The sequence below is a fragment of the Lissotriton helveticus genome, chromosome 5_1 (genome assembly GCF_964261635.1).
Source record: "Lissotriton helveticus chromosome 5_1, aLisHel1.1, whole genome shotgun sequence".
In the NCBI taxonomy this organism is placed as follows: domain Eukaryota; kingdom Metazoa; phylum Chordata; class Amphibia; order Caudata; family Salamandridae; genus Lissotriton; species Lissotriton helveticus.
The window spans coordinates 2,113,645,974-2,114,673,165 of NC_136065.1; the positions used below are offsets into that span (position 1 = coordinate 2,113,645,974).

General features: G+C 49.7%; 2 protein-coding genes across 2 annotated transcripts; one reads left to right on the top strand and one right to left on the bottom strand.

Moving 5' to 3' along the window:
• Positions 1-5,488: 5,488 nt before the first annotated feature.
• CFAP77 (cilia and flagella associated protein 77) lies at positions 5,489-851,521 on the bottom strand. Its single transcript, XM_078641538.1, has 6 exons — positions 851,256-851,521; positions 475,254-475,356; positions 362,475-362,697; positions 158,974-159,079; positions 93,816-93,917; positions 5,489-5,779 (listed from the first exon to the last, which is right to left on the bottom strand). The coding sequence occupies exons 1-6, from the start codon at positions 851,313-851,315 to the stop codon at positions 5,657-5,659; spliced, it is 717 nt and encodes a 238-aa protein (XP_078497664.1). The 5' UTR covers positions 851,316-851,521; the 3' UTR covers positions 5,489-5,656.
• A 23,098-nt stretch (positions 851,522-874,619) lies between these two features.
• TTF1 (transcription termination factor 1) lies at positions 874,620-971,535 on the top strand. Its single transcript, XM_078646175.1, has 11 exons — positions 874,620-874,742; positions 878,445-879,928; positions 918,543-918,712; positions 920,596-920,781; positions 921,116-921,194; positions 923,793-923,923; positions 927,470-927,707; positions 928,910-928,999; positions 940,730-940,795; positions 942,833-942,918; positions 969,434-971,535. Exons 1-11 carry the CDS (start codon positions 874,737-874,739, stop codon positions 969,601-969,603), a joined length of 2,706 nt encoding a protein of 901 aa, XP_078502301.1. The 5' UTR covers positions 874,620-874,736; the 3' UTR covers positions 969,604-971,535.
• Positions 971,536-1,027,192: the final 55,657 nt, after the last annotated feature.

Here is a 1,027,192-nt window from a genome sequence, read left to right on the forward strand (position 1 = left end):
CGTCTGCTGTATTACAAGTGCCGTAAGCTATAATGCAGTTACACAGCCAACGGGATACTCCATCAGAACTTCACGAATATCCTGTCTGCTGTATTAAAAGTGCCATAAGCTGTAATACACTTACACAGAAAACGGGATACTCCATCACAACCTCACGAATATCCCGTCTGCTGTATTATAAGTGCCATAAGCTGTAATGCAGTTACACAGCAAACAGGATACTCCATCACAACCTCATGAATATCCCGTCTGCTGTAGTACAAGTGGTGGAAACTATAATCCAGATATACAGCGAACGGGATACTCCATAACAAACTCATGAATTTCACGCCTGCTGTATTACAAGTGCCGTAAGCTATAATGCAGTTATACAGCAAACGGGATACTCCATCACAACCTCACGAATATCCTGTCTGCTGTATTAAAAGTGCCATAAGCTGTAATGCAGTTACACAGCAAACAGGATACTCCATCACAACCTCATGAATATCCCGTCTGCTGTATTACAAGTGGTGGAAACTATAATCCAGATATACAGCGAACGGGATACTCCATAACAAACTCATGAATTTCACGCCTGCTGTATTACAAGTGCCGTAAGCTATAATGCAGTTAAACAGCAAACGTAATACTCCATTACAACCTCACGAATATCCTGTCTTCCGTATTACAAGTGCCATAAACTGTAATGCAGTTACACAGCCAACATTTTAGGAATCTTCTTACATCCAAGACATAAAGAGATCTTTCTGCCAGAAAAGTTAGATAACTGAAGAAAATCATCAACGATCTACAGCTTTACTTTCGCAAAAGGGATATCCATCAAAACCTCACGAATATCACGTCTGCTGTATTACAAGTGCCGTAAGCTATAATGCTGTTATACAGCCAATGGGATATCTGCCACATTTTTGCTGGATTATCCTGTCTGCCAAATTCTAAACACAGGTTAATATGGAAATTGGTTAGTACTTACAGTAAGAAAGAAGGATGTGTTCTCATTATGACCACATTGAGGTGAAAGACCCTTAAGGCTCCAATGCAGACAGAGTATGAAGGTTGCTTACCCTTCAGGCTGGTGTAAAGGTCCCTAGAAATGCTACCTTCCAAGTGAGATGCTGCAACAATGTCTTATGAATACATTAAAAAAGGATTGGCCATCAATTTATACAAACCCAGATTGAGCTACCATGGCAGAGAAGATTGTCGTCTAGCTGAGGTACGTTTTCTTTAACCTTTGGAAAAACTCTTGAAGACAGGAATTATGAAGAAAGATATTTGAGAAGGACATTTTGTATAGGCTGTAATGGCAACCAAACTCATTCTATGGAGGTAAATTGTAGGTTTGCGTGTGCAAGATGAAGCAAGCATGAAATGATCATGTCATCCTGCCAGGACGATGGGGCATAGCTTTGATGATGGCACCAAAGATAGAATCGTTTCATTTTAAAGACACAGGATTCACTTGTAGATGGTCTTTTCACCTGCTTCAGGATATTCATACACTCTTGTGGTTGTTACTCTCTTAGTAAATTCAGTTGTTCATATTGCACATAATGTCATGCAGATTTCTGAGGGACTTCTTGGAGAGAGAGCGAAACTGGCTTCATATTCGGGTTAGCAAACTTGGTTTGCATGGAACGTTCTCGTGTGGCTTTAAGGACGCCCCACAGTCCACCACTGTCAAAGCTCTTCAGTGGCCAAGAGAATCGTGTTAGTATTGGAATACTTCAATTCCATTAGGTCTGGTGGATTCAGTGGCATCGGCATAGAAGCAGAGACAAATCTCTCTAATCAGTCTACAAAAAAGGTATTGCCTAGTGATCCCGCTTTCCACACTCTGGAGGTAAAGTTTGGGCATTTCCCATTTTATGATGTTGCAAACAGGTCAATTTGAGGAAATCTCTCATCTGGGACAATGCCTTACAGCATGTTGTTGTTGAGAACACATCTGTCATTTTCCACTAAGAATCTGCTCCGAAATGATGCATGGATTCTGAAGGGCCAGGAGATGAGCTGCTGTTATGGACAGGTTTCTCGCCAGGAACCACTGGCTCCCCGTCAGCAAGAGGATCACGTTCAGACTCCTCACCCACGCACACAAGGCTCTCCATGACTCGGGCCCCGAATACCTCAACAACCGCCTCACGTTCTACACGCCCACCCGCCAGCTCCGCTCCACCAGCCTCGCCCTCGCCACCGTCCCACAGATCCGCAGAACCACCACCAGAGGAAGATCCTTCACCTACCTGGCGGCCAAGACCTGGAACCCCCTCCCCACCCACCTACGACTCACCCAGGACCATCTCTCCTTCAGGTAGCAACTCAAGACCTGGCATTTCGAGCAGTAGCAGCCCCCCCTCCTCCAGCGCCTTGAGACCCTAGCGGGAGAGTAGCGTGCTTTAAAAATACTCTTGATTGATTGATAGATTGATTGAGCTTCCAGAAGAAACGCTCTTCAATCTGGTCCACTTATTTGTGGAGTTATGGACTATGATCATGTTGTCCATTTGAATGAGTTCTGTTTGCTGTCACAGAAGGCAGGAAAGCCTTTTGAGCAAGATGGACTGCTCTGAGTGCCAGGACATTGATGTGACACGGGCATTCCCTGTCTGATGGCGGGCCTGGCACTGTCGGGCTCTGTAGGTAGGGTCCCACACCCTACAAGGAGGCCTCTGTCACAATGGTCTGTGAAGGAAGATCCTGACAGAAAGGGGTTGCTTTTGAAGGTCCCGCCTATTGCGAGACCATTGTGGAGATGGTTTTTACCAGTAGGTACAAGCGAAGTTTGTCTTCCTGGTTGTCTGTCCACTGAGATGCCTGTTCTTCCAAGCATTGCAGCAGAGGTCTCATAGGAAGACTTGCATTGGGATCAATGAGGATACAGAAGGCCGCAATTCTCAAGAGGAAAGACAGCGAACGAGGAACTGGAGTAAGAGTTTTCTGAATTTGGAGACACTTGTAAAAATGGAAGCCACTCTCTCCTCCCACTCATCGACTCCTGCTCGTTTTGTGTCCAGTGTGGCTTCAAGGTAAGTGAGAACCTGTGCAGGGGATGAGGTGGCTTCTGGACATTGAGCTGAAGGGGCAGACAGTGAAGCTGATCAATGACTGTTTGAGTGAAGACTTGGAGAACTTTCTCCAGCTTGTGAGCCTTTAGAGGTAGTAGGCAAGATGAGGACAGACAAAGATCTGTCTGCGAAGAGAGGCTGCGGCTAATGCTATGCACTTTGGAAAGGTCCAGGGTGCTGGTTTCAGACCGAAGGGTAGGACTGTGTACTGGTAACGGAAGCTGTGAAAACCGAATGTATTTATTGTGCTTCCTCTCCACTGAGATAGGGACGTTTGCACCCTGTAGGCCCACTCCACAAGTCTAGTCCCCCTGCTTAGCTTGGGAAATATTTGGAGCACAGTCTGCATTCGAAATGTGTGTTTCTTGATCCATTTGTTGCCCAGCTTGAAGCTCCAGGGCAGTCTGAACTCTTGTGGCCTTTGTGCAAACCAAGGAATGACTTTGAAGAGCTGGCTGCTTCTTTGAGTGGGAGGAATGGGGTCCACTGCTCAAGTTTTGGAGGTTTGGAGGGTGAGGAACCTTGAATTGCAAGGTGTCTCCTTTATGAATGATCTGCACAACCCACATCAGTTGTAAGGGTTTGCCCCTCTCTGAGGTCATCTCTCCCAATGGAGTAGTGCTCAGAGGACAGGAAGAAGGCCACCCCTAGTCTCACGTGGCACTGTGTCTTCCTCCTGGAATACCTGCGCAGCCCACAGGCTAGAGTGTTTCAACCTCACTCCATCATCTGCGCGGGGTCCAAAGAGCGCCGAGCCACCAAAGGCAGGTTCGTGGCTTCAGCTGCGCTTCTCGTCTCAAGGATGTTAAGTGCAACCACGAGAACATCTTAAAAAGATACCGTGAGAAGCTCCGCCATTGCCACATCTGATGAGTCAATGGAACCCCTGAAGACCTGCTTGAATACTGGCAGCCATCTTGCCTGTCTTCCATGATCCTGCCTGCCCTCTGCGGGGAGGTGCTTTTAAAGAGTCAGTAGGGTTTCCCGAGGTCTCTAGCATACCAAGGGCCACTGCGACCTGGGGTAGGAGCCGACCAAACTATGCTGCAGGACCGGACCGGATTATAGCGCAAGGAAAAACAAATTATGTAACCTAAAGCGACACATTTAGTGATAGTATTACTTCCTTATGTTGTCATTTCTACAGATTAACACTGCCTAGGCAAAGGTTTCATCACTTTAGTACCACTTTAACATCCAAATGCACAATCAGAGAGAACAGAAAGGGGACCAGCAACTTTTGCAACGAGCCTTTGACTGCAAGGAAGCAAGTGTTGTTGCCTTTTCAGTTACATTTGAGCTAGAAGCATTTTTTTGGTTAAAATCTGCAAGTAATGTCACAGATGGTGGATTTTGTGGCAAATGTGGGAAGCCATAATTGTGTGGAAAACACAGCAGCCACAAAATCACACCTTTCCAGTGGCCGTGATCAGACCGTCCCAAAACAGCTGAAGCACTAGAATCCTTAAAAGAGGATACTGCTGTGGCAGGGTCTAACCTTCATTCATTCATTAGTTTGCTTTCTCTTCCAGGGGGGACGCTTTGACTTCGAAAGCTTTGCCAAGAGTGTAGACCAGGGGTCTCCAACCTTTTCTGTATTAAGAGCTACTTGTGTTCAGTGAAATTCCTCTCGACCTACTAATATTATTAGAAATATAATTGTAACAACATAAAACAAGATTACATTAGAGGCCACCGTATGAAAGCAGTGATCACCTCAGAGAATCAGGCAGGGTTGCAACACTAATGTAAAAAGTGTGAAGGAGCTTATAATCAAATATAGTACATTTATAGATTATAAACAATATCAAATTCATGCGATTTGAAACAAAATTAAAGTGCGGGAGTCTTGAAATTTCTTTTCTTCGTATAATCTTTATTTTCAAATTCCAATCAGAAGCATAAAGCCCAGCCGCGTTTCAGCCAATAGATGGAATGCTGCTTTGCCTTACTCCATACCTATGAGCCAATAAAAAGTCACGCAGGGTGGCTTTGCGTTGGCTCATAGATATGATTGAGAGGCTTGCACCGCCAGAGTGTCAAAAAAGTGCTGCTTCAGCGGCTCAGGCCTCTTGTAAATGAGCTCTCAAATTTAAAAGTGAGATATGGGAGAACAGGGGTCACTGCACGTATCACACTCCATAGGCCCTCGTATTGGGGCCTGTGTCCCAAGGAATGAAGGAGGAGTGGCCGAAATCATGGGGGGGGATGGAGGGACGGTACTCTCATGTCGTTCTTTGTCCTCACTATCTGACTCCACAAAACACCTCTAGATGCCCCCGAACAACAAGAGACAGAGAACTTTAACCGCATGCGTGCGGGCGGAATTCCGCCCGTACGCTGAGATTTACTCATTCGCATGTTACGTGACGAGCTGGGCTCGTCATCAGCGTAGCAGGAGGCTACCTCATGACGAGCCCAGCTCGTCATCAGCGTCGAAGGGGTTAAAGTAGGGAGGGCCCTATCCACACACAACTTGAACACACACATTTCTGCATAAGAATTGTACACAGCACCCTTGTGTACTTTTGTTATGTAAACCTTTATTTAATAGTATTTCCCTGTACCCAGTTGCCCGTGCCTCTTTATCCGATGGTGTAGATGCCCAGCCCGCGCTCGCCACCTCTTGCCACGGCCTCCACCTTTCGTGCGCTGAAGGCTCTCCTGCGGTCGTTGTTGGTCGGGAAGGTGTCAAGGTTGGCACACACCTGCAGGGGAGAGAAGACGTGACAAGGTGAGGGTCAGCGAGGAACTCCCGGAAAGTAGCCACAGTGGCATGTAGGAACAAGCCATGGACAAGGTAAACATCACTGGTACCCCACGGCCCAAATGACAGACCACCCCACTGGATGGGCATCTGTGTGCAGCGGCGTCCTGCTCTGGGTACCACAGGGCCTTCACCTTTTTCAATGGTATTTAAAGTTTTGTACGTGTAATGGCTTCGTTATTTTTATTTTGCACAGTCTGCCATTAGCAACAAAGTGTTTTTCTAAAGGCTATGGATGGCTGTTCCAAGACTGATCTTTTAAGAGGTGCATTTGAAATCCCATATTATGTGGGGTAAGAAAGTTAAACGTAATTGACTTAAAATTTACAGCAATTTGATGCAGGGCAGCACTGCGTGCCACTTTGCTGCGCTGCCCTGGGTCAAAAGAAAAGGGCGGGAATGGTTTGCACCTATGAGATACGGCGTATTCTTGTCCTCTTACACTGAGCTGGCGCACAGATGGCTGCCTTGTGCCAACGCAGGCACCCTTAAACCATGCTGCAAGGGTGCTTGCATTGAAATCAAGTTGGTTTTTGTGCAGGAAGGGGCACCTTCCTTCACAAAAACAGCCGTTACACCCCCCCTGGGGAGGCGCAGTTTTGACGCATTCCCAGGTTTATAGATCCTTGTAAACTGGGTCAGCATCAAGATCCATGGGTGTTGCGTGGGAACACCCACCGCCACGCCCATGCCTCACTCCTTGGTTGCAGAGTAAGGCAGGGCAGCGCTTTGGGCTGCCTCACATTACTCCATATCTATGAGGTCACGCAAGGCCACACGGGGTGGCTCTGTGTCACGTCATACATATGATTGAGAGGCCCGCGCCACCGGATCATGTTAAAAAGTGATGCTCCAGCGGCGCACGCCTCTTGTAAATCAGGTTCCACAAATATATTTATGGAATAAATGGAGCGGGCGCTACTTCCCGGTAATGTCTTGTAAAAGGGTTCATTATTAAAGTCACGTTTTTCGATTGGACGTTTCTGGCATCAGTTCAGCCCCCGTGTCTGCGACGGATGCAGAGCAGAGGCGGTGATCCTTTAGCAAAGCTTGGATTTTCAGGCCGGGTTGCATTTTATAGCACCAGAGCCGAGCCAGAGCCGAGCCAAGGGGCTGGCCCTGCTCTCAGCCGAGCCAGAGCCGAGCCAGAGCCGAGCCAATGGGGCTGGCCCCGCTCTCAGCCGAGCCAGAGCCGAGCCAAGGGGCTGGCCCTCCTCTCAGCCGAGCCAGAGCCGAGCCAGAGCGAGCCAGAGCCGAGCCAAGGGGCTGCCCCGTTGGTAGAGCTCATGCACCAGCCGAGCCCTGAAATGTTCGCGATGTAAATCATACACCACCATCACTTAAAACATAATGAAGTCTTTTTAAAATTCAAAAAAGTGAATTCCTTTAACACGTGGAAGCTTTGACATTAATACGTCACGTTATAGCAAGACCGTTGCTGGGTAAACCCGGCACGTGGCCCAGATTCTTACAGAGCAGTGGTCTTCAAACTGTTTAATGCCGTTCCCCAAGAATAAAAAAGAAACAATCATTCGGGCCCCCACAGAATCTTACACAATTATTCCATTCAATTTCAAATGTTTAAATATGCCTAGACATATTCAAACATTACAGTTATGTAACACCTTTTACAAATGCAATCAAATACATGATTGCCAAACATACTGTCCAGGTCAGCTGGGCCTCACAGACCTGTAAAAGTATCTGTGTTTTTATCTGAAATGGGGCAGGGCGGTCTGAAGAATATTTGGAGTCCTTCCCTTTTGACACCTCCTCCCAGCCGGATGTAAATGACAAAGGATGTTAGTGATGGCCCCTTACAGAGCCGCTTACTACTGTTCATTCATTTTCATCTTAAAACAAAGCACTGCTGTCACATGAAGCTACTTTTAACCAGAGCCTGGGGCCTGCCCAGGGATCAGTTAAGGCCCCCACAAGGGGTGCCCGCACCCCGGTTTGAAGGCCCCTGTTAAAGAGCAACATTACAGTTTATTAAATTAAGCATAATAAGTTTGTGTACAGCTGGTAATATGAGTTCACATATTCAAAGATACGTTCATACATTATAATGAAGAAAAAGGAGTTGGTTCAATAAAATATTTACAGAGCATCACACAACTCAAGCAGGGAAGCTGCCATATTGCCAGGTTTTCTGGTTTCATTTTGTACAAATCAGACATTCTTTGTCTATCTATTTGTCTTTCCTTTTTATGTTAACCCTTTGTTTTTACCTACTTGTGCATTTTTCTACAGTTTCTATCTAGTGCGGACTGGGGCATGGTTTCCTGGCACTGGGCTTCCTTTGAAGATCGTTTATCTTTGTTGACAGCCCAACCACAGACTGTGACCCCAGAAACACATTTGACAGTGTCACACTTGGGGGAGTCATTTCTACCTTCGCAAGTTCGCAGCCGTCACACAACAAGGTCTGGATGTGACAACATTTAGGCGCGTCACACCCAGGCCCTGATATCCGCAGCCACCGAGGAAGGAGATGGGCGGGTCCCAGACAGGAAGTGCAGAGGTCCCAGACAAGAAGTGCAGGTCCCAGACAGGAAGTGCAGGTCCCAGGCAGGAAGTGCAGGTCCCAGACAGGAAGTGCAGGTCCCAGACAGGAAGTGCAGGTCCCAGGCAGGAAGTGCAGGTCCCAGACAGGAAGTGCAGGTCCCAGGCAGGAAGTGCAGAGTGTGGTGTTGCGACTAGGCCTTGCGGCAGCATTAAAGGAGACCACACGTGTGTGCTTTTAGTGGTCAGTCAAGTGCTTGCCACGCCCAGGGTCCCGGGCTTTTTATTCACTGTAGAACGTGCCCTCCGTCTCTACGTCAGGCGGAGCCATTTAACATACGCCTGGGGGGGAAACCCAAGTACAGTGATACTGTTCATTTGTAACGGTGGTTGCGCCCCCCTCGTGCAACACTACACAGAGGTCCCAATGGTGGACTTCTCTGCTTGAAGTGTTACTGGCAGCTTGTGTCCGGTCAGGTCGAGCAGCAGCTAAACCTCTCCTTCTTTCATCCCCATTGAATACTCTTGGCGCGTTGGTTGGTGGCAATGTGATTTGATTTTTTGGGGTAAGGCTTTTTTCTGAATCTTTCGAGTTGATTTCTGGCACCCCCTGTGTGAAGTGGAGTGTGGTCACTCGACAGCAGATCCTTTATTCTTGTACTGCATATGCATGTGTTTGTGCACGTGCACGAGTGTGCACGCGCATGGGTGTGGGTGTGATCTTCAATAAACTCTAGCAGGCCCGCGCTCCCTACTTGTAACGATGGGTGCCGAAACCCACACCTTCCTCATGCGTCTTCCTCGTCCCGGTCCTTGTATAACAAGCATTATGTGTCCCTGGCACAGGGTGGGCAACAGTTAGGGGAGTTTTGGCCATTCGGCTTTACGCTTGTAACGTGGGGTTCTGACCAAATTCTGCCAGCCGCCGTGTGGAGGAGTTGTTCTTGCATGCAGCTCACCAATGGTAAGTTCACGAGCTAGAATTGGCATCCCCTCGCGTGCCTTTCAAGTGCTAGGAGGGCACCTGGCGAGATTTTACCAAAGCGGGCGGTTGCGATCGTTTGCGGAGAGAAAGCTGCAGCTCGAGTAGAAAATATACTCGATCAGAACCATGTGGTGCTGTTTGCACTGATTTTTCAGCATGCAACAAGCACCCGGTGCTAAAAATCAGCGCAATCAGAGTAACATGCTGATTGCCGCTTGTACTCAGAACTCCGCGGAATCTCGTGACATTTTCATGTATCTCCACAGAATTCCGTGGAATGAAACTTCGCTAGTTCCACCCATTCTAATTTTAACCACATACATTAAGTGAACAAGAGCCCCTCCTAACATGGCAGACACAGGACTTCCTGATATGAGGGGAACCACAATGGCCGATGTTAGCATGGCGTCGGTCCCGCGACACTTTCAGATATCACGGCCCGTTGCCAAGCAAGAAGGTGACGGCAGAATCGTTTGCTGTTTTTTAATCACAAGCATTTGGGGTTTGCTGCTCTTGTAGTGGGAGGGTATGAGGAAGGGAACGCATGTGTTTGAGGGAAAGCATGTTCCAGAAGGGAGGTCTGGAGAAGAAGTGACCCTATGGATCCTCTGCCTGACATGGAGCTGCTGATAAGAATTATATTTATAAATAAGGTGGTGGAGGCATCCGTTTCACAGCTCAGGAGTGCCAACCTTCCACCGAAGTGCCGAGGGTATCGTATCTGCCTCTCAAGGTATGGACTCGGACCATTCTGGAGACGACAGAGAGCAGCGGAGCAGATGTGTTCAAGGGTCAGGATTGAAGGACTTGGTTTCCCACCTCTGTGAGAATCTGTCCGAGGTGCCCTTCACGGGTGAAAGAGGATGAGTTATCTGCTAATATAGAAAAAAGAACCAGCCTCTTTGCCTCTGCAGAAGGCCACGGAGGGTTACTTAACCAGGGAATGGACAGATGTGGAAAAAACAGCTTCCCTGGATTTCTTGCCAGGAGACATCCCGTTGAGAATTTTCCAGTAAACTTTCCAGGATCAGTCAAGGTGGACTCACTCATGGCCCATCCAGCATCTATTGGCGCCATCATATCGGAGGATGCCGCACCCTCTGACCCCATGGATGAGAAGATTAAAGGGAACAATTAAAAGGGCATATTCAGCTTCAACCAATCAATCCATTCTGTATTCGGTCTAAGTTGGCCATAAAAGCACATAAAGCAATAAAACATCCACTAATCATCCTATATCTTAATTACACTATTCAGCGTCTAATTTTGCCCTCAGGATGTCATGTACACATTACAGTCACTGCTCCAAGCTGTCCATGCCTCGGTAGAGGAGTTACAGTCGCATGACCATTGCACACTTGGATTGTCCCTGATGGAGCAACAGGTTAGATTTCTAGCTGACATTTCATGTGACTCCTTGTCCACTGCTGCTGCGGCTCCAGGTGTGGCCAAAGAGGCTCGACATGGAAAGCGGGAAATCCACAGAAATCCCTGATTCTCGCCTTGCGTTGATGGAGTCGTTGTTTGCTCCACAGCTGGAGGAATTAGAGAAGAAATCTGTCAAGATCGGAAACTACTAACTTCAGTGTGTCCTCCTTCAAGGGGAAGAGGGTTTGGTCTTGATGAGTCTTTAGTGAGGGTTTATCTTCCAGAGGTTTCAACCAGCCCTTCCGTGGCAGAGGAGGAGAGTGTGGTGGCCCCTTGGCTGGAAGATCCCAGCAGCGCCAGTGTCAGTGGCGGCTTGACTACTCACATCTGAACGGGGGTTTGATGGTGTCCTCCTCTTCTAACGATAGATGCGAGCCGTCTGGACTGGGGTGCGACAACGGGAGACCGCGCGGTTCAGGGACCATGGCCAACTATGGGGCACAACTCCTCTTTGGCTCAGAAGGGGTTAGGGGCAGCTCAATAGATCACGCAATCTTTCTACCCATTTCTCAGAGATCAAGTGGTTCAAATACAAAGAGGTCACAAGATAGTAAGTAAGTCACTTAGGAAGCACAGGTGTTCCTCGTTTAGTCCACCTAATGATACAATTTGGGATTTGGGCGGAAGATAATTTTTTCTCATTGACAGCAATTTATGTTCCAGGGAAGAGAATGGACTAGCAGCCTTTGAGTCCTCTGAGCCTCCAGCCTTTGAGTCCTTTGAGTCCTTTGAGTCCTCTGAGCCTCCATCCGTTGAGTCCTCTGAGCCTCCAGCCTTTGAGTCCTCTGAGCCTCCGGCCTTTGAGTCCTCGGAGCCTCCAGCCGTTGAGTCCACGGAGCCTCCAGCCTTAGAGTCCTCTGAGCCTCCAGCCTTTGAGTCCTCTGAGCCTCCAGCCTTTGAGTCCTCTGAGCCTCCAGCCTTTGAGTCCTCTGAGCCTCCATCCGTTGAGTCCTCTGAGCCTCCGGCCTTTGAGTCCTCTGAGCCTCCGGCCTTTGAGTCCTCTGAGCCTCCGGCCTTAGAGTCCTCTGAGCCTCCGGCCTTTGAGTCCTCTGAGCCTCCAGCCTTTGAGTCCTCTGAGCCTCCAGCCTTTGAGTCCTCTGAGCCTCCAGCCTTTGAGTCCTCTGAGCCTCCAGACTTTGAGTCCCCTGAGCCTCCAGCCTTTGAGTCCCCTGAGCCTCCAGCCTTTGAGTCCCCTGAGCCTCCAACCTTTGAGTCCTCTGAGCCTCCAGCCTTTGAGTCCTCTGAGCCTCCAGCCTTTGAGTCCACTGAGCCTCCAGACTTTGAGTCCTCTGAGCCTCCAGCCTTTGAGTCCTCTGAGCCTCCAGCCTTTGAGTCCTCTGAGCCTCCAGCCTTTGAGTCCTCTGAGCCTCCAGCCTTTGAGTCCTCTGAGCCTCCAGCCTTTGAGTCCTCTGAGCCTCCAGCCTTTGAGTCCTCTGCGCCTCCAGCCTTTGAGTCCTCTGAGCCTCCAGCCTTTGAGTCCTCTGAGTCTCCAGCCTTTGAGTCCTCTGAGCCTCCAGCCTTCGAGTCCTCTGAGCCTCCAGCCTTTGAGTCCTCTGAGCCTCCAGACTTTGAGTCCTCTGAGCCTCCAGACTTTGAGTCCTCTGAGCCTCCAGCCTTTGAGTCCTCTGAGCCTCCAGCCTTTGAGTCCTCTGAGCCTCCAGCCTTTGAGTCCTCTGCGCCTCCAGCCTTTGAGTCCTCTGAGCCGCCAGCCTTTGAGTCCTCTGAGCCTCCAGCCGTTGAGTCCTCTGAGCCTCCAGCCTTTGAGTCCTCTGAGCCTCCAGCCTTAGAGTCCTCTGAGCCGCCAGCCTTTGAGTCCTCTGAGCCTCCAGCCTTTGAGTCATCTGAGCCTCCATCCTTTGAGGCCTCTGAGCCTCCATCCTTTGAGTCCTCTGAGCCTCCAGACTTTGAGTCCTCTGAGCCTCCAGCCTTTGAGTCCTCTGAGCCTCCAGCCTTTGAGTCCTCTGAGCCTCCAGCCTTTGAGTCCTCTGCGCCTCCAGCCTTTGAGTCCTCTGAGCCTCCAGCCTTTGAGTCCTCTGAGTCTCCAGCCTTTGAGTCCTCTGAGCCTCCAGCCTTCGAGTCCTCTGAGCCTCCAGCCTTTGAGTCCTCTGAGCCTCCAGACTTTGAGTCCTCTGAGCCTCCAGACTTTGAGTCCTCTGAGCCTCCAGCCTTTGAGTCCTCTGAGCCTCCAGCCTTTGAGTCCTCTGAGCCTCCAGCCTTTGAGTCCTCTGCGCCTCCAGCCTTTGAGTCCTCTGAGCCGCCAGCCTTTGAGTCCTCTGAGCCTCCAGCCGTTGAGTCCTCTGAGCCTCCAGCCTTTGAGTCCTCTGAGCCTCCAGCCTTAGAGTCCTCTGAGCCGCCAGCCTTTGAGTCCTCTGAGCCTCCAGCCTTTGAGTCATCTGAGCCTCCATCCTTTGAGGCCTCTGAGCCTCCATCCTTTGAGTCCTCTGAGCCTCCCGCGGTTACCAGACAGGCCTATTTCTCGTCTCACTAGAATTCTCGAGATTGAGAGGCGGAGAATAAACTCTTTGGGGCTGTTTCTCTGTTAATGTGGTTTTCATTCAAAAATATAGCACACAGAGCAATTAAAGGTGTATGAAAGGCACTGGAAGCATTTCTGTGCTTGGTGCAGTGCTAGAAATGTAGTCCCATCTATATGTGAAGGGGAACATTTTAGAAGTCCTGAGGAATGGTTGTTTTTGGGGGCTGGCTGTCTATGTTATGCAGACAAAGCTATCAGAGGACCCTCTGTAGCCTAATTTGGGGCCAGATGTAGGAAGCCTAATGCCGGTCTGTAACGGCCGAAATTACAAATTTCGTCCGTTACCCACCGGTATTAGGCTCTTCAGATGTAGGGGCCTAATTTAAGGATACGGTAATTTACCGAATCGGTAATTTAAGGAATCAATAAATTACCGAATTCTTAAATACCGATTCGGTAAATTACCGAATCCTTAATGTAGGAAGCACTCAAGTGAGTGCTTTTCACATTTAAGAATTCACTATTTACCACCAACTACGCGTTGGTGGTAAATAACGAAAACCGTTAAAAAAGCAATTTTGTGCTTTTTTTACCAGTGACATGTGGCAGACATACATGCCCTTAGGGCATGTATGTCTGCCACATTTGCACCCATGCACCATTCCCGGGTGCCACAGGGTGTCAATGTGACACACTGCCACCCTTGGAAAATGTCCCCCTATTACCGATTCGGTAAATACCGAATCGTAATATACCGAATCGGTAATACCGAATATTACCGATTCGGTAAAATGTACGGAATCTTTACCTACATCCCATTTACCTATTCTGAAATACCGAATCGGTAAAATTCGCTATTTTAGAATCGGTAAATGGGAATTACCTACATCTGGCCCTTGATTTTTTATATCAGTGATACTCAAGGGGGCACTTGCGGCCCTCTTGACCTTTACATGCAGCGCCCCTGGTGAACAGCAGCACAGGCTGCAGTTGAGTTGCTGAGCACTAATATTCAGAATAAAATGTTAATTAAACGGGCAAGCATTTATTAACCTGCAACTAAATGATTGCCTGTTTATTTAACATTTGTTTAGACCTCCTTACACAATCCCTGACCCACCCAGACCCCCTACCGCCACCCTGCTGGCATCAGTGCGGCCCTCGGTCACACTACAGACCGTACTTTGTGGCCCCAACAAATGTTTGTGAGTACCAATGCATTAGAGCCTCTTATTTCCGGGAACCACTCATTCGTTCTCCGGTCCCTGGGGAGTTGCATCTGGTCCTGACTGTGCTTCAGGGATCACAGTTTGAACCACTCCCCCGGATTTCTTTGAAATGTTTGACCCTGAAAGTATTTACCTGGTGCCAATTACGTCTTGTAGAAGATTGGGGGAGACTGGAGCACTTCATTGTCATGAACACTTTATTTGGGTCTTCCAGGACAAGGAAGTGGACCAGATACGTTTTTATCGAAGATTTCTTCATCTTTTCATCTTTCCCAGAGTTTAATCCTACCTCCTTTTAAGGTCTCGCCTAGCGCTGCAGCACGCATGTGCTGCTCGCTCTGCGAGGCATATTGTAGTAGGGTATATTTTAGAAGTGGAGTGGAAGCCGCGCCCCTCTTTTTCATTGGCTGGCGTCATCTTCCATGGTAAATGCTGGCTTCCGATTGATAATGAGGCTTCTTAGTCCCGCCTTGTTACCTTCCTGTCTCCTTTTGTGACCGCCCAGCAGGACTGGATTTTTTATGTGCGGTGTTACACTGTCTCCTTCTTTAGTATGTAAGCACTTTTTTGTTTATTTAGGCGACTGCTTCGCTCCCTGCACGTAAAGCTGCTTAGACGCTTCCTCCTTTTTTATTTCTTCTGTTATTGTGCTTTGTTTATCAGCATGGTGCTCATCCTGGACCGCCATGTGCATAACTTTAATAAGCACAGGCACCGCGCTATATGTTGTAGCACGGCGCCCGATTTTGTCTTTTGTGTTTTTTATTTCTTCTGTTTTTGTGTTTTTGTTTATCAGCATGGTGCCCTTCACGGGTCGCCATGCACATATCTTTAATAGGCACGGGCGCCACGCTATATCTTTTAGTATCACAGCGCCCGCTTTTGTGTTTCTTTAGCAAGGGGAAAGCCACAGGTAGGAGCACCGCAGCCATATTCAGCTTTTAGTGGGGAAGCAGCCAGAAAGTTGTGTGACCCTGGCTGAAGGAGACTGCTATCCCAGGCCACTGCGGCTGTGGTTACTTATTTGTGCTGCACGGCTGCTGCTTCAGGGACTGGAAGAGGCAGCGGCGGCAGCAGGAAGAAGCAGCGGCAATGCCTGGCCAGCCCTGAAATGGCAATTGCTGGACTGGGGGATTCCTGGCCCAAAATGGAGGTGTATGCCAGCGGTTGAGAGGTGGGTGCTTAAATTTAGTTCATGGGGCTGTGGGGAGGGCTGTTTTGATGCCCTCGAGCTCCTGCTGCTACAAACAAGGTGCATGTGTCATCCGACTGGCCTGTCTCACAGTGTAATTACATCTCATAAATATGTAGTGTATACAAGCCACCCATACACTACATATTTTTTAGTACATAGTTGGTGCCCCCTGTGAGTCACATGGACGTGCATTTTTCCTGGTTTTATAAATGGAGCAGGGACACATAATCACATTCCTTGTGTGGGCACAGGGAAAATAAGTAATGTGCCCAGAAAGTCCAGCTGACACGTCACAACCAATAACTCTTTTGTAGTCAATATATGTGTGTTCACTTTCACAAGACAGTTCTAGGAAAAGAGGTAGGTCCACGGTGGGGCTCTGGTAAGAAACAAAAGCACCCTTACTTCTGTCATAGATCAGTTTGAGGTCATCCTCAATCATGAAGCGCCTAGAAGTGGTTCAATGTGTGGTGCTGCTATATAACGATACAAAAGGTGATAAATTGTTAGCGTGCTTGTCTGCATTGGTATCTTCACCTATGTTAGGAGGCCAGATAAAAGATTGCGAGCACTGCGCTAGACAAACACACAGTGACGTAAGAGCACTTGAGAATGTCTGCATTGATGTACTCTGTCGCGTATGCACTAGTCCAGATATTCCCTCGCTATTTTATTCACTAGCTCCTCACTCACTCACTAATTGGCTCACCCATTAGCACGCCCAGTGGCTCCTTCATCACGTCATTCCCCCGGTCATCTTTTTGTTTACTCTCCACTTTTTGATTCGGTTGGGCTTGGTTGGACAGCAATTTCTATGCCTAAAGCATGATACATTAGTCCCTTTGGCCTATTTTGGACTCCACTTGGTACAATAAACTCCTCTGACCATTTAGGTCCCTAGTTTTGCTCAGAAGGGTAAGCGCCTGCTGCAGTGATCCACGCGTCATCCTCACATATCAGAATCACGTCTTTGCCGTTTAATCACACCTGGTGCATACCAAGGGTAATGAAAACTGCATCCAGCGGATAACGTGTGGAAGTGCAAATCTGCATATTTTTAATTGGAAAAGGTCCATTACAAGTGAAGTTTAGTGCAGCAAACACTGGCATCGATGTTATGCCCCATTCGAGGGGGAAAACCCGTAATAGCGATAATTATGAAGTCCATCATCCTCTTGTGTGTCATAATAATCAGACATATAACTGGCTCCTCCCAGGGTCAGGCTGAGACAGACTACAGGCACGGACATCAAATAAAAGAGCCCCCTATTACTGAATGAGATAGATAACAAGCATTTGCAATGCAATTGGTCTCGCATTACTGATAGTTTGAGGTATTGGCGTTGCAAGTATTAATGCAACCCAATAGCTCATACTTTCAATAATACGAGGCCCAGTGCATTGCAAATGATTGCATAGTGAGACAGGAACGAGCATTGCATGTCTCAGTGCAGTACCGCAAGCTGCTCCCCGAGCTCCTTAGTGAGCAAGGCACCAGCACTGCATGTGTAGGTGCAGTACAGCAAGCTGCTCCCCGAGCTCCCTAGTGAGCAAGGCACCAGCACTGCATGCCTAGGTGCAGTACTGCTAGCTGCTCCCCGAGCTCCCTAGTGAGCAAGGCACCAGCACTGCATGTGTAGGTGCAGTACAGCAAGCTGTTCCTAGAGGTCCCTAGTGAGCAAGGCACCAGCACTGCATGTCTAGGTGCAGGACCGCAAGCTGCTCCTAGAGGTCCCTAGTGAGCATCATAAACTTTGAAGATATGGTAAATCCACCTTACCCATAATGCATTGCATGCAAGACAGTACCACAGTACATTCAATATATACAATTAGTAGCTTTGAAATGTGACAAAATAATTATATTAATTCCGGATTAGGTTGTACTTTATGTGGAGCCGATGAAGAGAAATTTATAGAAGGTCTAATATAGATGTGTAGGTGCAGTACCGCAAGCTGCACCTAGAGGTCCCTAGTGAGCATCAAACTTGTGATCACATATGGTACTCCCCTAATGCATTCCATGCAAGACAGTACCACAAGTACATTCAAATAGCTAAGTCCATATATACAATTAATAGCTTTGAAATATGGCAAAACAATGATTATATTAATTCCAATTAGGTTGTACTCTATGTGGAGCTGATGAAGGGAAATGTATAGAAGGTCTAATATAAATGTGAGATGTGTAGGTGCACTACCGCAAGCTGCGGCTAGAGGTCTCTAGTGAGCATCACACTTTTGGTCACGTCACATATGGTACTCCCATAATACACTGCACGCAAGACAGTAGCACGAGTACATTTAAATATATATGTCCGTATATACAATTGAAATGTGACAAAACAATTATTATATTAATTCCGGATTAGGTTGTACTCTATGTAGAGATGTTGAGGAGAACTCTATAGGAGGTATATAAATGTGAGATGTGTATGTGCATTACCGCAAGCTGCGCCTAGAGGTCCCTAGTGAGCATCATAAACTTTGAAGATATGGTAAATACACCCTAGCATTTCACCGTGGACAAGGTCACCGAGCAGGTCAATGGCAGAGTGCTGGTCACAGACGGCTCGTGTGCTGGTGAGCCCGTTGGGCTCATCAATGTCTATGCCCCCCAGAGAAAAATTAGCGACTCAAGATGTTCAGGGTGCTCAGAATGCAACTCGTGACCTCCAGAACCATTCTAATGGGTGGTGATTTCAACTGCATAGTAGAGTTGGATGGACGCACCGGGTTACGCTTTGCAGAGATGGATGTGACGTCCAGGCTGTTGGTGGAGATAATTGGTGAGGTCTCTCTCCAGGATGTCATTGGGAGCATTGGACCGACTACCAGGAATTTTTCCTGGAGTAGGCCGGACGGATCTGTGCATTCACAGATCAACTTCCTATTCACCTCCCTAGCGGTAAAGCCTGGGTGAAGCTCCATGGTCACCGTCCACTTCTGTCTGACCACAGAGCAGGGGGAACTTACAGGGAAGTTCCCCACTGGCCCAGGGTTGTGGAAGCTGAACTGCTCGTTGCTGGAAAACTGGGATTTAGTGGCGAACCTCAGAACCATGTATGTAGAGTGGAGGAACATGAAGGGCTTCTTTCACTCCACCACCGAGTGGTGGGAATGGGTGAAGGGCAGGTTCCGGAGCTTCTTCAAGGATGCAAGCAGAGCTGCTGCACGGAAAAGAAGAGGGCGTTCAGGAAGCTGTAGAGCTCAGGGGATGGAATGTGGATGACGACTTGGAGGAAACCCAAAAAGGGTTCACAGAGCACTTTAGGGAGGAATCCCAAAAAATCATCTTCCAGACCAGAACCGAGAACCTCGAGAAGGACGAGAAATGCAACTCATGCTTCTTTAAGAAACTTCACTCAGGCTAAACACACCGCTGGTAGAGCTTCGGGACTTGGATGGAAACCTCCAAAGTGAGATGAAGGAAGTCATGAGAGTCATAACCGACTTTTATGGCAAACTTTACTCACCAAAGTTGTTGGAGAGAACCCAAGCGCATAGTTTCCTGGAGGCCATCTCACAGACACTGGGTCCGGAAGAGAGGGAGGGCATGAACATGCCCTTCACCCTAGAAGATCTGCACTTGGCCGCCATGACCTTCAAGAGAGGCAAGACACCTGGGAATGACGCTCTCCCAGTGGAACTTTTTGTCAAACTGTGGGACCTGATCAGGGTGGAGTTGCTGGACCTCTACGAGGAAATGGTGGGCAAGGGCATCATGCCACAATCCCTGCGAGAGGGTATGATAACATTCTTGTACAAACAAAAGGGAGAGAGAGAAGACCTTAAGACCCATCTCTCTCCTCAATATGGACTACAAGATTCTGGCAAAGGTGATGGCCAACCTCCCAAAGAATGTGATAAAGAAGTTAGTTCACCCTGGCCAGTCCTGTGGGATACCGGGTCGGCAAACCGACAGTCTGGCCCTGGTCTGGGACACAATCGAATATGTCAAGGGCCGCAAGGTCCAGACGGCCTTGGTCAGCCTTGATCAGTAAAAGGCGTTCAACCGCGTTTACCATGAGTTCATGGACCGGACACTCAGAGCACTGGCACTGGGGGACTTCTTCTGTGACGTAGTTACCACAATGCATAGAGACATCTCCAGCACAGTGTTGGTAAATGGCTGGAGAACCGAACCCTTCCCAGTCCTGTCGGGGGTGAGGCAGGGCTGCCCGCTTTCCCCCCTCCTGTTCATCTGTGTGATTGAGCTCCTGGTCGAAAGCATCTGGCAGAACAAGAACATCATAGGAGTGAAGGCACAAGGAAGCAGGCGAAGTGAAGTGCTCCCTCTACATGGACGACGTCTCAGTCTTCTGCGCGGACGGACCATATGTGAGAGAGTTGGAGAGGACCTGCATCGAGTTTGGGAAAACGTCAGGAGCAAAGATCAACAGCGACAAGTCGGAAACCCTACTCTTCGGACACTGGGCCCCCACCGAGACCCTCTGCCATTCCCCATCAAGCAGGACTTCCTGAAGATCGTTGGAGTCTGGTTCGGCGGAGAAGGTGCAGCGGAGAAGACATGAGAAGAGAGACTGGCAAAGACGAGGCGGAAGCTAGGACTTTGGAGCCTCCAGAAGCTGATGATCGAAGGGAAGTATTTGGTCCTGCAGAACGAGACTCTGCCAGTGCTCCAGTACGTCGCTCAAGGGTGGCCTGTGCAGAACGGCCAAGGCCATCATGAGAATGATCTTCTGCTTCATCTGGAGCTCCAAGATGGACAGAGTGAAGAGGGTGGTGATGTTCAAGACCCACGACAAGGGAGTGCCAGACATCACCACCATCCTGATGGGAAGCTTCATGTCCCACTGCATAAAGAACACCCTGAGAACCAAAAATGAGAGCCATGTGAGCTTTCTGATGGCACGCTTCTTCCTGTTGCCAACGTGGAGGCGCCTTGGATGGGCAGAGTGGGTGAGCGCTGTCTCGTACAACTGGGAGACCCTGTGGTTCTACAAAGAAGTGGAGAAGTTTGTAAAGGAGTTTGGTTTGGAGGCTGCCACACGTGCCAGATGGACCCCAAAGCTTGTCCAACGCCAGATACAAGCAAAGGACATCAGCAAACCAATCGGCTCCCTCCCCTCTGCCACAGGGAAACGTTGCATCCAAGCGCCCAACGAACCAGCACAAAGACATCGCCTTGATGGCCATCCAAGGAGGACTTCCCGTGACAGCCTTCATGCATTCAAGAGGACTCAGCCGATACAGGTCCTGCCCGAGAGGGTGCACCATGGACGGGACGACATACCATCCCTTCTGGAAGTGCACGTACGTACAGGACCTGCTGAAGGCCCTAGGCACGGAGCTTAGGGCCTGGATACCTACTTCATGCATCACCGCGGACTCTTTGATGTATGGTTTTTTCCCAGGGACACATGCACTAGGTGGCCTCCAAGGCTGTTGGAGGCTCCTATGGTCTTTTAAAGATGTTCTTCTGTTTTCCAGAAACCGCCTGGTAGTAGGGAAGAAGGTGACATTTACCCCGATGTGCCGTAAGATGATCCACAGCCTCCTGCGTGACTACGATGCACTGGATGGATCAGATGAAGACGACAACTGAGGACCCAAAGGGGTCCCCTTGAACTCTTGCACGGGGGACCCTGGAGGGGCCACTAACCTGTTTTTGTCCTTTTTTCTTTAACCCAGGAACCGGTGGGCGACAGGGGAAAGGAAAGGCGGATGAAGACAGGTGGTGTAAATGTAGTTATTTCCTATATGAATTTGACTACAGTGAAAAGGTCAATGGGATAGCTTGAGCACTTGTTGCCAAGTTTGTTACCACCGACTGACGAATAAATAGGGTGCTGTGGAAGGTGACGAATGATGTATCTGAATCAGAAATGACGCCATGACAAGAGAAAATAAATAAATGCACCCTACCCATAATGCACTGCATGCAATACAGTACCACAGTACATACAATATATACAATTAGTATCTTTGAAATGTGTGACAAAAGAATTATTACATAAATTCTGGATTAGGTTGTACTCTATGTGGAGCTGATGAAGAGAAATGTATAGAAGGTCTAAAATAAATGTGATATCGAGTAGAGTAACCCCTGTCACCCTTGTTTAGTACCAAGTGAGTGTCCTGTGTGAAGGATTTTAGGAAAATAGTTCCTTGAAGTTGTGATTAAAACCTAGGGCGTAACAACACAAGTAATAGGAGGTGCCCTCATGGGAGGTTACACAAAAAGACAGGGAGGAACTAAGGAGAGACTACAAAGCCTAATGACCAATAAAAGCCACCATTTACAAAGGACAGGGACAGGGGCCAATTAAAAAGATGGGCGGTAAGTAAGCGGAGCTTTATGCACATATCCTGAATACAGCATGTCTCGAAGAGACAGCGCAAGCGCTGCCTAGGCGAGACCTAAAAAGGGTCCTACATTTGTAAATCGGGGTAGCTTTGGACTTGTTAGGACGCGTTTTGCAGAGTATGGAAGACTACCCGTATCTCAGCTTGCCGCAGGCCACATCCGTGGTAACACCAAGGGAATGAACAGTAAAATCCGGCCCAGCAGGCCATAAAACAGGCCCACAAACTGCCCAAAAGCAGCGCACACACTGACCTGCCAGACCAGCCCTTCTGGCACTGCACGATAGCCCCAAAGGCCGGCCCGAGCCCGGCCACTGGCAAAGGACATGTGTGTCATCTAACCTAGAGTTTGTATAAGTTCTACTTCTTGCCCCTGAAGGGCCAGTGTCCTCAATGCTTCACGTTCCACAATACTTTTATGGTTAACAAACTCTGCACCCCGGAACAGTGACTAAACCATGACCCCCTCTTCTGCTCACAACCACTCCTTTCAGGGAAGCTTTCCATAGGCTTACATGACGCCAGGTCAAAAGGGGTCAAACAAGGCTATCTTCTCAAACACTAAAAACAGACCCAACCAGACACACATACAGGTAGACATGGACTGTCAGACACACATACTGCCAGACATGGACTGTCAGACACACATAACAGCCAGACATGGACTGTCAGGCACACATACAGTCAGACGTGGACTGTCAAGCACACATACAGCCAGATGTGGACTGTCAGGCACACATACAGCCAGACATGGACTGTCTGACACGCATACAGTCAGACGTGGACTGTCAGACACACGTACAGCCAGACGTGGACTGCAGACACACATACAGACAGACATGATCTATCAGGCAAACATACAGCCAGACATGGACTGTCAGGCACACATACAGCCAGACGTGGACTGTCTGACACGCATACAGCCAGACATGGACTGTCAGGCACACATACAGCCAGACGTGGACTGTCAGGCACATATACAGCCAGACGTGGACTGTCAAACACACATACTACCTGTACTGCTCACTAACCTTTCTTCAATAACCATTCCTACGACCATTGCTATTCTTTCTCTACGATGTGCTTGATTTCTTAAACAATCCCTCAACATCATTCTGAAGCGTCATAGGAGGCAGCTTTGAAGCACTAAATGTTTTCACTGTTTGTAGACATTGGCACTTAGTGTGAGTGAAAAAACTGTGTAACTCAAACGATGCCTGACTTGCAAACATCATTCAGTGACTCACCTTACCCTATAATTTATGGCGCCCAAGAATAAAAAGAGCCGGCCGGCATTACGGGTGGGGGGGAAGCGGGATAAATAAAATAAATAAAATAAAAGTCAAACTTACCTTCTTCTTCCCGCCTTCAAGTTCCGACTCCGAGACTCCACCGACCACCAGACTCCCGACTCCCGCCGTCATCGCGCAGGAAGGCTGCAGGCAGCCTCCCTCCCCTTCACCACAGCACAGCGCTGTGATTGGTTCGGCCGGCTGCCCCAACCACGTCATTTCTCTCTGTGTGCTGCAGCATACAGAGAGCAGGGAGAGAAGGAGGGGTTACTCGAGGGCAGGGGGGAGCGGCTTGCCCACTGTTCTTAATACAGTTTAATACTGTCTGTTTGGACAGCCTCTCAGGCTGCCCAAACAGACAGTATTAACAACAGTGGGAAAGCCACTCCCCCCTGCCCTCGAGTAACGCCGCCCACTCTCTCAACGAGGGACTTCTGCTTTCTCGCTGTGCGAGAAGGCAGAAACAAATGGTAGTTCTCTACTATTTGTTTCTGCCTTCTCGCACGGCGAGAAAGCAGTAGGGCGGCGCCCAAACACCCCCATGGAGGATCCGCCACTGCAGGCACATATACAGCCAGACGTGGACTGTCAGGCACACATACAGCCAGACGTGGACTGTCAGGCACACATACAGCCAGACGTGGACTGTCAGGCACATTTACAGCCAGTCGTGGACTGTCAGGCACACTTACAGCCAGTTGTGGACTGTCAGGCACATATACAGCCAGTCGTGGACTGTCAGACATACATACAGCCAGACGTGAACTGTCAGACACACATACAGCCAGGCGTGGACTGTCTGACACACATACAGCCAGACATGGACTGTCAGATATACAGACAGACAGACATGGTCTATCAGACACACATACAGCCAGACATGGACTCTCAGACACACATACAGCCAGACATGGACTGTCAGACACACATACTGACAGACATGGTCTGTCAGATACACATACAGCCAGACATGGACTGCCAGACACACACACAGCCAGACATGGTCTGTCAGACACACATACAGCCATACATGGACTCTCAGACACACATACAGCCAGACATGGACTGCCAGACACACATACAGCCAGACATGGACTGTCAGACACACATACAGACAGACATGGACTGTCAGACACACATACAGCCAGACATGGACTGTCAGACACACATACAGCCAGACATGGACTGTCAGATATACAGACAGACAGACATGGTCTATCAGACACACATACAGCCAGACATGGACTGTCAGACACACATGGACTGTCAGACACACATACAGACAGACATTGGACTGTCAGACACACTTACAGGCAGACATGGTCTGTCAGGCACACAGACAGCCAGACAGACTGTCAGTCACCTAGGCCTGGACTTCCAGACGCACATCCAGGCAGACATGGATTATCAGACACAGAAGCACAGACTGACAGACACAAGTACACACAGGCGCGCGCTCACCCGATGCAAATGATGCTGATCCCATGCGCGTGACGCTTGACAGACCCTAATGAGAAACACTAAATCTTTTATGGGTCCGCGCGGCGCGCGAGCAGCTGTCAAACAAGAAAGAGTTTAGCACCGAGGCGCAAACTTGCATCGCCTCATTAGGGCCGGGCCCCGCCGGACCGACGGACGGACGCACCTCTGTGCGGTGATGTGCGGGAAGGAGGGCGCGGGGAAGGCCGGGACGGAGGACAAGAAAGGAGGAGAGCGCCGGCCCCGGGGGGGGGGGGGGGGGGGGGGCTGCGGAGTCCTTAGCGCAGAGAGGCCCTAATTGGAAGCGCTGGGCATTATCAGCCGAGGATTCCCGGCTCTGACAGGTCGGCCCGGATGAGGCGCTCGTCGGCGTCGAGGGCCATTAAAACAAACACTTGGGATTTAATTGGAGGCGCGGCTGGGCCCAGGTGTGGCGAGGTGGCTCGCTCCTTGCGTCCAGGACACGGGATCCTGCTTTATCTTCAGGAGCGCCTCGAAGGGTGGGTGGGGGATTCTACGACCCAGACAGAGGGGCTGGAACAGGGGCAGAGTGGGGGGCACTCTGCAGCGATCAGTGGTACAGCACTGAGGTCACGGGGTCATTAAACACCCAAGCTGACATAAATATATATAAATACAAATAGAAAGAACGTGTCCCCATGAGCCACGCCCACTCCACAGGAGAGAGGCACGGGTGACGTATGCAGCCTGATGCCTTTTGGGGCGCAGGGTCACAAACATGTCACCAAAGCATGGTGTGGGCGCGCGCGCGCACTCGTCTACAGGCACACAGTCTGCATTCACATGAACACAACATTCACACTCGTGTTGTTGTACTGATAAAGTGCCCTGAACCTTTTTTCATCCGAGACTCGCTGTATATGTTCTTGGAGCAACTATGATCCCTTGCTTTGGTATCTTTTACGATTCTTTTCTGTGTGTTTTATTTTATTTTATTTACCCTTTGCTTGTTCTCTATACTGTGTTTTGCTATTCACTTGTTATCAGTGCTTTAAATGGGCCGGTACTCACCGGTACGGAGTACCGGCACTTCTTGGAATTTTCACTCTGAGTACCGGCACTTCTCTACTGCCCAAGGAGAGTACCGGTACTCATTAAAAGGTCGGCTCACTGGCGGAGAGTGATTATAGCAGAAGTGGAACAGTCTGGCAGCCAAGGCGCTACTTCTGTAGCCTCGATCTGAGCCCCTGCTGAGCTATTCGGCAGGGCTCATTTGAATAATGTGCGGTGCTCACCATCAAGCTTGACAGAGCAGGGTGGAGATTCATTTTACCTGCTGGTGTGCGCGTGTGATTTTCAAAGCGCCGCACTTCAGGTAGTGAAAAGTCAGTGCAGGGTGACACTTTGAACATAAATTTGATCTGGGGCAAGGGCGGCGGATTCTCACACTTCCCTTATTTGTCTAGACCGGAGGGTTAATGTCCAGATAATGCGATGGTAGGGCCTTCTTGAGCGCTAATATAACTACTTTCTCATCAAATGCCTCAATTACTCGGTCTGTACATTGAAGGTTTTTTCTGATGAGACACCGCAGCAGGGCTCTGAAGAAGAGACAGGCTAGCGAACCACGCGGTGCCAGGTCAGCAGCTCCTCTCGGTGGATCGTTCTGACAGCTGTAAAGAGATTTAGCTAAGTCAGATATAAATTTAATAATTTCCTGCTGCTGATTGACATTTAAAATGTTTGTTACATAAATGATTAGGGGGCTTCAGCATGGTAGAGGGCTTTGCAAATGGGCACACTAGAGTTGTCCGCCTGTGCTCAAAATGCGTTACGTTTTGTCTAAACTTGCAGTTTTGCTGATTTATTAGTAGTGCAAAGTGTTTGCTCGACAATGACACTACTAAGCAGCACCCTTTATTTTCTCAGCACAGGTAGACTTGCCAAGTCAGAGATAAGTCATGTGATTATTGTTTCTGCTGGAGAGAGGTCAGAATTTTCTCTACTGGCAGTTTTCACTCTGACCATTAAGTAGCGTTGAGGGTTAATATGCCTCCTTCAAAAAAGCATATTGTATGTACTGTATTGTATGTGGACAGCTCAGTGAGTTGCTGTATTGTCACAGAGATCCCTTTGTTACATGTGGTTTGGTGGAGGGTGCTGATTTTCTTTTTTAGAAATTAAATAATAGCTTCAAAAGCACCTGCTGCAGAGTTTGACTTCCTTGTTGCTCAAATGATTGTGATTTCTGATATTTTTCTATTTCCATTGACTTCATTTCATGATTTTGGAAGCAACAATGTGCCACTCTAAGTGTTACACATCTAGTTGTTGCCTGACTCTCATAAATCCACTGAATCTATGAAAATGTCACACATAAGCAATCTGAAACCTTGACAGCTATGGGGTCCATTCAGACCCTGTGCTGTCACCCACATTCATGCTATCCTCTGCATTTGTGCAAACACAGGAATCATGGCAGTCCCCTGGTAGTGCCAATTAAAAAAGTCATGGTGAACAGTATACCATGGCTTTTAACATACCGGAGTCTTTTTTGTGTCTGCTTATGTTTGTGTGTTTACCTGCATTTGTATGCCTGTTTTTTTGTAAGAAAAAAGCGAGAGAGAGAGAGAATCAAGACACTCTCAGGAGGTATTTTATAGAAAATGGGTGGCACTTTGTGTGTACATGTCTGCGGCGACAAAGGTTCATGAATAACGTAGTAGGGAGGGTTGGTGGGTGAGTGAGTGGATGGATGGATGAGTAACTGGATGTATGGGTGAAAGAGGGTGGATGATTGGATAAAAGGGCGGATGATGGGTGGATAAGTGAAAGATTGGATGGATGAAAGAAAGGGAGGGAGGATGGATGAAAGGGTGGATGATGAATGAGTGAAAGGAGGGATTGAGTGAAAGTGTGGATGGAATGAAAGGGTGGATGGTGTAAAGGAGTGAAAGGGTTGATGGATAGATGAGCGAAAGGATTAATTGATGGATGAGTGAAAGGGTGGATAAAGAGATGGATGACTGAAAGGATGAATGGATAGGTTTGGATATGAAGGGTAGACAGACGGAATGGTGAAAAACTGAATGATGGATGAAAAACTGAATAGACAACAGAATGTAAAGGGTAAATGGTGGATATCAGCAGGTAAATGGTAGGATGAAAGGATGAATGGATAGATCGATGGAAGAGACAAGAGAGATCTTCTGGGGAGGGTCATAACAATTTGCTTCATTTGCTTGTTGCCATAAGAGCTTCGGTTTGATGTGGGGGTATTTTCAGTTTCTTCCTAGTCACATGCTCAAAAATATATAGTATTGTGCCAAACAACATCAATTAACAGTATGGCATTAAGAAGGTGCAACTATTGCAAAACAAGCATTTGCAATGCAATAGGTCTCGAATTTACGCAAGTTTGAGCTATTGACATTGCAAATGGCAATGCCTTTTATTTTTGTTTTTAAAATGTAAATAAATGGCATTGCCATTTACAATGCCAATTGCTTAAACTTGCGTAAATGCGAGACCTATTGCATGGTAAATGCTTGTCTCCTGCTGGAACCGTAATCCTGCCTTCCGGTCTCTGCTTAGAGGGCTGCTTAGGAATGAGCTTCCCGGAGATAAGCAACTGATTTATGAGGTCTTTGAGCTCAGCATGAAGGCCCCTTGATGTTTACAATCAGTTGTGTTCGGACTGTTGTATTTATGGCCTTCACAGTCGGCTGCCAGAAGCTTTTTAGATGTTAGCTGTATATGGGTTTGTGTTGTAATTGTGCTGCATGCAAAAAAAGCTCGCTTTTCAGCCAGCCATAAGCGGTATTTGGTGCTTTAATGAATGTTTAGTATGATAACAAGTTAAATAGTAGGGAAGTAACTCTCCTGCTGGGCGACTATTGTTCAAAAGACCCATAAAGTCTCTTTTTAAGAAAAGCCTCACAAATTTTCTCATAAGCATAGCGCATGATAGAGCTGAGTTCTCAGCTATGTTTCAAACAAAGTGAAGACTCGGAAGAAGTCCTTCCCTAGATGCGCCATGATGTACGAAAGAAGCACTCTTTTCATAGGTGCGTTTGAAATGCACTACTAAAAACCTGTATATGTTCCAAAGCAATTTAATAACCCGCATATGAAGTGTGTACCAACACGTTGCCGTACGCACAGGCGCATAAGATAGGCCAGTATATTCCGAATTTGTAAGAAATGTGGCATACATTCTTTAAAGATCTTGCGCTCGCGTGAGGAGCACTTCATCCACTTATACTAATTAAAAAATGCCAAGCGCCGAATGCTCAGTACTCACAGCAAAACTATTTAACGACTCCTCTTACGGCGCATGCTTGGTCTTCGGGTAGGTCATCACCTCGAAGCAAAACGCTCTGTTCCCGTGTACTGTGTACTCCTTCAGACCACACTGTGCACAATCCTATTCAGCCGCAATAATCCTCACAGACACCGGACTGCCAGCCAGGCAAATATTAATTATGTGTGCGGTTTGAAAAATAAAGGAAACGCTTGGCCCCACTGGGTTTCCCGATGAGGTTTTTGTTTTTCAGCCGCCAGCCTCTCACCCCCGCTTTGCCAATGTGGCCTCTCCCCGCTGGATTGGCCCCGCTGGTTATTTCGACATCATGAAGTAATGGCGACACGTTGGACGGCTCAGGCGGCGCCCGAGGAAGATGGCAACAGGAGGATGCGGCGCCGCCTGGGGTCTGAGGACGAGGTAGAGAGCCCACCTGATGCACATTTTCAAAAAAGCTGTCGGCATTGTGAAACAAGCATTTGCCCGCGAAACCTGGGAGGGCGGGGGCTGCCCGCGCGGCATTTCTAACTTTCATTCTGAGAGCCCCGGCCCCGGTTAGAAATGCCGCGCATGCGCGGGCAGCCCCCGCTCTACCAGGTCCGCCAGCTCCAGTCCCGTCGTGAAGAACATCGGCTGCCCGCCCCCGCTCTACCGGGTCCGGCAGCTCCCGCATGCGCGGCATTTCTAACTTTCATTCTGAGAGCCCCGGCCCCGGTTAGAAATGCCGCGCATGCGCGGGCAGCCCCCGCTCTACCAGGTCCGCCAGCTCCAGTCCCGTCGTTAAGAACATCGGCTGCCCGCCCCCACTCTACCGGGTCCGGCAGCTCCCGTCGTGAAGAACATCGGAAAGGGCCGAACATGCCTAAGGGGAGAGGAGCCCGGTGAGTGGGGGTGAGGGTGGGGGTGTACGCGCGTGTGTCTGCGTGTGTCTGTTCGACTGTGTCTGTGCGTGCGTCTGTCTGTGTGCGCGTGCGTCTGTTCAAGGGGGGGGTGCGTGTATGTATGCAGTGTGTGTGTGTGTGCCTGTGTATGCGTGTGGCTGTGTATGTGCGCATGCGTCAGTGTAGCGCGCGCACCGCCATGCACGTTACAAGCAGCCAAGACGCCAAAGCGCGTCCACGAGGTCAAATCTCCGGCAGGAGAAGCGCGTGACAGTCTGCTGTCCACATTCCCCCAAAAGTGATAACATAAGTTGTCTCGCCCTAGACAGCAAAAGCTTTGCTTTTGCTTTCGTCTAGGCGAGACCTAAAAAAGGATTAACATATCGCATTTCTTTCATTTTGTGTAATGAGTTACCTGCTTTGTTTACATAAACACATTTACCATGTGTTTTGGTGTGTGCTGCAACTATTATGGAAGTTAAGTATCATTATGTCTTGCCCTTAGCCCCGCCCCTAGCCCCTCCCACTCACTACAACTCTAGCTTATTTTAATGAGTACCTGCACTTATTTTTTCCCATTTAAAGTCTGTCCATGGTAAAGCGCTCTGATATCCGGAAGGATCTTGTTCGCGCTCTATAAAACCTTCTAAATGAATAAATAAAATAAATAAATATAGTCCACTCACCACAATGTGGGGAAAACGGGGTTCCCCGAGTACTTATCATATGCACTTCCCAGGTAAAGGTTCTTCACTCATTTTGATGCTATTAATGTTTGTCTCCATCACACTTCAGAATCTAAAAAATGTGCTTCATTTGTGCTTTCCTAACTGCTGACATCCTTTGAAATGTTTGTACAGTTTATTTGCAGGTATTTATACTGAGATTCTACAGCCTTTCCTTCCACACTCCCTGCCCCACCCCAAGATTGCCATGTAGTTTACTTTACAAAACCCTCTCACAGTCAGAGAAAGAAATGTAAACACTAATCTCCATGTTCACCCATTTTCACTCCAGTGCTGAACCCTGTTTTGGCTATTTGGTGACTTAGCGCTTAGGCCTCCAAAATTTTTTTTCCGCATAAGGTCTCCACACCACATTTGTGCCTTTTTTTTCAAAACATTATGGGATTCTAAAGGTGCCCAATGTTTGCGGGTTCCTCGAGGGGTTGGAGAAAATAGCCAAAATACAGCTATATATTGAGTTTGTATTAGAAAAATAGGAAAAAGGTGCTGTAGAAAAAGTGTCTGTTTTTTTCTCCTAAAAAAGGCATCAATATTGTGGATATCATCGTTCTAGTCGTGTAGTTTACCAGTAAACTAAAGCGCGTCCTGCACAGTGAAGAAGGAATGTATACCACGTTTTGTGCAGTATTTCTGTAATTTGCATACTTGTATCCATCTATGGTGCAGATGTTTTGTGCAGATTATTTCAGAGATTTTCACACTCCTGTACACATGATTTGCAGATCATTTGGGTGTTGATTCAGTGATTTTCACACCGTTTTTTCTGTTTGTTTTAGTTATAAATGCAGATTGCCTTGGTATTTTTCCAGTGATTTGCACACTGTTTGACACACAATTGTATTTCTACGTTTCTTCGCTTGTTATTTGCAATATCTATGCACTTTGAGCCTCCAACAAAATTTCTGCAAAACAAAGGGTATCCACCTATTCCCTGGATGCGATGAAAGGAAGAATTTCTGACATACATGAAAGCGATAGATGATGATGATATGTCTAATGAGCGCAAGAAAAGTATCCTCCTACATTGTTTAGGGTCAGAGGGACAGTTGACTCTTCGTACTCTACCACAGATTCCTGTGGAGCGGGAGGTGATGCAGAAGAGGTTGATGTTTTTCAGGAGGCTCTGTTAAGGCTAGAAAATAGGTCAAGCCAACTGCTAGTGTGGCTTTGAACCAGTTCAAGTTTTATACTAGGGCACAAGGAAGTGAAGAAAGTTTTTATATGAATTTCTGACTGCTTTGCGAGGGTTATCGTTACACTGCAATTTTGGAGTGAAAACCGATGAAATGATCAGAGATCAAATAATAGTTCATGTGAAAAATAAGAAAGTGAAAGAACAGTTGTGAGTCATGGGGGATCCAAAGCTGCAGGATGTGATTACTACAGTTAAAGCGCTAGAGCAATCTGGGAAGTCGATGAGATCTGTGCATGCGTCAGAGGAAGTTAATAAGGATTACACAGAAAGTTGTATGTGGCACCCAAAGGTGTGAATGTCCAGGGTTGGAAAGATCAATGGAAATTGGGAATAATTGTTAACCTTAGAAACCAGGAACCAGTTTTGGTAATAGAAGAAGGGAAGGTTAATAGAGGAATTGTGGAAAGTTTCCCTGAAGTTTTCAGTGAAAGATTGGGAAAATTGGAAGGTTATTCCCAAAAGATCAAACTTAAGTAAAATGCTAAGCTTGTTGTACAGAAACTACGCAATGTGCCCATCAATGTAATTGAAGAGCTCCAAAACTTGTTGGTGGGAATGATGAGTGAGGGAGTTATTGAATAAGTAGAGTCGTCTGAATGGGTGTCTCCAATAGTTTTTTGCCCAAAAACCTGACAACTCTTTGAGACTCTGTGTGGACTTGAGTGCTGCGAATGTCAACATCATTGGTAAACTGTCATCCGTTGCCCAATATTAATGAGGTAATTTGCATGTTGGAAGGAGCCAGAGTATTCTCTACTTTGGATTTGAGGTCAGCCTACCACCAGATTGAGCTGACCGAGGATCCTCTTCATCTAACAGCATTTATTATACCTCAGGGGCTATTTCAGTTTAGACGTATACCAATTGGATTAGCCTCCGTGCCATCTGTATTTCAGAGGGCCATGTTCCATTTGTTTAAGGGCATGGATGGCAAATGCTTCCAGGATGATATCTTGATATTTTCTAAAGATGAGGAGGAGCATTAGAAACATCTTAGGGGAGTGTATGAGGTTTTGAGGAGGAGTGGTTTGACGATCAAGGGAAAAAAGTGCCATTCCTTTTGCAGAGCCGTTGAATATTTAGGTCACACTGTGCCAAAGGATGGTGTTATTCCCCCAAAATCCCTGGTTGATGCCATCATTAAGGCTCCTGCTCCAGACAATAGAGAAAAAGTGTTATTGTTTGCAGGGCTTTGTGAATATTATAGTAAGTTCATTGAGAATTCTGCTACAAAAATGGAACCGCTCAGAGAGCTTACAAGGAAGAATGTGGACTATCTATGGACTGACAGACAGATGTCTGCTTTTGAAGAGATCAAGAATGAAATTGCCCATGCACCTACATTGAAGCCTTTTCCAATGGATGAACAGTGCATCGTCACTGTAGATGCAAGTATGTATGTCATTGGCGGGGTTTTGTCACAAAGGTGTGGTAAAGAAATGTAGAATATCACTTTTGACTGATGCCGAGAGGAGATACGCGGTGATTGAAAAAGAACTGTTGGCATGTGTGTGGCAATTGAACATTTTCGCAATTTGATATGGGGCTCACGTTTGGTTCTCAAAACTGATCACAAACCCTTGGTGGGGATTCTTTCTCGTGGTGGGGGTTGGAATGCTACGGCCCAGATTGCACAACTAGTTTCCAAGCTGCAGAAATATTGTTTTGCTGTGGAATATGTGCCGGGACGTAGCAATGTGATGGCTGACTGTCTGTCACGTCTTCCTGTGTGTGATGGGCAAGACAAGTCACTGAGTGTGGAAGAAGATATCGTAGGTGCGGTATCTGAATATGAGTCAGAGGGGTTCAAAGGGATACAGAAAGATAAGTGGATGAAAGATGATGAAGGAGATAAGGTGTTGTGTGAAGTTAAAAAGTACATGAGGATGGGATGGCCTAAAAAGAAAGTGTTGCCGGAAGAGCTTGTTCCATTCTTTTGGAATGCTCAGGATTTTGATATGGAAAATGATCTAGTTTTAAAAAGTGGTAAGTGGTTTCCTTCCAGGGGAATGAAAGAGGAAATTTTAAGACTGACGCATGAAGGACATCCAGGTATGTTGTCCATGAAAATGCTTATACGCACTAGCTTATGGTGCCTGGATTCGATAGAATGGTAGAGAGAGTGGTAAGGGAATGTAGTATCTGTGTGAAGAGTGAAAAGATGTTGAGACCGGTGCCGACTCCTCTCCAACCTGTACCTTGGCCAACATCTCCTTGGCAGACGATGGGATTTGACATATCTGGACCATTTTATGGACGGCCTGTTGATACACCCTGGTGCTTCTAGATTATCACTCAAAGTAAGCAGAAATGAAATCAGTTCCTCGTGCTACTCTGGGAGCTATTTCTGAATTTTTCAGGGAGATCTTTGCAAAGGAAGGCTATCCTGAAGATGTGATCTCTGATATTGGTACTCAGCTAGTGTCTAGGGAGATGCAAAGTGTTTTCACTTTCAGCAATATTAAACATGTTACCACTGCTTTATATGAACCATAAGGTAATGGACAGGTTGAGAGGTTCAATAGGGTTCTAAAGGAGTGCATTATTTGGGTACATGGTTTTGGTGGTTCGTGGAAGGATAAGTTGAGGGAGAAACTATGGTGATACAGTATTATTCCTCAAGCTACCACTGAGGTGAGTCCTTTCAGGTTGTTGAGAGGTTGATCACCTATAACCAAATTGTGTCCTTGGTGGTTCAGACGGGAACAAACTGAGATTCACAGTGAGGTAAATGTTCTGGAAATAAAAGATAGGGTCAGGAGGAAACAAGAAAAAGTGAAGAAACTATATGATGATAAGGGGAGAGTCAAATGTCATTCTTTTGTGGTTGGTGATTGGGTGAAAGTGAGAATGCTTGGATTGGCGAGGAAAGGTATGGCGAAGTTAGGTAGAGCTATGAAAGTTATCAAAGTTTATGGCAAGAGTGTGGTGACGCAACATGGTAAGGTCTGGAATGTGAGGCGGGTAGCTAAATGCAAGCCTGACTTCCAAGAGGAAGTGGATGATGGATCTTTTGTGAGAGTAAGGTCGGGAGGAGGTGTCTCTGATGAATCTCAAGATGCCGGTGTTCAGGTACAGCATGATTCTTCTATGGATTTGAACATGGGAGAGAGTGTGGATTATGGAGAATGTATTGGACAAGATTCTGTAGCCTCTCGAGTGAAGATGGGAACACAAGTGAAGCGTCTCACAACCAGGTTAGCAGACTTTGTGTAAATTATTAGGTTTCAGTATTATTTGTGATCATATTTCCACATACGTATTTTCTTTGTATAAAGTTTGTTACTTTGTTGTTGTTTTTTTCATAGGGGAAAGATGTGTTGGGTTTTACATCTGTTTAACTGCCTGACGTGGTCTTCGTGTTACGTCACTCATCTGTGTGAGGTAACTGTATTTTATTATGGAATGTTGGGTGGCTGTGGAATCAGTCCAGCCATGAGGGTGATGGAGTTGGAGGGTACTGTGCTGTAAGGAATAAACTTGTTTCCCACTTTCTATATTCTGGCCACAGTGTGAACTTTACACACCTTTTTGGCATTTCTCTAAGAGGTAGCTCATTTTACTGAATTTATGTACTTTCAACCTACTTCATGTTTGTGGTGGAAACTAGTGCGAAACCCACGAGTGATCACAGAAAGCTCCAGATTTCTGAAAATTAGACAACATTCTGAATTCAGCAAACGGTCATTTGAGTAGATCCTTCAAGGTTTTCCGAAAGAAATTAAATGTTGAAATAAAATAAATTTTGAAAATAAGTACGAAAAATGGCCACTTGTGATGTTTTCTTCTGTAACTTCCTGTGACAAGGCCGATTTACAAAAACAGTATACCATTACATCCACTAGACCCTTCTAGATATAGGGATATATTGGATTCTCCAAGAGTCCAAGGTACCCAGAGCCACCAATTGAGCTGCACCATACAATGGGTTTTCAATGTGTATGGAGTATAGAGCAATTCATATGTTAAAATACACAAAGTAAACATTGGGTAGCAAGGACACCTGTATAATTATGAAATGGACACTTGATATGGAGTTTAGGAACAGTGGCCATTTGTTCATCTTTGAATTTTTGGGTACGCATACTAGCATGTGATTCAGAAGGCATTTTTCAAAATCTCTCCTTTCTTACACACTGGCTTACAATTGGAAGGTGCAAATGCAGAGAAATGAATTAGTATTGACAAATGTTCTACTTTTCAGTGTTTTCAAATGTCTCCCGATAAAAATGGTCCCTCACTTGTGTGGGTAGGCCAAGCGCCCGTGAGAGGAAAGGGCAGAAATCGCAACATGAACGCATCACATTTTTCAACGGAAAACTGACCCATATTTTGCACTGTGGGTAAGCTGTGGATTTTCGACCTTACCTCAGCAGGCACCAAGAAAAACCTAGCAAATCTGCACATTTTTGAAAATTAGATAGCCAGGGGAATTCAGGGTGTTTTGATTTGTGTGGCTCTCGGCATATTTTCCTACCCAGATGCCCATGCAAACCTCAAACTTTGACAAACAACACACATTTTTGTGAGGAGAACTTTTGAAACATGTGGGGAACAACAAATTACCTACTACACAGCATTCCCCTAAGTCTCCCAATAAAAATGGTACCTCACTTGTGTGGGTAGGTCTAGTCCCAGCGACAGGAAACAACCCAAAAGACAACATTGACACATCACATTTTTCCAATGAAGACTGACCCGTTTCTTGAAATGTGGGCAGCTGTAAATTTTGACCTGTAACTTAGCCAGCACCTAGGAAAACATAGCACCTAGGAAAACCTACCAAACCTGCACACTTTTAAAAACTAAACACCCATGGGCTTCCAGGGTGGAGCGCCTTGCGTGAATTTTAATGAACAGAAGCAATTCCTGCCTGGTGAATATATACAATAATAATGTAGATTCGTATTGTCTGTTGTGCTGTATTACTGAATTCAAAGTCATGACATATTATTTATATAAAAAATAGGAAACAGAAAAGAATAAACTCTGTAAAAAACTGCTTTTGTGCTACAAGAATTCCTCTAAGGGATTGTTCCCTATTGTGTTGTGGTGGGCTATGATACAACACTTTGCGATCTTTAATGTAAGATTTTTCAATATAATTGAATATATTCACCAGGCAGGAATTGGTTTTGTTCATTAGTGTCCCTTTCTCCTGGTCTGCTGGTGTGTGTGCTCTCAGGGGCCCTCTGCTATTTGTTCATTTGTGCCTCGCATGGATCCCACAAGGTGTTCTTACCCACAGTGCTCTGCAGACCTTAAACTTTGCCAAAAATCATGTATTTTCCTTACATTTTTGTAATGAAACTTCTAGTATCCGCAGGAATCAGGGCCGGATTGGGAGCCCAGAGCAGCCCTTGGGGAAGCTCTGCCAGGCCCTGGAAGGCTGGAAACATCAGCTTACTGCTTTTGTTACTGAGGGCTAACATAACAAAACCACCTCCCACTGCTACAAAACCGTCCCCACCCTTCCATCGTCCCGAGGAAATACCCAATACCCAGTACACCCAGCGATATCCCACTTTTTCCGATAAAAACATTGCCCCATTTGTGTGGCTGGGCCTAGTGCCCTTGACAGGCATATATCAAAGAAAGGTCAATAGGAGTCACTTTAAGGGCTACCATTAACCTTGGTTTGATTCATTCTTGTCACGGGCACTAGGCCCACACACACAAGTGGGGTAGTCTTTTTAATGGGACAAGTGGGGGAACGCTGGGTGGTGAGAATTTTTGGATCCCTGTGGATTCTGGAAGTTTACATCACTGAAATGCAAGGAAAATGTGTGATTCCAGGCAAGGTTTGAGGTTTTCAGGGAGTTGCCGGTAAGAAGCTCTTGTGGGATTCATGTGAAGCACACCGTAGACTCCCATGGGTGTCTAGTTTTCAGAAATGTCTGGGTTTGGTTCTGTTTCCCCATGTGGCCGCATGCCAAGTCCAAAAAGAGCAGCCAATCGCCATGGCAAGTGGGAACATATCCCAAAAGAATCAAATGTCCTCTTGCTTGCCATTGAGATGGGAGGTTTTAGTCAACAGGGGAGCAGGAAGACTGTTGAGGCTTTAGGGGTGAGGGTGAGCCTGGGCTCGATGTCAGGATGGGCCAGACCCACCCCATTTTTTTAATAACAAATAAATCCCTCCATACAGTGGGATTTCTGTCTCCTGCAGCGGTAAATTGGGGGAAAATCCCCTGTCTGCCCTAGGGGGAGCAGAAAGACTGATTTGTTCCTTTTGGGCTGGCTATGCCACCAGTGGCATAATGCAGCACCTGCACCCCTTTCTTTTGCCCCAAATGCAAAATCCCTGGTGTCTACTGGGCATTCTTCTGCAAAACGGCAGATTTGGGATAAACTTACTATCTGTGCTCAGGGAGAGAGAAAGCCACTATTGCTCATTCACGGGCAGGGTATGGCTCGATGCCACAGTAAGCTGTACCCTCCTTTTGTTTGTTTTGAATTCTCTGGTGTCTTGTGGGCTTTCTGGCTCCCACTAGAGTCAAATTGAGGGCACATTCCCTTTTCACCAGGGCTGGGGAGAGGTAGAATGACTATTTTGACCCTTTTGTGAGGGGTGTGTGGCCAATGCCTGTGTGCAACACTTGTACCCCTTTCTTTTGCCCCAAATGCAAACTCTCTGGTGTCTACTGAGCATTCTACCGCCAAAATGGCCGATCTGGGGCAACCTTCCCAATTAAGACAAACCTCCTATCTGCCCCCAGGGGGCATAAAGACACTATTGTCCCTTCAGGGGTGGGGTATGGCTCAAAGCCACGGTAGGCCACACCACCCCTTTTTTTGGTCCAAATGCAAACTCCCTGGTGTCTACTGGGCTTTCACGCTCCCTCACCCCCTGAGAGATTTGGGGCAAAATCCCCAATTGGGACAAACCTCAAATTTCCTGGGGTCTATTTGGCTTTCTGCCCCCTCCCGGTGCAAACTTTGGGCAAACCCCATGTCTTCTCCTGGGAGTGGCCGGAAAACTGGTAAGACGCTTTTAGGGTGGAGGTGGCCAATGCTTGCACCCACTGTCTTGTGACCCATATGAAAAATACCTGATGTCTACTGGACTTTCTACCCTCAGGGAAAATGATTCGGGCAATCTCCCCAATAGGAACAAACCTCCTATTTGCCTACAGGGTGGTAGAAAGACACTATTGCTCTTTCTAAGGTGGGGTATGGGTCGATGCCAGGGTAGGGTGCACCCTCCTTTTGTTTGTTTTGATGCAAGTTTAAATTCCCTGGTGTCCCCCCCACTCCCAGAGTCAGATTGAAGTAAACCTCCAATCTACTCCCCTGGAGGAACAGAAAGCATGTTTGCCCCTTTATGGGGTGTGGGCATAGCTAAGCCCATGATGGGCACCCCCCACTCCTCTTGCTCTGGCTTAGCACAGTACAGGAGTCGGCTGGTCCGCATTGGCTAATCAGGCGGGCAGCCAGCCTAGGTCATGTCATCATTGGCTGCCCTTGGATCATCCATAAGTTAACCCATTACTGTATCAAATAAACCTGCAACATAACATTCTCCAAACAAACTGGTGTGGTCTCAGGCATTTCATTGTAGACTCTTCCTTCGCATGCATGTGTTCAGTGTAAGTTAGTGTGTGGGCCTGGCTATGAGATATCTGTGCTATGACGCTGCCTGCGTTGCACGCAGGGTGACACTTTGGCAGGTGGTGCCTTAGCACAGCACTCCCCTGCTGGCCTATACACCCCTCCCATCAGTTTCAGCCCCCTCAGGGCTTGGTGGTCAGGGGTGGAGTGTTTGCACCTGGGTGGTGCTCCCCACCACCAGTGAAATCACTTCCAGGGCTGGGTCCACCTTTATTAGGCCGCTTGTCCCAGGGGTTCCACTCTTTGGCAAGCCTGCACAGCAAAACCCACCCTACCTCTTCCCCTTACTGTAGGGTTGGTGAATACGAATATATCCAAGTGTTGTGATGTTTTATCTTTCTTGTTCTGCATTGTAGGCGGAGTTACAGGGTGATACAAAGGACTTTGGTGCAAAAAGCAACCACAAGGAAGAGCCCAGAGGGGCTTCAAGTCAAAACCCCGGGAGTCCGTACAGCACGACACCCCGTTATTCTCATAGGCAGTTGTAAGCCTGGGCAACTGGAGTTTGCCTGTAGGGTGACTAGGAGGGTGCAAGGAGAGGGCTGTCAGGGGTGGCTTCCTGGACATCTGTCACCGTGCAAGGAGACAGAGGTTAGGTGAGCAAAAAGGAGCGGAAAAGTGGGGGTTCATGGCAATGGAATTAAAGGTGCCAGCTAACATGTCAACTGATTTGCGAAGTTGCCTAAATAGTGCTCATCAGATAAACACACTAGGATAGATGCATTTTCGACACAACATTTTGCCACCCAATATGAAGTGCCAGGCAAGTGCAAGGCAAAGAAAAAAAGTAAAGGACATTGAAGAAAATAACCAGGGCATGGTGAGTGACTTAAAAGGCTAATTTTAATTCAATAAGTAACACAGCTCCGTCGGCACGACCCGATCCCAAACCGGCCAGTGGTAAACTGCCCAGCGTGAAACGGTCATTGAAAAAATGTGGCTCTTGGATTCTGATGCCCGTCAGATTCCACGAGGTGAACAAACAAGCATCAGCAACCATACATTAAAACACATCTCCTCTCCTTTAAGGAGAGAAAAAAAAGAGAAGTAAAAACTGGAGGGAATGGGAGAAAAATAAAGGGACAGAGGTAACTCACTGTCCTTCATGAAGAAAGAGCCATGTACGGACTCATCAGCAGACTTGGAACAAACACCTTCCTTCTGGTATAAAGCAACACTACGTTTGTGCCAATGCTCACCATTTCCCAATACAACATAAAAGCTAAATGAGTGTTTAACCTTGAAGGGACCTCTAAACTTGGTCAGACCCTTTGAGACTCTACCAGACTTGACTTTTACCCAATCACCAGCTTCAATGCTCTTCTTCACCACAACCTCTTCAAAGGATGATCCCTGGTCCAAGATCCCCTCTTTTAACCAGCCCGGAACCAGCTTTTCTCTAGGAACTCGACCTCTCATGACCTAAAACGGGGATTTACCCAAAGCATCCTGCATAGTGGCGCAATACACCAAAACCATCTCATTGACTGCTTCTTTTACCTCAAGATTGGAAACACAAGCCATTTGAATGACACCCTTGACCACATTTTTTGCTCTATCCACTATGTCATTCCCTTGAGGATTATACAAAGAAGTACGCTGGTGTTTTACACCAGTGCTGCGTGAGGATCTCTCCTTGTCGCTGGAAGTGAGTTGAGTACCATTATCTGGAACAAGGACAGAGGGGACACCTTCCTAAACAAATAGCTCCCTCAAAGCCCAAATGGTGGCACTAGTGGCAATCTCACCCATGAACTTTACACGCAACCACTTAGAGTAAGAATCCACACCAAACATGGCTAACCTGAGACCACACCGAACCTCAGACATCGGACCGATGAAATCCAAACATAGAGTGTGCCAAGGCATGCCTGGATTGGAAATGTGACCAATGGAAGACTGGATACCAAGTTGTAGACGCTTCTCACTTTCTTTACACGCACTACATCTGGCCATCTAATCCACCTCCTGAGCATCCGTACCTGGCCACCAACACTGGGCTTTAAGGCGCCGTTGAGTGAGACTTTGACCTAAGTGCCCAGCATGTGCCATAGCCAGAAGCCTGTGCCTAAGATTGACGGGTGGCACAAACCTTTCACCCCTCATCAAAATATGGGCACCGCAAGTTGTCAGTTCTTCTAAAACCTTGACAAACGGCCAGACAGAATTGGCAAGACACCTCTCCCTCCGTTTGCCTGAGACAACCGAACGCATGCCCTCTTTAAGGGTGAGGTCAGCACCCATGGCTTGAAACCAATCTTGTCTTGAAAAGGCACCTGCACCCTCCAACACAACATCCTTTACTGAAGCAACAGCACCCTCGTCCTGATGAACCTCCACAGGTGGACCTCGTCCTGCTTCCCAATGCAAAGGCAACCTAGAGAGGCAACCTGCCGGGACGTTCCTCCACCCCTGAATGTGCTCCAAGGTGCAACGAAACTCCTGAAGTCTGGCAGCAAAATGTGCCAACCTGACCGAACCCTTACCCGCACCACCAGGAAGAAGGATTTCGATCTGAGGCTGGTGGTCGGATCTCAAAATAAAGTGGCTACCCCACAAATATGTGCGAAGTACTCAACCCCCCAGCAGCGGCCAAGCCCTCTTTTTCGATTTCAGAACAGTTCCTTTCAATATCGGTGAGAGTGAGGGGTGCAAAGGCCACGGTTCTCTCGCCACCTTTGTGAAGCACCCAGACCGAGGCACTTGCATCCACGGTCACTACTGACTCGATTTTAATATCAAAGGGCATCAAAATACCATCCTCGCCCATTTCCTACTTAATATTTGAAAAGCACCCTTCTTGCACACGGGACCATTAGAAACTCATGCCTTTCTTTAGCAGAAACCTCGGTGACTCAGTCTTGTCAGAAAAGTTGCGCACAGGCTTTGAATAGTACTCAATGAGGCCCGTAACACAGGACAGGGCGTCTGGGGGGGTCCAGCAGATAGATATGCAAGGAGAAGACGACCGCTCACTACCCTCCCCTCCTCGTCGCCTCGGGGGTGGTGAGCCCCCACCACCACCCCCTGGCCCCCTCGTCACCTCAGATGGAAGGTGGTGTGGCCAGGACGGTGGAGCGGGTGGTACGAGAGACTGCCTTACTTTCCCCACCCCTCCCACCCCTCCCTTCGATCCTTCCTCGTGTCTGGGGTGACACCTGAGGTGACAGGTCCCCCCATCGCCTCTCCTGCGCCCCCTCCCTGCCTCGGTTGTTCAATATTTCTTGACAGAGTTCGGAGCAGACATCTGGCCGAGGCGAGGTGAGGACTTCAGACGATCCATCACCCCCGACAGGAGCGCGGGCTGTGGGGCAAAGCTTCCCAAACTCTGCCCCCCGCTCGACGCGGGGCTCCTCCTCACCTCTCCTCCTCACCTCTCCTCGACCCTCTCCTCCGCTCTCCTCAACCCCCGACCTCCGGCCCCTCCACCTCGTCTCCCTGCTCCGCTCTCCTGGCTCTCAGAGTGCACAGTAACCTCTTCCACTCCCCGCCTCTCTCTGCGCCTCTTTCATGATCTCTCTCCTCACTCAGAGCAGCAGTCTATCAGAGCTTCTCCCTGTAATCTCTTCTCGCCTCGCCTCTACGCCTGCACCACGCTTGTCATCTCCGCCACTTGATCTCATCATGCCATTCTACACTTTCCTTCTTTTTGCTTTTATTCTTTCTCCCCGTCACTCCCTCTCCTCTCCTTTGCTTACTTTCTTTCCGTTCCCATCTCCTTCTTCTCCTTTCCTGAAGCGCCCCCTCTCGCCTTGCACTGTTTCACACAGGGCATGAAAACCAGACCCATAGATGCGGTCATCTCACCTCGCCCATCAGTCCCTCTTCCCTGTCTCTCCCCTCCTCTACCTCTCCTGAGGGGGTTGCACAGTGTGCAGCCACCTCAGGGGTTCAATATCCCCCTTTGAGGCACACGAGGCTTCCTTAGGCCTCTGTGTACACTAGCAGTGGCGGCCTGTCCTATGAGCAGGGGAGGTCATATCACCTCACCCACAAGTCCTTCTTCCCTGTCTCTTCTGTTTCTCATCTCATCTTCCCCCCTCTACCTTTCTTTCCCTTGAGGTGGTTGCACAGTGTGCAGCCACCTCAAGATCCCCCTTTGAGGCTCACAAGGCTTCCGTAGGCCTCTGTGTACAACAGTGGCGGCCTGTGCTATTAGCAGGGAGGGGGTCATCTCACCTCGCCCACCAGTCCCTCTTCGCTGTCTCTTCTGTCTCTCATCTTGCCTCCCCTCCCCTACCTTTCTTTCCCTTGAGGGGGTTGCACAGTGTGCAGCCACCTCAAGATCCCCCTTTGAGGCTCACGAGGCTTCCGTAGGCCTCTGTGTACAGCAGTGGCGGCCTGTCCTATGAGCAGGGGAGGTCATCTCACCTCACCCACCAGTCCCTCTTCGCTGTCTCTCATCTTGCCTCCCCTCCCTACCTTTCTTTCCCCTGACGTGGTTGCACAGTGTGCAGCCACCTCAAGGGATCAAGATCCCCCTTTGAGGCTCATGAGGCTTCCTTAGGCCTTTGTGTACAGCAGTGGCGGCCTATCCTATGAGCAGAGGGGGTCATCTCACCCCACCCACCAGTCCCTCTTCGCTGTCTCTTCTGTCTCTCATCTTGCCTCCCCTCCCCTACCTTTCTTTCCCTTGAGGTGGATACAGTGTGCAGCCATCTCAAGATCCCCCTTTGAGGCTCACGAGGCTTCCGTAGGCCTCTGTGTACAGCAGTGGCGGCCTATCCTATGAGCAGGGGAGGTCATCTGACCTCACCCACCAGTCCCTCTTCGCTGTCTCTTCTGTCTCTCATCTTCCCTTCTCTACCTTTCTTTCTCTTGAAGGGGTTGCACAGTGTGCAGCCACCTCAAGGGTTCAAGATCCCCCTTTGAGGCTCATGAGGCTTCCTCAGGCCTCTGTGTACAGCAGTGGCGGCCTGTCCTATGAGCAGGGGAGGTCATCTCACCTCACCCACCAGTCCCTCTTCCCTGTCTCTCCCCTCCTCTACCTCTCCTGAGGGGGTTGCACAGTGTGCAGCCACCTCAAGGGTTCAAGATCACCCTTTGAGGCTCACGAGGCTTCCTTAGGCCTCTGTGTACAGCAGTGGCGGCCTGTACTATTAGCAGGGAGGGGGTCATCTCACCTCGCCCACCAGTCCCTCTTCGCTGTCTCTCCCCTCCTCTACCTCTCCTGAGGGGGTTGCACAGTGCGCAGCCACCTCAAGGGTTCAAGATCCCCCTTTGAGGCTCATGAGGCTTCCTTAGGCCTCTGTGTACAACAGTTCAATAAACAATAGGGTGACCCTGTGTCCCTAACAACCTTGGCATGGATATGGCAGCAAATACACTGGTTCTGTCGGGTGTAGGCAACTATTTCTTATCCTGTTATTTTAATTATTTAAATTATTCAATGCAATTCTCAAATTTCAATACTAGAGCAATTCAAGACATAGGGAACACACATATAACACAAAGACAATGCTGATGGATGGGTACTATGTTCTTTTATATAAATTCATCATTTATATATACCCATAAATTGGTAAAATGCTGTCAACACACTGTGACATTTAAAGTGCTGCGTGATCAAGTGACATATTGTGCTCAGTGATAAAATCGGGTGAGTATTATATACAAAGTGATATGAATACGTACATGGGAGGCCAGAGTGTCTAACGGGAAAAAACAATGGCTCTGCTGCTATATCCAAATTAATCTTTTGCATGCAGAGTCTTGATCTGGACGAAGAGGTGCCGCCGACGTTTCAACCCAATATATACGTTATTGAGTGGTCAATGCGGGTCTTCATCAGGACAATGGGGGGGAAGGAGTTGACCGCCTATGAATAACCAGAGTAAATCCTGGTTAGCTAGTCAATGCTGGCAAGTAGGGGTCTCGTCTGTATGTATTTCGGCCCCATCATGTTCAATCAGGATTAAGCGGCAGCGGGATAATTTACTGAAACCGCTTTCACCATTTTTCAAAACGCACGGTGGCGTGCTAGAAACTGGGTAACTTCAAGTTATCTGAAAGCGGTAGTGGGATGTGTTGGAACGTGCAGTGGCTTGCTTAAAACTGGGTTAATTCTATTGTGGTTTTCAGATGGGGCGAGTTCCACGAACTTATGTCTTGAATTGCTCTAGTATTGAAATTTGAGAATTTAAATAATTAAATTAACAGGATAAGAAATAGTTGCCTACACCCGACAGAACCATTGTTTTTGCTTACATATCTGTGTACAGCAGTGGCGGCCTGTACTATTAGCAGGGAGGGGGATGAGCTCCATCGCCTCTTCTCGCTCTCTTCTCTCCCTCTCTCCACATGACAACTCACCCACTTCTCCTCGTCCTCTCATCTAACCCTTCAGCCCCTCACAACACTGCTTCTTTTCTTTCCCTCCACCCTTCCTCTCCAACCCTGATCCTCACTCTGTCTCCTCCTTCCCATCTCCCTCACACTCTCTGTTCCCAGCTGCCATTTCAACCACTTCTGTAATTGCTTCCATCATGCCATTCTGCACTCTCCTCCCCCTCACCTTTCTCCCCCCTCCCTGCTCTGCAGCACACGTCATCGCATCCACTTCTCCGCATGTTCAAACCTCACACTTCAGTGTCATCTTAAGGAGTTCAGGGGTCCCAGGCCAAACACATTTTGGGGGTCCCTGGTAAGCAAAACATCTGAATGTTATTAACCATTTAAACCCCCACATAGTGCTAAACAGTTCTAAATTATATGTTAAATTGGAACAGCCATGCAAAAACAGTTGAAGTATGTCTTGTCCAGAACCCCAAAAAAATCTGTAAGATGACACTGGTTTTGAGAGACAGATTTGATGGCAACAGTAGGCAGAGAGGGAGCTAGGACTAGAGAGAAGTAGAACAAACAGAGGTCATGTAGAAAGTCAGTTTCCCAGGGGGCCCTTGGAAGGTGGGGGCCATGAAAATTGCACACTTTGCCCATGCCATAATTCGTCTCTGAGTCCCTCTCTCCCCATTTTGTCTCCCCTCTCTGTCATATGTCTCTCTCTCTCTCTCTCTCTCTCTCTCTCTCTCTCTCTCTCTCTCTCTCTCTCTCTCTCTCTCTGTCTTTTCTCCTCTTCCTCACCCCTTTTCTCACTCTCTGCTCTGTTCTAGATTACTTAATTGGTAACAAAGAGGCTGCATTTTAAAATATTTTACATGGTTAAGACACCTGCTGCAGAGATCTTCGTGTACCCAGCAGTTTTGAGGGGATTATAATAGCTGTAAAATAACTTTAATACAGGTCTGGGACAGTTCTATGTTTTGGACAGACACAGTTGTGACTCAAAGTAGCATAGAGGGTTTGGGAATGACCAAGCTGTACGGAACAGAATTGTACATCTCTACGGGCTGCGTTTCCAAACGACAGAGTATGATGCTGGATTTGGACAGCCTTTCCGAATAGTTTTCGTCCAACTCGAATCAGCAGTCGGAGTCAGACTTTGGGGGCCCGTAGTGGCCCCCCTGCACCTGGAGCCTTCCCAATCGGGCCCGTGGGGGTACCCATGGGTCTTCCCTTACCAGCCATGCACAGTGTGGCAGGCACCGAGGGGGGGAGCTGCCACAGGATGACCCATTTTCCCCAGCCACCCCTTTCTTCAATGGGAGTCTATGCATTCGGTCGTTACAAAGGCTCCTATTGAAGTCAATGGGAGTCCAACCAAATCCTATCTGGAAGCCTCCGGATGCATCATACTCGGTCGGTTGGACTCTCCCGATACGTTGCGGTTGGAAACCATTCCCAAACCCATTCGGTTGGGAAGCTTTCCTAACCGCATCAGAATCAGGCCTACACTGTCTACAAGTATCGGCGATATTTGATTCCTGCACATTATACACTTTATCGACTTATGTAACACTTCCTGTACATTGATTTACAAGCTTGTATGATTTATTGTGTGTGTGATGCAAAGTGCTCTGACACCGTACACTGGGATGAGTAGCAGTCTAAAATAAATAAATAAATGAATAAAAACAAACAGCAGGTGCCTTTTAAATTATTATCTGTGTAATTATTCATATACACAGATACATTTTGCATTCTTCCTGTGAATGCAGATCTTTTACAGAGGGGATGAATAAAGTAGAAAACCAGCCCCTAAGTCACAGTTTCTCTAAAGTACTTTTAAAGTGATAACAAGCTGTGTGCTTTTGTTTCCTTGGCAACAAAAGTAGGTCTCTCATGTGTATCCCATCCATGATCTCACATACATCAATTCTGTTATGCCCCAAGACTTATTTGCTCACCACTCTTAGCCCGTCCACTCATGTAATGAAACCTGCTTGTGTAAAAACAACTGTCCTCTGATGTAATCATATAAGCTTCAATATCTCCATTTATTGATCTCTCAGAAGCTATCTAAAATTTCATTAGATTCAATACCTTAAAATACACTTTAAAATTATAAAAACCCTTTTACACATCCTAAGAAAGAGACCTTGTCTATTATCGATATATTATTGCACACTTTTCCATATCAAGAAACCAAATACATACCAGTGATGCAAGAACGGTCATGACTTGTTGTTACATACATATATCAATAATAACAAATGTTATCACATAACAGAATTGATGTATGTGAGATCATAAATAGGATATACAAGAAGGACCTACTTTTGTTCCTAAGCCTTTTAAATCCTGTCCCTTTTGTTTGAAAGGTTGCTATCTTTTTATTTTTAGGTGCATTTGTTTCCTTCCATTGCATTGGCATGTAGGTGATAGGCTCCAGAGGGAAATATGCATTACAACGCAGTCATTACATCACACTGCTTTTACAACACAACTGTTACAACGCAACTACCTTTACAACGCATGCCATTACAACTCATGTCACTACAAAGCATTCCATTACAATGCATGCCATTACAATGCATACCATTACAAAGCATGCCATTACAATGCATTCTAAGGTACGTAATGGAGATTTTTTTGTTTTAGGGTGGTTATGGGTTTTGGGGAAGATGGGAATAGTAATTTGTACACCTACACTATCCAATACTTACCCCACTGTTGCCCTAAAAGTATTATGTGTTGTAATGTTATGCTTTAAAATGGAATGCGTTGCAATGGTAGTTTTTAAAAAGGCAATGATAATGGCATGCGTTTAAAATCATGCCACATAATGGTAGTTGTGATGTATAAACCGCGTTGTAAAAGCATGTATTGTAATTGTTTGTGTTGTAACGTAACACCACTCCACTACCGGCCACTGCCGATAAGCCTACCATCACGTCCTGGGACCCCGCTACTGTCAAACTCATCACCGTGACCATGATGAAAACCCACTCAGGAGCCCCTATGGACCCCTGCCCACTGCACACATTCCACAGGGCTGCCACCGCCATCGCACCCGAACTAGGAAGAACCATCAACTCCTCCCTCAGATCAGGCATCTGCCCAGACGACTGGAAACGGGCAGAGGTAAAGCCCCACCTCAAGAAACCTACGGCCGACCCCACGGACCTGAAACACTACTGGCCTGTCTTTCTCCTCCCCTTTGCGGCCAAAGTCATGGAGAGAATCGTAAACACCCAGCTGACCGCCTTCATAGAAGAGAACTTCATCCTGGACGCCTCCCAATCTGGATTCCTCTGCAACCACAGCACCAAAACCACCCTCCTCGCCGCGACCGATGACATCCGCATGCTACTGGATCAAAGGCATACCGCGGCCCTCATCCTTATAGACCTCTCCGCAGCTTTCAACACCGTCTCACATCGCACACTCGCAGCCGGACTACATGGCGTGGGAATACAAGGCGCCGCTCTAGACTGGATCCAATCCTTCCTCTCCGACAGAACCCAGAGGATTCGACTCCCTCCCTTCCTCTCCAAACCCACGGAAATTAGCTGCGGAGTACCCCAGGGATCATCACTCAGCCCAACGCTCTTCATCGTCTACATGGCCCCCCTCGACGCCATCGTCAGACAGCATGGGCTCAGCATTGTATCCTACACAGAAGAAACTCAGCTCATCCTCTCGCTCACGAAGAATCCTGAGGACACCAGACTCTGCTTCCAGGAAGGAATGAAGGACGTGGCAGCCTGGATGAAGGACAGCTGCCTGAAGCTTAACTCAGAGAAAACCAAGGTCCTCATCCCTGGCCCCAGCACCACCGCCGGGGACAACACCTGATGGCCCTCTGCCCTCAGGAGCCCAGCCATCCATACAGACCACGCTTGGAACCTCGGCATCATCCTGGACTCCTCCCTTTCCATGAACCGCCTGATCAACGCCGTCACCTCCACCAGTTTCAACTGCCTTTGCATCCTCCATAAGACCTCAAATGGATCCCTCCAACTGTTGAAAGACCGTCACCCACGCACTCATCACCAGCAGACTGGACTACGGCAACACCCTCTAGGCCAGAATCAACCAAACTCTTCTACATAAACTCCAAACCATCCAGAACGCCTCAGCCAGACTCGACCTCGGGACACCGCACCATGAGCACATGACCCAAAACCTACGAAGCTTCCACTGGCTCCCCATCGAAAAGAGGGTCACCTTCAAACTTCTCACCCACGCCTACAAATTCCTCAATAACCTCAGACCCAAATATCTCAGTGATAGACTATCCTTCCACGTACCCAAGAGGAACCTCAGCTCCACTGACCTCACCCAGGCAGAAGTCCCCCGCATCCGCAGAAACAGAACCAACGGGAGGGCTTTCTCTTACATTGCAGCGAAAACCTGGAATGAGCTCCTGTGAACATCACACGCTCCCAGACTCTGCACTCGTTCAGGAAGAACCTCAAGACCTGGCTCTTTGCTGACCCGGAGCCGCCGACCCCCGCTCCCCCAGTGCCTTGAGACCCTCACGGGGAGTTGCGCGCTTTATCAACCCCTGATTAATTGATTGATTGTAACGTCATATATTCAGCTCCAGATAGCTCCCAGTCAAGATGATACTGGAACAAAAAAAGGCTGATGGCCCTATGAATCAGACCTTTACAAGTGAAAATAAGCAAGACCCCTCGGCGCCTGCATGTTGTTGCTCGGAACAGAAAGAAGACATTGTGTGGGTGCTGCTGAATTTTGTCCTGTTGTAGGAAATTTACCCCAGGACAAATTCAGGATATTTTCTTGGAATCCAGATACCTTATCCAGCTGCTGCAACCAGCATCTGGCATGATCCCCCTACTTTCCAGCACTGCCCCTGTCAGAGATTGTTAGAAATCGGTGGTAAGTGCCCATCAGATGGATTGCCGATGTGCTAGAGCGTGCACGCTTCACTACTTTTCGCCTGGTGACACAAGCATCTGTGGCAGTAATGAGACCTGTTATTGGAGCAGCACTAATAGAATATGGACACTACACACACACTCACATTTGCACACAAGCACAATTATGTGCCAACATTTTTTTCCAGCTACAAACTTCAGTTTGAGACAATATTAAAATCTAAAATCTATATATCACTGCCATATGGAATAGTGAGTGGCGATTGTACTATTGAATATCGACCTCCAAAATATCGAGGTACAAGAATATCAAGGGGCAATATATCACATGCCTAATAAACCAAAACCGCGAAGGGGTTACATGTGCATAGTGAGGTAAAATCACATTAAAAAAGTCATGTGATTATTAGGAGACTTCTTTCCTTATGGAAAGTCATTGTAACATGCACTCTGTCAGGCAGTAACGTGTGTTTGTAATGTCAGTTTTACTGTACAGTGGCAATAACATGGAATCTAACTTTTGCACTGCTGTATTGAATATGAAAAGGTGTGTTTGTTGCAATACTTCCTTCTAATAATTAGGCTTTGATAGAGGTCTCAGAGTTTCACTCAACGGAATTCCGTAGAGTTGCCAAAACACTCCGCCAAATTCTTCAGAATTCCATGAGCGGGCGGAGTGTTGCTCGGCCATCCCTAGTAAAGTCCCCTTGGCTACTGGGGGTTGTAGGGGTTAAGAGCCCCTATTGTTTCCACAAGTAATTCCCCCACTGTGGGATTGCTGAGATGTCATCGGAGGCCCCATCCCCTTTCTCAACCACTCTGCAAAGGGGCCTCTTGGCACACTACTGGTTGAGGGATGAAGTCCCCTTGGCTGCTGAGGGTCGTTGGGGGCCAAGAACCCCTATTGTTGCCAAAAGTAAATGCCCCACAGCAGGATTGCTGGGACGTCATCGGAGCCCCTTCCCCCTCTCTCAATCACTCTGCAAAGGGGCCTGCTGGCGCACTACTGGTTGGGAGAGGAAGCCCTCTCAGCTGCTGTGGGTCGTTGGGGGACGAACCTCTATTGTTGTCACAGGTAAGCCCCCACAACGGGATTGCTGGGACGTCATTGGAGGCCCTGCCCCCTTTCTCAACCACTCCGCAAAGGGGTCTGCTGATGCACTGCTGGTTGAGGGATGATACCCTCTTGGCTGCTGAGGGTTGTTGAGGGCCAAGAACCCCTATTGTTACCACAAGTCTCCCACAGCGAGATTGCGGAGCTGTTGTCGGAGGCCACGCTCCCTTTTTCAACCACTCTGCAAAGGGGCCTAATGGCGCACAACTGGTTGGGTGATGAAGTCCGCTTGGCTGCTGAGGATCGTTGGGGGCCTAGAGCCCCTATTGTTGCCGCAAGTAAGTCCCCCACCGTGGGATTGCTGACATCGCCTGAGGCCCCTTCCCCTTTCTCAATCACTTTGCAAAGGGGCCTCCTGGCGCACTACTGGTTAGGGGATGAAGTCCCATTGATTTCTAAGGAAAGTTGGGGCAAAGACCCCTATTTTTGCCACAAGTAAGTCCCCCACAGTGGGATTGCTGAGACTTCGTCGGAGGTCCCACCCACTTTCTCAATCAGTTTGCAAAGGGGCCTCCTGGTGCACTACTGGTTGAAGGATGAAGTCCTCTTGGCTGCTGAGGGTCGGTAGGAGCCAAAAAACCCTACTGTTGTCACAAGTAAGTCCCCCACAGCGGGACTGCTGAGACTAGGGGTGCGCGCATTGGTATACTCCGCTCCACCGACGGGTTGGCAGTTTTTTGCTCAACTCTGTCTTCCAAGCAGAGTGGCAAAACTCTGCCAGCTCCACCTGCGGAGCAGAGTTTACCGCCCACCACTACTAATGATATGTTATCGAGGTACAGTCATTTTTCCTGAAGAAGAGTCCTTGGCAGTCCCAAAGGCTTACATATATTTTGTATTATCTGTGCTGCTGCAATGGCCATAAAGGGCCACTGTCACTTGAATGCAGTGCGCCTTCTCCTGTAGACACACATGGACTGATTCATGAAAAGGGAAGAAAGCTGCATCAGTTCAGAAATACTACTTTTTGCTGGTCACCAATATTCCACAGAGCACACCTGGAAAGCTGAGCTAGGGGCTGATTTCCAGACCTGCTACTGGGAACGTCAGGGGAATCTTCACACAAACTCTTATGCCGACTGTGCCGAGGTCTCTACAGCGGCAAGCTCTGCACAGGGGAAATTGTGCTCCTGCGCAAATGCACATTTTTTCCTCCTTTTTGAAAACGTTTTTCCTGTGGAGAAAGCCCTCCCCATAACCCCCGCCAAATCTGGTTCCCCTTTGCATCCTGGAAGGACAGTTATTCAAGTCAAATACAACTGTGAATGCCAGAACCTCCCTCTGTTTTGCATTATTTGTGGTTTGGGGGTGTTCGTGTGTCCTAGGCATAGTCCTTTGATCTGCACAATAAACAGGCGGGAAGGGAGGACCTGGATGGCCCCTTACAGGTGATGATAAAAGCACAGAAGAGAGAGAGGTGCCTACACTCAGCCACCAGCCAAAACTGTCTCTGGTCGCACCTGTAAGTAAGGGGAAACAGGAAGATGACGGGGTCCCTTTGCACTCCAAAGGGTGGAAGTTCACTACCTAATCTCCAGTTTCTGAGGCCAGGCTCATGTCATATGAGGGGCTGTGGAATGTTCCAGGTCCCTCCACTCCCTGTCACAAACAACCTGACCACGTATTAAGTGCTTCAGCCTGCAACAGCACTCTCAAATACTTTCCCCCCTTTTTATTTACCGATCAAACCTGGTCCACTAAAAAAAAAAAAAAATGGACTTTGTAAAATCGCGGCATTTTTAAAAAAGTGCCGATTTCGCGGGCACTTTTGTAAAAATTGTGGCATTTTTACAAAAGTGCCGATTTCGCGGCAAACCACGAAATCGCGAAATCCTGGCGGGTCTGTTTAAAGTGGTAAAGGGTGGATTAAATACATTTTAATTATTTAATTATTAGTTGTTAATAGTAATAGTTTTAAATTTAAAAATAAGTTTGAATTGTATTTTATTATTTTATAGTTTAATGTAGGTGTGTGCTGTGGTTATTATAGTGTTAAAGTCTGTGTAGTCAATTAATGTTTATTAGTTTATTATTTATAATACTTTTTAAATTATTAAATATGTTAATGTAAATAAATGTAATTAAAAATGTTGAAGTGGGGGGGCGGAGCTACGCGCGGATCCAAGATGGACGCGTGAGCAGAGGGCTCCCGAGACCCCTTCCGCCACCCACATCTATCCTGACATTAATCCTGAATTGGTCAACGGGTATTTCATGCTGATGCCCTGCTGATATTGAAAGCTTTTTTCGGAATTTGATTTGGCCGCCGGGAACTGGACATGCTGCACCCCGTAATCTGAGGCCTAAGGTGACAAGAATCCGGGGGTTTTAGTTCCCGAGGTGCCCAGGTGGTAATTGAACAACAACGGCCGGAGGGACGCCTCCGCTGCCCCTGTGGTACTTTCGGTTTCGATTTCGGTCATCATTGGTGTCGACTCATCGCTGATTGATACTGCTGCCCTGGCTTGGTTGCCATCTCTCCTCTGGCTGTCGTTCCTCGACTTCTCGATTTACTGCGCTTGCCACAGAGTGATTCATTCTGACCAGATCTCGGAGGACCCTTCGGAGCTCGTCGATCACCATGGCAGGCAGGTCGGACGCTGAGAGGCGCAACACCAGAGGCCCGAATCGAGGGGGAGCCGCTCAGACCCAGACTATTGAACGCTTTACTCGCCCGAAGGGATCCCCGGGCGGTCCGAGCAAGGCCCCCGGAGAGGCTGGCGACGGTCCTCCTGCGAATGAGGAGCCGACTCTGACGGATGTCATGGGCGCTATTGCCAATATCCAGACTTCGATGGGTCAACAATATGAAACGCTAGCCACTAAATTGGATACGGTTGCGATTGAGGTCAACCTTATCAGGACAGACCTGGGGAAAACCAACGAACGGGTCAAATCTCTGGACGTTAAGACAGCAAGCTTGATTACAGATATATTGGATCTTCAGACCGAGGTCCGCGATCTTCGCATGGCCAGAGACTCGTTTGCCCGTCGGCTGGATGATTTTGAGAGCCGAACCAGACGAAATAATGTTCGCATTGTAGGTGTTCCGGAGAATTCTACGGATGTGCTGACAGATCTTTTGGTAGAGGACCTTATCCAAAACTATTTGACACCGAAGTGCCTTAGTAAACTTTTTGTGGTGGAGCGTGCTCATAGGATCCCAGGTGGGAAGCCCAAGCTCGTAGCCGCTCCGAGGCCTAACATAGCCAGGATTTTTAACTTCCGAAACAGAGACGCTATGGATTAGTTACTTACCTGTAATCCTAGTTCTCTTCCAGGGGTATCCTCATCAAAGTCATAAGCATTAGAATATTCCCGCCCATGTGCGGGACCCCGGAAACACTATATTATATGTGCCCCACATATATATATATACACACTCATATATAATATATACATATATATATATATATATATATATATATATATATATATATATATATATATATATATATATATATATATATATATATATATATATATATATATAAAAACATGCAATAGCAGCCAAATAAAAACAGAGCTGAAATATGCTGTAAAGAATTTCCACCATACATGAGTTATAAGCATTATAAACATGAGAAAACAACACAAGGTTTGTTTCAGAAACTGTTTTAATGCTCAGAAAGCAGTAGAAATTCTCATAACTCACTGGAAGCATAGAAAGCTCCCAGGCTGCATTGCAAACACACAGTCTAAAAAGACTGAAAAGCTAACCTGTAGCTGCAATGCTTATGACTTTGATGAGGATACCCCTGGAAGAGAACTAGGATTACAGGTAAGTAACTAATCCTTCTCTTCCAGGGGATCCTCATCAATAGTCATAAGCATTAGAATAGAATAGCGAGCCTCATCTCATCTCCCTGCGGGCAAAGGAGTAACAATACAGTAATAACCATATGAAGCCTAGTAACCACTAAGCTCGTACAGGCCTTAGGCTACCCAAATAGATTCCTCAAAGAGGCTTGTCCTACTTTAGTATCGGCCCTGGAATCAGACTCGAGACAGTAATGTCTCGTAAAAGTATGAATTGATTTCCAAGTCGCAGCCTTGCAAATCTCCGACATTGGAATGTCGTGCAAGAAGGCTACTGTAGCGGCCTTCCCTCTAGTGGAACGCGCTTTGGGTGACTGCAACAAAGGCTTGCCTGCAAGCTGATAAGCCAATTTAATGCAAGAGACAATCCATCTCGCGATGGACCTCTTGGCCGCTGGAAAACCTGTTCGCATTGAACCATAGTTCACGAACAGTTGATCCGTTTTCCTAATCCCTTTGGTCATTTCCAATAGAACTTGAGCACTCTCTTAAGATCTAAAGAGTGAAGTGACTGCTCGGCTGGGGTCGTAGGATTTGGAAAAAACGAAGGGAGGGAAATGGACTGATTTATATGAAAATCAGAAATGACTTTAGGCAAGAAAGCTGGATGAGCCCTTAGGACTACCCTATTGTGATGAAAGACAGTATAAGGCTCTTTCGCACAGAGAGCTTGAATCTCGCTGACTCTGCGAGCAGAGGTAATAGCCACCAAAAAGGCCGCCTTCCAAGAGAGATGTTGCAAAGAGGCCTTGTGGATGGGCTCAAAAGGAGGTGACATTAACCTGGATAGAACCAGGTTCAATTCCCATGGAGGAGAAGGATTTCGCACAGGGGGATACACTTTTTCCAACCCCTGGAGGAAGTCCTTAACCACTGGAACCTGAAAGAAAGAAACCTGATCAGGTGATTTTCTGTATGCTACTATGGCTGACAAATGCATCCTAATAGAAGCGTATTTTAAACCAGCAGTTGCTAGGGAAAGGAGGTATGGCAAGATGACGTCCTCCTGTCCTTTAGTCGGATCAAGGTGATGATCCCTACACCATAAGAAAAACCTCTTCCACTTGAACGCATAGGACGCTCTCGTGGAAGGTCTCTTAGCCTCTTTTAAAATGTTCATGCACTCAGGAGGCAAGTTCAAATGTCCGTATTGCAGGACCTCAGGAGCCATGCTGTTAGGTTCAGTGAAGGGAGGTTGGGATGCATTATCCTCCCGTTCATCTTGCTCAACAGGTCCGGCCTGCAAGGGAGTCGTCTGTGTGGACACACAGACAGATGTAGAAGATCCGGGTACCACCACTGCCGCGGCCAATCCGGAGCTATCAGGATCATTTCCATGTTCGACCTGCAGAGCTTGGAAACTACTCTCGGAATCAGAGCCAGGGGAGGAAACGCGTAAGCGAACGTCCCTGACCAATCCATCAGTAGAGCATTCCCCCGAGTCCCTGGCCGGTGGAACCTGGACGCGAAGGCGTGGCATTTGGAGTTTTCGTCGTCTGCGAACAAATCTATGGTTGGACGACCCCAGCAACGAAAAAGCTCTTCTACTACTTCGTCGTTTAGCACCCAGTCTGGCTGATCTTCGAAGTGCCTGCTGAGTGCGTCTGCTTTTACGTTCAACTCGCCTGGAAGGTGTACTGCCACTACCGTAAGGCCTCGAGAGAGGAGCCAAAGCCAGATTGCCTGAGCCTCTCGAGACAGAGGGCGAGACCTTGTGCCTCCTTGTTTGTTCAGATAGAACATGGTGGTCGTATTGTCCGTCTGAACTAGGACTGAGTTGGACTCTATCGCTGGGAAAAAAGCTTTGAGAGTCAGGAATACCGCTCTGAGTTCCAGCATATTGATGTGGTATGTCTGCTCCTGCGCAGACCACTGGCCTTGAATTTGAAGCGGACCCATGTGCGCTCCCCAACCTTGCAGAGAGGCATCCGTCACTATAGACTGGGTTGGAAGAGGTTGGTGAAAACGAACCCCCACCATCAAATTCTTTCTCCGTGTCCACAATTTGATGGCATCTTTCGTCGCTTGGGAGAGCTTGATGCGATCCTCCCAAAGACCTGTCGCCTGGTCCCATTGATCCTCCAGAGCCTGCTGTAGAGGACGCATTCTCAGCCTGGCGTTTGGGATGAGAAAGATGCAGGATGCCATGGAACCCAGCAGGGATGCTACTTGTCGGGCTGTTGGAAGCCGAGATGCTAGCAGGATTCCACATTTCTGGTTCATGGAAAAAAGTCTCTCCTCCGAAGGAAACACTTTTCCCAATTTTGTGTCCAGAACGGAGCCTAGGTAGTGAATTGACTGTGTAGGCCGCTGGACTGATTTCTCCAGATTCACATGGAGGCCGAGCCTGCGCAACTGGAGAAGACACAGATGTAGATCGTGTTTTACCTGCACTGGAGATGGACCTTTTAGGAGCCCGTCGTCCAGGTATGGGTAGATGAAGAGCCCCTTCTTGTGAAGAAAAGCCGCCACCACTGCCATGCATTTGGTGAAGACTCGTGGTGCGGACTTGAGACCGAAGGGTAGCACTGTGTACTGATAGTGTTTGCTCCCTACGACAAACCTCAAGTACTTGCGATGTTGTAGAGCAATAGGGATGTGAAAGTACGCATCTTGCAGGTCCACCGAACACATCCAATCCCCGACTTGAAGATGTGGGCATATTTGGTGAAGCGCCAACATGCGGAACTTTTCTCTGATGATGACCTTGTTTAGAAGTCGTAGATCGAGTATTGGTCTGAACTTGTCCTCCTGATCTTTTTTGGGGACAAGAAACGACCTGGAGTAAACTCCTTTTCCTCTTTGAGCGAGAGGAACCTCCTCTATCGCTCTTTTTTGTAGTAAGACTTTTACCTCTCTTCGGAGCAAGCTTAGTTGGTGAGGGTAAGCGCTCCTTGGAGGGATGTTCTTTGAAAGCGCACGGAAACATAGTTTGTATCCATTGCGCAGTATATTCAGCACCCACTGATCCTTTGTGATGCTGACCCACTCTGCCAGGTGTTGTGAAGCACTTCCTCCCACTGGAGTGGGTACCGGCGCCAGAGGAAGCCACTGCTCAGGCTTTCCCTCCTCTTGTGGTGTTAGAGGATTGTTGATGACCTCCTCTACCTCTGCCAGGTTTACCTCGAAACTGGGGTTTCCCTTGGCTCTTATTTTGGGACCACTGAGGGGTTTGAACCCTCTGTTGAGCCCCTCTCCCCCTGTTGGTCTTGAAGCGGCGCTTGAATTCTTTCTTCTTCTCCAAACCCACCGCTTTCACTGTGTCCAGCTCTGTCTTCATTCTGGTCATTTCCTCGTCAGCATGCTCCCCGAAGAGAGCGGAACCCGAAAAGGGGAGATTAAGGATGCGATGCTGAGCATCCAGCTTCAGGCCTGTAAGGCGCAACCATGCCGACCTCCTGGCACAAACCCCATGTGAATAGGAATGCGCCGCAAGGACAGCATCATCCGCAGCCGTGCTTATCATCTGATTCGCAACCAGACAGCCTTCAGTCACGGTCTCTTCAAAATCCTACTGGTCTTCTTTTGGCAGCTTGGCTTTGAACCTTTCCATAGAGTCCCATAAGGCTCTGTCGTATCGACCCAGAAGCGCAGACGCACTAGAAACCTTAAGAGTCGAAGCAGCTGAGTTGCAAACTTTGCGACCCCAGGAGTCTTGAGTCTTGCTGTCCTTGTCTGGTGGGACTGAAGAAGAACCGGCAACTGCGTGTGTCTTCCTCGCTGCTGCCATAATTACAGAGTCTGCTGGAGGTTCAGATCTTACAAAAACCGGGTCAGAAGAGGCCGGTTTGTATTTCTTCTGAATGCGGGCTGGCACCGCTCTGATAGCCGCCGGAGTTAGGAATACCTCCTTGACAGGATCCATAATCCCCGGGACTAATGGCAGTAGAGGACGGGAGATCGCTTTTTTGTGTAAAGTTTCAAAAATTACTGTCGTTGTAACCTGAGGGACAGACATTTCAATGTTCAGCTTCTGGGCTCCTCTTTGCAAGACATCCAGATACGTGCCAATGTCATCCACTGGGGAGGATCTGGACGTAGGACTGTCCGTCAACGTAGGGGAGTAGTCCCTCTTGGAGGACTTGGTAGAAGAGGTAGACGAAGTAGACGGAGTTCGTCGACGTCTATGGTGAACACTGGGCCTCCTCTCTTTTGATCTCTTCGAACGCTCTTCCCGTCTAGGAGAGCGAGACCTGACTCGATCCTCCGGTTCTTTTCTGGGAGATCGGGGCCTTCTGGGAGATCTGGTTGGTGTTCTCACAGGAGATTTGCGCCTGGGAGGACTATGCTTGTCCATCTCCTCTACCAGATCCTGAAGAGGAGACCTGTGCTGTGAGCTGGCATAGTCCTGCATACGTTTTGCAGCCCCAGAATCTCTCCAATGGTCCAAAGATCTGTACCATCTAGGTGACAGTCTGACTTTATCCGCCCAAGGGTCTGTCCGACGCTCAGGTGATTTGCGCACAGGACTTCTGGACTTCGAAGAAGCAGTTGAGGAGCCAGAGGACCTTGAAGTGGAATGACGGGAAGCTGACTCCGTTACCATAACCACATCTGAACACCTCGACGTCGAGCGATCTTCCCTTGTTCGGGGAGTCGGAGGATCAAACAATCTTGTCTTTGATTGTCTATGCGAGGATGTATGGTCTCTCGACGTCGAGCGGTGGTGATCAGCCGCCGACGGAGTTCTCTCTCTCGACGTCGAACGACGATGTCCTGTCGTCGACGGAAGTCTTTTTCTCGACGTCGAACGACGATGTCCAGTCGTCGACGGAAGTCTTTCTCTCGACGTCGAACGACGATGTCCTGTCGTCGACGGAGTTCTCTGCCTCGACGTCGAGTGACGATGTCCAGTCGTCGACGGAGGTCTTTCTCTCGACGTCGAACGGTGATGATCAGCCGTCGACTGAGTTTTCTGCCTCGACGTCGAATGTCTGTGTGACGACGGCGGAGGGGTATTAGGCACCCTCGACGCCAAGCGCTGATGAGACACCGACGGAGACTGCCTTCTCGACGCCGATCGACTTTTCCCTGTCGACGGCGGAGGGGTCTTGGTCCTCGACACCGAACGTCGTTTCTTTGACGATGGCGGAGGAGTCACACTTCTCGACGCCTGTCGTCGTCTGGATGACGTCGGTGGAGGGGTGACCTCCCTCGACGCCGGTCGTCGCCTGGTTGACGACGGCGGAGGGGTCTTGGATCTCGACGCCGACCGTCGCCCGGTTGACGGCGGCGGAGTTCCCTTCCTCGACGTCGGACGTTGCCCGGTTGACGCCGGCGGAGGGGATTTCGACGACGGAACTGGATCCTTCGACGTCGTCGACGTACCTGGTCTTCTCTTCGACGGCGAGCCCGCCGTCGACGGTAGCTTAGACGATGAATGATCCACCGGTGGTTCTTTTCTCAGCGCCGAGCCCGACGCTGAAGGTGAAGGGTGTGAAGACTTCTTTCTGGAAGATGTATGAGTCTTCTTGGAGCCCTTCTTCACCGGAGATCTTCCTCTTGATGACCTATGAGCTAGGCCATAAATGCGAATCCTCTCCCTGTCCTTTAGAGTTCTTCCTGACAGGTGTTCACAATGAGGACAGGTGCCTGGATCATGATCTTCAGGCAGACACAGGATACAGACGTCGTGGTTGTCTGATTTGGCCTTCTTGTTGCCACAAGAAGGACATTTGTCAAAGAGTGAAGGCATTTTCAGGAGAAAATGTTCACCAAACCGACTGAAAAAGACAGTATCTTACTTGACTAGATGTTAAATGTCAAGTAAGAACAAAAAATTTTGAAAAGTGAAGAGTTTTCTGTCAAAAAACAGAAAAAATAGTGGAGCTGTGTAACCAGGGTCCTTCTCTGAAGGAGCCGGAAAGAACAACTGACCTAACTGTCACCCCTGAGGCATGATGGGATACTGGGGGTCATGGGTGCCTTAAAGGCACGGTGTCAGTTTATCGCTATGCAGCTACAGGTTAGCTTTTCAGTCTTTTTAGACTGTGTGTTTGCAATGCAGCCTGGGAGCTTTCTATGCTTCCAGTGAGTTATGAGAATTTCTACTGCTTTCTGAGCATTAAAACAGTTTCTGAAACAAACCTTGTGTTGTTTTCTCATGTTTATAATGCTTATAACTCATGTATGGTGGAAATTATTTACAGCATATTTCAGCTCTGTTTTTATTTGGCTGCTATTGCATGTTTTTATATATATATATATGTGTATATATTATATATGAGTGTATATATATATATGTGCGGCACATATAATATAGTGTTTCCGGGGTCCCGCACATGGGCGGGAATATTCTAATGCTTCTGACTTTGATGAGGATCCCCTGGAAGAGAACCTGCAGGCCTCCCGTACTAATGGTCCTACCAAGTTTGAAAATGTGTCGGTCAGTTTCTATCCGGATTTCACTCAGGAGGTGCAGAAGCAACGTATGGCCTTTACGGGGGTGAAGCGATGCCTCAGAGATATGGAACTGAAGTATGCCATGCTTTTTCCGGCTCGCCTGCGGATTGTGCATAATGAACGTACATTTTTCTTTGATCGTCCTGAAGTGGCCAGTGACTGGCTGGACTCCTTGCCGACGCAACGCACCAATCCGGAGAGTTCGAGAGGTGCCGAAGGCGACCTGGAAGAACAGGATCAGTGAGTTGGTACCGATGAGCCATTATTGGACGCTTTGCAGTGGCTCTGTGATAGTGATGTTTTATACGTTGTAGATACCCAGGGGTGGGGGGATTCGGGACTCTTCCTCCTCAGGGGACGTTTTTCTCTCTCTTCTTGTAGGTTAGTTTAATGGGGCGACAGGCACACTGCAAGTTGGGGTGGCTTTCTGGTCTACCGCAGGGGTGCAGGGTGGGGGGTTGTGTGTTGAGGGCTCTTTGGGGGGAGGTAGGGGGGTCTTTCCTTGTTTGTTTGTTTCGAGGCTCTGATTTGGTTGCTATTTTATCCTTTGTGCCTGCTTTGTGGTGGGGGGGGACTGTTGGTTTCTGTTTGGGATGGGGGGTAGGGGGCTGAGGGTGCTGAGCTGGAATGTTAATGGTCTCGGAGATAGAATAAAACGGGGGATAGTTTCACAGTATTTGAAGCGACACTCCCCTGATGTTGTTCTACTACAAGAGACACATCTGGTAGGCAATACGTGCCGCGCACTGAATAGAAGAGGCTACCGTTTGGTGGCCCACTCTGGATTTACCACTGGATCGAGGGGTGCGGGTATCTTGGTCAGGAATTCCCTCCCCCTCGAAGTGGATGACGAGGTGTTGGATGATAGGGGCTGTTGGAAATGGGATCCCGGGCTGGCCAGGGCTTTCGCCAAAGTCAGTCAGAGACCACCACTCCCAAGTCAGGGCAAGGGAGTTACACGCCAAGATAACCCCTACTCACCCTCTAGGTAACGTGGCGCGAGCAGCAAGGCTAAACTTGGAGGCGATGTAGGCTAAGTATTTGCGCACGCACCCCAGCAACAACAACCAAAGGCCCACCACAAAGGAAACTCCACACCAGGTTATATAAAAATAGCCTTTGTATTACACCAAAACACATTAGATAAAACACACACTTTACAATGTGCCAGGGGCACGGGCAGAATTTACAGGGGATATGTACAAGACAGGGCCACCTGGACCACTGTCAGGAATCAGAAGTAGCACTTTCAGAAATAGCACTTAGTACATAGAATATAGCACAAAATAGCACACAATATAACAATAGAGCGCACAACCAGTAATTACTGGTAACCAGGATCTCACTTAGCACCACCTGTACTAGGGAGGAAACAACCACCTATGTATTACAATACCTGTAGGGGTGTAAGAGGAAAACACATGATGCAATGCATAACATTCATTCAGAGGTGTAAGGTCAATAACAATTGCGCCAAACTCACAAGTCACCACCTGTGACTGTCCCTGTGTCCCAATGTCAGGGGCCTAAACGTAGCAGTTGCCCACAAAGTGCTGGGCAACTGGTGCAGGGAAAGTTAGGGCAAAGTTGGAGCCTCTCTGGGCTCAAGAACCACCACTGTGGTACTGGTGAGCCTCTCTTAGGCTCTCTGACCAGTAAGGGGGGGCTGCTGAGCCTCTCAGGGCTCCAGCAACAAAAAGGTGCAGCCTCGCTGGGCTGTGGGGTCCCCCTCTCTGGGGACCCAAAGGGATGAAGTTTGCCAAGAGCCTCGCTGGGCTCTAACTCAACTGGTGCCCCCGGGGCCCCTCGTGACTCAACAGGAGCGCTGAGGTGCTCTCTCTCGTTGGAGCCTCTCTTAGGCTCGGGACGCGGGGCTGGCAATCGAGCCTCGCAAGGCTCGCCAATAGAAAATGCCCCCAGAGCCTCTCTGGCTCTTACTGACTACAGGCGCGAGGTCGCGCTACAGAGAGGGGGCGGGGCGGACACCGGCAATGTGTCCAGACGCTCCCCCCCCTCCTCTGCAGGCACCTGCACTCACCGGGTTCGCGCTGGGCTCTCCAGCGACGGCGGGTCTCTCCCGCTGGTCCCGGGGCTCTCCTCGGCAGGCTGCTTCTCGTTTTGCCCCCGGCCTGCCTGACTTCCGGGTCGCGGCAGCGGGGCGGGACTTCCGGTCGGCCTCTCCGGGGCCGCACTGTGATTGGTCGGCCGCCTCACCACTTCCGGGTCGCCGCGGGCAGCGCGGCGGCTCGCTTCTAGGCAGGCAGGCAGCTTCCCAGATGATCCGAGGAGTGGGCTCCCTCGTAGATCAATAAAACCGGACAATAACACCGCGGCAATGAGCGGGGTGGCACCCGCGCCGCCAACTCGCCACACGGGGCGATCGGATGCCGGGTGGGCACCGGCTGTGCACACCCAGCGCTGGCAGCGCTAGTAACGAAGGGCAGGCGCTCCCAAGCGCCTCCAGGACCAAATACAGCGCTCACAGCGCTAGGGGCAAAATCAAGCGCTTTCCAAGCGCTAGGCAGGCGATTTCAGCGCTCCCAGCGCTGAAGGGCAGGGAGCAGCGCTCTCAGGCTGCAGGCCAGGAGTCCTCAGTGCTCCCCAGCACTGGAGGACAGGACAAGGCTCCAGCAGGGTCTGGAGGCAGGCAGGGGGGCAAGGCTGGGCCAGAGCCAGCACACTGGGTCTCCAGGCAGGGAGACACCCCAAGTGGCGGTCCTCCTGGCCCCAGCAGCAGCAACAGCCCCCTCTGGCAGGATCCAAAAAGCAGAACAACCTCTGTGGGGACACAGCCCCATTTTTATACAGTGCATTCCTTTGTTCAAGGGTGTAGAGTGGGGGCGGAACCAGTCGCAGCTGGTTCTTGAGTACTCTGTTTACCTCAACCACCCTCTCTATTCACTGGCAGGGCTTGGGTCATTAGACAAACCACAGGGGGGCGGAGCCAGCATTGTGTGGGGAAAACCCAGCCCATCCAGGACACAGGTACACTCCTCCCACACATCACTCATGCTAATCTCCCACTCACCACCGGGCAGACCCATCCAGACCTCCTGGAGCCTGGCATGCCAGCCAGCTCCAGCCAATCACACGCCAGCACCCTCACAGCACACGTACAGCCATGTCTAGAAATGGCGCTTCGCTACTAGACACATACATGCTGCATACACCATCTCGCAGCATTCACTCACACGAGTTCACACATACCAGACTCAAGCCTGTACACCCCACGCATCAGGAACTACCAGGGACACATACATTCCCCATGCATTCCTATGGGCGGGCAGGCCTAGCTCAGCACATGCACTCAGAGTGCGCACGCACTTTCCACTGGGACACAGTGAAAGTGCGCACAATCCAAAAATCACCATCTCCAGGTCACCATTTCAAGCAAAAAGTCTAGGGGTGAACCTGCCCTAAGGGCCAAAGTCCAACATAACCCCCTTCCAGCCAAAACGCAGGGGAGACCAATCACCACCGTGATGGACTTCCCTGCTTGGGGCGATAGAACACGGACGCGGGCCCACAACTGCAGGGACACCCTCCTGTTCTACGCCACGGTGAACCCATGGGATTCCTTCTAAACACACTGTTTGGACCAACTGGGCTACCCCACTGGTACTCCCAAGTTGTCCGCGGCCAGGACCAGGCCCTGGGCCACCCAGGTGCCACTGGTCCATGCCAATTCGCAGAGCGGGGGGTAGTAACCCCTGGCACATAGGAGCCATTTTCCACTCTTCCTGTCTGCAAGACAGGACTAGACTGCCACTGGTACTCCAGCCTAGGGCCTACAACCTCAGGCGGACCAAGAGTCTCGGGGAAGGCTCTCCTCCCCCTACCTCTTCTCCTAGGGTTCCTCCTCCCTCTGCGAGGGGTACCCCTAGAACGCCATTCCAACCCAGGACTTATCCACTCAGGTTGCACCGGGGTCAGAGGTGGGCTCTCCCACCCTCTGCACCCCCTTCCAGAGGTCTGCCCTCTCCCACCTGGAGAAGTTCCTCTGGAAGAAGAACCGGTCAGGACACTGGTTACAGTCGTCCTACCCTTCAGGTCAGGCTGATCCTGAACCTGGCCTCCCAACCTCTGGTCTAGAACCTTCGGTGGAACAATTGCCTGGCACTCCAGGACTTCTGGGGATTCACACGCAATCCCCCTGAGGCTAACAAATGTCACATCTGTTGCGTGACTGTCTGTCTGGCGCAGATCTCCCGCCCTCTGTCCACCTGACAGTGCGTGACGATCCCCCAGACCAGAAGTGGTGTTACCATGGTCACTACACGGGAACCTAGCCCAACTGGGTAGTCCCTGACCCACTGGTCCTTCCACTGGGGAACTCCCCCAATCACTCCTCACTCTGGACTCCTGTACCCTCCCTATCGGAGCGGTACTGCCAGACTCTAGAACCACAGGAGCTCTGGTTACAGACGCTCCAGGTCCTCTACTCACTAGAAGATCCTCCTCAACTGGGTTAACAGGACAGCCTAGGTCCCCAACCTGGTGTTCCCTCAAGAAACCACCCAGGTTCTGAGACAGGGCTTCGGGCCTCTGGGGGCTCTCAGCCACCCACTGACTCCTGCTCCACTGAGCCAGGCAGTCAGCCCCTACACCCTTCTCACTAACCAGGGACCTAGCTGGGCTACACTGAGCCTCTTCCACCACGCTGGGCTGGAAGATCCCTGACCCACTACTTTTGGAGTCACTCACCAATGACTCTACAGAACCTCTGGTCCCTTCCCAGCGGTCTGCTTCCTCTGCCAGCTCACATGGTTCAGACAATCCACACCCTAACAGGTGTTGGCGCAACCCTGGTGAACAACAACTGAGCAACTGCTCTCTGAGAAACATATCGAGCAATAGGTCCCAATCACATTTCGTGGGCTCCCGTACCCAATCACACAGGGCTCTACAACAGTCATCATCAAAGTCTTCCCAAGACTGATGAGACGGTTTCCTAAGGTTCCTAAACCTCAACCTATTCTCCTCCTCTGGGGAAACAGGAACCATACTCTGGGAACTGGGACTTTCTAGACTGAGATTTAAATAGCTGCCACCACTGGACCCAACCCTCCCTGGGGGATCCAGACACTCAACACTGCGCGCAGGGGATAGTCTACCCTCCAGAGCTACTTTGCCTCTGGTGGCGGCCCTCTCAGCCTCCTCTATCCTGTCCTGCGCTAAGACCCTCTCGGTCTCCAGCTGTTGCTTCTTAACCTCCAGCTGTTGCCTTCTAATGCCCAGCTGTGCCATAGCCTGGGCATGCTCCAACCTGAGCTTTTCTAAAGCCAGCTGGTGCTCCCTTTCTCTCCTCCTATCTTCCAGCTCCTCTGGGGACAGGGAAAGGGATGAGGCGCTGCCTCCTAAACTGGACCCAGCAAGGGACTCCCTATCTATGGGGTCCTCACTATCTGCTGGCGTCCCTGTGCTATCATCTTCTTCCTCCTCCTCAGACTCTTCAGGGCTCCCCTCTGACCCACCACCTCATGGTGTGAGACTCGGGCCCTCTCCTCACTGTGCTCACGCTCCCAGTCATCCTTCTGCCATTGGATCAGGTTACCCCTAAGTTGGGACTGGGTGTCTGACTCATTCACTGCAATGTCTCTCTCTTCGCAAAACTCTCTCAGTTCATGCAAAAACAGACCCCAGACATTAAAAGCAGACTCCATCTTGGCAAGATGCTCACAGACACGTGCAACACAGGTGACTGAACAATCTGAAGTAAGAGGACACAATTCCAAAACTTCAACAATCTCCTTATCAAAGAGAACTCATACTCATGCGTCCAGGAAAACACACCATTCATCCACACACACCCTCCCCTCGGATCGGTAAGGCAGTTTCTACCACCCCTGACTTCTCAACCTGACCAAAAGCGACACAGGTACCAAACTCTGGAAGCAGGGCGGGGGACAAATGTACTGAACACAATCAAATGACACTCTTCAGGAGAAGAAACAATGGAATTTCAAAAACAATCCCCTAAAATGTGGTCATCTAAAATGCAGAGTTTTGTGGTGCAGCCAGCTGCTACTAAGGTACAAGGCAAACACAAATCCTTATCCTCACCGCTTGCCGCCAATGTTGGAAATGGGATCCCTGGCTGGCCAGGGCTTTCGCCAACGTCAGTCAGAGACCACCACTCCCAAGTCAGGGCAAGGGAGTTACACGCCAAGATAACCCCTACTCACCCTCTAGGTAACGTGGCGCGAGCAGCAAGGCTAAACTTGGAGGCGATGTAGGCTAAGTATTTGCGCACGCACCCCAGCAACAACAACCAAAGGCCCACCACAAAGGAAACTCCACACCAGGTTATATAAAAATAGCCTTTGTATTACACCAAAACACATTAGATAAAACACACACTTTACAATGTGCCAGGGGCACGGGCAGAATTTACAGGGGATATGTACAAGACAGGGCCACCTGGACCACTGTCAGGAATCAGAAGTAGCACTTTCAGAAATAGCACTTAGTACATAGAATATAGCACAAAATAGCACACAATATAACAATAGAGCGCACAACCAGTAATTACTGGTAACCAGGATCTCACTAGCACCACCTGTACTAGGGAGGAAACAACCACCTATGTATTACAATACCTGTAGGGGTGTAAGAGGAAAACACATGATGCAATGCATAACATTCATTCAGAGGTGTAAGGTCAATAACAATTGCGCCAAACTCACAAGTCACCACCTGTGACTGTCCCTGTGTCCCAATGTCAGGGGCCTAAACGTAGCAGTTGCCCACAAAGTGCTGGGCAACTGGTGCAGGGAAAGTTAGGGCAAAGTTGGAGCCTCTCTGGGCTCAAGAACCACCACTGTGGTACTGGTGAGCCTCTCTTAGGCTCTCTGACCAGTAAGGGGGGGCTGCTGAGCCTCTCAGGGCTCCAGCAACAAAAAGGTGCAGCCTCGCTGGGCTGTGGGGTCCCCCTCTCTGGGGACCCAAAGGGATGAAGTTTGCCAAGAGCCTCGCTGGGCTCTAACTCAACTGGTGCCCCCGGGGCCCCTCGTGACTCAACAGGAGCGCTGAGGTGCTCTCTCTCGTTGGAGCCTCTCTTAGGCTCGGGACGCGGGGCTGGCAATCGAGCCTCGCAAGGCTCGCCAATAGAAAATGCCCCCAGAGCCTCTCTGGCTCTTACTGACTACAGGCGCGAGGTCGCGCTACAGAGAGGGGGCGGGGCGGACACCGGCAATGTGTCCCGACGCTCCCCCCCTCCTCTGCAGGCACCTGCACTCACCGGGTTCGCGCTGGGCTCTCCAGCGACGGCGGGTCTCTCCCGCTGGTCCCGGGGCTCTCCTCGGCAGGCTGCTTCTCGTCTTGCCCCCGGCCTGCCTGACTTCCGGGTCGCGGCAGCGGGGCGGGACTTCCGGTCGGCCTCTCCGGGGCCGCACTGTGATTGGTCGGCCGCCTCACCACTTCCGGGTCGCCGCGGGCAGCGCGGCGGCTCGCTTCTAGGCAGGCAGGCGGCTTCCCAGATGATCCGAGGAGTGGGCTCCCTCGTAGATCAATAAAACCGGACAATAACACCGCGGCAATGAGCGGGGTGGCACCCGCGCCGCCAACTCGCCACACGGGGCGATCGGATGCCGGGTGGGCACCGGCTGTGCACACCCAGCGCTGGCAGCGCTAGTAACGAAGGGCAGGCGCTCCCAAGCGCCTCCAGGACCAAATACAGCGCTCACAGCGCTAGGGGCAAAATCAAGCGCTTTCCAAGCGCTAGGCAGGCGATTTCAGCGCTCCCAGCGCTGAAGGGCAGGGAGCAGCGCTCTCAGGCTGCAGGCCAGGAGTCCTCAGTGCTCCCCAGCACTGGAGGACAGGACAAGGCTCCAGTAGGGTCTGGAGGCAGGCAGGGGGGCAAGGCTGGGCCAGAGCCAGCACACTGGGTCTCCAGGCAGGGAGACACCCCAAGTGGCGGTCCTCCTGGCCCCAGCAGCAGCAACAGCCCCCTCTGGCAGGATCCAAAAAGCAGAACAACCTCTGTGGGGACACAGCCCCATTTTTATACAGTGCATTCCTTTGTTCAAGGGTGTAGAGTGGGGGCGGAACCAGTCGCAGCTGGTTCTTGAGTACTCTGTTTACCTCAACCACCCTCTCTATTCACTGGCAGGGCTTGGGTCATTAGACAAACCACAGGGGGGCGGAGCCAGCATTGTGTGGGGAAAACCCAGCCCATCCAGGACACAGGTACACTCCTCCCACACATCACTCATGCTAATCTCCCACTCACCACCGGGCAGACCCATCCAGACCTCCTGGAGCCTGGCATGCCAGCCAGCTCCAGCCAATCACACGCCAGCACCCTCACAGCACACGTACAGCCATGTCTAGAAATGGCGCTTCGCTACTAGACACATACATGCTGCATACACCATCTCGCAGCATTCACTCACACGAGTTCACACATACCAGACTCAAGCCTGTACACCCCACGCATCAGGAACTACCAGGGACACATACATTCCCCATGCATTCCTATGGGCGGGCAGGCCTAGCTCAGCACATGCACTCAGAGTGCGCACGCACTTTCCACTGGGACACAGTGAAAGTGCGCACAATCCAAAAATCACCATCTCCAGGTCACCATTTCAAGCAAAAAGTCTAGGGGTGAACCTGCCCTAAGGGCCAAAGTCCAACATAACCCCCTTCCAGCCAAAACGCAGGGGAGACCAATCACCACCGTGATGGACTTCCCTGCTTGGGGCGATAGAACACGGACGCGGGCCCACAACTGCAGGGACACCCTCCTGTTCTACGCCACGGTGAACCCATGGGATTCCTTCTAAACACACTGTTTGGACCAACTGGGCTACCCCACTGGTACTCCCAAGTTGTCCGCGGCCAGGACCAGGCCCTGGGCCACCCAGGTGCCACTGGTCCATGCCAATTCGCAGAGCGGGGGGTAGTAACCCCTGGCACATAGGAGCCATTTTCCACTCTTCCTGTCTGCAAGACAGGACTAGACTGCCACTGGTACTCCAGCCTAGGGCCTACAACCTCAGTCGGACCAAGAGTCTCGGGGAAGGCTCTCCTCCCCCTACCTCTTCTCCTAGGGTTCCTCCTCCCTCTGCGAGGGGTACCCCTAGAACGCCATTCCAACCCAGGACTTATCCACTCAGGTTGCACCGGGGTCAGAGGTGGGCTCTCCCACCCTCTGCACCCCCTTCCAGAGGTCTGCCCTCTCCCACCTGGAGAAGTTCCTCTGGAAGAAGAACCGGTCAGGACACTGGTTACAGTCGTCCTACCCTTCAGGTCAGGCTGATCCTGGACCTGGCCTCCCAACCTCTGGTCTAGAACCTTCGGTGGAACAATTGCCTGGCACTCCAGGACTTCTGGGGATTCACACGCAATCCCCCTGAGGCTAACAAATGTCACATCTGTTGCGTGACTGTCTGTCTGGCGCAGATCTCCCGCCCTCTGTCCACCTGACAGTGCGTGACGATCCCCCAGACCAGAAGTGGTGTTACCATGGTCACTACACGGGAACCTAGCCCAACTGGGTAGTCCCTGACCCACTGGTCCTTCCACTGGGGAACTCCCCCAATCACTCCTCACTCTGGACTCCTGTACCCTCCCTATCGGAGCGGTACTGCCAGACTCTAGAACCACAGGAGCTCTGGTTACAGACGCTCCAGGTCCTCTACTCACTAGAAGATCCTCCTCAACTGGGTTAACAGGACAGCCTAGGTCCCCAACCTGGTGTTCCCTCAAGAAACCACCCAGGTTCTGAGACAGGGCTTCGGGCCTCTGGGGGCTCTCAGCCACCCACTGACTCCTGCTCCACTGAGCCAGGCAGTCAGCCCCTACACCCTTCTCACTAACCAGGGACCTAGCTGGGCTACACTGAGCCTCTTCCACCACGCTGGGCTGGAAGATCCCTGACCCACTACTTTTGGAGTCACTCACCAATGACTCTACAGAACCTCTGGTCCCTTCCCAGCGGTCTGCTTCCTCTGCCAGCTCACATGGTTCAGACAATCCACACCCTAACAGGTGTTGGCGCAACCCTGGTGAACAACAACTGAGCAACTGCTCTCTGAGAAACATATCGAGCAATAGGTCCCAATCACATTTCGTGGGCTCCCGTACCCAATCACACAGGGCTCTACAACAGTCATCCTCAAAGTCTTCCCAAGACTGATGAGACGGTTTCCTAAGGTTCCTAAACCTCAACCTATTCTCCTCCTCTGGGGAAACAGGAACCATACTCTGGGAACTGGGACTTTCTAGACTGAGATTTAAATAGCTGCCACCACTGGACCCAACCCTCCCTGGGGGATCCAGACACTCAACACTGCGCGCAGGGGATAGTCTACCCTCCAGAGCTACTTTGCCTCTGGTGGCGGCCCTCTCAGCCTCCTCTATCCTGTCCTGCGCTAAGACCCTCTCGGTCTCCAGCTGTTGCTTCTTAACCTCCAGCTGTTGCCTTCTAATGCCCAGCTGTGCCATAGCCTGGGCATGCTCCAACCTGAGCTTTTCTAAAGCCAGCTGGTGCTCCCTTTCTCTCCTCCTATCTTCCAGCTCCTCTGGGGACAGGGAAAGGGATGAGGCGCTGCCTCCTAAACTGGACCCAGCAAGGGACTCCCTATCTATGGGGTCCTCACTATCTGCTGGCGTCCCTGTGCTATCATCTTCTTCCTCCTCCTCAGACTCTTCAGGGCTCCCCTCTGACCCACCACCTCATGGTGTGAGACTCGGGCCCTCTCCTCACTGTGCTCACGCTCCCAGTCATCCTTCTGCCATTGGATCAGGTTACCCCTAAGTTGGGACTGGGTGTCTGACTCATTCACTGCAATGTCTCTCTCTTCGCAAAACTCTCTCAGTTCATGCAAAAACAGACCCCAGACATTAAAAGCAGACTCCATCTTGGCAAGATGCTCACAGACACGTGCAACACAGGTGACTGAACAATCTGAAGTAAGAGGACACAATTCCAAAACTTCAACAATCTCCTTATCAAAGAGAACTCATACTCATGCGTCCAGGAAAACACACCATTCATCCACACACACCCTCCCCTCGGATCGGTAAGGCAGTTTCTACCACCCCTGACTTCTCAACCTGACCAAAAGCGACACAGGTACCAAACTCTGGAAGCAGGGCGGGGGACAAATGTACTGAACACAATCAAATGACACTCTTCAGGAGAAGAAACAATGGAATTTCAAAAACAATCCCCTAAAATGTGGTCATCTAAAATGCAGAGTTTTGTGGTGCAGCCAGCTGCTACTAAGGTACAAGGCAAACACAAATCCTTATCCTCACCGCTTGCCGCCAATGTTGGAAATGGGATCCCTGGCTGGCCAGGGCTTTCGCCAACGTCAGTCAGAGACCACCACTCCCAAGTCAGGGCAAGGGAGTTACACGCCAAGATAACCCCTACTCACCCTCTAGGTAACGTGGCGCGAGCAGCAAGGCTAAACTTGGAGGCGATGTAGGCTAAGTATTTGCGCACGCACCCCAGCAACAACAACCAAAGGCCCACCACAAAGGAAACTCCACACCAGGTTATATAAAAATAGCCTTTGTATTACACCAAAACACATTAGATAAAACACACACTTTACAATGTGCCAGGGGCACGGGCAGAATTTACAGGGGATATGTACAAGACAGGGCCACCTGGACCACTGTCAGGAATCAGAAGTAGCACTTTCAGAAATAGCACTTAGTACATAGAATATAGCACAAAATAGCACACAATATAACAATAGAGCGCACAACCAGTAATTACTGGTAACCAGGATCTCACTAGCACCACCTGTACTAGGGAGGAAACAACCACCTATGTATTACAATACCTGTAGGGGTGTAAGAGGAAAACACATGATGCAATGCATAACATTCATTCAGAGGTGTAAGGTCAATAACAATTGCGCCAAACTCACAAGTCACCACCTGTGACTGTCCCTGTGTCCCAATGTCAGGGGCCTAAACGTAGCAGTTGCCCACAAAGTGCTGGGCAACTGGTGCAGGGAAAGTTAGGGCAAAGTTGGAGCCTCTCTGGGCTCAAGAACCACCACTGTGGTACTGGTGAGCCTCTCTTAGGCTCTCTGACCAGTAAGGGGGGGCTGCTGAGCCTCTCAGGGCTCCAGCAACAAAAAGGTGCAGCCTCGCTGGGCTGTGGGGTCCCCCTCTCTGGGGACCCAAAGGGATGAAGTTTGCCAAGAGCCTCGCTGGGCTCTAACTCAACTGGTGCCCCCGGGGCCCCTCGTGACTCAACAGGAGCGCTGAGGTGCTCTCTCTCGTTGGAGCCTCTCTTAGGCTCGGGACGCGGGGCTGGCAATCGAGCCTCGCAAGGCTCGCCAATAGAAAATGCCCCCAGAGCCTCTCTGGCTCTTACTGACTACAGGCGCGAGGTCGCGCTACAGAGAGGGGGCGGGGCGGACACCGGCAATGTGTCCCGACGCTCCCCCCCCTCCTCTGCAGGCACCTGCACTCACCGGGTTCGCGCTGGGCTCTCCAGCGACGGCGGGTCTCTCCCGCTGGTCCCGGGGCTCTCCTCGGCAGGCTGCTTCTCGTCTTGCCCCCGGCCTGCCTGACTTCCGGGTCGCGGCAGCGGGGCGGGACTTCCGGTCGGCCTCTCCGGGGCCGCACTGTGATTGGTCGGCCGCCTCACCACTTCCGGGTCGCCGCGGGCAGCGCGGCGGCTCGCTTCTAGGCAGGCAGGCGGCTTCCCAGATGATCCGAGGAGTGGGCTCCCTCGTAGATCAATAAAACCGGACAATAACACCGCGGCAATGAGCGGGGTGGCACCCGCGCCGCCAACTCGCCACACGGGGCGATCGGATGCCGGGTGGGCACCGGCTGTGCACACCCAGCGCTGGCAGCGCTAGTAACGAAGGGCAGGCGCTCCCAAGCGCCTCCAGGACCAAATACAGCGCTCACAGCGCTAGGGGCAAAATCAAGCGCTTTCCAAGCGCTAGGCAGGCGATTTCAGCGCTCCCAGCGCTGAAGGGCAGGGAGCAGCGCTCTCAGGCTGCAGGCCAGGAGTCCTCAGTGCTCCCCAGCACTGGAGGACAGGACAAGGCTCCAGCAGGGTCTGGAGGCAGGCAGGGGGGCAAGGCTGGGCCAGAGCCAGCACACTGGGTCTCCAGGCAGGGAGACACCCCAAGTGGCGGTCCTCCTGGCCCCAGCAGCAGCAACAGCCCCCTCTGGCAGGATCCAAAAAGCAGAACAACCTCTGTGGGGACACAGCCCCATTTTTATACAGTGCATTCCTTTGTTCAAGGGTGTAGAGTGGGGGCGGAACCAGTCGCAGCTGGTTCTTGAGTACTCTGTTTACCTCAACCACCCTCTCTATTCACTGGCAGGGCTTGGGTCATTAGACAAACCACAGGGGGGCGGAGCCAGCATTGTGTGGGGAAAACCCAGCCCATCCAGGACACAGGTACACTCCTCCCACACATCACTCATGCTAATCTCCCACTCACCACCGGGCAGACCCATCCAGACCTCCTGGAGCCTGGCATGCCAGCCAGCTCCAGCCAATCACACGCCAGCACCCTCACAGCACACGTACAGCCATGTCTAGAAATGGCGCTTCGCTACTAGACACATACATGCTGCATACACCATCTCGCAGCATTCACTCACACGAGTTCACACATACCAGACTCAAGCCTGTACACCCCACGCATCAGGAACTACCAGGGACACATACATTCCCCATGCATTCCTATGGGCGGGCAGGCCTAGCTCAGCACATGCACTCAGAGTGCGCACGCACTTTCCACTGGGACACAGTGAAAGTGCGCACAATCCAAAAATCACCATCTCCAGGTCACCATTTCAAGCAAAAAGTCTAGGGGTGAACCTGCCCTAAGGGCCAAAGTCCAACAGGGGCCGTTATGCTGCTGTCGTGGGTCGCTGGGAGGGGAAGACAATCTCCATTTTGTCTGTGTATGTTCCCCCTGGTCTACAGTCCACCACGTTCTCGGATTTGGGGGGGGTGGTCCTGGGACTCCCCGATGGTTTGCTGGTGGTGGGTGGTGATTTTAATTTGGTTGTCAGTGGAGAGGAGGATTGCAGTCCACGTAGAACCCTCCCCACGTCGCAGCTATGGTTGGGGAACTTCATGGATACCCTGGGACTAGCAGATTGTTGGAGGCAGCTACACCCTGGACAGCTCCAGTATACCTTTCATTCGGGGGCCCACGGTAGTCTCTCGCGACTTGACTATATCCTTGTACCAGCAGCGCAGATGATATCCGTGAGAGAAATTAGACATTTGGCAAGAGGGATCTCAGATCACTCCCCACTATGGCTTACTATTGATGTGCGGCTGGAGTCCGGGGGTCGTGTCGCTCCTATTAATCTGTGGCATCTTCGTAACCCCAACATTAGTAAGGAAGTGGTTAAGTGTATGGATCATTACTTTGTTGAGAATGAGGGGTCAGTATCCTCCCCTGTTACTCTATGGGAGGCGTACAAGACTGTGATCCGGGGTCAGACTCTTTCTTTGATTGCCAGCGATAGGAGGCGCAGAACTGTAGAGGTGGTACGACTTGAAACTGATATTTCTGAGTTGGAGGAACGTATGGAATCTGTACTTACGCCTGACAACTTGCATTCCTTGGCACTTAAACAGTTCGAATACAGAGCTCTGGTGACCGATGCGGCTAAGGCAATGCATCGTGAACAGCAGGGGCGCCTGTATGATGTGGGTGACAAGGCTGGGAAATTGCTGGCTTGGCTTGATAGACGGGATAGAGTGAACCGTGTGGTGCCTGTTATTGAGCGACTGGATGGTGTGCGTGTTGTGGACCTGATCGAGATAGTTGAGGTCTTTGCCCAGCACTTTCGGAAGGTGTATTCGCCGGTCTCGGACAGACCTGAGGAGGACTCGCACCTATTGCTCCGTGATATCACGTTGCCTAGTCTGTCGGACTCGGATAGGGAGCTTATGGAGGCGGATTTTTCTACCGATGAAGTAGCGCTCGCTATCCGTGCACTTCGCCCGGGTAAGGCTTCGGGCCCGAACGGTTTGCCAGTTGAGCTGTATAAGTTGTGTCCCGACAAAATGGCGCCGTCATGAGATCTCGGGCTTCTTCCCCGGGATCAGAGACTGGCGTCCATTGTGGTCATCCACAAGGATGGTAAGCCTCGGGAAAACTGTTCATCATATCGGCCGATCTCGCTTCTGAATGTAGAACCCAAGGTTCTTGCTAAAATTCTGGCGAGCCGCATGATCACGGTGATCGGCGATTTGGTACACCCTGATCAGTCTGGATTCACCCCCCACCGTAATACGGCACTCAATCTTCGACGTCTCCATGGTGTCTTGGCGAGTGCGGGGTCTCTTGCTGACCCGGCCATTTTAGTTTCCCTTGACGCCTCGATGGCCTTCGACACGGTGGAATGGCCATATTTGTGGGCTGCCCTCGCCAAATTTGGCTTTGGTCCCAAGTTTATCGGGTGGGTTAAACTTTTATACGAACAACCGCTCGCACAGGTGGTGGTTAATGGATGGGCCTTGGTTCCTTTGTCCTTGGGCGTGGCACGAGACAGGCCTGCCCTCTGTCGCCTCTCCTTTTCGCGCTCGCTCTCGAACCCCTTGCTGAGTGGCTCCGTTGGGAGCCCTCGCTCAAGGGCCTACGGTGGTCCCCTACCTTCGAGGACCGAGTGTCGCTTTATGCCGATGACATACTATTGTACCTCACTTCTCCCCGTAAGTCGTTGGGTGTCCTGTTTGATGTTTTGAGCTCTTTCGGAAAGAATTCTGGTTTGATTATCAACTGGACTAAATCCTGTATTTACCCACTCGCAGGTGGCCAACCTTCTTTGCCTCGCTTCTGCCCTATACCTATCTCCAGTGTTGGCTTCAAGTATTTGGGGATCTACATTTCTTTGGACCCCAAAGTCCGATTTGAGCGGAATCTACAGCCCCCGCTGGCCCGACTTCGATCGGATGTAGCGGCGTGGTGTAAATTGCCTCTTTCCCCCTTGGGGAGGGCGGCCTTATTTAAAATGATGTCTCTTCCACGATTCTTATACGCCGTCCAGAACACGCTGGATCTGGTTCCAGCTGACTATTTCCGTGAGATCGAGGGCCTCCAGAGGAAATTGGTTTGGGACGGACGGCCACGCATAGCGCTGGCGAAATTGACTCTGCCTTGGTATGACGGTGGTATAGCTTTGCCGGATGTCAGGCGCTATTATTGGGCGTCCCAGTTGAGTGCTATTAACCACGCCATGTATGGACCTGTTCCTAATCCCGCTTATGATATGGACAGGTGGCAGCTGCCGGGGGGCGACTATAATAGAGCGCTTTACTCCAAGATTGACAGGAGGTGTTTGACGGGCCCCACTGCGGTGGCAATACGTGTATGGGATAGTGCAACATCGGCCACGGGCTGGACTGATAGACTCACTGGGGCGACTCCTTTATATGCAGCTGAGAGGCTGGGCGGTCTGTGGTCTTCAAAGGGATTTGATCGGTGGGACCTTATCGGTATCAGCAAAGTGGGTGATCTTTGGGCCACCAATAGAGTCAAAACTTTTGACGAGTTAAAACGGGAATATAAGCTGAATGATGGCGAATATTTCCGATACCTTCAGATCCGTCATGCGCTCAACTCGGTCTTCCCCACTGGTACATTGATTCCTGAGTCTTCTCCTTTGGAGGATAGAGTGCTGGATGGACATGTTCCTGATAGTACTATTTCCCTCATATACAAAAAACGTATTAATACCCGTTCGGATCTCCTACTACGGCTATGTGAGGCGTGGACGAGTGACGGGCTGGAGTTGGACGATGAGGACTGGCAGGCTGCAGTGTCCTCCCCTAAGGAAGTCGCTATTCCGGCGCGTCTCCGACTGGTGCAGCTAAAGATTCTTCATCGTGTCTATGTTACGGGTCCACGGTTGATACATATGGGTTATTCGGTGGATGGGTTATGTCGGCGTGGATGTGGTTTGCTTGCTACCTTCCTTCATATTATATGGGAATGCCCGGAGGTGGTGGCCTTCTGGAATCGTGTGCATGCGGTGATGAGAGAGGTGACGGGCGTCGGGCTATTTCCTGAGGCCCGACGCTGTCTGCTGAATATTTGGGAACCGAATGACTGCACCGTTGCTCAGACTCAATGGGTCACACTGGGCAGTATGATAGCAAAAAGAGACATCGCTCAACTCTGGGGGTCACATAGGGCGCCACTGGTCTCGACCTGGGAGGAGAACATGGACTGGTGTATACATCTCCCGGGGTAGGCCCAAGAAGTGGGTTAGGATTTGGGGTCAGTGGAACTCTTATCGTGGAGAGATTTGTGACCCTCCCATTGCAGAACCCCTTGACATTACAGGATCTCCTTGACTTTACGTTCCAGTATTTTGACTTTCTGTTCTCTGTATGTATGTATAGGCATTTATATAGCGCACTACTTACCCGTAGGGTCCCAAGGCGCTTCGACCGCTGCGAAACCCTTCCTGGCTTCCCTGAGAGATGGTCCCTTAATGGGTATCTCCAGGGTGAGACCAGGCATCCCCGGCGGTCTGGTGGGGCCGTTAGTGAAGTTCTCTGTGAAGTGTTACTCTCCCCTGATCCCCGCCACCCATCTCCATGTTTTCTGATGCCTGCTCTTCGTTGTCTCCCCCATACCGCACGTAGCAGACCCCATACTGATAATTTTGCCTCGACTCTTTCTTGTGGGTTTTCTTTTTGTTGTTTGTATGTATTAAAATATAAAAACCTTTTCTTTATCCTCATCTTCCAGGTGCTCCTAACCACATCCTGCTTCTAAGCTGCCGGACCCTCGGGTTGTCGGCTGATGAGCTATGTACTGTTTTATTTTTGCTGATTTGCATTACTGACCGGCCGTGTTGGTTGTAGGTCTGTATCTGTTCTCCTTTTGCAAAAGAAAGGTTTTTAATAAAAAAAAAAAATAAATAAATTTTGAAGTGTTTTGTTATTGTTGTGGCGTTATGGGATAGGAAATACAAGAAATACATTTATGTTTTAATGAATTTTTTAATTGTAAATATTTTCTAGTTTAAAATAATTATTTTATTGTAAATTTATTGAATATTTTATTTTATATAATATTTTTAGGTTTTTTATTACATGTAACTAATACTATAATATGTGTTCTTTTTATTTGTTTAATATATTTGTTTTTTGAAAATATTGTTTAGTAAAATAAAAATTCCATTATTTTTTTTTAAGTTTTTGAATATGAATAGTAAAAAAAAAATCTTCGGTATCCAACACTTATACAATAAATTTTTTTACCTCCCCGGTCTCCAACACTTATCCTACTGTTGCACTCAGTGGAGTGGGGAATACAAATTTGTACCCCTCCGCTAGCCAACATTTTCCCTACTGTTGCACTCTTTGGAGTGGGAATAGTAATTTTTGCCCCTCTGCTATCCACCACTTTCCTACTGTTGCTCTCACTGAAGTGGGAATAGTAAATGTTACCCTTCCGCTATCCAACACTTTCCCCACTGTTGCACTCACTGGAGTTGGAATAATAATTTTTACCCCTCTGCTATCCAACACTTTCCCTACTGTTGCTCGCACTGGAGTGGGAATAGTAATTATTTTTACCCCTCTGCTATGCAACCCTTTCCCTCCTGTTGCACTGTTTGGAGTGAGAATAGTAATGTTGACCCCTCCGCTATCCAACACTTTCCCTACTGTTACACTGATTGTATTAAGCAATTTAGGTTTAAATATTTTTTCATAGTTTAATGTTTTAATTTATTCTAGAATTTGTTTTATATTTGAAATTATATATATATATATATATATATATATATATATATATATATATATATATACAGTCCAAATCCCCCTCACCAAGATGAAGAAGAAAGAGCCACACGCAGGTAACCTGGTCCAGCAAACTTTATTGCGAGGCTTTCTGGCATGACGCGTTTCGTAATTAAACTTTTTCAAATGCCTTCAGTCTTTGAATGCTCGCCAATGTCCACCTATTTTGAATCAAATGTCATGCTGCGATTGGCTTACTGACACCTGACAGGTGCTAGGGAGTGTCCCAAAACTCGTTAATACGGGTCCCAGGAACGGCAGTCACACAGCGTAAGTACTGCCCCAGTGGGCGGTCACTGCCTACAACTCCCTCCATGCACCTGGGTTTCATCTTGGAAAAAGCGGCTGGCCTAGACCTTCACCCCCCCACACAGCATAGTTGCAGACTCGGAACATTCCAACAGTGCAGGCAGTTCCCTCGTGAAGTCACGGTCCAGAAACTGGTAGGCTGCTCCCATGAAGCGTGGTGGCTCGGCGTTTCCCCCGGTCATGAGGTAAGTCCAAAAGCGATTGCCACTGCTAACACCGAACTTCCTTTGTGGGGTGGGGGCTCCAAGTGCGCTGTGGCCGCGCACAATATGTACAGTCCAAATCCCCCTCACCAAGATGAAGAAGAAAGAGCCACACGCAGGTAACCTGGTTCAGCAAACTTTATTGCGAGGCTTTCTGGCATGACGCGTTTCGTAATTAAACTTTTTCAAATGCCTTCAGTCTTTGAATGCTCGCCAATGTCCACCTATTTTGAATCAAATGTCATGCTGCGATTGGCTTACTGACACCTGACAGGTGCTAGGGAGTGTCCCAAAACTCGTTAATACGAGTCCCAGGAACGGCAGTCACACAGCGTAAGTACTGCCCCAGTGGGCGGTCACTGCCTACAACTCCCTCCATGCACCTGGGTTTCATCTTGGAAAAAGCGGCTGGCCTAGACCTTCACCCCCCCCACACAGCATAGTTGCAGACTCGGAACATTCCAATAGTGCAGGCAGTTCCCTCGTGAAGTCACGGTCCAGAAACTGGTAGGCTGCTCCCATGAAGCGTGGTGGCTCGGCGTTTCCCCCGGTCATGAGGTAAGTCCAAAAGCGATTGCCACTGCTAACACCGAACTTCCTTTGTGGGGTGGGGGCTCCAAGTGCGCTGTGGCCGCGCACAATATGTACAGTCCAAATCCCCCTCACCAAGATGAAGAAGAAAGAGCCACACGCAGGTAACCTGGTCCAGCAAACTTTATTGCGAGGCTTTCTGGCATGACGCGTTTCGTAATTAAACTTTTTCAAATGCCTTCAGTCTTTGAATGCTCGCCAATGTCCACCTATTTTGAATCAAATGTCATGCTGCGATTGGCTTACTGACACCTGACAGGTGCTAGGGAGTGTCCCAAAACTCGTTAATACGGGTCCCAGGAACGGCAGTCACACAGCGTAAGTACTGCCCCAGTGGGCGGTCACTGCCTACAACTCCCTCCATGCACCTGGGTTTCATCTTGGAAAAAGCAGCTGGCCTGGACCTTCCCCCCCCCACACAGCATAGTTGCAGACTCGGAACATTCCAACAGTGCAGGCAGTTCCCTCGTGAAGTCACGGTCCAGAAACTGGTAGGCTGCTCCCATGAAGCGTGGTGGCTCGGCGTTTCCCCCGGTCATGAGGTAAGTCCAAAAGCGATTGCCACTGCTAACACCGAACTTCCTTTGTGGGGTGGGGGCTCCAAGTGCGCTGTGGCTGCGCACAATATGTACAGTCCAAATCCCTCTCACCAAGATGAAGAAGAAAGAGCCACACGCAGGTAACCTGGTCCAGCAAACTTTATTGCGAGGCTTTCTGGCATGACGCGTTTCGTAATTAAACTTTTTCAAATGCATTCAGTCTTTGAATGCTCGCCAATGTCCACCTATTTTGAATCAAATGTCATGCTGCGATTGGCTTACTGACACCTGACAGGTGCTAGGGAGTGTCCCAAAACTCGTTAATACGGGTGCCAGGAACGGCAGTCACACAGCGTAAGTACTGCCCCAGTGGGTGGTCACTGCCTACAACTCCCTCCATGCACCTGGGTTTCCTCTTGGAAAAAGCGGCTGGCTTGGACCTTCACCCCCCCACACAGCATAGTTGCAGACTATATATATATATGCAAGACGCTTCATCGTACTTTGTCGATCCTCCTCCTAACGACGCCGGTGCCAAAAGCTTGAAAAAGGGATCGCCGAAACGCGTTGTTGTGGGCACAATAAAGTGTAATTGTGCTATCCTCTGGTGCGTCGTTTGTCTTATCTCCGAAGGTCCGGAGTTTGCACGCTTGTGAAAATATATATATGTATATACATTATTTTATATAATTTTCAAGTTTTAAAATAAAAGATAAAAGTGTATCAATTACTTTAAAGTAAATAAATATTTTGGTATAAATGATTATGTTTGTGTGTTTTTTTAAATTAAGTTTATTTGTAATATTTTGTAAACATGTATAATAAATGTAATTTATTTTGTTAAAATTAATTTTTAATATAATTAATATATTTTATTTGACATATATATTTAAAATCAATATTTTTACATCTATATTTGTTACATCGATATTTTTGATTTGATATTTTTGTACTTACTTGTGTAGGTACGGGAGCCGATATTTTTGTAGTCTATATTCTTTTTTTATATTTGCAACATCGATATTTTTAACATCGATATTCTATCAGTGAACCCGACCAAACAATCAGCACCCACAACATTGGGCTAGCCACTCCTCTCCGACCCGCCCGCCCCCAACTGAACCCTTCTTCTGCTTTCTCGTAGTATGAGAAGCAGAAAGATAAAGTGGTATTTATTTCATTTTATGTTTCTGCTTCTCGCACTGCAAGAAAGCAGTGGGGAGACGCTCCTTCACCCACATGGAGGAGCCGCTCCTGGTAGAGGAGATAGTCGCGGCTGCTACCTCCCATCCGCAGTGTGGCGTGTTGGGGAGGTTCGGGTAAAAAAAGAAAAAAAATCATTTACCTACCGGCCGGCTGGCTGGCCAGCTGCCGCCGCCTCTCCTGCGTCCTCTTCCTTCTTGGGAGAACCAGGAAACGCCAGGGCTCCCACGCTCCCTGCAGCCAATCACAATGCTGCATTGCAGCATTGTGATTGGTCTGAGCGCCGTGACACTGCACTCAGCCAGGGACTGGAGGGGTGGGCATGTTCTCCACGCAGGCTGTAATGCAGCCTGCATGGAGAACACTGAAAGTGTGCATGACTGTTTTGGGCAGCCAGAGAGGTTTTAACCTCCTCCTCTTCTCTTCAGCCCCGCCCCCCCTTCATGCAATGTGCTGCATAGCATTAGTTTTTATCATTTTCTTTTTTCCTTTCTTTTGCTGCATCAAGGCAGTGGGGCGACACTCCTCTGTCTTAGCCTCCGCCCCAGGCTCCACTAAGCCTGCAGCGTTCTGATTGGTCTGAGCGCCGTGTTTAGGTGCTCAGACAGGCAGTGGGAGCCTGGGCATGTTCTCCACCTAGTCTGTAAAACATGCAACGTGCGCATGAATGTTTGGCTGGCCCAAGACAGCCGGCCAAACTGTCATCCGCACTTACAGAGTGCCTACCACTCCACCTCCTGCAGTGCTCTGGCATCACAGAGCCCAGCCATGCCCGCACATAATAAACTGAGCCACTAAAATTGGGAAAATAAAATGATAATAAAGCTGCGTGGTTACCGTTGTATTTTTCCTTTTTGAACTGCTCAGAGAGTAGTGGGGTGTCGCTCCTCTGCCAGGGGCAGCCTTAGGCATGTGCAAGCTGTGCACCTGCACAGGGCCGCCAAACCCCAGGGGCCACCACGCCAATATATATCCTTAATATAATAATCCTCTGAGGATGGATACATGTTTGCGTGGCGGCCCCTGGAAGGGATTTGGCGGCCTCCGTCTCGGTTCCACTTCCAAACACCCTGACCCCCCCGCCCCCTTCACTGGCCTCCGTGCTCCGCCCCGCCCGGACCCCCTCTTCCGGGGCCCCCTACCTACGCTCCCTGCCCAGGGCCACCATGAGCCTAGAGCCGCCCCTGCCTTAGGGGAGGAGCCACCGCTGGTGAAGTCTTGGACTCCTGTGCCCAGCCCTAAGTCCACTGCCCTCTCCTGGATTGCTTCGGCCTTCCTACTCCTATTTCCCACCTTCTCAGAGCAAGTGCTAAATGGACTCGGAAAGTCTCATAATATTGAGACAATCTCTGCAAATGTTGGCCATGCAAAGCAGAATATGTATCAGGCTTGGTTCCAGGAATTTCCATCTGGATGGGCCAAGGGTACGTTCAGGTGGGCCAATGTGGGCCCAATTTTGTCAATTCTGGAGGTAGCCTACAATCCCTAGATTTACATCACATCTTCTTCCAAACAGGCATTAAATGCGTGTAGAGAGTTATTTGAGAGTAAGAACTGACGTCTACTGGTCAGGATCAACCCTTACAATTTCCAGCAGGTCAGGCTTCAGCACGGGCACCAGGATTCCAAGCAGAATGTAATAGCCGTTCAAGCTTAGGGAGGTCCTGCTACCACAACTAAGCCTTGCATTTCGCACTAGGATGACTGTCTACTTAACTCCCTGCTATTTGCCCCAAAAATGTTTTTTTAAAACATCTATTTCTTTAAAACTGTGAACTTTGTGACTGTTTATGTTCATGTCTTTCTTTTGTAGTATACGTTCATTGATAAAAAAAAGTTTAGAAAACACAGCACGACATTTTGAAAAAAGAAATCAATATTCTTGACAACTAAGAGCAGTTTTCAAGCCTGACAAGTGTAAAACGGTCCACATAACACAGGGTCCCTGAACACAGAAGGGGCCGCAGATGATTGTGCAGCCCCTACTGTAATACTGATAGTGCTGGCATGCATCTATAGCCAGCACTATTTTTAGAGGGCGTCCCCTCATTTGCATGGGGCATGACCCCAAACAAATGAGGGAGGGGCAGATGTATCAAAATACCTATTTGCGATTCTCAAATAGCGATTTTTTGAGAGTTGCTGTTTGAGAATTGCAAAATGGTATGTATATAAAAAAAATCGCAATTTTTTAGCGATTTCTTAAAATTCCTTAATTGCGATTAGGAAATTGCTAATCGCAATTAAGGAATAATTTCCCATTCATTTCTATGGGCCAAGAGGCCCATAGGAATGAATGTGAAGTTGTTCTTAATTTGCGATTCGCAACTTGAGAATCGCAAATTGAGAATAATTTCAAGGGTGCAAGGGTGTCATAAGGAAACCCTGATGCACCCCTGAAATTTACATGTGTGCGCATATGGCGCACATACATGTCCTAAGGGCATGTATGTGCGCCACATGGCACCTTCACAAATGGCAAAAAGTGCATTTGTGAAAGAAATCGCAAATTACCACCAACCTCAAGTTGGTGGTAATTTGCGATTTCCTAATTAGGAATCGCACAACTTGGGTGCTTCGTACATAGCATTTAAGGAATCGCAATTTGCAATTCCTTAAATGCTGACGCAAAGTTAAGGAATCGCAAATTTTGCGATTCCTTAATTTTGCAATGCAATTTCAATAATATATCGCATTTTCTGATTTTTTTGTCGCAAACTCTGCTATTTTGCGAATCACAGCGTTTGCGACAAAAAAAATCGTTTGATACATCTGCCCCGGAATCACTATGCCTCTGAGCTCGCCCCATATTATGGATGCAGGCACAGAGGCAAACAGGCACACAACATGGGACACAAAAGCAATCATCCAGGGGAAACATCCTTTACAACGCAACTTTTACCACGCAGTGCCTTTACGACGCAACTTTTACAACGCAAACCATTACAACGCATTGCGCTGGGGGGCGCTCTAGGATAGGGAATAGATTTAATTTACTATCCAACACCTTCCCTACTATCCACGGGGACTGGAGTTGGAATAGTAAATTAAACTATTCACTATCCAGCGCCCCAAAGCACTATGCGTTGTAAAGGTATTCGTTGTAAATACCGCGTTGTAAAGGCATGCGTGGTAAAAGCATGCACTGTAATGTCATACATCCATCATCCAGACTAACAGAATGCTCCAGCCAGGGGTGGGTTTAGACCCATCTGAACTAATTGTTCGATAAAATGCATTTGCTTTTCTCTGGTCAGGTCGTGTCATGTTATGTTGATTTGTAAAGCGCACTCTCGCCCAGGAGGGTATCCTGGCGCTGAGCAGGACTGAGATTACCCAAGCCTTGTGCATATTGTGAGTACTTGTGGAACTCAAGAAGTGAGGAGGAGGCTCAGATGTGTAGTGACACCTTATTTCACTCTCTAGGAGCGATGTAGGAGAAGGCTCAACCACCAAATCTGGTTATACGTATGAGTGGGATGTGGGCAGACAGTAGTCCTGCCGAGCTGGAGTGTCTGGCAGGCTTGTGAAATCAGATGGTATTGTTGAGGTATCCTAGGCCAGAGTGCCTTGAACGTTTGGTGAGGAGTTTGAAAGGTGCTCATTTGTGTATGGGTAGTCAGTGTAGCCCCTCGTGGTGAGGTGAGATGTGTGAGTGTCAAGGGAGGTTGAGAGTAATTCTGGCTGCCGAGGTCTAGATGTTCCGCATCCTCCTGATGAGGTGCTTGTTATTGATCCTGGCATAGAGGGTATTCTTGTTGTCTAGCTTGCTGGTGGCAAGAGTGAGGGTAGTGATTTTACGGTGTTGACTGGGAGCCAATTGAAAATCTTCTTCAGCATCTTCAATATGTGGAAGCATAATAAATCGATTGTGTTGGCCTGGCTGTGATGTTGAGTTTGTAGTCGATGGCGATCCGAAGGTACTTGCTGTGGGTTAATTAGTTGTGAGGTAAGTCTAAATAGCTAGCGTTAATGCAACAGTGTGTATATCATGCCACACTGCACAACCATAGGGAGTCCTTTATTGAACTGAATTATGAGCAGTACCAATGCAAGTAGATGTGGTTAGACAGCCAGCATCACTATAACCAGGGCCACTGAAGTTATGTGTAGGGAAGATCAAATTATGTGGCAGAGTTTACTAAATTATGCAGCAAGAAAAGGCAAATTATGTTGTGTAATGCGGCAACACTTTGTAATAGCATTTCTTCATTATTTTGTAATATTGTTTTACACTTGACACTGTCTAGGCCTAGGTTGCATGTAATTAGTAGTTTAACACACAAGCATTACAATAATCAACTGAAAGGTGACCGTTCAACCTTTGCAAAGGGTCTTCAACTGCACTACAATTTGGATTGCCGCATTTTCTAGCAACTTTTGATCTCTTTGAGCTAGAAACATGTTTTTAAATCTGCAGATCAGTGCTTAATATGAGCCGGTGGTTTTCAGTGCTCAGCACCGGCACTTAATTGCCAGCACCGGCACTTATGACAGTCCACCACATGGTGGTGCTGTCTGTCTAATTTATAGATGAGCACATCAACAGCTGTTTATCAATTCCATGTACATGACAAATTATTAATAGCTGCTACCCAAGCCATTCTTATAGCACCGGGGGCCTGGAATGGTTTAAATTGTCTCACTTGTAAGAGTGTTGTAGTTGGTAGTTGTGTTGCTACTGTTAATGGTGGCACAAGCAGGGGCAATGGGTGGTGCAAGCTGCAGGGGGCCTCCTGACAAGGGCTCTGGCACTTAATGTTTTACAACTGAAGTAATGCTGCAGCTCATGCAGCAGATGATAGATTATGTGGAAAATGAGGCAAATCCATAACTTTGTGGAAAACACAACAGCCATAAAATTGGATAATTCCAGTGGCCCTGACTTGGAGTTCTGGACTTTTTTAGTTTCCGTCCAGAGGTGTCAGGGACAACACCCGAAGACCCCGGAGTTCAACCTGTCTTGGTACACAAACAAACAGAAACACGGGCTTCTCGATGGTGGCGTCAAAGACCAAAGGTTTATTACTGCAGGGACACAGAAGTCACAGAAACTACACATGGGCAGTATCTAGGAGCCTGTTCGATTTGTACAAAGAGGATTGCTCCTTATATACTAAATATTGGGCTTCAGGCAAATTCTTTACATGTTACCACAGTTCTAAACATTCGTGTCTTAAACAATAAATATTTGGCGTTGCACAGGAATCGTCAACAGTATCTGATGTCAAAACATTACGAATGAGGGGTTCCCACTAGTCCATCATAATCCCATGTCAATTCTTCATTCAAGACCCGGACCGCCTCATCGTAAATTTCGTTACCTCCCCCTAATAAAGGCCCAGAAGGAAAGGAGCAGAGCCAGGTGTAGAAGATAGAAAGACAGGATAAGAAATGTTTGTGGGTCGTAAATGGGCACGGTTACCAGCTTCGGCCGCCTAATCATGATCAGGCCAACAAACACAAGAACCAGTATAGCAGGACTGGCCTCAGGCTGGGGAGGCAGTTCTTGCCGAGTCATGCTGCTACAGCGTTGCTGGCCTAAGGTGCACGTGTCACTAGCAAGGTGAATTGCCGGTTAAAGCCTACGTGTCCTTTAATGAAAAAGAGATCATTGCGTGTCCATTGACTATGTGAGGGCAAGGAATACAAAATGGCTTCCGTGTTCTAAGATGGATGTCACGGGTAGAACAGAAATGTGTTTGTAACTGGAGTGCTCTTGCTCGTAGCATAGCGAAAACACCAGGATATACTAAATGGATCATTTGCGGTTCACTGATACCAAAATTATGTATTTCCGACAATGTTACAAACATGAGTAAAATCGTCACGGAACCTCAGACTATAACCCGGAAGTGTGCAATGTACTGTAGCAAGAAATCAGAATACAACATGCTCACATTTGTAACTCTGCCATACTGGTGAAAATAAATTCAGCCTAACACGATATATAACACGATAGAAATCAGACAGAAGAGCTTAGCACCTGGGTCACAAAGATAAACGTACACTTTTGTGTAACTTTACTTTTTTAAATTATTATTATTATTATTATTTCAATTTGTAAAGCGCTTGGCTACTCGACAGAGTGTCGCGGCGCTGGCAAAGGGAGAGAGAGGCTGCTGGGATGGAATTCATCGTTAAAGAGATGGGTTTTAAGTTTCTTCTTAAACAGTTCAAGACTGCCTATCAGCCTCAAGGAGGTGGAAGCCTGTTTCACAGGCGGGCCCCAGATAGGCAAAGGATCCCACACCCATCCGAAGATGGTTATAGCGAGGGACCATTGCCATATGAGTAGAAGAAGAACGAAAAGTGCGAGCCGGGACGTAGGGAGTAACTCTCTTCTTAAGATCGGCAGGGCCCGTCCCGTTCAAGGATTTATGCATTAGGACCATGGCTTTAAACATCACGCTCTGTTTCATGGGAAGCCAGAGGAGGGCCTTTAAGTACATGAGTCATGTGGGATCTTGATGGGAGGGAAAGCTGAAGTCTAGCTGCAGCATTCTGCACTACCTTAAGTCTATAAAAAAGGTAGTCTGGGAGGCCCAGGTACAGTGCACTACTGTAGTCCAGTCTAGATGTCATTAGAGCCTGTACCACCTTTCTACCTGCTGCCTCGGAGCATGTTCCCGCCATGGCTTGAATCTGCGGGAGGAAGGATAAGGTGCTATCAATTTAAATTCCTACGTTCTTGACACCGTTTTTTTGAGATTCTGGGTGAGGGCAGTTGCTAGGCCAACAGTCTACCACAGAGTTGTAAGGGACATCTTCAAAGGTCACAATTTCTGTTTTCTCAAGATTGCATCTGAGGTGGTGCAGTTCCAACTACTGGAAGACACCAGAGAGGCAATTGGCTATCACTTTTACATCTAGATCTTTGTCTTTATCACAAGAAAACAACAACTGAGTGTCGCCCGCATATGAGACGACTTTAGCGCCAAGAGTCTCTGCCAACGTTGCAAGGGGGGGTGCAAGGGGGGGGGGGTCAAATACACGTTGAACAGCGTGGGGCTGAGAGCAGATCTCTGTGGCTCTCCCACCCCCAGAGGTCTGGCCTGAGCTGTAAACAGAGGCAGACAGACTTCTATGGACCGTTCGTCCAGAAAGGATGCTGTAGGTATTCATAAACTACACATTTCCTTGTACTAATAGTAATTTTATGGCTGTGGAGACTCCGACAAGTAAAAAAGAAAGGTTTCCCTCTGTGTAATGGTATAAATCAATCAAATATACTTATTCACTCATCTCAAACATTCCAGTTGGACCTGTCACACGTTTGTGAAACACTTACAAGGAAACATTTCTTTTTACAATACAAATGTATCAAAACAGTCTGTTTATTTCAATATTTTAAAAAACATTCAACAAGAATGTGAACATAAATAAAAATAATTACTAAAAACCCTAAAAACACAAATTCAATTCATACATATTCAAAGGAGAAAAACACAGACAGTAAATGTTGTCTTGCTGATGTTAATTAGGATTGACTTGGTACAACAACGAACTAGATTTATTTATTTCATGTAGCTCCTATGTTGTTAACCACTCCAGATTTAACAGTTACTACGGCGTCTGTGGAGACTCCGCACATGTGGTGGAGTCTTTGCACATAGAAAGATAGGCCTCTCCTATTGTTTTATGCGCGGCGCTCACCCCCCCATCCTCAGCATCTCCGGGGTTGTAAAATTACTGTTAGTAAAAATAAACTAGTACTTTGTGAAGACAGAAAAAATAGTAAACTTATAGGAAAGTGTAAACTTAACTGTGTGGATCAGGCCCTTACTCTATTAGACATTGTAATTCCAGATTAATTCTTAGGTAAGAGGGGGCATTTATGATTCCCTCGCCCCAGTGGCTGCTCACCTGATGAGGCGTGCACTGCCATTATCTGAATAGTAGAATGCATGTCCCACCTCACAGTATATTACTGTGAGCATCTTACGCAAATTGAAATACATAAACACTCTCAGAACCTCCACACAGACCATAGTTGAGGTGCAGAAGGCTCTTCACAGCCCGGGCCCTGGTGTCGCTGTGCCTGCTTCATCGTTGGCACCTCTCTCCCAACTAGAGATGGTGAACCCACTGAAAGCTTGAGCCGGGCTTGAGCCTGAAGCCTGACTCTGCTCTGGGTCCTGTTGGAACTTTGAGCCCATAACGAGCTGAGCTTTCATCACCTTCCTCCTGCCACCCTCCCACTACCCACGATGTGGCATTACTGCCAGAGCGTTCAACTTTGAAACGGAACCAGCAAGGTTTGAGTCTCAGCATCGGTCAACGTCCTGTGATTCTGGGTAAATGTCCAGGGCTTTAATACCATCAGGTCGTGTTCGCACTACATAAAAACTGCAAACAACTCCACGAAGAGGTAAAAACAAAGCATTAACATAAAAAGAAGAGACAAATAGATAGCTGTTCCGTGGCTGATTTGTACAAAGTGAAACTATAAAACCTGGATAAATACAGATTCCCCACTTAAATTGTGTGACCTTAGGCAAATAGTTTAGTTCACCAAACCTCGTTTTTCTGCATTTTCCCAGCATGGAAGCACATTCAAATATGTTAATCAGAAAACCAACTCTACAAAGCATCTTGTGTTTGATTTAACAGACTAATGTTGCTCTATAATAATCTGGGCCACATACAGAATCCACGTGACAGCTCTCTTGCCTCTTGGTTCACTAGTGGCACTGGGCTGGGGCAGAAATGATTGTAAGTTCATGTTTAAAAACTATCACTTCTAAGTACTTCTCAGTGCAGAGCTATAATGTGACATATTGTCAAAGCTTCCACATGTTAAAGAAATGGCCTTTTTTGAATTATGAAGAGACCGTATCATATTTTAGGTCATATTTGTTGTATAATTTGCACAGAAAATATTTTCAGGGCTCGGCTCATGCACGGGCTCTAAGAGCCAAGCCAGACCCTTAGCTCGGCTCTGACTCAGCTCTCCCTGTTAATTTGTTGACTTGCCCACCTCTACCCCAACCGACAGCGCCCGATGGCAGTCTGCGAGAGAGACCAGCAAGAGTTCCCACCTAGATGTTTTTTTTACCATCATGACCAGTATTTTAAGTATCAGCCAATACAAAAATGGGAAAATCAACTATAGCTGCTCTGTTCTCCCCTTAGCAAAACACACATGATGATGGACGGAATGTTGCACAATGGCAAAACATTCACCCCCAGTCACAGATCTGGGTTTAATCCATCGTTATTTTGCTCACCATGGCACCCCAGTTCAGACATGGCCATATGCAAATCAGTCTTGACCCTGTGCCTCTTGGGAACAGTCCAGCCCGAACTGCCAAGCCATGTCTTCCCTGGACCGGAATCAAGCATCCAAGGACCGGTTTCTGGCTATCAGCCGTCATCAGCCAGGATAGCTTGACTCCAGTGGCGTAGTGAGCATGGGACCCACGTCTGGGCATACCCTTCCCACATAGGGAGAACAGCAAAACACACAAGATGACAGTATGCATATGTCTGGGTTCAAAATGGAATGGCATGGTGAGCAAATAAACAATGGATTTAGGCCCAGATCTCTGTACTGGGGTGAATATATGACATTGTTTTGCATTCTGTCCATCAACTGTTGTTTTTGCATTTGTCACCACGAGTGGGACGGGTATGCTCAGACGTGAGTCCCAGGCTCTCCATGCCACTGGAATCAAGCTATCCATGCTGGTGAGGGCTGAATGCCTGAAACAGGTCCTTGGATGCTTGTTTCCAGTCCAGGGAGGACCTGGCTTGGAAGTTCGGGCTGGACTTTTCCCATGTTGCACAGAGTCAAGACTGATTTGCATATGGCTGGGTTCAAACTGGAAAGGCATGGTGAACAATAAAACGATGGATTTAGGACCAGATCTCTGTACTCGGGTGAATGTATGACATTGTTCTGCATTCTGTCCATCACCTGTTGTTTTTGCATTTGTCACCTCGAGTGGGACGGGTATGCTCAGACGTGAGTCCAGTGCTCTCCATGCCACTGGAGTCAAGCTATCCTGGCTGATGAGGGCTGAATGCCCGAAACCGGTCCTAGGATGCTTGTTTCCAGGCGCTGCTGCAGAGGTCATCTAAGCTCCCGGGACTTTCAAGCCTTGAACAACTTCAAACACTGCGAGGAGCCCGCCTGCCCCTGCTGTCAGCCCCAACATGTCCCAGGGCCCTCCTGCGAGGGGTGACCCCTCCCCCCCCCCCCCATCGGCTTCACAGACCTACCTTCTGAAAGCGAGGCAGTTGCCACAGCGGGGGCGGCTCTGTGGGGGGCTCGTACTTCCGGAGCAGCGAACTGCGGGTCTCGTAGACTCTCCCGAGCCGGATCTGTGGAGAAAGGAGCAGCGTCAGAGCCTCGGCCACAAGGCATAGGTCAACTGAAGGGGGGGAGCAGCCGGGGCACAGAGAGGGAGTGAAAGAGAGCGAGGCACAGAGAGGGAGAGAGAGAGAGAAAGAGGGGGAGAAAGAGAGGCACAAAGAGGAGGAGAGAGAGAAAGAGAAAACGACAGATGAAGAGTGGAAGCAGCCGGGACAGGGAGAGGAGGAGTAAAAGAGAGAGGGAGGCAGAAAGGGGGACAGAGAGGGAGAGAGAAATAGGGGGAGAAAGAGAGGCACACAGAGGAGGAGAGAGAAGAGAGAGAAATAGAAAACGACAGATGAAGGGTGGGAGCAGCCACGACAGAGAGAGGGGGAGTGAAAGAGAGAGAGGCAGAAAGAGGGGGGGACGGAGAGAGAGAGGGAAGGCGAGAGAGAGAGAGGGGGGACAGAAAGAGGAAGAAAGACGAGGCGAGGGAGAGAGAGAGGCAGAACGAGGGAGAGAAAGAGAGAGAGATAAAGAGGCAGAGAGAGAGAGAGAGAGGGGAGGGAGAGAAAGAGAGAGGGAGAGAGAGAGGCAGAAAGAGGGAGAGAAAGAGAGAGAGATAAAGAGGCAGAGAGAGAGGGAGAGAGAGAGAGGGGAGGGAGAGAAAGAGAGAGGGAGAGAGAGAGGCAGAAAGAGGGAGAGAAAGAGAGAGCGATAAAGAGACAGGGAGAGAGGGAGAGAGAGAGAGAGGGAGAGAGAGAGAGAGGGAGAGAGAGAGATATAGAGAGGCAGAAAGAGGAGGCGCGGGAGAGAGAGAGAGGCAGAAAAAGGGAGAGAGAGAAAGAGGAAGAAAGAGAGAGAGAGGGAGAGAGAGGGAGAGAGAGAAAGGGAGAGAGAGGGAGAGACATGGAGAGGCGGAAAGAAGAGGCTTGGGGGAGAGAGAGAGAGGCAGAAAAAGGGAGAGAGAGAAAGAGGAAGAAAGAGAGAGAGAGGGAGAGAGAGGGAGAGAGAGAAAGGGAGAGAGAGGGAGAGACATGGAGAGGCGGAAAGAAGAGGCTTGGGGGAGAGAGAGAGGCAGAAAGAGGGAGAGAAAGAGATAAAGAGGCAGAAAGAGGAAGAGAAAGAGAGAGAGCGATGAAGAGGCAGAAAGAGAGAGTAAGCGAGAGGGAGAGAGAGAGAGGGGGGAGAGAGAGGGCGAGAGATAGAGAGGCAGAAAGAGGAGCCAAGGAAGAGAGGCAGAAAGAGGGAGAGAGAGAGGGAGAGAGATAGAGGCAGAAAGAGGGGGAGAGAGAGAGAGATAGAGAGGCAGAAAGAAGACGAGAGAGAGAGAGATAGAGAGGCAGGAAGAGAGATAGAGAGGCAGGAAGAGAGATAGAGAGGCAGAAAGAGGGAGCGAGAGAGAGAGGCAGAAAGAGAGAGATAGAGAGGCAGAAAGAGGAGGAGAGGGAGAGAGAGAGGGAGAAAGAGAGAGATAGATAGAGAGGCAGAAAGAGGAGGAGAGGGAGAGAGAGAGGCAGAAAGAGGATGGGAGAGAGGGCGAGAGAAGTGAGAGAGAAAAGAAACCGACAGAGACGAAGGAACAGAAAGAAAGAAGAAATATAAATAAAAGGAGAGAGTAGGAAAGAAAAAGGGCAAAGAGATAAGAACAAAGATTATACATGGGGAGAAAGAAAAAAGAGAGGCAAAGTGTGAGCTGGAGCGAAAGAAAGAGAAAAGGAGGAGAGAAAGAAAGAAAGGAAGAGACAGAGTAAAGGTAAGGGAGAGAGGAGGAGTAAGAGAAAGATATAAAGAGAGGGGGAGTAAAGGAGAAAGAGAGGAGGGGTGGCGAGAAAGAGGTAGAAATAGGGCGAGAGAGAGGGAGAAAGGGAGAGAAAGATGTATAAAGAGGGGGAGGGAGAGAAAATGATAGAGACAGAGGAACAGAAAGAAAGAAGAAATGGAAATACAAGGAGAGAGTGGGAAATTAAATGGTAAAGAGAAAAGAAGAAAGGGGGAAGAAAAAGGGAGGAAAAGTCTGAGCAAAAGAGAAAGAAAGAAAAGGAGGGAGAGGAAAGCAGAGAGAAGGAAACAGAGTAAAGGTGAGGGAGAGGGGGAGAGCAAGGGAAAGAAAGATACATAAGAGTGGGGAAGAAGAGAGAAAGACCAATAGAATGAGAAGAGACAGAGTGAGAGGGAAGGAGAGAGACAGGAAGAATGACAGAGAATGAATGAGCGACAGCAAGATTAAGAGAAAAGGAGTGATAGATAAGAAGCATCATGAGAGAGAAGGCAGGAGAGGAAAAGAGAGATAGAGCAAGTAAGAGGGAAAGAGAAACAGAGCAAGACAAAGGAGAGACGGAGCTAGACATAAAGAGAGGGGGAAGGGAGATAGACATGGAATAAGAAGGGAGAAAAAGACAGAGCGAGAAAGAGAGAGAGTATGGATTGGGTAACCATGTTTTATTTATAAAGTTTTATTTATGGTACTGTAATACATGGGAGCCTGCAATCCCTGGATAAAGGCCTGTCTCTAATGTTCTTATAAAACACGAGCGACTGCAATCCCTTTACAAAAGCCCATCTCTAATTTCATTCAGTCGACTTGTGTCTCTATTGCCTGCAATAAAGAAATGAGGGGGCTTCTCAAATGTAATAAGTTATTACAGCCGAGTTCTGTCGCCGCAGTGTGAGCTGCCAGAAGCTAGAGTGAGAGACAGGTCACTGAACAGAATTACAGCCGCATTTCAAAGTAAGAAAACGAGAACTGACTTCCCTTCTCCATCTCTTTCCAAAGAAACATATGACTAACAAAACGAAGATATGTTTGGCAGCAGGTTTACTTGTTCCACGCTGTAGGTCCTTGCAGGAAAGGGAACGCTTGGGCCTGTTTCACCACAATCTAAGCCGCACCGTTTTGTAAACCTGAGATATTACACTGATTCTAAAATCTCTCTGGAAATGTGCCTGGTGGTGTCTAGAGTCCACTTTTATTCCTGTCTGCAGTTAACAGACACAGCTGGACACCAAGGGGCAGATTTACAAGCCCCTTGCGCCACTTTTGCGTCACTTTCCCCATGTTAAAAGTGATGGAACAGTGGTGCAAGGAGCTTGTAAATCTGCCCCCAAGGATTTAAGAAGGGGCGATTGGTAATTCAAGCAGGAGGGGGAAGGGGGGCACACACATGTACTCACCATCGACATGCACACTCAAACTCTCATGCACTCACAAGCATGCACACATACACCCACCATTCACAAGTACACACACCCATTCACACCACGCAGCCACAAACACACATACATTCAGACAAACACACACACACATGCATGCACATACCAAGCAGTAAAAAACATAACACCTTCTGCAGCGTCCCTGGGGGGGGGGGGAGCCTCAGGGGTTCCAGAAGGGTTGGGACTGTGGCCTTCTCTCAGATAGGAGGTGGCAGTCCCTACTTCATCACAAAGTGAGACTTCTGCCCCCCTCCCTCCATCTGTGCTGATTTGTCAATGATAAACCCTCGGCCCTGGCCACTTCAGGACTTAAAACGGAAGCGCCAAGGTCTCAAGCTATCAGTGACGCCCCCCTCATCACGAGGGGAGGGCTTCGAGGAGCTTTCAAAGGCTGAAGAGATCAGTCTAAGACAGCTGGGTGGAGAGCTTCAAAGTGCGCATGTGACTTTGGCCGGCGAAAGACAGCCGACCACAGTGGCATGCACACTTTGAAGTAACCTGCCAGCCACTGCACCTGTCCTCTGCTGCACGCCCCGGTTGTCTCTGGGCTCAGGGTCAGTTGGCTGCTGCAGTGCACACGTCGGAAAAATAAAATGGCAATAAAGTCTTTTCATTGCCATTTTATGTTTCCTGCACTGCTGGCAGCAGGCAGGGGTATGCTCCCCCGCCCTCAAACAGAAACCGCCGCTGCCACTGAGACACTCATGCACTCACTCACAGATGCACTCTCAAAGATTACAGCTAGGCCCTAAAATAAAACAAAACGTTAGAAATTCACGAAAAAACACCAAAGGTTTAATGGATGTTATAGTTAGGAAATAACATAAAAAAGAGTAGAAATTTACTTTAAAAAAAAACAAAGGTTACAGGAATGTCATAGTTAGGAAAAATAATGTTAAACCCTTAGAAATGCACTGAAAAACCAAAGATTACAGGGACGTTACAGTTAGGCTCAGATTTCACTCTTGTAAAGCCAGTAAAAATCAGCTGTTATAAATGCCCGAGCTAACTATAACTTATGCACTACTTATGACCTCACATATAACATCATTCATGACATGGTCAGTGACATCACTCATGACAAATGACATCACTGATGACATCCTCCACAGAACCCCTCCCACCCCGACACAAACTCTCATATACCCACTGACACATCCATACCCATACAACCATTCACACACCCACTCACTCACACAGTCACTCACTTACCCATACACCTCCTCACACAGCCACTCTTTCCTCCATACAACCACTCACACACCCACTCACTCACCAATATAGCTACTCACACACCCAGGCACATACCCATGCAGCCTCTCAACAGAGCCACTCACACACCCACACAACCACTTACTTACCCATTAACACATCCATTCAAGCACTCACACACGTACTCACTCACCGATACAGTCACTCATACAGTCACTGTCCAATACAGCCACTCCCACAACCCCTTAGTCAAACACTCACTCAAACAGCCACTAACTCACCCATACAGCCACTTCCATACTCAGTCTCTCACCCATTCAGCCACTCACTTACCCATACAGCCACTCACTCACCAATACGGCTAATCACACAGCCCCTCACTCACCCATACTTTACTCACACGCCCACTTATACACCCAGTCACTCACACATCCTCTCACACATGGATACTCAGAGTCACACAGCCACTTACATAATATATGTTAGAAATAGTATCACTCATTAGTAGTACACAAGGTATACTAATTTAACTTTGGTAGTATCTTAGTATATAAGTTTAACACGCAAGCCTTTAGAAAACACTCAGAATCACTGAATCATGTTATCAGTGATGTCATTTGAGATGTCATCAGTGATGTCATCAGTGATCTCACTGACCATGTCATCAGTGATGTAATATGTGAGGTCATAAGCAGTGAATTGCGGGGGCATAAGTTATGTTTGGCTCAGGTAACTATAACTGCTGAATCTAACTGGTTTTGTACAAGTGAAATCTAATCCTAACTATAACGCCCCTGTAACCTTTGTTTTTTTAGTGAATATATATATATACATACACACTCACGTAGACATTGACATTACGTGTCAAACTATAACATTTTAATTACATTATTATTTTCAAGTTGAATATTTTAATATATTACTTATGATGCTATACTTATTGAATTTTTTTATTCTTACCTTGGTTTTGGTGATATTTTGTTCCATCATTTTGACACTTTACTTTGGCAGTTTACATACAAACGTAAGTAAAGTCGATATTTTAGTATGTGAGATTTTTTTACACAACATTCTTATGTTGTGATATTTTGTCATACAGCCCGGCGGGACAGGGTCTGGAGACAGCCAGCACAGGGTTGCGTCAACCAGGGTAAATTTCCTGCCGATCGTATAATTTTCCAACGGGCCAATCAGCAAGTATCTGCTAATTACGCAAGTCGGCGTTCTTGCACTCAGGCTGTAAAACCGGCTGCAGCAGCAATTATCTGGCTGCAATGAATCGTTATTAGCGCTTTAACTTGTCTGGGGCTCGAGCCATTAACCAATAAAGTAGGCATTGGTTGACCGTTAAACGCCATTTAAATATCGCTGCACTTCCGCCCTCGAGCCATCATTTCAGGTTGAGGGGGTGGGGATTAGGGGGGCTCACTCTGTCAAAGGGCTCGAGCAGTCAGAGCTTGTTCCCAGCCAGGGACCCTGCTTGCTCTGTCAAAGGTGTGTGAGTGGAAGGATGAAGCCCAGGGCACAAGTCCTGTAAAAAGAAGTGGGGGGACTGACCAAGTAAGACAATATGCAAATGACCGGATGACGTCACGATGTAGCGATATAAAAGAAACAAAATAGTGCTACTTAAATAATTTGTGCAAATACTGGGACAGACTAACCCATCTGACAGTCTTACAGGGTCTGCATTTACATACAGGGACAGAACAAAGGCAAAAGCTGCCTCTCTTAAGTACCTGTGAAGAGAAGGCAAGCTGTGTGCCTTTGTTTCCCTCTGTGGCATTTACATTTAAATGTAAAGTTCCAGGTGGCCCCCAGTCAGCATATAAAAAAAAAGGAGGCTGGATGGCCCCTTAACTAAGGCCCTGTTGGAGGTGAAAAAAGTCTCCTCACGTTGCTGCTGGGAATGGAAAGCCGGCAACGTGCAGGCGCTGCTGAACGTGTCCCGGTGTCTGAAAATTACACCGGGACAAGTTCAGCATACTTCTGTGGGACCCAACTTCTTTGCAGGGGGACGGCGTCCACCCTGTGAAAGACTGGGGGGACGCCGTGTCCTGCGGGTACCCCCGACTCGAGCCCTGATGAAGGCTACACGGGGCAGATGGTACCCTTTGAAAGTGGTGGGGCGAGTGAAGTGCCACAGACAACCATGGGAGCAGTCTAAGGGCTGCACCGCCATCAGATGACACTGAAGTGTAACCACAGACAGGTATGGGAGCGGTCTAAGGGCTGCACCGCCATCAGATGACACTGAATGGTAACCACAGACAACCATGGAAGCGGTCTAAGGGCTGCACTGCCATCAGATGACACTGAAGGGTAACCACAGACAACCATGGGAGCGGTCTAAGGGGTGCACCACCGTCAAATGACACTGAAGGGTAACCACAGACAACAATGGGAGCAGTCTAAGGTCTGCACCGCCATCAGATGACACTGAAGGGTAACCACAGACAACCGTGGGAGCAGTCTAAGGGCTGCACCGACATCAGATGACAATGAAGTGTAACCACAGACAACCATGTGAAGAACCGGATTAACCCACTTACAGGGTCTCGGCGGCGGGGGAACAGCTCAAATCTTCCATACCCTTCATACGTAGTAAAAGGAGACACAGGAGCCTTCGTCTGCAGGAGGAACCCAGATTTATTTCAATAGCCCGGGCTATGCAACAGAGTCCCAAGCTAGTCAGAGACAAAACCCAGGAGGCTGCTACTTTACTCTGTAGCTTACAAGCCTTTTATACATTTCTCATACCCTTCTTTTGGCTGTTAGTCCATTGTCCAATCAGGGCAGTGTTTGTAGTTGATAGCTTGATCAAGGCGATGCTTGTAGTTGGTGACCTGGTCAAGGCTTTGTACACAGAGCATTGTCCACTCTATGCTTGTAGTTGGTGACCTGGTCAAGGGCTTGGTACACAGAGCATTGTCCACTCTGCTTTGATCAGGGCTCTTTCTTTCAGGTCATTGTTCAATTGCCTGATCAAAGCCTGGTCTTTCAATTCATTTGTTTATTTACCCTGATTAGCGTCCAGCAGTCAGACCATTGTCTAGATAACCAGTATCACTGTGTCAAGGATGTTTTATCAGGCTGGGAGCAGGAGAGGAAAAATGAATCATTTACTAGGGCTGAGGGCCATGTGGCTATCTGATGAACTGAAGAGAACAGGGGGTTGGCCGGGTGACAGTTCCTGGGCAGAAATGCAGGCCTGCAAAAATTGATTTTTGTCGTGCTGATAGAATTTTCCTCGTACATCAGGAAAAACGACCAGGTGGGTTCTGTGAAAGTGTTTGCCACGAGATGGCAATGCAAAAACCAATGGAGTCCTGTTAAAAATGATTGTTGATCGAAAAATTATTTTCCTCACATGGGAGCAGTCTAAGGGCTGCACCGCCATCAGATGACACTGAAGTGTCACCATAGACAACCATGGGAGCAGTCTAAGGGCTGCACCGCCATCAGAGGACACTGAAGTGTAACCACAGACAACCATTGGAGCAGTCTAAGCGGCTGCACCGCCATCAGAGGACACTGAAGTGTAACCACAGACAACCATGGGATCAGTCTACGGGCTGCACCGCCATCAGATGACACTCAAGGGTAACCACAGACAACCATGGGAGCAGTCTAAAGGCTGCACCGCCATCAGATGACACTGACGTGTAACCACAGACAACCATGGGAGCGGTCTAAGGGCTGCACCGTCATCAGATGACACTGAAGTGTAACCACAGACAACCATGGGAGCAGTCTAAGGCCTGCACCGCCATCAGATGACACTGACGTGTAACCACAGACAACAATGGGAGCAGTCCAAGGGCTGCACCGATATCAGATGACACTGAAGGGTGACCACAGACAACGATGGGAGCCGTCTAAGGGCTGCACCGTCATCAGATGAAACTGAAGGGTAACCACAGACAACCATGGGAGCCGTCTAAGGGCTGCACCGTCATCAGATGAAACTGAAGGGTAACCACAGACAACCATGGGAGCAGTCTAAGGGCTGCACCGACATCAGATGACACTGAAGGGTAACCATAGACAACCATGGGAGCCGTCTAAGGGCTGCACCCCATCAGATGATACTGACGTGTAACCACAGACAACCATGGGAGCAGTCTAAGGGCTGCACCGCCATCAGATGACACCGAAGTGTAACCACAGACAGGCATGGGAGCAGTCTTAGGGCTGCACCGCCATCAGATGACACTGAAGGGTAACCACAGACAACCATGGGAGCTGTCTAAGAGCTGCACCCCATCAGATGATACTGACGTGTAACCACAGACAACCATGGGAGCAGTCTAAGGGCTGAACCTCCATCAGATGACACCGAAGTGTAACCACAGACAGGCATGGGAGCAGTCTTAGGGCTGCACCGCCATCAGATGACACTGAAGGGTAACCACAGACAACCATGGGAGCAGTCTAAGAGCTGCACCGCCATCAGATGACACCGAAGTGTAACCACAGGCAACCATGGGAACAGTCTAAGGGCTGCACCGCCATCAGATAACACCGAAGTGTAACCACAGACAGGCATGGGAGCAGTCTTAGGGCTGCACCGCCATCAGATGACACTGACGTGTAACCACAGACAACCATGGGAGCAGTCTAAGGGCTGCACCGCCATCAGATGACACCGAAGTGTAACCACAGACAACCATGGGAGCAGTCTAAGGGCTGCACCGCCATCAGATGACACCGAAGTGTAACCACAGACAGGCATGGGAGCAGTCTTAGGGCTGCACCGCCATCAGATGTCACTGAAGGGTAACCACAGACAACCATGGGAGCAGTCTAAGAGCTGCACCTCCATCAGATGACACTGACGTGTAACCACAGGCAACCATGGGAACAGTCTAAGGGCTGCACCGCCATCAGATAACACCGAAGTGTAACCACAGACAGGCATGGGAGCAGTCTTAGGGCTGCACCGCCATCAGATGACACTGACGTGTAACCACAGACAACCATGGGAGCAGTCTAAGGGCTGCACCGCCATCAGATGACACCGAAGTGTAACCACAGACAACCATGGGAGCAGTCTAAGGGCTGCACCTCCATCAGATGACACCGAAGTGTAACCACAGACAGGCATGGGAGCAGTCTTAGGGCTGCACCGCCATCAGATGACACTGAAGGGTAACCACAGGCAACCATGGGAACAGTCTAAGGGCTGCACCGCCATCAGATGACACTGAAGTGTAACCACAGACAGGCATGGGAGTAGTCTTAGGGCTGCACCGCCATCAGATGACACTGACGTGTAACAACAGACAACCATGGGAGCAGTCTAAGGGCTGAACCACCTTCAAGGTCACCATAACAACGTATGCTCTTATTCAGGTTGATCGGCCCACGCTCTAGACACAACATGAACACAGCTGCAATCAAGTGAAATTCTAGTTCCTTTAATATTGCACTGCATGCATGATTTGGGCACTTGGAGAAAAACCTTTTCCAGTGACAGAGTGCTTTGCTGATCCTGTGATGTGATTCACCTCTGCTGATCTTGGAGGTATGTGGTTCCCCATTCAAGCCTAAGAGACCTTCTTTTATTATAAAACCTAGTTCCTAGCAGGGGAGGGTGGTTAACTAGGCGCTATAGGACCTGTTTCCTCTATCATTGTGACATGATTTCTCTGTTGTGTTTTATGGAATTGTAACAATGCTGATTGTATTATTTCTAATCATATGCCTGCTTATGTTAGCCAAAATACTGCATCTTAGAGCATGTCATTAAAATAAACATTTTAAACTTTACTGTGTCTCTGATTACTCACGCTGTTGACTGGTATGAGACTAAAAACAAAAGAGTGTTTTTGATTCCCACCATTCCTGAGAGTACCCTAAGTCGCATGTTCTGGGTTGTCTAATCATTGGTAGCTGCGCTGTAGGACGGAGAGCTAATGAGACACAGATGCTAGTCGGATACGGGTTCTGGGTACTGGGGTGGGTTTTTTGGTATACCACAATTCACTGAGGTCCTGGTTTCCTGTGCATAGTTCTGTGCATGAGCAGAATCCCCACAACATGGCGCACCTAACATTTGGTCTTATATTCGAGACCCTCAAGTAGTGCTCATAATAGTCCATGACGCCCTCACTCCTGTTCCGGTTGACAGTAGTGACGGATTAACCTACTTATATGGATAAATTATAGGTTCATTCAAGCTTGAGATTTTAAAAAGGTTCATACTTTGAATTATTACCCATTTGTGCTACAATTCATTTAGATTGTTCTTTCTATGCTGTGTCCTTATGGGTGACATTGGCATAGCCCTGCATAGTTGAGAACCACTCCGGAATCACTTAACTCAGTATGGGGTACCCGTTGAAAGTATGGCGGTGCTCTTTGTGGTTAGTGTAGATGCAGCATACCTATTTGAGCTTTTCTACTCTTGGGTTACGTTTCCTGCTGCAAATGCAGATAATGGTACATTCCATAAGTACGCGCACACGGTGGTGCCTGCGGGCTATGCACCATATAGGACACAGGAGATTCATCTTTCTGCTTGGCAGCATCAAGTTTGGTTTAATGCCGCCCTTCCCCACTCGGTAACGCCGGTTCGGTTAGGTCCCTTATGTATTCCTGGGGCCACTTGGTCAGTTTTGGCCATGTTCACACCACATCCACGTTATCAAACAGTCACTGTAGCTGAGTTACGTTTACTCTATGCCTTCATCGTTGGAGTACATAGGGCTTTAGTGCAATACGTTTCCCGCAACATCCAGGTGGGGGCACCTGGTGCTGCGGCGCAACCAGTTGGACTGGCTGGGATAAAAATTTGTCTTGTCATGGTTAATTTGGTTATGGGCAAGAGCCCCCAAGATAAAGACATATGCCTTTTTGGCTTGCCGAGAAATTTGACCAACTGGAAGTAGTATTTCCTAATGCGACTCCTGTTGAGAAACACAGGATTCTGACCATTAGTTTGCAGAAAGGCTTAGTACCGGAGGTAACAGATTGTGAGCCCTGGGGTAAAGTATTTGCGACATTCTACGCAAGGTACTTCGGCACACCGTCTATGCCTGTCCTTCCCTCCGTGATCAAGCATGTTCTGGATCAACACGGTCTGGAGGCGGTTGTGGAATTGGGAATGAGACTTGTCGGAGTGTTTGACGTAGTTTCCGATCTCATCCCTGCTAATGTCAAGGGAGATGCTGTAAAATTTCAGGTGTCTAATGCTTTGCGCAATGTCTCTGAAGCCGATAAATCCCGGCAGTTGCCGAAAATTATTGTGGAGGCTTATATGACCATTGGCTGCAATAGTTTGGGTGTTAAGCCTTTTGCTAAAACAGCAGCTCAACCGCAAACTCAGACGGCTAAGTCTAATAAAGACGACCGTCCGGTTTTTCCTAAACAAAATTGGAAAAATAAAAAGCAGGGGAAGCAGCAACAGAAACAAGGGTCGCGTCCTGCAACACCAATACCTGTGTCTACTGAGCGCACATATGATTTGCCTTACTGCGCGAGTATTAAGTCTCCTGATAGATTTCAGGTTCCTGATCAACGTTCTCCTCGTTCTTTACAGGCAACATCGGTCTCAAAAAACGGTGGAGGAGAACGCGGCAGAGGCCAGGGTACCACAAAAGGACGCAAGAAGCCCCGCCAGACAGAAGGTAAAGGCAAGCAGGACGACATTCCACGTCAATGCCCCCAGTTTCAGAAAAAGTTGGTTGCTTTGTTAACCGCAAGGTATGCCACGGATAGTGAGAACACAGCTTCGGAACCTGACATGGGCGCTGACACAGCTAGACAGTGCAGCAGAGGTTACAGTAGTGTGGCAAGCACTGCGTGGGTATCTGAAGGTGACAGCAACTAACATGTTCATCACCATAGAGACAGCTGACACTAGAGTGGCTCCCCTGACAGACTATATGAAATAGTCCTCTTAAGTGAAGGTGACATACAACGTAAAATAAAAGGGATTTTGGGGGAAAATCTGACCTCTACATATGACAATTTGTTAGCGGAGGCAGACTCGCCCCCACCTTTTGTTTTGGCTGCTCCTAGAGGAGAACAGGTAATCCTCCCTAGTTTCGCACACATAGTGCCGAAGGAGCATGCGCAGAGCTTTGCAGAAGAGGGGGCTAAGGTGCTTGCACCAGCTTTGTACTGTACTCAATGTGGATGGGACAAGCTATCGCACAGACATGAGATTCCATTGCAGTCTATGCCACAGCCTCAACCCCAATATCCCATGTGGCGAGAAGCGAAAGCTACCGTTGCAGAAATCCTTGATCAATTGGAATATCAAGGTGTGATTGAAACATGTGAGTCACCCATGAATAATCCTCTTTTCACTGTAACCAAACCTGATGGGTCATACCGCCAATATTGGATTTCCGGCATTTGAGCTCTCATTGTCGGACCTGCGCGGTACAGAATACTCCCAGTTCTGCCCTGGTTAATAGTCTTGTGAGAAAAAGGTTTAAGACCACACTTGACGACATATCTAATGGCTTTTTTAGCCATAACCTATCCTCTCTTAGTAGTCAATGGACAGCTTTCACTTTCACTGGCGGCAAACAAAAACAGTTCAAAAGATTAGCCATGGGCTATAAAAACAGCCCAGGCGTCTTTGCCGCCCGTATTGTCCCTCTGTTAGAGAGACTTGACCCTGATGCATACTCGTATGCTGATGATATTTATCTCACAGGCGACGAATTATGGCCGCATCTGTGTCGCGCTGGCCACATCATTGTTATGTTTGCGGACTTCGGTTACAAATTTAACTTTCCAAAATCATACATTGCTGAGTATACAGTGTTGTTCTTGGGCTATGAGCTCAACAACAAAGATCGAGGTTTAGCACCTCACTTCCTGGAGAAATGCACACAGTCGCGTGCTCCAACAACTCTGAAAAAACTACAATCTTTGCTGGGTTTTTTGAGTTCAGGCGTACTTACATTCCCAATTATGCCCAGCGTATCAAGTCACTATATGCCTTCATACAACCAACTTTTACCAAATCCTACTGGCTGCCAGAACATTCAGCTATACTGCAATCTTTGCAGTCTGATCTTCTTGAACCTAAATACTTACTGACATGTGATAACCACACAAACCTGGTAATATGAATTGTGCCGGGTGCAGTGGGTTTCACGTACTTAACATTTAATGAATGAGACACAGTTCCTATTGCTTACAAGTCACACTTGTACACTTCGGCAGAAATGCATTTTTCCTCATTTGAAAATCTTTTGACTGCAGTGCAGATGGCGATTTTAAAAGAGAGAGCGCTGTTGCAGGGGAAACGCAGGTTGGTTGTTACACCGTATCCTGCCCTTGAGGCAGTGACAAAAGCCAGTGTACCAAATGCAAAAGCTTTGCATCCTCGTTGGATACAATGGGCTACATCCTTGACGTTTCCGGATGTCACGTTCATCTTTGATTCCTGATCGCAGACTCAGGAGTACTTACAGTATGAATTTGTTCATCCTGCTCCTTTGTCTTTGCGCCCGCTTGATGACCATTGTATCATTTACACTGACGTTTCAGCGCAACCGGCGACAATTTCTAAGCATGCTTATTCAGCGGCCTGCGCAACTGTGGTGGGTACCATGGTGAATGGAGTATTCAAGTCCGATGTCGTGCACACACAGACACTAGGGGACTGTACTGCCCAGTTGGTAGAGCTACGTGCCCTGGTGCTTGCACTGGAGTTTGCTGATCCCCATGTGACTACTCAAATTGTAAGTGACTCTTACTACTGTGTTCAATCCTTCAATGACAATTTATTCTTTTGGACTCAGAATGAATATCGTAATTCCAAAGGTAGCACAATCAAACACAAAATGCTATGGGTTCGAGTTGCAGAACTTAAAGAACGTCTGCCTCTCATAGGAGTACACACTGTTGGTAACGGTCTTGCTGATGAAGCGGAAAATGTAAATGTAAATGTAAATGTAGTATACTTGTAAAGCGCACAGCTGCCCCAGCAACGGGGCGTCCCGGCGCTGTATAACTCTGGGGAACCCGTCCTGGCTTTCCCTGTGGGATAGTCCCTTGCTGGGAGTCCCCAAGGTGGAGCCAGGCATCCCCGGAATTGGTGGGGCCGTTGTGGAGATTAGGCAAGCTAATGCCCAGAGTTGCCGAGTGGAACCCCTGATTAGAGTAAGCACCGAAGCGAGAATTATCGAGTCCGCTGACCAAGGTCCACGACCCTGCCGCGTCGGGAATTGAACCCTGGTCCCGGGCCGACTTCTGCTCTCAGGCCTGCTGCCTCTAACCAGTGAGCCACACTACTCCACTAGACAGCAAAGACAGCAGTGGTAACTTTTGTAGTAGCAGCAGTTACACATTCTAAAAGTAAGATTGATGATGACATCTTGGCAGCCATTGCTGCAACAGAGAAGGGACGTAATTACCCTAGAGTTTTCCTTCTAAATACTCTTATCATTTAAGTCCTGATAAAGTTCCCTTTGTGAGAATTAAAGACGTTGGTGACAGATTGATTCCCAACGTGGACCCTAAGCTTTCCTTGATAACAGCTGCTCACGAGGGCATGGCCTCGGTTCATGCGGGCGTCTCAGCGACTGTATCTATTTTACAGCAACGTTACTGGTGGCGAGGATTGTACAAACAAACGCGTGATTATGTCCTTACTTGTGACATTTGCCAGCAGATTAAACCTTCAACTGCTGCGCATCCACCACAAATACAGCTGTATATATCTAATAAACCACTTGGGTGTGTTTATTTAGATCACTGCGGTCCTTTCTCCTCAGATACTGCTTATAAGTTCATTTTAGTTGCAGTGGATTTGTGCACACGCTTTATATGGCTCTGGCCACAACGCAGTGCTGATGCTTGAACTGTCATCAGAGATTTGCGTGTCTTTTTGGGAATCTTTGCATGTGGCACCCACCATTCTGACCAGCTTCCAGCGTTCGCCTCTAAGGCGTAGAAGGAAGCCATGAGGTCTTTGGGGGTGCAGGTCACATTTTTATTTCCATACAGGCCTGTGGGCAATTCAGTTGTGGAGCGGATGAACTGTGACTTAAAGCAATCCTTGACATCTAGGGTTTTAGGTACTGGCAGAAACTGGCTGGCCCATCTGTATATCATTCAACGTGCACTTAATAATCTCCCTAGAAGGTCTCGGGGTGGGCGAATCCCATACGAAATGCTCTTTGGCATAAAAATGTTTGTCCCTGACCTTGAGGGTCTAGACATGGCGGCGTCAGCCGCACCCTTTGACGTAGATGTGCATTCTGCTGTATTACAGAACCTACCAGAGACTTGTGACAGTCTTGCAAAGGAACACTTGCCCTCCACAACTGATCAAACACTTCAGATTCCGGTAGGTGGCTGGCTGCCCCGAGTCGGTGACCTGGTTTGTGAGAAGGTGGACTAGGTGCACCAGTTCCTGTGCTTGGACTGCAGGGTACAAGAACAGTAATTTTACCTCCACTTCCTGGTCGCAAGGATAACAGGTACATCTCCATTGACAATGTCAAATTACAATGAGTGGCCGATTCTTTTTAGTATGACTCCAGCGGTCTTTTGTTCAGCAATGCTGAGAAATTCTGTTTTGGCCTCAGCAAATACCAACAGGCCTGACATTGCTATCGAGATGCAAACAGTTACTAATCCATTATTAAATCCACCGCCTGGTGATCCTCATGAAGATCCTTAGAACACCTTTCCCACAGATGTATCGTTGCCTGGGGTGCAAACATGTGCAGTTGACCAGTCACGTTTTTAATTTGACACTAACTCTACAACATTGAGTTCCCCTTCGAAAGAGTCTATTTTTGCTGTTTGGTTTAAAAGACATTTTTTATACCCCCTTGGACTTACATTTGGCTGGTGCTTTTTTCTATTTTTTTATTCATGTCGATTGGATTTGTGGTTGTATTTTTCCGTCTAGTAAATGGACAATATGTTAAAGAAAGATCTACAATTAGGTTAATTGATGGAACTTTGGCACCCCACTTCTCGTCCAACATCATGAAGAGGGACCAGACTTTTGTCAACATCACGGCTTGGCCAGTGTTAGATTGGATTTCATGGGATGCTGTTAAATTCCAGATTCATGGCCCTACAGAGGTTATAAATGTCCCCAATGTACTTCGTGTTTCAATTGGGGATGTTGTAAAAGAAAACATACACTCTGATGATTGGGATGTCCAAGCCGTAGAGGCTCTTTTTTCTGATTTGTAATATTATGCTGCTTTTAATGCTGAAGATTTGTACTTAGACACGGCTAATTATGGAGACTTATTCTGCTACCAACACTATGGCAGTCATTTCCTGCATAAACCAAACACATTTAGAAATGTGGTTTATTATACACAATGGTAACATTGCCCGGCACCCATTGAAGGCAGCTCGAAAACTCTTTTGAAGAAGTTTACATATTTTACTGATTTTAATCAATCCACTCCAGATGCCTTTTATTTTAAGATGACTGCTAAGTCCTCTTCCAAAGTTAGACTCACCCACACTAAATTGCTGTATTCGAAGTCCTTTATCGATCAATTAGCTATAGGGGGCTATGAGCTGTGGAAAAATACTATAGATCTTAAATCTTTTTGGGGTTCTAAAAGCTGAAAAGTGCAAGGCACTGAAGCTTTGCATCATGCACGTCTCATCCCGAACCATATGTTGTTTTTGAACTCGACTATTTCACAAACTACTTGCTTTGGATTGGCTACATCTAAAAAATTAAATGCCCCTTCCGTTCCTAATTTGGGCGAATACCCTACATGGTACAATCACACCGATACGTCCCTTGATGAACTGCAGTCCCTAATTGCAAATTCCTCCTTTAATATTTCCCAGCTTGGATGCCCAAGGTTGGTTATTATGGCAGAAAAGTTCAGCTTCATGCCAACATCGTTTTGTGGGTCTGTCCTCTGGCTATATACAGGTTAGGGTGGATCCCCGTTTTGAAAACGCCCATTCTGTAACTACCAATTCAGTAGGAAAATTGTGTCAGAACAGGCTTAAACTTCCACTTCAGCGTCAGTTAAACTTCATTTGTCCAAATTGACTGACAATGTGGATTTGATTGACTTTATTAAAGGCCCTGTAGGAGGCAGGTCAAAGAGATGGATATATGCTATTTACAACGAAGTTTGGAAATTCTCTCAAATTGAAGCTGCTTCTAGATTAAGGGCTAATGATCAAGCTAATTTGGAAAAAGTGCTTGCAGTCGTTGATAATAGCATTAATACTCTGTCTTCCAGAATCTACACATTAGATAATATTGTTTCATCTGTTTTTGATATTGAACAGGATGAAATGTCTGTTTTGTACCATGGTCAAAATCAATTACATTCCATAATGCAGTTTGCTTGGATTTTACAAACTTTAAAACTAGGAAAGTGCCTTGGGACTACCTCCTCTTTATTTTTGCAGTTTAATTTGACTGAAAAACAACAGTTCATGTCCATAAAGGATGCTGCATATTCACTTTTGCATATTGAAAAGTTGGAACCTTTACCATTTTCTGTTGCTGAATCTAATTCTTCTGTATGACTTATTCATTGGTTAATAACACTGCCTTTTTCCTTGTTTAAATTCAGTTCATGTATGAAACACTATGCCATAGGCAGATATGAACCATTGGGAAGTGCCTATCTCCATGAAGTTTGGTCTCTGCCATTTGCATATAGATGCCTGAGGGACAGTAAAGAAGTTTATGTAAAAGGTAAGGAGTGCACTTCTACACCTGATCACTCACTGGTCTGCAGGAGAATACAATTGCACGGCTTGTGTAACACGCAAGCGTCAAATTTAGCCTGCATTTTAAAAGGTAATACAGTGCCAGCTATGACATCAACTTTCACGCAGCTAGCTAACGGTACCTATTTACTTTTGAATAATGAAGCTTGATGCGGTATGCTGGCAGGGATTCCGTACATTGTGACCGTCTCCCAACGTGTGGTTTGCTGTGAAAATGTGCTCCCCTCCCCCCCGCATGGGATACTCGGTGTATCCATCTGGCCATCCATTCCGACCTTGAAAGCAGAGTTCAACAAGATGAATAGAATAAGGGCTCTATTGTCCCAGAAAGAAGTCGCCCTTACTTCTTCCCGTAAAAGATGTGTCCTTCACGTGGCAAACACCCGCACCGAGGTGCATGCGCTTTTAAATACTGATCTCCCACTTCATTTCAGCGCTTTGATTCACACAATTTTCAATGCCTCGTCAACAACTGGCTTGGCGCATTTTCTCAAAGTAGTAAGCTCTGGCCTTGTACCCTCATTCCAAACTATGGGACCTATTATGATTGCGGTTTTTCCGCATCGTCCGGGCCGGCGGAAGCCACCGCCGGCCCGGAGGATGAGGAAAAACCGCAGCGGACCCACCAAAGACCCACCGCCACATTAGGATGGCTGGTGGGTCCTGGTTTCCGTCCGCAGATTTTCCGCCGCGGTTGGCTTACAACCACGGTGGAAAAGCTTTAATATGGTGGCGGTGTCTCTCAGACACCGTCCGCCATATTAGGAAGGGGTTTAAAACATGCTTTTCCTCGGCGGGTTTTCCGCCGTGGAAAAGCATGTGTAACTTCACTGCGGGGGCCCGTTGCGGGCCCCCTAGGTGAAGGGGGGGTGGGGGGTGCACATGGGGGGTACCTATGGTACCCCCCTGCATTTGTATTCAGAAATCGGCAGGCACCGCACGGTGCCTGCCGCTTTCTGCATACAAATGCAATGTATGCATTTTTACCATTGCGGCGGATGCAGCTTGAAGCCGCACCCGCCGCAATGGTAAAAATAGAGGATGTGACCGCCAGGGTGGCGGTCACATCCTAATTGCACAGGAGGGAACTCCGCAGGCAATGCGGAGGTCCCTCCTGCTCTATGGTGGCGGACGGACTCAGGTCCGTCCGCCATCATAATCGGCCCCTAAATTTGGTGTAATACCGGCATTTTTTCATTCTATTTTTTCCAGCATCTTCAGTGGGTTACCATTAATTTTTGCCTTGGCTGCTGGGGTGCTGCTTTTGATTTGCTTGCTCAAAAAAGGCTGCACAATCTGTGTCACAAGACGGCCTGCCCCGGCTGCTCCAGCTGCGCAACCGGATGCTTGAAAACTATGGAACGCTACCTCTGGCCACTTTAAGTGTGGCCTATGGATTATCCTTCTGGTCCTCCTACTTTACATGCGTGCAACCTGTGTTCCATTGCCTGGATTGCTGTTTTGAATGGGCTCTGGGTTTGTGTCTCTGCAAAACAGTGTCTCCTATCCTGGATTATGATCGACTAATGAGTCCCTTAGTGGTTCATGAGTTAGACTGTTCTGGTATCAGGATTATGGCCTGAGCGGTGGCGCATGGAGTGCTAGGGAATTGGAATATATGTGCGGCTGCACATGACTTCCTGGCATGCAGTTATCTCGAAGAATACGCGAGTTGTCCTCTGATGGTACTAGAGGCTCCAGTTATCGAAAAACATGTATGTTCCTTCCCTTTATTAAATTGGATGGCTGAATTATTTTCTGATGATAACAATGACTTCCTTTTGGAGGCTGTTGCAACCTACTGTGCCTTTACTCTAATAGATTGAATTGGCATTTGTCCATCTTCAACGCGTAATGTACTAAAAAAAAATGTAACTTTTTTTTCCATCTCCATGTTGGGCAGTGTGACGCCCCTTCTTGGTTTTTAACTTTTTTCCTTACTGCTTCAAACTTATCACTTCCAATTATCCAGTTTTGCAAATGTTGAACTTGGTTCTGTCTCACTTGAACTTGAACTCTGCGCTCCTAAATTGCTTCCCTTCTTGTACGTGGTCCGATCAGGAGAGGGTGTAGTAAAGACAGGGCTCTGCTTGCACACATTGCTGTGTTAGCATAAGCGTATTAGAAGTTTAAACGCCATTTTGCCACTTTGCAGCTTTTTCACAAGCCCTAATACTCTTCCTGCATGTATGCTGCGAAAAACACTCTCAAAACAAGACTGTGATGCAGAGGAACAAATCTGCCAGTTGATTTATCTTAGGGAGAACTAAATTTATCCCTATCTATGAGTAATCAATCTCTACTATTTTTCATTTATATGTAACACCAATGCTTGCTCCAGGAGTGGTTGTAAAAATATTTTTTTTATCAATTCATCAAATTTAACACAAACACATAAATCAAACATAAAGTCTTGATTAGGTTGTCTCAATGGACCCTTTATTTTCATCAGAGTCCAAGTACAGAAAATTGCCAGCCAACGTGTTTCGTTCATATACAATGAACTTCTTCAGGGCAAAAGTTGATGTGAGGTACTCCTTGGAGAGAATGTGCAGTGTGCCTGCATAGGCTTCCTTGATAAGGGCCAGCATGCGAAGAATCTGGAAGCGGAGAGAGATACAGCCGCCAACTCCGTCTGTAAGTGTGGCACACAAGGACCTCACATCAACTTTTGCCCTGAAGAAGTTCATTGTATATGAACGAAACGCATTGGCTGGCAATTTTCTGTACTTGGACTCTGATGAAAATAAAGGGTCCATTGAGACAAACTAATCAAGACTTTATGCTTTATTGACAAACTATCTTCACTTAATGGGTGGTGCGCCACTCCATGTCTTGGGTTCATACTGTTTCTGCTTCGGAGCTGGCACCCAACAACGGCAGGTGCTGGAGTAGCTTGTGCACACCCAGCCGGACTTATCATTGAATCTAACACGAAGGGAACATAGCAGGGAAGTGCGGTCACAGCGTCCGCCGTTGTCTGTAACTGTACTCTACTCACATAAATCAAACATACAAATACATATAAATCAAACATATCTTTGATGACTGCTCTTAAAATGTAACAAAGTGTTACGATCTGTGGGTTTGGTGTATAAATATACTTCCAATGTGCTATTCGTGTGTTGGATCCACACATACAAAAAGTTAATCTTGGTGTTGCTACTTGAAACTGTAAATTTGAGGTCGGTGTCCTCATATTTAACCAATTATGAAAGTGTTGCAGTGTAACTTGGATCTCCTTCTCAAACCATAAAAATGTCATCAATATATTGGTACCAATGAATGAAGTTGGACTTAAAAACATTGGCACCGCTATATATCCATTGTCTTTCAAAACAATCCATGACCAGATTTGCTATTTCAGGAGCGAAGCAGCACCCAATGGCTACTCCTTTCACCTGTAAATACAAGGAGTCTTTGAAATTAAAGACATTATTTTTCATGCATATCGATGCTAATGAAACTATGAAATCAGTGGGTACTAGATGTGGACGTTCTCTCTGTTTTCAATACCTCAAGGGCTTCGTCCTGCGGGATATTGGTATATAACGATTCAATATCGAATGTTACCAAAATGTGTCCATTTATATCAAAAGGTAGATTTTCCACTTTAAATCAAATTCATCGTGTCCCTTACACAAGATTTTGTGTTTTTCCAGAAGGAAATCGAAAAGATGTCGATGTATTTCGCCAGTGGTTCCAATAATGAGCCACATGATGCAATAATAGGTCTCCCTGGTGGGTTATCTGTACTTTTATGAATCTTTGGCAAGATATACATGTCTGGTGCTCTCAGATTTGACGGGTTCAAATATTCATATTCTTTTTTGCAAATCCAATGCTCCTGCAATGCTTCAGTAGTGAGATGCAATATCTGGGCTCAGACGTGGGGTGGGGGTGCAATGGATTGTTCTGTAATGAACAGTATTATTGAGTGGTCTCATGGCTTCTCTATCATAATCCTCATCATTCAGCATCACAATCCCACCCCCCTTGTCTGCCGGCTTCATAACCATAGCTGGATTCTCAGCCAAACTTTTCAGGGCTTGTATTTCAGCCTTCGTACAGTTAGCATTAAAGAAGACTTTTTTGTTGTTCAGTACGTCTATTTCTTTCAGGATTTGTCCTCCAAACACCAGGATTTCTGTAGGTAAGGTGGAAGTGTCGGGACAAAACGTGGACTAATTTCTTAATCTGCTGAAATTAATTTCTTCAACGTTCTCAGTTTCCGATAAAAAGGATTTTAATCTAATCTTTCTTTAGAATTTGAGGACTTCTGTTTGGGTATCTACGGCGATTTGCATCGTAATCGGAATAAATGATAAACCTTTCCGTAACAGATTAAACTACAGCACCACGGGCAGGGGTGTGATCTGTTCGAGACAATACAGCAAATGGTAAACACCGCAGAGATGGGAGCTGTCCAAGGCTCTGAAGTGAAGGGTAACCACCGCAGAGATGGGAGCTGTTCAAGGGTCTGCAGTGAAGGGTAAACACCGCAGAGATGGGAGCTGCGCAAGGGTCTGCAGTGAAGGGTAACCACCGCAGAGATGGGAGCTGTCCAAGGGTCTGCAGTGAGGGGTAACCACCGCAGAGATGGGAGCTGTCCAAGGCTCTGAAGTGAAGGGTAACCACCGCAGAGATGGGAGCTGTCCAAGGCTCTGAAGTGAAGGGTAACCACCGCAGAGATGGGAGCTGTCCAAGGCTCTGAAGTGAAGGGTAACCACCGCAGAGATGGGAGCTGTTCAAGGGTCTGCAGTGAAGGGTAAACACCGCAGAGATGGGAGCTGCGCAAGGGTCTGCAGTGAAGGGTAACCACCGCAGAGATGGGAGCTGTCCAAGGGTCTGCAGTGAGGGGTAACCACCGCAGAGATGGGAGCTGTCCAAGGGTCTGCAGTGAAGGGTAACCACGCAGAGATGGGAGCTGTCTAAGGGTCTGCAGTGAGGGGTAAACACCGCAGAGATGGGAGCTGCGCAAGGGTCTGCAGTGAGGGGTAACCACCGCAGAGATGGGAGCTGTCCAAGGGTCCGCAGTGAAGGGTAACCACCGCAGAGATGGGAGCTGTGCAAGGGTCTGCAGTGAAGGGTAACCACCGCAGAGATGGGAGCTGTCCAAGGGTCTGAAGTGAAGGGTTACCACCGCAGAGATGGGAGCAGTCCAAGGGTCTGCAGTGAAGGGTAACCACCGCAGAGATGGGAGCTGTTCAGGGTCTGCAGTGAAGGGTAACCACCGCAGAGATGGGAGCTGTGCAAGGGTCTGCAGTGAAGGGTAACCACCGCAGAGATGGGAGCTGTCCAAGGCACTGAAGTGAAGGGTAACCACCGCAGAGATGGGAGCTGTCCAAGGGTCTACAGTGAAGGGTAACCACCGCAGAGATGGGAGCTGTTCAAGGGTCTGCAGTGAAGGGTAACCACCGCAGAAATGGGAGCTGTCCAAGGGTCTGCAGTGAGGGGTAACCACCGCAGAGATGGGAGCTGTCCAAGGGTCTGCAGTGAAGGGTAAACACCGCAGAGATGGGAGCTGTCCAAGGGTCTGCAGTGATGGGTAAACACCGCCGAGATGGCAGCTGTCCAAGGCTCTGAAGTGAAGGGTAACCACCGCAGAGATGGGAGCTGTTCAAGGGTCTGCAGTGAGGGGTAACCACCGCAGAGATGGGAGCTGTCTAAGGGTCTGCAGTGAAGGGTAACCACCGCAGAGATGGGAGCTGTCCAAGGGTCTGCAATGAAGGGTAACCACCGCAGAGATGGGAGCTGTTCAGGGTCTGCAGTGAAGGGTAACCACCGCAGAGATGGGAGCTGTCCAAGGGTCTGCAGTGAAGGGTAACCACCGCAGAGATGGGAGCTGTCCAAGCGTCTGCAGTGAGGGGTAACCACCGCACAGATGGTAGCTGTCTAAGGGTCTGCAGTGAAGGGTAACCACCGCAGAGATGGGAGCTGTCCAAGGGTCTGCAATGAAGGGTAACCACCGCAGAGATGGGAGCTGTTCAGGGTCTGCAGTGAAGGGTAACCACCGCAGAGATGGGAGCTGTTCAAGGGTCTGCAGTGAAGGGTAAACACCGCAGAGATGGGAGCTGCGCAAGGGTCTGCAGTGAAGGGTAACCACCGCAGAGATGGGAGCTGTCCAAGGGTCTGCAGTGAGGGGTAACCACCGCAGAGATGGGAGCTGTCCAAGGGTCTGCAGTGAAGGGTAACCACGCAGAGATGGGAGCTGTCTAAGGGTCTGCAGTGAGGGGTTAACACCGCAGAGATGGGAGCTGCGCAAGGGTCTGCAGTGAGGGGTAACCACCGCAGAGATGGGAGCTGTCCAAGGGTCCGCAGTGAAGGGTAACCACCGCAGAGATGGGAGCTGTGCAAGGGTCTGCAGTGAAGGGTAACCACCGCAGAGATGGGAGCTGTCCAAGGGTCTGAAGTGAAGGGTTACCACCGCAGAGATGGGAGCAGTCCAAGGGTCTGCAGTGAAGGGTAACCACCGCAGAGATGGGAGCTGTTCAGGGTCTGCAGTGAAGGGTAACCACCGCAGAGATGGGAGCTGTGCAAGGGTCTGCAGTGAAGGGTAACCACCGCAGAGATGGGAGCTGTCCAAGGCACTGAAGTGAAGGGTAACCACCGCAGAGATGGGAGCTGTCCAAGGGTCTACAGTGAAGGGTAACCACCGCAGAGATGGGAGCTGTTCAAGGGTCTGCAGTGAAGGGTAACCACCGCAGAAATGGGAGCTGTCCAAGGGTCTGCAGTGAGGGGTAACCACCGCAGAGATGGGAGCTGTCCAAGGGTCTGCAGTGAAGGGTAAACACCGCAGAGATGGGAGCTGTCCAAGGGTCTGCAGTGATGGGTAAACACCGCCGAGATGGCAGCTGTCCAAGGCTCTGAAGTGAAGGGTAACCACCGCAGAGATGGGAGCTGTTCAAGGGTCTGCAGTGAGGGGTAACCACCGCAGAGATGGGAGCTGTCTAAGGGTCTGCAGTGAAGGGTAACCACCGCAGAGATGGGAGCTGTCCAAGGGTCTGCAATGAAGGGTAACCACCGCAGAGATGGGAGCTGTTCAGGGTCTGCAGTGAAGGGTAACCACCGCAGAGATGGGAGCTGTCCAAGGGTCTGCAGTGAAGGGTAACCACCGCAGAGATGGGAGCTGTCCAAGCGTCTGCAGTGAGGGGTAACCACCGCACAGATGGTAGCTGTCTAAGGGTCTGCAGTGAAGGGTAACCACCGCAGAGATGGGAGCTGTCCAAGGGTCTGCAATGAAGGGTAACCACCGCAGAGATGGGAGCTGTTCAGGGTCTGCAGTGAAGGGTAACCACCGCAGAGATGGGAGCTGTCCAAGGGTCTGCAGTGAAGGGTAACCACCGCAGAGATGGGAGCTGTCCAAGGGTCTGCAGTGAAGGGTAACCACCGCAGAGATGGGAGCTGTCCAAGGCTCTGAAGTGAAGGGTAACCACCGCAGAGATGGAAGCTGTCCAAGGCTCTGAAGTGAAGGGTAACCACCGCAGAGATGGGAGCTGTCCAAGGCACTGCAGCGAAGGGTAACCACCGCAGAGATGGGAGCTGTCCAAGGCACTGCAGTGAAGGGTAACCACCGCAGAGATGGGAGCTGTCCAAGGCACTGCAGTGAAGGGTAACCACCGCAGAGATTGGAGCTGTCCAAGGCACTGCAGTGAAGGGTAACCACCGCAGAGATGGGAGCTGTCCAAGGGTCTGCAGTGAAGGGTAACCACCGCAGAGATGGGAGCTGTCCAAGGGTCTGTAGTGAAGGGTAACCACCGCAGAGATGGGAGCTGTCCAAGGTGAAGGGTTACCACCGCAGAGATGGGAGCTGTCCAAGGTGAAGGGTTACCACCGCAGAGATGGGAGCTGTCCAAGGCTCTGAAGTGAAGGGTAACCACCGCAGAGATGGGAGCTGTCCAAGGTGAAGGGTTACCACCGCAGAGATGGGAGCTGTCCAAGGCTCTGTAGTGAAGGGTAACCACCGTAGAGATGGGAGCTGTCCAAGGGTCTGCAGTGAAGGGTAACCACCGCAGAGATGGGAGCTGTTTAGGGTCTGCAGTGAAGGGTAACCACCGCAGAGATGGGAGCTGTTCAAGGGTCTGTAGTGAAGGGTAACCACCGCAGAGATGGGAGCTGTCGAAGGCTTCGCAGTGAAGGTTAACCACCGCAGAGATGGGAGCTGTTCAAGGGTCTGCAGTGAAGGGTAACCACCGCAGAGATGGGAGCTGTCCAAGGGTCTGAAGTGAAGGGTAACCACCGCAGAGATGGGAGCTGTACAAGTCTCTGAAGTGAAGGGTAACCACCGCAGAGATGGGAGCTGTCTAAGGGTCTGCAGTGAAGGGTAACCACCGCAGAGATGGGTGCTGTCCAAGGGTCTGCAGTGAAGGGTGACCACCACAGAGATGGGAGCTGTCCAAGGGTCTGCAGTGAAGGGTAACCACCGCAGAGATGGGAGCTGTCTAAGGGTCTGCAGTGAAGGGTAACCACCGCAGAGATGGGAGATGTCTAAGGCTCTGAAGTGAAGGGTAACCACCGCAGAGATGGGAGCTGTCCAAGGCACTGCAGTGAAGGGTAACCACCGCAGAGATGGGAGCTGTCCAAGGGTCTGCAGTGAAGGGTAACCACCGCAGAGATGGGAGCTGTCCAAGGGTCTGTAGTGAAGGGTAACCACCGCAGAGATGGGAGCTGTCCAAGGTGAAGGGTTACCACCGCAGAGATGGGAGCTGTCCAATGTGAAGGGTTACCACCGCAGAGATGGGAGCTGTCCAAGGCTCTGAAGTGAAGGGTAACCACCGCAGAGATGGGAGCTGTCCAAGGTGAAGGGTTACCACCGCAGAGATGGGAGCTGTCCAAGGCTCTGTAGTGAAGGGTAACCACCGCAGAGATGAGAGCTGTCCAAGGGTCTGCAGTGAAGGGTAACCACCGCAGAGATGGGAGCTGTTTAGGGTCTGCAGTGAAGGGTAACCACCGCAGAGATGGGAGCTGTTCAAGGGTCTGTAGTGAAGGGTAACCACCGCAGAGATGGGAGCTGTCGAAGGCTTTGCAGTAAAGGTTAACCACCGCAGAGATGGGAGCTGTCCAAGGCTCTGAAGTGAAGGGTAACCACCGCAGAGATGGGAGCTGTCCGAGGTGAAGGGTTACCACCGCAGAGATGGGAGCTGTCCAAGGCTCTGTAGTGAAGGGTAACCACCGCAGAGATGGGAGCTGTCCAAGCGTCTGCAGTGAAGGGTAACCACCGCAGAGATGGGAGCTGTTTAGGGTCTGCAGTTAAGGGTAACCACCGCAGATATGGGAGCTGTCCAAGGGTCTGAAGTGAAGGGTAACCACCGCAGAGATGGGAGCTGTACAAGTCTCTGAAGTGAAGGGTAACCACCGCAGATATGGGAGCTGTCTAAGGGTCTGCAGTGAAGGGTAACCACCGCAGAGATGGGTGCTGTCCAAGGGTCTGCAGTGAAGGGTGACCACCGCAGAGATGGGAGCTGTCCAAGGGTCTGCAGTGAAGGGTAACCACCGCAGAGATGGGAGCTGTCTAAGGGTCTGCAGTGAAGGGTAACCACCGCAGAGATGGGAGCTGTTCAAGGGTCTGCAGTGAAGGGTAACCACCGCAGATATGGGAGCTGTCTAAGGGTCTGCAGTGAAGGGTAACCACCGCAGAGATGGGTGCTGTCCAAGGGTCTGCAGTGAAGGGTGACCACCGCAGAGATGGGAGCTGTCCAAGGGTCTGCAGTGAAGGGTAACCACCGCAGAGATGGGAGCTGTCTAAGGGTCTGCAGTGAAGGGTAACCACCGCAGAGATGGGAGCTGTTCAAGGGTCTGCAGTGAAGGGTAACCACCGCAGAGATGGGAGCTGTCCAAGGCTCTGCAGTGAAGGTTAACCACCGCAGAGATGGGAGCTGTTCAAGGGTCTGCAGTGAAGGGTAACCACCGCAGAGATGGGAGCTGTCCAAGGCTCTGAAGTGAAGGGTAACCACCGCAGAGATGGGAGCTGTCCAAGGGTCTGCAGTGAAGGGTAACCAACGCAGAGATGGGAGCTGTTCAGGGTCTGCAGTGAAGGGTAACCACCGCAGAGATGGGAGCTGTTCAAGGGTCTGTAGTGAAGGGTAACCACCGCAGAGATGGGAGCTGTCCAGGGCTCTGAAGTGAAGGGTAACCACCGCAGAGATGGGAGCTGTCCAAGCGTCTGCAGTGAAGGGTAACCACCGCAGAGATGGGAGCTGTTCAGGGTCTGCAGTGAAGGGTAACCACCGCAGAGATGGGAGCTGTTCAAGGGTCTGTAGTGAAGGGTAACCACCGCAGAGATGGGAGCTGTCCAAGGCTCTGAAGTGAAGGGTAACCACCGCAGAGATGGGAGCTGTCCAAGGGTCTGCAGTGAAGAGTAACCACCGCAGAGATGGGAGCTGTCCAAGGGTCTGCAGTGAAGGGTAACCACCGCAGAGATGGGAGCTGTTCAAGGGTCTGTAGTGAAGGGGAACCACCGCAGAGATGGGAGCCGTCCAAGGCTTTGCAGTGAAGGTTAACCACCGCAGAGATGGGAGCTGTTCAAGGGTCTGCAGTGAAGGGTAACCACCGCAGAGATGGGAGCTGTCCAAGGGTCTGAAGTGGAGGGTAACCACCGCAGAGATGGGAGCTGTCCACGGCTCTGAAGTGGAGGGTAACCACCGCAGAGATGGGAGCTGTCCAAGGGTCTGCAGTGAAGGGTAACCACCGCAGAGATGGGAGCTGTCCAAGGGTCTGCAGAGAAGGGTAACCACCGCAGAGATGGGAGCTGTTCAAGGGTCTGCAGTGAAGGGTAACCACCGTAGAGTTGGCAACGACATCACCCCATCGCAAGACCTCTGCAACTCCCTCGCCTCCTACTTCCACAACAAGATCGCGGACATACACAACAGCTTCAGCATCCAACCGACGCACGTCACAACCGCAGAAACGCCACCCACCACCACCCTCCGCGCCTGGACCCCGATCAACACCGAAGACACCATCTGCACGATGAACTCCATCCACTCCGGATCTCCAACCGACCCCTGCCCTCACCACGTCTTCAACAAGGCCGACGTCGTCATCGCACCCCACCTGCGGGACATTATCAACACCTCCTTCGACACCGCCACCTTCCCGGAGAGCTGGAAGCACGCCGAACTCAGCGCTCTACTCAAGAAACCTACAGCGGACCCCACCGAACTCAAGAATTACCGTCCCATCTCGCTCCTCCCGTTCCCGGCCAAAGTCATCGAAAAGACCGTCAACAAACAGCTGGCCGCCTTCCTCGAGACGAATGGATCCCTCGACCCCTCACAGTCTGGCTTCCGAGCCAACCACAGCACGGAGACCGCGCTCATCGCCGCCACCGATGACATCCGAACCCTGATGGACAACGGAGAAACAGCGGCCCTCATCCTCCTGGACCTCTCCGCGGCATTCGACACTGTCTGCCACCGCACCCTAGTACAGCGCCTTGGCAACATCGGAATCCAGGAGAAGGCACTGGAATGGATCACCTCCTTCCTCGACGGAAGAACACAGAGAGTCCGCCTACCACCGTACAAGTCAGAGGCCACCGAAGTCATCTGCGGCGTCCCTCAAGGATCCTCGTTGAGTCCCACCCTCTTCAACGTCTACATGAGCCCCCTCGCGGCCATCGCACGCCAACATAACCTCAACATAATCTCCTACGCCGACGACACCCAACTGATCCTCGCCCTGACCAACGACCCCGCCGCCGCCAGAGCCAACCTGCACGAAGGGATGAAGGACGTAGCCGAATGGATGACGACCAGCCGCCTGAAACTGAACTCAGACAAGACGGAGGTCCTCATCCTGGGCTCCTCGCCCTCCGCCTGGGACGACTCCTGGTGGCCCCCCGCCCTGGGCACCGCACCCAAACCGACGGACCACGCACGCAACCTGGGCTTCATCCTGGACTCCTCCCTCTCCATGACCAGACAAGTCAACGCCGTCTCCTCGTCATGCTTCAACATCCTGCGCATGCTACGGAAGATCTTCTGGTGGATCCCCACCGAGACCAGGAAGACTGTCACCCAGGCCCTCGTCACCAGCCGACTGGACTACGGCAACGCCCTCTACGCCGGAACCACTGCCAAGCTCCAGAAGAGACTCCAGCGGATCCAGAACGCCTCAGCCAGACTCATCCTCGACATCCCACGAAACAGCCACATCTCCGGGCACCTGAGAGACCTGCACTGGCTCCCCGTCAACAAAAGAATCACCTTCCGCCTCCTTACCCACGCACACAAAGCCCTACACGACCAAGGACCGAGCTACCTCAACAACCGAATCAACTTCTACACCCCCAAGCGACACCTCAGATCAACCAGCCACGCCCTCGCCGCCGTCCCCCGCATCCGAAGAGCGACAACAGGAGGAAGGTCCTTCTCCTACCTGGCCGCCAAGACCTGGAACTCCCTCCCGACCGACCTACGCCTGACCCAGAACCACCTCTCCTTCAGGAAGAAGCTTAAGACCTGGCTGTTCGAGCAGTAAAGGCACCCCCCCTCCTAGCGCCTTGAGACCCTACGGGTGAGTAGTGCGCTCTATAAATGTATTGATTGATTGATTGATTGATTGAGATGTTCAAGGGTCTGCAGTGAAGGGTAACCACCGCAGAGATGGGAGCTGTCCAAGGCTTTGCAGTGAAGGTTAACCACTGCAGAGATGGGAGCTGTTCAAGGGTCTGCAGTGAAGGGTAACCACCGCAGAGATGGGAGCTGTCCAAGGGTCTGAAGTGAAGGGTAACCACCGCAGTGATAGGAGCTGTCCAAGGCTCTGAAGTGAAGGGTAACCACCGCAGAGATGGGAGCCGTCCAAGGGTCTGCAGTGAAGGGTAACCACCGCGGAGATGGGAGCTGTTCAAGGGTCTGCAGTGAAGGGTAATCACCGCAGAGATGGGAGCTGTATAAGGGTCTGAAGTGAAGGGTAACCGCCGCAGAGATGGGAGCTGTCCAAGGCTTTGAAGTGAAGGGTTACCACCGCAGAGATGGGAGCTGTCCAAGGCTCTGAAGTGAAGGGTAACCACCGCAGAGATGGGAGCTGTTCAAGGGTCTGCAGTGAAGGGTAACCACTGCAGAGATGGGAGCTGTTCAAGGGTCTGCAGTGAAGGGTAACCACCGCAGAGATGGGAGATGTCCAAGGCTTTGCAGTGAAGGTTAACCACCGCAGAGATGGGAGCTGTTCAAGGGTCTGCAGTGAAGGATAACCATCGCAGAGATGGGAGCTGTCCAAGGTTCTGAAGTGAAGGGTAACCACCGCAGAGATGGGAGCTGTCCAAGGCTTTGAAGTGAAGGGTTACCACAGCAGAGATGGGAGTAGTCCAAGGCTCCGAAGTGAAGGTTAACCACCGCAGAGATGGGAGCTGTCCAAGGGTCTGCAGTGAAGGGTAACCACCGCAGAGATGGGAGCTGTTCAAGGGTCTGCAGTGAAGGGTAACCACCGCAGAGATGGGAGCTGTTCAAGGGTCTGCAGTGAAGGGTAACCACCGCAGAGATGGGAGCTGTCCACGGCTCTGAAGTGAAGGGTAACCATCGCAGAGATGGGAGATGTCCAAGGGTCTGCAGTGAAGGGTAACCACCGCAGAGATGGGAGCTGTTCAAGGGTCTGCAGTGAAGGGTAACCACGGCAGAGATGGGAGATTTTCAAGGGTCTGCAGTGAAGGGTAACCACCGCAGAGATGGGAGCTGTCCAAGGCTCTGCAGTGAAGGTTAACCAGCGCAGAGATGGGAGCTGTACAAGGGTCTGCAGTGAAGGGTAACCACTGCAGAGATGGGAGCTGTCCAAGGGTCTGCAGTGAGGGATAACCACCGCAGAGATGGGAGCTGTCCAAGGGTCTGCAGTGAAGGGTAACCACCGCAGAGATGGGAGCTGTGCAAGGGTCTGCAGTGAAGGGTAACCACCGCAGAGATGGGAGCTGTGCAAGGGTCTGCAGTGAAGGGAAACCACCGCAGAGATGGGAACTGAGCAAGGGTCTGCAGTGAAGGTTAACCACCGCAGAGATGGGAGCTGTCCAAGGCTCTGAAGTGAAGGGTAACCACCGCAGAGATGGGAGCTGTCCAAGGGTCTGCAGTGAGGGGTTACCACCGCAGAGATGGGAGCGGTCCAAGGCTCTGAAGTGAAGGGTAACCACCGCAGAGATGGGAGCGGTCCAACGCTCTGAAGTGAAGGGTAACCACCGCAGAGATGGGAGCTGTCCAAGGCTCTGAAGTGAAGGGTAACCACCGCAGAGATGGGAGCTGTCCAAGGCTCCGAAGTGAAGGGTAACCACCGCAGAGATGGGAGCTGTCCAAGGGTCTGCAGTGAAAGGTAAACACCGCAGAGAGGGGAGCTGTCCAAGGGTCTGCAGTGAGGGGTAACCACCGCAGAGATGGAAGCTGTCCAAGCGTCTGCAGTGAGGGGTAACCACCGCAGAGATGGGAGCTGTCCAAGGGTCTGCAGTGAAGGGTAACCACCGCAGAGATGGGAGCTGTCCAAGGGTCTGCAGTGAAGGGTAGCCACTGCAGAGATGGGAGCTGTCCATGGGTCTGCAGTGAAGGGTAACCAGCGCAGAGATGGGAGCAGTCCAAGGGTCTGCAGTGAAGGGTAACCACCGCAGATATGGGAGCTGTTCAGGGTCTGCAGTGAAGGGTAACCACCGCAGAGATGGGAGCTGTTCAGGGTCTGCAGTGAAGGGTAACCACCGCAGAGATGAGAGCTGTCCAAGGGTTTGCAGTGAAGGGTAACCATCGCAGAGATGGGAGCTGTCTAAGGGTCTGCAGTGAAGGGTAACCACCGCAGAGATGGTACCTGTCCAAGGGTCTGCAGTGAGTGGTAACCACCGCAGAGATGGGAGCTGTCCAAGTCTCTGAAGTGAAGGGTAACCACCGCAGATTTGGGAGCTGTCCAAGGCACTGCAGCAAAGGGTATCCACCGCAGAGATGGGAGCTGTCCAAGTCTCTGAAGTGAAGGGTAACCACCACAGAGATGGGAGCTGTCCAGGGCACTGCAGCAAAGGGTAACCACCGCAGAGATGGGAGCTGTCAAAGGGTCTGCAGTAAAGGGTAACCATCGCAGAGATGGGAGCTGTTCAAGGGTCTGCAGTGAAGGGTAACCACCGCAGAGATGGGAGATGTTCAAGGGTCTGCAGTGAAGGGTAACCACCGCAGAGATGGGAGCTGTCCAAGGCTCTGCAGTGAAGGTTAACCATCGCAGAGATGGGAGCTGTTCAAGGGTCTGCAGTGAAGGGTAACCACCGCAGAGATGGGAGCTGTCCAAGGGTCTGCAGTGAGGGATAACCACCGCAGAGATGGGAGCTGTCCAAGGGTCTGCAGTGAAGGGTAACCACCGCAGAGATGGGAGCTGTGCAAGGGTCTGCAGTGAAGGGTAACCACCGCAGAGATGGGAGCTGTGCAAGGGTCTGCAGTGAAGGGTAACCACCGCAGAGATGGGAACTGAGCAAGGGTCAGCAGTGAAGGTTAACCACCGCAGAGATGGGAGCTGACCAAGGCTCTGAAGTGAAGGGTAACCACCGCAGAGATGGGAGCTGTCCAAGGGTCTGCAGTGAGGGGTTACCACCGCAGAGATGGGAGCGGTCCAAGGCTCTGAAGTGAAGGGTAACCACCGCAGAGATGGGAGTGGTCCAAGGCTCTGAAGTGAAGGGTAACCACCGCAGAGATGGGAGCTGTCCAAGGCTCTGAAGTGAAGGGTAACCACCGCAGAGATGGGAGCTGTCCAAGGGTCTGCAGTGAAGGGTAACCACCGCAGAGATGGGAGCAGTCCAAGGGTCTGCAGTGAAGGGTAAACACCGCAGAGATGGGAGCAGTCCAAGGGTCTGCAGTGAGGGGTAACCTATGCAGAGATGGGAGCTGTCCAAGGGTCTGCAGTGAAGGGTAACCACCGCAGAGATGGGAGCTGTCCAAGGGTCTGCAGTGAAGGGTAGCCACTGCAGAGATGGGAGCTGTCCATGGGTCTGCAGTGAAGGGTAACCAGCGCAGAGATGGGAGCAGTCCAAGGGTCTGCAGTGAAGGGTAACCACCGCAGAGATGGGAGCTGTTCAGGGTCTGCAGTGAAGGGTAACCACCGCAGAGATGGGAGCTGTTCAGGGTCTGCAGTGAAGGGTAACCACCGCAGAGATGGGAGCTGTCCAAGGGTTTGCAGTGAAGGGTAACCATTGCAGAGATGGGAGCTGTCTAAGGGTCTGCAGTGAAGGGTAACCACCGCAGAGATGGTACCTGTCCAAGGGTCTGCAGTGAGTGGTAACCACCGCAGAGATGGGAGCTGTCCAAGTCTCTGAAGTGAAGGGTAACCACCGCAGAGATGGGAGCTGTCCAAGGCACTGCAGCAAAGGGTAACCACCGCAGAGATGGGAGCTGTCCAAGTCTCTGAAGTGAAGGGTAACCACCACAGAGATGGGAGCTGCCCAAGGCTCTGAAGTGAAGGGTAAACACCGCAGAGATGGGAGCTGTCTAACGGTCTGCAATGAAGGGTAACCACCGTAGAGATGGGAGCTGTCCACGGGTCTGCAGTGAGGGGTAACCACCACAGAGATGGGAGCTGTCTAAGGGTCTGCAGTGAAGGGTAACCACCGCAGAGATGGGAGCTGTCCAAGGTGAAGGGTTACCACCGCAGAGATGGGAGCTGTCCAAGCCTCTGAAGTAAAGGGTAACCACCGCAGAGATGGGAGCTGCCCAAGGCTCTGAAGTGAAGGGTAACCACCGCAGAGATGGGAACTGTCCAAGGGTCTGCAGTGAGAGGTAACCACTGCAGAGATGGGAGCTGTCTAAGGCACTGCAGAAAAGGCTAACCACCGCAGAGATGGGAGCTGTCCAAGTGTCTGCAGTGAAGGGTAACCACCGCAGAGATGGGAGCTGTCCAAGGGTCTGCAGTGAAGGGTAACCACCGCAGAGATGGGAGCTGTCCAAGACTCTGAAGTGAAGGGTAACCACCGCAGAGATGGGAGCTGCCCAAGGTTCTACAGCGAAGGATAACTATAGCACCGCACAGATGGGAGTTATCCAAGTCACTGCAGCGAAGGGAAAAAAACGCCGCAGAGATGTGAGCTGTCCACGACACTGCAGTGAATAAGAACTGCAGACATGGGAGATGTCCCGGCACTGCCGAAGGGTAACCACTGCAAAGATAGAAGCTGTGCAAGGCGCTGCAGTGAAGGGTAACCACTGTAGAGGTTGGAGCTGCTCTAAGTGCTGCAGTGCAGGGTAAGCACAGCAGAGATGGGAGCTGTCGAAGGCCAAACAGTGAAGGGTAATTACAGCACTGCGGAGATGGGAGCTGTCCAAGTCACTCCAGTGAAGGGACACTACTGCACCGCAGAGATGGGAGATATCCAAGGCCAGACAGACAGTGAAGGGCAATTACAACAGTACCGCAGATATGGGAGCTTTCGAATTCACTGTAGTGAAGGGTAACCACCGCAGAGTTGGGAGCTGTCCAAAGTGCTGAGGTGAAGGGTAACTACAGCACAGTAGAATGGGAGCTGTCCAAGGTTCAGCAATGAAGAGTAACTACAGCACTGCAGAAATAGGAGCTGTCCAAGGTTCAGCAATGGAGAGTAACTACAGCACTGCAGAGATGGGAGCTGTCCAAGGTGTTGAGGTGAAGGGTAACCACCGCAGAGATGGGAGCTGTCCAAGGGTCTGCAGTGAAGGGTAATCACCGCAGAGATGGGAGCTGTCCAAGGGTCTGCAGTGAGGGGTAACCACCGCAGAGATGTGAGCTGTGCAAGGCTCTGAAGTGAAAGGTAACCACCGCAGAGATGGGAGCTGTCCAAGGCTCTGAAGTGAAGGGTAACCACCGCAGAGATGGGAGCTGCCCAAGGTGAAGGGTAACCACCGCAGAGATGGGAGCTGCCCAAGGCTCCGAAGTGAAGGGTAACCACCGCAGAGATGGGATCTGTCCAAGGCTCTGAAGTGAAGGGTAACCACCGCAGAGATGGGAGCTGTCCAAGGGTCTGCAGTGAGGGGTAACCACCGCAGAGATGGGAGCTGTCCAAGGGTCTGCAGTGAGGGGTAACCACCGCAGAGATGGGAGCTGTCCAAGGGTCTGCAGTGAGGGGTAACCACCGCAGAGATGGGAGCTGTCCAAGGGTCTGCAGTGAGGGGTAACCACCGCAGAGATGGGAGCTGTCCAAGGGTCTGCAGTGAGGGGTAACCACCGCAGAGATGGGAGCTGTCCAAGAGTCTGCAGTGAGGGGTAACCACCGCAGAGATGGGAGCTGTCCAAGGGTCTGCAGTGAAGGGTAACCACCGCAGAGATGGGAGCTGTCCAAGGGTCTGCAGTGAAGGGTAACCACCGCAGAGATGGGAGATGTTCAAGGGTCTGCAGTGAAGGGTAACCACCGCAGAGATGGGAGATGGTCAAGGGTCTGCAGTGAAGGGTAACCACCGCAGAGATGGGAGCTGTCCAAGGCTCTGCAGTGAAGGTTAACCATCGCAGAGATGGGAGCTGTTCAAGGGTCTGCAGTGAAGGGTAACCACCGCAGAGATGGGAGCTGTCCAAGGGTCTGCAGTGAAGGATAACCACCGCAGAGATGGGAGCTGTCCAAGGGTCTGCAGTGAAGGGTAACCACCGCAGAGATGGGAGCTGTGCAAGGGTCTGCAGTGAAGGGTAACCACCGCAGAGATGGGAGCTGTCCAAGGGTCTGAAGTGAAGGGTAACCACCGCAGAGATGGGAGCTGTACAAGTCTCTGAAGTGAAGGGTAACCACCGCAGATATGGGAGCTGTCTAAGGGTCTGCAGTGAAGGGTAACCACCGCAGAGATGGGTGCTGTCCAAGGGTCTGCAGTGAAGGGTGACCACCGCAGAGATGGGAGCTGTCCAAGGGTCTGCAGTGAAGGGTAACCACCGCAGAGATGGGAGCTGTCTAAGGGTCTGCAGTGAAGGGTAACCACCGCAGAGATGGGAGCTGTTCAAGGGTCTGCAGTGAAGGGTAACCACCGCAGATATGGGAGCTGTCTAAGGGTCTGCAGTGAAGGGTAACCACCGCAGAGATGGGTGCTGTCCAAGGGTCTGCAGTGAAGGGTGACCACCGCAGAGATGGGAGCTGTCCAAGGGTCTGTAGTGAAGGGTAACCACCGCAGAGATGGGAGCTGTCTAAGGGTCTGCAGTGAAGGGTAACCACCGCAGAGATGGGAGCTGTTCAAGGGTCTGCAGTGAAGGGTAACCACCGCAGAGATGGGAGCTGTCCAAGGCTCTGCAGTGAAGGTTAACCACCGCAGAGATGGGAGCTGTTCAAGGGTCTGCAGTGAAGGGTAACCACCGCAGAGATGGGAGCTGTTCAGGGTCTGCAGTGAAGGGTAACCACCGCAGAGATGGGAGCTGTTCAAGGGTCTGTAGTGAAGGGTAACCACCGCAGAGATGGGAGCTGTCCAGGGCTCTGAAGTGAAGGGTAACCACCGCAGAGATGGGAGCTGTCCAAGCGTCTGCAGTGAAGGGTAACCACCGCAGAGATGGGAGCTGTTCAGGGTCTGCAGTGAAGGGTAACCACCGCAGAGATGGGAGCTGTTCAAGGGTCTGTAGTGAAGGGTAACCACCGCAGAGATGGGAGCTGTCCAAGGCTCTGAAGTGAAGGGTAACCACCGCAGAGATGGGAGCTGTCCAAGGGTCTGCAGTGAAGAGTAACCACCGCAGAGATGGGAGCTGTCCAAGGGTCTGCAGTGAAGGGTAACCACCGCAGAGATGGGAGCTGTTCAAGGGTCTGTAGTGAAGGGGAACCACCGCAGAGATGGGAGCCGTCCAAGGCTTTGCAGTGAAGGTTAACCACCGCAGAGATGGGAGCTGTTCAAGGGTCTGCAGTGAAGGGTAACCACCGCAGAGATGGGAGCTGTCCAAGGGTCTGAAGTGGAGGGTAACCACCGCAGAGATGGGAGCTGTCCACGGCTCTGAAGTGGAGGGTAACCACCGCAGAGATGGGAGCTGTCCAAGGGTCTGCAGTGAAGGGTAACCACCGCAGAGATGGGAGCTGTCCAAGGGTCTGCAGAGAAGGGTAACCACCGCAGAGATGGGAGCTGTTCAAGGGTCTGCAGTGAAGGGTAACCACCGTAGAGTTGGCAACGACATCACCCCATCGCAAGACCTCTGCAACTCCCTCGCCTCCTACTTCCACAACAAGATCGCGGACATACACAACAGCTTCAGCATCCAACCGACGCACGTCACAACCGCAGAAACGCCACCCACCACCACCCTCCGCGCCTGGACCCCGATCAACACCGAAGACACCATCTGCACGATGAACTCCATCCACTCCGGATCTCCAACCGACCCCTGCCCTCACCACGTCTTCAACAAGGCCGACGTCGTCATCGCACCCCACCTGCGGGACATTATCAACACCTCCTTCGACACCGCCACCTTCCCGGAGAGCTGGAAGCACGCCGAACTCAGCGCTCTACTCAAGAAACCTACAGCGGACCCCACCGAACTCAAGAATTACCGTCCCATCTCGCTCCTCCCGTTCCCGGCCAAAGTCATCGAAAAGACCGTCAACAAACAGCTGGCCGCCTTCCTCGAGACGAATGGATCCCTCGACCCCTCACAGTCTGGCTTCCGAGCCAACCACAGCACGGAGACCGCGCTCATCGCCGCCACCGATGACATCCGAACCCTGATGGACAACGGAGAAACAGCGGCCCTCATCCTCCTGGACCTCTCCGCGGCATTCGACACTGTCTGCCACCGCACCCTAGTACAGCGCCTTGGCAACATCGGAATCCAGGAGAAGGCACTGGAATGGATCACCTCCTTCCTCGACGGAAGAACACAGAGAGTCCGCCTACCACCGTACAAGTCAGAGGCCACCGAAGTCATCTGCGGCGTCCCTCAAGGATCCTCGTTGAGTCCCACCCTCTTCAACGTCTACATGAGCCCCCTCGCGGCCATCGCACGCCAACATAACCTCAACATAATCTCCTACGCCGACGACACCCAACTGATCCTCTCCCTGACCAACGACCCCGCCGCCGCCAGAGCCAACCTGCACGAAGGGATGAAGGACGTAGCCGAATGGATGACGACCAGCCGCCTGAAACTGAACTCAGACAAGACGGAGGTCCTCATCCTGGGCTCCTCGCCCTCCGCCTGGGACGACTCCTGGTGGCCCCCCGCCCTGGGCACCGCACCCAAACCGACGGACCACGCACGCAACCTGGGCTTCATCCTGGACTCCTCCCTCTCCATGACCAGACAAGTCAACGCCGTCTCCTCGTCATGCTTCAACATCCTGCGCATGCTACGGAAGATCTTCTGGTGGATCCCCACCGAGACCAGGAAGACTGTCACCCAGGCCCTCGTCACCAGCCGACTGGACTACGGCAACGCCCTCTACGCCGGAACCACTGCCAAGCTCCAGAAGAGACTCCAGCGGATCCAGAACGCCTCAGCCAGACTCATCCTCGACATCCCACGAAACAGCCACATCTCCGGGCACCTGAGAGACCTGCACTGGCTCCCCGTCAACAAAAGAATCACCTTCCGCCTCCTTACCCACGCACACAAAGCCCTACACGACCAAGGACCGAGCTACCTCAACAACCGAATCAACTTCTACACCCCCAAGCGACACCTCAGATCAACCAGCCACGCCCTCGCCGCCGTCCCCCGCATCCGAAGAGCGACAACAGGAGGAAGGTCCTTCTCCTACCTGGCCGCCAAGACCTGGAACTCCCTCCCGACCGACCTACGCCTGACCCAGAACCACCTCTCCTTCAGGAAGAAGCTTAAGACCTGGCTGTTCGAGCAGTAAAGGCACCCCCCCTCCTAGCGCCTTGAGACCCTACGGGTGAGTAGTGCGCTCTATAAATGTATTGATTGATTGATTGATTGATTGAGATGTTCAAGGGTCTGCAGTGAAGGGTAACCACCGCAGAGATGGGAGCTGTCCAAGGCTTTGCAGTGAAGGTTAACCACTGCAGAGATGGGAGCTGTTCAAGGGTCTGCAGTGAAGGGTAACCACCGCAGAGATGGGAGCTGTCCAAGGGTCTGAAGTGAAGGGTAACCACCGCAGTGATAGGAGCTGTCCAAGGCTCTGAAGTGAAGGGTAACCACCGCAGAGATGGGAGCCGTCCAAGGGTCTGCAGTGAAGGGTAACCACCGCGGAGATGGGAGCTGTTCAAGGGTCTGCAGTGAAGGGTAATCACCGCAGAGATGGGAGCTGTATAAGGGTCTGAAGTGAAGGGTAACCGCCGCAGAGATGGGAGCTGTCCAAGGCTTTGAAGTGAAGGGTTACCACCGCAGAGATGGGAGCTGTCCAAGGCTCTGAAGTGAAGGGTAACCACCGCAGAGATGGGAGCTGTTCAAGGGTCTGCAGTGAAGGGTAACCACTGCAGAGATGGGAGCTGTTCAAGGGTCTGCAGTGAAGGGTAACCACCGCAGAGATGGGAGATGTCCAAGGCTTTGCAGTGAAGGTTAACCACCGCAGAGATGGGAGCTGTTCAAGGGTCTGCAGTGAAGGATAACCATCGCAGAGATGGGAGCTGTCCAAGGTTCTGAAGTGAAGGGTAACCACCGCAGAGATGGGAGCTGTCCAAGGCTTTGAAGTGAAGGGTTACCACAGCAGAGATGGGAGAAGTCCAAGGCTCCGAAGTGAAGGTTAACCACCGCAGAGATGGGAGCTGTCCAAGGGTCTGCAGTGAAGGGTAACCACCGCAGAGATGGGAGCTGTTCAAGGGTCTGCAGTGAAGGGTAACCACCGCAGAGATGGGAGCTGTTCAAGGGTCTGCAGTGAAGGGTAACCACCGCAGAGATGGGAGCTGTCCACGGCTCTGAAGTGAAGGGTAACCATCGCAGAGATGGGAGATGTCCAAGGGTCTGCAGTGAAGGGTAACCACCGCAGAGATGGGAGCTGTTCAAGGGTCTGCAGTGAAGGGTAACCACGGCAGAGATGGGAGATTTTCAAGGGTCTGCAGTGAAGGGTAACCACCGCAGAGATGGGAGCTGTCCAAGGCTCTGCAGTGAAGGTTAACCAGCGCAGAGATGGGAGCTGTACAAGGGTCTGCAGTGAAGGGTAACCACTGCAGAGATGGGAGCTGTCCAAGGGTCTGCAGTGAGGGATAACCACCGCAGAGATGGGAGCTGTCCAAGGGTCTGCAGTGAAGGGTAACCACCGCAGAGATGGGAGCTGTGCAAGGGTCTGCAGTGAAGGGTAACCACCGCAGAGATGGGAGCTGTGCAAGGGTCTGCAGTGAAGGGAAACCACCGCAGAGATGGGAACTGAGCAAGGGTCTGCAGTGAAGGTTAACCACCGCAGAGATGGGAGCTGTCCAAGGCTCTGAAGTGAAGGGTAACCACCGCAGAGATGGGAGCTGTCCAAGGGTCTGCAGTGAGGGGTTACCACCGCAGAGATGGGAGCGGTCCAAGGCTCTGAAGTGAAGGGTAACCACCGCAGAGATGGGAGCGGTCCAACGCTCTGAAGTGAAGGGTAACCACCGCAGAGATGGGAGCTGTCCAAGGCTCTGAAGTGAAGGGTAACCACCGCAGAGATGGGAGCTGTCCAAGGCTCCGAAGTGAAGGGTAACCACCGCAGAGATGGGAGCTGTCCAAGGGTCTGCAGTGAAAGGTAAACACCGCAGAGAGGGGAGCTGTCCAAGGGTCTGCAGTGAGGGGTAACCACCGCAGAGATGGAAGCTGTCCAAGCGTCTGCAGTGAGGGGTAACCACCGCAGAGATGGGAGCTGTCCAAGGGTCTGCAGTGAAGGGTAACCACCGCAGAGATGGGAGCTGTCCAAGGGTCTGCAGTGAAGGGTAGCCACTGCAGAGATGGGAGCTGTCCATGGGTCTGCAGTGAAGGGTAACCAGCGCAGAGATGGGAGCAGTCCAAGGGTCTGCAGTGAAGGGTAACCACCGCAGATATGGGAGCTGTTCAGGGTCTGCAGTGAAGGGTAACCACCGCAGAGATGGGAGCTGTTCAGGGTCTGCAGTGAAGGGTAACCACCGCAGAGATGAGAGCTGTCCAAGGGTTTGCAGTGAAGGGTAACCATCGCAGAGATGGGAGCTGTCTAAGGGTCTGCAGTGAAGGGTAACCACCGCAGAGATGGTACCTGTCCAAGGGTCTGCAGTGAGTGGTAACCACCGCAGAGATGGGAGCTGTCCAAGTCTCTGAAGTGAAGGGTAACCACCGCAGATTTGGGAGCTGTCCAAGGCACTGCAGCAAAGGGTATCCACCGCAGAGATGGGAGCTGTCCAAGTCTCTGAAGTGAAGGGTAACCACCACAGAGATGGGAGCTGTCCAGGGCACTGCAGCAAAGGGTAACCACCGCAGAGATGGGAGCTGTCAAAGGGTCTGCAGTAAAGGGTAACCATCGCAGAGATGGGAGCTGTTCAAGGGTCTGCAGTGAAGGGTAACCACCGCAGAGATGGGAGATGTTCAAGGGTCTGCAGTGAAGGGTAACCACCGCAGAGATGGGAGCTGTCCAAGGCTCTGCAGTGAAGGTTAACCATCGCAGAGATGGGAGCTGTTCAAGGGTCTGCAGTGAAGGGTAACCACCGCAGAGATGGGAGCTGTCCAAGGGTCTGCAGTGAGGGATAACCACCGCAGAGATGGGAGCTGTCCAAGGGTCTGCAGTGAAGGGTAACCACCGCAGAGATGGGAGCTGTGCAAGGGTCTGCAGTGAAGGGTAACCACCGCAGAGATGGGAGCTGTGCAAGGGTCTGCAGTGAAGGGTAACCACCGCAGAGATGGGAACTGAGCAAGGGTCAGCAGTGAAGGTTAACCACCGCAGAGATGGGAGCTGACCAAGGCTCTGAAGTGAAGGGTAACCACCGCAGAGATGGGAGCTGTCCAAGGGTCTGCAGTGAGGGGTTACCACCGCAGAGATGGGAGCGGTCCAAGGCTCTGAAGTGAAGGGTAACCACCGCAGAGATGGGAGTGGTCCAAGGCTCTGAAGTGAAGGGTAACCACCGCAGAGATGGGAGCTGTCCAAGGCTCTGAAGTGAAGGGTAACCACCGCAGAGATGGGAGCTGTCCAAGGGTCTGCAGTGAAGGGTAACCACCGCAGAGATGGGAGCAGTCCAAGGGTCTGCAGTGAAGGGTAAACACCGCAGAGATGGGAGCAGTCCAAGGGTCTGCAGTGAGGGGTAACCTATGCAGAGATGGGAGCTGTCCAAGGGTCTGCAGTGAAGGGTAACCACCGCAGAGATGGGAGCTGTCCAAGGGTCTGCAGTGAAGGGTAGCCACTGCAGAGATGGGAGCTGTCCATGGGTCTGCAGTGAAGGGTAACCAGCGCAGAGATGGGAGCAGTCCAAGGGTCTGCAGTGAAGGGTAACCACCGCAGAGATGGGAGCTGTTCAGGGTCTGCAGTGAAGGGTAACCACCGCAGAGATGGGAGCTGTTCAGGGTCTGCAGTGAAGGGTAACCACCGCAGAGATGGGAGCTGTCCAAGGGTTTGCAGTGAAGGGTAACCATTGCAGAGATGGGAGCTGTCTAAGGGTCTGCAGTGAAGGGTAACCACCGCAGAGATGGTACCTGTCCAAGGGTCTGCAGTGAGTGGTAACCACCGCAGAGATGGGAGCTGTCCAAGTCTCTGAAGTGAAGGGTAACCACCGCAGAGATGGGAGCTGTCCAAGGCACTGCAGCAAAGGGTAACCACCGCAGAGATGGGAGCTGTCCAAGTCTCTGAAGTGAAGGGTAACCACCACAGAGATGGGAGCTGCCCAAGGCTCTGAAGTGAAGGGTAAACACCGCAGAGATGGGAGCTGTCTAACGGTCTGCAATGAAGGGTAACCACCGTAGAGATGGGAGCTGTCCACGGGTCTGCAGTGAGGGGTAACCACCACAGAGATGGGAGCTGTCTAAGGGTCTGCAGTGAAGGGTAACCACCGCAGAGATGGGAGCTGTCCAAGGTGAAGGGTTACCACCGCAGAGATGGGAGCTGTCCAAGCCTCTGAAGTAAAGGGTAACCACCGCAGAGATGGGAGCTGCCCAAGGCTCTGAAGTGAAGGGTAACCACCGCAGAGATGGGAACTGTCCAAGGGTCTGCAGTGAGAGGTAACCACTGCAGAGATGGGAGCTGTCTAAGGCACTGCAGAAAAGGCTAACCACCGCAGAGATGGGAGCTGTCCAAGTGTCTGCAGTGAAGGGTAACCACCGCAGAGATGGGAGCTGTCCAAGGGTCTGCAGTGAAGGGTAACCACCGCAGAGATGGGAGCTGTCCAAGACTCTGAAGTGAAGGGTAACCACCGCAGAGATGGTAGCTGCCCAAGGTTCTACAGCGAAGGATAACTATAGCACCGCACAGATGGGAGTTATCCAAGTCACTGCAGCGAAGGGAAAAAAACGCCGCAGAGATGTGAGCTGTCCACGACACTGCAGTGAATAAGAATTGCAGACATGGGAGATGTCCCGGCACTGCCGAAGGGTAACCACTGCAAAGATAGAAGCTGTGCAAGGCGCTGCAGTGAAGGGTAACCACTGTAGAGGTTGGAGCTGCTCTAAGTGCTGCAGTGCAGGGTAAGCACAGCAGAGATGGGAGCTGTCGAAGGCCAAACAGTGAAGGGTAATTACAGCACTGCGGAGATGGGAGCTGTCCAAGTCACTCCAGTGAAGGGACACTACTGCACCGCAGAGATGGGAGATATCCAAGGCCAGACAGACAGTGAAGGGCAATTACAACAGTACCGCAGATATGGGAGCTTTCGAATTCACTGTAGTGAAGGGTAACCACCGCAGAGTTGGGAGCTGTCCAAAGTGCTGAGGTGAAGGGTAACTACAGCACAGTAGAATGGGAGCTGTCCAAGGTTCAGCAATGAAGAGTAACTACAGCACTGCAGAAATAGGAGCTGTCCAAGGTTCAGCAATGGAGAGTAACTACAGCACTGCAGAGATGGGAGCTGTCCAAGGTGTTGAGGTGAAGGGTAACCACCGCAGAGATGGGAGCTGTCCAAGGGTCTGCAGTGAAGGGTAATCACCGCAGAGATGGGAGCTGTCCAAGGGTCTGCAGTGAGGGGTAACCACCGCAGAGATGTGAGCTGTGCAAGGCTCTGAAGTGAAGGGTAACCACCGCAGAGATGGGAGCTGTCCAAGGCTCTGAAGTGAAGGGTAACCACCGCAGAGATGGGAGCTGCCCAAGGTGAAGGGTAACCACCGCAGAGATGGGAGCTGCCCAAGGCTCCGAAGTGAAGGGTAACCACCGCAGAGATGGGATCTGTCCAAGGCTCTGAAGTGAAGGGTAACCACCGCAGAGATGGGAGCTGTCCAAGGGTCTGCAGTGAGGGGTAACCACCGCAGAGATGGGAGCTGTCCAAGGGTCTGCAGTGAGGGGTAACCACCGCAGAGATGGGAGCTGTCCAAGGGTCTGCAGTGAGGGGTAACCACCGCAGAGATGGGAGCTGTCCAAGGGTCTGCAGTGAGGGGTAACCACCGCAGAGATGGGAGCTGTCCAAGGGTCTGCAGTGAGGGGTAACCACCGCAGAGATGGGAGCTGTCCAAGAGTCTGCAGTGAGGGGTAACCACCGCAGAGATGGGAGCTGTCCAAGGGTCTGCAGTGAAGGGTAACCACCGCAGAGATGGGAGCTGTCCAAGGGTCTGCAGTGAAGGGTAACCACCGCAGAGATGGGAGATGTTCAAGGGTCTGCAGTGAAGGGTAACCACCGCAGAGATGGGAGATGGTCAAGGGTCTGCAGTGAAGGGTAACCACCGCAGAGATGGGAGCTGTCCAAGGCTCTGCAGTGAAGGTTAACCATCGCAGAGATGGGAGCTGTTCAAGGGTCTGCAGTGAAGGGTAACCACCGCAGAGATGGGAGCTGTCCAAGGGTCTGCAGTGAAGGATAACCACCGCAGAGATGGGAGCTGTCCAAGGGTCTGCAGTGAAGGGTAACCACCGCAGAGATGGGAGCTGTGCAAGGGTCTGCAGTGAAGGGTAACCACCGCAGAGATGGGAGCTGTGCAAGGGTCTGCAGTGAAGGGTAACCACCGCAGAGATGGGAACTGAGCAAAGGTCTGCAGTGAAGGTTAACCACCGCAGAGATGGGAGCTGTCCAAGGCTCTGAAGTGAAGGGTAACCACCGCAGAGATGGGAGCTGTCCAAGGGTCTGCAGTGAGGGGTTACCACCGCAGAGATGGGAGCGGTCCAAGGCTCTGAAGTGAAGGGTAACCACAGCAGAGATGGGAGCGGTCCAAGGCTCTGAAGTGAAGGGTAACCACCGCAGAGATGGGAGCTGTCCAAGGCTCTCAAGTGAAGGGTAACCACCAGAGAGATGGGAGCTGTCCAAGGCTCCAAAGTGAAGGGTAACCACCGCAGAGATGGGAGCTGTCCAAGGCTCCAAAGTGAAGGGTAACCACCGCAGAGATGGGAGCTGTCCAAGGCTCCAAAGTGAAGTGTAAACACCGCAGAGATGGGAGCTGTCCAAGGGTCTGCAGTGAGGGGTAACCACCGCAGAGATGGAAGCTGTCCAAGCGTCTGCCGTGAGGGGTAACCACCGCAGAGATGGGAGATGTCCAAGGGTCTGCAGTGAAGGGTAACCACCGCAGAGATGGGAGCTGTCTAACGGTCTGCAATGAAGGGTAACCACCGTAGAGATGGGAGCTGTCCACGGGTCTGCAGTGAGGGGTAACCACCACAGAGATGGGAGCTGTCTAAGGGTCTGCAGTGAAGGGTAACCACCGCAGAGATGGGAGCTGTCCAAGGTGAAGGGTTACCACCGCAGAGATGGGAGCTGTCCAAGCCTCTGAAGTAAAGGGTAACCACCGCAGAGATGGGAGCTGCCCAAGGCTCTGAAGTGAAAGGTAACCACCGCAGAGATGGGAACTGTCCAAGGGTCTGCAGTGAGAGGTAACCACTGCAGAGATGGGAGCTGTCTAAGGCACTGCAGAAAAGGCTAACCACCGCAGAGATGGGAGCTGTCCAAGTGTCTGCAGTGAAGGGTAACCACCGCAGAGATGGGAGCTGTCCAAGGGTCTGCAGTGAAGGGTAACCACCGCAGAGATGGGAGCTGTCCAAGACTCTGAAGTGAAGGGTAACCACCGCAGAGATGGGAGCTGCCCAAGGTTCTACAGCGAAGGATAACTATAGCACCGCACAGATGGGAGTAATCCAAGTCACTGCAGCGAAGGGAAAAAAACGCCGCAGAGATGTGAGCTGTCCACGACACTGCAGTGAATAAGAACTGCAGACATGGGAGATGTCCCGGCACTGCCGAAGGGTAACCACTGCAAAGATAGAAGCTGTGCAAGGCGCTGCAGTGAAGGGTAACCACTGTAGAGGTTGGAGCTGCTCTAAGTGCTGCAGTGCAGGGTAAGCACAGCAGAGATGGGAGCTGTCGAAGGCCAAACAGTGAAGGGTAATTACAGCACTGCGGAGATGGGAGCTGTCCAAGTCACTCCAGTGAAGGGACACTACTGCACCGCAGAGATGGGAGATATCCAAGGCCAGACAGACAGTGAAGGGCAATTACAACAGTACCGCAGATATGGGAGCTTTCGAATTCACTGTAGTGAAGGGTAACCACCGCAGAGTTGGGAGCTGTCCAAAGTGCTGAGGTGAAGGGTAACTACAGCACAGTAGAATGGGAGCTGTCCAAGGTTCAGCAATGAAGAGTAACTACAGCACTGCAGAAATAGGAGCTGTCCAAGGTTCAGCAATGGAGAGTAACTACAGCACTGCAGAGATGGGAGCTGTCCAAGGTGTTGAGGTGAAGGGTAACCACCGCAGAGATGGGAGCTGTCCAAGGGTCTGCAGTGAAGGGTAATCACCGCAGAGATGGGAGCTGTCCAAGGGTCTGCAGTGAGGGGTAACCACCGCAGAGATGTGAGCTGTGCAAGGCTCTGAAGTGAAGGGTAACCACCGCAGAGATGGGAGCTGTCCAAGGCTCTGAAGTGAAGGGTAACCACCGCAGAGATGGGAGCTGCCCAAGGTGAAGGGTAACCACCGCAGAGATGGGAGCTGCCCAAGGCTCCGAAGTGAAGGGTAACCACCGCAGAGATGGGATCTGTCCAAGGCTCTGAAGTGAAGGGTAACCACCGCAGAGATGGGAGCTGTCCAAGGGTCTGCAGTGAGGGGTAACCACCGCAGAGATGGGAGCTGTCCAAGGGTCTGCAGTGAGGGGTAACCACCGCAGAGATGGGAGCTGTCCAAGGGTCTGCAGTGAGGGGTAACCACCGCAGAGATGGGAGCTGTCCAAGGGTCTGCAGTGAGGGGTAACCACCGCAGAGATGGGAGCTGTCCAAGGGTCTGCAGTGAGGGGTAACCACCGCAGAGATGGGAGCTGTCCAAGAGTCTGCAGTGAGGGGTAACCACCGCAGAGATGGGAGCTGTCCAAGGGTCTGCAGTGAAGGGTAACCACCGCAGAGATGGGAGCTGTCCAAGGGTCTGCAGTGAAGGGTAACCACCGCAGAGATGGGAGATGTTCAAGGGTCTGCAGTGAAGGGTAACCACCGCAGAGATGGGAGATGTTCAAGGGTCTGCAGTGAAGGGTAACCACCGCAGAGATGGGAGCTGTCCAAGGCTCTGCAGTGAAGGTTAACCATCGCAGAGATGGGAGCTGTTCAAGGGTCTGCAGTGAAGGGTAACCACCGCAGAGATGGGAGCTGTCCAAGGGTCTGCAGTGAAGGATAACCACCGCAGAGATGGGAGCTGTCCAAGGGTCTGCAGTGAAGGGTAACCACCGCAGAGATGGGAGCTGTGCAAGGGTCTGCAGTGAAGGGTAACCACCGCAGAGATGGGAGCTGTGCAAGGGTCTGCAGTGAAGGGTAACCACCGCAGAGATGGGAACTGAGCAAAGGTCTGCAGTGAAGGTTAACCACCGCAGAGATGGGAGCTGTCCAAGGCTCTGAAGTGAAGGGTAACCACCGCAGAGATGGGAGCTGTCCAAGGGTCTGCAGTGAGGGGTTACCACCGCAGAGATGGGAGCGGTCCAAGGCTCTGAAGTGAAGGGTAACCACAGCAGAGATGGGAGCGGTCCAAGGCTCTGAAGTGAAGGGTAACCACCGCAGAGATGGGAGCTGTCCAACGCTCTCAAGTGAAGGGTAACCACCAGAGAGATGGGAGCTGTCCAAGGCTCCAAAGTGAAGGGTAACCACCGCAGAGATGGGAGCTGTCCAAGAGTCTGCAGTGAAGTGTAAACACCGCAGAGATGGGAGCTGTCCAAGGGTCTGCATTGAGGGGTAACCACCGCAGAGATGGAAGCTGTCCAAGCGTCTGCCGTGAGGGGTAACCACCGCAGAGATGGGAGATGTCCAAGGGTCTGCAGTGAAGGGTAACCACCGCAGAGATGGGAGCTGTCCAAGGGTCTGCAGTGAAGGGTAGCCACTGCAGAGATGGGAGCTGTCCATGGGTCTGCAGTGAAGGGTAACCAGCGCAGAGATGGGAGCAGTCCAAGGGTCTGCAGTGAAGGGTAACCACCGCAGAGATGGGAGCTGTCCAAGGGTCTGCAGTGAAGGGTAACCACCGCAGAGATGGGAGCTGTCCAAGGGTCTGCAGTGAAGGGTAAACACCGCAGAGATGGGAGCTGTCCAAGCGTCTGCAGTGAGGGGTAACCTACGCAGAGATGGGAGCTGTCCAAGGGTCTGCGCTGAAGGGTAACCACCGCAGAGATGGGAGCTGTCCAAGGGTCTGCAGTGCAGGGTAGCCACTGCAGAGATGGGAGCTGTCCATGGGTCTGCAGTGAAGAGTAACCAGCGCAGAGATGGGAGCAGTCAAAGGGTCTGCAGTGAAGGGTAACCACCGCAGAGATGGGAGCTGTTCAGGGTCTGCAGTGAAGGGTAACCACCGAAGAGATGGGAGCTGTTCAGGGTCTGCAGTGAAGGGTAACCACCGCAGAGATGGGAGCTGTCCAAGGGTTTGCAGTGAAGGGTAACCATTGCAGAGATGGGAGCTGTCTAAGGGTCTGCAGTGAAGGGTAACCACCGCAGAGATGGTACCTGTCCAAGGGTCTGCAGTGAGTGGTAACCACCGCAGAGATGGGAGCTGTCCAAGTCTCTGAAGTGAAGGGTAACCACCGCAGAGATGGGAGCTGTCCAAGGCACTGCAGCAAAGGGTAACCACCGCAGAGATGGGAGCTGTCCAAGTCTCTGAAGTGAAGGGTAACCACCACAGAGATGGGAGCTGCCCAAGGCTCTGAAGTGAAGGGTAAACACCGCAGAGATGGGAGCTGTCTAACGGTCTGCAATGAAGGGTAACCACCGTAGAGATGGGAGCTGTCCACGGGTCTGCAGTGAGGGGTAACCACCACAGAGATGGGAGCTGTCTAAGGGTCTGCAGTGAGGGGTAACCACCGCAGAGATGGGAGCTGTCCAAGGGTCTGCAGTGAGGGGTAACCACCGCAGAGATGGGAGCTGTCCAAGGGTCTGCAGTGAGGGATAACCACCGCAGAGATGGGAGCTGTCCAAGAGTCTGCAGTGAGGGGTAACCACCGCAGAGATGGGAGCTGTCCAAGGGTCTGCAGTGAAGGGTAACCACCGCAGAGATGGGAGCTGTCCAAGGGTCTGCAGTGAAGGGTAACCACCGCAGAGATGGGAGATGTTCAAGGGTCTGCAGTGAAGGGTAACCACCGCAGAGATGGGAGATGTTCAAGGGTCTGCAGTGAAGGGTAACCACCGCAGAGATGGGAGCTGTCCAAGGCTCTGCAGTGAAGGTTAACCATCGCAGAGATGGGAGCTGTTCAAGGGTCTGCAGTGAAGGGTAACCACCGCAGAGATGGGAGCTGTCCAAGGGTCTGCAGTGAAGGATAACCACCGCAGAGATGGGAGCTGTCCAAGGGTCTGCAGTGAAGGGTAACCACCGCAGAGATGGGAGCTGTGCAAGGGTCTGCAGTGAAGGGTAACCACCGCAGAGATGGGAGCTGTGCAAGGGTCTGCAGTGAAGGGTAACCACCGCAGAGATGGGAACTGAGCAAAGGTCTGCAGTGAAGGGTAACCACCGCAGAGATGGGAGCTGTCCAAGGGTCTGAAGTGAAGGGTTACCACCGCAGAGATGGGAGCTGTCCAAGGCTCTGAAGTGAAGGGTAACCACCGCAGAGATGGGAGCTGTCCAAGGGTCTGCAGTGAGGGGTTACCACCGCAGAGATGGGAGCGGTCCAAGGCTCTGAAGTGAAGGGTAACCACAGCAGAGATGGGAGCGGTCCAAGGCTCTGAAGTGAAGGGTAACCACCGCAGAGATGGGAGCTGTCCAAGGCTCTCAAGTGAAGGGTAACCACCAGAGAGATGGGAGCTGTCCAAGGCTCCAAAGTGAAGGGTAACCACCGCAGAGATGGGAGCTGTCCAAGAGTCTGCAGTGAAGTGTAAACACCGCAGAGATGGGAGCTGTCCAAGGGTCTGCAGTGAGGGGTAACCACCGCAGAGATGGAAGCTGTCCAAGCGTCTGCCGTGAGGGGTAACCACCGCAGAGATGGGAGATGTCCAAGGGTCTGCAGTGAAGGGTAACCACCGCAGAGATGGGAGCTGTCCAAGGGTCTGCAGTGAAGGGTAGCCACTGCAGAGATGGGAGCTGTCCATGGGTCTGCAGTGAAGGGTAACCAGCGCAGAGATGGGAGCAGTCCAAGGGTCTGCAGTGAAGGGTAACCACCGCAGAGATGGGAGCGGGCCAAGGCTCTGAAGTGAAGGGTAACCACAGCAGAGATGCACCATCTCTGCGGTGGTTACCCTTCACTTCAGAGCCTTGGACAGCTCCCATCTCTGCGGTGGTTAAACTTCACTGCAGACCTTTGCTCAGTTCCCATCTCTGCGGTGGTTACCCTTCACTGCAGACCCTTGCACAGCTCCCATCTCTGCGGTGGTTACCCTTCACTGCAGACCCTTGCACAGCTCCCATCTCTGCGGTGGTTACCCTTCACTGCAGACCCTTGGACAGCTCCCATCTCTGCGGTGGTTATCCTTCACTGCAGACCCTTGGACAGCTCTGAAGTGAAGGGTAACCACCGCAGAGATGGGAGCTGTCCAAGGGTCTGCAGTGAGGGGTTACCACCGCAGAGATGGGAGCGGTCCAAGGCTCTGAAGTGAAGGGTAACCACCGCAGAGATGGGAGTGGTCCAAGGCTCTGAAGTGAAGGGTAACCACCGCAGAGATGGGAGCTGTCCAAGGCTCTGAAGTGAAGGGTAACCACCGCAGAGATGGGAGCTGTCCAAGGGTCTGCAGTGAAGGGTAACCACCGCAGAGATGGGAGCTGTCCAAGGGTCTGCAGTGAAGGGTAAACACCGCAGAGATGGGAGCTGTCCAAGCGTCTGCAGTGAGGGGTAACCTACGCAGAGATGGGAGCTGTCCAAGGGTCTGCAGTGAAGGGTAACCACCGCAGAGATGGGAGCTGTCCAAGGGTCTGCAGTGAAGGGTAGCCACTGCAGAGATGGGAGCTGTCCATGGGTCTGCAGTGAAGGGTAACCAGCGCAGAGATGGGAGCAGTCCAAGGGTCTGCAGTGAAGGGTAACCACCGCAGAGATGGGAGCTGTTCAGGGTCTGCAGTGAAGGGTAACCACCGAAGAGATGGGAGCTGTTCAGGGTCTGCAGTGAAGGGTAACCACCGCAGAGATGGGAGCTGTCCAAGGGTTTGCAGTGAAGGGTAACCATTGCAGAGATGGGAGCTGTCTAAGGGTCTGCAGTGAAGGGTAACCACCGCAGAGATGGTACCTGTCCAAGGGTCTGCAGTGAGTGGTAACCACCGCAGAGATGGGAGCTGTCCAAGTCTCTGAAGTGAAGGGTAACCACCGCAGAGATGGGAGCTGTCCAAGGCACTGCAGCAAAGGGTAACCACCGCAGAGATGGGAGCTGTCCAAGTCTCTGAAGTGAAGGGTAACCACCACAGAGATGGGAGCTGCCCAAGGCTCTGAAGTGAAGGGTAAACACCGCAGAGATGGGAGCTGTCTAACGGTCTGCAATGAAGGGTAACCACCGTAGAGATGGGAGCTGTCCACGGGTCTGCAGTGAGGGGTAACCACCACAGAGATGGGAGCTGTCTAAGGGTCTGCAGTGAAGGGTAACCACCGCAGAGATGGGAGCTGTCCAAGGTGAAGGGTTACCACCGCAGAGATGGGAGCTGTCCAAGACTCTGAAGTAAAGGGTAACCACCGCAGAGATGGGAGCTGCCCAAGGCTCTGAAGTGAAGGGTAACCACCGCAGAGATGGGAACTGTCCAAGGGTCTGCAGTGAGAGGTAACCACCGCAGAGATGGGAGCTGTCCAAGTGTCTGCAGTGAAGGGTAACCACCGCAGAGATGGGAGCTGTCCAAGGGTCTGCAGTGAAGGGTAACCACCGCAGAGATGGGAGCTGTCCAAGGGTCTGCAGTGAAGGGTAACCACCGCAGAGATGGGAGCTGCCCAAGGTTCTACAGCGAAGGATAACTATAGCACCGCACAGATGGGAGTTATCCAAGTCACTGCAGCGAAGGGAAAAAAACGCCGCAGAGATGTGAGCTGTCCACGACCCTGCAGTGAATAAGAACTGCAGACATGGGAGATGTCCCGGCACTGCCGAAGGGTAACCACTGCAAAGATAGAAGCTGTGCAAGGCGCTGCAGTGAAGGGTAACCACTGTAGAGGTTGGAGCTGCTCGAGGTGCTGCAGTGCAGGGTAAGCACAGCAGAGATGGGAGCTGTCGAAGGCCAAACAGTGAAGGGTAATTACAGCACTGCGGAGATGGGAGCTGTCCAAGTCACTCCAGTGAAGGGACACTACTGCACCGCAGAGATGGGAGATATCCAAGGCCAGACAGACAGTGAAGGGCAATTACAACAGTACCGCAGATATGGGAGCTTTCGAATTCACTGTAGTGAAGGGTAACCACCGCAGAGTTGGGAGCTGTCCAAAGTGCAGAGGTGAAGGGTAACTACAGCACTGTAGAATGGGAGCTGTCCAAGGTTCAGCAATGAAGAGTAACTACAGCACTGCAGAAATAGGAGCTGTCCAAGGTTCAGCAATGGAGAGTAACTACAGCACTGCAGAGATGGGAGCTGTCCAAGGTGTTGAGGTGAAGGGTAACCACCGCAGAGATGGGAGCTGTCCAAGGGTCTGCAGTGAAGGGTAACCACCGCAGAGATGGGAGCTGTCCAAGGGTCTGCAGTGAGGGGTAACCACCGCAGAGATGTGAGCTGTGCAAGGCTCTGAAGTGAAGGGTAACCACCGCAGAGATGGGAGCTGTCCAAGGCTCTGAAGTGAAGGGTAACCACCGCAGAGATGGGAGCTGCCCAAGGTGAAGGGTAACCACCGCAGAGATGGGAGCTGCCCAAGGCTCCGAAGTGAAGGGTAACCACCGCAGAGATGGGATCTGTCCAAGGCTCTGAAGTGAAGGGTAACCACCGCAGAGATGGGAGCTGTCCAAGGGTCTGCAGTGAGGGGTAACCACCGCAGAGATGGGAGCTGTCCAAGGGTCTGCAGTGAGGGGTAACCACCGCAGAGATGGGAGCTGTCCAAGGGTCTGCAGTGAGGGGTAACCACCGCAGAGATGGGAGCTGTCCAAGGGTCTGCAGTGAGGGGTAACCACCGCAGAGATGGGAGCTGTCCAAGGGTCTGCTGTGAGGGGTAACCACCGCAGAGATGGGAGCTGTCCAAGGGTCTGCAGTGAGGGGTAACCACCGCAGAGATGGGAGCTGTCCAAGGGTCTGCAGTGAAGGGTAACCACCGCAGAGATGGGAGCTGTCCAAGGGTCTGCAGTGAAGGGTAACCACTGCAGAGATGGGAGATGTTCAAGGGTCTGCAGTGAAGGGTAACCACCGCAGAGATGGGAGATGTTCAAGGGTCTGCAGTGAAGGGTAACCACCGCAGAGATGGGAGCTGTCCAAGGCTCTGCAGTGAAGGTTAACCATCGCAGAGATGGGAGCTGTTCAAGGGTCTGCAGTGAAGGGTAACCACCGCAGAGATGGGAGCTGTCCAAGGGTCTGCAGTGAAGGATAACCACCGCAGAGATGGGAGCTGTCCAAGGGTCTGCAGTGAAGGGTAACCACCGCAGAGATGGGAGCTGTGCAAGGGTCTGCAGTGAAGGGTAACCACCGCAGAGATGGGAGCTGTGCAAGGGTCTGCAGTGAAGGGTAACCACCGCAGAGATGGGAACTGAGCAAAGGTCTGCAGTGAAGGTTAACCACCGCAGAGATGGGAGCTGTCCAAGGCTCTGAAGTGAAGGGTAACCACCGCAGAGATGGGAGCTGTCCAAGGGTCTGCAGTGAGGGGTTACCACCGCAGAGATGGTACCTGTCCAAGGGTCTGCAGTGAGTGGTAACCACCGCAGAGATGGGAGCTGTCCAAGGCACTGCAGCAAAGGGTAACCACCGCAGAGATGGGAGCTGTGCAAGGGTCTGCAGTGAAGGGTAACCACCGCAGAGATGGGAGCTGTGCAAGGGTCTGCAGTGAAGGGTAACCACCGCAGAGATGGGAACTGAGCAAAGGTCTGCAGTGAAGGTTAACCACCGCAGAGATGGGAGCTGTCCAAGGCTCTGAAGTGAAGGGTAACCACCGCAGAGATGGGAGCTGTGCAAGGGTCTGCAGTGAAGGGTAACCACCGCAGAGATGGGAACTGAGCAAAGGTCTGCAGTGAAGGGTAACCACCGCAGAGATGGGAGCTGTCCAAGGGTCTGAAGTGAAGGGTTACCACCGCAGAGATGGGAGCTGTCCAAGGCTCTGAAGTGAAGGGTAACCACCGCAGAGATGGGAGCTGTCCAAGGGTCTGCAGTGAGGGGTTACCACCGCAGAGATGGGAGCGGTCCAAGGCTCTGAAGTGAAGGGTAACCACCACAGAGATGGGAGCTGCCCAAGGCTCTGAAGTGAAGGGTAAACACCGCAGAGATGGGAGCTGTCTAACGGTCTGCAATGAAGGGTAACCACCGTAGAGATGGGAGCTGTCCACGGGTCTGCAGTGAGGGGTAACCACCACAGAGATGGGAGCTGTCTAAGGGTCTGCAGTGAAGGGTAACCACCGCAGAGATGGGAGCTGTCCAAGGTGAAGGGTTACCACCGCAGAGATGGGAGCTGTCCAAGACTCTGAAGTAAAGGGTAACCACCGCAGAGATGGGAGCTGCCCAAGGCTCTGAAGTGAAGGGTAACCACCGCAGAGATGGGAACTGTCCAAGGGTCTGCAGTGAGAGGTAACCACCGCAGAGATGGGAGCTGTCCAAGTGTCTGCAGTGAAGGGTAACCACCGCAGAGATGGGAGCTGTCCAAGGGTCTGCAGTGAAGGGTAACCACCGCAGAGATGGGAGCTGTCCAAGGGTCTGCAGTGAAGGGTAACCACCGCAGAGATGGGAGCTGCCCAAGGTTCTACAGCGAAGGATAACTATAGCACCGCACAGATGGGAGTTATCCAAGTCACTGCAGCGAAGGGAAAAAAACGCCGCAGAGATGTGAGCTGTCCACGACCCTGCAGTGAATAAGAACTGCAGACATGGGAGATGTCCCGGCACTGCCGAAGGGTAACCACTGCAAAGATAGAAGCTGTGCAAGGCGCTGCAGTGAAGGGTAACCACTGTAGAGGTTGGAGCTGCTCGAGGTGCTGCAGTGCAGGGTAAGCACAGCAGAGATGGGAGCTGTCGAAGGCCAAACAGTGAAGGGTAATTACAGCACTGCGGAGATGGGAGCTGTCCAAGTCACTCCAGTGAAGGGACACTACTGCACCGCAGAGATGGGAGATATCCAAGGCCAGACAGACAGTGAAGGGCAATTACAACAGTACCGCAGATATGGGAGCTTTCGAATTCACTGTAGTGAAGGGTAACCACCGCAGAGTTGGGAGCTGTCCAAAGTGCAGAGGTGAAGGGTAACTACAGCACTGTAGAATGGGAGCTGTCCAAGGTTCAGCAATGAAGAGTAACTACAGCACTGCAGAAATAGGAGCTGTCCAAGGTTCAGCAATGGAGAGTAACTACAGCACTGCAGAGATGGGAGCTGTCCAAGGTGTTGAGGTGAAGGGTAACCACCGCAGAGATGGGAGCTGTCCAAGGGTCTGCAGTGAAGGGTAACCACCGCAGAGATGGGAGCTGTCCAAGGGTCTGCAGTGAGGGGTAACCACCGCAGAGATGTGAGCTGTGCAAGGCTCTGAAGTGAAGGGTAACCACCGCAGAGATGGGAGCTGTCCAAGGCTCTGAAGTGAAGGGTAACCACCGCAGAGATGGGAGCTGCCCAAGGTGAAGGGTAACCACCGCAGAGATGGGAGCTGCCCAAGGCTCCGAAGTGAAGGGTAACCACCGCAGAGATGGGATCTGTCCAAGGCTCTGAAGTGAAGGGTAACCACCGCAGAGATGGGAGCTGTCCAAGGGTCTGCAGTGAGGGGTAACCACCGCAGAGATGGGAGCTGTCCAAGGGTCTGCAGTGAGGGGTAACCACCGCAGAGATGGGAGCTGTCCAAGGGTCTGCAGTGAGGGGTAACCACCGCAGAGATGGGAGCTGTCCAAGGGTCTGCAGTGAGGGGTAACCACCGCAGAGATGGGAGCTGTCCAAGGGTCTGCTGTGAGGGGTAACCACCGCAGAGATGGGAGCTGTCCAAGGGTCTGCAGTGAGGGGTAACCACCGCAGAGATGGGAGCTGTCCAAGGGTCTGCAGTGAAGGGTAACCACCGCAGAGATGGGAGCTGTCCAAGGGTCTGCAGTGAAGGGTAACCACTGCAGAGATGGGAGATGTTCAAGGGTCTGCAGTGAAGGGTAACCACCGCAGAGATGGGAGATGTTCAAGGGTCTGCAGTGAAGGGTAACCACCGCAGAGATGGGAGCTGTCCAAGGCTCTGCAGTGAAGGTTAACCATCGCAGAGATGGGAGCTGTTCAAGGGTCTGCAGTGAAGGGTAACCACCGCAGAGATGGGAGCTGTCCAAGGGTCTGCAGTGAAGGATAACCACCGCAGAGATGGGAGCTGTCCAAGGGTCTGCAGTGAAGGGTAACCACCGCAGAGATGGGAGCTGTGCAAGGGTCTGCAGTGAAGGGTAACCACCGCAGAGATGGGAGCTGTGCAAGGGTCTGCAGTGAAGGGTAACCACCGCAGAGATGGGAACTGAGCAAAGGTCTGCAGTGAAGGTTAACCACCGCAGAGATGGGAGCTGTCCAAGGCTCTGAAGTGAAGGGTAACCACCGCAGAGATGGGAGCTGTCCAAGGGTCTGCAGTGAGGGGTTACCACCGCAGAGATGGTACCTGTCCAAGGGTCTGCAGTGAGTGGTAACCACCGCAGAGATGGGAGCTGTCCAAGGCACTGCAGCAAAGGGTAACCACCGCAGAGATGGGAGCTGTCCAAGTCTCTGAAGTGAAGGGTAACCACCACAGAGATGGGAGCTGTCCAGGGCACTGCAGCAAAGGGTAACCACCGCAGAGATGGGAGCTGTCCAAGGGTCTGCAGTGAAGTGTAAACACCGCAGAGATGGGAGCTGTCCAAGGGTCTGCAGTGAGGGGTAACCACCGCAGAGATGGAAGCTGTCCAAGCGTCTGCCGTGAGGGGTAACCACCGCAGAGATGGGAGATGTCCAAGGGTCTGCAGTGAAGGGTAACCACCGCAGAGATGGGAGCTGTCCAAGGGTCTGCAGTGAAGGGTAGCCACTGCAGAGATGGGAGCTGTCCATGGGTCTGCAGTGAAGGGTAACCAGCGCAGAGATGGGAGCAGTCCAAGGGTCTGCAGTGAAGGGTAACCACCGCAGAGATGGGAGCTGTTCAGGGTCTGCAGTGAAGGGTAACCACCGCAGAGATGGGAGCTGTTCAGGGTCTGCAGTGAAGGGTAACCACCGCAGAGATGGGAGCTGTCCAAGGGTTTGCAGTGAAGGGTAACCATCGCAGAGATGGGAGCTGTCTAAGGGTCTGCAGTGAAGGGTAACCACCGCAGAGATGGTACCTGTCCAAGGGTCTGCAGTGAGTGGTAACCACCGCAGAGATGGGAGCTGTCCAAGGCACTGCAGCAAAGGGTAACCACCGCAGAGATGGGAGCTGTCCAAGTCTCTGAAGTGAAGGGTAACCACCACAGAGATGGGAGCTGTCCAGGGCACTGCAGCAAAGGGTAACCACCGCAGAGATGGGAGCTGTCTAAGGGTCTGCAGTGAAGGGTAACCACCGTAGAGATGGGAGCTGTCCAAGGGTCTGCAGTGAAGGGTAACCACCACAGAGATGGGAGCTGTCCAAGGGTGCTGCAGTGAAGGGTAACCACCGTAGAGATGGGAGCTGCCCAAGGCTCTGAAGTGAAGGGTAACCACCGTAGAGATGGGAGCTGTCCACGGGTCTGCAGTGAGGGGTAACCACCACAGAGATGGGAGCTGTCCAAGGGTCTGCAGTGAGTGGTAACCACCGCAGAGATGGGAGCTGCCAAGGCTCTGAAGTGTAGGGTAACCACCGCAGAGATGGGAGCTGTCCAAGCCTCTGAAGTAAAGGGTAACCACCGCAGAGATGGGAGCTGCCCAAGGCTCTGAAGTGAAGGGTAACCACCGCAGAGATGGGAGCTGTCCAAGGGTCTGCAGTGAAGGGTAACCACCGCAGAGATGGGAGCTGTCCAAGGCTCTGAAGTGAAGGGTAACCACCGCAGAGATGGGAGCTGCCCAAGGTGCTACAGCGAAGGATAACTATAGCACCACACAGATGGGAGTTATCCAAGTCACTGCAGCGAAGGGAAAAAAACGCCGCAGAGATGTGAGCTGTCCACGACACTGCAGTGAATAAGAACTGCAGACATGGGAGATGTCCCGGCACTGCCGAAGGGTAACCACTGCAAAGATAGGAGCTGTGCAAGGTGCTGCAGTGAAGGGCAACCACTGTAGAGATTGGAGCTGCTCGAGGTGCTGCAGTGCAGGGTAAGCACAGCAGAGATGGGAGCTGTCGAGGGCCAAACAGTGAAGGGTAATTACAGCACTGCGGAGATGGGAGCTGTCCAAGTCACTCCAGTGAAGGGACACTACTGCACCGCAGAGATGGGAGATATCCAAGGCCAGACAGACAGTGAAGGGCAATTACAACAGTACCGCAGATATGGGAGCTGTCGAATTCACTGTAGTGAAGGGTAACCACTGCAGAGTTGGGAGCTGTCCAAAGTGCTGAGGTGAAGGGTAACTACAGCACAGTAGAATGGGAGCTGTCCAAGGTTCAGCAATGGAGAGTAACTACAGCACTGCAGAAATAGGAGCTGTCCAAGGTTCAGCAATGGAGAGTAACTACAGCACTGCTGAGATGGGAGCTGTCCAAGGTGTGGAGGTGAAGGGTAACCACCGCAGAGATGGGAACTGTCCAAGGGTCTGCAGTGAAGGGTAACCACCGCAGAGATGGGAGCTGTCCAAGGGTCTGCAGTGAGGGGTAACGACCGCAGAGATGTGAGCTGTGCAAGGCTCTGAAGTGAAGGGTAACCACCGCAGAGATGGGAGCTGTCCAATGCTCTGAAGTGAAGGGTAACCACCGCAGAGATGGGAGCTGCCCAAGGTGAAGGGTAACCACTGCAGAGATGGGAGCTGCCCAAGGCTCCGAAGTGAAGGGTAACCACCGCAGAGATGGGATCTGTCCAAGGCTCTGAAGTGAAGGGTAACCACCGCAGAGATGGGAGCTGTCCAAGGCTCTGAAGTGAAGGGTAACCACCGCAGAGATGGGAGCTGTCCAAGGGTCTGCAGTGAGGGGTAACCACCGCAGAGATGGGAGCTGTCCAAGGGTCTGCAGTGAGGGGTAACCGCCGCAGAGATGGGAGCTGTCCAAGGGTCTGCAGTGAGGGGTAACCACCGCAGAGATGGGAGCTGTCCAAGGGTCTGCAGTGAGGGGTAACCACCGCAGAGATGGGAGCTGTCCAAGGGTCTGCAGTGAGGGGTAACCACCGCAGAGATGGGAGCTGTCCAAGGGTCTGCAGTGAAGGGTAACCACCGCAGAGATGGGAGCTGTCCAAGGGTCTGCAGTGAAGGGTAACCACCGCAGAGATGGGAGATGTTCAAGGGTCTGCAGTGAAGGGTAACCACCGCAGAGATGGGAGCTGTCCAAGGCTCTGCAGTGAAGGTTAACCATCGCAGAGATGGGAGCTGTTCAAGGGTCTGCAGTGAAGGGTAACCATCGCAGAGATGGGAGCTGTTCAAGGGTCTGCAGTGAAGGGTAACCACCGCAGAGATGGGAGCTGTCCAAGGGTCTGCAGTGAAGGGTAACCACCGCAGAGATGGGAGCTGTCCAAGGTGCTACAGCGAAGGGTAACAGTCATGTGCACTTTCATGTTCTCTACCCACGCTGCATTACAGCCTAGGTGAAGAACATGCCCAGGCCCCCCAGTCCGTGTCTGAGCGTCGAACCACGGCGCTCAGACCAATCACAATGCTGCATTGCAGCGTTGTGATTGCTCACGGGAGCCTGGGTGCTTACCAATCACAACATTGGTCAGGGGAGCTTGGGTGTTCTTCCTGGTTGCTGTTCTTCTGGCCTGAGTCCAACGGAGGAGAGACGGAGCAGAGAGGCGGGACGCAGCGATAAGGTAAGTGGTTTTTTTAACACTCCCCTTGAGGGGCACCTAAGACCATCCGAGTACTTACAATGCGAACATTACCATGTTAGGGTCAGGCAGTGAGAGAAGCAGCGGCGCCTGGACTGATGCTGCATCCGTGTCTAAAGAGATTAGAGGCGGATGTCATTGTAAATGACTCAAAGCCCACGTGCACCGGGGGGGGGGGTGAGGGGGGTCCCTGATGATGACAGTCCCTCGTTCGCAGACATCCCTGATGCTGACAATCACTCACAGTCCCTCATTCGCAGGCATCCCTGATGCTGACAGCCACTCACAGTCCCTCATTCAAAGGTATCCCTGATGCTGACAGTCCCTCGTGGTCCATCATTCGCAGGCATCCCTGATGCTGACAGTCACTCAAAGTCCCTCTTTCAAAGGCATCCCTGATGCTGACTGTCACTCACAGTCCCTCGTTCAAAGGCATACCTGATGCTGACAGTCCATCACAGTCCCTCGTTCGCAGACATCCCTGATGCTGACAGTCACTCACAGTCCCTCATTCGGAGGCATCCCTGATGCTGACAGTCACTCACAGTCCCTCATTCAAAGGTATCCCTGATGCTGACAGTCCCTCGTGGTCCATCATTCGCAGGCATCCCTGATGCTGACAGTCACTCACAGTCCCTTTTTCAAAGGCATCCCTGATGCTGACTGTCACTCACAGTCCCTCGTTCAAAGGCATACCTGATGCTGACAGTTACTCACAGTCCCTCATTCGCAGACATCCCTGATGCTGACAGCCACTCACAGTCCTTGTTCAAAGGCATCCCTGATCCTGACAATCACTCACAGCCCCTTGGTCAAAGGCATCCCTGATGCTGACAGTCACTCACAGTCCCTCGTTCAAAGGCATCTCTGATGCTGACTGTCACTCACAGTCCCTCGTTCAAAGGCATCCCTGATATTGACAGTCACTTACAGTCCCTCGTTCAAAGAGATCCCTGATGCTGACAGTCACTCACAGTCCCTCGTTCAAAGGCATGCCTGATGCTGACAGTCCATCACAGTCCCTCGTTCGCAGACATCCCTAGTGCTGACAGTCACTCACAGTCCCTCGTTCGCAGACATCCCTAATGCTGACAGTCACTCACAGTTCCTCGTTCAAAGGCATGCCTGATGCTGACAGTCACTCACAGTCCCTCGTTCAAAGATATCCCTGATGCAGACAGTCACTCACAGTCCCTTGTTTGCAGGCATCCCTGATGCTGACAGTCCCTCGCAGTCCCTCGTTCACAGGCATCCCTGATGCTGACAGGCACTCACAGTCCCTCGTTCGCAGACATCCCTGATGCTGACAGTCACTCAAGTCCCTCATTCAAAGGCATGGCTGATGCTGACTGCCACTCACAGTCCCTCATTCAAAGGCATCCCTGATGCTGACAGTCACTCACAGTCCCTCGTTCACAGGCATCCCTGATGCGGACGGTCACTCACAGTCCCTCATTCGCAGGCACCCCTGTTGCAGACAGTCACCTTTCTCTTTTTATTATTGTGCAGGATTCCTGGTAATCGATGCCGGACAGGAAGAGGGGTGTTTGTGCTGCAGCAGACAGGCAGAGGGGTGTTTGTGCTGCAGCAGACAGGCAGAGGGGTGTTTGTGCTGCAGCAGACAGGCAGAGGGATGTTTGTGCTGCAGCAGACAGGCAGAGGGGTGTTTGTGCTGCAGCAGACAGGCAGAGGGGTGTTTGTGCTGCAGCAGACAGGCAGATGGGTGTTTGTGCTGCAGCAGACAGGCAGAGGGGTGTTTGTGCTGCAGCAGACAGGCAGAGGGGTGTTTGTGCTGCAGCAGACAGGCAGAGGGATGTTTGTGCTGCAGCAGACAGGCAGAGGGGTGTTTGTGCTGCAGCAGACAGGCAGAGGGGTGTTTGTGCTGCAGCAGACAGGCAGATGGGTGTTTGTGCTGCAGCAAACAGGCAGAGGGGTGTTTGTGCTGCAGCAGACAGGCAGAAGGGTGTTTGTGCTGCAGCAGACAGGCAGAGGGGTGTTTGTGCTGCAGCAGACAGGCAGAGGGATGTTTGTGCTGCAGCAGACAGGCAGAGGGGTGTTTGTGCTGCAGCAGACAGACAGAGGGATGTTTGTGCTGCAGCAGACAGGCAGAGGGGTGTTTGTGCTGCAGCAGACAGGCAGAGGGGTGTTTGTGCTGCAGCAGACAGGCAGAGGGATGTTTGTGCTGCAGCAGACAGGCAGAGGGGTGTCTGCGCCGCAGCAGACAGGAAGAGGGGTGTTTGTGCTGCAGCAGACAGGCAGACGGGTGTCTGCGCTGCAGTAGACAGGTAGAGGGGTGTCTGCGCTGCAGCAGACAGGCAGAAGGGTGTTTGTGCTGCAGCAGACAGGCTGAGGGGTGTTTGTGCTGCAGCAGACAGGCAGAGGGGTGTTTGTGCTGCAGCAGTCAGGCAGAGGGGTGTTTGTGCTGCAGCAGACAGGCAGAGGGATGTTTGTGCTGCAGCAGACAGGCAGAGGGGTGTTTGTGCTGCAGCAGTCAGGCAGAGGGGTGTTTGTGCTGCAGCAGACAGGCAGAGGGGTGTTTGTGCTGCAGCAGACAGGCAGAGGGGTGTCTGCGCTGCAGCAGACAGGCAGAGGGATGTTTGTGCTGCAGCAGACAGGCAGAGGGGTGTCTGCGCTGCAGCAGACAGGCAGAGGGATGCTTGTGCTGCAGAAGGCAGAGGGGTGTCTGCGCTGCAGCAAACAGGCAAGGGGGGTGTTTGTGCTGCAGCAGACAGGCAGAGGTGTGTTTGTGCTGCAGCAGACAGGAAGAGGGGTGTTTGTGCTGCAGCAGACAGGCAGAGGGGTGTTTGTGCTGCAGCAGACAGGCAGAGGGGTGTTTGTGCTGCAGCAGACAGGCAGAGGGGTGTTTGTGCTGCAGCAGACAGGCAGAGGGGTGTTGGTGCTGCAGCAGACAGGCAGAGGGGTGTTTGTGCTACAGCAGACAGGCAGAGGGGTGTTTGTGCTGCAGCAGACAGTCAGAGGGATGCTTGTGCTGCAGAAGGCAGAGGGGTGTCTGCGCTGCAGCAGACAGGAAGAGGGGTGTTTGTGCTGCAGCAGACAGGCAGAGGGGTGTTGGTGCTGCAGCAGACAGGCAGAGGGGTGTTTGTGCTACAGCAGACAGGCAGAGGGGTGTTTGTGCTGCAGCAGACAGTCAGAGGGATGCTTGTGCTGCAGAAGGCAGAGGGGTGTCTGCGCTGCAGCAGACAGGAAGAGGGGTGTTTGTGCTGCAGCAGACAGGCAGAGGGATGTTTGTGCTGCAGCAGACAGGCAGAGGGGTGTTTGTGCTGCAGCAGACAGGCAGAGGGGTGTTTGTGCTGCAGATGACAGGTAGAGGGGTGTTTGTGCTGCAGCAGACAGACAGAGGGATGTTTGCGCTGCAGCAGACAGGCAGAGGGGTGTTTGTACTGCAGCAGACAGGCAGAGGGGTGTTTGCGCTGCAGCAGAGCGCCTCCAGGTCTGAGGTTTAAACCCCTCAGAGCGGGCACCGCCTTCATCGTTTGAAGGTCAATAAACAGAGCAACAACGGATATTCATGTATATTAATAGCGGGTGGGTAACCCAGCGTGCTAAAACACATGATTATTATCATTCTTATTATTACTAACACTATTATTGTTACAATATATATATTCTTATGCTCGTTGTGTCGTCACTGCTCCTACCTTCTCCTTGTGCGCCGCGAGGCGCGCCTTGTCGAACAGCCGCTGCTCCTGCACCCAGACGTCCTGGAACTTGTGCTCAATGACGTCGTAGATCGGCGTCGAAGGCCTGTAAAGAATGAGAGAAAGGTCTTAGGAGAGAGCAGACCGCAGTGGATCACAAGCACGAGACAGGTCGCTGCAACCTCAGCAGGGGGGGGCCAGGCGAGGCCATGACGCCAATCCATCCTGGCTGCAGGCCCAGCGAGGACGGAAAGAGCCTGTGACAGTGAGGCCAAGCGAGGGCCTCGACTCTCATCCATCCCACATACAAACCAAGCGCGGGAAGCAAGAGTCAATCAAAGGGAGGCCAAGCGAGGGCCTCGACTCTCATCCTTCCCACATACAAACCAAGCGCGGGAAGCAAGAGCCAATCAAAGGGAGGCCAAGCGAGGGCCTCGACTCTCATCCATCCCACATACAAACCAACCGCGGGAAGCAAGAACCAATCAAAGGGAGGCCAAGCGAGGGCCTCAGCTCTCATCCATCCCACATACAAACCAAACGTGGGAAGCAAGAGCCAATCAAAGGGAGGCCAAGCGAGGGCCTCGACTCTCATCCATCCCACATACAAACCAAGCGCGGGAAGCAAGAGTCAATCAAAGGGAGGCCAAGCGAGGGCCTCGACTCTCATCCTTCCCACATACAAACCAAGCGCGGGAAGCAAGAGCCAATCAAAGGGAGGCCAAGCGAGGGCCTCGACTCTCATCCATCCCACATACAAACCAACCGCGGGAAGCAAGAACCAATCAAAGGGAGGCCAAGCGGGGGCCTCGACTCTCATCCATCCCACATACAAACCAACCGCGGGAAGCAAGAACCAATCAAAGGGAGGCCAAGCGAGGGCCTCAGCTCTCATCCATCCCACATATCAATCAATCAATCAATCACGACATTTATAGAGCGCACTACTCACCCGTAGGGTCTCAAGGCGCTGGGAGGGGGGGTGCCGTTACTGCTCGAACAGCCAGGTCTTGAGCTTCTTCCTGAAGGCGAGGTGGTCTTGGGTCAGGTGCAGGTCGGTCGGGAGGGAGTTCCAGGTCTTGGCGGCCAGGTAGGAGAAGGACCTTCCTCCTGTTGTCGCTCTTCGGATGCGTGGGACATCGGCGAGGGCGTGGCTGGTTGATCTGAGGTGGCGCTTGGGAGCGTAGAAGTTGATTCGGTTGTTGAGGTAGCTCGGGCCTTGGTCGTGTAGGGCTTTGTGTGCGTGGGTGAGGAGACGGAAGGTGATTCTTTTCTTGACGGGGAGCCAGTGCAGGTCTCTCAGATGTCCGGAGATGTGGCTGTTTCGTGGGAGGTCGAGGATGAGTCTGGCTGAGGCGTTCTGTATCCGCTGGAGTCTCTTCTGGAGCTTGGCGGTGGTTCCGGCGTAGAGGGCGTTGCCGTAGTCCAGTCGGCTGGTGACGAGGGCCTGGGTGACGGTCTTCCTGGTCTCGGTGGGGATCCACCAGAAGATCTTCCGTAGCATGCGTAGTATGTTGAAGCATGATGAGGAGACGGCGTTGACTTGTCTGGTCATGGAGAGGGAGGAGTCCAGGATGAAGCCCAGGTTGCGTGCGTGGTCCGTTGGTTTGGGTGCGATGCCCAGGGCGGGGGGCCACCAGGAGTCGTCCCAGGCGGAGGGCGAGGAGCCCAGGATGAGGACCTCCGTCTTGTCTGAGTTCAGTTTTAGGCGGCTGGTAGTCATCCACTCGGCTACATCTCTCATCCCTTCGTGCAGGTTGGTTCTGGCGGCGGCGGGGTCGTTGGTCAGGGAGAGGATCAGCTGGGTGTCGTCGGCGTAGGAGATGATGTTGAGGTTGTGTTTGCGTGCGATGGCCGCGAGGGGGCTCATGTAGACGTTGAAGAGGGTGGGGCTCAGCGAGGATCCTTGGGGGATGCCGCAGATGACTTCGGTGGCCTCTGACTTGTACGGTGGTAGGCGGACTCTCTGTGTTCTTCCGTCGAGGAAGGAGGTGATCCATTCCAGTGCCTTCTCCTGGATTCCGATGTTGCCGAGGCGCTGTACTAGGGTACGGTGGCAGACAGTGTCGAACGCCGCGGAGAGGTCTAGGAGGATGAGGGCCGCTGTTTCCCCGTTGTCCATCAGGGTTCGGATGTCATCGGTGGCAGCGATGAGGGCGGTCTCGGTGCTGTGGTTGGCTCGGAAGCCAGACTGTGAGGGGTCGAGGGATCCATTCGTCTCGAGGAAGGCGGCCAGCTGTTTGTTGACGGTCTTTTCGATGACTTTGGCCGGGAACGGGAGGAGCGAGATGGGACGGTAATTCTTGAGTTCGGTGGGATCCGCTGTAGGTTTCTTGAGTAGAGCGCTGAGTTCCGCGTGCTTCCAGCTCTCCGGGAAGGTGGCGGTGTCGAAGGAGGTGTTGATGATGTCCCGCAGGTGGGGTGCGATGACCACGTCGGCCTTGTTGAAGACGTGATGAGGGCAGGGGTCGGTTGGAGATCCGGAGTGGATGGAGTTCATAGTGCGGATGGTGTCTTCGGTGCTGATCGGAGTCCAGGCGCGGAGGGTGGTGGTGGGTGGCGTTGCTGTGGTCGTGGCGTGCGTCGGTTGGATGCTGAAGCTGTTGTGTATGTCCGCGATCTTGTTGTGGAAGAAGGAGGCGAGGGAGTTGCAGAGGTCTTGCGACGGGGTGATGTCGTTGTTTCCGGCGTTGGGGTTGGAGAGCTCTTTTACGATGTTGAAGAGTTCCTTGCAGTTGTGTGCGTTGTTGTCTAGCCGGTCCTTGTAGGCATTTTTCTTGGTGGCGCGGATCAGTTGGTGGTGTTTCCGGGTGGCGAGCTTGAGGGTGGTCATGTTGTCCATTGTTGGTTCCCTTCTCCACACTTTCTCGAGGGCTCGGCAGTTCTTCTTGGAGCTCTTGAGTTCGTCGGTGAACCATGGGGCTTTTCTGCTGCCGGGTCTGCTGGGCGGGGTCCTCAGAGGGGCGAGTTCGTCCGCGCAGTTGCTGATCCACTTAGTGAGGTTGTCGGCGGCCTGGCTGGGGTTCGCTGAGCTGGCGGGAGGGTGCTGACTCAGGGAAGCGGCGAGCTGGTCGGCTGTGATCTTGTTCCAGCTTCTTCGGGCAACCTGTTGCTGGTGGTGGTGGGTCGTCGTTCTTCTGAAGGTGAAGTGGACGCAGCTGTGGTCCGTCCAGTGGAGTCCTGTGGCGTGGCTGAAGGCGATGTCTTTGCTGGATGAGAAGACGGCGTCGAGAGTGTGTCCGGCGAGGTGGGTGGGGGTGGTCACCAGCTGCTTGAGTCCCAGGTTTGCGAGGTTTTCCAGCAGGGTGGTGGTGTTGCGGTCGTCGTTGTTCTCCAGGTGGAAGTTGAGGTCCCCGAGGAGGATGTAGTCGGCGGAGGGGAGGGCATGCGGGCTGATGAAGTCGGCGATGTCCTCGCTGAATCGTGTGCGTGGTCCTGGGGGTCGGTAGATCAGGGTGCCTCTGAGGGTTGTTCTGGGGTCCGTGTGGATCTGGAAGTGCAGGTGTTCGGCGGTGGTTAGGGTGTCGTTGGTGTTGGTCGTGATGCGGATGGTGTCTCTGTGGATGATGGCGATGCCTCCTCCCGTCTGGTTGGCGGTGCGGTCCCTCCGTGTGATCTTGTAGCCCTCTGGGATGGCGATGGCGATGTCGGGCGCTGAGGAGGCGTTCATCCAGGTCTCTGTGAGGAAGGCGACGTCAGGGGATGTGGTGTCGAGGAGGTTCCAGAGTTCGATGGCGTGTCTGTGTACGGAGCGGGTGTTGAGCAGGATGCACTTGAGGTGGTTGCCGCTGGAGTTCGGCTTGGCGGGTGCTGGTGCAGGGTCGGTCCGGATGCAGGTGAATTTGCAGGCGTGGCAGCTGAAGGGTCCGTGGGTGTGCTTCGGGGTGGCTCGGTGACATCCCGGGATGTCGCCGGTGTTGAGTATGAGGAGGTCGGCGGCGTTGTAGGTGCGTCGGGTCGTCTTCCGTCGGTGGGGGCCAGGGGTCCTGGCACTGGGCGCGGTCCAGGCGCGGACGGGCGCAGACGGGCTTACCTTTGGCGCGCCTTCGGCGCACAATCGGCGCGCCCGCTGCGCGTCAACGCTGCGCGTTCGCACGGTCGCCATATATGGCCAAGTGCGCGGGGGGGCGGAGCAGCTGGGAGGCGGGAGCGGGGAGGGTACAGAATGAAGAAAGGGGCGGGGCTAAGCGGCAGTGGCGGGAAGCGGGGAGGGAAGAGACGGGGCGAGCAAAGATAAACTACAGGCAAGCAGGAAAAAAGGTGAAAAGGAATACAACTTACAGGTTACAACAGAGTGCAATTTACAAACACAATACAACAGATACGGTGGCGCAGGGCAGGAAGCGAGCACGGACCACGCTGCTCGAGGCAGGGGGCGTGGTCACGTGTCGGCAGCCAGAGCAGAGAGGCAGGCAGTCGGGGGGCACACACAGCAGCTGGTGGCCGTGCGGCGCGGGGGGTGACCTAGACTAGGTCACACTCACCTGCGTCGCACGGTCGCCATATATGGCCAAGTGCGCGGGGGGGCGGAGCAGCTGGGAGGCGGGAGCGGGGAGGGTACAGAATGAAGAAAGGGGCGGGGCTAAGCGGCAGTGGCGGGAAGCGGGGAGGGAAGAGACGGGGCGAGCAAAGATAAACTACAGGCAAGCAGGAAAAAAGGTGAAAAGGAATACAACTTACAGGTTACAACAGAGTGCAATTTACAAACACAATACAACAGATACGGTGGCGCAGGGCAGGAAGCGAGCACGGACCACGCTGCTCGAGGCAGGGGGCGTGGTCACGTGTCGGCAGCCAGAGCAGAGAGGCAGGCAGTCGGGGGGCACACGCAGCAGCTGGTGGCCGTGCGGCGCGGGGGGTGACCTAGACTAGGTCACACTCACCTGCGTCGCACGGTCGCCATATATGGCCAAGTGCGCGGGGGGGCAGAGCAGCTGGGAGGCGGGAGCGGGGAGGGTACAGAATGAAGAAAGGGGCGGGGCTAAGCGGCAGTGGCGGGAAGCGGGGAGGGAAGAGACGGGGCGAGCAAAGATAAACTACAGGCAAGCAGGAAAAAAGGTGAAAAGGAATACAACTTACAGGTTACAACAGAGTGCAATTTACAAACACAATACAACAGATACGGTGGCGCAGGGCAGGAAGCGAGCATGGACCACGCTGCTCGAGGCAGGGGGCGTGGTCACGTGTCGGCAGCCAGAGCAGAGAGGCAGGCAGTCGGGGGGCACACGCAGCAGCTGGTGGCCGTGCGGCGCGGGGGGTGACCTAGACTAGGTCAAACCAAACGTGGGAAGCAAGAGCCAATCAAAGGGAGGCCAAGCGAGGGCCTCAATTCTCATCCATCCCACATACAAACCAAGGAAGGGAGGCAAGAGCCAATCAAAGGGAGGCCAAGCGAGGGCCTCAACTCTCATCCATCCCACATACAAACCAAGGAAGGGAGGCAAGAGCCAATCAAAGGGAGGCCAAGCGAGGGCTTCAACTCTCATCCATCTCACATACAAACCAAGGATCAGAGGCAAGAGCCAATCAAAGGGAGGCCAAGCGAGGACCTCAACTCTCATCCATCCCACACACAAACCAAGCACGGGAAGCAAGAGTCAATCAAAGGGAGGCCAAGCGAGGACCTCAGCTCTCATCCATCCCACACACAAACCAAGCACGGGAAGAAAGAGCCAATCAAAGGGAGGCCAAGCGAGGACCTCAGCTCTCATCCATCCCACATACAAACCAAGGATGGGAGGTGAGAGCAAATCAAAGGGAGGCCAAGCGGGGGCCTCGACTCTCATCCATCCCACACACAAACCAAGCACGGGAAGAAAGAGCCAATCAAAGGGAGGCCAAGCGAGGACCTCAGCTCTCATCCATCCCACATACAAACCAAGCGCGGGAAGCAAGAGCCAATCAAAGGGAGGCCAAGCGAGCGCCTCAGCTCTCATTCATCCCACATACAAACCAAGCACAGGAAGCAAGAGCCAATCAAAGGGAGGCCAAGCGAGGGCCTCGACTCTCATCCATCCCACATACAAACCAAGGATGGGAGGCGAGAGCCAATCAAAGGGAGGCCAAGCGAGGGCCTCAGCTCTCATCCATCCCACACACAAACCAAGCACGGGAAGAAAGAGCCAATCAAAGGGAGGCCAAGCGAGGACCTCAGCTCTCATCCATCCCACATACAAACCAAGCACAGGAAGCAAGAGCCAATCAAAGGGAGGCCAAGCGCGAGCCTCAGCTCTCATCCATCCCACATACAAACCAAGCACAGGAAGCAAGAGCCAATCAAAGGGAGGCCAAGCGAGGGCCTCGACTCTCATCCATCCCACATACAAACCAAGGATGGGAGGTGAGAGCAAATCAAAGGGAGGCCAAGCGAGGACCTCAACTCTCATCCATCCCACATACAAACCAAGGATGGGAGGCAAGAGTCAATCAAAGGGAGGCCAAGCGAGGGCCTCGACTCTCATCCTTCCCACATACAAACCAAGCGCGGGAAGCAAGAGCCAATCAAAGGGAGGCCAAGCGAGGGCCTCGACTCTCATCCATCCCACATACAAACCAACCGTGGGAAGCAAGAACCAATCAAAGGGAGGCCAAGCGGGGGCCTCGACTCTCATCCATCCCACATGCAAACCAACCGCGGGAAGCAAGAACCAATCAAAGGGAGGCCAAGCGAGGGCCTCAGCTCTCATCCATCCCACATACAAACCAAGGATGGGAGGCAAGAGCCAATGAAAGGGAGGCCAAGCGACGACCTCAACTCTCATCCATCCCATATACAAACCAAGGATGGGAGGCAAGAGCCGATCAAAGGGAGGCCAAGCGAGGACCTCAGCTCTCATCCATCCCACATACAAACCAAGCGCGAGAAGCGAGAGCCAATAAAAGGGAGGCCAAGCGAGGTCCTTGACTCTCATCCATCCCACCTACAAACCGAGCGCGGGAAGCAAGAGCCAATCAAAGGGAGGCCAAGCGAGGGCCTCGACTCTCATCCATCCCACATACAAACCAAGGATGGGAGGCAAGAGCCAATCAAAGGGAGGCCAAGCGAGGGCCTCAACTCTCATCCATCCCACATACAAACCAAGGATGGGGGCAAGAGCCGATCAAAGGGAGGCCAAGCGAGGGCCTCAACTCTCATCCATCCCACATACAAACCAAGGATGGGAGGCAAGAGCCAATCAAAGGGTGGCCAAGCAAGGGCTTCAACTGTCATCCATCCGGCCTACAAACCAAGCGCGGGAAGCAAGAGCCAATCAAAGGGAGGCCAAGCGAGGGCCTCAACTCTCATCCATCCCACATACAAACAAAGGATGGGAGGCAAGAGTCCATCAAAGGGAGGCCAAGCGAGGGCTTCAACTCTCATCCATCCCACATACAAACCAAGGGGAGGAAGCAAGAGCCGATCAAAGGGAGGCCAAGCGAGGGCTTCAACTCTCATCCATCCCACATACAAACCAAGGATGGGAGGTAAGAGCCCATCAAAGGGAGGCCAAGCGAGGGCTTCAACTCTCATCCATCCCACATACAAACCAAGCGCGGGAAGCAAGAGCCAATCAAAGGGAGGCCAAGCGAGGACCTCAGCTCGGTGAACAACCTTTACAACGAAACTATTACAACGCACTACCATTACAACGCAAACCATTACAACGCATTGCGCTGGGGGCGCTCTAGGATAGGGAATACGTTTAATTTTCTATCCAACACCTTCCCTAGTGTCTACGGGGACTGGAGTTGGAATAGAAAATTATACTTGCCACTATCCAGCACCTCTAAGCGCTATGCGTTGTAAAGGTTTGCGATGTAAAAACCACGTTGTAAAGGCAGGCGTTGTAATAGCCTGCGTTGTAACGTCATACATCCCCTCAGCTCTCATCCATCCCATATACAAACCAAGGGTGGGAGGCAAGAGCCGATCAAAGGGAGGCCAAGCGAGGACCTCAGCTCTCATCCATCCCACATACAAACCAAGGGTGGGAGGCAAGAGTCGATCACAGGGAGGCCAAGAGAGGGCCTTGACTCTCATCCATCCCCCATACAAACCAAGGAAGGGAGGCAAGAGCCAATCAAAGGGAGGCCAAGCGAGGACCTCAGCTCTCATCCATCCCACATACAAACCAAGTGCGGGAAGCAAGAGCCAATCAAAGGGAGGCCAAGTGAGGGCTTCGACTCTCATCCATCCCACATACAAACCAAGTGTGGGAAGCAAGAGCCAATCAAAGGGAGGCCAAGCGAGGGCCTCGACTCTCATCCATCCCACATACAAACCAAGCGCGGGAAGCAAGAGCCAATCAAAGGGAGGCCAAGCGAGGGCCTCGACTCTCATCCATCCCACATACAAACCAAGCGCGGGAAGCAAGAGCCAATCAAAGGGAGGCCAAGCGAGGGCCTCGACTCTCATCCATCCCACATACAAACCAAGGATGGGAGGCAAGAGCCAATCAAAGGGAGGCCAAGCGAGGGCCTCAACTCTCATCCATCCCACATACAAACCAAGGATGGGGGCAAGAGCCGATCAAAGGTTTTGTCCTTGCTACCACTAGGATAGCTGGTCTGTAAGGTTGACTTTACAACCATCACCATAAGGGTTGTTTGGACTGGTGCAAGGTGCTCACTAGAATAGTGAACATCATAAACCACGCCAACTTCCCACAGTATGTCTCCCCATAATCCTCCTCCTGTGGTATTCTACTATGTGTACTAACTGGTGAGTGTGCAGGAGAACTATCTAGTATTTCTACATGTGGTGAAGGAGGTCTTGTGGGTAAAGTCTGAATATGCTTCTTTGGAGGAACAGGTGATGTTTTAGGACAATCCATTTTCCTCTTTTCAGGCACTGTATATATTTGTCCAGTTTGTGGATGAATTTTCAGAGTCCTTTGCCTTACATCAGGCTGGAAAAGCTCTTCTACAGGTAAATCCTTCTTCGGCGTCGATTTATGTGCTTTGGAGCCGTCAGGTTTAGTTTTAACAGTGTCTATTATCTTCGGAACGGTTCTTGCTTTCGATTCTGAAGATTTATCTTGTTTTTTGCTTGGATCTACGCCTTTTGGATCCGAAGCTCTGGCTGCCGAGTGTTTAGACTTGTCCGTTCTTGGTGCCGAAATGTGTTTTGTTATGGAAACCACTTTCGGGTCCGACTTTTTAGGTACCGAAGTAGTTTTTGTTTCGGTAACCCTTGTAACCTCTTTCAGTGCCGAACTTGGTTTCGAAACATCCTTTAGTCCTGAACTTGGTTTCGGTTTCAGTTTGGTAACCCTCGGTATCGAAGGGTGTCTTGGTGCCGGTGCTGACTCTGGCTTAAGCACTTTCTGTTTCTCAGGACCGATGGTCTGACTCGAGCCCGAGTCGACCGGAGGCTTTTTAACACTCTTCGCTGCCGAGCTCGAAAGCGGGGCGTCGGAAGTTTTTGATCGGTGTGTACCCGGACCCGAAGGTGGGGGTGGAACCGAAGCCTGTCCCGGAAGGGGGGGTGAACAGGGTCGACGTTCTTACTCATGACCTGTTGACCAGCTGGAAGAAGATCATCATCTTCGGATCGATCCTCATCTCTGGAAGCTGACTCTTCTGCCTCGGAAACGACGTCTTCTTGCTGTTCTTCGACATCTACCTCGATCGGTGCCTCGTCTATGATGAGGTCTGGTGTTGACGACGATGACTGCTCCACAGCTCTTCTAGCTCGACGGTCCCTGATTGTCTTCTTGGACCGGAACGAAGCACAGGCCTCACAGTCTCGACTCTCGTGCTCTGGAGACAAGCACAAGTTACAAACCTCATGCAGGTCGGTGTGGGGAAACTTGTATCCACACTGAGGGCACTTCTTGAACGGTGTTCTTTCCATGAGCCAAAGGCCCAATGGTGCAGTTGGGCCCAACGGCCCCGACGAGCGCTGGAACGGAGAAGTGGATCCTCTCTTCGACGCAGGCAACCGGAATCAGTGTCGAAGACTATCTTGATGTTGTAGATTGATTTTTATGGATTGGAAAAGAGATCGGTAACGGGACCGAACGATGAACACATCCGAGCCCGATGGCGGAAAAAAACAATCTGAGGATGGAGTCGATGACCATGCGCACTATGGTCTAAGGGAGGAGTCACCCAGCAGACAAAGACTCTTCCAAGACAACAACAAAGTGTAATCATCCGGGCCCACCACCAGATGGTGATCTAATGCAAAAGTGTGTGGTCTGCAGCCCATATGCCTCGAACCAGTACTTTAGAAGTGCAGTTTGTGAATATCATTTTGTATTATGTTTGTACTGCTCTTGTAGTTCTACAAGATGTGCAACAAAATGAAGTTCCTGAATAGCCCCCATGACCTTCATGCAAACCCTAAAATAGTCAAGTAAACCCTAAACATTGCCGAGATTCTTATTGTAGATGGAGCAACATTATATCTACTAAATTAAACATAAGCAGTGCTTGTAAGCCTATCCTGAACTCATGTATTTAGGAATGTGCTGATATGTGAAAATATAGTCAAATGAGGCTCTGAACTAAATCCTTTGCCTAGGATCACACATTTTGGACAAGCAGGGAGCCAGTATGCTTTACAAACCTTGAAATTCAGCCACTAGATGTATATCTCGGTCTCTCCTTCTTATTTTAACGGTCACTGTTTTTGATTTTATAGTAGCATGCCACACAGACTATTTTCCGGCCGCGGATTCTACTTTTACTATCTTAGACTCATGATTTTTATTATTAAAAAAAGTGATCGTCATATAGTGTTGGACTGACCCTGGGAGTCTTTTTACACGGGGCTTCAGTTTTGAATATGTGAAATACAGTTGGATAATTTCTGGAACATTCTGGTACTACAAATTTGCCCTGGTATTTACAACAGGGGGCTACCAGGCTATCAGTGTACAGGGTACAACTGATGGTTTTGGAATTGATTTGATTGTGGACTTGAATCCGTTATAGAATCTGTACCTTGCCTGGTTTGGCAATTTGTGTTGTTTTTCTGAGAAGCTGTCATTGCCCACCCTCACTACCTTATGAAGCCGTCACTGCGCCCCTCACTGTAACCTCCTGAGCGGCTGTCACTGCCTACCCTCACTACCTTTAGAAGCCGTCACTGCCCACCCTCACTGTAACCTACTGAGATGCCATCACTGGCCACCCTCACTACCCAAACAAGTCGTCACTGCCCACCCTCACTGTAACCTCCTGAGAAGCCATCACTGCCCACCCTCACTACCTTGAGAAGCCGTCACTGCCCACCCTCACTACCTTGAGAAGCCGTCACTGCCCCCTCACAGTAAATTACTGAGAAGCCATCACTGCCCACCCTCACTACCTTGAGAAGCCGTCACTGCCCACCCTCACTGTAACCTCCTGAGATGCCATCACTGCCCACCCTCACTACCCAAACAAGTCGTCACTGCCCACCCTCACTACCTTGAGAAGCCGTCACTGCCCCCTCACAGTAAATTACTGAGAAGCCATCACTGCCCACCCTCACTATCTTAAGAAGCTGTCACTGCCCACCCTCAATGTAATCTCTTGAGAAGCTGTCACTGCCCACCCTCACTGTAACCTCCTGAGATGCCTTCACTGTCCACCCTCACTTTAACTTCCTGAGAAGCAATCACTTCCCACCCTCCCTGTAACCTCCTGAGATGCCTTCACTGCCCACCATCAGTACCTTGAGAAGCCGTCACTGCCCACCTTCAGTACCTTGAGATGCCATCACTGCCCACCCTCGCTTTAACCTCCTGAGAAGCTGTCACTGCCCACCCTCACTACCCTGAGAAGCCGTCACTGCCCACCCTCACTACCCTGAGAAGTTATCACTGCCCACCCTCCCTACCCTGAGCAGCCACGACTGCCCACCCTCACTACCCTGAGAAGTTATCACTGCCCACCCTCGCTGTAACCTTTTGAGAAGCCGAGACTGCCCACCCTCACTACCCTGAGAAGCTGTCACTGTCCACCCTCACTGTAACCTCCTGAGAAGCTGTCACTGCCCACCCTCACTACCCAAAGAAGTCATCACTGTTCACCCTCACTACCCTGAGAAGCCGTCACTGTCCACCCCTCACTGTAACCTACTGAGCAGCCATCATTGCCCACCCTCACTACCCAAAGAAGTAGTCACTGCCCACCCTCACTGTAACCTCTCGAGAAGTTGTCACTGCCCACCCTCACTACCCTGAGAAGCTGTCACTGCCCACCCTCACTGTAACCTCCTGAGATGCCTTCACTGCCCACCCTCATTACCTTGAGAAGCCGTCACTGCCCCCTGTAGGAGAGTATGGTCTGCTTTCCTATGGTCACCCCATTGTTTGCTTTTTGCTTCACTGGTTTTCGACTTAATGTGGCTGTGGGCCTGCTAATCAGACCCACAGCCCTGCTGTTCTCTCTCTAAATTCACACCATGTACTGTAGGTACATCACCAATTGGAATTTGGGTCACTCTTATGAGTCCCTGTACAGTGTACTATAGGTACCCAGGGCATAGGTGCACCCAAGGCCTACCAGGGGCTGCAGCATATCTTTTGCCACCCCTGGCTGGCCATCCGAACTGACACAACTGGCTGATCACTCAGCTGGGGCAACGTTGTGTAATCACCCCTTGCTTAGATATAGTATTCCTATGTCTAACCTTAAATCTGGACACATATACACCGATAAGTCACTCCTAAGGCAGGCCTTAACAATCCTGAAGGCAGAGTGCTTGGTTTTATGAGAGATGGTGCTCTAGCATGAGCTGAGCCTGTCTGCAGCTTTCAGAATCATGTCCTTATAGCTGTTCCAGGATATTGCCATACCATATACTCTTAACTGCATTATAATCCTCGCAGTTATTGCTAACTTTGGTTTGGCTTTATCAAACCATGTCGTGTAAGGTGTCATACGCTTTGGAATACTACCCCCTCGCCAGTTCTGTCGAGGGAAAAGACATGTTACTTCCATTAATCCCGGTTAAAGCTAACCAGAGCCTCAGCATCACAAAATGGATGCTGCTGCCACAGACACAAGTCTGACCTCCTGCTGCTGGGAGTCCTTCCAGCGAGGGAGGCTTGGACAATAGGTTTCCTGTCACAGGGAGGTACTAGCACCATCCCTGACAGGAGATAGTGGATTGGGGCAGGGAGGGCTGAATGAAATGGGACACTGCCTGGGGCACACAAGGTGTCCAATGCATAGTCCAGTTCAAACCGGTGCTGGGGCACTCCAGCCCCAGCTCTGGTGCGAAACTGGACAAAGGGAAAGGGGTGTAACCACCCCCTTCCTGGGTCCCACCCATAGGAGGGACCTAGCAGGTAATCCAGCCCCTAGATTTGGTATATAGGTAGGAGCTGTGTCCTTAGACTTTAGATAATCCTGACTGAAACTCTGATACGAAACTCTGGACCCTTCCACATCCTACTCGACATAGAAGACTGAAGAATCTCCCTTGTGGTCAAATAGTGACCACCCTGTGCAAGCAGGCACCATCAAGCGCTCAACGGTTTGCTTTGTAATTGCTCCCGCCGGAGCTTGAACACAGAGCCTGACAAGACCCGGACTTCCAGACATCCAACAGCCCGATCCACAGCCACAGCAAAGCTGAGACCCGTGGAGGGGATGAGAGACGAGGGACCGACCATCTTGGAAAGCCAGCAAATTGCTTTCCGTGCAACTTCTGAGGCACCCTCGAAGTTGTGCATTAGGGATTGAGAAGCCCCAGCCCCGAGCACCAACTGCACCGAAGATCACCTCTCCACACTCACCGAGTGCTGCGTGGGGCCCCTTTTGCATTTTCCTGCTCGACGCGCCTGTCCGGTCACTTGCCCGTTGGCTAGATGCCTCTGCGATGACGAAACTTTGAATTTCAAATGCTGGTCTGGTTGCTCCAGACTGGCCCTTGCTCCCCTGAAAAGGAGCAGCCCATCAGACCTTGCTGGTCTGATCCAGAAGCTATCTTTGATTCCTGCATGGGTTGCATTTGCCAAGGCCTGTTGATTCCGAATCGAGAACCGACACCGCTATCAGCGAGAGCCTTCGTGGGACAGTCCGTGCCCAGCTCCTGGTCATCGTCGACACCTCCTGGTCCACGTGGCAGTGGAGACAAGCTTCACGACAGCACCTGATTGCATCCCGACATCGCCTAGTTCCTTCCTGGTTCCTTCCTGGTCACTGGCTAGTGACCCAGACTCTGTCCCCTCTGCTTTCAGGTACTCTTCATCCTCGATCCACCCTTGGATCCGACCGGACTCTTCTCTCCTGGTGGCCTGCAGCATCTTATCTCCAAGGCTCCATAGAACTCCACGACGAAACCCGACACACTTTGAGACCTGTGCACCCGCTTCCTGTGGGTTAGGTAACGCGAGTACTGTGGTGCGCCTGTGTAGGTTTACTCTCCTAGTATCCTAGTTTCAAGTGGTTTAGTTCTAGTCCAGTCGGAAGACTCCTAACTCTTTAACTTTCTAACTTTACACACCCATTGACTTCTATGTGTGCACGCGTGTTCATTTAGACACTGCACCCGCATCCCGTGGGCCTCCTGCTCCCTAACTATTGTTAGTACAGTGTAGCCCCAGCGATTCCCAAGGCCCTAGGCCTTACCATTGTTCGTGACGTGGTTCTTATACCACTATTTTAGTATATGGTTTAGCGGGCCACCAGGGCCTATCCATATTTGTGCAACTTATTGTATGCTATATTAAGTTATTTGTTATACGCTTGTGCTTCTGTTCTCATAAAGAGTACAGAGGGTTGTTTTAGAAATAAATACATATATATTTTGAATATATAACCTGTGTGGTGTCCTTTCATTTGGTGTTAAAGAGATTGCATATGGTAAAACAGCTGGCTTCACATGCCCTCCTGAGTTTAGCCTAAGACTGCTTTTGTCCATGCTACCACTAGGATAGCTGGTCTATAAGGTTGACTTTACAACCATCACCATGAGGGTCGTTTGGACTGGTGCAAGGTGCTCACTAGAATAGTGAACATCATATACCAGGCCAACTTCTCACACCCCCTCACTGTAAATTCCTGAGAAGCCATCACTGCCCACCCTCACTACCTTGAGAAGCCGTCACTGCCCACCCTTACTGTAACCTCTTGAGAAGCCATGACTGCCCTCCCTCACTACCCTGAGAAGCTGTCACTGCCCACCCTCACTGTAACCTCCTGAGATGCCATGACTGCCCACCCTTACTGTAAACTCTTGAGAAGCTGTCACTGCCCACCCTTACTGTAACCTCCTGAGATGCCTTCACTGCCCACCCTCACTACCTTGAGAAGCTGTCACTGCCCACCCTCACTGTAACCTCCTGAGATGCCTTCACTGCCCACCCTCACTACCTTGAGAAGCCGTCACTGCCCCCTCACAGTAAATTACTGAGAAGCCATCACTGCCCACCCTCACTATCTTAAGAAGCTGTCACTGCCCACCCTCAATGTAATCTCTTGAGAAGCTGTCACTGCCCACCCTCACTGTAACCTCCTGAGATGCCTTCACTGCCCACCATCAGTACCTTGAGAAGCCGTCACTGCCCACCTTCAGTACCTTGAGATGCCATCACTGCCCACCCTCGCTTTAACCTCCTGAGAAGCTGTCACTGCCCACCCTCACTACCCTGAGAAGCCGTCACTGCCCACCCTCACTACCCTGAGAAGTTATCACTGCCCACCCTCCCTACCCTGAGCAGCCACGACTGCCCACCCTCACTACCCTGAGAAGTTATCACTGCCCACCCTCGCTGTAACCTTTTGAGAAGCCGAGACTGCCCACCCTCACTACCCTGAGAAGCCATCACTGCCCACCCTCACTGTAACCTCCTGAGATGCCTTCACTGCCCACCCTCACTGTAACCTCTTGAGAAGCCGTCACTGCCCACCCTCACAGTAACCTCCTGAGATGCCTTCACTGCCCACCCTCACTACCTTGAGAAGCCGTCACTGCCCACCCTCACTGTAACCTCTTGAGAAGCCGTCACTGCCCACCCTCACTGTAACCTCCTGAGATGCCTTCACTGCCCACCCTCACTGTAACCTCTTGAGAAGCCGTCACTGCCCACCCTCACTGTAACCTCCTGAGATGCCTTCACTGCCCACCCTCACTACCTTGAGAAGCCGTCACTGCCCACCCTCACTGTAACCTCTTGAGAAGCCATGACTGCCCTCCCTCACTACCCTGAGAAGCTGTCACTGCCCACCCTCACTGTAACCTCCTGAGATGCCTTCACTGCCCACCCTCACTACCTTGAGAAGCCGTCACTGCCCACCCTCACTACCTTGAGAAGCTGTCACTGCCCACCCTCACTGTAACCTCCTGAGAAGCTGTCATTGCCCACCCTCACAACCCTGAGAAGCTGTGACTGCCCACCCTCGCTGTAACCTCCTGAGAAGCTGTCACTGCCCACCCTCACTACCTTGAGAAGTTGTTACTGCTCCCTCACTGTAACCTCTTGAGAAGCTGTCACTTCCCACCCTCACTACCCTGAGAAGTTGTCCCTCCTCCCTCAATGTAACCTCCTGAGATGCCATCACTGCCCACCCTCACTACCCTGCGAAGCAGTCACTGCCCACCCTCACTAACCTGAGAGTCAAGTGCTGAAGGGGTTGTACTTGCCTCAGTTTGCAGACCCATAGTAGCATGGATCCAAGACATGAGAGGGACTCAACCCGTCAGTACACACCCCCCCCCCCCCCATTGATGCATAAAAGCCCCTGCTCTGCTTGCCCTGTGCCTGGTTGCTTGCTCCCTAACAAGGTCTGACAGCATGTTCCTATGTTATGTGAATGAGTTGCAGGTGCATATGCTTGGTGTATGATGGGTGAGACGAGAGGGCTGTACCGAATCGCTGGCACATCTCCTAGGATGGTGGGCGTGCCCTTTCCCGACACACCTGTATGTGTTCTTAGGGGAAGAAGAGGTAACCAGTGCTGTGTGCTGCCAGTCTTGGATGTATGTTAGAATTCCTGTATTAAGGTAGGTGTTCTGGTGACTTCCAGCTCTGCCATGCCAAAGGGTGGAGGTCAGCAGGGGGAGGGGGTCGGGGGTTGGGCGGGAGTTACTAACAGTTGATAGGTCTGCAGCCTCGTGCACCGATATGGTAGCATGTGCCATGTCAAAACCCAAAGAAAGGACCCCACCCTCCACTTATTAAATTATCAATATAACCTTGATCAGAAAGGAGAACTGTAAATCATCAAAATTCCCAAGCTAATTACTCTTTATGTAACTCAATTCACACAAAGTCCATAGGCAGTTTTATATGTATCCAATTAATGCATTTTATTTCACAATGTTCACTTCATAACTCCAGATCACACCGCAATAATCAATGTCAGCCGACGCGTTTCGTCCATTAGGGACATCATCAGGGCTTAAAACATTTGCAGTTTGTTTCTAACCGGATAACCCTCTTGGCAGCATCCGTCTGTCCCTTCAATTGTATGCGTGATCTTTCAGTTCCTCTGTTCAATTCAAAATGAAGTCCATCTGGTCGGTTCGATCCTTCCCGCCAAGTGCAGGCCTAGGACGGCGGGTGGAGGGGTGGTATAGCAAAGAAAAAGGCAAACAGGGTCCTACCAGTCTGAATTACTTTCCACATGTGAGTAAATCCAATTGCAAACAGATCTAGACCAACTCAAGTCTATCTATTTATTTTAGAAATGTCTTAGTTTAAAAAATGTTATATATATATATATATATATATATATATATATATATATATATATATATATATGTATGTATGTATGTATGTATGTATGTATTTTTTCTGTAAATATGACATTTACTTTTCAACATAGGACATTAGCCGATCCACGGCTTTATTTTCAACTCACCTTAGCACTTAGGGATGAATTGTAACAGATCCAACATTTGGATATACACCCTTCCAATATGGCGCCCATAGAGGCACAAAGGGTTACAGTCCTATGTTTATGTCAACTTTTGCAGACTTCTGTATTTGTATGGGATGTTTTGAAAGTAACAAGTGACACACTGACGAAGGCTAACGCCGAAACGCGTCTGTGCTTTTTTGTTCCTGAATAAATAACTTGGACACCTCTTGGTTTGTGAGTGCTGCCTCTTTGAGCTACATACGAAGAGTTTGAGCGTCATATATATATATATATATATATATATATATATATATATATACACAAATAGTATTTCCCCGACACTCTCACGCACTCCAGCCGGCGATGCGATGAAAAACGGGAAACGGACACCAATTGTCGTGGTTCTTGGCAGGTCTGGATTTATTAAGCCAAGTAGTCAGACGCGTTTTAAATACCTTAGTATCCTTGTTCATATATATACATTCTTTATCAACAGATTTCTGGATAACTTCTTACAATTCTTGACATTGTTTTAATACATTACTTTAGTATAACTTTACATCTGTCATTACATCTATACATTCAATTGTGTGGAGACATGCAGTGCTGGCAGCTTGGAATGTGGTGAGGTCAGAGCTAGGAAAAGAATGCTAAGCTGATCATAACTGAGCATTGAGCTCAGCTGGAGATGTCGTGGCCACAATAAACTTATATGAAGGAACACGTTTTCCTGGATCTTTAGATATTGCCTAATGTAAACCCACATTCATCAAACTTTCAGCGGAGGAGAAAGGTTATTTCTTCGTCTTTTTCTTAAAGAAGACTCTTGAGAAACCTTTCAGGAAACTTCTTAAAACCTGGATTTTCAATCTTCCTGATGACTGGACAAAAGCGGCCATCTAGTCCTTTTCTTCTATCCCTCCGCAACCTGGTACAAGGACTGACAGCGCCATGATGCTCCTTCCGGAGCGAACGCCGCGCTTTATAAATACCCCTCCAAATTTCCAAATTTCCAAACACCCCCATTGGGCCTCCTATTGCTTTTTCAAGGCATGCGATGCCACCTGTAGGTGCCCACCTTCCCATCATTTACGGGCACAGAGGCCTTCTCTAGTGACCTCACCCCCTGGCCATTTAAAAGCTCCGCTCTCAGTGCTGACCTCTGACCTCACTGCCCGCTTGGCCCAGGATCCCTTGCGGCCGGGGCCCGGTGCCTCCGCAGTAATGTCCAGTTTTCTCAGTAGTGATGAGCTTAGCAGTTGTGCTGCGCGCATCTTTCATCTGGCGCGAGCCGGGGCAGCCTCCGGTCCCAGGCGTTTACTGCTGATAAACGACCTCTTTAAGAAAAAGACGAAGAGATAACCTTTCTCCTCCGCTGAAAGTCCCCGCTGCAGGAAATGTGGGCTAACAAACGATGCGGTGCGCGGGGCGGGGCGGGGTGCGGGGTGCATTCATCCCCCGGTTCTGACCACAGCTCGGTTCGGGTTTCATTACTGCGAGATCTGCATCAGATCCTCCGGGCTGGCATCTCTGACGTCAGGAGGGCACGTGAGGTGCACTTACAGCACGGCGGCCTATGCAGGGTGACCAACCGTCCGTAAATTTAACGGACAGTCCGTAATTTCGGCCGTCTGTCCGTTGTCCGTGAAGGATTGTTTAACGGACGCCATTTGTCCGTAATTTTAACCTGCCACCGGTCGCACCACCCTAACGCCTGCACAGCTTCCCCCTACCTCCCTTTGTGACTCCGAGGCTGTTCCAAAGCTCCTATACCCCGCAGCATCGGAGAGGCACAGCGGGATGGCAACCTTCACACCTCCAGCCCTTGATGAGGTGTTAAGAGGTGCTTGAAGGTGGCTGCGAGGGAGGGGCTGCAGCTTCAGATGCCAACAGCCCTGAATGCTTCATGTCTCTGCAGTTTGTGTGAGACAAAAATGGCCAGACCTGCCAATGCTTGTTTCTTTTTGTTCACTGATCTGAGCTGTACAGATGTACACAAAAAACGGGAATCACAGAAAGAAACATCAAAGTCAAACTTTTCACTCTGCAGCTCAGCCTGGGCTCAGAGTTTGTATCTTCTCTGTGCAGGGGGGTCAGCGCCTCATCTCAGGGTACTAGCAGGGGGGTCAGCGCCTCTTCTCAGGGTACTAGCGGGGGGTCAGCGCCTCTTCTCAGGGTACATGCGGGGGGTCAGCGCCTCTTCTCAGGGTACTAGCAGGGGGGGTCAGCGCCTCTTCTCAGGGTACTAGCGGGGGGTCAGCGCCTCTTCTCAGGGTACTAGCGGTCGGTCAGTGCCTCTTCTCAGGGTACTAGCGGTCGGTCAGTGCCTCTTCTCAGGGTACTAGCGGGGGGTCAGCGCCTCTTAGGGTACTAGCAGGGGGTCAGCCCCTCTTCTCAGGGCACCAGCGGGGGTCCGCGCCTCTTCTAAGGGCACCAGATGGGGGTTCAGTGCCTCTTCTCATTGCACTAGCGGGGGTCAGCGCCTCTTAGGGCACCAGCGGGAGGTCAGTGCCTCTTCTCAGAGCACCAACGGGGGGGTCAGTGCCTCTTCTCAGGGCACCAGCAGGGGTCAGAGCCTCTTCTCAGGGTACTAGAAGGGTGGTCAGCGCCTCTTCTCAGGGTACTAGCAGGTGGGTCAGCGCCTCTTCTCAGGGTACTAGAAGGGTGGTCAGCGCCTCTTCTCAGGGTACTAGCAGGTGGGTCAGCGCCTCTTCTCAGGGTACTAGCGGGGGGTCAGCGCCTCTTCTCAGGGTACTAGCAGGGGGGTCAGTGCCTCTTCTCAGGGTACTAGCAGGGGGGTCAGTGCCTCTTCTCAGGGTACTAGCGGTCGGTCAGCGCCTCTTCTCAGGGTACTAGCGGGGGTCAGCGCCTCTTCTCAGGGTACTAGCAAGGGGGTCAGTGCCTCTTCTCAGGGTACTAGCGGGGGGGTCAGTGCCTCTTCTCAGGGTACTAGCGGGGGGTCAGCGCCTCTTTTCAGGGTACTAGCGGGGGGTCAGCGCCTCTTTTCAGGGTACTAGCAGGGGGGTCAGTGCCTCTTCTCAGGGTACTAGCGGGGGGTCAGCGCCTCTTCTCAGGGTACTAGCAGGGGGGTCAGCGCCTCTTCTCAGGGTACTAGCAGGGGGGTTAGCGCCTCTTCTCAGGGTACCAGCGGGGGGTCAGCCTCCTCTCAGGGCACCAGCGAGGGTCAGAGCCTCTTCTCAGGGCACCTGCGGGGGTCAGAGCCTCTTCTCAGGGCACCAGCGGGGGGTCAGCACCTCTTCTCAGGGTACCAGCGGGATGTCAGCGCATCTTCTCAGGGCACCAACGGGGGGCTCAGGGTACCAGCGGGGGCCAGCCTCCTCTCAGGGCACCAGCGAGGGTCAGAGCCTCTTCTCAGGGCACCAGCGGGGGTCAGCGCCTCTTCTCAGGGTACCAGCGGGAGGTCAGCGCATCTTCTCAGGGTACTAGCGGGGGTCAGCGCCTCTTCTCAGGGTACCAGCAGGGGGTCAGCCTCCTCTCAGGGCACCAGCGAGGGTCAGAGCCTCTTCTCAGGGCACCAGCGGGGGTCAGCACCTCTTCTCAGGGTACCAGCGGGAGGTCAGCGCCTCTTCTTAGGGTTCCAGCGAGGGGTCAGCACCTCTTCTCAGGGCACCAGCAGGGGGTCAGCGCCTCTTCTCAGGGCCCCAAACATCCTAGAACCGGCCCTGATTACACCGAGGCAGCACGTGGTTCTCTTCACAGAGCTTAATTACTGTCACTAAATTGTAAACAAACCTCGATTCTTCAAACATGCAGTCTATAATGTAATAAAATAAAGAAATGGCACAATCGCACCCACATTGATTAACAAAGTATGGAGGACAATCAGTTCTCTTGGAGTATCTCCTGTAAGTACTGTACATCACAGTGGGGGATGGCAAAACTAACATTTTGGAGAGAGAGACTGTCTTCTCGTTGTCTTGTCCAGGAGGAGGTGAGGAGCCCTACCCCACCCTGGAAGAGACCAAGATGATACTAAAATCCTGCATGCCCACCCCTGTGCCCACCCTGGTGGATCCAGTTCCCCCTCCTGTGATGGCTCCTGCCCCTCCACCCCCTCAGTGATGGCTCCTGTCCCCCCATGTGGTGGCTCCTGTCCCCCTGCGCCTGTGATGGCTCCTGTCCCCCCCCTGTGGTGTATCCTGTCCCTGCCTTGGGAGGCTTCTGTCCCAGTCCTGGAATGGCTCCTGCAGCGAGGAATATCCAGGAACATATATTTTTTTCTTGACAGGCCTCTTCTCAAAAAGGCTCAGCTCAAAATGAATGTGAAAAGGTGGGCGAGTGAGTAAGTGAAGGGATGGGTGGATGGCTGGATGAATTAGTGAAAGGGTGAATGGATGAATGAAAGATTGAATAGATGGATAAGGAGAGAGGATGGATGGATTGGTGAGTGAGTGGAAGGATGGAAGAAAGAAAAGGTAAATAGCTGGATGTATGGGTGGAAGGGTAGCTGGGTAGATGGATGAGTGAAAGGATGGATGAGTGAAAAGGTGGATGATGAGTGAGTGAGTGGGTGGATGGATGAGTGAAATGGTGGATGGATTGATGAATTGATAAGTGCAAGAGTGAATGCATGAACGTATGAGTGAAAGGGTGGATGTAAGGATGGATGAGTGAGTGAAAGGGAGGGTAGATGGACAAAAGGATGAATAGATGAGTGAAGGAGTGAAAGGATAAATGGATGAGAGAAATGATGAGTGAATGGATGGATGGGTAGAAGAGTGGATGGATGAGTTTACAGATGGATAGGGTGAAAGGGTGGATGGATAATGGATGGATGAGTGAAAGGATGAATGAGTGAAATGATAGATGGAAGGATACATGATGAATGTTTGGATATGGCTGGGCTTACTTATATACTATTGCGTGACCTCTGATGTGTCTGTAAAACGTATCCAATTGTCCTGAGGTTTTGTCCTGAATTTTGACCTCCTGTCCTGAATTTGTGTCCTGAATTTTGACCCTTTGTCCTGAATTTTTACACTCACCGTCCTGAATTTGCACCAATACCAGTTGGTCACCCTAGGCCTATGTGCACGGCCCCCCAGAGGAAAGACTTGCTTTGCTCCATCCTTCTACAGTGTGTGGGAACCCGGAAGTGAGTAGTGCTTTACCTTGTGGTGGCGTCATGTGAGTGGCCAGTGCCGGGACATGGCAGTGTCATCTTAAGGATTTTCAGGGCCCAGGGCTTAATACATTTTGGGGGCCCCTGTACAGAACAACTTCGAATGTTATTACACATTTTCTGCTAACTCAAGCCTGCATGATGCCAAAAAATGCTACAGTGTGTTAATCTTTAACAAGGTCATGCAAAAACAGGTGAAATATGTCTCTCCTGGGACCCCAAAAAGGCTTAAGATGGAACAACAAAGTCAGAGGTAGAGGCAGGCACAGAGGGACAGAAGTTTAGACAAATAAATAGAAAAGGCGGAGGTCAACTAGAGAGAACGTTCACTTTCCCAGGGGGGCTTGAGAGGAGGGGGCCCTGGGCAATGGCCCCCCTTTTGCCCATCCATTAAAACGCCTCTGGAACATAGGGGTGTGAATGTTACATTGTTTGTGTTTATCCCACGTCAGCAATGTGAAACGCATGTTTGATGTCATGCTTGTGTTCAGTGCTGAGGAAGTGTTTGACGTCAAGGAGATCATGTTACCATCAAGCTGGTGACTGCCGCCATCGGGTGTCTGATGTCATGCGTGTCTGACACCATGAACATGTTGAATTATGGTTCTTGCTGGAGTTCATGCATGTGTTTGAAGCTGTGCAATTGCTGCATGTGTTCAACACGGAATGAACGTTTGCAACACCATGTGTGTGTTCGACCTCATACACACTTCCAGTGTAATGCATGCTTTTAACATCAAGTGTGTGTTCGACCTCATACACACTTCCAGTGTAATGCATGCTTTTAACCTCAAGTGTGTGTTCGACCTCATACACACTTCCAGTGTAATGCATGCTTTTAACACCAGGTGTGTGTTCGACCTCCTACACACTTCCAGTGTAATGCACGCTTTTAACATCAAGTGTGTGTTCGACCTCATACACACATGCAGTGTAATGCATGCTTTTAACATCAAGTGTGTGTTCGACCTCATACACACTTCCAGTGTAATGCATGCTTTTAACACCAGGTGTGTGTTCGACCTCCTACACACTTCCAGTGTAATGCACGCTTTTAACATCAAGTGTGTGTTCGACCTCATACACACTTCCAGTGTAATGCATGCTTTTAACATCAAGTGTGTGTTCGACCTCATACACACTTCCAGTGTAATGCATGCTTTTAACATCAAGTGTGTGTTCGACCTCATACACACTTCCAGTGTAATGCATGCTTTTAACACCATGTGTGTGTTCGACCTCATACACACTTCCAGTGTAATGCATGCTTTTAACATCAAGTGTGTGTTCGACCTCATACACACTTCCAGTGTAATGCATGCTTTTAACATCAAGTGTGTGTTCGACCTCATACACACTTCCAGTGTAATGCATGCTTTTAACATCAAGTGTGTGTTCGACCTCATACACACTTCCAGTGTAATGCATGCTTTTAACACCATGTGTGTGTTCGACCTCATACACACTTCCAGCGTAATGCATGCTTTTAACATCAAGTGTGTGTTCGACCTCATACACACTTCCAGCGTAATGCATGCTTTTAACATCAAGTGTGTGTTCGACCTCATACACACTTCCAGTGTAATGCATGCTTTTAACACCATGTGTGTGTTCGACCTCATACACACTTCCAGCGTAATGCATGCTTTTAACATCAAGTGTGTGTTCGACCTCATACACACTTCCAGTGTAATGCATGCTTTTAACACCAGGTGTGTGTTCGACCTCCTACACACTTCCAGTGTAATGCACGCTTTTAACATCAAGTGTGTGTTCGACCTCATACACACTTCCAGTGTAATGCATGCTTTTAACATCAAGTGTGTGTTCGACCTCATACACACTTCCAGTGTAATGCATGCTTTTAACATCAAGTGTGTGTTCGACCTCATACACACTTCCAGTGTAATGCATGCTTTTAACACCATGTGTGTGTTCGACCTCATACACACTTCCAGTGTAATGCATGCTTTTAACATCAAGTGTGTGTTCGACCTCATACACACTTCCAGTGTAATGCATGCTTTTAACATCAAGTGTGTGTTCGACCTCATACACACTTCCAGTGTAATGCATGCTTTTAACATCAAGTGTGTGTTCGACCTCATACACACTTCCAGTGTAATGCATGCTTTTAACACCATGTGTGTGTTCGACCTCATACACACTTCCAGCGTAATGCATGCTTTTAACATCAAGTGTGTGTTCGGCCTCATACACACTTCCAGCGTAATGCATGCTTTTAACACCATGTGTGTGTTCGACCTCATACACACTTCCAGCGTAATGCATGCTTTTAACACCATGTGTGTGTTCGGCCTCTTACACACTTCCAGCGTAATGCATGCTTTTAACACCATGTGTGTGTTCGGCCTCATACACACTTCCAGCGTAATGCATGTTTTTAACACCATGTGTGTGTTCGGCCTCATACACACTTCCAGCGTAATGCATGCTTTTAACACCATGTGTGTGTTCGGCCTCATACACACTTCCAGCGTAATGCATGCTTTTAACACCGTGTGTGTGTTCGACCTCATACACACTTCCAGCGTAATGCATGCTTTTAACACCATGTGTGTGTTCGACCTCATACAGACATCCAGTGTAATGCATGCTTTTAACACCATGTGTGTGTTCGACCTCATACAGACTTCCAGTGTAATGCATGCTTTTAACACCATTTATTTTATTTTATTTTATGTGCTTCTATAGCGCATGAATAGACCCCCGAAGGGGTATCTCCTCGCTTTGCCATACAGAAGGAGCGTGTACTGTGCCAAGTCATTGCAGAAATTACTGGGAATAGGGGGAATTAACTACTGTTAAAAAGGTAAGTTTTAAGGGATTTTCGGAAGGACAAGTGGTTGGTTATTTGTTTTAATGTAAGGGGAAGGGAGTTCCAGAGAGTTGGTCCAGTATGAGCCAGAGCGCGGCCACCTTGTCGGGATTTCTTTATTTTGGGGATCTGTAGTAACTGAAGGTTACTAGAGCATAGAGAACGGCCTGGGACATAGAGTGAAAAGGCTTTTGTGAGATATTTTGGGCCATTTCCTGACAAGCATTTGTGTATTGTACATAGGATTTTAAACTTAGTGCGTTGCCGCACTGGTAACCAATGAAGTTCAGTCAGTAGTGGACGGGAGGGGGTCCTAGATGGTACGTTAAGGACTAACCTCGCCGCCGTGTTTTGGACTACTTGTAGTTTGTTTAGTTGGCCTTCATTGGTGGATAATAGAAGGCCATTACAGTAGTCCAATCTACTAATAACTAGTTCCTGGACTAGGGTTTTTCTATGGTTGTCAGAGAGAAAGGGAAACACCCTTCGCAATAGTCCAATGGCCCTGAAGCATGTGCCGGCAACTTGGTTGACATGATCTTTGAATGTCAGGGATTGATCAAATATCACACCCAAGTTTTTCACGGTCTGCTTTGGGATGGGGACTGGTCCCAGTTCCAAGGGCCACCACTCATCAGACCATAGTGTCACTGCATCTCCAAACAGTAGAACCTCTGTTTTGGCCACATTACATTGGAGGCAGTTCTCAGCCATCCACTTTGCGACAGCCCTCATGCCGTCTGCAAAGGATTTTTTCAGGGCAGGTGTTAAGGTTTTAAAAGGGAATAGAAGTTGGGTGTCGTCGGCGTAGGACACCGGGGTAAACCCAAAGGACCTCACTAAGTCGGCCAGGGGGGCCACGTACACATTAAACAATGTGGGGCTTAGGCATGAGCCCTGTGGCACTCCCCTGGTGAGCTCTCTGGGGGTTGATTTATGGGAGCCCATCCTGAGATTCCTGACTTCTTGAGAGCGGTCGGAGAGAAAGCTCTCCATCCACGACAGAGCTGTCCCTCCCAGTCCCACATCCCTCAGACGGTCGAGAAGCACTTCGTGAGACACCGTATCGAAGGCAGCGGATAGATCCAGCAGCACCAGAATCATTGACCCCCCGCCGTCCAGTGTCATCCTGATGTTGTTGGTCACTGCTAGTAGGGCTGATTCGGTGCTGTGGTTAGGCCTGAACCCAGATTGTGAAGGGTCCAGGCCTTCCGTTGCCTCGATATAGTTTGACACGTGGGTGTTCACGTGCTTCTCTGTCATCTTACCGATGTAGGGTAGGAGGGATATGGACCGGAGGTTGGAAAGATCTGTCCAGGGGGAGGCCTGTGTGTGTTCGACCTCATACAGACATCCAGTGTAATGCATGCTTTTAACACCATGTGTGTGTTCGACCTCATACACACTTCCAGTGTAATGCATGCTTTTAACACCATGTGGGTGTTCGACCTCATACAGACATCCAGTGTAATGCATGCTTTTAACACCATCTGTGTGTTCGACCTCATACACACTTCCAGTGTAATGCATGCTTTTAACATCAAGTGTGTGTTCGACCTCATACACACATGCAGTGTAATGCATGCTTTTAACACCATGTGTGTGTTCGACCTCATACACACTTCCAGTGTAATGCATGCTTTTAACACCATGTGTGTGTTCGACCTCATACACTCTTCCAGTGTAATGCACGCTTTTAACACCATGTGTGTGTTCGACCTCATACACACTTCCAGTGTAATGCATGCTTTTAACACCATGTGTGTGTTCGACCTCATACACACTTCCAGTGTAATGCATGCTTTTAACACCATGTGTGTGTTCGACCTCATACACTCTTCCAGTGTAATGCACGCTTTTAACACCATGTGTGTGTTCGACCTCATACACACTTCCAGTGTAATGCATGCTTTTAACACCATGTGTGTGTTCGGCCTCATACACACTTCCAGCGTAATGCATGCTTTTAACACCATGTGTGTGTTCGGCCTCATACACACTTCCAGTGTAATGCATGCTTTTAACACCATGTGTGTGTTCGGCCTCATACACACTTTCAGTGTAATGCATGCTTTTAACACCATGTGTGTGTTCGACCTCATACAGACATCCAGTGTAATGCATGCTTTTAACACCATCTGTGTGTTCGACCTCATACACACTTCCAGTGTAATGCATGCTTTTAACACCATGTGTGTGTTCGACCTCATACACACTTCCAGTGTAATGCATGCTTTTAGCACCATGTGTTGCCTGCTCCATGGACAGCGCCCAATGTCTTGGGCCCAGGTTATGTCATGAGATTGATTGAGCCCAAGTTCATGCATTTATTCTGCGCCACCTGCATGTTGGATGAGTTTATCGTCCACTTATTTGACATCACCGTGAAGATGTTGAACATCATGGTCATCCGCTACGTCATGCAGATGTGTAGACGCAATTTCTATTTTTAATATCATACAGGTGCCCAACGGCATGTGAGTGCCTGTTACCATGCAGGTTTGTAGGCGCCATTTGGATTTATAATGTCATACAGGTGCCCTGCGGCATGCGGGTGCGAGATGTCATGCAGGTTTGTAAATGCCATTTGGATTTATGATGTCATACAGGTGCCCTGCGGCTGCTGGTGATAGACCTCATGCAGGTGTGTAGATGCCATTTGGGTTTATAATGTCATACAGGTGCCCTGCGGCTGCTGGTGATAGACCTCATGCAGGTTTGTAGGCGCCATTTGGATTTATAATGTCATACAGGTGCCCTGCGGCTGCTGGTGATAGACCTCATGCAGGTTTGTAGGCGCCATTTGGGTTTATAATGTCATACAGGTGCCCTGCGGCTGCTGGTGATAGACCTCATGCAGGTTTGTAGACGCCATTTGGGTTTATAATGTCATACAGGTGCCCTGCGGCTGCTGGTGATAGACCTCATGCAGGTTTGTAGGCGCCATTTGGATTTATAATGTCATACAGGTGCCCTGCGGCATGCGGGTGCGAGATGTCATGCAGGTTTGTAAATGCCATTTGGATTTATGATGTCATACAGGTGCCCTGCGGCTGCTGGTGATAGACCTCATGCAGGTGTGTAGACGCCATTTGGGTTTATAATGTCGTACAGGTGCCCAACGGCTGCTGGTGATAGACCTCATGCAGGTTTGTAAATGCCATTTGGATTTATGATGTCATACAGGTGCCCTGCGGCTGCTGGTGATAGACCTCATGCAGGTGTGTAGACGCCATTTGGGTTTATAATGTCATACAGGTGCCCTGCGGCTGCTGCTGATAGACCTCATGCAGGTGTGTAGACACCATATGGATTTATAATGTCATACAGGTGCCCTGCGGCTGCTGGTGATAGACCTCATGCAGGTTTGTAGGCGCCATTTGGGTTTATAATGTCATACAGGTGCCCTGTGGCTGCTGGTGATAGACCTTATGCAGGTGTGTAGACGCCATTTGGGTTTATAATGTCATACAGGTGCCCTGCGGCTGCTGGTGATAGACCTCATGCAGGTTTGTAGGCGCCATTTGGATTTATAATGTCATACAGGTGCCCTGCGGCTGCTGGTGATAGACCTCATGCAGGTGTGTAGACACCATATGGATTTATAATGTCATACAGGTGCCCTGCAGCTGCTGGTGATAGACCTCATGCAGGTTTGTAGGCGCCATTTGGGTTTATAATGTCATACAGGTGCCCTGCGGCTGCTGGTGATAGACCTCATGCAGGTTTGTAGACGCCATTTGGGTTTATAATGTCATACAGGTGCCCTGTGGCTGCTGGTGATAGACCTCATGCAGGTTTGTAGGCGCCATTTGGATTTATAATGTCATACAGGTGCCCTGCGGCATGCGGGTGCGAGATGTCATGCAGGTTTGTAAATGCCATTTGGATTTATGATGTCATACAGGTGCCCTACGGCTGCTGGTGATAGACCTCATGTAGGTGTGTAGACGCCATTTGGATTTATAATGTCATACAGGTGCCCAACGGCTGCTGGTGATACACCTCATGTAGGTTTGTAGACGCCATTTGGATTTATAATGTCAGGAGAGGGGTTGGCCTAACGGCTAAGGCGCTCGACCTCGGACCTGGGGATCTGGGTTCGAGTCTCGGTAACGACGCCAAAAACCTCCTGTGATTCTGGGCAAATCACTTAATCTCCCCGTGCCTAAAAAAATGAAAGTGTGTCCTCATGTAACGTAACTGGTGCTATGTAAAGCGCTCTGATACCTGATTCGGTTTGGGTCTAGTTCGCGTTATATAAAACTCTGCAAAAAAAAAAAAATACAGGTGCCCAACGGCTGCTGGTGATAGACCTCATGCAGGTGTGTAGACGCCATTTGGGTTTATAATGTCATACAGGTGCCCTGCGGCATGCGGGTGATAGACCTCATGCAGGTGTGTAGACGCCATTTGGGTTTATAATGTCATACAGGTGCCCTGCGGCTGCTGGTGATAGACCTCATGCAGGTTTGTAGACGCCATTTGGGTTTATAATGTCATACAGGTGCCCTGTGGCTGCTGGTGATAGACCTCATGCAGGTTTGTAGGCGCCATTTGGATTTATAATGTCATACAGGTGCCCTGCGGCATGCGGGTGCGAGATGTCATGCAGGTTTGTAAATGCCATTTGGATTTATGATGTCATACAGGTGCCCTGCGGCTGCTGGTGATAGACCTCATGCAGGTGTGTAGACGCCATTTGGGTTTATAATGTCATACAGGTGCCCTGCAGCTGCTGGTGATACACCTCATGCAGGTTTGTAGACGCCATTTGGGTTTATAATGTCATACAGGTGCCCTGTGGCTGCTGGTGATAGACCTCATGCAGGTGTGTAGACGCCATTTGGGTTTATAATGTCATACAGGTGCCCTGTGGCTGCTGGTGATAGACCTCATGCAGGTTTGTAGGCGCCATTTGGATTTATAATGTCATACAGGTGCCCTGTGGCTGCTGGTGATAGACCTCATGCAGGTGTGTAGACGCCATTTGGGTTTATAATGTCATACAGGTGCCCTGCGGCTGCTGGTGATAGACCTCATGCAGGTGTGTAGACGCCATTTGGATTTATAATGTCATACAGGTGCCCTGCGGCATGCGGGTGATAGACCTCATGCAGGTGTGTAGACGCCATTTGGGTTTATAATGTCATACAGGTGCCCTGCGGCTGCTGGTGATAGACCTCATGCAGGTGTGTAGACGCCATTTGGATTTTTATTGTCATGCAGGTGTCCAACGGCATGCGGGTCGAAGACGTCATGAAGGTTTGTAGATGCCATTTGGATTTATGTCATACAGGTGCCCTGCGGCTGCTGGTGATACACCTCATGCAGGTGTGTAGACGCCATTTGGGTTTATAATGTCATACAGGTGCCCTGCGGCTGCTGGTGATAGACCTCATGCAGGTGTGTAGACGCCATTTGGGTTTATAATGTCATACAGGTGCCCTGCGGCTGCTGGTGATAGACCTCATGCAGGTGTGTAGACGCCATTTGGGTTTATAATGTCATACAGGTGCCCTGCGGCTGCTGGTGATAGACCTCATGCAGGTGTGTAGACGCCATTTGGGTTTATAATGTCATACAGGTGCCCTGCGGCATGCGGGTGCGAGATGTCACGCAGGTTTGTAAATGCCATTTGGATTTATGTCATACAGGTGCCCTGCGGCTGCTGGTGATAGACCTCATGCAGGTGTGTAGACGCCATTTGGATTTATAATGTCATACAGGTGCCCTGCGGCTGCTGGTGATAGACCTCATGCAGGTGTGTAGACGCCATTTGGGTTTATAATGTCATACAGGTGCCCTGCAGCTGCTGGTGATAGACCTCATGCAGGTGTGTAGACGCCATTTGGGTTTATAATGTCATACAGGTGCCCAACGGCTGCTGGTGATACACCTCATGTAGGTTTGTAGACGCCATTTGGATTTATAATGTCATACAGGTGCCCTGCAGCTGCTGGTGATAGACCTCATGCAGGTGTGTAGACGCCATTTGGGTTTATAATGTCATACAGGTGCCCAACGGCTGCTGGTGATAGACCTCATGCAGGTTTGTAGGCGCCATTTGGATTTATAATGTCATACAGGTGCCCTGTGGCTGCTGGTGATAGACCTCATGCAGGTGTGTAGACGCCATTTGGATTTATAATGTCATACAGGTGCCCTGCGGCTGCTGGTGATAGACCTCATGCAGGTTTGTAGGCGCCATTTGGATTTATAATGTCATACAGGTGCCCTGCGGCTGCTGGTGATAGACCTCATGCAGGTGTGTAGACACCATTTGGATTTATAATGTCATACAGGTGCCCTGCGGCTGCTGGTGATAGACCTCATGCAGGTGTGTAGACGCCATTTGGATTTATGATGTCATACAGGTGCCCTGCGGCTGCTGGTAATAGACCTCATGCAGGTGTGTAGACGCCATTTGGATTTATAATGTCATACAGGTGCCCTGCGGCTGCTGGTGATAGACCTCATGCAGGTGTGTAGACGCCATTTGGATTTATGATGTCATACAGGTGCCCTGCGGCTGCTGGTGATAGACCTCATGCAGGTGTGTAGACGCCATTTGGATTTATAATGTCATACAGGTGCCCTGCGGCTGCTGGTGATACACCTCATGCAGGTTTGTAGGCGCCATTTGGATTTATAATGTCATACAGGTGCCCTGCGGCTGCTGGTGATAGACCTCATGCAGGTGTGTAGACGCCATTTGGATTTATAATGTCATACAGGTGCCCTGCAGCTGCTGGTGATAGACCTCATGCAGGTGTGTAGACGCCATTTGGATTTATAATGTCATACAGGTGCCCTGCGGCTGCTGGTGATAGACCTCATGCAGGTGTGTAGACGCCATTTGGATTTATAATGTCATACAGGTGCCCTGCGGCTGCTGGTGATAGACCTCATGCAGGTGTGTAGACGCCATTGGGATTTTTTATGTCATACGGGTGCCCAATGGCATGGGGATGATAAGCATCATGCCAGGGTTCAACGTCATGCAGGTGTGCGGTGTGATGTGATGATCAACGTTATGTGGGCATTCGATTTCATGTAGGTCTTCAGGGTCATGCGATTATCAACGTCATGTGGGAATTTATTGTCATATATGTGCTCGGTGTCATGGGATGATCGATGTCATGTGGGTATTCGACGTCATACAGGTGCTCTGTGTCATGGGATGATCGACGTCATGTGGGTATTCGACGTCATACATGTGCTCTGGGTCATGCGATGATCAATGTCATGTGAGCATTGGATGTCGTGCAGGTGCTCGGGGTCATGCGATGATCAATGTCATGTGGGAATTTGATGTCATACAGGTGCTCAATGGCATGCGGATGATAGGCATCATGCCAGGGTTTGACGTCATGCAGGTGTGCGGTGTGATACGATGATCAACGTTATGTGGGCATTCGATGTCATGCGGGTGCTCAGGGTCATGCAACGTCATACAGGTGTTCGGTGTCATGGGATGATCGACGTCATGTGGACATTCGATGTCAGACAGGTGCTCGGTGTCACGGGATGAGCTACGTCATGTGAGCATTGGACGTTATGTAGGTGTGTTGACATGATTCGGACGTTGCATGTCATGCAGATGTTCCAAGTCCTGGTGGATGGTGTTGAGGTCCGGTGGGTGTCCAGTGTCCTTCAATGGCTGTGCATGCCATACATATCATCCCCAGAGATGCAGGCCCCGTACATTAGTTGGTGAGTGTCCAAACAGGTGATTCATTTGTTGGGGTCCTCCTTGTGCTGGCTTTATATTTGTGATGATTCTCTTTTAGTGGTCGCCCCTTCTGCTGCCCTCACTTGTCTGTTTACTTTTGCATTTCTCTTTTCGTGGCCGTCCTGAGCCACGGCTGCTGAGAAGGCTCACGAGAAGGTGGATTTTAAAGAGAACGAGGAGCAAAGTCACGAACTCCAGCTGTCTGTCACCTCCTTGTCTGGAGGAGATGAGCAGAGGCCACTAAAGAGGTCTCCTCAACACCGGGGCTCAAGTTAAGCCCACGCCGTCGACAACTGCTGCACGTCTGCTGCTTCTGTGGGGCGCAGGGATCTCAGACCGGTCCTATCAGCGGGAGGCGCCGTCGGGGAGATGAATCTCTTGAAGTCTTCATTAACATGAATAAAACAATGGAGGGGGTCCGGGAGCAGGCGAAGGGAAGTGGTGTCAGCAATTAGAGGGCTTGCAGCAGCCAGTGCTTGACTGGTCCCCAGCCAGTGCCACCCACCCTGGGATGATCCGAGAGGGGCCCCCCGAGGCCAGGCTCCGAATCCAAGGTGTAATCTGCACACATTAGCTCGACACCTGAAGGCTGCTGACAGCTCTGATTGACGCGCCGTGACGCGCCGCGCGTAAGCGCGCTCCGCGGAGATTAGTCGCGGCCTTTTAAGGCCGGTCATCAGCATATGAGCGCGCTCATTAAAACTTTCTGCAGAAAAACAGAAACTTGCGGGGGGAGGAGGGGTGGGGGTGCCACAGCCCTCCGGAGGTGTGCCGGGGGGAGGAGGGGTGCCACAGCCCTCCGGAGGTGTGCGGGGCTGGTGCTCAGCCTCCTTGGAAGTGGTTCGAGGGAGAGCCTTGGGTCTGACACTGCGCGCCTAGCGCGCCGCGCCCTCGCAGTGGGTGAAATAATTGGTCATCAGTGGCTGCTAATTCGGCTCGGTAGCCAGAGGCACTTTTGTTCTTGCAGGAAATCAATGGCAGCGGAGCCTCTCCTCGTGGAGGTTCGCGTCCCGCACCCGTCACGCGTCTCCGCTCTTGGCAGCTGTTTTGTTAAAATGTAAGCGCGAGTGTATGTTTTTGTAATACGAGTAATGAGGCGCCGAGGGACAGCGCTTTCATCCTCGCTCTGTGCCGTGACGGGCTGCCGCCTCCAGGGGGCAGAGCGGCGACGGAACGGGAGCCCGTCGGACGAGCACTTCATGGCCAGCAGCGAAGAGGCGAGCTGGGCCCCACTCCAGGAGAGCGCTTCGAGGCCTACGAGAGCGCTTCGAGGCCAGCTAGAGCGCTTCGAAGCCTACGACAGCGCTTCGAGACCTACGAGAGCGCTTCGAGGCCAGCTAGAGCGCTTCGAGGCCCAGGAGAGCGCTTCGAGGCCTACGAGAGCGCTTCGATGCCTACGAGAGCACTTCGAGGCCAGCTAGAGCGCTTCGAGCCCAGCTAGAGCGCTTCGAGCCCAGCTAGAGCGTTTCGAGGCCTACGAGAGCGCTTCGAAGCCTACGACAGCGCTTCGAGGCCTACGACAGCGCTTCGAGGCCTACGAGAGCGCTTCGAGGCCAGCTAGAGCGCTTCAAGGCCCAGGAGAGCGCTTCGAGGCCAACAAGAGCGCTTCGAGTCCCAGGAGAGTGCTTCGAGGCCAACTAGAGCGCTTCGAGGCCCAGGACAACGCTTCGAGGCCTAGGAGAATGCTTCGAGGCCAACTAGAGCGCTTCGAGGCCTACTAGAGCGCTTCGAGGCCACCCCTCGAGGCCAACTAGAGCGCTTCGAGGCCAGCTAGAGCCCCTCGAGGCCAACTTGAGCGCTTCGAGGCCAGCTAGAGCCCCTCGAGGCCTACGAGAGCGCTTCGAGGCCCAGGAGAGCGCTTCGAGGCCCAGGAGAGTGCTTCGAGGTCTAGGAGAGCGCTTCGAGGCCTACGAGAGCACTTCGAGGCCTACGAGAGCGCTTCGAGGGCAACTAGAGCGCTTCGAGGTCTAGGAGAGCGCTTCGAGGACAGCTACAGCGCTTCGAGGCCCAGGAGAGTGCTTCGAGGCCTATGAGAGCCCTTCGAGGCGAGCTAGAGCGCTTCGAGGCCTACAAGAGCCCTTCGAGGCCACCCCTCGAGGCCAACTAGAGCGCTTCGAGGCCAGCTAGAGCCCCTTGAGGCCAACTTGAGCGCTTCGAGGCCAGCTAGAGCCCCTCGAGGCCTACGAGAGCGCTTCGAGGCCAACAGGAACGCTTCGAGGCCAACAAGAGCGCTTCGAGGCCCAGGAGAGCGCTTCGAGGCCCAGGAGAGTGCTTCGAGTTCTAGGAGATCGCTTCGAGGCCTACGAGAGCACTTACGAGAGCGCTTCGAGGGCAACTAGAGCGCTTCGAGGTCTAGGAGAGCGCTTCGAGGCCCAGGAGAGCGCTTCGAGGCTTACGAGAGCCCTTCGAGGACAGCTACAGCTCTTCGAGGCCCAGGAGAGTGCTTCGAGGCCTATGAGAGCCCTTCGAGGCCAGCTAGAGCGCTTCGAGGCCTACAAGAGCCCTTCGAGGCCAGCTAGAGCACTTCGAGGCCTACAAGAGCCCTTCGAGGCCAACTAGAGCGCTGCCCATCAGAGCTAAGAAACATTCTGGTGGACTAGCCACGGTGGCCGCCAGTAACACAAGTCGGCAGCGGTGTGTGGGGAAAGTCTTAGGGGCATATTATCAAGGGCCTTATCTCCACTTATTTTGGCTTTAAAAAAGAGGAGATACTGTTTTTGCCCTATTAACAAGGCAGTGCTAACATGCATTAGCGCATGTTAGCAGCCTTGTTACCGACGCCTCACTTTGTATCTCTAATGAGATGCAAAGTGGGCGTCACTGGGCAGTACAACTTTGCAAATATCGCTAATGTGCGCAATATTTAAAAGGCTGTCCCAGCATTTTAGCAGACGTTAGTTTTTGGAGAAAACTGCTGTTTTCTCCAAAAACCAACATCTGCTAAAATGCAGACTTACCTATCCCTAACATTGGGGTGGATTATGCTGATACGACCCATAGGGTCGTATCAGCAAGGCTATCACCGCTTTGCAGGGAACATCGCTTGAAAACGTCGATGACCTCGCTATCTCTGGAATTTTTATTGCGCTGGAGCAACACGTTGTTAATAACGCACTACCAGGGCGATAAATTCCAGAGATAGCCTGCGTTAAAAATGTATCGCTAAGCATCGCCGTTGATAATATGCCCCCTAGTAACTCTGGGTCAGAAAGAAACTGAAAAACCCAAAATAGAGGAACTGTGTGGCAATACACTGCCCTGTATGACTGCATTGTGTGCTAATACACGGCCCTGTATGAATGCATTGTGTGCCCATGCATTACCCTGTATGACTGAACTCTGTGCCAAGCATTTCCCTCATTACTGCACTGTGTGCCCTTGCATTACCCTCCATTAGTGGACAGGGTGCCCATGCATTACCCTTATGACTGCACTGTGTGCCCATGCATTGCCCTCAAGACTGCACTGTGTGCCCATGCATTAACCTCATGATGGCACTGTGTGTCCATTGCAAAGAGAACAATTGATGGACAGGATGCAGAAGAAGGTCATACATTCACCCCGGTAAAGAGATCTGGGCCTAAATCCATCATTTTTTTGCTCACCATGCCATTCCAGTTCTGAGCCAGTCATATGAAAATCAGTCTTGACCCTGCGCCCAATGGGAACAGTCCAGCCCGAACGACCGGTTTCGGGCTTTCAGCCATCATCAGCCAGGATAGCTTGATTCCAGTGTCATGGAAAGCACGGGACCCACGTCTGGGCATATCCGTACCACTCGGGGTGAAAAATGCAAAAAGAACAATTGATGGACAGAATGCAGAACAATGTTATACATTCACCCAAGTACAGAGATCTGGGCCTAAATCCATAATTTATTTGCTCACCATGCCATCCCCGTTTGGACCCAGCCGTATGCAAATCAGTCTTGACCGTGTGCTCAATAGGAACAGTCCAGCCCGAACTGCCAGGCCAGGTCCTCCCTGGACTGGAAACAAGTATCCTAGGACGGTTGCGGGCTTTCAGCCCTCATCAGCCAGGGTAGCTTGGATCCAGTGGCATGGAGAGCACAGGACCCACGTCTGGGCATACCCGGCCCACTCAGGGTGCCAAATGCAAAAAGAACAACTGATGGACAGAATGCGGAACAATGTCATACAATCACCCCAGTACAGAGATCTGGGCCTAAATCCATAGTTTTTTTGCTCACCATATGATTCCAGTTTGGACCCAGCCATATGCAAATCAGTCTTAACCCTGGCCCAATGGGAACAGTCCAGCCCGAACTGGCAGGGCAGGTCCTCCCTGGACTGGAACCAAGCATCCAAGGGCCCGCTTCCGGCTTTCAGCCCTAGGTTAGTTTGACTCCAGTGTCATGGAGAGCACGGGACCCACGTCTGGGCATACCCGTCCTACTTGGGGTGATAAACGCAAAACGAACACTTGATGGACAGAATGCAGAACAATGTCATACTCTCACCCAAGTACAGAGATCTGGGGTTAAATCCATCGTTTTTTTGCTCACCATACCCATACCATTCCAGTTTGGACGCAGCCATATACAAATCAGTCTTGACCCTGCGCCCAATGGGAACAGTCCAGCCCGAACAACCAGGCCAGGTCCTCCCTGGACTGGAAACAAGTATCCTAGGATCGGTTTCAGGCTTTCAGCCCTCATCAGCCAGGATAACTTGGATCCAGTGGCATGGAGAGCACGGGACCCATGTCTGGACATACCCGTCCCACTCGAGTGACAAATGCAAAAAGATCAATTGAGGGACAGAATGCAGAACAATGTCATACATTCACCTCAGTACAGCAATCTGGGTCTAAATCCATAGTTTTTTTGCTCACCATGCCATTCCAGTTAGGACCCAGCCACATGCAAATCAGTCTTGACCCTGCGGCCAATAGGTACAGTCCAGCTCGAATAGCCAGGCCAGGTTTTCTCTGGACAGGAAACAAGCATCCTAGAACTGGTTTCGGGCGCTCATCAACCAAGATAGCTTGACTCCAGTGCCATGGAGAGCACAGGACCCACGTTTGGGCATACCTGTCCCACTCGGGGTGACAAATGCAAAAAGAACAATGATGGACAGAATGCAGAACAATGTCATACATTCATCCCAGTACAGAGATCTGGGCCTAAATCCATATTTTTTTTGCTCACCATGGATTCCAGTTTGGAACCAGCCATATACAAATCAGTCTTGAACCTGCGCCCCATGGGAACAGTCAAGACCAAACTGCCAGGCCAGGTCCTCCCTGGACTGGAAACAAGCATCCCAGGACCAGTTTTGGGCTTTCAGCCCTCATTAGCCAGGATAGCTTGACTCCAGTGGCATGGAGAGCACAGGACCCACGTCTTGCCATTCCTGTCCCACTCAGGGTGACAAATGCAAAAGGGGCAATTGATGGACAGAATGCAGGACAATGTAATACATTCACCCCAGTACAGCGATCTGGGCCTAAATTCATTGTTTTTTCTCACCACACCATTTCAGTTTGGACCCAGCCATATGCAAATCAGTCGTGACCCTGCGGCCACTGGGAAAAGTCCAGCCCGAACTGCTAGGACAGGTTCTCCCTGGACTGGAAAGAAGCATCCTAGAACCGGTTTCGGTCTGGACTGTTCCCATGAGGGACAAGATCAAGACTGATTTGCATATGTCTGGGTCTAAACTGGGGTGGCATGGTGAGCAAAAGAACAGAGGATTTAACCAAGATCTCTTGACTGGGGGTGAATGTATGATTTATTCAGCATTCCGTCCATCATTTGTTTGCATAGCACTTTACACCCTAAGTGGGATGGGCATGCCCAGACGTGGGTCCTTTGCTCATTATGCCACTGGATTCAAGCTAGCCTGGCTGATAAAGGGTAATACCCAGAAACTGGTCCCCGGATGCTTGTTTCCGGTTCAGGGAGGACCTGGCTTGGCAGTTCGGTCTGGACTGTTCCCATAAGGCACAGGGTCAAGACTGATTTGCATATGGCTGGGTCTAAACTGGGGTGGCATGGTGAGCAAAAGAACAATGGATTGAATCCAGATCTCTTGATTGGGGGTGAAAGTATGACTTATTCAGCATTCCGTCCATCATTTGTTTGCGTAGTACTTTACACCTTAAGTGGGATGGGTATGCTCAGACGTGGGTCCCTTGCTCACTATGCCACTGGATTCAAGCTAGCCTGGCTGACGATGGGTAATACACAGAAACCGGTCCCCGGATGCTTCTTTCGGGTCCAGGATGACCTGGCTTGGCATTTCGGTCTGGACTGTTCCCATGAGGCACAGGATCAAGACTGATTTGCATATGGCTGGGTCTAAACTAACCCTGGGCGTAGTACTTCGCTACGCCCACGGAGTGGGCGTAGTGTTGCCTACTTCGCCATCTGCGAAGTAGGCGTAGCAGGCAACACTACGCCCACTCCGTGGGCGTAGCGAAGTTGCCTGCCACCTGCCTCCCTCCCGCCCTCCCTAAATACTTAAATAACACTTTTAAAAAGAATTAAAACCACTTACCTTGTCTGCTGCGTCTCCGGGGCTCCCTCTCGTAAGCGCGCCGCCATCTTGGACACTAATGCGCATGCGCGGCCGCCCGCGCATGCGCATTTCTCACGAGAAATGAGCATGCGCGGGCTGCCACGCATGCGCATTAGTATCCATGATGGCGGCGCGCTTACGAGAGGGAGCCCCGGAGACGCAGCGGACAAGGTAAGTGGTTTTAATTCTTTTTAAAAGTGTTATTTAAGTATTTAGGGAGGGCGGGAGGGAGGCGGGTAGTATTTACTAGGGAGGGCGGGAGGGAGGCGGGTGGCGCGTAGTGGGGCTACGCGAAGTGCGTAGGTGGACGTAGTTTCTTGCCCACTTCGCGTAGCTTCGCGTAGCCCCACTACGCCTACTACGCCCAGGCTTAGTCTAAACTGGGGTGGCCTGATGAGCAAAAGAACAGTGGATTTAACTCAGATCTCTTGATTGGGGGTGAATGTATGATTTATTCAGCATTCCGTCCATCATTTGTTTGCATAGCACTTTACACCCTAAGTGGGATGGGCATGCCCAGACGTGGGTCCTTTGCTCATTAGGCCACTGGATTCAAGCTAGCCTAGCTGATAAAGGGTAATACCCAGAAACTGGTCCCAGGATGCTTGTTTCCGGTTCAGGGAGGACCTGGCTTGGCAGTTCGGTCTGGACTGTTCCCATAAGGCACAGGGTCAAGACTGATTTGCATATGGCTGGGTCTAAACTGGGGTGGCATGGTGAGCAAAAGAACAATGGATTGAATCCAGATCTCTTGATTGGGGGTGAATGTATGACTTATTCAGTATTCCGTCCATCATTTGTTTGTGTAGTACTTTACACCTTAAGTGGGATAGGTATGCTCAGACGTGGGTCCCTTGCTCACTATGCAACTGGATTCAAGCTAGCCTGGCTGACGATGGGTAATACACAGAAACCGGTCCCAGGATGCTTCTTTCAGGTCCAGGATGACCTGGCTTGGCATTTCGGTCTGGACTGTTCCCATGAGGCACAGGATCAAGACTGATTTGCATATGGCTGGGTCTAAACTGGGGTGGCCTGGTGAGCAAAAGAACAATGGATTTAACTCAGATCTCTTGATTGGGGGTGAATGTATGATTTATTCAGCATTCTGTCCATAATTTGCCTGCGTAGTACTTTACACCCTAAGTGGGACAGGTATGCCCAGACGTGGGTCCTTTGCTCATTGTGCCACTGGATTCAAGCTAGCTTGGCTGATGAAGGGTATTGCCCAGAAACCAGTACCAGATGCTTATTTCCGGTCCAGGGATGACCTGGCTTGGCAGGTAGGTCTGGACTGTCCCCATGAGACACAGGGTGAAGACTGATTTGCCTATGACTGGGTCTAAACTGGGGTGGCATGGTGAGCAAAAGAACAGATTGCGTAGTGCTTTACACCCTTGGTCCCTTGCTCACTGTGCCATTGGATTCAAGCTACCCTGGCTGATGAAGGTTGATACACAGGAACCGGTCCCAGGATGCTTCTTTCCCATCCAGGGATAAACTGGCTTGGCAGTTCGGTCTGGACTGTATACCATGAGGCACAGGGTCAAGACTGATTTGCATATGGCTGGATCTAAACTGGGGCTGGCAGAGTGGGCTAAAGAATAATGGATTTAATCCAGATGTCTTTACTGAACTGTATCCATGCATTACCCTTGTTACTGCACTGTGGGCCCATGCATTACCCTGTATGACTGTAATCTGTGCACATGCATTACCCTCATTATTGCCCTGTGCCCATGCCTTACCCTTGTGACTGCACTGTGTGTCTATGCATCACCCTCATTACTGCACTGTGTGTCTATGCATTACTCTCATGACTGCCCTGTGGTCCCAGGCATTACTTCACTGTGTTCCCATGCATCACCCTCATTACTGCACTGTGTGTCTATGCATTACTCTCATTACCGCACTGTGTTTTCATGCATTACTCTCATTACTGCACTGTGTGTCTATGCATTACTCTCATGACTGCCCTGTGGTCCCAGGCATTACTCTCGTTACTGCACTGTGTCTATGCATTACTCACATTACTGCACTGTGTTCCCATGCATTACTCTCATTACTGCACTGTGTTCCCATGCATTACTCACATTACTGCACTGTGTGTCTATGCATCACCTCATTACTGCACTGTGTGTCTATGCATTACTCTCATGACTGCCCTGTGGTCCCAGGCATTACTCTCGTTACTGCACTGTGTCTATGCATTACTCACATTACTGCACTGTGTTCCCATGCATTACTCTCATTACTGCACTGTGTTCCCATGCATTACTCTCATTACTGCACTGTGTGTCTATGCATCACCTCATTACTGCACTGTGTGTCTATGCATTACTCTCATGACTGCCCTGTGGTCCCAGGCATTACTCTCGTTACTGCACTGTGTCTATGCATTACTCACATTACTGCACTGTGTTCCCATGCATTACTCTCATTACTGCACTGTGTTCCCATGCATTACTCACATTACTGCACTGTGTTCCCATGCATTACTCTCATTACTGCACTGTGTTCCCATGTATTACTCTCATTACTGCACTGTGTTCCCATGCTTTACTCACGTTACTGCACTGTGTTCCCATGCATTACTCTCATTACTGCACTGTGTGTCTATGCATCACCTCATTACTGCACTGTGTGTCTATGCATTACTCTCATGACTGCCCTGTGGTCCCAGGCATTACTCTCGTTACTGCACTGTGTCTATGCATTACTCACATTACTGCACTGTGTTCCCATGCATTACTCTCATTACTGCACTGTGTTCCCATGCATTACTCACGTTACTGCACTGTGTGCCTATGCATTACCCTCGTTACTGCATTGTGTGCCCATGCATTATGCTCATTACTGCACAGTGTGCCAATGCATTATCCTAGTTGCTGCACTGTGTTCCCATGCTTTACTCACGTTACCGCACTGTGTTCCCATGCATTACTCTCATTACTGCACTGTGTTCCCATGCATTACTCTCATTACTGCACTGTGTTCCCATTCTTTACTCACGTTACTGCACTGTGTCTATGCATTACTCACATTACTGCACTGTGTTCCCATGCATTACTCACGTTACTGCACTGTGTTCCCATGCATTACTCTCATTACTGCACTGTGTTCCCATTCTTTACTCACGTTACTGCACTGTGTCTATGCATTACTCTCATTACTGCACTGTGTTCCCATGCATTACTCACGTTACTGCACTGTGTTCCCATGCATTACTCTCATTACTGTACTGTGTTCCCTATTGTTTCAATAAAGATAGTAATCATTTGTTAACATTATATACATAGTACTAGTGACAAAGTGCAGTGGTGTCCCAAGTGTTTTATCGGGAACCTAAACAGCAAGTTCGTGACACAAGGTGAGATATTGACAAGGTTTCAGAAAGGGATATGTACAAGGAAAAGGGACAATGACCATGTTTAATAAAGTTATGATAATTTTCACAATGGCTATTACAAATCATAGACACTGGTTATCTGGTTCATTCCCTAAGGGCGTCCCTTAGGGAATGAACCAGATAACCAGCGTCCAGTGTCCATGATTTGTAAGAGCCATTGTGAAAATTCACGAACTTGCTGTTTAGGTTCACGATAAAACACTTGGGACACCACTGCACTTTGTCACTAGTACTATGTATATAATGTTAACAAATGATTACTATCTTTATTGAAACAATACAACTTTACTATATGTGCAACAAACTCTGATGTTTGGAGCCTTGTTTTCTTATCAGACAACCCTCAGGAATCCCTCAAAATGTTTTATTGCTAATAAGTTGCATATCAATTATTGCGTCTACATTGATTGCTCCACTGGAACCATTGTTTTCCTATATATAGTTCGCACCCTGGTTCCTCGTGAGTAGGGTTCCCTTGTTTCTTCTGTGACTCTGCTCTCAGGAAGGCATCACAGACAGCGTACAGGGTCGCACCTCAGTTTCCAGGAAGGCATCACAGAAAGATTATAGGACTATAGATCAGTTTCCAGAAAGGCATCACAGACAGGGCTACACCTTTGCTTTCAGGAAGGCATCACAGATAGGGTACAGGGCTCCACCTTTGCTTTCAGGAAGGCATCACAGATAGGCTACAAGGCCACACCCCGGATTCCAGGAGGGCATCACAGACCGGACACAGGGCCACACCTCAGCTTCCAGTAAGGTATCACAGACTGGGTACAGGGCCACACCTCAGTGTTAGACCTGGCACCTTGGCGTGAGTTTCCCTTCCACTTTTTTCTGATGTGCCTCAGATGTTTTTGCTGGTGTCCGCTGCTCAGGGCACTGCGCCACGGCCAACCCGTGCCGCGGTGCAAGTGCTCCCTATGTAAAGTGTAACTGTGATTGATATTCCTGATTGGTTCATTGGATTTACTGTCAGTCCCCAGTAGAGTGCACCAAGAGTGCCAGGGCTTGTAAATGCCAATACTGCTAGTGGGCCTGCAGCGCTGGTTGCGCCACCCACAGAAGCAGCCTTTTAAAATGTGTCTAGGGTCTGCCATTGCAGAACCTGCGGTACAAAGGGAAGGGGTCCCAGACAAAGAACAAGTAATTTAAATTTGATACAATTATTTCAAGAAACAAAATTACTAAATGCAAAAGAGTTTATTTCAAATTTGCATATATTACCTTGCATTGGTTAAAACACATCACAAAGTTTCAACACACTTTTTGTATATGTGCCCACATACACAACGGGGAGGGGAAGTGAAGTGAGGGAAAGTGTCAAGGATAAAGTAGGATGGGGGGGATAGTCTGAATCACTCAGTGACAAATATTGTTCACAATTTCAAAAAACTAAGTCCATGTGGTTCCTTGAGCCAAGGGCCACAGCATAAGGCTCATAAAGAGTCCTAACCGAACTGATGTAGACAACCTAACTCGCCTTCAGCCGCTAAAGTCTAGCTTGGGGTAGGAGTTGGTGATAGTTGTGTGGTCTACGTTTCGACCCAAGATACGTGTAGGATGGTAGTCCTTACAAAGCGGGTCTTCTTCAGGACAGAATAGTTGTGGGTGGGCTACTTCCTAAAAATAATTAAAAGAGATCAATTAACACACACCCACCCTGTTGATGAATACAAGGAAGGCGGATTTTGCGAAACGTATCAGTTAAAAAAACGCGTTGTCAGATTGCCAAAGAACATTAAACACATGGATCTAGTATTGCAAGGAATTGCAATCAGGGTATATAGAGTCCGATATTGGCTCACCTATCGCAGAGGGCGAGAGGAACAGAATAACCAGGGGGTGATGATATCTCCCGGAACTTGTAGTACGATCCTGCACAAAAATTACAAGGAAAACCTTTGTCATCTATTGGTCTGACAAGACAGACACACCTTTTATCATTGCGTTGTTAGGAAGCTATTAGATTGCCCAGAAGGGCTCCACTAGACGCCAAATTACCGAGATAGCCAGTTCAAATATATATGCTACAAGTGCGCTAGCTGCATATTTGGCCCACCTTGGGCTCAAAAGGGACGTACCTTACGAGCGCTTGTGTGTTGTCTGGAAGCACAAATCAATCATATGTGGCATGGACCTGAATGCTGTCTCTCTGCAACCAATTATAGGGCATACATTAAGTTGAACGATCTCCGGTTCAACACTAAAAGGCATTACATTAGTAAAGTACATTCAATCAAAAGGCTTCAGATGAAGTCTCTTACCAAAATTTTCAAACCTCACATGTGCTTCTATAAAATCCGGAAGCGCGTATATTTCATGTGTAATATGGACCTGAATGCCGTTTCTCTATAACCAATAACGAGAAATCTTTTAGATTTGTCGGTCCCTAATTATACAATAAAACATAATACAATTCAGTTGTACGATCCGTACAACTGAATTGTACCTTGAACCTCAAAGTTAATTCGTATTAGTCCGCTCGTAAGGCTTGGTAAAAAACGCCTGTGCAAGGAAGACAATATCAGAGAAATGGTTCCATTTTTCAGTACATTTTAGGAAAAATTATTTGTACCTCGTAATTAATATAAATTCGAACATACCTCTGAACACAAGGGGTTCTGGAGGCGTCTTGCCCAAAGATGGATTTTGATTGATCACAAGATCTTCTGCCTTGAGATAGGAAGGAGGGCATTAGGTATGGAGATAGTATTGAACCTTGTAAGCATTTAAAAAATGTATGGTTTCAGAAGCGGGGCTTACCTCAACATCTACGTTGTAGCGGTAAGATGAAATGAATTGGACACCGTCACCTATTTCGGCAGCCAAGCGCGATGTGCTCTGCGTCAAAGCCCGGGACCTTAAAGGCTTACTATTTAGTTGGAAGAAGAATGGAAGGCATTGGTATACAAGCCGTTATTTGACAGGAAACCTTCACATTGCAGAACCTGCGTGCAGTCTGGTACTGTCATGCTGGCTGGGCAAGTGCACACACTTGCCAGCCTCTAAACCTTCCCTTAACTTCATATTAGTCACCCCTATGGTAGCCCCAAGGGCAGGGTGCATTGTAAGTGTAAGGTAGGACATGCGCTGATGAGTGTGGCATGTCCTAATAGTGAATTACAGCCAAATTTGTTTTTCACTATTGTAAGGCTACCTGTTCTCTTAGGCCAAGATGGGCTGCTGGAATTATTACACTCTATAATCCCAGCAGGCTCAGGGAACATGGTAGAAAATAAAGTTTAGTATGCCTGAACTCAGAATAATAAAATACTTCTTTTAGTAAAGTTTATTTTAATATCCTGTCTTTGCAAATGCTACTTTTAGAAAGTTAGCATTTGCTTGCCTAACCATTTCAGCCCGCCTCTGCTTGGATGTGTATCTGACTGTCTGGGTTATGTGAGTGACAGGGCTGGGGGATGACAGGTGGTGAATGCAAGGATTACACCTTAGTGGGAGTGCCCCTGTACTCTGAATAGGGCTGTGCTCTGCCACCCCAATGCTGGCTCCGCCCCCTGGAGAGCGTCTGATGTGCCTGCCCCTCACACTGAAAGCAAAAGCCAGAGTACACCCCACAAGTGCTCATAGACTCAATGAAGTTATGCAAAGGCCCCCCTGGCCTGTGAGAACAAAGAAAACTCTGTATAAAAGTAGGAGCCCTGCTCCTTGTAAATCAGAATCCTGTTTCCCACAAAGAACCTCTGCCCAACTAGAAGGAGAAGAAGACGCTGGAAGGACTGGCCTGCTGATTGCCTTGCTGAGGAAGGAGAGGAAAAGACTTGCTAAAAAGACTTTGCTGACTTGTGCTTTGAAACATTCTCCAAGGGCTTGTTGGAGCTTGCCCCCTGATCTGAACCCCAGGACTAGTGTGTTCTTGGTGCCTTCGCTCGCTCTCATCTAACCGTGAGCCTTCTCCTGCTGGAGCTGAGACCTTGTGCCCCCTTCACCCCCTCCTAGGGCCGTGACACCCAGGAGCCTGGCCGCACATGTCCTGTGAGAGCCCCGCTCGTGCAGAGTCGCTCTCTTCCCCGTGGACCGGGCCGCCTGCTCCCCTGTTGCCTGCCTGCTTAACGGAGTGCGCTGGGTGCCCCCGCTCGCCCCTCCCGCTGGAATTTCCCTGATGAGCGTGATTGATGCCTCGGGCCGCCGCCGTACGTCTCCAGCGTACCTGGCCGCCCCGCTTCGCTCTCTGACCCGGAAAGAGGCCGTGCCGCCCCTGAAGTGCCCCCCAGTACGGACCGTACCGGAGGAGCTGGGCCGCACCTGCCTCCCGAAAGCCGCCGCCACTGAGAACCCGAAGGCTCCCCTCACCGCGCACTAAAGGAGTGCGTCTGGTTCCGACTTCCCTGAACCTGCGGAACACTTGCTAAAGAGAGCTTCAACGGACTTGGGGTCTGCACCGTTCTGTTTTCCCCAAAGCCAACGTGGGAACCTTTCCTGAACGTCGCATTGCCCGTAAGTGAGTCCGCGTTGCACATAGTGCCAAGTGAATGTGTGACCCTTCTCTCCCGTAACTGGGCGTCCCGCATCTCCCCAGAAGCAGTATACGTGCCGCACCTGCATTGCCTGACTGTACGTCTCGTTTCTCCATAAAGTGAACAAACCGCCGCATACGCTCCTTACGCTAGATGCATGAGACGCGGCAGGGTGTCGCCGCTTTCCTCGGGAGAAGCACACAGAAGCGACCAGAAAGCCCTGACAGGGCTGCAGGGAACTAAGAACAGCAGGGAAGGACTGAAAGAACTAATCTAAAGTGAATTGGAAGAAGAAGTACCATTATTTTTTTAACTAGAACTAGGAAGAAAAGCATTGCCTATTTACAATCTGTGGCCTCATCTAAAAAACGTTATATTTGGTCTTGTGATAAGTCTGATCTGCATATATATATATATATTTACATAAAGGAACGTATTTTTATATATTCACAGCCTGGTGTCCATTTGTGGGGGGATTGGTACATTTTACTGTATGTGTTATTACAAATGCTTAACTGAATAACGCCTGAAGAATAGCCTTGGCTGCTCACGCCACGCACCTAGAGGGTGAGCGAGGGTAATTCTAAGGGGTCATCCTTCGCCCTGACTTAGAGGAGAGGGTCCCTGCTTGTCACAAGTGCATACTTGCGCCAACCAGAGACCCCCAATTCTAACATTGGACGCAGCGGTGAGGATTTGTGAATTTGCATTTGTAGTTGACATACAGTGAATTACTGATCACCACATAACGAGAGCAGACCTATAACGCAGCCACAGATTTCCATTTTTATAATTTTGTTGAGACATCTGCCATTATTGAAGCCATGCCTGGCTCACTCCCCGCTGGAAGAGCACCCTCTGTGATTTCTGGAATTGATGAGGTAGATTGGGAACACCGAGGACTGGAGGGCTACTCAGTAGAGCAATTGAAAGGCTACTGTGTGAAGTTCAGAGTTCCCCATACTGGATTCAAGAGGAAAGGCCAGTACCTCAAGGCGCTGAGAGCCTGGAAAGAGTCAAGAGAACCACAGAATGCGGTGGATATCATACCACCAGATGGCATTGTGGAGCCCAGCAGAGGCCTGTCACCAGAGGAGCTGGCAGACAGGGCAGCAGACAGGGCACATGCAATGGAGATGGCAAAATTAGCTGGACAAATGGAAATGGACAAGCAAAGATTGGCCATGGAGGCGCAGCAACGCCAAATAGAGCATGATCTGAGATTGAAGGAGTTGGAGATGAGAGGTTTGGGAACAACTCCTTCTGGTGGCAGCACAACGCCGGTGCAGGTAGAGTCCAGGGTGTACATACCCAAAGATGTAGTGAAGGAGTTCTTTAGGGGGGATGACATAGGACAGTGGTTTAGGGCTTATGAAGTAGCCATGTCCTCCCACCGGGTCCCTGACAAGGATTGGGGAGCGGGGTTGTGGGGGACGTTCCTTAGCGAAGGGCGGGACACCCTCCTAGATTTGCCCATTGAAGAACAAAGTTCCTACCCCCGCATGAAAGAGGCCTTAATGACCAGGTATGGGCTTACCCCTGAAATGTATAGACAGAAGTTCAGGGGGAGTGATAAGCGTCCTGGGAATACGTATGTGGAGTATGTGACTGGTTTTTGCAGAGCACTGGATGGCTGGGTGAAGGGTAGTAAGGTAAATGATTTTCAGGGGCATCTGGATTTAATTGCATGGGAGCACTTATCTGATCACTGTTTTCCTGAGCTACGCCAGCACCTGATTGATAGCAAGCTGTCCAACCCGAGGAAGCTTGCTGAGGAGGCGGACCGCTGGCTCAGCACCAGGGTCCACAAGGGTCCAGTGGGAGACTCCGCCAAGGGTGGGCAGGGTCCCCAGCAGAAGAGTGGCGGAGACAGGGGTAAACAAAGAGGGTTCCACCGAGGCCCCCAAAGTAATCCCCAAGGGAACCAGCAGCGAGGTTCTCAGCCTCCCCCACCCCCAAAGCAGACTGGGGCCCCGACAGGTAGGCCTGTTCCAAAGGGGCCCTTCAATTGTTTCAGGTGTGGTGACCCGGGGCACATTGCCAGTGACCCCAAGTGTCGCCTGTTTGGTAAACCAGCACCCACTGGTGCTCCACCCCGGCAAGTAACTAGTGTTAATTTGGGGGAAGAAGTAGTAGTCCCCGGGGGAGGAGATCCTGTCCAGATGACCCTAGTCTCTTTAGGAGACAGTGAGATGGTCCCTGAGAACTACCTGCCCTCTAACACTAAGAAATATGGGTGCAGGGCCACACCTCAGCTGCCAGTAAGGTATCACAGACAGGGTATAGGCCACACCTCAGCTTCCGGTGAGGTATCACAGACAGGGTACAGGGCCACACCTCAGCTTCCAGTAAGGTATCACCGACAGGGTATAGGCCACACCTCAGCTTCCAGTAAGGTATCACCGACAGGGTATAGGCCACACCTCAGCTTCCGGTACGGTACCACAGACAGGGTATAGGCCACACCTCCGCTTCTGGTGAGGTATCACAGACAGGGTACAGGGCTACACCTCAGCTTCCGGTAAGGTATCACAGACAGGGTATAGGCCACACCTCAGCTTCTGGTAAGGTACCACAGACAGGGTATAGGCCACACCTCAGCTTCCGGTAACGTATCACAGACAGGGTACAGGACTACACCTCAGCTTCTGGTGAGGTATCACAGACAGGGTACAGGGCTACACCTCAGCTTCCGGTAAGGTATCACAGACAGGTGACAGGCCACACCTCAGCTTCCAGTAAGGTATCACAGACAGGTGACAGGCCACAGACAGGGTACAGGGCCACACCTCAGCTTCACAGAAAGTATTGCAGACAGGGTACAGGGTACAGGCCTCACCTCAGCTTCCAGTAAGGTATCACAGACAGGGTATCGGCCACACCTCAGCTTCCGGTGAGGTATCACAGACAGGGTATCGGCCACACCTCAGCTTCCGGTGAGGTATCACAGACAGGGTATAGGGCCACACCTCAGCTTCCAGTAAGGTATCACAGACAGGGGAAAGGGCCACACCTCAGCTTCCGGTAAGTATCACAGACAGGGTATAGGCCGCACCTCAGCTTCCGGTAAGAATCACAGACAGGGTACAGGCCACACCTCAGCTTCCCGTAAGTATGACAGACAGGGTACAGGGCCACACCTCAGCTTCCGGTAAGGTATGACAGACAGGGTACAGGCCACACCTCAGCTTCCGGTAAGTATGACAGACAGGGTGCAGGGCCACACCTCAGCTGCCAGTAAGGTATCACAGACAGGGTATAGGCCACACCTCAGCTTCCGGTGAGGTATCACAGACAGGGTACAGGACCATGCCTCAGCTTCCGGTGAGGTATCACAGACAGGGGAAAGGCCGCACCTCAGCTTCCGGTAAGTATGACAGACAGGGTAAGGCCACACCTCAGCTTCCGGTGAGGTATCACAGACAGGGTACAGGGCTACACCTCAGCTTCCGGTGAGGTATCACAGACAGGGTACAGGGGTACACCTCAGCTTCCGGTAAGTATGACAGACAGGGTACAGGGCCGCACCTCCTCTGCCGCACCTCAGCTCCCATGAAGCATCATACACAGGGCTGCAGCTCACATGTCAATCAGGCATCACACTTAAGTCCTGCAGCTGAGCTCGCGCCCCACCCTTAGAAGGCCACACGACCGTCCCCGCCTCATTAGGCAGGTCTGAGCCCCGGTCCGGTGTGTCCTGGACCTGCTGGTGAGCCGGATTACAGGCGCTGGGTCGTTAGCACTAATGCCCGGCTCTCTCTCTGCACCTGCCCTCGCCTCCCCAATCACCTTATTACCGATGGAGGCCGATCTGTCCCCATTAGCGCCCTGTGTTTAGCCCAGCAGGACTCTGGGCCCTGATTGCAGCCTGGCCCGGCGCAGGCGGCAGGTAGCCCGCCTGGCCCACCTGGCAGCGCCCCCGCCCGGCCCACCTGGCAGCGCCCCCGCCCGGCCCACCTGGCAGCGCCCCCGCCCGGCCCACCTGGCAGCGCCCCGCCCCCCTCTAATTGTCCCCCTTGCACAGCGGAACTATCTGCGAGGAAGAGGAGGCGGTAATTGGAGTACTTAGCCTCGCCCGTGGCATCCGCTGCCGCCCTTAATTGGCTGAGAGGCCTGCGGGGCTTTTAGGGTGCGAACCTTTTAATTCTCAGATTTATGTAGACGAAGGTGATAGAAGGAACGTTTCGCTCAAAGCCTTTATGTCCATTGGCGGACGAGGTCCTCTACACTTTGTTAACTGTGACGAGGGAGACATCAATGAAGGGGCCCAGAGCCAAGGGGCCCCACATATGCCAAAGAGAAAAAGACCGAGAGGGAGAGAAGGCGAAAGGAAGGCTGAGAGCATTATATATGGACAGAAGAGGGCATCTCTCTGCCTCCACTCCATCTTCACTCCATCCGTCTTACATCTCTCTGCTTCGCTCCGTCCATCTTACATCTCTCTGCTTCGCTCCGTCCATCTTACATCTCTCTGCTTCACTCCTTCTTCACTCCATCCCTCTTACACCTCTAGTCTTCACTCCGTCCGTCTTACATCTCTCTGCTTCACTTCATCCCTCTTACATCTCTCTGCTTCTCTCCGTCTGTCTTACATCTCTCTGCTTCACTCCGTCCATCTTACATCTCTCTGCTTCACTCTGTCTTACATCTCTCTGCTTCACTCCATCCGTCTTACATCTCTCTGCTTCACTCCATCATCTTACATCTCTCTGCTTCACTCCATCCGTCTTACATCTCTCTGCTTCACTCCGTCCATCTTACATCTCTCTGCTTCACTCCATCATCTTACATCTCTCTGCTTCACTCCATCATCTTACATCTCTCTGCTTCACTCCATCCCTCTTACATCTCTCTGCTTCACTCCATCCGTCTTACATCTCTCTGCTTCACTCCATCGGTCTTACATCTCTCTGTTTCACTCCATCCCTCTTACATCTCCCTGCTTCACTCCGTCCGTCTTACATCTCTCTGCTTCACTCCATCGGTCTTACATCTCTCTGCTTCACTTCATCCATCTTACATCTCTCTGCTTCACTCCATCCCTCTTACATCTCTCTGCTTCACTCCATCCGTCTTACATCTCTCTGCTTCACTCCATCGGTCTTACATCTCTCTGTTTCACTCCATCCCTCTTACATCTCCCTGCTTCACTCCGTCCGTCTTACATCTCTCTGCTTCACTCCATCGGTCTTACATCTCTCTGCTTCACTTCATCCATCTTACATCTCTCTGCTTCACTCCGTCCATCTTACATCTCTCTGCTTCACTCCATCCCTCTTACATCTCTCTGCTTCACTCCATCATCTCACATCTCTCTGCTTCCCTCCATCCCTCTTACATCTCTCTGCTTCACTCCATCATCTCACATCTCTCTGCTTCACTCCGTCCATCTTACATCTCTCTGCTTCACTCCATCACTCTTACATCTCTCTGCTTCACTCCATCACTCTTACATCTCTCTGCTTCACTCAGTCCGTCTAACATCTCTCTGCTTCACTCAGTCCGTCTTACATCTCTCTGCTTCACTCCATCCCTCTTACATATCTCTGCTTCACTCCGTCCGTCTTACATCTCTCTGCTTCATTCCATCCCTCTTACATCTCTCTGCTTCACTCCGTCTGTCTTACATCTCTCTGCTTCACTCAGTCCGTCTTACATCTCTCTGCTTCACTCAGTCCGTCTTACATCTCTCTGCTTCACTCCATCCCTCTTACATCTCTCTGCTTCACTCCATCCGTCTTACATCTCTCTGCTTCACTCCATCCCTCTTACATCTCTCTGCTTCACTCCGTCTGTCTTACATCTCTCTGTTTCACTCCATCCCTCTTACATTTCTCTTCTTCACTTCATCCATCTTACATCTCTCGGCTTCACTCTGTCTGTCTTACATCTTTCTGCTTCACTTCACTCCGTCTCTCTAACATCTCTCCGCTTCACTCCGTCTGTCTTACATCTCTCTGCTTCACTCCATCCGTCTTACATCTCTCTGCTTCACTCCATCTGTCTTACATCTCTCTACTTCACTCCATCCTTCTTATATCTCTGTGCCTACTCCTTCTTTACTCCATCCATCTTACATCTCTCTGCTTCACTCCATCTGTCTTACATCTCTCTGTTTCACTCCATCCCTCTTACATTTCTCTTCTTCACTTCATCCATCTTACTTCTCTCGGCTTCACTCTGTCTGTCTTACATCTTTCTGCTTCACTTCACTCCATCCGTCTTACATCTCTCTGCTTCACTCCATCTGTCTTACATCTCTCTGTTTCACTCCATCCCTCTTACATTTCTCTTCTTCACTTCATCCATCTTACTTCTCTCGGCTTCACTCTGTCTGTCTTACATCTTTCTGCTTCACTTCACTCCATCCGTCTTACATCTCTCTGCTTCACCCCATCTGTCTTACATCCCTCTACTTCACTCCATCCCTCTTACATCTCTCTGCTTCACTCCATCATCTCACATCTCTCTGCTTCACTCCGTCCATCTTACATCTCTCTGCTTCACTCCATCACTCTTACATCTCTCTGCTTCACTCCATCACTCTTACATCTCTCTGCTTCACTCAGTCCGTCTAACATCTCTCTGCTTCACTCAGTCCGTCTTACATCTCTCTGCTTCACTCCATCCCTCTTACATATCTCTGCTTCACTCCGTCCGTCTTACATCTCTCTGCTTCATTCCATCCCTCTTACATCTCTCTGCTTCACTCCGTCTGTCTTACATCTCTCTGCTTCACTCAGTCCGTCTTACATCTCTCTGCTTCACTCAGTCCGTCTTACATCTCTCTGCTTCACTCCATCCCTCTTACATCTCTCTGCTTCACTCCATCCGTCTTACATCTCTCTGCTTCACTCCATCCCTCTTACATCTCTCTGCTTCACTCCGTCTGTCTTACATCTCTCTGTTTCACTCCATCCCTCTTACATTTCTCTTCTTCACTTCATCCATCTTACATCTCTCGGCTTCACTCTGTCTGTCTTACATCTTTCTGCTTCACTTCACTCCGTCTCTCTAACATCTCTCCGCTTCACTCCGTCTGTCTTACATCTCTCTGCTTCACTCCATCCGTCTTACATCTCTCTGCTTCACTCCATCTGTCTTACATCTCTCTACTTCACTCCATCCTTCTTATATCTCTGTGCCTACTCCTTCTTTACTCCATCCATCTTACATCTCTCTGCTTCACTCCATCTGTCTTACATCTCTCTGTTTCACTCCATCCCTCTTACATTTCTCTTCTTCACTTCATCCATCTTACTTCTCTCGGCTTCACTCTGTCTGTCTTACATCTTTCTGCTTCACTTCACTCCATCCGTCTTACATCTCTCTGCTTCACCCCATCTGTCTTACATCCCTCTACTTCACTCCATCCGTCTTACATCTCTCTGCTTCCCTCCATCCTTCTTACATCTCTCTGCTTCCCTCAATCCCTCTTACATCTCTCTGCTTCCCTCCATCCCTCTTACATCTCTCTGCTTCACTCCATCTGTCTTACATTGCTCTAATTCACTCCATCCGTCTTACATCTCTCTGCTCCACTCCTTCTTCACTCCATCCACCTTACACTGCTCTGCTTCACTCTTTCTGTCTTACATGTCTCCGCTTCACTCCGTCTGTCTTACATCTCTCTGCTTCACTCCATCTGTCTTACATCTCTCTGCTTCGCTCCCTCCATCTTACATCGCTCTCCTTCACGCCATCTGTCTTACATCGCTCTACTTCACTCCATCACTCTATCTCTCTGCTCCACTCCTTCTTCACTTCATCCATCTTACACCTCTCTGCTTTCCGCCATTCTTCTTACATCTCTCTGCTTCACTCCATCCGTCTTATATCTCTCTGCTCCACTCCTTCTTCACTCCATCCACCTTACATCTCTCTGCTTCACTCTGTCCGTCTTACATGTCTCCGCTTCACTCCATCCGTCTTCCATCTCTCTACTTCACTCCATCTGTCTTACATCTCTCTGCTCCTCTCCTTCTTCACTCATCCATCTTACATCTCTCTGCTTCACTATATCCCTCTTACATCTCCCTGCTTCACTCTGTCCATCTTACATCTCTCTGCTTCACTCCGTAAGTCTTACATCTCTGCTTCCCGCCATCCCTCTTACATTTCTCTTCTTCACTTCATCCATCTTACATCTCTCTGCTTCACTCCATCCGTCTTACATCTCTCTGCTTCACTCTGTCTGTCTTACATTTTTCTGCTTCACTTCACTCTGTCTGTCTAACATCTCTCTGCTTCACTCCCTCCGTCTTACATCTCTCTGCTTCACTCTGTCTGTCTTACATCTTTCTGCTTCACTTCACTCTGTCTGTCTAACATCTCTCTGCTTCACTCCCTCCGTCTTACATCTCTCTGCTTCACTCCATCGGTCTTACATCTCTCTGCTTCACTCCATCTATCTTACATCTCTCTACTTCACTCCATCCTTCTTATATCTCACTGCTCCACTCCTTCTTCACTCCATCCATCTTACATCTCTCTGCTTCACTCTGTCCATCTTACATCTCTCTGCTTCACTCCATCCGTCTTCCATCCCTCTACTTCACTCCATCCGTCTTACATCTCTCTGCTCCTCTCCTTCTTCACTCATCCATCTTATACCTTTCTGCTTCCCTCCATCCTTCTTACATCTCTCTGCTTCCCTCAATCCCTCTTACATCTCTCTGCTTTCCTCAATCCCTCTTACATCTCTCTGCTTCCCTCTATCTCTCTTACATCTCTCTGCTTCACTTCATCCATCTTACATCTCTCTGCTTCACTCCGTCCGTCTTACATCTCTCTGCTTCTTTCCATCCGTCTTACATCTCTCGGCTTCACTCCGTCCGTCTTACATCTCTCTGCTTCACTCCATCCATCATAGATATCTCTGCTTCACTTCATCCATCTTACATCTCTCTACTTCATTCCATCCGTCTTAGATCTCTCTGCTTCACCTCATCTGTCTTACATCTCTCTGCTCCACTCCTTCCATCTTACATCTCTCTGCTTCACTCCATCCCTCTTACATCTCTCTGCTTCACTCCATCCGTCTTACATCTCTCTGCTTCGCTCCATCCCTCTTACATCTCTCTGCTTCACTCCGTCCGTCTTACATCTCTCTGCTCCCCTCCATCCCTCTTACATCTCTCTGCTTCCCTCTATCCCTCTGCTTCCCTCCATCACTCTCACACCTCTCTGCTTCCCTCCATCCCTCTTACATCTCTCTGCTTAACTTCATCCATCTTACACCTCTTGTGTTCACTCCGTCCATCTTACATCTCTCTGCTCCACTCCTTCGGTCTTACATCTATCCGCTTCACTCCATCCGTCTTACACCTCTCTACTTCACTCCATCCATCTTACATCTCTCTGCTTCACTCTCTCTGTCTTACATCTCGCTGCTTCACTCCATCTATCTTACACCTCTCTGCTTCCCTCCATCCCTCTTACATTTCTCTGCTTCACTTCATCCATCTTACAGCTCTCTGCTTAACTCCGTCCATCTTACATCTCTCTGCTTCACTCGGTCTGTCTTACATCTCTCTGCTTCACTCCGGACGTCTTACATCTCTCTGCTTCACTTCGCCAGTGTTACACCTCTCTGCTTCCCTCCATCCCTCTTACATCTCTTTACTTCACTCCGTCCGTCTTACATCTCTCTGCTTCACTCCATCAGTCTTACATCTCTCTACTTCACTCCATTCGTCTTATATCTCTCTGCTCCACTCCTTCTTCACTCCATCCATCTTACACCTCTCTGCTTCCCTCCATCCCTCTTACATATCTCTGCTTCACTCCGTCCATCTTACATCTCTCTGCTTCATTCCATCCGTCTTACATCTCTCTACTTCACTCCATCTGTCTTACATCTCTCTCCTTCCCTCCATCTCTCTGCTTCCCTCCATCCCTCTTACATCTATCTGCTTCACTTCATCCATCTTATACCTCTCTGCTTCACTCCGTCCGTCTTACATCTCTCTACTTCACGCCACCTGTCTTACATCTCTCTGCTTCACTCCGTCCGTCTTACATCTCTCTGCTTCACTCCATCCGTCTTACATCTCTCTGCTTTACTCCATCCGTCTTACATCTCTCTGCTTCACTCCATCCCTCTTACATCTCTCTGCTTCACTCCATCCGTTTTACATCTCTCTGCTTTACTCCATCTATCTTACATCTCTCTGCTTCACTCCATCCATCTTACATCTCTCTGCTTCACTCCGTCTGTCTTACATCTCTCTGTTTCATCCATCCATCTTACATCTCTCTGCTTCACTCCGTCTGTCTTAAATCTCCCTGCTTCACTCCGTCCGTCTTAAATCTCACTGCTTCACTCAGTTCATCTTACATCTCTGATTCACTCCGTCCTTCTTACAGCACTCTGCTTCACTCCGTCCATCTTACATCTCTCTGCTCCACTCCTTCCATCTTCCATCTCTCTGCTTCACTCCATCCCTCTTACATCTCTCTGCTTCACTCCATCCGTCTTACATCTCTCTGCTTCGCTCCATCCCTCTTACATCTCTCTGCTTCACTCCGTCCGTCTTACATCTCTCTGCTCCCCTCCATCCCTCTTACATCTCTCTGCTTCCCTCTATCCCTCTGCTTCCCTCCATCACTCTCACACCTCTCTGCTTCCCTTCATCCCTCTTACATCTCTCTGCCTAACTTCATCCATCTTACACCTCTTGTGTTCACTCCGTCCATCTTACATCTCTCTGCTCCACTCCTTCGGTCTTACATCTATCCGCTTCACTCCATCCGTCTTACACCTCTCTACTTCACTCCATCCATCTTACATCTCTCTGCTTCACTCCGTCTGTCTTACATCTTGCTGCTTCACTCCATCTATCTTACACCTCTCTGCTTCACTCCATCCCTCTTACATCTCTCTGCTTCCCTCCATCCCTCTGCTTTCCTCCATCCCTCTTACATTTCTCTGCTTCACTTCATCCATCTTACAGCTCTCTGCTTCACTCCGTCCGTCTTACATCTCTCTGCTTCACTCGGTCTGTCTTACATCTCTCTGCTTCACTCCGGACGTCTTACATCTCTCTGCTTCACTTCGCCAGTGTTACACCTCTCTGCTTCCCTCCATCCCTCTTACATCTCTTTACTTCACTCTGTCCGTCTTACATCTCTCTGCTTCACTCCATCAGTCTTACATCTCTCTACTTCACTCCATTCGTCTTATATCTCTCTGCTCCACTCCTTCTTCACTCCATCCATCTTACACCTCTCTGCTTCCCTCCATCCCTCTTACATATCTCTGCTTCACTCCGTCCATCTTACATCTCTCTGCTTCATTCCATCCGTCTTACATCTCTCTACTTCACTCCATCTGTCTTACATCTCTCTCCTTCCCTCCATCTCTCTTCCATCTCTCTGCTTCCCTCCATCCCTCTTACATCTATCTGCTTCACTTCATCCATCTTATACCTCTCTGCTTCACTCCGTCCGTCTTACATCTCTCTACTTCACGCCACCTGTCTTACATCTCTCTGCTTCACTCCGTCTGTCTTACATCTCTCTGCTTCACTCCATCCGTCTTACATCTCTCTGCTTTACTCCGTCCGTCTTACATCTCTCTGCTTCACTCCGTCCTTCTTACAGCTCTCTGCTTCACTCGGTCCATCTTACATCTCTCTGCTTCACTCGTCTGTCTTACATCACTCTGCTTCACTCCGTCCATCTTACATCTCTCTGCTTCACTCCGACCATCTTACATCTCTCTGCTTCACTCCGTCCATCTTACATCTCTCTGCTTCACTCCGTCTGTCTTAAATCTCTCTGCTTCACTCCGTCCGTCTTAAATCTCTCTGCTTCACTCAGTTCATCTTACATCTCTGCTTCACTCCGTCCTTCTTACAGCTCTCTGCTTCACTCCGTCCATCTTACATCTCTCTGCTTCACTCCGTCTGTCTTACATCACTCTGCTTCAATCCGTCCATCTTACATCTCTCTGCTTCACTCCGTCTGTCTTACATCTCTCTGCTTCACTCCGTCCATCTTACATCGCTCTGCTTCACTCCGTCCATCTTACATCTCTCTACTTCACTCTGTCCGTTTTACATCTCTCTGCTTCACTTCATCATCTCACATCTCTCTGCTTCACTCCATCCCTCTTACATCTCTCTGCTTCACTCCATCCGTCTTAAATCTCTCTGCTTCACTCCGTCCATCTTATATCTCTCTGCTTCACTCCGTTCATCTTACATCTCTGCTTCACTCCGTCGGTCTTACATCTCTCTACTTCACTCTATCCGTCTTACACCGCTCTGCTTCACTCCGTCCATCTTACATCTCTCTGCTTCACTCCATCATCTCACATCTCTCTGCTTCACTCCATCCCTCTTACATCTCTCTGCTTCACTCCGTCCGTCTTAAATCTCTCTGCTTCACTCCGTCCATCTTACATCTCTCTGCTTCACTCCGTTCATCTTACATCTCTGCTTCACTCCGTCCATCTTACATCTCTCTACTTCACTCTATCCGTCTTACACCGCTCTGCTTCACTCTGTCCATCTTACATCTCTCTACTTCACTCCATCCATCTCACATCTCTCTGCTTCACTCCGTCCATCTTACACCGCTCTGCTTCACTCCGTCCATCTTACATCTCTCTGCTTCACTCCGTCTGTCTTACATCTCTCTGCTTCCCTCCATCCCTCTTACATCTCTCTGCTTCATTCCGTCTGTTAGACCCGGCTTCCTGGGCACCAGGGCACTCAGGGGTAACTGCGCTCCAATCGCATCAACTGGAGTGTTCCCTCACTGATGTCCTGGGGCCTCAGTACTAAGGGACCCAAAACTGGATAACCAAGTACTCCTCTCCAGCACTTGACTCTCTCAGGGTAGCAGGACAGAGCAGTCCAAGGCTTACTCAAGGAGGTGAGGTGGGGTTAGACATTCAGAATACAGTGTAAACCGTACCACCAGCTGATCAATGTCCAGTCAGTGCTTTACTTTTTATAAAACAAAAGTACTTTAATACACATAAGATAATTATTCTACACATAAATCTAGGATAAACAGTCAATCAATCAATCAATCAAGGACATTTATAGAGCGCACTACTTACCCGGAGGGTCTCAAGGCGCTTGGGGGGGGGGGTGCTGCTACTGCTCGAACAGCCAGGTCTTGAGCTTCTTCCTGAAGGAGAGGTGGTCTTGGGTCAGGCGCAGGTCGGGAGGGAGGGAGTTCCAGGTCTTGGCGGCCAGGTGGGAGAAGGACCTTCCTCCTGTTGTCGTTCTTCGGATGCGGGGGACGGCGGCGAGGGCGTGACTGGCTGATCGGAGGTGGCGTTTGGGAGCGTAGAAGTTGATGCGGTTGTTGAGGTAGCTCGGGCCTTGATCGTGTAGGGCTTTGTGTGCGTGGGTGAGGAGACGGAAGGTGATTCTCTTGTTGACGGGGAGCCAGTGCAGGTCTCTCAGATGTCCGGAGATGTGGCTGCGTCGGGGGATGTCGAGGATGAGTCTGGCTGAGGCGTTCTGGATCCGCTGGAGTCTCTTCTGGAGCTTGGCGGTGGTTCCGGCGTAGAGGGCGTTGCCGTAGTCCAGTCGGCTGGTGACGAGGGCCTGGGTGACCGTCTTCCTGGTCTCGGTGGGGATCCACCGGAAGATCTTCCGTAGCATGCGCAGGATGTTGAAGCATGACGAGGAGACGGCGTTGACTTGTCTGGTCATGGAGAGGGAGGAGTCCAGGATGAAGCCCAGGTTGCGTGCGTGGTCTGTCGGTGTGGGTGCGGTGCCCAGGGCGGGGGGCCACCAGGAGTCGTCCCAGGCGGAGGGCGAGGAGCCCAGGATGAGGACTTCCGTCTTGTCTGAGTTCAGTTTCAGGCGGCTGGTCGTCATCCACTCGGCTACATCTTTCATCCCTTCGTGAAGGTTGGCTCTGGAAGCGGCGGGGTCGTTGGTCAGTGAGAGGATCAGCTGGGTGTCATCGGCGTAGGAGATGATGTTCAGGTTGTGTTGGCGTGCGATGGGCGCGAGGGGGCTCATGTAGACGTTGAAGAGGGTGGGGCTCAGCGAGGATCCTTGAGGGACGCCGCAGATGACTTCGGTGGCCTCTGACTTGTACGGTGGTAGACGGACTCTCTGTGTTCTTCCGTCGAGGAAGGAGACGATCCATTCCAGGGCCTTCTCCTGAATTCCGACGTTGCTGAGGCGCTGCACTAGGGTGCGGTGGCAGACAGTGTCGAATGCCGCGGAGAGGTCTAGGAGGATGAGGGCCGCTGTTTCTCCGTTGTCCATCAGGGCTCGGATGTCATCGGTGGCAGCGATGAGGGCGGTCTCGGTGCTGTGGTTGGCTCGGAAGCCAGACTGTGAGGGGTCGAGGGATCCATTCGTCTCGAGGAAGGCGGCCAGCTGTTTGTTGACGGTCTTCTCGATGACTTTGGCTGGAAACGGGAGGAGCGAGATGGGGCGGTAGTTCTTGAGTTCGGTGGGGTCCGCTGTTGGTTTCTTTAGTAGAGCGCTGAGTTCGGCGTGCTTCCAGCTCTCCGGGAAGGTGGCGGTGTTGAAGGAGGTGTTGACGATGTCCCGCAGGTGGGGTGCGATGACAGCGTCGGCCTTGTTGAAGACGTGGTGAGGGCAGGGGTCGGTCGGAGATCCGGAGTGGATGGAGTTCATCATGCGGACGGTGTCATCGGTGCTGATCGGAGTCCAGGCGCGGAGGGTGGTGGTGGGCGGCGTTGCTGCGGTCGTTGTGTGCGATGGTTGAATGCTGAAGCTGTTGTGTATGTCCGCGATCTTGTTGTGGAAGTAGGAGGCGAGGGAGTTGCAGAGGTCTTGCGATGGGGTGATGTCGTTGTTTCCGGCGTTGGGGTTGGAGAGCTCTTTCACGATGTTGAAGAGTTCCTTGCAGTTGTGTGCGTTGTTGTCCAGTCGGTCCTTGAATGCAGTTTTCTTGGTGGCGCGGATCAGTTGGTGGTGCTTCCGGGTGGCAAGCTTGAGGGTGGTCATGTTGTCCGGTGTTGGTTCCCTTCTCCAGACTTTCTCGAGGGCTCGGCAGTTCTTCTTGGAGCTCTTGAGTTCGTCGGTGAACCATGGGGCTTTCTTGCTGCCGGGTCTGCTGGGCGGGGTCCTCAGAGGGGCGAGTTCGTCCGCGCAGTTGCTGATCCACTTCGTGAGGTTGTCGGCGGCCTGGCTGGGGTTCGCTGAGCTGGCGGGAGGGTGCTGACTCAGGGAAGCGGCGAGCTGGTCGGCTGTGATCTTGTTCCAGCTTCTTCGGGCAACCTGTTGCTGGTGGTGGTGGGTCGTCGTTCTTCTGAAGGTGAAGTGGACGCAGCTGTGGTCCGTCCAGTGGAGTCCCGTGGCGTGGCTGAAGGCGATGTCTTTGCTGGATGAGAAGACGGCGTCGAGAGTGTGTCCGGCGAGGTGGGTGGGGGTGGTCACCAGCTGCTTGAGTCCCAGGTTTGCGAGGTTTTCCAGCAGGGTGGTGGTGTTGCGGTCGTCGTTGTTCTCCAGGTGGAAGTTGAGGTCCCCGAGGAGGATGTAGTCGGCTGAGGGGAGGGCGAGCGGGCTGATGAAGTCGGCGATGTCCTCGCTGAATTGTGTGCGTGGTCCCGGGGGTCTGTAGATGAGGGTGCCTCTGAGGGTGGTCTTGGGGTTGACGTTGATCTGGAAGTGCAGGTGTTCGGCGGGTGCGATGGTGTCGTCGTTGTTGGTCGTGATGCGGATGGTGTTCCTGTGAATGATGGCGATGCCTCCTCCTGTCTGGTTGACGCGGTCTCTCCGGATGATCTTGTAGCCGTCCGGGATGGCGATGGCGGTGTGAAAACCAGAAGTCTCTACAACCCTCTGGGGCAGAGTTCTGACCCCAAACAGTATTATAGCGCCTAGACGCCAAGCACTATAAAAACACAGTTAACATGAAAACACACAGTAAGCATTGCATATTACAGATCATGTTAGACAGGGCTGTTCTCATTCACTAGAGCCTTGATACCAAACTTTGTATTGAAAGGATATAGTTTCAGCATATGATGCGAAGTCAAATGGTCGTGATCAGCCCCATAACCCCCCACCCAAAGCAACAGAAGTGCCCTCCCATTGTGAGTGAGGACACCGCTCTAGTGGTGTCCGGGATCTGATCAAAGGTGCCGGATGTCTTGGCACAGTTTACTGGAGTCCCACTAGTCCAGTAACCACTGGCTAGCTGAAGAAGGGTAGTGGCTGGACAGAGTGCCAGTTCACCCTGATACCCTCAGAGTTCACAAAAAGTAAGGTGGGGGTCTGCTTCACTGGCCTCTCTTCCCAGTTACTGCTTGTACAGGCTCCCACAGCGCAAGGGAGGAGCCTAGAGGGGATTTGATCTCACCTTCAAGGACTAGAATCAAGCATCCTCCTCTCTCTGGCTCTCGTCCTGTGCTGCAAGCTTCTTTCCACCAGCCTCTGTGATGTGCTGTAAGCTTCCTTCCCACACCTTTGGTGATGTGCCGCAAGCTTCCTTCCCACACTGGGCAGCTGTCTGTAATTTCCTTGGTCCAAAGCGAACGCTCCTCCAAGCCTTACAAACAGCTGGTCCTTAATGACCGCAGTGAACAGAGTCTTATCTTCTGCCTTCACACCGCGGGGTCCGTGCCTGGCTATCTTCTCTGTCATAGCCCAGTCTTTGAACAACAGCTGACCACTCAGGCCAGACTTTTATCACCTCTGATTGATAGGCTCATCCAATCAGAGGGTCTGCCGCTTTCTGCATTCTGAATACACCTCCAATCACAGACCATTCACCGCGTGTTCAATGCATGGGTAAAGCATGTAGCAAGTCCTGTTCTGGTATCAGGCTGTGCAACCCTCTAGAGAGGAATTTTAATTAACTCCAGCCCAGGAGACCCTGACCAGTGGGGGAGGATTCTCTCCACACAGTTAGTGCAGCTAAACCCAGATAAGAGCTGAGGGTCTCCCCCAGCCCACCAGGCCTTTCCAAGGAAATAGGGAGGGGGACGGGGGAGCTGGGATGTCCAGCAGGACAGCTCGCATTCCTCACACTGGCTCAAATCACCATTCTTCCCCTGTACACCCATGGGCTCTCAAACACACATCAGCCAGACAAAGGCAACAGGCCCACAGGCATGGCAAACTGCACAGACTTGGTCAGGAGGGTGCCTAGGGACTCACCCCTCCTGACTATAGATTTATTGCTGCCACCACTGTCAGTCTACCACAGCCTCAGAGAGGGCAGTAGCCACGCTCTGAAAATAGGGGTGCACTAGGCATGCCCCCTCGACCTCAGAGCCAAGCTCTAGGGTCTCAATCCATGTAAACAGGGAGACCCTCAGTGGACATGTAGGATTGTCATGCTCACCGAGGTAGGGATCTAGAAACTATACAGTAGCTTTTGAGTGACTTGCCTGGAGATTAGCATAAGGCAGGGGAAGCACTCTCTCCAGAGACATGCAGGAGACTTCCCGTCCCAACATATGCCCTCCCCAGATCAGAATGGCCGGTACTTACTTCCCAGTGGGAGAAGACCGATCATCTGATTGGATAAACTGGCGGGAAAGCCCATCTGCATTACCGTGCTGTAAGCCTGCTTTATGTTCCACTGTAAAATCTAGTCCCTGCAGAGATATGGACCACAAGAGCAACTTTGAGTTCTCCCCGTTCATTGCCATAAGCCACTTGAGGGGCTTGTGATCTGTTTGAACCACAAACCTTGCACCAAACAAGTAAGGCCTGAATCTTCGAAGGGCCCACACTATGGCAAAGCATTCTTTTTCAACTGCAGACCAGTTCTGCTCCCTGGGGAGTAGTCTGCGTCTGATAAAGGCCACCGGATGCTCCCTTCTCTTTTCATTGAGCTGGGCAAGAACTGCCCCAACTCCCTTGTCTGAAGCATCTGTCTGCACAATGAAGGTCTGACTGTAATCAGGGGCCTTCAACACAGGTGCATTGCATAGTGCAGTCTTCAATTCATCAAATGCCTTCTGACACTCTTCAGTCCAGATCACCTTCCTGGGCTGCTTCTTAGCAGGCAGGGTGTCCCCTGTGTCTGTGTCAAGCGCACAGACAGGCGTCAGCCCAGGGGTAAGTGAAAAGAGACGGGACAATCTCCCCAGCAGCTCTTTACACTCCACCTGCTGTTCAGGTGTCAGTTCAGAGGCAAGCTTAACTCCCTCAAATGAACCATCCTTCTCATCACCTTGCAATAAGTCAGGGAGGGACTCGCTCTCCTCTTCTAACTCTTCAGCCATTGCAAGTAAAGAAACTGTGTCATTCCTGGGAAGACACACCACCCTCTCTAAGGGTACCTCCACGACTGGTAGGGGAACCAAGGGTGCCTTCATCGGGCCACCAGACATGCTGCTGGCCTGACAGACCAGACCGGTATGGCAAAACCTCTCCACATCCTGACCTACTCCTGGCCAGTAAAACAGAGGTGCTAACCTGTCCTTTGTCTTTTTGATGCCCACATGACCAGCTAGGGGTACTTCATGGGCTAGATGCAGCAGGAAATTCCTGTGCACCTGAGGAACCACCAACCTTTTGCTGGTTCCTGGCTCTGGGTCAGGAGGCTCACTGTAAAGGAGTCCATCTTCCCAAGCCACCTTGTGCTTTCCGACTACTCCAGTGGAGACCTGCTCCTGAGCAGTCGTCCGCAGGCGAACAAGTGTAGGACACTCAGCCTGTGCCTTACAAAATTCCTCATGGGATGGTCCTCCTGCCACAAGCAGCTCCTGCAGCTCTGGCAGGGACCCAGACTACAACACCGTATCCGCCTCTGGATGCACACCCTCCTCTCCAACTGGAGCAGGCGGTATAGACACCAGGACAGGTGCCTTCTCAGAATCTGCCCTTAGTTCTTGCTCTGGCCTGTTCCCCTCTAGTGTCTCTTCCACTAGAGCGGTCCCCACTTCACTAGGAAGCAGTTTTTCAGTCTGTGCCCTTGTGAGCACAGCTGATGAAATCCAGGCCATATAGGCCTCAGGGCCTGGTACTAACCCGGGTTCAACAAGATCATTCCCCAGAAAGCACCCAGCACCCTGCTTCTCTCGCACCCCGACATTGACCATGGCATTCTTGCCATTCACCCCTACCTGCACTCTAGCAAGAGGGTACTCCATGTCATCACCACTAGCTACAAGTCCATACCCCTTGGAACCAGGAATGATCTCTTCGGGTTTGAGATATTTGCGTTCAACCATAGTCCTGTGGGCACCAGTATCCCTCATGGCAGGAACCTTCCTTCCATTGATACTTGCCACACTCATATACCCCGTTGAGTTAGGGTGAATATGCTTAAGGGCTTCTGGGTCAAGTTCCCAGATGTCCCTAGTGACTAAGTTAAACTCACTTGGGCCTCCCTTCATGTCTGCCCCCACTGAAAGCACACTTGCTATCACAGGTGCCACTGGCACCACGTCCTTCACTGGGCAGTCTGGCTTCAAGTGTCCCTCTTGGTGGCACTTATAGCATGTAATCACCTTTGGAGTGAAAGGAGCCTTACCTCCTTTCCCCTCCTGGTACTGACTAGAGGCCCCGTTCCCCTTAGACTCTTGTCCTGACTGAGAGCCTTGGGAACCGTTCTGGCCCTTCCCCTCTGGTTTAGGGCCAGCCTGCTGGGAGTTCTTCTCCCCCTTGGGCTTGGAAAGGGGTTGCCCCTGCCCCCTGTTCACTCTGTTGGCAAGCCACTTATCTGCCATCACTGCAAGTTTCTCAGGATCCCCCTCAGGAAGGTCAGACAAATACTGTCTGAGTGGGACAGAGCACTCCTCCCGGAGACGCTCTGCAATCATCACCTGATTTAGGGACTGGTAATCATTTGCTTCCATCCCTCTCACCCACTCAATCCAGTCCCTCACTATGTCATGGACCCAATTCTCAAAAGGAACCCCCTCTGCCTTCTTGTTCTCACGGAACCTCTGCAAGTACTGGGCTGGTTTCAACCCAAACCGCCTAATCAAAGCATCCGTCATGTACTCATATGTCAGACTGTCTTTCTCAGGCATCCTTTCAATCACTTCAGTCCCTTCCCGAGGGAGGCGACTCAGTAAAGTCGCTGCTTTGGACTGACCATTAAGACCTTGAGCCTTACATGCTAAATGAAAGGCACGCATCCAACTGAGAATATCAGTGCCAGGGACATACATGTGTATCAATTCTTTTGGTACCTTGGTGGTATTTTCCTTTCCCTGGGACTTTGAAGTGGATGCACCATCCACAGAGCTAAGCCCTCTATCAGCGGCTAACTTGAGCTTCTCTTTCTCTAGGGCTATCCGCTCTTTCTCCAATTCCCTATCCTTCTCTTTCTCCTGTCTCTCCCTTTCTTTCTCCAGCATCTCCATTTCCCTCACCTTCTCTTTCTCCTGTCTCTCCCTTTCTTTCTCTTTCTCCTTCCAAGCCCACTCTTCCTGTCTGACCCTTCGCTGCTCCTCTTCTGCCTGGCGGGCCATCCTTAGCTTCTCCCTTTTAAACTCCCTTGCTTTCTCCTCTGCTAAATCCTTAGCTTCCTGAAGTTTCAGCTGAAGTTTAAGGGTCTCTGCTAGCTCAGTCCCTCCTAAGGAGGCGAATCCTGGGACAGGGGAAAAGGTAGCCCTGGAGATAGGGGGAGGTGAAAGTCTAGGGGCAGGTCTAGGGGAATACCTAGGGGAAAGCATAGGGGAAAGTCTTGGGGGAATGCCTTGGGGCTGGTACAGGAGAAGCCTGCACTGACTGACTTGGCAGGCTTGTGGTAACAGTGCTCTCCAACTCTTGCACAACAGTGACCTCTTGCTCAAAGCATTTTCTCATGTGGCTAATCAGGTGTTCCCTGTCCTTAGACCTTGGGACCTTCCACCCCCTTTCAGCACACATTTGCTTTAATTGCTCCACAGTCAAATTCTGCAATTCCAATTCCTCTCCAATGTTATCTGCCATTTTACATATAGCTTATGGATATCTACTGGAATTATCAACTGGCCTCAGTGTCCACTGAGTCTGAAGTCTAGTGATCCCACCGCTGCCACCAATGTTAGACCCGGCTTCCTGGGCACCAGGGCACTCAGGGGTAACTGCGCTCCAATCGCATCAACTGGAGTGTTCCCTAACTGATGTCCTGGGGCCCCAGTACTAAGGGACCCAAAACTGGATAACCAAGTACTCCTCTCCAGCACTTGACTCTCTCAGGGTAGCGAGACAGAGCAGTCCAAGGCTTACTCAAGGAGGTGAGGTGGAGTTAGACATTCAGAATACAGTGTAAACCGTACCACCAGCTGATAAACTCAATGTCCAGTCAGTGCTTTACTTTTTATAAAAGAAAAGTACTTTAATACACATAAGATAATTATTCTACACATAAATCTAGGATAAACAGTGACCCCAAACAGTATTATAGCGCCTAGACGCCAAGCACTATAAAAACACAGTTAACATGAAAACACACAGTAAGCATTGCATATTACAGATCATGTTACACAGGGCTGAGCTGACCTGACGTTGTTCCTGTGTTGCCCTTTATCCCTCACGTTAGAGGGATACCGCCAAAACCGCCAAAACCGCTACCTCTCGCCGCACCCGCTTCGCGGGTGCCGCTGCGCGGTTAGAGGCGAGGGGCTCGACGCGCTGTTGGTGCTACCGCTATCCAGGACTTGGGTGGAGTGGAGGAGCCTTTGGCGTGTTTGTAAAGGGCGGTGACAGGCAGGGACTCGTTAGACCAGGAGTCCCTGCACAGCCACGGAGATCTTGGCCGCGCCCCCTCGAAGCCACGCCCCCGCCCAGCTGAGTTTTAAAAGCAAGTGAAGCAAGGTCTACGGTGGGAGAGCTGACCTGACGTTGTTCCTGTGTTGCCCTTTATCCCTCACGTTAGAGGGATACCGCCAAAACCGCTACCTCTCGCCGCCTCTCGCCGCCACTTCGCGGGTGCCGCAGCGCGGTTAGAGGCGAGGGGCTCGACGCGCTGTTGGTGCTGCCGCTATCCAGGACTTGGGTGGAGTGGAGGAGCCTTTGGTGTTTTTGTAAAGGGCGGTGACAGGCAGGGACTCGTTAGACCAGGAGTCCCTGCACAGCCACGGAGATCTTGGCCGCGCCCCCTCAAAGCCACGCCCCACGCCCGCAACGCTACCTATTTAACATCACGTTGGGCGCGTAGCGGAACGCGAGCGGAACGCCGAGCGAAGCCCGGGCAAAGGGCGGGCAGTCTGTGGCAGTCAGGGGCTGTCTGAGGCTGGGCTGGGCCACCCCTCTGTCATCGGCGACTGTCACAGAGCTGGCGGACTTACTAACACTAGCGAGAGTACCTGCTCTTCCTTTATAGTTTGAGCTAATGACCACCCGCTCAGGGAAGAGCCTGAGGGGAGGTGGCGGAGGGTGTCCAAGTGGTGTTATAGGTACCATGGACAAATTCATTACACGGGTAGCAGCCGTTATAGAGAAGAAGATAGCTATGACGGAGCGGCGGTTTTCGCAGGAGCTAAATCCGTCTAAGAGATCATCCTTGGGCTCTATAGCTCTGGTAGAGTCACCCATAAACAATTCTGCTCCTCTTTTAACCTCTCCTTATATATCTGACGAACCACGGCTTGTTTCATTGAGGGCTAGTATTGACAGATTGGAAAGCTTGGCTGCATCATCTACTCACGCCCCCGAGGCTGATGGCATTGAGGCACCCCCTCCTTTTGTTTCCCCTGCTACTACAACCAGCCCTGTGTCCACCCCTCTTTCTGCGGGAAATCCTAAGTCTCTGGGCAAACCGTTGTCGGTCCCTAAGATCTCGGCATATACTAAAAGGAAAAGGAAAAGGATCGCTAGCCCGTTCAAAAGGAGCTCCCTGAAACTGTACAAGAAAGCACGGAATCAGGGATCCAAGGGCTTAGGTTCCAAATGTCCAACAAATTCCTCTTCTCTATTTAAGGGGACGGGTTCCACCGCAGAAAATGTAAGTGCCCTTCCCTTTCCAACCCTCCAGCCTTTGTCTTCCTGTGCCCCGGCCACCTTTGCACAAATCGAGGGGTTGTTGAAATCACTGTTGTCTCCGATTGCCGACAGAGAAGCAGGGTTGGGAGATAGGCTAGACAGGCTAGAACAATCAACCCTGGATAGCTTCTTCTCGCTGAAAGCACTTATCAAACTCCATTCTAAGATAAGGGAGGAGGGGCAGGGAGGGACCTTCCCAAACAGTACTACCATGGTGTCCCAGCACGCCTTGCCTGATGGAACCCCTGTGGCCAGTGTAGCAACCCCTCAGCTGACCGACATTGCACCCGGAGTGTCGCTGGGGGCTTCCTCGGGGAGTGCTGGTCAAAGAGCGCAAGCTCTTCCTAGTATCCCTAAGCACTCCAAAGTGCTGGGTCGGGCTGTGCTGCCAGGGGGGAGCGGCCAAGCAAAAACAAATGGAACCCCAAAGGGGTCGGGCAAAGGTAAAGCCACTTCTCAGGCCTGCCCTGCCGAAACTTTGATTTCTAACCATCCCCCTACACACCCGCAAACACAACCACACAACGTTGCCCACAAAGCCGTATTTTCCAACACTGCCCCTAAATCTCCTCCAGTGAACTTGCCCCCTGACTGCCACCCGTATGTTGCTGTCCTCATAAATGTACCCACACTGAAGGCTGGTCAGAATGAATCCCCTCAAGCTTTATTAAACAAAACTATGCACTGGCTTGAGTCCAACAGACCCCTTGCGAGGGGCCTTGATGGACACATTATAGGAGCCAGAAGGGTGAATTGGGTGGGTTACGGACACAAGCAAGCGGAAGGAGACTGCGTGGTGGTCAATTTTAGGGACAGCAGAGTAGCACAAACTATTTGTGACTACAAACCTAATTCTGGGAGGCAGGGAATCGGTATAGTGGACTTAACGTTTTTTTTATCCAAGATTGGTCCCAACCCCGACTGGTCGAGATTTCGGCACGGGACGGAGCAATAGCACCAACTGTTTTGATTTCCCTGCTAAACCACTATTTTATCCTCAGGCAGTCTGGTCATCACCTGGGTGGAGACCTCCGGGATATTGAAACGATCCGAATCTTGGGGAGGTTCCCGGAGTTAGCAAATCTGTTGGTGACACTGACTTGAGTTGGCTGTCTGCGGATTTTGTCACATCCTCCCCGAGCAGAGTAATCCCCACTCCCATGCACGAGAGAAGTCAGGTTCCAGTTGGGCAAGGAGGGGTCAGTAGCCTAGTGCTCCAGGATTCTTTGGTGGGGGGGAATGACCTCGACTCTGGCGGTGTTGCAGCTGTGACGGATCCAGTTCTCAGGATTTTCAGCTGGAACATCGCGGGAATCGACAGGAAGCTGGAGTTGTCTGACTGGAATGCCCTTGTGGAGGGATACTCCATCTGCATATTCCAGGAGACATGGGCCATGGAGCCCTGCCATAAGGTGGGCTATTCGTCCCACTTTGTTCCCGCTGTCATGTTCCAGGCAGGGAGGGGGGCCTCCTCATTTGGGTTGCTGTCTCCCTGGATTGAAGGGTGGAGGAACACCCCACAAATTCTCCTGACATCCTCAACATTACGTTGAAGGATTCTCGGGGTCGCCTGCTCTTAGACATTTTTAATGTCTATGCTAGAGGTACTAGGGGAGGAGTACAATCGGCCACCATTGCACTTCTGGAAGATCTCCTAAGGCAACCGCCAAGGAACTCGTGCACCATGGTGGCGGGTGATCTAAATTGTACGTTCGAGCCCCTGGGCCTCGACGACATGTTAGGCATAGAAGAGGAGGATGCGAGAAAGAGGATTCCGGCCTTGGCTCTGCCCCCCATTAAGAAGTGGACGCAAGTGGCGTTGCAGATCAACGCATTTCATTTGGAATTCGATCTGAGGGCGGTAAATGGGAGGTCCAAATACGCAGGTTTTTTGTGCCCTAATTGGGGCACTGAGCAAACTCTTCGTCTCGCCCAGCAGTGCCGCGGGAATGTCTAACAGGAACAAATCCTGGACAAGACAGGGTTGGTACACGTTCAAATGCAGGTCCCAGAAAAAGGCCTTGATAGGGGCTGTTAAATCCAAGTCCCCACTAGCAGTTAGAACAGCAAGGAAGGACTATTCTCTCACTATAAAGGCAGCGAAAAGGGAATGGGAGGAGAAGTTGTGGGTAGATCTTTTGGCTGCAAGCAAGGGAAAGGATGCAAGGGGCTTTTGGAGTCTGATTAGGAACAAGAATAGGCCAGATGTTTCGCTGGTCACATGTAACATTCCTGCCCAGCTCTGGTACATTCACTTCGAGGCCCTGTATTCTCATCCTGAAGGGGTTATTAGCGAGTCCTTTCTCTTGGAGGACGACACAACGGATAGCGACATGGACGATTTTACTGAGAGGGAGGTGGAGGCTGTAATTAAGTCCCTGGTCCCATTAAAGGCTGCGGGGCCGGATGGGGTACCCGGCGACTTGCTTCGTGCCAATCCCAAGGAATGGGGACAATTGGTCGCTACGTTATTAAATGCAATTATGAAGGGCGCACTAGTACCTGATTCCTGGAAGGGGGCGGAGGTTGTCCCGATATTCAAAAAGGGGTGTCGGGACAACCCCGCTAACTACAGGCCCATCAGCCTAATTGACTCTTCCCAAAAGGTGGCGGGGAAGGTGATTTTGGGGAGGGTCCTCCAATGGGCAGATGAGCACAAAATACTGTCGGACTTCCAGGCGGGTTTCCGCTCAGGTACAGGGACGATAGAACAAGCATTCAGGTTGATGCTCCTGTACTGGAAGGTGGTGGTGCTGGGCAAGGCCAGTCTTTATCTGGCCTTTATTGACCTGAAGACTGCCTTTGACCTAGTTCCGAGGGAGGAGCTATGGAGGGTTTTGCAGGGGCTGGGACTGCCCGCCTACATCCTGCCGCTTCTGATTAAACTTTATTCAGATAACTATGCACAGGTGCGGTGGGGCAAGAACGGAGAGAAAACCAACAGAATCCCAGTGTGTAGGGGTGTCCGCCAGGGATGTGTGCTGGCTCCCACACTATTCTCATTGTATGTGAATGGTGTGGTTGAGCACCTGCTTAAGGAACCTGCAGATGCTCCGTCCCTGGCAGGCACCCGGATCCCCACCCTGCTCTTTGCTGACGATACACTGCTCATTGCAAAGACACCTCAGGGTCTCCAAAAGCTCCTTACACGCTTCCAGGAGTTCTGTTCCCTTAGGGGCCTGACAATCAACGTAGACAAGACCAAATTCCTGACTATGAACCCTCCCAAAAAGCTAGGGCCCCCACCGGTTTTAAACACCGTTCCCCTCGATAGGGTCAGTGAGTTTGATTATTTGGGGATTCGCCTCAGTAACTCCATGAGTTGGACCCCACATATCCAAAAGATGTTGCTCAACCACAAAAGGGTGACTGGTGCCCTACTCAGGGAACATTGTTCATCCCCCAAACATTGTATCTCCCCAGCTATAGATATTTATAAAGCTAGAGGGGTTGCTGCGGCTTTGTATGGGGCGGAGTTGTGGGGCTCCACAAACCTGGAGGTATTAGCCAAGGCAGAAAGTAAATTCCTGAAAGAACTCTTGGTACTCCCATCGAGCACACCTACAGTCCCAGTGCTTCTTGACTTGGGCTGCAAATCAATCGCGGACCAGGCGCGATTACGGCCTCTGCTTTTGTGGGCCCGCCTGTGGAGGGTCCCGGAGCTAGCCTCCTATGCAGCAGGTCTGTCTGAGGTAATTGCAATGGAGGGTTGGCATCGAATCAAATGGCTAAGGGACATCAAGTGCCTATTGGTGGAGCTGGGTTTGGAAGATTCCTGGGTTACTCGCTCTGCCCCTCCGAAAGCCACCCTGAAGAAGCTATATTGGGACTGGATAGCCACTAAACTCATTCGCAATCCTCATCACTGCAATTCGACCGCAGCTTTCCTGAAAATCAAAGACGTGGTTGCTTATGAGCCTTATTTGGACCTAATCTCCATTCCCCTGGACAGGGCTCTCTATTTCAAACTCAGAGTGGGCACCTTACCTCTGGCCAACTTGGTGTCCAGGTGGAGATCTGCATCTTCCCAGTCCTCACCCTTCTGTGCCACGTGCTCGACACGGGTGGAGACGGCGGCACATTTTTTCTTTGAATGTCCTGACTATCGTGCCCCAAGGAGGTGCTGGCTAATACCATTGTGTAGGCTCTTAGGTACACGACAGCATCTGGTGGCCCTTCGCATTTTATTGACTGATACTTCCCCCTCCATTGTTTGTGGTGTTTCAAAGTTTTTTAAATGGGCTTGGGTGATCCGAGCTAAGAGGCTTTCTATTTCAATTTAATTCTCTTTTTAATTATTTATTGTATTTTACTCGATTATTTTAGGAATTATAACTGTATGTTATCATAAGCCTTGAAAATGTATTTTTGTATGTACCGCTTTTAAGATATTTACATATCGAAATAAAGCTTTTACAACAGTTACACAGGGCTGTTCTCATTCACTAGAGCCTTGATACCAAACTTTGTATTGAAAGGATATAGTTTCAGCATATGATGCGAAGTCAAATGGTCGTGATCAGCCCCATAACCCCCACCCAAAGCAACAGAAGTGCCCTCCCATTGTGAGTGAGGACACCGCTCTAGTGGTGTCAGGGATCTGATCAAATGTGCCGTATGTCTTGGCACAGTTACTGGAGTCCCACTAGTCCAGTAGCCACTGGCTAGCTGAAGAAGGGTAGTGGCTGGACAGAGTGCCAGTTCACCCTGATACCCTCAGAGTTCACAAAAAGTAAGGTGGGGGTCTGCTTCACTGGCCTCTCTTCCCAGTTACTGCTTGTACAGGCTCCCACAGCGCAAGGGAGGAGCCTAGAGGGGATTTGATCTCACCTTCAAGGACTAGAATCAAGCATCCTCCTCTCTCTGGCTCTCGTCCTGTGCTGCAAGCTTCTTTCCACCAGCCTCTGTGATGTGCTGTAAGCTTCCTTTCCACACCTTTGGTGATGTGCCGCAAGCTTCCTTCCCACACTGGGCAGCTGTCTGTAATTTCCTTGGTCCAAAGCGAACGCTCCTCCAAGCCTTACAAACAGCTGGTCCTTAATGACCGCAGTGAACAGAATCTTATCTTCTGCCTTCACACCGCGGGGTCCGTGCCTGGCTATCTTCTCTGTCATAGCCCAGTCTTTGAACAACAGCTGACCACTCAGGCCAGACTTTTATCACCTCTGATTGATAGGCTCATCCAATCAGAGGGTCTGCCGCTTTCTGCATTCTGAATACACCTCCAATCACAGACCATTCACCGCGTGTTCAATGCATGGGTAAAGCATGTAGCAAGTCCTGTTCTGGTATCAGGCTGTGCAACCCTCTAGAGAGGAATTTTAATTAACTCCAGCCCAGGAGGCCCTGACCAGTGGGGGAGGATTCTCTCCACACAGTTAGTGCAGCTAAACCCAGATAAGGCCTGATTGTCTCCCCCAGCCCACCAGGCCTTTCCAAGGAAATAGGGAGGGGGACGGGGGAGCTGGGATGTCCAGCAGGACAGCTCGCATTCCTCACACTGGCTCAAATCACCATTCTTCCCCTGTACACCCACGGGCTCTCAAACACACATCAGCCAGACAAAGGCAACAGGCCCACAGGCATGGCAAACTGCACAGACTTGGTCAGGAGGGTGCCTAGGGACTCACCCCTCCTGACTATAGATTTATTGCTGCCACCACTGTCAGTCTACCACAGCCTCAGAGAGGGCAGTAGCCACGCTCTGAAAATAGGGGTGCACTAGGCATGCCCCCTCGACCTCAGAGCCAAGCTCTAGGATCTCAATCCATGTAAACAGGGAGACCCTCAGTGGACATGTATGATTGTCATGCTCACCGAGGTAGGGATCTAGAAACTATACAGTAGCTTTTGAGTGACTTGCCTGGAGATTAGCATAAGGCAGGGGAAGCACTCTCTCCAGAGACATGCAGGAGACTTCCCGTCCCAACACCGTCCGTCTTACATCTCTCTGCTTCACTCCATCCATCTCCCATCTCTCTGCTTCACTCCCTCCATCTTACATCTCTCTGCTTCACTCCATCCATCTCACATCTCTCTGCTTCACTCCGTCCATCTTACATCTCTCTGCTTCACTCCGTCCATCTTACATCTCTCTGCTTCACTCCGTCTGTCTTACATCTCTCTGCTTCACTCCTTCTATCTTACATCTCTCTGCTTCACTCCGTCCATCTCACATCTCTCTGCTTCACTCCATCCATCTTACATCTCTCTGCTTCACTCCGTCTGTCTTACATCTCTCTGCTTCACTCCGTCTGTCTTACATCTCTCTGCTTCACTCCATCCGTCTTACATCTCTCTGCTTCACTCCGTCTGTCTTACATCTCTCTGCTTCACTCCATCCCTCTTACACCTCTCTGCTTCACTCCGTCTGTCTTACATCTCTCTGCTTCACTCCATCCCTCTTACATCTCTCTGCTTCACTCCGTCCATCTTACATCTCTCTGCTTCACTCCGTCTGTCTTACATCTCTCTGCTTCACTCCATCCCTCTTACACTTCTCTGCTTCACTCCGTCTGTCTTACATCTCTCTGCTTCACTCCATCCCTCTTACATCTCTCTGCTTCACTCCATCCCTCTTACATCTCTCTGCTTCACTCCGTCCGTCTTACATCTCTCTGCTTCACTCCATCCCTCTTACATCTCTCTGCTTCACTGCGTCCATCTTACATCTCTCTGCTTCACTCCATCCCTCTTACATCTCTCTGCTTCACTCCGTCTGTCTTACATCTCTCGGCTTCACTCCGTCTGTCTTACATCTCTCGGCTTCACTCCGTCTGTCTTACATCTCTCTGCTTCACTCCGTCCATCTTACATCTCTCTGCTTCACTTCATCACTCTTACATCTCTCTTCTCCACTCTATCCATCTCACATCTCTCTGCTTCACTCCGTCCAACTTACATCTCTCTGCTTCACTCTGTCTGTCTTATATCTCTCTGCTTCCCTCCATCCCTCTTACATCTCTCTGCTTCATTCCGTCCGTCTTACATCTCTCTGCTTCACTCCGTCCATCTTACATCTCTCTGCTTCATTCCGTCCATCTTACATCTCTCTGCTTCACTCCGCGTCTGTCTTACACCGCTCTGCTTCACTCCGTCCTTCTTACATCTCTCTGCTTCACTCCGTCCATCTTACATCTCTCTGCTTCACTCCATCCCTCTTACATCTCTCTGCTTCACTCCGTCTGTCTTACATCTCTCGGCTTCACTCCGTCTGTCTTACATCTCTCTGCTTCACTCCGTCCATCTTACATCTCTCTGCTTCACTTCATCACTCTTACATCTCTCTTCTCCACTCTATCCATTCCACATCTCTCTGCTTCACTCCGTCCAACTTACATCTCTCTGCTTCACTCCGTGTGTCTTATATCTCTCTGCTTCCCTCCATCCCTCTTACATCTCTCTGCTTCATTCCGTCCGTCTTACATCTCTCTGCTTCACTCCGTCCATCTTACATCTCTCTGCTTTATTCCGTCCATCTTACATCTCTCTGCTTCACTCCATCATCTTACATCTCTCTGCTTCACTCCATCCCTCTTACATATCTCTGCTTTACTACATCCTTCTTACATCTCTCTGCTTCACTCCATCCCTCTTACATCTCTCTGCTTCATTCCGTCCATCTTACATCTCTCTGCTTCACTCCGCGTCTGTCTTACACCGCTCTGCTTCACTCCATCCTTCTTACATCTCTCTGCTTCACTCCGTCCATCTTACATCTCTCTGCTTCACTCCATCCCTCTTACATCTCTCTGCTTCACTCCGTCTGTCTTACATCTCTCGGCTTCACTCCGTCTGTCTTACATCTCTCTGCTTCACTCCGTCCATCTTACATCTCTCTGCTTCACTCCGTCTGTCTTACATCTCTCGGCTTCACTCCGTCTGTCTTACATCTCTCTGCTTCACTCCGTCCATCTTACATCTCTCTGCTTCACTTCATCACTCTTACATCTCTCTTCTCCACTCTATCCATTCCACATCTCTCTGCTTCACTCCGTCCAACTTACATCTCTCTGCTTCACTCCGTCTGTCTTATATCTCTCTGCTTCCCTCCATCCCTCTTACATCTCTCTGCTTCACTCCATCCGTCTTACATCTCTCTGCTTCACTCCGTCCATCTTACATCTCTCTGCTTCATTCCGTCCATCTTACATCTCTCTGCTTCACTCCGCGTCTGTCTTACACCGCTCTGCTTCACTCCGTCCTTCTTACAGCTCTCTACTTCACTCCATCCGTCTTACATCTGCTGAAGCAGAGCCACAAATTTGCTATGACTTGATTGGACACCCTCCCACCTCATTCACAGCACCCACATTTATCCACATCATCCATTCTGTTAACCCCTACTGAACCAAAAACAGAATACACAGAAAAGCCTCTCACTCAACCAGCAGAAGTGCTTCAAGGCCTCGTCATGTGTATGAGGCGCTACACAAACTCAACAATGCAGCGCAACAACCAAGGCCAAAGCAAGGTAAGGTGGCACTACATATATCAAGGATGGCAATGCATTTGCTTGTCACATGACACATGCCTTTTACTCAAAGCCCCAGTCAATCCATTGCTGCACATGCTCACTCTGGGTAAGGAAAATACACAGATGATGGACGGAATGCTGAGCACATCAAGCATTTGCCCCCAGGCAAGAGATCTGGGTTACATCCATTGTTCTTTCGCTCACCAAGCCACCCTGTTTATACCCAGCCATATGCAAATCAGTCTTGACCCTGTGCCTCATGGGAACAGTCTAGCCTGAACTGCCAAGTCAGGTCCTTGGTGCAGCAGCGTAGGAAGGGGGGTGCGGTGGGTGTGGGCCGCCCCTTGTGTCATCGGTGAGGGGTGTGAAAATATGGCAAATATCTGTACATATTGAAACTTTTTAGTTCAGTCAACAAACGCAACAAAACGCGTCTGGACTCGATGCAGGGGGACACAGGAAATTTTACGCACTTGGTACCACCTGACCTTGCTACGCCACTGCCACCCTGGACTGGAATCAAGCATTCTGGGACTGGTTTTGGAGTCAGCCAGGCTAGCTTGAATCCAATGGTACAGTGAGCCCAGGACCCACGTCTGGGCATACATGGCACACTTAAGGTGAGAAAGCAAAAGACACACAGTTAATGGACGGAATGCGGAGTAAATCAAGCATTCACCCCCAGCCAAGAGATCTGGGTTAAATCCATCCTTCTTTTGGTCACCATGCCACACCGGTTTAGACCCAGCCATATGCAAATCAGTCATGACCCTGTGCCTCATGGGAACAGTCCAGCCCGAACTGCCAAGCCAGGTCCTCCCTGGACCAGAAACAAGCATCATGGGACCTGTTTCGGGGTATCAGCCCTCATCAGTCAGGCTAGCTTGACTCCAGTGGCACAGTGAACCCGGACCCACATCTGGGCATACCTGGCGCACTGAGGATGAGAAAGCAAAAGGCACACAGATGATGGACGGAAAGCAGAGCAAATCAAGCATTCATCCCCAGTCAAGATATCTGGGTGTTACCCCGAAACCGTTCCCAGGATGCTTGTTTCTGGTGGTCCAGGGAGGACCTGGCATGGCAGTTCGGGCTGGACTGTTCCCATGAGGCACAGGGTCAAAACTGATTGGCATATGGTTGGGTCTAAACTGGAATAGTGTGGTGTGCAAAAAAACAATCGATTTAACCCAGATCTGTGACTAGGGGTGAATGTTTGATTCATTCAGCATTACGTCCATCATCCGTTCTTTTTGAACTCAGGGTAAGTGGCTGTTGTCCATAATTTCTGAATTTGACTGTTCAATGTGCATGTTTCTGTAGGTCGACTACTACTCGGCCGTAACTAGGAAAATACAGGGACTGATCATGGTCCATGAATGATGAACTCCTTAACATGCTAAGTATTGGAGAACATAATTCTTGGAAGCGTTATTGACAATCGATTGAAGCTTGATAGCCTGCCTACTGTATTGACAAACATCTTCATCACGCGATTATTCTTAGAATTATCAGAGTTTGGAGACTACTTTTTGCCCATCTCTTTTTTGTGAATATCAGTTAAGACTGACACTGAGAGGCTTGTTTTTGCATCACATGCCTTGTATTACATTTGGCACATATTTGTGCCAAATGTAATACAAGGTTGTATTTTAAAGCCTTGAAAAAGTCACTTCCATGACGAAACACGTGTCGGATGTTGTTTATCAATGAACATTGCTACATCAATTGGAGTTCGAAATTTTTTAATGACCACATTGTGTAGTCCTTTTACCCCTTTTTTCCGTAAAACTGAAAATAATCTGATTTATGATCAGTGGAATCATTAAAACTGCTGAGAAATTAATATTTTTTCCTGGGATTTGTGAACCTGTGAATAGTGAAAAATTGTGTTTGGCAACGTCTAAATACATACGACTAAATATAATCAACTTGTTTGAGTGCCGGGTAAACTATTTGAAAGAATTCTACAAAGGTGTTGGGATATTATCTTTAACACAATGAATCTTTAACACTGAGAAAGACCATCTAATGTCAAATGCTGACCGAAACATGTCGAATTAAGATTGCTGTTGGGTAATGAAAAAGATGGACTGTGGAACTAGATAGGAGTCGAATGGAAAACCTCTGTAAAGATACCAACGCGTCCACTCGGCAGAACTTCTTTGTATGTCAGTGTTAGGTTATCAACTCGTGTTTCTTGTGCTTGAAACCTAGCTGAGCTCTCTGTGAGAGTTTGCCTTGAATTAAAATGCTTTTGATATTTAATTGAACACTGAACAGGAAAGCAGAACGAACAGTTTTATGAAGCCACAAAGAGGTGGTCCTTTTTTCAAGCATTCAATCTTCTAGTAAATTCCGAGAAGAATCAGGGAATCATGCACTTGCCTTGGGTTGCAACGTGCAGGACAGAAGTTGTGCTGCATAAAAAGCCTAAACAAACAAACAAACAACGCGAGGGGGGGCTGCAGAGGCCTCCTCGCCGGTGACGGCTGGCTGCCGGGCGCCGGGCTGCCGGGCCCCACCGAACGCAGCGCTGTGATTGGAGGAGGCCCAAGGGGCAGGACCGGAGCCCTCCTCGCCGGTGAAGGCTGGCTGCCGGGCTGCCGGGCGCGGGGCCCACCGAACGCAGCGCTGTGATTGGAGGAGGCCCCAGGGGCAGGACCGGAGCCCCGCATCCTCGTTAGCGCTGACCTTGGCACCAGAAGTGGCGGCTGATGGATAGGGTTCGGGTCCGGACAAGCCCCCCCGGGAGGCCCGGTGTTATCTATTATTGTCCCATCAGCACACCCCCCTGACCCCTCCCGGTGCGGAATGCCACCGCCATCAGGCGCAGAATAAATCTCTGTCCGGACCTAGAGCGGGGGAGGGAAGGGGGCGGCCGGGAGGGATGAAAAATGTCCTTTTTCTGACTCTTCAAACAAAGCAGGCTGCTGGGGAAGAAGGGGGCAGAGCAGGGATACAGTATTGTAATAAGAGGGGGGGGGGCAGTTTGCACACTAGGTGGTACCCAAGAATTTCAATGTCATGGCGGGCAACAAAAGAAGAAAAGCAACAAATAGTGCTGTAAAAAGCAGCGATGGAGCATCCCACCTGATAATGAGCCCCCCCCCCCCCCCCCCCCGCAGCTCCTCACTCTTACAGGGACTAGCAGCACAGCATCAAATTGATGATCATAGTGCTTTGAGGCCACGTAGCTCACGGACCAGCGCTGTATAGAGCTGTAAAACACAGCGCACAATGGACTGAGTGCGCTGTCCTCGTGAAGGCGCTGATGACCCGCAGGCAGGCCCCGCCCTCTGACGTGGGCAGTGGCAGCCACTGTAAGCAGACTGCAGAGGCTGGGGTCAGCCCCCCTCTGCCGCAGGTGGACCCCATTGCGCTAGGACAGCGATGAATCCCCGAATACAGCTTGTGGGAAACTACTTTGATGACGTAGCAAGGTCAACAAGCATAGGCAAAGCCAACAGGCCTTGCCCCCTTGAGCTATTGTGAAAATATAAAAACAACAAAAAAAGCTGCCCTGGAGCAGCTACGGGCATGAGACTGGCACACACATGTATGACATGTGTCTATCTATGTCATGACAAAGGCAGCGGCGGCTCCTCCACAAGGCAGAGGAGCGCCGCCCCACTACTCTGTGAGCAGTTCAAAAAGGAAAAATAAAAAAATAACGATGCAATGTTTTTGTTATTCTATTTTTCCGTACTGGCTTGGTTGCGGGGCAGGCCAGAGCAGGGGGAGGAGTGGTGGGCACTCTCTAAGTGCACTTGATGGTTTGGCCGGCTGTCTTGGGCCGGCCAAACAATCATCCACACTTAGCATGTTCTCCACCCAGCTGTATTGCACAGCCTAGCTGGAGAACATGCACAGCCTTCCAGTCTCTACGCTGAACCACGAGGCTCAAACCAATCATGATGCTGCTTTCATGCTGGTGACAGCAGTGTTGTGATTGGCTAGGAAACACTGGGAGCCTGTTTGCTTCCAGCTTCTAGGAGTCAACGACCGAAGAGAACCGAGAGGCGGTGGCGGCCCGAAGGTAAGTAGTTTTTTTTTATCCCCCAGCTCGCCACCCCGTAAGTAGCAGCCGCCACTGGATGAAGGCACACTTTTCCTCAATTTTTTATTTACAAATCTGAGATGGAAGATATCACATGGATCATTTTTTTGGGGTGGTTGGGAAATAGTTTTTGCATTGTCATGAAGCATTGAGTTTAGGGTGTGGATTCTGCCTTAGCGCAAGCCTGTTGAGAAAATGTCAAAGTCGGATAGGCTGGGCCCAATGACGACAAACAAGAGATAATCACTCGCTATGCAGAAAAACAAAAATTTGTGTTTCTATGATTATCTCACCCTTATTCTGAGAACGAAAAAAAAAAACCACAAGAGGGTGCTTCTGCTACACATGGACCCGTACACAATTAATGGAAATAAATAACGTGTGTTAGCAATATCTTAGCTGCCCAGCTTGCTATTTGCATCATATAGGAATTTGTAACCCGTGTTGTTTTGTGGCTTTCACAGTATATGTACCACTGCTTGTAATCCAGAAATCTGAACTTCAGACTTTGGGCTCTGTTTGAGACTGGCTGATTTTCCCAATTGATTGATGGATTAAAACCATATTATTGTGTACAATTGTTCTGTCTTACTTTGTTAATAGATTTTCCTCCAACACATTCTAGGCGTCAATTGAATGATCAGAGCAAGGCTCTGGTCCCATCCCAGTCGTTCTGCTGCGACACATTCTAAGCGTCACTTGAATGAAATGAGTGGGGCTCTTGTCCCGTCCCAGCCAGGCTACTGCAATACATACAAAGCATCACTTGAATGAACTAAGCGGGGCTCTGGTCCCATCCCATGTGGGCTGCTGTGATACATTCTAAGCATCACTTGAAAGAAATGAGCGAGGCTCTGGTCCCAAACCAGCTGGACTGCTGCGATACATTCTAAGTGTCACTTGAATGAACTGACTGGTGATCTGGTCCCGTCCCCGCTGGGCTGCTGTAGTACTTTCTAAGCATCACTAAAATGAACTGAACGGGGCTCTGGTCCCGTTCCATCCAGGCTGCTGCAACACATTCTAAGCATCACTTGAATGAGTCTCTGGTCCTGTCCCAGCTGGGCTACTGCAATACATTGTAAGAGTCACTTGAATGAACCGAGGGGGGCTCTGGTCCTGTCCCAGCTGGGCTGCTGCAACACATACTAAGAATCACCTGAATGAACTGAGCAAAGCTCTGTTACTGTCCCAATGCGGCTACTTCAACATGGTCTGTCTGTGTATCCCCTGAGCGCTCAGCAGGACTCTTGTACTCCTTGTCTATTCAACTACATGTGGTACAAACGCCACCAGAGTGAACTCTTGATTGAAACCCACACAGCCCATAAGTACTGCGTGGCCAGGCTATTTGTTTAGCAAAACATTTATTTAGTTTTATAGTCAAATTTCAAAGTTCATAAAAACATGTCACCCTAAAAGAAAACGCCGTCACAAAACAGCCAAGTCAAAAACAAAAACCAACAAATGTGTGCACAATAGGTCCAGAAAATACAAACATGAATACTAAATCGTCAAAGAATTACATGACAACTTAGAATACATTACATACATTTCAAATAAATTGCAATAAAACAAACATTCAACATATACAAAACAAGCCAGTCCTATAAACTGAAACACCAGTGGACAGGCGGAATTAGGAATGGAACACAACTGCCTGCCTGTCTCACAAAACCTGTGACTGGGTATTCAGTCTGGTTGCACGCAAGGGCCCACACAGGTGGACTTAATTTAATCCCTAGCTGCACCCCTCTCTTTTGTCACAGGCTGGGAGTCAACGCGTTTCGAACCAGGATAAATGACGGTTCTCCTCAGGACGGGGACTGGATACAATCTTCACTGCACCACGAGCAAGGGGGGTTGCAGGAATGGAGAGAAATCGATGAGCAGAAAAGTAATTCTGGATTCCGTTGTACAGATGTCCAACAGCAGAGCGCCCGCAACGCGGTGCGCCGTGGGTAAGAGACAAGGTTCACATTCCTTGTAACAACTGCACGTAATACATAAGTGAAGGCGGCTGGAGGGGAAGTAAATCACTGAGCCTTGCACAGGTTTAGTTTGAGGCGGGACGGGTTGTACCGCACGAAGCCGTTGTGCACGCGGGATTCAATCCAGGCGGCTGCCGAACACGTTCAATGTTTCATGAACGGGGGTTTGAATGGGAATTCCCATTCAAACCTCCGTTCATGAAACATTGAACGTGTTCGGCAGTTGTTACAAGGAATGTGAACCTTGTCTCTACGAGGAACTGAAGGCGCTAAAGCTTACAGTCCGCCACGCCGAACGAGTCTGGAGATGACAATATTGTCCCATCCTTAAAGCCCACTACACCTCCCTTCTGTCACAATATAAAAAATCTATTCTGACCACCAAAACGGCCTACTTTTCTTCTAAAGTCCTAGTCGCTGAGAATAAGCCCAGAGAAATGTTCTCGATTGTTAACAAACTAGCTTACTCCGACAGAACCACCCTCAAACCTTCCCCGTCACAATTCCTTTGCGACTCCTTGAATACTTACTTCTTGGATAAAATCGCAAAAATCATAGCAAACATCCCCCCCCTTCTTCCTCCTTTCTTAATCTGCCCCGCCCTCCTCTGAGGCTCGTCTAGACTCATTTCCTCTTCTAACGGAAGAATCCCTTCTTTCCCTTCTCCCACTGGTTAAATCCGGCTCCCCACTTGACCCGTGTCCTGCCCATATTCTCTGTCATATTTTCACCAACTGCCCGCTACCCCCGCTCACTTTTCTCAACTGCTCCCTGTCTCGGGGCGTTGTTACCCCCTCTCCTAAAAATGCTATTATCCTCCCTATTCTTAAAAAGCCTGGCGCGGTCCTTTCTGCTCCCGCTAATTATCGCCCCATTTCTCTACTCCCCTTCCTTGGGAAAGTTCTGGAGCGACACGTGACTAGAGCACTCACCACCTATGTGGAAGAAAACCGAATTTTAGCCCCTCGTCAGGCCGGTTTTCGCCCAGCTCACTCCACCGAGTCAGTAGTGCTATCGGTACTGGACGACCTCAGAGAGGGATCGGACACAAACATCCCCCAGGCCCTGATCCTACTCGACTTGTCCGCCGCCTTTGACACGGTGGACCATTCCATCTTACTTTCCCGTGTCGGGGCGGCGGGCGTCGGCGGCTCGGCCTTGGTTTGGCTGTCCTCCTTTCTGAGTGATCGCACCCAAGCGGTACGCCTGGGCGACTTCTCGGCCGAACCACGGAAGGTCTTATGCGGGGTCCCTCAGGGCTCTTCCCTTTCCCCACTACTTTTCAACTTGTACATAGCGCCCCTCATCTTTGCCCTTCAGGAAAGTGAGGTCTCCGTATACAATTATGCGGATGACCTCCAGCTCATCTTCTCTCTCTCTCAATCTTCTGACTCGATATCTAATTTCCAATCCACCATGCTCTTTATCCGGGACTGGATGAATTTCAACCACCTGAAACTAAACCCAGATAAAACAGAGCTGGTTTTGACAGGTGGTTGCTCCAGTCCCTGGTCCCCCCTTTTCTGGCCCCCCTCCCTTGGCCCCCCACCATCCCCTTCTTCCTCTGTCAAAAAGCTTGGTTTCAAACTCAACGACCAACTTACTTTGCACTCCCAGGTGAGCTCGGTGGTCTCCTCTTCTTTTCTTTCTCTCCGCACTATCCGCAAAGTCTCCCGCTTCTTTTCCTTCACCGCCTTAAAACTAATTGTACTAGCTATGGTCGTCTCTCGATTGGATTATTGCGACGCCCTAAACCACGGCTTGCCAGCCTATTGCATACGACGACTACAGCTAGTACAGAACCAAGCCGCCCGCTTGGTTCACAATTTGTCCAAATCCCATCACGTCACCCCCCCTCCTAAAATCCTTACACTGGCTCCCCATTCGTGAGCGCTCCCAGTTTAAGGTGGGTTGCCTCACCTTCCAGGCTCAGCTAGGCTCCGCTCCTGCTTTCATTTCTTCAGCGATCGAGGTCTATGCTCCCGCCAGGAAACTCCGCTCTTCCTCTCAACATCTTTTGACAGTTCCCCGCTTTCGCCGGAAAAAAGTGGGGGGGCTCTGAATTTTCCACACTGGCTCCCACTTTCTGGAACTCTCTCCCACCCTACCTCAGGTGCTCTTCCCAATACTCTCTTTTCAGAAAAAGGCTCAAAACCTTTCTATTTTCTAAAGCTTTCTCTCAATAAACTCCCCCTTGTCACCCCCCGCTCTGCTTCTTAAGGAACCGGTATACTGTAGCGCCATGAAACAGCCAGGTGTACGTGCGCTTTAAAAATAATTTAAAACTCAAACTCAAAATCCGGTCACAATACAGGTGCATCACAAACTATCTAAGACGTATGTTCCACTCCCTCTTCCTGTGTTCCAAGCTCCTCCCTTTCGGCCAGTGTAGGCCAAGTGTAAGCTTGAACTGACCTGGCAATCCAGCGACGTTCATTTCATCACTTTCCAGAACCAACCGGCAACTGTGCAAGAGGATAATACGCTGGCCAGCATCAGGACCACAGAAAGGAGAGTGGAACCAGAGAGAGAAACAGAGACACTGGATCTCTTCACTCTGCCTTACAGCTGCGTCCAGCCTACACTTCATCAGCACTCAGAACTAAAACGAGAACGAACTCCCTTACATTTACATTTCAATTCACCAATCCCAATGTGATGAAGCAAGGACATCTATGAAGCACAATCCTTGTTTCTATATTAATGATTAGCTTCAGTGATTCTAAATTAGGCCTGTCCTCTGAAAGAGTCTTAATGTAACGAGTTCATCAGCTGGAGAATAATGAATACACATCAGTGCTGTACCTTCCTCTTGCCTTCACCCTGAGTGCTGGAGCGCACCCCCTCACACTGTCAGTGTAACAGTAGCTCCTCGGTAAATGTCTGTACCTCCAGCTCCTCACAGTCACTGTGTCCAAAAGCACTCAGCTCCTCTCACTGTTCGTGTAGCCCCAAGATAGCTCCTCGTGATGTACAAGTACCTCTAGCTCCTCACACACTCAATGAACCCAACACTACTCAAGCTGTCAGTGTAATCCAAGCTCTTCACGCTGCCGGGCTAATGCCAGCTAGCTCCTCGTGATGTACATGTACCTCTAGCTCCTCACGCTGCCAAACCCAAGTTAGCTCCTCGTGATGTACATGTACCTCTAGCTCCTCACACACTCAATGAACCCAACACTACTCAAACTGTCAGTGTAATCCAAGCTCCTCACGCTGCCGGGCTAACCCCCGCTAGCTCCTCGTGATGTACATGTACCTCTAGCTCCTCACACACTCAATGAACCCAACACTACTCAAGCTGTCAGTGTAATCCAAGCTCTTCACGCTTCAAGCAAGCCGGGCCGACGAGGCTTAAATGCCAGAAACCGGTCCCCGGTAGCTTGTATCCTTTCTGGTGAAGAATTGGCTTGGTAGTTTGGTCTGCCCTGTTCCCATGATGCACTGGGCCAGGGACAGACTAATTTGCATATAGCCAGGTTCTGAGCTGGGATGGGGCAGTGAGCTAAATAACGGTGATGGATCAAGCCCTGATCTTTGGACTGGGTAAGAGTGGTCTGCTTAATTCAGACACTCTGTTCATCACCACCCCCTTTTCTGAATCGTTTTTGGCCACTATAGGTGTGGCAGGGTATACTCAGACATGAGTCCCTTGCTCACTGCTCCATCAGGATTCAAGCAAGCCGGGCCGACGAGGCTGAAATGCCAGAAACCGGTCCCCGGTAGCTTGTATCCTTTCTGGTGAAGAATTGGCTTGGTAGTTTGGTCTGCCCTGTTCCCATGATGCACTGGGCCAGGGACAGACTAATTTGCATATAGCCAGGTTCTGAGCTGGGATGGGGCAGTGAGCTAAATAACGGTGATGGATCAAGCCCTGATCTTTGGACTGGGTAAGAGTGGTCTGCTTAATTCAGACACTCTGTTCATCACCACCCCCTTTTCTGAATCGTTTTTGGCCACTATAGGTGTGGCAGGGTATACTCAGACATGAGTCCCTTGCTCACTGCTCCATCAGGATTCAAGCAAGCCGGGCCGACGAGGCTGAAATGCCAGAAACCGGTCCCCTGTAGCTTGTATCCTTTCTGGTGAAGAATTGGCTTGGTAGTTTGGTCTGCCCTGTTCCCATGATGCACTGGGCCAGGGACAGACTAATTTGCATATAGCCAGGTTCTGAGCTGGGATGGGGCAGTGAGCTAAATAACGGTGATGGATCAAGCCCTGATCTTTGGACTGGGTAAGAGTGGTCTGCTTAATTCAGACACTCTGTTCATCACCACCCCCTTTTCCGAATCGTTTTTGGCCACTATAGGTGTGGCAGGGTATACTCAGACATGAGTCCCTTGCTCACTGCTCCATCAGAATTCAAGCAAGCCGGGCCGACGAGGCTGAAATGCCAGAAACCGGTCCCCGGTAGCTTGTATCCTTTCTGGTGAAGAATTGGCTTGGTAGTTTGGTCTGCCCTGTTCCCATGATGCACTGGGCCAGGGACAGACTAATTTGCATATAGCCAGGTTCTGAGCTGGGATGGGGCAGTGAGCTAAATAACGGTGATGGATCAAGCCCTGATCTTTGGACTGGGTAAGAGTGGTCTGCTTAATTCAGACACTCTGTTCATCACCACCCCCTTTTCTGAATCGTTTTTGGCCACTATAGGTGTGGCAGGGTATACTCAGACATGAGTCCCTTGCTCACTGCTCCATCAGGATTCAAGCAAGCCGGGCCGACGAGGCTGAAATGCCAGAAACCGGTCCCCGGTAGCTTGTATCCTTTCTGGTGAAGAATTGGCTTGGTAGTTTGGTCTGCCCTGTTCCCATGATGCACTGGGCCAGGGACAGACTAATTTGCATATAGCCAGGTTCTGAGCTGGGATGGGGCAGTGAGCTAAATAACGGTGATGGATCAAGCCCTGATCTTTGGACTGGGTAAGAGTGGTCTGCTTAATTCAGACACTCTGTTCATCACCACCCCCTTTTCTGAATCGTTTTTGGCCACTATAGGTGTGGCAGGGTATACTCAGACATGAGTCCCTTGCTCACTGCTCCATCAGGATTCAAGCAAGCCGGGCCGACGAGGCTGAAATGCCAGAAACCGGTCCCCGGTAGCTTGTATCCTTTCTGGTGAAGAATTGGCTTGGTAGTTTGGTCTGCCCTGTTCCCATGATGCACTGGGCCAGGGACAGACTAATTTGCATATAGCCAGGTTCTGAGCTGGGATGGGGCAGTGAGCTAAATAACGGTGATGGATCAAGCCCTGATCTTTGGACTGGGTAAGAGTGGTCTGCTTAATTCAGACACTCTGTTCATCACCACCCCCTTTTCTGAATCGTTTTTGGCCACTATAGGTGTGGCAGGGTATACTCAGACATGAGTCCCTTGCTCACTGCTCCATCAGGATTCAAGCAAGCCGGGCCGACGAGGCTGAAATGCCAGAAACCGGTCCCCGGTAGCTTGTATTCTTTCTGGTGAAGAATTGGCTTGGTAGTTTGGTCTGCCCTGTTCCCATGATGCACTGGGCCAGGGACAGACTAATTTGCATATAGCCAGGTTCTGAGCTGGGATGGGGCAGTGAGCTAAATAACGGTGATGGATCAAGCCCTGATCTTTGGACTGGGTAAGAGTGGTCTGCTTAATTCAGACACTCTGTTCATCACCACCCCCTATTCTGAATCGTTTTTGGCCACTATAGGTGTGGCAGGGTATACTCAGACATGAGTCCCTTGCTCACTGCTCCATCAGGTTTCAAGCAAGCCGGGCCGACGAGGCTGAAATGCCAGAAACCGGTCCCCGGTAGCTTGTATCCTTTCTGGTGAAGAATTGGCTTGGTAGTTTGGTCTGCCCTGTTCCCATGATGCACTGGGCCAGGGACAGACTAATTTGCATATAGCCAGGTTCTGAGCTGGGATGGGGCAGTGAGCTAAATAACGGTGATGGATCAAGCCCTGATCTTTGGACTGGGTAAGAGTGGTCTGCTTAATTCAGACACTCTGTTCATCACCACCCCCTTTTCTGAATCGTTTTTGGCCACTATAGGTGTGGCAGGGTATACTCAGACATGAGTCCCTTGCTCACTGCTCCATCAGGATTCAAGCAAGCCGGGCCGACGAGGCTGAAATGCCAGAAACCGGTCCCCGGTAGCTTGTATCCTTTCTGGTGAAGAATTGGCTTGGTAGTTTGGTCTGCCCTGTTCCCATGATGCACTGGGCCAGGGACAGACTAATTTGCATATAGCCAGGTTCTGAGCTGGGATGGGGCAGTGAGCTAAATAACGGTGATGGATCAAGCCCTGATCTTTGGACTGGGTAAGAGTGGTCTGCTTAATTCAGACACTCTGTTCATCACCACCCCCTTTTCTGAATCGTGAAACCCTAGCTAGCTCCTCGTAACGTACATGTACCTCTAGCTCCTCATGCTGTCAGTGTACCCCCCCACCTAGCTCCTACTACTGTTCATGTACATATAGCTCCTCACATTGTCAATGTAACCAACACTACTCAAACTGTAAGTGTACGTGATGCTCCTCACGTTGCCGGGCTAACCCCAGCTAGCACGTCCTACTGTACATGTATCTCTAACTCCTCACACTGACAAACCCCAGCTAGCTCCTGGTAACGTACATGTACCTCCAGCTCCTCACGCTGTCAATGTACCCAACACTACTCAAACTGTCAGTGTAATCCAAGCTCCTCACGCTGCCGGGCTAACCCCCGCTAGCTCCTCGTGATGTACATGTACCTCCAGCTCCTCACGCTGTCAATGTACCCAACACTACTCAAACTGTCAGTGTAATCCAAGCTCCTCACGCTGCCGGGCTAACCCCCGCTAGCTCCTCGTGATGTACATGTACCGCTAGCTCCTCACGCTGCCAAACTCAAGCTAGCTCCTCGTAATGTACATGTACTTCTAGCTCCTCACGCTGTCAGTGTACAAAGCACTACTCAAACTGTCAGTATAATACAAGCTCCCCAAGCTGTCAAACTCTAGCTAGCTCCTTGTAATGTCCTTGTACTTCTAGCTCCTCACACTGTCAGTGTAGCCCCCAGCTAGCTCCTCGTAATGTACATGCACCTCCAGCTCCTCACACTGTCAATGTACCCAACTCTACTCAAACTCTCAGTGTATGCCAAGGTTCTCACGCTGTCAAACTGCAGCTAGCTCCTCGTAATGACCATGTACCTCTAGCTCCTCACAGTCACTGTGTCCAAGATCACTCATCTCTTCACACTGTCAAGAGTACCCCCCAGCTAGCTCTTTGTAATCTCCATGTACTTCTGCTCCTCACGCTGTCAATGTACCCTACACTACTCAAACAAGCTCCTCACCCTGTCAGGCTAACCTCAGGTAGCTCCTCCTACTGCACATGCACCCAAAGCTCCTCACACTGTCAATGTACCCAGCACTACTCAAACTGTCAGTGTAGGCCAAGCTCCTCACACTGCGGGGATAACTCAAGCTAACTCCTCACGATGTACATGTACCTCCAGCTCCTCATGCCACCACATTCTTCGCACACGCCTCTAAAACGCAGGAATCTGCAACAAAGCCCTGGACTGGATCACTACCTTCCTCACCAACAGAACCCAGAGAGTCCGCCTCCCTCTGTTCCAATACGAAGACATCAAGATCACCTGTGGGGTACCCCAAGGATCATCACTCAGCCCGACCCTCTTCAACGTCTACCGTCTACAACGTCTACATGACGCCGCTCGCCGACATCGTTTGATCGCATGACCTCAACATCTTCTCATACGCCGACGACACCCAGATGATCCTCTCCCTCCCCAAAGACCCCGTGTTAGAATTGGGGGTCCCTGGTTGGCGCAAGTATGCACTTGTGACAAGCAGGGACCCTCTCCTCTAAGTCAGGGCGAAGGATGACCCCTTAGAATTACCCTTGCTCACCCTCTAGGTACGTGGCGTGAGCAGCCAAGGCTATTCTTCAGGCGTTATTCAGTTAAGCATTCGTAATAACACACACAGCAAAATATACCAATCCCCCCACAAACGGACACCAGGCTGTGAATATATAAAAATATGTTCCTTTATGTAAAAATATATATGCAGGTAAGACTTATCACAAGACCAATATAACGTTTTTTAGGTAAGCCACAAGATTGTAAATAGGCAAGTTCTCTTTGTTACACTTCAAATGTTTCTTCTTCAGTTCAATTCACTTAAACAGTTCTCTCAGTTCCAGTTATGCAATAATTGGGGCCTCTTTTTTTTTTTTTGTAAAACAGTTTTTATTGCAGATTCCAAAATTCACATGATAGTGTATACACAGTTTTGTTTGCGCGGGACCTTAGCGTTCACCATGGAACCAAATAGTATGTACACAGCCTCGTAACCCGCATCCCTGAGGCCGGGTGGCAACGATTGCAATCAGTACTTGTCCACATTACTCAGTGGTGGCTTATTCAGTGGTCAACCGCCTTCTGCTTTTAACTTTTTTTGTAAACCAAACCCTCCCCTCTAGCATCTCAACAGTGTGTACTGCGATTCCTGGTGTCGTTGGGGCAGTGTATCTCCCTCCCCTCCCCCCTCGCTCCCCCCCCCCCTCCCCTTCGGTGTGCTGCGGTGTCCAGTGCCTGTGTTCGGTAGAAGTGCATTGAAGTATGTGGGCTAGCTACGGATTGTAGAGTAAATCATGGAGTGTGTGTGTCCGTGGTAGGTGCCGGGATCGGCATTGCCTCCCCTTGGACCCCGGGGTCATCTATGTCTTCCTCATCCTCACTCTCCACTGCATCGTCCCTGAGTGCCTGGACCAAAATTTCCCATGCCAGCGCCGTTTCCTGAGCTTTCTCGTCTGACCCTCGACGTGCCAACTGGTATCTGATTGTGCTTTCTGCTGCCGCCCATTTCTGGAATTCGGCCAGCCATTTCCGGTGTGTTGGTGCCGTCTTTGATTTCCATCCCCTGGTAAGATAATTGGGGCCTCTTGCCTTGTTCCTGGAAGGTATGGCGCTCCCATGCGCCTCTGTGGGCTTCGCAGCGCTCCTCTGTGCCCCACACGGAAGAAAACCCCGGGCCCTACCAACGCTCACGCATCTTGTGGTGTGCTTGGAATGGAGACCAGAGAGGGGCCTGACAAACCCTGGGCCTTTTCCGGAGGTGGGGGCTGAGCTGCGGAGCAGCAAGCAGGGATGAGAGGAGCCTGGAGGAGCCCCGGGCCTTTTCCAGAGGTGGGGGCTCCTGGCTGCAGTGAGGAGCAGGGAGGCAATGAGAGGAGCCTCATGGGCCAAGGCACAGGGAAGGCTGACGGAGAAATAAAACGTTGTGGGCCCCGAGCCCGGTTTGAATTCCTTCCTTGGGGGGGACGAGTTGTAGAGACTCTTCTCTGGCAGTGTCTCTGGGTCTTGTCTGCAGCAGGTGGGTGCACACAGGTGGGCGCAGCCCACGACCCGGTACAGATGGTACTGGGGTCTCCCAACAGGGGGGCGGCGCGGCTTGTAAACTCCTCGGGTTGGCGAGCAGGGGCAGCAGGGCACCTGCAGTCCCGGCTTAGGTCACCGGCCTGGAGGAAATTCCGGCGGGAGGGGTGAGAGCACTTCAGCCGCTCCAGTGGCAGGCAGGGGCAGAGGAACAGGCAGCCTGACCCGGGGGCAGAGAGCGACTCCAAGGAGCGAGGCTCTCACGGGTGAAGGGCAGGCGAGCTCCCGAGTGCCACGGCCCTAGGAGGGGGCGATGAGGGGCACAGTCTTACTCCGGCGGGAGGCACACACGGCTGGCAGATGGCAACGAGCGAAGACACAATGAACCCACTGGTCCTGGGGTTCAGTTCAGGGGGTAAGCTCAGTCAAGCCCTTGGAGAAAGTTTCTAGCACAAGTCAGCAAAGTTTTTTCAAAAGTCTTTTCCTCTCCTTCCTCAGCAAGGCAAGCAGCAGGCCAGTCCTTCCACCGTCTTCTTCTCCTTCTAGTCGGGCAGAGGTTCTTTGTGGGGAAACAGGATTCTGATTTACAAGGAGCAGGGCTCCTACTTTTATACAGCATTTCTTTTGTCTTCTCAGGCCAGGGGGGCCTTTGCATAACCGCTTTCAGTCTCTGTGTACTTGTTGGGTTGTACTTCTGGCTTCTGCTTTCAGTGTGAGGGCAGGCACATCAGACGCTCCACAGGGAGGCGGATCCAGCATTGTGTGGACAGGGGCAGCCAGGAGTACCTTGATGACAGTGCTTCACCCTTCCTGGCCAGGTGCAGGCTGAGTCATCAGTCGCTCCCCAGGGGGGCGGAGCCAGCATTGTGGTGGCAGAGCACAGCCTGATTAAGAGTCCAGGGTCACTCCTACCTCCCACTAAGGTGTAATCCTTGCATTCACCACCTGTCATCCCCCAGCCCTGTCACTCACACAACCCAGACAGTCAGATACACATACTGCAGAGGCGGGCTGAAACGGTTAGGCAAGCAAATGCTAACTTTCTAAAAGTAGCATTTGCAAACACAGGATATTAAAATAAACTTTACTAAAAGAAGTATTTTATCATTCTGAGTTCAGGCATACTAAACATTATTTTCTACCATGTTCCCTGAGCCTGCTGGGATTATAGAGTGTAATAATTCCAGCAGCCCATCTGGCCTAAAGGGAAAAGGTAGCCTTACAATAGTGAAAAACGAATTTGGCAGTAATTCACTATTAGGACATGCCACACTCATCAGAGCATGTCCTACCTTACACTTACAATGCACCCTGCCCTTGGGCCTACCATAGGGGTGACTAATATGAAGTTAAGGGAAGGTTTAGGGGCTGGCAAGTGTGTGCACTTGCCCAGCCAGCATGACAGTACCAGACTGCATGCAGGTTCTGCAGTGGCAGACCCTAGACACATTTTAAAAGGCTGCTTCTGTGGGTGGCGCAACCAGCGCTGCAGGCCCACTAGCAGTATTGGCATTTACAAGCCCTGGCACTCCTGGTGCACTTTACTGGGGACTGACAGTAAATCCAATGAACCAATCATGGAAATCTATCACAGTTACAATTTACATAGGGAGAGCATATGCACTTTAGCACTGGTCAGCAGTGGTAAAGTGGCCAGAGTCATTAAACCAACAAAAACAGGTCAGAGAGAATATTGGAGGAAGGCAAAAAGTTCAGGGATGACCCTGCCAAGAGGGCCAAGTCCAACACCCCGCCACAGCCAAATCCAACTTCCATGAAGGGATGAAGCCCATCGCCGAATGGATGAAGAACAGTCGCCTGAAACTGAACTCGGACAAGACGGAGGTCCTCATCCTCGGCTCCACCCCCTCCGCCTGGGACGACTCCTGGTGGCCGACCTCGCTGGGAACTGCACCGACAACCACCGACCAGGGATGCAATCTGGGGTTCATCCTGGACTCTTTTCTGTCAAAGACCTAACAAGTCAACGCCATCTCGTCCTCCTGCTTTAACACCCTCCGTACGCTTCGCAAGATCTTCAGATGGATCCCCACCTGGATCAGAAGAATGGTCCTCCAGGCCCTCGCCATCCGCAGGCTTGACTACGGCAATGCCGTCTACGCTGGAACCATAGCAAAACTCCAGAAGAGACTCCAGCGCATACAGAACACCTCTGCACGCCTCATCCTCAACATCCCTCACCGCAGCCACATCACACCCCACCTGAGGGACCTGCACTGGCTCCCAGTCAACAAGAGGATCACTTTCAAGCTCCTCACCCACGCTCACAAAGCACTCCACGACACCGGACCAGCATACCTCAACTAGCGACTCACCTTCTACACCCCCAACCGCCAGCTCCGCTCCACCGACCTAGCCCTCGCCACCGTCCCACGCATCCACCAAACAACCACTTGCGGCAGATCCTTCTCTCACCTCGCCGCCAAGACATGGAAAACCCTCCCCATCCACCTACGACAAACCCAGGACCTGCTGACCTTTAGGAGACTCCTCAAAACCTGGCTGTTCGATCTGTAGCTGCTCCCCCCTCACCTCAGCGCCTTGAGACCCTCACGGGTGAATAGCGTGCTTTACAAGTGTCTGATTGATTGATTGATGCTGTCAATGTGCCCTACACTACTCAAGCTGTCAGTGTAATCCAAGCTCCTCACGCTGCGGGGCTAACCCCAACTAGCTACTCGTGACGTACTGTACCTCTAGCTCCTCACGCTGTCAATGTACCCAGCACTTCTCAAACTGTGAGTGTAATTCAATCCTCTGACACTGATGGGCTAACCCCAGCTAGCACGTCCTACTGTACATGTGCCTCTAGCTCCTCATGCTGTCAATGTACCCAACTCTACTCAAACTGTAAGTGTAACAGTAGCTCCTCTGTAAATGTCTGTACCTCCAGCTCCTCACAGTCACTGTGTCCAAGAGCACTCAGCTCCTCACTCTCTCCGTGTAACCCCCAGATAGCTCCTCGTAATGTACATGTACCTCTAGCTCCTCATGCTGTGAAACCCTAGCTAGCTCCTCGTAACGTACACGTACCTCTAGCTCCTCATGCTGTCAGTGTATCCCCACCTAGCTCCTACTACTGTACATGTACATATAGCTCCTCACGCTGTCAATGTACCCAACACTACTCAAACTGTAAGTCCACGTGATGCTCCTCACGTTGCCGGGCTAACCCCAGCTAGCACGTCCTACTGTACATGTACCTCTAACTCCTCACGCTGGCAAACCACAGCTAGCTCCTTGTAATGTACATGTACCTATAGCTCCTCACGCTGTCAGTGTGCCCAACACTACTCAAACTCTCAGTGTAATCCAAGCTCCTCACGCTGTCTAGCTAACCCCAGCCAGCTCCGCATGATGTACATGTCCCTATAGCTCCTCACACTGTCAATGTACCCAACACTACTCAAACTGTAAGTGTACGTGATGCTCCTCACACTGTCGAGCTAACCTCAGCCAGCACGTCCTACTGTACATGTACCTCTAGCTCTTCACGCTGACAAACCACAGCTAGCTCCTCGTACTGTACATGTACCTGCAGCTCCTCATTCTGTCAATGTGCCCACACTACTCAAACTGTCAGTGTAATCCAAGCTCCTCACGCTGTCGAGCTAACCCCAGCTAGTTCCTCCTACTGTACATATGAATGTCTGACAAAATATCGATAACACAAATATCGATATACAAAAATATCGGAACAAAAATATCGAAGTAAAAAATATAGGAATCCTATCCCTAACAAGGTAAGTACAAATATATCGAAAAAAATATATAGAATGACAAAAATATTGTTTTTTGTAAAATATCGGTTTTTTTTTAAATTAAATAAAAATCTAATATTAACAAAATAATACTTATAAATGTAATAAACATATTTAAAAATGTACTATAATATTTAAAATTAATACATAATGTAATACAAATTAATATTAATAAATATATAATACATTATATATTTTTCATTAATATTAACTCTAAATTAATTATTTTCATAACTTATAAAAAAATAAAAATATAATAAATTACTAATACATTTATATACATAAAATAATCACATAAATAACAATTAATAACAACATAATACTAATAAAAAAGCTAAATACATTTTAGATAGTGTATGAGTAAAAATTACTATTCCCACTCCAGAGAGTGCAACAGTAGGGAAAGTGTTGGATAGCATAGGGGTAACAATTACTATTCCAACTCCAGAGAGTGCAACAGTAGGGAAAGTGTTGGATAGCGTAGGGGTAACAATTACTATTCCCACTCCAGAGAGTGCAACAGTAGGGAAAGTGTTGGATAGCGTAGGGGTAACAATTACTATTCCCACTCCAGAGAGTGCAACAGTAGGGAAAGTGTTGGATAGCGTAGGGGTAACAATTACTATTCCAACTCCAGAGAGTGCAACAGTAGGGAAAGTGTTGGATAGCGTAGGGGTAACAATTACTATTCCAACTCCAGAGAGTGCAACAGTAGGGAAAGTGTTGGATAGCGTAGGATTAAAAATTACTATTCCAACTCCAGAGAGTGCAACAGTAGGGAAAGTGTTGGATAGCGTAGGGGTAACAATTATTATTCCAACTCCAGGGAGTGCAACAGTAGGGAAAGTGTTGGATAGCGTAGGGGTAACAAATACTATTCCAACTCCAGAGAGTGCAACAGTAGGGAAAGTGTTGGATCGCGTAGGGGTAACAATTACTATTCCAACTCCAGAGAGTGCAACAGTAGGGAAAGTGTTTGATAGCGTAGGGGTAACAATTACTATTCCCACTCCAGAGAGTGCAACAGTGGGGAAAGTGTTGGATAGCGTAGGGACAACAATTACTATTCCAACTCCAGAGAGTGCAACAGTAGGGAAAGTGTTGGATAGCGTCGGATTAAAAATTACAATCCCAACTCCAGAGAGTGCAACAGTAGGGAAAGTGTTGGATAGCGTAGGGGTAACAATTACTATTCCAACTCCAGAGAGTGCAACAGTAGGGAAAGTGTTGGATAGCGTAGGGGTAACAAATACTATTCCAACTCCAGAGAGTGCAACAGTAGGGAAAGTGTCGGATCGCGTAGGGGTAACAATTACTATTCCAACTCCAGAGAGTGCAACAGTAGGGAAAGTGTTGGATAGCGTAGGGGTAAAAATTACTATTCCCACTCCAGAGAGTGCAACAGTAGGGAAAGTGTTGGATAGCGTAGGGGTTGAAATAACATACTTATAAAAATGTATTCATTATTACTTAATTACATTAAAATAGGTTCCCACCATATTCCCCTATAAACACACAACCCACAACAGAACACATTTATCAATTAATGAATTATTTAAAATTAATTACCAATTAATTATAATTATTTACCAATTAATAACAATTAATGTATGCTTCCTACTAATTAATAATTAATTCTACATACATTAATTACTTCCCACCCTATTCCCCTATAAACCCATAACCCGCTACAGAACATATTTATCAATTAATCAATTATTTAAAATTAATTAAAAAGAATTCTCAATTAATTAATTAATAATTCCTACTAATTAATAATGAATTTAACATAATTAAATTACTTCCCACCCTATTCCCCTATAAACCCACAACCCGCTACAGTACTAAAAGACAACATTTTATTAAATTACATTAAAAATAAATTATTAAACATAATAAATACAATATAATATACACAAAATGTATTTAAAAATTGATATTAGTAACATCGAAATTATTTACTTCGATATTACTGACATCGATATTTAAAACTTCGATATTACTAATATCGATATTAAGAGTGTCGATATTACTTACCTTCTATATTATGTCCCTTCGATATTTAAACTTCGATATAATTGTATGTCGAAATTTAAAAATCGATATTTTGTCTGTGTACCGTACATGTACCTCTAGCTCCTCTCGTTATCAACGTACCCAACACTACTCAAACTGTCAGTGTAATCCAAGCTCCTCACGCTGTCGAGCTAACCCCAGCTAGCTCCGCATGATGTACATGTCCCTATAGCTCCTCATGCTGTCAATGTACCCACACTAATCCAATTGTCAGTGTAATCCAAGCTCCTCACGCTGTCAACCTCCAGCTGCTATCTCCTCACACTGCACATGTACTTCTAGCACATGAGATATATGTCAGCGCCCGGACACCCTAGGGTAGCAGTGCACTTTACAAGTACAAATAACATAACATAACACAACATGCTGTCAATGTGCCTAACACTACTCAAACTGTCAGTGTAATCCAAACTCATCCCACTGATCCATAGGGGAGGGTTCCATTCAGGGTGAAGCTTTCTGAGATTTGCAGCTTGAAGTGCAGGTGTTCCATGACTAGGGTGGTATTCTCTGCGCATTCCTTGTAGATGATAGTGATTCCTACCTCTGTCTTGTGAAGGCAGTCCTGTTGAGCGATCTTGGAGCCTGCTGGGATTGCTGTGGCGATGTTGGGAGCCAATGAGGGGTTGAGCCAGGTCTCTGTGGTAAAGAGGATGTCAGATGCATCGCTAGTCAGCAAATTGTGGTTGTGTGTTTGGGTAGTGATCGTGTGTTGAGACGCATGCATGCGAGTGGGTGTTGACTTGCGGGTTTTCTGTGGCATGTGGTGTAGGGTGGAGGTGTAGGTGTTATTGGTGCTTGTGTGGCATGTGGGATGGGAGGAGGTGTTGAGGGCGTTGCTACTATATACATGGGGGTGTGGGGTGTGCCTGCCAGACCGTGTCTGTCTGCTAGAGGACCGGCAGTGGGTGCAGGTGAAAGCTCCTACTGTGGTGTGAGGCACAGCAGCAGTTGAGAGAATGGCATCCGGGTCAAGTGACCCAAGGAGTGCTGAAAGTATCGCTGGGCTGTGATCGGACCAGGGTTCTTGCCACTGGGCACGGTCTAGGCACGGATGTTTACAGATGGGCTTGTTTTGGCGCACCAGCGGTGAGCCCGCTGCATGCATCTACTGCACATCCATGTTGCAGCTGCCATGAAGTAGTTGCTGGGAGAGGGGAGGAGTACACTTCCTGTCCAGATGTATGATGGGAAATTCGGTGGTGTCACTCCCTGTGTAGGTGGATGATGAGAGATACAGTGATGTCACTGTCTGTGCTGATGGGAAATTAAGTCCTCTTGCTTGGATTCCTCTTTGAAAGACGGTTTTGGCAGGAAAACCAGTAATGTACTTTGCTGTCCAAGTGTATGATGGGAAATTTAGTGATGTCACTTCCTGTGTAAGCGGATGATGAGAGATTCAGTGATGTCACTTCTTGTGCAGATGGGTGATGGGAAATCTGTTTCCTTGTTATCCATTTTTGGCTCATTTACACCATCAATAACTATGGTCGGACCATTGACAACCCTCTTCCTTGGCCAGCCTACATCTGGGCACAACCTTGGAGTAAACAGTCTCTCTCAGAACCAGAGAAGCAGTAAGACTAGCGACCTGAACAAGCCTGCTGCATGTGGCGCAGTGGACTGGTGTCTCACCCTTTAGACCTGTGCATAGGCAGGGTGCTTTCTTTGTTCACTGCACATTAGTTCCTGCTCCATGAAGAGCAGGAACTCCGAGTCAGGTGGCACTGGGCTGTGACTACACCTGCCCAGCACCCACAGGGCAGTCACGGGGGGAGCAAATAATGCTGGGCTGCACTGCACATTGGCACGTGACCTACCCGCCAGAAAAGCAGAAAGACACGGTCCACCCAAGCCTTCTATCCAGTGTTTGGCAGCTAGATCTGTAGGCATCCCGTGCTTATGGGCGCTTTTGTTTACTGCACTGGTTGTGCTGCGCACAACATGTATTCAGACCCATAAGCAGCAGGCTGTGATTGAAACTACTGGCAGCCGCTCCACAAGGACAATGCAGTCACAAAGGGGATACACAATGCCTAGCTTTACTTTAAGTCAGTGGTCTGAGGCAGATGCTATTTACCGGGGGTGTAAAACAAAATAGGGTTGGCTCTAATCAGCAAGGCTGAGCCTACATATTTACCGGGGGTGGCGTGGCCGGGGGACGAGGAGTGGGGGGGTTGTAAATTAAAATAATAATAAAAAAACACTTGCCTTCAGGCCGGCCACCCAGCCGGCCACAAACTCTCAGCCCGCTCGGCCCCGCCACCCGCTCCTTGAAACAGGAACCAGGAAGTACCCAGGCTCTTGAGTCCCCTAGGCAATCGTTGTGATTGGTCTGAGCGCCGTGGCTCAGCACTCAGATGGAACCAGGAAGTACCCAGGCTCTTGACTCCCCTAGGCAATCGTTGTGATTGGTCTGAGCGCCGTGGCTCAGCACTCAGATGGAACCAGGAAGTACCCAGGCTCTTGACTCCCCTAGGCAATCGTTGTGATTGGTCTGAGCGCCGTGGCTCAGCACTCAGATGGAACCAGGAAGTACCCAGGCTCTTGACTCCCCTAGGCAATCGTTGTGATTGGTCTGAGCGCCGTGGCTCAGCACTCAGATGGAACCAGGAAGTACCCAGGCTCTTGACTCCCACAGGCAATCGTTGTAATTGGTCTGAGCGCCGTGGCTCAGCACTCAGATGGAACCAGGAAGTACCCAGGCTCTTGACTCCCCTAGGCAATCGTTATGATTGGTCTGAGCGCCGTGGCTCAGCACTCAGATGGAACCAGGAAGTACCCAGGCTCTTGACTCCCCTAGGCAATCGTTGTGATTGGTCTGAGCGCCGTGGCTCAGCACTCAGATGGGGAATAGGGCCAGGCCCGTACTGGCCGTTGTGGGCACAGGGCAATCCCCCGGTCGGCCGCAAGGGTGGGGGCCGGTTTTGGGCCCTGGGGGCCGTTTTTGTTGCAGAGCCGGTTTTGAAGCATAGCTGCAAAATCGGCCCTGTAACAAAATCGGCTGAAAAGCGGCCCTGGCAAAGCGCTCGCCCCCCTCCCGCCCGGGGGGTGGGGGGGGCGGCCAAGCACTTTGCCAGGGCCGGTTTTGGTTCCCAGTCCGGCCCTGAATAGGGCCTGGGCATGTTCTGCACCCATGCTGCTGCAGCCTGAGTGTAGAACCTGCAAAGTGCGGATGACTGTTATGGTAGGCCCGAGAGGGCAGGCCAAACAGTTATGTGCACTTTAGAGTGGAGCAAACACTCCTCTCCCTGGCCCCTGCCCTGACTGTCCAGCCCTGCACCACCCCAGGAAACGGAAAACTGAAATGATAACAAGGCTGGTTATTATCATTTTAGTTTTCATTTTTTACACTGCATGAAGCAGTGGGGCGATGCTCCTCCGCCTTAGCAGAGGAGCCGCTACTGTAAGTGGTACCTGCTGAATAAAGGCAAAGGCCTGTGCAGGTGGGCGGGGCCTGTTCACTTAGAAAGGCTAGCCCCTTGCTGAACATACCCAGATCAATCAGGTATGCTTCTGTTAGCCCGCCCCTCTCAAACAGGGGTGGGCTAGCCGGACAGCCAGCGCTATCATTAAAAAAAAGTAAGTAAACTAACAAGATATTTTAAAAATGTAGACACTCTGGCACGTTCCCAAAAGCTGATTTACTTCTACCACCCTCTGACTTACTCCTACGTCTGTCTGCTTTGCTTCTCTTTCTACATTTCCTGCTAAACTGGTAGGCTGACGCACCCACCGTGCACCGTCTCACTACGAGAGGACCATGGCCCCCTGCTGGGCGCAGGCCTCTGGGCGCTGCTTGACGCGTACAGTCGTACAGTCAATGCACTTCTGGTGTGGTGCCGAGTGATGCTGAGAGGGACATGCGTGACACAGTGAGTGACCCTCACCACAGCGCAGGCCTCTGGGTGCTGCTTGACGCGAACAGTTGATGCACTACTGGTGTGCTGCTGAGTGATGCTGAGAGGGACATGCGTGACACAGTGAGTGACCCTCACCAGACCTCAGGGCGCAGCCACAAATAGCACTAAAGGGGAAGTGTCTGAGAGTGCCCTTTAAAGGAGATGGAAAACATGCTCAGGCTTAGAACTTATATGTATTATTATGAGCCTCCGGTTCTGACACTTTCATCTAGAATTCAATATTTTTTGGCATCATAAGGGCTTGAAATATTTGAAAATGAGAAATATGAAATTGGTGGAAACAGAGGCCTATAAATAGGTCTTACCCGGGGCCCCATAAATCCTTCAGATAGTCCCGGCTGCAGGACAGTTTGCTCGCAAAATTTGGCGACCACAATGGGATTAAAATATACAGCTCCTGGCGAGGCGCACTCCATCCTCATCTGAATAAAGTGAAGTGGTATTTAACAGGCTTTTAGCGCGGGTAATCATAAAAATGAGAATTAACCAAGCAGGCGGCTTTAAACCGGCGCCCATTAGCAGCGGGGGAGCTGGGCCATAACTTCCAGGCAATGGACCATCACAGGGGGGGCCACGTGCCCCAATCCTGGCTGAAGCCCGCCATATCTCACCCAAAACTTCCCACGACTGGCAGAGGCCATTTAACCTCCACTTAGCGGGAAATTAAGCAAAATGGATGTGGGTTCGGGGACACTCCGGCTCCATAAAATGGCGATTTGTCGGCCATTGCGCGCGCGGCCTGACAGGGGCCCGGGGCCGGCCTGATGGAGACGGAGCGTTATGGCCGCTCTGTTGTGCTAACAGCCAAACGAAAGCCACATTTTCATTTGCCTTCAATTACTGTTAATGGCCGCCTCGAAAACTGTCATTAAATACCATTTTAAAATACATTCAATTTGCATTGAAGGCCCTTCGCGTGCCCGCATCGTAAAGTCAGCTCGCTCCCTGCCGTGGATGCAAATGGGTTCTTTCAGAGCTTAAAGTTTCAGTCCAACCTGTGACCTGGCGAAAATCTGACGTGAACCTCTACACGTTTGTCCAACTTTACGCCTTTTGAGTATTCACGAAACTGCATTTTAATAGTAAGTTTACACGTGCGGAAACTACGCGCTTGTTGGTGGAGACTGCACATAACAAGCATTTGCAATGCAATTGGTGTTACCTTTGGGACCTTATATGTATTTAGCTCCGCAGCACATTAGCCTGGGTGCTGAAACATCTACTGTTCTTTAACCTCTTCCATGCTCATGACGAGCTGACCTCGTCATGAGCCACAGCGCTCCGGTGCTTATGACGAGCTCAGCTCGTCATGAGCCGTGAGCTCGTCATGAGCCGTGGAACGCTCACACGCGGGGATAATTCCACTGCTGTGCTGAGCGTTCCACGGCAGGTAATGCACCTGTGACAAGCTGAGCTCGTCATGAGCACCGGAGCGCCGTAGCTCATGATGAGCTCAGCTCATCATGAGCATGGGGGCGCTGTGCGCGCCTCCCTCCCCACCAGCACAGCGGGGGATTAACCCCCGCAGCGGAGGGGTTAACAGGGAAGGAAAGTAAGCACCAAACTGCGTGACACGCCAGGTATCCGAACACATGGAGAGAAATTCTGCCTTTCAGAGGGAAACGGTATAGTCCAAAGCTTTGTTTTTAATATAAAATCAGGGCCTTCGGTGGTCATAGCACTGAAAATACAAGATTTGAAAAAATATTTTTGTCTATGGGTGCTCGAAGACAATTTCAATGGATTGGAATCTAGAGAATGCTAAAGTGATTCTGGTATTTTACTGACCTCTGCTGGTCGTTTTCTATCAAGATCGTTAAATAGAGGCAGTTAAACAGAAATAAAAATCCCTAAGCGGAAGCAGACAAGTCTTAGGGCTGATCTCCAGAGCCCACAAAGTACATACACATATAATGATATACTGAAGTATATACAAGAGATCTCGAATGATCGACTTAAAAAATAGGTCTGTCCTATCTCTTTTTCTGCGGAATTCTCTCTTCGCCCTTGTGAACTTACTATCAAAAGGCAGTGTTGCGAATACGGAAAAAGCGTAAAGTACACAAGCGTGCAAGCTTATCTTTGAGAAACTAAACGCACAATTTAAAATAATTAAAATTGCACTTACCTGCCGCTCCGACTACCGCCGCCTTGCTTCTCTCCTCCGATCCTGGACTCCGACTGCGCAGGCGCCTAGATAAAAAATCCTCTCATGCTGGGAATACTATTCCCAGCATGAGAAAAGAGCTGAGATTGGTTTGAGCGGCTTCGTTTGCCGCTCAGACTGTTCACTGGAGCCTCGGGTGTTTTTCCAAATCGGCTGTGCTGCACAACTGGGTTGACGAAACTTAAGTGCGCATGTCGGTATGGTCGACCTAAAACGGCCGGCCAAACAGACAAGCGCACTTCAAAGTGCCCACTACTCCTCTCCCTGCCTGTCGAACAAGATTGCCCGGCCCACCCTGCTGAACACTCGCGTGGTCAGCTGTTAGACAAAAATAAAATGTTAATAACATGCTTTTATTATCATTTTATTTTTCCTCTTTTAGCAGCCATTACAGAGGAGCCACCCGTTTCATGCACACCGTTTCTAGCTAGGAGGAGCTCCTAGGCTCCCTATTTTCCATTCCTTCACAAATATTTTATTCTACCTGTTGGAAAAGCAAACAGCATACCCAGGAATAATGAAGTGTATTTGTAAAGCGCCCGTTCACTTTGAGTCTAAATGATATGCATTGCTACTAAAATAACAAATATGTGTTGTCACCCAACACAATGAAACTCATTTTAGCTACCTCTGAAGGATGAATGGCTCAGCAAACCCGTGAAGGTCAAACAAAGATCCCTGAAGTGGAAGATGAAGTCACAGAATACCAGGAGTTATTTTAACCCGAAGCCTTAAGATCAAACGCAGATCCCTGAAAATAAAAGGTTGAGTGGTGAACCAGCAGAGAGTCGAAACCTGCGGCCATGAGGTCAAACACAGATCACTGGAGTGGAAGATGAAAGGCTCAGTGGTGAATCACTAGGGAGTCGAAACCTGCAGCCATGAGGTCAAACACAGATCACTGGAGTGGAAGATGAAAGGATCAGTGGTGAAGCACTAGGGAGTCAAACCCACAGCCATGAGGTCAAACGTAGATTTGCGGAGTGGAAGATGAAAGGCTCAGTGGTGAAGGAGCAAGAAGTGGAACCTGTCGCTGTGAGATCAAATGCAAAAAGAACAATTGATGGACAGAATGCTGCTGAATGTCATACATTTACCCCAGTTCAGAGATCTGGGCCTAAATACATCGTTTTTTTGCTCCCCATGCCATTCCAGTTTGAACCTAGCCATATGCAAATCAGGCTTGACCCTGTGCCCAATGGGATCAGTCCAGTCCAAACTGTCAGGGTCCTCCCTGGACTGGAAATAAGCATCCTAGGACTGGTTTCGGGGATCCACCCCTCATCAGCCAGGTAGTCTTGAGTCCAGTGGCATGAGGAGCATGGGGCCCACACCTGGGCATACCCTTCCCACTTGGAGTGACAAATGAAAAAGAACAATTAATGGACAGAATGCAGAACAATGTCATGCATTCACCCCAGTTCAGAGATCTGGGCTTAAAAATCCATCGTTTTTTTGCTCACCATGCCATTCCAGTTTGGACCCAGTCATATGCAAATCAGTCTTGACCCTGTGCACAATGGAAACAGTCCAGATCGAACTGCCAGGTCAGGTCCTCCCCGGACTGGAAACAAGCATCCTAGGACCGAACCAGAAGGGAATCGAACCTGGAGCTGTGAGGTCTAACGCATATCTCTGGAGAGGAAGATGAAAGGATCAGTGGTGAAGCAGCAGGTATTTGAACCTGCAGCCATAAGGTCAAACGCAGATCTCTGAAGCAGAAGCCTCCATTCAGCCCCCACATGGGGAGACTCCGCCACCAGGCACCCTTCCTGAAGCCATAGGCAATGTTCCGTTACATAACTTGCCAGAAAGGACTCCTTAGGTCAGAATTCTAGGCGGAAGTGACGTAAATGAAGTCGATAGGTCTTGGGACCCATCCGCACAGACTCTTCTCCATTGAACTTGTAGTGTAGTTCCTATATTCCCAATAGGCTCTGCGCATTGGAATAATATATTCAGCAGTGTAGACGTAGGACTGAGGTTATCTAGGTCTCTACTGACTATATTAGACTTAAGGTTTGCCAGCTAGCTCAGAGGTCACTAGAAACTTTCTCGAATAAACGAGGAGGAGTTTAACCTCCCTGGATAGACAAGAAGGGATTAGCTTCTGACAACCATAAAACATGACAACTTTGCTCTCCCTGAATAAGAGTGTATCTCTAGAGTCGTGTGAAAACAATAGACAGCTATTTCACTCAGTCAAATGTGCGTACTTAGTTTCACCAGAATGCAGAGAAAAGAGAGACGGGCGTTTTCAATAAAAGGTGTTATTTATTGAGCAGTCTTCTTCCTCATACAAGAGAAATGAATTGCCACGATTGTAATGCTCATGGTAAAGTAAAGTGCGTACAGTAAAAGGAGGATTATAAAATAATACTGTAAAAGCATTGATATGGTTTCTTAGCCATATGATGCTTTAAAAAAGATAAAATATATACATACATATATACATTGACTAATCGTACTCAACTGGTGCTTCTAAATATGCCTACCCCGGTGTAACTGACCTAAGCCTAATATGTGGGAAGGAGTAAGTAAGCAGCAGTTTAAGTTAAGTTTGTTTTGCCAAGAATCTGACTCAAGAATTCTCTGTAAGGGTTTAGTCAGTTCCGTACCTGGGTAATAGAAAGCAGGAGGTCTGGTATCTCTCTCTCAGGACTCGATATCCCAGCAACCCGCAAGGGTAGGCTGGAAACGCCGGAGCTGGATTTCTCGGCAGGAGAAAAGACAGCGTCTTTCTCAGCGCGTCAAAGAGGAGGGGCAGCGTCCGTGGGCTCTCGCATCAGCTGGGCTTTCGGGCAAGTAGATAGCTGCTCTGCTCCAGATTCACCACCGTGTGTTTGCTTAAGGCAACGTTGGTATATTTATACCTGAAAGGTGCCTGGGTTTGACGTAAGGTTGGACATAAGACGTCAATAAAGATGTCACTAAGAACTGGCCGTTCTTACAGTGCTTTACAGGAGTTCTAGGACGAAATCAAAACAAAAGCAAGGGAGATTTCCCAGGTTGCTGGAGGCTTGGTTTTGTTTAGAGAACTCGGTGTGCTTACTAGGGGGCCGGAGAAGTAGCCTTGCTTAATGTGACAGCACGTTCTACGACTGAATTATGGATATGAATATTATGCCGTTGTATGGATATTATTGATTATAACTGGACAAGGGCATAAAATAGGAATATCGATTCAGGTTTCCTAGATAAAACACTACACCCACTCCACGAATTAATGTCCATCATTACTAAAACTTAAGTAATAGTAAACATAAAAGGTGCATGTGTATACCAACCCACCCCAAAATACATTTTTGCATTTGAAATGGTGTATGTGAAATACATGAAAATGATTATAGGTACTGTACGCTTTTTTAAGCAGTGTAATCATTCATTAAAAAAGGATGCATATATATATCGGCATGAATGATTTGCGAAATTTACACATGAAATGGCTCTTAATACAGAAAAAAGGACAAGACCATTCCATCACATATAAATACAGTTGCTGTAAATGTGCTAGAGGCTGACGTGATATATTGTCTTTAGAGTTCCTAAAATAGAAGCTCTGTTCTCTAAGAATAGTTCTACTTCAAGCAGAGTACATGTGCCAAAAAAAGTAAATATTTTGGAATCGGGAAAAAAAAAATTCGCTTTCAGGGGAGAGAGAAAAAATATAGTTCCAAATATGTTCAGTAGCTTTTGTTTATCAAAGCCGAAGGCCGAATTCAGAGTTCAGGGAACGCTGTGTACTAGTTTGCTTAAAAGGTATTCTTTTTGTTCGGGGGAAAACATCATTTCAGACAGACTTTCAAAAAAGTGGTTTACCGCTTCAGGTGAAAGTTCGACCAAGTTGGAAAATGCCGCAACTGTGCAGTCGTGAGCATGATTGCTATCATCGATGACAGGATCAGCAGTGCTCACAGAAGGTTGTACCTGGGTGATGTTGCTCTCATCTCGTACTTCACTACCCTTTAGTCGCAGTTGTGAAGTCTCAACGAATGCCGTCATCAGGATCGGTAACCGCTGGGGACAACACGATGCATGAGCCGTTACAGGACTTAGCAAAGTATCTGTATCCAATGGTACTGCTGATTGTAGTGTAAGACAGACGTCCAACACGCATTCTTCACCGCATAGCATACATCGAAGCACAGGTAAGATACAATTATGCCAGATGGGTCTGAATGAAAGAAACCAGGTCATATTTAGATCTCTTAATCCAAGGACTTTAGTTATGCGGTCCCGATAGCGTATAGCTAGGATCGTTTCTTCCATTGTTGCAGGAGTCTTGTCTGCGTTTTGGCTTGCCATAACGAAGCAGAAGTATCAAAAATAAAATGCCTGCTACGAGTCCCAACAGGAGTGGTAGGCCACCAAAGACAGAATGGACAACATTAGGAAAAATGCCCAGAACTGTTGTGAAGGGTGTTAACAGTCCCGAAAAAATTGTCTTAAATATATGTGGGATACCGCCAGTATCGGACATATTTAGGATTTGGCTTAACATTTCTGCGAAATGTAGGGGGCAATTTGCTGATAAAAGGCTATGTATCTCTGCCGTTGTCCTTGCGACTTGCAGATCATAAGTTTCTTTTGATGACGTCAAGGGCACAGTTGTCTGCAAAAGGACAGACTTCATTCTGCTTAAAGTATCAATTCGAATAGAAGAGATATTTAAAAATTGGCAAATTGTTTTCCTCCCTGTCTGGAGTGCTGTTTATTGAAACAATACTTGCATACAGCAAGTGACCATGGAACTAACGCTAACTAGATAAGCTTTTCCTGGCACCATGCCACAACATCTGTGGTCCACTATTAGAATATAGCTCCCGTTAGAAAGCCGTCTAAAGAATGGCTCTATTCGAGTTGCAGGTGTGCCATGCTGGTGACATGAAAGGTTATTTGAAGTCCCCTCACAGGCCCCATGCAAGTTAATACCTTGACACAGAAGTATACCACTTAGTGACCTTTTACAATTATTACCACTAAGGAATACATTCTGTTCCTTTTCACTATAACACGTGTGTGTGTAAGGTAATTTCCATGATGACTTAATGTACCCTTTACCCAACCTTTCATACTGGCTTGCTGGTATATATTCTTGACAGAATTTAAATTTGAAAGTTGTTATCGGAATAGTTATTATTCCGTGTATTATCCATTCAATGACAGGTCGTTCTGACATTGTCAATGGTAATCTCTCAAGTTTTTCAATGCTCAGAATTGTATATTCTGCTCCTTTCTGTGCCAAGCTGATTTGTGTATCAGTAAGGTTAAAGATAGAGAATAATGACATTGTGTTGATTAAACGCCAAGGCACGTAGCCTGAACGCAGATTTTGTAACGTCCAGCCAAGCTGTACAATAGAACGTAATTGGGACTGACCGTGTTGTAACATTAGCAAGTCCTGCTCTATTATATCTATAGCAGATGATACAATGCTGTCCAGTGAATATATTCTGGAAGACAGAGTCATTAACCCATTGTCCACAACAGAAAGTGATTTTTCCAAATTAATATGGTCACTGTCCCGTATTTTTTCTGCTGTTTCAATTTGCATTATTTTCCAAGCTTCGTTATAAGCTGCGTATATGCTGGCCGCTATGAAACGTTTTTGACGCTGTTTTCGTGGTCCCTTTATGAAATCACGCAAGTCAGCACCGTCTTTAAGTAAAGTCAAGTGTTGCTTAATTTCTGCCAGTATGGATGTGTGTAGCCATTCGAGGCAGAGTTTTCCTACACTGTATGTTGTAACTATCCCTGGATGTTGTCTCTGGGAGTATCTAGGGTCTGGCCTGGTCAATTTGAACCCCTGTATTTTGTTCAGGAATCTATCTTGACAGTTATTTGTGTCTGTGGGCCAGATCAACCATTTTTTCCAATCAGGATGTGTTCTGTTTTGGTTAAAAATATGGGATACGTCTATCTCAACATCTGTAGTGCTATTACTGTCAGGTGTTGGCTTTGGAATAGACGGTTTGTTCAAGTCTTTAATTTTGGCTAGGCCAAGACAGGTTGTCTGTTGAATGGTGTCATTCAAAAATATAATTTGTTCTGGGATCATGCAGGCTCTAAATAATGATTCTATACCTTGGACCTGCCAATCTTTGGTACCCCAGATAGTTTTTGTTTCAATATTGTTTTTCCAAAAATCAAAACCAAATGTAGTCATTTGTTCATAAAATGCTTCTGAATAGATTAATTTAGTGTTTGTCAGCATTGTTTTCATTCCTGTCTTATTTAACATTTTGAAATAAAAGGATTCTGCTTCACTTGTGTTAAACCCTGAGAAGTATGGGAATTTTTCATAAAATGTTTTTGAACTGCCTTTTGGTGAAGTTGCACAATGTTCCCATTGATTATACTTTAAAAATTTCTAGGTTGAGCAGATTTATGCAAATAGTGATGTGCAAAATGGTTGTAGCAGTACATGTCTTCATAATTAGATGAACCCTGTAAGTAATCATGTTCTGTAAATTTTGCTGACATTACTAAGTCTGACATCATATCATTAATACTTTCAAAGTCCCAATCATCAAAGAATGTGCTCGGTTTTACAAAGTCACTCAATGAAATCTTAAACTGGTGTGGATACTTCAGGAGCTCGACGGGGCCATAAATATCGTAATCTGTTTTGTACCAAGCTACCCCACCGGGTATTGGATTGGCTGTGACATTCACGGATGATAGTTCTCTTTTCTCGATGTGAGATGACTTGTGTGGCTTTAGGACCAAGTTGATGGTCTGACTTGCTGTGTCCATTGTACTATATTTTCCCTCAATGAATTTTCCCAAACAAAGAACCATGATGAGCCAAAGCAGGAGGAAAAGTACACCTAACACAATCCAAAATGCAATCCATGGAGAAATCAGATAGGTTTCTTTGAGTTGATGAAAGAGTTCTGTTACTTTTTCTTTAAAAGATTTCGTTGTTGGCTGTTCTTCAGGTTCGCTCGGATCCTCAGAAAAGTCATCGAAATTGATGAAGTAGCCAGATGCAGTTCTGTAAATTGTTGGAATCGCTTCCGGATTTTTATTTGCTTTTGGAATTTTCTTTGTTTCATTAGCATAGTCTGTGGCTACATCGTTGTAGACAGGTGTTTCTTGATGAACTGTTTCAATTTGGGCTTCAAGAGGCACAAGTTCCATGGCATTATTGCATAGTCCCTTTTTAATCACTGCAGGTTTATCAAATGCGATTAGTCTCTCAGTTTGAACCTCTTGGATTGTAGCAAGATTTGGTGTTCTGCTATTTCTTGGGAGTCCACTGGGCCTACTACTTATTATCGGCCACAAGATTGTGGTTTTACCAGGTCGATGGATACAACTCGGTTCTCCTTTTTACCAGCAAGGGGCGGTAGTACTACTGATCTTGTTCCGTTGACAGATAAGACAGGTACTGCTTTTCTGTAAGAAGGCCCAAATTCCTTCTTCACCGCGATCTTCTCCCTGACCAGATCCCCAATCTTTGGAATTCAGACAGGCCTTGCTGGGACAGGTGGTTTCTCTTCAGTGGCTGTTGGCTGCTGTTTTAGCTTTACGTTGCTCCGGTCTTTTCTTGTTTCATTTAAGTCCTGTAAAATAGCCAAACGATCTTTGATATCAAAGCATTTTTCTTCTACCACTGAAGACTGACTATCTAAGTCCTGAATATGCATTCTAGTACCGAACAATAGTTCATACGGACTGAAACCTTTTAGAGAATTTCTTGGCAGATTATTAAGACTACGTCGGACACTTGTTAAATGTTGGACCCAACCAGTACCCGTACCTAATACCCTCGCCGTTATAGATTGCTTTATGTCTCGGTTTTTTCTTTCCACAATCCCGTTTCCCTCAGGATGGAAGGGACAAGAGTACCGCAATGCAATGCCCATGCTGGTCATGGCCTCCTTATAAGCTCGAGAGCTAAAAGCAGGACCATGGTCAGAATGTAGCATGCCAATTGCGTATGTGCCGATATAGACTCGCAAATCTTTTATAACAGTTCTGGCGTCAGCCGAGCGCTGGTGTCTACATTTTAAGTGAATCTAGTCTTAAATAATATACATATGGACGCATGTTTCCTGTTTAATCATGCGTATAGATCGCTTTATGCTTTCTATTAGGTGTTCTGGCACTACTTCGGCCGGTTCGCCACTGCGATCTCTGTTGCAGTTTTGACAGCTCATTACAAATTTGTAATGTTGCAGGCTCATTCCTGGCCACCAGTATTCTGATTGTAATTCCTTCAGAGATTCCTTGATCTTTCGGTGCCCTAGACCTTCACCCATGTGTGCGTCTGCTATTAGCAAGACTCTCCTGTTCGTGTTTGGAATTACTCTATCCCCCACTCCAGGGATTCGAGCAAAAGGAACGGAGTTTGCATCGATTATGTATGTATAATTGAGTGGATAGTTCACGGGTAATGCTGCACAGTCGCCTTTTGAAGACGTTTTTACCGCCAGCATGGTTTCCCCGTCTATGTATTTTTCTGAACGCTTTTTTGTGGCTACGGAAGCCGGTTTAGTTGCTTCCGCTGTGGCTGTTTCAGCCAATGAATTCCCTGCAGCGTGAACGCCATCACGCTGATGACTCAGTGTATGTATCACGTGAGTCTTTTGTAGTTCTTTCTGAAAAAGAACTATCTGTTCCCAAAGCTTTTTATGCTTTATTGTGGCACCTGTGTCATCTTTGTAACCGTTTTGAACCCATTTCTGCAAGTCATTATTGTATGATTTGACGCAGGAATGCGAATCGCACACTATTAGTGTCGGGAATTCGCGATCGGCAATGTCGAGCGCCATTTTTAAAGCTGTTAATTCAGGTTGTTGACCTGAATTGTCTTTTACAGATTGTGACATTGTTACCAGTGGTCTCAATTTACCTCCGCGCCACCGGCATTTGACAACCTCAAGCTTGTTTCCCCCAAACTGAGGGTTCTGCATAACTGTTTGTGTATATTACGCAGGCGTACTGTTGTAGGATCAGAATGTCGTTAGGCAGAGGATATTCTTTTTCATATGTTAGATAGTTCAATTTTTTTATTTCCGGGTCAAAATAGTATTTCACTTTTTTTGTAGCAAGAGAATTTTCCCATTGTATCCATTTTGGATCTAATGCCACGGTAGTTAAATTGCATGGGCTTGTTAATGCCTCGAAGGCTGATTCTGCTGTTAAAACAGTAATCCGTCTGCCTTGGGCCTGGGCTCTTTCTTTAGCTACAGCTGTTTGAACCGCATTTCCAAAATTTTTCGCAAGACTGAATGTTTTTTCAGCTTGTGAGTACAAGTGTGATTTGTATGCTATTGGTACCTTTTCTCCCTCATTAGAGGTCAGGTACGTGAATCCGCATCTTCCTGGGATGACTCGGATTACAAGGTTGCGTGTATTATCGCAAGTTTGCAATTTTGTTTTTGCTAACATGTCTGTTTGCAATGATCTCAAAATTTCTGTGTGTTTTTGAGTCCAATTAATTGGTTTAAAATCTGGTTTTATTAATTCATAGAGAGGTTTAACCCTCTCTGCATAATTTAGAATGTATGTTCTTCCGAAATTCAGGAAACCTAGTATTGATTGTAAGTTCCTCAGCGTTTTTGCACACTTCTCTAAGAAATTGTCTGCTAGGCTTTTGCCTTCACTTGATAATTCATATCCTAAAAACAGGACAGTTAGATGGGCAATTCGTGACTTTTTAAAGTTGAATTTGTAACCCTCTGCTGCGAACCCAAGTATTATGGTGTTCACTCTTTTCAAGTGAGTATCCAAATCATCATCTGTTAGATAGATGTCATCGATATAAGATAATGCCTCATCATCATACATTTGTAGTAACTCTGTTACTCTTGCTGAGAAAAATCCTGGGCTATTCTTGAATCCCTGTGGGAGTCGACAGAAATTTTTCTGCGAGCCCATTATTGAGAAAGCAGTCAAATACCTGCTTTCAGGTGCAATGTTTTGACAAAAGAATCCATTAGAGATGTCTAATGTTGTTTTGTATTTTTTGCGCACAATGTTATTCATTAGTGCTGCACTGTGTGAGTTTTGTACTGCAAATGTCTTGCAACATGAGTTAAGGTGTCTGTAGTCCAAAACTAGACGATATGATCCGTCTGGCTTGGAGACAGGAAACAAAGGATTGTTCATTTGTGAGGTGCATGTTTCAATCACCCCCTGGTATTCAAGTTGATCTAAGATCTCCCTGACCTGTTTTTTAGCTTCTTGCTTAATTGGGTACTGCCTTAGCGCAGTTGGTTGACATTTTAATTGGATTCTGTGAGGAGGAGAGTCCTCATCCCATCCTACATGATTTTTATATAATGCAGGAGCTTGGGCTACTGCCCACTTTCTTGCAAGTGTATATTTTTTATGAATTGGAATGTGATTTGAGAAGGCGGGCATAATCATTTCTTCGCCATGAGGGCACTCCCTGACAAACTCTGGTGGCCAGTCCTTTTCAGCTAAAAGGATGTCATAGCCTTTGGAAAGGTTATCCCAAAATAGACCCCTTACTTTCCTAGTCTTATCTCCCTCTATACGTAATGTTATCTCGTATATCTTATGAGGTTTGCTAACTCTGCTGTCTGCAGTTTCCACTTGAATGTATTCATTCGTGTCCACTGTCTCCAGATGATTCATCAGGATCTTGCGAGCTATGGTCACTTCTGCTGCGCTGTCTAGCACTGTCTGGGCCCACTCTCCGTTTTTCAGCTGTGTCCTCAGTATCCTCGGCATGTTTGACTATTTTAATGCTGGCTACCTTCTTTCTTGGAAATTGTAATTTTTTACTTTGATGAGCAGGTTCTTTGTCTTTGGACTTGACGTGCTCTTCCCTTTGTTCTGACCGTCCTCTTCTTTCCGATTTCTGCGAGGAAGTCTGAAAAGATCGAGAGGGACGTGTATCAATATCTTGATATATATCAGGTTTCTTTAGATTATCCCTATTTCTAAGCTTGTATCTTTTCTCAGAGGGCTCCCTCTGGGGAGACTTGTGTCCTTGGTCCGGAGATCTTTCTCTCCGCCGAGGAGACCTTCCTCTGGACTGGAATCTTTTTTCTTTGGGAGTGGGTTGTTTATTTCCATCCCAGCTCTTTTTTGGAGTGTTTATATTATTTTTAATAAATATTTTTTCAGGATTTTCAGTTAGTTGGGGTTTTACTGGTTTCCCACCCAAACTATCTCTTCCTAGTTCTTCATAGGATTTGTCTATGATTCTGGCAAGTTCAAATGGCTGTTCTGCTATATCTGTCTCCTTCAATTTCTGGCGGATCGCCACAGATGCTGCTTCCCCTTTTATGTTGGCTAATAATATAGCCCAGACCTGCTTGAAGTCTTTTAGTAAGTTTCATACCCAGAGTTAAAGCAGGGTCTGGACCGTATTCATTTTGAATCTGTCTTAGCACATCGGGTATTACCGCCATGGACAGAACACCATGTGTTTTTGTGTAAATGGAAGCAAAGACTGTGCCCCAAGTGTCACAGTCCTCCACATGTGGTGCGATCCCCATTGGAAGGCAGATAGTCAGAATTCTGTGTTTCTCAGTAGGGGTAGTATCCGGAAATACTGCCTCTATTTGAGTGATTGTTTGTGCTAACCAGAATGGAATTTGTTCCCGTTTTATTGGTACTTTACCCAGACATGATTGTATGTTCTGTGGTGTAATTTTGTTTGTGTTCCCCTGATGAGGGGTCAGCTGTGGAATGTTAATAGCTGGTTGGACTGTTGAAGTCCGCATTACATATTGGACTAATTGTCTATGAATTTTAATCAGTTGTTTTAGCTGTGCTAAAAGTTCTGGTATTGACATTTTTTCAATGTCTGGATGTGGTGTGTAGCTGGCTAGAACCGGCCACGTTGCTCCTGGTCTACCTAGTGGACCGAGCCTGGTGATGTGATTATTATGTTTTAGGGCGCCTTTAAACCAGAGCAGGTGCTCTTGGTATTTTAATGGGATTTCCACCTCCTCGAAAGGGGTGTACTCATCCGGAGGTTCCTCTATCTTGTAATAATGGAACTCCTTTGTTACAGCGTTTGCTGCTGGAAAATTTATCCATGAATAGAATACCTCTGTCTGCCGATATTCATGTGCCTCAATTACGAATACGACTATACCACCTCTCGATGTTAGTCCATTCTCTATAAGTTTAAGAGTTATAGTTTTTCTTATGTTGACTGGAATGAGTATAGCATTCGGGTCAGTTTGCAGGAGACTTGTGTCATCCTCTAGGAGTTGAGCTGCTATTCTAGCTGTCTCCCTTTCTTCTTCACTTTCTGTCATTTTTACTGATAGAAAGTTTTTGTTGCAGATCAGGTTTCAAGGAAACAAAGATTAGGTGCACAATATTTTGGAACACTGTATCCTTCAACGTTGACTAAACCAAAAACTATACATAGGAATCTCTTCCTACTAAGTTCCGGCGGATTTTTACCTTTTACCCACTCCAGACGTCTTTTGGAGTATTTACGGGAAAAAGGGTCTGTGTGAAAAAGCACGACTGAGTTACTCTAACGTCTTGCGTTAGATTTATCGCCTTACCAAACGTTGGGCGCCATGTAGTGTAGTTCCTATATTCCCAATAGGCTCTGCGCATTGGAATAATATATTTAGCAGTGTAGACGTAGGACTGAGGTTATCTAGGTCTCTACTGACTATATTAGACTTAAGGTTTGCCAGCTAGCTCAGAGGTCACTAGAAACTTTCTCGAATAAACGAGGAGGAGTTTAACCTCCCTGGATAGACAAGAAGGGATTAGCTTCTGACAACCATAAAACATGACAACTTTGCTCTCCCTGAATAAGAGTGTATCTCTAGAGTCGTGTGAAAACAATAGACAGCTATTTCACTCAGTCAAATGTGCGTACTTAGTTTCACCAGAATGCAGAGAAAAGAGAGACGGGCGTTTCCAATAAAAGGTGTTATTTATTGAGCAGTCTTCTTCCTCACACAAGAGAAATGAATTGCCACGATTGTAATGCTCATGGTAAAGTAAAGTGCGTACAGTAAAAGGAGGATTATAAAATAATACTGTAAAAGCATTGATATGGTTTCTTAGCCATATGATGCTTTAAAATAGATCAAATATATACATACATATATACATTGACTAATTGTACTCAACTGGTGCTTCTAAATATGCCTACCCCGGTGTACCTGACCTAAGCCTAATACGTGGGAAGGAGTAAGTAAGAAGCAGTTTAAGTTAAGTTTGTTTTGCCTAGAATCTGACTCAAGAATTCTCTGTAAGGGTTTAGTCAGTTCCGTACCTGGGTAATAGAAAGCAGGAGGTCTGGTATCTCTCTCTCAGGACTCGATATCCCAGCAACCCGCAAGGGTAGGCTGGAAACGCCGGAGCTGGATTTCTCGGCAGGAGAAAAGACAGCGTCTTTCTCAGCGCGTCAAAGAGGAGGGGCAGCGTCCGTGGGCTCTCGCATCAGGTGGGCTTTCGGGCAAGTAGATAGCTGCTCTGCTCCAGATTCACCACCGTGTGTTTGCTTAAGGCAACGTTGGTATATTTATACCTGAAAGGTGCCTGGGTTTGACGTAAGGTTGGACATAAGACGTCAATAAAGATGTCACTAAGAACTGGCCGTTCTTACAGTGCTTTACAGGAGTTCTAGGACGAAATCAAAACAAAAGCAAGGGGGATTTCCCAGGTTGCTGGAGACTTGGTTTTGTTTAGAGAACTCGGTGTGCTTACTAGGGGGCCGGAGAAGTAGCCTTGGTTAATGTGACAGCACGTGCTACGACTGAATTATGATATGAATATTATGCCGTTGTATGGATATTATTGATTATAACCGGACAAGGGCATAAAATAGGAATATCGATTCAGGTTTCCTAGATAAACACTACAAACTGTCTAAAATGTGAACTTCAAAGCTTGCATGTTCCACCCACAGCCCTCTGCTTGTATGGTTATTGACATGTTAATGCGAATGTGTTCATGCCAGTTCCATGTATGACCTCAGTAAGGTTGTTTGAGGAGGTTAAGTTGGCTACCCGGTACCAGCGGAGAGGGGTAGGCTAACACGAGCGGACACGGGAGCAGTGAACCTTAGATACAGAGGCTTCACCACCGATGTACGACCCGCTGGTTACTGTTGTAACACATAAATCCTGACCATTAGGCAAGGAACAGTGCACAACAGGTACTTCTTTCCATCAACCATTATGAGTCACTGATACTTAGATAGATCATGTGTTGTAGACAGGCTACCTCTATTTAGGTCCTGACGAATCGCGTGTCACTGTACTATTAGCGAGAAACATGTTGACCACATCTTTCACTTTCTAGTCTAGTCTTGAGCTAGGACACCTAATTTCCCAGCTAGTACAGACTAGTTCCTTCTTTTAATTGAAGCAAGGGACCACCTGAATAAAGTTGTTTTCTGGTACCCGTTGCCTCATTTTAATTCACCACCCCGTCTACAACCCCTTGGCCCCTCACCCACACTTCACCCATAGGCAGTTGGATTAAAAGATCTCCGCCAAAGAGCCCCTCTTTGAGGTGCCGCCCTTTGGGGATTGCAGCGAGGAGCATTGCCTATGATGATGCATGACACCTGCAAGGGTGTGTGAGGCCTCTATATCCAATCAAATGGATACCCCTTGGTAGGTGTCCTTCCAACCTTCAGCTCCACTTCACACTCTTGTGGCTGGACCACCACACACACTCCTTCCCAGTAACAGCCCTGTTCTCTTTTGTAACTTTATATTGCCTAGGAAACTTACTGTGGCTGGACCTTCCACTCGCCTCGAGTGGTACTCTTGTCCTTGAAGATCGCACTAGATCTACTCCTCCCTTTTGTTGTATACCCAGTCTTAGCCTGTGACAGGGTGTCTAGGATTTCGTAGTTTAGCAATGATTAGGTTAAGCATTAGCAGAAGACATCCAGTATTTCGAGACTATCTTGCCCGTTTTACGGAATCCATTTTGTATTTCTGTCGGCCATTTTGTATGCCATGTGCTCTGAACTACCTTCCTGTCAACTGCTCTTGAAATTTGCCTAGAGACAAGATATGTTCAGTCTCCTCTGCTCTGCACATGCCCAGTAGAGCTAACAGCTGTCCTCAACTTGTAACTGCCAAGATGTGCCCACCCAAATTAGCAAACTGTCAGCCCTTCCCACTTGTTGCTAGCACACTCTCTGTATGACCTTATATGTATTTGAAACCAACACGCTGTGCCTTGTACCACCTTCATTTCAGCCCCTGTGTGGGTATAAAAGGACCAAGCACCTTCTAGTCAGTGTGCTACCTCATACTCTACTGAAGGGTGTTGTGTGAATGTGGTTCCACCTCATGGGGTTTAATAAACTCTGTTTTTCTATTCCAGTTTCTGTGCCAACTTCTTACTATTGGTCTAAGGACTCTGACCATCCAGGTGGCGCCGGTCCTCGACTGAGATCTCTTCTGTTGATTCGCCATGCAGTGACCGTTTGGTCGATTTGAGAACTTGGCAGTAGGAACCTGGACACCATTTGATTGGTAAGAGCTGTTTTGCGGCACTTGTAAGATTGACACCTTGGATTGGTAAGGTAGTTTTAGAAATGCTTACTGTGGCATATGTATATGGAATTGGCCAAATATTGAGTTAGTCCTATGAATATGAAAACAATATATGTGTTAAATACATATAGGCAGGTAATGAGGAGATTTTTCTCTACTTCTAAGAAAATTTGAACGGAGCAACGTACGAAGAGTACTTCAAGCGCTACTTTGATTAAAATACTGCATATTTTGCACTATTTTCATCATGCCTGTTTCCAGCACACTTCGTAAGATGTGCTGCTTTTGTAGTGGTACCAATTTGAGAATCGATGAAGCACAACCGGCCCCCCGGAGGGGACGCCTAATAGGAGCATGTATGTTAAATATGGTATGTCGTCCATAATGTACAGCATGTTGTGGAACAAATATACCCGTAAGGATCCTGAGTTACGTTGGCCTATGCATGGGTCATTTGATTTGGGAAAGATTCAGTATGTGGAGCAACGGATGTTTAAGCGAAAGGCTAGGCAAGACATGTTTGACTGTGTGCGAAAATGGGAGAAAGAAGTGCGTGAGCGAATGAAGCGTGAACAGGCCTTGATTGAAAAAGAACAGCGTAAAAGTGTGCATGTGAAAGCATTAGAAATGAGAAATAAAGAAATTAAAGAAAGGGAAGATAGGGAGCGTCAGTTACAGGTAAATGGCCAATACGCTATTCGTAGGCCTCTTTATCCTATCCATACTAATATTATAAAGAGAGAGCCCAAACCTTTGAGGCGGGTAATCTCAGGAACCACAGCACCAATCACAACACCCAAAACAGCGTTGGAAAGGGCAGTTGCAGCAGAAGGACATAGGCTATGCAGACGGCCACCATATACATTTAAAAGGTAAAAGAACCGTGCCAGCAAAGTAGTCCCTTGTGGGCTTGTCTGCGTTGTGCTGTGGCCGTGTGCTGGGGGCGTGTGGTATGTTCCGTCCTTCATGTCATGTCTCATATAGTGTGCTGTGGGCGTGTGCTGGGGGCGTGGGCGTATCCGGGGGGGGGGCGGGATTACGGAAAAAAAGCGAGCGTTGTGCCCAATATTTCATTGTTTTTTCTTCCCAGGTTCTGCACATTCCAGCTCCGAGTGTCCACCCTGCTCCCTTTAAATACCCCTGCACCCCATAATCATAACCCACCCTTACTCCTTAAAATACCCCAACACCCTTAAACACTAACCCATCTTAACCCTATAAATATACCCTGTACCCCAAAACCCAAACCTATCCCTAAACCCTAAAAATACCCCTGTACCCCAAAACCCAAACCTAGCCCTGAGCCCTATAAATACCCCTGTACCTCAAAACCCAAACCTACCCCTGAACCCTAAAAATACCCCTGTACCCCAAAACCCAAACCTAGCCCTGAACCCTAAAAATACCCCTGTACCCCAAAACCCAAACCTACCCCTGAACCCTAAACTACCCCTGTACCCCAAAACTCAAACCTAGCCCTGAACCCTTAAAATACCCCTGTACCCCAAACCCAAAGCTACACCTGAACCCTAAAAATACCCCTGTACCCCAAAACCCAAACCTAGCCCAGAACCATAAAAATAACCCTGCACCCCAAAACCGAAACCTACCCCTGAACCCTAAAATACCCCTGTACCCCAAAACCCAAACCTAGCCCTGAAGCTTAAAAATAACCCTGTACCCCAAAACCCAAACTTAGCCCATAACCCTTAAAATACCCCTGTACCCCAAAACCCAAACCTACCCCTGAACCCTAAAAATACCCCTACACCCCAAAACCCAAACCTAGCCCTGAACCCTAAAAATACCCCTGTACCCCAAAACCCATACCTATCCCTAAACTCTAAAACTACCCCTGTACCCCATAACCCAAAACTATATCTGAACCCTTAAAATACCCAAACACCCCAAAACTTATACCTCAGTACCCCAAACCATGTACCCCTATACCCATACTTACCTTATCCAAACAGTAAAAAAAAACATGGTTTTACCTTTCATGTATTTCGTTGTAAATGTATGCGTGGTAAAAGCATATAAAATGTAATGCCCTGCGTTATAATGGTACTTTTGTAATGAAAGTATGCGGAGTGATGGTATGCGGAAAGAAAGTTGCGGAATAATTGGTGTTTACCCTCCCCCGGTAAGTACATTGGTGGCACGGCAGCCCACATCTCCAGCAACATTCTCATATTTTTTCACGACCGATTTGAAAAATGCACAGGTCTCTCTCATTGATGGCCAGCACCGACATACACTTTTAGACACACCTCCCGCCACAAGTTCTAGAATTGCGAACTTTAGAGCTGGGGAGCAACGTTCGAATCTCGGCATCAGCTCAACATCCTGTGATTCCAGGCAAATCGCTTTGTCTCCCCGTGGCCTACCACAAATGAATGTGTTCTTCTGTAATGTAAATTGTGCTCATGCCATGTTGTCGAGTTTGCGCTATATAATATTGCAAGGAAAAATAAAGTAGGGAAACTCGAGTTCACACACTACTGAACGCGCACTCGTAAGTGCATCAGCAGTGCACTGTGAATCGGAGCGTTTCACAGGCCTGTCACAGATAAGAAATGCTATCAAAACGAAATCCTGCAAAACAATATACTACTGGCCGGCAGCAATTCATACCCGGACAACGTCGGGACGGGCTGCTAGTTCTTAATAAACCCCAATATGATTCTCTCTTATTAGATCGTTGTCCACCTCTGTATACTCTTCCCTCTGCTCCTGATGAGTCAGATGAGGACTCTCCTACGGATCAGGATAAAGCCCGAAACACTCACTCAATGTTAAATACCGAACGTTTCTCTCAGATTAGATCTGCGGCGCGTAAAGCCGATCGTAGTACTAATACTGCTTCTGAAATTTTAGATACTATTCAGAATTGGTCGGAAAGGGAACAAAAATATTTCACCGAGATATTTGCTGGAGAGGTTCTTGAGCGATTTAGGAAATATTCGATGGAAGCAGAGCCAGATGATATAGCAGCGGATTGTAAGCAATTACGTGAAGGTTCTTTTGTCTTCTCCCAGGTGCCAGACACAATCAGACGCTTAGTTAAACTACGTGATGAAGCAGTCTGTTTGCGGGAGGAGAAAAAGGCAGCAGACGCAGCTGCACAAACACCTCTAATCAACATGGCAAGAGCTCCGACGCTCAAAACAGATAAGAATGTTGTAAATGTGAAACCTATGCGGGAAGCCGCACCTTTATATGTTCCTCCTAAAGGAACAGGCACAAGTGATGATAAGACTTCTACTGACGCAAAAGGATTCTTTATTTATAATTGGGTTTACACTCCTTGGAATAGAGCAGATGTCATGGCTCTTAAAAATGCATCGCCTGATCCACGAAAGTATCCGACAGCTTTTTATGAAGAAATTGAGGATGCCATTAGCTCTTGCACTATGACTTTGTCTGACATTGATTTGTTTTTTGGATTAATATTACCACCTGATATGTGGAGAACTGTGTGTAAATTTGACGATTGTGCGGTATTTGGAGCATTGTGGTCAGATATAGAACAATCAGATAAAGATAGAGAACCTGCACAAAAACCGTCTCAGCAAATTTTAGAGCAGCTATATTGGTTAATTTAAAGATGATTATTACCCCTAAAAAGATGGATTGGACTACGTTAGCGTCTTGCAAGCAAAAAGTAGATGAATCAGTTTCAGATTTTTTCACACGCTTTGAAGAAGCATTCCACGATTTTAGTGGCCAGTCATTGACAGATGACATGGGTAGGCATCTGTTTGTCGATAAATATGTCACAAACCTTTTGCCAGAAATAGCTAGTCGCCTAAAGGCCAGCAAAAGTTCATGGACTACCTCCTCTCCGGTTTCTCTCCTAACTATGGCTTAGTATTATGAACGACAAGAATTAGAAGCGAAAAGTAAGGAGGATAAAAAATCTAAAGAGTTAAAAACAAAGGTTATGATGGCTCAAGCTTATGGCCCACCTTCTAGAGGTAATAATAGAGGTGGACGTGGATCTTATGGTTCATCTTTTCCTCCCTATCCTCGTGTAGATTTGTCTGTTGATCAGTATGCGTATTGCAGACAATTCGGACATTGGATTTCTAATTGTCCAGTACTAAGTGCTCAGCAGGGTTCACGTGGTCGGGGACAAATGAGAAATCGTTCAGGATATTCAGGGCCTAGAGGAAATACAAATGATCGTGCTAGGTTTGATGCTAATACACGTGGACAAGAGGGGGCCAATACTTTTGACAGACGGAATCAATATCAAATGTCCGACTATGAGCCGTCTAATTTGCAAGATTCTGCTTATGCATAGGCTTGCCTAGGATGGGGTAAGGAATCAGTTGAAGTTCCAGTAGATCAGAAGGGTCCCTATGTTACAGCACATGTTTTGGGTTCTACTGATCAGTTTTTGGTTGATACAGGAGCTACTTGTAGCGCCTTGTCTAAACACTTGATTCCTAGGGCTCCCCTGTCTGACTTAGCTATTACATTGATAGGTTTCGATGGAACCTCCACCCTTAGCCCATTGTCACAACCACTTGCACTCCATGTTGATAAGTTCACTGCTCCATGTCCATTTTTGCTTTCTCCAAATACACCAGACAATATTGTGGGTCTTGACATGCTCAAATATTTCAAGGCCACGATACGATGTTCTCCGGAAGGAGTACGGGTTATTTTAAATGACAACCACCCCATGATTGAGAGATCCTGTATTGTTAAAGAGGATATTGCACTAGCTTCACTCCCTAGTACTTTGTGGGCTACTTCAGACACTGACGTAGGGCAAATGATTATTCCACCAGTACATATTACTGTCAAGGAGGGTGCTATACTGCCGAGATTGCCTCAGTATAACATTTCTCGAGAAGGAGAAGAAGCACTTACTCGTATTGTACAAGATCTGATTACGGTGGGATTGGTGGAAGAAGTTCCTTATAATGTTTGCAATAGTCAGATTCTTCCCATTTTGAAAAAAGATGCTGACACTAAGATTTATAGATTTATCATTGATTTGAGAGAGGTCAACAAGATTGTAGTACCACAGTATCCTGTAGTATCTGGCATAACGACACTGCTTACCTTGGTCCCTCAAACTGCAACTACATTTTCAGTAGTGAATCTGAAGAATGCTTTCTTCTCGATCCCTATTCATCCTGATAGCCGATATTTGTTCGGTTTCACTTTGAATAACAGATCATATAGATTTGTAGAGTTCCTCAAGGGTACACTGAGAGTCTGAGTATCTATAGTCAAGCCTTAAAAAGGCAACTCGATTCTTTTATTTTGCCTGAAGGAGTGGCTCTCATACAATATGTCGATGACATCTTGTTGGCCAGCTGATACACCCGAGCAGTGTGAAACATGTACTTTGTCCTTACTTTCTTTTCTTGCGACACATCACCATAAAGTATCACAGAAGAAATTGCAATATTTTAGACCTAAGGTAACCTATATAGGTCATCTTCTGTCTAAGGAGGGACGTGCACTGACATCAGATCGCATTCAAGCAATTCTAGACACTCCAGTACCTTCCACACAGAAAGATTTTCGTGCATTTATTGGGTTAACTTCATTTTGTAGGCAATGGATATTGGGGTTTTCACACATTGTTAAACCATTGCTAGCACTTTTGACTAAGAACACTCCGATTCTTCTTCCTTGGACAGATGAATGTCAAAATGCTTTTCGCCAGTTGAAACAAGCGCTTTGCTCTGCACCAGTGTTAGGTACACCAGATTACACGAAGGCATTTACACTCTATGTACACAAGAAAGATGGATGTGCATTGTCAGTTTTAGTGCAGACACAGTGACAAGCAGCGTCCTTGTACATATTTTTCTGCAGTTCTTGATCCTGTTGCTCGTGCGTTGCCTGGATGTTTCCGTTCAGTTGCAGCGACAGCCGTGTCTATTCGTCAGAGTGAAGGGATAGTTTTGTCACACAAACTGTTGGTGCTAGTACCCCATGCAGTAGATGCCCTTTTGAATCAGACAAAAACTCAGCATTTAACTAGTGCTCGCTTGACAGGATACGAATTGACACTGTTAGCACCTCATATTACATTGAAGAGGTGTGCTACACTAAACCCAGCCACTTTATTGACATATCCTGTGACTCAGCCTCAATCAAAGGAGCCTCACGATTGTATATTCCTTACTGAGGAACAAACAAAGGGTCGCATTGATTTGCAAGATACGCCCCTTCCAGATCTCGATGGGGAGCTGTGGGTTGATGGGTCCTGTTTGAAGTTACCAGATGGCACAACCTCAGCCGCATACGCAATTACGACACTTGAAACAGTAGTGGAAACAGCTCGCATACCACAGAAGTCGGCTCAAGCAGCTGAACTAATAGCTTTGACACGAGCATGTGAGCTTAGTACTGACTTATGTGTGAACATTTACACGGATAGCCGCTATGCTTTTGGAATAGTTCATGATTTTGGCCTACTCTGGAAGGAAAGAGGCTTTCTTACATCCCACGGGATGCAGATAATGCACGGAGAATTAGTACATAATCTTTTGACTGCACTTACATATCCGAAGAAAGTTGCCACTATGAAGTGTAGTGCACACAAGAAGATCACTGACAAAATAGGACAAGGAAATGCCTTTGCAGATCGTGTAGCTCGGGAAACTGCAATACAGCGAAGCACTACACCTATGTACATAGTAAAATCACAAGCTGAGTGTTGGCATGATGCTAGAGAGGAAGTATTGGATATACAGAGATCTGCCTCTGTGGAAGAACTTGAGCAGTGGTCCAAAGAAGGAATGTTGGACGATGAGGGTTGTTGGCGCAACAAAGACATGAACAAATGGAAATTGCCTGCAGCCTATTTACAACCTATGGTTCAAATGGCACATGGACTGGCATATGTTGGACCTCTAGCAATCACTAAATTGCTTACACAAGTCTGGAAACATCCTGAAATTGCCAGCACAGCTAAAAGAGTGGTACAGTCCTGTTTGATCTGTTGGCAGTACAATCCTGGAAAAGGGACGCAAACTCCTACAGGAGGATTTGCTACACCAACCGCACCTTTTGAAGTTTTGCAGATGGATTACATCCAACTTGAACGCTGCAAAATCTAAAATATGTCCTAGTGGTGGTATGTGCCTTCAGTAAATGGATAGAGGCGTATCCTACAAAGGATAATACTGCTCTTACCACAGCAAAGGTGCTTCTGAAGGAATTTTTCCCTAGATATGGTGTTTGTAAAACTTTGTGGAGTGACAACGGACCTCATTTTATTGGGCAAGTTGTTGATTATGTTCTGAAAGGATTAGGGATCAAACAGAAATTTTATGCAGTCTTCCACCCACAATCAGCAGGATTGGTGGAAAGGTATAATGCTACTTTAAAATTGAAGCTGGCGAAAATACTGGCTTCCACGTCCCTAAAGTGGCCAGATGCATTGCCTTTGGCACTGTTATCCATAAGATCAGTACCACACTCATGATCAGGTCTCACACCGTATGAGGTGGTATTTGGAAGACCGATGAACATTTGGGGAGTTCCTAAGCCACGCCCTATACTTGATGTACCTTGTGTTCTGTTGATTGATTATTTGGCACAGTTAACTGACAGTTTGACTTCTATTCATCAACAGGTTTGAGTACCTTCCACACAGAAAGATTTTCGTGCATTTATTGGGTTAACTTCATTTTGTAGGCAATGGATATTGGGGTTTTCACACATTGTTAAACCATTGCTAGCACTTTTGACTAAGAACACTCCGATTCTTCTTCCTTGGACAGATGAATGTCAAAATGCTTTTCGCCAGTTGAAACAAGCGCTTTGCTCTGCACCAGTGTTAGGTACACCAGATTACACGAAGGCATTTACACTCTATGTACACAAGAAAGATGGATGTGCATTGTCAGTTTTAGTGCAGACACAGTGAATGTCTATATAATATAATATATAATAAATAATCTATCTTCCTGATAGATCTACAGGTGAGGCCCATGATCTCGGTCCTGGTGACCACGTGATGGTAAAAGCATTCGACAGATCGAACAGTTTGGAGCCTAGGTGGCGAGGTCCGGAGCAGGTGCTGTTGGCTACAAGGACAGCGGTTCGTGTGACGAACAGAAAGAACTGGCTCCATACCACGCACTGCAAGCGTGTATTGCCTGCCTTGGTGGAACCTGCTGTGCTGACCGACCATCGAGAGATTCTGGAAATGGAGAAAGGTCAAGCTATCTCATCTGACGAGTCTACGGAAGTCTTCCCGGACCACATGATTCCTGGAACATGGAGATACAATTTGAGACCGAGGAAAGAATCTGCAGTTTTGAACGAGACTGGTTGAGCTACCGCCCTCGGTTTGTGAAACGGAGAGCCAATGAGGCAAGGGGGGGGGATCAGCCCTGCATTAGAGTAGTGACTCCCGTCTTGGCCCATGGTGAAGAAATCAGCGGCTACCCAAGGGATACGAGCTTCAACGATTGTTTTTAACAGGTTCATAGAAAGATCGAGCATTGTTGTCAATTAAAATGAATAAGAAAATAATTTGTGCTGTAGGGTTTGTTGTTGCCCTGGTGGTTTTGGCAATAACCACTTGGTTTATTGAGAAAGCAGTTCCTGCTCGATAGCTTTTTGTTGCAACTACTCCAGCTCCACTGGAGCATCACTACTACACTCTTCCTTATCATGAGCAGCACCATCGACAGTCCTATCTGAATAACACATTCATTCAGATGTTGCATCATACCCATAATGGTATAAATACTACCAATTGTTGGGTGTGTGGGATGATACCTGCACACCAGATGAAAGGAGGAACGCCTTTTATTCGTCTAACATTTTCTCATAATGGTTCATGTCAAGCTTGGTATGCCCTTTTTTTTGCTTATGGGAAACCTTCAATAGGTGTAATCATTTTTCGATTGAATAAAGAATAATACCAAGATAAAGATGGCTATCCTCAAGCTAAAGGGACTAAATGGGAATGGGATGAATACCAACCGGACAATATTTCGACCCCATATGTCTTCACAAATGTGAGGGCAATTAAAAACAATGGACTGTTTGTGATATCTGTAACAAGAGCAAAAGCAAATTTATGTATTAGCAGTGTTGGGAGAATTCCCGTAGGACGAAGCGAATGTACTACTGTATTAAACATTGAGGGTGTTAACAATAGCAGCTTTATATCGTCACATAACACCTATTTTGTGTGTGGTAATAAAGGATATTACCAATTACCTGTTGGATGATCAGGGATATGCTACATATAATTTTTGTTACCCCCTGTGTTTTTAGCACCTGCATCATATCATCTTGACTTGAAACTGTATAATGATATTTCAAGGAATAGATATAAACAGACAACAAGTACTGATGAGATTGATCAAACAGACACCGCTCTGCAACAATATGTTGATTTCAATTTGGTTTTGTTTTTCTTCGTGGGTGCTGCATTAAATAGTAGAAAGATCAGACAATTGACTCTTGTAGTGGAAGCTGTCACCAATCAGACAGCTATGGCACTTGGGAACATTACAGAAGAACTGCAAATTGCAAGAATTGTAGTGCTCCAGAATCGGATGGTGCTCGATGTGATCTTGGCTGATCGTGGTGGTGCATGCCGCATCATCGGAAGCAGTTGCTGCGTCTTTATACCTGACCATTCACCTTCAGTTTATGACGCAATCTCTAAACTGCATAAGATTGCTGCAGACATTCACCCAGAGATGGGTACATGGACATTTTCAAACTGGATATGGACACTCATTGTTACTTGGGGCTGGAAACTACTGACTATTCTATGTATACTACTGGTGAAACTATTTACATGCTGTACTTGTATACAATGTGGTCCCATGATTTGCTCTATGTGCATTACTGCTTGTACACCTGTCAAAAGAAGTGTTACAAAAGTACAGCAAATGTTAAACATTGAAATTACTGATATGATGAATATCAATATACTGGATGCGGATCCAGATTACCCTAGACAGACGAATGTCTTCAGCAAATGCTGAAAGGGTCGTCTGTCGTAGTTTAGCAATGATTAGGTTAAGCATTAGTAGAAGACATCCAGTATTTTGAGACTATCTTGCCGGTTTTACGGTATCCATTTTGTATTTCTGTCGGCCATTTTGTATGCCATGTGCTCTGTCCTACCTTTCTGTCAACTGCTCTTGAAATCTGCCTAGAGACAAGATATGTTTAGTCTCCTCTGCTCTGCACATGCCCAGTAGAGCTAACAGCTGTCCTCAACTTGTAACTGTCAAGATGTGCCCACCCAAATGAGCTAACTGTCAGCCCTTCCCACTTGTTGCTAGCACACTCTCTGTATGACCTTATATGTATTTGAAACCAACACTCTGTGCCTTGTACCGCCTTCATTCCAGCCCCTGTGTGGGTATAAAAGGACCAAGCTCCTTCTAGTCAGTGTGCTACCTCATACTCTACCGAAGGGTATTGTGTGAATGTGGTTCCACCTCATGAGGTTTAATAAACTCAGTTTTTTCTATTCCAGTTTCTGTGCCAACTTCTTACTATTGGTCTAAGGACTCTGAGCAGAGAAGGGCGAATCCTGTGCACTAGTAGGCCTGGCTGAGGCTTGCTACTACAAGGATGGATCAACGGTTGCCCAGAACGGCCTCACAAACAGGTGCCAGAGGGCGGTCTGGGCACTCAATGAAGGCGAGAGGGGTCTGCCAGGGCATCTAGGATCGACGATTGTCCAGGACAGCCCTCACCTCCCCTCCCTCCCCAAAATGGTGCTTGGGCCATGGGGGCTGCGATTGATCACTGACCAGGACCAGACCCCCAAAGGTAGCTTGAGGGCGGTCAGGGCACACGATGAAGGTGAGAGGGCTCTGCCAGAGCATCTAGGATCGATGGTTGTCCAGGTCAGCCCTCACCTCCCCTTCCCTACACCCAAACAAGTGCTTTAGGGAGATCTGTTCTAAGGAGACGGAGATTGATGGCTGGCCAGGCCCAGACCCCCAAAGGATGCTTGAGGGTGGTCCGGGCACCCGATGAAGGTGAGACGGCTCTGCCAGAGCATCTAGGAGCGATGGTTGTCCAGGACAGCCCTCACCTCCCCTCCCTCCCCAAACAGGTGCTTTAGTCCCGTCTGGGACAGGGAGGCTGCGGTTGATGGCTGGCCAGGACCAGACCCCCATAGGGTGCTTGAAGGAGGTCTGGGCACTCAAAGGAGTGAATCTAGTGGACACTGCAGGAGAATCTTAGACAAGTAACAATGGAGGAGTGAATCCAGGGGACACATGGCACGCCCGCCTAGCCTCCATGGAACTGAAAGACGAACTACCGAGACCAATCCAAAATGGCCTCGCCGTAATGCGCATGCGCGAGGGGGCCAAGCCGGAACTTAAGCTTGTTTCCCCAGGCGCTCAGCGCTTTGCGCTCTAGTTTCTTTCTCTTCTGAGTAGTCACTTCCGCTTGGCCTTTTCCTGGTACACGCCTATGTTTGTCGTGGGCGCACCGTCTTTGATCTGAAGCACAGCTTTCCTTTTCCTAGTGCCGTTCACTTTTGTTCGTTTGTTTAGTCCTGGCTTGGGGTCACAGTATATATGACCTTACCTCTCGCCCGGACTCCAGAGCGGCCCTTCCTGATGCCGCTTTCCTGATTCCTTGCCGAAGCTCCTTCCTTCCTGTTTACCTCACACCGAGAGTTGTCTTCGGTGAATCCTCCTCAGGGGTAGTACAGAAGATTTCTGCCTCAGTCCCGGTAGACCCACGTGACCTATTTAACGTGGGTGCTACTTCTCATTTCTTCCCTCGCTCAGTGCCGGCTGTCTTACCCCGGTGTCATAGTGACTTACTGCGCCCTGTTTCTTGCGGACCCGTCATTGGGCCGGACTAAGGTCCCGTCGAACGGCCGGTGTTTGCGGGAACAGTGGTAGCGAGTGGCATACGTGGCATTCTGGGATTTGTGGTCCGCCTGGCGAGTATCCTCCGTTCCCTTTATTTCCATATTATTTGTTCGTTCTCTGGACTTCCCAGATTCTACCATTCATCACAGTACAGGGACGAGAAGAACCGGTAAAGCGCTTGTAGCGCACTATATTTACATTGTGTTCTTATTAAGTTTTCTATTGGTGTTTATGTATGTATTTATTGCCCTCCAGGCAGCTACTTCTGTGATCCCGACCTTTTACTATACAAGACCCCTTAGCTGAGCTGTGGTTCTGGTTAGGTAAGAGGTATACTCATACCCTCGCATAAGTACATACTAGTGTCATACTCAGAGGTAATATTTCATATCCCTCAATCTAGGCCATATTGGATATCAATACGTTCCATGATCACATGTATGTTTCTAGAAGATGTCCTTGTTGCTTTCATTGACACACCCTTGTGCTATCAGGTAAAAGGTGGTTTATGTATTAACATTGGAGGCTTGTGGGTTGACTGTTGTTGTATTAACCCATTGTTCCTTGTAGCTTCATCTTCCAAAAGAAGAGAGAGGAGTGTCCGAAGAGTCCAGTGCTTTGTCTCCCCCTACTTTCCTTGTTTTGTTCCCTCCTTTCCCTCCATATCACCCTTGTGTCCTAGTGTTTGATAGGCACAGGTGATGTAGGGGGGGAAGGGTTGGGGTTCTCGTCAGCTCCTGGCACTCCTGCGGAAACTGCTACCGGATCCTTACAACACCTCTGAAGACTCTTAGACAAGTAACAATGGAGGAGTGAATCCAGTGGAAACTGCAGACAAATCTTAGCCAATTAACAATAGAGGAGTGAATCCAGTGGACACTGCAGAAGAATCTTAGACAAGTAACAATGGAGGAGTGAATCCAGAGGACACCGCTGAAGAATCTTAGACAAATAACAATGGAGGAGTGAATCTAGGGGTAACCGCTGAAGAATCATAGACAACTAACAATGGAGAAGTGAATCCAGAGGACACTGCAGAAGAATCTTAGACAAGTAACAATGGAGGAGTGAATCCAGTGGACACTGCAGAAGAATCCTAGACAGGTAACAATGGAGGGGTGAATCCAGTGGACACTGCAGAAGAATCTTAGACAAGTAATAATGGAGGAGTGAATCCAGTGGACACTGCAGAATAATCTTAGACAGGTAACAATGGAGGAGTGAATGCAGTGGACACTGCAGTAGAGTCTTAGACAAGTAACAATGGAGGAGTGAATCCAGTGGACACTGCAGAATAATCTTAGACAAGTAACAATGGAGGAGTGAATCCAGAAGACACTGCAGAAGAATCTTAAACAAGTAACAATGGAGGAGTGAATCCAGAAGACACTGCAGAAGAATCTTAGACAAGTAACAATGAAGGAGTGAATCCAGTGGACACTGCAGAAGAATCTTAGACAAGTAACATTGGAGAGGAGAATCCAGTGGACACTGCAGAAGAATCTTAGACAAGTAACAATGGTGGAGTGAATCCAGTGGAAACTGCAAAAGAATCTTAGACACGTAACAATGGAGGAGTGAAGCCAGAGGAAAAGGCAGAAGAATCTTAGACAAGTAACAATGGAGGAGTGAATCCAGTGGACACTGCAGAAGAATCTTAGACAAGTAACAATAGAGGAGTGAATCCAGTGGACACTGCAGAAGAATCTTAGACAAGTAACATTGGAGGAGTGAATCTAGAGGACACGGCAGAAGAATCTTAGACAAGTAACAATGGAGGAATGAATCGAGTGGACATTGCAGTACAGTCTTAGACAAGTAACAATGGAGGAGTGAATCCAGTGGAAACTGCAAAAGAATCTTAGACACGTAACAATGGAGGAGTGAAGCCAGAGGAAAAGGCAGAAGAATCTTAGACAAGTAACAATGGAGGAGTGAATCCAGTGGACACTGCAGAAGAATCTTAGACAAGTAACAATAAAGGAGTGAATCCAGTGGACAGTGCAGTACTGTCTTAGACAAGTAACAACGTAGAGGAGAATCCAGTGGACACTGCAGAAGACTTTTAGACAAGTAACAATAGAGGAGTGCATCCAGAAGACACTGCAGAAGAATCCTAGACAAGTAACAATGGAGGAGTGAATCCAGTGGACACTGCAGAAGAATCTTAGACAAGTAACAAAGGAGAGGAGAATCCAGTGGACACTGCAGAAGAATCTTAGACAAGTAAAAATGGAGGAGTGAATCGAGTGGACACTACAAAAGAATCTTAGACAACTAACAATAGAGAGGAGAATACAGTGGACACTGCAGAAGAATCTTAGACAAGTAACAATGGAGGAGTGAATCCAGTGGACGCTGCAGAAGAATCTTAGACAAGTAACAATGGAGAGGAGAATCCAGTGGACACTGCAGAAGACTCTTAGACAAGTAACAATGGAGCGGAGAATCCAGTGGACACTGTAGAAGAATCTTAGACAAGTAACAATGGAGCGGAGAATCCAGTGGACACTGTAGAAGAATCTTAGACAAGTAAAAATGGAGGAGTGAATCCAGTGGACACTGCAGAAGAATCTTAGACAAGTAACAATGGAGAGGAGAATCCAGAGGACACTGCAGAAGACTCTTAGACAAGTAACAATGGAGCGGAGAATCCAGTGGACACTGTAGAAGAATCTTAGACAAGTAAAAATGGAGGAGTGAATCCAGTGGACACTGCAGAAGAATCTTAGACAAGTAACAATGGAGAGGAGAATCCAGTGGTCACTTCAGAAGAATCTTAGACAAGTAACAATGGAGAGGAGAATCCAGTGGACACTGCAGAAGAATCTTAGACAAGTAATAATGGAGGAGTGAATCCAGTGGACGCTGCAGAAGAATCTTATACAAGTAACAATGGAGGAGTGTATCCAGAGGACGCTGCAGAGGAGTCTTAGATGAGTAACAAAAGAGGAGTGAATCCAGTGAACAGTGCAGTACAGTCTTAGACAGGTAACAATAGAGGAGTGAATCCAGTAGACGATGCAGAGGAGTCTTAGACAAGTAACAATAGAGGAGTGAATCCAGTGAACAGTGCAGTACAGTCTTAGACAAGTAACAATAGAGGAGTGAATCCAGTGGACACTGCAGAAGAATCTTAGACAAGTAAAAATGGAGGAGTGAATCCAGAAGACACTGCAGAAGAATCTTAGACAAGTAACAATGGAGGAGTGAATCCAGAAGACACTGCAGAAGAATCTTAGACAAGTAACAATGGAGGAGTGAATCCAGAAGACACTGCAGAAGAATCTTAGACAAGTAACAATGAAGGAGTGAATCCAGTGGACACTGCAGAAGAATCTTAGACAAGTAACATTGGAGAGGAGAATCCAGTGGACACTGCAGAAGAATCTTAGACAAGTAACAATGGAGGAGTGAATCTAGAGGACACTGCAGAAGAATCTTAGACAAGTAACAATGAAGGAGTGAATCCAGTGGACACTGCAGAAGAATCTTAGACAAGTAACATTGGAGAGGAGAATCCAGTGGACACTGCAGAAGAATCTTAGACAAGTAACAATGGAGGAATGAATCGAGTGGACATTGCAGTACAGTCTTAGACAAGTAACAATGGAGAAGTGAATCCAGTGGAAACTGCAAAAGAATCTTAGACAAGTAACAATGGAGGAGTGAAGCCAGAGGAAAAGGCAGAAAAATCTTAGACAAGTAACAATGGAGGAGTGAATCCAGTGGACACTGCAGATGAATCATAGACAAGTAACAATAGAGGAGTGAATCCAGAAGACACTGCTGAAGAATCTTAGACAAGTAACAATGGAGGAGTGAATACAGTGGACACTGCAGAAGAATCTTAGACAAGTAACAATGGAGAGGAGAATCCAGTGGACACTGCAGAAGACTTTTAGACAAGTAACAATAGAGGAGTGAATCCAGAAGACACTGCAGAAGAATCTTAGACAAGTAACAATGGAGAGGAGAATCCAGTGGACACTGCAGAAGAATCTTATACAAGTAACAATGGAGGAGTGAATCCAGAGGACACTGCAGAAGAAACTTAGACAAGTAAAAATGGAGGAGTGAATCCAGTGAACAGTGCAGTACAGTCTTAGACAAGTAACAATGGAGGAGTGAATCCAGTGGATACTACGGAAGAATTTTAGACAAGTAACAATGGAGGAGTGAATCCAGAGGACACTGCAGGATAAACTTAGACAAGTCACAATACAGGAGTGAATCCAGTGGGCACTGCAGAAGAATATTATAAAAGTAACAATGGAGGAGTGAATCCAGAGGACACTGCAGAAGGGTCTTAGACAAGCAACAATGGCAGAGCAAATCCAGTGAATACTGCAGAGGAATCTTAGACAAGTAACAATGGAGGAGTGAATCCAGAGGACACTGCAGAAGAGTCCTAGACAAGCAATAATGGAAGAGTGAATTCAGTGGGCACTGCAGAAGAATCCTAGACAAGTAAAAATGGAGGAGTGAAGCCAGAGGTCGAGGCAGAAGAATCTTAGGAGATAGTATGCACCTTTCCTGAGGCGGAAGCCAGGAAAGCGAGCTTGCTCGAATTTTACTCACTGCTAAATTGCATTTTAAAAACTGTTTATTTTTCTTTGGAGTGGCTAACCACCTTATTACGCTTTTGTTAGAATTGGGGGTCTCTGGTTGGCGCAAGTATTCACTTGTGACAAGCAACGACCCTCTCCTCTAAGTCAGGGCGAAGGATGACCCCTTAGAATTACCCTTGCTCACCCTCTAAGTGCGTGGCGTGAGCAGCCAAGGCTATTCTTCAGGCGTTATTCATTTAAGCATTTGTAATAGCACACACAGTAAAATGTACCAATCCCCCCACAAATGGACACCAGGCTGTGAATATATACAAATACGTTCCTTTATGTAAAAATATATATATGAGCAGATCAGACTTATCACAAGACCAATAACGTTTTTATAGGCCAACAGATTGTAAATAGGCAAGCTTTTCTTCTGTTTACAGTTCAAATATAAAAGGGTTTCTTGTTCGGTTCAATTTACGTGTTTCTTCCTAGTCTCTGTGACTGTTACCACGTGAGGTTCACTAAGAAAACAGTCTCTCAGTTCGGGGTCCGCAATCTAGGGGCCTCTGGGGCCGTTTCTGCACGGTATCGCACTTCCCAGTACTTCGTTGCGCTTCGTAACGCTCCTTCTGGCTTGCAACGTGAGAAAACCCCGGGCCCTACCACGTCTCACCCTTCCCGCGTGAGCGGACCAACGCGGCGTACGGCTTCTCGGCAACTCAACGAAGCGTACCCGCTGGGAAAGGAGAGGCTAGGCGCACACGGTCTCACTAAGGGAAGTACGAGGCGTTCTTGGAGCGCACAGGCAGTGCGAGGCGTACTCAGAGCCCCCAGGCAGGGCGAGGCGTACACAGAGCGCACAGGCAGTGCGAGGCGTACACGGAGCGCACCACAGGGAAAGAAGGCGTTGCGGGCCCTGAGCCTGTTGAGAGCGAGACGTACCTTGTTCTGGGGGAAATGCACAGCTGGTGGTGTGTTTCGGGTCTCTCGGCACCCTCGATGGTGCATTGGTATCGAGAAGTGCTTGGGGGTCTCTTCTGAGGCGGAGGATCTCCGTGAGGTGGGGCGCGGCACGCGAGCCCTCAGTACTGACGGTACGGAGGGGGGCTCCCTTCCAACTGCGGCGCGGCCTCTCCTGGGGAGACAGAGCAAAGCGGGGCGGCTGGGTGCAGTCACATGCACGGGCGGCCGTCCAGGCTGTAGGCTGCTCGCGTCTCCGGGATTCCGGCAGGAGGGGCTGAAATCGCGCTCAGGCGCTCCAAGTAGCAGGCGGGGGTAGAGGAGCGGCCGGCCTTAGCCCGGGGGCAGAGAGCGACTCCGAACGGAGCGAGGCTCTCAAGGGCAAGAGGGCAGGCTGGCTCCCGGGTACCACGGCCCTAGGAGGGGGCGAGAGGGGGCAGACTTCACCTCCGGCGGGAGGAAATACTCGGCTTCAGAGAGTAGACGAGCCAAAGCGCAGGAGAACCCACTGGTCCTGGGGTTCAGTTCAGGGGGCAAGCTCAATCAAGCCTTTGGAGAATGTTTCAAAGCACAAGTCTGCAAAGTCTTTTCAAAGTCTTGAGGGGCAGGCACATCAGACGCTCCACAGGAGGTAGAGCCAGCATTGTGTGGACATGGGCAGCCAGGAGTACCTTGATGACAGTGCTTCGCCCTTCCTGGGCCAGGTGCCGGCTGAGTCATCAGTCGCTCCCCAGGGGGCGGAGCCAGCATTGTGGTGGCAGAGCACAGCCCTATACAGAGTCCAGGGGCACTCCTACCTCCCACTAAGGTGTAATCCTTGCATTCACCACCTGTCATCCCCCAGCCCTGTCACTCACACATCCCAGACAGCCAGAAACACATCCAAGCAGAGGCGGGCTGAAATGGTTAGGCAAGCAAATGCTAACTTTCTAAAAGTAGCATTTGAAAACACAGGATATTAAAATAAACTTTACTAAAAGAAGTATTTTATTATTCTGAGTTCAGGCATACTAAACTTTATTTTCTACCATGTTCCCTGAGCCTGCTGGGATTATAGAGTGTAATAATTCCAGCAGCCTATCTGGCCTAAAGAGAACAGGTAGCCTTACAATAGTGAAAAACGAATTTGGCTGTAATTCACTATTAGGACATGTCACACACATCAGAGCATGTCCTACCTTACACTTACAATGCACCCTGCCCTTGGGCCTACCATAGGGGTGACTAATATGAAGTTAAGGGAAGGTTTGGGGGCTGGCAAGTGTGTGCACTTGCCCAGCCAGCATGACAGTACCAGACTGCACGCAGGTCCTGCAATGGCAGACCCTAGACACATTTTAAAAGGCTGCTTCTGTGGGTGGCGCAACCAGCGCTGCAGGCCCACTAGCAGTATTGGCATTTACAAGCCCTGGCACTCCTGGTGCACTTTACTGGGGACTGACAGTAAATCCAATGACCCAATCAGGAATATCAATCACAGTTACACTTTACATAGGGAGCACTTGCACTGCGGCACGGGTTGGCCGTGGCGCAGTGCCCTGAGCAGCGGACACCAGCAAAAACATCTGAGGCACATTAGCAAAAAGTGGAAGGGAAACTCGCGCCAAGGTGCCAGGTCTAGCAGCTTTCATTTTCCCTGCTCAGCCGAATTAGGCGCTGGTGCTCGAAACTGTCAGGGGGGCAGACATCTTGGGGGAAGCAGACAGGGGCTACGCTCTAGTTTCTTCACCCACCCCACCCTCACCTGTACTTAAATTGAGGCCGAACCCTCGCGCGCTTGCGAGATAGTATGCACCTTTCCTGAGGCGGAAGCCGGGAAAGCGAGTTCGCTCGGATTTTACTCACTGCTTAATTGCATTTTAAAAACTGTTTATTTTTCTTTGGAGTGGCTACCCACCTTATTACGCTTTCATTTTCCCTGCTCAGCCGAATTAGGCGCTGGTGCTCGAAACTGTCAGGGGGGCAGACATCTTGGGGGAAGCAGACAGGGGCTACGCTCTAGTTTCTTCACCCACCCCACCCTCACCTGTACTTAAATTGAGGCCGAACCCTCGCGCGCTTGCGAGATAGTATGCACCTTTCCTGAGGCGGAAGCCGGGAAAGCGAGTTCGCTCGGATTTTACTCACTGCTTAATTGCATTTTAAAAACTGTTTATTTTTCTTTGGAGTGGCTACCCACCTTATTACGCTTTCATTTTCCCTGCTCAGCCGAATTAGGCGCTGGTGCTCGGAACTGTCAGGGGGGCAGACATCTTGGGGGAAGCAGACCGGGGCTACGCTCTAGTTTCTTCGCCCCTCCCGCCCTCACCTGTACTTAAATTGAGGCCGAACCCTCGCGCGCTTGTTAGATAGTATGCACCTTTCCTGAGGCGGAAGCCGGGAAAGCGAGTTCGCTCGAATTTTACTCACTGCTGAATCGCATTTTAAAAACTGTTTATTTTACTTTGGAGTGGCTACCCACCTTATTACGCTTTCATTTTCCCTGCTCAGGCGAATTAGGCGCTGGTGCTCGGAACTGTCAGGGGGGCAGACATCTTGGGGGAAGCAGACAAGGGCTACGCTCTAGTTTCTTCGCCCCTCCCGCCCTCACCTGTACTTAAATTGAGGCCGAACCCTCTCGCGCTTGCGAGATAGAATGCACCTTTCCTGAGGCGGAAGCCGGGAAAGCGAGTTTGCTCGAATTTTACTCACTGCTGAATTGCATTTTAAAAACTGGTTATTTTTCTTTGGAGTGGCTACCCACCTTACTACGCTTTTATTTTCCCTGCTCAGCTGAATTAGGCGCTGGTGCTCGGAACTGTCAGGGGGGCAGACATCTTGGGGGAAGCAGACAGGGGCTACGCTCTAGTTTCTTCGCCCCTCCCGCCCTCACCTGTACTTAAATTGAGGCCGTACCCTCACGCGCTTGCGAGATAGTATGCAATACGGTATTGTTTGGGGGTTTTCCTGTTCAATATTATCAACAACAAAGGCGGGGTTATTTGCTGCTGGGGGCCTTGGTGCGCCTCTGATGATTGAATGGGCCCGACCGGCCCGGGCTCACGCTTCTGGCGGGAGCGGCGGCAGGTTGGTCCGAGTCCGCCTCTCTGTGCGAGTCGCACGGCTGTGCGCGGCTGGCTGGGGAGAGAGCGGGGCCCTGGGAGCGTTCGACAAGCGGCTCCGAGGGCAGTGCTGATCAGAGGGCGGTGCAAGCGGGCCGGCCAGATGCTCGCACCGCGGGGCAATAACAGTACCTTGTCTAACTTTGAACAGGGTCGAGGCAGTCAGGTCGCAGGTCGGCTCGGGGATCCTCGTCGCGGTGTCTTCCTCCCGGGGTTGGAGCGGGCGGCGGCTCGGCTCGAGCTCGGAGGTTGGCGTTGCGGCGCGGGCCGGGTCACAGGGACAGAGCGCCTCGGGGTCTCACAGAGGGGGCGCACGCAGTGAGCGGCGATCCGTAGAGCACGCCACAGGCAATCCAGGCGGCGTTCTTGCACCACACGCTGCAGCTGTTTCTCGGACAGCGGCAGGCGAGTTCAGGGGCACAAGACACGAAGGGGTGCAAGCAGGCACCGGGCACGACCTCTCTTTACGTTGCGAGCTGCGGCTCGGGGCCAGTCACGGTGCTCGGGCCAGCGGGGCTGGTCTTTGCGATGCTTCTGGGCCTGGCAGGCGGCAGTCACGGTGTTTAGAGGGATGGCAACACCCAGAGCTTGATGAAGAGCGCGATGGTCACAGCGCGCTCCGCTTTTCCTGGATAGGCGTGCTGGGGGAAAGCAGCGTTTCACAGCGGTTCCTCTGTCAGGGGGTAGCGCCCACTGTTCCTGGGGCGCTGGTCAGGGGGCAAGTTCCACAGCAAGCCCTTGGAGATCTTTTAGCAGAGTTTGGCACAAAGTTCAATAAAAGCAAAAGTCTCTTGTAGTCTTTTCTCTCCTCTCCTTCTGCAGCAAGGCACCAGACACAGGCCAGAGACAGCACTCCTCCTTGTAGTCTTCTTCCAGGTCCTTCTCTTCGGGCAGAGTTTCTTCTGTGGCACAAACAGGATCTAATTTACAAGGAGCAGGGCTCCTACTTTTATACCCAGTTTCTTTTGTTCTTACAGGCCAGGGGGGCCTTTGCCTAACTGCTCTCAGCCCCTGAGCACTTGTTGTGGGTACTTCTGGTTTCTTCATTCAGTGTGAGGGCAGGCACATCAGCCGCTCCCCAGGGGGGCGGAGCCAGCATTGTGGGGACAGGGGCTGCCAGGAGCACTTTGTTGACAAGCTTCGCCCTTCCTGGGCCAGGTGCAGGCTGAGTCATCAGTCGCTCCCCAGGGGGGCGGAGCCAGCATTGTGGTGGCAGAGCACAGCCTGATGCATAGTTCAGGGAAACTCCCACCTCCCACTAAGGTGTAATCCTGCCATTCACCACCTGTCATCCCCCAGCCCTGTCACTCACACAACCCAGACAGTCAGATACACATCCAAGCAGAGGCGGGCTTAAATGGTTAGGCAAGCAAAGGCTAACTTTCTAAAAGTAGCATTTGCAAACACAGGATATTAAAATAAACGTTACTAAAAGAAGTATTTTATTATTCTGAGTTCAGGCATACTAAACATTAATTTCTACCATGTTCCCTGAGCCTGCTGGGATTATAGAGTGTAATAATTCCAGCAGCCCATCTGGCCTAAAGGGAACAGGTAGCCTTACAATAGTGAAAAACGAATTTGGCAGTAATTCACTATTAGGACATGCCACACACATCAGAGCATGTCCTACCTTACACTTACAATGCACCCTGCCCTCAGGCCTACCATAGGGGTGACTAATATGAAGTTAAGGGAAGGTTTAGGGGCTGGCAAGTGTGTGCACTTGCCCAGCCAGCATGACAGTACCAGACTGCACACAGGCTCTGCAATGGCAGACCCTAGACAGATCTTAAGGCTGCTTCTGTGGGTGGCGCAACCAGCGCTGCAGGGCCACTAGCAGCATTGGCATTTACAAGCCCTGGCACTCCTGGTGTACTTTACTAAGGACTGACAGTAAATCCAATGACCCAATCATGGACATCAATCATAGATACACTTTACAGTAGGGAGCACTTGCACTGCGGCACGGGTTGGCCGTGGCGCAGTGCCCTGAGCGGCGGACACCAGCAAAAACATCTGAGGCACATCAGCAAAAAGTGGAAGGGAAACTCACGCCAAGGTGCCAGGTCTAACACGTGTCCCCTCCAGCTGAAATGTGGGGGGAACTACCCTTCCCCAGGGAGTTCCACATCACTAAGGCGGAAAAACCTGGACAGACCGTCAGCATTGGCGTGATCTGTGCCAGGGCGATGCTCCACCGTGAAGTCCATACCCTGTAGGGAGATGGACCACCTCAACAGTTTTGGGTTCCCACCCCTCATTTGCATCAACCATCTGAGGGGCCTGTGGTCTGTCTGAACCCGGAAGTGAAACCCAAACAAGTAGGGTCTTAGCTTCTTCAGCGCCCAGACCACAGCAAATGCTTCTCGCTCTATTGCACTCCACCTACTTTCCCGTGGAAGTAACCTCCAACTGATGAAGGCTACAGGTTGGTCCCAGCCCTCCTCAGTCATCTGTGAGAGAACAGCCCCTACACCATGCTCTGAAGCGTCTGTTTGCACTATGAATTCCTTGGAGAAATCAGGAGCCATGAGCACGGGTGCCGTGCACATGGCAGTCTTCAGGGTGTCAAAAGGTGTCAGTCCAAATCACATTCCTGGGCTGCTTCTTAGAAGTCAGCTCTGTCAAGGGGGTCACAATAGTGCCATAGCCCTTGACAAACCTCCTGTAATACCCAGTGAGCCCCAGGAAGGCTCTCACTGCCGTCTGGGTCTTGGGGGGTTCCCAAGCCAGGATGGTCTCAATTTTGGGTTGCAAGGGTGCCACCTTGCCACTCCCCACTTGGTGTCCCAAGTACCCCACTGAACCCTGCCCAATCTGGCACTTGCTTGCCTTGATTGTGAGGCCTGCCTTGCGCAGCACCATCAACACTTCCCAGAGGTGTCGCAGGTGTTCTGGCCAGGTACCACTGAACACTGCGATGTCATCCAGGTAGGCGGCACTGAACTCATCCAGCCCAACCAACACCTGGTTGACCAACCTCTGAAAGGTGGCAGGGGCATTCTTCATTCCAAATGGCGTAACCCGGAACTGGAAATGCCCATCTGGTGTAGAGAATGCTGACCTCTCTTTTGCCCCATCGGTCAAGGCGATCTGCCAGTACCCAGACGTTAAATCAAACGTGCTGAGGAACCGGGCAGCCCCTAGCCGATCAATGAGCTCATCAGCTCTGGGGATAGGGTGCGCGTCAGTCTTGGTGACTGAATTGAGTCCTCTGTAGTCCACACAGAACCGGAGTTCAGGTGTGGCTCCTGGCGCAGCAGCCTTTGGGACCAAGACCACGGGGCTGGACCAAGGACTGCTGGAGGACTCAACCACCCTAAGAGCAAGCATCTTGGAGACCTCCTCCTTGATGCAGGCCCTGACCCTGTCAGTCACTCTGTAAGCTTTATGCTTCACAGGTAAGCTGTCTCCTGTGTCCACATCATGGACGCACCAATCTGTGACACCAGGAACCAGGGAGAACAGATCTGGAAACTGCCCCAGCAATTGGCGGCAGTCTTCCTGTTGCTCAGGGGTCAGGGTGGGTGAGAGGTTAACTCCATCCACTGACCCATCTTTCTCAGAGGCCACTAAGAGGTCAGGTAGAGGCTCAGACTCCTCTTCCATTCCAGCATCAGTTGCCAACAACATGCCCACTTCGGACCTTCGCAAGTGGGGCTTCAGGCGGTTAACATGTAGGACCCTTAAAAGGTTCCTGGGAGTCTGCATGTCCACCAAGTAGGTTACTGGACTCTTGGGCTCCACAACCTCAAATGGACCTGTCCACTTATCCTGAAGTGCACAAGGCTCCACTGGGGCCAAGACCCACACCTCTTGTCCAGGCTGAAGCTCTACCAGAGTGGCATTCTGGTCGTACAACCGCTTCATTTCTTCCTGGCTAGCTTCTAGATTTGCCTCAGCAAGTTTTCTGAAGCGCCTGGTCTGGTTTCTGAAGGCCAGCATGTAACTGTATACATTCTGGGGAGGTTTCCTGGGAGATTGCTCCCAGCCTTCCTTTACCAAACTCAGAGGTCCTCTCACTGGGTGACCATACAGCAGTTCAAAGGGGCTAAACCCTAGGGACTTCTGTGGCACCTCACGGTATGCAAAGAGCATGCATGGCATGAGGACGTCCCACTTACGCCTCATTGGACCTTCCAGGCCCATGATCATGCCTTTCAGGGTTCGGTTGAATCTCTCAACCAACCCGTTTCCTTGGGGATGGTAAGGGGTGGTGAACTTGTAGGTTACACCACACTCTTGCCAAAGGGACTTCATATACTTGGATATGAAGTTGGTCCCCCTGTCGCTCACCACCTCTAGAGGGAATCCCACTCGTGAGAAAATTCCCATCAGTGCACGTCCCACCACGGGGTCCGTCACTGTCCTCAGAGGGATGGCTTCAGGGTACCGGGTGGCATGGTCCACCAAGACCAGGATGAACCTGTTGCCCATGGCTGTCTTGGGGTCCAGAGGCCCAACAATATCAATACCCACTCGTTGGAATGGAGTACTGACCACAGGGAATGGTTGGAGGGGAGCCTTGTTCCTCCCTCCGCACTTCCCACTTGCCTGGCAAGTTGGACAGGTCCTACAATGAGCATCTGAGCTCTTGTGCATTTGGGGCCAGTAAAAGTGGGTGACAAGCCTGTCATAGGTCTTGTCCATCCCCAAATGTCCTGCTAACGGCACATCATGAGCCAGTCCCAGTAGGAAGGCTCTGAACTTCTGGGGTACCACCAGCACACGGGCTGACCCAGGTTCAGCAGCCTTAGGCTCTGAATACAGGAGGTCATTCTCCCAGTACACATAATGTGTTTTGGCCTGAACACCATTGGCCTGGTCTGCAGCCTGTTGCCGCATACCCACGAGAGAAGGGCATTCTTTCTGCTCCCTGCAGAATTCCTCCCTGGAGGGGCCTCCTTCTTGCTGCCAATGGGTCAGCTCAGGCAGGTCCCCCAGTTCAGCAATCTGTTTCCCAGTAGGCTCCAGGGCATCCCCCTCAAGGTCTGCTTCCTCCTGGACCGTGGGAACTTCAGGGGCCGGTTTCCCGCGCACCCTGCGCCTTCTCCCTAAGGCCGGTTCCTGGGCCTCTCCTTTAGGCCCCAGGACCTCTTGAGCACCCCTACTGGCTGCCATTGACCGGGTGGTCACGCACGCACAGTCAGTGTAGGAGAGTAGGGTCTGCAATCCTATGATCACCCAGATTTTTTGCTTTTTGCTGCACTGGTTTACGACTTTCCCTGGCTGTGGGCCTGCTAATCAGACCCACAGCCTAGCTGTTCTCTCTATCCAAATTGTACTTAGGTACTGAATTGGCACTGGGCCCTCTCCAAGTCCCTGTACCCAGGGCTGAGGTGCACCCAGAAGTCTCCCAGGGGCTGAAGCATGTATTGTGCCACCCCTGGATTGACTAACTAAAACTGACACAACTGGCTGCACGACAGCTGGGGCAAGGTGGTGTACTCACCCTTTGCTTTAGATATAGTATACCTATATCTAACCCTAAAATGGACACACAGATCTCCTATCAGTCACTCCTATAGCAGGCCTTAACAATCCTGAAGGCAGAGTGCTTGGAATCGTGTGAGACGGTGCTCTAGCATGAGCTGAGCCTGTCTGCGGCTTTCGGGATCCATCCCTTAGCCGTTTCCATGATATCGCATGCCATATACTCTTAAGTGCATTATAATCCTCGCGGTTATGTGCCAACTCTGGTATCGCTTTATCAAAACATGTCGAGTAAGGTGTCATACGAATTGGAATACTAACCCCTCGCCAATTCTGGCGACGGGGTTAGCATTCCACCCTTCTAGAGGGACATGACATGCCTGTAACCTATAACCCGGTTAAAAGTCAGACAGAGCCTTAGCATCCACAAAATGGATGCTGCCACCGAGACACAAGTCTGCCCTCCTGCTGCTGGGAGTCCTCCCAGAGCAGGAGATAAGGACAAAGGGTTTCCTGCCAGGGGCGGTGCCAGCACCGTCCCAGACAGGGTTTTGTGTATTGTAGGTAGGCAGGGCTTTAGAGGAAGGTGACTGCACGTGGCACCCCGGTGCTCACTGTGCATAGGCTGGCTGGAACCAGTTCCAGGGTCACTCCAGACCCTGTGCTGGGGAAAAGCCCGCCAAGGAAGTGGGTGTAACCACCCCCCTCCTAGTCCCACCCATAGGGCAGGACTTAGTCGCGTGCCAGCCCCTTTTTACAGGATAAAGGTAGAGACTGGCCCCCTTCCAAATCAGATCATCTTTGGAATCAAGATACCACTTTCCACGAAAGGACTTCACGATTTCTTCCTCAAGATTCTCCCTTGTGGCTAAGGAGTAGTCACCCTGCATCCGCAGGCACCATCTAAGAACACTGCGGTCTGCTGCACGTCCTTCCTCCGGAATCCGACTGCCCAGCTCGACGAGACCCGGCTTCCCTGGCACCTCTGACCTCTACCCACCTCTACAGCACAGCTGAGAACCGTGGGTGCGACGAGACCTCGAGGGACCGGCCATCTTCAAGACTGCACGACTTCTTTCCAGCAAGCCCGCCGAGTGAATTCCTGGTGAGTGCTTTGGGGTCCGAGAAGCCCCCACCCTGAGCAGCTCCAGCACCGAAGAGCAGCCCCCCAGCATCTCCACGATCTGCGTGGGGCCCTTCTGCTTTTTGCTGCTCACCGCGTTGTTTGGCTACTAGCCCGCTGGCTTGTGGCCTTCCTGACGACGCCCGACGACATTTCTGCTGCTGGTCTGGTTGCTCCAGACTGGCCCTTGCTTTCCTCCATCGGAGAAGTACCCTGGACCCTCCTGGTCCACTCAAGACGCCATTTTAGGTCCACCGCGTGGGCCTTGCATTTGCCAAGACTTGTTGCCCAATCCTGGGTCCAGCGACGTCGACAGCAAGAACCTTCGTGGGACAGCTCGCACCTCCATCCTGGTCGCCGACAACGCCTCCTGGTCCGAGAGACTGCAGAGCCCAGCAGCGCCCACTCACCTGACTGCGGTGACTTCGCCCGGTGCCATCCTGGTGCCCACTTAATCACTGGCTAGTGATTCAAGAACTTGGTCCCCTCTGCTTTCAGGTTTTCTTCTTCCTTGATCCAGGCTTGGATCCATCGAACTTTCCTGCACTGGTCGCCTGCCAGCAACTTCTTCCTTCCAGGCTCCTGGTCCGGCAACGAGATCCCCGACGTCTTTTCAGACCTATGCAGCTGCAGCCCCTGGGCTAGGTAACTTCGGCACTCCGGTGTCCCAGCATAGCCTCACTATCCTAGGGTCAGGATCCACTGTCGTTTTCTTCCCACCAGGTCGGGTTCGCCCGTGAACACTAACTTTGTAAATTCTAGCTTCCATAGACTTTGTCCCGCATCCCGCGTGAGAGTGCACACTCTGCACCCGAGTTCCCTAGGCCTCCTGCTAGTAATCTAAAGGTTCAGTAGTCCAGTCCTAGCGATCCCAAAGCCTATTAGAACTGTTACTTACCTGCTAGTAATTCGCATTCCACTTTGAAAGTATATGGTTTTTTGTGCCCCTCGGGCATTTGTGTAACGTGCTAACTTAAAAGTATTTTCGTAAGAGTTTTGTTGTGTGCTTAGCACCCTGTCCTCATAAAGAGTACAGGGTTGTTGTGATTCTAATAAATACATTGTTTATTTTCATAACACTTGTGTGGTGTCCTTTCACTGGGTGTTCAAGGGGTAATGTGATGGTAAAACAGCTGGCTTAACACGCCCTCTAGAGTCTTAGCCTTAGACTGCTCGTATCCATGCTACTAGGATAGCTGGTCTATAAGGTTGACTTACAACCAATCATCAATAAGGGTTGTTTGGACTGATATATAGTGATCACTAGAATAGTGAGCACTGCACATCAGGCCAACTTCTCACATTGGTGGCAGCGGTGGGATTTGAGCTTGCTGTTGTTTTACCACGCATGCCCTAAGAATATCTTGTGAAAGATCACATAAGTACTAAAGGTACATATAACTTAGCTTAGAATACTCTGAGTTCTACTGAACCAGCTGTTGTAGCTCCTAGGGCCTAGCACACCCTAAACTACAACTCTAGCAAGGGATCAGTAGGCAAACATATAGTGTAGGTAAGTGCACCACTTACACCTCACTAGAAAAGCATGTCGACTCAGGGGGACTCTACTGAGACTCCCCTGGTCAGTGTTGACCCTCCACAGGTCACTTCAAGATATGCAGCTCTCAATTTTCAGGAGATGAGGCAACTCTGTGTCTCCAGGAAACTGAAGCAGGGGTCTAACCCCACCCTTCCCTTTCTGATAGGTCTCTTAGAGACATATGATGCCAGAAAGCTCTCTCAGTTACATGAGAGCATGCCAGCCTTAGAGGGAACCTCTGGGGATCCAGACCTCCCCAACACTGATTCAGCAGTTGAAGAGGAGGATGAGGAGGTACTCTCTGGGGATGAGGTAGACAAGGGTCTTGAGGTAGTCAGAAGGCTAACTAGGACCAACTTAGACTTACTTGGGCTAGGATCTGGGGGCCCCCCAGTACTAACCCGAAGTGGGCCTAACCTTGGAGTTAGGAGAGATAGATCTCTTTCTAGGGACTCCAATAGATCTCTGCACTCTAATGCCTCTTCTCAGGGGAGAAGGAATCCTCCACAGAGGAGATTTACTTCCCCCCAGAGAAGGGAGCATGAGGCTAGGATGAGACAAGCTGAACTGAGGATTGAAAGGGAAGAAATTGCCCTGGCCAAAGAGAAGCTTGCCCTGGCAAGAGAGCAGCAGATGAGTGGGCTAGCTCCCACTGGTGGCAGCAATCTCCCAAGAGATAGAGAGAAGGGTTTAGATACTAAACACCTGACTAAAATAGTGCCCCCCTTTAAGCAAGGGGATGACATCCAGAAATGGATGGCTGCTCTGGAGAGGGCCTGCACTGTGCAGAACATTCCCCAGAGTCAGTGGGCAGCTATACTGTGGCTCTCCTTTGATGGTAAAGGTAGAGATAAGCTCCTCACTACAAGAGTGGAGGATGCTAACAATTACCAGGTCCTGAAGAATACACTGGTTGATGGGTTTGGTTTAACCACTGAGCAGTACAGGTTGCTGTTCAGAGACACCCAGAAAACTCAGTCTCAGGACTGGTCTGATTTTGTGGATTGTGCCACTAAGGCTTTGGAGGGCTGGTTGCTGGGTAGCAAGGTTACAGATTACACAGGATTGTATAATCTAATGATGAGAGAACAAATTTTAAACAATTGTCAGAACCAGTTGCTGCACCAGCACCTTGTTGATTCAGATCTGACCTCTCCCCAAGAATTGGGAAAGAAGGCAGACAAATGGGTCAGGACAAGGATCAAGCAGAACCAGAACCAGAACCAGGGTGGTCAGAAGAAAGCAGACCAGAAGGGTAATGTTAAGAATGAGCAAAATGACCAGAAGTCTTCACCAGGTCCCCAACAAACCAAAGAGGGTGGGGGTCAGGCTTCCCAGAAAAAGAAGACTCAAGAAGGCCAGTCAAAAAGGTGGTGCCAGTACTGCAAAAGTAAATCTCACTGGTTTAGTGAGTGCACCAAAAGAGGAGGAGGACAAACTCCTGCCACTACAGCTCCTAAAGCAACTGCACCCCCTAGTACAGTCAGTAGTGGTAGTGTCACTCCCAAGGCATTAGTTGGGTTAACCTTGGGTACTGAGGGGTCTGACAACTTAGTTGGCACACTCACTCAGGCTGTCCTTGTCTGTACAGGGGATATGGATATGTCCCCTGAAATAAGTCCCAATACTTTGGGCAAATACAGGCAGACACCTTTGATTAATGGCAAAATGGCTCAGGCCTATAGGGACACTTGTGCCAGTGTCACCATGGTGACACCTAACTTTGTGGACCCTGGACAGATCATGCCAGGTACTGATTTCCTGGTGACCAATGCCAGCAATGTCACTACTAGTCATAGTGTGGCAATTGTAGCTTTCTCCTGGGGTGGAGTGAAGGGACAAAAGAAAGTTGTAGTCAGTTCAGACCTCCCAGTTGATTGTTTGTTGGGCAATGATTTGGAGTCATCACAATGGTCAGAAGTGGAGCAGAGGACTCACATGGAGATGTTAGGCTTGCCAGCACATGTGCTTGCTGTGACTAGGTCACAGGCCAGAAAATGCCCCACTGAACAGGTGCTGGATCCTGAAATTATGGACCAGACACCTCCCAAGAAGAAGAGCAGTAAGGGTAAGGCTTTGCCTTCCCCCTTGCCCCAGGTTGAGGATCAAGTCTCTGAGGAGGCTGATCTAGAAGAGCTGAGGGAAACTGAGCCTAAAGAGCTTGAACTTGATCAAGTTGAGTTTCTGGGCTCAGGGGGACCCTCCAGAGCAGACCTGGGGAAGGAACAGTTGAGCTGCCCTTCCCTTGAACCCCTCAGACAGCAGGCTGCTGCTGAGGCTGCAGGGAATGCCACAGGTGCCCACAGGGTATACTGGGAAGATGGACTCCTGTACTCTGAGTCAAGAGACCCCAAGCCTGGTGCAACCAGGAGGCTGGTCATCCCCTTGTCTCTGAGAGGTTTCCTTCTCACCTTGGCCCATGAGATTCCCCTTGCAGGTCATTTAGGTCAGACAAAGACTTGGGACAGGCTTGTCTCACACTTTCACTGGCCACATATGAATGAGAATACCAAGGAGTTTTGTCGCTCATGTGTCACTTGCCAAGCCAGTGGTAAGTCAGGTGGCACAACAAAGGCCCCCCTCATACCACTACCTGTGGTGGGGGTTCCCTTTGAAAGAGTGGGGATTGACATTGTTGGTCCAATGGAACCCCAGACAGCATCAGGACACAAGTTTATACTGGTGGTGGTGGACCATGCCACCAGGTATCCTGAGGCTATTCCCCTTAGGACCACTACAGCCCCTGTAGTGGCAAGAGCCCTAGTTGGAGTGTTCTCCAGAGTGGGTTTCCCTAAGGAGGTCGTTTCTGACAGAGGTACAAACTTCATGTCAGGATATCTGACTGCCATGTGGAAAGAGTGTGGTGTGAACTACAAGTTCACCACACCCTATCATCCACAATGCAATGGGCTTGTTGAGAGATTCAACAGGACCCTGAAAGGGATGATTCATGGACTACCTGAAACTCTTAGGAGAAGATGGGATGTCCTGATCCCCTGCCTCTTGTTTGCTTACAGAGAGGTCCCACAGAAGGGGGTTGGCTACAGCCCTTTTGAGCTTCTGTATGGGCATCCTGTAAGAGGACCCCTGTGTTTGGTGAAGGAAGGATGGGAGAGACCTCTCAAAAAGCCTGCAACCAACATAGTGGACTATGTACTTGGTCTCCGCTCCAGGATGGCTGAGTATATGGAGAAGGCATCTAAAAACCTTGAGGCCAGCCAGGAACTTCAAAAAGCTTGGCATGACCAAAAGGCTGTACTGACTGTGTACCAGCCAGGACAGAAGGTGTGGGTGCTGGAGCCAGTGGCCCCAGCAGCTCTGAAAGACAAATGGTCTGGGCCCCACACCATCATTGAGCAAAAGGGAGAGGTTACCTACTTGGTGGACCTTGGAACTCCCAGGAGCCCTCTCAGAGTGCTCCATGTTAACAGGCTCAAGGCATATGTTGACAGGAAGGACATGAGCTTGCTCATGGCCACAGATGAGGGACAGGAGGAAGAGAGTGACCCTCTCCCAGACCTGCTCACTCAGAATCCTGATGATGGATCAGTTGATGGTGTTGTCTTTTGTGGCAGCCTCACTGAACATCAGCAACAGGATTGCAGGCAAGTCTTGCAATCCTTCAGACATATGTTCTCTCTGACACCCAGCCAAACTGATTGGTGTACCCATGATGTTGACACTGGAGACAGTCTGCCTGTCAAGAGTAAAATCTACAGACAGCCTGATCATGTTAGAGACTGCATCAAAACTGAAGTGCAGAAAATGTTGGAACTGGGAGTCATTGAGCCCTCAGATAGCCCTTGGGCTAGCCCAGTAGTTCTAGTGCCAAAGCCTCACACCCAGGGTGGTAAGAGAGAGATGAGGTTTTGCGTAGACTACAGAGGCCTCAATGCAGTCACTAAGACTGATGCCCACCCAATACCAAGAGCAGATGAGCTTATAGATAGATTGGCTTCTGCCAACTTCTTAAGCACGTTTGATTTGACAGCTGGGTATTGGCAAATCAGGTTAGCTGAGGAAGCCAAACCTAAGACAGCATTTTCTACCCCTGGAGGGCATTATCAATTTGTGGTAATGCCCTTTGGACTGAAAAATGCACCTGCCACCTTCCAAAGGTTGGTGAATCAAGTCCTCACTGGGCTGGATGACTTCTGTGCAGCTTATCTTGACGATATTGCTGTCTTTAGCTCCACCTGGGAGGATCACCTGGTCCACCTGAGGAAAGTGTTAGAGGCCCTGCAAAAGGCAGGCCTCACTATCAAGGCCACAAAGTGCCAGATAGGGCAGTCACAGGTTGTATACCTGGGCCACCTTGTAGGTGGAGGCCAGGTTCAGCCACTGGAGAGTAAGATACAGGCCATCAAGGACTGGACTCCTCCAATCACCCAGACTCAGGTTCGAGCTTTCTTGGGCCTGACTGGGTACTATAGGAAGTTTGTCAGAAATTATGGGTCCATAGTGACCCCCCTTAATGATCTGACAAGCAAGAAGATGCCAAAGAAAGTTCAGTGGACAGCAAGCTGTCAGAAAGCATTCAATGACCTAAAGCAGGCCATGTGCACAGCACCTATCCTCAAGAGTCCAGATTACTCCAAGCCATTCATTGTCCAAACAGATGCTTCTGAGTTGGGTGTGGGAGCTGTTCTGTCTCAACTGAATTTTGATGGTAATGATCAGCCTATTGCTTTCATTAGTAGGAGGTTGACACCCAGAGAGAAAAATTGGTCAGCTATTGAGAGGGAGGCCTTTGCTGTGGTCTGGTCCCTGAAGAAGCTGAGGGCCTACTTGTTTGGCACTCACTTCACCATTCAGACAGACCATAAGCCCCTCTTGTGGCTAAATCAGATGAAGGGTGAAAACCCCAAACTGCTTAGGTGGTCCATTTCCCTACAGGGGATGGATTTTACAGTGGAGCATAGACCTGGGACTGATCACAGTAATGCTGATGGGCTCTCCAGGTATTTCCACTTAGAGCAAGAAGACTCACCTGGTCAAGGTTAGCTTATTGTCCCAAAGTTTGGGGGGGGGTCATGTAGGAGAGTAGGGTCTGCAATCCTATGATCACCCAGATTTTTTGCTTTTTGCTGCACTGGTTTACGACTTTCCCTGGCTGTGGGCCTGCTAATCAGACCCACAGCCTAGCTGTTCTCTCTATCCAAATTGTACTTAGGTACTGAATTGGCACTGGGCCCTCTCCAAGTCCCTGTACCCAGGGCTGAGGTGCACCCAGAAGTCTCCCAGGGGCTGAAGCATGTATTGTGCCACCCCTGGATTGACTAACTAAAACTGACACAACTGGCTGCACGACAGCTGGGGCAAGGTGGTGTACTCACCCTTTGCTTTAGATATAGTATACCTATATCTAACCCTAAAATGGACACACAGATCTCCTATCAGTCACTCCTATAGCAGGCCTTAACAATCCTGAAGGCAGAGTGCTTGGAATCGTGTGAGACGGTGCTCTAGCATGAGCTGAGCCTGTCTGCGGCTTTCGGGATCCATCCCTTAGCCGTTTCCATGATATCGCATGCCATATACTCTTAAGTGCATTATAATCCTCGCGGTTATGTGCCAACTCTGGTATCGCTTTATCAAAACATGTCGAGTAAGGTGTCATACGAATTGGAATACTAACCCCTCGCCAATTCTGGCGACGGGGTTAGCATTCCACCCTTCTAGAGGGACACGACATGCCTGTAACCTATAACCCGGTTAAAAGTCAGACAGAGCCTTAGCATCCACAAAATGGATGCTGCCACCGAGACACAAGTCTGCCCTCCTGCTGCTGGGAGTCCTCCCAGAGCAGGAGATAAGGACAAAGGGTTTCCTGCCAGGGGCGGTGCCAGCACCGTCCCAGACAGGGTTTTGTGTATTGTAGGTAGGCAGGGCTTTAGAGGAAGGTGACTGCACGTGGCACCCCGGTGCTCACTGTGCATAGGCTGGCTGGAACCAGTTCCAGGGTCACTCCAGACCCTGTGCTGGGGAAAAGCCCGCCAAGGAAGTGGGTGTAACCACCCCCCTCCTAGTCCCACCCATAGGGCAGGACTTAGTCGCGTGCCAGCCCCTTTTTACAGGATAAAGGTAGAGACTGGCCCCCTTCCAAATCAGATCATCTTTGGAATCAAGATACCACTTTCCACGAAAGGACTTCACGATTTCTTCCTCAAGATTCTCCCTTGTGGCTAAGGAGTAGTCACCCTGCATCCGCAGGCACCATCTAAGAACACTGCGGTCTGCTGCACGTCCTTCCTCCGGAATCCGACTGCCCAGCTCGACGAGACCCGGCTTCCCTGGCACCTCTGACCTCTACCCACCTCTACAGCACAGCTGAGAACCGTGGGTGCGACGAGACCTCGAGGGACCGGCCATCTTCAAGACTGCACGACTTCTTTCCAGCAAGCCCGCCGAGTGAATTCCTGGTGAGTGCTTTGGGGTCCGAGAAGCCCCCACCCTGAGCAGCTCCAGCACCGAAGAGCAGCCCCCCAGCATCTCCACGATCTGCGTGGGGCCCTTCTGCTTTTTGCTGCTCACCGCGTTGTTTGGCTACTAGCCCGCTGGCTTGTGGCCTTCCTGACGACGCCCGACGACATTTCTGCTGCTGGTCTGGTTGCTCCAGACTGGCCCTTGCTTTCCTCCATCGGAGAAGTACCCTGGACCCTCCTGGTCCACTCAAGACGCCATTTTAGGTCCACCGCGTGGGCCTTGCATTTGCCAAGACTTGTTGCCCAATCCTGGGTCCAGCGACGTCGACAGCAAGAACCTTCGTGGGACAGCTCGCACCTCCATCCTGGTCGCCGACAACGCCTCCTGGTCCGAGAGACTGCAGAGCCCAGCAGCGCCCACTCACCTGACTGCGGTGACTTCGCCCGGTGCCATCCTGGTGCCCACTTAATCACTGGCTAGTGATTCAAGAACTTGGTCCCCTCTGCTTTCAGGTTTTCTTCTTCCTTGATCCAGGCTTGGATCCATCGAACTTTCCTTCACTGGTCGCCTGCCAGCAACTTCTTCCTTCCAGGCTCCTGGTCCGGCAACGAGATCCCCGACGTCTTTTCAGACCTATGCAGCTGCAGCCCCTGGGCTAGGTAACTTCGGCACTCCGGTGTCCCAGCATAGCCTCACTATCCTAGGGTCAGGATCCACTGTCGTTTTCTTCCCACCAGGTCGGGTTCGCCCGTGAACACTAACTTTGTAAATTCTAGCTTCCATAGACTTTGTCCCGCATCCCGCGTGAGAGTGCACACTCTGCACCCGAGTTCCCTAGGCCTCCTGCTAGTAATCTAAAGGTTCAGTAGTCCAGTCCTAGCGATCCCAAAGCCTATTAGAACTGTTACTTACCTGCTAGTAATTCGCATTCCACTTTGAAAGTATATGGTTTTTCGTGCCCCTCGGGCATTTGTGTAACGTGCTAACTTAAAAGTATTTTCGTAAGAGTTTTGTTGTGTGCTTAGCACCCTGTCCTCATAAAGAGTACAGGGTTGTTGTGATTCTAATAAATACATTGTTTATTTTCATAACACTTGTGTGGTGTCCTTTCACTGGGTGTTCAAGGGGTAATGTGATGGTAAAACAGCTGGCTTAACACGCCCTCTAGAGTCTTAGCCTTAGACTGCTCGTATCCATGCTACTAGGATAGCTGGTCTATAAGGTTGACTTACAACCAATCATCAATAAGGGTTGTTTGGACTGATATATAGTGATCACTAGAATAGTGAGCACTGCACATCAGGCCAACTTCTCACAGTCAGGCAGACCCACCATCCTCAGATGAGTCGTCTTCTCCACCTTTCCCCAAGGGGAGTCCTCCAAGTCATTCCCCAGCAAACAGTCTACAGGCATGGCTTCCCTCACACAGACCTGCAGAGTACCAGAGACCCCCCCCCACTCGAAGGGAACTTGAGCCATTGGACATTGACTCTCTGAGTTGTCAGCGTTGACAACCCTACAGTAGGCATGGGGTACAACCTGCTCTTGAGACACCAGGTGCTGCCTCACTGCAGTCACACTGGCTCGTGTGTCTCTAAGAGCCTCAGCTTTCCTACCATTGATGGTGACCACCTGCCCATATTTTTTAGTGTTAGAGGGCAGGTAGTTCTCAGGGACCATCTCACTGTCTCCTAGTGAGACTAGGGTCATCTGAACAGGATCTCCACACCCAGGGACCATTACTTCTTCCCCCAAATTAACACTAGTTACTTGCCGGGGTGGAGCACCAGTGGGTGCTGGTTTACCAAACAGGCGACACTTGGGGTCACTGTCAATGTGCCCCGGGTCACCACATTTGTAACAATTGAAGGGCCCCTTTGGAACAGGTCTACCTGTCGGGGCCCCGTTCTGCTTCGGGGGTGGGGGAGGCTGAGAACCTTTCTGCTGGTTCCCTTGGGGATTACTTTGGGGGCCTTTAGGGAACCCTTTCTGTTTACCCCTGTCCCCCCACTCTTCTGCCGGGGACCCTGCCCACCCTTGGCGGAGTCTCCCACTGGACCCTTGTGGACCCTGGTGCTGAGCCAGCGGTCCGCCTCCTCAGCAAGCTTCCTCGGGTTGGACAGCTTGCTATCAATCAGGTGCTGGCGTAGCTCAGGAAAACAATTACTAGACAAGTGCTCCCATGCAATTAAATCAAAGAGACCTTGAAAATCATTCACCTTACTGCCCTTCACCCAACCATCCAGGGCTCTGCAAAAAAAAGTCACATATTCCACATATGTACCCCCAGGCCGCTTCTCACACCCCCTGAACCTCTGTCTATCCATTTCAGGGGTAAGCCCATACCTGGTCATTAAGGCCTCTTTCATGCGGGGATAGGAACTCTGTTCTTCTAGGGGTAAATCTAGGAGGGTATCCCGCCCTTCGCTAAGGAACTTTCCCCACAACCCCGCTTCCCAATCCTTGTCAGGGACCCGGTGGGAGGACATGGCTACTTCATAAGCCCTAAACCACTGTCCTATGTCATCCCCCCTAAAGAACTCCTTCACTACATCTTTGGGGATGTACACCCTGGACTCTACCTGCACCGGCGTTGTGCTGCCACCAGAGGGAGGATGCTCCAAACTTTTCTCCTTCAGACTCATCTCCCTCAATTTTACTTCATGATCCATTTGGATTCTTTGCTCTTCCAGAGCCATTCTTTTGCTCTCAAGCTCCAGTTGGCCCTTCAATTTCAATTCTGCCAGCTTCATTTCATGATCCCTGGTTGCCTGACTGTCTGCCAGCTCCTCTGGCGACAGGCCTCTGCCAAAGCTATGGATGCTGTCTGCCCTTTCATGATCCACAAGATCCACCGGTGTATCCTGATTCACAGGTGCATTCCTTGAATCCATCCAGGCTTTCAGGGCCTTGTAGAAATCCTCCTTGTTCTTGCACCCTGACCGTGGAACCTTGAGTTTTCTGCAAAAGTACGTCAGTTCTTTTTTTGTGTAGTCATCCAACTTTGATGCATCCCATTCTATCTCCAACACATCAGAGGCTATAGACTCTGCCCTCTCTATGCTGTTGGTGCCAGGCATGGCTTCAAACAAAAAGGGATCTTCTTCCAGCAAAAGTGAAAAACAAAGTCTGTGGCTAAGTTACTGGACTGTAATCACCGTGCAATGGTCAGTAGTTAAGGTAAAGACACTGCAAATGTAAATTCGCTATCCCACCGCTGCCACCAATGTTGGAATTGGGGGTCTCTGGTTGGCGCAGTGCAGCACTGGCGACAAGCAGGGACCCTCTCTTCCAAGTCAGGGCAAAGGATTACCTTCAAGAATAACCCCTGCTCACCCTCTAGGTAGTGTGGCGCAAGCAGTCTAGGCTAATCCCTGGGGCACATATGGTTAAACATTTGCAGCATCACACCATCACCACCACCCCACCACACAATGACACCAAACTGTATTGTAGTAAAATATATTCTCTTTATATTCTTAGCAGCAGGCTTGTAAATACAGTTCAGTTACTTCAAAAATGCAAGGTTCCAGTTACTCTCAGCAAAGTCACAGTGTCTAATCAGTTTGTTCTTCTTATTCCCCAAATACGGTATTGTTTGGGGGTTTTCCTGTTCAATAATATCAACAACAAAGGCGGGGTTATTTGCTGCTGGGGGCCTTGGTGCGCCTCTGATGATTGAATGGGCCCGACCGGCCCGGGCTCACGCTTCTGGCGGGAGCGGCGGCAGGTTGGTCCGAGTCCGCCTCTCTGTGCGAGTCGCACGGCTGGCTGGGGAGAGAGCGGGGGCCCTGGGAGCGTTCGACAAGCGGCTCCGAGGGCAGTGCTGATCAGAGGGCGGTGCGAGCGGGCCGGCCAGATGCTCGCACCGCGGGGCAATAACAGTACCTTGTCTAACTTTGAACAGGGTCGAGGCAGTCAGGTCGCAGGTCGACTCGGGGATCCTCGTCGCGGTGTCTTCCTCCCGGGGTTGGAGCGGGCGGCGGCTCGGCTCGAGCTCGGCGGTTGGCGTTGCGGCGCGGGCCGGGTCACACGGACAGAGCGCCTTGGGGTCTCACAGAGGGGGCGCACGCAGTGAGCGGCGATCCGTAGAGCACGCCACAGGCAATCCAGGCGGCGTTCTTGCACCACACGCCGCAGCTGTTTCTCGGACAGCGGCAGGCGAGTTCAGGGGCACAAGACACGAAGGGGTGCAAGCAGGCACCGGGCACGACCTCTCTTTACGTTGCGAGCTGCGGCTCGGGGCCAGTCACGGTGCTCGGGCCAGCGGGGCTGGTCTTTGCGATGCTTCTGGGCCTGGCAGGCGGCAGTCACGGTGTTTAGAGGGATGGCAACACCCAGAGCTTGATGAAGAGCGCGATGGTCACAGCGCAATCCGCTTTTCCTGGATAGGCGTGCTGGGGGAAAGCAGCGTTTCACAGCGGTTCCTCTGTCAGGGGGTAGCGCCCACTGTTCCTGGGGCGCTGGTCATGGGGCAAGTTCCACAGCAAGCCCTTGGAGATCTTTTACAGAGTTTGGCACAAAGTTCAATAAAAGCAAAAGTCTCTTGTAGTCTTTTCTCTCCTCTCCTTCTGCAGAAAGGCACCAGACACAGGCCAGAGACAGCACTCCTCCTTGTAGTCTTCTTCCAGGTCCTTCTCTTCGGGCAGAGTTTCTTCTGTGGCACAAACAGGATCTAATTTACAAGGAGCAGGGCTCCTACTTTTATACCCAGTTTCTTTGGTTCTTACAGGCCAGGTGGGCCTTTGCCTAACTGCTCTCAGCCCCTGAGCACTTGTTGTGGGTACTTCTGGTTTCTTCATTCAGTGTGAGGGCAGGCACATCAGCCGCTCCCCAGGGGGGCGGAGCCAGCATTGTGGGGACAGGGGCTGCCAGGAGCACTTTGTTGACAAGCTTCGCCCTTCCTGGGCCAGGTGCAGGCTGAGTCATCAGTCGCTCCCCAGGGGGGCGGAGCCAGCATTGTGGTGGCAGAGCACAGCCTGATGCATAGTTCAGGGAAAATCCCACCTCCCACTAAGGTGTAATCCTGCCATTCACCACCTGTCATCCCCCAGCCCTGTCACTCACACAACCCAGACAGTCAGATACACATCCAAGCAGAGGCGGGCTGAAATGGTTAGGCAAGCAAAGGCTAACTTTCTAAAAGTAGCATATGCAAACACAGGATATTAAAATAAACGTTACTAAAAGAAGTATTTTATTATTCTGAGTTCAGGCATACTAAACATTAATTTCTACCATGTTCCCTGAGCCTGCTGGGATTATAGAGTGTAATAATTCCAGCAGCCCATCTGGCCTAAAGGGAACAGGTAGCCTTACAATAGTGAAAAACGAATTTGGCAGTAATTCACTATTAGGACATGCCACACACATCAGAGCATGTCCTACCTTACACTTACAATGCACCCTGCCCTCAGGCCTACCATAGGGGTGACTAATATGAAGTTAAGGGAAGGTTTAGGGGCTGGCAAGTGTGTGCACTTGCCCAGCCAGCATGACAGTACCAGACTGCACACAGGCTCTGCAATGGCAGACCCTAGACAGATCTTAAGGCTGCTTCTGTGGGTGGCGCAACCAGCGCTGCAGGGCCACTAGCAGCATTGGCATTTACAAGCCCTGGCACTCCTGGTGCACTTTACTAAGGACTGACAGTAAATCCAATGACCCAATCATGGACATCAATCATAGATACACTTTACAGTAGGGAGCACTTGCACTGCGGCACGGGTTGGCCGTGGCGCAGTGCCCTGAGCGGCGGACACCAGAAAAAACATCTGAGGCACATCAGCAAAAAGTGGAAGGGAAACTCACGCCAAGGTGCCAGGTCTAACACTGCTCTCTTTAAACTTGCTTTGCTTCCTAATTTTACGCTTAGCGGGCTCTTAGTTTACCGGCCGCCTGGTCCGTTACAGTCCTGTATTACACAATTTCTGGCCATTATTGCATCGAGCTTGGTAAATTCCAGTAATTTTTCGATTCTAGGCGACCTCAATATTCACCTTGAGGATCCTAATAACAATTTAGGAAAAAATCTTCTTGATGACCTTGCGGCAATGAATATAACGCTGTGGAATGTGGGTCCCACTCACAGCGGTGGTCATTTATTAGATCCTATCTTGTCCAATCTCCCACACATACATTGCTTTCCCGCTTTACCTTTACATTGCACTGATCATTTTCTATCTAAATTTAGTTTGGTCATCCCTGACACTTCCATTCCTTCTATTAAGACTCTTAGGACTGGTAAAAGAGATTGGAAAAAGCTTGACATGAATCTTCTAAATAAAGCCCTTGACTGCAAATCTCTGAGCGTTGTTCTCGATTCAGATGATATGGAAACAGTGTCTTTCAAAGTAAACAGGTGGCTCAAGGAGGCGATTGACTCTTGTATTCCTTTATTACACAAAAAAGTCGTTATGGTTCAATGAATCACTTAAAGTAGAGAAATCCAAATGCAAAAGGCTGGAACGCATTTGGAGGAAAGACTATTCTTCAGAATCAGGGCTCACTTATAGGAAGGAACTTAAGGAATATCACAAGGCCTGTGCAATAACTAGGGCGCGCTATGTTACCAGGACTATTTCGGAGGCAACTAATAATTCGAAAATACTATTTAACTTAGTCAAAGAACTTGCGGATGCCCATACAATTGCCAGTCTACTTTGAGTAGTGATCAATGTGAGGAACTTGCCTGTTTCTTCACAAAGAAGATTGATACTATTTACTTGGATATAGCAAATCAGCATCAGGTGTCCGATGACAATCTTATTGATCATACTGGCAATACTGATCTGGCCATTGCCCCTCAACCATGATTGATGTATGAGCCCCTTACTTCTTGGCCTGAGATTAATGTGCAATGCCTGAAAGATATTTTAGGTAAATTAAAATCCGGATCACCGGCTGAGAAACTTCCAATCTCGGTACTTAAGCTCTTGGACACCCCGCAACTCTCTGAGGTATGTAGAGCCCTCAATCGATCGCTATCAAATGCCAATGTTCCAGCTATGTGGAAACATGCCATGGTAAAACCATTGCTGAAAAAACCATCGGCCGACCCAAAGATTCTGGCAAATTTTAGACCCATCTCCCTTTTGCCTGCTTTTTCTAAAGTTTTGGAGCGGCATGTTCACTATCATCTCGCCCAGTTCACAGAGGCAAATGCTCTACTTCATCCATCCCAATCAGGTTTCCGCCCAGGGTTCTCCACAGAGACTACATTGTTGGGCGTCACTGAGAATCTACGCTTTATGTTGGACAGTGGGGACACAGCTGCGCTGATACTGTTAGATCTCAGTGCAGCATTTGACACCATCTCTCACACCATACTATTAAAATCTCTCTCTGCAATGAGCATCAGTGGTCTTGCCCTTGACTGGATCGCATCTTTTCTCAATCTGCGAACGTTTCAAATCTTCTCAGACTCGGCCCCCTCTAATATTCATCTGTCTCCTTATGGGGTACCTCATGTATGCAGATGATTCACAAATTGCATTTTCACTATCTAATTCTGACCAAGCGTCTCCTTCCCTCCTACAATCCGGTCTCAGGACAATTGCTAATTGGATGAGTGATAATTTGCTCAAACTGAATGGCGGGAAAACTGAGGTCCTTTTATTGGGTCCTAAGCAGGACTTCTGGAGTCCTACACACTGGCCAGTAGAAATGGGAGCCCTCCCCATTCCTTCTGACCAGGTGCAAAATCTGGGGATGACTATTGACAAAGGCCTGACTATGCAGCCCAGGTTAGGAAGTTAACTGCCTTATGTTTCATCATTTTACACTGGCTAAAGAAAATCATTTGGATGTTGCCAGAAGACTCACAGAAGTCAGTAGTTAATGCCCTGATCACTTCTAGGTTAGATTACGGTAACGTTCTCTACCTAGGGGCGTCACAGGGAGTCATCAGACACCTTCAGCTTGTCCAAAATGCTGCTGCTAGGCTGCTATGTAAATGTCATAGAAGGGAACACATGTCAGGTCATCTCCGCTCTTTACATTGGCTAAGAGTCGAGAGTAGAGTCAAGTTTAAAACTCTCAGTTATATGCACAAAATAAAATGGGGTATGGCCCCGAGTTATCTACAATCGTTGATGCATTTGTATACTCCCGCTCGCTGCCTGCGTTCTTCATCGCTTGGCCTTTTTAGCTTGCACAAGATTCACCTTACCAGAATGGGAGGCAGGTCCTTTCCTTTACTGGGTCCAAAGTTGTGGAATTCTTTACCATTGACTATCCGAATGGAACTCAGTTACTTTTGCTTTCGCAGAGCCATTAAGACCTGGCTGTTTGATTAATAACTCTTTACATGATAGTAATTTTCCAGTTGTATAGCCCGCTGTCTCGTTAGCGCCGGGAAACCCTTTTTGGGTAGCTGTCGCGCTCTACAAGCTTAATAAATAAATAAATAAATCTTAGACAAGTAACAATGGAGGAGTGAATCCAGTGGACACTGCAGAAGAATCGTAGACAAGTAACAATGGAGAGGAGAATCCACTGGACACTGCAGAAGAATCTTAGACAAGTAACAATGGAGGAGTGAATCCATTGGACACTGCAGAAGAATCTTAGACAAGTAACAATGGAGAGGGGAATCCAGTGGACACTGCAGAAGAATCTTAGACAAGTAACAATGGAGAGGAGAATCCAGTGGACACTGCAGAAGAATCTTAGACAAGTAACAATGGAGGAGTGAATCCAGTAGACACTGCAGAAGAATCTTAGGGCCAGATGTATCAAAGGGTTTTACCCATTCTGTGTCTATGGGAAAATGTGTTCATACATATGGCCCTTAGACAAGTAACAATGCAGGAGTGAATCCAGTGGACACTGCAGACGAATCTTATACAAGTAACAATGGAGGAGTGAATCCAGAGGACACTGCAGAAGAATCTTAGACAAGTAACAATTGAGGAGTGAATCCAGTAGACGCTGCAGAGGAGTCTTAGATGAGTAACAAAAGAGGCGTGAATCCAGTGAACAGTGCAGTACAGTCTTAGACAAGTAACAATAGAGGAGTGAATCCAGTGGACACTGCAGAAGAATCTTAGAAAAGTAACAATGGAGGAGTGAAGCCAGAGGAAAAGGCAGAAGAATCTTAGACAAGTAACAATAGAGGAGTGAATCCAGAGGACACTGCAGAAGAATCTTAGACAAGTAACAATAGAGGAGTGAATCCAGTGGACACTGCAGACGAATCTTAGACAAGTAACAATGGAGGAGTGAATCCAGTGGACACTGCAGAAGAATCTTAGACAAGTAACAATACAGGAGTGAATCCAGTGGACACTGCAGACGAATATTATACAAGTAACAATGGAGGAGTGAATCCAGAGGACACTGCAGAAGAATCTTAGACAAGTAACACTAGAGGAGAATCCAGTGGACACTGCAGAAGAATCTTAGACAAGTAACAATGGAGGAGTGAATCCAGTGGACACTGCAGAAGAATCTTAGACAAGTAACAATAGAGGAGTGAATCCAGTGGACACTGCAGAGGAGTCTACGACAAGTAACAATACAGGAGTGAATCCAGAGGACACTGCAGAAGAATCTTAGACAAGTAACAATGGAGGAGTAAAACCAGTGGACGCTGCAGAAGAATCTTAGACAAGTAACAATGGAGGAGTGAATCCAGTAGACGCTGCAGAGGAGTCTTAGATGAGTAACAAAAGAGGCGTGAATCCAGTGAACAGTGCAGTACAGTCTTAGACAAGTAACAATAGAGGAGTGAATCCAGTGGACACTGCAGAAGAATCTTTGACAAGTAACAATGGAGGAGTGAATCCAGAGGACACTGCAGAAGAATCTTAGACAAGTAACAATAGAGGAGTGAATCCAGTGGACACTGCAGACGAATCTTAGACAAGTAACAATGGAGGAGTGAATCCAGTGGACACTGCAGAGGAGTCTACGACAAGTAACAATACAGGAGTGAATCCAGTGGACACTGCAGACGAATCTTATACAAGTAACAATGGAGGAGTGAATCCAGAGGACACTGCAGTACAGTCTTAGACAAGTAACAATAGAGGAGTGAATCCAGTGGACACTGCAGAAGAATCTTAGACAAGTAACAATGGAGGAGTGAATCCAGAGGACACTGCAGAAGAATCTTAGACAAGTAACAATGGAGGAGTGAATCCAGTAGACGCTGCAGAGGAGTCTTAGATGAGTAACAAAAGAGGCGTGAATCCAGTGAACAGTGCAGTACAGTCTTAGACAAGTAACAATAGAGGAGTGAATCCAGTGGACACTGCAGAAGAATCTTAGACAAGTAACAATGGAGGAGTGAATCCAGAGGACACTGCAGAAGAATCTTAGGCAAGTAACAATAGAGGAGTGAATCCAGTGGACACTGCAGACGAATCTTAGACAAGTAACAATGGAGGAGTGAATCCAGTGGACACTGCAGAAGAATCTTAGACAAGTAACAATAGAGGAGTGAATCCAGTGGACACTGCAGAGGAATCTTAGACAAGTAACAATGGAGGAGTGAATCCAGTGGACACTGCAGAGGAGTCTACGACAAGTAACAATACAGGAGTGAATCCAGTGGACACTGCAGACGAATCTTATACAAGTAACAATGGAGGAGTGAATCCAGAGGACACTGCAGAATAATCTTAGACAAGTAACAATGGAGGAGTGAATCCAGTGGACACTGCAGAAGAATCTTAGACAAGTAACAATGGAGGAGTGAATCCAGTAGACGCTGCAGAGGAGTCTTAGATGAGTAACAAAAGAGGAGTGAATCCAGTGAACAGTGCAGTACAGTCTTAGACAAGTAACAATAGAGGAGTGAATCCAGTGGACACTGCAGAAGAATCTTAGACAAGTAACAATGGAGAAGTGAATCCAGTAGACGCTGCAGAGGAGTCTTAGATGAGTAACAAAAGAGGAGTGAATCCAGTGAACAGTGCAGTACAGTCTTAGACAAGTAACAATAGAGGAGTGAATCCAGTGGACACTGCAGAAGAATCTTAGACAAGTAACAATGGAGGAGTGAATCCAGAGGACACTGCAGAAGAATCTTAGGCAAGTAACAATGGAGGAGTGAATCCAGTAGACGCTGCAGAGGAGTCTTAGATGAGTAACAAAAGAGGAGTGAATCCAGTGAACAGTGCAGTACAGTCTTAGACAAGTAACAATAGAGGAGTGAATCCAGTGGACACTGCAGAAGAATCTTAGACAAGTAACAATGGAGGAGTGAATCCAGAGGACACTGCAGAAGAATCTTAGACAAGTAACAATGGAGGAGTGAATCCAGTAGACGCTGCAGAGGAGTCTTAGATGAGTAACAAAAGAGGAGTGAATCCAGTGAACAGTGCAGTACAGTCTTAGACAAGTAACAATAGAGGAGTGAATCCAGTGGACACTGCAGAAGAATCTTAGACAAGTAACAATGGAGGAGTGAATCCAGAGGACACTGCAGAAGAATCTTAGACAAGTAAAAATGGAGGAGTGAATACAGTGAACAGTGCAGTACAGTCTTAAACAAGTAACAATTGGAGGATTGAATCCAGAAGACAGTGCAGTACAGTCTTAGACAAGTAACAATGGAGGAGTGGATCCAGAGGACACGGCAGAAGAATCTTAGACAAGTAACAATGGAGGAGTGAATCCAAAGGACACTGCAGAAGAATCTTCGGCAAGTAACAATGGAAGAGTGAATTCAGTGGACACTGCAGAAGAATCTTAGACAAGTAACAATGGAGGAGTGAACCAGAGGACACTGCAGAAGAATCTTAGACAAGTAACAATGGAGGAGTGAATCCAGTAGACGCTGCAGAGGAGTCTTAGATGAGTAACAAAAGAGGAGTGAATCCAGTGAACAGTGCAGTACAGTCTTAGACAAGTAACAATAGAGGAGTGAATCCAGCGGACACTGCAGAAGAATCTTAGACAAGTAACAATGGAGGAGTGAATCCAGAAGACAGTGCAGAAGAATCTTCGGCAAGTAACAATGGAAGAGTGAATTCAGTGGACACTGCAGAAGAATCTTCGGCAAGTAACAATAGAGGAGAGAATCCAGTGGGCACTGCAGAAGAATATTATAAAAGTAACAATGGAGGAGTGAATCCAGAGGACAGTGCAGAAGAATCTTAGACAAGTAAAAATGGAGGAGTGAATCCAGAAGACAGTGCAGTACAGTCTTAGACAAGTAACAATAGAGGAGTGAATCCAGTGGACACTGCAGAAGAATCTTAGACAAGTAACAATGGAGGAGTGAATCCAGTAGACGTTGCAGAGGAGTCTTAGATGAGTAACAAAAGAGGAGTGAATCCAGTGAACAGTGCAGTACAGTCTTAGACAAGTAACAATGGAGGAGTGAATCCAAAGGACACTGCAGAAGAATCTTCGGCAAGTAACAATGGAAGAGTGAATTCAGTGGACACTGCAGAAGTATCTTAGACAAGTAACAATGGAGGAGTGAATCCAGTAGACGCTGCAGAGGAGTCTTAGATGAGTAACAAAAGAGGAGTGAATCCAGTGAACAGTGCAGTACAGTCTTAGACAAGTAACAATAGAGGAGTGAATCCAGTGGACACTGCAGAAGAATCTTAGACAAGTAACAATGGAGGAGTGAATCCAGAGGACACTGCAGAAGAATCTTAGGCAAGTAACAATGGAGGAGTGAATCCAGTAGACGCTGCAGAGGAGTCTTAGATGAGTAACAAAAGAGGAGTGAATCCAGTGAACAGTGCAGTACAGTCTTAGACAAGTAACAATAGAGGAGTGAATCCAGTGGACACTGCAGAAGAATCTTAGACAAGTAACAATGGAGAGGAGAATCCAGTGGACACTGCAGAAGAATCTTAGGCAAGTAACAATGGAGGAGTGAATCCAGTAGACGCTGCAGAGGAGTCTTAGATGAGTAACAAAAGAGGAGTGAATCCAGTGAACAGTGCAGTACAGTCTTAGACAATTAACAATAGAGGAGTGAATCCAGTGGACACTGCAGAAGAATCTTAGACAAGTAACAATGGAGGAGTGAATCCAGAGGACACTGCAGAAGAATCTTAGACAAGTAACAATAGAGGAGTGACTCCAGAGGACACTGCAGAAGAATCTTAGACAAGTAACAATGGAGGAGTGAATCCAGAGGACACTGCAGAAGAATCTTAGACAAGTAACAATGGAGGAGTGAATCCAGTAGACGCTGCAGAGGAGTCTTAGATGAGTAACAAAAGAGGAGTGAATCCAGTGAACAGTGCAGTACGGTCTTAGACAAGTAACAATAGAGGAGTGAATCCAGCGGACACTGCAGAAGAATCTTAGACAAGTAACAATGGAGGAGTGAATCCAGAGGACACTGCAGAAGAATCTTAGACAAGTAACAATGGAGGAGTGAATCCAGAGGACACTGCAGAAGAATCTTAGACAAGTAACAATGGAGGAGTGAATCCAGTGAACAGTGCAGTACAGTCTTAGACAAGCAACAATGGCAGAGCAAATCCAGTGAATACTGCAGAGGAATCTTTGACAAGTAACAATGGAGGAGTGAATCCAAAGGACACTGACAAATAGTCTTAGACAAGCAATAATGAAGAATGAATCCAGTGGACACTGCAGAGGAATCATAGACAAATAACAATAGAGGAGTGAATCCAGTGGACACTGCAGAAGAATCTTAGACAAGTAACAATGGAGGAGTGAATCCAGTGGACACTGCAGAAGAATCCTATACAAGTAACAATGGAGGAGTGAATCCAGTGGACACTGCAGAGGAATCTTAGAAAAGTAACAATGGAGGAGTGAGTCCACAGGACACTGACAAATAGTCTTAGACAAGCAATAATGAAGAATGAATCCAGTGGACACTGCAGAGGAATCATAGACAAATAACAATAGAGGAGTGAATCCAGTGGACACTGCAGAAGAATCTTAGACAAGTAACAATGGAGGAGTGAATCCAGAGGACACTGCAGAAGAAACTTAGACAAGTAACAATGGAGGAGTGAATCCAGAGGACACTGCAGAAGAAACTTAGACAAGTAACAATGGAGGAGTGAATCCAGTGGACGCTGCAGAAGAATCTTTGACAAGTAACAATGGAGGAGTGAATCCAGAGGACACTGCAGAAGAAACTTAGACAGGTAACAATAGAGTAGTGAATCCAGTGGACACTGCAGAAGAATCTTAGACAAGTAAAAATGGAGGAGTGAATCCAGAAGACAGTGCAGTACAGTCTTAGACAAGTAACAATGGAGGAGTGAATCCAAAGAACACTGCAGAAGAATCTTCGGCAAGTAACAATGGAAGAGTGAATTCAGTGGACACTGCAGAAGAATCTTCGACATGTAACAATAGAGGAGTGAATCCAGTGGACACTGCAGAAGAATATTATAAAAGTAACAATGGAGGAGTGAATCCAGAGGACACTGCAGAAGAGTCCTAGACAAGCAATAATGGAAGATTGAATTCAGTGGACACTGCAGAAGAATCCTATACAAGTAACAATGAAGGAGTGAATCCAGTGGACACTGCAGAGGAATCTTAGAAAAGTAACAATGGAGGAGTGAGTCCACAGTCCACTGACAAATAGTCTTAGACAAGCAATAATGAAGAATGAATCCAGTGGACACTGCAGAGGAACCTTAGACAAATAACAAAAGAGGAGTGAATTCAGTGGACACTACAGAAGAATCCTAGACAAGTAACAATGGAGGAGTGAATCTAGAGGACACTGCAGAAGAGTCTTAGACAAGCAATAATGGAAGATTGAATTCAGTGGACACTGCAGAAGAATCCTATACAAGTAACAATGGAGGAGTGAATCCAGTGGACACTGCAGAGGAATCTTAGAAAAGTAACAATGGAGGAGTGAGTCCACAGGACACTGACAAATAGTCTTAGACAAGCAATAATGAAGAATGAATCCAGTGGACACTGCAGAGGAATCATAGACAAATAACAAAAGAGGAGTGAATCCAGTGGACACTGCAGAAGAATCTTAGACAAGTAACAATGGAGGAGTGAATCCAGAGGACGCTGCAGAAGAATCTTTGACAAGTAACAATGGAGGAGTGAATCCAGAGGACACTGCAGAAGAAACTTAGACAGGTAACAATAGAGTAGTGAATCCAGAGGACACTGCAGAAGAATCTTAGACAAGTAACAATGGAGGAATGAATCCAGTGAACACTGCAGAATAATCTTAGACAAGTAACAATGCAGGAGTGAATCCAGTGGACACTTCCAGTGGACAATGCAGTAGAGTCTTAGACAAGTAACAATGGAGGAGTGAATCCAGAAGACACTGCAGAAGAATCTTAGACAAGTAACAATGAAGGAGTGAATCCAGTGGACAGTGCAGAAGAATCTTAGACAAGTTACACTGGAGAGGAGAATCCAGTGGTCACTGCAGAAGAATCTTAGACAAGTAACAATGGAGGAGTGAATCCAGTAGACACTGCAGAAGAATCTTAGACAAGTAACAATGGAGGAGTGAATCCGGTGGACACTGCAGAAGAATCTTAGACAAGTATCAATGGAGGAGTGAATTTAGAGGACACTGCAGAAGAATCTTAGAGAAGTAACAATGGAGAGGAGAATCCAGTGGGCACTGCAGAAGGGTCTTAGACAAGCAACAATGGCAGAGCAAATCCAGTGAATACTGCAGAGGAATCTTAGACAAGTAACAATGGAGGAGTGAATCCAGAGGACACTGCAGAAGAATCTTAGACAAGTAAAAATGGAGGAGTGAATCCAGAAGACAGTGCAGTACAGTCTTAGACAAGTAACAATGGAGGAGTGAATCCAGAGGACACGGCAGAAGAATCTTAGACAAGTAACAATGGAGGAGTGAATCCAAAGGACACTGCAGAAGAATCTTCGGCAAGTAACAATGGAGGAGTGAATCCAGAAGACACTGCAGAAGAATCTTAGACATGTAACAATAGAGGAGTGAATCCAGTGGGCACTGCAGAAGAATATTATAAAAGTAACAATGGAGGAGTGAATCCAGAGGACACTGCAGAAGAGTCCTAGACAAGCAATAATGGAAGATTGAATTCAGTGGACACTGCAGAAGAATCCTATACAAGTAACAATGAAGGAGTGAATCCAGTGGACACTGCAGAGGAATCTTAGAAAAGTAACAATGGAGGAGTGAGTCCACAGTCCACTGACAAATAGTCTCAGACAAGCAATAATGAAGAATGAATCCAGTGGACACTGCAGAGGAATCATAGACAAATAACAAAAGAGGAGTGAATCCAGTGGACACTGCAGAAGAATCTTAGACAAGTAACAATGGAGGAGTGAATCCAGAGGACGCTGCAGAAGAATCTTTGACAAGTAACAATGGAGGAGTGAATCCAGAGGACACTGCAGAAGAAACTTAGACAAGTAACAATGGAGGAGTGAATCCAGTGGACGCTGCAGAAGAATCTTTGACAAGTAACAATGGAGGAGTGAATCCAGAGGACACTGCAGAAGAAACTTAGACAGGTAACAATAGAGTAGTGAATCCAGTGGACACTGCAGAAGAATCTTAGACAAGTAACAATGGAGGAATGAATCCAGTGGACACTGCAGAATAATCTTAGACAAGTAACAATGCAGGAGTGAATCCAGTGGACACTTCCAGTGGACACTGCAGTAGAGTCTTAGACAAGTAACAATGGAGGAGTGAATCCAGAAGACACTGCAGAAGAATCTTAGACAAGTAACAATGAAGGAGTGAATCCAGTGGACACTGCAGAAGAATCTTAGACGAGTTACATTGGAGAGGAGAATCCAGTGGACACTGCAGAAGAATCTTAGACAAGTAACAATGGAGGAGTGAATCCAGCGGACACTGCAGAAGAATCATAGACAAGTAACAATGGAGGAGTGAATCCAGTGGACACTGCAGAAGAATCTTAGACAAGTAACAGTGCAGGAGTGAGTCCAGTGAACACTACAGAATAATCCTAGACAAGTAACAACGGAGGAGTGAATACAGAGAACACTGCAGAAGAATCTTAGACAACTAACAATGGAGGAGTAAATCCAGTGGACGATGCAGATAAATCATAGACAAGTAACAAAGGGGAAGTCAATCCAGTAGACACTGCAGAGGAGTCTTAGACAAGTAACAATGGAGGAGTGAATCCAGGGGACACTGCAGTGGAGTCTTAAACAAGTAACAATTGGAGGATTGATTCCAGAGGACACTGTTGAGGAGTCTTAAACAAGTAACAATGGAAGAGCGAATCCAGAGGACACTGCAGAATAATCTTAGACAAGTAACAATGCAGGAGTGAATCCAGTGGACACTGCAGTAGAGTCTTAGACAAGTAACAATGGAGGGGTGAATCCAGTGGACACTGCAGTAGAGTCTTAGACAAGTAACAATGGAGGAGTGAATCCAGAGGACACCGCTGAAGAATCTTAGACAAGCAACAATGGAGAGGAGAATCCAGTGGACACTGCTGAGGAGTCTCAGACAAGCAACAATGGAAGAGTGAATCCAGTGGACACTGCAGAAGAATCTTAGACACGTAACATTGGAAAGGAAAATCCAGTGGACACTGTAGAAGAATCTTAGGCACGTAACAATGGAGGAGTGAATCTAGTGGACACTGCAGAAGAATCTTAGACGAGTAACAATGGAGAGGAGAATCCAGTGGACACTGCAGAAGAATCTTATAAAAGTAACGATGGAGAGAAGAATCCAGTGGACACTGCAGAAGAATCTTAGACAAGTAACAATGGAGGAGTGAATCCAGTGGACACTGCAGAATAATCTTAGACAAGTAACAATGCAGGAGTGAATCCAGTGGACACTGCAGTAGAGTCTTAGACAAAGTAACAATGGAGGAGTGAATCCAGTGGACACTGCAGTAGAGTCTTAGACAAGTAACAATGGAGAGGAGAATCCAGTGGACACTGCAGAAGAATCTTAGACAAGTAACAATGGAGGAGTGAATCCAGTGGACACTGCAGTAGAGTCTTAGACACGTAACAATGGAGAGGAGAATCCAGTGGACACTGCAGAATAATCTTAGACAAGTAAGAATGGAGGAGTGAATCCAGTGGGCACTGCAGTAGAGTCTTAGACAAGTAACAATGGAGGAGTGAATCCAGTGGACACTGCAGTAGAGTCTTAGACAAGTAACACTGGAGAGGAGAATCCAGTGGACAATGCAGAAGAATCTTAGACAAGTAACAATGGAGAGGAGAATCCAGTGGACACTGCAGAAGAATCTTAGACAAGTAAGAATGGAGGAGTGAATCCAGTGGACACTGCAGAATAATCTTAGACAAGTAACAATGGAGGAGTGAATCCAGTGGACACTGCAGTAGAGTCTTAGACAAGTAACAATGGCGAGGAGAATCCAGTAGACACTGCAGTAGAGTATTAGACAAGTAACAATAGAGGAGTGAATCCAGTAGACACTGCAGTAGAGTTTTAGACAAGTAACAATGGAGAGGAGAATCCAGTGGACACTGCAGAATAATCTTAGACAAGTAACAATGCAGGAGTGAATCCAGTGGACACTGCAGTAGAGTCTTACACAAGTAACAATGGAGGAGTGAATCCAGTGGACACTGCAGTAGAGTCTTAGACAAGTAACAATGGAGAGTAGAATCCAGTGGACACTGCAGAAGAATCTTATACAAGTAACAATGGAGAGTAGAATCCAGTGGACACTGCTGAAGAATCTTAGACAAGTAACAATGCAGGAGTGAATCCAGTGGACACTGCAGTAGAGTCTTAGACAAGTAACAATGGAGGGGTGAATCCAGTGGACACTGCAGTAGAGTCTTAGACAAGTAACAATGGAGGAGTGAATCCAGTGGACACTGAAGAAGAATCTTAGACAAGTAACAATGGAGGACTGAATCCAGAGGACACTGCAGAGGAGTCTACGACAAGTAACAATGGAGGAGTGAATCCAGTGGACACTGCAGAGGAGTCTACGACAAGTAACAATGGAGGAGTGAATCCAGTGGACACTGAAGAAGAATCTTAGACAAGTAACAATGGAGGACTGAATCCAGAGGACACTGCAGAAGAATCTTAGACAAGTAACATTGGAGAGGAGAATCCAGTGGACACTGCACAAGAATCTTAGACAAGTAACAATGGAGGAGTGAATCCAGTGGACACTGCAGAGGAATCTTAGATAAGTAACAATGGAGGAATGAATCCAGTGGACAATGCAGTAGAATCTTAGACAAGTAACAATGGAGGAGTGAATCTAGTGGACACTGCAGAAGAATCTTAGACAAGTATCAATGGAGGAGTGAATTTAGAGGACACTACAGTAGAATCTTAGACAAGTAACAATGGAGGAGTGAATCCAGAGGACACTGCAGAAGAATCTTAGACAAGTAAAAATGGAGGAGTGAATCCAGAAGACAGTGCAGTACAGTCTTAGACAAGTAAGAATGGAGGAGTGGATCCAGAGGACACGGCAGAAGAATCTTAGACAAGTAACAATGGAGGAGTGAATTAAAAGGACACTGCAGAAGAATCTTCGGCAAGTAACAATGGAAGAGTGAATTCAGTGGACACTGCAGAAGAATCTTAGACAAGTAACAATAGAGGAGAGAATCCAGTGGGCACTGCATAAGAATATTATAAAAGTAACAATGGAGGAGTGAATCCAGAGGACACTGCAGAAGGGTCTTAGACAAGCAACAATGGCAGAGCAAATCCAGTGAATACTGCAGATGAATCTTAGACAAGTAACAATGGAGGAGTGAATCCAGAAGACAGTGCAGTACAGTCTTAGACAAGTAACAATGGAGGAGTGAATCCAGAGGACACGGCAGAAGAATCTTAGACAAGTAACAATGGAGGAGTGAATCCAAAGGACACTGCAGAAGAATCTTCGGCAAGTAACAATGGAAGAGTGAATTCAGTGGACACTGCAGAAGAATCTTAGACATGTAATAATAGAGGAGTGAATCCAGTGGGCACTGCAGAAGAATATTATAAAAGTAACAATGGAGGAGTGAATCCAGAGGACACTGCAGAAGAGTCCTAGACAAGCAATAATGAAAGATTGAATTCAGTGGACACTGCAGAAGAATCCTATACAAGTAACAATGAAGGAGTGAATCCAGTGGACACTGCAGAGGAATCTTAGAAAAGTAACAATGGAGGAGTGAGTCCACAGGACACTGACAAATAGTCTTAGACAAGCAATAATGAAGAATGAATCCAGTGGACACTGCAGAGGAATCTTAGACAAATAACAAAAGAGGAGTGAATTCAGTGGACACTACAGAAGAATCCTAGACAAGTAACAATGGAGGAGTTAATCTAGAGGACACTGCACAGAGTCTTAGACAAGCAATAATGGAAGATTGAATCCAGTGGACACTGCAGAAGAATCTTAGACAAGTAACATTGGAGAGGAGAATCCAGTGGACACTGCAGAAGAATCTTAGACAAGTAACAATGGAGGAGTGAATCCAGTGGACACTGCAGAAGAATCTTAGACAAGTATCAATGGAGGAGTGAATTTAGAGGACACTACAGTAGAATCTTAGACAAGTAACAATGGAGGAGTGAATCCAGTGGACACTGCAGAAGAATCTTAGACAAGTAACAATGGAGAGGAGAATCCAGTGGGCACTGCAGAAGAATCTTAGACAAGTAACAATGGAGGAGTGAATCCAGTAGACGCTGTAGAGGAGTCTTAGATGAGTAACAAAAGAGGAGTGAATCCAGTGAACAGTGCAGTACAGTCTTAGACAAGTAACAATAGAGGAGTGAGTCCAGTGGACACTGCAGAAGAATCTTAGACAAGTATCAATGGAGGAGTGAATCCAGAGGACACTGCAGAAGAATCTTAGACAAGTAACAATGCAGGAGTGAGTCCAGTGAACACTACAGAATAATCCTAGACAAGTAACAACGGAGGAGTGAATACAGAGAACACTGCAGAAGAATCTTAGACAACTAACAATGGAGGAGTAAATCCAGTGGACGATGCAGATAAATCTTAGACAAGTAACAAAGGGGAAGTCAATCCAGTAGACACTGCAGAGGAGTCTTAGACAAGTAACAATGGAGGATTGAATCCAGGGGACACTGCAGTGGAGTCTTAGACAAGTAACAATAGAGGAGTGAATCAAGTGGACACTGCAGAGGAGTCTTAAACAAGTAACAATTGGAGGATTGATTCCAGAGGACACTGTTGAGGAGTCTTAAACAAGTAACAATGGAAGAGTGAATCCAGAGGACACTGCAGAATAATCTTAGACAAGTAACAATGCAGGAGTGAATCCAGTGGACACTGCAGTAGAGTCTAAGACAAGTAACAATGGAGGGGTGAATCCAGTGGACACTGCAGTAGAGTCTTAGACAAGTAACAATGGAGGAGTGAATGCAGAGGACACCGCTGAAGAATCTTAGATAAATAACAATGGAGGAGTGAATCCAGTGGACACTGCAGAGGAGTCTACGACAAGTAACAATGGAGGAGTGAATCCAGTGGACACTGCAGAAGAATCTTAGACAAGTAACAATGGAGGAGTGAATCCAGAGGACACTGCGGAAGAATCTTAGACAAGTAACATTGGAGAGGAGAATCCAGTGGACACTGCAGAAGAATCTTAGACAAGTAACAATGGAGGAGTGAATCCAGTGGACACTGCAGAAGAATCCTAGGCAAGTAACAATGGAGGAATGAATCCAGTGGACACTGCAGTAGAATCTTAGACAAGTTACAATGGAGGAGTGAATCCAGTGGACACTGCAGAAGAATCTTAGACAAGTATCAATGGAGGAGTGAATTTAGAGGACACTACAGTAGAATCTTAGACAAGTAACAATGGAGGAGTGAATCCAGTGGACACTGCAGAAGAATCTTAGACAAGTAACAATGGAGAGGGGAATCCAGTGGGCACTGCAGAAGAATCTTAGACAAGTAACAATGGAGGAGTGAATCCAGTGGACACTGCAGTAGAGTCTTAGACAAGTAACAATGGAGGGGTGAATCCAGTGGACACTGCAGTAGAGTCTTAGACAAGTAACAATGGAGGAGTGAATCCAGAGGACACCGCTGAAGAATCTTAGACAAGCAACAATGGAGAGGAGAATCCAGTGGACACTGCTGAGGAGTCTCAGACAAGCAACAATGGAAGAGTGAATCCAGTGGACACTGCAGAAGAATCTTAGACACGTAACATTGGAAAGGAAAATCCAGTGGACACTGCAGAAGAATCTTAGGCACGTAACAATGGAGGAGTGAATCTAGTGGACACTGCAGAAGAATCTTAGACGAGTAACAATGGAGAGGAGAATCCAGTGGACACTGCAGAAGAATCTTATAAAAGTAACGATGGAGAGAAGAATCCAGTGGACACTGCAGAAGAATCTTAGACAAGTAACAATGGAGGAGTGAATCCAGTGGACACTGCAGAATAATCTTAGACAAGTAACAATGCAGGAGTGAATCCAGTGGACACTGCAGTAGAGTCTTAGACAAAGTAACAATGGAGGAGTGAATCCAGTGGACACTGCAGTAGAGTCTTAGACAAGTAACAATGGAGAGGAGAATCCAGTGGACACTGCAGAAGAATCTTAGACAAGTAACAATGGAGGAGTGAATCCAGTGGACACTGCAGTAGAGTCTTAGACACGTAACAATGGAGAGGAGAATCCAGTGGACACTGCAGAATAATCTTAGACAAGTAAGAATGGAGGAGTGAATCCAGTGGGCACTGCAGTAGAGTCTTAGACAAGTAACAATGGAGGAGTGAATCCAGTGGACACTGCAGTAGAGTCTTAGACAAGTAACACTGGAGAGGAGAATCCAGTGGACAATGCAGAAGAATCTTAGACAAGTAACAATGGAGAGGAGAATCCAGTGGACACTGCAGAAGAATCTTAGACAAGTAAGAATGGAGGAATGAATCCAGTGGACACTGCAGAATAATCTTAGACAAGTAACAATGGAGGAGTGAATCCAGTGGACACTGCAGTAGAGTCTTAGACAAGTAACAATGGCGAGGAGAATCCAGTAGACACTGCAGTAGAGTATTAGACAAGTAACAATAGAGGAGTGAATCCAGTGGACACTGCAGTAGAGTTTTAGACAAGTAACAATGGAGAGGAGAATCCAGTGGACACTGCAGAATAATCTTAGACAAGTAACAATGCAGGAGTGAATCCAGTGGACACTGCAGTAGAGTCTTACACAAGTAACAATGGAGGAGTTAATGCAGTGGACACTGCAGTAGAGTCTTAGACAAGTAACAATGGAGAGTAGAATCCAGTGGACACTGCAGAAGAATCTTATACAAGTAACAATGGAGAGTAGAATCCAGTGGACACTGCTGAAGAATCTTAGACAAGTAACAATGCAGGAGTGAATCCAGTGGACACTGCAGTAGAGTCTTAGACAAGTAACAATGGAGGGGTGAATCCAGTGGACACTGCAGTAGAGTCTTAGACAAGTAACAATGGAGGAGTGAATCCAGAGGACACCGCTGAAGAATCTTAGATAAGTAACAATGGAGGAGTGAATCCAGTGGACACTGCAGAGGAGTCTACGACAAGTAACAATGGAGGAGTGAATCCAGTGGACACTGAAGAAGAATCTTAGACAAGTAACAATGGAGGAGTGAATCCAGAGGACACTGCAGAAGAATCTTAGACAAGTAACATTGGAGAGGAGAATCCAGTGGACACTGCACAAGAATCTTAGACAAGTAACAATGGAGGAGTGAATCCAGTGGACACTGCAGAGGAATCTTAGATAAGTAACAATGGAGGAATGAATCCAGTGGACAATGCAGTAGAATCTTAGACAAGTAACAATGGAGGAGTGAATCTAGTGGACACTGCAGAAGAATCTTAGGCAAGTAACAATGGAGGAGTGAATCCAGTGGACACTGCAGTAGAGTCTTAGACACGTAACAATGGAGAGGAGAATCCAGTGGACACTGCAGAATAATCTTAGACAAGTAAGAATGGAGGAGTGAATCCAGTGGGCACTGCAGTAGAGTCTTAGACAAGTAACAATGGAGGAGTGAATCCAGTGGACACTGCAGTAGAGTCTTAGACAAGTAACACTGGAGAGGAGAATCCAGTGGACAATGCAGAAGAATCTTCGGCAAGTAACAATGGAAGAGTGAATTCAGTGGACACTGCAGAAGAATCTTAGACAAGTAACAATAGAGGAGAGAATCCAGTGGGCACTGCATAAGAATATTATAAAAGTAACAATGGAGGAGTGAATCCAGAGGACACTGCAGAAGGGTCTTAGACAAGCAACAATGGCAGAGCAAATCCAGTGAATACTGCAGATGAATCTTAGACAAGTAACAATGGAGGAGTGAATCCAGAGGACACGGCAGAAGAATCTTAGACAAGTAACAATGGAGGAGTGAATCCAAAGGACACTGCAGAAGAATCTTCGGCAAGTAACAATGGAAGAGTGAATTCAGTGGACACTGCAGAAGAATCTTAGACATGTAATAATAGAGGAGTGAATCCAGTGGGCACTGCAGAAGAATATTATAAAAGTAACAATGGAGGAGTGAATCCAGAGGACACTGCAGAAGAGTCCTAGACAAGCAATAATGAAAGATTGAATTCAGTGGACACTGCAGAAGAATCCTATACAAGTAACAATGAAGGAGTGAATCCAGTGGACACTGCAGAGGAATCTTAGAAAAGTAACAATGGAGGAGTGAGTCCACAGGACACTGACAAATAGTCTTAGACAAGCAATAATGAAGAATGAATCCAGTGGACACTGCAGAGGAATCTTAGACAAATAACAAAAGAGGAGTGAATTCAGTGGACACTACAGAAGAATCCTAGACAAGTAACAATGGAGGAGTTAATCTAGAGGACACTGCAGAGAGTCTTAGACAAGCAATAATGGAAGATTGAATCCAGTGGACACTGCAGAAGAATCTTAGACAAGTAACATTGGAGAGGAGAATCCAGTGGACACTGCAGAAGAATCTTAGACAAGTAACAATGGAGGAGTGAATCCAGTAGACACTGCAGAAGAATCTTAAACAAGTAACAATGGAGGAATGAATCCAGTGGACACTGCAGTAGAATCTTAGACAAGTAACAATGGAGGAGTGAATCCAGTGGACACTGCAGAAGAATCTTAGACAAGTATCAATGGAGGAGTGAATTTAGAGGACACTACAGTAGAATCTTAGACAAGTAACAATGGAGGAGTGAATCCAGTGGACACTGCAGAAGAATCTTAGACAAGTAACAATGGAGAGGAGAATCCAGTGGGCACTGCAGAAGAATCTTAGACAAGTAACAATGGAGGAGTGAATCCAGTAGACGCTGCAGAGGAGTCTTAGATGAGTAACAAAAGAGGAGTGAATCCAGTGAACAGTGCAGTACAGTCTTAGACAAGTAACAATAGAGGAGTGAGTCCAGTGGACACTGCAGAAGAATCTTAGACAAGTATCAATGGAGGAGTGAATCCAGAGGACACTGCAGAAGAATCTTAGACAAGTAACAATGCAGGAGTGAGTCCAGTGAACACTACAGAATAATCCTAGACAAGTAACAACGGAGGAGTGAATACAGAGAACACTGCAGAAGAATCTTAGACAACTAACAATGGAGGAGTAAATCCAGTGGACGATGCAGATAAATCTTAGACAAGTAACAAAGGGGAAGTCAATCCAGTAGACACTGCAGAGGAGTCTTAGACAAGTAACAATGGAGGATTGAATCCAGGGGACACTGCAGTGGAGTCTTAGACAAGTAACAATAGAGGAGTGAATCAAGTGGACACTGCAGAGGAGTCTTAAACAAGTAACAATTGGAGGATTGATTCCAGAGGACACTGTTGAGGAGTCTTAAACAAGTAACAATGGAAGAGTGAATCCAGAGGACACTGCAGAATAATCTTAGACAAGTAACAATGCAGGAGTGAATCCAGTGGACACTGCAGTAGAGTCTAAGACAAGTAACAATGGAGGGGTGAATCCAGTGGACACTGCAGTAGAGTCTTAGACAAGGAACAATGGAGGAGTGAATGCAGAGGACACCGCTGAAGAATCTTAGATAAATAACAATGGAGGAGTGAATCCAGTGGACACTGCAGAGGAGTCTACGACAAGTAACAATGGAGGGGTGAATCCAGTGGACACTGCAGAAGAATCTTAGACAAGTAACAATGGAGGAGTAAATCCAGAGGACACTGCGGAAGAATCTTAGACAAGTAACATTGGAGAGGAGAATCCAGTGGACACTGCAGAAGAATCTTAGACAAGTAACAATGGAGGAGTGAATCCAGTGGACACTGCAGAAGAATCTTAGGCAAGTAACAATGGAGGAATGAATCCAGTGGACACTGCAGTAGAATCTTAGACAAGTTACAATGGAGGAGTGAATCCAGTGGACACTGCAGAAGAATCTTAGACAAGTATCAATGGAGGAGTGAATTTAGAGGACACTACAGTAGAATCTTAGACAAGTAACAATGGAGGAGTGAATCCAGTGGACACTGCAGAAGAATCTTAGACAAGTAACAATGGAGAGGGGAATCCAGTGGGCACTGCAGAAGAATCTTAGACAAGTAACAATGGAGGAGTGAATCCAGTAGACGCTGCAGAGGAGTCTTAGATGAGTAACAAAAGAGGAGTGAATCCAGTGAACAGTGCAGTACAGTCTTAGACAAGTAACAATAGAGGAGTGAGTCCAGTGGACACTGCAGAAGAATCTTAGACAAGTATCAATGGAGGAGTGAATCCAGAGGACACTGCAGAAGAATCTTAGACAAGTAAAAATGGAGGAGTGAATCCAGTGGACACTGCAGAAGAATCTTAGACAAGTAACAATGGAGGAGTGAATCCAGTGGACACTGCAGAAGAATCATAGACAAGTAACAATGGAGGAGTGAATCCAGTGGACACTGCAGAAGAATCTTAGACAAGTAACAATGCAGGAGTGAGTCCAGTGAACACTACAGAATAATCCTAGACAAGTAACAACGGAGGAGTGAATACAGAGAACACTGCAGAAGAATCTTAGACAACTAACAATGGAGGAGTAAATCCAGTGGACGATGCAGATAAATCTTAGACAAGTAACAAAGGGGAAGTCAATCCAGTAGACACTGCAGAGGAGTCTTAGACAAGTAACAATGGAAGAGTGAATCCAGGGGACACTGCAGTGGAGTCTTAGACAAGTAACAATAGAGGAGTGAATCAAGTGGACACTGCAGAGGAGTCTTAAACAAGTAACAATTGGAGGATTGATTCCAGAGGACACTGTTGAGGAGTCTTAAACAAGTAACAATGGAAGAGTGATCCAGAGGACACTGCAGAATAATCTTAGACAAGTAACAATGCAGGAGTGAATACAGTGGACACTGCAGTAGAGTCTTAGACAAGTAACAATGGAGGGGTGAATCCAGTGGACACTGCAGTAGAGTCTTAGACAAGTAACAATGGAGGAGTGAATCCAGAAGACACCGCTGAAGAATCTTAGATAAGTAACAATGGAGGAGTGAATCCAGTGGACACTGCAGAGGAGTCTACGACAAGTAACAATGGAGGAGTGAATCCAGTGGACACTGCAGAAGAATCTTAGACAAGTAACAATGGAGGAGTGAATCCAGAGGACACTGCAGAAGTATCTTAGACAAGTAACAATGGAGAGGAGAATCCAGTGGACACTGCTGAGGAGTCTCAGACAAGCAACAATGGAAGAGTGAGTCCAGTGGACACCGCAGAAGAATCTTAGACACGTAACATTGGAAAGGAAAATCCAGTGGACACTGCAGAAGAATCTTAGGCACGTAACAATGGAGGAGTGAATCTAGTGGACACTGCAGAAGAATCTTAGACAAGTAACGATGGAGAGAAGAATCCAGTGGACACTGCAGAAGAATCTTAGACAAGTAACAATGGAGGAGTGAATCCAGTGGACACTGCAGAATAATCTTAGACAAGTAACAATGCAGGAGTGAATCCAGTGGACACTGCAGTAGAGTCTTAGACAAAGTAACAATGGAGGAGTGAATCCAGTGGACACTGCAGTAGAGTCTTAGACAAGTAACAATGGAGAGGAGAATCCAGTGGACACTGCAGAAGAATCTTAGACAAGTAACAATGGAGGAGTGAATCCAGTAGACACTGCAGTAGAGTCTTAGATACGTAACAATGGAGAGGAGAATCCAGTGGACACTGCAGAATAATCTTAGACAAGTAACAATGGAGGAGTGAATCCAGTGGACACTGCAGTAGAGTCTTAGACAAGTAACAATGGCGAGGAGAATCCAGTGGACACTGCAGTAGAGTCTTAGACAAGTAACAATGGAGGAGTGAATCCAGTGGACACTGCAGTAGAGTTTTAGACAAGTAACAATGGAGAGGAGAATCCAGTGGACACTGCAGAATAATCTTAGACAAGTAACAATGCAGGAGTGAATCCAGTGGACACTGCAGTAGAGTCTTACACAAGTAACAATGCAGGAGTGAATCCAGTGGACACTGCAGTAGAGTCTTAGACAAGTAACAATGGAGAGGAGAATCCAGTGGACACTGCAGAAGAATCTTATACAAGTAACAATGGAGAGTAGAATCCAGTGGACACTGCTGTAGAATCTTAGACAAGTAACAATGCAGGAGTGAATCCAGTGGACACTGCAGTAGAGTCTTAGACAAGTAACAATGGAGGGGTGAATCCAGTGGACACTGCAGTAGAGTCTTAGACAAGTAACAATGGAGGAGTGAATCCAGAGGACACCGCTGAAGAATCTTAGATAAGTAACAATGGAGGAGTGAATCCAGTGGACACTGCAGAGGAGTCTACGACAAGTAACAATGGAGGAGTGAATCCAGTGGACACTGCAGAAGAATCTTAGACAAGTAACAATGAGGAGTGAATCCAGAGGACACTGCAGAAGAATGTTAGACAAGTAACATTGGAGAGGAGAATCCAGTGGACACTGCAGAAGAATCTTAGACAAGTAACAATGGAGGAGTGAATCCAGTAGACACTGCAGAAGAATCTTAGACAAGTAACACTGGAGGAATGAATCCAGTGGACACTGCAGTAGAATCTTAGACAAGTAACAATGGAGGAGTGAATCCAGTGGACACTGCAGAAGAATCTTAGACAAGTATCAATGGAGGAGTGAATTTAGAGGACACTACAGTAGAATCTTAGACAAGTAACAATGGAGGAGTGAATCCAGTGGACACTGCAGAAGAATCTTAGACAAGTAACAATGGAGAGGAGAATCCAGTGGGCACTGCAGAAGAATCTTAGACAAGTAACAATGGAGGAGTGAATCCAGTAGACGCTGCAGAGGAGTCTTAAATGAGTAACAAAAGAGGAGTGAATCCAGTGAACAGTGCAGTACAGTCTTAGACAAGTAACAATAGAGGAGTGAGTCCAGTGGACACTGCGGATGAATCTTAGACAAGTATCAATGGAGGAGTGAATCCAGAGGACACTGCAGAAGAATCTTAGACAAGTAAAAATGGAGTAGTGAATCCAGTGGACACTGCAGAAGAATCTTAGACAAGTAACAATGGAGGAGTGAATCCAGTGGACACTGCAGAAGAATCATAGACAAGTAACAATGGAGGAGTGAATCCAGTGGACACTGCAGAAGAATCTTAGACAAGTAACAATGCATGCAGGAGTGAGTCCAGTGAACACTACAGAATAATCCTAGACAAGTAACAACGGAGGAGTGAATACAGAGAACACTGCAGAAGAATCTTAGACAACTAACAATGGAGGAGTAAATACAGTGGACGATGCAGATAAATCTTAGACAAGTAACAAAGGGGAAGTCAATCCAGTAGACACTGGAGAGGAGTCTTAGACAAGTAACAATGGAGGAGTGAATCCAGGGGACACTGCAGTGGAGTCTTAGACAAGTAACAATAGAGGAGTGAATCAAGTGGACACTGCAGAGGAGTCTTAAACAAGTAACAATTGGAGGATTGATTCCAGAGGACACTGTTAAGGAGTCTTAAACAAGTAACAATGGAAGAGTGAATCCAGAGGACACTGCAGAATAATCTTAGACAAGTAACAATGCAGGAGTGAATCCAGTGGACACTGCAGTAGAGTCTTAGACAAGTAACAATGGAGGGGTGAATCCAGTGGACACTGCAGTAGAGTCTTAGACAAGTAACAATGGAGGAGTGAATCCAGAGGACACCGCTGAAGAATCTTAGATAAGTAACAATGGAGGAGTGAATCCAGTGGACACTGCAGAGGAGTCTACGACAAGTAACAATGGAGGAGTGAATCCAGTGGACACTGCAGAAGAATCCTAGACAAGTAACAATGGAGGAGGGAATCCAGAGGACACTGCAGAAGTATCTTAGACAAGTAACAATGGAGAGGAGAATCCAGTGGACACTGCTGAGGAGTCTCAGACGAGCAACAATGGAGAGAAGAATCCAGTGGACACTGCAGAAGAATCTTAGACAAGTAACAATGGAGGAGTGAATCCAGTGGACACTGCAGAATAATCTTAGACAAGTAACAATGCAGGAGTGAATCCAGTGGACACTGCAGTAGAGTCTTAGACAAAGTAACAATGGAGGAGTGAAGCCAGTGGACACTGCAGTAGAGTCTTAGACAAGTAACAATGGAGAGGAGAATCCAGTGGACACTGCAGAAGAATCTTAGACAAGTAACAATGGAGGAGTGAATCCAGTGGACACTGCAGTAGAGTCTTAGACACGTAACAATGGAGAGGAGAATCCAGTGGACACTGCAGAAGAATCTTAGACAAGTAACAATGGAGAGGAGAATCCAGTGGACACTGCAGAAGAATCTTAGACAAGTAAGAATGGAGGAGTGAATCCAGTGGACACTGCAGAATAATCTTAGACAAGTAACAATGGAGGAGTGAATCCAGTGGACACTGCAGTAGAGTCTTAGACAAGTAACAATGGCGAGGAGAATCCAGTGGACACTGCAGTAGAGTCTTAGACAAGTAACAATGGAGGAGTGAATCCAGTGGACACTGCAGTAGAGTTTTAGACAAGTAACAATGGAGAGGAGAATCCAGTGGACACTGCAGAATAATCTTAGACAAGTAACAATGCAGGAGTGAATCCAGTGGACACTGCAGTAGAGTCTTACACAAGTAACAATGGAGGAGTGAATCCAGTGGACACTGCAGTAGAGTCTTAGACAAGTAACAATGGAGAGGAGAATCCAGTGGACACTGCAGAAGAATCTTATACAAGTAACAATGGAGAGTAGAATCCAGTGGACACTGCTGAAGAATCTTAGACAAGTAACAATGGAGGAGTGAATCCAGAGGACACCGCTGAAGAATCTTAGATAAGTAACAATGGAGGAGTGAATCCAGTGGACACTGCAGAGGAGTCTACGACAAGTAACAATGGAGGAGTGAATCCAGTGGCCACTGCAGAAGAATCTTAGACAAGTAACAATGGAGAGGAGAATCCAGTGGACACTGCTGAGGAGTCTTAGACAAGCAACAATGGAAGAGTGAATCTAGTGGACACTGCAGAAGAATCTTAGACAAGTAACAATGGAGGAGTGAATCCAGTGGACACTGCAGAAGAATCTTAGACGAGTAACAATGGAGAGGAGAATCCAGTGGACACTGCAGAAGAATCTTAGACAAGTAACAACGGAGAGGAGAATCTAGTGGACACTGCAGAAGAATCTTAGACAAGTAACAATGGAGGAGTGAATCCAGTGGACACTGCAGAAGAATCTTAGACAAGTAGCAATGGAGAGGAGAATCCAGTGGACACTGCAGAAGAATCTTAGACAAGTAACAACGGAGAGGAGAATCTAGTGGACACTGCAGAAGAATCTTAGACAAGTAGCAATGGAGGAGTGAATCCAGTGGACACTGCAGAGGATTCTTAGACAAAGAGCAACGGATGAGTGAATCCATTTCTCAATGAAACAGTTCTATGGAGAATGGTCACTCTGATCAGCACCTGGATATCTACAGTGCTTTATAAATCTCTTAGTAGTGATTATGGTGAAGAAGTAAAGCAATGAACATCGAAGTGCACGTGAGAAGCACTGGAGCAGTGACCATGCTTGGCAAGCTTAATTCTCTGCACCAGTGGGATACCTTGACCTGTCCACCTATGTCTGGCTGCATTTCGAGCCTGGACCCAGAAACTCCCTGTAGGATTTGAAGGAAGCATGCATACAGCCAGTAGGTACCACTTGCTTGGGGTCGCAGCTATCCGCTGCTAGTCCGAGGATGCGGTGTTGTATGAGTCCTAAAAACAACACACCCTCTGTGGAAGCAGAGACTGCTCCTCCACATCTACTAATAGAGATCCATGCCAGCTGTGAGAACACTGCTTCTCTTTGAATGAAGGAGTATTCAGGGTCATCGGACAACAAGGAGAAAACAAGCTATGGCCACTCTCACTGCCCAGTAATGGCCGGCCTTGAGGAGAAATCTGTCCTGGACTCAGTAACCAAAAGGCCTATGTGATGTCCACAGTAGAGGCTGTGCAGCTTCCTACTAGCGACATGCAATAGGTGTGAGTTGATCAACAGTGGGCTTTGTTACATCAAATGTGATTTGGTGATTATGTACTGGCAGGTATTCTAGCTGAGAGCTCTGCACATCAGCTGATGATGCAGGGAACCTACATGCAGTAACAGTGGTTCTCAAGGATATGAAAGCTTCCATACTTCAGAATCCCTTCCCAAGTTAATGTCAGACTGGATGCAGAAAATGATCTTCAGCCATTTCCATTCACCAGCACCAGGTGATTATGATGGGCCCTGACTTATGCATCTAACCTTATGGACTGCCTAGCAACATTTACACTGCGAATATGGTGTTATTCTCTGTCTCCTGCGAAGGAAGGGACGTCAGTTACATTTGTGAAGTACCTGTTGTGGGTTGAAGTAATAACATAAGGTTCATGTGTGGATCCTGAGGTCATGTTGGTTCCATTCAAAAAGAGAATGGGGTGGGGTGAAGAAATGACTAGTGGAGGAAGCAGACGCATCATATAGCCGTTGTAATGTCCTTCAGGCAAACTGGAGGATAAACATACATGTCTACAAGGAACGCGTGGATACCATATGTAACAAGTGGTGACGAAGGAGGGATTGGAGCCTCCGCTTGCAAAGAATACATGTCTAAAAGGAATGTGTGGACACCATACATAACAAGTGGCAACGAGGATGGGATCCGCGCCCCCACATGCAAACCATACATGTCTACATGGAACGTGTGGACACCACATGTAACTAGTGGTGAGGAGGATAGGATCCGAACCCACACGTGCAAAGCATACATGTCTACAAGAAATGTGTGGGCACCATATGTAACAAGTGGTGAGGAGGATGGGATTGTAGCCTTCACATGCCAGGCAGACATGTCTACAAGAAATGTGTGGACACCATATGTAACAAGTGGCAAAGAGGATAGGATCTGAACCCACGCATGCAAACCATACATGTCTACATGGAACGTGTGGACACCATATGTAACAAGTGGCAAAGAGGATAGGATCTGAACCCACGCATGCAAACCATACATGTCTACATGGAACGTGTGGACACCATATGTAACAAGTGGCAAAGAGGATAGGATCTGAACCCACGCATGCAAACCATACATGTCTACATGGAACGTGTGGACACCATATGTAACAAGTGGCGACGAGGATAGGATCTGAACCCACGCATGCAAACCATACATGTCTACATGGAACGTGTGGACACCATATGTAACAAGTGGCGACGAGGATAGGATCTGAACCCACGCATGCAAACCATACATGTCTACATGGAACGTGTGGATACCATATGTAACAAGTGGCAAAGAGGATAGGATCTGAACCCACGCATGCAAACTATACATGTCTACATGGAACGTGTGGACACCATATGTAACAAGTGGCGACGAGGATAGGATCTGAACCCACGCATGCAAACCATACATGTCTACATGGAACGTGTGGATACCATATGTAACAAGTGGCAAAGAGGATAGGATCTGAACCCACGCATGCAAACCATACATGTCTACATGGAACGTGTGGACACCATATGTAACAAGTGGCAAAGAGGATAGGATCTGAACCCACGCATGCAAACCATACATGTCTACATGGAACGTGTGGACACCATATGTAACAAGTGGCAAAGAGGATAGGATCTGAACCCACGCATGCAAACCATACATGTCTACATGGAACGTGTGGACACCATATTGAGGTTCCGTGACAATTCGAAACCCGTATTTTCAACGTTATCGTAAACCTATAATTTCGGTTCCAGTGAACCGTAAATGATCCATATAGTATATCCTGGTGTTTTCGCTATGCTATGAGCAAGAACACTCTTGTTACAAGCACATTGCCGGTACATCGATGGCATCCATTTTAGAATACAGCATCCATCTTGTATTCTAGCCCTCACATAGTCAATAAGCAAACAGTGACCTCCGATCAATTCATCTCACTAAAGGACACGTAGGCTTTAGCCGGCGATTCACCTTGTGTCATGACACGTGCACCCTGTTCAGAAACGTTGTGGCCGCATGACTCGGCAGAAGCTGCTCCCTCTGCCTGAGGCCAGTCCTGCTATACTGGTTCTCGTGCTCGTTGGCCTGATCATGATTAGGCGGCCGAAAACGGCAGCCTTGCCCATTTATGACCTACAAACATCTCTTATCCTATTTTTCTATCTTTTACACCTGGCTCTGCTCCTTTCCTTCTGGGCCTTTATTAGGGGGAGGTAACGGAATTTACGATGAGGCGGTCCGGCTCCTGAATGAGAAGATGACATGATATTTTGATCGAACAGTGGGAACCCCTCATTCGTAATGTTTGACATCAGAAATTCGTTGACGGTTCCTGTTTAACGCCAAATATTTATTGTTTAGGATACAAAGTTTAAGAAGTGTGCGAGTATGTGAAGAATGTTGCCTACAGCTAAAAAGTGTGTATTTAAGGAGCATCCCACTTCGTACAAATCGAACAGGCTCCTAGACTCTGCCCGTGTGTAGTTTCTGTGACTTCTGTATCCGTGCAGTAATAAACCTTTGGTCTTTGACACCACCATCGAGAAGCCCGTGTTTCTGTTTTATTTGTGCACCAAGACAGGTAGAACTCAGGGGTCTTCGGGTGTTATCCCTGACACCTCTGGACCGTAATTTAGTCCAGGACTCCAATTGGCGCTCCAACGTGGGCGACGTCATTCGGTATCGGTCCAAAAGCCTGAAGATTTCGAGAAGCTTCGTGTGAAGATTCCAGAGGGAGGCGCCCCACTTCATCGATCCCGGTATATCGCAAAAGTGGCCCGACGTTCTCTTCCACGAGGGTTCCCGTTCAGACGGCTACAAAGGTCCGCTGCCTTGACTGTCGCCCTGTCTTGGACCCGAGGTGCAGACCTTAGTACGGCGAGACGTGACGGGTTTCTCCTTGGTGACGTCTACAGTGCCTCAGTTAAGTATTAAGTGGTTGCTGGTTGTTTTTGGTTACTTTGTAAGGATTTATCAATTGGTTGCTCCTGTTCGGATGATCCTTTCAGTTCTCTGACTTGACTTGGTTTTGTAGATTATCACTGGTTGTTCTCGTTACGATAATCTTTGGTTTGGTTTGGGTGTCGATTCATTGGTTCATTTGATAGGCCTAAGTTCTCGATTGCGCAGCTTTGTCTGTGTTTGTTCTGTGTTCCGGTTTTTCAAAATGGTAGATCGGAAAAAGTGTATGTTTTCATGTTTTAGAATACACAGGGATTCCCGGTTGGAGGACTCATGTCCGGTTCCTCCAATTGGAACTCCTACTTATGAGCTCTACTGCAAGCATGGTGTGGGGCCTATATCTTATAATGAGGTGTGGGTCCGCTACACGAAAAAGGATGGTGTCCTTAGTTGGCCACTACATGGTAGTTTTGAACCCGAAATCCTTGATAATTTGGAAATGAAACTGTTTAAGAAGAAAGCCCGGCCGGCAATGTTTGATTCTTTCCGTTATTGGCGGAAAGAATGCAAACAAAGAGAGCTTAAGAAATTGAAGAAAGAGCAAAAAGAGCAAGAGTTGACCTTAATACAGTCTGCTAAGCAGCTACAACTCGATGAAACTGAGAAAGCAATAGAGATATCTGATAGAGAGCGTAATTTGGCGATTGACAAGTGCTACCCCGCCTTGCCATCATGTGCTGCTAAGCCAGTAGAGGACCATGAAAAGGATCCCCTATTGTCTTACTTGTTGAGGTCAACTCCACCGTATGCACAGGGTGCTACGGCCCCGCCATTGCCACATGTTTTATTACCGGCTACTGGACAGCCTGGGATACCTGCCCCTGCTCCCTTGAATCTAGCTCCTGCACTCCCTGTGGTTAACAACGTTTTTCCGGCAACCCCTCTTCCAGGATTGCCTGCTCCTCTGCCTATGCCCGCTTCGCTTATACCTGTTATTTCGCAAGTTGCTTTGCCTGCTACCCCTACTCTTACTATTTCATCTGTTCCAACTACATCTCTACTCAAACATTCTGCAAGCTTTATCTCTCCGCATTCTGTTCGTCGGAAAATCACCGAATCTGTCACTAATATTCTATCTCCTTTTTACAAAACTCTGATTAAGACTCCTGCATCTGTATCTACTCAGAGACGTAGTCAGCTTCCGAGTGTTGAAGAACGAGGAATATTAGATTCTACAGCCCTTAGGTGGATTTCGAAAGTTGGAAGGTATGATGTACGAGATGTATTAGATACATTTATGCAATGGAACGAACCGACACACCGGTATGTGTTCGATGTAATGTGTTCCCTTTTGCGTGAGGATTTGGAGGAGGACGACTCTGAATCAATTCCGGATGAATTAATCCATGTTCAACAAAAATTTGCCGCAGGTGTGATAGTAGGCCAGGATGTAAAAGAAGCGATGGAACTGATTTTAGGCTATAGGTTTGATCCGTCTCTCCGCTCACCAAGGGACCTAGAGAAACGTAGCTCAAAACAAGGTCGTCAATATCCGATGAGGGAGGTTCCGCCAATATGGCGCGAAGCCATTCAAGCTGATGCGGCCAATGGTATTGCAGCCGCTCCAGCGCAGTTCCAGAGAGTGTGGATACACATTCCGTGGAAACGAGCTGAAGTATTAGCAGTAAAACAGGCTTTGCCAGACCCGCGTAAAAACCCAGCTGGGTATTATAAAGAGCTGACTCAGACGGTTCAAGCTTGTGTCATGAACTTAGCAGACATCGACATGCTATTTGGCAATGTAGTGCCGCAACCTATTTGGGCTAAAATTCGTAACGAAAATCATCCAGTTGCTCTAGGTGATGATTGGCCAGCCATAGTAGCGGCAGATGGTCAACAAATTGGTGGTTCCAAGCCTGAACCTGTAATTGCTAATTTACCTGGTAGGATAATCGATCTAATGAAAACTTTGATGCCAGCATTGCGCGTTAATTGGGACAAACTGTCCGCATGCAAGCAGAAGAAAGACGAAAGCGTCTCCGACTTCTTCACTAGATTTGAAGAAACTTTCGTAGATCACAGTGGTCAGGATATGAGCACGGAGGGAGGCCAGAGATTGTTTGTCGATAAATTCGTGCATAACTTGTTCCCAGAGCTTAGTAATAAATTAAAAGATTCTGAAAGTGCGTGGGCTGTCTCTACGACTGCGCAAATACTTGCAACTGCTCAGTACTATGAAAATAGGGATAAAGAAGAGAAAGAAAAGTCAGAAAAGAAAACAAAAGATTTAAAAACTAAAGTCCTTTTGCAACAGGCATATCCACCTCGCACAAATCAGACAAACTCACAGCAAGGGCCACATCAGAGAACCGATTACGGTTCCCAAAGACCGCAGTACCAATGGAATCAGTGTGCTTACTGCAAAAAGGAAGGTCATTACAAGAATGAGTGTCCAGTCCTAGCACAAAATAATAGCGTTCCAGCTCAGAGAGGTCGTGGTGGTTTTACGCAAACCCCTAGAGGCCGAGGACGAGGTACTATGCCTCCGCAGACTAATGATCGCCCTTCTAATTATTTCGATCAGCGGAATGGACAATCTGTACAGCCTGGTAGATCGCAACAGTACCATGTAGAAGATTACTGTGAGGTTAGCGAGGAATTTCAACAAAATGAGTACTAGGACAGCCATGGACAGAGAGAGGGAGTAGTATCAGTTCCAGTAGATCAGAGTGGGCCTTATGTCGCAGTAGCTACATCAGGTGTGGTCGAACCGTTTCTGTTGGATACTGGTGCAGCAAAAAGTTCTATCATGCATGCGAAACTCCCTGGCGCACCTTTGTCTGGCTTAACAAACGTTTCAGTAGGTTTTTCAGGCGCCCCTGTTCACAATCCTGTTTCTGGTCCTTTGTCTATTTCTGTTGGGCCTCGTCAATTAAAAGCACCCTTGATTTTGACGACCGGCTGCAGTGAAAATCTGCTTGGTTTAGATCTGTTAAAACGCCTGTATGCGACACTGTACTGTTCTCCTTCAGGAGTACAGCTCACGTTGGGTAAGAGAGTCATCTCCCCAATATACCTGTCAAAGGACGGGCTCCCACTGGAGCTGCGTTCTCTCCCTGATACTCTTTGGGCGACTGGTCCTAATGATGTAGGTCTTTTGGAAATTCCTCCTTATGTAGTAAGTTTAAAAGCAAATGTTAAATTCCCACGAATCCCACAATATAGGATCTCTAGCGAAGGCGAACGTGCGCTTTTATTGATAGTACAAGACCTAATCCAGAAAGACGTAATAGAAGAAACTAGAGGGAATGTCTGTAACAGTCCTGTCCTGCCGATTCTAAAACGCACTGATCCTTCAAAACCTCCAGTCTACAGATTTGTAATTGACCTTAGAGAGGTTAACAAAATTGTGATTCCGCAGTTTCCTGTGGTTCCAGACATTACTGCATTGTTGACGCTGATTCCTGCCACGGCCACATGGTTTACAGTGATCGACTTGAAAAATGCCTTTTTCAGCATTCCGATAGCCGAGGAAAGCAGAGATATTTTCGGCTTCTCTCTAGGAGGTCGAAGTTTCAGGTTTAAACGCGCTCCACAAGGCTATTGTGAAAGCCCATCCATTTACAGTCAGGCATTAAAGAGCCAGTTAGATTCTTTTGTACTTCCTCCTGGTTCTGCCTTGGTCCAATATGTAGATGACCTTCTAGTGGCTGCTGATGACAAAGAAACTTGCAAAACAGCTACAATTTCCCTACTGCATCATTTGTCGGATTTTAATCACAAGGTGTCACCTTCCAAACTACAATATTGTTGCCAAGAAGTGACCTATCTAGGTCATCTCTTGTCAAAGGAGGGAAGAAGGTTGACCCCGGAGAGGATAAAAACAATTACTCAGATGAATGTTCCTAGCACACAGAGAGAAGTGCGTGCGTTTTTAGGTATTACTTCATACTGCAGGCAATGGATCCCAAATTTTTCTCTCTTGGCAAAACCATTGGTGGCTCTGACCGGAAAAGGTGTTCCGAGTCCGGTGCCATGGTCTGACGAATGTCAGCAGAGTTTCTCTGAGTTACGAAAAGCACTGTGTTCAGCTCCTGTGTTGGGTACACCTGACTACAGCAAACCATTTACACTCTATGTTCATGAAAGAGAAGGGTGTGCATTAAGTGTTTTGAGGCAACGATTTGGGGATAAACAACGTCCTTGTGCGTATTTTTCATCAACATTAGACCCGGTAGCCAGAGCGTTGCCAAGTTGCTTAAGAGCTACGGCAGCAGCTGCAGTGTCCATTCGACAATCTGCTGGTCTGGTCATGAACAATATGCTAATAGTCATGGTTCCACATGCCGTGGATACACTCATGAACCAAACGAAAACTCAGCACCTCACCAGTGCTAGATTATCAGGCTATGAGCTGACACTGCTAGCGAATCACATTCAGATTAAAAGATGCAATATACTGAATCCAGCAACACTGTTACCGACTAGCCAGGAGTCGAGTGATTCTGAACCCCATGACTGTTGTTTTAGAACCGAGGAGGAGACAAAAGGACGGATTGATCTTAATGACACTCCGTTACCAGATCCAGATGGCACGTTATATGTTGACGGGTCTTGTTTTAAATTAGAGAATGGTGATGTGACAACTGCCTACGCAGTAACGACTTTGAGTACGATTGTGGAGACTGCAAGAGTGAGTCAGAATTCTGCCCAAGCTGCAGAATTAATTGCATTGACTAGAGCGTGTGTTTTAGCAAAGGGAAAGAGAGTGAATGTGTTCACAGACAGTCAGTATGCGTTCGGCGTAGCGCATAGTTTTGGTCGACTGTGGAAGGAAAGAGGTTTTATTACGTCCCATGGGACTAAGATCCAGCATGGTCAGCTAGTCAATGACTTGTTGGAATCTCTAACCTTACCGACTGAAGTTGCGATTAGGAAATGCAGCGCTCATCGAGCGATTACGGATGATGTTGGTCGTGGAAATGCTTTTGCTGATGAGATAGCTAAACAGACAGCTAGGAATACGATGAGTGGGATGTATGTTGCAACATCTGCGAGATGGGTTGCTGAATCGGGAATGTGTGAAGACACAGTGGAAAGTGTGAAAGCAATTCAGGAAGAAGCGACTGAAGAGGAAAAGATTGTATGGAAAGAGAAAACGGGCAAATTGGACTCGGGTGGATGTTGGATTGACTTGTCGGAGCATCAGCGTTGGATGTTGCCGGATGCGTATGTGCTTGCGGTGGTAACGATGGCGCATGGAACAGCGCACATCAGTTCTAAAGGGATTTGTAAAATGTTGGCCCCAGTCTGGAAGAATGATGGAATCAGTAAGTGTGCAGAAAGAGTGGTTAGGAACTGCATGGTATGCCTGATGCATAATCCTGGTAAGGGAACTCCCACACCCGCTGGACATTTCGCTCCTCCCTCTTGCCCCTTCGAAGTGATTCAGTTGGATTTCATCCACATGGACCGATGTAATAACCTTAGATATGTCCTGGTGGTAGTCTGTGCTTTTTCAAGATGGATTGAAGCATATCCGTTAAAAGATAACACTGCCTTGTCCACTGCTAAAATCCTCCTAAAAGAATACTTCCCCAGGTATGGAATGCCACGCATCGTATGGTCAGACAATGGGAGTGAGTTCGTAGGGAAAGTTATGCAGAGTGTGTGTGCAGGTTTAGGGATTAAGCAGAAGTTTCATAGTGCGAACCACCCCCAGTCAGCAGGTTTAGTTGAAGGGTACAATGGCACACTTAAACTGAAACTTGCTAAGATCCAAGCTTCCACGGGTTTGTCCTGGCCAGATGCACTACCGCTGGCCTTGTTATCCACTAGAGCGACTGTGCACTCTCGAGTAGGGCTTAGCCCATATGAGATTGTGTTCGGTCGCCCCGCAAATGTCTGGGGAGTACCGAGACCACGAGAATTTAAGCAGCTAGAGTACCCAATGTTAATTGATTACCTTTTTGACTTGACTGCTAAATTGAGCCTCATTCACCAACAGGTTTTCGATGCATTGCCAAAGCCTCCGGAAAGTCCAGGTCATCAGCTGAAACCCGGAGATTTCATCGTCATCCGAAACTTCGGACGGACCAGGAATCTCCAACCGAAGTTTGTGGGCCCTTTTCAAGTGCTCTTGGCAACAAGGACTGCTGTGCGTGTGGTTGGCCGGAAAAATTGGGTCCATGCTACTCATACTAAGCGTGTACCCCTTCCACTCCCCTATGACAACTGGGTTAGACAAGGAATTGGTGCCTCTGATACAGAACCTGTTCCTAGATATGTTCCTTTCAGTGATGCAGAACTGACAACTGATTCACCAAACTCTGACTTCCCCCCTGAAGCTGTTTCTGTGATCACTGACCAAAACACTGCATCGAACAAACATTTGTCATCTACAAATACGAACATTGTTGGTCCTGCCGAAAACGAACTATTCCCGGATCAAACAACACCAGGAAAACTGAGATACAACCTTCGTTCTCATTCTAAGGACAAATAAAGCAGGAAACTGCCTATTTTTCATATTTTATTACATTGCCTCCAGCCAGGAAGTTTGCTGAATATTTTGTATTTCCCTGTTTTATTTTTGTTGTTTCTATTACCTTGCCGTCTGGGTCGCCGTAGGGTCGTGGCTTTGTGCCTAGTTGAATCTGCGGGGGCTAGACACAAACTTGGTCTTTCTGTTAGTCCTGGGAACTCCCAGGGCTGATAGAGGCATTTTCAACTACGTACAAATCATCAGTGGTCACGAGCGGTTGTAGAAGATGGAGCTTCCTGGGCTGCACCGAGAGAATGTAATTTATGCTCGCAGAAATAGATTATACAAAATTTTACATAGCAAACGCTTTCTGATGCGATGTGCAATTACATTTTTGATTGTTTTAATAACGTTGATGGGTGGAATTGCCATTGGTATTCATTTAATCTTTGCACCGATCACGACTACAGTACCTCCCCATGCACCTGTTTCTCCTACTGATGCTTCTTTTCATTCCTTTTATCCGTTTCCTGAACATGAGCAAGCTCGACGCTCAGAATTCATAAATAACACTTTTGTACAACTCTTGCACCAACACCAACTGGTAGTTAACACAACAGACTGCTGGGTGTGCGGTTTGATACCACACACTATGGACAAAGGCATTCCCTACCTGGTCTTGCCTTTTAGCTATAATGGATCATGTCGGGCCTTTCAGACTGTATTTGTCTATGCCCTCGAGACCTATCCCCCGCGTCCTCCACGTTCCAACCAAGTATAACTCCGCTAATAAAGCTTTGTTAAAGGGAATAACTGACATGATTAAAGACGTCAATAACACCCCATTTATTCCTAAAGATGAGCTACGAGTCTATTTGAGTTGGAATACTACGGAGTATAGCATTAGTTTGGGTGAAAACAAGCGTAAAAGCTCCACTCCAGTTTGGGTCGTGCCTCACCGAGGTCAAGTCTGTTTGCAAGGTAATGGGAGGAATCCAAGAGCTCGGCTAGGGAAGAGTGACTGTGTTGAAACTTACGTGTATCCATCAAACTCTTCACCGGCCTTCCTAACCGCTAAGGGTACCTACTTCATCTGTAAAGACAGGGCATATACATGGTTGCCTGCAGACTTTTCAGGTTCATGTTATATCGCTCGACTGTTGCCTCCGACATATACAGCTGCCCCAAATTACCACAGAACCAGAATGGTAAGAGGTGTTTTCAGCAAGGAAGACACAGCTGGTCAGGAAGCCGGAGACTTCTTCAAAGGTTTCCTTCCGTTCTGGGGGCCTATGGCCAATAGTAGAAATCTACGTCAGCTAACACGGGTAGTTGAATCTACTATTACAGAAACTGCTGGTGCCCTTAGTAACTTGACAGCTGAGCTTCAGGCGGATCGTCTCATGACATTACAGAACCGTATGGTTCTTGATGTAATACTTGCAGATCGAGGTGGGGTATGCAGGATGATCCAATCGAGCTGCTGTGTTTATATCCCCAATAATGCTCCGACAGTCTACGAAGCGATCTCTAAGCTACACAAAATTTCCGACTCTATTCACGTAGACAAGGGAAATTGGTCGCTAATGGAATGGCTTTGGACTCTATTATCAGCGTGGGGATGGAAGGTTCTGGTGGTCATTGGTATTGTCTTAGTGTTCCTATTCTCGTGCTGTCTTGTTATCCAGTGTGGCCCTGCCTTGTGTAGCCTCTGTGCTGCAACCTGTTTAAGGAAACCACCTGTGTTGGGAGACAGGGTGCGAGAAAACATAATGCTACAGCAACATATTACTGATCTGATGAACATCGAGACAGACTCTGACATAGAGTGAGTAATTGCCTATGTAAGGGCAAAAGGAGGGTCTGAGGTTCCGTGACAATTCGAAACCCGTATTTTCAACGTTATCGTAAACCTATAATTTCGGTTCCAGTGAACCGTAAATGATCCATATAGTATATCCTGGTGTTTTCGCTATGCTGTGAGCAAGAACACTCTTGTTACAAGCACATTGCCGGTACATCGATGGCATCCATTTTAGAATACAGCATCCATCTTGTATTCTTGCCCTCACATAGTCAATAAGCAAACAGTGACCTCCGATCAATTCATCTCACTAAAGGACACGTAGGCTTTAGCCGGCGATTCACCTTGTGTCATGACACGTGCACCCTGTTCAGAAACGTTGTGGCCGCATGACTCGGCAGAAGCTGCTCCCTCTGCCTGAGGCCAGTCCTGCTATACTGGTTCTCGTGCTCGTTGGCCTGATCATGATTAGGCGGCCGAAAACGGCAGCCTTGCCCATTTATGACCTACAAACATCTCTTATCCTGTTTTTCTATCTTCTACACCTGGCTCTGCTCCTTTCCTTCTGGGCCTTTATTAGGGGGAGGTAACGGAATTTACGATGAGGCGGTCCGGCTCCTGAATGAGAAGATGACATGATATTTTGATCGAACAGTGGGAACCCCTCATTCGTAATGTTTGACATCAGAAATTCGTTGACGGTTCCTGTTTAACGCCAAATATTTATTGTTTAGGATACAAAGTTTAAGAAGTGTGCGAGTATGTGAAGAATGTTGCCTACAGCTAAAAAGTGTGTATTTAAGGAGCATCCCACTTCGTACAAATCGAACAGGCTCCTAGACTCTGCCCGTGTGTAGTTTCTGTGACTTCTGTATCCCTGCAGTAATAAACCTTTGGTCTTTGACGCCACCATCGAGAAGCCCGTGTTTCTGTTTTATTTGTGCACCAAGACAGGTAGAACTCAGGGGTCTTCGGGTGTTATCCCTGACACCTCTGGACCGTAATTTAGTCCAGAACTCCAATATGTAACAAGTGGCGACGAGGATAGGATCTGAACCCACGCATGCAAACCATACATGTCTACATGGAACGTGTGGACACCATATGTAACAAGTGGCGACGAGGATAGGATCTGAACCCACGCATGCAAACCATACATGTCTACATGGAACGTGTGGATACCATATGTAACAAGTGGCAAAGAGGATAGGATCTGAACCCACGCATGCAAACCATACATGTCTACATGGAACGTGTGGACACCATATGTAACAAGTGGCGACGAGGATAGGATCTGAACCCACGCATGCAAACCATACATGTCTACATGGAACGTGTGGATACCATATGTAACAAGTGGCAAAGAGGATAGGATCTGAACCCACGCATGCAAACCATACATGTCTACACGGAACGTGTGGACACCATATGTAACAAGTGGTGACGAGGATAGGATCTGAACCCACGCATGCAAACCATACATGTCTACATGGAACATGTGGACACCATATGTAACAAGTGGCAAAAAAGGATAGGATCTGAATCCACGCATGCGCAAACCATACATGTCTACATGGAACATGTGGACACCATATGTAACAAGTGGCAAAGAGGATAGGATCTGAACCCACGCATGCAAACCATACATGTCTACATGGAACATGTGGACACCATATGTAACAAGTGGCGACGAGGATAGGATCTGAACACACGCATGCAAACCATACATGTCTACATGGAACGTGTGGACACCATATGTAACAAGTGGCAAAGAGGATAGGATCTGAAGCTACGCATGTAAACCATACATGTCTACATAGAGCATGTGGACACCATATGTAACAAGTGGCAAAGAGGATAGGATCTGAACCCACACATGCAAACCATACACGTCTACATGGAACGTGTGGACACAATATGTAACTAGTGGGGATGAGGATCGGATCCGAACCCAAACATGCAAACCATACATGTCTACATGGAACGTATGGACACTATATTAACAAGTGGCGACAAGGTTAGGATCCAAACCCACATGTGCAAAGAATACATGTCTACAAGGAATGTGTGGGCACCATATGTAACAAGTGGCAAAGAGGATAGTATCTGAACCTACGCATGCAAACCGTACATGTCTACATAGAGCATGTGGACACCATATGTAACAAGTGGCAAAGAGGATAGGATCTGAACCCACGCGTGCAAACCATACACGTCTACATGAAACGTGTGGACGCCATACGTAACTAGTGGGGATGAGGATCGGATCCGAACCCACGCATACAAACCATACATGTCTACATGGAACGTATGGACACTATATTAACAAGTGGCGACAAGGATAGGATCCAAACCCACATGTGCAAAGAATACATGTCTACAAGGAATGTGTGGGCACCATATGTAACAAGTGGCGACGAGGATGGGATCCGAACCCACGCGTGCAAAGCATACACATCTACAAAGAACATATGGACCCCATATATAACATACCCGCCCATCAAACTCTAAATCAAGCACTTGGTCGGGAAGGGGTGTAGCTGAGGGTTTGCCCAGATGAGGCGTGGTAAGTGAAGGCCAGACATATGACACTGTTGGAGTTTAGACAACAAAGAGGATGGCCTCTTGTTTCTATTCTATTCTTAGTTTGCTGGATGATGCCATTTCACCCTATAGAAATCCCCCATCCACTACCATCCAGACATTTTCTTACCGTACAGGAATGCCAAACGTCATGTCCGGTGGCAGCGGGAAGGTGCGGAAGGTGGGAGGGCCTTTGTCAATGCAGCGCTGTCTGTCGTGGGTCTTGCGGTAGTAGTAGTGTTCAATGGGCTTGACGAGCCCTTCTGAGATCGCATCCTGATTCAGAGCGATGAAATCCCGCACCATCTTCCGCGGAAAAGCTTTAGACTCGATGGAGTCCCAGTGGCCAATAGCTGGTGGGAAAACAAGAACACAGTAGGACGTGGTTAGAAATGTGGCAAACTATAGGCCGTTGGTTATTATCAAAGCATGACCAGTCGCAGCAGACCCGGAGGCAGGGATACAGAGGGGACCCAAACATAAATAACCTATATTAGCACAACCTCAATCCTCACCCTCACTCCTCAGCCCTCACTTATTATGCCCCATTTCTCATGTCACTCCCCAGCCCTTATGACTATCTCTCACTCCTCAACCCTCGCTCATTCCCTCAATCCTCACCTCTCTCCTCAGCCCTCACTTATAATGCCTAATTTTTCATGTCACTCCCATTTCCTCATGATCAACCCTCACTCCTCAACCCTCGCTTATTCCCTCAATCCTCACCTCTCTCTCCTCAGCCCTCAATTATTATGCCTCATTCCTCATGTCACTCCCATCCCTCACGATCATCCCTCACTCCTCAACCCTCGCTCATTCCCACAATCCTCATCTGTCATTTTGCATACCTACTTCCCAGTTCTCATCTCTCATCAATCATTCATCATAATCACTCCTCATCAGGCATTTCTTTTTCATCAACCTCACTCTTTACCCTTAAATCGTCATCCCTCGCTTCTGATCTCTGACTTCTTATATTTCATTCTTTACTTATATCTCATTCCCCATCCCTCATTTCTCACCCCTCAACCCGCGCTGCTCATCTCTTTCATTTTATCTATCATTCCTCACTACTCAGTCTCAAATCCAAATCCCCAACTCATCAACCCTCACTTTTTATGTCTCATTCCTCATCCCTCACTTGCCATTCTAGTCTTGGAAATCATACCTCACTACCCATTCCTGAGCCTCCATCACGTCCTCCTGATTCATCATCCACCACTTTCCTTCCTTCATTCCGCTTCCTTCATTTTTCATTCCTTGCTCACCATCCCTCACTCCTCACCACCCTAACAATATCCATCATACCTCACTCCTCACCACTCTAGTCCTGGAAATCATACCTCACTAACCCTTCCGTGGTCTCCATCACTTCCTCCTGACTCATCATCCATGTCTTCCTTTATTCCGCTTCCTTCATTTTTCATCCCTTACTCGCCATCCCTCACTCCTCACCACTCTAGCCTTATCCATCATACCTCACCACCCATTACCCGCTCATGAGTCCTCCTCGTCCCAGTCCCAACAAAGTGAGGCAATCCTGCCTCACGACAGCCCATCAGAACACTAGAATTATTTTTGCTTGTAACATAAGCCCCTCTCACCCACCGCCATGCCTGTCCGACATTGGTCGGAATGCTGGTGTGCTCTGTGTTTCTGCCGGTTCTCGTGCTGGGCGGGCTAGGTCTGCGGTGTGGTGAGGTTTTCTTTATTTACATGTAGTCAGTGTTTGAAATCATGCCCGGTCGGCCGCGTTCCTGCTCCTTGTCCGGAACGTGCTCCCCGCGCACGTGCTTGGCTGGGGCGGGAGCTTTCCCTTGCGTTCTGGCCTCGGGTCGTTCCGGTGCTGGGGTCTTCCGGCGGCATCCGGCTCCCGCGGCCATGGTGTTTGTTCTGTGGCTGTGGGGGAGGCAACAGGGCCGTCCTTTGGGTTTTCCAAGTCTCCAGCCCACGGGACTTTGTTGATTGGGGACTGTATTTAATGGGAGTCGCAGGGCATTCCTAGTGTGTGTTGGGCTTCCTGTGTGGTTTTCTCTTCCTCCTTGGGGCTTCCTCTCCGGTGCCTGCAGAATCTTTGTCCAGGCAGCATAAAGTCCAGGAGCTGCAGGAGGATGACCTTTTGAAAAGTCCCAGGTCTGATTTGCAGGATTTGATTCATTTTGCTGTTCAGGCAGTGTTGCTTGAACCTTCTGCCCAAAAAGCTAAGGATGATGATGAGGACATGGACAATTCCCCTAAGGGGAAGTACGTTCAAGGAAAGTTTTTTCGGACATGTTGGTCCATATTCAAGCGAAGGGCTGGGTTTTGACCCTAAGTCCTTGTCTGATGAAGGGGTTTACTCCCAGTATAGTTCCTCTGTGGTGGATGACCTGCCTTTTCATGATGCCCTCAAGGATATTCTAGATGACTTGAAATTGACAAGCAGGGGATTCCGCACTTTCTGGGGAACCGGTATTGCCTGGTGGAATGACACCCAGTTCCCTCAGGTTCCTACGGTCAATTCTCTTTGGTCCTCCATGGCTTCTTCTTATTCTTCTTCTTCCGCTTTGTCTTGGGAGGAGGTGTCCCTGGCTGACCCAGTTAAGCGGAAGGTGGAATCCGCTCTCAAGCGTTCTGATGCTGCTTCTCATTTTGGGGTGCATGCGAGCACTTATTCAGCCAAGGCTTCGCAGGTCCTTATTAAGGATTTTGAGAAATTGTTTGACTGTCTTCAGGATCAGGGGGATCCAACTCCTATCTTGGCGCAGATGGAGGTCTTGGCTCAGTTCCTCTCTGAAGTGCCTTTTGATATGTTATGGGCCTTCTCCTTGGCTGCCGTGGCAGCAGTGGTGGGCAAGAGCTCTCTCTGGACCAAGTCTTGGTGTCTTGATGCTGCTCAGAAGGCCTTGGTCCATTAGCTACCTTTTGAGGGTCTCAAGCTTTTTGGGGACAATTTGAACATAATGGTGCAGTGGTCTGCGGAGGAGAAGAAGATGTTGAAACCTTGTTAGGCTGTACAGAAGAAGAAATCCTTTTTCCATAAGCAGGGTTTTCAGGGTGCTTTGTCTTCTTCTCAGCCCTTTCGCGGTCGGGCCCGTGGCCAGGGGGCTGCGTTCCATTTTAAATCCTGGCCTCAACAGCAGCAGTAGCAGCGGCATCCCCCAGGTGCTGGACAAAAGTGACTATGTCAAGGTGGGGGCTCGGCTCCATTTGTTTTTGACCTGTTGGTCAAATCTGATTCCCGACCAGTGGTTCTTGTCAGTCATTGGGATGGGTTACCAGATTCCCTTCCGGGATCCTCCCCCTCTGGACTGTTTTCGGGTTACTCCATTGTCAAAAGACCCTGTAAAGCGGTCTGCTATGTTGTCTGGCATCCACCTGCTGTTGTCAAAGGGGGCTGTTGTGCTGGTTCCTGTGGAGGAGGGGCCTGTGGTTCTATTCCACTCTATTTCTGGTCCCAAAGCCTGATGGTTACCTTCGCCCGTTTCTGAATCTCCGGGCTTTGAACAGGTTAGTGCGGCTGGATCATTTTCGGATGGTCACCTTACAGTCCGTCATTCGCCTCATCCAGGAGGGCTATTTTCTGGCTTCTCTGGACTTGGAAGACGCCTATTTTCACGTTCCTGTCCATACAGAAAGTCAGCGGTTCCTGAGGTTTGCGGTGAGAGGGATGCATTTCCAGTTTTAGGCGTTGCCTTTTGGCCTCTCCACTACTCCCAGGTCGTTTACCAAGGTATTGGCTCCTGCTGTGGGGGGTTTGCAGTGTAAGGGTTTCTCTGTTTTTCCCTTTATTGATGATTGTCTGGTCTCTGCTTCCTCCCTTCCTAAGGCTCTTCTGGCAGTGGAAGCAACGTTGTCCTTGTTCCAGGAACTGGGGTTCAAGTTGAATCTGGCCAAGTGTCATCTGGTTCCTGTTCAGAGACTTCAGTTCATTGGGGGTCTGTTCGACACCTTGCTGGGGGCGGTGTTTCTCCATCCTGTTTGGATCCTTTCCCTGCAGACTCTGTTGCAGGACCTGTTAAGTAGCCTTTCTGCCCCGGCTCAGGTTTGGTTGTGGGTCCAGGGGTTGATGTCTGCCACCACAGCAGTGGTTCCTTGGGCTTGCCTGCATCTCAAACCATTAGTGAATCATCTGTTGGCTCAGTGGGATACCTCCTGGGCAGATTACGAGACTCTGATTCCTCTCTTTCCTGTTCTGGTCCCAATCTGGAGCAGGGGTGCGTTTTCAGCTTTCTCCTCTCCTCTTGTTGACAACGGATGCCAGACTTTGGGGTTGCGGGGGCCACTTTGGGGTCCTTGCAGGCCAAGGGTCCATGGTCTCAGAGGGACAGCACCCGTTCCTTGAACTGGGGGGAGTTTGCGGCCATTTGGCAAGTGGTGCGGTTCTTTCCGGTTTCTCTCCTCGGGGCAAATCTGTTGGTTCGCACCGACAATCAGGTGGCCTCTGTCCTTTACCATATGTCTGTTCCTCTGTTCCGAGACCTTTGTTTTGGGTTCGGGACTCCATAGATCAATCTTTTGCTTCCCCTCACAACGCTCTTCTCCCCGGTTTTGTTCCAAGGTGGTTTGTCCCCAGGCTTGAGCGGTGGATGCTCTCTCGATTCCTTGGCCTTTGGGCCTTCTGTATGCCTTCCCTCCTATTCCCCTACTCTCGAGGGAGCTGCAGAAGATTCAGGGGGAGAGGGTGTCTGTGCTGTTGATTGCTCCTTTTTGGCCTCGCCGCCTTTGGTTTCCGCTCCTGATGTAGCTGGCGGGGGGGGGTCGGTTTGTCTGGCTTCCCTTGGTTCCGGCTCAGCTTCCATATCTTCACATGTCTTTGCCTAGTCTTTGTCGCTTGCATCTGATGGCCTGGCTCTTGAGCAGCTGACGTTGGAGTCTTTGGGCTGTTCTTCTGTGGTGGCCTGTGACATCCAGATATCGCGTCGGCCTTCGACCCTTAAGAACTATGGTAAACATTGGGGCTCTTTTGTCTGCTGGTGCTCCTCTAATGGAGGGGATCCAGTGGTTGAGGATCAGGCTTTTATTCATGACTTTCTTCGGGATGGGTTTTTGAAGGGTCTTCCCCCATCTGCATTGTCTTCTCAATGGGCTGTGGTTCAAGCATGTCCGGGTCCCGGGGGCCTCCTTGGTGGTTGTTGCTCCTGTGGTGAGTCGGCTTCTTCGAAGTTTTCAGCTTCGTCGTCTGGTTTCACCTGTGCTTGTGCCTTTTTGGGATTTGACAACTGTTTCGAGGGGTCTTCAGTTGCCCCCTCTTGAGCCTTTGTTGTGGTTGTTGGCTTTTTTGTTGGACATCACCTCCGCTAGGCAGTTCGGTGGGTTGGGTGCTTTGCTTATCTCCTTCCCTTATTTGCAGTTCATGCAGGATAGGGTTGTTTTGAGGTTTGACCCGGCTTTTCTCCCTAAGTTTTCCTCCAAGTACCATCTACAGCAGGAAGTGATCCTTCCTAATTTGCCTGGGGATGGGGATTCTGTTGTTCTTTCCTCTTTGGATGTTTGCAGGTCCCTTCATGTTTACCTATGGCGTACCCTGGGGTGTCGTCTTTCCCCTGCCCTGTTTGTCTCCTGTGGGGTGTGGCTAAGGGGAAGAAGGTTTTACTTCCACCATCAGTCGGTGGGTGCGTTTGGCGGTCAGCCAGTCTTGTAAGTCTGTGGGTCAGACTCCTCCGTCTCAGGTGCAGGGTCATTCGACACTTTCTGTGTCCGCTTCCTGGGCTTAGGCGGCAGGGGTCTCTATCTAGGAGATTTGGAGAATGGCCACTTGGAAGTCCCATCACACATGTGTTCGGCATTATCGCCTTGATGTTTTACATGCCTCAGTGGACAGTTATGCTGTTGGCGTTTTGAACACCGCTGTTCCTTAATCATTTGTTTGATTACATTTTGTACTTTTGCATGGATCCCTGGTGTTCTACGTTTTAATTCTTGGGTTTCTGCTTGTGAATTCCTCACTTTGGTAGGACTGGGACTAGGAGGACCCATGAGGGGGTAATGTCTTGTTACTTACCGGTAATCTTCATTACCCTGATTAGGGTCCTTCTCATCCCAGTCCTGTTCCCTCCCTCCCGCTGTGTTTGTGTCTGGGCTTGTTGATAACAGGCATGGCAGTGGCTGGGAAGGGCTTATGTTAGAAGTAAAAATAATTGTAGCGTTCTGATAGGCTGTTGTGAGGCAGGATTGCCTCACTTTGTTAGGACAGGGACGAGGAGGACCCTAATCGGGGTAATGAAGATTACCGGTAAGTAACAAGACATTCCTTGGTGGTCTCCATCACTTCCTCCTGACTCATCATCCATCACTTTTCTTCGATCATTCCACTTCCCTTATTTTCCTCCATCCCTCATCATCCCTCACTGTTCTTTCTTATACCTTGCTCCCACCCTAATCTCCATTTCTCACACGCCAGTCATCAGCCTTGTGAGTATAATGGTCCCCTCCTCACCAGCCCTCACCAGTGATTAGTGAAAGTGCTGCTGTTAGCTGTGCCCAAAAACAGAGAAGCACTCCAAGCTGGGGATCACTCCGCACAGCACCGCCTGTGTGTCCCTGCCCCAGCTGCCGCTGCTGAGGAAGTTAGAGGCCCTACTCCACCCGCAGGCCTCCACCTGCGCCTCATCCCTGGTGGCTAGTGGTAGGCCTTAGGTTCGTATCACTATTTGTTCACTGTATTTCATTGCATCTCATTCTATTGCCTTTATTGTATTGCCATCTCTGTTATTCAGTGACTGCTGATTGTCTGTCTTCCCCCGCTGCCTGCACTTGGTCTGTGCGAGCTTTTTTCTTTTGTTCCCCTCGCTGTCCCCGTGTCTCTCTGCCCATTATTCTTCTGTACCCCTCACTGTCCCCTGTGTTTCTCGGCCCGTTTTTGCCTTCTGTTCCTTCCATTGCCGTGTAACTTTGTGCCCGTTTTTGCCTTCTACTCCTTCCATTGCCCTGTAACTTTGTGCCCGTTTTTTTCCTTCTGTACCGTCATTACCCTGTAACTCTGTGCCCTCTTGCCTTCTGTTCCCTCGTCATTTCCCGCTCCAGCCGCTGCGTCCCCTACGGTGCCGCCCCCCCTGACTGCCCAATTCGCTGCCCCTGCCTTCCGCCTCCCAGCTGCTCCTCCCTCCCACCTCCCCATATATGCATCCTACTGAACACCCGTTCCGCACGTAAACACGCCGTCGAGCTCTGGGACCTGCTCGACACATCATCCCTGGACGTCACCTTCCTGACAGAGACCTGGATGAATGATTCCTCCGCACCCGACATCGCCATAGCCATCCCAGACGGCTACAAGATCACCCGCAGAGACCGCACCAACGGAATCGGAGGAGTAATCGCCATCGTCCACAAGAACAGCATCAGGGTCTCGGCCAGCACCTAAGACACTCTCAGCACCCCCGAACACATGCATTTCCAGATCCACACAGACCCCAACTCCATCTTCAGAGGCACCCTTGTCTACCGACCACCTGGACCCCGCCCCCAGTTCAGCAACTCCATCGTCGACTTCATCAGCATGCACGCCCTGACCTCCACCGACTACATCCTCCTCGGAGACCTGAACTTTCACCTTGGTAACAAAAACGACAGCAACTCCACAATCCTGATCGAGAATCTCGCCAACTTCAGACTGAGGCAACTCGTCACCACGCATACCCACTCCGCCGGTCACACGCTCGACCCCGTCTTCTCCTCAAGCCAGCACGTCTCCTTCAACCACACCACCAAACTCCTCTGTACCAACCACCTCTGCATCCACTTTACCTTCCAGAAACCCACCACACATCACCGCACCCAACTGATCCCCCGCCGCTACTAGAGCAAAATCACAGAAAACCAACGACGTGCAAACCTGGCTCTCAGCCCACCCACCGAACCCTCCAACACAGACGACGCGCCCACAGCCTCAGACGCTGGATCGATGACTGCGCCAACAGCCTCGCCCCGCTGAAGAAACCCCCCAACAGAGACACCAGCAAGAGGGCAGCTGGTTTACCCTAGAACTCCTAGCCTCCAAGCAAGCTTGCCGGAAACTAGAGAAGAAATGGCACAGTGAACAGACTCCGGACAGCCACGCAGCACACAAGGACCCCATCCGCAACCACAACCACCTCATCAGGGCTGCCAAGAGGACCTCCTTCAAAGACCGCCTCGACAACAACACACTGTCTACTAATAAATGCTCGATCCCTCTCTAAAAACAAGCATCACATCTACGACCTTCTCACCGATGCAAAACCAGACATACTATTCATAACCGAATCATGGTTGGGAGAGGATATGACTCCAGTCCTGCATGAGCCGTTCCTCTAGGCTATCAAATAATCACCCAAAATCGTATAGCCAAAAAAGGAGGTGGTCTAGCTGTTGTATTCAGGCAAACAATACATATCACTAAAGTTGACAACATCCATAAAGAATTGTGAGGCTCTTCTAACAAGATGCAATCCTACACCGTCTTCCACCTGTAACTTCCTGCTCCTTTACAGACCTCGACCTAGCAAGGCAACATTCCCAGACGCACTTCTAGACACAGTTTCAAATCTGATAACAATACACTCCAACCTGTGCATTCTGGGTGACCTTAACATTTGGTTTGATAAACCCAATATGACCCATCCAAAAACAATAATCACTGCCCTAGACGCATTGAACCTGCATCAGATTGTCCCCAATCCGACACACATCGCTGGACATATCCAAGATGTCATTTTTGCTAATACTGATCTAGTTACCTTTCAAACTATAACTCCAGTCACATGGTCAGACCACCACCTGCTTGCTTTCCAACATAAAACAACACTAAGCGACTCACCTAAAACTACCTTACATCCATCCACCTATCGGCCGTGGAACAAACTCAATTTGGAACACTTGGAAACACAACTATCATCCAGTATAAATCTGGAAACCATAAATTCTGTTCAGAATCTATATGAGGGGCTACAGGAAGCTTTTGACATCCTGATACCACTCAAAACCACACAACAGAACAAAAGGAACAAAGCGCCTTGGAGAAACATAGAAATAAAAAACATAAAACAACAAATTAGAAAGCTGCAACGTACCTGGCTCAAAACAAACGCCAAACAAGACAAACTTCACCTACAAAAAATTAACAGATTATATAAGTCGGCTATCAAAAAAGCTAAGAAAAGGTACTATTCAGACAGAATTCAAAACGCTAAATGTGCAAATAAAGAATTCTATAAAATACTCAATGAATTTCGAAAACCAAATTGCCTAGAAGGAACTCATCTGTTACTCAAGATTTCACAGACAAACTGGCAAATCATTACACGGACAAAGCAGACACGTTGGACTCGTACTTACAATAGAAACAAAGCACCAGCACTAAACCTTGTACAAAACAACTATCCAAGAATGCTCTAATCAAGCCTCTCCGTTCCTTTCAACACATCTCACACGATAAATTTATGGACCTGGTCAAAGCAAGAAGGCCGGCCGGCAGCCCTTCTGACCCCTGTCCGCCACAAACTTTCAAGACAATTCTTTTAACAACCTATGCTGCCATTCCAGTAAGAAGAATCATCAACGATTCCTTAACTGCTGGAATATTTCCAGAAGAACTCAAAAAGTCATACATACGCCCTTTACTGAAGAAAACAAACTTGGACCCGCTATACCCTGACAACCACAGACCCATTACAAATGGACCTTTCCCAGGCAAATTGATAGAAAGAGCAGCGTTCGCCCAGATGTCACAATTCTTTGAAGAGAATGACATACTTTCAGATTTCCAAACAGGATTCCGTCCGGGAAGAGGCACTGAATCTTCCCTCCTTGCCATCTGGGATGACCTAAAGAATACAGTTTACCACAACGGGGTTGCTGCGCTACTCCTCTTGGACCTCTCAGCTGCCTTTGACACGGTTGACTATGACACACTGAAACAAAGACTTTATGAAGCCGGCATAGAGGGAACTGCTGTAGACTGGGTCGCGTCCTACCTTCGAAACAGAACTAATGTCATCCACACCCCACCTTTCTCGTCCAAACCGTACTCCACAAAAGCAGGGGTCCCTCAAGGTTCCATCATCTCGCCCATGCTTTTCAACATCTACATGAAGTCTTTACCAGTACTGATCAATAAATTTCACCTCACGCGCTACAACTATGCAGGTGACACGCAAATACTCCTTTAACTGGAATGCCCCAAAGACATTGGAAAATCACCAATTTTCAGCTGTCTCAGAGCCGTGGATCAGTGAGTGACTTGGAGCCATCTCAAATTGAATGCTTCAAAAACTGAAATACTCACGTGTGGCGATTGGAAACATTACAACCCGCTTCCTGCATGGCCTGATGAACTGGGATCACTGTCTAAAGTATCGAAGGAAGTAAGAAACCTCGGAATGACCATGGACTCCAAGCTGTCGATGAATGTCCAAGTAAATAAACTAGCAAGATCAAGCTTTGCTACTATAAAAACGCTGCGACGAATTTTCCCTCATTTGGGATTTCCACACAAGGTCCAAGCTACCATCTCCCTTGTTCTATCCAAACTCGATTACGCCAATAGCCTCTACCACGGATCACCTTTAACGACCATGAAAAGACTACAACGGATTCAGAACTCGGCTGCCAGACTACTCTTGCATATCAAACCACAAGACCACATCTCCCCTGCCTTGAAAGCCCTGCATTGGTTACCGGTTGCCAGAAGATCCACGTTGAAGCTGCTTTGTATCACTCACAAAGCAATACATGGAATAGGACCACTCTTCATCAGGAATAAAATCACCAAACACATTCAACAAAGGAACCTACGCTCTAAAGGAGCATCTCGCCTCAAAATCCCACCATACAAGAATAAAACCATGGGTGGCTCATCATTCTCTGTTCAAACAGCCAAACTATGGAACTATTTACCCCCCAACATAAGATCCACCGACAACCACCTTATCTTCAGAAAACTACTCAAGATTTGGCTCTTCCCCACATAAGCACCATACGGAAATAGAAATTTACAGCATATCCCTCTGTATATAAGCATTTGTTTTCACTATAGATATGTACCTATCTTTGTGTATTACTTTATAAAACATGTAAAACAATTATGTTGTTAAGAGAAGAAAAAAATAATAATAATAATCATCAATAAATAAAAATCATTTTTGGTCTACATATGCATACTTCCATTGTGCATCTATGTACCTTCCATGTACTTGGATCTGTGTGTCTGTTCCTTTTCTCCTGAACAAGCATATCCAATGCACTACCCTATCTCTCATCCTGTGCCTCTATCAATATATTTAATCTAAATATACTTACTTCTTTTATGTATCTATATACTTTTAAAGTACTTATGGATCTATATATTTATCACTTTCTTCTAATTTAGCATTTCCAATGCACTACCCTATTTCTCAGCCTATACTTCGCTCAATATATCTTCTAGCCCAACCTTCTGACTCATCTCAAACTTCTTTCTACTACTCCTTCCAATGCACTGCCCTATCTCTCATCCTATAGATCTATCAATATATCCTCTACATCCACTCTCTCATTTATCCCAAACCCCATACCGCTACTATGATCGCCAAAATAACCTTTTCTAGACTCTCTCCTGCTCTACCCCTCCTTGCATCACCTGACACCTCTTTTTACTACACCGATCCCCTAAAACAAACATTTCTAAACTCTCCCCTCTGGCTCCTCCCTCCAAAACTTCTTTTTACTCATCCAAAAGCCTCTTCCTACTGCTAAGACTTAAAATAAAAACGGCCACATCACCGCCCACCTGAGAAACCTTCGCTGGCTCCCCGTCAACAAGAGGATATCCTTCAAACTCCTCATCCACGCACACAAGGCACTCCACAAGACCGGCCCAGCCTACCTCAACAGATGACTTTCCTTCTATACCCCCAACCGCCAGCTACGCTCCACCGACCTCTCACTCGCCACCATCCCGCGCATCCAAACAACAGCCACCGGCTGGAGATCCTTCTCCCACCTCGCCGCCAAGACATGGAACTCTCTCCCGCTGAGCCTACGACAGACCCAAGACCTGCTGACCTTCAGGAGGACACTCAAGACCTGGCTGTTCGGTCAGTAGCGCCCCCCCCCTCCCCCTCAGCGCCTTGAGACCCTCGTGGGTATGTAGTGCACTTTATAAATGACCGATTGATTGAGTTCTGTTATTTTTTGGTTTCAATGCTTTAAGCACATGCATTTAGAAATATCAAACAAATCCTTAGAATAAATGTACAGTCGTGTGATGAAAGAGCCAGGCGTCCATAACACACATGAAACACTAGTGTAGAATCAAGGGAGTGGATATCTGCACACCGAGGATCCTTCCACTGCATGCCCCTTTGGTGTTTACTCCCACGTGAGTAAACGCACACCCACCCTTCTTTGGTGTGTTACATATCACATGTTCACCATTACCGAAGCCTTGCACGAAGAGTATGGTGGGTGACAATGCAGCAGGAGTTTTACTTATTCACCCAGTGGCATGAGATGAAAAGAAACTTTGACTAATTTGCAAATAAAGTCAGGGGGAGCAGGGTTAAGCTGGTGTCAATTAAACTGAAGATGATTGTAGTAGCTGAGTGTTCACGCTTTCTTTAATCACCAGTGGAGGAAGGGATGAGGAGGACATTGGAGTAATGAGGTGTGAGGGCTGAGGATTGAAGAGTGAGGGCTGAGTAATAACGAGTGAGGGCTGGGTGGTAAAGAGAGAGGGCTGAGGCTTGAAGAGTGAGGGCTGAAGGATAAAAAGCGATGGTGGCTGAGGAGTAAAGAGTGAAGGCTAATGGATAAACAGTGAGGGCTGAGGGGTAAAGAGTGAGGACTGAGGGGTAAGGAGTGAGGGATGAGGGGTAAAGAGTGAGGACTGAGGGGTAAGGAGTGAGGGATGAGGGGTGAAGGGTAAAGAGGCATGGGAGAGAGGTAAAGAGTGAGTGCTGAGGGAAAAAGAATGAGGGCTGAGTGGTAAAGAGTCAGGCTGAGGGGTAAAGAGTGAGGGATGAAGGATAAAGAGTGAGGACTAAGGGATTAGGAGTGAGGGATAAATAGTGGGGGCTGAGGCATGAGTAATGAAGGCTGAGTAATAAAGAGTAAGGGATGAGGTGTGAGGGCTGAAGGATAAAGAGTGAGGGATAAAGAGTGAGGGCTGTGGGATAAAGAGTGAGGGATGAGAAGTGAGGGCTGAGGTATTAAGAGTGATGGTGGCTGAGGAGTACATAAAGAGAGGTGAGGGGTAAAGAGTGAGGGATAAAGAGTGATGGATGAGGGATAAAGAGTGATGTCAGAGAGGTAAAGAGGGAGGGCTGAGGGATAAAAAGTGAGGGAAACGGTTGAAGAATGAGCGTGAGGGATAAAGAGTGAGGGATATAGAGTGGAGCCAGTGGAGGCCATGGAGGTGTTGGGTGATGTGGTTGTGCCGTGGGATATCGTGGATTAGTTTGGCTGCGGCATTCTGGACGGTCTGGAGTTTGCGAAGGAGTTTTTTGTTGATTCCGGCGTAGAGGGCATTGCCGTAGTCCAGTCTACTGTTGATGAGTGCATGAGTGTCGGTTTTCTTGGAATCAGGGGGATCCACTTGTATGTCTTATGTAGTATGCAGAAGGTGTTGGAGCATGCGGAGGAGACAGCGTTAATCTGGCGATTCATGGTGAGTGATGAGTCTAGTATGATGCTAAGGTTATGTGCATGGTCCATTGGGGTGGGTGGGTTTGCCAGGGGATTGTGCCAAGGATGAGGACTTCTGTTTTCTCTGAGTTGAGTTTCAGGCAGCTGTTCCTCATGCAAGTTGCGACGGCTTTCATCCCTTCTTGGAAATTGTGCCTGGTGATGTCGGGTTCCTTGGTGAGGGAGAGGATGAGCTGGGTGTCATTGGCGTAGGAGGCTATGTTGAGCCCGTGGTTTCTGATGATGGTTGCGAGGGGGGCAATTTAGATGTTGAGGAAGGTGGAGGATCCTTGGCGTACTCCGCATCTGATCTCTGTTGGTTCTGAGAGGAAAGGCAGGAGACTTATTCTCTGTGTTCTGCTTGACAGGAATGATCGTAATCAGGCAAGGGCCGTTCCATGGATGCCGGCGTCATGGAGCCTGGTGGCTAGTGGGAGACGGTGTCAAAGGCTGCTGATGGATCCAGGAGGATGAGGGCAGCCAGTTGGCCTTGGATGATGCGGGTGCGGATGTTGTCAGTGGCAGTGAGGAGGGCGATCTTGGAGCTTTGGTCGCTGCAGAATCTGGATTGAGAGGTGTATAGGATGTTGTTGGTTTTGATGAAGTGACGGCTTTCATCCCTTCTTAAAAACTGTGCCTGTTGATGCTGGGTTCCTTTGTGAGGGAGAGGGTGAGCTAGATGTCATCGGCATAGGAGACGATATTGAGCCCGTGGTTTCTGATGATGGTTATGAGGGGGGCCATGTAGACATTGTTATGGTATGTTATGTTAAATGAATTTATATCGCGCTCAGCTACTCGGCAGAGTGACTTTGTACATACAGTGGTAAAGGCAAAGGGTACCAGAGGGTCATCTAAAAGTGGAAAGTTTAAAGCTTTTTCCTAAAAATCGCATGATCCTGAATGCTCCGCAACGCCAAGGGCAAAGAATTCCAGGCCAGGCTAGCTTTCCTGACAAGTGAACAACCGCCCAGTCTTTGACGATTGAATCTGGGGGACTGCAGCAGAAGTTGAGAAGAGGAGCGCAAATGTCTAGCTGGAGAGTAAAAGACAAATCTCTTCTGAAGATAGCTAGGGCCCCTGCCATAGAGGGCCCTGTGGGCGATGGAAAACATTTTGAATTGAATTCGAGCCTCAACAGGAAGCCAGTGCAGAGAGCGCAAATGAGCACGCACACTGCACCTATTAGACAAGCCTAGCAGGAGTCTGGCAGCAGAGTTTTGAACAACCTGCTATTTACTTAAGAGGTAACCAGGAATGCCCACATAGAGGGAATTAGCATAATCCAGGCAAGATAAAATTAATGCCTGGACCACCGTTTCTTTAGCAGATCCTGGAAGAAAGGGAAGAAACTTTGTCAGGGCTTTCAAGGTGCCAAAACATTGAAGAGGGTGGAGGATCCTTCGGGTACTCCGCTTCTGATCTCGGTTGGTTATGAGAACGGGGGAGACTTATTCTCTGTGTTCTGCCTGACAGGAATGGTCGTAACCAGTCTAGGGCCTTTTCATGGATGCCAGCATCATGGAGCCTGGTGGCTAGTGTGCGGTGGGAGACGGTGTTGAAGGCTGCTGATAGATCCAGGAGGATGAGGGCAGCCATTTGGCATTGGTCAAGGAGGGCACGGATGTCACCAGTGGCGGCAAGGAAGGTGATCTCAATGCTTTGGTTGCTGCATAATCTGGATTGACAGGTGTCTAGGATGTTGCTGGTTTCGATTAAGTGTGCTAGCTGGGTGCTGATGGCCATTTTCGATGACTTTGGGTGCAAATGGAAGCAGTGAGATGGGCCTGAAGTTCTTGAGGTTCGTCGGGTCTGCGGACAACTTCTTTAAGAGGGGGTTGACTTGGGCACGCTTCCAGTTATCGTGGAACGTGATTGTCTCGATGAAGCAGTTGATGGTTCGACGTGGCACGGGAGCGACAGCAGTGGTGCTTCTGTGGAGGATGTATGGCAGGCAGCGGTGCTCCAAAGGGGATGCTCGTCATGGTCTTTAGGGTGTCTTTATTTCGTGAGGGGGATCCAGGTGAGGAGGTCCTGTTGGGTGGCGTCCCTGGGGGTAGGGGTTGGGGCAGTGCAGCGGTCTTGGTCCTTGAAGTTGTTGTAGAGTGTCTTGATATTGAGGTGAAAGAAGGAGCTGAGTCTGTTGCAGAGGGCTTGGGAGGGAGGGACGTCAGTTGTTTGGCTGTAGAGTTTGGCTAATTCCTGTATGATGGCGGAGAGTTCCTTGGAGCTGTGGGCGTTGGAGAGGATTCTGCCTTGGAGTCAGTTTTTCTTTGTGGATTTGATGAGTTGACGTGTGCTGTGGTGGCTGTTTTGTAGGTGGAGCTTCTGGAGTTTTGCTGTTTTCCACGTCTTTCCAAGTCATCGGCAGGAGGGCTTGGATTCTTGGAGAACTAGTTAGCTTTCTTGTTGTGCCGGCTCATGGTGTTCTGGAGTAGGGCGATATTGTTGGTGCAGTTGGTGATCCATTGGTGGAGATAGCTTGCCGCTGTGTTGGCGTCTGTCGTAGTTGGGGGTGAAGTGCAGGTTAGGACAGAGGTGAGGTGTTCTTCAGAGACTTTGTTCCAGATTATGTGTGGGAGGTAGCACGCGTGGTTGAGTGCAGTGAGTTTCGTAACAGAGAAATGGATGCAGTGGTGGTCAGTCCAAAGCAGTACCATGGTGTGGCTGAAGAAAATATTGTTTCCTTCAGCGAAAATGGGGTTGAGTGTGTCCCCTGCTGTGTGAGTGGGGCAGAGACAAGTTGCTTCAGTCCTATGTTGGTGATGTTCTCTAGAAAGGCAGTGGTGTTGGGGTCGCTGGTTGTCCAGGTGGAAGTTCAGGGCTCCGAGTAGTATGTAGTCTATTGAAGTAAAGGCGTGGGGTGCAATGAGGTCGGCAATGATGTTGGTGAAAGGTGGGCGAGGGACAGGTGGTCTGTAGGCCAGTATTTCGTGGAGCGGTGCTCTGGGGTTGCGCTGAATCTGGGAGTAGATGTGTTCCATGGGGGGCGGGGTGTAGTCGAAGTCAGAGGGTGGCAATCGGAGGGAGCTTTTGTGGGCGATGGCAAGGCCTCCTCCTGGGCGGTTGGGGAAGTCATTTCTCAGGATCTTGCATCCCTCAGGTATGGCAGTTACGATGTCAGTGCGGAGCTGGCATTGGTCCAGGTCTCTGTGAGGAAGGGGACGTCGAGCATGTGAGTGTTGAGGAGGTCCAAGATTTTGTAGTTCTGAAAATTCTGGACTCGTGAATAAAACTTCATCATAGCATGACGATTTTTATATCAAAAGACCGAAAATGGCTAGTACACTATGTACAAGCATTTTCGTCATATTCGAGTGACGATTTCACCTCGAAAACGTCATTTTCGTCTTGAACCCTTGGCTTCCATTTTGTGTACGGCAGCCATTTTGTGGGTTGCCCTGACATAGGCTTATAATACAGCTAAATTCGATTCCAAAGGACACGTACACCTTAATTGACTTTTCTCTGACCTGGGCAGGTTGAAACCATTGCCTCAGGCCGAACCTGTTTGGTCAGTTCCTCTCCCAGTGGCCGAACGAGATAGCATCAAGGCACAACATGTCATAAACCCTTTTCATCGCACACACCCTGCCTAATCTTGCTCCCACCTGTCCCTGTTCCTTTCTCTCTGACTTGCTTTACGAGGAGGAGGTGCCCGTTTTTATTGGGGGTCCACCGATATCTGATGAAACTGTTGGGCCTTGCCGGGTAATTTATTGTGGGCTGAACAAATTGGAATGTGGGCTTGTCATCATGACTCTGCTTTTTCTTTGTAGTGGAAACATGTGAACAGTATACTAAAATGTGGAGAATGTTTGCCTGAAGCACAATATTTTGTATAAAAAGAGAAGCCTGGCTTTGTAAGATTGAGCAGTCTCCTGAGAATATACATCCCGTGTGTTGTACTTCTAGGACCTGTTACTTGGTTGCAGCCAATAAAATCGATCCTTGACTTCACCTAGAAGACTCTGAGTTTCTGTGGTCTAAATCAGGAAAGTACTCAAGGTCTTTGGGTGTGTACCCTGACACCATTGGGTTACTGGTTCGGTACCGGTTCTGAAAAACGCAGTACCTCAGTTGGCGCCCAACGCGGGGCGATACCAACGGTACCGGTCCAGCCAGAGGGTCGTGAGGAGCTTCGTGTGAAAATTCTGGAGGAAGGCCAACCACTTCATCGACCCCTGCATGTCGACGTGGTCCGAAAGTCTTTGATGCGAGGTTCCCCGCTTCCCGACGGCTACAAAGGACTGCTGCCCTGGCTATCGCCCTGATTTGGACCCTTGAAGTTTGGTAGAGCGAAACGATAAGACGAGTCTTCTGGTGACGTCATCGATATCTCAGTTAAGTATAAGGGGAGCGTCCCCCAGTCCTTAGTTGGTCTTAGTTTGGGTATCCCCTTGGGATCACTTTGTTTGGAACTTGCAAGTGCCAAAGCCAAAGGACTCGTGTATTCACGAGAAATATCGTAATCGATAATCCTTTGAAGTTTGAAGCTAGACTAGTGAGCGAAGATGCCTGGTCTTAGCAGACTTGGAAATTTGTTTTGTCTTGGTTGTAATAATAGGGACTCCCGATTGGAGGACTCGTGTCCGGTTCTTCCGTTTGGAACTCCAACTTATGAACTGTATGTGAAACATGGAGTAGGCCCCATCACATACAATGAAGTGTGGATCAAATACACCAGAAAAGAAGGTGTTTTAAAATGGCCCCAATATGGTAGCTTTGACACGGAAATCCTAGATAACCTCGAAGTTAAACTTTTTAAGAAGAAAGCCCGGCCGGCAATGTTTGACTCTTTCCGCCTATGGCGTAAGGAAGCCAAACAGAAGGAAATTAAATTAGCGAAGAAAAATAAGAGAGAAAGGGGTATTTCGATAATGCAAGCTGCTATGCAGTTTAAAGACAATGAAGAAGAACAGATGAGTGAGCAGTTGCACAGGCAACGTAAAATGGTGATAGATAAATGCTATCCAGTTTTGCCGCCTCTTCAGCAAGATGCAGCAAAAGAGCTTGAAAAAGATCCCTTAATGTCGCATTTGTTAAGTTCGCCACCCCCCTATGCGCAAAATGCTACGGCACCTCCGCAACCTCTAGTTGCGCAACCTGTGATTGCATTGCCTCCTGCTCCTCCACAGCACCCACCAGCTACTCTTCAGCTGGCTCCTGCTACTCCGGTGCAGCCTCCTCAAGGGCCACCGACTTTTACATCTGCTCCTCCTTTACTTCCTGCAACTTTGACTACTATATCGACTACCACTCCTGGTACTTCTCCTGACACTGCCTCTGCATCTGCCTCGTCTCACCCTGCTTTCCCTCTTGTCTTTTCATCGACTTCTGTTCGTCAGAGAGTGGCTAGTACTGTCGCTAATTTTTTGCATCCTCTCTTTGGTGCAACGAGTGTAACTCCTGACACAGAGCGCAAACAGTTGCGTAGTCAACAGCCTGATTCTAGGGATAAAGAAACGTTGAATTATTTGGCACATAAATGGGTTGCTGACCCGGAAAAATATGATTTAGAATGTGTTATGGATGTCTTCACCCAGTGGGAAGCATCAAAGCAGAGATACGTTTTTGAGAAAATGTGTGTTTTTCTATGTGAAGATTTAGAGGAAAATGATTTGAACTCTAATCCGCCGGAGTTGAGCCATGTACGTTTTGAGTTTTCAAAAGGCGCTATTGTGGGTTCAGATGTTAGGAAAGCAGTTGCGACGTTGTTGTCACTTAGGACTGAAGGTGTTTCTAAGTCGTTGTTTGAATTTGATTCTTCTGGTAAATAGAAGGAAGACAATATCCCATGAGAGAAGTTCCTCCGGTATGGAAGGAAGAAGTAGCAGCTCGTCATAATAATAATCCCCCAGCTATACCAGCACATTTTCAGCGTGTGTAGGTACATGTTCCTTGGAAGCGAGCTGAAGTTTTGGCTCTTAAACAGACATTGCCTGATCCCCGTAACAATCCTGCAGGGTATTACAAGGAGTTGTCACAGACTGCTGGGTCATGTATCATGAATTTAGCGGATATAGACATGTTGTTTGGGAATGTTGTTCCACAGCCTTTGTGGGGAAAGATTCGTCATGCAGATCATGATCAGGAGTTAGGTGACACATGGGCTAATATTGCCGCTGCAGATGACCGACAAGTTGGTGGTGCTAAACCCGAGCCTTTAGTAGCAGACCTCGCTGGTAGGATTATTAATTACATGAAGACTTTAATGCCTGCCATGCGAGTAAATTGGGATAATTTGTCTGCATGTAAGCAGAAGAAAGATGAAACGGTCTCAGATTTCTTCACCAGGTTTGAAGAAACTTTTGTCGACCACAGTGGTCAAGATATGAGCACAGAAGGTGGTCAGCGACTGTTCGTCGATAAATTCGTGCACAATCTGCCTCCAGAGTTGTGCAAAAAGTTGAAAGATTCAGAGAGTTCTTGGGCAGTTTCCTCCTCAGCACAGATATTGGCTACTGCACAATATTACGAAAATCGAGACAAAGACGAGAAAGATAGAGCAGAAAAGAAAACTAAAGAGTTGAAAACAAAGGTTTTGTTACAGCAAGCATATCCGCCACGTGGTGGTCAAAATAGTGGTGCTCAGAGTAACTATCAGAGTAATTATCAGAGTAATTATCAGCAGCCTCAACAGTATCAGAGGAACTCGCAAAGAGTCGAGTATACTCAACCACGTGTCCCTGTAGGCCCCAATCAGTGTTCATATTGAGGAAGAGGGTCATTTCAAATATAGTTGTCCTATTTTATTACAGCGTGCAAATGGTGCTTCTGGTGTAAGAGGTCGAGGTGTTCAACAAGCGTCTAGAGGTAGAGGACGTGGAAATTTCCCCCAGAACACACAGTCTCTTCCATTCAAAATTCGATGAATAGGTTCGATCAGCAGAATAACGCATCTGGTAGGGCGGCTCAGTACTATGCTGATGATTACTATGCAGAAGATGAGAATATGGACGGTAATGATTACTAGGACAGCCATAGACAAAGAGAGGGAGTTGTTTCAGTTCCAGTGGATCAGAGTGGACCATACGTTGAGGTGATTACATCAGGTGTGTCCGAACCTTTTCTGTTGGATACTGGTGCTACAAAGAGTTCTATTATGCACTCCAAACTCCCTGGCGCACCTTTGTCTGGCGAAATGAATGTATCAGTAGGTTTTTCTGGCGCCCCAGTTAGAAACCCGATTTCTGACCCTTTGTCCCTTTCCGTTGGACCTTGTGAATTCGAAGCACCCCTTATTCTGACAACAGGTTGTGGTGAAAACTTGTTAGGATTAGATCTGTTAAAAAGATTGTATGCGACTTTGTACTGTTCTCCTTCAGGAGTACAACTTACTTTAGGTAAGAAAGTGGTTTCTCCAATGTATTTGTCAAGGGATAAACTTCCAACAGAATTGTCATCTCTCCCTAATATTCTTTGGGCTACTGGTCCTAATGAGGTGGGTCTTTTGGAAATACCACCATATGTTGTAACATTGAAAGCCAATGTTAAAATGCCACGAATTCCCCAATACTGTGATGTATTCCTATAGGTTCTGTATCGATTCCCCTATTCCTGACCCTGTTCTGGTTAATACTTTACTAGCAGCCGACCCACGGTGCAAAAAAACGTTATCTGATTAAGCCACACCACGGCACAGAAACGTGTTATCTGATTAGGTAATAACGCATGCCATCTAATTAGACAAGCACCATTCCTCCAGCCCCTGATAAGGCATACGGAGTTCTCAAAACAAATCAAACCTATGACAACCTGGGAAAATCCCTGCGGCCATTGTTTTGATTTCACCGAGAACTTCAGCAAAAGAATGTGCTAACAAGCCCGTTCGTATGACATCCTTATTGACGTATCCATGTCCATCCTTACGTCAATCTCGACACCTTACAGGTATAAATATTACCGACATTGCCTTAAGCAAACACACGCGGTGGTGACGAGATCGGAGCAGCGAGACGTGCTGAGGAGCCCAGCAGAGAGCGAAGCCCACTCGCGCTGCCCCGCCTTCCTGACGCGCTGAGAACGAGACGCTGTTTTCTCCTGCCGAGAAATCCAGCTCCGGCGCTTCCAAGCAGCCCTCGCAGGCAGCTGGAATATCAAGACCAGAGACGAGAGATACCAGCCCTCAACCATTCTAGATCTCAGGTACAGAACTGAACAACCCCTTGCAGAGAATTCTTGAGTCAGTCACTTGGCAAAACAAACTTAACTTAAACTGCTACTTATCTACTCCCGCCCACGTATCAGGCTTAGGTCAGGTACACTGAGGTAGGCGTGGTTAGAAGCACCAGTTGAGTACGATTAGTCAATGTATATATGTATATATCTATTTTATCGATTTTAAATATCATATGGCTTAGAAACCATATCAATGCTTCTGCAGTATTATTTTATACTTCTGCTTTTATTGTATGCACTTTACTTAACCATAAGTATCGCAATAATATCGATTCATTTCTCTTGTACGAGAAAAGAGACTGATCAATAAATACCATCTTTTATTGAACACGCCCGTCTCTTCCTTTTCTCTACAAACTGGTGAAACTAAGAATGCACGTACTGACTGAGCAAAATAAGTTGTCTTTTGTTTTCACACGACTCTAGAGATACACTCTTGATTGGGGGAGAGCAAAGTTGTCCTGTTCTATGGTTGTCAGAAACTAAATCCCTTCTTGTCTATCCAGGGAAGTTAAACTCCTCCTTGTCTATTCGAGAAAGTTTCTAGTGAACTCTGAGCTAGCTGGCAAAACCAAAAACTTTAAGTCTAATATCGTCAGTAGAAGACCTAGTTAACCTCTGCCCTAGGTCTATACTATTGAAGATAATATTCCAATGCGCAGAGCCTATTGGGATAATAGGAACTACACTACATGGCGCCAAACGTTTGGATAGGCGATAAAACTAACGCAAGACATTAGAGTAACTCAGTCGTGCTTTTTCACACAGAACCCCTTTTTTCCCATAATACTCCAAAGACGTCTGGAGTGGGTGAAAGGTCATATCCGCCAAACCTCGCAGGAGGAGACTCCTATGTATGGTTCTTGGTTTAGTCAACGTTGAAGGATACACTGTTCCAAAATATTGTGCATCTAATCTTTGTTTCCATAGAAACCTGATCTGCAAACAAACAGAATAACCTTCCTGTCGGTAAAATGGTAGACAGTGATGATGAAAGGGAGACAGTTAGAATAGCAGCTGAACTCCTAGCAGCTGATAATACTCTGCTACAAAATGACCCGGATATAATACTCATCCCGGTCAACATAAGAAAATCTATAACCTTAAAACTTATAGAAAATGGACTGACACCAAGAGGTGGTACAGTCATATTCGTAATTGAGGCACACGAATATCGGCAGACAGAGGTATTCTATTCATGGATAAACTTTCCAGCAGCAAACGCTGTAACAAAGGACTTCCACTATTACAAAATAGAGGAACCTCCTAATGAGTACACTCCTTTCGAGGAGGTGGAAATACCACTCAAATTCCAAGAGCACCTGCTCTTGTTTAATGGCGCCCTAAAACATAATAATCACATCACCAGGCTCGGTCCACTAGGTAGACCAGGAGCAACGTGGCCGGTCCTAGCCGGATACACACCACATCCAGACATTGAAGAAATGCCTGCACCAGATCTTTTAGCACAGCTAAAACAATTAATAAAAATACATAGACAATTAGTCCAATATGTAATGCGGACTTCAACAATCCAACCAGCAAGTAAAATTCCACAGCTGACCCCTCATTAGGGTAACACAAATAAAATTACACCACAGAACATACAGTCCTGTCTAGGTAAAGTACCCGCAAAACGGGAACGAATACCTTTCTGGCTAGCACAAAAAATCACTCAAATAGAGGCGGTGTTTCCAGACACCACCCCTGTAGATAAACACAGGATTCTGACTATCTGTCTTCCAATGGGAATCGCACCACACGTGGAGGACTGTGACACTTGGGGTACAGTCTTTGCTTCCATATACACGAAAACACATGGTGTACCATCCATGTCAGTAATACCAGATGTGCTAAAACAAATTCAAGATGAATATGGTCCAGAACCCGCTTTAACTCTTGGTATGAAATTACTGAAAGACTTCAAGCAGGTCTCGGCTATATTATTAGCCAACATAAAGGGAGAAGCAGCAAACGTGGCGATCCGCCAAAGGTTAAAAGAGACAGACATAGCGGACCAACCAACTGAAATTGCCAGAATCATAGAGAAATCCTATGAAGAACTAGGAAGGGATAGTCTGGGTGGAATACCGGTAAAACCTCAACTGATTGAAAGTCCTGAAAAGATATTTATTAAAAATAATTTAAACACTCAAAAAAAGAGCTGGGATGGAAACAAACAATCCAATCCTAAAGAAAAAAGATTCCAGTCCAGAGGAAGGTCTCCTCGGCGGAGAGAAAGATCTCCGAACCAAGGACGCAGGTCTCCCCAAAGTGAGCCCTCTGGGAAAAAATACAACCTTAGAAATAGGGATAATATAAAGAAACCTGATAGATATCAAGATATTGATACACGTCCCTCTCAATCTTTTCAGACTTCCTCGCAGAAATCGGAAAGAAGAGGACGATCAGAACACAGAGAAGAGCACGTCAAGTCCAAAGACAAGGAACCTGTTCATCCAAATAAAAAATTACAATTTCCAAAAAAGAAGGTAGCCAGTATTAAAGTAGTCAAAGATGCAGAGAATACTGAGGACACAGCTGAAAAACGGAGAATGGGCTCAGACAATGCTAGACAGCGCAGCAGAAGTGAGCATAGCTCGCAAAGTCCTTATGAATCATCTGGAGACAGTGGACACGAATGAATACATTCAGGTGGAAACTGCAGATACCAGAGTTAGCAAACCTCATAAAATATATGAACTAACATTACGTATAGAGGGGGATAAGACTAGAAAAATAAGGGGTCTCTTTTGGGATAATCTCTCCCAGGGCTATGACATCCTTCTAGCTGAACGAGACTGGCCACCCGAGTTTGTCAGGGAGTGTCCTCATGGCGAAGAAATAATTATGCCTGCCTTCTCAAATCATATTCCAATTCATGAAAAATATACACTTGCTAGAAAGTGGGCAGTAGCTCAAGCTCCTGCTTTATATAAAAATCATGTGGGATGGGATGAGGACTCTCCTCCTCACAAAATCCAGTTAAAATCACAACCTACTGCACAGAGGCAGTACCCAATTAAGCAAGAAGCTAAAAAACAGGTAAAAGAGATCCTAGATCAACTTGAATACTAGGGGGTGATTGAAACTTGCACCTCACAAATGAACAATCCTTTGTTTCCTGTCTCCAAACCAGACAACTCATATCGTCTAGTTTTGGACTACAGACACCTTAACTCATGTTGCAAAACCTTTGCAGTACAAAACTCGCATAGTGCTGCACTAATGAATAACATAGTGCGCAAAAAATACAAAACAACATTAGACATCTCTAATGGCTTCTTTTGTCAAAATATAGCACCAGAGAGCAGATATTTGACTGCATTCTCGGTAAATGGCTCGCAAAAAAGTTTCTGCCGTTTACCCCAGGGGCACAAGAATAGCCCAGGATTATTCTCAAAAAGAGTAACAGAATTACTACAAACATACGATGACGAGGCATTATCATATGTCGACGACATTTACCTAACAGATGATGACTTGGATACTCACTTGAAGAGAGTGAACACCATAATACTTGGGTTCGCAGCAGAGGGTTACAAATTCAACCTTAAAAAATCAAGAATTGCCCATCTAACAGTCCTGTTTTTAGGATATGAATTATCAAGTGAAGGCAAAAGCCTGGCTGACAATTTCCTAGAGAAATGTGCTGTACTCCAAGCTCCTAGAACACAAAAAAACTTACAATCAATTCTAGGCTTCCTAAATTTCGGAAGAACATACATTGCAAATTATGCAGAAAGGGTAAAACCCCTTTATGATCTAATAAAACCAGATTTTAAAAGAATCAATTGGACTCAAAAACACACAGAAATTTTGAGATCTTTACAAACAGACATGCTAATTAAAACAAAATTAGAAACACGTGATAACACACGTAATGTTGTGATTCGAGTCATCCCAGGAAGATGCGGATTCACATACCTGACCTCTAATGAGGGAGAAAAGGTACCAATTGCATACAAATCACACTTGTACACAGAAGCTGAAAAGAAGTTCAGTATTAAAGAAAACATTGTTCATGCAGTTCAAACGGCTATAGCAAGAGAAAAAGACAACGCTGACGGTAGACGTATCACAGTCAGAACAGCGGAGTCAGCCTTTGAGGCATTAACAACCCCATGTAATTTACCAACAACAGCGTTGAATCCAGAATGGATACAATGGGTGAATTCAATTACAACGGACAGAGTAAAATACTACTTTGATCCAGAATTAAAGGAATTAAAATATCTAGAATATGAAATAATATACCCTCTGCCAATCGACATTCTGCCTTTACGACAATACGCCTGTGTAATACATACAGACGGGCATGCTCAACCCTCAGTTTGGGGAGAGCTGGCTTACAAGGCAACATGCGAAATTGTAAAGGAAGTGTGGCGCGGAGGTAAATTAAGACCTCTACTTACAAAAACACACTCAGTGGAAAATAATTCAGAACAACAAACTGAAATTATAGCGTTAAAAATGGCGCTAGATAATGCCGATCGCGAATTCCCGACACTTATAGTGTGCGATTCGTATTACTGCGTCAAATCATACAATAACGATTTACAGAAATGGATTCAAAATGGTTACAAAGATGACACAGGTGCAACAATAAAGCAAAAAGTGCTTTGGGAAAAAGTAGCTCTTTTACAGAAAGAACTACCAAAAACTCACGTGATACATTCAGTGAGTCATCAGCGTGATGGCGTTCACGTTGCAGGGAATTCATTGGCTGAGAAAGCCACAACGGCAGCAACTAAATCGGCTTCCGTAGTCAAGAAAAAGCGTACAGTAAAACACATTGACGGTGACTATGCTGGCGGTGAAAACGTCATCAAAAGGCGACTGCTCAGCACTACCGATCAATTATCCACTCAATTATACATACATAATCGATGCAAACTCCGTTCCTTTTGCTCGAATCCCTGGAGTGGGGGATAGAGTGATACCAAACACGGACAGGAGAGGCTTGTTAATAGCTGACGCACATATGGGTGAGGGTCTCAGACACCTTAAACAAAAAGATTCTCTGGAAGAATTACAATAGTTCAAGTTCAAGTTCGGGCATTTATATAGCGCACTACTCACCCAGAGGGTCTCAAGGCGCTAGAGGGAGGGGTTCACTGTTTGTCGAATAGCCAGGTTTTCAGTTCTTTTCTGAAGGAGAGGTGGTTCTGAGTAATGCGGAGGTGGGTGGGGAGTGAGTTCCAGGTCTTGGCAGCCAGGAAGGAGAATGATCTGCCACCCATGGTGGTTTTTCGGATGCGCGGGACTGCGGCGAGGGCTTGATTGGATGATCTTAGTTGGCGGGTGGGAATGTAGAAGGACAGTCGGGTGTTGAGGCAATCGGGTCCTAGATTATAAAGGGCCTTGTGTGCGTGGGTAAGAAGGCGGAAAGTAATTCTTTTGTTGACGGGAAGCCAGTGGAGGTTTTTTAGGTGTCCGGTGATGTGCTCTTGGCGCGGGATGTCTAATATGAGTCTCGCTGACGCGTTTTGGATGCGCTGGAGCTTTTTCTGCAATTTTGTTGTAATTCCGGCGTAAAGTGTGTTGCCATAGTCCAGTCGACTCGTGACCAGTGCATGGGTGACAGTCTTTCTTGTCTCGAGGGGGATCCAGCGGAAGATCTTTTTGAGAATGCGAAGGACGTTGAAGCAGGAGGACGATACGGCGTTGACTTGTCTGGACATTGAGAGGGAGGAGTCTAGAATGAAGCCAAGGTTACGTGCATGGTCTGTGGGTGTGGGTGCTGATCCCAAAGCGGAAGGCCACCAGGAGTCGTCCCAAGCTGAGGGGGAGGATCCTAGGATGAGCACCTCCGTTTTGTCTGAGTTGAGTTTTAGGCGGCTCTGTTGCATCCATTCGGCTACTTCTTTCATACCTTCGTGAAGATTGGTTTTGGCGGTGTTGGGGTCTTTGGTGAGGGAAAGGACTAGCTGGGTGTCGTCGGCATAGGAGATGATGTTGAGGTTGTGTTGACGTGCGATGGAGGCAAGAGGACTCATGTAGACGTTGAAGAGGGTGGGGCTGAGTGAGGAACCTTGAGGTACGCCGCAGATGACTTCGGTGGGCTCTGAGTAGAATGGAGGGAGTCGGACTCTCTGGGTTCTTCCAGCTAGGAAAGAGATGATCCAGTCCAAGGCTTTTCCTTGTATGCCGATGTTGTTGAGGCGTTGTATGAGGGTGCTGTGACAGACAGTGTCGAAGGCGGCGGAGAGGTCGAGTAGAATGAGGGCCACTGTTTCTCCGTTGTCTAGGAGTGCTCGGATGTCGTCGGTCGCCGCAATTAGGGCGGTTTCGGTGCTGTGTTTGGCTCGAAAGCCGTTCTGTGAGGGATCCAGGGAGTTGTTGGATTCAAGGAAGGCGGCGAGTTGGCTGTTGACGGCTTTCTCGATGACTTTGGCCGGGAAAGGGAGGAGGGATATGGGTCGGTAGTTTTTCAGTTCTGAGGGGTCTGCTGTGGGTTTTTTCAGAAGGGCGCTGAGTTCGGCGTGTTTCCAGATTTCTGGAAAGGTGCCAGAGTTGAAAGAGCAGTTGATGACATTGCGGAGTTGGGGAGCGATGATGGAGTCAGCTTTGTTGAAGATGTAGTGGGGACAGGGGTCAGAAGGCGAGCCAGAGTGGATAGAGTTCATGAGGCGAATGGTGTCTTCAATGGTAATTGGGTTCCAGGAGTTGAGGTTGTTAGTTGGAGGGGTGGGATCTGAAGGGGGTGGGGCGGGTTGGTCACTGGGAGTATTCTTGAAGCTGTTGTGGATGTCGGCAATTTTGTTGTAGAAGAAGGAGGATAGCGCATCGCAGAGGTCTTGGGAGTTAGTGATGTCGTTGGATGCTGCGGAAGGGTTGGTGAATTCTTTGACGATATTGAAGAGTTCCTTGCTGTTATGAGAATTGTTGTCGAGACGGTCCTTGAATGCTGATTTCTTGGCGGATCGAATCAGTTGGTGGTGTTTGCGGGTGGCTGTCTTGAGGGAGGTCATGTTGTCTGAGGTTGGTTCTTTTCTCCAATTCTTCTCCAGGGTGCGGCATGTCTTCTTGGATTTTTTAAGGTCATCATTGAACCAGGGAGCCTTTTTGCTGGATGATTTCAACTGGTGTTTTTTCAGGGGTGCTAGTTCGTCCGCACTGTAGGTAATCCATTGTCTGAGGTCGGTGGCCGCTTGGTCTGGGTCCATTGCTAGGGTGGGAGGGTTTTGGTTGAGTGATGTGAGGAGTTGGTCGGTGGTGATTTTATTCCATTTTCTCCGGGGAATGGGTTGTGGACGGTTGTGGGATAGGGTAGTTTTGTAGCTGAAGTGAACACAGCTGTGATCCGTCCAGTGGAGAGCTGTAGTGCGATCGAAGGAGATGTGCTTGCTGGAGGTGAAGATAGGGTCGAGCGTGTGTCCGGCTGTGTGGGTGGGGGTGTCAACAAGTTGTTTGAGTCCGAGATTGGACAGGTTGTCCAGAAGGGTGGTGGTGTTGTTGTCGAGTATGTTTTCAAGGTGGTAGTTGAGGTCTCCTAGAAGAATGTAGTTCTCGGAGGCGAGGGCGTGCGGGCTGACGAAGTCTGTGATGTCGTCGCTGAATTGAGATCGGGTGCCTGGAGGCCTGTAAATGAGGGTGCCTCTAAGGGTGGTCCTGGGGTCGGGGTGGATCTGAAAGTGGAGATGTTCGGCGGTTGCAAGATTGTCGTCAGAGCTGGTTGTGATTTTGATGGTGTTTCTATGGACGATGGCGATGCCTCCTCCAGTTTGATTGGTGCGGTCTTTTCGAATGATCTTGTAAGTGTCCGGTATGGCTATGGCGATGTCGGGGGCAGAAGATGCATTCATCCATGTTTCAGTAAGGAAGGCGATGTCAGGTGACGCAGTGTCGATTAGGTCCCAGAGTTCTGTTGCATGTCTGTGGACCGAGCGGGTGTTCAGTAGGATGCAATCAGTGTACTGGTGGCCAGGCATGAGCCTGCATCATCAGATTTATGTAAAAAACTGCCCAGACTGCAATAGAGATCGCAGTGGCGAGCGAGGAGGACTATTACCATGGCACTTCGCTCCAGAAACACAACAAGAATAAAAGTACCCATCACAAAAAAAAGCGTTATATTAACACATAAAGACTAATTTACACTCATGATGTAGGACCCCAGCGCTCGGCTGACGTCTGGACTGTTATAAAAAGATTTGCGAGTCTATGATGGCATATACGCTAGGAGCATGCTACGTTTTGACTAATGTATTCCCTTTAGCCTTCAAGCTTATGGGGAAGCAAGGCCAGATGAGCATAGCATAGCGGGACTCTTCTCACTTCCTTCCTGAGGGATACGGGATGGTGTAAAGAAAAAACCAAGGGCATAAAGCAATCTATAACAGCGAAGGTTTTAGGTTCGGGTGCTGGGTGGGTCAAACATCTAATAAGTGTCCAACGTAGTCTAAATAACCTGCCAAGAAATTCTCTGAGGGGATTCAGTCCGTACGAACTATTGTTTGGAACTAGAATGATGGTCTTAGATCTTGACAGTCAGACTTCAGTGGTTAAAGAAAAAAGCTTTGATATCAAAGATCGTTTGGCTATTTTACAGGACTTAAACGAAACAAGGAAAAACCTCAGCAACATAAAGTTGAAACAACAGCCAACGACCACTGAAGAAAAACCACCTGTCCCAGCAAGACCTGTCTGGATTCCAAAAGTCGGGGATCTAGTCAGAGAAAAGATCGCGGTAAAGAAGGAATTTGGGCCTTCTTACAGAAAAGCAGTTCCTGTCTTGTCTGTCAACGGGACAAGATCAGTAGTACTACCGCCCCTTGCTGGTAAAAAGGAGAACCGAGTTGTATCCATCGACTTGGTTAAACCACAATCATGTGGCCGATAACAAACAGTAGGCCAAGTGGACTCCCGATAAGTAGCAGAACACCAAGGTTTGCTACAAACACAGAGGTTCAATCTAAGAGGCTACTCACATTTGAAATGCCAAAAGAACAACAACAAGGACTATGCAACAATGCTATGGAACTTAAACCTCTAAAAACCCAAATAAAAACATTTAGCAGAGACACACCAATCTACAATGAAGTAATAAATGACTATGCTGCTGCAACAAAACACACGGATAAAGCAAATATCAATCCTGAAGCTATTGGAACAATAGACAGAACGGCATCCGGTTACTTCATCAACTTCAGCGATTCATCTGAAAACCTGAGTGAATCAAAGGAACAAAAATCAACAAAAACCTTTAAAAATAAAGCTAAGGAACTTTTTCAACATCTGAAAGAAACCTACTGCTTTCTCCATGGATTGAATTCTGGGTGGCCTTAGGTGCACTTATCCTCATACTTTGGCTCATCATGGTACTATGTTTGGGACACTTCATTGAGGGAAAATATGCTAAAATGGACACAGCAAGCCAGAAAATCAACTTGGTCCTCAAACCACACACGTCTTCACACATCAAGAAAAGGGAACTTTCTTCAGTCAACTTCACAGCCAATCCTATACCCGGTGGGGTAGCATGGGACAATACTGATTATGAAATCTATGGTCCGGTTGAAATCCTGAAGTATCCACATCAAATCAAGATCTCATTGAGTGACTTTGTAAAACCAAACTCAGTTGCTGATGATTGGGACGTTGAAAGCATTAATAATATGATGTCTGACCTAGTGATGTCTGCTAAATTTACAAAACATGATTATTTGCAGGGTTCGTCTAATTATGATAAAATGTTCTGCTATAATCACTATAGTAATCATTATCTGCATAAATCTGCACAACCTAGAAATGTTTTAAATTATAATCAATGGGAACACTGTGCAACCCCTCCAAAAGGTAGCTCAAGAACTTTTTATGACAAATATTCATATTTTTCAGGGTTCAACACAAGTAATGCAGAAACATTTTATTTCAAATTATCAAATAAGACAGGTACAAAGACCATGCTTACAAACACTAAATTGATATATTCAGACTCGTTTTTTGAACAAATGAGTGCATTTGGGTTTGATTACTGGGACAAAAATGTTTGAAGTAAAAAGTGTTTGGGGTACAAAGGAATGGCAAGTACAAGGTATAGAATCATTGTTTAGAGCCTGCATGATCCCAGAACAAATGATATTTTTGAATGACACTATTCAACAAACTACCTGTCTTGGCCTAGCCAAAATCAAAGAGTTAAACAAACCGTCTATTCCAAAGCCAACAATGAACAGTAATAGCTCTACAGATGAGGAGATAGACGTAAACCATATATTAAGCCAAAACAGGACACATCCAGATTGGAAAAAGTGGTTGATCTGGCCCACAGATACTAATAACTGTCAAGACAGATTCCTGAACAAAATCCAGGGGTTCAAATTGACCAGGCCAGACCCTAGATATTCCCAAAGACAACACCCAGGGATAATTACCACGTACAGTGTGGGCAAACTCTGCCTTCAATGGCTACAAACATCCACACTGTCTGAAATTAAGCAACACCTAACTTTACTTACTGATAGTGCTGACTTGCGTGAATTCATTATGGGACCACGCAAACAGCGTCAAAAACGCTTCATAGCAGCCTCTGTATATGCAGCTTATAACGAAGCCTGGAAAATAACTCAAATTGAAACATCAGAGAAAATACGGGAAATTGACCGTATTAATTTGGAAAAATCACTTTCTGTGGTGGACAATGGGTTAATGACTCTGTCCTCCAGAATATACTCTTTGGACAGCATTGTGTCTTCAGCAATCGACATAATATCGCAAGACTTACTGTTATTACAACACGGTCAGTCCCAATTGCGTTCTATTGTACAACTTGGCTGGACGTTACAAAATCTGCGTTCAGGCTATGTGCCTTGGCGTTTAATCAACACAACGTCACTGTTCAATATCTTTAACCTTACTGATAAACAAATCAGTATGGCACAGAAGGGTGCGGATTATACAATCCTGAGCATTGAGAAACTCGAGAGATTACCATTGACAATGTCAGAACGACCTGTCAGTGAGTGGATAATACATGGAATAATTAATATTCCAATATCTACTTTCAGGTTTCAATACTGCCAAAAATATATACAGGCTGGCATGTACGAAAAATTGGGTAAAGGGTACATTAAGTCAACATGGAACTTGCCCTATTCACATGCATGTGTCAGTAATAAAGGCCGGAAAGTGTTTCTTAGTGGCGATAATTGTGCCATGTCACTAAGCGGTACACTTCTGTGTAATGGTATTAGTTTACACGGAGCCTGTGAAGGGTCCTCAAATAACCTTTCATGTCACCAGCTAGGCACACCTGCGACACAAATAGAACCATTCTTTAGGAGACTATCGAACGGGAGTTACATTATAATTGTAGACCGCAGATGTTGTAGCTTGGTGCCCGGAATAGCTTATCTCATAACTACGACTGCGAAGGTCATGTGCTGTGAACGAGTATTGTTCCCCAGCGCTATGCCAGACAGGGAGGCAAGGTTATGGCCGAATTTGAAAATTTCTTCCATTAGAGTTGATACTTTAAGCAGAATGAAAACTGTGCTCCTTCAGATGCCGACCAGGCTCACGTCATCAAAAGAAACGTATGATCTCCAAGTTGCAAGGACAACGGCAGAGATTCATTCATTGTTATCAACTAATTCCCCCATACATTTCGCAGAAATCCTGAACGAAATCTTGAATATTTCTGATACCAGTGGAGTCTCAAATGTATTTAAGACAGTGTTTTCAGGGGCTCTAACACCATTTAAAGCCATTCTGGGTATTTTTCCAGACTTTGTCCATTCCGTCTTTGGTGGACTTCCTCTCCTTTTGGGACTAGTGGCAGGAATCCTATTTTTGATCCTGTTATTTCGCTATGGCAAACCGTGTCACAGACAAAACACCTGCGACAAGGGAAGAAACAATCCTAGCCATTGGATACCGGGACCGGATATCTAAAATCCTTGGACTGTCCCGGCTTAGAGACCTGAACATGACTTGGTTTCTTTCATTTAGACCTATGTGGCAAAGCTGTGTTTTACCTGTATTAAGGTGCTTGCTATGCGGAGAAGAATGCGTGTTGGACACCTGTCTGACGCTACAATCGGATGCGCCAATGGATGCAGAAACTTTGTTGGGTCCGGTTACGGCTCATGCATTGTGCTGTCCCCAGCGGCTACCAATCCTGATGACGGCATTCGTGGAGACTTCACCACTACGATTAAGGGGTAGTGAGGTTCAAGATGAAAGCAGCATCGATCAGGTACGACCTTCTGTCAGCTATGCTGATCCAAACATCAATGAAGGCAATCATGCTCATGAATGCATGGTAACATCTTTTTCCGAGTTAATGGAACTTTCACAGGAAGCTGTTGACAGCTTTTTCGAGAGTCTAAATGATATGATGTTCTCACCAGAGCAGAAATCATAACTTTTGAACAAGCTAGCACAAGGCGTTCCCAACACCCTGAATTTGGCCTTCAACTTTGATAATAAAGTATCATGAACAATTTCTCCAGTTTACGGACAGCGGAACATTATTTTTCAGCGGCCCCAAAAATATTTTACAATTTTTCGGGACACTTATCTTCTGCTTAAAGTAGAAACTATTCTTAGAGAACTATATTTCTATTTTAGGAACTTTAGAGTCATTAGCTGCCCTCTGGCCTGTTCATAAATATTTTATTTTGTGATGAAATGGTCTCGCATTTTTTTTTCTGTATTAAGAGCCATTTCATGTGTAAGTTTCATATTTTATTAATAATGATGTGTGAATATGCGTGATTTATTTAGCATTAATATACTGCTTGAGTGCATATAATGTATATATATATCTTTTCGTATATTTCATGTTTCAAAATGCATATGGATGTATTTTGGGGTGGTACGGTATACACATGCTCTACTAGTATATTTACTATGCCTAGATCTTGTAAATATGGACATAGTCAGCGTGGAGTGGGTGTGATGTATTCCTATAGGTTCTGTATCGATTCCCCTATTCCTGACCCTGTTCTGGTTAATACTTAACTAGCAGCCGACCCACGGTGCAAAAAACCGTTATCTGATTAAGCCACACCACGGCACAGAAACGTGTTATCTGATTAGGTAATAACGCATGCCATCTAATTAGACAAGCACTATTCCTCCAGCCCCTGATAAGGCATACGGAGTTCTCAAAACAAATCAAACCTATGACAACCTGGGAAAATCCCTGCGGCCATTGTTTTGATTTCACCGAGAACTTCAGCAAAAGAATGTGCGAACAAGCCCGTTCGTATGACATCCTTATTGACGTATCCATGTCCATCCTTACGTCAATCTCGACACCTTACAGGTATAAATATTACCGACATTGCCTTAAGCAAACACACGCGGTGGTGACGAGATCGGAGCAGCGAGACGTGCTGAGGAGCCCAGCAGAGAGCGAAGCCCACACGCGCTGCCCCGCCTTCCTGACGCGCTGAGAACGAGACGCTGTTTTCTCCTGCCGAGAAATCCAGCTCCGGCGCTTCCAAGCAGCCCTCGCAGGCAGCTGGAATATCAAGACCAGAGACGAGAGATACCAGCCCTCAACCATTCTAGATCTCAGGTACAGAACTGAACAACCCCTTGCAGAGAATTCTTGAGTCAGTCACTTGGCAAAACAAACTTAACTTAAACTGCTACTTATCTACTCCCGCCCACGTTTTAGGCTTAGGTCAGGTACACTGGGGTAGGCGTGGTTAGAAGCACCAGTTGAGTACGATTAGTCAATGTATATATGTATATATCTATTTTATCGATTTTAAATATCATATGGCTTAGAAACCATATCAATGCTTCTGCAGTATTATTTTATACTTCTGCTTTTATTGTATGCACTTTACTTAACCATAAGTATCGCAATAATATCGATTAATTTCTCTTGTACGAGAAAAGAGACTGATCAATAAATACCATCTTTTATTGAACACGCCCGTCTCTTCCTTTTCTCTACAAACTGGTGAAACTAAGAATGCACGTACTGACTGAGCAAAATAAGTTGTCTTTTGTTTTCACACGACTCTAGAGATACACTCTTGATTGGGGGAGAGCAAAGTTGTCATGTTCTATGGTTGTCAGAAACTAAATCCCTTCTTGTCTATCCAGGGAAGTTAAACTCCTCCTTGTCTATTCGAGAAAGTTTCTAGTGAACTCTGAGCTAGCTGGCAAAACCAAAAACTTTAAGTCTAATATCGTCAGTAGAAGACCTAGTTAACCTCTGCCCTAGGTCTATACTATTGAAGATATTATTCCAATGCGCAGAGCCTATTGGGATAATAGGAACTACACTACAATACAAAATCTCTAGTGAAGGTGAAAAAGCTTTACTAGCGATCATTTACGATTTGATTGAAAAAGATGTGATTGAAGAGACAAGAGGCAACGTTTGCAATAGTCCTGTTCTGCCTGTTTTGAAGCAAACTGATCCTTCCCAGCCACCTGTTTACAGATTCGTGATTGATCTTAGAGAGGTGAATAAAATAGTTGTGCCACAGTTTCCAGTTGTTCCTGACATTACTGCCCTATTGACTATGATTCCAGCTTCTGCCACCTGGTTTTCGGTGATTGACTTGAAGAATGCTTTCTTCAGCATCCCGATTGCCGAGGAGAGCAGGGATATTTTTGGCTTCAGTTTAGGAGGTCGCAGCTTCCACTTTAAACGCGCTCCCCAGGGCTACTGTGAAAGTCCATCAATATATAGTCAAGCTTTAACACAGCTTGATACAATTGTTTTACCCGATGGCGCTACCCTCATTCAGTATGTTGATGATTTGCTTATTGCTGCAGATACTGAGGAAATCTGTAAAGAAGCCACATTGTCATTGTTGCGTCATTTGTGTGATTTGCACCACAAAGTGTCTCTCTCAAAATTGCAATATTGTCAACAAGAAGTGACCTACTTAGGTCATCTCTTATCGAAGGAGGCAAGGAAACTGACCCCAGAAAGAATTCAGGCAATAGCGAAATTGAGTGTGCCAAGAACACAGAGAGAAGTACGTGCTTTCTTGGGCATTACCTCATATTGCAGGCAATGGATACCAAATTTTTCGTTATTAGCCAAACCTTTGGTGGCATTAACGTGTAAAGATACACCCAATCCCGTTCCTTGGTCTGAAGAGTGTCAGAAAAGTTTTTTTGAATTGCGCACAGCATTATGTTCGGCCCCTGTGTTAGGTACACCCAACTACAGTAAGCCCTTTACATTGTATGTCCATGAGAAAGAGGGTTGTGCATTATCAGTGTTGACTCAGTTGTTTGGAGACAAGCAGCGTCCATGTGCATATTTTACATCGACTTTGTATCCTGTAGCTAAAGCATTGCCGAGTTGTTGAAGAGCAACAGCAGCAGCAGCTGTTTCTATTCGACAGTCTGCTGGTCTAGTGATGAATAATATGTTAGTTGTGATGGTTCCACATGCAGTAGACACGTTGTTGAACAGAACCAAGACACAGCACTTAACTAGTGCTCGATTGTCAGGTTACGAATTAACCTTGTTAGCAAGTCATGTGCACATAAAAAGATGCAACACTCTCAACCCAGCTACGTTGTTGCCAATTGTAGAGGAACTAGATGCTTCTGAACAGCATGATTGTTTTCCTAGAACAGAAGAAGAAACGAAAGGGAGAATAGATCTTAGGGACACTCCTCTTGCAAAGTGTGATGGTACCTTATGGGTGGATGGTTCATGCTTCAAGCTTCCGAACGGTGACACGACTGCAGCATATGCTGTCACGACTTTGCATACAATTGTTGAAGCTGCACGTATTCCACATAATTCAGCTCAAGCAGCAGAATTGATTGCACTTACAAGAGCATGTGTGTTGTCGAAAGGAATGAAAGTGACCATATACACCGATAGTCAGTATGCATTTGGTGTGGCTCATAGTTTTGGACGATTGTGGAAAGAACGTGGGTTCCTGACTTCACATGGAGCTAAGATTCAGCATGGTCAGTTGGTGAATGAGCTTCTTGAATCACTGACCTTGCCTCTGCAAGCTGCGATTGTGAAATGTAGTGCTCACAAGAAGGTGACTGATGATGTTGGTCGTGGAAATGCATTTGCTGACGAAATCGCGAAAGAAACTGCAAGGAATGTAATGAGCCGAATGTATGTTGCAGGCCCTGCAAGATGGGTTGGTGATGTTGGAATGTGTGAAGACACGATAGAGAGTGTGAAGTCTATTCAAGCTGAGGCTAAAGAGAAAGAGTTGAACATCTGGAGAGAAAGCACGGGTAGAATGGATGCAAATGGTTGTTGGGTTGAATTGTCAGAGCATCAGAGATGGTTGTTACCCGATGCATATGTGCTTGCAGTGGTTACAATGGCTCATGGAATGGCCCACATCAGTGTGAAAGGGATTTGTAAGTTGTTGGCTCCAGTATGGCAAAAGGCAGGAATTCCTAAGTGTGCAGAGAATGTGGTCAAGAACTGCATGGTGTGTCTGAAACAAAATCCTGGTAGGGGAACCCAAACTCCAGCTGGTCATTTTGCACCTCCTACGTATCCGTTCGAGGTTTTGCAGCTAGATTTCATCCACATGGAGAGGTGCAACAATTTAAAATACGTACTCGTTGTTGTTTGTGCCTTTTCAAGATGGGTGGAAGCCTACCCCCTAAAAGACAACACTGCCTTATCCACAGCTAAAGCCCTTGTGAAAGAGTACTTCCCCAGATTCGGAATGCCTAGAATGGTCTGGAGTGACAATGGGAGTGAATTTGTGGGTCGTGTGATGAAGAGAGTATGTGAAGGGCTAGGCATTCAGCAAAAGTTCCACGCTGCAAATCACCCCCAATCAGCTGGATTAGTAGAATGCTACAATGGCACTTTAAAACTTAAACTGGCCAAAATCCAAGCGAGCTCCAGTCTTAAATGGCCTGACGCTCTACCCCTAGCACTCCTATCCACCAGAATGACTGTGCATTCGCGAGTGGGACTTAGTCCCTACGAAATAGTTTTTGGCCGCCCGGCCGACATATGGGGAGTGCCAAGGCCCACTAAGTTCAGTGAAATAGAACACCCTGTTTTGCTCGATTATTTGTACGAATTGACGGCTAAATTGCGTGTTTTGCATCAACAGGTCCATGACACCCTGCCTCCGGTCCCTGAAACTCCAGGTCATCAGATCGACCCTGGATCTTGGGTCCTCGTGAAGAACTTCCAGCGAACCAAGAACGACCAGCCAAGGTGGACCGGACCGCACCTCGTTCTTCTTTCCACAAGATCAGCTGTTCGAGTGGAGGGGATGAAAAACTGGATCCACGGGATCAACTGCAAGCGGATCCCTCTGCCTCTGCCATACGACCGGTGGGTCCAGGAGGGTGTCGCTGACTCAGAGACTGAAACTGTGCCACGTTTTCTGCCTTTCAGTGATGCACGAGTAAAAGGAACACTTACTGAACAAGAGAGTGATAAAATTTTGCAACCAGCTGTATCACCATCAGTTCGATTGGACACTACAGAACCTGAACTCCTTTTCCAAGATAATACAATACCAGGAAAACAACGGTATAATTTGAGGCCGAGAAATACGAACTAATAAAAGTTTTTTTTTCCTCCAAGTACTATTTTTGAAAGCGCAGCTCTCCCATCTGAGAAACTTGCTTATTTTTGTTTTTCGAACCGCCATCCGGGTTCCGCTGCTAGGGCCGCGATTGCCCAAAGTCTTTGTGGTGCAGCTGACGACGTTAGGTCGACAGTTCTGGTTGGTCCAAGGGAGTTGCCCTAGACTGACAGAAGCATTCCTTAGCAGAAACAACCTCCCATCGCGGGCAGCACTTTAGAGAGGATGGAGTTTTTCGAGATGGAGAGACCTGCCAAAACTGTGAACTTTAAAAACCGAATATGTAAAATAATGACAAAGAAAAGCTTTTTGATATTGTGCATTTTCATGTTATTCAGTGTGATGATATTTTTAATAAGTTATGTTTTATTCTCTTTTCGAGTAACATTTGCACCCACTACATCGCCTATACCTCCTCCTTCTACTGTTTCCCCACACTCTTTTCAACCCCTTCCTGAACACGAATCAGCTAGGAGATTAGAGTTTATTAATAACTCCTTTGTTCAGCTCTTGCACCAACACCAACTTGTAATGAACACAACTAACTGTTGGGTGTGTGGTCTTATGCCTCACACAACGGATAAAGGTATCCCTTATATGGTCCTGCCTTTCAGCCACAATGGTTCTGTGTGGGCATACAGAACAATGTTCATATATGCACATGAAATCTACCCCCTACGTTCTGTAACAGACAATCCTAAGAATAGTGCTCTAGTTAAGGGTATAGTAGACATGATTAAGGAAGATATTTCTTATGAGACTATCCCGAGAGATGAGACACTAGTATACATAGGATGGAACGTAACCGGATATGGAGCTACTCTGAGTGAGAAACAGCAAGCTAAGAGATCTTCCCCGATTTGGATTGTACCCCATCAGGGTCACCTGTGTCTGCAAGGTACTGGCAAGAATCCCAGAGCTCAGTTAGGGAAGAGTATCTGCACTAAAACATATGTTTTTGCAGCCCAGACTTCCCCTTCGTTTTTAGCAGCTAAGGGTACCTATTTCATCTGCCATGATAGAGCCTATACATGGTTGCCCCCTGACTTTTCGGGCACATGTTTTGTTTCGTTCCTGCTGCCTCCCACCTACACAGCTGCGGCAGATTACCACAAGACAAGGATAGTTAGAGGTGCCTTCAGCGAAGAAGACACTGCAGGACAAGAATTTGGGGACTTTGTAAAGGGTTTTCTGCCGTTCTGGGGACCGATGGCTAACAGCAGGAACATAAGACAATTGACAAGGGTGGTTGAGTCCACCGTAGTTGAAACTGCTGGTGCCCTTAGTAACTTGACTGCTGAGCTCCAGTCGGATCGTCTTATGACCCTTCAGAACAGGGTCGCATTAGATGTCATACTTGCAGAACGAGGTGGGGTATGTAGATTGATCCAATCGAGTTGCTGTGTTTTCATTCCAGATAACGCTCCAACAGTGTACCAGGCCATCTCCAAACTACATAAGATTTCCGAATCTATTCATGTGGATAAAGGAGATTGGTCGTTAATGGGATGGTTCTGGGAACTGATATCCGCCTGGGGATGGAAAATTCTGATGGTCATTGGGATGGTCTTAGCCATTCTTTTCCTGTTCTGTCTGTGCGTGCACTGTGCTCCTGCAATATGTGGCCTCTGTGCTACATCATGTGTAAGGAAACCTGTATCAAGAGACGAGCTAAGTACTAGAGTGATGTTACAGCAACATCTCAATGACTTTAGGAATATAGACCTGGACTCAGATTAGCATGAGATTAGGTTAAATTGCCTATGTAAGGGCAAAAGGAGGGTTTGTAGTTCTGAAAATTCTGGACTCGTGAATAAAACTTCATCATAGCATGACGATTTTTATATCAAAAGACCGAAAATGGCTAGTACACTATGTACAAGCATTTTCGTCATATTCGAGTGACGATTTCACCTCGAAATCGTCATTTTCGTCTTGAACCCTTGGCTTCCATTTTGTGTACGGCAGCCATTTTGTGGGTTGCCCTGACATAGGCTTATAATACAGCTAAATTCGATTCCAAAGGACACGTACACCTTAATTGACTTTTCTCTGACCTGGGCAGGTTGAAACCATTGCCTCAGGCCTAACCTGTTTGGTCAGTTCCTCTCCCAGTGGCCGAACGAGATAGCATCAAGGCACAACATGTCATAAACCCTTTTCATCGCACACACACCCTGCCTAATCTTGCTCCCACCTGTCCCTGTTCCTTTCTCTCTGACTTGCTTTACGAGGAGGAGGTGCCCGTTTTTATTGGGGGTCCACCGATATCTGATGAAACTGTTGGGCCTTGCCGGGTAATTTATTGTGGGCTGAACAAATTGGAATGTGGGCTTGTTATCATCTCTCTGCTTTTTCTTTGTAGTGGAAACATGTGAACAGTATACTAAAATGTGGAGAATGTTTGCCTGAAGCACAATATTTTGTATAAAAAGAGAAGCCTGGCTTTGTAAGATTGAGCAGTCTCCTGAGAATATACATCCCGTGTGTTGTACTTCTAGGACCTGTTACTTGGTTGCAGCCAATAAAATCGATCCTTGACTTCACCTAGAAGACTCTGAGTTTCTGTGGTCTAAATCAGGAAAGTACTCAAGGTATTTGGGTGTGTACCCTGACACCACTGGGTTACCGGTTCGGTACCGGTTCTGAAAAACCCAGTACCTCAATTTCTACCATGTGTCTGTGCAGGGAGCGTACGTTGAGGAGGATACAGCTCAGTCGTTTGTGTGGGATGGCGTGTGGTGGCTTTGGGGTTGGTGCTGGGGTCTGGAGGTCTGTGAAGGTGCGGCAGAAGTGTCGGAAGGAGATCAGGCCTTGGATATTTCTTGCGTCGAGAGCTGGCAGTCATTGTTGCGTCCGGGGTTGAGTGCGTGGAGAGTGCTGGGGTCATAGCAGCGGGGGATCAGTGGACCAGGGTCCCTGGTGCTGATCGCTGTCGGGTCGCGGACAGGCGCAGACAGGCTTGCCTTTGGTGTGCCCGAACAGCATCCTCCATTAAGTAGGGGTCGGAGAGGGGGATCAGCTAGGTGGCAGGAGCGACAAGTTGGGGGGCCGCGGGGCAGCAGTGGCGGGGAGCGCAGGAAGAGGGGGCGAGCAGAGGGAAAAAGTGGCAAAGGGAGGGAAAGAAGCAAGAACAACAGGGCAAAAGAAAAGAGGCAAATAAAGCAAAAAGAGGCAGGAGAAAGGTCAAAAAGAAAAGATGCAAATAGAGCAAAAAGAGGCAGGAGAAAGGTCAAAAAGAAAGAGGCAAATAAAGCGAAAAGAGGCAGGAGAAAGGTCAAAAACAAAAGAGGCAGATAAAGCAAAAAGAGGCAGGAGAAAGGTAAAAAAGAAAAGAGGCAAATAAAGCGAAAAGAGGCAGGAGAAAGGTCAAAAACAAAAGAGGCAGATAAAGCAAAAAGAGGCAGGAGAAAGGTAAAAAAGAAAAGAGGCAAATAAAGCGAAAAGAGGCAGGAGAAAGGTCAAAAAGGAAAGTGGCAAATAAAGCAAAAAGAGGCAGGAGAAAGTTCAAAAAGAACAGAGGCAAATAAAGCAAAAAGAGGCAGGAGAAAGGTCAAAAAGAAAAGAGGCAAATAAAGCGAAAAGAGGCAGGAGAAATGTCAAAAAGAAAAGAGGCAAATAAAGCAAAAAGAGGCAGGAGAAAGGTAAAAAGAAAAGAGGCAAATAGAGCGAAAAGAGGCAGGAGAAAGGATAAAAAAAAGAGGCAAATGGAGTGAAAAGAGGCAAAGAAAGGTCAAAAAGAAAAGAGGCAAATAACGCGAAAAGAGGCAGGAGAAAGGTCAAAAAGAAAAGAGGCAAATAAAGCCAAAAGAGGCAGGAGAAAGGTCAAAAGAAAAGAGGCAAATAACGCGAAAAGAGGCAGGAGAAAGGTCAAAAAGAAAAGAGGCAAATAAAGCGAAAAGAGGCAGAAGAAAGGTCAAAAAGAAAAGAGACAAATAAAGCGAAAAGAGGCAGAGAGGCAAACAGAGCGAAAAGAGGCAGGAGAAAGGTCAAAAGAAAAGAGGCAAATAAAACAAAAAGAGGCAAGAGAAGAAAACAAGTTACTTACCTGTAACTTTGGTTACCCGGTATTGGTAACTTTCATAGATTCCCATGCTTTTGCATCATTCCCCGTCGTCGGAATGGGAGTCTCGGTAACAAAAAAAACATAGCAGTAGGTACAAAAGAGAAAGAAAAAGGCCTAGGCCTCATTCCCTTTTGTAGCATATCACCCTCTTTTTGTAAAAGAGACCAAACTTAGGCATCAGCCAATCAGAAGAGCCTCACCCCATAGAACCCTCCTGAAGGAACCTCAGAGCCTCAGATTTTCGTAGCCGTTGTGTAACAGTCACCATATCTGCTGTAGGCTGAGCTTTCCCCGGGGAGGTGGGTGGGCGCATGGGAAACTATGAAAGTTACCAATACTGGGGAACCAAAGTTACAGGTAAGTAACGTGTTTTCTTGCCCCAGTATTGGAACTTTCATAGATTCCCATGCTTTTGTATCAGAGTAGCAAGCAGTTAGCAATAAAAAACACATTTGTTTCATAAATACATAGCAATAGCCAACATGACATAAAGATACAAAATGTGCAAAATAACGGAAGGTGGGATAGAAAGGAAAGCTCACCAATCATTGGAAGAGGTTCCTCAGGACAGCCTGGCCCACTGCCGCATCCTCTTACTGTAAGGATTCCAACAGTAATGCTTAGTAAAGGTGTGGACGCTGCTCCAGGTAGCAGCTCTGCAAATATCCTTAATCTGCACCCCCGCGAAGAGGGCTATTGAAGAAGCCACTGATTTTGTGGAATGCGCCCAAACCCTGCCAGTCAGTGGTTTACCTGCTGCAGTATGGTAATGTAGAATGGCACTCGTAATCCATCTTGTAATCCCCTGCTTTGACAGCGGGAGACCTTTGCTCGGACCACCAAAAGCAACAAACAATTGGGAGGATTTCCGAAATCCTTTGGTACGATCCAAATAGAATTTTAAACATCGTTGTACATCCAGAGAATGCAGCGACTTCTCCGCTGGTGTAGCCGGGTGAGGAACGAACGCCTTTAGAATAACCGGCTCGTTCAAGTGGAAGTCCGAGGGTACTTTGGGTATGAACCTTGGGTTAGTTCTCAAGATAACTGTGTTCCTTTTAAATTGCAGGAAAAGCTCCTGGATTGTGAGAGCTTGCAATTCTCCAATACGTCTTGCCGATGTAAGGGCAAGAAGGCGAGCCAATTTCCATGAAAGGAACTTCATGTCTGAACGATGAATTGGTTCAAATGGGCTTTTCATGAGTTGAGTGAGGACTAGTTTCAGGTGCCAAGTAGGAGGGGGAGGCCTCACTGGTGGATAGACCCGGAACAAGCCTTTTAGAAATTGTTTAACAATCCTGGAAGAACACAACGAAGGTCCAGACTCAGACCGTCTGTATCTTGAAATGGCTGCCAAATGAACCTTTATAGAAGAATGGGCCAGCCCGACTTAGCCAGGGACAAGAGATAAGGCAGAAGCTGATGAGGCTTTGAAGTAAAGGGGTCAACTTCCTCTCTCCTGCACCAAATACAAAATCTCTTCGATTTGAAGCAGTAAGTCCTATTCGTGGAAGGAGCTCTCGCCTGGAGAGGACTTTTTTAATTTCATTTGAGATGGGGAGATTCATAAATTCTCGCTGCTCAGGAGCCACGCTGTCAGGTGTAATGACTGTGGATCTGGATGCCAAACCTGTCCTTCGGACATTGTGAGGAGATCTGGAATAGTCCTCAGGGGGAGAGGAGGAGCTAGCGACAACAGATGGAGCTCCGTGTACCAGAACTGTCTCGGCCAAGCAGGGGCTATCAAGATCATCCTGCATGGTTCCACTTTGATCTTCCTGATAAGCCTCGGGATCAGTGAGATGGGGGGAAAGGCATAGACAAATGTCCTTGACCAGGCTATCGAAAGCGCATTCCCCAATGATCCTCGGTGGTGAAGCCTGCTTGCATAAGACCGGTATTTTTTTTTTGGTCAGTGTGGCAAAGAGATCTATTGCTGGTCTGCCCCACTGGCTGAAGACCTCTTCTAGAACTCGCTGGTTCAACTCCCACTTGTGACTGACTGAGGATAACCTGCTCAGCCTGTCGGCGTTCTCCTTTAGAACTCCTGGCAAGTGTTCTGCCTTTAGCGACATCCCGTGAAGGATCGCCCATTCCTAGATCTCTTTAGCTTCCTGCGACAACGGAAGAGACTTGGTTCCTCCTTCCTTATTCACGTAATGCATGGCCATGGTGTTGTCCGTCCTGATGAGCACTTGTGAACCTCCTAGGCGTGGGAGAAAGGCTTAGTTTTATTGCTCTTAGTTCCAAGAGATTGATGTGGAGCTGTTGATCCTGAGGAGACCAATGGCCACTGACATGTAGGTCTTGCATCACTGCTCCCCAACCCTCCAATGACGCGTCCGTTGTCACTACTTGAGGAGACGGATCGCTTACGAAGGATAGACCTTGGGACTAGTTTCTCTGGTCTGTCCACCATAGGGCCGCTCTTCTCATCGCCGGAGTGACGGTCACCCTGTCGTCGAATGATCCGTGAATCTGTTGCCATTGGATGTCCAGTTGTTCCTGCAGAGGACGCATTCTCAGTCTGTAGTGAGGAATCAGAGGTATGCATGATGAAATTACCCCCGGCAGAGATTTGTAGCGGCGTACTGAAAGACACCTTCTTTTTCGTAAGTCCCGAGCCATGGTCTGCAGTTTTTCCCACCTCTCTAGGGTTGAGAAAGCCTTTGAGAGTTTTGGATGGCTCCCAGGACACGTGCCTTTCTGGATGGAACCAGAGATGATTTGTCTTTGTTTAAAGTGAGTCCTAGATTTCGAAACAGGTTTGTACAAGCCTGAACAGCGTCCCGCGCTGCTTCCCTGGACGGGGCCTTCAGCAACCAGTCGTCCAGGTAGGGGAAGACTTGAAAATGATTCCTTCGCAGGAATGCCGCAACTGGCGCCGGCACCTTTGTGAAGATCCTCGGGGCTGAGCGAAGACCAAAGGGTAAAACCCGGAATTGAAAGTGGCTCTTGGCTACTGTGAATCGTAGAAACCTTCTGTGTGCTGGGTGAATCGGTACATGAAAGTACGCATCCTCGAGATCGAGCGTGGCCATGAAATTGCCTTTTGATTTTAAAAAAACTGTCACAAATAACTTGTTGCACTCGCCTATTTTTAAAGCACTAAATACGCTCTTGCTCACCTGGGGAAGCGCTGCTGTTACGCGCTAATCCAGCCCCCCGCCCTCTGGGAACGACATCACGAGAGCGCGCCAAAGGCGGAGCCACGACCCCTGCGAGGCCACGCCCACTACATCTAGCATAAATGTGCCGCCCTCACCAGCGCAGCGGACGAGCGCAGCGGGAGCGCCGTTTGCGCGCCGAAGGCGCGCCTAAGGCAAGCCCGTCTGCGCCCGTCCGCGCACGACCGGGCCTCGGGCCAGACTCTACGCCTGTTCCAGCCGTTTCCAAGGTAAGCTACTCTCGTAGAGAGCTTCTCAGCCTTAGACCCTCTAAAAACAGCGCCTGTCTGGTACTACTTGACCCTATTGTCCCCTTTCCATGCTGTGACAAATGTAAACCAGGCAATCTCTCCCTCCCGAAACCACAGGTCCCCCCCCCTGCCCTTAAAATTGCGACTCTTAACTGCAGATCACTCCCTAAACACGCCCTGCATATCAACCATCTGATCGTCGACCTTAATTTGGACATACTATTACTCACAGAAACCTGGATTACAGAGCACTCCAACGCCGACATTGTCATGGCCCTCCCCCCGGGTTTCATCATCATGTCCCAACCTCGCCCCTTAGGTAGAGGAGGTGGACTGGCCATTATCTACAGGGACCACTTTACCTGTCGAACTAAAGACTGCGCGATCCAAGACTCAGAGAGCTGTCTCTTTACGATTCAGCTGTCCTCAACCAACTCCCTGTCAGGCCTCCTGGTGTATCGGCCGCCCGGGTACTCGGCCCCCTTCATAGCCGCCCTGCTGGAAACCGTCACCTCCGCAGCTCACCTGACACCCAACTTCATCATAACTGGTGACCTAAACATCCATTTTGAGGATCCCCTTGACACTGGGGCAACCGACCTTATCGACGACTTAGCGGCCTTGGGTCTGTCTCTCGCCAACTCTGATCCCACACACACGAAAGGGCACCTTCTCGACCCGGTGTTCTCCAACATCCCCTCCCTCCTTTACATCAAGTCCCAACCCCTCCCGTGGACGGACCACTTTTTGGTCACGACCCATCTCCCTGGAGCCTTTAAAAGGCCTCAAAATCCCCCCACCTTTACCAGAGATAGAGCGTGGGCCAGACTCTCTGTGGAGGACTGGTCCACAGCCCTGGACGCTTCAACTCCCTGCCTCTCTGAAGACCCCGCCACCGCCGACTCCCAAGTCAGAGACTGGATATCGTCCACCCTTGACAAACTCATCCCCATAAAAAATCGGGAGATCAAAAACAGGATTAAGGGCCAAGCCCCCTGGTATAACGATGACCTCAGGGTCCTACGCAAAGAGTGTAAAAAGGCCGAGAGGCAATGGAGAAAGAACTGGCAACATAGTAACAAAGACCTCTACAATAGCGCAGTAAGACGCTATAAGTCAGCTCTCAAACTTGCCAAAGCAGGATTCTATGACAACAGAATACAAAACGCCACCAATTCCTCAAAAGAAGCATATTTGATTGTCAAAGAACTCCTCAACATTCCGATGGCCCCCACCGCCCCCCATGCCCCTCCAGACAGAAGTAATGACCTTGCCTCGTTCTTCGACTCTAAAATCTCGCGTATACTGGACTCTCTTCCCATGACTACCCCCCTCAATCCCACTGATACTGAGGTCTGCACGAACAGCCCGCGGCTGTCCTCCTTCAGAGCAACCTCTCTCATTGAGGTCACCTCCACGTTAGCCAAAATGAAAAGCGGCTCTCCTCTTGACCCGGCCCCGGCTAGAATATTAAAAACTGCCGCTCCCAGCATAGTCACCACCACTAGGGATCTTATTAACATCTCCTTGCGAAAAGGCACAGTGCCGCCCAGCTGGAAAAACGCGGTTGTCAAAGCCCTGTTAAAAAAACCCCACCTGAATCCTGACGATATGTCTAATTATAGACCTATATCACTCCTTCCCTGCATCAGCAAGATGGCAGAGAAACTAGTTAATTCCCAACTTTCTCAATTCCTTGAGACTAACAAAATCCTGCGCCCCTCTCAAACCGGCTTTCGGCCCGGTCAGGGCACGGACACAGCCCTCCTCTCCGTCATTGAGGAATCAAGGCGCATTCTTGATTCAGGAGGATCAGTGGCGGTGATCCTCCTGGACCTCAGTGCCGCCTTTGATACGGTGGATCACCGTGTCCTTCTACATCGCCTGGCCAGAGCAGGAATTGTGGGCTCAGCACACGCCTGGATTAACTCCTTCCTTTCAGGCCGTTCTTTTCAGGTGTGGGACGGCAACTCTCGCTCAGACCCCCGTCCACTCACATGCGGAGTCCCGCAGGGGTCCTCGCTTAGTCCCACCCTGTTTAATGTTTACATGGCCCCTCTGGAAGATGTTGTGACCCCCTATGGGATCAAGGTTGTCAACTATGCTGATGACACCCAACTTGTCGTCTCCCTCTCCCAGCTAGACAAACATCCAGACAGCCTGAGGAACTGTCTCCAGGACATCTATTCCTGGATGTGCGAATCCTCCCTTAAATTGAACGGTGCCAAAACCGAAATTATGCTCCTGGGTAACAAATGGTCCTCAATCCCCGCCGCGGTGTGGCCAGACACCTTTGGCGAGATTCCCACTCCTAAGACCCAAGTCAAAACGCTAGGCGTCTGGCTTGAACCAAGCCTCACCATGAAGACCCAGGCGACCAAGATCTCTGGAACATGCTTTGGCCTCTTGCGGTCTACCCGCAAGATCCTCCCCCTCCTCCCCCCGCTCTCCAGGAAGCTGCTGGTTCAAGGGCTCATCCTAGCCAGACTTGATTATAGCAATGCCGTCTACCTTGGTGCACCGGAGTTCACCCTCGCCAAACTCCAACGGGCACAAAACGCTGCGGCTAGGCTCATAATGGATCTCCCCCCTAGAGCCTCTGCCAAACCGGCCCTCAAGGCCCTTCACTGGCTCCCTGTCCGCCAGCGAATTGAGTTTAAAGCAATGTGCACCAGTCATAAACTCATTAATGGTGCCGGCCCGGCCGCCCTGAAAGACCTTGTCGCCCCTTACAAAGCCTCAAGGTCTTTGCGCTCGGACGATGAGCATCTGGCCATCGTCCCTAAATTTAAGAAGGCTCGTACCGGCGGCCGCCGCTTCTCGGTCAAAGCCTCTTCAGGGTGGAACGCACTGCCTCGCCACCTGCGTCTAGAACCCTCCCACGCCCTATTCCGAAAAAAACTAAAGACTTTCCTATTCCCTAAATAGTCATCCGGTCCCCTCCTCCTCTTGGATGTTGTAACTTTATAGCGCGGGGATGCCTCCGGGTCACCAGGCGCTTTATAAATTTATAAATAATAATAATAATAAATAAATAATAATAAATACCCCGGATTGATCAGCCGCAAGATGTCTTGAAGAGAGACCATCCGGAAAAACAGGGAGATGAGATAGGTGTTGAGCTCCCTGAGATCTAAAATGGGGCGCCATTTCTCTAGCGTCTTCTTTACCAGGAAGAACCTGGAATAGAATCCCTCTCCTCTTTGGTCGGAGGGAACCGGCTCTATAGCCCCCTTCAGGAGCATTTGATGAACTTCGAGCCGCAGAAGACGCAGGTGTTTCGATGGAATGGCTGCAGGGGGCTTGGGTGGTGGGATTTGAGTAAATTCCAAGGTATGGCCCTTTCGAATGATGTTGAGCACCCAACGGTCCGATGTTATCTTGGACCAATGCTGAAGGTATTGGGATACCCTGCCTCCAACTGACGACTTCTTGGAAGAGGGTACAGTAGGAATAGCCAGGAGGCCGCTATTGTCGCTTGGACGTATCACGTCCCAGGGGAGCCTGTTTCCCTTTGTTGTAAGGCCTGGAGTAATTGGAGGATTGGCCCTGCCTTTGTTGGTAAGGCAGGTGGTATTGTTGGGAACCTGAGCCGTAGGATGAGTATCTCTGTTGTTGATAAGATCCTCTGTAGTTCGTACCTCTGCCTCTGTACCCTTTAAAAGGAGTTTTGAGGTAGTGAAGCGTACCCAAAAATCTAGCGGTCTCAGTGTCTTTTTAGATGTCTTGGAGAGTGTCATCAATCAATTTCCCGAATCTTGCTTCTCCATCAAAAGGAAGATCTAAGACTTTATTTTGGATCTCGGGTCGAAACCAGGTCGACTTCAGCCACCCCTGGCGATGGAGGACCGCAGCTCCAGCCAACGAACAAAACACCGTTGTGGCAATGTCCATGGCACAGTCAATGATCTCCATTGAAATCGCCTCTCCTTCTTGTAAGACCTTTTTGCCTCTGCTTTCGATTCTGGAGGAAGCTGATCCAGGAACGGTGCAACATCACACCAAAGCTGGTGATTCGGTAACCTTTCACACTCAACACACGTCAATCCGCATAGCCATCATATTTTATTCTTTCACTTTCTATTTTATTATTTCTTTATCACCAGCACGCATTAGTCTCCATTTCATGGATTTATTTATCCATCGTAAAGATCTACTAGACGTCTCACTCTAAAATCTTCACGTTCGGAAAGTCTGTTGTCGACTTCCATTGAAGCTCGATTACTCACAACACATGACTACCCTAGAGACGCCTTTAAATTTGTTGCACGCTATAACAGCCGGTAAACGCTGAGGAGACCGGATTATCCTTCACGATTCCTGTCATTACTCCGAATAGTAAGTTATCACCTTGCGCACAATCATCTATTGTAGACGTTACATAGTTTTCATTGTATTCTACGCATTGCACGTTATTTAGCCGTCATAGTCTTGGGTTCACCTGAGTCTTCCGCTACCCTCCTTCTTCTCGATATATTAATATTTTTTCTCCTACAGCCACACCGTTCACTATTGTTGGTTTATTTCACTTTTATTTTTAGATTGTTACACTCTCGAATGACATTAGATTTAACAGACAGTACCCAGTCATTTAAGCTTGTTTCCCCTCCCTGACTAGGCTTTTGATTCGCTAGTATTAACTTCTGGTGCGAACCAATTCTTATACCCTGAACTCATTTGTCATCTGTTTTATGAATGTATTTGATTTAAAATGTGTGACGAAGTTTAATACGTATTATTTTCTAACATGCTATGTATATATTGTACCACAGTGAACACTAAGGTCCTGTATTATTTCATTTCCAGGCCCCTGACGAAGGGTCTCGTTCATAGACCCGAAATGCATTGGGCGAACGAATAATGTACAGATTTTGACTACTTGGAGAATTTGATGAAATATTCTTATGATTGGAAATAAGAGAAACATCAAAAGAAAATAAAAATCAGAAATGTTTGAATAACAAGTTTGTGACCTGATTTTCTTGAATTGGAGAAGAAATCCTAATATTTCATGTGAATACGAGCGCGCACTTAAGTGAAAGTTGTTGCAACCGTCACATATAGATCCAGTCAATGATCTCCATTGAAATCGCCTCTCCTTCTTGTAAGACCTTTTTGCCTCTGCTTTCGATTCTGGAGGAAGCTGATCCAGGAACGGTGCAACATCACACCAAAGCTGGTGGTCATATCTACCCAATATTGCCAGGGCATCAGCTGCCCGCACCAGGAGACTCGCCATTCAAGAGAATCTCTTCCCAGCATTGTCCAATCTCCTTCCTTCCTTGTCTGGAGGAGTTGTTAAAGGAGCAGAAGGGTTGCGGGATTTTCTCTGTGCCGCTTGATAAATGACCGAGTCCGGTCTTGGGTGGCCCGTTAAGGCAGCTGGACCATCCTCAGGCGCTTTGTACTTTTTATCCAGACGCTGTAGTACAGGGATCACCGTAGCTGGGTTTTTCATAGCCTTAAGGCCTTCCTCCCACAGATGTTGTACTATTGGTATGGACCTTGTCGTCTTCCTATACGGTTCCTTGAAATCATACAAGAAACATTCGGTGGCCACCGCAGGCATTGCCAATTTGAACCTGCCAGCCGCTCTTTCCATCAGCTGATGAAAACCTCATACATCCACTGGCGGGGAATCCACCGGATCCGGACATGGAGATGGAAGGTCCGGAATGATGTATTCAATCCCATTCCGTAGCTTGATCAGTTCCATTATCCGAATCATGATCCTCATCCGAGGAATAATCATGGCTGTCTGCTGGTCTGGAAGGCTCTTTCGGAATTGATGCCTGTGGCTGAGGGGACACCTGAGCAGGTAATTCAGGAACAGCGGCTGAGGCAGGAGCCGAGACAGGGGCAGCTTGCGCAACTGGAGCCGGAACAGTCCCTGCAGCCTTAGATTTGTAATCCTGCAGCATTTTATGCAGGTCCTGCAGGAAAGAAGATAGTTCCGAAACCATGTCTTGACCTGAATGATGCTGTGATTGGGCAGCCTGATGATGATAACCATCTTCTTGGTCATATCCTCCTTCAGAGTCCGTCTCCTGACACTTGACCAGAAGTTGAGAGGGCCATATGAGTCCTGATCATCCTCATCTGACTCCTCCTCATCAAATAGCAGAGCTGGTGGCAAGGGGGTGACTCTCCTAGGAGATGTCATCTCCAGTGTGATTCTTTTCTCCGATGCCAAGATCGTTGACGGTTCCGTCGACAATGGTACTGTGAACGCAGCCGTCGTCGACTCCGTCAACGGAACATGCCTCGTCGACGCTTGAACACTCAACAACGAGATAGGCGTCGTCGATGAGATTGTCGACATTCCAGCCGTCGTCGTCGTTAATGTTGTCGTCGTCGAGGCCCTTGTCGACGACACTGTCGTCGTCATCGTCGCCGACGTCGTCACCCTCGTCATCGGCCTCGCCGTCAACGTTGCTGTCGTCGTCGACCCTTTCGTCGACAATGCCGTCGTCGGTGACCTTCTCGTCAACGCTGTTGAAGCTGTCGTCGACGCTTCCATCCTCGCCGACGATCCCTTCGTCGTCGAGTGTTCCGTCGACTAGCCCGTCGACGGAACCAGTCTCAGTTTTGGCTTCGATTTCTTCGTCGACGGAACCTCCTTCGACGACGCCTTCATCGTCGATGACTTGGAACTTCTGTCAGAAGATTGGGAAGAGGGTTTCTTGAAGGCTGGTCAGTCTTCAAACCCTTAGAAGGCGTAGATGGTCCTACCCTCTCCTTTTTACTATGGTGAGGAGATTCGCCTGGACCTTGGCTCTCAGACTCTCTGTGGGTCTTTTTTGAGGCCTTAGAAGGATGTTCCACAGAAGGAGAAGGGGAACCCCTACCCCTTTTGACTGACTCTAGGAGAGTAGGGTCTGCTAACCAGCCTATTGCTTTCATTAGCAGAAGGCTGACCCCCAGAGAGAAACGTTGGTCAGCCATTGAGAGGGAGGCCTTTGCTGTGGTTTGGGCCCTGAAGAAGCTGAGGCCATACTTGTTTGGTACTCACTTCCTAATTCAGACAGACCATAAGCCCCTCTTGTGGCTCAATCAGATGAAGGGTGAAAACCCCAAACTACTCAGGTGGTCCATTTCCCTACAGGGGATGGACTTTACATTGGAGCACCGCCCAGGGACTGACCATGGTAATGCAGATGGTCTCTCCAGGTACTTCCACTTAGAACATGAAGACTTATCTGCTCAAGGTTAAGTTTAATGTCCCTGCATTTGGGGGGGGGGTTGTGTAGGAGAGTAGGGTCTGCTATCCTATGGTCACCCCAATTTTTGCTTTTTGCTTCACTGGTTTTCGACTTAATGCGGCTGTGGGCCTGCTAATCAGACCCCGAGCCTGCTGTTCTCTCTCTAAATTCACAGACATGTACTATAGGTACATAACCAATTTGGTACTGGACACCTTGTCAGTCCCTATCCAGTGCACAATAGGTGCCAAGGGCATAGGTGCATCCAAGGCCTACCAGGGGCTGCAGCATATCTTTTGCCACCCCTGGCTAGTACTTAAATCGACACAACTGGATGTTCCCACAGCTGGGGCAAGGTGGTGTGCTCACCCCTTGCTTAGATGTAGTATACCTATGTCTAAACCTATATCTGGAAACATCCATACCTATCAGTCACTCCTATGGCAGGCCTTTACAGTCCTGGAGGCAGAGTGCTTGGTTTTATGTGAGATAGTGCTCTAGCATGAGCGGAGCCTGTCTGCAGTGTTGGGACCAATTCCTTAATGCTGTTCCAGTGATACTGCCATACCATATACTCTTAAGTGCATTATAATCCTCGCGGTTATTGCAACTCTGGTTTGGCTTTATCAAAACATGTCGTGTTTGGTGTCATACACATTGGAAGACTATCCCCTTGCCAGTCCTGGTAATGGGGATAGCATCCCACCCTTCTAGAAGGTGAAGGCATGTTACTTTATTGAAAACGCGGTTAATCCTAACCAGAGCCCCAGCATCACAAAATGGATGCTGCTGCCACAGACACATGTCTGGTCTCCTGCTGCTGACTGAAACTTGGCAGAGGACGCCTGGACAAAGGGTTTCCTATCACAGGGAGGTGTCATACCACCCCAGACAGGAGATAGTGGATTGTAGGAGGGAGGGTTGAAAGAAACTAGACACTGCCTGGGGCGCACAAGGTGTCCCAGGGCAGATTCCAGTCAAACCGGTTCTGGGGCCATCCAGCCCCAGTCCTGGCGCGAAACTGGACAAAGGGAAAGGGGTGTAACCACCCCCTTCTCAGGTCCCACCCATAGGAGGGACCTAGCAGGTAATCCAGCCCCTTGACTTAAAAGTAGGAGCAGTGCAGATGCACAACAGATTATCCTGACTGAAACTTATGAAAAGAAACTCCGGACCCTTCGACATCCCACTCGACGTGGAAGACTGATGAATCTCCCTTGTGGTCAAGGAGTGACCACCCTGTGCAAACAGGCACCATCTAGCACCTCGACGTTTGCTTTGTTGCAGTTCCCGCCGGAACTCGAGCGACATAGATCGACAAGACCCAGCGTGCCTGCCTTCTAACAGCCCGATCCACAGTCCCTGCAGAGCTGAGGCCCGTGGAGTTGACCTGAAGCGTGGGGCCGGCCATCTTGGAAAAACTACGAAGCGCTGACCGAGAGGCATCCGAAGCTCCCGCAAAGCTGTGCATTGGAGTTTGAGAAGCTCCAGCCCCGAGCAGCTTTTGCACCGAAGCTCACCCCTCCACACTCCTCGAGAGCTGCGTGGGGCCCTTTTGCATTTTCCTGCTCGACGCGTTGGTCCGGTCGCTTGCCCATTGGCTAGTGGCCCCAGTACCGACAAACCTTTGAATTTGCTCAGCTAGTCTGGTTACTCCAAACTGGCCCTCGCTCCCCTGAAAAGGAGCACCTGCTCAGACTTTGCTGGTCTGATTGAGAAGCCATCTTCGAATCCTGCGTGGGTTGCATTTGCCAAGGCCTGTTGACTCCAATCTTGAAGCCGACACCGCCGACAGCGAGAGCCTTCGTGGGACAGCTCGTGATTCACTCCACGACATCCTCGGTGCCCCAGAGACCACGTGGCAGCGGAGACAAGCTTCACGACAAGCACCTGATTGCGCCCGACATTGCCTGGTTCCTTCCTGGTCACTGGCTAGTGACCCAGACTCTGTCCCCTCTGCTTTCAGGTACTCTACATCTTCGATCCACCCTTGGATCGCACCGGACACTTCTCTTCTGGACGCCTGCAGCATCTTCATCTCCAGGCACCCTAGATCTTCGTGCCGAAACCCGACACACCTTTGCACCTGTGCACCTGCTTCCTGTGGGTGAGGTAACTCTTGAACGCCAGTGCTCCTGTAGTGGTTTACACCTCTAGTGTCTAAGTCTAAAGTTTTGTCCTTCTAGTCCAGTCGGAAGACTCTTAAAACTGTAACTCGATAACTTTTACGCACCATTGACTTTGCATTGGTGCATGCATGTGCTTTCTGCACTGCACCCGAATCCCGCGGGCTACTCCCGTCCTAACTGCTGTTAGTCCAGTGTAGTCCCAGCGATTCACAAGGCCCTAGGCCTTACCCCTGAACGATTAGTGATTGCTATACCACTTTTTTGATATATGGCTTGAGTGGCCACCAGCCTCATCCATAACTGTGCAACTTGTGTATGTTATACTGTGCTTTTATTTAAACGCGTGTGCTTCATTGCTCATAAAGAGTAGTGGGGATTATTCTAAGAATAAATACATATATTTTGATAATATATAACTTGTGTGGTGTCCTTTCATTTGGTATTACAGGATTGCATATGGTAAAACAGCTGGTTTCACTCGCCCTCTGAAGTTAAAGCCTTTAGGCTGCTTAGTCCATGCTACCTCTAGGATAGCTTGTCTATAAGGTTGACTTACAACCACCACCATAAGGGATTGTTTGGACTGATACAGGGTGCCCACAGAACTGTGGACATCATACATCAGGCCAACTTCTCACATTGGTGAGCAGCGGTTGGATACGAGCTTTACTGTTGTTTTACCTTTGCAATCTTATATCAAATTGAAAGATCACATTAAGTACCATAGGTACATATAAATAAAAGCTTAGCATATTTAAGTTCTACTGAACTTAGTAGTTGTAGGTAAAAGGGCTTAGCACACCCTGACTACAACTCAATAGCAAGGTACAGTAGGAAAACACTTAGTGTAGGTAGATGCATCACTTACACCACACTAGAGTCATGTCTGGCACAGGTGAAGCTACAGGCTCTCTACCTGTGACGGTTGACCCTCCTTAGGCAACTTCCAACTATGACAAATTCAGCCACAGAGACTTGAGTGCCTTGTGCACTGCAAGGAAGCTGAGAAAGGGTCACAACCACTGTTACCAGCAATGTGCGCGGGAGCGCGGGCGCGCACGTCTTTCACTCACAGCGCGCAGTGGCTTTGAAGTGCGCACACAGAGCACACCCATCCCCCTAGAGGCAAGTATTCCTGTTGATCGACGCGCCCTGTAGACGGGCGTTGCGATCAACAGGAGCACTTTAACAAAAGAAGACCATCTGCCCCCAGCTGCGCTGCATTAAGTAAGGGAATACTTGCTATTAACAAAAGGCATGCAGCAAGCCTAAAAGCACGACATGTGCTTTCACAATCACAGATGCAGACCGAGACACAACACAGTCTAAAGTACTGTGAAGTTCTAGTAAGTACTTGTGACGCAAGCGGGCAGCAGGCGAATGAAATGGGCCCCTGCTGTTAATGAACTCCGCTCTTTGCTGCCGGTGCGGGCATGAATCCTGCTAATTTGCGAGCGACCAACCCAGTTAGCCCCAGACAGCGGCGATGGTATTATAATAACACCCTGACTTCCTGGGGCGGCCAGAGTGGTTCATTCACGGCCCCAAAGCACTGGGAACAAGTATGATTTTTCTATGACTAAATCCCGTAATTTTGAGTAAGTGTGTGCTAAGTACTGGAGTCAGTGAGGGGCGTACGATAAGAGTTGCTGTCGGTAATCAAGTTGCAACTCTGTTTCTCAGCTTGCCTTCCGACCTCCAAGTTCCACACACTCACATACAAGTCACACCCACACACAGACTTGCACGTAGCGGCCATCAGTGAAACACACTTTTCGAAAGTTTTCATGTTAATTGCAGCCCGTGTATTAGCATGTCGGACGCTGCAATTAAACAGTAAACTTTCAAAAAGGCACGCAGTCTGCTGCACTCTATTACCAAAAGGTATGCAGCAAGCCTAAAAGGACGATGTCTGCTTTCACAATCACTAATATATGTTAGTGAGTGTGAAAGCACACAGGGTGCTTCTGAACTCGCTGCATGCCTCGTACCAGTCACAAATATCTGTATGTGTCACATTTTTGTTGTTTGATTATTGCAGTTTTATATTTCTCCAACTTAAGTGATTTGCACAGGATCACAGGTTGTTGAGCCACGCTGAGACACGAACCAGGTTCCCCAGGTCCAAAGTAGGTAGCTCTTAGCCCTTATGCTGCATTCTCTTCACAAAAGGGCCCTTGTTTACCTGTATGGCCAAAGGAACGTCGTCCTAAGAGAACAGAACAGAAGGACAAAATGACTGGTGAAAATTAAGATCAGATTGAAGGAATTTATTGACTGAAACTGTGACTAGTTCATCTGTATTAATGCAGCAACTATTGTATATTTAAATAAAAGAGGCCTTACCCTCTTTTGTCTGGGTAAGGGAAGTCCCCACTTACGTCAGACTGCCCCATACTCTACAAGTGGGAGTACACATCGGCTGTTACACCCTGCAGGGCAGGTCCCTCATGTGAGCATTTTTTTACTTTTCTTCTATACTATATATATGGAGTGATTCAGCGCCTCGTGCGAGCATCTTCGTCACTTCCGCTTTCTTTGGTGCATGTTTATACTCTATTCATGAAAAGTTCTAGGGGCACAAGGAGAGCACACCAGGCGGTGCACACTTGGCTGAAAGTTGTGCACACAATTGTAAACCTGCTGCCCCTGGTGAAGCATCTCTCAGAGTCACGGTGCCCACTTTTCATATTGTCATCATTACGGTTCTTGGCATGCATCCGTGTCGGCACCACAGCTTATCCATAGTCCGTTCTCGGGCCACAAGGAGGCACCATGCACCACAGCTTGTCATGCATCTCACCAACTAATTGAATAGCATTGAAGATGTACCATTTGTCTCAGGGGCAGAACTGGAAGCTTCTTTTCCATGATCAGTCTCTACCCTAATGTTGACTGAGTGTTTTTAGGTGTCGGACTCTGCGCTTTCAAATTAATTTCATATTTCCCTATACTAATTCCCCACTAATCCTGTTTGGGTTCCAGAGTAGCGTGCTACTCACAATCAAGCAGGAATCCCCATGTCAGAACCCGGTCACTGCACACCCACGTGCGGTCCGGTTTTTGACGCACATAGCCTTGGCTGCAGCGCACAGAGACCTTACACTGCCGCACACAGAGGAAAAAAATTAGAGGGAACATTGGTCACAACCCTACCATTCCTATCATGATAGCCATCCTAGAAAAGGATGATCTTGAGAAAGCTAGAATAGTTCCCTCGGGGTCAGGAGAAGTAATGAATCCCCCAGAGACTGAGAACACCTCCCCAGAAGTAGAAAATGAGGATGCAGACCCTGAATCAGAAGGTGAAGAGTCAGATCATGGTCAAGGGGATACCCAGGTACCAGTGGTAAGGCTTAGCCAAGCCAACTTGGTCCTACATGGGAATGGAGAAGGGAATCACTTCCCCAGACCCAATAGCAGGATTCTTCCAGGCAATAGGAGAGAGAGAACCCCTTCAAGGGATTCTCACATTTCTAGTGCCTCAAGAGAATCACAGAGAGGAATGACTTCCCCTCAAAGAAGAGAGCATAGGGCCAGGATGAGAGCTGTTAATCTCCAAATAGAAAGAGAGGAATTAGCCCTGGCCCAAGCTAGACTAGCTTTTGCAAGAGAGCGGAAGTTGAGTGGGGAGACTCCCACTGGTGGCAGCATTATCCCAAAGGATAAAGACAGGTCCTATGATCATAGAAACCTGAGTAAGATTGTGCCCCCCTACAGAGATGGGGATGATATCCACAAATGGATAACTGCTCTTAAGAGGGCTTGCATGGTACAGCAGGTCCCCCAAGATCAGTGGGCAGCAATCTTGTGGCTCTCCTTTTCTGAGAAAGGGAGAGATAAGCTCCTCACAGTTAGACCTGGGGATGCTAAAAACTACTCTGTCTTGAAGAGTGCTCTTATTGAAGGGTTTGGTCTAACCACTGAGCAATACAGGTTGTTGTTCAGAGACACCCAAAAAGCACAGACTCAAGACTGGACTGATTTTGTTGATTGTGCCACTAAGGCTCTGGAGGGTTGGTTGCAGGGAAGTAAAGTCTCAGACTATACAGGATTGTACAATCTTATAATGAGAGAGCAGATCCTTAATAACTGTCAAAACCCGCTATTGCATCAACACCTTGTAGAGTCTGATCTGACCTCTCCCCAAGAATTGGGAAAGAAGGCAGACAAATGGGTCAGAACAAGGGTTAAGCAGAAACCCCAGAACCAAGGAGGCGATCAGAAGAAAGCAGACCAGAAGGGTGGAGAAAAGAAAGAAAAAGACCAGAAGTCTTCTACAGGCCCCCAAAATAGTAATAAGGAGGGTGGTTACCAAAATGGTAACAAGAAAAAGAAGAATGATGGCCCAAAGAAACCTTGGTGCAACTTTTGCAAGTCCACTTCTCATTGGGGAAGTGAATGCACTAAGAGAAATCCAGTTCCTACCACTCCAGTCCCTAAGACACCTGCTCCCCCTAGTACAGTTAGCAGTGGTAGTGCACAACCCAAGGCTATAGTGGGGTTAACCCTGGGTACTGAGATGGAGTCTGGCTTAGTCAGAATCCCTACTCAGGCAGTTCTGATCTGTGAGGGGGATATAGCTATGTCCTCTACTATAAGTCCTAATAACTTGGGCAAGTACAGGCAGACGCCTTTAATCAATGAGAAACTGGCTCAGGCCTACAGGGACACTTGTGCCAGTGTCACTATGGTGATACCTAACTTTGTGGACCCTGAACAGATGATACTAGGTGAGAATTACCTAGTGACCAACGCTAGCAATGCCACTACTACACATAGGGTGGCTGTCGTTAACTTCTCCTGGGGAGGGGTAACTGACCTCAAGAAAGTTGTTGTTAGTGCAGACCTCCCAGTTGACTGTTTGTTGGGCAATGATCTTGAGGAATCCTTATGGTCAGAAGTGGAGTACAGGACTCATGCAGAAATGCTAGGGATTTCAGCACATGTCCTTGCTGTAACCAGGTCCCAGGCCAAGAAGTGCCTACCTGAACCTGTGGTGGATCTTGAAACAATAGACCAACCACAACCCAAGAGAAGGAGCAAGAGGGTAAAGGCAGTGCCTTCCCACTTGCCCCAGGTTGAGGAGCAGACCTCACAGGAGGGCGATTCTGTGATCCAAGAGGAGACTGTCCCTGAAGAGCTTGAACCTGACCAGGTTGAGTTTCTGGGGACAGGGGGACCCTCTAGGGCAGACCTGGGGCAGGCTCAGTTGACTTGCCCTTCACTTGAACCCCTCAGACAGCAAGCTGCTGCTGGGGCTGCTGGGAAAGCTCAAGGTACCCATAATGTATATTGGGATGATGGGCTGCTGTATTCAGAGGCTAGAGACCCCAAGCCTGGTGCTACCAGGAGGTTGGTTATACCTCTGCAATTTAGGGGCTTCCTTCTAACCTTGGCGCATGATATTCTCCTTGCAGGACACTTAGGCCAGAACAAGACTTGGGACAGGCTTGTCCCTCACTTTCACTGGCCTCACATGTCAGAAGATACCAAGGAGTTTTGTCGCTCCTGTGCCACCTGCCAAGCCAGTGGCAAATCAGGTGGCACCACAAAGGCCCCCCTTATACCTCTACCTGTGGTGGGGGTGCCCTTTGAGAGAGTTGGGATTGACATTGTTGGACCAATGGATCCCCAAACAGCATCTGGGCACAGATTTATACTGGTTGTAGTGGATCATGCCACCAGGTACCCAGAGGCAATTCCCCTGAGGACCACAACAGCTCCTGTTGTGGCAAGGGCCTTACTTGGAGTTTTCTCCAGAGTGGGCTTTCCAAAGGAGGTACTTTCAGACAGAGGTACTAACTTTATGTCTGGATACTTAAAAGCAATGTGGAAAGAGTGTGGAGTGAACTACAAGTTCACCACACCCTATCATCCTTAGTGCAATGGGCTTGTGGAGAGATTCAACAAGACCCTAAAGGGAATGATAAAAGGATTACCTGAAAAGCTCAGGCGTAGATGGGATATCCTTTTATCCTGCTTACTCTTTGCTTGCAGAGAGGTCCCACAGAAGGGGGTTGGCTACAGCCCTTTTGAACTTTTGTTTGGCCACCCTGTGAGGAGTCCATTGTGTCTTGTGAAGGAAGGATGGGAGTTACCTCTCAAAAAGCCTAAACTTGATATTGTGGACTATGTACTTGGTCTCCTCTCCAGGATGGCTGAGTACATGGAGAAAGCATCCAAAAACCTGGAGGCCAGCCAAGAATTACAGAAAGCTTGGCATGACCAAAAGGCTGTTCTGACTGAGTACCAGCCAGGGCAGAAGGTGTGGGTGTTGGAGCCAGTGGCCCCAGCAGCTCTCCAGGACAAATGGTCTGCACCCTACACCATACTGGAAAAGAAGGGAGAGGTCACCTACTTGGTGGACCTTGAAACCCCTAGGAGCCCCCACAGGGTGCTCCATGTAAACAGGTTGAAAGCATTTGTTGACAGGGAAAGCATGGGTTTACTCATGGCTACAGATGGGGATCAGGAGAAGAGAGTGACCCTCTCCCAGACCTGATTTCCCAAAACCCTGATGATGGCTCAGTGGAAGGAGTAGCCTTGGCAGGCAGCCTCACTGACCAGCAACAGATGGACTGCAGACAGGTTTTGCAAGTCCATAGACACATGTGTTCACTTACACCCAGTCAAACTAACTGGTGCACCCATGTGGTGAATACTGGTGACAGTCTGCCTGTGAAGAATAAAATCTACAGGCAACCTGACCATGTCAGAAATTGAATAAAGGCTGAGGTGCATAAAATGTTAGACCTTGGAGTGATTAAGCCATCAGAGAGCCCCTGGGCCAGCCCAGTAGTCCTTGTGCCAAAACCTCATACCAAAGATAGAAAGGGAGAAATGAGATTTTGTGTGGACTATAGAGGTCTCAATGCTGTCACTAGGACAGATGCTCATCCCATTCCAAGGGCAGATGAGCTCATTGATAAGTTGGCTTCTGCCACATATCTGAGCACATTTGATTTGACAGCTGGCTGTTGGCAAATCAGGTTAGCTGAGGAGTCTAAGGCCAAAACAGCATTCTCTACCCCCAGTGGACATTATCAGTTTGTGGTGATGCCCTTTGGTTTGAAGAATGCACCTGCCACCTTCCAAAGGTTGGTGAATAAAGTCCTTTCTGGGTTGGATGACTTTTGTGCAGCATATCTAGATTATATTGCTGTCTTTAGCTCTACCTGGGAGGATCACCTGATCCACCTGAGAAGGTTCTGGGGGCCCTGCAAAAGGCAGGCCTGACTATCAAGGCTACCAAGTGCCAGATAGGGCAGAGCAAGGTTGTGTACTTGGGCCACCTAGTAGGTGGGGGCCAAGTTCAACCATTGGAGAGCAAGATCCAGGCCATACAGGACTGGGCTCCTCCAACTACCCAGACACAAGTCAGAGCCTTCTTGGGCCTGACTGGGTATTACAGGAAATTTGTAAAGAACTATGGGTCCATTGTGACACAATTGAATGATCTGACATCCAAGAAGATTCCCAAAAAGGTTCAGTGGACAGTTAGCTGTCAAAGGGCATTTGATGACCTGAAGAAGGCCATGTGCTCTGCACCAATCCTTAAGAGTCCTGACTACTCCAAACAGTTCATTGTTCAAACAGATGCTTCTGGGTTGGGGTGGGAGCTGTGCTTTCACAACTTAATGTAGATGGTCAAGACCAGCCCATTGCTTTCATTAGCAGAAGGCTGACCCCCAGAGAGAAACGTTGGTCAGCCATTGAGAGGGAGGCCTTTGCTGTGGTTTGGGCCCTGAAGAAGCTGAGGCCATACTTGTTTGGTACTCACTTCCTAATTCAGACAGACCATAAGCCCCTCTTGTGGCTCAATCAGATGAAGGGTGAAAACCCCAAACTACTCAGGTGGTCCATTTCCCTACAGGGGATGGACTTTACAGTGGAGCACCGCTCAGGGACTGACCATGGTAATGCAGATGGTCTCTCCAGGTACTTCCACTTAGAACATGAAGACTTATCTGGTCAAGGTTAAGTTTAATGTCCCTGCGTTTGGGGGGGGGGGGGTTGTGTAGGAGAGTAGAGTCTGCTATCCTATGGTCACCCCAATTTTTGCTTTTTGCTTCACTGGTTTTCGACTTAATGTGGCTGTGGGCCTGCTAATCAGACCCCCAGCCTGCTGTTCTCTCTCTAAATTCACAGACATGTACTATAGGTACATAACCAATTTGGTACTGGACACCTTGTCAGCCCCTATCCAGTGCACACTAGGTGCCAAGGGCATTGGTGCATCCAAGGCCTACCAGGGGCTGCAGCATATCTTTTGCCACCCTTGGCTGGTACTTAAATCGACACAACTGGATGTTCCCACAGCTGGGGCAAGGTGGTGTACTCACCCCTTGCTTAGATGTAGTCTACGTATGTCTAAACCTATATCTGGACACATCCATATCTATCAGTCACTCATATGGCAGGCCTTTACAGTCCTGGAGGCAGAGTGCTTGGTTTTATGTGAGATAGTGCTCTAGCATGAGCTGAGCCTGTCTGCCATGTTGGGACCAATTCCTTAATGCTGTTCCAGTGATACTGCCATACCATATACTCTTAAGTGCATTATAATCCTCGCGGTTATTGCAACTCTGGTTTGGCTTTATCAAAACATGTCGTGTTTGGTGTCATACACATTGGAATACTATCCCCTTGCCAGTCCTGGTAATGGGGATAGCATCCCACCCTTCTAGAGGGTGAAGGCATGTTACTTTACTGAAAACGCGGTTAATCCTAACCAGAGCCCCAGCATCACAAAATGGATACTGCTGCCACAGACACATGTCTGGCCTCCTGCTGCTGACCGAAACTTGGCAGAGGACGCCTGGACAAAGGGATTCCTGTCACAGGGAGGTGTCACACCACCCCAGACAGGAGATAGTGGATTGTAGCAGGGAGGGTTGAAAGAAACTAGACACTGCCTGGGGCGCACAAGGTGTCCCTGGGCAGATTCCAGTCAAACCGGTTCTGGGGCCATCCAGCCCCAGTCCTGGCGCGAAACTGGACAAAGGGAAAGGGGTGTAACCACCCCCTTCTCAGGTCCCACCCATAGGAGGGACCTAGCAGGTAATCCAGCCCCTTGATTCGACTTAAAAGTAGGAGCTGTGCCAATGCACATCAGATTATCCTGACTGAAACTTTTGAAACGAAACTCTGGACCCTTCGACATCCCACTCCTCGTGGAAGACTGAAGAATCTCCCTTGTGGTCAAGGAGTGACCACCCTGTGCAAACAGGCACCATCCAGCACCTCGACGTTTGCTTTGTTGCAGTTCCCGCCGGAACTCGAGCGACAGAGATCGACAAGACCCAGCGTGCCTGCCTTCTAACAGCCCGATCCACAGTCCCTGCAGAGCTGAGACCCGTGGAGGCGACCTGAAGCGTGGGGCCGGCCAGGCGCGCAACACCCATTGGGCTCACCGGGCTTCAGCCCCCCCCCCCCCCCGTCGTCTTCTTCAGCCCGGGCTAATTTGACACGCACTGAAATGACTGCGCATCGGAGCTGAGAATGTCATTTTTATTGATGCATTCTGAGAGGCCCAGCAGCCCGAGCCAGCCAGCCTCAAGTAAACCCCCAGCCCCCACCTCTTGTTTTCCTTTACTGGCGCCGAGGTGATATCCTTGCCTGAAGGCAGGGATTTCACCTAAGCACTTGATGTGCTCAGCATGGGGTGGGAGTGGGAAGATGCACACAGCAGGGGGAAAGGGACGGCCATTGCAGGTGATACTTTTCCTTTGTAAAGGAATTCCTGCTGGCGTCATAGCCCGGGGTTTGCTGTCTGTGCACTTGTATGGATGTGTATTCCATACAAGTGCACAGACATCAAACCCTGGGCTATGACGCCAGCAGGAATTAATTTACAAAGGAAAAGCTTCACCTGCACTGGACATCCCTTTCCCCCTGCTGTCCGTGCACTTGTAGGGAATTCACATCCACAGCGCAGCTCACCAGATAAATGGTGAACAGGGCCATGGATCTTTCTCTAAAGAGGAGAGTCCCCTCCGAATATGCAAATGTAGTGTAAGTTTGTAGTGTTCATTTTTTGGGGTGCTAGTGGGTAATTTTAGGGTTCAGGATGGGTTACGGATAGGGGTGCCAGGGGGTAATTGTAGGGTTCTGAGTGGGTATGGGTTTTGGTGTGCCAGGGGGCAATTTTAGGGTTCAGGATGGGTATGGGGGCCAGGAGGGTAACTTAGGGGTTCAGGGTGGGTGTGGGTTTTGGGGTGCCTGGGGTAATTTTAGGCTTCAGAGTGGGTATGGGTTTTGGGGAACCAGGGGTAATATTAGGGTTCAGCGTGGGTATGGGTTTAGGGGTGCCACGGGTAATTTTAGGGTTCAGGGTGGGTATGAGTTTTGTGGGGCAAGGGTGTATTTTTAGGGTTCCGTGGGTAATTTTGGGGGTCAGAGTGGTAATGGGTTTTGGGGTGCCAGGTGTAATTTTAGGGTTCAGGGACGTCATGGGTTTTGGGGTTCCAGGGGTAATTTTAGGGTTCAGGGTGGGTATGGGAATTAGGGTGCCAGGGGGTAATTTTACGGTTCAGGGTGGTAATGGGTTTTAGGGGGCCATGGGGTTGTTAGGGTTCAGGGCAGGTATGGGTTTTAGGGTGTGAGGGAGTGGAAATTTTAGAGTTTAAGGTGGGTGTGGTTTTCGGGTGTCAGGGGGCAATTTTAAGGTTCAGTGTGGGTATGGGTTTTGGGGGGCAAGGGTGTCATTTTAGGGATCAGCGCGGGTATGAGTTTTGGGGCTCCAGGGGGGTGATTTTAGGGTCTAGAGTGGTAATGGGTTTTGGGGTGCCAAGGGGTAATTTTAGGGTTCAGGGTGGGTATGGGTTTTGGGGTGCCAGGGGGGTAATTTTGAGGTTCAGGGTGGTAATGGATTTGAGGGGGCAAGGGTGTAATTTTAGTGATCAGTGCGGGTATGGGTTTTGGGGTGCCAGAGGTAATTTTAGGGTTCAGGGTGGGTATGGGTTTTGGGGGGTAAGGGTGTAATTTTAGGGATCAGCGCGGGTTTGGGGTTCTAGGGAGATGATTTCAGGGTTCAGGGTGGTAATGGGTTTTGGGGTGCGAGGGGGTAATTTTAGGGTTGCATGTTTTCTCCGCTTGACCTGAGCATTAATCGATCCTGATTATCTGACATTTTAGCCCCGCCCCGTTGATTAACATTAGCCACGCCCCTTCATTTGCCATGTTAGCCCCCCCCCCCCCCGAAATTAAGACCAAGTTGCGCCCCTGGGGCCGGCCATCTTGGAAAAACTATGAAGCGCTGACCGTGCAGCATCCGAGGCTCCCTCGAAGCTGTGCATTGGAGTTTGAGAAGCTCCAGCCCCGAGCAGCTTTTGCACCGAAGCTCACCCCTCCACACTCCTCGAGTGCTGCGTGGGGCCCTTTTGCATTTTGCTGTTTGAAGCGTTGGTCCGGTCGCTTGCCCGTTGGCTAGTGGCCCCAGTACCAACAAACCTTTGAATTTGCTCAGCTAGTCTGCTTGCTCCAGACTGGCCCTCGCTCCCCTGAAAAGGAGCACCCGCTCAGACTTTGCTAGTCCGAGTGAGAAGCCATCTTCGAATCCTGCGTGGGTTGCATTTGCCAAGGCCTGTTGACTCCGATCTTGAAGCCGACACCGCCGACAGCGAGAGCCTTCGTGGGACAGCTTGTGATTCACTCCAGGACATCCTCGGTGCCCCAGAGACCACGTGGCAGCGGATACAAGCTTCACGACAAGCACCTGATTGCGCCCGACATTGCCTGGTTCCTTCCTGGTCACTGGCTAGTGACCCAGACTCTGTCCCCTCTGCTTTCAGGTACTCTACATCTTCGATCCCCCCTTGGATCACACCGGACACTTCTCTTCTGGACGCCTGCAGCATCTTCATCTCCAGGCACCCTAGATCTTCGTGACGAAACCCGACACACCTTTGCACCTGTGCACCCGCTTCCTGTGGGTGAGGTAACTCTTGAACGCCGGTGCTCCTGTAATGGTTTACACCTCTAGTGTCTAAATCTAAAGTTTTGTCCTTCTAGTCCAGTCGGAAGACTCTTAAAACTGTAACTCGATAACTTTTACGCACCATTGACTTTGCATTGGTGCATGCGTGTGCTTTCTGCACTGCACCCGAATCCCGCGGGCTACTCCCGTCCTAACTGCTGTTAGTCCAGTGTATTCCCAGCGATTCACAAGGCCCTTGGCCTTACCCCTGATCGATTAGTGATTGTTATACCACTTTTTTTATATATGGTTTGAGTGGCCACCGGCCTCATCCATAACTGTGCAACTTGTGTATGTTATACTGTGCTTTTATTTAAACGTTTGTGCTTCATTGCTCAAAAAGAGTAGTGGGGATTATTCTAAGAATAAATACATATATTTTGATAATATATAACTTGTGTGGTGTCCTTTCATTTGGTATTACAGGATTGCATATGGTAAAACAGCTGGTTTCACTCGCCCTCTGAAGTTAAAGCCTTTAGGCTGCTTAGTCCATGCTACCTCTAGGATAGCTTGTCCATAAGGTTGACTTACAACCACCACCATAAGGGATTGTTTGGACTGATACAGGGTGCCCACAGAACTGTGGACATCATACATCAGGCCAACTTCTCACACTGACCTTCTAGATGACACACCTGACGATGAATCCTCACTGTCACTGGAAACTGCGTGTTTCCTTTACTTCTGTTTTTGGAGCCAGGTCAGAAGTCTACCAGCACGATCCCGGAGGGTCTTGGTAGAAAAAGTGTTGCAGTCCTCTGCCTTATGATCCGGAGAGAGGCAATAAATACAATCCTTATGTTTATCCTCCACAAACAACCTTTTCTTGCCACAGGTGGAACGTGGTTTGAAAAGGGCCTTCTTCCTCTCCTTGTCAGCCATCCTTGTGCAATCCTGAAGAGAAATCCTGTAGAAAACTTTTGAAAAGAGATTAAATGAGCAGATCTCAAAGGAGACTCCCTAAGCACAACGTGCGGTAGAAAATCTGAGGCTCTGAGGTTCCTTCAGGAGGGTTCTATGGGGTGAGGCTCTTCTGATTGGCTGATGCCTAAGTTTGGTCTCTTTTACAAAAAGAGGATGATATGCTACAAAAGGGAATGAGGTCTAGGCCTTTTTCTTTCTCTTTTGTACCTACTGCTATGTTATTTTTGTTACCGAGACTCCCATTCCGACGACGGGGAACGATACAAAAGCATGGGAATCTATGAAAGTTCCAATACTGGGGCAAACAGGGGACACAGGGCAGACTAGAAGAAGAGTAGGGTGCTCTTCCACTAGACCACCAAGGAGTCTGCAGGTGGAGGAGGGCCTCAAACGCCTGCCTGGAAGGAGCTCAGGCTCAAGCACAGAGCCTCAATGGTGGAGCTGCATGGGGGAGAGCAGTGACACTGACCAAGAAGGTCCCTTCACCCCTCACTCTGGGTTCACTCCTCACACTGAGGTCAGATCAGCTGTACAGCGGCTTGTTCTTACGCATCTAGAGTAGCACACCTCCCACAACCGTCCAGTGCGCCTGTGCGAGCTGTCCTACATGCAGACATCCAGCTGGCACAGGAGCCAAGACATTAAAGTGGGAGTGGAATCCAGGATGGCGGGCATAACCCATAAAGCCTTCACATCATCAAAAGAGCAAACTTCAGATCACAGGCGGGCAATGGAAAACAAGAGGTAATCATTCTAGAAATCCACAAAATCTGAGAATACAAAGCATATAAGCAGGCGTCCCCTTGCCTAACTCCAGGCTGTCCGCAGATCTCTGTGCTGCACCAGGCTGCCCCCAAAGCTCAGCGCTGCGCCAGGCTGCCCCCAGACCTCTGTGCTGCACCAGACTGCCCCCAAAGCTCAGCGCTACGCCAGGCTGCCCCCAGACCTCTGTGCTACACCAGGCTGTTCCCAGACCTCTGTGCTATGCCAGGCTGCCCCAGATCTCTGTGCTGCCCCCAGACCTCTGTCCTGCCCCCAGACCTCTGTCCTACACCAGGCTGCCCCCAGACCTCAGCGCTACGCCAGGCTGCCCCCAGACCTCAGCGCTATGCCAGGCTGCCCCCAGACCTATGTCCTACACCAGGCTGCCCCCAGACCTCTGTGCTACACCAGGCTGCTCCAAGACCTCAGCACTACGCCAGGCTGCCCCCAGACCTCTGTGCTGCCCTAGGCTGCCCCCAGACCTCTGTGCTACACCAGCCTGCCCCCAGACCTCTGTGCTGCCCTAGGCTGCCCCCAGACCTCTGTGCTACACCAGGCTGTTCCCAGACCTCTGTGCTACGCCAGGCTGCCCCAGATCTCTGTGCTATGCCAGGCTGTCCCCAGACCTCTGTGCTGCCCCCAGACCTCTGTGCTGCCCCCAGACCTCTGTCCTACACCAGGCTGCCCCCAGACCTCAGCGCTACGCCAGGCTGCCCCCAGACCTATGTCCGACACCAGGCTGCCCCAGACCTCAGCGCTACGCCAGGCTGCCCCAAATCTCTGTGCTATGCCAGGCTGTCGCCAGATCTCTGTGCTACCCCAGGCTGCCCTCAGACTTCTTTGCTACCCCAGACCTCTGTGTTGCCCCCAGACCTCTGTCCTACACCAGGTTGCTCCAAGACCTCAGCGCTATGCCAGGCTGCCCCCAGACCTCTGTGCTGCACCAGGCTGCCCCCAAAGCTCAGCGCTACGCCAGGCTGCCCCCAGACCTCTGTGCTACACCAGGCTGTTCCCAGACCTCTGTGCTACGCCAGGCTGCCCCAGATCTCTGTGCTATGTCAGGCTGTCCCCAGACCTCTGTGCTGCCCCCAGACCTCTGTCCTACACCAGGCTGCCCCCAGACCTCAGCGCTACGCCAGGCTGCCCCCAGACCTCTGTGCTACACCAGGCTGCTCCAAGACCTCAGCACTACGCCAGGCTGCCCCCAGACCTCTGTGCTGCCCTAGGCTGCCCCCAGACCTCTGTGCTACACCAGCCTGCCCCCAGACCTCTGTGCTGCCCTAGGCTGCCCCCAGACCTCTGTGCTACACCAGGCTGTTCCCAGACCTCTGTGCTACGCCAGGCTGCCCCAGATCTCTGTGCTATGCCAGGCTGTCCCCAGACCTCTGTGCTGCCCCCAGACCTCTGTGCTGCCCCCAGACCTCTGTCCTACACCAGGCTGCCCCCAGACCTCAGCGCTACGCCAGGCTGCCCCCAGACCTATGTCCTACACCAGGCTGCCCCCAGACCTGAGCGCTACGCCAGGCTGCCCCCAGACCTCTGTGCTACACCAGGCTGCTCCAAGACCTCAGCACTACGCCAGGCTGCCCCCAGACCTCTGTGCTGCACCAGGCTACCCCAGACCTCTGTGCTGCACCAGGCTGCCCCCAGACCTCAGCGCTACGCCAGGCTGCCCCCAGACCTCAGCGCTACACCAGGCTGTCCCCAGACCTCTGTGCTGCACCAGGCTGTCCCAGATCTCTGTGCTATGCCAGGCTGTCGCCAGATCTCTGTGCTACCCCAGGCTGCCCCCAGACCTCTGTGCTGCCCCCAGACCTCTGTGCTGCCCACAGACGTCTGTTCTACACCAGGCTGCCCCCAGACCTCTGTGCTACACCAGGCTGTCCCCAGACCTCTGTGCTACACCAGGCTGCCCCCAGACCTCTGTGCTGCACCCTGACCTCTGTGCTGACCCAGGCTGTCCCCAGACCTCTGTGCTACACCAGGCTCTCCCCAGACCTCTGTGCTGCCCCAGGCTGTCCCCAGACCTCTGTGCTACACCAGGCTCTCCCCAGACCTCTGTGCTGCCCCAGGCTGTCCCCAGACCTCTGTGCTACACCAGGCTGCCCCAGACCTCTGTGCTGCACCAGGCTGCCCCCAGACCTCTGTGCTGCACCAGGCTGCCCCAGACCTCTGTACTGCACCAGGCTGCCCCAGACCTCTGTGCTGCACCAGGCTGCCCCCAGACCTGTCCCCTGCACCAGGCTGGACCCAGACCTCTGTGCTGCATCAGGCTGCCCTAGACCTCTGTGCTGCATCAGGCTGCCCCAGACCTCTGTGCTACACCAGGCTGCCCCAGACCTCTGTGCTGCCCCAGGCTGTCACAGACCTTTGTGCTGCCCCAGGCTGCCCCCAGACCTCTGTGCTGCACCATGCTGCCCCAGACCTCTGTGCTGCATCAGGCTGCCCCAGACCTCTGTGCTACACCAGGCTGCCCCAGACCTCTGTGCTGCCCCAGGCTGTCACAGACCTTTGTGCTGCCCCAGGCTGCCCCCAGACCTCTGTGCTGCACCAGGCTGCTCCAAGACCTCTGCGCTACACCAGGCTGCCCCAGGCTGTCCCCAGACCTCTGTGCTGCCTCAAGCTGCCCCCAGACCTCTGTGCTACACCAAGCTGCCCCCAGACCTCAGCGCTACTCCAGGCTGCCCCAGACGTCTGTGCTGCACCAGGCTGCCCCAGACCTCTGTGCTGCCCCAGGCTGTCACAGACCTTTGTGCTGCCCCAGGCTGCCCCCAGACCTCTGTGCTGCACCAGGCTGCCCCAGACCTCTGTGCTACACCAGGCTGCCCCAGACCTCTGTGCTACACCAGCCTGCCCCCAGACCTCTGTGCTGCCCTAGGCTGCCCCCAGACCTCTGTGCTACACCAGGCTGCCCCAGACCTCTGTGCTACACCAGGCTGCCCCTAGACCTCTGTGCTACACCAGGCTGCCCCAGACCTCTGTGCTACACCAGGCTGCCCCAGACCTCTGTGCTACACCAGGCTGCCCCTAGACCTCTGTGCTGCCCCAGGCTGCCCCAGACCTCTGTGCTGCCCCATCACCTCTTTAGACAGGATGTCAGGTTACTCTACCCCCCTGCTCAACGCTCTCTACTGCTTCTCCTCTTGATATCCCTGTTCTTCCTGAGGCCGCCTGGTGATCTGCAGACTGTGGCCTTAGAAATCATTTCAATAAATAAGTGAATAAAAATACAAATAAATGAATGAATGAATGAGAGATTAGGAATGAGGGGTGGAATGAGAAATGCGGACTGAGGAAGGATTAGTGAGGAAGGAGGAGCTCAGAGAAAGAAAGAATGATGCACAGGCAGCGAGGAGGGAGCAGTGGGGGACAGGGGTGAGGGGTTATGGAAGAGAAGTGAAGGATGAAGAGTGAGTGGCGAGGAGTGAAGATGGGGGAGGGGGTCAGAGGAATCAGGAGTGAGTGATCAGGGATGAGGAAGAACAAATATTGAATAAGGACTGAGGGATGCTGCACAACGGATCAGAAGCACACATTGAGGAGTGGCCCCTGACTGAGGAGCGATGAATGACAGATCAGAAGCAAGAAGAGAGGGGTGGATCTGTGATGAATGATGAGTGAGCGAGGAATGAAGGAGAAGAAGTGAGGGAAGAGGACTGAGGTGAGGGTGAGGTGAGGGGAGGGAGGAGGCTTCTAGGATAAGGGATGAGGGACAAGGCTAAGGAGCTTCTCGCTTCATTCTTGTCAAACCGCCCACAAACGGTGAAGTTGGGACAATACACCTCCCAGACTTTCTCCTTGCCTTGTGGTGTACCACAGGGATCCTCGCTAAGCCCGACACTGTTCAATATATATGTGTCTGACTTAGCGAGGGTCATCAAATCCCATGGGATTTCTCTCACCACATACGCAGACGACACACAACTGGTGTTGTCCGTATTTGATGATGGCCAAACAGTAGCGTCAAACTTCCAATCTGGTATGAAAGCAATAAGCTCCTGGATGTCATCAAACTGCCTCAAGCTAAATTCTGATAAAACAGAAGTGATGACATTCGGGAGACTACAACCAATCTGGTCCCCACAATGGTGGCCCCAACAAATGGGACAACCTCCAGAACCAGTAGTCAAGGTACGAAATCTGGGGGTCATCTTCGACAACAAACTGTCCTTCCAGCAGCACGCAAACTCAGTGGTCTCATCCGCCTTCCACACCTTAAAAAAAATCAAAAAACTCATCCCGTACCTACCATCTTCTGCAGGCAAAACTTTAGTCAGCACGCTAGTCTTTTCCAAAACTGACTACTGTAATGCCTTACTTCTAAACGCACAACAAAAGGTCCTCAATAAACTACAGACTGTACAGAATGCAGCAGCTAGGACCCTGCTACACATTCCCAAATTTGCATCTGTCTCCCCCTACATCCAACAGCTGCATTGGCTGCCGGTAAGGAGCCGCATCAAATTCAAAGCCTTGTGCATAGCTTACAAAGCGATCCATAACCATGGCCCCCTATTTCTTAAACAAGCCTTTCGCCCGCTCGAACAGCAAAGAACACTGCGTTCATCCTCGGCCCATCTGCTAACAGTTCCCCGCACAAGAAGGGCTAATTGGGGAGACAAACGCTTCACCGTTGCTACAGCTAGACTGTGGAACACTCTCCCTCTCCACATCAAGTGTGCACCAACTTTGCTCAAATTCAGAAAAAATCTGAAAACATGGTTGTTCCAGGCCTAGTCCCCCTTCTCTGACGGAGAGTTCTGTGACACAGCGCCGAGACACCCTCGGGTATTTGTGCGCTCTAAAAATCGCCAAAAATAAATAAATAAATAAATGAGGACTGAGGGAGAAAAAGTGAGATATAAAGTGTTTAATTTGAGCCGGTGGTTTCCGGTGCGAAGCACTTGCACTTATTGTCAGCACCGACGCTTGTGACAGTCCGCCACGTGGAGGCGCTGCTGGTCTAACCTAGAGATGAGCACAACAACAGCTGTGTCCTGATTCGATATACATTAAACAATGACCAGTACCTGCGCGGGGTGGACTGGGACCGTCTGAAGGGTCACGTGTGGGAGGGTCATGGCTGGGTGTTGTACTGGTGCTGTCACTGGCAGCGCTGCAGGGGCCATGTGTGGCGCAAGCTGCAGTGGGCCCTGACTCTGACCCCCTGGAACTTATTCATCTATTTATTGTTTTATTTGCAAATTCAGCACTACAGACCCGGAGAGGCCAGGGGAACTGTGGGGCTTTCATGCCAGGGCGGTGCCTTTAAACGGGTCTTCTGTCCGAGCCGTGTATTACATGCCCTGCTCTGTGTGGCCATAATGACTCTGCCCCAGCCCTGCCAGCCTCTCGGAGCCCTGCCAGCCTCTCGCAGCCCTGCCAGCCTCTCACAGCCCTGCCAGCCTCTCGCAGCCCTGCCAGCCTCTCGCAGCCCTGCCAGCCTCTCGCAGCCCTGCCAGCCTCTCGCAGCCCTGCCAGCCTCTCGGAGCCCTGCCAGCCTCTCGCAGCCCTGCCAGCCTCTCGCAGCCCTGCCAGCCTCTCGCAGCCCTGCCAGCCTCTCGGAGCCCTGCCAGCCTCTCGGAGCCCTGCCAGCCTCTCCCAGCCCTGCCAGCCTCTCACAGCCCTGCCAGCCTCTCGGAGCCCTGCCAGCCTCTCGGAGCCCTGCCAGCCTCTCGGAGCCCTGCCAGCCTCTCGCAGCCCTGCCAGCCTCTCGCAGCCCTGCCAGCCTCTCGGAGCCCTGCCAGCCTCTCGCAGCCCTGCCAGCCTCTCGGAGCCCTGCCAGCCTCTCGGAGCCCTGCCAGCCTCTCGGAGCCCTGCCAGCCTCTCGGAGCCCTGCCAGCCTCTCACAGCCCTGCCAGCCTCTCGGAGCCCTGCCAGCCTCTCGGAGCCCTGCCAGCCTCTCGGAGCCCTGCCAGCCTCTCGCAGCCCTGCCAGCCTCTCGCAGCCCTGCCAGCCTCTCGGAGCCCTGCCAGCCTCTCGGAGCCCTGCCAGCCTCTCGGAGCCCTGCCAGCCTCTCACAGCCCTGCCAGCCTCTCGGAGCCCTGCCAGCCTCTCGGAGCCCTGCCAGCCTCTCGCAGCCCTGCCAGCCTCTCACAGCCCTGCCAGCCTCTCGGAGCCCTGCCAGCCTCTCACAGCCCTGCCAGCCTCTCGCAGCCCTGCCAGCCTCTCGCCGTAGCTCTGACGTTAAGTTTCAAGCCCTGATTGCATTTCGATTAAACAAATGTAACATGCCCTTGATACAGGCATTAACATGATGTGTTAGTTACAGAAAGCCGCCATTTGGACGTTTAAACGCCTCACATTCTTTGTCAGTTCGGCTGATCAAATGTTGCCTCAAAAGAAATCTTTAGCTCCCCCTCCCCTGAAATCTGAAGAAAGCCCCACTCACCCCACAGTGCCCCAGAGCGTGGACTCTTTAACACACGACACTGTTTACCATGATTGGGAACTCCAGAGAGCGCCACAAAAAATACAAAATACAAAAGATACAAAGAAAGCCTCCAATCATTGATAGAAGGGATGAAACACATCCCCACGGCTCCCAGTGACAGGAGTCTCACGGGGGATTAGATACAAGAAACGCAGACAGCAGGAATAGTCTAGATACAACTCCCGCCACAATAATCGCGATTCTTCCCTTGGAAAGTGCAGGAGCGCGGAGGGATACTTGAGACAGAGACGAGTCCTGACCAACACGCCACATACAGTGGGGACAAGTGTGCATTTCTAATACAGCGCGTACAAATAAATCAGTGTACTCCGCTTCAGGCGTTATTCAGACTATAACAACATCGAAAATGCGGCTCTTATTACCCTTGGCATCTACATATTGTGTGCTATTTTTCCCTAATAAACCATATTCAGCATGCCCAAAGCGAAAAACGGAATGGTAATCCACTCTAAAACATGTTTAAAAATAGTTTTAAAAAGTAAACATTTTAGAGCATGCTGATCCGGTGACACTCAGATCTCCAGAGAGGGAGGTCGGGGGACACTCACATCTCTAGAGAGGGAGGTCGGGGGACACTCAGATCTCCAGAGAGAGAGGTCAGGTGACACTCAGATCTCCAGAGAGAGAGGTCAGGTGACACTCAGATCTCCAGAGTGGGAGGTCGGGGGACACTCAGATCTCCAGAGTGGGAGGTCGGGGGACACTCACATCTCTAGAGAGGGAGGTCGGTGACACTCAGATCTCCAGAGACGGAGGTCAGGTGACACTCAGATCTAGAGAGAGAGAGGTCAGGTGACACTCACATCTCTTGAGAGGGAGGTCGGTGACACTCAGATCTCCAGAGAAGGATGTCCGGTGACACTCAGATCTAGAGAGAGGGAGGTCCGGTGACACTCAGATCTCCAGAGACGGAAGTCGGTGATGCTCAGATCTCCAGAGAGGGAGGTCCGGTGACACTCAGATCTCCAGAGAGAGAGGTCAAGTGACACTCAGATCTAGGGAGAGGGATGTCCGGTGACACTCAGATCTCCAGAGAGAGAGGTCAAGTGACACTCAGATCTAGGGAGAGGGAGGTCCGGTGACACTCAGATCTCCAGAGAGAGAGGTCAAGTGACACTCAGATCTAGGGAGAGGGATGTCCGGTGACACTCAGATCTCCAGAGAGGGAGGTCAGGTGACACTCAGATCTCCAGAGAGGGAGGTCGGGTGACATTCAGATCTGCAGAGAGGGAGGTTGGGTGACACTCAGATCTCCAGAGAAGGAGGTCGGGTGACACTCAGATCTCCAGAGAGAGTGGTCAGGTGACACTCAAATCTCCAGAGACGGAGGTCGGGGGACACTCAAATCTCCAGAGAGAGAGGTCAGGTGACACTCAGATCTCCAGAGAGAGAGGTCAGGTGACACTCAGATCTCCAGAGAGAGAGGTCAGGTGACACTCAGATCTCCAGACAGAGAGGTCAAGTGACACTCAGATCTAGGGAGAGGGATGTCCGGTGACACTCAGATCTCCAGAGAGGGAGGTCAGGTGACACTCAGATCTCCAGAGAGGGAGGTCGGGTGACATTCAGATCTGCAGAGAGGGAGGTTGGGTGACACTCAGATCTCCAGAGAAGGAGGTCGGGTGACACTCAGATCTCCAGGGAGAGTGGTCAGGTGACACTCAGATCTCCAGAGACGGAGGTCGGGGGACACTCAGATCTCCAGAGAGAGAGGTCTGGTGACACTCAGATCTCCAGAGAGAGAGGTCTGGTGACACTCAGATCTCCAGAGAGGGAGGTCGGGCGACACTCAGATCTCCAGAGAGAGAGGTCAGGTGACACTCAGATCTCCAGAGAGAGAGGTCAGGTGACACTCATATCTCCAGAGAGGGAGGTCGGGGGACACTCAGATCTACAAAGAGAGAGGTCAGGTGACACTCAGTTCTCCAGAGACAGAGGTCGGGGGACACTCAGATCTCCAGAGAGGGAGGTCGGGGGACACTCATATCTCCAGAGAGAGAGGTCGGGGGACACTCAGATCTCCAGAGAGGGAGGTCGGGGGACACTCATATCTCCAGAGAGAGAGGTCAGGTGACACTCAGATCTCCAGAGAGAGAGGTCTGGTGACACTCAGATCTCCAGAGAGGGAGGTTGGGGGACACTCAGATCTCCAGAGAGGGAGGTTGGGTGACACTCAGATCTCCAGAGTACGAGGTCGGGTGACACTCAGATCTCCAGAGAGAGTGGTCAGGTGACACTCAGATCTCCAGAGACGGAGGTCGGGGGACACTCAGATCTCCAGAGAGAGAGGTCAGGTGACACTCAGATCTCCAGAGAGAGAGGTCAGGTGACACTCAGATCTTCAGAGAGGGAGGTCGGGGGACACTCAGATCTACAGAGAGAGAGGTCAGGTGACACTCAGTTCTCCAGAGACAGAGGTCGGGGGACACTCAGATCTCCAGAGAGGGAGGTCGGGGGACACTCATATCTCCAAAGAGAGAGGTCAGGTGACACTCAGATCTCCAGAGAGAGAGGTCAGGTGACACTCAGATCTCCAGAGAGAGAGGTCTGGTGACACTCAGATCTCCAGAGAGAGAGGTCTGGTGACACTCAGATCTCCAGAGAGAGAGGTCAGGTGACACTCAGATCTCCAGAGAGGGATGTCAGGTGACACTCACATCTCTAGAGAGGGAGGTCGGTGACACTCAGATCTCCAGAGAAGGATGTCCGGTGACACTCAGATCTAGAGAGAGGGAGGTCCGGTGACACTCAGATCTCCAGAGACGGAAGTCGGTGACGCTCAGATCTCCAGAGAGGGAGGTTCGGTGACACTCAGATCTCCAGAGAGGGAGGTCGGGGGACAATCAGATCTCCAGAGAGAGAGGTCAAGTGACACTCAGATCTAGAGAGAGGGATGTCCGGTGACACTCAGATATCCAGAGAGGGAGGTCGAGTGACACTCAGATCTCCAGAGAGGGAGGTCGGGTAACATTCATATCTCCAGAGAGGGAGGTTGGGGGACACTCAGATCTCCAGAGAGGGAGGTTGGGTCACACTCAGATCTCCAGAGAAGGAGGTCGGGTGACACTCAGATCTCCAGAGAGAGTGGTCAGGTGACACTCAGATCTCCAGAGACGGAGGTCGGGGGACACTCAGATCTCCAGAGAGGGAGGTCGGGGGACACTCAGATCTCCAGAGAGAGAGGTCAGGTGACACTCAGAACTCCAGAGAGGGAGGTCGGGGGACACTCAGATCTCCAGAGAGGGAGGTCGGGGGACTCTCAGATCTCCAGAGAGGGAGGTCGGGGGACACTCACATCTCCAGAGAGAGAGGTCAGGTGACACTCAGATCTCCAGAGAGGGGGGTCGGGAGACACTCAGATCTCCAGAGAGAGAGGTCAGGTGACACTCAGTTCTCCAGAGATGGAGGTCGGGGGACACTCAGATCTCCAGAGAGGGAGGTCGGGGGACACTCAGATCTCCAGAGAGAGAGGTCAGGTGACACTCAGATCTCCAGAGAGAGAGAGGTCAGGTGACACTCAGATCTCCAGAGAGGGACGTCGGGGGACACTCAGATCTCCAGAGAAGGAGGTCTGGTGACACTCAGATCTCCAGAGAGGGAGGTTGCGGGACACTCAGATCTCCAGAGAGGGAGGTCGGGTGACACTCAGATCTCCAGAGAAGGAGGTCGGGTGACACTCAGATCTCCAGAGAGGGAGGTCAGGTGACAATCAGATCTCTAGAGAGAGAGAGGGAGGTCAGGTAACACTCAGATCTCCAGAGAGGAAGGTCGAGGGGCACTCAGATCTTGAGAGAGGGAGGTCAGGTGATACTGGGATATCGAGAGAGAGGGAGGTCAGGTGACACTCAGATCTCGAGAGAGGTAGGTTGGGTGACACTCAGAGCTGAAGAGAGAGAGGTTGAGTGACACTCAGATCTCGAGAGAGAGAGAGAGAGAGAGAGAGAGAGAGAGAGAGAGGGAGGTCAGGTGACACTAAGATCTCCAGAGAGGGACGTTGGGTGACACTCAGAGCTGAAGAGAGAGGAAGGTCGAGTGACACTCAGATCTCCAGAGTGGGAGAAAGAGGGAGGTGACACTCGGAAACCAGAGAGGGAGATCGGGTGACACTAAGAGCTGAAGAGAAAGAGGTCTAGTGACACTCAGATCTCCAGAGAGGGAGGCAGATCAGGTGACACTCAGATCTTACTAGTAGGGAGATGTTAGATGACTTTCAGATATCCAGAGGAAGGGGTCAGCCAACTCAGTTCTCAAAGTGAGGAGCTCTCAGAGCTTGAGTGTGGGAAGTCAGGCGACTCTCAGGCTTGAGTGTGGGGAAGTCAGGCGACTCTCAGAGCTTGGGTGTGGGAAGTCAGGCGACTCTCAGGCTTGAGTGTGGGAACTCAGGCGACTCTCAGGCTTGAGTGTGGGGAAGTCAGGCGACTCTCAGAGCTTGGGTGTGGGGAAGTCAGACGACTCTCAGAGCTTGAGTGTGGGGAAGTCAGGCGACTCTCAGGCTTGAGTGTGGGAAAATCAGGCGACTCAGAGCTTGAGTGTGGGGAAGTCAGCCGACTCTCAGAGCATGAGTGTGGGAAAATCAGGCGACTCTCAGAGCTTGAGTGTGGGGAAGTCAAGCGACTCTCAGGCTTGAGTGTGGGGAAGTCAGGTGATTCAGAGCTTGAGTGTGGGGAAGTCAGGTGACTCTCAGAGATTGAGTGTGGGGAAGTCAGGCGACTCTCAGGCTTGAGTGTGGGGAAGTCAGGCGCCTCTAAGAGCTTGAGTGTGGGGAAGTCAGGCGACTCTCAGAGCTTGAGTGTGAGGAAGTCAGGTGACTCTCAGGCTTGAGTGTGGGGAAGTCAGGCGACTCTAAGAGCTTGAGTGTGGGAAAGTCAGGCGACTCTCAGAGCTTGAGTGTGGGGAAGTCAGGTGACTCTCAGAGCTTGAGTGTGGGAAATTCAGGTGACTCTCAGAGCTTGAGTGTGGGGAAGTCAGGCGACTCTCAGAGCTTGAGTGTGGGGAAGTCAGGCGACTCTCAGAGCTTGAGTGTGGGGAAGGCAGGTGACTCTCAGAGCTTGAGTGTGGGATAATCAGGCGACTCTCCGAGCTTGAGTGTGGGGAAGTCAGGCGACTAAGAGCTTGAGTGTGGGGCGCTAAGGCGACTCTCAGAGCTTGAGTGTGGGGAAGTCAGGCGACTCTCAAAAGTTGAGTGTGGGGAAGTCAGGCGACTCTCAGGCTTGAGTGTGGGGAAGTCAGGTGACTCAGAGCTTGAGTGTGGGGAAGTCTCAGAGCTTGAGTGTGGGGAAGTAAGGCGACTCTAAGAGCTTGAGTGTGGGAAATTCAGGCGACTCCCAGGCTTGAGTGTGGGGAAGTCAGGCGACTCTAAGGCTTGAGTGTGGGGAAGTCAGGCGACTCTAAGAACTTGAGTGTGGGGAAGTCAGGCGACTCTCAGAGCATGAGTGTGGGAAAATCAGGCGACTCTCAGAGCTTGAGTGTGGGGAAGTCAAGCGACTCTAAGAGCTTGAGTGTAAGGGCGCTAAGGCGTCTCTCAGAGCTTGGGTGTGGGGAAGTCAGACGACTCTCAGAGCTTGAGTGTGGGGAAGGCAGGTGACTCTCAGAGCTTGAGTGTGGGAAAATCAGGCGACTCTCAGAGCTTGAGTGTGGGGAAGTCAGTCGACTCTCAGAGCATGAGTGTGGGAAAATCAGGCGACTCTCAGAGCTTGAGTGTGGGGAAGTCAGCCGACTCTCAGAGCTTGAGTGTAAGGGCGCTAAGGCGACTCTCAGAGCTTGGGTGTGGGGAAGTCAGACGACTCTCAGAGCTTGAGTGTGGGGAAGGCAGGTGACTCTCAGGGCTTGAGTGTGGGAAAATCAAGCGACTCTCAGAGCTTGAGTGTGGGGAAGTCAAGCGACTAAGAGCTTGAGTGTGGGGCGCTAAGGCGACTCTCAGAGCTTGAGTGTGGGAAAGTCAGGCGACTCTCAAAACTTGAGTGTGGGGAAGTCAGGCGACTCTCAGGCTTGAGTGTGGGGAAGTAAGGCGACTCTAAGAGCTTGAGTGTGGGAAATTCAGGCGACTTTCAGGCTTGAGTGTGGGGAAGTCAGGCGACTCTCAGGCTTGAGTGTGGGTAAGTCAGGCGACTCTAAGAGCTTGAGTGTGGGGAAGTCAGGCGACTCTAAGAGCTTGAGTGTGGGGAAGTCAGGCGACTCTAAGAGCTTGAGTGTGGGGAAGTCAGGCGACTCTCAGGCTTGAGTGTGGGGAAGTCAGGCGACTCTAAGAGCTTGAGTGTGGGGAAGTCAGGCGACTCTCAGAGCTTGAGTGTGGGGAAGTCAGGTAACTCTCAGAGCTTGAGTGTGGGAAATTCAGGCGACTCTCAGAGCTTGAATGTGGGGAAGTCAGGCGACTCTCAGAGCTTGAGTGTGGGGAAGTCAAGCGACTCTAAGAGCTTGAGTGTAAGGGCGCTAAGGCGTCTCTCAGAGCTTGGGTGTGGGGAAGTCAGACGACTCTCAGAGCTTGAGTGTGGGGAAGGCAGGTGACTCTCAGAGCTTGAGTGTGGGAAAATCAGGCGACTCTCAGAGCTTGAGTGTGGGGAAGTCAGTCGACTCTCAGAGCATGAGTGTGGGAAAATCAGGCGACTCTCAGAGCTTGAGTGTGGGGAAGTCAGCCGACTCTCAGAGCTTGAGTGTAAGGGCGCTAAGGCGACTCTCAGAGCTTGGGTGTGGGGAAGTCAGACGACTCTCAGAGCTTGAGTGTGGGGAAGGCAGGTGACTCTCAGGGCTTGAGTGTGGGAAAATCAAGCGACTCTCAGAGCTTGAGTGTGGGGAAGTCAAGCGACTAAGAGCTTGAGTGTGGGGCGCTAAGGCGACTCTCAGAGCTTGAGTGTGGGAAAGTCAGGCGACTCTCAAAACTTGAGTGTGGGGAAGTCAGGCGACTCTCAGGCTTGAGTGTGGGGAAGTAAGGCGACTCTAAGAGCTTGAGTGTGGGAAATTCAGGCGACTTTCAGGCTTGAGTGTGGGGAAGTCAGGCGACTCTCAGGCTTGAGTGTGGGTAAGTCAGGCGACTCTAAGAGCTTGAGTGTGGGGAAGTCAGGCGACTCTAAGAGCTTGAGTGTGGGGAAGTCAGGCGACTCTAAGAGCTTGAGTGTGGGGAAGTCAGGCGACTCTCAGGCTTGAGTGTGGGGAAGTCAGGCGACTCTAAGAGCTTGAGTGTGGGGAAGTCAGGCGACTCTCAGAGCTTGAGTGTGGGGAAGTCAGGTAACTCTCAGAGCTTGAGTGTGGGAAATTCAGGCGACTCTCAGAGCTTGAATGTGGGGAAGTCAGGCGACTCTCAGAGCTTGAGTGTGGGGAAGTCAGGTGACTCTCAGAGCTTGAGTGTGGGAAAATCAGGCGGCTCTCAGAGCTTGAGTGTGGGTAAGTCAAGCGACTCTAAGAGCTTGAGTGCGGGGCGCTAAGGTGACTCTCAGAGCTTGAGTGTGGGGAAGTCAGGCAACCCTCAAAACCTGAGTGTGGGGAAGTCAGGCGACTCTCAGGCTTGAGTGTGGGGAAGTCAGGTGATTCAGAGCTTGAGTGTGGGGAAGTCAGGTGACTCTCAGAGATTGAGTGTGGGGAAGTCAGGCGACTCTCAGGCTTGAGTGTGGGGAAGTCAGGCACCTCTAAGAGCTTGAGTGTGGGGAAGTCAGGCGACTCTCAGAGCTTGAGTGTGAGGAAGTCAGGTGACTCTCAGGCTTGAGTGTGGGGAAGTCAGGCGACTCTAAGAGCTTGAGTGTGGGGAAGTCAGGCGACTCTCAGAGCTTGAGTGTGGGGAAGTCAGGTGACTCTCAGAGCTTGAGTGTGGGAAATTCAGGCGACTCTCAGAGCTTGAGTGTGGGGAAGTCAGGCGACTCTCAAAGCTTGAGTGTGGGGAAGTCAGGCGACTCTCAGAGCTTGAGTGTGGGGAAGGCAGGTGACTCTCAGAGCTTGAGTGTGGGGAAGTCAGGCGACTAAGAGCTTGAGTGTGGGGCGCTAAGGCGACTCTCAGAGCTTGAGTGTGGGGAAGTCAGGCGACTCTCAAAACTTGACTGTGGGGAAGTCAGGCGACTCTCAGGCTTGAGTGTGGGGAAGTCAGGTGACTCAGAGCTTAAGTGTGGGGAAGTCAGGCGACTCTAAGAGCTTGAGTGTGGGGAAGTAAGGCGACTCTAAGAGCTTGAGTGTGGGAAATTCAGGCGACTCCCAGGCTTGAGTGTGGGGAAGTCAGGCGACTCTCAGGCTTGAGTGTGGGGAAGTCAGGCGACTCTAAGAACTTGAGTGTGGGGAAGTCAGGCGACTCTAAGAGCTTGAGTGTGGGGAAGTCAGGCGACTCTCAGACTTGAGTGTGGGGTAGTCAGGCGACTCTCAGGCTTGAGTGTGAGGAAGTCAGGCGACTCTAAGAGCTTGAGTGTGGGGAAGTCAGGCGAATCTCAGAGCTTGAGTGTGGGGAAGTCAGGTGACTCTCAGAGCTTGAGTGTGGGAAATTCAGGCGACTCTCAGAGCTTGAGTGTGGGGAAGTCAGGCGACTCTCAGAGCTTGAGTGTGGGGAAGTCAGGCGACTCTCAGAGCTTGAGTGTGGGAAAGTCAGGTGACTCTCAGAGCTTGAGTGTGGGGAAGTCAGCCGACTCTCAGAGATGGAGTGTGGGAAAATCAGGCGACTCTCAGAGCTTGAGTGTGGGAAAATCAGGCGGCTCTCAGAGCTTGAGTGTGGGTAAGTCAAGCGACTCTAAGAGCTTGAGTGTGGGGCGCTAAGGCGACTCTCAGGCTTGAGTGTGGGGAAGTCAGGTGATTCAGAGCTTGAGTGTGGGGAAGTCAGGTGGCTCTCAGAGATTGAGTGTGGGGAAGTCAGGCGACTCTCAGGCTTGAGTGTGGGGAAGTCAGGCGCCTCTAAGAGCTTGAGTGTGGGGAAGTCAGGCGACTCTCAGAGCTTGAGTGTGGGGAAGTCAGGTGACTCTCAGAGCTTGAGTGTGGGAAATTCAGGCGACTCTCAGAGCTTGAGTGTGGGGAAGTCAGGCGACTCTCAGAGCTTGAGTGTGGGGAAGTCAGGCGACTCTCAGAGCTTGAGTGTGGGGAAGTCAGCCAACTCTCAGAGCTTGAGTGTGGGAAAATCAGGCGACTCTCAGAGCTTGAGTGTGGGGAAGTCAAGCGACTCCAAGAGTTTGAGTGTGGGGCGCTAAGGCGACTCTCAGAGCTTGAGTGTGGGGAAGTCAGGCGACTCTCGAAACTTGAGTGTGGGGAAGTCAGGCGACTCTCAGGCTTGAGTGTGGGGAAGTCAGGTGACTCAGACCTTGAGTGTGGGGAAGTCAGGCGACTCTCAGAGCTTGAGTGTGGGGAAGTCAGGTGACTCTCAGAGATTGAGTGTGGGGTAGTCAGGCGACTCTCAGGCTTGAGTGTGAGGAAGTCAGGCGACTCTAAGAGCTTGAGTGTGGGGAAGTCAGGCGACTCTCAGAGCTTGAGTGTGGGGAAGTCAGGCGACTCTCAGAGCTTGAGTGTGTGAAATTCAGGCGACTCTCAGAGCTTTAGTGTGGGGAAGTCAGGCGACTCTCAGAGCTTGAGTGTGGGGAAGTCAGGCGACTCTCAGAGCTTGAGTATGGGGAAGTCAGGCGACTCTCAGAGCTTGAATGTGGAGAAGTCAGCCGACTCTCAGAGCTTGAGTGTGGGAAAATAAGGCGACTCTCAGAGCTTGAGTGTGGGGAAGTCAGGCGACTCTCAGAGCTTTAGTGTGGGGAAGTCAGCCGACTCTCAGAGCTTGAGTGTGGGAAAATCAGGTGACTCTCAGAGCTCGAGTGTGGGGAAGTCAGGCGACTCTCAGAGCTTGAGTGTGGGGCACTAAGGCGACTCTCAGAGCTTGAGTGTGGGGAAGTCAGGTGACTCTCAAAACTTGAGTGTGGGGAAGTCAGGCGACTCTCTGGCTTGAGTGTGGGAAAGTCAGGTGACTCAGAGCTTGAGTGTGGGGAAGTCAGGCAACTCTCAGAGCTTGAGTGTGGGGAAGAAATGCGTTACTTACCTGTAACAGCAGTTATCCAGTATTGGTGTCTTTCATAGATTCACATGCCTGAATCATTCCCCGTCGTCGAGATGGGAGCCCCGGTAATAGAAAAGTAATGTCCTATAGACATACATAGAGAAAAGTAGGCCTAAGAGTCTTGCCTTAGTAGCCTATCTATGTCCTTTTGTAAAAAGGACCAAAATCCTGAAAGTAGCCAATCAGCTACCACCTCCCTCTAGAACCTTCCTGCCAGGAGCCTCAGTCTCTCAGATTTTCGTACGCACCAAGCTAGGTAGACGTAATATATGTGCTGGATTGAGAGATGAGTACTTCCTGGGGAGGTGGGAGGGTTGCATGTGAATCTATGAAAGACACCAATACTGGATAACTGCTGTTACAGGTAAGTAACGCATTTCTTATCCAGTATTATGGGTGTCTTTCATAGATTCACATGCCTGAATCAGAATAGCAAGCAATACATTATGCACATTTGCGATGGAAGATAAGAAGTAGTCTGAGATAAAACATATCATGCGACTATATACCATCAGCAATACAATAAATAAAGGAAATAAATGTGCATACCATTGTAGGACGGTGGGGAGAAGGAAGACTCATCTCACTGGAATAGATGGCGAAGTAGAGCCTGGCCCACAGCTGCATCCTGCATCAGTTCCGTATCCAGGCAGTAGTGCCTGGTAAAGGTATGCGGCGATTTCCAGGTCGCTGCTCTGCAAATGTCCAGAAACAGTACTCCAGCGAATAATGCTGCCGATGTGGACACAGCCCTCGTGGAATGTGCTCGGACCGTGGAATGCAATGGGCGTCCGGCTTTGTCGTGGCAAAAGGCAATTGCCGCTGATATCCATCGGGAAATGCTTTGCTTAGAGATTGGCATGCCTTTTCTAGGTCTGCTGAAGGCAATGAAAAGTTGATTTGTTTTTCTAAAATGCTTCGTTTTGTCCAGATAAAATTTTAGACATCTTTTGAGGTCTAAAGAATGGTGAGATCTTTCAGCCACCGTACTGGGGTTCGGGAAGAATGAGCGAAGAACAAGCGGTTCATTGAGATGGAAGTCCGAGGGGACTTTAGGAATGAAGCGAGGATTGGTTCTTAGAATGACTCTGTCCTCTCTGAATTGCATGAAAGGCTCTTGTATAGAAAGTGCTTGTAACTCACTGACCCTTCTTGCTGATGTTAAGGCCAAAAGAAGTGCAGTTTTCCATGAGATGTATTTTAGATCAGCCCTATGTATGGGCTCAAATGGATGCTTCATCAATTGGTTGAGTACTATATTAAGGTGCCACGTTGGTGGTATACGTCTTGGCCTTGGAAAGGATCTATAGAGTCCTTTAAGGAATTGTTTTATCAGCCTGTTGGACCATAGTTAGGGGCTTCTTGAAGTCCTCGTAAAGCGTGAGATTGCTGCTAGATGGACTCTAATGGAGGCATGTGCAAGCCCTGTTTGTGCCAGATGTAGTAAATAAGGTAGTATTTGCTCTGGAGTTATTCTGAAAGGATGCATATTGTTGTCTGAACACCAAACACAAAAGCGTTTCCATTTCAAGGAATAAGTTTTGTTTGTACTGGCAGCTCTTGCTTTAGCCAAGACATCCTTGCACTCCTGCGGGATGTTTAGGTGACAGAATTCTCTGTACTCAGGAGCCATGCCGATAATCTGAGAGATTTCAGATTCGGGTGGAGTACTTGGCCTTTGTACATTGAGAGAAGAGTTGGATGTTGACGTAGTTGGATTGATGGTCAAACAGACAGGCGACTGAGGTCCGTAAACCAATGTTGTCTCGGCCAGTATGGGGCAATGAGAATCAGGGTGCAGTGTTCCATTTTCATTTTCCGAATGACTCTGGTGATCAGGGGAAATGGCGGAAATGCGTACACAAACACGTTGCGCCATGCGATGGAAAATGCATTTCCTAGTGACCTCGGTTGGGGATGCCAGCTTGCGAAGCTGTGGCATTTTGCGTTCTCCCTGGTGGCAAAGAGGTCTATGCGTGGTTTCCCCCATGCCGAGAAGATGTCGTTGAGAACTTGTTGATCCAGTTCCCATTCGTGGGACAGAGATTTCTGTCTGCTGAGAGCGTCGGCTATTACGTTGTCCTTTCCTGGGACATACTCTGCTGATAATGTGATGTTGTTGAGCAGTAGCCAGTTCCAGATGGTTTGCGATTCTCGAGACAGTGTCAGTGAACGCGTCCCTCCCTGCTTGTTCAAGTAGTGCATTGTGGTTGTGTTGTCCGTTCGCACAAGCACTGCTGAGTTTTTTATGCGAGGGAGGAATGCCTGAAGAGAGTGAAGAACTGCTCTCAGTTCTAGGAGGTTGATATGTAGAGTCTTCTCTCTGTCTGTCCATTTGCCACTGGTTTTCAGATCCTGCAGGACTGCACCCCATCCCTCCAGAGAAGCGTCTGTTGTTATGACGTGAGGAGTTGTTGGTATCAAGAACGTTAGACCTTTGGATACGTTTTTGTTCGTCGTCCACCACAGCAAAGCCTCTGTTATTTGTCGAGTGATGACTATGTGATCCTCGAAAGAGCCTGTACATTGGGTCCATTGTTTGTTCAGAGCCTCCTGAAGGGGGCGCATTCTGAGCCGACAGTGAGGGATGAGAAGAATGCAAGAAGACATCATCCCTAGAAGGGATTTGAAAGTTCTGACTTTGATGGACTTTTTTGAAGACACTGCGATAGCCAGAGCCATCAGTTTTTGTTTTCGTTCCTGAGATGGGAAGGCTTTGGAAGAAACTGTGTTTAGAGTTGCCCCCAGGAATGTTAAAATTCTGGTGGGTTGTAAGGTTGACTTCTCTAAGTTGAGAGTTAAACCTAGGAGCTTGAAAATATCGAGACAGGCGGTTGAAGACAGCTGCGCGTCTGTGAGAGATGGTGCTTTCACCAGCCAGTCGTCTAGGTAGGGGAAGACCTGGTGATTCTGCTGTCTCAGAAAAGCTGCCACCGGAGCCAGGCATTTTGTAAAAATGTGAGGCGCTGATTTGAGGCCAAACGGTAGGACACAGAATTGGTAGTGTTGACCTGCCACTTCGAAGCGAAGAAATTTTTTGTGGCGATTGTGAATTGGGATATGGTAATATGCGTCTTGTAGGTCCAAAGACGTCATATAGTCTCCTTCCTCTAAGGATCCTAAGATTTCCTGGATCGTCACCATTCGGAACGATTGGCTCTTTAGAAAGGCATTGAGTGCCCTGAGATCGAGAATGGGCCTCCATTTCTTCTTTTTCTGCTGAATCAAAAAGAAGCGGGAATAAAATCCCTTCCCTTTCTGGGTGGATGGAACTCGTTCTATTGCTCCCTTCTTCAGCATTGAAGAGATTTCTTGTAGAAGCAAACGAAGGTGCCTGTGTGGAAGTTTGCGAGGAGGAGTTAATGGTGGAATGGAGTTGAATTCCAATGTGTGACCGTGCTGGATTAATTGCAGAACCCACCGATCCGTCGTTATCGATTGCCAGTTGTAGAGGAAGTGTGTCAATTTTCTTCCAACCCTGAGAGGACACAACGATGTGGGGAGTGTCTGCGGGAAGTGGTCATTGTCGTCCACCGGTCGTTTTCTTCTGGGATTTGCCCCTGAAGTTCGCTCTCCCGTAGGAGGTCTGACGACCTTGTTGTTGCTGTCGTTGTTGGTATTGTGAGCGATTTTGACCGTAGGAGTAAGAGGATTTTCCCTGATATGATCCTCTGTATGTGGATTGACCTCGTCCTCTGTGCCCTCGAAAGGACTGATTTTTGAATTGTAAAGTCTTGCAGTGTCAGTGTCCTTTTTGATCGTCTGCAAGGCTTCATCTATTTTTGCCCCAAATAGATGATGTCCGTCGTAGGGCATGTCCAAAACCTTGGTTTGGACCTCTTGACGGAATGACGTCGCTTTGAGCCATCCTTGTCTGCGCAAAACAGCTGCGCCAGCCAGCTGTCTAAAGCCTGTCATGGCGACATCCACAGCTGAATCAATTATCTCCGAGGCGGACATCTGTCCTTCTTTAAGGAGTGACTGGACTTCATCTTTCAGATCTTCGGGTACCTCCGCCAGATATGGAACGATATCTTCCCATAATGGTCTATTGTATCTGCCTAGCAGAGCAATGGCGTTGGCCACCTTTACAGTCATGGCTGACGTTGTGGAGAAGCGTTTGCCGATGCCATCCAATTTTCTGCCCTCCTTGTCTGGTGGTGCTGACAGTGGAGAGGATGGATTTCTGGAATTCTTTTGGGCGGCTTGAGTGACTACAGAATCCGGCTTGGGATGCGTATTAAGGCAAATAGGTGCAGATGTTGGTGCCTTATACTTTTTATCCAATCTAGGCACCACTATTGAAACAGAAGCAGGCGTTTTCATGATCTGTTGACCTTGTTCCCAGATGTAGTCTATTATGGGAACTGACCTCATTGACTTTTTTATAGGATCCTTAAAGTCGTAGAGAAAACAATCCGTTTCCTGAGATTCCATGGTCATGTGGAATCTGATGGCCGCTCTCTCAATCAAATTGTGGAATCCGCCGATATCCACTGGTGGAGAGTCTGAAGTGTTGGGTTCTGGCGTGGCTGGAGAATGAGCGACGTAATCCTCGCCATCTCTGTTATGTGAAAGGTCGTCTCGAACCTCTCCTTCCTCTTCTTCTTCCTCAGAAGATTGAATGTTATGTACCGCTTCACTTCCATGTGGAAGAACAAAAGGTGGTGGTCGTGCCTTTGGGGAGTGTTGCGGTCTGGATGACTCGTGAGGCTTCTCTTTGGAAGAGGCCTCTGGTGGTTCTGGGAATCGTTTTTTGTAGTCTGTGATTAAGAGTTGTAAATCAGAGACTATTTCAGCTGGTAGGCATATCATCGGAGTTACTCGAGTATGTTCTTGCACGTGCGTAGTTTCCTCCGTAAAGATGACATCATCTCCGTCATCGTCAGTACTCTGGCATTTGACATTGAGGTCCGAGGGACTGGTAGCCTGTTCAAATTGGTCTTCATCAGATTCATCAGTTTGGAATAAGCAAGCTGGTGGTAGTTTTTGAACCCTACTGGGTGATGTTAAAGCCGGTGTTATAGGGAGTTTGGTGATCATTTTTGAGTGAATCAACTCCGCTTTTTTCCATGGTGTCGACGATGTCGTCGTCGACGATGAGGTCGTCGACGCTGTCGTCGACGGTATCGATGACGGTCTTTTGTCGAGCGTCGACTGTTCTTTTGTCGTTGTCGCTGTCGTCGGCGATGTGGTCGTCGACGGTGTGGCCGTCGGCGCAATCTTCGCCGTCGTCGATGCGGTCGTCGACGGTACTTTCGGCGTCGAGGATGCTTTCGTCGACGACGTTTTAGTCGTCGACGGTGTTTTCGACGTCGGTGGCGATTTCATCGTCGACGGTAAAGGCGTCGTCGACTTTTGTTTAATCGTCGTCGTCGATGTCGTCGTCGTCGATGGCGACGTCGACGAAGCTTTAACAAATGACTGTTGCTTTTTAATCAGTACAATTGACGACAGTGGCTTACCCATCGTCGACGATTGGGTGGTCGTCGTCATTGAAGCAAAGGCGGACGACGCCATCGTCGTTGAAACCGTCGTCGTCGACGTGGAGACATATGTAGTTGTTCTTGAAGAAAACATCGACGAAGTCGTCGACGAAGACTGCGATGGCTTTTTGAAGGTTGCCGGTTCCTTCACAGACGTGTCTCATCTTACCTCAGAAGACTTGGTAGTAGTCTTTTTGTGAGGGACGTCTGAATGGCCAGGGGAAGCCTCCCTTGGCCTCTTCAAGGACAGTTTTGAAGAAACTGAAGCCATGTCACTGCCTGCCGAGGAAAGCACATCATCATCTCTGGTCTTAAGCCTGTTTAACCAGAGGAGCAGTCTTCCTTCTCTATCCTTAAGAGTTTTGGTAGAGAATGTTCTACAAATCCTACATTCCTTGACAGAATGATCCGGATAAAGGCAGTAGAGACCAGTCTCATGCTTGTCATCAATGTGCAGTCTCTTCTTGCCACAAGAGGAGCAGGCTCGAAATAGTCCTTTTTTCTGTTGTTCAGCCATAGTAGAAGTGAATAATCCAAATTTTCAGTTGAAAAGTGATAAATCCAAGAAACCTGAGGAGAGCTCAGGTGGGGACTCCCTAGCACAACGTGCGGTAGAAAATCTGAGAGACTGAGGCTCCTGGCAGGAAGGTTCTAGAGGGAGGTGTTAGCTGATTGGCTACCTTCAGGATTTTGGTCCTTTTTACAAAAGGACATAGATAGGCTACTAAGGCAAGACTCTTAGGCCTACTTTTCTCTATGTATGTCTATAGGACATTACTTTTCTATTACCGGGGGCTCCCATCTCGACGACGGGGAATGATTCAGGCATGTGAACTTATGAAAGACACCCATAATACTGGATAAGTCAGGTGACTCTCAGAGATTGAGTGTGGGGAAGTCAGGCCACTCTCAAGCTTGAGTGTGGTGAAGTCAGGCCACTCTCAGAGCTTGAGTATGGGGAAGTCAGGCGTCTCTCAGAGCTTGAGTGTGGGGAAGTCAGGCGACTCTCAGAGCTTGAATGTGGGGATGTAAGGCGACTCTCAGAGCTTGAGTGTGGGGAAGGCGACTCTCAGGGATTGAGTGTGGGGAAGGCGACTCTCAGAGCTTGAGTGTGGGGAAGTCAGGCGACTTTCAGAGCTAGAGTGTGGGGAAGTCAGGCGACTCTCAGAGCTTGAATGTGGGGATGTAAGGCGACTCTCAGAGCTTGAGTGTGGGGAAGGCGACTCTCAGGGATTGAGTGTGGGGAAGGCGACTCTCAGAGCTTGAGTGTGGGGAAGTCAGGCGACTTTCAGAGCTAGAGTGTGGGGAAGTCAGGCGACTCTCAGATCTTGAGTGTGGGGAAGGCGACCATTAGGGATTGAGTGTGGGGAAGGTGACTCTCAGAGCTTGAGTGTGGGGAAGTCAGGTGACTCTCAGAGCTTGAATGAGGGGATGTAAGGCGACTCTCAGAGCTTGAGTGTGGGGAAGGCGACTTTTAGGGATTGAGTGTGGGGAAGGTGACTCTCAGAGCTTGAGTGTGGGGAAGTCAGGCGACTCTCAGAGTTTGAATGTGGGGAGGTTGGGTGACTCTCAGAGCTTGAGTGTAGGAAAGGTGACACTCAGAGATTGAGTGTGGGGAAGGCGACTCTCAGACCTTGAGTGTGGGGAAGTCAGGCGACTTTCAGAGCTTGAGTGTGGGGAAGTCAGGTGACTTTCAGAGCTTGAGTGTGGGGAAGTCAAGCGACTAACCCTGGACGAAGCACTACGTTATGCTCCCATAGTGTGCGAAGTTTGCGCAACTTCGTATTACGCGAACTGCACGTAGCACAGTGCGAACACGGGTAGCGCAGTGCAGCGGTCCTTTTTTGCTTGCTCGCGGTCCTCAACGTCATGTTGGCGACCACGAGCAAGCAAAATGACATCCCGGCGAGACTTTTTCTTGTTCGCGATGAGCAACATCAAGTTGCCAATCGCAAGCGAGCGTGGAAAATAAACCTCCCGGAGAGATTCTCAACACAGGAAGGTCAGGTTTCTCATTGCGAGTGGTCGCGCATGCTCGCGACCGCTCGCGATGAGAAACTACCAGTCTGCGTTGAGAAAGCTGCAGCTCAAGTAAAAATCTACTCGAGCGGCAGTAAAATACAGCTCGCACTGTGCAAGATGCCGTTTTCAATGATTGCACAGTGCCGGATGCTTGTCTGCACTGTGCAATCATTGAAAACAGCATCTTGCACAGTGCGAACATGTTACTACGCAGTTCGTGTAGTGCTATGCGTAGTGCGAAGTGCACTTTGAGTAGCTTCGCGTAGCACTACTTTGCGAACTACGCCCACCCATACGAGGCGACTCTCAGAGATTGAGTGTTGGAAAGTCAGGCGACTCTCAGAGCTTGAGTGTGAGGAAGTCAGGCGACTCTCAGAGCTTGAGTATGGGGAGGTAAGGCGACTCTCAGAACTTGAGTGTGGGGAAGTCAGGAGACTCTCAGAACTTGAGTGTGGGGAAGTCAGGCGACTCTCAGAGCTTGAGTGTGGGGAAGTCAGGCGACTCTCAGAGCTTGAGTGTTGGTAAGGCGACTCTCAGAGCTTGAGTGTGGGGAAGTCAGGCGACTCTCAGAACTTGAGTGTGGGGAAGTCAGGTGACTCTCAGAGCTTGAGTGTGGGGAAGTCAGGCGACTCTCAGAGCTTGAGTGTGGGGAAGTCAGGTGACTCTCAGAGCTTGAGTGTGGGGAAGTCAGCCGACTCTCAGAGCTTGAGTGTGGGGAAGTCAGGCGACTCTCAGGCTTGAGTGTGGTGAAGTCAGGTGACTCTCAGAGCTTACGTTTGGGGAAGTGTGGTGAAGTCAGGTGACTCTCCGTGCTTGAGTTTGGGGAAGTCAGGCGACTCTTAGAACTTGAGTGTGGGGAAGTCAGGCGACTCTCAGAGCTTGAGTGTGGGGAAGTCAGGTGACTCTCAGAGCTTGAGTGTGGGGAAGTCTCAGAGCTTGAGTGTGGGGAAGTCAGCCGACTCTCAGAGCTTGAGTGTGGGAAAATCAGGCAACTTTCAGAGCTTGAGTGTGAGGCGCTAAGGCGACTCTCAGAGCTTGAGTGTGGGGAAGTCAGGTGACTCTCAAAACTTGAGTGGGGGAAGTCAGGCGACTCTTAGGCTTGAGTATGGAGAAGTCAGGTGACTCATAGCTTGAGTGTGGGGAAGTCAGGCGACTCTCAGAGCTTAAGTGTGGGGATGTCAGGTGACTCTCAGAGATTAAGTGTGGGGAAGTCAGGCCACTCTCAGAGCTTGAGTATGGGGAAGTCAGGCGTCTCTCAGAGCTTGAGTGTGGGGATGTAAGGCGATTCTCAGAGCTTGAGTGTGGGGAAGGCGACTCTCAGGGATTGAGTGTGGGGAAGGCGACTCTCAGAGCTTGAGTGTGGGGAAGTCAGGCGACTTTCAGAGCCTGAGTGTGGGGAAGTCAGGCGACTCTCAGAGCTTGAGTGTGGGGAAGGCGACTCTTAGGGATTGAGTGTGGGGAAGGCGACTCTCAGAGCTTGAGTGTGGGGAAGTCAGGTGACTCTCAGAGCTTGAATGTGGGGATGTAAGGCGACTCTCAGAGCTTGAGTGTGGGGAAGGCGACTTTTAGGGATTGAGTGTGGGGAAGGCGACTCTCAGAGCTTGAGTGTGGGGAAGTCAGGCGGCTTTCAGAGCTTGAGTGTGGGGAAGTCAGGTGACTTTCAGAGCTGGAGTGTGGGGAAGTCAGGCGACTAACCCTGGACGAAGCACTACGCTACGCTTGCGTAGTTTGCGAAGTTTGCGCAACTTCGTACTACGCGAACTGCACGTAGCACAGTGCGAACATGCGTAGCGCAGTGCAGCGGTCATTTTTTGCTTGCTCGCGGTCCTCAGCGTCATGTTGGCGACCACGAGCAAGCAAAATGACATCCCGGCGAGACCTTTCCTCGTTCGCGATCAGCAACATCAAGTTGCCGATCGCGAGCGTGGAAAATAAACCTCCCCGAGAGATTCTCAACGCAGGGAGGTCAGGTTTCTCATTGCGAGTGGTCGCGCATGCTCGCGACCGCTCGCGATGAGAAACTACCAGTCTGCGTTGAGAAAGCTGCAGCTCAAGTAAAAATCTACTCGAGCGGCACTAAAATACAGCTCGCACTGTGCCAGATGCCGTTTTCAATGATTGCACAGTGCCGGATGCTTGTCTGCATTGTGCAATCATTGAAAACAGCATCTTGCACAGTGCGAACATGTTACTACGCAGTTCGTTTAGTGCTATGCGTAGTTCGCGTTGTGCGAAGTACACTTTGAGTAGCTTCGCATAGCACTACTTTGCGAACTACGCCCACCCATACGAGGCAACTCTCAGAGATTGAGTGTTGGAAAGTCAGGCGACTCTCAGAGCTTGAGTATGGGGAGGTAAGGCGACTCTCAGAGCTTGAGTGTGGGGAAGTCAGGCGACTCTCAGAACTTGAGTGTGGGGAAGTCAGGAGACTCTCAGAACTTGAGTGTGGGGAAGTCAGGCGACTCTCAGAGCTTGAGTGTGGGGAAGTCAGGCGACTCTCAGAGCTTGAGTGTTGGAAAGTCAGGCGACTCTCAGAGCTTGAGTGTGGGGAAATCAGGCGACTCTCAGAGCTTGAGTATGGGGAGGTAAGGCGACTCTCAGAGCTTGAGTGTGGGGAAGTCAGGCGACTCTCAGAGCTTGAGTGTGGGGAAGTCAGCCGACTCTAAGAACTTGAGTGTGGGGAAGTCAGGCAACTCTCAGGCTTGAGTGTGGTGAAGTCAGCTGACTCTCAGAGCTTGAGTGTGGGTAAGTCAGGTGACTCTCAGAGCTTGAGGTTGGGGAAGTCAGGTGACTCTCAGAGCTTGAGTGTGGGGAAGTCAGGCGACTCTCAGGCTTGAGTGTGGTGAAGTCAGGTGACTCTCAGAGCTTACGTTTGGGGAAGTGTGGTGAAGTCAGGTGACTCTCAGTGCTTGAGTTTGGGGAAGTCAGGCGCCTCTTAGAACTTGAGTGTGGGGAAGTCAGGCGACTCTCAGAGCTTGAGTGTGGGGAAGTCAGGTGACTCTCAGAGCTTGAGTGTGGGGAAGTCTCAGAGCCAGATGCCGTTTTCAATGATTGCACAGTGCCGGATGCTTGTCTGCACTGTGCAATCATTGAAAACAGCATCTTGCACAGTGCGAACATGTTACTACGCAGTTCGTTTAGTGCTATGCGTAGTTCGCGTTGTGCGAAGTACACTTTGAGTAGCTTCGCATAGCACTACTTTGCGAACTACGCCCACCCATACGAGGCAACTCTCAGAGATTGAGTGTTGGAAAGTCAGGCGACTCTCAGAGCTTGAGTATGGGGAGGTAAGGCGACTCTCAGAGCTTGAGTGTGGGGAAGTCAGGCGACTCTCAGAACTTGAGTGTGGGGAAGTCAGGAGACTCTCAGAACTTGAGTGTGGGGAAGTCAGGCGACTCTCAGAGCTTGAGTGTGGGGAAGTCAGGCGACTCTCAGAGCTTGAGTGTTGGAAAGTCAGGTGACTCTCAGAGCTTGAGTGTGGGGAAATCAGGCGACTCTCAGAGCTTGAGTATGGGGAGGTAAGGCGACTCTCAGAGCTTGAGTGTGGGGAAGTCAGGCGACTCTCAGAGCTTGAGTGTGGGGAAGTCAGCCGACTCTAAGAACTTGAGTGTGGGGAAGTCAGGCAACTCTCAGGCTTGAGTGTGGTGAAGTCAGCTGACTCTCAGAGCTTGAGTGTGGGTAAGTCAGGTGACTCTCAGAGCTTGAGGTTGGGGAAGTCAGGTGACTCTCAGAGCTTGAGTGTGGGGAAGTCAGGCGACTCTCAGGCTTGAGTGTGGTGAAGTCAGGTGACTCTCAGAGCTTACGTTTGGGGAAGTGTGGTGAAGTCAGGTGACTCTCAGTGCTTGAGTTTGGGGAAGTCAGGCGCCTCTTAGAACTTGAGTGTGGGGAAGTCAGGCGACTCTCAGAGCTTGAGTGTGGGGAAGTCAGGTGACTCTCAGAGCTTGAGTGTGGGGAAGTCTCAGAGCTTGAGTGTGGGGAAGTCAGGCGACTCTCAGAGCTTAAGTGTGGGGATGTCAGGTGACTCTCAGAGATTAAGTGTGGGGAAGTCAGGCCACTCTCAGAGCTTGAGTATGGGGAAGTCAGGCGTCTCTCAGAGCTTGAGTGTGGGGATGTAAGGCGACTCTCAGAGCTTGAGTGTGGGGAAGGCGACTCTCAGGGATTGAGTGTGGGGAAGGCGACTCTCAGAGCTTGAGTGTGGGGAAGTCAGGCGACTTTCAGAGCCTGAGTGTGGGGAAGTCAGGCGACTCTCAGAGCTTGAGTGTGGGGAAGTCAGGTGACTCTCAGAGCTTGAATGTGGGGATGTAAGGCGACTCTCAGAGCTTGAGTGTGGGGAAGGCGACTTTTAGGGATTGAGTGTGGGGAAGGCGACTCTCAGAGCTTGAGTGTGGGGAAGTCAGGCGACTTTCAGAGCTTGAGTGTGGGGAAGTCAGGTGACTTTCAGAGCTGGAGTGTGGGGAAGTCAGGCGACTAACCCTGGACGAAGCACTACGCTACGCTCGCGTAGTTTGCGAAGTTTGCGCAACTTCGTACTACGCGAACTGCACGTAGCACAGTGCGAACATGCGTAGCGCAGTGCAGCGGTCATTTTTTGCTTGCTTGCGGTCCTCAGCGTCATGTTGGCGACCACGAGCAAGCAAAATGACATCCCGGCGAGACCTTTTCCTCGTTCGCGATCAGCAACATCAAGTTGCCGATCGCGAGCGTGGAAAATAAACCTCCCCGAGAGATTCTCAACGCAGGGAGGTCAGGTTTCTCATTGCGAGTGGTCGCGCATGCTTGCGACCGCTCGCGATGAGAAACTACCAGTCTGCGTTGAGAAAGCTGCAGCTCAAGTAAAAATCTACTCGAGCGGCAGTAAAATACAGCTCGCACTGTGCCAGATGCCGTTTTCAATGATTGCACAGTGCCGGATGCTTGTCTGCACTGTGCAATCATTGAAAACAGCATCTTGCACAGTACGAACATGTTACTACGCAGTTCGTGTAGTGCTATGCGTAGTTCGCGTTGTGCGAAGTGCACTTTGAGTAGCTTCGCATAGCACTACTTTGCGAACTACGCCCACCCATACGAGGCGACTCTCAGAGATTGAGTGTTGGAAAGTCAGGCGACTCTCAGAGCTTGAGTGTGAGGAAGTCAGGCGACTCTCAGAGCTTGAGTATGGGGAGGTAAGGCGACTCTCAGAGCTTGAGTGTGGGGAAGTCAGGCGACTCTCAGAACTTGAGTGTGGGGAAGTCAGGAGACTCTCAGAACTTGAGTGTGGGGAAGTCAGGCGACTCTCAGAGCTTGAGTGTGGGGAAGTCAGGCGACTCTCAGAGCTTGAGTGTTGGAAAGTCAGGCGACTCTCAGAGCTTGAGTGTTGGAAAGTCAGGCGACTCTCAGAGCTTGAGTATGGGGAGGTAAGGCGACTCTCAGAGCTTGAGTGTGGGGAAGTCAGGCGACTCTCAGAGCTTGAGTGTGGGGAAGTCAGCCCACTCTAAGAGCTTGAGTGTGGGGAAGTCAGGCAACTCTCAGGCTTGAGTGTGGTGAAGTCAGCTGACTCTCAGAGCTTGAGTGTGGGGAACTCAGGTGAATCTCAGAGCTTGAGGTTGGGGAAGTCAGGTGACTCTCAGAGCTTGAGTGTGGGGAAGTCAGGCGACTCTCAGGCTTGAGTGTGGTGAAGTCAGGTGACTCTCAGAGCTGACGTTTGGGGAAGTGTGGTGAAGTCAGGTGACTCTCAGTGCTTGAGTTTGGGGAAGTCAGGCGACTCTTAGAACTTGAGTGTGGGGAAGACAGGCGACTCTCAGAGCTTGAGTGTGAGGCGCTAAGGCGACTCTCAGAGCTTGAATGTGGGGAAGTCAGGTGACTCTCAAAACTTGAGTGGGGGAAGTCAGGCGACTCTTAGGCTTGAGTGTGGGGAAGTCAGGTGACTCTCAGAGCTTGAGTGTGGGAAAATCAGGCGATTCTCAGAGCTTGAGTGTGAGGCGCTAAGGCGACTCTCAGAGCTTGAGTGTGGGGAAGTCAGGCGACTCTCAGAGCTTGAGTGTGGGGAAGTCAGGTGACTCTCAGACCTTGAGTGTGGGGAAGTCTCAGAGCTTGAGTGTGGGGAAGTCAGCCGACTCTCAGAGCTTGAGTGTGGGAAAATCAGGCGACTCTCAGAGCTTGAGTGTGAGGCGCTAAGGCGACTCTCAGAGCTTGATTGTGGGGAAGTCAGGTGACTCTCAAAACTTGAGTGGGGGAAGTCAGGCGACTCTTAGGCTTGAGTGTGGGGAAGTCAGGTGACTCATAGCTTGAGTGTGGGGAAGTCAGGCGACTCTCAGAGCTTAAGTGTGGGGATGTCAGGTGACTCTCAGAGATTAAGTGTGGGGAAGTCAGGCCACTCTCAGAGCTTGAGTATGGGGAAGTCAGGCGTCTCTCAGAGCTTGAGTGTGGGGATGTAAGGCGACTCCCAGAGCTTGAGTGTGGGGAAGGTGACTCTCAGGGATTGAGTGTGGGGAAGGCGACTCTCAGAGCTTGAGTGTGGGGAAGTCAGGCGACTTTCAGAGCCTGAGTGTGGGGAAGTCAGGCAACTCTCAGAGCTTGAGTGTGGGGAAGGCGACTCTTAGGGATTGAGTGTGGGGAAGGCGACTCTCAGAGCTTGAGTTTGGGGAAGTCAGGTGACTCTCAGAGCTTGAATGTGGGGATGTAAGGCAACTCTCAGAGCTTGAGTGTGGGGTAGGCAACTTTTAGGGATTGAGTGTGGGGAAGGCGACTCTCAGAGCTTGAGTGTGGGGAAGTCAGGCGACTTTCAGAGCTTGAGTGTGGGGAAGTCAGGTGACTTTCAGAGCTTGAGTGTGGGGAAGTCAGGCGACCAACCCTGGACGAAGCACTACGCTACGCTCGCGTAGTTTGCGAAGTTTGCGCAACTTCGTACTACGCAAACTGCACGTAGCACAGTGCGAACATGCGTAGCGCAGTGCAGCGGTCATTTTTTGCTTGCTCGCGGTCCTCAGCGTCATGTTGGCGACCACGAGCAAGCAAAATGACACCCTGGCGAGACCTTTTCCTCGATCGTGATCAGCAACATCAAGTTGCCGATCGCGAGCGTGGAAAATAAACCTCCCCGAGAGATTCTTAACGCAGGGAGGTCAGGTTTCTCATTGCGAGTGGTCGCGCATCCTCGCGACCGCTCGCGATGAGAAACTACCAGTCTGCGTTGAGAAAGCTGCAGCTCAAGTAAAAATCTATTCGAGCGGCAGTAAAATACATCTTGCACTGTGCAAGATGCCATTTTCAATGATTGCACAGTGCCGGATGCTTGTCTGCACTGTGCAATCATTGAAAACAGCATCTTGCACAGTGCGAACATGTTACTACGCAGTTCGTGTAGTGCTACGTGTAGTTCGCGTAGTGCGAAGTGCACTTTGCGTAGCTTCGCGTAGCACTACTTTGTGAACTACGCCCACCCATACGAGGCGACTCTCAGAGATTGAGTGTTGGAAAGTCAGGCGACTCTCAGAGCTTGAGTGTGGGGAAGTCAGGCGACTCTCAGAGCTTGAGTGTGGGGAGGTAAGGCGACTCTCAGAGCTTGATTGTGGGGAAGTCAGGCGACTCTCAGAACTTGAGTGTGGGTAAGTCAGGAGACTCTCAGAACTTGAGTGTGGGGAAGTCAGGCGACTCTCAGAGCTTGAGTGTGGGGAAGTCAGGCGACTCTCAGAGCTTGAGTGTTGGAAAGTCAGGTGACTCTCAGAGCTTGAGTGTGGGGAAGTCAGGCGTCTCTCAGAGCTTGAGTGTGGGGATGTAAGGCGACTCCCAGAGCTTGAGTGTGGGGAAGGCGACTCTCAGGGATTGAGTGTGGGGAAGGCGACTCTCAGAGCTTGAGTGTGGGGAAGTCAGGCGACTTTCAGAGCCTGAGTGTGGGGAAGTCAGGCGACTCTCAGAGCTTGAGTGTGGGGAAGGCGACTCTTAGGGATTGAGTGTGGGGAAGGCGACTCTCAGAGCGTGAGTTTGGGGAAGTCAGGTGACTCTCAGAGCTTGAATGTGGGGATGTAAGGCAACTCTCAGAGCTTGAGTGTGGGGTAGGCAACTTTTAGGGATTGAGTGTGGGGAAGGCGACTCTCAGAGCTTGAGTGTGGGGAAGTCAGGCGACTTTCAGAGCTTGAGTGTGGGGAAGTCAGGTGACTTTCAGAGCTTGAGTGTGGGGAAGTCAGGCGAATTTCAGAGCTTGAGTGTGGGGAAGTCAGGCGACTCTCAGGTATTGAGTGTGGGAAAATCAGACGACTCTCAGGCTTGAGTGTGGGGAAGTCAGGTGACTCTCAAAACTTGAGTGGGGGAAGTCAGGCGACTCTTAGGCTTGAGTGTGGGGAAGTCAGGTGACTCAGAGCTTGAGTGTGGGGAAGTCAGGCGACTCTCAGAGCTTAAGTGTGGGGATGTCAGGTGACTCTCAGAGATTAAGTGTGGGGAAGTCAGGCCACTCTCAGAGCTTGAGTATGGGGAAGTCAGGCGTCTCTCAGAGCTTGAGTGTGGGGATGTAAGGCGACTCTCAGAGCTTGAGTGTGGGGAAGGCGAATCTCAGGGATTGAGTGTGGGGAAGGCGACTCTCAGACCTTGAGTGTGGGGAAGTCAGGCGACTTTCAGAGCCTGAGTGTGGGGAAGTCAGGCGACTCTCAGAGCTTGAGTGTGGGGAAGGCGACTCTTAGGGATTGAGTGTGGGGAAGGCGACTCTCAGAGCTTGAGTGTGGGGAAGTCAGGTGACTCTCAGAGCTTGAATGTGGGGATGTAAGGCGACTCTCAGAGCTTGAGTGTGGGGAAGGCAACTTTTAGGGATTGAGTGTGGGGAAGGCGACTCTCAGAGCTTGAGTGTGGGGAAGTCAGGCGACTTTCAGAGCTTGAGTGTGGGGAAGTCAGGTGACTTTCAGAGCTTGAGTGTGGGGAAGTCAGGCGACTAACCCTGGACGAAGCACTACGCTACGCTCGCGTAGTTTGCGAAGTTTGCGCAACTTCGTACTACGCGAACTGCACGTAGCACAGTGCGAACATGCGTAGCGCAGTGCAGCGGTCATTTTTTGCTTGCTCGCGGTCCTCAGCGTCATGTTGGCGACCACGAGCAAGCAAAATGACATCCTGGCGAGACCTTTTCCTCGATCGTGATCAGCAACATCAAGTTGCCGATCGCGAGCGTGGAAAATAAACCTCCCCGAGAGATTCTTAACGCAGGGAGGTCAGGTTTCTCATTGCGAGTGGTCGCGCATGCTCGCGACCTCTCGCGATGAGAAACTACCAGTCTGCGTTGAGAAAGCTGCAGCTCAAGTAAAAATCTATTCGAGCGGCAGTAAAATACATCTTGCACTGTGCAAGATGCCGTTTTCAATGATTGCACAGTGCCGGATGCTTGTCTGCACTGTGCAATCATTGAAAACAGCATCTTGCACAGTGCGAACATGTTACTACGCAGTTCGTGTAGTGCTACGTGTAGTTCGCGTAGTGCGAAGTGCACTTTGCGTTGCTTCGCGTAGCACTACTTTGTGAACTACGCCCACCCATACGAGGCGACTCTCAGAGATTGAGTGTTGGAAAGTCAGGCGACTCTCAGAGCTTGAGTGTGGGGAAGTCAGGCGACTCTCAGAGCTTGAGTGTGGGGAGGTAAGGCGACTCTCAGAGCTTGATTGTGGGGAAGTCAGGCGACTCTCAGAACTTGAGTGTGGGTAAGTCAGGAGACTCTCAGAACTTGAGTGTGGGGAAGTCAGGCGACTCTCAGAGCTTGAGTGTGGGGAAGTCAGGCGACTCTCAGAGCTTGAGTGTTGGAAAGTCAGGTGACTCTCAGAGCTTGAGTGTGGGGAAGTCAGGCGTCTCTCAGAGCTTGAGTGTGGGGATGTAAGGCGACTCCCAGAGCTTGAGTGTGGGGAAGGCGACTCTCAGGGATTGAGTGTGGGGAAGGCGACTCTCAGAGCTTGAGTGTGGGGAAGTCAGGCGACTTTCAGAGCCTGAGTGTGGGGAAGTCAGGCGACTCTCAGAGCTTGAGTGTGGGGAAGGCGACTCTTAGGGATTGAGTGTGGGGAAGGCGACTCTCAGAGCTTGAGTGTGGGGAAGTCAGGTGACTCTCAGAGCTTGAATGTGGGGATGTAAGGCAACTCTCAGAGCTTGAGTGTGGGGTAGGCAACTTTTAGGGATTGAGTGTGGGGAAGGCGACTCTCAGAGCTTGAGTGTGGGGAAGTCAGGCGACTTTCAGAGCTTGAGTGTGGGGAAGTCAGGTGACTTTCAGAGCTTGAGTGTGGGGAAGTCAGGCGAATTTCAGAGCTTGAGTGTGGGGAAGTCAGGCGACTCTCAGAGCTTGAGTGTGGGGAAGTCAGGTGACTCTCAGAGCTTGAGTGTGGGGAAGTCAGGCGACTCTCAGAGCTTGAGTGTGGGGAAGTCAGCCGACTCTAAGAGCTTGAGTGTGGGGAAGTCAGGCGACTCTCAGGCTTGAGTGTGGTGAAGTCAGGTGACTCTCAGAGCTTGAGTGTGGGGAAGTCAGGCGACTCTCAGAGCTTGAGTGTGGGGAAGTCAGCCGACTCTAAGAGCTTGAGTGTGGGGAAGTCAGGCGACTCTCAGGCTTGAGTGTGGTGAAGTCAGGTGACTCTCAGAGCTTGAGTGTGGGGAAGTCAGGCGACTCTCAGAACTTGAGTTTGGGGAAGTCAGGCGACTCTCAGAACTTGAGTGTGGGGAAGTCAGGCGACTCTCAGAGCTTGAGTGTGGGGAAGTCAGGTGACTCTCAGAGCTTGAGTGTGGGGAAGTCAGCCGACTCTCAGAGCTTGAGTGTGGGGAAGTCAGGCGACTCTCAGAACTTGAGTTTGGGGAAGTCAGGCGACTCTCAGAACTTGAGTGTGGGGAAGTCAGGCGACTCTCAGAGCTTGAGTGTGGGGAAGTCAGGTGACTCTCAGAGCTTGAGTGTGGGGAAGTCAGCCGACTCTCAGAACTTGAGTGTGGGGAAGTCAGGCGCATCTCAGAGCTTGAGAGTGGGGAAGTCAGGCGACTCTCAGAGTTTGAGTATGGGGAGGTAAGGCGACTCTCAGGCTTGAGTGTGGGGAAGTCAGCGGACTCTCAGAGCTTGAGTGTGGGGAAGGCGACCCTCAGAGCTTGAGTGTGGGGAAGGCGACTCAGAGAGCTTTAGTGTGGGGAAGTCAGGCGACCATCAGAGCTTGAGTGTGGGGAAGTCAGCCGGCTCTCAGAACTTGAGTGTGGGGAAGTCAGGCGCATCTCAAAGCTTGAGTGTGGGGAAGGCGACTCTCAGAGCTTGAGTGTGGGGAAGGCGACTCAGAGAGCTTTAGTGTGGGGAAGTCAGGCGACTCTCAGAGCTTGAGTGTGGGGAAGTCAGGCGACTCTCAGGTATTGAGTGTGGGAAAATCAGACGACTCTCAGGCTTGAGTGTGGGGAAGTCAGGTGACTCTCAAAACTTGAGTGGGGGAAGTCAGGCGACTCTTAGGCTTGAGTGTGGGGAAGTCAGGTGACTCAGAGCTTGAGTGTGGGGAAGTCAGGCGACTCTCAGAGCTTAAGTGTGGGGATGTCAGGTGACTCTCAGAGATTAAGTGTGGGGAAGTCAGGCGACTTTCAGAGCTTGAGTGTGGGGAAGTGTAGGAAGGTAGATCCCTGACTATGGTTGCCCCCAACTTTTTGCCTGGTGTTTTGCTGGTTTTCTGACTTAGTTGACCTGGGGCCCTGCTATTCAGGACCCCAGGCCTACTGCTCTCTCTGTAAAATGGATTCCATGTACCCTAGGTACATATCTAATTGGATACTGAGTCACCTTATTAGCCCCTGTACAGTGTACCTTAGGTACCCAGGGCATAGGTGTACCCAGGGCCTACCAGGGGCTGCAGCATGTATTATGCCACCCCTGGCTGGCCATCCAAATCTGACACAACTGGCTGCTTGACAGCTGGGGCAAGGTGGTGTAATCACCCTTTGCTTTAGATATAGTATACCTATATCTAACCCTAAAAATGGACACACAGATCTCCTATCAGTCACTCCTATGGCAGGCCTTAACAATCCTGAAGGCAGAGTGCTTGGAATCGTGTGAGATGGTGCTCTGGCATGAGCTGAGCCTGTCTGCGGCTTTTGGGATCCATCCCTTAGCCGTTTCCAGGATATCGCATACCATATACTCTTAAGTGCATTATAATCCTCGCGGTTATATGCCAACTCTGGTATCGCTTTATCAAAACATGTCGAGTAAGGTGTCATACGAATTGGAATACTAACCCCTCGCCAATTCTGGCGACGGGGTTAGCATTCCACCCTTCTAGAGGGACACGACATGTATGTAACCCCTAACCCCCGGTTAAAGTCAAACAGAGCCTCAGCTCCACAAAATGGATGCTGCCACCGAGACACAAGTCTGCCCTCCTGCTGCTGGGAGTCCTCCCAGAGCAGGAGATAAGGACAAAGGGTTTCCTGCCAGGGGCGGTGCCAGCACCGTCCCAGACAGGGTTTTGTGTATTGTAGGTAGGCAGGGCTTTAGAGGAAGGTGACTGCACGTGGCACCCCGGTGCTCACTGTGCATAGGCTGGCTGGAACCAGTTCCAGGGTCACTCCAGACCCTGTGCTGGGGAAAAGCCCGCCAAGGAAGTGGGTGTAACCACCCCCCTCCTAGTCCCACCCCTAGGGCAGGACTTAGTCGCGTGCCAGCCCCTTTTTACAGGATAAAGGTAGGAACTGGCCCCCTTCCAAATCAGATCATCTTTGAATCCTGAAACTACTTTCCACGAAAGGAACTCAAGACTTCTTCCTAAGATTTCTCCCTTGTGACTAAGGAGTAGTCACCCTGCATCCGCAGGCACCATCTTAAGAACACTGCGGTCTGCTGCAAGTCTCTCCTCCGGATCAAGACTGCCCAGTTCGACGAGAACCGGCTTCCCTGGCACCTCTGACCTCTACCTGCATCATCAGTCACGCTGAGATTCGTGGGTGTGACGAGACCTCGAGGGACCGGCCATCTTCAAGACTGCACGACTTCTTTCCAGCAAGCCCGCCGAGTAATTTCCTGGTGAGTGCTTTGGGGTCCGAGAAGCCCCGACCCTGAGCAGCTCCAGCACCGAAGTGCAGCCCCCCAGCATCTCCACGATCTGCGTGGGGCCCTTCTGCTTTTTGCTGCTCACCGCGTTGTTTTGGCTACTAGCCCGCTGGCTTGTGGCCTTCTGAACGACGCCCGACGACATTTCTGCTGCTGGTCTGGTTGCTCCAGACTGGCCCTTGCTTCCCTCCATCGGAGAAGTACCCTGGACCCTCCTGGTCCGCCCAAGACGCCATTTTTAGGTCCACCGCGTGGGCCTTGCATTTGCCAAGACTTGTTGCCCAATCCTGGGTCCAGCGACGTCGACAGCAAGAACCTTCGTGGGACAGCTCGCACCTCCATCCTGGTCGCCGACAACGCCTCCTGGTCCGAGAGACTGCAGAGCCCAGCAGCGCCCACTCACCTGACTGCGGTGACTTCGCCCGGTGCCATCCTGGTGCCCACTTAATCACTGGCTAGTGATTCAAGAACTTGGTCCCCTCTGCTTTCAGGTTTCCTCTTCCTTGATCCAGGCTTGGATCCATCGAACTTTTCTTCACTGGTCGCCTGCCAGCAACTTCTTCCTTCCAGGCTCCTGGTCCGGCAACGAGATCCCCGACGTCTTTTCAGACCTATGCAGCTGCAGCCCCTGGGCTAGGTAACTTCGGCACTTCGGTGTCCCAGCATAGCCTCACTATCCTAGGGTCAGGATCCACTGTCGTTTTCTTCCCACCAGGTCGGGTTCGCCCGTGAACACTAACTTTGCCTTTACTAGCCTCCATAGACTTTGTCCCGCATCCCGCGTGAGAGTGCACACTCTGCACCCGAGTCCCCTAGGTCTCCTAGAAGTAATCTAACGATTCCCTAGTCTACCTGCTAGTAATTTCGCATTCCACTTTTAGAATATATGGTTTTTCGTGCCCCTCGGGCATTTGTGTATAACGTGCTAACTTAAGTATTTTCGTAAGAGTTTTGTTGTGTGCCTAGCACCCTGTCCTCATAAAGAGTACAGGGTTGTTGTGATTCTAATAAATACACTGTTTATTTTCATAACACTTGTGTGGTGTCCTTTCACTGGGTGTTCAAGGGGTAATGTGATGGTAAAACAGCTGGCTTAACACGCCCTCTAGAGTCTTAGCCTTAGACTGCTCGTATCCATGCTACTAGGATAGCTGGTCTATAAGGTTGAAAACAAACCAATCATCAATAAGGGTTGTTTGGACTGATATATAGTGATCACTAGAATAGTGAACACTGCACATCAGGCCAACTTCTCACAGGAAGTCAGGTGACTTTCAGAGCTTGAGTGTGGGGAAGTCAGGCGCCTAACCCTGGACGAAGCACTACGCTACGCTCGCGTAGTTTGCGAAGTTTGCGCAACTTCGTACTACGCGAACTGCATGTAGCACAGTGCGAACATGCGTAGCGCAGTGCAGCGGTCATTTTTTGCTTGCTCGCGGTCCTCAGCGTCATGTTGGCGACCACGAGCAAGCAAAATGACATCCCGGCGAGACCATTTCCTCGTTCGCGATCAGCAACATCAAGTTGCCGATCGCGAGCGTGGAAAATAAACCTCCCCGAGAGATTCTTAACGCAGGGAGGTCAGGTTTCTCATTGCGAGTGGTCGCGCATGCTCGCGACCGCTCGCGATGAGAAACTACCAGTCTGCGTTGAGAAAGCTGCAGCTCAAGTACAAAATCTATTCGAGCGGCAGTAAAATACATCTTGCACTGTGCAAGATGCCGTTTTCAATGATTGCTCAGTGCCGGATGCTTGTCTGCACTGTGCAATCATTGAAAACAGCATCTTGCACAGTGCGAACATGTTACTACGCAGTTCGTGTAGTGCTACGTGTAGTTCGCGTAGTGCGAAGTGCACTTTGCGTAGCTTCGCGTAGCACTACTTTGTGAACTACGCCCACCCATACGAGGCGACTCTCAGAGATTGAGTGTTGGAAAGTCAGGCGACTCTCAGAGCTTGAGTGTGGGGAAGTCAGGTGACTCTCAGAGCTTGAGTGTGGGGAGGTAAGGCGACTCTCAGAGCTTGATTGTGGGGAAGTCAGGCGACTCTCAGAACTTGAGTGTGGGGAAGTCAGGAGACTCTCAGAACTTGAGTGTGGGGAAGTCAGGCGACTCTCAGAGCTTGAGTGTGGGGAAGTCAGGCGACTCTCAGAGCTTGAGTGTTGGAAAGTCAGGTGACTCTCAGAGCTTGAGTGTGGGGAAGTCAGGCGAATTTCAGAACTTGAGTGTGGGGAAGTCAGGCGACTCTCAGAGCTTGAGTGTGGGGAAGTCAGGTGACTCTCAGAGCTTGAGTGTGGGGAAGTCAGGCGACTCGCAGAGCTTGAGTGTGGGGAAGTGAGCCGACTCTAAGAGCTTGAGTGTGGGGAAGTCAGGCGACTCTCAGGCTTGAGTGTGGTGAAGTCAGTTGACTCTGAGAGCTTGAGTGTGGGGAAGTCAGGCGACTCTCAGGCTTGAGTGCGGTGAAGTCAGGTGACTCTCAGAGCTTGAGTTTTGGGAAGTCAGGCGACTCTCAGAGCTTGAGTGTGGGGAAGTCAGGTGACTCTCAGAGCTTGAGTGTGGGGAAGTCAGGCGACTCTCAGAGCTTGAGTGTGGGGAAGTCAGCCGACTCTAAGAGCTTGAGTGTGGGGAAGTCAGGCGACTCTCAGGCTTGAGTGTGGTGAAGTCAGGTGACTCTCAGAGCTTGAGTGTGGGGAAGTCAGGCGACTCTCAGAGCTTGAGTGTGGGGAAGTCAGCCGACTCTAAGAGCTTGAGTGTGGGGAAGTCAGGCGACTCTCAGGCTTGAGTGTGGTGAAGTCAGGTGACTCTCAGAGCTTGAGTGTGGGGAAGTCAGGCGACTCTCAGAACTTGAGTTTGGGGAAGTCAGGCGACTCTCAGAACTTGAGTGTGGGGAAGTCAGGCGACTCTCAGAGCTTGAGTGTGGGGAAGTCAGGCGACTCTCAGAGCTTGAGTGTGGGGAAGTCAGGTGACTCTCAGAGCTTGAGTGTGGGGAAGTCAGCCGACTCTCAGAACTTGAGTGTGGGGAAGTCAGGCGCATCTCAGAGCTTGAGAGTGGGGAAGTCAGGCGACTCTCAGAGTTTGAGTATGGGGAGGTAAGGCGACTCTCAGGCTTGAGTGTGGGGAAGTCAGCGGACTCCCAGAGCTTGAGTGTGGGGAAGGCGACCCTCAGAGCTTGGGTGTGGGGAAGGCGACTCAGAGAGCTTTAGTGTGGGGAAGTCAGGCGACCATCAGAGCTTGAGTGTGAGGAAGGGGACTCAGAGCGCTTTAGTGTGGGGAAGTCAGCCGGCTCTCAGAACTTGAGTGTGGGGAAGTCAGGCGCATCTCAGAGCTTGAGTGTGGGGAAGGCGACTCTCAGAGCTTGAGTGTGAGGAAGGCGACTCAGAGAGCTTTAGTATGGGGAAGTCAGGCGACTCTCAGGGATTGAGTGTGGGAAAATCAGACGACTCTCAGAGCTTGAGTGTTGGAAAGTCAGGTGACTCTCAGAGCTTGAGTGTTGGAAAGTCAGGTGACTCTCAGAGCTTGAGTGTTCGAAAGTCAGGGGACTCCTGGTTCTTGACACTGTGAGGTCAGGAGACTCTTAGGAGGAGAGAGTGAGGCAATACTCACATCTCGAAAAGGGCAAATCAGGAAGCTCAGATCTCAGGAGGGGGGTGAAACGACCCTCATTTCTCTGGAGAGCAAGGGTGGACAACTTTCAGATCATCAGAAGAACAGGTCATGCAAGCCTCAGACCTGACGAGGTGGCAGGCAACCTCAGATCTGCAGAGAGGGGGGCAGGCAACCTCAGATCTGCAGAGAGGGGGGCAGGCAACCTCAGATCTGCAGAGAGGGGGGCAGCCAACCTCAGATCTGCAGAGAGGGGGGCAGGCAACCTCAGATCTGCAGAGAGGGGGGCAGGCAACCTCAGATCTGCAGAGAGGGGGGCAGGCAACCTCAGATCTGAAGAGAGGGAGGCAGGCAACGTCAGATCTGCAGAGAGGGGGGCAGGCAACCTCAGATCTGCAGAGAGGGAGGCAGGCAACCTCAGATCTGCAGAGAGGGGGGCAGGCAACCTCAGATCTGCAGAGAGGGGGGCAGGCAACCTCAGATCTGCAGAGAGGGGGGCAGGCAACCTCAGATCTGCAGAGAGGGGGGCAGGCAACCTCAGATCTGCAGAGAGGGGGGCAGGCAACCTCAGATCTGCAGAGAGGGGGGCAGGCAACCTCAGATCTGCAGAGAGGGGGCAGGCAACCTCAGATCTGAAGAGAGGGAGGCAGGCAACGTCAGATCTGCAGAGAGGGGGGCAGGCAACCTCTGATCTGCAGAGAGGGGGGCAGGCAACCTCAGATCTGCAGAGAGGGGGGCAGGCAACCTCAGATCTGCAGAGAGGGGGGCAGGCAACCTCAGATCTGCAGAGAGGGGGCAGGCAACCTCAGATCTGCAGAGAGGGGGCAGGCAACCTCAGATCTGAAGAGAGGGAGGCAGGCAACGTCAGATCTGCAGAGAGGGGGGCAGGCAACCTCAGATCTGCAGAGAGGGGGGCAGGCAACCTCTGATCTGCAGAGAGGGGGGCAGGCAGCGTCAGATCTGCAGAGAGGGGGCAGGCAACCTCAGATCTGAAGAGAGGGGGCAGGCAACCTCAGATCTGCAAAGAGGGGGAAGGCAACCTCAGATCTGCAGAGAGGGGGGCAGGCAGCGTCAGATCTGCAGAGAGGGGGGCAGGCAACCTCAGATCTGAAGAGAGGGGGCAGGCAACCTCAGATCTGCAGAGAGGGGGAAGGCAACCTCAGATCTGCAGAGAGGGGGGCAGGCAAACTCAGATCTGCAGAGAAGGGGGTAGGCAACCTCAGATCTACAGAGAGGGAGGCAGGCAACCTCAGATCTGCAGAGAGGGAGGCAGGCAACCTCAGATCTGCAGAGAGGGGGGCAGGCAACGTCAGATCTGCAGAGAGGGGGGCAGGCAACCTCAGATCTGCAGAGAGGGAGGCAGGCAACGTCAGATCTGCAGAGAAAGGGGCAGGCAACCTCAGATCTGCAGAGAGGGAGGCAGGCAACCTCAGATCTGCAGAGAGGGAGGCAGGCAACCTCAGATCTACAGAGAGGGGTGCAGGCAACCTCAGATCTGCAGAGAGGGAGGCAGGCAACGTCAGATCTGCAGAGAGGGGGGCAGGCAACCTCGCAACCTCAGATCTGCAGAGAGGGAGGCAGGCAACCTCAGATCTGCAGAGAGGGAGGCAGGCAACCTCAGATCTGCAGAGAGGGAGGCAGGCAACGTCAGATCTGCAGAGAAGGGGGCAGGCAACCTCAGATCTGAAGAGAGGGAGGCAGGCAACGTCAGATCTGCAGAGGAGGGGGCAGGCAACCTCAGATCTGCAGAGAGGGAGGCAGGCAACCTCAGATCCGCAGAGAGGGGGGCAGGCAACCTCAGATCTGAAGAGAGGGAGGCAGGCAACGTCAGATCTGCAGAGAAGGGGGCAGGCAGCCTCAGATCTGCAGAGAGGGGGGCAGGCAACGTCAGATCTGTAGAGAGGGAGGCAGGCAACCTCAGATCTGCAGAGAGGGGGACAGGCAACCTCAGATCTCGAGAGGCTGAGGTCAGGTGACTACCAGGTGTTGGCAGGGGTGAGAAGGGCGTGGGGCTGTCCACAGTGGAGAAGTGTGGCTCAATGGTTAGAGCGGCAGACCCTGATGCAGAGGTCTAGCCCGGGACCAGGGTTCAATTCCCGCCTCAGCGGGTCTTGGGCTCAAAATTCCACGGACCTGATAATTCTCGCCTCGGTGCCTATTCCAATCATGGAGTCCCACTCTGCAACTCTGGGCAATAGCTTGCTTAATCTCCACAACGGCCCCACAACGCTAAGGATGCCTGGCCTCCACCTTGGGGGTGCCCAGGAGTGGACATCTCACAGGGAGAGCCAGGATGGGTTCCACAGCGGTATTCGTACAAGCGCCTTGAGACCCTTGCGGGTGAGTAGTGCGCTATACAAGTATCAATTTACATTTTCATTTACAGGTCTTCTTATTGCCCTGAGTTAGAGTCAGGAGAGGGGAGGAGCGCCGCCAGTGGGACAGTGTCCTGAGTGATAGGATGACCCCCCCCCCCACACCTTGCCCACCATATCAAAGGCACCCCATCATTTGTACATGCCACCCTACCTTCGGGCACGCCTCCATCTCGGGCAGTGTTTAGGATTCCATACACAAACTCCGGTCCGGGCAGACTGTAGCACCTGGTGCGGACCTTCCCAGCTTCTGTGCGCTGTAAGAGAAGAGAGGATGTTACTTCTTAGGTATGAGGCAAAGAGGTCTCCTGATCAAAGTGGCAGCGGTGGCAGTGCTCAGCCAGAGTTCTAAACTGAGCACCGTGTGTGATCCTGGGCACATACCATGAAACCCACTCCCTGTTCCGCGGGTCTTTTACACAAAAGCTGCCAACGCTGAACATGTCTCCATCCCTCCTAGAATGATATATTTTCGACCCACAGTGGTAAACTCTAATCATTAACCACAGGAGCTCAATCAAAGGTTCATTATGCCCTCATATGCTGGTGGCTTGAAGGCATTAACACTCCAACAATAATTGTTAAAAGCATAATTTCTTATGGAAACATTGAACAATGTATTAAATATATAAAAACCTAGACAAAAACTTATGCTGTAACAACACTGACACTGCAACCGTGTGTTTTGTGTTCTTCTGGACAATTCCACATGGAGAAATAAATTCAAGCAAAAAAGCAAAACTCTATGGTGAGTGTGTGTGTTATAATATATATATATATATATATATATATATATATATATATATTAAAGTGAGGTTATAGTTAGGTCTTGTAAAAATATAAAAATATAAAAACTAGTTTAAAAAAACAAATAATTCTGTAATTCACCAGTTCTACTTTATTGACCTCCCATTTACCTGTGCCCTCACTGTGCTCTGCTTCTGACCTCACATATTACATCACCGAGGACATGAATTTCCCGGGTTTCTGGATCATATTCCCTCAACTGCCTCACTGAGCAGAGCTTTCGGCTATGTGGGCTTTGGGGTTGGCCATCCTTTGCCCTGCATGGCCAACAGCCCGGCCCTGCGTCCAACCCCTATCAGGCAACCAACCCACCTCACACAACCTTTGGCTGTGCGCTATGTGGGGTTGGCCGCAGGGCCTGACCTAAGGCTAGGCCATGCACCAAACAACTGCGGACGTCCGACTGCCCACAAATCCCCCACAATATCTTTTTCTTTTTCTTTTTTTTTGTTCTCTGCCAGGGTACTGCAGCTGAAGCCCCACCTGCAGTGCTGTATGTGTCGTCATCAATGATATTTCAACCAAATGGGGTGGCAGTCCTATAAAGAGAAAGTGGTGGTAAAAGGTTGGCGTATACTACTTTGGGGGGTCAGCCTTCCTCGGTAGAGTTGCCCTCACACACCCATGCAGGTGTCATGCTTCACCATCGGGATTTTGCTCCTCGTGGGGCCGGCGCTGCAATGCCGTGATGATGTGATGTAGCAAATCGTGGTGACATGTGAGAGTGGTCTAAAAATCTAGAAGTTCCCAGGGATATATTTATTCAAGGGTCCCTTTGTTAGGGTTAAAACAAGGAAGTGTAGATGTTCAGAGCGAAGTTATGAAGCGTTACTATCTGATATGTGATGCATAAAAACCTTCAGGCCGACACGTTTCACGCCTTAATGTTCCAGGAGGGATCCGCAGCACTTCTTCAGGACCAAGAACAAATAGATACTCTACCCTTACTCAGGGCGGGGGAGTATTGTGAAGATTGGGTTATATGTAGCAATCTGTAGTGGTGAAGCACAAGGTCAGAAAGTGCCTAAGTGTTGCTCACCCTATCATATTTCTATATTCCAACCTAGAGGGTAGAAGAGAAAAGGGAAAAACAGAGCGCTTTATTCTGCAAGACAGAGTTAGGCGGTCAGAAGGACCTAGAGAGGTCCGAAGGCAGCGTTTAGCAGGCAGTCGCGTTGTGCAGTGTCATGCTGTGTTTGGAGGTCACGCACTGCTCCACTACAGGTGAATACCACCAATGCCAGTATTTATCGGTAAACAACCTTTACAACGCAACTTTTACCACGCAGTGCCTTTACAACGCAACTTTTACAACGCAAACCATTACAACGTATTGCGCTGGGGGGCGCTCTAGGATAGGGAATAGGTTTAATGTACTATTCAAACCCCTTCCCTACTATCCACGGGGACTGGAGTTGGAATAGTAAATTAAACAATTCACTATCCAGCGCCTAAAAGCACTATGCGTTGTAAAGGTATTCGTTGTAAATACCGCGTTGTAAATGCATGCGATGTAAAAGCATGCGTTGTAATGTCATACATCCGTATTTATCTGTGATCATTTTGAATATACATAGAAAGACATAGACATATGAAAATCTTTCGTGATTTCAGGCACTCATGCACCAGGTGGTACAGCCCTGATCTCTTACCCCGTCCACCAGGACAATGTGTGCCTTAGGTCTCTGATTTAAAAGACAGTCCTTTTCTCAGCTACCGCCTTAACACCATTGTGTATTGATAACACTTAGGGTAGGGGCCTGTCACCAGTCTTATCAACACCTATTGACTTAGTACGGTAGCATCACCCACCTGCACAATGAATTTTTCCCAGTGTATTTTTTCAATTTTTCGTCTGGCGCTACAGCGCCACGAACTACAAGTCCCACAACTCTCGGTACCATGTGACTGCACTCAGTCACGTGACGCCTTGGGAGAAAAATACAAGCTTACAAAACGTCTTCGTGACTTACCGCCGGTGCCCCCCCAAGCAGTACTGAAGACTGCCCGGAGACACCGACGGAAAGGTAAGCGGGACATTGCGCTCCTCGGCGCGCATGCTGACAGCCTTTTAAAACTCACACAGAGAAGTTTGCCGCTTATAAAGGGCTCTCTCCGTTGTTCTGATAATAAGTTTTTGCATGTCACCCCGCAGTAGCAGAGATAATATTTACCAACTAGCATCTAATTCTATCACAATGCTAACTCGATCTCGAGTTTTACCGCTAAGCATCGCATTTCCTTTCTTGATCGGCGCGTATGCTGAGAGCGTTTAAAACTCACACGGAGAAGTCTGCCGCTTAGAAAGGGCCATCTCCGTATTCCCGGTATTAAATTTCTGCATGTTACCCCACAGTAGCAGAGATAATATTCACCAACTAGTAACTAATTCTATCACAGTGCTAACTCGGTCCCGGGATTTACCGCTAAGCCTCGCACCTCTTGTTTAATCTAACGCATTGGTCATCACATAATTTGCGGACCTATATATGCGTTAACCTCTGGTACTGGCCTTCGCTGTGATTGCCGTGTTACGGCGGGGGACCTACAACAAAACCCTCTTGCGATGCAATAGGGGACACCTCCTGTCTCCATGTAAACTCTATTTCTTTTCTCTTGATGAAACCGCGCTGAAAATGATTTATAATTATCTTTAGAGCGGTGCTCCTTTTACCTGCGCTGCAGCCAGGTGGGGTGAAGCCTCTCAACCAACATACATAGGTGAGTGTGTATACTAGAGCCGGTGTCCTAGTATGAGTGAATATGTTGCAATCACAGTATGTTTTGAAGTAGGAACTATTTGAGTAGGATTCATTCATGCTCATTTGTTTCTTTATTTATTTATGTGTTTGTTTGTCTCTCGTTTGGATCCAATGCTACTATGCATTAACAGTATACGGTTGAGCACGCCTGGGACTCTCAGGTGATATCTTTTTTTATTATTATTCACAAAGCAGTAGTGTATTTCCAACAAGGTCCTGAAGAATGCATTAGAAACTCTGTTCTATGTAATGCAGAAACATGTTGACCATTAGAAAGTGTGGGTATTATTTCAAACCCGCACTCACACCTGCCTTTTAATCTTAGGGACTGGGAGATACTAATAAATTTCTTTTTCTAACCAGTTCACCTAATTTTATTATTACCACTCACTTTTTCATCCTAATCACTATACACTGCTTTTTCATTAGCCACTAGCATTTTTTCTGTACTTCCCACTCATCACATTTTTCGGTCACGGTAACAACTGACCGGCCGTTTCATCTCCTGGGTAAGGAGAACCCAAATGATGACAAAGAGGGCGGTACAGTGTGGATTCTGATGGGAACTATATTTCTCTCCATGTGCTCTTGAGCCTTGATTAGGCCTGCAGTTACCAACTATTTCTCACTGGTGTTATTTTGCGTAGTCTTGGTGTTGTGATCCTATCTGTTTGACTTACTCATATGATTTCAGACCCCCAGGTATTAATTGTTGTGGTACATTGTGTTTGGGGCACATACCTGGTTGGTCGGTAAACCCGCCCTTAGACCCTTCTTAACTGTTTGTTGGATATATGAATACCACCAATGCCAGTATTTATCGGTAAACAACCTTTACAACGCAACTTTTACCACGCAGTGCCTTTACAACGCAACTTTTACAACGCAAACCATTACAACGTATTGCGCTGGGGGGCGCTCTAGGATAGGGAATAGGTTTAATGTACTATTCAAACCCCTTCCCTACTATCCACGGGGACTGGAGTTGGAATAGTAAATTAAACAATTCACTATCTAGCGCCTAAAAGCACTATGCGTTGTAAAGGTATTCGTTGTAAATACCGCGTTGTAAATGCATGCGATGTAAAAGCATGCGTTGTAATGTCATACATCCGTATTTATCTGTGATCATTTTGAATATACATAGAAAGACATAGACATATGAAAATCTTTCGTGATTTCAGACACTCATGCACCAGGTGGTACAGCCCTGATCTCTTACCCCGTCCACCAGGACAATGTGTGCCTTAGGTCAAGGCAGAGGACCGCGTAGATACTGCATTTTTTTCAACTGAAAAATACAAAAATTGGTCCTGAGTTTGCAGTTGTGAGAAGGGGACTGGTCCGGCCAGCTACCAACATACCTGTCGGGTCCCTAGCGTGTGGATTAGACTCACTGTCTTAAATGCGTATTGAATGCGATCCTGTCCACTTAGGATATAATGATATTGTAGTAAGGAATAATGTGCATTATCTCTTTCCTGAAACTTAACATTCAGCGATCACCACAGGACGTTGACAAATGTGTAAGTGATCTTGAGACATGTTGGCGGAGGCCATCTTGGATTAATATTGCTGGACATGTCATCAATGATGTCATCAATGAAATGATCACTGATCATGAGGGATGTAATATGTGAGGTGATAAGTAGTGCATGGCCAGTGCGTGAGTTATAGTTAATTGAAATACCTATAACCGGTGAATCTCCGTGTTTTTTTATGTTACGATGTTATGTTTAAACTGACATTTCTACCTTTTTATTGATTTTTTTCAATAACTTTCTGAGGTCTCTTTATTGCAACATAAGATATTATTACCATACCTAACTACAAGGTCAATTTAACATTTGGCTTTATCAGTGAATTTCTAGTTTTTTTTTAACATAAAGTGTTAGTTTATTACCCTACATACCTATGTTAAACCCTCACCGCATACGCCCTGCAGGCAGACAACCTTCCACCATACACAGCCTTTAGCAGTGTGAAGTGTGGGGTTGGCTGCCACCCGTACACAGAAGTCTTTTGGAAGCCAGGGCAGCCCCTGAGCTCCGGTGGGGCTCTTGCAGGAGAAGGGGCCCCCACTGGCTCCAGTAAGAATCCCACAGGATCGCAGCAACCCCCCAAAAAATGTATTTACGTGGCCCAGGGTAGGCCACTCTGGGACTCCCCCCACACCAAAAGGTCAACTACATTGCCCCCTTATACCTGTTTGGTATTAGAGAGCTTTACGTAGGAACCGATTACATTACACCAAGTCACATTCCGTTTTTAAAGGCACAGGGAGATTAAGTGATTTGCCCAGGATCACAGGATGCAGGGCCGGCCTTAGGCATATGCAAGCTGTGCACCTGCACAGGGCCACCAAACCCCAGGGGCCACCACACCAATATATATCCTTAATATATTTATCCTCAGAGGATGGATACATATTTGCGTGGCGGCCCCTGGCAGGGATTTGGCGGCCTCCGGCTCTGTTCCACTTCTAAACACCCTGACCCCCCCCCTCTTTACTGGCCTCCGCGCTCCGCCCCACCCGGACCCCCTCTTCCGGGGCCCCCTACCTGCGCTCCCTGCCCAGGGCCACCATGACCCTAGAGCCGCCCCTGCAGGATGCTGAGCCATCGCCAAAACTCAAGCCTGGTTCCCTAGTTCTAAAGTCAGCAGCACTGGCCATAATGCCACATTCTGGATAGATGTGGGGTGGCAGGCAGACGCCACTTGAAAGCTCGGCTCGTTATGGGCTCGAGGTTCCAACAGGACCTCAAGCTGAGCCGGAGCCTGGCTTTAGCTTTCAGCAGTTCGTTCACCGACACAATAACATGATCGAATGTTCATAGTTGAGAGGCCAGTCTTACCGCCGTGCTCCGCATCAGCTGCAGCCACCAAGGTGGAACGAAGGGTTTAGGGGAATTACTTTTAAACTTCTCAAAAGCCCTGATCATTTGCAAAGAGCAGGTGGACACCACCGCATTGACTTGCTTCCAGTGGTCAAAGTGGGCGGGATCAGCAGGGCACGGCGTACCCCTGCTTGTTTAGTTTCATAGATTCCGTTCCCCTACTTTCTTATTTTAAACATGCCTCCCGGACGGCAGAAATCGCCATGGCCGATAGTTAAGGCTCGCCTTTTGTGGACGGGCCAAGGATAGTGTCCAGTTCTCCTGCTGCTGGCAGCTTCCCCCGCCCCACCCCCTCTTTGTTCCCCCTCTTCCCTCTCTTTCTGTCGCGCTCCTCCTCATTTAGTGAAAACCTACACTTCAAGAAATGAGTATTACCCTCGCTTTCCTCCTTTTGTTTATTTACATCCCTGTGAAATGGATCCAAAAAAGAAAAACACTTTTGCTGGAAACGTCGTCTTTTTCTCCAATTTTTTAATTTGTAAGTGCAGCCTCAGGGTGGAGAGAAATAAAACATTCAAAGTATGAAAAATATATACCTTTCTAACTAAAGCAAGACCGAGTGGTCACAAACTGGCCAGATTGATTTTATTCACTCATAAACACATTATCACCACTTTACAGTGTTTGCCAGTGAAGCGCTACTTTAGTTTTCTCTTCTCTCTTTGAACAACATTGTTTTCCCCCGGTGGGAAAGTGCACCACTCCTGGAGGTACGGAAATACCTGCTTGATGAGTAAAATGGAAAACAAATTGTGTACAGTGGCTCTGTGTTCACAAATGTGGTCTTTTTAAACCATACTGCTTACGTTTTGTACGGGTGTAAGCAATGGGCATTGAAACGGGTCCCTTCTAGGCCCTGTAGTCATGGCCTTAACTTTTCAGGCAAAAGCACTCACTAATTGCTGATTAATGAGTGTTAAAGGAAAAAGGTAACCATGTTGTTCCTGCTTCACATGCTTTACTTAATCTTGCATTACCTATGAGTGTTTGCTTTATCTAGGATGTTATAAAAAAAATCTAGGCAGCATATTGTTCTTGTCTAGTGAGTAATTTGAATTGAGTCACATCCAGGTGTTTATAGCGGGTCAGTGCAGTGCAAGTTTCGCTCAGTGGGGCAGTATGGTGTTCAGTGGGGGAGAGGGTGTGGCATTATGTTCAGAGCAGCTGAATTTGGAACTGGGGAACCAGGTCCAGCCTTCATGACCAGTCCACCAGACCACTCCCCCTGAGGGAGCACATTCCCATGCTAGACCTTAGAAGGCAAATAGGGTGTAGATGGACGCACAGCGCTTTTGTTGGTAATTTCAGAGTTTGTGAGGTGCTCCGGAGTATCACCCTCCGACAGGGGGCGTGAAAAATGCTGAAGGTAGCACTGCTCATACAGTGAGAAGTGTCCCCCGGGCTCCTCGCTAGTCCTTGTGTAAAGGTTTCACCAAGATCCACGATAAATATCGGGTGTTTTACCAATGCTTGTTTTTATTTATTTCATTCATCTTGTTATGTTCACAAGAAAATCATTACTTCAAAAAAGTCTTTCAATGTTCGCGAATGCACTCTTATAAATCCCAATGCATTTCGTCATTACTGCCTTCTTCCAGGGGATAAATGTTCTGTCAATGAAGAAAAGAAAACGAGATGTGTTTGAGGAAATGTCCTTCGTATTGAGTACCATGCAGTGCTGATTTCGAAAAGAGAATGTGCCCGTGAAGAAGTGAGGTGAAGCGAGGTGTAAAATACGAAACAAGAACCAAGTTGCCGAAATCAGAACCGAGGTGCCGGGTACGTGATTGGCTGGGTTTAAAAAAAACAGTGATGAAATGTGAGCCCAAAAAGTAGCGTTAACGCGAGTGCACGCGAGTCCAACATTCGGGAGAAAAGTAAAGCTGGGTAACATGCCAATGTTATCAAAAAGTGGAGTAAACGGGTGCCGGTTAATAAAAAGCTTACCGTGACGTGCACGCGGAAGTTGAATAAGGATACCGCATTCAGTTGTCCGGTCGGAACGGGTAGACTAATCCCGGAAGTATTTAGCAATGAGTGGTTACTAAGGTATCCGTGACGTAGATGTGACGCGGTAAAGATTAATCAAACAGAAAGAAAGGACTTCAAAACGTGATCGAAGATGTGAGTGAGATGTGATAGAAAACGGACTAGTCGGAACCGGTGAATGAAACCAAGATAACATAAACTATGAAAGTTGAACCATATGCTGATATCAGAACGGGGACCTAATACAAAAAATGGAAGGTATAACAAAAACCTAAAAAATGAAACATGTGTTAAGAAAATACGTGCAACATAAAAATAGAAATTAAATGTACAGAGCTACCCATTGGTCGCATTCAGGAAAAACCCAAAAGGAGTTTACAGATAACATGTATATTCGACTCGGTCATTAAGACCATATGGTTTCATGCTTGACAGTGTGAAAATCCAATAAATTTCGCGTATTAAGGTTCCAAAAATTCATAAGAATCTTCGAGCGCCTCCATGTAGGCCTATAGTCTCTACATGTGGAAGCATCCATGATCCAGTGGGTAAATTCTTGGATAAATATTTCCAACCCATCGTCACCTCGACACCCACTTTCCTAAGAGACACCACAGACTTCCTGAATAAACTTAAAACCCGTGGAAATAGATGATTTCAGCAACTTAATTCTTTGCACAGTTGATGTTACATCTTTATATACATCCATTCCCCACTCCATGGGAATTGAAGCAACAGAACATTGTTTACTGAGGACAGAATTGAACCAAGAAATGAAACTTTTTCTGATGGAGTTATTAGAATTCACCCTACTCCACAGTTATTTCACATGGAAGGACGAGTGGTTTCAACAACTGACCGGAACCTCAATGGGCAATTCGGCAGCTCCTGCCTATGCGAACATGTTCATGCATAGGTTTGAACAGGACCACATTCTTTGTAAAACAACATGGAAAGATCATTTAAAAATGTTCGTCAGATTTATTGATGATATTTTTCTCATGTGGCAAGGCCCAGAGGATATTCTGCTAAATGAACTTAACCAACTCAATTCCATTGATTCACGGTTACAATTCACATATGAAATCCAATCACACTCCATCACGTACCTCGATGTTAAGATCACCAACACCAATACCGGATTTGAAACAAGCTTGTTCCGCAAAGAAACCGACAGGAATAATACGGTACACTATTCGAGCTTCCACCCACAACCCCTCAAGAATCATTTACCATACAGTCAACTCATTCGAGCCAAAAGAATAACTTCCGATCCCAACAGATTCAATGAAGAAGCCAACATCATTACATCACGCTTCAAAGCCCGAGGGTATCCTAACCCAATCCTTGAGCAGGCCAAACAAAGATGTGCCACTAAATCCAGAGATGATTTACTGAACACATCCACCACACCGAAAACTGACGTTATTACCATGGTCTCTAAATATTCTACAACCAGTCACAAATTCAAACAAATTATCAAAAAACATTGGGACATACTCAGAGTGGAACCTGATTTCAACAAAATTTTAGAGATGGAACCCATCTTTGCTTATTCTCGATCCAAAAATTTGGGGGAACTCATTAAACACCTCAAAGTGACAAACCAAACATTTAAAGGCACCAATCCCTGTTGGAATTGTAATCACTGTAACAGTGTCATCAAAGGCACAACGGTAAGTCATCCCATGAAAGGGCATCAAATCAAGATTAGAGCGACAGCTACGTGTGACACAGCCAACGTAGTCTATTTGTTGAAGTGCCCATGCGGCAAAATTTATGTTGGACAAACCGAGAGAAAACTCAAAATAAGACTAACAGAACATAAATTCAACATAAGAACCAAACAATCCAAATCGACTGTAGCTCAACATTTTCTTGAAGCGGGACATGGTATCAGCCAATTGCGTTTTTGCGCATTGGAAACTGTCACTAAGGAATCAGGTAAAGACAATCATAACGAACTCTTAAAACGCGAAAATTATTGGATTTTCACACTGTCGAGCATGAAACCATATGGTCTTAATGACCGAGTCGAATATACATGTTATCTGTAAACTCCTTTTGGGTTTTTCCTGAATGCGACCAATGGGTAGCTCTGTACATTTAATTTCTATTTTTATGTTGCACGTATTTTCATAACACATGTTTCATTTTTTAGGTTTTTGTTATACCTTCCATTTTTTGTATTAGGTCCCCGTTCTGATATCAGCATATGGTTCAACTTTCATGGTTTATGTTATCTTGGTTTCATTCACCGGTTCCGACTAGTCCGTTTTCTATCACATCTCACTCACATTTTCGATCACGTTTTGAAGTCCTTTCTTTCTGTTTGATTAATCTTTACCGCGTCACATCTACGTCACGGATACCTTGGTAACCACTCATTGCTAAATACTTCCGGGATTAGTCTACCCGTTCCGACCGGACAACTGAATGCGGTATCCTTATTCAACTTCCGCGTGCACGTCACGGTAAGCTTTTTATTAACCGGCACCCGTTTACTCCACTTTTTGATAACATTGGCATGTTACCCAGCTTTACTTTTCTCCCGTATGTTGGACTCGCGTGCACTCGCGTTAACGCTACTTTTTGGGCTCACATTTCATCACTGTTTTTTTTAAACCCAGCCAATCACGTACCCGGCACCTCGGTTCTGATTTCGGCAACTTGGTTCTTGTTTCGTATTTTACACCTCGCTTCACCTCACTTCTTCACGGGCACATTCTCTTTTCGAAATCAGCACTGCATGGTACTCAATACGAAGGACATTTCCTCAAACACATCTCGTTTTCTTTTCTTCATTGACAGAACATTTATCCCCTGGAAGAAGGCAGTAATGCCGAAATGCATTGGGATTTATAAGAGTGCATTCGCGAACATTGAAAGACTTTTTTGAAGTAATGATTTTCTTGTGAACATAACAAGATGAATGAAATAAATAAAAACAAGCATTGGTAAAACACCCGATATTTATCGTGGATCATGGTGAAACCTTTACACAAGGACTAGCGAGGAGCCCGGGGGACACTTCTCACTGTATGAGCAGTGCTACCTTCAGACCTTAGAAGGCCCCACAAGATCTTAAAACCCTGGTGTCTTAGCACCAGCAGTTGGACCCTAGCAGTGGCAAGTGTGGGTTAGCCTTGAAGGCCTGTCCGCCACAATCCATTCTGAGGCTCACCTCCAGTCTTGCGGGCAGGCCTATGAAGCAGCACACCACAGAGTGACAGTGACTCTGTCACTGAAGTAACAGGACCCTTGAGCAGGGTAGCTCTAGGGCAGTGCTACCGCACCCTGGCACGGACTTCAGGTGGGGGTGTCGTGTTTGCAAGTATAATATGGTTTCAAAAGCACATGCTGCCTCCTTTGTGGCCTCCAACAATTTTCGGCAACAATAAAAATGTCATGATAACTCCAGTGATTAATGTCCTTCCACCCCCCCCCCCCTCCCCGCCCACCCCAGCAACAGGGATATTCTACATCAGTGGGTGCTTCTGTGAGCTGTTTAAACTGTATTTATTGGGGCCTGTGCACTTCGATTTTTGGCCAGCAGGGGGAGTAAAGTTGTATTCAAACAGTATTGTTAGATTTCGAGTTAGTGAAGCCTTTACCTGCAGAAGTCCAAAGTGTGGATTGAGCCGGTCTGTCTCCTAGGAGATTCTGAACAGGAGAAGCAGCTTCCAACTCCCTGGCCAGCAAACCTTGTCTGAGGTCGCTGGGACCTTATATGGTCTGCTAGTGGCTGGTACATGTGTACATTGATTGGTGGTTGTATCTGGTGTTTCTATTGGGTTAGGGTTAATGTCCTCATTAGTTGGGTATTTGAGGGTTCTTATTGGTTTCTGGGTCTGTGATTCAATTATTGTAGGGTTGGGACTAGGGCTAGGGTTAGGATTTCTATTGGAAGTAGGGACTACGGCTTCCTATGTTATTGGTTATTGGGAGTAGGGTGGAACTAGAGCTAGCGTTAGACCTTTAATTGGAAGTAGCTATTTAGGGCTTCTGGTGTGATTGGTTGTTGGACTAGTTGTGGGACTAAGAGTAGGGTTAGGCTTTCTATTGGAAGTAGGGACTAGGGCTACCTTTTCCATTGGCTGCTTGGACTTGGGTTGGTAGTACTGGCAGGGCTAAGGCCTTTATTAGACGTAGAGATCAGGGTTTTTGAACTGATTGGGTGCTTGGACTAGGGCTAAGATTGGCTGTACGGTCCTGGTCTCCTATTGGTTCTAGATTTTAGGGCTAGTGTTGTTATTGGATAATGTTAGGGCTAGGGTTCCCATTGGCTGAAAGGGTCACCTGATTACTAGGGTTATAAAAGGCCAGGGTTAGGGCGTCTCAGCCCGGGCGTCGAGGCTAAGGGCGGAGAGGACAAGGGTAGTTGCCTGTTTGAGCCTGTTAAGGGCGGAGAGGACAAGGGTAGTTGCCTGTTTGAGCCTGTTAAAGGCGGAGAGGACAAGGGTAGTTGCCTGTTTGAGCCTGTTCGAGACTGACCAGGACCAGGGCCAGAAATGCTGCACTTTTTCTCATTTAGCAATACCAAGCCCACACCATCCACATCCACAAACAGAGCAACACACTCACACCAAATGTACACCAGGCATGCACCAAAAACCCAACCAAACCACATCTGCACACCCTACTATCCCAACTACCACACATATCCACCATCACCCACAAACAGTACACAACTCTATCCTATACCACTAACGAGTACACTCATCACTAACACAACACCAATCAACACCATACATAACTACATCCCTTTCAGACACACTCTCCATGCTGTAATTACACCTAACAGACCACCTTTTATCTCCTACTCTACCCCTCCTTGCATCATCTGACACATCTTTTACTATACCGATCCCCTAAAACAAACCTTTGTAAACACTTTCCTCTGAGTCCTCCTCTCCAAAACTCCGTATTACTCATCCAAAAGCCTCCTCCTATTGCTAAGATCTTTCACTCTTTTATCCCTCCACTATCCTTTTCAATCGAAATTAACAGACTAACATGTTCACTTCTCAAATTCCATAATACACTATACTAATATACTACCCAAATAACTGAATAACATATCCACTACTCAAATTACTCCATATTTTTTACTATACTAATTTGCAACAGTAATCCTTTATGGGTTCCGGAGTGGCGTGCTACTCGCCAGAAAAGCACTTCAACACCCATCAGGGGTAACAAGTGCTATTTGAATGCAAATCTTTCTTCCCCATATATCTCTCCACTATCCTTCTCACTCCAAGTAACAGACTAATATCCACCACTGAAATTACCTCATATTTCATCATATTAATTCACCACTAATCCTTTATAGGCTCCCTGAATAGCGTGCGTCAACAAGCGAGCGATAAATAAATACAAACCTTTGTCCTCCTCTATCCATCTGCTATCATTTCAAATCCAAATAACTGACTAACCTATCCACCACTTAAAATGTACTTGCATGTTTCACTATACTAATTCAACACTAATCCTCTATGGGTCCCAGAGTAGCGTGCTACCCGCCGAAAAAGCGCTTTGACGCCTCGTCAGGGGTAGTAAGCGCTATATAAATGCAACTACAATACAATACAATACATATAAGAGCTGCATGCAAACTGCAGGGTATAAATTAGTGTTATCGTCTTTTTCCCGAGGCTTTGATTATCCTAATGTTGCAAAAAAGGGTTCATTTGGGTTGAAATCAATTCTTATAATTAAAGAGAACCCCAACCATGGTATTATGTTTTAAATTCTGAATTTGTGTTTCTCCAGACCAATTACTATTAAACTATACTGACTACTAGTATGCTTGTCATGTGAATCCTACACCTTTTAGTCCTTTGTCTTATGTAACATTTCCTATACAGTGATTAACACACGTATGATTGATTGCCTTCGTGTAATATGTGTGATATCAAGTGCTCTTATACTCTATGCTGGTATTAGAGGTGCTGTACATTTTCTGATACCTTATTGTTTTGACATTTTTAGGTCTCGCGCCTGCGATTGCAGGGCGAAGCCCTGCTGTCGCAAAGCGATCCTATAGTGATCGGTTCTGCTTTCAAGGACTAAAGAGGAGAGGAGAAGAGACTGGCACGCGCACGCAGCCTGCCGGAATCGGATCAGGTCGGGCGCGTGAACACGCGCTCCGATTCCGGCAGGCTGTTCACACATACACAAAGGATATGGACGCGCACACACAAACAGACAGGTACACACAGACACACGTACACAGACACGCGCGCACACACACACGTGCGCACATACACACACACGCAGACATATGCAGACACACGCGCACACACACAAACATGCACCCCACCACTCACCGGGCTCTTTCTGGTACAGGCTCCGAAAATGCGGGGCTCCCTCAGCTCACGGGAGCCCCGGACACTGCTACAGGCTCCGAAAACGCACGGCTCCCTCAGCTCACAGGAGCCCCGGACACTGCCGCGCGTGTTGGCCGCACGCATGGGCAGTGCGTAAGGACTGCGTGTGTGTTCCCGTAAGGTCGTGCGCTTTCGCTTCGGCTAAACCCGTGCTGGGCGTCCCTTGTTAAATTGTGCTTTCAGATACGGAAAGCCGTTTTATAAGCTTGGCAGTATGCTGCATATACGGCGTTATGCTCAATAATATATTTCTTCGTATTTGTTGCTTCCCATGTTTCATTTTAAACAGCTAGATGTGTAGTTATTTACTTCGAAATAATTTGCCCAGCTCAATTTAGGTCTGGTTTTTGTACATTTTAAAATACATCGCAATGCACGCTCGGCAATTTATGCAGAATGGCATGCACGAGGTGACTGTTGAGGACGACCACTGCGTGCGCTGCTAAGGAAGCAGGGCTCAAGGGAGCTCTTGTGAAGGTACGGCACAATTCACTGAGGGAAATAATGCATGGCCGTGAACGAATATCCTCTCTTAACCATGGTCCGTAGCCAGACGCAGGGATGCCTAAAAGCAAGGGTTGTAAAGGCTTCCCGGATTAGGTCACTGACTTCTTTAATATTTTCCGTTTGTGAAAGGTGCGACAGGGGTCACCCAAGCACACATTTACCAGGAGGGTAGAGGGAAAAATTCAGCCAGGTCACGTCCTCTCAAACTAAATGTTAAACTGTGAGAAAGGTTATGGACTTATGGTTCCATCTATGAAACATTCATCTATGTGTTGCCGTTAGGTCCCGTGTAAGGATAGCGTCTGGCGTGAGTAATTACTCCTGACATCACCAATCTGGAGTCAACAGCAGTGAGGGGTGGACCTATCATTCTGGGTGACGGGAATACATGGTCTCTCACCATTGAAGGTATATTATACGTCGGCTCGTTTTATAAGGGTCTCTTAGCTTCTCCAGGGAGACTCCAGCATGTACACCATGGGTGATGGAGGGACAGAGCCATCTTCAGACATAGACGGAGTTATCGCATCCCCATGACTTGGCATTAGGTCAGTGGCATTAGAATGAAAACAGACCCCCCCTCCCCCATGCAGTGACGGCACGTTAGCATCTCCTACCTCTTTGACTGCACTGTTTCTTTACAATGTGACCTGCACCAGACTGTCTCCATACTGCAGTGACCGTGCAAGGGAGCTAGCCTTTAATGCTGTGACGTCACACTGGGTACTAGTAACCCACACTTGGAGCTAGTCTTACCCCGGAAATATTCTACCAGGAGCTTGCTTTTACTGCAACACGAGCACACTGCCAGCTGTGCTCACTCGAGGCCCATCACACTGGGAGCTGGCCCATCACACTGGGAGCTGGCCCATCACACTGGGAGCTGGCCCATCACACTGGGAGCTGGCCCATCACACTGGGAGCTGGCCCATCACACTGGGAGCTAGCCCCTGCTACAGTCACTGTGCACAGGATGTTGTGCCTTACTGCAGGGACATCACACCGAGAGCTGCACTTACACTAGTCCATCACATGTAGAGCCCTTTCTGTAGTCTCTGGACAGTGACAGCAGTCTTTACTTTAGTGATGCCACAGGATGCTGTCTCTTACTGCAGCTCACTGGGCGCGCTTACCGTTGCATCAGTGCCACACTGCGAGCGGCCTTCACTGCACTGTAATTACCCTTTGCTGCCCACACTGCAGTGAATTGATGCCCTCTCACGCCAGTGACACCGCACTTGAGAGTTTTGGTCACTGCGGAGAGAGACAAGACTGTGTTCTACGCTACTCTCACCCCAGCAAAACCCAGAGTGACAACTCTGCAGCGAGACTAGCCTCCAGCGAGTCCTCCCCTCACCGCAGAGGTCCCCGTTATCTCCCGCAGGCACATTCCCCCCCCCCCCCAGCAGCTCTCTGTCCCACTGCACTTTACATCTGCCGACCTCTGCGGATCTTGAGCACCCCCCCAATGTACATTTAAGGCTTCACACGTGGCCCCACTAATGTGCATCCTTTTTCACAGTGCCTGCACTGAAAACCACATCCAGTCCAAACAAGCATTTGTGAGAGTTTAAGCTATTGGCATTGTAAATGACAATGACTTTTATTTTGTTTATGTTTTGAAAACCAACACGTAAATAAAATGCATTACCATTTACGATGCCAATAGCTCAAACTCTCGTAAATGCGAGACCTATTGCATTGCAAATGCTTGTTACACATGCTAACAGTCTCTGCAAAGAATATTCCTTATTAGTACCAGTGGAACATACAACTGCAACCTTTGCCAAGAGCCCTCCACTTCACAGCAGCACAAGTCAAATATTTTAGTAACTTTTGATCCGTTTGAGCTATAAACAATTTATTAGTTGAAATCATCAGATTATGCAGCAGATGATGTATCATGTGGCAAATATGGCAGAGCCATAATTATGTGGAAAATATTTGCAAACTAGGATATTTTGCCATTCATGCTTGAACTGCTCTTGTGGAAAAAGGGAGAAGAAGCGCTGATGACAGAAACTCCATGGCTGGGAGACGAACGGCTTGCAATTCCACTTTTAAGGATGTTTGGGACATTCTGTGATTAGAAACATATCCCACTTTGTGAATGTATTTTAATGTCAATAACTCACATTAAACCTTAAATAAACATGTGCATCCATTGGTTAAATTAAGTAATGTACTAAGCTGTAACCGGTTAGTGAAATGGGAAACAAATACTAAAAATTGAGATATTTTGCTCTTTGTGCCACACCTCTGACTCCGCCCACTGACCCAATCCATGGGTTATTCCCGCCCTCTGATTCTCCGCCCACAGTTCCCCTATTTTGTTTCCCCCACTTTGAGCACTGCTTGCTTCCAAGGAAAGTTTTTCTCAGACTTTCAGCCCACATCAACTGTACTGGCAGGGGACGTAGGGTGCCCGGCTCATGGCTTAAAGTAGGGGTTCCACGGATCTGTACCAACCCTGCCACATGTGGATGGCTGGGTCACAGCAGCCCACGTGCTCTGAAAGCAGCCCTTGAGCTGGCAGCCTGCTGGGGACATGCCAGAGGGGCAGAATGGCCAGGTCAGAACATGCACCGGCTCCAACCAATGGAGAGCAGCGCCTGCCAGCCTGACCACCTGCGTAACGCCGGCGTCCTCTGACGCAATGCAAGCTGCTGTTCCAAGGCTTGCACGTTCACTCTCTCTCAAAGCGCCTCGATGCCATCCTGTGCCTCACAAAGACACACGACCTATAGTTTGAGATCAGCAACCGAGTGCCTATGTGTTGGTCCATTCCAAGCAGCAAAACTGTGGAAGCGAATGAAACTCGGTAAGTTTGTCAAGGTTGAGGCCATGTGTACACCGAGAGTTACCTGGGAGCATTCAGAGTCCGTTGAAGGATTTTGATGGCCTCAGGCAAGAAATATTTCGGGCTCCTATTTGGAACAACTGTGAGTTTTATTACACATTTTCTACTACTTCAAGCCCAGTGTTTCCAAACAATATTGACGTGTAGGTGACTGAGAGAAAAGATAGAAGCGAGATCATGAAAAGGTTCCCTTTCACGGGGCCCCTTGGAAGGTGGGGCCCCTGGCTGGTGCCCACCCTGCTCACTCCTTGAAATAACACGGGCCTTCTAGCGAGGGGCCCCGTGGAAGGCGGGGGCCCCTGGCTGGTGCCCACCCTGCCCACGCCTTGAAATAACACAGAGCCTTCTAGTGAGGGCCCCCGTGAAAGGTGGGGGCCCTGGCTGGTGCCTACTCTGCCCACCCTTGAAATAACAGAGAGCCTTCTAGCGAGGGCCCCCGTGGAAGGTGGGGGCCCCTGGCTGGTGACCACCCTGCCCACGCCTTTAAATAACACGGGCCTTCTAGCGAGGGGCCCCGTGGAAGGTGGGGCCCCTGGCTGGTGCCCACCCTGCCCACGCCTTGAAATAACACAGAGCCGTCTAGCGAGGGGCCCCGTGGAAGGTGGGGGCCCCTGGCTGGTGCCCACCCTGCCCACGCCTTGAAATAACACGGGCCTTCTAGCGAGGGGCCCCGTGGAAGGTGGGGGGCCCTGGCTGGTGCCTACTCTGCCCACACCTTGAAATAACACAGAGCCTTCTAGCGAGGGGCCCAGTGGAAGGTGGGGCCCCTGGCTGGTGCCCGCTCTGCCCACGCCTTTGAAATAACACAGAGCCTTCTAGCGAGGGGCCCCGTGGAAGGTGGGGCCCCTGGCTGGTGACCACCCTGCTCACGCCTTGAAATAACACAGAGCCTTCTAGCGAGGGGCCCTTGGAAGGCGGGGGCCCCTGGCTGGTGCCTACTCTGCCCACCCTTGAAATAACACAGAGCCTTCTAGTGAGGGGCCCCGTGGAAGGTGGGGCCCCTGGCTGGTGCCCACCCTGCCCACCCTTGAAATAACACAGAGCCTTCTAGCGAGGGGCCCCGTGGAAGGTGGGGCCCCTGGCTGGTGCCTACTCTGCCCACGCCTTGAAATAACACAGAGCCTTCTAGCGAGGGGCCCTGTAGAAGGCGGGGGCCCCTGGCTGGTGCCCGCTCTGCCCACGCCTTGAAATAACAGAGAGCCTTCTAGTGAGGGCCCCCGTGGAAGGTGGGGGCCCTGGCTGGTGCCCGCTCTGCCCACGCCTTGAAATAACAGAGAGCCTTCTAGTGAGGGCCCCCGTGGAAGGTGGGGGCCCTGGCTGGTGCCCGCTCTGCCCACGCCTTGAAATAACACAGAGCCTTCTAGTGAGGGCCCCCGTGGAGGGTGGGGGCCCTGGCTGGTGCCCGCTCTGCCTTGGCGGGCCTGGGCGGGCCTGGGCTGGGCGAGCCGTGATGGGAGCAGCTGGGGCACCAGAGGCTTGAGAAGCACCCCCCCCCCCCTGTGCACACACGCGCACAAAGGGGGCACTCCATTGCTTTCTGTTTAGTTTTCGAATTAGCGCCCCTTTGTCCGCCCCCCCCGGGCCCCCGCCCTGGTGGGTATTCAGCTTCGGGGGTCAGCAGGATTAAAGGGTCTTGCTTGATCTCATTAATGGAGTCTCCGGGCTGTACTCCTGTGGGGGGGGCTCTGTCGCCAGGGCACTGCCAGTCTCGGGGGGGCGGGCGGGCAGGGCTGCTGCTGATGGACACGTAGCGCTCTGCTGCCACCCGTGTGGCCCCGCAGCGCTGCGCACCGCCTCCTCCCTTTGTCGCAGTCCGAAGCAGGCTCGCCCACTTGTATGAGAGGCGGGCGAGCCGGCACATGTACGGTGGGCAGAGCAGAGGGGCTTGGCTCTCCGAGGCGTGTACGAGCCGAGCCTTGCAAACACTGGGCAGGCAAAGAATGCAACAACCCCATGGCCACATATAATAAAGACTCTTCAAAGTTAGTAAAACAAAGTTTATTTTTGAAACGTGCAGAATTATTGCACCTCAGTACAAGTGACAGTTTTTTTAAAAAATATGGACTGAGAAACCTTCCTGCCCCTGGCCCTCCAGAGAACCCCATCAGTGGCCTAAGAAGCAAATGTCATCGTGATTACCTCAGACGTTGCGACATTTCTATAGCACCTGGAGCATCGCTGTACTCTATTAAATCAAACGCAAGAGACTTCTATACATCGCACATCCTGAACGCACAGATTTGAAAAACCTTTATATGTGGAAATGAAGAAAAAGATGACTCTGTGAACATTTTTTTTGTGTCCAGGATCACACTATTTGGTTAAGAGCGAATCTGGGATTGATACCAGATCTTCTGGTTTCTCTTTGGGCCCATCAGCCGCTCGAAGGGCGTCTCTTTCTCGCTCTTTCAGACTGATTCATGAAGCAAAATTGCGCCCGCAATCGTTGCGAAAATGCAATTGCGGGCGCAATGTCCGTAATCGGCATTCAACATGAAATCGCAAACACATAATAGCGAATTCACAATAATATTTGCAGAATCCCGGTAGGAGAGCATTAGCGAATCGGAAAATGCGACAATCCACGGATTCTGCGAAATAAATTGCGAATTCGCTATACAATCGCAATCGGTAATCATGAAAAACCGCAAATAGCGAAAAACCCAAAAATCGCAGTTTGCGCGGCGCAAATTAAGGACAACTCAAAGCAGGTGGTAACCATAAAAGCCATTCAAAAATATTTTTTAAAAAACCGTTGGCCAATCAGTAACAGGTTCAGGCCTGACCAATCACACATAAGGACAATCAGCAGCAGCATTAGGAGTTCCACAATGCCAGGAATGTACATGGTGGTCAGGCGGCGAAGGCTACAGCGAGCAGCACGGAGGAGAGGCCGGATCCAGGACAGGATATTCCGCCAGCGGGTCACCTTGCTGGGCCAAAACAGGGAGCAGATATATGCAAAATACAGGCTGAATGGGGAAATGATAATCCAGCTAATACAGGACCTAGACCCCCTGATGCAGCACCCTACAAGGAGGACCAATGCCGTGCCCACACATGTGCAGGTATTGTGTAGCCTGCACCTCCTGGCCTCCGGGAGCTTCCAGGGGATAGTAGCGGCTGCTGGGGGGATATCCCAGCCCACCATGTCACGCTGCCTCAAGACTTTTGTTGACGCTATGCTTACCCAGCTACACCGACACATCCAATTTCCCACCAGCCAACAGGAATTGGACTTGACCAAGCTACAATTCTACAATGTAGCCCATTTTCCACATGTACTCGGATGCATAGACTGTACCCACATCGCCATCTGCCCGCCAGCTGCCACGGAGTATATGTTCCGCAATCGCAAGTCCTACCACTCCCTCAACATACAGATGGTCTGCAATGATAAGACATACATCACTGACATTGTGGCCCAGTACCCAGGGAGTACCCATGACTCCTACATATTCCGGCACAGCGGCCTCCACACACGACTGGCCAGGGGAGACTTTGGGGAAGGACACCTACTTGGTAAGTACACTTTGTCGACAATGTCACATTGCAATGAAGTAGCAGCGCAGCACAGGCACTCACCCTCTGCTCCTCTCATTCAGGTGACAGTGGCTACGCCCTCCGTGATTACCTCCTCACCCCATACCTCAACCCTGCTACACCCCAGCAACGGCGCTACAATGTTGCACACATTCGGACAAGGAATTGCATAGAAAGGACATTTGGCCTGCTCAAGAGCAGGTTCCGTATACTGCACAAGACAGGTGGGGCCATGTATTACAGTCCTGCTGTGTGCTGCCGCATTGTGGCTGTCTGCGCAATGTTACACAACATTGCAACCAAGCGCCGGATACCTGTCGACATCTCTGGCAGTGAATCTGAAGGGGACGACCGGCCACCTGCACATGCGCGCCATGCACGCGGGGAGAATCCAGCTGAAGGCCACAGACGTCGCAACCACATCACACTGAACAGTTTCTAATGCACCCTCTTCCCTCACCCCACAAATCACAAATGCATGCAAAAAGTAATAATGACACAACGCCAATGTGTGCTGCTAAAATAAATATTATTGTTTCATTCACAATAATGGTACCACTTTAAATGTTGTCATTGCTAACAGTATTTCAGCATACTGCTGTGTGAAAGGACAGGGCAGGCTTATACTCAGCCTGTGCCTGTAATAGTCATATGAAGTCATGTGCGCCTCCTGCGCGTACCACCCAAGCGCCTCTGTGGCTCATCCTCATCCAAGGCACGTGCAGCTGCTGTGGGCCTGGTGCTGCGCCTGCGTGCCCCTACGTGTGAGGCAGAGTGGCTGCTCACACTCGATGTCCCCTCACTGGCATCATCACCCCCAACAGTGGCAGGTAGAGCAGGAGGGCGTAGTGCTGTCACGGCACTGGTCAGGTGCTCAAGGACCCTGGCCACATCCTCGCAGCACTGGATGAGCTGCTGCTGCTGCGCAAGGGACCGCCGCGACAACTGTGATGTGGCATTGTCTATGAGATAATTGGACCTGGTGTAGGCGGTCAGCCGGGTCAATAGCTGACGGTGGCGGCGACGTGCTGCGTTGCGCTGCGATGTATTTGCAGCAGTGCTGGCTTCCATGGCTGCAGTCATGCGGGCCATACCCTCCCCCACACCTGCCATGGCTGCAGTCATGCGGGCCATTCCCTCCCCCACACCTTCCATGGCTGCCGTCATGCGGTCCATCCGGTCCCCCACTCCGGCAACATTGCGCCCAATGTTGTACAGCCGTAGCTGTATGGCACCTTGCTGGCGTGCTTGCAGCTGATGAATACGGAGTATGCGTCTTTCCACGCTCACTCTCACCAGCTCCTGTCCATTCCCCCTCCTGCTGATAGGTGCATTGGTCTGCAGGCGAAGCCTGCCACGCCTGCTCTGCTGGCCTGACACAGTGGGTGGCCGCTGTGTTGCCGCTGTCGCAGGCCCTGATGTTGAAGCACCAGCTGCTGGTGGTGTCACGGCAGGCGTTGTTGGTGCGGCAGGGGCTGGAGGCACCCTGGTAGTGGACCTGGCTGCGGGAGTAGTTGCTGCGCCAGACGCAGGAGGCACACTGGTGGTGGACCTGGCTGCGGGAGTAGTTGCTGGGCCAGACGCAGGAGGCACACTGGTGGTGGACCTGGCTGCGGGAGTAGTTGCTGGGCCAGACGCAGGAGGCACACTGGTGGTGGACCTGGCTGCGGGAGTAGTTGCTGGGGCAGGGGCTGGTGGCTGTGTATGTGGCGGCACCTCCTCCTCATCCTGTGCCTCCTCATCTATTTGCAGCCTCTCGCTGTCGCTGCTGTCTGCACCACCTGTGAGGGGAAGTGGACGTTCATTAGTTGCATGTATCTGTCACACGTGCAGTTGCTACATGCATGCTGGGTGACATTCCCTGACTGGCTATGGCTTTGCGTACTTTGGAACCTGTCTGGCTGCATTGTGGTACATCTACATTGTGGCCACACTACATGTCCCACAATGCTTTAGGGCACTACCTGATGTGGAACGATGGCATGACTATGGAACAATATGGGAGGCTAATTGGTCATGGACATTCATAGGGGACAGGGTCGCAGTCGCATACCACTTACCTTGGTTGTCTTGGGTGGGGCGGGATGAGTCCAGATGAGTCACTCCGATGACCGCCTCTGTCTCCAGGGTGTTCTCTACTCGGTCCTCCATGGGGGTGTTTGGAGGGACTGTAGGTCCTCCCCCTCCAGTGCCCGATGACTCTCCAAGGCGCTCAGCCACCCTCTCTTTGGCACGACCTCGGAGGTCGTACCAGCGTTTTTTGAGTTCGTCCAGTGACCTATCAGCCACACCCACGGAGTTCACCGTGGACGCTATACCCTGCCAGATCCTGCGTTTTTCCTGCTCCGGCACCCTCCTAGAGTCCTTCCCAAACAGTTTTGAGTGGTTGGCCACCACCCCTTCTATTAAATGCTCCAGCTCCTGCTCGGAGAATTTTAACTTTCTCTTCCGCCCTGTGTTGTTGCTGGGCCCAGGAACTGCATCCTCAGACATTGCTGCACTGTACTTTCTGAGTTGTATCCAAACAGAATTGCAGGAGCTCTCCCAGTTGCTGACTCGAGATCTGCCTCACTGTGGTGAATGGGGGTGGGCCCTGGCTGCTTCCTGGTTGTGATGTCATCGCTGTGCTCGACATGCGACTTCCCGTTTTCCCGATCTCGCGCTATTTGCGGTCCCGCTATTGACGATCTCGCTATTAGAGAATTCGCAATTCCGACACGGATGTTGCCGGTAATAGCGTATTTTATGCAATTTTCGATAATCGCAACCGGTAATTGCGGCCGCGTGCGATTCGCTTTACTTTCTCTAAATTAATCATGAATACCGTTTTGCGTGTCCTTGATAGCGAGTCGCTATTAATCGCTATTAGGGCCACGCAAAACGTCCCGTTGATGAATCAGGCTGTTAGTTACATCAAATGATAAAGCGGTCTCTTTAACTCTTCGCACGAGGTTAAGCGCCGGGGGCAGGTAGAAGCCACTTGAAAGCTCGGCTCGTTGTTGGCTCGAGGTTCCAGTTGACCTCAAGCCAGGGCCAGGCACCAGGCTCGAGCTTTCAGTGGGTCACCCCTATCTATATTGGGTGGCACTGTGGATTGGGGGGAATATGAGGGGAGAGTTTGCATGCATGAGGCTTTGAGCGGTGCTGGTATACTACACGCGCTTTGTGTCTGTTCGCGGTCTACTGAACTTACACAGAAGCCAGCTTTAGCGAGTGCCGGTTCCATAGCTTCATTTTGCTTATAAAGCTCCCACTATAACGATTGGAGTGCTTCTGAGGGCATGGGCATAAAGAGGGAACGCTCAGCAAACTGGCAATAGGAGCGGATTCATCTATTATAGGGCAGAAGCTGTGTGAGAAAGGGGGGGATGTAAAAGAAATACACAGATCAAACTATAGATTTCAGACAGCATAATTAAAAATATAATTAGGCTAGAACAGCACACGATAATAGCTTGAAATATAACTGCATCAGGGATTGGGAGTGGCAGGTTTGTCGGGTGGGTGGCACCAGAGATAGGGTGCTGCCACCAAGAACCGTCCATCCCCTCTGTTTGCCCACAGGAGAGGAGGGTGCAATTGTATCTTCCAGGGAGGGCTACAGGCATGTGACACATCACGGATCTGGAGAGTTATACCTAGAGCTTCCGGTTTTATGATATATGTTTTAAACATATTTATTCACATTTATTTTTGGGCCTTCTTAGCAGTATTTATCCATATTTTTGAGTTTTGAGAAAGAATGATATGCCCACGTTTATTGAACCAATAAGTGGGCACTCATCCTTTGATGCCTTTCCGGTTTTAGCACATTAAGTAAGCAGCCACATTTTATAAAACAGCAAACTCACATGAACATATTTGCATAAATAGCACAAACATATGTTGAGATGTGCAGTTATTTAAGGAGCTGTCATGCTGCTTTTGTTACCTCCATATGCTCCCAGTCTGCACCTCTATTGGGTGAGAATTCGCGAACAACCAAATAAAGAGCAAGTGAGAAAAATCCCAATTTCCTGTACTTTTCTACTTTTAAAAACAAATACAGAAAGGAAACACCGTGTTTTCTGTATGCATTTATCTGTAAAAATGAATAAAAACGGAAAGCTGGGAGCCTTAGTTACGCCCCTCATGCACCTGCACACTTTAGTAATACCAAAACATACATGCATTCAATGCATAGGGTGACCCCCGCAGGCTTTGGCGGAGCGCTCTGGAGGGGTGCTATCCCCGTCGCGAGTTGCACCCCTGTAGGCCCGAGACTTGAAAGGCCGGTTGCCTGCGTCATAGAGCCCTCCCATGGTCAGGTGCACAGATGACCAGTTCCCCACTGGCCAAGAGGGTTGTATGATGTTACAACGCATTCCGTTGCAACGCATGCCTTTACCGCGCATGCGTTACAACGCGAATGCCTGTCCCACGCATAACCTTTCCCACGAATATTCCTGTACCATGCATACTTTGACATCGACACAGTTGAACCTGGTGGCAGCTGGTTCGCGGCTGCGGCGGTGCTCGTGGGCTCGCTGACTATTTTATTTGTGCTGAATTTTAAAACTGTTATTTTTTGGTATTCTCCTACCTGGCTGCTGCTTCCTCATTACCATCGCCGCTCCCCTAGCCCCGGTCCGGCACGGCTGAGTGCCGCTTGATCCGGAGGGCTGACGGGGTTGCGGCCGCCATCTTGGAGGGGCAGACCAGTTCCTAGGGCAGCGCTCTAGTTTCCGCGCTCCTAGGCCTCATAAGCGACGCCCCATGCGCACGCGCAGTGGACACAGTTGAACCTGATGGCAGCTGGTTCGCGGCTGCGGCGGTGCTCGTGGGCTGCTGACTATTTTATTCGTGCTGAATTTTAAAACTGTTATTTTTTGGTATTCTCTTACCTGGCTGCTGCTTCCTCATTACCATCGCTGCTCCCCTAGCCCCGGTCCGGCACGGCTGAGTGCCGCTTGATCCGGAGGGCTGACGGGGTTGCGGCCGCCATCTTGGAGGGGCAGACCAGTTCCTAGGGCAGCGCTCTAGTTTCCGCGCTCCTAGGCCTCATAAGCGACGCCCCATGTGCACGCGCAGTGGACACAGTTGAACCTGGTGGCAGCTGGTTCGCGGCTGCGGCGGTGCTCGTGGGCTCGCTGACTATTTTATTCGTGCTGAATTTTAAAACTGTTATTTTTTGGTATTCTCTTACCTGGCTGCTGCTTCCTCATTACCATCGCCGCTCCCCTAGCCCCGGTCCGGCACGGCTGAGTGCCGCTTGATCCGGAGGGCTGACGGGGTTGCGGCCGCCATCTTGGAGGGGCAGACCAGTTCCTAGGGCAGCGCTCTAGTTTCCGCGCTCCTAGGCCTCATAAGCGACGCCCCAATGCTCACGCGCAGCGGACACAGTTGAACCTGGTGGCAGCTGGTTCGCGGCTGCGGCGGTACTCGTGGGCTCGCTGACTATTTTATTCGTGCTGAATTTTAAAACTGTTATTTTTGGGTATTCTCTTACCTGGCTGCTGCTTCCTCATTACCATCGCCGCTCCCCTAGCCCCAGTCCGGCACGGCTGAGTGCCGCTTGATCCGGAGGGCTGACGGGGTTGCGGCCGCCATCTTGGAGGGGCAGACCAGTTCCTAGGGCAGCGCTCTAGTTTCCGCGCTCCTAGGCCTCATAAGCGACGCCCCATGCGCACGCGCAGCGGACGCGCGCAGCGGGCGCGCCGGCGGCGGCAAGCCCGTCTGCGCCCGTCCACGGTCGGCCGGGGCAAGGGGCACCTTACTATGCCCAATTTTTAACCTACTCTTCAGACGAACTCCACGCTTACCAAAGCTATGGTACCCTTAGTACTACCTCAGTGTCCACCATCTCCAACCTTGGCCTCGCCCAGTCCCAGTCTATCCCTCCCACTGCCCCCACCTGTCCTCCCACTCTACCCCCGCCCCACCTTTCATCAGAACCTGTCCAGACTTCCAGTCCAGGAGCCACTATCTCGGCTTATCTCCTAAATACCAGATCAGCCGTGAAGCACCAACTAGAACTTTCTGACTTTTTAGATTGCCATAAACCAGATCTGTTATTCTTGACTGAAACCTGGTTCTGTCCTGATTCCCTCCCTAATATCCTTGCACTACTTCCCTCCACTTACTATGCATTACGGGCCGACCGACCGCTGGGCAGGGTAGGTGGAGGAGTTGCTCTGATTGTCCGGTCGGACTTTCATTTCCAAATTCTTTCCTGTCCGGTCATCAAGGGAGTGCTTGGTGATGCGTTCAGCGTCTTTCCAAACCCCCATTACTTGCGTCCTTGTTTACCGTCCCCCTGGCTCCGCCCCTCACTTTTTAACTGAGTTTGAGGAGCTACTGGCCACATTAACAGTTAATAATTCTTCTGTTTTAGTCCTCGGTGACTTTAACTTTTGGCCCTCTGATCCCATAGAAGATACAGTATCTAGGAATTTTACAGATTCCCTCCTTAGCCTAAATTTTATTTCTCACGTATCTGCTCCCACTCACTCAAAGGGCCACGTCCTAGATCAAGTTTGGTCTTTGAATATTCCGGTCTCCCCCCTCATCATCACACCATGTTTGTGGTCCGATCACTTCTTGATCTTGTCCACTTTAAACCTTCACCGACCCAAACGCCCAGCTCTTCCCAGGAACATCTAGGCCCGCAACTGGAACAAGGCAGATATTCCTGCTCTTTGCCTCACTCTTCAAAACTCCCACCCGGCCCTGGAGGAACTCTCCCCGTCATCGCAGGTCGCCACTATTAATGATTGGCTATCTAGGTCTTGCAATCAGGTAGCCCCCCTGAAACGCGTTGCTGTGAAACGCGCCCACAATGTAAATAAATGGTTCACTGATGAACTCAAGGGAAAGAAGCTAGCCGCCCGCCAGGCCGAACGTGCATGGAGGCGCTCTTACTACCCTATCTTAAAAGCCCACTACTCACTTCTGCTCAATGTATATAAAAAGGCAATCCTCTCAGCCAAGACCGACTACTTTTCCGACAAAATACTCTCATCAGGAAACCAGTCCAGAGAAATGTTCTCCACCGTACATGAGCTGGCCCTGTCAGACAGAACCACCCTAAAACCTTCGCCTTCCCAAGCTCTTTGTGACTCCCTTAATAACTACTTTGTGGAGAAAATCGAAGCCATCAAAGCCAACATACCCCCACCTCCCCCACTCCCCCCTGCCCCTGAACCCCTTCCCAATAGGTTCTATCTAGACCATATCCCTCAATTGACTAGAGAGATGTTATCTTCCCTAGCGGCGAAAGTTAAATCTGGCTCCCCTTCTGATGTCTGTCCAGCGCCCATCCTGAGAGAAATCTTTCGGGCTTGCCCTTCCCCTCCCTTGACATTCCTGAATGACTCACTTGAGATTGGTATAGTCCCAAAGCCTCATAAATCAGTCATAACCATCCGCCTTCTGAAAAAACCCGGCGCTGACCCTGCTTCCTTAACGAATTACCGTCCTATCTCCCTTCTACCTTACTTGGGAAAAATCTTGGAGTGCCACGTCGCCACTGTCCTCAGCTCTTTTGTGGAGGACAGTGGCTACCTGGCCTCCTGCCAGGATGGATTCGGCCCTCGCCACTCTACCGAGAAGGTCGTGGTTTCGGTCCTGGACAGCCTCAGGGAGGGAATGGACGGGGGCCATCCTCAGGCCTTGGTCCTCCTTGATTTGTCCGCTGCCTTTGACACGGTTGACCATTCCATCCTTCTCACCCGTGTCAGGGCAGCGGGCATCAGGGGGCCTCCCCTGGCTTGGCTCACTTCCTTCCTGAGGGACCGTACCCAGGCCGTCCATCTAGATGGGTTTTCCTCTCCCTCACGTAAGGTGCAGTGCGGTGTTCCCCAAGGTTCTTCCCTTTCTCCTCTTCTATTCAATCTCTATATTCTCCCTCTTATTTCTGCTCTACAACAACTGGAGGTCACCGTCTTCAATTATGCGGACGACCTCCAGTTGATCTTTAACCTTTCACACTCTCCTGAATCTATCTTTAATTTCCAATCAGTTATGATTTTCATCAGGGACTGGATGAACTTCAACCACTTCAAACTCAACCCAGACAAAACTGAGCTGGTTTTGACTGGTGGTGCATCCAGTCCCTGGACCCCTATGTTTTGGCCCCCTTCACTTGGTTCCCCCCCCTCACCTTCTCATTCTGTTAAAACACTTGGGATCATGTTAAATCAAAATCTAACTTTGCACTCTCAGATTAGTATGGTGGTGTCCTCCTGCTTTTTCACCCTTCGCACTATCAGGAAAATCTCGAGATTTTTCTCTTTTCCCGCTCTCAAACTCATCATGATGGCAATGGTCTTATCACGGCTGGACTACGGTAACATCCTGTATAATGGCGTTCCAGCCTATGCTCTCCGACGCCTACAGCTGGTACAGAACCAAGCGGCACGCCTCATTTATGGCCTCCCCGAATTCCATCATGCCACCTCTGTACTAAAGAACTTGCACTGGTTGCCTATTAGGGAGAGGGCCCTTTTCAAACTCGGCTGTACTGCGTTCCAGGCCCGAGCTGGAACCGCCCCAGCCTTCATAAATTCGGCAATCTCCAGCTACACACCAGCTAGAGAGCTCCGCTCCTCTTCTCAATCCCTTCTTTCTGTCCCTCGCTTCAGGAAGATGAGGATGGGGGGTTGAAGTTTGCGGTCCTCGGCCCTACTTTCTGGAATTCCCTCCCCCCCAACGTTCGATCTATCTCACTTTACCATGATTTCCGTAAGGCCTTAAAAACCTATCTCTTCCTGCAAGCATTCCCAGCCTAATCCTTCCACAGCTGCTACCTGGGTTCTAAAAGTTCTTAGCGCCAAGAAACCGCCAGGTAAAAGCGCGCTTTATAAGTGTTTTTAAATTCAAATTCAAATCGATTTCAGTTGTAAATTCATGCATGGTACGGGCATACTCTTGATAAAGGTTATTCCCCTGCCCCTAAACCCTTCTTACAAATACCCCTCCCCTGCCCTTAACACTAATATCGGACCCCTGCTTTTTTTTCTCTAAAATCTAATATTCCCTTTACCTGTCCACATCGTCTCTTCTTTATGTTCTTCCGTGTTGATGTCGCACATCGTTAAGAGGAAACAGAAATGTCTTTCGTTTCCTCTAATGACGCTGATCGCTCCCTATTGCCTCCACATAGAAACTTCAACAGGTGCGTTTTTTTGGGGGGGGACCCCCCCAAGCCCTCTTTTTTATTTTAAGCCTCTAACACACGCACCTTTACTACGTATCCCGTAGTAAAGGGATGAGTGGTAAAGGCTATTCGTTGTAACCACACATGTGTTGTAATGCATGCATGGTTAAGTTATGCGTGGAAACGGCCGCGTTGTAGTGGCCGTTTCCCGGCCTAGAGTGCTGGGGGTGGGGGGCGATCAGAGGGGGTTATGTCAGGAGTCAGTTCTGCAAGAAAGAGGTTTTTATGTCTGATTCCACTTGTGAGCTCTTTCCGAGGTCTCAAGCAGGCGTGAGCCGGGCCCAGGACCAGAACGTCTCCTTTCGATTAGGTCTAGTCTTAAAGAAGCCTTCTCATTTTACTAGAAATTCTATGTATAAGGCACAAAGTTAGGGGAGCGTAGAGCCAGCCTTCGTCATCCATTGGTCTGCTGCTGTGTCATTCGCACTTTTCTTTCACCCACTACAGCAGGGGGCAGTTGGTAAGCCCAGTTCAGCCATTGGCTGCCTTCACTGTGAGTGACAGCCTTCTGCTCTTTCACAAGGAGCACATCCACGAACAAAGTAGTGCCTTTGAGCACCAGGGACTACAATGGCAAGGTGTGCTTTGGATTTATGTATTTAATTAATGTATTTATTGTGAAGGTTTCCTATAACGCTAACATGACCGATGGTTTCAGAGCGCTTTACAGTTTATACATCAAGAAGGATACAAGAGGTCAAAAACAGAACAAACAAAGACGAAAGTTAACAGTCTTGTAGAGCCGGGCACCCTCGGGAGCCCTGGCAGCTAGGACACAACCCTGCGAGGGGGGGGCTCAGTCTCCTTTGGAAGCTCCCTTTCTAAGGCAGAGATTGATAAGAGCTTTCACAACCAGGACAGAACAAGCATTGACAAAGCCAAACGGCTGGGAGCCAACAATAGACCTGTTGGCTTTGCCGCTGCTTCTTGATTTCGTTTGAGTCCACCGTCTCCCAGCATGGGTCATGCCTTTGGGGCATTGCTTGTGGTTTTGAGTTGGCTGGCGCCCTCTAACTCTTTGCTTTGTGCGAGCTTTCTTCATCCTGGGACACGAACTCACTGCAGAGGGTACGTTCATGTCCCGCCCCCAGTCTGTCTCGGTGAGTGACAGGAGGCGGCGGAAATCAGACCGGAGTGGGACCCCAGGATTACCGTGTAAGGGCCCCTCTCTCTCCGCCCCTCTTCACACCCTCCTTCCATCCACAACCGATGCCGGGGTTTACCTGTCCCAGGACCCTCCTGCACCCCTTCTCACCCACTCTGACCCCACCTACTCTACCCTGTTTAACCCCTCGCCAGGGCTTTAAGTGGGATGAAAAACTGGGGGGTCTCTTAAAGGGGCGTGGCCAATGTAATTGGGATGTGGCTTAAAAACAGTACTTAAAAATCTGTGCTTAGCATAGTGTGCCGCTCGGCTTGTATTTTGCTGTTTCTGTCATTGCATCCAGCTATATGATACAACAAGTAACATCATACCTACAACAAGGCAGGACTATTGGCTTTGTCAATGGTTGTTAGTTGCATAAGATAAATAAGCAGCAACTATGGGTTCTATAGAATATTGAAAAACCTTCCACTTACAGCTCTGGTGACACCAGGACAATGTTGCTGCTCCTGAGTTTCAAAAATAGAAGGGAGATCCAGAGAGAAAATCTCTGTCTTTAAAGGATTTCCCTTCCCCTACAACGGTCCTCTGGCATGACGTCATGCCGTAACTTCTCCACTAGTGAGAAGTGAGTGGTGTGAGCAGCGCACATGGGTGTGTCTGCTGTCACTGCAGCCCGGACAAAAACAAACTGACCGCCTGTGACAGGGCACAAAACAGAGCCCGATAGAGACCCATTTCGAGGCCCCTTGAAAAAAACTGCCGATGCTCAGACCCGGTGAGACCCGGTCCACTTAAAGTGTATGAAAAAAGAAATTTCCTTTCTGTGTTGTTTTACTTTTTGTTGGTGACCAAAGGGCCTACACACAAATCATTTTTTACTTTGTATTCAACTGTGACACTGATAATTATTGCTACACAACACTAAATTTACTTTTGTCTCTCAGGTTTTATTTTCTTACATTTTTTTAAATATTTGTTAAAAAAACATTCTTGTCATACATTCATTATATAACGTGATAATAATCATGTGCTCTGGTACATAACTCAATAATCTATCTAACAATTCCACTTTACGGTTACTAACACAGAGTCACTGATACTTATACTTTAATCAATAAGACGCATATATCACGAATCAATTAATAAACATATTGCATAAATATACAAACAATAAAAACAATAAAAAGTCCTTAGTTGACGCGATTCGGTGCTTTGTAGTGTTGTGGCACCTTCCTCAGGACCGACGAATTAAAAAACAAATGTTTTCTTCTTTTTTAGTTAGTAAGATGTAGGTCCTTCTCTTCGGTATTAGGACCAATGCAATGTCGCTTTTATAGTCGTTGTGGAACCAATGAAATTTAGGCCCCAAATTTTTAAAACGGGGAGACTCGTATCAATGGTGTCCTACTTTCGTTACTGCGTCTTTCAATCTGCGCAGAGTAACTTGTAGACCCTGGTACACCCGATGCCAATAAACTTAGGCACATCACTTGGTCAAGCTGACTAATTTCGTGCCGTCCTCGTGATATTTGGGCAATCATCCAGGTGTAATAAATTTTAACCCTTCTTCGTATGGATGATCGCCCAAATATCACGAGGACGGCACGAAATTAGTCAGCTTGACCAAGTGATGTGCCCTAAGTTTATTGGCATCGGGTCTACCAGGGTCTACAAGATACTCTGCGCAGATTGAAAGACGCAGTAACGAAAGTAGGACACCATTGATACGAGTCTCCCCGTTTTTAAAATTTGGGGCCTAAATTTCATTGGTTCCACAACGACTATAAAAGCGACATTGCATTGGTCCTAATACCGAAGAGAAGGACCTACATCTTACTAACTAAAAAAAGAAGAAAACATTTGTTGTTTAATTCGTCTGTCCTGAGGAAGGTGCCACAACACTACAAAGCACCGAAACGCGTTGACTAAGGACTTTTTATTGTTTTTATTGTTTGTATATTTATGCAATATGTTTATTAATGGATTCGTGATATATGCGTCTTATTGATTAAAGTATAAGTATCAGTGACTCTGTGTTAGTAACCGTAAAGTGGAATTGTTAGATAGATTATTGAGTTATGTACCAGAGCACATGATTATTATCATGTTATATAATGAATGTATGACAAGAATGTTTTTTTATAAAATATAAAAAAAATTAAGAAAATGAAACCTGAGAGACAAAAGTAAATTTAGTGTTGTGTAGCAATAATTATCAGTGTCACAGTTGAATACAAAGTAAAACATGATTTGTGTGTAGGCCCTTTGGTCACCAACAAGAAGTAAAACAACACAGAAAGGAAATTTCTTTTTTCATACAGTTGATACCTGGTCCTTTCTGGTTTCTGGGATACTCTCTTATTTTGTAAGGCCGGTCCACTTAAAGCCCTGCGGCCTCTGCCCCCCTCCCCCCCATTTCTCTTCCCTCTGGCTCCCAGCTCCCATGTTCCTCCCCACGGCCTCCAGTCCAGTCCCGCTTCTCTCTCCAGCCCCCTCCCGCCTCGCCCCCTCCGTGTCCACCGTCCAGCACTCGTCTCTTCCCGCTTCAGGGCCCCCATACGGGAGCTCTCGTTTAACCAGTGATAGAAGTGGGCGGGAACGGAAGGGCACGGCGTGCCCCTACTTCTGAAAAATTGTTCAGTCCGTTCCCCTACTTCTTGCTTTCAAAAAAGCGTCCCGGGACGGCAAGAATAGTCCAACTTTAAAATGATAACTTTTTTCTTTCTGCTTCCAGGGGCTGCTCGCACTTCTCTGTTGAACTCCAGAGGCTGCAGCAGCCCCCGCCCCCCTGAGCTCGCACAGACCGAGGGCAGGCCATTGTCATTCCGATTGAGGCAGATTAGCCCCTTTAGAATGACAATGCGCCCGCCCTCTGCCTTTAACATATCAAGTGCCCCTGAGATCGGAGTGGGTGATTAGAGAGGAGCTTTCCCCAAGCAGAATACAGTTGGGAACTTGACACCTTTGTCAATGTTGTACTCGGAGTGAAGTGAACTGGGCAGGAGCAGTGACCACAGTGACCGGACAGAAGAGGCGACAGGAAAGGAGAGGTACTAGGGCAGGAGAGGTGTCAGGGCAGGAGAATTGACAGGGCAGCAGAGGTGACGGGGCAGGGGAGGTGACGGGGCAGGGGAGGTGACGGGGCAGGGGAGGTGACGGGCAGGGGAGGTGACGGGGCAGGGGAGGTGACGGGGCAGGAGAGGTGACGGGGCAGGGGAGGTGACGGGCACAAGAGGTGACGGGGCAGGGGAGGTGACGGGCACAAGAGGTGATGGGGCAGGAGAGGTGACGGGGCAGGGGAGGTGACGGGGCAGGGGAGGTGACCGGGCAGGAGAGGTGACGGGGCAGGAAGGGTGGCGGGGCAGGAGAGGTGACGGGGCAGGGGAGGTGACCGGGCAGGGGAGGTGACGGGCACGAGAGGTGACGGGGCAGGAGAGGTGACGGGGCAGGGGAGGTGACGGGGCAGGAGAGGTGACGGGGCACGGGAGGTGACGGGCAGGGGAGGTGACGAGGCAGGGGAGGTGACGTGGCAGGGGAGGTGATGGGGCAGGTGAGGTGACGAGGCAGGGGAGGTGAAGGGGCATGAGCTAGAGCAGTAACCGGGCGTGAGCGGTGAAAGGACAGGAGCGGTGAAAGGACCAGGAGCGGTGAAAGGACCAGGAGCGGTGAACAGGACAGAAGCGGTGAACGGGGCAGGAGCAGTGAACAGGACAGGAGCAGAGAACAGGACAGGAGCAGGGAACAGGACAGGAGCAGGGAACAGGACAGGAGCAGGGAACAGGACAGGAGCAGGGAACAGGACAGGAGCAGGGAACAGGACAGAAGCAGGGAACGGGACAGGAGCAGGGAACGGGACAGGAGCAGGGAACGGGACAGGAGCAGGGAACGGGACAGGAGCAGGGAACGGGGCAGGAGCAGTGAACGGGGCAGGAGCAGTGAACGGGGCAGGAGCAGTGAATGGGGCAGGAGCAGTGAACGGGGCAGGAGCAGTGAACGGGGCAGGAGCAGTGAACGGGGCTGGAGCAGTGAACGGGGCTGGAGCAGTGACTGGGCAAGAGAAGCGACTGGGCAGGAGAAGCGACTGGACAGGAGAGGCGATGGGACAGGAGAGGCGACGGGGCAGGAGAGGCGACGGGGCAGGAGAGGCGACGGGGCAGGAGAGGCGACGGGCCAGGAGAGGCGACGGGGCAGGAGCAATGAACGGGGCAGGAGCAGTGAACGGGGCAGGAGCAGTGAACGGGGCAGGAGCAGTGAACGGGGCAGGAGCAGTGAACGGGGCAGGAGCGGTGACGGGGCAGGAGAGGTGACGGGGCAGGAGAGGTGATGGGGCAGGAGAGGTGATGGGGCAGGGGAGGTGACGGGGCAGGGGAGGTGACGGGGCAGGGGAGGTGACGGGGCAGGGGAGGTGACGTGGCATGAGCTAGATCAGTAACCGGGCGTGAACGGTGAAAGAACAGGAGCGGTGAAAGGAAAGGAGCAGTGAATGGGGCAGGAGCGGTGAACAGGACAGGAGCAGTGAACGGGGCAGGAGCAGTGAACGGGGCAGGAGCAGTGAACGGGGCAGGAGCAGTGAACGGGGCAGGAGCAGTGAACGAGGCAGGAGCAGTGAACGAGGCAGGAGCAGTGAACGAGGCAGGAGCAGTGACGGGGCAGGAGAGGTGACGGGGCAGGGGAGGTGACGGGGCAGGGGAGGTGACGGGGCAGGGGAGGTGACGGGGCAGGAGAAGGAGAAATGACAGGAGAAGGAGAAGTGATGGGACAGGAGAAGTGACGGGACAGGAGAAGTGACGGGACAGGAGAAGGAGAAGTGACGGGACAGGAGAAGGAGAAATGACAGGACAGGAGAAGAAGTGATGGGACAGGAGAAGTGACGGGACAGGAGAAGTGACAGGACAGGAGAAGGAGACGTGACGGGGCAGGAGAAGTGACGGGGCAGGAGAAGTCAAGGGACAGGAGAAGTCAAGGGACAGGAGAAGTCAAGGGACAGGAGAAGGAGAAGTGAAGGGACCAGGAGAAGGAGAAGTGAAGGGACCAGGAGAAGGAGAAGTGACGGGACAGTAGAAGGAGAAGTGACGGGATAGGAGAAGTGATGGGACAGGAGAAGGAGAAGTGATGGGACAGGAGAAGTGACGGGACAGGAGAAGTGACGGGACAGGAGAAGGAGAAGTGACGGGACAGGAGAAGGAGAAGTGACGGGGCAGGAGAAGTGACGGGGCAGGAGAAGTGACGCGACAGGAGAAGTGAAGGGACAGGAGAAGTGAAGGGACAGGAGAAGGAGAAGTGAAGGGGACAGGAGAAGTGACGGGGACAGGAGAAGTGACGGGACAGAAGCAGGGCCGGACTGGCTACTGGGCAGTTAGGAATGCTGCTGAGCTGGGGGGTGATTTCGATAATGGGGACCTGCGTGAGCTAAACGAAATTAGTTTTGCTTTCAGGATTTCGCAGCACACGCAGGTCTCCATGGACGAAATCCGCCTCCACTGCAGTAAAATCAGGCAGCAGCTCGGCAGCATTCTTAACTGCCCGGTAGCCAGTCCGGCCCTGGACAGGAGAAGTGAAGGGACAGGAGAAGTGACGGGGGCAGGAGAAGTGACGGGGGCAGGAGAAGTGACGGGGCAGGAGAAGTGACGGGGCAGGAGAAGTGACGGGGCAGGAGAAGTGACGGGGGCAGGAGAAGTGACGGGGAGGAGAAGTGACGGGGGCAGGAGCGGTGACGGGGGCAGGAGAAGGGAGGGGGCAGGAGAAGGGAGGGGCAGGACTGTTCCTATTGGGTGCAGAATCTAGACTGATTTGCATATGGCTGGGTCCATTCTGGAATGGCATGGTGAGCAAAGAAACAATGGATTTAGGCCCAGATCTCTGTACTTGGGTGAATGTATGATATTGTTCTGCATTCAGTTGTTCTTTTTGCTATATTATGATTGAGCAGCTAGCTGGCGACATGAATATGAAGGAGCCTTTGTGGGTTTCCGTGAGTATAGATTCTCCTGAAGAGTTCCTTTCTCTTCTGAGCCCTGCATAACACGTGTACAGGAGGAGCCCTGTATTCATGACCTCAATGTTTGAGACAAAAAATAATCATGGATTTCTGAACATTGAGTAAAAGCATTAAGGGAACATGTTGTTCCTGGTTAGTGTTTGCTTTTTCCTGAATTAAACCTCAAACATGTTTATCCATTGTTTTAAATAAATAACGTTATAAGCTGTAACTGGTCAGTGAAATGCTAAACGTACTAAAAATTGGTATGTTTTGCTATTTCTAGCCACACCCCTGACTCCGCCCACTGATTCAATCTTCGGTTATTCCCGCCCCCTGATTCTCCACCCACAGTTCCCCTACTTTTTTTTCCCCACTTCGACCACTGCGTTTAACCCACGCCGCTCTCTCCCTTCCACGCTGACTCGGTTCCCTCCCCCCCCCTCTCGTGTTCCCTGCTTTCTTTTCTGTGTGTCTCCCTCCTTCCCTCAGTCACTCCTCGCCAGCCCCCCGCTTCTCTTCTTTACTTTCCTCCAGACTCTCTTTCTATCTCTCTTCTCATTTCCTCATTCGTCCTGTTCCTCTTTCCCGCCCTTTCAAGTGCCCCATTTACATGCTTTACCCTCCCTTCCCTCCTTAGTTCTTTTACACTTTCCTTCCCCGGTCACTCCTCGTCCTTCCTTCACCCTCCTCTCCTCAGACCCGCTTCCCTCTCCCCTTCCTTTCGTTTCCTTTGCTTCCTCGTCCCTCCTTTCTTCCTCAGCCCTCTCCCCTTCCTTTCGTTTCCTTTGCCTCCTCTGCCCCCCTCCCTCTCCGGCTGCTCGCCGCGCCGGTGACAGCTGTCCCCCACAGCACACGGCTTCATTAAGCCTCATTAAGATGTCATTTCTCTGCGCTCCCGCCCCTCCCCCGCTCTAATTAAACCCGCTGGCTCTGCCTGGCACAGGATGGCTTCATCCCGATCCAGGCCTGACTTCTGCGCGGGCCTCGGTGCCCTCCTGGCCTGGGAGCCCTGGCCCGTGCGGCGGAGAGAAGCCCGACCCTCAAACCGCAGCGATGCCCACAGTGCCCTCCCATCTCCCCCCCCACCTCAGTGATGTCCGCAGTGCCCTCCCATCTCCCCCCCCACACCTCGTGAGGCCCATAGTACCCCCCCCACCTCCAGCGATGCCCGCAGTGCCCTCCCACCTCACTCCCACCTCCAGCGATGCCCACAGTGCCCAATCACCTCACTCCCACCTCCAGCGATGCCTGCAGTGCCCTCCCACCTCACTCCCACCTCCAGCGATGCCCACAGTGCCCAATCACCTCACTCCCATCTCCAGCGATGCCCGTAATGCCGTCCCACCTCACTCCCACCTCCAGCGATGCCCACAGTGCCGAATCACTTCACTCCCACCTCCAGCGATGCCCGCAATGCCCTCCCACCTCACTCCCACCTCCAGCGATGCCCGCAGTGCCCTCTCACCTCCAGCAAGGCCCACAGTGCCCTCTCACCTCACTCCCACCTTCAGCGATCCCCGCAGTGTCCTCCCACCTCCAGCGATGCCCGCAGTGCCCTCTCACCTCACTCCCACCTCCAGCGATCCCCGCAGTGTCCTCCCACCTCCAGCGATGCCCACAGTGCCCAATCACCTCACTCCCACCTCCAGCGATGCCTGCAGTGCCCTCCCACCTCACTCCCACCTCCAGCGATGCCCACAGTGCCCAATCACCTCACTCCCACCTCCAGCGATGCCCGTAATGCCGTCCCACCTCACTCCCACCTCCAGCGATGCCCACAGTGCCGAATCACTTCACTCCCACCTCCAGCGATGCCCGCAATGCCCTCCCACCTCACTCCCACCTCCAGCGATGCCCGCAGTGCCCTCTCACCTCCAGCAAGGCCCACAGTGCCCTCTCACCTCACTCCCACCTCCAGCGATCCCCGCAGTGTCCTCTCACCTCACTCCCACCTCCAGCGATCCCCGCAGTGTCCTCCCACCTCCAGCGATGCCCGCAGTGCCCTCTCACCTCACTCCCACCTCCAGCGATCCCCGCAGTGTCCTCCCACCTCCAGCGATGCCCGCAGTGCCCTCTCACCTCACTCCCACCTCCAGCGATGCCCGCAGTGCCCTCCCACCTCCAGCAAGGCCCGCAGTGGCCCTCCCACCTCCTGCCTGCAGTGCCCTCTCACCTCCAGCGATGCCCGCAGTGCCCTCCCACCTTCAGCAACGCCCTTGGTGCCCAAACATCGCCCGGCAGCATCACAGCGAGGTTGGCTGAGGGTGAGGAGGTTCGTGGAGGGCCGGGGCACAGGCTGTGGAAAAGGGCAGACTTCCTATGACGTCACTCCCACTGAGTTAGAACCTAGGCTCCTGCCTTTTACCAATACTAGTATTACAAGTACTTTACGTGGGTTGAAAAACTGGGGGTGGGGGGGTCTCTCAAAGGGGCGTGGCCGATATAATTAGGCCGTGGCATAACACCCACGCTACAAATCTTTGCCTAGCATGGTGTGCCACTGGACTGGTATTTGGCTGCTTCTGTCAGTGCACTCAGATCTATAATACAACAAGTAACATTACACCTACAACATGTCAGGTCTATTGGCTTTGCCAATGATTGTTAGTTGTATAAGATAAATAAGCAACAACTATGGCTTCCTTGTATAGAATATTGAAAATGCTTCAGTTCTGAAATGATGAGACTTTGACAGAACCATAAGGAGTCTCTTGGAAGTCGGTGTCGCTGCAGAGTACAGATGTTTTTGTCATGTGACCACCACCCTCAGCGCCTGGACCCCCATCAGCACTGAAGAAACCACCAAAGTCATGAACTCCATCCACTCCGGCTCCCCCTCGGACCCATGCCCCCATCATATCTTCAACAGAGCCGACACCATCATCGCACCCCATCTCCGGAGCGTCATAAACATCTCGTTTGCGTCAGCTACCTTCCCCGAGAGCTGGAAGCACACAGAAATCAACGCCCTTCTGAAGAAACCCACAGCAGACCCCAAAGACCTCAAGAACTTCCGCCCCATCTCTCTTCTTCCCTTTCCGGCCAAGGTCATTGAGAAGACCGTCAATAAACAGCTGACTGGTTTTCTCGAGACAAACAACTCGCTCGACCCTTCCCAGTCCAGTTTTCGAGCCAACCACAGCACCGAGACCGCCCTCATCGCAGCCACCGACGACATCAGGACCCTGATGGACAACGGACAAACAACCGCCCTAATCCTCCTGGACCTCTCGGCAGCCTTCGACACCGTATGCCATCACACGCTAATAACACGCCTCTTCAACACTGGGATCCAAGGAAAGGCCCTGGACTGGATCACCTCGTTCCTCTCCGACAGAACCCAGAGAGTCCGTCTCCCTCCCTTCCGCTCAGAGGCCACCAAAATCATCTGCGGCGTCCCCAAAGGATCCTCGCTCAGCCCAACGCTCTTCAATATCTACATGAGCCCCCTCGCCGCCATCGCACGCAAACACAACATCAACATCATCTCCTACGCCGACGACACCCAGCTGATACTCTCCCTCACCAAAGACCCAGCCATCGCCAAAACCAACCTACAGGAAGGAATGAAAGACTTCGCAGAATGGATGAAGCTCAGCCGCCTGAAGCTGAACTCAGACAAGACGGACAATCCCCCTCCGCCTGGGACGACTCCTGGTGGCCCTCAGCACTGGGCTCCGCATCAACACCCTCGGACCATGCACGCAACCTGGGATTCATCCTGGACTCCACCCTCACGATGACCAAGCAAGTCAACGCCGTCTCGTCATCATGCTTCAACATCCTGCGCATGCTCTAAAAAATATTCCGGTGGATCTCCACCTAAACCAGAAAGACGGTCACCCAGGGCATTGTCACTAGCCGACTGGACTACGGAAACGCCCTATACGCAGGAACCACCGCCAAACTCCAGAAACTACTACAACGCATACAGAACGCCTCCGCCCGACTTATCCTCAACATCCCTCGCCATAGCCACATATCCGCCCACCTGAGAGACCTGCACTGGCTCCCCGTCAACAAGAGGATCACATCAGGCTCCTCACCCACGCACACAAAGCTCTCCACGACATGGGCTCTGAATACCTCAACAACCGCCTCACGTTCTACACTCCCACCCGCCGGCTCCGCTCCGCCAGCCTCGCCCTCGCCATCGTCCCACTGATCCGCAGAGCCACAGCCGGAGGTTCTCCTACCTGGCCGCCAAGACATGGAACTCCATCCCCGCACACTTACGACTGATCCAGGACCATCTCACCTTCAGGAGGCACCTCAAGACCTGGCTATTCGAGCAGTAGAAGCACCCCCCCCCTCCCTTCAGCGCCCTGAGACCCTCACGGGTGAGTAGCGCGCTCTATAAATGTTTTGATTGATTGATTGATTGATGTGATGTGTGTCATGGGAAAGCAAGTCGGAGATCTCCCCCTCCTCCCCTCCCTCCCCTCCACCACCACCAGAACTCTGCAAAGGTTTGAAGCTGAGATCTGTGCCTGCCTGCACAAGGCGACTGACTCTTATCCAGCCCCTCCAGCCTGATTGAAAGCTATAGACGGCCTGGAGCTGGGGATCATACCTGGCTCCTGGAGTAGAAAGAAGCCTCCAGTGACCACTTGTAGTCACACGCAGGGATTTTCAAGGACTGAGCAGAATCAAGAAGCGAGGAATGGAACGGTTACTTTCAAACTCTATATTTTCGCAGTCACTGATCCAGTTTTTGTAGTTCTGGTCATATTTCGATAAAAAAATATTTTGTAGTTTTGCTAAACTTTGGACGATTTACTAAGTGATTTATTTGTTCAAGTGTTGTGTTGGTACATCTGATCCTTACCACACATTCTCTGAAGCAGCCTTCCATCTCAGCCGCATTACATGGGGTTGACCTCTCCAAGCGGTCCCCCATCCCCCGCACCCCATTCAGAAGAGATGCCAGCTCAAGATGCTGACCCATGTCTTCAAAGCCCTCCACAACCAGGGGTCAGTGTCCACCAACTGCCGGCTGAACTTCCACCATCCCGCCCTTGCTGCGCTCCACCTCCCTCTGCCGCGCCCACACCTCCCGCATCCGCTGCAGCAACAGTGGAGGGCGTCCTTCTCCTACCTTTGGGAAGTCCACATTATTTGAGAAAAGGAAAAATCCTACAATATTTAGTAATACTGTTCTGTTATTTTTCTCTTTTATTGTGAACACAAGCTCTATGTTTAAATTATATAGGGTCTCTTAACTAAAAAAAAGTAAAACACATTTTTATGTATTTTTATGTAGAAATCTGTCCATGAATGTTAGTAGTAAATGGGGCAAGTGATACGATACAGGAATATATATAAACACATCGTTAGGGAGGGCCTGAGGGATATTTAGAGACCTGCATAGGTTGTATCCCCCTTGTACCAGAATCCGATCAACCTAGAAAACCCATGGGTCTAACATCTGAATCATGTATCAGGAAAGGAGCTATTGTCTCAGATTAGTAAGAGTACTAGCTCAAGGCGTCATCCAGAAGATGGTTAACCCTGTGTTTAGCAAAATGAAAACCTATGTAGGAATCCCATCAATATCATGTATGATCAATATTCTCATGTGGTCCTCCGTCCTCGGTCCAGTGTCTCTAGATCATCGAGACAGAAGTGGTACCATCTGCGGACACATGGATTCCACATGCCAACACAAGGACAACCATAAGAATCTGATAAGACGGGTCAGTGCAGTGCAAAATAATAAGTGTGTGAAAAGATAAAATAGGATAGAGAATCTCATTCCAATTTTATTCTACCTAGACCTCTTCCTAATTAAAACCAAAGAACAGCGCAAAAACAATACTCATGCAGTTTAACCAATATCTGCATCGGGGCCGACATGTTTCAGCCTAAGCGGGAATATGACCCTAGGCATTCATCAGGGCCTCTGTTCTCTTAATAATGCGACTGCGAAAAATGTGTTGGTGACAAAACTCAAAGTAATAATTATATAATATACTTGGCTGGGGGTCGCGTAACTAGTTACAGGAATAGCCCTGCTTTTAATGTCTGTATTGTATGGGTTATCAGGAGGGTGTGTGTTAAGCATTTATTGTATTCACTCACTCAAGGACTGAAGGCACACACTCAGAGGCAGAAGCCAGACCAATTAGGTAAGTATAAAAAAAGTTAGACATATGTTTTATTTCTAGAACCAAGCAGGACTTGGCACAGGTATGTAAAATATACTTTCAAATGCACAACTTTACAAGGGTATGTAGTTGTGAATGGAATTGCAATCATTAAAGGTTTTTATTTGCTTTTAAAACAGTTTAAAATACATAGAAATTACTCTTGATTACTTTTGGATTACATCGACTACTTGGGTTGGTATGCCTGGATATCACACTGTGGGTCCTACAATACAAAGCTAAGTAAGACACTTTTTGGTTTAAAGAAAGTTACTTTGGTTTTCATATAAACAGGCAGTTCAACACGTAAAACACTTTGGAACAAAATTTGTAACTTGCTTCTTATGGGGGGAAAAGAAGGTTATCGGTTTGCAGGTAAATAACCAACCTGTAATAGTAGCTTTTGGGGGTTAGAACCAAGGTTCAGTTGGGCACTCAAATGGTACCACCAGCGGCACTAGGGCAGAGTGTTGGGCCAATGCTAGCTAACGGGGGCTAAGGAGGCCTTTGGGCAGGGCTGCTTACGAGCAGGCCACTCAGGTGTGAGAGCAAAGCTCCTGGGGTTGGGTTCCTTGGGGAATACCTGGACACCATCAGTTGGGCCACCCAAGGCCTTGGGGCATTGGGGCATTGGGTGCAGGGGTGTCTTTAGGTGTCAGATCTTCTTACCAGTTTCGGTTGCGGGGACCCTTCAGGTTGAGGCTGCAGGCGTTGGTCTGGAGCTCGAGGTAGGTCAGGGATCACCAGATCCCAGGTCAGGATCACTGGGGAAACCTCCACCTAGTGTTGGGCCACTCGAACTAGGGCCATGGGCGTCAGGTTCAGAGTGGTGAAGAAACCGTGGAGCCACCTGGATCCGGGTTCTGTGTTGGCATCTTGGTTGAGCGAATCCGGTGCTTACTGGAGACAGAATCTTCCAGATGAGTGCAGAGCACGTCCTCCGGGTTCTGCGGTACTGCTGGCTGCTGGACATGCCAGGATTTCATTGTGAGCAGGTCGGGACTGGCCGGTAGTGCTGTGGCCAAACAAGTTGGTGTCCTCTTCCTGGGTCAGCCCGGCTCTTTGGTCCTTCTTCTTTCTTCCACAAATCTGGGGAGGCAGGGTTCAGGGTTGCCCCTAAACACTACATTTTGAGACTTTGCAGGGGTGTGCAGGTCGGGACCATTCGGTCCCTTCCTCGGGGTGAGTACACCCCTATTATGCCACCCCCAGGAAGAGGGGGCATGAGCCTGTCTCTAATTGGCCGGCTCCCCACATCTTCAAGATGGAGGGGACTGAGATGTGTGCTTCACCTCATCTCCCCCACCCGAGTGGTGGGGTTGGCAAAGGTGGACACACCTCCCCTCCTAACCTAGTTTTCCTGATGATTCTCCCTCCCAAAGTGGGGGCCCAAACCGGTCGGAGCCAGTTGCTGGGGGAGGCAAAAAGCAGGTACAGCTTACAGTGGCAGCAGGCATTTGAAGCTTCCCCTTCAGGGACCTAGCCAATCTTGGGGAGCAGGCATGACACCTCTGCCTTGGATGGGCTTTATTTCTAGACCCAGAAAGCGAAGTCCCTAAACTCAGGGGTCCAGAAACCTGTCTGGTGGTGGCAAATGTCAGGCACCATTCAGGAACACCACCAGCGCTGGTCGTTTTTCAGGGGCATCTCTAAGATGCCCTCTGTGTGCATTTTCCCTTAAATCCAACACTGGCATCTGTGGGGTTTAAAATGCTGAGGAGTTTGTTATCAAACTTCCCAGGTTTCAGTAAAGCCCTTAAGGAGCTGTGGAGTTTGTAATGACCAACTCCCAGACCATATACTCTTTATGACTTTACTGCACTTGCAATGTCTAAAAATGGACTTAGACACTAAGGGGACAGTGCTCATGCAGCTGTACCCTCACCTCGGGTCCAGGGTACCCTGCTAGAGGGGTGGCTTACCTAGGCCATAGGATGTGGATGGCAAGCATGGCACACATGGATGTGTGCTATGTCGACTCTTCACTTTTCTCACGACCAAAACACACAGCCTGCAATGACTGTGTGTGGGTGCAAGGAATACAACCAGTAGAACAGCTGAGCGCCAGTGGAGGAAAACTAAATCCGATGTAGACTGCAGGAAATATCGACAGTTTCATCTTAACTATATAAAGAATATTAAACTATCCAAAAAGTTGTACCTGACTCAGCGGATAAACAATGCAGCACATTCCAGTAAAGAACTCTACAAAATATTGAAAGAGTTCACATCTCCCCAGGCAGAGCAGTCTTCCATCCTCCCTACCCAAGAATGGGTAGACTCAATATCCTCTTTTTTTTATAACAAAGTCAGAACTATCTACTCATCTTTTCCCGACGGCCACACGCACTGTCACCAGCAAAATAGTAGCGCGCTGGGCCCCTTTACAGCCTGAAATACATGATGTGCCCCTGCTCTTGTAAATCAAACCCCTAACTGTTAATGAAGTGTTTAGAAGGTTTAATTGAGATTAAATCAGGTTCCCCTGTTGATTCCCTTTCGCCCCGTTCTTGTCTAAAAATAATGCCTCTACTTCTAATGCCTCTACAATCTTGTTGTTGACCTCTGAGGCGGAAGCCGGAGGTGTGTTTGTTTGTATCTTGTGCCTTTTTTAAAATTGAAAACTTATCTCCTTCACTGCTTTTAAAACTGCACTCACCTGCATTGAAAGCGCTCGCTTCTAGCGCCTTGCAGGCTCACGGAATTCCCCCTGACACAGCCGATTGAGCGCTGAGACAGGGAAACTCCCCTCCACCCGCCATCGCCGCTCGAAGGGCAGCCACGCCCACTTCGAGGCCACGCCCCCTCGTGGTATTTAAACGCTGATCACTAGCGCGGCTTCAATCTTGTTGTTGACCTCTGAGGCGGAAGCCAGAGGTGTGTTTGTTTGTATCTTGTGCCTTTTTTAAAATTGAAAACTTATCTCCTTCACTGCTTTTAAAACTGCACTCACCTGCACTGATAGCGCTCGCTTCTAGCGCCTTGCAGGCTCACGGAATTCCCCCTGACACAGCCGATTGAGCGCTGAGACAGGGAAACTCCCCTCCACCCGCCATCGCCGCTCGAAGGGCAGCCACGCCCACTTCGAGGCCACGCCCATTTCCCTCTACCTCAAATGTGCCGGCCATACCAGCGCAGCGGACGAGCGCAGCGGGAGCGCCGTTTGCGCGCCGAAGGCGCGCCTAAGGCAAGCCCATCTGCGCCCGTCCGCGAACGACCGGGCCTTGGGCCAGACTCTATGCCGGATTCTGCCACCAAAAGGGTAAGCTACTGTCGCCGAGAGCTTCTCAGCCTCAGACCAACTAAAAACAGTACTTGTCATATTATGAACGATCCCAATGGTCCTTATATTAGCTGCAATACCTGTAAACCTGAAAAGTTAATCCTCCCCAGCCGGGTTGCCCCACCCCCAGGCCTCAAAATAGCGACACTTAACTGCAGATCGCTTCCCAAGCACGCCCTACTCATCAATCATCTGATTGTCGATCACGATCTGGATATACTTTTCCTCACCGAAACGTGGATCACCGGGCATTCTAACTCGGACATAGTCTTGGCCTTACCCCCTGGCTTTCTTATCATGTCCCAACCCCGCCCCTTGGGTAGAGGAGGCGGATTAGCCATCATCTATCGAGACTACTTCGCCTGCCGAACCAGCGAGGTTCTGAGCCAGGGGTCGGAGAGCTGCCTCTTTACGATTCAGCTCTCTCCGACCAACTCCCTGTCAGGCCTCCTGATGTATCGGCCCCCAGGGCATTTTGGCCCCTTTTCTGCCGCTCTCTTGGAAACCGTCTCATCCTTGGCCCACCTAACATCTAACTTTGTGATAACAGGAGACCTTAACATACACTTCAATGACCCACTCGATTTAGGGGCATCTGATTTAATCTGTGAACTAGGAGCCCTTGGCCTCTCCCTTGTCAATTCAGGAGCCACGCATACGAAAGGACACCTGCTCGACCCCGTGTTCTCGAACATTCCTTCTCTTCAATTCACAAACTCCCTTCCCCTCCCGTGGACGGACCATTTCTTGGTCTCGGCCCACCTACCAGGGATATTCAAGAAACCCCAAAAACCTACAACTTACACCAAGGACAGATCATGGGCCAGACTCTTGGTGGAAGACTGGGCTAATGCCCTAGACGCCACGACCCCCAGTCTTACGGCTGATCCTTCCACCGCGGATATCCAGTTCAGAGACTGGATTTCCTCTTCCCTGGACAGCATCATTCCCATTAAAAATCGGGAGAATAAAAATAGGATTAAGGGCCATGCCCCATGGTATAACACCGATCTAAGAGCTCTCCGCAAAGAGTGTAAAAAGGCCGAGAGACTGTGGAGGAAAGACTGGCTCCATAGTAACAAAGACATGTACCACAGCTCGGTAAGACGCTACAAATCAGCCCTTAAGCTAGCCAAAGCTGCATTTTTTGACAGCAGAATAAAAAACGCCACCAACTCGTCAAAAGAATCCTACCTGATAGTTAAAGAACTATTAAATATCCCAATAACACCCTCCTTTCACTCCCCTCCTCCAGACAGAAGTACGGACCTGGCCAACTACTTCGACTCCAAAATCTCGAGGATATTGGACTCCCTTCCAACCACCAGCCCACCTATCCACACGGATATAGAGGCCTGCAACAATAGCCCACGGCTGTCCACTTTCAGAGCAGTTTCCCTTACCGAGGTATCGTCCACGCTAGATAAAATGAAAAGTGGATCCCCCCTTGACCCAGCCCCGGTTAGATTCCTGAAAACCGTGTCGACCAACATAGCCCCCACCATCAGGGATCTTATTAACACCTCTCTCTCCCAAGGAACGGTGCCCTCCAACTGGAAGAATGCGGTTGTCAAGGCCCTGTTGAAAAAGCCCCAACTTAACCCGGACGACATGGCCAATTACAGACCCATTTCGCTGCTCCCATGTATCAGCAAAATTGCGGAGAAACTAGTGAATGCGCAATTGTCCCAATTTCTTGAGACAAATAATCTTCTGCGCCAATCCCAAACAGGATTCCGGCCCGGCCATGGCACGGACACTGCCCTCCTCTCCGTCATCGAGGAGGCAAGGTGTATACTGGATTCAGGAGGATCAGTGGCAGTGATCCTCCTGGATCTCAGTGCCGCCTTTGATACGGTGGACCACCGTGTCCTTCTACATCGCCTGGCCAGGGCAGGAATGGTGGGAACTGCACTAGCATGGATTGAATCCTTTCTTTCCGGCCGCTCTTTTCAGGTGTGGGACGGTAACTCACGTTCAGACTCACTATCACTCAAGAACGGAGTTCCCCAGGGATCATCGCTTAGTCCCACCCTGTTTAATGTATACATGGCCCCGCTAGAAGATGTAGTGACCCCATACGGGATAAAAATAATAAATATGCTGATGACACTCAACTCGTCGTTTCCTTGTCCCACCTGGATAACCACCCAGACAGCCTGCTGAACTGTCTCCAGGACATCCACACCTGGATGTGTGAATCCTCCCTGAGGCTGAATGGTGCAAAAACCGAAATCATGCTCCTGGGCAATAAATGGTCGTCCATCCCTCCATCAGTTTGGCCGGACGCCTTCGGTGAAGTTCCCACACCAAAAAAAGAGATCAAAACACTAGGAGTATGGCTGGAACCTGACCTCACCATGAGGACTCAGGCTGTCAAAACAGCTGGCACCTGTTTCGGTCTCTTGCGATCTGTTCGCAAGATCCTCCCTCTTCTCCCTCTCCCATCCAGGAAACTACTGGTCCAGGGGCTCATCTTAGCCAGGCTTGACTACAGTAACGCCATCTATCTTGGGGCACCGGAATTCACCCTGGCTAAACTCCAACGCACCCAAAATGCGGCGGCTAGGCTCATTATGAACCTCCCACCCAGAGCCTCAGCCAAGCCGGCTCTAAAGGCCCTACATTGGCTCCCTGTCCGCCAGAGAGTAGAGTTTAAAGCCTTGTGCACCACCCATAAGCTCATCAATGGGGTTGGTCCGGCCGCTCTGAAAGACATGGTTATCCCCTACAAAGCCCCCAGACTCCTTCGCTCTGACGCCGAACATCTGGCCATTGTACCAAAATTCAAGAAGGCTCGTACCGGTGGTCGCCGCTTCGCGGTCAAAGCTTCTACAGGATGGAATTCTCTTCCACGCAGTCTACGCCTGGAATCCTGTCACGCTCTATTCCGAAAAAAACTTAAAACCTTCCTGTTTCCCAAATAGTCCATTTCCCTCCTCCCCCCTCTCCTGGTCCACATAGATTTATAGCGCGGGGATGCCTACGGGTCACCAGGCGCTTTAGAAATCGCAAAATAAATAAATAAATAAATAATACTTGCAAATATATTAACTATAATCTTTAACATGTCATTGGAACAAGCCAAAGTCCCCAGCTGATGGAAATGTGCCCAAGTTAGGCCGATTCTTTAAAAAACCTTTGGCCGACCTCAGCCTACCAGTTAATGACTGTCCCATTTCGTTGCTACCTTACTTTAGGAAGGTGTTGGAATATCTAGTTAACATACGCCGCATTGCCCATCTTGAAAATCATGGTCTGCTGGACCCCTCTCAATCGGGTTTCCATGCAGCCCATAGCACGGAAACTGCGGTCATTGAAATTGCCAACAACATCAGACTTGCACTGGACGCAATGCTGATTCTCTTGGACCTGTCTGCGGCCTTTGATACCATCTCCCACAGTATTTTGATACATCGACTTTGGGAGGTGGGAATCAGAGGGAGGGCCCTGGAGTGGTTAAAGAATTATCTAACTGATCGCTCTACCACCATCCTTGTTGATTCTATAGCCTTGTGCAGCCGACCAGTCAGTGTTGGTGTCCCACAGGACTCTATTCTTACCCTTATGATGTTTAACCTTTATTTAACACCATTGGCTGGCATCATTAGATCATATGGTTTTGAAACAGTGTCGTACGCGGACGACACTCAACTGCTGGTCACTTTTGGCCCAGATTGTGCAGTTACAAAATCTCGATTCAAAAACTGTATGGTCCATGTGAATGACTGGATGGGTAGGAATAAATTGCAACTTAATAGTAACAAGACCAAGATCATTCTGTTTGGCAGAGCAGAGGAACTCTGGGCACGCGATTGGTGGCCCCTGGAATTGGGTCCATGCCCTTCCCCTAAGCAAACAGTACGTAATCTCGGGGTAACCATCGATATGTCATTGTCCATGAAAACCCATGTTAACTTTTACTCGGTCGCTTGCTATGGGATTATGCTCAACCTTCGCAGAATTTTCAAGTGGCTTCAAATTGAAGCCAGGAAACCTCTTGTGCAAGGTCTTGTTATTAGTCGATGCCCATGATGCGACTAATGGCATCCCTCTGCTATGGGCAGGGTTTGTCGGCTCAAGAATCCCAATTTGCCTACTAGGAGCTAGTTTCGTTCCACAGAAGCCCAAAGGTGGCAATACCTAGTTACGTAGTTACGTATGCACATCCTAGTAATAGATCAGCCGGAAAGTAACATAAGTGTCGGGCTCTCAAAGCAAGATGTCTCCCTCTACCCTCAGAGAGACCCATATAGTAATCTCAGGGAGTCCATATAAAATTCCTTTTTGTTTCTTTTCTTCTCAAAAATCCAAGCACAAAAACACACTGGCAGCCGACACGTGTTTCAACCAACTGACTTTTTCAAGGCTAGGGTGCACTCAGAAGCTGACAGGACACTTATCGGTTCGTCTTCTTTCCAGTTCCAAGGGTATCAGTGCTTGGCGATAGGTCAGGTTCCGTGGTACTCCACGGTATCACCAGCAACGTTTATTCAATTGCATTGTAACGTACACCATGGTCTACATGTTGTTCATAACAGGTGCTTGCTAATTTCTTGACCCTTTGGTAGACGTCGTCATTATTATTTGAACACCTGCAGGTACTCCCATCTCTTATTGAAGGCAGTTTACACGTACTTAGGGGACTCAGAATTTCCATGTTGGTTACTTTTGCCTGCAGATAGAGATACTTGTGGTGACAACGGCGCGCCACAGACTCCTTTCTTAACATTAAAGACCTTGATTGTCTGCATGTTGTTTAGGATCCAGTATGCATTGTGAGAATACGTAGGACTGATATTCCAAGTCTGATGTCTGCTCTACATAACTAAAGGGCTCTTCTTCATAGGAGAAGTGTGGCTTACTGGTTAGAGGAGGCAGACCTGGAAGCAGAAGTCAGCCCGGGACCAGGGTTCAATTCCCGGATCGGCGGGGTCTTGAGTCCTAAAATGTCCATGGACTCGACAATTCTCGCTCCGGTGCCTACTCGATTCCCGGGTTCACACTCTGCGACTCTGGGCAATAGCTTGCTTAATCTCCACAACGGCCCCTCGCGGCGGGATGCCTGGCTTTCACCTTGCAGATACCCTGCCGGGGTTATCTCACAGGGGAATACCAGGATGGGCTCCCTAAGCAAGCGCTTAGAAACCGCTTGGTGATTTGCGCTATATAAATTCCTGTACATTTACATTTACATACCGAATCTTCTAGTGTACAATTACATCAGGTACACCATTCTACAGGGTGCCGCGTTTACATGCATATACACCCTTGCCTTGAAAAAGTCAGTTGGACGAAACATGTGTCGGCTGCCAGTGTGTTTTTGTACATGGATTTTTTTTGGAATAAAATAAAATAAAGAAAAATGAATATTTTATGGATTTCCTGTGATTACTATATGAGTTATTACCTACATTACAATTTGGACTGACTCTGTGTGCCTTGTGCAAGTCAGGAGCTAGTTTAACATGGGGATGGGGGACTTTGTATCACTGGGTATTACAGCTTATTACACATATAACATGGCTGCAGTTGGGAATTCCAGCTACAATCTATCAGCAATATTGTTGCTTGACCAGTAGGTGGAAGAGAAGGAGTGAAGGAACCCCTAAACTAAACGTATTTCCACAGCCTAGCTGTCAGCCTTTCACATCAAGATCTCTAACCTCATTGGTGCAAATGACATCCCATGGCCAAATCTGCCTTGACGAAAAGAGCAGTGAGATACCACTGCTGCGACTCACGCGGTCAGGTCAGTGTCAAACGTGAAGCCAAGGGTCGCCACCCACCCTGACCGGACACTGGCAGGCATCCATGGTGTCAGGTCAGTGTCAAACATGAAGCCAAGGGTCGCTTGCCACCCTGACCGGACACTGGCAGGCATCCATGGTGTCAGGCCAGTGTCAAACGTGAAGCCAAGGGTCGCCACCCACCCTGACCAGAACCCAACAGGCATCCATGGTGTCAGGCCAGTGTCAAACGTGAAGCCAAGGGTCGCTTGCCACCCTGACCGGACACTGGCAGGAATCCATGGTGTCAGGTCAGTGTCAAACATGAAGACAAGGGTCGCTTGCCACCCTGAACAGAACCCAACAGGTATCCATGGTGTCAGGCCAGTGTCAAACGTGAAGACAAGGGTCGCTTGCCACCCTGACCGGACACTGGCAGGAATCCATGGTGTCAGGTCAGTGTCAAACGTGAAGCCAAGGATCGCTTGCCACCCTGAACAGAACCCAACAGGTATCCATGGTGTCAGGCCAGTGTCAAACGTGAAGACAAGGGTCGCTTGCCACCCTGACCGGACACTGGCAGGAATCCATGGTGTCAGGTCAGTGTCAAACGTGAAGCCAAGGATCGCTTGCCACCCTGACCAGAACCCAACAGGCATCCATGGTGTCAGGCCAGTGTCAAAGGTGAAGACAAGGGTCGCTTGCCACCCTGACCGGACACTGGCAGGCATCCATAGTGTCAGGTCAGTGTCAAACGTGAAGCCAAGGGTCGCTTGCCACCCTGACCGGACACTGGCAGGCATCCATGGTGTCAGGTCAGTGTCAAACGTGAAGCCAAGGGTCGCTTGCCACCCTGACCGGACACTGGCGTGCATCCATGGTGTCAGGCCAGTGTCAAACGTGAAGACAAGGGTCGCTTGCTACCCTGACCGGACACTGGCAGGCATCCATGGTGTTAGGCCAGTGTCAAACGTGAAGCCAAGGGTCGCTCGCCACCCTGACTGGACACTGGCAGGCTTCCATGGTGTCAGGTCAGTGTCAAACGTGAAGACAAGGGTCGCTTGCCAACCTGACCGGACACTGGCAGACATCCATGGTGTCAGGCCAGTGTCAAACGTGAAGACAAGGGTCGCTTGCCACCCTGACTGGACACTGGCAGGAATCCGCGGTGTCAGGCCAGTGTCAAACGTGAAGCCAAGGGTCACTCGCCACCCTGACCAGACACTGGCAGGCATCCATGGTGTCAGGTCAGTGTCAAACAAGAAGCTAAGGGTCGCTTACCACCCTGACCAGAACCCAACAGGCATCCATGGTGTCAGGTCAGTGCCAACATGACGCCAAGGGTCGCTTGCCACCCTGACCAGACACTGGCAGGCATCCATGGTGTCAGGCCAGTGTCAAACAAGAAGCTAAGGGTCGCTTACCACCCTGACCAGAACCCAACAGGCATCCATGGTGTCAGGCCAGTGTCAAAGGTGAAGACAAGGGTCGCTTGCCACCCTGACCGGACACTGGTAGGCATCCATGGTGTCAGGCCAGTGTCAAACGTGAAGACAAGGGTCGCTTGCCACCCTGACCGGACACTGGCAGGCATCCATGGTGTCAGGCCAGTGTCAAACGTGAAGACAAGGGTCGCTTGCCACCCTGACCGGACACTGGCAGGCATCCATGGTGTCAGGCCAGTGTCAAACGTGAAGACAAGGGTCGCTTGCCACCCTGACCGGACACTGGCAGGCATCCATGGTGTCAGGCCAGTGTCAATCTGCACAGTACAATCGCTTGCTCATTTGCACATTAGAGGATCATAGAAGCGTGATTACAACGTTTTTAAATCTGTGTACTTGCATATTTTTAATAACCTGCACTAGAGAGCCTATGGTTTTAAAACTGCACATATAACGTGTTTGCGCATTTGCACAATTGATTAATAATTGTACCTGCCCATTGACGCCCCATTCCTCGTTCCGCCGCGGGAAGTTCCGTTTGCTGCGGAGGGAATATCGGGCTGTCTCGTCACCAGCAGGCCTCATAGCCGCCATCTTAGGTGGGGAGGACTGGTGCCACGCGCTCTATTTGCCGCGACTTCCGGCCTACGAGCCTATTTAGCCTTATGCTGGTCCGGACGCGCAGCGGGCGGCCGGCGACGCGCCGAAGGCGCGCCAAATGCAAGCCCGTCTGCACCGTACGCGCTGGACCAGAGGTCAGGGTCCAAAGACCTGCCCAAACGCCCGTAACTCCCCCCAAACACGTTTATTCAAGAGAAACACTTATGAACTTAAGACGCAACAATTGTCTACACCGGATACTACTCCCTGACAGAGGTAAGACGCACAACTGCTTATGTCGGGCATGTGGTGTGACAATACCACGTCCTGTTCCTAATGAACTCCACACAAAACCAGGGACCAACCTTCGTCACTCTCCAGATCAGCCCTCGAACTGCCGGCGTAAGCCACACATCAAAACTTTAAGAAATGTACTCTTCAATGTTAGATCAATGCCAAAGCATAAACATGAAATTGCAGCCCTTATAACAGATAATAAGGTTGACCTGGCTTTCCTAACTGAAACGTGGGCCGCAGATTCATCCGGGCCGGACTGGCACACCGCAGTACCCACCGATTACTCCCTAGCAAACATGGACAGGCAAGGAACTATTGGTGGGGGGCTAGCCATTATTCACCGGTCAATCTTTAAAATAAACGTCCTCCCACAGCCCGGACTAGAAGCGGAGGCTATATCTTTTACGGTCAAGTCTAACAAGTAATATTCTCTGGCCTCCTGGTATACCGGCCCCCAGGTCCTAAAGGTCCCTTCACCAACGCCCTCCTAACCTTTCTGGAATCCCCTTCAGACCAACCCACCTTCACCGCACTAGGGGATTTTAATTTCCACTTTGAGGACAATAACTCCACCGAATCCATTACCCTTTTAGAGAACTTCCGTAACTACGGACTCACCCAACTAAGGACAGGACCCACCCATATTGCTGGCCATACCCTAGATGCCATCTTTACCAATAATCGCCATATCAAATTCACGTCCACTACTCTTCTCCCTTGGTCTGACCACGCCGCTATTCACTTTACTCTTACAACCACCTGTCAAATCCCAGGAGAAATGACCTTGCACTTCCGACTAAAATCCGCCCATGGAAAAAGCTTGAAGTCACATCCCTTACTAACACACTCAGAAGAAATATGCCTTCCCTCGCTAGCACCGATAGTAACAGCGGAGCAAACAAATTCCACACCTGGCTCACCCAGGCTATGGACGAACTAGCCCCAGAAGAAACAAAAAAAACCAGGACTCGCTCAGCCACCTCACAATGGTATACCCCCGAAGTGAAATTGATAAAGCTAAAATGTAGAAGGGCCGAGAGGCTATGGCGAATTGACTACAGTTCCCAGTCAAGAACAGAGTATACAGCGGCCCTACACGAATATAAGCTAATGATAGAGCAAGCCAAGGCAGCCTTCTATACAAGGAAGATACAAGAATCCTCGAACTCCTCAAAAGAACTGTTTAAAACCATTACTCACTTAGCAAAAAGTCCCAGAGACACTATTTTTAAACCACGTCAAGACTTTGTGGAAAACATAGCCCAATTCTTTCTGCAGAAAGTCCAGATAGTCTACAATGACCTCAGCCGCCAACCCACCTGTAAGGAATCCCCCCATGAAACAGATCGACAGGTACCAGCTCCAGAATTCCACAATTTTTCCCAGCTCAGCGACGTCCAGGTTGCCACTCTGCTCCTTCACACTAATCCGGCTCCCCGCTAGACCCATGTCCCCCTTACGTACTACATCTGGTTCCTGACACTATCAGTCAAGCACTTACCCCGCTCCTCAACACCGCAATCAGCTCCGGACAGTTCCCTAGCAGTTGGAAAAAGGCCTGCATTAGGCCCATCCTTAAAAAGGAGACACTAGACCCCAATGAAGCAAAACACTACCGCCCAATATCGTGCTTACCCCTTCCTGCCAAAATTCTGGAAAGTGCAATGAATTGCGATTCTCCTATTTACATGACCAGAGAATCTGGATTTCATTAAAGACACGGAGGCTAACATTATGCATACAACTTTTAATGCAGTCCAAGCATAGCCGCATATGTCACAAAGCAAAAGTTCCAACTTAGAATACATATGAATCAACAATAGCATGAATCACTAGGCAATCAGCCTCTTTTAAATGTGGTGACAATGAAAAAGGAAAAGTCCAAACAAATCCAATGAAACATCAAACTTGAAGAAGGATGACGTAAGAAAACACCATCCACGATTGATACACAGGTGTGAAATCAAGAAGACAAGTTATCTGCAAGGCAAAGAAAGGTTGTTAATAAATCCAAATAAAAGTATTACGGACAAGAATAATAAACAATCATCTAAATAACAATTCCTGACAAAGGAAAGGATGTAAGTAATCCTGCAAAGGAAAATAATGTTGGTTTGTAAGTAAAAAATTCAAATAAGCATATCATAACATATATTATATATATATATATATATATTATATCATTTAATCAACCACCCAGGGAAGGGTGGGAGGGATAATGTTAGCCTCCGTGTCTTTAATGAAATCCAGATTCTCTGGTCATGTAAATAGGAGAATCGCAATTTCATTACAAGACCGGAGGCTACCATTATGCATGTTGGTAGCCATGTAAATCAACATCAGACATGTGAGAAACAGGTTTGCAATAATGATGAGCAAAGGTTCTAGAATTAGACCAATCAGCAGCCATTAAAATATCATCTAACTTACCACCTGAGCAGAATGACTTACTGGCCATTGCGCCACAAATAGAATGTGGTTTAAAAATATTCAGATTGATTCCAGGAAGTTTCATGACTGTTTTAACCCATCCAGCAATAGAGCTAGAAGAAATTCCTTTATGGGGTTTAACAAAAGAGAGGAGTAACTGAGATACATTCAAAGGACGAAGAGAGTTCATTCTCACATCATATTCTTTCATACATTGAACAACACAGAGTTTAGTGCAAGTATCAAAACGAGGATAGAAAATAGAATCTGACATGGTTTTAGTTCTTCTATGTATTTCAAATTTGACTCCAAACATATCGTAAGATCTAAAAGAAATATCTAGAGCTTTAACATCAGAGACTCTAATGCATGAAATTAAGCAAAGAAGAGTAGCTAATTTGATAGAAAGATTCTTTCTGCTGAGAAGAGAATTAACTGGCCAAGAACAAAAAAGGTCAAGAATTAAATTAACATCCCAAAGAGATTGATAGCTAGGTTGAGGAGGTCTTCTAAGTCTGATACTTTTAAGTATTCTACAAATATTAGGATTTTTACCTACCGTTTTATTGTTAATTAGAGAATGTCCTGCAGAAATAGCAGATCTAAAACAATTGAGAGATCTGTAACTTGAACCTCTATCGAATTGTTCTCCAAGAAAATTAACTATATCAACAATAGGTGCCTCCACGGGATCCAAGTCCCTTTCCAAGCACCAACGTGACCAGACTTTCCAAATGTTGTTGTACCCGTAATGTGTTCCAGGGGCCCATGACTCTCCAAGGAGAGTTGAAGCTGTTGACGAAAGTCTAGCGAGATCGTTAGACATGGGATGGCCAAAAAGGAGTTACTAGGACAATTGAGGATCGTTCTTGTCTCACTTTCTGAAGAAGTCTCTGGATCATTGCAAATGGAGGGAAGGCATAAGCGTTGATCCCTACCCAAGGTTGGAGAAAGGCATTCACTGCTAGAGCACCAGGATCGGGCATCCAGCTGAAATAAGATATCAATTGGGTAGTCAATCTGCTCGCAAATAAATCTATTTGGGATGGGCCCCAGAAATGATTGAGGGAGTTGAAAACAGAAGTGTTGAGCTTCCAGTCGCTGTAATCCAAGATGAATCTTGAATTCCAATCTGCGCAAAGATTGGATTTCCCTGGAAGGTATTCTGCTCTCAGAGAGATTTTGTGTTCTAGGCAGAAAAACCAAAGCTTCTTTGCTAGAATGGAGAGTTCTTCTGACTTGGTCCCTCCTAGACGGTTTATGTAAGCAACGGCAGACATATTGTCCATTTTCAATATGACTGATCTTCCTTGAAGAAAGCGTTTGAAGCTCATTAGAGCATAAAGTCCTGCAGTTAATTCTAGATAATTGATGTAGTGCAGGGACTCTTGTTGGGACCAAATTCCTCCAGTGTTCTGGGTTAGTAGACAAGCACCCCAGCCATGAAGGCTGGCATCCGATTCTAGAATAAAATCTGGTGCTGAACCAAAGATCGCTCTCCCATTCCATGCATCTAGATTGTCTAAACACCATGTTAAGTTCTAAGATTGCATCTGGGTTTAAGGAAATTCGATCTCCGTACCAAAGACCTGACCTGAGAGCTCTTGCTTTTATTCTCTGAAGGGCTCGATAATTCAGTGGTCCCGGAAAAATGGCCTGAATGGAGGAAGATAGAAGGCCTAGAAGTCTTGCTAGTTCTCTTAGGGAGAGATGTTCTTGTTTCAATACATGTCTTATCTCCTTTATTATTTTGGCAATCTTCTTGGGAGGGAGAAGGAGAAGACATTCTGTTGTGTCTACTGTGAAGCCCAGGAACTCCATCTTCTTTGAGGGGACTAGAATGGATTTTTCCCAGTTTATGATAAAACCCAGACTTTCTAAGAGGTCTATAACTGTCTTCAGATCTTTGATGATTTGAGCATAGTCTTGAGAAAGAATCAGGATGTCGTCTAAGTAAATGATGAGACAAATCCCTTTTTCTCTTAGACATGAGGCAACTGCTCTCATTACCTTGGTGAAACACCATGGGGCAGAAGAGAGGCCGAAGGGAAGAGCCTGAAATTGAAAGAGATGGTTTTTCCAAATGAACTGAAGAAAGGGTTGGTGTTCCTTTGTCATGGGAATTGTAAAGTAGGCGTCCGTCAGATCTAATTTGACTAGCCAGTCTCCTTCTAGTAAGAGGTCTCTGAGAAGATGGATGCCCTCCATCTTGAAATGACGGTAGACAAGGAATTTGTTGAGTTCCATGAGATTTATAACCGGTCTCCAACCCTTGTCTTTCTTTTCCACAAGGAAGAGAGTACTTATGAATGTCATAAATTCCATGGGTACCTCTAGAATTGCTCCTTTTTTTAGCATTGAGGAAATTTCTTCTTCTATGATTTTTTCTTGATCTAGTGTAAGGGGTGTCGGTCTTGGAAGAGAGTACTGTATTGGAGTCTTGGTGAAATCTATACAAAAACCTTGAACGGTGTTCAGAACCCAGGGATCTTGTGTGATAATTTTCCAATTGTGGTAAAAGAATCTTAGTCTGCCACCTACTTTTGGATTCAAAGAAAGGGAAGGGGAAGGAGTACTCACTTGAGGGGTGGAGTCAGCAGGTGCTCCTCGTGCTCGGAATTCTCTGGAGCGGAAACCTCTTCCTCTGGGTGGATAAAACTGTGGTTAGTTGGGTGGTTGGTACCCTCTACCAAAATTGCCTCTGTTTCTTGGGAAGGGGCGTCGATTAAAGCGGCCGGAAGATTGCCCCCTTCTTCCAGCCCTTCCAAAAAGGTTGCTGTTGTAGTTAAAAACTTTTTTCATGTTTTGATGCGCTCTATCTAAAGCGGTAAAGGTTGATACATATTAAAACTTCTCCAAAAAGTAAACCTTTTGGATTAATGGAGGTTTCTTTTTCAGCCATATCGATTAATTTTGGACTAATTTTATTGAGGACTACTCTTCTTCTTTCACAATTAAGTCCTGCGTTGGCATTTCCTAAGAGGACAAGTACTCTTTGGCTCCATCCTCGAATGGAGTGTGTGTCAAGAGGGGAACCATTAAGGTAACTCTCCTCAGCTGCGTCAATTATTTTAGTAAGTGGACCTAGGATGTCGAGAACTTTATCTTGGCAGAGCTTAAGCGACCTTTCCAAGCCTTTGCGTGGGTCTCTTCCTAATTTAAAAAGATAAGTAATTAGTTCCGGATCAAGGTTATGAGTTTGACAGACTTTACCTTCAATTGAAGGTCTGGTGCATTCTGCCCTCAAAAGATTGCAAGTTTCCCTTTCTAAAGGGTTCCTAATCCATTTAGATATGAATTTAGAAACCTGCTCATGTGGAGTCCACTCTGAGCTTCTAGGATGTTTAATGTTAAAAGGGGAGAACATTTCTTCCCCTAAACGGTCCAAGATACTATCTTTAGAAGATGAAGGACCATTGTCGTCATTCAAGAGAAAGGAATCAATATCTTGATCGTCCTCATCTAGGTCAAGAATATATTCGTCAGGAAATTCTGAGCCATCAATATCACTTGGATCATTATCTAGAGCACTTTGGTGAATTGTGCCGCGAGGGACACCCATCAAATTTGTGCCGCTAAGGACACCTTTCAGATTTGTGCCGCTAAGGACACCTTTCAGATTTGTGCCGCTAAGGACACCTTTCAGATTTGTGCCGCGAGGGACACCTGAGGCAAATGAGGTGCGAGGACCTCCTGTAAAATTTGAGGTGCTACGACCTCCCGTGCTCTCTGGGGTATAATCAATATTATTACTTTTTTTATGCTTCTTACCCCTTTTTTCGGTGAGATCATTAATCTCAGCTATGTCCAAGTCAGATAGGTCATCATTATCATGGATCAAGGGTCTCTTAGATGACCTAACTTGGGAGAGAGTAGAAAACATACGTGATCTCATCTCCTTGTGGATAAGTTTTTTGATGGCATCATTATTAAAATCAGATTCAACAGTAATACTGTGAATTGAATCAGAATCTGACTCAGACATATTTTGAATTGAAAAAATAAATATATAAGAATGTCTGAAGCTTATATTGAATTCTTAACCTTTCTCTATAAACTTTCTATATATGTACAGCCTTTTTTTTTTATATGTTTATAGTAATCTTTTCAATATATATATATATCCTCTCCCTTTTTTTAATTTTTTTTTTATTTTTTAATATTACCTTCAAATTAGTTTGTAAATATCAATCCTAATAGACTGATTATGGGAGGGAGGCGAGGGTAACACGGATAAATAATTAGATACATTCACAAAGCGTCGTACCTCACAAGGTTTTGACAAAGTCTTAGGTATTGGGCACAATTATGAACGTCTGGGAGATTGTTCTGAAAATAAAAGCGGGTCACTGGGTTTTTTGAATAATTCGCGCGCGAGAGGAAAGAATTATAACTTTAAAATAAAGACAACTACAGGAAAGGAAAGCGGAAGCCAACCTCCGTAAATTGGAGGTTGGGGGTCTGGGTATAAGGAGTAAAAAAGTGTTACTCTACCTTATAAGATGGTATATAAAACAGGTACATTGTATATATATATAAATATTACTCCTGTAGGGATTAAGGGGTTAATCAGTATATAGTAACAAATATAGATTAATAATAAAATACAAGTCTTAAACATGAAATTACAATATTATAAGAGCTAAGTAAGGAGGTGACTTATCTTGCTTGGAGCCGCATTTAAAAGAGGCTGATTGCCTAGTGATTCATGCTATTGTTGATTCATATGTATTCTAAGTTGGAACTTTTGCTTTGTGACATATGCGGCTATGCTTGGACTGCATTAAAAGTTGTATGCATAATGGTAGCCTCCGGTCTTGTAATGAAATCAGGAGCTAACCAAACACCTTGAGGACAGCCATTTACTAGATTCCACACAACACGGCTTTAGGGCTTGTCACTCAACTGAGACTGCTCTGATAATAGCCTCGGAGAATATACGTCAGACCATGGATAAAGGAGGCAGAGCCGCTTTGATCCTTTTGGATCTGACAGCGACGTTTGATACCGTCAACCATAATGTCCTTATAAACAGACTAAAGGTGTTAGGTATTACACACACAGCCCTAAACCTACTCAAGTCCTTCCTAGAGGCACGCATCCACCAAATTCACTGGGATGGTCTCCAGTCTAAGGAGTTCCTTCTACCCTGTGGAGTCCCTCAGGGATCGGCCCTATCGCCTACCCTTTTTAATCTCTATGTTACCCCCCTGGCCGCACTGATAAAATCTCATGGCCTGCACCTAGTCTCCTACGCTGACGACACCCAACTGGTAGTCTCACTTGCGCAGACGGTGGAAGCTTCCACCACCAGTTTCAAGAACTGTCTGTCAGACGTAAAGAAGTGGATGAACGATCACTTCCTCAAGTTAAACACAGAAAATACGGAGGTGATCGAATTCGGCCAGAAACCCTCCATCCGGAATGATCTATGGTGGCCCCTAGAGGCAGGCACCTGCCCTGTTCCGGCCAACAAGGTTAGAAACCTAGGCTTCATAATGGACAAGGACCTCACCTGTACAGCCCAAATCAGTCAGGTCACCTCAGCTTGCTTCTTCACACTGAAGGTCCTCCGTAAAATCTTGCCCTACATCCCATTTGCCTTGAGGAAAACGGTAGTGGGAGCACTGATTATGTCTAGGGTAGATTATTGCAATGCCCTGTACATAGGCGCTGGAGAAAAACAACTTGACAGACTCCAGTCTATCCAGAATGCTGCAGCCAGAGTTTTGCTTAACCTCCCCAAACAACATCCTACCTCCAAAGCAATTCGTGAACTCCACTGGCTGCCAGTTAGGCGCAGAATTCAATTCAAGGTTATGTGCCTGGCCCACAAATCCCTCTATGGGCAGATATCCAAGCAGCTCTCCAACCTTCTTCTTCCATATGTACCTGAGCGCGTACTCAGATCCAGCTCCCAAAATCTATTGCATATCCCTAGGATCAAGAGAGCTCGCTGGGGCGACAGATCCTTATCTCATTAAATACCCAAGCTCTGGAACAGTTTACCATATGCACTTCGTTCCGAAATGAGCATAATATAGTTCAGAAAGGCTTCGAAGACCTGGCTTTGCGCACTGCCCTAAGCCTACACCTCTCCTTCCGTCCTACAGCGCCAAGACGCCTCGGCATAAGAGCGCTCTAAAAATAGTTCAGTCAGTCAGTCAGACCAGTGTCAAACGTGAAGCCAAGGGACGCTCGCCACCCTGACCGGACCGGACACTGGCAGGCATCCATGGTGTCAGACCAGTGTCAAACGTGAAGCCAAGGGACACTCGCCACCCTAACCGGACACTGGCATGCATCCATGGTGTCAGGCCAGTGTCAAACGTGAAGACAAGGGTCGCTCGCCACCCTGACCGGACACTGGCAGGCATCCATGGTGCCAGACCAGTGTCAAACGTGAAGCCAAGGGACGCTCGCCACCCTAACCGGACACTGGCATGCATCCATGGTGTCAGGCCAGTGTCAAACGTGAAGACAAGGGTCGCTCGCCACCCTGACCGGACACTGGCAGGAATTTGCGGTGTCAGGTCAGTGTCAAACGTGAAGCCAAGGGTCGCTCGCCACCCTGACCAGAACCCAACAGGCATCCATGGTGTCAGGTCAGTGTCAAAGGTGAAGCCAAGGGTCGATGCCACCCTGACCAGACACTGGCAGGCATCCATGGTGTCAGGCCAGTGTCAAACGTGAAGCCAAGGGTCGCTTACCACCCTGACCAGAACCCAACAGGCCTCCATGGTGTCAGGTCAGTGCCAACATGACGCCAAGGGTCGCTTGCCACCCTGACCAGACACTGGCAGGCATCCATGGTGTCAGGCCAGTGTCAAACAAGAAGCTAAGGGTCGCTTGCCACCCTGACCAGAACCCGACAGGCATCCTTGGTGTCAGGTCAGTGTCAAACGTGAAGCCAAGGGTCGCTCGCCACCCTGACCAGACACTGACAGGAATCCATGGTGTCAGGTCAATGTCAAACGTGAAGCCAAGGGTCGCTTACCACCCTGACCAGAACCCAACAGGCATCCATGGTGTCAGGCCAGTGTCAAAGGTGAAGACAAGGGTCGCTTGCCACCCTGACCGGACACTGGCAGGCATCCATGGTGTCAGGCCTGTGTCAAACGTGAAGCCAAGGGTCGCTCGCCACCCTGACCAGAACCCTACAGGCATCCATGGTGTCAGGCCAGTGTCAAAGGTGAAGACAAGGGTCGCTTGCCACCCTGACCGGACACTGGCAGGCATCCATGGTGTCAGGCCAGTGTCAAACGTGAAGACAAGGGTCGCTTGTCACCCTGACCCGACACTGGCAGACATCCATGGTGTCAGGCCAGTGTCAAACGTGAAGACAAGGGTCGCTTGCCACCCTGACCAGAACCCAACAGGCATCCATGGTGTCAGGCCAGTGTCAAACGTGAAGCCAAGGGTCGCTTACCACCCTGACCAGAACCCAACAGGCCTCCATGGTGTCAGGTCAGTGCCAACATGACGCCAAGGGTCGCTTGCCACCCTGACCAGACACTGGCAGGCATCCATGGTGTCAGGCCAGTGTCAAACAAGAAGCTAAGGGTCGCTTGCCACCCTGACCAGAACCCGACAGGCATCCTTGGTGTCAGGTCAGTGTCAAACGTGAAGCCAAGGGTCGCTCGCCACCCTGACCAGACACTGACAGGAATCCATGGTGTCAGGTCAATGTCAAACGTGAAGCCAAGGGTCGCTTACCACCCTGACCAGAACCCAACAGGCATCCATGGTGTCAGGCCAGTGTCAAAGGTGAAGACAAGGGTCGCTTGCCACCCTGACCGGACACTGGCAGGCATCCATGGTGTCAGGCCTGTGTCAAACGTGAAGCCAAGGGTCGCTCGCCACCCTGACCAGAACCCTACAGGCATCCATGGTGTCAGGCCAGTGTCAAAGGTGAAGACAAGGGTCGCTTGCCACCCTGACCGGACACTGGCAGGCATCCATGGTGTCAGGCCAGTGTCAAACGTGAAGACAAGGGTCGCTTGTCACCCTGACCCGACACTGGCAGACATCCATGGTGTCAGGCCAGTGTCAAACGTGAAGACAAGGGTCGCTTGCCACCCTGACCAGAACCCAACAGGCATCCATGGTGTCAGGCCAGTGTCAAACGTGAAGCCAAGGGTCGCTTGCCACCCTGACCGGACACTGGCAGGCATCCATGGTGTCAGGCCAGTGTCAAACGTGAAGCCAAGGATCGCTTGCCACCCTGACCAGAACCCAACAGGCACCCATGGTGTCAGGCCAGTGTCAAAGGTGAAGCCAAGGGTCGCTCGCCACCCTGACCAGAACCCGACAGGCATCCATGGTGTCAGGCCAGTGTCAAACATGAAGCCAAGGGTCGCTCACCACCCTGACCGGACACTGGAAGGCATCCATGGTGTCAAAGGTGAAGCCAAGGGTCGCTTGCCACCCTGACCAGAACCCAACAGGCACCCATGGTGTCAGGCCAGTGTCAAAGGTGAAGCCAAGGGTCGCTCGCCACCCTGACCGGACACTGGCATGCATCCATGGTGTTAGGCCAGTGTCAAAGGTGAAGACAAGGGTCGCTTGCCACCCTGACCAGAACCCAACAGGCATCCATGGTGTCAGGCCAGTGTCAAACGTGAAGCCAAGGGTCGCTTGCCACCCTGACCGGACACTGGCATGCATCCATGGTGTTAGGCCAGTGTCAAAGGTGAAGACAAGGGTCGCTTGCCACCCTGACCAGAACCCAACAGGCATCCATGGTGTCAGGCCAGTGTCAAACGTGAAGCCAAGGGTCGCTTGCCACCCTGACCGGACACTGGCATGCATCCATGGTGTTAGGCCAGTGTCAAAGGTGAAGACAAGGGTCGCTTGCCACCCTGACCAGAACCCAACAGGCATCCATGGTGTCAGGCCAGTGCCAAACGTGAAGCCAAGGGTCGCTTGCCACCCTGACCGGACACTGGCAGGCATCCATGGTGTCAGACAGTGTCAAACGTGAAGCCAAGGGTCGCTCGCCACCCTGACCAGAACCCAACAGGCATTCATGGTGTCAGACAGTGTCAAACGTGAAGCCAAGGGTCGCTCGCCACCCTGACCAGAACCCAACAGGCATCCATGGTGTCAGACAGTGTCAAACGTGAAGCCAAGGGTCGCTTGCCACCCTGACCAGAACCCGACAGGAATCCATGGTGTCAGACAGTGTCAAACGTGAAGCCAAGGGTCGCTCGCCACCCTGACCAGAACCCAACAGGCATCCATGGTGTCAGGTCAGTGTCAAAGGTGAAGCCAAGGGTCGCTTGTCACGCTGACCAGAACCCAACAGGCACCCATGGTGTCAGGCCAGTGTCAAACGTGAAGCCAAGGGTCGCTCGACACGCTGACCCGACACTGGCAGGCACCCATGGTGTCAGGCCAGTGTCAAACGTGAAGCCAAGGGTCGCTCGCCACCCTGACCAGAACCCAACAGGCATCCGTGGTGTCAGGTCAGTGTCAAAGGTGAAGCCAAGGGTGGCTTGCCACCCTGACCAGAACCCAAAAGGCATCCATGGTGTCAGGCCAGTGTCAAACGTGAAGCCAAGGGTCGCTTACCACCCTGACCGGACACTGGCAGGCATCCATGGTGTCAGGCCAGTGTCAAACGTGAAGCCAAGGATCGCTTGCCACCCTGGCCAGAACCCAACAGGCACCCATGGTGTCAGGCCAGTGTCAAACGTGAAGACAAGGGTCGCTTGCCACCCTGACCAGAACCCAACATGTATCCATGGTGTCAGGCCAGTGTCAAACGTGAAGACAAGGGTCGCTCGCCACCCTGACCGGACACTGGCAGGCATCCATGGTGTCAGGCCAGTGTCAAAGGTGAAGCCAAGGGTCGCTTACCACCCTGACCACAACCCAACAGGCATCCATGGTGTCAGGCCAGTGTTAAACGTGAAGCCAAGGGTCGCTCGCCACTCTGACCGGACACTGGCAGGAATCCATGGTGTCAGGCCAGTGTCAAACGTGAAGACAAGGGTCGCTTGCCACCCTGACCGGACACTGGCAGGCATCCATGGTGTCAGGCCAGTGTCAAACGTGAAGCCAAGGGTCGCTCGCCACCCTGACCGGACACTGGCGTGCATCCATGGTGTCAGGTCAGTGTCAAACGTGAAGCCAAGGGTCGCTCGCCACCCTGACCCGACACTGGCAGGCATCCATGGTGTCAGGCCAGTGTCAAACGTGAAGACAAGGGTCGCTCGCCACCCTGACCGGACACTGGCAGGCATCCATGGTGTCAGACCAGTGTCAAACGTGAAGACAAGGGTCGCTTGCCACCCTGACCGGACACTGGTAGGCATCCATGGTGTCAGGCCAGTGTCAAACGTGAAGCCAAGGGTCGCTCGCCACCCTGACCGGACACTGGCGTGCATCCATGGTGTCAGGCCAGTGTCAAACGTGAAGACAAGGGTCGCTCGCCACCCTGACCGGACACTGGCAGGCATCCATGGTGTCAGGCCAGTGTCAAAGGTGAAGACAAGGGTCGCTTGTCACCCTGACCCGACACTGGCAGACATCCATGGTGTCAGACCAGTGTCAAACGTGAAGACAAGGGTCGCTTGCCACCCTGACCGGACACTGGCAGGAATCCATGGTGTCAGGTCAGTGTCAAACGTGAAGCCAAGGATCGCTTGCCACCCTGACCAGAACCCAACAGGCATCCATGGTGTCAGGCCAGTGTCAAAGGTGAAGACAAGGGTCGCTTGCCACCCTGACCGGACACTGGCAGGCATCCATGGTGTCAGGCCAGTGTCAAACGTGAAGCCAAGGGTCGCTTGCCACGCTGACCAGAACCCAACAGGCACCCATGGTGTCAGGCCAGTGTCAAACGTGAAGCCAAGGGTCGCTTGCCACGCTGACCCGACACTGGCAGGCACCCATGGTGTCAGGCCAGTGTCAAACGTGAAGCCAAGGATCGCTTGCCACCCTGACCAGAACCCAACAGGCATCCATGGTGTCAGGCCAGTGTCAAAGGTGAAGACAAGGGTCGCTTGCCACCCTGACCGGACACTGGCAGGCATCCATGGTGTCAGGCCAGTGTCAAACGTGAAGCCAAGGGTCGCTTGCCACGCTGACCAGAACCCAACAGGCATCCATGGTGTCAGGCCTGTGTCAAAGGTGAAGACAAGGGTCGCTCGCCACGCTGACCCGACACTGGCAGGAATCCATGGTGTCAGGTCAGTGTCAAACGTGAAGACAAGGGTCGCTTGCCACCCTGACCAGAACCCAACAGGCATCCATGGTGTCAGGCCAGTGTCAAACGTGAAGACAAGGGTCGCTTGCCACCCTGACCGGACACTGGCAGGAATCCATGGTGTCAGGTCAGTGTCAAACGTGAAGCCAAGGGTCGCTTGCCACCCTGACCGGACACTGGCAGACATCCATGGTGTCAGGCCAGTGTCAAACGTGAAGACAAGGGTCGCTTGCCACCCTGACCGGACACTGGCAGGCATCCATGGTGTCAGGCCAGTGTCAAACGTGAAGCCAAGGGTCGCTTGTCACCCTGACCAGAACCCAACAGGCACCCATGGTGTCAGGCCAGTGTCAAAGGTGAAGACAAGGGTCGATCGCCACCCTGACCGGACACTGGCAGGCTTCCATGGTGTCAGGTCAGTGTCAAAGGTGAAGCCAAGGGTCGCTCGCCACCCTGACCGGACACTGGCAGGCATCCATGGTGTCAGGTCAGTGTCAAACGTGAAGCCAAGGGTCGCTTGCCACCCTGACCAGACACTGGCAGGCATCCATGGTGTCAGGCCAGTGGACTGGCAACAAGAAGTCATCCCTCTTTGCTACTATCATGACATCCATTTGATGATATTGAATATAGATATTGGTGACTTTTTGACAAAGACAATAGGTCCACTTTATATATGTTGATGTACTGAACCTTTGCTAAAGCCACAGGCCCACTCTTTATATTTTGGTGTTTTGACCTTTTGACAAAGTTAGTAGGTCTGCCTTACTTAAGATGACACACTTTGTATTGTTACATCACATAGTCAGTCGTGTGCGCCCTCATGGGGAAGGGTGCCCAATGGGGTAAGGGTCTGGATACAAACCAGGCCTTGTGCCAAATGTGGAGAACGGTTGATCACTAGCGGGGGATGGGTGCAAGGCCAAGCACTGCGGGGGTAGGATACTCAACCCCAAGCCTTGCACGGCAACAGACATCTTACTTTACATTTAAAAAAAATAAAAAATATCTTTACAAAACAAAGGTTAAAGTGATGTGATAATTAGGTTTTGTATTAATATCTTACTTTGAATTAAAAAAAGCACTGTAGATATTCACAAAAAAACTGGTTAGTGTGCATTAGACTTAGTTCAAAATGTCAGTTAAAACGTGGTATTTTAAAAGAATTGTTCCGATCAGTGCCCCAGCACCTCAGATAGGGCGCAGGAGCCCGCCCAGCGCCTTATGCCCCTGGCAGATCACTGTGCACTAATCTGATCAGCGCCCCTGCACCTCACGTAGGGTGCGGGAGCTCGCCCAGCGCCTTGTGCCCCTGGCAGATCACTGTGCACTATTCCGATCAGCGCCCCTGCACCTCACGTACAGGGGGGGAGTTCACCCAGCGCCTTGTGCCCCTGGCCGATCACTGTGCACTATTCCCATCAGTGACCCTGCACCTCGCGTACAGCAGGGGAGCTCACCCAGCACCTTGTGCCCCTGGCAGATCACTGTGCACTATTCCCATCAGCGCCCCTGCACCTCACGTACAGCGGGGGAGCTCACCCAGCGCCTTGTGCCCCTGGCTGATCACTGTGCACTATTCCCATCTGTGCCCCTGCACCTCACGTAGGGTGCGGGAGCTCACCCAGCGCCTTGTGCCCCTGGCCGATCACTGTGCACTATTCCCATCCGTGCCCCTGCACCTCACGTACAGTGGGGAGCTCACCCAGCGCCTTGTGCCCCTGGCTGATCACTGTGCACTATTCCCATCTGTGCCCCTGCACCTCACGTAGGGTGCGGGAGCTCACCCAGCGCCTTGTGCCCCTGGCAGATTACTGTGCACTATTCCCATCCGTGCCCCTGCACCTCACGTACAGTGGGGAGCTCACCCAGCGCCTTGTGCCCCTGGCAGATCACTGTGCACTATTCCCATCCGTGCCCCTGCACCTCACGTACAGTGGGGAGCTCACCCAGCGCCTTGTGCCCCTGGCAGATCACTGTGCACTATTCCCATCCGTGCCCCTGCACCTCACGTACAGTGGGGAGCTCACCCAGTGCCTTGTGCCCCTGGCAGATCACTGTGCACTATTCCCATCTGTGCCCCTGCACCTCACGTAGGGTGCGGGAGCTCACCCAGCGCCTTGTGCCCCTGGCAGATCACTGTGCACTATTCCCATCCGTGCCCCTACACCTCACATACAGCAGGGGAGCCCACCCAGCGCCTTGTGCCCCTGGCCGATCACTGTGCACTGTTCCGATCAGTGCCCCAGCACCTCACGTAGGGTGCGGGAGCTCACCCAGCGCCTTGTGCCCTTGGCAGATCATTGTGCACTATTCTGATCAGCGCCCCTGCACCTCACGTACAGTGGGGGAGCTCACCTAGCGCTTTATGCCCCTGGCAGATCATTGTGCACTATTCTGATCAGCGCCCCTGCACCTCACGTACAGTGGGGGAGCTCACCTAGCGCTTTATGCCCCTGGCAGATCATTGTGCACTATTCTGATCAGCGCCCCTGCACCTCACGTAGGGTGCGGGAGCTCACCTAGCGCCTTATGCCCCTGGCAGATCACTGTGCACTATTCTGATCAGCGCCCCTGCACCTCACGTACAGTGGGGGAGCTCGCCCAGCGCCTTGTGCCCCTGGCAGATCATTGTGCACTATCCGATCAGCGCCCCTGCACCTCACGTACAGCGAGGGAGCTTACCCAGTGACTTGTGCCCCTGGCAGATCACTGTGCACCATTCTGATCAGCGCCCCTGCACCTCACGTTCCACGGGGGAGCTCACCCAGCGCCTTGTGCCACTGGCAGATCACTGTGCACTATTCCCATCAGCGCCCCTGCACCTCGCGTACAGCGGGGGAGTTCACCCAGCGCCTTGTGCCCCTGGCAGATCATTGTGCACTATTCCCATCAGCGCCCCTGCACCTCGCGTACAGCGGGGGAGTTCACCCAGCGCCTTGTGCCCCTGGCAGATCATTGTGCACTATTCCCATCAGCGCCCCTGCACCTCGCGTACAGCGGGGGAGTTCACCCAGCGCCTTGTGCCCCTGGCAGATCATTGTGCACTATTCCCATCAGTGCCCCTGCACCTCGCGTACAGCGGGGGAGTTCACCCAGCGCCTTGTGCCACTGGCAGATCACTGTGCACTATTCCCATCAGTGCCCCTGCACCTCGCGTACAGCGGGGGAGCTCACCCAGCGCCTTGTGCCCCTGGCAGATCACTGTGCACTATTCCGATCAGCGCCACTGCACCCCGCGTACAGTGGGGGAGCTCACCCAGCGCCTTATGCCCCTGGCAGATCACTGTGCACCAATCTGATCAGCGCCCCTGCACCTCACGTACAGCGGGGAATTCACCCAGCGCCTTGTGCCCTGGCAGATCATGGTGCACTATTCCGATCCGTGCCCCTGCACTATCTGACGTACGCAGGGGCGGGGACATCACCCAGCGCCTTGTGCCCCCGACAGTGCCCCATTCACCCTTCCTCCAGTGGCCCTTCCAAAGTGGCCCTGTTCCTGGCATGCACTGAGGGGGGAGAGGAGGGGGGGGGGGGTGCTCTCCTCCTACGTCTGGTATCCCTGCCAGGCCATCTCCATCCTGCCTCCAGGGGGCGCCGAGGATCACTGGGGCAGATTCGCAGCGCGTGCTGCTCTAGAGAGCCACAGTGACTCGACCAGCCCCCCCTCACCCCCCCTCCCCAGCGTCAGCTTGGAACCCATCCCTGATTTGCATTTACATGATCTCGCTGCGCAGTTTATGAGAGGGGGAGATTTATTGGCCACTTAGCTGCATGTTTGATTACACTTCGACGGGAGGCAGTGAGTAGGCGGCCTCAGATGGCAGGCTGGGCGAGCTGTGGGGGCGGGGCCCAGGGTGTCCAGAGCAGGGGGCAGGGTGTCCAGAGCAGGGGGCAGGGAGTCCACAGCAGGGGGGGCAGGGTGTCTACAGCAGGGGGGCAGGGTGTCTACAGCAGAGGGGCAGGGTGTCCAGAGCAGGGGGCCTCAGATGGCGGGCTGGGCGAGCTGCGGGGTGGGGGTGGGGCCCAGGGGGTCTAAAGCAGGGGGAGGGGGGTGTCCAGAGCAGGGGGCCTCAGATGGCAGGCTGGGCGAGCTGTGGGGGTGGGCAGCGTGTCTAGAGCAGGGGGGGGCAGGGTGTCCAGAGCAGGGGGCAGGGTGTCTAGAGCTGGGGGCCTCAGATGGCGGGCTGGGCGAGCTGCGGGGTGGGGGTGGGGCCCAGGGGGTCTAAAGCAGGGGGAGGGGGGTGTCCAGAGCAGGGGGCCTCAGATGGCAGGCTGGGCGAGCTGTGGGGGTGGGGCCAGGGTGACTAGAGCAGGGGGGGGGGGTGCAGGGTGTTATGTTATTCGGAATTTGTCAAGCGCACGGTCACCCAGAGGTTTCATGGCGCTAAAGTGAGACAGGTGGTAAAACAATAGCCTAACCGCGCGCTTGCTTGAATAACCAGGTCTTCAGAGCACCCCTGAACTCCGCCAGTTTAGTGCAGGTCCGGAGTGACAGGGGGAAGGAGTTCCATATCTTAGGGGCAAGGTAAGCGAATCGGCATCCGCCCAGTCGTTTCCTTTTGTACAGTGGCAGCGTGAGGAGGGACTGGTGGGCAGAACGAAGGTTACGGGTCGGTTCGTATTTATTTATTAGATGATTAATGAACCTTGGGCTTTTGCCATAGAGGGCCTTGTGAACTAAGCATCCCGCTTTGAAGGTGATCCGGTGAGCAATAGGAAGCCAATGAAGAGAGGCTAGCAGAGGTTTCGCCGAATTCCTGCGATTGCTTTTGAATATTAATCTAGCAGCTTGGTTTTGGACAATCTGCAGGCGTTTGGATAGAGTAAGGGGGAGGCCCAGATATATGGAGTTGGAAAAATCTAGGCGGGAAAGAACCAAGGCAATTACCACTTGGATGAGAGCAGAGTGTGTCAATAGATGGGCGATTTTCTTGATCTTTCGAAGTTGGAAGAAACTGGAAGAGATCACTGTTCCGACCTGACTTTTCAGTGAGAGGTCGGAGTTAAGAGTGACCCCAAGGCTCTTCACCGACTGGGAAGGGTTTGGAGGGGACCCCATCGAGGATGGCCAAAAATGAGAGCCCCAACTTGTTGCACTATTACCAGGGAGTACCAGCTCAGTCTTTCCCGGGTTAAGCTTTAAATGGTTCTCGTCCATCCAACCCTGAATATGCAGCATAGTGGACTGGAATTCTTCAGCAGAGTCCGCTGAGTTTAAAGGGAAAACCAGCTGCAAGTCGTCTGCATAATTGTAGATGGTGACTTTCCTGTTTTTTAGGGACTGCAGCAATGGTTTAAGGAATAGGTTAAATAGGAGGGGGGATAATGATGAACCCTGCGGAACACCGCATGTAGTCGAGAGTTTGGGTGCCATAAAATTCTCCAGCTTAACTGCCTGGGATCGGTCCTTCAGAAAGGACTTAATCCAGGCGAGAGCCGAGCCGCTAAGGCCGGCTTGTTCGACACGGTGTAATAAGATGGTATGATCCACCGTGTCGAACGCGGCCGATAGATCTAAGAGTACAAGGGCCTGATGATTGTCATTATCGGCGTTGGACCTTAAAGTATCCAGGACAGCAAGAATAACCGCCTCGGTAGAATGTGCCTGGCGGAACCCGGCTTGGTTTAGAGCAGGCGGCCTCAGATGGCGGGCTGGGCGAGCTGCGGGGTGGGGGTGGGGCCCAGGGGGTCTAGAGCAGGGGGAGGTGCAGGGTGTCCAGAGCAGGGTGCCTCAGCTGGCAGGCTGGGCGAGCTGTGGGGGTGAGGCCAGGGTGTCTAGAGCAGGGGGGTGCAGGGTGTCCAGAGCAGGGGGCCTCAGATGGCAGGCTGGGCGAGCTGTGGGGGTGAGGCCAGGGTGTCTAGAGCAGGGGGGTGCAGGGTGTCCAGAGCAGGGGGCCTCAGATGGCAGGCTGGGCGAGCTGTGGGGGTGGGGGTGAGGCCAGGGTGTCTAGAGCAGGGGGGGTGCAGGGTGTCCAGAGCAGGGGGCCTCAGATGGCAGGCTGGGCGAGCTGTGGGGGTGGGGGTGGGGGTGAGGCCAGGGTGTCTAGAGCAGGGGGGGTGCAGGGTGTCCAGAGCAGGGGGCCTCAGATGGCAGGCTGGGCGAGCTGTGGGGGTGGGGGTGAGGCCAGGGTGTCTAGAGCTGGGGGGGGGCAGGGAGGCAGGATGTCCACAACAGGAGTCAGACCAGCATGTCTAGAGCAGGAGACCAGGGTGTCTAACGCCAGAGGCCAGGGTGTCTAAAGCAAGAGGCCAGGGTGTCTAAAGAAAGAGGCTAGGGAGTCTAAAGCAAGAGGCTAGGGAGTATACAGCAGGACAGCAGGGTGTCTAGAGCAGGAGACAGACAGGTGTCTAGAGCAGGAGGCCAGAGTGTCTAAAGCAGCAACGCAGGGTGTCTAAAGCAGCAAAGCATTGTGTCTAGAGCAGGAGAGCAGGGTGTCTAGAGCAGGAGGCAGACAGATGTCTAGACCAGGAGACCAGAGTGTCAAGAGCAAGAGGCAGACAGGTGTCTAGACCAGGAGACCAGGGTCTCTAGAGCAGGAGAGCAGGGTGCCTAGAGCAGGAGAGCAGGGTGTCTAGAGCAGGAAAGCAAGGTGTATGCAGCAGGAAACCAGGGTATCTAGAGCAGCAATGCAGGGTGTCTAGAGCAGGAGACCAGGGAGTCTAGAGCAGGAGAGCAAGGTGTATGCAGCAGGAAACCAGGGTATCTAGAGCAGGAGAGCAGGGTGTCTAGAGCAGAAGACAAGGGTGTCCGGAGCAGGAGAGCAGGGTGTCCAGAGCAGGAGACCAGAGTCTCTAGAGCAGGAGAGCAGGGTGTCCAGAGCAGAAGACAAGGATGTCTAAAGCAGCAGACCCAGGTCTATAGAGCAGCAGAGCATGGTGTCTAGAACAGGAGACAAGAGTGTCCAGAGCAGTGCAGCAGGGTGCCTAGAGCAGGAGACCAGGGTGACTAGATCAGTCAAGTCAATCCTTGTCTTCTGCTCTGGACACCCTGGTCTCCTGCTCTAGACACCCTGGTCTCCTGCTCTAGACACCCTCCTCTCCTACTCTAGACACCCTGCTTGAAAGCTCTACACACCCAGGTCTCCTGCTCTAGACACCCTGCTCTCCTGCTCTAGACACCCTGCTCTCCTGCTCTAGACACCCTGCTCTCCTGCTCTAGACACCCTGGTCTCCTGCTCTAGACACCCGGCTCTCCTGCTCTAGACACCCTGCTCTCCTGCTCTAGACACCCTGCTCTCCTGCTCTAGACACCCTGCTCTCCTGCTCTAGACACCCTGATCTCCTGCTCTAGACACCCTGGTCTCCTGCTTTAGACACCCTGGTTTCCTGCTGTATACACCCTGCTCTCCTGCTCTAGACACGCTGCTCTCCTGCTCTAGACACCCTGCTCCCCTGCTCTAGACACCCTGGTCTCTGCTCTAGACTCTCTGCTCTCCTGCTCTAGACACCTGTCTGTCTCCTACTCTAGACACCCTGCTCTCCTGCTCTAGAGACCCTGGTCTCCTGCTCTAGACACCCTGGTCTCCTGCTCTAGACACCCTGCTCTCCTGCTCTAGACACCCTGCTCTCCTGCTCTAGACACCCTGCTCTCCTGCTCTGGACACTTCGCTTTCCTGCTCTAGATACCCTGGTCTCTGCTCTAGACACTCTGCTCTCCAGCTCTAGACACCCTGGTCTCTGCTCTAGACACCCTGCTCTCCTGCTCTAGACACCCTGGTCTCTGCTCTAGACTCTCTGCTCTCCTACTCTAGACACCCTGCTCTCCTGCTCTAGACACCCTGGTCTCTGCTCTAGACACCCTGGTCCCTGCTCTAGACTCCCTGGTCTCTGCTCTAGACACCCTGGTCTCTGCTCTAGACACCCTGGTCTCCTGCTCTAGACACCCTGGTCTCCTGCTCTCGACACCCTGGTCTCTGCTCTAGACTCTCTGCTCTCCTGCTCTAGACACCCTGGTCTCCTGCTCTAGACACCCTGCTCTCCTGCTCTAGACACCCTGGTCCCTGCTCTAGACTCCCTGGTCTCTGCTCTAGACACCCTGGTCTCTGCTCTAGACACCCTGGTCTCCTGCTCTAGACACCCTGGTCTCCTGCTCTAGACACCCTGCTCTCCTGCTCTAGACACTCTGCTCACCTGCTCTAGACACCCTGGTCTCCTGCTCTAGACACCCTGATCTCTGCTCTAGACACCCTGCTCCCCTGCTCTAGACACCCTGGTCTCCTGCTCTAGACACCCTGCTCTCCTGCTCTAGACACCCTGGTCTCTGCTCTAGACACTCTGCTCTCCTGCTCTAGAGACCCTGGTCTCCTGCTCTAGACACCCTGGTCTCTGCTCTAGACACCCTGCTCCCCTGCTCTAGACACCCTGGTGTCCTGCTCTAGACACCCTGCTCTCCTGCTCTAGACACCCTGGTCTCCTGCTCTAGACACCCTTCTTTCCTGCTCTAGACACCCTGCACTCCTGCTCTAGACACCCTGGTCCCCTGCTCTAGACACCCTGGTCTCCTGCTCTAGACACCCTGGTCTCCTGCTCTAGACACCCTGGTTTCCTGCTCTAGACACCCTGCTCTCCTGCTCTAGACACCCTGCACTCCTGCTCTAGACACCCTGCTCTCCTGCTCTAGACACCCTGATCTCCTGCTCTAGACACCCTGGTCTCCTGCTTTAGACACCCTGGTTTCCTGCTGTATACACCTTGCTCTCCTGCTCTAGACACCCTGGTCTCCTGCTTTAGACACCCTGGTTTCCTGCTGTATACACCCTGATCTCCTGCTCTAGACACCCTGGTCTCCTGCTTTAGACACCCTGGTTTCCTGCTGTATACACCTTGCTCTCCTGCTGTAGACACCCTGCTCTCCTGCTCTAGACACCCTGCTCTCCTGCTCTAGACACCCTGATCTCCTGCTCTAGACACCCTGGTCTCCTGCTTTAGACACCCTGGTTTCCTGCTGTATACACCTTGCTCTCCTGCTCTAGACACCCTGGTCTCCTGCTTTAGACACCCTGGTTTCCTGCTGTATACACCCTGATCTCCTGCTCTAGACACCCTGGTCTCCTGCTTTAGACACCCTGGTTTCCTGCTGTATACACCCTGCTCTCCTGCTCTGAACACCCTGCTCTCCTGCTCTAGACACCCTGCTCTCCTGCTCTAGACACCCTGCTCCCCTGCTCTAGACACCCTGGTCTCTGCTCTAGACTCTCTGCTCTCCTGCTCTAGACACCCTGCTCTCCTGCTCTAGACACCCTGCTCCCCTGCTCTAGACACCCTGGTCTCTGCTCTAGACTCTCTGCTCTCCTACTCTAGACACCCTGCTCTCCTGCTCTAGAGACCCTGGTCTCCTGCTCTAGACACCCTGGTCTCCTGCTCTAGACACCCTGGTCTCCTGCTCTAGACACCCTGCTCTCCTGCTCTAGACACCCTGCTCTCCTGCTCTAGACACCCTGCTCTCCTGCTCTGGACACTTCGCTTTCCTGCTCTAGACACCCTGGTCTCCTGCTCTAGACACCCTGCTCTCCTGCTCTAGACACCCTGGTCCCTGCTCTAGACTCCCTGGTCTCTGCTCTAGACACCCTGGTCCCTGCTCTAGACTCCCTGGTCTCTGCTCTAGACACCCTGGTCTCTGCTCTAGACACCCTGGTCTCCTGCTCTAGACACCCTGGTCTCCTGCTCTCGACACCCTGCTCTCCTGCTCTAGACACCCTGGTCCCTGCTCTAGACTCCCTGGTCTCTGCTCTAGACACCCTGGTCTCTGCTCTAGACACCCTGGTCTCCTGCTCTAGACACCCTGGTCTCCTGCTCTAGACACCCTGCTCTCCTGCTCTAGACACTCTGCTCACCTGCTCTAGACACCCTGGTCTCCTGCTCTAGACACCCTGATCTCTGCTCTAGACACCCTGCTCCCCTGCTCTAGACACCCTGGTCTCCTGCTCTAGACACCCTGCTCTCCTGCTCTAGACACCCTGGTCTCTGCTCTAGACACTCTGCTCTCCTGCTCTAGAGACCCTGGTCTCCTGCTCTAGACACCCTGGTCTCTGCTCTAGACACCCTGCTCCCCTGCTCTAGACACCCTGGTCTCCTGCTCTAGACACCCTGCTCTCCTGCTCTAGACACCCTGGTCTCCTGCTCTAGACACCCTGCTTTCCTGCTCTAGACACCCTGCACTCCTGCTCTAGACACCCTGGTCCCCTGCTCTAGACACCCTGGTCTCCTGCTCTAGAGACCCTGGTCTCCTGCTCTAGACACCCTGGTCTCCTGCTCTAGACACCCTGGTCTCCTGCTCTAGACACCCTGGTTTCCTGCTCTAGACACCCTGCTCTCCTGCTCTAGACACCCTGCACTCCTGCTCTAGACACCCTGCTCTCCTGCTCTAGACACCCTGATCTCCTGCTCTAGACACCCTGGTCTCCTGCTTTAGACACCCTGGTTTCCTGCTGTATACACCTTGCTCTAGACACCCTGGTCTCCTGCTTTAGACACCCTGGTTTCCTGCTGTATACACCCTGATCTCCTGCTCTAGACACCCTGGTCTCCTGCTTTAGACACCCTGGTTTCCTGCTGTATACACCTTGCTCTCCTGCTCTAGACACCCTGCTCTCCTGCTCTAGACACCCTGCTCTCCTGCTCTAGACACCCTGATCTCCTGCTCTAGACACCCTGGTCTCCTGCTTTAGACACCCTGGTTTCCTGCTGTATACACCTTGCTCTCCTGCTCTAGACACCCTGGTCTCCTGCTTTAGACACCCTGGTTTCCTGCTGTATACACCCTGATCTCCTGCTCTAGACACCCTGGTCTCCTGCTTTAGACACCCTGGTTTCCTGCTGTATACACCCTGCTCTCCTGCTCTGAACACCCTGCTCTCCTGCTCTAGACACCCTGCTCTCCTGCTCTAGACACCCTGCTCCCCTGCTCTAGACACCCTGGTCTCTGCTCTAGACTCTCTGCTCTCCTGCTCTAGACACCCTGCTCTCCTGCTCTAGACACCCTGCTCCCCTGCTCTAGACACCCTGGTCTCTGCTCTCCTACTCTAGAGACCCTGGTCTCCTGCTCTAGACACCCTGGTCTCCTGCTCTAGACACCCTGGTCTCCTGCTCTAGACACCCTGCTCTCCTGCTCTAGACACCCTGCTCTCCTGCTCTAGACACCCTGCTCTCCTGCTCTGGACACTTCGCTTTCCTGCTCTAGACACCCTGGTCTCCTGCTCTAGACACCCTGCTCTCCTGCTCTAGACACCCTGGTCCCTGCTCTAGACTCCCTGGTCTCTGCTCTAGACACCCTGGTCCCTGCTCTAGACTCCCTGGTCTCTGCTCTAGACACCCTGGTCTCTGCTCTAGACACCCTGGTCTCCTGCTCTAGACACCCTGGTCTCCTGCTCTCGACACCCTGGTCTCTGCTCTAGACTCTCTGCTCTCCTGCTCTAGACACCCTGGTCTCCTGCTCTAGACACCCTGGTCTCCTGCTCTAGACACCCTGCTCTCCTGCTCTAGACACCCTGGTCTCCTGCTCTAGACTCCCTGGTCTCTGCTCTAGACACCCTGGTCTCCTGCTCTAGACTCCCTGGTCTCTGCTCTAGACACCCTGCTCTCCTGCTCTAGACACCCTGCTCTCCTGCTCTAGACACCCTGCTCTCCTGCTCTAGACACCCTGGTCTCTGCTCTAGACACCCTGCTCTCCTGCTCTAGACACCCTGCTCTCCTGCTCTAGACACCCTGCTCTCCTGCTCTAGACACCCTGGTCTCTGCTCTAGACACCCTGCTCTCCTGCTCTAGACACCCTGCTCTCCTGCTCTAGACACCCTGGTCTCTGCTCTAGACACCCTGCTCTCCTGCTCTAGACACCCTGCTCTCCTGCTCTAGACACCCTGCTCTCCTGCTGTAGACACCCTGCTCTCCTGCTCTAGAAACCCTGGTCTCTGCTCTAGACACCCTGCTCTCCTGCTCTAGACACCCTGCTCTCCTGCTCTAGACACCCTGCTCTCCTGCTCTGAAAACCCTCCTGCTCTGAACACTCCGCTCTTCTGCTCTGAACACCCCACTCTCTTGCTCTAGACACCCTGCTCTCCTGCTCTAGACATCCTGCACTCCTGCTCTGAACAACCTGCTCTAGACACTCCGATCTCCTGCTCTGAACACCCTGCTCTCCTGCTCTGAACACCCCACTCTCCTGCTCTAGACACCCTGCTCTCCTGCTCTAGACACCTGTCTGTCTCCTACTCTAGACACCAGCTCTCCTGCACTGAACACCCTGCTCTCCTGCTCTGAACACCCCACTCTCCTGCTCTAGACACCCTGCTCTCCTGCTCTAGACACCCTGCTCTCCTGCTCTGAACACCCTGCTCTCCTGCTCTGAACACCCCACTCTCCTGCTCTAGACACCCCGCTCTCCTGCTCTAGACACCCTGCTCTCCTGCTCTAGACACCTGCCTGTCTCCTACTCTAGACACCAGCTCTCCTGCACTGAACACCCTGCTCTCCTGCTCTGAACACCCTGCTCTCCTGCTCTAGACCCCCTGGTCTCCTGCTCTAGACACCCCGCTCTCCTGCTCTAGACACCCTGCTCTCCTGCTCTAGACACCTGTCTGTCTCCTACTCTAGACACCAGCTCTCCTGCACTGAACACCCTGCTCTCCTGCTCTGAACACCCTGCTCTCCTGCTCTAGACACCCCGCTCTCCTGCTCTAGACACCCTGCTCTCCTGCTCTAGACACCTGTCTGTCTCCTACTCTAGACACCAGCTCTCCTGCACTGAACACCCTGCTCTCCTGCTCTGAACACCCTGCTCTCCTACTCTAGACCCCCTGGTCTCCTGCTCTAGACACCCCGCTCTCCTGCTCTAGACACCCTGCTCTCCTGCTCTAGACACCTGTCTGTCTCCTACTCTAGACACCAGCTCTCCTGCACTGAACACCCTGCTCTCCTGCTCTGAACACCCTGCTCTCCTGCTCTAGACACCCCGCTCTCCTGCTCTAGACACCCTGCTCTCCTGCTCTAGACACCTGTCTGTCTCCTACTCTAGACACCAGCTCTCCTGCACTGAACACCCTGCTCTCCTGCTCTGAACACCCTGCTCTCCTGCTCTAGACACCCCGCTCTCATGCTCTAGACACCCTGCTCTCCTGCTCTAGACACCTGTCTGTCTCCTACTCTAGACACCAGCTCTCCTGCACTGAACACCCTGCTCTCCTGCTCTGAACACCCTGCTCTCCTGCTCTAGACCCCCTGGTCTCCTGCTCTAGACACCCCGCTCTCCTGCTCTAGACACCCTGCTCTCCTGCTCTAGACACCTGTCTGTCTCCTACTCTAGACACCAGCTCTCCTGCACTGAACACCCGGCTCTCCTGCTCTGAACACCCGGCTCTCCTGTTCTAGACACCCAGGTCTCTGCTCTAGACACCCTGCTCTCCTGCTCTAGACACCCTGCTCTCCTGCTCTAGACACCCTGCTCTCCTGCTCTAGACACCCTGCTCTCTGCTCTAGACACCCTGCTCTCCTGCTCTAGACACCCTGCTCTCCTGCTCTAGACACCCTGCTCTCCTGCTCTGAAAACCCTCCTGCTCTGAACACTCCGCTCTTCTGCTCTGAACACCCCACTCTCTTGCTCTAGACACCCTGCTCTCCTGCTCTAGACATCCTGCACTCCTGCTCTGAACAACCTGCTCTAGACACTCCGATCTCCTGCTCTGAACACCCTGCTCTCCTGCTCTGAACACCCCGCTCTCCTGCTCTAGACACCCTGCTCTCTTGCTCTAGACACCTGTCTGTCTCCTACTCTTAGACACCAGCTCTCCTGCACTGAACACCCTGCTCTCCTGCTCTGAACACCCCACTCTCCTGCTCTAGACACCCTGCTCTCCTGCTCTAGACACCCTGCTCTCCTGCTCTAGACACCCTGCTCTCCTGCTCTAGACACCTGTCTCCTACTCTAGACACCAGCTCTCCTGCACTGAACACCCTGCTCTCCTGCTCTGAACACCCTGCTCTCCTGCTCTAGACACCCTGCTCTCCTGCTCTAGACCCCCTGGTCTCCTGCTCTAGACACCCCGCTCTCCTGCTCTAGACACCCTGCTCTCCTGCTCTAGACACCTGTCTGTCTCCTACTCTAGACACCAGCTCTCCTGCACTGAACACCCTGCTCTCCTGCTCTGAACACCCTGCTCTCCTGCTCTAGACACCCCGCTCTCCTGCTCTAGACACCCTGCTCTCCTGCTCTAGACACCTGTCTGTCTCCTACTCTAGACACCAGCTCTCCTGCACTGAACACCCTGCTCTCCTGCTCTAGACACCCTGCTCTCCTGCTCTAGATACCCCGCTCTCCTGCTCTAGACACCCTGCTCTCCTGCTCTAGATACCCCGCTCTCCTGCTCTAGACACCCTGCTCTCCTGCTCTGAACACCCTGCTCTCCTGCTCTAGACACCAGCTCTCCTGCACTGAACACCCTGCTCTCCTGCACTGAACACCCTGCTCTCCTGCTCTAGACACCCTGCTCTCCTGCTCTAGACACCCTGCTCTCCTGCTCTAGATACCCTGGTCTCTGCTCTAGACACTCTGCTCTCCAGCTCTAGACACCCTGGTCTCTGCTCTAGACACTCTGCTTTCCAGCTCTAGACACCCTGCTCTCCTGCTCTAGACACCCTGGACTCTGCTCTAGACCCCCTGGTCTCCTGCTCTAGACCCCCTGGTCTCCTGCTCTAGACACCCTGGTCTCCTGCTATAGACACCCTGGTCCCCTGCTCTAGAGACCTGGGTCTCCAGCTCTAGACACCCTGGTCTCTGCTCTAAACACTCTGCTCTCCAGCTCGAGACACCCTGGTCTCTGCTCTAGACACCCTGCTTGACTGTTCTAGACACCCATGTCTCTTGTTGTATACACCTTGCTCTCCTGCTCTGGACACCCTGGTCTCCTGCTCTAGACTCTAATGATTAACTCAGTACTGGGAGAGTTGTGTGTTTTCAGCAGTCACAGTTTTGACTCAAAGTAGCAAAGAGGGTTAACGGGCCTGCTCAAAGCCCATTGTGTAACATGCAGATCACAGATTTGTTACTTATATAGGTAGGTAAGTGGTTAAATACTTTTGACCTATAGATCATTTTGTTGCTTTAAGTTCCTAAGCTGCAGTCCCTCTAATATAGCACAGTGATATTTTTACCAACATCAGGGAGCTGCATGCAAACTGTAAGTCAGGGGGCTCGCTCCTTCTGTTTTTTTCTCAATCGTTATTATTCTAAGATTGTAAATAATGGTTCATTGGGAAGTAATTATGTCTTGTTAGCACAAACAACCACACTGACGGAGTTACGTTTTATATCCTGACTTTCTGTTTCTCCTGAACAATGACTCTTAACATATAGGGGTAGATTCCGATTCGGGGAAAAAAACGTCCGTACGATTTGTATCCGGAGCCCTCTCCGTACAAATCGTACCCGTCCTTCCGAGTCGCGTAGTACGTTCTGTATTCTGTGAATCCGTCCGAATATTCGCAATCCGTACGTATTGCAAGGCTGAAACCGTGAACCGTACGACTCGTACACATGCCGTACGACCCGACGAGTATGATCCAGACCGGGGTATGAGGACGAGATTCGTACGGTCCACGTCAGGTAAGGGCGAGTCGTACGGAAAACCGGTCCTAGGATGCTTGATTCCTATCCAGAGAAGACAAGGCTTGGCAGTTCGGGCTGGACTGTTCCCATGAGGCACAGGGTCAAGACTGATTTGCATATGGCCATGTCTGAACTGGGGTGGCTTGGTGAGCAAAATAACGATGGATTAAACCCAGATCTGTGACTGGGGGTGAATGTTTTGCCATTGTGCAACATTCCGCCCATCATCTTGTGTGTTTTGCTGTACGGTACGTTCACCCATCGTACAAGGGGTACGGTGCGTACACCCATCGTATATAGGGTATGGTGCGTACACCCCATGATAGCAGGGGTACGCACTGTACCCCTGCGATCATGGGGGTACGCACCATACCCGGGGGGGCGTTCCGTACCTGTTTCGGCGCAAACTCTGCTTTTACGGCTGTTTTCAGCTCCCTTAGTAAAAGGGTCGTATGGTGCGTACCCGACACGTATCGTACTTGCTGGGTCGTAAAAACCAGCCGAGAACCGTACAGATGTCGCGTACAGCGGGTTCCGAGGGAGAATCGTACGGAGATTAGAGTCGTACGGTCTCTGTACGACTCGTACGGAGTACGGCTCCTGGTACGAATCGTACTTCATCATACGTACGGGGGACGTTGCAGGGTACGATTCGTACGGGAAAAACGCTCCGAACGGCTATTCGGAGCAGTTTTTCCCGAATCGGAATCGGCCCCATAATGTCTACAAGTATGAGCGATATGCGATTCCTACACCCTATAACCCTCATTCTCTTAAGTAACATTTGCTGTACATTGATTTACGCACTTTTATGAATTACTGTGTCTCTGTGTGTGATTTAAAGTGCTCTGACACCCTATACTGGGAAGAGTAGCACTATAAAAGAACTAAATAAATTAGTAGGTGCAATTTAAATCATTATTTGGCTAATTACTCAGACACACAGATAAATCTTGCATTCTTACAGCACATAAACATCTCTTACATGGGGAGGGGGTAAAAAAATCAAAAACCTGCCTTCAAGTCGTAGTTTCTATAAAAAATATGTGTAGTGATAAGCTGTGTGGTTTCCTTCCATTGCATTGGCATCTAGGTGATAGGCTTCATTTGGCTCCCATTCAAAATGATACTTGAACAAAAGGAAGGGTTGGTGGCCCTTTAAATCAGCCCTTTGTTTTGGGCCTGCTGCAAGTGAAAATAGGAAAGCCCCCTCGCTGCCTGCAGGCTGCTGCTCTGAGCTGAATGCAGACAATCAGTTGGTGCTACTGAATTATTTCCCAGTGTTGTTCAATGACACCGACAAATTCAGCATATTTCTCTGGGTCAGCTGGATCCCAGATCCGGTCCAGAAACACCAGCAGGAACTGGGATCCAGCAGGATCCCCCTTCCTCCAGCACTCAACACAGCTATAAGCTGGGTCCTCAAATGGGGCTTGCCTCAAGAAACAGGCTGGTGGAGCCATGGAACTGGCAAAGTAAGAGAGCTTTTGTGCTGTACTTTAATCACACTTATATAGTGCTCAGTGCCCTTGACAAGGCACCAAAGTGCTATATGGGGCAAATAAAACACTACTCTGGAACTTAAGGTTAGTGGTTAATTTAGTGTTTTTTGGTTAGTAAGTTTAGTTTTATGTTCTCAGAGGAAACTTTCCCATACATTACACCAGGTTGTGGTGGAATCAGAGGGGATCCGATGTGATTGTTGGAGGGTTGGTGGGGGTCCGTGTCGTCTACAGCCAAACAAAAGTTCTCAAATGGAAACGCTAGGCGGCCATGTCTAGAGCCAAACATGGGGTCCTTTATAGGGTGTATGCTGGGACTTCGGATACTTGGTTCAGAGAAACCAGTCCTTAGACAGAAGGGTATAGTCTGTGCATATTTAAGGATGGTGATGGCAGAGTCCTGCTTTAAGCTCATGCACACTGCAGCATCCTTGGAAGAGGTACATGAAGTGGCACGAGCACTGCTGTCCACCAGGGCAGGCGCGACAGGGCTGAGCGCATGCAAAGACCATAGGTGGTAAGTCCATAGTGGGCCAAAGACCATAGGTGGTAAGTCCATAGTGGGCCAAAGACCATAGGTGGTAAGCCCATAGTGGGCCAAAGACCATAGGTGTTAAGTCCATAGTGGGCCAAAGACCATAGGTGGTAAGTCCATAGTGGGCCAAGACCATAGGTGGTAAGTCCATAGTGGGCCAAAGACCATAGGTGGTAAGTCCATAGTGGGCCAAAGACCATAGGTGGTAAGTCCATAGTGGGCCAAAGACCATAGGTGGTAAGTCCATAGTGGGCCAAAGACCATAGGTGGTAAGCCCATAGTGGGCCAAAGACCATAGGTGTTAAGTCCATAGTTGGCCAAAGACCATAGATGGTAAGTCCATAGTGGGTCAAAGACCATAGGTGGTAAGCCCATAGTGGGCCAAAGACCATAGGTGGTAAGTCCATAGTGGGCCAAAGACCATAGATGGTAAGTCCATAGTGGGCCAAAGACCATAGGTGGTAAGTCCATAGTGGGCCAAAGACCATAGGTGGTAAGCCCATAGTGGGCCAAAGACCATAGGTGGTAAGTCCATAGTGGGCCAAAGACCATAGGTGGTAAGTCCATAGTGGGCCAAAGACCATAGGTGTTAAGTCCATAGTGGGCCAAAGACCATAGGTGGTAAGTCCATAGTGGGCCAAAGACCATAGGTGGTAAGTCCACGGTGGGCCAAAGACCATAGCCGGTAAGTCCATAGTGGGCCAAAGACCATAGGTGGTAAGTCCATAGTGGGCCAAAGACCATAGGTGTTAAGTCCATAGTGGGCCAAAGACCATAGGTGGTAAGCCCATAGTGGGCCAAAGACCATAGGTGGTAAGTCCATAGTGGGCCAAAGACCATAGGTGGTAAGTCCATAGTGGGCCAAAGACCATAGGTGGTAAGTCCATAGTGGGCCAAGACCATAGGTGGTAAGCCCATAGTGGGCCAAAGACCATAGGTGGTAAGTCCATAGTGGGCCCAATGGAACAACCTTTGCAGCACCTGGACACGCCCAGTTTAGTCAACTGGGCACAGGGGTTCAGGAGCTACTAACATTCTAGGGGTGAGGGTGGAGGGGGGCAGGGACAGCTTCGACCACCAGTGCAACCAAGAAGCTAATACATTTTCCCAAAAGTCTGCAAGAATTTTGCAAGTCCCCAATTACATGTATAAATGCAAAAATGCACAAGATTCTTAAGTAAAATAGTCATAAATAAAAAATAAATTAATCAACAGCTACCGTCCCCAATTCCCTGCACTACAACGACACTACTGGGGTCAGCTGATTCTACTCGGGATCCTAAAACTGTAGGCGGGCAACACTGGAGGAGAGTCATCCGCTAGTGACACGATGCAGCATGAATCTCTCACTGCTGCCATCATATTCACTTCCTTTCTATTGTCTATCTAGTAGGTGCTTCGGCTTTCAGTGGAGATAAAGTGACTGTAGGCAATTGGGTAATTGGTTGAGGGGATGGAAACCCCGCTCAAGCAACACCCCCAATCCCCAATCCCCAAGTGTAAACCACAAAAGTCACTAAATTAACCAGTGTTTAACCCTCTGGTAGCTTTGCACAAAAGCAGTTAGGCTTAACTTAGAGGCACTGGGTTAAGTATTTACGCAGCACACAAATGGTAATAAAGTGAAAACACAACACAATAAATAACCCTCACCAAAAAAGAGTAAAATGTAATAAATAAAATGAGACTGAAGCGGCAAAAATCCAATCAGAACTGGAGATATGTAATTTCAAAGGTTTAAGTGAATAGCTCAAGCAGCAGTTGCAGGAGGGGCAGCGAGGCAGTTGAAGAGTGGCCTCTGGAGATTCTTGGGTCCCTGTAGCTCAGCGCAGTAGGTCAGCCAACTGACCCTTGGAGTCACTCTGGTATTCCTGGGCTAACGGACATGGTCCTCTCTCCTTCAAGCAGCAAGGCAGGCCTCAATTAGCAGGGCAGCCCTCCTCAGAAGCACAAGGCAGGCCTCAATTAGCAGGGCAGCCCTCCTCAGAAGCACAAGGCAGGCCTCAATTAGCAGGGCAGCCCTCCTCAGAAGCACAAGGCAGGCCTCAAGCAGTAGGGCAGTCCTCTAATGGCAGCAGGGCAGTCCTCTAATGGCAGCAGGGCAGTCCTCAGAGAAACAAGGCAGGCCTCAAGCAGTGGGGCAGTCCTCTAATTGGCAGCAGGGCAGTCCTCAGAGAAACAAGGCAGGTCTCAAGCAGTAGGGCAGTCCTCTAATGGCAGCAGGGCAGTCCTCTAATGGCAGCAGGGCAGTCCTCTAATGGCAGCAGGGCAGTCCTCAGAGAAACAAGGCAGGCCTCAAGCAGTGGGGCAGTCCTCTAATTGGCAGCAGGGCAGTCCTCAGAGAAACAAGGCAGGTCTCAAGCAGTAGGGCAGTCCTCTAATGGCAGCAGGGCAGTCCTCTAATGGCAGCAGGGCAGTCCTCAGAGAAACAAGGCAGGCCTCAAGCAGTGGGGCAGTCCTCTAATTGGCAGCAGGGCAGTCCTCAGAGAAACAAGGCAGGCCTCAAGCAGTGGGGCAGTCCTCTAATGGCAGCAGGGCAGTCCTCAGAGAAACAAGGCAGGCCTCAAGCAGTAGGGCAGTCCTCTAATAACAGCAGGGCAGTCCTCAGAGAAACAAGGCAGGCCTCAAGCCGCAGGGCTACCCTCGGACACAAGGCAGGCTTTGAGCAGCAGGGCAGTCGCCTGGAGTACAAGACAGTCCTTCTGTAGTCTTCTGCAGGTCCATAAATGAACTGAAACCTCTTTGGAGGGTCCATTATCCAATCTTGGTGGCAGCTTTGAAGTCAAAGAAACTTCTGGAGTTGTACCCCCACAGATGGTATTGGAATTTCCTTCCTCCCTGGCAGCTCCTTTCAGAGCCAGACTGGCTACCGGGCAGTTTGGAATGCTGCCGAGCTGCTGGAAGATTTTACTGCAGTGGGGGCTGATTTCGTACATGGAGACCTGCGTGTACTTCGAAATAATGAAAACAAAACGAATTTTGTTTAGTACACGCAGGTCCCCATCAACAAAATTAGCCCCCAGCTCAGCAGCATTCCAAACTGCCCAGTAGCTAGTCCGGCCCTGGCTCCTTTGAAATGTTAGTGGAGCAGGCAACAGCTCCGCCTCTCCCATCCTGGCAGGATGGCCCTCTCCCAGCTACACCTAAGTTCAATTTTTAACTGGCTGGGACTGATATGTGTTCCTGACAGGGGACCAATTAACTGACCCAGGTAGCTGGAAACTCCTAGAAGGTCTAAGAATGTTTAGGGCAGGAAAATGCCAACTTTCTAAAAATTGACTTCAGTGGAATGGAGAGAACGGTACCCACGTCTGGGCATACCCGGCCCACTCAGGGTGACAAATGCAAAAAGAACAATTGATGGACAGAATGCGGAACAATGTCATACATTCACCCCAGTACAGAGATCTGGGTCTAAATCGAGAACTGGGGTCAGAGGAGGGCACTGCGAGAACTGAGCACTGGGGTCAGAGGAGGGCACTGAGAGAACGAAGCCCTGGGGTCAGAGGAGGGCACTGCGAGAACTGAGCTCTGGGGTCAGAGGAGGGCACTGCGAGAACTGAGCACTGGGGTCAGAGGAGGGCACTGCGAGAACTGAGCACTGGGGTCAGAGGAAGCACTGCGAGAACTGAGCACTGGGGTCAGAGGAGGCACTGAGAGAACTGAGCACTGGGGTCAGAGGAGGCACTGAGAGAACTGAGCACTGGGGTCAGAGGAGGCACTGCGAGAACTGAGCACTGGGGTCAGAGGAGGCCCTGTGAGAACTGAGCACTGGGGGTCAGAGGAGGGCACTGCGAGAAGTAAAAAATGTAAATGTCGGAATTTGTAAAGCGCACAGCTACCTCCACCGGAGGTGTCCCGGCGCTGTCCATATACCGCTAAGGAACCCTTCCTGGCTTTCCTGAGAAATGTCCACTCCTGGGCACCCCCCAGGTGCAGCCAGGCATCCCAGCGCTGCTGGGACCGTTGTGGAGATTAAGCAAGCTATTGCCCAGAGTTGCAGCGTGGGACCCATGATCAGAACAGGCACTGAGGCGAGAATATCCAGTCAGGGGAATTAATGAGCCGGAGACCCGCCGAGGTGGGAATCGAACCCTGGTCCCTGGCCAGAGCTCTGCATCAGGGTCTGCCGCTCTAACTATTGAGCCACACTTCTCCACAAGTAGGAGGGCACTGCGAGAACTGAGCACTGGGGTCAGAGGAGGGCACTGCGAGAACTGAGCACTGGGGTCAGAGGAGGCACTGTGAGAACTGAGCACTGGGGGTCAGAGGAGGCACTGTGAGAACTGAGCACTGGGGGTCAGAGGAGGGCACTGAGAGAACGAAGCCCTGGGGTCAGAGGAAGGCACTGTGAGAACTAGGAAGGCACTGTGAGAACTGGGAGGGCACTGCAAGAACTGGGAGGGCACTGCAAGAAGTAGGAAGGCACTGTGAGAACTGGGTCAGAGGAGGGCACTGCGAGAACTGAGCATTGGGTCAGAGGAGGGCACTGCGTGAACTGAGCACTGGGTCAGAGGAGGGCACTGTGAGAACGAAGCCCTGGGGTCAGAGGAGGGCACTGCGGGAACTGAGCTCTGGGGTCAGAGGAAGGCACTGTGAGAACTAGGAAGGCACTGCGAGAACTGGGTCAAAGGAGGGCACTGCGAGAACTGAGCACTGGGGTCAGAGGAGGGCACTGCGAGAACAGAGCACTGGGGTAAGAGGAGGGCACTGCGGGAACTGAGCACTGGGTCAGAGGAGGGCACTGCGAGAACTGAGCACTGGGTCAAAGGAGGGCATTGCGAGAACTGAGCACTGGGGTCAGAGGAGGGCACTGCGAGAACAGAGCACTGGGGTAAGAGGAGGGCACTGCGAGAAATGAGCACTGGGGTAAGAGGAGGGCACTGCCAGAACTGAGCACTGGGGTCAGAGGAGGGCACTGTGAGAACTGAGCTCTGGGGGCACTGGGGGTCAGAGGAGGGCACTGCGGGAACTGAGCACTGGGGTCAGAGGAGGGCACTGCGAGGACTGAGCACTGGGGTAAGAGGAGGGCACTGCGAGAACTGAGCACTGGGGTCAGAGGAGGGCACTGCGAGAACTGAGCACTGGTGTCAGAGGAGGGCACTGCAAGAACTGAGCACTGGGGTCAGAGGAGGGCACTGCGAGAACTGAGCACTGGGGGTCAGAGGAGGGCACTGAGAGAGCGAAGCCCTGGGGTCAGAGGAGGGCACTTCAGGAACTGAGCACTGGGGTCAGAGGGGGCACTGCGAGAACTGAGCACTGGGGTCAGAGGAGGGCACTGCGAGAACTGAGCACCGGGGGTCAGAGGAGGGCACTGCGAGAACTGAGCACTGGGGTCAGAGGAGGGCACTGCGAGAACTGAGCACTGGCGGTCAGAGGAGGGCACTGCGAGAACAGAGCACTGGGGTCAGAGGAGGGCACTGCGAGAACTGAGCACTGAGGTCAGAGGAGGGCACTGCGAGAACTGAGCACTGGGGTCAGAGGAGGGCACTGCGAGAACTGAGCACTGGGGTCAGAGGAGGGCACTGCGAGAACTGAGCACTGGGGTAAGAGGAGGGCACTGCGGGAACTGAGCACTGGGTCAGAGGAGGGCACTGCAAGAAGTGAGCACTGGGGTCAGAGGAGGGCACTGTGAGACCTGAGCACTGGGTCAGAGGAGGGCACTGTGAGAACTGAGCACTGGGGTCAGAGGGGGCACTGCGAGAACTGAGCACTGGGGTTAGAGGAAGGCACTGCGAGAACTGAGCACTGGGTCAGAGGAGAGCACTTCGAGAAGTAGGAAGGCACTGCGAGAACTGAGCACTGGGGTCAGAGGAGGGCACTGAGAGAACGAAGCCCTGGGGTCAGAGGAGGGCACTGCGTGAACTGAGCACTGGTGTCAGAGGGGGCACTGTGAGAACTGAGCACTGGGGTCAGAGGGGGGCAATGCAAGAGGCAGGAAGGTACTGCGAGAACGGAGCACTGGGGTCAGAGGAGGGCACTGCGAGAACTAAGCACTGGGGTCAGAGGAGGGCACTGCGAGAACTGAGCACTGGGGTCAGAGGATGGTACTGCGAGAACTGAGCACAGTGTCAGAGAAGGGTACTGCGAGAACTGAGCACTGGGGTCAGAGGATGGTACTGCGAGAACTGAGCACTGGGGTCAGAGGATGGTACTGCCAGAACTGAGCACTGGGGTCAGAGGAGCGCACTGCGAGAATGAAGCACTGGGGTCAGAGGAGGCCCTGTGAGAACTGAGCTCTGGGGTCAGAGGAGGGCAATGAGAGAACGAAGCCCTGGGGTCAGAGGAGGCACTGCGAGAACTGAGCACTGGGGTCAGAGGAGGCCCTGTGAGAACTGAGCACTGGGGGTCAGAGGAGGGCACTGCGAGAACTGAGCACTGGGGTCAGAGGAGGGCACTGGGAGAACGAAGCCCTGGGGTCAGAGGAGGCACTGCGAGAACTAAGCACTGGTTCAGAGGAGAGCACTGAGAGAACGAAGCCCTGGGGTCAGAGGAGGGCACTGCGGGAACTGAGCACTGGGGTCAGAGGAGGCACTGTGAGAACTGAGCACTGGGGGTCAAAGGAGGGCACTGCGAGAACTGAGCACTGGGGTCAGAGGAGGCACTGCGAGAACTGAGCACTGGGGTCAGAGGAGGGCACTGAGAGAACGAAGCCCTGGGGTCAGAGGAGGGCACTGCGGGAACTGAGCACTGGGGTTAGAAGAGGCACTGAGAGAACGAAGCCCTGGGGTCAGAGGAGGGCACTGCGGGAACTGAGCACTGGGTTCAGAGGAGGGCACTGCGAGAACTGAGCACTGGGGTTAGAAGAGGCACTGCGAGAACGAAGCCCTGGGGTCAGAGGAGGGCACTGCGGGAACTGAGCACTGGGGTCAGAGGAGGCACTGTGAGAACTGAGCACTGGGGGTCAGAGGAGGGCACTGCGGGAACTGAGCACTGGGGTCAGAGGAGGGTACTGCGAGAACTGAGCACTGGGGTCAGAGGAGGCACTGAGAGAACGAAGCCCTGGGGTCAGAGGAGGGCACTGCGGGAACTGAGCACTGGGGTCAGAGGAGGCACTGTGAGAACTGAGCACTGGGGTCAGAGGAGGCACTGCGAGAACTGAGCACTGGGGTCAGAGGAGGGCGCTGTGAGAACTGAGCACTGGGGTCAGAGGAGGGCGCTATGAGAACTGAGCACTGGGGGTCAGAGGAGGGCACTGCGAGAACTGAGCACTGGGTCAGGGGAGGGCACTGCGAGAACTGAGCACTGGGGTCAGAGGAGGCACTGCGAGAACTGAGCACTGGGGTCAGAGGGGGCACTGCGGAAACTGAGCACTGGGTCAGAGGAGGCCACTGCGGGAACTGAGCACTGGGGTCAGAGGAAGGCACTGCGAGAACTGAGCACTGGGGTTAGAGGAGGGCACTGAGAGAACGAAGCCCTGGGGTCAGAGGAGGGCGCTGCGGGAACTGAGCACTGGGGTTAGAAGAGGCACTGAGAGAACAAAGCCCTGGGGTTAGAAGAGGCACTGCGAGAACGAAGCCCTGGGGTCAGAGGAGGGCACTGCGGGAACTGAGCACTGGGGTCAGAGGAGGGCACTGCGAGAACTGAGCACTGGGGTAAGAGGAGGGCACTGCGGGAACTGAGCACTGGGTCAGAGGAGGGCACTGCAAGAAGTGAGCACTGGGGTCAGAGGAGGGCACTGTGAGAACTGAGCACTGGGTCAGAGCAGGGCACTGTGAGAACTGAGCACTGGGGTCAGAGGGGCCACTGCGAGAACTGAGCACTGGGGTCAGAGGAAGGCACTGCGAGAACTGAGCACTGGGGTCAGAGGAGGGCAATGCGAGAACTGAGCACTGGTGTCAGAGGAGGGCACTGCGAGAACTGAGCACTGGTGTCAGAGGAGGGCACTGCAAGAACTGAGCCCTGGTGTCAGAGGAGGGCACTGCGAGAACTAAGCACTGGGGTCAGAGGAGGGCACTGAGAGAACGAAGCCCTGGGGTCAGAGGAAGGCACTGAGAGAACGAAGCCCTGGGGTCAGAGGAGGGCACTGCGGGAACTGAGCACTGGGGTTAGAAGAGGCACTGAGAGAACGAAGCCCTGTGGTCAGAGGAGGGCACTGTGGGAACTGAGCACTGGGGTCAGAGGAGGGTACTGCGAGAACTGAGCACTGGGGTCAGAGGAGGCACTGCAAAGATATGAGCACTGGGGTCAGAGGAGGGCACTGCGGGAACTGAGCACTGGGGTCAGAGGAGGCACTGTGAGAACTGAGCACTGGGGGTCAGAGGAGGGCACTGCGAGAACTGAGCACTGGGTCCGGGGAGGGCACTGCGAGAACTGAGCACTGGGGTCAGAGGAGGCACTGCGAGAACTGAGCACTGGGGTCAGAGGAGAGCACTGTGAGAACTGAGCACTGGGGTTAGAGGAGGCACTGAGAGAACGAAGCCCTGGGGTCAGAGGAGGTACTGCGGGAACTGAGCACTGGGGTCAGAGGGGGCACTGCGAGAGCTGAGCACTGGGGTCAGAGGAGGGCGCTGTGAGAACTGAGCACTGGGGTCAGAGGGGGCACTGCGGGAACTGAGCACTGGGTCAGAGGAGGCCACTGCAAGAACTGAGCACTGGGGTCAGAGGATGGTACTGCGAGAACTGAGCCCTGGTGTCAGAGGAGGGCGCTGTGAGAACTGAGCACTGGGGTCAGAGGGGGGCACTGCGAGAATTGAGCACTGGTGTCAGAGGAGGGCACTGTGAGAACTGAGCCCTGGTGTCAGAGGAGGCCACTGCAAGAACTGAGCACTGGTGTCAGAGGAGGGCACTGTGAGAACTGAGCCCTGGTGTCAGAGGAGGGCGCTGTGAGAACTGAGCACTGGGGTCAGAGGGGGGCACTGCGAGAATTGAGCACTGGTGTCAGAGGAGGGCACTGTAAGACCTGAGCCCTGGGGTCAGAGGGAGGTACTGCGAGAACTGAGCACTGGGGTCAGAGGGGGCACTGCGAGAACTGAGCACTGGGGTCACAGGAAGACACTGCGAGAACTTAGCCCTGGGGTCACAGGAAGTCACTGCGAGAACTAAGCCCTGGGGTCACAGGAAGGCACTGCGAGAACTGAGTCCTGGGGTCAAAGGAGGGCACTGTACTGTGAGAATTGGGTCCTGGGGTCAGAGGAGAGCCCTGTGAGAACTAGACCCTGGGGTCAGAGGAAGGCACTGCGAGAACTGAGCCCTGGGTCGCAGGGAGGCACTGCGAGATCTGAGCCCTGGGGTCACAGGGAGGCTCTGCGAGATCTGAGCCCTAGGGTTACAGGAAGGCACTGCGAGAACTGAGCCCTAGGGTTACAGGAAGGCACTGCGAGAACTGAGTCCTAGGGTTACAGGAAGGCACTGCGAGAACTGAGCCCTAGGGTTACAGGAAGGCACTGCGAGAACTGAGTCCTAGGGTTACAGGAAGGCACTGCGAGAACTGAGTCCTAGGGTTACAGGAAGGCACTGCGAGAACTGAGCCCTAGGGTTACAGGAGGGCACTGCGAGAACTGAGCCATGGGGTCAGAGGAGGGCACTGCGAGAACTGAGTCCTAGGGTTACAGGAAGGCACTGCGAGAACTGAGTCCTAGGGTTACAGGAAGGCACTGCGAGAACTGAGTCCTATGGTTACAGGAAGGCACTGCGAGAACTGAGCCCTAGGGTTACAGGAAGGCACTGTGAGAATTGAGCCCTAGGGTTACAGGAAGGCACTGTGAGAATTGAGCCCTAGGGTTACAGGAAGGCACTGCGAGAACTGAGTCCTAGGGTTACAGGAAGGCACTGCGAGAACTGAGCCCTAGGGTTACAGGAAGGCACTGCGAGAACTGAGTCCTATGGTTACAGGAAGGCACTGCGAGAACTGAGTCCTAGGGTTACAGGAAGGCACTGCGAGAACTGAGCCCTAGGGTTACAGGAGGGCACTCCGAGAACTGAGCCATGGGGTCAGAGGAGGGCACTGCGAGAACTTAGTCCTAGGGTTACAGGAAGGCACTGCGAGAACTGAGTCCTAGGGTTACAGGAAGGCACTGTGAGAACTGAGCCCTAGGGTTACAGGAAGGCACTGCGAGAACTGAGTCCTATGGTTACAGGAAGGCACTGCGAGAACTGAGCCCTAGGGTTACAGGAAGGCACTGTGAGAATTGAGCCCTAGGGTTACAGGAAGGCACTGTGAGAATTGAGCCCTAGGGTTACAGGAAGGCACTGCGAGAACTGAGTCCTAGGGTTACAGGAAGGCACTGCGAGAACTGAGTCCTAGGGTTACAGGAAGGCACTGTGAGAACTGAGCCCTAGGGTTACAGGAAGGCACTGCGAGAACTGAGTCCTATGGTTACAGGAAGGCACTGCGAGAACTGAGCCCTAGGGTTACAGGAAGGCACTGTGAGAACTGAGCCCTAGGGTTACAGGAAGGCACTGCGAGAACTGAGCCCTGGCATCAAAGGAAGGGAGCAATAAGAACAAGGGTACTCCGTATTTTCTTTGCGGTCAAGAGGTGGGACTAGCAAATAGCACAAGAAAACAGGGAAAAAACTCTTTTTATGACCTAAATATATTCAACAATATTAGCAGTTAAGTCAGTTATTTATACATAGGGTGCATCAATGACACTTTAAACTTTTACCATTTTGATTGTTTTTTTTATTTATTCTTCATTATACAAAAATATATACTTTTTAAAGTTTTCTGCAGTTTCAGAAAGGGACATGTTCCGCAACTTGGTTTGAAACGTTGGTCTGTGGCAGAGACACGGCGATCGGCACCCTGTCAGGACTGGACGAGACCAACGTTTCAAACCAAGTTGCGGCACATGCCCCTTTCTGAGGTACTACAAATACCAAAAAAGAACATAGAAAACGTTATAGACAACATTGCCTCCTCTGATATATGAGTCTCATATGACAACTTCTTAAAACCTGTTCGGACACAAATATTTAAATATTCCTAAGTGTCAACAGACTCCAGCCACACATGAATGTGCCCTTTAAAGAACTGAAATCAACCGTCGTAACTAAGCGTCTCATTAAAGCCACATCAGATCAACTTTTACTGTACGACCTTACACATTAAGATTAAGAGAACCCCATGGTTTATGACTATTGCATACATTCGTTTAGTCCAATCTGGCCCTGAAGAAGGTGAAATCAATTTTAATATCACCGAAACGTACGTAGACCCTCGTATACGACAAATTGAAAGACCACAAAAACTGAACGTGAAAAGAAATTCAAATAGAAACTACAACGATACTATATGTACTGTTTCATGATCTAAGACAGATTGAAACCATATTACGAGGAGTCTTGTATTGGACACTGATAATATATCACCACAAAGTCTGCAATCTTTTATGTATTTTGTCACTGTTGTTTGCATGTGAGAAAGTGTGAGTATGTATGCTGGGATGTATGTTCATACCTGTACACAAAAGAAATATAAGGGGTTCTATCTAGAACATCAACTTTAGTAAATATGATGCACCTCAACAAACGCATGTTAACTGTTATTTAATTGTATTTATTATGTTTGTCATGTGAAAGAAAACTGCAGAAAACTTAAAAAAGTATATATTTTTGTATAATGAAGAATAAATAAAAAAAACAATCAATATGGTAAAAGTTTAAAGTGTCATTGATGCACCCTATGTATAAATAACTGACTTAACTGCTAATATTGTTGAATATATTTAGGTCATAAAAAGAGGTTTTTCCCTGTTTTCTTGTGCTATCAAAGGAAGGGAGAACGGGCCCTGGGACCAGAAGGTGGCAGACTGATGCGAGCTCCGACCAGCCTGGCCTCCTGGCACAGCAGCTCAAGCCGCGGGGCGTCGGTTCAACCACTTACACAGATAATGGCTCCCACAATACCGGATCAATAGAGGGGCCGGGGGATGCTTCGGTGGTGACCAGTCCACGGGGTCAAGGCCCCGTCTGCCTCTCCTCGCCTGTGTGCTCGGCCTGGTCAGCTCGGTGACTCTCACTCGGTGTATGTCTCCCCCTCCTCTTCTACCTGTCTCCCCCCCTGCTCTGTCTGTATGTCTTGCTAAGTCTTCCTTCAGTCTTATTCTTGCTTTCTATTTCACTTCATCAACGTTCTCCAGTCTCTCTGTGCCCCTTTCCTGCTCTTCGTGGCGGCATTCTTTGTGCCACTCCCCCGTTCCTTCGTGTGTCCTGTTGGTGCCAGTCTCCGGGGAGGGGGGTTGGGGGGGGGGGGGGCACAAGTAGGGCCGCAGTGTGTAAGCACAAGGTGGGAGGAGACCCGCAGGCGACGCTTCTCTCCTCTCAGATGTGCCCCCCCTCGTCCGCCGGGGGGGGGGCACACTCCATCCTTCTTCCCGCTAATGGCGGCTGGACCTTCGTGTCACTGCCAAGGGCCAGACCTGCAGTTTCGACGCTTGACCTTTGACCCCAGAGCGGTGGTGACATGTATCCGGGCCTGCGCTGCTCAGCCATGGACATGATGAGTGGACCACTTCCACAGGCCTCACCTGACCCCCCCCCGGGGGCGATGGATCCGGCCATCAGTCATCACCCATGCATCGGTGCCAGTGGAGGCCTCAGATGGATGAGGCCGGGGCTGGGGGTGCGCGCCGGCGCTGCTCAGCATTGCACCTGATACGTGGACCGCTTCTACAGGCCCCACCTGCCCCCCCCCCCGCCCCCCGGGGGGGGGCGATGGATCCGGCCAGCATTCACCCATGCATCGGTGCCAGTGGAGGCCACGGATGGATGAGGCCGGGGCTGGGGGTGCGCGCCGGCGCTGCTCAGCATTGCACCTGATACGTGGACCGCTTCTACAGGCCCCACCTGCCCCCCCCCCCGCCCCCCGGGGGGGCGATGGATCCGGCCAGCATTCACCCATGCATCGGTGCCAGTGGAGGCCACGGATGGATGAGGCCGGGGCTGGGGGTGCGCGCCGGCGCTGCTCAGCATTGCACCTGATACGTGGACCGCTTCTACAGGCCCCACCTGCCCCCCCCCCCCCCCCCCCCGGGGGCGATGGATCCGGCCAGCATTCACCCATGCATCGGTGCCAGTGGAGGCCACGGATGGATGAGGCCGGGGCTGGGGGTGCGCGCCGGCGCTGCTCAGCATTGCACCTGATACGTGGACCGCTTCTACAGGCCCCACCTGCCCCCCCCCCGCCCCCCGGGGGGGCGATGGATCCGGCCAGCATTCACCCATGCATCGGTGCCAGTGGAGGCCACGGATGGATGAGGCCGGGGCTGGGGGTGCGCGCCGGCGCTGACGGCGGTATTGGCAAGCCAGGGCCGGCCAGTCACGGGCATCGATCGCCCGCTGGAGGGGGCCCGGGCGCACTCTGATGAGACACAGACATTGGCAGGAGCGTCCCCCGGGGCCGCCCTGGAAGACGCGGGAAGAGGTCTCCTTGACTGCGCGCGGCGCTCACCCACGTGCTGTGTGTGGGACATGGGGGGCACCGTGTCTGCTAACACGCTGGCCCTAGGCGATACAACCCCAGACAGCAGCCTGCCCAGCGTGCAGTGGTCTCACCCAGGGCCGGACTGGGAACCAAAACCGCCCGGCAAAGTGCTCGGCCGACCCTGGGGGGAGGTTGCAGATGGACCAAGCTCTTTGCCGGGGCCGGTTTTCGGCTGATTTTGTTACAGGGCCGATTTTGCAGCCAAGCTGCATAAACGGCCCTGTAACAAAAACGGCCGCATTGGGGCCCAAAACCGACCCCCACCCTTGCGGCGCACCGGGGGATTGCCCGGTGCCCGCAACGGCCTCCGGCCCTGGTCTCACCACAGATCCGCTGGACACGTTCTAGTCCCTATGTAAGCAGCCCTTCCCCGAGCGCTGGTCTCTACAGTCACCCCACACCCATCCATCACTGGTGTCACCGGTCAGATGACCCTGCCAATAAAAGGGTCCGAGTGCACGTGCCGCTCGGGCCAGCCCTGTCTCGGTGGTCATTTGCATGGCTGCATGAGAGGCTGGGGCCCAGACTTTACACAAGCAAGCGCTACAATGTGAGCCGGGCCAGCAGGAGCGTACAGAAACCCTAGGGCCCCCGGCAAGGAATGGGGAGGCGGCCCTGGCAATACCCATGCACTCGAGCTGACAAGCTGAGCCCCTCCCCCTTTATATATAAAAGACTGCCCGCACCGCGGGAACTGCAGGGGTGCCCGGTATCCATTATGCCCCTGCGGGCCAGTTGCTAATAAACATGGGTATGGGCATCCGTGCCACACGTGGCAGACGTGCTTTAACAGATACAAAATAATAAAGAATAATAATAAAGGAATTTATAAAGCGCATGGTTACGCCATCTCGGCGTGTCCCGCGCTACTGTGAGAGAGGAGGTAGCAGCCCAGACTGCGTTACCAGGCGTCCGCGTGACTAACCTAAAAACATTTAACTTCAGAAGTTCCCATCCGGAGTTTTAAAGGGAGTTTATTCCAGTTCTGAGCTGCCAAGAACCGGAAGGATCTGCCTCTCATTCTGGCCTTCATCACCTTACAAGATACAAGTGTACAATACTCCTCTCAGAGGTCCTCCTTCGTTTATCCCTTCTCCTCTTTATATTTTCATTGTGTAGCGCATCCTACATCTCCCTCGGGCAGTGCTAACAGGCCGTTTGCTTGCTGTTCATGTCATCTGCAGTGCTCCTACCCCGCACGGCCACTGCCTATAAACCATCAGATCATGCTGCAATGGTGCTGGCCACTGTGCTTTTCTGACTTGCAATGCCAAGCCCTTGGCTCTACACCTGGCAGCCATGATGCACCATGTACAGTACCATTGCCAGATGGTCAACCGCTGCTTTGTTTAATCACGTTTCTTATTGCAAGCATATGCCTGCCATGTTTAGGCACCAGCATGTTTTTTTCTACTTTTATTCTTTTAATTTGCTGTGCATGTTTTTAAATGTGTGTGTGTTTATTTGTGGTTGTGTAAGCGGTGAACGTAAGAATCAGTCAGTGGGTGGCTGAAAGAAGTCATGAGGGCAAGTTCAGTGACAGAGAACATGTATGATGCTTTTGAGTACGTAAAGCCATCAAGACTGAAGAAGCAGATAGTTCGATATCCAACTTAAGGGCGTGCAGAAACCTTAAATAACCACCTGGGAAATGATTACAACATAGCTTAGACTGAGAGTTGCTCTGTCGGCGTCAGCAAATTCTATTCGCTCAACTTCTTAGTAAAACCAATTCTTCACTAAACATGACCCTAGTCGGGCCTTGATAAACCTCTGAAAAAAATTGTTGTCCACAGATTTTCATTTTTGATTTGTGTTTTTGTATCATTATAGAAGTATTTTAGCTTTGGTCGACATTGCTAATTCTGGCTGAATTTATCTGGATTACATTTTTTAATATGGCAGATGTGTTGCAGTGATGATGTAATATTACAGGAACAATGAGACCCGTTATACTTTATTTTGGAGTCAAAACGCAGATTTTGAGGGTAATGTAGTCTTTTAGAGACAGAAAATAGCTCAGAGCAAGCCTTCTGCCATTTTCCAAAATGGCGGCTCTATAATGATGTGTTTTAGCCATCATACTGGTAATTTATTTTAGTATTGTTTTTGTTTCAGGTTTTCTGTTGATTCAAATTCGTAAACCTTGAGCAAAGTACGTGGTAGCAGAGGTTCTTTACCTCCTGACAGAGTGTTGCTAACTACAAAACCTGAGGACTCCTTCAACAAAGAAAAATGTGTCATGTACCAAAGTAATCCAGAAGAAAAGCTAACATCAACTCCTGCTGGACAGAAGAGAGTTTGAGATGTTGCAGCGATATGAAGTTTACAAAAGATTGAAACTGAGGGGTGAAGAGGATCACATATTTTAACATTGTAGCAAGTGCTACAAGTCACAAACAATGGAAAAAAAGCCTGGAAACAATTTATCAAAAACAAGCAGAAACCAGTGAATCGCACAAGAATCAGAGTCTGTGAAAGCAACGACAGCCAAACCCAATGCCCATTCACTTAGAAGATCGATGGCTCCCCTCGTCAACCTCCAACAAACTATCCAGAAAGCAGAGGATCTTCAATGCGTGATCTGTGGTTTAGCCAGAACAAGGACCAAGGGGATTGATGAAAGGACAGTATGCAAGTCTCAAAAGGCAAGTTTCTTCCAAGATGAACTTTCCAATTGAATAGCTGATCTAAACAGTGAGGGAAATGTATTTGCAGTGGATCTGCAAGCCCATCCAACTAAAGGCATACATACATACAAAAATATAAATTAACAATGATCTCCAAGCAGCAACATAATGCCCAGCCTTCAGTTAAGTTTGCACTCTTTGAAAAATTAAATGGAGTTTTAAAGCCACTCTTGAGTGCTGGCTAGAGGTTCACACCCAGTGAGATCAGAGAAATAATGGTCAACATTGATGAAACTGCATTGACCCATATTAATGAAATTAAGATTTTTATGGTGAGAATGTACAATGACAGAATTCGTTTTTGTCAGCCTATCAAAAAGAAGGAGCCACCTATGGTGTCCTCAGCTGATTTAACTCCTGAAGTTCCTGCTGCCAAAATAAGGTCACAGAATGCAGTAAAATCAGCAGGAACAATTTTAAGAAACATCTAAAGATTCAGATTTTGGACTTAATGACACATTTTCGGATGCCCCAGAGCTCTGCAAATCATGGGAGTCAACAAGAATGCCTGATGTTGTCTCATCATTTTTTACATCATTGTTTAATAGCAGCAAAGCAAAACTGATACAAACTAAAAGTTCTTAAGTTTGGAACAGAAGCCGACAACATTGATGATGGCTTCGAAGATACAAGCGAAGAAGTAGAAGACAATCCCATGAACCGACAGGCTTTTGCTGTACAAATGTACTGTCTTTTCCAAATCAAGGTTCATTAATGACATCGAGGCAAAAAAGAAAACTCTGCTACACATGGGGACTACCCACACAATCTATGGCAAGTGCAAAGGTAGAGAGCTTTTCACTTCAATGAATAGGATAGGTGTACCAACAAGTTATAATGACATAGTACGGAGCGGAAACTTGTTAGCACCTCATGCTGTAAACTCTTGTGAATCTGACAGCACACCACTTCCAACCAAGTCACTTTACCAGGAAAGGATTTACAATTGCTGCTCTTGATAATTTTGATTTTGAAGACAGCTCCTCTCTGTCTGGAACATCCAGCACTCATGATACTGCCAGGGTGCAGCTACAGGAAAACAAACTGTGTCAGCTGTAGGCATAAACATATGACGCTGCAAATGTATAAACCAACTGCCTTGTCAATGTGTGCAAAATCACTACAAGCCATCAACACGTCCCAGTCTACCAGAAAGTTTCAAGGTGACCGAGGAAATGGACCTGCTTCCACCTGATGCTCCGGTCCGCAAAGTTGATTTACCTGAATTTTTGTCATATCACTTCACTGAAGGATGAAGAAAAGACAGTTCCTCCCTGGGCTGGAATTCATGCTCTTATCTTCCAGAATACCGTCCCACAGAAGAAGGTTGAGTTTTTATTAGTCATACCATCTCCAGTCACCAACCGTGCGACACTATAAGCACTTCTAAAAAATGTCCAAAACGTGTGTGCGCAGCATGAAGACCAGCCTGTCCTGCCAATTTTCTGCCATTAAGATGTTTTCCGTATTGTAGCTGACATTTTTATGAGCAATCCAGTAGAATTTGATGATCTTTATACACTGATGCTTATTTTCCACATGACAAAAGTTGTGTTGCAGTGTGCAGGAAGTTATCTCAGTGATGGGACATAGACCATGCACTTATTGAGGCTGAAATATTTGGAAGCAAAACTGTCCAGTCAGTATTGAGGGGAACTCACTATGTTTGTTCGTTACAAGATATGCTCATCATATCTGAGGCTATAGAAACAAAGCTTTGGAATGCGGTCTGGAACAAGAATGACAAATTAGGTTTTGCATATCTTATCTCAGAAGTGAACAAGGCACAGGGTTCACTTCATTCAAAAGACATAATGCAAAGCCAGGCATTCTTCAATACACTCAGTTCAAAATCAGAAAACCTGAAAACCAAGCTTGTGGAGTTTGTCAAAAAATGTGAAGAAAAATCTGAACTTTGCAATTACTTGGGAAATGTTTTACACAAGATAGCTCTAGTGAAAAATGTGGTACATGCTGACCGGGAAATTGGGTGCTGCATGTGAAGACTGTGGAGTCACTGATTACTGTTTTTTTTTAAATTTGATTGCATAAACTACCTGAGATACGGGTCCTGATATTTGGAAAGAGTGAAGAAGCTAGAGGTGGAAAAACCATACCGCTACAGGAAATTCATCCAAAGACATTTTGTGGTGGAAGACAGAGAGGGAAGGTTCAATGCTGTGGCTCTGGGTATGAAACTGGAACAGACGATGAATATCACAGAAATGCTCCAAGGGAATTATCAGACACGTAAAAGCAAATATGTTGCTCAATGGCAGCTATTTTACCATGAAATCCTTTTTATTTGCAATGTTTGCAGAGAGATGACAAATTCAGAATTAATGGACCATCGTGAAACTGTTCCTCACCATGATTTTGTGGCAAACGTTTTAATAAAAATGTTGACAGCCTTCTTCATTTTATGCAGCAGCAAGGAAATCCCTTTTGACATAATCACTAAAGCTAAAATTCCATGCTTTAACTGCCATAGTAAGAGTTTCGACTAAACAGCCACTACAAAACAGGTTGCAAAAAACAACTCTCGCAAGCACAGAGAGAGATGGATGTAGCAAACGAAAGGGGTGAATTTATCAAGGACATTCTGTCGCATGATCTTCTTCCAAAAGCGCATTATTTGATGGAAATGCTGCAACCAAACCCAGTGTTCTTATCAAGGCACAAATTCTTACGGGTGATGACACTATGAGCAAAATTGGAACAAAACGTGGAGCTTTAACTGCTGAACCTTTCAAGTTTCTAAAAGGATTTGCTGAGACAGGAGAAGAATGTGACTTTAAAGACATAGAAAAATACCTTGTGTGGGTGCGGAAAACGAGTTCTGACTGTCACACATTTAACAATCTTCCGTACAGTGAGTTCAAGAGATCAGTCCTGCTAAGTGACTTTCCACCGAAGTCATATTCTGTGCATGGACTCATTAAAAGAGCTTTCAACTTGATCAGAAGATGTGTAAATGTTTTGGATCATGCATATGTAGAGAAAGATCTGTGTGAATTTGGTTGGGAAGATATTGATGGGGTGCTAAAACCTACATAACTTCTAAAGCCTCTAACCACAGAACTTGCACGTACATAAACTTGCAAAACCTGTGCTACGAAAAGATGTCCCTGTCGATATGCTCTTCTCAAATGTTCAATATTCTGCATATGTATCACGAACGATTGCCGAAACAAATAGATAATGTGAACTATGAAAACGTGTCTAATACAGGAGTGATTAATAAATTTAAAAAAATCATTTTCAGATCATAAACTCTGTTTGGTGCATAGATAAAAGGATTAAAAACATTATTTGTTTAATATATATATATATATACACACACATCTCTTCTTCCTCTATTATAGCTGCCATTTTGGGAAATGGCGGAAGGGTTGCTCTGAGGAGTTATTTTCTGTCTTTATAAGACTACTTGACACCAAAACCTATATTTTGACACCAAAATTAAGTATATAGGTCTCGTGGTTCCTGAAATATTACATCATCACTGCAACACATCTGCTATTTTTAAAAATGTCACTCAGAAAAATTCAGCCTTGTTCAGCAATGTCTAACCAAGCCAAATGACGTCTCCAATGATCCAAAAACGAATCAAAAATGAAAATCTCTGGGCAATGGTTTATTTTATGGAGGTATATCAGGGGCCAGCATTGAAGCAGGCTGAAGCCAGAGCACCCCTCCCCGTTCAGCCCCGCAGCCCCCACCAGAGCTGCAGTTTTCCCTTCATTATGCCGCTGCCTCAGCCTAAGCCTGCCTAATTTTCTACATCCCAGCTATTTATTTAAATGCTAACTCACATTATGAAGTGATAATCCGCAAGCACAGGAGATAATTTATGAAGCATTTAAATTAGGAGGAGCAGCTAATTGGGAGCATGTGTCTTGGTAAGCCTCACCGACACCACAAACATACAAATCAGGGGGGGAGGCGGCGAGTTATTTTTATCCGCTGGTGCACTTAGCGGCAGAGTATTTATTTCAATGTCTCCAGCACGTCGGGGGGGTGCCGGGGCCTGTAATACAAAGTCGGTCACCCGCTACCTCGCATTTGCTTTGCATCTTGTCCCCCGACCCTACGTGCCCTCCTTCCCTAAGACATTCTTGTAGGCCCGAAGCAGACTCCGTTAAAGGGCGGCCCACGCATTACTCTGACTGTTCCCATTACAATGGAGGCCATGCCGCTGGGCTCCCGGCCTGGGGCGGGACTTCCGCTCTCCACGGCAGAGTGATAGCAGGGCTCACCCATCACCTCACGTCATTCACATGGGTGTCTCGCCAAGACGGCGGCCCACACATTACTCTGACTGTTCCCATTACAATGGAGGCCATGCCATGTCTCCCGGCCTGGGGCGGGACTTCCGCTCTCCACGGCAGAGTGACAGCAGTTCTCGCCCATCACGTCACTCCATTCACAAGGGTGTCTCGCCAAGACGGCGGCCCACACATTACTCTGACTGTTCCCATTCCAATGGAGGTCATGCCGCTGGGCTCCCGGCCTGGGGCGGGACTTCCGCTCTTCATGGCAGAGTGACAGCAGGGCTTGCCCATCAAGTCACGTTATTCACATGGGTGTCTCGCCAAGATAAAATGGCCTTCCCTGGGCAGTGAGGAAAGTTTATTAGTGGTGCATACATACCAACAGACCTGATTCAGTCGGGTGTGTCCCAATATTTTAAGCCCAAAAATGGCTTTATTTAGACAGTCTCCCAGCTCAAATTACCTTTGCTTCAATGTATACATCAATGAGAAAAAGGAAGTGCTCCATTAAAAAAAAAAAATCTCCCTCCTCTAGTTTAAAAATGTTGGCTTGCATGTTGGTGCTATTAGCAAAGCTCTTGCGGTCATTTCTCTGCAGGCGACGACGGAGAGGGCTTTGGAGTCCATGCAACCACCACCTCCCTCCATCATGTCCGGGAGCACCGAGGACCAGCTCTGGACCAGACCATTCCACGGGGCAGGGTGGGGGGTTAGTTCGGGTTCTGGTCCAGTCATAATGTAAATTTGCCCGTGAACCTTCATAAACAGGGGACCTTCCTGTTGGGCTGCGAAGGTGTCGGCTAACTGGGTGCTCAGGCTGCATCAACTCGCACACACAGCCTACTAAATGATTAATACGTTAGAGGTTCTTGGATTTATTGACAAACCTCTCCTCCTGTATTTGAATATTAAGTGCAAAGACTGGAGGTCTGTACCTTGTCAGGTACTGAGTCAGCGAGGATTGTAGACGGAGGTTGGACCATGTATGGTCCTGCATCAGCTGTGAATAAAGATTGCTGGACCAACACAGTACTGCAGAAGCTGGAGATCTGGCCCTGTACCGTACTGCAGTAGCTGGGAGTGGAGGCTGCAGGCCTGGACCTGTACGGTACTACAGTAGCTGTGAATAGACTCCTGGACCAATACGGTACTGCCGAAGCTGGAGATCTGGCCCTGTACCATACTGCAGTAGCTGGGAGTGGAGGCTGCAGGCCTGGACCTGTACGGTACTACAGTAGCTGTGAATAGACTCCTGGACCAATACGGTACTGCAGAAGCTGGAGATCTGGCCCTGTACCGTACTGCAGTAGCTGGGAGTGGAGGCTGGAGGTCTGGACATGTACGGTACTACAGTAGCTGTGAATAGACTCCTGGACCAATACGGTACTGCCGAAGCTGGAGGCCTGGCCCTGTACGGTACTGAAGTAGGTGGGAGTGGAGGCTGGAGGCCTGGACCTGTACGGTACTGAAGTAGCTGGGAGTTGAGGCTGGAGACCTGGCCCTGTACGGTACTGCAGTAGCTGGGAGTGGAGGCTGGAGGTCTGGCCCTGTACGGTACTGCAGTAGCTGGGAGTGGAGGCTGGAGGTCTGTCCCTGTACAGTACTGCAGTAGCTGGGAGTGGAGGCTGGAGGTCTGGCCCTGTACGGTACTGCAGTAGTTGGGAGTGGAGGCTGGAGGTCTGGACCTGTACAGTACTGTAGTAGCTAGGAGTTGAGGCTGGAGGCATGGCCCTGTACGGTACTTCAGTGGCTGTGAATAGACTCCTGGACCAATACGGTACTGCAGAAGCTGGAGGTCTGGCCCTGTACGGTACTGAAGTAGGTGGGAGTGGAGGCTGGAGGCCTGGACCTGTACGGTACTGAAGTAGGTGGGAGTACAGGCTAGAGGCCGGACCCTGTACGGTACTGCAGTAGCTGGGAGTGGAGGCTGGAGGTCTGGCCCTGTACGGTACTGCAGTAGCTGGGAGTGGAGGCTGGAGGCCTGGACCTGTACGGTACTGAAGTAGCTGGGAGTTGAGGCTGGAGACCTGGCCCTGTACGGTACTGCAGTAGCTGGGAGTGGAGGCTGGAGGTCTGGCCCTGTACGGTACTGCAGTAGCTGGGAGTGGAGGCTGGAGGTCTGTCCCTGTACAGTACTGCAGTAGCTGGGAGTGGAGGCTGGAGGTCTGGCCCTGTACGGTACTGCAGTAGTTGGGAGTGGAGGCTGGAGGTCTGGACCTGTACAGTACTGTAGTAGCTAGGAGTTGAGGCTGGAGGCATGGCCCTGTACGGTACTTCAGTGGCTGTGAATAGACTCCTGGACCAATACGGTACTGCAGAAGCTGGAGGTCTGGCCCTGTACGGTACTGAAGTAGGTGGGAGTGGAGGCTGGAGGCCTGGACCTGTACGGTACTGAAGTAGGTGGGAGTACAGGCTAGAGGCCGGACCCTGTACGGTACTGCAGTAGCTGGGAGTGGAGGCTGGAGGTCTGACCCTGTACGGTACTGCAGTAGCTGGGAGTGGAGGCTTGAGGTCTGACCCTGTACGGTACTGCATTAGCTGGGAGTGGAGGCTGGAGGCCTGGACCTGTACGGTACTGCAGTAGGTGGGAGTGGAGGCTGGAGGCCTGGACCTGTACGGTACTGCAGTAGCTGGGAGTGGAGGCCGGAGGTCAGACCTTGTATGGTACTGCATCAGCTGTGAATAGACTCCTGGACCAATATGGTACTGCAGAAGCTGGAGGCCTGGCCCTGTACGGTACTGCAGGAGCTGGGAGTGGAGGCTGGAGGTCTGGCCCTGTACAGTACTGCAGTAGTTGGGAGTGGAGGCTGGAGGTCTGGACCTGTACAGTACTGTAGTAGCTAGGAGTTGAGGCTGGAGGCCTGGCCCTGTACGGTACTGCAGTAGCTGGGAGTGGAGGCTGGAGGTCTGGACCTGTACAGTACTGTAATAGCTGGGAGTGGAGGCTGGAGGTCTGGCCCTGTACGGTACTGCAGTAGTTGGGAGTGGAGGCTGGAGGTCTGGACCTGTACAGTACTGTAGTAGCTAGGAGTTGAGGCTGGAGGCCTGGCCCTGTACGGTACTGCAGTAGCTGGGAGTGGAGGCTGGAGGTCTGGCCCTGTACGGTACTGCAGTAGTTGGGAGTGGAGGCTGGAGGTCTGGACCTGTACAGTACTGTAGTAGCTAGGAGTTGAAGCTGGAGGCCTTGCCCTGTACGGTACTGATGCAGCTGGAAGTGGAGGCTTGGGAACAGGCCCTGTACAGTACTGCAGTAGCTGGGAGTGGAGGCTGGAGGCCTGGCCCTGTATGGTACTGGGGTGGATGGGAGTGGAGGCTGGAGGCCTGGCCCTGTATGGTACTGCAGTAGTTGGGAGTGGAGGCTGGAGGTCTGGACCTGTACAGTACTGTAGTAGCTAGGAGTTGAAGCTGGAGGCCTGGCCCTGTACGGTACTGATGCAGCTGGAAGTGGAGGCTTGGGAACAGGCTCTGTACAGTACTGCAGTAGCTGGGAGTGGAGGCTGGAGGCCTGGCCCTGTATGGTACTGGGGTGGATGGGAGTGGAGGCTGGAGGCCTGGCCCTGTATGGTACTGGGGTGGATGGGAGTGGAGGCTGGAGGTCTGGACCTGTACGGTACTGAAGTAGGTGGGAGTGGAGGCTGGAGGCCTGGACCTGTATGGTATTGAAGTAGGTGGGAGTGGAGGCTGGAGGCCTGGCCCTGTACGGTACTGAAGTAGGTGGGAGTGGAGGCTGGAGGCCAGGACCTGTGCGGTACTGAAGTGGAGTGGAGGCCTGGACCTGGACCTGTACGGTACTGAAGTAGGTGGGAGTGGAGGCTGCAGGCCTGGCCCTGTATGGTACTGCAGTAGCTGGGAGTGGAGGCTGGAGGCCTGGTCCTGTACAGTACTGCAGTAGCTGGGAGTGGAGGCTGGAGGCCTGGACCTGTACGGTACTGAAGTAGGTGGGAGTGGAGGCTGGAGGCCTGGCCCTGTACGGTACTGAAGTAGGTGGGAGTGGAGGCTGGAGGCCAGGACCTGTGCGGTACTGAAGTGGAGTGGAGGCTGCAGGCCTGGCCCTGTACGGTACTGCAGTAGCTGGGAGTGGTGGCTGGAGGCCTGGACTTGTACGGTACTGAAGTAGGTGGGAGTGGTGGCTGGGGGCCTGGCAATGTACGGTACAGCAGTTGCTGGAAGTAGAAGCTAGAGTTCTGGCCTTGTACAGTACTGCAATAGCTGGTTGTAGAGACTGGAGTCCAGGGTCTGTACGGTAGTGAAGTATGTGGGAGTGGAGGCTGCAGGCCTGGCCCTGTACGGTTCTGTGGTGGTTGGGAGTGGAGGCTGGAGGTCTGGACCTGTACGGTTCTGTGGTGGTTGGGAGTGGAGGCTGGAGGTCTGGACCTGTACGGTACTGCAGTAGCTGGGAGTGGAGGCTGGAGGCCTGGTCCTGTACAGTACTGCAGTAGCTGGGAGTTGAGGCTGGAGGCCTGGACCTGTATGGTACTGAAGTAGGTGGGAGTGGAGGCTGGAGGCCTGGCCCTGTACGGTACTGAAGTAGGTGGGAGTGGAGGCTGGAGGCCAGGACCTGTGCGGTACTGAAGTGGAGTGGAGGCTGCAGGCCTGGCCCTGTACGGTACTGCAGTAGCTGGGAGTGGTGGCTGGAGGCCTGGACTTGTACGGTACTGAAGTAGGTGGGAGTGGTGGCTGGGGGCCTGGCAATGTACGGTACAGCAGTTGCTGGAAGTAGAAGCTAGAGTTCTGGCCTTGTACAGTACTGCAATAGCTGGTTGTAGAAACTGGAGTCCAGGGTCTGTACGGTACTGAAGTAGTTGATTGTAGAGGCTGGAGGTCTGGCCCCTATACAGTACTGCAGTTGCTGGAGGGGTGGAGGCTGGAGGCCAGGACCTGTGCGGTACTGAAGTGGAGTGGAGGCTGCAGGCCTGGCCCTGTACGGTACTGCAGTAGCTGGGAGTGGTGGCTGGAGGCCTGGACTTGTACGGTACTGAAGTAGGTGGGAGTGGTGGCTGGGGGCCTGGCAATGTACGGTACAGCAGTAGCTGGAAGTAGAAGCTAGAGTTCTGGCCTTGTACAGTACTGCAATAGCTGGTTGTAGAGACTGGAGTCCAGGGTCTGTACGGTACTGAAGTAGTTGATTGTAGAGGCTGGAGGTCTGGCCCCTATACAGTACTGCAGTTGCTGGAGGGGTGGAGGCTGGAGGCCAGGACCTGTGCGGTACTGAAGTGGAGTGGAGGCTGCAGGCCTGGCCCTGTACGGTACTGCAGTAGCTGGGAGTGGTGGCTGGAGGCCTGGACTTGTACGGTACTGAAGTAGGTGGGAGTGGTGGCTGGGGGCCTGGCAATGTACGGTACAGCAGTTGCTGGAAGTAGAAGCTAGAGTTCTGGCCCTGTACGGTACTGAATTAGCTGGGAGTAGAGGCTGGAGGCCTGACCCTGTACTGTGTCGCAGTAGCTTGAAGTGCAATAAACACTGGTCGCGACAAGAGTATGTCCCTACGGCACCTGCGCAGTGTTATGTAAGCAGAAAGTACAAGTCGTGTCTCTACCCTTTTATCCTGTCACTAAGGCACAAGGTAGCACCTAAGCTTATCCTACCACTCACTACTGTCCAAACATAGCACAAAAAGCCCTACTGTGCAGGGCACAAGCCCTAAAAAATGAAGTGGGGGGGTGAACCAAGTTAGGCAGAATGCAAGTGACATCATGGCGCATGACATTGCACGTGGCATCACAGGAAGTGGCATCACAGGAAGTGGCGTCACGACCCATGACCTCACAGGAAATTACATCACAAGAAGTGACATCAGATCTTAACTCCTCAGGCATATATTTAGCAGTTCTATCACAAGGTCATTTGAGCGCACTACTCAGTGATACAACCCGAAACAAAATATGGGCCAAAACTTGTACATTTAAAAAAGAAATCTGCCACAAAGTAACTGGCAGCAAGGAGAAATGTGGCAGTAAATCTGTTCTGCCTAATTGTTTGCAATTTCTGCATTTTAAAATATCTCATGGGCTAAGGCATCTGCTGCAGAGATCTTTGTGTGCCAGCTAAATCTCAGGGAATAATAATGTTAAGATAACTCTGGAGGTGAACGTATTTGATGGAGTGACCTGTGTTATGTGTAGTCCCAGTTTACAATCAAAGTAGTATGGAGGGTTATTATGTCTTTGCATTAGGTATGATGCTCCCGATAACTCCCAGCCAGGACACTCAATCCAAAGGAGGGCTGATGGCCCCTAAACTTCAGCCTTTGTTTTGGGCTCAGTTGGAAATTAAAATAATGAAATGAGAACAGACAATGTGGAGGCGCTGCTGAAAGTGTCCAGGGGTCTGGAACCACCCCGCCTTGCAGCGTTACCTAGTTACTGTACCTTGAGGCACACATGGTGACCACCTTGCAGCCGTACCTAGTTCCTGTACCTTGAGGCAGACATTGTGACCGCTCTGCAGCCTTACCTGGTTCCAGCACCATAAGGAACTCATGTTGATCGCCTTGTAACCTTACCTGGTTCCAATGCCTTGCAGCACATGGTAACCAAACTGCAGCCGTATCTAGTTCCTGTACCTTGGGGCACACATGGTGACCACCTTGCAGCCTCACCTAGTTCCTGTACCTTGGGATATACATGGGGACCGCTTTGCAGACACTTCCCGCGTCATGAACACCATCCACTCCGGCTCCCCCTCCGACCCATGCCCTCATCATATCTTCAACAAAGCCGACACCATCATCACACCTCACCTCCGGAACATCATTAACAGCTCCTTCACATTAGCCACCTTCACTGGAAGCTGGAAACACGCAGAAATCAACGCACTTGTGAAGAAACCAACAGCGGACCCCAAAGACCTCAAGAACTTTCGCCCCATTTCTTCTCTTCCCTTCCCGGCTAAAGTCATCAAGAAGACCGTCAATAAACAGCTGACTACATTCCTCGAAGCAAACAACTTGCTCGACCCATCCCAGTCCGGATTCCGAGCCAACTACAGCACAGAGACCGCCCTCATCGGAGCCACCGATGACATCAGGACCTTGATGGATAACGGAGAGGCAGCCGCCCTCATCCTCCTGGACCTCTTGGCAGCCTTTGATACCGTCTGCCACCGCACCCTAATAACCCGCCTCTACAACTCTGGGATCCAAGGAAAGGCCCTGGACTGGATCACATCGTTCCTCTCCGACAGAACCCAGAGAGTCTGCCTCCCTCCCTTCCTCTCCGAGGCCACCAAGATCATCTGCGGCATACCCCAGGGCTCCTCACTCAGCCCGACCCTCTTCAATACCTACATGAGCCCCCTCGCCACCATCGCACGCAAACACAACATCAACATCATCTCCTACGCCGACGACACCCAACTGATACTCTCCCTCACCAAAGACCCTCTCACAGCCAAAGCCAACTTCCAGGACGGAATGAAAGATGTCGCAGAATGGATGAAGAACAGCCGTCTGAAGCTCAACTCGGACAAGACGGAGGTCCTCATCCTCGGACAATCCCCATCCGCCTGGGACGACTCCTGGTGGCCCACGACACTGGGCACCACACCGACACCCACGGACCACGCTCGCAACCCGGGATTCATCCTGGACTCCTCCCTCACGATGACCAAGCAAGTCAACGCAGTCTCGTCCTCATGCTTCACCACCTTGCGCATGCTCCGTAAGATCTTCCGGTGGATCCCCACCGAAACCAGAAAGACGGTCACCCAGGCCCTCATCACAAGCCGACTGGATTACGGGAACGCCCTCTACGCAGGAACCACAGCCAAACTTCAGAAACGTCTTCAGCGGATACAGAACGCCTCCGCACGACTCATCCTCAACATCCCCCGCCGCAACCACATATCCGCACACCTGAGAAACCTGCACTGGTTCCCCGTCAGCAAGAGGATCACGTTCAGGCTGCTCACCCACGCACACAAAGCACTCCACAACATGGGCCCCGAATACCTCAACAACCGCCTCTCGTTCCACACCCCCACCCGCCAGCTCCGCTCCACCAGCCTCGCACTCGCCACCATCCCACAGAATTGCAGAGCCACCACCGGAGGAAGATCGTTCTCCTACCTGTCAGCCAAGACATAGAACTACCTCCCCGCACACCTACGACTGACCCTGGACCATCTCACCTTCAGTAGACACCTCAAGACCTGGCTATTCGAGCAGTAGCGGCACCCCCCCTTCAGCGCCTTGATACCCTCACGGGTGAGTAGCGCACTCTACAACTGTAGTGATTGATTGATTGATTGACCTAGTTCCTGTACCATGGAGCACATGGTGAACGCCTTGCAAACTTACCTAGTTCCTGTACCTTGGGGCACACATGTTGACCGCCTTGTAGGCCTACTTGGTTCCAATGTCTTGCAGCACATGGTAACCGAACTGCAGCCTCACCTATTTCATGTACCTTGCACTACATATGGGGACCCGTTTGCAGCCTTACCTAGTCCCTGTACCCTGGAGCACATGGTAACCACCTTCCAGCCTTCCCTGGTTCCAATGCCTTGAGGCACACGGTAACTGCATCCTTATCTGGTTCCGGTGCCTTGGGTCACACGGTAACTGCATCCTTATCTGGTTCCAGTGTCTTGGGGCACACGGGTACTGCATCCTTATCCAGTTCCAGTGCCTTGGGGCACACGGTAACTGCAGTCATACCTGGTTCCAGTGCCAAGGGGCACACTGTAACTGCATCCTTATCTGGTTCCAGTGCTTTGGGGCACATGGTAACTGCAGTCATACCTGGTTCAAGTGCCCTGGGGCACACAGTAACTGCAGCCATACCTGGTTCCAGTGCCTGGGGGCACACGGTAACGGCAGCCATACCTGGTTCCGGTGCCTTGGGGCACACGGTAACTGCAGTCATACCTGGTTCACTGCCTTGGGGCACATGGTAACTGCAGTTATACCTGGTTCCAGTGCCTAGGGGCACACGGTAACTGCATTCTTATCTGGTTCCAGTGACTTGGGGCACACGGTAACTGCATCCTTATCTGGTTCCAGTGCCTTGGGGCACACGATAACTGCAGTAATACCTGGTTCCAGTGCTTTGGAGCACACGGTAACTGCATCCTTATCTGGTTCCAGGGCCTTGGGGCACAAGGTAACTGCAGTCATACCTGGTTCCAGTGCCTGGGGGCACACGGTAACTTCATCCTTATCTGGTTCCAGTTCCTTGGGGCACAGGGTAACTGCAGCCCTACCTGGTTCCAGTGCCTTGGGGCACACGGTAACTGCAGTAATACCTGGTTCCAGTTCCTTGGGGCACACAGTAACTGCATCCTTATCTGGTTCCAGTTCCTTGGGGCACAGGGTAACTGCAGCCATACCTGGTTCCAGTGCCTTGGGGCACACGGTAACTGCAGCCATACCTGGTTCCGGTGCCTTGGGGCACACAGTAACTGCAGTCATACCTGGTTCCAGTGCCTGGGGGCACACAGTAACTTCATCCTTATCTGGTTCCAGTTCCTTGGGGCACAGGGTAACTGCAGTCATACCTGGTTTCAGTACCCTGAGGCACACAGTAACTGTAGCCATACCTGGTTCCAGGGCCTTGGGGCACACGGTAACTGCAGCCATACCTGGTTCCAATGCCTTGGGGCACACGGTAACTGCAGTCATAGCTGGTTCACTGCCTTGGGGCACGTGGTAACTGCAGTCATACCTGGTTCCAGTGCCTAGGGGCACACGGTAACTGCATTCTTATCTGGTTCCAGTGCCTTGGGGCACACGGTAACTGCATTCTTATCTGGTTCCAGTGCCTTGGGGCACACGGTAACTGCAGTAATACCTGGTTCCAGTCCCTTGGGGCACACGGTAACTTCATCCTTATCTGGTTCCAGTTCCTTGGGGCACCGGGTAACTGCAGCCATACCTGATTCCAGTGCCTTGGGGCACTCGGTAACTGCAGCCATACCTGGTTCCAGTGCCTTGGGACACAAGGTGACTGCAGCCATACCTGGCTCCAGTGCCTTGGGGCACACGGTAACTGCAGCCCCCTGGTAACTGCAGCCATACCTGGTTCTAGTGCCGTGGGGCACACAGTAACTGCATCCTTATCTGGTTCCAGTATTTTGGGGCACACTGTAACTGCATCCTTATCTGGTACCAGTGCCTTGGGGCACATGGTAACTGCATCCTTATCTGGTTCCAGTGTCTTGGGGCACATTGTCACTGCATACTTATCTGGTTCCAGTGCCTTTGGGGCACACGGTAACTGCAGCCATACCTGGTTCCAGTGCCTTGGGGCACACGGTAACTGCAGCCACACCTGGTTCCAGTGCTTTGGGGGCAGATGGTAACGGCATCCTTATCTGGTTCCAGTGTCTTGGGGCACACAGTAACTGCAGCCATACCTGGTTCCATTGCTTTGGGGGCACACAGTAACTGCAGCCATACCTGGTTCCAGTGCCTTAGGGCACATGGTAACTGCAGCCATAACTGGTTCCAGTGCTGTGGGGGCACCAAGTAACTGCATCCTTATCTGGTTCCAGTGTCTTGGGGCACACAGTAACTGCAGTCATACCTGGTTCCAGTGCTTTGGGGGCACACAGTAACTGCATCCTTATCTGGTTCCAGTGTCTTGGGGCACACTGTAACTGCATCCTTATCAGGTTCAAGTGCCTTGGGGCACACGGTAACTGCAGCCATACCTGGTTCCGGTGCCCTGGGCCACACGCTAACTGCAGCCTCACCTGGTTCCAGTGCTTTGGGGGCACACAGTAACTGCATCCTTATCTGGTTCCAGTGTCTTGGGGCACACAGTAACTGCATCCTTATCTGGTTCCAGTGTCTTGGGGCACACGGTAACTGCAGTCATACCTGGTTCCAGTGTCTTGGGGCACACAGTAACTGTGCCATACCTGGTTCCAGTGTCTTGGGGCACACAGTAACTGCATCCTTTTCTGGTTTCAGTGTCTTGAGGCACACGGTAACTGCAGCCATACCTGGTTCAGTGCCTTGGGGGCACACAGTAACTGCAGCCATACCATGTTCAGTGCCTTAGGGCACACGGTAACTGCAGCCATACCTGGTTCCAGTGCCTTGGGGCACAGGGTAACTGCATCCTTATCTGGTTCCAGTGTTTTGGGGCACACGGTAGCTGCTGCCATACCTGGCTCCAGTGCTTTGGGGGCATACGGTAACTGCATCCTTATCTGGTTCCAGTGTCTTGGGGCACACAGTAACTGCAGTCATACCTGGTTCCAGTGTCTTAGGGCAAGCAGTAACTGCATCCTTTTCTGGTTCCAGTGTCTTGGGGCACACAGTAACTGCATCCTTTTCTGGTTCCAGTGCCTTAGGGCACACGGTAACTGTATCCATACCTGGTTCAGTGCCTTGGGGCACACAGTAACTGCAGCCATACCTGGTTCCAGTGTCTTGAGGCACACGGTAACTGCAGCCATACCTGATTCCAGTGCCTGGGGGCACACAGTGGCACAGCCACACCTGGTTCCAGTGCCTGGGGGCACACGGTAACTGCAGCCATACCTGGTTCAGTGCCTTGGGGCACACGGTAACTGAAGCCACACCTGGTTCCAGTGTCTTGGAGCACACGGTAACTGCAGCCACACCTGGTTCCAGTGTCTTGGGGCACAGGGTAACTGCAGCCACACCTGGTTCCAGTGTCTTGGGACACACGGTTACTGCAGCCATACCTGGTTCAGTGCCTTGGGGCACACGGTAACTGCAGCCATACCTGGTTCCAGTGCCTTGGGGAAGACGGTAACTGCATCCTTATCTGGTTCCAGTGTCTTGGGGCACACGGTAACTGCAGCTATACCTGGTTCCAGTGCCTTGGGGCACCCGGTAACTACATCCATATCTGGTTCCAGTGTCTTGGGGCACACGGTAACTGCTGCCATACCTGGTTCCAGTGCTTTGGGGCACACGGTAACTGCAGCCATACCTGGTTCCAGTGCTTTGGGGCACACGGTAACTGCAGCCATACCTGGTTCCAGTGCTTTGGGGCACACGATAACTGCAGCCCCCCGGTAACTGCAGACATACCTGGTTCCAGAGTCTTGGGACACACGGTTACCGGAGCCATACCTGGTTCAGTGCCTTGGGGCACACGGTAACTGCAGCCATACCTGGTTCCAGTGCCTAGGGGCACACGGTAACTGCATCCTTATCTGGTTCCAGTGTCTTGGGGCACACGGTATTTGCAGTCATACCTGGTTCCAGTGCTTTGGGGGCACACAGTAACTGCAGCCATACCTGGTTCCAGTGCTTTGGGGGCACACAGTAACTGCATCCTTATCTGGTTCCAGTGCCTTGGGGCACACGGTAACTGCAGCCATACCTGATTCCAGTGCTTTCGGGCACACGGTAACTGCAGCCATACCTGGTTCCAGTGCTTTGGGGCACACAGTAACTGCATCCTTATCTGGTTCCAGTGTTTTGGGGCACACGGTAACTGCAGTCATACCTGGTTCCAGTGCTTTGGGGGCACACGGTAACTGCATCCTTATCTGGTTCCAGTGTCTTGGGGCACACGGTAACTGCAGTCATACCTGGTTCCAGTGCTTTGGGGGCACACGGTAACTGCATCCTTATCTGGTTCCATTGTCTTGGGGCACACGGTAACTGCAGTCATACCTGGTTCCAGTGCTTTGGGGGCACAAGGTAACTGCATCCTTATCTGGTTCCAGTGTCTTGGGGCACACGGTAACTGCAGCCATACCTGATTCCAGTGCTTTGGGGCACACGGTAACTGCAGTCATACCTGGTTCCAGTGCTTTGGGGCACAGAGTAACTGCATCCTTATCTGGTTCCAGTGTCTTGGGGCACACGGTAACTGCAGTCATACCTGGTTTCAGTGCTTTGGGGGCACACGGTAACTGCATCCTTATCTGATTCCAGTGTCTTGGGGCACACGGTAACTGCAGTCATACCTGGTTCCAGTGCTTTGGGGGCACACGGTAACTGCATCCTTATCTGGTTCCATTGTCTTGGGGCACACGGTAACTGCAGTCATACCTGGTTCCAGTGCTTTGGGGCACACAGTAACTGCAGCCCCCCGGTAACTGCAGCCATACCTGGTTCCAGAGTCTTGGGACACACGGTTACCGCAACCATACCTGGTTCAGTGCCTTGGGGCACACAGTAACTGCAGCCATACCTGGTTCTAGTGCCTTGGGGCACACGATAACTGCATCCTTATCTGGTTCCAGTGTCTTGCGGCACACGGTAACTGCAGTCATACCTGGTTCAAGTGCTTTGGGGGCACACAGTAACTGCAGCCATACCTAGTTCCAGTGCTTTGGGGGCACACAGTAACTGCAGCCATACCTGGTTCAGTGCCTTGGGGCACAGAGTAACTGCAGCCATACCTGGTTCCAGTGCTTTGGGGGCACACGGTAACTGCAGTCATACCTGGTTCCAGTGCTTTGGGGGCACACAGTAACTGCAGCCATACCTGGTTCCAGTGCTTTGGGGGCACTCAGTAACTGCAGCCATACCTGGTTCCAGTGCTTTGGGGGCACACAGTAACTGCATCCTTATCTGGTTCCAGTGCATTGGGGCACACAGTAACTGCAGCCATACCTGGTTCCAGTGCTTTCGGGCACACGGTAACTGCAGCCATACCTGGTTCCAGTGCTTTGGGGCACACGGTAAATGCAGCCATACCTGGTTCCAGTGCTTTGGGGCACACAGTAACTGCAGCCATATCTGGTTCCAGTGCTTTGGGGAACACGGTAACTGCAGCCCCCCGGTAACTGCAGCCATACCTGGTTCCAGAGTCTTGGGACACACGGTTACTGCAGCCATACCTGGATCAGTGCCTTGGGGCACACAGTAACTGCATCCTTATCTGGTTCAAGTGTCTTGGGGCACACGGTAACTGCAGTCATACCTGGTTCCAGTGTCTTGGGGGCACACGGTAACTGCAGTCATATCTGGTTCCAGTGCTTTGGGGGCACACAGTAACTGCATCCTTATCTGGTTCCAGTGCCTTGGGGCACACTGTAACTGCATCCTTATCTGGTTCCAGTGCTTTGGGGGCACACAGTAACTGCATCCTTATCTGGTTCCAGTGCCTTGGGGCACACAGTAACTGCAGCCATACCTGGTTCCAGTGCTTTGGGACACACAGTAACTGCATCCTTATCTGGTTCCAGTGTCTAGGGGCACACGGTAACTGCAGTCATACCTGGTTCCAGTGCCTTGGGACACACGGTAACTGCAGTCATACCTGGTTCCAGTGTCTTGGGGCACATGGTAACTGCAGCCATACCTGGTTCCAGTGCTTTGGGACACACGGTAACTGCATCCTTATCTGGTTCCAGTGTCTAGGGGCACACGGTAACTGCAGTCATACCTGGTTCAGTGCCCTGGGGCACACAGTAACTGCATCCTTATCTGGTTCCAGTGTCTTGGGGCACACGGTAACTGCAGCCATACCTGGTTCCAGTGCTTTGGGGCCACACGGTAACTGCAGCCACACCTGGTTCCAGTGCTTTGGGACACACGGTAACTGCAGCCATACCTGGTTCCAGTGCTTTGGGACACACGGTAACTGCAGTCATACCTGGTTCCAGTGCTTTGGGGGCACATGGTAACTGCATCCTTATCTGGTTCCAGTGTTTTGGGGCACACGGTAACTGCAGCCATACCTGGTTACAGTGCCTTGGGGCACACGGTAACTGCAGCCATACCTGGTTCAGTGCCTTGGGGCACACGCTAACTGCAGCCATACCTGGTTCCAGTGCCCTGGGGCACAGGGTAACTGCAGCCACACCTGGTTCAGTGCCTTGGGGTACACGTAACTGCAGTCATACCTGGTTCCAGTGTCTTAGGGCACAGGGTAACTGCAATCATACCTGGTTCCAGTGTCTTAGGGCACAGGGTAACTGCAGCCATACCTGGTTCCAGTGCTTTGGGGCACACGGTAACTGCAGTCATACCTGGTTCCAGTGCTTTGGGGGCACATGGTAACTGCATCCTTATCTGGTTCCAGTGTTTTGGGGCACACGGTAACTGCAGCCATACCTGGTTCCAGTGCCTTGGGGCACACGGTAACTGCAGCCATACCTGGTTCAGTGCCTTGGGGCACACGGTAACTGCAGCCATACCTGGTTCCAGTGCCCTGGGGCACAGGGTAACTGCAGCCACACCTGGTTCAGTGCCTTGGGGCACACGTAACTGCAGTCATACCTGGTTCCAGTGTCTTAGGGCACAGGGTAACTGCAGCCATACCTGGTTCCAGTGCCTTGGGGCACACGGTAACTGCAGCCATACCTGGTTCCAGTGCCTTGGGGCACACGGTAACTGCAGCCATACCTGGTTCAGTGCCTTGGGGCACACGGTAACTGCAGCCATACCTGGTTCCAGTGCCCTGGGGCACAGGGTAACTGCAGCCACACCTGGTTCAGTGCCTTGGGGCACACGTAACTGCAGTCATACCTGGTTCCAGTGTCTTAGGGCACAGGGTAACTGCAGCCATACCTGGTTCCAGTGCTTTGGGGCACACGGTAACTGCAGCCATACCTGGTTCCAGTGCTTTGGGGCACACGGTAACTGCAGCCATACCTGGTTCCAGTGCCCTGGGGCACAGGGTAACTGCAGCCACACCTGGTTCAGTGCCTTGGGGCACACGTAACTGCAGTCATACCTGGTTCCAGTGTCTTAGGGCACAGGGTAACTGCAGCCATACCTGGTTCCAGTGCTTTGGGGCACACGGTAACTGCAGCCATACCTGGTTCCAGTGCTTTGGGGCACACGGTAACTGCAGTCATACCTGGTTCAGTGCCTTGGGGCATAGGGTAACTGCAGCCATACCTGGTTCCAGTGCTTTGGGGCACACGGTGCCCGCTCTGCTCTGCAGTCTTATCTGGTCACTGAAAAGGACTATTACTTACTAATAACCTCGTGCGGGGACAGCTCTTCAGTGGGGAGACACCCCCTACATCCCACAATCCCCCGCGGCAGCCCCTGCGCTTGAGCCGTGCCAGGGATGAGGTATGAGCGCTGCTGCCAGGGCCCGGGTCCCCGCGGACCTGCCCCCGGCGGCCTCAGGCAGACATTAAAAGCAAACACCATCCGTAGCTGTCGCGGAGCCGCGGAGCGCGCAGTTTTCCTCCCTGCCGGGCTCTTAGGTGGATGCGTTTTCGGAGCAGTAAGCACCGTCTCTCCCGGAGCCGCATTACGATGATGGATGGCGCCCATTTCCAGGGAGGACTCGTACATCAGGCCGGGAAGGAGGCGTGAGCAGCTGGGGAGAGAGGCAGGCCTGCTGCAGAGCAGGTGGGAACTGTGGGCCGCGGCGTGGACATGCAGGAAGGCCCGGGCCTTGGGTTACCTGCAGCCGGCTGGCCTGGAAGATACCCCAGTATGGTGGCGAGGCCTCGCCTCCGGGACACACCACCATAGGATGGACAGAGGAAGGAGGCCTCACCTCCAGGACATCACCACAGGAGGGACAGAGGCCTCACCTCCAGGACATCACCACAGGACGGACAGAGGAAAGAGGCCTCACCTGCAGGACATCACCACAGGAGGGACAGAGGAAAGAGGCCTCACCTGCAGGACATCACCACAGGAGGGACAGAGGAAAGAGGCCTCACCTCCAGGACATCACCACAGGAGGGACAGAGGAAAGAGGCCTCACCTGCAGGACATCACCACAGGAGGGACAGAGGAAAGAGGCCTCACCTGCAGGACATCACCACAGGAGGGACAGAGGAAAGAGGCCTCGCCTCCAGGACATCACCACAGGACGGACAGAGGCCTCACTCCAGGACATCACCACAGGACGGACAGAGGCCTCACTCCAGGACATCACCACAGGAGGGACAGAGGCCTCACCTCCAGGACATCACCACAGGACGGACAGAGGAAAGAGGCCTCACCTGCAGGACATCACCACAGGAGGGACAGAGGAAAGAGGCCTCGCCTCCAGGACATCACCACAGGACGGACAGAGGCCTCACCTCCAGGACATCACTACAGGACGGACAGAGGCCTCACTCCAGGACATCACCACAGGACGGACAGAGGCCTCACTCCAGGACATCACCACAGGACGGACAGAGGCCTCACTCCAGGACATCACCACAGGACGGACAGAGGCCTCACCTCCAGGACATCACCACAGGACGGACAGAGGCCTCACCTCCAGGACATCACCACAGGATGGAAAGAGGAAAGGGGCCTCATCTCCAGGACATCACCACAGGACGGACAGAGGCCTCGCCTCCAGGACATCACCACAGGACGGACAGAGGCCTCACCTCCAGGACATCACCACAGGAGGGACAGCGGAAAGAGGCCTCACCTCCAGGACATCACCACAGGATGGACAGAGGAAAGAGACCTCACCTCCAGGACATCACCACAGGATGGACAGAGGCCTCACCTCCAGGACATCACCACAGGACGGACAGAGGAAAGAGGCCTCACCTCCAGGACATCACCACAGGAGGGACAGAGGAAAGAGGCCTCACCTCCAGGACATCACCACAGGACGGACAGAGGAAAGAGGCCTCACCTCCAGGACATCACCACAGGACGGACAGAGGCCTCACCTCCAGGACATCACCACAGGATGGACAGAGGAAAGAGGCCTCACCTCCAGGACATCACCACAGGAGGGACAGAGGAAAGAGGCCTCACCTCCAGGACATCACCACAGGAGGGACAGAGGAAAGAGGCCTCATTTCCAGGACATCACCACAGGACGGACAGAGGCCTCACCTCCAGGACATCACCACAGGACGGACAGAGGCCTCGCCTCCATAACATCACTACAGGACGGACAGAGGCCTCACCTCCAGCACATCACCAAAGGACGGACAGAGGCCTCGCCTCCGGGCCATCACCACAGGATGGACAGAGGCCTCGCCTCCGGGACATCACCACATGAGGGACAGAGGAAAGAGGCCTCACCTCCAGGACATCACCACAGGAGGGACAGAGGAAAGAGGCCTCACCTCCAGGACATCACCACAGGAGGGACAGAGGAAAGAGGCCTCACCTCCCGGACATCACCACAGGAGGGACAGAGGAAAGAGGCCTCACCTCCAGGACATCACCACACGAGGGACAGAGGAAAGAGGCCTCACCTCCCGGACATCACCACAGGAGGGACAGAGGAAAGAGGCCTCACCTCCAGGACATCACCACACGAGGGACAGAGGAAAGAGGCCTCACCTCCAGGACATCACCACAGGATGGAAAGAGGAAAGAGGCCTCATCTCCAGGACATCACCACAGGATGGAAAGAGGAAAGAGGCCTTGCCTCCAGGACATCACCACAGGATGGACAGAGGCCTCGCCTCCAGGACATCACCACAGGATGGAAAGAGGAAAGAGGCCTCATCTCCAGGACATCACCACAGGATGGAAAGAGGAAAGAGGCCTCATCTCCAGGACATCACCACAGGAGGGACAGAAGAAAGAGGCCTCACCTCCAGGACATCACCACAGGAGGGACAGAGGCCTCACCTCCAGGACATCACCACAGGAGGGACAGAGGCCTCACCTCCAGGACATCACCACAGGACGGACAGAGGCCTCACCTCCAGGACATCACCACAAGACGGATAGAGGCCTCACCTCCAGGACATCACTACAGGACGGACAGAGACCTCGCCTCCAGGACATCACCACACGAGGGACAGAGGAAAGAGGCCTCACCTCCAGGACATCACCACAGGATGGAAAGAGGAAAGAGGCCTCGCCTCCAGGACATCACCACAGGATGGAAAGAGGAAAGAGGCCTCATCTCCAGGACATCACCACAGGACGGACAGAGGCCTCGCCTCCGGGCCATCACCACAGGACGGACAAAGGCCTCGCCTCCGGGACATCACCACAGGAGGGACAGAGGAAAGAGGCCTCACCTCCAGGACATCACCACAGGATGGAAAGAGGAAAGAGGCCTCATCTCCAGGACATCACCACAGGACGGACAGAGGCCTCGCCTCCGGGCCATCACCACAGGACGGACAGAGGCCTCGCCTCCGGGACATCACCACAGGAGGGACAGAGGAAAGAGGCCTCACCTCCAGGACATCACCACAGGATGGAAAGAGGAAAGAGGCCTCATCTCCAGGACATCACCACAGGACGGACAGAGGCCTCGTCTCCGGGCCATCACCACAGGACGGACAGAGGCCTCGCCTCCGGGACATCACCACAGGAGGGACAGAGGAAAGAGGCCTCACCTCCAGGACATCACCACAGGAGGGACAGAGGAAAGAGGCCTCACCTCCAGGACATCACCACAGGAGGGACAGAGGAAAGAGGCCTCACCTCCAGGACATCACCACAGGATGGACAGAGGCCTCACCTCCAGGACATCACCACAGGACGGACAGAGGCCTCGCCTCCAGGACATCACCACAGGACGGACAGAGGCCTCACCTCCAGGACATCACCACAGGACGGACAGAGGCCTCACCTCCAGGACATCACCACAGGATGGAAAGAGGAAAGGGGCCTCATCTCCAGGACATCACCACAGGATGGACAGACGAAAGGGGCATGGCCTGTGTTAGGTCACAATGGTGTGGGCAAGCAAGGACGGCCAGGGCCTTGGATCGCCGCGTGCAGAGAGAGGAATGATGCCTGGTCTGTAAGATACCACCATATGGTGACAAGAGGCCTTGCCTCTAGGACATCTCCACAGGAGGGACAGAGGAGAGAGGCATGGCCTGTGGTAGGTCACAGCGGTGTGGACATGCAAGGACGGCCAGGGCCTTGGACCACCGCGTGCAGAGAGCGGAATGATGCGTGGCCTGTAAGATATCACTATCTGGTGGGAAAAGGTCTCGCCTCTAGGACACCACCATTGCCTGTGGTCGGTCACTGCAGTGTGGACATGCAAGGAAGGCCAGGACCTTGGTTCAGCGTGTGCGGAGCGAGGATTGATGTCCAGCCTGTAAGATGCCACCATATGGTTGAAAGAGGCCTGGCCTGCATGACATCACCGTAGGATGGACGAAGGAAAAAGGCAAGGTGAGGGACACGGGAGGATGACCAGGCTTTGTCCCTCATAGCCCACGGGTATCTCTATAAGACAACAGTTGCCTCCAGTCTGCCAGGGCCAACCACTAACTCAAAAGCATCGCATCACGTTCTTGCTCCCACTCACATTCACTCACACTCATTCTCTCACTCACACGCTCACACTCACTCACTCGTTTGTTCTCACTCACACTCTCTTACACTCATTCTTATTTACTCTCATTCAATCACTCTTAATCTCACTCACTTACACTTACTGACACTCAGATCCGGGTTTAATAACACTTAGCACCAGGTTTTCATGACCTTTGTGATGCAAACCTCGCACAAAGTGTTAGGGTCGGATTTAGAGTCCTGATTTGCATTGGAATGTACCCGGAAGTAATGAAACACTGCGCTGGGACATCACCCCAGGACTCACCGCGGAGAGAGAGGCATGGCCTGGCCTGTAGTAGGTCATCATGGTGTGGAAGTGGGAGGAAGGCCAGGTTTTCGGATCAGCAGCATACAGAGAGGGATAGGAATCATGCCTGGCCTGTAAGATATCACCATAGGGTGGACCGTGAAAAGACTTGGCCTGTAGCACGTCATCATAGGATGGACAAAGGAAAAACTTGTGATGGCCATAGTAGATCACCGCAGTGTGGGCATGGGACGAAGGCCAGGCCTCGAGACCACCACAATGCTGAAAAGGAATGATGTCTGGTGCACAGTAGGCCACCACTGGATGGAGAGAGGAAAGAGTCCTGCCCAGAAGAAAGTCACTGCAATGCAACATCAACTCGAACTCCTGTGCACTGTGTACTTTTGCAGCAGCATATGCTTATTGGCGATCCTTGAGGCTGTGCTTTGGACTACGTGTAGTCCCCACTCGAGCAGTATTTCCACTGCAGATCTCTGGCCTCCACTTCACGAGTGCTCTGTGGGCTGGAGCTTTATGAATTTGCTTGAGGTCCCCTTGCGATCCCTGGTCCGATGGCCTGTGGGTCACTTTGATATTCTTTGGGCTTACCTAGTTGTTCCAGATGTGCCCTGCCTCCAAATAGCTTGGAGAGTCTCCTGGACCTTGCTGGTCTACACCGTAACCTTTTTCCTCTGCCCTTGTGGGTTACCTTTGCCAAGGCTGGTTGGTGTTCAATCCGGACTTTGACCACTCAGCATTTGACATCCTTCGTGGGACAGCTCACCTCCGGACTTTGGTCATCGGCGACTTCTCCTGGTCCCCGTGGCTGTAGAGTCAAGCATCCTATCTTCACACCTGAAGCACCCGACATAGGTGGTCTATCGAGCCCCGGGTCACCCTGAAGTGACCAAGACTCTGTCCCCTCTGCTTTTACCTCGGATCCAGGCTTGGATCTCACCAGCTGCTTTTCATCTTCCCGGCAGCAGCACTTCTTCGCATCACGCCATTGATAACGATGAGGGTCTCCGACACCACTTGACCCCGGCTCTTCTGGGATAGGTAACACGGGTACCTCAGTACTCACAAGGGTGCTGGCCTTAGAACCTTCTATGTTCCAAAGGGTTTGCTTGAAGTCCTGTCCGAAGTGTCCTTAAACTGTAATTTATCAACCGCAACTTTCCCATAGAGTTGTACGGAGCACGCGTCTGTGTTTCCACACTGCACCCGTCCTCCGCGGGTTCCCTGTGTCAATCCTTTGGGTGGTTCCTTGGGGTCCCATCGATTCTACATGCTCTAGGCACTGTGTCTATTGTAGTCGTTGTTGTTATACCATTTTTTTAGTGTATGGATCGGTCTCCCCCTGGAGCCCGCTGTGTATTGTGCTATTTACTGTTGTTCTATTGATTAAGTATTGTGTGCCTAGTGCTCTAATCTCGTATAGAGATTAGTAGAGCGTGTTTAGTAAAAATACATCTTTTATATATAACATTTGTGTGGTTCTCCTTTCATTTGATCACTCGGGAGGTTCTGTTCTGGTGAAACTAGCTGCTGTACATTCCTTCAAGGCTTGGCCTGAAGGCTGCTTTCCATAGCTACCACTAGGATAGCTCTCTACAAAAGGTTATCTTTAACCTAATCACCATAAGGGTCGTTTGGACTGCTGCAAGGTGCCCACTTTAAAAAGTGGACAGCATATACCAGGCCAACTTCTCACATTGGTGGCAGCGGTTGGAATTCAAGCTTGTTATTGTTTTACCAGATAATTCTCATTGAGTGATTAACTGAAAACCACTTAAAGTATTAGGTACATATAATACATCAAGATTAGAATAAAGTAAGTTCTACTAAACTTGGAGTTGGGTAAGTCAAGGGTCTAGCACGCCCTTTCTCCAGCTCAAGAGAGTTTAGTCTCCACTAGGTTAGGTAGGTGACTACACCACATAACACTAGTATGTCTTCTAGAGGAGAGGCCAGTGGCCCTTTGACAACTAGATATGATAGTCTATCATTTCAAGAATTGAGAAACATGTGTACATCTAGGAAACTGAAGACCGGGAGAAGTGCCAGCACTCAACGCCTCATAGAGATGTTACTTCTAGATGACCTCAGAAAGACCCCAGGGTCTGATGAGGTAGGTAGAGTGGGTGGAGCAGGGAATGAGGAAAGGCCAGACAGTGAGAACTATCGTGACCTGGACTCAAACCCTGACCAGGAGAATCAAGATGATTCTAATCTGGATAACTTAGATCCTCCTGTAGGTGGGGAGAAGGCCCCAGTGGGCCTCTCTTTACCCCACCAGGAAGAGTACTGAGTATACCTAGGAGATCTAGATCCCCTTCTTTGGAATCTAATCACTCAGGTACTTCTGTAGGGACTTCCATATCCAGTAGGAGGGAATCCTCTTATGATAAGCAGTTCCAATTTTTAGAGATTGAGAGAATCAAGATCCGGCTCAAGAAAGAGCAATTTGCCCTAGACATGGAATCCCTAGAGCTCCAGAGAGACACCAGAAGATTGGGCCTAGAGTCCCATGGTGGCAGCAACAGTGTCCCTAGAACTAGAGAGTATTCTCATGATCATAGGAACCTGAACAAGATAAACCCTCCCTATCAGAGTGGGGATGACATCCACAAATGGATAACTGCACTAGAGAGGGCCTGTAAAGTACAGAGTGTCCCTCGGGAGCAGTGGGCAGCTATCTTGTGGCTCTCCTGTGCTGACAAAGGTACAAATAAGCTCCTCACTGTTAGAGAGGAGGATGTTGACAATTACTCAGTCTTGAAGAGTGCTCTCATAGATCTGTTTGGCGTAACCACTGAGCAATACAGGATAACGTTCAGAGACACCCAGAAGGCACAGACTCAGGACTAGGTTGACTTTGTAGATTATGCTACTAAGGCTCTGGAAGGCTGGTTACTTGGCAGTAATGTGTGTGATTTTAAAGGATTGTACAATTTAATTATGAGGGAGCAAATACTTAATAATTAGCAAAATCAGTTGTTGTATCAGTAACTGGTTGATTCTGATCTGACCTCTCTCAAGAATTGGGAAAGAAGGCAGACAAATGGGTCAGAACCAGGGTGAAGCAGAAGGCCCAGAACCAAGGTGGTGACTATAAGAAGCAAGATTCTAAAATGAAAGGAAAAAGGGAAAGGGTAAAGACCAAAAATCTTCACAAGGGCCCCAAAAGTCTTCATCTGGGGGAGTCACAATCAAACAAGGCTAACAGCAAAAAGAAACCCTTGTGTCATATCTGTAAAGAGAAGACCCACTGGACAAAAGATTTCAGTTGTCCAAGGGCCAAGGAATCTACTCCAGCCACCACTGCCCCCTAGTTCAGTCGAAAGTGGTGGTACACAGAATAAGGTTGTAGTAGGGTTGACCCTGGGATCTAAGATGGATTCTGGCCTAGTCAGAATTCCAACTCAGGCTGTGTTAGTCTGTGATGGAGGCATGGATATTGCCTCCTTATTTGTCAGACCCAGTAATCTGGGCAAGTACAGACAATAGCCTTTTATCAATGGTAACAAGGCCATGGCATATAGAGACACAGGTGCAAGTTACCTCTCAAACCCCCTAAACAGCATATTGTGGACTATGTACTTGGTCTCCGCTCCAGGATGGCTGAGTACATGAAGAAGGCATCCAAAAACCTTGAGGCTAGAGAGGAATTGCAAAAGACCTGGCATGACCAAACGGCTGTTGTGACTGTTTATCAGCCAGGATAGAAAGTATGGGTGTTGGAGCCTGTGCCCCAGCTGCCCTCTAAGACAAATGGAGTGGACCTCATACTATCCTTGAGCAAAAAAGAGAGGTTACCTACCTGGTGGACCTTGGAACTCCCAGGAGCCCCCATAGGGTTTTCCATGTGAACAGGCTCAAGCCATATGTGAACAGGGCAGCCATGGGCTTGCTCATGGCTACTGATGAGTGGCAGGAGGAAGAGAGTGATCCACTCCCTGACCTGCTCTCACAGAATTCTGATGATGGATCAGTTGATGGTGTAGCTTTGGCAGGTAGCCTCACTGACCAGCAGAAAACTGATTGTAGGCAAGTCATGAATCAGTTCAGACATATGTTTTCACTGACTCCAAGTCAGACTACCTCGTGCACTCATGAACTGGACACAAGTGACAGTCTGCCTGTTACAAATAAGATTTACAGGCATCCTGACTATGTCAGGGGCTGTATCAGGACTGAATCCCGAAAACGTTGGAGCTGGGAGTACTTGAGCCCTCAGACTGCCCTTGGGCTAGTCCAGTAGTCCTGGTACCAAAACCTCACACCCAGGGTGGTATGTGAGAGATGAGGTTCCTGGTTGACTACAGGGGTCTCAACGCAGTCACTAGGACTGATGCCCATCCAATACCCAGAGCAGATTAACTTATAGATACTTTGGCATCAGCCAGGTTTCTGAGAACATTTGACCTGACAGCTGGTTACTGGCAAATCAGATTAGCTGAGGATGCAAAACCAAAAACAGCATTTTCAACCCCTAGTGGGCACTACCAATTTGTGGTGATGCCCTTTGGCTTGGAGAATGCACCTGCCACTTTTCAAAGGTTGGCGAACAACGTCCTTACAGGCCTGGAAGCCTACAGTGCAGCTTATCTAATGATATTGCTGTCTTAAGCTCCACCTGGGAGGATCACCTGGTCCACATGAGAACTGTTTTAGGGGCTCTGCAAAACACAGGGCTCACTATGAAGGCTACAAAGTGCCACATTAGGGCAGAGTAAGGTTGTATACCTAGGCCACCTTGTGGGTGGAGGCCAGGTTCAACCATTGCAGAGTAAAATCCAGACCTTCATGGACTGGGTTGCTCCAACTGCCCAAACTCAGGTCCGAGTTTTCTTGGGCCTGACTTGGTATTACAGGAGGTTTGTCAAACGATATGGATCTATAGTGACCCCTTAGAATGATCTAACTTCCAAAAGAATGCCTAAAAACGCTCAGTAGACAGTTAGCTGTCAAAAGGCATTTGAGGACCTGAAGCAGGCCATGTGCACTGCTCCCATTCTGCAAAGTCCTGACGATTCCAAACAATTCATTGTTCAAACTGATGCATCTGACTTGGGGCTAGGGGCTGTCTTATCACAACTGAATGAAGAGGGTCAGGCTCAGCCAGGAGTTTTTATTAGCAGAAGGCTGACCCCAGAGAGAAACGTTGGTCAGCTATTGAGCGGGAAGCCTTTGCTGTAGTTTGGGCCTTGAAGAAGCTGAGGCCATGCTTGTTTGGCACTCACTTCATTGTTCAGACAGACGGGGTCTGGTGATGTCTGATGGAGGGGCCGGGGTTTGGTGATGTCAAGAGTAGGGGTCGGGGTCTGGTGATGTCAAGAGGTGGGGCCGGGATCTGGTGACGTCCTTGGGACACATAATCCCATGCTTTTCCTCCGCTAATACACATAATAAAAGGACGTTTTTAGCAACTGCAACGTGATAGCCACGAGGCGTGTGTTTTTATTTAAATTATAGGACTCAGATTGACAAGGTACACAGAAACGGTAAATCTCAGACGCCTGAACTCTAAGCACTGGGTGTGTCTGGGGCATATGACTCGTCCACACATCTTGTAAACACATTTAGGGACATGTGTTTGCTCTTAAAACCAGCATTTACAAAATCAATAGGTCTTGGGCTTTGCTGATGCTTTTTACCGACACTACCATCGACAAAAAGAGAACAAGCATTTGCAATGCAACAGGTCTTGCCTTTACGCGAGTTTGAGCTATTTGCATTTTATTTATGTTTTAGTTTTTGAAACATAAATAAAACGTATTGTCATTTACAATACCAATAGCTTAACCTAATGTAAATGCGAGACCTATTGCATTGCAAATGCTTGTTGGTGATGGTTGTAGGAAGGTGGAATCTGACTACATGGTTACCCCCACTTTTTTCCTGGTGTTTTGATGGTTTTTGACTTAGTTTGGCTGGAATCCTGCTATCCAGGGTCCCAGCCTATCTGCTTTCCTCTCTAAATTGATTCCATGCACTATAGGTACACTCCAGTTTGGTTACTGAGGTACCTTTGTGAGTCCCTAGTATATGGTACACTAGGTACTAGGGGCATAGGGACCCCAGAGGCCTACCAGGGGCTGCAGCATGTATTATGCCACCCCTGGGAAGCCTTCCAAAATGACACCACAGGACTGCTACTGCAGCCTGGGTAAGGTGGTGCATGAACCCCTTACTAAGATATAGGTCACCTATATTTACCTCTAATCACTGACACATAAAAACCTATCAGTCACTCCCATGGCAGGCCTTATCAATCCTGAAGGCAGAGTGCTTGATTTTGTGTGAGAGGGTGCTCATGCATGAGCAGAACCCCTCTGCAGCTTTCGGAACCTATCCTCTGAGGCTGTTCTGTGATGCAGCCAGACCATATACTCTTAAGTACATTATAACCTCGCTGTAAATGCTAACTTTGGAATGGCTGCAAGGAAACATGTTGTGTTTGGTGTCAAACACTTTAGAATTCTACCCCCCCCCCCGCCAATCCTGGCGACGGGGGTAGAATTCCCCCTTCTAGAGGGAGAGACATGTACACACTGGTCTGCCCAGTAATAGTTTAAACGAGCCCTGGCATCACAAAATGGATGCCGCAGCCACAGATACGCATCTGACCTCCTGCTGCTGGACAAAAGTCCGGCAGGGGAGGCCTGGATAATAGGTTTCCGGTCACAGGGAGGCTTCAGTGTATTGGGGCTGGGTGGATGCACTCTGAGAGTGCCAGAAAGTCTGCACTGGGGGCACATTTGGTGACCCTGTGCATAGTCTAGTTCAAACCGGTAGCAGGGACACTCAGCCCCTGCTCTGGTGCGAAACTGGACAAAGGAAATGGGTGTAGTCACCCATCTCTCCAAACTCTCCCATAGGTAGGTCCCCAGAGTATGTCCAACCCCTTTCTTTAGTATAAGTAAGGGACCCCTGGCAACAGGACTTTAGATTACTACTGGACGAAACTCTGAAACTGAATCCTGGAACTTCGACGTCTACTAAAGACTGGAGGGCGGAAGAATCTCCCTTGGGGTCAAGAAGTGACTCCCCTGCTCAAGCTGGCACCAACGAAGCAATTGCCAGTCTGCATCTACAAAGCTCCCGACGGACTCCGAAGTACCCGCAGCACAGGAAAAGCATTTCCAGAATTCTCAAAGGTCGACCCGAGTCCCCAGCAAAGCTGAGACCTGCAGCCCTTATGAGTGACGTGGAACCGGAACTCCTGGCAACCGTGCATATTTGCTAGTGCATTGACTTTGCAAGCTTTCCTGAAGTTGTACTTTGGGTTACTTGTAGCCCAACCCCCATGAACCATCTGCACTGAAGATTGTGGGCCTACACTACACAAGTGTTCTGTGAGCCAGCTTCTTGCGTTTCCGCTCGAGGCCCCATCGCGATCCGTGATCCGTTGACAGGTGGGTGCCCAAGAAGGCTATTCTGATTTTCCTTGGGCTTCCCTGGTTGCTCCAGACATGCCCTGACCCCCTACCAAGTGGCGAGTCCTTCAGACCTTGCAGGTCTGCACTTAAGCCTATCTCTTCTTTCTGGATGGGTTGCTGTTGCCAAGGCTTGTTGGGTCCAATCTGGGCACCGATACCGCAATACTCCTCATCCGGCGTGGGACAGCTTGATTTCAGGTCCTGGTTGTTGTCGACACCTCCTGGTCCTCGTGGCTGAAGAGTCAAGCTTCACCTTCTTCACCTGAAATCACCCGACATCGGTGGGCATCCGCCTATCATGCTCATTGTCACTGGCTAGCGACCCAGACTCTGTCCCCTCTGCTTTCAGGTTCTTCTCATCTTCGATCCAGGCTTGGATCCACCCAGACACTTTCCTCTATGACGGCAGTGGCCCTTTGCAGCAGATCACCATTGAAAACAACGACGAAACCCGCCACCAAAAGACACCTATGCACCCGGCTTCCCTGGATGAGGTAACTAGAGTACTCTGGTGTTCCCGTGGGTGTCTGCTCTAGAACCCCTTAAGTCTGAAGGGGTTTGCTTTAAGTCCACTCCGAAGTGTCCTTTATCTTTAACTTTCCAACGGTGACTTTCTCCATAGAAGTTAATGGTGATTCGCAGCAGGGTTCACACACTGCATGCGTCTCCCATGCGTCCCCTGTGTCACTACCGTGGGTGGTTCCTGGTGGCCCCAGCGGTTCTAAAGGCTCTACGCCTTGTGTCTATGTAAGTCATGGTTCTTATACCACTTCATTGATATATGGTTTGGTACGCCCCTAGCTCTCAACGTATATTGTGCTAATTTACTGTGTGCTATTAAGTTTTCCTTAAGTACTTTTGCCTCTAGCCTCATAAAGAGACTAGTGGGATGTGTTTAGAATAAATACATATATTTTATATATATATCTGGTGTGGTTCTCCTTTCATTTGGTCATTCACAAGATTATAGACTGGTAAAACAAGCTGCTTTACATTCCTCCAAGACTTAGCCTGAAGGCTGCTCTCCACAGCTACCACTAGGATAGCTTTCAATAAAGGTTGTCATTAACCTACCATCAATAAGTGGTTGCTTGGCCTGGTGCAAGGTGCCCATTAGAGTAGTCGACAGCATATGCCAGGCCAACTTCTCACAATGGTCAGTTCAGAGACCTTAATCTTAAAACCCACTGTTCATGACCACGATTTTCAAGGTACACATAGTCATTTTACTCCAACGCGTGAGCCAGCATGATTGTTCACTTCATCAGCTTCTTTCAGGCCAGTGGCAGGGCAGGCCTCCTACCTGCTGATTCAGCAAGCAGGTGCTCCCCAGAGCTCAGTCAATCCCCAATGCACCCCTTTCAGCCTAGATTTGAGGCAACAAGAGAATCACCTCCTGCGCCCAGGCTCGCTGCAGCCATGTAATGGATGGGACAAGCACTGCCAGATGCCCGCGCATCACTGGGGACACTTTGTTCCAAGTCGGGCTTTCCTTTGACAGCCTCATTTAACACCCAGGTGCATTCAGGGAGTTGGATGGAAGTTTCATTTCTTGGGTTCGGATTGGAGTAAAGTACTTCATTGAATGAATGGAAGAGTTTCAGCCAGCCATATGGATCCCCCGGGCTGTACTCCCCTGACCTGGCAGGAGGCTGCCGGACGACCCCATCATATACAGGCCAGGGTTTCTAGTTAGCATCTACCCATGGCTTCTAACCGAAACATGTCGATGGCTGTTCCGGCCATGCCCGTTCTCATAACTGGACATACAAAGGAACACATAGCGCCTAAGCGACACTGCACAGCACTCTGGGACTGGGCACTAGGAGGAACTCTAAATCAATATATGAAATACTTAAAGTCATTCTTGGCTCAATGGTGGATGGAAGTCCACCCCGGCCAAGGTTCAGCGGCGAGAAGTGTGGCTCAATGGTTAGAGCGGCAGACCCTGATGCAGAGGTCTAGCCCGGGACCAGGGTTCAATTCCCGCCTCGGCAAGTCTTGGGCTCAAAATTCCACGGACCTGATAATTCTCGCCTCGGTGCCTATTCCAATCATGGAGTCCCACTCTGTGACTCTGGGCAATAGCTTGCTTAGCCTCCACAACGGCCCCCACAGCGCTAAGGATGCCTGGCCTCCACCTTGGGGGTGCCCAGGAGTGGACACCTCACAGGGAAAGCCAGGATGGGTTCCACAGCGGTATTTGTACAAGCGCCTTGAGACCCTTGCGGGTGAGTAGTGCGCTATACAAGTATCAATTTACATTTTTTACATTTACACCTGGGTCTCTATGTTGATATGTGGCACGGGGGCAACGACTCAAGGCTTTTCCCTTTCTCCCTCCTTCCCCCTCACAGACCCAACGGGTTGTGTATTGTGGTATGTATCCTATGTACTGCCTTGGAATAGACTCACCATACATTTTCTTCAATACATGTATTTACACCGCATTATGTAAGGAATCCTCCTAATGATGTCCCTGTGCACCCTTCATTACTATATAATAACGTATCTTTTCATAAAGCCCTTCATACCAAACTTCTGTCACTTTATGCGCTGTAAATAAAAGGTCTTATTATTACCAATTTAAATGGTACTCAGTTTACCAACCTCAGAGGGATGGAATGCAGAGTCGGCCAAGCTCAGATTCAAACACGTGACCTGCGGATCACGTGCGACCGCAGTGAGCCAGCCAATCAGCACTGCTTGCCAAGAATGGGAGGGCTCTTCAATAAACATAGATGCCAAATCTTAACTATTGCCTTCAAGCTTCGAGTCATGCTTCATATTGGGGACCCTCGAGGACCAATCTGTGAGCTATAGCGCTTTGAGGCAGTTTCAGGGAACTTTTTCAGGAATCCCAGTGGTTACTGGGCTCAGACTGTGACAATCAGAGCTTTTGCCATGAGTGCCCTGGGGCATAACTTTCTATCGAGGTGGGGGCAGAGCGTCATTTGCAGCCCTTTAGCACTTGACCCTCAAGATAGCAAAGTCGAGCGGTCCGAGGTTTACGGAGGAGGTCGTGTAGGCGACTCAGGACCGCAAACACAAGCAATACTAGTTCAGAATTCGGTGCCCAGCTAGTCCTGTACATAATGCCCCAGAAGCAACCACTTATACTGGTAGTTTAATAGCCTTCAGTAACTGCTGGGGAAGAACTCTAGGTTACCACCATGTGACACACCTGCCAACTCACACGGTGCCACCCCGTGACACACGATCTCGGCTCCCATCACACGGTCTCCTGGTGAAGAGCCGATATCACACTGTGGCGGGGGGTTGGGGGGTTGAGGGCAGGGTGGAGTTCAAAAGTGCCTCCTTGGTACTTCTTGGCATGAGACCCAGACCCAGACCCTCCAAGGCCACGCCCCCTCCTCACACTGAGATTTCTGTTCAGGTTGGCAGGTATGATGTGACTCCTAAAATTCACGACTTGGGGGACTCACTTGGAAGGGTTGATTCTCTGGAGGGTCTCGGGGAACGCGGACCAGGTGTGGACCAGTACGTTGAAGTAGCCATCCCCCCATTGGAGGAGATGCTGCTTGCCCCTCTAGTTCCAAGGGATGACAGTACCTTTTCTGTACCTTGTCATGCAGCTCGATATGGTGCACACAGCACAGTCTCCCGAGCACGAGGAGCAGTGGAGTGGTCCTGCCCCGGCCCTGCTGGCTGATGTCCAAGCAGTGTCTTCCATGGCAGCGCCAGGTGAGCGAACCAGTCAAACAAGCTGCAGCCTGGCCGCGGTGATGGAGGCTCAACTTATCTTGAAGCTTGGCCCAAACACAAACCCACCACCCAAAGGTAGCTGCCCGCCCTCCGTGATCCTGGGTGTACTTAGTCCTGAATGGCGTTGTGGTCAACGTGGTTCTCCTCCGTTCTTTTAGTTCTTCCTTGTTTGGGCACCAGACTATGTTTCAGTCTACTTTAGCGCCTTGTGGCTTGTTGTGTGGCGCTTGGTTCTGCAACAGTACTCTGCTGGACACACGTTCCTCTGCACCCCCATCTTTGAGGGTACACAGTTCCACTCACACATAGAAGTTACTCCAGAATCCCTGGGCCTCATCCTTGCAGAGCTGTGCAGGCGATTCCCCGATGAAGCAGTGGGCATTCTTGGTTCATCCTGCCATGGGTCATCCAAAACCCAAGCCCAGCATCTTCAAGACCACGGTCACCTCCAATACCCTCCTGTGCAGTCGGCCAGCTCTATCCCTTGAAGCAGTGGGCATTCTTGGTTCATCCTGTCATGGCCCATCCAAAACCCAAGCCCAGCATCTTCAAGACCACGGTCACCTCCAATACCCTCCTGTGCAGTCGGCCAGCTCTATCCCTTGAAGCAGTGGGCATTCCTGGTTCATCCTGCCATCGCCCATCCAAAACCCAAGCCCAGCATCTTCAAGACCACGGTCACCTCCAATACCCTCCTGTGCCGTCGGTCAGCTCTATCCCTTGAAGCAGTGGGCATTCTTGGTTCATCCTGCCATGGCCCATCCAAAACCCAAGACCAGCCTCTTCCAAGTCCAAGGTCACCTCCAATACCCTCCTGTGCCGTCGGTCAGCTCTATCTCTTGAAGCAGTGGCCATTCTTGGTTCATCCTGCCATGGCCCATCCAAAACCCAAGACCAGCATCTTCAAGACCACGGTCACCTCCAATACCCTCCTGTGCCGTCGGTCAGCTCTATCCCTTGAAGCAGTGGGCATTCTTGGTTCATCCTGCCATTGCCCATCCAAAACCCAAGACCAGCATCTTCAAGACCACGGTCACCTCCAATACCCTCCTGTGCCGTCGGTCAGCTCTATCCCTTGAAGCAGTGGGCATTCTTGGTTCATCCTGCCATGGCCCATCCAAAACCCAGACCAGCATCCCCAAGACTACGGTCACCTCCAATACCCTCCTGTGCCGTCGGTCAGCTCTATCCCTTGAAGCAGTGGGCATTCTTGGTTCATCCTGCTATGGCCCACCCAAAACCCAAGACCAGCATCTTCAAGACCACGGTCACCTCCAATACCCTCCTGTGCAGTCGGCCAGCTCTATCCCTTTGAAGCAGTGGGCATTCTTGGTTCACCCTGCCATGGCCCATCCAAAACCCAAGCCCAGCATCTTCAAGACCACGGTCTACTCCAATACCCTCCTGTGCCGTCGGTCAGCTCTATCCCTTGAAGCAGTGGCCATTCTTGGTTCATCCTGCCATGGCCCATCCAAAACCCAAGACCAGCATCTTCAAGACCACGGTCACCTCCAATACCCTCCTGTGCAGTCGGCCAGCTCTATCCCTTGAAGCAGTGGGCATTCCTGGTTCATCCTGCCATGGCCCATCCAAAACCCAAGCCCAGCATCTTCAAGACCACGGTCACCTCCAATACCCTCCTGTGCCGTCGGTCAGCTCTATCCCTTGAAGCAGTGGGCATTCTTGGTTCATCCTGTCATGGCCCATCCAAAACTGAAGCCCAGCATCTTCAAGACCACGGTCACCTCCAATACCCTCCTGTGCCGTCGGGCAGCTCTATCCCTTGAAGCAGTGGGCATTCTTGGTTCATCCTGCCATGGCCCATCCAAAACCCAAGACCAGCATCTTCAAGACCACGGTCACCTCCAATACCCTCCTGTGCCGTCGGCCAGCTCTATCCCTTGAAGCAGTGGGCATTCTTGGTTCATCCTGCCATGGCCCATCCAAAACCCAAGACCAGCCTCTTCCAAGTCCAAGGTCACCTCCAATACCCTCCTGTGCCGTCGGTCAGCTCTATCCCTTGAAGCAGTGGGCATTCTTGGTTCATCCTGCCATGGCCCATCCAAAACTCAAGCCCAGCATCTTCAAGACCACAGTCACCTCCAATACCCTCCTGTGCCGTCGGTCAGCTCTATCCCTTGAAGCAGTGGGCATTCTTGGTTCACCCTGCCATGGCCCATCCAAAAGCCAAGACCAGCATCTCCAAGACCACGGTCACCTCCAATACCCTCCTGTGCCGTCGGTCAGCTCTATCCCTTGAAGCAGTGGGCATTCTTGGTTCATCCTGCCATGGCCCATCCAAAACCCAAGACGAGCATCTCCAAGACCACGGTCACCTCCAATACCCTCCTGTGCCGTCGGTCAGCTCTATCCCTTGAAGCAGTGGGCATTCTTGGTTCACCCTGCCATGCCCCATCCAAAACCCAAGACCAGCATCTTCAAGACCACGGTCACCTCCAATACCCTCCTGTGCAGTCGGCCAGCTCTATCCCTTTGAAGCAGTGGGCATTCTTGGTTCACCCTGCCATGGCCCATCCAAAACCCAAGCCCAGCATCTTCAAGACCACGGTCTACTCCAATACCCTCCTGTGCCGTCGGTCAGCTCTATCCCTTGAAGCAGTGGCCATTCTTGGTTCATCCTGCCATGGCCCATCCAAAACCCAAGACCAGCATCTTCAAGACCACGGTCACCTCCAATACCCTCCTGTGCAGTCGGCCAGCTCTATCCCTTGAAGCAGTGGGCATTCCTGGTTCATCCTGCCATGGCCCATCCAAAACCCAAGCCCAGCATCTTCAAGACCACGGTCACCTCCAATACCCTCCTGTGCCGTCGGTCAGCTCTATCCCTTGAAGCAGTGGGCATTCTTGGTTCATCCTGTCATGGCCCATCCAAAACTGAAGCCCAGCATCTTCAAGACCACGGTCACCTCCAATACCCTCCTGTGCCGTCGGGCAGCTCTATCCCTTGAAGCAGTGGGCATTCTTGGTTCATCCTGCCATGGCCCATCCAAAACCCAAGACCAGCATCTTCAAGACCACGGTCACCTCCAATACCCTCCTGTGCCGTCGGCCAGCTCTATCCCTTGAAGCAGTGGGCATTCTTGGTTCATCCTGCCATGGCCCATCCAAAACCCAAGACCAGCCTCTTCCAAGTCCAAGGTCACCTCCAATACCCTCCTGTGCCGTCGGTCAGCTCTATCCCTTGAAGCAGTGGGCATTCTTGGTTCATCCTGCCATGGCCCATCCAAAACTCAAGCCCAGCATCTTCAAGACCACAGTCACCTCCAATACCCTCCTGTGCCGTCGGTCAGCTCTATCCCTTGAAGCAGTGGGCATTCTTGGTTCACCCTGCCATGGCCCATCCAAAAGCCAAGACCAGCATCTCCAAGACCACGGTCACCTCCAATACCCTCCTGTGCCGTCGGTCAGCTCTATCCCTTGAAGCAGTGGGCATTCTTGGTTCATCCTGCCATGGCCCATCCAAAACCCAAGACGAGCATCTCCAAGACCACGGTCACCTCCAATACCCTCCTGTGCCGTCGGTCAGCTCTATCCCTTGAAGCAGTGGGCATTCTTGGTTCACCCTGCCATGCCCCATCCAAAACCCAAGACCAGCATCTCCAAGACCACGGTCACCTCCAATACCCTCCTGTACCGTCGGTCAGCTCTATCCCTTGAAGCAGTGGGCATTCTTGGTTCACCCTGCCATGGCCCATCCAAAACCCAAGACCAGCATCCCCAAGACTACGGTCACCTCCAATACCCTCCTGTGCCGTCGGTCAGCTCTATCCCTTGAAGCAGTGGGCATTCTTGGTTCACCCTGCCATGGCCCATCCAAAACCCAAGACCAGCATCCCCAAGACTACGGTCACCTCCAATACCCTCCTGTGCCGTCGGTCAGCTCTATCCCTTGAAGCAGTGGGCATTCTTGGTTCATCCTGCTATGGCCCACCCAAAACCCAAGACCAGCATCTTCAAGACCACGGTCACCTCCAATACCCTCCTGTGCAGTCGGCCAGCTCTATCCCTTGAAGCAGTGGGTATTCTTGGTTCATCCTGTCATGGCCCATCCAAAACCCAAGACCAGCATCTTCAAGACCACGGTCACCTCCAATACCCTCCTGTGCAGTCGGTCAGCTCTATCCCTTGAAGCAGTGGGCATTCTTGGTTCATCCTGCCATGGCCCACCCAAAACCCAAGCCCAGCATCTTCAAGACCACGGTCACCTCCAATACCCTCCTGTGCAGTCGGCCAGCTCTATCCCTTGAAGCAGTGGGCATTCCTGGTTCATCCTGCCATGGGCCATCCAAAACCCAAGACCAGCATCTTCAAGACCACGGTCACCTCCAATACCCTCCTGTGCAGTCGGCCAGCTCTATCCCTTGAAGCAGTGGGCATTACTGGTTCATCCTGCCATGGCCCATCCAAAACCCAAGCCCAGCATCTTCAAGACCACAGTCACCTCCAATACCCTCCTGTGCCGTCGGTCAGCTCTATCCCTTGAAGCAGTGGGCATTCCTGGTTCATCCTGCCATGGCCCATCCAAAACCCAAGACCAGCATCTTCAAGACCACGGTCACCTCCAATACCCTCCTGTGCCGTCGGTCAGCTCTATCCCTTGAAGCAGTGGGCATTCTTGGTTCATCCTGCTATGGCCCACCCAAAACCCAAGCCCAGCATCTTCAAGACCACGGTCACCTCCAATACCCTCCTGTGCCGTCGGCCAGTTCTATCCCTTGAAGCAGTGGGCATTCTTGGTTCATCCTGCCAAGGCCCATCCAAAACCCAAGCCCAGCATCTTCAAGACCACGGTCACCTCCAATACCCTCCTGTGCAGTCGGCCAGCTCTATCCCTTGGAGCAGTGGGCATTCTTGGTTCATCCTGCCATGGCCCATCCAAAACCCAAGCCCAGCATCTTCAAGACCACGGTCACCTCCAATACCCTCCTGTGCCGTCGGTCAGCTCTATCCCTTGAAGCAGTGGGCATTCTTGGTTCATCTTGCCATGGCCCATCCAAAACCCAAGACCAGCATCTTCAAGACCACGGTCACCTCCAATACCCTCCTGTGTCGACGGCCAGCTCTATCCCTTGAAGCAGTGGGCATTCTTGGTTCATCCTGCCATGGCCCATCCAAAACCCAAGACCAGCATCTTCAAGACCACGGTCACCTCCAATACCCTCCTTTGGCCGCCATAAGTGTGGCAGGGTATGCTCAGACGTGAGTCCCTTGCTAACTTTGCCACTGGATTCAAGCAAGCCGGGCTGAAGACGGCTGTAATGCCAGAAACCGGTCCTCGGAAGCTTGTTTCCGGTCCAGGGAAGGCATGGCTTGGCAGTTCGGGCTGGAATGTTCCCGTGAGGCACAGGGTCAGACTGATTTGCATATAGCCATGTCTGAACTGGGGTGGCAGAGTGGGCTAAAGAACGGTGATGGATTAAACCCAGATCTTTTGACTGGGTGTGAGTGTTTGATTGGTTTGGATGCTCCGTCCATCACCATCCTCTTTTGTACCGCTACGGTAGATGCGCTAAGAGCTACTGGATCTGTTGGACTTGGGAGCCAGGCAGGCGGCGCTGCTGGTCCTGATGGCTGTGTAGACATGCAGTTGTTTCTGAAATTGGCGTGTTCCAGCAGGGGGAGTCAGTGGAGCGCCATCAGGAAGGGGCTGTTGTGGTCCTATTTCTTCAGGCCCATGCGGGATGCCTTATTTTATTTATTTATTTTGTACATTTTTATAAAGCGCAGACATTACCCGAAGGTGTCAGAGGGCTGTACAATAGAGGCAGTTACATTACAAAAGAACCGTGGAACACAATAAAACATTGCAAAGAAAAACAGTAGAGCTGTACAATAGAGCCAGTTATGTTACAAAAGAACAGTGGAACACAATAAAACATTACAAATAAAAACAGGAGACTAAAAATGAAGGTTACATACACACATATTCTGATAAAGCACGCAGGAGAGAGAAATATACAGGAAAAAATTCAAAATTTTACAATGAGGAGCGAACTTCCAAGAGGGGCCTGAGAATGAAAGTATTAGTTCTCAAAGTGTCTTCGAAGAGGAGAGATTTGAGATCAACTTTGAAGATGCGGGTAGAGGAGGTGGCATGGAGCAATGGGGGAAGTGAGTTCCAGATTCTCACCACATTGCCTGAGAAGGATTGTGCCATCGATCTTTCCCTTTTGAAGATGGGGGGCTCAAGCAGAAGCTTTTCCGCATTGCGAGAGGTTCGAGAGCCTCCGGACAATTTCAATTTGTTTGCCAGGTAATGAGTAAGGCTTTATGCGGGATGCAGGCAGTTTTGTAAATGGATCTTGCCTCAATCGGGAGCCATCGAAAAGCGGACAGGATAGGGGTGACGTGGTTGCTTTGTTTAGACCCTGAAATGAAGCGAGCTGCTGAATGGAGGATGGATTTGAGAGGGGAGAGGTGGGATTTAGGTAGACCCGTCAGGAGAGAATCACAATAATCCAGTCTTGAGAGAACCAGCAATTGTACCAAGGTTTTTAAGTCTTTCTCCTGGAAGTACCGACGGATCCCCCACAGAGGCGCAACTGTTATCGTGCGTTCTTGGCAATAGAATTGATGTGGGAGATTAGGTTGAGTCTTTTGTCAAGAACGACACCTAGGGATTTAGCGCTGTCGACAATGATGGGTTTGCTGTTTAGTAAGTTCAGCTGATCCATTCACGATTGAACGGGAGGAGGTGAGATAGAGGTAGAAAGGAGGAATTCAGTTTTGGCGGGATTTAGAATGAGTTGGTGACCTAAGATCCAGTTGTAAATGGAGTTGAGAGTAGAGTTGAGTAGTGAAAGATCATGTGCAGAAGACACCTTGAGGTAGATTTGAGTGTCATCCGCATATAGATAGTAATGGATCCCAGATTTACTTAGGAGGTTCCCTAATGGTTCTAGGTAGAGATTAAACAAGGTGGGTACCAGGATAGAACCTTGAGGGACGCCTTGACCTACAGCCAATGGGGATGAAATGCTGTTCGCTATCTTAATCATTTGGGATCTGTCCGAGAGGAAAGAGGCAAACCATTTAAACACTGTGCCATCCAATCCCATTCTCTGTAGAAGAGTGCTAAAGAGGGTACTATGATTAACAGTGTCAAAGGCTGCAGAGAGGTCTAGAAGAATCAGAAGGTACGATTCCCCAGAGTCGAGTATATGCAGCGCATCATCAATCACTTGTAGCAGGGCTGTTTCAGTGCTGCAATTTTGAATGAAGCCAGATTGGAAAACATTGTGGAGATTATTGTCCATAATATGTATAGCCCGTTGTTTCGCAACACATTTTTCGGTGATTTTCGACAGAAAAGGGAGGTTGGTGATAGGGCGGAAGTTGTTGAGGTCATTCGCATCAGCGGATGTTTTTTTTAGAAGAAGGGTAGCCTGGCCTGGTTTAAGGACAGGGAAGGAGCCTTGACTGAGGAAGAGAATAACTAGGCTGGTCCAGTAAGAGAGAGTATGGGTGTAGAAATCAATGGTGATGCCGCTAGGGATGGGGTCAGAAGAATGGTTGGATTGTTTGGTTTCGAGGATGCATTTGAGGAGTTCATCCTCTGAGATTACGTCAAAGTGTTGCCTGGTAGCTAAGGATTTCCGCTCCTCAAAGGGGGTGGGGTGGGCGACCTGATTCACCAGTGCTTTGACCTTTTCATCAAAGAAAATAGCAAAATCGGCTGCTTTCTTTGTGGAGACCTCAGGCTTAGTAGTTAGGGGAGAAAAGTTTGGGTTTTTGAAAAGGTCAAAAAGTTGTTGGGGTCTGTTTTTGGTTGAGTCGAGGAGCGATCTGAAATGTGATTCTTTTTCATGGAAGATGTGGTTGTGGTATTTGGATCTTGCTGAACGTAAATGAGAGAGAGTAGAGGTGGAGGGACATTTTATAAGATGTTTCTGCAGGGTTCTAAGGTTTTTCCTTTCATCGTAGAGGTCTTCATTGAACCACAGTGCTGAGGGGGTGGATCTTTTTCATTTGCTTTGGAGTGGAGCTACATTATCAATTTCAACTGCTAGGACTGAGAGGCACTGAGAGGTGAGAACGTTGACATCCATGTTGGGGTCAAGTCTAGGAAATGACCGCATAACAGAGTCACAAAAAGTCACAAGATCAATGTTTTTAGTGTTGCAGAACCAGGTAGTAGCTCTTTTACGTTGACAGAGTGTTATAACATGTGAAAGGTGAAAACGGAAGGGAATGAGGAAGTGGTCAGACCAGTCTACATGGATAGGGGGAGCAGTCATCAGAAGCTCTGCTTTAGATATGGTAAGATCCTGAATTGAGCCCTTGGAATGAGTAGTTTCCGAGCAATGTTGGAATAGATCATTGGCTGAGAGAAAGGTGGCAAGCTTGTTGGCAGCCAAGTCTTCCAGAGAGCCCCAATGGAGATTAAAATCACCCAGGAAGATCTGCCTGTCATTTTGGGAAAATTGGTGCCTGATGGAGTCAGTGAGTTCCTCCACAAAGGCAGAGCAGCTACCGGGCGGGAGGTAGATGGCATGGAATCTAAAGGGTGAGCCGTGATGTATTTGAAGTTCTAGATATAGGCATTCCAATGTGCGGAAAGGGATGGTAGGGAAGGCTTTCATTTGAAGGGAATTCCTGAAGATGATAGCCACACCACCCCGATTCTGTCTGGTCTGTCATGGAGCCTTAAGGGAGGGCCAGCGTAGAGTCTGCGTGGCCATGGAGCCAGCGTAGAGTCTGGGTGGCCATGGAGCCAGCGTAGAGTCTGGGTGGCCATGGAGCCAGCGTAGAGTCTGGGTGGCCATGGAGCCAGCGTAGAGTCTGGGTGGCCATGGAGCCAGCGTAGAGTCTGGGTGGCCATGGAGCCAGCGTAGAGTCTGGGTGGCCATGGAGCCAGCGTAGAGTCTGCGTGGCCATGGAGCCAGCGTAGAGTCTGGGTGGCCATGGAGCCAGCGTAGAGTCTGGGTGGCCATGGAGCCAGCGTAGAGTCTGGGTGGCCATGGAGCCAGCGTAGAGTCTGGGTGGCCATGGAGCCAGCGTAGAGTCTGGGTGGCCATGGAGCCAGCGTAGAGTCTGGGTGGCCATGGAGGTAGAGTCTGGGTGGCCATGGAGCCAGCGTAGAGTCTGGGTGGCCATGGAGCCGGCGTAGAGTCTGCGTGGCCATGGAGCCGGCGTAGAGTCTGGGTGGCCATGGAGCCGGCGTAGAGTCTGGGTGGCCATGGAGCCAGCGTAGAGTCTGGGTGGCCATGGAGCCAGCGTAGAGTCTGCGTGGCCATGGAGCCAGCGTAGAGTCTGCGTGGCCATGGAGCCAGCGTAGAGTCTGGGTGGCCATGGAGCCAGCGTAGAGTCTGGGTGGCCATGGAGCCAGCGTAGAGTCTGGGTGGCCATGGAGCCAGCGTAGAGTCTGGGTGGCCATGGAGCCAGCGTAGAGTCTGGGTGGCCATGGAGCCAGCGTAGAGTCTGGGTGGCCATGGAGCCAGCGTAGAGTCTGGGTGGCCATGGAGCCAGCGTAGAGTCTGGGTGGCCATGGAGCCAGCGTAGAGTCTGCGTGGCCATGGAGCCAGCGTAGAGTCTGCGTGGCCATGGAGCCAGCGTAGAGTCTGGGTGGCCATGGAGCCAGCGTAGAGTCTGGGTGGCCATGGAGCCAGCGTAGAGTCTGGGTGGCCATGGAGCCAGCGTAGAGTCTGGGTGGCCATGGAGCCAGCGTAGAGTCTGGGTGGCCATGGAGCCAGCGTAGAGTCTGGGTGGCCATGGAGCCAGCGTAGAGTCTGGGTGGCCATGGAGCCAGCGTAGAGTCTGGGTGGCCATGGAGCCAGCGTAGAGTCTGGGTGGCCATGGAGCCAGCGTAGAGTCTGGGTGGCCATGGAGCCAGCGTAGAGTCTGGGTGGCCATGGAGCCAGCGTAGAGTCTGGGTGGCCATGGAGCCAGCGTAGAGTCTGGGTGGCCATGGAGCCAGCGTAGAGTTTGGGTGGCCATGGAGCCAGCGTAGAGTCTGGGTGGCCATGGAGCCAGCGTAGAGTCTGGGTGGCCATGGAGCCAGCGTAGAGTTTGGGTGGCCATGGAGCCAGCGTAGAGTCTGGGTGGCCATGGAGCCAGCGTAGAGTCTGGGTGGCCATGGAGCCAGCGTAGAGTCTGCGTGGCCATGGAGCCAGCGTAGAGTCTGGGTGGCCATGGAGCCAGCGTAGAGTCTGGGTGGCCATGGAGCCAGCGTAGAGTTTGGGTGGCCATGGAGCCAGCGTAGAGTCTGCGTGGCCATGGAGCCAGCGTAGAGTCTGCGTGGCCATGGAGCCAGCGTAGAGTCTGGGTGGCCATGGAGCCAGCGTAGAGTCTGCGTGGCCATGGAGCCAGCGTAGAGTCTGGGTGGCCATGGAGCCAGCGTAGAGTCTGGGTGGCCATGGAGCCAGCGTAGAGTCTGGGTGGCCATGGAGGTAGAGTCTGGGTGGCCATGGAGCCAGCGTAGAGTCTGGGTGGCCATGGAGGTAGAGTCTGGGTGGCCATGGAGCCAGCGTAGAGTCTGGGTGGCCATGGAGGTAGAGTCTGGGTGGCCATGGAGCCAGCGTAGAGTCTGGGTGGCCATGGAGCCAGCGTAGAGTCTGGGTGGCCATGGAGCCAGCGTAGAGTCTGGGTGGCCATGGAGCCAGCGTAGAGTCTGGGTGGCCATGGAGCCAGCGTAGAGTCTGGGTGGCCATGGAGCCAGCGTAGAGTCTGGGTGGCCATGGAGCCAGCGTAGAGTCTGGGTGGCCATGGAGTCAGCGTAGAGTCTGCGTGGCCATGGAGCCAGTGTAGAGTTTGGGTGGCCATGGAGCCAGCGTAGAGTCTGCGTGGCCATGGAGCCAGCGTAGAGTCTGGGTGGCCATGGAGCCAGCGTAGAGTCTGGGTGGCCATGGAGCCAGCGTAGAGTCTGGGTGGCCATGGAGCCAGCGTAGAGTCTGCGTGGCCATGGAGCCAGCGTAGAGTCTGGGTGGCCATGGAGCCAGCGTAGAGTCTGCGTGGCCATGGAGCCAGCGTAGAGTCTGGGTGGCCATGGAGCCAGCGTAGAGTCTGGGTGGCCATGGAGCCAGCGTAGAGTCTGGGTGGCCATGGAGCCAGCGTAGAGTCTGGGTGGCCATGGAGCCAGCGTAGAGTCTGGGTGGCCATGGAGCCAGCGTAGAGTCTGGGTGGCCATGGAGCCAGCGTAGAGTTTGGGTGGCCATGGAGCCAGTGTAGAGTTTGGGTGGCCATGGAGCCAGTGTAGAGTTTGGGTGGCCATGGAGCCAGCGTAGAGTCTGCGTGGCCATGGAGCCAGCGTAGAGTCTGCGTGGCCATGGAGCCAGCGTAGAGTCTGGGTGGCCATGGAGCCAGCGTAGAGTCTGGGTGGCCATGGAGCCAGCGTAGAGTCTGCGTGGCCATGGAGCCAGCGTAGAGTCTGGGTGGCCATGGAGCCAGCGTAGAGTCTGGGTGGCCATGGAGCCAGCGTAGAGTCTGGGTGGCCATGGAGCCAGCGTAGAGTCTGGGTGGCCATGGAGCCAGCGTAGAGTCTGGGTGGCCTGGAGCCGGGTGTCCTGAAACAGGAGTGCTGGGGTAGGCAGGGTCCACCGAACTCATTATATAGGCCCCAGGCTGAATAAAACGTCTATTTAGTTAAATACCAACGTAATGAAAATAAAGAACGTAGGAAATGAGAACGCACCGCCCCGCACGGTCTTCCCACACAGCCCGAGTGACGCAACCACTGGAAGCGCCTAGTGCAGAGCAAGGAGAGGCCTCGCAAGGGAGGGGCTGGGGGGTGGGGGCTGCGTGCATCCTCCAGAAAGAGCAGCCATTTCCCAGGTGGCCCCGTGGCTCTCCTCTCGGTTGTTAAATGCCAAAACAATAAAGCAAAGTCTATTGTTGGAGGCCTGCGCGGGCCCATTTGCATCCGGCCATGCGTTATCCCGCCGCGGTTCGCCGCACTCACTCATGTCGAGCAGGCGGGGGTCGTGTCCGGCCCCCCCTCTTCAATCACGGATGGGCCTGGAAAAGAGATGGAGAGCCCTGAATGGAATGAAAGAGTGCGCCAGCCGCCACCCGGCAGCAACAACATGGCTGCGAAGATGGGGCGAGGCACCACAATTTATGGCGCCCCCATAAATGAAAGGAAGCTCGCAGCTTTTATTTTATGTCTGTGTTCCTGGGAGGGAGGGGGGCCGTACCGCCTCAGCAGCCGCACAGACGGGCCATTTATTATTCGAATTATTATCATGTGCAGCTCGAAGAAATACAGCCTAAAGAGGGCTGAGGGGCTCGGCTGAGAGGCCATCCCTCACCCCCCTCCCCCGTCCCCGGCAGCATCACTTCCTCTGATGAGGATGTGTCTATCAAGCGCCGCGTGAAGTCCATTTCCATCATCGAGGCGCTGGAAAGCCGATACATCCTGTAAATGTAAATTGATACTTGTATAGCGCACTACTCACCCGCAAGGGTCTCAAGGCGCTTGTACGAATACCGCTGTGGAACCCATCCTGGCTTTCCCTCTGAGGTGTCCACTCCTGGGCACCCCCAAGGTGGAGGCCAGGCATCCTCAGTGTTGTGGGGGCCGTTGTGGAGATTAAGCAAGCTATTGCCCAGAGTTGCAGAGTGGGACTCCATGATTGGAATAGGCACCGAGGCGAGAATTATCAGGTCCGTGGAATTTTGAGCCCAAGACCCGCCGAGGCAGGAATTGAACCCTGGTCCCGGGCTAGACCTCTGCATCAGGGTCTGCCGCTCTAACCATTGAGCCACACTTCTCCTGTCACGTCCCAGCAGGGCCCGCGCGTGAGACAGTGCACGTGCGTGGACGTGGTTTGCACCCACAGCCAGACACCAGGGCATGTTACTCACACACCTGTCCCCAAACAGGGAAAGGGCAGGAAACCGAGGCAAAGGGGCGAAGGCATACATGAGATCAGGCCCGAATCAAACCGGACACTCGGACCCGTTTTTGAAGCCCAAAATAGCTTTAGTTTGATGTCTCCCGCCTGAAATTGACTCTGCTTCAATAGATGTTAATTGGGGTAATATATTCTTCCGCTTTTTTTTTTTACTCTCCCTCTTCTTTAAAATGTTGGCATCTATACGAAGGGTCATTCGTGCGTCGGGACTACAAATAGAACAAGTTAAAAAATGCACAATTCGTCTTTTTGTTTATTTGTGGGGTGGAATGTGGGTATAGGGCACAGCCTTATGGCTGTGCCAAGGCGTCAGTCCAATAACAGAAGTGAGTTGAACTAAAATACAACGTCCCTTTCTGGGTTGAAGTTGAGGCCGGCTTCTCTCCGCAGACTCACGACTCGTTCCTTCGTTCCAGTATCCAGAAAACTTCCAACGCCAGCGCAAACCCCTGTTTGTGCAGCCAGGGCCGGCTTTAGGCATGTGCAAGCTGTGCACCTGCACAGGGCCACCAAACCCCAGGGGCCACCACGCCAATATATATCCTTAATATATTAATCCTCTGAGGATGGATACATATTTGCGTGGTGGCCCCTGGCAGGGATTTCTCTCTTTATTATCTTTTTATCAATTAGTGTATTGAATTGAATGTGCTTATCAATTTTTATCATCACTATTATTAAAAACATTTTATGATATCATGATTATTAGTTAGTATATTTTTTCACTTGTGTTTTATGTGATATGTTTTATGGTTTACCTGTGCCAGTTGTCTACTTTTTTGTTGCCTGGATACTTTTTTGCTATCAATTGCTTTGCCCTGATCCAGGAATCTGAATTTACTCAGGGGGTCCTTGTTTTAATGCAATAAAGGGATTTGGCGGCCTCCGGCTCTGTTCCACTTCTAAACACCCTGACCCCCCTCTCCTCTTTACTGGCCTGCGCGCTCCGCCCCGCCCGGACCCCTCTTCCGGGCCCCCTACCTACGCTCCCTGCCCAGGGCCACCATGAGCCTAGAGCCGGCCCTGGTGCAGCGTCCAGAGTCATAAATTAGGTGGATTTCACTACACCTGCTAATTATTGGGCCGATAAATTCCAACCCCTACAGTTAGATTTCGGCAGAACAAACCTTTCGGCAGTTACCCTATGAAAATGTTTGATAATTACAGGACGTGCAGATTTTGGTGTAGAAAGAACCAAAACACTTGTTTTTTCCCCATCAAAGGGTAAACATTTGCTGAAGTTGTCCTATTTATTCCAGCTGAGAAATGACAATCCTACAAAGCGCAATAAATACCACAGCAAACCCCGGCCTCTCATGATGGCAGCGAAAGACGAGGTCTGTATGCCACTATTCCAGGCCCCTCCATTGATCGCCTCCCATGTGTTCCAGTCTGAGATCATAGCAGCAGGAGTCACTTCTGTGATATTGACATTCAACATTAGAACTCTAATCGAATGCACTGTTACAAAAAAACAGCCCTAATGCGTAGGTAGACGGCCCTTGACTTTGGCGGCTACTAGCAAGCCCTTGATGTTGGAGGCCGCTAGCGGGCACTTGACGTTGGAGGCCGCTAGCGGGCCCTTGATGTTGGAGGCCGCTAGCGGGCACTTGACGTTGGAGGCCGCTAGCGGGCCCTTGACGTCGGAGGCCGCTAGCGGGCCCTTGACGTCGGAGGCCGCTAGCGGGCCCTTGACGTCGGAGGCCGCTAGCGGGCCCTTGACGTCGGAGGCCGCTAGCGGGCCCTTGACGTTGGAGGCCCGTAGCGAGCCCTTGACGTTGGAGGCCACTAGCAGACACTTAACGTTGGTGGCTGCTAGCGGCCCTTGACGTTGGAGGCCGCTAGCGGGCACTTGAGGTTGGAGGCCGCTAGCGGGCACTTGACGTTGGAGGCCGCTAGCGGGCCCTTGACTTCGGAGGCCGCTAGCGGGCCCTTGACGTTGGAGGCCGGTAGCGAGCCCTTGACGTTGGAGGCCACTAGCAGACACTTGACGTTGGTGGCTGCTAGCGGCCCTTGACGTTGGAGGCCGTTAGCGGGCACTTGACGTTGGTGGCTGCTAGCGGCCCTTGAGGTTGGCGTTTGCTAGCGGGCCCTTGACGTTGGCTGCTGCTAGACCGCCCTTGATGTTGGCAGCTGCTGCAGTATCTAGGGCCTTTGATGATGGCGGTACTAGAGGGCCCTTGATGTTAGGGGCTACTAGAGGGCCTTTGATGTTGGCGGCTGCTAGCGGCCCTTGAGGTTGGCGTTTGCTAACGGGCCCTTGACGTTGGCTGCTGCTGCAGTATCGAGGGCCTTTGATGATGGCGGCTAGTAGAGGACCCTTAATGTTAGGGGCTACTAGAGGGCCCTTGATGTTAGGGGCTACTAGAGGGCCCTTGATGTTGGCGGCTGCTACAGTATTGAAGGCCCTTCGCGTTGGCGGCTTCTAGATGGCCCTCAATGTTGGCGGCTGCTAGATGGCCCTCAACGTTGGCGGCTGCTACAGTATTTAAGGCCCTTCACGTTGGCGGCTGCTAGATGGCCCTCAACGTTGGCGGCTGCTACAGGATTGAGGGCCCTTGACATTGGCGGCTTCTAGATGGCCCTCAATGTTGGCGGCTGCTAGATGGCCCTCAACGTTGGCAGCTGCTACATGATTGAGTGCCCTTGACGTTGGCGGCTGCTAGTATTGAGGGTCTGTGACGTTGGCGGCTGCTAGACGGCCCTCAACGTTGGCGGCTGCTACAGTATTGAGGGCCCTTGACGTTGGCGGCTGCTAGATGGCCCTCCACGTTGGCGGCTGCTACAGTATTGAGGGGCCTTGACATTGGTGGCTGCTAGAGGGCCCTTGACGATGGCAGCTACTACAGTATTGAGGGCCCTTGATGGTGGAGGCAGCTTCAGTATTGAGGGCCCTTGACGTTGGCGGCTGCTAGATGGCCCTCAACGTTGGCGGCTGCGAGAGTATTGAGGGCCGTTGGTGTTGGCGGCTGCTACAGTATCGAGGGCCCTTGACGTTGGCGGCTGTTAGAGGGCCCTTGATGTTAGGGGCTGCTAGAGGACCCTTAATGCTGGAGGCTGCTACTGTATTGAGGGACCTTGACATTGGCGGCTGCTCGAGGGCCCATGAGATTGGAGGCTGCTAGAGGGCCCTTGAGGTTGGTGGCTGCTACAGTATTGAGGGCCCTTGATGTTGGCGGCTGCTAGAGGGCCCTTGACGTTGGCGGCTGCTACAATATTGAGGGCCCTTGACATTGGCGGCTGCTACAGTTTTGAGTGCCCTTGACGTTGGTGGCTGCTAGAGGGCCCTTGACATTGGCGTCTGCTACAGTTTTGAGTGCCCTTGATGTTGGCGGCTGCTAGAGGGCCCTTCACGCTGGTGACTGCTACAGTACTGAGGGCACTATTTAGGAAAAGTAACATTACCAATATCTATTTACATAAATAACACTCCTCTACATACTTCACTCACTATATGTTGTTACCTTTATATCACTCAGTTTATCTCTCACACAATAACTATCCCTACATCTCACTCGACTTACACCTATCACTCTCTACTACACTTAAAAAACTTCTAACTCTCTATCTCTTTTAATGCCTACATACAACTGCCTACGTAACTACAAAATGCAATACATACATTATAGCTACATTACATGCATACTCTCAAATACACTTTTGTATATTGCTAACTAACTCATCCATACTACATGTCTCACTCAATATATATTCCTTTAGCTGATACCACATGCAAAACTCTCTATAGCCAACAAATCTATCTCTCACACTATTTTTAAATACAACTCGCTTGAAATTTACAAACACGGATATCTTATACTTCCCAGCAACTATAGCTCTATTGCCACTTAACTATATATCTTCATATCTCACAACAATTACAATTTGCATCTACATAGCATTACATCTTCTGCTTAACTCAATAACACTCCTCAACTTTACCAACTTTATAAATACCTCTCTATGCATTTCTAAATGTATATTACTATATTCATCACTATTACACTTAGTATCCCTACACCTATCTCTATAAATATCTTCAAAGTTCTACATCTCAATCACTCTTTATACATAACTCCCTACAAGAATAATTTTAACTGCATCCACACCCTCCAACAAAAAAAACAAGTAACTCACTATATAACTCTCTAATTCTCTATAACATTAGCTCACTATACACATACATTTCACTACCTCTCTATGCTATCTACAATTAGCTTTACTAGTTATTGGCAAGATTTGTCCCTATATATAACAATCACTTTTCACTTAAGCACATGAAAAAGTAAAAAGATGCACAAAAAAAATGTTGAAACACAATGACTCAAGTAACACGTTTCTTTTTTCTTCACAGAAAATATAACCACCGCAAGAAAAAAATCACAATGACCACATATGGACTGGAAACTGCAAATCAGGAAAAAAGTACTATAACAGTACAAATTGAAAATGCAGAATATTTTAAATCTGTAGAAATAAGTAATTCAGTTCTAATGGACTACTCAAGCATCCCAGCAGACATTGACGACTTTGGAGAAGCTCTCATGGAATACCTACCAAAAACAGTTGATGTCATATTCCAAAATGGATATGTAATTGAAATCATTGAAGAATAATAATTTGTACAATACGCAACATTCATGAAAATGCCAAATAAAAAATGTACAAAATATATTTACTTTAATAAAACATGTTAAACTATTTTGTTTGTTATTTATGAACAACTAAATAAATATATATTAGTGTACAAGCATATATATAAATGCAGCACAATGCAAATATATTACTAAGTAAGCACATATATATATATGCATACATAGCCATGTCAATATGCAGCATAGATATGTACAAATATAAATACATATTTTGAAATATGTATCACTAAACTACATAAACAGTACTACTAAATGTACTATACTAGTCCCACTAACATTTGAAAGGTACAACACACTCTTCAATATCACTAGTTCACAATTTATTAGCAAGTCTAATACTCACTCTCAATAACTTACTCTAGATTCACTTTAATACTCTACTACACACTCTCTACTACTCACTCTCTACTACTCACTACTACTGACTCTTACTCATGCTACAATTCTACAACTCTAATACTCCCTACTCACTTTAGTACAAAATAACAAGTACTCTATACTACTCAATCTCAAATTATACTACACACTCTTTAAACAACTTTCAACTACACACAATTACTCAACACATTACTAACTCTTTACTACTCACTCTAATATTCTCATAACTCACTGTACTACACTACTAATACTACTTACTCTGCAACTCTATAATACTATACTAAATGTACTACTCACTATGAACTACTATCTACTACTCACTCTATTACACTACTAACTCTACTACTCACAATGCTCCCAACTACTTTACAACTCGCAATCAAGTACTCAAATAGTCCCTAATACTCACTTACATACTCTGCTACTCACTCACTACTACTCACACTCTACTACTCACTCTCTACTAATCACTATAACACAGTCTACAACTCATTAGTACTCTAACACTCTATTAATAACTCTATTAATATGTAATACTCACTATACTACGCTACTACACACTATATACTCTAATACACACACTTTAATGCTTAGTACTTACTCTCTACTACTCACAATAATAACTATACTACTTACTCTAAAACGATGTACTAGTCCATACACACACCATTACTCAATAGCAACTACGCAATAGTACTCATTGTAATCATGTACAACACTATTTCAAATACACACTCTATTACACTCTTTACTACTTAACATTACTCACTCTACTACTCACTATTTAATAATCACTCTTTACTAATAAAAATGTACAACTCACACTTTGTGTGTGGCTGTGTATGTCTGACCCTGACTCTTTACAACTAACTCTCACTCTTTAATACTCATTTTAGTAACTCTTTAATACTCACTATACTCACTAGTACTCACTCTAGTATTCTCTACAAACAACTACTACTCACTCCAACAATAACACTATTACTCTATGGTACTCACAATACAAATCTGATACACACTCTAAAATACACTACTACACACACAATAATCATCTTTAATACTTAATGTTCCAATATTTATTAGCAACTCTACTAATAGCTCTTAATAACTTGCTCTACTAATACACTCAAAACTTTACTACACACTCCGAAATACTCACTCTAATACTCAATCTATACTACTCACTCTTACTCACTATTACTCAACTTACTCTACAACTCTCTAATTCTCCATACTAACTTTAGTACTTAAAAAAAACGACTCTATGCTACTCACTCTAAAATTATACAACTCACTCTCTACTACACACTCTACTACACTTTTCAATGCTAACAATTAATCAACTAACAACTCTTTACTACTAACACACATATTCTCATTACTCACTGTACAAAACTACAACTTACAGAACAAATATCAAAAACACCCTAATAACTAATACTCACTATAAACTAATATCTACTACTCACTACATTACACTATTACCTCTACTCACAATACTTACTACTACTTTACTACTCACTCTTAATAACTCAGTTACTTCCTACTACTCAATTTAAAACTCTGATACACACTCACTATTACTCACAACTTACTACTCACTCTCTACTACTCACTTTACTCACTCTACTAAATCTACAACTCGCTACTACTCACTCTCTATTAATAACTCGATTAAACTATAGTACTCACTATACAACTCTACTACACACTGTGTACTCCTCTAATACACACACAAAAATACTCTACTAGGCTCTACTACTCACAACCTACTATTATCTATTAAAAAATATAGTACTTACTCTACAACTCTTGTTAGAACCGGGTGTCTCTGGTTGGCAGAGGTAGGTACCTTAGCCCAAGTAGGGACCCCTGGTTCCGGTCAGGGCGACGGAATAACCCTCTGAGATAACCCCTGCTCACCCTCTAGGTAGCATGGCGCGAGCAGTCTAGGCTAAACTCGGAGGCAATGTGGATAACATTTGCACTTAACACAACAATAATTCCCAATCCACCACAAACTGAGACCACACAGGTAAGTATATATAAAATAATACTTTATCTAGTTTCAGCAAGGTAAATCAAGCAGTTGCACGATAAACACTTCATTTAGAAACATGTTGCACTTAATTCTTAGTAGGTCTTGTAAATAGGCAGTTCTCAGCATCAAAATAAAAATAGTCTCTAGTCTCTCAAATCAGCACTTAAAAGAATATGGCCACTGATTTATATTCCCACCACTCTCAAGACGAGCAGTAAACACATGGCCCACATGTACTTATCGCTATGGGCTTCTAGCGCTGTTCATCCACTCCCTCGCGAGGCCCAGGGACTCTTTCTCGTCCCCGGGGCAGCCTCGCGTCTTCCTTAGATTCAGGCGCACCCGCCGTGCAGATTGCACGCGTCCCCGCCCCGGCCGGTCCCCTTTCCTCTCCCGCCCGCTCTCGACAATCCAACGAGCGGCGGGGGAGGCGGTGAGGCTCACCTGGTGGGGGGACGGCTGGCCAGGGGTGCGGGACGCTTCCAAGTCCCTCGGCGGGGTCAGATCTCTTCCCCGGTCCCGGCGGTGATTACGGGAATCCCTCGGCACCTCCCGCAGCTCCAGCGGAGGCAGCCAATCCTGTCGCGGCCCTCAGTCAAGCCCCTCTGAGCGCGAGGCCGCCAACCAATGGCAGCGCGGCCTCGCCGATGACGCTCCGCCGGCTCCGCCAATCACGGCACACCACAGCTGATGACGCTGCGCCGCGCGGGCCAATCCCGTCGCGGCGTTAGTGAGGGGGCTCGGCTCCCTCAGCCAATGGGGTCGCGGCGGCTTCGTTCTTCGCCGCGGCAGCTCCTGGACCTCGGAGCAAGTCGCGGGGGGGTTTCCTGGCCCCGGGCCGCGGTGGTGATTTGGCGGCAAAGGGTTTTCAAGGGCGCTGGTCTCGACTAGACCCCCCTCTCGACCTTGCCACCACCTGGGAGCAGATTTCACGAGGGGAGGCTCCACAAGCCTCCAACCCTCACGATTAATGTGCCGATGAGCACACCGATCCCTTCCTCACGCTCCGCAGTTCAGCACCACGCGTCTCGGGTCCCAACAGCACGATTTTCCAGCCGTTTTCTGGGATAGCTTTAGGAACCTTTAGTCCTGGGTTCCCAACAGGAGGCCAGCTCTTCTCAGGCCCTTGGAGATTCAGTTGTAGACACAGCACACAGCAGAGTCCTCGCAGTTTCAAGTAGGCAGGGTCACAGCACACAGCAAAGCCCCTTTTCTTCTCCTCAGCTTCCAGGTAGACAGTAGAACAGGTCAGCCCTTAGAGCACACAGCAAGGCAGTCTTCCTTTAGTTCCCTAGCTGTCCTCCTTCCAGCAGAGGTTCCTTCTTGGTTGCAGAATTTCAGAATCTAATCTTCTGTAGTCAGGGGTCCGTCCCTTATACCCCTCAATGTCTTTGAAGTCCTTTGAAGTCTTTGTGCATGGAGGCCCTTGGTCCAGTCTAAACCAGTTCTGGGGGTTGCGGAGCACTGAGGTGTCTCTGGTTTTCTTCTTCCTGTCAGCTTCAGGGCCAGGGGGGTCAGTTGACCACCAGGAGAGAGCTAACGTGGGGGAGGTAGGCAGGCACAGCTCAGCACTTATCAGGCATTCCTTCCTCCCTCCTCCCAGGCAGGCAGATGTGCCCTTTCATCCCCGGGATGGCTCCGACCCTCTCCTCTGGGGCTCTGCAGCCCCTCCCTGTCACATCCAGACCAGGCAGGCATTCCACAAACCCAGGCACACAGAAAAAGGTTTAGACCAGAGAACAGCCACTTTCTAAAAGTGCTATTCTCCAACACAGGATTTAAAAACACCCTTCACTAAAAGATGTGTCATTAAATTCTGAGTCCAGGGATATCTTTCACTTATGTCCCATCTTGTTCCTAGGGGAAGATAGGCTGGTATCACATGGGCCCAGCCCCCTCCATGTTACTCTATGGAGCAAGATAGCCTTACAGCAGTGAGCACACAAAATGGCTGCAGCCCACTACCAGAGCATATTACCTGCACTAGCACATGCTCTACCTTATCCATACACTGCACCCTGCCCAGGGGGGTACCTGGAGCCTTCCATAGGGGTGACTGATGTGCACAGACAGGGAAGGGTTAGGCCTAGCCAGTGGGGACACTGGCCAGGCTGACATGGCAGTCACTGACTGCACACAGGCCCTGCGCTGGCAGGCCTGAGTCGCCCTTTTAAAGCTACTCATGTGGGTGGCGCAATCTGCGCTGCAGGCCCACTAGTAGCATTTGTCATCACCAGCCCTGGCACACACAGTGCCCTCTACTAGGGACTTCAGGGTGATACAAATATGCCAATTAGGTATACTCAATCAATATCACAATTTACAGAGGGAGCACTTACACTCTGACACTGATCAGCAGTGGCAGAGTGTCCAAAGCATCTTAATCAGCAAAAACGAAATCCAGCACAGCATCACAACACATGAGTCAGAGGCAAAAAGATGGGGGAAGAACCACACCAAAAGGTGTCAGGTCTAACACGTGTCCCCTCCAGCTGAAAGTGGGGAGAACTACCCAACCTCTTGGGAGTCCTCATCACTAAGGCGGAAGAATCTGGACAGACCGTCAGCATTGGCGTGTTCTGTACCAGGGCGGTGCTCCACCGTAAAGTCCATCCCCTGTAGGGAAATGGACCACCTCAACAATTTTGGATTCTCACCCCTCATCTGCATCAACCATCTGAGGGGCCTGTGGTCGGTCTGAACACGGAAGTGAGTCCCAAACAGGTAGGGCCTCAGCTTCTTCAGAGCCCAGACCACAGCGAAAGCTTCTCTTTCAATGGCACTCCATTTTTGTTCCCTGGGGATTAGCCTCCGGCTAATGAAAGCCACAGGTTGGTCTCCTCCCTCATCATTGATCTGTGAGAGTACTGCTCCCACGCCTTGCTCTGAAGCGTCAGTTTGCACAATGAACTCACTGGAAAAGTCAGGTGCCTTAAGCACCGGTGCTGTGCACATGGCAGTTTTGAGGGTGTCAAAAGCAGTTTGACAGGCCTCAGTCCAATTCACTTTCCTGGGCTGATTCCTAGATGTCAGCTCTGTCAAAGGGGCCACAATGGTGCCATAGCCTTTGACAAACCGTCTGTAATACCCGGTGAGACCTAGAAAGGCTCTCACCTCAGTCTGGGTCTTGGGGGGTTCCCAAGCCAGAATGGTATCAATTTTTGCCTGTAGGGGCGCCACCTTGCCGCTCCCCACCTGGTGTCCCAAGTACACCACAGATCCCTGCCCTATCTGGCATTTACTGGCCTTGATAGTGAGGCCTGCCTTCTGCAGAGCCTTCAACACTTCGGTGAGGTGTTGCAGGTGTTCCTCCCAAGTGGAGCTGAACACAGCAATGTCATCCAGGTAGGCTGCGCTGAATTGCTCCAGCCCTGCCAGTACCTGGTTGACCAATCTCTGAAATGTGGCGGGAGCATTTTTCAACCCAAAGGGCATAACACGAAACTGGAAGTGTCCTTCTGGCGTTGAAAATGCTGACCTCTCCTTTGCCCCTTCAGTTAAGGCAATCTGCCAGTACCCTGAAGTCAAATCAAAAGTACTCAGGTACTGGGCAGCTCCCAACCGATCCACCAGCTCATCAGCTCTGGGGACGGGGTGCGCGTCAGTCTTGGTGACCGCATTGAGCCCACGGTAGTCCACGCAGAACCGAAGTTCTGGGGTGCCACCGGGGGTAGCAGCTTTCTTAGGCACTAAGACCACTGGGCTAGCCCAGGGGCTGCTGGAGGGCTCAATAACCCCAAGCGCCAACATCTTGGAAACTTCTTCCTTGATGCTAGCTCTGACCTTGTCAGCCACCCTGTAAAACTTCTGTTTCACAGGCATGCTGTCTCCAGTGTCCACGTCGTGGACGCACCACTTGGTGACACCTGGGGTCAGGGAGAACAGTGGGGCGAACTGACCCAAGACTTGGCGACAGTCCTCCTGCTGTTCTGGGGTCAGGGTGGGGGAGAGGACCACACCATCCACTGACCCATCTTGCTCCTTGACTGCCAAGAGGTCAGGGAGAGGATCACTATCCTCCTCCCCTCCAACATCTGTAGCCATGAGCATAGTTACTTCAGTCCTCTCAAAGTGGGGTTTGAGGCGGTTCACATGTAGCACTCTCAGGGGCTGCCTGGGAGTCTTCAGGTTAACCAAATAGGTAGCCTCGCTCTTGCGCTCCACCACCTCATAGGGCCCAGACCCCTTGTCACGGAGCGCACAAGGCTCCACTGGCGCCATTAACCACACCTTCTGACCCGGTTGGAACTCAACCAGAGAAGTGTTCTGGTCATACCACCTCTTCATTTCCTCCTGGCTAGCCTCCAGGTTCTCTTGAGCGAGCTTCCTGAAGCGCTTGGTCTGGTTGCGAATGGCCAGCACATAGCTGAACACATCCTGAGGGGTTTTCCCACGGGATTTCTCCCACCCCTCCTTCACCAGAGCCAGAGGCCCTCTGACAGGGTGGCCATACAGCAACTCAAAGGGACTGAACCCTAAGGATTTCTGAGGCACCTCCCTGTAGGCAAACAATAGGCATGGTAACAAGACGTCCCATTTCCGCCTCATGGCTCTTCCAGGCCCATAATCATGCCCTTCAATGTGCGGTTGAATCTCTCAACCAAACCATTTCCTTGAGGGTGGTAAGGAGTGGTGAATTTGTATGTCACCCCACACTCACTCCACAGGGACTTCATATACTTAGAAATGAAGTTTGTCCCTCGGTCTGAAACGACCTCCCTCGGAAATCCCACCCGGGAAAAGATCCCCATCAGGGCACGGCCCACCACTGGGGCGGTGACTGTCCTGAGCGGAAGGGCTTCCGGGTACCGAGTGGCATGGTCCACCAATACCAGGATAAACCTGTTGCCTAGGGCTGTCTTGGGATCCAGGGGCCCCACGATGTCAATGCCCACCCGCTCAAAAGGGGTGCTCACCACGGGGAAGGGTTGGAGGGGGGCCACGCGCCTCCCTCCACTCTTGCCACTGGCCTGACAAGTCTGGCAAGACTTGCAAAAGGCAGAGACATGCGTCTTCATCTGGGGCCAGTAGAAATGGGTGACAAGCCTGTGATAGGTCTTGTCTTGCCCCAGATGTCCTGCGAGAGGCACGTCATGAGCCAGACCCAGTAGGAAGTTCCTGAAGCGCTCCGGTACCACCAGCACACGGGCTGCGCCGGGCTCAGCGAACTTAGGCTCACTATAAAGTAAGTCATCCTCCCAATAGATCAAATGCTCCTTGGACCCCAGGCCTGCGGCCTGGTCGGCAGCCTGCTGCCGCACACCAATGAGAGAAGGGCACTCCTTCTGAGCCTGGCAGAATTCCTCCCTGGAGGGACCACCCTCTTGCTGCCACTGGGACAGCTCAGGCAATTCCCCTAGTTCGGCCACCTGCTCCCCTGTAGGTTCCAGGGCATCCCCCTCTGGGTCTGCCTCCTCCTGGACCGTGGGAACAGTGGGGGCCGGTTTCCCGCGCCCTCTACCCCTTCCTCTCTTGGCAGGTCCCTGGGCCACTGTTCCAGGCTCCAGTTTTGCTAGACCGCCCTCTCTGGCTGTCATTGCACGGGTGGACACACAGATCCACTCAGGCAAACCCAACATCTCCAAGTGAGTCCTGTGCTCCACCTCCTTCCATGGGGAGCTCTCCAGGTCATTACCTAATAGACAATCTACAGGCAAGGCATCACTTACAACAATCTCCAAAATACCGGAGACTCCTCCCCATTCAAATGGAACTTTCGCCAGCCTGCAGTAGCGCACTGAACTGTCAGCTGCCACCACAGGCCGGAGTACCTGGGGAACAATTTGCTCTTCAGACACCCACTGACACCTAACAGATGTCACGCTGGCCCCTGTGTCTCTTAGAGCCTCCACCACCTGTCCATTGATGGTCACCTTCTGCCCGTATTTCTTAGTGTTTTGGGGCAGCAAGGTTTCCTGGGCCATCTCTTGGTCTCCTAGAGAGACAAGGGTCATCAATGCTAACCCCTCCTCCCCACTAGAAATCAAATCCCCTCCTAAAGCTACACTGGCCAACGCCGGAGCTGGAGCTGGAGCACCCGTGGGTGCTGATTTCTTCTTTGGACAGCTTGGAGCAATGTGCCCCACCTCCCTGCATGAATAGCAAGTAAGGGTCTTTTTGTCCTGCGGGCCCTTATGGGGCCAGGACTTCTTAGGCTTGGGGGGTTGAGACACCTTCTCCTGGGAACTACTTTGGGGCCCTTTAGAAGACTCCTTTTGATTACCCGTGTCCCCCCCACTCTTCTGCTGGGGACCCTGTCCACCTTTGGCTGGGGTACTTACCACCCCCTTGTGGACCCTGGTGCTAGTCCACCGGTCCGCCTCTTTAGCAAGCTCACTGGGGTCAGTTAACTTACTATCCAAAAGATGCTGGCGCAGCTCTGGGACACATAAACTGCTTAAGTGCTCCCTACTAATCAAGTGACACAACCCCACATAATCAGTAACTTTGCTGCCCTTCATCCAACCTTCCAGTGCACGCATGTACATGCTCACACACTCCACCCAAGTACTTGAATCAAGCTTCTTGAAGTTCCTAAACTTCTGGCGATACTGTTCAGCAGTAAGCCCATACCTGAGGCACAAAGCCTCCTTCATGGCGGAGTAGGATAAAGCATCCTTTGCTTCCAAGGGTGCCAAAACATCCCTCCCAGAGGCCTCAAAATGCTTCCACAATCCTGCTCCCCAATTCTTCTCAGGCACCTCATTCATCTTTAAGGCAAGTTCATACGCTCTGAACCACGCATAAATATCCTCACCCCTCTGATAATTCTGTACCAGATCCTTTGGTATGTATACCTTACCCGCCTGTACTGGTTGTGCGCTGCCACCATTAGAACTGGACACCCTCTCTTTATATTTGAAGTCCAACTCCTTCATGCTCCTCTCATGAGCCAATTGGAGCTTCTTTTCCTCCAAAGCGAGAGTATGTCTTCTCTCCTGCGCCGCTCTCTCCTGCGCCTCTTTTTCAACTTCTAGGCGCAGTCTCTTCTCGTCGGCTTCCGCTCTGAGCTTCAAAAGCTCAATCTCATGGGCCCTAGCTCTCTGATTCTCCTCCACCTCCTCTGGAGAAATAATCCTACTGGAGTGGGTGCTGCCGGCCCTAGACGCTGGCTTCGCCACTGGCAAATCACTAGGCAGAAAAACAATCTCCTGTGCGCCAACCTCTCCAATAGTAGCTTCTGGTTCACCATGTTTGGCCTCCCACCAGGCCCTCAGAGCTGTCCGTAGCTCTTCCTTGTTTGCGCCGCCCCTCACTGGGCATTCAAGCTGTTTGCAGACTTTTCTCAGTTGCTCCTTGTTATAGGTTAACAACTCCTGGATTTTAAATTCCACTTCCACGTCTCCATTCACGCTTGGCGCTTTCCGAGACATGATGCTTCCTACCCTTTTTCAACTAAAAAGGTTTCACCAAAAAAAAAAAAAAAAGAAAATCTTGTGCAACCTGTGCCGCTAAACTAGACTAGTGATGTACAAGAGATCACTGCCGGTCAAGTGCAATTATTAGTTCAAAATTCGCACCACGAGCCACCAATGTTAGAACCGGGTGTCTCTGGTTGGCAGAGGTAGGTACCTTAGCCCAAGTAGGGACCCCTGGTTCCGGTCAGGGCGACGGAATAACCCTCTGAGATAACCCCTGCTCACCCTCTAGGTAGCATGGCGCGAGCAGTCTAGGCTAAACTCGGAGGCAATGTGGATAACATTTGCACTTAACACAACAATAATTCCCAATCCACCACAAACTGAGACCACACAGGTAAGTATATATAAAATAATACTTTATCTAGTTTCAGCAAGGTAAATCAAGCAGTTGCACGATAAACACTTCATTTAGAAACATGTTGCACTTAATTCTTAGTAGGTCTTGTAAATAGGCAGTTCTCAGCATCAAAATAAAAATAGTCTCTAGTCTCTCAAATCAGCACTTAAAAGAATATGGCCACTGATTTATATTCCCACCGCTCTCAAGACGAGCAGTAAACACATGGCCCACATGTACTTATCGCTATGGGCTTCTAGCGCTGTTCATCCACTCCCTCGCGAGGCCCAGGGACTCTTTCTCGTCCCCGGGGCAGCCTCGCGTCTTCCTTAGATTCAGGCGCACCCGCCGTGCAGATTGCACGCGTCCCCGCCCCGGCCGGTCCCCTTTCCTCTCCCGCCCGCTCTCGACAATCCAACGAGCGGCGGGGGAGGCGGTGAGGCTCACCTGGTGGGGGGACGGCTGGCCAGGGGTGCGGGACGCTTCCAAGTCCCTCGGCGGGGTCAGATCTCTTCCCCGGTCCCGGCGGTGATTACGGGAATCCCTCGGCACCTCCCGCAGCTCCAGCGGAGGCAGCCAATCCTGTCGCGGCCCTCAGTCGAGCCCCTCTGAGCGCGAGGCCGCCAACCAATGGCAGCGCGGCCTCGCCGATGACGCTCCGCCGGCTCCGCCAATCACGGCACACCACAGCTGATGACGCTGCGCCGCGCGGGCCAATCTCGTCGCGGCGTTAGTGAGGGGGCTCGGCTCCCTCAGCCAATGGGGTCGCGGCGGCTTCGTTCTTCGCCGCGGCAGCTCCTGGACCTCGGAGCAAGTCGCGGGGGGGTTTCCTGGCCCCGGGCCGCGGTGGTGATTTGGCGGCAAAAGGTTTTCAAGGGCGCTGGTCTCGACTAGACCCCCCTCTCGACCTTGCCACCACCTGGGAGCAGATTTCACGAGGGGAGGCTCCACAAGCCTCCAACCCTCACGATTAATGTGCCGATGAGCACACCGATCCCTTCCTCACGCTCCGCAGTTCAGCACCACGCATCTCGGGTCCCAACAGCACGATTTTCCAGCCGTTTTCTGGGATAGCTTTAGGAACCTTTAGTCCTGGGTTCCCAACAGGAGGCCAGCTCTTCTCAGGCCCTTGGAGATTCAGTTGTAGACACAGCACACAGCAGAGTCCTCGCAGTTTCAAGTAGGCAGGGTCACAGCACACAGCAAAGCCCCTTTTCTTCTCCTCAGCTTCCAGGTAGACAGTAGAACAGGTCAGCCCTTAGAGCACAGAGCAAGGCAGTCTTCCTTTAGTTCCCTAGCTGTCCTCCTTCCAGCAGAGGTTCCTTCTTGGTTGCAGAATTTCAGAATCTAATCTTCTGTAGTCAGGGGTCCGTCCCTTATACCCCTCAATGTCTTTGAAGTCCTTTGAAGTCTTTGTGCATGGAGGCCCTTGGTCCAGTCTAAACCAGTTCTGGGGGTTGCGGAGCACTGAGGTGTCTCTGGTTTTCTTCTTCCTGTCAGCTTCAGGGCCAGGGGGGTCAGTTGACCACCAGGAGAGAGCTAACGTGGGGGAGGTAGGCAGGCACAGCTCAGCACTTATCAGGCATTCCTTCCTCCCTCCTCCCAGGCAGGCAGATGTGCCCTTTCATCCCCGGGATGGCTCCGACCCTCTCCTCTGGGGCTCTGCAGCCCCTCCCTGTCACATCCAGACCAGGCAGGCATTCCACAAACCCAGGCACACAGAAAAAGGTTTAGACCAGAGAACAGCCACTTTCTAAAAGTGCTATTCTCCAACACAGGATTTAAAAACACCCTTCACTAAAAGATGTGTAATTAAATTCTGAGTCCAGGGATATCTTTCACTTATGTCCCATCTTGTTCCTAGGGGAAGATAGGCTGGTATCACATGGGCCCAGCCCCCTCCATGTTACTCTATGGAGCAAGATAGCCTTACAGCAGTGAGCACACAAAATGGCTGCAGCCCACTACCAGAGCATATTACCTGCACTAGCACATGCTCTACCTTATCCATACACTGCACCCTGCCCAGGGGGGGTACCTGGAGCCTTCCATAGGGGTGACTGATGTGCACAGACAGGGAAGGGTTAGGCCTAGCCAGTGGGGACACTGGCCAGGCTGACATGGCAGTCACTGACTGCACACAGGCCCTGCGCTGGCAGGCCTGAGTCGCCCTTTTAAAGCTACTCATGTGGGTGGCGCAATCTGCGCTGCAGGCCCACTAGTAGCATTTGTCATCACCAGCCCTGGCACACACAGTGCCCTCTACTAGGGACTTCGGGGTGATACAAATATGCCAATTAGGTATACTCAATCAATATCACAATTTACAGAGGGAGCACTTACACTCTGACACTGATCAGCAGTGGCAGAGTGTCCAAAGCATCTTAATCAGCAAAAACGAAATCCAGCACAGCATCACAACACATGAGTCAGAGGCAAAAAGATGGGGGAAGAACCACACCAAAAGGTGTCAGGTCTAACAACTCTCTACTACTCCAAACACACTATTCCTAAATAGCAACTACTCGAAACTATTGTAATACTATACTACACTATTTCAACTACACACTCAACTACACTCTCTACTACTCAACATTACTCCCTCCACTATTCACTCTTTACTACTCGCTCTTTACTACTCAAAAGTTAAAATTCACACTTTATGTGTAACTAGACAGACCCTCCAGGATATCGCGATTTCGCGATTTCGCGATTTGCAGCGAAATCGGCACTTTTTAAAAAATGCCGCGATTTTTACAAAAATGCCCGCGAAATCGGCATTTTTGTAGAAATCGCGGCATTTTTCGCTATATCCTGGGGGGTCTGCTTTATCAGCAGCATTGGAGAGGCACAGCGGGATGGCAACCCTCACACCTCAAGTCCTTGATGACCTGTTAAGAGGTGCTTCGAAGGTGACAGAGGGAGGGGCTGCAGGTTCAGGAACAGCGACATCTATTCACATGCAAACAGCCCTGAATGTGTCATGTCTCTGCTCACACATTCCATTTCTACCCAGGGCCCCAAACATCCGAGACTCGGCCAGATTACACCCCTGATTACACCGAGGCAGCACGTGCTTCTCTTCGAGCGCATTTTGTAGACACAGGAGTAACGGGACATGAAGCATAGCTTTGCCCGAGTCTGCCAGATGGAGAGAGGAATTGCCGGCACTGCTTGTAGTCCTTTACAGTTCATTACACTGAGAATTTGCCGGCAGAAAAACCAGGAGACCAGGGTTCGCATGGGTCATTGTTTATCGTTTAACTACATAGTGTGTCCCTAGCAAAAAAAAAAAAAAAATAGCTGTTCACTTCGCCTCCCAGCCCTAGGGTCCATTGTCTGCTGTAAATGAGGGTGTTATACAAATTGGCTTAGCCCAAGAGCCCACGGAGGGGGGGGGGGGGGGGGGGGGTTGCCCCTAGCCTCTTAATAAATGGGCGAAGCGAAGAGGGAGCAGGACCCCTTGACCTTGCCCAGGGTCTCAACAATGACCGTGACCTTTTGTTTCCCTCGATCCGAAGGGATCAGATATTACGCCGTTGGGGTACGCAAGGACTTGCCTGAGGCCCGGAGCATGATTACTGTAGAACTTTGATTGACCCGCATACCTGGTTCTCATGTCTGTAATGGTTTGAGCAGCAATACTTTGGAATTAACTAGCCCTGTAAAGAGCGCAGGGAATGCAGGCCTGGCATGCCCAGGTCAGTCTGGCTCCACTAGAGTACTGAGGCATGCACTGAAAAAGAGGTAGGCACTTCGAGATGTGAGTGCTGCATGAGACCGAGACACTGAGGGGGACAACTGGGGGGACTTCACCTATCTACCTAAGCCGCCCGCTCCTGCGCGGTTGTTTGGGCTAACATATCTGTTGAGGGTGGTGATTACAAAGCAATTGGTCTGTTTTGCAGCAACAAAATGCTTTCAGAGTGCTACTATCCCCTTTTCAAACCCCCGGCTCCAGCACGAGAACAAATACACCCAGCCGTGCCTGCATGTTTGAGCTCCAGCATTCAATATTGGCCCGATGCAGGCATGATTTAGGTACTCCCTGGAGTGTATACAGTCTACAGTCTGGCATGCCCTTAAATTAAATGGAAAATCTGACAGATATTTCTTTGAGGGTGTGTCTCAAATGCAGGTGCGTCTCTTGCCATGACCCCTTGCGATTGCTGGCAGCAGCTTTTCATACTTACTCGAGAGGTGGAGCATTAATTTCCCAGGTTTACCGCTAAAGGGTGTTTGTACGTTGCACCAGCTACAAATCTTGAGCTTGTGGTAAATTCATGGTATTCACCATGCCTCACATTATAAACGTGTATTTCAAAAGGTGCAACTGTTATAAGTAAAGTTATTTGCCATCTGGGCTGGGAGATGCGTCACGTAGTAAATACCCTGCACCATGGTGCATCTTTTGCGCCGCCGCTGCGTCACAAAAGTGACACAACGGCAGCGTAAAAGCAGCGCAAGGGGCTTGTAAATCTGCCCCAAAGTGTCTACATTGTAAAGAAACCAAATATACATAGCTTCATGTTGTTAAATAACTAAAAAAACTAAGATATCTGTGTTTGTTGTAGGAAAAATGGCCACATAAAATGCCGCAAAATTGCCGCTAAATTTCCATATTTGTGCCGCTAAATTTCCATTTTTGTGCCGCTAAATTTGCTAATCCATGCCGTTATATCCTGGGGGGTCTGACTAGAAGTAGCTGTGTGTGTCTCTCACTACAAACCTTATTACTACTCACTGTTTCACTATTTAATACTCATGTTTCTACCTACAAAACTCACTATACTCAATAGAAAACACTGTAGTCCTCTATACAACTCACTACTACTTACTCACTATTAATCACACTATTACTATATAGTATGCACTATACAACTCTAATACACACTCTATACTACACTACTACACACACTGTACTACTACTACTACGCAATATCAACTACTCACTATTAGCATTGTAAATAGACATACAAATTATATGTTTTTTTTTTAAATTACAAAAAGAATGTTATTTACAATGCCAATAGCTCTAACTTTTTCAAAGGCGAGACCATTGCATTGCAAATGCTTGTTGGTAAATGAGACAGAAACTGTGTGTAGCTTTTCCACACTATCTGTCCTTTCAGTGACCCGGCGGTTTCGAACTTAAAATTAGAATGAGCCCCACTACCTGGCAGGAAGCTTCCAGGGTGGCAGGGTCATTTGTTTTTTTTATTTTCATGACTATTTTTTCCACTTCGGAATTCAAAAACGTGTGTTGAGTGGGCGTTTATTAGACGAGGACGGCTCAGCAAACTTTCAGGGTTTTCACAGGAACCAACTGACGGCGGCGGCTTTGAAGGTCCAGGTATCTCTGCCAGGTGGGCAGAGACCTGTGAATAGAGCGGACGGGCACGAGCCATCTCCGCCAGGTGGGCAAAGACCTGTGAATAGAGCGGGCGGTAGCGTGCCATCTCCGCCAGGCGGGCAGAGATCTGTGAAGAGAGCGGACGGGAGCGAGCCATCTCCGCCAGGCGGGCAGAGACCTGTGAATAGAGCGGGCGGTAGCGTGCCATCTCCGCCAGGCAGGCAGAGACCTGTGAATAGAGCGGGCGGTAGCGTGCCATCTCCGCCAGGCGGGCAGACCTGTGAATAGAGCGGACGGTAGCGTGCCATCCCCGCCAGGCGGGCAGAGACCTGTGAATAGAGCGGGCAGTAGTGTGCCATCCCCGCCAGGCGGGCAGAGATCTGTGAGCAGAGCGGGCGGTAGCGTGCTAGGGCGGGGGTGCCAGGCCTTCGCTGCCCGGGCAGAATGGGGTAAAGTTCACTAATGTTCAAATAATGCCCTCAATCTTTCAAAGAACGGGCTGTTACCTTAGCCCTGGGAGCCGCCAGGCAGACCTTACTTTCCGGCTGGGGCTCTGAAGCGATTCGATTGGCTGCACAAACTCTGGGCATTGTTGGGAGTGGCGAGGTGGACAGCGGTAGCGACCCATTCCATGCCCTTCTTGGACAAGACCTGGGGGCCCAGCACCCGGTGTCTGTCGGGTGAATTTAGAGAATTGACGCCTGTTATACTCAGGAACCCTCCGAGCGATGCCTCGTGATCGTGAACCTCCCTGAACTGGTAAAGGATGGTCCATTCACTCACTCACACTCCCTCTCTACTTATTCCATAACTGGTGCCTGCTCCCCCTCAGGTCGTCCACGCTTCCACTGACCCAGGGGCGGCTCTAGGCTCATGGTGGTCCTGGGCAGGGAGCATAGGTAGGGATCCCCGGAAGAGGGGCTCCGGGCGGGGCGGAGCACGGAGGTCACTGAAGAGGGTGGGGGGGTCACGGTGTTTGGAAGTGGAACCGAGCCGGAGGCCGCCAAATCCCTGCCAGGCGCTGCCATGCAAATATGTATCCATTCTCAGAGGATTATTATATTAAGGATATATAATGGCGTGGTGGCCCCTGGGATTTGGAGGCCCTGTGCAGGTGCACAGCTTGCACATGCCTAAGGCCGCACCTGACCGACCCTTCTCGCATCCCATCCTGTTTGTTTCCCCTCTTCCTGTACCTTCTTGCATTCCCATCCTGTTTGTTTCCCCTCTTCCCGACCCTTCTCGCATCCCATCCTGTTTGTTTCCCCTCTTCCCGACCCTTCTCGCATCCCATCCTGTTTGTTTCCCCTCTTCCTGTACCTTCTCGCATCCCATCCTGTCTGTTTCCCCTCTTCCCGACCCTTCTCGCATCCCATCCTGTTTGTTTCCCCTCTTCTCGTCCCTTCTCGCATCCCATCCTGTCTGTTTCCCCTCTTCCTGTCCCTTCTCGCATCCCATCCTGTTTGTTTCCCCTCTTCCCGACCCTTCTCGCATCCCATCCTGTTTGTTTCCCCTCTTCCTGTACCTTCTCGCATCCCATCCTGTCTGTTTCCCCTCTTCCCGACCCTTCTCGCATCCCATCCTGTTTGTTTCCCCTCTTCTCGTCCCTTCTCGCATCCCATCCTGTCTGTTTCCCCTCTTCCTGTCCCTTCTCGCATCCCATCCTGTTTGTTTCCCCTCTTCTCGTCCCTTCTCGCATCCCATCCTGTCTGTTTCCCCTCTTCCCGTCCCTTCTCGCATCCCATCCTGTCTGTTTCCCCTCTTCCCGACCCTTCTCGCATCCCATCCTGTTTGTTTCCCCTCTTCCTGTACCTTCTCGCATCCCATCCTGTCTGTTTCCCCTCTTCCCGACCCTTCTCGCATCCCATCCTGTTTGTTTCCCCTCTTCTCGTCCCTTCTCGCATCCCATCCTGTCTGTTTCCCCTCTTCCCGACCCTTCTCGCATCCCATCCTGTTTGTTTCCCCTCTTCCTGTACCTTCTCGCATCCCATCCTGTCTGTTTCCCCTCTTCCCGACCCTTCTCGCATCCCATCCTGTTTGTTTCCCCTCTTCTCGTCCCTTCTCGCATCCCATCCTGTCTGTTTCCCCTCTTCCTGTCCCTTCTCGCATCCCATCCTGTTTGTTTCCCCTCTTCTCGTCCCTTCTCGCATCCCATCCTGTCTGTTTCCCCTCTTCCCGTCCCTTCTCGTATCCCATCCTGTCTGTTTCCCCTCTTCTCGTCCCTTCTCGCATCCCATCCTGTCTGTTTCCCCTCTTCCTGTCCCTTCTCGCATCCCATCCTGTTTGTTTCCCCTCTTCTCGTCCCTTCTCGCATCCCATCCTGTCTGTTTCCCCTCTTCCCGTCCCTCCTCACATCCCATCCTGTTTGTTTCCCCTCTTCTCGTCCCTTCTCGCATCCCATCCTGTCTGTTTCCCCTCTTCCTGTCCCTTCTCGCATCCCATCCTGTTTGTTTCCCCTCTTCTCGTCCCTTCTCGCATCCCATCCTGTCTGTTTCCCCTCTTCCTGTCCCTTCTCGCATCCCATCCTGTTTGTTTCCCCTCTTCTCGTCCCTTCTCGCATCCCATCCTGTCTGTTTCCCCTCTTCTCGTCCCTTCTCGCATCCCATCCTGTCTGTTTCCCCTCTTCCTGTCCCTTCTCGCATCCCATCCTGTTTGTTTCCCCTCTTCTCGTCCCTTCTCGCATCCCATCCTGTTTGTTTCCCCTCTTCTCGTCCCTTCTCGCATCCCATCCTGTTTGTTTCCCCTCTTCTCGTCCCTTCTCGCATCCCATCCTGTTTGTTTCCCCTCTTCCCGTCCCTCCTCACATCCCATCCTGTTTGTTTCCCCTCTTCTCGTCCCTTCTCGCATCCCATCCTGTCTGTTTCCCCTCTTCCCGTCCCTCCTCACATCCCATCCTGTTTGTTTCCCCTCTTCTCGTCCCTTCTCGCATCCCATCCTGTCTGTTTCCCCTCTTCCTGTCCCTTCTCGCATCCCATCCTGTTTGTTTCCCCTCTTCTCGTCCCTTCTCGCATCCCATCCTGTTTGTTTCCCCTCTTCTCGTCCCTTCTCGCATCCCATCCTGTTTGTTTCCCCTCTTCCCGTCCTTTTGTCCTCACGTTAATGCTCCCATCGGCCGCTGGATGCAGGTGGCGGGCTGTTGTACCTTGTTGCTTCATTAATAATAATACAAGAGATCTTGAACCTAAAATAATCCCCTAGATTCACTTGCTTAGTGCCCTGGCTGGCACGAGGCTGGGTTTAGTATGGAGCCCCTCGGGGCTCGCTGCATTCCTATGTGGGCATTGGACAAGCAGCTGCAGTCATCCATCAGCACTGCTGCCAGCAGGCCCTCGCGCCGCTGCCCAGCAGAGTGCAGAGGTCGGTGGACAGGCTGGCAGGGAGGCATCATGTACAAGATCCGACGCAGATGGCACAGACACCTTGATGGATGGGCTTGGATGGGCACCAACCCAGCTGCTGGGTTGGAAGAACAGCGGCTTCTGGGCGCTCTCACCTCCATTCTGTAGACGAGCCGAGGGAGGCTGTCATTTAGGGACCTTGGCTCAGACGTCCTGGGACACCTGGGGTGGGTACCGCTGGATCTGTCACCTCCAGCGCACCTCGTGATTGAAAGATACAGACAAGCTCAGCATAATGGTGCCTGGGGGCGTGATATTCATCCTAAACGGAACGCAGTGCTGCTGTCTCTACTGCATCACGGTAGACTTCTCTAGCTGCACACCTCTCTATCTGGACACCTCTCTATCTGGACACCTCTCTATCTGGACACCTCTCTATCTGGACAGGCACTTTCAATCGTGTATCTTATCCTTCAAAGAAAAAACAGCAAACGGAAAGGAATGCTTCGAGCAGAGTGCATGAATCTAGTTTAAGCAAAATGGTGATGGTACAGAGTTCAAAGGACCAGTGACACGGAATACAACAGAACAGCCATCCAATATCAAGAGAGTTTGTACTCTGGGGGGAGGGGAGGGGGGTCCACCGTCTCTTATCAGGAGGGTTAGTACTCTGGTGGTGTGGTGGTGGTCGCCTTCAAGACCCCATACAGCATCTCTTATCAGGATGGATAGTACTCTCGTGGTGTGGTGGTGGCCGCCTTTAAGACCCCAACCACATCTCTCTTATCAGGATGGATAGTACTCTGGTGGTGTGGTGTCGGTCGCCTTTAAGACCCCAACCGCATCTCTCTTATCAGGATGGATAGTACTCTGGTGGTGTGGTGTCGGTCGCCTTTAAGACCCCAACCGCATCTTTCTTATCAGGATGGATAGTACTCTGGTGGTGTGGTGGTGGTCTCCTTTAAGACCCCAACCACATCTCTCTTATCAGGATGGATAGTACTCTGGTGGTGTTGTGGTGGTCGCCTTTAGGACCCCAACAGCATCCCTTATCAGGATGGATAGTACTCTGGTGGTGTTGTGGTGGTCGCCTTTAGGACCCCAACAGCATCCCTTATCAGGATGGATAGTACTCTGGTGGTGTTGTGGTGGTCGCCTTTAGGACCCCAACAGCATCCCTTATCAGGATGGATAGTACTCTGGTGGTGTGGTGTCGGTCGCCTTTAAGACCCCAACCGCATCTCTCTTATCAGGATGGATAGTACTCTGGTGGTGTGGCGGTGGTCGCCTTCAAGACCCCAACAGCATCTCTTATCAGGATGGATAGTACTCTGGTAGCGTGGTGGTGGTCCCCTTCAAGACCCCAACAGCATCTCTTATCAGGATGGATAGTACTCTGGTGGTGTGGTGGTGGTCGCCTTCAAGACCGCAACAGCATCTCTTATCAGGATGGATAGTACTCTGGTGGTGTGGTGGTGGTCGCCTTCAAGACCCCAACAGCATCTCTTATCAGGATGGATAGTACTCTGGTGGTGTGGTGGTGGTCGCCTTCAAGACCCCAACAGCATCTCTTATCAGGATGGATAGTACTCTGGTGGTGTGGTGGTGGTCGCCTTCAAGACCCCAACAGCATCTCTTATCAGGATGGATAGTACTCTGGTGGTGTGGTGGTGGTCGCCTTCAAGACCCCAACAGCATCTCTTATCAGGATGGATAGTACTCTGGTGGCGTGGTGGCGGTCGCCTTTAAGAACCCAACAGCATCTCTCTTATCAGGATGGATAGTACTCTGGTGGTGTGGTGGCGGTCGCCTTTAAGACCCCAACCGCATCTTTCTTATCAGGATGGATAGTACTCTGGTGGCATGGTGGTGGTCGCCTTTAAGACCCCAACCGCATCTCTCTTATCATGATGGATAGTACTCTGGTGGCATAGTGGTGGTCGCCTTCAAGACCCCAACAGCATCTCTTATCAGGATGGATAGTACTCTAGTGGTGCGGTGGTGGTCGCCTTTAAGACCCCAACCGCATCTCTCTTATCATGATGGATAGTACTCTGGTGGCATAGTGGTGGTCGCCTTCAAGACCCCAACAGCATCTCTTATCAGGATGGATAGTACTCTTGTGGTGTGGTGGTGATCTCCTTTAAGACCCCAACCGCATCTCTCTTATCAGGATGGATAGTACTCTGGTGGCGTGGTGGTGGTCGCCTTCAAGACCCCAACAGCATCTCTTATCAGGATGGATAGTACTCTAGTGGTGTGGTGGTGGTCGCCTTCAAGACCCCAACCGCATCTCTCTTATCAGGATGGATAGTACTCTGGTGGTGTGGTGGTGATCTCCTTTAAGACCCCAACCACATCTCTCTTATCAGGATGGATAGTACTCTGGTGGTGTGGTGATGGTCGCCTTCAAGACCCCAACAGCATCTCTTATCAGGATGGATAGTACTCTGGTGGCGTGGTGGTGGTCGCCTTTAAGACCCCAACAGCATCTCTCTTATTAGGAAGGATAGTAGTCTGGTGGTGTGGTGGTGGTCGCCTTTAAAACCCCAACAGCATCTCTTTTATCAGGATGGATAGTACTCTGGTGGTGTGGTGGTGGTCGCCTTCAAGACCCCAACAGCATCTCTTATCAGGATGGATAGTACTCTGGTGGTGTGGTGGTGGTCGCCTTTAAGACCCCAACATCATCTCTTATTAGGAAGGATAGTACTCTGGTGGTGTGGTGGTGGTCGCCTTTAAGACCCCAACCGCATCTCTCTTATCAGGATGGATAGTACTCTGGTGGTGTGGTGGTGGTCGCCTTTAAAACCCCAACAGCATCTCTTATCAGGATGGATAGTACTCTGGTGGTGTGGTGGTGGTCGCCTTTAAGACCCCAACAGCATCTCTTATTAGGAAGGATAGTACTCTGGTGGTGTGGTGGTGGTCGCCTTTAAGACCCCAACCGCATCTCTCTTATCAGGATGGATAGTACTCTGGTGGTGTGGTGGTGGTCGCCTTCAAGACCCCAACCACATTTCTCTTATCAGGATGGATAGTACTCTGGTGGTGTGGTGGTGGTCGCCTTCAAGACCCCAACAGCATCTCTTATCAGGATGGATAGTACTCTGGTGGCGTGGTGGCGGTCGCCTTTCAAACCCCAACAGCATCTCTTTTATCAGGATGGATAGTACTCTGGTGGTGTGGTGGTGGTCGCCTTTAAGACCCCAACAGCATCTCTTATTAGGAAGGATAGTACTCTGGTGGTGTGGTGGTGGTCGCCTTTAAGACCCCAACCGCATCTCTCTTATCAGGATGGATAGTACTCTGGTGGTGTGGTGGTGGTCGCCTTCAAGACCCCAACCACATCTCTCTTATCAGGATGGATAGTACTCTGGTGGTGTGGTGGTGGTCGCCTTCAAGACCCCAACCGCATCTCTCTTATCAGGATGGATAGTACTCTGGTGGTGTGGTGGTGGTCGCCTTCAAGACCCCAACAGCATCTCTTATCAGGATGGATAGTACTCTGGTGGTGTGGTGGCGGTCGCCTTCAAGACCCCAACAGCATCTATTATCAGAATGGATAGTACTCTAGTGGTGTGGTGGAAGTTGCCGTCAAGACCCCATGAGCATCTATATTATCAGGAGGGATAGTACTCTGGTGGCGTGAAGGTGGCACCTTCAAGACCCCAACAGCATCTTCTCATCAGGAGAGATGGTACTTGGTGGCACGATCGTGGGCGTCTTCAAGACCCTGGACAGCATCTCTCTTATCAGGAGGGTCTGTACTTTGGAGGGGTGGTGGTTTGCACCTTTGAGACCCAACAGAATCTATCTTATCAGAAAGGTTTGTATTCTGGTGACGTGAAGGTGGTGGTCGCCTTCGAGATTCTGGACAGCATCTCTTTTCAGAAAGGTTTGTACTTTGGTGGTGTTAAGGTTTTTTGCACCTTCTAGACTCTGGACAGCATCTCATCATGGGAGTTTGTACTTTGGAGGAACAGTGGTGGACATCTTCCAGATCCCAATAATGCTTTAGCACACCACTTATCATAGTCTATTCAGACACAATTCTTATAAAGTGAATACAATAATAGTCCATTGGGCTCTTGATGGTCTTTGTTTTCTGTTTATTCTCCCAATTCCAATCCCTTATGCCAACGCGTTTCGTCGTGGGATAACAGAGCCCACCAGCTTCCTCAGGGCTTAGTATGGTTGCTATGTATTCCTCTCAGCAGATATTCTCACACATCTGTCTACTGCTTCATGCCCAGCATTAAGTGGATCAATACTCGTTCAAGTCGCCTGCACTCAGGTGCGGTGGATGACTGAATCAAGATGGAAGGTGGAGAAGGAACAATGTGGTAGCAGGCGGCGGTGTAGAAAATAGAAGTAAATATCGGACTTGGGAGCATTTAATAAGATGCACTTTGGAAGAGTGAACATATCGATTTTACATCGCGCCACAAATATTTAAATTTTAAGATTTGAACGAGATTTGTAAATGACTGAGATAAGACAGCGGTGCTTGTTGAACGATAGCTACAAAGAATGTTTTCCATTAAAAATCTTTTTTATTTTGCAAAAACAAGGTTATCCCCACTTTATCTAATATGTAAAGCGTGCTACATTAATGTCAAGACATTATAGGGAAAAATACAGTGTACTAGTAATATGTAACTGAATAAACCTATGTGTGTGACGCTTTCTTCATCCGAGTTCCTATACATGGCTGTTCTAGTGCTATTAGTTATGCTGTTATTGAACATGACCTTTTTCACCCCAGGCTGAGGAGTAGAGTCTTGTCACTGACTCGGTTGAGCGGCAGGGGGCGTGGTCCAGACGGGGGCTCTCTGGCACCAGTGCTTAGTTTTAGCCCGTGGTTTCTGGGGCTCAGCACCGGCACTTAAGTGCCAAGACCGGTGCTTGTGACAGTCTGCCACAAAGTGGCGCTGGTGGGCTGATTTAGAGATGACCACAACAACAGTTAATTATTAAATCAATATACATTTAAAATGACTATTACCTGTTTGCCAAGCCATTCTTATAGCTGTGGAAACCTGAAATAGTTTGAATTGTCACTAGTAGGAGTATAAAGGTCAGTAGTTGTGTTGTTACCATCACTGGAGCATGGGGGGGGGGAGGGGGGCGGGGGCAATGTGTGGCGCAAACTGCAGTGCCCTCCTGACGACGCCCTGGCACATATATGTTTACAAATTAAGCCCTGCAGCACCACTGTCCTTTCCTGTTGTCCTTGGGCCCCTTCTGACCCGAGCTCGTGCTCTGCCTCCTGTTGGAACTGGTGCTGCGTTCCTCCGGCCCTGCCGCGGTGCTTGGCCCCCGGCCCGGGGGTCTGGGGCCCGGGGCCCCGAGCCCTGTCCCCTTCGGACGTCGCCCCGCTGCTGATGGACGCTTTCGCTGACATTGACAGACGCGCGCCACGACCTGAGCCCCGGATTTGAGCAAGAAAGTGGCCGGGGATGCTCGGCGAGCCTTAGAAGGTGAGCTCCCGCGGTTTTCGATTAAATGCAATATTTATTGCACTCCTGACTCCCTGACTGCTGCGTGACACGTTCAGGGGATAAACATTGCAATTTCATAGAACATCCTGACCTGGCCTCGCTAAATACCACCTCGCATCAGTATCGCTTGGGCAGGAGGTGTGATGTAGACTCAGGCTCACGCGCGAAGCTGCCCTGGCAACGGCCTCCGTGGTCCTTGGAGACGGGCGCTGCATCCTGCTGCCTCCGCAGCTACCAGAGCCACGGATGGCGCTTAGAAACATCAAACAAGCAGCCTCGGAGAGAGGACGCCGCGTGCAGCAGAGGTGGGTCAAGAAAGGACCGGGTCAATCTCTGCCCCTCGGCTCTCCGCCCCCCTGATGAGAAGCAGCCATGGGCGAGAGGCAGCTCCCTGGCACTGGCCATGAGAGAGTTTGGGTCTATGGCAGCTGTCCCTCCATGGCACTGCTTGGCATCGTGCAACCACCAGGTGGCGCTAAATGGGCACATGGGTACCAGGGAAGACCCCTGGCAGAGTGCGGGACAGACAAAGGGCATGAAGGCCAAGCCCCCTCTGGGGTGCCCAGGAGAGACTCTGGGTCTACAGAGGCTGTGACCGGTGGCAACGCCAGGGCTGGACGGGCGCATGGACACAGGATGGGGGGGGGGGCCTGGTAAGGTAAAGGGCCTCCATGTCAGCCCCCTCTTGGATATCCAGGAGAGACTGGATCTACAGGTGATGTCCGCGGTGGCATTGCTTGTAGTTATTGTCCAAGCTAAAATAACAGTTGATGGACAGAATGCAGAACAATGTCATACATTCACCCCAGTACTGAGATCTGGGCCTAATCCATCGTTTTTTTGCTCACCGTGCTATTCTAGTTTGGACCCAGCCATATGCAAATCAGTCTTGACCTTGCGCCCAATGGGAACAGTCCAGCCCGAACTGCCAGGCCAGGTCCTCCCTTGACTGCAAACAAGCATCCTAGGATCGGGTAGTGGCATGGAGAGCACTGGACTCACGTCTGAGCATACCCGTCCCACTCGGGGTGACAAATGCAAAAAGAACAATTGATGAACAGAATGTAGAACAATCTCATACATTCACCCCAGTGCAGAGATCTGGGCCTAATCCATCGTTTTTTTGCTCACCATGCCATTCCAGTTTGGACCCAGCCATATGAAAATCAGTCTTGATCCTGCACCCAATGGGAACAGTCCAGCTCGAACTGCCAAGCTAGGTCCTCCCTGGACTGGAAACAAGCATCCAAGGACCGGTTTCAGGCTTTCAGCCCTCATCAGCATGGATAGCTTGATTCCAGTGGCATGGAGAGCACGGGACTCACGTCTGAGCATACCCGTCCCACTCGGGGTGACAAATGCAAAAAGAAAAATTGATGGACAGAATGTAGAACAATCTCATAGATTCACCCCAGTGCAGAGATCTGGGCCTAATTCATCGGGTTTTTTTTTGCTCACCATGCCATTCTCGTTTGGACCCAGCGATATGCAAATCAGTCTTGACCCTGAAGCCAATGGGAAGGTTGTGCATCACGGCCACCTTAGTGATTGTCCAGGAGAGACACAAGGTGAAGGGTCCCATCCCAAACACCTCTGGGATGTCCAGGACAGACTCTGGGTCTACAGAGGCTGTCCCCAGTGGCAAAGATTTTAGTTATAGAAAAACCAAAGGTGATGATGGACGAAGCGTTGACAATACAAACACTCACCCCCAGTCCACTGATCTGGGTTTAATCCATCACCGTTCTTTAGCTCACTCCGCCACCCCAGTTCAGACATGGCCATATGCAAATCAGTCTGACCCTGTGCCTCATGGGAACAGTCCAGCCCGAACTGCCAAGCCATGTCTTCCCTGGCCCGGAATCAAGCTTCCCAGGACCGGTTTCTGGCATTACAGCCGTCTTCTGCCGGGCTTGCTTGACTCCAGTGGCAAAGTGAGCAAGGGACTCACGTCTGAGCATACCCTGCCAACTTAGGGCGAACAAAGAAAAACCAAAGGTGATGATGGACGGAGCATTGACAATACAAACACTCACCCCCAGTCAACTGATCTGGGTTTAATCCAGCACCGTTCTTTAGCTCACTCCGCCACCCCAGTTCAGACATGGCCATATGCAAATCAGTCTGACCCTGTGCCTCATGGGAACAGTCCAGCCCGAACTGCCAAGCCATGTCTTCCCTGGACCGGAATCAAGCTTCCCAGGACCGGTTTCTGGCATTACAGCCGTCTTCAGCCGGGCTTGCTTGACTCCAGTGGCAAAGTGAGCAAGGGACTCACGTCTGAGCATACCCTGCCAACTTAGGACGAACAAAGAAAAACTAAAGGTGACGATGGACGGAGCGTTGACAATACAAACACTCACCCCCAGTCAACTGATCTGGGATTAATCCATCACCGTTCTTTAGCTCACTCCGCCACCCCAGTTCAGACATGGCCATATGCAGATCAGTCTGACCATAAGTGCCTCATGGGAACAGTCCAGCCCGAACTGCCAAGCCATGTCTTCCCTGGACTGGAATCAAGCTTCCCAGGACCGGTTTCTGGCATTACAGCCATCTTCAGGCGGGCTTGCTTGACTCCAGTGGCAAAGTGAGCAAGGGACTCACGTCTGAGCATACCCTGCCAACTTAGGGCGAACAAAGAAAAACCAAAGGTGATGATGGACGGAGCGTTGACAATACAAACACTCACCCCCAGTCAACTGATCTGGGTTTAATCCATCACCGTTCTTTAGCTCACTCCGCCACCCCAGTTCAGACTTGGCCATATGCAAATCAGTCTGACCCCGTGCCTCATGGGAACAGTCTAGCCCGAACTGCCAAGCCATATCTTCCCTGGACCGGAATCAAGCTTCCCAAGACCGGTTTCTGGCATTACAGCCGTCTTCAGCCAGCTTGCTTGACTCCAGTGGCAAAGTGAGCAAGGGACTCACGTCTGAGCATACCCTGCCAACTTAGGGCGCACAAAGAAAAACCAAAGGTGATGATGGACGGAGCGTTGACAATACAAACACTCACCCCCAGTCAACTGATCTGGGTTTAATCTATCACCGTTCTTTAGCTCACTCTGCCACCCCAGTTCAGACATGGCCATATGCAAATCAGTCTGACCCTGTGCCTCATGGGAACAGTCCAGCCCGAACTGCAAACAAGCATCCTAGGATCGGGTAGTGGCATGGAGAGCACTGGACTCACGTCTGAGCATACCCGTCCCACTCGGGGTGACAAATGCAAAAAGAACAATTGATGAACAGAATGTAGAACAATCTCATACATTCACCCCAGTGCAGAGATCTGGGCCTAATCCATCGTTTTTTTGCTCACCATGCCATTCCAGTTTGGAGCCAGCCATATGCCAATCAGTCTTGACCCTATCCCCCATGGGAACAGTCCAGCCCGAACTGCCAGGCCAGCTCCTCCCTGGACTGGAAACAAGCATCATGGGACCAGTTTTAGGCTTTCAGCCCTCATCAGCCAGGATAGCTTGATTCCAGTGGCATGGAGAGCACGGGACTCACGTCTGAGAATACCCGTCCCACTCGGGGTGACAAATGCAAAAAGAACAATTGATGGACAGAATGTAGAACAATCTCATAGATTCACCCCAGTGCAGAGATCTGGGCCTAATTCATCGGGGTTTTTTTTGCTCACCATGCCATTCTAGTTTGGACCCAGCGATATGCAAATCAGTCTTGACCCTGAAGCCAATGGGAAGGTTGTGCATCACGGCCACCTTAGTGATTGTCCAGGAGAGACACAGGTGAAGGGTCTTATCCCAAACACCTCTGGGATGCCCAGGACAGACTCTGGGTCTACAGAGGCTGTCCCCAGTGGCAATGATTGTAGTTATTCCCTAAGCCTCATGTGGTCACCACCCAGGGCTGGACGGGCGCATGGACACAAGGGGAACCCCTGGTAAGGTGAACGACAGGTGAAGGGTCCCATCCCAGCCCCCTCTGGGATGTCCAGGAGAGACTCTGAGTCTACAGAGGATGTCCACGGTAGCAATGCTTGGATTCATTGTCCAAGCCTCATGTGGTCACCACCCAGGGCTGGACGGGCGCATGGACACAAGGGGAGCCCCTGGTAAGGTGAACGACAGGTGAAGGTTGTGCATCACAGCCACCTTTGTGATGTCCAGGACAGACTCTGAGTCTACAGAGGATGTCCACGGTAGCAATGCTTGGATTCATTGTCCAAGCCTCATGTGGTCACCACCCAGGGCAGGCTGGGCAATTATGGCACAGGGGAAACCTCTGGCAAGGTGAGGGACGGGTGAAGGTTTTGCATCGCAGCCACGTGTGTGGTGTCCAGCAAAGACTCTGGGTGTGGACAGCTCTCCCGGCAGGGCCCGTACTCTGAAGCGGGGTGAGCCACATTGGTACAGGTCAGAGCCCCGGTCCTTCCAGGGGGTAAGAACGCTGCGATGTGTCACCTCACCAGTGTCACAGGACATGGACTAGTGTCAGGACCCTCGATAGTGTCACAGGACCCTGGCTGGTGTTAAATGACCCTGACATATCACAGGACTCTGACAAACGTCACGGGACCTAGACCAGTGCCACGGGGTCAAGATTGGTTTCACACGGCCCTGGGTAGTGTCACATGACTGACTATTGTCACAGGACCCTGACTCACGTCACAGGATCTGGCCGGTCCCATAGGGCCAGGATTGGTGTCCCAGAAACAGGACTAGTGTCACAGGAACCTGACTAGTCCAACTGAACCCAAACTAGTGTCAAAGTCCCGAATAGTGTCAGAGGACCCGGACTAAGGTCACAGGGCCAGGATTGGTATCACAGGGCACAGGATAGTGTCACAAGTCTATTGTCACATGACTCTGACTATTGTCACAGGACAGGTGCCACAGGGCCAGGATTGATGTCAGAGGGCACTGGCTAGTGTCACATGACTCCGACTCACATCACGGGACCTAGACCGGCGCCACAGGGCCCTGGATAATGTCACAGGACCCTGGATAGTGTCACAGGACCCCGGCTAGTCTCACACGTCTCCGGCTAGTCTCACAGGTCCACGGCTAGTCTCACAGGATCCCGGCTAGTCTCACAGGTCCTCGGCTAGTCTCACACGACCCCGGCTAGTCTCACACGACCCCGGCTAGTCTCACAGGTCCCCGGCTAGTCTCACAGGTCCCCGGCTAGTCTCACAGGTCCCCGGCTAGTCTCACAGGTCTTCGGCTAGTCTCACACGACCCCGGCTAGTCTCACAGGTCCCCGGCTAGTCTCACAGGTCCACGGCTAGTCTCACAAGTCCCCGGCTAGTCTCACAGGTCCCCGGCTAGTCTCACACGACCCCGGCTAGTCTCACACGACCCCGGCTAGTCTCACAGGTCCCCGGCTAGTCTCACACGACCCCGGCTAGTCTCACACGACCCCGGCTAGTCTCACAGGTCCCTGGCTAGTCTCACAGGTCCCCGGCTAGTCTCACAGGTCCCCGGCTAGTCTCATAGGTCCCCGGCTAGTCTCACAGGTCCTCGGCTAGTCTCACACGACCCCGGCTAGTCTCACAGGTCTCCGGCTAGTCTCACAAGGCCCCGGCAGGTCCCCGGCTAGTCTCACAGGACCCCGGCTAGTCTCACAGGTCCCCGGCTAGTCTCACAGGTGCCCGTCTATTCTCACAGGTCCCCGTCTAGTCTCACAGGATCCCGGCTAGTCTCACAAGTCCCCGGCTAGTCTCACAGGTCCCCGGCTAGTCTCACAGGACCCCGGCAGGTCCCCGGCTAGTCTCACAGGCCCCCGGACGGATGCAGGGAGTTCCATATGGCGACACATGGCACTGATGAGATTCTGGTCGGCTGCTGCGGCTCCGACGCGGCAGAGCTTTTCACGGCTCCGAGCTCGGGCTCGTGCAACAGCCGGATGCCACGAGAGGGCGAGGGCTTGCATTTGCACGCTTGTTTTATTGATTACACGCTTCGATTTGACGCGCCCATTAGGATGAAATGCTGAGCTGGCAGCGCACAGCAGGCCCCTCGGGGGCCCAACTCTTCGGGGCTCCCTTCACCGCCGATGACACATTTGTTTTTGAAGGTGATAAAAAGACGCCCCAATAATGAGCCCAAAGCGGCCTGTCGCCTCGCAGGTGAATGGAAGGATTCGACATGTCACTCATCGCGAGGGGTGCCTCGGCGACAGGAGCCATCCTCGGCGCGAGCTCTCTTTTCCAAGCACAGTTTGGGGTAAACACTGTTCTAGCGGATAGAATCTGGAAACAAACGGAGAGCACTACCCTGGGAAACGTTGGATGAATTAGATCGTTTCGAGATTGGCGGAAAGGATATTACGGCATAAAATGGCGGTTTATGGAGATGGAGAGAGGGCAGAAGAACCAGGGAAAGTAACCCCCCCTCCCGACCACCTCCCGCCCCCCTTCACTCTCATTAGGCCTCGCAAGCAGAGGACGGATCGCTTTCATTAACGCCCTGGAAAGCTTTATTTAAGCCCCCCAGCAGCCCCCACCTGCTGGCCGAGATTAACCCTCTGGTTTACAAACACAATGGGCATCATTGGGCCCGAGGCACACGAATAACGGGGGTCTGGAGAGGGGGGCCACGGCGACCTTCCCCTGCTGCAGGGCGTCATTGGGGGCCTTGGGCTCGCCCTGGCCCCCTTTCTCGCCATGTGTTTGCAGAGGATCAGAGGTTGGAGAAGCTGGGGGGCAGTCAGTGGGGGCCTTGGGCTCGCCCCGAGACCCCCTTTCTCGCCATGTGTTTGCAGAGGATCAGAGGGAGGAGCGGCTGGGGGGCAGTCAGTCGGACTGATGCGCTGAATGAGATCATGGACTTCAACAAGGTCCAATTTGGAATTAGCAGCCCGGCCTCAGATCAGGGGGGGGGACATGTGGTCACAATACACAGGCTTTGTGGCGGATTAGTGGAGAACGAGCAGTGATCAGTGTCTCCTGCTGCGATGAGATCAGCTTAGCACGTGACTGAGTCACCTCGAGTCCTACTACACTTTCAGAGGCTCGCTTAGCACGTGACTGACTCACCTCTAGGCCTACTACACTGTCAGAGGCTGGCATAGCACGTGACTGACTCACCTCTAGGCCTACTACACTTTCAGAGGCTGGCATAGCACGTGACTGACTCACCTCTAGGCCTACTACACTTTCAGGGCTGGCATAGCACGTGACTGACTCACCTCTAGGCCTACTACACTTTCAGAGGCTGGCATAGCACGTGACTGACTCACCTCTAGGCCTACTACACTTTCAGGGCTGGCATAGCACGTGACTGACTCACCTCTAGGCCTACTACACTTTCAGAGGCTGGCATAGCACGTGACTGACTCACCTCTAGGCCTACTACACTTTCAGAGGCTCGCTTAGCATGTGACTGACTCACCTCTAGGCCTACTGCACTTAAAGAGGCTCGCTTAGCATGTGACTGACTCACCTCTAGGCCTACTGCACTTAAAGAGGCTCGCTTAGCATGTGACTGACTCACCTCTAGGCATACTATACTTTCAGAGGCTCACTTAGCATGTGACTGACTCACCTCTAGGCATACTATACTTTCAGAGGCTCGCTTAGCATGTGACTGACTCACCTCTAGGCATACTATACTTTCAGAGGCTAGCTTAGCATGTGACTGACTCACCTCTAGGCCTACTAAACTTAAAGAGGCTGGCATAGCACGTGACTGAGTCACCTTGAGGCCTACTATACTTCCAGAGGCTCGCTTAGCATGTGACTGACCCACCTCGAGGCCTACTATACTTAAAGAGGCTGGCATAGCACACAACTGACTCTCCTCTAGGCCTACTACACTTAAAGAGGCTCGATTAGCATGTGACTGACTCACCTCTAGGCCTACTATACTTTCAGAGGCTCGCTTAGCATGTGACTGACTCACCTCTAGGCCTACTACACTTTCAGAGGCTGGCTTAGCATGTGACTGACTCACCTCTAGGCATACTATACTTTCAGAGGCTCGCTTAGCATGTGACTGACTCACCTCTGGGCCTACTATACTTTCAGATGCTCGCTTAGCATGTGACTGACTCACCTCTAGGCCTATCATACTTTCAGAGGCTCGCTTAGCATGTGACTGACTCACCTCTAGGCCTACTATACTTAAAGAGGCTCGTTTAGCATGTGACTGGCTCACCTCTACGCCTACTATACTTGAAGAGGCTCGCTTAGCATGTGATTGACTCACCTCTAGGCCTACTATACTTAAAGAGGCTGGCACAGCACACAACTGACTCACTTCTAGGCCTACCATACTTTCAGAGGCTCACTTATCATGTGACTGACTCACCTCTAGGCCTACCATACTTTCAGAGGCTCACTTATCATGTGACTGACTCACCTCTAGGCATACTATACTTTCAGAGGCTCGCTTAGCATGTGACTGACTCACCTCTAGGCCTACTACACTTAAAGAGGCTCGATTAGCATGTGACTGACTCACCTTTAGGCCTACTATACTTAAAGAGGCTCGCTTAGCATGTGACTGACTCACCTCTAGGCCTACTATACTTTCAGAGGCTTGCTTAGCATGTGACTGACTCACCTTCAGGCATACTATACTTTCAGAGGCTGGCATAGCATGAGACTGACTCACCTCTAGGCCTACTATACTTTCAGTGGCTCGCTTACCAGGTGACTGACTCACCTCTAGGCCTCCTATACTTTCAGAGGATCGCTTAGCATGTGACTGACACACCTCTAGGCCTACTATACTTTCAGAGGCTCGCTTAGCATGTGACTGACTCACCTCTAGGCCTACTATACTTAAAGAGGCTCGATTAGCATGTGACTGACTTACTTCTAGGCCTACTATACTTAAAGAGGCTCGCTTAGCATGTGACTGACTCACCTCTAGGTCTACTATACTTCCAGAGGCTTGCTTAGCATGTGACTGACTCACCTCTAGGCATACTATACTTTCAGAGGCTCGCTTAGCATGTGACTGAAAGTATAGTAGGCCTCGAGGTGAGTCAGTCACAAGCTAAGCGAGCCTCTGAAAGTATAGTAGGCCTAGAGGTGAGTCAGTCACATGCTAAGCGAGCCTCTGAAAGTATAGTAGGCCTAGAGGTGAGTCAGTCACGTGCCATGCAAGCCTCTGACAGTTTAGTAGGGCTGTAGGTTAGTCAGAGGCTTGCATGGCACGTGACTGACTAACCTACAGCCCTACTAAACTTACAGAGGTTTGCATGCACGTGACTGACTAACCCACAGTCCTCCTGAACTTCCAGAGGCTACCTGTGCATGCTCTTCAAACTGCCTACCAGTGCTGTCTCCTCACACTGCTTCCCAGTGCCAGCTCCTCACACTGCTTACCAGTGCCAGCTCCTCAAACTGCTTCCCAGTGACAGATCCTCACACTGCTTACCAGTGCCGGCACATCACACTGCCCACCAGCGCCGTCTCCTCACACTGCTTCCCAGTGCCAGCTCCTCACACTGCATTCCAGTGCCAGCTCCTCAAACTGCCTACCAGTGCTGGTTCATCACGCTGCCTACCTTTGCCGGCTCATCACACTTCTTACCAGTGCTGCCTCCTCACGCTGCCTACCAGTGCCAGCTCCTCATAATGCTTACCCGTGTTGGCTCCTCACACTGCTTACCAGTGACGGATCCTCACACAGCCTACCAGTGATGGTTCCTCACACTGCTTACCAGTGATGGCTCCTCACACTGCTTACCAGTGTCGGATCCTCACAGTGCTTACCAGTGACGGCTCCTCACACTGCTTACCAGTGACGGATCCTCACACTGCCTACCAGTGACGGCTCCTCACACTGCTTACCAGTGACGGATCCTCACACTGCTTACCAGTGACGGATCCTCACACTGCCTACCAGTGCCAGCACATCACACTGCCCATCAGTGCCGTCTCCTCACACTGCTTACCAGTGATGGATCCTCACACTGCTTACCAGTGACGGATCCTCACACTGCCTACCAGTGCCGGCACATCACACTGCCCACAAGTGACGGATCCTCAAACTGACTACCAGTGACGGCTCCTCACAATGCTTACTAGTGATGGCTCCTCACACTGCTTACCAGTGACAGATCTTCACACTGCTTACCAGTGACGGATCCTCACACTGCCTACCAGTGACTGCACCTCAAACTGCTTACTAGTGATGGCTCCTCACACTGCTTACCAGTGACAGATCCTCACACTGCTTACCAGTGACGGATCCTCACACTGCCTAGAAGTGACGGCTCCTCACACTGCTTACCAGTGACGGATCCTCACACTGCTTACCAGTGACGGATCCTCACACTGCCTACCAGTGCCGGCACATCACACTGCCCACCAGTGCCGTCTCCTCACACTGCTTCCCAGTGCCAGCTCCTCACACTGCTTACCAGTGCCAGCTCCTCAAACTGCCTACCAGTGCTGGCTCATCACACTGCCTACCAGTGCCAGCTCACCGCATTGCCTACCAGTGCCGGCTCATCACACTTCTTACCAGTGCTGCCTCCTCACGCTGCCTACCAGTGCCAGCTCCTCATAATGCTTACCCGTGTTGGCTCCTCACACTGCTTACCATTGACGGATCCTCAAACAGCCTACCAGTGATGGTTCCTCACACTGCTTACTAGTGATGGCTCCTCACACTGCTTACCAGTGAGGGATCCTCACACTGCTTACCAGTGACGGATCCTCACACTGCCTACCAGTGACGGCTCCTCACACTTCTTACCAGTGATGACTCCTCACACTGCTTACCAGTGATGGCTCCTCACACTGCTTATCAGTGACGGATCCACACACTGCCTACCAGTGACGGCTCCTCACACTGCTTACCAGTGACGGATCCTCACACTGCTTACCAGTGACGGATACTCACACTGCCTACCAGTGCCGGCACATCACACTGCCCACCAGTGCCGTCTCCTCACACTGCTTACCAGTGACGGATCCTCACACTGCTTACCAGTGACGGATCCTCACACTGCTTACCAGTGACGGATCCTCACACTGCCTACCAGTGCCGGCACATCACGCTGCCCACCAGTGACGGATCCTCAAACTGCCTGCTAGGGATGGCTCCTCACACTGCTTACCAGTGATGGTTCCTCACACTTCTTTCCAGTGATGGCTCCTCACACTGCCTACCAGTGACGGCTCCTCACACTGCTTACCAGTGACGGCTCCTCACACTGCCTACTAGTGATGGTTCCTCACACTGCTTACTAGTGACGGATCCTCACACTGCTTACTAGTGATGGCTCCTCACACTGCTTACCAGTGAGGGATCCCCACACTGCTTACCAGTGACGGATCCTCACACTGCCTACCAGTGCCGGCACATCACACTGCCCACCAGTGCCGTCTCCTCACACTGCTTCCCAGTGCCAGCTCCTCACACTGCTTACCAGTGTCAGCTCCTCAAACTGCCTACCAGTGCTGGCTCATCATACTGCCTACCAGTGCCAGCTCACCGCATTGCCTACCAGTGCCGGCTCATCACACTTCTTACCAGTGCTGCCTCCTCACGCTGCCTACCAGTGCCAGCTCCTCATAATGCTTACCCGTGTTGGCTCCGCACACTGCTTACCAGTGACGGATCCTCACACAGCCTACCAGTGATGGTTCCTCACACTTCTTTCCAGTGATGGCTCCTCACACTGCTTACCAGTGACGGATCCTCACACAGCCTACCAGTGATGGTTCCTCACACTGCCTACCAGTGACGGCTCCTCACACTGCTTACCAGTGACGGATCCTCACACTGCTTACCAGTGACGGATCCTCACACTGCCTACCAGTGACGGATTCTCACACTGCTTACCAGTGACGGATCCTCACACAGCCTACTAGTGATGGCTCCTCACACTGCTTACTAGTGATGGCTCCTCACACTGCTTACCAGTGACAGATCCTCACACTGCCTACTAGTGATGGCTCCTCACACTGCTTACCAGTGACGGATCCTCACACTGCTTACCATTGACGGATCCTCACACTGCCTACTAGTGATGGCTCCTCACACTGCTTACTAGTGATGGCTCCTCACACTGCTTACCAGTGACAGATCCTCACACTGCCTAATAGTGATGGCTCCTCACACTGCTTACCAGTGACGGATCCTCACACTGCTTACCAGTGACAGATCCTCAAACTGCCTACCAGTGACGGCTCCTCACACTGCCTACCAGTGACAGCTCCTCGCAATGCTTACTAGTGATGGCTCATCACACTGCTTACCAGTGACAGATCCTCACACTGCCTACTAGTGATGGCTCCTCACACTGCTTACCAGTGACGGATCCTCACACTGCTTACCAGTGACGGATCCTCACACAGCCTACCAGTGATGGTTCCTCACACTGCTTACCAGTGATGGATCCTCACACTGCTTACCAGTGACAGATCCTCACACTGCCTACTAGTGATGGCTCCTCACACTGCTTACCAGTGACGGATCCTCACACTGCCTACCAGTGACGGCTCCTAACACTGCCTACCAGTGACGGCACCTCAAACTGCTTACTAGTGATGGCTCCTCACACTGCTTACCAGTGACAGATCCTCAAACTGCTTACCAGAGACGGATTCTCACACTGCTTACCAGTGACGGATCCTCACACAGCCTACTAGTGATGGCTCCTCACACTGCTTACTAGTGATGGCTCCTCACACTGCTTACCAGTGACGGATCCTCACACTGCCTAGAAGTGACGGCTCCTCACACTGCTTACCAGTGACGGATCCTCACACTGCTTACCAGTGACGGATCCTCACACTGCCTACCAGTGCCGGCACATCACACTGCCCACCAGTGCCGTCTCCTCACACTGCTTCCCAGTGCCAGCTCCTCACACTGCTTACCAGTGCCAGCTCCTCAAACTGCCTACCAGTGCTGGCTCATCACACTGCCTACCAGTGCCAGCTCACCGCATTGCCTACCAGTGCCGGCTCATCACACTTCTTACCAGTGCTGCCTCCTCACGCTGCCTACCAGTGCCAGCTCCTCATAATGCTTACCCGTGTTGGCTCCTCACACTGCTTACCATTGACGGATCCTCAAACAGCCTACCAGTGATGGTTCCTCACACTGCTTACTAGTGATGGCTCCTCACACTGCTTACCAGTGAGGGATCCTCACACTGCTTACCAGTGACGGATCCTCACACTGCCTACCAGTGACGGCTCCTCACACTTCTTACCAGTGATGACTCCTCACACTGCTTACCAGTGATGGCTCCTCACACTGCTTATCAGTGACGGATCCACACACTGCCTACCAGTGACGGCTCCTCACACTGCTTACCAGTGACGGATCCTCACACTGCTTACCAGTGACGGATACTCACACTGCCTACCAGTGCCGGCACATCACACTGCCCACCAGTGCCGTCTCCTCACACTGCTTACCAGTGACGGATCCTCACACTGCTTACCAGTGACGGATCCTCACACTGCTTACCAGTGACGGATCCTCACACTGCCTACCAGTGCCGGCACATCACGCTGCCCACCAGTGACGGATCCTCAAACTGCCTGCTAGGGATGGCTCCTCACACTGCTTACCAGTGATGGTTCCTCACACTTCTTTCCAGTGATGGCTCCTCACACTGCCTACCAGTGACGGCTCCTCACACTGCTTACCAGTGACGGCTCCTCACACTGCCTACTAGTGATGGTTCCTCACACTGCTTACTAGTGACGGATCCTCACACTGCTTACTAGTGATGGCTCCTTACACTGCTTTCCAGTGACGGATCCTCACACTGCTTACCAGTGACGGATCCTCACACTGCCTACCAGTGACGGCTCCTCACACTGCTTACCAGTGAGGGATCCCCACACTGCTTACCAGTGACGGATCCTCACACTGCCTACCAGTGCCGGCACATCACACTGCCCACCAGTGCCGTCTCCTCACACTGCTTCCCAGTGCCAGCTCCTCACACTGCTTACCAGTGTCAGCTCCTCAAACTGCCTACCAGTGCTGGCTCATCATACTGCCTACCAGTGCCAGCTCACCGCATTGCCTACCAGTGCCGGCTCATCACACTTCTTACCAGTGCTGCCTCCTCACGCTGCCTACCAGTGCCAGCTCCTCATAATGCTTACCCGTGTTGGCTCCGCACACTGCTTACCAGTGACGGATCCTCACACAGCCTACCAGTGATGGTTCCTCACACTTCTTTCCAGTGATGGCTCCTCACACTGCTTACCAGTGACGGATCCTCACACAGCCTACCAGTGATGGTTCCTCACACTGCCTACCAGTGACGGCTCCTCACACTGCTTACCAGTGACGGATCCTCACACTGCTTACCAGTGACGGATCCTCACACTGCCTACCAGTGACGGATTCTCACACTGCTTACCAGTGACGGATCCTCACACAGCCTACTAGTGATGGCTCCTCACACTGCTTACTAGTGATGGCTCCTCACACTGCTTACCAGTGACAGATCCTCACACTGCCTACTAGTGATGGCTCCTCACACTGCTTACCAGTGACGGATCCTCACACTGCTTACCATTGACGGATCCTCACACTGCCTACTAGTGATGGCTCCTCACACTGCTTACTAGTGATGGCTCCTCACACTGCTTACCAGTGACAGATCCTCACACTGCCTAATAGTGATGGCTCCTCACACTGCTTACCAGTGACGGATCCTCACACTGCTTACCAGTGACAGATCCTCAAACTGCCTACCAGTGACGGCTCCTCACACTGCCTACCAGTGACAGCTCCTCGCAATGCTTACTAGTGATGGCTCATCACACTGCTTACCAGTGACAGATCCTCACACTGCCTACTAGTGATGGCTCCTCACACTGCTTACCAGTGACGGATCCTCACACTGCTTACCAGTGACGGATCCTCACACAGCCTACCAGTGATGGTTCCTCACACTGCTTACCAGTGATGGATCCTCACACTGCTTACCAGTGACAGATCCTCACACTGCCTACTAGTGATGGCTCCTCACACTGCTTACCAGTGACGGATCCTCACACTGCCTACCAATGACGGCTCCTAACACTGCCTACCAGTGACGGCACCTCAAACTGCTTACTAGTGATGGCTCCTCACACTGCTTACCAGTGACAGATCCTCAAACTGCTTACCAGTGACGGATCCTCACACTGCCTAGAAGTGACGGCTCCTCACACTGCTTACCAGTGACGGATCCTCACACTGCTTACCAGTGACGGATCTTCACACTGCTTACCACTGACGGATCCTCAAACTGCCTACCAGTGACGGCTCCTCACACTGCCTACCAGTGACAGCTCCTCGCAATGCTTACTAGTGATGGCTCCTCACACTGCTTACCAGTGACAGATCCTCACACTGCCTACTAGTGATGGCTCCTCACACTGCTTACCAGTGACGGACCCTCACACTGCTTACCAGTGATGGATCCTCACACAGCCTACCAGTGATGGTTCCTCATACTGCTTACCAGTGATGGCTCCTCACACTGCTTACCAGTGACAGATCCTCACACTGCCTACTAGTCATGGCTCCTCACACTGCTTACCAGTGACGGATCCTCACACTGCCTACCAGTGACGGCTCCTAACACTGCCTACTAGTGACGGCACCTCAAACTGCTTACTAGTGATGGCTCCTCACACTGCTTACCAGTGACAGATCCTCACACTGCTTACCAGTGACGGATCCTCACACTGCCTAGAAGTGACGGCTCCTCACACTGCTTACCAGTGACGGATCCTCACACTGCTTACCAGTGACGGATCCTCACACTGCCTACCAGTGACGGCTCCTCACACTTCTTACCAGTGATGGCTCCTCACACTGCTTACCAGTGATGGCTCCTCACACTGCTTACCAGTGACGGATCCTCACACTGCCTACCAGTGACGGCTCCTCACACTGCTTACCAGTGACGGATCCTCACACTGCTTACCAGTGACGGATCCTCACACTGCCTACCAGTGCCGGCACATCACACTGCCCACCAGTGCCGTCTCCTCACACTGCTTACCAGTGACAGATCCTCACACTGCTTACCAGTGTTGGATCCTCACACTGCCTACCAGTGCCGGCACATCACACTGCCCACCAGTGACGGATCCTCAAACTGCCTACCAGTGACGGCTCCTCACAATGCTTACTAGTGATGGCTCCTCACACTGCTTACCAGTGATGGATCCTCACACTGCTTACCAGTGACGGATCCTCACACTGTCTACCAGTGACGGCTCCTCACACTGCTTACCAGTGACGGCTCCTCACACTGCCTACTAGTGATGGCTCCTCACACTGCTTACCAGTGACGGATCCTCACACTGCTTACCAGTGACGGATCCTCAAACTGCCTACAAGTGACGGCTCCTCACACTGCCTACCAGTGACGGCTCCTCACACTGCCTACCAGTGACGGCTCCTCGCAATGCTTACTAGTGATGGCTCCTCATACTGCTTACCAGTGACGGATCCTCACACTGCTTACCAGTGACGGATCCTCACACTGCCTACCAGTGATGGCTCCTCACACTGCTTACCAGTGACGGATCCTCACACTGCTTACCAGTGATGGATCCTCACACTGCCTACCAGTGCCGGCACATCACACTGCCCACCAGTGCCGTCTCCTCACACTGCTTCCTAGTGCCAGCTCCTCACACTGCTTACCAGTGCCAGCTCCTCAAACTGCCTACCAGTGCTGGCTCATCATACTGCCTACCAGTGCCAGCTCACCGCATTGCCTTCCAGTGCCGGCTCATCACACTTCTTACCAGTGCTGCCTCCTCACGCTGCCTACCAGTGCCAGCTCCTCATAATGCTTACCCGTGTTGTCTCCTCACACTGCTTACCAGTGACGGATCCTCACACAGCCTACCAGTGATGGTTCCTCACACTTCTTTCCAGTGATGGCTCCTCACACTGCTTACCAGTGACGGATCCTCACACAGCCTACCAGTGATGGTTCCTCACACTGCCTACCAGTGATGGCTCCTCACACTGCTTACCAGTGACGGATCCTCACACTGCTTACCAGTGACGGATCCTCACACTGCCTACCAGTGATGGATCCTCACACTGCTTACAAGTGACGGATCCTCACGCAGCCTACTAGTGATGGCTCCTCACACTGCTTACTAGTGATGGCTCCTCACACTGCTTACCAGTGACAGATCCTCACACTGCCTACTAGTGATGGCTCCTCACACTGCTCACCAGTGACAGATCCTCACACTGCTTACCAGTGACGGATCCTCACACTGCCTACCAGTGACGGCTCCTCACACTTCTTACCAGTGATGACTCCTCACACTGCTTACCAGTGATGGCTCCTCACACTGCTTATCAGTGACGGATGCACACACTGCCTACCAGTGACGGCTCCTCACACTGCTTACCAGTGACGGATCCTCACACTGCTTACCAGTGACGGATACTCACACTGCCTACCAGTGCCGGCACATCACACTGCCCACCAGTGCCGTCTCCTCACACTGCTTACCAGTGACGGATCCTCACACTGCTTACCAGTGACGGATCCTCACACTGCTTACCAGTGACGGATCCTCACACTGCCTACCAGTGCCGGCACATCACGCTGCCCACCAGTGACGGATCCTCAAACTGCCTGCTAGGGATGGCTCCTCACACTGCTTACCAGTGATGGTTCCTCACACTTCTTTCCAGTGATGGCTCCTCACACTGCCTACCAGTGACGGCTCCTCACACTGCTTACCAGTGACGGCTCCTCACACTGCCTACTAGTGATGGTTCCTCACACTGCTTACCAGTGACGGATCCTCACACTGCTTACTAGTGATGGCTCCTTACACTGCTTTCCAGTGACTGATCCTCACACTGCTTACCAGTGACGGATCCTCACACTGCCTACCAGTGACGGCTCCTCACACTGCTTACCAGTGAGGGATCCCCACACTGCTTACCAGTGACGGATCCTCACACTGCCTACCAGTGCCGGCACATCACACTGCCCACCAGTGCCGTCTCCTCACACTGCTTCCCAGTGCCAGCTCCTCACACTGCTTACCAGTGTCAGCTCCTCAAACTGCCTACCAGTGCTGGCTCATCATACTGCCTACCAGTGCCAGCTCACCGCATTGCCTACCAGTGCCGGCTCATCACACTTCTTACCAGTGCTGCCTCCTCACGCTGCCTACCAGTGCCAGCTCCTCATAATGCTTACCCGTGTTGGCTCCGCACACTGCTTACCAGTGACGGATCCTCACACAGCCTACCAGTGATGGTTCCTCACACTTCTTTCCAGTGATGGCTCCTCACACTGCTTACCAGTGACGGATCCTCACACAGCCTACCAGTGATGGTTCCTCACACTGCCTACCAGTGACGGCTCCTCACACTGCTTACCAGTGACGGATCCTCACACTGCTTACCAGTGACGGATCCTCACACTGCCTACCAGAGACGGATTCTCACACTGCTTACCATTGACGGATCCTCACACTGCCTACTAGTGATGGCTCCTCACACTGCTTACTAGTGATGGCTCCTCACACTGCTTACCAGTGACAGATCCTCACACTGCCTAATAGTGATGGCTCCTCACACTGCTTACCAGTGACGGATCCTCACACTGCTTACCAGTGACGGATCCTCAAACTGCCTACCAGTGACGGCTCCTCACACTGCCTACCAGTGACAGCTCCTCGCAATGCTTACTAGTGATGGCTCATCACACTGCTTACCAGTGACAGATCCTCACACTGCCTACTAGTGATGGCTCCTCACACTGCTTACCAGTGACGGATCCTCACACTGCTTACCAGTGACGGATCCTCACACAGCCTACCAGTGATGGTTCCTCACACTGCTTACCAGTGATGGATCCTCACACTGCTTACCAGTGACAGATCCTCACACTGCCTACTAGTGATGGCTCCTCACACTGCTTACCAGTGACGGATCCTCACACTGCCTACCAGTGACGGCTCCTAACACTGCCTACCAGTGACGGCACCTCAAACTGCTTACTAGTGATGGCTCCTCACACTGCTTACCAGTGACAGATCCTCAAACTGCTTACCAGTGACGGATCCTCACACTGCCTAGAAGTGACGGCTCCTCACACTGCTTACCAGTGACGGATCCTCACACTGCTTACCAGTGACGGATCTTCACACTGCTTACCACTGACGGATCCTCAAACTGCCTACCAGTGACGGCTCCTCACACTGCCTACCAGTGACAGCTCCTCGCAATGCTTACTAGTGATGGCTCCTCACACTGCTTACCAGTGACAGATCCTCACACTGCCTACTAGTGATGGCTCCTCACACTGCTTACCAGTGACGGACCCTCACACTGCTTACCAGTGACGGATCCTCACACAGCCTACCAGTGATGGTTCCTCATACTGCTTACCAGTGATGGCTCCTCACACTGCTTACCAGTGACAGATCCTCACACTGCCTACTAGTCATGGCTCCTCACACTGCTTACCAGTGACGGATCCTCACACTGCCTACCAGTGACGGCTCCTAACACTGCCTACTAGTGACGGCACCTCAAACTGCTTACTAGTGATGGCTCCTCACACTGCTTACCAGTGACAGATCCTCACACTGCTTACCAGTGACGGATCCTCACACTGCCTAGAAGTGACGGCTCCTCACACTGCTTACCAGTGACGGATCCTCACACTGCTTACCAGTGACGGATCCTCACACTGCCTACCAGTGACGGCTCCTCACACTTCTTACCAGTGATGGCTCCTCACACTGCTTACCAGTGATGGCTCCTCACACTGCTTACCAGTGACGGATCCTCACACTGCCTACCAGTGACGGCTCCTCACACTGCTTACCAGTGACGGATCCTCACACTGCTTACCAGTGACGGATCCTCACACTGCCTACCAGTGCCGGCACATCACACTGCCCACCAGTGCCGTCTCCTCACACTGCTTACCAGTGACAGATCCTCACACTGCTTACCAGTGTTGGATCCTCACACTGCCTACCAGTGCCGGCACATCACACTGCCCACCAGTGACGGATCCTCAAACTGCCTACCAGTGACGGCTCCTCACAATGCTTACTAGTGATGGCTCCTCACACTGCTTACCAGTGATGGATCCTCACACTGCTTACCAGTGACGGATCCTCACACTGTCTACCAGTGACGGCTCCTCACACTGCTTACCAGTGACGGCTCCTCACACTGCCTACTAGTGATGGCTCCTCACACTGCTTACCAGTGACGGATCCTCACACTGCTTACCAGTGACGGATCCTCAAACTGCCTACAAGTGACGGCTCCTCACACTGCCTACCAGTGACGGCTCCTCGCAATGCTTACTAGTGATGGCTCCTCATACTGCTTACCAGTGACGGATCCTCACACTGCTTACCAGTGACGGATCCTCACACTGCCTACCAGTGATGGCTCCTCACACTGCTTACCAGTGACGGATCCTCACACTGCTTACCAGTGATGGATCCTCACACTGCCTACCAGTGCCGGCACATCACACTGCCCACCAGTGCCGTCTCCTCACACTGCTTCCTAGTGCCAGCTCCTCACACTGCTTACCAGTGCCAGCTCCTCAAACTGCCTACCAGTGCTGGCTCATCATACTGCCTACCAGTGCCAGCTCACCGCATTGCCTTCCAGTGCCGGCTCATCACACTTCTTACCAGTGCTGCCTCCTCACGCTGCCTACCAGTGCCAGCTCCTCATAATGCTTACCCGTGTTGTCTCCTCACACTGCTTACCAGTGACGGATCCTGACACAGCCTACCAGTGATGGTTCCTCACACTTCTTTCCAGTGATGGCTCCTCACACTGCTTACCAGTGACGGATCCTCACACAGCCTACCAGTGATGGTTCCTCACACTGCCTACCAGTGACGGCTCCTCACACTGCTTACCAGTGACGGATCCTCACACTGCTTACCAGTGACGGATCCTCACACTGCCTACCAGTGATGGATCCTCACACTGCTTACAAGTGACGGATCCTCACGCAGCCTACTAGTGATGGCTCCTCACACTGCTTACTAGTGATGGCTCCTCACACTGCTTACCAGTGACAGATCCTCACACTGCCTACTAGTGATGGCTCCTCACACTGCTCACCAGTGACAGATCCTCACACTGCTTACCAGTGACGGATCCTCACACTGCCTACTAGTGATGGCTCCTCACACTGCCTACTAGTGATGGCTCCTCACACTGCTTACCAGTGACAGATCCTCACACTGCCTACTAGTGATGGCTCCTCACACTGCTTACCAGTGACAGATCCTCACACTGCTTACCAGTGACGGATCCTCAAACTGCCTACCAGTGACGGCTCCTCACACTGCCTACCAGTGACGGCTCCTCGCAATGCTTACTAGTGATGGCTCCTCACACTGCTTACCAGTGACAGTTCCTCACACTACTTACCAGTAACAGATCCTCACACTGCCTACTAGTGATGGCTCCTCACACTGCTTACCAGTGACGGATCCTCACACTGCCTACCAGTGACGGCTCCTCATACTGCCTAACAGTGATGGCTCCTCGCAATGCTTACTAGTGATGGCTCCTCACACTGCTTACCAGTGACATATCCTCACACTGCCTACTAGTGATGGCTCCTCACACTGCTTACCAGTGACGGATCCTCACACTGCTTACCAGTGACGGATCCTCACACTGCCTACCAGTGGCGGCTCCTCACACTGCCTACCAGTGACGGCTCCTCACACTGCCTACCAGTGACGGCTCCTCGCAATGCTTACCAGTGATGGATCCTCACACTGCTTACCAGTGACGGCTCCTCACACTGCCTACCAGTGACGGCTCCTCGCAATGCTTACCAGTGACGGCTCCTTACACTGCCTACCAGTGACGGGTCCTCGCAATGCTTACCAGTGATGGATCCTCACACTGCTTACCAGTGACGGATCCTCACACTGCCTACCAGTGACGGCTCCTCGCAATGCTTACCAGTGACGGATTCTCACACTGCTTACCAGTGACGGATCCTCACACTGCCTACCAGTGGCGGCTCCTCACACTGCCTACCAGTGACGGCTCCTCAACTGCCTACCAGTGACGGCTCCTCGCAATGCTTACCAGTGATGGATCCTCACACTGCCTACCAGTGACGGCTCCTCACACTGCCTACCAGTGACGGCTCCTCGCAATGCTTACCAGTGACGGATCCTCACACTTCTTACCAGTGACGGATCCTCACACTGCCTACCAGTGACGGCTCCTCGCAATGCTTACCAGTGATGGATCCTCACACTGCCTACCAGTGACGGCTCCTCACACTGCCTACCAGTGACGGCTCCTCGCAATGCTTACCAGTGACGGATCCTCACACTTCTTACCAGTGACGGATCCTCACACTGCTTACCAGTGATGGATCCTCACACTGCTTACCAGTGATGGCTCCTCACACTGCCTACCAGTGACGGCTCCTCGCAATGCTTACCAGTGACGGATTCTCACACTGCTTACCAGTGACGGATCCTCACACTGCCTACCAGTGGCGGCTCCTCACACTGCCTACCAGTGACGGCTCCTCACACTGCCTACCAGTGACGGCTCCTCGCAATGCTTACCAGTGATGGATCCTCACACTGCCTACCAGTGACGGCTCCTCACACTGCCTACCAGTGACGGCTCCTCACAATGCTTACCAGTGACGGATCCTCACACTTCTTACCAGTGACGGCTCCTCACACTGCCTACCAGTGACGGCTCCTCGCAATGCTTACCAGTGATGGATCCTCACACTGCCTACCAGTGACGACTCCTCACACTGCCTACCAGTGACGGCTCCTCGCAATGCTTACCAGTGACGGATCCTCACACTTCTTACCAGTGACGGATTCTCACACTCCTTACCAGTGACGGATCCTCACACTGCCTACCAGTGGCGACTCCTCACACTGCCTACCAGTGACGGCTCCTCACACTGCCTACCAGTGACGGCTCCTCGCAATGCTTACCAGTGATGGATTTTCACACTGCCTACCAGTGAGGGCTCCTCACACTGCCTACCAGTGACGGCTCCTCGCAATGCTTACCAGTGACGGATCCTCACACTTCTTACCAGTGACGGATCCTCACACTGCTTACCAGTGATGGTGCCTCACACTGCTTGTGACAAATTAGCCTGGCATATGATGTCCACTAGTTCTAGTGGGCACCTTGTACCAGTCTAATCGACCCTTGTTGATGGTGGTTGTAAAGTCACTATCCTAGTGGTACCATGAACCAGCAGTCTTCAGGCTAAGACTTCAGTAGGCGAGTTAAGCAAGTTGTTCACCATATTAATCCCTTGAATACCAATGAAAGGACACCACACAAGGTATATATCAAATATATATGTATTTAATCTAAACACAACCCCTCTGCACTCTTTATGAGGTCAGAGTTAAAAATACAATACAAATTACACAGTGAATATACGATAAGTTGCACAGTATACATTATGCCCTAGGGGCCTCACAAACCATATACTAAGAAAGTGGTATAAGTACCACGTGAGGATTAGAAACCAGGCCTAGGGCCTGTAGAATCGCTGGGGCTACACTAAACAACCAAAGGTTAGGAAGTTGGAGAGCCAGGGGAGCCGCGTGCAGTGTCTAAACACAGCGCGGGTTCCCATTGACTTTCAATGGAGTTCGTAAAAGTTACAAAGTTACAGTTTAAGGACACTTCCAGATGGACTAGGATGGAACCCTTTTAAACTAGGACACTTCGAGAGTCAAGACCCATGGGAGCACCGGAGTACTCGAGTTACCTCACCCAGGGAAGCCGGGTGCATAGGTGTCTTTTCGTGGCGGGTTTCGTCGTTGTTTTCTATGGAGAGCAGCAAAGAAGTGCTGCAGGCGACCAGAGGAAAAGTGTCCGGGTGGATCCAAGGGTGGATCAGAGAAGTGAAGAACATGAAAGCAGAGGGGACAGAGTCTGGGTCACTAGTCAGTGACCAGGAAGGAACCAGGCGATGTCGGGTGATTTAAGGTAAAGAAGGTGAGTTTTTCTCTTCAGCCACAGGGCCCAGGAGGCATCGACGTTGACCAGGAGCTGGATTCGAGCTGTCCCACGATGGATCTAGATGACTGCAGTGTCGGTATCCGGATTGGACCCAACAAGCCTTGGCAACCGCAACCCACGCAGGATGTCAAGATTGGCTCTGTTGCAGCCCAACAAGGTATGTGGCACTTCTCCTTTTCAGGAAAGCTGGAACAAGCCTGGAGCAACCAGGAAAGCAAGTTAGATTCAAGATGGCAACTTCGGCGGGCTCACTAGCCAACGGGCAAGGAACCGGGGAGACGCGTCGAGCACAAATGTAAAGGCGGGGCCCACGGGACACTCGCAGAGTGTGGGGGCCTGAACTTCGGTACAAATGGTGCTCGGGCTGGGGCTTCTTGTACCCCAATGCACAACTTACTGAGGCTTCAGGAAAGGAGTGCAGGTAGCAAAATGCAGGATGTCCAAGATGTCCGGTCCCACGTCTCTCGTGTCCGCCACGTGTCTCAGCTTTGCTGTGGATGTGGGTCGGGGTCAGAGAAGTCTGGAAGTCCAGTTCTTGCGTGGCAGAGTCTTCGGGTTCCGACGGGAGCCTTGAAATTGAAACCGGCGAAGTTGCTGTTGGTGCCTGTTTGCACAGAGTGGTCACTCCTTGACCACAAGGGAGATGTCTTCTGTCTTCCAGTCAGAATGGAATGTCGAAGGTCGAAGATATGTCTTTCAAAGATTCGTCCAGGATAATATAAAGTCCTGGGGACACAGCTCGTATACTTATACTAAGAAAGGGGGCTGGATTACCTGACTAGGTCCCTCCTATGGGTGGACCTGAGAAGGGGGTGGTTACACCCCTTTCCCTTTGTCCAGTTTCGCGCCAGAGCTGGGGCTGGGGTGCTCCAGCAACTGGTTTGAACCGGGCTATGCATAGAGCACCTTGTGTGCCCCAGGCAGTGTCTAGATGCATTCACTGAATGCAGCCCTCCCTGCTCCAATACACAAAACCCCTGACTGGGGAAGTGCTGGCACCTCCCTGGACAGGAAACCTATTGTCCAGGCCGCCCTTGCTGGAGTTTTCCCCAGCAACAGGAGGTCAGACTCATGTCTCTGGCAGCAGCATCCATTTTGTGATGCTGAGGCTCTGTTTAACTTTAACCGGGTAAAGCAGTAACTTACATGTCTTCTCCCTCTAGAAGGGTGGAATGCTACCCCTGCCGCCAGAATTGGCAGGGGGTAGTATTCCAAAGTGTTTGACATCTTACACAACATGTTTTCATAAAGCCAAACCAAAGTTAGCATTAACCGCGAGGATTATAATGCACTTAAGAGTATATGGTATGGCTATATCATAGAGCAGCTATAAGGAGATGGTTCAGAAAGCTGCAGAGGGGCTCAGCTCATGCCAGAGCACCCTCTCACATAAAACCAAGCACTCTGCCTCCAGGATTGTCAAGGCCTACCATAGGAGTGGCTTATAGGTGTATATGTGTCTATATGTAAAGGTAGATATAGGTATACTATATCTAAGTAAGGGGTGATTACACCACCTTACCCAGGCTGTGTGAACAGACCTGTGGTGTCAGTTTGGAAGGCAAACCAGGGGTGGCACAATACATGCTGCAGCCCCTTGTAGGCCTTGGATGCACCTATGCCCTTGGTACCTACGGTACACCATTCAGGGGCTCACAAGGGTGACCCAGTAACCAATCTGGTATGCACCTAAAGTGCATGGTATCAATTTAGAGATAGAACAGCTGGGCTGTGGGTCTGATTAACAGGCCCACAGCCACATTAAAGTCGAAAAAACTGAATATCACAGCAAAAAGTGGGGGTGACTGTAGGAAGTAGACCCTACTCTCCTAAAGTGATTACCGGTGCTGGCTCCGCACACTGCCTACCACTGCCACTTCTCACACTGCCCACCAGTGCCGGCTCCTCATCTGCCATCAGTGCCACTCTTCACACTGCCTCCCAGTACCAGCTTGTCATACCTCCTGCCTGCCAGTGCCTCCCCCTCACCCCCCAGCCACCGACCGAGGCCGGCTCAGACCCCAGCTCGCACCCGCCGTCCCTCAGGGCCTCACGCCTCTGTGCTGCTCACATACAGCCCCTCACGCGGGCTCCAGGCCCCGGCTGATTATCAGAGTCATTTAAATGGAGTAATCTCATTTCGGCGCGGCGGCCGGGGCTGAGCCGGAGCGGAGAGGGGGCGCGGGGGGGGGGGGGCTCTAATGTATCCCACGGACCGGAGAGGGAGCCGGGCAGAGCAGCGCGCATCCTTCCGCCTGATTGCAAAAGTTGATGAAGTTTAAATGAAGCAGAATTAGGCGCTCAGGCGCGCGGGCACAGCGCCTAAACGCGATAATCTTCAATCAGACCCGACATCAAGGCGGCCGAGGGCAGGGACGAGCCAGATCCGCCGTGGAGGAGAAGAAAGGCGAAGGAGCCCCCCAGCCTGGGCGAGGCCCCCAGCCCCGGCGAGGACCGGCTTTGAAGGCCAAGGCAGCCCCGGCCCAGACTATCTAAATGCTAACGAAGCGCCGGCCGGATCAAGGCAGCGCTTCTGGGCGCTCGGCTAATCTGGTATCAATCTGATGCCTGTGATTAGGATGCCACGGGGGGGGGGGCACCGAGCAGATGGGGATGAGCGCGTGCCGCCCGGGCTTGGCACACAACATGCCATCTGAGCAGAAAATAGTCCCCGCTTCTAATTAAGCCGTAGCGGAGAGGTCACGGCGTGGGCTAATTGGCGAGTTCTGGTCGTTAACCAGCGGCAAGTGACAAGTCACTATTACAAGTGGTAGGTAACCTTCAACGACGGTGGCTAACAGCCCCCACAACAAACATATAAACCTGAGAAGAAGAGAGCTGTGAATAGCGCTTGACCTTCAGCACTCAGTAAGTACCCTTTAGGAGCTAGGTCACTTCTGATTACATGTCTGCCCAAGCCTCCCTGTCAATCAACCTGAGATGATAAACTGCAGGGGGTGCCATCCTGCAATGACACGAGCAGATATCTTACTACTGAGAGGTTAACATCTAAAAAACAAAGAGGGATATTTACTTACATAGCAACACAAATGAGCCCAGTCTCCTGATTGGTCTGTTAGCTGCCCATCAAGTGTTTGACAGGGCCCTGGACACACCTGAGGCATCGCCAGCCTCTCCCTCCTCAGAATGATGGATACCTTTCTTACTAGTGGCATCTGAAGGGCATCCCTTTACCACCCTGCTGCATGCGCACCCCAGGTCCTACGGAGAGGAGACTGAGGTAACCGTATGAAAGGCATACTCCTGCGGAGGCAGAGTAGGACCCGTTGTCCCCTCTTCCGCCTCCATCACACCCTTTGGTCGTGGGGAGCCGGGGACTCAAAGGGGGTTTCTTGGTTCCACAATCTGCACCTCACCCACTAACTCACGTCTTCTCAGAGCCTTTGTTTGTCAAAGCTCGCTTTACATTGATACATCGGGGAGAAGATTTTATCACTGAACATGAATGGTGTTGGGCGGGTGTAAACTAAGAATATATAAATATATATATATATATATTCACTGAAATAAAGGTTACAGGGACGTTATAGTTAGGCTCAGATTTCACTCGTACAAAACCAGAGAAATTCCACAGTTATAGTTACCTGAGCTAACTAGAACTTACGTCCTCGCAATGCACTGCTTATGACCTCACATATTAAATCACTGATGACCTTTCAAATGACATCACTGATGACATCATTCCATGAGTGTGTTTGGTAAACGTTTCTGAGACTTAAAGACATATACTAAGGTACAGCATGAGTTAAATTACTCTTCTTTCTGTACTAGTAATTAGCCATACTATTTCATCTGAGTGGCTGTGTGACTGTATCTGTGTGTGAGTGGATGTCTGAGTGGCTGTATTGGTTTATGAGTGGGTGTGTGAGTGGCTGTTTGGATGTTTTAGTGGGTATTTGAGTAGCTGTATAGGTGAGTGGGTGGCTGTATTGGACAGGCAGTGGGTGTGTTAGTGGCTGTATGGGTGAGTTAGTGTCTGTTTGAGTTTCTGCATAGGTGTGTGACTGGGTGTGGGAGTGGCTGTATGGGTGAGTTAATGGCTGTGTGAGTGCCTGCATAGGTGTGTGAATGGGTGTGAGAGTGGCTGTATGGGTGAGTTAGTTTCTGTTTGAGTGCCTGCATAGGTGTGTGAATGGGTGTGTGAGTGGCTGTATGGGTGAGTTAATGGCTGTGTGAGTGCCTGCATAGGTGTGTGAATGGGTGTGAGAGTGGCTGTATGGGTGAGTTAATGGCTGTGTGAGTGCCTGCATAGGTGTGTGAATGGGTGTGGGAGTGGCTGTATGGGTGAGTTAATGGCTGTGTGAGTGCCTGCATAGGTGTGTGAATGGGTGTGGGAGTGGCTGTATGGGTAAGTTAGTGGCTGTCTGAGTGCCTGCATAGGTGTGTGAATGGGTGTGAGAGTGGCTGTATGGGTGAGTGTGTGGGTGTATATGTACCTGTATGGGTGAGTGAGTGACTGTGTGAGTTTCTGTGCGGGTGATTGAGTGAGTGTGTGAGTGCCTGCATAGGTGTGTGAATGGGTGTGTGAGTGGCTGTATGGTTGAATAGCTGTTTGAGTGTGTGTATAGGTAAGTGAGTGGGTGCGAGTGGCAGTACTGGAGAGTGAATGTATGTGTGAGTGAGTGCAAGGCTGAGTGAGTGGGTGTGTGAGTGGTCGGAGGGATGTGTAAATGGGTATGCAAGTGGTTCTGTAGGTGTGTGAATGGTTGTATGGGTGAGAGAGTAGCTGCATCAGTGGCTGTATGGGTAAGTGAGTGGATGCGTGAGTTGCTATACTGGTGAGTGAGAGACAGTGTGAGTGCCTGTATGGGCGAGTATGTGGGTGTATATGTACCTGTATGGGTGAGTGAGTGGCTGTGTGAGTTTCTGTGTGGGTGATTGAGAGAGTGTGCGAGTGGCTGTAAGGGTGTATGAGTGGGTGTGTAAGTGTCTGTATGACTGGATGTGTGATTGGTTATATTGGTGAGTGAGTTGGTGCATTAGTGGCTGTATGGGTGAGTTAGTGGATGCCTTAGTGGCAGTATGAGTGAATGGTTGTGTAAGTGGCTCTATGGTTGAGTGATTGGTTGTGTGAGTACTGGCATGGGTCTGAGAATGGGTATGTGAGCAGCTGTGTGAGAGGGAGTGAGTGTTTGAGAGGTTGTACTGGGGTGAGTGAGTGTGTGAGTGGTTCTTTGGATGATGTCATCAGTGATGTCATTTGAGAAGTCATCAGCGAGGTCACTGACCATGTCATCAGAGATATCACTGACCATCTAATGAATGATGTAATATGCGAGGTGATAAGCAGTGCATCACAGGCCGTAAGTTCTAGTTAGCTCAGATAACTATAACTGTTGAATTTCTCTGGCTTTGTACAGGTGAAATCTGAGCCTAACTATAATGTTCGTGTAACCTTTGGCTTTTCCAGTGAATTTCTAACATTTTAATTAATTCTAATTCCTAACTATAATGTTGTTGTAACCTTTGTTTTTTTCAGTGAATTTCAATAAAAATTTAAATTCTATATCCTAATTATAATGTCCCTGTAACCTTTGGTTTTTAAAGTGAACTTCTAAGGTTTTTACATTTTATTTCCAACCTGTAACCTTTGAGAGTGAGTGCATGAGTATCTCATTCAGTGTGTGTGTGTGAGTGGGTCTGTGAGTGAGTGCGTAACTCTGAATGGGTCTTGGAGTGGGTGCATGACTGAGTGAGGTTGAGAGGGTGCGCGAGTGTCTCAGTGGTTCTGTGAGTTTGTACATGGGTCTGGGAGTGGGTGTGTGACTCTGAGTGGGTCTGTGAGTGGGTGTGTGAGTCTGAGTGGGTCTGGGAGTGGGTGCGTGAGTCTGAGTGGGTCTGTGAGTGGGTGTGTGAGTCTGAGTGGGTCTGTGAGTGGGTGCGTGAGTCTGAGTGGGTCTGGGAGTGGGTGTGTGACTCTGAGTGGGTCTGTGAGTGGGTGTGTGAGTCTGAGTGGGTCTGGGAGTGGGCGCGTGAGTCTGAGTGGGTCTGTGAGTGGGTGTGTGAGTCTGAGTGGGTCTGGGAGTGGGCGCGTGAGTCTGAGTGGGTCTGTGAGTGGGTGTGTGAGTCTGAGTGGGTCTGGGAGTGGGCGCGTGAGTCTGAGTGGGTCTGTGAGTGGGTGTGTGAGTCTGAGTGGGTCTGTGAGTGGGTGTGTGAGTCTGAGTGGGTCTGGGAGTGGGCGCGTGAGTCTGAGTGGGTCTGTGAGTGGGTGTGTGAGTCTGAGTGGGTCTGTGAGTGGGTGTGTGAGTCTGAGTGGGTCTGTGAGTGGGTGTGTGACTCTGAGTGGGTCTGTGAGTGGGTGTGTGAGTCTGAGTGGGTCTGTGAGTGGGTGTGTGAGTCTGAGTGGGTCTGTGAGTGGGTGTGTGACTCTGAGTGGGTCTGTGAGTGGGTGTGTGAGTCTGAGTGGGTCTGTGAGTGGGTGTGTGAGTCTGAGTGGGTCTGTGAGTGAGTGTGTGACTCTGAATGGGTCTTGGAATGGGTGCATGACTGAGTGAGGTTGAGAGGGTGCGCGAGTGTCTCAGCGGTTCTGTGAGTTTGTACATGGGTCTGTGAGTGGGTGCGTGAGTCTGAGTGGGTCTGTGAGTGGGTGCGTGAGTCTGAGTGGGTCTGTGAGTGGGTGCGTGGGTCTGTGAGTGGGTGCGTGACTCTGAGTGGGTCTGTGAGTGGGTGCGTGAGTCTGAGTGGGTCTGTGAGTGGGTGTGTGACTCTGAGTGGGTCTGTGAGTGGGTGTGTGAGTCTGAGTGGGTCTGTGAGTGGGTGTGTGAGTCTGAGTGGGTCTGTGAGTGGGTGCGTGAGTCTGAGTGGGTCTGGGAGTGGGTGTGTGACTCTGAGTGGGTCTGTGAGTGGGTGTGTGACTCTGAGTGGGTCTGTGAGTGGGTGTGTGAGTCTGAGTGGGTCTGGGAGTGGGTGTGTGACTCTGAGTGGGTCTGTGAGTGGGTGTGTGAGTCTGAGTGGGTCTGTGAGTGGGTGTGTGAGTCTGAGTGGGTCTGTGAGTGGGTGCGTGAGTCTGAGTGGGTTTGTGAGTGGGTGCGTGAGTGATGGGTCAATGACTGGGTGCGTGCGTGTATGAGGTTTTTTGTTGGTGGGTGCATAAGTGTCTCATTGGCTCTGTGAGCGGAAGCTTGAGTGTCTCAGTGGGTCTGTGAGTGAGTTAATAAGTCTCTGAGTGGGAGCATGAGTGTAGTGGCAAAAATAAAGAAAAAAACAAACACGTGCAGTCTCTCACTTCTTTAAGAAAACGCCCCGGGTGGGCAAGGATCCGAGGGCATGTCCATATATTTTAAAATTGAAGGAGGGGGGCGCAACGGACATTTTTTTGGCTTTTATTAAAAAAATTCTGTGGGGAAGCCCATGGATGCCCGGGCCCCAGGGATCACCACCTCCCCAGGGCCAAATACATTAATTAAAGTGTGAAAGAGATCGCACCACTCCTCCCTGATGACCTACGGTCCTGGAGACCCCCTCCCCAGGACTCGGCCTTCCCTCAATGGGGGAGGGGAGCCACTTGGCTCCCCTCCCTAGGCCAATTTCTGCCCCAAGGACCCCATCCCCAGGGCCAAGGCCTTTATAAATATATACTTTTAATGGGCAGGCTGCACGGCCCCCTCCTTGAGCTGATTTCGGCCCTGCGGGCCTATTGCCTGAGGCCTGACCTTGATTTTGGGTGTCCTGGTCCCACCCAGTGACCAACATTGGGGACCGCGGGGAAAGTCTCAATGGCACCACGGTCCCTGCCACCTTCCTGCCTCCTGCAGGAGTTGGCATTGCTCTCACAGACAGGGAGCTACTGAACATATAGCTTCCTGTCTGTCAGAGCAATCTTTTAGCCTGTTTCCCTGCCCACTTGACAGCCAACAGACGAAAGCTCCAATTCCAGCAAGCGAGAGCATTAATCAGCTCTCACTTGCTGGAAGTGGAGTGTTTGCTGTGACTTGGTATGAGCTGTCAAAGCTCCTGCTAAGCCACAGCAAACAGCTATGTCCTGGGGGTGGCCCCCCCTGGACCTAGCATGAACCTACCCTGGGGGGTGGCGGTCCCCAGGGCCATTATTGGCTCCAGGAGAGGGCCACGTGCCCTCTCCTCCTTTGATTTAGTAGGGCCTGCCTTGGGGAGGTGGTGGTCCCCGGTGCCCAGAATGGCCGGGGAGCAGGGCTCACAGCCCCCACTTTAAAAACAATAGAAAGCCATGGGGGGTGGTGGTCTCCATGGCAGGGGGTTTTTGGGACTCCTTCTTGAATATATATTTATGCACTAGGGAGGTGGCGGTCCTTGGGGTCGGTAAGGGTCAGCGCAGCCCCATAATTAATTTTTTATATGTGGCCCCAGGGAGGAGGTTGGGCCAGGGGGGGTTCTGAGTGCCCCCCCAGGTCAAAAGATAAGTCCCAGGGATGTGGTGGTCCCTGGGGCTCAAGACAGCCTCAGGAAGGAGGCCCCGTGCATCCCCCTCCTTTTAAAATGTTATTTACCCTCCGGACCTGGTCCCACTCGAACATTACAGAAGCACTGGAGCCTGTGCTTTTTTCTTTTTTGGCAGGTGCCATGGTTCCAGCGTGACTCCTGCCCGAAGAAATTAAAAAACAAATTATTTTTTGCCCCAAGACCATATTTATATATTCATTAATTACCTAGTGGCAGTCGCAACTAGGACGTTATAGTTAGGTCTGCTTATCCATAAACGGAGTATTTTTTGGTTTGCTAATAACTTTGGCCCAGTTTCACGAATCTTCACAAAACTCCTCCCTTCTCGTTGAGTCGCGCTTTCAGCTCCTTGCGACATGCAGTTCCTCAGAAGGCTCATCCAGTCCAACCAACACCTGGTTGACCACCCTCTGAAAGGTGGCAGGGGCATTCTTCATACCAAAAGACATAACCCGGAACTGGAAATGCCCATCTGGGGTGGAGAATGCTGACCTCTCCTTGGCCCCATCAGTCAAGGCGATCTGCCAGTACCCAGACGTTAAGTCAAATGTACTGAGGTACCGTGCAGCCCCTAACTGATCAATGAGCTCATCAGCTCTGGGGATGGGGTGTGCGTCAGTCTTCTTGACTGAATTGAGCCCTCTGTAGTCCACACAGAACCGGAGTTCGGGTGTGGCACCCGGCACTGCAGCCTTCGGGACCAAGACCACTGGGATGGCCCAAGGACTGCTACATGACTCAATCACCCCAAGTGCAAGCATTTTTGAGACCTCTTCTTTAATGCAAGCCCTTACCCTGTCAGTTACCCTGTAAGACTTGTGCTTCACAGGTAAGTCCACATCATGGACCCACCAATCTGTGACACTAGGAACCAGGGAGAACAGATCAGAAAACTGTCCCAGCAACTGGCGGCAGTCATTGGTTGCTCAGGGTGGAAGAGAGGTTAACACCATCCACTGACTCATCTTGCTCTGAGGCTGACCGGAGGTCAGGAACAGGCTCAGTCTCCTCCTCCATCCCAGCATCTGTTGCCAAGAGCATGCCCACTTCAGACCTCTCTAAGTGGGGCTTAAGGCTGTTGACATGTAGGACCCTCAAGGGGTTCCTAGGAGACCGCAAGTCCACCAAGTAGGTAACTTGACTCTTGCGCTCCACAACCTCAAATGGTCTGGTCCACTTATCTTGGAGCACACAGGGCTCCACTGGGGCCATGAACCACACTTTCTGGCCAGGTTGAAGCTCTACCAGAGTGGCATTCTGGTCATACCAGTGCTTTATCTCCTGGCTGGCTTCCAGATTCTCCTCAGCAAGTTGCCTGAAACGCCTAGTCTGGTTTCTGAAGGCCAGCATGTAGCTATATACATCCTGAGGAGGTTTCCTGGGAGATTGCTCCCAGCCTTCCTTCACCAAACTCAGAGGTCCTCTGACTGGGTGTCCATAGATAAGCTCAAAGGGACTGAACCCTAGAGATTTCTGTGGCAACCTCACGGTAAGCAAAGAGTAGGCATGGTAAGAGGATGTCCCACTTATGCCTCATTGGTTCCTCAAGACCCATTATCATGCCTTTCAGGGTCCGGTTGCATCTTTCAACCAGCCCATTTCCTTGGGGGTGGTAAGGAATGGTGAACTTGTAGGTTACCCCACACTCCTGCCACAGGGACTTCATATACTTGGAAATGAAGTTGGTTTCGGTCAGACACTACCTCGCGAGGGAATCCCACTCGGAAGAAAATTCCCATCAGTGCTGGTCCCACCACGGGGGCCATCACTGTCCTCAGAGGTATGGCTTCTGGGTACCGGGTGGCATGGTACACCAAGACCAGGATGAACCTGTTGCCCATGGCTGTCTTGGTGTCCAGTCCGCTCAAAGGGAGTACTGACCACAGGGAATGGCAGGAGAGGAGCCTTGTGCTTCCTCCCACTCGTTCTACTTGCCTGGCAAGTCTGACAGGTCTTGCAATGAGTATTAGAACTCTTGCGCATTTGGAGCCAATAAAAGTGGGTGACAAGCCTTTCAAAGGTCTTCTCCTGCCCCAAATGTCCTGCTAACGGCACATCATGAGCCAGCCCCAGTAGGCAGGCTCTGAACTTCTGGGGTACGACCAGCACACGGGCTGACCCCGGTTCAGCAACCTTAGGCTCACTATTCAGGAGACCATTCTCCCAGTAAATCAAGTATGACCCTGACTGATCACCTGCTGCCTGGCTTGCAGCCTATTGCCACACACCCACTCTGCTCCTTGCAAAATTCATCCCTGGAGGGGCCTCCTTCTTGCTGCCAATGGGTCAGCTCAGGCAGGTCTCCCAGTTTGGCTACCTGCTCCCCGGTAGGCTCCAGGATCTACCTCCTCCTGGGCCATGGGAACTTCGGGGGCCGGATTGCTGCACCCCCGCCACGTCTCTCTTCGGCAGGTTCCTGGGCCTCCCTCTTAGGCTCCAGGTCCTCTTGAGAACCCCTACTGGCTGACATTGACTGGGTGGTCACGCACGCCCAGTCAGGCAGTCCAACCATCTTCAAGTGAGTTGTCTTCTCCACCTTTTCCCAAGGGGAGCTCTCCAAATCATTTCCTAACAAACAGTCAACAGGCATGGTGGGCCTCACAGCTAACTGAAGAGTACCCGAGACCCCCCACTCAAAGGGAACCTGAGCCATTGGACAATGACTCTCTGTGTTGTCGGTGTTAACAACTCGGCAAAATGCATGAGGAACAATCTGCTCTTGAGACACCAGGTGACACACGACAGCTGTCACACTGGCTCTTGTGTCTCTAAGAGCCTCCACCTTTTGGCCATTGACGGTCACTCGCTGCCCATATTTCTTAGTGTTCCTGGGTAGCTGAGCTTCTGAGACCGTCTCACAGTCTCCTGAAGAGACACGGGTAATCTGTGCGGGACCCCCCACCTTGGACTTCAATCTCCTCCTACAAGGCTACACTAGCCATCTGCCGGGACAGAGCATCAGTGGGTGCTTGTTTACCAAACAGGCAGCAACTGGGATCATTCGCCTTATGACTCAGATCACCACACTTGTAACATTTCAGGGGCCCCTGGGGAACAGGACTACCTGTCGGGCCCCTTGCTTTCTCTCAGGGGGAGGCTGGGAACCTTTCACGCGGTTCCCTTGGGGACTACTTTGGGGCCCTTTGCGGAACTCCTTCTGTTTACCCTTGTCCCCCCCACTCTTCTGCAGGGGACCCTGCCCACCTTGGGCTGAGTCTCCCATGTGACCCTTGTGGACCCTAGTACTGACCCAGCGGTCCGCCTCCTCAGCAATCTTCCTAGGGTCAGTCAGGTTGCTATCTATCAGATGCTGGCGCAGCTCTGGAAAACAATTATCAGACAAGTGCTCCCATGCAATCAAATCAAAGAGACCTTGAAAATCATTAACCTTGCTGCCCTATACCCAACCATCCAATGCTCTGCAAAAGAAAGTGACATATTCAACCCAAGTACTGTTTTCTGACTTTTTGCATTTCCTGAACCTCTGCCTATAGACTCAGGTGTCAAACCATATCTAGACATTAATGCATCTTTCATGTGGATGTATGAATTGTAGACATCAGAAGGCAAGTCTAACAATGTATCCCGCCCCTCACTAAGGAACCTTCCTCACAACCCCGCTCCCCAATCTCTCTCAGTGACCCGGTGGGAAGACATGGCTACCTCATAGGCTCTGAACCACTGACCAATATCATCATTTTTGTAAAACTCTTTCACCACATCCTTGGGGATATACACTCTACTTTCTGTATGTACTGACGGTATGCTGCCACCAGAGGGAGTAACTGCTAAACTTTTGGTTTTAAACTCCAACTCCCTCAAAACGTTTTCATGCTCAAACTGCATTTTCTTTTCCTCAAGATCTAACTTTCTATTTTCTATTTCTAGTTGCCTATTAACCTTGAACCTGGTCAATTCCATTTCATGCCTTTTTGATCTCTCTCTGTCCTCCAACTCTTCTAGAGACAGACTCTTGTTAGAAGCACTGCTACATGCGGGGGAAGGTACTTTCCTTACTCCTAGGCCCACTGGCCCTTCTTGTTGCATAATTGCCAATTCATCCTCCTCAATCACAGGAGTTTTCCTTGCTTCTACCAAGGCCCTCAGCGCCTTGTAGAATTCTTCCTTCACTTTAAATCCAGAAGTGGAAACATTGAATTTCTTGCAAAAGTACTTCATCTGCTTTACTGTGTAGCATTCCAGCCTCTCCTCTTTCCCATTCGCAATTAAGGGAGGCTACAGATTCTGCTCTCTACTGAATTAGGCATCTTTCAAAAATAGGCAATCCAAAAATCAAATAGAAATCTACCAAAAAGTATGCGGTATCGTTATGGTCTGCACTCACTAAGTAGTGTTCACCAGTCACTGAACATGAGTCACAAATGCAAATCCAGAATCCCTTTCGCTGACTCCAATGTTATATTTGGGGGTCTCTGGTTGGCACAGGTAGGTACTTGTGACAAGCAGGGACCCTCTCCTCTATACAGGACAACGCGATTACACTCCTAAAATAACCCGTGCTCACCCTCTAGGTTGCGTGGCACGAGCAGTCAAGGCTTATTTCAGAGGCGTTGTAAGTTAAGCAGTTGTGACCACATACAGTAACCCAGTGACAACACTACAAATGGACACCACACAGGTTTTGTATCAAAAATACAAGACCATAAACGACAAAACTACACACTATGATTACTTTAAGATGGTAGGTTCAAGCTTAGTTCAGTTCAGTTCTTAGATGCGACACTCTGCGCCAATGTACCTTAAGTTGCGATGCGCTTTCACGAGAAGCAATGTCGCAGCGATGTGAAATACGGCAAAGTTCAGGTGCAAAGAAATGAAGACGTGAAGATTTTCCAGATGCGGCAAGCTTCTCGGGGATGTGGGAAGTTCTTGGTTCGATGCGTGGACTTCACAAGCGACACCCTTACGATGCGATGGCAACTGCTCCAGAGGTGGCGCTCTTCTCCACGATGCGTGAAGCTTCCGCTCGATGCGACAACTACAGCAGCGACATTCAAGATGCGACGACAGCAGCTCAGAGGGCAGCGCGCTTCTCGGGGATTTGAGGTGCTCTTGGTTGATGTGGTGCAATGCGACAGTTCCAGCGGCTACACCCTCCTTCTTCGGAGTTGCGACGGCAGCAGCAGTGACGGCGACACGCTTCCTCTTCATTGCGGCACGCTTCTCTCCGATGCGGTGCAGTGCGACAGTTCCAGCGGCGACACCCTCCTTTCCCTGGAGTTGCGACGGCAGGTACGGCGACACGCTTCTTCTCGTTGAGTCGCGCATCCAGCTCCTTGCGACACGCAGTTCCTCAGAAGGCCCAAAACAGCAGCAGGCACTTCCAAAAGAACTCTGGGGAGTTGAGGGTGAAGTTTGTTGTCCCTGAGACTTTTAGTAAACAAATTAATACTTAGTTCCCCAGAGTTAAAGAAAAGGGGGAGGTGTAAAGAGATGGAGACGGGACAGAGGCAGGGAACTCAGTGTTCCCTTGTTGGAACTAGGGGACCTCACACACCCAGGAACCTAGGTGTCATGCTTCATCATTGGTCTCCTGCTCCTCGTCAGACTGGCGCTGCAATGTCTGACAGGCGCCGTAGGCGCTCTTTGTTGGAGATCTTCTGTTCCAGCCAATTTTTGCGTGCGTGTGAGGGGTCTGGTGTAAGTGTAGTCGTGAGGGATAGGTGAGGTTTAAAAGAAGGTGAGTCAGTCCATAATGAACTTTATTTGGGGTGGCTGGCTCCCTTATTAAAAGGGGTGGGAGGGGAGAAAGGAACTGTTTAGATTACAGTGAACTTGCTCAACCCTCTAGGAAGGTCGACATGTTTCATGCCTGTATGGCAATTCTTCAGGACCTCAAGTGTTGGGTACTACACAGTGAAATAAACAATAAAGATTTATAAAGATTTTTAATACAACCTCATTGGGTCAATCAGGGAGCAAGCCAGCAGGTCTTGCTCTAGAGGGGAACCCTAAGAACAACCCTAGTGGGCCCCGCAGTCTGTTCCCGTGGGGCAGTTCGTGTGATGGGACACCTGGAATGACGAACAGCCTGGGCGGAAACCTACCCACACCACGAGGCGCTCCTGCCGGTAGCGCGGAACACCCTGAGACTTTAGCAGGAGGCACGCTGTTTTCCAAGCCCTTGGAGTTCCTTCACAAGTTGAAAGCAAAGGTACAAAGTATCTTTCTCTTTCCTTTGGCAGTAAGGCAACCACTGCAGGCCAATCCCCCAAGCAGCACTTCAGCTTGGGAATAGTCTCTCCTCAGTTTCTTCAGGTTCCTCTCCTCAGTAAAGGTTTCTTCTTGTAGCCCAAAGTGATCTAATTTCATGGGATCTGGGTCCCAATATTTATACCCAGAAATCCTTTGTTCTCTGAGTGGAGAGGGGCCTTTGCCCAGTCGAAACCAGTTCGGAAGCACTCTGTTTATCAGACTTCTCCTTTCCTTTCACAAGGCAGGGCATGCACATCAGACGCCCCACAGGTGGTTGACCCAGCATTGTGGAAGGCAGGCACAGACCTATTCAAGGTTCAGGTGAACTCCTCCCTCCCATCTATATGCAGATCTGTCTATTCACCACTGGGTGACTCAGCCTGTCTCCTGGAATTCCCCAACCCGGTCACTCACAAAACCAGACATAGGAATACACAAACTAGCAGAGGCAGGTTTGAATGATTAGTCAAGCAAATACCTACTTTCTAAAAGTGGTATTTGCAAACACAGAATATTAAAATAAACTTTACTAAAAGATGTATTTTATTATTCTGAGTTCAGGCATACTAAACTCGAATTTCTACCATGTTCTCTGAGACAGTTAGGATTATAAAATGTAATAACTCTAACAGCCCATTCTGGCCTATGGAGAACAGGTAGCCTTACAATAGTGAAAAACGAAAATGGCTGTAATTCACCATTAGGACATGCCACACACATCAAGGCTTGTCCTACCTTATACTTACAATGCACCCTGCCCTTGGGCCTACCATAGGGGTTACTGATATGAAGAAAAGGGAAGGTTTTGGGACTGGGAAGTGGGTGCACTTGCCCAGTCAGCATGACAGTACCAGACTGCACGCAGGCTCTGCAATGGCAGACCTTAGACACATTTTACAAATCTGCTTCTGTGGGTGGCACAACCAGTGCTGCAGGCCCACTAGCAGCATTTGGATTACACGCCTTGGCACACTTAGTGCACTAGACTAGGGCCTGATAAGTAAACCAAATAGCCAAACATGGAACCACTGATTAGTACATCAATTTACAGTAGGGAGCACTTGCACTGTGGCACTGAATAGCAGTGGCACAGTGCCCAAAGCATATAACACCAGCAAAAATGCATGAGGCCACAGCAAAAATGGAAGGGAAACCTACGCCAATGGTGCCAGGTCTAACAGTAACCTTTGGGGTGATCTGTTAAGCAGGGGCCAAGAAAAAACTAGAGTCCCAAAACACAAAATACTCAGTCATTTTCCATAGACTTCTTTAGGCATGGCTACAGTAAAAACTGCTGAACGGAATTACACAAAATTTAGCAGGAAACTAGATTTTGGTAGGCAGATTGTGCTCTTTGAAATTTGTTGTAAATCCATTATGTATTTTGTGAAATTAAGCATTAAAAATATTTGTAGATCTAGACAGTTGAGGCAACGAGAGGCTCGAGAGAGTCTTGCAGGAGCACCAGTTTAAAAAAATGGAGCATTTTGATTGGCCCAGGGAGCTTCTTTGTTCCCTTGGGCCATGGCGTTGGGGGATGGGTTCCCCAGGGCATGATGAGGCACAGGGAGGAGGGACATGCACCCTCCTACCCTTTAGAAAAATAAAATAAAAATACGGCCCTGGTGGATACGCTCCCCAGGGCTTAATGTGGCTCGGGGAGGGGGGCCATGCAGCCCCCCTCCCCTTTAAAACAAAAAACGCCCCCAGGGGATGAGGTCCCTGGTGCCTATGAAGGCTCAGAAGGGAAACAAAACCCCTCCCCATCTTTATTTGTTTGACCCAGTTGGTGGGATCCACAGGTCCTAAGAAGGCTCAGGAGGTTGCTGAACTCCCCCCTCCCCTTACACTTTTGCCCTGGGGAATGTGGTCTTTAGGACCCAAGAAGACTTGTGAAAGGGGGCCGCTTGGCCCCCTCCCAATTTTTTTTATTGTATTTGGCCCCTTCAGAAAAGCCCTCAAGACCTGGCTCTAAGCAGATCTGCACTCCCCCCCCCCCAGTGCCTTGAGACCCGCGCTTACAATCCCCTAATTGATGTCATCAGTGTTGTCATAATGATGTCATAGAATGTGTCATGACTGATGTAATATGTGAAGTCATATGCAGTGCATGACCGGGCGCAAATTATAATTAGCCCTGCTATCTATTACTGGTGAAGTTCTGCATTTTTTTTGTTAATATTGTGACGTGCGTTACTTTAACCTTTGTTTTTTCAGTCAACATATATACACATGTTTGAGGAATATATTATATGCATATTATATATCCCAAACATGGATGCCGTCCTAAACCAAACAAAAATGCTTTGAATGCTTTTAGATAATATTAAAACACAGCAGATTTTTTCTAATATTCTAGATTAAGTAAAGGGAACCTCCGCAAGGAAATCAATCAGTGGTCAGGACCTACTTGAATGTGCTGTGGGCATGTGTTTGTAACAAGATAGTGTCTTCCACAGAAACGTACGGCCTTGTGTCATGTTTCCTAGCCTGACAGGGGTTCTACCGGGTTGGAGCCACGATGAAAAGACGTGTGGGTTCCAGTCAGTGATTTAAATGGGCCGGTGCTCACAGGTACTGAGTGCCTGCGCTTCTTTAATATGAAAGGTAGATTATCCGTACTTCTCATTAGCACACAGGTAATCTGGGACAGTGAGTACCAACATTTCTATAATTCCATTCCAACCACGGGCTCCAGTGCAGATGCAGACAAGGAACCAGTGCCAGCCTGGAGGTACACCCCATCATATGACCATCAGAATGACATCCCGTGACCTCAGTGGGGCTGGGACTGGAGTCAGACAGTAAACCTGCCAGGTCGGGTCATGGCACTTCATGGAATACCATAGACTGGCCACCTGGAAGCAGGGTCGGACAGGTCTACAGGGCATTAAGGCAGTGCCCGATGGGCTGGTCTAACAGGTCAGTGTGTGGGCCAGTTTCTTAGCAGTTTGTGAGCTTATTTTATTGCCACTCAGCTGGTTTTCACTGTTGATTTCTTGGATATTACCACAAACATTGCCTGCAGCAAAAAGGAGATCACCCATACCTTGCACAATACTTACACAGCCGGTCTAAAAAAGCTCAAAACTGGCCTGATTTGCAAATGTTCAGCACTTTTTAAGCTATCTAGTTCACTAATAAGGTTACATTTTTGGGGGGGTAGTTTTATATAGCGCAAACTCTACCGTAAGGTATCAGAGCGCTTTACGTGAGCACCAGTTGCGTTAAAGACGAACACATTCATCTTGTTAGGCACGGGGAGATTAAATGATTTGACCAGAACCCCAGGATGTTGAGCGTCCCTGCTGAGGCTCGAACCCGGTTTCCCACCTTGGAGATCGGCCGCCCTACCCATCTGGCCCGGCCTGTTTTTCCCAGGCCGAGCGGGTCTGGAGGGAAATGATTTGTTGATGTTGAAGTCATGAACGCGGTGACGTGTCCTGGCCAGTAGAAATGATGCGACAGCACCAAGCAAGCCCAGCTGAGTGTCACAAGCCCCGTTGGTAACTGAAGAGGTAACTTGTGCGGAGAGAGAGAGGTAACTGAACAGGTAATCAGAGGGGGGAGGTGACTGATCAGTAACCAGTTGCGAGAGGTAACTGAAAAGGTAGCCAGTGGAGAGAGAGGTAACTGAACAGGTAATCAGTGGAGGGAGGATTAGGATTTCAAATAGCATAATGAATTTAAAGCTTTTATGAATATTTTAAAGGGAAGCTTGATTTTAGACGATGTTAAGTGTAGGTTTTACCTTTTTCCATTGTATGACATTATGAAATACTGCTTTTTTAGATAGCTTCTAAATATCGACCCTTAGGATGAGGAGTGAGTGTTCTATTCCCAGGTTAGGCCCATGAAGCAAGGCAGCTTATTCCTTACATTGTCCTAGAAAATAACATTTCAGTAATTAACCTTCGCACACATTTGCATGCACGACAATGTTAGATTAGTTTCCCTGAAACTACTTTGTTTACACATCCAGCTTCGCACAACATTATCACGATGCCTTGAACATCATCTACTAGGCCTCTCTATGCACTAGGTACAAAAGTTGTCCTATCTTCATTTACAAAGCGAAAACGCTATCCACATCCATAACATCACTAATCTAGCGCACACATCGCAAAGACTACTTTTATTATAAATATTAGGCAGTCCGATAGTTTAGTAGAGGAGGCACTTCTGCTGGCACCGAATGTCCCTGTATGGTGAGACTTCACCACGCACGGGTCTGACATGCCGTGAGGCGTGTCCAACTCGTGACCAACACGGGGTCCTTCACACTCTCCCATTAGGTAATGGAGTTGGAGGGGGAATTCTTGGCTCTACACCCATACACACTCAGAATAGGGTCTGCATCGTAGGAGTACGTTAAATTACTATATTGCGTATATGCCTGCTTATATTCATTGCTTCATTGGGATCAATTCCTTTCACTGCACTCGTGATTTCCAACTTCTTTATGGGGCTGATTCCTCTTACTGTCCACACTGATTTCTAACTCAACATCAGGGCTTGTACCAGATTTCTAACTTTATGCGAGGGCTTAATTCCTCTTACTGCCCTCACTGATTTCTAACTCACCGTCAGGGCTCCTACCTGATTTCTAACTTTATGCGAGGGCTTGATTCCTCTTACTGCCCTCCCTGATTTCTAACTCACCGTCAGGGCTTATACCAGATTTCTAACTCTATGCGATGGTTTGATTCCTCTTACTGTCCTCCCTAATTTCTAACTCACCGTCAGGGCGGGATTCCTCCCACTGCCCTCGTGATTTCCAACGACTGCATGGGACTGATTCCTCTTACTGCCCTCCTATCACTGCTCATCCTGATTTCTAACTCAGTGTCCTGGCTCAATCCCTCTAGCTGCCCTTGTGATTTCTAACTACTGCATGGGACTGATGCCTTTCACTGTCCTCAATGATTTGTAACTCCCTGTCAGAGCCAGATTACTCCCACTGCCCTCGTGATTTCTACCTCGGTGAACTGGCTCAATCCTTCTTGCTGCCCTCCCCGATTTCTTACTTGCATCTTGGCTCAATCCCTTAAGCTGCCCTCCCTGATTTCTAACTCGGCGTCCTCGCTCAATCCCTCTAGCTTCCCTGCCTGATACCTGTCTCGGTGTCCTGGCTCAATCCCTCTAGCTGCCCTCCCTGATTTCTAACTCAGCGTCCTGGATCAATCCCTCTAGCTGCCCTCCCTGATTTCTAACTCGGCGTCCTGGATCAATCCCACTAGCTGCACTTCATGATTTCTAACTTGTGTCCTGGCTCACCCCCACTAGCTGCCCTCCCTGATTTCTAACTTGTGTCCTGACTCAATCCCTCTAGCTGCCCTCCCTGATTTCTAACTCGCGTCCTGGATTAATCCCTCTAGCGGCCCTCCCTGATTTCTAACTCGCGTCCTGGCTCAATCCCTCTAGCTGCCCTCCCTGATTTCTAACTCGCGTCCAGGCTCAATCCCACTAGCTGCCCTCCCTGATTTCTAACTTGTGTCCTGACTCAATCTCACAAGCTGAGCTCCCTGATTTCTAACTCGCATCCTGGCTCAATCCCACTAGCTGCCCTCCCTGATTTCTAACTTGCGTCCTGGCTCAATCCCACTAGCTGCCCTCCCTGATTTCTAACTTGTGTCCTGGCTCAATTCCACTAGCTGCCCTCCCTGATTTCTAACTTGTGTCCTGGCTCAATCCCACTAGCTGCCCTCCCTGATTTCTAACTTGTGTCCTGACTCAATCTCACAAGCTGAGCTCCCTGATTTCTAACTCGCATCCTGGCTCAATCCCACTAGCTGCCCTCCCTGATTTCTAACTCGGCTTCCTGGCTCAATCCCTCAAGCTGCCCTCCCTGATTTCTAACTCCAGTTCTGGCTCAATCCCTCTAGCTGCCCTCCCTGATTTCTAACTCTGCTTCCTGGCTCAATCCCTCAAGCTGCCCTCCCTGATTTCTTACTCGCGTCTTGGCTCAATCCTTCTAGCGGCCCTTCCTGATTTCTAACTTGGCGTCTTGGCTCAATCCCTCTAGCTTCCCTGCCTGATACCTGTCTCGGTGTCCTGGCTCAATCCCTCTAGCTGCCCTCCCTGATTTCTAACTCGGCATCCTAACTCAATCCTTCTAGCTGCACTCCATGATTTCTAACTCGCGTCATGGCTCAATCCCACTAGCTGCCCTCCCTGATTTCTACTTTGTGTCCTGGCTCAATCCCACTAGCTGCCCTCCCTGATTTCTAACTTGTGTCCTGACTTAATCTCACAAGCTGAGCTCCCTGATTTCTAACTCGCATCCTGGCTCAATCCCACTAGCTGCCCTCCCTGATTTCTAACTTGTGTCCTGACTTAATCTCACAAGCTGAGCTCCCTGATTTCTAACTCGCATCCTGGCTCAATCCCACTAGCTGGCCTCCCTGATTTCTAACTCGGCTTCCTAGCTCAATCCCTCTAGCTGCCCTCCCTGATTTCTAAATCCCGTTCTGGCTCAATCCCTCTAGCTGCCCTCCCTGATTTCTTACTCGCGTCTTGGCTCAATCCTTCTAGGTGCCCTTCCTGATTTCTAACTTGGCATCTTGGCTCAATCCCTCTAGCGGCCCTCCCTGATTTCTAACTCGGCATCCTAACTCAATCCTTCTAGCTGCCCTCCCTGATTTCTAACTCTATGTCCTGGCTCAATCCCTCTAGCTGCCCTCCCTGATTTCTTACTCGCGTCTTGGCTCAATCCTTCTAGCTGCCCTTCCTGATTTCTAACTTGGCGTCCTGGTTCAATCCTTCAAGCTGCCCTCCCTGATTTCTAACTTGCGTCCTGGCTCAATCCCACTAGCTGCCCTCCCTGATTTCTTACTCGCGTCTTGGCTCAATCCTTCTAGCTGCCCTTCCTGATTTCTAACTTGGCGTCCTGGCTCAATCCTTCTAGCTGCCCTCCCTGATTTCTAACTCGCGTCCTGGCTCAATCCCTCTAGCTGCCCTCCCTGATTTCTTACTCGCGTCTTGGCTCAATCCTTCTAGGTGCCCTTCCTGATTTCTAACTTGGCATCTTGGCTCAATCCCTCTAGCGGCCCTCCCTGATTTCTAACTCGGCATCCTAACTCAATCCTTTTAGCTGCCCTCCCTGATTTCTAACTCGGTGTCCTGGCTCAATCCCTCTAGCTGCCCTCCCTGATTTCTTACTCGCGTCTTGGCTCAATCCTTCTAGCTGCCCTTCCTGATTTCTAACTTGGCGTCCTGGTTCAATCCTTCAAGCTGCCCTCCCTGATTTCTAACTTGCGTCCTGGCTCAATCCCACTAGCTGCCCTCCCTGATTTCTTACTCGCGTCTTGGCTCAATCCTTCTAGCTGCCCTTCCTGATTTCTAACTTGGCGTCCTGGCTCAATCCTTCTAGCTGCCCTCCCTGATTTCTAACTCGCGTCCTGGCTCAATCCCTCTAGCTGCCCTCCCTGATTTCTTACTCGCGTCTTGGCTCAATCCTTCTAGCTGCCCTTCCTGATTTCTAACTTGCGTCCTGGCTCAATCCCACTAGCTACCCTCCCTGATTTCTAACTCGCGTCCTGGCTCAATCCCACTAGCTGCCCTCCCTGATTTCTAACTCGCGTCCTGGCTCAATCCCTCTAGCTGCCTTCCCTGATTTCTAACGTGCGACCTGGCTCAATCCCTTTAGCTGCCCTCCCTGATTTCTAACTCGTGTCCTGACTCAATCCCTCTAGCTGCCCTCCCTGATTTCTAACTCGACATCCTGACTCTATCCCTCTAGCTGCCCTCCCTGATTTCTAACTTGCATCCTGGCTCAATCCCTCTAGCTGCCCTCCCTGATTTCTAACTCGACATCCTGACTCAATCCCTCTAGCTGCCCTCCCTGATTTCTAACTCGACATCCTGACTCAATCCCTCTAGCTGCCCTCCCTGATTTCTAACTCAACATCCTGACTCAATCCCTCTAGCTGCCCTTCCTGATTTCTAACTTGCATCCTGGCTCAATCCCTCTAGCTGCCCTCCCTGATTTCTAACTCGACATCCTGACTCAATCCCTCTAGCTGCCCTCCCTGATTTCTAACTCGACATCCTGACTCAATCCCTCTAGCTGCCCTCCCTGATTTCTAACTTGCAACCTGGCTCAATCCCTCTAGCTGCCCTCCCTAATTTCTAACTCGACATCCTGACTCAATCCCTCTAGCTGCCCTCCCTGATTGCAAACTCGACATCCTGACTCAATCCATCTAGCTGCCCTCCCTGATTTCAAACTCGACATCCTGACTCAATCCCTCTAGCTGCCCTCCCTGATTTCTAAATTGCAACCTGGCTCAATCCCTCTAGCTGCCCTCCCTGATTTCTAACTCGCATCCTGGCTCAATCCCACTAGCTGGCCTCCCTGATTTCTAACTCGGCTTCCTAGCTCAATCCCTCTAGCTGCCCTCCCTGATTTCTAACTCCCGTTCTGGCTCAATCCCTCTAGCTGTCCTCCCTGATTTCTTACTCGCGTCTTGGCTCAATCCTTCTAGGTGCCCTTCCTGATTTCTAACTCGACATCCTGACTCAATCCCTCTAGCGGCCCTCCCTGATTTCTAACTCGGTGTCCTGGCTCAATCCCTCTAGCTGCCCTCCCTGATTTCTAACACGGCATCCTAACTCAATCCTTCTAGCTGCCCTCCCTGATTTCTAACTCGGTGTCCTGGCTCAATCCCTCTAGCTGCCCTCCCTGATTTTTTACTCGCGTCTTGGCTCAATCCTTCTAGCTGCCCTACCTGATTTCTAACTTGGCGTCCTGGCTCAATCCTTCTAGCTGCCCTCCCTGATTTCTAACTCGCGTCCTGGCTCGATCCCACTAGCTGCCCTCCCTGATTTCTTACTCGTGTCCTGGCTCAATCCCCCTAGCTGCCCTCCCTGATTTCTTACTAGGCACCCTGGCTCAATCCCTCTAGCTGCCCTCCCTGATTTCTAACATGATGGCCTGGCTCAATCCCTCTAGCTGACCTCCCTGATTTGTAACTCGGCATCCTGACTCAATCCCACAAGCTGCCCTCCCTGATTTCTAACTCGCGTCCTGGCTCAATCCCTCTAGCTGCCCTCCCTGATTTCTAACATGATGACCTGGCTCAATCCCTCTAGCTGACCTCCCTGATTTGTAACTCGGCGTCCTGACTCAATCCCACAAGCTGCCCTCCCTGATTTCTAACTCGCGTCCTGGCTCAATCCCACTAGCTGCCCTCCCTGATTTCTAACTTGCGTCCTGGCTCAATGCCTCTAGCTGCCCTCCCTGATTTCTAACGTGCGACCTGGCTCAATCCCTCTAGCTGCCCTCCCTGATTTCTAACTCGTGTCCTGGCTCAATCCCTCTAGCTGCCCTCCCTGATTTCTAACTCGACATCCTGACTCAATCCCTCTAGCTGCCCTCCCTGATTTCTAACTTTCGTCCTGGCTCAATCCCTCTAGCTGCCCTCCCTGATTTCTAACTCGACATCCTGACTCAATCCCTCTAGCTGCCCTCCCTGATTTCTAACTTGCGTCCTGCCTCAAACCCTCTAGCTGCCCTCCCTGATTTCTAACTTGCGTCCTGGCTCAATCCCTCTAGCTGCCCTCCCTGATTTCTAACTTGCGTCCTGCCTCAAACCCTCTAGCTGCCCTCCCTGATTTCTAACGTGCGACCTGGCTCAATCCCTCTAGCTGCCCTCCCTGATTTCTAACTCGACATCCTGACTCAATCCCTCTAGCTGCCCTCCCTGATTTCTAACTCGCGTCCTGGTTCAATCCCTGTAGCTGCCCTCCCTGATTTCTAACGTGCGACCTGGCTCAATCCCTCTAGCTGCCATCCCTGATTTCTAACTCGACATCCTGCCTCAAACCCTCTAGCTGCCCTCCCTGATTTGTAACGTGCAACCTGGCTCAATCCCTCTAGCTGCCCTCCCTGATTTCTAACTCGTGTCCTGGCTCAATCCCTCTAGCTGCCCTCCCTGATTTCTAACTTGCGACCTGGCTCAATCCCTCTAGCTGCCCTCCCTGATTTCTAACTCGACATCCTGACTCAATCCCTCTAGCTGCCCTCACTGATTTCTAACGTGCGACCTGGCTCAATCCCTCTAGCTGCCCTCCCTGATTTCTAACGTGCGACGTGGCTCAATCCCTCTAGCTGCCCTCCCTGATTTCTAACTCGTGTCCTGGCTCAATCCCTCTAGCTGCCCTCCCTGATTTCTAACTCGACATCCTGACTCAATCCCTCTAGCTGCCCTCCCTGATTTCTAACTTGCGTCCTGCCTCAAACCCTCTAGCTGCCCTCCCTGATTTCTAACGTGCGACCTGGCTCAATCCCTCTAGCTGCCCTCCCTTATTTCTAACTCGACATCCTGACTCAATCCCTCTAGCTGCCCTCCCTGATTTCTAACTCGCGTCCTGGTTCAATCCCTGTAGCTGCCCTCCCTGATTTCTAACGTGCGACCTGGCTCAATCCCTCTAGCTGCCCTCCGTGATTTCTAACTCGTGTCCTGGCTCAATCCCTTTAGCTGCCCTCCCTGATTTCTAACTTGCAACCTGGCTCAATCCCTCTAGCTGCCCTCCCTGATTTCTAACTTGCGACCTGGCTCAATCCCTCTAGCTGCCCTCCCTGATTTCTAACTCGTGTCCTGGCTCAATCCCTCTAGCTGCCCTCCCTGATTTCTAACTCGACATCCTGACTCAATCCCTCTAGCTGCCCTCCCTGATTTCTAACTTGCGTCCTGCCTCAAACCCTCTAGCTGCCCTCCCTGATTTCTAACTTGCGTCCTGGCTCAATCCCTCTAGCTGCCCTCCCTGATTTCTAACTTGCGTCCTGGCTCAATCCCACTAGCTGCCCTCCCTGATTTCTAACTCGCGCCCTGGCTCAATCCCTCTAGCTGCCCTCCCTGATTTCTAACTTGCGTCCTGGCTCAATGCCACTAGCTGCCCTCCCTGATTTCTAACTCGCGTCCTGGCTCAATCCCTCTAGCTGCCTTCCCTGATTTCTAATGTGCGACCTGGCTCAATCCCTCTAGCTGCCCTCCCTGATTTCTAACTCGTGTCCTGGCTCAATCCCTCTAGCTGCCCTCCCTGATTTCTAACTCGACATCCTGACTCAATCCCTCTAGCTGCCCTCCCTGATTTCTAACTTGCGTCCTGCCTCAAACCCTCTAGCTGCCCTCCCTGATTTCTAACTCGACATCCTGCCTCAATCCCTCTAGCTGCCCTCCCTGATTTCTAACTTGCGTCCTGGCTCAATCCCACTAGCTGCCCTCCCTGATTTCTAACTCGCGCCCTGGCTCAATCCCTCTAGCTGCCCTCCCTGATTTCTAACTTGCGTCCTGGCTCAATCCCACTAGCTGCCCTCCCTGATTTCTAACTCGCGTCCTGGCTCAATTCCTCTAGCTGCCTTCCCTGATTTCTAACGTGCGACCTGGCTCAATCCCTCTAGCTGCCCTCCCTGATTTCTAACTCGTGTCCTGGCTCAATCCCTCTAGCTGCCCTCCCTGATTTCTAACTCGACATCCTGACTCAATCCCTCTAGCTGCCCTCCCTGATTTCTAACTTGCGTCCTGCCTCAAACCCTCTAGCTGCCCTCCCTGATTTCTAACTTGCGTCCTGGCTCAATCCCTCTAGCTGCCCTCCCTGATTTCTAACTTGCGTCCTGCCTCAAACCCTCTAGCTACCCTGCCTGATTTCTAACGTGCGACCTGGCTCAATCCCTCTAGCTGCCCTCCCTGATTTCTAACTCGACATCCTGACTCAATCCCTCTAGCTGCCCTCCCTGATTTCTAACTCGCGTCCTGGTTCAATCCCTGTAGCTGCCCGCCCTGATTTCTAACGTGCGACCTGGCTCAATCCCTCTAGCTGCCATCCCTGATTTCTAACTCGACATCCTGCCTCAAACCCTCTAGCTGCCCTCCCTGATTTGTAACGTGCAACCTGGCTCAATCCCTCTAGCTGCCCTCCCTGATTTCTAACTCGTGTCCTGGCTCAATCCCTCTAGCTGCCCTCCCTGATTTCTAACTCGACATCCTGACTCAATCCCTCTAGCTGCCCTCACTGATTTCTAACGTGCGACCTGGCTCAATCCCTCTAGCTGCCCTCCCTGATTTCTAACGTGCGACCTGGCTCAATCCCTCTAGCTGCCCTCCCTGATTTCTAACTCGTGTCCTGGCTCAATCCCTCTAGCTGCCCTCCCTGATTTCTAACTCGACATCCTGACTCAATCCCTCTAGCTGCCCTCCCTGATTTCTAACTTGCGTCCTGCCTCAAACCCTCTAGCTGCCCTCCCTGATTTCTAACTCGACATCCTGACTCAATCCCTCTAGCTGCCCTCCCTGATTTCTAACTCGCGTCCTGGTTCAATTCCTGTAGCTGCCCTCCCTGATTTCTAACGTGCGACCTGGCTCAATCCCTCTAGCTGCCCTCCCTGATTTCTAACTCGCGCCCTGGCTCAATCCCTCTAGCTGCCCTCCCTGATTTCTAACTTGCGTCCTGGCTCAATCCCACTAGCTGCCCTCCCTGATTTCTAACTCGCGTCCTGGCTCAATTCCTCTAGCTGCCTTCCCTGATTTCTAACGTGCGACCTGGCTCAATCCCTCTAGCTGCCCTCCCTGATTTCTAACTCGTGTCCTGGCTCAATCCCTCTAGCTGCCCTCCCTGATTTCTAACTCGACATCCTGACTCAATCCCTCTAGCTGCCCTCCCTGATTTCTAACTTGCGTCCTGCCTCAAACCCTCTAGCTGCCCTCCCTGATTTCTAACTTGCGTCCTGGCTCAATCCCTCTAGCTGCCCTCCCTGATTTCTAACTTGCGTCCTGCCTCAAACCCTCTAGCTACCCTGCCTGATTTCTAACGTGCGACCTGGCTCAATCCCTCTAGCTGCCCTCCCTGATTTCTAACTCGACATCCTGACTCAATCCCTCTAGCTGCCCTCCCTGATTTCTAACTCGCGTCCTGGTTCAATCCCTGTAGCTGCCCGCCCTGATTTCTAACGTGCGACCTGGCTCAATCCCTCTAGCTGCCATCCCTGATTTCTAACTCGACATCCTGCCTCAAACCCTCTAGCTGCCCTCCCTGATTTGTAACGTGCAACCTGGCTCAATCCCTCTAGCTGCCCTCCCTGATTTCTAACTCGTGTCCTGGCTCAATCCCTCTAGCTGCCCTCCCTGATTTCTAACTCGACATCCTGACTCAATCCCTCTAGCTGCCCTCACTGATTTCTAACGTGCGACCTGGCTCAATCCCTCTAGCTGCCCTCCCTGATTTCTAACGTGCGACCTGGCTCAATCCCTCTAGCTGCCCTCCCTGATTTCTAACTCGTGTCCTGGCTCAATCCCTCTAGCTGCCCTCCCTGATTTCTAACTCGACATCCTGACTCAATCCCTCTAGCTGCCCTCCCTGATTTCTAACTTGCGTCCTGCCTCAAACCCTCTAGCTGCCCTCCCTGATTTCTAACTCGACATCCTGACTCAATCCCTCTAGCTGCCCTCCCTGATTTCTAACTCGCGTCCTGGTTCAATCCCTGTAGCTGCCCTCCCTGATTTCTAACGTGCGACCTGGCTCAATCCCTCTAGCTGCCCTCCCTGATTTCTAACTCGACATCCTGACTCAATCCCTCTAGCTGCCCTCCCTGATTTCTAACTCGCGTCCTGGTTCAATCCCTGTAGCTGCCCTCCCTGATTTCTAACGTGCGACCTGGCTCAATCCCTCTAGCTGCCCTCCGTGATTTCTAACTCGTGTCCTGGCTCAATCCCTTTAGCTGCCCTCCCTGATTTCTAACTTGCGACCTGGCTCAATCCCTCTAGCTGCCCTCCCTGATTTCTAACTTGCGACCTGGCTCAATCCCTCTAGCTGCCCTCCCTGATTTCTAACTTGCGACCTGGCTCAATCCCTCTAGCTGCCCTCCCTGATTTCTAACTTGACATCCTGACTCAATCCCTCTAGCTGCCATCCCTGATTTCTAACTTGCGACCTGGGTCAATCCCTGTAACTGCCCTCCCTGATTTCTAACTTGCGTCCTGGCTCAATCCTACTAGCTGCCCTCCCTGATTTCTAACTTGCGACTTGACTCAATCCGTCTAGCTGCTATCCCTGATTTCTAACGTGCGACCTGGCTCAATCCCTCTAGCTGCCCTCCCTGATTTCTAACTCGGCATCCTGCCTCAATCCCTCTAGCTGCCCTCCCTGATTTCTAACTTGTGTCCTGGCTCAATCCCTCTAGCTGCCCTCCCTGATTTCTAACTTGTGTCCTGGCTCAATCCCTCTAGCTGCCCTCCCTGATTTCTAACTCACTTCACTTGTGAATCAAACTGCCAGGTTGAAGGAGGGTGTGCACATGCCTGTGACTGAGGCCCCTGCCCTACCTATTGAGACAACACAACCAAAGGGCTCGTCACACAGAGTAAGCAGCAGGAGAGCAGCACATGAAGCTGCCAACACCACTCTTCTAGTCTCAGGAAAGCAGCAGCTTTTCATCTGTCCACACCCTTGTGCTTGTGTTCATGGCATTATTTTCAATATGGCTGACCTACCGAATCTCGTGTTTGAGTACGAGGTCTGTCCAATCAAGTTCTGACCCGATGTGGAATGATGGCAAAAGAAATGCTGAACTGGGATGAGGACAGATTAATTACCAGTGGCTGAAATTAATTTAACCAGAAAAGCCATCACTTTTTAGGTCTCGGCTAGAAGCGAGCGAAGCTCGCTCTCGCCAGAGACCTTATTGTTAACGGCTCAGCTTCCCAGGAGGACAGCACTGGCCGCGCGCGCCGATTTGTTAAGGCCACGCGCACGAGAACGCGCTCGCGGCCAGGTGCTGTCCTCCTCGAAAGCTGCCTCCCTTCCCCGTGCAGGGCGGGCCGCCGCGCTGCCTGCGGCGACCCGGAAGCATTGCCGGCCAAACCGGAAGTAGGTGCTGTTGTTGCTTGTTATATTTGCCTCCTTCTCGTTTTACCCTGCGCTCTCGTATATTTCTGATTTCTGCCTCCCCCTTTGCTCCTACACACCTTCCTTACGCACCTCTCTGTCTAACCGCCTCTCGCTCACTCTTTCTTTCCCCTTCTCTCTGTCACCTTCTGCCTCTTACTCTCCCTGCCTCGATCTTTATCCCCGTTGTGGTCTCTGAGACTGCCACGCCGTCGTCTCCCCTCCCATCCTCCCTGGCTCGGTTTCTTATCTGTTTTCCATTTGTCATTTTCTTTCCTTCCCCGCCCCGCGCTCCTCGACTTTACGCTCCTCCACTCTTCTCCCGTCGCCTCGCCACTTTCTTTTTGTCGAACCTTTCTCTCCCTTTCCTCCTGCTCGTCGCTTCTTTCCAATCATGTCTCGCTCTTCATTCTCCCCTCACTCCCTCCCTCTCCACCCTCTTCCTCGCTCTTTGCTCTCCTCTCTCCCGTGAGAGGGCAGGTGCAGGGGTGGGAGTCAGGGGCAGGCGTCTTTAGCACATTAACCTTTTCCGGGCTGTGCACAGGGGTCCAGACACATTACAAATGGTCAGCTTTAATCATGATGTCAGCTCATTAACCCGCTGAGACCCCTCACTGCAAAACCATTTCAGAGCCGGTCCTTCACCGCCCGGCTCGGCCGCGCCTACAGCCCTGCCTGTCCGAACAGACCCGCCTGTCCAAGTCGACCTGCTTGCCCCCAGCCCTGCCTGCCCGCGTGCCTCGCAGTCCTGCCTCTGCCGTCAACCCTGTCCGTGCCTTCATGTCTGCCTGTCCATATAGACCTGATTGTTCCCAGCCATGCCTGCCCCGGACGTCCACCCAGCCCCTGCCTTCAGCTGTGCCTGTGTCTTCATCTCTGCCTGTCCCATCGCTCCCCGCCTGTTTACCCAGCCCTGCCTGTTCCTTCAGCCCTCCCTGTCCTAACCACATCTGCCTGCCCGCAGCCCTCTAGCGCAGCCCTGCCTGCCTGTCTCACACACCCCCCCGTCCACCCTGGCCACAGTGCTGCTTCCTCCGCCTGTGTTTTCATACCTGCTGTCCACCCAGAAAGAACTGACTGTCTCCTGCTATGTCTTTCCACCAGTCCTGCCTGTCCCCCAACCTTGCCTGTGCTCCATGGCCACCTGTCCTCGGACTTGGCTGTTTAGCACCACCTGCTGGTTCTCTATTACTGATTGAACGTCAGACATCAGTACAGACCTTCATGCACCAGGTCTGTGGTTACCATGCTCTGCTTGTCTCCGTGGTACTAGGCATCCACAGGCCTGCCAACGCCCCCCATCACCTGCCCCCACCATCACCAGCCCACCCAGTCTTGCCTGAGTTCATGTCCTCCAGCGCTGCCTGTACCTCAGCACCACACGCCCCACAGACCTCCTTCTCCCTAGCTCTGCCTGTCCCCTCTCCCGCACACACCACTATTGTATTAATCTTTGTATTTGTATTTGTATCTCTCACAGCAACACAATATAACTATAACAGTAACTATCTCTCACTCTAACACAATACTCAAAATTCAATCTCTATCTCACTCTCACTCAATCTATCAGTACATCACTATGTATTTCGGTATCACTCCCTCACTATATCACCACACACTCTCAAAAAATAACTACATCACTCTCACTAACTCACAAATTCACTCTCTTTCTAAATTACTAATTTTCTCACTCACTACATCACTCTCAAATACACTAAGTCACTAACACGCTCTCTTTCACTACCTCACTATCTAACACAGTTTCCTAGTAGGTTTGTCCCATCAAATGACCATGCCATTTATTTATGATTTAAAGAAATGTAATGAGTAATGCCAATAACTCTACCTTTAATGCTGCCGAGACCATTGCATTGTAAATGCTTGTTTGTTTTTATCGTTGACAAGCCCTGTGTGCAACAGGTATGCCCAGACCTGGGTCCTTGCTTATTGTCCCACTGGTGCAAAGCTGCACCCTACTGACAGTACCAAAACAGGCCGAAACCAGCCCCGGGCTGCTGGAGGTCATGTTCGCAGGGGACCTGGCCTGGCTGGTCCAGCTAGACGGTTCCTAATGGAGAAGGCCCAAGACAGAATTGCATATGACTGGGTCCTGGCGGAGGTGCCCCGGTGGACAGAAAAAGATGGACACTGATGTGGCCCAAAGTAGTTACCAGAGACTGACAGTAATTCAAGCATCCCACCAATCACCTTTTTGTATCATTCCTTGTAGTAAGCTTCCTGTTTATCCTGCCTTCATATCCATCACAGCCCTGCACACCCTGCCTTCATATCCATCACAGCCCTGCACACCCTGCCTTCATACCCACCACAGCCCTGCACCCCCTGCCTTCGTACCCATCAGAGCCCTGCACACCCTGCCTTCATACCCACCACAGCCCTGCACCCCCTGCCTTCATACCCATCAGAGCCCTGCACACCCTGCCTTCATACCCACCACAGCCCTGCACCCCCTGCCTTCGTACCCATCAGAGCCCTGCACACCCTGCTTTCATACCCATCAGAGCCCTGCACACCCTGCCTTCATACCCACCACAGCCCTGCACCCCCTGCCTTCGTACCCATCAGAGCCCTGCACCCCCTGCCTTCATATCCATCACAGCCCTGCACACCCTGCCTTCATACCCACCACAGCCCTGCACCCCCTGCCTTCATACCCATCAGAGCCCTGCACACCCTGCCTTCGTACCCATCAGAGCCCTGCACACCCTGCCTTCATACCCACCACAGCCCTGCACCCCCTGCCTTCATACCCATCAGAGCCCTGCACACCCTGCCTTCATACCCACCACAGCCCTGCACCCCCTGCCTTCGTACCCATCAGAGCCCTGCACACCCTGCTTTCATACCCATCAGAGCCCTGCACACCCTGCCTTCATACCCACCACAGCCCTGCACCCCCTGCCTTCGTACCCATCAGAGCCCTGCACACCCTGCCTTCATACCCACCACAGCCCTGCACCCCCTGCCTTCATACCCATCAGAGCCCTGCACACCCTGCCTTCATACCCACCACAGCCCTGCACCCCCTGCCTTCATACCCATCAGAGCCCTGCACCCCCTGCTTTCATACCCATCAGAGCCCTGCACACCCTGCCTTCATACCCACCACAGCCCTGCACCCCCTGCCTTCGTACCCATCAGAGCCCTGCACACCCTGCCTTCATACCCATCAGAGCCCTGCACCCCCTGCCTTCATACCCACCACAGCCCTGCACCCCCTGCCTTCGTACCCATCAGAGCCCTGCACCCCCTGCCTTCATACCCATCAGAGCCCTGCACACCCTGCCTTCATACCCACCACAGCCCTGCACCCCCTGCCTTCGTACCCACCACAGCCCTGCACCCCCTGCCTTTGTACCCATCAGAGCCCTGCACCCCCTGCCTTCATACCCATCACAGCCCTGCACCCCCTGCCTTCATACCCATCAGAGCCCTGCACACCCTGCCTTCATACCCATCAGAGCCCTGCACCCCCTGCCTTCATACCCACCACAGCCCTGCACCCCCTGCCTTTGTACCCATCAGAGCCCTGCACCCCCTGCCTTCATACCCACCACAGCCCTGCACACCCTGCCTTCATACCCACCACAGCCCTGCACTCCCTGCCTTCGTACCCATCAGAGCCCTGCACCCCCTGCCTTCATACCCATCAGAGCCCTGCACACCCTGCCTTCATACCCATCAGAGCCCTGCACCCCCTGCCTTCATACCCACCACAGCCCTGCACCCCCTGCCTTTGTACCCATCAGAGCCCTGCACCCCCTGCCTTCATACCCACCACAGCCCTGCACACCCTGCCTTCATACCCACCACAGCCCTGCACTCCCTGCCTTCGTACCCATCAGAGCCCTGCACACCCTGCCTTCATACCCATCAGAGCCCTGCTGCACCCTGCCTTCATACCCATCAGAGCCCTGCACACCCTGCCTTCATACCCATCACAGCCCTGCACCCCCTGCCTTCATACCCATCACAGCCCTGCACCCCCTGCCTTCATACCCATCAGAGCCCGGCACCCCCTGCCTTCATACCCATCACAGCCCTGCACCCCCTGCCTTCATACCCATCAGAGCCCTGCACGCCCTGCCTTCATACCCATCACAGCCCTGCACCCCCTGCCTTCATACCCATCAGAGCCCTGCACACCCTGCCTTCATACCCATCAGAGCCCTGCACACCCTGCCTGTAAACCTTCGACCCAGTCCTGAGGCTGTAGCCGGGAGCTGGAGGTACTCTATTATTTTAAAATTTGCTCATTTTCCCTCTTTTGTTGCTCTGTGTGGTGTCACTAATCCTATGTGTTTTTAAATAGAACAAGGCACTAATTAGCGCTCACACTCACCGTGCGCACAGCTGATTTCTAGCTGGTCGCGCCCCTCTTTGCTCTCTGCCAGCAGCCGCCATCACCAGCGGCGTGCGCGCAGACTCCGCCCCCTTTTTAGGCCACGCCCCCTGATCGGCATACTTAAACCGCTGACTACAAGCGGCGGCCAGTAAACCTTCGACCCAGTCCTGAGGCTGAAGCCGGGAGCTGGAGGTACTCTATTATTTTAAAATTTGCTCATTTTCCCTCTTTTGTTGCTCTGTGTGGTGTCACTAATCCTATGTGTTTTTAAATAGAACAAGGCACTAATTAGCGCTCACACTCACCGTGCGCACAGCTGATTTCTAGCTGGTCGCGCCCCTCTTTGCTCTCTGCCAGCAGCCGCCATCACCAGCGGCGTGCGCGCAGACTCCGCCCCCTTTTTAGGCCACGCCCCATTCCTCTTTCTACAAATGTGCATGCATAGAACGCGCAGCGGACGAGCGCAGCGGGAGCGCCGTTTGCGCGCCGAAGGCGCACCTAAGGCAAGCCCGTCTGCGCCCGTCCGCGCCAAGACCGCGCCAGGCGCAGGAACCCCTGTCCAAATTTCTCCAATCATTAGGTACGCTCCCAACGTCCTCCTCAAACTCCAAGGTAGATCTGACTGCCCCTGTAAGCTTGATCTTGTTAATGTATTCGGCTCCACCAGCTGTAACAAGTGTCGTTGGACTCTTAACCTCGCCTCCAAACAGCCAACCTCCCCCAACAGTCCGCACTTTACAGGCGGTCTGGTAAATGCTAGGTCATTGTGCAAACATAGTCAGGACATCCACGACCTTATCATTGACCATGACCTAGACTGTCTCTTTATCACCGAGACCTGGCTTACTGAAGACAGTAACCCAGACATAGCCATTGCCCTTCCCCCTGGGTACTCCTTTCACAGACAGGACAGACAGAAAGGGAGAGGAGGAGGCGTTGCATTCATCCTGAGGAACTCCTTTAGCTGCCACACCTTCTGCCTCGACCCTCTCACGGATACAGAGGGGCTAGGTTTCTCCATTAAACTTAATCAAACCCTTTCCTTCTCCGGGGGTTTGATCTACCGCCCTCCCAGCAATGCCGCGAAGTTCCTTGACTCCCTTCACGAAGCCCTCGGACACTTCTTACTTCGCTACCCCCATTTCACCCTTTTGGGTGACTTCAACCTACATCTCGAAAAATCTTCCGACCCCCTTACCAGAAATTTTCTGCAGACACTAGATATCTTTAATCTGCAACAATCCGTCAAATTGCCTACCCACTCTTTTGGTCACACTTTGGACGGCGTCTGTTCCAATTTCCCGTCCATCACCACCTCGTCCCCCATCCCCCAAATTTGGACTGACCACTGTTTGATCCCCTTCCACATTTCAATCGTTCCTCCGCCTACCTGCATAAAACGCACTCGCCAACCCATTCACCCTATTAATTGGAAAATTGTCGAGAAAAGTTTCAGTTCCCATCCTTTCTCTCCTACCTCTACCCCCTCTTTCTCTGGTAACATCGATACCAATGCAGTATGTCTTAACAACTGGCTCTCGCATGAAATCTCAAAACGATGCCCTCCGAATAACAAAGGCAATACCCTAAAAAAATTGAAAATTAAAGCCCCCTGGTACACGCCTGATCTAACAGCCGTTCACCTACTCTGCAGAAAAGCTGAACGCAAATGGCGTAGATCTTACGACATTGATGATCGTAATTACTACATCCTACAGAGGAAAAATTATCTTTCAGCAATCAAATCAGCAAAAAGAACATACTATGTAAAAGCCATTAAAGAGGCCAGCCAAAAACAAAAAACCCTCTTTTCCATAGTAAAATCTTTCATCAAACCAAAAGCTCTTCAACCAGAAATCCCCCCTTCCCAAGAGCTGTGTGACAGGATTTCTGACTACTTTGATGACAAAATCTCCTCCATCCTTAAAAACTTCCCCCCTCCCCCCCTGTGTACTCATCTTTGGATCTAAATCAACCTCGCCCAATCGCTAACAGTCTCGACCACTTTGCCCCGGTGACCTTGACTCAGACCAGAGAAGCGATTCTTTCATGCAAATCTGGCTCCCCCTCTGACCCGTGTCCTCCCAAGATTCTTCATATCATCATTGACGAAGTCAATCCTGTCATTAATGAAATAGTCAACCTCTCCCTCAAAACTGGCTCTGTTCCCCTCTCCTGGAAAAAAGGGGTGGTTAAACCTCTCATGAAGAAGGCAAACAAACCCCCCTCTGACCTAACTAACCTCCGTCCCATCACCTTACTACCTGCACTAGGCAAAATAACTGAACAATTAGTCCACAAGGAGCTCAAGTCCTTTCTTGACACTCACAACCTCCTTCACCCTCAACAATCCGGTTTCCGGTCTAAACATTCCACCGAAACCGCCCTGATCGAGCTGACCGATACCATCAAAATCCTCCAAGATCAAAGGAAGAAGGCCATCCTGATCCTTCTCGACCTCACGGCAGCATTCGATACCATTTCCCACTCCATTCTGCTTAACAGACTCAAGGACATCGGCGTTACAAACTCGGCCCTAGCCTGGATTTGTTCCTTCCTCTGCGACAGGGCTCAAACTGTCACACTGGGTCCCTTTCATTCAAAAGTAAAAATGGTCTCTTGTGGAGTTCCTCAGGGCTCCATTCTAAGTCCCCTCCTTTTTAATATATATCTCATCCCCCTGCTTACCCTCATAGAATCGTTCGGCATAACCGTTACGTCTTATGCCGACGATACCCAGCTTGTCATCCCTATCGATGACAATTCAAACAGGGCCGAACTCAACCTTAAGCACTGTCTCACAGCGGTCTTTCAATGGATGGACGCTAACCATCTCCGCTGCAACTCGAATAAAACCGAGATCCTGCCCATTGGTAAGAACGCTGCTTTTTGTCCCGCCCTGTGGTGGCCTGATAATTCCGCTGCGCCACCTCAGACAGTTTCATCAGCCAGAAACCTCGGAGTTATTTTTGATTCCGATCTCTCTTTCGACACCCACGCCACGACCGTAGCAGGTAAATGCTTTGGCATCATAAAGTCCCTGAGAAAGTTCTTTGACTTCCTCCCGCTCGACTCCAGAAAGACCATCGCGGTAGCCCTCATACTCTCGCGAGTGGACTACTGTAACGGCCTCCTGGCAGGGACTAAAAAGTCCACCCGATTGAAACTTCAAAGTGTCTTACACACTGCTGCGCGCCTTGTCCTTAAACTCCCACGCAAATCCTCAATCTCCTCTGCTCTTAAATCCTTACACTGGCTACCCTTGCATAAAAGAATACTCTTTAAAATTCTCATCGTAGCTTTCAGAGCCTTCAACAAATCCGGTCCAGCATATTTGTCAAGCCGCTTTCCCCACTACACACCGGGCCGCTCTCTCAGATCCTCGCAAGAAAATCTCATGGCCCCCTTCAAATTCAATCTGAAGTCTAAAGGCGGAAAAACACTTAGTTCTCTGGCTATTAGAGCCTGGAACAGCATGCCAAGGCATCTCAGACTTCAGACGCTTGAAATGCCGTTTAGGAAACAACTCAAAACGTGGATTTTTAATCTCTCGGATGACTGGACCAAAGCAGCCATTTAACTCCCCACTACCTTCTTTGTGATTTGGTCATTGGTTTATTAGCGCCATGATGCGCCCTCCGGAGCGAACGTTTGCGCTCTATAAATACCTATCCAAATATCCAAATATCCAAAATACCCATCAGAGCCCTGCACCCCCTGCCTTCATACCCATCAGAGCCCTGCACGCCCTGCCTTCATACCCATCACAGCCCTGCACGCCCTGCTTTCATACCCATCAGAGCCCTGCGCACCCTGCCCTCATACCCATCACAGCCCTGCACACCCTGCCTTCGTACCCATCACAGCCCTGCACACCCTGCCCTCATACCCATCACAGCCCTGCACACCCTGCCTTCATACGCATCACAGCCCTGCACACTCTGCCTTCGTACCCATCACAGCCCTGCACACCCTGCCTTCATACCCATCACAGCCCTGCACACTCTGCTTTCATACCCATCACAGCCCTGCACACCCTGCCTTCGTACCCATCACAGCCCTGCACACTCTGCTTTCATACCCATCAGAGCCCTGCACCCCCTGCCTGCATACCCATCACAGCCCTTCACACCCTGCCTTCACACCCATCAGAGCCCTGCACCCCCTGCCTTCATACCCATCAGAGCCCTGCACACCCTGCCTTCACACCCATCAGAGCCCTGCACCCCCTGCCTTCATACCCATCAGAGCCCTGCACACCCTGCCTTCACACCCATCAGAGCCCTGCACACCCTGCCTTCGTACCCATCACAGCCCTGCACCCCCTGCCTTCATAACCCTCAGAGCCAGGCATACCCTGCCTTCGTACCCATCACAGCCCTGCACCCCTGCCTTCATACCCATCAGAGCCCTGCACCCCCTGCTTTCATACCCATCACAGCCCTGCCCCCCTGCCTTCATACCCATCACAGCCCTGCACCCCTGCCTTCGTACCCATCACAGCCCTGCACCCCTGCCTTCATACCCATCAGAGCCCTGCACCCCCTGCTTTCATACCCATCACAGCCCTGCACCCCCTGCCCTCGTACCCACCACAGCCCTGCACCCCCTGCCTTCGTACCCATCACAGCCCTGCACACCCTGCCTTCGTACCCATCACAGCCCTGCACCCCTGCCTTCATACCCATCAGAGCCCTGCACCCCCTGCTTTCATACCCATCACAGCCCTGCACCCCCTGCCCTCATACCCATCAGAGCCCTGCACACCCTGCCTTCATAACCATCAGAGCCCTGCACACCCTGCCTTCATACCCATCACAGCCCTGCACCCCCTGCCTTCATACCCATCACAGCCCTGCACCCCCTGCCTTCATACCCATCACAGCCCTGCACCCCCTGCCTTCATACCCACCACAGCCCTGCACACCCTGCCTTCATACCCATCAGAGCGCTGCACCCCCTGCCTTCATACCCATCAGAGCGCTGCACCCCCTGCCTTCATACCCATCACAGCCCTGCACCCCCTGCCTTCATACCCATCACAGCCCTGCACCCCCTGCCTTCATACCCATCACAGCCCTGCACACCCTGCCTTCATACCCATCACAGCCCTGCACCCCCTGCCTTCATACCCATCAGAGCCCTGCACCCCCTGCTTTCATACCCATCACAGCCCTGCACACCCTGCCTTCATACCCATCACAGCCCTGCACCCCCTGCCTACATACCCATCAGAGCCCTGCACCCCCTGCCTTCATACCCATCAGAGCCAGGCATACCCTGCCCTCATGCCCATCAGAGCCCTGCACCCCCTGCCTTCGTACCCACCACAGCCCTGCACCCCCTGCCTTCACACCCATCAGAGCCCTGCACCCCCTGCCTTCGTACCCATCACAGCCCTGCCCCCCCCTGCTTTCATACCCATCAGAGCCCTGCACCCCCTGCCTTCACACCCATCACAGCCCTGCACACCCTGCCTTCATACCCATCAGAGCCCTGCACACCCTGCCTTCATACCCATCAGAGCCCTGCACCCCCTGCCTTCATACCCACCACAGCCCTGCACCCCCTGCCTTCATACCCACCACAGCCCTGCACCCCCTGCCTTCATACCCATCACAGCCCTGCACCCCCTGCCTTCATACCCATCAGAGCCCTGCACACCCTGCCTTCATACCCACCACAGCCCTGCACCCCCTGCCTTCACACCCATCAGAGCCCTGCACACCCTGCCTTCGTACCCATCACAGCCCTGCCCCCCCCCTGCCTTCATACCCATCAGAGCCCTGCACACCCTGCCTTCATACCCATCAGAGCCCTGCACACCCTGCCTTCATACCCATCACAGCCCTGCACACCCTGCTTTCTTACCCATCAGAGCCCTGCACCCCCTGCCTTCGTACCCACCACAGCCCTGCACACCCTGCCTTCATACCCATCAGAGCCCTGCACCCCCTGCCTGCATACCCATCAGAGCCCTGCACACCCTGCCTTCATACCCATCAGAGCCCTGCACACCCTGCCTTCATACCCATCACAGCCCTGCACACCCTGCCTTCATACCCATCACAGCCCTGCACCCCCTGCCCTCATCCCCATCAGAGCCCTGCACCCCCTGCCTTCATACCCACCACAGCCCTGCACACCCTGCCTTCATACCCATCACAGCCCTGCCCCCCCTGCTTTCATACCCATCAGAGCCCTGCACACCCTGCCTTCATACCCATCACAGCCCTGCACACCCTGCTTTCATACCCATCAGAGCCCTGCTGCACCCTGCCTTCGTACCCATCAGAGCCCTGCACACCCTGCCTTCATACCCATCAGAGCCCTGCACACCCTGCCTTCATACCCACCACAGCCCTGCACCCCCTGCCTTCATACCCATCAGAGCCCTGCACACCCTGCCTTCATACCCATCACAGCCCTGCACCCCCTGCCCTCATGCCCATCAGAGCCCTGCACACCCTGCCTTCATACCCATCAGAGCCCTGCACACCCTGCCTTCATACCCATCAGAGCCCTGCACCCCCTGCCTTCATACCCATCAGAGCCCTGCACCCCCTGCCTTCATACCCATCAGAGCCCTGCACACCCTGCCTTCATACCCATCAGAGCCCTGCACCCCCTGCCTTCATACCCATCAGAGCCCTGCACCCCCTGCCTTCATCCCCATCAGAGCCCTGCACCCCCTGCCTTCATACCCACCACAGCCCTGCACACCCTGCCTTCATACCCATCACAGCCCTGCCCCCCCTGCTTTCATACCCATCAGAGCCCTGCACACCCTGCCTTCATACCCATCACAGCCCTGCACACCCTGCTTTCATACCCATCAGAGCCCTGCTGCACCCTGCCTTCGTACCCATCAGAGCCCTGCACACCCTGCCTTCATACCCATCAGAGCCCTGCACACCCTGCCTTCATACCCACCACAGCCCTGCACCCCCTGCCTTCATACCCATCAGAGCCCTGCACACCCTGCCTTCATACCCATCACAGCCCTGCACCCCCTGCCCTCATGCCCATCAGAGACCTGCACACCCTGCCTTCATACCCATCAGAGCCCTGCACACCCTGCCTTCATACCCATCAGAGCCCTGCACCCCCTGCCTTCATACCCATCAGAGCCCTGCACCCCCTGCCTTCATACCCATCAGAGCCCTGCACCCCCTGCCTTCATACCCATCACAGCCCTGCACCCCCTGCCTTCATACCCATCAGAGCCCTGCACCCCCTGCCTTCATACCCATCAGAGCCCTGCACCCCCTGCCTTCATACCCATCAGAGCCCTGCACACCCTGCCTTCATACCCATCACAGCCCTGCACCCCCTGCCTTCATACCCATCAGAGCCCTGCACCCCCTGCCTTCATACCCATCACAGCCCTGCCCCCCCTGCCTTCATACCCATCAGAGCCCTGCACACCCTGCCTTCATACCCATCACAGCCCTGCACGCCCTGCCTTCATACCCATCACAGCCCTGCACACCCTGCCTACATACCCATCACAGCCCTGCCCCCCTGCCTTCATACCCATCAGAGCCCTGCACCCCCTGCCTTCATACCCATCAGAGCCCTGCACACCCTGCCTTCATACCCATCAGAGCCCTGCACACCCTGCCTTCATACCCATCAGAGCCCTGCACACCCTGCCTTCATACCCATCACAGCCCTGCACCCCCTGCCTTCATACCCATCACAGCCCTGCACACCCTGCCTACATACCCATCAGAGCCCTGCACCCCCTGCCTTCATACCCACCACAGCCCTGCACGCCCTGCCTTCATACCCATCACAGCCCTGCACGCCCTGCCTACATACCCATCAGAGCCCTGCACCCCCTGCCTTCGTACCCATCACAGCCCTGCACCCCCTGCCTTCGTACCCACCACAGCCCTGCACACCCTGCCTTCATACCCACCACAGCCCTGCACCCCTGCCTTCATACCCATCACAGCCCGGAACACCCTGCCTTCGTACCCATCAGAGCCCTGCACACCCTGCCTTCGTACCCATCACAGCCCTGCACCCCCTGCCTTCATACCCACCACAGCCCTGCACCCCTGCCTTCATACCCATCACAGCCCGGAACACCCTGCCTTCGTACCCATCAGAGCCCTGCACACCCTGCCTTCGTACCCATCACAGCCCTGCACCCCCTGCCTTCATACCCACCACAGCCCTGCACCCCTGCCTTCATACCCATCACAGCCCGGAACACCCTGCCTTCGTACCCATCAGAGCCCTGCACACCCTGCCTTCGTACCCATCAGAGCCCTGCACACCCTGCCTTCGTACCCATCACAGCCCTGCACATCCTGCCTTCGTACCCATCACAGCCCTGCCCCCCCTGCTTTCATACCCATCACAGCCCTGCCCCCCCTGCTTTCATACCCACCAGAGCTTCGCCCCCCCTGCCTTCATACCCACCACAGCCCTGCACCCCCTGCCTTCATACCCATCAGAGCCCTGCACACCCTGCCTTCATACCCATCACAGCCCTGCACCCCCTGCCCTCATGCCCATCAGAGCCCTGCACACCCTGCCTTCATACCCATCAGAGCCCTGCACCCCCTGCCTTCATACCCATCAGAGCCCTGCACACCCTGCCCTCATACCCATCAGAGCCCTGCACCCCCTGCCTTCATACCCATCACAGCCCTGCATACCCTGCCTTCGTACCCATCAGAGCCCTGCACACCCTGCCTTCGTACCCATCACAGCCCTGCACACCCTGCCTTCATACCCATCACAGCCCTGCACACCCTGCCTTCATACCCATCACAGCCCTGCACACCCTGCCTTCATACCCATCACAGCCCTGCATACCCTGCCTTCATACCCATCAGAGCCCCCTGCACCCCCTGCCTTCATACCCATCAGAGCGCTGCACCCCCTGCCTTCATACCCATCACAGCCCTGCACCCCCTGCCTTCATACCCATCACAGCCCTGCCCCCCCTGCTTTCATACCCATCACAGCCCTGCCCCCCCTGCTTTCATACCCATCAGAGCTTCGCCCCCCCTGCCTTCATACCCACCACAGCCCTGCACCCCCTGCCTTCATACCCATCAGAGCCCTGCACACCCTGCCTTCATACCCATCACAGCCCTGCACCCCCTGCCCTCATGCCCATCAGAGCCCTGCACACCCTGCCTTCATACCCATCAGAGCCCTGCACCCCCTGCCTTCATACCCATCAGAGCCCTGCACACCCTGCCCTCATACCCATCAGAGCCCTGCACCCCCTGCCTTCATACCCATCACAGCCCTGCATACCCTGCCTTCGTACCCATCAGAGCCCTGCACACCCTGCCTTCGTACCCATCACAGCCCTGCACACCCTGCCTTCATACCCATCACAGCCCTGCACACCCTGCCTTCATACCCATCACAGCCCTGCACACCCTGCCTTCATACCCATCACAGCCCTGCATACCCTGCCTTCATACCCATCAGAGCCCCCTGCACCCCCTGCCTTCGTACCCATCACAGCCCTGCACACCCTGCCTTCATACCCATCACAGCCCTGCACACCCTGCCTTCATACCCATCAGAGCCCTGCACCCCCTGCCTTCATACCCATCAGAGCCCTGCACCCCCTGCCTTCATACCCATCAGAGCCCTGCACGCCCTGCCATCATAGCCACCACAGCCCTGCACCCCCTGCCTACATACCCATCAGAGCCCGGCACACCCTGCCTTCATACCCATCACAGCCCGGCACCCCCTGCCTACATACCCATCAGAGCCCTGCACCCCCTGCCTTCATCCCCATCAGAGCCCTGCACCCCCTGCCTTCATACCCACCACAGCCCTGCACCCCCTGCCTTCATACCCATCAGAGCGCTGCACCCCCTGCCTTCATACCCATCAGAGCGCTGCACCCCCTGCCTTCATACCCATCAGAGCCCTGCACACCCTGCCTTCATCCCCATCAGAGCCCTGCACCCCCTGCCTTCATACCCATCAGAGCCCTGCACACCCTGCCTTCATCCCCATCAGAGCCCTGCACCCCCTGCCTTCATCCCCATCTGAGCCCTGCACCCCATGCCTTCATACCCATCAGAGCCCTGCACACCCTGCCTTCATACCCATCACAGCCCTGCACCCCCTGCCTTCGTACCCATCATAGCCCTGCACTCCCTGCCTTCATCCCCATCTGAGCCCTGCACACCCTGCCTTCATCCCCATCAGAGCCCTGCACCCCCTGCCTTCATCCCCATCTGAGCCCTGCACCCCCTGCCTTCATACCCATCACAGCCCTGCACCCCCTGCCTTCATACCCACCACAGCCCTGCACCCCTGCCTTCATACCCATCAGAGCCCTGCACCCCCTGCTTTCATACCCATCAGAGCCCTGCACCCCCTGCTTTCATACCCATCAGAGCCCTGCACACCCTGCCTTCATACCCATCACAGCCCTGCACCCCTGCCTTCATACCCATCAGAGCCCTGCACCCCCTGCTTTCATACCCATCAGAGCCCTGCACCCCCTGCTTTCATACCCATCAGAGCCCTGCACACCCTGCCTTCATACCCATCAGAGCCCAGCACACCCTGCTTTCATACCCATCAGAGCCCTGCACAACCTGCCTTCACACCCATCAGAGCCCTGCACACCCTGCCTTCATACCCATCAGAGCTTCGCCCCCCCTGCCTTCGCACCCATCAGAGCCCTGCACCCCCTGCCTTCATACCCATCATAGCCCTGCTGCACCCTGCCTTCGTACCCATCAGAGCCCTGCACACCCTGCCTTCGTACCCATCACAGCCCTGCACCCCCTGCCTTCATACCCATCACAGCCCTGCACCCCCTGCCTTCATACCCATCACAGCCCTGCACCCCCTGCCTTCATACCCATCAGAGCCCTGCACACCCTGCCTTCATACCCATCACAGCCCTGCACCCCTGCCTTCATACCCATCAGAGCCCTGCACCCCCTGCTTTCATACCCATCAGAGCCCTGCACCCCCTGCTTTCATACCCATCAGAGCCCTGCACACCCTGCCTTCATACCCATCAGAGCCCAGCACACCCTGCTTTCACACCCATCAGAGCCCTGCACAACCTGCCTTCACACCCATCAGAGCCCTGCACACCCTGCCTTCATACCCATCAGAGCTTCGCCCCCCCGCCTTCGCACCCATCAGAGCCCTGCACCCCCTGCCTTCATACCCATCATAGCCCTGCACACCTTGCCTTCATACCCATCAGAGCTTCGCCCCCCCTGCCTTCGCACCCATCAGAGCCCTGCACACCCTGCCTTCGTACCCATCACAGCCCTGCACCCCCTGCCTTCATACCCATCAGAGCCCTGCACGCCCTGCTTTCATACCCATCAGAGCCCTGCACGCCCTGCCTTCATACCCATCACAGCCCTGCACACCCTGCTTTCATACCCATCAGAGCCCTGCACACCTTGCCTTCACACCTATCAGAGCCCTGCACCCCCTGCCTTCATACCCATCACAGCCCTGCACACTCTGCCTTCATACCCATCACAGCCCTGCACACCCTGCTTTCATACCCATCAGAGCCCTGCACACCTTGCCTTCACACCTATCAGAGCCCTGCACCCCCTGCCTTCATACCCATCACAGCCCTGCACACTCTGCCCTCATACCCATCACAGCCCTGCACACCCTGCCTTCATACCCATCACAGCCCTGCACACCCTGCTTTCATACCCATCAGAGCCCTGCACACCTTGCCTTCACACCTATCAGAGCCCTGCACCCCCTGCCTTCATACCCATCACAGCCCTGCACACTCTGCCTTCATACGCATCACAGCCCTGCACACTCTGCTTTCATACCCATCAGAGCCCTGCACCCCCTGCCTTCATACCCATCACAGCCCTGCACACCCTGCCTTCATACCCATCACAGCCCTGCACACCCGGCTTTCATACCCATCAGAGCCCTGCACACCTTGCCTTCATACCCATCACAGCCCTGCACCCCCTGCCTTCATACCCATCAGAGCCCTGCACCCCCTGCCTTCATACCCATCACAGCCCTGCACCCCCTGCCTTCATACCCATCACAGCCCTGCACCCCCTGCCTTCGTACCCATCAGAGCCCTGCACACCCCGCCTTCATACCCATCAGAGCCCTGCACACCCTGCCTTCATACCCATCAGAGCCCTGCACACCCTGCCTGCATACCCACCACAGCCCTGCACACCCTGCCTTCGTACCCATCAGAGCCCTGCACCCCCTGCCTTCATACCCATCAGAGCCCTGCACCCCCTGCCTTCATACCCATCACAGCCCTGCACCCCCTGCTTTCATACCCATCACAGCCCTGCACCCCCTGCCTTCATACCCATCACAGCCCTGCACCCCCTGCCTTCATACCCATCACAGCCCTGCACCCCCTGCCTTCATACCCACCACAGCCCTGCACCCCCTGCCTTCATACCCATCACAGCCCTGCACCCCCTGCCTTCATACCCATCAGAGCCCTGCACACCCTGCCTTCATACCCATCACAGCCCTGCACCCCTGCCTTCATACCCATCAGAGCCCTGCACCCCCTGCTTTCATACCCATCAGAGCCCTGCACCCCCTGCTTTCATACCCATCAGAGCCCTGCACACCCTGCCTTCATACCCATCAGAGCCCAGCACACCCTGCCTTCATACCCATCAGAGCCCTGCACAACCTGCCTTCATACCCATAACAGCCCTGCACCCCCTGCCTTCGCACCCATCAGAGCCCTGCACCCCCTGCCTTCATCCCCATCTGAGCCCTGCACCCCCTGCCTTCATACCCATCACAGCCCTGCACCCCCTGCCTTCGTACCCATCAGAGCCCTGCACACCCTGCCTTCATACCCATCAGAGCCCTGCACAACCGGTCTTCGTACCCATCAGAGCCCTGCACACCCTGCCTTCATCCCCATCTGAGCCCTGCACCCCCTGCCTTCATACCCATCACAGCCCTGCACCCCCTGCCTTCATACCCATCAGAGCCCTGCACCCCCTGCCTTCATACCCATCACAGCCCTGCACCCCCTGCCTTCATACCCATCACAGCCCTGCACCCCCTGCCTTCGTACCCATCAGAGCCCTGCACACCCCGCCTTCATACCCATCAGAGCCCTGCACACCCTGCCTTCATACCCATCAGAGCCCTGCACACCCTGCCTTCATACCCATCAGAGCCCTGCACCCCCTGCCTTCATACCCATCACAGCCCTGCACCCCCTGCTTTCATACCCATCACAGCCCTGCACCCCCTGCCTTCATACCCATCACAGCCCTGCACCCCCTGCCTTCATACCCATCACAGCCCTGCACCCCCTGCCTTCATACCCATCACAGCCCTGCACCCCCTGCCTTCATACCCACCACAGCCCTGCACCCCCTGCCTTCATACCCATCACAGCCCTGCACCCCCTGCCTTCATACCCATCAGAGCCCTGCACACCCTGCCTTCATACCCATCACAGCCCTGCACCCCTGCCTTCATACCCATCAGAGCCCTGCACCCCCTGCTTTCATACCCATCAGAGCCCTGCACCCCCTGCTTTCATACCCATCAGAGCCCTGCACACCCTGCCTTCATACCCATCAGAGCCCAGCACACCCTGCCTTCATACCCATCAGAGCCCTGCACAACCTGCCTTCATACCCATAACAGCCCTGCACTTCTTGCCTTCATACCCATCAGAGCCCTGCACACCCTGCCTTCATACCCATCAGAGCTTCGCCCCCCCTGCCTTCGCACCCATCAGAGCCCTGCACCCCCTGCCTTCATACCCATCATAGCCCTGCACACCTTGCCTTCATACCCATCAGAGCTTCGCCCCCCCTGCCTTCGCACCCATCAGAGCCCTGCACACCCTGCCTTCGTACCCATCACAGCCCTGCACACCCTGCCTTCAGACCCATCAGAGCCGTGCACCCCCTGCTTTCAAAGCAGGGTATGCTCAGACGTGAGTCCCTTGCTCACTTTGCCACTGGATTCAAGCTATCCTGGCTGAAGACGGCTGTAATGCCAGAAACCGGTCCTCGGAAGTTTGTTTCCGGTCCAGTGAAGGCATGGCTTGGCATTTCGGGCTGGACTGTTCCCATGAGGCACAGGGTCAGACTGATTTGCATATAGCCATGTTTGAACTCGGGTGGCAGAGTGGGCTAAAGAACGGTGATGGATCAAAACCAGATCTTTTGACTGGGTGTGAGTGTTTGATTGGTTCAGATGCTCCGTCCATCACCACCCCCCTTTTGTACCGCTTTGTTCGCCATAAGTTGGCAGGGTATGCTCAGACGTGAGTCCCTTGCTCACTTTGCCACTGGATTCAAGCAAGCCGGGCTGAAGACGTCTGTAATGCCAGAAACCGGTCCTCGGAAGCTTGTTTCCGGTCCAGGGAAGGCATGGCTTGGCAGTTCGGGCTGGACTGTTCCCATGAGGCACAGGGTCAGACTGATTTGCATATAGCCATGTCTGAACTGGGGTGGCAGAGTGGGCTAAAGAACGGTGATGGATTCAACCCAGATCTGTTGACTGGGTGTGAGTGTTTGATTGGTTCAAATGCTCCGTCCATCACCACCCCCTTTTGTACCACCCTGCCTTCATACCCATCACAGCCCTGCATACCCTGCTTTCAAAGCCCAGCAGAGAGGCGCCCATGCTGTGCCAATCGACGCCTCTCTCCACCTCTCCAGTAAGTGCTCACTCGGAGCCCCTCTGAAGTGCAGATCCAAGCCCTGTCTGCAGCACAAGGAGGTGAAAGAACAGAAGAAAGCACCAGCCATAAAAGATGAAGCATGCGTGAGGCAGAGACATGTTTTATGTCGCTGCTGCTGCTCGTGATGAGACCACAGACGCGACATCCACGCGCCATGAAGGCAAGGCGCGCTGCACTAAAGATGAGAAATGCTCCTTGTCTGCTGTGTGTGCTCTGCAACCCCTTCTGAAGATGAAAAGCCCTTTCAGACAATGCCTATGCGCGCACAGCGCCTCCCTCGGCCTTCCAGGCGCTGCGTCAACGCGCTGCAGCGGAAAACCAACCCAGGCTAACTCCCAATCACTTGATTCTGGCGGGAAAAGACACTCAGACATCATTCTGTCTGACTGCCCGGGTCAGATAAAGGTGCGTCGAGGAACAAAGGCTGATAAACCCAAGGGGTTCACCCATTCTGTGTCTGTGGGAAAATGAGTTAGTGGGAAACAGCGTTTACATCACATGCCCTACAACGCATGCGAATACAACGCATGTCATTACAACATGGTGGTTACAACGACTGCGTTGTTACAACGCAAGCCATTACCTCGCAAGTCGTTTCTACCAGTGCTTAATTTGAGCCGAAGCTTTCCGGTGCTGAGCACAGGCACTTAATTGGTTTCCGGTGCTCGGCACCGGCATCTAATTGTCAACACTACACTTAAGGCAGTCTGCCACAAGGTGGCGCTGCTCATGTACTTTAGAGACGAGTAGTATAAAAGCTGTTTAGGGAAACAATATACATTAAAAATGCCGAATACCTGCCTCCCCAGCCATTCCTTTAGCTTTGGGGACCTGGAATAATCTTTAATGTCGCATTTACATGCAAGAGAGATGGTTAGTAGTTGTTTTGGCAGAGATGACAGAGCGATGGGTGGTGCAAGCTGCAGTGGCCTCCCGGTCAGAGCCCTAGCACTTAATATTTTACAAATTAAGCACTGATTTCTAGCACTTGCTGTAGGGGCGCGCTAAACTAAGGTACATTATAATTTACCATTCCAACACCTTCCCTACTGTTGCAAACGCTGGAGTTGGAATAGTAAATTATACTATTCCTAAATCCAATGCGCCCCCTACAGCAAGTCGTCGAAACGACTTGCAATGTAATGGTTTGCGTTGTAGCAATGCAGTCGTTGTAACAACTGTGTTGTAATCGCATGCGTTGTAGCGCATGCGATGTAACATCGCATATTCCGAGTTAGTACATGTAGGCCTAAGAGAGGGTGGCACTCATAGTGTTACCCGTGGATGTCATTTAGGGGTCACCAGGGGTCGCAGCTGTGACCCCTGGCTTGCTCTTTGCGAACCCTGGCATCACAGGTGTCAAAAACAGTGTCACGAACACAGTGGCAGCTCGTCCTTCTGAACGTCAGTTCAGGCCCCATTTTTTTTGCTTTCTCTCAATTTTTTTACTACACTAATAGTGAATACGTTTCATTATTTACTATTAGTTTAATACAAAAGGGGCATAATTAGCTGCAATACGACCTTCCCTGCAGGGCTTTAAGTGGTCCGGGTCCCACCGGGTCTGAGCACCAGCAGTTTTTTAAGGAGGCCTCAAAACGGGTCTCTGTCGTGCTGTGTTTTGTGCCCTGGCACAGGCGGTCCGTTTTTTTCGGGATGGCAGTGACAGCAGGCACATCAATGTGCGCTGCTCACACTGCTCACTTCTCACTAGTGGAGAAGTTACGGCATGACGTCATGCCAGGTGAGCATTGTAGGGGAAGGGAAATCCTTTAAAGAGAGTCATTTTCTCTCTGGATTTTCCTACTCGTTCTGAAACTCAGAAGCAGCAACATTGTCCTGGTAACAGATGCAACTAACAACCATTGACAAAGTCAATAGTCCTGACTTGTTGTACGTATGATGTTACTTGTTGTATCATATATCTAGATGCAATGACAGAAACAGCAAAATCCAAGTCGGGCGGTACACTATGCTAAGCACAGATTTTTAGCTTGCAGGGCAGATTTACAATAACTGGTGCATCCCTGCATATCAGCAGGAATGCGCCAGTTATTGTGCGTCACGGGTCCGCCACCATGGAAGCGCTGCATTTACAATGCGGCGCACCATGGGGCAAAAACGGACAGATGCTTGACGCATCTGTGCCGTAAAGGTGGCGCATTGCTAGAGTTGCGTCGCAAAAGTGACGCAGCTCCAGCAAGGCTCTGGGGTGCCCTATCTTTAAAATGTTGCGTCAATCCTTACACCTGCTTCAAGCAGGTGCAGGGTTTTGACGCAGCATGGGCCCAAAAGTGACTGAGTGAAATCTTATAGTTTTCACTCAGCCACTTTTAGGAGGCGTTCCTGCGCCGGAACGCCCCACCCTGCGCAGGAACGCCTACTTCTGGCACAGGGCTTTACAATGTGACGCATCTCCCAGATGCGTCACGTTGTAAATACCCCGCAGCATGGTGCTGGCTTTGCGCAAAGGCGGCGTAAAAGAGGCGCAAGGGGCTTGTAAATCTGCCCCAGCATGTGTTTAAGCCACGCCCTTAATTACGTTGGCCACGTCCATTTGAGAGGCCATCCAGTTTTTTTCATCACACTTAAAGCCCTGCTTCCCTGGCTGCTGAGGTAAGTAAAAAAAAGATTTTAAATGTTAGTGTGAGTGCTTGTGAGTGTGTGTGTGTTTACGGGAGAGAGTGTGTGCATGTGTGAGTATGTGTGTGTGTGTGAGCATGTTTGTGGGTGAAACTGAAGGTGAAAAGGCGCGAGATGTCACTTCCACTACCCCCGGCATTTTGCTGAATTGCGGTTCATGGTGTCCCTTGGACACCATCAGCCGTAAGAGGCAGATCCGGGGTCGGGTGCAAAGACGTCACTCCAGTGAAAACCAAGGGGCTTTCTTTGTCCAGGGATCGGTGCTCAGGACATGGTTAGAACAGCGGACACTACTGCGCATGTCCCGAGCCCTGCATGTACCCCTCCTGCCCAGGATTCAGGCTGCTAACGGTGTGTTCAGGGCCGGCACCAGGCATGGGCAGCGTGGGCAGCTGCCCAGGGCCTCGCACTCAGCCCACCAGCATGGGGCCACGCACCGGTTATGTGTCCTGTTGTTTCCCTGGCGATCCATTTAAAAAAAAGGTGTCACCTTGCAATTTAGGTCCATTGGAGGGGGCCCCCTCCCCGGGCCTCTCAGGGATGGTGTCTGTCTGGAGGCATAGGGGAGGGACACGCTCCCTCAATTGCAAGGAGACCCATTCACAGACACTGTGGGGGGCCCACTGTCCACCATTTTGGCGCCCCCACAGTTTTAACTTTTAGACCACAATCAATTCTCACACCTATCGGGCTGAAGGAGTGAGAAATGCTTGTGGAGTAACAGTTAAAACTGTGGGGGCGCCAAAATGCTGGACAATGGGCCCCCCACAGTGTCTCTGAATGGTCTCCTTGCAAGGGGCCACTTATCTAAATTAGAGGGGGCCTCGCACAGTCCCTTTTAGCCCAGGGCCTCGCAAATCCTAGGACCGGCCCTGGGTGTGTTAACACCATAGCCGGTAATTGCGAGGCGGAATCAACGCCAGTATAAAGGAGCTGTTTAAATCATTCATAGTTTAAATCTGAGATTAGTTCAGGATGGTAAGTGTGTTGGGGAATGGGGTCTCCAAAGACACCCCCGTTCTGCGTCTCCTCCTGCGCCCCATTAATAATGAACGTCCCGTTCTTTGGGTTCCTAAATTATAGGAAATTGTATCACAAAAGAAATCGAAGAAACAAAGACGCGAGGAGAGCAGACGGCAGGAGACGCGAGCCTCTGTCTTCCTACTTAAAAATACATCAGCAAATACACACAGGTTCGGTCCTTCAGAATAACACCTCAGAGGAAGAGGAAAATCGGTCATCAAGAAACATGAGGCGCGAGCCGACACAGAAATCCTGCTCGTCTCTGGAGCCTGGCATCCCCTGAACACCCCTCGTGTGAACAGGTGTACTTTAGAACAAGTATTTACAATACATTGGTCTCGTAATTGTTAAAGTAAGAGCTATTGGCATTGCATATGTCATTTTTTTCATTTATTGGTTTTTGTTTTTAAACCGATAAATATATGGTATGGAGTAGTTTCTGTCCTGTAACTCCAGTTCTGTAGTAGGGGTATCTCTATTATAGTCATAATCTAGTGAATAGTCCCGCCCATGTGCGAGGACCCCGGCAATCAAAAATAATCTCTTAAATTGTCAAAAAATTGCAGAACTGCAAAGACACTTAAGAGAGAATTTAAAGACAAATAATGCAGCCTATATCCACAGGCTACACTGTCCAGTACTTCAACTAGAAATTCCACCAAAAATCCACAAACAGCAAAGCCTGTCCAGATTTCCCTTGCTTTAACAGCAAAACCCCTCTGGAATGATAGAGAGGAAGGCATGGACAGACAAGCCCCGTAGGCTGCCATTATGTGGCTTAAATAGGGTACTGTGCCTTTAAGAGAACTTTACAGAACTTCTCCCAGTATCCCAGAATGCATAGCAGGTCCCTCTTACTTTCAGTTCTTTTTGAAGGCGTAACACGCCAGACCTGTCGCATTCCTGAAATGAACATCTCTCTCCACCGGGGAGGCGGGAGGGCGCTTATGACTATAACAGAGATACCCCTACTACAGAACTGGAGTTACAGGACAGAAACTACTCCTTCTGTAGTAGGGGATCTCTGTGTATAGTCATAATCTAGTGAATAGAATGGCAAGCCCATCCCCACACCAAAGCGGGGGTGGAGAAACGAGAAATAACACCACTACTGTGCGAACAGATTTCGCAGCGAAGCCTGCCCAACCTGAGCGTCTGCCCTGGCATCAGTGTCCAGGCAGTAATGCTTAGCAAAGGTATGGACTGACTTCCAAGTGGCCGCCTTGCAGATTTCTGCAATCGGAACATTACGGAGCAATGCTGTCGTGGCAGCTTTGCCCCTGGTGGAATGAGCCTTAGGCTTACCTCCTAAGGTCTTATTAGCTTTTTGGTAACACAACTGTATGCAGGACACAATCCACCGAGAGATAGACTGCTTAGAGGTCGCAAGACCCGTCCTGACTGATCCATAATTGATAAACAATTGGTCAGACCTACGAATATCTCTGGTCTTATCCAGATAAAATTTCAACACCCTCCTAACATCCAGGGAATGTAACAACCTTTCCGCTGGAGATGAAGGATTCTGAAAAAACGTAGGCAAAGTTATGGTCTGGTTGACATGAAAATCAGAAATAACCTTGGGAAGAAATTTAGGGTGAGTACGCATAACAACCTTAGCAGCATGAAATACAGTATAAGGTTCTTGGCAACACAGCGCCTGAATTTCCCTCACCCTGCGGGCCGATGTAATGGCCACGAGGAACGCCGCCTTCCAGGACAGGTGCTGCAACGAAGCCTTATGAATAGGTTCAAAAGGCTCCTTCATCAACCTGGACAGCGCCACATTCAATTCCCATGAAGGCGAAGGAAGCCTGACAGGAGGGAACACTTTCTTCAAGCCTTCCAAAAAATCTTTGATCACAGGGATCTGGAAAAAGGCAGTCTGCGAAGGGCATTTCCTGTAGGCAGTCAAAGCAGCAAGATGAACCTTAATAGAATGGACATTAAGGCCAGACTGCGCCAACTGTAGAAGATAAGGAAGGATGACATCTTCCTTACAAGTCGTCGGATCATAGTTCTTAGACTTGCGCCAGATACAAAATCTCTTCCACTTGTACGCATAGGAAGTCCTAGTGGAAGGTCTCTTAGACTCCTTCAGTTAGTCCATACAATCTGCAGGGAGATTCAAATGACCATATTGCACTAACTCAGGAGCCATGCTGCCAAACTCAAAGACGAGAGGTTGGGGTGCAACATCAGCCCCCCGAACTTCGTGAGAAGGTCCGGCCTGCACGGCAGCCGAATGTGAGGAAGGAGAGACCGGTGAAGCAGGTCCGTGAACCACCACTGTCTGGGCCATTCCGGGGCAATCAGTATCATCCGCGCCCTGGACTGGGACAGCTTCATGAGAACCGTCGGAATCAGGGGAATGGGTGGAAAAGCGTACAGAAAGCTGTTCGACCAGTTGATCCATAACGCGTTCCCCAGAGTCCCCGGCTGGTAGTACCTGGAGGCGAAGCCTTGGCATTTGCTGTTTTCGGAGGTGGCGAACAGATCTACGTCTGGAGTCCCCCACCTTGCGAAGACTTCTCCTAGTACTTCGCCGTTTATGACCCATTCGTGGTTTTCCTGAATCAGTCTGCTCAGTGCGTCTGCCTGAACATTCTGCACACCTGGCAGATGGGTAGCCGTTATCGTCAGTCCTCGAGCCAGAAGCCAGCGCCAGATCGCCTGCGCCTCCTGCGACAGGGTGCGTGACCTCGAGCCTCCCTGCTTGTTGAGGTAATACATTGTGGTCGTATTGTCCGTTTGCACAAGTAGAGAGTCGGTCTGGAAGGACGGGTGAAAGGCCTTCAGTGCCAAGTGAACAGCTCTGAGTTCCAGGAAATTGATGTGGTACGTGGACTCCGTCGGGGACCACGTCCCTTGAATCTGTAGGTCTCCGGAATGCGCTCCCCAGCCCTGGAGAGAAGCATCCGTCACGATAACCTGAGTGGGAATGTCCTTGTGGAAGGGAACCCCTCTGAGGAGATTCTCCGCTGAACACCACCACTTCAGAGACTGAAGAGCATGCAGAGATAGACGTATCTTGTCGTCCCAAGATCCTCTCCTCTGATCCCACTGATCCTCCAAGCACTCCTGCAACGGTCTCATGTGCAGCCGTGCATGTGGCGTCAGGAAGATACAAGAGGCCATCGATCCTAGTAGAGAAGACACCGTCTTCACTGTCGTGGATGGAGCGGTCATGAGAGCCCGAGCCTTCCGAAGCAGTGATAATCGTCGCTCCTCCGAAGGAGACACGCTTGCTGACAGCGTATCGATGGAGGCTCTCAAGTACTGAATGCACTGGACTGGAGTCGGAACCGACTTGGCCATGTTGATGTGCAACCCCAGCTTGTTCAAGAGAACGCACGTCTTCTGGAAGTGCGCTCGCGCTTCCGTGAAGGAGGAGGCCTTGATCAACCAGTCGTCCAGGTATGGGTAGACAAACACCTTGTTCCTCCGTAGGTGTGCGGCTACCACCGCCATGCACTTTGAGAATGTCCTCGGCGCAGACTTCAGTCCGAATGGCAGTACTGTGTATTGATAGTGATTGGCGCCGACTTGGAACCGCAGGAACTTCCTGTGTTTGTGTGCAATGGGCACATGGAAGTAAGCATCCTGGAGGTCTATGGCACACAGCCAGTCTCCCCGTTGCAGCTGAGGATAAATCTGATGCAACGACAGCATGCAAAACTTTTCTCTGCGAATCCACTTGTTTGCTTGTCGCAAATCCAGAATGGGCCTGAACTCGTTCTTGTCCTTTTTTCGAACCAGAAAGAACCGGGAGTACAGACCTCTTCCTCTTTGAGACAGAGGTACGACTTCTATCGCCCTTTTCCTTAACAGGATATCGGCCTCCGCCTGGAGCTCGCGCAGCTGATACTGCGAGCCGACCAGAGGAATTGATGGAGGAGGGCTGGTGAACCGAAGACTGTATCCATTGCAAACAATATTCAGCACCCACTTGTCCTGAGTAATTTTTCTCCACTCTGCCAGAAAAGATTGAATGCTTCCCCCCACCGGAGCGGGTAACAGTTGTCGGGGAAGTAAGTGCTCAGGGCCTAGACCCGGCCTGGCCCTTAGTCGCTGGGGCCGACTGATGGCCGCCTCTGCCCCTCTGGCGTTTCTGGAATGGTCTTCTGAACTGCTGCTGTTGTTGTTGCTGCTGTTGTCCAGAAGACTGGCCACGCCCTCTGCCTTGACCACCGAACCGGCGTTGGAACGGACGGTACGTCTTCTTGGTCTCCTTGGGCTGCTCCAAACCCACCGCTGTGAGCGTTTCAGCTTCCGCCTTCATGCGGGTCATTTCATCATCAGCGTGCTTCCCGAACAGGGTTTCGCCAGAGAATGGCAGATTGGCAACCCTCTGCTGAGCGTCCGGTTTCAGAGACGTAAGGCGGAGCCATGCATGTCGTCGCTGGTTTATTCCGTGGCAGAAACCATGCGCCGCCAGTGGAGAAGAGTCGGCTGCAGCGCTGATGACTTGATTCGCCACCAACATTCCTTCGTTTAGCACCTCTTGGAAGTCTTCCCGCTTGTCCCGCGGAAGGAGCTCCACAAATTGTTGAAGGGATTCCCAGAGGGCTCTGTCATACCGACCCAACAAGGCAGTGGCACTAGCTGCCTTCATTGAGGTCGCGGAGGTCCCACAAACTCTTCTCCCAGATGAATCCAACCACCTAGATTCCTTCTCTGGCGGAACTGTGCAGGAAGGCGTGGTGGCATGCTGTTTGCGCGCCGCCGTCACAATCACCGAGTCTGGAGGGGGCTCCAGCCTTAGAAAGGCCGGGTCCGAGTCCGGAGCCCGGTACTTCTTCTGCAGTCTGGAAGGTGCCGCCTTAGTCACCGCTGGAGTGAGGAAAAGATCCAGGGCCGGCTCTTCCAGGCCCGGCGCCATTGGCAGTAACGGCCGAGACAAATGCTTCTGATGGAGCGTCTCGAAGATGACCGATGTCTTGGGAGTGGGCACCGTCAAAGTAATGCCCAATTTCGCCGCACCCCGTAACAGCACGTCCTGGAAGGACACCAGATCGTCGATCGGTGAAACCCTCGTGTCCGGCGAATCCGACAAGGTCGGGGAGTAGTCCCTGGTCCCAGACGACCGGGTCCATGAACGAGACCTGTGTCTCCTGTGGCACCGTCTAGATCGTGTGGAAGACCTGTGATGCGAACGTTCCCTGCTCCTGGAGCGGGAGTGCGACCTCCCAGCACGTGGGCGCTCCACCGGTTTCCGTGGAGGCGTCTTCCGTGGCCTATCCTAGGGCTTCGGAGTAGGCGTACCCTTAGGAGGTGTCGGAAGCAGAGGCAGCGACACCGACCTCGGTGGCCTATGAGGAGGGACCGGCGGCGGACGCTGCCCCGCAGGAGGCAGCGGAGGAAGGGAGGGGAGCGGCGGATTAGCCGGAGGAGCCTCCTTCGGTAGAGGCGGAGGGGTCGCAGGCCTTGGCGGTGTATATACCACCGAGTACACCGTGCCCGTTGACTTCTTCGAGGGAGGGGCCTGTGATCCAGACCCTCCAGAGCGTGAGCGACGCCTCCGACGTCCTTCACCAGATCCAGCGTGACTTTTGGCGCCAGAATCCCTCCTGCGCCTCTTAGAGGAGGCTGAGATCCTCGGTGACGCTGATCTCTTCCTGCTCGACGTCGAGCGTCATTTTTCAGGCGTGGAACGGCGATCCCTCGACTTTGGCGTCGAACGCCGTCTCCTCGACGTCGAGTGTTTCTTCCTCGACGACGATCGTCGCCCCCTCGACGACGAGCGGTCAGACCTCGACGACGAGCGTCGACTCTACCTCCTCGATGAGCGTTTCCTCACGGTCCTCGACGCTGAGGATCCCCCCGACGTCAAACTGGTCGACGGCGAGCGGCGGTGTCGCTTCGACGGCGAGCGCCGGTGCCTTCGTCGACGGCGATGCCTCGACTTCGATGACGTCGACGACGCCGTCGGCGGTGACCTCAACGGCGGCCTAGCCAGGCCTCTCGACGTCGATCTTCCACGCTGTCTCGACCCGGAGCCCCGGGGAGAAGGGGAACACACTGTTGTCATCCCTCTCGACGTCGTCGTCGATGCTTTCGACGTCGACGGAGACCGGGACCTTTTGCTGGTCTTCCTGTCTCTGGGGAGCCCCCCAGAGGCCTCAGCAGGGGCAGAGGGAGCCTTCCCAGCCTGCCCAGACCCACCTGCAGCCTGCAGTCGCCTCTCTTCCAGTCCTTGGAGCCTAATTTTCAGCCTTTCCCTCAGGGTCCTTGTAGAAAAGGTCTGGCAGATGTCACAATCTTCAGGGACATGTTCTTCAGGGAGGCAAAGAATGCAGACGTCGTGTGAATCAGTCTTGGCCTTCTTCCTTCCACATGCTGGGCACTTGTCGAATAAAGCAGGCATTTTAGATCCCTAAAAGCCTGAACACACACACAGAAGTGAAAAGGAAACACCAAGAATCAAATGAGAACACTTTTAAATCCAAAAAGTGTACAAACTCCAATAAACCCTTGAAAAAGGGAGAGCTCAATGCACAGGGTCCAGTAAGCAGGAGCCGGAAAAAAGAACTGGAAGTGAGAGGGACCTGCTATGCATTCTGGGATACTGGGAGAAGTTCTGGAAAGTTCTCTTAAAGGCACAGTACCCTATTTAAGCCACATAATGGCAGCCTATGGGGCTTGTCTGTCCATGCCTTCCTCTCTATCATTCTAGAGGGGTTTTGCTGTTAAAGCAAGGGAAATCTGGACAGGCTTTGCTGTTTGTGGATTTTTGGTGGAATTTCTAGTTGAAGTACTGGACAGTGTAGCCTGTGGATATAGGCTGCATTATTTGTCTTTAAATTCTCTCTTAAGTGTCTTTGCAGTTCTGCAATTTTTTGACAACTTAAGAGATTATTTTTGATTGCCGGGGTCCTCGCACATGGGCGGGACTATTCACTAGATTATGACTATACACAGAGATCCCCTACTACAGAATGTCATTTACAATGGCAATAGGTAAGCATTAGAGAGTAGTAGAGAGTAATAGCTTAATCTCTCGCAAATGTGTGACCCATTGCATTTGCACCCACAAACACACAGCCACACACATGCAGAATCCCACACACACACACAGAACCCCCCACACACACACAGAGCCGCAAACACACACACACACAGCCACACACACAGAGCCACACACACACACAGAGCCACACACACACACACACACACACACAGAGCCACACACACACACACAGAGCCACACACACACGCATAGCCACACACAAACACACACAGCCACACACACACACTAGCTGTAAAGTAATTGAAGTGAAATGCTGATCTTCTATACCTAGTTTTATTTGTTTTATATCTCGTATTGACGTACATGCACTTTGTATTGTCAGAACTGTCTCCAGCTAAGACCAATCAACTGTTTTACATGATTATATTCTTTCACATGCACAATCATTCGGGCGGAGGCAAGAAAAACAAGCACAATCAGGGGGGCAGAGGCAAGAAAAGCCAGCAGAACGAGGGGGCAGAAGGCAAGAAAAGCGAGCACAATCAGGGAACAGAGGCAAGAAAACGAGCACAATCAGGGAACAGAGGCAAGAAAAACGATCACAACCAGGGAACAGAGGCAAGAAAAACAGGCACAATCAGGGGGCGGAAGGCAAGAAAACGAGCACAATCAGAGAGCAGAGGCAGGGAACAGAGGCAAGAAAAACAAGCACAACCAGGGGGCAGAGGCAAGAAAAGCCAGAGGCAAGAAAAGCCGAGCACAACCAGGGAACAGAGGCAAGAAAAGCCAAGCACAACCAGGTAACAGAGGCAAGAAAAGCAGAGCACAACCAGGTAACAGAGGCAAGAAAAGCCAAGCACAACCAGGGAACAGAGGCAAGAAAAACAAGCACAACCAGGGAACAGAGGCAAGAAAAACTAGCACAACCAGGGAACAGAGGCAAGAAAAAACTAGCAAGCACAACCAGGGAACAGAGGCAAGAAAAGCGAGCAGAACCAGGGGGCTTACCACTCACAATGAACAAGCAGCAAGCAGTACTGAGTGACTTTACAGATATGTACAAACGAGCATTATTTTAAAAATCGCAGATCGCCCAAGAAATGTCGAGTAACACGAGCCTGCTATTTCGATATTTTACCCGATGGGGGTCCAAAATGATTCCCTATGATTATATAAATTCATTACATTTCAATTTACTGTATGTCGTTTATTTAATGAGGTCAGAAAATATGGCAAGGGTCTCGTATTGACTTTGGACAACCCTGTTCACTTGGACGTACTTGAACATACCACTAGGTGGTTTGAGTTGCTAGCTTTCCACGCAAGTTCATACCATCTAACCTAGTTCTTTACATGCGACACTCAATATTTGGCAACATTAAACTGACACCTTAGTCAAACAGTTAACGGTAGGCAGTCTGCGATTCACAGACCCCAATGCGATTGCGTACACAACGCTATTTGTACTTTACCCTCCCAACACTGGACTAAACAAATGGACCTGCAGCAGTTGAGGCAATCACAGGAACAAGTGTATCCATGGAAACACTAACAGCCCAGCAGCACGAGAGGCAGAGTGAACAGACTCAGAGAAAAACACAACCCATGGTACAGGAAGGGTGCATCGCCCTCCCTTGTGAAGCGTGTGGAATACTTCACAGTTCACGAGAGGAGAAAACCTGTTATGAACAAGTAACGCGGTATGACAGGAAGTTCATGCAACGGCTAGATTGCCACACACACAATCTCCAAGCCTGGTAGCACTGACCATCCCCAGCAGAGGAGGCAGACAACACACAAATACGTAAGCAGACTCGCTCACCACCGTGCCCAACACGACCACAGGGCCCCTTCCTTCCTTCCTTTCTTCAGTGGTCCTTTCCTAACACGACTGCTTTGCGCTCATCACCTGCCACGTGACGGTCCAATCAGTCAACTGGCTTTCTGAAGCCTGCTCGGCCACCCACAAAATAACGTGCCCTCCACCAGCATCTCAAAACAAATGTAAGAGATTGTTTCATATCCAGCGGCGTCTACCTTGGGGCAGAAGTTTATAACGGGCCAGCCACCGCAGTTCTTCTCCGTGGCACCCTCGGCACCACAGGGCTCTCCCTCACAGCACGGGAGCCCCGGGTGCAAACGCCGCTCTACTTCACGTTTCAGGAGCGCAGGGTGGGCTCCCCTGCGCTTCCTGCTTCCTCCTGTGTCGCGGCCCCGCCCACGTCAGCAAGAGGCTGCCTCCGGCTAGGCCCAGGCAGCGGCGGCAATTTGCATGGTGCAAAAACAAGGGGTAGGCTCCCTCGAGAGCAAAATTAAAGTTAGTATGCGGGGTGGGCACCCGCTAGGACGCTAATAAGCGTATTATAAGTTATTATACTTAAAAACGAAGGTAAACACGAACGAACTAAGCCCTGTCCTTTTTCCGAATGGGGGCGTGTTTTTTTAATTGACTGAAGACGTCATAGAGAGAAAGAATCGAAAAAACACGCCCCCCAATCCGAAAAAGACGGGCTTAAATTGACAGACAAACCACTTCTCCGATGGCTGACCACACACCGCCCCGTATCACATAGATTGAGCTAGTGTGTGGCCACTATATAAAACCCAGCCCTCAGCAACACAAATCCCTTCGACATCAGAGAAGAACACGGCTTGACTACGATACAGGTATTTGGACTGAGGTACGATAGTCATACTAATTCCCGAGGGTGAGATACGGGCAGGAAAGGGCGGCGTAGAAGCTGTATTTGCCAAGTGAAGGGCCCATGATTAGATTAAGGGCTGTGGGTGATGTATTACCATTGTATTGTAGGAAGTGACTGACGTAATGGGAGTCCGTACCCGGATCAGCCTTTATATACGTTTAACCCACCCCATGCAGTAATACACTGCACAGGAGAAGTGTATTTGTGTTTAAGATCAGTCAAGGTGAAAAACATGGCTTATAGCCATGAGCTTAATGGACTATATTGCCCATAACCTCGGGATGAAGACTAGGTAACCAAGGCTTATAATAGCTTTTTACGCAAAACCGACAGTCGCATGAGTCATTGTTATATATTTTTACCATAGGATCCACCGTACATGGGGACCTGAATTGTTATTCTCAGAGGCATTATCGGTCTCCATTATAGCCAACGAAGCTAAAAGATAAAACACGGATGATTAAGGATAAACTACAGGATACCAAATGCAGGTATGAAAATTAATATAAACCAGATAGATAACGTTGGCAATTTAAAGATCTGAAAGTTAAAAAAGGCTCTCTATGTAACCTTTCCAGAACAGATTCATAAAGCATAATACCTAATCTGGAGAATACAAGCGGTTGTCTTCTGGAAGTGATTTTATAAAGGTAAAAAGAATCCCTTTAGAGATCAGGTACTTAGTATAAACAAGACCTGAAAGTAGAATTTGATCAAAATCTTTATTTACTGAACAGCTCCCAAGGGTGTGTGGAAACAAGAAACACCTTGAAATCTTGCCATGGAGTAACTGGTATCCGGCAAGCCTCGTGTTTTTAGGTATGTGAATACATGAACACCTGTAGAGTGAATGAGTTAAAGAGAGTATGGTATTGAATGCATGAAATAGTATGACACTTTATGATTGTGACCATCGGTAGGAGATTGACCTTGGGGGTTAAGATGACTAAAATAAGGTATCAAACCTTTTTGTATTAAGGTATCTAATGCTGTTTTAGATTTATTTTATTGATGATGAGACAACAGTTAAACTGCTCTATATTTGGGCCCATATAGGCAAATGTATGTACTAGGCAGATTTGTGGGGTTTTATCAAATTGAGGAAGGTTACTATAATAGATAAATGTGATTAATATGTTGGAGAATATTGTGAACTGGGGAGCAAGAATTGATAGTTACTGTATATATAATCATACAGTAACAAATTTAATAAAAGAGAAATGTTTTGATGTGTAAGAACAATGAAAAGAGAACAGTTCAGTAGGGATTGGATAATATGCAATGTAATAATATGAATGAACATAGCTTGAACAATGATATATAGTTAGTACATAATAGCACGGCCTGAATAATTCTAATGAGTCGATGTATAATTTTTATTTTGTTTTTATTCTGTTTTGTTTAGATAAAATTGTCCAATCAATTTATGGTTATGAAAGAGACTGCAAATCTAGTCTTGATAAAGGTGGTACACATTTAGTTATACACCGAAACGCGTCAACGCATCTGTTAAAAGTCAAACTCAAGGAACAATGTACCAGAACTGATCCACTGGATTCTGGTGTTGCTTGTCTTGATTCCTATGAATTGACATGTCGATGATTGTATTTGACATCACAAACTTGGAGTCTCTTTCTTGGTTTTAATTGTATATTGTATGCTAATGTTTATGAAATAACATTCTTGTTGGATTGTTTTTAATGTTTTTAACTTATCTTGGATACTAATAAATATACAGACTGTGATATTGAATTGTTCAGGTTTTGTTTACAACTATTATGGAGAGGTGATTTAGATTTAGGACTTCTGAATATATAGATGATATGAGTGACAACTAAAGGGTGAGGTATGAATGTGTGAAGCTGGATTGAATAACTAGTAGTCTGATTGATTGACCCAAGGGATACTTTACTTTGTGACACACCTTGATGAGGCCATGATTACTGATATACATCTTGATGAGATAATTATCACTGACACACATCTTGAAGAGGGAATAGTCACTGATACACATCTTTATGAGACAATAATCACTGATACACATCTTGATGAAACAATTATCACTGACACACATCTTGATGAGACAATAATCACTGACACACATGTCGATGAGACAATTATCACTGACACACATCTTGATGAGACCATGATTACTTATACACATCTTGATGAGACAAGTATCACTGACACACATCTTGATGAGACCATGATTACTTATACACATCTTGATGAGACAAGTATCACTGACACACATCTTGATGAGACAATTATCACTGACACGCATCTTGATGAGACCATGATTACTGATACACATCTTAATGAGACCATGATTAATGGCACACATCTTGATGAGACAATTATCACTGACACATATCTTGATGAGACCATGATCACTTATACACATCTTGATGAGACAATAATCACTGACACACATCTTGATGAGACAATTATCACTGACACACATCTTGATGAGACAATTATCACTGACACACATCTTGATGAGACCATGATTACTTATACACATCTTGATGAGACAATTATCACTGACACACATCTTGATGAGACAATTATCACTGACACACATCTTGATGAGACCATGATTACTTATACACATCTTGATGAGACAATAATCACTGACACACATCTTGATGAGACAATTATCACTGACACACATCTTGATGAGACCATGATTACTGATACACATCTTGATGAGACCATGATTACTGATACACATCTTGATGAGACAATTATCACTGACACACATCTTGATGAGACAATTATCACTGACACACATCTTGATGAGACAATTATCACTGACACACATCTTGATGAGACCATGATTACTGATACACATCTTGATGAGACAATTATCACTGACACACATCTTGACAAGACAATTATCACTGACACACATCTTGATGAGACCATGATTACTGATACACATCTTGATGAGACAATTATCACTGACACACATCTTGATGAGACCATGATTACTGATACACATCTTGATGAGACAATTATCACTGACACACATCTTGATGAGACAATTATCACTGACACACATCTTGATGAGACCATGATTACTGATACACATCTTGATGAGACAATTATCACTGACACACATCTTGATGAGACAATTATCACTGACACACATCTTGATGAGACTATGATTACTTATACACATCTTGATGAGACAATAATCACTGACACATCTTGATGAGACCATGATTACTTATACACATCTTGATGAAACAATTATCACTGATACACATCTTGATGAGACAATTATCACTGACACACATCTTGATGAGACAATTATCACTGACACACATCTTGATGAGACAATTATCACTGACACACATCTTGATGAGACCATGATTAATGGCACACATCTTGATGAGACAATAATCACTGACACACATCTTGATAAGGCAATAATCACGGACACACATCTTGATGAGACAATAATCACTGACACACATCTTGATAAGGCAATAATCACGGACACACATCTTGATGAGACAATAATCACTGACACATCTTAATGAGACAATTATCACTGACACACTTTGATGAGGCAATACTCAATGGCACACATCCATTTAGTAGTCTTAAATTAGGATTTTGTCTTAAGTTAAACTTAAGACAAACTTAAGTTAAACTTGAGTTTAACTTAAGACAAAATCCTACCTTAAGACAAAATCCTAACTTTACTACTACTAAATGCCTTCTGTGAATACCAAAAGTAGTAAGTTTAGGATTTTGTTGTAAGTTAGTTCTGTGAATCTGGCCCTAGGAGTCCAAGGCACAGATCAGAGTTTATTCTGTCCCCCCCAGTATCAGCCGGCCAGAGTACATTATCATTAGCGGGTTCCCCACGGGTAGAGTAGCCACCCGTGGACACCTGTGGCCGCAAGTCACTATGGTCTACAATTGCAGCAACCTCTTTCCTCCCGGAGGAGCCAGAATGGCCATACCTCGAACCAGCTTCCAGAATAGGGATACAGAGCGGCCCATACTTTTGGGACCAACAAAATCCATCAACATTTCTCTACTGTATTGGACACACTTGATGAGGGAACAACAAGCAAGGTGTCTCCAAAAGGGCTCAATGGGGGGCCTACCGAATTTGTCTGCGCAGACATTAAGATTGATCCAACTTGTTAACCAGCGCCAGCACCCACCAACTCAACCACCTAAGTTATCACCCTAGATGCAGCAGCTATCATTCCCTCTGCATCACTCTGGTCCGCAGAATTCTGGGAGCCCACAACAAGTTTGTCCATATTTGGTAAATCCATTTTTCCAGTATGCTTGGCAATTGTAACGAGTGCCCTGGGCTCCTTGGGCCTTCTACCGCGCACTCTTTTGGGTGCCTTTGAAGCGGTTACCTGGTTCCCTCTCCTCTAGGCCGGATCTGTTCCTGGCTCCTGGGTGGCGCCGCAGACTGATCCCTCCACAATATCCCTACAGGGGGCAGGCGTTACAGAACAGCATCTGTGCTGCGCAAACTACGCCTTTTCTTTAACCGCCACTATCGCCAGGTACGCCTGGGAACATGTATGGAATGTCCCTCTGGGAGCACCGCCGCTGTTTCCTCTCCCCCCTCGTCCAGCCACGAAGGGCTGCCAGGTACTCCCGCCGAATGGGCAGAGCAGGGCATGTGAAGCGCGCGTTTACCAGGATTGCTGCCGTTTTCTAGGTCCGGCACATGGAAGCAATAGCATCAACACCACTGACATGGGACTAACAGTGGTAGTGGTAGTGGCAATAACAATAGTAGTGGTAGTGGTAATGACCCATGAGTGTCTCCTCACACACAAAGTAGCTTCCATCCATGCTTCTAGCTTCAGGGGAGAGTCCAGGGGTCGCAAGCGAAATCAGGCATACGGCCACGCGCCGCCACCTTGAAAAAAACAGGAAAACATATATAGTTAATTTATACACCATTTTGAGATCTTAAATGACCCTTATTTTTGTGCAAAAAAAACCACAGAGGATAGGGTAAAACATTCCCACAACCTAGTTCAGAGAATCAATATTTGAAGAATTTGCTTCTAACAACTTGTTTGTTCCACAGCACTTCATACCACACTTTTGCGGTTTCAAAGCACTGCATATAACAAACACGCGGTTATTAACGAATTTATGGTACTGAATTTACCTAACTTAAAAGGTTAGTCTGCTTACTAGGCCTCGAACTTGTGGCCTTTAGATCACTGAAGATGTTGGAGGCGAGAGTTAAGTCACAGAGACATTTGGGGGCCATTGTAAATCCCAACAACCACGCTACCACTCTTCATCACGGACTACATCAATGTGACATGCTTGCAAACATCTCCTTTACCCCTGCACAATAGCGCCCCATCTCACCCTCAGCCCCAAATCTGACTCGTAGTCAGCCCTCGCGCAATGGAAGCTGCTGCTCTACCTCTCTGAATAACAAACATTGGAAATCGATCTGTGCAATGCAAGAGCTATTGGCTTTGTCAATGTCTATGTTTTAGCCATGTCACATACCACAGTTGCATTGAGGGGGTTCCGACTCTTAACTGCCCTATACAATGAGCAGCATCCGAGGCTGAGGCGGGCATAAGACAGCTGCCGGTTACGACACTTCCGCCAACAAGAAACACAGAGTACTCTGCATGGACCGCACGTGGCTTCCTGCGTATCCTCAAGTGAGTGAACATAAACAAACCAAGACCTTCAAATATAACGTTTTCTGATAAACCATGAAGTGAATTTCTCATGCGCAGTAGGGTGCTAGGTTAGCCCTACACTGCTCTGCAATCAATCAATCAATGCATTTCTAAAGTGCGCTACATACCCGTGAGGGTCTCAAGGCGCTGGGGGTTGCGGGGGGGGGGGGGGCTCCTACTAATCGAACAACCAGGTCTTGAGAAGACTTCTGAAGGCCAGCAGGTCCTGGGTCTGTGGTAGGTTGGTAGGGAGAGTGTTCCATGTCTTGGCGGCGAGGTAGGAGAAGGATCTGCCGCTGGTGGTGGTTTTCTGCATACGAGGAACTGTGGCGAGGGTGAGGTTGGCAGAGCGGAGGCTGCGGGTGGGGGTGTAGAAGCTGAGTCGATTGTTGAGGTATGCTGGTCTGGCGTTGTGAAGGGCTTTGTGTGCGTGGATGAGGAGTTTGAAGGTGATCCTCTTGTTGACGGGGAGCCAGTGCAGGCCTCTCAGGTGAGGTGTGATGTGGCTGCATCGGTGGACGTTGAGGATCAGCCGTGCCGAGGCGTTCTGGATTCGTTGTAGTCGTCTCAGGAGCTTGGTTGTTGTTCCTGAGTAGAGGGCGTTCCCGTAGTCGAGTCTGCTGGTGATGAGGGCCTGGGTGACGGTTTTTCTCGTGTCAGAGGGGATCCATTTGAAGATCCTGTGGGGCATTCGGAGGGTGTTGAAGCAGGACGCGGAGACGGCGTTGACTTGCTTGGTCATGGAGAGGGCAGAGTCGAGGATGACCCCCAGGTTGCGTGCGTGGTCAGTTGGTTCCGGAGCTGTACCTAGCGATGTGGGCCACCAGGAGTCGTCCCAGGCTGATGGGGTGGGTCCGAGGATGAGGAACTCCGTCTTGTCTGAATTCAGCTTCAGCCTGCTGTCCTTCATCCAGTCGGTGACGGCCCTCATTCCTCTGTGGAGGTTGGTTTTGGCGGTGTGGGGGTCTTCGGTGAGGGATATGATCAGCTGGGTGTCGTCGGCGTAGGAGATGATGTTGAGGTTATGTTGTCGTGCGACGTGGGCGAGCGGTGCCATGTAGATATTGAACAGCGTCGGGCTGAGGGAGGATCCCTGTAAAACGCCGCAGATGATCTCGGTGGTTTTGGAGCGGAAGGGTGGGAGGCGGATGCCCTGGGTTCTGCCAAAGAGGAAGGATGTGGTCCAGGCCAGGGCCTTCTCTTAGATTCGGCGTCATGGAGGCGTGCTGATAGGGTGCGGTGGCAGACCGTGTCGAAGGCTGCTGATAGGTCCAGGAGGAGGAGGGCGGCTGTTTCTCCTTTGTCCATCAGGATGCAACATTGGGCACTTTCTTGTTTCCTTTTTCAAGTCATGTTTGAGGCGCAACAAAGGCAGCAAATGTTTACGTAGGAAACAACTTTGCATCCCAAAAACCAGGAGTTACAATATTATTTATTTGAATATTATTGAATTATTACTATCACCCTTTTGCTACAGAATGTGTCATTCATTTATCTGACTGATTGTTAGTAAAACATGCACCTGCAGTGTGCTCTCAAATGTTTCAAATCATGTTTACCAGGCAAAAGCTCCTCTGATATGGCGAATACTTTGTATACTTCAAAGAGGAGCCTTAAACGCTAGACTGAGTGAACAGTGTTTGCCTCAAAGGTGAGCAGCCATATTGGGTGTAAATAAGATAATATCACATCCAATTAGAAGAACTACTGCGTACCAAAGTAACACGTGGACTGACTGAATTTCAATCGGAGAAAGAACCCCCAAAATCCACTACTGGAAGGGATTCTCTTGATTAAATATACCACTTATGCCCCTGCCCAGAATCGTATTTTTCAAATGAGATGAGCAGTCTAGTTTTTTGGAGAGTCTATGTAGTCCACTCTTTGTGCTTATTATTCTTATGAAAGATGAAGCTGCTGATCAGCTGCTTCGGCGGATTGTCTACGGAATTGACGGTCGTGAAGATGGCCCTAGCACGGATAAATGCACGGGGAGGACTGGGTGTTTGTGCTCTCATTGCTCTTAAAGCTATGGGGAGTCGAGATCACTGCACAGTGTCCAAGAACTACATTTGTGTGCGGGTCTGGAGCGGGCAGGCACAAGCGGGACCGGGTTGGAGGATGCAACAGGCATCCTCGGAAATCAACAAATATGGCTAGATCAGGACAAAATTCACTGGGCTGTTTACAGAATCGGTGCCAGGAGCAAGAGCTCAAGTGAAGTGCTCAAAATCAATGTAAAACATTGTTCCAAAAGCAGTTGTTTACTGGGAGCTGTGGATGGATAAAAGTAAATGGTCCCTGCTCTTCTGAAGGGCTAAACAAAGGAAGAGGTATAACGCATGCAAGCTGTGGACAAATAGTGAGAAAGAATTGGACAGCATCAATGGAGCCAGCAAAAGGAAGGTCTATGGGCAGGCTGAAGCCCACAAAGTATATACAACATGTCTCTTCGAGACAGTGCATGAACTGTGTACAGCTGCGACCTGAAAACTGCTACGAAAAAAACCAGACAGAACCGGGAAACATCTGGCCAACCTCAAGACTAATGTGCATCTGAAATGTTATAGGTAAAGTAGTCAAAGCCCATATCCAACATGCGTACGAAGGAACCAATCTTCAGAGCCAACGCCAATCCGACACTGGAGAGAAACACTCACTCACTGCCAAAGGCGAACTTAACACTCGTTCTGCTAGATTCATGGACACTTCTGGATTAAACAACAGAAAAGACAGACCGGGGCGAGGCAGTCATGTCAGGAATGGAATCAACTAATCCTTCAAGACTGCTTGCAAAAGTGTATCGTGGGTGGAAAGTGATCTAGCATACCTGTGGCATGTCCCAGGGCCCTACTTTGTTTACACTACTTTTTAAAGCCTGCTCCGGTGGCCTCTTTGTAATGCTGTACACAGGAAATTGCAAAAAACACAGTTGATGGACAGAATGCAGAACAATGTCATACATTCACCCCAGTACAAGGATCTGGGCCTAAATCCATCGTTTTTTGCACTCCACACCACCCTGGGTTAGACACTGGCTATATGCAAATCAGCTCTGACCCTGTGCCTCATGGGACAGTCCAGTCCGAACTACCAAGCCATGTCTTTCCCAGACCGGAATCAAGCATCCAAGGACCGGTTTCTGGCTATCAGCCTTCATTCAGCCTGGATAGCTTGACTCCAGTGGTGTGGAGAGCCTGGGACTCACGTCTGAGCATACCCAGCCCACTCGGGGTGAAAATTGCAAAAAACACAGTTGATGGACAGAAAGTAGAACAATGTCATACATTCACCCCAGTACAAGGATATGGGCCTAAATCCATTGTTTTTTTGCACTCCACACCACCCTGGGTTAGACACTGGCTATATGCAAATCAGCTCTGACCCGACCTGAAATGGGGTGGCTGAGTGGGCTAAAGAATGGTGATGGATTAAACCCAGATCAGTTGACTGGGGGTGTGTGTTTGATTTGCTCAAACGCTCCATCCATCATCCCCTTTGTATCGCTTTGTTCGCCCTAAGTGTGGCAGGGTATGCTCAGACGTAAGTCCCTTGCTCACTTGGCCACTGGATTCAAGATAGCCTGGCTGATGAGGATTATGAATCCGAAACCGATACCAGGATGCTTGTTTCCGGTCCATGGAAGACATGGCTTGGCAGTTCGGGCTGGACTGTTCCCATGAGGCACAGGGTCAGACTGATTTGCATATAGCCATGTCTGAAATGGGGTGGCTGAGTGGGCTAAAGAATGGTGATGGATTAAACCCAGATCAGTTGACTGGGGGTGAGTGTTTGATTTGCTCAAACGCTCCGTCCATCATCCCCTTTTGTATCGCTTTGTTCGCCCTAAGTGTGGCAGGGTATGCTCAGACGTGAGTCCCTTGCTCACTTGGCCACTGGATTCAAGATAGCCTGGCTGATGAGGATTATGAATCCGAAACCGGTCCCAGGATGCTTGTTTCCGGTCCATGGAAGACATGGCTTGGCAGTTCGGGCTGGACTGTTCCCATGAGGCACAGGGTCAGACTGATTTGCATATAGCCATGTCTGAAATGGGGTGGCTGAGTGGGCTAAAGCATGATGATGGATTAAACCCAGATCAGTTGACTGGGGGTGAGTGTTTGATTTGCTCAAACGCTCCGTCCATCATCCCCTTTTGTATCGCTTTGTTCGCCCTAAGTGTGGCAGGGTATGCTCAGACGTGAGTCCATTGCTCACTTGGCCACTGGATTCAAGATAGCCTGGCTGATGAGGATTATGAATCCGAAACCGGTCCCAGGATGCTTGTTTCCGGTCCATGGAAGACATGGCTTGGCAGTTCGGGCTGGACTGTTCCCATGAGGCACAGGGTCAGACTGATTTGCATATAGCCATGTCTGAAATGGGGTGGCTGAGTGGGCTAAAGAATGGTGATGGATTAAACCCAGATCAGTTGACTGGGGGTGAGTGTTTGATTTGCTCAAACGCTCCGTCCATCATCCCCTTTTGTATCGCTTTGTACACAGGAAATGTCCAAGATACGAGAAGCCTTCAATGTACCGCAAATTTTCTTGACTAACTTCAGCAAGATGTCCTTAAATAAGTGGTGCTTGGGGACTCCAAAACTGAAATCGTCAAAGTTCAACCACAATTCACCAACCAGGGGCGGCCTTCGGCATGTGCAAGCTGTGCACCTGCACAGGGCCGCCAAACCCCAGGGGCCGCCACGCCAATATATATCCTTAATATAATAATCCTCTGAGGATGGATACATATTTGCGTGGTGGCCCCTGGCAGGGATTTGGAGACCTCTGGCTCTGTTACACTTCCAAACACCCTGACCCCCTCCCCCTTTACTGGCCTCTGCATCTGCGTTCCTCCGGGGCCCCCTACCTGTTCCTCCGGGGGCCCCCTACCTACGCTCCCTGCCCAGGGCCACCATGAGCCTAGAGCCGCTCCTGCACCAACCCGCTTCCCCATCCCAGAAAGCAGCACTCATGTTTAATCCTTGATGTTTCGCTTTTCTTCAGACCCCACCTCATCAGCGTTACAGCCCCTGATGAAGTGCCAGAAAGAACCTCCCTACCCAGTGAACAGTCCTATCTTCAAGGCAACACACCGCTGCTAATTAAACTCTCTCTTCACCATGTCAACAATAATGTAACCCAGCCCTCCATGCCGCAGTCCAGGAATCAGATACCCGGTGCCTCCAACCCACCCTGGGCGACCACCAGCGCCCGTCGCATCGACCTTGTGAGAAACGAGTCGCTAATTTCTGGGGTCTCCCTCAGCTCTGGGCTATGGGCTAGAGTCCTCAGAGGTGTTCCAACTGCAGTGAAACACGTGTCAGAAGTCACTCTTTTCCGAGTAGGCATGGGTATTTCACCAGTTTATATCCTTAGAAGATTACTGGGCTAGGGTTAGCTCATGTCTCTCTAGACTGGTGTGCGCAGTACGCTTTACTACATATGCTAACACGGAGCCACAAAGCAGGCAATTTAAAGCATTGGTGGGCAATATTGCTATATTCCCTCAGTAATCCATTCTGCTCAAATGAGGACCAGTCACTAGTTCTTCTCGGAGCTTTGGTGATTTCTGTATGGCCAAACCCACGCTTCCGAGAAATAGGCCCATCTCTGCGCTATCTGCTTCCCCAGCAACAGTGAAACACCGGTTGCTCTAGTCAGGTCATCATGGATTATATCTGGACAAGTCCATTTGCTGAAACATTTTTCTTGGAATGATTTTTGTTTAAAATCACAGGAATAGAGAGCATTTCAATCATTAAAATGCCTAAAATTCAGCCATAAAACAGACATATGCAAAAGCAATTTAGATTGTCACTGGAGAATTACTCTTAATTTCTATTGCAAAAGCTCAGCACATAAATCCCAGCGTCCCTTTCTTTGTTCTTGCATAGTGTATGCAACCCCATAAGTGCAGGTTTGATTTTCCTGGAATGTGTGCAGTCTCCCGGTCTGGAGTAGGGAACACTCTGGCCAGAGTTACACGATTCCATAGGCATGGATAGTACTTTCAAATCGAAAGGATTTTTTTTTTCTCGCGAAATAGTGTTTGGCCTGGTCAAATAATATTTTAACAATCCATGTGCCTAAAAGTCTGGCAGAAAATAAACATCTGGTCAGGCAATTCCCACTGTCGCGACAGCATAATTGATGCACTTTGTGTGGACACTTCTACGCCAAAATAGCCGGCAGGCCAGAGTGATTTTTGTTTTACATTATCACCCTCTCGATGCCGACCAGGAATGTTCTTCTTCCAATGTCTACTGGCTGCTCACAGAGCGTCACGTGGTAAACACCCCTCGTGTCGGTGACACCCACGCCCACCATTCTGGATCAAGTGCTGTGCACCCAACAGTAGTCACAAGCCACCCCTCCCCCTCCCCCCATGACCCATCCCTGCCTTCACCTCCTCATTCCAACACTTTGGAAAAGAGCTTAGTGGTCGAGCCTCCGCAGGCGTAGACCCCCCCTCTCCCACCCCCACACACCCACTAACAGAGCATCGGCGCCCTCGGGCGTTCACTTCACACGCCCACTCACCCAGCTCCGCGCTTGCGCTGAGGCAGCACACCCCGTCTGTAATGAATGGTACCCTCCACTGCGCACGAGATAAGGGAAATAAAGCGCAGGCGATACCAACGCGACGCCCTCTGGGGTATATCGTGTGATTCAAAAATAATGTAAATAAGTAAATGAAATCAAATATTCATTGGCACTGCTCCCCTGTGCCTCCCTCAGACCTTTCTGAATTAATGCAGTGTTTATTCTGCACACCTCAGCCGGGGAGGCCGGATGCTTCCGCCTGCCTCTGATGGTACCCAGGCAGCCGGGTGCTGCAGGGAGGGGGAGGCCCAGTGGCTGGAATACAATATTTGTGGCAAGCAGTACGTCTAGGAACACTATTTCTTGAGAGTAATGCGCCTCATTACAACCTAATCCGTTTCCAAAGAGGAGACAAACCTGGAATCGATGAGCGCGCCTGGAGGCGAGCAGCGGGCAGCAGTGGAAGTGATGGAGTTTAAAAAGGAAAAACACCAGTTGATGGACAGAATGCAGAAAAATGTCATACATTCACCCCAGTACAGAGATCTGGGCCTAAATCCATCGTTTTTTTGCTCACCATGCCTTTCCAGTTTGAAGCCACCCATATGAAAATCAGTCTTGACCCTGTGCCTCATGGGAACAGTCCAGCCCGAACTGCCAAGCTAGGTCCTCCCTGGACTGGAAACAAGCATCCTAGGACCGGTTTCGGGCTTTCAGCCGTCATCAGCACTGACAGCTTGATTCCAGTAGCATGGGGAGCACGGGACTCACGTCTGAGCATACCCGTCCCACTCGGGGTGACAAATGCAAATCAACAGTTGATGGACAGAATGCAGAACAATGTCATATGGCCATGTCTGAACTGGAGTGGCGTGGTGAGCAAAATAACGATGGATTAAACCCAGATCTGTGACTGGGGGTGAATGTTTTGCCATTGTGCAACATTCAGTCCATCATCTTGTGTGTTTTGCTGTTCGCCCTATGTGGGAAGGGTATGCCCAAACGTGGGTCCCCTGCTCACTACGCCACTAGAGTCAAGCTGATGACGGCGGATAGCCAGAAACCGGTCCTAGGATGCTTGATTCCGGTCCATGAAAGACATGGCTTGGCAGTTCGGGCTGGACTGTTCCCATGAGGGACAGGGTCAAGACCGATTTGCATTAAACACAGATCTGTGACTGGGGGTGAATGTTTTGCCATTGTGCAACATTCCGTCCAACATCTTGTGTGTTTTGAAGTTTAAAAAGGGGCAAAAGACAGGCCTGGCATTCTGCACCACGGGGGGGGGGGTCACCACCCCTCCCGGGCAGGAGCGGGCGTCATCCTTCCTACTATGGATTACTTTACTCTACTTCGACTTCAAACGTACTCTGATCGTCTGTAAAGCACATGTTGGCAGAACGCTGGGATCTACCTAAATCCGAACATATGTTCGAGAAATGTTCGATGATCTGTTCTGAGCCCAGACAAAGCCCCGACTCGGCCCACACGGGGAGCCGCGACAAAAAGACCCCCGTGTTTAAATGTGACCAGAACCGTTCATCACACCTGCACACAGGGTGGATTTGAACCAAATGATGACATGCGGCCCTGTGTCTGTGTGAGACCACCAACAAGCGCTTAGACAAGCACTGCGAGGCGCTGTGCGTAGAAATCGCACCTATTGTGGCCTTGCCTGGGGCTGGCAGGGTCCTGGTTGCTTGGAAAATGGTGAACCGAGGCCGGATGTTCTGTTCACTCTAAACCCTACCTCCTGCTGTTGAATGGGCTCATTTGCTTTGCATTTTTCATTCAAAACTATTTATTCTCCGTATTGATTATTTGGCGTCCTTTTTTTTTTAATTACTCACGCCATTATCTGCACAAGTTTGTCTTTCCGTTAAGAAGCTTTACCTACCGTTCGATGAAAAAAAACGAAATTATATATATATATATATAATAATTTTTATTTTTTTTAAAACGTCATGAACTTTTCTATGTCTATGATTTTAAGTATGTATAAAGGTTGATACCAAAATGGCGCACACTAGACTGAAGAAGGCTGCTGCGTCAGCTGAAACGCGTATCTATGCTGGGTTGGAGGAGGCTCATTTAATAAAAAGGCCTTAACCCAAATGGTCCTCGTGTGCGTGCTCTTTTCCTGATGGGGAGTAGAGATTTTTTATTATTATTATTATTATTAGGGACATTTATAAAGCGCTGCGTTACGCACACCGGCGTGTCCACGCGCTAAAAAGTGGGAGAGGCATCGTGCAGGGGACACAACATCTGAGCGGACATGAGCTTTATTTGGTATAGAGGAATGTTTTTAGTTTCGCTCGGAACCTTGTTTCCTCCGGTTCCAAGCGCAGGTCCACTGGTAGTTTATTCCAATTTTTTGCCGCTAGGCATCTAAAGGACCTACCTCCCATGCGAGCTCTCTTAACTCTGGGGATCCTCAGAAGACCGCCCCCCATGGATCTGAGTGCTCGTGCAGGCTGATACACTTCTAACAATTTGTTCAGCGGGTCGGGTGCCCTACCATTCAAAATTCGGTGACAGGTACAGAGGGCTTTGTATTCCACTCTTCTCCTCACAGGGAGCCAGTGTAACTTCTGGAGGGCCGCCTTAGAAGGCGCCCTTCTGGGCAGCCTGAGAATCAGACGTGCTGCCGCATTCTGCAGCACTTGCAGGCGTGCCATGCTTTTTTCTGGAGCCCCCAGGTACAGCAGGTTCCCGTAGTCTGACCTAGCTGTCACCAGGGCATGAACCAGGGTTTGACGGGCACCGATCGGGAGTAAGTCCAGGACCTTTCTCAGTTTCTTCAAAATCCCAAAACAAACTCCAACCACCCGGTTGATCTGGGGGCCAAAAGTAAGGCCCGCATCAAACCAGACCCCCAAATTTCGTGCTTCTTGGCAAGGGGTTGGAGTTGGTCCTAGACAGGGTGGCCACCATGCCGACGACCAAGCGGACTGGGCTCTCCCCACCCCCAGCACCTCTGTCTTGCCGCCATTAAGCTTCAAGCAGTTGATAGCCATCCACTCGGCAAGCTCTTTCATGCACGACCGATATATATATAATTCCTGTATAATTATATATATATATATATATATATATATATATATATATATATATATGTATAATTAGTACACATTGGTTTAGTACACAGGTTTCTCTGGATAAAACTAATCTATCGATGGTCTCTTCGTCTAAAGTTGTATTTAGTGTTCCAAAGAGATACGCAACCATACTTAGTCCATCCACACCTCCATCCGCCTCTATACAATGCTTTGCGCCATTTTGGTCTCTCGATCTATCTCTCTTTCTTTTCCTCCATCTAAAATAGCCATTTCTTTGTCAATATTCCCCATCCTCTGTCATTATGTCTAGCCTACTATGAACATTTCTATCTTTCTTTAAGTCTATCTCTATTTCCATATCTCTAGCTAAAAAGTGGTTTCTTGTATATAGCTGTACTCACCTGCCTCTATTTCTACACACTCTCTAAAGTTCTATCCTTATGTCTACAGTTCTGCCTCTCCCCCTAGTGCTCGGGCTACAGTCTGACTGCCTGTCTGGAGCGCTATCTCTCCAGCTACAGTTCTGGCTATCTGTAGTGCTATATCTGACTGTCTCTAGAGCAGGGGTCTCCAACCTTTTATGTAGTCAGAGCTACTTCTGGCCAGTGAAAATCGTCGTGAGCTACTGAACCCGAAGCAACTCGCGCATTTTCCAGAGAGAACCCCCACGCCCAGTTTCATTGACTTTAAGCCTAATTTCATCAGAGCCCATACTGTGCCTTTCTGCCCTCTGTTTCACTCGTTTTTTGTGCCCTTCTGCCCTCTGTTTCACTCGTTTTCCCCTTGTTTTTTGTGCCCTTCTGCCCTCTGTTTCACTCGTTTTCCCCTTGTTTTTTGTGCCCTTCTGCCCTCTGTGCCACTCGTTTTTGCTTCGTTTTTTGTGCCCTTCTGCCCTCTGTGCCACTCGTTTTTGTGCCCTTCTGCCCTCTGTTTCACTCGTTTTCCCCTTGTTTTTTGTGCCCTTCTGCCCTCTGTTTCACTCGTTTTTGTGCCCTTCTGCCCTGTTTCACTCTTTTTTGTGCCCTTCTGCCCTGTTTAACTCGTTTGCCCCTTGTTTTTTATGCCCTTCTGCCGTTTCACTCGTTTTCTGTGCCCTTCTGCCCTCTGTTTCACTCGTTTTTTGTGCCCTTCTGCCCTGTTTCACTCGTTTTCCCCTTGTTTTTTGTGCCCTTCTGCCCTCTGTGCCACTTGTTTTTGTGCCCTTCTGCCCTCTGTTTCACTCATTTTCCCCTTGTTTTTTGTGCCCTTCTGCCCTCTGTTTCACTCGTTTTTGTGCCCTTCTGCCCTGTTTCACTCATTTTCCCCTTGTTTTTTGTGCCCTTCTTCCCTGTTTCACTCGATTTCTGTGCCCTTCTGCCCTCTGTTTCACTCGTTTTTTGTGCCCTTCTGCCCTCTGTTTCACTCGTTTTCCCCTTGTTTTTTGTGCCCTTCTACCCTCTGTTTCACTCATTTTCCCCTTGTTTTTTGTGCCCTTCTGCCCTCTGTGCCACTCGTTTTTGCTTCGTTTTTTGTGCCCTTCTGTCCTCTGTGCCACTCGTTTTTGTGCCCTTCTGCCCTCTGTTTCACTCGTTTTCCCCTTGTTTTTTGTGCCCTTCTGTCCTCTGTTTCACTCGTTTTTGTGGCCTTCTGCCTTGTTTCACTCTTTTTTTGTGCCCTTCTGCCCTATTTCACTCGTTTTCCCCTTGTTTTTTGTGCCCTTCTGCCCTGTTTCACTCGTTTTCTGTGCCCTTCTGCCCTCTGTTTCACTCGTTGGCCTAACGGCTAGGGCGCTCGACCTCGGACCTGAGGATCTGGGTTCGAGTCTCGGTAACGACGCCAAAACCTCCTGTGATTCTGGGCAAATCACTTAATCTCCCCGTGCCTAAAATGAATGTGTCCTCATGTAACGTAACTGGTGCTATGTAAAGCGCTCTGATACCTGATTCGGTTCGGGTCTAGTTCGCGCTATATAAAACTCTGCAAAACAAAACAAACTAAGACATACCATGTAACAACAGAAGTAAAAGGGCCAGTCCTCATGGGAGGTTACAAATTAAGGCAAGGCGGTACTAAGGAGGGGCTAACAACCCTATTAACGAATCAGAAGCCAGCATTTAGGAAGGACAATGACACAAGCCAATGACAAATATGGGCAGAGAGTGGGTGGGGCTTCACGTCCATACTCCAATACAGCATGCCTCGCAGAGCAGCGCATGCGCTGTCCAGGCTCGACCAAAACAAAGCAGATATGGATATACACTCTTAGCCCCTGATCAGGCTGCTTAGCAGCAATTATGAAATAGTCACTACAATCTAAAGAGACTAGCATTCATACAAATTACAGATTGGTAGTAGTGGATTTATAATTGCACCTCAAAAGTGGACAATAACGTGGGTACAGTATCAAATAACACCCCACAAATATTTGGGGTTGGTGCTTGAAGGGTGTGGGACACCCAACTACCGGAGGTGCCAAATCACAGAGGATCCTGTGTTTCAGGAAACACCACAGCACTCAATAAAGGCCCATATTCATTTGAAAGATCATACGTCAAAGATTCGTAGTTTGTTGCGATTTGAAGTCTTTATTGAAGGATAAGTGTTGGGGGTGGGGTCTGTGATACGTTCTACAATCAGATAGAAACAGACAGGCTTGAGTACATAACAGCGACACGTGTTTCGTCAAGAGTACGTTTTTCAAGGCTGTGAAATCATATGAAGTACACTAACATCAAAGTTCAAATGAATGTTATTGCAATGCGCACATAAAAGTTGTAATGAAAAGGAAAGGGGGAGAGGAAAAAGAGACAAACTTAGAGCAAGAGTTTGCTGCAATGGCGTTTTATAAGTGGAAAGAAACACCATGGTTTACGTCAGTGTGAAGGTAAGGAAGAGGAAATCACGAAAGACAAGTGCACCAAAATCCTGTCTATAAACCCACTAGTCAACCCATGTCCCAAACACCCTGCACACCACCCACCCAGGAAAAAACGCATGAGATGGTGGGTTTAAGTAGAAGAAAAATACAGATCCACAAACCTAGCACTCGGTAGGTAGAACGCGGGCACTCGCAGCTCATTCGATTGTCCACAGCGACCAAAATGTATTTTGTCCCAATAAGGGTACATGCTATGGAGAGTGCGCGCTGTCCCAATAATCATACATTCTGTGGCGAGTTTGCCCTGTCCCGCTAACGGTACATTCTAGGGAGAGTGTGCGCTGTCCCAATAATCGTACATTCTATCGAGAGTCTGCTCTGGGGGGTGGGGAGGGCAGTGGTCCCTCATCACACTCCAGGGGGCGGTAGACTGATGGGTAGGGGGGTAGGAAGTCCCACTTCCGGGAGGCTGCTTGGGCCAACCCCATGGCAGGCGCATTGGGCGCCAACCTGGCATAACCTCAGCCCCTGGGAGGTACGATGGAAGGGAGTGGGGGCACCCACGGAATCTGGTGGGCACATGGGCTGCCCTCGCAAGGTCACTTCGGTAAAAGGAGACCTGGTAACTAGTTGGGAACAGTCATGACCTTGCACGTAGGCTCAACCTTGTCCTTAGGGAACCTAAGCGCTCTCACTGTACTTAGGGAAGCTAAGCGCTCTCATTGTACTTAGGGAACCTAAGCGCTCCCATTGTACCTAGGGAAGCTAAGCGCTCCCATTGTACTTAGGGAACCTAAGCGCTCCCATTGTACTTAGGGAAGCTAAGCGCTCTCATTGTACTTAGGGAAGCTAAGCGCTCTCATTGTACTTAGGGAAGTTAAGCGCTCCCATTGTACTTAGGGAAGCTAAGCGCTGTCACTGTACCTAGGGAAGCTAAGCGCTCTCATTGTACTTAGGGAACCTAAGCGCTCCCATTGTACTTAGGGAAGCTAAGCGCTCTCATTGTACTTAGGGAAGCTAAGTGCTCTCACTGTACTTAGGGAAGCTAAGCGCTCTCACTGTACGTGGGAAGCTAAGCGCTCTGACTGTACTTGGGGAAGCTTAGCGCTCTCACTGTACTTAGGGAAGTTAAGCGCTCTCATTGTACTTAGGGAAGCTAAGCGCTCTCATTGTACTTGGGGAAGCTAAGCGCTCTCATTGTACTTGGGGAAGCTAAGCGCTCTCACTGTACGTGGGAAGCTAAGCGCTCTGACTGTACTTGGGGAAGCTTAGCGCTCTCACTGTACTTAGGGAAGCTAAGCGCTCTCATTGTACTTAGGGAAGCTAAGCGCTCTCATTGTACTTAGGGAAGCTAAGCGCTCTCATTGTACTTAGGGAACCTAAGCGCTCTCACTGTACTTAAGAAAGCTAAGTGCTCTCACTGTACTTAGGGAAGCTAAGCGCTCTGACTGTACTTGGGGAAGCTAAGCGCTCACACTGTACGTGGGAAGCTAAGCGCTCTGACTGTACTTGGGGAAGCTAAGCGCTCCCATTGTACTTAGGGAAGCTAAGCGCTCTCACTGTACTTGGGGAAACTAAGCGCTCTCACTGTACGTGGGAAGCTAAGCGCTCTGACTGTACTTGGGGAAGCTTAGCGCTCTCACTGTACTTAGGGAAGCTAAGCGCTCTCATTGTACTTAGGGAAGCTAAGCGCTCTCATTGTACTTAGGGAAGCTAAGCGCTCTCATTGTACTTAGGGAACCTAAGCGCTCTCACTGTACTTAAGAAAGCTAAGTGCTCTCACTGTACTTAGGGAAGCTAAGCGCTCCCATTGTACTTAGAGAAGCTAAGCGCTCTGACTGTACTTGGGGAAGCTAAGCGCTCCCATTGTACTTAGGGAAGCTAAGCGCTCTGACTGTACTTGGGGAAGCTTAGCGCTCTCACTGTACTTAGGGAAGCTAAGCACTCTCACTGTACTTGGGGAAGCTAAGCGCTCTCACTGTACTTGGGGAAGCTAAGCGCTCCCATTGTACTTAGGGAAGCTAAGCGCTCCCATTGTACTTAGGGAAGCTAAGCGCTCCCATTGTACTTAGGGAAGCTAAGCGCTCCCATTGTACTTAGAGAAGCTAAGCGCTCTGACTGTACTTGGGGAAGCTAAGCGCTCCCATTGTACTTAGGGAAGCTAAGCGCTCCCATTGTACTTAGGGAAGCTAAGCGCTCCCATTGTACTTAAGGAAGCTAAGTGCTCTCATTGTACTTAGGGAAGCTAAATTGTACTTAGGGAAGCTAAGCGCTCCCATTGTACTTAGGGAAGGTAAGCGCTCCCATTGTACTTAGGGAAGCTAAGCGCTGTCACTGTACCTAGGGAAGCTAAGCGCTCTCATTGTACTTAGGGAACCTAAGCGCTCCCATTGTACTTAGGGAAGCTAAGCGCTCTCATTGTACTTAGGGAAGCTAAGTGCTCTCACTGTACTTAGGGAAGCTAAGCGCTCTCACTGTACGTGGGAAGCTAAGCGCTCTGACTGTACTTGGGGAAGCTTAGCGCTCTCACTGTACTTAGGGAAGTTAAGCGCTCTCATTGTACTTAGGGAAGCTAAGCGCTCTCATTGTACTTAGGGAAGCTAAGCGCTCTCATTGTACTTAGGGAACCTAAGCGCTCTCACTGTACTTAAGAAAGCTAAGTGCTCTCACTGTACTTAGGGAAGCTAAGCGCTCCCATTGTACTTAGAGAAGCTAAGCGCTCTGACTGTACTTGGGGAAGCTAAGCGCTCCCATTGTACTTAGGGAAGCTAAGCGCTCTGACTGTACTTGGGGAAGCTTAGCGCTCTCACTGTACTTAGGGAAGCTAAGCACTCTCACTGTACTTGGGGAAGCTAAGCGCTCTCACTGTACTTGGGGAAGCTAAGCGCTCCCATTGTACTTAGGGAAGCTAAGCGCTCCCATTGTACTTAGGGAAGCTAAGCGCTCCCATTGTACTTAGAGAAGCTAAGCGCTCTGACTGTACTTGGGGAAGCTAAGCGCTCCCATTGTACTTAGGGAAGCTAAGCGCTCCCATTGTACTTAGGGAAGCTAAGCGCTCCCATTGTACTTAAGGAAGCTAAGTGCTCTCATTGTACTTAGGGAAGCTAAATTGTACTTAGGGAAGCTAAGCGCTCCCATTGTACTTAGGGAAGGTAAGCGCTCTCACTGTACTTAGGGAAGCTAAGCGCTCCCATTGTACTTAGGGAAGCTAGGCACTCTCACTGTACTTAGGGAGCTAAGCACTCTCATTGTGATTGGGGAAGCTAAGCGCTCCCATTGCACTTAGGGTACTAAGTGCTCCCATTATACTTAGGGAAGCTAAGTGCTCCCATTGTACTTAGGGAAGCTAAGCGCTGTCACTGTACTTAGGGAAGCTAAGCACTCTGACTGTACTTGGGGAAGCTAAGCACTCTCACTGTACTTGGGGAAGCTAAGCGCTCTCACTGTACTTCGGGATGCTAAGCACTCTCACTTTACTTGGGGAAGCTAAGCGCTGTCACTGTACTTAGGGAAGCTAAGCGCTCCCGTTGTACTTAGGGAAGCTAGGCACTCTCACTGTACTTAGGGAAGCTAAGCGCTCTCATTGTGATTGGGGAAGCTAAGCGCTCCCATTGTACTTAGGGAAGCTAAGTGCTCCCATTATACTTAGGGAAGCTAAGCGCTCCCATTGTACTGAGGGAAGCTAAGCGCTGTCACTGTACTTTGGGAAGCTAAGCACTCTGACTGTACTTGGGGAAGCTAAGCACTCTCACTGTACTTGGGGAAGCTAAGCGCTCTCACTGTACTTCGGGATGCTAAGCACTCTCACTGTACTTGGGGAAGCTAAGCGCTGTCACTGTACTTAGGGAAGCTAAGCGCTCTCACTGTACGTGGGAAGCTAAGCGCTCTGACTGTACTTGGGGAAGCTAAGCACTCTGACTGTACGTGGGAAGCTAAGCGCTCTGACTGTACTTGGGGAAGCTACGCGCTCTGACTGTACTTGGGGAAGCTAAGCGCTCCCATTGTACTTAGAGAAGCTAAGCGCTCCCATTGTACTTAGGGAAGCTAAGCGCTCCCATTGTACTTAGGGAAGCTAAGCGCTCTCACTGTAATTAGGGAAGCTAAGCGCTCTCACTGTACTTAGGGAAGCTAAGCGTCCCATTGTACTTAGGGAAGCTAAGCGCTGTCACTGTAATTAGGGAAGCTAAGCGCTCTCCTTGTACTTAGGGAAGCTAAGCGCTCCCATTGTACTTAGGGAAGCTAAGCGCTCCCATTGTACTTAGGGAAGCTAAGCGCGCCCATTGTACTTAGGGAAGCTAAGCGCTGTCACTGTAATTAGGGAAGCTAAGCGATCCCATTGTACTTAGGGAAGCTAAGCGCTCTCATTGTACTTAGGGAAGCTAAATTGTACTTAGGGAAGCTAAGCGCTCCCATTGTACTTAGGGAAGCTAAGCGCTCCCATTGCACTTAGGGAAGGTAAGCGCTCTCACTGTACTTAGGGAAGGTAAGCACTCCCATTGTACTTAGGGAAGCTAAGCGCTCTCACTGTACTTGGGGAAGCTAAGCGCTCTCACTGTACTTCGGGATGCTAAGCACTCTCACTGTACTTGGGGAAGCTAAGCGCTCTCACTGTACTTGGGGAAGCTAAGCGCTCCCATTGTACTTAGGGAAGCTAGGCACTCTCACTGTACTTAGGGAAGCTAAGCGCTCTCATTGTGATTGGGGAAGCTAAGCGCTCCCATTCTACTTAGGGAAGCTAAGTGCTCCCATTATACTTAGGGAAGCTAAGCGCTGTCACTGTACTTAGGGAAACTAAGCTCTCTCATTGTACTTAGGGAAGCTAAGTGCTCCCATTATACTTAGGGAAGCTAAGCGCTCCCATTGTACTTAGGGAAGCTAAGCGCTGTCACTGTACTTAGGGATGCTAAGCACTCTGACTGTACTTGGGGAAGCTAAGCGCTCTCACTGTACTTCGGGATGCTAAGCGCTCTCGTTGTACTTCGGGATGCTAAGCTCTCTCCCTGTACTTCGGGATGCTAAGCGCTCTCGTTGTACTCAGGGAATCTAAGCGCTCCCATTGTACTTAGGGAAGCTGAGCGCTCTCATTGTACTTAGGGAAGCTAAGCGCTCTCATTGTACTTAGGGAAGCTAAGCGCTCTCATTGTACTTAGGGAAGCTAAGTGCTCCTATTATACTTAGGGAAGCTAAGCGCCCCCATTGTACTTAGGGAAGCTAAGCGCTGTCACTGTAATTAGGGAAGCTAAGCGCTCTCACTGTACTTAGGGAAGCTAAGCGTCCCATTGTACTTAGGGAAGCTAAGCGCTCCCATTGTACTTAGGGAAGCTAAGCGCTGTCACTGTAATTAGGGAAGCTAAGCGCTCTCACTGTACTTAGGGAAGCTAAACGCTCCCATTGTACTTAGGGAAGCTAAGCGCTCCCATTGTACTTAGGGAAGCTAAGCGCTCCCATTGTACTTAGGGAAGCTAAGTGCTCCCATTATACTTAGGGAAGCTAAGCGCTCCCATTGTACTTAGGGAAGCTAAGTGCTCCCATTATACTTAGGGAAGCTAAGCGCTCCCATTGTACTTAGGGAAGCTAAGCGTTGTCACTGTACTTAGGGAAGCTAAGAACTCTCACTGTACTTCGGGATGCTAAGCGCTCTCGTTGTACTTCGGGATGCTAAGCTCTCTCCCTGTACTTCGGGATGCTAAGCGCTCTCGTTGTACTCAGGTAAGCTAAGCGCTCCCATTGTACTTAGGGAAGCTAAGCGCCTCATTGTACTTAGGGAAGCTCAGCGCTGTCACTGTAATTAGGGAAGCTAAGCGCTCCCATTGTACTTAGGGAAGCTAAGCGCTCTCATTGTACTTAGGGAAGCTAAATTGTACTTAGGGAAGCTAAGCGCTCCCATTGTACTTAGGGAAGCTAAGCGCTCCCATTGTACTTAGGGAAGCTAAGCGCTCTCACTGTACTTAGGGAAGGTAAGCGCTCCCATTGTACTTAGGGAAGCTAAGCGCTCTCACTGTACTTGGGGAAGCTAAGCGCTCTCACTGTACTTCGGGATGCTAAGCACTCTCACTGTACTTGGGGAAGCTAAGCGCTCTCACTGTACTTGGGGAAGCTAAGCGCTCGCATTGTACTTAGGGAAGCTAGGCACTCTCATTGTACTTAGGGAAGCTAAGCGCTCTCATTGTGATAGGGGAAGCTAAGCGCTGTCACTGTACTTAGGGAAGCTAAGCGCTCTCATTGTACTAAGGGAAGCTAAGTGCTCCCATTATACTTAGGGAAGCTAAGCGCTCCCATTGTACTTAGGGAAGCTAAGCGCTGTCACTGTACTTAGGGAAGCTAAGCGCTCTCATTGTACTAAGGGAAGCTAAGTGCTCCCATTATACTTAGGGAAGCTAAGCGCTCCCATTGTACTTAGGGAAGCTAAGCGCTGTCACTGTACTTAGGGAAGCTAAGCACTCTGACTGTACTTGGGGAAGCTAAGCACTCTCACTGTACTTCGGGATGCTAAGCGCTCTCGTTGTACTTCGGGATGCTAAGCTCTCTCCCTGTACTTCGGGATGCTAAGCGCTCTCGTTGTACTCAGGGAAGCTAAGCACTCCCATTGTACTTAGGGAAGCTAAGCGCTCCCATTGTACTTAGGGAAGCTAAGCGCTCTCATTGTACTTAGGGAAGCTAAGTGCTGCCATTATACTTAGGGAAGCTAAGCGCTCCCATTGTACTTAGGGAAGCTAAGCGCTCCCATTGTACTTAGGGAAACTAAGCGCTGTCACTGTACTTAGGGAAGCTAAGCGCTCTCACTGTACTTAGGGAAGCTAAGCGCTCCCATTGTACTTAGGGAAGCTAAGCGCTCCCATTGTACTTAGGGAAGCTAAACGCTCCCATTGTACTTAGGGAAGCTAAGCGCTGTCACTGTAATTATGGAAGCTAAGCGCTCCCATTGTACTTAGGGAAGCTAAGCGCTCTCATTGTACTTAGGGAAGCTAAATTGTACTTAGGGAAGCTAAGCACTCTCACTGTACTTAGGGAAGCTAAGAGCTCCCATTGTACTTAGGGAAGCTAAGCGCTCCCATTGTACTTAGGGAAGGTAAGCGCTCTCACTGTACTTAGGGAAGGTAAGCGCTCCCATTGTACTTAGGGAAGCTAAGCGCTCTCACTGTACTTGGGGAAGCTAAGCGCTCTCACTGTACTTCGGGATGCTAAGCACTCTCACTGTACTTGGGGAAGCTAAGCGCTCTCACTGTACTTGGGGAAGCTAAGCGCTCCCATTGTACTTAGGGAAGCTAAGCGCTGTCACTGTAATTAGGGAAGCTAAGCGCTCTCACTGTACTTAGGGAAGCTAAGCGCTCTCACTGTACTTAGGGAAGTTAAGCGCTCCCATTGTACTTAGGGAAGCTAAGCGCTCCCATTGTACTTAGGGAAGCTAAGCGCTCCCATTGTACTTAGGGAAGCTAAGCGCTGTCACTGTAATTAGGGAAGCTAAGCGCTCCCATTGTACTTAGGGAAGCTAAGCACTCTCATTGTACTTAGGGAAGCTAAATTGTACTTAGGGAAGCTAAGCACTCTCACTGTACTTAGGGAAGCTAAGAGCTCCCATTGTACTTAGGGAAGCTAAGCGCTCCCATTGTACTTAGGGAAGGTAAGCGCTCTCACTGTACTTAGGGAAGCTAAGCGCTCCCACTGTACTTGGGGAAGCTAAGCGCTCTCACTGTACTTCGGGATGCTAAGCACTCTCACTGTACTTGGGGAAGCTAAGCGCTCTCACTGTACTTGGGGAAGCTAAGCGCTCCCATTGTACTTAGGGAAGCTAGGCACTCTCACTGTACTTAGGGAAGCTAAGCGCTCTCATTGTGATTGGGGAAGCTAAGCGCTCCCATTGTACTTAGGGAAGCTAAGTGCTCCCATTATACTTAGGGAAGCTAAGCGCTCCCATTGTACTTAGGGAAGCTAAGCGCTGTCACTGTACTTAGGGAAGCTAAGCACTCTCACTGTACTTAGGGAAGCTAAGCGTCCCATTGTACTTAGGGAAGCTAAGCGCTCTCATTGTGATTGGGGAAGCTAAGTGCTCCCATTATACTTAGGGAAGCTAAGCGCTCCCATTGTACTTAGGGAAGCTAGGCACTCTCACTGTACTTAGGGAACCTAAGCGCTCTCACTGTACTTAGGGATGCTAAGCGCTCCCATTGTACTTAGGGAAGCTAGGCACTCTCACTGTACTTAGGGAAGCTAAGCGCTCTCACTGTACTTAGGGATGCTAAGCTCTCTCATTGTACTTAGGGAAGCTAGGCACTCTCACTGTACTTAGGGAAGCTAAGCGCTCTCACTGTACTTAGGGATGCTAAGCGCTCCCATTGTACTTAGGGAAGCTAAGCGCTCTCACTGTACTTAGGGAAGCTAAGCGTCCCATTGTACTTAGGGAAGCTAAGCGCTCTCATTGTGATTGGGGAAGCTAAGTGCTCCCATTATACTTAGGGAAGCTAAGCGCTCCCATTGTACTTAGGGAAGCTAAGCGCTCCCATTGTACTTAGGGAAGCTAAGCGCTGTCACTGTACTTAGGGAAGCTAAGCGCTCTCACTGTACTTGGGGAAGCTAAGCGCTCTCACTGTACTTGGGGAAGCTAAGCGCTCTCACTGTACTTGGGGAAGCTAAGCGCTCTCACTGTACTTCGGGATGCTAAGCGCTCCCATTGTACTTAGGGAAGCTAAGTGCTCCCATTGTACTTAGGGAAGCTAAGCGCTCTCACTGTACTTGGGGAAGCTAAGCGCTCTCACTGTACTTCGGGATGCTAAGCGCTCCCATTGTACTTAGGGAAGCTAAGTGCTCCCATTGTACTTAGGGAAGCTAAGCTCTCTCCCTGTACTTCGCGATGCTAAGCGCTCTCACTGTACTTCGGGATGCTAAGCGCTCTCACTGTACTTCGGGATGCTAAGCGCTCTCACTGTACTTCAGGATGCTAAGCGCTCTCACTGTACTTCGGGATGCTAAGCGCTCTCGTTGTACTTCGGGATGCTAAGCTCTCTCCCTGTACTTCGCGATGCTAAGCGCTCTCATTGTAATTGGGGAAACAGAAGCATGTTAACAAGATGTGCCCAGGATCATGGACTCCGTGTGGACATGCTAGGCTGCTCAGCAGGACGAAGTGCTGAAAAAGAAAGTAAACAGAAACCAGTTCCAGCAGTGAGAAAGGAGAAAATTCAAATCCAGGTCTGCAGCAGAACAGAGCCCGCATGCGGCTGAGAAGCGGGCAATACTGGTGCAGCAGCGACACCTATTGACGATGGAGACGATTAGCAGGGCCGTGGGGGCAGCTTTACTGCATCGCTGATGTTTCTACCACATAAGTCTGAAAAATGGGTGCGTGGAAAAGATATGGGGCCAAGAACGGAACAGAAAGGATGAGGTGGAGATTGTTGATCGATAAAGGCTGATCTCTGCAGCCGGGTCTGGTGGCTTAGAGGACTAATGTGCCCACTGTAGGGGCCTGTGTTTGACCTCATGGTCACAGGTTCAAATCCCGGCAGCAGGTCCACACAGCCTTCATCCTTCCGAAGTTGATTAAACGAGTAACAATAAACATCTGTCATTCAGCGTTATGAAGCCCACGGGAGAACGAATGCTTTACATATACACACGTTATGTTGTAACAGTGTTGTTTGTGGAGAGAGAGCATGACACAGTGTCTTCTATGGAGCACGTTATACCTCACTTCAGTAACGTATCAGCGCTGTCAAAGGTGCTACTATTATAATTATCTAAATAAGCTACAAAAAAGATTACTACTAGGAAACAAACTACGTATCGTGGTGCAACTCAAACAAAAGTAGTATCTAAACTTGCTATTAAAATACAATCTGCAAATAAGAAAAAGCTGAAAACAGGACTCATTTCAAACTGAAAATTAGAACCGAATAAACTACGGTTTTATTTTTTGACAAATCATTGCCAGACCTGCTTTGTATCATTGGCGTTCTGGTATATAATATGGAGCAAGGTAATATAGCCTTATTGCCCACTGCCGGAGCTATACCGGTTGTTAAAGGTCATGAACCTTAGCTATAGCCTGAGCTGCAGGATAGGACTTTAGGACATTCCATCCACTAAGGGTCGAATGTTCTAAATTAAAAAGGGAGAAACATTAAGACGAACACGGCAACGATGGAGCTCCGGGCTTTTACTAGCTATGACAAGCCTGGAGCCTATCCATTGTCTTCAATGGAGCGCTCAACATTCCAATGTTCTAATATAGCTGAATAGCCAGCTGCCAAGGGCTATACCAATTGTTAAAGGCCCTGGAACACAGAGGCTCAGGTCTACGACGAGGGAGAGGACCTTTAACAACCGGTATAGCCCAAGGCAGAAGGGCTATAAGGCTATTAGAACATTCCACCCGCTAAGGGTAGATTGTTCTAAATTGAAAATGGAGAAACATTAAGACGAACACTGGAATGTTGGAGCCCTGGGTTTATAGCAGCCATTTCAAGCTCGGAGCTACTCCATTGTCTTCAATGGAGCTCTCACCATTCCAATGTTCTAATCTGTATTAGAACATTGGAATGTTGGGAGCTCCATCGAAGCCAATGTAGTGCTCCATGCTTTATGGGCCAGTAAAGGCCCCCAAAGCAACATTCCAATGTTGTTTTTAAAGGTCTCTCTGAGCCCGAGGGAATTTAAACCCCTCGAACTCCGAGAGGCCTTTGTTTTATTTGTTGGAACATCCTGTCCTCTAGTGGCAGAATGTTCTAATAGCCTTATAGCCCTTCGTAGCTGGGCTATGCCGGCTGGCTTAACGCTGGAGCGGGCCTTCAATAGCCGGTACGGCGGGCTATAGGGCTATATTAGAACATTGGAATGTTGAGCGCTTCATTGAAGACAATGGAGTGCTCCAGGCTTCTAATGGCGGGCATAAGCCTGGAGCGCCAACATTCCAATGTTTGCCTTTCACAGCTGTTGCTGTGAACAAAGGCCTCAGGGAGCATAAGGGAATTTCAACACCCCCTCAGGCTCCGGAGGCCTTTGTTTTACAAATTAGAACATTTGGCGATGGAATGGTTTAAGAGCCTTATAGACCTTTGTAGCGGTCTATATCAGGCATTAAAGGGCTTCTCCTTTGTTAAAGGCCCTCACAGTCGGCTCCAGCCTTTAACCCTGGAGCGGGCCTTTAATGGCCTGTATAGCCCACTATGGTGGGCTATACGGCTACATTATTAAAACAACAAGAGCAGAACAATGACAACAAGATGTGTTATTTGTGACCTTTTGGCACTTTTTAATTCAGTCACTGATAGGTGGAATGGCTGTCTCATTGGAATCCCGGCCAATACGCACTACCACATTTTCCCAGAATAGAATGGGCAAAACCTATCGCTCCGTCAGGCCCCTTTGCTAACAAGTCAGCATTGATAGCAGGCCCCCTGCCAAGCACCCCGGGCTTTAAATATTCAACGCAAGGTGTAAGGACAGATACCTGTGGAAAGTGTGTTCTCACCAGGTGCTTGGGGCGGTGCTGAACGCCTTCCCACACACCAAAGCAACAGAACAACAAGCATTCATGGCTGTAAGATGTCAGATAGACAAGTGTGACACATTTGGCTAATTAGCCAAGTGCACTTTACTGCTGAGGTTTTTCAGCCCCACAATGTAACTGAAAAATGTAAGGTGCCAGAATGCAGCCTGATGTTGGTTAACAAGTTAGGACTGACGTAAAGTGTGACGATTGACAAGTGGACACTTGGCAGCTCTGACTCTCCGTGCAATATTAGCACCACTTTCATCTGGTCAGACGCAGAGTGCAGATAAGCAGTGGAGACGTTTTTTTCACCAACTGGTTGCTGTACACGGCCGGGCTCGGCTCCACTGTGGTGTCCTGGCCGGGCTTGGCTCCGCCGACCCCTGACTTTCTCTGTGATGCTCCTGGCCGGGCTTGGCTCCGCCGACCCCTGACTTTCTCTGTGATGCTCCTGGCCGGGCTTGGCTCCGCCGACCCCTGCTTTTCACTGCGGTGCTCCTGGCCGGGCTTGGCTCCGCCGGGGGCCGTGGACTACAACTCCCAGCAGCCTCATTGCGGCAAGGACGCCGTACTCGTAATTAGGAAGTGCCTGGAAGCGCATAAAGGTCCCCTCACCACTGAGTCCTGGGGGAGAGGTTTTTTTCACCAACTGGTTGCTGTACACGGCCGGGCTCGGCTCCGCTGTGGTGTCCTGGCCGGGCTTGGCTCCGCTGACCCCTGACTTTCTCTGTGGTGCTCCTGGCCGGGCTTGGCTCCGCCGACCCCTGCTTTTCGCTGCGGTGCTCCTAGCCGGGCTTGGCTCCGCCGGGGGCCGTGGACTACAACTCCCAGCAGCCTCATTGCGGCAAGGACGCCGCACTCGTAATTAGGAAGCGCCTGAAGGCGCATAAAGGTCCCCTCACCTCCTCGTCCCGCGGGACGCGCGCGGACGCGCCCGGGAGAAGCCCGGGACAAGGGCGGGACCGTCTGTGGCCGTCCGGGGCAGGAGGAGGCAGGGCAGGGCCATGACCCCTGGCAGTTTGGCCCTTGGATTCAATCATCTTGTAGTGAGTGCCTAACTTCTCGTTTACTCATTTGTTTATATTGATCTTGTCTATTGAGTAAATGGCAAAATTGCGCTCTGCCAAAACTCCTGCCCTAGTTGGGACTTTGGACAATTATATGGTCAAGATGGTCACAAAGATAAATTCTGATCGTCGTCTGTCGCTCAGCCGGATTAGCCCCCCTGCCTCGCCCACAGTCGACCTTCTTGCTGTAGACAACATTGACATTGATATTGTGAATGAGGGCGCCCCACCTGTTTCTCCCCTTGTTGTATTGGATTTTGATACTGCTTCTTCTTCGGCGGACATTCTTGATAGCAATGATGCATTGTCATCTTCTCCCACTGCTGCTCCATCCTTGACCCGCCGCCCAGTTAGGGCTTGTAGAAGACTGATCAATAAGCGTGGGGGGCAACGTAAAATCAAGAAAACTGCAACCTCTCAGCCTGTTCGGGCGGAGGTAATGAATGATGATAGTACTGAGGGGGGTTAGGAAGCTGTGAATAACGACCATCTGCAGCTACTTGCAGACATGCTGACCACTAAAATGGAGTTAATGTTTAAACCCCTAATAGCAAAAGTAGACATGGTGTCAAAGGAGGTAGCCAGATTAAGCACACTCCTATCTCCACCAGCTCAAGCGATCACTGAAAATATTATAAATGCAAATCAGAGTGATACTTCTGAGGGCGCTGTAGCTAACAGGAAGGGGGTTGATTACAAACTAGACCAAGTCTCTAAGGAGGTTTCTAGACTTGGGGGCCTCTTATCCACACATTTGTCACGGATTAAACTGCCTCAGATCATTGGACCTGGAATAGCCGCCACGGCAGCGGTCTCTGACTCAAATAGCGGCAAGGGGGTCAAAGGTACATCCACGGGTCAACCTGTTATCTGTGTGAGTTCTGCCCAACTTCTGTCAAAACCTGATATCATAGCTCCTACCTTGCAGAAGAAAATAGCCGCTAATAAGGCAGGCGATAATAGTTTGGGGGGACAATGAGGAGGAAAAAACCTGTAGTTAATTTACCCCCTGATTGTGCACCATACACAGTGGTCTTAACAAATGTCCCGCCAGTAGACCCAAACTCTTTTGAAGCACGGGATGAGTTGACCAGCTCTTTAGGCAATAAAGTCATTGCTTGGTTAAATAAATACTGTGGGTTTCCCACTGCTTTTTGTAATGACATACTGTCAGTGCGCAGGGTTGACTGGATTGGCACCTCAAGAAAATCATGCAGAGGCGACTGTGTTATTGTAAATTTAAGACACCCGCAGCACGTCGCAACTGTCTTGTTAAGGGCGGCCTCCTTACCGGTCACCGAGGATAATATAAGTGTGCGCCCGTTGGGGTATTTTTATAACCATCTGAACATGACTCCTACTCCTAATTCTTATGTTGGTCATCAGACCCCTACTTACCCCTCAAACAGGCAGGCCTTTTTCCCTGGGATGCCCCAAGAACACCAACCATCTGTGAATATGGACTCATATTGTTATAATCTGTGTAGGCCTAATTCACAATCACTTCCAATTTTGCCCTTGTTTAACTGGTTTGCCCCTCTATCATCTTTAAGTGAAAATGATTGACTGTCTACCAATGAGGGTCCCTCAAATGAATATTGTCGGATAATGACCTGGAACATTGCCGGTATTAGGGCCAAGGTAGGGATTGATGAATGGACTAAACTACTGAAGACCTTTGATATTCTTGCATTCCAGGAAACTTGGGACTTAACGAACAGTTTCTCTTTGGATGGTTATTCACATTTTTCTGTACCTGCTACTAGAGGAGGGGCAGGCAGACCAAGGGGGGGCTTGTTAATTCTGTTTAAATCGTCTTTAAAAGGGGTGTTAAAACAACACAATTCCGGCTCCCAAAATTGTTTGATTGTCGAACTTAATCCTCCCTCTTTTTCAAACATTTTGTTTATTAATTGCTATAATTCTTGTCCTAACGATGAAACTAGGCAGAATTTGGATATTATTGAATCTTTTTTGTCAGTCTATAGAACCAAGGTAAAAGAGTTCGAAGTTATTCTTTTAGGTGATTTTAACATTCATCCCTGCAATCAGTCATGTACAGATCCCTCAGAAGAGGGGCCATTGCACTCTTTACTACCACACTTTGAGCATTCTACTAGGGGGGAGACCCTTGAATCTTACTTGGATGCTTGGAATCTGTATGAATCTAGTTGTGGGGAATTTGATAGTAGAACTCCTACCTTTAAAGGTAATGGCAACGGTACTGTAATTGACTATATATTTATGTCTTGTCAGATTTTAGAGAGGGTGGTTCACTATGGTACTATGGTTTCAGTGTTTAGCGACCATAACCCTGTAGTAGCGGAGATGTTGTCTAGTGCCTTTTTGAACCAGAGTGGGTTAGGGGGGAATAGATGTCAAGATGTGGTGTTAAAGGACCAGGGTCGCAGATTGAAGTGGTCTTCTGTTGTCCCTGAGGATGTTCTTCACGCTGTCCTTGATAGCACTGAAAATGATGTGCTGACATGTTTAGATACAAGAGCATCAAATCCTCAGGTTATGTCTGCCTTTGGTAACATCTGTAAAACCATTGACATTAGCCTGACAAAGTAAGAAAAAACAGTCTAAGCCTAGGGAGAAAAAATGGTTTGATCATGCTTGTTCAAGAGCTCATACTGTTCTGCTTAAGGCCCTTAAAGCTGTCCCTAAAGACCGTCCACTAATAACTACATTAAGATCTTTATATAAAAAAGCCTTAGAAAACAGGAAGAAGGAGATTAGGGAAACTGCCTGGTCACAACTGTCTGATCCTGAGATTGCGAAAAATAGTGCTGACTTCTGGAGGGTAGTCAATCAGCCCTTCTTTTCAGATAAGGATCAAGCTTCCCTTGAGTTAAATATCCCGGATAGTGACTGGATTGATCACTTTGAGGCAATATATTCGAGCAATTTAGTTGAAGATCTGTCAGACGGTCTTCCTCTTTCTCATGAGGTGCAGGGCGTTGTTTTTGAGGTCTCTGAGGTGGAGAAGGCCATCAATCAGACCCTAAAAAACAAAGCCCCCGGGCCGGATGGAGTCCCTGCTGACTTCTTTAAAATGGACCCAAAGCTTTGGTCGAGGGTGTTGTGTGGTGTTTTTAATGCCATAACTAGATACAGTATCCCGGCATCCTGGAAGGAGTCTGTAATTATTCCCGTATTTAAGAAGGGAAGTAGGGTAGATCCGGCATGTTAACGCCCGATATCTCTTATCGATTCATCAGTAAAAATTTTGGGCAGGGCCATCCTACTTAGACTCCAGACATGGCTTGACGATAGAGGGGTCTTATCCAACCTGCAGTACGGTTTTAGAACTAAACGGGGTACTATGGACCAGTGCCTTAATCTGCAGATGTTAGTGGATAAATATACCAGGGCTAAAGATTGGTCGTTATATTTAGGGTTCATGGATTTATCTTCGGCCTTTGATCTCGTGAACCGTAATAAATTGTGGCACATTCTTGCAGATCTGGGTCTTGATCGAGCACTTGTAAACCTTCTCGCCGATCTCCACTCAGACCTCCAGGCTTCCGTTAGGGTTGATCCGGGGGGGCGACGCACTAGTCATTTCAAGTCCAAAAGAGGGGTGAGGCAGGGGTGCATTTTGGCACCCCTGCTCTTCACAGTTTATATCAATGCCCTTGAATCCGAGTTAAAGACAGCAACACCGGACATACCGCGTATAGGGGAGACCCGTGTTCCTGTCCTCCTGTACGCGGATGACGCGGTGCTTTTGTCCCGCACAGGACTGGGACTTCAGCGGTTACTAGACGCATTTGGGCTTTTTATGACCTCATTAGATCTCAAAATAAATGCTAAAAATCACAAATTATGATGGTGGGTAAAGGCTCACGCTGCAAGAAAGTTAAAACCTTCTATTGTAGCAAAGCAGAAATGCAAAGAGTTTCGACATTCCCGTATTTAGGAGTCACATTTGAAGATAAGGGGAGTTGGTGCCCCCAAATAAGAAACAGAAATAGTGCCCTAGTAAGAACATCTTCTGCCATTCTGAGTTTCAGCAGAAGGCTGGGGGCTAGGCCAGTCCCAGCCCTTATGACCATCTATAACGCCAAGTGCGTGTCTGTTGCAACCTATGGCTGTTCAATATGGGGATATGGATCGATAGACTGTCTTCAGGTTTCTGAAAATAAATTTCTTAGATCAGTCTTGTCTCTACCTCAGTCCACACCATCTTACTCGGTTCATTCTGAATTGGGGGCCGATTTTATAGCAGACAAAATTCGAGTGGCCCCTTTAATCATGTGGCTTAAAATTTGGCTTAATAGTGAACTATCTTTAAATCAGGCCATTTTGAAAGACTGTCTTTTACTTGACAACGTCCATAAAATCAAGTGGTTAACCTACGTTAAAAATGGCTTTAGCGCTCTGGGTCAACCTAACCTCTTTTCCTCACCGGAGTCTATATCCCGGACTGATATTGTCAGAACCAAAAGTGATATGCTCAAGAGGCTGTCCTTATTAAGAGAGGAAAAGGAGCTGATAAAACCTTTGGTTAGAGCACACATTTTGGTTGCAACCTTTCCAGGCCCTGAATTTTATCTTACCCTGGTTAACCGCCCTTTTCATAGGTTTTTATTAACTCGTTTCCGCTTCAATATGATTCACCTGATATTAGGTCAGTATACAACTTGGTGTAAACCTGATGAATTTCCACCTTGTTCTTGTGATAGCTTCTCTATCCAAGATACTATACATTTCACCATGTTCTGTGGTCACTTTACAGTGGAAAGGAGGAAGTATCTTGTGCCAATCTTAAACAAGCATTTACAATGCAATGGTTTTGCCTTTGTTAAAGTTAGAGCTATTGGCATTGCTCTTGACACTCTGAAGCTCCACTCTGAAGCTCCACTCTGCACTCTGAAGCTCCACTCTGCACTCTGAAGCTCCACTCTGCACTCTGAAGCTCCACTCTGCACTCTGAAGCTCCACTCTGCATTCTGAAGCTCCACTCTGAAGCTCCACTCTGCACTCTGAAGCTCCACTCTGAAGCTCCACTCTGAAGCTCCACTCTGCACTCTGAAGCTGCACTCTGAAGCTCCACTCTGAAGCTCCACTCTGAAGCTCCACTCTGAAGCTCCACTCTGAAGCTCCACTCTGAAGCTCCACTCTGAAGCTCCACTCTGAAGCTCCACTCTGAAGCTCCACTCTGAAGCTCCACTCTGAAGCTCCACTCTGAAGCTCCACTCTGAAGCTCCACTCTGCACTCTGAAGCTCCACTCTGCACTCTGAAGCTCCACTCTGCACTCTGAAGCTCCACTCTGCACTCTGAAGCTCCACTCTGAATCTGCACTCTGAAGCTCCACTCTGCACTCTGAAGCTCCACTCTGAATCTGCACTCTGAAGCTCCACTCTGCACTCTGAAGCTCCACTCTGAAGCTCCACTCTGAAGCTCCACTCTGAAGCTCCACTCTGAAGCTCCACTCTGAAGCTCCACTCTGAAGCTCCACTCTGAAGCTCCACTCTGAAGCTCCACTCTGAAGCTCCACTCTGAAGCTCCACTCTGAAGCTCCACTCTGATGCTCCACTCTGATGCTCCACTCTGATGCTCCACTCTGATGCTCCACTCTGATGCTCCACTCTGATGCTCCACTCTGATGCTCCACTCTGATGCTCCACTCTGATGCTCCACTCTGATGCTCCACTCTGATGCTCCACTCTGATGCTCCACTCTGATGCTCCACTCTGATGCTCCACTCTGATGCTCCACTCTGATGCTCCACTCTGATGCTCCACTCTGAAGCTCCACTCTGAAGCTCCACTCTGAAGCTCCACTCTGAAGCTCCACTCTGAAGCTCCACTCTGAAGCTCCACTCTGCACTCTGAAGCTCCACTCTGAAGCTCCACTCTGCACTCTGAAGCTCCACTCTGCACTCTGAAGCTCCACTCTGCACTCTGAAGCTCCACTCTGAAGCTCCACTCTGCACTCTGAAGCTCCACTCTGAATCTGCACTCTGAAGCTCCACTCTGCACTCTGAAGCTCCACTCTGAATCTGCACTATGAAGCTCCACTCTGCACTCTGAAGCTCCACTCTGAATCTGCACTCTGAAGCTCCACTCTGCACTCTGAAGCTCCACTCTGAATCTGCACTCTGAAGCTCCACTCTGCACTCTGAAGCTCCACTCTGAATCTGCACTCTGATGCTCCACTCTGAATCTGCACTCTGAAGCTCCACTCTGCACTCTGAATCTGCACTCTGAAGCTCCACTCTGCACTCTGAATCTGCACTCTGCAGCTCCACTCTGAATCTGCAGCTCCACTCTGCACTCTGAAGCTGCACTCTGAATCTCCACTCTGAATCTGCACTCTGAATCTCCACTCTGAATCTCCACTCTGAATCTGCACTCTGAATCTGCACTCTGAATCTGCACTCTGAAGCTCCACTCTGAAGCTCCACTCTGAAGCTCCACTCTGAAGCTCCACTCTGAAGCTCCACTCTGAAGCTCCACTCTGAAGCTCCACTCTGAAGCTCCACTCTGAAGCTCCACTCTGAAGCTCCACTCTGAAGCTCCACTCTGAAGCTGCACTCTGAAGCTCCACTCTGAAGCTGCACTCTGAATCTGCACTCTGAATCTGCACTCTGAAGCTCCACTCTGAATCTGCACTCTGAAGCTCCACTCTGAATCTGCACTCTGAAGCTCCACTCTGAAGCTCCACTCTGAAGCTCCACTCTGAAGCTCCACTCTGAAGCTCCACTCTGAAGCTCCACTCTGAAGCTCCACTCTGAAGCTCCACTCTGAAGCTCCACTCTGAAGCTCCACTCTGAAGCTCCACTCTGCACTCTGAATCTGCACTCTGAAGCTCCACTCTGCACTCTGAAGCTCCACTCTGCACTCTGAAGCTCCACTCTGAATCTGCACTCTGAAGCTCCACTCTGCACTCTGAAGCTCCACTCTGCACTCTGAAGCTCCACTCTGAATCTGCACTCTGAAGCTCCACTCTGCACTCTGATGCTCCACTCTGAAGCTCCACTCTGCACTCTGATGCTCCACTCTGAAGCTCCACTCTGAAGCTCCACTCTGAAGCTCCACTCTGAAGCTCCACTCTGAAGCTCCACTCTGAAGCTCCACTCTGAAGCTCCACTCTGAAGCTCCACTCTGAAGCTCCACTCTGAAGCTCCACTCTGAAGCTCCACTCTGCACTCTGAAGCTCCACTCTGCACTCTGAAGCTCCACTCTGCACTCTGAAGCTCCACTCTGCACTCTGAAGCTCCACTCTGAAGCTCCACTCTGCACTCTGAAGCTCCACTCTGCACTCTGAAGCTCCACTCTGCACTCTGAAGCTCCACTCTGAAGCTCCACTCTGCACTCTGAAGCTCCACTCTGCACTCTGAAGCTCCACTCTGCACTCTGAAGCTCCACTCTGAATCTGCACTCTGAAGCTCCACTCTGCACTCTGAAGCTCCACTCTGAATCTGCACTCTGAAGCTCCACTCTGAATCTGCACTCTGAAGCTCCACTCTGAATCTGCACTCTGAAGCTCCACTCTGAATCTGCACTCTGATGCTCCACTCTGAATCTGCACTCTGATGCTCCACTCTGAAGCTCCACTCTGCACTCTGAAGCTCCACTCTGCACTCTGAATCTGCACTCTGCAGCTCCACTCTGAATCTGCAGCTCCACTCTGCACTCTGAATCTGCAGCTCCACTCTGCACTCTGAAGCTCCACTCTGAAGCTCCACTCTGAAGCTCCACTCTGAAGCTCCACTCTGAAGCTCCACTCTGAAGCTCCACTCTGAAGCTCCACTCTGAAGCTCCACTCTGAAGCTCCACTCTGAAGCTCCACTCTGAAGCTCCACTCTGAAGCTCCACTCTGAAGCTCCACTCTGCACTCTGAAGCTCCACTCTGAAGCTCCACTCTGCACTCTGAAGCTCCACTCTGAATCTGCACTCTGAAGCTCCACTCTGCACTCTGAAGCTCCACTCTGAAGCTCCACTCTGAAGCTCCACTCTGAAGCTCCACTCTGAAGCTCCACTCTGAAGCTCCACTCTGAAGCTCCACTCTGCACTCTGAAGCTCCACTCTGAAGCTCCACTCTGAATCTGCACTCTGAAGCTCCACTCTGAAGCTCCACTCTGAAGCTCCACTCTGAAGCTCCACTCTGCACTCTGAAGCTCCACTCTGAAGCTCCACTCTGCACTCTGAAGCTCCACTCTGAAGCTCCACTCTGCACTCTGAAGCTCCACTCTGAAGCTCCACTCTGCACTCTGAAGCTCCACTCTGAAGCTCCACTCTGCACTCTGAAGCTCCACTCTGCACTCTGAAGCTCCACTCTGAAGCTCCACTCTGCACTCTGAAGCTCCACTCTGCACTCTGAAGCTCCACTCTGAAGCTCCACTCTGCACTCTGAAGCTCCACTCTGCACTCTGAAGCTCCACTCTGAAGCTCCACTCTGCACTCTGAAGCTCCACTCTGAATCTGCACTCTGAAGCTCCACTCTGCACTCTGCAGCTCCACTCTGAAGCTCCACTCTGAAGCTCCACTCTGCACTCTGAAGCTCCACTCTGCACTCTGAAGCTCCACTCTGAAGCTCCACTCTGCACTCTGAAGCTCCACTCTGCACTCTGAAGCTCCACTCTGCACTCTGAAGCTCCACTCTGAAGCTCCACTCTGCACTCTGAAGCTCCACTCTGCACTCTGAAGCTCCACTCTGCACTCTGAAGCTCCACTCTGAATCTGCACTCTGAAGCTCCACTCTGCACTCTGAAGCTCCACTCTGCACTCTGAAGCTCCACTCTGAATCTGCACTCTGAAGCTCCACTCTGAATCTGCACTCTGATGCTCCACTCTGAATCTGCACTCTGAAGCTCCACTCTGCACTCTGAAGCTCCACTCTGCACTCTGAATCTGCACTCTGCAGCTCCACTCTGAATCTGCAGCTCCACTCTGCACTCTGAAGCTCCACTCTGAATCTCCACTCTGAAGCTCCACTCTGAATCTCCACTCTGAAGCTCCACTCTGAAGCTCCATTCTGAAGCTCCACTCTGAAGCTCCACTCTGAAGCTCCACTCTGAAGCTCCACTCTGAAGCTCCACTCTGAAGCTCCACTCTGAAGCTCCACTCTGAAGCTCCACTCTGAAGCTCCACTCTGAAGCTCCACTCTGAAGCTCCACTCTGAAGCTCCACTCTGAAGCTCCACTCTGAAGCTCCACTCTGCACTCTGAAGCTCCACTCTGAAGCTCCACTCTGCACTCTGAAGCTCCACTCTGAATCTGCACTCTGAAGCTCCACTCTGAAGCTCCACTCTGAAGCTCCACTCTGAAGCTCCACTCTGAAGCTCCACTCTGAAGCTCCACTCTGAAGCTCCACTCTGAAGCTCCACTCTGCACTCTGAAGCTCCACTCTGAAGCTCCACTCTGCACTCTGAAGCTCCACTCTGAATCTGCACTCTGAAGCTCCACTCTGCACTCTGAAGCTCCACTCTGAAGCTCCACTCTGAAGCTCCACTCTGAAGCTCCACTCTGAAGCTCCACTCTGAAGCTCCACTCTGAAGCTCCACTCTGAAGCTCCACTCTGAAGCTCCACTCTGAAGCTCCACTCTGAAGCTCCACTCTGAAGCTCCACTCTGCACTCTGAAGCTCCACTCTGAAGCTCCACTCTGCACTCTGAAGCTCCACTCTGAATCTGCACTCTGAAGCTCCACTCTGAAGCTCCACTCTGCACTCTGAAGCTCCACTCTGAAGCTCCACTCTGCACTCTGAAGCTCCACTCTGAAGCTCCACTCTGCACTCTGAAGCTCCACTCTGAAGCTCCACTCTGCACTCTGAAGCTCCACTCTGAAGCTCCACTCTGCACTCTGAAGCTCCACTCTGCACTCTGAAGCTCCACTCTGAAGCTCCACTCTGCACTCTGAAGCTCCACTCTGCACTCTGAAGCTCCACTCTGAAGCTCCACTCTGCACTCTGAAGCTCCACTCTGCACTCTGAAGCTCCACTCTGAAGCTCCACTCTGCACTCTGAAGCTCCACTCTGAATCTGCACTCTGAAGCTCCACTCTGCACTCTGCAGCTCCACTCTGAAGCTCCACTCTGAAGCTCCACTCTGCACTCTGAAGCTCCACTCTGCACTCTGAAGCTCCACTCTGAAGCTCCACTCTGCACTCTGAAGCTCCACTCTGCACTCTGAAGCTCCACTCTGCACTCTGAAGCTCCACTCTGAAGCTCCACTCTGCACTCTGAAGCTCCACTCTGAAGCTCCACTCTGCACTCTGAAGCTCCACTCTGAAGCTCCACTCTGCACTCTGAAGCTCCACTCTGAATCTGCACTCTGAAGCTCCACTCTGCACTCTGAAGCTCCACTCTGAATCTGCACTCTGAAGCTCCACTCTGAATCTGCACTCTGAAGCTCCACTCTGCACTCTGAAGCTCCACTCTGAAGCTCCACTCTGAAGCTCCACTCTGCACTCTGAAGCTCCACTCTGAAGCTCCACTCTGAAGCTCCACTCTGAAGCTCCACTCTGAAGCTCCACTCTGAAGCTCCACTCTGAAGCTCCACTCTGAAGCTCCACTCTGAAGCTCCACTCTGAAGCTCCACTCTGAAGCTCCACTCTGCACTCTGAAGCTCCACTCTGAAGCTCCACTCTGAAGCTCCACTCTGAAGCTCCACTCTGAAGCTCCACTCTGAAGCTCCACTCTGAAGCTCCACTCTGAAGCTCCACTCTGAAGCTCCACTCTGAAGCTCCACTCTGAAGCTCCACTCTGAAGCTCCACTCTGAATCTGCACTCTGAAGCTCCACTCTGAAGCTCCACTCTGAATCTGCACTCTGAAGCTCCACTCTGAAGCTCCACTCTGCACTCTGAAGCTCCACTCTGAAGCTCCACTCTGCACTCTGAAGCTCCACTCTGAAGCTCCACTCTGCACTCTGAAGCTCCACTCTGAAGCTCCACTCTGCACTCTGAAGCTCCACTCTGAAGCTCCACTCTGAAGCTCCACTCTGAAGCTCCACTCTGAAGCTCCACTCTGAAGCTCCACTCTGAAGCTCCACTCTGAAGCTCCACTCTGAAGCTCCACTCTGAAGCTCCACTCTGAAGCTCCACTCTGAAGCTCCACTCTGCACTCTGAAGCTCCACTCTGCACTCTGAAGCTCCACTCTGCACTCTGAAGCTCCACTCTGCACTCTGAAGCTCCACTCTGCACTCTGAAGCTCCACTCTGCACTCTGAAGCTCCACTCTGCACTCTGAAGCTCCACTCTGAAGCTCCACTCTGAAGCTCCACTCTGAAGCTCCACTCTGAAGCTCCACTCTGAAGCTCCACTCTGAAGCTCCACTCTGAAGCTCCACTCTGAAGCTCCACTCTGAAGCTCCACTCTGAAGCTGCACTCTGAAGCTCCACTCTGAAGCTCCACTCTGAAGCTGCACTCTGAAGCTCCACTCTGAAGCTCCACTCTGAAGCTCCACTCTGAAGCTCCACTCTGAAGCTCCACTCTGAAGCTCCACTCTGAAGCTCCACTCTGAAGCTCCACTCTGAAGCTCCACTCTGAAGCTCCACTCTGAAGCTCCACTCTGCACTCTGAAGCTCCACTCTGAAGCTCCACTCTGAAGCTCCACTCTGAAGCTCCACTCTGAAGCTCCACTCTGAAGCTCCACTCTGAAGCTCCACTCTGAAGCTCCACTCTGAATCTGCACTCTGAAGCTCCACTCTGAATCTGCACTCTGAAGCTCCACTCTGCACTCTGAAGCTCCACTCTGCACTCTGAAGCTCCACTCTCCACTCTGAAGCTCCACTCTGAAGCTCCACTCTGAAGCTCCACTCTGAAGCTCCACTCTGAAGCTCCACTCTGAAGCTCCACTCTGAAGCTCCACTCTGAAGCTCCACTCTGAAGCTCCACTCTGAAGCTCCACTCTGAAGCTCCACTCTGAAGCTCCACTCTGAAGCTCCACTCTGAAGCTCCACTCTGAAGCTCCACTCTGAAGCTCCACTCTGAAGCTCCACTCTGAAGCTCCACTCTGAAGCTCCACTCTGAAGCTGCACTCTGAAGCTCCACTCTGAAGCTGCACTCTGAAGCTCCACTCTGAATCTGCACTCTGAAGCTCCACTCTGAATCTGCACTCTGAAGCTCCACTCTGAATCTGCACTCTGAAGCTCCACTCTGAATCTGCACTCTGAAGCTCCACTCTGAAGCTCCACTCTGAAGCTCCACTCTGAAGCTCCACTCTGAAGCTCCACTCTGAAGCTCCACTCTGAAGCTCCACTCTGAAGCTCCACTCTGAAGCTCCACTCTGAAGCTCCACTCTGAAGCTCCACTCTGCACTCTGAATCTGCACTCTGAAGCTCCACTCTGCACTCTGAAGCTCCACTCTGCACTCTGAAGCTCCACTCTGAATCTGCACTCTGAAGCTCCACTCTGCACTCTGAAGCTCCACTCTGCACTCTGAAGCTCCACTCTGAATCTGCACTCTGAAGCTCCACTCTGCACTCTGATGCTCCACTCTGAAGCTCCACTCTGCACTCTGATGCTCCACTCTGAAGCTCCACTCTGAAGCTCCACTCTGAAGCTCCACTCTGAAGCTCCACTCTGAAGCTCCACTCTGAAGCTCCACTCTGAAGCTCCACTCTGAAGCTCCACTCTGAAGCTCCACTCTGCACTCTGAAGCTCCACTCTGCACTCTGAAGCTCCACTCTGCACTCTGAAGCTCCACTCTGCACTCTGAAGCTCCACTCTGAAGCTCCACTCTGCACTCTGAAGCTCCACTCTGCACTCTGAAGCTCCACTCTGCACTCTGAAGCTCCACTCTGAAGCTCCACTCTGCACTCTGAAGCTCCACTCTGCACTCTGAAGCTCCACTCTGCACTCTGAAGCTCCACTCTGAATCTGCACTCTGAAGCTCCACTCTGCACTCTGAAGCTCCACTCTGAATCTGCACTCTGAAGCTCCACTCTGCACTCTGAAGCTCCACTCTGAATCTGCACTCTGAAGCTCCACTCTGAATCTGCACTCTGATGCTCCACTCTGAATCTGCACTCTGAAGCTCCACTCTGCACTCTGAAGCTCCACTCTGCACTCTGAATCTGCACTCTGCAGCTCCACTCTGAATCTGCAGCTCCACTCTGCACTCTGAATCTGCAGCTCCACTCTGCACTCTGAAGCTCCACTCTGAAGCTCCACTCTGAAGCTCCACTCTGAAGCTCCACTCTGAAGCTCCACTCTGAAGCTCCACTCTGAAGCTCCACTCTGAAGCTCCACTCTGAAGCTCCACTCTGAAGCTCCACTCTGAAGCTCCACTCTGAAGCTCCACTCTGAAGCTCCACTCTGAAGCTCCACTCTGAAGCTCCACTCTGCACTCTGAAGCTCCACTCTGAAGCTCCACTCTGCACTCTGAAGCTCCACTCTGAATCTGCACTCTGAAGCTCCACTCTGCACTCTGAAGCTCCACTCTGAAGCTCCACTCTGAAGCTCCACTCTGAAGCTCCACTCTGAAGCTCCACTCTGAAGCTCCACTCTGAAGCTCCACTCTGCACTCTGAAGCTCCACTCTGAAGCTCCACTCTGAATCTGCACTCTGAAGCTCCACTCTGAAGCTCCACTCTGAAGCTCCACTCTGAAGCTCCACTCTGCACTCTGAAGCTCCACTCTGAAGCTCCACTCTGCACTCTGAAGCTCCACTCTGAAGCTCCACTCTGCACTCTGAAGCTCCACTCTGAAGCTCCACTCTGCACTCTGAAGCTCCACTCTGAAGCTCCACTCTGCACTCTGAAGCTCCACTCTGCACTCTGAAGCTCCACTCTGAAGCTCCACTCTGCACTCTGAAGCTCCACTCTGCACTCTGAAGCTCCACTCTGAAGCTCCACTCTGCACTCTGAAGCTCCACTCTGCACTCTGAAGCTCCACTCTGAAGCTCCACTCTGCACTCTGAAGCTCCACTCTGAATCTGCACTCTGAAGCTCCACTCTGCACTCTGCAGCTCCACTCTGAAGCTCCCCTCTGCACTCTGAAGCTCCACTCTGCACTCTGAAGCTCCACTCTGAAGCTCCACTCTGCACTCTGAAGCTCCACTCTGCACTCTGAAGCTCCACTCTGCACTCTGAAGCTCCACTCTGAAGCTCCACTCTGCACTCTGAAGCTCCACTCTGCACTCTGAAGCTCCACTCTGCACTCTGAAGCTCCACTCTGAATCTGCACTCTGAAGCTCCACTCTGCACTCTGAAGCTCCACTCTGCACTCTGAAGCTCCACTCTGAATCTGCACTCTGAAGCTCCACTCTGAATCTGCACTCTGATGCTCCACTCTGAATCTGCACTCTGAAGCTCCACTCTGCACTCTGAAGCTCCACTCTGCACTCTGAATCTGCACTCTGCAGCTCCACTCTGAATCTGCAGCTCCACTCTGCACTCTGAAGCTCCACTCTGAATCTCCACTCTGAAGCTCCACTCTGAATCTCCACTCTGAAGCTCCACTCTGAAGCTCCACTCTGAAGCTCCACTCTGAAGCTCCACTCTGAAGCTCCACTCTGAAGCTCCACTCTGAAGCTCCACTCTGAAGCTCCACTCTGAAGCTCCACTCTGAAGCTCCACTCTGCACTCTGAAGCTCCACTCTGAATCTGCACTCTGAAGCTCCACTCTGAAGCTCCACTCTGAAGCTCCACTCTGAAGCTCCACTCTGAAGCTCCACTCTGCACTCTGAAGCTCCACTCTGAAGCTCCACTCTGCACTCTGAAGCTCCACTCTGAATCTGCACTCTGAAGCTCCACTCTGCACTCTGAAGCTCCACTCTGAAGCTCCACTCTGAAGCTCCACTCTGAAGCTCCACTCTGAAGCTCCACTCTGAAGCTCCACTCTGAAGCTCCACTCTGAAGCTCCACTCTGAAGCTCCACTCTGAAGCTCCACTCTGAAGCTCCACTCTGAAGCTCCACTCTGAAGCTCCACTCTGAAGCTCCACTCTGAAGCTCCACTCTGAAGCTCCACTCTGCACTCTGAAGCTCCACTCTGAAGCTCCACTCTGCACTCTGAAGCTCCACTCTGAATCTGCACTCTGAAGCTCCACTCTGAAGCTCCACTCTGCACTCTGAAGCTCCACTCTGCACTCTGAAGCTCCACTCTGAAGCTCCACTCTGCACTCTGAAGCTCCACTCTGAAGCTCCACTCTGCACTCTGAAGCTCCACTCTGAAGCTCCACTCTGCACTCTGAAGCTCCACTCTGCACTCTGAAGCTCCACTCTGAAGCTCCACTCTGCACTCTGAAGCTCCACTCTGCACTCTGAAGCTCCACTCTGAAGCTCCACTCTGCACTCTGAAGCTCCACTCTGCACTCTGAAGCTCCACTCTGAAGCTCCACTCTGCACTCTGAAGCTCCACTCTGAATCTGCACTCTGAAGCTCCACTCTGCACTCTGCAGCTCCACTCTGAAGCTCCACTCTGAAGCTCCACTCTGCACTCTGAAGCTCCACTCTGCACTCTGAAGCTCCACTCTGAAGCTCCACTCTGCACTCTGAAGCTCCACTCTGCACTCTGAAGCTCCACTCTGCACTCTGAAGCTCCACTCTGCACTCTGAAGCTCCACTCTGCACTCTGAAGCTCCACTCTGAAGCTCCACTCTGCACTCTGAAGCTCCACTCTGAAGCTCCACTCTGCACTCTGAAGCTCCACTCTGAAGCTCCACTCTGCACTCTGAAGCTCCACTCTGAATCTGCACTCTGAAGCTCCACTCTGCACTCTGAAGCTCCACTCTGAATCTGCACTCTGAAGCTCCACTCTGAATCTGCACTCTGAAGCTCCACTCTGCACTCTGAAGCTCCACTCTGAAGCTCCACTCTGAAGCTCCACTCTGCACTCTGAAGCTCCACTCTGAAGCTCCACTCTGAAGCTCCACTCTGAAGCTCCACTCTGAAGCTCCACTCTGAAGCTCCACTCTGAAGCTCCACTCTGAAGCTCCACTCTGAAGCTCCACTCTGAAGCTCCACTCTGCACTCTGAAGCTCCACTCTGAAGCTCCACTCTGAAGCTCCACTCTGAAGCTCCACTCTGAAGCTCCACTCTGAAGCTCCACTCTGAAGCTCCACTCTGAAGCTCCACTCTGAAGCTCCACTCTGAAGCTCCACTCTGAAGCTCCACTCTGAAGCTCCACTCTGAATCTGCACTCTGAAGCTCCACTCTGAAGCTCCACTCTGAAGCTCCACTCTGAATCTGCACTCTGAAGCTCCACTCTGAAGCTCCACTCTGAATCTGCACTCTGAAGCTCCACTCTGAAGCTCCACTCTGCACTCTGAAGCTCCACTCTGAAGCTCCACTCTGCACTCTGAAGCTCCACTCTGAAGCTCCACTCTGCACTCTGAAGCTCCACTCTGAAGCTCCACTCTGAAGCTCCACTCTGAAGCTCCACTCTGAAGCTCCACTCTGAAGCTCCACTCTGAAGCTCCACTCTGAAGCTCCACTCTGAAGCTCCACTCTGAAGCTCCACTCTGAAGCTCCACTCTGCACTCTGAAGCTCCACTCTGCACTCTGAAGCTCCACTCTGCACTCTGAAGCTCCACTCTGCACTCTGAAGCTCCACTCTGCACTCTGAAGCTCCACTCTGCACTCTGAAGCTCCACTCTGCACTCTGAAGCTCCACTCTGCACTCTGAAGCTCCACTCTGAAGCTCCACTCTGAAGCTCCACTCTGAAGCTCCACTCTGAAGCTCCACTCTGAAGCTCCACTCTGAAGCTGCACTCTGAAGCTCCACTCTGAAGCTCCACTCTGAAGCTGCACTCTGAAGCTCCACTCTGAAGCTCCACTCTGAAGCTCCACTCTGAAGCTCCACTCTGAAGCTCCACTCTGAAGCTCCACTCTGAAGCTCCACTCTGAAGCTCCACTCTGAAGCTCCACTCTGAAGCTCCACTCTGAAGCTCCACTCTGAAGCTCCACTCTGCACTCTGAAGCTCCACTCTGAAGCTCCACTCTGAAGCTCCACTCTGAAGCTCCACTCTGAAGCTCCACTCTGAAGCTCCACTCTGAAGCTCCACTCTGAAGCTCCACTCTGAAGCTCCACTCTGAATCTGCACTCTGAAGCTCCACTCTGAATCTGCACTCTGAAGCTCCACTCTGCACTCTGAAGCTCCACTCTGCACTCTGAAGCTCCACTCTCCACTCTGAAGCTCCACTCTGAAGCTCCACTCTGAAGCTCCACTCTGAAGCTCCACTCTGAAGCTCCACTCTGAAGCTCCACTCTGAAGCTCCACTCTGAAGCTCCACTCTGAAGCTCCACTCTGCACTCTGAAGCTCCACTCTGCACTCTGAAGCTCCACTCTGCACTCTGAAGCTCCACTCTGAAGCTCCACTCTGCACTCTGAAGCTCCACTCTGCACTCTGAAGCTCCACTCTGCACTCTGAAGCTCCACTCTGAAGCTCCACTCTGAAGCTCCACTCTGAAGCTCCACTCTGAAGCTCCACTCTGAAGCTCCACTCTGAAGCTCCACTCTGAAGCTCCACTCTGAAGCTCCACTCTGCACTCTGAAGCTCCACTCTGAAGCTCCACTCTGCACTCTGAAGCTCCACTCTGAAGCTCCACTCTGCACTCTGAAGCTCCACTCTGAAGCTCCACTCTGCACTCTGAAGCTCCACTCTGAAGCTCCACTCTGCACTCTGAAGCTCCACTCTGCACTCTGAAGCTCCACTCTGCACTCTGAAGCTCCACTCTGCACTCTGAAGCTCCACTCTGAAGCTCCACTCTGCACTCTGAAGCTCCACTCTGCACTCTGAAGCTCCACTCTGAAGCTCCACTCTGCACTCTGAAGCTCCACTCTGAAGCTCCACTCTGAATCTGCACTCTGAAGCTCCACTCTGCACTCTGAAGCTCCACTCTGCACTCTGAAGCTCCACTCTGAAGCTGCACTCTGAAGCTCCACTCTGAAGCTCCACTCTGAAGCTCCACTCTGAAGCTCCACTCTGAAGCTCCACTCTGAAGCTCCACTCTGAAGCTCCACTCTGAAGCTCCACTCTGAAGCTCCACTCTGAAGCTCCACTCTGAAGCTCCACTCTGAAGCTCCACTCTGCACTCTGAAGCTCCACTCTGAATCTGCACTCTGAAGCTCCACTCTGAAGCTCCACTCTGAAGCTCCACTCTGAAGCTCCACTCTGAAGCTCCACTCTGAAGCTCCACTCTGAAGCTCCACTCTGAAGCTCCACTCTGCACTCTGAAGCTCCACTCTGCACTCTGAAGCTCCACTCTGCACTCTGAAGCTCCACTCTGAAGCTCCACTCTGCACTCTGAAGCTCCACTCTGAAGCTCCACTCTGCACTCTGAAGCTCCACTCTGAAGCTCCACTCTGCACTCTGAAGCTCCACTCTGCACTCTGAAGCTCCACTCTGAAGCTCCACTCTGCACTCTGAAGCTCCACTCTGCACTCTGAAGCTCCACTCTGCACTCTGAAGCTCCACTCTGAAGCTCCACTCTGCACTCTGAAGCTCCACTCTGAAGCTCCACTCTGCACTCTGAAGCTCCACTCTGCACTCTGAAGCTCCACTCTGAAGCTCCACTCTGCACTCTGAAGCTCCACTCTGAAGCTCCACTCTGCACTCTGAAGCTCCACTCTGAATCTGCACTCTGAAGCTCCACTCTGCACTCTGAAGCTCCACTCTGCACTCTGAAGCTCCACTCTGAAGCTCCACTCTGAAGCTCCACTCTGAAGCTCCACTCTGAAGCTCCACTCTGAAGCTCCACTCTGCACTCTGAAGCTCCACTCTGCACTCTGAAGCTCCACTCTGCACTCTGAAGCTCCACTCTGCACTCTGAAGCTCCACTCTGAAGCTCCACTCTGCACTCTGAAGCTCCACTCTGCACTCTGAAGCTCCACTCTGAATCTGCACTCTGAAGCTCCACTCTGCACTCTGAAGCTCCACTCTGAATCTGCACTCTGAAGCTCCACTCTGCACTCTGAAGCTCCACTCTGAATCTGCACTCTGAAGCTCCACTCTGAAGCTCCACTCTGAAGCTCCACTCTGAAGCTCCACTCTGAAGCTCCACTCTGAAGCTCCACTCTGAAGCTCCACTCTGAAGCTCCACTCTGAAGCTCCACTCTGAAGCTCCACTCTGAAGCTGCACTCTGAAGCTCCACTCTGCACTCTGAAGCTCCACTCTGAAGCTCCACTCTGCACTCTGAAGCTCCACTCTGAAGCTCCACTCTGCACTCTGAAGCTCCACTCTGAAGCTCCACTCTGCACTCTGAAGCTCCACTCTGAAGCTCCACTCTGCACTCTGAAGCTCCACTCTGCACTCTGAAGCTCCACTCTGAAGCTCCACTCTGAAGCTCCACTCTGAAGCTCCACTCTGAAGCTCCACTCTGAAGCTCCACTCTGAAGCTCCACTCTGAAGCTCCACTCTGAAGCTCCACTCTGAAGCTCCACTCTGAAGCTCCACTCTGAAGCTCCACTCTGAAGCTCCACTCTGCACTCTGAAGCTCCACTCTGAAGCTCCACTCTGCACTCTGAAGCTCCACTCTGAAGCTCCACTCTGCACTCTGAAGCTCCACTCTGAAGCTCCACTCTGCACTCTGAAGCTCCACTCTGAAGCTCCACTCTGCACTCTGAAGCTCCACTCTGAAGCTCCACTCTGCACTCTGAAGCTCCACTCTGAAGCTCCACTCTGCACTCTGAAGCTCAACTCTGCACTCTGAAGCTCCACTCTGAAGCTCCACTCTGAAGCTCCACTCTGCACTCTGAAGCTCCACTCTGCACTCTGAAGCTCCACTCTGAAGCTCCACTCTGAAGCTCCACTCTGAAGCTCCACTCTGAAGCTCCACTCTGAAGCTCCACTCTGAAGCTCCACTCTGCACTCTGAAGCTCCACTCTGAAGCTCCACTCTGCACTCTGAAGCTCCACTCTGAATCTGCACTCTGAAGCTCCACTCTGCACTCTGAAGCTCCACTCTGAATCTGCACTCTGAAGCTCCACTCTGCACTCTGAAGCTCCACTCTGAATCTGCACTCTGAAGCTCCACTCTGCACTCTGAAGCTCCACTCTGAAGCTCCACTCTGAAGCTCCACTCTGAAGCTCCACTCTGAAGCTCCACTCTGAAGCTCCACTCTGAAGCTCCACTCTGAAGCTCCACTCTGAAGCTCCACTCTGAAGCTCCACTCTGCACTCTGAAGCTCCACTGAAGCTACACACCGCGCAGGGCAGCTCTGGATGCTGATGCGAGAGGCCAGCTGGGAGGCGCGCTGCTCGTCTTCCTGCTCGTGCTGACTCGGAGAGAAAACTTGTTTTCATTGGGAGAGCGGCCTTCAAAGACCCGGTCACTGCGCCTCTCCGAGTGTTTAGCTTGGGATAAAATGGGCGCAGTGTTGTGGTGATGACAGTAGAGCAAGGGAGGTGCCGGCAATGCCGGACCAGACTCGGGGGCGTTCCCGGCGTCGCGTGACGTCGGCAAAAGGCAAAGAATGTCGGGAACGCCCCCGTGTCTGGTCCGGCATTGACGGACAGGCCCCTCGTCCAATGGCAAGGCTCCGTTTACGGAGCCAGCCAATCAAGGACGAGGGCCGACCCAAAGCACCCTACAGTTCTCAACAGGATTTCGCCTGCGCGAAAAGCTGCGCAGAGCGCAGCTTTCGCTAGGCAAAACCTAAAAAGGCAGGGTTTTTGCAAGTAAGACCAGCACTTCTTTATTTGCAGCTGTTAAATCATCCCAGCATTGTCTTTTGCGTAGCCAACTATTTGGTGTGTGCGGTGCGCACCAAGAAAAGACTTATGGAGAATGAGAGATTGGCAATATTGTTGTGAAGTTTTGCACCTAGCACTTTATTAATTAAATACTACCATAAATCAGGAACTAGGTTGATGGCGGTATGATGATGATTTTTAAATATTTTATGACATATCTTTTTAAGAATTTAGTGATGATCTTAAAAAAAAATTATTCTTTTGCTTTGTCTTTATTAAACTATGATATGTGGTTTTTAAATTTAAAGATGTTTATTTTTAACCTTGTATAATGTGTGTATTTCTTCATGTACCGTGCCTTTTTTTATATTGATTTATCGAATAAAGATTTCTGACTGACTTCTGACAGTGGTAAGCATGCTGAATACATCAAGATTGAGGTATTTTAGAATGCTACACTACAGATGCATCTGTGTACTTTAAAGGTTTCAACATTCCAGGAAGTTCTATACTGTTTGCAGGGCTGGCTGCCCCTACAATGCCATAATATGATCGCCCGTCGAACTGTGTCCAGAAATGTCTTTATTCAAAACATCTGAATATAAGACCTTATTTCTGAATCCACTAATAGTCTTGTCACTCAGAGTGAGTGAGATGTAGGGGAGGGCATGTGAGAGGGGTCGAGTCAGTGCAATACACAGACTTTTATGCTTAGGAGCGTCGATCATGAGTCAATTGGACACAATACGAGTGGGAAGGCATAGCACATCATACAACAATTCTGGTTCAAATCACACATGTGCGTTATTACAATCACTGCAAAAAGCAACATGCTTTGTAAACAAAAGAAAACAAGCATTGAAAATGCAATAGGTCTCGCAATAGAAGAGTTTGACCTTTTTCGTTTTGCAAATGGATGAGTGGCGTTGCGTGGATGAGTGGCGTTGCGTGGATGAGTGGCGTGTGTGAGTGGCGTTGCGTGTGTGAGTGGCGTTGCGTGTGTGAGTGGCGTTGCGTGTGTGAGTGGCGTTGCGTGGATGAGTGGTGGATGTGGTGGTGGATGCGGTGGTGAAGTGGTGGTGGATGTGGTGGATGTGGTGGTGGATGTGGCGTTGGATGTCATGGTGGATGTGGTGGTGGATGTGGTGGTGGATGTGGTGGTGGATGTGGTGGTGGATGTGATGGTGGATGTGATGGTGGATGTGGTGGTGATGGATGCGGTGGATGTGGTGGTGGTGGATGCGGTGGATGTGGTGGTGGTGGATGTGGTGGATGCGGCGGTGGTGGTGGATGGGGTGGTGGTGGCAGTGGTGGATGGGGTGGTGGTTGTAGTGGATGTGGTGGTGGATGTAGTGGTGGTGGGTGTGGTGGTGGTGGGTGTGGTGGTGGTGGTGGTGGATGCGGTGGTGGTGGATGTGGTGGTGGTGGATGTGGTGGTGGTGGATGTGGTGGTGGTGGATGTGGAGGTGATGGTGGATGTGTTGGTGAAAGCACAAGGAGGCAATAAGGCCTCAAAGGGTGCCTGGCATAACACCCTCTTCCCCTATTTCCACCCCCAAAAAGATTCCGCTGACCACATAAACCCATTACTGACGTGCCAAAGTCTAACCCAGTATAAGTATACCCTACGTGGTTTTCAAACAGTTGGTGTGCAGGGGTATAGAAGCTGAACTTAAGAACAGAAGAGGACTGGGTTGGATAAGCAAGGTCGGAGGTCAAACATGCCATCTAAAATTCTTTCGGGGTGGGGGCAAGGAACGCACTGCAGGAAGTGTCGGCCTGTGTCAAAGCAGCAGCCAGCTGGGAGATGAGCACGTGCCTTTTGGGGGTGGGCTGTTGCAGAGAGTGCTCACGTGACCTTCCTCAACACAAACAATGCGCATTCAAACCCTCCAGGGGAGGGGTGGGCGTACTTGGACCAGGAGGTTAATTGCGGCTGGCAAGTGGCACGCTATTTTAATACAATATGGAGTTTTGTGCAACGTGTGAGTTTGGGCTGCAGGGGACTGTGGGAGTAGGCAGCAAAAATGCTTGTTAGTATGGAGTGCTAAAAGGTAATATGCGAGAAAGTTATTTCAAAAGTATTGTGTGTGTGAAGGAAGATTGTATGGGTGAATGGCAGAGTATGGATAAGGAAGAGTGGGGGGCAAAAGATATAAGAGCAGCAACTTGTTGATAGTAAAGTTATGGAAGGCAAAAGGAATGTGAGCATATTTGTAGAGGCGAACTAAATTGTTTTTGTGTGTTGTCGTGTTATTTAACAGAAATAACTAACAATTGTAGCATTGTAATAACATATAAAAACAAGTAAACAATAATGAGAAGTAGTAGAAATACAAAAGTTGCAGTACAGCTTCAAATTGTTATATTAAAATGGATGCTGTAGTAGGTAGAGACAGGGAGGGAGAGAAGAAGATAGTAGCAGTTGCGTAAGAGTAAGGTAGTATTGTGTGCAAATGGTATGATGTATTATAAAAAAACAATAAGGGCTTAATGGAGAAAGGGAGGGTTAAGAGCACGAAAGATGGCAAGCAAATAGTAGTGGCATGTAGCTAAAGCAGAAGGGACTCAAGAAAAAGGGAGGTAGGGAGGGAGAAAGCAGGAAGTGCAGTATGGTAAAGTGTTAGTTTGTGTTAAAGCAAATAGTAGCAGATGCACTGAAGGCGCCTTGCAGTCTGTATTTTTTTTTTTTGCAAGTAAATGGTCCGGTATTTAATTAAAATAAAAGAAGGGACTTGTAGGACACAGGATGAGAGGAGCGCGCAGGACGTCAAGCAAATAGTAGCAGATGCATCGAAGGTGCCTTCCAGTCTGACAACACAGAATAGATGGTGAGGTAGATTAGGTTAAGGAGAGGCCGCGCATGAAGTAATGAAGCGGACGCGCTTTGTGGTGGGGGAGGGGGGTGCATCTGTTCTGTTAAAGTGTTCATGAGTCTGTATGAAGGGGCTTATATGTTTGTGTGTGAATTTTATAGTTGTCAAATTCTTTGTAGTTGAGAGAGGCAAACAGGAAATACAGAATGACAGAAAAGAGACGGGTGAAAAGGAAAGCAAAAAAGAGACGGAACCAGCTTTGCAAAGGGGCAGATGGAAATGATCTAGACAAAAGACGAGAGGGAAACCTGAGCAATGCAGGCAGAGAGAGAGTGAGGGTTCGAGAAAAGAATGAGGCGTTGCGGTTCTCTTTCTCCCTCTGGTCCCTCCTACCTGGGATGATCCCTCGCTTGTGAAAAAGGGAGAAGAAGCGGTTTTCACGTGAAAGGGCATGTTTTGGGATCAACTTCAACTACACACGTGCAAATTGTGAGATCGGGAAATGCATTGTGTCATTCCTTCAGAGGAATAAATGGAAAAAATGCTTCCGTGCGGCAGGGCTGATTGAGCCGAGTATGTAAGAGGAAAACAGCTTAGGGAGCCACTAGAAGCTTTGCCTTCATCCAGAGCGATTCTGGCGGGCTGAGATTGGGAGGGTTTCAGCGCTGCTAACTTTTCGCTGGGATTTCACGTGGTGCGTGCGCACACAAAGAAGGGAGGGGTAGTGAGAGAGAGGAAGGGGGAGAAGAGAGGGGGTAGTGGTACACGAGTGCAAATTGTGAGATTGTTAAAAGCATTGTGTCATTTCTTCAGAGGAATAAGTGACTCCGGGGAAAAGGGAGGGGGCGGAGCGGAGAGGAATAAATGGAAAAAAATGCTTCCGTGCGGCAGCGCTGATTGAGCCGAGTATGTAAGAGGAAAACAGCTTAGGGAGCCACTAGAAGCTTTCCCTTCATCCAGAGCGATTCTGGCGGGCTGAGATTGGGAGGGTTTCAGCGCTGCTAACTTTTCGCTGGGATTTCACGTGGTGCGTGCGCACACAAAGAAGGGAGGGGTAGTGAGAGAGAGGAAGGGGGAGAAGAGAGGGGGTAGTGGTACACGAGTGCAAATTGTGAGATTGTTAAAAGCATTGTGTCATTTCTTCAGAGGAATAAGTGACTCCGGGGAAAAGGGAGGGGGCGGAGCGGGTAAAAAAAAAAAAAAAAACAAGACGGAGGGAAGGCAGAGAAGGGGAGGGGGGAGGAGAAATGCGACACGGCAGGCAGGGGAGGGGGCGGAGCGGGGAGAGGGTGTGAAAGCAGCAGGGGTCTGGAGTGCGGCTGAGGGAACTTAAGAAATGCGACACGGCAGGCAGGGGAGGGGGCGGAGCGGGGGTGTGGGAGGAGTGCGCCTGAGGGAAAATACATGCAAGGCAGGCGGCTGGGGGCATGTGCACGCGCTTTTAAGCTCAATGCGCATGCGCATTGAGCTTGAATTTCACGGGCACTGCAAGGAATCGCCACGATTCCTTGCAAGTTGGTTAAAGACTGTTTAAGCCCCCATAGTCTCGCAAGCTCAATGCGCATGCGCATCGACAGGCGAGACCTAAACACAGGCTTTGTCTCTTTAGGGGTTAAGCAGTTGTATAAACACAGATTTAAATAACATGGAAACCACTAAGAAAACCAAACACACTTAAATCCACAAAAATAAACACTGAAAACAGAAGTATAATATTCAAACCCCCCTTAACAACATCATCCAAGCCAAAGAACAGACTCAGGGAAACAGCAATTGATAATGTGAAGAGTTTTCCTGCTAAATTGGAAAGGGTGGGGCCGACGAAGCCGCCAGAGCTGAAGCATGTATGTAGTCATAGCATGGACCAGGCTATAGTGGAGCTGTGCACGGTACAGAGGCTGGATGCACCAACAGAGGGCATGGGAGACGAAGGCCACTGTGGGCCCTCACAGCTCTGCTATAGACAGAAGGGGACAGGACATCAGGAGGGACAGTGCCCAGTCGAGGAATGGAGGGCACAGGTGGCCCCCACAGCACTGCTATAGACAGAAGGGGACAGGACTTCAGGAGGGACAGTGCCCAGTCGAGGAATGGAGGGCACAGGGGGTCCCCACAGCAATGCTATAGACAGAAGGGGACAGGACATCAGGAGGGACAGTGCCCAGTCGAGGGGTGGAGGGCACAGGGGGCCCCCACAGCACTGCTATAGACGGAAGGGTACAGGAGTTCAGGCGGGACTGTGCCCAGTCGAGGGGTGGAGGGCACAGGGGGCCCCCACAGCACTGCTATAGACAGAAGGGGACAGGACATCAGGCGGGACAGTGCCCAGTCGAGGAATGGAGGGCACAGGGGGCCCCCACGGCTCTGCTATAGACAGAAGGGGACAGGACATCAGGCGGGACAGTGCTAAGTCGAGGAATGGAGGGCACAGGGGGTCCCCACAGCAATGCTATAGACAGAAGGGGACAGGACATCAGGAGGGACAGTGCCCAGTCGAGGAATGGAGGGCACAGGGGGTCCCCACAGCAATGCTATAGACAGAAAGGGACAGGACATCAGGAGGGACAGTGCCCAGTCGAGGAATGGAGGGCACAGGGAGTCCCCACAGCAATGCTATAGACAGAAGGGGACAGGACATCAGGAGGGACAGTGCCCAGTCGAGGGGTGGAGGGCACAGGGGGCCCCCACAGCACTGCTATAGACGGAAGGGTACAGGAGTTCAGGCGGGACTGTGCCCAGTCGAGGGGTGGAGGGCACAGGGGGCCCCCACAGCACTGCTATATACAGAAGGGGACAGGACATCAGGCGGGACAGTGCCCAGTCGAGGAATGGAGGGCACAGGGGGCCCCCACAGCTCTGCTATAGACAGAAGGGGACAGGACATCAGGCGGGACAGTGCTAAGTCGAGGAATGGAGGGCACAGGGGGTCCCCACAGCAATGCTATAGACAGAAGGGGACAGGACATCAGGAGGGACAGTGCCCAGTCGAGGAATGGAGGGCACAGGGGGTCCCCACAGCAATGCTATAGACAGAAGGGGATAGGACATCAGGAGGGACAGTGCCCAGTCGAGGAATGGAGGGCACAGGGAGTCCCCACAGCAATGCTATAGACAGAAGGGGACAGGACATCAGGAGGGACAGTGCCCAGTCGAGGGGTGGAGGGCACAGGGGGCCCCCACAGCACTGCTATAGACGGAAGGGTACAGGAGTTCAGGCGGGACTGTGCCCAGTCGAGGGGTGGAGGGCACAGGGGGCCCCCACAGCACTGCTATAGACAGAAGGGGACAGGACATCAGGCGGGACTGTGCCAGGTCGAGGGATGGAGGGCACAGGGGGCCCCCACAGCACTGCTATAGACAGAAGGGGACAGGACATCAGGAGGGACAGTGCCCAGTCGAGGGATGGAGGGCACAGGGGGCCCCCACAGCCATGGTATAGACAGAAGGGGACAGGACATCAGGAGGGACAGTGCCCAGTCGAGGGATGGAGGGCACAGGGGGCCCCCACAGCAATGCTAAAGACAGAAGGGGACAGGACATCAGGAGGGACAGTGCCCAGTCGAGGGGTGGAGGCCAGAATGGGCCCCCACAGCACTGCTATAGACTGAAGGGGACAGGACTTCAGGCGGGACTGTGCCCAGTCGAGGGGTGGAGGGCACAGGGGGCCTCCACAGCTCTGCTATAGACAGAAGGCGACAGGACATCAGGAGGGACAGTGCGCAGTCGAGGGATGGAGGGCACAGGGGCCCCCACAGCACTGCTATAGACGGAAGGGGACAGGACATCAGGAGGGACAGTGCCCAGTCGAGGGATGGAGGGCACAGGGGCCCCACAGCACTGCTATAGACAGAAGGCGACAGGACTTCAGGAGGGACAGTGCCCAGTCAAGGAATGGAGGGCACAGGGGGCCCCCACAGCAATGCTATAGACAGAAGGGGACAGGACATCAGGAGGGACAGTGCCCAGTCGAGGGGTGGAGGGCACAGGGGGCCCCCACAGCACTGCTATAGACAGAAGGGGACAGGACATCAGGAGGGACAGAGCCCAGTGGAGGGGTGGAGGGCATAGGGGCCCCCACAGCACTGCTATAGACAGAAGGGGACAGGACATCAGGAGGGACAGTGCCCAGTCGAGGGGTGGAGGGCACAGGCGGCCCCCACAGCACTGCTATAGACGGAAGGGGACAGGACTTCAGGAGGGACAGTGCCCAGTCGAGGGGTGAAGGGCACAGGGGGCCCCCACAGCAATGCTATAGACAGAAGGGGACAGGACATCAGGCGGGTCAGTGCTCAGTCGAGGGGTGGAGGGCACAGGGGGCCCCCACAACACTGCTATAGGCAGAAGGGGACAGGACATCAGGAGGGACAGTGCCCAGTCGAAGGGTGGAGGGCACAGGGGGCCCCCACAGCACTGCTATAGACAGAAGGGGACAGGACATCAGGAGGGACAGTGCCCAGTCGAGGGGTGGAGGGCACAGGGGGCCCCCACAGCACTGCTATAGACAGAAGGGGACAGGACTTCAGGAGGGACAGTGCCCAGTCGAGCGGTGGAGGGCACAGGGGGTCCCCACAGCAATGCTATAGACAGAAGGGGACAGGACATCAGGCGGGTCAGTGCTCAGTCGAGGGGTGGAGGGCACAGGGGGCCCCCACAGCACTGCTATAGACTGAAGGGGACAGGACTTCAGGAGGGACAGTGCCCAGTCGAGGGGTGGAGGGCACAGGGGGCCCCCACAGCACTGCTATAGACAGAAGGGGACACAGGCGGGACTGTGCCCAGTCGAGGGATGGAGGGCACAGGGGGCCCCCACAGCAATGCTATAGACAGAAGGGGACAGGACTTCAGGCGGGACAGTGTCCAGTCGAGGGATGGAGGGCACAGTGGGCCCCCACAGCACTGCTATAGACAGAAGGGGACAGGACTTCAGGTGGGACTGTGCCCAGTCGAGGAATGGAGGGCACAGGGGGCCCCCACAGCAATGCTATAGACAGAAGGGGACAGGACATCAGGAAGGACAGTGCCCAGTCGAGGGATGGAGGGCACAGGGGGGCCCCCACAGCTCTGCTATAGACTGAAGGGGACAGGACTTCAGGCGGGACTGTGCCCAGTCGAGGGATGGAGGGCACAGGGTGCCCCCACAGCAATGCTATAGACTGAATGGGGTAGGACATCAGGAGGAACTGTGCCCAGTCGAGGAATGGAGGGCACAGGGGGCCCCCACAGCAATGCTATAGACAGAAGGGGACAGGACATCAGGAGGGACAGTGCCCAGTCGAGGGATGGAGGGCACAGGGGGCCCCCACAAGTCAAGTCAAGTCAAGTCATAACATTTATATAGCGCACTACATACCCAGAGGGTTTCAAGGCGCTTAGGAAGGGGAGGAGGATTATTTGTCAAATATCCACGTTTTAAGCTGCTTTCTGAACGCTAGGTGATTCTGGGTGAGGCGAAGGTAAGCGGGGAGTGAGTTCCATGTTTTGGCAGCCAGGTATGAGAAGGATCTGCCTCCCATGGTGGTCTTGTTGATGCGAGGTACAGTGGCGAAGGCTTGGCTGGAAGAGCGAAGTTGTCGGGAGGGGGTGTAAAAGGACAGTCGAGAGTTGAGGCAATCTGGTCCGATGTCGTAGAGTGATTTGTGTGCGTGGGTAAGCAGTCGGAAAGTAATCCTCTTATTGACGGGTAGCCAGTGGAGGTCTTTAAGGTGACCAGAGATGTGTTCGTTGCGTGGGATGTCTAATATGAGCCTGGCTGAGGCGTTTTGGATTCGTTGTAGTTTCTTCTGGAGTTTAGCGGTGGTACCTGCGTAGAGGGTGTTTCCGTAGTCCAGTCGGCTCGTGACTAGAGCGTGGGTGACTGTTTTCCTTGTATCGGAGGGGATCCAGCGAAATGTTTTTCTGAGCATGCGAAGAATGTTAAAGCAGGAAGAGGATACGGCGCTGACTTGTTTGTTCATTGAGAGTGAAGAATCCAGGATGACGCCAAGGTTCCGTGCGTGGTCTGTCGGGATGGGTGCATTTCCGAGGGCTTCCGGCCACCAGGAGTCGTCCCATGCAGAGGGGGATTTACCTAAGATGAGGACTTCTGTTTTGTCTGAGTTCAGTTTCAGACGGCTTTGTTTCATCCATTCGGCGACTTCTTTCATTCCTTCGTGTAGGTTAGTTTTGGCGGTGCTGGGGTCCTTGGTGAGAGATAGGATCAGTTGAGTGTCATCCGCGTAAGAGATGATGTTGAGGTTGTGTTGGCGGGCGATGGCCGCGAGGGGGCTCATGTATACGTTGAAGAGGGTGGGACTGAGTGAGGATCCTTGTGGTACGCCGCAGATGACTTCGGTGGCCTCGGACTTGAAAGGTGGGAGGCGGACTCTCTGGGTTCTTCCGGTGAGGAACGAAGTGATCCATTCCAGTGCCTTTCCTTGGATTCCGATGTTTCTGAGGCGTTGTAAAAGGGTGCTGTGGCAGACTGTGTCGAAGGCTGCAGAGAGGTCGAGGAGGATGAGGGCGACTGTGTCTCCATTGTCCAGCAGAGTTCGAATGTCGTCTGTTGCTGCGATGAGGGCGGTCTCAGTGCTGTGTTTGGCTCGGAAGCCAGATTGTGAGGGGTCGAGGGATTTGTTGGCTTCGAGGAAGGCGGCGAGTTGGTTGTTGACGGCTTTCTCGATGACTTTGGCCGGGAATGGAAGAAGCGAGATGGGGCGGTAGTTTTTGAGTTCGGTGGGGTCTGCTGTTGGTTTTTTCAGAAGGGCGGTGAGTTCAGCGTGTTTCCAGTCTTCTGGGAAGGTAGCGGAGTTGAAGGAGCAGTTGATGACGTCTCGGAGGTGCGGAGCTATGACGGAGTCTGCTTTGTTGAAGATGTGGTGGGGGCATGGGTCTGTGGGGGATCCAGAGTGGATGGAGTTCATCAGGCGGATGGTGTCCTCAGTGGAGATTGGCTTCCAGGCGTTAAGGGTGTTAACGGGGGGAAGATGGTCAGCTGATGGTAGGGTGGGTTGGCTTCCGGGTTGGTTGACGAAGCTGTTGTGGATGTCAGCAATCTTGTTGTGGAAAAAAGAGGCTAGGGAATCGCAGAGGGTTTGAGAGGGGGTGATGTCGTTGGAGTTGGCCGAGGGGTTGGAAAATTCCTTGACGATGTTGAAAAGTTCCTTGCTGTTGTGGGCGTTGTTGTCAAGTCGATCTTTGAATGCTGTTTTCTTGGCTTTTCGGATCAGTTGGTGGTGAGTACGGATGGCGCTTTTGAAGGCGTTCTTGTTGCTGGTGGATGGGTCTTTTTTCCAGGCCTTTTCAAGGGAGCGGCATAGTTTCTTGGACTTCTTGAGGTCGTCGTTGAACCATGCGGCCTTCTTGATGCCAAGTTTGTGTTGACGTTTTTTCAGTGGTGCTAAGGTGTCGGCGGTGTTGGATAACCAAAGGGTGAGGTTGGAGGCGGCTTCGTTGGCGTTAGAAGAGAGGGCTGGGGAGGTTTGAAGGAGCGATGTGGAGATCTGTTCTGTGGTGATTTTGTTCCAGTTTCTTTGTAGAGTTGGTTGGAGGTGGATGATGGGTTTCGGCTTGTTGTAGGTGAAGTGAACGCAGCTGTGGTCAGTCCAGAGGAGATCCGTAGTGTGGCTGAAGGAGACATGGTTGCTGGAGGTGAAGATGGGGTCGAGAGTGTGACCTGCGATGTGGGTGGGGGAAGTGACCAGTTGTTTAAGTCCGAGGTTGTCGAGGTTGTCTAAGAGGGTGGCGGTGTTGCGGTCGTTGATCTTTTCAAGGTGAAAGTTGAGGTCTCCCAGAAGGATGTAGTCTTTGGAGGGGAGCGCGTGTGGGGTGATGAAGTCCGTGATGTCTTCACTGAATTTTGCGCGTGGTCCTGGTGGTCTGTAGAGGAGGGTGCCTCTGAGTGTGGTCTTGGGGTCGATGTGGATCTGGAAGTGAAGGTGTTCGGAGTTGGCGAGGTTGGCATCAGAGCTGGTTGAGATGCGGATTGTTTTCTTATGGACGATAGCGATTCCACCTCCTGTATGGTCGGTGCGGTCCTTGCGTGTGATCTTATAGTCATCAGGGATGGCGATGGCGATGTCAGGGGCGGAGGAAGCGTTCATCCATGTTTCCGTTAGGAAGGCGACGTCAGGAGAGATGGTGTCTAGTAGGTTCCAAAGGTCAATGGCGTGCCTGTGGACCGAGCGGGTGTTGAGAAGGATGCATTCTAGGTGGTTGGGGTCGGGAATCTGTGTTGTGGTCGTAGCGGAGTTGGTGACGGTGCTGCTGAATTTGCAGGAGTAGCAGGAGAAAGGTCCATGGGTGCGTCCAGGAGCGGCTTGGACGCAGGTGGGGGCGCAGCCGGGGTTAAGGGCTAGGAGGGTGGCGGCATTGTAGGTAATGCGGGGGGGGTGGGCGGCGAGAGGGGCAGGGGGTCTGGCGTTGGGCGCGGTCCAGGCGCGGACGGGCGTAGACGGGCTTACCTTTAGCGCACCTTCGGCGCGGATTGGGCGCGGTCGCTGCGCGTGAACGCTGCGCGCGGGAATAACTGTCATATATGGATGGTGGAGGGGGAGGGGCGAGGGCGTCTCAGCTGGGAGGCGGGGCGGGCTCGGGATGACCAGAACAACAACAACAACAATCCGACAAAATGGAGGCGGAGGGGGGAAATGCGCGCAAACAGGAAAAGCGGCGCTTTAAATAAATGATAAAATGCAGTTTGAATGCAGCGTCTATCACGCGCACAGCAGGCAGCAATGAATGTCAAAAAGCAAGGCGGCGCTTTAAATAAATGATAAAGTGCAGTTTAAATGCAGCGTCTATCACGCGCACAGAAGGCAGCAATGAATGGCAAAGCGGCGCTTTTAAATAAATGATAAAATGCAGTTTAAATGCAGCGTCTATCGGGCACACAGCAGGCAGCAATGAATGGCAAAAAGCGAGGCAGCAACGATACCAGTGACGCAGCAGGACACTGGGGAGCGACCACTCAGTCCAGGGGAAACGAGCGAGTCACCACAGCACTGCTATAGACAGAAGGGGACAGGACATCAGGAGGGACAGTGCCCAGTCGAGGGATGGAGGGCACAGGGGGCCCCCACAGCCATGGTATAGACAGAAGGGGAGAGGACATCAGGAGGGACAGTGCCCAGTCGAGGGGTGGAGGCCAGAATGGGCCCCCACAGCACTGCTATAGACTGAAGGGGACAGGACTTCAGGCGGGACTGTGCCCAGTCGAGGGATGGAGGGCACAGGGGGCCCCCACAGCAATGCTATAGACAGAAGGGGGCAGGACATCAGGAGGGACTGTGCCCAGTCGAGGGATGGAGGGCACAGGGGGCCCCCACAGCAATGCTATAGACAGAAGGGGGCAGGACATCAGGAGGGACAGTGCCCAGTCGAGGAATGGAGGGCACAGGGGGGCCCCACAGCCATGGTATAGACAGAAGGGGAGAGGACATCAGGAGGGACAGTGCCCAGTCGAGGGGTGGAGGGCACAGGGGGCCCCCACAGCACTGCTATAGGCAGAAGGGGACAGGACATCAGGAGGGACAGTGCCCAGTCGAGGGGTGGAGGCCAGAATGGGCCCCCACAGCACTGCTATAGACTGAAGGGGACAGGACTTCAGGCGGGACTGTGCCCAGTCGAGGGATGGAGGGCACAGGGGGCCCCCACAGCAATGCTATAGACAGAAGGGGGCAGGACATCAGGAGGGACTGTGCCCAGTCGAGGGATGGAGGGCACAGGGGGCCCCCACAGCAATGCTATAGACAGAAGGGGGCAGGACATCAGGAGGGACAGTGCCCAGTCGAGGAATGGAGGGCACAGGGGGCCCCCACAGCCATGGTATAGACAGAAGGGGAGAGGACATCAGGAGGGACAGTGCCCAGTCGAGGGGTGGAGGGCACAGGGGGCCCCCACAGCACTGCTATAGGCAGAAGGGGACAGGACATCAGGAGGGACAGTGCCCAGTCAAGGGGTGGAGGGCACAGGGGGCCCCCACAGCACTGCTATAGACAGAAGGGGACAGGACATCAGGAGGGACAGTGCCCAGTCGAGGGATGGAGGGCACAGGGGGCCCCCACAGCAATGCTATAGACAGAAGGGGGCAGGACATCAGGAGGGACAGTGCCCAGTCGAGGAATGGAGGGCACAGGGGGCCCCCACAGCACTGCTATAGGCAGAAGGGAACAGGACTTCAGGCGGGACTGTGCCCAGTCGAGGGGTGGAGCCATATGACAGGTCCAGGGCAGGGGCAGGTTCAGGAGGAGGGCACTCTTCAGATATTCCCAGTGCCCCCCCCCCGTCTAAATCCAACAGGCCCCCCTTTACTGGGGGTGTGGTCTTCAGATCCTTTCTGCAGGACGGGTGGGGCCTGTTGGATTAAGGCTGGGGCGGCATTCCACACCCTGGGAGCATAGATGGAGGTATAGATGTGAAGGGCTGGCATCTATAGTTCATTTGTGCAACACGTGAATTTTATTCTGGAACTTCTGTTTTTGTGCATCTTGTAAAGCCCTCGGAGAATATTTACCTTGGTCAGTAGCTATGATTGGGTGCTTTCATGGACTACCTTGATTTGATTGATTGATTGATTGATTGATTGATTTGATTAATAGATTTGTAAAGCGCACGTATGCCCAAGGGCGTCTTGGTGCTGGGATTGGCAGGAACGCTGAAGTTTGGCAGGCCCTGATAATTCTAATACAATATATGAACAATTCAGTTCGCGAATAACCATGTTTTCAGCAGACTTCTAAACGACATGAGCGGCGTGCTGCTCTTTATTGGGATCGATAAGCCGTTCCAGGCCTTCGCTGTCCCCAATAGGAAGCTTCTGCCCCCCAGCGAACCTGCTTGTACCTGGGTATTAACAGTGGTTGTGAGTGAGATGACCTTACATTTCTGGCTGGCATATACCTTGTGCACAACGGATCAGGTCTCGAAGGTGATGCGGGAAGGCAGAAGGCACCAGTGCAGTTTTGCGATAGTCCCCGTATGCTGCCTTGTGCACAATGCACCAGGTCTTGAAGGTGATGCAGTGAGGCAGAAGGCACCAGTGCAGTTTTGCGATAGTCCCCGTATGCTGCCTTGTGCACAATGCACCAGGTCTTGAAGGTGATGCAGGGAGGCAGAAGGCACCATTGCAGTTTTGTGAAAGTCCCGCACGCTCCTTGTGCACAATGCACCAGGTCTTGAAGGTGAAGTGGGATGGCAGAAGGCACCGGTGCAGTTTTGTGAAAGTCCCGCATGCTCCTTCTGCACAATGCACCAGGTCTCGAAGGTGATGCGGGAAGGCAGAAGGTACCAGTGCAGTTTTGCGGGAGTCCAGCACGCTCCTTGTGCACAATGCACCAGGTCTCGAAGGTGATGCGGGAAGGCAGAAGGCACCGGTGCAGTTTTGTGAAAGTCCCGCATGCTCCTTCTGCACAATGCACCAGGTCTCGAAGGTGATGCGGGAAGGCAGAAGGTACCAGTGCAGTTTTGCGGGAGTCCCGCAGGCTGCCTTGTGCATAATGCACCAGGTCTCGAAGGTGATGCGGGGAGGCAGAAGGCACCAGTGCAGTTTTATGAGGGTCCCTGCACGCTCCTTGTGCACAATGCACCAGGTCTTGAAGGTGATGCCAGAAGGCACCAGTGCAGTTTGTGAGTCTCCGCACGCTCCTTGTGCACAATGCACCAGGTCTTGAAGGTGATGCGGGAAGGCAGAAGGCACCAGTGCAGTTTTGTGAGAGTCGCTGCACGCTGCCTTGTGCATAATGCACCAGGTCTCGAAGGTGATGCGGGGAGGCAGAAGGCACCAGTGCAGTTTTGTGAGAGTCGCTGCACGCTGCCTTGTGCATAATGCACCAGGTCTCGAAGGTGATGCGGGGAGGCAGAAGGCACCAGTGCAGTTTTGCGGGAGTCCCCGCACGCTCCTTGTGCACAACGCACCAGGTCTTGAAGGTGATGCAGGGAGGCAGAAGGCACCAGTGCAGTTTTATGAGGGTCCCTGCACGCTCCTTGTGCACAATGCACCAGGTCTTGAAGGTGACGTGGGAGGGAGAAGGAACTGGTGGTGTTTTGTGAGAGTCCCCGCACGCTCCTTGTGCACAATGCACCAGGTCTTGAAGGTGATGCAGGAAGGCAGAAGGCACCAGTGCAGTTTTGCGAGAGTCCCCGCACGCTCCTTGTGCACAACGCACCAGGTCTTGAAGGTGATGCAGGGAGGGAGAAGGCACCAGTGCAGTTTTATGAGGGTCCCTGCACGCTCCTTGTGCACAATGCACCAGGTCTTGAAGGTGACGTGGGAGGGAGAAGGAACCAGTGGAGTTTTGTGAAAGTCGCTGCACGCTCCTTGTGCACAACGCACCAGGTCTTGAAGGTGATGCAGGGAGGCAGAAGGCACCAGTGCAGTTTTATGAGGGTCCCTGCACGCTCCTTGTGCACAATGCACCAGGTCTTGAAGGTGATGTGGGAGGCAGAAGGCACCAGTGCAGTTTTGTGAGAGTCCCTGCACGCTCCTTGTGCACAATGCACCAGGTCTTAAAGGTGAAACGGTATGGCAGAACGCACCAGTGTAGTTTTATGAGGGTCCCTGCAGGTTCCTTGTGCACAATGCACCAGGTCTTGAAGGTGATGCGGGGAGGCAGAAGGCACCAGTGCAGTTTTGGGAGAGTCACCACAGGCTCCTTGTGCACAATGCACCAGGTCTTGAAGGTGACGTGGGAGGGAGAAGGAACTGGTGGAGTTTTGTGAGTTGCTGCACGCTCCTTGTGCACAATACACCAGGTCTTGAAGGTGATGCGGGGAGGCAGAAGGCACCAGTGCAGTTTTATGAGGGTCCCTGCACGCTCCTTGTGCACAATGCACCAGGTCTTGAAGGTGATGCGGGGAGGCAGAGGGCACCAGTGCAGTTTTATGAGGGTCCCTGCACGCTCCTTGTGCACAATGCACCAGGTCTTGAAGGTGATGCGGGGAGGCAGAAGGCACCAGTGCAGTTTTATGAGGGTCCCTGCACGCTCCTTGTGCACAATGCACCAGGTCTTGAAGGTGATGCCAGAAGGCACCAGTGCAGTTTGTGAGTCTCCGCACACTCCTTGTGCACAATGCACCAGGTCTTGAAGGTGATGCGGGAAGGCATCAGGCACCAGTGCAGTTTTATGAGGGTCCCTGCACGCTCCTTGTGCACAATGCACCAGGTCTTGAAGGTGATGCGGGGAGGCAGAAGGCACCAGTGCAGTTTTATGAGGGTCCCTGCACGCTCCTTGTGCACAATGCACCAGGTCTTGAAGGTGATGCGGGGAGGCAGAAGGCACCAGTGCAGTTTTATGAGAGTCCCCGCACGCTCCTTGTGCACAATGCACCAGGTCTTGAAGGTGAAGCGGGATGGCAGAAGGCACCAGTGCAGTTTTATGAGGGTCCCTGCACGCTCCTTGTGCACAATGCACCAGGTCTTGAAGATGATGCGGGGAGGCAGAAGGCACCAGTGCAGTTTTATGAGAGTCCCCGCACGCTCCTTGTGTACAATGCACCAGGTCTTGAAGGTGAAGCGGGATGGCAGAAGGCACCAGTGCAGTTTTATGAGGGTCCCTGCACGCTCCTTGTGCACAATGCACCAGGTCTTGAAGGTGATGCGGGGAGGCAGAAGGCACCAGTGCAGTTTTGCAAGAGTCACCGCAGGCTCCTTGTGCACAATGCACCAGGTCTTGAAGGTGATGCGGGGAGGCAGAAGGCACCAGTGCAGTTTTATGAGGGTCCCTGCACGCTCCTTCTGCACAATGCACCAGGTCTTGAAGGTGATGCGGGGAGGCAGAAGGCACCAGTGCAGTTTTATGAGGGTCCCTGCACGCTCCTTGTGCACAATACACCAGGTCTCGAAGGCGATGTGGGAAGGGAGAAGGAACTGGTGGAGTTTTGTGAGAGTCGCTGCACGCTCCTTGTGCACAATGCACCAGGTCTTGAAGGTGATGCGGGAAGGCAGAAGGCACCAGTGCAGTTTTATGAGGGTCCCTGCACGCTCCTTGTGCACAATGCACCAGGTCTTGAAGGTGATGCGGGAGGCAGAAGGCACCAGTGCAGTTTTGTGAGAGTCGCTGCACGCTCCTTGTGCACAATGCACCATGTCTTAAAGGTGAAACGGTATGGCAGAACGCACCAGTGTAGTTTTATGAGGGTCCCTACAGGTTCCTTGTGCACAATGCACCAGGTCTTGAAGGTGACGTGGGAGGGAGAAGGAACTGGTGGTGTTTTGTGAGAGTCCCCGCACGCTCCTTGTGCACAATGCACCAGGTCTTGAAGGTGATGCAGGAAGGCAGAAGGCACCAGTGCAGTTTTGCGAGAGTCCCCGCACGCTCCTTGTGCACAACGCACCAGGTCTTGAAGGTGATGCAGGGAGGGAGAAGGCACCAGTGCAGTTTTATGAGGGTCCCTGCACGCTCCTTGTGCACAATGCACCAGGTCTTGAAGGTGACGTGGGAGGGAGAAGGAACCAGTGGAGTTTTGTGAAAGTCGCTGCACGCTCCTTGTGCACAACGCACCAGGTCTTGAAGGTGATGCAGGGAGGCAGAAGGCACCAGTGCAGTTTTATGAGGGTCCCTGCACGCTCCTTGTGCACAATGCACCAGGTCTTGAAGGTGATGTGGGAGGCAGAAGGCACCAGTGCAGTTTTGTGAGAGTCCCTGCACGCTCCTTGTGCACAATGCACCAGGTCTTAAAGGTGAAACGGTATGGCAGAACGCACCAGTGTAGTTTTATGAGGGTCCCTGCAGGTTCCTTGTGCACAATGCACCAGGTCTTGAAGGTGATGCGGGGAGGCAGAAGGCACCAGTGCAGTTTTGGGAGAGTCACCACAGGCTCCTTGTGCACAATGCACCAGGTCTTGAAGGTGACGTGGGAGGGAGAAGGAACTGGTGGAGTTTTGTGAGTTGCTGCACGCTCCTTGTGCACAATACACCAGGTCTTGAAGGTGATGCGGGGAGGCAGAAGGCACCAGTGCAGTTTTATGAGGGTCCCTGCACGCTCCTTGTGCACAATGCACCAGGTCTTGAAGGTGATGCGGGGAGGCAGAGGGCACCAGTGCAGTTTTATGAGGGTCCCTGCACGCTCCTTGTGCACAATGCACCAGGTCTTGAAGGTGATGCGGGGAGGCAGAAGGCACCAGTGCAGTTTTATGAGGGTCCCTGCACGCTCCTTGTGCACAATGCACCAGGTCTTGAAGGTGATGCCAGAAGGCACCAGTGCAGTTTGTGAGTCTCCGCACACTCCTTGTGCACAATGCACCAGGTCTTGAAGGTGATGCGGGAAGGCATCAGGCACCAGTGCAGTTTTATGAGGGTCCCTGCACGCTCCTTGTGCACAATGCACCAGGTCTTGAAGGTGATGCGGGGAGGCAGAAGGCACCAGTGCAGTTTTATGAGGGTCCCTGCACGCTCCTTGTGCACAATGCACCAGGTCTTGAAGGTGATGCGGGGAGGCAGAAGGCACCAGTGCAGTTTTATGAGAGTCCCCGCACGCTCCTTGTGCACAATGCACCAGGTCTTGAAGGTGAAGCGGGATGGCAGAAGGCACCAGTGCAGTTTTATGAGGGTCCCTGCACGCTCCTTGTGCACAATGCACCAGGTCTTGAAGATGATGCGGGGAGGCAGAAGGCACCAGTGCAGTTTTATGAGAGTCCCCGCACGCTCCTTGTGTACAATGCACCAGGTCTTGAAGGTGAAGCGGGATGGCAGAAGGCACCAGTGCAGTTTTATGAGGGTCCCTGCACGCTCCTTGTGCACAATGCACCAGGTCTTGAAGGTGATGCGGGGAGGCAGAAGGCACCAGTGCAGTTTTGCAAGAGTCACCGCAGGCTCCTTGTGCACAATGCACCAGGTCTTGAAGGTGATGCGGGGAGGCAGAAGGCACCAGTGCAGTTTTATGAGGGTCCCTGCACGCTCCTTCTGCACAATGCACCAGGTCTTGAAGGTGATGCGGGGAGGCAGAAGGCACCAGTGCAGTTTTATGAGGGTCCCTGCACGCTCCTTGTGCACAATACACCAGGTCTCGAAGGCGATGTGGGAAGGGAGAAGGAACTGGTGGAGTTTTGTGAGAGTCGCTGCACGCTCCTTGTGCACAATGCACCAGGTCTTGAAGGTGATGCGGGAAGGCAGAAGGCACCAGTGCAGTTTTATGAGGGTCCCTGCACGCTCCTTGTGCACAATGCACCAGGTCTTGAAGGTGATGCGGGAGGCAGAAGGCACCAGTGCAGTTTTGTGAGAGTCGCTGCACGCTCCTTGTGCACAATGCACCATGTCTTAAAGGTGAAACGGTATGGCAGAACGCACCAGTGTAGTTTTATGAGGGTCCCTACAGGTTCCTTGTGCACAATGCACCAGGTCTTGAAGGTGATGCGGGGAGGCAGAAGGCACCAGTGCAGTTTTGGGAGAGTCACCACAGGCTCCTTGTGCACAATGCACCAGGTCTTGAAGGTGACGTGAGAGGGAGAAGGAACTGGTGGAGTTTTGTGAGTCGCTGCACGCTCCTTGTGCACAATGCACCAGGTCTTGAAGGTGATGCGGGAAGGCAGAAGGCACCAGTGCAGTTTTATGAGGGTCCCTGCACGCTCCTTGTGCACAATACACCAGGTCTCGAAGGTGATGTGGGAAGGGAGAAGGAACTGGTGGAGTTTTGTGAGAGTCCCCGCACGCTCCTTGTGCACAATACACCAGGTCTTGAAGGTGATGCGGGGAGGCAGAAGGCACCAGTGCAGTTTTATGAGGGTCCCTGCACGCTCCTTGTGCACAATGCACCAGGTCTTGAAGGTGATGCGGGGAGGCAGAAGGCACCAGTGCAGTTTTATGAGGGTCCCTGCACGCTCCTTGTGCACAATGCACCAGGTCTTGAAGGTGATGCGGGGAGGCAGAAGGCACCAGTGCAGTTTTATGAGGGTCCCTGCACGCTCCTTGTGCACAATGCACCAGGTCTTGAAGGTGATGCCAGAAGGTACCAGTGCAGTTTGTGAGTCTCCGCACGCTCCTTGTGCACAATGCACCAGGTCTTGAAGGTGATGCGGGAAGGCAGAAGGCACCAGTGCAGTTTTATGAGGGTCCCTGCACGCTCCTTGTGCACAATGCACCAGGTCTTGAAGGTGATGCGGGGAGGCAGAAGGCACCAGTGCAGTTTTATGAGGGTCCCTGCACGCTCCTTGTGCACAATGCACCAGGTCTTGAAGGTGATGCGGGGAGGCAGAAGGCACCAGTGCAGTTTTATGAGAGTCCCCGCACGCTCCTTGTGCACAATGCACCAGGTCTTGAAGGTGAAGCGGGATGGCAGAAGGCACCAGTGCAGTTTTATGAGGGTCCCTGCACGCTCCTTGTGCACAATGCACCAGGTCTTGAAGGTGATGCGGGGAGGCAGAAGGCACCAGTGCAGTTTTGCGAGAGTCACCGCAGGCTCCTTGTGCACAATGCACCAGGTCTTGAAGGTGATGCAGGGAGGCAGAAGGCACCAGTGCAGTTTTATGAGGGTCCCTGCACGCTCCTTCTGCACAATGCACCAGGTCTTGAAGGTGATGCGGGGAGGCAGAAGGCACCAGTGCAGTTTTATGAGGGTCCCTGCACGCTCCTTGTGCACAATACACCAGGTCTCGAAGGTGATGTTGGAAGGGAGAAGGAACTGGTGGAGTTTTGTGAGACTCCCCGCACGCTCCTTGTGCACAATACACCAGGTCTTGAAGGTGATGCGGGGAGGCAGAAGGCACCAGTGCAGTTTTATGAGGGTCCCTGCACGCTCCTTGTGCATAATGCACCAGGTCTTGAAGGTGATGCGGGGAGGCAGAAGGCACCAGTGCAGTTTTATGAGGGTCCCTGCACGCTCCTTGTGCACAATGCACCAGGTCTTGAAGGTGATGCAGGAAGGCAGAAGGCACCGGTGCAGTTTTGTGAGAGTCCCCGCACGCTCCTTGTGCACAATGCACCAGGTCTTGAAGGTGAAGCGGGATGGCAGAAGGCACCAGTGCAGTTTTATGAGGGTCCCTGCACGCTCCTTGTGCACAATGCACCAGGTCATGAAGGTGATGCGGGGAGGCAGAAGGCACCAGTGCAGTTTTGCGAGAGTCACCGCAGGCTCCTTGTGCACAATGCACCAGGTCTTGAAGGTGATGCGGGGAGGCAGAAGGCACCAGTGCAGTTTTATGAGGGTCCCTGCACGCTCCTTCTGCACAATGCACCAGGTCTTGAAGGTGATGCGGGGAGGCAGAAGGCACCAGTGCAGTTTTATGAGGGTCCCTGCACGCTCCTTGTGCACAATACACCAGGTCTCGAAGGTGATGTGGGAAGGGAGAAGGAACTGGTGGAGTTTTGTGAGAGTCGCTGCACGCTCCTTGTGCACAATGCACCAGGTCTTGAAGGTGATGCGGGAAGGCAGAAGGCACCAGTGCAGTTTTATGAGGGTCCCTGCACGCTCCTTGTGCACAATACACCAGGTCTCGAAGGTGATGTGGGGAGAAGGAGCTGGTGGAGTTTTGTGAGAATCCCGCACGCTCCTTGTGCACAATACACCAGGTCTTGAAGGTGATGCGGGGAGGCAGAAGGCACCAGTGCAGTTTTATGAGGGTCCCTGCACGCTCCTAGTGCACAATGCACCAGGTCTTGAAGGTGATGCGGGGAGGCAGAAGGCACCAGTGCAGTTTTATGAGGGTCCCTGCACGCTCCTTGTGCACAATGCACCAGGTCTTGAAGGTGATGCGGGGAGGCAGAAGGCACCAGTGCAGTTTTATGAGGGTCCCTGCACGCTCCTTGTGCACAATGCACCAGGTCTTGAAAGTGATGCGGGAAGGCAGAAGGCACCGGTGCAGTTTTGTGAGAGTCCCCGCACGCTCCTTGTGCACAATGCACCAGGTCTTGAAGGTGAAGCAGGATGGCAGAAGGCACCAGTGCAGTTTTATGAGGGTCCCTGCACGCTCCTTGTGCACAATGCACCAGGTCTTGAAGGTGATGCAGGGAGGCAGAAGGCACCAGTGCAGTTTTGCGAGAGTCACCGCAGGCTCCTTGTGCACAATGCACCAGGTCTTGAAGGTGATGCGGGGAGGCAGAAGGCACCAGTGCAGTTTTATGAGGGTCCCTGCACGCTCCTTCTGCACAATGCACCAGGTCTTGAAGGTGATGCGGGGAGGCAGAAGGCACCAGTGCAGTTTTATGAGGGTCCCTGCACGCTCCTTGTGCACAATGCACCGGGTCTTGAAGGTGATGCAGGAAGGCAGAAGGCACCGGTGCAGTTTTGTGAGAGTCCCCGCACGCTCCTTGTGCACAATGCACCAGGTCTTGAAGGTGAAGTGGGATGGCAGAAGGCACCAGTGCAGTTTTATGAGGGTCCCGGCACGCCCCTTGTGCACAATGCACCAGGTCTTGAAGGTGATGCGGGAAGGCAGAAGGCACCAGTGCGGTTTTGCGAGAGTCCCCGTTGGCTCCTTGTGCACAATGCACCAGGTTTTGAAGGTGATGCGGGAAGGCAGAAGGCACCAGTGCAGTTTTATGAGGGTCCCTGCACGCTCCTTGTGCACAATGCACCAGGTCTTGAAGGTGATGCGGGGAGGCAGAAGGCACCAGTGCAGTTTTGCGAGAGTCCCCGCAGGCTCCTTGTGCACAATGCACCAGATCTTGAAGGTGATGCAGGGAGGCAGAAGGCACCAGTGCAGTTTTATGAGGGTCCCTGCACGCTCCTTGTGCACAATGCACCAGGTCTTGAAGGTGATGCGGGAAGGCATAAGGCACCGTTGCAGTTTTGCAAGAGTCCTCGCTGGCTGCCTTGTGCACAATGCACCAGGTCTTGAAGGTGATGCGGGGAGGCAGAAGGCACCAGTGCAATTTTACGAGAGTCCCCGCAGGCTCCTTGTGCACAATGCACCAGGTCTCGAAGGTGATGCGGGAGGCAGAAGGCACCAGTGCAGTTTTGTGAGAGTCGCTGCACGCTCCTTGTGCACAATGCACCATGTCTTAAAGGTGAAACGGTATGGCAGAACGCACCAGTGTAGTTTTATGAGGGTCCCTGCAGGTTCCTTGTGCACAATGCACCAGGTCTTGAAGGTGATGCGGGGAGGCAGAAGGCACCAGTGCAGTTTTGGGAGAGTCACCACAGGCTCCTTGTGCACAATGCACCAGGTCTTGAAGGTGACGTGGGAGGGAGAAGGAACTGGTGGAGTTTTGTGAGTCGCTGCACGCTCCTTGTGCACAATGCACCAGGTCTTGAAGGTGATGCGGGAAAGCAGAAGGCACCAGTGCCGTTTTATGAGGGTCCCTGCACGCTCCTTGTGCACAATACACCAGGTCTCGAAGGTGATGTGGGAAGGGAGAAGGAACTGGTGGAGTTTTGTGAGAGTCCCCGCACGCTCCTTGTGCACAATACACCAGGTCTTGAAGGTGATGCGGGGAGGCAGAAGGCACCAGTGCAGTTTTATGAGGGTCCCTGCACGCTCCTTGTGCACAATGCACCAGGTCTTGAAGGTGATGCGGGGAGGCAGAAGGCACCAGTGCAGTTTTATGAGGGTCCCTGCACGCTCCTTGTGCACAATGCACCAGGTCTTGAAGGTGATGCGGGGAGGCAGAAGGCACCAGTGCAGTTTTATGAGGGTCCCTGCACGCTCCTTGTGCACAATGCACCAGGTCTTGAAGGTGATGCCAGAAGGCACCAGTGCAGTTTGTGAGTCTCCGCACGCTCCTTGTGCACAATGCACCAGGTCTTGAAGGTGATGCGGGAAGGCAGAAGGCACCAGTGCAGTTTTATGAGGGTCCCTGCACGCTCCTTGTGCACAATGCACCAGGTCTTGAAGGTGATGCGGGGAGGCAGAAGGCACCAGTGCAGTTTTATGAGGGTCCCTGCACGCTCCTTGTGCACAATGCACCAGGTCTTGAAGGTGATGCCAGAAGGCACCAGTGCAGTTTGTGAGTCTCCGCACGCTCCTTGTGCACAATGCACCAGGTCTTGAAGGTGATGCGGGAAGGCAGAAGGCACCAGTGCAGTTTTATGAGGGTCCCTGCACGCTCCTTGTGCACAATGCACCAGGTCTTGAAGGTGATGCGGGGAGGCAGAAGGCACCAGTGCAGTTTTATGAGGGTCCCTGCACGCTCCTTGTGCACAATGCACCAGGTCTTGAAGGTGATGCGGGGAGGCAGAAGGCACCAGTGCAGTTTTATGAGAGTCCCCGCACGCTCCTTGTGCACAATGCACCAGGTCTTGAAGGTGAAGCGGGATGGCAGAAGGCACCAGTGCAGTTTTATGAGGGTCCCTGCACGCTCCTTGTGCACAATGCACCAGGTCTTGAAGGTGAGGCGGGGAGGCAGAAGGCACCAGTGCAGTTTTGCGAGAGTCACCGCAGGCTCCTTGTGCACAATGCACCAGGTCTTGAAGGTGATGCGGGGAGGCAGAAGGCACCAGTGCAGTTTTATGAGGGTCCCTGCACGCTCCTTCTGCACAATGCACCAGGTCTTGAAGGTGATGCGGGGAGGCAGAAGGCACCAGTGCAGTTTTATGAGGGTCCCTGCACGCTCCTTGTGCACAATACACCAGGTCTCGAAGGTGATGTTGGAAGGGAGAAGGAACTGGTGGAGTTTTGTGAGACTCCCCGCACGCTCCTTGTGCACAATACACCAGGTCTTGAAGGTGATGCGGGGAGGCAGAAGGCACCAGTGCAGTTTTATGAGGGTCCCTGCACGCTCCTTGTGCACAATGCACCAGGTCTTGAAGGTGATGCGGGGAGGCAGAAGGCACCAGTGCAGTTTTATGAGGGTCCCTGCACGCTCCTTGTGCACAATGCACCAGGTCTTGAAGGTGATGCAGGAAGGCAGAAGGCACCGGTGCAGTTTTGTGAGAGTCCCCGCACGCTCCTTGTGCACAATGCACCAGGTCTTGAAGGTGAAGCGGGATGGCAGAAGGCACCAGTGCAGTTTTATGAGGGTCCCTGCACGCTCCTTGTGCACAATGCACCAGGTCATGAAGGTGATGCGGGGAGGCAGAAGGCACCAGTGCAGTTTTGCGAGAGTCACCGCAGGCTCCTTGTGCACAATGCACCAGGTCTTGAAGGTGATGCGGGAGGCAGAAGGCACCAGTGCAGTTTTATGGGGGTCCCTGCACGCTCCTTCTGCACAATGCACCAGGTCTTGAAGGTGATGCGGGGAGGCAGAAGGCACCAGTGCAGTTTTATGAGGGTCCCTGCACGCTCCTTGTGCACAATACACCAGGTCTCGAAGGTGATGTGGGAAGGGAGAAGGAACTGGTGGAGTTTTGTGAGAGTCGCTGCACGCTCCTTGTGCACAATGCACCAGGTCTTGAAGGTGATGCGGGAAGGCAGAAGGCACCAGTGCAGTTTTATGAGGGTCCCTGCACGCTCCTTGTGCACAATACACCAGGTCTCGAAGGTGATGTGGGGAGAAGGAACTGGTGGAGTTTTGTGAGAATCCCGCACGCTCCTTGTGCACAATACACCAGGTCTTGAAGGTGATGCGGGGAGGCAGAAGGCACCAGTGCAGTTTTATGAGGGTCCCTGCACGCTCCTAGTGCACAATGCACCAGGTCTTGAAGGTGATGCGGGGAGGCAGAAGGCACCAGTGCAGTTTTATGAGGGTCCCTGCACGCTCCTTGTGCACAATGCACCAGGTCTTGAAGGTGATGCGGGGAGGCAGAAGGCACCAGTGCAGTTTTATGAGGGTCCCTGCACGCTCCTTGTGCACAATGCACCAGGTCTTGAAAGTGATGCGGGAAGGCAGAAGGCACCGGTGCAGTTTGTGAGAGTCCCCGCACGCTCCTTGTGCACAATGCACCAGGTCTTGAAGGTGAAGCAGGATGGCAGAAGGCACCAGTGCAGTTTTATGAGGGTCCCTGCACGCTCCTTGTGCACAATGCACCAGGTCTTGAAGGTGATGCAGGGAGGCAGAAGGCACCAGTGCAGTTTTGCGAGAGTCACCGCAGGCTCCTTGTGCACAATGCACCAGGTCTTGAAGGTGAAGTGGGATGGCAGAAGGCACCAGTGCAGTTTTATGAGGGTCCCTGCACGCTCCTTGTGCACAATGCACCGGGTCTTGAAGGTGATGCAGGAAGGCAGAAGGCACCGGTGCAGTTTTGTGAGAGTCCCCGCACGCTCCTTGTGCACAATGCACCAGGTCTTGAAGGTGAAGTGGGATGGCAGAAGGCACCAGTGCAGTTTTATGAGGGTCCCGGCACGCCCCTTGTGCACAATGCACCAGGTCTTGAAGGTGATGCGGGAAGGCAGAAGGCACCAGTGCGGTTTTGCGAGAGTCCTCGCAGGCTCCTTGTGCACAATGCACCAGGTTTTGAAGGTGATGCGGGGAGGCAGAAGGCACCAGTGCAGTTTTATGAGGGTCCCTGCACGCTCCTTGTGCACAATGCACCAGGTCTTGAAGGTGATGCGGGGAGGCAGAAGGCACCAGTGCAGTTTTGCGAGAGTCCCCGCAGGCTCCTTGTGCACAATGCACCAGGTCTTGAAGGTGATGCGGGGAGGCAGAAGGCACCAGTGCAGTTTTATGAGGGTCCCTGCACGCTCCTTGTGCACAATGCACCAGGTCTTGAAGGTGATGCGGGGAGGCAGAAGGCACCAGTGCAATTTTACGAGAGTCCCCGCAGGCTCCTTGTGCACAATGCACCAGGTCTCGAAGGTGATGCAGGGAGGCAGAAGGCACCAGTGCGGTTTTCTACGAGTCACACAAGGTTGCTAATAATTCTGCTCATTTGTTTTCTTGCCTGTCTCCTCTTACTCGTGTATTCTTTTTATTTCCCTTGTAGTGCTTAGAAGAGCCCCGTGCAAATAAAGTCACATCTTGCCAGGCACGAAGGGTAATGCAGTTTGAACTACTTTTAACGCAACAATCCTAATTGTAAAGTGCTCTGATACCCCTTGGGTCAAGTTCGCGCTATATAAAACTTTATAAATAAAATAAATAAATAAACTTCCAAAACTGGGCTCTAAACAGATTCCTGCCACCGTGGCCTCAATTGCCAATGTCTCGGAATTTGGCGGTTATTTATTACACCCCAGAGGACCGTCCTTTACCGGATGCAACTCTTTGCATTTATTACGAGTTCCATCATTGAAATGCGCTATAGTAAGCTAACAATACCTCTGCTTGCAGTACCCAAACCTGCACGGCATGTTTACCAGTAGCCTTGACCTGCTGAAATGTATTGCAGGAAAAATCCAAACTCGGATTTAACCGACAGACTCCCAACTCCCACATCCCTATAGACAGGGGTCTGCGTGGATGTTGGAATGTGAAGACACACACACGGATCAGGGTTTTTTTTGTCAAAATAGAACAGGCAAAGGGTTGTTTTAAAGCCAATGGCGCCCTCTCCTGACCAATGCTGGAATTAACTCTTCATTTTAGGAAGTGACCCTGTTAGATCAGTTTCTAAATGAAGGCAAGATCAAACACCCAAAGAAGGCATAGCCTTTCAAACAAGCATTAATAAAAGGAAAGGAGTGTGGATTCTGTATAGTTAAAAGGAGCCCAAAAGGTTCATTTGCATACATAAACAATTAATGCTGTTCTACAGGCAAGCTTCGTTGACCGTTGTTAAAAGGGGAGAGGAGTTTGCCTAACGCCAAGGGCGGTCGCTCTCAAATGTGAGGAACCGAGTTCGAGTTTCGGCAGGGACATGCAACATCCTGTGATTCTGGGCAAATCACTTAATCTCCCCATAACATCCTGTGATTCTGGGCAAATCACTTACGGGCACATGCATCAAGCGTTAGCGAATTCGCAAATGATGCGAATCGCTATTTCAGAGCAATAGCGCTCGCAATTGGCAGTGTAGAAATGCATCATCCATATATTAGCGAAATTCTCTAATATTTCGCTAAAATAGAGAAAAAGTTAAAAATATTCTGAGAATACAAGTGCGATTCCTTATCTGCAAATCGCATTTACCGATTCGCAAATAAGGAATCGCTATTGATATGCATGAAAAATCGCTAATAGCGATTTTCTCTAAAAATCACATTTTTGCACATGCAAATTAAGAAGGGACACAACCAGGTGGTAAAAATAAAAATCTAACCTGAAACACCTGCTAACCAACTGAAAATGTATAAGACACACCCACACAAGGCCCCAGAGCTCAAAATGGCTGGTCTGTACCTGATGGCGAGGAGGATGCGGCTGCTAGGTGCTCGACAGAGAAGGAGGCGAATCAATCAACGCATATTCAGAGTGCGCATAACTTTGCTTGGCCAGCAGGATGACGAAATATACGATAAGTATAGGCTGAATGGACAAATGATACTTGATCTAATTAATGAATTGGACCCCATTCTCCAACGACAAACACATAGGACCCAAGCTATCCCAACGCACGTACAAATATTATGTTGCCTACACCTACTGGCATCAGGCAGTTTCCAGGGAGTAATTGCAGTAGCCGGAGGTGTCTCACAAAGTGCATTATCAAGAATATTGAAAGCGTTCCTTGATGCCATGATGTCCCGGGTCCATGCACATATAAGTTTTCCGACCTCAGCCCATGACCTAGCTAAGACTAAGCAGGAATTGTATCAGATAGCTGGCTTCCCACAAGTAATTGGATGTATAGATTGCACCCATGTTGCAATATGTCCCCCAGCCACACAGGAATATTTGTATAAAAATAGGAAATGCTACCATTTCCTTAACATTCAGGTTGTATGTAATGCCAAAACCATAATAACAGACATTGTAGCGCAATTTCCTGGCAGTGCACATGATGCATTCATCTTCAGGCAAAGTGGCATGCAGACCCGACTTGCAAGGGGAGACTTTGGAGAGGGACTTTTGCTAGGTAAATATGTGCCACACAGCATTGCAAACTTGTCACAAATGCATATCTGAAACTCATCGTTAACATATTTTCTTTTCTCACATGTAGGCGACAGCGCATACGCCTTGCGCAATTACCTCATGACACCATATCTCAATCCTGCAACAGCCGCCCAAAGAAGATTCAATGCAGCGCATATCTCAACGAGGAATGTGATAGAGAGAACATTTGGTCTACTAAAGAGCAGATTCAGACGCCTACATAAGACAGGAGGAGCAATGAAATACCACCCAGAGCAATGCTGCAAAATTGTGGCAGCATGTTGCATGCTGCACAACATAGCGACAAAGGGAGGCCTGGAAATTGACCTTTCTGACAGTGACTCTGAGGATGAAAACCAGCCAATCCTGCACCAACGTGCCCAACAAGGATCTGACTCAGCAGAAGGACGCAGACGCAGAATGGAGATCACACAAAATTACTTTTAAGGTGAGTAATGATGACACGAAGACAGTATGATTTGCAAAGTAATTTTTAATAATAAGATTATGTGACCTGTAAACAGAGGCGCACTTTAAAAGTGACTTTGGGCACACTTTTGTTGCCAACAACATTTACTAATTCAAAATAAATTAAAATACTTGTCAGTCAGTGATGAGGTCACAATGTGAGAATGGTTCATTCACCAGCTCAACAGGATTTGTGCATGGCAGCCTAGCGTTTCTTGCCCCTAACACCGAGACGCCTCTCTGCAGCAGCATCTTCTTGCCCTAGGCTGGGTCTGGATGGGATGGCACAGCGTTTGGACCGTCTAGCCTCATTGACAATTGGCATTGGTGTATTGATCATGCCTGAGGCACCCTCACTGATTACATTTGGTGCAGGGATGTTTTCACCACTTGTAGATGCAGTCTCCATCTCTACTACGTTAGTGACGTGCTGTAATCCTGTGGCAACATCACTATTATCATTAGACATTTCGGTATGCATTGTTGAAATTCTACATGACAACATAGCTGTTGCTGTGGCCAGTGTGTTATTGGACGCCACTTGCATTTTCAGTTGCTGCATGAGCTCTTGATGCTGTGCATTGTGTGCTATTTGACCCTCATGCATGACTCTTGTAATTTCCTGGAGATTAGTGGCAAACACGGCTAGGTTAACTGACATTTTGGCAATTTCGGCCTTGATCAATCTAGTGTTTTTTGCCTGCAGGCGATGTGACCGAAGCATCTGTCCCTCCAAGCCACCCCAGACATCAGTCAACTGTTCCACCTTGTGAGAAGTTGGCCTGATGTGCAGTGCTCACTATTCTAGTGATCACTATATATCAGTCCAAACAACCCTTATTGATGATTGGTTGTAAGTCAACCTTATAGACCAGCTATCCTAGTAGCATGGATACGAGCAGTCTAAGGCTAAGACTCTAGAGGGCGTGTTAAGCCAGCTGTTTTACCATCACATTACCCCTTGAACACCCAGCGAAAGGACACCACACAAGTGTTATGAAAATAAACAATGTATTTATTAGAATCACAACAACCCTGTACTCTTTATGAGGACAGGGTGCTAAGCACACAACAAAACTCTTATGAAAATACTTAAGTTAGCACGTTATACACAAATGCCCGAGGGGCACGAAAAACCATATACTCTAAAAGTGGAATGCGAATTACTAGCAGGTAAGTAACGATTCTCAGAGGCTTTGGGATCGCTAGGACTGGACTACTGAACCTTTAGATTACTAGCAGGAGGCCTAGGGAACTCGGGTGCAGAGTGTGCACTCTCACGCGGGATGCGGGACAAAGTCTATGGAAGCTAGAATTCACAAAGTTAGTGTTCACGGGCGAACCCGACCTGATAGGGAGAAAACGACAGTGGATCCTGACCCTAGGATAGTGAGGCTATGCTGGGGCACCGAAATGCCGAAGTTACCTAGCCCAGGGGCTGCAGCTGCATAGGTCTGAAAAGACGTCGGGAATCCTCGTGCCGGACCAGGAGCCTGGAAGAAGGAAGTTGCTGGCAGGCGACTAGTGAAGAAAAGTTCGATGGATCCAAGCCTGGATCAAGGAAGAAGAAAACCTGAAAGCAGAGGGGACCAAGTTCTTGAATCACTAGCCAGTGATTAAGTGGGCACCAGGATGGCACCGGGCGAAGTCACCGCAGTCAGGTGAGTGGGCGCTGCTGGGCTCTGCAGTCTCTCGGACCAGGAGGCGTTGTCGGCGACCAGGATGGAGGTGCGAGCTGTCCCACGAAGGTTCTTGCTGTCGACGTCGCTGGACCCAGGATTGGGCAACAAGTCTTGGCAAATGCAAGGCCCACGCGGTGGACCTAAAATGGCGTCTTAGCCGGACCAGGAGGGTCCAGGGTACTTCTCCGATGGAGGGAAGCAAGGGCCAGTCTGGAGCAACCAGACTAGCAGCAGTGTTGTCGTCGGGCGTCGTTCGGAAGGCCACAAGCCAGCGGGCTAGTAGCCAAACAACGCGGTGAGCAGCAAAAAGCAGAAGGGCCCCACGCCGATCGTGGAGATGCTGGGGGGCTGCTCTTCGGTGCTGGAGCTGCTCAGGGTGGGGGCTTCTCGGACCCCAAAGCACTCACCAGGAATTTACTCGGTGGGCTTGCTGTGCAGAAGTCGTGCAGTCTTGGCGATGGCCGGTCCCTCGAGGTCTCGTTGCACCCACGGTTCTCAGCTGTGCTGTAGAGGTGGGTAGAGGTCAGAGGTGCCAGGGAAGCCGGGTCTCGTCGAGCTGGGCAGTCGGATTCCGGAGGAAGGACGTGCAGCAGACCGCAGTGTTCTTGGATGGTGCCTGCGGATGCAGGGTGACTACTCCTTAGCCACAAGGGAGAATCTTGAGGAAGAAATCGTGAAGTCCTTTCGTGGAAAGTGGTATCTTGATTCCAAAGATGATCTAATTTGGAAGGGGGCCTGCTCCTACCTTTATCTGGGAAAAGGGGGCTGGCACGCGACTAAGTCCTGCCCTAGGGGTGGGACCAGGAGGGGGGTGGTTACACCCCTCTCCTTTGGCGGGCTTTCCCCAGGCCAGGGGCTGGAGTGCCCCTGGAACTGGTTTCAGCCGGCCTATGCACAGTGAGCACCGGGGTGCCACTTGCAGTCACCTTCCTCTGTAGCCCTGCCTACCTGGAATACACAAAACCCTGTCTGGGACGGTGTTGGCACCGCCCCTGGCAGGAAACCCTTTGTCCTTGCCTCCTGCTCTGGGAGGACTCCCAGCAGCAGGAGGGCAGACTTGTGTCTCGGTGGCAGCATCCATTTTGTGGAGCTGAGGCTATGTCTGACTTTAACCGGGGTTAGGGGTTACATACATGTCGTGTCCCTCTAGAAGGGTGGAATGCTAACCCCGTCGCCAGAATTGGCGAGGGGTTAGTATTCCAATTCGTATGACACCTTACTCGACATGTTTTGATAAAGCGATACCAGAGTTGGCATATAACCGCGAGGATTATAATGCACTTAAGAGTATATGGTATGCGATATCATGGAAACGGCTAAGGGATGGATCCCGAAAGCCGCAGACAGGCTCAGCTCATGCCAGAGCACTGTCTCACACGATTCCAAGCACTCTGCCTTCAGGATTGTTAAGGCCTGCCATAGGAGTGGCTGATAGGAGATCTGTGTGTCCATTTTAGGGTTAGATATAGGTATACTATATCTAAAGCAAAGGGTGAGTACACCACCTTGCCCCAGCTGTCGTGCAGCCAGTTGTGTCAGTTTAGTTAGTCAGCCCAGGGGTGGCATAATACATGCTTCAGCCCCTGGGAGACTTCTGGGTACACCTCAGCCCTGGGTACAGGGACTTGGAGAGGGCCCAGTGCCAATTCAGTACCTGAGTACAATTTGGATAGAGAGAACAGCTAGGCTGTGGGTCTGATTAGCAGGCCCACAGCCAGGGAAAGTCGTAAACCAGTGCAGCAAAAAGCAAAAAGCAAAAATCTGGGTGATCATAGGATTGCAGACCCTACTCTCCTACACACCTGCTGTGGCCTTCGTGCTCTGCGTCGTCTCCTTGTCAACCTTGAATTGGCTCTCCGGTTGAAGGATGATCTACATGTGGCGGGAGTACTTCGTGGGTTGCTGACATGAGGTGCCCCATCAGCCTCATCATCTGTGGGATATGGTACCAAACTTTGGACAGGTGTCCTACGTGATCGTGGGACACGTGATTGGATGCTTTTCGAAGCTGGTGTGTTATCAGGTTCAGAGGCGCTGCTGAGCTGGATTTCCTGGACATCATTGTCCCCGGCCTCACCATGTTCTGCATCTGTGAGGTTAAACAGTGCACAACAGCATTAATGTATGCTTTTTAGTTATGTGACTGTTGTAACATGAATAAACATTTATACTTTGGCAGAGTTACTACTCTTTTGGGATTGGTTAAATTAATATGTGTCTCTGTAACTGGAACTGCTTGACCAAACTACATCTCCCATGATGCACTTGCTATACTGTTGAAAGTGATGTTAATGTTTCACTACTTGCGTGTGCGCTATGCAGAGCTACCATTCACACTGCAGTGATAGGGACAATGTACACATGCATTCCTCTTACCTTGGGTCGTGTGTGCTGCTCCGGAGGTATCCAGATGCGTCACACCGACAACAGCTTCTTTCGGGATTGTGCTCCCAATCAAATCCTCCATGGGAGTGTTTCCGGTGTGTGGTGGTGTCCCTCCTCCAGTTAGTAGTGCTTCCTTCAAGCGATCTGCGATGCACGCCTTGGCCCTACTGCGCAAATCGTACCACCTTTTTTTAAGTTCGTCGGTGGTACGATGAGTGACCCCAATAGCGTTCACTCTTCTTTGTATCATGAGCCATATTCTCCTTTTCTCCTGCTCAGGCACCTTGAGAGAAGCCTTCCCAAACAGCTTCTCATTGCTGTGTACAACTCCCTCAATCAGGGCTTCAATTTCTGTTTCTGAAAACGTAAGTTTTCTTTTTCTGCCACTTTGAGAGTCCTCAACAGTTTCTGCAGGCTCCATTTTGTGTACCTTATAGGTTTTATGAATGAGACATACTCCTCTCCTGCTCCCAGTACCAGCTCCCTCCTCTCTCAATGCTCCTGGAGTGAAAATGAGGCTCTCAGAGCACACTTCCTGTTTCAGAATGAGGCTTGGAGGGCACAGTTCCTGGTTCTGACATCATCAATATGCATCAACGTGCGACCTCGCTATTTGCGAAATCGCAATTTGCGATTTCGCTAATAGCAAAATCGCTATTTTCGATATCGCTATTATTTCTGCGATTTTTACCGATTCCTTATAAATTAGCTATTTTCTTGATGCATCCCGTTTTGCGATTCCTTATTTGCGATTCATTAAAAATCGCTAATAAGGAATCGCTAAACGGTTTGTTGATGCATGTCACCGTTAATCTCCCCGTGCCTACCAAAATGAATGTGCCCGTCGTTAAGGCAACTGGTACTCATGTAAAGCGCTCTGAAACCTTCAGGTCGAGTTCGTGGTATAATAATAAGGTCAGATTAAAGTTGAAACACATACAGGTACAATACAGACAGCAACAGTGCAAGCTTCCATACACCGAAAGGACTAGTACAGAACAGACAGCAACTGTAAAAACTTCCTTACACAACAGAACAAGTTTTTTTTTAAAAAGCGTCAGCATTCTAGGCTTTCTTCCATAAAAGGACACCCAGGGCCCGATTCACAAAACTAGCTTAAGACAAAATCCTAAACTTACTACCATTTTGGTATTCACAGAAGGCAATTACTCCTTTTGCTATTCACAGAAGGCACTTACTCATTTCGGTATTCACAGAAGTTAGGACTCCTAACTTTAGGACTCCTAAATGCCTTCTGTGAATACCGAAAGTCTTAAAGTTAGGATTTTTCTCAGTTTAGGAGTCCTAAAGTTAGAAGTCCTTGTCAAGGTGCACACTCTGGCGTCCAACCTCGGAATACCGTTCATTGCAGAGTCTGTCAGCTGCCCTGGCACTTTCAGGGAGGCTTCCTCCGCCCTACAGAGTCTGTCAGCTGTCCTGGCACTTTCAGGGAGGCTTCCTCCGCCCTACAGAGTCTGTCAGCTGCCCTGGCACTTTCAGGGAGGCCTACAGAGTCTGTCGGCTGCCCTGGCACTTTCAGGGAGGCTTCCTCCGCCCTACAGAGTCTGTCAGCTGTCCTGGCACTTTCAGGGAGGCTTCCTCCGCCCTACAGAGTCTGTGAGCTGCCCTGGCACTTTCAGGGAGGCTTCCTCCGCCCTACAGAGTCTGTGAGCTGCCCTGGCACTTTCAGGGAGGCTTCCTCCGCCCTACAGAGTCTGTCAGCTGTCCTGGCACTTTCAGGGAGGCTTCCTCCGCCCTACAGAGTCTGTCAGCTGCCCTGGCACTTTCAGGGAGGCCTACAGAGTCTGTCGGCTGCCCTGGCACTTTCAGGGAGGCTTCCTCCGCCCTACAGAGTCTGTCAGCTGTCCTGGCACTTTCAGGGAGGCTTCCTCCGCCCTACAGAGTCTGTGAGCTGCCCTGGCACTTTCAGGGAGGCTTCCTCCGCCCTACAGAGTCTGTGAGCTGCCCTGGCACTTTCAGGGAGGCTTCCTCCGCCCTACAGAGTCTGTTGCTTGCCCTGGGACTTTCAGGGAGGTTTCCTTACTCAAGGAGCTTTATTCAGCACACTGAGGAGACTCTAATGAGCCTCATAGGGACAGATCCTGAATTTTAAAGTGAATGCAGCGTTAACACATTCAGGTGCTGCAGAGCACGGCATGGGGATCACTGCAAGAGAGCACTGCACGGAGAGCCCTGCATGGGGAGCCTTAGATAGAAGCACTGCATGGAGAGCACTACATGGAGAGCACTGCACGGAGAGCACTGCACGGAGAGCACTGCATGGAGAGCATTGCATGGAGAGCCCTACATGAGGGCACTGCATGGACAGCACTGAATGGGAGCACTGCATGGGAGCACTGCATGGGAGCCCTGCACAGAGTGCACTGCACGGAGAGCACTGCATGGAGAGCACTACACGGAGAGCACCGCACGGAGAGCACCGCACGGAGAGCACCGCATGGAGAACCCTGCATGGAGAGCATACGTGAGAGCACTACACAGAGTGCACTGCATGGAGAGCACTGCATGGAGAACCCTGCATGGAGAGCACTGCACGGAGAGCACCGCATGGAGAGCACTGCACGGAGAGCACCGCATGGAGAGCACTGCACGGAGAGCACCGCATGGAGAGCACTGCACGGAGAGCACCGCATGGAGAGCACTGCATGGAGAACCCTAAATGGAGAGCATACGTGAGAGCACTGCACAGAGTGCACTGTGTGTGGGATGTGGAATACTTGTACAGCGCACTGTTACTCTACCCGAGTGTCCTGGCGCTGTAGACCGCTGGGGAACCCGCACTGCATGAAGAGCACTGCATGGAGTACCGTGCATGGAGAGCACTACGTGAGAGCACTGCACAGAGTGCACTGCATGGAGAGCACTGCATGGAGAGCACTGCATGGAGAGCACTGCACGGAGAGCACTGCACAGAGAGCACTGCACAGAGAGCACTGCACGGAGAGCACTACACGGAGAGCATCGCACGGAGAGCCCTGAATGGAGAACCCTGCATGGAGAGCACTACAGAAGAGCACTGCACGGAGAGCACTGCATGGAGAGCACTGCACGGAGAGTACTACACAGAGAGCCCTGAATGGAGAACCCTGCATGGAGAGCACTACAGAAGAGCACTGCACGGAGAGCACTGCATGGAGAGCACTGCACGGAGAGTACTACACAGAGAGCCCTGAATGGAGAACCCTGCATGGAGAGCACTACAGAAGAGCACTGCACTGAGAGCACTGCATGGAGAGCACTGCACGGAGAGCACTACACGGAGAGCCCTGAATGGACAACCCTGCATGGAGAGCACTGAACAGAGTGCCCTGCATGGAGAGCACAGCTTGGAGACCACAGCATGGAGAGCACTACAGGAGAGCCCTGCACGGAGAGCACAGCATGGAACAGAATAAAGTTCTTCGGGCGCTCCCTGAGGGGACGCAAATAATATCTATATGAACACATTGACAGTACTCAAGTGACTGCTCCCTGCAGTGCCTTGAATGGACACAAGAGGGCGCTATGTGGCAGACACAGACGGCGCCTGCGTGAGCCCTGCACGTGGAGGGGACCCAAGAACGTCGAATGGAAGCACGGACGTGGGGTTTTTATAGGTTTATAAATTGGGAGCCGTGACATTACAATCATTTTAACTAGATATGATTTATATTTCCTGTATTCGGTATTCAACGTTGAATACGTTGACATTTCATATTTCAGATAATAAACTCATTCTTTTAAATGTCACTACAGTTCACCAGACAGGTCCTGCCTGCGCCTAGAAGCCTGTGCCTCGACCGCAGGAGGATTATAGGTGATTATTTCCGCATCATCATTACCGGATCATTTAAATGTCACTACAGTTCACCAGATAGGTCCTGCCTGCGCCTAGAAGCCCGAGCCCAGACTGCACTAGGAGTCTTTGTGATTATTTCCACACAATCACAATTGAACCTTTGGAAGCAGCTGACAGTGTTAACTTTGTTTCAGATTCTGAAGATCTAAGGCCGGATACGGTGCCTTTTGTGTTTGTTATCAACTGCTCTCGCACCAGTAGTTTTTTTTTCAAGCACGTTAAATTCCTTCTGAAAGAACTCACTGCCTCTGCGTTACATTTCTGCCATATTTCGTAAACATGGTAAATTACTAGATATTTCACTATAATATGATCTTGAGACTCGAGGATACAGCGCTTGCGTAGTTCTGTAAATGCCAGGTTTTTAATTTCCTCAGACCAGGGGTGCTCAAGTTAACAGCCTTGGAGGGATGAAAGCCAGGGCTCGGCAGGCCAGCTAGCTGCACACCGCCTTGGAGGGATGAAAGCCAGGGCTCAGCAGGCCAGCTAGCTGCACACCGCCTTGGAGGGATGAAAGGCAGGGCTCGGCAGGCCAGCTAGTTGCACACCGCCTTGGAGGGATGAAAGGCAGGGCTCGGCAGGCCAGCTAGCTGCACACCGCCTTGGAGGGATGAAAGGCAGGGCTCGGCAGGCCAGCTAGTTGCACACCGCCTTGGAGGGATGAAAGCCAGGGCTCGGCAGGCCAGCTAGCTGCACACCGCCTTGGAGGGATGAAAGGCAGGGCTCGGCAGGCCAGCTAGTTGCACACCGCCTTGGAGGGATGAAAGGCAGGGCTCGGCAGGCCAGCTAGTTGCACACCGCCTTGGAGGGATGAAAGGCAGGGCTCGGCAGGCCAGCTAGTTGCACACCGCCTTGGAGGGATGAAAGGCAGGGCTCGGCAGGCCAGCTAGTTGCACACCGCCTTGGAGGGATGAAAGGCAGGGCTCGGCAGGCCAGCTAGCTGCACACCGCCTTGGAGGGATGAAAGGCAGGGCTCGGCAGGCCAGCTAATTGCACACCGCCTTGGAGGGATGAAAGGCAGGGCTCGGCAGGCCAGTTAGTTGCACACCGCCTTGGAGGGATGAAAGGCAGGGCTCGGCAGGCCAGCTAGTTGCACACCGCCTTGGAGGGATGAAAGCCAGGGCTCGGCCGGCCAGCTAGTTGCACACCGCCTTGGAGGGATGAAAGCCAGGGCTCGGCAGGCCAGCTAGTTGCACACCGCCTTGGAGGGATGAAAGGCAGGGCTCGGCAGGCCAGCTAATTGCACACCGCCTTGGAGGGATGAAAGGCAGGGCTCGGCAGGCCAGCTAGCTGCACACCGCCTTGGAGGGATGAAAGGCAGGGCTCGGCAGGCCAGCTAGTTGCACACCGCCTTGGAGGGATGAAAGCCAGGGCTCGGCCGGCCAGCTAGTTGCACACCGCCTTGGAGGGATGAAAGCCAGGGCTCGGCAGGCCAGCTAGTTGCACACAGCCTTGGAGGGATGAAAAACAGGGCTCGGCCGGCCAGCTAGTTGCACACCGCCTTGGAGGGATGAAAGCCAGGGCTCGGCCGGCCAGCTAGTTGCACACCGCCTTGGAGGGATGAAAGCCAGGGCTCGGCCGGCCAGCTAGTTGCACACCGCCTTGGAGGGATGAAAGCCAGGGCTCGGCAGGCCAGCTAGCTAGACATCGCCTTGGAGGGATGAAAGGCAGGGCTCGGCAGGCCAGCTAGTTGCACACCGCCTTGGAGGGATGAAAGCCAGGGCTCGGCAGGCCAGCTAGTTGCACACCGCCTTGGAGGGATGAAAGGCAGGGCTCAGCAGCCCAGCTAGTTGCACACCGCCTTGGAGGGATGAAAGCCAGGGCTCGGCAGGCCAGCTAGTTGCACACCGCCTTGAAGGGATGAAAGCCAGGGCTCGGCAGGCCAGCTAGTTGCACACCGCATTGGAGGGATGAAAGCCAGGGCTCAGCAGGCCAGCTAGCTGCACACCGCCTTGGAGGGATGAAAGGCAGGGCTCGGCAGGCCAGCTAGTTGCACACCGCCTTGGAGGGATGAAAGGCAGGGCTCGGCAGGCCAGCTAGCTGCACACCGCCTTGGAGGGATGAAAGGCAGGGCTCGGCAGGCCAGCTAGTTGCACACCGCCTTGGAGGGATGAAAGGCAGGGCTCGGCAGGCCAGCTAGTTGCACACCGCCTTGGAGGGATGAAAGCCAGGGCTCGGCAGGCCAGCTAGCTGCACACCGCCTTGGAGGGATGAAAGCCAGGGCTCGGCAGGCCAGCTAGTTGCACACCGCCTTGGAGGGATGAAAGGCAGGGCTCGGCAGGCCAGCTAGTTGCACACCGCCTTGGAGGGATGAAAGGCAGGGCTCGGCAGGCCAGCTAGTTGCACACCGCCTTGGAGGGATGAAAGGCAGGGCTCGGCAGGCCAGCTAGTTGCACACCGCCTTGGAGGGATGAAAGGCAGGGCTCGGCAGGCCAGCTAGATGCACACCGCCTTGGAGGGATGAAAGGCAGGGCTCGGCAGGCCAGCTAATTGCACACCGCCTTGGAGGGATGAAAGGCAGGGCTCGGCAGGCCAGTTAGTTGCACACCGCCTTGGAGGGATGAAAGGCAGGGCTCGGCAGGCCAGCTAGTTGCACACCGCCTTGGAGGGATGAAAGCCAGGGCTCGGCCGGCCAGCTAGTTGCACACCGCCTTGGAGGGATGAAAGCCAGGGCTCGGCAGGCCAGCTAGTTGCACACCGCCTTGGAGGGATGAAAGCCAGGGCTCGGCAGGCCAGCTAGTTGCACACCGCCTTGGAGGGATGAAAGCCAGGGCTCGGCAGGCCAGCTAGCTAGACATCGCCTTGGAGGGATGAAAGGCAGGGCTCGGCAGGCCAGCTAGTTGCACACCGCCTTGGAGGGATGAAAGCCAGGGCTCGGCAGGCCAGCTAGTTGCACACCGCCTTGGAGGGATGAAAGGCAGGGCTCAGCAGCCCAGCTAGTTGCACACCGCCTTGGAGGGATGAAAGCCAGGGCTCGGCAGGCCAGCTAGTTGCACACCGCCTTGAAGGGATGAAAGCCAGGGCTCGGCAGGCCAGCTAGTTGCACACCGCATTGGAGGGATGAAAGCCAGGGCTCGGCAGGCCAGCTAGTTGCACGCCGCCTTGGAGGGATGAAAGCCATGGCTCGGCAGGCCAGCTAGATGCACACCGCCTTGGAGAGATGAAAGCCAGGGCTTCGCCGGCCAGCTAGTTGCACGCCGCCTTGGAGGGATGAAAGCCAGGGCTCGGCAGGCCAGCTAGCTGCACACCGCCTTGGAGGGATGAAAGTCAGGGCTCGGCAGGCCAGCTAGTTGCTCACCGCCTTGGAGGGATGAAAGTCAGGGCTCGGCAGGCCAGCTAGTTGCTCACCGCCTTGGAGGGATGAAAGTCAGGGCTCGGCAGGCCAGCTAGTTGCTCACCGCCTTGGAGGGATGAAAGTCAGGGCTCAGCAGGCCAGCTAGTTGCTCACCGCCTTGGAGGGATGAAAGCCAGGGCTCGGCCGGCCAGCTAGTTGCACACCGCCTTGGAGGGATGAAAGCCAGGGCTCGGCAGGCCAGCTAGCTGCACACCGCCTTGGAGGGATGAAAGTCAGGGCTCGGCAGGCCAGCTAGTTGCACACCGCCTTGGAGGGATGAAAGCCAGGGCTCGGCCGGCCAGCTACTTGCTCACCGCCTTGGAGGGATGAAAGTCAGGGCTTGGCAGGCCAGCTAGTTGCACACCGCCTTGGAAGGATGAAAGCCAGGGCTCGGCAGGCCAGCTAGATGCACACCGCCTTGGAGGGATGAAAGGCAGGGCTCGGCAGGCCAGCTAGATGCACACCGCCTTGGAGGGATGAAAGGCAGGGCTCGGCAGGCCAGCTAGTTGCACACCATCTTGGAGGGATGAAAGTCAGGGCTCGGCCGGCCAGCTAGTTGCACACCGCCTTGGAGAGATGAAAGCCAGGGCTCGGCAGGCCAGCTAGTTGCACACCGCCTTGGAGGGATGAAAGGCAGGGCTCGGCAGGCCAGCTAGTTGCACACCATCTTGGAGGGATGAAAGCCAGAGCTCGGCCGGCCAGCTAGTTGCACACCGCCTTGGAGAGATGAAAGCCAGGGCTCGGCCGGCCAGCTAGTTGCACACCGCCTTGGAGGGATGAAAACCAGGGCTCGGCCGGCCAGCTAGTTGCACGCCGCCTTGGAGGGATGAAAGCCAGGGCTCGGCCGGCCAGCTAGTTGCACACCGCCTTGGAGGGATGAAAGCCAGGGCTCGGCAGGCCAGCTAGTTGCACACCGCCTTGGAGGGATGAAAGCCAGGGCTCGGCAGGCCAGCTAGCTAGACATCGCCTTGGAGGGATGAAAGGCAGGGCTCGGCAGGCCAGCTAGTTGCACACCGCCTTGGAGGGATGAAAGCCAGGGCTCGGCAGGCCAGCTAGTTGCACACCGCCTTGGAGGGATGAAAGGCAGGGCTCAGCAGCCCAGCTAGTTGCACACCGCCTTGGAGGGATGAAAGCCAGGGCTCGGCAGGCCAGCTAGTTGCACACCGCCTTGAAGGGATGAAAGCCAGGGCTCGGCAGGCCAGCTAGTTGCACACCGCATTGGAGGGATGAAAGCCAGGGCTCGGCAGGCCAGCTAGTTGCACGCCGCCTTGGAGGGATGAAAGCCATGGCTCGGCAGGCCAGCTAGATGCACACCGCCTTGGAGAGATGAAAGCCAGGGCTTCGCCGGCCAGCTAGTTGCACGCCGCCTTGGAGGGATGAAAGCCAGGGCTCGGCAGGCCAGCTAGCTGCACACCGCCTTGGAGGGATGAAAGTCAGGGCTCGGCAGGCCAGCTAGTTGCTCACCGCCTTGGAGGGATGAAAGTCAGGGCTCGGCAGGCCAGCTAGTTGCTCACCGCCTTGGAGGGATGAAAGTCAGGGCTCGGCAGGCCAGCTAGTTGCTCACCGCCTTGGAGGGATGAAAGTCAGGGCTCAGCAGGCCAGCTAGTTGCTCACCGCCTTGGAGGGATGAAAGCCAGGGCTCGGCCGGCCAGCTAGTTGCACACCGCCTTGGAGGGATGAAAGCCAGGGCTCGGCAGGCCAGCTAGCTGCACACCGCCTTGGAGGGATGAAAGTCAGGGCTCGGCAGGCCAGCTAGTTGCACACCGCCTTGGAGGGATGAAAGCCAGGGCTCGGCCGGCCAGCTACTTGCTCACCGCCTTGGAGGGATGAAAGTCAGGGCTTGGCAGGCCAGCTAGTTGCACACCGCCTTGGAAGGATGAAAGCCAGGGCTCGGCAGGCCAGCTAGATGCACACCGCCTTGGAGGGATGAAAGGCAGGGCTCGGCAGGCCAGCTAGATGCACACCGCCTTGGAGGGATGAAAGGCAGGGCTCGGCAGGCCAGCTAGTTGCACACCATCTTGGAGGGATGAAAGTCAGGGCTCGGCCGGCCAGCTAGTTGCACACCGCCTTGGAGAGATGAAAGCCAGGGCTCGGCAGGCCAGCTAGTTGCACACCGCCTTGGAGGGATGAAAGGCAGGGCTCGGCAGGCCAGCTAGTTGCACACCATCTTGGAGGGATGAAAGCCAGAGCTCGGCCGGCCAGCTAGTTGCACACCGCCTTGGAGAGATGAAAGCCAGGGCTCGGCCGGCCAGCTAGTTGCACACCGCCTTGGAGGGATGAAAACCAGGGCTCGGCCGGCCAGCTAGTTGCACGCCGCCTTGGAGGGATGAAAGGCAGGGCTCGGCAGGCCAGCTAGTTGCACACCGCCTTGGAGGGATGAAAGCCAGGGCTCGGCAGCCCAGCTAAATGCACACCGCCTTGGAGGGATGAAAGCCAGGGCTCGGCAGGCCAGCTAGTTGCACACCGCCTTGAAGGGATGAAAGCCAGGGCTCGGCAGGCCAGCTAGTTGCACACCGCCTTGGAGGGATGAAAACCAGGGCTCGGCAGGCCAGCTAGTTGCACGCCGCCTTGGAGGGATGAAAGCCAGGGCTCGGCAGGCCAGCTAGTTGCACACCGCCTTTGAGGGATGAAAGCCAGGGCTCGGCAGGCCAGCTAGTTGCACACCGCCTTGGAGGGATGAAAACCAGGGCTCGGCCGGCCAACTAGTTGCACGCCGCCTTGGAGGGATGAAAGGCAGGGCTCGGCATGCCAGCTAGTTGCACACCGCCTTGGAGGGATGAAAGCCAGGGCTCGGCAGGCCAGCTAGTTGCACACCGCCTTGGAGGGATGAAAGCCAGGGCTCGGCAGGCCAGCTAGTTGCACACCGCCTTGGAGGGATCAAAGCCAGGGCGCGGCAGGCCAGGTAGTTGCACACCACCTTGGAGGGATGAAAGCCAGGGCTCGGCAGGCCAGCTAGTTGCACACCGCCTTGGAGGGATGAAAGTCAGGGTTTTCAGGCCAGGTAGTTGCACACCCATTCTCTGGTGGGCCTTCATTTACTGGGCTATGCTAGCTGGCCACCTATTATCGTTCGCAGTTCAGGAAGGTCAAAGCCAATCGGTCTCGCCTATGCAAGTGCTATTGGCTTTGCCAATCTGTTTTAGCCACGTTGTACACCAGAGTGGCGCTGTTCAGCATGGCTAAAAGTTATTGAGGTAAGGGAGAGTGGAGTGCCGTAGACTGGAGTATTATAGAATGGCGTAGAGAGTCGTGGCGTAGCATAGAGTTGAGTGGCGTGAAGTTGAGTGTCATGGGGTGGGGGGAGAAGAGTGTCGTAAAGTGGAAGGGAGTAGAGTGAGTATAGTTGAGTGCCGTAGAGTGGAGCAGAGTGTAAGAGCGAAGTAAGGTGTTGTAGAGTGGAGTGGCATGGAGTGTCGTGGAGTGGTGTAGAGTGGAGTGGCTTAGAGGGTGTTGCATAAAGAGGAGTAGGGTGTTGTAGAGTAGAGTAACAGAGTGAAGTAGATTGTCGTAGTGTAGGAGAATAGAATGGCTTAGAGTGGAGTACAGTGTCATAGAGTTGAGTGTAGTGGCACAAAGTGACAGAATGGAGTGGAGCAGTGGAGTGGAGTAGTGTGTTGAAGAATAAACTGGGGTAAAGTGACATGGAGTGGCATAAAGGGTGTGGAGTAGAGCATCGTAGAGAGTAGTGTTGTAGAGTGGAGTGTTGTGGAGTGTTGTGGCGTGGAGTAGAGTGGCGTGGAGTACAGTGGCGTGGAGTAGAGTGTCAGAGTGGAGTAGCATTTGAGTAAAGTGTCAGAATGGAGCATTGAGGAGTGGATTTTCGTAGAGTGGAGTTTCGTAGAGTGCAGTGTTTGATTAAAGTGGCGTATAGTAGAGTGGTGCTGAGTGGATTGCAGTGGCATAGAGTGCAAAATCGTAAGGTGCAGTGGCGTAGAGTAGATTATTTCAGAGTGGAGTTAAGTAGTGGAGTGGTGCAGGGTAGAGTGCAGAGGTGTAGAGTGGCATAGAGTGCAGTGGCATAGAGTGCAGTGGCATGGAGTGGAGTAGAGTTGAGTAGTGCAGAGTAGAGTGCAATGGAATAGAGTGTAGAGACGCAAAGTGCAGTGGTGCAGAGTACAGTGGCGCAGAGTACAGTGATGCCTCATAGAGTGGGGTAAAGTGCACGGGCATAGAATAGAGAGGCATAGAGTGGATTGGAGTAGAATGCAGTGTTAAATAGTGTAGTGGAGCCTAGTAGATTAGAGAGGCGTACACTGTATTGGAGTAGAGTAGAGTGCAGTGGCATAGAGTACAGGGACGCAGAGTTCATTGGCAGAGTACAGTGTTGCAGAGAAGAGTGCAGTGGCGTAGAGTGCATTAGTGTAGAGTGTGGTGGCGTAGAGTGGTGCACAGTAAAGTGCCAGAGTGCAGTGGTGCAGAGTACAGTGATGCCTCATAGAGTGGGGTAAAGTGCGTTGGCATAGAATAGAGTGGTGCAGAGTAGAGAGGCATAGAGTGGATTGGAGTAGAGTGCAGTGTTAAATAGTGTAGTGGAGCCTAGTAGATTAGAGTGGTGTACACTGTATTGGAGTAGAGTAGAGTGCAGTGGCATAGAGTACAGGGACGCAGAGTACAGTGTTGCAGAGAAGAGTGCAGTGGCGTAGAGTGCATTAGTGTAGTGTGGTGGCGTAGAGTGGTGCACAGTAAAGTGCCAGAGTGCAGTGTCGTAGAGTAGAAAGCTGCAGAGTGAAATATAGTGGCATACAGCGCAGTGTGCAGAGTGCAGTGGCATAGAGTGTATTGGTTTAGAATAAAGAGGTGTAGAGTGCATTGACAGAGTAATGGCGCAGAGTGGGGTAGAGTGCAGTGGGGTAGAGTGGAGAGGAAGGGTGCAGGATAGATTGCAGTGGCATACAGTGGATTGGCATAGAGTGGAATGGTGCTGAGTTGATAGAGTGGCATAGATTGTTTACGAGTAGAGTTAAGTAGCGAAGAGTGCAGTGGTGGAGAGTAGATTAGAGTGGATTGGTGTTGAGTCTAGTGGCTAAGAGTGCAGTGGTGCACAGTAGAATAGGGTGGGGTAGAGTGCATTGGCGCAGAGTAAAGAGGTGGTGAGTGGCATTATGCAGGGCAGAGAGCAGTGATACAGAGTGGAGTGTTGCAGAGTAGATGAGAGTGTGGTAAAGTGGAGTATGCATGGTCTGTTAGCACACTGCCATAACAGACAACACATCTTCAACTGAAACGACCATTACATTTGCACAAAAAGCAATTGTAGACGCACTCTTATTGGTATTAGAATATTCTTTATTTATCTCCTTTTTTGTATGGTTTTGGTGGAAAGGATTTGGGTGCAGGTGGGTATCGCCCTCTGATCAAAGGTGTGAATGTTTATGCAAAGCAATAGCCTTATTCTGGGGAAGAAAACCAAATTGTTGGTACACTATCACTGTTGGCTATGGCATGACTTTGACATGCACGGAACGTCGTTTTGATACTTTAGAGATCACATTGTTTCCCGCATTAATGACATTTTTGCACAAGCTGTTTTTAGTACTTTCAAGATCACTTTTTATTATTTTTTTCCCCAGTACATTATTCCATGCCATGATCTTATTTTTTCTAAGACTTCCAAGCCTGGTGAAGTTACACGATTAATAAAATCTGAATTTCACTTACGCACAACCAAGAGGGTGCAAGTAGGAGGCGAGCTAACAGACATGGCGTGCGGTTGTTGCGGTCTTCAAAATCTGCATGTTTCAAGGGGACGAACAGACGTTTACACTCAGGGTTCTTATCTCTGTGCTGAATCCAGCTGGGTGACATTCATTTTACCCATCACTATTGGAACGCACTTTCTTAAGTACTGGTGCATATATATTATTTTTTTTTAAACTTTGTTACCATTTCCAAAACTGGACATATACTTAAGACATTTTTTCTTCTGAGATGCAGTATCATTCATGATATTTTGACAAAAGGTTGTTTATTACATTACAGAATCCATTCCCCTGATGAACGGCTAGTCCCGAAGTGCATTGGGATTCCAAATCAATGCATGTGAATTTCAATTGTGGTGTGAGGTTCAACACTACGAATTAAAATGCTTCAAAAGCGATAAATAAATGTCACAATCAATAAAGAAGAAATTACAAGTATACATATTCTATTGATTACTGAGTATCAAATCAAATCAAGTTTATTATGTTTTGGCTCTCAATGAGGGCCACATAAAACCAAACACATCATTATACAAATTAAAATGATCAAAGAATAACATCATACAACAGGAAAAACACCGGATTGTCAGCAAGAAGAGCGATCATCATCTTCTCCCTGTAAATCATTAATAAATATCTAAGAACCCTTTAAAAAATTTAAAAATTCTGGAACAAAGCATTTCATTTGGAGGGCAGTGAAGTGCATGGATAAACATTTTTGCATTTACAATTCCTAGTTGTAGACAAATTGGTTTTAACCATTTACAGTGCAAAGAGCGCAATACAGGACAAATAAACAAGACGTGATTTCGATCCTGTACAGCATTATTACAAAGATTACACATTGGAGATCCCCCATACCATTTTGCTAGAAGAGACTTAAGTGGAAGCAAGTCATGTCGTAGGAGATACCATAGTCTACGGACTCCGTGGGGGGTATTCCAAATGAGATATTGTTGGGGCCGTTTTGGGATATATGTTTGTAGAAGAAATTCCCTTTCTTTCAGACTAGGTTGGGCAAGTATATCCAACTTATAACAGAGTTCCCAAGATGTACATTTTAGTTTAAACTTTAGTTCTGAAGGAGAGAGGGAAAATAAAATACTCTCATCCAACTCTAATAAAGCTGCTGCTTTCCTAAAGTTTTTTACTAATGACGAGAACTCGTTAAAGTTGCCCAAGAGTTCCTTTTTAATAACTTCTCTTAGGGTACCGGATTTACCTCTAGCCAAACAGGCTGATTACTGAGTACTCCTAAGAAATATATGGAGAATTTTTTTTTAAAACTCAAAATGTTCTACATTGGAGTGCAAAGTGGGGGTGCTATTCTTCCCCAGAATAACGCTATTGTTGTATATTACATTTGCACAGACATACAGTTTTACTTATGAAAGTATACAGCAAACAAACGATAATATGTGAAAGTGTCATGTAAATTTATACTTGTAAAGCGCACTGTTACTCCATCTCGGAGTGTCCTGGCGCTGTATACCGCTGGGGAACCCGTCCTGGCTTTCCCTATGAGGTGTCCACTCCTGGGCACCCCCAAGGTGAAGCCAGGCATCCTAGCGTTGTGGGGGCCGTTGTGGAGATTAAGCAAGCTATTGCCCAGAGTCACAGAGTGGGACCCATGGTTAGCTTAGGCACCGAGGCGAGAATTATCGAGTCCGCGGGCATTGACCCAAGACCTTGCGTAGTGTATTAATTTGTTTTTGACCGTATTGAAATATTTGTTTCCACCCCACTTCAGAATTACCAAAAGTGTGCTTTGTTTGTGGTTTCCATATTTGGAAATATCTGCACAGAACATTTCAATTTTGTTTTGTGCTAGATAAAAACTAACATTGTACAGCACACTCTGAGTAGCCAGCATGATTGTTACATAAATCCTCTGAATTTGAAGTCAGAGAAAGAAAAGTAAACACCAAGCTCCCTGGAAAACAGAGCCTGACATTTGACCTACGTTTTTGAATGCACAGCAAATGTGTCATGATAAGAACAGATGTAAAAGGCCTGTTTACAGAAATCCACTACAGGTGGAAGAATACAATACATAGGATTGGGCAAGGGAAGTGGCAAACTCAAGCTGGACAACCTAAAAGAAAAGAAATTGTGAAATCCCCTGAGCACCAAAATACATAGTCCAATAGTCCAGTATATTCAGTGATGCTTTATGTCGGATTCTCCATATGCATCCATCAATCTTGACGGATTGGTTTTCGGAAGCCTCGGCTCCCCTTGGAGTGTATGGTGGTCACTTCTCCTTGGAGCACTCTTATGAACTGATTTCTCTGATATTTGGGTACATGCGTTCTTGTGTAACCTAATGGTCTATCTATTTGACATCGCCTAAAAGAAAAGAAAGCCAGCAAACAGAAAGCAAGTGCGAGTTACAAACCACAACGCCAATGACAATCAACAGTCGGAAGGCATTTCCAGGGAATCTTTCGGAATGTCCCCCAAGAAGATGCCGTTAGCAAACCAGACAGCTGCGTTTATATCAATTCTGGTTTCTGTATATTGAAGAAAGAACAAACGGCAGACCAAGGCCAAGCACATCCAGTCCATATGTACTACCAATTCGTATGGTGGTGCAATCTCTTCCCACACCCGCTGTCCAAGGGTGTCTAATAAAAGCCAAATTCAAAAAGAAAGTTGGAAGGTGCACTCGTTCCGAAGTCAATGAGGCAGCGTAAAGAGTTATTCCATAATTCAGTCCTTTTATTCAATAAATCTCTTAAAACTGGCACACAGCCAACGCGTTTCATTCCCGATTCTTTGCCAGAGGGATCTTCGTCAGGGCTCCTATGTTACAAAGATGTAAATGTAAATGTAAATGTAAATGTATTTCGATTTATATAGCGCACAAAGCACCCAGGGGTCTCAAGGCGCTTGCTTAGGGAACCCGTCCTGGTATTCCCCTGTGAGATACCCCGGCAGGGTATTCACAAGGTGAAAGCCAGGCATCCCGCCGCGAGGGGCCGTAGTGGAGATTAAGCAAGCTATTGCCCAGAGTCGCAGAGTGTGACCCCGTGAGTTGAGTAGGCACCGGAGCGAGAATTGTCGAGTCTGTGGAATTTTTGAGCCCGAGACCCGCCGAGGCAGGAAATCGAACCCTGGTCCACGGCTGATCTCAGCTTCCGGGTCTGCCGCCTCTAACCACTGAGCCACGCTTCTCCACGCTCCACGATCCAAACACATAGGGCATAGGTTAGGCCTAGGTATGTGGTTTGTACAATGAACTCTCTCAAGATCACAAATATTAGTCATATACTCTATGTCATTCATTCATTTCCAATCTTTATTTCGACCGTTCGGTCATAAAAGATACACAATACAAATAAAATCACGTGTAACTCTGCCATAAACAGATAAAACATTAAATACTTATATTAAAAATAGTCTATACAGAAACATCTTAAAAAGGCGAAACATTTCTAGATACTACCCAGCATTTTTTAAAAGGCGATTACGCGTATACCAAACATTAGTAAAGAATTTGGAAAGTGCAAAAACAGTTGGGCCGGAAACATCGGATTTTAAAATCCTGTACATTGGTGCATATTCCCTGCCACCCAAATTCTTTATCAAGGGGAGGAGCCAGTATATCCTAGCTGCCTTGTAAGCTGGGCAGAAGAACACCACGTGCAAGTCGTTTTCCTCTTTGTCAACACAGACAGGGCAGTACTTTGTGGAGGGAACCAATGACCAAGAACTTGTAAAGGCCCGAAAGGGCAGTGTGCCATACCTCCATTGGAGGAACAACTTCCTAGCAAGTGTGGGATATATAGGGTCCAGTGCCTTCTCAAATCTATAGAGATCCTTGCTTTGCAGGAATACAGTTGATAAGGACCCCTCTGGCTGGGTAGTTTTGTATTCGTGATACAAATTCGCCAGGGACCTCTTGGAGATGTTTGGTGCTGCATCCGCCGGCTTAGACCACAAATCGGGGAGCTCCAATTCCACACAGGTCGCTTGAATGTTTTTGACCCAGGGAATGGTAAGCGCCTTAGGGTGGTTCAATAGTTCGACCAGTTCCGCCCTGTAGTCGGCGAGATTATTGCTGCTCCAAAGCCTGCGCCAGAAGGCAATGGGTCTCAGGCTTATCTCGTCAGCAAGTGGTCGTAGCCCTAGATCAAGCCTCAAGGGGAGGAGCAGAGTGCTGGGGGGAAGTGCGGCTATACTCTATGTAGTATTGCGTTAATCCTCCCTCTCCGTTTGATACGCAAGATTTCTCACTATTCCGATTATAGCGAACGTGAACGTGAGGAATTCCTATATATTGAATGGCATCAGAAATGAATCTTTATTCATCCATCAGGAGTAAAGTCGCGAATTGCTGTAAAGACTTACGTACGGGAGGATGTGCATGGCGTGGCTTGAACTTTTGCCACCGCGTCGGGTTATTCACGCCGCGAGAAACATTTGAATAGGAAATAAACCAATCAGAGCACATGAGATAAAGATATTGTGACCATCGCCCACAGTTTCGCAACAAAACACACCGTGAACACAACGGTAAGGAGCTAGATAGTACAGAGAAACGTCACCACACTAAGATTAGCCCCTAAGGAAGGTACCAGGCTGGTACCAAAATGCATTGGGCATGGAGCAAATATGTGCTGAATTGATGTTCAATTTTTATGATGTACAATGAGCAACATTGAATGTTATGATTTGTGATATATAAGTTTACGAAAACTAGCAAGGATTTGACTGTGTATATTTTCAATCATTGTTATGAATATAAGTTGACTGATAAATACAAGATTGCAACTTGACAAATTGTGTTAAAGTGTGATTAAGTTGCTTAGGTGTGAAGTAACACCAAGTGAACAGAGAGCGACTGCAACAAGTACCTTTGCTTGTTTTATCCATTGTGGCTTGATAACCGGCAGCTGGTTTCTGTGTTTTATTGCGCCATGATGTCTTTTTAGGTGAAGGTTTTCCCTTGAGATATAAAGACAACAATCCTACACAGCTAGCGAGCGTCTCTCGCCTCAAGGCACTTTATAATCTCGCCAACACGGCCTTGTTATTCTCATAGCTGTATGAACTGAGTAGAGCAAAGCGCCTTGAGACGAGACACTTGGCAAAGTTTACCCTTCGCGTTAGGTTTAAAAACGAGACGGCACTGCTATGGATTTCACTGGTTGTTTGAGGGAGATCGTGATATTCACAATCACAGAGATAATATTGACAAGAACCAGCCCCCGTACACTCTGTGCAAACTCGAAAATTCGGAATAACTTTTGAATACGTGAACTGGTGCTGGAAAGGCCTGGACTGGCTGTCTCATAATCAAAGTTTAGCCTAACACGGACACCAGGGCTCTGCGCTTGGAAATTGCAGCTGGGGTGTGCCCATGGCTCACTTCACCCTCAAAGTTTAATTCCAGACACACGAATGGCATAGCGCCTTGAGGAGCGATGTCTTCAGGACGCGCGTAACTCACACGGGTTCCTAGTATCAGGACAGTGGGAGCTTTCCTTCGACTCAATCTGAGGTTTGTGGGGAAAAAAGATAATTCGGGCCCCCAAGAACAGCAGGACAATGGCTCCCTCTTCTGGTGCAAATGTGTATGACTGCTCCCGAGCCAGGCACGCCAGGCTGGCTGTGTCACTGACGTGTTTCCATGAGCCAGTCTAGCGGGTGACTGCACCTGGCGCGGAGGGTCATGCTGGCTCTGACGTCACAGGGAGCCTGTGACGCATTACTGCAGCTGGCTCCACATGCCTGCTGCCTCACCTGCTCGGCCTTAGAAGCAGCTCCCCGAGGACCGTAGCTCCTGCCGCTGAAGCAGCGCTGAAAGGAAACAGAGTGGCCTCTCTCAGACCCTTCACTGGTAGTCCAAAGTCGTGAGTTCGCCTCTGGTCCGGTTAGAAGGTCCCGCTGGTCCATGCCTCCGGGGTGTGAGGGGGCTGGGAAGGAACTCTGTGCCAGTGGCAGGCGCGCTGCACGCACAGGGTGCGTGAGACACGCAGAAAGGACTTTCTCTTGGTTTTATTCCGGCTGTCCGAGCGCCCTGTGCCCCCTGGACTGTTCTACAAACCTGTACTTGGCGGGTCTTTCACATCCGCTCAAGAGGAAGGTGACCGTCTATTACAAGGAATAAAGGACCCCCAGGCGAACCTAGAAAGAAAATCTTATTCATTCACCTTAGATCCCGTTTCCATCGAAAGAAAACGCGCAGGGAAGGCCCCGTGGCTTGCATCACCGATCCATCCGCCCTTTGGCGGAACCCCGGGGCTGCCATCCCTTGTGCCACAGTTATTGTATCTCCTAAAAGCGGTGGGCGGGACCCGCCTCCTGCCCGCCGGTCCGGGCCGCTGTCCAGGTGCTGCTGCCCAGCCCTCCCAAGGACGCGCTCTTGTTCCCACGAGGGTTTGCAGCATGTGTGCGGCACGGGCTGTACAAGTCCAGTGTAAACTGTGGTTACAGTGTCCGGGCACCGCCAGACAGAAGCGGGTTCACCCCGGCGTAGCCTGGCACCTGCTCACCGCCAGTGAGCACTGGTGAGTGAAGAAGCCTTCCACGGGGGCGCTAGGCATGCTACATCTCACATACATTGAAGTTTCTGCGCACATACAAGCTGTATCTGCACCTGTTTCTGAAGGCAGAGGGTGCGCACCCGTGTTTGTGTGTGTACACGCAAAGTCATGAAAAATGGAGCCCGACGGTCTCCACGCACAGTTAGGGGTTACAACCCCTTCCACAAAGAGCTAGGCAATAATAAGTGTCAGGCTCCATATAGCTCCCAGCTAGGATGATACTCGAACAAAAGTACGTCTGGAGGCTCTTTAAATCAAGCTTTTGTTTGGGGCTCAGCTGGAAGTGAAAATAAAAGAGCCCCCTCCCTACTTGCTGCAGATATAGATATAAAGATAGACAGAGATATATAGATAGATAGAGATAGATATCACGAGGACCTAATAGTATGATGTTCGCAAAGGTGTCTTCATTTGCTCCCCGGAGCCCACGGTGCTACTCAGTGCCGATGTAGGACACGCCCACACTTCCCTCCCATGAGAGAAGCTGAAAAGATCAGCCCAGGGTTGATCTCAGGGCCCCGCGATTGGGTACCGAGCTGACAATACGCGCTGCTCTGATAGTACCGTTAGTTAAACAGTAACACGTGTGATAACAGCGCCATGAAGATGCACCACTGTGGTAGCAGGCACTATATAGAAGGGTGTGCCTCCTGTACAGGTGACAGAAGCAAACCGAACAACTACTCTGCCCAGATCCTGCAGGGTTAGTTGGCCTCTGCCTCCACTCCATCACTCAGGGGCGTAGGAGACACTAAAATTCTGGGGGGGGGGGGGGACAGGGACAACCTTGTGGATTTTCCAGTGGCCCTATACAAATCGCCCGTTGTGTGAGACAGTAAATCTGTTAAACAAACACAATTGCATAGTTTTGAAGTGACATATTGAGAAAAGCAGGCATGTAGTCCCAGTTTGCAAATATGTTTTATTGTTATTTACATTCATAGTAATTAGACCAAATGTGAAAAAAATGCACATGAATCTTCCTTCTTCATGTACCAAGCAAACAAAGGCCGCTGGCTTTGGCTTGGGGCGTGGTGTTTGCAACTGCATTATGGTTTGAAAAGTACCTGCTTCTGCATTCCTGCTGTTCAGCAATTTTCATTTTACACAAAACACTGGTCCCTAATTGTGGACAAGATAAAGTTCAGAAAGCAATAATCATACACCTGATAAGTAGTATGTCTTTTGTCCAGCCGGACAAGAAATTTATTATAAGCGTTCTGGTAAATAAGGTAGGATTCAAGAACCAATAGGTAACAAGTGGGCACAGCCGTGACCCACAACATTCAAGACAAGACAACGAAGGAATGGCCAAAAGGGCAAAGCGAAAATCTGTCTGTATACTTTTGGTCAGTGTTACAGACTCAATTTTTTATACAACCACACCATCGCATTAAACAATATTGCATTATCATATTGCATATGGGGTTTTTTGTCGACGTTTCGATGCCTTTTTAAATGTGGGACATCATCATCAGGACAAGAATTATTATTGTCTTGCACATCAATTAATAACACTATGCCTTATTTCGCATTACTTTACATACAAAAATTACATGGGAAGGAAAGGGAATGAAAGACAAGAAATATACATAAGTTATGGCATGTTTGAAACAACTTTATCAAAGGTCAAGTGACTTGATAAACGCGGCGAGTGAGTAGGTGAAAACTAACACTATAAACCGATCGGTGGTGTTGCAGTGTCCATGTGGTCCAGAGAACAATAAAAACGGCAAGGGAAGAAGGTGTGTGATTAAGGGCCAGTGATTAAAATATGGCGCGCAGTTCCTACGAGATAGTGATGATCAGGCATTGACAGCGATTGAATTGTGCGGAAGAGTTCTGGTGATAAAGGGCCAGTGATTAAAATATGGCGTGCAGTTCCTACGAGATAGTGATGGTCAGGCATTGACAGCGATTGTATTGTGCGGAAGAGTTCTGTGTCCCAGATCAGGTGGTCGGTCCGGTGGGCGAGTTTGAGTGCGCCGGCGGCGGACGGGTGTACATAACTCAATGATTACAGTGACTGACGTTGATGCGGATGACATGCAAAAATGGGAGCTATATGACTATATAACTGTGTGTCTGGTTTGGAGTTGTCCGTGAAGTGGCGTGGTCGAGGGGAGGCCGGCAGATCGGCCGAGTAGCTTACATGATTGATTTCTCGCGGGCTCAGGTAAAATGGAGAGTTAGCGCGGCTGGATGTGCTGTCTGGGGGGAAAAAAAAGGATAATTTTAATGGGATTCCGTGGGTATTAGGTAGGCGAAGGGCGCAAGTGACTGGGCATTTTTACCGGTCTCGTCGAGTCCAGAGTCTCGAAAAAATTGTCGGGAGCCGCCAGGGACGGAGCGTAATAGCTCGATCTGAAAAACGGGGAGCCAGCAATTTTCAGGCAACAATAAAAATGTCAAGATAACTCCAGTGGTTAATGTTCTTCTTTGCGAGAGATCGGAGGTTTTTGTAGTGAAAGTTTTGGCTCATAGTAAGGAAGCCACAGTGGTTTAATATGCATGCTGCAAAGAACGTGTACCATGCAGGTCACAAAGTACATATAATGTGAATAGGTCAGTGGGTCACTGCTTTTGTCTGAGAGATTCATTTGTTACTTGCAGTTTATAAGTTAAAACTCTAACATAGAACAATGTCATCTGGTACCTTTACTTGGCTTCATTAGTGAATCAAGAATGCACAGGGAAGGTGTCCTAGGCAGTCCAGGATTCCTAATCTCAAGCCCTAGCTCCCACCTGAGCCAACTGTGATCTGCAACTGCTGTGATTAACCCCACAGTCAGGCTGCGATAATAGTTCAGTTCATGAGGCCTCGACATTCAAAACACAATAAACAGGAAGCAGTGGTTGAAGTGGGGAAAATAGTAGGAAAACTGGGCAGAGAATCAGAAGGTGAGAATAACCTGAGATTTGGGTCTGTGGGCACATTTGGAGGTGTGGCCAGAAAGAGCAAAACTTTCCTATTTCTAGTATTTGTTTGGCACTTCACTGACCAGTTACAGCGTGTTACGTTATTTAATTCAACCAATACACATGTTTATTTAAGGTTTAATATGAGTTATTGACATTAAAATACATTAACAAAGTAGGATATGCTTCCAATCACAGAATAAGAGAAATATGCTTAAAAGTGAAATTACAAGCCATCTGTCTCCGACCCATGCAGTTTCTGGCATCTGCACTTCTCCCTTTTTCCACTGGAGCAGCACAAACATAAATGGCAAAATATCCTAGTTTACAAATGTTTTCCACTTAATTATGGCTGTTTCATATTTGCCGCAAATTACATAATCTGCTGCATAATATAACAATTTCAACAAAATAATTGTCTGTAGCTCAAATGGATCAAAAATTACAAAAACAATTGTGTCTTATGTTGCTGCAAAGTGGAGGGCCCTTTGCAAAGGTTGACCGGTCATTTTTGTCACTGCTACATTTGCATATTACACAGGTACTAATGAGGCAAAATCTTTGCAGAGGCTGTTAGTATATATAGGAATGTCAAAATAATAAAGTATCATAAAATGTACCACATTACGCTGCATTATTTTTCTTGCTGCATACTTTAGTCAACACTGACATAATTTTGCTCTCCATTGCTGCTTAATTCCAGTTGTCCCAGAGCAGGTGCAGTAGATGTTTAAAGTGCTTATGCATGAAGCACAGAAACAGTGAAGTTTGCAAACTTAGTTTGGTGTATGTGTGCAAATCCTGAATTGACGATCCCCAGTAAATTGCTCTTCTACTGCTGAAAAAGACCAATGGAGATACCAATAGATGAGGTGGACTGGCCTCAAGCATCATGTGATCGCAGTGACAGAGTCATTATCGCTCTAGCGAGTGCTGCTGCTTTAAATGCCTGTCCGCAAGACTGGAGGTGAACTTCAGTATGGATTGTGATGGACAGGCCTTCAAGGTGAACCCACATTTGCCACCACAAGGGTCCACCTACTGGTGCTAAGGCACCAGGGCTTCTAAGGTCTGTCAGGGCCTTCTAAGATGCAGCAAGGGAATGTGTTCCGTCAGGAGAGTATTCTGGTGGACTGGTCATGAAGGTTGAACCTGGTTCTCCAGTTCCAAATTTGGCAGCGCTGGCCAGAGTGCCACATCCTCTCCCCCAATGCACATCATACTGCCCCACTGAGAGAAACTTGCACTGCCTTCAGCTACAACCCAATTGTGCTGCAACTCAATTCAAATTATGTACTAGACAAGAGTAATAACCTGCCTGAAGAAAAAAAGTAAGAACATCTTGGAAAAATCAAACACTCCTAGGGAATAAAAGAATAGGTAAAGCATGGCAAAACTAATCAGGAACAACATGGTTACCTTAACACTTTTACACTCATTATTCAGAAATCAGTGAGTGATTTTGCCTCAAAAGTTCAGGTCCTGACTTCAGGGCCCGGAAGGGACCTGTTCCAATGTCCATTGCATATATCCTTACAAAAGGTAAGGAGTTTCACTGGCAAGCTATGTAAAGTGGCGCTAATGTGTGTGGGTGCGAATGACACCAATCTGGCCTGTCTGTGAGAACTCTGAATTGCTTTATTAAGTTATTTATTTTTTGTCGTTTGATCCTTTTTTTTCTCTTGGTCTGGAGGTTGCACTTTGGAATAGAATATTGTCAGAAAATGACAACTTTTCCACCCAAAGTGTTTCGTTCTTTTTTTTGGATCCATTTCACAGTGTCTTTTTTTCCTTATCTGCCCATCTCAGAGCGGCCCAGCCTAATCCATAGGCATTGGCTATTTCTGTGGAGGGTGCAGCATAACAAAGGGCAGCTGGCCTCTGTGACTGGAGGAAGGTCAAAGGGCAAATGCAGGGTCATTATAGGAAGCGCTTTCCTGCGCTAATGGCCCTGCTAGTATCTCGGAAGGGAGAGGGGAAATTATTTTGTTTCCTCGTCCCCCCACCCTTGTCACCTGTGTACCCCACTCCAAAATCTGGGGGATATATCCCCTGCATTCCCCACACTTCCTACGCCCATGCCATCTCTGACCTTTTTGCTAGGGGCGATACCAGTAATGCTGCATTCTATATAAGTCAATCCCGCACTTGGAGATCGCTTGGTCTGCACCCATTCTTTTCTTGGCCTCTTTCTTAGCGTGAACAATTGTCAAGGTGACTTATCAGATTAGATCCCTTCGCAACAGATTATGCAGGGGACAGTAAAAGGGGTGATCCGATACTACTTGACAGACCTGAAAATCTTGCCCCCTCTGGCACATTGTGTGATTCCAATCAATTGACGTTAGCACCACGTGGTGATCTCTCTTCACCAGACGCTTTCGCGAATGATCTGAACAACACTTTAGCCCCCCTTCCCGTTTCTTGGATTGCGTTTATAATAAAAACAAAAATATGAACCTATATCATTCTAGGTGGCGAAAGATGCATTTTGGATATGACAAAAGCTTTGGATCTGCAAGAAATGAATATAACAGATGTTTAGTTACTTTGTCGTTACCCCGTGTGACATGTTTGGTTGTTTTTATTCTTCTAACCTTGATGTTTTGAGTATTGTCTATTGATAACCATTGCTACGTGCAACAGCATTATTGCATTTAAACGAATGTATTTGGTACGCTAGTCAACTTTCTTTCACAAGTGTCATTGCAAAGTGAATAGGAAGAACGTGCAGGACTTCATATTATTGACTACTTTACATTAGAGTAGGAGTGAACAGCGCGAATCTCACTTACCTTCTGCAGGAGCATGTTGGTCACCATGGACTCCCTCACTGTCCCTACTCTCCAGTCCATCTCTGCTGCTGTGGAGGTGGGATCCGCTGGGTTGAAGGTGGGGTTCTCTGGCTCTCTGCTGGGTTGAAGGTGGGGTTCTCTGGAGTTCTGCTGGTGTAAAAGTGTGGTCCTTTGGGCCTCTGCTAGTGTGGAGGTGGGATCCTCTGGCTCTCTGCTGAGTTGAAGGTGTGGTTCTCTGGGGCTCTGCTTGTGTGGTGGTGGGATCCTCTACTGGTGTGGAGGTGGGATCCTCTACTGGTGTGGAGGTGGGATCCTCCACTGGTGTGGAGGTGGGATCCTCTGTCTCTGCAGGTGTGAGGGTGTGGTCGGTGGTCCTCTGCTGGGGGACGGGGGAGGAGGATGGGAGCGTCAGACAGGAGGTTGTGTGTCAAAGTGGACAGGAGAAAGTGAGGGCCTGACCTCAGACTGGGAGAATATCAGCTGCTTGTGATATCAACAGTGATATGGGAGTGAGTTGTGTCTGTGTGACACGCTGAGGTCATGTCATGCTCGGAGGGGGTAGTGAGCAGGAGATGGGTATAAAGTTGGGTGAGTCGTGGGGCCCTCTGGGGGGTGACAGTTGGTGGTCAGTTGGCCCAGCCCGTCGAGGGTCCGGCGTGGGTGAGTTGGGGGCGGGCTAGACTGCCCGCTTCGGGTGATCGGTGACTGGGTCTCGGTGAGGAGACCCGGCTCCTCGCTCTCTCGGTGCCTGGTCGGTGCCCCGGCCCCTCTGGCGCCTCTGCCGCTCGAGCCTCTCAGGACTCTCAGGCTCCTTCTGCTGAGGAACGAGCGGCTGGCCTATTCCATCCGCGGGGGTGTGTAGATACACAGAGCTCCCAAGAGCCCCCGGCGCTCGCTCTACCAGGTGCTCCCCTTCCCTAAAGCATCGGTGTCCACCGGCCGTGGCCGCCTGCTCCGAGCGGACTCTTTTACGCCCCAGTACCCGGTCTCAGATTATATGTAGAATGGTACCGTCCGTCTCCATGGGAACGCTCCAAACAGGAACGAAGAAAACGGACCTTTGAAATAAAAGAAGGACGATAGCGGTGGCAAACACAAACGGACCAATAAGGATCTCTCCATGAACGTAGCGCAGCGGCCATCTTTGAACGGGACTTTTAATGGTGAAGGCAAAAACAAACGGGCCATTAGGGATTTCTCTATTAACGTAACGTAGCAGCCATCTTGGAACGGGACTTGTTTCCGCACACTGCTACCGGAGACCGAAGAAAAATCAAATGTGAAACCCAGGCCTCGCAGAAGTCAAAGCGCCATTTTGGAAGTATTAGTAAAAACTCGCAATGGTATTGTTAACACTTTCTAATTTGAAAAAAACATTGTATTATGGTTTCCTAACAGTGTGCCACTTAAAAATCATCCTGCAAACCATCACTTGGGTACCTTAGCAAGGAGGGCCGGAAGGCTGTTTAGGAGGAAGAGCGTTATCAATGTTTTTGAGTAAACTGTAAGCGCCCCACCCATTCGCCATTGGGACAGGGGACATATATGTAAAGTGAACATCAAATTGGTTTCTTTTTATTTATTTAATGCGATTTTATATAGCGTGAAATTTACCCGAAGGTGTCAGATCGCTTTACATAAGAACCAGTTGCGATACATAAGGATTTAGGATTACATGAATTACATAAAAGATACAAACAGAAAAAATTACAAATGTACAAGTTGTAAAGTCACACAAGGAAGAGATAGAAACAGAAAAAAAATGCAAACGTACAAGTTGTAGAGTCAGACAAGGAAGAGATACAAAGAAAAAAAAAATCGCAAATGTATAAGTTGTAAAGTCACTCAAGGAAGAGATACAAATGGATAAACTCTAAGAGTCACATAGGAATGGTAGACAGTACAAAGGTCTACTACATATACTAGTGGTTAGAGTTATCTCTCTCTCTCTCTATATATATATACAAATAGTAGATTTTCTCAGACTAGTTAAGCTGGACTATACCCTCCCGGAATATGTTCCAATGTAGCGCGTACTACCGCCATGCATACATGCCAACTTTTTAAATGTGGAAAGTGGGAGATTTTCGGGGGGAAAATTGGATAAATGTATTTTGCCCATTGACATATATTGAAGCAGAGGCAATTTTAAGAGGGAGACAGCCACAATAAAGCAATTTTTGCTTTGGAAATCAGGAGTCTCCCCAGCCCTGCCAAGTAGCATGCATCAGGCATTAGACTAATGCATTTTAATTTATTTATTTGTTGAGATTTATAGAGCGCAGCAAATACCCTAGGGCGTCTTGGCGCTAGTAATTCCACCATTACACACTCATTGCAAGAGGCTCATTGGTTAAATAACCATGTTTTTAAGAGTTTCCGGAATTGATAAAGGGACGAGCTCGTCCTGATATTGTGCGGGAGGGTGTTCCAAAGTTTGGGGGCAGCCACTGTGAAGCGACGGTCACCCCAGGAAACTTTCTTTGATCGTGGGATAACTAGTTGGTGCAAGGAGGAGGAACGGAGCTGTCTTGAAGGTACATAAAGTTTCAGTTGGTCTTTAAGCGAATGTGGTCCTTGATTGTTTAAAGCCTTGTAAACTATACACAGAGACTTGAACTTAATTCTATTTTCAATTGTGAGCCAATGATACTGCCTTATTATTGCTGATATGGATTCAAATTTTGAAATTCCTGAGAGCAAACGTGCCGCCGCATTTTGGATTGATTGTAATTTATTTTTGACCCTGACCTGAGCGTTGAGGAAAAGACCGTTACAATAATTTAACGCTGTTAGAACTAAGGAACTCACCAAGGTTTTAATTAAGGTGTCTGGAAGAAAGGGTCGAATCTTTCTAATCATTTTCAATCTGAAGTGTGCCGTTGAAGCAACTTTGTTTGCGTGGTCCATGAAGCTGAGTCCATCATCGAAAATGACGCCTAAATTCCTAACTTTTGATGTGGGGGTGGGCGGGGCACCGAAAGCAGCTGGCCACCAATAGGAGGACCATGCTGGGAGAAGCGGACCAAATATAACTACCTCGGTCTTTTCCGAATTAAGTTTGAGGCAGTTAGTTGCCATCCATTCTCCGATTTCAAGAAGTCCGTTTTTAAAGTTTTGCGCTACTTCTCCTCCATCACCCTTGATAGCCAACACCAACTGCGTGTCATCCGCGTAAGATGTTAGGCTCATCCCATAAGCCCTGATGACATTGGCAAGGTCTGACACATAGATATTAAATAGTGTCGGACTAAGGGATGAGCCTTGGGGGACACCACATGGCAGCGAGAGTTGGGCAGATCGAAAAGGTCCAAGGGTGACCGCTTGTGTTCTATCCGCGAGGAAGGAGATTTCTGGCTGAATGACAAATGCCCAGTTTTTCGACACGGTCGACCAGGATGTTATGGTCGACCGTGTCGAGGGCTGCTGATAGATCTAGCAGTACTAAAATTGCAGTCCCGCCTTGGTCACGAATGGCCCTGACATCATCAGCGGCCTTAATAAGGGCAGTTTCAGTCCCATGATGTCTACGAAAGCCAAATTGAGAGTCGTCTAGCAGTCGGTGTTTCTCGATAAAGTCTGAAAGTTGGAAATTCATGGCTTTTTCGACTACTTTAGCTAAAAACGGTAGGCTCGCAATTGGCCTATAGTTTTTAAGTTCGTTTTTATCCAAGCCGGATTTTTTTAATAAAGGTTTCAGCAATGTTTTTAGGTCTCCTGGCGTTTAACAGCGCGTCAGCGCTGTGTCCGCCAGGAGATCTTTTGTCAGTGACTCTGCTTCCCAGGAGACAGCGCTGGCCGCGCGCATTGCCTCTTCAAGGAGGCTATTTGAGCGGGGCACGCGCTCGCGAACGCGCTCAGCTGCTGTCTCCCGGGAAGCTCTTTCACCAAACACGCATGCGCATACACAGACGCATACACAGACACACACACACACACACACACACACACACACACACACACACACACAAGCGCCCATGCACGCACGCACCCACACATACAGAGAACCTACCCCCGCTGTCGCATACACACACGCGTGCACACACACACCCACAAGTGCACCGAGCGCCCCCCCGCCCCCACTTACCGCCACTCCGGACTTCAGCCGCCACCGCTCCTCTCCTGGGCAGGCACTCCGTGGGCGCGGCTTCCAGCAGGAAACGGAAGTCCCGCCCCACGGTAGTTTTCCTCACGCGCACACGACCAGCTGGGGAGTACAGGAGCAGGTTCGCTGAGATGAAGTGCTGGCTGGGCGGCCAATATCTGCTGGTGGTAGGTCATATGTTGGGAATGGATCAGAACCAGTGTTCTTCACCTCCACGTTAGGTAATGTAATCCATGCAGCCTTTCTCGAACTGCGCTAAAACAGAAGTCAGATAATGTGCCCATCCATTTTCCGTATTATCATCGTTTTACTCCGTGAAGAGGCCCTCATTCCTAGTCCGGCACAATTGCTGATTCAGTGCAACAAGTCATGTGTACCCAGATCAAGAAACCAACTCTGCGTGCCTGCAGGCTTTGCCGCCATGATTCTCACTGGTAAACCTGGCGCAAATTACGTGGGCAGACGGTGTAAAAACCGAGTTTGCTCGAGTTGGAATGTGGGGAAAACAAGTGCAACTAATGTGCTATGCCCCAATTCTTAAATTCAAAAGTTGGAACGGTCTGCTCTCCAGCGTATTGCAAATGTGCACACTTGTGCCGACTAGGAATGAAAGGGCTATGATTGATTTAAAGTACCCTCTAGCATGTTTTGCTTTTCACCAGGGCTGCACTGCATGACACCGCTCTGTTGTTAATAAATGTGGTACGTTTCATAATTTTATGCACTGCAAAGAAAACGCAGCTTGTGTTTCCGCTCACCCAGACTCATTCAAACCATGCCAGCACAAATTACCCAGGAAAATCTACCACACAGGAGAGGCAGCGCCCAAAAACGGGGGAGGACTTAGGGCTCGGACGGAGACACATAGAATATGTCCCATTGCAGGGGGGACAGGAAACACACGGTTTCGTTTATTTTGGAAGGTTTGATTTACCTGGGCAGTGGCAAGGACAGGGTGAGGCACGCAAGCTGACAGGGACATATAAAACATAACGTCATACAGCTGTGACCATAGAGACAACAAGGGTGTAGTGGAGAGAACGGGAGGCAGGAAAGGCTAGAGGAAGATGGGCAGACATACAAAGAGACACAAAGAGAGAAGAGAGGCAGCTAGACAACGGGGGGGATGGACAGAGAAGGGAGAATGCTGAGCGAGGCTAAAATAGACAGAGACAGTGAGCGAGGCAATGCTTATGGAGACAGCCTGAAAAAATGTATGACAGTATACTGAGAGACGGGGCCGACACTACTGTATGTGTGACACCGACACTACTGTATGTGTGACTGGTGCAGAGAGAGACGCAAGGGGTGAACACAATTGAAAGAAAAGTGGTATTCAAGATAGGCAGGTAGCATGAACAGCAGCGATGGAGCAGAGCACGGCGAGGGCTGCTGTTCCGTTCTCCAAGGTACATGCATTTAACTATGAGTTTCTCACAGTACACAAGCTGCAGGCAGCAACGCTGGGAAACAGAGAAGCAATAATGCTCACTGTTTCCGAACTGTGGGCAATGCAGCTTATCCACAATCTTTGAGAAATTCCGAGTTAAAGGTACACATGACAGTGAAAGGGCTTAAATGAGGCGCCCAGCTGCGTCCGTCCCTAGCGCACACCTTCAAGACTCGGCCCCAGATGAGATGACATTTAACAGCGCCCATGCATGTATTTTTCACTTTTTCTGCCGCTGGCAGAGTACACATTTTGCATGAGCTGCATAAAACAATTCCCAAGGGAACTGTTTAGAAGGGATTACGTTGAAAACATTTGGAACATCTGTAGAGGAACTCTCTTGGTGTAAGCAGCTGCTCAGATGTTCCGCTTCCTGTTTTCTTTAATACCATTACTCCTCGGCACTCTGTGTAATTTGTGCAAAAAGGAAATAAGACGTCTCGTGAGAAATAACAAAGTCGGGGTCACTTGTCAGCCAGTTTCATAGAGAAGGCGTGAGTGACTGAGAGCCAGCTGCCCGCCGCCCACCACTTCAAAGCGTGTCTCTGCAGGTGGGGGTGCTTGCTACAGCCCTGGCGTTACTGTTAACTTTATTGTGAAGCTATGAGTCGGAGTTTTTCATTCACACCTGTTGATCCAGTGAATAGGCAAAGTCACATTTGCTGAAGTAGATTGTAAAGTTCTTTCAGGAACATCCTCTTGCATTACGACATTGCAGGCAGCAGGCCATGCAGGAGATGGTAGGGAAGTCACGTGACACAAATCATCTTTATACAACAATTCAGAGTTTGATAACAAATTAATGTAACACATTGTAATATACAATGCCAATAGCTCAAACTTTAATACTGGGAGACCTATTGCATTGTAAATGCTTGTTTTTAAGGCATTTGGATAAGTCCCTGAGGACAGGATGGCATTACAAACTTGAGTTAGCACAGGTATAATGGAATGCATGACTGGGGTTAGGGCTGAAACTGGACAGGGATCAAAGGCGGAGCCTGATTTAATGGTTGAGACAATGGTCATTGTTTGATCGTCTGTAAGTTTGTGGAAACTTGACAGGGTAGTGGCTTGAGATGGACAAGGGGAGATGGTGTTCGTCATGGATGGTTTGGAGGTGAAGGCTTGGTAAATGTCATCCACTTTGGTAGAAAAGAATTTCGCCAGATCATCGCAGAATTCTTGGGAGGGAACCGGGGTAAGGTCAGAGACATTACCTGCCAAGATTTTAGTTATTTCATATAGGCGTTTACTTGAATTTATGGCTTGGTCAATTTGATTAGAATAATATGATTTTTTAGCCTTGGTGATCATGGCTTTATAAAGTGCCAAAGCTTCTTTATATTCTTTCTTACTGGCCAAGTCATAATTTTTTCTCCAAATCCTTTCCAGATTCCTATTACTTTGTTTTTGCCGCCTCAGCTCGTCAGAATACCATGGGGCAGTCGGATTGGCTCGGTTCCTGGACAAAGATTTCGTACACACTGTTCGTTCGGTTGCCCGGGTGAGCCAAGTCTGGAATTTTAACGTAGCTTCATTGGGATTATTGGGCACCGTAGGACGCAAATTGTCCAGCTGTATTTTCAGCTCTGTCTGGTTTATGTTCTTCCAATCTTTAAAGCAGCGTTGCTTTAAGGTGGAATTGTTATTTTGGACAGTTTTCATGGAAATTTCCCCACATATGGCATAATGATCAGTCCACGGCATTGGTAGAATGTCCGTTATATGGAGACAATCAACATTGGAGAAAACGCCGTCTAAAATATGGCCTGCTGTGTGTGTGGCCGAGGTGACTAATTGTTTTAACCCTAAGATCTCCAAGTCCGAAACAAGAGTAGATGTGTCAGCATGGTCAAGTTGGTCTAGGTGAAAATTTAGATCACCTAGCACTGTAAACGAGGTTTCCATTGTTAATGTTTCCAGCATGTTGCTGATACTGGCGAGAAAACCTGTCCTAGTTCCCGGAGGACGATAAATCAGTATTCCCTTAAAGTTAAAGAGGGGACTGAGTTGTATTCCAAATTGCATTGCTTCACATGAATTAGATGGAATAAGGGTGGTTCTAACAGGAAAACACTCCCTGGCTATAATAGCCAGACCGCCTCCTCTTCCCCGTGCTCTATCTTGCCGGTGAACCTTATAACCAACTGGTACTGCAATGACCATATCTGGTTCGGATGACTCGTTAGTCCAGGTTTCAGTGATGAAAAGGATATCGAGTTTATTATCTATAATAAAGTCCGCAACTTCCTGGCTGTGTTTACACAGTGAACGGGCATTGATAAGTGCCATCAGTAAAGTGACGTCCTTAGTATTGATCCGCTGATTGGATTGGGCAGGCACCGAATGTAGCGGGATAAACTTTTTGCAGTGTGAGCAAGGCACATTTGGGTCATGTAAATTCATATAAGGATCTACTATCGGGCAAGACAACTGTGGCAGTGGTCTGAGGTCCAATAAGGTTGTGCGTGAATAGGACAGGATATGAGCGCCTAACGGCCGACCAGGGGTCGTGGCCCTAGGCCCGGTCACGGCGCGGACGGGCGCAGACGGGCTTGCCTTTGGCGCGCCGCCGGCGCCCGCCCGCTGCGCGGTCGGGATGGTCTGGTACCTTTATACATTGGAGGATGAGGAGGGTGGGAGGGGTCCAACCACTGCACCGCCACCCATACCTCGCTCAAGATGGCTGCTGAGGTGGGTGGAGTGCTGTGTCAGCGCGAGGAACAAGCGCTGTGACCCAGAGAGCCTGTAAATCACCTCCGGCGGATTTTAAAGTGGTGTCCACATCACTGCACTAAAATACGTTAGTCGTTCATTTATAGTACCTCCCCAGCACCAATGGCACTGTGCGAGCCTTCTAGACGAGAGGTACTGCATCAACACGGGTGCGCTACTGAAAGAGTGCACACCATGCTTTACTGACTGAGACTGATCCTGCATGATGGACTGGCCTCTGGATTTATCGGCAAATTCGATGCACTGACATGGCTGCTATAACGCTAATAAAATGATGGTACTGCTTTAGCCTGGGGGTTGCGTTGAATCAAGCCACCATTCAGCCCGGCAGCATTAGGTGACACGCCCCATCACAGCAGCGCGTCACCACATTATAAAATACAACATCGTATCACAGTAACAGAGGAGGGGTGGCGGAGCTTTGTATTTCCTTGTTGCGCTGCTCGCCACCAGCGTGTCCCTCTGGTCCACATGGTGTAGCGCAACGCCGCTTCAGTGATAGTGCTGGCAGTGGTGGTCTAGTTTAGGTAAGCATGCCTGACTTGCTACTCCAGGCAGGATGTTTTTTAGGAAGTTCTGCTGGGCTTCCAGTAAGGAATCGTGTGACCCAGACAGGGCTCGGAATCAGCTAAACTCGTGGAGGTGTGTGTGGTCTTTAAAGGTAAAGCTCAGTCCGACAAACTGTCACCAACTAACTCACTCACTGTGACTTCTACTTTTGAGAACATCTGCCTGCTCCGGGCTGCTCCACTGACTTGAGCAGAGAGCACTGAATGAGCAGCCCTAAGCAGAGCAGCTGTCAGCAGAGTGAGTTCCCCACTGCAGTTTACAAAACCCTTTCTCCTCTTTCCTTTTGTGTCAGAGAGCCAGCTGGGGCCAGTTCCAGCTCAAAAGAAAATGGCAACAGAAAGAGACTGTCAGTGCAAATGGAGTGAGATGGAAGACAGAGGAGAGGAAGTAGGGAGTAAGTGCAGTCACTGTTCACTGGGCTTCAGTGTGCAGACTGCCACCTACTCTCCAGTCCACTGGATAAATCACTGCTTCTCTTCGACTGAGGTCATTAAAAGAGGTACTCAGAGATGCCGTGCATGCAGCTCCTTGCATTTATGTAGTGATCTCATTGTGCAGTTGTAGTTAACAGGTTAGCATCAGCCGTTTCTTTCTCGCAAATTAACATAAAACAAGTAGTTCCAGGTAAAATGGTATTTCTGATGAGTATGTAGGTGCAGAATACATTATTGTTGGAAAAGGAAGGGGCGGATGATTCACTCACTGGCAGTGTAAAATCATTGATACTTATAACACCCATCCCAGTTTACAAACTACTAAAACAGCATCAGTCCAAGGCAGCATTTCCCCAGCAGAGTGGCCTGTTACAGGCGGGGCAAGTACTACAGAGTTCAGTGATTTTTGTGTTTGTAGAGAGGTCATGTAATAGGGTACAGTTTAAAATAACGAGAGATGGTTAGCAAATTTAAGTTGCAATAAGGGGTTCCATAGACAAACATGGTCTGGCAAATTTACAATGCTGTAATTTGTCTGTGGTTCTGCCAGCAACTGCAGTGGTCAGAACAGGTGTAAAATTGCGTAGGATGTGACTATTGTGTGGTTACACAATCGTTTTACAGCTGGATCAGCTTACAAAGTGGCAGTAGAAAAGTGATTTTTCATTTCAGGTACTTTGCAGTCATTTCAAGATCTTTTTAGAGCTTCTTCTTGCTCAAATGGATGTAATTTCTTATGTTTAACTGCTACCATAGATTTCATTATTTGATTTTGCTGGTGAACAAGAGTTACTCATAGTTATTGAAATGTCACTCATAATTACACTGAAATTATGAAAATGTCACACATAGCAATATGAAACATTGGCACCTGTCTTCAACCCATATCTAGTCTGTTAGAATGCATGCCTACATAGAGCACATTAGGGACTTGTCCATGTGGGTGGCACAATACACCATATGGGTGTGTGGTAGACAGTGGCCTGTCCCTAAAGCTTAGGCGGGAAGAGCTTCCTTATGTGTCAGGACCACCCATGTGATTGTGTTAGAGGGCACAACACTTTGAAGTGTGAAGAATGAGAAAGTGAGTCAGTCACACTTTTTGACGATTTATGTTCTGCTGGCCGCTTTGATTAGCTCAGCAGTTCCCTTTATTCTGTAGGTAGTTTTTAGGTCTCGCCTAGGCAACGCATGCACTGCCTCTTCGAGGCATGGTGTCTTCAGTATGTTGGAGTTCATTCCGCCCCTCGCTGCTAATTTGTTCATTTGTATGTTGTTCGTTAAAGCTTGCTTTTGTATGGTTTATTGGCCTTATCTGTCCCACCTTCTTGTGCTGTGGTCCTACCCTGGATTATGGGCCTATTAGAGCAATCCTCCCTCTGGATGTTTTTAGGTCGAGCGTCAGCGAAAGACCTATTGTCAGCCGTATTTGGGAATGTAGACACGAGAGGGGCACGAGCGCAGATTTCACCTCGTGGGCGCGCACGGCGCCGTGCCCCTCTCGTGCCTCATTCCCATGCGCAAACACACTCACACAGCCACACTCACGCATGCGCACATACACAGCCACACGCATACACAGGCACACACACACAGGCAGGCAGGCACACACACACACACACATGCAGGCAGGCACACTCACAGGCAGGCAGGCACACACACACTGCATACACACGCACACAAGACCCCCATTCTATGTACTCACGGGTCATTGCTGGCATGCTACAAGGTTCGCAGACACCGAAACTCCACTCTCTCGTACTCCTCTAACGTCACTGACTGCCGCCGAAACGACCAAGCGCCGTTTCACTCCGCCCGAGACCCTACATCCTATTGGTTAACTGGACACCACGCGATTCATGCTTGTTCTACTTTGCAGCCCCTGCAGCGTTGCACGTTAAGAATAAACTTGTCTTCTAGGCTGCGGCGCGCGCATGAAGATGTCTTCTGTTGCCGAGAATAATTAATAAAAAGGCACAACGCCTCTGGGGCCTGTTAGCGTCTCAACGTTTAGGGAACAAAGGAGAATTAAATTGTGTGTTTAGTGCAGGCGGGAGGTATCGGCGTGAAGCAGGCAGAGCCTTCAGTGTATTCACGCGTCAGCTGCCGTGCACTGCAGGCAGCTCCCCCCGCACCAGGATGCACAGGCAGCGCGCGCGGGTCCTTGGGAGAGTACAGGCCAATACTACTGCCTGGCTGGGCTGAAGAATGTCCAGGGGGGGGGGGAGAAGAGATGCGCTCGACCCAATCCCAAGGCGCGCGTCACATTGTAAATGCTTTTTTTTCTGTCCTGTGCTCTTTCGGTCTCCGGCAGGCCCCCTCAGCCCCATCCTTGCACCCCTTCTCAAAAGCCTCCACATAGGAGATCTCAGCAGCATTCTCAGCAGTCCTGGGGGCCTGGCCTTCTCGCACTTGGCCCGCAGCGAAGACATACCGTCAGCTCGAAGGGCACCTGGTGAGCCCTGTTATGTTATTGTTTTCGCGGCTTCATTTAAACTTTTGTTGTTTTTTGGGTGGTATGGTCTGGCGGAGGACAGCGACGGCAAGTGACGGGATGGAAAGGGTTGGGGTACTACTGTCGGCCCTGGTGCTTCAAGGTAAATAGCCCCTTTAACTGCTGCTGGGGTAGAAAATGCAGATTTTTTCAGGGTTTGGTGAGGCCCTCAGTGCTCGGTGCCCCGGTGCTGCTGCACCGATGGTAGCTAGGTCCATGTGATGGGCAATGATGCGCAGTCGGGGGCAGCAGCGACACTGCAAGGGCTAGAACAAGTTGGCAGGTGGGGAAAAACAGCAACGAAGGCTGAAAGGAAGCCAAGAAGGCTGAAAGGAAGCCACGACAGAGGTGCCTGGGCGGAAAGAGTCGCCGAGGGTTCATGCGACTATCCCCTCGCTTATGAGCAGACAAAGGCAGTCAGGCGACTTTCCACGAGCTGCGTGCGCTGCCCACAAGTCTTACGGATGGAGACACCTTGGCAGCGCTGGTAAAAGACGAGGAGACGGGTTTGACGTCTGTGAAAGGGGAAGGGAGGCTGGCGATGGGAAGCAGAAAGAGCTCTCTGGCGGCGGCAGAGAGTCAGAAAGAGACAGCGAAGAGAGATGGAATAATAGCCTTTGAGGGATTAGGAAAAAATAGTGCAGGGCAGAGAGACGATGGTAAAGAAAGAGTGGGCAGATGCCTGTCAGCAGAAGGAAGTGGCGGAGGGAGATACATGGAAACATAACAAGCCCTATGTAAACTCTTTAAAACATTTTTTATTATTAAGTGTGTTTATTAAGATTTTCCATTGAACCAGGGCTTTAAGTGGGATGAAAAAACTGAGGGTCTCTCAAAGGGACATGGCTGATGTAATTAAGGTCGTGGCTTAAAAACACAAAGTAAAAACCTGTGCTTAGCATAGTTTGCCGCCCAACTGGTATTTTGCTGCTTTTGTCATTGCATCCAGATATATAATACAACAAGTAACATTACACCTACAAGAAGTCAGGACTATTAGCTTTGTCAATGGTTATTAGTTGCATAAGTTAAATAAGCACCAATTATGGTTTCATTGTATAGAATATTGAAAACTTCTGTTCTGAAATGGTCAGACTGTGAAAGAACTATGACGAGTCTCCTTGAAGTTACATCAAATGCAGTGAAGGGTGGCACTGCTTCAGAGTTGAGATTTTTGTTCCATCCCGAGGACGAGGGCAAAAACGGACATCTGGTGTGGTGACGCGTCTCCTTCATTCTCGGTACATGTTGCTGATTTGCTCTTCCCTTTCGGGACAGCAACCTACCAGGCGCGTCACCTTCATGCTCACACACGCGGGGTGCCATCCTGCCTAGGATCTGAGCCATGACCCAACTAGGGTGTACATGGCTTTGGGAGTCTTCTGAAGCTTGGGAGGGGTTTGGGGCATACATACGACCTCCAAAATGTAAGGTTCCTTGAGCCTAGCAGTAGGTGGAATCTGAGCATTTTAAAGATGTTGTCGTTTTTGCTCAGATGTGAGCCTTGATTGCTTTTCCACTTCCTTCCTCGTACATAGGGTGCATTTATTTAGGAGTAAGCGGTGCCCTTCCCTGCTTTAAAAGAAATAAATAAATAACGGCTTATGTCTACTGATCGTGTCACCAATTCCCATCCTTGCCCTTCTTGGCATCATTTTACTTGTTCAGCACAGTCTGTGCCTGGTACATGTTACCATATAGAACAGATTTTCTGATTAACACGCTTTTTTGATGCATACTCATAACATCCTTCTGCTCCTATGGTTAGGCTGGTGCAGTCTAACTGCTTATATATTTTACTTCTTACAGCTTGTGTGCCTGTCTCTTACATACCCTCACCCATCAAACTGCCAGTCGCAATTTCCCCATAACGTGATAACTGCACATCGGTTGTCATCATGCATGACATGGAAGTACTTGTTGTTCTTACCTATCCTTCTTTTGCCTCACCCTTTCTTTTTTTATCTATCTCCCTCACTTACTTTTATGTATTTGTTCACCCCCTCTGTGTTTTCCCGTTGTTCTCTTGTAATTTAAAAAAAATTGTAATGTATGTTTCCTTCCCTGTACATGCCAGCGCACCACCCACGCCTCTCTGTCATGGCATCCCCTAACAGTGTTATTTATAAGCTTTTTGTCTGCAAAGCTGCAGACAGAAAACGCCCATGAACAACTAGCTAATGTTTTAGTGGTACCCAAATCTCCTGCCACGGGGGCAGAGGGCCAGTCCTCGACACTTTAGCTGCTTAAGTGGGGGGGGGGTAGGGGGGATCGCTGCTCCTCAGGCACATACACATATTCGTTCTAATACATCAAGTTAGTTCTGTGGTGCCTTTGCTGTAATTAGGAGTACTGTGCTGCTCTTTCAAGATAAACAAGCATTTGCAATGCAATAGGTCTCGCATTTGCAAGAGTTTAGTTTAACCTATTGGCATTGTAATTGACAATGCCGTTTATTTGCGTTTTAAAAACCAGCACATAAATAAAAGGCAGTGCCATTCACAATGCCAATGGCTCAAACTCTAACAACTGCGAGACCTATTGCATTGCAAATGCTTGTTTTCTTTTTGTGTTTGCACACTTCTTTTATTGGCAGACCGCATGTTTGTTTTGTGAATGTTCCTGTCCCACTGTTTTCTTACACTTTATCTTTCGACACCATGTTTTCTAAGCGTATGTTTAAAATGTTTGTTTAGTTTTGGATTCGTCAACATTTTGCACAATGTTTTGTACGGCTTTCCAGTCTTGACAGACTGTTTTGTTATGGCTTGTTTTAAAATTCAGCTAGCACATCTGTTTTGCTAATGTTCCTGTTCCACTGATTTCTTATGCTTTGTTAACTTTCATCGCAATGTTTTCTACACATTTGTTTAAAATGTTCCTTTTGTTTCAGTTTCAATAAAGTTTTGCACATTGTTTTGCATGGCTTTCCATCTGCCTTTAATCACCATGACCACCTCCCCCAGCAAAGCCCACATTGAAACTTCAAAGCGTTCATACATTCAACCACCTGATGCTGGAGTCATTTCAAGACTCAAACCCTCTTGCAAGAAAGGCAGAAACACATGCTGTATGCCAAATAACACGGTTTTAGCCTGTTTCAGGGGTTGAAAGAACAGAAAAAAGAAACATCATTTCACCTCCCATCAAGGCTGCTTCTTCAGCACAGCTGTAGATAAACAACAAGCATTCAACTCCACATAATACAACGCCACACTATTCAACACCATCCAAAATTACACTCCACATAATACCACTCAACACCACATATTTCAACACCACCTAATTACACGCTACTCAGTAGCACACAAATACACCCAACATAAACCCACTATATGCCACATAAATACATTCCACAATATGCCACATAATTCCATTTGTGATATATGATTTGACTGGAGGCTGACCAACTTCTAGAGCCCTATTGCCTCTTGTTCCCTCCTCGGGTCATTACCTGAGTTTTTTGTGGTTTCCTCACAAAATTCCACTCAACATAATTTCAAGCAACACACTAATCCATGCCACACTATTCAACTCCACCCAAATCATTTCCACAACAGGTAATTCAACAAACCGCATAATTCCACCCCACAACACAATTCCACTCCACACCACATATATACAATTCACAACATATAATTAAACATCATACCACAAAATTCTACTGCACACTACATCATTTCACTCCACTACATACCGCTTCACAACACAAAAAAATTCCACATAATCCCAATACACTCAAAAACACATAATTACTTTCCACATAATACAACTGCACACCATGCCACAATTTCACTACACAAATCCACTTCTCACCACACAGTTCCATAATAAACAATTCCAATCAAACCCACATAATTCCACACCACATACATCCACTCCAATCCATAACACATAGGTAGGAGACATTTACAACTGCAATAACTAACTCTTCTTGGGTTTTTTTAACACTCAAACACACAGAACTGGAGCTTATCTCCCATATAGTTGTTCTTTATCATAAAGTCAAAGCTATCCACACAGTGCCACGCAACACAATTCAACTCAACACATTTCCTATCCATACCACATAATTTGAAACCAAACCACATAATACAACTTAACTCAATTGCACAACACACCACATATATCCAATCCAAACCACACAATTCCACAAAATTCAACAGCACCCCACATAATTCAACTCCACAACATACCACTCCACAAAATACTATTCCACATCATACTACATAACACAATCCCACTCCACATAATTCCAGTACACTAAAAACCACATAATTAGTATGTATGAAATTCCACAGCACACCATGCCACATATTTCCACTACAAAAAAACACTCCACAATTCCACAACTAACTGATCCAATCCAAAACTACAACATTTTAAAAGTGCCTCAGTAGGTGTGCAGGCACAGACAGGAAGCAGTACTTGGTCCCCGCTCCACAGTATGAACATGCATGATGTCCCAGGAGGAAGCCAGAGGAGAAAAGCTGGTTTGCATTTTTTGCCCAATACTGCACTCAGTGCAACAGTGGGCGTGGCAGACACGAAGGTTAAAATTGCTATTCCAACTCCAGTCCTAGAAAATTGCAGTTTTGCAATATTCCTCCCAAGTATTGCAAGAGGCTAATTTATTATTCCAATTCCAGTCCTGTAATATGTGGGGGAAAGTTAGAAATTCCCCAAGTATTTTAAGGAAGTGTGAAAAGTAGTAATTTTGAATAGCATAAAGTGCCGCCCTGAGGGTGCAGCTGAAGGCAAAAAAACTAGGACTACCAGGAGAGGAGGATACGCGGTCTAAAAAGAAACAAGGAAACTAAAGTAATGTGGGAGCAAACCGATGGCAAGATATTGGTACACTCCAGGTCCCATTTTAAAATTTTGATTTTCTTTTACAAAAGATTTCTTAAGCGCTGTGCAGGTGAAACCTAAAATGTAAGTAGCGTAAAAAAGAGCTGCAGCTGGGAAACTTTACAATAGATCCAGGTGGGGTAGGAAGCATAAGGGGGCGCCGATGGGGAGGGAAGCAACACAGAGGGGATAGGTGGGAAGCAGCAACACAGAGGGCGCGGGTGGGAAGTAACACAGGTGGGGTGGGAAGCAACACAGAAGGCAGAAGTTAAAGTAGAACAGAGTGGGGGAGAAGCAAGGGGTGAAAGAGCAATTTGGAGCAGGCAGGTAATAATAAACACACATGAGAAAGCAAGAAGTACCGAAGGGCACTATAGTTGCAAACCAGATACACTCTTGTGGCAGCGTTCTAGTGTTCCTAGGACGGAACAGGAAACGACAGAACAGGAAGCGGAAGGCGGCCATATTGTCTCTGGCGCCGACCGCTAGAGAAGCTTGCCCCGGCGCTCCGATAATAAATAATCTTCTTGCAATCTAAAGCGGTGTCCGCACGTTTATTACAATGGCGACGAGTCGGGATGCTTAACGCCCGAACGCACGCGACCCCAGCGATTGCACGCATTACGCGTGAGAACACAGAAAACGACCACGGAGCGCGGCAGAGGAGCGGAAAGAGCGCCAACACACACACCAAGCCAGAAGGGGGCCCTACATGGACACATGAGCCCAGAAAAGGCAAAAGCACAGAGAAACAACACCCTAAAGGGGTGGAGTGCATAACAAAGCAGCAGAAGACACCCACGGGGACACAACAAGGTACCAAGTCCCGCACCATTACGGTAGGCCCTCGTTAGTGCCCTAGCACCAGAGAAAGGAGGCGCACGCTGGCGGAGTCCGCAGGTCCATCGAGTCCTAAGACAGGAGGCAGCTCACGAGCAGCATCTCTCACCGCAGAGGGTGGACTGGGAGAGGACAGCGAGGGAGAGCACAGAGAAGACGAGGGAGAAGAGCAAGGCGCCCCAGGGAGTCCATCCAGGCAAACAGTAGCTGCACCTCAGGCCAGGAGGAACGCCCCAGCCATGGCGAGCCAGAGCACATCCCTCACCCAACTAGTTCCATTCCTCACGAAAAGCGGAGAACCGGAAAGGAAATGGGAAGACTGGAAGAGGTACTTCCTTAACTATCTGGAGGCGCTGGAAGAAGAAGGCGACACCCCATTCACAAGTAAGAGGAAAAAGAAGATCTTGCTCCATAACTTAGGTCCAGAAGGGCTCAGGATCTACGACACCATTGTGAAGGGAGAAAGAGTTGCAACGGATACGGAGGTGTTTAATCATGCCATCGAAGACTTAGACGCACATTACAGGCCTGTGGTGTGTGTCGCCATTGACAGATTCAACTTCTTTCAGAGGAAGCAGAAGAGCGGAGAGTCTGTTGACGAGTACGTCGTAGCACTGAGGAAGTTGGCTGTCACGTGCAAATTTGGGGGACTACATGATGAACTCATCAGGGACCAAATCATTATGCATACCTCAAGTTCCCACATACAGGAGAAATTATGGGTGAATGGCGACGCTCCACTCAAAGAAATCTGGGCGATGGTCAAGAAAGCTGAGCTATCGAGAAGGTGTGCTCAAGCAGCAAAGAAGGACGCCCAGGAATCGCAAGCAGTGTGTAGAGTAATGGCGCCAAATAGAAACGACCGTTGGAAGCAAAATGAGACGCGGAAGACCCAGGGAGGAAATAGAGCTGATTTCTCCACTAAATCACAGGCGGACAGCAAGTCACACAAAACAGGAAAAAACCAGTGTTACAGGTGTGGCAGCAACAACCATCTGGGAAACGACAAGGCGTGCCCCGCCTTCAAGGCCAGGTGTTCCTACTGCAACATCTTTGGACACTACGAGAAGGTGTGTCGCAGAAAACCGAAGAATGCCGTGGTGCGTTTGGTAGACCAAGATCGACGAAACGATTCCAGCGACCAGGACGACGAAGGTGAGGAGGAGGAATTCCTGTACATCGACGTCCAAGTTCTAGAGATGGATGGTTCCAATTCAGACAGGCCCCGACTTGACATGCACATAGGAGGCATACCCTTGGAGATGATCGCGGACAGTGGAGCACCCATCTCAATTATCCAGAGGCAGGTATGGGAAGACAACTTTGCGTCGAAGATCGAAGAAACACTCCTACCGATGGATGTGAGGCCAGTTACGTACACTGGACAAAAGATCCCCATGCTAGGATACTGCCCGCTCTTGTTTGAATTTAGAGGCCGTCATGCGCAGTGCAAGCTGTACGTAGCGGAGAGAGGCCCGTCCGTGCTGAGTTGGAAGGACCAAGGAGCTTTGGGGATCCAGCTCAACCCGGGAGGCATAGAGAAAATCCTACTCATGGATATGGAAGTCAGGGAAGATGTGCAGCTATGGCGGAAGTCATATCCCAACGTATTCAACGGGCAGATCGGCGAGCTGGGCAAGTACACACACCTCATCAAACTGAAAGAAGGAGCAGTACCAGTAGTACACAAAGTAAGGAACATTCCGTTCCGCAGCAGAGAGGCAGTACAAATAGAACTGGACAGGTTGGAAAAGGAGGGAGTCATCAGGGCGATAGAGAGTGCAGAGTGGCTGTCTCCCCTGGTTGTAGCCCAAAAGCCCAACGGCAAGGTACGTCTCTGCGTGGACTTAAGAGAGTTAAACAAAAACATTGTCGTCGACAAATTCCCCTTACCGCGCATCAGTGAAATGCTGGCGAAAACAAAGGACGTCACATGGTTCTCCACGGTGGACCTCTCGTCGGCCTACCATCAAGTGAAGCTTCATCCGTCATGCACCCACCTCACGTCATTCATCACGCCATTCGGGTGCTATGAGTTTGTGAGGATGCCTTGCCTGGCTTCCGCCGCGGCCGTGTTCCAGAAAATCATGCACAAGCTCTTAAAGGACCTGAAGGATGTCCTCTTCTTCCAGGATGACATTCTGGTAATGGGAAGGTCGAGGCAAGATCACAACGTGAAACTTCACAAGGTGCTACAGAAACTGCAAGACAACGGATTGACTGCCGAGTGGACAAAATGCAATTTGGGAGTTCAGTCGGTCACATACCTCGGCCATGAGGTGAGTGGACGAGGAATCACTCCAAAGAAAACTAACATGAGAGCCATCATGGAAGCGCCCACCCCGGAGAAGAAGGAAGATGTTCGGTCATTTCTAGGAATGGCCGAGTATTACAGCAAATTCATTCCTCATTTCGCAACAAAGACACACCAAATAAGACAACTGCTCAAGGAAAAGAACAGGTTTCAGTGGGGAACAGAAGAGCAGAAAGAATTCGACGCACTCAAGCAAGAAATGGGAACAGCCATTCCCCTCAAAGGATTTGACCCCAAGGCAGAGTCTGTTCTCACCACGGATGCCAGTGACCGAGGCCTAGGAGCGGTGCTGATGCAGAGAGAGGAGTCAGGAGAGATGTCGACGGTCAGCTTCGCCTCCCGCTCGTTATCGCCCAATGAGGAGAAGTTCAGTGTGGTGGAGAAAGAAATGCTGGCAGTGGTCTGGGCAGTAGAGAAATTTAGACAATACTTGTGGGGTGCCAAGTTCTTAGTGAGAACCGATCACAAACCCTTAGTTTGTGTCCTGACATCAAGTGGACATGATCATGCTACGCCAAGGATCGCCAAGATGACCCTACGGCTATTGGACTTTGTCTATGAAGTCGAGCACATCCCTGGGCCACAGAACAAAGTGGCCGACTTCCTAAGTAGAGCAGCTGCCATGGAAGAGGCAGGGACTGAAGAAAGGCAAGAGTGGGACGGATACGTGGTAGCCACCATTCAAGACACAGAGGAGGTGATAAGCGCCCAGGACTGGGAGGAGGCCTACAGGGAAGACACAGACCTGGAGGCCGTAAAAGGATATGTAGTTCATGGCTGGCCTGAGAAAAGACACTTAAAAGAAGAACTTAAGAGATACTGGGAAGTCCGAGAAGAACTGTCTTTGGCTGAAAACCCTACATTCTTACTCCGAGGGGACAAGGTGGTACCGCCCAGGAACATTTTGGAACGATTGATGTTCTTACTGCATGAAGGGCACCAGGGCATCACGAAAACGAAAGCTTTAGCAAGACAGGCATACTGGTGGCCAGCCATCGACGCGCAAGTAGAAAGACATGTGCGCTCCTGCGAGTCTTGTGCAAGGTCGGACAAAGCTCAGAGTATGCTGAGGCCACCGCTGGGAAGATTTCCGATTCCAGATGGCCCGTGGGAGATGTTGTCGGTGGACATAATGGGACCAGTCCTGAACAAGGAGGGTACTCAGAAATACGTGGTGGTTGCCATTGATAGATATTCCAAGTGGCCCGAGCTACAAGTCTTGGAGCGAGTGGACACTGAGGCAGTGATAAAGTTTTTGCGCACCACTTTTGTCAGCGAAGGTATCCCGAAGATCATTACCTGCGACAATGGACCCCAGTTCACTTCGGAGAAGTGGACGGCCTTCACCAACAGAAACGGAATCGAAGTGAAGCACGCCCCGATTTACCACCCAGCGGGAAATGGCCAAGTGGAACGTTTTAATCGGGTGATAATGGGCACCATACAGGCAGCCATTGAGGATGGTATGGATTGGGAAAAGGAGCTTGAGAAGATTATTTGGGCTTACCGAATCACACCGGGTAGCACAGGCTACAGCCCCTTCAAGATCTTAAGAGGCAGAGAGGCCTTCACCAAAGATAATGCAGCATGGAGGAAGTTGATTGTCCAGAGTAAGTGGTCACCGGCAGTGGTCAGAAAAAACTTAGAGAGAGCCCAGGAGGTCTACACTGCTCATTACGACAGAAGAAGGAACACTCGCAGTACAGAATTGGACAAAGGTGATTGGATGAGGGTGAAGCTAGCCATCATGAAGAGGAAAGGGGAGAGCAAGTTCTCACCTCCCCTCAAAGTGGTGGAACCCTATGCCAGATCAGCTCTCCTGAGCGATGGTAAGGTTTGGTCCATGGACAGAATGGCGAAGTGCAGCAAGATACTAAAGTGGGAAGATGAAGTGGAAGAAGGAACAGAGAATGTCTTTGAGGAAGGAGAAAGTGAAGGGGGAGAAAGGCAAAAAAGAGAATGTGAACGGAACAGAAGGACAGACAGCAGGTGAAGAAAGAGTAAGGAAAGAGACAACGGAAGGAGGCGAAGAACGGAGGGAGAAGAAGGCAAAGGACGAGGAAGCAGAAGGTACGAGAGAGATAAGGGAACACGAGACTACGGGAGGAGAGAGAAAAAGTGAGAGAGTGGAAACTCGAGCAGGACGGAGAATTAAGGTACCAGAGAGATTCAAGGACTACGAGATGGACTGGAAGTAAGGAGATGGACTGGAAGTAAGACTTTTGTAAATTTGGTTGTTGTGTTTAAAGGGGGGAGATGTGGCAGCGTTCTAGTGTTCCTAGGACGGAACAGGAAACGACAGAACAGGAAGCGGAAGGCGGCCATATTGTCTCTGGCGCCGACCGCTAGAGAAGCTTGCCCCGGCGCTCCGATAATAAATAATCTTCTTGCAATCTAAAGCGGTGTCCGCACGTTTATTACAACTCTCAGAGAGCTTAACCCCCCCCCCCCCCCCCCCAAAAGGCAGCACTTCAACAGCAAGCAGTGGAAGGACACAAGCAATGCGTCCATGCTCCAGCCATGGGAGGAACAAACACGAGGAAGGAAAGCCCCCAAAAGCCCACTATCTGCACTTAACCTGTACCGATCCAAAGACCCTGTGTTCTCTCCTGGTAGCTGCCAGTGCCCGCCCGGAGTCTCCCACACAGGAGGACCCTAAGCCCCGCACACCTGGTGCCCACTCCCCACGAAAGTGTATAGTCTTTCTTTTATCTTTTGTATTTCACTTACATTCTGCTGCACGCTCCATAATCCAACCAGCTGGCACGCTCCATTGTTTCACCGGATGATTCCTCGCAGAGGAGTGTATCTTCGAACATGTTTACGTTCGAAGGTGCGTCCCTCGTGAGGCATCTTCCAGTTAGAGCCACAGCTGCTGTTAGTATCATTAAGCTGTTGGACTTTCTGGAAGGCGGGAGCACTCCCGTGTTGATGCGGATATATACTTGGAATAAAACTACCTTTTGATTGTATCCTGCTCCTGCATTTCATCCTTTCGGGATAAATGCACCTTTTTACAGAAAGCAAATGGAGGCGGAACCCTCCCATCAGACACTGAGCCATCGGTGCTTCTACCCCAGGGTTGGCCGAATACTCTGCCCTCTCCTGGACGCCCACAGCCGCTGCCAGTAGGCAGCGAGACACAGAATGGCCGCCCCCTTGTTTTAACACCCCCACCCCAGAATCAAGGGCTCTGTCTCCTCACAGCTCCTGCCTACCAACCTGACAACACCCCCCCCCGGCACAGATTCAAACAGAGCGAACTCGACCCGAAGGAATTGCAGCACCGGTTCCGTTACACACAGACACGTTAATTAGCTCATCGTTCATTCAGTTGTCCCGGAGCCGGGGGGAACGCCAGAGCAAAGTGAATAAACACACACACCGCTCCTACGACAACTGGGGCAATCACTTCCGGTGTTGCTGAACAGCCACTTCCGGGATTCAGACCTTCTTTTCCGGGGCGGACTCTTTCTTTGGATCTCCGTAACGTTGATTGGACTGTACCTCCTCCTAGTCCCGCCCTGACTTGTCACTCAGTATGACCTGGCGTTCCTATTGGCTGTGACCGCCTTCACTCTGTGGGAACCTCCAGCGCGGAGGCGAGGCTGGACCAGCAGTGAAGTTTTAAACTCTTTTATTGTGATCTCCCGCCGGAGCGCGAGGGCCGGAGTGGCGGCAGCGATGATGGTAAACAGTGGGGCTGGGCCAGCACCGTGAGGGGACGGGGATGAGTGGCTCTTGGGACGGTTCTCCACTGTCTCCTCCCCCCCTAACTTCCTTGTGCCAGTGTGACTCTAACCACTAGTATATGTAGTGACCCTTGTACTCACTACCATTCCTATGTGACTCTTAGAGTTTATGCATTTGTATCTCTTCTTTGAGTGACTTTACCACTTGTACATTTGCATTTTTTTCTATTTGTATCTCTTCATTGGGTGACTTTACAACTTGTACATTTGCATTTTTTTCTATTTGTATCTCTTCCCTGTGTGAGTTTACAACTTGTGCATTTGCAATTTTTTCTATTTCTATCTCTACCCTGTGTGACTTTAAAGCTTGTACATTTGCAATTTGTTTTCCTGTTTTGTATCTTTTATGTAACTCATGTAATCCTAAGTCCGTATGTATCGCAACTGGTTCTTTTTTAAAGAGCTCGGACACCTTCGGGTAATGTTCACGCTATAGAAAATCAAGTTAAATAAATAAAAATTAATATGCATGCGCTGCAAACCCCAGACAGGCTCCCTGTGACCTGTGCGTCACCAGACAGGCCTTTTCAAGTACCCCTGCACCAGGGGCGGACCGACCCAGAGGGCCCGACGGTTGGTCTGACAGGTCAGAGTGGGTTGTTTGTGGTCTGTTTAATGGTTTGGTGTATGTGCAGTGGATTTCCTTGACATTTATTTCTACAAACAATGTGTCCTCGTTTTATTACAATGTTTGCAGCAAGCACAGATGCATGCAGTCTTCCATGTCTTGCAAAACACATTTCCAGTGTCCTTACAAGTTCAAAACTGCCCCAATTTGCAAACTTGGGAAACTTTTTCTAGTTATAATGGGAGCACTTATCTTTTGGTGCCCAGGTCTGCTTTCTGACCCAGGTATGAGTTCCACAAAGAGCCCTAGTATATTTCACAGGACCACCACGAGGGCCAAGTTTATCCCTGAATTGCTTGGCCTCTTCCTGAGCTGCTACCTCTTCTCAAAAGGTACCTGAACGTATTTCTGGGGCGGATTCAATCCAGTGGGCCAGGAACGACCACTCTCCTCTCCCGACACATGGTAACTCTGTTAGCCCAATAGATTTGCTTAATTTTGATACAGTGCTGCAGAATAGGAAAGCGAAGCATAGAACGGAACCCTGACTTCATCCAAGTTTCTCCGCTGACAGTTGAACGAGTCTCCAATGCAACCCTAACCATTGCCATAATTTCATATCCCGGGATGTGTCAATACATTTCTAAAAGGGCCCACCATTGCACATGTCACAGGGGCATAATGCACTTCCCTGCAGCTCTTGTGGTGCAGGAGGGCACCACAACCCTTCAGAGGGGCCCTTTTAACCCAATATCAATTAATATCTGTGACATATAGAAAAGTAAGGCTCCTCTCTTCACATTCTCCAGCGGGCCCTCTCTCATTTAGTGTTATGCTACTGTCAACGCAAAGCTCACCTGTTGGTCCCTTCCCTTTGTCCTCTGGCTCTACCTCGTCACTTTCTAGCCCTTCTCTGTTCCTTCACTACCCTCCGTTGCTACACTGTTATTGTCCACTCTTTCTCCCCAGTACTTGAATTGTAAAAAATTGAATACAGTTCTTTGTTTTGTGCAATCACAGGTTTGACTCATAAAGTAGCATAGAGAGTTAATATGCCTGCTGCAAAGCACATTGTAAAACATACATTTTACAGATTTGTATTTTGTGTTGATAGGTAAGTGGGCTACTGCTTTTGACACTGAGATCAATTTGTTACATTGAGTTCATAAATTGCCGTCCTTCTAATATAGCACACTTATCTATTTACTGGCATCAGGGAAGCGCATGTAAACTGCAAGGCAACCGAGGTTAGAGCACTACACAAGGTACTTGGACTGGCAGAGTCCTGAAGTAGGCCGGCGTGACCCCAATCATTGGGCACAGACACTCGGCCGAAACATGTCGACTACCTGGCAGTAAGGAGGGGTGTAAGGAGCACATTATTTCTCCCTATCCCCACCATCCTTCACATTTTTATCCTGGCTGGAGGATCTATTTTTAAAGTATAGGTATAGAGACACCTCCGAGCTAGTTTTAAACCCACACTGCACTTTCACTTTCAGCATTCCCAGTCACTATTGAAAGCATTGTTTTCTCTCTTTTAAGTTGTTTGTCTTCCCTTACCCTATTGCTCCACCCCAGACGTTAGCTGCGACTGGGTGTATTGTAAGCAGCCCTATGATGAAGCATGTCACACACCTGTGTGAGTGAGGGCAGTATTGGGACACACAGCACGTGCCACCATTGGACCACTTACACCACGATCTTCACTCCTTACTCCTCTTGGTGTGTATAAGACATCAAAACCCGACTTTAGATAACTCCAGCTGCTAAACTTTAGGCCTGCACTTATTGTTTGAAAAATCTAAGCACTGACTGTCCTCCTTTCTTTTTACTGCCCCTTCTTTTCCTCGTAGCTTCCTCTATCTTGTGGCTACTTCTCACTCTTTTTCTTGTGTATTACTGGCCCCCCTTGTCAAAGCCCCTCTTTCTCTTATTGTGGATGCAAGCGTCACTCCAGACCATGGGCTTTTTGAACCTCTCAGACCCTATGGCTCCTTGACTGGTCTTGCCACCGAACTGTGTTAGTCGACCATTGAATCCACAATCCTGTTTCCCTGTTAACTGACTGTGAATATACCCTTTGGCACTTTGAATGTTTTAAAGTCTTGAGAGAAACGTATGTTTTCCGCTTGGGGTTGTGGGCTTTTGGCCCACTGAGTTTCTTAACATGGAAGGGGTGGGGGTACACTGAACACTGCATATTGAATGTGGCAGTGGGGCTTGCTTATCCACAGGGGAATAAGGAGTAAGTTCAGCCGTGCCATGCAGGCATTGCCACTGGAATTATGCAGCGGGTTTAAACAAATCATGCAGCAGCATTCACTAAATTGTGCCGCATATTGCTCCACATTTTCCAATTCCTATATATGCGAACACTGATTGATTGAAGGTTTTATCCTGTTGGTATCAGTTTATCACCCAAATATGGCAATCTGCAACTGAAAGGTGGCCAGTTAACCATCCTACTGCGTAACGGCAATTTAGTACGTTTTGATCCATTTGAGCAATTCAATAGGATTTTGTTTTTGTTAAAATCTGAAAGTTACGCAGCATACGATGAGTTATGTGGCAAGTATGGCAAATCCAAATCGATTCAGCGGATGCTACAGCAACAAAATCTCATATTACCAGTAGCCATTCGGATAGGATGCAAATAGTCCTATATTTAGATAAAATGCCATCTAGTTCTTTCTGCAGACCAGTGCATGCTGTGCATCACAGCCAATGTTAATCTATGTGTTGTGTGTGATAAATAAATTAAAGATGTTTCATTTGACAAATATCAGCCCAGCCGCAAACTATTTACCTAATACATGAACCAGGCCCAAACTGATATACTGTTATTGAAAATCACCAGCAGGATATTTATATTTCAAAATATCCTCATCACACTAAGAAGTGGGTCTCTGAGAAAGGGTCAACATTTTTGGCTAAAGCCAGGACCTGAAATTCCAGTGGTTGGGAGATCTTGGTGTAAGACAACGAAAACCTCTTTCCATAAAGTAGGTTATATTTGCCCAATGGTAACCTCCATAATTTATTTTTCTCTGCTTATCAACTTCTTTCTAGGTGCAAGGAGAAATACCACAAAGTCACGAGGCTGAGGATGAAGAGTGTCAGAGTACCAATTTAATGGATATGTATTACAAGAAGAAAAAAAAGAAAAGCCAATATGCAGTGACTGAGGCTGCAGAGGAAGCGATAATTGAAAAAGAGCATTCAAGGACCCACAGGAAGAAGGGAAAGAAACGCCACAATTCCCACTCTGAGGATTCTGAAGTAGCTATTGATGTTGAGTCTGAACCCAAAAGTGGCCACCAGGATAGCTTGAACACAGCTGGGCAGAGACTGCGAGGAGCAGATTGTGCAAGTGGGAGTTCAGAGGAAACCAAAGATGGAAGTGTGCCTGTCAAAGTTGCAAAAGCAAGTCACAGAAGATGGGTGGGTGATGAAAGTGATGAGAACAGAGAGGATGCGGTTGAGGAGAATCCTTTGCAGATGGACGGCGAGCATTGCATTTTTGGTGTCAAAAAGCACAAAAAAAGCAAAAGAGCAATCCGCTCAGAAGAAAAAACTGATGACAGCGCAGCTACTTCCGACCAGGGGATTCCCGATACTTTAGAAAGCGCACTCAAGACGGAAAGGAGACACAAGAAGCTCAAGCGAAAAAAACATACACTAGAGGAAGAGAATAGAAACCGTGGGGACGATGATGATAGTGAGTCTCCTAGTCCAGGCATACCAACGAGTAGTAAGGGTCAAGATGGAAGCAATTGCCATGCAGATCATCTAACAGGGCAGAATGGTTTTGATTGTGACTCTGTAGGTGGAGGTGACCATGGAGATAAGGTAGTCCATACCATCCTTACTAGTCTGCATAATGAAATGTCTGTCAAAAAGAAGAGAAGCCACCGTCTCCATGAATGCGATCCAGAGCAGGGAAGTCCTGATGACTCTTCGTCAGACATTTTTGAAGAGCCCTCCTTAGAAACCAAACATAAGAAAAGTAAACACAGAAGAACTGTAGAAGAATATGCATCTAAAATCTCTGAAGATGTGGTTCGAAGCGAGCACTCAGACAGACCAGACAAAATCAGGAAAAAACACTTGATTTCAGAGGAAGAAAGGGAAGGTCAAGATAGGATCACCACAGAGGAAGATGTAGAGGGGCACAGTTCCAGAAAATCAAAAAAGAAGAAAAAGAAAATGAAAGAATGGGGCACATCAGATGAGCTTGAGGCACAACAGACTGGTGTCTTAGATTCTGAAAGGGAAGAAGTTCAGTGGGAAGAAGGAAATACCCAGCAGGCAAGAACTGGTGGTTTAGAAGAGACCATTAGGAAAAAGAAACATCGTAAATCCTCAGACCATAGGACTGTCACAGTGTCCGAGGTGTGTCCCTCTGACGATTGCAGTGATGAAAGGGAAGCTCTTTCAAGCCCTCATTCAGTAGGGTTCTCGCCTGCTCAAGGGTCAGAAGCGCAGACCCGCAAGGACAGAAAGCAGAAAAAACAACTGGACACGGAAGAGGAAGCTACGCTGGAAGAGGAAAGGTAAGCGGTGAATTCGTTTTGACACTTGAGTTTTATCCAGTGTGTACATGACCCAGTTTCCTAGCCCATGTTTTGGAGTCCGATGAAGTGATGCGTAAGTACAAAGCCATCTATCTGTATTTTAGTAGACACGATTCGCTGTCCATTTTCTCTGTCTGTAAACCGGTAGGCAGACACAGGCGTTATTGAGATGCTTTTTAAAACATAGCCTTGTGGATCTGTTTTTCTGCAGAGTAGCAGAGACGAGCCCTCCTGTAAGTTAATTGGATAGAAGTGGCTCTGGAGTAGCCTTTCAACGCTGACCACCATGCTTCCTCAAAGTTCCTCTCTACCTGGGGCTTTTCGGTGCCATGTTGGGAATTTGCTCTCTACCAAGAACTGTTCAACAAATCTCTAAAGCCTACAATTTTACTGGAGAGACTGGATGCTGATTTGAATATATACCTAAGAATGGGCTGTTTTAAAGCCAGGTATTGTAGCATCTTGTGCTTACTGTGTATGAAGAAACAGGCAACTTTTTTTTAAACTTAAGGTACTTAGCTAGCACCGCTCAGCGGAGATCCCAGCCATGCCATTCCAAAGAGAGAGCAGTCCTATTTAAAAAATATATATTTTTATTAAGTTTTCCCAAAAGCAACATATGATGCATAATGGTGCAGAAAAACAGTGAACATTTGGGAGTGAAAACATATTCGGTCAAACAGGAAGCAGTTCTGTTACATATAATATCAGGCATAGTCTTCAATAAACATTGGTAATTTTTCATGTATTGGGCGACAAAGTGCACCATAGGATCTGATCCTACATTTCACACTGTGGTGAGTGGTAGGGGCTCATCACCCCTTCCTCCCATAGGACTGCCGTCAGGGTCCCCAGGTCTTAAAAAAACCTTTTTGGGGCACCCTCTTGCATTGTACGTTGCCCTTTTTGCCCCCATACATATATATAGTCCATTCCTGTTTTCCATTCCCTCAATGTGGGGGGCCCTGTGACACCCCAATGCTTGGCTCTGTCCCTCATGGCCACTATGAGTCCTAGGTTACAAAGTAGGAGTTTAGTTCGGGGGACATCAATTTCTTAGGGGGATTCATAGCAGGATAAAGTTGGCATCCATCGTAGGGTGCCCCCCGCCCAACTGTGCTAAGTTCATCTATGATCACGTTCCAATAGGACCATATACTATGGTATTCCCATAGAGTGTGTATGTATGTACCTCTTTCTGTGTGACAGCGAAGACAGTCGGGTGTCTCTGCCCTGCCGAAGCTGTGCAGGCAGGCCCTGTCGTAGTATATTCTATGGAGGATTTTATATTGAATCGGTCGCAGCCGGAGATTATTGGCTACTTTCCTTGGGTGCATTAATGCCGCCTCCCAGTCCAAATCATCCAATCCTCATGTTGTGGTTTCCTATTTGGCCCTTAAAGGCTTTATATTATCTGAGATATTATTGACGAGCGTTCTGTAGGTCCAGGAGACTGCCTTCTCAGCTATTTCCTCTTGAAGCAGTCTTCCTCCTAGGTTCAAGTTCAAGTTCAGGGATTTATATAGCGCACTACTCACCCAGAGGGTCTCAAGGCGCTTGGGGAAGGGGGTTCAATTTTTGGCAAATAGCCAGGTTTTAAGTTCTTTTCTGAAGGAGATGTGGTCTTGAGTAAGGCGGAGGTGAGTGGGGAGTGAGTTCCAAGTCTTGGCCGCCAGGAAGGAGAAGGATCTGCCACCCATAGTGGATTTTCGGATGCGCGGGACTGCGGCGAGGTCTTGATTGGACGATCTAAGTTGGCGGGTGGGTGTGTAGAAGGACAGTCGAGTGTTGAGGCATTCGGGTCCTAGTTTGTAGAGGGCCTTGTGTGCGTGGGTGAGAAGACGGAATGTAATTCTCTTGTTGACGGGAAACCAGTGGAGGTCTTTTAGGTGTCCGGTGATATGATCTTGGCGAGGGATGTCCAATATGAGTCTTGCTGATGCGTTTTGGATGCGTTGGAGTTTTTTCTGTAGTTTTGCTGTGATTCCGGCGTATAGTGTGTTACCATAATCCAGTCGACTCGTGACCAGTGCGTGGGTGACCGTCTTTCTTGTTTCGAGGGGGATCCAGTGGAAGATCTTTTTGAGAATACGAAGTGCGTTGAAGCAGGAGGATGAGACTGCGTTGACTTGTCTGGACATCGAGAGAGAGGAGTCTAGGATGAAACCCAGGTTGCGTGCGTGGTCTGTGGGTGTGGGTGCTGTGCCCAGAGCGGAAGGCCACCAAGAGTCGTTCCAGGCAGAGGGGGAGGATCCAAGGATGAGCACCTCCGTTTTGTCTGAGTTGAGTTTTAGGCGACTATGTTTCATCCATTCGGCTACTTCTTTCATGCCTTCGTGAAGAATGGTTTTGGCGGTGTTAGGGTCTTTGGTGAGGGAAAGGATTAACTGGGTGTTGTCGGCGTAGGAGATAATGTTAAGGTTGTGTTGACGCGCGATGGAGGCGAGTGGACTCATGTAAACGTTGAAGAGGGTGGGGCTGAGTGATGATGATGATGATCCTTGTGGTACTCCACAGATGACTTCAGTGGCCTCTGATTTGAATGGGGGGAGTCGGACTCTTTGAGTTCTCCCGGCGAGGAATGAGATGATCCAGTCCAGTGCTTTTCCTCGAGGGAGTTGTTGGATTCAAGGAAGGTGGCGAGTTGGCTGTTGACGGCTTTCTCAATGACTTTGGCGGGGAAGGGGAGGAGGGATATGGGTCGGTAGTTTTTTAGTTCAGAGGGGTCTGCTGTGGGTTTCTTCAGGAGGGCGCTGAGTTCGGCGTGTTTCCAGCTTTCTGGGAAGGTGGCAGAGTTGAACGAGCAGTTGATGACATCACGGAGATGGGGTGCGATGATGGAGTCAGCTTTGTTGAAGATGTGGTGGGGGCAGGGGTCGGTTGGCGAGCCAGAGTGGATAGAGTTCATTAGGTGGATGGTGTCTTCGGTGGTGATTGGGTTCCAGGCGCTGAGGTTGTTAGTTGGCGGTGTGGGATCTGAGGAGGGTGGGGAGGGTTGTTCGCAGGGAGAGTTCTCGAAGCTGTTGTGAATGTCGGCAATTTTGTTGTAGAAGAAGGAGGATAACGCATCGCAGAGGTCTTGGGAGGGAGTGATGTCGTTAGATGCTGCGGCGGGGTTGGTGAATTCTTTGACGATGTTGAAAAGTTCCTTGCTGTTGTGGGCGTTGTTGTCGAGACGATCCTTGAAAGCTGATTTCTTGGTGGATCGAATCAGTTGGTGGTGTTTGCGGGTGGCCATGTTGTCGGTGGTTGGGTTTTTTCTCCATGTTTTCTCTAGGGTGCGGCATAGCTTTTTGGATTTTTTAAGGTCATCATTGAACCAGGGAGCCTTTTTGCTGTCTGAATTGATCTGGTGCTTTTTCAGGGGTGCTAATTCGTCAGCGCTGTGGGTGATCCGTTGCTTGAGTTTGGTGGCCGCTTGGTTTGGGTCCAATGAGAGGGTGGGAGGGTTTTGGTTGAGTGATGTGAGGAGTTGGTCGGAGGTGATTTTGTTCCAGTTTCTCAGAGGAATAGGTAGTGGGCGGTTGTGGGTCAAGGTGGTTTTGTAGCTGAAGTGAACACAGCTGTGGTCCGTCCAATGGAGAGCTGTGGTGCGGTCGAAGGAAATGTGCTTGCTGGAGGTGAAGATAGGGTCGAGCGTGTGTTCGGCTATATGGGTGGGGGTGTTCACAAGTTGTTTGAGTCCGAGATTGGCCAGGTTGTCCAGAAGGGAGTTGGTGTTGCTGTCGTGTTTGTTTTCAAGGTGGAAGTTGAGGTCTCCTAATAGAATGTAGTTCTCGGAGGCGAGGGCATGTGGGCTGACAAAGTCAGTGATGTCATCGCTGAATTGAGTGCGGTTTCCTGGAGGCCTGTAGATGAGGGTGCCTCTGAGTGTGGTCCTAGGGTCGGTGTGGATCTGGAAGTGGAGATGTTCGGCGGTTGTAAGATTATCGTCGATGCTGGTCGTGATTTTGATTGTGTTCTTGTGGATGATGGCGATGCCTCCTCCTGTTTGGTTGGTGCGGTCTTTTCGGATGATCTTGTAAGCGTCCGGTATGGCTATAGCGATGTCGGGTGCTGATGATGTGTTCATCCATGTTTCTGTAAGGAAGGCGATGTCCGGTGATGCAGTGTCGAGTAGGTCCCAGAGTTCAGTTGCGTGTCTGTGGACCGAGCGGGTGTTCAGTAGGATGCACTTCAGGTGGTTAGAGTCGGAGCTGTGTTTGGAGGAAGTGGATTTGGTGAGGGTCCTGAAGCAGGTGAACTTGTAGGTGTGACAGGCGAAAGGGCCGTGGGTACGTCCTGGGGTGGCTTCGCAGCATTGTGGTGTGCGTCCGGGGTTGAGGGCGAGGAGAGTTGCGGCATCATATGTGAGTGTAGTGGGCAGGGTACGGCGGGGGCCAGGGGGTCTGGCGCTGGGCGCGGTCCAGGCGCGGACGGGCGTAGACGGGCTTACCTTTGGCGCGCATGGGGCGCGTCCGCTGCGCGTGAACGCTGCGCGCAAAAGCATCTGTCATATGTGGATAGTGGAGGGGGAGGGGCGAGGGAGGGTCAGCTGGGAGGCGAGGCGGGCTGTGGGGGACGGGCTCTGAGGCACCACAACAATAAGTGAAATGGCGGCGGTGAGATAAAACGAGACTGGAGGTTGGCTGGGGCACAGACAATCAGCAATGGCTTTAATCTCGTCTACAGCAGGCAATGAACAGTTAACCTAGCGGTACAAATCGCGTTGCAGTTATGAAAAGCGTGACTTAATGTGCCGTATTAAATGACCCCAAAAGCGCTATCAATGACTTAGATGTTAAATAAAGGCACTCGCAGTACAGCGCTATGCTGTGTAGGCAGCTGCAGTGAAGCGGATACAAATTGTGCAAGAGCGACGTTTACGATACCAAGCAGGGGCTGGGGGTGATGGGAGCGACCTCCTTCAGCAAGCGTCAGGGCGGTCACTAGGGGCACATACTCAGGAATATCATGCATATCCAGACCCTCTGCCCCCCAGGCATGTTGTAATTGTAAGTATTTGTGTTGTTGGGTGGCACGTAGCTGGTACTCTCTTTGGAGCGAGCTAAAGGAGATCAGGGATCTGTCCTCAAGGAGGTCTCCCAGTCTGGATATCCCTATTACGTCCCACGTTTTAAACCCCTGCAGCTTCCCTGTTTCGAGCGGGCATGTTCCCTCCTTGAGTGGTGTCTCACGGGTACGTTTTTTTTTCATCCCACCCCATTTGTCGTTCTGCCCCCTTCCAGGCTCCTAGTGTCCTCTGGGTTGCTGGTAGTAGCAGTCTCACCCTCTTACCACCATAAAAGGGGTGGAGATACGTTCATGTTTGAAACTGGATCCTCTCCAGAGCATGCGTCGGGTGGTTTCCTGGTAGGTGACCCCACTCATTAAGTGCCACTAAATGTGCTGCTTGGTCGTATGATTGCATATCTGGTAACGCAATCCTCCCATTATATTGATTACGTTGGAGTGCCTGTAGTGCGACCCTTGGATGGTCACAATTCCACAAAAGTATGTGGACCCTCCTAGCTATGGTGACAAAATTATCCTCCAGGATCTTGTGGTACGTGTTTTGAAGGATGTAAAGCAGCCTTGGTAAAGTAGCCATCTTGTACATGGCGGCACTGCATGAATGTGTCATGGGTAATAGTCATCATCTTTCTGCGTCCCCATGGAATTCTGTAGGATTCCTGTGGATGTTACGGTTGAGACTTGCCGTGGTATTCATGGTTATGTAGAGACCTAGGTATCGAAACCTAGGCTCCTTGTTTCCAAGCGGCCTCCTTTTGGGTAGAGGCTGGACTGTCCCAGTTAATTCTGTGTCCTGCATGGGCCCGTAGTCTTCAAATAATTGAAATATGATTGGAAGTGTAACAGTTTGGTTAATGACATATAGAAGAATGTCGTAAGCATAAAGTGACATATGTTCATCTCTAAGTAACCCTGAATCGTACCTGAAGCCACTTATATCCGGATGGGCTTGGACTATACACACCCAGTGGTTCCAGGATGAGAGCAGAGATTTATCATTTTTTTATCAGTTTGTCAGTGTGATGTATTAGGCCTTCAAGTGTATTTTTAAAATACCTCAAAAAGTAGTTAGAGGTGTGATTAGCAGCGTGGATGGGAATTCTTAACCCCCCTATTCAAGACTGCAGACCTTCCCAAGCAGGACAGGAACACAAGTCTTTGCAGCAGTACTGCCTTTTTAGGTCTGGCTTGACCGCTCACATCTCTATAATACTTACTGTTACCAATATACTTGGAGTGGTATTTGGCTCCTTATAGAGGAGTACTTCCCTCTTACCTCTTTCTATTGGCTGTTTAGTGTACCCTTCTGCATTGTTTTAGGAAGTGCTGCCATTGGAATACTAGAAAGACTCTTTTGCCTCTGAGTAAAGTAAAGTATAATCCATTCAGTGTCTCACTCAAGGATTGCTTTCCATATATCATGCTTATTACTACTCTTTCCCACTATTCGCAAAGCTAACAGGACACGCGTTGATGTGATCAATAGTAGCCGTGAATACCTATGTTTAGATTACTTTTTTGCAGTTTTGTAAAGTTTTTATGTATCACAAATGCTTTACAGCACTTTACAACAGAACCACCTCCTCTCTTTCCCTCTTCGTTGTATGGGCTGCAGGCCTTAGGTTCCTATGCGTACAGACCCTTCATAGTAGAATCAAATGTAACCTTGCTTGTTGATACTGTTAATGGGATACTGCCTGTGAGACAGAATAGAAAAATAGACCGAATAGAAAACCTTTTCAATACAATGCGGTAAAAATCAGACAAGTTTTGAAAAAAGAATCATATGGAATACGTTAATAGTAGTGATCAATTTTAAATCTGTGTTTTATGCACCTGTCTTTTTTTGGTGACATGTATACTTTGCTGCCCTCTCTGCTGTTTCTTGAAGATCGTCTAGGATAATGCATTATTTTACTTCTTCGCTTACACTAGCAGAGACTTACTTATCCTTGCATAATATGTGGAAATAGGCAGGACAGTGAGTGGAATGTCTCTAAGTGTCTACTTCTTTGAAGTCACTATTGGCAAATTCTATCCATTCTGTATTTTGATATGTGTTGGCCAGTCTCAGTTTGTAAAAACAACAGTTGATAGACAGAATGCAGAACAATGTCATACATTCACCCCAGTACAGAGATTTGAGCCTAAATCCATCATTGTTTGCACTCCACATCACCCCAGTTCAGACATGGCCATATGCAAATCAGCCTTGACCCTGTGCCTCATGGGAACAGTCCAGCCCGAACTCCCAAGCCATGTCTTTCTGGACCAGAATCGAGCATCCTAGGACCGGTTTCAGGCTATCAGCCGTCTTCAGCCAGGATAGCTTGACTCCAGTGGTGTGGAGAGCACGGGACTCACGTCTGAGCATACCCATCCCACTCGGGGTGACAAATGCAAAAACAACAGTCTCAGTTTGTAGTCTGTTATTACTCCTTGTGTATTTAGACACTGCTTTGGGTTTTATTCTTTTTAAAAAAATTTTTTTATTGCTGCATGTTTCATTCTCTTTTATACAAACTGCACATCGTGTAGAACCGCACCCGGTGGACTGAGATCCAATTACACCAAGCGAGATATAAGAAACAGCACATCAAGAATGACCAAAGAAAAGGATAAAAGGGTTTGCAAAGATTATCTCAGAGATGCAAAACTCTACAGTGAGGTGCAAATCACCAACAAAATCGGCTGTGGTTGCAGTCACAGTAGGTGATGTTTCAGCTGGGTAACATGCATTAGGACAGGATAGTACTGAAGAGGGATGAGAGGGGAAGCTGTTCACAGTGAAACAGAGTCTCAGAGAGGGTGAAGTCAGGACTTGATAAAGCGTTGCCAGAAATAAGGACTAGATCATGAACTGAGGTCTGAGTTGGGATCCGATGGCGGGGAACGGCATCTATTATGAGATCCTGGGGCTTTGCCACCTAGTAGATAATGATCCCAGAGATACAGCTTTGGCGGTAAGCTGTCCAAATTCTGACACAACAGTGACGTAAAGTTCAGGTTTACTAATGAGATGGTTTCTCATAACAAGGGTAGGGAGCTTGATTAAAAACAGTTCCACAGAAGTTGCAGACAGTGCGCCACCTTTCATCCAAATACAGATCTGGCGGTATCCTATATATAGATTTTGAGTTAATCCACCCAGCCAGTCCTCACAAGGGGTGGTTGGAAAGCAGAGGCATACGGGGCAGATACCTTTCGTTGGCCATGGTGGTGAAAGCCAGTATGCAGTAGAGTCTTTGTCTACCGCTGTCAAAGGATGGCGGTTATAGTCTGAGCCCTTACCTGCCACAAACGCAACCCAGATTTTAAGGGTATTAAACAGATCTTTTATTTTATACACCATCTGCTCGCAATAAGTATTTTCCGATCGTTCAGTAAATCATTGCACCACAGAGGAGTAGAATTTTGTCGTAAATGTTGTTATATGAATATCTATGCAGAAGCTAGGACTGCTGCTCCTCATCTCTGTGTGTCATTAGACAGGCCAGGTGTGTCAGTTGTATCATGCAAATTAACTAAATGTGCGGACCGAGGGTGGCTATAACACGAAGGGTGGCTATAACACTTAACAGTTTTATCCACACTGCTTTCTAATGCGGTTGAAGAGTAGTACAGCCCCACTGGACATGGAGTAGATCAGTTCTCTTGAGCACTCCTACAACCAGTAGTAAAGTATATATTATTTGACAGTCCAAGTGGTGACCAAATCAGTCATTGAGTACCTGTGGAGGAATCTAAACTTGAAGAATGGATGTTGAGAGAGAACATCAAAAATGCTCCAGTTAATTTTGTAACCAGAGAAACTAGAAAAAGATTGGACCAGAGACCTTGCAGAGAGTATAGAACAGTCTGGTTTGGAAAAGGGAGTATGTCATCTGCACACAAAAATGGATCGATGAGGCATAAAAGTCCCCTGAACATCCTCTGTTTGTCGGATCGCAGCCCAGAAGGCTGCAGGACAAGAATGTAAATGTGTTATATTTGTAAAGAGCACGGCTTCTCACGCGACGGGACGTCCTGGCGCTGCACTCATACCGCTGTGGAACCCTTCCTGGCTTTTCCATGTGAAATGTCCACTCCTGGGCACCCCCAAGGTGAAGCCAGGCATCCAAGCGCTGCTGGGGCCGTTGTGGATATTAAGCAAGCTGTTGCCCAGAGTCACAGAGTGAGACCCATGATTAGACTAGGCACCGAGGCGAGAATTATCAGGTCCGGGGAGATTGAGTCCAAGAGCCGCCGAGGCGGGAATTGAACCCTGGTCCCGGGCCAGACCTCTGCATCAGGGTCTGCCGCTCTAACCATTGAGCCACGCTTCTCCACAAGAAGAAATGAGAGTGGAGATAGGGGGCAACCATAGCAGATAGCCCTTCCAATTTGTAGTGATCTGAATAGACAACCTCCGCCGCTATTGTTGGCAGAAAGTCTGGGGCTTTGGAGTTCGCGGGTCTTGGATGGGGTTTAATTGGCAGAGTCTGGAAAAGATAACCCTATTCCATCTGATCAACAGCCTTCTCCGCATCAAGTGGGCTGGATAGTGCTTTGGTCTGGGCATCTTTGGTTTGCAATACGAGGTTGGTCAGAGTCCAAAGATGGTTCCTGGAGTCTGGGCACCTTTCAGTCAATAGCTTGCACAATCCAGTGGATCTGTCCCCTCGTTGAGAAGGAGGAGGATGATGATTCTTACACATGGGGCCCAAGGATCCTATTATCCCTGTCTTTAAAGGCTGCATATAGTAATGTGGCTGAGGGTGGCTTGCCTAGCTTGTAACATTCTCCTGCGAAATCATCTGCCTGTAAGTGGGCAGATCTAAGATGATTTCTGTGATCTCCGCATGAGTAAATTTGCCTTCAAGCAGGGCACTGCCTTCAGCTGGTAGAGTGTGCAGTTTCAGGGCACAAACACACTTTCTGTGAGGCCAGTGTTTCGGCACATTCCAGGCTGCAGAGCCCCGCGTAGAAAGAAGAGAAGGCCTGAGTATGCCTATAGGATTTGTTAGGAGCCGACTCATGCATCGCAGATGTCGGCTATAGACTTCTGTGCATTTTTTGGACAAAATTGCTCTACTAATAATCTGCCAGCTTTCGCTCTGTTTTCGGTTTGATCTACGCTAATTCCGCTAATTCGGTAAGGAGGAGTTCTGGGCAGTTTTTACAGACAACAACCCATGTTTTTAGTGGGAGACGTGGCCATGTTGTTTAGTGCAATCCAGCCCTAATCCATCTTTTGAGTGTCCTTTGTTCAACCACAGATTTCCACTTAGCAATAGCAGAGTCCCTCATAATAAACCACCTCCACGTGGCCTTGCCACCCCCCACATGGGAGCTGCACTGACGTGGTTGAGCCCTCGTTTTCCTCTACGTATATCCTAATGTATGATCAGGGTCTTGTCCTGAGATTGCGTATATTTTTTTTATTTATTGAGCTTATATAGCGTGACAGCTACCCAATGGGTTTCCCGGCGCTAAAAGAAGACAGTGAGCAAATGGACCAGAAAGGATTCCTACATACTGGAGAGTTATTGATTGAACAGCCAGGTCTTGATAGCTCTGCGAAATCGGACATAGCTGGTCTCTGTAAGGATGTTAAGGGGGTGAGAATTCCAAAGTTTTGGACCTAGAAAAGAAAAGGACCTACCACCCATTCTAGCGAGTCTGTATTTGGGCACGCTAAAAAAGCCTTGAGATGAAGATCGGAGGCAGCGTGCAGGAGTGTAGGTGTGGACAAGGGATTGCAGGTAACTGGGGGGCAATACCCCTCTTTATTTTATGCATGTAACTCAAGGTTTTAAATTTGACCCGACTCGCCACTCTCAGCCAGTGTAAGTCACGGAGGCGCCCCGCAATGTGATCAGTTCTGTGACTTTTGCATAGCAGTCTCGCAGCGGCATTTTGAACAAGCTGGAGGCGTCTTGTTACTGCCCTAGTTGCCCCTAGATAAAGGACATTGCCGTAGTCCAACCTATAAGCCATAGCCTGAAAGCGCAGTTGGTGACACAATATGATCCAGACTTTCCTCTGTCGGCGAGTGATCAGTGACCCTCCCTCTAGCATGTGGCAGGGGGATACATCCTGTAGGTGTCAGCCCTATAGTAGGAAGTAGTCAATAAGCAACAACATTCTTTGGGGTCAAGAAAAGGAAGGTATTATCTCTGTCCGTGGCTTTAATAGGCATTGGATGCCTAACATATTTCCAGCAAGATTGATCTGTCATTATTATGCATGTGGGAGTGATCAGGTTTGTCTACTAGGGGGCCAGATTCCAATTCCCCCCCCGCCTCACTTGTTCTGAGCTCAATTCAGTGAGTAGTCTAGGGAATCTATAAAAAACTGTGAGTGTTTGGTGTACAGATCCCACCCAGAGTCCTTTCCATTGTCTGTCACTTCATAAGGTCCTTCTGGTCTGTACATGTCTTGAGGCTAGTATGAGGCAAGGACTTCTGAATATAAATGGCTGCTCCACATTTCTTTGATCAGCTGTGAGTGCTAGTAGGCAGTCCTTGAGAGGCCACCATGTGACTGCTGCTAACAAAGCAACCCATCCAATCTCTCCTTAGTTTCAGGTACTTACAGCCAGATTCATCATTGTCCCGTTTTGCGAGTCCTTAATAGCGATTATTAAGGAATCGCTATTAAGGACTTGCAAAACGGGATTCATGTAGGAATTGCAAAAAATATTGCGATTCCTACATCTTCCACATTATCGCAAATACGGATGCGATTTCAAAGGTGCCAGGGGTGTCCAAAGGACACCCTATAGCACCCCTGAAAAGCAAATGTAGCCAGATGTTGCGCACACACATGTCCAAAGGACGTGTGTGTGTGTAACATACCACTCTGAAAAATGCACTAAAGTGCTTTTTCTGAGTTTTCGCTATTTACCACGAAGTCTGACTTCGTGGTAAATAGCTGCCAGAAATAGCGAATTCGCAAATAGAAAATGGTTAATGAATTGCATTTAAGGAATCTCAAATAGAGATTCCTTAAATGCAATTCCTCGCAAATATGCGATTTCGCAATTAGCGATTTTTACATTTGGGATGATGAATCCCAAATGCAAAAATTGCACTCGCAAATTCTCAGAATCTGGCCCTTTGCGAGCTGTTTTCGGCTTGATGAATCTAGCTGTTAGTGGTCATGAGGCAGGTCTCATGTGAGACAGTAATATCCTAAGTGTTTAGTGATCAGCTTTCTTTCATCTAACATTTAACATTGCATTAACGTTTAACTAAACGACGGTCTGGGTGCCAGAGTAGGTGGTGCTGAAGGATAGCCCATATGCAATTTTGTTTAAGATGGGATTGAAGCTGTTGCCAAGGGCAGTAGGTTAGCACAGGGGAAAGCAGGGGTACAGACCAGGGTAATAACCCAGCAAAAGAGGCCCGCAAGAGTGTGGCCCCAAAGAGGTAACACGCCATGTATGGCGAACAGGACCAGATATCTACCGGGCCTGTTAACCTGGGGAGGGGGGGGCGGGAGCAGAGGCGAAGGAAGAAGTCAATGGATGGAGCAGGAGTGGGTGAATCGACAATGAACTTTCAAACTTCTGAACTGAAACTTAGTTTATTGCGGCACAGATTGATGCCTACGTGGACTATGGGAAGACTGGGAGAGGTCTGGGGGGTGGGCAGGCCATAATACTGTCACTGAGTAATCGGGTGGGGTAGAACAGAGCTTGAGGGTGAGGTGTTCCAGAAAGTGATAAGGCAGTTCTGATGATGAAACTCCTGGCAATGACAGTGTCTTCAACTAGTAGTCCAGGGCCTAGGCTTACAGGCAGAACCACTAGTTTGTGAGCCCGAACAAGGAGGTACAGCAAAGGAATGCTTGCCAAACCTGCAGTTTAGCAAAGAGCAACCTGCTGTTAAGCTAAGAGGAATTTGCTGTTTTGCAAAGAGGAGTTCATGTCACTGCCTTGCCACGAGCCACACATTCCAAAGGGAGACAACTAAGGGAGCGACCCGTGACCCTCCGGTAGGTCGCTCCCCCTCCTCTGCAGCTCCGCCGCAGTCCTCCTGGTGACTTCTGCGTGACTTCTGCTCCTGCCTTCTCTTCCGCTGCTGCCCGCCTGGTGACCCTCATTCTGCCTGTTGTTTGGCTGTTGGGCGGTTCCTCGGCCGGATTGCTCCCTGCCTGCCTGTGCCCAGCCTTCCTTTCTGTATCCCCGCTGTCTGTGTGTGCCCGTTTTGCCTCATGCCCTGCCGTTTCCTTTGGTATCCCCCGCCGCCTGCTGTGCTTTTCCCCCGCACCGTTGCCCGCCCCCCAGGCTTCTCGCCGCTGCTCCCCTGCGGCCCCGCTCCCCATTCGTCGCCCGTTCCCTCTCCCCCGCCTCCCAGCTGAGCCTCCCTCCCCACGCGACATAAATGGTGGCCGTTGTGAGGCCGCGCAGCGGACGTGCGCCGCTGGCGCGCCTAAGGCAAGCCCGTCTGCACCCGTCCGCGCCTGGACCGCGCCCAGCACCACGACCCCTGGACTCAACACCACCCAGGTTGCACACATCCGATATGACGCCAACACCCTCATCGCACTCAACCACGGACGACCCCCCAGCTGCCACAAGGCCGCTCCCAAGCGAACCCACGGCCCCTTCACCTGCCGGAACTGCAGCTTCTCCTGCATCGTAGACGCCAAGACACCCGCCACTACGGAACCCAACCAGCTCCGCTGCATCCTGCTCAACACCCGCTCCGCACGCAAACACACCGTCGAGCTCTGGGACCTGCTCGACTCCACATCGCCTTCCTGACCGAGACCTGGATGAACGAAACCTCCGCCCCAGACATCGCAGTGGCCATCCCCGACGGATACAAGATCACCCGCAGGGACCGTACCAACGGCGTCAGCGGCGGAATCGCCATCATCCACAAAGACACCATCAGGATCTCTACCACCATCACCGACACCCTCAACGCCGCCGAACACATGCACTTCCAGATCCGCACGGACCCCAAGACCACCCTCCGAGGCACCCTCGTCTACCGACCACCAGGACCCCGCCCCCAATTCTGCAACTCCATCGCCGATTTCATCAGCCCGCACGCACTGACCTCCACCGACTACATCCTCCTCTGTGACCTCAACTACCACCTGGAAAACAACAACGATAGCAACTCCTCCACCCTGATCGACAACCTCTCCACCCTCAGGCTGATGCAGCTTGTCACAACACCTACCCACATCACCGGCCACACGCTTGATGCTATCTTCTCCTCCAGTCCCCACGTTGCCTTCAGCCACGCCTCCGAACTCACCTGGACCGACCACCGCTGCGTCTACTTCACCTTCCAGAAACCCGTCTCACACCACCGCACCCTACAGACCCCCAGACGCCACTGGAGCAAAATCACCAAGGAATTACTGCAAACACACCTCGCACTCAACCCCCCGACCAACCCCACCGACCCAGAGGAAGGGGCCCGCACCCTCAGACTCTGGATGGAAGACTGCGCCAACACCCTCGCCCCAACAAGACAACCTGCCTACAGAGACACCAGTCAGAGAGCCAGCTGGTTCACCCTGGAGCTCCTAGCCTCCAAACGCACCTGTTGGAAACTGGAAAACACCTGGCACAAGGAGAAAACACCCGACAGCCACAATGCCCTCAAAGACGCCATCCGTAACCACCACCACCTCATCAGGACCACCAAGAAAGCCGCCTTCAAGAACCGCCTAGACAACAACGCACACAATAGCAAGGAGCTCTTCAACGTCGTAAAGGAACTCTCAAACCCAGCTCCTGCACCAACGACATCCCCCCCCCCCGTCACAAGCCCTATGCGACGCCCTCGCTGCCTTCTTCCACTGCAAGATTACCGACATTCGCGACTGCTTCAATCCACGAACAGACCTCGCCAACCTCACCACCCCGGCCCCACCGACCACGACCACTTCACCGTCTGGACCAGCATAACCACCGAGGACACCAGCAACACCATGAGCTCCATCCACTCAGGCGCCCCTGCCCCGTCCGACCCTCTTCCCCACCACGTCATCAACAAGGCAGACAGCTCCATCACACCCCACCTATGCAACATCATCAACCTCTCCTTCAAGACCGCAACCTTCCCTGAGAGCTGGAAACACGCCGAGATCAACGCCCTACTGAAGAAACCCAAGGCAGACCCGAGCGACCTTAAGAACTTCCGGCTCATCTCCCATCTGCCGTTCCCAGCGAAGGTCATCGAAAAGATCGTCTACATCCAGCTCACACGCTACCTAGAAGACAACAACATCCTCGACCCCTCCCAGTCAGGCTTCCGCAAGAACCACAGCACCGAGACCGCCATCATCGCCGCCACAGACGACATCAGACTCCTGCTCGACAACGGGGAGACAGCGGCCCTCATCCTCCTCGACCTCTCCGCCGCATTCGAAACCGTCTGCCACCACACACTGCGTACATGCCTCTACAACGAGGGGATCCGCGACAAGGCCCTGGACTGGATCACCTACTTCCTCTCCGACAGAACCCAAAGAGTCCGCCTCCCCCCATTCCACTCCGGAGTCACCAAGACGATCTGCGGTGTCCCACAAGGATCATCCCTTAGCCCGACGCTCTTCAACGTCTACATGGCCCCACTCGCATGCATCGCCAGACTCCACGACCTCATTATCTCCTACGCCGACGACACCCAGCTGATCCTCTCCCTCACCAACGAACCCCGCACCGCCAAAGCCAACCTCCACCGCGACATGAAGGCGGTCGCCGACTGGATGGAAGAAAGCCGGCTCAAACTCAACACGGACAAGACCGAGATCCTCGGACCCAACCCCTCAGCCTGGGAGGACTCCTGGTGGCCCACCTCCCTGGGCACCGCCCCCACACCAACCAACCACGCACGCAACCTGGGAGTCATCCTCGACTCGAAACTCTCCATGACCAACCAGATCAATGCCGTCTCCTCAACCTGCTTCTACACCCTCCGCATGCACCGCAAGATCTACAAATGGATCCCTACCGACACACGAAAGACCGTCACACACGCCCTCATCAGCAGTAGGCTCGACTACGGCAACGCCCTCTACGCTGGAACCCCGGCCAAACTCCTCAGCGGACTTCAAAGAATCCAGAACGCCTCTGCCCTCCTAATCCTTGACGTCCCCCGCCGAGACCACATCACCCCCCACCTGAGAAACCTGCACTGGCTCCCCCTCGACAGAAGAATCACCTTCAAGCTCCTGACCCACGCACACAAGGCACTTCACAACACTGGCCCTGCCTACCTCAACGACCGACTCTCATTCTACGCACCCAACAGGAGACTCCGCTCCGCCGACCTCTCCCTGGCCGCCGTCCCACGCATCCACAAAACCACCTCCGGAGGCAGGTCCTTCTACCGCGCCACCAAGACATGGAACTCCCTCCCCCTCCACCTTCGGCAGACAGAAGACCCTCAGACCTTCAGGAGACTACTCAAGACCTGGCTCTTCGACCACTAGCTGCAGCCCCCACCCCCTCCCCCCCCCCCCCCCCCAGCGTCTTGGGACCCTCGCCGGTATATAGCGCGCTCTACAAATGCGCTGATTGATTGATTGATTGATTGATTGAAGGTGCTCACTTCTTTGTAGGTATTGTAGTTATCTGCATCCATTTAACCACTGTTGTCACTGGGTTTAAATCACGTTGGTGAGGTTTAGGACATACAAATAAATGGATCTGCGTGATAAGGTACAGAAGAGCAGGTGGCACCCATATGTATCCCCTTTAAAGGGAGGTTTGGCGGCACCCATATGCGTCACTCAAATTTGTCATCTTTCAAGGGAGATGAGTATTTGTCTCTGTCCCTAGTCAGTGACTCCATGATCTTGTGTAATCCTGCCTGTCGGAGGCCCTGCATATAGAGCCAGAATACACAATCTGGTCCAGGTAATTCAAATGAAGTTGTGGATGGGAACCTCCCATCTTTTCCAAACGTGAGGCATTAGTAGCTAGCTGCGGTAGTGACCATGGAGGCATCATCCAACAATTCTAGAAAATCCTCCGTCTTCCCATCTGTGGTAGTAATCATTATTGCAGGGTCTAGCAGGCCATATTCAGTATTCCATGACTGCTATCTTAGGTGGGAACCTTCTTCCTTTCCGCTTTTGTCTCTGAAGAGGAACCTGCGGAGATGTATATAGATTGGCTGTTGAGTAAGAATGGCTCTGTTTTGTAAGGTGGCCGCCTCCTCAACAGTGCATGCGCTGTCTGTCTGTTATGAAACATGTGGGATTACCAAGAACATACAGGGCCTTAGAGTCTGCCTATAGCTTACCATATATTGGCTTTCCTGTTGTTCTCATTTGCCTGCTTATTATTTGTGTCCCAGCTTGTCAATCTTGTATTTGAACCTCCAATGGAGAATAGCCTCTTTACTATCTGTTTTGATTGGCTGGCTTCTATGCTTCCACCGCTTGTCATTCAAGCCCAACTTTTTTCTTTTGTGTTAAGCATTCCATTGTAGGGCATGCGTTTTCCAACTGCCTCCCTCGTGTACCTCTGTCCCCCTGCACTCAGTGTTGCACACTGACTCTCCACTCTCTCCATGTGTGCATCACTCTTGTGTCCTTCCCCATGTTACTTTCTCACCTGTATCCTTCTCCACGGCCAGGTCCATTGCCTCTCCTTCCCACCCTCTAGCTCTGTGTAGCTTCCGGTCCCTTCACCCTTGATGATGCTTCCCCCACTTGCACTCTTTACCAGTTGCACATTGCTTCTCCTCTCCACCCTGTTTCTTCCCCCAACTGCACACATCATGCTGCTACTTCCACGCTTCAAAAATCTGCTTTTGTGCATTTTTTGTCTTTTTATTTACTGATCTGATTTGGGGGTTAAAGTAGCTGCATCATTTTGTAAGTACCTGCATGTCTGGTGTGAGCGGCAGCTGACGCACCGCAGCATGAAGCTTTTTTTTCGTATTTATCCATGCTGTGCAGTATCGGCTAAAAAACATTGAAACGGCCAATGGGTATCAAAGACGAGACCCACTGGCTTTGCAGTAGGTTGGTTTCTTGGCAGCCTGGAGGATGTGTCTAGCATGCTGATGTCTACTGAGATGGGTAGTGATTGGCCAAGGTCGATCTCCCATTTCTTGTTTACACTCTCATATCTAATGAGCTCTCTGTGTGAGAGAGCTTGTTGGATATGTCAAAGTGAAAGTCAAGCAGGTGTGGGGTAATTTCCTTCAGAAATTGCACCATCATCTTTCTTTGGCTTTTTCAGGGACCTCTAGATATGGATATTGTTGCGTCTCGAGTAGTATTTCAAGACTATAACTTTGCTCCAAAGGAGCCATATGTTTAGCCCCTGGTCATGCTTTTATCAGGTCATCTTTTTTTCTCCAATCCGTTTAGTTGAGGCATTTTAAAAAATACTTTGAGGTTACTTAAGTATCGACTTCATTTCAACTTAAAATCTTACGTGACTTTGTGGTTGGGAGTCAAGGTTTAAGCAGCTGTACAAAAGGAAACACTTGTCACTAACCGAATTGTAAGTGGTGGCCTGACCACTGGGAAATAGTCATTGCATTAAGTTCTGTTATGTGATCAAGGGCTATGTTTGTGCTACTCTTCGCAGTGATACATAAATCTTGTTAACACCATTTCCAACAGATCACTGTTTACAATCCGTGATACTGATTGTACTCTATGGGTTATTTTTTTATTAGTGGCAAATTGTTTATGTACCCCGTCTGCTTCCAAGAATGAATGTTGTAACTGTTTTCAACAATCACCTGTAATAAGTACTTTCTTACCCTCAAGTTATGGTCTTTTTCTGCTATTTCTGTACCACTGGCCTATTCCAACTCCGTACCAGTTGCTTCTCCGCTCATAGGGACAAAGAGGAAAACCAACCTACGGGTGAGGGATTATAGTCTTTTTAGGGCTCGGCCTACGCCCACGAAGTGGGAGGAGCTTCGAGCTCCTAATGTTAAAGAGAAAAAAAAGTATCTCTAGGGCTTTGGCCAGACACATTCCTTAGTGTTTTATGTCATCTGGCCAGTGATTCGTCTTCGCTGTGGTGTTTTTTTAGTAGCCTTGACGTGATAGGCTAATTGTAGTTTTAGTCCGCCATGTTTGGCATTTGTTGTGCGTGTGCGCGCACAGAAGTACATTAATTATAATTAGGAGCTGTCAGGGTGCCTCCGTAAGTGAATCCAGATGGCCGGGCGCGTTCACCATTCAGCAGCGCTCAGCGCGCAGCTGCTGCATGCCAGGCCGGGAAAGGGCTTCATTAGCCTCACTCATCCGACGCTGAGAAAGCAAGTCCCGGGGGCCCACGGCCCCCTCCCTCATCCGTATCTGCGCAGAAAACGTAAGTCATGTAGCAAAAGCATCTAGCTGCAAACATCATTTCTAACCCGTATGACAAGTTGGCGCACTGGTAAATTACACGACTCGTCCAGAATCGTCATGGGTCGGTCAGTTGTCGAAGACGGGATTGAAACCCAGGCTTTTAAATCAAAAGGTCAGACATTTAGCATTCAAAACCTCTCCCCTTGCGTTGTCTTCATTAAAACACTTAAATAGGAAACGCAACACTTTCTTCAATCTGCCACGTTTGGGCTGTGTGGGTACGTTTATTATTTCTTTTTATACAGCCTCGATACTATCACAAATAAAAAAATAAAAACAACAACATGCTAACGGCTTGTACCTTCATACCGGGAGGCGAGGGGTGTTTACCCGGGCGATGGATGCAGAAATATGAAAGTTGCCCGACAGAAGACGTATTACTATATAACTTTGAGACACAAATGTGTGTGAACGAAAGGCTTTGGCAAGATCTGGTGACATTAGTGGGGGTGTGCGGGAGGGGGGCGGGTTGCCGAGATATTACATAGTTTACTCCCCCCGCCCCACCCAGGCCTCCTTTGGCCCTTGAAGTTGTTCCCGGAGTCCTCGCACACGCAGCAGCAGGGGCCAGAGCGGCAGAGCCCTCCGTGCAGTGAGTAAGCCCGGCGCCGGAGCCACCGGTTCTCTACAGAGAGGGAGGTGTGTGTCTGGAACAAAGATTCGATTCACGATTGTTTCAGACCCCGCCCCTCGCCCCTCCACACGCAGATTGCAGCTCTTTATATTTTTGGGGGCTGCGCTGCCCTCGGTTTTTTGCTGAATCAGGCTGCTGCTGACAGCCTAGTTCTTCGCCGCCCCCTACAAAAGAAAGATATATGTGCCCGAAGAGAGGGAGTGGAGAATAGACAATCCCCCGGGGTTGGTCTGTGCTATCTAATACAGCACTGTATCAATTTATGTTGTGCCGCCACCACTTTAATAGCCTCTTGGCGCTTGAAGAAAAATGTTACTATAAGACCTCGATAGATCTACAAGACATGACGATGATTATTAATATTTACATCCTCTACATCTGGTGTTTCTAAGCGCTACAAATAGCACATATCAGTATAAAATAAGGCTTTCATTGTCAACTCAGGCTTTGATTGTCATCTGTGGAGTCTGGATATGTCTTCCAGGAGTTTGGGGTCACCTGTCATACAAAACGTTGTATGATACTAACACATGCATAAAGAAAGAAAACACCCTTGTGTTTTCATACAAAGTGCAGATTGAGAGTGCAGTTTGAGAGTGCAGTTTGAGAGTGCAGAGTGGCAGTGAGTGCAGACTGAGTGCAGAGTGACAGTGAGTGCAGACTGAGTGCAGAGTGACAGTGAGTGCAGACTGAGTGCAGACTGAGTGCAGACTGAGTGCAGACTGAGTGCAGAGTGACAGTGAGTGCAGAGTGACAGTGAGTGCAGAGTGACAGTGAGTGCAGAGTGACAGTGAGTGCAGAGTGACAGTGAGTGCAGAGTGACAGTGAGTGCAGAGTGACAGTGAGTGCAGAGTGACAGTGAGTGCAGAGTGACAGTGAGTGCAGAGTGACAGTGAGTGCAGAGTGACAGTGAGTGCAGAGTGACAATGAGTGCAGAGTGAGTGCAGAGTGAGTGCAGAGTGAGTGCAGAGTGAGTGCAGAGTGAGTGCAGAGTGAGTGCAGAGTGGCAGTGAGTGCAGAGTGAGTGCAGAGTGAGTGCAGAGTGAGTGCAGAGTGAGTGCAGAGTGAGTGCAGAGTGAGTGCAGAGTGAGTGCAGAGTGACAGTGAGTGCAGAGTGACAGTGAGTGCAGAGTGACAGTGAGTGCAGAGTGACAGTGAGTGCAGAGTGACAGTGAGTGCAGAGTGACAGCAGAGACAGTGTGTCAGGGTGCACATTGTGTGAGTGTGCAGAATGAGTGTGCAGGGTAAACAGTGTGTGACTATGCAGGGTGACATTGGGAGTGTGTGGGTGAGCAGTGTGTGAATGTGTAGGGGCAGTGTGTGAGTGTGCAGAAAACACCACACACACATACACCACACACACATAACGCACACACAAACCACACACCTCAGTCTCTCAACACCACACACTTGTCACCACTCAACACAACACACTCACCACCACACTCACTCCCCAGGCTCACCCCCACAGACTCACCACCACACACTCACCAGCACACAGAAAACAACACACACAACAACACACCCCCAGCCGTCAATGAATGCTTTCACCATGCACAAACACCAACAACCATCATCCATCTGTGCACGCTTTTACCAAGCACACACCCACCAGCTGTCAGTGCACCCTTCCACCAGGCACACACACCTCCAGCCGGCAGTGCACTTTTCCACCAAGCAATCGCAGTATGGTACACTTTACTTTTAAACATATTCATATAAAGCACAGCATGCCACCATTGGTAAAATTACAATTCAACCAACATACTTCCACTACACACCACATGCACACACTCCATAACACATGGCAAAAAGACATTGGCATTTACAATGCCATTAGCTCAAACTCAAATAAATCCGAGCCCGATTGCATTTCTAATGCTTGTTTATGTATAAGCCATATGTTGCAGGTGAGCATATAGGGCACCCTTTTCAAACAGTCTTCTGATCTCCTCAAATAATTTCATGCTGAACTCTGATGCAGCTTTCTTATCTGCATATGGGATGTAAACCTAGAAAGACAGCCAATTAATAAGCACAGATCACATGGGAAATTGAGTAGTTTTTAGGTCTCGCCTAGCGACGCAGCCAATGCGGTACTCCTTGGCGAGACCTATTGTCGTCGGTTTTCCGTCGGAAGGGGGACAAAAGTTGGGCAATATCTGCACAAATTTGAAATTGTGGCTGATGCTGCAGTAACATCTGTACCAGTAAGCTCATATAGATGTTGACCTCAGTCAAGGATGGGAGCATATTAGTAGTACACAGTATGGTGTATTTTGCGTAAATGAGTCAATTAGCTCATCACAACCAGCTTGATTGTGAATGAGAAGTTGTTCTTTCACCCTGCCCGCTGTTTTTCCTCGTGGCCAAGAAATCAGATTGTCTGTTCTTCAGAACTAGTTTATCAATACAGTTGACCTCTCTATACTTCAGTAAGACATCAACCATGTTGGGCCCTTGGTTGCATATTGAAATGCAGATTTTGACTTGTTTTTGTTTTCTAATCTAATAATTAAGCAGTCTTACTATTTCACTTTATGAGGACTGTTCTGGTCTTATAAAGGAGTTATCCATTTAATTCTTTAATAGCTAATGATAAACTAGATGATGACCTTCTGGTTGTGTTTATTCAGGTATATTACCTTTCAACTTCATTGGTATTAATTTACTTACGTTTTTTTGATTATTGCTCATTGCACTAAGAAAAAGTGGTCCCTGGATGCACAGAGACTCTTGTGCTTTTCAGTTGGTGCACAGCAGTAAAAGTCAGTGAAGACTCTTTTCACTGCCTTCAATGTGGGCAGAACAGGGGGAGATTTGGATCTCCAAATCTCCCCAGAATTTTTGACTCTTCTGAGTCATGGGGCCAGATACGTTGATAGATACGGATAGATAGATATGGATAGAGCAGATACATTTTGCCCGTTCACATCTTTTTCAGGAAAGAGACCAAGCAAATTCCTTCTTCCTGTTACTATTGCACCGCAGAATGTCTATGTTCATCGTATGGCCTATTTATTTTTACTGTTTTCCTTGATAAGACCAAATACCTAATTTGCAAATGTAGGCTCTTTTGCTGGGGAAAATATCAGCTTTTAGACTCCTAATCAAGGATAGGGTTTCTTAGCAAATTGGTATAAAATGCTTTAAGAAATATTCCCTTAGTCTGCATGAATTTGCAAGCATTAATAGAAATCCAGTGGCATCAGTAATGGAGACTCCCTAACCTTGTTGAGTTAAATTATATCTTTGGAAAGCAAACAAATGGTGTTGTGCATAAACTGAGAATATTTAGATCGTGATCATTTGACTAAATGGAAAGACACAGGCAGAGTTAGTTCTCACAGGGGTTATAGAACTCTGTAACGGATAAAAGAGCTAAAGCAACCGCACTGATGCCTGGTGTCAAGCTCCGCAGCCTTATTTTACTGAGAAGATTGTAACTATTTAGTAGAACAGAAATCTAGAGATTTGTGGTTGTGGCACCGTCCAGCTCATCCAAATTCAAAACGTAGATATTCGTGAAGTGCCCCCAAATGCAGGTAAGGTTGCATCTGAAACCTGAAGTTTATAAGTTATGTGCGAGGTCTTTTTGCATTATATATGTGAATCTTCTTTCACTCAGAATTCTTCTGCACAAAACTACAAAGTTTATAATTGGGTGTTTTCACAGTGACACTGTCTTGGGAGTGCTAAATAAGGCTTGGGTGACGCCGCACATTAAAGTGATATTTCTTCACCAAACGGAATGCAAACACAATAGACCTGAGTGTAATGATCCTCTCTTACCATCTGTTTTAGAAAACAAACCGCCACTTTGCCATTGCAAGATTATTTGGAATCAAACAATATTTTGGGTACTTTGAGTTTCCAAACCAGAGGACTAGAAATCCCATCACTAGATGTTCTGTTATCAATACAACATTAAAAGAAGTTGGAAAGGTGCCCATGCAGGGGCTGCTCAGGTCGATGGCTACATTGGATACTCAATGACAAAGGGAATTTCAAATGGGTGTGTTTTGTTTTGTTTTGTTTTGTTTTGTTTGGGAGGGGTAGGCTCAGGTTCATGCTATTTCTGTTGTAGTCTTAACATCTACATGCAGCCATTACTCCAACTCTCTGGGATACATTTCCAGCATTATGCCCATAAGGCACGCTTGGGGTTTTACTAACAAGTTTTTCTTTTTCAGAAGTGTGACACACTTCCTGAACAGATGTCACTTGTCTAAAATAATGCACTCAACTCAATTGAAGCCACTTTGATCGATTGTGGTAAAATGGCCTAATCTAATACTTTCACTTCCTTTTTAATTGAGAGAGAAACCCACTCTTCTCTGAAAGCCCTAGCATTGCACTGTGCACTTTAGGCACCATGTTTATGTGATTGGCCGAAGGTATCTGTAGAACATTGTACTCCTGTTCTGCTTCTTGTCTGGTCACAGGCCATAGCAGCATGACATTGTGTGGTCATGGTGAATTTGTGGTCTATGAATGCTGTCAGATAGCGGAAGTATGTGTACTCATATTGAGTTTTGGAAGCCGAAACTTGATGTGTGCTCATGTTGCGTTTGGGGTGTATGATTGCTTCCAGTTAACAGACGCATGACATTGTGTGGTCATGTTGAGTTGGCCAATCAATGCTCCCACCTAGCAGAAGGGTTGTTGCTTGAACATGAAAAAACAAGAGACGAGGTGTTTGGCAAAGCAGAAACAGTTCATTTTATTTAACCGTGCACAGGCAGAGAAGTTACAGGCATAGTGTCCAGTTTACAGTCGGTCGAACATAGACTTTTATACAGCTCATTGGATGCAATAAAATGGTTCAGCTCTACCTTTTTTGGAAAGGAATGCGGGCTGCTGTCTTTGAAGCCATACATTTTTGGGATGAGGAATCCAGGTGGACCTCGAACTTGCGTGGACACAATGCAGCCAGTAGATAACCTGTCCAGATGTCCGGCATGGGGAGTGCGTGTACTGTGTGTGCTGTGTACTGAGTGTGCTGTGTACTGATTAGCTGAGTGTTTCTAACTTTATGTGGCATCTGATTTTATGGTGTTTTGGGAACAAGCGCACCCCTTTGGCCATGTGTCTTTATTGGGGCCAATCCCCCTGGACCATTGTGGTGTCACTACTCCTATCTCTGCGATTTCCTGTTTGCGCATTTGTCTGCCAGCTATGTGCCACCCCACCTGTGGTCTTTCAATCGGTGACTTTGGGCCTGGGTTTGTAGAGCCTGCTTAACTGTGTTTTTCTGAGTCAGGGTTGACGTAGAGTTCACAACGGGCAAATTCATCAATTTAGATGCAATTTCCTTTCTGTATATAAATGTATAGTAGTCATACTAACGTCAACTTTTTTCAATATTAACAAATCGCCCCCCCCAAGTTGAATTTTCAACTGCACCTTCAAACCAACACTTCATGAGTTATGTTAGTGGGGGACGTTGGTTCTTCGGTTTTGACAATTACAACTTTCCTAGCTACCTGCATTTTACCCAATGTGAGGACTTAGTTTTTACAGCTGGAACCCCCCAGTTGCATGGAACCACACACAAGCAAGAACAGAATGAAAACGGGTGGCAATGACGTGCACAGTCTGGAAAGCCACAGGGGAGCCCAGAGAACGAATTTCAGAACCACTCCTGCTCAGGGGTACCTCTTCCCTCGTGCATGTCGTTCTGTAAATGGTGCAGTGTTTGGATGGTAAGCCTCAAAGTCCTGTTCTCGAAGTCATTCCCTGGGATAAACGTGGAGCAGGATGCACCAATCTTCAGGGCACGAAAAATCCACTCACAATGTCGATCAAGATTTATTCAGGACGAGCTATTTTTAGGGACTACTTGCCCTTTCTGGTGAGTTGAAAATCCTCTAACTTCCCTAACAGAATAAAAAGTCAATTTTAGGAAGACACACTGACTTTTGACTACTGTCTCTGACAGCAGACCAAATATGACAAGATAATAAGATTTAAAAGCATCTTTATTGCTCACAAAGGAACGAGCAATAAAAATGCCTTTAAATCTTCTCTTGTCACATTTGCTGTCTTTCAGAGACAGAGGCCAAAAGCCATTATGTCTTCCTACATTTATTTTTCTTTCTGTGACTTAAGTTAGAGGATTTTGTAAAGTGAACTGTGTGACAATTGAACTGTTCAAAGCATGTTAAAAGAAAGGTTGTAAGATGTTGGGCTTTTTTCTAACACAACACTGAAATAGCTAAGTGAACTGTTCAAACATTTCAATTATATGACACTAGTTATGAAGACTCATTTTCGTAATTCTGTGGTGAAAAAAATATTTTTGCTGAAACCCATTTTTCAGATTTTGTTTATGGACTATTATCAGTAAAACTAAGTTAGTGGGAACATTTGTGGCCATTTCAATGTGCTATCTCTAAATGACAGTGCACTACTACATCATGCTTTCATACTCCATTTACGAAAAGTGAGTTTTTAAACATGAACTGGTAATTATTCCTGTTCCTGCCCAGATGACAATATTCGTGAACTAAGAGGCAAGCTAGGGTCCTGTTTAACATATATATGGAATTGATTCTTGTTCTACATGGAGCAAACATTCAGTCTAGTAAATAGAGTTTTTTTGTACAGCAGAAAAAGTGAACTTGAATATTTGAAGGTGCTCTTTTATGTAGTGATAAAGAAAAAAGCGGCTTCATAAGACAAAATATTTGCATAGGATCACACAATTTGAGACCAGTTCACGGGTCAAGTACATTACAGTTAGAGTAGATTATTAAAGTTACTAGACCTGTAAGCGGAGAAGGCATTTTGCTCCTTAAGGGGCTACCTCTTGGGACAAGTAAAGTTGATCTGCGCATACTGCATGCGGTTTCGGCGAGCAGACGTAACAGGACTTAGTTGATGTTTTGGAGGCCTCAGTGGTCATTTGCTGATACCAGATGTGTTGGAACTGGGGTCACCAGTCCCCTAGGGTAGCATGGCACGAGCGGGTAGGCATCCGAAAGCACATGTGTTAAGCGATCATGCAGCACAAACTCACACTGAGACAGAAACCTGGGCACGCAATAAATGACTCCACTCCAGAGCTTGTATAAAAACAAGTGATTTGTATTAAGATAAATAATTAAATAGAGCAGGATCAGGGAAATCATAAATTCATCTGGAATACATGTGTTTCAAAACTTGTAATCAATAACGGTTCAATAGATATTAAATATTTGGATCAATAAATATTAGTTAGATAAATAGTAAATATTCAATAAATATCAGATATCAGTTAAATACATTTTCAGAAAATCATAGGCCTATCCTCCGCCTTGCTTCTTGATAGCACCTGCAAAAATGTAATAAGGAGACAACCCAATAACATGGCATTTGTTCCTACAGGTATTTATTTTATTTATTTTTAAAATTTCTAGAGCGCGCAAATACCTTCCGGTGTCTCGGCGCTGATGTGTACAGATTGCAGGGGTTGTGAGAAGATGTTACTGGTTAAAAAGCCATGTCTTAAGATGTTTTCGAAAGGAAAACAGCGAGGTATGTTCCTTGATCTGGGAAGGAATCTGATTCCACAGTTTGGATGCATCCACTACAAACCGTCTGTCTCCCCAAGTTGCCTTTTTTGTTGGGGGAATTTGGAGCTGTTGGGCCGTGGATGAACGCAGGGTTCGACTGGGTTTGTAAATTTTAAAGGCACTTTTAAAGAAGTCGGGACCATTATTATTCAAGGCTTTGTAAGTAATACACATGGCCTTGAACTTTATCCTGCTTCTTATGGGTAGCCAGTGAAGCTCTCCTATTTCACCCATGTCTTACCAACCATAAATAGGTGAATAAATAACTTTAGGCTTCAACAAATGTAGCACTCAAGAGGCAAAACATTTCATTATAAATAAATGACCCATTGTGTAGGTTTAACTAGTTCCTTAATTAGGAACAACCATTTTAGGAATTACCCCTAGTAGGAGTAGGTATTACGCAGTTCAACAATAGACGTAACCTGTTCATTGTAAATATGCCCATTTCAGAAACCCTGGATAGGCATTGCGTTAGCCATTCCTTCAGCCGGATTAACACCTTTAGTGAAGTAGGGGTAAACATTTCAACATGAATATCTATCTCCTTAAAAGCTTCCCATCAGTACATTTCAGTAATCCTGTCTGGAAAGAGATAGCGTTTCTTTACACAGCAACAACCTTTCCTAGCTGGAAGGAATAAATAGTGTCTTATATAGGAGTAAAATATTTCTTCAACGTTAAACCTTTCCTTTCTCAGGAATAAACATTTCAGCTACATTTCATTACCTAGAGTATTACTCAAAGCATCTTTAAATGAACCTTTCTTTAGGCATTCAACACAGCATTTTAAAATGAGCCTTTCAATAGACGTTCACTAAAGCAGGTAACCAACATATCCCTTATGCCAGGATCAACATTACATTCCAACTGGTTACTTTAATAATTCCCCTTCCCCTAGTCAGGGGTTAACTTTCTGTCATTGGAGATCCCAAGGTGTCTTTTGGGGCTCTGTCTAGTTCTAGGCCTTATATGGGGCCAATGGGGCCCAGTGACATCTTCCCCCGGGGAGGGGCGAACACGGGGCCTTAACCGGCCTTCCGCCCTCCTCCCCTGGGGGATTACCTTTTATCTTCGGCCCTTTCAAGGCCCTTGCGGAGATTTCCGATGTCAGGGAGGGTCCTCGCTCTTCTCAGGGCCCTCCGAGGTGTCTCCGGTACTGCAGGGAGGGCGACCACAGGGCACAGCCAGGCTTAGCGGGGCCGCACTGACAGACGGCCTGGCCCGAGGTTGCAGCCTAACAGGGAGGGACTCCTTTGCTCCTCGGAGCCCTCCGCAGTATCGTGTCCGGTCCCCAGGCTTTCAAGCACGTCTGGGGCCTGGAAACCACTCGTCCGGAAGGCGCATTAGAGGCAGGACCCGGGGAACCAGTCACAGTGTGGCGGGGGCGGAATCTCTTCCGGCGCCCCCCCCCCCCCGTCACGTGACGCGAGTTAAGAGGCTTCAAGGCTTGTCAGGCCCAGCGCGGCCTGACTGGAACTCCGGCGGCTCTCTCCTCACACCGGGGGCCGCCGCAACAGGATACAAAACAGGGCAGGAGGCTCCCAGGCAATCGGAGCGGCCTCCTCAAGACTACGGGGGCCACTGCAGCCACTGCACGCGATCGGGTCCGCTCCATGGCGGCGTCGGGGCACTCAGACAGCACTCCTCCCCTTCACAGCGCTACAGATAGAGATCCCGCCCTTGGACTTCGCGGCGCCTCAGGGCAATAGCGGCAATTCCGACAGCAGCGCTGGCCACACAGCGCCACAGGGTCACACCAGCCTACAGATCCCCAACAGGACAGGGGGTTACAGCGCTCCTAAAGCAATAAGGTAAGCGCTCTGAGGAGAGGTGTTATGGCGCTTCACAGGCCAGTTGACAGGGCATGCTCGTCAGCACTTCACAGCGCTCCAATGTGGGCCCAGCAGGGGAGCAATTACTAGCGCTTTTCACACACAGTTCTCAGCGCTGATAAGGGGCAGGTTATAGCGCTTTTTCAGGCAACAGTCTCTCAACTTCCCAGCGCTTTACAGGGGGGGCAACTTCCACAGCCCTGCAGGCAATTCACAGCGCTCCCACAGGGCACAGCAATTCTTCACCAGTCAAGCGCTTGGAGGGCAATGTAGTGCTTAGGCAGTTTCTAGGTTGGCGCTTCAACAGTAGTTGCTTTAAAATAGAGGCAGCTCACAGGACAAGCCACACAGCAGCGGCAGGTTAACGCAGGAACCCCAGGTGGCGTCAGGGGGGCACAGGGAGCGACACAGCGCCAATACCTGGGTAGTTCCTCAAAAAGTCCGGTGGTTGCTTAGTTTCTTCTTGGCGTGATGTTTCTTGCGCCCTTAGTTTAGTTGCTTGGTTTCTTGTTCCTTGAAGGGGGAATAAATTGGTGGCTGGTGTTCCAAGTTCTTCTCAGCCAATCCCTTCAAGTGATCCCTGGGGGTTCCCTTCCGCGGGGTTAGGTCAGTGGGGGGGGAACAGGATACCTCAACACTTGTAAAGCAGCACACTAGGCCCTGTCATTCCAGCATCATAAGACCCTGCCCTGACCCCCACTGCCTATCCTCCTGCGTAGGTACTTCCCCAGGTCTTCCCTCAGTCCCTCTCCTCAGGAAAGTTTCCCTCCCTTTCCTTATATACTGCCAGTTGACAGTTGGTAGTGGCAGTTGGTGTCACCTCACCTCTCCCAGAAGGTTCCAGAGGCTTCCAGGAGGTTCCACCATTCTACCTGTGGACAGGCTGGCAGGCTAAGATGGATACATTGCCTGAGGGTTCCAGCCAGCCCCTGGCTACTAGAATGCGCCCACTAAACCACGCTGCAGCAGCAGGGGTCTGTGGCAGCCATATTAGGGGTATCAGGCACCTGCATTTTAACACTAGTTTTAAACTACACAGGGCATTCTCCACCACCCAAGGTCTATACAGTGTTGTTACCATGAGGGCATTCTGATTTGAAAGGGAAATAAAAGGCGAAAAATTTTGGGGAAAGGGCCAAGTCTCACACATCTCCCCCCCAGCCAAAAGCCAGGGTAGACCGATCATTCCCTTGAAGGGCTTCCCTGCTTGGGGCGGAAAAAGGTGGACGCAGGCCCAATACCACCATGACATTCTCGCTAATCCAACCACCCCACTGGTGTTCCTAGTGGGATGCGGCCAGGACAGACCTCCAATCCAGATGTCTCTGGCCCTTACTCTCTCTCTCAGAGTGGGGGGCAGTCGCCCCAGGCCCGTGGTACCTTTTTCCACTCTCCTCCTCAACCTAGGGTCTAAACCCTTAAGTTGAATTGGTGACAGGGGCGAGACCTACCTCTCCCTGCACCCCCTCCCAGGGTTCCGCACCCTCCCACCTGGAGTAGTACCCCTGAGAGTCACAACCGGGGGAACTCTGAATACAGAGATTCCTCCCGCCAGGTCAGGCAACCCCTGAACCTGGCCACCCAACCCAGGATCTTTAACCCCGTGGCTGGACCAGTGCCAGAGGAGAGTCCTTCCTCCCTCTGCACCCCCTTCCAGGGTTCCGCACCCTCCTCCCCGGATAGGTACCCCTGGAAGTCACACTGGTAGGGTCCATAGTTACTGGTACCCCACCCTCCAGGTCAGGCAATCCCTGCACCTGAAACCCCAGTCCAGGTTCTACACCCCGTGACTGGTCCAAACCCCGAACCTCGGGTACGCTGCCACCATGGAAGTACCTGGCACACATGATTTCAAGGTCTTCAGCTCTGTCTCTGTTAGCTGAAGCCTGTGCACCAGCTTCCCTTCCTTCATTGCAAGGCTCACACTCTCCCTTTTCTGCTCTAACCTCTTTGACGACACACCCCCCCTTCCAAGGTTCTCTGGTGTGACCGCCTCCCTGGGTGTGACCTGCCCCTCCTGTCCCCATCCCCTCTCCCCTCTGGGTGGGCTCCTACCCATGCCCCAAAGTGGTACGGAGTTCCTTCTTCCCTCCGCCCAACAGGCACCCCCATCCCCTGACACAACACTCCAGTGCCAGGTGAGGACTCAGATAATTCAGGAAAAGGTTCTAGGATGTGGGTGACAGTATAGGTCAAACAGGCCCTGATACACTCACAGGCTAGACAGTGGAGGGGTCAATTCCTAAGGCTTGCACACACAATAATTGTGCAGCCCAATTGCTGTGCACCCTGTCCCAATGGAGGGTGCTGCATGGTCACAGGTCCTGGATCCCACCGCTCGACACCAATATGTTGGAACTGGGGTCACCAGTCCCCTAGGGTAGCATGGCACGAGCGGGTAGGCATCCAAAAGCACATGTGTTAAGCGATCATGCAGCACAAACTCACACTGAGACAGAAACCTGGGCACGCAATAAATGACTCCACTCCAGAGCTTGTATAAAAACAAGTGATTTGTATTAAGATAAATAATTAAATAGAGCAGGATCAGGGAAATCATAAATTCATCTGGAATACATGTGTTTCAAAACTTGTAATCAATAACGGTTCAATAGATATTAAATATTTGGATCAATAAATATTAGTTAGATAAATAGTAAATATTCAATAAATATCAGATATCAGTTAAATACATTTTCAGAAAATCATAGGCCTATCCTCCGCCTTGCTTCTTGATAGCACCTGCAAAAATGTAATAAGGAGACAACCCAATAACATGGCATTTGTTCCTACAGGTATTTCACCCATGTCTTACCAACCATAAATAGGTGAATAAATAACTTTAGGCTTCAACAAATGTAGCACTCAAGAGGCAAAACATTTCATTATAAATAAATGACCCCTTGTGTAGGTTTAACTAGTTCCTTAATTAGGAACAACCATTTTAGGAATTACCCCTAGTAGGAGTAGGTATTACGCAGTTCAACAATAGACGTAACCTGTTCATTGTAAATATGCCCATTTCAGAAACCCTGGATAGGCATTGCGTTAGCCATTCCTTCAGCCGGATTAACACCTTTAGTGAAGTAGGGGTAAACATTTCAACATGAATATCTATCTCCTTAAAAGCTTCCCATCAGTACATTTCAGTAATCCTGTCTGGAAAGAGATAGCGTTTCTTTACACAGCAACAACCTTTCCTAGCTGGAAGGAATAAATAGTGTCTTATATAGGAGTAAAATATTTCTTCAACGTTAAACCTTTCCTTTCTCAGGAAAAAACATTTCAGCTACATATCATTACCTAGAGCATTACTCAAAGCATCTTTAAATGAACCTTTCTTTAGGCATTCAACACAGCATTTTAAAATGAGCCTTTCAATAGACGTTCACTAAAGCAGGTAACCAACATATCCCTTATGCCAGGATCAACATTACATTCCAACTGGTTACTTTAATAATTCCCCTTCCCCTAGTCAGGGGTTAACTTTCTGTCATTGGAGATCCCAAGGTGTCTTTTGGGGCTCTGTCTAGTTCTAGGCCTTATATGGGGCCAATGGGGCCCAGTGACATCTTCCCCCGGGGAGGGGCGAACACGGGGCCTTAACCGGCCTTCCGCCCTCCTCCCCTGGGGGATTACCTTTTATCTTCGGCCCTTTCAAGGCCCTTGCGGAGATTTCCGATGTCAGGGAGGGTCCTCGCTCTTCTCAGGGCCCTCCGAGGTGTCTCCGGTACTGCAGGGAGGGCGACCACAGGGCACAGCCAGGCTTAGCGGGTCCGCACTGACAGACGGCCTGGCCCGAGGTTGCAGCCTAACAGGGAGGGACTCCTTTGCTCCTCGGAGCCCTCCGCAGTATCGTGTCCGGTCCCCAGGCTTTCAAGCACGTCTGGTGCCTGGAAATCACTCGTCAGGAAGGCGCATTAGAGGCAGGACCCGGGGAACCAGTCACAGTGTGGCGGGGGCGGAATCTCTTCCGGCCCCCCCCCCCCCCCCCCCCCCCGTCACGTGACGCGAGTTAAGAGGCTTCAAGGCTTGTCAGGCCCAGCGCGGCCTGACTGGAACTCCGGCGGCTCTCTCCTCACACCGGGGGCCGCCGCAACAGGATACAAAACAGGGCAGGAGGCTCCCAGGCAATCGGAGCGGCCTCCTCAAGACTACGGGGGCCGCTGCAGCCACTGCACGCGATCGGGTCCGCTCCATGGCGGCGTCGGGGCACTCAGACAGCACTCCTCCCCTTCACAGCGCTACAGATAGAGATCCCGCCCTTGGACTTCGCGGCGCCTCAGGGCAATAGCGGCAATTCCGACAGCAGCGCTGGCCACACAGCGCCACAGGGTCACACCAGCCTACAGATCCCCAACAGGACAGGGGGTTACAGCGCTCCTAAAGCAATAAGGTAAGCGCTCTGAGGAGAGGTGTTATGGCGCTTCACAGGCCAGTTGACAGGGCATGCTCGTCAGCACTTCACAGCGCTCCAATGTGGGCCCAGCAGGGGAGCAATTACTAGCGCTTTTCACACACAGTTCTCAGCGCTGATAAGGGGCAGGTTATAGCGCTTTTTCAGGCAACAGTCTCTCAACTTCCCAGCGCTTTACAGGGGGGGCAACTTCCACAGCCCTGCAGGCAATTCACAGCGCTCCCACAGGGCACAGCAATTCTTCACCAGTCAAGCGCTTGGAGGGCAATGTAGCGCTTAGGCAGTTTCTAGGTTGGCGCTTCAACAGTAGTTGCTTTAAAATAGAGGCAGCTCACGGGACAAGCCACACAGCAGCGGCAGGTTAACGCAGGAACCCCAGGTGGCGTCAGGGGGGCACAGGGAGCGACACAGCGCCAATACCTGGGTAGTTCCTCAAAAAGTCCGGTGGTTGCTTAGTTTCTTCTTGGCGTGATGGTTCTTGCGCCCTTAGTTTAGTTGCTTGGTTTCTTGTTCCTTGAAGGGGGAATAAATTGGTGGCTGGTGTTCCAAGTTCTTCTCAGCCAATCCCTTCAAGTGATCCCTGGGGGTTCCCTTCCGCGGGGTTAGGTCAGTGGGGGGGGAACAGGATACCTCAACACTTGTAAAGCAGCACACTAGGCCCTGTCATTCCAGCATCATAAGACCCTGCCCTGACCCCCACTGCCTATCCTCCTGCGTAGGTACTTCCCCAGGTCTTCCCTCAGTCCCTCTCCTCAGGAAAGTTTCCCTCCCTTTCCTTATATACTGCCAGTTGACAGTTGGTAGTGGCAGTTGGTGTCACCTCACCTCTCCCAGAAGGTTCCAGAGGCTTCCAGGAGGTTCCACCATTCTACCTGTGGACAGGCTGGCAGGCTAAGATGGATACATTGCCTGAGGGTTCCAGCCAGCCCCTGGCTACTAGAATGCGCCCACTAAACCACGCTGCAGCAGCAGGGGTCTGTGGCAGCCATATTAGGGGTATCAGGCACCTGCATTTTAACACTAGTTTTAAACTACACAGGGCATTCTCCACCACCCAAGGTCTATACAGTGTTGTTACCATGAGGGCATTCTGATTTGAAAGGGAAATAAAAGGCGAAAAATTTTGAAGAAAGGGCCAAGTCTCACACAGATGTTGTGGAAAAGTGCCCTGTGTATTGTATGTGGAATACTAGTGTTTGGGTTGGTGTAATTTATAAGTGACATGGGAGAGATCCCCGATGGTTCTTTAGCAGCAAATAGGTGCGGCGGCACCCAAACTACACAGAGGGTATATAGAAGTACAAAAATACATATTTTGTTGCTGAACATTGAAGGTCTCTGATATGGATCCATGGGAGATGTCTGTGGTCCTCTGGTTATTGGGTCTTTTCGTTCAACCGTTCGATCAAAAACGTTCCTAGTGCAGTTCGTAACTTTGATCCATACACTTTGGATGAGTGTTGGGCAGGGGCGTAACACAGGCCCCCTCAAACCCCCCCCCCCCCCTCCAGCTCCAGAGGGACCCCTTAGCACAGCACTTCTGCCGGCGAGCTCCTGATTGAGTATGGATGTTGCCCCTTCAAGTACCTTGCAGGGGGGCCACCTCAAGTTTCGTGATGCCACTGGTGTTGGAGTGAGGATGTGGCAGCTGATAAGGTGATGCACTTTGGAGGTTTGATTGCAGACCTGTTGGATACGACCATGGTTCATTTGTTAAATCAGAAAAACATTGTATGTGCACCATTGTTAATAATCTTTTTGTTCAGGGTTCCTGTATTTCCCATGAGGAGTGTTTTCTCCACACTCCTATTATGCAATTATTTGGTGAAGCACCAGAAGGTGGCCATCATCGTGGTATCTTTTGATTGTTGAAGGTTTAAAGGTGTCTTCTGCGTGATAAGGAGAATCAATCTATTTAGGAGCCTCTTTACCTATCAGTCTTTTTCAATGTGTGTTGGACCAATTTAGCACAGTTTCCCTGGGCTTGCTACCGTTTTTCTCCATACTTCTCTTGCTTCTTTTTGTGATAATGCAATATATGGGCTTGTATCACCCACCAGGGTTTGGTGTCTAACCCAACCACGTTGTCAAATCTGCTTTGTATCTCGTTGTGCAGTCCCTTTTTGAGACTATTGTAAAAGAATGCAACTTGTGGGCCCCTGTCAGTCGATGGCTGCCCTGTCTCTTGTTCCCTCATCCTATCCAGAAAATGGGTGATTGTCTCCCCTGGTTTCATAGTCTCTGCCATTAACCTTCCGACATCAGGGCAGTCGGGGAACATCTCCCTCAGGGCTGTCCGTATTTGGTGCCTGTATGAATCAAACACGGCCCGTCAGGCACTGTGTCTGTCAGTGTACTTGCCGGGATGTGAGCTTGGGCAAATGCTGTGTTAGTCTGCCCACTTACAATATTACTTGGCAGGCTTTTGATATCGCCTATCGCTATGTTTTTTTCCAGCAGTGTTCTTCTCAAAACATGAGATCCATTTCCTCGCTCCATCCAGCAAAGCTGGGAACTTTGTCCTTAATCCTTCCTTACCCATTATAGCCCCTGCACATAGATTGTCCCTGATATGCCCTTCTGTAGTAGCGGGTACAATTTGGCTTTGAGTAATTCTGCTGGTTTCTTCCTAACACAACATTCCCATCTTCTTGGGCATTCCTGCATGTGGGGGAAGTTCCACTTGGGATATCCCCCTCCATGTCAGAAGAGATCTCCCGCTACAGCCATGTCTTCTGATTCAAGTGATCCCTTCTCTGGCCAAGGTCTGTTGTAGGTGTTCAATTTGGCTAACAGGGGGCTGAATGGCAGCGCAAAGGTCTCATCTTACTCCTTTGGGTTTAGTCTATCTCATGCTTTCTGGTTGAGCAGCGTAAGTCTTCAGCGATGCTCCCCTTGTGCGCATGCAACGGTGCTGTCCTGTTTTTCTCATGTCTTGGTTGGGTCAGAACCGGGCTACATTGGTCTCTTAATTCACAGTCCGTCCCTCTCCTACGCTGCAAATTTGGAGAGGCTTGGATCCCAGCCATAATCCTTTCTTCCACCTTCAGTCTAGGTTGCCTCATTCGCTCGGATTTATGCCCTGTTCTTTTTGGACAGATTTTGCACTCATAATCACTTTCTGTTATTTCCCTGGCTACCTGGACAAGTCCTGTAGCTCCACCCTCGTCATCAGGTCCCAAGGAACTGGGGCTCCCTTCCTCACTCCCGCTAGTGGTATTATGGTCTAGAACTGCCTCAAATCTCTCCTGTGTGTGCCTAGATCAGTCAGGGCGCATTTTCCCTGCCCCGTTGGGGTTTTTTGTGTTGGGTGCTAAGACATGTGGGATCAAACTTCTGGGTACCCTTGCCCCTGACTGCTTGGAACTGCTGGCCTGTTAGTCTTTCATTCCTGGCCCTAATCACTCGTTCGGTGGAATGCACGCCGGCTTCCGCTATAGGTGGATTGGAATGACCTAATGCACGAAGAGTGGGCCAGAGTGCCTCCATACCTGCATATGGTGGTGGAGGTTCTGATATCTTGTTTGCTATTGTGCAGGACTGTCGATCTGGGCTTCCTCAAAGTTGGCCTGTAGTTCTAATATTGCTTCCCTCCTATCTTTCTTTTGGCCTGTGTATTTGGTTTGTACATCTGTTCTCATGTGTTCAAGTAGGTTGGTGTTGAAAGTTCCCTCCCTTGGCCAGGGAATTGTATGTGGCCCGTGTGTACATGCCATTCTTGGCCAACCCTATTACATTTTTTTAGCCTGTGTAGGGAACCTGGTGAGCATGTGTTTTATTGGTCTCTTCATGATAAGTTTACTAGTTTTAGGTAATAAGATGCCTTAGCTTTTTTTGTTTTGGTGACTCTGGTTTCGATCTAAACCATGGGGAAAATATACACTGGGGCTAAAAAGTTTCAAGTTTAAAATTTGTATAGCACACTACTCACCCAGAGGGTCTCAAGGCGCTTGAGGGAGGGGGGGGGGGGGTAGTTTACTTATCGAATATCCAAGTTTTTAGTTGTTTTCTGAAGGAGAGGTGGTTCTGTGTTAGGCGGAGGTAGGTGGGGAGAGAATTCCAGGTCTTGGCTGCTAAGTAGGAGAAGGATCTTCCCCCCCATGGTGGATCTTTGGATGCGTGGAATTGCGGCGAGGGCTTGATTGGCCGAACGTAGTTGGCGGGTGGGGGTGTAAAAGGACAGGCGCGTGTTGAGGTATTCGGGTCCTAGTTCGTAGAGAGCTTTGTGTTCGTGGGTGAGGAAACGGCTACTGCTTCTAATTACTTTACTATGACATCCGTGCTGTCTGCAGATGCATCAAAAAATTAAACATGAACATTTCATAAACACAAACAACAATGCATATGAAGGTTACAACCTCGAAGAAATGCATAAAAACAGTATCTGAACGAGATTGCTTTGATGTCAAATACAGGTTGTGAGAAATAGTGGCTCCCTCATATGCAACATAGAATCAATGACAAAAGCACTGCACTTGTTGTTTGGCACTTTCAGATGACCACATTAGGCATTGTGCATTCCTTGTTGTCTCATAGCAGCAGCATGACAGAGTGCACCTCTGTTCCTCCTGTTGTGTGGGAGCACACCCAGCAGGCGAAGCATGTAATTGTGCACTCATCTACCGCTTCTTGTTTATCAGAGCTCTTGGGCTAATTTTCTTGGCTTTTACTCTCCAATATCTCCCCCTACGCCCCTCACCAGATTTAGTTTTTATTTGGCCTCTTTCGTAGCATAACCTGAATATATCTTAGAGATGACACTGAAATGGATGTATAATTTCACTGTTCTCTCTTTCAGGGCAGACTCACCTCTTGATGCTGGCGTTGAACTGAGGCTGTCCACGGAATATGAGATGGCACTTTGCCAACTTGAGGAATTTATTCCAAATGCCCGGAGCAAGGATCCCCGTAACATCAGAGAAATATTCCGACACGATTTGCAGCGGTTTGAGCAATTCAAGAAGCAAGGCATGTGGGAAAAGCTGTTGGTATGAGTGGATATTCTTACCAAAGGAAGCATGTAACTCAGGGCAGTCCGTGTTGAATGAGTCGCCACTATTGCTATCTGAGAAAGTACATTTGGGTCCTAGAGATGGCATTGAGAAAGGGAAGGAACGTTTCCATGACCGCACTGATGACATGAAACCACACATGCATATAGTGCTACCATCTTTCTGTGAGTCATGAGAAACATGCATTTTAGAAGTTACAGGTCTGTATGTAACTAGGAGTAAGGGATAGAGTGTTATCTTTGCCCTCTTCCTCCTCCAAGGTTTGTCTACCACCTGTTGTGTGTGTTTTATTTCCGCGGCATGGATGACTGTGACGTTGGCTCGCCTGAGGTTGGTATAAGTTATAGCAAACTTCTAAAGTCGGCAAAAAGGATATGCAGTCTGTGTGTAGTTCGTATGGATCCCTTGTTTTACTGGCTATCCCTCAGAGACTCTTTAAGTTGTCCCTCCTCTTGGGCAAGACCGGATTCCTGCACTACTTGGTTAGAGGTAAACATGAATGTCACTTTAGGGATGCTCCTGAAGACTTTGGAGAGGTGAGCGTGAATCCCAGGTATTCTTGTGGTACGTTTAAAATACATGTGATTCATGGAGGGTTATTTCCACGCTTGTATCTGTTGCTTCGTCTCCTTCGGGAATCTGTCTGCATTTAAGTCCACGAAACAGTAGCGCAATCAATATTCAAGATTTTCTGGCAGCAATTTCTGCTTCGCAGTGTGGTCAGGAGATGCTATCCTCACACTTCCATGGGGTTGTCTGCTCATTACAGAATTAATATACGGTCCACTGCTCTTAGATCCCTGAGTGCTTCCACGTAGATGTTGCACATGGTTAGAGAAAATGGGTCCAAATAATGAAGCCTACTTTGTCATGGTCCAAAATCTACTCCTGTCGATTCTGTCTAGAATTACAGTCAATTCATGACTGTTGTGATTCACTAAAACCCCAGGGATTCTCCTGAAATTACACAACAGAGGTAGATTTCCAGGAGCGCACTCTAAAATACAACGGCTAGAAACTTCCAGGAGTGCGCAGAGGATAAACGCGTCCGCGTATATCACAAAGAAAGGTGCATTTGCACTTTATTCCTTTTTAAATGTGTTTTTTCCCCCCACACAGAAAATGCATTCCCTCAGAAGAAACCCTTTTCACGTGGTGTCTTTCTTCGCTTTCCTACCCCGCAAGGCCCCTTATACAAGTTGACGAGTGGTATTCTAGATGTTTCCTGGGTTGGAAACTGCTTCTAAAAGTTTTACAGAATCTCTAAATCAAATGTTTGTGTGCAGTAACGCAATGTTCAGTGCCATCCCCTGCTCTCCCTTCTCTTTGGCCTTCCCACCCACGGCCCCTACAGCCATTTGCCCATCCCAGCATACATTTATGATGATGGGAAGTGTGCCACGCTTGTAGATTTTCCAACTATTGTACTTGCAATTTACTATTGTAAATTCCACAATTCTGTGATTTGATCAATCAGGATGTTAAATTTACTGTCAGATAATCAATGCTTTATTTATACACCTAAGTAACACTTTGTGAATAAAAATAAATTGTGCATTGGACCATTAAAGTTAACTGAAGAACATTATGTTTTAGAAAGGTTCTCCTCCGCCCTCTCTTTCCCTGGGAGTACCAGTCTCATCCGATGGATGAAGCCGCTTTTTCTCATTTGTGCGCTTGATTCTCAGACAGGTATTGCTGTGTGATGCAGTAAATGTCTATCCCTGTGGAGATGCCGCTAGGCTTTGCTAGAAGTGAGCTCTGTAACCTCCCCAACAGCCTCCCACCCACACCTCCACCCTCCCACTGGTCCTGATCAGCATCTCTCCTGAATTTCAGGGATCGCTATCCGATATGGCCGCTTCACTGCCGAGGAGAACGAACTGATTAGGAAGAACATGCAACACTATTTGGAAGTGACTGGGATCGACGCCGCCGACAAGGTTACGCACACCCATCGCTACCCTGAAGAAGCCAAGGCCATCGCAGAGCTGAAAAGGCGACACTGTTTGAGCGATTATATTGGTGAGTTTACCGTATGTTTGGGTTGATGTGTCTCGAGGTGCTGTTACGCAATGGTGTATGTCCTCTGTTGCAGAATGTTTACGGGTAGGGTGGCTTCATATATACGTTGACCTCATAGTGATTCCACAGACCCTTGTATTTTATACACTAATGTCGGAGAAAGGGGCTAGGCTAATGAAAAATCCGCTTTGCCAGCCATGTGGCTCGGAGTAACTGGGTTTGGAGACTAATGTGCTACCAGTGTTCTGCAAGCTCTTGCATACACCTTTATTAAAAAGATTTGCACCTTCTCTTCCTTCTACGCACATGGTGTCTCTTCTTTCTTTGGTAAAAGCTGCTGGGATTCCACGACCATATAAACTCGTGATGAGCCGAGCGCAGAAGATGTTCGACCTTCAGAATTACAAAGGCAGGTAAGGACATTAAACCCATGTGCTGATCATACCGAGGAGGAGTTGTACAAGACTTAAGAGCATTTTCAAACATTTTGCCTTAGACGGACTGTATGCAGTCATTCCACGAAGCTCCAGATTAGATGACGACATCCATATGATATACTTATTCTAACAGGAGGTTCCACTAACAGTAGTGCACTCTTAAGGGCTGGTGGATAGGAACCGTATCCGTGATGATTTTGCTTATCGATAATGTCTCTCATTTGAGGATTTCTGTATATGACGATGACTCAAGTGCTTAAGTGGATAGATTGGGCTGGGTGAGGCAGTCTTCAGTCAAAGGCAAAGATAGATCCAAGAGTGAATCACACTCTAATTTTTATTGGTTTAAGAGGTGGATATTAGTGTGTCAGTGGGAGATGTTAATGCACTGGAGGAAGTATATTTCTTGGGGTGGGGATTTCCGCAGTTTTCGAGGTGTTAGCGTGAGCAGGATCAGAGTAATCAGCCACAGGCGAGGGACGATCTAGGAGAGAGTTGGACCCGGATGTTCTGTGGTCGAAAGCTAGCCCTCTGCTAGTATATGAGGGGGGATTGTTATAGTAATCGAGTAAAAATCCCTTAGTGGGGAATCCGCTTGGATTTGTAGATCCGATAAGGGACTTTGGGATTGCCTTCCGTTCCTGAAGTTCAGTAGTAGGCTGTCTGTGGGTAAACTTAAGGGCTGTATGAGTGAGACCGTGCATTCAGTGCGCTCATTTGCTCTCTGTCAATGGGTGGTGACCAGTCTATGTTGGCATATTAAGATATGGTTGTATAATCCGGATTCCATGTAACATTTTCACCTGAATCTGGGTGATTTAAAATCTTTTATAGGATTGCCATCATGGGTTCATATGCTGCGATGTCTGAGCGGGCCGGTGTTTACTACCGGTCTGGAGATGGGAGCCCTCTGATGCCTGTTGATGCTTGCAAATCTTGTCACGATTGCTGCTACTTGTTGCATTACACTGCGGTCTAAGTAGATGTTTATTTAGTCGTGATTTGAGTACAGGAAGCTTTTATTTTTTTTTTGTTTTGTTTGTTCTTTTCAGAGCAATTGTATTGCATTTTTACCAGAGTTCAGTACTGAAAAGCAACTCACAAAAGGGTGGACTATATAGAAAGTTGGAGTGACCCCAAAAATGCATACCGTCTGTCTGTCCTCTCAATTGAATTTATTTCATTTACTTGTGAGGAGTACGAATAAGCTCCGGTGTCGGGCAGAATAATCAAGGTGTAAAAATTGTTAAATTCATTGATGAAACAAATAAAGGTTTGAGGTCACCATTATTAGAGGAATTTGTAAACAAATGATAGGACAGGAATGGAGAGAGAGCAAGAAAGAACAGTACCGGAGTTAAATAGAGAAATTAAGCAGGTAGATAAGTGTCTGTCGCAGAGGACAAACGTGATCCAGTGAGTGCTGTAGTACCTCTATGTGGTATTTTGGATATTGCATAATGGTAGATAGGGAAGTGTAAATGTTGCGGTATCTAGGGCGGGATTATACTTTAGGGTAAATTTACCTAATTTGTCCCAAAGATGCTCTGCTTGGCTCGAGCAACCTTGAAGGGAGCGGAAAGTGTGTTGGGCACCCCTTAGGTATATGAGCTATGCCTGCTAGGTGTGGATAGATATATGCGCACAGGAGTTCCATTCTGCTAGAATGAGTTTAATAATGACCGGCACAAGGTCTTTAGAAATGGATCCGATCATGGTAATTCTGGTTTATAGGGAGCAGCATGAATAACAAAGTGTTGTATTTACAAAGTCAAGGTCATTAGTATATTAAATATATCCTGGACATTTTGTCTGGTGGATTTCCAGACGGAAGTGTGTGGGTGAGGAACATCCAGAGGTGCCTGACCTAGGCATAAGTGAAGGACTGCCAGTGCCCCTGTGAACTGACTAGTGGAATCACAGTTTCATAACTTCAGCTGCTTAGCATTAAAGTGCTTTTATGTATTTTCTGTAAGATGGCTTGATAAGGTAAATGCCTGACACTGGCATCTGGGGTCGCGTGTTCTTTTCCCAGCAAGTTCAAGTCAGCTGTCCAACCTTTCAACGTCATTTAATTGAGAACCAATACATAATAGCACTTCCAAGCCAAGGATTAAACTTCCTTGTCAAAACATGTTATTAGAGTGCCTGCTTTATGTCTTCCAGTGACTTCACTTTGAATGGAAGTCTGTGAGCGTAAAGGTTTATGGTGGTGCCTCTGTACGACCAGTAACATGGTACCACTATTCTTAGCTAATTAGTTTCCCATTCCAGTGGCACAAATTAATTCTCCTTGCGGTAACCCAGAAGGTCCCTTTGGGGTAGCAGGCCTTGATGAGAAGGATGGTCTGTGCTTGCAGAGAGGCCTGCGAGTGTACCCTTCCAGTTCTGTGTTTCCCATCCACACCTCTTTTTGTTCCCCTGTTTCCCATAATTAAGTTACTGCTAACAGATGTACATCACAGTACCTCCACCCCTTTAGGCAGGGTTGAAATGTCTCATGGTGGAATTGTCTGAACTGGCTAGTAGTCTGTGAGTGAGGAGATTTGTAATTTTTTTCTTCTCCTCTGCTAGATACAGCCAGGAGGAAACTGAGCAGTTAATACGACAACACGCCACTTGTGGCAACAACTGGAACCAGATCTCCGACCGTATTGGCCGCAGTAGGCTCTCCGTTGCATTGAAGTTCTCCCAGGTTCAGAATCGTAAGCAGCCTTGATGTTCTTGCGTGCATAGAAGCATGGGTGTCTGGTATTCATCCAGTTTCAGTGTTAAGATTACGTAGCTCACTGAAGCCACTGCATGATGTTATGTGCAATTAAGTGTGTCATGTATTTTATTTTATTGGCAATATCTATGTGAGCGGAGTTTGAGTTTTAGTTTCATAAAGTATACAAATGCCTCAAGGTGTCCTAGTGCTACAGACATGGACCCAGAGACAATGGGTCACTTTGTATGGTTGGTAAGAGACACCCAGAGAGTGCAGTGCCACAGAGTAAACCAGGATGTCTAATATAGAGTAAGAGGCACCTACAGTATATATTTTTTGGGGCGGGCTATTGTTGCAGGGATTCATGCAGAGGTACAGAACTGTGCTTAAGAAAATGGAACCTTCGTAGTCAGGGACTGAGTCATCCTACCACCTGAGTACCCATGAGCCCGAGACCGACTAGCTATAGTATCTCACTTACCCTCCTACTCACAGAAGAACAAGTGATTAGACACCCCAGAACTTAACACTCCCGACCCTCTCAGGAATCGCAGTTGCAGGACACTCCCTTTCGCTCTCACACTCGTACTAGTCCACAAAAAGTTCTGCCAGGTATGAGGAAAGTATAAAATGTTTATTTTAACTATTGTGCTCTAGTATGCAGTATACGTGCACGATAAGTAAGAAAATGCCTAACACACATACGGTCAGCATAGTAAGTAGTCCATAAATCATAAAAGAAGCTGTCATTTTATAACAGGGCAGCCTAACTTCCTTCCCCTTCTACAGAAGCAAAAATTATTATAAATCAAAAGATCTCTGGGTGTTGGCAGCAGACCCCCTTCCTTAGGATACACAGATGTAAGTTATACATAGCAAGTGCTGTCATGATCTTTTCCCTGGAAAGGTCCCTCCCCGAGTGTGTTATTATCTATCTGTGCATACCCACATGACAAAGGTACGTGTTCCAAACAGCTGCATTTGCGAGATTTTTCTAGGTGCTAGGGCCTACCAGAACAGAATACCAAGGGGCATTGTTGTTTGAACTTTTCTACAGTGTTCAGACTAAATCCCAGGAAAGAACAGAAGGTGAAAACAGCAGCAGGTTTTGTCTACAAGGACAGTATGGCACAAAGCAAAATATGTTTGTAGAGTAACGTGCGCAAAGCAGAGGACGGTCTGCAACGTGCTCATGCTAACATAGGGAAAACGTCAATGGGCCTGCACGAGACATATGACACTATTGACCAAAAGGGCGGGTGGTCGCAGGCCAAAAGGATGCAGCAAGGATGTGGTGATAAAAAGGAGACTTCCTAGTTTGGTTCTAAATCTTCATAGTTGATTCTCAAAATCAGTGTGTTTGATTCTGACCTTGACAATGTCCCATCCCTAATCCAGGCACACCATAAATAAATCCCTATGACTCACCTGACCCTACTCTTACCCAGTAGCGGCTGGAGAGTTGACAGAGTGGCGGGTTGGGGGGGGGGGTGGGTGGAAGGGGGATGGGAGGGACAATAAAAAATTTAAAAACACTTACCTGCTCGCTGCATCGTGCTCCTCGCTTCTCCAGGCATAGGCGCCCAGAGTTCATTGTGGCCAATCCTGACACTGCTTTCAGGCTGCTGAAATCAGCTTCAGGATTGGCCTGAGCGCCGATGATTTGCACTCCCACATAGACTGGAAGCCTGTGCCTGCTCTCTCCAACCCAGCAATGCAGCCGGGTTGGAGAGAGTTTAACTGTGCATGTGGGTTTGGCCATCCTGAGACAGCAGGCCAAACCCACATGCGCGGTGAAGGCAGTGCAAAACACCCCCCCTCCAGCCTGTCCCCACCTCTGCCTCCCCCACCACGCCTTGGCCTGAGAAAAAAAAAATACTAAGCAAGAGTTTATTATAATTTTATTTCTCAGGCTACTGGCAGGTGGGGCAACGCTTCTCTAAATATTATCCAACCTCTGGCCGAAACCTTGACCCTGCCTCTAAATCCTAATACCGACCTGACCTTGCCTCTAAACTCTTTTGACTCTACATATACACACTAGGAACCAGATTTGATCTCCAAGAATAGCCCTTGATCTGATATTAGCCCTAATGCTAAGACCTTGCCTCTAAACACTAACCAGGAACAATATCAGATCTCTAGCGGTAACCTTAGCCCGACCGTAACCCAAACCTGGACCCTATCTCTAACCGAACCCTGATTTTACACCTAAACAGTAACCGTAAGCATGATCCAGTCTGCAACTGCAGCTCTTGTTCTGACCCTACCCTCGTTCTAAGCCTGTGCCCAGTTTAAAATTCTGGAATTCTTCTCTTTGAAACTTTTGTTGTTTTCAGTTTTATTTTCAGTTTTTAAGCTTGAACTGTACTTCAAATACCACTTGAAATTAATTGGATTCTTTAACCGCTTGGCCGCGGTAGTAATTCCGCCACGGCGCTGGGGGGGAGGAGGGGCCGCGCGGCGCCGACTTGCTGGTGACGGAACCACTCCGTCACCAGCCACGGGTGGGCTGTGCTAATGACGGAGTGGTTCCGTCACGGCCTGGCCCGCCTAATAGAACGCGCCGCGCAGGCACGAAATCAACGCCGCCGCGGCCGGGCCGTGATGGAACCACTTCATCATTAGCACAGCCCACCCGTGGCTGGTGACGGAGTGGTTCCGTCACCAGCATAGAAGGGGTTAAACCAAAGCTTTTTCCTGCCCTTTCTGCCCTGTGTTTGAAGGGAAAGGGTTTTGTCTGGCTAGCTCAGAGATACGCATCTTCCTTTGTGTTTAGTGCACTTGTGGGCAGCAGTTTACCAGCGAAATGAAAACAAGTTCATGGCTGATGTAATCCCAGTACATGCATTGAACAGGGCTGAAAGGGTGTGAGGTTAAGCATGAGCAAGAAGGTCGATTGATGAGTGGGCATTGGTCTCTCTGGAGGGGTGAGTGACAGTCCGACCGTATCTCTGGTTCCTTGTCTGTCAGTGTCCATGTATTCGATGCTTCTGAGATTTATGCGTTTTTGGTAGCATCTTGCATGCAACACAAGGGATTCACAAGATGGGTTTCCATCTCTGCATGAAACATTCTGTGACAAAGGGAGTTTTTTTAAGCAGGGCAAACTACTGTTGTTTCAATAAAAAAGAAACTGATCAGAGTATTTTTCAAATGAAGGCAAAAAGGTTATGCTGCTAGACAGAACGACGAGGAATTTTCAGTCTCTTTTTAAAGGGTGGAAGAAGTTAGAAGTCCAGTATACTGTAAAAGGTCTTACAAAGGCCAGATAAACACTGGGGTCATAATTGCCTGTAATGTCGTTTACAGGTGTGGAGGATGTACTTCGATTCAGAGGAAATATGATTTAATTATTTTCATCAGGTCTCATGAGCCACAACTTTGCTTGGCTTTTTGCGTGTCCATCTAAAGATTGTGCCTCAGGCCAGAAGTTGTGTTAGGGGTGGGTTACTGTAGGAAGCCAGAACTGCTTCCCCAAGCACCAGTAGGTGTGAGAAGCTAGAAGAGACTCAAATGTTTATTTTCTTTTTTGAACTAGCTGTTAACCGGGGAGCTTGGAGCAAGGAGGAGAAAAAAAAGTTGATGCAGGCAGTGGAGCATTTGATTGTCACGTCCTGGTCTCCCGAAGAGCTGCAAAGCATGGCTTCCAAGATTGAACAAAGCCGCCGCGAAGATATCCCATTGCTGATGCCGGAACAGCTCTACAAGGGCATTTCATGGGCTGATGTGTCAGCCAAAGTTGGGACCAGGAACTGGATGCAGTGCAAGCTGAAATGGTAATTACGAATGACTGACCGCTTTACTTTCTGCTTGTGTCTTTTTTTCATTTGTGACGGGGCTTAGGGAATGCGTGTACCGACAACTCTTAACTGCATTTCTGCCGATCTTGTTCCTAAGTTTCTGGTTGCACCATTACCTGCTCCTATGGCTGCAGCATTGGTTGTCCCTATGGCTGTAGCACAGCTCTGCTGGTGATATTAATCTGCAAACATTTTTTCAACAAGTTTCTCCCTGAGCTCTACAACAATATAAATGCAATAAGAGTATCCTCTAAACATTCAAGACTAATGTGTAAGTGCAGAAGTAACATTCATAATTTTTTAATAAATACAATGTCATACAGTTCATGAAAATAAATTGTCCACTGCAAAACATGAAATCCAAAATTCGGCTTGATGAGTAAATCCAAAGTATTTTTAATGGTTGTCCTCCAAACTACTTCTTTGGCAGCCAACACATGTTTCGTCAAATGCTATATATATGCATCACTGACTTCATCAGGGCTCAAAAGAAATTATATCATATCCTTCCATAGTGATGTAATAGTTGTATTGGATTCAAAATCGAGTATCAAATAATAAATTCTATGTTACATCTCCATCCTCATTCAAAAGAAGAAGTAACTCAATGTAAATATCTTGTACTTTGATGTATGTAGGGTTCAATGTCTCATTCGTTACATGAGATCAGTTCACCCCACTAGTCGGGTCTCCGGTATTTCCACTTTCAATAGTAAAGGATCTGCATAAATCTAGGAAGCTCAGTAAAGCTTTGCGATAACACGAGTACGTGTATCTGTCTCGAAGCACGCCATGTCCCGCGGTCTCCTTAATCTGCAGACATTAGTTCATGCTGACATCTTTCACTTCCCCTCAGGCCTCTAAAAGACGTATTTGTGATCGACCTTGTCTAGTGCCTTTGGCTACTATCTAGCCCCCTCTTGTGTGTAACCGTGGCCACCACTGTGAACAGGAAAGTGTAACTGTTTGTCGTAATTTCATAACTCACAAAGCTTGCAAGACGCAAGGGCGGAGCACATGGTGTTAAGGGAGGCGATGCATCCTAAAACAGTATCGCCTTCTTTTTTGTTATTGGTCCATCATGGATTAGCACCGTTGTAAACAGACAAATCAGATTGCAAGCTCTGTTGTTTCTATTTGAGAACCTAACTCCTTGTTCTCCCATGTTCTTTATCCAGGAATGGAATCCTAACTAAGAAGATGACCCGGGGTGCGAAAGTGTTCCGTGGATCGAGTGCTTTGCAGGCCAAGATCAGATTAATCCAGAGGTATGGGCTTGGATTTGTGATCAGCATTATAAGCATGTCGAATAGGCTAGCATGGTGGAATTAATTTAGTTGTAATCTGCTGTGAGGCTTGAGGACAGGGAATCTTATCAAGCATGACATGTGGGTGGGCCGTTGAGTAGGAGAGATGTGTATAGTGGCGCATTCCAATAGGGCGGCGTTCCCAACCTGTCCTTGAGGATTCCATCACAAACAAGAGTCGGTTTTTATTTTCTATTGTTCGAGTTGTTGTGACCGCCCTGTCCTCGGCAGAAGCGGCCGCTCCCCTCACCTCCTCCTCGATTGGTATCCTAGCGCTTTAATCCTCACAAGTGCGCTTCCATCCGCTAGCCACTGCGTTGTATTCTCGCACTGCTTGGGCATTCATTCATTCATTCAAAAGTTTTATATAGCGCGAACAAGATCTTTACAGATATCAGAGCGCTTCACAGAGACAGGGGTAGGGGCAACAGAACTGAACAGACATAATGGGAGCAGTATAATAGTCACTAACATAATAGGATAACAGTAATGTACAGAAAACATACCGATATACAATCAGGTAACAAATAATATAAGACGGCGCAAGTCATTGATCCCGCTACAATAGAGTTCAGGTAAGCATTGGATGTAGGGATGGCTTATACCAGTTTCTTAGGATAGGGAGAACACAGGGTGTGGGCATCGGGAGGGTGATTCAACCACCTAAAGTGTATCATATATTGGTCGGTAGTAGGAGAGTAGCATAGTAGTGTCACAATCAGGTAAGAATATAGTGCCAAGAAACAATCAGGTGAACAATAATACAGAGCGATGCAGAGTCTCTGGTCCAACATCTATAAAGTTCAGGAGATCTTGGCCAGAAGGATGGTTTTCACCTCTTTCTTGAAGAGTGCAGTGGAGGAGATAAGCCTGGTTTCAGGAGGGAGCGCATTCCAGATCCTGGGTGCCATTCCTGAGAAGGAGCGCTTGTATGTTTTTTCTTTCCGGAATCTACGAGGTTTCAGGAGTAGATTTTTTGTACTTCTGTTGGATCTCGAACCTCCCGATATAGACAACTTTTGAGCGAGGTAGTTGGGTGCCTTGTGGTGCACGGCCGAGTGTGTCATAACGGCAATTTTTAGCTGTATTCTGGCTTCAAAAGGCAGCCATTTTAGAGATTTTAAGTCTGGGGATAGATGAGAATGTTTTCTTGAGCCAGTAATGAGTCTCGCGGCAGCGTTCAGGGAGGCTCTTAGGGGTGCTGTTGTGGATAGCGGGAGTCCGCTGAGGGCCACAATTCCATAGTCTATGCGAGGGATGATTAAAGCTTGTACAGCAGTTTGGAAGTCTTTGGCTGGGAGGAAGGGTTTAAGTTTCCTCAGTGTGTTGATTTGGAAATTAGCTCCTTTTGTGGCTTTGCTAACGTGCTGTTGCATGTTGAGCTTGGCGTCGAGTGTGATGCCTAAGGATTTCGCAGAATCCACGATGGTCGGTTGGACATGGAGTGCTGTTAGGTTATTGAGCCAGGTTTGGGTGGTGAGTAGGAACTCAGTTTTCAGAGCATTTAGTTTGAGGTGATTATCGGCCAACCAAGATTTAGTGTTACTAAGTGTGGAATTGAGAAGTTTGACATCTTCCGGGGATCGTAGCTTTAGGTAAAGTTGTGTGTCATCGGCGTACATATGGAATTGCACATTGGATGCTTGGAGCAAGGCGGCGAGCGGTTCCATAACGAGGTTGAACAGTGTGGGGGAGAGGGAAGATCCTTGCGGAACACCTAGATCTGCTGGCACAGGTGTAGATAGCACATTGTCGATCTTGAACTTCTGAGACCTGTTATGAAGGAAGGAGGTAAACCATTTGAGAACAGTTCCCGATAGACACATTCTAGTGCTTAGCAGCTCCAGTAAGTTCTCGTGTTTGACCGTGTCAAATGCTGAAGAGAGGTCAAGCAGGATGAGGAGGCAGGACTCATTGCGATCAAGGATTTGGATGGCGTCATCAATTATGTGTGTCATAGCTGTTTCCGTGCTATGTTTTGCTCGGAAGCCTGATTGATGAGGGTTGAGGAGGTCAAATTGATCAATGTGTTTTGTTAGTTGGAGTTGGACACATTTTTCCAGCAGTTTGGCCAGGGTGGGGATATTGGTGATAGGGCGGTAATTGTTCAGGTCAGACGGGTCAGCTGTAGGTTTCTCGAGAATAGGCGTGGCTTGCCCCACCTTGAGGGTGTCTGGGATGAGACCTTGTTGAAGGGAGCTGTTGATGATTTTGGTCCAAAGTGGGAGGAGCAGGGGGATGAAGTCTTTTACAGCATTAGCAGGTAGGGGGTCTATGAGGTGATTAGAGGGCTTCAAGGTGCAGAGCAGTTTGTGTATTGCTTCTTCCCAGTAGGTGTCAAAGGACAACCATGATGCATGATTTTTAGGTTGAGTGTTAGACATTCTGGTGTGGCTGGGGAATCGGCTTACATCCATGATGAGGTCATTTCCTATGTTGTCGGTCTTTAGCTTAAAGAATGCAGAGAAGGCTTCACAGTGTGGGGTGTCGCTTGTTGTGCTGTTTGATTGTAAGGGTTGTGACTTTGTTTGAGTTTTGATTAGTTCGAACAGCTTTTTTGGCCTGTTTTTAGCTTGGTCCAGTTGGCGGCTAAAGAAGTCAGACTTTGCGCGCTTTATTTTCCTAAAGTAGGCATTTCTCTTGTTCTTAAGCGTTTTGAGATGCAGTGATGTGGGGTCAGATCTCCAGGTGCGCTCTGCCATTCGCATAGCACGCCTGTCATCATTGAGTCTGCCGTCATACCAAGGGGTAGAGATCCTGGTGGAGACTCTCTTCAGTTGCAATGGGGCGACTTCATTGACTATTGAATTCATAGAGTCAAGGTAGTGATTGGTCAGCGAGTGATGATCCTTGTGGTACTCCACAGATTACTTCAGTGGCCTTTGAGTTGAATGGGGGAAGTCGGACTCTGAGTTCTCCCGGTGAGGAATGAGATGATCCAGTCCAAGGCTTTTCCTTGTATGCTGATGTTGCTGAGGCGTTGGAACAAAATCACCCTCTCATTGGACCCAAACCAAGCGGCCACCAAACTCAAGCAATGGATCACCCACAGCGCCGACGAATTAGCACCCCTGAAAAAGCACCAGATCACTTCAGGCAGCTAAAAGGCTCCCTGGTTCAATGATGACCTTAAAAAATCCAAGAAGCTATGCCGCACCCTAGAGAAAACATGGAGAAAAAACCCAACCACCGACAACATGGCCACCCTCAAGGCGGCCACCCGCAAACACCACCAACTGATTCGATCCACCAAGAAATCAGCTTTCAAGGATCGCCTCGACAACAACGCCCACAACAGCAAGGAACTTTTCAACATCGTCAAAGAATTCACCAACCCCGCCGCAGCTTCTAACGACATCACGCCCTCCCAAGACCTCTGCGATGCGTTATCCTCCTTCTTCTACAACAAAATTGCCGACATTCACAACAGCTTCGAGAACACTCCCTGCGAACAACCCTCCCCACCCCCCTCAGATCCCACACCGCCAACTAACAACCTCAGCGCCTGGAACCCAGTCACCACTGAAGACACTATCCGCCTAATGAACTCAATCCACTCAGGCTCGCCAACCGACTCCTGCCCCCACCACATCTTCAACAAAGCTGACTCCATCATCGCACCCCATCTCCGTGATGTCATCAACTGCTCGTTCAACTCTGCCACCTTCCCAGAAAGCTGGAAACACGCCGAACTTAGCGCCCTCTTGAAGAAACCCACAGCAGACCCCTCTGAACTTAAAAACTACCGACCCATATCCCTCCTCCCCTTCCCCGCCAAAGTTATTGAGAAAGCCGTCAACAGCCAGCTCGCCGCCTTCCTTGAATCCAACAACTCCCTCGATCCCTCTCAGTCCGGATTTCGGGCCAAACACAGCACCGAAACTGCCCTCATTGCAGCAACAGACGACATCCGAACACTACTGGACAACGGTGAAACAGTGGCCCTCATTCTACTCGACCTCTCGGCCGCTTTCGACACAGTCTGCCACAGCACCCATATACAACGCCTCAGCAACATTAGCATACAAGGAAAAGCCTTGGACTGGATCATCTCATTCCTCACCGGGAGAACTCAGAGTCCGACTTCCCCCATTCAACTCAAAGGCCACTGAAGTAATCTGTGGAGTACCACAAGGATCATCACTCAGTCCCACCCTCTTCAACGTTTACATGAGCCCACTCGCCTCCATCGTGCGGCAACACAACCTTAACATCATCTCTTACGCCGACGACACCCAGTTAATCCTTTCCCTCACCAAAGACCCTAACACCGCCAAAACCAAACTTCACGAAGGCATGAAAGAAGTAGCCGAATGGATGAAACATAGCCGCCTAAAACTCAACTCAGACAAAACGGAGGTGCTCATCCTGGGATCCTCCCCCTCTGCCTGGGATGACTCTTGGTGGCCTTCCGCTCTGGGCACAGCACCCACACCCACAGACCACGCACGCAACTTGGGCTTCATCCTAGACTCCTCTCTCTCGATGTCCAGACAAGTCAACGCAGTCTCATCCTCCTGCTTCAACGTACTTCGTATTCTCAAAAAAGATCTTCCGCTGGATCCCCCTCGAAACAAGAAAGACTGTCACCCACGCACTGGTCACGAGTCAACTGGATTATGGCAACACACTATACGCCGGAATCACAGCAAAATTACAGAAAAAACTCCAACGCATCCAAAACGCATCAGCGAGACTCATATTGGACATCTCTCGCCAAGATCAGGACACCTAAAAGACCTCCACTGGCTTCCCGTCAACAAGAGAATTACATTCCGTCTTCTCACCCACGCACACAAGGCCCTATACAAACTTGGACCCGAATGCCTCAGCACTCGACTGTCCTTCTACACACCCACCCGCCAACTTAGATCGTCCAATCAAGCCCTCGCCGCAGTCCCACGCATCCGTAGATCCACCATGGGTGGCAGATCCTTCTCCTTCCTGGCGGCCAGGACCTGGAACTCACTCACCTCCGCCTTACTCAAAACCACATCTCCTTCAGGAAAGAACTCAAAACCTGGCTATTCGACAAAAATTTAACCCCCCTTCCCAAGCGCCTTGAGACCCTCTGGGTGAGTAGTGCGCTATATAAATCCCTGAACTTGAACTTGAGTTGGATCATTAGTATTGTGGGCATGCTTGATAAACTGGTTTTGATGTTTGACTGTAGTGATTGATGGTATTTAGCATGTGTGGAGCGAGTTGGAAGTCTATGCTAGTCCAAGTGCATTCATGTGTGCTGTCCGACTTGAAGTATGTATCTGAGGTCATTAAAAGTGTTGTCGATTGGTTTATTCTCACAGTAATCTGTTACATTACGCTAGCTGTGGAGTGTTGGTTTAGTGTTCGTTGTTGTCATGGAGTGGCACATTGTTTCATGAAGAGTGGGATGCTGTTGTGTACTGGGTTACCCCTTGCTGTATAGTGCTTCTGAGCTGTGTCGGATGAGTGTGGATTATTCTCACTATTTTGTCTGTTGGAAGTTGTGATTGTGTTTTATAATGGTTGCTGTAGTTGTGAGCTTTGTGATATCCATCTGTGTGGAATGTCTAGATTGTGTTGGATATGTGCTGATTATTCCGTCCTATGTGTCCTGTTGAATGTTGTGTTATACCCAGTGAAAGGCAAGGTTGCGTGCAGAGCTACATCCAAACACAGGTCGTTCGGTATGGCTCTGCACTGGTGTGCAGCTTTGTCCAGGGTGCGCTGCTGTTTAGCATTATGTGTGCTATTGTGACGTTATTGATACCCAGCTGTATTTCATATCTAGGCTGCACGGAACAGGTTTGCAGGTCACTCAATAGTATATTGTGTTGAAAGCTTTGCTGTATGGGGAGGAGGGAGTGATGCAGCTATTGTGGTGATGCCCAACTATATGATGTGTCTGCTATATGTTTGACGCATGAGAAGTCTTTTGCTGAATGCCTCCTGTTAGATGCTAGTGCGAGATATCCTGCTAGTACTAGGGTCGTCCACTGGGAAAATGTTGATTCTAATGAACCAGTCATCCAAAATGATGATAACCCCAATCTTTTTATCTCCCACCGGACAATTTCACCTCAGGGGTACTTGTGGTGTCTGATTCTCCTAAGACAATCTTACAGTTACCAATCTAAAATACCAACCTAACAATTAAAATGAAAGATATGGTGACATTTCAATATCTGGTAGTGAGAGGTACCAGGTACAAATCTGGCATCTTTCAGTACACCGGCTCTTGTGTATATCAGATCTAAAATACATTTCTTGTTTACGAGAATAAACGTACTGTCTTTTTGATCACTCGTCATCTCTTTACTACAAGTACGACTGAGAAATTATTTTTAACAGAACATTATCTGAGGCAATTAGTTGAATGGAAGTTCAAGCTGATTGAGAACTTATTGTTGTTTTACTTTTAACCATGTAGTAAAAAGAGTGCATTTTCCATTATGATGAGTCAGTAATACCGTAATCTGTCTTTAAACAAGAGGTTTGAAATGTGAGCCAGACCCATATTGGCTAATGTCTTTGCTGCTTTCACAAATAAATATTAGTTACTTGCTATGTTGGAACAACAGGTAGATGAAAGGAATAACATTAATCAGTAACGTGGGCCAGTGCATTTCCAAGGTTTCTTCAGCTTAGTCATTCTCGAACATAAAGTATGTTGATGTGAAATTCTGCAGGGAAATGGCGTTTGATGATTTAACAAGAATTTGCAATTTATTCTATTTTGTGTGTGTTTATAAATACATGCATTCAAATAAAAGTAATAATATAATAGTTGAATCCGTCTGTAAGAATGAAAGATTTGTTAGTTAAAACTTAGCTTTTCATGCCAGGATAAAAAAGTGTGTTCTTTTCTCATTAATGATCTACCACAAATCGAAGATAACAGACTGACGGAATTCCTTGCTCTGCTTACAGTCCAGGGAGTGTTTAGGTTTGCAGCAGGCGAGCCTCATTTAGTTCCATCATTGGAAGCCCTAGACCTGGAAACTCATCCGCTACAGAACCATCAGACCAAGCACGGTCACTGAATTTCTCCAATGAAACCCCCTACCTGGCACCGTAAGGAGTAAAAAAACTCCCTGCACATCGAGAACTTTGAAATTTTCTCTTTCAAGAGCAATCTCCTGTTTTGGGAGTTCATTCGTGAAGAAGCCAAATCAGGGGGAGAAAATAACATGCATCTGCTTCGCAATCTCTTCAGCCGTCAGAGCAATCACCGTACCATTGGTTGCTGTCAAGGCTTCGAGATCTCGGTCAAGCAGGCGGGGATCTCAAAACATAGCAGATCATCCTCCACCAGGGAAGCAGAGGACATGAAAGTTGAAAGTTGAAAAGTTCTTGATAGAGCGCACTGCGACCAAGCGGCTTCCTGGCGCTAAAGTAGAGGGCTGAGGAGAATGGAGTTCTGCCGTAAGGACATCAGCCGGAGTACGCTTGGGAGAACAGGAAGGTCTTAAGGGCCTTACGGAACTGTAAGTAGACTGGGATAGATCTGATGGACAGTGGAAGGCTGTTCCAGAAGCGAGGGGCTAATACCGAGAATCTAGTGCCTCCAGTTTTGGATCTACGGAAGCGCGGAACATTAAGAAGGGACTGATTGGAGGAACGGAGGGCACGATTGGGGGTGTAGGGACTAATGAGCGAATTAATGAAAGCCGGGGCATGGCCTCTACCAACCCGGCAGGAGGACAGGCTTGCCCGCCAGTGTCCAAATGACTTCTTGAGATTTTTCTTCTTAAGTGAGTCTTTTCTGATTAACTTCTTAGTGTGGTGCAGAATATCTCTTAAAATAAAATAAGCATCCTCTAGAGGCTCCAAGCTGTTGTTACAGCAGAGTGTCACATCAGTCAAACTGGGTTATCCCAGTCTAGCAAGTCGGAAACAAAATAAAAACTGGATCAGATGGAAAAACAAAAGCGTAGAGGCAGATATTTTGCTGCTGCATTTTACTTTAAATAGCCTAGTCCATGTGTGTTCGAGTTGCATTCTGTTATGATCTGCTTCTTTGTTACGGAAACCAAAGATTGAGATTTTTCTATCTAAAACATTAGCTATGTCATCAGAATTAGTGGGGGGTAAGAATTCTGTGTTTGGGAGTTGCTGATGAGAGGAGCTGTTAGGGCTGGTGGTTCCTGTACTCCTGCTCCTAATGAATAAATCCAACATATCGCTTCATTGGAATCTGGCCTGGTCACTTGGGAGTACAATCCGAACACATTCCTTTTCTTAACTGTTTTCAGTTGTTTCATATTTTGCCTGATATCAGTCTTGGGCTGAATTTATTTTTATTACATAGTTTTATATAGCGCGAACTTGACCTGAATCGGGTATCTGAGCGCTTTACATAGCACCAGTTGTGTTACATGAGGACACATTCATTTTTTGTTAGGCACAGGAAGATTAAGTAATTTGCCCAGAATCACAGGATGTTCAGCATTGTTGCCGAGACTCAAACCCAGTTCCCCAGATTTGTGGACGACCGTCCTAGCCAACTCCTCTCCGCTTGGAAATTCCTTAGATGGACAAGCCTGTCCGTGAGTCTTAAGTGTTCTTAGTCTTTTTCATTTCTTATCTCATTATCACTCTTATCGGGTACGCCGGAGTCCTACGCCAGTTACTATTTTCAATCAAACCTTGCATAATGTGCATTTCCTTTTCTTACTAAAAGCTTTAAAAGGACGCCTACTAACAGACGTTGGAATATCTTTCACTGCTGAAATAAAGTGGCATAAAACACAGCCACTTTCAGATTAATTTGGCCGCAACACTGTTGACTGTTCATAGTTTTAGGTTGTTTGGTGGCCGAACAAGCTATTACCCAACTGTGGGGCTCTAGAGAGACCCCAGCACTTAAGATGGAAATTAGTTGCTGCACCCTGGTGGTGAGGGAGCTGCAAGAACCCAAGGATGCCCCCCAAAATATGAGAAAATGCCCCCCCAAAATATGAGAAGATATGCGGCCCAGGGTTGCCATGATGTGGATATATGATTCAATCAGACATGACGTTTCAGGGGAGGAGGGATTGGCTCGACCCTGCTGGCACGTAGAAGGTTAAGATATGCAATCTAAAAATGGGTCTGCCAGGTACACTGGTGGGGTATGTGAACCCTGGTCGATGCCCACATGCCTTGCTGCTTAAGCAGAATTAGCACTATTTTCCGTCAGCTGTACATGTTATACACATGTGATGTACTGTGGACACAATGCAGTGGATCTGTATTTATCATTTATGACTTTGTGATTTTATATAATATTAAATAACAATTAAAATGAGCAGTTTCCATTGGTGTAAACCTCATCAACATGTTTTTTCTGTTAAAGGGAAAATCCCAAACATGCTATCCAATACGGCAGCCACATAAAGCTACCCGGAACAAAGTCAAATTCTGTTTAGAAGGCGAGCAGGACACTCCACCTAAGGTTAAGTTGAAGGATCCAATCCATTGGCATTTTGAGTATCAGTGTAAAGAAAGTCTTTTATTGATGTAGTGTGGTGGAAGAAGATTGTCCCTCTCACAGTCCTCATTCATAGTGTGAAGCACCATAGAGGGATTCCCAATGATGTCAAAGTCTGAGCTGAACATGTCTTCCAGCTTTCAAAAGTTTTGAGCTCAAGCTGGACCAATAGTCTTCATTTGAGGAGCCTGACGAATTGACTCCAGGATCAGTGTGAGTGATGCTATTCTCAGAGAGACTTCTAGCTGCTGACTCCTCATCTTTTGAATATTGCCCAGGCGTCAGACTGGATCTGAAAACTTTTTCGCAGTACCGCAGCGGCACCATACTGATGCTATGAAGTCTGCTCTAAACCTTACCTGCGACCTTAGGCAGACAGGTTGACTACCGCAATTACAGCAGATATTTGCAAACATCTGCTGCAGTCTCTCGAATAGTCCATCAAAGATTGAGCCAGGCTGCTGAGATTGTCTGCTCTTCCTGCGTCGTACTGCTAATTGGTGACTTTCCCTGGTGCGAACATTCTTTCCTGCACCACCTTTACTTTGGTTACAATCGTCTAGCACCAGGTTGACTAACCAACTAGCCTGAGTCAGAGATACATTTGTGGCCTTTGCTGACCCATGTATTCTGATAAGTTTACTCCCGTTTCTGTGGGCCAGGTAGTGTGTACCCCTTTTGTTTATCATTTCTACACACGCGTAGATAAACTGGGAAGCAAGTACCAAGTGCATGGTCATTTAGGATTTGTTGCTGCTGGTTTCTGGGCTGTTCTAGCTGTTTACAACTCAAGAAGACCATGAACACTGAATGTTCCTCACTTTAACCCCTTGCATGCTGATTACGGCCCCCGGCCGTCATGCACTATGGCGCTCGTGTGCTGATGACGGCTGGGGGCCGTCATGAACTCGCCCACCTGCGATTTTGCCGCACAGGCGCAGAATCGCGGCCGCATGCAAGGGGTTAAAGAAACTTTTTGGGAAGCAACTTCATAACCGTCCTTAGTTAGTGTCCTGTGAGATCCTGCCATTGTTATCAAACAATAATAGTTTGTGAGTGCAATCACAAGCTTGCTGGTTCCACACTGCTTTGCGTGAGCTGGAATGGAAAAGACGTGCCTGTCCTGAGCTCCAGGAATATAACTTCAGAATAATTGAATGTATGTAATGGAGTCCTTTTTACCTAAATTGCATTACCCGTTTTTCCTCAGAGATAACCGGTTTCATTTTGAGGTTACAATTGTAATTGGTATTGACAGGATTTGTGTATTGTGTTCTATATGATTCCAACATTTGGAACCTATCATTTATTTTGTAAACTGTTCTGTTACCACATTCCTCCGGCTGGACATTGAAACCCTTTTGCAAACTCTGATAATTGTGTTGCACTGGACTTTTACTTTCCACATCAACCAGAGAGTCAAGTATGCTTCGTGGGGTACGCTTTCCCCTGCAGGAGAACCAGTTGCTGGGGTTTGCGCTCACATCACTTTTAGAGTGCTTTGTCCGGGCAGCTGTGTAACAAATTTGAAACAAACCTCTTAGAAATGGAAATGTGTGAAACTTACAAAAATGGCGATGATCCATCCATGGGTACTGGCCAGAGTGTTGCCACACTTGTTTTCTACAATTGTAAGCCATTCCGTCCACTGAATGTCACTCTCTTCGGCATAGAATACAACTGTTATTGAGGTTAGGGCCCAGCAGGAATTCAGAGTTAAGGGCCCTATTGCAATTTCAGAAGAATCTAAAATGGACTCCAAAGAACATGTTTAAGAATAAAATGAATTATGTGCATAATTGATCTGTTTATTACAGGCCAAGTTCAGCATAGATCCATGGAGTTCAGAGGTCTTGAACAATTGTTACTCAACGGCCGGGCTGGTGCTTTTGCCAAGTATCTTTTCCTAATGCTTAAAAATGTAAAGAAAAAAGATGGTTTCCAGCAGCAGTGACTAATTTGATACTCGCTTTGTGTGTCGATTGGTAAATTGTTTTTTAAAACATCCTCATACCACATATGGTCTGTTTATAACGGTCACCGGTGATTTCAAGTGCAGTTGTACAATGTGGATTTATAATATAAAATGAACTTAATCTAGTGCGTGTCTGTGATACATTTTTTCATGAAATCCTGCATTGCGTGGAGAGATGATTTTTATTTAGCATTGGCAGGTGGTAACCTTACTTTTTTTTAGTGTTTGCCTTTTTTCTGAATGTCGCCCCTTCTTTTACCAGGCTGTACGAGTCACGAGTGGAAGACAGCAGTGACCTGAACTGGGAGGAGCTGGCAGAATGCATAGGGTAACATATATATTTATATAATGTCTATCATGGATAGGGTGCTGAATAGCTAATCACTTTTTGACTATCTAGTCACACTATGTTCACTGCTGAGAGTAATAAAGCCTCTTCGCCGTGTGTCAACACATAGGCTACATACGTGTAGTATGCTGGTATACGTCTAAAGTAACTAGAAGATGGATCGTATTCTATATTGAGAATTTTTAGATATGTCCTTTTATACAGCATGACAAGTATGATGAGTCAATTAGACACCTGGATCTAGCGGGGTATAAAGGTCCTTCATTTTTACCCTCATATAGGGGATACTCTGTGCCTACATGAGGCGGTGTGAGTTCAAAATTGTTGGTTTGCTATTCTGGTGAAACTACCCAAAGTTTCTATTGCAGTGTGACGTGTAGAACTATGGTAATCAATTTTTAGGGTTCGCCTTCTCGAAAGAACTATTGTGGACGATACCAGCACATACTCTAGGGCTGAGCGGAGCCCGTTGCTTTAATTTTAATCCTTCCTCTTTTTGTGTTTGCCCCTCTTCTGAAGCATAGCTTCTGTTCCATCCTTTTGACTGGTTGACTTGTACATCCGGAACCTACTTTTTCCTTTGTCTTCCTTGGGAGCCTGCGTTTTCTTGCTTGCTTTCTCTCCAATTGTTCCCCTCTTACATATCTACCCACCATGTCCCCAAACGTTATTGTTGCTTCTGCCAACCCTCCAGGCCCTGCTCAACTTCTTTTTTTTATTTTTTATTTAAGCATATCGCCCCCTCCTACAGGCCTCCCCCCTGCTCTGACCAATCATCTGCGTTTACTTCCTCCTCCCAGTCTGTCAGGTTCTTCTTATTAACAGTATTTGTTCATTATTTTCTTTTTTTGGAAGGCCTGACAGCTGCAAATTGCTGTTCACCCATGCCCATTGGTGTACTTATTATATTTTTCAATGTACTGCTCCAAGATAGGCATCTACTATGTGGGAATGGTAAATTAAATTAAAGTGGTCATAGCCTAATAACGCATAGGTGTGCATGTGTGATAAAGGGAGCACTCATCACATTCGTGAATTGTGACATTTTCACCACCTACTATTAGGAGAAAATGCCAACATTGTGAATGGTTGTAACACAGCAAGCAGCAGCAGAAAGGCAGCTCCTGTACAGTACAAAAATTCAACATTCAATTAATCAAAACTTTAGTACATAGCGAATTTATCCTATCACCTTAAGTTACATTAATAGTAGTTTTAAAATACATAAATTTCACCCACAGTACAGCTATACACAAGCAAATCATATTTTCAGCAGAACTTACAATTCACAAATTTCATTTTATATAAAACTAAAAAACCGACATCTAGTTCAATATCCTGTCTTAAGAGTAAATAACTACGGGATGAGGCAAACGTGCACGCTCTTCTTGCAGTCCAACACATTACCAAAGTAAAAAATAATTCACTTTAAATAGTTAGATTTTATTTGTTGGAGTTTCCACAACTCTTCATGTGCGCGTTCCTCCAGACACTCTGTCTCGCCACACAAATTCAGTTGTGCTTAAGAGGGAATATGGGTCTTTTGTGCATGTGCACAGATGTAATGCTACCTTTAGTGCTCTGACAATCTCTTTAAGTGTGGGCTAATACCACAAAGCGCAAGGAAATAAGCATGTCAGGCTGTCTACACACTCTGGCGAGACCGACCGTTCATACTCTTGCCCTACATCCTTGACCTCTTGAACACGATTATTTGCAGTGGAAAAATCCCCAGGGGAATTCTCAGAAAAATAGCACTTTACATAAAGCCAGGAAGTAGTATTGCCATGCTTATTTCATCCTTTACAGTTTTGTTAGGGGCCATTTACACGTGAGCTTTGAGTAGTGTAAAGTGCACAATAAAGTTATCAGTATGCTGTTGCTTACTTGGTATTCATTATGCATGTCATAAATGTTATTGTGGGCAAATATGCCATTCTACACGTGTTGTCTCTTGTTTTTGTCCTGTTCTTCTTGAGGATTGGGATATTAATTATTTTCTATATCCACTTTTAGTGACGTCCCCCCGGCATACGTGCAGGCGAAGTTCTACAGACTGAAGGCTCGTAATGTTCCCTCGTGGAACACAAAAACATTTCCAGGTCGGTTGTGACAGCTGCTTTGATGTTTCTTGAAGCGTGACCTTGCGTGAGACCACTGTAGATGGGGCCATTATTGGTCATGTCTTCGAATCTCTTCCAGACCACTGAATGTGAGGTAGCATTAGTGGGCAAGAGTTGGGGCAATGCACATAAAACAAGGTTCCATTTTTTGGTTTCGCCTGGGGCCGGAGCTCCTAGCTCCGCCCAGGAGAAATCTAATGTCCCTACAGTGTGGAGCTTAGTCCCGCCCTCTGTTCCATTGGCTAGCTCCATAAATGGAGGCTAGCCATTGGAACAGAGATCTGTCCGTCATGGCCGGACCAGATTCGTGGGCGTTCCTGCATTTTTTTCCCTCTCCACCCTTTTCGCATCGTCATCAAGGCCGTGGGCGTTTTTTTTTTTTTTTTTGTCAGTTTCGTTTGGTCATTGTGCGGCCGATCTCCGCCAGAGGAAGTCCAGGTCCAGGTGAGTGCTGGCCGTGTGCCTCCCCGCCCCCCCCCCTCCCGCTGTCCGTGTCCTCGTAGGTGCTTGTTAGTTATGTGCGCAGCAGAGATTCGTATTTCTTGTTTCTTCTTTGGAGTGAGTTACAAAAAAATATGCTCCGATGTCTGATGCGCACCACACAGCCCTGCAGTTGTGGGTTCAGAGGCTGTACAAACTGAGAGCTGAGAGCTTTGGCTACAGAGGAGCAGTATCAGCCAGCACTGCGCCCGATACGGGCAGCGAGGCTGCACCGATGTGGGCGGGCCAAAATCGCGGTCATGAGGGGTTTGGCATACAAAGCTCCGAGGAGATGCTGCCCGGCTTCCACAGTTGCACCACTTTCAGGGTTGGTGATGCTTTTGCAGGGGCTAGCCGGCAGAGGAACAACTGTGGACGGGAGCCTGAGGCGAGCTGGGCGGTTTCCACCGGTGAGCAGTCAACAGCCCAGGCAAGGCGCACTCACACGCTCTCTTGTCTCTCTGATCGATCAGCTCTCTGTCCAGCCACAGGAAGAGGCGTCGGGCTGGGTCAGTCGCTCCCTAGATCATTTCACTGGGATTGAGCGCTGCTCCCAAGACCCCTCTAGTGTGGAACCTCCCATCATGAGTTCCGCTGGGCACGTCTCGGTGTAGTTTCTATGTCTGCCGCAGTCGCAGGCAACGGTCAGGCCGAACACAGCTCCTGGGCACCGCACCTTGGTTGCTGGGTGCCCGCTATCTTTGTCCATCCGTCCAGGTCGATGGATGGATACAAAAAAATATGCTCCGATGTCTGGTGCGCACCACACAGCCCTGCAGTTGTGGGTTCAGAGGCTGTACAAGCTGAGAGGGAACGTTTCTTTTGGTAGCGCCAAATCTGCTGTGAATGTGGCCGATGGTGTCATGAAGGCGTTGCGCTGCCACACACCACACTTTCACCGGGTCCTGGTGTTTTCTTGTGTGAATTCCGGTTGGGCCGCTCCGACCCTCCATGGCCCATACATGCTTTGCTTTCATATATGAGGCGAGAGTTCGACGAGGAGAAACACTAAAAGCACTGTTTCCAAATCTGCAATAGTTCCTGGTAGTTAAACTGCGTTCCAAAGCCAGCACGTTGAAAACGTGAGCTGGTGTGTTGTCGTGTTCCGGGCACTGGTGTCTGCATTGTTTGTGTCGGTATATTTTACCTTATGTTTTTCATTGTGGTGTAGAGTGAGGTATATGTCTGTTGTGAAATTTATGTAGATGGGAGATGACGAGTGTGGATATGTGTGTTTGTTATTATGACCATATACATTTTTGGGGTAAGGCCGCTCGTATTTGGGTGTGTATACGTGTAATTTGTGTGCATATAAGACACTGGGAGTCGTGTTTTGCCACACCGGGGTAAGCCTTGTCCTACGGATATTGCCATGTGTGCTCATGTTTGTTCTGCTCATTTTGTACATACGAGTGTTACTCCTGTGACTGTGGGGGCTATGCTTATAAATCTATAGTTTAAAGCTCTTGAGGCACAGCCGGGAGCAGGGACAAATAGCTTTTTTAAATCTGCACTGTAAATACCTGTTTGTTTGCTCTAAAATCGCCGCCTTTACAGCACCCTTTGCCACTTAGCAGATTGCTTGCTTACGTGAGTAAAGGTTTCTTAGCTGACACGACGTGATTGGCCTGCCGCCAGGACACGCCCACCAGCGTAGCCACGCCCCCTTCATCACAAAACGTGCGCTGAACACAAGCTCCGCGTTTACTAGCTTAAAGCTCTTGAGGCACAGCCGGGAGCAGGGACAAATAGCTTTTTTAAATCTGCACTGTAAATACCTGTTTGTTTGCTCTAAAATCGCCGCCTTTACAGCACCCTTTGCCACTTAGCAGATTGCTTGCTTACGTGAGTAAAGGTTTCTTAGCTGACACGACGTGATTGGCCTGCCGCCAGGACACGCCCACCAGCGTAGCCACGCCCCCTTCATCACAAAGCGTGCGCTGAACACAAGCGCCGCGTTTACTAGCTTAAAGCTCTTGAGGCACAGCCGGGAGCAGGGACAAATAGCTTTTTTAAATCTGCACTGTAAATACCTGTTTGTTTGCTCTAAAATCGCCGCCTTTACAGCACCCTTTGCCACTTAGCAGATTGCTTGCTTACGTGAGTAAAGGTTTCTTAGCTGACACGACGTGATTGGCCTGCCGCCAGGACACGCCCACCAGCGTAGCCACGCCCCCTTCATCACAAAGCGCGCGCTGAACACAAGCGCCGCGTTTACTAGCTTAAAGCTCTTGAGGCACAGCCGGGAGCAGGGACAAATAGCTTTTTTAAATCTGCACTGTAAATACCTGTTTGTTTGCTCTAAAATCGCCGCCTTTACAGCACCCTTTGCCACTTAGCAGATTGCTTGCTTACGTGAGTAAAGGTTTCTTAGCTGACACGACGTGATTGGCCTGCTGCCAGGACACGCCCACCAGCGTAGCCACGCCCCCTTCATCACAACCCCCTTCTTTCTCCGCTACATAGCATGTGTCCCCACCGGAAGCGCAGCGGACGAGCGCAGCGGGCGCGCCGATTGCGCGCCAAAGGCGCGCTTAAGGCAAGCTCGTCTGCGCTCGTCCGCGCCGAGGCCGGGCCTAGGGCACCCCCCGCTTCCCACTGCTTACCAACACATGATGTGCCTGGATACAGCAGGGAAACACTCATGCTACTGAATACACAGGCAGACAAATCTGAATGCCCTCGTCTACCCCCTCACGTAGCACATCAGGACGACAAAGCTTGTTCTCACTGTCAAGCTCGGCTTCCTCACATTAATCCCCTCCCCCCCAAATCAATCCTGATGCCATATCCAAGTCCCGACAACACCACGACCCGTTCCCCATCAGCCCAAGCAGAAGCCGCACGCTGCTCCAAAGGGAAATTAATCAACGGACTTCTAAATGTCCGCTCTCTACCGAAACACGCAACTGAAATCCAGCTTTTGATCGAGACTAACAAACTCGACATCCTGTTTCTTACCGAGACATGGATGGCGGAAGGAACAGAATCAGTGCTAGGCATTGCATGTCCAGATGGATTCAAGATCATCCAGAAACCCAGACCCTCAGGTCGAGGAGGAGGACTGGGGATCATTTTTCGAGAACAACTTAACATCACTACCCTGGACATTGACACCATCTCCTGTGTAGAAATCCTTGGGATTTCCATAAAATGTGACTCTGAACACTGCCTCACGGCCCTTGTATGTTATAGGCCTCCAGGGCATTTCAAAGCCTCACAACAGCAGGAACTAATCACGGTCATAAACAACATGTCAATCTCCCATAACAGGCTGATGATACTGGGCGATTTCAACAAAAGGGACAATGACCAACTTCGTGCAGCTCTGCACAACATTACTCAATCCTGTCACAATCTAGGGATGAAACAGTGGATAACCACCCCCACTCATATACTAGGAAACACCCTAGATCTGATCTTTGCGGCAGAAGACCTACTAACCCTTGACACTATTTTCCAGTAGCCTGGTCAAATCACTACCTCATTAGGTTCAAATCCCACATCCCGTCCCACACAGGATCCACAATCTCACAAGTCAAAACCTTCATGGGTCGGGACTGGAAGAACCTATTGAGGAGGAAAGAGGAGGGAAAGCTCGACCTATGCCAGGTCGGGGCCTCGTTCAAATTAGAAAATGATATCACCACAAACTATCTCTCTTTTCTCCAAGAAACCACAAAAACACTCGACGCTATCATCCCGCTGAAATCAATCACTAAAAGAGGAAAACCCTCTGCCCCTTGGTATACGGAGAAATTAAGAGAACTAAAAAATACCTGCAAAAAGGCGGAGAAGCTCTGGAGAAAAAACTATTCAGACCAGAAGAAAGTACGATGGAGACTTACTATCTCACAATACAAGAAGGAAATAACCACAGCCAAATCTAACTATTTTGCTGAGGTAATCCTCAAAAGCTCCAACAAATCCCGGGACACATTCAGGCTCATCAAAGAGCTCTCCCACACCGCCTGTGCCAATAGCGAAATCAAACCCTCACAAGAACTCTGCAACGACCTAGCAGTGTTCTTCCAAGATAAAATAAGCAAAATTGTAGAAGGAATGAACAGCAATCCTATCCCCCCACCGCAAGACAACAGCATCACAACAAACAAAGTTGGAAAGGCGGATCCCGATGCGCACCCCCTCTCATATGCCACCCTGGAAAACTTTCTGATCCCCTCGGAACGGGAATTCATCACAACAGCCCTTCACACGTCCTCAGGCTCTCCTCTTGACCCTCTCCCCCATAGGATAGCCAAGAAATTCGAGGATGACGTTCTACAAGCCCTGCACCAACTATGCAATCAATCTCTGCACACAGGCTCTGTTCCTAAAGATTGGAAACTAGCGATCGTCACCCCGCTATTAAAAAAACCCAATCTGGACCCAAACTGCCAAAAGAACTACCGGCCCATATCCCTTTTACCATATCCTATAAAAATCATAGAAAGATGGGTCAGTAGAGCTCTAGCCCTCTTCCTAGAAACCAACAACATCTTGGAAGAGGAGCAGTTTGGATTCAGACCAGTTCATGGAACAGAGTCAGCCCTGCTGACAGTCATGGATGCCCTGCGAATCAGAGCGGACAGGGGAGAATCAGCTACTCTGATTCTGCTCGACCTGTCCGCAGCGTTCGATACAGTGAACCACGGCATCCTAATTGAGAGATTAAGGAACATCGGAGTTAGGGGGGTCGCGCTCGATTGGTTCCGCTCCTACCTGACGGAAAGGTGGCAGGCAGTATCCATCCCTCCCTATCAATCCGAGTTCACGAAAGTCCCGCACGGAGTCCCACAGGGGTCTGCCATCAGCCCCATACTCTTTAATATTTACATGCAACCCCTAATGCGGATCATCAAAAGCCATGGCATCAGCGTGACAAACTACGCAGACGATACCCAGCTGATAATCTCCCTGGACGGAACCCGAGCAAGCTCAATGGAAACCTTCCACACCTGTATGCTGGACATGTCTCTCTGGCTTAGTCAGAACTCACTAAAATTCAACAGTGAGAAAACTGAAATACTACACTGCACAGTAGGAAAAATCCCCAATAGTTTACCGCCAGATTTCTGGCCCCTATCGCTAGGGGAATCACCCACCCCAGTGAGCCCCGTAAAAAACCTTGGAGTAACTATCAATAATAAACTTAGCCTAGAGACCAACGTCAACAAGCAGGTTGGCTGCTGTTTCGCCCTATTAAGAGGACTCCGAAGATTGCTACCTCTCCTGCCCGCACAGACCAGAGCCGATATAGTTAGGAGCACTATCCTCAGCCGCCTGGACTACTGCAATGCCCTCCTGCTGGAATCTCCCGCCTACCTCATCTCCAGACTCCAGAGTGTCCAGGCAGCTGCAGCCAAACTAGCACTCTCCCGTGAACGCAGATCCTCCACCACTCTCGCCCTGGCCGACCTACACTGGTTACCTATACACCAAAGGATCTGTTTCAAATCCCTTTGTATTGTCTTCAGGGCAGTTCATGGACTAGGCCCCCGACCACTCCAGTACAAACTTAAGTGGTATTAGCCCAACCGGTCTCTCCGATCCTCATCCTTGAACTTCATCAACATCCCCAGGATCAAGAAAGCCACCTGTGGCGGGCGAGCTTTCAGCATTGCTGCAGCCCACCTTTGGAACAAACTTCCCCTGGACATCAGAAAAACTAATGATCTCCTGACATTCCGAAAAAAGGTTAAAACCTGGCTTTTCCCTAAAAATCCTCCTCAAACCCTTCGCATTAAATAAAACCCACCCGGTCTAGCATCCGCTTTTGCTCCTGCCCTCACTTAGCTTAGCTATGTACTCTAGCGCCAGGATGCCCGTAGGGTTACAGAGCGCTTTACAAATGCTATAAATAAATAAATAAATAGTTAATAGTTAGATAGCGAGTTGTCTGCTAGATTTCACATATGTACTTGTGTATTGCTGCACGCTACCCGTGTGTATTTATTTCTTTATTATGTTACAGATATGCAAATGTATTGTTCTTCTGTTCCAGTTTTCCTTGTGTACGTATGTCAATGTACATGTTAAAAAGTGCAGTGTGATATATGATAGCATATGTGGTGCGTGTGTTACATTTGTGCTTGGGTGTTATGCGGCACGGGCAGGACAGTGGCACAAGCCGGCGTGTGCGCGTTGGGAAATATGGCATTCTGTTAATAAACGGCGCATAATTGTAGGAGACGAGATGTTGACTAAACGACTCTCTCTCGATCTGGTGCTCTCAGCTTCCCCTGAAAATCCGTGGCTGCCCCATCTCTCCTACGCAAGCCTGTCCCCTGCCTCTCCAGCATCTTCTTTTACTTCATACCGGTCCATCGTCCTCCTGGTCTTAACTGACGCTCATCCTTTCTCCTCGTGTCTATCTTCTCCTGCCTGCCACCCCACTCTCCCTCTCGCTCTCTTCCCCTACGATCCATTTCCCTCCCCCTGCTCTCTCCTCCTCTTGCCCATCTCTCTTCTCCTGCCTGACCCTCTCTCACACTCCTCCCCGTGCCCACCTCTCACCTGACCCCCCCCCTCTCTTTTTCTCATCTTGCTGGGTCATGTCTCTCCTCCCCTTGCACTCTGTAGCCCCCTCCGCCCGGCGCAGGAGCTGATGACTGTCTCGCAGCCCTACCTGTTGGCTGACAGCACTCTCCTCCCGGGGAAGAAGCAGGGTTTCTTTAAAAGGCTCCGGGAGGTGCAGTGAGGCAGTGACTGTAGGAAGGAGGGCGCTTTGAGGTCACCCAGCAGAGGGAGCCAGGACCCCGGAGGCCCCCTACCCCTGGCACCCTGCCCCGCTCCAGGAGCTGTGCGGGACCTTCGCTCTGCCCATTTGTCCTTTCTCTCGCTGCCCATGTTCAAAAAGAAACGATTAGGTGGATCTCGTTTCGCCTACCTTGCCCCTAAAGTCTGGAACTCCTTTCCCTTGTCTATTCGGAACTGCACTAAGCTAGTAGAATTCAGGAGAGTCCTGAAGACCTGGCTATTCAAACAAGCGCACGGCTAGAGCATTGTTACCATCTGCCTCTATTAGTCACCTTCTGTCTTTCAGCGCCATGAAACCTCTGGGTGTCCGTGCGCTTAACAAATCCCGAATAAGATAAGATAAGAAGATAAGACCCCTGCAGCGATGTCCAAGCCCACCATCCAGGTCCGAAGGCCCTTCAAGGGAACAAGTTGACCCCTGGAGAACTGTCTCCTCGAGAGACCCCGGACGAGCTCGGGACAGGGGAAACTTCCCAGAAGGGACATTAAAAGAGGGGCAGGAGAGACATACACAGGGGGGCCGGAGGGACTGCCTACTAGAGACGTTCAAAGAAGTTGCGCCTCCTACCTGCCGTATCTTACCTCTGCGACTATCTGATAAGTTTGGACGGTGGATGCGCCTAGAGTCGAATCCCGACGAAGTCGAGGAGCATCAACAGCGCACTCAGAGAACTGTGATTTAACAAGTAAACAGACGAGGTATATATTTGGGTTTAATAATCGTAAATAAGTCCAGTAGCCGAGCTGTAGATAGATGATGAAGGTTTAGTGATGATGTTCTGATACCACATTGGGTGGGTGTGTGTGGGGGGGTTGAGGGGGGGAGCAGAAGAAGAATTGTAGGTGAACCTAGGGGTAGGTTTATGGTGGGGGCAAACCTACCTCCAGGGTTCGTCGTCTTCGCTCGCTTAATTGTAAAAACATTTTTTTTCCAACTTTAGCGCTCGCATGCTTTCCAGATTGCCTCGCAGCGCTAGAGACATACAAATCACTGCCAAGGGACAACAGAAGAAGCGTTTTTGCCAATTTAGGTTGAATTTGTAAAATCCACACCTCCTCCCGCTCTAAATTATAGAGCGTGGGGACCACAGGTATAGTGCGACAATCTTGCAACAAATTACACGGCTTGGAAAATCAAATTATGTAGCATGAAATGCGATTAAAGGCAAATTATACAACATTGCCTGGGGCGCGGTGTTCTGAAGCTATTTACATTTTTTTCACACACAGCTACAAAAGAGATCTCCGTGCCCCCCCAAAAAAACAGCCGATTTCTTTAGAAAGAAAGGTACACATTATTCAAAATATCACTCACACCTACATTTAACTTTGTCTTGCATGGACGGGAAGGGCATTATTCCATCAACAGCCCTTCAGCACAGTACTGTTGGTACTTGTATTACGAGGGATAGGATAAACGCGTCACGTTTGTGACCCGGGCCCGGAGTAACCCGTGCGCTGAATCAAGCACCGGTGTGTTTTACTAGGAGGCCCTTTAGGATTCAAGACATTGAACTTTAAAAGAGATTAATCACATCCTTTTTGAAATGCCTGCTGCTTTGAGAACTCGTGAACACTGAAACAAAGCATTTTCAGGACAACAATTAAATAATCTTTTCTCCCTGTTTGAATGACATTTAAGCATTTGATATTAGGTTTCCTGCTCAATCAAAAAAAGTTCCATCTGATCACCTCATGAGGGCTTTACACTATGCTTTAAAATGTGTCACTTCTTTAAATGACAGAATACAGAGTCTGCAGCTGTGGGAACCTGTTTGGTAGTCCTAGGGCAGAGAGGGGACACAGGGCTCAAATGTTGTGTGATCCAGAGCCTTTTACCACTAGTGCCCCGAGACTTAAAATTAGAACTGAACACAAACTGAGTGCTTAACTTTACTGACCAAAGACTACGGTTTCTCAAAAATGACTGTAAATACCCTTAATTACCCTTAAATACCCCAAAGTGACTGTAAATACCTTCTTAACACCATTTCACTGATGCAATCCCTGTTTATATTTCACATTTTATTTCATCCCGCATTGCCTCTTTTTGAAGATTCGGTGTTTCTGCATTTGTTCATTGCCACTTATGATCCTTACATAGTGCATATTTTGAAATTAGCTGCCACCAGCCGTGAGTGAGTCCAGATTGAGGGCAGCTCTTTATGAAGGGGAACAATTGAGAGCTTTGGAGTTGAGGCTAAAGGCTGTGCGAGTTTCTTCAAGTGCCCGTCAGTGCGTTATAAAGGAGTGCACATCCAAACCTGGGCGCCTCTGTAGAGCGCACAGTGTGATAGTGGCATATATGCCAATGGCAGTTGTGGGAAAGGGTGGGATAGGCAGATGGAGGTTTTCAGAAAGATATAGAGTGAAAAAGGTCCTAGGGTCTAACAGAGAGACTGTAGAGGAAAGTGGTATGAAAGGAGAGTGCGAGTGTCTGCAACCCTCTAAAGGCCACTACCCCTTCCACGGACCTTAGTAATGTTTAAGTTTTTATTAATTTATCCCACACAGCTAACAAGCAGTGGCAAAGCCAATAGGTCTGGCTTGTTTTAGGGATATATATTTATTGTTGTGTGACATGTCTGTGTCTAATAACAGAAAACTCACAGAGAGGCACCATAATATTGTGCAGCCTGCACACTCTGTGAAGCACAGGATGTCGTATACCGTGCCCCTCAATACATTGGCCATGCCTGTTGGAAAGGATTCCTGTTTCACTTTGTTGGCCACACCCCTTTCAGAGACCCCCTTCTCCCCACAGTTTTTTCATCCCACTTAAAGTACTGGCACACCTAAGCAATAAATGCGCCCCTTGAGCACCTGATCCTCAGGGTAGCAAAGTCAAGCAGTCCAAAGCTTACTCAGGCAGGTGGTGCGGGGCTAGAAACTCCGAACTCAACAAGCCAACTAACACAAGTTAATGACTGAAATCCCAGAAAGAGCTTAGTCTTTTGAAAGCAAAACACAATTTACCTTAAGTTTACACACAATGTAATTCTGTGCATAAATATTTCAGGAACAATAAATTACAGGAGGCTTACTCAGGCTTTCATACTACCATCCAGTGTTCACGTGGGTGATCGCCTAGGCTACTCCTTTGGTTCAACCTCATAGGGCGCGATTTGGCCTACAATTTCCCCCCTTGTAGTCTTAAGGCTTATAGAAAAACCAAGGGGATCAGCAGTGCCAGAGCTCAGCATCAGCTCTATCCTCTCCAGCAGCTCGGATCTTGCTTCCCCAAGGAAGTGGCTTCAATGATGCACACTGTACTTTTTAGGTTTCGCCTAAGCGAAAGCTGCGCACTGCACAGCTTTTCGCGCAGGTGAAAACCTAATGAGAATAATATGTGGCTTGGGAATCCGCCCTCTGTTTCATTGGCTAGCTCCATAAATGGAGGCTAGCCATTGGAACAGAGATCTGTCTGTCATGGCCGGACCAAATTCGTGGGCGTTCCCGCGATTTCTTCCCTCTCCGCCCCTTTGTGCGCGTCATCTCGGCGGTGGGCGGGTTTTTGGTTTTTTTTGTTTGTTTTTTTAGGTTTGTTTTGTTCATTCCAGGCCGACTGCCGCCAGAAGAAGTCCAGGTGAGTGCCAGTTCCCGCCCCCTCCCGCTGTCCGTGTGCCCGTTCCTGCCCCCCCACCCGCTGTTCGTGTGCCCGTTCCCGCCCCTCCCTCCCGCTGTCCGTTCCCGCCCCCCCCCTCCCGCTGTCCGTGTGCCCGTAGGTGCTTGTTCTGTACTTAGTTTGGCGGTTGAAGGACTCATTGGCGTTTTTTTAATTGTGCATTTTTTTCAGAACAGAAATGCATAGCTCCATATTCTGAGAATGGTTGTTCCATCCATTGCTTCATGGGTTAGGATCTACGGCACTCATTTTATGTTTCGACTTGCCGTGAAATAGAGGGAATAAAACCCGCCCGCTGCGCATTTCAGCTGTAAATCGCGTATGTTTGACGGGTTGATTTCACTGTGAAGTGTCATGGCTGCTTTACGTACTGCAGGAGCTGCACCATTGGGATATTTCGGGAGGGCTGCCATTGTGCGCGTCTATTTTGTCATGTACGCAGAATGCACGCCCCTTCCTCGTTGGCGTCGTCTCTCCAGCTCGTCACCCTCCCCCCGCTGTTAGCATCCTTGTATGGATCCTGGCCGTGGTTGGTGGAAGCTGGAGGAGGGAGGGCACTGCTCCCGACAGCTGAGGATTTAGTGTTGGGAACTTTTAATGATAAAGCTGTAAGTAAATAGCACGGCCTTGGTTCGTGGAAACTAGCACCTTACTTTTATTCCCCACGTGGCACTGAGACCGTGCGAGTTAAAATATAACTAACTACTCAGCCGAGAAACACGTCCCTGCACTTTTACGTGAAACTAGTGTAAAACCTGCATACTTGATTGTAGTCCGTGCCCAATCCGATTAGTAGTTGATCGTATTTAATATAAAGCACACCCACAATAAGTATCTTGGATCACTTCCCTGTTAGATTATTTCCAATTCTGTCTAAATGTTGTGAAGCATGTCAATTTTTCATCAAGGTTACACCCTCATACAATCTGAAGGGAGTGCTCATGTATAGACCGCCAGGTTCACGATCTATGTTCCTGGCTAATCTTCATTCGCTCATTGAATCTTTGGTGACTGAGGACTCTTTTATGGTATTGGGAGACCTGAATTTTCACTTAGAAAAACAGGATGATGCGGATTCCCAAGCATTAAAGGGAGATCTGGAAAGCTTGGGGCTGGCTCAACTGGTGAACGCCCCGACTCATGAGGCCGGCCATACGCTGGATGGCATTTTTACTAACATACAAGGCATAACCATCCTGGATGTTTTACCGGTCACTTGGTCTGACCACTCTGTTATTCTCGGTGCCCTCTCAATTCTTACTATGCCCCCAACCAAACCAGCCCATTTAACTCCGGAGCCTTTTAGGGTCTGGAGGGACATAGACAATGTAGCTTTTTCTGACTTATTGATTAAATCCCGCCCTACCATATCCATGGATCCGAATATAGCAGCCAAACAGTTTGTAGACTGGATAGATAATGCGGTGAACCTTCTAGTTCCCCTTAAGACTATCTCTAGGAATAGAAAGGTACCATCCTCCCCTTGGTTTACAGAAGATCTTAGGAGACAAAAACAAGAATGTCGTAGAGAGGAATGAAATTGGCGAAGGTCCTATGATCTAGTCCGTAAAATGCGCTACAAAGAAACACTACTAACCTATAAGATAAGGAACAGCTTAAAAACTATAGGCCCATAGCCAGTTTACCATATATATCCAAGGTATTCGAGAAAGCCATGAACATCCAGTTGGCGGACTATCTTGAGCAAAACAAACTGCTGGATGATACGCAGTTTGGCTTCCGAAAGCTCCATGGCACAGAGACGGCCCTTATTAAAGCTGTAGATTATATCAGAACCATCAGGGATCAAGGTGGTGCAGCCATTCTCATAATGCTGGATCTCTCGGCGGCTTTCGACACGGTCGATCATTCCATCCTGATTGACCGTGTCGGAATTCTGGGCATCCAATCCAGCGCGAGAGAGCTGCTCACCTCTTTTCTCTCCAGTAGATCACAGGCAGTTACATTGGGTCCTTTTAAATCGCCAGAGCTTGCCTTGCCTTGTGGAGTTCCCCAGGGCTCATCGCTAAGTCCAACACTGTTTAATATCTACGTGTTGGACTTGGCGAGAGTTATTGAAACCTACCAGATGAGCCTAACCTCCTATGCTGACGACCCCCAGCTGGTGCTTGCTATTAATAATGACGGGGAACATGTAGCGGCACGGTTTCAAGAGGGCATGCTGGCTATTAGAGATTGGATGCAGGCCAACTGCTTGAGGTTGAACTCCGAGAAAACGGAGGTGGTCATTTTTGGAAAGATCACCCCACAGTGGTCACCGGTGTAGTGGCCTCCTTCGTTAGGAGCTTTACCAACCCCCGCTGCTAGGGTCAGAAATCTGGGCATAGTTTTTGATGACAAGCTAAATTTTGTAGCTCATGCTAACCAAACGGTGGCGAATGATCATCACAAACTCAGATTAATTAGGAAAATCATTCCCTTTCTGTCGGATAGTGCGGGAAAAACAGTAGTGAGTACATTGGTGCTCTCCTCGCGTGATTACTGTAATGGTTTGTTTGTCAACGCACAAGCCCGGGTAATCTCTAAGTTACAAATGATCCAAAATGCAGCAGCAAGACTACTTTCCAAAACTCCAAAATTGAATTCAGTCAGTCATATAATAAAAAACTATCATTGGCTATCAATTAAAAATCGAATCAAATTTAAGTCACTTTGCTTAGCATTTAAAGCCATTCATAACCAGGGTCCTAGGTTTTTGCAAACTCAGCTTTCCACCTACCGCCCTTTAAGACCACTGAGATCGATGTCGTTGCACCAATTAGCGGTACCACGCACAAGGACAGTCACTTGGGGAGACAGGCGTTTTACGGTATCTGCAGCTATACTCTGGAACTCGCTCCCATTGACAATTCGAACAGCACAATCGCTCCTCCAATTCCGGAAACTGGTGAAGACCTGGTTGTTTAACCAGTAATGGGTTCCTCGTTCAGATTTTGCCACCCTCAGAAAAATCCTATCTGTTATTCATAGCGCCAAGACGCCCGCGGGCATATGTATGCGCTCTATAAATTGTATTAATAAATATTAATTCAGTAGAAGGTGACCATGAACTCTTGACCGTATGCGTTTACTTACATTTTGAGCGTGCCACAGTGTGGATTCGGTTATTTGCCATTAAAGACTAAACCTGGCAGTGTTTGAAAATCTTTTTTGAATGATGCGCCTGTCATCTAGAACTGTCGAGTATAACTCCGACATTATATAATTGCGTCTGTATTGCTAAAACTTAAATATGCATTTTGGAACCATTATTATGCCTTTACTGACATGCAGGGCTTTAAGTGGGCCGGGACTCAAGGGGTCTGAGCACCTTCAGTTTAAGGGGGCCTCGAAACTGGTCTCCATCTGGCTCATTTACCAACACAGGTTGGTAAATGGCAGTACAGAACTCTAGATTCATGGCAGCCTCAGTACTTCTGCCATTGGACGGGTGTGCCTGCCCCTGTAGTGTCAGCCGTTGGCAATGTAAATAACAATGCCATTTATTTATAAGTAAAAAAAAAAAAAGTCATGAGCAATGCAATAGCTAGAACTTTTCCAAAGGCGAAACCATTGCATTGTAAATGCTTGTTAATGGTAGGTGTGCAAGACGTAAGCAACAAAGTTCTGTTGTGTAGATGAGTCTTTGGTCGATTCTATTCCAGGGGACAATGAACTTGAAATCTTCAAAAGCACAACAATGCCGACAATGGAACCTTGTTTAGATGTGTGCTGCCCCCATTCTTGCCTTTGGACCATTGTCCTTGTTCATAACCATTTTGGTGCGAGTGGGGGTGACTGTAGCGGGACAGCCGGGGTTAAAATTGTGCCGTTAGTAACCCTATGGTTTCCAAAACACTACTCCTCGCAATGTTTCCCGGCAAAATGCTTCTCTAATGTAGCTGCAAATAGCAGTAATGCAAGAATAAAATAAGCCATCTTTGTACCTGTAAACCTGTCATACTAATGAGGTGAAAGTGTGACCGGTTCGGCCTGGATTCAAGACATACTATTGCACACATAACCTATAGCGTGAGCTGTTAGAGGGTCCCCTGCACTTCACATGCACTCTCCTACATTGAACCCCATTGGATGCATAAAAAATTTGAGAAATATGTGGTTTGTGAGACATAGACTGTATCCCGGTACTGACTCTCAGCACGGCTGCTAATGGTACTGCAACACACAGGGAGGTCGGTCGCTCTTTATCTAGAGGCTCAGTGGCTCTGGCTGACTTTCAAGGGATTTCCCTGACAGTTGTTCACCTGGTGGTATCCCTCCATATAAGGGCGGACGAGCTCAACTGGTGTCATCTTGCCGACCACGAGTAGGGACTGCTCACGTAGTTCTTTCAGTATATCTTCACTTAGTGGAATGTCCCGTTTGTGGATCTGTCGATCTCTGGAGATGCTCTGGAGTTTCCTCCTTGAGGTTCCCTTGTAGACCCACTTTGTATTTGTTTTCACTCCTGCCTGCTTTACATCTTACCACCTCTGTTATGGATCCCCCAGGTCATGATCAAAATCAGGCGGAGCTTAGCATAGCTCATTCTGGTTTTCCCAGACTGGAATCAGAGACTGTGGTACTTGGAACATCTGTATCTGGCCATTTTACATTCCATTTTGTCTGCCTCTTTTGAAGGACCTAGTGTCAACAGGACAGTTATGTTATGTTATGTTATGTTATCAGAAGCTTATAAAGCGCACGGTCACCAAGGGTTTCGTGGTGCTAATGCTGTGTGATTGCATTGCGTGCAGGTTGTTAGAAAGCTTGTTTAAACAACCAGGTTTTCAAGGCCTTTCTAAAGCACAGTAGATTATCACAGCTCCTGATTGACAATGGAAGTGAATTCCAAAATTTTGGCGCAAGGTTGGAGAATCTACAGCCACCCTGTGTCGTTGCAAAACACACAAGATGATGGACGGAATGTTGCACAATGGCAAGGAGCGTAAGTTGTGTCTGGGTACATGCTTCGTGACCATGTCATTGATGAACTTAGGGCTCTTGCAATGCAGCGCCTTGAAGGCACGGCAGATTGATTTAAATGCAGCCCGTTGCACCACCGGCAACCAATGGAGTTTTTGCAAACAAGGTCTGGCCGATTGCCATCTCGGCAGTTTGTAGATTAGTCTTGCCGCTTGGTTCTGAACTATTTTAAGACGGTTGAGCAGGCATAGTGGCAGGCCCATGTAAAGAGCGTTTGAAAAATCAAGGCGGGAAAGTACCAGTGCTAACACCGCCTGAACAAGGGCTGGGTGGGTCAGCAGGTGAGTGATCTTTCTAATTTTTCGCAATTGGAAGAGGCTGGTGGATACCACTGAACCCACTTGGCCTCTAAGAGAGAGATCTGCGTTTATAAGGACCCCGACACTTTTCACACAGGGGTAGGGGGAGGGCCAAATTACCTTGGCCAGAAGTGTGGGCCCCAGCTGATATCACTTTTCCCAGGCACTACAAGTTGAGTCTTGCCTGGGTTAAGCTTCAGATGGTTAAGGTCCATCCAACGTTGGATATAAAGCATCGTGGTTTTAAATTCCGCGGCAGAGTTAGGGGAGTCTAAAGAAAAAACCAACTGGAGGTCATCGGCGTAATTAAAGACGGTTACCTTCCTATCTTTTAGTGAATGGATTTGTGGCCTAAGGTAGAGATTGAACAACAAAGGGGAGAGAGAGGAACCCTGTGGTACCCCACACGAGATGGATACTTTGGGGGCCGTGAATGTGCCAAGGCGTACTGCTTGAGTTCTACCTGTAAGGAAGGACTTAATCCAGTTGTAAGCAGGGCCCTGTATACCTGCTTGTTCGACACGGTTCAATAAGATGTTATGATCAACCGTGTCGAACGCGGCCGACAGATCCAGGAGCACCAGCGCCTGGGAAGCCCCCGTGTCCGCATTAGCTCTCAGCGTATCCGTAACAGCAAGGATTACTGATTCCGTTGAGTACGCAGGTCGGAAGCCAGCTTGATTAGGCTCCAGGTATTCAGATTGTTCTATAAAGTTAGAGAGGCATCTGACCACATGGGTCTCCATAATCTTGGGGCAGTGCAGAGAAGACATCACTGAGGACCGGGGAAGGACAGCGGTCACTGGGGGAGCTAGATTTAACACTGGTCAAGAGGTATAGTAGCGTGTTAGGACATATAGCTGACAAGTGACTCCGGCAAGATGGGTTTCTGGAGATATCATCCAGTGGATCCCAGTTGACATTGGGTGGAATGCTCGCCTTTATAGCAGCGATTTTGTCCAGAAAACAATTGTTTAGAGAATAACATAATTCTTGGGTTGGAGCTTGGGTGGGTAAAATTCTCTCATCGCTGCTCAGGTCGTTCCCAATTTAGAAAATTTCCTTTGATTTATTCTGGGCATTCAGAATTTTAGTAGAAAAGTAGGCAGCTTTAACTGTCAATACAGATTTTTTATATTCATTGCGAACTAGCAGGTACTGCTGTCTGTCTGCGCTTGAATAGTGACGCCTCCATTTCCTCTCAGATTGGCAGCGCTTACGTTTTTGATCCTTTAGTTCACTAGTGAACTAATTGTGGGCATCAGAGTGTCTAGCCCGGGAAAATTTAGTGAGAGGGACGTGTATGTCACTGGCCGACAGCATCTAGTCCGCAATGTCCTGTTCCATAGTGTTGACGTTGGGATTAAAGATAGGTGTGGTGCTGGCTAAGGTGTGAAGATGAGACCGCAAAGAGTGAGACAGGTGTGAGAGAGAACAAAGTTCTCTATGGGATTGCATAAGGCATCCCCGCCCCCATAGTACCCTGACCGGACAGTGACAATATGATATAATGTACAACCGCGCATGACTTTTTTAGAGTGCAATTACAATCAATTCTTAAATTATAATTAGTTACATTTTACTTTTGTTTATACAAAGTTAGTACAGAACATTGATTTATACATCGACAGACATAACCGTAAAGGTTTCTTAAAAAGTTCTGTTCCAAATGTCTGAAAGAAAGGATATTGGCCCACATGCAATAGTTTTCTATCATAACAATGACAGTTTTTTCCTAGTGTAGTGTTATGATGTTTTTCTCTCAGATTTTCTTAAATTATATCCAGTGGATCTGGACCTAATTCCACACAAGTCCACTTTTGTATTTCAGTGTTTTAGGTTACAACCAGCAACACGTGTCTCTCACAGGAACATACCCTCGCTTTCTCATGGCTGTAAAATACAACGTACATGGTAACAGAAAATAGAAAGAGTTGTTAATATAGTTCAGAACAGCTCATTCGTGATGTAAACAAAAGTTCCTTAATTTAAATAAAGTCTAATAAGAGATTATTTCAAATGACATTTCGCAGAAAAATAATCTTCAGTGGGTAAGTGCAAATGCATAATGCAAATAGACTATGTTTTTTTTTAATCCAAGGCTCAAGGCTTTCCAGGACGCACTAGACTGCCAGCTGACCTTCTGTTTAATGTCTTTGATGTGACCCGCTTCTTCATCACAGCAATTGTTTAAAAAAACTGACGTGTTTCAAGGCTCCATGGCCTCTTCTTCATGGACTGCTTTGGTTTTCTCATCTCACAATAATGGACTCGCTTTATGATGGAACGTCAATTAGCCCATAGTGAGCCGCGCACAGCCCGGTCATTCAAAGAATTCTGGGACTGGTAGTCCCTTGTTCAAAAGTACTTCGCTCCCAGTGGGCTTGATCGCGAGTCTGTGTATATTTATGCATGTCTTTTCCTTTAGTAGGGTCCAAATGTCAAATGTGGGCATAGTTTCTCCAACTGGGTGTGCACAGACTCACATTACAGTTCTCTATTCCAATAGCAAAGGTGAGAATATTAGCCCTCAACAGTGTATCATGGTAGCTGGATCATAAGGTGTTACTCAAAGCCCTCTTCCTTGAGGCCACCTGAACTCTATGGCGATGATCTTAATATGATATGTATGACTATGCTATTTGCAATGCCCACAAGTTCGCTGGTTATCGGCCTTCCCTCGCCGTTAAGGCACATTGTTGTACTTGCTGTGAAGCGCTCTGATACCCTCGGGTCCAGCTAGCGCTATACAAAACTTTTAATAAATAAATAAATGTAGTACACTATTAGCAAGAAAACCTTACAGTAACACTTAAGTGCAACAAGGGGATCTTGGAGCCTACATGCTCAAATGTATATGTTGCAACAACATATAGCTTTGAACCTTTCGAAGATCAAAAGGTAGCAATCTATACTTTTAATATTCTTACGAGATTCCAAAGTGGATAAAGTTCCGTTGAGTAATAAGTGACAGAAATAGTCATTAGTTCAAGAGGATCCATAGGTTACAGTAACTAAGTTTAGAATCCTGGGACATTCAAATGTAAACTGAGATAGCCATGTGAAGAACTTCTATGACAGAAATAAGCAGAGATTAGAACAGTATTCTCCGACATTCGAATGACGAGTGAGTTTTGTGACCAATTCATAAGAAAAAAACATATAGGGCCATGTCTCTTCTGTATAAATAACGGCGTGTGACATCACTCCACCCACTTCAAAATTGGCAGCTCCAAAACCTTCTTTAAGTTTAAAAGAAGATTAACGTAATCTAAAGTGTCAGGGTTTGATGTCGCAGACCCGTTGAAAGCCACTGCCGTCCCTAAACCTCTGTACTGATGAACAGAATGATACTTATCACCAGACATAGAAACCGGTTAATGAATGAAGAAAGAGTGTAAGAGCAGTTCAGGACTGGACCTCACTCTCTGAGACTTTATCTGTTTTTAGAGACAAAACCACTCTGCCTCAATGCTATGAATCTTGGGTAGATCTGAGCAGCTGAATGATTCAGGGCAAACAGTTAATACAGATACCAGCTGCATGTAGCATACAGGTAACCACTGAAACACTGCTTGGAGGTTACAGCTGTGGATAATGCTGTGACCTGCCTAGGGTCGACTAGGAATTCTGTAAAAGTCCCAAGTCCATGCTGGACTCACACCAGTAAGTCTCTACAAGAAAGGGGTACAGGACACAAGACAACCAAGAATGTGAGGGAGGAGACTAACTGAAGAAGTGAGGGGATTGATTAGGAGAAAACAACAAACTGTGTAGATTGCAATTTAGGTGTGAAATATAGAGACGATCGAGGTGGATAAAAGAGTGCAACCACACAACTCCATTACCTGGCACAGAGCTAAGGGCCCAGGGAGTCTAAATGGGGCTCTAGCCCTTGTGACCTGGGATTGACCTCCAACTCGGATGTTTGACGTCTAGTATCCTGGCAGGCCAAAGTGATTGGTGCCCTGAAACTGTCTCAGCAGACTCCAACTTTGGGGAACAGTCGTCACCAGTGCCTCGATACCTAGAGACCCCAGGTTAGCCCCAAGGCACTAAAACACCTTACTTGGCAGTTAAGTTAAATCTGAGGTCAGCCTTGAAGCGGGCATTAACACCTGCATTGAGTGAGCTAACACCCTCAATGAAACTGGCTGAAAACTTGATGGCATGCAGATGAAACTGTGTGAATCTCATATTTAGCATATATTGCACAGCCAGAGTCTGGTCCAGTGCCACCTAGGGAGACTAAGCTCACTTTTGAAGAGGCCATTTTACAGAAACTAGAAGCATTCTCCATACTCTGAAGCATCGGCCTAGAAGCCAACCCTACACCACCAGCACATTCACTTTTATCACAACAATCATACGCTGACCATGTGCGTGAACTGGACCCTCACGGTGGTGAGCCCATTCCAGCTGATCAGAGTGGTGACCCACAGCTGGGCTACAGCAAGAACCAACGGAAAGATTTAACCTCAGAGCCATTCCCTCTCCGTTTTAATGCCCAATGACACATCAGCGTATCACACCGTACTTTAGTGGGGCTGCAGATCACCACAGGGTGAAGCAGACTGTGATAGAAAACAAGATTTTTTTGTTTGGAAGACATCTCCAGTATTAAGAGATCAGTCAACTTCTTACCCATGCTGAAACGCATATCCAAGTGTGCAAAAAAAATAAATTCAAAGAACCAGTAAAAGCAAGAGTTGTAACCCCAGTGGTCGAGAAAACTACAAGGCGGCACCTGTACCCAATGTTCATCAGAGACCATGTACCATGGAAAAGGGGGCCTGTGCACAAAACACTGGGAATGCCTCACCACCAGACAAGAAAAGCTTCAAATTGATGTTGTAGGCAAGAAAGTGGCCCTCTCTCGAGGTACAATAGCCACCACTGAGGGGATGGAACAACTTCCATAGGCTTGTCATGAGGGAGGCAAATAACTGGTGTAGAAAGATAAATTAATCTCCAATGCCAATATAAGGTGCATTGTTAATGCTTCTGAGACTGAATCATGTGAGAACAACACTGGTTTTCTGCTCAAAAGGAATGCAGGCTCCAGATCTCAGGCTTTCGACCGCAGGCACAACAACAACATCTTCTCACTGTCCCATTTAACAGCAAACACTTGTTTGGTCTTTAAGTATATAAAGTGCTTGAGAAAATCAAGGAGGACACAGACACAGCAAAGGCTGTAGGGGCACTTCAACCCAAACTGATAAGACACCAACAGGTGAGAGGAGATGTTAAGGCTCCAACATCGACCTAGAGCCCTAGCGTTCAAAAGCTGCAGCCCTTTAAGGAACATATTTCCAGGACCCCAGAAGAGGCCTCCGGGGAAACAGCTGCAAGAATGGCAGAGGGGGGTCTAAGAAATTCACCCATGTACTTCAAAAAAGTGATTTGCCAACCATTTTTCCTCATCACAAAACACTTGTAGGCGAGAAAAAGGAGTTTACTGTCTACACAATGGGAGGAAATAACCTCAGACATGTGGGTTCTCCTATCCATCGAACAACAAGTTTACTTGTTGGAATTTCATGCCATACCACCAAACATACCACCTCAACGTCAAACCATCAGCCAACAGTATCAAAAGCTACTGATGGAGGAAGTGAAAGCCCTACTCTAGAAGGGTGAATAAAACCCATGTCACCGCACTAGGGAGGACAAGGAGTACACTCCCTATCCCTCCTAATTCTCAAAAAGGTCTGGAGGCTAAGACCAATATTGGACCTCCGGTCTCACTAGTGGCTCAGGAAAGATCTCATATAAGTTTGCTGGCTCTACCCCCAAACGTAAGGGTTTTTATACAGTTTTATTGCATGAAAATTTCAGCCACTGCAAAATCAGCATGGTATGGTCATTGCTTCAGCAAATCACATTATCCTATCATCTTGGTACTAACTCACTACAAGCATATTAATTCGTCCCTTCCCACCTAATGTTGTCCATAGGTGTTAAAACAAACGGATTACAAAAACAACAGAGAACCGTTGTGGCTGTACAATATGTGAAAGACATACAGATGATGTACAGAATGCAGAGCAAATCAAACATTCACCCTCAGTCAAACGTTTGGGTTGAACCCATCGTTCTTTTGCTCACCATGCCACCCCAGTTTAGACCCAGCCATATGCAAATCAGTCTTGACCCTGTGTCTCATGGGAACAGTCCAGCCCTAACTGCCAAGCCAGGTCCTCCCTGGTCCGGAAACCAGCATCCTGGGACCAGTTTTGGGGCATCACCCCTCATCAGCCAGGCTAGCTTGAATCCAAAGGCACAGTGAGCCCGAAACCCACGTGTGGGCATACCCGGCGTACTTAGGGCGAGAAAGCAAAAGACACACAGATGATGGACAAAATGCAGAGCAAATCAAACATTCACCCCTAGTCAAAAGATATGGGTTAAATCTATCATTCTTTTGCTCACCATGCCACCCCAGTTTAGACCCAGCGATATGCATATCAGTCTTGACCCTTGAGTCAAGCTATCCTGTCTGATGAGGGGTGAAACCCCAAAACTGGTCCTAGCATGCTTGTTTCTGGTTCAGGGAGAACCTGGCTTGGCAGTTCGGGCTGGACTGTTCCCATGTTAAACACGGTCAAGACTGATTTGCCTGTGACTGGGTTTAAACTAGAATGGCATGGGGAGCATAAAACTATGGATTTAGGCCCAGATCTCTGTACTGGGGTAAATGTTTGGCATTGATCAGCATTGTGTCCATCAAATGTTCTTTTTGCATTTGTCACTCCATGTGGGACAGGTATGCTCAGGCGTGGGTCCTGTACTCTCCATGCCACTGGAGTCAGGCTAGCCTGGCTGAGGCTTGAAACCCCGAAACCCGTCCTAGGATGCTTGTTTCTGGTCCAGGGAGAACCTGGCCTGGCAGTTCGGGCTGACCTGTTCCCATGGGGAACCGAGCCAAGACTGATATGCATATGGCTGGCTTTAAACTGGAATGGCATGGGGAGCACAAATACGATGGATTTAGGCACAGATCTCTATACAGGGGTGAATGTTTGACATTGATCAGAATTCTGTCAACCAATTCTTCTTTTTGCATTTGTACAGTATGCAGGCAGGAAGAATCTTGGAGGATGTAGCAAGAGATTCCTCTAGTTAGCTCTTTGACAACAGTGTTGTACAGAAATAAACCATTCCAGTCTTGCTGCAAGTGTGCGCTACTGCCTTGGTAGGGACAAACAACCCCCTCAGACTTAAATACGAGACATTATTTGTTAGTTACTACTTTTACAAAAATCAGTTCAGGTATGCACCTCCCTTCGGCTTCATTTGGCAGCTTTGGGTGTCTAAGTGCAGAGGCGACAACACCAATCTCAAATAAACATTCCATTTGTAAAAGTGTTAGGGAAGAGGTGTGGCGCCGCGGCTAGGGCGACTGACTCCGGAATCTGGGGATCACGGTTCGATCACCGGCGGCAGATTAGCCCAGCACCATGTGACTCTGGGCAATAGCATGCCTAATGTTCCCGACGTTCCCCAGCGCCTAGAGACCCTTACGGGTGATTGTGCGCTTTACAAATGTGGATTATTATTTGCGGAAGGCCTTAAAAGAGTAACTCCACCTGGTCCTCCGTGGGACCTTAATGTAGTCCTTCCATGGCTCTTGGGCCCCTTTTTGAGCAATTGAATCCTGCCAGCTGCAGTTCTTTCGTGGGAAGTTGCTCTTCGTGTTGCGGTTACTTCTTTGTGCAGAGTCAGTTAATTGCATGCCCTAGTATTGGAGTAACTTTTTATTGACGTTCAGAAATTGCGGGTCCATTGGAGGTCAAATCCACACTTTCTGCTTAAGGCGGTCTCCCTCTTCCATGTGAATCATACTATTGACCTACCAATCTTCTTTCTACGGCCTCGGTTGGTTAAAGAAAGATTTTTCCACTTGTTAAATATCAAAGGACCTCTTGTGTCTTAATTATACTGATCGTACAAAGACCAGTCGGAATACAAAATGAGTGTTAATGGCTTTTGCAAAACTCCACTTGGAAAATTCTATTTCTGAGCTGGGCCATGCACGATTGATAGTTCACTGCATTAAAATGTGTTACGCTAAATGCACACTAAATTCTGCAGGTAGAAATCATTCTGCATGTGAAAAGGGAGCTACTAAGGCTTTACTTGCCTGTAACCATCGGTTTGTAGCCTGCACTCATGTAGATTCACATGCGCCCATCCACCTCCCTGAATGCGAGCATATCTTTCAGATGTTAGTTATTTATTCCAGATACGTGATCATGTTCCTAGTGCGCCGTACTCTTATACTGTCCTGATTTGCTTCACCGCAGATACATTTTCTCACCCTTAAGGGTTCGAGGTGAAACCGTGTCAGGCGGATTCTGTGTACTTGTGTATTGTGGGTTGCGGGGAAAGGTCACAAGTCACCTCCAAAATTTCGCTACGAAGGAGGACAACTTGCAATGTCCACACCAACACTAGATGATAGAAATATGCAAATAAAGTAAATCTACAGCACTTCAGGCACCAGCCTATAGTTGCAGGTAAGTAACATTGTTCTTACGTCTGCTCCTCGTCCAGCTTTTTGCCGCCCCTCTGCCGCAGGTTAGTTCAGCTTCTAATTTAGGTTGGCAGAGTTCTCGCTTCCTCTTGACAGCTGCCGCTATGGCTACCAGCACCCCCTCACCTCTGGCTTTCTTTTACCACCTGCATGACACACATAGCATGAAAGCACTAGCTCTGGCACGCAGCAGCTTCTCTCCCACCTGGGAAGGCCCTTCTGCTGCACTGGAGCACTCCACTGTCGTCTGAGGCAGAAGGTGTACTTGGCACAACACTTCTGGAGGCCTATAAATCTGCTCCCTGGGCTTTTACAAAGGAACACATGGATGAATCCTATGGACAGTAAATTAGGCCTTGGCATACTTTTTATTTACATTTTGACACTTTCTTTTACTTTTTTAATTCTTTTCAATTTCCTGAACTAAATGTATTTGCATAATATACCATGACAGTTATAAAGATGGGAAATATTGAATTCAATGTAGATTTGAGATACCATAATACATTTATTTGCTTGTTAATTTTGAAATGTTATTTACTTTTTTTTGTAAGCAATGCAGATGAACATTGGCAAAGCAGACACCTTGGCACACACGTTAGAAAGACCAGACTTATGTGCTTTTGCTGATGCTTGCTATCTGCGCCAGGGTTAAAATCTCCTCTTATTAGAAGTTTCCCGTCTCGCCAACTCTGTAGCTTGTGATGTGTCCTCTGCACAAATTTATCTTGACCTTGATGTGGAGCATAAATGAAGGGTGGGGATCTCGTTCCAATTTTGTTTTTGTAGAAGCAAACCAAACCCATGGTCTAGCATCGATTCTATTCCCACTTCCCCTAACCTGTTTCTAAGACGCGTAACCACCTCTCGTACATTGGCATCCACTAACGAGTGTATCAGACGATTCTAACTTCTTGTATTGATAAATGTCCCAGCTTGTTTCCTGTGATCGATTTCTTAACTATAAGTTTTTGTTCTTTCTCAGATTCCTACTTTTTTCTGTACTTTAAACCACTATACCAAATCTTACACTTGTCATTTGATTAACAATACAAAAACGTATAATTACCATAACTAAGGCCCTGTGGGTGTATTCTATGTGGAACAAACCTAACAATACCATCCAGGACATAGGTTACTAAATCAAGTTAATACATTGAAAGTAGATTGTCTGTGACTCCTAGCTATGTTAAATGGAGTTACAACTCTGAATTGTTCCATGCTGTAGTGACAACAAAGCAAAGCAAAGTGGAGTAGTGTGGCTCACTGGTTAGAGGCGGCAGACCCGGGAGCAGAAGTCGGCCCGGGAACCAGGGTTCAATTCCCGACGCGGCAGGGTCGTGGACTTGGGTCAGCGGACTCGATAATTCTCGCCTCGGTGCCTACTCTAATCAGGGGTTCCACTCGGCAACTCTGGGCATTAGCTTGCCTAATCTCCACAACGGCCCTATCAGTGCCGGGGATGCCTGGCTCCACCTTGGGGACTCCCAGCAGGGACCATCCCACAGGGAAAGCCAGGACGGGTTCCCCAGAGTTATACAGCGCCAGGAAACCTACCGACGGGTAGCAGTGCGCTTTACAAGCTCAAATACATTTACAAATATATTTACATTAAACCTGCAAGACCACTTGACACATGATAGTGAATTCTGAAGTCATTGCCTCAAAAGGAACGACTGCTTGGCATTCGGCCCCAGTGTGGTTCGCCCTGGCACTGCTGCAGAAGGTATGTGCCACATTGCGCCTGTGCCCCTTATGCATGAAGAGACAATAACCAGTGCTGTCTCCTATCCCTTTAACCTCTAGAAATCGTGGACCATCTCTATGAAGAAACCCTCCCGAAGTTCCAGAGTATGTTGGAAAAGATGAAAACGAAAAAGGCAACGGAGACGCAGCCGGAAACGCAGAAGGTCTTTCAGTTTACGGACATATTTCAGGACAGCGAGGAAGATGGTTCAGAACCAGAGGAAGACTGATCTGGTCCCGGAGTCCTGGCAGCTAGACGGGTGTAACACACGTGAGCCAACTGAGTCCTGTGGAATGAGTGGTTGGCCATGGAAAGACACTAAGTGTTAAGACTTCGGGTGGGAGGAGGTCGAACTGAGGACCTCCAGCGTGTGGTAAAATAAGGAGTCACGTTTATGTGGCACCTCTAGACTCTGACCTTGCAGGGAGGCTTTTGTTTTGTGTATTTTACCTTCACCTTGCAGGAGGTGGCATTTGTAGCAGAAGACCTGGAGCAAGTCAAGGACATAAGTGCAGGTTGGTTGTGGCACGGGTGGGCAAGCCCCACCTTAGAGTGAAGGGCCTGTGTCACCCCTCTATAAGAGAAACATTTTAGATCCAGTCCAGATAAAACGTTAAGAACTCCAGACTATGAAGTGGACTACTTGCTAACCTTTACTCCAGCCGACGCGTGTTCATGCATGAATTTCCCTCAGTTTGAACATCTCTTTTTTTCTCAAAACATCTTGCACTAAGGGTTGTTCTCGCAGCTGCGAGAGCCCAGAATTCAGACATTTTCATATGAACATCTGCTCCATTTTTAATGATGCAGCTTAAACAGATCTACATAGATTTGCCTCTTAAGCAAGGTGAGCATTGCTTTGTTTTAAAAATTATGATACTTGATTTAAGCAAAAAGTAAAATCCTTGTTCTTCCCTTCTACATGCTCCCCAGTAGCCCCATGCATTCTCTTCTGGTACCTTGGTAACCTGTATTTTTTTCAACAGAAACCTATTCAGTAAGAAAATAACTGTGAGACTTTGGACATGTGCTGTAGGGCTGAAAAGGTTTTATATTTAACATATGATTTTTAAATTTTTTAATTTTATCTCTTTTCTTTAATTTCATGCTTAGCATGCTGTGGTTTGTTTCAGAACGCGCTGGATGCTGCTGATGTGTGCAAAAGCACTCTTTCGGTGTGAAATACTGCACTGAATGCACTTGAACACATGATGACTTCACTGCTTACCATTTATGAATTCACACCAATCTTGAATTAAGACATGCAGTGCATTAAAAACATGTATATGTTCTAGTAGTAAAGTATATTTTTAATTTTCTCAAAATATTTGACTATTTTTTAAAAGAATTAAAAAACAAAGTTCTTCAACATATTGGGCGCAATCTTAAAAAAAAAGGGGGGGGTTATGTATACTCTGTAGACATACACCTAAGACTTGTGCTGATTGCTCATTTTTTTTGGATTCACAAAGTGCAAAGGAGTTGATTCTGGAATCTAACAGCATTTTTGTCAGTCAATTGATGCCCTTAAGTGGCCTATAGCCATCCTCCTGCAGATTGTCTTTTGCTGATTTGTCCTATATTTCACCACAAGCAATAACATATTTCAATGTGGAGAAATCCTTTTCGCTTCACGCTGCGAAAGTCCAGGCGTGTTTAGGTCTCTTTCCCACCCTAAAACATAGGTTGTAATAAGGCTGGAGAAATGCACTGTGAACTTTGTTGAACTCACAAAAGGTTACAACTTTATGAGTATTTGAAACATTTGAAAATATTTGGCGAACTTCTGACCCTCCCACGGGAATTCATTTTTTGACACCCTTTTACAGCACTGTAAAACATCAGACTTCCTGGGGATTTCTGAAGCTACAAGAGCCACTGGCACCTGTAAAACTGTGCTGACCCAGATTCTAGGAATTGTGACCTGCCATGTAGTGATGTAGATGTTCTTTTTTGCACATCTGAGTTTCACCAATGTGTTCAAAAAGTTCTGTAAATGAGCAGATAATATGCTTGCATCTTCAAACAGACTGTTTCTCCCAATATCAAGGTGTGGGAAATTGTGCAATCGCAGAAGATTTGTCTTGTAACATTCAATGCACCAGGATAACATACAGGTAAAGACACATTGTGTTTGAAGAAATAAAATATTTTTACATGTTTTTGCCTTCAGCCTCTTTAGTCTTTGAGACAGTTTATCTGTATGGCTGTATGGTCTTAAAAGTTGGTGATTCTTTGTGAACTTGCAGGTAAACCTCATAGAGAAGATATGTTCTTTTCTCGTGACAAACGGCCTTGCTTCAGCTGATTCCACAATACGCGACCCTGTACAAAGGCTCAAGCTTGTAATGATATTAGGAGTGTTCACATACCTTTCTGATGCATTCACATAAATAAATGTCCCTCTGTTTTGATGTGAACTGTAAACTGCTTACTCGAAAGTCATGTTTCCTTTTTCCCCAAGCTTGAAAGGCTCTCCATGAATTCTTCTCTTTGAGGTTTTTATTAATCTCTCTCTGTTTTGTGAGATCTTTGTGTCCCTTTCCTTTTCTTTCATGTTCTGGTTGATCAAAGTATAAACAGAATTTTCCTTACTGCACTAATCTGATTTTGTTCAAGAAAAAGTTGAAAGCAAACTTCTTCGAAGACTAGTTTCTATTATCTTCTGATGCTCTTCATCCAGCCTCCAACCTGCTGGACGTAGTCCAAAGATCGTACAACTCCACCAAGGAAGTCTGCATTTGGGTAATTTGCGGAAGAACCTTACCTCGCACTGACATGGTCCCATCATTGCTAGGACAGTGTAGTAGGCTTCCGTCACAAACACCACAGAGGCGGCCTCTGTGGCAGCGGGGTGGTGGCGTGGCGGCCTGCTCTCACACTGCCAAACTCGTAATCTATGCCATATTTTCATTTCAACCACGGCTTATGTAACCGAGAATCTTGTATCTAATGTGGATAGCCTAAAAACCAGGCAAGGATCCAGATAACAAGGTCTTATGTTGGACAGTACTATTGTATAGGTCCCTGTGGTGAAATCTAGTGCATTATCTAATAAGTCACCAGAGTATTGGACTAGACCCACGAATAAGTTGTTGCGGTGGTCCATTCTGTTGAGGGCTAGTGTATGGGTAGAATAGTCTTTTATGTATTTATCTTGGTACCAGGCCACAGGGTCTGTAGAAGTTATGAAGGATTCCACAATCAAGCTGGTCTTTAAGTGCACTGTGAGGCTTTCTGGCTAATGGTGCTGAAGTCGGGACAAGAGAGAAAGTTAGGAGCCCAGGTGGCAGGGAAGTAGATTAGATTGTTTTAGCCCATCTCAGTGGAGTGTGCAGAGTGCCATCCATTATGTGTTCTGTAATTAATTTTGTAAAGTGCAGGTGTGCCACAAGCGGCTTCTTAGTGCAGAACTAAACCACATACAAAGGGAAGGAGGAATACTGAATGAAAAGTAAGCAAGTGTTCAACCATTATTAAGAGTTACCCAGAAAGCCAAAGCCAGCTTTAGCTGTATTTTAGTAGAAGGCCTGATGTACAGCCTGAACTTTCTAGGTCCTGGGGAGAAATCCGATGAAGCCATCAATGGGTGTCCATGACAGTAACTCTTAAATGTTATATTAATAGGAAATTAAGACTTTGTTTGATGAAAGGCCATTTATAATGTATACAACTCCGTACAGATAACCGTGTATCACCAATCATGCTACCATATTCTGGGTGCACTGTAGATGGGCCATAAGGTATTGCAGATGCCGAGACCTAGGTGACAGGAGAATGTGGAAGTTGTGGCCATGACCCAGAGGGACTCTAAGAAGCAACTTTCCTGGTGTAACATGAACAGTGTCTGGACCGGGGCAACAAATTATTCCCAGATTCTTTATTCTGGATACAGGCACTGTATCCAAATGTTGGTTCATAGTCTAAGCTTTAGAAGTTAGCTTGCCTTTTCTGGGAACAGCTGGGAAACCAGCTTGGATGCATGATCCTTCAGCATAATTTCGAGTGTCTGGTTAGAGCAAAATCTATGTGCCATCGGCATATTTGATCCCTTTGCCCGTCCCACAAATTTCAGTCTCAAGATTGCCGAAGAGAAGACCACTGAGCAAATCAAAGGCTTGGTTTGAAGGAGAATGGCTACAGGGCCTTGCAATGCATCATTAACAACCTTCAAAATAGCTCTGTACATATAATGGCTGCATCTTCAATATGTAGAGATCACCAGGGCTTGGTAGCTCTCACTATCAAAGCTGTTAAAAGCTCTTGACAGATCTAGAATGAGCAGTGGTAATGTGTGTCCTCCGTTCTCTTCTCAGTAGACCATTTTGTCTTTGTCTAGCAGCATGTGTGGGATGTTTGTATTGGATGAAGCTTTTTTCCGACTTTAGAAGAGGTTAAACCTCTGTATCTCATGATTTCTTGAACTACTTTATTATGCTGCATGTGGTGTTCATCAATTACATATTCCAACATCAGATAAAATTCAGTTTAAACAAAAATTTACATGAAATCCCTCAACCCTTGAATAGGTCGAAATAAAATCTCAGCAGTCTCTTTCAACGCAAGCAGTCAAGACCTAAAGAGCTGTAACCTACACCAGGGTCATAAGAAAAGCTATGACCCCGCCCCGCACCCCCAGCTAAAGTGTCTGGAGCATGAGACAGTCAAGTCATCCCACATTAAATCCATACGAGCCCGAAAGTCACTAATCAGTTCAATAACAGTGGTGGATATTGTAGTAAGGCCAGGCTAGGGAAACCTGACAACTTCGACTTAGCTCAGCAATCCGTAACTCCCCACAGCCTCTTAAAACCGCTTTTCTACACAGAGAACGCTCTATTTTCCAAAGTTTGAAGCGCTGAAAGAAGATCCCCTTCCAAGATGACTTCAGAGAGTAATGTGTTGCTGGAAGCATCGCATGACTCTCTTGGGGCCTCAAATTAAGCTTAGCTTTGTGAGTGAGAACAGAACGGATGACTAAAATTACACCCACAAAGCATGATCCAGCTAAAGAAGACGCAAGCGGCTGAAAGGAAGAGTTGGAATTTGATCATCTAAAGTGCAGCTTGACACATCCTTCTCTAAATTTAAAGACTGAATCATGCAGCGATAAACAGCAAGAGCTCAAACCCCTTAACCAAAATGAAGTTCAAAAGGAACATCCAGTTAATAGACTCTAACCGCAAGATGGGGTCTATTTCCACTGGCACGCCTAAGGATTCATATCCACTCTTTCGTCATCGCAGTTTCCCAGTGGTTGTATGGCCCAGAGAAATACCACCTGCAATTAGTCAAGATATAACAAACAAAACTAATAAAAATAATAATTATCCAAAGAAAAGATCTGTAATATGGGACAAGAAGACAAAGCATACTTTACTGAAAATAGATAAATTGGTGCTAGACTCAAATCTAGGTGCAAAATCTGAGACCAAGATATTTTTTTTTATTGAGAACACCGACACATGGTAAGGTTCTGCTACAGCTGAAGCAGCCATTCGGAACAGAACAGTTATTGATGTTCATCGACAATAAAATAGACAGACCCAGCTCTCCCAGCTTGTGATCAGCCATATTCTTCATCAAATCTACCTCCAGCTGTAGATAAAGAGATGGAGAACTCCCCTGTCTCCCTCCAGACAATTCAAACTGAAGACTTAACAGTACACCGATCTCCAGTAAATACATCTGCACGTGTACTCAACCGCACTCAAAGCTCAGTGAAGACACCCTAGTGAAGACACTGAATATAATTAATATGAATTTTGAGAACTTAAATCTGTTCAAAAGAAGACTGCTGCTACCTTTTAAAGCAAATTTCGATTAATTGACTATGAAAGTAGTGGCCATCTTAGGGATAATGGAACATCTAGCATATGTGAAAGACCACTAATATGATTTTGATACAATATTTACATCGATATTCAAGGGTGTAGCAGAACTCAAAAAAGGGAGAACCTAGAAAACTGATTGAGAAGATGGTATCTTAGATTGGTAAGAATCCTTGAAAAAAGTGATACTGGTTGTAGCTAATTAAGAAATATGTTCTTCGAAGCTTCAAATGGGTTCTAACGTTTACACATGGATAGCAAGTCCTATTTGGCCCACTAAAACATATATTGTCCCCCCCCCATACATTCTTGACTGACTTTGTAGATTTTCATTTTTAAAGAGAGAATTCTCAACAGGCAGTAGAGACCATATCCTTCTGGTCAAAAATGACTTCTCATTTTAGTTTTTTTTCTGATATGATTAACAGGACTTCAGAGGTTCTGGAAGTTTGAACAATTGATTCCCAGATTCAGAGTGGTTGGCATCCAAGCTGACGGTCTGCCAAAGAGGGAAAATCTCAGTCAATCATTTCTCAAATCACCAGTGTAAAGGAACTGCTAAGCGAACTAAAACACTCAAACTAATACAAGCTGGGGGCTGGATGGCTTGGAGGGGTATATGCATACATGGGTAATCTTTAAAATACAGTAGTCGGACACATTAGTCTGGGTAATCTGAGTGTAATCACATTAGAGGTTTAAATTTGGAAGGGTTGCAGGGTAGCCTAGAACACGCCGTGCCCTCTGTGTAAAGTGAGGATGGGTAAAGCAGTTTCAGGTTGGATAGTTGGGGAAGAGCAGGCCATTGGGGGGAGGTAGCAGCAGCACTGAGTGGTAAGCATGAAAACAGGGAAGATAATAAACTAAACAACCAGGGTTTAGTGATGTCAATTCAAGCAATACGTTCGGAATTTGGGTATTTCTGCATTCCTGTATCTTGTTGTTTTTGAGGTAGTAGATTTCCAATACATACTTGGTTTTTTTTTAGGTAGATGAAAGATCTGATGCTAATATAATGCCAACAGCCTGAATAACTGTTTTTAATAAAAAGTCATCCCATCATGGATTTTATTCCTTAAACTCTCGATCACTGTTCTGCAGGAGATTACATTTTGTAAAGCAAAATTAAAGCATAAGACGTTGCAAACTAAATGGTCCAGAGAAATGTATTTTTGCTTCTACAAGCTCAACACAGAGGGTTAGCCATATATTTTTCTTGAACATTAGATATGAACATCTAAAAGTCTGAATCATCTGACAACTTTGACATTTGGTCATGAGTGAGGTGTCAATATCTTAGAGACAGTTTACATTTGCAAATATTTCCTCCTATTTTGAAGATGACCCCAAGCACTCAAAAGAAATCTGCATTTCACTCATGACCTGAGCCTAAAGTCAGGGCTTTTTATAGGGGTGATTTTAATTTATTTAGGGAACCACTTTATATACTTCTAGTATAAACAGGAATCAGAATAAACCTAGAGCTGCGAGAATGTTGGCTCAAGTATGGCATGTCAAGGCGTGAAAACCCTCAGGCTAGAAAATATAAGTGTACCTTCATTCAGGTATAAGTTGGAAGCAAAAATTAATTTATTTTTAGTTGCTGCTTTACTTGTATCACTGCCAGTCCAATTTTATTTGAATGGACACTCGGTTCTTGGATCATGTAGCCTCAGAGCCAAATAATTTGTATTGTCATGGGAAGAAAGCAGAGTAAGAGATGATGATAAATGTTTTTAGAAGATGAAAAGTGGGTAAAAGAAGTCATTTACTTCTGTTTTGTGACAAATTATGGGCAGCTGGGTTTCTGGTAGGTTTGGATGCCTGTAAGACAACACTCCAAAGGAGAATACTCTCTTAAACAATATGTGAAGCCAATAAAAAGAAAGAAAACAAATTAGAATAATGGAAACACATTAGACTAGCCCAAATTAGGATAATTGTACACATCAAAGTGGAAAACGCTAAACATATTTTAAGAGTTTATTACTACACTCGTGAAATGGTCAATGAATTGGCCTTCCTGCAGAGAAGCTATGAGAAGAAAAATCAGTACGCTTTAAACTAAAGCCTGGTCCACTCGCTACAGAAAAAAACAAATAAGAGGAATATATGGCATTCACATCCCAGTCAACTATTTGTTATCCACTGATTCTACAGACTATCAGCAGATAATTGTAATCATTGTTGCCTTTGTCATTGAACAATTTCTCTCTTGGTTACCAATACCTCAGTGGAATAAAAATGAAGAAACTCAAATGTTAATGCCTTTTTAAAAGAAAAAAGAAGAAATAGCTGAAATTGCAGTTGCCTTACCGCATGTGGCTAGGAGACAGAATGTTTTCAGAAATTTTGAGACGACTGGATAAAACGTGTTTGTCCACTGATCCATCACAAGTTGAAAGGTTGTTCAACATAAAGTCATTTAACATAGGAATTGTGGTCAATTTTTTAAAACCAGGGAAGAGGGCAGCTGATCATATTCTTATCGATCAATAATGCTTCTCATTCGGGATTACAATCTTAGCACTAAATCAATGTCGTCTAGAATCACCAACTTGGCAAATAGTTTGATTCAAATCAAGTAAAATGGTTCCATCAAGGATGGACAATTAGCAGCCAATAACCAGTATCTCCTGGGTGCGATCAGTGTCTTCTCGCAGCAAAACTTCTCAGCAGCTTTATTGCTGTTGGATGCAGAGAAGGCATTTGACCTTTTGTGCTAGGAAAGTTTTTTTCATCTCTGCAGCATTTAGTTTTCATTTCCACCTCACAAGGTTATTGTCCAATTTATATTTAGATCCTCAGACACATATTATAGTCAATTCAGATTTAGCAGGCATCGTAATTGCTGAAGTTGTGGGACCACCCACCCCTACACAACTAGATTGGCCCACCTTTCTCATTGTTATTTTATATTTGAACCCTCTTAGCTTTATGTGAAAATGAGACCCACAGCTGACACACATCCTTTGCTCATACGCTCTTGGCAATTTGTACTATGGGGTCCATTCGGCTTGTCCTTAAATCAGGCATGAATTTACCTTAATGACTCCATCCCATCCTCATTGCCAAAATGTAGCAGGTGCACACACGTGTAGAATATTAGAAGCCTTCAATGAAAACCCATCGTGCTGGATGGAGCCTCCACTACACGGCGGACCAACTTCTAGACGGTAATGTAATGACGGCAGTGGTGGCACTGCGTACGACTGTCCAGTTTTGTCTAACGCTTCCGCTCTCGTTTATATGCAGGATGACTCTAAGAAAGATGATTGTTTTTCCCTTCATGTTTGGTTTTCATTGTGTACATTTCTAATTTTACACTTGGTATTTAGTTGTACGTGAAATAAAGTTTTTTGTTTTTTTTTATAAGTGAACACATTAGCCAGACATTGATTATCTAAGAGTTATTGTGTGTTTTGCCGAGTCCTGCGTTTCTAACCTACACCACATCCCTGAGTAAGATGTCGATTGTTCTGCTTTTCAACCCTAAGGGTCAACTGTTATCAGGTTCTTTGGAGCTCAGTTTGAGTTCAATTGTAAGGGGGCCCTTTGAGGCCAGAGGTGCAGACCTACCATTAGAGCTCAGTACCCTTGACTGCCCTAGGGCCCCAAAAAATAGTTACAACATGAAGTGCAATGGGTGTGCATTGTAAGTACCCTCTGCCCCAGAAGAAGCTAGCCCTCCTACTAGCCATCCTACCCAGACAACCCCATGTAGACGTCATACTCCTAGAATGGCCACAGCATCAAAATGTAATGACGCTGGGGTGTATGGTGTGGCCTGGTGAGCGGTGTTTGTTAAATAAATTAAATGGCTGGGCCGCTGTGGTGGGCCGTCTGCCTCCCCCCCAGCCACGACCACATAGGTTATTGTTTTGACCACTGCAGGGCTTCCCCCCGAGCCAGCTCCCTTGCACCCTAGAATGTGCTGACAGGGTGAGTGGGGTTTATGCTGCGTTAAAGTGATGTATCAAGTGCACATATATGTGGTCCGTGGTGCATGTGTGAATACATGTTTTTATGGCACATGCATAGTATAGTGAGCCTGCCCGGTGGTGAACAGCTGCTCCCATCATGCTCACTGATGCACACATGTGCCCTGCACCTGAATAGCACTTCTGCACTGACATTATGCCATCCCTTAACCCTGTTGTCTGTTGTTTAGACTTCTGATCTCTGTGTAAGAAAAGCATTTTACTAAAGTGAATGATCATCCATCTTTTTTTGGCAATCATTAATCGAAAGTGTCCCGACACATTGAATTCATCATCATTCACACCTTCCCCATAACTAACTGTGACAACATGTCCACGACCACAAATGAACACAACCACTAACTGGTCTAAGAGATCCACCCTCTGGCCCTGTAGAGAGCTGACATCCTCTAAGCCTTGGAGGAAGAGTTATCTCTTCGAGCCATTGCTGAACAAATCTACTCTGGTGGCAAGATCTTGAAATGATCAAGACCGAGCACTAGTGCTGTAGTCTCTGTAAACTATCAGCATTTTGGCAAATGCAACATGACATCCAACAGAAGAGGCATGGTTCTTACAGGAACACCTTGTAACCTCTCAAGCTTTGGAGCAACAGGGAATGTGGCAACCAAAAGACCTCTATTAATCAAAAAGGTCCACCTCAGGTAAGGTCAGTGTATATCCTGTTGTTGTTGGAATACACAAAACGTGTTAAAATACCCCCTCACACACCAAAGGGCCCTTGGTGTCATGCTTCATCATCGGGGTCTTCCCGCCCGGCTGCCGGACGGGGCAGTGCTGCGACAAGCGACTACGCTGGAGCACCTTTTAAATGTGAGTGCTATGTGAGTGAATTGGAGTGAGTGTCAGTAGGGTCAGGGGTGATATAGATAAGTGATGTTAAAAAAATACCTGGCCTGGTGATAGAAAAAACTGTTTAATAAACACTGGCTGGTATTGTTAAAAAAAGTGATTTCGGAAAGAGTAAGCCGATTAATGGGCTTACTTTCCAGTGCGGGTCAACATGTTTCGGGGCGCCATGCCCCTTCGTCAGGACCGGGGTCAGATCCTCCTGTCAGTCACTAATGTCTTTCCACAACAAAAAGTGTATGTACAAAGTGGTGTAATGATACTATATTTATCAATGTGTATAGATATATATTTTATATTTATACAGGTCCCTTGCTAATGCAGAAATATGCCTGAAAGACAAGAGCACGATGTTATTAATGCGCGGATCCCAAAGCGCTTTTATCTAAATTACCTGTAAAAAAAAAGAAAAACACACACATACAACAGGAATGTAGTGCTCAGGATCCTAAAAGATTAGGGAGGAATTCAATTTTGAAAACCATGAAGTGATTAACAAGACACAGTCAAACACACACACATTAAGAGCACAGTACAATAGGTCAGCTAGAAAGAGTGTGTACTCATTTGTAAATACATACTTAGGGAGGTAGGGATCAGTGCCCCATGAGCCAACACTGGACAAAAGGGTATTTGAGGGTCCAGCTGCAGATGGGAGAGAAATGGGAAAAAAGGAGAAGAAATAGTTTCTTGTCCCAGTATTCTCTGATAGCAGGTTACTTTAAGGCAAACCTGGTTGTAAGCCAAGTATACCCCTGTTTTGTCCCTTGCGGCTATGCCGTACTTACTCAACCCCCAGCCTCGTTGTGCTTCCTCCTCCGTCCGTGGCTTCCGTGTTTGTGAAGGTGGAAGCTGGGGCGGGTATTTATGTAGTTGCGTTAATTGGAAAATGGTCGCTAAATTGGTTAATGGCTTTTGACTCGGGACAGGTGTGCCCGAAGAAGGAGAGTCCCAAACCTTGGTTACTGCGGTGGCAACCAAAAGACTTCTGGGAAATAAAGTGTGGTTCCCATTCCTTGATGAACTGAGAGAGGCGGAGTTTTTCACCTGCCATGTTTGCCAGGCTCTGGGCCAAGATTATCCTCCTGAGCCCCAGTCAACCTATTACCTATCAGAGGAGCTCTGAGAAGAAGCTCCACCAACGTTTTTGACTTCATACCCAACCAGATTCACTGACGTCCAGACTGTTCCCAGCCGGTCGGTGGCTTAGAACAAAATATTCTCCCCTTTTGGCATCCACATGGTTATTAAATCTGACAATGGACAACCTTTTAGTGGTGCAGAACTCTAGGAGTTTGCATAGGGTTCAATCTCTGCAAGATGACATTGCTTTGGGTACAGGACCATGGAATTGTGGAGCGTTTCAGGCCATGCAGATCACCAAAGCCACCAAGTGCCCTGTCTCTGATCCCGTCACCACCTTAGTGGAAGAAACATATTGGCCAGTTGTTGAGGTTTCTACTTTGTAAGAGGAGACGCTGGTCTCTCAATGGGAGTTTATGGAAAATCCTCTGTATCTTTTTCTGGCTTCGCAGTTCGGCCTCCAAAGGCCAATTAAATCATTTCGTATTCATTTACATGCTGTAGCGTACTTCTCAAGTGTCTATTCCTCATATTTGTGTCTTGTATTTGCATTCAAAATGTGAAAAATATATCACATTATACTGACTTTCCTAATATTTTGTCTAGCCATAGCATAGAAATACTGGTCATGCTGCTACAATACTGACCGGTGGGAACCCTAATCTTTGCTGTCTTGAAACATGAAAGGCAGCATGACTGCCCGAAGAAAAGATGAGACTTTGCTGATCAGGGGCGCGTCTTCAGGGAAGGTGTTTGGGGTCTGATCCCTCCCAAATAATTGCATTCTTGGCTTGAGCGTAGGGTCTGAGAGCCATGAGCCAGGTCTCCTATGCTTTGGTTGGTCCTCATTTGACTAAAAGATTTTAATGTGTTGTTATTTTAGTTTTTATCAGGAACTTAGACAGGGGCCCAACTACTTCAAATCAGTACTGAACGTGTTCCTCATGAGAACAGTGTATCCCAAACATTGGTCATGCCTCCACCCTTCGGCATACTGTTTCTTGTTCAGGAAATTTACAATTAACACCCTCTCCACCCCCACCCTAATCTCACTGTCTAAGCTACGCCCCTGATGATGATCAAAGCAGACGCTTGAGACTGTGTAGAAGAGTTCAAGCTATTCAAAATAATACCAAATGTCAGGGCTTTAAGTGGGGGGGGGGGTCAGTGGGGGGCTGAACCTCCCAAGTTTTTTGGGGGGGCCTCGAAAGGGGGCTATATTTTCGGGCCTCAGAGGTCAAAGGTAGGGTGAGCAAACGTCCCGGTTTTTGTTTGGTGTTACTAGTGTGGGTAACATGTCTTGATAGTGAAATACTGCCAATTTAGTTTTTCACTATATAAAGGCTATCTTGCCCATAGGATAACATGGGGAATGCTGTATGACATGTTTACCTGCATATCTTCCCATAACCGCAAGATAGAAATATGGAATCTGGTATCTCTGAACTAAGAATTTAATAACACATTCTTTAGTGAAGATGGTTTTTAAATTCTAAGTTAGGCAATAGCACTTTTAGAAAGTGGCTATTTTCTTGTTCAACCTTCCTGTGTGCCTCTGCCTGGTTGTGTATTGACTGTCTAGTTTGTGAGTGACAGAGGCTTGGGCCGGCTCCAGGAGTAGAAGTAACTGGTAGAAGTAACTCTGTTGCCCTTAATCCAAATCAGTTTTACCAAAGTCTGTCTGTAAATATCAATAAACGATGTGCCCCGGATTCTGAGAAATAACTTCTAGCCAGCTTCAGTGTGCTAGATGCAGGCAACTTTCCTTCTGGTGATGAATGCATTCTTTATGGTGAAACAGAGATCCAGAAACTGTGTTCAGAGTTTCAGCTGCCAGCAAGAGATACTATCCAAGCTTTTAGACATTTAAAAGATTTTGGTGGAAAGAAAACCCCTGAAGCATTCAAAAAGTTCGTAGTTTGCATGGAAACCCTGCCTGCAAGTTATGCGGATTGAGAGAGTGTTAGGCCTGTCTGGATTTTTTTTGCGCAGTCCCTCCTCACTATTCTTTATTTTGTCCCCTTTTTGCCCCTCATACCCTTACTATTTTTCTGTCTACTATTTTTATAGGTGTTGGTCAAGGGGCTAGGTGTTCTTTCTCCCCTCCATAATCTTTTACCTCAGGCCCAGAGGCCTGTTCTGACAGGAAAGTTGGCACCACCTAAAATGGTGGCCACCAACTGCCCCAACTGTCACACCTAGAACTTGGCCATAGCTTAACATAGGGCATTCCAGAACCTTCTGGTCCATTCTGGACCACTGAAGGGCAGCCTATAAAAGGCGGAATGCTGGACAGCCATTTTGTCTGTCAGTGAGGAGCAGCTAGAGTGAAGGTTGAGGTCTGGCAGGGGTAGGATCCTGAAGGGTGGTTTCCTCTGCAAGAGTAGCCCTCTATCTAGGTTTCTCCCCCCCCCCATTACCTGTTGTCCTAGCCAAGTTAGCCCATCCTGCTGATCCTGGGCAGATAGGTGGAGGAGGTTAATTCTGGTAGTTTTGGAAGCTAAGAAGAGCCCTGCCCTGGGAGCTGAACTAAGAGTTCCCTTGATCCCTAGTCTGTCCAGTAAGGAGTAATAGGGGGATTAGTGTTAAGGAAGTACATATTGGCTTATCCTGAAGAAGCTTCCCCCTTCCACTTCGTTTTAGTGAGGAAAAGAAGTAACATCACTGAACGGTAATATTGCCTTACCCTGGACTGGTCCTGTGGTGTAGGGCAATCCCTTCTGCCTGTGGGGTGAAAGGTGTGAAGTGAACTGGGAGCAGGAGCTTGGAAACACCCATTTCGCTTTGTGTCATCACCTCCCCGGGATCCACTGAGCCTGAAAAGCCTGTCAGGGCTTCCCTTCGTGAGCGGGACCCCGGGGGCACCAATCGCGCTAGAGTCGCGTTTCTGGAAGTGTCTCATACTTGAAGGAGATAGGAGCGCCATCGCGCATGCCCGCCTGAGGTGGTTATCCCCGGAAGGAGGGGCAAAGGAAGTGAGCAGGCCCGCGTGTGTAGCGTCTCTCCCTGGAGCGGGATCTGTGAGACGCGACTTCGGCAAGAACGCTTCTGCGCATGCCCGCGGGAGAAGTGTGAGCGGAGAACAGTGTGAGGAGAGGCGCCGGAGGGTTTGTCAGCTGGCCGAGTGATCGGCTTGGTCCTTCCTGTTCGAGCGCCGCGCTGGGGAGCCGGCCCGGGTAGGGAGGGAGAGTCAGAAAGAGGTCTGGGGGCATTTAGGCTTCTTCCCCCGTGGTTTCTTGAGCGGGGGCAGCGCGGAGGAGCCGGCTGGCTCTGAGAAGTCCTGTGAGGCGAGGGAGCCTCGTCAGCCTTCCTTCCCTCAGCCCCTCGCGCTGGTAAAGCCCTCCCCTGATGCTGATTGACCCCAACAACGCGAGACACAAGTAAGGAGGTGGTTATCTGGGGGAGTTCTGCACAGAAGTAACTGAATAACTTGAGACTCTGACTCTGGGAGTTCAGCGTCTATGGGAAATCCCTGACTGGTTCTGTTGAAAGCTGACATACATGGGTCTTAACCCATTTTTCTTTTGCCAGATAATACAGTGACCTGAAATGCAATTTATGTAAAGAGAAGTATTATCCGGTTCTATTTAAAGGAGCTGATCTTATCAAACTGGAGAGTAATATTGTAAGGAGAAATTATACAAAGTACACTGAGTATAGTGAATGCATAACTGAATTATAAGAGAGTAAGAGTTATTTACCAAATGCACTGATGAAGTTTAAGTTACATTAACAGGTCTGAGAGTGTCAAAATTGATTTAATGATAAATGTACTGTTTTGTTAAAATTACTTGGTAAATTGCTTAGCAGGTTAAAAGTGTTTGCTATTACTGAGACAACCTGAAATGTAAGAAGTGGTATATTTTGAAAACAAAGAGTATATTATTTTTATAAAACAGTACTTATTTTTCCACATTATTGGTGTAGCGTTATTTTTGTGTGATATTGCGTGGATTTACTTTTGGGTGGTCTGCAACCTTAACACTGTGCCTCTGAAATGTTTGTCTTGCCCTAGGCCAGGCTACCCAGTTCCAACAGAGAGGTTTCAGCGCAATTAACTTAATTGCTAGTCCAACAAGGGCCTCTCTTCTTGTAGAGACCATTTCTGCATGCTGGCGGGTAAAACTCAATGGTCCTCCATTTGAAACATTTGACGCAAAGCTGTATGTAAAGAGTTGGCTGGCAAAAGGTAGAAGGTCTGCTGAAAAAAATTGTTGTGAGAAACCCCAGTAAAATAGACAATGAATATCTTCAAGGGTTTTGGGAAATTCTGCACTAGATTTCTAAGTAATGTAAATAATTTGTACATTTTTTTAAAGGTGTTTGGTATTTTATGGCTTATACTTAATAAATATACTTTTTTGTCTATTTTATTATCCTTTGCTGGATGCGACTTCATAATTTTCTTAAGCACACAATGATAAGTCATCTTGATTTAGACCATGCCCCTACTCGGATAGGCCACACCCCTTTAAGAAATTTTCCACGCCCCTTTTAGAGCACACCCAGTTCTTTTTTTTCCGCTTAAAGCCCTGCCAAATGTGTTTACGGATATCAAGGGACCATGGTTACAGTCTGCAGGGATGAATGCACCATCACCCGTAACTTCTGCAGCTACTTGAAGATCCATGTGAACTTTCACCTAAGGACCTTTTTGATATAGAGAGAGTTCCTGAGGAAACCGCTCTCACAGAGGACTCTGTGCCTGGCCCCGTAGCCTCAGCACCCCCTTTCTCCCTATCCTGAACCTCACCTAGTCAATATATTCTTCCTGAGCGACTCATCACTGTAATTGACCAGACCCTCTTTACTCTTTAGTTGGGGGGAGACATGACATCACCAGGACCATGTGTCAGTCTTGACGTGCTTGCCTGACCCTTGCAATTTGTGCATTCTCTCACCACCCAGGAAGCCAAAGCGAGCAGCCACTCAGGAGTGATCCTTGCCAGGATCAAACTGTATGTCTAGGCCAGTGCTCCATGTATCTGGATTAGAGACATCCCTAAGTTTATACAATGCAGCTCAAACTCCAAGGTCTTTCATTGCCTGCACCCGCAATACCAGCTTAAGCGGGGTGCTTGGGACAGACTGATTTTTTTTTACGTCCCTTCTAAACATTCGTCTCTTGCTCAAAAGTAATTTCAAGACAGATCATTAAACTTATAAATACTGGAAGAATAAATTACTGGGATACAACTGTTGGATGAAGGGGGCAAATAATCCTAAAACGGTGGTGGAAAAGATAGTTTCTTAAAATGGCAAAGAACAAATAAGTTAGAGGCAAATGCAATGAGACAGCTCAGAAGGGGTAAAGAAGAATGAAAATAAGGACATAAGAAGGAAAGCTTTAAGGAAACTGGAAGAGCTATAGGTACAAAAGAAACCAGAAAAGAATGGAAAGGGAAAAAGAAAAAAAGTGAAGCTTGGAAGGAAGGGTAGCAAGATGAAAAAAGAAAGGAACAAAGAATTGTAAAGAAAAATAGACAGAGAAAGAAACAACGAAAGCAGAAAAATAGAATGAAATATTGGTATGAAGAGGAAGGAAGAGAAAATAACGCATGTAAGCAATAGAAAAATAAAGGATGGTAGAAAGAGGGGCAATGGAAGGACTGGAAGATAATGAGAAAAAAGGAAGGAAAAATAAAACATGGAAGAATGGGAATAAGAAAAGATTGAAAGTAGCAAAGAAAATTAAACCGGATTATAAAGTAGACAGAAATATGGAAAGGAAACATGAAATTAAAGAAGAATTGCATAAGGGAGAAAAGATCCAAAGAAAACATGAGGAGAATGGAAAAGGGCAAAGAAAGCGATAGAAAGTACATAAATTGATTGAGAGCAAAAAAAATGAAACAATTAAAGCAATATGACAGTATTGATAAATGGGCAGTTTTTGGCCAAATTCTTTTTAAATCATTCTGTAAAATGCATACTTTACAAGCAGTGTCCCAATGAAGCAATTCCTGCGGGCTTCTTAATAAAGTTACCTGCAAATGTCTCACAGAATAATACTAGCGATTTCCTAATTTGAGAGACCACCTGTATGTTATTTACACAGACGGTCCGTTGTTTGGGACACATGTCCGTTGTCCATAAATAATTCTTTAAAGAACAGCATTTGTCTTTTGGATGTGTTGTTTTTCCATCTAAACCTTTATTATTGTTAAAAGTTATTTGATGGTGAGTATGGAAATATAAGAAAAGAAGGCAGGATGCTTGCCTCCGGTCCTGACATAGAAATTAAACTTCACCATAGCCAGAAAATGTTGTCAAGAAATGGAGGTTCTTACTATGCCTTCTTGCTTTAGTTTACTCAAATAGCAGCCAGTTAAGAAAACAGTAAATAGATAAACAATAACTACATTTGCAGCACCCCGTGGTGCTGGGACTTCGAATGTATACATGTATACAGGTGTTGCATTAGTGCAAGTATAACTAGACCTCTTGTGGCCTGCAGGGTCCTTCATCTGGCTGCTGGTCAGATAAGTTTAGTCATTTATTTATGACTGGGAATGACGATTCTCCAAATAACAGACAGAGAGCATCTTGATTTCATTAAAGACAACGGAGGCTAACGTTATGCAATAACTAGTATTGCTGCCCCACACATGCAGCCCTTTAAAGAACATGTTACATCATAAACAAAACATTCCATAGAACATAATAAGACGTCCTGGTAACCAGGCATCATCCTCTTAGAGCTGCGATAAGGTTTAGCATCTGCATGTCTTCCTCACTAATTGCATATGATAAGTTAGAAATTCTCAGAGACGAAGTATCTAGAAGGAATAGAAACACACCTCACAAAGAAGTACGTCTGGTATATTATCAAACAGAAGACAGATGTGTCTAAAAGTGGAAATGTGATGGGACTCAGGGAAGAAATCCTTTCAGGTCAAGAACCCTCACTCACCCGAGGGAGATATGCTACATCATTGGGTTCCCTTCTCGCTCCGGACCGCAAGGTCCCTGGTGTGGGCTACAACTCTCCGAGGGAAGAGGAGCTGAGGTGTTTTAAGATGAGCGATACTGTTTAAGGTAAGTGAGGGACAGGGTGCAAAGAAATCATATGAAAGTGATTATAACTACCTCCAGGGTACCTAATAAACTTTACTACATGGTCCACTGGGGATAGGGTTAAAAAGAGGACTGGGGTTATGGTAAATTTATATATAACCCTTTCAAAAGGTCTTAGGTCGACCTGTTTCTGCCTTGAGTGGTCCCCAAGCAGGGATCTTAGGCATTCATCAGGACCAAACAGTTATGACTTTGTAGTCACTCTGTGCAGTGTGGGAAAATATATAAACAGTTAAATCAAATAATATACTGGCCCATCAAGACGGCCAGACAAGCGATGGCCCATGTGTATTAGGGGTCCACCGTCGTTCTGAAAGTAATATAAACAGAGGACAAAGATGATTGGTGTCACACTTCACACATAGCTGATATAGTGGGTTATTTTAGCATACACGAGTGCATGCTACATATAAAGACACAGGCACATTTGTGTGTCTTAGCAAAAAAAGTTGTGTTGATGGCATACTTATTCTTACCTAATAAAATGGATGCTATGGTCCACCTTCAGGCCACTGGATACATCCAGGACGCCCAACTCTAAGGCAAACACATTGACACAAACGGCAACTCATAAGACCATATAAGTGCAAGTTCGATGATTATGTATTCACAAATCAGTATGTCCAGTTCGTTAATTCTGTGCTAAGAAAACAAGACCGATAATATGATCTCGCTGGCACTGTGGGTCAAGCTCAGTAGGGGAAGTGTTTTGGCATCAATTCTATTATCTGTAAAAATTGAGGTCTATACGATAAGGAACCCAAGGAAATGCTTGTGGCGGATAAAAGGAGTCATTAGTAATGTAGGTTTCTAAACTGGAGGTGCTCCGATTGGGTGACCTCCACATCGACTCGGAGGATAGATGAGGTACAGAAGTAATAGCGTGACCGTGCCCGTCGGGTTTACAGAAACTGGGGCATCGCCGCGCTAACCATTGCTGACTCCTGCACTGTAATATATACTCTGTGTTGTCATCTAGTAATGATGTTCAAGTTCAAGATGTAAATAATTCTCTGTCAAACTCTTTGGCATCCAGTGACTCTCCACATATTGTTGATGCTATGGTTCCCAACACTGATACAATAAGACCTACTGGGAATTGTGCATTTCCTTCAAGATACAAGCATTTGTATTTGTCTTAGTCTTTACCTTTGTTTTTGTTTGTGGAAGGAGAAGGGTGATGTGATATATAGTATTCATGTTCATTCATGTTCACGCGCACCACTACATATGTTTATGTTCACGAGCTCTCATTGCTTTCACGAGGTAAACTGCATGCGCGCATTTGCTGTTATGTGCGCATGCTGTGTAATTATCTTTTGAATAAGCATTTGTTAAAAGAGCATTCGAGTGCGTTCAACCTCTTCTCTGGAGTATGAACGGTCTCTCTAAACAGATTCCGTTTGGACTTCAGAGAGGAAGGACGCACTCCCGTGGTGTCATTATTTATCTTCAATAAATCTTCAGAAATCAACTTTACTTGTACATGATGGATTTATTTTAATGAAGAAGATACTACATTGCATGCACCTCTAAAAGTAATTGTACCAACCGGTGTGGCTCGCGGAGGATGGGTAACCTCAGTGTATCGTTGCTATTCTCAATGGATGTCCTGGCGAAGGTGAAGTCGGACGCCAAATAGTTCGAATTTAAAAGGAAACAGCGTCCAACATGGACGCACGCGCTTCGTGCGTGCTGTGGCTCATGAGAAATGAAGTTAACGGGGACAAAACGAGTGTTGACGATCTCTGTGTATGTTGCTAACGTGCTACGACTCATGGGACAAGTAGTTTTGTAGGATGGTCTGGTCAATATCAGTCATGTCCTTACTTGGGATTCAGCCTATTCAATTAGTTTTACCATAAAGTCTGTATCATTAACTGTGTCTGTCCGCTAGAGGAGGTAATCAGGGAAGAATCTGCTAGTTTTATAAAAATTGTGACTGGGACATGTCAAAGCTTTAGGCTCAACAATGTTTTATACAAATTACAACCAAGTATTCTCTGTATGAAGGAGTTTTTCTCATCACCATGACATGTTACTGGGGGTTGTACAACACCAAGAGGAAGAACTAGAGAGGCTATGTTCATGGGACATTGGTGTTCTAGGCAGTACGTGTGTTGCTGATGTGCTAGGGCGAATGGGAAAAGTAGTTCTGTAGGACGATTTAGTCAATATCAGTAAATATTTTGCTTCAGATTCAATCTATTGAGTTAGTTTTACCGAAAGCATGTATCATTAGCTATGTCTTTCAAACTGGAGGTGGTAGTCAGGGGAGAATCCTGTAGTTTATAAAAATGTAACTGAGACATGTCAAACCATTGGGATAAACATTGCTTTGTACAAATTACATCCCAAACAGGAGTTCCCCGGATGAGGGATATGTGTACAGACAGTTCCTCTCGTCATCGTGGCGTGTTTCTGGGGGTGGCACAACACCATGGAGAAGAGCCTGAGAGTCTACCTTCATGGGACAGGTCCAAGGAATGTCATCATTATTCCCATATCTATCACTTCTGAGTCTAAAGACCCAGTTTTTTTCCCTTAAGAAAAGAACTGATTTCTGGGGACCCATGTTTGGTAGATAGTTTGGTTTATCAAGAACCACCCATGTTATGTCATTCTTGGTGTGTGCATGTTCTAGAAAATGTCTGGTTAGTTTTGTGTTTGTCTTCTTGCATCTCACCGAACTCCGGTGTTCTATGATTTTCGTCCTGACTTTTCGTGTGGTCATGCCTATATAGTTAAGTCTGCAGAGGCATCTAAGTAGGTAAATCACTCCCTCTGTGTTACCGTTAGTATGTTTAAGGAGTTTCCATGGTGTGCGTAAGCCCAGTTCTATTTCAGTTGTAGTAAGAGTATATGGTCAGACTGAGCACGTGCCACAAGGAAAATGACCTCTAACAGGTGGAGTAGTCCATAATGTAGTTTGCCGACTTTGGTGTTGTCCAGGTCAAGGTCTTATATGGGCAACCATATCTTTAATGTTCTTACTCTGTTTCAAGGCAAAGAAGGGCTTAGATAAATTCATTACTCATGTATTCAAAATAGACCAGTTCTTATTAACTATTCTTTTCACAAGTCAGATGACTGTAAGTGCTCACATAGACAAGCCTGTCTGTTTTTTGTTTCGAATGTGATTCTAGTAAAGCTTCTCTGTTGTTATTTCTTACCCTTTTAGCTGCTCTCTTAATGAGGTCATGATGGAAGGCTTTTTGTGACAGATGGATACTTAATGTAGCTGCATGATCGTTAAATTTGGTAGGCTCTGTGCAGTTCCTCCTGAGCCTCAGACATTGTCCAACCGGTAGGTTATCTCTAAGACCCTGTGGATGGAAACTATTATAACAGAGAAGGGAGTTACTGCCCATTGGTTTTTTGCAGAGTTCAGAGTAGATCATTCCATCCTTTGGATATAGTAAGAGGTCTAGAAATGGGAGGGATTCCTTGCTAAACTCACACGTGAACTGGTGATGAGAATTTCTAGAGTTGAGCCATTCAGAGAAGTCATGTAAAGTTTCCAGATGATTAAAATGTTGTCTATGTACTTCAGTGACACTTTCTTGCAATCAAAATCAAGCAGTGAAGATACAAATATCAGAAATGTATTTATACATTTCTAAAGCGCCTGTTTACGCCACCGACGTGTCCCCGCACTAAGTAGACTCGATAGTAAGAGAACCATCATAAAAAAATCGTCCCAGAGTTACATACAGACACAGTACTACCGCCTTCGTTCACTTTAGGATGCAGAGGAGAATAGCCATGTTTTTTGTTTTTTCCTAACTGCAGTTTTGCACGGTTCCATTCTTAGGGTTTCCGGGAGCTTGTTCCAAGATTTTGCTGCAAGATATCTTAAGGACCGTGCCCCCATTCTTGTGGTCTGTATTCTTGGGACCTTTACTAATGCCCTTCCTTCCGATCGCAAACTGCGGCCAGGAATATAATGTGTTATTAGAGGGTGCAGGTATCGGGAAACTTTTTTTGTAATAATTTTATGACTTGAATTGGACTTTTTTCTCCACCGGCAGCCACTCCAGGGCTTTCTTAGCAGAAGCTCTTCTGGGAAGACTCAGTACCAAACGGGCTGCCGCATTTTGCACCACCTGTAATTTGGCTACCCCCTTGTTTGGCGCTTCCAGATACAGTACGTTCCCATAGTCCAATTGGGAAGTCACCAGTGCATGCACTATGGTTTTCCTTGTATTGGGTGGTAGTAGGTCCAGAATTCTTTTCAAGGTTTTTAAGGTGTCAAAGCACTTACCCACTACTTTCCGTATTTGGGCACTGATAGACAATTTAGTGTCGAACCAGACTCCCAAATTTTTTACTTCTGTTTTGGGAGTCGGTACTGGGCCCAATGTTTCTGGCCACCATGCAGAGGACCATATGTTCGGTGTTTTACCCACTATCATTACCTCTGTTTTATTCCCATTCAACTTCAGGCAATGAATGGACATCCATTTTCCTACGTCCTCTAAGCACCTAGTAAAATTGAGCGTTGTCTGTTTGTTATTTCCCGAGAGTGTCACAATCAGCTGAGTATCATCAGCGCACGATACAATGACAACCTGGTGTTTTTCCACTAGCTTTGCCAGTGGTCCCACATATAGGTTGAATAGCGTGGGACTCAAAATGTATCCCTGTGGGACTCCCTGGTGCAGTAAGATACTCTTGGATACTTGTGATTGCTGTAATACTTGAAAACTACCTGACAGTAGGAAGGATGCCATCCAGCGTAATGCAATACCTTCTACACCACATTCCTCTAGTCTGTGCAAGAGCAGCCCATGGGAGACGGTTTACACCCATTTGAGCAACGAGAAAACTGAAGAAGGTCTTAAAACTCCTGCAAAACACCGGAACTGGAAGGGCACTGTGGGACCCAACTGTACCAAACAGCTGGCAAGTTTTCAGTGCGCTTATGAGTGACATTCAACTGCAAATATGTCACTTAGGCCCTATTTACGAGTCAGGCAGTCTGAAGACTGCCAGACTCGTGGGGCACTGCGGTGGCAGTCCAGCCACAGCCGCAACGGTGGTCCGACCACCCCTTTATGAGTTGGGGGCCGCCACAGCTGTTACCTGGAGGTGGTGTGACCGCTCAGCCCTCCACAGGGCTTGGTCGCCCCACTCACTGCTGCCGCTCCTGCCTGCCTTTGCCGCCTCCTGCCTGCAGATTCCTTCGCTCGCTGCCCGCTGCTCCTGGGAATTTCCCGCTGCTCCTGGGAATTTCCCGCTGCCCGCTGCTTCTTGGAATTTCCCGCCGCTGCCTCCCTGCGGCCCCGCCCCCCTGTGATTCCATTCGCCGCCCCGCTCCCGCCACCCAGCTGCTCCTCCCTCCCGGCTCCTTACTTATGACGCCCCCAGAGCGACCGCGCAGCGGACGCGCGCAGCGGGAGCGCCGATTGAGCGCCGAAGGTGCGCCAAAGGTAAGCCCGTCTGTGCCCGTCGGCGCCTGGCCCACGCCCAGCGCCAGGACCCCTGGCCTTCCCCGCCGAGGCAAGACGACCCGACTGACCTACGACGCCGCCCCTCTTAACGCACTCAATGCCGGCCGGACCCACGCCTGCTGCCGAGCCACCCCGAGACGCACCCACGGACCCTTCACCTGCTGCACCTGCAAGTTCACCTGCCTCCGAACCTGCCCCGCACCCGCCAAGACAAACACCAGCAACAACCACCTCAAGTGCATCCTGATCAACACCCGCTCCGTCCACAGACACGCCGTGGAACTCTGGAACCTCCTCGACGCTACATCACCGGACGTCGCCTTCCTCACGGAAACCTGGATGAACGCCTCCTCTGCACCCGACATCGCCATCCCGGACGGGTACAAGATCATCAGGAGGGACCGCATCAACCAGACCGGAGGTGGCATCGCCATCGTCCACAGGAACACCATCCGCATCACGACCAACGACTCCTTCGCCGCAGCCGAACATCTCCACTTCCAGATTCACTCCGACCCTAAGACGACCCTCAGAGGCACCCTCGTATACAGACCCCCGGGACCACGCACACAATTCAGCGAAGACATCACAGACTTCATCAGCCCGCACGCCCTCCCCTCCACTGACTACATCCTCCTCGGGGACCTCAACTTCCACCTGGAGAACAACAAGGACCGCAACACCACCGCCCTGCTGGAAAACCTCGCCAACCTCGGACTCAAGCAACTGGTCAACACCCCCACCCACTACGCCGGCCACACGCTTGATCCCGTCTTCTCTTCCAGCAAGTACATCACCTTCAGCCACGCCACCGGACTCCACTGGACCGACCACAGCTGCGTCCACTTCAGCTTCAAAAGATCCACGACCCACCACCACCCGCAACAGGTACCTCACAGGAATTGGAGCAAGATCACCGCAGACCAGCTCACCACCTCCCTCAGCCAGAGCCCACCCGCTAACACAACGGACCCCAACGAAGCAGCTCGCAACTTCACACAGTGGCTGACCGCCTGCGCCGACGACCTCGCGCCACTAAAACACCCTCCCAGCAGACCCAGAAGCAAGAAGGAATCCTGGTTCACCAACGACCTCAAGGACTCCAAGAAGACCTGCCGCACCCTCGAGAAAGCCTGGCTCCTCGACCGGACCACCGACAACATGACCGCCCTCAAACACGCTACCCGCAAGCACCACCAGCTCATCCGCACCACCAAGAAGAAATCCCTGAAGGAACGACTGGACAACAACGCCCACGACAGCAAAGAGCTCTTCACTATCGTCAAGGAGTTCTCCAACCCCAGAACCGGCACCAACGACATCACTCCGTCACAAGACCTCTGCGACTCCCTCGCCTTGTTCTTCCACCGCAAGATCGCCGACATCCACAACAGCTTCGGCGCCCCACCCACGCACCCAACCGTCGATCCAACGCCCCCCACCGCCACCCTTCGCACCTGGACCACGGTGACCACCAAAGACACAGCCCGCATGATGAACACCATCCACTCCGGATCACCGACCGACCCCTGCCCACACCACGTCTTCAACAAGGCCGACTCCACCATCGCACCCCAACTCCGGAACATCATCAACGCCTCCTTCAACACCGCCACCTTCCCGGAGAGCTGGAAGCACGCCGAGATCAGCGCCCTCCTGAAGAAACCTACAGCGGACCCCACCGATCTCAAAAACTTCCGCCCCATCTCGCTACTCCCTTTTACTGCTAAAGTCATCGAGAAGATCGTCAACAGACAGCTGACCACCTTCCTCGAGACGAACGGATCCCTTGACCCCTCGCAGTCTGGCTTCAGAGCCAACCACAGCACCGAGACCGCCCTCATCGCAGCCACCGACAACATCCGGACCCTGCTCGACAAGGGGGAAACAGTGGCCCTCATCCTCCTGGACCTCTCCGCTGCGTTCGACGCGGTCTGCCACCGCACCCTAGTCCAGCGCCTCAGCAACATCGGTATCCAAGAGAAGGCACTGGAGTGGATCATCTCGTTCCTCGCCGGAAGAACACAAAGAGTCCGCCTCCCCCCGTTTCGCTCCAAGGCCACCGAAGTCATCTGCGGCGTCCCGCAAGGATCTTCACTCAGCCCCACCCTCTTCAACATCTACATGAAACCTCTCGCAGCCATCGCACGCCAGCACAACCTCAACATCATCTCTTACGCCGACAACACCCAGCTGATCCTCTCCCTCACCAGAGACCCCGACACCGCCAGAACCTGCCTACACGAAGGGATGAAAGACGTCGCCGAGTGGATGAAGGACAGCCGCCTGAAACTGAACTCGGACAAGACGGAAGTCCTCATCCTGGGATCCTCGCCCTCCGCCTGGGACGACTCCTGGTGGCCCCCAGCCCTGGGCACCGCACCCAAGCCAACCGACCACGCACGCAACCTGGGCTTCATCCTGGACCCCTCCCTCTCGATGACCAGACAAGTCAACGCCGTCTCCTCATCGTGCTTCAACACCCTGCGTATGCTTCGCAAGATCTTCCGCTGGATCCCGAACGAGACCAGGAAGACTGTCACCCAGGCACTCGTCACCAGCCGACTGGACTACGAAAACGCCCTCTACGCCGGAACCACAGCCAAGCTACAGAAAATACTCCAGCGCATCCAGAACGCCTCCGACCGACTCATCCTGGATGTCCCCCGACGCAGCCACATCTCCAGCCACCTGAGGAACCTGCACTGGCTCCCCGTCGACAAGAGGATCACGTTCCGGCTCCTCACCCACGCACACAAGTCTCTCCACGACCTGGGCCCCAAGTACCTCAACGACCGCCTGACCTTCTACACGCCCACCCGCCAGCTACTGTCCACCAGCCTCGCCCTCGCAGCCGTACAACGCATCCGAAGAGCCACCGTCGGAGGAAGATCCTTCTCTTACCTGGCTGCCAAGACTTGGAACTCCCTCCCCATCCACCTTCGGCTGACCCAGGACCATCTCGCCTTCAGGAAACAACTCAAGACCTGGCTGTTCGAGCAGTAGCATACCCCTCCCCCCAAGCGCCTTGAGACCCTCCCGGGTGAGTAGTGCGCTATACAAATGGCATGATTGATTACTTGCCCCCGACGCTTAATGAGGCTACCCTCGTGTCACTGCTCAAACCCGGCAAGGATAGTGAACTGATGGGATCCTACCGCCCTCTAGCTCTCCTAAACACGGACTATAAAATACTTGCCTCCTCGCTCGCACGCAGACTGGCCCCTTTGGTACCCACATTGGTGCACCAGGACCAGAACGGGTTTGTGCCGACGCGCCACACTTCCCATAATATCCGCCGCCTGTTCCGACTTCAGACATACGCCCCACGACAGTGGCCGCGCGCTGGATGTCTGGTACTAGATCTGGAGAAGGCGTTTGATTCCGTGGAATGGCCCTACCTCCGAGCGGTCATGGACAAATTTGGACTAGGTGACGACTACTTGACCATGGTTGGCCTTTTGTACCGCGGGCCTACTGTCCGCGTCCGCACTGGTGCTCTCCTATCTGACCCGATACCTGTGAAGAGAGGCACCAGACAGGGCTGCCCCCTGTCGCCCCTGTTGTTCTCATTAGCTGTGGAACCCCTGGCCGAAATACTTAGGTCCCGTGGAGAGGAGTGGGGTATACCGATGGCAGATGGCCTACATGCGGTATCGTTATATGCCGACGATCTTCTCCTTTATGTAAAAGACCTCAGCGATGTTCCAGAGTCCCTCACTGACATTTTTGGCACTTTTGAGGCGATGTCGGGCTTGAGGGTCAACTGGGCTAAATCGGGGGCCTACTCCTTTGCACCGAATACACCAGAAAGTGAGATACGCATCAGTGGTGTGAGCCTGCAGTGGTATCCCACGACGTTCCGGTATCTGGGGATACATATCTACCGGGAACCTGCAGATATACTAGACGGGAATCTGCTGCGGGCGATTGCATCCGTTCGCTCGCAGATTGGATTCTGGAAAACACTGCCACTGAACGTTCCTAGTCGTGTAGCTCTGACGAAAATGATCGTCCTGCCACGTCTCCTATATTACTTTGCTAATATTCCAACATACGTCCCCAACCGGGTATTTCGGGACCTCGAAGCCTTATTACGAGACCTACTCTGGAACAAAGGCCGCCCACGCATCGCTCTGGCGAAGCTATATATGTCGACGGAAGCGGGAGGACTGGCTATCCCCCATCTGGAGCTGTACTATCTAGCAGCGCAACTGCAGTGGGTGTCGGGCTGGCTGGGCGGAAGAGACTTGGGAGATACGGCCACGAATGCCACGGTCTGGACTCAGTTACAGGTTCAGGTGCTATTTCACCCACTGACCAGGGCCCCGCGCCCGTCGCAGCTGCATCTCGCAGTAGCACGCAGATGCTTCCTCCGCTGCCTGCGCCTAACGCGGGCGACAACGCCATATGCCCCAATACTCCCCATATTGGGTACCCCGCCTGCGACAGGGACACTAACTGCTGCACAACTTGATGGCTGGACCACAGCAGGCGTGGAAACGTTGGGGGACCTTTACTCTGACGGTGCTCTCCTCCCCTTCGCCACCCTTGTAGATGACACATCTCTACCGGCTGGACAATTCCTTTACATGCGACCCTCACACACACGCTGACTACCGCCTGGGGGGACATTACCGTTGAATTGTCCACCCATAACCTCCTGCAGTACCTACACGTCATGAGTAATGGCACACACATAATCCACTGGCTAGCGCAAGCTCTCCTTCTCCATACACATCCCACCACGGTGCAATTGAGGGAGAAGTGGGCAACTGACAGAGGACGAGACTGGACGGATAAGGAATGGACAATGATTTTGGCTGGCCCGGTTAATGTCCCTCGTAACCCCCGCTTTAAAATTATACAACTATACATACTACACCGCGCCTACCTCACTCCGGACAAGATCAACAGGTACTTCTCAGTCAGGGATACGGCCTGAAATCGCTGTTCCCAGACCGGAGCAGACCTTTTGCACATGCTCTGGCACTGTCCTACTCTTCAACAGTATTGGGACGGGGTGACCATGCTGCTGACGCAATGCACTGACGAGCGAGTGCCGAAAACGTGGGAGGCCTGTATACTGGGATTGTACAAACGTACGCGACTGAATAAAGTCCAGGCCCGAAATTGGGATCTTGGGCTCATCACGGCCAAGCGACTGCTCACCAAGCGGTGGAAAGCGGACACGCCTCCACACATCCGACACTGGAGCCTATCGTTGATAAACTGGGCCCGGGCGGAGAGCACAGCCCTACGACGTGAGGAAACGGCTGGCCTAAGAAAATTCCCGATTGCACAACACTGGGACGCTATCCTCCAATCCTTTCAACAGAAATGTGTAGAGCAGGGGATCACATGAAGACACGTAGACCATCCCTGCTCCCCCGCGCAGCGATGACCATCACACGCTGTGATCACATCTGGCGAGTCTTCTCCGTGTCCCTTTCCCTCCCCCCCCCCTCCCTGGTCCTGCTGTGATATTGAGACGTGGCTAATGCTGCACTGCTTGCTGCCTCCAGGACCCCCGGGTCTTAGCCACTATATACTACGTACCCGACTGTTTAGTACTGACGGTTATGCAGTCTTTCCCACACCCATGCCCCCACACACACTACCGTAACTAGGGGTTTTACTGCTGACTGCGTAAGAAACGATACTATCCTAGTGCAACTGCCATGCTCCCGCGCTGAGAGCCCCCCCTTATGAACCTGACACGCAAGCGAACCCCCTCCTGTGCACCCCGCGCTACCCTGCCCGCTGATTAGCTACCGACATATAGATGACACATCTCCCCCACCACATGGCTACCTCTATCCCACTCCCCCTCTTCCTTTCATGAGAGTTTCCCAAGTTGCCGTTATGACTGTTTTTGACCTTTTGGTCCCCCACACCCCTAGACCACATTCTTGCCTGCTGCTTTTCATACGCGCTGCGTCTTGGGGTCTTAGAGACTGACTGTCAGGGCTGAGGTGATTCTACCCAGCTACGACTATGGATGCCGGACATCCCTACCGAGTTGACCATGTCATATACTCCCCAATGACTGCCACACCTGCGGCACTGTGCAACATCATCCCTCCTTAAAGCAGTTCCGCGCCCTTCTGGGGAACGGGCTATCTTATTATTCTTTATGTGCCTTACGAGTGCTATGACGGGCCATGGCTTACAGACTGTCACTGATGAGTACTCCCGAAGCACTAAGTTTTACTTTGAGTTTGATTATGAGCATATAGGAGAAAATGAAGACCTACAGACTTACAGTCGTTATTTTCACGGTGTATTATTGCATTGCTGAATGTACACATGATTACGAACTTCGGAATCGATCATTTAAACGCCGCCGGACCCCCGGGTTGTCGGCCTTGTGGCTGTGTTCTTTCAATGCATGTGTTGCGGTTTTACTGAAGTGCGGCTGGCCCGGATGGGTTGTCAGCAGAACGCTGTGTACTGTATACTTCCAACAATAAAGGTCTTTAAAAAAAATGGCATGATTGATTGATTGATTGGTGGTCAGGAAGCTGCAATATGCTTGGCGGGACAGTCGTGGGTCCACCAAGCATATTACGAGTTTCCTTTTCTGCAGGGTTTACATCGAGGTTCTTACTTCATGTAAACCCTGGAGGAGAGGAAACAAAGGGGGCCCTTCAGGTCTCTCTGTGCCTCCTACGCTTGGGGATGCACACAGGGGGCATGGCATGGCATGGACTTTTGAGTCTGTGCCGTTCAGGAACCTTGTGAGGTGCTCCCATTGCGGTGCATTTTTCGAAGTCACTGCCACCTTTGAATAAGGCACCACCCTGGGACCGACACCAACCTCAATTAGCAGTGAGTCCACACAAATATAAAACCAATATAATCATGTACCCGAATAAACAACAAAACAATAGGGAAAAGTTTAACAAAAACGAGTTCCCATCAGTCCACCATCGAGACCGCCCTTCATCATCTGGGATCTCTTGTATATATGTATCACATTCAGGGGTAAACACACCTGTCTTGGCAGATGATATACCAATGCACAGGAGTGTCCCAAAACAATTAAGCAGATGTGAAGAAATGGCGTGCCTAGTGGGGAACTGAGTAGCAGTGCTTAGAAAAATGTGTATTGTGAAAACAGAAAAGAGAAGGAGGCTCTAAAATTAGGTCGTGATCGGGGAAAACAACAATTTTAATATACACCTTCACACTCCTAAATCAGTAAAAACAGTGCAAGTTAGTAGTATAACAAATGACCACTAAAAAAAGATGTAAGGTCGACATGTTTCTGCAGTCGAATGGAGTCTCGAGATCTCCTGCTGCTTCTTCAGGACCATTAGTGCTACTGCTCAATTAAAAATAAACCATATCACCTGAATAGTATATGTGTAATCGTCTTCCCGTCCTGAACACAAGAAGAAAATGATATATATAAGGGTACATGAAAAAAGGTAAAATTATAATCAATAACATGCACATTGTGCCTTCATTATAATGTTATATCATTTGTATTGGTCATAAACAAATATTGACCATTATTAAGACCATCATAGTCTGTCACAAATCACCAATCGTAAATTTGCAAGTTTAATTTCACTCACCCACTTGATGGAAAGGAAAAACCCCACCTCACCTGGCACGAGCTCAGGTAGTGGATGCACCGCACTATAAAGAAAACGACAAAAAAGATGTATATATACACCTAAATACATTCCTCATCTAACTAGTCTTAACATACGCCAGTAGCGGCGCCGCATTTGCCTGCCGATGTCAAGAGACACCACCTGGTTACATTCGCCGCTTATGGGAATGTATTGTTGCAAATTGTTATCGGTCCTGTGACTCGAAAGCAGCAACCAACAAACTAAAACTCAAAAAGCTGAGACCAGAGATAGTCCCAACATACACGGTCTACACTCCTTAATGATTGTGAGTCGAACTTACCTCTCCGTCGGTACACCGGTCGTCCCTCAAAGCTCTATCGTGGGGAGGAACCGACTCGGTGCACCGGAGGGAGATAAATGCATGTCCTGCTTCCGCGTTGGGCGTGTACAAACGTGCCCGGCGCGTGATTACGTCCCAACGCACTACTGCTGTCGGGAAGTGTAGTTCTAATGAGCAATGCATCCAGATTAGTGGTTCGAATCCCCACTCGGATACCAAAACACTCGAAGGGATAAGTTATCTCCTATTCTTGATGGTCGACTTTATTATCAGAGTCCCGCAATGTTGATGATTCAAAATTATATCTGATCATTGAAATGACAATATTAGTCAGTGCCTCGGGAACAACAGTTCCAATCCCCGTTTGGACTGTTACACATACAGAAGAAAATTGCAGCATGGGCATGGTTTAGCTCATATTCTTACTGCTCAACAGAATTGTCAAGGACCCATGGTATCTACAATTCATATTATTATAGCCAAACTATATGTCATGCATGTAAATAATATGTTCATGGAATAACCACGTTATCTCATGAAATCAGTGTTGGCAATCTCGATAATACAGAGCCACTTGTTACAAACACGCTATGCATAGTCTGGTGATCCAGAAGGATTATATTTTAGATTTTGAAAATATGAAAGGTTTTAAAGACAATAGTGACAGTCGTGCCAGGCATTTAAAGCGACATCCATGGGATGTCTTCGTTCAACCCACATCTATCACTCTGAAGTCTGTAGACCCATTTTTGTTCACATTTGAACAGGAATTTAGAGGTGTCAGTTACAGAAGGAGGGATCCATGGTTGGTCCACCCTGGGACCGCCATGTCTCCCCCCTGCCAAACTACTTTAAAGTCGTATTCTGGAGGTTGGGCGGCGGAGACCTTCAGCACAGCGGTGGCGCACTGGTTTGCAACTCTGCACCACCACTCTGCCAAAAGTTGTAATCAGGCCCTTAGAGTGACGTTTTCTTTCGTGTAAAACCAAGCAAGATGTGCATGGAATGTGACATATCCGAAATTACACTCGTTTGATCAATGAGTAGTCCTAAAAAATATACTGAAACTGCTTCAAAATCTCTGAAATGGAACGTGAACACTTGTTTTTTCTTGAGCACTAAATGTTGGCATGGTTTGTGTCAGCCTGTCTTATATTGTGTGTAATACAATTTTAAACAAAGCGAGTATTCACAGTGCTTTTAGTCGCAGGCTGTGACATCTTAGTGGAAATCACTATTTTACAGTACACCAAGCAAGATTCAATTTTGTTTCTCTCTGGGTGCACACAAAGTTTATACATTGATTGCATTAAACAATTGAGGTAATGAGGAAGATTCCTGCTTTAGGGGTGAACAGTAGATGTGATCCTTGGAAGCCCCTTTGGGCTGATGCGCTCCCTGTGTTACTCATAGACCTCTTCTTTTTATGCCAGTCACCCACTGCCCCATATTTATTCAGTGGGTGGGGCAGATGAAATCACTCTAATGTTCTGTCCATGTGTGATCCTCAACAGCCCTGCAGAGACTGATGCATACCATGCTTTTTGCATACTCCATCTTTTGATACCCCTGCTCACACCCCTAGTGTTCCACTGTAAACTACGAACACCAGCGCCCTGCTCGTATATGCTTGCTACACAGCACAAGTCCTTTCCAACCGAGTGCCCCCCGGTGTGAGCTGGGAGGCACGCCGAAGAAGGATACCTAAAAGAGGACAGCACCAAACGTGTTCTTCAGTAGAGGGCAATGGATGCACTCTCCACAGTGTTGTGCACACAAACTGCTTTTCAGAAAGTCAGGTAAGGATATATGTACATTCCAAGGCTCGAGTCAGGGTACCATGCGGGTGGTTGGCGTCCCCCCAATTATTTGACCGGGAGCTCGATAACTGGAGCGAATGGAGCCACACATTCACTCTTTGCCCTCTCACGCGCTGGCTTCTCTGATGCAATCGCATCTAAAACGTGAGCGAGGGGAGGCAATGAGTCTGATGGTGCAAGCCACCTTTCGTGATGTCACTTCCTGTCGTGACGTCAGCGTCCCCCCACTTCTTTTTAGGTCGAGGTAAAATATGGTCTGCCGAAGGCAGAACCGTAAGTACCGAGATTTAATGTTGCTTAGTGTGGACTATTTGTCCCGCCTCTGCTTTTGCCTCTCTCCCATTGGCTGGCTTCCTAAACGGAGGCCAGCCACTGGAGGAGAAAGCTGTCCCTTCCAAATGGCTCCGTCTTTTTCGGATTTGGGGGCGTACATTTTGCTGTTCTTTCGCCAGTGACGTCACCCGTCACTCAGAACAACAAAACACACGCCCCCGAATGCGAAAATTACCATGCTTTCTCCGAGGCATTTCTGCTTTGCCTCGGAGAAAGACGGTGGTGGTTTTCAGAGCTGCTCTGCTCGTCCCCCCTCCCTCCGCCCGCAGCTCTCCTCTGTCCCGCTCCCCCCCTCCCTCCACCCGCAGCTCTCCTCCGTCCCGCTCCCCCCTCCCTCTGCCCGCAGCTCTCCTCTGTCCCGCCTCCCTCCGCCCGCAGCTCTCCTCCGTCCCATAGATTCTTTGCTAAAAGGGGTGAAACAGACTCGGGGTGGACTTGTCTTGTTTCACGTTGTTCAGCTCAGCCACTACATGAATATATTGTCCTGTGTTTCCTTTTACATCATTTACTTTAAAGGTTTAATGAGGCCCCATATATTTATTTATCCAGTCAATGGTAGACACATTGTCGATTCTCCAACAACAAATAGCTAAGTTGTCCCTACTAGGCTTGAAATCTGCCCTACAGATGACACATAGAGCTATGCAGGAAGCACGTTAACCCCCTGAGCTATCCTACCATCATCTTGCTGCATGGACACTGCAGCCCGCGGCAGTCTCCCTCGGTTGTAATTTAAGGCTGGCCTCTACCTCCAGAAGCGACGGTGGCTCCTGTTTTCATGACCCTGCCTGAGGTGGCGGGGGCTTTTTTCAGAGCATCGCCCTCTGATGTCTTCAGACCATGACTGTACCAGCCTAGAGCCTGGGTGGCACCCCGCCCCCATCTGCCCCCGCCCCCTCCCCATGTCCCACCGGCTCCCGTGACACACTCGCTTTAAAGACTCGTCAAACACAGAACAGAGGAGCCGTGGCCTTTGATCTGTTCCTGGGTCCTTGAAACCCGATAGGCTGAACTCCCATCAAAGTTCCCATAAAACCCGAGTGTTTTTGTTGAATGTTTTTGTCTCGGTGTTCCAGCATCATTCACAGTGTTCCCATCATGTTTATCCGGATGCTCACGGAGGTAGGATACAGCATCAAGATAGCTCAGTGAGTTCATGTGCCGGTAGCAGAGCTGCTGTGTGACTGTGACTTTACTGCATAGCGCTTCAGCTTCAACTTCTACAGTTTCTAAGTGCTGTAAATGACAGATGATGCGAGTAGTACCGCATCTATCGAATATAATAAAATACCCATTAGCAAGAGTTAATAGCGCCCTCTCTTCGGGAGAAAATTGCTAACTTCTAATTAGGGGCTATTTTTGGTGCGATCCCAGGCCCTGCAGACGAAGTTGTGTAATTATGGGCGGGAATATGATCTGTCGGGCTCTCGGGCCAACCCTGCCGGTTTGGGCTGTGAATGCCTCTCTGGTTTCAGAGAGGACAGGACTCTGTGTGCTATTAATTGGGGACAGAAGCCAGCAGGGTACCAAAAAAATCAAAGCCACCCCATGGGTCGGATATTATTGAGCCGTAATGTCATGGAAACAGTCCATTGTCACCCGGGGCAGCATATATATATTACCTAACACTGTTCTTAAACGGTTGCAATAGCTAACAATGGAATGGATTCTAAAAAATATATAAATGTACATCTGTAGTAGGTTTACTCCTAGGTTTGGGCTTATATTTACTCATTTTTGAAACTCAAAAATGATTCCAGGAGTTCTCCTGAAAAAAGCCTTGTGAATTCAAACTTCCTCAATCTTGAAGGGAGTTTTGGAAGAAAATCTATAAACATTGTACAGCTACGCATGCAAAAATGTCTTGAATGAGTCAATCGTAGATTTTTTTTTTTTAACATCACCTACACCCTCACCAATTTTGGAGGTATTCCTTGACCATTTAAACTATGGAAATGGATTTACTCCTGCTGTCGCCAGAAGTAAATCTGTAACAATCTCCAAAAGGAGAATGAGCTGAGAAAACCCTTATGAAAACCCCAAAACAGGAGCGTAGCAGGACATGCTAGCCACAGGACACTCAACGAACGTGAGTGCAGAGTGCAGAGTAGTGAGTGCAGAGTGCAGAGTAGTGAGTGCAGAGTAGTGAGTGCAGAGTGCAGAGTAGTGAGTGCAGAGTAGTGAGTGCAGAGTGCAGAGTAGTGAGTGCAGAGTAGTGAGTGCAGAGTGCAGAGTAGTGAGTGCAGAGTGCAGAGTAGTGAGTGCAGAGTAGTGAGTGCAGAGTGCAGAGTAGTGAGTGCAGTGCAGAGTAGTGAGTGCAGAGTAGTGAGTGCAGAGTAGTGAGTGCTGTTGAGTGCAGAGTGCTGTGTGCTGTTGAGTGCAGAGTGCTGTGTGCTGTTGAGTGCAGAGTGCTGTGTATTGGCAATGTAAATGACAATGCCATTTATTTATGATTTAAAGAAAAAAAAAGAAATGTCATGAGCAATGCCAATAGCTCTACCTTTAATGATGCCGAGACCATTGCATTGTAAATGCTTGTTTTAGGACGTGTGCCGTGGTACATTCTATCTGAAACTCTACATTACACGCAGTCTGAAGTATGACCTCTGGAGCACATGTGCACACACTGTGCAATATAAGATCTGTGCCCATCTTTAATGTTTTTTGTTCCATAGTTTTATATAGCACGAACTTGACGCGAAGGTATCGGGTATCAGAGCGCTTTACATGAGCACCAGTTGCATTACATGAGGACTGTTAGACCTGTCAGCCCTTTGAGTGGTCCCTCCTTTTATTTATTTATTTTTTGTCCCCTTTTTGCCCCTCAATCCTTTCATTTTTAATGTCCACTGGAATTTTTAGATGTTGACCTGGGGGTTAGGTGCTCCTTGACCCCATGGTTCCTCATAGGCCTAGAAATCCCTCCGGTTCTGAGGGCAGGGTTAGTCACACAAAATGGTGGCCAATAACTGCCATAACTGACACTTCAGGGACAGGGGCCCATAGGGTAACACAGGGAGACTCTAGAACCTTCCAACTGGTTCTAGTGACCTAAGGCTAGCCTATAAAAGGCCAGGGTCAGGGCAGCCATTTTGTAGTGTCCAGTGAGCTGTTGTGATATCTGGTCAGGAAAGGAGTGAGGCGATCTGGTGGGGAGGAAGGCGCACTGAGAAAGGGGAGATCGACTTCTGAGCCGGCGGCCTCTTCAAGTGACGTGCCCCCTACTCATCGACCGAGCCCTGTCGTGTGTGGGGACTGATTCTTACCCCTGACGCTGTGAAAGTGTTCCTCGTCTAACCCCTATATGCGGTGGAAAGCTATCCTAAGTGGCATCACTAAGTAGGAGAGTTAGCGATTGAGGAGCCACTCACCAGTGAAGTCCCTGTAGAGCTGTGGAGGAGTTCCCTGCAGTGGCGTGGCCAGCGGCTGTAGGAGTGCGTCCCTGCTGCCTGTGAAGTCCATCGCACTTGTGAGGGGACGTCTGGCGGGCATAGCGCAGCTGACGCGAGTGATCTCCCCAGCTGACATCACTGTGTCGGAAGGAGAGAAGAGGTAGACGGAAGCCGGCTGTGGGCGGAGACCTGGAATCTGGACGAGCCGACGAGGGAAGTCCCCCGGAGGAAGTAGACGGAAGCCGGCTGTGGGCGGAGACCTGCCACTCTCGGAGCCGGTGAGGGAAGAACCCCAGAAGAGCTGGGTGTTGCCCTGACGCTCAGTGAGAACAACGCGGTACCAGCGCGGTGAGCCCGCGCCTCAGGAACCAAGCGGGTGCAGACCTCTGACATCGGAGCCTTCCCCGGTTCAGGGAACAGCACGGGCCCAGTTGCAGGGCAATCGAACCGGACCTCCCATCTAAAGTAAGGAGGGTCATCGGTGGGGCGGGACAAGGAGGCCAAATTCAGAACTCGGCCCTCACCGATCGACTCGTATCATCCTCGGTGCCTAGCGGCTGCATGATTAACACCTCCTGAGTGTCGCTAAGCTGAGGGAGGTTCTCCCGAAAGAGTGAGGGAACCTGTATCGTTCATAGAAACTGTTCCAGGCAGGGAATTGGGGCTACTTAAGGAACCTATAAGGTGGTGAGCAGAGTGGGGAAAAGGGAATTCAAGTGCCTTCCCTTAACCAAGGTGGGAAGGGGATTCAGAGTATCCCGGGGTTATTCATTCCCAAAAAGAGTGCCCCATAGGCGTTTACTTGATTGTGGGACAAGACTCAGTATCCTTTACTGTACAAACCAAGGAGGAATCTGTCAGGGTTTCATTGAAGGGAATGAGACTGTTGTTATTATGAGGCCCAGGCATTAAATGTTTATTCTGCGGGGTGTGATTCAGATAATTCTTTTTTGAGCTAAGGTGCTGCTGAGAAAGCGGGGTGTAATTGCAAAGGTTGTGTCCTGCTGAAAATAGAAACCCTGAGTTCCTAAAAGTAAGAAAAGGTTGTATTTGTACTGATGAATAGATTCCCTTTTATCCATTCTCAAAGTGTAATCATTTGACTGTCTATGTACTGGAGCGCCATATGCTGAAGATCAGAAATCACATTTTATAAAGCAGTTCGTATTTTTCCAAGACTGGTGTAGTGTCTTTCTTTTCTAGTGGATGGACGTTATGTTACTGAAGGGTGTGACGCAAACTTTACACATGTACCTTTGGGATAGGCCTTCCTACTCTGTGCCAAGCTACCCTATGTAGACTGGTAACCCCAGGTCCAACAAGGACACATTCATTTTTGTTAGGCACCAGTAGATTAAGTGATTTGCCCAGAATCACAGGATGTTGCATGTTTTTGGCGAGACTCGAACCTGGTTCGCCAGATTCGAGGCCGACCGCCCTAGCCGTTAGGCCAACTCCAATCCCCATGCTTGTGCCTAACATGCAAGCTTATGTGTCCATATGCACACACTGCTGCACATGATTAGATGACTCAATTTTAGGGACAGTTCAGATAAAATAGCACCATACAACCAAATACAAATTTCAGAAACTCGCAATTCAGTAAAGCAACAAATCCACGTTCTAGGCAGAGCCTCCAGAATTTTGCAATTTGCAAAAAATCGCGAAAACTGCAGTTTTGTAAAAATGCTGCGATTTTTACAACACTCCCTGCAAAATTTGGAAAATGTGATTATTTTTTTTTGACGAGGCTGACAAAGAGCTGTGAAAACAACAGATATTTTCACCTCTCAATTCCCAGCTTTTGGGAAACGAGGACCTCCTGTGGCCATCTCATTGGAGTGCTCACTTTGTAGCACGAGACACCTCAGACCTGAGGCTGACACAAGACAACATTTCCTTCAGTGCCATGGGGAGGTTATATCTATTGGGTCAATTGGAGAGCCTTTGCTGAACTCTAAGAACCATGACTGACATTCCACAGAAAATGAGCAAATACTGCTAAAGTGCTAAAGCTGTTCAGTCAGCAGAGCTGGTGATAAGGACAGTATCATAATCGCAGCTTCTCTTGGATCCTACCAAGGGTGGATATTTCCTTCCAGAGGGAATTTCCATAGTGCATGGAACGGGAAATGCCTTCAAGCAGATATTAGAAAACATGTTCCCTAGTGAACGCCATAGTATGAACTTGGATTTTAGAATGATAACACAGAATTTCCCATTCATTTGTGCCCCTCTTTTGGTATTCGACCAAAACCACCTTTTATTTTTATTTATTTATTTTCAAAGTTTTATATAGCGCGAACAAGAGCTTTGCAGATATCAGAGCGCTTTACAGAAAACAAGGGCTAGGGGAAACAAGAGGGTGATTAAACATACTATTGGGTACAATATAGTAGTCGGTAGTAAGTGAATAGCCAAATAGGATAGCAATCAGATAAAAACATAATGCAAAAAGGATAGCAGTCAGATAAAAACATAATACAAAGTAGGATAGCAGTCAGATAAAAACATAATACAAAGTAGGATAGCAGTCAGATAAAAACATAATACAAAAAGATAATCAGAAAAACCAGTAATACAAAAAAAAAAAACGGAGCAAAGTCTTCGGTCCAGTAAATGTAGAGATCAGGTGAATTTAGCCATAAGGATGGCTTTTACCTCTTTCTTAAAAAATGCCGTGGAGGAGATAAGTCTGGTTTCAGGAGGGAGTGCATTCCAGATCCTGGGTGCCATTCCCGAGAAGGAGCGTTTGTATGTCTTGACTATTTTGTTTTGTTTATAACTGTGTACTATTTGCCTAAAGGATTAAAAGGAGTACATCCGGACAGTGCGTACTTCTTTTGTACTGCACAAAATCCTAGGTTTCACAATCTCTTCCTCTGAGATCACTGTGGAGGGTTTTTTGATACATTCTTATAGAATGTGGATGTTCCAAGATATTGCAAATTCAGTCTCGCAGAAGAAACAGCCAATTTCTCACACCTTGCATCCATGCCATGGCCAACTTGGGAAAACGAGTGATGATGGGTGGGGTTCAGCATTCATGATGCCACCATGCTCTGTCGCAAAAGAAACAGCCAAGCAATCACATCTTGCATGGATGCGACTGCCTCTTTGGGAAACCAACTATCATGGGGTTTCAGCATTCGGAACACTTACCAACTTTGTGGTTGTGGCCGGACAGCTGTCACTTCCCACCAACAACCAGGTGAGCAAACCCTCTGAACCCTGAGTGGTCACCACGTGAGTTCTGGTATGCTGTTTCTTTTCCTTCACATAACTTATTCCTGCCAGAAAGCCCTGCTTCACATCCATCATTTTACTGTATCCCTTTCTCAAGAGCCGGTCTCAGTTATTTATGCACAAACATGTGCTTGTGGTCACTGTCAGCATCATTTAAGGTGAAGTGCATGTCTGGTCGGGCTGCTGCACTTCAATGGAATTCCAAACATCATCTAAAATCTTTATCAAATTATCTACAACAAATACTGCTCTTAGAACTAACATTTATGGGAGAATGGGGGAAAAAGAAAAATAGAAACAGAAAAAAGGAAACAAGAAAATAAAAGCTTGTGGGCAGCCGCAGCATCGGTTGGGGCTTCAATTGCTGGTCCTAGACTGCTTTGGCTGGAGTCATGGAAACTAGACTCCACTCAGAGAGGTCTACTTAAAAATTACATTTTAATGGATCAAAACTATTTGATAATGAACTTGATGACATGGTGCAAAAAGCAGAGGAAGAGTAAAAAATTCTCAGACATTTTAAGCTGGGATCTAGAAAGTAATCCATTATGTTCAACCGTCATCTCCAAAATCTTCAGGATAAGAGTCCCTTTCGAGGTCAGTCTATGTTTGCTCAAGTCAACCTATGAGGACTGGACCAGGTAAGCATGAGGTGACCTCCCTATGCTGTCTCACAAACCCGGAAAACACACGGACTACAAACCAACCCTTACGTAACGGCAACAAGCCTACAACTAAGAGCAAGCGGATTGGCTTTCCTATCTTTAACCGACCACATACCCGGCGGCGGACTTTTCCACCCTAATTACATTTCCTTTACGCTTTGAAAGCACTTCCTTCTGGCGTCTACCATCACCCATACCCGATTAGGACCGGGTTGGAATTATCACCGGTCCAACGATACTGTGTCCAGCCTAATTCCGACAGCCCTGAAGAGTCACGGGTCTACCCCGATATTGACGAAACACATGTCGGCTGGTTTCTTGTGAAACAAATACTCTAACCGGATTAATAAAAAACAAATAAGACAATAACATTGGAGTTTGATCTTATCCTTTCACCGAACGATACGAAAACTTACCTACGAACTTACTCAGGTTGTGTGCGCTTGACTTTGCTCCCTATGCTGTCTGTCTCACTTATTTAGATCAGCCACTACAATCCTGCGTCCGAGGGTGCCTGAGGAAGAGGTGTCCTGCCTCACTGATCCTGGGGGCAGCGGTGCCCCAGCAGGGGTGCATACATTGGTGCCAGAACATCCCAGGGAGAAATACAGCTCTCTCCCACGAGGTTATGAATGGAGCTGTGCTTCCGTAGAGCTGCAGACACTTTAAACATACCTATTTCAAAGTGGAATACTCTGCTAAAATAGTTTCCATTGATTTCAGGCTGAAAATGAATGATTATGAGTGAAATAAAGCGCTGCAAAAAAGCAGTTAAATTTCCATATTTGTGCTGCAAAATTTGCTAATCCATGCCACAATATCAAAGGGGGGTCTGTCTAGGCTCCTCCATGACTACACTTGACCATCCTCTTGCCTTTAATCACTCTGGCGCCGGGCAGCAGGAGAATTCCTAGGAGCCCAAATGGGATGGTGGGAAATTAAAATTAACCATCCTGCGCTGACAAGTCACTCGAGTGGCATGATCGAATTCTTTTAATCCACGTGAGACCCGACTAGAACATGAAGATTGCCGGCACCCCTGCCATTCATCATTCTCCAGCGTCCACTGCATTCTTCAGAATGTGGAAGACCAAATTAAAGAAAAGGTCACTGGAAAAGGAAGGGGTTACATTCTCCATTTCTAAGCGTACCAAATGCCTTCTTAGCATGCTGGATGAGGAACATGATACAGAACAGCTACAGGATTGCTATCCTAATATAGCTAATACCAGCACTAAAAACACACCTGCTACACACCCACACAATACTGATCTCTCTTCTACAAAACAAAGTCCCACTATCACCAAAGGCCACTATCTACACTGTCTACTAATAAATGCTCGATCCCTCTCTAAAAACAAGCATCACATCTACGACCTTCTCACCAGTGCAAAACCAGACATACTATTCATAACCGAATCATGGTTGGGTGAGGATATGGCTCCAGTCCTGCATGAAGCCATTCCTCTAGGCTATCAAATAATCACCCAAAATGTACAGCCAAAAAGGAGGTGGAGGTGGTCTAGCTGTTGTATTCAGGCAAACAATACATATCACTAAAATTGACGGCATCTCCATAAAGAATTGTGAGGCTCTTCTAACAAGATGCAATCCTCCACCGTCTTCCACCTGTAACTTCCTGCTCCTTTACAGACCTCCACCTAGCAAGGCAACATTCCCAGACGCACTTCTAGACACAGTTTCAAATCTGATAACAATACACTCCAACCTGTGCATTCTGGGTGACCTTAACATTTGGTTTGATAAAACCAATATGACCCATCCAAAAACAATAATCATTGGCCTAGACGCATTGAACCTGCATCAGATTGTCCCCAATCCGACACACATCGCTGGACATATCCTAGATGTCATTTTTGCTAATACTGGACTTGTTACCTTTCAAACTATAACTCCAGTCACATAGTCAGACCACCACTTGCTTGCTTTCCAACATAAAACAACACTAAGCGACTCACCTAAAACTACCTTACATCCATCCACCTATCGGCCGTGGAACAAACTCAATTTGGAACACTTGGAAACACAACTAACATCCAGTATAAATCTGGAAACCATAAATTCTGTTCAGAATCTATATGAGTGGCTACAGGAAGCTTTTGACATCCTGATACCACTCAAAACCACAGAACAGAACAAAAGGAAAAAAGCACCTTGGAGAAACATAGAAATAAAAAACATAAAACAACAAATTAGAAAGCTGCAACGAACCTGGCTCAAAACAAACGCCAAACAAGACAAACTTCACCTACAAAAAATTAACAGATTTTATAAGTCGACTATCAAAAAAGCTAAGAAAAGGTACTATTCAGACAGAATTCAAAACGCTAAATGTGCAAATAAAGAATTCTATAAAATACTCAATGAATTTCGAAAACCAAATTGCCTAGAAGGAACTCATCCTGTTACTCAAGATTTCACAGACAAACTGGCAAATCATTACAAGGACAAAGCAGACACGTTGGACTCGTACTTACAACAGAAAAAAAACACCAGCACCAATCCTTGTACAAAACAACTATCCAAGAATGCTCTAATCAAGCCTCTCCGTTCCTTCCAACACATCTCACACGATAAATGTATGGACCTGGTCAAAGCAAGCAGGCCTGCCGGCAGCCCTTCTGACCCCTGTCCGCCACAAACTTTCAAGACAATTCTTTTAACAACCTCTGCTGCCATTCCAGTAGGAAGAATCATCAACGATTCCTTAACTACTGGAATATTTCCAGAAGAACTCAAAAAATCATACATACGCCCTTTACCGAAGAAAACAAACTTGGACCCGCTGAACCCCGACAACTACAGACCCATTACAAATGGACCTTTCCTGGGCAAACTGATAGAAAGAGCAGCGTTCGCCCAGATGTCCCAATTCATTGAAGAGAATGACATACTTTCAGATTTCCAAACAGGATTCCGTCCGGGAAGAGGCACGGAATCTGCCCTCCATGCCATCTGGGATGACCTAAAGAATACAGTTGACCGCAACGGGGTTGCTGCGTTACTCCTCTTGGACCTCTCAGCTGCCTTTGACACGGTTGACCATGACACTCTGAAACAAAGACTTTATGAAGCCGGCATAGAGGGAACTGCTCTAGACTGGATCGCGTCCTACCTTCGAAACAGAACTAATGTCATCCACACCCCACCTTTCTCTTCCAAACCGTACTCCACAAAAGCAGGGGTCCCTCAAGGTTCTATCATCTCGCCCATGCTTTTCAACATCTACATGAAGTCTTTACCAGTACTGATCAATAAATTTCACCTCACGTGCTACAACTATGCAGATGACACGCAAATACTCCTTCAACTGGAATGCCCCAAAGACATTGGAAAATCACCAATTTTCAGCTGTCTCAGAGCCGTGGATCAGTGGATGACTTGGAGCCATCTCAAATTGAATGCTTCAAAAACTGAAATACTCACGTGTGGCGATTGGAAAAATTACAACCCGCTTTCCGCATGGCCTGATGAACTGGGATCACTGCCTAAAGTATCGAAGGAAGTAAGAAACCTCGGAATGACCATGGACTCCCAGCTGTCGATTGAATGAATTTTCCCTCATTTGGGATTTCCACACAAGGTCCAAGCTACCATCTCCCTTGTTCTATCCAAACTCGATTACGCCAATAGCCTCTACCACGGATCACCTTTAACGACCATGAAAAGACTACAACGGATTCAGAACTCGGCTGCCAGACTACTCTTGCATATCAAACCACGAGACCACATCTCCCCTGCCTTGAAAGCCCTGCATTGGTTACCGGTTGCCAGAAGATCCACGTTCAAGCTGCTTTGTATTACCCACAAAGCAATACATAGAATAGGACCACTCTTCATCAGGAATAAAATCACCAAACACATTCAACAAAGGAACCTATGCTCTAAAGGAGCATCTCGCCTCAAAATCCCACCATACAAGAAAAAAACCATGGGTGGCACATCATTCTCTGTTCAAGCAGCCAAACTATGGAACTCTTTACACTCAACATAAGATCCACCGACAACCACCTTATCTTCAGAAAACTACTCAAGATCTGGCTCTTCCCCACATAAGCACCATACGGAAATAGAAATTTACAGCATATCCCTCTGTGTATAAGCATTTGTTTTCACTATAGATATGTACCTATCTTTGGGCCAGATGTAGGTAGGCTTTTACCGGTCGGTAACGGCCGATTTCGGCCGTTACCGACCGGTAAATGGATTTTGAGATGTAGGGGGCATATTCTTACAGAATCGGTAAATTTACCGATCGGTAAATTTACCGATTCTGTAAATTACCAAATCGGTATTTTTACAGATTCCGTAAATTTGAGATGTAGGTGGGACTCTTCTGAGTCCCACAAGCCTTACCGAATTGGTATTTTACCATCAAATCCAATTTGATGGTAAAATACCGATTCCGGTGTGCATGCACATGTGTGCATGCACACCTCTGCCATGTGACAGGCAGACCTGCCCTTGGGGCATGTATGCCTGCCACATGGCACCCGAGCCTGTTTTGGGGGGGCCAGAGGGTGTCAAAGTGACACCCCCTGCACCCTTGTGAAATTCGGTATTTCAAAGCCCATAGGAATGAATGGGCATTACCGGTCGGTATTTACCGAATCGGTAAATACCGAATATTACCGATTCGGTAAATGCACATCTGGATTTACCTACATCTCCCTCTTTCTATTTTACCGATTCATAAATACCGAATCGGTAAAATTCGGTATTTATGAGTCGGTAAAATAGATTTACCTACATCTGGCCCCTAGTGTATTACTTTATAAAACATGTAAAACAATTATGTTGTTAAGAGAAGAAAAAAAAATAATAATAATAATCATCAATAAATAAAAATCATTTTTGGTCTACATGTACATACTTCCATTGTACATCTATGTGCCTTCCATGTACTTGGATCTGTGTGTCTGTTACTTTTCTCCTGAAAAAGCATATCCAATGCACTACCCTATCTCTCATCCTGTGCCTCTATCAATATATTTAATCTAAATATACTTACTTTTTTTATGTATCTATATACTTTTAATGTACTTTTGGATCTATATACTTATCTCTTTCTTCTAATTTAGCATTTCCAATGCACTAGCCTATTTCTCAGCCTATACTTCACTCAATATATCTTCTAGCCCAACCTTCTGACTCCTCTCAAACTTCTTTCTACTACTCCTTCTAATGCACTACCCTATCTCTCATCCTATAGATCTATCAATATATCCTCTACATCCACTCTCTCATTTATCCCAAACCCCATACCACTACTATGATTGCCAAAATAACCTTTTCTAGACTCTCTCCTGATCTACCCCTCCTTGCATCATCTGACACCTCTTTTTACTACACCGATCCCCTAAAACAAACATTTCTAAACTCTCCCCTCTGACTCCTTCCCTCCAAAACCCCTTTTTACTCATCCAAAAGCCTCTTCCTACTGCTAAGACTTTAAAAAGAAGAAAAAAAAATCCTTCACTCTTTTATCCCTCCACTATCCTTTTTCAATAAAAATTAACAGACTTACATGTTTCACTTCTCAAATTCCATATTCCATATTCAACTATACTAATATACTGCCCAAATAACTGAATAACATATCTACTACTCAAATTACTTCATATTTATACTATACTAATTTTCAACACTAATCCTTTATGGGTTCCGGAGTGGCGTGCTACTCGCCAAAAAAGCGCTTCAACGCCCATCAGGGGTAACAAATGCTATATGAATGCAAATCGTTCTTCCCCTTTTATCCATCCGCTATCCTTCTCACTCCAAGTAACAGACTAATATCCACCACTGAAATTACCTCATATTTCACCATATTAATTCACCACTAATCCTCTTTAGGCTCCCTGAATAGCATGCGTCAACAAGCGAGTGATAAATAAATACAAACCTTTGTCCTACTCTATCCTTCTGCTATCTTTCCAAATCCAAATAACTGATTAACCTATCCACCACTTAAAATGTACTTGCATGTTTCACTATACCAATTCAACACTAATCCTCTGTGGGTCCCGGAGTAGCGTGCTACCCGCCGAAAAAGCGCTTCGACGCCTCGTCAGGGGTAGTAAGTGCTATATAAATGCAATTACAATACAATACAATACAATACTTCTTCAGTCTCTTATCCGGCCTTTCCGGATAATCCCAAACTTGGGGGCCGATTATGATGGCGGACGGACCTGAGTCCGTCCGCCACCATCGACCATAGAATAGGTGGGAACCTCAGCATTGCCTGCGGAGTTCCCTCCTGTGAAATTAGGATGTGACCGCCACCCTGGCAGTCACATCCTCTATTTTTACCATTGCGGCGGGTGCGGCTTCAAGCTGCATCCGCCGCAATGGTAAAAATGCATACATTGCATTTGTATGCATTTTTACCACTCGGTCCATAGATCTACAGGAACCAGAATATCAAGAACCCATCCAAATCTTTCCACAGGCATTTCTGTACCTTTACAAACCTTTCCACCTGCCTGTACCAGTCCACAGGCTTCTCTCGTAATTTTGGGAAATCATTTGTAAAAGACACAATATCCTGTCTGGACCATGGAACATGCACGTATTTTCCACCTGGTACTTCACGCATAGGACATAACTGTTCTGGTTTATCAGCTTCTTTTAGAACGAACTGAGGAGTCACTTGTTTGGATCTAGCCTCATCTTTCTTTTTGGCCCACCTGGCTTTCCATCTATCCACATCTCCCCATTTCTGTAATACTGTCAATAATTCTTTGACCTGTGCCTTCTTCCCTGACATGTTCAGGCTTTCCAGATCCTTGTCTGAGAAATCTGCTCTGTACGGTTTTTGCAAAGGTTTTGATTTCGAGATATCTATTCCCATACTAGCTGCAGTGTCAGTTAGTTTTTCGTGGAGTACTCTGGCATTTCGAGTAAGGCTCTTGCAGATAAACAACAGTTCTTCTGCCAAGTAGGTATTTAATCTGTCTAATCCTACATTTCCTGCCATAAGTTCTTCTATTTCTACTCTCAGTTTGTAGAGATCTAGAGGTTTCGACTGAAGAGTTTGTTTTTCTAATTCTCGACTCCATCTCTCAATTTCTTCAGGAGTTACTACCGTGACGCTCTTAGTACCTGAAGCTGATTCCATTTGAATTTCCCTCATATTAAAAGGATTATGTCTTTTCTGCATCCTTTTTCCTGTTTCCCTAATGGACAGATCCATTAGCGAGACTTCAGTCTCGCACTCACTTGTTAAGTCATCTACAATTAAGGGCTCTGATCTCGGTTGGGCTACAACTGGGGTAATAACTGGAGTTCTTGGACTTCCCTGTCGGTCCCCATACAATGGAACCACTGGTCCAATAGTAACCGGGATTGTTAAGGACTCAGGACTTGCATTTAACTGGGAAATCTTCTGAATTATTTCAGCTCTCTGCTTAGCTAGTGCCTCTCGTTCTCTGTCCTCCAATATTCTTTCGACTGAATTGTCATGTAATACTTGTGGGGTTAAAGTTGGAGCACAACTTGGGGCAGTGGGAGGTGTCTCTCTGGGTCCTTCACCATAACTAGGTCTTGGGTGCAAAGTACCTGTGCCTAGGGATCTTGGTTCTTCCTCATATAGAGGGTTTAGGAACGGCATTCCTGAACTGGATGGTCTTGCCTCACCTTCGTAGGGAGATCTGGGAAAAAAGTCTCTTTCGCGTGTATATCTCGTTTCTCCACCAGCGGGTATTCTAGGATAAATATCTCTTGCATCTATGGGTCCTAAACTCTCGGTATAGGGAGGTATTTGACAACTCCCTCCTACACTTGCGGATCTGGCCTCATCTTGGGGCGGAGGTCTTCGAGAATTATCCCCTTCACTAGAAGGTCGGTGTCCTTCATTATAAGGAGGCGGACTTCTTAAAAACATGTCATCTAACAATTCATCATCCGACTCTCCAATGGGCACCCAGTGTTTACATTTTTCTGTTGTCTTCTCTCCTGTAGGAGGACCACCCACTGGCATCATTGGAAACAGTCCTTCCACAATCATATTCTGTCTCCACTGTTTCATCTTTTTGTCACGGGTCTCTTGTTTCAGTTTCGGATAAAATTTTGTCACGGGTCTCTTGTTTCAGTTTCGGATCAAATTTAGTCAACCCTTTATCCATCTGGGGCTTATCCCTTTCAAAAGCTTCGATTTCCCATTCCTCTAGTGCTTCGTACTGTGTTAGTCTAGGCCTGGGATGTAAATCATTCATTCGGGTTCTCAAATTAAATAAAATTCTGCCATTGAATGTACCCTCTAACGGAAAAGCCAAAATTCCGTCATCCTTGGTGTATTCCGCCCAATTTTCTAACCATACACACGAGTGGTACCCTTTATCAAACATCATGAAAGATGCGGGAGTATTAGGCGACGGAATGACAACACCTTCTCTGGTTTTAATTGGTTTGTCCTTTTTGAAATAATTTTTCACCTTATTTACAAGGGATATTTTCCTCTTATTTCCGTACATAATGTTGGTTTTATGCCCTTTCCACTGATCGTTCTCAAACCCTAAATATCGTGGATCAGGTCTAGTATGCGGTCTATACGAGTGCCACATACGATTTCTGCGAGCGACTTTGTTTACAAATCACTTCCAAACCAAGTGCGTCTTTTATTTTTCGTGCGACCAATGAAATGCACGAATTCAAATAATGTCGACCAATGGGTGCGCGGCCTTTCGCGAGACAGATTCTCACGCTTCGGCACTCACCCCTCCTTTACAATTCTAGCTCCGCTACACACCCGCTGCGTCTACCAATCCCAGCGCGGCACAGAGTGACGTCAGAGCAGCTTCGCAACTGACTTCCTCCTTCACAAGGTAACGGAAACTTAATTTCTCTCTAAAGTGCTTGTGCTTGGTTATTTAACAACGAATACACATTCGCCACTGTACTCAAGTGTCTAGACAGGAAAGATTTGTTTCACTGCAAGTAAACTCCTTCTGTCTACTTTTCACACGCTACGGATAGATCTCTTCTGCCTACCCTTCACTCAAGCATTAGGGAACCTGCTACTTCTTTTGACTCATCCACTTCTTATTGGGATATATTCTAAGCCCAAAGTTTCACCAGCGAACCCTTTTGCTATCACTTAAGCTCCGATGAACCTGCTACTCCTTCCGGTGCGACCCTTACTAGGTTATATCACAATAGACGTTTTGCCAGTAAACTCGTTGCTATCATTTATTCAACTATTCATTCAGAAAAAACCCTAGTTAGTGCTTCCAGTTCTACCTAACCTGCACCAACTTTCCTTAAGTCAGTGACCTCAAAGCAAGTGGATTCTCTTCACCACTCGCTATTCAATTCCCCGGGGATTCCAGACAAACATTTAACGTTTTACTAACAAGTGGGTTAATACATATATCAGTACAATAATAAGAAAAACACTTTAAAACATGTCATAATTTTTCAAAGCAAACATTTCACGTGAGTGATCAGTCCACGAGAAAGTTTATTTTTAGCAGCAAAAATGTTATCATAAAAATGTTAGCAGCATCCAACCTATCTAGCTTAACTAGTCCTTCCTAACTTTAACTAGTCCCTAACCATCCCCTCTGCAACCAGAAAAGTACTGATAGAGATCGTAGGTCACCCAACCAATAATTTTACCATATAGTTTTCGGGCCCATAAATTTCAGTTCAACCTATACATTAATCAGATGACCTACCGATTCTTCTACCAGTAACCCAGGTTCCTACCTATTTATTTCTATTGTACCTGACTTACCAATCCACCGTTGCAGGTACCTAAGATCCACAATGGATCAGGGAGCTAGCTGTAAAAGAAAGGCAGGAAATATACAAAACCCAACTTATTTCTATTTCGCATTAAATGATCACAGACAACTGGGAAGTTTTAAAAGTTTATCTAGAAATCAGGTTCGGAAATTAGCAAGTTTACAGTCAAAAGGCAATCAATAATCAAGATAACAAAAAGAACATAGCCATAGAGGAACAGTGTCAGGGCAACCATCTATGAGTCTACTAGAAAAATAATAACAAATGTAATATGCTAAATAGATTTCGGGAATGGATCACGAACTAGAGTTTTACTGTTTGGGAAATACTTCAAGAGTAAAGGATTGGAAATCCTATACATCTATAGGAGGGGGAAAAGTGGAACACGCTATAGTTCTAGTATCTTACGCAAAATCAGATTTCAGGAGAGATTTATATACCACAGTTATGTTTCATAAACAGAATGGAGAGAATGTGTTCTAAAAGGTAGGGGAACATAGGAACATGCTAAGAAAAATATACTGAATGACTTTCATAATAGGTTGCGGAAAGCATGGAAAATTAACATATGCAAAGGAATGTCTTTATTAAAGCAAAGACAGAAAAATAGAAGATGCAGTGAAGAGTTTTCGCACTATATTTACCTAGAAAGGTGTGCAGACCAACCCTGGCCACGGATCAGTCAAGGACAGGAAATACCCCAAGGAAAAACAGTCATCTATGGGACAGCAGGTGCAGATTGGACACCCCAGGACAGGACAGGAAAACCAGATTAGGATCAGGACAGGACCACCAAGGCACGACCAGCACCCGCAGTTTGGAAGCAACGCCTGCGCTCCACCCTCTCTGCAGCTATCAGTCAGAACCCCGATTGGGTTAGCGAACTCCCCAGCAAAGTGCTCCGCCAGCACTTAAGGTTTAGTAAAACCTTTAAAGTCTAAGGTCAAATTCGGACAGAGTGCTCCGCAGCGCTCTGTATTCAGTCACCTATTGAGTACGTTGGGTCAGTGACAGGTCAGCTATTCAGACAAGTTGGACAACTTCCCTAGCTGAACCTAGGCTAGATATACTGTTTTCGGGTCAGTGTACCACCCCCCAATGTTGCAAAGTGTCAGAATCCCCAATTTCGATTGGTCCCCACATAGGATAGGTTAACACACCAATCAGAACAGACTTCTTCAAGCTCATATTTGCATTCTAAGGATCCGCCTAGTGAATTTGGGGTTCTCATGAGACAAGTCAGTGGAATACAATGGAATATTAACAAATGTTTCAATTTGGGTACAGACAACTCCGTCCTGTTGGGTCGCAGGTCATTTTCTCAGGAGCATCTTGACCGTCTCTGCCAGCTGGCTGAGTTCCACTGTTCAAGGCTAACTTCTCCCTGGCTGCATACATGCGCAGAAGGGACCTTCAAAATGGTTCTCGTCTCATTCAGACCCCCCGGTTATCGCGGTACATGAAAAGTAAGCGAAAACAAATTAAAACATAGAAATAAATGAATTTACTACATATCATGATTTTGTACTTTAGGTTTCTCACTGTAAAAATATACTATGCGATTATTGATTAGTGCAACACACAATAACACGAGAGCATTTGCGCAAGCTTCACCATGTGAGTATTCAAAACAGCCATATTAGCGGCAAATACGCATGCGCACATTTTCCACCACATCTGCGACTACGTCACGTCACGTGAGTGTGACTAACGCATGCGCAGTAGTAAATTCCCAAGCGACGGCCATTTTAAGGACAAGGGTTACGAAGTTAGTAAAACACATAAGCAAGCATCACTAAGATACATGTATATAGTAAAAAAATAAAGGAAATTAGTAAGACGTACAATTGGATTACAGAGTTATACATGAATCGAGGTTCTTGATTTCAGCAAGTCGCGTAATGTGCGAAATCTTGCTTCATCAGGTGGGAACCTCAGCATTGCCTGCGGAGTTCCCTCCTGTGAAATTAGGATGTGACCGCCACCCTGGCAGTCACATCCTCTATTTTTACCATTGCGGTGGGTGCGGCTTCAAGCTGCATCCGCCGCAATGGTAAAAATGCATACATTGCATTTGTATGCAGAAAGCGGCAGGCACCGTGCGGTGCCTGCCGATTTCTGCATACAAATGCAGGGGGGTACCATAATAATAATAATCCACATTTGTATAGCGCACAATCACCCGTTAGGGTCTCTAGGCGCTGGGGGCCGTCGGGAAGATTAAGCAAGCTATTGCCCAGAGTCGCATGGTGCTGGGCTAACCTGCCGCCGGAGCCGGGGATCGAACCCTGATCCCCAGATTCCAGTGTCAGTCGCCCTGGCCGCGGCGCCACACCTCTCCCACACCTACCATAGGTACCCCCCATGTGCAACCCCCACCCCCCTTCACCCAGGGGGCCCGCAACGGGCCCCCGCAGTGAAGTTACACATGCTTTTCCACGGCGGAAAACCCACCGCGGAAAAGCATTTTTTACAGCCCTTCCTAGACGACACCGCCACCGCCACCATATTAGAGACACCGCCACCATATTAGAGCTTTTCCGCCGCGGTTGTAAGCCAACTGCGGCGGAAAAGCTGCGGACGGAAACCAGGACCCACCAGCCATCCTAATGTGGCGGTGGGTCTTTGGTGGGTCTGCTGCGGTTTTTCCGCATCCTCCGGGCCGGCGGTGGCTTCCGCCGGCCCGGAGGATGCGGAAAAACCACAATCGTAATAGGCCCCTATGTGTGGTGCAATGTTTAAAAGCATATGAGGTGAGTACTGCTGAGTTTCGTACAGATATGAAAGGGCAATTATTGATAGCTTTGCAGTGACTCTGGCCACTCTGGTGAGATGGGTGTGTTGGGTTATGGGTGAAGCAGGCATTGATGTTTCCATGTTTGGGCCTAACTCGGCACTTTGGGCCATGGCTTCCAAGTCTTTTGCCTAAGCCGTCAGCCTCGATGACATCAGATCAGCCGACTGGTTGACAGAATCTACTTTAAAGACATTTTATTGTAAACCTATTTTTTATGTGGCTTTTGTTGTGGTGGCTAAGCTTTAAACAAGCATAAGCGGAGCCCCTGGTCCTGACATAAGAATTTAAATTTTGCAAACATTTGTGACAAGAATCGCGATTCTCCTATTACCATGACCAGAGAATCTGGATTTCATTAAAGACACGGAGGCTAACATTATGCATTATTCTTTTAATGCACCTTCGAGTACAGCCATTTAAAGTTACATCATAAAGCAAAGCTCTAGAATGTACAAGTGTAACCTTGGCAACAGCAACACACAGATCTGCCTCTTTTAAATGCAGTGAGAGCAAAAGGAAAAGTTCTTCCAAAGGCAACAAAGTCCATTAGATGGCATCATGAAGGGAGAGGTCTCTCCTTGAAATAGTGAGGGACTCTAAGCAGAAGGAAGCGAGCTATCAATAGGTGCTTGCAACAAATTGTGATGATGAGCCAATCAAGACAAATTATCTGAAAAAGGACAAAATATTAGGAATTGTACTAAACTCCTTATGTAAAGGGGAAAAAGAAAAGGTGGTAATTGATAATCACATCTTGAAGCAAAGTACAGTCAAAAACTGAGTTGTATTGTAATCTAAACAAAATATGACACCTAAAAAATTCTTAGAACAAGAAGAATGCGATAAGTCAAAGAGATGTTAAAATCCACTCCCGGTAGGGAGGGTTGGGATAATGTTAGCCTCCGTGTCTTTAATGAAATCCAGATTCTCTGGTCATGGTAATAGGAGAATCGCAATTTCATTACAAGACCGGAGGCTACCATTATGCATGTTGGTAGTCAAGTAAAGCTACCTCAGACATGTGATCGACAGGTTTACAGTAATGTTTTGCAAAGGCATAGGAGCTTGACCAGTCTGATACTTTAAGAATGTCATCCAACTTACCTACTTTCCAAAAGCACTGGCTAGCCTTAGCCCCTCTTAAAGAGTGTGCCTGAAATGTAAGATCAAAGCCTGCCAATTGCATAGCCGGTAATATTCAATTCTATTAAGGACACGGAGGCGAGGATTATCCCACCCAGGTTAAGATGTTTTACAGTTTATTGATCTAATGGACCTAATTCCTACTGTCTTGTCCCCTCCAGCCCCCCCTTAATGTCATTGATTTGTGACTTTGGTGGCAAGGTCAATGTTAAGTTATTCCCTTTTACCTTCCCATGTTCAGGTGGCCAAATGATCACCTATGGAGAAGATGTTCCTGGTCTATGGAAACCTTGGTTTGGTGAGGAGCAGGCCCACTGTTGGTGGCCAGAGAGTCATTGAAAGATTCTTGGCATTCCGTTGGTCGGAGTTTCGAGTCAGACCCCAGTTGGGTCTTGTGTTGTAGACCAGACAGAGAGTCATTGAAAGATTATTTGCATTCCGTTGGTCGGAGTTTCGAGTGAGACCCCAGTTGGGTCTTGTGTTGTAGACCAGAGGAGAAAATTGGCCTGTCGTGGCAGGATTCATTTTCAAATGTTTTACAAAGTTGTATGCTTTTTAACTGACTTAACTGTTTCTACTGGATTCTGAACAAAGAAAGAGGATACTGAGATGCTGTGAGGGGATTATATAGGGCAGTGTCTCTATGGTTGGTCATGTGATATTTGATCAGGAGAAATGTAATATTATTAAAACTTTATTATGATAGGCTGCTGTCAGAGAAGTAGTAAAGAAAAGAATAACATAATCCTCACCTCTGTGTCCTTAATAGAATTGAAAATACTTGTCACAAATGTTTGCACATTTTTAATTGAGCTTAAATTTGAAAGAATTCCATTTGTAGACGCAGTCCTTCCAAGTATCACACATTAGACGTTAGACTAACGCATTTCAGTGCGGTGCTCCGCATCACTGCACTGAAATGCGTTGTCACGCATAATGCACAGTCAGGGCGGGTTTTCTGAGTTGCGGGCCCTGGCCAAAAGGGAATGTGTGAGGCCCCTCGAATTTACTTTAGTGACCCCTTGCAAGGAAACCATTCAGAGGCACTGCAGGATGCCCATAGTACAGGATTTTAGCGCCCCTACAGTTTTAACTTTCAGCCCTCAAGCAATTCTCACACCTTCACACCCAGCCAGGGATACAGCCAACGGCAAAGAGGGGGTCTAGCTGGGGGATCATAGTGGGCACATTTAATTTTGGTGATCCTGTGGGAGAGATGAAGAGCAGCACTACAGTGCAACCAAGGCAAGTCTGTTAGTCTAGCTAGGGGCTCAGGTGACAAGGCAAGTTCACAAGAAGCCCCGCAAACTGCATGGGTCGTAGGCAGCTTGAGGCAGGACAGCTAGGAGGGGGTGGTATCCGGTGAGCAGAAGCAAGCTGTTTGAGGACACAAGCTTGTTCTCTAGCGACGCAGCTGACACTGCAGCTGGTTCAGCATAGGAGCTCCCTAGGAGTGCTCCAACGGTAGCAAGGATGCCGTTCTGGCCGGTAGCTTGGGTTACTGGCATGGGCTGGTGGTGGTTGGAAATGCTTCTGCTAAATAGCTAAAAATGTCCTAAAGTAAACAATTCTGTGCCTTATGTGTTTTTAGACTAGTCATACAGCCTACTGCATGACACACACTGGTACAAGTAATCTTTGGTCATAGCGCGGGTGACACACCAGACCCTGGCCAGGGCGGTCGGACCCTCAGTTTAAGGATTATTACTGCTAGTCAGTGTCTCAGGAATTGTATTTTGAAATAATGCAGCCTACATAGCTAGGCTATGTGTACCTCAGTCAGCCTCTTCTCCTGAGGCTTGTCTTGACCCCCTGCCCCCTCAGTTATGCCTCATTGTATTGCAATGTTAATTGCTTAAACTAGCCATGCACCTTACTCTGAGCCTAAGGTTAATAATAGTGGGTGGCGCCATGCTGTAATCAACAAATTGATTTTTATTAAATAGCTCAATGTGTCTTTTTGAAATAAATTACAGTCTGCAGCCGAGTTGTCACCCTTAGATATTTGTGTGCCCTTCCACTTCTGGTGCTTTTAAGCGATGTTTTTGTTGCTTAAATGGGTATAATTTCTGATATTTATGTTTCACTTATCTTCATTGCTTGATTTGGTCTTGTGTCCTAAATGGAAAGACACCAGGAGCCAGGATGTATTCTCATGACTTCTTTATTCAGTCTTCAGTTTTGGTTACAACATCTCTGTACTCCAGCCAGCCTAGTGTGGCACCAGCCCCACCAGCAGTGTTGTCAGATATTTTAAGCTTTCTATAGCCCAAAGCCAACCAAAAAGTACCCCAAAGTAGCCCAATATTGCTACTTTAAGGAAAGAGAGGCAGGGACAGCATCAAGCAGGCGGTGAATACATTGGAAATGATGTTGCAGCAGGATGCCAAGTAAATATGTGTCTAACATACTACTTTTCTGGAGCGCTGTATAT

Excerpts from the sequence above, each read along its gene's own strand:
- TTF1 (XM_078646175.1), top strand. Across the intron at positions 921,195-923,792 it reads CTTCAGAATTACAAAGGCAG|ATACAGCCAGGAGGAAACTG; the intron begins GTAAGGACATTA and ends CTCCTCTGCTAG. Across the intron at positions 940,796-942,832 it reads GAGCTGGCAGAATGCATAGG|TGACGTCCCCCCGGCATACG; the intron begins GTAACATATATA and ends ATCCACTTTTAG.
- CFAP77 (XM_078641538.1), bottom strand. The coding sequence starts at position 851,315 with ATGGACTGGAGAGTAGGGACAGTGAGGGAGTCCATGGTGACCAACATG. Across the intron at positions 475,357-851,255 it reads CCAACATGCTCCTGCAGAAG|CGCACAGAAGCTGGGAAGGT; the intron begins GTAAGTGAGATT and ends CTTCTCTTACAG. Across the intron at positions 93,918-158,973 it reads TCGCGGCGCACAAGGAGAAG|ATCCGGCTCGGGAGAGTCTA; the intron begins GTAGGAGCAGTG and ends CTTTCTCCACAG.